Genomic DNA, 982726 nt, shown 5'->3' with positions numbered 1-982726 from the left:
GCTTTGGTAAGTCCATGCATCCCTATGGTTTAGTGTTCTGAAATATTTAAGTGGAGATAGTTGAGCTGTGCAGTCCAGTGTTTTTGCATCTATTAAATAATACTGGGGGGTTTTTTTAATCCCTTAATTTGTTATGCTTATGGGCCTATTAGTCATGCCAGTCTAACATTATTTTCCTGTTATATTTCTTTTTCTAATAAATTGATTTTCATTTAGAAACATGAATGGTGCCTGCTAAAGTCAATGTGATACTTTTTCTGTTACTTAATATGGCCTAATGGAGAGAGCTCTGACTACAAATAAAGATTGTGTGAACCCCTGCTCCTAATTCTGCTAGGTGTATGTGATAACTTGGTGTGTAATCCTGGGGTAGGTATTTCTTCTGTGCTACTGCATTTGATTTTAGCCTTTTTTTTTTTCAGACTGTGATAGCTTCAGGCTCAAGACTCTTGATCTTTAAGACGCAAGTGTGAAAAACATCTAGATTTATGGTCTGTTCTAACCCGTGGTCATGCACACACACAAAATCTAATGTAAAATTTTATAGACAAACCTACTGTAAACTATCCCTTCTTGAAGCCTTTCTGCTTTCTTGCTGCAGAGGTACAATTCTTCCTGTGTCTATTTGATTCTAAGTTAAGGTTTTTAAGCAGACCAAACTAGGCAAGAAGATGGGAAGAAAAATACTGTGATAGGATCTTGGAGTAGGAGGGAAGGGAGTGAAAAGTAGCTCTTAGGAGCGAACAGGAAAGCATTGACTCCAACAGGGGAACCTAACTCTGGAATTTTCTATGCACTCCATCAACAGTAAGAGGAGCTAAGGCACCTCAGTGTCTTAGCTGCACCAAGACTTAAAAAAGCATGAACTAGAGAAGCATCAGACAGTGTGTATATGAAGTCAGCAATTTTATTCGTTTCTGTGGTAACACGCCACTACATAAAGCTAAAGAAGTACTCCACAAAATGCAGCATTAATTCAACCATGTGAACAGTGTCACTGTTTGTCTGATGTCTAAAGGCATAAGAAAACTGTAATATGTAGTGGGAACATTCTAACTCTTAAATTAAGAGTCTGAGTCTTGGAACCATAGCACTGCAATATATTGCTGTGATAAAGCAATTTGTACGGACTGGGAGATGGCACTTCTAAATATTGACCCACATTGTTTCTCAAAAGGCTTATACCCTGTAACAGGATTAATGAAAGCAAAATGGAAATCTTCTTTTGCTGTGAAAGGAAGGTCTTTAACTCATAACCAGTGGAAAAGCTGCTAGAATGGAAAAGGCAGTGCATCTGCAGAGTAACTGGGGTCCTTTGTAAAGGTTTTCACACATCCAAATTAAGTTCAGTGGGACTTTGGCAGCTCTAATATTGCTCTCAGGTTCCAGAACTGAAAGGCAGACTCCAAGGAAAAAAATTCAGAGCTAAAATCTGGTGTATCTGTTTCAACTATCAGAAAAACACTAAAACCCTCCCAGGTTATGCCTTGATAAAGAATTTCATCTGGAAGCTCCAGAAGGCCTCAGTGACCAGGTGACTTCTGACACCGACACTGAGGCTGAATTGTCTGCTCAGGGATTGCTTGCCCTTCTGCTTTCTGCCAGTGGTACAGGCATTTTTATATATTAACTTCATCCCTTTAAATTGCTAATATCCTGCCTCTATTTTTAGCTGTTTTATAATAGTCATCTCAAAAGCCTGGTATCTTATTTCAGTTTTGTTGAATTGCCCCGCTGTTTCATGGAATCCCAACTCTTTTCCTGCCCCACTCCCCACCTGGGCTGTTTGCTTGTACCAAGTGTCTGGCTGGCCCAAACAGCTCTGGCCCTGGATCTACACAAGATAAGGAGGTGAAAAAATAAAACTAAAAATCAACGCTTGAGCTCCTTCAGAGCAACAACTGGACATGGTATACTAGGACATCTAAATTAACAGTGGGCAGCTTTGAGTAAATGACTGTTATACTCTATTTCAAAAGTGATTATAAGTTAATTAGAAATTCATTTATGAATTCAACGTTCTTGTCCTACCCTTTCAAATATAATTAACCTTCTAATTGTACTAGAACATGGAGATTTAAGGCTGATATTAATAAACATTTGTATATACTTAGTAAAGGAAATCTCATACCCAGTAACCTGCTGACATTTTTTTTCCCCCTTTGGAAGTCCCTGGGGGTATATTCTAGTGACTGTTATTTCTTTTTTGATTGGAAGAACAGAAAAATCTCAGAGAATGGGCATGTGTATTGGTATACCATTTTCTTAGGTCTCTTCTGTGAGATCCTCCCTTGTGAAGATCTGCTGACACCTGACAGGATGCACTTTTCCCAGAAGGGAAAAAAGAATTTATTCAAGGAGCTAGCAGGGCTCTTTCAACCAGTTTGAAAGGGGGAGATGGACACAACCAGGTTTGTCAGTGATAAGTAAAGGGATGGCATATCAAAACTCTGAGAACTGAGTGCTAGTGAGATCCCTAAATCTTGCTTACATGAGGTCTTGGTGTAGTTATCTGATTAATAATTGGGGAATAACCTCTCCTGTCAGCAACCTTTGCTATGAGCGGTACATGAAAAAATTTTTTGTGACTCATGCATGTGACAGGCACTAAAGATTTGAGAAAATGCAGATGTTTGCAGTGTATGGCTCAGAAGTGGGTAAAAAAATAGTGACTTCAGGATGCTGATGGGTGAAAGAAAAAAGCACCTTAACAAGGATCGTTTTCCCCCCTGAATCCTGTATTCTCAGATTTAGGTGTGATTGTATAAATTGGTATTGGTAGAGCTGATAAATGTTGAAAGGAAGCTGTAGGCTAGGGCAGTTCCTAGGGAGGTGCAGAAGTGCTTGGCTTGTCTGTGTTACCTTGGGAGCAGTGGCACACTCTGCTCTGCTCAGTTCCCCAATTTTTTACATGCTGGTGTTTGCTGGCAACAGCTAACACATTTTTGTTGCCTTTTTAAGGGATTAATCTATTCCAAACATCAAGTTATAATCTACTGGAAAATGTGTGCCACAGCAGTGGCTGATGTCATGGTTCAGCTAATCCAGTGGTCAATAGGAAACCAAAAACTGAAGAACTTCTGATTCTACCCCCATCAGCTTTTGGATGGTTTGTACTAAAATGGCCTTCCTCTGCTGGCCTGGGGACAGATAGGTTCAATCAACCAGTAAATGTCTTTCACTTCAGGAGGAGCTCTATATCTTGGTAGTTTTCAGAGAAAATTCTCTCCCTGTGTTAACTGTTTTGTGCTCTGCATATGAAATCCCTTGAGGGACTGTTTCTGTAGCTGTTCTCTAGAAGTTACATTGCTGAGGATCCTTGTCATGTAATCTTTCCTGCATCTCAGAAAACCTTGCCAGGGCTGGACATGGGTTGCCTTCTGCAGTAGCTAGCTTATAAAATCAGCAAAGAACTTGGACAGTGGAGGCTGACCATCAGGAGACCCAAGAAGTGCTTTTTTTCTTAGAAATGGAAGCTGAATCTTATTTTCTTTATGTGTAATTTGGAGCTAAATTGTATATGGGGACACAATCAGCTGGCCCTTAATGCTAATTGCCCCAGTGAGGAATACTTTTCGATTTCTAAGAAATCAAAATTGCAGTGTTTTAGTCAGGCTGCTTCAGGACAAATCTATTATTTCCTTCACTCGTATTTCAACTATGCATGGGTGTGGTTCTAAAGCCTTTCCAAGAGGTCACCTCCATGCAAACTGGAGGACTGTTCTTTAAACTAGACACAAAACATCCCAGGTTAAAAAATTGCCCTCCCCCCTTTCTTTAAGGGTCTCTCTTACATACATGTCGCTCCATTAGTTAGTTACAGTCTAACTTAAATAGCTGCTGTAGAAGTGTTGCTGAGCAAATAGGCAGTAAACCCACAGGAGCACGTAGGGAACATATGTCCTGACCCATATGGAATGCATGATCTGACCTTGGTGCTGTGGTATCAGGTCATGTCAAATCTGCCTTCTGAAATAGCTGCAGCTCATTCCACAGCAGCACGGGCATGTGGCCGCTGGGTCACATCTTATTATTTGGACCTGCCATATGGGAATCTAATTTATCCAGGTGGTTTTAGCCTTCTGTCTTCTGACATAATGAAAGATCATTGCAGACTCTGTGCAGCTCCCAAACCACACTTATACCTATGTCACAACCTCCCAGACACCGAGCCTTTAGCCCATAAAAGATCAAACTCACTTCATGCTGTATCACAGAAATTGAGATGTGCTCCCCAGTGCAAAACTTCTGGTGGTAAATACATCATGGCATGAGTTTACAAATGTGTCATTAAAATCTGGCTTATAGGAAAAAAAGAGCCACAGCATCTTCCTGTTCGGAAGGAATATCATGATGTGTACTAAGTCCTCATTTTGTTTTCTGTTGTCATTGTGGGCAACTAAGAAAGTGAATTATTTAAGGCGTTTTTAAAGCAGAAAAATATTCGTAGAAATTGCTTAAGGTCCTTTAAATATTGATACAAATAATGACAATTTCCATCTGTCACCCTAAAAATGGTGCTGATGGTTGCTCAAGATCTGTGATACTTGAAAAACTGTCTGGCACCCTGAGAAGGGCAGGGAAAGAAGACATTTGTTTCTCTCCTATGTAGGTAAAGAAAATTGTGCATACAATTGTACATATATATATAGCAAACTGGGAAGTAGTGTCTTTGGCTTAGGAAAGCAAGCTTTTCTTTTTTTTTTTTTTAACAAAAAAAACAAATCCTACCTTAAGCTCAGTAAGTCTTTCAAACATGCCTCTTGCATTTTCATAATGTAGAGTCAAAATAATCACTATGCAAGACAATGTGGGTGAGCCTGTTAATGCCTAATCTTCTGGGGAAGGGATGTGATATGTGTAGAGAAATGGCTGCAAGAGTATTTTTTTCAATTTGGAAACAGCGCCCTGTGGTGCAAAGCTGCTGTCACAGAAATGCTTTATCACAACCCCTTCTTGTCACACATTGAGTCATCTCCCCCATTATCAGTGGTATGGGATGGGGCATCCTGAGTCTCTCTGAGCAGTTTCTGATGTATCAGACAAGCAGTGGACCTCAGCAATCCCTGGACAAGATGCCCTGAGGGTTCCAATTACAGCCGTTCTGTCAGGGGCTGTGTTGCTCCGCTGGAAATGCATCCTGATGGACTGGCAGATACATCTGTGCTTGGATTTACTTTAGCTGTGGACTTGTGCTGCTTTTGGTGCTAATAGCAAAAAAATGGTCTCATCCTTCAGAGCAAGTACCTGGCATTCACTTCTGTAACCTCTGCAGATGCCTGGGGCTCTCCACATTTCTGTGGGGCCCCACATTTCTCTTCTAAGAAAAAGTGTAGTTTCCTTGATAAATTAGTATCATTGAAGTGGATTCTATAGTCTTAAGGCTGTGAGCACTGCTCTTCTAGTATGCTGTTCTGGCACTTTTAGGAAAGATGGTTGCTTTTTCTGGGCAGTCTAGAGACCTTTCTTCAGCAGATTTAAGAATTTGGCACTGTATTATTGCCTGTATATTGATGGACCAACATGATGAAGGTCCTATTGTTATTAATTAAACTATGAGGGATACTTTTTTAAGCAACTGAGAATTTGACTTTGAAAAATCCTGTGTAGCATCCAACAACAGTACCCTTTTTACAGTACAATAAATTTTTTGAGGCACCGTAGCTCAGTCAAACTGCTAATACTCAAGGCTAAGAATGAAGTTTCTGTTTAACATCATGACCATGCTTTCCTAAAGCAGGGAGAAAAAAGAAAGCTTGATTTCAGTAAGTAAGCAGGCATCTTAAACAAAACAAGGACTCATAATACTTTTAGTCACAATTACTATGTGTTTGTGCTTATTTTTGACTAAATACAAACTCTAGCACAAAAATGTCGCTGTGGTACTTTTCTATTCTCTCTCATCAGCCTCCTTCCCAGGTTTTGGATAGATTTTTAGGCTTATCCAGAAAACAGGCTGGGTAAGCTGAGGGAAGTAAGTTTCAACATGGGAAAAGGTAAAGTGTATTTTAAGGACACCAGGCTTGGAGCCAGGTATTGATCTGTATGATTTTTCCTCTTTCTGCTCCCGTAATTCGCATCAATTGGCAGGATAGAGGAAAACACAGCTTGTGCTCCAGATGCCTCAACCAGTCATCCCAAGGTCTTGAGGTTGCTCCTGATGGTCCTTGTTCTTGTTGGGAGAAGCACATTTCACTATGGGTTGTCTGGTGGTTCTGTTGTGCCCTCTGTCCCTCTCAGAAGGGAGTCACCAATGACAACTGCTCGTGTCCTTCTCTTAACGAGGGGGTCATGATGTAGGAGGTAGAACTGACTCATCCTAGGCAATTCCTCCAGCCTTCATGGTGGATCTTCCTGCCCATTGTTGTTTGCCTGGTCCCCAAGTGCCAGGAGTGTCAGAGCACCTGGGTGGGTGGGGTAAGCTGGAGGTATTTGCCAACCCCCCCTCCCCAGCTGAAACCTCTTTGCATTCCCCTTGGTCCTGCCTGGTGGTGAGAGGGCATCCCTGGCTATTGGTGCATTTGTCCCAGGGATAGTGGACTGGGGGAGGCATATTATACCTCCTCAGAGTCCTTGAGGCTCCTCAGCCTTTCCATCCTCCCTCAGCTCTGCCACCAGGCTGGGCAGATTGTCCCCCTGGTCACACCTGGGCAGCTGCTGTCTCTGCTGACCTCTGACACCAGTGATGGGCTCTGGCCCTGGCTGCAGCCTGAGGCCAGGGCAGCCCCATGTTCCCATGGGACCTTTGCCTGGGGCACCATGTCCCTTCCAGTGAGAGCAGAGGATGGATCTCCTGCTTGCCCCACTCTGAAGGGGCTGCTTTTCTATCTCTGTGTGGCCACCATCACTCCCTTTATCAGTGTAATTGTAAACTATGATCAATATCTAATGACAGAATTTGGCTTGTGATTTCCAAATATTAGGCTGGAGCAATTCCTGATCCTGCACTGTCAGTTTTAATCTTTGATGGTGAAGAACTTTTCAAAGTATGTCCCTAATGGAAGTAATGGTCACTGTGTAAAAATAAAAGCAGGTTGCTATATTGAGAGGTGAAAGAGACAGAGTTGTACTTGCCCTTGTCTCTTACACTTTGCTGTTTAGAATTACAAGGATGTTGCTTGCCAATAATCTGGCTGACAGTCACCTTTTGAAGGTTATTGCTTCCCAAAAGCCAGCAGAAAGCCCAATCAGGAAGGAGAAATATATAAGCTTCCTTCTTAATTTGGAAGGACATCTGCCGAATTTCCAGCTTTGGAGAAGAAAACTGAGAAAAGGGGTGCATGGGAACAAGGGCTGAGTACTAGGCGTTAAAATATCAGCCAAGGTTTTGGGGGTGGGGGGGGATGGGATGAGATGCTGAGAAGATAAGGTGTCTTTGACCCTTCATTAGCCTATCAGTGGTGTTGACAAGTGCTTTCTGTCTGTGTCAGGAGCATTATTACGCTTTTCCCTTCATCTTTCTAGGTATCGATAAATACCATTAAAATACTCTCTGCTCTGTGCCACTATATATGTGATTATGGTGTCAGCATGTCGGCCTGCAGGACAGGCCAAGGAGTAATAGATTGCTGAAAATTATATGTATTACTGGGAAAAAAAGTAACCTTTTCTGCATGATGTGGCAGCACAGGACCCTGTTACCTCTGCCTGTATTGAGTTAGGGTGGTGTGTGTTCTAAGTGACCAAACTTTCTTGGTTACCTACTCCATGCAAGGTTGTTGTGAAATAAAAGCTAAATGACTACGTTAAACCACTACAAAGGGCCATCTGGAATCGAGTTGTTCCTGCTCCAAGCATGGGAATAAAGCACTGTAATAGCACATCCTTCTGTCTCAGGGAACAAAACTACATTATGCAGGAAAAAGAAAAGTCTTTGAAATTTTAAATGTATCCTAAGTGATGCACCACAGCGCATCACATTTTGGATATTGAGCTGTGCAAGCAATGTTGCAAGATCAGTTTGGGCTAACCTCTCACATACTTGGAGATTTCTTTTTTTCCCTAATTTGATATTTGAACCAGTTCATAGCAAGTTTTTGCAATTTTCCCAGTCCATATAATGTCTGAAACTTTTAAATGTCTGTATTGGTATTGTAGGCAAGGGTGTTGACTTGATCCTTTTAAAATTATTTTTGCCATGAGTAAAAAGTGCAATCTAATTCTACTCAGGTTAATGACAGCTTGTTTCTGACTTGAGTGACCAAAACCACGAAAGACAATTTTAGTACTCAGGCTTGCATTTCTTGTATTTAAGAAAATCTTCACCTGTTATTTAATACGTTTTTGATTTCTGACCCAGTTTTGTCCTGCTTTTCTTGGCTGTTAGAAATTTAAAAAGGAAAAGCTCCATGTTTTCAGGAAAAATTATCAAAGATCAAAGGTTTTTTTTGTCAGTAAGACAACCCTGGAAAACAGACATTTCCATGATAGAATTTCAAATTGGAAATTTTTGGTGGCACTTTAGATCACAAAAAGGGTTGTAAGGCACATGACCATTCAGTTAACTAAGGGCTAACTTTTCTCATGAGGAAATAAAGTTATTTGATCCAGGGCTTCAATAATGATCCCAATTATAAATGGTATGGCCTTTACTCATTGATAAGCATGCCATGGTCAAAATGCTCTGGTAAGAAGGATCCTACTTTTATAAAAAATTATTTATTTTTATTTTGCAAGGTTGCTTATGGTACTGATTGTATTTAGGAGTTTGTTTATTTTCTTTACTTGGCTCTTCCAAGTACAACTGCTTGATTCTGATATGCATTCTGATTAATTAGATAAGGTCTATTGTTTCTGTGTCTGGCTACCTCTTGCTTCAGAGAGGCAAGAACATCTTACCTTTATCTTCTGTACACATGATAATTTTGCAAACCAAGAAAAAAGTGAAGAAAACCATCTTATAAATCCTGACTGACTTGTTTTAGGATGAAAGAAAAATTTGCTTTTTAGTTAATTTATTTTCCAAGACCATTCTAGGGATTAAGTTTTTCTCACAGCCGATTGCTCTTAAGCAGTTCTAGGATATGTTCAACTTCTATTTTAGAACTTTTTCATTTTCAGCTATTTGTTCACAGATGAAATAAACAGCCCTAAATCAGCAGATCTTGCTTACAGATTTCCCAGCAAGCTCAATGCATGCAGAGGGCAGGACTGATTTGCAGAAACAGATGCATGCTGGACACTTAATTGTTTATATGTGTTTATATATGTTTATAAGTTGTCTTATTTCACTGGAAACGTCACATGAGTTTCACCTCTTGTTCAGACCTGTTGAAAATTAATTTATTTTGATGAAACTTTCATTTGTAACCTCAGGTGAGAAAGAGAGTAGCTAAGGCAAAATGGAGGAAAACAAATAGTGAAATTGGAAAGGCACATTTTGATGTCTTTGACAGTTTTTAGTAAAAGCAATTGCCAAAGTTGTACTGTGAGATTGTGATATGTGGGGGAGGGTTGTGCCAGTTAAAAGATACACAAAGCCAGATTACAAAGAAGCCTGAATTGTAAAACATGTAGTTCAGAGATGATGATAATCTAAAAAACTACTAATTCGTCAAGGTTACAACAACGAGTGAGTAGGGCAGCCACACATATAATAATATATTAAAATAACTTAGTTATTTAGGTCAAACCTATCAAGAGAATAAATGCAGTACTATGCCAAGCAGTTTAACTAGATCCCCATATCTCATGTCCAGGAGGGACAGTTGACTGACTTAGAGTAATTCAGCTCCAATACAATCCTAGCACCTCTTGGCAACCAATTTGTGTATCCCATAGAGCCATTATTTGCAACCCACCCGTATAAGGTGGGTTTTTTTACTGGTGCATAATGACAGCAGGTCTTCAACAACTGAGTGATACTTTTAAGCCTTATCTAAGAATTTAGTCCTGTCTAAAAAGTAAAATACAAATTGTAATATAGGTATGAAGTACTAAATGTTGATTCTCCTGCGATGAAGGCAAGCTGTTAATGGAGGCAAAGGAAGCTCAAAATACACAAGGAAACTCCTGGAGGTCTAAATAGTACAGATGTAAATAATGCATTTCCTGAAATGTACTCAGATCAGCACAGAAAAAGGTACTCAACTGTCACTCAAATCTCAGTTGTGTTTATTTTTTTTAACTTAAATTAATGGGTTTAATTTCAAAGACAGTTTAATATCAGGAAGGAGTCTGAATGTGAGAGGGGTAACATTATCTTCAGTAGGACAGTTGAAATGAGTACATGATTGTTGAAGGAACTTAAGGTCATTGTTCCTTTTTTTTTACGGTGAAAAAACCCCACCCCAAAGACCCAAATTCCAACATGCAATTTAAACATAAATCTTGCCATCTGGGAAATCGGAAGTTCTCCAGCAGCGCCATGGCACCACTGAGGGATCTGGAGAGCAAACTGCTTTCTGATTAACTTCCATGCCTCCAGGGCTTAACTTATTTTGTCTCTGTCGAGGACAGGACTCGGAGACAGCTCCTGGGAGAGGCTGTGCCCTGACTTCAACAGAGACTGCACTTCATACAGTGCTTCAACTGATCATCTTTAGCAGGCTTCTTCAGTAAGAATGTTTTAGGAACAGCCAGGAGGTATTCTACAGGCAGTGTTAGCCTCTAAGCAAGGTGGTAATTGAAGTGCACCTTCTCATGGGTTTTTATATGAGTAAAGATAGAGGCTTTTGCATTGTTTTTAATGAGATGTTAAATGTAAACCAATTTTCATTGCCAGAAGCTACTGTTCACTTGGAGAAGAGTGCTGAGTGCAGAAGCCAAGGGTAAAACTCTAATTACGTGTGACATGGCTTCAGTTGCCCACAATGTGCTTTGAAGATTAGAATGCCAAGGTTGGGGCTACAAATATATGACCCCAAATGTTTAAGTGTTTTTATCGACTTTAACCTGCCAAACAATGACAGGAAATCTCAGCAGCAGCAGCAGCAGGGGTCCAGCAGTGTTTTTCTGCTACGGTGCTAACAAAAATGATACTATTTAGTTTGTCATTGTAAAGTTTGTTTTGCCACCAATGTGAGTCTCAGGGGAAAGAGAGAGGAAAAATCATCTTCACTGCATTAAAAAGGCCTGTAAATTACTTTAATCAACAAAAACTGTAAATTACCCACAAATGTTCTACAAACAGCTTTTTTTCAGTGGGTCTATAAACATTAAACCTGTTAATGTCTAACTTGTCTTTTCAACCAAAAGAAAAATAGCTGAAGTATCTTATTTTTTTTTTTATATTTCAGTAAAGGAATTTGCTACTGGTTGCAGGGGATGAATACTTCACTCATCTACCTAGTGCCATTTCATATTTTGTAAGAACATCATTAGTGCCACTTCCATGGCTTTTTCGTATACTCTGGTGATAGGACACGGAAAAAGTAGCAGCAGCAGTATGTGATATTGTCATCACACCTGAATTCACATTGATGAGCCCATAACTCCCCAGACATTCAAGCAGAACTAATTTAGGAAGCAGGATGTTCCAATCTGAGCTTGGACAATTTCTTGGTTTACATCAATTTAAGTTCATGGAAATATATCTGAAGAAGTTCTACTTCTTAAGCAATGCTGCATCAAGTTTATTCCAAACTTGTGCTCCTGAAGGCCTGTTTTCCATGGATGTGCTTTTGTGTGTACATTCCAAGCAGAGGCCAAAGCAGGGAAGTTTTTGGTGAACCTTGGGTTCATTGAAAGAACTGACACACATACCTACCATGTGTGTATTATTACTATGGTACTAATTATGGTACAAATGCTGTTTGAGAAAGACTGGTTTTAACAAGCTGACATTTTGTAATGTTAATTCATACAGTTTTCATATTCTCCTAACATTAAATTGAGCTTATACTTTTCCTCTGACAAAAAAAACCCTTTTGTCTATAAACAGAATGCTAACAGCTCTATGGGAAAAGAGAACTGGACAATTTTGTGTTGCCTCAAGGAGATGAGGATTTTATTCTACTTCCTTTCCTCTAAAACACCACGTTCACCCATACAATTCTTCAAGTAACCACAGGGGAAGCTCTCACCACAAAGTCTCTGTGGATGCTCTAAGAAAACTAATAAGAATTTGGGTTCTGCCTTGTCATGCAAGAATGAGCCTACATTCAGCAGTGATTGTTGGTGACAGTATACTGATTTGCCAGACACTTGAGCTCCTTTTGCTGGTCACAGTAATTGGGAGGTGCTTACCCTGGTGGGAATGGCTAAATAAGGCTGTCAGAGCTGTGAGGCTTTACCAGCATGTTTCTGCTCCATTGACCATATAACCCTTACTGGTGTTCCCAGTGTGTCTTTGAGCAAATGACAAAAGGCAGCATGCAGATATTCCATCAAAATCTCTTGAGTCACTTTCTCCTCATAGAAAGAAGCTTCAATACAGAGGCAAGAAATCTTATTGGAAAAGTAACCCACAACTGACTTTTTATGAAATGTCTCTGGTATTTTCAGTCTGTATCATAGTGTGAGTTGCTAATCTCCTGTCTTTCCATCACTCACTTAGCATAATTTATTGCTTTAATGAAGTTTACATAATGAACAGCATAATCCCTCTTGGATATTTGTATCAAGTATGTTTGTTAATGTTCAGATTTACTGAAAGTTCAGTAGATGGAATTGCTTCACTCTTCATTGGACTGTTATCTCAGGGTGACTTAGCAGTTGGGAGGTAGAAGGGTAAAATTGCTGATTAGATCAAGTATGTGAGATTGTCTAACAAAAACAGACTTTTCTACCTTGGAAGTGTAAAACCATCAGTTTAAAAACCTGACAATTTGAAGGATTCTTGTAAGGTAAAGGCAAATAATTTTCCAATGAAGAGGAATGATGACATTTGATAAGTCAATTTTTAGCCCCTGGAGGCACTCAGAAGTGCAGAAAAGCAATGAAATAGGTTGTGATAGGTGGTGATTTTTCTGATGGATGCAGCCAAACAGCAGGTTCCCATTATAGGAGAGACAGAAGTTCTGAGGTACTTTCCTGATGTTACCAAAAGCTGCCAGCTGGCTTAAGGTAGAGAACAGATCTTCAGATTTATCCTGAGATATGTTTGAGATCACTGAGCCAAACTCAGCACTGTACAAAGGGATGATCTAGGTTCTGGCATATATAAAAATATAATAGAGAGAATGGTAGATAATCCTGTTGGAAAAAAAATAACATGTGAAGGTACCAGAGGGTCAATAAGGCTTCCAAGAGATGGTCTGAAGTAATTATAAAAAGTGGTAGAATCATATTGATAAAGGTTAAGATTAATGAAATATGACAATTTAAATCAACAACTTTGGATTCAAATTTTAGTCCAGAAACTTTGTTTTATGCTTCCTTCTCCCTTCAACCCCACTTTGGATCTCCTCAGTATTTACCAGAAATATAAGCTCCAATTCCCATGTCAGAGAGAGAAACATAATTTGGTTTTTCACTATTTTTCTTTTTTATATATATTTATATAGATTATGCTTGAAGGAGAACCAACATTAATCAGTCTAATCATCTTACAATTATTCATCCTTATTTTCACTGCATTTTCTTCCCTTAGTTGTGGTTTATCCTTGGCAGACATCAGCCATTGATGCAAAAGGGGGCAATCATTTCACTCCATCCTGCTTTTGTTAGTTTGTTTGTTGGTGTATTATAGGACAAGACTCATGAAAACATAAGGAGAGAATTTGATCCTGTTCTTTGCATGTGGACTCTAGGTGCACTTGTATCTCACTATTTGAGATGACTTTCTATTCATTGTCGTGTTTTAATTTGCCAGAAAAGAAAAAATTCTCTTGTTAAGGAATAATATCAGAGTATTGTTTTCTTATTTCACTCTTCCATTTTCTTGCCCTGCAGGAACACAAGGATTGGCCATTGGTTATGTGTCCAGTTAGTTTTCCTGGTTTTCTGAACAGACAGTGGTGGACGTTGTAAATTTTTTTACTGTTTCTTCCCAGACTTAGGAGTTTGCATTACAGCATGTTGCTCTGCAAGTCTTAACAACAAAATATAAAAACATGGAACTCTGACACTAACTCTGTAGTCTTCTTGTGAACTGATTATCTGTTAATAATGGCCTCTTCCCTTCTGGAGTTGTCTCCCTAAGGATTGTTGCTCCTTTTTCCCTCGGGTTACAATCACTTGGTGAATGAGCTTCAACGCCAAGGTCCCCATTGCCCAGCCCTCCCACAAATTATAATTACAGTGGGACACTGCAGTCCCTGCTCCTACACAAAGCTGTTCAACAAAGCTGGCTTAGCTGATCCTTCACCACTTACTCTGTTTGCTAAATCAACACTCCCCCAGTCATTCACCACACAAAATACAAAATGTGCCCCTCTTTCTGAGAGGCACCTTCTGACCACCTTCTCCTCTAAGTGGTTTTTATCACTCTCCTGTCACTCACCTTCTGCCTGCCCTTGCTCTCCTTCCCACTCTGAACAAACTCTGTCAGAATTTATATTACCTCTCTATTTGCTGCCCCGTTGTTCCTTTGAATGCTTAAGTCTCTGAAGATAAACCTGAAAAGACAATAGAGAAAATGAGAGGGGTGTGTAGAAGCAAATAAAAAACCCTCTAAAAGCAGTAACCAGGTGAGGCGAAGTCCCTTAGAATATGTAATGTCAGAAAAACATAATGTAGGGCTTTTATACTTTTTCAGAGTTTTAAATTGTATAAATGGAATATTATACAATATTATACAATTATATGATAATTTATATGTAAAATAATATTATACAATATTATACAATGATACAATATTAGTAGAAAACACATTTCTTAGAGCTGAAATCTATCTGTGGACCTCTATTAATTTTGTGCTAAAAATATGGATTTTTTTTATATGACATCTAAGCCTCTTCCAATTCATTATATTTCACTTAAAAATCTTCAACCCTACATTAACTTTTAATTATCATCCCTTTCTGTGGAATGTTATTCAATGCAACAGCTCATCAGACTTTCCAGATTAGTTTTAAGCTAACAATTAGTTTTAAAGCTAAAATTAATTTCAAGCTAACAAATAACAAGTGAAAAGTATTTTCTTTATGCTTATGAAATGTAATCTCCATTTGGTACCTTGAGACAGAAAAGGGCATTTCTTTTCCACCCATTAATATCCTTCTGGATGATTTCCCCATTATTTAGATTCCCAGATTATTTCTTCAGCATCATCTGCTTTCTAACACCATTCTGAATGAGTATGTGAAGAATGTTTTCTTTAAACTGATCATTAATTTCTCTGTAAATTATTTCAAATGTAGTCAAATGCTTTCTACTAATACAAAGATGACCACTAGCTAAAGGAAGGAGTGTTAATTTTACTGCAATACCTCTGGAATAGAAAAATGAGATTAATATGCTTGAAGAAGTGTATACTTGCAGAATTGTTGAAGAAAAACTTCAAGGAAAAGGATACATCATTGGGAAAAAACACTACTCTTTGTCAATATGGGTTAGAAATAATTGGCTCATCAAATTAATAAAATCCACTTGAAGAAATGGTGAAGTTTTAGAGGAATTTCACATGGGAAAGGACATTTGAAAAACTTGGAGAGCTAGCTTGGGGACCAGTGAAGCAAAATAACACATTAGAATTGAAGCAAAATAAGTAGAAGAAAAGTTATTTATGCAGAGACTGTAGGTGGTCAAAATAATCCTGTGTTAAATTTGCAGGGAACTACTTCTATCTTTTTTTTTTTTCCCCGAACTGAAATGACATTCCTGACTGTATATACACATTTACTATTTTGAATTCTAAAATTCCTGAAGTGGATTAATCTTGAGAAGGACTGTAAGGGTCAGTAAGTGAACTATTCCATTTTATCAGTGTTCTTTTAGCTCTTGTAAATTTGTTATCAGAAAATTATTTGCCAAAAGAAAAACTTTTCAAAATTTCTAATTGGGAAAACATTTGAAAAACATGACAGTGGTTAAGAGAAAGTTTCAGAACAGGGTGGCATCATATGCTACTCTGCTTGGCTTTGTGAAGCTTAATTTTTAAGATTTTGGGGAAAACTAGAGAAATTGACTCTAAAAGTACAGATCAGTGAGCAGGCTGACATTTATTAGCATAGCCCCTGTGTGACAGGAAAGCCTTTTATTTCAAAGAAAGCGAAGGGTTACAAATTTCACTTGAACAGGGGCTTTGTCATTTGAAGACATTGATACATTAGTTATGCCACAGTAGATGTGAGTGGCAGTGGTTACAGTGATGCTTTTAGCTCACTCACACTCCAGTTGCTGCGTGGCTCATCAGCTGCAGTCTCCAGAGCTCTCTGAGGATCTGATTCCTACAGAGCAGCAGAATGCAAGTGTGACATCACACCATGCACTCGCTCAGTGGCTGAAAGGTAGCATAATTTTCCAACATGAAACACACCATTAACAAACCCTTTAATGCATCTCATGTGTTGTTCTAGAAAAGGCTATTTCGAGTCATTTGCATTTTTGGAAACAATACAAGAAAGCTGATTTGCTGTGGTACGCTTTGTTCGTAAAGCATTGAGAATATTTGTTAATGGGTGTGTCAGCCATGTGAGCATCCTAACATGGAAAGATCAGTTTCACTGTTTACATCTGCAGCATTGGATGTGGACACATCTTAAATTAGTTCATGTTCAATCCTACACTGGCACTTAATGTGTTAGCACCCAGCTGAGATTTCAGGGAATATTTGCTTCTTACCTGTGCTGTTCTTGGCTAACAGGACTCTGTTTAGAATGAAGTCATCTGCTCTGCATCTCTTTATTAAGCAACCTGAAGCATTCCTCATTTTGTGAAGATAATGGCACTGAATCACTCTACCACTCTACTGGATCATTCTAATTTCTTGTATCTTGCTTAAGTCCATGTATTCTCTGTATTTAAGTAGTCTTTACAGCAATCCTGTAGAATGCTGTAGAATTCCTGTTCTTGCAGTAGATTAGTTGTGAATTTTTAACACATTGCAAAAACATTGCTGGTGGATTTATTTTTTGGTAAGGAACTGTATTTAATAACCTTAAATTTTGCATTATGCTGATTTTTTTAAATTTTTTTATATATGTTTTTTGGGGTGATGATCTTAATATTTGTTTCATGCGTTTACCAACAAGACAGAATTCATTACACAAAGGTGTGAATTTTTAAGGCATAAAAAGGATGGACATTGATGTCCAAACTCATTGTGTCTGCTGACGTTTGTTAGGTATAGCTTTACATTTATTTGTACCACTACATAGACAAAGACATGCTGAATAAATTATAACATGCAAATAAATGAACTTCAGGGAAAAATATCCTGAGTCAAGACCAAAAGAAAATACATCTCAGTAGATCCTTGATAATCAAGATCAATCACACAATGTTTTAAATGTAAATATTTGAAAATGAATATTTATTACTGTGTATTTTGCCAACTAGTATGGAATGGTTCAAATTAACAGAACAGTTTGCTTAACTAGGAGTAATTTGAACTAATTATAAATGTGCTCAATTATTTCTAGAAATATCAATTATTTAGTAGGAGGCGTAAGAGAATACGTTCAAATTAACAACTAAATATTCACAAATAGCAGACATGGAAAAACAGAGAAACTCAGTCATTGTTTACTTGAGAAGGAAGGATGAGAACAGAGAAACACTAGGACATGTGGTTTTAGATACTTCTGTAATAATGAATTTTTTATGTGACTAATGCACAATAACCTCATCTCAAATGTGTACATAATTGAAAATGGCTAAGTGCTATTTAAAGAATGATGTCTCCATATTACGCATCTAAATCGCACTCAAATCCTTCAAAATCCTGTGGATGTTTTAGAAAGGATGTTGACCTGCTTCAAAAGCAAGGTGACTAAATTTAATTGGGCATTTCATTACTTTTTGACACTCACTCATGAGATTATGGGCCCTTCACCAAAAAGTGGTATCACATGAACTGAAATGTTCAAGTTTCATGTAAAAGGATTAAGTGAATGTGAGGTGTGGGGGAAGAGAGGAAACTACATGTTGTTGAAGGTTACATGGAAGAGACTGCATTAAAATAAAATGGTTTTCCCCCATAGTTTGGAAATGAAAAGTTGTATAAGCAAAGAATTTGATCTTTTAGGAACAGAACTATTTCTGACCCCTTAAACTAATAATTTATTTTCATCTATTACCCACTTGCACTTTTTAACATGGAAGTTTAAGGCAACTACTGTAACTAGGGTAGCCAATATTTTTTTATTTTTCTTTGACATCTCTTCTATAAGTCTTGGAAGGTTTTATTCCTCTTTAGCCACTGCAGATGTAATGGCTTTTCAGTTTCTGCTCCTTGTTCTGGAAAAGGCCTTAATAGCTAAAAGGATGGCAGAACTGTGTCCTTGAGGGTCACCCAGGGGCCTACTGGTTCTTTATTGCTCTTTATTGCTGGTGGAATGCACAAGAAGAAAAATATGCAGATTTCAGGGCATTAATGGTATCCTTCCAAGTAATAAATAATGATGGAAACAAAATTTAACACCCACCACAATATTTCAGAAGTTGTATCCTAGGAGTGGCACCAAGATGCAGTAAAAGTAAAAATTGCTCTTTCTATAACACAAGTCCACTTTATTTAATGCTTCTGTGGATAAAACTATCTTGAGCCTTACACCTCTTCCATAAAAAAAATTAAAAGGCTTATAAACAGTGTTTTTCCATGATGAATCTGATGCTTGCAGCCTCATATTGAATTTTAATTGATTCGGCTTTAACATCCTGTTGATTTGAGACAGTTTCATTACAATTATTTGGACTGTAACACTCAAGTATGTGTTGAGATGGATTTACTCTGTCAATTATTTTTCTGTGCAGAATGCAGCACATAAGGTATCTCACAGTGTTACAAGTGTTTTATTGTATCATGTGATTTGTATAAGAAACAGAAAGTCAATTTAAATGAACTGTAACAAAGGTTATTCCAATAAATTCAGTACATAATTCAATGAATAATGCATTGCTGAAGGTGTTTATAGATATAGAACATCAGCTAATTTTACTCACTGACACTTACTTATAAAGCAGTGTTTCTTTTTCACAAAAGAAACCCACCAGTTGTCTCCTGTGAATGTGTTCAGGCAGAGTAAGATCCAGCTGCCAGACTCACTCTGAATCAAACAAGTTATAAATTCTTGCAGCCATCATGCATCAGATAGTCCACATTTTAGATCAGTATGTGCATATTTAATACTCACAGTCCCTTTTAAATAGTCAATATCATGCCTTTTCTGAGGTGATTCAATTGGATTACATATCCCTTCACTGAAATAGATGCACACAAAATAACATTAATCTGCTGTTTTCTACTGTTCTAGCAAGCCTTTTAAAAAATCTAAAATCAATTTCATATTGTAAGCTTTGAGCTCTTGTCCATCTTAACAAAATCATGTGAACTGGCCAGGTAGACTTTAACTACAGTGAAACCTAATACTGAAAAATCCACTGTGCCTTGGGAGGAAGGGGTTGAGTCTTACTGTGCAACTGGTCCATTGTATATTTTACCACTTAGGAGGACGAGAGACAGGAGCTTAGTACAGCATGGAGAGTGTTTGAATGAAATAGTCCTGCCTGACAAATCAGGGCCTAATCATCTGAAGTGTTCCTTGAAATAAAATACACTTCACAGGACATACCTCAAGGTTCCAGCATGAAGCTGTGGGGGGCTGTGTCCAAAGTGGCAAACAGATTTTGGCTGCATATGAATAGAGAGCTTCTAGCTTCCATGGCCGGCTTCAGCAGGGACAAGCTGTCTGGTCTGTTAGAAGTAGGATGAGAACAAAAGGAATTTTCTGATTTTTTTAAATGCTAAAAACCAAAACCAGACTGCAAATCTTGTCTGGATCTATTGCAGTGTACCCTCACTACTGCTAGAGACATTAACAGCAGCACCTGTATCTCTCCTTCCTAAGGTCACTTCTGAAAAAATGCTGACTGAATTTATCTAATGCTGCAGTCTGCATTCTTCTGGCCTTGAGTACTTGTAGTCCCAATATGCATTTGCATTTACTGCTCCTAGACAGCGTTTCCCTCCCACTATTCCCAGTACAGAATGCACTTAGGTAGCTCTTTCTTTGTCCCTTCTGCAAGGAAAGATGAAAGCACCATTGAGGAAATGTTTTCTTCTCTGAATGTTTTTGCTCTGTTGTGCTACCTCTGAAAAAAGGATGCCATTTTTGAACACTGAGCATAAAATCAGCATTATTTTTTTCCTCAGGTTTCACAAACAAGCAAAAATAATCCCCAAAGACCTAACGATTGCTTCCTTTTCTTAACTCCTGTGGCAGATTTCCATATCAAGTTTTTATTAGTAGACATTAGTAGAATGTCAAATACGTATCTTAGCACAGCAGATGCATGTTGCTTGTTGGAATGTAACTCTGCCAATAATAGCATTTTGATTTACCAAATATTCAAATAAATTATTTCTTTTTCTGTTTGTTCACTTAACGACGCAGCAAGTAGAGTAGCTGATTGAAATTTTACTTGAAAGATGCTTTAGTGGTGAGTTCTGGGTGAGGCACTTGTTTGAAATATAAAACATCAAATGCTATTAAGACTATTTAACGGCTAGCACCTTTAATAAGGCAACTCTTCAGTACTTTTATTCAATTGAGTTTTTCCATCTAATACCTAGAGAATGAGATCTGAATTCCACGTGTGATGAGCACATGGACTAATGAGAATAAATATGTAAAACAGAGTTATTTAGTGTAAGTGCAGTTTTGAACTCATCAGGAAACATCAGCTGCATATTCAAGATAATATTTAACACTATTGAATTAAAAATCATATTTCATACACCTTTCCATTGAGTACAACTTCATATTCCTGAGGCTCAACAGTAAAAAATTGCAAAACTTCGAGTATAGGGAATTATGTTGTTGGTATACTGTAAGATGAAAACTGCAAGGTCATGACTTATCTAAAACCATATAAATGACTTGCAAAATTATTAAAATATTCAAACTTAGACAAGAAAAGATAGGTTCATATCTTTGATGGTTTATCTGATTTCATTTCTGTAATTTCCGTTTTTGGTTCTAATAATACCCCATTCTGTTCTGAAATTTTTAATTTTTTGAGTATATTTTCTATATATTTTTTTGTAATGAGCATATGTATTTATTTTTTTTTATTGACTTTCATTTACCTATTGTTTGCACTATTTTCTTCCACCTAGAATGGAAATATTTCTTATATATGGCATTCACAATCACCATCTTCATTACTAATCCTGGGAATAGCATTACTAATGGGCTCATTATCATTTTTGTCACTTGAAAACAAGTTCATTATCTGATGAGATACAATTCCCTTCATATGCATTTTAAGATCCTTGATCTTCTTTCTTTACAATCTTTTATAGACAATACTTCCTCATGATCAGTAAAGAAGAAAATTCATGAATAGATTAAGATTCTCATTATTCCTTGGATACTTCTTCTCTGTTACTTGTCTGTCTATATATGCTTGTGAAAAAAACTTTCTCTAGCACTTTTCAATTAATTTTTTTTAGGATTCGAATTGTTAATGGTTTAGGCTCTCTGTGTTGAGCTGGCAATCTCACTTTAAAGGTCTTGGAGGTCAACAAGAGAGGTTCTACCAAAAATAAATATTTATTTTACACTGAGCACTCCCTCTTATCTGAAACACACACTCATATGTAGTTCACCCATTTTAAGGTATCTTTAGAAGTGCCTTCTGTAAAATCTAAATATTTACCTCTTTTCTATTGGTGCAGTTCTATTGACTTGGAGTAACTTGTATCAGATAATCTGACCAGATGCTTTTTGAGTCCATGTGCACTTTGTTTAGTACTTACAGATAGATCAATTACAGGTGTTTCAAAAGAAGAATAATTTCAGCTTTATGATCTGGTCCTCACTCGGTGTGACAGTACAACTATGGATGGAGATGCATACATACGCACTTACAAATTAAAGAAAACCACACAAATACTTGTCTGTAGTCTTCTGAAGGAAACATTCCAGTTTCTTCTGGGCCAAGTCAGACAACTGACATTTTAAAAAATTTGGATTTTAAGTATGCATCATAAAATCAAAGATTTTGCTCGGTGTGATTTGGCTGCTAAGTTAAATGAGAGGGAATTAAAGACATAAACCCAGACAATTTCACTAATAAGGTGTTAGCTAAGCTCCTCCCAAACTCTTGAGAATTTTTTACATACAGGCTTGTAAACTTTTAAATTTTGACACTGTAATGCTGGATAGAAATGTATGTATGACTTAAGGTATTTCAAATTTATTAGTATAATTTAATCACTAAGGAAATACTCTCGAGTCCAAAAAGTATTGAATGTAGTCAAATAAAATAGCTTTTTATTGCAAAGCATTATTGGGAATGTGAGCCTCTGTTCTAGTAGAACTTGAGATATATAAAGACATTCTGTCAGCCTAGCACAAATATAATTTCATTAATTGACTAGCATCACATATTTGTAGAATATCTGTCTGGAAAATAGTTCTAGATGATTTGTATAAAATGAGATTTATCTTAAACCCTCATTAATCAATCATTCTCATAAAAGTATATGCTTGGCTCTGAATATTTGCAAGGAGCAGAGTCAAATGGTGTTCTGTGAAGTGCTCTAATTTTACTTAAGATTAAACATTTTACTTCTAACTTACTTAATTTAAAAAGACATTTTGCAGAAACCTATGATGATTTGTCAATCAATCCAAACCCTGAAAACTGACAGAACAGATACTTTTCTGCTCTGCTAGCCTGTAATAATCATGAAGAGTTCAGAAGACTGACTTGTTAGTTTGTCTTAATGTGTTAGCATGGCAGTTAAAAGAAGAAATTTGAGAAAGAAATGCCCTAAAAGGAGAAAATAAAACCTTTTTGTTGGATATGAAGTAGCATCTAAAATAAATTCATCTATTCAACAAGTTTTCAAAGACATCAGATGCTTTTTTTTTTTTTAACAATTGTCTCATCCTTTTTTTCCCCCTTCCACTGAAGAGTAAGACTATGCTAAAAGCCTTCAATGGGTGACTGTCAGCAATTGGCTCTAAAACACCCCTAATTTTCAGTGGGGCTGTTGCAAAGAGACCTGTTAGGAAGCTGCAGTTTTAAGACTGTGAATTGTTTTTCCCCAACCCCACCCTCAGTTTAACAAAAACAACCACAAATGCTTGGGTTTGGAGAAAAGAAGTAAACACAGGATGAGTTACTCCAGTTCTGTCTTCCTATTTGTTTGCTTGTTGGCAACTTCTTCCTCTGTTAGCAGCTAACAGAGTAACAGGGGACATCAGATCTGGGTTTTTTCCCATTTTCTGGACAGGATTTTTGCTTCCTGCTGAAGAGATGATTTATTTTTTTTTCCGCTCTGTTGGAAAGGAGTTTGTGGTCCTTGGTAGAATTTTTTTTGCCTGTTTTGGTTTGGTGTTTTGAGGTGGGTTTGTTTGTTTGGATTGGTTCTGGGTTTTTTGGCTTTGCTTCTTTGCTCAGTGAATGTTGAGGAGGCTGGGTAATCCTCATGGGTTGTTTGTCAACCTGTGGTCTTCAAGCAAATGCCAGGCAATGTTAAATGTGTAAAGACCAAACACTTCAACCTGTGCAAGGACTTTTATGGTAGGAACTGTGAGAAGACACCAGCAATGCATGAGATAAGCAACAAGAATGAGTAATGAGGCTCTTGCCTCTTTTTCTTCTAGATTTAGATCTTGTTAAGTCACAGCCTCTCAGCTGTAGTCACTGATCACAAAAAGTCAGCTTTTTTGCCCTCCCATGTGTAATATTTTGTAGCTTTCTATGTTAGGTTTAATTTGTGATGTTTCATTTACTTTCTGTGTAAGGTTTTGATTCAAGTTAGAATTTATCCAGTTATATGGGTTAAATTCATATCAAGATGATGTGACATATTGTAGGAAGATGATTGATCGCTTCCCTTTCACTTCCTGCTGTCTGTGCTATGAACAAATTTTGCTTACAGAACAAGTTCCCAAACTGAACTCATTCTGACACCAAGAGTAGACCTACAATAAATTCAATAAATCTGAATTGACCTTTTCTACATTTGGTAAAAATCCCAGGTCAAACACCTTTATGTGCTACTTCTCCCCTCTCTCTTCCCCCATACACACACACACACACACACACACACACATATATATATATACATAAATTTTTGTATGCAGATTTCACCATCAATAACATTGCTGATTCTACAATATAGCTTCTGATTTATTCTTAATGCCACATTTATCTTAGATTCCAACCAGACTGTATTTCTCCTTACTACTTTCTTATATTAAATCCTGAGTTATTCAGGAAATAGTCAAGTATTATCCCTAATCCAGTTTTTTTATTGTTTTTATTAGCTCATACTTATTTCTTTCATCTGAGGTTATATGATTCAAAGCTTGCCTTCTCATAAAGTGGAAATGTGTGCTTACACATGTGCTTGGTCACTCTTAAAACTTGGAGGGGATGACAAATCTTTTATTACTGTGTCCATTCATGCAGAAAAAATACTGTGGACCATTGAAGTCAGTGCCACTTCATAGCTGACTTCACACTGTTTGTAGCTGTTAGAGTTGTCCTTTGAACAGGTTTTTGGTGGGTTTTTTCCCCTCCAAAACTAGGAAGTAGATATACATATATAAATCTCATATCCTCTAGAGGTGTAAACTATCCACTGACTTCAGTAATACCATGAAAGTTAGTATTCATAAACCATGAAACATTAAAAAAGTAGGGAAGGGCATAAAGGAAGTCAAGACTTTGTGCTAAATGGTCAGCACCTTTTCCAGAATGATTTTAAAAAGAGGCACAAAGAGTGAGAAGAAAATATACTCAAAATAAGATTATATCAGTAAAACTATACAAAAATAGCCTATGCAAAGCACTTCACTCAGCTGGTAATACACACTTTATGGTCAGGAATTCCATAACTTTGCATAGCAGATAGCTTCATACAGCAAGATATTTCTATTGTCAAAAAAAAAAAGAAAAAAGTGTTTTCAGTCCACAAATGTATCCTCTTAACAAGAGAAATTAATTAGAATACAGATAAAAAATATAAATAAATTAACTATCATGGGATCTAGAATTCCAAAGCAAATTGCAATGATTACTTGGAGATATATTGGAGATTGTGATGGAACAAATAAGGGTCATGGTCTTAACTATTCCAAGTAAAAATTAATTCTGAACCATGACACAGCTCTAGTTAATATGAGCAGTTAAAAACAATACTCTCAAATTAAAGATAAAAATGGAGGAAAAAAGTATTCTAAGAGAAAAAGTGGATTTGTAAAATATTAATCTTAACAACCCTCTTGAAATCAGATTTCTTCAATTCACGGAGAAGTTCCCATAACTTAGCCATGTGGTTTTCTACTCGCCTCAGATCCCAAATGACCAATTTTGTGCCATAGTCTTGTTTGAAACTGCACTTTCTATTTTACCCTCTTAACTGGCAAAGTAGGACTTTCCAAAAATCACAATAGAAAAGGAAACATACTGCTTATCCTTGTGTGAGTCAAACAGCTGGATGGCACTTGTGCATTTCAAACCATCCTGTATTCAAATGGTTTAACAAGAGGCTGAGGGATTGATTATATACCTGTATTTTGCCAAAAGATATGTGTAGAAAATAACCTTTTCTCCCAGTCTACAAAAGATGTCTCAGAAACACTTAGTAGAAGCCTGCTAAATGATATTTTCTTTTTGAAAGCCTTTCATATTCTAGCTGAATCCCAATATTACTATTGATAGGCTATTGTACTGTGCAAAATGAAATATAAGTAATTTTAGACTATTTACGTCAGTATATAATACCCTAGTCAGCTCATGTTGCAGTGTAATAAAAAAACCACCTAGATATTTACATGAAACTTATTTTAATAAATATATTATTGAGTAAAATATATTTTACCTTATTAGTTTCACAGTGAGCTGGAAGTCTATTGGCAGCACAATTAAGCATTTATAAGGTGCAGCTTTCTGGAATTAATCACTTTTATCTGTATGTTCTTAAACAGCTTTGGCCAGGAGGGTGGATACCATTCATCACTCTGAAATACTGTATTGCTGTCGTTCTCCTGGGCACTATTCAAACGTGGTGTACATGGCATGCCTTTTAAACAATTATCTCCTGATCTTAGAAGGAGACATTATCATCCAAATAAAATCAAATCATCCTTTATGGCTCTAACTCCGGGGCACAGAGCTGGAGTTTTGACAGGGTGCAGATACCTGATGCTGAAACCTTGCGGTTTAGCGAGCCATTTGCTGTGCTGTCACTGCCCGGGTCAGCCCAGCTTCCAAAGCTTTTCTCACAGCAATGGAGGTGCTGGCAAGGGTGTCCTTGCCATCTAGAGTGGTGTGAAGTTATTGACCTCAGGTGTCTACACACAGGGCTTCCTCTGGGGTGCTGACGAGGTGTCCACTGGTGCTCGGGAGAAAAGTAGTAGTCGTGTCATCCCCAGAAGGTGTGGCAAAGAAAATGACTGTGTTAATTTTACAACACTCATAAAATTCACAACAAATATTTGGGTTTGGTGCACAACAAATAGACAAAGGTCAGGAGAATTGTTTTTGCATGATTGGTGCAGTTTTTCCCTAATTTCCTTTCCTCTTACGCAGCACCAGAGAATGGTAAGGGTTATATAATGACAGGAAGCGGGCTGGTATCTCCTTAGTAGCTTTTGTCTTGTTTCAGAAGCCTACCACAGTAGTGACAGGCAGGTTGGCTTTGTTTGCTTTCTGTCTACCAGAAATCACTTGCTTCAGCATGTCCAAATGGTCTCTTCATAAAATCTGTGCCCAAGAGCAAAAAAAGACCAAGTTATTTGTGATTCTACAGAAGCTGCTAAGCATGGTGATACAGCTCTAGAAGAACTCCTGGCTTCACAAAACAAAACCATTGCCAGAAACATTCAAAAGTAAGCACCAATTTACTGCTAGCAGGAAATAAGTAACTGTTGGAGTCTAACAGTGGTTTTGGATTTAGAAATCTTGGTTAAAATTTCCAGACCTAGCACCAGAGAGAGAGGTCTGTGCCCATTAAATACCAACTTTGGACCAACACTTTGGTCCTATGTGCTCTGAATAAAAATAATGTATGTGGTAGCAACAGTGCTCTGTAGGTGAGTGGGGGTGGGGGAAACAATAATATTCTGTTGAAAAAATTAGAAGTGAACTGAAATGACGAGTGTCCAGTGTGGGGGACTTGACTTTTTTGAACTAGCAGCTAGACATCCAGAAGAGAGAGTCTGCCTCTCCTGAAGTCACACTAGTACCAGTGAATTTACTGGCATGAAAACCAAGAAAGAAAAGCCAAAGCAAAGTACAGTTAGCCTAGTGCAAATTTGAATTTATAATGAGGTGGATGACAGATCTTTGCCACAGTGTTGATCAAATTGTTTACTTTGTAATTAATCTAAACATCAGAATTTAATTTTGTCCCCATAAATTTATTGTGAAGCTTTAACCCACAAAAAGCAAAATTTCTCCAAGTGAAGTGCATTACTGATAGATATTGTGTAACATGTCTGCATGCACTCCTCCCTGCTATTCAGACCTTCATATAAAATCAGCTATTTTCAATTATATGGTAAGATTTTGGCATGAAATAGAGGGGATCTTTAAAAAGCCCCCTATATTTTCCCTTGAGACTTAAAAGGAACAGAGTCTTTCAACATAAAAGGAAAACAAAGAAGAAAAAAATTCCTGGATTTAGATATCTAGGCATTCCAAATCTACAATTAAGATTTGATCACTGGGCTAGAGGCTGAAGCAGTTGTGAGAAGCCTTAGCTCTTTTGAAGTGTCACAGACCTAACAGTTGGCATGGTAGACAGCCTATATTCAAAATCTGGAAGGCATCTGACAGCACATCATGTAAACTATAGCTGCAAAACTGTGAATAAATAATATTCATATAGTTTACAATGCGTTCATGGTTCATGTAAAGCAAGTTGATACTGTTCTGAGACTGTGAATAAGAGATATTTGTAAATAATCAGTACAATAAAACTATTTAAACACATTGTTGCTACTTCCATCTAGAAAGACAGGTCAAAAAGTGCTGATAATGGCCACAGTAAAGATTGCATCTGTGAACTTGTATCAAACTTTCAAGTAGCTATTTTTACCTATATTTTGCTTTGATCTGGCAAGCACTAGACAAAGACCTGTGACTTCAATTCTGATTTTTTTCCTCTCTGAGCTTTTTCCTTTCCTAGAAGACTTGATAGTTAGTGCCATCTTTCTTGACCCATTTTATTACTTCTGGTATTGAAACAGTTATTCACAATTATCTGTATTGCAGATCTCTAAATATGCTCCCTATAATTTGCCTATCACTTACCTTGGAAGTACAAAAAACAGAAGCTGAAGAAAATTTGCCTTAAAGAGAATCTCTTCAAGGTTGCTTACTGCTCAGTCAGTGAAAACAGAAAAATATACATCATATAGATTGTGAGAATTAAACAAATCTCTGGCAGAAGCAGCAAGAAATGAGGAGGCAGAAGCAACAGTGTGAGGTCCAGGATGGGAATGGCTTTTAAAATGAGAGTGAAGCTTTGTCACCAGCACCTGCTCTTGTGCTCCTGGGTTATGCAAAGCATAATCATAAATCATAATTTACACATGATCAAAAAAGAAGAGCCAGTGGAGTGGCAACACAGAAATGAAGACCTCAGCAGAGAGTTCCAATCCCCTGCCTACGCCTAGATCCAGCTGCAGCAGGAGCCCCAGCCTGTATTAAATCTGCAGCAGCAGTGGCCACCACACTAAGAAGGAGCCACCCTCTAATTCTGGGACACCCTGGAACAGTTTATGTCCCACGTGAGGTGGACGTGCTGCTGGAACAGTGAGCAGCACAAACATGAAACAGCCTTTGGGGGTCAGTCTGAGGGAAGAGTCCAGAAGCGTGATGTTATTTGTGCCAAAATCAACATTTGCACTACCAGGATCACCCCTCAGTAGGGGTGACAAAAGCTAAGAGGTGACAAAAGTTACTGTGTTCCCTTTGACATTGATAAAAAGCTCCATAAAGAATTACATATGGAGAATTGCAATACAGCTGCATTATTGATGATTCTTTGATCTATGATCAATTTTTATAGCGTACTGTTGACCTGCACCACACTTTTTCTTGTTGCAGCCAATATTTGATAGCTACACTATCTGAAAAGGCCTCACCCTCAATTATTCCTGTTTTTCTTTTTTTTTTTTTTTTTTTTCCTTGTGTTCTCTGTTAGGTTTTTCTTAAAATCTTGCTATCTCCATGGGAGCTCTGTATTGGTCAGTTCTAGTGTTTTAAGTCAGACAACAAATGAATGATTAACACAAGGATGCAAGTTTGAATTACAGTAAAACCAGGCAGCAGGATTACTATTTTTCAGTAGATTATGGAGGGAATTAAATTCTTAAAAAGTTGTATGTAATTCTTTTTCCTGCTATTTCTATCGTGTTGCAATATTGTTTTGTTTTTTTCCCTCCAGCCTCCCAGTTAGTGAAACATCCTAGCTTGTGCCTCAATGGAAAAGAAAAGGAGGACAATTTAAATTTCTTTGTCACCTCCTTAGCATTTCTGACAGCAGAGGAAAAACAATATAACCTGCCTGTAACCTGTGGCCTAAGGTCAAGTTTAGGCCCTTTTCCCCTTTTAAAAGCAAGGTCTGTATTACCTTCCTTTACACCTATCTCCAAATATGCATAAAGGCTGAAAATAGAGGACAAATTATGTATTTCCTACGAAGCAAAGCAATAGGAATGTGTTTGATTCCACAGCTCCAATAACTAAAGGAAAACAGTTGCCTGAATATGAAATGCAAAAATTGTAGAATTTGAGGAGGTTTGAACAATCTTTAGTAAGACTTTTGGATGGATGAAACAAATTCTAAGCAGAAAATTGATTCTGTTTCTACTGTTAAAATGCTTATTACAGCATTTATTACAGCATTACATTTATTACAGCAAACTTATAATTAATGATATTTATAATTCATGAAATTTATTCACAGTGTGATATCCAGAAGTAGTCCTGGTTTGCGTGTGTGAATCTAGAGAGAAATACACACATGACTTGAGTTAATTTGAATTATTAGGCTGTATTTTAGGCTGAGAAGTGTAGCAGATGCTTACTCTTAATGGCACGAACACAGAACTGAGTGGCTTGTGCATGGATAAGTGGAGTACACTTAGATAAACTAGCAGCAGAACATTAAGGCTCTCTATTTCCCTCTTTAGTGGAAGGAAAGTGCTGCTGTATTTTGTAATGTAAAAAAGCTTGAAATAATATCCTTGTCTTGTTTTCATGAGTGCCAATAATCTCAAATATTCTTTTGCAATATTCAGTACTACCAAGAACACGTAAATTTTTTAATCACAATAATTACAATACTCTTTTTGAGTACTTTTTGCATTTATTTTTTACTTTCTGAAATAGAACTAACTCCTTTTTTTATTCTAAGAAGGCTTTTTAGCATGGATCTCAAAATGTGTAGTTTATTTTCTCCATGTGCTGTTACCACATTTGTCATTGGTGTTAAGTGGATTTAAAATTACCTGCAAACACAAATTTCTATTTTTCTATCTTGACCTGCATTTGAAATGTAGATAAAATAATTCCAGGAAGTGCAAGCATAATGACATTAGTGGCAAACTGTGGTTTGGTCTTCCCTCTCAGGTTGTATTGCTCTTAAATGCTTCCTTTCAGGTCAGTGTGCTCCTTTTTAGAGGAATGCATTCTACCATTCTCATTATTCATTTGGCCACTGAAGGACAAACCATGATTTTGTATCACTCTAAGACAAACATTATACAAAACTTGTCTTTTTTTTTTTTTTAATCTACCTTTTTAAAAAGCAGTACCTCTATCAGTTGAGATGGCTGAAGGAAACAATGCACATGCCAGTAGGGAGAGCTCTTTAAAGACCATTATTTCTAGAGATAACTAATTTGAGAACCACAGGGACACTAAAAGGACAAAATGTGTGGTCCTTGACTGTAATTGTCTTCAGACAGTGATGATAGATGAAAGTGTTGAGGATGTGCAGAACACTTCAGAACCCAAAGTCCTTGAGTATCCTCAAAAATCCTAATACAAAATCAGATTGTTGATACAATATCCTTATTGACTTGCCTCAGACCATGTTTTAAAATGTGCATTGAGAACTGTAGAAGGCATATTTTCCACGAGTTTTCCAGAGCAAACCTTAAAGATGAAAATTTGTTCATGTTTACATACAGGCATGGTGAAAAGGGAAGCAACAAGCTCACTCCTCTTGTGAAAGCGGCTTTGTTACTTTATTTGCATTTTACCCTTGTAAATGCATATTTCTTGTAATAAAGATATCTCCCTGCACCTTGAAAATAGTGATCATTCATCTAAAGTTGGCTCAGTGCTATTCTACCACTTTCTAGACTTGACTATCTGCCAGAATATTTTCCTGTTTTTCTCCATTCCCCCAGCTGGGATCTGTTATATGCTGGTTATAAAGGAAAACAGAAAAGTTGCTAATATGTTCTCCATCTGGATATTTAAATTAACCAACATGTGCTGGGAAAAATGATATGATATTTTTGCTTTTGAGGGTTAGGAAGAAATGAAATTCAAACTTTGCATGGGGTAACAGAAGTCTGGGACCCTATTCATCATATTTGTCCTCAGGAAGAGAGCAGTCCAACACAGACAGTTTGCAAGGAGACAAATTGCATGGAAAGGCAGCCCCAGGCAGAAATGGATGGCTAGAAGCTCATCTCCCATACCTGCCCCTTGCTGCTCTCATTAGTAAGCAGCTTTGTTTTCCATGGCTCTACTGGGAAGAGCGCAGAATTATCAATAATATTTCAGCATAATTCCCCAAGGAATTGAGGACTGGAGGGACAGAAATGCTCATCCATTGATTTGTCACTATGCCTTGTGTTCAACGAGAGTACAAATATTTAGGGTCTGTAAGTTTTGAAAATTTAATTCCTATCTGCATTTGAACCACAATCTTTTGCATTCATCAATTGCTTCATAAAGTGCTTTAAGTTGTGGATCTCTTGATCTGTTTATTCTAAAATTTCTAACAGTTACTTGTCTTTAAAAGGAAATGTGCTGTTGCCTGAGGTTTTTAAAAAATAAGTGCTTTCCTGAAAGCTGTACCCCAAACACATTTTCCCTATTTCCTATAGAAATGAGGATATAATAGATTAAAACCTGTTCTTCATCAAGGTTGCCTCAGACTATGATGTTAGAAGTGAAAGCCACAATTTTTTCCCAGTGCTTAATGCACTATATACACACACACATTTGGGTTCTTGTGTATATAAATACTTATCTTCATGCACACCTCTCTGTGTACTGTATCTTCATGGCCTTTCAGCTGGAAAGGTCTGATTCCTGACAAAAATATGTGAAAAGATTCATTATTTGCTTTCCAAAGATTACTGTGGTTTGACCTTGCCCTATCAGTTCTCAGACAGATTTGACTTCAATGCTCAGAAAATACATGTCTCTGCCAAAACCATATTCTAAAACATAACTGACAGCTGCTTTCTTTCCAAATCTTGCCTATGAAAGAACCCTTGAGAAAAAAAAAAAACACATTTAAACCTAAAATGTAAGAGAAATTTACTTATCTTGGCAGAAACTGGGAGATTATTAATAAGCTGTAAAGTGAAGAGATTGTCTGTACTCGACAGGGACAGCAGGAATAGTGATTTCTCTTGAAGAGTATTACTAACAAAATGGAATGTTAGTTTGAAAAGTTTCTTTTAATTTTTTACATACAAGGTGTTAATGACTAACTTTATTATCTCAGCTGACATTGGAACTCTGGTGCCTCTGCAATGAGTCTTTCTTCTGGGAGAGCCAAGCTGTTTTGTTTGTTTAGTTTGTCTAGTTGGCTTTGAAAGTCAGTATTTTGAAGGGTTTTTGTGGTCATATGGTATAGCTAAAAGCTACATAATTTTTTTTTGTCTGTGGTTTTGGCTTTTTTGATTTAATTTAATTAAGGGAAGGTTTTTTGTGGTTCATTGGTTCAAAGCCCCTATACCATCCTGAAGAAGTCTAAGGGCAAGTCTCAGGAGTGTCTACCAAACCTCACAAAGTTTGCCTTGCAAAAAGAATAAATGGCCTGAAATTGCCTTTCTCACTTCCAACATCCTCACACTTACATAAGAGGAATTAAGTTTTATTACTTACATGGGCACTTTCAATTTCCTCCAGTGTCCTTCCCCATCCAGAAACAGGAAAATTACTATGTAGATTAGGGTGAGAAAAATCCTCAGAGGAATCGGGGAATATACCTTTGTGGCATCACTGGGTATAACTGCAGAAACATGACCTTGTTTATTCCCACCCTTCTTTCTTTCCCCTAATTTTGTGAGGAAAATGTATTTTTACCCAATAATTAAATTATTTCTGTTTATCTGATACCTCATAATTAAACTGATTTTAAAAATTATATCAAAGACATGTTTGTTCTGCTTGGATGCAGTTTAGCACCATCCATGCTGCTTCTAGGTCTGAGAAGCAGTGTGGGTGCCGGGGGAGTGATTCCAGGTCATGAGTTGATATTTTCTCCAGATGCATATGATGGAAATATATCCAGAGTATGATGTGGATATAACAGCTGAATAAGTGGAATTTTAAAATTAGTCCCTTTTGCAGCACATATGGTGGTGTAAGACCAATTTTGAAAGCAGGAGTACAGTAACTAAATGCCTGTCTCTCCCAGTGCTCTCCCAGTGACTAAAGAGTGCATTTGTCAGTAGGATTAAGCTATATGGTGCTTGAAAGTAGGATTGAAGTTCTTACTTTTATACTTGCTTTATGAGAATATTATCTAGGGCTCAAGTAACAAACTTCAGAATCAAAGAAGCTTGATAGAAACACTAATCTCTAAAAGTTTGGATGACCTCTCTACCAGCACTTGGAAGCAAGAGTCAGTATATTTTAAAACACATCACATATTTCAAGCCCATTAAAACTTCAGATAAAAACATTAATAAATCCCAAATTTCAACCCTAAACGTTTTCAAACAGCTTCAGCCTAACTCTTTTAATGCTGTCATACTTTTTTTATCTCGTTTTTCCACAAGCACATGGAAGACTGCTTCTCTTCGTGCCTAAAAGAGCTTCAGCTTTGATAGGATTGGGTAGCATAGTTGATGCTTAAAAAGAGTTGCTATCCAGAAAAGGGTAATTTTCTCCTCTTGCCACTTTCTGCCTCATGGATCTTGACACAGTAGTCATTACTAGAGGATACAGGTCATTTAAGAGGGAAATAGGGATATCTGCTTTCTCTGCTCACACAGTTGCCATGCCTAATGTCTTTGTACATTACTATGAGAGATTGAGTTTATCTTTATTCTCTACCTGAGGTCATTCTCATGGCCCTGTTGGGTTGATTGTAGTGATTTTTATGTAAGACATTTTACATAATTTCTTTAATATTAAGAGAAAAGGGGAAAACTATGAGTAGATAATAGGGAGATTAAGATATCATAATCTTGTGCACATCACTGGGCAGGAGAATCCTATCTTTCATTTACTACTCCAAAGTTAATTCAGAAATTTTGCTCAAGTCACTTAACTTTAAACTCCTCTTGCACAAATTTGAGTTCATTTTTCTATTTTCCTCTACAAATAAAGCTTTTAATCACAAAACACATTGTGTGAGCTCTTCTTTCACGCAGACAAGATTAAAAGAGATTCATTATCAACACCACTTCCACCTTTTTCTCCCCCTAAACCTGCACTTTTTAATGAGCCTTTAGACCCACTATGAAACTTATGGTCTTGCTCTGTTTTATAATTATGACTTATGGATTTTCTCTTGATGCTTTTGTCAGTGTTGCTGGCAAATTTCTGACTTGCGTCTTTTAGTCCAACTTGAAATTAATGAGTATTTCCAGAGGGAAAAAATCCATTTACATTTGCCTGAAGCACCTTACCCATCTCAGGAAGAAATCCTTGGAGAAACCGGAGCTCTTTTCCTCTTCTTTGTCGGAAAAGGAACACCACACATATTCAAGTAGAGGGTAGTTCTTTCATTTCTTTGCAAGCACCAAATACCACCACCGTGAGACTGGTGTGTTTAGGATTGTAGGGCTTGGGTTTAGGGTTTGGGTTTTTTGTTTTGTAGGCTTTATTGTTGGTTGGTTTGTTTTGTAAGACCTTCAGCAGGACTTGGATGGCTGTTCTAGTGGCTTTTGCAGTCCTACATCTCGCAAGAAGTGCTAGCTGAGTGAGGATGAACAGCAAAGCCCAGGAGATGAGGAAATGCCGTGGGTCTGGCAGCAGGTGAAGCTGGGGCTGAGCAGTCTCGGCTGCACATCAAATGCCATCCCCAGCCTGAAGGGAAAGTCAGACTATGTCCCAGTGGGCATAGTCTGACTTCTCCCCAGACTATGCCCACTGGGAAAGGAAGCTGCTTAAACTCTTACTTTATGTTTAAGGGAAAGGGCAGTTTGCATGTTCTGTGTGAACAGCAGCTTTTCTCCAAATACAGGAATTTTACCAGTGCTGCGTTCTGTGAATACTAAGAACCAACCCAGAGAAGGGTCAGCAATATAATTGTAGGCTGTGACAAGGTAATTAGCTATCTAAAAAAATAAAAATAAATAAAAGGAAAGGTGATCCATTTGGCAGAAAATGTAAGATAGTAGCATGATTTTTAAAGGTAAGCGATTCAGGTTTAATGGAAGATCTGAGCTGAGGCGTTTTGATAGTGACTTACACAGTTTCACAGCTTGTGCAGTTTGAGTAGATGTCTGTGGAAATTTGGAAATCTGTGGAATTGGTTGTAACTAAGCTTCTTTCTTTCTTAGCCGTTCCTAACACCAAATTTGATTCTACACATCATTTAAAGGCTCTCACCAGGCAGGAGATTTGCTTGCAGCCCATGATTTTCTTCTCACCAAGGCTGCAACCCTGCAACCCACTCTCCCCATCCCAAGAAAAAACATTGCAACATAGAGACAATTCAGTGATTTTTGGTTTTCCTTGGTGCTTGATTACCTGATAATGGCCTTTTCCTGCAGTAACCATCACGGGTGTGAAGGAGAGGGGCAGATCAGAGGCAGTGCTTAGCTAGCAGATACTGCCTGAAATTCAGGGGTGTCTTGTCTGCTTTAGTCCTTGCTTCTTTACTGAGTCTCAGGGAAAGCAGGATCTTAGTAATTTTAATGATCTGAGGATGTGGGGCAGGAAAAAGGACATCTTTGTCCAGTAACTTTAAGGCATCACCCTACCCCTGAAAGGGTGTGAATACAAGATCTCTTTCCCTATGAATATTGAGGCCTGTTCATGTCATTACTTGTTTCTTTCAGTGTTTACAATAGTATTTAACAGTTGCTGTATCTGTTTAATGTTTTTATTCATGTTTGGATGGTAAACAGATTCACAAGCCAATCTCGTGGATAAGTTAATTTCTAAACACCCTTGATGAACTCTCTTTAGAATTCCATTTAACAGTACCATAATTACTCCTGTGAGCATATACAGCACCTGACAGGCTGCTGAGGCTCTGATGTAAGCCAAGGACACAGGAAGAGCTGAGGGGTTTTATTCCTTGTGAAGTATTACTGTGCAGTTTTCCAATAAATTTCTGAGAAGAAAAAAAATGAATTATAGTGGTAGCCATGGTTTACTGCTGTAAGGAGGGAATATGGCACATAGCTTAAAGGAGTGCAAGGACCCTGGGACTTGAATAAAAAAGGAAATATAACAGTTGCCTTGCTTTCTTACTGTTCTTTGACAAAACTCTCCAGTTTTCTTATCTGGAAGATGTGAATAGCAACACTTTTGTTCTTTAGTGGTATTTTGAGAGCTGCAGATCAACAACCTGGATACAGACTCTTAGGTTGGTAGTATTTTCCCGTTCTTGTTTTGCTCGAGCTCTTGGTCACAACACATGAGGAATAAGTTTCTGATCCATCACCACCAAGCCCTCTGAAAGGACAATTCATAATCAGCAGGGACATGTCTGTGCCAGCTGCTCTCCTTCAGGAGTTTGAGCACTGTTCATAGAGTGTCCTCATCCAGAGTAGAAGTCACCGTTTTTGCTGATGCTGGCACCAGAACTTGTGACTGCCATTCCATGTGATCCTAATGATCTTGAGTCAAGCGCTGACTTACAAAAACATACTCAAGCATCTAATTATATTTTAGACAACTGGATACTTTCAAAAGTCATGTTAACCAATTCTACTTGAACCTGTACAGTTTAGATCACCTCAGTATCATATAAGGGAGACTGCTTTAAACTTTCATTTTCAATTTTATTCAGACAAACGCAAAGAAACCACAAAAATAGCCCTGTAAGGACTGGATAACAAGTTTTATTTCTTGTAATCAATAGCTATTCACACATCCAAAGGAGCAACTGTAGAAAATTTCCAAGGAGCCAATTATACACCGCCCCCACCCCAGCTCCCTCCACCCCCCAGGTTTAACTCCATCAGCTGCTAGGTTGACTTAAGGGATCTAATTTAGTGCTTTTGCACTAATGCTAATTCAGGAAGCAGCGGTTCTGTGAAGAGGTCTTAGTGTAAATGGCAGTCAGATTTGACAAGAGCCAGCACCTGGAAGTTTAGTCTTGTTTTTGGTAGTAGAAATAGAAAGCACCTCTATGAAATCGAATGTGCCACATTCTCTGTTACATTAAGGCCACGCCAAGGACGTTTCATCACTACCTAAAGTAGCAAAATGGGGATTGGTTGCTGTCAGTATGGTCAGATTTTTAAGAAAAGAGACTACAAATTTAGGAAAACACAGAATTATTTTGTCTACTACATGCTTTAAAAGTATTTATTAGAACCAACTACATTGTTACAAAATAGATTAAACCAAGACATTCAGCTACACCGTGAGAGCATATTTGCAAATCAAATAATAAATGACTAATGTGAAACATCTGCAGTCAATTTAAAAATGACCAGAAAATTATTAGTACTCTCTGAAATAGTTACAAAAACTTTTCACTTACAAATTTCTTGTTTTGAATATAATTTTTAATGGAATGAATTTGAATATAATATATAATGCATTATGTTTATAATTCTTTTGGATTTGAATTTACCTTCTTTGTTTATAAAAGTGTCTGGAAAGAGAAAATAAGGATGCGAGGGAATTATTGTCTGGAGAGGAAAGTGAATCACAAAGCAAAACATCACTTGTAATCTTCACTGTGAGAAGAAAGGTAGGAGGGAGTTATTTCAGTAATTCTGGCTAGCTCATGCTCTTACAAAGCAACCCATAAACCGTGCTTTTGTGCACATGCTTTGCCATTAAATATTTTTTTATGAAGATGTCAATATTCCTTTCCCCAATCTGAAAAATAGAAAGCTAAAGTGGGAAGTGCACTTGTAGCTTGAATTATAACATTTTATCTGGATTCACTTCTACCTTTGCAGTGGGACTGCAACCCTATGAAGAATCTTCATTTATACAGAAATTCTTATTGTGCTTGTATTAATGAATAAATTTCTTGAAAACTATGCAAAGCTGGGTCTTCATCTTGAAAAAAACCACACACATATGAGTTTTAAATGTTATTCTGACATGCAGGTGCTATTCTGTAAAAAGTTCTTAATTGGCAGTATCTCAGTGGACAGTTTTGGTCCAGTTCAACAGCTTTCCCAAAATGGAGCCAATTTTTCTTCTAAGTATGAAAATACTAAATTACATAAAATGCTCCACTATATAAAGATGCAGAAAAAAAAAAAAATTAGACTTAACCTGTTTTATCTTTATTTGATCTTGGCTTCTTTAAATTTTTAGTTTGCAGCTTCATTATTAATAGACTAACTCAAAGTTTCACACCTAATTAGTGCTTGGTTAAACACCATTTAAAATATTTTTTTTCTTTTTCTTCCTTAGAAATCGGTTCTAATCCTCTAATTCCATCTTCACTTAAACTGGCATGAAATGCTTGTCTGCCTAGGAAGAGGAGTTCTTTGGAGGTTAGGTCTGCACAAATAAATCTGGCTGGTTCAGCTTTGAGCACAGATCATTTCCTGATCCATTTCATTGGGCAGGCACAGCAGAATTAATGTCAGTATTAATGCTCAGAGGCAGAGCAGGGCTGCCTCTTTAGGAGACATTTTCATGGGCAACGCATCTCAGGGAAGTGTGGGAATTTTACTTGAACCATCGCCAATCGACGCAAATTTCTCATTGCTGATTTTAATATTGCTGAACAGGACAGAAACTCTTAGACAAAGCACTTGAGTGAAAACCAATTCTCCCCCCTCCCATGCTCATATTTGTGTGACATAGAGATCAGAACTGGGATATTTTTTGACTCCCACATGCGTGTGTCGTTCTGCTCCGAGTTCCACAGTAAGCAGCGCAATCAGCTGAGCGGAAGAATGGAAGGGTATTATTGAACTGCCACCCTTTTTTAAATATTTTTTTTTTCCCCTTGGATTCTTCATAGGGATTGCAAAAGACATATTCTTGACACCCAGACATTTCACATTCTGATTTCAAGCCTGCACTTCAAAGCACAGAAGCTTTCCAGCATAGTGTAAAGCACTGTATTTTTGTCCCCTAAAAGTAGGCTGAACTATTTTAAATGAAACTTAAAGGAAAAAGAAATCAGCCTGAGGTAGACATGCAACATAGAAAATTTCAGTCTGAGCAGCTTAAAATTTGTCTGCTGTTGTTTCTAGGCTAATTTAGGCCACAAAGGATGCAATCTGTGTATCGAAAATAAATTTAGGGGGAAACACAGACTTTTTATAAACTTTCTATGTTCTTACACATAATGAATTTGGTGTACTGAAATGCAGTTCTTACTGTGGGAAGTTTCCAGCAACATTAGTTAGGGCTAACCTTGTTCTAAGTGGATCTGATACTGATCAGACCAAGTGTAGTCCCAGTTCACATTTGAATATAATTTAAGACTTCTGTTTTTTTCATTATTGCCTCTGCTTATGTAAGGGCATAATTTTCTTTTTTTTTTTTTTTAAAGTATGAAAAGGTTTTATTCACTATCAATGGTACAGCATTTACAACAACAGCTTAATTATGTGCAATTAGAAAGATATAATAATTTTTTATGGGTATACTAAAAAGTGCAAAACTATTATCAGAACTTCAGCCTGTTTCTTTATATCACAAAATTTACAAAATCTAATTGAAAAAAAAACCAAGGAAATGCTTTAGCCAAAGTAACAGAAGGAGATTAAATGTTAAGTATTCTGCATCAGACACCTAAAGGGAGTACTTAACATTATCATACTGTACTTGTTTGAACAAGGTTATAGCTCCCACAGCAATTTTAATTAATTTTTTGGTGTATACAGGTAACATTTCTAAACTACTGTACTTGTCATTGTTTGTGTCTTTGAATGATCAAGCAAGGCAATATTGAAGTTTACTGGCAATCAATGTGAAATGGAGGACTAAACCAAGGAACCAGAATAAATGTTGTCTATGCAATTAATACACATAGAATCATAAAATCATTAAGGTTGCAAAAGACCTCCAAGATCATCAAGTCCAATCTTTGACTGAACATCAACATGTCAACTAAGCCATAGCACTTTCAAGGAAACTGTAGCACCAGGTGCTGTGTTTAGTTGTTTCTTGAATACTCCTGGGGAAGGTAACTCCACCGCTTCCCTGGGCAGTCCATTCCATTTCTGAAACACCTCTTCAGTAATGAAATCCTTCCTCCTGTCCATCCTGAGTCTCCTCTGATATAGCTTGAGGCCATTTCCTCTTGTCCTGTCAATGGTTGCCTGGGAAAAGCAACTGACCCTTGCCTTGCTGCAATCTCCTTTCAGGCAGTCATAAAGAGTCATAAGGTCTCCCCTGAGCCTCCTTTTCTCCAGGCTAAATAACTGCAGTTCCCTCAGCTGCTCCTCATAAGACTTGTGCTCCAGACCCTTCATCAGCTTTGTTGTCTTTGTCTGGTCTTGCTCCAGTACCTTAATATCTCTTTTTGTCATGAGGGGCCTAAAACTAAACAGAGGACTCAAGGTGCAGCCTCACCAGTGTCAGAGGGATAATCACTTCCTAGTTCTGCTGGCCACACTGTTTTTTTCTGATATGAGTCAGAGTGCCATGGTCCCTCTTGGCCACACTGACAGCTCATGTTCAGCTGGCTGTCAGCCAACATTGGTATCTCCTGAAGTCACATGAACCGATGATAATCTCCCTTTTTCCCTCCCATTACTTCTACTTACATGTTATTAGATTCAATCAAAGTATTGTATAGTATGACCTACACAGCTTTTAGAATTCTTTGGGATCTGTGAAAATATTGACTAAAATTATCTCAAGAAAACATTAAGCAAAGAAGCAGTTAGAATCCTTATCCTAATGTACTTGTTTTCCCTAGAGCTGGTTCCAGTTTCATAAAAGACACTTTGATTTTTCTTGTTACTTAACAATTTCAACTTGATACCTAGTTAAAAGTAAAGAAGCTCATTAAATAAATCTCCAGACCTCAGTTTTCTAAAGAAGGCTGAAAACTTTGAACCTTGAAAACTCTTTTAAGCATAGCTATGTGGATACAGTAGTACCTGTATGTTGATATAGAAATATATTGAGATATGTAATGAAAGTTGTGTGTAAATATATTTTCTAATATTTGAATGTTTATGGTACCTCAGAGTGATTAACAACCACTGGATTTTGCATATGTAGCAGGTGTAGAAAAGGAAAAGTTAAAAGGGGGACTAATAGTCTCTTCTTCGGGTCCTACTTCTCTGCTAATAGGCAATTCCATTTTCACTGGCTTGCTTATCATTTGCTTCCTAACACCTTAATTGTTTAACTTGAAATTAATGGGCTTTTAAAGACTCTCTTAAATATCATTCTGTGCACCAAGTTTCTGAAAACATGTTACAAGAAAAGTAATCTTCAGTATGCAAGGCTCTGACTGACCTTTTCACTTTTGTGGCTTTCCGTAAGCCTTGCTGTTGGCACTTCTTAGTAATTGCAACTTTTCAAACTTTATTTTAAAACACCTAGAAGGGTAGGTATTGAAAACATGCTAATTCCTGACTAGTCTTAAGGAAGCTGAACTTCACTGCAATATGTAATATTCCTAATAGGCCTTACTTGCAGTGGTTTGTTGGGACTCTGAGAAAAAGAATTCTCAAGATCTCTACCCATCCTCATGAAGTATTTGTTTTACAGCAATTCTCTGAATTTCCAGTGTCCAGCTGATGGAATATGAGTATTAGGAGAGTTGGTCAATACTCAACATGTGACTTGTAGTTTATTACTGTCCCTGAGATCACAAAGGGATAAGCTGCCCTGCTGAAATGCTCTTTCTAATGAAAAAAGGAGCAGGAACATATTCAGGCTGGAAAAAGGTACTTGAACCTTTTTTCCCGTTTGTTGTCAAAACAACAGGAAACTCTTCCAGTAGATGGGTTTCTCTTGTTGGTACTTCTGAGCAAGCAGTACCTTTATCTGATCAAAGCAAGCTGCAGTTATTGCAGTGTAGATTGCTTTGGAAAGCTGCTAACTTTAACAGCTTATTTTTAGAGATAACACAAGATGTTTCCGTTCATTAAACCGTGGAAGACTCACTAAAGTTAATAGTTGTAGTTACCTCTGCTGAAGTCATTATGTAAATTCAGTGACAGGGATGCAATTTACCGATTATGACAGACTGATATTGTCCTAGGATACGTTAAAAACTGTTCTTACTGTAAAAGCTGCACTAAATCTGTAAGAAGCAATTTTGCATTGCCTACTGCAATAACAATACTTGCAAATTGGTTTTATTGTAATGTAACTGTGTGTGTTATTTAAAGAGGTAAATAGCTACTAGTAAGGTAAGGAAAATCTAAGATGCAGAGCTAAGTAAAGTGCAATTGGCATGAGGTGAAGAGATTAAGGGTTTCTGTTATAAATAATAACAGTGCTAATACAACAATATTAAGTTTTGTTCTCTCTTGCTATTAGTCTGAAGATAGATAAAGATCAGGGGATTAGTATATTCTTACAGTATCAGTCTTTGAGCCTTAAAAGATTAATCTTCAGATGACATTAACTGGAGCAAAAGCTGAGCCCTTATCAGCAGGGGCTGTGCAGGAGCAAAGTAAATCAGGAGTTGGTTCATTGCTGTTATGAATTTCCTGAATGAGGAGAGGAATTCAGTCCTTAAAGAACTCGTGCTTTGCTAACACATAAACAGTGCTTTAATTCTATTTGTATCCTTTTCTGTCCCTGTCCACAGACATTTCAAACCTACCTGGTGACCAGCTGTCCATCTTTATAATCTATTCAACATCAGTCCATGCACACACTTAACCTCTTGGCTTGGAAAGTACGAGCGACTTCGTAACCCCACAATAGTGGGACATGACTGTGGAAAACTGGAGAGAGGGGCTGCCTGGTGGAATGTTTAGTTGTTAGCAGCTGAGATTTCAGTATGCATTTAAGATCAGAGCATTTGCCCTGTAGTCAACCTGTACCTCGACAGTGTGTGCAGCAGGCTTGTTGCTGGCTTTACTGCCACTAACAGTTCTTGGCTTTACTGTGGTGACGGAGAGGTGAACCAGATTTATGTCTCAATGTCTTTTTTTTTAGGTGACATGCTTATGTCTGAATTTTAGAAGTAGGAAATTATGTTCCCTCCCTCCCTTTGAATTTCCTTATTTTCCAGCTAACTCTGAATGTCTGATACTGTTGCATGCACCTACTTTTCCTCTTGTCTTTGATCCTTTTATATTTGCTCCATTAAAGTTATCTTTAGATTTGTTTGTTTGTCTCTGACTCAGACATCAGGCAGCAGCACTGCCTTTGATGGCTGCTGGATCAGTCTGACATTTGTGAAGATACAGTAATTTTTCCACAGGGAGGCACCAGTCTTCTGGTTTGCTTTTCTAAATTATATGGCCTCTCTGCTGGGCAATGTTACAGAGGACATGCAGCAATCTCTGGCTGCAGCTCTGGTTTCTGGGCTTACAGAAAAACAGAACTCGCATTTCAGAAGCTCTGCACTTGTTGGAAAGAGGCATGAAAATTTAATAAGTGATTTTTTTCTTCCTCCTCTGATATTCTTGAATGTTGAAGTATAACTATGTTAGCAGCTAAGATGTAGGGACTTTGGATAAATATTTCTTGCAGATAGCTGTTCCAAGTGAATGTTATCCACCGAGTTCCAGACAATGAGTTACTAAAAACTAAACAAATAATTTGAATATTTTTATTCAAAATGGAAAGGAACCTTGACTGCTTTCTCTTGTGCATTTATGCCAACTTGTGTAGATGTAACCCATAGATATATCAAAAAGATATATTAGGGTTGGAAACAAAACGAGCAAAAAGCATTTCCTAGTTGGTTTTAAAAAATTTAGTTGTATCTCAGCAACAGTCTTTGTGTTCATGCTTCACTAAAACAGTAAGTGCTGTATGTAATAAACTTACCTACTTAAAATCATAACGAGAGCATAAAAAGGATTGTTCTATCATGGTGTAACAATATCTCATTGCACTGCTCGCTTTTAAAATATCATCTGCATTTTCGTGGTATGCAGATGAGTATTTTAAACAGTCAAAAAAGTCTTCAACATATTCTGCTATTTTAGCTTGTTCTTTATAGTCCAGGAAAAAAAAAAAAAAAGAGTGGGGGTGAGTAGATGGAGTGACACAATCAGTTTTGGAGAATAAAATAATATCTTCTTGCTAAGTTTCAGGAACAGATAATTTCTCATTTAAAAATCTACGCTTCAGGCATAATTCAATAAAATATATAAAGCTTTTGTGGCCTTGTGAGATTTAGTAGTGAAGAAACTGGATATATTTTTATTGAATCTATCTTTCAGAAAATTACTGAGTAACAGCCATGAGCTTTTCTTTTCTCTTCAGAGCAGTGTTGCAGTTTTATTATAGTAACATCCAATTGCAATGCTGTTTAAGGCTGTCGAGCCTAATTTTGCTCTATTCCCCCTATTCAGATGCTTTGTTACTAAGTCAAGCTGTTGTCTGAAATTTGTGATAAAAAGGGATTTTAAAAAGATCTCTGAGCATGAGCAAATGTTGATGTATTATGAAAAGGACAGATTATCCATCTTTCTTCCCTCTTTTATAATTTTAACATTGTAATTCATCCATCAATTTATATACACCTAGGGTGTGTATCTTTGCACATTTCTCTATGTCATTTACTCTTTGTTCCCAACCATTAAAGCATCATCTCAAATTTTCTTGATTTTCTTGAATAAATCGGATGTTTAGGACTGTGGGGTTTGGTTTTGTTGTTTTGTTGTTTGTTTTTGTTTTGTCCTGTGGTTTGTTTTTTTTTTTTGGGTTGCCATTCTTGGTTTGGGTGGGTATGTTTGTTGGCTTTGTTTTGTTTGGCTTTTTAACTATCCTTGCTCAATTACCAGTGAATAGGCGGTAAGATGCATTGAGGGACAGGAGATGAATAAGACCAGAAATTTCTAAGTTTCTGGAGACCGTTCCTTAGGGATCTGATGCTGGAATTGCAGGCAACAGGAATGGAGTTGCTTCTGCTGTCATTTCTTTTTAGAGATGGGTAAAGTTTGGTCTTGGAAATTCTTGCCACTGATACTAAAATCATTAAAATGATTTTTTTTTAAAATCACATATATTCTGAACAACATATCAAAAGATTGTTGATGTTTGGCAGTTCTGTTTTTTTGGGGTGTTTTGAGGGGTTTTTTGTTGTTGTTGTTGTTTGTGTTTTTTGGTTTTTTTCCTCCTCCGTAAAATCCTTTTTTTTTTTTTTTTCATTATGATACACAAAAAGTTTGTCACACGTTATAAAAAAGCTTCAAAACACTTTTTGAAAAGACCAGTACTCCTTTGGGTATATTTCTGTCTTGGGGAAAAAAAGGCATAGTAAGAACATGCATAACAAGACCACTTATAAGAAAATTATACTCATGGAATGCATTTGCAAAGAAAAAAATATCCAGAGATATTTTTTCTAAGTTGAGCATTAGTGCACAGGAATTTATGACCAGGAGTTGAGAAAGAAACACAAGATAAGAATGTGCCATATTATTGTAATTTTAACACTGAATAATTTTTTGATCATTTCTAATTTAGAAGTATTCTGATTTTGATTCATGGCAAATTCTTTTGCTTAAGACACACCCTGAACCAATATTAGTCCAAGAATTTTATTTTAAAATTACACCCTTTTCAGGTATTATTTTGTTAATTTTTTACACATTTAGTAGACAAGAGTAAGTCATTTAAAGGCAAGATTTTAAACTGTTGGTACTTAACTCATAGTTTATTAAAAGGCAACATTGCCATTGCCATTTCTTGAAAGCTCCATGCACTGGGTAGTGCCTTTGATACCTCAGTGCAAACTGACATTTTGATGCTATGTGTTAAGTCCTCCTCTCCTTCTGGGATGAGCACTAAGACACAAGAGATAGACTGACACTGAGAATGAATGGCTATCTCATAAAGCTGTGAAGAAGACCTGTCAATACTTGGCTAGTCTAATGGCAGAGCTATTAGAAAATAACTGGTCTAAATCATGTGCATTGGCCAGTTAGGCTGTCCAGAGGCATCCTTATATACAAAGGAATTCCAAACAAATATGGCCATGATCTCTCTGCTGGAAACAAAATCCTTGAACCAGTTCTCTTGTCCAGCTGGAAAGGAATTTGTAATTTGCCCACATAAGTAGGCACACATGTTGATTTTGGAAATCTGCCTCTAATTAGCAGGTGTTTAATATTCCAAGTGTATTTGCTCAGGTATCCACAGGCAGGCAACTTTCCACTGTTACTCTCCGTAAAAGGGAATTCTCCTCCATAGGTTAGTAATGGAAAATGAACTGAATTACAAACAGATGCTGAAGTCTTGAAGCTACCTGTGGCTTGTGAAGAGTCTAAAAAACATGACTCATGTAGTGTGGCTGAGGGAGCTGAGTTTATTTAGTCTTGAGGAGGCTCAGGGGGGATTCATCATTCTCTACATCTCCCTGAATGGAGGCTGTAGTGATGTGGGGACTGGTCTTTGCTGGGCCTGCACTGACAGGAGCAAAGGAATTCTCTTTGAGACAGTGGAGATTCAGATTAGACATTAGAAAAGCTTTTCACTGTTAGGGTGGTCAGGCATTGGAATAGGTTGCCCAGGGAGATGGTGGAGTCACCATCCCTGGAGGTGTTTGAGAGTTGTCTGGATCTGGCACTGGGTGATGTGGTTTAGGGGTTACACTGGTAACCTGTGTGGATGGTTGAACTGGATAGCCTTGCGGTTCTCTTCCAGCCTTGATGATCCTATGACTTTGATTCTATTCCCCAGTCTTTTTAATTTAAAAATAAATGGTTTGTGCCCATAGGATAAAGGAAATCACAGCTAACTATAGAGCTGGTCCCTGGTGATGTAATGTCAGAGCTGCTACTCTGATCTAGGCAGACCACTGGTGGAACAAAAGGAGAGAACAGGGAGGCTGTGGCTTAGCATTACACAGACTGAGCTTTTGCTACCCTGCCTCTCTCCTTAAGGCAGTGTAGTGTGTTATATCAAAGGTATTTTAAATTTACAGTGTTAGATACTAGATTTGCAGTGCCAGGTAATCTAGTGGGGCATAGATATGTGTGCTCTTCATCCAAATTCCAGCAGAGGAATAATGCAAAGTGTATTAAGGAATATAATCTATGTTCTATGAATCATGCTTCAGTAGCTACAACAGGCTATACAGTTGCTGAAAACTGGGGAAAAAAAGGAGAAACCCAACCAGCAGAAATGCAACTTAATATTTACTGTGGCATAGCATATTGCTTCACTGTTACACCATAAATCTGCAGTTTAGAAGCAATCTTCACCACTGTGCAAAATACTTCTGAGAAGAGGAAAGGGGAGAACATAACTTTAAAGTTACATAATTTTAAAGACCAAATCAGCAACTTCTAATCACTGCATTTGCATTAATACTTAGGTGGAAAATAGTTACAATCCATCCTTTACATATACTAATTATTTTAAATAACATTACTCATGAGAAAAATCTCAGGATTTTCAAATAAATTAGCTACAGGTAAAATCTTTTGGTGTCTGTGACTTGTTTCATGGTGTCTTATTTGAGTCTTCAGTGTCTCATTTAGCTATTTTTTATAGGTTTTACCTGATAATACAGGTCAAACACCAAGATTAGTTTTAATTTTGAGTGTTCCATAACATTTCATATACTTACTAGGCACAAGGTAATTTCAGGCACAAAAAATGAAGAGAGGAGATTATTGTAAGAGAGGAAAATTAGCAGTAAGCTAGATAAACTTGGAGAAAGGTATTTGTTCTTATTTCTATATTATATATAAAAGATGTCTTCTGCACCCACAGTTGATCCAGTCTCCTTTTGCTGAGATAAGGTCCTCCACATCATACCTGAAATTTTTTCTATGTTATTCGTGTCAGTTGAGATTTGTTAAAAATTTGATTTTTGGTGAAAAGTGGATAAAACCTTATAGGTGACTTGCTACCATCAGGCAGAGGTTTCAACAGAAAAAGCTCCATTCATCTGTTCTCATTCCCAAATCTCCTCAAGTAACTCTGTTTGTAAGCTTTTCTTTAAGTGAAAGTCAACTGTGTGTGAAATGCTCTATAATATTGACAGCTATGACTTAGAGCTAAATAAGTAAGTATAGTATTGTGTGTCTTCTCCATTTGCTAAACGTGGCAGAGATCTTCTGCAACATCCAAAGAGGTTATTATCATGCAAACAATCTTCTGCTCATCTTGAAGCAGATGGATCCTGTCTTATTTAAATCGCCTCACTTTCTGCAAATGACAGAGCCCTCATGTTTCCACATGTTGGATTGCTCCCGAAGGAGGAAGGCAAACAGATTCTGTGGCTGCCGATGCTGGCACTGCTTCTGTTCCCTTTTGCATGGAACATAATAGCAGGTATGCTGTGCTTGGAAGTACCAGGACCCGTCCCCCACACCCCCCCTTTAACAAGGAAGTGGTGGTTGGAAGAAAGTAACAAGATTCAAATAATAGCAATTAACTTCGATTTAGAAAGTTGAAAGTGCTGGATTTGCTTTATTAATGCAGGAGGTGGTGTTAGGGAAACAGAAAATATTCTAGCACATCAATACTATTATCAGGAATTTGTCTCATTTCTGCACATGGGATAAGGCATAATCTGTAGACAGAGGATTTATGTAAGGAGGTAAGCCAGGAGTTTTTAAGAACAGGTCACGCAAACATCTGCTTGGAGTGTCCTCGGTATGCACTTCATCTTGCCTCAAAGAAAGAAGATGAACTAGGTAATCCCACTGGATGCCTTTGAACTCAGCACATCTTTGATTTTCACATCGATAGGTACTTCCCAGGAAACAGTTTCTTGTTTGAAAGAATAGCTTAATAAAACACAAAGGAAGGTGTTACCACCTCAATCATAGATACATTTGAAGGACGGACTGCTACACTGGAAAAGATTTTTGGAAGGTCTCCAGTTCTTTACTTTTGCCCATCGCAGTACTACTCTGCTAATTTGTACAAGTTGTTTTTGATGCTATTTTTTCTTGAGTACGATGCGAACATAAATCCAGTTATAATCTCAGCCATGTGGGTGGTTGCTATGTCAAAAAGAACAGTCTATTTCTTTATAGGTAGCAGGTGACAATGTCTTTTGGGACAGTCATAAAAGTTACCTTCTAAAAATCAGTGACAGTCTTCCTTGGTATACAAGCATTCTGTTTCGTTTAGGAAAGTTGCATTTTCATAAAAGCCAGTTGGAAATTGATTTCAATAGTGCTGGGAACTTTTTTGGTTTGCTTTCAATCTTCTGAAATTAATGGAACACTAACTCAGAGTTTTCCTGTCCCTCATGTTGTATGTCTGTGATTTACAAATATAAGTTTGAAACAGAACATAGTTTTGAATCCGATACCATTTTCTACTAGGCAAGGACTAAAAGAAGTCTCTAGTCTATGAATCTTTAGGAAGATTATTATTATTATTATTATGAATCTTTAGGAAGGTTCTTTATTATGTTTGATTTTGGTCATCATTTTATCATCTTTTCAGTAACCCCACAGGTTTGAGGAAAGTCAGGAGTTCTGATATTTATTCCGCTATAACCTAATAAAGTCAGTATTTTCAGACAGTTAGCTTCAGCCTTTGTTTCAGAAGAGCAGTGCAACTGTCCTGGGAAATTTCCAGGCCCTCTATCATCCCTGAGTTTTACTTGACTCATTTGGTATGAACCTTGCAGATTTTGGGAGATTTTCTTTTAATTACCCTATTGAAGAACTGAGCTCTTCACCCAAACATCTTTTTTTTTTTTTTAATGTGTGTATGCACACATTTTGGTTTGGTTTTGTTTAAGGGGTCTGTTTTAATTACTTTCCATTCCTGATGAAGATTGGTGGATGCTAGGTCCATTACACAGCAACTAGCCTTGAAAAGTATTGCTACACTTCTAATTAGAACAGCTGATGTAGCCTAATATGAAGAAAGGGTCCCAGGAGATTTTGCCTCTGTCCGAGCTTGGCTCAAAAGAACAGGGTTGAAGTTAAGTATTATTTAAGCCACCTGCATCTTTTCTACATTTCAGGCCATTTGTAAGCAGCCTGTAAGGAATGACTTCAGCAAACAGGGATAGACTCTCCCAGCTGTCTTGCATCCGTGTGTAAGAGGAATGATAATGCAAGAGGGGATGCAAAGGCCCCTGTAATTAGAATATTCAGGTGTAATCTTTGTCAGTCTCCTTAGCCAGGTTTATTGATGTTTATAGAGAGGAAATTAAGGCTGTGTGAAGAATGACAGAGTCAGCAAGGGAAGAGTTCATGTGAGGTGCTGAAAATAAGTTGTGGTACCTGGATTTCTCAAAACTTACCGGTGGTCAAGCTTAGCAATGAAACCTGAATTTCTTTATCTCCTTCGTGCTTACTGTTCTCAGCATCCTTTATGGCCAATCCTTTGGAAACAATGAAGTGTACGAGAACAGTCTCTTGCTACAGAGGTAGTGTATATTAATAGTTAAAAGCCGTTCTAGGAAATAGAAAAAAATAGGTTCCATTTCCACATGTCCTGTGAAGGCAATACATGTCCTGGTAGTTCACATCATTCTATTCTCAAACTAAAACCTTCCATGTTGTGTTATCTTGTCTGAAATAATTAATAATATCTTAGAATTATGATTTCTATTGTGATATTCCATTATTTCTCCTAATTTTTGTAATTATTAAATTCTTAAGGAATAGTTTTATCTCTTAGCTGAGACTCCCAAGGGCATAGTTTTGTCAGTGCTGTGACAAGAGATAATAAAGCCAAAGGCTCAAGCCTATATTTATTTTTATTTTCTCAGAAATGGTGCTACTCCCGAATATGCAAGATTTAAGCTGGTATTACTGAGGTGAGAGGTTGAATGTTTCTCCTTATGCATCTCACCATCTGCTTGCAGTTGCTTTATTTCCCCCTCTCGTACTTCTGCCTCTGAGAAGCATTTAACAACATGTCTTCCTTCATTAACATGTCAGGGGGTGCAACTGCCAGGATTAGGCAGGCATGGTGTGTGGTTCACTGGGAACTGTAATTAGGGAGAGGGCAGGCACCCCAGAGTCCTGATGATGTGCCTTTGCACACTGTCACTGCGGGTGCCATCTCGTGGCTGCACAAGCTGGTGATGACGGCGGGTTTGTCTCTACCTGGGCATGGTGGGTGCCCTTGGCAGGAATATTTGTCTGACTTGGTTGTTGCCATGAAACTGATTTTGGAGGCCCTTTTTACACCTTTTGTTTCCATATGTATTTCATATAATGTTTGTACCCAAATGTTACTAGAGCAAGAATGATAATGCTTTCTCTTTTCGGATGTGGATGTCTCGTCAATGCTTTATCTGAAGCAGAGGATATCCTCACACTATACCTTTTTTCTAATGAATGACAGACTGTAAAATCAAAAGCTTTCTTCCCTCTCCTTGTCCATTTTATATATTCCTAGACTTTGCCAGATGTAGCTTTTCAGAAAGTTTGAACTGGTTTGGTTTGAGCTTCTTTTTAAACTGTTTTCCTTATGCTTTAGATTTGCCAAAAGCAAGTTATCAACTCGGAAACTTTATGGTAAAATGGTCAGAATCCTATAGCTCTTTGCATTATATGTGCTTTGTGACCCACTAAGGATTTTATGCTTTTTTTTTATACTTCATGACTGTTGTCAGTTTCTATCTCTGCAAGGCTCCACTGACACTTTAAGCCTGAGTCATAGCTGGAATCCCTGACTTCTTTGTGTTCTCTGGGGCTCTGTTTGAGTCATGCAGTAAAGACTTTGTTCCACTAGTAACACAGCTTTAGCAACAGAGAGCATTGCTGGCCTGGAAATGGCAGGAGCCTTTTCTCCTCAAAGGAATTGGTTTTGCCCTTGGTTGCCTCATAGTAAAAGCAAAGTTTGTATAAAAATATTTGGTTTGGCAGGGTTTTTTTTAAGTTAACAATTCTTTTGTCGGTTTATGAGATTCATTTGCTGGCAGAAAAAAAATTCAAGCTAACACAGAAGTGTCATCCTTTTCTTCTGAATAAGGGTAAAAATAGATCTATACTAATAGATACAGTTTAAAAGTCTATTTGGTTTTATAGCATGTAAGTAAACTAACAGGCAGATGAACTTAGTTTTCTCAAATAAATTGTCATCAGTTTTTCAGAGGGATACATGAATAAATTATGCCTAATTAACATCACATTTATTAAGCATGTTACTTAATATTAAACACCAGAACTAAGTAATTTTAAATAACCATCTGTTTTCATACATTAAATCACAGTATTACTTCTGTAACTAATGCTACTCTGTTAATCTCCCAGGCAAGATAATAAAGCACAAAAATGAATATGTCTACATATGAATCCATCGCCAAAGAAAAACAAAATGCTCATGAGTATCGGGGAAATAGGTTATTAATGAGTCTTGTAAGTGATAGGATATTCAGCCTTTCAAAGGCTGAACAAACAAAAATTTAAGGATATACAAATACTGAGGTAAGCTTGCCCCTGTTGGTAGATAACCTCCCATGTCTGTTATGCCAAATATTTCCTACGTGGCTTTTTAGTGATATATAAATAACATTCATTTACCTGACAGGTTGTAAATTATCCTGAATAGAGAATCACAGAATCATTGAGGTTGGAAAAGACTTCTTTTTGAGGTTGGAAAAGATCACTGAGTCCAACCATTAACCCAGCTCTGCCAAGGCCACCACTAAACCATGTCCTGAAGTGCCACATCCACATGTCTTTTAAATATCTTCAAGGATTGTGGTCACTCCTAAGCTTGACTGTTTTAATCATATTTATCTTGTATGCTTTCTTTCCTGTTGTTAAGTAGTTTAATTTGATTAATTTGTAAAGGTTTTGAATGGGCAAGGTTATAGTCAAGATCCTCTTTACTCAAAATACTTATGGACAATCTCTGGGAGCAGAAAATGCATTGGCACTGAGAAGATCTAATTCCCTGCATGCCCTTTCCTCATTTCACTTCCCAATTTCACTTCTCAATACAACCTGTGTTAAGCAGCATGTCAAGGAAACCTTTAATGTATATAAGTAATCACTGTTGTTTTGTTTTTTAAACACCTTTACATCTTAGGTTTAATCTAATTGACGTTCATGTGTACAAGGCAGTTCAGTACCATTGCTAGAGCTGTATTGAAGGCATCTCACTTATAAAAATATACAGTAAAAAAAGTTCCAAAACCCTTAATATTTTTGAAAAGAAACGTAAAACCTTTGACATCATTGCTGTGAACTCATTCTCTGCAAAGAGAGTAATTTCTCACTGGACTCCAGCAAAGAGAATTTTACCCCACACCTTTTCTTTCCTGCACAAAAGAAGAAGGAGGTGCTTTAGTCAGAAAAGAATAAGTTTAGAATTAGGAATTGGTATATTAATTAGCTCAATGGATTGCAACACTGAAATTCTAGCTTGTAACAACTTAAGGACTTGTAACTTTTTAAAGAAGCCTGTTATTCAACTACAACCTCAGGCTGGGAAAGTCATTGGATTTCTCTCCATCCCCTATTGATAAACCCATAAGATAACAAGGTAAAGCTGAAAAGACCTGTCAGCACATATTGTTCATCTCCCTGCACATTCAATGCTCCCCCTTACTGTCTGCATTTTTAACACTTTCCAAAGGCAAGTATCCACTGTCTCACTGAGCTCTATTGAAAAAATATTGTGGAATCTAAAACATATAATTGGTTGTGTGGCTGCAGTTCAGTGTCAAGGGCTTGATTCTGACCTGTCTCTAGTTTAACAATGAACCCCTTTTTTGAGGTGTTTATTTTAATCAATCTTCATGCAAGGAGAGCCAGAGCAATGAAATGCGTCACTTATTTTAAAATAAGATCGTACTTATTTTCGAATTGTTATATTCATTCCAAAACATGATTTGATCATGACATCAGTAGACAAGTACTTCACAGTATGCTTAGCTCTTCTCTTTACCTCTTGTCTCTTGTTTTTTGGTTGTTTCGGTTTTTATTCCTTTTATTTTTGTGGGGGGAAGATGGGTTTAAAGAAAAAAAATTACTTGAAATTTTATTGATTATATACTAGAGAGATCCTTTGAGAATTAACAGCTCATTTTTGCTTTTTAGCCAGGTTTCAGGGCACATTTTTCCTCATTATTCTGAGTAGCCAAAATCAGCCAGCGTTGTCATTGTTGCCATCATTATCATTATTATTTCACAGTAAAGATCACATTGAATAGCATAATAAAAGGTCAACTACTTCATTTCCTCTACAGTTATGCTCCAAGTGCTTCCATAATTTTCCTTCAAAACAAAGTGGGTGTTAGTTTGAAACCTCCACGCTCTGCAGGTCATTCTGTATAAACATGAATCTTTGTTTCAGAAGAATGCTATATATGTCTTGATGTTTTTACAGTAAGTGTAAATAAATAAACATTGTAAAATGCTTTTGCTTTGCCTGTATCTGCAATGAAAAGTCAGATCTGGTAGGAGATGGCCCACATGAATACATAGATGGTTAGAGAAATTGGCTTCATGGAAACAAAGTAATGGAGTCTCTCCTTCTTTGATATTGAGGAGATAAGTTGAAGATGTAGGGTTTGTTTTAAATGTAAATGTACTTTCTGAGTAATCTGAGACTTAAACATGAAGTAAAATGAAATTATTTTAGCAGAGCTCTTAGGAAAAATTAGATGCTCTGAGAGCAAAAAGGGTCCTGCAACACGAGGAGGAGAAAAAATATCGAATACTACCAGTCTGTCAGTCTTGAAAGCAGCTTGAGAGGGTTTGAGAGACCCAAGCAGCCTTTCTGCATTTAGATTTGATTTAGCAGGGCAGCCAGCAAGGCAGGGAGCTCTCATTGCTTTGGCCACTCAGGGCCACTCCAGGATCTTGCTGACAACAAACACACCTGTGAGACATTTATTGCACGCCAAGTCTTGCCTGGGATGTGGCACTGGAAGTTTGATTGGTTACAGTTGATTGATTGTGCTGCTCTGCACACATTGCTGTTGTTTCTTCAGTCTGCTGCAACCTCACAATTCCTCCTTGCTTTTTAATGTTGACAACAAAACCACTGAGTAAAACTTAATTATATCTGTTTTGATCAAAATCAAAGGAGTTCCTCACACAATCTGAAATGCTGCGAATAGTACAGCCAGTTTGGGGATATTGCTATCCTTAACACCTAAATCGTGTTCTTTTTTTGAAGATGGAGTATCTGAAAGATCAATACAAGAACTAAAATGCAGAAAAACTTTTAATTTCTATTTACCTTTTTCACCCCCCTATGCTGTCTCTGTAGGTTTGTAAAGGTCATGCAGCTCATTTTGCAGCAGGGTGAAGGAAAGGGAGTCATTGTGTTGAAGGCATTTGGACTAGTACAGCACACAAATGGAAATGAAGATGAATAGGGTATTTGTGGTGGGTGGTGGATGTCATAGATTGCTCTGGTTACACCTTAGTGTTACTTTACTGAATGCTTCAGTTAAATTTAGAAAACATCAGGCCAAGCTATAAGGAAATATTAACCCAAGAGGTCTAGAATATGGTAGCCATGTGCTTATGTAAAGAGGATGGGGTTCAATTACAGAGCTGGTGCTGTAGCAGACATTATCTTTTTATTTAATACTTTATAAATATCTTCATAAACCCCTCAAAGTTTCCAAAAGGCAGAAGCACCATTTAAGTTTGTGATAAATGCAGAAAGTGTCAGAGTTTCAATACAAGCCAAGGTCAGGACATTTCTATTTCTCTTTTAGAGAATACCCAGCATAACCACCTTGCTGTGATGAGCCTTGGTGAGAGAACTGAGGCTTTCCCACATAACATTTGCCCATCTTTTGGAAGCAAAATCTTCCAGAAGACTAGCACTGTACAGTGGCTAGTCAACAAGTCCTAATTTCAAGCTATTTTGTTTCCAAATTCAGGGGTTTGGTGTAGTAGGGTTACTAAAACCCATAATATAAGGTGTTATATAATGGGATTTCTCTCTTCATTTTTCCTCCACCAGTCCAGTTATTTGTTAGAAAAGTGATTTGTGGTACATAACCTGATATCCCTGAAAAAATATTTGAAATCTTCAGCTAGAGAAACCGAGAAGATTTTTAACCTTGGAGTGTTTTTACAAGTCCCAGACTGTAAAAAGGTAAAAAAAAAAAAAAACAAACTCCAAAACACCAAAAAACCTGTAAACACTAACAAAAAAACCCCAAAACCAACCAGAACAGAACAACCAAAAAAAAAAAAAAACAAGGCCAGAACTTTATAGGATCTTTTGCTGGTTTAGATTAAAACAAAAAAGAATTTTTCCCCTTTTCTTTAATCCTTAAATTACACAGATATGCACACGGGTTTAATGCTTAAACTGCAGTTTCCAAATGGTACCATTTCTTACACAGGGCAAGACCCTCAGAGGTATTAAAAAATAGTTGGAGTTACACATAAATGCATCTAAGGATCTGTGTCAAGGTGCTTTGAAATACTGAGACCAAAACACCATCTGGTTCTATCAAAAACTAATGTGTTAGACAAGTCAAGCAGCTCTGAAAAATCAGGCCACTTAGTGCTCTATATGTAACATGCTGAGCAACTCCTGCCCGTCAGGATCAAGCTGCTTCTAAAAAACTTAAGTTTCAAATGTTGGACATAATTAATTTTCTGCTACAATTAGTTTGAGGCCAAACAATAGAATGCAGCCTCATATCCAGGCTTAACTGGATGCTGAGGACATCCTTGCTTTGAAATGTAATATGCCTGAAGAAAGAGTCCCACACTCTTTGTTCCTTATGAGAATTTAAATATTTAATGTGTGAGAATGTAGAATTACATTTTAAATCTATGTACTGAGTATGGCTATCTAAGCTGCTCTTACTACATATTTCTTTGCTAAATTTGTTCTTTATAAATCCTTTTGATGATTTATTTCCCATGTCAACAGCCATTACAGGGAACATTACTGAAACATTTAATGTTATTGTTAATTTTTCATTAGGCTTTATTATTTTAAATTGGTACACTGTTGCTAAACCTCTCCCCCCCACTTTGTTAATCGAAGTTCCTAATGTAGTAAAACCACATGGTATAATTTCTTCTGAGCTGTTTGTTTGTCAGTGTTTTGTTTACATTTATCCAAGGTCATAAATAATGAATGTTTCTCTCAGTAGGCCTTTGCAGCCTAGTCCTGAAATCCCTGAGGTCTGTTGGGATCCTAAACCTGATACCACCCAGCCCACTGCTTCTGTTGAAAGATTTTATTTATACCATGAGCATCTTCAGCATCACTCTTTGTGCCTTTCAAAGGGCCACAGGACTCATGTTTGCATACACCCTCTAAAACACAGCCAGAGGGAAATGGAAACAGTGCTCTGCTGGCAGTCACCTGTCCTTTCATCACACACATCACATTTCTGAGTTATGCTCGTTTTTGTTCCTCCTTGTCTTTCCTACAAAAAAAAAAGGCATTCCATGATATAAATCCAAATGCAAGGATGATGATTTCCAGCTGTGATTAATGCTTGTTTGCAGAGCTTGCAAAACAGCCGCTGTGGCCACTCATAGCTTTGGTACATTTACCTATTTGCCAGAAATAGCTGTTTCCCACCTCTTTGCTGGGGGCCCAGAAACTTTTCAAACCATAATTCATTGAAACACTTCTAACAGTTTGAAAAAGGAGGAGAAAGAAAAGAATGAACCCCCCATCCTGCACACACAGCACCACCGCTGGGATCTGTCAGATATACACAAGACCACAGATATTTATTATTAGGAGCATTTCCTTGTTAAGGGTTCCTAATGCATACAGCTTAAAAAGCAGGTTCCTTTTTCTGGACACAAAAGTTTTGTGCGAGCTGCTCAGCACCTGCTACAGCTGCACTCATCTCTATCATGCTCAGCCAGGCTTGAATAGCTGCACAGATCAATTATTGTAATTTCCTACTGTTCAGGAAGAGTGTTAACTCCAGCCCAGGTTCAGATACAGGAGTGCAATAAGAGCTGGCAATGAGGGACATCCATAGTGGCCATTAATAGTGTTGCTACTAATGTGTGTACTAAACAGTAAAGATTTTCAAGTTCTTTTGGCATCTGAAACTGATGTCGTCATCTTATTTACTGATGGCATAAAATAATCTAACTACCAACCTCTTTCATGGCAGATTGTTCGTCACCTGTTGAAATACCTTATGTATTAATGTCATTCACTCAAAATACCCACAAAAAATATAGAAAAAATACAGAAGAAAAAACTCTCAAAGTAAAAGTCAGTTTCTAAAATGTCTCCCTTGGAGAAACTTAGTTTTCCCTGGAAATTTTACAGTAGCTTAACAAGTTAAAGCTTGTGGTTTGGCTTTTCTTCTTAGCCTTAAGAATTTTTCCCATGCTTTCACTAATTCAGCTGCAGTATCATACCATTGGGGAACAAATGCTACAAAGGTGTGAGGACTGTGCCAGGGTCCAGCATTCATTATGCCTGCTACAAATGGAACTCATCATCATTAATTAAAACTACTAGAGCAATAAGCTGGTCCAATCTTCACAGGTCAAACAAGCAGCGTTCATCCTAGCAAGAGCAGGTCAGCTCTGGATCAGGTGGTGGTGGTGGTCACTTCCTCTTAGGACCAGGATGCATACTAGACCTGGGGAGGAAAAAAAAAAGAACAAAATATGTTATAGGTGATAACAGAAGCACCGCTTTTGCTTCAGCACTGGCTATAAAAATAACTCCTTTGCAAACACTGAGATGCTTGAAAAATGCACTGATTATTAGAGCGTAATTTCTAATTACCACTTAGCTGAGTGAAACATGTTTCAGATTCCAGTAATAGAGAGAAAATCTCCTAACACTGAAGAAAAAAAAGAAAAAATGAAGTAAGGAATGCCTTGGAATTGCTGCTTAGGCAGATGGGTGAATAAACTCATCGCTACCTCTGGCACGGTGCAGCTACGCAGGAGCACCGCGGCTGCTGCTGTGCGCTGATCCCAAGTGGTGTGTTGAAAGTGAAACAGATGAAAAGGAGCTTGGGGTGGATGGAGAAGAAAAGGAGAGGCAAATACCAAAGAACTTAGCTTGGAGGGACAGGAAGGCTTGACTAGAATTTTTCTCTAGCTGTCTTGTTTACTGAATGTAAATGCCTAAAGTTGTTCAAAGGAACTTCCCTCCTTTTCAAAGGATTTTAATGTATCTCACACGGTGCTTTAAAAAACACCTTTGAACACAGTTTGTTTTCTCTGTGTGTTTTAGGAAGTGATTGATGCTGCTTACAGGACTTCATTAACCTCCTCCCTGTTTCTGCTTGTGTTTTGTTCAGTTTTATTATAAATGTTTGGACTTTAAGTAACTTGCTCCAGGTTATTGAAATGTTGCTCCCTGCCAACAGCACCTTCATTCTGTTGCCTCCAAGCAGGTTCATTAAAATCTCTGTGGAGTAGCACGCATTTTATTTGGCATTAACTCCAGCACAGCTCCTGAAACAGCAGTTTCTGATTGATCTTGAAAAGTACTTTGGTTTTGGCTTTCTTGCAAACCCCTCTGGTGCACCTTGTACCTTCTAACAGTGCTCACCACAGACAGCTTTTCAAACAGTTTAAACCCTTGGAAAGTTATTGCTACTTTAAGCTTTAGTGAGGGTTTTTTTTTTCCTTTTTTTTTCTTTAAAATCTGAGGATAGAATGGTATAAAATTCTAGCAAGCAGTCATTTTTCCCTCTGTTAGTCACCTCATTTCACCATAACATCTTTCCTGTTCTTATAGCTCTAATACTTCTTTTTCCTGCAAATTAATATGATTTGGCACTTATTTTCCTTTAAGCCATACCAGTTTTCAGAACTTTTTAAAATTCTGTGTTAATGTCCGACACCTGATTAGTTATGAATCAGGGAAAAAAATTTCAGTTTACTCTTTTTAGACAAAAATAAAAGTACAAGTGCAATTACTTTCTCACTCACTCCTCCCCCGACACTGGAAACTTATTAAAACAACTGCAAGTAAAATCTCTAAATCATTAGTATCTTGTATTTACAGGGAAATGAGTGATCGTATTTCTGTCTGGCCATAAGTAAGTCTTAAATTACAGCTATTTTCCAGCAATAAGATGCTTCATCTCTTTTATGGCTTTCTCTCAAGTATGTGAAGTACTGCCTGGTTCTGTATTCTTTCCACTGATGAAGTTAAAGGTATTCAGAAAACCCAACAACTGCTTTGGTAATGTCTTCTCCAAGTGCCATGGCATTATTGAAGAACCGTTCCTTTATTCCAGACACTCTCATTTTTATTATTAATTACAGCCATATCTAAAATCCTTAACCTAGGCTAGGACTAAAACTAGAACTAAAAAAAAAACTACTAGGTTTGTAGAAGTATTTACAAAACAAGGTATTCCTGCCCGAATGGCTCCTGATCTAAAATTAAGCAGAGGGCAGCAAAGAAATATTTGTGGAGTCAGGCAAACAAAGACAGTACTGACTGGTTTAGAAGAAAGATGTCTCACTACCACGAAGCTTACAGTGCTTCAACATTTTAAGGATCTTAAAGTTATAAAAGCAGCCTTAAAGTGTTTTTGAAGGAGTATAAGAGGATGAAAAAGTTTTTGAGAAGGATCTGTGGTTTAGTCTGACCCTCTTCCTCCTCCAGAAGGATAAGGCGGTGACTGAGACTTTCAGACAGATAAAAATGTTTGTTTAAGCACACAGGTAAACTTTACCAGATTGTCAGCCTGAAACTACAAAGACTTTCCACCTGAATGTGTGTTTGTCTCTACACAGAAGGGCACAAATAGTTAGACTGCTTACTGCGTATGTTTTATATACTATGTTTTTATCTGTTAGGGAATCCACTCTGTCTGCCTATGTTTTCCACCTAGTAGATGTCCATTTTAAAGAACTCAGATGAAAATATGTTCATTTGGCCTTCTCTCAGGGATTTACACAGAAAAATAGAAGTTATTGGGAAATACTTTCTGCTGCCCAGGGTTTTTCTATGTTCAGTTATACTGCATGACTTTTAATATAAGATAGCCTCGAACCAACCTTTATAATAACATTACCCTCCCCTTTTTCCTTTGATGTCACACTAAGACATTCACCATGTTTTTGAGTAGGGATATGGTATAATATCAGTTTTAAAAAATGTTTGATGTTGCATTTGCAGGGCCTCCTTTTCTGCCACTTTGGAATGGCACTCAGCTTTCAGCAACAAGGGAATTAATTCCCATCTCTCAGTTCCAATACACTGTTTAAATTTTTCAGACTGCCATGTGTTAGTGCTCTATTTTACTTCAGAGTTCTGCATTCTGTGAGTTTTTAAGCTGTGAAACTCAATACTAATGTTCTCAAAGACCATCTTACTGCCGGTCTCTTTCCCCTTTTCTGTTTCCTTTGCACCTTTCCACTTCACTTGGCTATTTTTTGAGCGTCTTTCTCTGTGTATGGGTCTGGAATCATACAGAGAAGCATTACGAGCCCCAAACACCCCCAATGAGGTCACTAAGGATCCTGCAGATTGCCAGGCAGAGTGTTCCAAGGCTGGCTGAGCTCAGCCCCTCTTCCCCATGCCTATAAAGTAGTTATGAATTTCAATTTCACCAGGACTCTGATAGGATTAAGGATTATTGATATTCTCTGAAACTATGTCCTCACTTAAGACCCTTTTCAGCCTCCTCTCCTTCTCCCTCTTGCCTTAAAGCCCTTCCCTTTTCCATTTCCCTGCAAGCTCCGCTTCCCTATCCGCTGCACACTGGCCTCTGTTCCCTGGGACTGCTCAGCCCCACAGTGAAGCCATCCCTGTCCCTACAGAGCACATTTGTGAGCCCATGGTCATAGCTCAGGTGTGCTCACACACACGGAAGCAGGGCTGCTTTATCTCCCTTTTCTGATGATGCTTGTTTCAACACTGAATACAGTATTGAAACTCTTGCTCTCTCTTGCTCTGCTTCCATGTTTCTTTACTTTTCTGTGATGTTGCTTTTGACTAAAATAAAGCTTTTGTAAGTTCTGACAGGGCAGAAATATTACAACATATAGGAAGCTAAGATAACATAATTGATCCTTTCAAAAATCTTATTTGTGTGGTTAAACAATGGATGTTCAAAGGCTGTCCATATCAGTGCTACATAATGCCATTTGGGTTTGTTATTTTTCACCCTTTTAGAACAGAAACTTAGGGCTTTACCTACTGTATATCTGCACATTAATGCCCATACCATGCATAATAATGTAAGCACATGTTGTGGTATTTCAAAAAAATCATACATCTATCACATGCTGAGAACCCAACCAAGATATGCTTGCACCTCACAAAAAAAAAGGCACTCATATTCCAGCTCTCTTTACAGGCTCTTCAGAGTGTAATAGAATTATAAATGAAGGAACATATTTTTTAATCAATAACTTGATGTAGACTAGCAATTGCAACAGAAAAGACAGAATAAGTTCTTATTCCTCCAATTGCTTGAATCGCTTCTAATGATAAAAAGACAAACAACGCACATTCACAGAATTACCTTATTTAAGGAGAAGAGTTTCACACATTCAGGCACAACATGCAGAATTAGTAAAGTGCAATAAAGCTAAAAGGAAGTTAAGAAACATTCTCTTTTTTTTGGCTTTGTGGTGCAGCATACCCTCCTGTCTGGAAAAGAGCCTTTTCAGTTGCCTTTAATGTGATGAAGTAAAGAGCTGCTCTCCGTCCCAAAGCAAGTGCTACAAGTGGTGACAATTCATTTTCTAGATAGCAGAGTGATGGAAGGAAACTGGAAGGAAGGTGAAGCCCCTTCTGGTTTGATCTTGGCATAACATCATCTCCTGGCAAAATCTCTGATAAATATTTTTTTTTAATTCTATAATTAAATATATTTTTAATTCTATAATTAAATATATAAATATATATATATACATATAATATTATAATTAAATATATATTACATTTATACATAATATAATATTATTTTTTATATTTTGCCATTAACCTGGAAAAATATCTGATAAACACAAAAGAAAGCAAAATAACACACAATCCTTTCAAAGGTGTTTCATTGGCTGTGATCTGCACCTAGCTCTGTGATATCCATTTTTGAGCAGATGTTTCAAAAACCCATTGCTACTTCTGAATGTCAGCATGTTTATCCATTATAGCATATATGTGAAATATGAAAACAGAGATGAAGATATTTATGGATTTTTATAGCACACTATGACTTTTTGGCAGCAGCAAGATCATTTGCACGTACTATTGAAATTAGAAAATCAGATTTTAACATCTAATGTCTATTTAAATATAGTTAGCACATAAGTAAACAGCTGTGCTTATTATAAGATCCAGGATTTAATAATAATAATAATAAAATAATCTAATTTGAAGTTCACCCTTCCCAAGTGTTCCTCCGAGATGGATTCTCATGGCTCCCAGCAAAGGAAGTGGGACTCATCTCCATGAACCAGGGCCTATGAGAACAACATGTTTGTTCTTTAACATTTTTCAGTAATATTTAATACCCAGAAAATGCAGATTCCCAGCTGTTGCACATCATCTCACAGCAATAACACACTGTGGTAGTTAGATCTTACAGTTATTTTTGTATAAGTGATATTCAATATAGTTGAAAGTTGTCAGTAAATAAATATTTGAGTGTTTGGCTTAACTTGTCTATTCGTACATCTACTTGGGAACTTGGTAATAGTGATCAATACCTCAGAAAATTAAGCTAGCAAAAGTGATTGGAAAAGAGTTTTCTACATGTTTGTGCAAGTAAATATGCAAGGTCTGTTCTGCTCTGATGGAGCTGCAATAGGAAATTAGGAGGCAGCCCCAACTTGGGTACAAGCTGAGGGAGCTGCCTGAACCTGGCGATGGTACAATCCCCTGTGGTCTTGCCTGGGCTGAGCAAGGCTGAACTGTGATGGATCCTTGCTTTGCCACTCCTGATTTTCTCCTTTTTTTCTTTTATTTCCTGTTTGTGTAATCTGCTCTGTGTGCATTTAGGATTTGGTTTTGAGGGGTTTTTTTATAGTTTCATCCTGAGTGGACATAAAATGGCAAGAAAGCCTATTCCAGCTGGCAGTGCATAGGCACGAAACAGCAGAGTTTCCATTTTTTTTTTTCCCTCCCCACCTGCCAAAGAGACAAAAACCCCAGAGCAGTTACAAATGCAGTTGTCTGTCCCCATAAATGCAATGAGCTCCTAGAGGGACAACTGCTGGATGCAGAGGCACTGGAAGTGCCTGACAGCCGGGCTTTCCTCAGGCAGCACTCATGGCTTCAGCCAGGCTGAACCAAGCACCCGCCTCTGCAGACTCAGAGGATGCCATTTGGAGAGTGTGCTTTCAAATGATGTTGTTGTACAGTATTTAAAGGGAAAGAGTAAGAATCCCATGAAGGTTGGCACTCCATCTGGACCAGGAAAAGTGGATTGCTTAGCAACTAGAACTTACTGTTCTTCTCAATTATTTCTTTCTGTTGCAAGTATATCTCTAGACAAGTCTGTCTGGATTTTTTTAACCCATTTAAAATGCAAACAAACAAATGAGAAAGACTCCAAAACTTGGAGATGTCTTGTAACAGAATGCATTTTAATCCCTATGGGCCGATGGCCAAAATCAAGATTATGATCGTGCATTACCTTCATGCACTACCATACAAAAAGACAGAAATTTCTGTAAGGTCCTGCTATCCTTGTATATCTGAATACTGCTTCTCCTTGTTCACTGGATGTGATTTTACATCTCCTAAAATGAGTGATGTATTTGAGTTAGGCACTTCCTTTGCTTCCTCCACTAATTAAGTATTTTTCTTCTATTTGGATTTCTAACGTCTGCAGTACTTGAACTTAGAAAACATAAAGGATGAATGCACACAAATGTAAATAAACATATATCCATGTATATTTCTGCAAAACTCTTGATGTGTCCCCATTTATGTGAGAACAGCATATCACTTTGAAAGTATTTATTCAGTTCTCTTGTTGGATGATCAAGAATCAGTATACATAGGTGGTGAGGTGAAGATCCAACAACTTCTTAAAACTATATAGTAGTACAGGAAAACATTATGACTCCTGAGTTTGATACAGATATTTTGCCCCTAGACAACAGTTATTTTACACAGCTGGCTTGTAGGAATCAGTTGGCTCTTATACTGTGAATAGGACATTTTTTGCTAGGAAAGCTATTACGGGGAAATAAATTGGTGTAAAATCATAATAGCATAAAAATAATTCTAGAAGCTGTAGGTTATTTTCTACATTTTCAAGGAGTTTATAAATCCTGTTTATTATATAGTGGAAATGTTCACAGATTATTGGAAGCATTTTTCACTTACCCTGATAGGGTACAGGGTTAGGATATGCTATGCATGAAGTACTTGCCTCACACTCTGCATTCTTCTGGAAAAACCCTCATACTTGAGCCTTTTTGAGAATATTTATCTTTAACACACATTTTAAAATGTCTGATTAATATTTGAACTACACTCATTAGAAGGGAACCTGTTTTCTCCCTCAGAGTTTGCAAAGAACCAGCAGGAATAAGGGTCTGACTAGATGATCACTTCTGGTATTCATTATAAAGATGATGAAACCATTACAATGTGAGCCCTTCCCCTTCGCCTCTCAGAATTGCCACCTTTTTTTTTAACATGTGAGACAGCTACTCCAGCACAGACATAAAATTAGTTTTGCTCAATGGATTTCTTGTCATGCATGTGCAAAAAGCTTCATTTACCTCCAATTTAAATTTTTGTTTTCCTCTGGTGACTCATTTGCTGCATCTGTGTTTATTCTATAACCTGTGGATAAGGCATGTTTTCCTAGCTGGGAGCTGGCTTGGCTTTTGCTGATGTCTGCCATGTGTTGATTTACTCTTGCATGCAATTCTCTCTTGATTTCTCTAAAGCTCTCACAGTCAGCATTTTCCCAAGGTGCTCCACAAATGTCTTCTGGGAAAGCCTTCAGGTAAAGTTCTTCTTCAGGCTTATGTAAGATATCACAGATTCTTTGTCCTCTGTAACAAAGTTTATTTCCCTCCTATAAATATGTATACTTCACTAGTCTGTGATAGATGATTTATTATTGTAGTTCACCTCTTGCTTTATAGGTTCTGTTTTGATCACAGCAACCTGATCTGTTTGAGTTTTCTTGCATTTTACACTTATTTCTTGGTATCATTTAATTCTGTATCTTTTCAGTGAGCTGCAGCTTGAGTCACCCTGCTTTGTGGATGACAGGAAGAAACTTACACACCAGAAAGGTTAATGACAAGAAAGAGGTCAGGTAACTGTTTTCCAAGATAATCTTCTAGTCAATAGTGAGGGTTCGGGAGTTGCTGTTTATCTATGAGAGACTAAACTTTGTTCAAGTGCTCCTGTCGGAATGTTTGCCTTCCATTTACAGTATAAACCCTGTCTATATATTTTATCTGTTCTTATTATTACTGTAGAAATGGTCACGTAGGTTCTCGAATATATTTAGGCTTTCTGAGGTATTGTCTCAGCCCCTCCCTAAGTACCCCGTTGTCTAAGTGCCTGATCTTTTCTGAGAAGGTGCAGCCCTTCTAGAAGCTAAAGAGAGCTTTACCCAAGTGAAGACTGTGAAACTGACCCATTGTCTCGCAAAGATTTACATCAAGTTATAAATAACTATGTCGGGCTTCATCTTGTTGATGTCCAGATCTGTTATTTTCGCTGTTAATTTGCTTTTGGGTGGTGATTAGCAGAGTATTAACCTCTGTTATGTTAGGAAGTGTTGTATTTGTGGTGTTTAAGATAAAACAGCTCTTGTATCAAGTACCAAATGACTTGTGGGACGTGAGGTTCTTTAACTTTTAAGAGTTGCTTAGGAATAGCTAGTATGTTTCTGTCCTCTAGGAATACTGCAATGGCAGGATTATCCTGAAAATTATTTTTATATAGTTCATAAAAATGAATAGTATTTTTTAAAAAATAAAATTCTATCTTCCTTTTATATGGCTATTTGTGTCATTCAGATTTTTTTTCTACTCAGCAGGACATCACACAATGTTACAGACTTAATGTCACGGTAGACTGCTTTACTTACCTCTTACCTAGCACTTGCTACTTTATTAGAGGCTGCTCGTGGCTCTGTCTCTTCCTTTGTTACTGGAGTGTTTGTGCGCGTAAATAACAGCTCACTCCACGCTGTTATAACTCAATGGGATGATAGGGATGATGGATTGCTTGCTGAAATGAAATACCAGCTTTATTTATGACCTCCACTCCAGAGGTTCTGATTAAGATACTTCAGTACAAATCCATTTCTTCAGAGCCCTTACGTTCCTCCATTTAAAACTGCTTTGATAATGCTGTGTGCAATAAGAACTTGTGTCAGTGCTGATGCAAATCTTTGGCTTAAAGGACTGCACGTATGCATGGACTCCTTAAGCAGGCATGGATCACATAAGGTTTTGGAACAAGAGGAATGCTGTCTTCTTCACTGCAGTGTGCATATGAAATATTATTTGGGGATCCAAAGCGCCTCTGGCTCTCCGTGGCTGCAGTAGAGTGACTGTGGCTGCAATGCAGCCAGACAGTTCTCTGTGGGTTTATGAATGTATCATCCCTCTCCCATGACAATGTGCACAGATCCCATTTCTGCTGTACATTCGGTACTTCTAACAACTGAATGAGTTCTTAAATGATAGTAACTACTTTAAAATGCCTGCTGTTTAAAATGCCTCCCACCAAATTGCTTGTCTGTCACTGTGAAAAAAGCAGTTACTTCAGCTACTACCAAACCCTTTCCATGTACAAAGACTGCCTCTCTCCCAGTCTGCACATTCCTTTACAGTGCACAGACCCAATCAGGCAGGCTAATTTGAAAAATTAGAGGAAAAAGGCAATTCTGGTTACTTTTCCTTTCACATTTTCAATTCAGACTTTCTCATAGGCTTTTGGGCTGGAAACAAATTGGATTAAGTGGATTCTACTGCATACAGTACCAAGTCTGAGTACTGCTGATAGGGATATATTCTAAAAAGTGAATCAGCTACCACTGGGTAAAAGACTGAACATTGTGCTGGAGTTTATTCCTGCCAACCGATTCTACTGAAGAGAAACTTGCTTTGAAAGCAGGCATAAGATCTAAAAGAGATTTACAATTAGACTATTTTCATTTGGTAATAAATCTTGAGGACACTGTTAAACTTTGCTATGTGGTAGGACATCATCTGTTGGGCACAGTCTAAGCAACTGATATCAAACCTAATTAAATTTTTGGAGTCTTTCATAGCTCATTTTACTGTCAATGCTGTCAATGATCACTTTTTCTGAAAGACCTTGCCATGTAACTGATCAGAAAAGATCACGTGTGAACCCTGAGTCTGCTCCTGAAGGTGGTAGAGAGATGGATTAAAATGCAAAGTATTCATGTGCTTGGCATCTAAATCCAGTTTGTGTTTCCTGCCAAAGGTATATGTACAGCTGTTGGCTTGGCTTGGCAAGCATAAAGACAAGGCAAGTCAAGAACAATGGAAAGTGTCAGGGCCAAATAGTTCTCACAAAATAATTTTCTATACAATAGTCTCAATTTTGGAGCATTTTTATGGCAAGGGTACAAGACCTATTCTGATTAATTACGTTTTATAATATATTCCTTTGAAGGCACTTTCCAGTAGATGATAAAGGATTGGGTCAGATTTGGGTTATACACTGTATTTTCCCTGTTGAAGTAGGGAGACTTGAAAACCCCAAACCTCTAAACCTGAGCCCTAGTGAATTCTCATATTTCTGTCTACAGGTCATATCCTGGGGTTGTCATAATCTGTAATACAAAGCCTTTCTGATGTGTACAGCTTGGCCACAGCAGGCAGTTCATAACCTGAAAGGCAAGAATATTCCCAGTGAGAGCTGTGTAGCTGTGCAGCGAAATTCTCTAGAGTTTATAGAGAAGCACTTACGTGTTGCCACATTTAAGCTCTTATATTTTGCTACTGTTCCCAGGATAAATAGAATGATTTTGCAGAGACTGTGCATTAGGAGATTATACTTTACTTGAAGGGAAAGCAAGCTAGGTTTCTATATAACAGAGTCCCCAAAGAATGCCCCAAGAAAGGCAATGACAAATGCTGCTGGCATGAAAACTGAGGACACACACCATTTAGGAAGGGTAAACCTGCAGGCTTTTTTTCCTCTCAGCCTTGCCTGAAGTATGAAGAAGGTCTGTTAAGTGGCTCTTGCCTATACAGAGATGTGAAGACCCTAAAAATGTTTGGAAACTGAGAAAATCTGACACCTGCAATGTGAGACAGCACCTAGCAAAAGAAACTTTTAAATTTGAAGGCGGTGGACAATTCTTGCTTATATGAAAAAGCGCCTTTTCCTTCAACAAGAGAAATATTATGTACAGTTTTGAAAACATCATGAGTTTGGAAAGCAGTTAATTATCAGTAACTACTTTGGGCACAGGTTTGTTCAACATAGTGAAAAATGTCAGGTGTACTTTTCTACAGTTTTAAACAGCCTGAGCAACCTGTATAACCTATAAAGCCATAGAGAAAAATTTCTAGTCTTTAACTTCCCTAGATATCATGAACTGTTGCAACAGGTGGCTCTAAGTAGCCTTTTCAGCAGCAGGAATTCATTAAAACCTTGATTTCAGGATCAACACACACACCCCAATTCCACCCATCGCTCCCCTTGCTCTATGGCTGTAGAAGCCCTGGTATTGAAGATATAATGCAGAACATTGGTAAGGTAAAGCCTCTATAATTTCTAGGCAGGGAAAATAGCAAGTTTTGATACATAAGCATTGACTGAGGTTGTCATTGTCAAGGTTGTGAGCTAAATTGTGGAATTGTAGATTTGAATGTCCTGTGCAGGTTAGTACCTACACCCCTTTTCAGAATAGGGAAAACTCAGGTGATGTCGTGCATTTCTTTGAAGCCCTCAGTAAATGAAATCATTTGGTGGGAGCTGCTCCAGAAACTAGAGAACTTTCACAGAGATTTGCTATAAAAGAATTACAGTCAGATTTGGGTAAAGTTAAGCTAAATGCTGATTAGACTGCTGATAACTGCTCAAAGGGAGCATAAGCAGCAGTGGGAAGGGGATGGAGAATGAGAGGGAATACCTGAGCTCCTTTCACCCTTATTTTCTGTGCCTTTTGACTGTAAGCAGCCTTCATATTATTGGATGAATTTCATTAATTTTAAATCTCTTCTTAAGAGGTCAAAATTTTTTTTCTATTCTCGATGAAAAGCATTTCAAGGATCTCATAACTAGATGCTGAGTAATCAGGTCATAGGCATTTGTGTGTATGCCTAGAGAACAAATCAGATGTTGAGGTGACTACTGGAAACATTTATGTTTGGCAGGATTGGGGTAGTTTTGAGCTGTTTGTCTCTGCCTGCTTAACTTCAAAAGGTTAGCCTGAGTTAATTTTGGCTTTTTGCAGTCCTGCTGAGGATACAGCTGTGGTCCCCACCGAGGTATTAGACTGGTATAAAGATTAGATTTCATAGTCTGTCTGTACTTGACAGCAACTGATATCTTTAAAGAATTTGTTTGGAAGATGCTGTTTGTGTTGTTTTGACACAATGTCAATTTTATATATATATATTTATATATTTTTTACTATGCATCAAATGCACCCAAAACCAGTAACACAAAAAACCTCAAGGAAGTAGGAGGAAAGCTTTTGATGTTCTTTTATAACTCTGAGATAAATTGGGGTATCAGAAGTGTATGATAGTTGTAGATGAGACTTTGTTTGTTTTTGATGGTCCCCCTGCACCAAGTTAAGATAACTTACATAGAATTATCTCTGTCTACTATCAGTAGCACTTGAAATTTAGAGAAATGAGACAAAATGTAAGATACAATATAATTTTTCTATCTTAACATCAGGAATAACAGTAGAGAAAAAAGAAAATGTTGTAAAACTTGCAGTTGCATTTAGGATTTATAGCAAGCATGTGATGATGTAACTATTTAAGTGCAACAGTATGGATTATGTGATAACCTATGGTCCTGGCTGAAACCTACTGGGTACTCCTCTGTCATCAGGAATTGTTAGTATAGATTTTCTGGTTTAACTATGATTGTTTTATTAGTAAACAGTAAAAAATACCCTTTAACAGGACATGGTATCTGCTTTCAGACACAATGTCTTTTCCTTAGTTTTGTTCATTTGATTTATGAGAAGTTTGCAGAAAGACATTAGTATGCTGGTCCCAGCACAAGAATTTGGTACCAAATATTTGCTCAGACACTTTTCAGTAAATCTGTAGTCATTTGGGAGTTAGAGACAGGATAAAGGTTTGCAAAGAAACTGAGGACCCAATAGTAACACAAGAAGCTGCTGACAGTAGCTTTATTTCCCAATGAGGTACATCTGTCTTCCTTCTCTATCTTTCTACCCTTCCTTGGCCTCTCTACATTTTGTGAATAAAATGAAGGCTAATGGTCTGCTGATAAACGAAGCTGAAGTCTTATCAGAAGTGGCTGCATGCATTTAAGATAGTCTCCTTACTGTACAGTAACTCTAAGAAACCTTTAGCTGTTGCAGCTTTCTCCAGAGGTGCAGATTTGTTTGTGGTGACTCTGACCATTCTGGTTGCTCATGCTTTTACTTTTGAAAGAGGGAATTAGCTGAAAATGTGTTATAATTTACTTTTGCTGTAGCAATATCCTGTTCTTCTCAAAATTTTCAAACAGCATTTCAGCGAGAAAAGGGTATTTACTAGCAATGGGGTTAATGCAGTATTTGGAGTGAGTGGTCTTCTCACCCTTTAACCATCTTTACATTTAAAAAAAGCAGGTAACTTTTATTTATTAATTTATTAAAATAGAGTATGATGAGGAAGCTCAAAGAAAAATGGCTTCCAGGTTGTTATGTCTTGTCATGCAGTAGAGACAGGTGTTGCAGATTAGCAAAACAAATGCCCTAATTTTTAATTTGCCCCCTTTTTTTAATTGAAGTGACTAAGTGCATATAGCTAATAACATGAAATAATGTATCAGTATTTCCTGGTATGATGAACTGATCTATTTTAATTAGCAGTTGCTAATCCAGCTGGGATGAGACTTCAGCTCAAGCAAATCTAAATCAAGCAGTGCCTGTGATGATGATGGCCCCTGGCCCATCGTCAAAACTAGTTCTCTCTCTGTTGCTGCGTGTAGACATACTGTGACAATATCAAATTGAGGAAATTGCTTGCAATAGATTGCTGAGGAGCTGTGAATTGTTTTATATCTAGAGCTTTGTATCTTTTAAAATCAGATTGCTTAGTACATGGTGAAAGAAATACTTGAGCCTGTCTATTTCCAGAATTATTATGAAGCGAAATTTAAAATCAAGGAGGTGTGAGGGACTAATACCTTCCAGAAGCCTGAAGGCATAAGACAAAATAAAAAAAATATGAGCTTTTCTACTCGGTTCATTATAACACCGTGGGAGATCAGTATCAGGGAAGTTTAAATGCGGAGGATAATAGGAGCATTACACGAAGTTTCAGAGAAGAGAATAATTTCCAGTGCCCTCTGCTGACTGCAGGCTGTGCAGTGATGCGGCTCTGCTCAGCCGTGTGGAGCTGTGAGAGCTTTCCTCAGAGCCCTGCCCTGAGCAGTAGCTGCGAGCCACTTCATGAATGGAACTGGGAGTGAGTCATACTTGGAGGATAATGTTTTGCTGCAGGTGCTGCTCTAATATCTAAGAGCTTTTCTTTATGCTTACCTGCAATGAGCCATGATATATTGGCAGATGTGAAAAGCTTTTTCAAGTCCATTTTGACTGCCAGGTTACACACACTACTTAACTTTGGTGTGCTGTCTTTGCCCCTCCTCTGCTTGAAACTCTGAATTTTGGGCTCCTAGAGAGGCCTGAAATGCTGCTCTGGACTATTTTGTGTTGCACAATGTCAATGTCATCCCGGTCATCGAAGAAAAAATGAAAACAAAATAAAAATAAACAAAAACCCCATAACAAAGAAAAAATACATAGGGGAAAGGTTGGCCCTGTCTTTCCCAGAAGAGCATGAAAAAACTTTAGAGGGAAAATTAAGCTTTAGTGTTACAGCACCTTCAAGCATTCTCTTAACCCCTGATGATTTTGAGGTCAAAACAGTCTTTGGGGGCTACCTTAGAATGAAGAGGCTGCAATTTTCCTTTAGGGTCAGGGTTATCATTAAACAGGCTTAAGACAAGGTTGTGAGAGCAGCACGGCTCCAGCTTGCTTACTGTGCTGTGGGTTACTTGGGAGCCTGGATTTACCCATCCAAAGGTTAAATCATTTCCCTGAAACTGTTTGTAGAGTGGATCTAGTAGCAGGTTAGGACAGGCTCAAATGCTAAAAACCAGAGCAAGAAAATAGGGTAATTTTGAGTATTATAAGAATTATGTCCCTATATAATATTTCTAAGAATTGATTAAAACCCTTCTAATGCTATTCTGGTATCTTTTTTCCCTTCAATTTCTGTAACATCTCTGTGCTTTAGTATTCCAATATTCCTCCTCAGCTTCTGTAGTGCCTTGATGCTCTGACTTAAACTGGAAATGTCAATGAACTAGTTTCCTGTACTGGTTTCTCTGAAGCAATTTCTTTGGATGTTATGTGCAGGTATTGATGTGGTCAAGCATCAGACACCTTCTACATTTTCTAAACATAAGGAAAGGCAGCTCTTCAAGGCTAGGCTACTATTACAGGGCAAGTAATTACTCTGGGTCAGTAGATGTATTTCAGTAAATACCACTTGATTAGATCAGGTCCCAGGAAGAGACTAAAAAGATCAAGACTCTTCCCAGGTAAGTCTTTTATCTCTCCCCGGGCTCTGTGCAGAGTGGCTGAATGTTACTTTGTAGGCTTAGAGTAGGTCAAGTGAAACTACATGGATAAATTATGTGTGGGTAGGGTCAGGTCTGAAGATCTTGAGGGTGTGTTAGATATGCTTATATATCATGAGTAAAGCAAAATGTAAGGTAGAGCCTCAATTTTGTAAAATTTTGTAAATTTTTTCATCAAGATACTGTAATGTGTGGTTGTGCTTCCACTCAGAGTTCTTCCAGGCTGCAGTTTCCTCTTTCACGTTCGGTATCACAAGTGGTCTTCAGGGTTTCTTGGATGCTGCTGCAGTGCAACCTGTCCTGTTGGCAGCCAGAGCTGCCTCTGAATCCTGTTTCTTCCTCTCCTGTAGATTTGAAGTACTCTTGGCACTTTAACATGAACACGTGGGACCTGCTGCAAGAAAGTATGTGCCCCTGATCTGCTGCTTTCAGATGCCTGTGCATCCAAGGAAGGGTTTGGAAGGTTATGTGCCTGCCCAGTGTGAATGCACCCGAGGGTCAGGACGTGGATGGATAATGTAGGTACTTAGCTTATCACACCTGCAGTGTCCAGTATGTTCATATCACTGGCTGAAGGCGTAGTTCTGCATGAAATGGCTGTCTAGCCTCTGCATCCTTAAATCAGGTCAGTGATCACAGTTAAATGTAGCTTGGAGGAAGGCAGCATATGAAAGTCTGTCTTTCTCTTTAGCAAGAAACTTGGTAGCAAGAGCTGTGCCAACATTAAAACCTGTACAATTCTGAATGCTTCCGTAGATGGAGCACTTGCAAAATTCCAATTATAATTAGTTATAAAAGATGACCTTGTGAAGGAAGGTAAACTCTAAGAATGCACTTGTAAAATAATGTTTGGTTGACCTATCCCAGGAGGTGAAAAAAGTCTCACTGTGGTTTCCTTGTTGTTGGAAACGCCTTTCAATTGGATCCTGCATGTTGTATAATGAGATACATCAATTGTTGCTTTTTCTTGAAAGAGAAGCCCTTTAGAGGAAGGTGCATGAGATTTTACCAAATTTAACTTTGGCTACTGCTTGTCTATTGTACTTATCTGATGCACAATTTTTTCAGAAATCTTATGTTTGCTGAATGAACCCCAAACCATGAGCTATGACTGCCTGTCTATTACTGGCTGTCCTTTGTTTTACTTTGACACTTTTAATTCCTGGAATTTGGACTTTTCAGGATCAATGGGTACAGTACTGCATTTTAAGGCTGTTGTTTCATTTGGCAATTCAATATTTATAGAATGGTAGTAAGGGGGAGTTTAATTCTACAAGCAGCCTTGGTGATTGCCATTGGCTTCTTTGATAAAAAGATACTCCAGATATATCTGTCTATTGGCTGAGTTAATTAGCTATAAACTGACTTAGAAATAGACAGTTGATAGTTATTTATTAAATGAGCACAGTTAATTTAGAAGTTATTCATCTTGCAAACAAACTGCCAGCTCTGTAAACAGCTACGGGTACAATTATGATTACATCTCTCTAACACTCATTTGATCACTGGAAGTAGAGCTAATTTAAACCTTCTTCACAACACATCTGCAAGGAGTAATTGATCAGTACTTGGTGACAGTTCTGTCAGGCAGGTATAGAAATAGCATGCAAATGATTCAATCTGTCTGTAGGACAAGGAGGAGTAAAATATATCATCTTTTATTTGACCTGAAGTCAGATCATGTGAGACTGTCTTCTTGTGAAGAGAGTAGAAAGTTATAATTTTCACATTGTCATTTTTCTGAAGAGGACTGCAAATTAACAGTTCAAAGGAGAAATCCTTTCCTAGTAGATTGCTGTAGAGTTTATAGAGCTGTATTCTTAATCAAATTTGAACTATTAGTTTGGCTTTGGACTAAGTACATGTTCTTCAGTGAGAATTAAAATATCTTCCTTCTAGTTCTGATATCTGTAGCATAGCCATCAAGAGGAGAAGCTTCTCAGCCAGGTATGAGAAGTAGGACATAATGATGACATGGATGATTATGATTTGATTTATTGCTAATTCAGTATTTAAATACTGCAATTCAGTATCTAAATAACAATACTGCCATTTATTTCTATTGATTATGCTATAATTAGGTTGTGGTGCCTCCTGTTGAGGAGGTGCTTCCTGTTGGAGCATGAGCTTCAGCGAGACCTCCTTGTTGTCTAAATTTCTCAGAGAAGTCTAGGTTCGATTAGGAACCCTTAGTCTCAGATTTGATCAATGTCTAAAGAGTCAAGTATAAGAAGGCTTGGCTAGACATGTGCAAATTGAGTCTTTGGCCTTGCAGAATGCACAAAAATTACAAAGCAACAAAGCACCTAAGTACCCTCTTATTTGATAAGAATAAGTACCTCTCCTAATCTGATAGGACCTGAGTGATTTTACTTGGCCTTCCAAAAGTGAGTGTTTCCCCCACTTTCAGCCAGGTGTACCCTGAAGGCTCCTTGCTGGGGCAGGAAGCTGGCCAGAAGCTGCTTGCAACATTTGAAGGCTGTTTTCTTTGTTCAAGTTTCACTTTTATTCTGACTTGTATCTGTAGGCTGTAGGTGCATGCCCTGAGTCCCTAGATACTGCTAGAGGCTCATGTGCTTACTCAGGACAAGAGAAGCTGCAGCTGATAGAAGAAAGAACCAGTTACTTATTTTCATAATTTGACAGCTCTTTTGGGAGCTTGCTGTCCTTTTTTACTTTTATTTACATTGCTATTTGCTGTCAAAGCTGTTTGTTTTCTTGCTTGTCTTTATTATCCATGTCTTTACTATACTTGCAGATATTTGATATGCAGAAAGGCAGGGGCATGTATTGAAACAAAAACCTATGGGAAAATTGTTGGTTTAGAGCCCTTTCTCAGCAGTCAGAGAAGATACTGAAGGATAGTCGAATCACAGATTTGGAAATAAAGTCTCAACAGTTATTAAGAAATATATAACATCATCATGCTTTCTGGCTCTAGAGGAGAAACTGGGCTTATTTTCCAATTTCCTGAATTGAGGGTACTAGAAAACTCATCTTCAACATAAGGAAACCACTCTTGGCAGTAGTATAACCAGCACCTGTTCGAGAGGAAAAAACTGATCAGCTCCTTGTGAGCAGTTGTGTGCTTGACTCCTGGGAGGATTTGGGGCTGGCACAGGTCAAATTTAGGTGCAGTGTTAGACCAGCTCAGGATTCAGTGGCCTGGAGGAAAGAAAGCAGTGCACAGATATTGTTAGCATAATGTTTTACATGGACTGGTTTGAAGTCCTTGCCCTGTTTTGTAGAGACTTTTCATGTTCCCCATACACAGTGTGGGAAACCTTGGGGTTTGATTCCACTTGAGAAGTCTAACTGCTAAAGGCTTGGACATCCTGTATCTAATCTGTCCTAATGCAAGGCTCTTTACCTAACAGTTTAAACAAACCAGAGCAGCTACTCAGCAGGCAAACAGTTAACTCAGCAGGTAAACCAGTTAACAACCCTCAAAACCATATCAGGAAAATTAAAGCCAGATCTGTTGCACCAAACCCTGTTCTACCAGATCATATCACCTGGCTTTCCCTCCCTTGTGGGTAAATAATGATAATCTAGTGCTGTCCCTAGTGCAGGACTATAATGAAGGTCTTCTGTAGGCAGGTTATCTACTGTTTAGAGCCATACCAATACACTGGGGTGAATCTGGAGTCCCAATGAGAGGGGTGTGACATTTATCAGACTGTTAATTAGTGAGTGCTGTTTGTGTGGGAAGAATGTAGTATTACAAAGTGCAGATATTCTTATTTTTATCCTAGCACCGTGTTAAAACTATGAGTGCTAAATCTGAAGTGTGGTGTCTAATACATGTGTACTTCCACACAAGGCTTTTGTTTTGATCGACTCCTACTGTTATAAAATTCAGAAGTGTTTGAACAGAATGATTCCTCCATGGAAATCAGCTCTACTTTGTCATCACATGAGGAGATTAAAGCTTTTTTTTTCTCTTCAGTAGAAAAGCTATAGAGCTGCACAATTATTTCCTCAAGACCTTCAGGAAGTCAGGGATGTCCATGGAGAAAAAATAACTGCTCCAAGTCAAGTCTCAGTCCTTCTTTTGGCTAGAATTTTTGGAGAGAATTTTTGGGCAGTGCTAGCATTGCCTTCACCATATGCAAGAGCCTTGGGAACAGAAGGCAAGGAGCTTTGTGTAGGATAGTGCCCTCCATAATTCCCTTAAACAAACAAACAATCAAATGTATATTTTGGTTGGTTTGCTTGTTTTTAGTGGAGCCTGCAGGTAAATGTGGATTCCTGGCATTATCCACAGCTTATTCATGTCAGACTGCTGTGTACCAGCTTGTAAGGTAGACTGTGTCACTCATTTTGGTGTACTGAAAAATGACAGATCTGAATTATTTGTATGAATTATTTATATATTATATTATTTAGAATTAAAATGAACCCCTTTTATTGTATTTAGAAGAGGCACATTAGGATAAGCCATTTTCCTTGTAAACTCACACTTGGAATTGATTCTGATGCATTAAAAAAGATCCACAGATTAAACGCTGATTGTCTTCTTCAGACTTTTGAGGCCTGTTTGCATTTTTACCTGCCATAATGAAGACAGACTTCTACAGGTACAGTGCTGTCAGGAAGTATATTCTGTGGCTAGGTAAGTAACTTTTTCAGGCATTGCCTTTAGGGGAAGAAAAAAAATCAAAATTTCTTAAAGGTCACTTTGTAAACCCATAGTTTGTGTCAAACGCTTCTGCAGTTCTGGACACTCTCTAGTGGTCACCTATAATTGAACATGGTAAGAAAATGTCATATCTTGTCTTTTTGTCACTTGTTCTTTATCTTTCTGAGATGCTAACTTCACTCCTCTCCCAACCCCCCCACTGGCTTTTGCATTTTAGTAGTTCTGTTTCAGTGTTAAAAAATGTTGCAAATGACATATAGGTATGCTTTTCTCCAGCAGAGAAATTTATCAAAATTTGTATTTTGCCTCAATTAGAAAATTTTAGAATAGTGTTATATTTCTATCTTACAACTTTTTTTTTTTTAAAAAAAAGGAATGAAATGTGACACTTCATTCTAACAAACGTTCTTCTCTCTGCTGTTGATCTGTGGCCTAAGTGCAGTGCCAAATTACCTGTGTGCTTGTACTCATTTCCCTCATTTGTATTGTGGTTATAATTATGAAGTAAATGTTTGGTTTATTTCATGAAGAGTTTGGGATGCACGATTTTGTCTTGATCCCAGCAAAGCCTAGTTGGACTGCAGGGACATCTTTGCTTGTAGCTGCTCTTGGGATGTCAAATTTTGTTTGAGTGTTCATCTTAAATGATGTTTACCACGAGTCTGTATTTTTACTGCTAGTGATCATCTAGTCTGTTTGGACTTCCTTTTCCATGGTGCTTTAATATATTAAGTGCTTAGCTTTGCTTTTATTAACTGTCTGTCTTTAGCATATATATGAGTAAATTCATAAGATGTGGTTGAGCCAAAAGCTTTTAGCAAAGTTTTGGGGTAATATTATATTACCTGTGGAAATTAATTTTATGAGAATTCTGATGAAACACTTGCCAAACAGCACATCTATTCTTGCCTGAAACCTATTAAGCTTTACAGGCACGTGCTTTGCAATTACTACACTTCACAGCACCCCAGGAATTTAAAATATATATGGATTGTTACTCTTGTATCACTCAGATATAGTATATCCCATGCCAAAGCCCAAGACAAGATGTACACACAACATCTAAGTCCTGTTTTTGGATATGTGCACACATGGTGTCCAGCACTGACCACCTCTCTTGCTTCAGCTGGGCTGAAATTGCTGGTTGAATTGATTCCCAGTTGGGCACATCAGTAAAGAAAATCAGTGTGCAGGGTACATGCTTTACGAAAAGATTCACTTTTGGCTAGGCTGATAATAGGTAGCCACTGAGACTTATTTATAACATTTTCAGCCTTTACCTCCAAACCAGGAGCTAGTGCCATCTTGCCTTCAGCCTCTCAAGTGCTCATTCAATCACCCTCATCTGACTGCTTAGCATATAACTGTATTTTGTACTCGGCCAGGCTGCGGTACAAGTGCAGCTTCATCATCTACAGCAGCAGCAAGTAAGTGGGATCCTTGAAAGAATGATAGGCAAATGAATCTCTCTGACAGTACATCAATTAACTCAGTAATGTATTACAATTGCCATCGGTGAGGAATACAAGCCGGAGCAACCTTGAGCATATCAGAGCTCTGCAGGATCCTGGCCTTGCATGCCTTGCCAGTGCAGCACTGCTAAAGGGTGAAAACAGCCAAACAATGCTTGCAGAATTAAGAAGTAACATTTTCAAGTTATACTGGTGGGTTCAAGTTATACTGGTGGGCACAACTGCTCCTTCTTCTCCTTTTGCATGCAGAGTTCGAGGCCACCCTCCATCACAGCGTGCTCTCCATACTGGCAATTAATGGGAACAGAGTTTGCAGAATACCACTGCAATTGCGTGGCACAGGCGAGCTGGCGCTGGAGTTGCTGGATCCATGCTGCTTAATTGGGGCTCTACAGACTTCCAAAGCAGCCTGGTAGAACAGCACAGCTTCAGTTTGCTGCTTCTATCCTTTAGTTCTCTGCTGCTTGCTTTAGCTGCAGAAAATAGGGGCAAGTAGGACCAGGTGGGGGCCAGTCTTTTCTCCCAGGTAACAACTGACCAGACAGAGAAGAGATGGACTCAAGTTGCACCAGAAGAAGTTTAGACTGGATATTTAGGAAAAAGTTCTTTACAGAATTGATTGTCAAACACTGGAACAGGCTGCCCAAGGAACAGACAGTGGAATCACTGTCCCTGGAAACCTTCTAAATATATGTTAAAGTGGTGTGTAGAGACATGGATTAGTGATGGGCTTGGCAATGCTGTATTTACGGTTGGGCTTGTTCTTGAAGGTCTTTTCCAAACTAAATGATTCCATGAAGTGTATTAAACAAGCCCTCAGGCATTACTACAGAGGCATGACTGGTCGGTCAAGGTCTGTAAAGAGATATTGCAAGCAGGAATATGTGTTTGTTTTTCTCTGTGAACCACAGAATATGCAGACAGTGAGGTAGTAGCCACAGTACCTCAAATTTTGCTACTGTGCATGTAGTACCTGGCATGATACTTTCATTTGGAGGTCTTAGTTGCAACTTCACAGTGAGAACACCCACGAAGACCTAGTTTAGTTTTCACCTACCCCAGGATGTTCTGGTAAAGTCTTCTCTGAGAAAGGCCCTCATACCAGGGATATTTCTTTGGATTGCTGGCTACAGGATTTCTGGAAGGAAGGTGATCCTTTAAAGTTGATGTAATCAATTCTCAGCTCTTAAAGGAAGTCCTTGATGGATTTCCTGATTAAAAAGCTTACTGTCCTGTGTCATCTTCAAAAAAACATATCAAAAGTCAAGTATTTTAATATATGAAGATGCAAGAGTCCTAAATGCAAGAATATTAATTCTATGTGTTAACTTTCTCCACATTCCCGTGTGCATCCCAAAGGTAGGACAGCTTTTGCAAGAAGGAGAAAAACAGGATGCAACTGACTAATGACTGCCTGGATCATAATACAAACTCTAAGGGGGCAGGATTAAGATGGAATTTATTGTAATGCTCAATTTTATAATTTAATGTCCTTTTGTTGCAGCTTCCATGGCTTCAATTCCTTTTGAAAAGATGATAGTAAAGACTTTCACTTTCTTCAACTCCTAAAATAGAAATGCATATATTTTGCATGGTGGAATTTTCAGTTTTTCCCTTTGCCTTCATTTTCTGAATGCAATGTGAGAGAATTATTTAATGTTTTTCTTTTTACTTTTTTAAATAATTTTGGAAAAGACCAGGTTTCCTAGATTTAATAATGTTATAATATTCACTGGTAAAGGGAGAATACACTTTTTTAAGCTTCATTTCTTCAGAGTGGCAAGGTACATCTCTTTTATAAAAGTTTTTTCTGTTTATTGTTTAGTTACCTGCATAAAACTGGAGGATTTAAATTTTTTTCAGCATAATTAGAATCTTAGGCTTGCTGATAGTTTCAAATATAACAAACTTGACATATGGCTATCCTATTTTTAAAACAGTAGTCTGCAGGAAAGAATATAACTTCCTAAATAATTATAAAACCTTGATTGTTTTCTTTTTTGGCATAGCTAACTACTCTTTTTGATAGACTGTTTTTGATGAAAATGACCCACTTAGGTTCACAAATCTCACTTCCTGTGAAAATTGTCAATACTGTTCAACAGGGTCTATGGATCGCTGCAGAAACTCAGACAATGATGGGATATTTCATTATGCCCTTATCAAAGAGTGTGCTATGCAATGTGATTGCGAGTGATTTTTTTTCAATTAAGGTGTACCAGTTTCCAGTTATAACTCTCCTCCTAGCTAATAATATTTCTTCAGTCTCATTAAGGTGTATTATGCAAGTATCAATTGAAAGCTATCATTTAGTTCTTCTGCAAGCAATAAAAGCAAAGAACTGAGGAAGGCGACCAAGATTGTTTGACAGTTCAAACTTTCATAAACACTTCTAAAGAGCTTGAAAAATAAAGGATACAGTTTGAACTTCTTTCAGCCTCCTACACTGACCCTACTCCCGCTGTCCTCATTGCAGGGACAATCCTGTTTCCCCTCCGGTGGTAACTTTACATCCAGGTTTACATGACACCATTTTTCTTTGCTTTTTAAGGACTCGGTCTTCTTGTAGGAAGCAAACATCTGTAATTGCTCAGCAATAAAGGTTCAAAACGGGTTGTTAGAGCTTGGTGAAAATGCAACCATCTTGTGCATGTTGAATTGCTGCTATCTATCTAACAGACCTATAAGGAACACTTATTACCATTTTATTATATTAATATTCCTAATGATAGTTACAATATATAACATTCTTCCCTCTTTTTCACTCTCTTTTATTTTTTTTAATTTAGAGTTTATTAAAAATCATAATCTGATGTTCTTTTTGCTGTTGGGTAGTAATTTTCTCAGCAAATACCAACTCAGGCTACTGGCAAAGCACAATGTTGTTCAACATGATTAAGGATATTGGAATTATCCTAAATTGTTAACCTTGCACAAATACTATCATATTTGAAGTTCTTGTTTTCAGGAAAGCGGGGTGAGGGGGGGAATTGATCTCTTAAATTGAGTTAGAAATATAGTATTAATAAAATGAGATTTATACACTGAACCACCTCCAATGTAATTTGTTTTGTAGAGATTATAAGGCATAAGGGACATTTTCTCCCTGTATTTCAACAGAAATTCGGTAATCTAATGGATGTGCAAGGGATTTAAATTAGTTTGAACTTACACTTGTGTGATTTAAAGTGTTCACATATAGCAATCAAGGTGTAGCCTTTTTCCCTGAGTTACTGCACCAAAATATTTGCAATAATACCATAGCTTCATGACTTTATGGTTGAATTGTCAAGTAGAATATGTTTTTGTCTAGTCCTTATTGGGATGTTTAGCTGGAACATCCACAATGGCAATGACGGTTTGGGGTCCACCCCCTCCACCCCCAATCCTTTATAGTTCAGGCTGTGCCTAATTGAATTCACATTTATATTTAGGTGGAGTAGAAATGAGGGGTTGTATCTGTATGCAAAATATGGGCTGACAGCAATTTCTGCCCTGGGTGCCTCTAGATGTCAGTGGTTTGGTGGTGAAGGTGATTACCTGCTATTAGTCACAACAATGGGCTTCTGGGCATAACAGCATCAAACTAGACAAAAAGCCTATAATGCCATAGAATCAGCAATGTCAGGAGCCAGGCGGGTGAAGGAAAGGAAGAGATCTGCTGTTGAACTTGAAAGGCAGCTCTTATACCTCTCCTCCTTTAAACTGAAGGGAAAGAAAAAGAAAGCAATGGTGGGTGGAACAGTGAACCACAGCCAGTTTCAGACAGTCTGTTCCAGACTATGAGGAAAAATATCTTGAGGCAAAATATAAGGTTTTGAGGCACAGGTTAGGCAAATATATATGGAGATGGTTTAACTGTGCAGAGCAGTGTACTGCTTTCACCACCACAACTACAGCAGCTGATAAAGCTGCCTTCTTCAGAAGTGCCTTCACTTCTGAGAAAATGTTCCCTGAAATGCCTCTTTACTCAGGAAAAGCTGTCTGATACTAAATGGACTTTTGCTCTCTGCCACATTCATTAAGCCATTGAACGTTCATTGTGATTGCAGAGCAGGGGCATCCCTTATGTCACATAAACAAGCTGTAACTATTGTAATGTGAAAAGGATGATGTGGCTGTAGCTAATATTAGGCACAGCATTGCAATCCTACACTAACAGAATGTCTAATGATAATGATAATAATATCTTATGTCTCATTCCATGTATTGTGTTTAGATTCTACTGGAGGCAGTGACATGTTGGAGCTAAGGAAAACACTGGAAAAAAAGTGGAGTATAATCTTAAAACCTGCAAATACTTTCTGAACAAAAGATTAAGGAGGCAAAATTCTAAAGGAGAATGGCAATCCATAGGTCATGCTCTGAAGGATGAGGCAAGGGAAGCTGTCCAGTCTATCTCGTAAAGGTGAAGTGGCTGGCTGACCAAGAACATTCCTTTTGCTCTTATGCACATAATTGAGTGCTGGTACCTAAAAAGAAGAGTTTTTGTTCAGCACATTTGTATGAAAAGATCTCAGACAAAACTGGGGGTTTATGGTTGGTCTTTTGGGTGGTTTTACAGTATCTGAATCAATTTACTTCATAAATGTTACTGAACCTCAGTTGCACACACACCTATAGGACACACAGTTGTTTACAGAAAAACCATTTCAGCTCATACGGTGTGATAGAAGATGAATAGAGGCTTCCTGACACTCAAATTAAAGGAACAAAATGGAAATTGAGCATGAAAAGTGCTTAACAGTGCAGGAAAAGATAGGATTGCTAAAGAAAATAAATCTATTTTGTTACAAAATTGTAGCTTAGAATTGTAAGGTTTAAAAGTGGTCACAGCTCTCTAATTATATCCTATTGTCCCTAATGCATGAATGAAAATGGAAAGAATGAGCATAATGTTTTGATCTGAAACAGTTGGTTTAAAGTAGTGTTCAGATGAATGAAAGCAACCACAATACGTAGTTACTCTTTGTCATCATTTTAATTCATTATTTATATAGTCTATTATAAATTTATATAATCTACAGGAGATATTAGGGTGATTTCTTTATCAGCTGGTAATAAAAATAGAGTGCATAAACAGCATGCAAGTTTTTGGAGGGGCAATTTTGTTAGTGGGGTTTTTTTGGTGTGTGGCTATTGAAGTTTGATTGTTTCAAGCCACAAAAGGGATTTAAAATTTTTTTTTGTCTCTGAATTTTTGACTCCAAAATTTTGTCCCCAAATTTAAAAAAAATGCATACATTAATATTTAACCTAGATACATAGTAGTAAATCTTAAAGGAGTCTTCACATCCTAATTGAAAACAAATTAAAAGCTAAACAGCTCAGAGTAAAATGACATGAAAAGAAGATTAGGTATGTAGCACTTAATCTACAATGATTTGTGTTATCTGTACTTATTTTTTTGTTCTATCCTGTGCTCTTTTTCTGGTCACACTGATATAAAGCTTTGTGGCTATTTCATCAAAATGACAAACCCTTCCGTGTTCATGTCAAAAAATTTGTTTTCTTTTCATGTGTGTATAATTGTTGTTATCCAACAGTAGGTTTAAAAATGTTTTCCAAAAAGATATTTTATTACTGAGGGCTGCACATTACCTGCACACAGAGAAATCATTTTTTTACTCTTCCAAAATAGAAGATGCAGACTGAACTCCAGGAGAGAAAAAGCTCAAAACCTCAAGAGATAAAGGGAAAAATATCTTCTTATCCCTATGTGAACAGATGGGGGGGGGGGAAAGAGAGAAAACAGAATCATAAAGGAGAAGCTCTCTAACATCAATGAGTCCAATCATTAACTGAGCTCTGCCAAGTCCACCACAAAGCCATGTCTGTACATGCCACATCTACACAGCTTATTGATATCTCCAGGGATGGTGACTCCATTTCTTTGGGCAGCCTGTTGCTATGCTTGAAAACCCTTTTGGTAAAGAAATTCTTCCTAATGCCTAATCTAAACCTTATCTGGCATAACTTGAGGCCATTTCCTTTTGTCCTATCATCTGATACTTGGGAGAAGTGACCAACCCAAGTGACCCCACCTGGCTACAGCCTCCTTTCAGGCAGATGTAGAGAGTGATAAGGGCACTCCTGTGCATCCTCTTCTCCAGACTAAACAAGCCCAGTTCCCTCAGCTGCTCCTGATATGATAGTGCTCAGCCCTCTCACCAGCTCCCCTGTCCTTTTCTGGGCACACAAAGACATGGCATCAACCAAAAGGAAGAGCAAATTCCCCTCAGACCTCCACTGTTAGAAAACAAATAGAAAGAAGTGCTGAGGTGAGTCCTGCAATGCAAGGAGACTTAAGGATAAGGAGGAGGATAATGATTACAATTAGAGTTAAGATCCTAGAGCAGAATGCAAAGGTTTGGTGTCACATACACTGTCTGCTAGTAAATTATTATTCTGTTTCTTTGCTGTGATGTAAAGGAAACATCATAAAGATTGATCGAAGTCCAGATCAGTGTTATCAGTTCTGGGAACACAAGAAAAGAGATTTCTTTTTGAACAGTCACTGTTGACTTGCTTGACTTGGACCAATTATGTCAAGTAAAACTGTGTTATACCACGTGTGTTTCATCCCAGTTTTTTCTGTGACCTAGAAATACTTTGCTCACAAGGAACTTTGACTTTGAAGAATAGAACTTATAATATAAGAAGAGGAAGTGCAATATAGAGCAAGTCACAGATCCATTGAGACTGAAACCTTGATAACTGAGAGAAGAGAAAAAGTACTTTGATACTCGTATGAAGCCTTGTAATTGAAACATTGGCTCACTTGAGTTACTGCTTCTATAATTTGAAGTGCACAATATGAAGTGACAATTTCCTCATGGGAAATAGGCAAGACCTTGGCCCTTTAACAAGAAGTATTCAAAATAATGCTGTTCTATGTGTTACCTTCAAAAAATATTTGCAGTTTAAGATGTACCAATTAATAAATCAAAAATATCTTAATTTGGTGTTCTAAGTATGAGAAACCAACTTAAGTCAGTCTGATGACTTAATTAAAAAATAATTCTGCATAGCATGTTTATTTTTTATAACTGAGCAAAAGAGATAATTATCAAGGCTGTAAAAATAATAGCTTGAACAGATTAGTTATTTAGTTTTTTTCAGAAGAGTCGCACAAGATTTTAAAACCTTGATGTGCAAATGCTTTGGCAGGATTTTGCCCATCTCTGAAAATGAGCTTGAATCGTGCACTGTAAATGTTCCTCAGCTATCCTTGCAGACACATCATCCTTCTCCTTGAGCAACCCTAATTGCAACTTGTTATGGTGTACCATGCCATACTATAGGGAATTACCAAGTGAAGCCTTCACTAACTGGGACTTGCTACTCCACTTTGTAGTGCTCTCTCTTCAGCAAATGGAGTCCTCTCTCCCCCTCCACCCTGTTCACAAAGGACATTTGCAAACATTACACAATAGAAAACAATTAGAAACTATAGAAAAATGTATGTGTCAATAGCTGTTCAAGTAATTAAATCATTGGAAGAAATATACTCTGCTGTTTGATCTAATAGAGGTTTTATCTTAGTGATTCTCATGCAATAGGAACCTTGCAGCCCAGAAAAATTACAAGATTATTAAGCTCATGCATGTGCTGTGAAAGTAAGGCTGAGGTCTATGGTCACTATCTGCTGTAACAGAAATAGGAGGGTGTTTCCAATGAAGCAGGCAATTATTTGTATGTCAGAGCCCACCATCAGAAATATCTGTTATTTTAATTACTAATTTAAGTAACTTAATTTCAATTAATTAATTTCAATTAATTTTTAATTTCAGAACTGGCAGGTTTTTGTTTAGGGTGGTTTTTTTCATCAGTATAATCTCCAGCTACTGAATGCAAGAGAACTTCAAGTCATTGTAACTTCAGGCAGTGGGGGTTATAAGAACACTCCTTTTGGCTTTCAGTGCTGAGCAGTGAGCCATGTCATGCAGGAAGACACTCAAATACCCCTATTTGTACTGCAGTAGCACATGAACATCTCATTGATGAGCTGGAGACTGCCCCTCTAAGATAATAGTTTTTACAGTCCACAGTGGAGGAGGAGGAAGCAGCATTGCCCTGCCTGCCCTCAGGCTGCCCTCAGTTATTTAGGTGCTCTTAGACAAAGCTGCAGCTTGAGCCCTGTTGGGTGGAGGCAGCCACCCCAGTGTCCCTCCCAGCAGCTGGAGCCACAGCAGCCAGCCTCAGAGGAGCTTGTAAAGTCTGGCCAATGTCATTCAAAACCATAGGAGTAAAACTAAGTGTGAGTCTAGATAGTTAATTTCTGACTTTAGAGGCATGCCCTGGGATCCTGAAACTGATCTTCTCCACCTGACTGCTCTGAAGCATTTAATAATGCTGCAAAGGTAAATGGGATTTTCAATGGTCTGCTTTTTTATCTTCAGGCAACAGACAGAATGTGATAGTTTAAGGATCAGCTGGAATGCCATTGTATCTTCACTGCTCAGTTGCTGAAACTCAGGTTTTTCTTCTTCTATCTCCTAAATTAAAAAATATTAAAATGACTGGAACTTGTACTTTATTCACAATATTCTAAGGCCTCATCTGTTTTCTTACTCTCTTCTTACTTTGTGTTTTTCTTTCTTAATGGTTATGCAAGAGCTGTAGTAAAGATAGTTAGCCTCATTGATAGAACAGTTAACAACAAAAAAAGTTTTCCATCCCTCATAAATCAGTTCTGTTTTTTTATCTGATCTTTATATCTATTATGAGCTGCTTTCACAAGATGTACTTTTGTTCAAATCTCAAAACCATGGATTTCCAAATGACTGCATTAGCAATCTCATCTAAATTGAATCCATGTGTGTTGTTAAAGCCCCATGATACAAAAGAACTGCCAAGAACCTGTAAACAGTTTAATTTTATTAATGTAATATTGCAAAAGTAGTCCAATGACTGCAATGGGAAAAATAAGTTCAAACCAGAAAATATTAGATTCAAAAAACTTTTATAGTTTTTCTGCAGTGTTCACTTGGAACTTGCTCTTTCTGCCAAATGTGATTTTTGGTAATGTGCTATGTTAAAATGTTGCTTCTACCAGACTCCAAAATGTGAGAAGGGTACAATTACAAAAATTTCTTACATTTAAAGCACCAGTTCCTCACATAGAAGGTTTGGCTGCTTTCCTGATGTTGCAAATAAAGAAAGAAAATCATGGCTGTCTAGTACCTATGGTTTTATAAAAATGGAACTGAATTATTTATTTAGCATTAATTTATCTATGATTTTCACTGACCACTTGACTACCATGCAAAGGGCTACAGAAAAACTGGTCATCACTTATATTACTTGGATTTGCTGCAATGTGACATTGAGAGACAGCTGCTCTTGCTAGTAGAAATTCCTGTTTCTAACGCTCTGCCCCCAAATCAGGAGCACTTCCTTTTGTTTTGTAAGAAGTATTTGTCTGAATGGAAAAGTATTTATTTTATGCAAAATTGATTATAAAGCATCTTCACGGAAAAGGAGGAGGAAAATTGAACTACTTTTGTCTTCTGAGGTAGAAAATAGAATATAAATATGTTAGTTCACATACTTTTTCTATCTATTTGCTTTTTCTCCCATAATAGATATTTCATTCTATTTGAAGTGCCTTTGTTGTACCTTTCCTTCATGATAGCAGGAATGTAAGTCAATAAACAGAGACTAATAAAGACATAGTATTCATTAGAGAGATTACAACATCAGAGCACATTTCTCTAAGCTGAAATCAAGTATGCCAGTAGTATAAATGCCTTTCTACCAGGATAAACTGCTATCCAAGGTCACAGATTCAAAAAAAAACATTGATTTATAATTAGACAGTTGATATTTGGAGGTTTTATTTGTTCAATGGTTAAACCTTTGTTTCCTGTATGTTAAAATGCCCATGTGCATGTGGTGGTGTGTGCCAGGGTGTGTTTGTCAACAAGAGATTGATTTCTAGAAAGATTGTTTTACTTTAAGTGGTGAATTTCCAAGTGTTCAGAAGAAGAGCTTGTTTTAAATATCTGGACTTCTGCACCCTAGAATTTGCTGAAAGAGTGAGCCCCATGATAACCACTGACCTGCTAGCAGCTGTATGTGAGGCCTTGACCTAAATGGCTGTGCTCTGAGCATATAATGTGATCTTTCCACAATGGAGCACATGGAATTTCTAAGTGGATGATATTGTCTCTTTGCTTGCAGCACTATACAATTTTTTATTTTGTTTTCTGTGTTTAGCATCATGGGAACTTTAGATAGTTACAGGGGCTTCTTAAGCTTATCAACAAGAGATGCCTGAAAGGTGGTGGAATTAGGTGATCCAAGAAGGCAGTTAGACCTTTCTGCAGGAAATAACTGTAATTTATGGTGCAAAGTAAAGAGAAATTACTTTGTTTTCTTCACTTTAAGTTTACAGAGCGTGCTTTTATTCATCCTTCTTCAAAGGTACTTAAAGGCATGTGTCTTTGAGAAAAAAAAAAAAAAAAGGGCTAGCTGCACTCTACAAGAATGGATTCAAAGAGAAAACAAGTCTTAATTGGACTTTGGAACTATTAGTATAGGGCTGTGTCTTTTCCTGTTTGGTGGAGGTGGTTTTTTATATATGTAGATTTTTGTTTGTTTCTTTATTTTTTGACCCTTCATTTCCTAGGAAACAAGCCCAGAACTCAGGCAGACTTAAAAACTTAAAAGCAAAACATAACGTGCATGAAATGGTATAGAATGTGACATTTTAGTTAATGCAAACTAAATAAAACCTATTTTCACCGCTCAGATGTGTTGATTGAATTTGAAGGAGAGATCAAACCTAAAGACATCTTAGACTTTGATTTGAATAGTATCTTAGTGACTGTTTGCACACTTGTACTCTCAATTTTAATCACATAAGGACAGGACTAATGGATTCATGTCAAGACCAATTATTAAGTGCTTGGATTGTATAACCAGATATTCCTAGAAGGTGAAACTTGCTTGTGTGCATTAATACTGAAGGCAAAGCAAAACTGTATCCTGGTACCATGCAACAGTATTCTTTTGTTCCTGGACAGAACTGAAGGTGAAACTTGCATTTTTTTGGGCATTAATCTAAGTGGCATTTCACTTCGAGGGCCTGATCCAGCTTCTGTAATCGACTGACTGTAGCAGAGTGAAGACTCTTGGTCAGGCACCAGAGGCATGACACTGATTATGTAGATGATTATGATTAGATTTATTGCTAATACAGCACCTAAACATTGCCAGTGCAGTATATAACATTATCAGGTCTAAAGAGCTATAATGTAGGGCAGGTTTGGCCAGAAATATACAGGTTTACAGCCTCTGGCCTTGCAGAATGCGCAATTACAAAGCAACAGAGCACCTATGGAGCTAGGTTAGGATTTTATTTCTGTATGTGACCAGATCTTTGTGCTTCTCCTCACTTATCTAGAAGGAAGTGCTCCCTGTCTTCAGGGTGGACACAGCCTAAAGGCAGCCTTGCCAGAGGGAGGGATCCACAGGGATGCTGCCTGCAGCCTCGGGAGAACAGTTTGCCCCATTGGCCCAGTCTGCAGCAGCATTTTACAGCATTTTGTAGGCTGAAGTACACCAAAGTCAGCTCAAATCCCCCCAGTTCCCCACCTCTGGAATGCATGAATTATGTGAGCATCCAGACATTTCCTCCTGCAAATCCCACCTATCTTTTGTAATAGTTGCAGTCACATTGACATGAACTCCACTGAGAACAGGAGTGAGCTGTGCCAGAGTGGTGTTTCTTGACAACTGTGGGAGTTGGATAGATGTACTCTTTCAGTAGCATGCTGTGAAAACCTGTCAGACCATCATATTCCCAGATAAGTGGCTTCTAAGAAATTTCAGGAATGTAATTAAAATTTACTAAGCATTTGTAAAACTTGGTTCAAGAAAGTACATTTCATTTGCAGATCAAAGTTGAAACAAGATTTAGTGTGGAGTTGTTTTAACTCAAAGTGGGCAGATGAAAAGGTAGGCCAAAAGACTTATGACCAAAATTCAGATTAAAACATTGGAAGTCAATGGTTTAGCTTAAGGACAGTGGAAGGTAATGTAATGAAAAGGTTGCACTGGGACAGGGAGGACATTTATCTCTCCTGCTGTCTCGTCTCTGATAGTGTCTGGGGGGAAAATGCAAATACTTGAGGGAGAGTATAAGGCTGTTGAGGCAATTGCATAGTAATACTTCATTACTTTCCCAGCCTCAAACCATTTATAATTTGTAAAGTTACTAGGCTAGAAGAGCCTTCTGTGAAGGTTTTTTAACCCTCAATGTGTTTCTTTCATGAAGGTACCCAGGCTATTCTTGAACTTATACTAATTTGCAGCATTCTGTGGCCAGGAATTCTACAGCTTTGTTATGAGCTTTGAGATGAACCAGCTACTTTCAGGTTTTTCAGAAGTTTTCACATAGTAATTCTAATTTGGAACAATTTAGCTCTTGTACCAGAAGAGGTGGTGACCACTGTAGACCTTTTCCCTCCATGTCATCCACGTTTTATTAGTTAGCTGCTGCACATCCTTCTGTTTATCCAGACTACTAAGTCTGTATCTATTCATTCATAGAATTCAGGTTGGAAGAATTTCAGGAGGTCTCCAAGTCTAACCCCACTCCTTTCTATAGAATCCATCCAGTTTTGCCAGGGCCTGTGTAGACAGAGGATCATACTGCCCAGTCCTTGAGATGAAAATTTGCTATAAGTTTATAATGTATTATAATGAAATTTTCTTCTTTTTTTTTTTTTTTTTCCTTAGACTTGTTTATCTCTATGCATTAAAACAAAAAAAAATAGCCTTTTTAAATTGCAGGACATGTAAGAAGATATTTTATATATGATAAAATTTAGTAGAGTTTGTGAAAAGAAGTCATGTATGTAAACTTTTTTCAGTTAAAGTACCGCTACTTTTTGAAAATTTGAATGTGGAAAATTTGATATTTCAGTTGAGAGCTCATTATATAGATGGAGTTTCATAAGAAAAGTTCTATCTTTCCGCTATTAATATTCATTGTAATGACACAAGATTAAGAGACAAGACCTTATTCTTAACATGATATTAAAGATAGAAGTTGACAGAGGAAACATATCACAGAAAAACTCTTTCTCAATTACTTGTACAACTGGGCCAATGGGTAAAACTGCAGCATTTTGTAGTGAACAGCACAGCACCTGTCTGAACTGTGGAATTCATTATTCACCCAAGATTCTTGTATGCATTGTGAACAGCAAACCTTATGGCCAGAGTTGATAAAATCTGAGGCTGTATCCTGGGAAGCTGTGATGTATCTCTCTAATGCAGACCTGTTATGGTGCAATGTTAAGGTGCAACACTGCATTTCATTTGTGCATCTGATGATGCAGCTCATATGCTTTCACAGGTATGCAACTTCTGATTGAAGTAGTGATACAAAGATGGCCCAGGCACAGAGAAGGACCTGAAGCTTAATGTTATCAAAGGGAATAAAATAAACAAAGACACGTTCTTCATCAAAGAATATGTAGAGCTGAGGCAGTGCATCACACAGACTGTCATATCAGACTAAACATTCCCCTCGATAAGGCCAAGCAAAGCTTTCATGTCAGGTGAGGTGTAACAACAGAGAGCATAAAGCCCATTACACATTCATCCTTTCACACCCCTGCTTCAAAGAGCATAAAATACCTTTTCAGTCTGTAGAACTGTGTCTCAGTAGTCCTCATGTTGGTCATTGCTGGGTATTGTCGAAGGCTGTCTAACTTTGTGCATCACATTTGGGCTTATCTTTAATGTCATACACGTATCCCTCTGAATTCTAACATGGTATCACTGGTGCCAGTGCTTAGATATAATTACTCAGGTAAGCAAAATAAGGAAAGGAGACCTACCTACTGCATTAGCAGTAGTGGTAAAACCTTAGCTTAATTATTATTTCTAACTTTCCATCAAACCTCATGGAATTCGTGGCCAAGGGAATGAAGTTTAGAAAATTTCACTGACAAAATGTTAGGAAGCTTAGGACGTTATAAGGTGTGGAGAATTCTTGAAGACAATGGATGCTAGGATGCACAGAAAGCAGAGGAGGTGAGGTAATAATTTTCAAGCAGATTTGAATTAGCTTCAGTGACAGAATGAATTAAGTATTTTCTATATTCTCCTATGCATCAAGCTGATTGGCATTTAACAAAGATGGGCTGTCATATGCTGGGAGAAGTCTTGAAGCATCTGTAAGGAAGGCTAGAGGAATCTATATCACTAGAGGTTTTAGAAAGAGATTCCAGAAACAATATAGAAGTATTTCAGTAACAGTAGAGCTGCTGCTGCCTTGCTTTCAGTTACGATGAGACTGAATCTGCTGCACTGCACAAGCCAATGTTGGTATTTAATGGAAAAACAACCTGAAGATAATGTGCAAATGAGCTATAGAAGAAGATTGACAGTCTTGAGAAAACATACTAATGGGCTACTTTAATCCAACAGAAGCATCATAACAAGAACTAATGACTGGAAGCAGAAGATGCATAAACTCAAATTAAAAATAAGACACAGATTTTTATGCTGAGAGTGATTAACCTTTGGAAAAAACTGCCAAGGGGAACTGTGAGTTGTGTATTTCCTGAAGATTTGAAATTAATACCAAATGTTCTTTCTGACAGTTAGGCTCCAGTTAGGCTTAGTAACAGTCCACAAATAGCCTTTTTTTTTTTTTTTTTGGAAGTGGAATTGAAGAGTTTTTTGGTTTGGGGTGTTGGTTTGTTTTCGTTTATTTTCAGCATAGTCAATTTTTACTTCTTCCAACTTGCTACAACCAGTGTATCACCTGCTGACCTTCCTTTTGGATTCCAAGCATCAGCACCTCTTTTAAATAGACAGTGTAACCAATGTGTCATAGAAAACAGTGGTTCAGAGTTGGGATGTGGGAGGCTGAAAATGAGATCATGAATTCTTTGTTATCATGTTTATTATAGTAAAATCTTGGTTATTTGTATGCTACAGAAAAAATGGGCAAAAATTTTATTGGTGAAGCACCAGAAATTGGGTTAGATGTGGCCTTAAAGACTATGAATATACTAATTCATATACAACTACTACTACTAGCAGATGGTAATGGTGGGCTTACTTCTGTTTAGGAATTTTTGCCTTGCCTGACTTGAAGCTACTATTAATCAATTTCTTAAATAACATATAAGTAATAAAATGTGTCTTTCTCTTCTTTTATGATATTTTGATTTTTGTATCCCCGTGTAAATTGCACAATAAATTTTATATGCAATGTCATTGTTCAGTATTAAATACAACATTTTGTGCAACACTAAATTCAGTCCTCTAACCCCAACTATAGCATACAGAGCACTGCAATCAGCCTGATGGGATCATACATTCACATTACTAGGCTCCTGTAAATCATTTGACTGTCATTAAGTCAGTAACAAAGGTCTTTTTTCAGTTGTCCCATATCCTTTTGTATGCACAAGAATATGGCAGCATTTTTCAAGTATAAAAGTTCAGCAGAAGAAAGAAGCCAAAAAGATTAGGGGGAGGAAAAAAATTCCCTCTTTCCTTAATTGACATTTTGTTATTAGGGGAACTCAGCAACAAATAATTAGCATAGGATTCTTTGCTTGATTAGACCGCTTATTTACTCCCTACTTAATATTTGCGTACTCAGTACCAAAGCTTGTTCTGCATACAATAATAACTACTCCCTGGCTCTGAAGTTAGATAGTTTGAGTGTCAGCTTGTAATACACTTGCTCATTTTGCAAAGATATATACTTCGCAAATAGTCATTTTGAATAAAGCAATGTACTACTCAGAAGGAAGAAAGGATGCAAAATGTGGCCCTAAGGATAAGATTCATCTCCCTTAAATTAGCTATTCAAAGTGAAGTTAAACATTTCCTACTTGATCCCTTTTAATATTGATTCAGCTGTCTGGCCCAGGCAGACACTTCCCTTGTATATATAATGTACTGTACTTTAAGCAGTCAGGAGCTTGACTTGGCAGTGAACTTTCAGGCTCTTAGATTCCTGATATGATTCTTAGAGCTCACATCCTTTCCCTGCATTGATTTCTACAGCTGTCCACTTTTTGCTGTCCCATCTTCCTTTTGTAGAGTCATAGAATCATTGAAGTTGGAAAAGGCATTTAAGTCCAACACTTAACTGAGCACTGTCAAGCCCACTAAACCATGTCCCTAAGTGTCACATCCATGTGTCTTTTAAATGCCTCCAGGGAAGGTGACTGTACTATTCTCCTGGGCAGCCTGTTCCTTTCTGGCTCTTTCAGACAGGCATTTGTAGTATTCTCTTCACAATAATATCAGAAGAAATGAGGGCTGGGGAGAATGAGAGTTGCAGGGAAGACAGACTGACCAAGCTGAACTCCACATGCTTCCATCTCCTGGTGTGGTGTTTCAGGATCATATGGATGCAACACCTGATTTTTGTCCTTCCCACCTCATCACTACAGACTTGGTACCTGAAGTAGAGGTAGCTTGCGCCTTGGTGCAGAATAGAAGTCTAAGGGAGCAGGACAGCTATTTTGGAAAATTGTAGAGCTTGAAACTGGGATGCCATCACAACCGTGCGAGCGTAAGTAGAAGCTCTTTATTCTGGAATGGTGCATGGAAAAGAAGGAAAGAGAAATGTGCCAGAGAAAACTGTTCCACAAAGACTCCTGCTTCTCTGTCCTTTATGAGAGAACTTCAAAGGAAGAAGACGATCTCCAGAAAACCATGTCAGAAACCTTCAGCAACACTTCAAAACAAAAACCGTGTTTGGTTGTCCCTCCCAAAACTCGAAGAAATCCCACATTTATGTAGTTGTACAAGCTTATAATAGCTCAAGAGATGCTTACATACCTTTGATCTGATAGGCTAAGCATGACCATAACCATTGCTTTTGCTTCCACCTCTGTGTGAGCCAATTGTTTAATCTTGAATAAGTGTCTTTGCTTGCTCTCACTGCTGGTTTCCCTGTGCATAACACAAATACCACAATATTGAGCCAATTAGCTTCTGGATTTTGGTGCATGGATGTAACTAAGTTGCAGGCTGTACTCAGGAACTAAAATAATTTAGAGGATGAGTTAATCAGCACTTCTTACTAACACCCATCTACTTGTGAAGTGCTCAGGCATTACGTCAACTACCGTATGTTTGGTTTCATTATGCTGGAGTGGGCCCACATCTATCTCAAAGATAGATTATGCAATGCTTAGGCTATTCTCTGTCCCAGACCTTGGCTAGCAATCTGGAGCTGTTATAAATCTGGGATTGTTATAAATATCTGCTGTAATTTCTATTATACTGGACTGGGAATTGAGTTTTTCTCCTGCATGCTTATGGTAATGGATTGCAGGTTACCAAAATTACCACTTATTGTATCCACTGAATGCAAGCCACTAACTGACAAAATTACCAATTACTCTAATGCAGGTAATTGTTTTCCTTCAGGTTTTAAGTCTTTTTTTATGGGATTCTTAATTCCTCTAGATGTTGTTTATATCCATCTAGCCAGGAAAACAAATAGATCTGTTAGTGCTTCCTCACTTTTAATGACTTTTTAAATAGGTGTTTCTTATTCATCTTGAGTTCTCATGTGTTTTCTGAGAAAGTTTAAATGGAGTTTTCTGCCTTGGAATAAATGTACCTGTAGAACGTTTTCTGTTTTCTGAAGGGTTTTCTTTGAACAGAGTATTTATGAAGAGGAACTTATGAGAATAACAAAAACCATGGAGGGGAGAGGAATGGAAAAAAAAATGTCATGTCTAGATATAACTTAACATTAAGAAATATGTGTAGATATCACTTAATGCTTTATTTTTCCTGTTTCTGTAACTGCATTCCTACAGAAATGTTATCGTATAACTCACAGATAACTTTTAGTAAGCTATTTATGTGTTTAAAAAGGTTTGGTTTGTTGTGGGGTTGTGGGGGTTTTTTTGTTTTTGTTTTTTCGGAGGGGGGTGTGGTTTTTTTGTTTGTTTTGTTGGGGTTTTTTTGTTTTGTTTTGTTTTGTTTTTTGCGGGTGAATGATGTTTTCTCTCCCTCACAGCTATGTGCTTGTGGATAATTAGTTGAAGAGCCTAATCCTTAATTTCTTATCCATGGCATAGAATGTTGGGATGCATGTGTGCCTTTCCAATGATACTGGTGCTTCTATTTGACCCATTTATTTAGAGGAGAACCAGCTCTGTTTATCAGTGAAGGAGGAGAGAAGGAACTCCTTCTATTCTTTAATTTGTCTCACTTGGTTTCCATGTACTTTGAGACATCCCCAAAGGATAGAAGTTCAGGAAACTGGTAGAAAGACCAAGCTTTACTTTTGCAAACACTGATAGGAAACTCTCTCACAGCAGCTTAAAATTTGCAAAAGGTTTATTCTAGAACATTTAATTTGGACAACAATATCATACGCTGGGGGTTAGGTGTGTCCTTCCTTTTGTTCTGGCTCACCTATGGAATTTTTACCCATTAGTGGCAGGGAAATCTGACTGCTGGTACTGAGTGGGTGCTTGAGAAACACAAAGAGTTCGGCTGGGCCCAGGGGGGAAGGGGAGCAGGAGAAAGGGAGGATGGGGGCAGCTGGGGGCTGGCTGGTTTCTTCAGCTGCAGAGCAGAACTCTTGCTGGGAGCTGTTGCTGTGGGGAGAAGGGAATTTCACCATCACCCAGATGGAGCTGCTGCTTCTCCTTCTCCCCTCTTTGTTGGTGGCCTTGCACCCCCTGTCCTGCCGGGACGTGTGGCAGTGCCAGGCACCGCCGCGGAGCTGCTGATACACCTCATCCACCAGCCCAGGATCTCAGCTCATTCCTCTGCTGATACACCTCATCCACCAGCCCAGGATCTCAGCTCATTCCTCTGCTGATACACCTCATCCACCAGCCCAGGATCTCAGCTCATCCCTGCTGATACACCTCATCCACCAGCCCAGGATCTCAGCTCATCCCTGCTGATACACCTCATCCACCAGCCCAGGATCTCAGCTCATCCCTGCTGATACACCTCATCCACCAGCCCAGGATCTCAGCTCATCCCTGCTGATACACCTCATCCACCAGCCCAGGATCTCAGCTCGTCCCTGCTGTTTCCAGCTGACTGTTCCTCGGAGCCCTGCAGGAGCACCGGGACTGACTGCCCGAGGGGTTTGTGAAAACAAAACCTCTCCTCCATCCCATCTCAGCTGAGAGAGCTGTCCCGGGGTCCCTGGTTCTGTGTTCTTGTTATTGCTGTAGTTATTGTTGTTTGTTAGACTTGTTATACATACTAGTAAAGAACTGTTATTAATATCCCCAGATCTCTGCCTGAAAGTCCCTTGACTTCAAAGTTATAACAATTCGGAGGGAGGGGGTCTACATTCTTTCATCCCAAGGGAGGCTCCTGCCCTCCCTAGCAGACACTTGTCTTCCAAAACCAAGAATCATAGAATCACAGATTGTTTAGGCTGGAAAAGACCTTTAAGGTATCAGGTCCAACCATCAACCCAGCGCTGCCAACCCACCACTAAGCCACATCTACACATCTTCTTAAATTCCTCCAGGAATGATGACTCAACCACTTCTCTGGTCAGCCTGTTCCAATGCCTAACCACCCTCCTAGTGAAGAATTTTTTCCTAATATTCAATCTAAACTATATAGGGTGCAACATGAAGCCATTTCCTGTTGACCTATTGCATCCTCTTGTCTTATCCCACTTCTCTGTTTAAATTGGTATTTTATCGTACAGGCTTGACATCTGCCCTGTGTGTGACTTGCAAGATGAAGTTCCCCAGAGAAACCACAACCACTATTGCTATAAGGCTGCTGGGGAGAAGCAGTGCTTTCTGGAGATCCACAAGGCAAACTCTTAACTACGTTTGTTAGGACGGTAATGAAGGCCCATCATATTGCTTCTTGAGAGCTAAAAGCAAACCTTTTCTATATCAAAGCAAATATTGTTTTCCCCTCTGAGTGAAATGCTCTGCCTTATCTGTATATGCCAGGTGACAGATTTTATCTGCTTGTACTATCCTTAAGGAATGTATAGACAAGTTGGTTTTTCTTGCAAAATCTGATAAAAAGCTTGTCTCTTCCTTTTCCATAGAATTTTAATTAAATATACTGTTCCCTGCTTGTGATAGGGTTTACCAGGGGATAGTTGCTTTTGTTCCCTTGTGCAATATGGACAAATAAGCTCTTGAGAGAAGAGACACTTGAAGGATTGTAGGACACTAAAGTGGTCTGCAGGATCTCCTCCCTGTTCCCTTACATGAAATTTACATCACATGAAATTTATTAATTTCATGTGACCTTTCTATTTAGGTGTGTAGGTAAAAAATATTTTTAAATGTGAAATGCTGTTGGGGTAGTGCACTAGGTATTTTTTCTTTTAAGTCCTACTTAATAAAAAGATCACTAACATTTAGACATAATATCTGTGTTCTGAACGTAGCAAGAGATAAAAACAAATCTCTCCCAGTTTCCAGTACCTAATGGAAATAAATTATCTTTATTTTAAGGTTCCATTCTGTTTCAAATATTTCTTTTAAAAAGAATACTATTTCATATTATACTACATGTTACCTTTTGTTCCCATCTTTTTCCAGCATATACTAAATCCACAATTACAGGAATCCATGATTGCCCATTACATTTCAGTTCAGGGTTACAAACCTTGTCTAGATACAGTGCTTTACTAAGACAAAGTAGCTGAATCTCTAGTCAAATGTCAATAAATTTGTACTGATTTGAATTTCTGTTGCCTGCCTTCTTCCTCCACTACACTATTTTATGTAACTCCATAAAATGTTTAGCAGTTGCTAGAAAAGTTGTTTCAGTAAAAAAGAAAGGTCACTCAAACAAAGACACCAAATTACCAAATGCAGCTAGAAAAGGCTCAACCATTTAAAAGGTCAGATTAAATAAGTCACACTGTGGGGTAATTTACCCCCCAGCTGCTTAGCTTTTATGAAAGTTGATGAAAGTGCAGAGGTGAAGGAACTGTGTTTGTAGAAACAGTTTCTGAAGCAAAAATTGATGAAGATTGATGTGTCTTGTGTAAAGTGCCCTTCAAAGATACCTATCCACTTAGAAAGTGAATATCTTTGTGCGATGATCACGAAGTATTTTTTTCAGCTCTCATGTCTCATAAAGCAAACACCCTCAAGACAGAATTATAAAGGGACAAAGATGGAAGGAACTCTAAGAACTGGCTCAGACTTTGGTGCATCTGCCCTTGAATTTTGTGTGATGCCTCTGAGTGTTGACAGATTGAATACTGTACTACGTGCTGCACATTGGCAACTGATAATGTGTTTTTAATAAATGCTGCATTTTTTTTTTTCAGATTCTCTTTTGAGAAAAATAACATAATACTGTCCTTTGTACTGTATGTCAGTGAATGCTTTAGGAGGGTCATGTTGTCAAAGAACTGCCCTGTGTGCCTGTGGCAAATTATCTGTTTTATGTCCATCTTTTCACTTTTGAGTGAAAGGTTCACTGCTACATGTTCACAGCAGTTCAGTTTGAGATATAATAGTTATCAGTTTTACAACTACTGTTTGGGGCTGCTTTAAAAACTGGTAGGTAATATTCTACATGCCAAGAAAAGAGATTATATTTATGGGAAAAGACGTGTAGGGTACGATCTTAGATGTGTTGATCAAAGAGAGTTAAAGGAAGAAAGAGGAGACAACAATGGCCGTCAAAGGTGTTTGTGTCTCAGAATCTGGAAATTGGGAAAAAACTTTGTGAAAGTTACTGGATTTTTTTTAAAGGAATTTTTTGTTTTCTCCAGTTTTCTGGAATGTTATTGTAGAATGACTGGAAGTGTTCATGAGGCATTGCAGGTCACAGTAGCGTAGTCATGTGCCCTATCTCAGTTATCATTTAGTTACATTAAGGAGTGTCTTCTGTTGCTGTTGATGCTTTTGTTATTCACACAAGAACATTCACACTGTTATTCATCCAACTTCCACCTGGAGAGTTCTGTTTCAGACCATGTGTAAATCACACTGGTAATCCTAAAACTGCACTGTGAAGGAATTGTTCTACAAGCAAAAATTTTTTTTTGATTTACAGACCCGTAAATGGTATTGAATTTCCCTCTTTCAGAGGCTGTTTTTCTTGCAAAGCTGTTGGATCAATAGCTTTAGAGTTAACAAGGAACTGAGACTGCTGCCCCCTCAGTTTGAAGAGCAGGCAGCCTGGCCATGTGCTCTCTGGTAGATATCTCACAGTTCTCTCCTTGGTACAAGAAATTAACCTGCAGGATACAAGAAAAAACTCTTTTCTCTGATTTTGAGAATTATTTGAAACAGATAAATAGAAAATATTTTTCTACAGTGTGAAGCTTGTGTCTCACAAACATCTAAATGTTGAGGGGTCATTTTATTTGTCATATTTTAGGTTGAGAGCATCCAGTGGTCTTTTATTTTGCATTAGTCTTATTGTATAGTAAGTACAACAAAAACATTGAGAGCTTAGCTCCACACCTTTTCATGTGTTATGTTAACATTAAATAAGTTGCTTGAATAGCACTTTTATCTTGAGTACTTTCAGCAATTTTTACCACCTGTGTTTTTAAAACAGACAGTTATCTTGAAATAATCTGGCAAAAGTAAATGTTTATTCCACTGTTCCGTCCCATATTCTTGGGGGTTCAATTTGCTCTATCAGCTTTGACATTTAATCTTTGTCAAACTTGTTTTCTGGACAGAACAGATGGGTGTTTAGTTAGGTGCAACTACCAACACAGGGTTAAATCAGGAACTAATGGCTGCTTGTCATAGCAGGAAGAAATGTTTCAGCTGAATCACAATATATATTTTATTACTCTATATATTTTCTCTGACATGATCAAGCATTCAAATTCTGAGAAAAAAAATGGTGCAGAACTCCATATATAAAATTCACCAGTGCTGGGGCCTTATTTTTAAAGGTTAAAGTATATGTTAATTAATAAGCCATTAGTGTATATTTTAGTGGGATTGATACTTCTCATCTGGGTTCTTCCATCCATGATACTCAGAGTGCTCCTTTTAAAACAGAAGAGGTGAGAGGCATACCTATATATTCATATATTTACTGTATATGGAATGCCTTTCCATACGCCGTGGGGGAAAAATCCCTGATATGTTTCAGTGATGAAAATCTCCTGGATTTTCATCACACTAATGTGGTACACATATTCATTTCTTTTTCATGAATTTGGACTAAATTCCAAAGATAAATAGAATTCTCAGGCTTGATTACTCTTGGATCAACATTTTTGCTTTAAAATTTATGTTTTTCGCTACAGAGTGTACTTTGTTAAAGTATAAGTAGATTGGTAGAATCTACTTGGTGGCAATCCTGGAAAAGATTTTTCAATGCTTTTCATCATTCTTCATAAAGCACAAACAATACCCAATGCACTGTTGGTGACCATGTAGAAGAGACGTAGATGTAGGAGACCATGAAGTACAATCAGTAAGTATTTGAAGCGATAGCTACAATAGTTTCTTAGGATAGAGGATTTCTTTGTAATTCCCCAAATAGATGGTTTTGTTCCTGTAGTGCTACACTAACACTTCACTACAGTAGTACTCCAGTGGTACTTCCTTTATTAAGTGTATTTCTTGTTTCAGTCTAGTTGGGTATAGATTAGTGAATCATTACAGCAGTTTTAGAAGGTGAGAGACTGCACTCTTGTACAAATCTAAGCTCCTATACTTTGTTTGACAAAACTAAGCAAAGCAGAATAGTTCTTTTTAATCCTTGTACATAAAAAGTAAAAATCACTAAGACAAATCTGCTGCTAAAGATGTGCTTTCCTGACCTTGTGCCGGGGGATAAAAATTTCTAAATAAAGTGCAACTTACTGGTAGTGACTGTCTATTGAGAGGTATTGAGGTATTCACCACTTCTAAAAATAGAAGGAAATAAGCCCCTTTCATTTAAATTCTCTAGTCATGGGAGATTTTCAGGGCTGCCTTTGGAGTCTAATTGCTTACAACTTCTTTTTGCAATTTTAGTTGGATTCATTATTCCCTATCACTGCATCTCAATGTAAATGAGCTGTGTGCAATTATACCTTCCTGGTGACAAAAGCCATTTCTGTACCTGGCAGCATGTAAAAATTCAGAATGAAAAATTATCTAAATGGTAAACAGCATGAGTTTCTGACATTTCTACTGAGCCATGCTAAATGAACTTCTGTGTTTTACATTCAGTAATTAGTTGATTGTGCAGGTAAGAGAAGGTAAAAGATGCAGTAAGTATGGCTTTTGTTAGGATATTTTTAGTCTTTGCTAAGTAATACTTTGGTTTGCTGTTTTTCTGTTTTTTCTTTTAAGGGTGTTTTTCTCCCTGGAACACATGCGGTGCTACATAATGGTTAGAGCATGTTATGCTGTATTATACTTGGTCCAATCCAAATCCAGCTTCCAGGACCTATGGCTTCTATTTTAAAGTAAAATCAGAAACAAACCTGCACAAGCCAGCTATTAGATTCTCTTGACATGACCTACTGCATTTTCAACAAACCCACACTGTTTATTGCTTTTAGCGTGTTTACTCCCACATGTTCACATATTGCTTTCTTCACTCTATGCTTGTGACTCTCGCTAAAGCATAGTCGTGTGCCCTGCTTGCATGTTTCAATCAGTACGTCTTCCTTTTGCCAGTCCTCCATTATTCCTCCTCTTGCTTGATTTCCTGAAGAACACTTTTATGCCAGTGTGACCTCTTTGGCTTACTTGTTTAAGTGGCAGCAGGCTCCCACCTGAAGACAAGAGCTCGTCTCTCAGACTTGAGCTGTGCAGATTCCTGAACCAGCACAGAACACAAAAGTGTGATGTCCAACTCTTAAGGGGAAGGGAGCACCTAAGATTTGTAGGTGCTTGTGGTTGAAAGGAATGACAAAATTCAGAGAGTCCACAAAAGTTTTATCAGTAAATTACACAGTTGGCATGGAAGCTGGTATGTTGGTCCCTAACCTACTAAATGAGCACACTCCAGTGGGCTTTGGATAAAGGGATAAGATGAAAGAAGGAAGAAAGAAAGGTCACCAGTCCTGGTTCCAGTGTTGGTCCAGCCAATGGGGATGTCCAGAGTTGCAGAGCATGCATCCAGCCTTGATTGGGGGTACCTTTTTATAGACAAGTTTCTCACTTCTTAGTTCTGTGCAGAATGTTCTTTCAGACCTTTCTGGAAGTGGGTCAGAGGGCTTTGGGGGTTTTGGGTGGTCTTGATCTTCCCCTATGCTCCATGTGCTCTTGTAAGCCTCATCCCTATTCCATCCCTGCTTATCTCCAGGAACTAGAACAAGGATGCTTGGCCTGGAAAAGTGTGTCCTGCTCCCACATGGCTCCCTGGTCCAGCCACACCTTGTTCTTTCCTTTGGTGTGTTACTATCAACAATTCTTGTCTGTTTATTGCCAATAATCCTTGGTTGGCTGCACAGCCATCTGACTATGGTGTTTGAGACACGAACACCAGCCCCTTATCCTCTGGGATTCCACAAGGAGGCAGTGCTCAGAGGAGAAAAGTGGAATAGACTTACTGGAATCCTGAGCAGGGTAAGAAAAATGAGCTGAAAATATTGACAACACAATAGCAATGAAGTGCATTTTAAGTCACAAGATGCAATCAGGCTTTTTGTTCTTATATTGCAATCCACTTGCTCATTTTGCCCTCTTGCAATTGCTTAACACTTGTTTGTTTGTTTGTTTGTTTGTTTATAATTTGAAACGTGACAACTTATATAGGCATCCCAGTTTCTTTCTGAAAACTCAAACACTCTGCTTTCCTTTGGTGCTGTACAGGAATTGTGAATTCCTTCCAAACTCAAACCCCCTGTATCTGATCCACAGCTTCACCCTGCTCGAGTCTGAAAACCACCAGGCATAGTAATTCTGGTTCAGCACATTAACTTACTTGGGTCCAATTCAACCTCTAGTACAGCTGAAATAGTCTATCTATCTGAGTTTAAATTTGGAACAGGTATTGAGCTATGAGCAGCACTAAATTTTTAGCTAGAATGTGAGAAATGGCAAAGGCAGAAAAATTATTTTTAGACGCTTGAATCACTTCCAGCAATTTTGTTTCCTGTCCATGCATTATGGCCTCTTGCTCTTCACTAATTTTAGTGAGGATAATGTTTTACCTGTGAGACTGCTTCTAAAAGTTGAAAATTGCATCTGTGGGTAGAGTAACACCAATGGTTAAGAACAGACTATCTCTGCTCCTGTTCAGAGGTAAAGAAGTGTAAGGAGTAGGCACTTAGCTTATTCCAGACACCTCTGCGACTCCAGTCAAATTGTAGAAAGCCTCTTCTAATTTTCCAGCTTCCTGACTGAGAGTAAATAGGTTGAAGGGAGAATGGAAAGCAGAAGAAAATCTCACTGCAGTCCCTACTCACAGCAGGAGGTAGACAGGTCTTTCCACAGATGAGAAGAAATTATTTCAGTTCTGTCCCTCTTGGGCACACATGGAGTTAGAGAAACCGAGGAGTTCTGATTTTTCTCTGTTTATGGGACAGTTGGCATTAAAGCAGTAGTCCCAGCCTCTTATGTGAAGTTGAGTAATCTCACAATACAGAACTAGTGTGTGATTGAAGTGACCAACCATAGGTTAGGAACTATTGTTGAAGAGCAAAGGAATAAGTGAATGAATTCCCAGTTCTTGCTGATTATTTTCATAGAATTATTGCTGAATTATTTTGTTTGTGCATTTTGAAATAATAAATGACTGTGTATTATGCTCTTTTTATAGCCCATTTAGATACATAATATCTAATAATAATATTAATTTCCCCAAATAGAAGAAAAAAATCAAAGCAACAATTAGCTCCAGTGCTTGCAAAAGCATATGTTACTTTCTGAAACTTAAAGACACTTGTTCTCATCAAAATACATTATAAGAGAGAAAACACCAAATATAAATTAGATATACTTTGTAGAAAAATATCTGTAGAGATGAGTGAACAATAGATATATATGAAAAAAACATTGTCCATTTGGAAACAATAATAGGAATAAAGAGGTTGCTAGATAAGAATAGCATGTGGTACTGTTCTAGCTAGAGTAAAAAATAATATTTTTTTGTGGCTTTCAGTGCAGTGTATAATAAATACATATATTCGTATAAATGCATGTTGTTCTCCTGTATCAGAAAGTAAAATAGATGATATTTATATGCCAAGTCCTAATGTTAAAAAGTTTTAGGATCCATCTCTGCTGACACATGTAATTTTTATTTTTTGAGACTCTTCTCTTTTTATTATACCTGTCAAGCTGATAGTCCTGTTCCTTGTTTATTCCCTCAGTTTCTTTGTAGTAATCATTGAAACAAGAACCTACTTGTGATAATGGGCTTGTATGTGGATTGGTGGTGTCACCATGAAAGGGTGACATTGAAGTTAAAAGAAGCTACTAACGAGTGTCTCAGGGGAAGTGGAGCTAATTAGTCAAGTTAAAAAGGGATAATTCATTGCAGCCTTTGTCTTAGAAACACATTTCAAAGTTTCATTTCCATTTCAAAGTTGCAGACTGTAACTTGCAGAGTTATCATGATTTAGCTGGAGAAATAAGAATCTGGTTCTTTCTGACTGGCAGCTGAACAAGACTCCTAATGGCATGTGAGTCCCAGGTCATCACCCATTTAAAAAACCTAGAAGACCACATTTCAGGCTGATCCCTCCCAGATATTTTGAACGTTTTCCTGTCGCTGTTGGACATGATGTAGAAGTGTGGATTCATTCACAGCACACACACCAGAACAAGTTGCTAGGAAAGGCCTTTATTCCCTGAACTTTTCAGCTTTTATAGGGTCTTAGGCTACAGGTTTAACATGATTGGTAAAGGGAACACCACCTCCTATCCCATTGGTGGGATAAGAGAAAAATACACTATCCACAGCTGTACAGAACTGTTTTGAGAAAGTGAAATTGTTTATAGAGATAGACCTTGAGCGAGAGAGACTCTCAAGAGACTTTCCCTTGGGAACAGATCAGCCACTGACGGGTTCTAATTCTCTCAGGCTCAGAAAAATCACATTTTCTCTTTCTTCTTTTGTTTTTCTTTTTTAGTTATCTTACAAACCATTAAAGCAATATGCATATACATGTAAAACCAAAAATTTCTACCTTTGAAAAATGCACCATTTAAAGTTCTGCACAGGACTGTGCACAGTAGCTCAGCTGTGATCATGTTCTAAAGAATATAGAAGGTATGTGATCAATCCAAAGTTACATAGAAACTCAAAAGCTTCTACCTACCTTTACTGAGATGGTGAGGGTTGTGCAACTGGCATAATTGAGGTTTTATGTCCCTCTGATCTGAAGTTTTTTAATAGTTTCATTTTAGAATAGTTATCTCTGTATCAACTCTTTTGAGAGAAGTCATTTTAGGATTTAAGGAAAATAATGAAGTATTACTTCCCTATTTCTAAACAAAAGCAAGTATTTTAAACTTTTCCAGCAATTATATCTGTGAAACAATGCAACTTTTAATGAGCAGTAGTTTATAATCTGTCAAGTGAATGCTTCAGCGATCATACATTTAATTGGAATGTGCCAAAAAATCTTGTTTCCAGAAGAAAATCATGCTAATCTGATACTGTTGTCTTGAACTAAAAATGATATGGTTAGGGAAAGTGTCTAGCTGGCAGGAAATGATCAAGTTAACATTCCATACATCATGTCAACTTTGCCTCTTGCACGTGTATGTCAGGATGCAAACGTTTTCTCAAATCATGTCTGTAGAACCATAGAGCTGTTTCTGATACAGAAACTCATCTTCAAGTGTGATCAACTGCAGTTCACGGCAACAGAGGGTCTGCATATTGTTTGTGGTATAAAAGCTCAGTGAGGCATTTCTAGTCAACAAGCCAAAAGTTAATGATAGCAATGTAAAATAAGACAGAGAAACTTCTGACACATGATACCTGAATCTGCAGTGGAGCTGGCTTTGTAATTTGAAAGGCATTTGGGAATACATGTGTTTTGAAAGCTGAAGAGAACAGTTACACTAATGATTACTGACTAAATTGGAATATATATCCTAGCCAGTAGTTTGCTTACCATATTTTACTGTCCATAAGAGTTTAGTGGAGAATTATAAGGAAACACCTAAAGCAGAAAAGAATGAAAATAAAAGCTGAAATATTATGGAGGAAACTTAATCACATACCTTAAGTAACATTGTTACTGACAGAGAAGAAAAGTAAAAATAAGATTCCTCCACTTGCAAATGCACAGAATAAAATAATTTCTCAAGAAAGGAAGAATTGGAAAATACAGCAAATGAAATAACTTAATAAGGAATATAATTTAATACCTATAACCTGCACAAAACTAATTTACTAGTGTTTTGCATTAAATGATAATATTAATAAATAATATCATTAAAATATTATTGTAAGAGTAGACACGACCCTTGTGTTTACAGACTTGATTCTAGGAATATAAGAGAAAATCTAGAAACCACAAATCTCACTGTACTGCACACATTGCAGCCTTATAAAGTAGTGATTTGAGTGTATCTGATGCAATTCTAATTCTGTGTAAGGTGGTCTGGAAAAAGTCCTCCAAGGGAAGCACATCCTGTAGAAGGAAAGATGTAGTGCACTTTCTCTGACAGACAGGCACTCAGTAACTTGAAAAGGGTATAGATGGAAAAGCAGATTCTGATTGGGTGGGTAGAATTATTTCCTAAGCGAAGCTGCAACTTCAGTAACAGTGCAGGGCTTTCATATACAGAATTTTCTAGAAAACATGAATAATCTTTTAGTTTGATGTTCAGAGCTTTGTAATGTCCTTCTAGCCACTCTGTGACGTATAGAAATAAACACAGAGCTATTGTTTATTCAGATAGTAGGCCAGTATACTCAGCTAACCACCTCTATTTCATAATATTGTTTCTAAAAAAATACTAAGTGAAAGAAATAATTTGGAATAATTTTGTTTGTGAAACACTTAAATTGATAACATCTGACAACAACCTGGCTACAAAATTCAACATTGACAAATTTCCCTGTATAACATGAGGGTTTCTGTCCTCCCCCTTTGCACTTTAGGGAAGCACTAACTCCATTTTCGTTGTGTAGAGAGGCATATTATGAAGACACAATGTTAGCTTATGCTTTCTTCAGTTTAAGCTTTTAAGCATTTACATTGATGGGAGACAGGGTGATTCTTGACCTTTCAAAGTCATTTTGCTTTGGCCATTACTCATTTGCAAGATCATTTGAAAAGCACCTCGGAATCATCCTTAAGGCAAGAACTTCACTTAAGCAATTATTTTACTATACAAAGGGGGAAAAAAAATCTCTAGTTGGTAGTAGATTCTGATGTGTATTTTCCCCTCATTCCACTGGAATCTTAATTATGCAATTATGTCAGTCAGTCTTTTATGTCAGCAGACAGTCTTTTTCTCAAAAGACTATTTATTCTATTATGTAAGTCTGTGAAGTAATCTTTGCTCCATTATGACCAGCAAAACCCTGTGGCATTGTGACTTCATTTTGTTTAATTCCCTTGTGAGAAAAATTCCCTCTACAGAAGTCCTGCAGAGAGCTTTTCTCACTATCTATGTAGAATACTGGAGTCACCAGTGCAGGAACAAATTTGTGTGGTGTATTTTGTCCTCATTTCTCCTTTTTGTGTGGATGTTTGTGTGTCTGGTGTGTATTTCTTGAGTATTTTGTTTTTGTTTTTAAAAACAGTGAAAGGCAGCATGTAACATGGTGTATCATTGAGTGGGTAGCTAGTAATCTCTTTTAAATTATGTCAGTTCTGTGTCTAAAATGCTTTTCAAATAAGGTGTTTGAATAGAAGCTTTCTGTAAGGTTGTGGTTTAACCCCAGCTGGCAACCAAGTGAGTGTGCAAACTGCTCACTCACTCCCACCCTCCTGATGGGGAGGAAAATCAGGAGGCAATAAAAAGTAAAACTCACAGGTTGAGATAAAAAAAAAGTTAATTAATTGAAAAAAAATAAAATATGGCAATAATACTAATGATAATTTTGGTGAGAAGGAAAGAGAGTAATAAAACCCTAGAGAAATAAGCAATGCCCAACGCAATTCCTGTTCCCTGCTCACCCATGCCTAGTCCATCCAGCAGTGATCAGCAGTTCCATCCAACTCACCCTGGTTTATACACTGAGTATGGAGTTCTGTGGAATGGAATATCCATTTGGCCAGTTTGGATCAGCTGTCCTGGCCATGCTCCCTCACAGCTTCTTTGTGTACCTACTCACTGCCAGAGCATGGGAAACTAAAATAATCCTTATTTTAGGGTAAATAGTACTGAGCAATAACTAAAATATCAGCATGTTATCAATTATTCTTTTCATGCTAAATCCAAAACCCAGTGCTGTATGAGGAATTAGGAAGAAAATTAATTATATTCCAGTCAAAAATGCCTGGGAGGGGTGCAGGAGTGTGTTTGCAACAGGTCTTTAAGATCCCTTTCAACCCAAGTCATTCCATAAAAACTAGGACATGCAGTTAAAAGGAAGATTCTCGTGTCCTTGCTTGTCTAAGTCAGAGGCCTCAGATTTTCCGAAGGATATGCAGTATTCTATTTGCCAGAATCAACAGTGTCATTAGTCCAATTAACAGGGCAGAAAACAAGAAATGTAGTTGTTGGTAAATGTTGTTTTCTAGAAAAATGACAGTTAGAAAAATCTCTTAAAGCTGAAAATATTAAAATTATTTGCACTTAAGATATTAATAAGTTTCTCTCCACCACTTAAAAAAAGAATGAGCCACATGGAGACTTGCTAAGGAAATTTATCAAACTGCGGAGATATGCCTACATTTTCTTTCTTCTCCCCTTTAAGTTCTGGGTCATTCAGCCCTGTCAGATGAAGCCAAAATGTTTAATTAACTAGGCCATCATCACAGTTTGAGTGGACTTGAGTAGAGATGTTTTAAGACGATCTTGTATGTCAGACATAAGACCCCATTTTCCTACACAGTGAAGGTAAATCCAGGTATTCCACTGTTTCAAGAAGCATAGCAGATGTTGGTTTCTTCTCTTTATTAATGGGCTGCAAACTAAAAATGGAATCCCTGTTGCTCATGGGGATGGTTACAAGTAGAGGCCACACTTATGTTTAGAGATCACCTTACTTTCACATTGACCTGTATCTGTTCTCATATGTAGAGCGGGGTGTAAGAATTGCTTTTAACTTCAATGCAAGTAAAGAGAAATGTGCATTTCTTTGAACTAGAAATGCTACATCTCTATGGTCTGTTGTTCCAGCTCAGTAGAATATTTAATCTATTAATACTGATAAAATGAGGGATGTGTTTCTTCAGAAAATACAGTTTTGAGGCTGCCTTCTCCTGCTCACTCATCTAAAGCCTAAGTATCACTTAAAATCTAGAGAAATAGCAAGCCCTTAGACTAGTTTCAAGAGATAGATTGGAGCAAATGATCTCTGGAGGTCCTTTCCAGCCTAAACTATTCTAGACTATTTTAGTCACCAAACAGACAAAGCAAGCAACAGTGTAAGTACACGGTATTTTATACTGAAGTCCAACAGTGCATTATCAGAAACACCTTTTTTTGGCTTTTTTTCCCTATCTATTCTAAGTTGAACTCTAGTAAATCTTTGTTGAATTCTAATCTTGAAGTTCATCAGGATTAAACCTATTTAGGCTTCTAGCAGATCCCAGAAATAATCAGAGTCTCAAAAATAGTTTCTACAGACCAGCTGGAAATTACCTGTTCCAGAAGCATAAAAAATTTTCCTGCAATTTTTGCACAAGTTGCACAAGTCTGGGTGTTGTATCTGAGGACAGAAGCCCTTCCCCTATTTTGATTGCTGGATGGGAATATCAGTTGCATTTTTGGTTCTCCTGTTGGAAGTAATTGTCTTATCCTTTCTTTCCACTTTACTCAGAATTTCACACTTCTGAGTACTTCGTTTGGGCTCTTTGTGTTGTTAGCTCACTGAGTGAGACACAAGATACAATTCAGACCATCCTACACAGGATTTAGTTGAGGCATGTTCAGTAGTAGGAATGGCTGGTCCAGTGTTTTGGGGCTACCAGAATACAAATGTGTTAATTGAATTTGAGTATTGCTATTTGAAGTTTATGAAACTTTTGTTCAGGGCATAAAGCAAATTTTTTGATCACTTACGCCACCTGTTTGAGCTCAGTGGTTACATTTAAGTCCATCTGGAAACTCAGCTTGTGTGATTATATTCTTCTATGAATTGAAACCTTATGATCATGGTGGAAGTTTTAGATTGGGTCACTACTCTCTAGCAAAGTATTAGAGAGCTGCATTTTGTCTCAACTTTCTTCCTGGCTATCAAAAGCTGTTTGTGGCAGGGTATGCAGAATGCTGAAGTTCATCCCCCATGTCGTGGTTTTAAAGCAGTAACTAAAAAAATTACTTATTTCTTGCTGTGAGATATGGATTAGAACCAGAGCAAAACAGGCTTAAAACTTAAAAGGAATAAATAAAGTTTATTAACAAAACTACAAGAATAAAAATACCAGAATAACCTTCCAGAATACTCTTTTATCCCCCACTACCTGACCATTCTTTTGTACACGTGACAACATAGAGACAGAAAAACTTCAGAACTTTAGTGGTTGAAACAGTCCCAATTCCTGCTACAGTCTTTTCATCAGTCTTTGTAGAGAAACAGGAGTCTCCTTCTGCTAATCTATAGAGTTTTTCACAAGAAAACTATTTCTGCTATAGTTTCCTATTTCCCTGATGCCAGATGCCCGGAAATCTTGTTATCAGAGTTCACTCCTCCCATTTCACATCACTCTGAGGTGTGTGTGGGCCATGAGTCTAGGGATGTCATTCTAAGGATGAGTTATTCAAAGGCAAAAGTCTTCTTCATCTGTCTCTGTGAGCTTCTCTGGAAACAGTTTTCTCATTGCCTCAAGCGGCTTCAAATCTTTGCTCAACTCTATTCCAGCACCTCACTGTATCACAATTACTCTATCTTTTGCTCAAAATCCACACTTTGAACACTCCATTCCTCCCAATATACTCTGTCATGAATTCAAGGAGTTTTTTTCAAGCTACTGTTGTCCATCTCCATAGCTTTAACAGAAAGGTATTTCATCTTATAAAGCATCTCCTTATTCTCTCTTCCCCATTTAAAACTTAACTCTTTTCCTCACTGTTTTTGGTAGTTTTATGATGTCTTCTTTATGTTGATTGTCTCTGTCTCTCTGGGAAAAAACGAGTAATCTGTACGTTTTATCCAGGTAGTAAAAGAATTAAAGCCTTAGAAAAGCTGCAAGAGTTCATGGTGTCAGGTTTCAGTCCAGCAGCAGAAACTGAAAACTAAGCCGAGCTGGCCGGCTCCGTTTCTTCCCCTCCTGCCCTCTGCGGCCTTGTCCGGCCTGGAAGGGGCGGGGGGAGCCAAGACAGAACCCTGTTACCTTCTCAGAGGCCGGAAACCAAAGAGGACAAGAGTGCTCTGACTTTACATCTTAAGGGGGTGTTCACAGGTTGAATTCACTTTTTAATGGTCAAAACTGCTGTCAATTCTTAGAAATGACTGATAATTGGTCAGGAGGAAAGACTGCCATCAGCCACCAGCAGCTTCAACTTCCTTAGCTCCCAAAACCACCTTAAAGGTAAAGCCACCCCATGACACCCCATCACAAAATTACAGATAAAATTTAATCGATCAAAACAACAGCAAGAATCTGTCTTGCTGGAATCTCACAGTGCCTGCAGCATTGAGGGAACTCACACGTGCAGTGCAGAAGAGCTGTGTGAGGAACAGGTTTGCTGTGTTCACAGGAATGTCATGCTGAGTGACATTCCTTTGTATGAAGATCTGCTACATCTTTATATTTTAAGGAGAAAAGGGTTGGAAGATTTTAAAATCTAATAACAATCTTGAATACTAGAATATTTGTTTACTGCTGTTACCTGATTAACATTGTTATGGTTTTAAGGATGTGAGGAAGGTGTTTGCCAGCTCTGCTTTTCTCATGGCTGTTCAGTGATTCAGGGGACAAGGACATGGTGCCCCAGTTTAAGTCTGCTGGGCAGGTCTGGAGAGTGCTTACAGAGACACAAGACCCTACCTGTTAAAATAGAAACCAGGATGCATATCCTAGACTATATTTTTGCCATTGAGTTATTGCTGGATGCTCCTTAGGATGGAGAAGAAACAGGAGGGAAAGCTGGATGAGAATGGGAGCTCAAAGGGGACCCAACAGGTGGTGTGGACTTTATTCAGATTTTAATAAACATTTAATTTATAAATATCACAGCGTTTTGGGGATACACTTTTCTGCAAATAATGACTGCTTTCATAGAGCCACAAAATACTTTGGGCCAGAAGGGACCTTCAAAGGTCATGTAGTCCAAACCCCCTGTAATGAGCTGGGACATCAACTATATCAGGTTGTTCAGAGCCCCCATGCTTTGTTGTTAATCAGCTTCCAAAGGAAAAATTTGGTGTGCAGACAATCACTCAACTTGGCAAATTCCTGTTCACCTGAGCATGTTTCACAGACTCCGCAAAAATTCACCTTAGCAACTACACAGCCTCTCTTGTGCTTTGGGAATTGAGAGCTACAAAGGCCATTCCCCAAATTTTTTTTGGTGGCATGGTGATAACCCAGTGCACATCCTGTGAGAAAGAGAGCAGTGGAAAGATGCAAACTCACTGCTGTATGGATTTCTTTCAGGATACTTCACTGGTTTTTACTTGCATGTCTGTGTACATTTCATGTTCCTCAAACTGAATATGTGCATTCCTTTCTCTCCAGAGGAGAGGAAGAAAGGTGATATTCAGTCCCCTCCATTCAGTGGTTTATATACATGTCTGAAAAGTAAAATATTCAAATCTTTCATGAGTTACAAGGTAATGAATATCTAGTAGGATCCTACTCCTTGGATGGCTATGCAGTCATTCATTGGGTGAAACAGCTTTTGAATTTAATGGTTGCTTTTTGCATGGTGCTATCAAATGTTAATATGAAAATGACTAGAATTCCCTGGCAGATCCCTTCTTTGGATTTCACAACTCTATAAAAGCTCCTCAGAGATGTGCTTTTCAGCTGCAGGACAAATGCCATTGCTCTAGTTGCAGGGATTCTATTTTGTGTAAACACATTTATCAAGGCAGTGGTTTTTGTCTCTGGCCTTGCATGTCAGTTGAATGCCTCAAATGCAAATAATAGTAATAATACCGAGAGCAGTATCTGCTTAAAATTTTTCAGGGTCACAATTTTTTTGTGAGATATATGTACAAGAATAAAAAAGGTCTTGATTTGAGAACACCAAGGCATCCTTTTAACAAGGTCTACCCTAAGTGTCAGGCAATCTCTCTCTTAGTGCAGCTCAGTCCATGGGGGTTTTGGTACAGCTGAAGAAAAAGAGAATAATGTCAAGAAGGGATTTTCTGTATAGGATTAGTAGCAGATCTTGTACGACTGACATAAAATCAATCATGAGAGCCACCAAGAAATTGAAGCCATGTGCCTTCCTGAGGTTTTAGAATTCAGTGTCAATGAATGGTGCATACCTTGTGGTAAGAGACTCCTTCAGCTTTGGAGTAAAGCACTGGTCTCACAGTCTGTTGCCAGACCACACTTTGAAGCAAGAATACAAGGTAGTTTACAGGAGGGTTTTGTTAATGGTACAGTGATTTAGGAGCACAAATCCAGTGAAAATCCTTCTCTCTGTTACAAATACAAAATTATATATATGAAAATACCAGTATCTTGCATAAAGAGTAGAACCCAGATTTTTTTTTCTCATAGTTTCCCACTATGCTGGTATTAAGCAGAATCTGATACTGAAATGCACAGAGCAAAGTAATCTTCAAATATCTCTTCACAAACTGTGAAAATAAATAAAAGCCTTTGAACCTGGTGACCTATCATTTCATTGTTGAAAGATATAACTGCTGGATGAACTTTTGTCATCTTCTGAATACTGTAAATAAAATCCTACAGGCATTTTAATGTTAAATTTATACAGTGAGGTCTTCTCAGGACATGGGAAAGAGATCCGAAGTCTGTCTTTTTAAATTGTCACTCCAGGTAATATGGGCTATTCGTAGATTTCTTTTGTAGGATTCTGTGTTCATTATATTCCACTTGTTTTGTTTTTGGTTTTTTTATTCTTCCTGTTTAATGTATACTTGTTTGTAACATAAAATCTGTCTTGCAGCCCTGCAAGCAGATCTAAGATTTAACAGTCAGACTGACTTCTTTCCTTTTCATGTATTGTCTGTAGTCAGAGAAAGCCTGCAGGCCTGTCGCTTCCCCTAACTCTTCATGAGCAACTCAGATCTTTTTGGATTATTCCCCTGAGCTGTGGATCCAAAGCCATTTAAGACTAATAAGTGTGTACATGTGTAACTGAGTGAATGACCTGAAGCCAGAGAGGGTTTTGCAGATGTACCTGTGGGTCTGCAGTCCCTCTTTTAGCTGTGTTAGTATGTTTTATAGAAGAAGTTGATAAAAAAGGTGCATCTGATCCCAGGAATTTCACAGTGCCAAAATTTTTACAGAGAATAAATATTTTATAGAGAAGTCACTGGAAAAACCCCTGCCTATGGAATTCCCAGTGTTGTTTCCACCAAGCTATTTTCACAAGAACCACACATAAGATCGGACTCTGTTGCCATTCCTGGAAGTTCTGTGACAAAGAGATTGGCAAGATCTGAAATTTTCTAATTTCCATATAAACAGAAATTTTCCATAAATTGAAATTTCACTGCCAGATGAAATGAAAACAAAAATAATGAAAGAATTTCTTTTCTACACCTTTTGTGTCCTATCATTTGCAGCAAAGCCTTACTGGATAGTCTGCTGATTAAGGCATTAACCAGATAGTTTAACACAGCATCTGTAGACCTAACTGTTTATGCCTCACATGAGCAGGGATGTTCCTGTCTTCTGTTTGCATAGAGTTAAGTAGTAGGCTGAAATACCGCTTTGTAGCACAAAGTAAATATACCAGAAATCTGAGATTCAAGGTACTGAGGCCCATCTGTTTGAAAATTCAAACCTTACCCCTTTAATGTGAGTTGCAGAACTGATTCTGCCTGTACTGCTTACCTTTGGTTGTGCAGTTAATCCTTGTGGCAGGGGCTGTCTTTCAATGGGCTCTTCCTATATATCCTGCTCCGAAGTGGAAAAAATTGTGGCAAAGTTTTGGAGTATGCATTTTTACCATTTTAATGAATTTGGTCAGGTTGGTTCACATGCCTGTTTCTTTCCTTTTCCCTGAAAAGTTTTATCATTTCTTAGGAATACTGGTTTTGCTGGGGGACTTGTTGTTGTTGTTCATTCTGATGTGAAATGCAGAGTGCTGAAGACACCTTGAAAATATTTAGTCATATTCTAACTTAGTTTGAATTTGTATTACTAAGTGAATGTTGTGTTATTTCCAAAACCAGTAAGCATGGGTGACCATCTCTTAAAAAGTGATATATACCTTGAATGGTCACTGTCCACATTGAACAGTCAACATTATATACACATATATAGTGTGAGGAAGGAGAAAAACTATTCATATTTCAGAGAAAAATAATTTGGGGGTGCTGATGGATAAGAGGCTGGACATGACCCAGCAGGGGGGGGAGGGGATTCTTCCCCTCTGCTCTGCTCTGGTGGGACCCCACCTGCAGGGCTGCATCAGCTCTGGGGTCCCAGCACAGGACAGACATGGGCCTGATGGACCCAGATCAGAGGAGGGCTGCCAAGCTGATCAGAGGGGTGGAGCACCTGTATTTCAGGAAAAACTGTAAGAATTCAGATTGGCCTGGAGAAGAAAAGGCTGTCAGGGTAACCTATTTGTTGCCTTCCACTACCTGAAGGGACTCTACAAGAAAGATGGAGACACACATTTTACAAGACCATGTAGTGACAGGGCAAGGGGGAATGGCTTCAAACTGAAAGATAGTTTTAAAATGCATAATAGAAAAAAGTTCTTTACAGTGATGCTGGTGAGCACTGAAGCAGGTTGCCCAGAGGAATCATGAATTCCCCATCTCTGGAAGTGTTTAAGGCCAGGTTGGATGGGTTTTGAGCGGATGGGTCTAGCAGAATGTGTCCCTGCCCATGGCAGGGGGGTTGGAACTAGGAATCTTTAAGGACCCTTCCAACCCAAACCATTCTATGATTCTATGATTCCATGATCAGTGGAAGTGAAATACAGATTCCCTTGATGTGAGCTCACTGCTGCAATATTACCACGTTTTTTATATGCTTGTGTTCATTGAGGCTAGCTTATGTTAACTGAGTTCAGAATCAGTAGATTTTTCAGCAGATCTTTCCCAGAAATCTTCAGTGAATTTTAGAATGGCCAAAACAAAACATATTTTTGTAGTGCATCTTCAAATAGGCTTTTTAAAACCTTTGATGTAACATAAGAATTTGGATGCTGAAATTCAGTTTTGCACATTTAGTCCATGAGTACATTTTAGCCTTGGTAATCTTCAAATATGCCAATGCTAGCATTGTTCTGCAATTCTCAAAAAAGAAAAGAAGCATCTTTCTTTTTATCTTGAAGAATACTGGGGAACAATTTAAAATTTAACATAGCTACACAGAAGAAGAGCCAATAGGGGACATCTGAGGTATAGAAAAAGGAAACTTGAACTGAGAGGAATGAAGAAGCTGGTGAAGCTATCTGAGCTCTTGTGAATGCTGCTTAGCTTTCTGAACCATCTGTGGAACATTTGGGAGATGCTACAAAGAAACATATCAGATAAAACCCTAAGATGGTTTTTGGGCCTTGAGCCCTATGTACAGGAAGGAAAACTGCTTGGACAGGCTTGGGATATGTTAAAGAATATTATCTTCTAAAAGCAAAAGTCTGTTTTGCTTCCCCAGCAAGAGACCCACAACCCAGAGGACATCATGAACCTACAATAAACGACTCTGTGTTAACACTTTTGGTTATTCTGCTCTGTCAAAAAAACCCAGGTATTCTCTAAACCCTGTAGGGGCAGTTAAGGAAGAAATTCCTTTGCTGATGAATCTGTTTGAAATGTTGACTGACTGGCAACTTGAAATCCTTTAATAAGGCATGGAAATAATATTTGGAAAGAGCACAAAGTTTAGACATACACCTTTCTGAGACTAAGTGAACGCCAGATGAGGAGGAGTAAGCTTTCAAGATATGTATTAGAAAATGGAAGGCAAAAACACATGATTCAATTACTAAAGAAATTTTATGCACTCAAGGAACATCACCAATTGACAGCTTTGAGTGAAATGAATACATTAGCTGAAAGAAATTCATATGTCTGAAAGAGAACAAATGATGTGGAAACAGTCTGGTGTATCTAGATGAGTTGTTAAAATATCAGGAGAGTATTACATTAGCAAAATATTCCTTATAATTGTCAGGGTTCCAAACCTACTTTTTAGTATTCTTGTTAATCAAAGTAGTATTGCTAGTCTAAAAGATGAACCTAAATAATATCTAAAAATTAATCTATTATACCCTATTGAGCAGATCTAAATTTTGATAAAGGATAATCAATGCATACCTATCATCATTAAGTTTGTAAGGAAATAATAAATTAATACATAATTATCTCTTTGATTGTTTTCATCAAATAGTTTGTTCTTTTCCCCAGCTGTCTCTTTTAAGTGATTTTAAAGATTTGCAGACCCATGATTCATCCATATTCTTGATGATAATTTGCTGTTGACCAAAGTATTTTTGTGTTTTAGCCAAAATTATAAGCACTGAGGTAAGTATAAGGTTAACTCATAAAATTTTAGTCTAATGAGAGGAAAAACCTTTAGGATATTTTTGGGCAGAGAGAGACTAGGAGCAGAAGTTATACTTTTTCTAAATGTTGTTTGATTGATATTAAACATTTATTTCAGCATGATCATTAACTTCCATGATGTGAAAGAGCAGCTGAGAGAAGACATTTCTTTTAGAGAAATTAAATACTTCAGGGGGTATCCCATCACCTTTCAGTATAGACAATGCTCCTTTTGAGGATAGGGAGATGAAGTTCTCTCTTTTAACTACCATAATTCTATTTTTGGATAGTGAAAATAGTTAATAGATGTTCTAAGGAATAATTTAAGTCTAAGTTTTCTAGGAATTAATGAAAGTTTAAAGTAGAATTTTTAGTCTTGTCTTGCATGGCAGACCACATTAATACGTTTCATACAGTGAAAACAAAGCAGACTTCAAAGCAAATGTGACTGCTGAAATATGAGTGCACATATATATTTATATAGAGAGATGTATTATGTATATCTTTGTGTTGAAATTTAAAATGTTTAAAGTGTTTAAAAGTTAAAATTTTAAATTTGCTTATTGACTCATGACAAATTCAAGCTCCCACTCTACCTGAGATTTTTCTGTACTTTTTCTTTACTTTTCTTAACTTTCTTTCTATTTTAGGGGGTATATAAGATATGCAATAAAACTAATATTTACATGCCTTATTGCAAGTAAAGAGAAGTTATTGAAATGTTGAGAGGAAGGACTTCACTGTTGGTATAATGGGCTATAGCTTTGCCCTCCTGTCCTTTTGGTAGCTTCTTTAGGTCAAACTGATTTGACTTTTTCTGAGCTTTGTTTGAGAGGTCCCAATGAAGTCTCAAAATTATTGCATCTTTGATGAAACTTGCAGGTTTTCTTTCCCCTGTAAATAAAAAGGGCTTTGCTTGGCTCCCTAGTCAGTGTAACATTTTGTCATATGAATACTAAAGGCATCAAACATAGAAAGAAAGTGAGTATTGGTACAATTTTAAGAAGAACTGGAAGCTACATCAGTGTAGACAGAACTGACCCAGGTAAATTCAAAATCAGTAATAAATTACATATCCATATTATATATATATATAATATATACTGTATATGAAAGCAGTGCAGGTAAAGTTATCTTAATGTCAGAAGTGTTGTAAGTTCAGTTCTATTGCTCTAAACTGAAGTAGTTTTGTACTTTGAGAGTAGATTTTATCTCTAGGGAAATCTCAAATCTACTCTCAAATATGCATCATCAGTATACATATAAATTTGAACTCAGAGTCCATATAAATAATGACTTCAAGGTAAATATTTGTGGATGTTTGCTTATCAACTGTAGGCACTTTTTTGCCTCCTTTATAACTCTGCTCCACAACTGAATTATGAAACATGACATACTTGGAAAGGAAATCATCTGTGCATATGTGAATATATTTTAACTTTTCTAATTACACAGGGAACACCCAACCAAGTAACTTACCTTGTCTTTTACGCCCCTGTACTGTCTGTTGTGTACTGTTGTGATAAAAAGATGGCAGGGTTATAAATTGCAAGGAAACTTATTTTGCAAAGTTGGTTTTCACATACAGTATGTGAAACTCTGAGACAGTGTGGACTAGAGACGTGCATAAGAAATCCTCAAGTAGTGTGTTTACCAGAAAACTGGAGAGTTGGAGGCCTCCTGTCTGATTGTTTGGTATCAAAACTGTTGCTAACCAGATGAGATGTTTTGGAAGCATGCTTCCCTCCCTTTTTTGAGGCCAATTTGAGTATTTTGGAAATGTGTGGAGGTTCTGTTGCATGAGGATGCTTATGCAGAATATTAGTTTGGTTAAAAATCAAGCATCCAAAAATTTTCCGAGAGCTATTATGCATCATTAACACCTAGTTATTATTAAGAGTTTTCAACTTTTTTTTTTTTTTTTTCATAGCACATTATTAACTCTGCCAATGGCACCATTCTCAGGTTTTTCTCTCTAAAGATTTTTCAGACTGACTTCTACCAAGGAGTGGAAATTGTACAAATAGCCAAGAGCAGTGGGGAGTGTTACTTGTTGCTAAATACTGACCCTGTTTCTCTGTCTCCCTGGCAATTTCCCACACATAAAGCGTTCTTGTCCCTCTAGATGTATTAAAAGGAGCTGAAACAAAGGTTAGTCACTTTGATATTAGGCTGGATTTCAGGAAGAAGTCTGTGTTATAGACTGGCTTTCCTTTTAATGGTTACAACCTGCTGGGAATGTGGCAAGCTGGGGATAGGCTCTTCTACCTGTACTGACTTTTACTGCCAACTCTTATAAAGACCAGCTGAAAATACCATTGATGCTTTCATCCATACTCTTTCACTTTTACTTTTTTTTTTTTTTTTCTTGTCTTGTTTGGGTTTTTTTGAAACAAAGAACGGTGCACATCTTTGTCTTTTACCTTATATCTGTAAGCACTTTTAAAACGAGTTTAAAACAGAACTGTTTCAGTGCCACTGGGGTACTCTGCTGTGGCAACTTCAGTCTAACACCTTTAAAAAAAATCATGGGGCTGTTTGTGATATACATGGATTTAGTATGTAATACAAGCAATCTATTTCTCAGATGTTTTTAAATTTTTTGTATTATCACTTCCTGTAGTTAATCTTAAATCTTACAAAGTGTATTCTCAACCACAAAAAAAAAAAAGAAAAAAAAAAAAGAAAAGGAACAAAAAAGGAAATCTTACTATAGCTGGTGCTTTTATGGACAGGACCATTCACAACAAAAGTAGAAAATTCAAATTAAATCATATGTGAGAATGGCCTAAGCACAGTCTCCCTCAGCTAGAGCATTATTTATAGAAAGTGGGACAGCTCTGTCAGGAGAAGCTCAGGTGCATTGTTTAAATTGCTGTACCAAGGAGTACTGAGCTCCTAGTGCTGCATTTTCACTCTCACTGTGTCAGGCTCGAGTCCCGAGTGTGTAAGAGCCTCTGTCCTGCCAGTGATTGGGTTATACGGGGAAAGCAAATGTCTCTGCTCTGGCTACATCCTCACACAGAGAACCGTGACCTGAGAGCTCTGAGCAGCATTCAGCCACACCTTATTTATAGCATAATAATTCAGGGGCTCATCTGGAATACAGAGATTCAGGTTCCAGCCACTGTGCTGCCTTACATCTTATATGTGATGATATTGGGATTTTTGAAATTTTTTTTTTTTTAAACAGCAGCATATCATGGAATGTTTTGTTTTTAACTTGAGGTTTTACTTTTGTCTGGGTTTTTCTTTCAAGAGAAACAAAATTGATGACAAACCTCCAACCAGCTATTCAAGTTTGCACCAATCTTGGATGACCCCCCCTTTCCATTTCTTTGTACACCACAGAAAACCAACCAGGGATTCAAAATTCTCATTCATCTGTTAGCTCAGTGTTACTTCTTGTAGGGTTTATGGAAGTTCCCTCCTGCTTTGGTCCTTATGTTGTTTTATACGTAGGTTTGGATAACAAAACAGACGAATGACATGTTGTGATCTGTCCCCCACATCCCCCTTAATAAAAAATGTTAGATGGGTATCATATTGCTGCATAGGAAACTGGTTTTGCTTTCTCTGGATGCTTTTGTGACTAAGTCCTTAAAGACTTCTTTTTCTTTCTTTTTTTTAAAGGTGACTTTCCAACAAATAGGAGAGATCATTCCCTTATTTCTGCTCCCCTGAGTAGACCCAAAAATTCAGTTCTCACTTCATTCTACTGGAAGTCTGATTTTTTTAATATAGAAATAATTCTCATTTTATACCTGCCTTGACAGAAGACAGAGCTAATTAGTTTGAAGTGCTTAATTCATTACTTGGTTTGTTTTAACTCAGTTTAGCCTGTCAAAGTTCACCTTTTGTGACACTGGTAACACATTTAATGACTATATTTAAGCTCAAGTCCAAACTTGATATATTCTTGCAAAATGACTTTCATTTACAAAGGAGCTGCTTGATTTCTCTTTGTAATGAGACTACTTCTGCTTCATATTGTGCCTGGTAGTTTCACCCAAAACTGGGGGTACAAGAATCTCTCTGACAAGGTGTTTATTAAAGTTGCTTATGCTCTGTCATCTACTTAAGTACTTTTTTTCTTTTTCTCCACTTGGGCATTAAAAGAGGAGACATGGCAGTTCCTATGGATTATTGATTTTTTTGCTTCATTTTTTTAAGAACACAAGTAAAAAAATGCCATGGGGCACTGATAGACAAATCATATGCCCTTAAATTCCAGTGCTTTAAACTTGTATTTGTGTGTTCAGCTTTCTGTATAGGAGAAAAGTCTCTGATTTGATTGAAACTCTCTGAAGGAGAGAGTTGAGCAGATGTGTTTAGCCTCAATTTAGTTGAGACTTCAACTGATTTGAAAAGGAGTTGGGTAACCAAGCTGTGATGCTAACACAAGTTTCTGGATACATTCAGAGTTTTAAACCCCTGAGGTGATTTACTGCTTTCCGCTTTGTGCCAAGATTCACCTGTCAAAAATGTTTTAAATGAGATTTAATGCAATTATTGTTTCCCCCTCACTGGGTTCTTCGTTTCTCAGTGTGGAATTTGCTCTGCAAGAGTGACAGTTTAGAGTCTGGGACTGCAGCTCATCAATTAGCTTGGACAGATCAAGGGCCACAATCTTGTTTTCAGGCTGCTGTCACCCATCTTTCACTCTTTTCACAATCCCATTGCAGTTCCCTGCAATTACATGAGGAGCAATTTATAGTAAAGGGCCAGAACTCCAGAACTCCATGGATTTGCATAAATGCCTCACCACGTCCATATATATATGAAAGGGAATGAAAGTAGGGAAAAGCACAGAATTTATAGCAGATCTTTAGTGAGGTGGAGCTTACTGAAGCTGAATAACTTTTTGATACCCAAGAGAAATAAGCAATCAGGCCAGATACTCAGGCCAAATGCTTTGCAGCTTTTCAAGTAAGTAGCTCATGTATCAGTCGAAGTCCATTCAGTCTTGTGCATGTAAGGAGGGTCATAAAACATGTAGTTGCTTATCTACAAGAATAATTTATATGCATTTGCATGGTTACTCTGCTTGGAGGATTGTCTAACCAGGTAATTAGAAGGCAGGTGCTTTTTATAAAGTGCACAAAGTGCTTGGCATTTTCTTTGAGACCTGGCTTGGCGTTGGAATTATTTTGTTATGGTGTAACACAAGGACCCATTTACTAACACCTCCCCTTCTTCCATAGCCAAATGGCAAATGGAACCTCCCCTTCTTCCATAGCCAAATGGCAAATGGAAGTAATGAATGCTATGGAGCCATTCACCACTGGCAATATCTTATTTTCTGAATAATAAAATGAGGCTTTGTAGAGGAACTTCCAGGGCAGGAGTGTGGTTATACTCTTAATTGCTGGAAGGAAGAAAGTATTAATTACAAATAACACTTAAAAGACCTAAATTATTGTTACTGCTTGACACTTCAAAATAGATGTTGGACTTTAAAGGTAAAGGGCAGCGGGATGGGGCACCTTGTTATCATCCTCAGTGGTGAATTTGTTCCCAGTGTTTCACCAAACTGGCAGGTGCTCAGAAATGTCTTGTCAGTAGTTCCCAAATGTATATTGGTCAGCTGCTTATTTTTTTTGATTTAAGCTGATGAAAAAGAGGCAGAAGAGTAAACATTAATGAGGGAAAAAGCAAAGACATTAGAGAACATGGAGAACAGTAATAGTTGGCAAGCTTGTAATGTAAATAGACATTGTAGAATTTTTGTCTGTGTAATGGGGATGATGCATGAACATTCACTATCTAGAATCATCTAAAACACATTTTTCAGTCATGCTAATAGGAATTGTTTCAATTTATCAGCATGACTTCACTAATGTGAGCAAAATGTTTAACCTAGTCAAAACAGAATATGCAGTTTTTGCTTTTCAAAATTCACTTGTTAGTAATTCTAAGCAAATGAAGTAGGCATCAATGAAAAGTAGGTCATAATTGGAAGGTAATTTTACTTTATGTTCCCTTTTTTCCTCATATATTGTAGGGTTTTATTAGAATCGTATGTTTTCAAAAGCCTCTTTGAAATGAAGTCTTTCTGACTGGCTTTCATTGAAATAGTAGCACTTCAGAGCTCTATAGCCTTTCCAGTCCTGTTGGGATGGTTATACAGGGTAAATATTATGTGAACAGTACTTGCAGAATCCAGTCCAACTGAGAAAAATAGGTTGTTTATTTTAATTTTAGGTACTGTACAGACAAAGTTGAATTATCCTAAAAATCACCACAAATAATTCATCATGTTATTTAGGTACTTTTCCCCTTGCCATGTCATCAGATCTAATGGTTCTTTCTTAATTTATGACAGAAATTCTGTGGAATAAGGTAAATGTCAACTATAATGATGCTGTTTGTTATGATGAAAACACAGAAAGAAGGAAATTATGTTTAATGCATCAAAGAAAGAAATTTCAAATAGGTTATTTCAGTTACCTTGATTTAATATGTCTTTTGGGGAGAAGGGAAGGAAGCAAGGTGAGGGATTAGTACAGTGTGAAAACATACATCATAAAGAATGGTTAGAGACTCTTAGATATGGAAACATATGTCTCTCATCTATGAAGGGAGAATTCTTTCAGAGATTAGTAAACATAATAATATCCAAAATGTGATGACCAGTTGCTGCTTTCTGGCCTGGAGAATTTTTTGACTCTTCACATAAGAGTACTGACTTACACAGTTCTGAAATTTATCAGTAATCTTTCTCTACCTGGGTCTTCGTTTGGTTCAGTCAATGCTTTGTTTGTTGGAAAAACCCAGCACCAATAATTGTAGTGGAGGGTAAATCTTAGGCAATCAAGACATGAGATTTATTTTGTATTGAGAATTTTCTTTTTTTAAAAGTCAGCAGACAGGAAGGAGTGCACACTGTAGTTCAGATCTTGTGTTACAAGAACTTACCAAATGTTTCTGGGATCCTGGTACTAAAAACATATGTAAGTTTACAGGTAAAAGTAAGTTTTTGTCATGTTGTTGCTGCTTCTTGAAAGAGACCAGAGGATGTTCTAATGCACTGGGAGAGAGTGGATAGTTTTGGGAGAGGACTTTCCTGTACTGCAACTTGGGAAATTCAAATTCTGCTTCAGATTTTATAACTCGGGATCTTGGGAATATGTTTGCCTCTTTTGTCTCTCTTCCCAGCTCTAGTTTTATACTGTAATCAGAATGTACTGTATTGTGGTGAGAACTATGTTGCTACGCTGTTTCTGCTGTATCTGCCACAATGAAATCTCAGTCTTGCTAGTATTCTCAATATAACAGTAACATAACACTTATTACTAAAAAAGATGCAATTGAAAAACTTGTAGAGCTTTGCAGGTGTCAGCTGAACTACAGTGTTAAATATCCAGGAATGTCTGCACTGTTTCTGTTTCACAAATAATTGAGCCCTATTCTTGTTAAACAACCAGATTTAACATGTTTCCTGCTACCTTTTCCAAATAGGGAAAATAATTTAGTGTGCCAGGTTTTCCCCTGCTGCATTGAGGGGCTCTCAAAGCAACAGTAATTCTGTTTTCCAGAATTAAGCTTTTCCGACTATCTCTTCCACCACTTGCAGTAGGAAAGACTGAGCTGATTCTGGTCTTGCATTATAGAAAGCAAACAGCATGTGGCATTTCTGGTTCAGTGATGACTTCCAGCTGGCCTTTCTTTTGCTGTCACAGTTGAAACTGCCTCCTCTCTTCTCAGCAGCAGTGAAGGCATGGAAAGAGACCAGTTAAAATGGTTCGCTCTTGGTTGGCTCTTTCACTCCATGTAGTACCCAGAATAGTCAGAGTCCTTCAGCTGTGTGACACTAAAAGGCTAAATGAAGAGCTACTTGGATCTGAACTGTGACTTCACGGTGCTCTGCCACCGCTCTACAGTCTGTCATCAAAGCTTTCCTACAGATTTCTCTCTACAGTAATGTGTTGTGTTCTCAAAAGACAGTTTCCCAACTTTCCTGACTTCTCCTCTGTCTCCACCTTCTCCAGGGACTGGTGTATTTGGCTTGGTGCTTCTCCACCGTGGTGGCTTCTAGCCTGTGCCTAGAAGCCTGAACTCATCCATGGGTGTTGGGAGAGGAGCTAGGAGTAAGATGCATGGACATGAACAGAAAACACACCCATATCATTGGCCAATTGCTAGGAGGGCAGTCTCTGCACACTTACTGCTGGTCACACTCTACCCAGGTTCTCAGACCTGTCCAAGCACTTGCTGGGTCACTCCACTCCTGCTGCCAATAGTGGATCTGCAGGTACAAGCTGTACCTGTGTCTGCAGCTGTCAGCATATTCCTTGCTTCTCTTGCTTCCCCTATGGATTTTCTCCTCTATTTGTGACTTGCTTTCCACCCACCATAAACGTGAGGTGGCTTTGGCAGAGCATGCTTTGCACGTCTTTCACCCTTCTATAGCTCTTGATGGGAAAGAAAAAAGGGGGCAATGGGATGATAGCAACAAAGGCCATGACTGTGAAATGTAGGAGGAGGAATGAGGAGGAATATTAGAAGGACAGGAATGCCAACAAGAAAGAAAAGTGAAACTGTATATTTACCATGAAAAGGAACAGTAAAGAATCTTTGGGAAGAACCAGGAAAGACCTGGAGGACAACTGTGCAAAGTGCTGAATAACTGAGATTTTGAATGAAAGCCTGAGAGACTGAGGACAGCTAGCTGGGCAATTACAGAGACAGGAAGGATTTTGCATTAGAAGAATTTGACTAATTACTCACTGGGCAGAAGCAGCAAGAGAAAGGAGAATTTATTCTCAGGTTTCCTTTTAACATAGATAAAATTGGAAAGATGTTACATATGCATGTATCTGAGAGCAATACATTTGCTCTGGTACCAATGAAGTTAATAACTTGTCACCACTTCTGTTTCATTTTCTCAAGTTGGGTTTTGTGGTTTTTTGTTTTTGTTTTTGTTTTGTTTGTTTGTTTATTTTTTTTTTCTCTTTTCAGACCATGCCAAATAAACCTTAAGGCTCTTAGGCCCTGTGTCCTCTCTCCAGCAGCCTAATCGCTTCTAAGCAAGGTATGCCACAGGATGGCTCAGGCAACACAGGAGATCTATAACATGAGTTTAAATGGAGACAAAATAAATCTACCTCAGCAGCAGTCCCTGTTAAATCACTTGATAACACTGGTTGCTCTAAGGGTTGACTTTACTTCATAACCACTTTCTGAGTTTTATGTAGTGAGGCTAAAGGATAAAACACAAGCTCTCAACCAAACCCAATCACACTGTAGTTTTTGAAAAAGCAGAAAGCTTTGAAATCCTTGCTGTGTAGTGCATCAATACTCTTTTTTTTTTTTTTTTTCTCAATTCTCCAGCCCAGCAGAATAACTCTTGATTCTAGTTTTGTGATACATTCCTTTGTGGTAAAATATTCAAGGCCACATCATGCCCTGTCTGTTGAAAAGCAGTAAATATTTAATGTTCTATTTATTTCTATATTGGCCAAATGAAATTACTTTCTATCTATCTACCTATCTGCATGTGCACATACACACACACACACACACACACACACACACACACACACACTCTTACAGATATACACACATTCACATATTTAAACTATGCAGAAAGTGTGTGAAGAAAATTGGAAAAAGGGTATAATGCTCGCTACTTTTAGAAATTAATGTATTTAGTCCTCAAACTATTCCATTAAGTAAAGGCAATATTATCCCCTTTATTCAGGAGGGATGACAGAGCCCCAAGAGTGTGTGCTTCACTCCAAGTGTGACAGGACAGATGGAGTCAATGTCTGGGTCACTACTTAGAATTGGAATGGTCCTATTAACCTGGACCTCTCATATAATACAGAGAACAGCCTAAAAGTTGGCAGTAGGGGAAAGCTTTAATTTAAAGGTTATTTGGTGGTCACTGAGGCAAGTCTATTTCCTAACGGACAGATGTCCACTTAACTAAAGCCCTCCCAGATGACTTTTTGTTTGAAGCTATGCCAGGTAAAGCAAAGACTGAGTGGATGTGTCAGCTCAAGTAACCTCTTGGAGTGAGCAGCGCTCCCTGACAGTCTGGGCACCAGCTCTGTGGCACAGCAACATTTGCTTGTGGCACATGGTCTCTTGGTAGGTCTGTCAGTCAGCTGCTTTATATCAGCATTTTTAGAATGCAAGTATTTTTTAAAAATACAGCACTGCAAAGTGAGGGATGTTTGTCAGTTTGCGTTTTAAAAAACTGGGGGGGGAAACGGTGTTATTTAGGTTGAAATGCTATTGTCAAATGGAACGTTGCCCCACATAAATTAGTTGGGGTTGGAGCGCCATGGTTGGTTGTTTTACAGTCATGAATTATTTATCTGTCCAGCCTTGAGTATACCAAGTTTTAAATTTAGGTAGATCTTCTCAGAGCCTACATCATAATAACTATAAAGAGAGAACTAATAAGAATGACTTTTTTTATTGCCTCAATTAAGTTAGCGTATGATCTGGGCATGGTGTCCTAATGGGGAGATCCTGTGCCCGTTGAAATGGCTCTCTACAGGGAGCTGCCTGTGCTGATCTGGTTGCTCACTCTGCTTGTTATCTTCCTAGAGTTGTAGCATTGAAGATGTTACAGGGTTCTGAATTTCATCTATGATGTTACTATTTGGTGACAAATCTGAACCTCCAGTATCATCTGAAGAGAGACAAAAAGCCATCAAAGAAATGTGGAGATTGGCAGAATTACTGTTAATTTTCTCATCAGGAGTGTTCATTTAAAAAATGACCCACAAAGACTTCAAAGAAGAAGCAGCAAATACAGTGAAAATGACAAAAAATTATATTAAAATTCCATAAGTAGAAACCAGTCTTAACAATAGTTGGTGGACCTTTTTCAGGCCTTTTTCTCATACTTAGATGGCAGCAATAACAGTTTGGATGTGACTGCTGTGAATTTGTGTTTAATGGTCATCTGCTGCCACAGATGATCTGTTCTTTTCAGTCCCACCTCTTATTGCAATAATAGTGGACTATTTTATGAAAGACAGTGGAATCAATAAGCAGCAAGCAAAAGAGATGTTATTTCTCATGACCAGTTGACACTGCTGGAATTCACAGAAGGTCACCAAGTTTAATGCTGCTGGGTTGTTGTTTTGTTTTTTAATCCTGTTTTATTTAGTTTTTAGCTTAACTCTGTGTCTCTTAAGACTCATTCTATGCAAGCTAAGGTGAAAATGTTAACTGATAGGGGGTGATGGCTTAGCAGGGACAGGAAAGAATTTCTCCTATTCTCTTTCCCACTCTGAACAGTGCAGAACAGTCAGATGGGTGTATACTGCTTGTTTGCTTTTTTTTTTTTTTCTCTGAATTAATAACTTATGGGCCTTAATGGAAAAAGGTGTTGGAGCAAACAGGCTGGTGCACTAACCCACTGTGTAACTTGATTTCATCTCATTAAACATTTTTTTTAAGTTTAGACAATACACTTGAACAGAAAATAACAAATTTTAATGTGCAAAAGATGTGTTCAATGTTCATGTGTGAGAAAAGTGATACTTCCTATGGAACTTAGGACAGTAATTATAAGGCTTAGATGATCTGTTTATCTCCCAGAACTGAAGGTTGTAAGTGTGCCTGTCTTATCACTATCTGTATTTCTTCAAATACCTGAAGAACTCAGAATTAAACAAATTAAAAGTTAACCTCTGCATGGTCAGAGCTGCTTGTATGGCCAAAGAGATAGGAAAGGGGCATTCTATTACTAAAATTAAGGCTTTAGATGGCAGAAAAGCAGGTGAAATTTTGGTTTTAGCTCTCCTCTGTAGAGAGAAGCTCAGGTCCTAGGCTGATGTGGTTGAGGTAACATTGTGTTATGTGTGGGTGTGAGGCAATAAACTTTAGACAGGTGTATTTTCCCCCCACTGCCTCTGTTTTACACATCCTCTCTTTGCTGCTCCTCCAGGGACTGCATTAATGTGCAGCTCTGTAATAGCTGATCAGTGGAAACAAGGTACATCAACCATTAACCTCACTGGAGTCAGGCTGCTGGGGAGAAGACAGCTGCTCCCTGGGGTTAGAAACCAGGGCTGGCTGCTGGTGCTGCTTCCCCCACCGAGGCCAGCTGTGGAGCTGGAGTGAGGTTGATGGAACTGACGGTGTTTGGGAGGGAAGCTGTAGTGGAGGAAGAGTGGCATGGCTGAAACCTGAGGGACTTCAGCTTCCACAGTGCCCAAGGCAGCTGTCGCTGAAACCCTGAGAATGGCACTTGTGGCTTTTTAAGGGCCTGGATATGCCCACTAATTTTTAGGATATTTTCAGAGTGTTGGTAATTCCTTGGTTCTGAAATTATTTCTTTCTTTCCCCTAGCTTTAACTTTTGGCAAATATTTTGTATCTGAATAGTAAAGACAACTATTCTTTTTCAATGTTTTTATGATACCTTGAGCTAACCACATAGCATAAGATTTTTTTCACTGTGTTTAAATGGGTGACATTGGTTTTTGATTTTAATGAGTATTAAAGAGAATGGAAGTGAAAATTACTTTATCTCTGTGGTGGATGTATATTAAGTCAACATTATTTAAAATAATTTCATTTGAATTTATTTTTTAAATTTACCTCAGTCTCTTTCAAATTTTCACATGGTGTTCTTTACCACTGGAATTATTATTCCAAATTCCACTCAAAATTCTTCTTTTATTAGTTAGAGGGTATTTGTGAGCTACAAACTCTTGTCTGTCTCTTGAATAAAACTCTTGTGTTCTTTTATATGTGTCTACAGACTTTTGCAAAAAAATCCCATTTCATGTGGCCAGTTCAAGGCACTAGATGCTTTAAAGGGTCAGTAAGGATATCTGGCTCCTAGATAAGGCCTCAAAATTCTTAGTAATATCTAAACTGAGGATTAAAAAGTTATAATTTTCCAAAGGTTTCCATTACATTTCGTATTCTGCCTGCTGTGCATTGTACATTATTAAAGAGTCCTGCTCTGACATGCCCCCCAAAGAAGTGAATTAACATTTCTTGTGAACTCTGTTCTTTTGTGAAAAAGTAATAATGACTCAAGCAGCTCCAAAAGTTTCTCAGATGAATTAAAATTTATTACTTGTAAAATTAATGCCCATTACATTCACTGATGCTGTGCATAAATTGTCATTTGTAGGGAAAAAACCCACTTCTTTTTACTCTTTGCCCTTGTTGATAACGGATCTGTGACGTGTATAGAGGATAGGGACAAATGCAGCATGTGAGTGACATAATTTCTGAAACTTTAGCTTCACACTGCCCATCCATTGTTCTCTTTACATATTTTTTTTTTTTTTGTCTCTAAAGCAATTCTAGCTGACATTTATTTCAGCTCTTATTAGAGAGTGAGTCCATTCTAGCCTGTGAAAAGATGACCCCTGACTTGTGCTTTGGATTAGGCTTGAAGCATTTTGAGTGCTAGCATTTATAGAGAAGTTCTCACCTGCCAAGGTGGACAAAAGTCGAAATTGCTGCTGGTTCTATTTCTTGGTGGTGTTGGCTACTTTTCTTCAGCTTGTTTTTGTTTTTCTTTTAGTATAGTCAATTAGTTTTAGTATTTCTTTTAGTATAGTCAATTATCTTGCCATTGGTTTACTTGAGCTTTTCTTGAAAAGGCTATTTCTCCCTCTTAAACTAAAAAATTGAAAATCCTGAAATTTTATAGGCATACCATTGTTTTTGCCAACCAGTCCCACAGCTGAAAGAAGACATATGCAAGTGAGGAGAAAAAGGAGAAATATAGAAGTTGGGTATGATGAACTTAGAAGTTTTATAACTGAGAAGATGCCTTCAAAAGAGGTTCCTTCTGAAGAAAATGGGTTGATGCACCTCTCGTTTGTTGACTGCTGGCTCGTGTGAATTTAGGATATAACTACTGTGATATGAGCAATTATTTGATTTCTACTTCCTGTCTCTAGTGGGACTAGAAAAATCAAAGTCAGAAGAAAGTGTATTAAGACATAAAGTGGGGATTTAGACTGTTTTATAGGAAAATACTTAACCTCTCTGTACAATTCTCTGTCTGTGTAATGGGGATAATGTATTTAACTACAGCACGAGAAGTCTGAGGATTAATTGGTTAATGAATTCATAGAACCCTGAGCATGAAAAGTGTGCTCTAAAAGTTTCCCATAGAAATTTCTCCACCACCTAAAGAAGGAGGAAGAAAAAAGCTAATTCATTGCTTTAAAGAGCTGTGCAAATTCCATCAAGAACACAGATAATTAAAGTAATATTAATAGATTTTTAGGTCTTCATTTTTCCCTAGAGGCCAGGTGTCCCTGATTTTTTTTTTCCTTTTTCCCCTTCAAGTTCCGTCCCTGACTCAGTTGTCAAAGACTGAGAAACCCGTCTAGCTTTGAGCTTGATCCCCACAGTGGAGTTGCAAGGTTAAATAAATGGGGTGGGTTGGTTTTTTTAAAAATTATTTTAAACTGAGCATAACACTCCAAAAAGCATTTTTCTCCCCCCTCCCCCAATGTATTTTTAGGCTGTATGCATTCTTGCCTATGTCGGTTCCTTAGTCCCAGTTGAAGATTTCAAGGGAGACAGGGCTCTATATTGTTTCTCCCTTGTATTGCAGATAGGGGGAGGAGGTGGTTATTAGAGAGAAGCGCTCTCACTCGCTCGCTCTCTCTGTTTCTCCCTCTCTGGCTGATAGCACTTATCTCTCGCTCTCTTTCCTTCTCCTAGGTGATCCATTTCTAGGCAACGTGCTGGCTGGTGCTGGAGCTGCCAGCTCTCTCTGCATCCCACCAGCAAAGCAAGCTCCAAAAGCAACCTGCAGACCATCATCTGCCTTCCTCTGCCTCGCTCCGGGTACTCCTCCTCTCGCTTCTGCCCTGTCCAACCACCACCTTGCGCGACAGAGACAGCACGCTGGGCTCCATTGGCAGATTTTTTTTTTTTTTCCTCCAGTTGTGGGAAGCGATTTTTCTAAGCGAAGGGTGGGGGGAAATCTCTGCATTACTATCTGCATTACCTTGAAGTTCACTTTGTTTTTTGGCCTCCGGGGGGGCTTTTCCTGCAGGAATCTGGCTGCTGGGAGCGGGATCGCCTGCTCCCTCGGTCGCCCGCTCCTCCCACCTCGCTGAAGGCGAGCTATTTGCTGCGGGCTCCCGAGGCTTCTCTGGCCAAGAGGGTTTGTGCGTGTCTGCTCGTGTGTGCGTGTCTGCTCGTGTGTGTGCGTGTGTGTCTGTGTGTGTGAGCGTGTGCGTGGTGTGGCTTGGAAGTTGCTGTGCGGCAGCGGGACCGAGCGGATCCCTGGACCCGGCGGAAGGATGGGGATTGTCTGACCAGCAGAGGCGTCTGCTGCCCGCGGCGGCGCCCGGGCTGGATGGATTTGCTGCCGGCGCTCCCAGCAATTCTGGTGCTGCCCAGGAGCCCCGCGAAGTGAAGCGGGGTTTCGCCGAGGAGAGAAGCGCTCGGAGCCCCGGGCTCGCTCCCTGAACCAGCCGCGGCTCTGCGCCAGCCATCGGGATTTACACGCTGCTCCGGCTGCACCTCAAACTCTTGGGCTTCCTGCGCTGCACTGTCCTCCGCGGCCGCACCGTTTGGCGAAGAGATCTGTTGTTATAAAGCCTGGACCTCCGGAGGAGATGGAAGTTTTCTCCCTCATCCTGGTCGTGTCCGTCTGTTGGACTCGAACCTGGAAAGCGGCGATTGCAGATTCAATCATTCATATCGGTAAGGGGGTGCTGCGCCTGCTGGTGCTGCTGGACACTTTTCCAGCTCTCCTTTGCAACCTTCCCTCTCTTGGAAGGCTTTCCCCCCTCCCCCCCGCAGCCCCCACTCGCTTTTATCGCTTGCTCGCTTGTGGGTTTTTTTGTTGTTGTTTAGTCCCCTCTTATAATTGCTTTCCACCAGGACCTCAGTCGTCCTCTTTTTCCCCTGCCGCGCTGTGTAAAGGTTTCTTGGCGGCGGGGTATGTGCGTGCTTTAGACCTTGAGGTTTTGCTGGGGCTGCTGATGGGGGGGCCCAAGGCTCGGGCACTTCCCCGGTTCGTGCCCGCCGCCCCTCAGCTCCAGCCTGCCTTCCGCCTGCCCCGGCTCGCCCTCGGCCGGGGGGACACCCCACGCCTCCCCGTGTTCCTCACACCACGGTGACAGCCACGCAAAGCCCCCACCCCTCAGACTTTTCCTCCCTTCACACCCCATATCCCGCCTTCCTCTCCCGCGGCGGAACAGGTGGTTTGGCAACGTGAGCGCTTCCCCTGCCGCGGGCGGCCAGGGCGGGGGCGGGGGGCTCCGGCCGGCCGGCACCCCCTTCCCGGCCGCCACCCTGCGGCCCCGTGTGCGCCTCCCGGAGCCGCGGCTCCCGGGAAGGGCAGCGGCCTCCCCTCCGCCCCGGGGGCAGGGGGCAGCTCGGGTGATGCCGGTGCACGGCGCTGCCTGCGCTCCCCGCCGCCCCTCGCTCCCCGTTATCCCGAGCCATCGGCAGCCCTCCCTCCTCCCTCTCGGCGGGCGCATCCCCGTGAAGCGCCGAGCCCCGCTGCGAGCGGCGCTCGGTTCCCGCGGCTGGCGAGAGCGGGTGGCCCCCCCTGCGCCGGCCGGGGATGCGCGGGGAGGGAGAGGAGCGGAGATGGGGAGATGAGGAGAGGAGGGCGCTTCCCCCGCGGCCGTTCGCCCATCTGCAGGCACCGCACGCAGGCGGAGCGGGGGCGGGCGGGCGGCGCCGCGCTGCCCCGGGGAAGGTGCATTTCGGGGCAGGCTCCCGCCGGGGTTTTGGGGAGGTTCCTGGGGCGGTGCCGGCCCCGGCTGTGGGGCTGCTGCCGCTGTCCCCGGGGTTGCCTGTATAAATATGTCTGCCGGTGCTTGCGGTGGGGATCCGTAGCGGGTTTCTGTGAAAGGGGAAGCGGGGAGAGCGTTTGGAAAGCCCGGCCGTCAGGAGCTTTCCTGCAGGACCCGTACTGGGGCAGCGGTGCGCCAGCCCTTCGTGTAGCTGTCCCCGAGGCCAGAGCAGCGCTCCCCTTAGGTACCGCAACTTTACAGGGGTCAGTCCTTTTGGCTGTGCGCGACTGGAGCAGCAAATATTGCACAGGGGAGGTAGCGCTCTATGCCCTCCTTTTAAAGGGAGAAGGACTTTTTAAATTCTTCCCAGTTGCAGACTGTTAAAGGGACACTAGGAGACAGTTACGTCTCAGAGTTTCTTTCTTAAGAGCTTGTAACAAACGATCACATCCTAGGATTTGGGGGGAAATTTTGACTGTGTAGCATTTGAAGAGTTTCTTTGCCATCCACTGTCGCCCAGCCTCCTGGCTAAAGCAGCGCTGCTGGGCAAGCTGTGTGCCTTTGCTCTACCATCAGGGGAGACGATAGCTTTTCTCCCCTCGTGTTAATGAAAATTTGTTTGGTTTACTTGTTTTATATGATAAATGCAACACATTTTAACTCTTTTTTTTTTCTTTTTTTAATTTTTTTTTAATAATACTGTTAGTGATTAGAAATCCTTATTGAAAGAAGAAAACCAAAACAAAAAACAGCCCAAACTAGCAGAACCAAAGCAGTTGCTTCTCAGACAATTTGTCATGAGAGACAATTAACACAGTGGACAAGGAGATTAGGTCTTTTTTTAGACGGGTTTATGCTGCCATGAAAATGGCAAACTATATAACTGTTACACAGAGCTTTAAATCTACTAAAATGAATACTCTGAAAATAAATTACCTGAAATCAGAACTGTTTTAACTGTAAACAAGTACACAACTAAATATTCCAACTTGCACAGCTCACAGATGAAAATTTGGCCCCAAGTAACACCACTGTGTTTTGTGACCCGCTCCTCTGACCCCCTTTTGCTTTCTTCCACTCGTATTAAATACATTAATGCATTAAATATTTAGACATAAGTAATAAACTGTATTTATTTAAATGAGTGAGCAAAAGCAGTAGCAGAGTACTCTATGAAGAAATTAACTACAGAAGAACTCACAAAGCCAAAGAAAAAACCAAAATGCTCAGTTCAGGAGAAAAGAAATACTACCAGAGGTAGTACTGATGCCTTAGGCAACAGATAGAATAAATGCATTATCTTTTTTTTTGTTCTGCAGTGCTAACATATTCAAGTGGAAAATATTTTCCCGTGTTTGAGAGGGGCAGATGGTCATAATAACATGTTACCTGTACATACCCTTTTCCTAACAATACATACTTTTTTAATATAATGCACAAACTCTCTTGCTTGCCTGCATTTTATTTTATGTGTTTCCTGTAAAAGGATGCTTTCTGTCTCAAAGTATTTTATCATTAATCTCTTAGACAATGCCAAAAAATGTTACAATTAAGTGAGTAGATATTAACGACTTGGTGATGTCAGTGGGAGGGATACAGTGACTGGTATCTATTTATGATAATGCCTTTTCATATTCCTGTCTTCTGTGTACCGATTCTGCTTTTGGTCTCTAGAGAAGGTCTGTGTATGTGTAAAAGTGCACATTTACAAAGAAAGGTTTTCCTGTATCATATTTTAAACATCGGTAGAGCTGCTTATAGTCTGCATGTTTCTGCTGCCCTGCTATTATAAATAGGAACTGGCAGTTCAGAAAGACTACATTAAGCACTCTTGTGAAAATGGTGAAATGAATCGACTCCACTATAATTTTCCTTACCCTTATATAAAAAAGAAAGGGGCAGGGTTACCATGTCAAAACTGTGCAATCCTGTATTATGCTGCTTCTCTCAGCCCATGCATTGATTGAGTAATTTCATCAGTCCCACATTACTTGATTGCTTAGAAGTTTCCTAATGATCTGTATGCTGTAGGAAGAATCTGAAAGTCGTGAGTGGAATGGTAATGATTCTGTGTTTTATGAGGCTATTCAAAAAGTCGCTCTGATTTATGTAGCTCGAAAGCTCCCAAGTCTTTGAGATTAGCCACGCTGCCTGATATTTCCTTCATACATCAGTCGTCCCACACTCCTCACTCCCTAAACAGGAGTTTAGAACAGCGTTTTAATTAAGCAGGGATTAGGTGGCACTCCTTGTCAACCGCACAATTTGCGTATGCTTTGTATCTTCCACCGCTGATAGTCTCATGCCTTTATATTTTGTACTTTGTGCTCATTATTTTCCCTTGATACATCTGTACATGCTTATCGATTTCCTATTGTGCCTATAGAAACATATAGGCAGATATATGTGCATTAGGTACTGCAAAATCCCCTAGGGCAGCAGGCAGAGGGTGTGGTACAAAAGTTTTGCTGAAAAAATACTCTACAGTATTTTTTGAAGGCTAATTAATGTAGTCCAGCCTCCCTGATTACATCAAGTTGGTTTTTATGTTTATCAGTAACTTCAGTCATATACAGTCAGCTGTGTATTGCCCTTGGCATTTTTATTTTTAATGGAAATTTCATAAATATATACAAGATACAGTTATGTATTACATATGCTTCTACATATAATTATACATCTGTTTTTAATATATTTATATATTTAATATATTTATAGATACCATTTTTTCTTTCTGAGAGAGAAAATCAGTTCTGCCCTTACCTTATTCCTCACATCTTTTAGGCTTTGTAGGCCAGGACTTGTGCATTCCTGTTGTTGGACAAGTTCCCAGCATTTTGGCTCACACCTTTAAGCTCTTCTGTACCATCCATGGCTAATAATATCAAGGCAATTCCAGCATGGGGTCTATTGCTTGTTTCTTCCCTTGGTATTGGTGGTGACTAAAATGTAATTTTTTTTCTGTAAAGGAAAGGGGTTCTTGTTGCTTGGTGGTATGCCTGTCCACGTTTCTCCTTGTAAGCTGATGTGCTACAGTGCAGCTTGAGTTGTGTTGTGACTTGGTAATAGGAATTTAATTTGCTGTGCTATTGGTGAAGCCTCATTAGGAGGTATGTAGTGTCTGCCACTAACCGTTCATTACAGTACTCTCACATACATTTGTAAAGCACAGGACAAGCAAGCAAAACAGATTAAAACCAAATAAATCTGTGTGTGCCTGTAGTGTCTGCAGGGGAGCATACAGGTCCCTGTTGTCCCTGCTCTAGGATGTGAGAAGGTTACTTGCTGAGTTTAAAGACACCTGTGAGTGAGGACCTGGACCCCAGTGTGCTGGGGCTGTGCAGCCAGGAGGTTCTCTTAGTTACTATGTTCTACTTAAAGGGCTTGGCCTGCCTGACAAACTCTCTGCTTCTGTGTGCCTTATTTCTGAAACACTTTCCCAGGTGCTTAGATTTGTGGGAGTGCTTCAGTCCCTGTGATGTATGTTAGTTACTCTGTAGATAAAGAGGGATGACTTTGCATGCTATAAATTAGGGTTTGCCATCATCCAAAGGCATGTTTGCCATTAGGTGTCACTGCTTTCTGGAGTGTTTCTTAGTTGTCATCAGGGCCTGATCCAGAGTCTTTCATAATCCAGGTGAGTTGCTTAGTTGACTTCAGAAGATTTTAAGCCGAGCCTGTGGATTGCTGACCGCAGCAGGCAGCTCCTTTTCATGTTCTTAAATAACTCTTGGTGTTATATCAAGTTCTTTGTCCTTGATAAAGGCAGAGTAAAAAAAAAATCAACCATGCGTTTTCAAGTGGTGCCCTAACAAATGTCTGACATGGCAATCACTGCTGCTGCTCTGTGCTTTTACATGACTACTTATGGATGCACTGAGCCTTTATTCTCACAATGCCATCTTTGAAAAAGCACACTGGAGAAAAATCTTTCAAGACTGTGACTACATAAACCTACCAACTAAGGTTCATTTAACTTAATGAACAAAGGCATTAAGTATGGTTCTCTTCCACTCCCTGGCCCTGTAAAGCAAGTGGTATTGGCAAGAGATGACTTCTGTAATCCATTAGGTTACTCCCTAGATATAGACTTGAACTTACATCATTTTCTTCCATTTGATATATAGCTATCTATAATCTGCCATGACAGCCTGGTTTTGGCTGAAATTTATTGGAGGCTTTTACCTTTTGAGTTGAGGTTCGTATTTTCACTATTTGTTACTGCTACTCCACTGCTTGATTTTTTTTCATCACGGTAAAAGATGGTTTTAAAAAAAGTTTATGTGAAAGAGTAGTTTATTTGACTATCAGTTCCTAATTAATTTTCTTAATTACCTGGGTTATAGATGACAACATGGTAACACTCTTTAAATCTACACACTCTCCAAACATTTTTTTTTTTATATCTTCTGTGTTTAAAATCTTAATAGGCATAGATAATTACCACTGATGTTTGGGCTTACAAGTGACCAATAAGAAAAAGAAATAGTATTCTAATATTTTGAGCAATTATGACAAAATGATCAAACTTTGAAAACATGTTTTGCACATGTATTATGATACATGATGGTATGTGCCAAAGATTGATTTCAGGTGATACATTAGTACCGAGGCAAATCCAGATACCTTTCTGCATCTGCAAATCCAGTTGCCACTTTTTTTTTGGATTTTTTTGTTTTTTTTAGTTAGATTTGAATTCCAGAAGAAGTGAGCTATTACCTAAGCTGGTGAAATTTTGAAGAAAACCTTGATTTCAGGTTCAGGCTTGGAAAACTTGGACAGCTCCACACCTGTGCATCCTATAGACTTTACAGTCCAGTTCATGGCTCTGCTTGTGCTCACACCCATCTCTGAGAGCCCCAGATGTACTCTGTGCTACCTAAAGTGCCAAGAGACAAGTATGACTGTCACAGCCCAAGAGTAAAGCACAGCAGGCAGGTTGCTGGCACCCTGCCAGAGTGGCTGGGAGCTGCTCATGACAGCTCATATTTGAGATGTTTTGCACCCCAGGATTGTGGTGTAGCAACTGCCTTCCTACAGGGCTTCCTGCACACAGATGCATTTCCTCTCCCTCTGTGGTGTTATATTATCTTCCTGCACCATGTACTGTGTCCATGAGGAGGTAGTTGCTGTCCTGTTGCTTGCAGTAGTTACCAAAATGAGCTGTTTGGCCTTTTTCACAGTAGTGTTGGCTGTGGCTTCCTCACTCATCTGGGCTAGCAGCCTGAACTGGAAAAGGTGCAATTCTGAGGGGGTGCAGTGTGATGTGTGGCATGGAATGTGTGCTCAATGCATGTTGGGTAAGTTTGGTGGAGTGCTAATTAATCCATCCTCAACACCACGCAAGGAAGGCCTGGGAAGAGCCTTCTGGGCACAGCTTTTAGCTGGCTTGTGCATTTCAATCAGCACGTGGAGAGAAGGAAGTGCTGTTGTCATCCACTACAGAGGCAGAATATAATTGTGTGTTCTTGTCACAGTAATTTACACATCTAGACTGAAATGGAAGCATTTAGAGGAGCAGTGAGTGAGGAAAAGGTGTCTTTCTTGCTGTATCTTTCTGGATTTCCCAGGAGTACCATCAGGGCAGTTTCCTCTGCTATACTTCTATACAAGTGTCAGGCTTTGGTTTCTGGTTATTGTTGGCCAAGTGGTTGTGAGAGCTGATGGAGTAAGGGAAAGATTCTTGGGTGTCTGCAACCACTATAATTAATAAAGGCTCATGTGACTTGGAGAGTCATAAGTGACCTCTCTAACAGTGAGGACACAGGCTGAAATTGAAGGCTAGCAAATGAAACGGTGTTTGGATGACAGTTCTGAAATCTGGCGAGGGAGCGCGTTTGATGTTGTGCACTGCTGTAATTTTGTAAGGTTCAGAATTTATGCCCTAGTTTCAGTGGTAACATACTTAATTCAGAGAAGGAGGTATTTTGTGTTCTGTATTGTACCACAGAGTGCACTTCAGCTGGAGAGACCTCTTCCTGCTTTGGTCAGGGACTCACCACAAAAGCTCCAGGAAGGGATATTGCAAGAGCTGCAGAAAAGAAAAGAAAAGAGAAAAAAAGAAAAAAAAAAAGAAAAGAAAATAAAAGAAAAGAAAAGAGAAAAGAAAAGAAAAGAAAAGAAAAGAAAAGAAAAGAAAAGAAAAGAAAAGAAAAGAAAAGAAAAGAAAAGAAAAGAAAAGAAAAGAAAAGGGAAAAAGCCCTCATAAAAAGTGACATTTACTTAATGAGAAAGGATAATAGAGTAACTGCAGCATTTCTGGGTAGCATTAAAGTTATGCTGGAAGAGGTGGTACAGAGACAATTACTCTCGTTTTAGTCAACTGTAAACTGATGGATTTGTAAGAGCAGAGTTAGATTTAAAGTAGATTTCCATTATACACATTAGTTGTGGAATGATGGGGGAGTAGGCTAGAAAAGAAAAGATGAAAGGGAAAAAGTTTCTTGAAAGTTGTGCTGGGTTATATGACAAACTCTATACTCAGAAGGAAATTGAAAAAGAAAATGAGTAAAAATGCAAGGAGGGGAAGAAAATAAGATATCAAAGGCAAAAGCCACTAGTTCTGTCTGTTTCTGTTTCTTTGGGAGCTGTATAATGTTCTGTAAATGCTATGCTCAGTGGAAAAGTCCTGAACCAGAAAGGGGAAAAATGTGAAGATACAGAATTTAAATGAGGAGTTATATGTGTATTTTAATGTATTAGATAACACTCTGTGCTGAAATGCTAATTATTCCTAATTGTTATATTTGCTTTATCCATGAATAAAATATCACATATCTAATAAAATATGCAGTGAAAATAACTGTAAAATTCCTCTTGGAACCTTTCATGCAGATTTAAAGGATTTAATACTTTATTTTTTCATTGCTTTTTAAAACATTAACTTTCTGTAATCAGTTGGATGGCTAAGGCCAATATCCAGTGAACCTAACAATAATTGCTTGTTTTGCAGAGCAATTTTTTGTTAGTCCAACCATATCTTTCTGAGAGGCTTAAATCGAGTTGGGTGATTTCATTATAATAATTCACTTGTGATAAATCAAAATCAAATAGCACCACTCCAGTGCTGTGGAAAGGAGCTCCAAATGAGAGCTCTGGAGAGAGTAGAGGGTGGTAGAACAGCAGACCTGAATGCCAGGCATGGATTTGCTGTGCCTAATTTTAATGTACACAGATATATATATCAATTTTGCAAACCCATTTTTAAACAGGGAAATGAAACTTTACACAGGGCAGGCTTCCCTGCCTTGGGATGCCAACTCCAGACCTGTTCTTGGGACCCAAACCTGTTGCCAGACTTGCTTTGGTTTTAAAGCATGCAGGAACTCATCTCAGTCAAGCTCGGGCTCCTGAGCCTTTGGGATGTTTTGGAGATGTCAGTTGTATTTTGCAGATGCCGAGGCACTGCTGCAGTTATCTCACTCATTACAATCTGTAGTAAAACTTGTCTGGCTGGGCTGAAAGCACACAATGCAGGTACCTCCAGACCAGACATTATTAAGCAAGGATGTTTCTTTCTGTTTATCCTTTGCCTTCTTGCAATCGTTATGGTGTTCAGCTTAAACATTTGAGAAATATTTTAAAACCATTTCATGTACAAGAGGGTTCTCAAAGGGAAGAGGACAGTAGAAAAGACACAGTTCTTGCTCAGTGAAGCCACTGTAGAGTAGTGGCAGTGTGTGTTCAGTGTGGACTGTGCATTAAAGGCAAGTGAAAGTGGTGGCTATTTTAGGTCATGTTAAATACATTTGCATGTTAAAATACGTTAATTTCTCCCTTTCAGTGTTTCTTTTTCTCTCATATTGCAGTCTCATGGCAAGAAGTTGTGATGATCACTGTGTTCTATGCTCTTAAATATCTGCTTTTAATGTTCAGGAAGTAAAAAGTTAAACACACCATAAAACAAATATCTATTATTTGGATAAAACTGTTTTTTCTCTGGCAATTTCTCTGGAATTCCACTTACTTGACAAATACACCTTGAAAAGTTGGTTGAAATTCTTAAACTAAAGTCTTCAATCAGCTTTCTTCTTTGTGAATAAATAGGCTGAAGCAATATTGAAGTATATACTAATAATACTAATGTATTTGCTATAAAGTCTTTAAAAATTTACTATTCTGGAGCTATTCTAGCTCCATGCTACAGGTTGATAGCAAGCACTGGGGTATGTATTAGTGTGTGTATATATAGATATATATATGTATGTATATGTATGTATGTATTTTTATATATTTACATATTTATATTTTTATATTTATCTATATAGAATATGTATATTATATAATATATACAAATGTATATATATATATATATATATATATATATAAAAATACACACTTTTTCAGTAATCAGAAAGACTATTCTTATTGAAAATATTTGACTGTTTTTTTCTGTAATTTGGGATGGCATTAGTTTCCACCCTAAGTAACAACATGAAGTTTTGGGAGGCTTTTTGCTTGCAGGCAGGAAGCCATAACGTTAATACAAGTCGTGAAATGGCACCCCACTGTGCTGGAAACTGTACAAACATGAAACAAAAACTTTGCTGTCAGGAGATTTGAAGTGAAAGAAAGGGTTTGGATCTCTCTGCAACTCATTTGGTACACCTGGAATCTTGTGCATCTTTTGAGAGGCAGATTCACTCATTCTTGTTTGTGAATAATCACTTTGAGTACAAAGGGATGAAAGCAGGTAGAAATGTCTGCAGGGATGACCTGTCAAGGCAGATGCTGCATGGCTGATAGCAAAAAATCCTGATCTGGGACTGTGAGGTGAAAGAGCTGACAAGAGATGAAGGGCAGCAATGTGTTTATAATTGTTACCTGCTTATAAATATTACCAGTAACATTGATTAAATTGGCCAAATAGAAGCAGTCGTTACCTCATCTGCTGCCACCATGTTACTCTCTGGGTTTGCCTGTTACAGGAAGTAATGCATGATTATGCACATTCCCACTCCCACTGTCTGTCTCACTTAGACAAACATTTCATAGTACAGTTTTGGAAAACTAAGAAGGAAGAAAACATCCCTTTTTTGGAAAGTGGAACAATATATGTTGCAAAATTCCCTACTTTGTTTAAAAGAGATATTTAAATATACTCAGTGATTCTGAAAGTTCCTTCAGCCTCCTTTGGTAGTCTCGTGAAGTTTTTGTATTACTGTGGAGATATTACTGAAACTATCTAGAGAAATTCTTTTCCAACTCCTCAAAGTAGCTTTCGTGTTCTGGAATTGGATTGCGTCCTGGAGATACATGAGAAATGCTCATTGACTTGAAAAAGTTCTCCCATTTTCAAGAGTGTTGCAGAGAGTATAGGGCTTATGTTAAATAAAACGTCTGAAGGCAGTGGGAAGAAAAAAAAAGCATGTTCTCTGCCACGGAACTGCTCCCAGAGCAGGACCGCTGGTGGGAGCTTTGGAAAGGAATTGGAGGGTTGGGTTTAGCAGTGGTGGGAGTTGGCTGGGTGGTGAAGGGGTGCAGGAAACATTTGGAGGGGTTAGCATGAGTGATGGGCCGTGCAGGATGCCTTCAGGGAATGCTATATGGCTTGGAGACTGGGCTTTATATTAGGGACAGTCCTTGTAGGGGAGGTATATGTCTAAGCATATGAGAAAGGCTGGGAAATCCAGAGGAGGAAGGGACTGGAATGGCACAAATATTACTGAAAAGCTTAATAATATAATGCAAATTGTGCTTTGAGAACAATATAGCTGGAAGATAATATTAAGTTTTAAAAAACCTAAATTACAGATTAGAACATGGGATAGTTTCTCCCTGTCTAGCCTCTATAGTTTTACCATAAAGCATTTGATTTGTGTGGTAGATCTTAGTTTTTTGGGGGTTTTTTCAGCCAATAATTGTACCTGGTTACTTGGCAGAGAAGTGAGATCCATTTTACATTTGTATTGTTTAATACCGTTGTACGCAGATGCAAACAATGAGTACTGAAGTGTCATCTTCCACTCCTCTCCTCCCAGGATAACTCAGAGTGTATTGTACCTTCCTGTGCCTTGGCACTACCTTAGCATTTTATTTCATAGGCTGGTCTGTTCCATGCCTCCTTATAAACTCAGTTTCTGTGGCAGGTGAGCAGGAGGAAGGGATGCACACAGCCACAGCTTCTGCTCCATTGACTTTTGACCTATTTTAGGAAGGAAGGAAAGGGTAAGTAATGCAGCCTGCTTCTGGATGTAAAGCCTGCCATGACTTTCATGGAATGAGGGGGCGAGTGCTAACATTCTCCTCACCTCAAATAGCTGCATAGCTTGCTTTAAAAGTTACACCTTTCTTCAGTGAAGCTCCAGAGTGGTGAGTGGATCTCCTTTCACACTTGTCTCGTGGCATATGTCCTCATTTGGTCTGGTTTTCTGTCAACATCAACCTTGTCCAAGCCCCATTCAAGGCAGCAAAGGCACAGACAGTGGCTTGTGTTTCCATAAATGAGATAAATCCAGAATTGGGATAATAGTTTTTTAGAATATTTTTCTGTTTGGTATCAATGATCTCTGATAACAGGGAATGATGTATGGAAGGACGAGGTAAATACTTCCTCAGGGGGAGGTAGATAATGATAGCATTTGGAAACTGCTGTTGCTTGAAATCATCTTCTCAGGATTTAGCCATTTAAAAAAAAAAAAAAAAAGTATGTTCATTACAGTATGTGGGGTTGGAGGTTTTTTAGCATCTTTTTAAAGGGATGCATTTTCTCCCCAATTTTTTGTGAGACTGCCAAATGTCCCTGAAGCTAGAATTAATTGGCTCTTTGTGTTGTGTCAAGTAAGGAGTACAAGTGTTTTCAGAAAATATTAGGTTTACAGACTTCCATAGAGAACATGAAAGGGTGAGAGGGGATAACTTTCTATAAACAAGGTTCCTTGCATCATTTTGTATCACAAACTTGGAGTAACAAATAGAATATTGAAATTGCTGGTGTTGGAGCTTTGGAAGCTGTTGGAAATATCTCCGGTGCCGTCATCCCTTCATTCTGGCTAATTCTCCCTTCAGAACAAGCGTGTGCCGACTTCTCTTGCTCTCACCTACAGGCATCTGCAATGAGTAAACAAATGTCTTCTCTGCAGAAATAATAGCATTTGGGTTTTTTGGAAAGAAGTTCAGGAGTAGGGGCCATGGAGATGTGCTTTGTTGTTTGCATTGCTTTAGTAATACAACAGAGGTTTCTTGTTGCAGTTCATTTCACAAATTCCCCCTGACCATTTTAGATTTGAAAGAATTTTACCATTTTTTAATACTGCTATTTCAAAGTATTCACTTCTTAAAATGGATGGAAGCCAGTGGATGGCAGCAGTCATAGATGAAAGGTTTGAAACAGCGCTTTTATGGAGGGGTTTGAGAACTAACTCTTGGAGCCATTGCATTACAATTCCAAAGTGTTAACTTAAGTGTAATAATGCTCTGACAAAGTGCTACTACCATCTGCTAGTGAGAATTAGTAATAATTTAACATCTCCATAATTCCCAGAAAGAGCAGAGGAGTCATGGCGTGAAGAAAAGTCTAACTCTAAATTAGTATTTTAGTTCAGGAAGTCGCAAACTCTTTGTGGGGACCATGAACTAGTAGAGATTTTGTGTCACACTCTCAGCTTGCATAAGAGAGTAAATATTTGTGGTGTATAACTAGAATGGTGCCTGTTTCTAATTGTTTCCAGCTTGGTCCCCAGTTTTGAAGCAGAATCCTTTTTATTTGCAACCACTTCTCATTCACATCACAGCAAAAATTCAGTGGTAACTACAAAAACATTTTACATAGTAAAGAGGGAGTATGCTCCCCATGGATATGTAAAAAGCTTCATTCCTTATAATGCAACTTTTGTGGACTGGGAGGCAGTTCTTTGTTCGGTGCTCCTATGGGTTTTGAACGCCACCTGAACACTCAGCCCATTCTGCAATGTGAAAGTTGGTCTGCACTGAAGAGTATGATCTGTGGCTGGAAATGCTTTCAGAACCAGAACATCTCCATCCCTAGACTTCTCTCAGCTGAATATGCAGAAGTAATTCAGCTTCTAGTAAAGAGAGGGTCTTACCAGTTTTGAACCTACTCCAAAAGCCAGTGTGACTTACTGGTACCTCTTAGGAATGCTTTTTGTATCAGTAATGAAGCTGCTTTACTCAGGTTAGCAAACAGCCAAATCTTGCACGATATTTAAAGAAGGGAGTATGAAGAGCAATCTAGTAATGACAGACTACACATAGCTGTTGGATTGTCTAGTTTAGGAAGGATTTTGGAGGTCCATATTAAAAGATGCATTTTATAAACATTCCATTTGAGAAGAAAAGGGAAAATATGGCCAAGTAGAAGCTTTTTTGTGTCTTTCTCTTCCCCCTCCTAAAAAAAGATTCACTGAGTTTTGTTTATTCAGAGTCTTGCATGTTCTGTTACATAGTTATTATTCTTAGCTTGCTCTGCACATAGGTTGATCATATCTCAAATGCTTTTAGCTGAAATAATCTTCATCAGCATTTCTTGCTGAGGTATGGGTGCTGTGTGCATGTCCATAGGCCTACTGGTACAATGGCCACGTGGTCATGTAGCTAAGACAGGCTAAGTCAAATTCTCCTAAATTATAAACCAGTTCTACCCTGCATTATCATTTTGCATTATTTTTTTTTTTTTTTCCATGCTAGAAGTACAACTGATACTGATTTTGTGTTTGAGGAGTCAAATCTTTCACTTGTTATTTTGGGTGTAAAGATCTTCACCTCTTCCAAAATGCCTGACACTGCTTTCCTTGTTTTTCATGTAGACAGGCTGATTACCCATAAAGTTACTTGTTTGAGACAAGTAACTGTAAATCCAGGATGAATGAAAGATTTCTTGGCTGTCTGTTACTCAGTTCAAGCAACTGTGTTGTACTATCACTGACTGATATTTTGGTTTGTCTGATATGAGAGAGGGAGCACAGAGGGGCACCCTCTATTGTGTTAGCAAACATCTGTGTGAGACAGAGGGAACAGAGACTGTTTGAACTGTGAGAATGAGGTCTTACCATAACGGTGTTCTTGTCATGCTCTTGCTTTTTGCTTAGACAGGTTTTTGTTTCCTTTCATATCTCATGCATACAGAGAAATAAAACCAGATGGATTTTTCACACATTTACAGTGAATTATGGGCTGATGAAATAGAACTGGCCAGTCCACAGTTGTCAGTCGATAAAGCTGCCCCTTGAAGGGATCTCTGTTTTTTGTGACTGGGTGCTGAGTAATTTCTGCCGGGTCTGTCACAGGGTGACCTGCCTGAGAATGAAGCTAGATGCATTCCCACATCGTTTTCACTGCTTGTCTCCTTGTATGTAAATGTTTATCTTGCCTCTTAAAACCATTTAAATACTGACAGATTCAAAGCAAAAATGAGCAGGAACTGAACTTTATTAAGAAGCAACTTGTGATAGGGCTAAGGAGGCCAATCTCTCATAAATCCATTATTTTTGAAAGAACTCAAAGCAAATTCTAGCAGCTATCTTTTTACTGATCCCTCTCATTCCCAGCATCTTGACAAAGAATGAGATTGATTTTACCAGGAGTGAGGGAAGGAAACACTTGTTCTAGCACCAAAGTAAGGGGCAAGGTAGGAGGTGGTTGGTGTTCAGTTGCAGGTCTTCTGCTGGTTTTTCAAGCAAGGCAAACACAAGGCAAAGGCCTCTCTCCCGGGCCACCCTGGCCAATCTACCCACAAGACATCAATATGATGGATGGCGAAGCAATGGCGTTTATTGCAGGGGAATTTGACCATTTATAACTTAGGGTCATTGTGTTACTCCCATCTGCTCACGTCACACCTAAGTGCTATTGGCTAATTACAGGAGGTTTTACTATCCTAAAGAGAGGGGTTTTTGCTAACTTTCCGTTACATTCCGAAATCTTCCGCATCGCCGGGCCTTAAACTACAAGAGTCTTCATGAATTCTTGCCTTCGTGATTGAGTATAAAAATGGCAGAGTGCTGTGCAAGGCACATATTTGTTCCTTAAAACCATCCAAATTTTCTTAAAACTGCAGAGAGGTGTTTTGTGAGATTTAAAATAAAAATTCAGAAGTGCTCAGAAATGTCCTTACTACAAATCCTTCTCAGTAATCTACCTCTATAAATAAACAAGTGTCTTTTAAAAAGTGTGATTGGCAAAAGCCTGGCTAAATGTGTTTTGGGTCTAAATGGAACAAAAGTGAGAGTGGGTTGACAAAGGAATATCCTGATACAGTTTGCTGAGGAGTCACTCATGGCAGCTAAACCAGCTCATAGCTGGGCAGGTGTAAGGTTCTCCTCCTTTCCTTACCTTCTTACCAAAACAGCTTGGATGTGCTCCTGGCCACCCCTGACTATCCTGTTTTGTCTATGCAGCTGCCTGCCTATCTCATTCCCAAAGGGATTATCTCATCCCATCTCATGCTTCCACTTTGCTGCCACAAAAACCACTTCCAGAGGACGGTTAAGGCTTTAACTGCATGCCAGCAGTTTCGTGTGCTCGTGAAATGCCAAGGGTTGAAGCCCAGAAAGGAAAGTTCTCTGCCACTTGGCAGGTACTTCTGTCAAGCAGTTCTCTCTTCACCGTGTCTTGGGCCATTTCCTCCAGACTGAATTTGACACCAGCAATGACATTTATCTTCCCAGTACCTGTGCTGCAAAAACCTAGATTTATGGAGATCCATACCTTGGAGATGAAATGACTATGCATTTGTGTACAAAACATATTTATGTTGAGATTTGGCATAATGGTAGGGAGGAACTGGAGGAGTTCCTGAGGCAGAAGCTTTAAGGTAAGAGCTGTCTCTGAAATTTGTGGCTAAGTGGCAGGGTGTGTTGCTGGTGCTGTTCATCCTATAGCATCTCTAAGTACCCGTCTTGTGGTGAGAGTACCTGAGATAATGGACTAGTTTGATGTGCTGTCTGTAAAAAGTGCATAGTAAAAAGCAGACCATGGTGAAGTTTTATACTTGCTGTCTTGTTTCCCATCAGCTTAATTTACTTGGTCTCATGCCCCAGGACAATGCTCTTGTATCTATGTTACCAGAAAGGCAAAGGAAAGCTTCAATAATAGTTTTAGCCTGAAACTATTTGGGAAATATTTCTGCTTCTGTTAGTTCTTATTTTCCCCCATCTGTGCTGACAGATTATATTTATTAGCACAACACAATATTTGGAGCCAAAATACGTACTAAAATCCTAGTTAAATTGCTTATTTATCAGTCTGCTCCTTATAAAATAGGATTTCTAGGTTCTTGCTGGTTACATGGTATAAATGTTACTGGTTTGGGGGTCCTGGAGCTAACTTGGCTGGACACAGTACCTAACTTACTTACACTTGGTCATGTTAAATATATAGTCTGTATTGAACTGCATTTATATACAATCAAAAGTGAAGAGCAGATAGAGAAGCTGAGGGTTTTTTTCTAACTGATAATCATAAATTGTGCAGCCAAGAAGTTTTTGCAGTGACACCAAAGGATTTTTGATACACTTACTTTTATATCATGCAAAACAATATTTTTGCAGACTGCTGGTGCTGCTGAATGACTACAGCCTTGAAATATTCTCAGACTTTAGGTTTTTCATATTCTGTAAAGATCTGAAATAAAGTGTCATTGTCCCATCTCACCATCTGAACACAGTATGCATTTGAACATGTTGCTGGGTTCAAATGGAGTTTTAATCCTGTATTAATTATTTTCTTGGTAATAACTCCTACTGGAATAGTCATCAGGATGAAGACTGCTGGTCATGTTCCTTTTCTCATCTCTAACTGGAACGTGGTGAAGGGCTAAGTAGATTTTCAAAGTAGTCACTTATGCCCCTTTTTCCAAGCAGGGCACGTAATTCACATCTGACGTGGTTTTCATCATCCCCGAGGGCTGTTATAGTGCAGCCTCTAATGCAGTCTGAGAGACCTGAGTGTGTGTGGATAGAAACTTTTTTAGGAGATAAGGTGGAGGAAAGAAAAGAGAATATTTCCCATATCACCTTTTAGGGAAAGCTGCCAGAGCCATTTAGAGGGAAACAAAACGAGCTATAACTATCTTGTCATAGATGATTCTTTTAGATAAAAACATCATGCCCTCTGTTGTAGAACTTTTGGAGGAAAAACATGTCTACCATTGGGGCTGAAGTCTGTTTTCTGCCTTTTCAGACTCCATCTCTCATGACTTCTGAAATCAGTATGAATCATTCCATTGACTTTATTGGACTTTGGATCACATCTTCTATATTTATGTAATTCCTCCTTGTCCTTTTATCCTTTCCTTCTCTCTCCCATCAACTACTTCCTTGCCTTTTTTTATGCCAAGGTATAGTAGCTGCCAATACTCATAAGCAGCCTTTCAGTAATGCATGTGGGGTGTTTGTGCATGTGTGAATTGAGGGAGGCTGACTAGGGAAATCTTCACATTCCGATTTAAACATGGGTGGGAATCCCACTGACACATGATTCCTATTAGTATTATCATCTTTTGTATTGCTTTAAGTATTTTTGTCTGAAGTGGCAAAACCTTATTTAGAAGGAAGTTAATTTTTGCTGTTTCTGGAACATTGATTACTGTCAGCTATGAAAGACAGAACAAGAGGGACTACACTGATGTCTGTTCAGGGCAACCCCTGTGTATCCTCTATCCCATGCTTTATTCTTATTATGGCTAAAAGGAAAGGAGACAAAAAGTAGCTTTGTACCCAAGGAAAAAGAGTAGGATTTGGATTCAGTTTTGGACTCTTTCCTGATCTGGAGGGACACATACAGTGGTTGACACATATGAACTGTCAACATGGGATCATCAGGGCTCCTCATGAGCTAGTGTTGCACCCTGTGCAGTTATTGCCTTGACTTGTTGAACCTCTCTTTTCCACGGGGAGAATGATATCCCCTTGCTGAACTCCTTTTGCCATGTCTGCTGTGTTTGCCCTCTTCAGGTAGAGCTCTGCCTCGTGCTGCCTTGTGTCTGCATGGCCAGTGACAGTGATACCATTTCAGCTGAGACCTTTGAAGTTTCCTGTACAATTGTTGGTTGTAAAAACGTATTTTTTGCATCAATGACTAGAACAAGCTATTCTATTTTAGGAAGGCGAAATTTGGATGCAAGCAATGAGCTTGTTCTGTGATATGCTTCCAAGATGATTGTGAGTGATGGAGCTGGAGTGTTTGCTCCGTTTTACTGGAGGCTGGAAAGTGCTGATGTGGATTGCTGCTGTTATGGGCAGAAATTGGGGCTTTGGGTGTAAGTTAAAAATGTATACTTGTATTTGTGAAAGCAGTCAAGCTCTAGCTTGTGTAAAGATACTTATGACAGTGTTTCAAATGGCACTGTAAATGCATCTCCCCATGAATAGGAAACAAACTGTTTCTTTTTTCACATATTCTTGTCAGCCATTGCAGGTAAACATGTTATCTCGAAGAATTGCTCTATTTTGCATTTTCTGCACTACTTTCAATTAGAATCTGAAATATCCAGTTTGAAAACCTAAACCTGAAAATTGTAGATGATTTCCTGAATTACCAGAGGATTATGTGTTTGTTTGTTTTTCCTCTGACATACAATACTGCAACATTGTAAATCCACCAAAGAGCAGGCCAACTAAAACAATGTCATTTATTCTACAAGGCAAAGCGAGTGTTAGAGCAGAGAAGTACACATCTGTTTTTGAACTAATGTCTATGCTTCAGGTGGGCTTTAAAAGCTTAATTTCACACCTTTTATTCTTCTGACTAAGGCTTTAAAACAAAAGCATTTTTGAGAACAACTTTCCTATTGGAACTATTAATTAAAGATGCTGCAATAGTTAACAGAATAGCTTGCTACAAGAATTGTGGGGTTTTGAAAGGGGTACTTTCAAATTTAGTACCTTTTGTGCAACCTGCAGAATGTGTACAGCAGGTGAAACAATCCTAGTGATCTGTTGGTTTTCTTACCCACTGCTTAAAGTTGACATAAAAAAAAGAGATGAGCTGTGTTTCCTGAGCAGAGATGAAAATATTATGCATTGTTCCATTGAGGAATCTGCATCCAAGATGAGTGTTTTCTCTGCATATTCTTACTTGTGTGCCACCACTTGGTCAGCTTCACTTTTTCTGTGATTCAGAAAAAAATCCACTGCTATTTTCTGAAGGGTGTCCTATTGCCCTGCTTTTTGGTGTGGAGTTCCTATAATTTGGGATTCATCCTTCTCATCTGGCTGTCCTATTGTGCATGTGTCAGTATTTCCAGCTGTATCTCTCTACGGGCAGCAAACTTCCCTTAACTTTCTTTTCCTGTTGGATCTGTATTTGCCTTTTACAGGTGGCTGAGGGGTACAAGTATAAAGCATATTCTATATGTACTCCTTTATTTTTACACTGAAGCTGGCAGGTTGTATACTTCAAATATTTACAGGGATTAAGTTTGAATAAGCTCTGAAAAGTTCATGCATTTCACATCTTATTTTAAAGTAATTCAGAGTCTTCATCTGCAAGGCTTTTTAAAATAATGAATATTTTTATGGTATTTCATTTCAGGCCAAGCTGAGTAAAAGCAGGATTTTTTTAAAGTTACCCAGCAATTGCAAGTCTTAAGTGTTATGAACTCACATTTTAGGAAGGTTTGTATTGTTTATTATGCTGGCTGGATTAGTCAAATCCTGTTTAAAATATTAATAGGAAGAAATGTTAACACTCACAGCTTTACTGTGAACTGCAGCTTTAGGAATATTATCTGAGCAAGCAAGGTCAGATTAGTCGTGCACTTTAGATGTAAGAATAATGCTGTGGTTAAAGCACTTGACTTGCACTTGGGAGACTCCTGTGGTTTCTTGCCATTTCCACTAATTCTGGCATGACATTGGGCAAGTCATTCATCTTGTTTTGCTGTGTGAACAACAGTGAGCATTTCTGGCTCTGTCACTATCTTCAGAATATTATTTTGCAATTATTAGGATTTATAAGGGAACACTGAAAAGCTGGGGCATCCTGAGCAGATAAGCGGAATCTGGAGCTTCAAAACAAACAAAAGCCTTGAGCTTTTCCATGTCACTCTGAGGCACACTCAGAATGTTCTGTTCCCTCTGAATGGTAAGATCTGTAATATGTAACTAAGGTGGTATTGCCAGATCTTGACAAGGCGATGACAGCATATGTATAAAATGTTTTAGTGTGGCAGTGGGAATTCTTCCTAGACTGTTCATACACATATTTACTTACACAGCCACATGCAACTACATACTTTTACTATTTTGTTCCCCAGCAATATTCAGAGAGACAAGTTACTTGCACCATTACTGAGGATAGACTATGGCTTCTACTTCAACAAATGACTGAAAATAATTATTTGAAGAATTTCATGGTTACAGAACCATCACTGATCAATATATTAATGTAAAAAATGAGGGGAGCTAAATGTTAAATGTAAAAAATCAAAATCTCAAAACGTACTATTTTCTTTTTATTCAAGGCAAGGAAATTACATTGGTGGACATTGGTTATTTTTATAGCTAAATAAAAACTTTGTAAGATTTCTTAAAATTTCATTTTATGCTATAGTGTTTACGAAGGATGCCTCAAACCAGCCTAACAGTTGAGTTAGGTAGTTAATACCTTGATTATATGGGTATCTGCTATCTAAATTGGTAATGTTAAGGCTGCTTGTTATTGTAGAAGATAAACAATTCCTTTTGGTTACTAACATTTATTTTTCCCGCATACCAATTATTTTTCCTTCTGTTCTAGTATGTATATATAGCTCTTCTATGAGTAATTCTGTCTATGTTTGTATAATCCTACAGTGTTTTCTGAATAGATTAAGGAATTAATTTGCCTTCTAATTTTCTTCTTCCTTATTCATCATTTGTAACTATGCAGAACAATAATTAAGACAAGAGGGAAGAAGTACAGTGCATTGATTATTGTTTAAATCCATAACTGCATATTAAAAGGGACATTCAGTTATAAACTCTGTTAATCAGTTAAATGGAGTTTATTTTTAGAAGGGATGTGTGGGTACACATATGTGATATTAACAGGTAGGTAGTAATGTCAGTAGGTAATTTTGCCTCCTGTATGTGAATATGGTTGATTTTGGGTACCCTACTGACTTTAGAATGTTTTGCTGATATTCTGGAACTAGACCTAAGTAATGTCTGTAGGGAGCAAATAATTTGGTTTCTGAACCACACCAGTTCTCAAAGCTTCCCACAAGCCACTGTGTCAACTTTGCCCATTCACCTTGCTCTATCTGGGGAAAAGGTGTGGTTTTTGCAATGTAAAAGGTAAAAGTACATTCCCTGAATTATGAAGAGGAAGCAAATGAGTTGTCCTAGCCTATATATTTTTATCATTTCAAGCCACTCCGGGGTTACATTGTGAGTTGTTAGGTTAGCTGGTCAGAATTGTGCTGGAGGAAGATAAATTTTAGCCATTAGCACATTAGCAATGTGAAAAAGAGAAAGAAACACAATTCTATTAACAGGGCTGATGGGCCAGTCAAAGTAGGTGGAAAGTCATTAGGTGTTGTATTTCCATCAATGTGTACATCTGTAGCAATTGAAAAACACTTAAGGAGTTGGAGGCTTCAGATTATGATGCAGACACTTGTCTTCAGTAGGACATTTGTTTTTGTGCTAGCTGTTGTGCTCAGAAGCATCTCTTAAAATGCTGCTGAGAACTACTCTGCAGTTTTCCTAATCCCCCACACCACTGTGCAGCTATCTGATGTCTGTGAAAGGCAAAAGAATTTAAGGATACGAAAAACAGAAAAGAGAAATGCAGTTTGCAGAATTGTTTTCTTGATTTCTATGTTTTACCATATATGAGGTTGGTGTGGAAAATGAATGATGATTACAAGTAATACATTTATTCATTGTGTATTGTCAAAATATGAATAGGATTGCATTCTAGTACTTATTTGCAGCAGTATTTGCTGCTTGTGATAGCTTCTGGTCTTCTTGGAGTCAAATGTGAGCAAAATAGGCTTTCACAGCATCTAATTCGGACTCCATGATCCCTCCAATTCCAACTGATGTTTTGAAAAACTTCTGCCCTAATAATTTGTGCCTTTTCGTTTGCTATCAAGAAAACTTTTTTTTTTTGGTCTGGCAAGTGATGGCCTTCAAAAGATTTTTCTGCAGCAGGAACAAAGAAAAGCCGTAAGGGCTCTGGTTATTCTCTCCCTCCTATGTAAAATACCTCCCTCTGCAAAATACCACATTCTTTTTAATCACAGGTGCCAGGGCACTGCTGCCTGTTCACTCTCTTGTGATGTTTTCCAAGGAGAATTCTTGCTGTTGCAGTAAATTGTAGCTACGGACAGAAGGAGCAAGTTATCTCAGTGTGTTCTTAAGCTAAAGAAAGTCTGTGGTTTCTTCAGAATAATTTCTTGGCTCAGTTAGTTCCTTTGAGGACAACAGCTTTGAGGTAACTTGCTAGAAAATCAGTGAAATTTGAACTTTTTGAAAATCAAGTTAAACTCCTCATGCATATTTCATGAATGCTTCTGTAAAGAAATGGCTTCAGTGTACACAGCAGGTGCCAAATTACAAACTCTCTTTCTCTTTCTATGTACACGTACAAAGACAGTGAATCATTACCAGATTAGTCACCAAATGGTTGCAGTGCTTTAAGATGAAGACACCTGTCTTGGCTGCTTGTCAGAGCTCATTGTCCCTTTAGCCTCCAAGTATCTGACAAACTGGTGTTCCCTATTGTCTTGTTTCCAGCTGAAACCCTTAACTACTGACCTTTATGCCAGAAGTTGTGGTGGTACCACTGGCAGGTAAGGGAGGAATAGGTGTTCATTCAACTTGGATGACCAGCTAGACGAGTCCCTCAGTCTAGCAGAGGCAAGACAGCTCTGGTGAGTTTAAGTGACAAGAAATCAGTTGAAATATAAATAATAATATCAGCTTTCTTGTTAAAAAAACAACAGTAACAGTAGTAATCTGCTTTCTAACCCAAGAAATTCAGGGGAACCACTAGGAAAGGTCTTAGCTGAATTTTCTTGGTGGTGATGAACATTCTTGGTTAGGTTAGTCCTTTTCCACTGGTGTCTTATTGACTGAGCTGGTGTTGATCTAATGGCCTAGGAGCTGAATGAGAAGTTTGGGGCTGATTCACTGTGATAAAAGAAAAAGATTTATTTCATTATTCACATAGTGTGGGTTAATTAAAAGAAAATGAATGTATTTTTTCAGTTGTCAAAAGTTTCACGGTTTTTGTTTCTGTTGAGCTGCAATTTTAAGTGAAAACATGTATTGTACCTATATCACTCTTTGAGCAAAAAGTAATGCACCTCCATCCTGGGGAAGACAAAAAAAATCCAGATTCCACTTCCTCAAGCCTCTCATAGCAGTATCTTTGTATCATTTCTGATGTTCTTTAGGAAGATCTACCTACGCAGATGGACAAACAAAAGTCACTACAGCACAGGAAGTATGCAGATCATTCTGCATTTGTTTTTAGACACTAAGTTTTATCAGAGGGTCTCAGAAAGGCTGTGGATTGTCTCTTATTAAACAGCCCCTTTCTGTGTAATTTTTATCAGTTTAAGAAATGTGATCTCTCTTGTCTCTTAACTTAATGTTCAGCCGTATTGATTTTGGAAGAGACTGGGGCATGCATACCTATGCAGAACACTTTCCAGAGAACTTCAAAGATTTTCAATTTGCTGACATGCAAATTGAATTTAATGTGATTACAAATTTAAACACAAAACCAAATTAAATACCTTTTCTATAATTATGTATAAGTTTAGATTTTAAAAAGTGCTTTATATGCATCATGTTGATTTTGTTTTTAAACTGCAGACTCCAGTTTGAGGTGCATTGCAAATGTCATGGATTTATGAACTGGTTGAGGAGAAAGCAAACAGATTCTGCTGAATTAAGCAGAAAATTAAATTTGCTATGCATAAAAACCTAAAGTATATGAAGGCTATTGATTTTTTCAGTCAGCAAGGCTGTGATTTGCTTTGTTTCTGTACAGTGCTGTTTGTTTCCTGGTGGGAAATACACCCCATCTGAGAGAAGGAAAAGTAGAATGCAGCTGTTCATCATTTTGTGCCACTTTGCTGATGTAAAGTGAAAACTAAATAATCCCAGCAAGCTAAAATTCTTGGCAAAGGAAAGCGTTAGGTGTGGGGAAATGGTATGGAACAAGACAGACAACTTTAAATTGCTTTTTGAGAATTTGGCTGGTCAAGGTTTATGTAAGAACTTGCATGTCTGAAGTGATAAACCGCAGTCTGTGAATTTCAGTAAGTGGCTGGTGTAAATGAAGCTTCAGTGGTCACATTTGCTATTGTCACAGTGGTTGCTTAGCCCACAAACATGACCACTTCCCAAAGTGTGATCCCACTCTGTGGGTGAAACTGTATCTCAGAGCCTTGAAAGTGCCTGACCTGTACCCTGCCACTTAAAAAGCATGCTGGACCTCAGCAGTGCTGCTTAGTGAAGGACAAGGCTCCCAGTGCTCCCAGTTGCTGTCACGCCACTTTTAAGAATTTGTGACTTGGGTTCATGAGTTCTTCAGTGAAAGGACCTCATCTTGCACACACACCCACTTGGGATTAACAATGACCTGTAATCAGCAAGGAAGAACTGTATAATAGTGAGGAATAACAAATGCTTGACTCTCTGGTCTTGACTGCTGCCCATTCAATGCTGCAGGAAGAGGCAGGTGTTCCCAGCACCAGGAGGTGACACTGCCTGTTTGGGTAATGGGAACCCGTCTGGCACAGCCACCGGCAGCCTCTGCCCAGCCTGAAGGGTTGGCAAACACGCTCGTATTTATAGCTGGATGCTCAGCAGGCAGTGCAGGTCATAGCATGAGCTGGTGTTCTTTGTCTCATGAGTGGCAGCTTCTTACAGGATTCTGTGTTTCAGCTGGTCCTGTCAAGGAGAGGATCTTTCAGGGTTGCTGAGTTTGGGCAGTATTCAAAGCCAGAGGTGCATGCTCAGAACCAAGGAAGAATTCAATGTTGCACTTGTACAATTTTGCATTGTTTTTTGTTGTATTGCTTGTATTTCTCTGTGTAACTACTTGAAACAAGTGTGATTAAAGATTAAATATTTTGCTGAGCACCCTTTCTCTTTATAAAGGGCTTTTTTGTTCCCACTGGGACACGATAGTAAACTGCTACTTAGAATTCTCTGTGTTAACGAAGAGCTGGTGGAGGGCTAATTACATATAATCAATTGATAGCTAAGGAAATCAAACACTATTATAAAATTTATTTGATGTTGCTTAAAACAAGGCTTTCTATAGATTACGAAGTATAAACCATATAACTTTCCTGCATGACATATTGTTTTATATCAAACCAGACTGATGCATATTGATTCATATATTCAAATCTGTGTGTGACAGTCCCTTCACTAGCATCTACTGGTTTGGTAGGATTTTCTTGTCATACTAAATGGCCCACAGTAAATCCACTTTAGCTGGTCTCCAAAGCCTAGCAGCAGTGCCCCAGGACTTTGCTATGGGGCAATTTGCAAAACACAAGGTAATGATGTTTTACTGGGTCATGTTTTGTCCTCTGAGTTGGCGAGGGAGTCTTGGGACAAGCACACAGTCGCTGATGTTTCTAGTATTAGTACCAATAGCTTTAGGAATATTGAGAGGCTGTCATGTAACTGGGTAGTTTTATTTCTTCTGTTGAAGAAGAATAATACAGTCTATATTTGAACTTCAAAACTGGCAGCCGTATGGGCTTGTGCAGAAATTATATCAGTTACACATTATGGGAGTCAGAATCTTATGCTTTCTAGTGAGAACTCCTGTAGCATCTGCTTAGAAACATATTCAGCTTTATTTTAGAGCTGTAAATTTTGCCTTAATTAGAAGTGACTTGCTTATCAGTAGACAATAAAATGAGTCAAGTTGTCTTTAGTAGAAATGTTTGTAAGAACTAGACACAGTCTATAGCTTCATCTTCACAAGAATTTTCTCTTATAAACCTTATAGGTGCACAGGTTTGTTATATTCCATCTAATTTGTTTAGGTGCCTGTCATCCATATGACAGAATTCTCTCCTTTTGAATGCTGCACCTTTGGACCTTTAAGTTTGAGTTTAAAGGATGCACAAATTAACAGTAACCTTAACTTCCAGTCCCCTTTTGTTTCTTGCTTGATGATTCATTCTATAATGAAAACAAACTTCTTTCTACTTCCTTTTCTACAATCACTGAGTTAAGTGAACACTGCATAGATGAGATCAGTTTGCCCTGCTTGGATTTGACCCCCTTCTGGACTAACTCTGCCTGCTTGGCTTTTGTAACACGTATCAGAGGACTGGTATGTCTCTTTTGTTTCATTAATACTTTTACAGAGTAATTTCTTAATGAGATCAGGGACTGGGTAATTCATAATCCTGCTGCTGAGGAGGTTACAGTTTATTGCATTAAAAGAGTAAGTATCTGCTGCTAAACCACTAAAATCTGTTTAATAGATGATCTCATGAGGGAAGAAAGTTTTCCAAGCCTATGGAAGAATATATTCAAAACATATTGGTTCAAAGTATAGTGATTGAGGGCAGGATAGGATGCAATCTAAACACCCTTTTGTGGGCTTAAAGGAGGAGATCTAGTTGAGTTTATTGGTCTGAACTGAGACCAGAGAGGTTTCTACCTTCAGAACTGTGTTGTCTAATGCCTCCAAAGCTTTATAACTTTTTTAATTTTTCTAAGCCTTATTTCCCTTCTTTTTTAACTGTGAATGGCACACACGGTAGCACTAAATCTGGCACCTTGAGCCACCAGCAGCTGTCAGGGAGGCTTTCCCTGGCTGTTTGCACAACTTCAGAGACTGGCATGCACAACTCAACCTGAACAGAAATCGTGATACCTGGGGTATGTTACAAGGCCTCTTTCTTCAGGCTGAACAGCTCCAACTCTCTCAGCCTGCCCTTATAGGAGAGGTCATAAGGAAGTACTCCAGGAAATGAGAGGGCTCACCCTTGTCTTGGATTTTGCAATGGATTTACAGTAGCATTTATGGGTGCTGTCAAATATGAAGTTTGGTTTATTCTGGTTTGTAACCCAGACAGATCAACTCTCCTCATGTTTTCCCAGGATGTTTCAAGGGTTTAATTTGGCTCTGACTGAAATTAGTCATTGAACTTTCCTGTGGTTTTAACATAGAATAGTAAGAGAACTGGATGATATACATCTGGTATATCATATTTGATTCTAAATTCTGTTTAGCTATTTCTGTTACCAGTAGCATTACCGTTCTTAATTGCATATTACACATAAGAGTAACATATTCACATTCTATAAAATAGAACTCACAAATACTGGTTTCTTTCTAGCCTCCGGTTGTCTTTGTTGAAGTATCTGTGAGTTGCTGATATTGTTTAGTGGAAATGGGAGAATCACATCTCTTCTTGAAAAGTTAATTTTTGCTTGCTTGTTTGAGGTAAATCTAGCTAGAAGTTAATCTATGAATGAAATGTTTTTTCCGAATCACAGAGCCATTTTATAGTACACTGAGAGTAAACCAGACAACAGGTTTTAGGTATTGTTTTTATATAGAATGTATCTGATAATTTGCTCTTGTAGTGTTACAAATCTGGATTAAGCCTACATTCTGCTATTAAACCAGCAAACCAGCAAAAAGTTGTAGGTACTGGGATTAGCAATACTGTAGCACTTGGACACCTCTTGTCTTTACCAGGGACACACTGTTGCTACTACACTGATAAAGATAGCTTCATTAAGAAGAAAGATAACTTGAAATTCTAAAGCACTTACAGTCTGAGAACAGGATGAGACGGCAGCTGGATGTAGGCAGTTGCATCTGAACAGATACTGCGATACTGTGGGACTGGATTAGTCAGCTTTGTAGGCAGTCAACAGAAACATTACTCTAAGAAGGGAGAGAAGAAGCAGGTCCTTGCTTCTCTCTGCACAAAAAAACCCCAAAAAACAACAAACCCAAAACTCAAACTAAAATTAGTTGCTCATATCACCTGAATTATTGGTAACAAAAAATGAGTAAGTAGGAAAGATGATACCAAAACACTGTCTTGTAATCTTACAGAAAAAATTGAAGCAATGGAGGTGTTTACCCCCAAAACACCTTGTCACCCTTAATAATCAGTGGTTGTAAATATTACTTAAGCACCACTGATGTGGGCATTGCTTCTTCCCTCTGTTGGCTGGATTGTCAAAGGTAAAAGAGAGGCAGTGCTGCCGTGATGCTCTGAGCAGCCATCCACGTGAACAGAGCTGTTTGCACATGGAGGGCTGGACACTTGCACTTTGAAAGATGTTGTTTTTCCAACAATTTATCCATTAAAACTCTCAAAAGTAATTTTAAACCCTACGTTAATGCTGCTCCTCAAATGAAACTGAAGCAGTTTTATAGTGGTGCTGTGCCCCTGACTTAATTGCTACAGGAGGTTATTGTGCTCTCTGGATACCCTCAGATGTGCCCACCCTCCCAAACCCATCTCCCAAACGTGTGTACGCGTGTGTGTGTGTTTGCTTTTTTTTTTTTCTCAAGGTAAGTTTTCCTGAATGTCAGCATCAAATAATAAAGAAAGAGATTATTTTGACAGGAGCTCAGGGAGGCTGTGACTGGAAGGGGCATGTCCTTCACAGTCAAATCATGGAAACTGTATCTCCAAACTGTTGTTCTCCTGCAGGCAGGTCAAGAAGAGTGCAATGCTTTACAAGCGAGTGTGACAAATGAATAAAACAGTGGCGAAGAATGAATTTAGGAAATAGAGGTTGTGTGACTATCCAGATGTGATTTTGTTCTTAGATTTGAATTTACTATTATAGTTTCTAAACCATTTGCCAGTAAAAATCTGGGAAGTAAATGCTATTAAGAGTGTTGGGGTTTTTTATTTTAATTTGATAAACCTGTGTTGGATGGAATATCTGATTTTAAGCAATTCTTTAAGCTTCAATGAGTCTGTTAGCTTAATGCATCTCTTTCTGGGAAAAAAAAAAAAAAGAGGATGCTAATACTGCTGTCTGTGTCAATAACCTTCCTTTCAGTACAGCTGCTTGAGTTCAAATCAAACACCAGCAAGGTGGATGGAGGGCGAATTTAACCTTCCATTCATGATGACTTTGTGTAGAAAGATTGAAGAGACAAGAAGTAGTGGGGTAGTATATTTTTTTCATGCTTTTTGGTTTGACAGTCCCTGCAGAGTCTGTCAATAAGTAGTACTGAAGCATTCATTTGGATATTTTGTCCTACTTGACCACATTTGACTGCAAGCCCAAGCAAATCAAAAAACCAGTACAGCAGGATCTTGGACCACAATTGCTTCTGTCCAACAAGCTGAAACACCTTTTCCTGATTTAATGCCAGTGACATTTCCACAGACATCTGGTTTTCTGCACTGCCAGAATTTTTGGTATTTGTCAAGGCCAAATCTCCCTAGCCTTGGATAGTTCCCTGAGGCTGATGAGCCTTTCAGACCTTGCCACATGGAGACCCTGGAGTCTGAAAAGTTTGCTCCTCAAACTGAATTCTTCTTCCCAGTGGCATTTGGTACATATTGACTTATCTTTATTATCAGCTAGTAACCTAACACCAATCTACAAGGTAGGACGAGAATGTTACTGGCTTTGAAAAAGTTCAGAAGTTTAAACATGAGCAAAGCTGTGCTCATATCCATTTAAAAAGTCTCAGTGGATTTCTTAGGTGGGAATTCAGGTTAGTTCAGGTAACTCCTGCTGATTTATATTACGCATGTTCTGGTGCTTTAGAACTAACTTTTCCTTGTCACCAGTAAACTTCTGCACTGTTTAGATTTGTGATATGCAAGAAAGGTCTGAATTCCTTTTAAATTTTTTTCTTTTTTTCTTTTTTTTTTTTTTTAATTAAAAATTCAGACTTGATGTATTGTGGAGCTGATTGACTGTGCAACTTTGAGATACCAGTTTTGTTTTTTGTACTTTAATTACATCCAGCTGTTATCTATAGCTTTATCCTTCATAAGCTTTTTTGACTAAAGGTCATTGTTGCATATTTGCATTGAAAGTAGTACAATTGGCTAACAAATCATTGGCATAAAGATGTTATTCAAGTAACACTTGAATAACGATGAAAAGAATAAAATTTTAATCTTTTGAAAATTTGTATATTGTTTAATTAGAGCACTAGGGTTGAAAAAAAAAAACAATGAAGAAGCTATCTCTGTTATGAATTCACTGCTTTGTCTCCACTTGGAGGAATAAAGAAGCATTTTGGTCACATCTCGGAAACATCCAGCAAATTAAATAAAATCAAATCATAAAGATTTGTGTAATCAGTATTTAAATCGAAGTATCTAATTAAACAAAGACACCTTCTGTTTTAGAATAAATTAGCATCTCAGGCTGCCTTTGTGGGCAGTGAAACAAAAATGTAAGTCATCAATCTGTTTCTTCCTCTTAGCTATTAGCTATAATTTTCTTCCTTACATTCTGGTTGTCTTCCTCCCCATGAGCTGCTGCAGGTGCAGCTGGGAGATGATTTTTGTTGGAAATGTTATTTAGCACTGCTCTGCTTCTTTTTGGAAAAAAAAAAAACCAAAAAAGGGCTCTGCTTGGATTCAAATGCTTTAACGCTGTGATCCTGTCATAGCAGCATCCTCAACTGCTGCAGTGAGTTTGACATCTAAAAGAAAATATTACCAACTTCAAAGAATCTATACCAAAGTACTTTCAGTCAGGGCTGATATAAGATGTAGACTCTGACACCAGAGGGTTCTGGCTTGAACACTGAAGGAACAGGAATTACACGTAGTTCCCTAATTGAAAGAATTGTATGAGGAAGAGAGAAGGTTCTCTAACCTTCTTGCTAATTTATTTTATCCAACTAAAACTTTCTAGTAGGTGTCTGAGTAAACTGCCATCTGAACAGGATGACTAGACCTGTGCTTGGGTTGTTTTCTTGCCTTTGTCCTCCCACTAACTCTAAAGGAAAATACTAACGGTTAGTTTTTGGGGTCTATGGCTATGAGACATATGGGATTCTTGGAAGAGACAGGAACTAGCTTAAAAAACATCTTTGCTAGAAGAGATGACCTGCCTGGTAAAGAGGGCTTAATTTAGGGCCATGGTCTGGAGCAGCCAGTTCTAAGTGGTCCTGCTTGAGCAGAGGGTTGTCTCCCAACCTCACAACTCCATGACCTTAATTAGCCTGTATATCAAGTTGCTTCCATTAAAACTTTTTAAAAAATGTGACTAAGATGTTTAGTTCTTGTAGATCAATGGAAAACAACTGATAATTGTGGGGTATTTTAGGACTGACTGATGCATAAGCATAAAAAATACTTCTATTCCACAGAAAATATGGAACAGTCTGAGCACCAGGGTTGGAAACTGGTGTGACTGTTGTTTCTCTGGACTGCTACAGGCTTTCTAAACTATTTTTTGGGGGGTTTTGAGAGGTATTGGGTTTTGGGGTTGATTTTTTTGCATGTATATTGCTTTTATCTCTTTTTTCTCTTTTGCATATACTTCATAATGCTTCATATACTTCAGTACTAGAAAGAAGCTGCAAGGAGATTAGGTAGACAACCTCAGGAAACTACTGTTTTAACAAAGAGCTGTCCATATATATGATAACCAAATTTTCTCAGAAGATATTCAAAGAAGTGTGGTAAACCTCTGTATTTTGATGAAGTCAAAATTTGAGAGAAATGCAAACATGAAAAGATGGTACAGAGACTGAACAGACTGTTTTAGTGTGGGGAAAAAAGCAAATAGGAAAACAGAATACTGCAGGCAGGCAGGAAAGTGTAATGAGGAAATTTAATCTCTATTGTACAATGGAGGGGTCAGATAAGAACCACATCATCAGAATGAGGAAGGTGGTATCTGTCAGTGTAAGAGTTAGTGTGGAGGCAAATGGCTGCACACAAAAGAATTGTGTTTTCTTCTTGACAAACAAAGTTTACAGAAACTTTTAAAGGCATCATATAGGAAGTGGCTGGCTTTTAAAATTTCTTTTAAACCCTGTCTGCATTACATGTGCCATGAACGTCTGTTTCTCCAAGCAGTAGATCTGCCTTTCCTGAAGGAGCAGCAGGATTTGAACCTCAATCTGTCAAATGCAGATAGACCCATTAGTCATTTATTTTGTGTGGTGACTCACTAGGTGACCGAGTCTTACCTTTTCATGCTCATCTTGCACAACAAATTAAAACTGAGTCTGTTACCCAGAAGCAAAATGAGACTGAAAGCTACTGACAGGCTTTCTTTTCAATTAAGCCTTAAGATCTGTCAGCTGATTTCAGTCCTGGCTTTCTGAAGGCAGATTTGAAGATGCAAATCTGGAATGTTTCTTCTTCAATAGCTGTACACCAGAGCTGTAGTAAGCTTTCATGTTGAAAAGATGATATTTTTTGGTGTACTTGTTGAAATGCTCTGTAGCTCTGCCATAGAAATGTTTGAATTACTGTGCACCACACTTGACTCACTGATAACACTCTCAATTAGAATAGCCACAGTGCTGGGATCTCTCTCAAACTAATGATATGGAGATGCAGTGGCTGCTGCTTGGTCAGGGTAGAATTAAGCTATGTTCTGCTCAGTGGCACAGCAGCTCCCTGGTGCTCTGTTACTTGTTTAACCGGGTGATAAATAAGTGTGAAATTCCAAATCCTGATCCCTTTTAATGCAGCAGATTAAAATGGAAAGCAAACACATTGTGGTAAATCTTCTTGGTTTTGAAATTCTAATTTGCTTTAAGTTTTATCTTGCTTTTCTATCAGGGCCTCCTTCCTCTACTGGGAGTGAAAAAATATTAATTTATTTGTTTTCTGTTCAGTCATTCTCCTTCTATGATTTGAGGGACAGCAATGGAATTTTTCTTTGCATGGATTCCTTTGCTGTTTGCTTGAACTTTGAATTTCTTGTGGCAAGTTAAGAAAGTCTTTGGGGACGTGGTTAACCATAGCATAAGAGAATGTATTTTGTGTTTCAGCTGTTCTTTCTGGCTCTCAACAGATGGGTTAAAGCTGCAGGTCAGATGCAGATAACTTGATATTGCTGTTTAAATCTACCAAATATCTGTAAAGCAGAAAATCCCAAACATCTTAGAGAATGGGACTTAAGTCTCAAAAATGAGAACATTCATGGTGTATGTGCATCATAGTGGACAGGGAAAGGGTGTGCAGGGGTATTGAGGGTTACTGATCTCCCTGCTTAGCTGTATGTACATTTAAGACATGCATTGCTGGATGATGTCTGTGATACAGACCAAGATTAGTGTATATTTTATTAAATGAAATTTGAAAGTTCTGAAGTGATATTGATATTAATTTGGGTCCTGGTCCTGATCAGGAGCCGCTGGGCACTGCTGCAATGCAAGTAGGAATGTAGTTGGGGAGAGCCAGGAAGCACTGAAAAATGGAATTTTAAAAAGCTTTCAGCAGGAGTTTCTTTCATATGTTATTTGAACTTTCTCACACATCCAGAGTGAAAATTGCTTCATAGAACATTTCTGTGAGAGCCTTAGCTTTTTTGTACATTAAGGAAAAACCCCAAATCATTAAGTGTGGATGTAATGACTGCTTTATTAGGGAATGCCACACTTTAAAGTGTTAAAACCTTTTATCTAATAGAAGGGAATTTTACTTCTTAGAAGTAGCAGGAAGACAGTCTTATAGGCCTGGTTTTGCCCCTAAGCAGATGCTGCATAAGCTTTAAGGAATATTGCTTTTATTCAGATGATCACAGGAGTTGAAATTGTTTTCTAAGGTGACTTCAACGTGTAAGTAAAAAATTCCAATGCTGTAAAAGCAGCACATGACTTACTGCTTTTACAGGAATATTTGACATAAGCAGTCCTGTCAAACAGATAAAAAATTATCCAATAATGTGAAAAACTAATAGGCCTTGACTGTAACTTGAAAAAATGCTGATCCTGATAAGGATCTAAATTGTTCATGATTCAGTTGAATCAGCAGTGAATGATTTTGTGCATCTTTGTCTCCATGCCAAATCAAAGGGTTGAATTTTTGAAAGTGGAGGAATTGGATTTACATCTGACTTACATTCCAACTTGTTTTGTATTTGAACAGTCAGATGGAGATTTCTCCTAAGCTGATACATGCTTGGGTTGCTCAACTCAGGACATTCTGCTTTTTGGGAACACTAAACCTCTACCTTCTTGATTTGAGCAGAGTTAGCTCCTTCCATCTGACTTTAAGTTGAATTCAATATTTGACTTAGTTCTTAAGCCAGGTAAGTTTTTATTTACTGGCAAACTGTCATGAAATAGTAATTGTACCAATATTTGAGAACTAATATGGTGAACTGACTGTAATACAAAAGGAAAATAAATTTAGCAGTGAAGAAAGTCAAATTTTAATCTGCCTTAATTCCAGAAACTGCATTGAGTATTCTCAGGAAGAGTGAATATGATGCTGACCTTGATAGTTAGCCAAACTGACAACAGTAGAAAGAGGAATCAGGTAATATTAAGCAGAATAAACCCCCTCCAACACTGCTAAAACTATCACTTCATTATTTTACAGAGCCATGATATTTGTTTACTTCATTCCTTTTAATGTGTATTAGGTTGTAAATGAATACAAACCTTTTTCAGGATATTTGCAAATCTGAGGGATGCATTTTGTATTGCTATTTTAAATAGAACTAATAGTGTAATTGGGGCCATGCTGGTGGAAGTCGTCCTCAAACCTCCTATTGACTTTAAATGTGTGTGACTCACACCAGTAAGTCTGCAAGACAGGAACCACACTTTGGGCATAGCTTCTATGTAAAGGTCATACCACTTACTTATCTGTGTGAGTGGAATATGTAGATAACATCCACATGCATAACACAAATCATATAGTACAGCTTCGAAAGTCAGGCATTCCCTGTGCTAAACAAATTTTCTCCTAGTGTACCTATATTAATAGACTATATTATTTGTATTTGTTTGTTTTATACGTCCTCTACCTCACAGTGCATTGGATAGACCAGATGGTTTCCCTCTGTGAGCAGCTTTGATATTTTGCTTTTACCTTGATGTTGCATGTGTGTCTTTATTTCATATTTACTGCACTCCATTTAAAACCTTTTGAAGTCATAGTTACTCACGAGCTTCACCATGGCACTCACTGCTGTAGTATCTGAGCACATCCCAAATGGTAATGAATTTATTCTCACAACAATGACTTCTGTTGCCTTCACTCACTGCTGCAAGTGCTTAGCACTTTTGCAAGTCAGACCCCAGGGTCTCCAGGCAGGCGACCAGAAAATGAGAGCAGGCAAATGTTGACTATCTGTGAAAGCTCACTGTGTTTTTTTCTCAGATGGGATTCATAGGTGATTGCTGACAGCAGAGTGTTGGCAAGACTGGGGATTCTTTGGTTGTATTCCAGGCTCTGGTGTAGAATATACTTCATTTACTCCAAATTATCCTGTGTTTGATTCCACTGCTTTCCTTTCCTTGTTCCAGTCTCTTTCTCTTTACTAAGACTTTTTTTTTACTTCTTGAACTTCTTGCCAGCAAGCTTCTCCCTCCCTCCTGCCACGGTATGATTCAGTGTTTTTCTTCTTTTTTTCCCCCTCCTTTTCTTATTCACTTCTCCCTGTTCTCTGTATCCAAAACTAGATATTGTCTCCCTCCTATTCCTTTGCCCCATTACACCACCACCCCAGCTTCTCCACAGTCCTAGGTTTAGTTCAGAACTTCATTGTTTTCCTTGATATAAATTTTATTTCTTCCTCGTTGTTCTCCCTTCTCAGATTTCATGCAAAGAAAATACTGTCCAGATTTTCTACATTGTCTTATAACCTAACTTTCATATTCCTGTTTGTCCCACTCCCCATACAAACTGTTACATCATTCCTGCTAACTCTGCTTCTATTGAAGGCCAAGTTTACTTGCAGAGTCATTCTGGATGCTTTTTACAAGCATCTTTACCGTTTCCCTTCAACTTCCTGCTGCCAGTTTTCCTTGTTTAGTCCCTTTTACCCACCTATGAATGCCGCTCATTTCACACTCCCCCATTTCCCCTGATTCTCTCACACCCCTCCTAATGTGCTTCTTGCCTCCCTTTTGTCGTGCCATGAAGGCTCCTTTGCTGTGCTTGTCCTCATCCAATAAATCTGGGAAAGATACTGGAGAAATGAGCTGTCGGCCCTCTGCTCCAGCTCCTGAGCCAGATCTGCCTGAAGCCGACTAGAGCTGCATCTTCAGGAATAGTCCTGGTCGGTCTGAGCTTGGGCTTGAGCTCAACAGTACGGTCCAGACAGTGAATTCAGATCAGAAGAGACTTTGTGAATCAGAGGTGAGGGTACATTAGAACCTTCTTGTGTCAGAGATCTGTGGAGGTGACTGTGGCATATCATTGAAGTAAACCCTGAGGGGACTGGGATGCTGGAATGGCAACATGAGGCACACAGTCTCTTGCTCAACACTGGTTTAATTGCCTTTCTTCAAAAAAGGTAAGTTAGACCTAGACAGATACTCACTAGAGGAAAAAAAGTGTTCAGGTGGTTTTAACAGTGACAAGAATTTATAATTGTCATATTGGAATACCTTTATTTGCTTGAAAAATTGAGAGTATTACCTAGAGATTCCACTCTGCCCCCTCCCCTTTTCTTTTTTTTTTTTTCCCCAGCAGCTAAAGGCAAATTAGACATATTTGAATTAGGTAATCAACTTTTAGATGACTGCTCATGTGTCACTGCACTTCAACTTGGCAAGTCATTATTTTGTATATAGGCAGCCACCCATCTTCTGTGTGCTCAGGGAGTTTTTCATTTGTGCTTACCCATAAAAGTAGGTTCTCTATATTTCAGTTGATATAAACTAGTATAAAGAAACATGAAATATTCCTTATTCCTTTTCTGTTGAATAGTCACAGCAATTTTATGCTGGCTACTGGGAGAGGCAGAATTATTTTAAATATACATTCCATACAGAAAGAATTTTAGGGAAATAGTTTTAATTTTTTAATGATGTTAGAGAGTATAAATAAAAGTGGAAAACTAGGACTGGAACTGGCCTCAAGAGGTAATATTCGTGCCCCAAGTAATTTTATATGTATCGTTCCAAGCAGATATCTGTCTTGCCTGTTCTAATTACCGGCTTTCCACATCCTCACCAGGCAATTTGTCACAGTCTGTTACTCTTTTCCCTGTTTGAAAGTTTCCATTAAGTTTAATATGCATTGTTCTTGCTGCGAGAGGAATCCATTAATGAACATGGAAAACAGACTATTCCCGTCTTCTTTGTTAGCAGCCTTTTATGTACCTGTGGATTACCCTCGTGTATCTCCTCTAGCTTATTTTAGCCTCTCTTCAATGCTGCCGCAGATTATTTTGCTAATCGTTGAGATCTCAAATGAGAGAATTTTATTCTTAAGTAGTCTCTGTTGGGGCGCATCCGAAGTTCTGAAAAGGCAGATACTCTATCCAGGCAGACAGATGGGTAGATTTAAAGGGCTGAAAAATCTCCTCCTCCTTGTTTACCTGGAAGAAAATTTCTCTACTGTATTTCTTTGAGATCCCTGTGAACTATTTTCACACCCAACTTGTTGTCCCTAATAGACTTTTCTACTGTGTGGAAACATCTCATGAGTGTAGACATCTCACGCTCTTCTAGAGCACCCACACTGAGAATCACAGTGTGCTTGTCAACATTTATTCCATTAATTTATTACATTAATCTGATTATATGATCAGGTGTCTCTTGACTTATTTTGTTGAGTTTCTGTTTTTTTGGTTTGGTTTTTTTCTTTTGAGACTCTATACATGACCACTTGTGCTGTGGGAACGAACCAAATTTGCATAGATCTTTTTTTGATGCAAGGCATGTGGAAAAAGTGGCAATTGAATAGAAATTGAAGTAGACTAGAAATGTTCTCTGTAGAGAACCAGTATTTGCTGAATATGCACAGGGTCACAAAAATTGAATCTCTTCTTGTTCTTTTCTGGCATCCCCACTTGATATACATGGTATCTTACTTGAGGAGTGGTTGTAGCATTAATCATATCACTGGAAATTTCATAGAGATATAGAGTGGGTTCTAAGATATTGTTTTCTTATCAGTCAGGTAAATTAATTGACTCCTGGACAGTTTTACCTTTCTTTGTGTATAATATGGAACCACCTTGTTTTACAGGAGAGTTATGAAGCTAGATTAATTACGTTTGTTTAAAAGAGGAGCACAGTATGATAACAGAATAAGAGAACTATTGAAGGCCCATGAGGAAAGTGATAATTCTGTGTTCAGCACAGAGTTTGGATTGTGTCCAGTAAATACACTGTGGGATTACAGTCTGGGTGGTGAATGTAGAAACAAGAGAGGAATAATGATCAATTGAGTGCTCTCAATGCTCTGCTTTGAACAGAAGAGTTGTCCTGCAGAAATGCAGCATTTGAATGTAAATAGAGAATATGCCATATGCATACAAGAATGTCAGGGAGAGTTTGTTTGGACAAGCTTATTTCTGGAATTTTCCAACATCTGAGGTATTGAATTTGCAAATACTGTATTCTTTAAGAGTTTTAGGGGAGTGGCTGTAAACTTCATGATACCTGGATTTTATAGGAAGCCTAGCTTTTATTTAATCTATCGCTATAAAAAGCATATTCGGAATTTTTGATAAGGAAAAGAAGTACTGGGATAATAACAAGGTAATAAAGAAAGGGTGATCATGCACGTGGAGGAATAGTCCTCTGTAATAAATGAAATGCATGTCTGTAGCAGATAAACAACTTAACTATGTCAGGCAGTAATTAAGAATCCCTAGTGAATTTCTAGGCCTAAATTTAGTATAAGTAATAAGACTATAAGTGCTTGATCGATGAATGTGGCATACCACAATAGGTCAGAGACACTTGTCAAGATACACAAGAGAAATTTGTTATTTCAGCTCACCATGATTGTGCCTCCCATGTCAATGGGGTAATAGCTGTCAAGTCAGACTAAACTTTTAGACACCATAAATGACTTTCCACTGAAGAAGCTAATTGGTGAATCAGTGGAGGGGCAGTTTATTGACACAGTGTTATTACCAAAGTACATTCTGTAACCACGTGCTTAGATTCAGCTTGCTGTCAGGAGCAACAGAAGTCAGAAGAACCACTAGAGAAATACTTAATTCCACAAGTGGGGAGTTTCAGAAAAGTAAGGATGCTTGTTAAAAAGAAACTGATAGAGGTGGCTAAAAAATCAGCTTAATAGATGACATGGATATTTTTTCAAGCCACTGTATTGGAAGCCAAAAAATAATATTGCATTAAAGCATTGTAGGAAGGTCAAGTTTGAAAACCATCATTGTTAAGTACTGAGATTAGGGAAATTATCAAATATGTAAATGTTCTTCACAAAATTGATTCCCTGTTCAAATCTCAAAAATGAAAAAATAATGTGGAATCTGCTAGGCTAAATGTGAAAAAAACCTGTAAGGCAGAACAAACACAATAGAGGAAGAACTTCTAAAGACTTTTCTCAGGCTCTTGAAGTGTGGGGTGTCTGTCAGGTAGTCCACAAGGCCTGTGGAAGATCACAGTATAAGAAGATGAAGCACAGCATTCATGTACAACAAATAAGATTTGTTGCAGTAACAATGCAAATGTGAAATAAACTGGGCAGATTCCCACATGGTGATTTTTTTTCCCCAGAAGCTGATTAGAGAATGTAACTCAATAGAAGAGATAGCAGAGCAAACAGGAAAAATAAACAGTAAATATTGGTTAAAAATTCTGAACCCAGTGGCATTTGCCCAAGAGATCTAGAGGGCCATCAAAGGTGAGCTAGTTAAATTGATTTGTATTTATTGTGTTGCCTAACACTTCCTTGGTACCAGAGAGTTGGAGAAAGATTAATGTAATGATTTCTTGAGAGTATCCAGGGAACTACTAACTGCTGGGCCTGCATTCACCAAATTGATGGAAACTATGACAAAGAATAGTCACTGGACAGATAAATACATATGATATCTTCGGGAAGACTCGACATGGCTTATTTAGTTGTTCCTCACAGTTAGAATTCACTTGGGGAGGGAGAGTAGTCCTGTCAATAGAGTCCTCTTAGGTTTCCAAAAAGTGTTTGAAAAGAATTCTCACCAAAAAAACATAAGAAAAACTGTCTAGCCATGAGATTTTCAGAGGTACTCAACGTGCATAAGTATCAGTAAAATTTAAGGGGAAAAAATATTCCACACAAACAAAACACAAAACAATAGGGTCAGAGTTATGGTTGAGTCATGGGATTTTGTACTGGGGTCAGAATTTTCTGGAAAAGGGTATTTATAGCGGCCAATAATGAAATTCTTGTGAGATTGCCAAGCTAGGCAAGATAAAGAAGGAACAAATTCTAAGTGCAGCAAAAAGGCAGATGATGAAACTCAGTCTAAGTAAGTGTTAAGAAGTACAAATGAAGGTAGGAAAAAAATCCCAACTGCAATCATACACAGTGATGGTGAATCAATTAATTACTACTTTTTAAGAATGAGATGCAAGGGCTGCAATGATTATTTCTAGGCCATTAGAAATTACTGGAAAAAGAATGGAAAAACCGTAGAAACATTTTTTTATGGCTTTATATATATTCACAGTATTTCCATGTATTGAAGTCTCTTGGATGGATATATTAGTATTTGCAAAGTTAAGAACAAGAAGAATAATAAAGTTTATTAGAAAATTACTTTATCCTAGGTAGCAATTGAATAATCAAGGATTCCTCAGAGTAGAAAAAGTAGATGTGACTAAAGGGTATACGACAGAATCGAAAAATCATTGTTAGGTTGAGTTAGGATGAACAGAGAATTATTATTTATAGTTTCTTTCTGTACAAGAACAATGGCATGTCACGGGAAGTTAGCAGAAAACAGTCTCAAAATGAGCAAATGATGCTCCTCAGAAGACACAGTTACGCTAAGCAAAACTGTGCCATTGGGTATTAGGAATGCTGAGTGTTTTTTCTGGATCTAAAAAAACAAGTGCACAGAAGCAGAGAAAGAGATTTCAGAAGGCTGCTAAACATAAATATATTACCACTGATTGAGAAGGCTCCTGAGCAGCAAATCTCTGGGTGTAAGGAGCTTTAGAATCATGGCAAAAGTATGGAAAACGAGAGACAAAGCATAGCTTCAGGTATTGAAGAACAGGAAAGTGTGAACACACTATATGAGAAAGGGTGAAGATAGAAAGGAAGAGGAGTGAGCAGAGCTGGTGTAAACTGCAGGTGGCTGAAAGATCAAAAAGGGGAATTTGACACCAATGCTGAATGGCACTCATGTCATTTAGGAAATGAGTGTCAAAAAACCCACAATCAAATGACAAAGGAAGACAGCTGAAAAGTGAGATATTTTGTGTACATAGCTGTCTTTCTTTTTTGGGTTGAGTGTTAGACTATTGATTGGAAATGTTAGATTGAATATTTTTGAGTGCAGGACTTATATTTGGTGTATGCTTGTATGCTGTTGTGCTCATAGAAATTAATGTAAGAAAGTTTGAGAATCAGAGCTGTGTTGAGATGTAAATTCAAGTAAAACAAAAGTCTTTTTAGTCCATAAATGTTTTCTCACGTGTATGATGATAAAATAGGAATTATCAACTAGGATAGTAGATTTTCAGGGCCTATACTTTAATTTCATTCCTGGTATGGTCACAGACCTCTCTAAAGTCAGCAGTGTGTATATTATTTTGGTTTTATGTTGTTTTGTTCTCTTATTCATTAGTTCTTTCTGTTGTCAGACCAAGTCAGTTTAGCTTGTTATCATAGTGAGAGTCAACTGAAACATCAAAATCTTCCAGATATCCAGGCAAAAGGAAATAGAAATGCATGTCTATGCTGTTCACTGTTGCATGCTCTGTTAAAAAAAAAAATCCTCAGTGGATGAAATGATATTTTAATCTTTCCAAAGAGTTCATTACAGAGAGGCTCAGGAAGGGCCACCAAGATACATGACTATGTTTTACAGTTGGGTGAGATGTAAAATTAAGGCAGATCAACACAGTGCTTTCAAAGGAGCTCTAACATTAAGCTCAAAGACATGGCTAATAAAAGAAACAGGGAAAAGAACATTTTGCTTACTAAATAACTTTTCACCCACATCACTGGTTAATCCTTAATACAGTTATTTCCAATGTTTAGTCAATTCACACATGCAAAATACTTCACAATTATGTATTGCATAGTAATCAGCAATTACCCAGTAAAATATCAGTCCCATGAATGGTGCTAATTCACGTTGATTGCTTTCCAACATATGCTAGTGAAAGACAAAGATCTTGTTGGGTAGTTTTGCTAGATTTATTTGTCTCTTTTAGATTTAAAAGAGAATTACCTTCCCTTTCAAAGCTGATTCCTTTGATTACTAGTATGCATCATTTCATTTCCAACCTAATACTCTATGCAGAATGCATTGCATATGACTCCTGAGTAGTTTTGTTATTTATTTATCCCGCTGCAGTGGGAGCTGGTTCAGAATGAAAATCCTTTGTTATCTGTTGGACAGGTATTAAAGACAAAGTGTGAAACCACAAAGCCACAAGGTTTACATGATGATTGGTGCTTTTTTTTCCTACTGCTATTAGCTTAGTCTCAATCTTACGAATTGGATTACATGTGAAAATGCAAGTCACCTTGGGGTCTCAAGGTCTGAATGAGGAATAACCATTTTGTAATAGTTTTTCACTCTAAACGGGGTTCTGTCAGAGGCTTAGGTCTTACATGTCATTCAAATGGACTGTGATAGTGATTTTGGGTCAAGTTGACAATGTTGCCTAGTAGTTGGTAGTTATGGCCAAGTAAATGACTGCAGCTTTTCCTGGACCTGGGAAAGCTCATAATTTTTTTTTCTTTGAGACACGCAAAACCACCTCTGTCTTCTTTTTTCACTGGTTGCTCCTTGTTTCACAGCTGGCATGTGATAAGGATATAATGTGCTCCTTTTTTTAGGAATAAGATCAGGAGAATTCTCATATTCACTTTAAGGTGTCTTGGAAGTTGTCAATGGAAGTTGTCAATGCGTCACTTGGTTTGCAGGGAAGTAGTTTCTGTGTCATACAGAACCTTCCACAAGATCATGGTGGGACAGTTACTTTCTCAGAAAGACCCTCATAATAGTCCCAGTTTTTAGGTCTGTTTTTTTGGCCAAACAGGATGAGTTATTTGATTTGACTTGGGTGTACTTACAGAGAGCTTAAGTCTCGCCTGACTGGATTTTCTTACATTACATTTTTAATGCATTCTGATTCAAAGCAGAATGCTGTTTTTCTACAGATGGAGCCTTTTCTGTCTGTCATATTCATTTGTAGTTTTCCCATTTTCTGTATAACTCTACCTCTCATTGTGTTCAGAGGTTTTTCACCAGGCTTGCAGTGTTACTTTTGTTATCATTCATTTCTAGAAACCTTTTTATTTATAGTTCTGTGAAATGCTCAAAGTATTTATCTGCATCAGTTATCTGTCTGGCATAGTCTGTCTAGGAGACTTATCAGCGGTGAAAGAACATTGCCTGTCTTAGAGCAGTTATCAGTGATAATGGGACTTTTGCAGAAAAGAAAGGAAAAGTATATTTTATAATATGCTGTAGAGATATTCAGGAGTATGTTTGTATTTGTGATTCTGCGGTCTGATGCAATTTTTATTGAAATAGTGACTCCAGATGAATAGTATTTGGTTTTAGTAATAAAGGATTTGTCAGGAAATAGCAAACTCAGTTGCATTTTAGTTGGAATTGTAAGACTTCTCAGAGGCTGATCTGCCATTTCTAGTACGTGCTGAAATGCCATTTAAATCACTCTGAGTCTTGCATGCATGAAGAATAATCCGATAGCTTTCTCCAAGTTAGACTTTATCTCTTTTATTTTAAGCAATTTGTTTGAGTTAACTGTCAGTGGGTAAAGGTAGAGGCACGTTTTACATCCCCACACCTGTTTGAAGAATGAACACCATCTGCCCAGGATTGCTGAGAATTGACTAATCCCGTGTTTTACTGCTCTGAATCATTGAGAGGAAATTCTACCAGACGTGCTCACAGGCTGCCATCTTCAATCCATGAATACTAACAAAACATTAAAAAGTGCTGATACAGGAAAATGGAGTAATTTATAGGCCTGTGGATTAATAGCTTCACTTAAGGAGTAATGAGAAAAAATAGTGTTGACCATATTTCTTAATACCTTCTGTACCTGACTATTCAGGGTCCCTTCCCCTCACCGCTGGCCCCACTGATCTGAAATGCATTTGGTTTGTCAGCAGAAAGCTCAATGAGCTTAACAAATCACAGGTTCTGGGAGGCAAATATTATTCTACAGAATAGTTTGAAGTGATGTTACTGTTGAACAGATCTTACTGTTACCAGGTAAGTTGAATATTTAATTTGAGCCCTTTAAGGGTGTGTTGAGGGACCTCATGGCAGTCGTCATTACTGGTGCAACAAGAAAAATGCCCTTCAAGAGCCATCAAGACAAGTGATAACCATATGAATAGTATTGTATGAAAGAAGAAAAGCACTGGAAGCATTCTTTTATACTGTTCCAAATTCTACTACTAGATCAGGAACTTTCAAAGAGGAGGGACATTATGAGAGACTGGAGTGATATTTATGTAGATCTGTATTTTACAAAGGAATTTGTTGATGGGCCTTTTCCTTTATTTCAGATCGTATGATTCTTTTTCTTTCAGTTAGAAGTGACACAGAAACAGTGTCTTCTACATCAATCTTTCTTCGAGCACATCTGATATGTAGAAGGTTCCACTTTCATTTCAGTCCATTTGATTTTTTTACATTTCATAAACAAAAACATGCATACAAACATACACAGTGTATAAGTTAAAGTGAGGTTTGTGCATGCACATTCCGGTGCCGAGTGACAGCTTTGTGAAGACTTCTGTGAAAATGCTCTTAGACTAAATATAAGTTCCTAAGTGTACCTGCCTTTTATACACACGTCAAATGTTAGAATAATAGATTTAGGTATCTTTATATACATAAGGACACACAGTAATGCCAACAGGGTATTTTTATATGAGAACGTTAAAGTATGACAAGTAACAAGAAGCACTTCCAGTGGATATCTCAAGTTATTTGGAGATTGATAGAAACCAGGCTAAAAATAGACTTTAAAAACCTAATTGCAGTTGCTTCATAGTTAAACTTTCAGCTGTGCATTGAATAATAAAAGCATTTTTACTGTAGTTTATTCATCACCCCTTCTTAAGGAAGACCAAAATTGAAAAATTCATTGATGTTTTCTATGATGAGACGTGGTTTCAATAAAAATTTGTTTTTACTTGATATAATTACCATTTGCATGTAGTAATTGAAATAAATTTGCTTATGTAAATCAGAATACTTCTTAGCATATAAGCTACTTTTAATAACCATGTAATTTTATGAAGTTCTTTATTCCTTTAAACCAGATCTTATTTTCCAATTTGCATATGCCTAACATGCAAATTACTTGTGTTCTCCATATTTTACTAATGTTTTACTTAGTTTTAATTGCTAAACTTCTTTTCAAATACTTTGAATAGGAGAGTTACACTGCCTTTCATACTTCTGGAAAACATGATTCTATTTTATGAGCCTCTACATGAGAAAAGCTCCATTGAGCCATGATTTGAAAAGCAGATTAAATAGCAAACCCCAGCCTACTCCTCTTCTTTACTTCTAGTGGAGTCCATGCTGTAGTCCATGCATCTTCTCACTCTAGCGGCCCTTCAGATTGCACAAAGGAAGATCTTTCAAATAAATATGTTGCTTCTTTGTTTTCAGTGTCTTCCATATCCACGTGGCTGTGTGCATGGTCAGGCACTAAAACTGATGTAGTCAACTTCTTGTTGCTTTGTTTTCCTTTTGCTCATAGGTATCTAATGTTACCAGTTTAGCCACCTAGCACAGCTGTTTGTCAATGGAGTTTGCTGCTTGCTGGTGTAGAAACTGGGAGAAGACCTCTGCTGAAGAGGAACTTTGAATATTTCATCATTACCAGTCCCTTGTTATTGCTTTCTTTCTCAATTCAGTTTTTTATGGTCTTGTTTGACGTTTCTGGCAGCTCTGTTAATTAAGCAGAAGTTATCCCTGATTAATGTACTGTAAGCTGCTTCTGAAGTGCTATAAATAATGTGGTGATTAATTGCTGTATCCCAACACAGTCATCCCTTTGCATACTTCACAGATGGATTGTTTTGGTGAAATGATGTCCCATTCTCATACATATTAGAGGCATTGATTGCAGCAAAACTTATCACTCAGTTTTTCTGTTTTCTTCCAAGTAATTTATGTCTTTTGATCACTAAGACAATCAGTATGGAGAAGCTATTTTGAAATTACAGATGCTATATACTTGTGGATTCCATACAAGATCATGCAATCCAATTGAAAGATAATAACAGAATATCTGATTTCTGGAATGTTCAACTTTTTTCAGCTATGAAAAGAAAATTTAGTAACTATACAGAAAGAAAATACACTCCTTGGAGGAAAAGAAAAGATTTTTAACCTCATTTGGTTAAAAATTGGTTTTACTTGCAAGTAAAACAGAAAATATGCAGACAAAAATATGATTTTTAAAAAAGAGTTGGTAATATCCAATTTGTGTCAGAGCAAAGGCTGAGTGTAGTGAACCAAAAATCTTATATTAACATTTTTGAATAAATCATCTTTATTTGAGATTCTGATTTTAAACTTACTAACTGAATGAAAACTAGTAGTGCTAAAATCAGCAAAGCTTTTTAGAATATGTCCCTTTCAGAAAATTCCCTGTACTGTAGAAGCAGAACTGCTCTTCCTGCTTTTCAGATATGCTTAACTATCTGGCTTCTATTAACCTTGATGGAAAGCAAATTGCCTCTTCTCACATCTGTGAATAGAGTATTTTAAATTGTGTGTGTATATACGCATGCATGCAAAAGAAATCTGTGGGAAAGGGGTGACACTTGGCACTATAGGCAAAGGCCTGGCTTGAAATCAAAGCTCTAATGGGACAGTTGGATGTTTTAATTCAGAAACCAAATCAGGGTAACAGGGGGTTAGTTTGATGGTCACAGCCGTGTATTGGCCATGGAGGACTGGCTGTCTCCTCCACAGGCCACTGGACCACACTCTGGCTATGCTTCGAGGACTACAGCAGTGAAAATATGTGGTTCAGGAATTTTTGACTTATTCTGTGTGAGAAAAGGGGTTCGACCAGACAGGATCTCACCAAAGGGCAAGTCTGTGGGTTACTATAGAGGAGGATGTAGGGATGACTGCTGTTCATAGAAAAGTTCTTGTCTCAAATGCTTTGAATATCACCTTGCAATTGATCTTATTCCAAACTTCTCAGCTAGGTTTGGGTCATGAGCAGCTTGTAGTAATATATTAAAACCAAACTTGCATTATGACTTTACTCAATAAATCTTTGTTTAGGAATAATTTAGGATTATTGTATTAGCTTACTGTATAAACGTTAGGATTATCCCATCATTTTAGAGAAGACATTTGTGGACATACTTAATCTCCTAACCTCAATTTCCTCCTCAGTTTTTCTAGAAACCCAGATGATAAATCTAAGCACCATTGCTGTTAAGAGCTTTGCTTATTAAGTAAGAAATAATATCATCCCTCGTCCAGACTGGGCTGCTTTTTTTCTGTATGGTCCTAATGATGACAGTGGGTTTCTTTGCAGATTTGAAAAAACAGCTGACAGTCTTGGCCCACTGCCTTTAAGCATCATGTTTAAGAAGTATAGTTTGTTTTAGACCATTAATAAAGATGTCTTGATTCTAACATAAAAACAGTATTGACCTTTTTCTCATGCTCTCATAAAAAAACCCAAACAAAAAACAAACCAAAAAACAACCCCCACCCCCTTTCCTTTTTATGAAATAGAAACAGTCTGAAAGATGATTGTCTTTCGGTTTGGAGACCGTCTTCACAGTCCAAATTTCTACCATAATCTTCCCTTTCTGTAAGGGAAGAAACAAATATTTCTGTAATGTACTAAGTCCTCAAAGAGTAGAGGAAAATGGACTGCTGGAATCTCCTTTTTTATAGGTGGTGATGATTATTTCTTTACCATATTGGTATTGTGTTTGCATTGATGTGCGAAATGCACTGCTTGGAGATGGAGACGTTACATCTTCCTGCATTTGCAAGCACAAAACCCAGGGAAACTAGGGAATTCTCAGTTTACTGACTTGCAGATAAATTTAGGTGCTGTGGCATTTGAAATATCCACAATTATTATTATTGATACTTCAAACTGATCTTTATCAGTTATTCTCAATTCTCATCTTAGTCTAATTATGTTAACATGCTTTTTGTTAGACTGAAGGACAGATAAACAGATTCCCATTGAAGTCAGCATGAGCTGGAAAAGATCCCAGTCCTGCTTAAGTTATGCTTATGTTGAAATATGTAAGGAGCTCAGGTGTTTACAGAGAAATCTGCACATGTGTAGAAAACAATGCTCACACATAAGTGTTTACAGAGTGGGAAATTTGAACAAAGATGGTTTGGATGGTGTTTGTGTGCTGAACTCAACTTTTCACTTCTTTTTGTAGATTTGAGAAAGTGTTAGTAGTACTTTTCCAAATGTTTTTCCCCCCATTTGAACACACTTTAGAACAACTACCATAAATGCATGATTATCTCGAGGAAGAATGTAAGAATAAAACATTCCATCGAGTAATTTCTGAATTGATACCACCAATGCACAGCTTTTTGTGCATTTTAGAATTTGCCCTGCATTTGAAAGTACTCTCATACAATATTTATTGTACATGTTTATAGTGTACTAAAGTATTTCTGTTTGTAACGTGCAAACAGATAACCCTGAGAGCGCTGTGAGGAAAATACTTAAGGAAAAAACATGTATATTATAGTATATTTATTTATATGCTTTTGTAAGCCTCAGGAATATCTTCCCATGCTTTTTACATGCACTGTTTAGATCAATAATTTATGAAAACATCTAATAGAGCATGCACTCAAACTGCAGACACAGCTGCTAACAAGAAGGGCAGTATATTTGCAAATGGGCATTGTGCTCAACCAACAAATCTTGCCATCTTCACAGGTGTCCTGCTGTTTCTTATAGGATTTAAAAATCAGCTTAATAGGAGTTAAATTGATTGGTATTTTTCCCCAGTCATCTGTTGCTGTTGAATGTTTTTCCAATTAGTGCTTTCCTTGAGACCATGGGGCAAAATGCCATGGTTTTGACAGCCTATATGTGAGAAAGCAGAGAGAAATCCCGAAGTCTTAAGGAGAGTGCTTCCCTTCCTCCCCCTGAGAGAGATCATTGTCAGATATATCCTAAAAGTGAGCCTTAGAAATTTCAGTCTAAAGCGACTTCAGTCATTTTTCAAGCTGTCTGCCTCACAAATAATGTCATCTGCTACCAACAGTTTGAGAGGACTGAAATGTGAAAAAACTTACTAAGAAAATGTCTTTTGGCTGAGGACAAAAACCATGAGAGCCATTACTACTAAAGTAAGGGTATGAGGTGTCACAGTTAGTGGTTAGGGAGATAACTGATTAACTATGAAGAATGTCTCAGTGATTTGTAAGACTGTATCAAGGAGAACAGGGCATGTGGGGACTTGCAGTGCATTATATATAATTTCCTTACTGAAATGTACAAAAAGAAGTTATGTGAATGCAGCTGATAGCTGCTAACTGTGAAATAACATAGGCAAGGCTAAATGTCTGAGAAAAATAATTCAGAGTGCAATTCTGGTAATCCTTGAAGAAAAGATGTTGGCCCATAATGTGAGTGCCATTGTGAAAAGCACAAAATTGCACTACTCAGGAGGCAGTCTGTGCATAGAAACAAATTGTCTTGTGGAGAGTTACACCTTAGGAAGAAGTAGTGTTACACTGCACCTATACTGGATGTTAAGGGTACATAAAAAATGTGATCTTTTGAGGATGTCCTCTTGGGGTTGCCAGTTAAACTCTGTCTAAAGAGATGTCTATCTACAAGAAATAGAAGAAGCTGATTTTTTTCAGTTTTTTTAATTTGTTTTTGTTATATTTTTGCTTTTGTTGTGTGATGTTTTTGTCTGTTTGATTGTGGGTTTGGGTTTTCTGTTGTTTTTTCTTTTCTTTTTGTTTTTAGGTTTGGGATTTTTTCTGGTAATTCAGCTAATATTTGAGGGTCTTGGCTTTGCTATTCTATGTTGTGTACCTTATACTTTTCCTTGCAAGATCAGGGTTAAGCTACTCCTATTGAAAGGACTCAGATCCTTCCCCTTACTGGCATAATTATATGGAATTATTTGTCTTTTGTTGTCTTGGGAAGCCAGAATGCAAGTCCACTAAACTTTTTGATTAACTGTTAGAAAAACCTAAGTGTTTAAAGGGAACTGGGGTAGTATATTTCAAACCATAACATACACTTTCCTGAAAGCTAGGGTGCATCAAATCTTTCTTCCCCAAGTGTCCTAATTTGTGGTCTCAAATGCAGTGGATATGCTGTCAAATTTTCATATATTTTTTTTTTAAAAATTAGTTTTGTAGGAAGAAGTGTAGTAAACTCACCTTTTTGAAATTTAGAATTCAAGGTCAAATTAATTTTAAAGTATAGTGTGGAAGTAAAGTTTTATTGAAGCGGTTTTTATAAAGGTGACACCTTTTGCGGTGTCCTTTTTAAATTGAAAGAATGTAAATTACATATTTCTGAGGGAATAAAAGTTATGGCCAAACTGCATTTCCTGGAACAGGGACAAATGGATTCTCTGTCAGATGGGAATTTATATTTTGCAGGACACTGTCAGAGAGTTTTGAAACTTGATACTCAGTTTCAAGTAAAATTTTTCACTTTTGTGCAGTTTTTCTTACCTACCAGGCAGTTAGGTAGAGCCTATAGGAAAACCAAAATCCAGTGACAATTGCTGAGATATGTAGAATGGTTCTGTAGTGGTGCAAGAAACTTATTTTTCACAGTCAGCAAAGAAAATAGACATAAACTGCAATTAAATGAGTTCTTTTAAATGTCTGGTTAAAAGTTTAATTCTGTATATTATTTTTACTTTATATTTCTACTCCCCAAACATTCCCCTGTTATCTCTAAGAAGTGAAGAATCAAATCATTGTCATCTAACTTTAAGTTTGGAGTACCTAACTTCAATCATTGATCTGTTCTTCTGAAGTAAGTGGGATCATGTGTTTAAAATTCGTCATGCCTTTACGCACCTTGTAATGGAGTGATCTTCATTTGCAAGAACACTAAATTCTTCTGACTTTTAAAAGCCAAAGTTCATATCATTGTGCGTGTGTTTGACATAATCAGAGCAAAATTTACCACAGCTGCAAATGTGGGGTAACATTTTCCAATTTACATAGGAAATCTGTCATCTGACATTCATTTTGTATGTGTACGGTCATTACATGGGGCAGCATATGAGGAGGAAAAGGTATCAGCAGTTCTCCTGACTCGAGTGCTGCAGTCAGTGAGAATTTGCCATTCTGTGCCTGCAGCACACAGCCTTCATGTCCCTGTTCTCTCTGGGGTGGCTTGGGTGTTGCCAGATGCCCACCCAGGCGCTCCCTTTTCTCACCAGAGTGCAGGAAGAGAACAAGATGAGAAAGCTCCTGGGTCAAGAGTCAGGGAGACTGCTTACCTATTGTGTCATGAGCAGAGCAGACATGACCTGGAGAAAAATTATTGCAATGTTCTACCAATTAAAAACAGAGTAGGGCAATAAGAAGCAAAACCAAACCCACCTTCTCCTTTCCCCTATCTCTCCCTGCTTCTTCCTTGGCTCAGCTTTACTCCATCCCCAGCTTCTCTTATCAACTCCCTCAGGTGGGGCTAGGGAATGGGGGTTGCAGCCAGTGCAAAACTGCTTCTCTCATCTGCTCCTTCCCTCTCCCACATTTTCCTTGCTCCAGGGTGGGTTCTCTGTGGGCTGCAGTCCTTTAGGATAAACCTGCCTTTGCATGGGTTATCTGCCCAGATGCCTGGAGCATTTCCACCCTCTCCTCCTCCACTGACTGTGCTCCTCACAGAGCTGTTTCTCACACATTTCACTTTTAACTATTCTCTAGCAGCTGCTCCATGGGTTTTTTTCAAGCTTTATTAAACATGCTTTCCCCGAGGCACCACTGAGACACTGCCCAGGTGGGTTGGTGCCAGCTGGGAGTGGCTGTGTCCAGCCTGGGAGTGCCCCCACGGAGCCCACCCAGGGCCCGAGCCATGCACAGCGCCCAGCTCCTTCTGACGGGTGTTTATCGTCCTTTGAGGGCTCTCTTAGGGACTTCTTCCTGAAATGTCCTGTTTTTCTAAGGATTCATGCACAGTGGAAAACAAAATCAAATCTTTTAGAGCATGATTTGGCAACAGTGAAAGTGCTTTCCTGATTTTTGGAAGGGAAAGAATAGAATTAAATTGTGCCTCTTGGGTGTCACTGGTTTATCAGAATAATGGAAGCTACAGCAGTACAATACACCAGTGAATTGACCAAAGCAGTGAAAACCATGCATGAATGTTTGAGGTAACTATTAAGATTTCTCTGTTCAATAAATTAGACAGCTGGTGAAGCTCTAGTTTTATTCTAGGGCGATGAAAAAATGGTGGTTTTCCTCCAACCCTTCTTGCCTGCTCAGTGTTTTGCCTAGGAAAGACTGAAGTCAGATATTATTTTAATGTTTATTGACAGAAAAAAAAACCCAACAGGGCCATCATGACAACAACTGCTTTATGGCCAGCAGATTAATAGCTGTAGGGAGATGTTGTCAATAGAACACAAATTCTGAAACTAAATGCCAAAGACTGTGCTGGTTCTGGGAAAAAAACCCAAAACAACCAGCTTTACATTTTTCTAACTTTACCTAAATTATTAATGCAACAAAATTATTATTACTTTAAGCAACCTAACTCCTAAGTAATCAGCAGCAAGTGAATTTTTAATTGTTTTAGAAATTGACCTTTTCCCTTCCACTGAAAGCACTGGTAGTGCTGACTAAAAACCATTAAGATTCAATATTTTACTTCTAATAACTGCAGTTACCAAACTAATATTATTTCTAGTATCCCAGAGTTATGGCCTGCCATTTTCTCTTTGGGTAGTCCTTAAGATGGATTTATTATGAGAAATAACAAGACTCTCCCCAGCTTTGTACAGTTTGACCTACAATGGACAGAAGTTTCTGTAGGCAGAGTATGGCAAGGTACAGGGCAGGATATTGCTTGAAATCCCAGTATTAGGTGGGAGGGGGCTGCAGGGTAGCAGAAACCAAGATGATACTTTTGACCAGATGCACAGGGGACAATGGAAAAGCATGTGCAAAAATGTATTGGAAATCCAAAATGCATGTAAAGATGTTAACACTCTTACATCACCATCAGAAACCTCAAGCATGTTTACTCCTAGACAGGAGACAAAATTCTTCTGTTTCAGTCCTGAAATTCCTGGTTCTTTAATTTTGTGTCTGATGGCAAAAAATAAGAACTGAGCCCCAAGCATATTAATTTGTTTGTGTGCAGTAGATTAATGCCTCCCATTTTTTATTCTGTGATATTAGAAAAAATAATCAGTATTACTGTGGAAAATAGCCCTATATAACAAACCCGTCTATTGGTGATCATTATTCTCTTTGTTGTGAAGCAGAAAATAAATAACGTAAATTTTATGTACATACTTTCATGCACATATTCTGTATTAATCTTTATGCTTATCAGAACTCATCTGCATTGAATATTTAAACTTAATACATACACTAAATACACTTCAGTCATGTATTTCTACCTGTATGTGCAAACATTAGTAGAGGAGGTGACACTTTTGAGGGAATAATATCTGGAGAATATCTGGTGGATGTTATTGGGGTACCTAACTAACACACAGCATTGGCATTTTTTTTCCCTTTATTAACAGAAAAAAATAGGTTAGTAGGAAAAAAAATTCAAAATAATTAAAATAGTAAAAGTTAAAGGATAAATCACTAAAAGCATTTTCTGAAATTTCCATAATGTCAGGCTTTTTCATAGTTAAGACTTTATTCAAAATGTTGGAGGCTATGTTACAATATTTTATTACCTATTCTAGTGAACATATAAAGTATGTGACCAAAACTTTGAATTCTTTCCATGGCTTTTAGTTATGGCTTTCTACTCTTTTTTTTTCTTTTTTTTCTTTTTTTTTTTTTTTTTTTAAACTGGATGCTCTTCCCCTCAATGTGAAGAGAAAAATAGGTGAAACATAACATAGCAATTTTTGAAAGGTTTTTTTTGTCTGTTGAGGCAAATTTTCAGCCAGGCTTTCCAGCGCTTGTGACACCAGTGCCAGGTAGTGTAAACTGATAAGAACAGGGTTTACTTAAGCAATTAAGTCTGTGGGATGTCTTTGGCTACAGTATCTCTAGTATCAGAAAAAAACATAAAGAAAAAAGTGAATATTTCCCAAGGACACTATTTCTTTATCAGGGTTTAGCTGCAGTTTATCATTTCCATCACTTAGACACATCCACTCAATATATTTAATATCCAGGATTCTATGTAGGGTTGACCATCTTTAATGCAGTGTTATGTGGTATTAAAAGAGAAATGCTTCTCTGTGCCTTCTTCTCATTCACTGGAGCTATTTATATATTTTTTGTTTATGAACTTTTTTACAAGGCTTTGTTGGAAAAATGAGGTAAATGCCATGCATTAGTGGTAGAACATTATTTGAAAGTAATTTTTTTTCACCTTGTAGAGGTGAAAAAAGGTTTGGTTTTTCGCCTGGACCAAGACAACATTGCACTAAAAGTTGAATCATATTTTACAATGTCTAAACACCAATTTCAGAGGCAAAATTACCTCAGATATTATTACAATACCATTCAATTAAGGAAGCTCATCATCTGGTTAGAAAAAAGTGTTAAAACTTAGGAAGGACAGAATGTACTTAAGATGTTGAAATCCTCATAAATAAGCTGTTTCTTGCCACGATGCTAGTTTTATACAGAAACTAACAGAATGAGATCTGTGATGATCATGTATTAATACTGAAGATAAAACAGATGTTCTGCAAAATGGATTTCATGTGAAATGTTAAATTTGTTTAAGGAAAGAAAACAGAGTTAGATCCTCATTATAGCTCCATGGAGAACAGCAGTATAGATGATGAAAAATAATTCTGTATCCATGAAAGTAGTTTGTGCGTACAGCATTAGGTGATCAAAATATAACATTATTTAATACAACTGTAATATTTTTTTCATTATGAAATTGTGAAGTATTTAGTTATATGCATTTTTATTCTTTTATGTGCAGTTGTCTTTCCTTTTGTTTTGCCTTGGGTGAAAAGAAGAACCAGGCAAGGTACTTTGGCAGTCAAGGCTATTTGTAATTTCAGAGTAATTGTTCAACATTTGAAACCAGCCTGTTTTCTCTTAGTTCTTCCCTTTTAGAATTTACCAGACTCTGCAGTTCAGATATCTTCAGTTCACATGGTGTGACCCTTACATATTGTGGTGACAAATCCTTTTCTTTCTGGTACTAAAGACAGCTTGGAAATCATTTGTTTGGCCCTAGTTAATGAAAGGTTGAATTTGTTAACAGTGCATTTAGACTGAAAATGTGCATTTTCACCTCTCTTAAGTGCCTTTTGTACTTAGATCTGGAAATGGTTTTAATCTGCATAGCTTAACATCATTGCCACTGTATTGTCCTGTAGCTGTATCGACTCCCATTTATCAGTTGTTGGAAACAAATGCAGTTCCTGTAATAACTGAATAAAGAAAGTCCTACAGCTCCTTCCAGCCTATCTCAGTATAATAATTTTGGCTGAAATACAGGATAAATTAGTGCTGATTGAATTTAATTATGACTGTAGAAGACCCAGTCTGCAAGGGCAGAATGACTGTGCAGGAGAGCCATAGTATCACTACTGTGCCTGGCTTTATGGTGATATTTTATGAGTGGTGTATAAAGCTGCAAGCATACTTAGATTAACGGAGCTGTTAATAAAATAAACTTTGATTAATTGTATTAGGTGGGAAAGTGCAAATTTTGGTAAAAGTACCCCAGTGAGACAAAGCTCTGCTTAACTGTTTGCCTGGTGGAATTCTACAGATGCAGAAAGTGATATTTTTGCTGTGTTCCCACTCTGCTGCTGTATAGGCTATGCATGAAATGTATAACATTTACCTGCTTAGAGTATTAGGAAGATAGCTTCCATTGTATAACAAATGAAAAATACTGCTTTTCATGGCAGAATGTGATAGGTTTTGTGCTTGTGAGGAGAAGTGATATCATTTCTATACAGATTATTTCAGCAGAGTTTATAAACTTGCAGACTTTAAACATAATCATTTAATCATGCTGGAATTACAGAGGAGGATTTTTGAATGTAGCCTTCTTAAACTTGAGGGCTGGGGAGCACATAATGCATGCATTGGAGTGCATTCCTCTCTGCTCTTTTCACACAGCTTTGAATTTAGGAGTGGGATGACATTATGGCATCATGCTCTGGTTAACTGTAAACATCCCAGGAGCAGAAGCAAAACAGCAGGTTGCTGTGGTTTTACTATGAAGTACAGTATAATTTAAAACATTATTTAAATAAAGATACTTCAGATTCCGTGTGCTGTCACTGGAGTCCAGATAGCCAGAGAGGCTTCCCCCAGTACAGGCACAGACTTGGAAGTGGGGGAGAGTTGAAGTAACGGGTAGAGTGTGTCTGACAGAAGGAAAAGAGAGAGAAGTCAATAGATGTAACAATGAAAAAAAACAAAGAACAAACCTCATATATCAATGGTTAACAGTTTTAAAAGTAGGTTTTAACTAGATGCACTTGAGACCTTCTGTATGGCTTTGGGAAAAATTCTCAGGCTAAACCAGTGGAATCACACACCCACACTGCCACCCACCAGGTTTATTTTTAGCTTGCTTCTCTGTCACCTTCTCTTTATCTTGGCTAGTATGCATTAAACTTTCCCTATTATACTGTAGATTTCTTTGAACCTTGTGACTCTGTATCATGTTTTAGTGTTGTGTGTTTTATACTTACGTTTTTGGTAAATAGAATTTAACAAATATTTCAGTTCCTGTCTGTACAAACCCTTCAGTTGTTATGAAACATTCATGGTAAGTAACTGTACTCCCCCTAGGTGTATTCCCTTTAGACTGAGATCCATATATTCATGATTGCTTTTTGTGATCTCGTCACAATTGTTTGGTTCTCCAGTGGTTGCAGGATTAGAGAGTAAATTTAAATGCCACTTCAAATAAGCAGTTGTTTATCATCCCATTGGTTTATATGTGTTGCTTTTTCTTCTCTTTTGGAGAACAGAAGCAATTCTGTTTAAATAGAACATTAGAATCTTGGTGGAAGAATGACTTCTGGTGGGCTGAATCGTTTGAAGTGCATAGATCAGCAATATGGTAGTAGTAGTTTATGCCAGGAGAGTCCTGTCAGAGGAATCTGTCCAGGCAAAGATGTACATTAATTTGTAGGTAGCTGCAAACATTTTTACAGGAGCAATCTTTTCATAACTTTTATCTGCAAATAGTATTGTCTCCTTGAAGTACCAGAATAGTACTGATCTTATGGGCTATATGGCACAGTGAGGTAAAAAAGATTGTGTGGATCAAATTATGTACTCAGTCAGACAAGATGATCATTTCAGTTTTCTTCCTATTGTGGTTCTTCTTCCCCAAAATAAACATACACATTAGCTCAAATGAAAGAGATCATCATTCATAGCCATTCCTAAAGTGCACAAAGGAAATATATTCTAAGTGATGACCCATGTTTCAGGGCAAGGCTGCTCTCTACCAGCTCTGCATTAGAAGGCAGTTGTGGTCAGATGTGCTGCTCATGACCCACGTGCCCCAGTGTTACAAATCATGAGCTGCCTCTTGAATTGCGCCCTCACTCTTGGATCTGCAGTAACATTCCCCCTTCCTGAGCCCCGGCTGCCCATCCGTAGAGGAGCTGTTGTAAGCATTCTGTCCCATTCTGTACAGTTATCAGGCAGTGTTAAACCCTTTGGCTCTGTAACAGAGAATGGCCTACACTCCCTTAGCAAAGGCACTGCTAAATCAACCACACTGTCTTGATCTTCAAAATGTTATGAATTGCCCCGTATCACAAGTAACTGCATTGTGCATCCGAACACGCCTTGAGTTCTTTGAGAGTGCTGTAATTGGATTAGCAAAATTCAGGCTTGATTAATTAATCATTGTAATCAGGTTACTAAACAATTCACGATGATTTTGATAACTCATCTGTGAGGGAATGATTAATGGCTTCTTAGGAAGGATTAAAGAACAGTTGACCCTGCTTTGGGCAGGAGATTGGATCAGGTGACCTGCTGAGATCCCTTTGAACTTGAATTATTCTATGATTTTATGAAAAATTATTAGCAGAGCAGACATACATATGGCATGGTTGAGGAGACTTCCATGAGAAACAATAAGCCCAGGTTATTTCACACTTACCCTGAATTTTTTATGCAGCTAATGACTTTTTTTAAAAAAACTAGCAAATTTTGTCATGCTGCTAAAAATGCCTTTCATTTGCGGTCTTAAATTATGCTATAAATATTTGTTGTTTCTCAGGATTCTTTGTAATATTGTAAACTATCATAGACTCCAGTTACAGAATTATCAGTTGCACAACTTGGAAGATAATTCAGGAGTTCTAAACTTAAGCTCCAGCTATAATCAGTTAGCTACACTCTCTCAACACCACCCATCAAACTGATTTTCTGTGCATCAGGATATGCATGCTGCTCACCACATTTTGTGTAAATAAACATCTTTATTCAAAATTAGATATATATTCATTAAAAAAGAAAAGGACTTTATGCCCCAGACAGAGCAACTGTTTCAAATGTGAAAATTACATAACTCTGTCACACACTGTGACATTCAGTGTAGTACTTCCTGACATGCAACACTGGCATGCATGAAAGCTCTGGGAAAAAAAAAATGCACGAGAAGGGCAACGACATGCTCCTTATATTCTGCTTGTTCTAGTTCTGTATTTTCTGTCTCAAAATTGTCATTGTAGACCTAAAAAATATTTTGATGTTTAAAACACACAATGTGTCACAAGAACAGCCTAAGGAAGAAGATTCAAAGGCAAAGGAAGAAGGATCGTTCTTTGTTTGCCCTTTGTATTTATCAGCATCTTTGTCTAGTTCTGTCTGCCAGCAAGTTATGGGTAAAATAGAGTCAAGGTGAAATGAAGTTCTTGTGAGGCCAGCTGTCATCCAAAACCAGGATCATCTTCTGTAAATTACTCTGAAATTTAGATAACCGATTGTAATGCCTTGTTAGGAGCAGCTGAGTGATCCAAATGGCTTTTATTACCTTCTAACAGCTCACAGTTCAACCTTAATTCTTGACCCTTTAAGTCTGAAAAAGCCGAAGTTTACTCACTATAGGAAATGCAGCAGGGATTTCCTAGTCTGATAGTAATTTGTTGCCTTGATTCTCAATCAAATGCACTTTCAGCTGTTACCTTCATCTTTGTCTGAGTCCACAGGACGACTGACTCCCAGACCATAGGCAGAGTTGCCTTTGTCCTCATCTGTTCTACGGCATGGTGAAAACTGCAGATTTCTCCTCATGTACTCTGAGCATCCCTTTATCATAATGTTTATTCCCAGACATCTTTGAGTGGGTTTTTTTGTTTGGTTTTGTAACTGACATGAAGCAAAATCTATGTTGCAGTCCAATAAATTATTGGTGTTGAATCAAGAGAGCAAGGGCAGGTGTTATGTGCTGTTAAGGTCTGGTTATTAAAATTATTAGAGAGATGTCTCTGTCCAAATTAAGGTGCAAACACGACCATATGCTGAAGTCAATAATATGGATTTTTATTTAACAGTCAACATGAGGAAGAGATAGAAAGAAATAGGAAAAGAGAGGAGGAGAGAGAAAGGGAGTGACGGAGAGATTAAGTAGAAAAGAAATATCACCACTCTGTGGATTCTGATGGCATTCTGTTGCTCCTCTTCTTCTGGGCTTCTCAGTGTTGAGAGCCCCATTTTTATCCAAGTGCTGGTTGCAGCCTGGACCCAGTGGAGGAAGTTGGGAAAACACAGAGCCCAGTGGATTCCATATTCACTCAGGTTCAGGTGGGAATGCCCAGGTACCTCCCTGGGGCAGGGAGTTTTACACTGGATGATGTAACACTTGTCATCTCCTGCTGTGGAAGGGCCTCAGTCCCAGCAGCTAAAGTCTCTGGTGCTGGGAGTGTGGCTGCCAGACTGGCTCCTGGGTGGTCAGACAGGAAAGTTTCCTTCACACCAGGTGTGAGTGGAGGGGGTCAGATGAGGTTGAATCTTTCTCATCCTGCATGTGGGAAATAGTGCCTAGAGCAAAACTGCCTGAGAGAAAGGGCATTGACTTATTTGTAAAAATAGTTTTTGAGTGTGAGTAATCAGACAACCAGGACTCAGGAGAACTCAGATTTTCAGTCATGGTTTAAAATCTGGGCTTCATAATAGACTGAAACCTCAATGAAATTCCCAAGCTCAGCTAAATGTGTCTTGAAAATTTAAATGGGTAAATGTGAAGTAGAGAAATAGATGGTCTTTTCTACCTACTGTAAAAAAAATCAGGCTCTTTTCTGAGGCTGTTAGAGAAGAGAAAGTAATAGGACATTTTCTTATTTCCATTTGCCAATACAGCATGTTATAGAGTAGGAGAAAAAAATAGGGAATAGGAAGAAAAACTGACAGTACATTTTTCTTCCCATACAAAGCCTGAAGAATATTTTTCTGTCATACCTTATTATATAAAAAGTAAAGCATGACCCTTTTTTCTTGATTTGTCCTTAAAAAAACATGCACTGCAAACAATGAGATTAGCTTCTATTAAGAAAAACTTAGATTTTAAAACTAGAATCTAGATTTTAATAGCTTACTTTAAACATTGTATTACATTTTAAATATCCTTTTTCTATTTAAAAGAAAATACAGTCTCACTAGAAGCATTGCCTTGTATTTTTCTCACAGCATCTCTAAAAATACTGTTGCTTTACTCAATCCCGTTTCATTAACTTCTTTATAGTACATTGTAGAGTCGTGCTGCTTAGAAACATTAGTGGAGAAAAAACATATAAAAATATTAAAATTAATGCATTTGAATGTTTTCCTCACCTCTTGCTTACTAAAGTTAAAAGCTGTGTGAGAATATGTGGCATACTTGAAAGTTGCTTTTTTAAATTTTCCTTTTCTGTTTTGCCTGGTTTTTATTTGTTAGTAAAGACTGTTTAGTAGTAATAGATTATGGTCTCACTTTAATGAAATATACTCTATTTCAACAATAGTTACACATCCTTTCCTCTAATAACATTTTTCTTTGTTCTAAATATTGTTTCATATATCATATTTGTCGTTATTTAAGTCTTGGAAAGTTAACTTCTACATTTATTTTTATGGTGAAAGTACTGATATAAATCTCCTAGATGTTTTCTGGTCTGTGAAGGGATGGGAAAGAAGAAGTAGAAATGTGGAAAACATAATTTACATTGTGCATAGAAGTATGCATTTTTTAAAGTGTTTATTTTCCCTTCCTAGGGAATTAATTATGTCTGTTCCATTGAGAACACTCGTCAACTTAAAGCTCTTTAAGTTTTACAGTCAAGTAATTAACAAGAGACTTGGATACTGTCATCTATGTTAATAGTTTTCTGATGGATGTTACTTAGTGTAAAATTACCTTTTGCCATTCCTACCTGCTTTGCTGCTGCAGGAATTTACCCACCTTGCAATCAAAGCCCAGGAGCAGGGCTTGCTCCTTGAGCAGCAGGACACTCTTTGTGATAATGTGGACATTTTCCACAACTGGTAAAATCACAGCAGCTGAACTTCATCTTCCCTGAAGGATAGCAGGTGGAAGAAAGGCCTGTCTGAGAATACCTGTCTGCTGTAACTTACTTCAGATGCCTCTTCAGACAGCAAGAGCTCCTTTACAAAGTGGATACAGCTGCGTGAAGGGGAGGTGATGGAAACACCTGGGCTAATGGCTCACACCAGCTTTTCATTAAGGAAGAGGAGGCTTTGGGATAAAGTTTAGGGGGCTTTTGGGGTGATTCTTCTGTGAGGACACAGTTTCTGCTGGTGTAGAAAGGAGGAGGGTGTAATGTGGCTACTTCCCTGAGTCAGCTCACTTCTGGGAGCATTGTCCCACTGTATTCATGGTGAGTTTTACTTCCAGGTGTTATTTATCTCATTGTCTGAGAGAGAAGTTTTTGGGTGAAGACTGCAGATGGAGGCAAGGCTTGGGGACAAAAAGAAAATAGATATCTTAGCATTGGTTCAGTATGTAACCCCCTTTTTTCCCTAGTAAAAGACTTTATACTACCTGCATTGTGTATAAGTAAAAATAGAAGCTTCCACTACCAAAATGTTATGTTAATCATATGTTATGTTACCTCTACCAATGGCTGTTAGGTTCACATGCATCAAACAGATGCTTGGCACTGTTGTACATGTTTAGAGGAGTTACTTGGGTTGGAAACCAAAGTGTTTCTTGAAATGAATTATTGACATACAGCTTATTGACCTCTTTGCAGTAAGATGTAACCTTAGTTCTTAGACTGATTTAATGTAGCTTCGTCCCTAGTTGTATTATTATTTATGGAGGCAAAATTAGTTCTAGTGGGATAGGGGTTGCTGGTTTATGCTAAGGCCATGTTAGGCATTCCAGTCATTGCTCCATAGACTAAATAGACTAAAATACAGTGTCAGTGAAATCTGAATGCCTTGGTAAATGGCACAAGTGGTGTTTAAGGAGTATGGAGGTGCTTTCATGAAAGATAAATTTGCCCTTGGCAATTTGAAATGGTATTTAAGCCAAGCTTTTTTTCACTTTTCCTGCTGTTATTTCCCTTGCCTTTTCTGCCTGTGCCAGAAACATTGTTTAGATGCCAAATTTTCCATTTCTGCCCATCCTCTGACTGTATAATTTACCTTAGTAGTATAATTAAAATCACTACCTAGATTACAGCTGAATTAAGTTCTTACCTAAGGCTCTTAATGATAGTCTGGCTTTTTGTCTTTTTTTTTTTTAAGTGACCTCAAAAGGAACCTCTTCTGTTTTGGTCTAGGCATTCAAACTGAGTCCATAAACTTTGACTGCATTTTTGTTTTTCCAAGACTTTTTTTAAGACAAGAATGACTTTTTCTATTACTCTTTATATGAGCTGTAGTTACCTAAATGAGCCAGTTTGGTACTGTTTTGAATCCAAAGTTAGTTGTCTTATCCAGATTTGGTCTTATAACTTGCATAGGCAAGTGCTAGGAACACGCTTTGGAGTTCAAACCAGTGCCCTTTTAGTCTAGCTTTTCTGATTTGTGATGTGGTGATGAACACCTAGGTGCTACTTTCAAATAATGTGTGAAAATGTTACCTTTTTTTTCTACAGGGTATTTCAAAAGCCAAGTATCAAATACCTGTTCCCAGAGCTGCTCAGAGTAATGTCTCAGCTTAATGAGACATTTTGTTTACAAGAGTAAACCTAAAATTCTATTCTGTTTTGCTGTAACCTGTCCTCAGAAAACTCTTTACTCAAAATTCTTCCTTCATCTGCATATTTGTATGTGAAATTTGCAAAATAAAGAATTTTGCCAGCAGAGTTGTAGTTAGATTAAGAACAGAGTTAAACTAAATTAATGTGCACTCAGGTTCATTTTACTTGGTGATACCTTGGATGTAATATCTGCTATCTATTGAGAACAAAATAACTTGTTCTAACTGGGACTTTCAAATACCACTTTCAGAACTAAATTGTAGTTTTGCCTATATTTGCTTCAGTCTCTTGGGTATTTTTTTTGTTAACATACCTTTGTCTTTTTTTCTCTTCACTGCTCTGTACAGAGTAAAGTCACAATTACATGTCTATCAGGTTTTTATTAGAGTGATTTTTCTGTTTAATCAATGCAATTTTGCTTTTTGGTAACAATGCTGAGCTTTTGATTGCCTTTTGATAAAGCTTACTGGAAATCAGTTTGCTTCATTACTCACCCAGCAGAAGACAAGGAAATAAATACTGTTGTTAAAAAACCAAAAAAACCAAGAAAAGAAAGGTGGCTCTCACAGTCACTGCAAGAGATCTTTGGGGAGAATTTACTCTGAGTAGAGCCCCAGCTTAGAAAATAAGTGGTCCTAACTAATATATAACTGAGCTCATTGTTCTAGAGTGGAAGTGAGACTTTTGTTCTCATTTTTACCTCTTTTTTGCATCTAATTCAGCAGTGTTTTAGCATCTAGCTAATTGTAAGTGCATGAAAAGCCCAATTGATTTTTAATCAAAGCCTTAAAGCGTAGGGCAATGAGCTTGGCCTTTTATTTCCTTTGAGGAAAGGAACATCGGTGTTTGGGGTAGCAAAAGAATTATGTTTCTCTTCTAAGGAATTCAGGGCATTTCTATTTATTCCAGGAGAATATTGATAAGAGTTACATTTGTCACTTTGAAGTGGGAGTTGTTACCAGAGAGTCATTTTTGGTGTTAGAAAGGGTGACATATTCTGGAAGTGATTCAAAAAACAATGATTGTTACTATATGTTTAGTTAATTCCTTTTCACCAAGTAAGCTCAATACTATTGTGGCATCTTTTAACTACTGCACTTCAGTCTCCTTTTAATGCAAGGTTTATGCCAGGTAAATGCCATTTTTTGATTTCTGATGGGAATAGTGTCCAACAAGTATCTGAAAGGATGTGTTTGAGTTTTAGGCTTCTTGGAGATTTGTTTTGTTGGATGTTTTTAATTGTAAATTTGTTTTGGTGGGGTTTCTTTCCCCTTTGGGATGCGATGATCCCTTGGATGATTCCTTGAAAAATAAGATTTGCAGGAGAGCAGGAATAAGGAGTGTATTTGAAGTCAATAAGATCATCACATCATGTAAATCAGTACATTTTTGAATTGGTGAAGGGGTATGTTCTGTGTTTTGCTGCAGGCAAGCCAGTGTCAGGACAAGGCATTCAATTATTCTTCTGTTAACTATACTGTTTTGCTGATAAATTACTGTCTGAATATAGAATATTTTTTCTTTGTTTGTCATTGTGGGAATTAATGTATATCATATATAACTAACCTTAAAGCACTGGAAAAAAGTCCATGCCAAATTATTTGTTGTATTTCAGGCATAACTCATGTTAGTAGTAAGTAAAGTTTGAGAACAACCCTAGTACATTTGCACTTAAATAATGAGGGTTGTGTTATCTTCCTGCAGCATATCCACATATGTGCTCTGGGCAATCCTTGAATATTGTGTTGACTTTGGTAGTCAAGCAGCTCTAGAAAAATCACTGCTGTAGCAGTTGGAGCTAAATGGTATGGTTTAGGGTGAAATAACTCTATGTAAATGATTTTTTTTTTAAATTTTTTTTTAGGTTATGTATTTTTGTTGGCATTTCAAGTAGGGGATGCATCGGTGTGTTATACTGTTTATTTCCTGAGACTGGCCAAGCTATGGAGCTAGCAGGACTCAGCAGGTTATTTAACCTACTGCTTGTGTTCACTGGTGATTCAGATGTTTCTGTTCTTCATTCAACATTAATGATGCTTTTTGCTAAATTGCCTCTCCAAACTAAATAATGCTGGAGAAATGAGCAACTTTCTTCTCCTAATTTGATGATACCATAGTCAAATACATTAGTCTTCAAATCAGTTGTTCAGACATTTGAAAAGACAGCTTCATATGGGTTATATAAATAATCACACAGAAAGGATTTTCTTGCTGTTCTGAGGAGTTTCTTTGGATCTCTTTGGGTTTATGACTTAGAACTGCAGAATCACTCAGGTTGGAAGGGCTCTCAGGAGGTATTTAGTCCAGGGTCCTGCTCAAAGCAGAGCCAGCATTAAGTTAAGACCATTGCTGTCTGGAGCTGTAAAATCTCTGAAGATGGAGATTCCGCAACCTGTCTGGATCCTGAAGCTTTGTTATCTTCGTGATGAAATCTTACCTGCCCACTTCCCTTAATCCAGTTGCAACCATCTATTTATGGCAGGGTGGGGGTCTCTCAACCTTCCACTATGCCCCACCGTGAATAACCTGGTTCTGTTTTTACAACAGCCTCCCTGTAGTATTGGGGCTCTGCTGCTAAGCCCCCTGGAGCCTTCTTCTCTTCAAGGCTGACAAATCCCATTTTCTCAAATCCTGTTTTCTCCAGTCCCTGACCATCCTGGCTGCCTTCCAGTGTATTCACTTGAGTTTCCCACAGTTTTTCTTGTTATAGCCCACTAGGCTATCAGCCTTCATTTATTCCAGAGTCCCATGCTGGCTCATCTTTAGCCAAACATCCACAAGGGCCCTTCTATCCTTGCCTACAGAGCTCCTAACCAGGCACTCTAGACCTAATGGTGCAGGGCTTGATTTGTCCTTGTTGAATTTTGTAAGGTTCTTCATGCTGTATTTATATAACAATAGTGCACTGTTTAATTAATTTTTACTTTGTGGTACAGTGTTTCTTGCAATCCATTTTCACAAAAGAGAAACACCACAGTGAGGTGGACTGGGAGAAATCTTAAATTGTTATGCAATTCTTTCTGTCTGCTTGGGGCAGGATTACAATGCTATTATATGACAGTGCTGAGACATACCACACATATATTTTCTTTAAATTCCATCCAGTATTACGCATTAACTGTGAAAGTATTGATATTTTTTTTACAATATTATGTGTATTAAGCATTATCACTACAAGGAGAGAGAGAAATGTCTTAGTTGATAAGATACTCACTTGTGAATATCTTGATAAGATACTCACTGCAGATGAAGAGATTTGTACCTTGGCAGAGATTGCTTTATCTACCTTTAACAAAGATTCTCCATTCCGTATTCCTTCGTTTTATGTTTTCTTTCTTCCCATCAAGCTGTCAGGGCATGATATCTCTCCTGCCACCTCTAGTGAACAAGTAGCAGAGCTACATCTTCTTGCTTTAAAACTTACCAGAGTATAGAGCCTTGATTCCAGATGTAGTGTTTATTAAATTAGCTTGCAAGTTGAGGTATAAGGTAAAACAGAAAAACAAATAATGGCATTGACTGAGATGGAAGAACACACCTTTATGCAAGTCAAGGCTATAATGAGATATAGAAAAACAACAGAAAAATGAGAAATTTCTTTTTCTAGTTGGCACTGTGGGACACTATTAAGCAACATTTGGAAAATGTAACAGTCACTGGCAATAGAATGTTCACTTTTTGTAGAACCTTGTGCTCTTAGGTCATTCATGGTGAGTGCCGTTTTAAATCAGGTTCTACAAAATACACTTCTACCCAGATTTCCACTTGACCTCAGTAATCATTAACATAACAAATTTTTTTTTGTTCCATTTCAAAGAATGCCAGAGGTGCTTTTTAATAGCAATTTTGATGACTATCTCTTGAAGTGCTAGATTTTTTCACAAGAACATGTGACCAGGTTTCCTTGCATGCTTGGAAATCTTAGTGCTACTGTGTTTAACCACTCTTTGCCTTCTGTTCCTTCTGTCTTTATTAGAGCAAGTTCAAACATGGAACAATGTACTTGTGATGGATTCTGTCCTACTGTTAGGCTTCAGGTTGCTGATCTACCTTGCAAATCATGGCCAGTGAGACTTGTGTAGTCACCTTTTAGTGGTGGCAAAGGTTATAACAATATCTGTTCAGGGATAGATCAGTTCATGCAGAACTTGATCTAAGTGTTAGCCTCCCTTCAACTCCAGGGTTGACCTTTTAAAGCATCCTCCTCCTGTTCCTCTGTGGGACAGGAGAATGTTTTGAAAGGAAGATCCATCTGCCTGTTTGCAGCCATTCAAAAGGACTAGAGAGGAAAAAAGATGGGGGAATAAGTGAGGAAAACTGAACTGAGTGGATGTTTTTTAGAGAGGAGGATCTAAGTGTTCCACATAAATGGCCATATCATCTTGTAGGTATCAGTGTTGGCAGAACCACTCACTGCTAACATGTAGGACTCTCTGAAGATGGAAGAGAGTCACTCAGAAAATGAGTGCAACTCTTTTTAAAAGAGAAAATCCTACCTGTAATGGCTGTAGTGCTTGGTTTTTCTTACTGCGCCCTGATTCTGATTATTTGTTCCTGTATGATCTAAAATGATTGTGGTTTTTAATCATTTTATAGGGTATTTTTAAACCCACTCAGGAGGACAAGAGAGGCTTTCAAAGGGACTCATAAAGCACAATGGTTTGAAAAAATTTGGAGGTCAGGAGTTAATTGAGAAGCCTTAAAAATCTCACAGTTTCCATCACCTACCTGTAAGCCAGTTTCTCTAAATTCACTTTGGTTTACTGGGCAGTCTTTTTCCGAGAGCTTTAAAGTGTTGAGTAAGAGAGGAGGCTGTGTTGCTCACTCTCCCAACACTGTATTGATTCAGCAGTATTTCCCTTTTACACAGTGGGCAATTTCAGTTCATTATCCATAACAAGCTTGTGTTTATGCTCTTCCTAGTTAGATATTTTTGTACATATTGGCATCTATAAATTAAAAGCTCTATTTTTGACAGATTGGAAAATGTGTGTAATTTCTCAGCACTTTTGTCGCCTGCTCCTCCTCCTCTGACTCTGCAGAATTTTATTTTTATTTTTTTTAAAGCAAGTAGTCCTTTTTCTGTTGAAAAGAGAAACAAGTAGCAATATGCATTACAATTATCGATTTCATTATGTGGGGACTTGGAAAGGGAGAAATGCTATATCTCTGTTCCATTCCAGGTGGGAATTCTGGTTCAGGGAGGATAAAGTTAAAAATACCAGTGATCAAAACACGCTTTTCTATGTTGCATGGTTTCCCACCACCTGTATTCCAGGGGTTGTCCCTCTTACAGGACTTTTAAATGATTGTGTATACCCTTGTATACATGTTGTAGTTAATTAACCTTATGCTTTGAAGCAATTTCTGGCTTGTAGAAGAATCAGCTGTTTTCTGAGACAAAATGGCCGAACAGTGTCCCTGTTGACAGTAAAAAAGCCCAAGAGCAGCCAAATGACTCAAAGCCAAATTTGCCTTTTAAAGTCCAACAAAGTACTTGGTGTCAAAGGTAAAACCAGCTGATGCAGTCTTCTGTTAGCACTCACTGTTTCTGTTTAGATGGAGATAGGAGTGATTGATGAGCATAATGTTGTCGCTCTATTAGGAGCGGCTGGGAATGAACGACACAGACTCTCATGGAGTCGATCAGGAGAATATCTCGTAGTTTATTACTTTAGCTTTGTTTTATAGACTGATACGTGGAAAGTACAGAAAGGAAACTCTTATTGGTTAGTTAACTGCTACATTACCATCATTGGTCAGTGGTGCACACTACCTCCTGACTTTCTCCTGCAAAGAAAACAAGGGACAGACAAACAGCACCTGGCAAGGCTGTTGAGGATTGTTTGGAATCCTCCCATGAATTTCTCAGGCTAGCTTCTCAGGCAGGACTGAGAGCTATGTGGCCTGTAATTTCTACAGGCTCTATGTTTCAGAGTTAGACACAGAGTCTGCATAATGTATTTCCCTGCTGAGGTGAGAAAGGGGTAGCATCTTAATTCTGGTAACATCGGGACCTTAAAATGGTGTTTAGTACTTTTGGTACATGTGGAAATATAGGGGGAATTTTACAAGGTATCCTAGGAAATTGAGAACATGTAAAAATCAACAAGCAAAAAAAAAATAAATTAAGGTTTGTAGACTCTTAATCCTGTAGGCTTTGATTTTGTTAAATTACTTTTCTAAGGTTTAGTCCAAATAGATGGAAATACAAGGCTATAAAGAACAGCATCTTAAGTCCCTATGTCTTTTTTCATTCATTTCAAAATATCACTCACGAAGTCGTGGTTGGGTTTCAAACGTGCCTCTGGAGGTCACCTGGTCCAACCTTCTGCTCAGAGCAGGACCAGCTGGAGCTGATTGCTCAGGTTCATGTCCTGCTGGGTCACCAAAGAGATTTCACTACTTCTTTGGGCAACCTGTCCCCAGAGATTTCAACTACCCTTACTGAGAATAAATGTTTTCTTATGTTTAAATGAGGGGGTTTATATTTCAATTTATGCACAGTTGCTTGTGGTCTTTTTTCTGAGCAGAGGGGAAGGCTCCTAACTCCCTTGACCTTTTAGCAATGTTATGCGTGATGCAGCCTAGAACCCTGTACTTCAAGGGCACAATGCTGGCTGGTGTTCATCCTCTTGTCCACCAGGACTCCCCAGTCTTTCTCCTTGAATCCTTTTATGCATTTCATATGCTCTCCTTGTACATTAGTCTTGCACAGCCACATATTTGGGCATCAGACAGAGAGCAGCATTGCAGTTTAGAGGCCCAGATCCAGACAGGAACTGGGGGTACTCAGCCCTGCAGGATGTACTTGACAATTAGCATGATTGGATCCTTAGGAAAGGTCTGGCTTACCGAACAAAAGTGCCTCAATGGGCTGCTGGTAGCAGTTGCTGCCTGATTTTCTTTATTATGTTCTCTTCTGAATTATTTTTTTAAAATGTTATTTTATTGCATAATCCCTCTTTCAGTGCTGCATGTAACTTCCATAAGTTTTTCTAAATTCTAGGCAGAATATCAAAATATCTATAAGTTTCACACTAACAAGAGGCTGTGTATATACTCTAAGCTGAATATTTTACAGGAAATGCAGTAGAATATTAAAGCTTTCAAGCATCAGTTAGAATTTAGGGCAGTTACTGCTTTGCAGAATGCAGGTATTCTCAGGATTAGATATTGGAAAGAGTAATTAACCTAAACAATTTCTTCTGTACTTTTCTTCTTTTCTCAAATGATTTATGCAGATCCTGGTTAACTTTAAGTTTAATGCGAAGTTAGAGTATTTTTTACTCAACCATAGTCAGCTCTTTTTTAAGTCTATTTCAATTTTACTCTGGATTACTCGAGCACTTCATGTCACAAGGCATCAGGGAGTGACTGTGCAATGTCTGTGACTGTTCCTGCTCTTACCCCTGCAGAGGCAGTGTTAGGCTCTATGAGGAGTAAGAAGACACCATTTGCTCAAAGGCTGCTGCTTTCTGTCTTTAAATTATACTTTCTTTAAAATTTTGCATGTATTTTAGTTCTTGAATCCCAGGAATAACACATTCAGTGTCTGAATCCATTAAAAAGAAGTCAAGGAATCTCCTTTCCTGCAATGCTATAACTAAGCTTTCCTTCATCTTTGATTGGATTAGTGTTATTTCTGAGACCAGTTTTGGCATTTGGCCAGATTTTGATATGGAGATGAGTCATCTGACCTTCATCCTTTTAGGACAGCATCTTAATACATATGTGATTGTGACAGTGATGGTAACTGCTGACATGGAAAATTTTTGGGAATTGGACGATCAGATTAAGTGTTCTAAGCTAAAATTTTGATAAAGTTTCACATACTATGCTGCCTTCCGTTTTTTAATGTTCTCTCATTGTAGCTGGCAAGAGGGAAGAAAGGAAAACAAATATGTTCTTATTCACATGGTATTAATTGAAATTCAAGCATATGGTGTCAGAAAGGTGGCATCTTGCTGAAAGTTCAGGTTTACTTATTTCTGTAAATGAAAATACTGGTATGAAAACTAACCGTAAAACTAAAACTTCATAGGTAGTTCTGGACAAAAAAAAGGGCACAGATAAAAGGTTGCTTCTGACATTGTTTTACAAGATTGTATTCTGAGTGTGGGCGGTATATTTAGTGTTTTGGTAAATTACATTGCCATTAGGATAGTACAGAAAACACTGAAAGAAAATAACCCTCTCTTGACCATAAATCAAGAAAAGAGTATGATTAAATGCAAGTGTTTAAAAATTGCCATGCAACTATTTACTTTTTGACTACTTTGTGGTTTTATATTTGACTGACTACTAGATTATATTACTGTAATGGTAAATATTAAGTGGTTGGAAGATATTGTCTGTTTACATAAATCTGCAGCTTCATTACAGGCAGAAAATGAGTGTGTTTTTAATACAGGGCTACAGCTTTCTAGGATTAGCTTTTTTTTTTCCCTAAAACACCTGCCTTCTTTGTATATTTCTGTTTAATTTTTATTAGTTGAATGGCTGTATCTGGATATCTCACACACTGAGATTGTGCAGCTTGATGAATTTTTCCATTTCCCATTTTACTGCACATTTATGGTGCTATTGTCAACCCCCATTATGCTAGTCTAACAAACCACTCTTCCTCCTAAAGAGCCAGTCTATAGCTTTAACTTGGGCCATAAATATATACATAGCTGTGCGGATTTTAGTTTAAGCCCTCATAAAGCACAATCACAGCTGCAGGAGGAGGTAAGAGTTGAAATATATATATGGGGGTAAGGGGATGAAAAAGACATTGGTGAGATTGAAAGGAAGAACTGATAGGCTGAAAGTAGGGTATTCAGTGTTTTAGCTGTTTGTCTCTTTTATTCTTTTAATTGATGTCTTGGAGGCATGATGACAATGTAGTAAATCAATGCTTTTGTGTAGGAAGCAGTTTTCCTTCTTACATGTAATTTTATGATTTTGTGGATCTAACAGACTGTTAAGTGGATTTAACAGACTGTTAAGTCTGAGGATAAGAAGATACGTAGGTAAATTAGACACAAGTACAAAATGAAGGTTGTTGCAAATGTGCTGATGATCGTAATTTTGAAAATAAAGGGAAGTGACCATGACTTGGACAGTTAGATGACAAACATAATGCAACACACCATTTTCAGTATCACCTGTTTGTATTTTTCTTAGGTACATTATTATGCATTTTGGTTTGCTGTATTAGCTACAGAAAAGTCTTCAAAGAACTCCTAGTACTGGTCATGACAGACTGAAAGTGATGAATGAGGTAGATGGAGAATGAGAGGTTGAGGTGACAATAAAGCGAGGAATGTCCATATTGGATCAGCATCATGCAGTTGTTTATTTAGAAGGTGAATAAGTCCTAAAAACAATTGCAGGTGAATAAGTTTTGTAATATATGTTACTTATCCAATGGTCTTTAAATTATTCCAATAGCTGTCAGGGGTATTTTTTGAGTAATTCAGTAAACCATTAAGAGATGATTTTAAACCTGGTGGCCAAAATAAAAAAGAAAAATGTAATAATTTTAGGAGAATCTTTTCCATATTTGTTTGAATTTACCTCATCTAATAATGTGAACAATAAAACATGTGAAACATCAGTCATGCCTGTATTATTACAGCACATAGAGATGTGAAGCTCTACATGTTCAGTTTTAGCAGATTGTTGGAATGTATCATTAGGCAGTAATAGATAGTCAGCTTTCAAAGTGCTGCTGGTATGTTCTTGCTGACTAACAGGCTAACAGAGTGTGTAATGATTCATGTGGGAAAGGATAAACCTACATTTTAATATGCAAGAAATTCTAATTTAAAAGAGCTTGCACAAGTTGTCAAAACCCCCACAATGAAGAGTTAACAGTTCCTACTCATCTGCAATGAAGTCTATTCTAAAGACTTCATTAAAGAAGGAAGCTACAGATGGCAAATTATGGTAACTGTGAAATAAGTTTACTCAAGGGCACTTGAAAACCTTGTAGTTTTCATTTTTTATCTGTGAAAGTGATGGTCAGTGTCAACAAAATGCAGTTTGGTATTTTTTTTTTCTTCTCTACGATTTCCAAGGCTTGCTTATGGATTTTTCTTTTTTGGGGGGGGAGGTATGGGCTGTTGTTGTTTGGTGGGGTTTTTTTTCCAAATGCTATGTCCAATAAAATTGGATCTGTTCCTTGATAAAATTGTTATCATTGTACAGCTGTTAATGTTTCAATGGGAAAAGATTTTCCCAATGGTTTACTGAAGCTTCTCAGACCTAGAGCAAAAGAAAAAGTGTTGTATATTCTTATTAGATCAGAAGGATTTTGCCATTTATCCTTTCTAGATTTGGAGCACTTATTTCCCAGCAGTTTCTTGTTTGAGTCTGGAATTTTACCTGTACAGGAACTGTGGTATTGTGAATTAGTACTGCTTCCTAGTGTAGTAAGTTGCCCAGTAAATCAACAGGACTGTGTGTAGGAATAGGGTGTTCAGTTTAATCTCTGAGGACTTTACCGAGACCTCAATCTATGAATCACGCTGTCTCTGTATCTAGTGCCAAAAAGCTTTTAAGATCAATTGCTACTGGTTTAACGTGGAAGGGATCACTGGCTTGCAGATCTGCTGCTCTGGAACAGGTTTTGCTGCTATGGGGTGACTATCAGGGTGTACAACAGGCAGCTCTAAGAACTCTTGGGATTTATGTAGGGCTCCTGCTTGGGGATGCCTCTGGGTCTTAAGTGCAGCACTCCATATTCATAGTTTAGAATATTTGACTGATCTGTTATTCATACTGCTTCTCTAATTTACTGGGTTCTCTCCCCTCTGAGCCTTTTTGAGGGCATTATGCTGCACACAGAATTTGAGAAGGGTGGACAAGAGATCTGACTGGTTCTCCTGTGCTTGATTAAGCATGGTACCTTTTCTATTGCAGGGCCTGAAGGCAACAGGACCATCTTTTTGTGGTCATGCTAAATATTTCTCTTGGAGGAAAAGTAATTTTCAAATGAGATATTAAGATATTTTGGTTGCTACTGGTTTTTTTTTTCCTTTGTAGTTATCATTTGATGCTGAAGGATTTCCTATTGCAGATTAGAAAAGGGCAACATGAGGATTGTGTTTGGAACTTCGGTGTATCGGGAGTCTGAACATAAGTGGGTAAATAAAGACTGAGAGTATCAATGCATAGAACTTAGATCTTGCAGGACATGATGATTCAGTGACAAATATGGATAACCCAAGGTCAACATGGCTGCATTTAAAACTTAAATGAAGCCTTGTAACTCAGAGAAGGCTAAACTCAACGTTGCATCAGTGATGAAGAGATGTTTTAAATCTCTTCATCTCATGTTGAAGCTGTGAGATATTTATTTGGATATTAATACAGGCAGGCAACTGGTAAGTATGTGGAGTATAATAACAACTTGAAAAAAATTACATTCAGATTGTATTTATACAGACAATTTTGTAACAGAGAAGAAATGAAAAATCTGAAAGGAGTGAAATAACATAATACAAATCCACATAAGTGAAACTGACAATTTAAGAATTGTCTTCAATACACATTTGCCCTTAATTTAATACTTATTTAGAAGTATATTGCCATGATTATTTTTTGTTACAGTTTCCAACAGAAACAAGCAAAAGTTTGGAAGAGACTAGAAGTTATTACACGCTTTGAAATATTATATAAAGTACAGTAATATTAGTTGTAATGGAAAGAATAATCGAGAGATTGCTGTAGGTTGCTTGGATCTGCAATCCCTTATTGTCTTCAAAGTCTTAGATTTTGGAAAATATCTATATATTTCGGTTATAATTCATGAATTAGTAGACATTTCATTTAAGCTTTTCCCTGTGAATACATTAACTTTCCATAGCTTTTTTTTAAAATCACTTCAAATTTCTCACTGCCTGAAAACTCTGGATTTTAAAGCCAGCTGGCAAATTACTGAGAGAAGGATTCTTGTAGCTTTTTTAGATGGCCTGTCAGAAGAAAGGGCCAAACATGATGTTTGTGTGATTCCTGGTGCAGTCATGATGTCTTAAGTTTAACATCTGACAACCTTGTTTACCTGAGCTCTATGAGGCATTTCCCACAGGTGAAACTAAGATTTCAGTTTAGTTCACTAACACTAGTTAATGTTTGCAAAATTGGGATTGTCATATAATCTTGCCAAAGAAGAAGTCTGAAGCCTGAATGAGACTGAGGTCTGAGATGTGGTAATGCTTCATGAAGAGTTGCTTTTGGTATATCTCATATGTGCCAGTATTTCAGAGAAGTTCTACAAACAGTGCCAACAGGGAAAAAATCCAAAATATTATTTGCATGTAGAGGAAAAAAGAGACATTATTTTGACACCTTAGAAGCCCTCTACTTTTCAAACAAAGCACACAACACTGCTTATTCATGTAGAAAGCTTTCCATGTTTGCTTTATATATCGACACAATGTTTGTATTTTGAAGAAGTGACTTGATTAGATGTGTGTGTAAAATCCACAAGTGCATGCAGTGCACATGCATTTGTTAAAAGAAAATGCCATTCAAGGGGCTGCAGTGAATGGTGTATGGTGCAAAGTGCCATTACTATAACTCATATTTATTCATTCTCAGTCTCATTCCACAGATTTCTGTTTAATAAGTAAGCCAGCGTGGTAGTTCTGTCATGAAAGTAACATAGGATCATTTGGAGTTTAGTGACTCGGAGGACTCACCCTTGCTGCTTTCCATTGTTGTGTTTTTAATATAAACCTTATTGATACAATAGCATCAGTGATGGATATGCTTTCCTAGAATGTATTCCTTGCTGAAGTAGAGAGTAACCCTGAAGTTATTCTTACAGTCTCTTCAAGCATCTGTCCCCTGGAGTTTAAGAAACAGCTTGAGATGCTGTTATTAACCCCATGGTGGGAATTTATCAGTGTTCATTATTTGGATTTTTTTTGGAGTGAGGGAAGGTTTTTTGACCTTTTCCTTTGTAATAATATTTATTCATTGAAAAAAAAAAAGCACTCTCATCAGGAATAGACAATGTTCTGTGATTTTGTTGTTGGTGTCTGCTTTTCTCTGTTCTGCCTATAGAAAATCCAAGAAGAGTTCACTGTTTAGTATGTCAGCTCATCAGTTATTTCATAGAGCACACCTCAGTATTATTGATGTTTATATGAAACTACCCTTTTATTTTTAATAAAATGACTATTTTTAAATGAGTCTAGGAAGAGTAACTTGTAATAATTTTCAGGTTATTCTTTAAGAAGTGGGGTGGAATACAGCAAGTGAAAATTATTTGAAGTTTTTTGTGGATGGTTTCATAAAGGTGGGTTGACTTTCAAATTACAATTGATTGAGTCTTAATATTTCTGCTTTTACATTGAGTATTTTTAATAATTTAATAAAATATTTTCAGTTATATCTAGCTATCCTAGTCAAAATCTTTTCCTTCTCTTCAAGCTAAATGGCATTTAATAGAGACCTTGTGAATGTTTTGAATATATCAGAAAAATATGCTGCTGTTTAGCCAACAGCTCTAATCCATCTTCTTGTTTTTGTGAATCACCTTTGGAGTGGGACATCAGACATTTTTCTGGTGATGATTCATCCCAAAACTCCACTTGAAAACCTCCAAGGAATCTCACATTCTTTTGCTCTTGGGATGTTTGAACTCTTACAACTGTGCAAAATAATAAAACAAACCTATAAAGGAAGCTGATGAAATGAAGCAGAAGGGAGCAATAGAGGGCTCTTTCCACCTATTTTTCTATGTGTAGGCTGAGACTGGGGTTCAGCATGTGGTTCAATTTACTTGTCTTTCCTGCTACTTCTGCTCTGCCACGTCATTATTATTGTGGTTAGGAGTTACAAATCAGTATATCCTATATGGAGTCGAGGATGTTCTTTCCCATCTTCTAGTGCAAGAAGAAATTGTGTTGTTGGGACATAAAGTTATGATTATAGCTTAAATACATGTTCTTTTTTCACTTTGAAAATCCAGTTTGCAAATCCATTAGAATGTTTCCTTCCCTCTGTCCCAAACCAGAAGTTGTGTAGAGATGGGTACTCTGTATTAAAAATGCTTTAAATGCTCACTTAATAAACTTAAATGTGTCATACTTTAAATAAACAGAGTAAATTTCTGCTGTTCCTATCTGAAGAAGTCAGGTAATTTAAGGAAGTTGGAGATAGCTATGACTTAGGGTTTTCAGGAATGTGTTTATTATCCTTTTTAAAAAATATTCCTTCCTTTTCCCTCCAGTTAGTCTTGATCTGAACCTGTGCTCTCCTCACCTACTAGGCCGCTTTTTCTCTCCAGCAGAGGCCCTTGTTATGCTTGGAAGTCTACAGGGTGACACTGCTATTCCAGTCTTTGGCACTGTGTGGGTGTGGCAATGACAGGGAGACAATTCCCATGTTGTTTTCACAGCATTAATTTATGATAATTCCGATGACTTCTCTTGATGCGTACCTGACTGCGAAACCAGCACGCGCTCTCTCCAGATGTGTGGTCTGAATAGCTCCTTTTTAATTTTGATGTTCTTTTAAAACCCATCTGATCTCTCAGTTGATGTTTCTCTTAAATGTAAGTTGATGTGTGAATGAAAACCTTGGCTTTCATTAATCTCCATATTTTAAAAAAATTAAAATCACATAGCACTCAGCTCTGTAGCTTAAAAAAAATGAAGTGCCATCAAAAGGAAGTAGAATTATCTGTTACTGGAGAACTGAAAATATGGCAGCAGCATCCAACTTCTAGTAGGCAGACACCTGTTCATTCACACATATACTATCACAACTCTTGAAGCATTCTGCTTCTCTTAGAAAATCTATATATATACAGAGTGTTATTTTTAACAGCCTTAAAATGTGTGGTTATATACAATTCAAGACACTTTTTGGTGAGTTTTTAATAGCATGACCTGTTTACTTGCTCCTACTTCCATCCAGTGAAAATAAGATGAATCACTCCTTTTAAAAATAAAAACAAAATGAAAAATGCATTTATTTCCATTCTGTGGAGAGCAACAGTGCTATAAAGCTATGTCCATTTCATGTAAAGTGAAAGTACCAAGGAAATTTCTACTCCAGTATATGGAACTTATTCTGCATTAGCAGAGTACTTTTTGGTCTGATGCCAAATCAGATTTTAAGTAACATCTCAAGGGTAAAAATTCATTAAAATAGGATTAAACCATCAAAAGTTCTTCCAAATTCTGTAAACCTCTATAACACTTTGGTTAACGGGATCAAATCAGTGTTGCAGGCTGTCTTTGTCGTTCATCCTGTAGGTATATTAAAATCATTGTCATATTATGGAACCAGTAGGACTGTGCCTTGTTCCTTTATCTCAGAAAGGATGAACACAACATAAAAATTACTATTCTTGGCTTTAGCCTTCATTTATTCAAGGCTTTGAAGTTGTGTTTGGACAGTGGGTTTGAGCAGGGGGGCAGAAGACAGTCAAGATTACTGTCAATATACTTGTAGAAAGAGAGGAAAAATCCAGGCCTTCAAGTTTTGATGCTAGGGTTTGTTTGGGTTTTTTTTTAATTAAAAAAATTAACAAGGTTTGATTGTTACTTACTTAATGCTTGCTATTCTGGGCTATGATGACACATCAGAATTTTGGTATGATAAATTTATTCTAAAAAAGTTAAATTACCTGGTATACCACTGCTGTGGTTATTTACAAAATCATGATAGAGGATCTCTTATTTTACCAATGGGCTTGTCAGTCTCACTAGGGGAAGTATAGGTTCGTATTTTGTTTCTTGTGAAAATCATGTCAATGCTATGTGTACATGACAAAGTGTTATTGGTGTTTTGAAATACAGTTCTGAATGTGAGACTAAAAAGGTGTAGAAGTGTGTTTCTTCCTTCTTGGTAATAAATCCATTGATTTACTTTTTTACAAAGATGATTTTCATCTAGTTATAACTTTTATAAATATAACAAAACAACTTTTAACTTTATTTATATATATAAATATAACAAAATATAACTTTTTTAATTTTTTGTTTGTGAAAATTCATATTATGCAAATGTGGAGAAAAACTGATGACTGCCAAGCTATTGTCTGTACGAGTGCTTTTGAAGGTACTGCTGAAAAATTCACCAAAAAATATTGAAAAAACAGCTGGTGAAAGCCTGTGTGAAAATTTGGAGTAATAGTCTGCTTTGGACAGTGATGTGTGCTTCATCACAGAATAAGGTAACAATAAGGGTGATGTTGTGAACAGAGGGCATATCCTTGTGCTCTGCCTGTTGATTTTGGCAAAAATGCCAAGAAAAGTGAAATACTGTGTTTTCTTGCATTGAGAGGGTGCTTCTTACCCTGTTTCACCAGTGATGTAGTCACTGGAATCTGCAGAAGAGACTTCTCCAAACTTACGTTCCTAGTACCTGAGATAGCCAGGAATGCACGTGATGGTACACACATTATTAGGGTATTTTAGCAGTTTTGTACATGGGTTTTCCCAGCTGTCAATCCAGGGATACTGGCTTGTGTGTGTGCGCAGTCTTTCATCTGTGGTTATCTCAGTGGTGTTATACTTGCAGCACGAGTACAGGACTGTCAAGGGTTACACATTATCTGCATTTGAAAAAGAGCCAAAGTACCTAGAAGTGATATAATTATCAGTGCCAAAGAAATATTCCAGGAGATAGAGAGAATAAGGCTCAGTGGCATTATCTAATATCTGTCAGACCTTTTGGGGTTTTTGACATCTCAACAGAACTGAAAGTATGTGGGCAAAGAGAGAAAGCATGATTTTCTGGGTTGATGTCTATCTATACTATAAAAGAACTGGTATTTATGAACCATCTCTATTCATAAGTGGACTATAATAAAATGCTGTTTTAAAAAGGCTGATCTTTAAGCCTTAAAGCTCTCTCTTTAAGCTGCTGACTGCTTCATTTATATGTGGGCAGAGATAATTCCTCTTTCATTAGCTGAAAGTAATGCAGGACCCTTGTGGTGGAGGTGGGGTTTGGTTGGTTTGGGAGTTTTTTTGGTTTGAAGTTTTTGCTTAGGTCAGAAAAACCTGCATAAATACAGTACTTGGAATGGCTTCTAAAATTCTCTTTGCTTTACCTTGCAGGAGAGCAGTTTGCCTTTGCATGCAAACTGTGTTCTTTTTCTCTTGTCTGCAGCTCTTCCCTCTTTCGTGACCCAAAATGAATACCAATGAAACTGTGATAACTGACAACCATTCCTCAGTGGAGGATGGAATAGTGTTTTGGTTTTAAATAGGAATTTAAATAAAAACTTTTCAAGACTCTGCTATTTCTATATATTATTTGTTATTTTAAAAAGTATCTGAAATTATAAATGTAACTAGAGAAATAATGAACTACAATCTGTGTGAAATTAGGATTAAATAAACCCAACTGCACAGCAAAAGAAAAAGTAGGGTGAGAAAGTGGTGTGGCAAGGGATTTTTTCCTGCTGAAAAGATGAACAATGTAATAAAGAGCCACGTAGAACATAAAAAGATAGTCTGCCAAGATCTGAAATAAAAAGGTGATAATTTTAATGGAGTTTGGACAGAACTTCAAGTTTGAAAAATGTGCTAATAGTTTGCAGATGTGCAGAGATTATGGGACTTAAAAAGCAAGATGAGCTGGTATAAAATCAAAGGAAAAGATCCTTGCAAAATACAAAGTGAGCTGCTATGTTTAAAGAATAAGAAATTACCATTGTTGTCTTTGTAGATAAGAAGATGCAGCCCAATAGCAAGTTTCGTTTGGGACAGAAATATCTGTATGTATTAGAGGTCAATTGGGAAGACAGGACTTTACTGTGTTAAGGGATAAGCAGATGCAGGGATATTTCTGCTACTTAAAGTGACCAGGTCTTGGTTAATTGTAGTGTCTCTTTTCCTCAAGGAAATAGTACCAGGCCTACTTAGAGAAAAATAAGTGTGTGAAACAATTAAGGGAAAAAGATGAGCCAGATACATGTAGAAGGTCAAGATATTGATAACGAGTTTTAGAGATGGAAAATAAGAAATGTTGCTCTTGACTAAAGGTGAAACCAGGAGATAGGGAAATATTTTGGGGCAATAGTACATCTTATATTTTCTTCTGGAATTTTGGTTAAATCTTATGAGATTCTGAAATTCTATGGAGTGTTTGTATGCCACCTAACAAGGTGACTCTGTGATTGTTTTTGATGTACATTTAAAAGTAAAACCAAACAACAAAAAGCTTGGTTACATTTTCTGAGAATTGTTTTGGTGAGCAGAAATTGTTTATGTAAGCAGATACCTGTGATTATATCCCAGTTAAGAATAACAGATACGTTAAATCCCATTTCTCCATGCATTAGTGAAGTCACCTCTGAACATTAAAGAAATCATTGGTTAAATCCTCTCCTATGAGAAAAGGCTGAGAGAATTGGGTGAGTTCAGAGTGAAGAAGAGAAGGCTCTGGCAAGACCTCCCAGCAGTCTTCCAGTACTTAAAGGAGGTCTGTAAGAAAGATGGGGACAAACTTTTTAGCAGAGCCTGTTGTGATGGAAGAAGTGGTAATGGTTTTGAGTACAGAGTTCATTTAGGTTGGATATAAGAAAAGGTTTTTGCAATGAGGGTGATAAAACACTGGAGCAGGTTGCGCAGAGAGGAGGTAGATGGCCCATGCCTGGATAGAGTCAAGGTCAGGTTGGACAGGACTCTGAGCAGCCTGATTTGGTTGAAATTTGGCTCTTTGCAGGGTGATTGGACTAGCTGGCCTTCAGAGGTCCCTTCTCACCCAAACTATCCTATGATTCTATGAAATCAAATAAAGGGGAGATTCTTTGCTAATATCAGCCAGCATTTTACAGGAAGTCTTTAACTTCACATACACCAGCAATCCCTTACAGACTTTTTCCTGATTTTTTTTGTTTTTTTTTTTTTCCCCCCTGTTGCTTCTTCATTTTATTTTCCTTTCCTTAAGAGACCCTTTTCTTTCTCATGTGCCTTCACATCAACTTCTTAGCTCTCTGGGCAGTTTCACATTTGTCTTAAGTTTGTGGTGCCAGTTGTCTGGCTCTACAGAACTGGTAGATTTGTCAGAGTGAGTAGTTGTTAGAGCTGCACACAGTCTCCTTCATTGCCTCCCATAGAGGGTATTACTTCTATTTTAAGTCAGGTGAAAATTACACTTCTGCTATGATACACAATATTAGGCTTTTGGTTCTCTGAACCCTTTCAGTCCTTATTTGTGCTGGCTCTCTTTCCTTGTACACTACTTGAGTCATGCCACAGTGCCAGTGCAACTTTATAATGAGTTAAGGAATAGGAAATAGTTACAGTAATAGGGAGCAATATCTCCCCTGCATGTTCATTGTCTTGAATTCTACTCCAGTTGAAAAGAGTGCGTGATATTAACACACAAAACTTGAATATCAATGGGTTGTTCCATCTGATGGATTAAGTGTGATGAGAAATGAGTCACTCTCATATGTAATTGTCCCACATAGGTGGCAGTGCACAGTTATGCTTGCCTGCTTCCCTCCTCTTAAATGGTGAATTTCCTGGGGAAAAAAAATCTCATTTTGTTAATTTGATGGCTATACTTACAAACCAATTGTTGTCAGTTTTTATAGAGCTGTTTGCAGTGAAGGATTAGGGTATTGTGCTTATGGTTTGTCAGGTACTTAAATGAATGATGGCCACATGCAGTGAGGTGTGTAAAGGATTCATATTAGCAACAAAAGCAGCAAAATGGAGAATGAGGAGTTTTATGTTTGTTCTTTTTACATAACATTAATTTTGGCAGTGAACATCTACTCAGGATTCCCCACACCTGCGGTGCTCTCTGAGGAATAAAAAAAAGCAGCATGACAAAAATTTTGTCGTCTTCCTCTCCACCTGGCTAGTTGTATTCTGTGTGTTTTTGTGCAGAAACAGTGTTTTTTCTCAGAAGAGCCTGGCTGAGACTGAAATGGATTGGGATTTTAAACTTCTCAGCTCTCTCTGTTATATTCTTTTTTGGTTATCCTGTGTTATGACCTCAGTCTGTGGCAGGAACTGTTACAGCCTATGTTAGTAGAGTTCACCCTTGATACTGACTTGGTCTAAAGGACACTGAAAAATAAATGCTGAGTCAGAATTTTCATTCCTCTACCAGCCACTTCTCTGGCAAAGGCCACACAACCAGTGAATTTTTTTTATTTTGTTTTATTTTTTATTCTACCTTCTAGAATATCGTTGGTTTTTCCTTTTAAGAATCCGGTCTTACCAATGCTATTTTATAAGGAAAACCATACAGCAGGAGATCCTGATTTACTGAACTTTATAAAATACACTATGGGATGTCTACAGAGAAGAGTCTGGGAATGTATAATGATATATGTTTTAAGAAATAATTGTAAAAATAGAAAAGGAGTAAGGATGTCAAAGCCTTTCATTTATATTCATTCAGTAATAACAGTTATTATTGCCATGGTCTATGCCATGGAAATAATGAATAGCAATAGGGTTAGAGTGAGTTGCAACTTGTTGGGAGAAGACCTCAAAACAGATATATCTGTTATTAGAGGGGCCTCACTCCTTGCATTCCTCTTGTGGTTTTTTGTTATTCACTTCTTTTTGATGTGGACCCTATGCATTGAATTCTCTACTGGGGGCTCCCTTCAAAAACAAGAAAAAAATATTCCAAGCACTCTTCACATGATGCTGTGTTAGTCAAGTGCTGTAATATGGCAGTAAAGTTTGTAAAAATGACAAATAATAATAAAACAAATTTTTCATTTGGGAAAAAAGATAACCAAGGGTAAATGAGTATTTTTGTTCCTTTTTTTTCTATTCTAAATTGGTTAAAATTATTTCTTTGTTATAGAAAGAGTTATAGACTATCATTTCTGAGGCCTGCAGACTATAATTTCTAGCAACCTGTTGCATGAGGTTTCTGGTATTTTTTTTAAAATTACTTTATATGTGCACCTGATGCTTTGTATGAACACCTAAAATCACTTTATATAAAAAGAGATGAACTCCAATACTGTCTTTCTGCTCCTGGATGTGATCTTATTCTACTATTTCATAGAACTTCCAGGAGGAGTTAAATAGTTTTTAAAGCTCTTTCCCATTGTGGGTGGATCTGGATACATTGCCAAAGTGAATATACTAAAAGTAGCCATTTAATCTGTGGCTTTGTAACTACTGTCTCCTCTTGGATATCTTTCAGCAAAGCACAAAGATCTCAAAGGAATCTTCAAGCCAGTGCAATTCCTTCAGCTTTATCACCATTATCAACGGGCAGGGCCCAAACTGGTTCAAGAGCTTGCTAGAACCCCATCCCCTGGTATTAATAATAATAATGCAGACAGAAAAGCATGCTTACTACACTTATTTTTGTGCTGCTGGACTCTAGCAGTATTAGCCATGGAGCATAAATGGCACGTGGAGGTTCTGGCAGGAAGCCTAGGTTTTTTACTTGGCTTTTTACTTCAGACAAAAGGTCAGGAACTGAAAGGGCACGCCCTTACCATTTTACTTCAATGTTTCTTTCCTTTGATGAAATGCTGGTGGTGGCATAATTCCTGTATCATTCATTGATATTGGTATGTTTAGCTACTTCTGAATGCTGGACAGGACTAATAGAAATGTGTTACAGAGAAAGCTGAGGGAAGGAACATGGAACCCTTTTGTAGGGAAGAACCTTGAAGCAGTTTGGTCTTTGAGATATGGCTAGGAAAACAGTAGTGGTTCAGGAAGGGTTGGGGGCTGATTTTCTACTGTAGTAGAAAATCACATTCCACGTGAGAACTGGGGATTTTTCAAGCAGGGAAAAGATAGATTCTGTATATTCAGAGTTATTTAGAATCTCAGAGAAGTATCAGTATACCTTTGGTATAAAATTGACAGTGTAATGACTGTATCTTTTAATGGTAATTCCAAGCAGGAAGCTTGGAGTTTCCTTTGCATATTGCCCATGTGGGAGAAGACTGCAGAAAATTTAACTCTACCTCAGCCCAAAACAGCACAGTTATAAATGTGGCTCAGCCAGGAAAGTTCTGACAGCCAGCTGAAAGAGCAACTTGTGTATTGAAGCCTAAGGGAACTTAAATCTCAGTCTTTCTGTGGATGATCTGGAAGAGCAACAGCAGCAAAACAGCTTGCCATCTTGGCAATGAGAGAACTTGACACGAGTTGAAAAGCTCCTACTGTAGGAAGAACAGTTAAAGGTTCTTAGACATCAATATTGTACTTGACTCAGTGCTTTAAGGTTTTTTTAGCAGTAATTGATTGTGTCATTTGCATGTAAAGGATTCCTAGAGTGGGAGTCAATAATTCTCTTACAACCAGAGGGAGTAGAAAGCTGGTTTTCCTCAAATTGCAAGATATTTACCACAAGTGTATTCAAAAGAATGGTTTAGTCGCATTATTGAAGCCGTTTCATAGGAGATTATTTTAAGCCAGCTGTAAATACTCTATTGTGCGAGACCTACTAAAAGTGAGTGAAAGTCACTCAGCTTTCAGTCCTCAGGCCAGTCCTACCACCCAGCTGTGGTGGGAAATAAAATAATTGACTAAGTCTGCAGTTTGCTGCTGTTGCTTCTTATGCCTTGATTTCTCCACTGAAGTTTCTGTGTTGGAATTGAAATATTTATTTTTGATAGTTGTCTTCTAAAGCTGGTATGTTTTTCATCAGAGTTGCCTCTCTCAAGTGATTTGAAGACTATGTGCCCAGGTGCTTTTTAGTAAGAAGAAATTGTAGCTTTGTGCCACAGCTGAACAAGCACCAATACTGGAGAAGTGCTGAATCTTATCAAACATTTTAATGGTTTCCAGACCAAAAGCTGTGAAAGCAATCTTGTAAAGTAATGAAGAATGCTTTCTACTAGATACTTGTCATAATTTTCTTCTTATCAGCCTTCCATTGTGGGAAGTGTCAGACTTTCTCAGTATTATATTTAGCCTTTTCAAGCCCACAGTCATAAAACTGTAAAAATTAGGGTGATCAATATTTTTATTAATCTTTTTCAGCTATAGAATCTCAAGATTGAGTTAAGTTTAGGTATCCAGCACAATAATAGCTCCCAAAATTTTCTCTAAAGCCTAATCTCAGAAGAGAAAAATCCAATCAGCCCTGTCATCCTGTGTAGTTTATTTTCAGTAATGAAAGTCCTGCCAGTTTGGGACAATCCAAAGTAGATGAGCTAAAGGCACTTCTTGCCTATAGAAATTAAGAAGTGACCAAGTAGTTGCTGCACATTAAGTGAATATCTGCTAATTCTACCCAGGGGATGTTGAGATGGCTCTGCCTCATTTCACACTCCTAGTTTTCCTTTACTGGCTGGCTTTTAGTGTACTTGCTAACCTAATTCTCTAGCTCTCAAGAAAAAAATAAAAAAGGAAGAAAAGGAGCCCTCACCAATTTGGAAGTAGATGTTTTGGTGCAGGGCTTGTAGCTGTCACCGAAGCTTTTACCCAGTTAGACTCATTTGGTTTTCTGTTATTGCTGTGGGTTTTTCTGTACATTCTTTCATTACATGAAGCATAATAAGAGTTTCACACTGCATAGATGTCATTAGTTTGCATTGGCAATGTTCAAGTAGGTAGTTTATATTCTCCTTATTTTGTAGAAAAGAAAAGTTACATGGTAAATTGGTGGCAAATATTTCCTTGAATACACACTGGAGATCTGTCAGCATATCAAATAAAACTGAGTCTGTAATTACAGCTACAAACAACATAGGTACAGTTCACAGCCCGTTTGTTGTTGTGTGGTGAGAACTAAAAGGACAGGAAGTACCTTGGAATATATTTATTGCACTTGTTACAGTGTAGATCTGCAGTTCTTTGATGCAAGCTGTGGACTCTGAACTTTAGTGATCTCAGGACTCATTTTAGACATCCGCCTGAATCTCATTTCTGGGGGAAAGTATTTGGTTTGCTTGGTGATTCTGCTCTTGTGGCGATTTTCTTTACTGTATAAAAACATTCTATATTCTGTGACAAAAACACAATAGGTTAATTGTTTTAAAATGAACTCATAGGAAAATAAGAATAAAGCAAAGAGGACTTAATAAACTTGCATATTTAATTTTAATTTTTGTTTTGTTTCTAAGCACATTTTCTACTTTGTGGCTGAAAGAGAATGAGTGTGTTATGAACATGTGCACCTTTGTGTATGTGTCTATATAAATCAGATAAATGCAGATATAAATTGAAATCTTTTTATTGCTTGACATATGCCTTTAGGTAATTCCTTCTACCTAAGGGATAGGTAAAAATGTAATCTTAATAGGTGATTTGTGGTACCCACAGGAGCTCAGAAATGCGAATTATAGGTGCTGTGTAGGATATCAGTTTAGAAAATAATTAGTCCCTTTAGCAGACAATAGATTTGATTCCTATCTTTCACTTAAGTGAGATAAAATCGTGCTTTATTTGTATTAATGCATACTGGCATCCAGGCTGTAGATGTGTAAAGTGCAGGGGAAAACAGTGAGGCTAGTAGAATCTATCTCAAATACAGCTATAGATAATTAGCTAATTCAGTTGATTCAAAGAGGGTTAAAAGGCATTATTTCCCACTAATATTATAGAAAGTAGCAGGCAGTATAGCCTCATCAAAGATTTAGGCACATTTGATATACGTACGTGGGAGGCTGTTCTGAACAGTCTCATAAAACACAATGTCATTGCTATTCCTCTTGCAATATTTGGATTCTCCTTTCAATGTGCAGATCATTAGTAAACTGTGAAGCAATCAAGTAATCAGAGCCCAATTAAATGGCTCATTCCATTCCTGGGCTCTGAGAGGATAGTGGATGTGTGAAAGTCTGGCTGTTAAATAGAGCCTGAAGTGCATAGTGAGTGAGAGCTCTGTGAAGAATACAAGGTAGTGAAAAAGAGAGATGAGTCAGCTGACCATGAAAAAAACAAGTGCAAACTCATTTATGTTTGCATTTTTTTCATGCAAGTGTAATCACAAAACAAAGTCTGTAGTTTTAGTAGTAGATTTAGGACTTTCTATTGTGAGTTCTATTACAAAAGAGTAATGAAATTAAAAAATATAGTCTTGCATAGTTGATAAGGCGGACTTCTGCCTTGTACTTTTTATATTAGAGCTATGTCTTACATTTCCTCCTCTTTGTACACCTTTCCAGTCTACATCTGAATGTATATTTGAGCATTAATCTCTGTGCTGATTAAAAATCAGCTTGAGAATGCTATGCCTCGTGCTAAGAAGGAGAAAGAGATGCTGAAAGAAGTAACCATTAACTCGGGTCTTCTGGTCAAGACTGATTTTTGTACTGTGATTAGGAAGCAGTTTTTCCAAGAATGACAGGCCTGAGATGGTTTGCTTTAGCTTAGTAGAGCAGAAGTGTAGTGCAGTTAGGGCTCCCGAGACCAAAAGCTAATTCAAGCACAAAAGATGGAAATACATCTACCTGATACCTTTGTAGGTAAAAAACATGACAGCAAAGCTAAAAATGAAGCAATCACCACAAAGACTTGACTCAAAATATGAATTCTAGAGGTTCATTGTCCAAGAGAAGGCAAGAGAGCTTCTATTTTATCCATGATCCATACTCTATGCAAGGGTTAGGTTGATATAGATCATCTTTGAAAAGAGGTTTTCCCAGAACAGCTTTTCTGGCGTGATGGACAATTTTAAGAAACTATTTTTTTTATTCCATTATACCACTAACAGTGGTAGTAATCAGCTTATTTTCTTTGATTGTATTGAATTTTATATTTTTCTCTGAAGGATTTAAAAAATCTGTCAAACATTATTTTCCAAGCAACCAGCCGAACCTCCCCTACAATTTGTTATTAAACTCCACCAAATTATGTGAAGATCTAGAAATTTAGAATCCAAAAGATGACTTCAGCATGTATTTGGTTTAGCAGAAGGATGTTAAGATGGTCAGAGGCGAGAAACATCCAAACAGTTTTAGCCACTTCTCAGTAGTTTCTTCTAATACTGGACATCCTTTCAGCACCAATCTGCTTTTTACCAAGGTAATTTTGAACGTTTGCCTGAGTACTGAACAGCTTTAGAATATGATTCATGTCTTGTGTCAGTGCCTCTTTTTTTTCCCTTTGTTTTTCAGTTCTGTTGTTTTTTCTTGTTTAAGGCACATTCTTTTTATTCTTTTGAGGATAGTACTGTACATCAGAAATCGTACATAGCTTTTTAATCCCAGCTCTTGCCTTTAAACAGGGTTGAATTTCCTTGACATCCTAAGTAGCCATTAAGTGTAATTACTTATCCTGAGGGTTCTGTGCCCTTCCTGATGTGACTTCTTGTGTTTCTAACTAGTGACCTTGGTGTTGCGACCATTCCTGAAGCTGTATCTTTGACATAATAGTGGATTTCTAATCAGATAATTTTTATTCATGCACAAGTGCTGTCTCACAGTATGCATAAAACTCAGTAACAGCAGCAGGGGAGAATTCTTTTTATGCTTAGAAAGAAAATCATTGATGTGAAATTGGCTCCTAGGTGTTCAGTGGTGCTTGGATGGACATCCTTCTCATTTTACAGAGGTAGTAAGAGGCATTAAGATTCTGAATGGAGGTTGCTAATAAAAGAAAGTGTCTTGGTAGAACAAGCAATGAGACTATGCAACTATGTCTTAGTGTTTCTTGTAGTATGGACCTATGGTCAGATTTTTCCTAAAATGTTGGTGTGTAAGATAGAAACGACATGACACTGAGCCAAAAGTGGTAATGACTTCTTAAAGAGTCAAACAACTCCTGCTACAGGCTCCTATGTGGAATCACTGCTCAGCATTTTAAAATAATTGTCACTAGATTGAGATCCAGATGATACAGGAGTGTCCATCTATTTGAGAACCTCAGAAGTAAAACTAGTGGATAAATCTTTTTTCATAGATTCTATTTTCATAGAATTGGTGGATCAGTCTATATTCATCAATCATTAACTTTAAAAAAAACAAAGTAAAATGTGGAAAATCTGATTGGTCTGATGTTCTGTTTTCTAAGAATTTAATAAAGTCTTATAAATCTACCTATTGGGTAATTTCTAACCAAATGGGAGAGTGTTGGGACAGTGTTTTCCACAATCATGTGGAAATAAATGGGCTGGGGTCAAATATGGTTTTGTAACACACTGCAATATTTTATGCCCGAGTTGGTCAATCTCTGTACCCCCTTCCTACAAATTTCTTCAGTTGCAGCATATATTTAAAAAAAAACCAGCTTCTCCCTTTTTCACTCCAGCCTCACCTGTGGGAAAGCTAATCTGGAACTGGGCAATGGACTTGCAACTCAACAGTTGAAGAAAAGCTCAGTGGGTGGGTAAAATGAGATGTGTAGGTATCAGTGGAACATGGAAGGGAGGATTAAGCCACACATTTCCTGAAAGGGTTGTCAGGGTGACCCAGGCTTTTCTCTAGCTTTGAAGACAGAGGAGGAAATTATGGAAGAATTTGGCCTGTAGAAGAGGTTGTAGCGATTGTTTTGATGAAAAGAGAAGCTGAAGAATACTCTCACTACAACTGCTTCATATAGTTAAACAGGATTTATATTATTCATCAATGATGGTGTTACAGTTAAACCACAAGGGTGTTTTCTATACTTCTTTTCTCATCATTAGTAATTAGAATGATATTTGCCTGTCAATATAAATCATCTCCTCACTAATTAGCACTCTGGTGCAATTTGTTAACTGGAGCTAAAGAAATGGAACTGTGTGTGACTCATCCCAAAACAACTCTGCTCAGAAAGCAGGCCTGCATCAGAGCTTAATCTGGTGGCAGAAGAAACAGGTTAGTTCAGAGAGAAAATGGTTTTAGTGGCTAAGACTCCAAATGTTCAGTCTAATCTAGTGGAAATCAGAGGCAAAGTTCTACTGATTTTGATAGTGTAATATTTGACAATCAGCACAGTGCTTAAAAATCTTTACTTAGATATTAGTTATTGGTAAAAGAAAAAAATTTCTGACTGTAGCAGGGAGGCTCCAGTAGGAGTGTCTGCTTTTTGTGCACTGTTAATATGCTCATTCATGGGGTTCCAGAGTCATCAGAATAAGATTGGTCTGTTTGTCTTTGGGTTTGAACCTTCTTGGAGATACAGAAATTTCAGAGTCATATGTTTTCAATTCAGTTTACGACAAGCCTGTACTGCTGCCTTTGTTGAAAACTATTTGTAACCCAGTTCTTCCCCTGCTTAGAGTTTCAGAATAAACAGTCTTCTTCAGGGATGCACGTTTTTGTTATTTTGTTGCATATGCTATGTTATACCTTGCCCTGTTCTCTAGTGCGAGGGCTGAGAGCGCAGACTTGGTAATGAACCCTTGAAGACAGCAAGGGGAATAACAGTGGAGATAAACAAATGCCAGACATTGTACTTAAACTATAAATTTTTCAGCTTCTTAATTGTTGAGATCTTAGTCTCTTGCCCTTTGGGAACAAGTGCTTTCACTTGTTATCCAATTGTCACAAAATGTTCTGGCTACTGATGTGTGTGAGCGTGCGGCAAAGCCTGTGAGGCCCAGGTGCCAGACTAAAAGAGAGAGCAAGGGAGGGAGTCAACTCCTTTTGGTTGTCTGGTTGTGGGATCTTGTTTTTATATTTCACATCATGTGCTCTTGATACTAAATCAATCTGTGCCCATGTTACTAAATGCCTGCTTCTGCAGAAGACAAATGTGCAAAAAAATTTGCAAGGAATAGATACTTCAAAAGTAAAAACCTTCTTAGCAGCAACAATTAGCCTTTTTTTCTGCATAACTAGAGAAGTTCCACCTTGCCCATGGTGTCATAAGGCTACTGACCAGAAAATAAATTAGTAATTCATGTTAACTGTGTTATTAAGGAGGGCTCTCAAAATGAGAGGTCTAATGGAATGTTGACTTGAACATAGCAGAGTGATGAATTTCACTTATCCTGTAGAAGTGTCGAACCTTTTTTTCTGTTCTTTCACTTAAAGCAAGATGGGAAGAATTTCTGCCATGCAAATAGAAAAGGTAGTGCAGCATTTTGGACAAAAAGGAGTTTGCTTGAACAGCTTGGCCAAATTCCTCAGGGTATACTAATGGAACTGGGTAATAAGTGAATATGAAATTATTTGTGGTGCAAAAAATGCCTTTTTTATCAAAGTAGGAAATAAATTCCTCTGAAATGAATTCAGTAAATTGTTCATCCCAAATGCTTTTTTCCATTTCCATATTGTTTATGACATAGAGCTATGTGATTTCCAAATTCCAGTATTTTATTTAACAAATGTTTTTTGCATTTTCTGAAAACAAAAGAGATTAATATAAAATAGTTGGTTTTGAGTTGTCAAATTGGTCGTCTTTAGCTGAATGCTAAGTGATTTTTATTTAGCTAACTTTTCAAACTGGCTAATGAACACTTAAACCTGTTTTTCTTAACAGACCAATTTGGTTTGAAACCTGGAATTTCAAGATAAGGAAAGTAAAAGCCTTTTGAAGTTGTTTAGTGGCCAGAGTGTTAATGGTGTTGGTAGGAATTAATGGTCATTTACTTGTCTTAAGGATTCTTGTGTTGAACACTACCTTCTCATCAAAATATTTGGGGAAGAAGGAAGAACTGTGTTCTGAGGATGGAACAGGAAATTGAAGGATTAACACAAGCTCCCAGTGTGTTTCTTCACTTTTGTAATTTTGCTCTTGACAGTAGAAGGATAGTAAAGGCTATTATACAAAAGTTAATATTCATGGAAAGATACTTAAAGGTAAAACAGAGCATTTTTATTCAGCCTGTGAAACAATACATCAGTTGCTAGTAGCAACTGTGTTAAAATACTTTCCCTTTGTAAGTCCCACTTTTCACACATGTGCACTTTTCCTTAACATTCCCTTTCTAATATAAAATTTTCTGAAGATTTCCTTTCAGTCATTACCTAAACAAAAGAAAATGTAGGAAATATTTTCTATCCTTTTCCTTTTTTTGACCAAGGGTTTTTTGGTGTTTTTTTTTTGTTTGGTTTTGTTTCTTTTTTTTTTAATAGAAACATGAGAAAATGATCAGTTGATGGGGATTATTGCTAATTGAAAATAATTTATTTTTCCAATATAAATCTTAGATATGATAATTGGAAACTTTGAATGGCCATATGAAAATTAAATTAGCTCTTTTCTTTGAAATAGCTTCATGGTACTGAGAACATTATTGTATGACTTTTGTAGGAGCTTTTTTGGCTTTCATCAGATCAAATGATGAAATGTTAGTCTTGGATGTTTTAAGGGCTCACTCTAAAGCTTTTGTAAATATGCTCTAAGTATTTGGATTGTGTGAATAAATTTATTTCTGATGGTTCTTCCCTGGGAGTGATTTCATGGTAAGGGAGGCAGGGTATAAATCACTTTTGTTCTTGAGTGCATTGTGGTTAATGTCAGACTTGTGCTCCTGGGCCATTCTGTCAGTGGCCAGCAAATGAATGTTTCAGGATCACTCTGTATCCCCAAACATAAAGACTTTATATTGTAAAATTATAATTAGTAGGATTGGAAAGGACCTGAGGAGGTCAGGAACTTATCTGCCCTGAATTCTAACACAAAATGTGTTAACATTTTTGTGTTAGGTTGATAAAGCAAGATGCCAATAAATAAATAAATAAAAATAAAAAGAGGGCATGAGGGGAGTTAAATTTGAATAGTCTTAAAAGCCAATGAAAACCCCTTAATGTTTTCTTAAGAAATCAGGGAAACCGTAAGTGTTTTCCTTCTCCAAGATTAATCTTCTTTTTAAAGAATCTGTGTGCTTCAAGTGCAGATACAAATTAGAACAGGTCTTACAGAAGCTTTACTCACTCTAGTCATGATGAGAGAAGAGTGGGACAGCATCTCCTCCCCTGTGTCCCTTGTCCTCTTCCAAGTGGTCACAAAGATCCAGCCTATAGACTGCTTCAGAAAAAAGAGAGAGAGGTGGGGGGAAAACACTCATTTCAGTTTTCAAGCCAGGTGGGGAGGATGGACTCGAGCAGTGTGCTGACAGCCATGGGTCAAGGGAAGAATCAGACAGTAAATAATGTGAGAGTGTGGAGGCCATAAGAGTGGCCCACCTTGTGTTGCTGTAGCTCCTGAGTGGGGAGCTGGAGACCAACTCAGTCTGTTAGCTGTTAGTTAAAAAGAATGTTATTGTAGTAAAATACTTTCTTAGCCAGACCTCTCAATTATCAAACATTAATTTTACCGCCACAATGTCTTTCCTTTCAATCTTTCCTCGCAGATCAGGTTTTCTAGGTCTTCTCCTCACTGGTGTGCTGATTTGCTGTGTGTTTGGTTGGTTAGTTTTCTTTTTTCTCATTTCTCATTTTTTTCCTTTTTTCAGCACACTCCTGCAGCTTCCTCGAGAGCATCTCACAGATTAAAAGAATTAACTGATGTCTGTTATGGGCTAAACACTACTCTGCATGTCCCAGTGTGATGTTTATCTTTCCCTGTTAAAACATAAGTGTTTACTTACGTTGAGTTTGTGACCATTATAATATGTAAATTGTGTTCTGCGAGAAAATATTACCTAACTTGTCATTTTTCATCTTCTGTTATAGAAAATACGTTGCACCAATGGGACAGTAGTGTTTTAAGGATTCATAAGTTTATAATTTTGGTACACAATTAAGAGCTCATATGGCACTTCTGCTTTCAAGATTAGAGGCTTGCTCTCCTGTGTGTTTTCCTCTCCTTTTATCATAGGAAATTATACTGTTTCTGTAGTGGTTCGCATCCCAGACCTCAACATATTTTACAAACATTAATGAGGAAACCTCAGCACTGATTTTTTACACAGAGATTCTAGGCCCTTAGGGGAAATGGTTTCTTTATTATGAGTACAAACAGGTCAAACAATTTCCTGTATATTGTCTGGCATTAGTCAGTGATCTATAAAGTTTAGCATCATTTTTATTCCCAGTGAAGCTAATGAGATTAGTCATAGAAAACAGTCTTTCTTAGCTGAAATTATCATACCTCAGTGAGGGCTTGTCTAGCACGTGAAATCCAGCTATAGAGGCTTGTGTGATTATTATCGTGGTACTGCTAATTACATCAGTCATTAGTAATGTCTGGTTTTCAGAGGCTATCTTCTGATTTTGTTAGATTAGTAAAGAAAACAAAGTATTAAATAATAAAAACCCAATTTTCTCAAAAATGGTCCTGTAATGTAATGGGTTTTTTTTGGGTTTTTTTGAGAACTGTGGAAAGAGTTTTGTTTCCATTATACTTATTTTGGGTTTGATTTGTTGGGGGTATTTTATTTGCTTTTTTTGAGGGGTTTGGTTTTGTATTCTTGTAGTTGCTTTAGTTTTGAAATATGAAATGCCACTGTAACACAGCTAATGTACCAAATAACTTCCACAGGCGTGGCTTCATCTGGGAAAACAAAATCATTTTTCTGTCAGAGATAGAAAATTTCTTCTAATCCTTTTCCACTCTTTTGTACTGCAATCTCTTTTAACCCCAAAAATGTTGTGGAATTGATAGCAAGTCTTTTGTGTCCTTATCTGTTATTTCTATCATTGAATTTCATTCACCCAGAACTGAAGGTTCTACTGTTTGAGAAGTGCAAAAAAGCAGTAGATACTGAAACTCTGTTAACTTTTACTTTTTTTTTTTTTTATTGCTTTGTGCATTACTTCTAGCCAAAAAAGATGCAAAAGTCTTCTTTTGTGTCAGAGGTCTGTTGGCTCTCAGTTGAGAATGGTCTGTTTGACAGAGTGAAATCTTTTAGATGTTATCTTGGGGTGTCGCTAGCATATTTCTTCCAATGCGTTTTCTTATCAACATAACAGCGATTTGTGCAGTGAAAGGGAACAGTGAATTGAAACAATAGATTACATTTTAATAATGCTTGACCCAAAATGCACCAGAGAGATGTTTCTTGTTCAGTGAAGTATGACACTCTCACCACAGTCTTGTCTTCAGCTGAGAGGGCTGTGGCACTGACATAGCAGGACTGTGAGTACTTGGAGTGAAAATTCTGGTGATGTAAATCCAGAAAAATATAAGTGGCAGCAAAAGCCTGCCTTTTTAAACAGCTTGCACTTACCTCTAATCAAGTTTTCCCATGAGGTGGATTTTAACTTTCTCTGCTTTCTTTATGCAGTGTTTAATTCAGGCTTTAATGCTTGTTCATGTTGAAAACTTTTATTTTACTTTGTTATTTAATGGCATAAATCCTTCATGTAGCCTGTGTTTTTCTTACATTAGATTTGGTTCAAGTAGCTCGGGAGGGTGATGCCCTGTGCTATTCACAGTCTAGGCAAGTTTAGGAAAAAAACCATTCAAGACGTGACTGGAAAGAAGATATTGTTCCCTAGTGCCTCAGTCCATGAGTGCAGTCATATAATTCTCAAAGTTGCTCATTATTATCCAGTTGCAAGGGGTTGCTGAAACAATTGAGCAGTGAAGTGCAAAGCTTAGAAATATTTGAAAAAGTATCATACATTTGAATTTTCACAATGCACTTTTACTTGCAGCTAATAATGCACAGATTAATTCTGAAGGACACAACTCTGTGTTGTAACAGAATTACAGTGTAATAGAAAAATGTTTGCTTCTAGATAATTACCTTTTTCATATACTACATGCTATGACAAAATTACTTAAATGAGGGCTTAATGTTAAATCTAGAATACCAAATATGACAGATTTCCTAGTCTTTGGGATCATTTGAAAATTTGCCAAAATTTTCTAAATTGCGAAAGGTGCTTCATGTTATTTGGTCTTCAATGTAGGACACTGTTGAAGTGAGGTGCAGCAAGGCTGGGTTACTTTTGTGCATTTGCACTTGGGGCCCTAAACCATATTTTTCAGCTAACATCAAAAAACTGGAAGAGTTGCAATATCGTTTTTGTGTGTTAGCTGGAGAGTTCCCATTTCCTCTGCAGGGATTTTGGTAATTGTAATGATAAATTATCCTTTCTGCCTTGAACACAATTTGTTTTCCAGTATTCTGAAGATTAGCTGTAGAAAATAGTCTTTCTTAGCTGAAAAAATTTGTCTGAAGAATGGGTTGAGGTGATGTATTCATACAAATTTCCAATATGTTGTGTGCTGGGAGGTTTCCCACATTTTATAGTCAGAAGTTCTACAGCTTGTCCCCCTACAGTTTTTCCACTCTTTCCTTACATTTGTGGAATTTAGGCTGTCTGTTAGGAAGTAACCTGAAAGCTGACTGAACTATAAAGCTGGCTCCATAGCAAAAACTTTTGTGGAATTATTTTTAAAAATAAAGACATTTCAAGAACAAATAGAAACTTACCATGATAGGGTTGTACAAGGGAGATTAGCTGATGTGTACAGCCAGTTAAAAAAAAAAAGTACCTGATTTGCTGAAACAATCACTGCTGGAACACCTTGAAAGATATTTCTTTGTCTCTATATTTCCAGCAAACAAAGGTGATCTGCGGTGGAAAAAAACAAGGGAACAATAATTTTCCATAATCTAACATATAGTGAGAATAGAGCTCTGTCTGAAAGGAGAGGCCATGAGAATTAAAGTGTTCTGAAAGCACCTTAAAAACATCATATTTGAAAGGATTATGTGGTCCAGTGACTATAATCTTTCTGACTATAAGTAAGAGAAGGAATGATGGCAGAAGATGGGAGGCAATGAGGATTGAAAAGTAGGTTTCTGCCAAATAATATAATAATTAGATAGAAGTTATTTAACAGATAAAGGTCTTGAAAAAGGTTTTTCAAAGAGACAATATTTAAGTCACAACACAGTTATTTTGATATAAAATAAGGAAAAATGTAGTTTTGTCAGAGATTGCTAAAATCAGAAAAGAACTGTACTGTAAGTGGTAATTGCACTGTCTTGGCAATGGCATGTATAAAAGGGTGACACAAACATACAGAGATAAAATTAAAAAGATGGATTAAGTTCCAGTGAATAAAAAGCATTAAAAGGCCATAAAAATATCCTGTTCATCATATTAGGTGTGAAAAGTAAACAAAGAAAAATGGTAATTTCATTTATTGAGGAAGAGAAAATAATTAATAGTTCATATTAAGCTAAAGGTCTATTTTCTTCTGTTTTTCAGGGCTTTTTTAAAAAAGAAAAGAAGCCACTTATAAAAATCTGACATAAAGTCAAGAGTAGAATGAGTACATAGACCAGAAGAGGAAAAGCATGCATCAGAGAATATTTACCCCATCTTGGTATATTTAAGTCATTTGTGTCTGATGAGGTTTACCTACAATCCCTCAGGAACCAACCGGATCAATGGCTCAGAAACTGGCAGTGTTTATCTTTGAGAGCTCATAGAGAATGGGTTGGCCCCAGAGGGCTGAAGAAGGGCAAACATAGTAATTAATCTTTCAAAGGAGGAAAAGCAAGCATGAGTGATAGTACAGTTTTTCTCTCTCCTTGCTCCAAGAGTTGAAAAGAGAGTAAAGTTGCAAACAACCAGTTCTGAAGAACCTAAAGAACAAGAATAAGCCATTATGAGTTGCCAAATTAAAAATAGTCAAACCAAACTGACTTTCTTGTGTTCAGGGAAATTTTCCTAGTGCATGTTGTATAGTGAGTTCTTTGGTAGCCTTGCAAATGATTGTCAAAAAAGGAAATTGTAAATAATGGAAATAATAGATTATATGATACTTCTTCCCTATTGGTAACTCTGTTTAGAGTATTCATAGATAGTTCTCTGTGATTCTATTAAGAAACAGGAATCACAGTCCCAAAGATTGTAAAATTATATTTTGAAAAATATTCTGAGAATACCCAAGATCCACTCCTCATGGATTTTTTAGAAAATGTCAGTTCTGTGATTTTTTTAAAGGATGCGACTCTAAAATGAGACAAGCTATTAGGGAGGCTTTTTGGAAAAGTTTGAAGAACAAGGAGGTTATGTTGCTTTTGGTAGTATTTAAGCATGATCCCAGTTCCACTACAGAAATAACATATCCTTTGGTAAATTAATTTGTTTTAGTTTGGCACCTGTCCCAGTAATCAGTTCTTGAAAGGGTTGTGTGAAACATGATAAGCTTTGTTTTACAACAACATTCATTCACATAGGTGGCCATTCAATCAGGCCATTTCTCCTGTTCTCTCTCAAGGTCTTATATTCTGTCCTGCAGTTAACTACTTCACATTCTGGATACTTCAGTTCTTGTTATAAGTTTTGGCTGTGTTCAGGGCTGTGATAAACTTTTGCAGTAGTTAGTCACAGACCAGTGCTGGCTGTCATTGCTATTGTGGATATCTCTTTCTTTGCTAAGTTAGTTATATTCAGATTGTTGCTCTAAGGGTAGCTGATTTTTTTTATTTTTTTGCTAATGTTTATCAGTGTTGGAAGAGAAATATTATCCACTTGGAAGAACATTTTTCAAGCAGTCTCATAGTTTTGAGAGTTCCAAAGAAGATTGGTACTGAGATTGGCAGTCACTGTGCAAGGAAGACTGACCTCAGGGGACTAAAAACCCTATAGCGATTTTTTAAGTTTTCAGAAGCATCTTTTGCACTAGAGAAAGTCTGCCTGGACTTTTTTTTTAAATGAAATTTGCAGTAGGAATGAAGTTCTAAAGTTTTCAAATGACGGTGGGGGCTTTCCCTTTTGGAAGGCAGAGTCCAAGACAGCTTTTTTTGGAAAGCCCATTTTGAAGATCACGAGCATTCATTTTGTAAGTCAAAATAAGGCTCTTGCAATTTAGGAGATCATAGGGAATGTCTTTTTCTGTACTTTTGTTCTCAGCCAGGAGAGCACCCATAAGAACTGTTGTCTAAATTAGTAGGGCATCTGGATGACTACTCAGTATTTCACATATGTGACTAGTTGGATTTTGAAATTTTATTTTCATTTTTACTTTGACATCTATTGCTATTAGCTCAACCAAAATGATTTAAAAAAATTAAGACATCAGCTGTCTTATGGCTTCTCTCCCATAGATGGTAACTGCAGCACCAATAACTGGAGGATGAACAGCAAAGGTGTGATTTCAGATCCTGATTCCATTGACATTAATGGAAGTCTTGCAATGGATGATTTATGAAGGGAAGAAAAAAAGATGATTGTTTGCCTTCAGAAAATAGTAATGCTGGTCTTCTGAAAGTATGAACAATAGCTGTCTGTGAGCAAGATCAGGGAAAATAAAAAGCAGAGTGGAATCTTCTCTGGGCTCTGAATGACTCTTAGGTGTTGGAAACACTTGAAGTTTTTTCTGACCAGGTCATGCGTGATTTCTCTTGGCTCTGTATTTATATACAAAAGTGTCTCTCGTTTGCTCAGGGAAAATTGTGGTCATAATTGTTACATGAGGTCTGCATATATTCCAACAGTCATCTTAGGCTTTAGTTACTTCCATAAACAGCTTGGTATATTTACCGCTTAAAGAAAATTCAGACTTTTGAATGGCTGAGGAATCACACTTCAGGTTGACCCTGTCTTGTATTACCATCATGGAATTGGCAAGAATGCTTTGTTTGCCCTCTTGTTTTCTTTCCTGCTTGTTTTATAACCTGAACATTGTATTATTCTATTACTGAATAATCTGTATTGCTTCCTTAGGGACTATGTTACAATTCCTAGTGCCGCAGTTGGAACTTTTTCATTGTTCACTGTATTTTTGGTTTGTACGTTCAGCCTTAAAAACCCCACAATTAATGACTCTTCATCAATCTTTCAATTTCAAAATGAGGACATAATCATATAGACAGGTAACTTCTGCTTCATTTTTGAGGGGTTGGGACAGCCATTAAATAACATCTGGGACTGACACTTTTACATGTTTTTTTTTTATTTTTAATTGCAGATGAAGATCTGGGGTAGCCTCTGATACTGTCCAGTCAATCAGTGTGAAGTAAATGAAATCTGTTTATAATTAGCCCAAATTTCCTGTAGAAAGTACCACAATACACTGCATTTTTCAGAGAATAAGCTGAATTTTTCCAGCTCTTCTTTGAGAATTGTGATTCTCTTCCGTTATATTCATTACAAAATGTTTTTTTAAACCACCTCAACATTTTAAAACAAAAAGGATGATGAAAAAGTAGAGAAGAGAAATAAAAGGGTGCATAATTTATTTACCAAGCCTGAGACTTCTGAGTTACCTGAAAGGATTTAAAGGTGGGCTCTTATAAACTGACAGGCCAGGAAGGTATTGAGAACAATAAAATATTTAAATAGTTAACACTGAAGTAAAGTAACTGACAACCTGAATTGGAGCTATTACTTCCTTCTTTGCAGCCTTTGGTTACCCTGGCCCTTGAATTTGAAGTGACACTGATGACGGCCTACTTGATGCTGCTTGAGTTCTGCCTTGCTCTGTGGAAGAGGTGTCTCCTCCTACCATATTAATTTAGCATGCTTCACTAAGAGACAAGCTGCCAGGCTTTACTTAATTTACTTTGGTTCTCCTTCAGAGGGTTTGTATTCTTTGCATTTTAAGTTCCCTTGATAATAGGATGTTTCCGGCTTAAAGTCGCGTGGCACCTTTCCCATGCCGTTTTGTGCCAGCAAAATTCTGTGTTCTGAGCTCCTCAGTCAAGCTTGTAGCATCCTGATATTATTGCTACAAAAAAGCAGAGATAGAATTAGAAAATTTGGTTAGAAGGTAATGGAAGTGCTTTAACGGATTGACCTTACCCACAGCTATTGATCACAGGGAGAGGTTGGAACTCTAGATGATCAAGATGATCATTAGATCTAGATGATCTTTAAGTTTCCTTCCAACCTAAACCATTCCACGATTCTATGATTGTCTGGCGTTGGGGATCATAGTTTTGGGCACTACCATATAAAAAACACATTAAGCTGTTAGAGTCCAAAGGATGACCATAAGGACTCTGAAGGGATGTCCAGGCAAGTTTAACTTATTTCAGCCTCAGGATAGGGACATTTGTTTTTTTTTTTTCCTAAAGTCAATATTGCAGTTAATCTATTTCTTTTTGCTTTCTCGTGATTCTTTAAGTCCTCACTACATAGAATGTGCATAAAATGAACTGATTTGTAATTTTAATGTGTCATGTACAGTGTGCCCAACTCTATGCTGTTATGCTTAGAGCTAAGTGCATTTTCAAGATACAAAACTAAAATATCTGAGATATGGCCAACATAAAGAAGGGGGAAAATCTCAAATAATGACCACTGGTCCGTAGTCTGTCACCCAAACGGAATGGATATTTTCAGTCTCATGAATATATTCTTTGTAACTCTTAAATAGTACTAAATCAGTCATGAAGATTATAAATTGAGAAAGTGAAATGCACTAATGCAGTGTTTTAAATTTTCATACCCTTTTGAGTACTTATGTGACCTTTACAAGATAAAATAAGCTTATTGGATTTAGTATCAGCAATTCAACACTTTGATCAGCCTCCGGTACTAATGAGAGAAATTATTGATGTGTTGGATGCAGTTAACTGTTAGCTTGGCATTTGTGTGCTCCTTTATGTATTCAGATATTGCCTATTGACTTCTGTTGAAGCAGAGTCATGTCTACTGAGTTTCTAGTCGAGCACCTTGTGGCTTTTTTCTGCAGATGAAATAGTTATGGATTGCAGGAGACTTTATCATCAGAGGCTAACCTGATATTGCCCTGAACTCTCCTGTTCTCGTTTAGTACAAAGGAGGAAAAAAACCCCCTGTGTTTTTAAATCAAGGGAACTGACCTATAGTTCACTTGTGCAGTGCTACTGAAGAAAAAGAGGTTATGATTTTAATGTCAATCAGCATCTAGGTAATAAACCAATATCTGTGAATCATGCACGTTCTTCATGTCCATGATTGAATTTATGATACTGCTGGGATTGTGGAAGCTTCTAGAAACAGTGAAGTGACAGGTTAACCATCACTTACTTCCTCAAGAGCAGTTGATCAATCTAATACCACAGTGTCTGTAAAATGAATCATAACACTTTGCCTTACAAAGGCAAAGGTTGTGAGATGCTATTGGTTACCATTAGGTCTTTACATATTCTCAATTTTACTTGTTTCCATGATACTCACTGTCTGGTAATTCAAATTCTGTCAAGCCTTTGTGAAGGGTTTACTGAAGTGTCACGCGTATGATTCATTAATCATTTCTGTTCCTCTTCATAGTCAAGATCATAACTAAAAAGTAAAATACATAGAGTAGGTATGTCCAGGTTTTCTAGATGTGTACAGAGGCAACAGCTATGACCATCTCAGCTTATCTGGAATGGGTGCATTTATACAGCTGTTAGTTGGTGTTCTCTTCACACTCTGTCCATTTAAATATTAGAACTTGTATGTGATTAAAAAAATCTAAATAGTGGGCCTTCTTAGTGTTGTGAACAAAACAAGTGTGGAGTTTGTCTGTATTTTGTACCATCCAAAGCTACAGATGTGGATATGGACCAGCACAAATAGCAGTGTATTTCAGGAAGTTAAAAGCTGGTGATGGTGAATGTGACCTGCTGTGTGGTATTACTGAATTCTTGAGAGAATAAAATGCTGCTTTAAGTAGCTCTGATTGCCAGGCCTTCTGTTTTGTTGAGAAGTACAGTGTGCTCTGAGGAATGGATAGCCTAATATTTACCATCCTGGAGGATGTTTAGTGGAGAGGGCTCTAGCAATGCTAAATATGAACATCTGTATCATTGGTAGACCCCCATACACTCAGCTGTGTGTTTATCCTCATTTTTCAACTTCAAGTTTTCAATGCTAGAAGAATTGAGGATTTTCAAACTTCATTTTCTTAGAGTAATAATCAGATATAAAGATCTCTAGTACACTGTGCACAGAGTATTATTCTTTTTGCAGTGCAGAGCATTCTAGAAAGGGGAAGCAAGTCAAAATTTTGGACTAAAATCTGGTTTAGTTGAGTACTGCAAGGTATTGTGAACGAACTGAGTAATTAAATTTACTTGCAAGTTCAGGGCAGCACACGAAATATATCTAGAGATTATAAATAAGTTACAAATAGTTCACAGTTCACCATTGTGTGTTCTCCATTCTTCTACATACTTCAATCCTTTCAGAATAAAGATACTTTAGCATGTGGATGACTTCACATTAGTATTTATTCTCAGAAGATGGTTGGCTTGCTGATACTGTCTTCTGCTGATACTTTCTTCACTAACAATAATGAGAAGCTTCTGGTTGCTAGGTACTTGCCAGAAAAACCTGCATGTGTAATAATGCTGAGTTTTTCTGGTCATTTGTTGGTGGGTTTGGGGTAGGTTTTTTTTTTTGGGTGATGGATTTTAGTAGCTAGTGATGTAGCTGGCCTGCAGAACTCATAGGTTTCAACTGAGAGTTATAGGTTTCAATTAGATTTTTTTTTGGTATGTTATGTTCTGGCCCTGTTCAGCCAGTTGCAAAGGGAAGGGAGCCTTGTGTAGAGAAAGGAGACAAAGACTTTTTCAGACTTTTTCTTTGAATAGGCATCATAAAATTTTTAGGTGAACCATCAAATTGGGAAATCTGTCAGAATTAAGATACAGCTTTATAGGAGAAGAATCTTGGCTTAAACTTGAGAGCTATTTTCAATCCCTAGGGAGATCAGTTTATTTTATTTTATATTTCAGTGGTACCCCTTGGGTTGCATTTCTTAAAAGCACAATCTCTGAAGAAGTTGTTTCTTAATGAAAATGCAATGATGATAAAATAGGATGAGTCTCTTTAAAGCAATAATAATATGTAAGATATATATAGGCATTCTGATTGTTTCTTCTCATTGTCTATGTAAGTTTTCCTTGGATATTATTTCTGATTGCTTTCCAGGTGTTCTGAAAAGCCCAGAGGCCTGAAAAATACAGTTTTTTTACTATGGTTGAAAACTAGTCCTAACTGTTACCCAATTATCTGCTCATTTCCTAAGAAATGCAGAAACCAGCAGAAACTGCAATTAAAAGTATAAAGTGAAATAAATTTCTAAATCTGGGGTTTTATAAGAGCATGTTGGGAGAGAAACAAGAAGTTAAAGGCCCTTTCATGCAGTCTTACACTGAATCTCAGGAGCTACTTCTGTTTGAGCAAACCACGCTGAAGCAAATGTGCATTATTTGTGCAATTTATATCTAGTACAGCTCACAGTAAATGATTTAGGATGCTTTTGAAATATGGAATAAAATGTACCTATTTAAAATCTAAAGGAAATCATTATAGCTAAACTAATAATCAATGTTTATTGTTATACTGTTTATTAATGTTGGATTTATTCAGATTAAATTATGTTGATGGTCTCAGATAATTTACATGAAGTTCCATATGAAAGTGTTCATAAAATTTTAATCCACATTTAAGGGAATAAGTGCATATAAATATTAGTGTAGATTTGAGGAACTGTTCAGAAATGTGTCTGAAGGAGAGAGATGCTGGGTCACAGATATTTCTTATTTTTCAGACACAGTTACATCCATTTCTTCCCTTAGAAAATTTATTCTTTTCTACTCTATCAAAATCTCACATCCTTTCCTTTTGCTCCTTGTTCCCCAAGCATTAGGAATGGTTGGGTTCTCATTTTCAGCATGGGAGATTTGTTAGTACTTGAAAAATTTGTGTTGCCTGTTTTGTTTCCCTGCCTTCAGCCTCATTCTCTGGAATTGCTTCAGTCCTTTCAGTGGTATATCAGTTTTTCATAAGGTGACCACCAAGATTCTCCAGCCTCTCAGATTCTGTGCCATTACATAATTTGGTGCAAATTAGCTGACAGTGTCTTGGTTTAATGTAATTTTCATTCAGAGCTGCTTTGGGTTGAGTGTTGAAACAACAGAGATGTTTGAGCTTGTTTAAGTGTATGGGAAAATCTCTTTCAGGCTTCAGGGTCTGGATAAGACCTCAAAACTCAAAGCAATTGCTGTGTCTTTTTGATCCTGGGATTGTCTATTGCATTGTGGGCAAAACCTCTCAGTCAAGCCTGTTCCGTGGGTGAAAGTCTGTTGGATTAGTTGACTGATAGGTAACCTGGCTCTTAATTTTGCTTCTCACATATCCAGCCTCTGTCTGTGTACTCAGATGAAGATTTTGGTTATCATTATCTCAACGTGTATGTGTGTATGATATATATATTTATTCATATATATTATATTAATTACAGTTTTCAGGAAGGTCTGTAAAATTCAAAAATGAACAGAGGGGTCATATAAAACATAGGATATTAGTAATTCAAACAAACAAAACAAACCAGACAAATAATTAAAACAGTTCCTTTCTACCTCTTGTATAGTTGTGTCATTATACTTTGAGAACAGAAAAACAGACCAAGTCAAACATGAACTTTCCAACATGATAAATATAGGCAACATGACATTTGGGATAGATTTCCAAAGCTGCTTATGAAATATGGACTGATCAGCTTCTGCTACCTGCAAGTAGTTACTGCTCTGAGACCTTTCCCTCTAATTCAAATAGAAGAAGGAAGGAAATATAGAAAGCAAATACAGTGAGAAGTATGGGATGGGGGAAGAAAAACTTGAGAAAGTCCTTCCTGAAGATGTGTTCTATTTTTCTGTCTCAAGTCTGAGGGGATTTGAGTTTCTCAGAGTTATCTTCATTTCTCTTAAGCAACCAGATTTTACTTTCATTGTTGCCTATAGCCATCTTGTTTTAATGAGCAGTTTGAAATCTTTGGGATCAGTTGAACTGTTAGCTCATAGCAGCTTATCAAGTCTAGAACTGAGCTGTCAAAGTGTTTTAAAGACAGCTCTGGAAGATGAAATACAACTGTGGGAGTGAGCAGTTAAAAGCAGTTCCCTGCTGCTTTCTTGCAGCTATTTGGTTTTTCTTTTTGTTATTTTTTGTATTATTAATAGAAGTAACTAAGAATTAAATGGAATAAGAGATAATCATGAGGGTTTGCTAAGTGTAATTCAACTAAGTTGCTGCAGTATCTTTTTTGAGGTCTGAAGTATGTCTGGGTTGAAGAGTTCAGGTTCACATTTACATACAGTGTGTTTGACTGTTGACTCTGAATTTAATTTCTGACAGCACTAAATGCCTTAATGGAATACAGACGTAAGAGCAGAGACTACTTGCTTTTAACAGCTCATCCTAGGAGGCACACAACCCCAGAGTGATGCATGTAGTAAAACACTAAAAGGCTGAGCCAGTTTTGTTTCCTACCATTCTTTCGAAGGGAAAAGTGTGTTACCGTGTACTGCTGTGTCCTTAGGGCTGCACTGTCCTGTGGTGGTATTAAGTCTGATCTCAATCCAAAGCCCGGTGATAAAAATGGTTTGAAAAAAAAAAAAAATCAGAAGGTGAGAGTAAAAGATCTAAAAGTAACTTGAAACAAAAGGAAGGGAATGTAGAATTACTATGCCATATTCTTTTTTGGTTTTGCTTCTTATTGTGAGCCTAGATGGTGCAGATGATTTTTTATTTTTTTTTTCTTACCATTTTTCAGTTCTTTTGCTGGAGATCTTCCCAGTTCTCCTATCTCCTTTGGCCCTTACTCACAAGGATTTCCTTCCAACTGCTCTGCCAGATGTCTGAGTTAAATGTGTTCACCAAAACAAAATATTTTTAAAGAAAGCTGTACAAAAGTAACTTTCTTGCTTATTAAATCATATATTACTTCTTCATAGTTCTAAAGACTTAATCTTTACAAGATTTTCAAAACTTGCAATGATGTTAAATTTTCAGTTGGGGGGGAAAAAAACAATAGTGTGGTTTTTTTTTTTTTGAAGTCTATGTCTTTCCAGAGACACTAATTATTGACTTGCTTTAAAATATAGAAATGTATTACTTCCTACTTCTGTCTAGCACCCAGACATCTATGTAAAAAAAAGTGGGCAGATCTTTTCCTAGGAATTTTTTTCAGTTTGCAAGTACCACTGAGGTTAGGGATGCACTAAGCAGACTTGGGCCTGAGTTCTTAAAGATAAGGTAGACAAGAATCTGATTTTTATTGTTATTATTCATTAAAAACCTCCTTATTTTAGTGTTTATTGTTAGTCCAAATTGGAAGAAAATAGTAAATGACAGGGAAAAGCACTTTGAGGTAACTAGTGGAGAATACTGTGTTCTCTTGAGATGTGGAGGATCCAGCTCCATAATCAGGTCTTTAGCTCTGTCTTAACCAGAATTTTCATCCTGGGCTTCAGAAGTTTTCTTGACTGATTCTTGTCCAAACAAAGGCATTAAATCTGAAGAATTGGCACTGTTTGGGGAAAACATGTTCCTTGAAATACTTTGAGAGACAGCAGGAGAGTGCTATTGATACAACTAAGCTAATCAGAGCAGATGATAATATTTTTGTGTCACTGCTTCTCATGTCAAGAATTAAATCCAGGGTACTGTTGCTGTCAGGTGTTCTTAACAGATTCCCCTCTGTAGTGTCTGTGGGACTGCTAGAGGAGGTATTAATGCTGCTCAGATTTGGATCCAGATAAACTGAAGCATGTGTCCTGGGTGTGGGAGCTGCAGATGTCCTTGTCTGTCCCTCTTCTGCGGTGCTCTGCGTGTTGAGGAATCCATTCAGTGCAGGCAGCTCGGGTTCAGCTCTGGGGGCAGCAGCCTGAGCCCCAGGCAAGAGGCCATGAAGTGCTGACCCTGTGCAGAACAGAGGGACCTGTGGCCCAGCCAGGGGACCAGACACTCGGGCACAGCAGGAGCTGATGATTCCCTACTTCCCCACCCTTAGACTGTGAGGCTACAAAATCCCAGGGACTCCTTTGTTCTGAGACCCTCCTCAGAGGCACCAGCTTGAGCTGTAATTTTCTTGTTTAGTAATGGTGCAATAACTGAATCATTTTAAGGCTCTGTGAAACCTGGGATCAAGTCAGTAAGGAAACCTTCTGTGACTGTGTGGTATGCAATTGTGAAGGGGTCTCGGTTTCAGCTCAAGTGGTGAGAGAGTGGTTGCAAGGCTGGCTCCAGGATGGTCAGACAGCCAAGTTTCCTTAAGGCAACCAGCTGCAGGAGCTTCACATCAGCCCTGGAATGGTTACAGGCTTTCTAGCTTTTTAACATAATTGTGATGGTCTTCCAGAAAATTTTGTGGGTTTCTGTCTGTTTTTACAAGAGAATACCAGATCATCTACCAACTGTGTTGGCATAAGAAACAAATGAGCTTCAAGACACAGCTCTATGAAGATATTATTTTATCTCTTCTGTTAGTATTTTTTCAAAAGTATAAGAAATATTTTCACAGTTTTTTTTCAACATAAAATTTAGCCTGTTAGTTTGGCTATACTGAAAATTAATAGGAAAGAAGAAAATATCCACTGCACAAAAACACTCAATACATAAGAGAAAAAAAATCCAAACCCTGTACAATAGAAAAGCAAGGTGTATCAGCTAGAAAACACAGGAGTCTTGTTTCACACTGATTCTTTGAACTACTCCTTGAAGAAAGGTTTAACAACTGTCACTGTCATTTCAGTCAGTTTGCTGACATTTTGCTGAAGGAGCCAACAAAATAGATCTCAGTAATAACTCTGCTTTTATTTCCTTCTGTGATAGTACAAGGGGTATCATCACCAGGTGTTTAAGGTTTTTGGCCCTCACCAACAGCACCTTTTTTCCTACTTGAAAGGTGTTAATTTTTGAAAAGTATATGAAATAATATACTGGTGCCCAACCATGCTAATGATTCTACAGAAATAAGCAAGTGGCCTCACCAGCAAAGTTCAGTGCACTGTATTACAGGATGTTTTATTTTTCCTACAGTGGTCTTCTTTATATCCATGAAAATCATTGACATCAAGGAGCCAGCTAAATTAGGAAATGTACTTTGAGTTTTACCATTTGAATTATGACAGGGGCAAGCATAATAATTTGGATTGGGAAGCAAGTACAAGGGCCATGACTTATCTCTGAACTGTAGGAGAAAGCATTTCTCTATTCCTAGTCCCCATAGACATCTCTGGTCTTTTAGCACTCCAATGCTACAGGGAGTTCCAGCAATTCTTTTATTACCCTGTTGTTTTTTTGCACAATCTCACAGAAAACAGCCACAGGGTGACATTTTTATCATACTCATGCAGAATTAATGTAGATCTATAGAAGAATTTTTTATGCAAAGAGGAGCCAAGTTCTGGGTTTTTATTTTTCATTTTGGATCATTTATTTCTGGTTAGGAGGTAATGTTCAGACATCAATACCAAACTTTTCTTATTTTTCAGGAAGCAGATATTTGTCTTGTTGCCTAAGACACGAAGCTATAGTTTTGAGCTTTGCAAGTGAGAATTCACTGTAATAATATGAACTACAAAACCACATAAGTTTAGATAGGATAGAGGCCTCTTTGCTTTATGATGCATAGCCTCACAATTGATGTTTTTGGTTTATGTTAATACAGTTATTAGGCCTTAAATGCAGGCAGTTTATTTGTTGTAATCCCACTTATGACACCAAATAATGCTAGGGTCTGATTATTAAAAGATGCCTCTGTCCCAATTAAGGTACAAATGAGATCACGTGCTGAAGTCAATAGTATGGATTTTATTTGACACTAAATATAAAGGTCAGGGAAGGGGAGGGTTGGGGGATGAGAGAAAGAGCTAGGTTAATTAGAAAGACAGTCACCACCACATGGGTGCCTGCAGTGTCCTGATGGCCCTTCTGGTCTCAGTGTGTTCCTCTGGGGGTGCCACTTTGAGACAGTCCAAACCCAGGTGTCCACGAGGTGGATGTGCCCTTCCCATAACTTGGGATTGCACGTGTGGAAGGACTTGCTTCCTTTGCCAGTTGCAGTTTTCCATGGTGAGAATTGTTGTCCAGAGAGGTTATCCAAATCTGCCTTACCAGGCCTGGCATCTTCCTGTTGTTGATGTCTGTGTTTTTTCCACAGTGGATTTCTGTCTGGTGTGCCAATTCCAAGCCTTTTATCTCTGTGTAGGCCTGTTGGTTTGTTTTTCTTTCTCAGTGTGACAAGATACCAAGATTCCGCCATTGGCTTTTCAGAGAAGCATATGCAGGAGTATTTCTAGGGGAGACATCACCATGATCTGGATAACCCAATCATAGCCATTCATAAGTTGTTTTTATATATTATGGTGAGAATTTACACATTTATCTGAGCTGTAGGGTGAACAAAACCACATCCTTGTTACATTACATTTGCAACTGAATTCTCTAAACCCCCTTTACTCTAAGGTTTTCTATAAACTTCCTGTTTATTGATATAGAGACACTTTTGAAGTGCTAATATTTTTTTAGTCCTGCAGTTTTCCCTTTTAGGAGTTTGCATGCATTCTGCAATGAAGAAAAGGCCATAAGCTGACTTTTGGGCTGGTATTTTGTGTGTGGTAGTAACAGGTGTTTGCTTTACTGCTTCCTGAATTATATTTTAATGGGGAAAATCCACGATGCAACAGCACAGTTCACTTGAAAATAAAGGCGTTTTTACTTTGCTAATAAAGCTTATGAGAGAAAATGGAAATGCTGTGATTTTTCCATGCTCTGATCTGTAGGAAAACCTCTTACTCAGTGGGTGAACTGCCCTGAAATGTTGTGGTATGGTCAATGTCCAGATGTGGAATGCAGATTTTCTGGCTGTACTTGTAGTTTGTTTGGTTTTTGTTTTGTTTTAATTTTTGGGGGGTATTTTTTTATTTTTGTTTTTTGGGGTTTTTTTTGTTTGTTTAAGTTTGTTTTATTCTTTCAAGTGGAAGCTGAAACGCTGTATAGAGATCATAAATGAGGTGCTCAGTGTATTGTAAGTGGATGACATAACTTGATATTTTAGTTTTTCTGTAGGAAAAGATAGCCACAGTAAGTTTTATGTGGTTGAAGAACGGCAGAATCTGATTGTGCGTGATTTTCACTTTATTATGAAGATCCAGTTTAAGCAATGGAATTCAAACTACAAATCCTTTGCACCTTAATAGTTGACATCAATGTGTGGTTTTCATTTTTATTTGGATTAAAGTAAATAATATACTCTAGCTGATTATACAAGTTGTAGCTTAAGATCCTGGAATACTCAGCATAGTAGACTAATTTGGACTATATTTTCATTTTTTCTACTTCTAAAACCGGAATGGAGGATTATACAGTCTGAGAAAATTGCCTTCTCTGAAGCTTGTGGAAAAAAATGGCATTCTTCAATGTAGCAAAGCTTGTCCTGTCTTGGGCATAAATGATGCAGTCTACCAGACTAGTTAAAGTAGCAATATCTAAGCATTCACCATTTTTCATTCTTGGGGTTGAATTACTGATTACTTATGCTCAGTTGCTTTTTGTTGTTTTGCTTTTTTTTCCTTTTACTTTTAAATCTGATTTGCCTTTTAAGTTTACTATGACATTAATTTACGATACATAATTCTTTCTTTGTGCCTTTAAAAAAGGTGTTCATAAGCACTGGTGGAAAGTAGTACTTTAAAGGGATGTTGATGAAATCTTGTCATTTTCAAAAAGATCAGTTTCACAGTGGTATCAGAAACTGCCTCTGATTATGGGTCACCATGCCAATTTTGTTGTCTTCTTACAAATGCAATTTCATGTGTTTTATCTCCTGCTGTGTTGTTTAAAATAGTAATATACCAAAGAAAATGAAAGCTGGTTCCCTAACTCAAAAGAGAGGTGTAGCCATTTCTACATAAGGACACATATACACGACACAGAAAGTTAATGGAAGGTATAAAAGCATAACTGTATCTAAAAATAATGATAGAAAAAAAAGCTAAGGTGATGCAGTGTGTTGAACATCATCCTATTTTAACTGAAGGAAATCTGTTCAGCACAATGTGTTTTAAGTTAGTGACTGACTAAATTTTAATGCATCTTCAAACTGTCAAAATGTTCCTTGAATTGGACATGTGAGAAGAGGGTCCCTTAATGTCGTGCCCTTAGTCTGGAAACATGAACCTTTATTTCTTGAGCTAGAAGACAAGCCCAGTAATTCGGACTCTTCAGTCTCAGAATCCCAAAACATCTTTAGTATTTACTGAATAGACAATGGTGTGAAGTGTCATTTGAAGTTTTACTTGTGTGCCTTAATGCACCTTGCAAGTCTCAGTCTCATTCTTTTCCATGCAAAGGGAAATAGTTTTACAGCAAGAGCAGCAATATATTTTTAACCCTAAGCAGCTCACCATCTGAGTCATTTGAGGCTTGGTAAACTACAGTCAGCATTGGGTTGGATTTCATTTAAATAAATAAAAAAATCCCTAAAATATCGGAGTTAGTGTTTTCTACAGAATCCAGCCAACTCTAAGATCTTTCAATTTTGATAAGAAATTGATGGTGATGAAAACCACATAGAAGTCAGGAAGTGTTCCAGCAGAAACCTTCCCTCACTTGAGAGGAGGTACCATCAGAAACTTCCCAGTTTATTGCTAATATTTGTTCTGTACACTTGACAACTGGTTTGAATGTTTGTAGAGGTTATTATCTGTAAACTTCCAAATTGATCTTCTGGCCAATTTCTTTCACCTATGTATTTCTCTAATCTGGGAGGTCTTTTCTGGAACTGGTGGGTGTCTGCATCTGTGTTTTTCTGAGAAGAGAAACCTTGCTCTTAGTTCCTTGAAACCATTCTGTGAGCCACTGATGCAGAGAACAGAGCATGCAGTCATGAGACTCTGTGTTTCTCAGGAGAGAAACAACTTTCCCAAAGATACCCAAGTGCTCTATTCTTGATGTTCACAAACATTTGTAACCATTTAGCTCTGAAGAGCTGCCACTTTGTTTCAGATACTCCTTCTTTCCTCTTTCTATACCACAAGCTAAGGTTTTAAGTAAGAGATGCATGAGGTGGTCTTAATTTTGCCACAGCTACCCTGGACAATGATGCAAAAGGGATAAAAGCAAAAGCCTAAAAGAATCTAACACTGTGGAGGTATTCCCCAGAATCTGTCTTGGAGGACCTGACTTCAGGGAATCAAAGCAGCAGTGAGCCTGCACTTCTGTGGAACAGAAATACATCTCTTGGAGCTACTCAGACTTGTCTGGAAACATAGATAAGGTAAATCAAAGCAAGAGGAGAGCGAAAAATGAGCCTAAATCAAATGAAAGAGATTAAATTTTGTAATTTAGTCCTTACTGGAAGATAGCTGTGTAGAAAAACTAAGTTTGAGAGGTATACTCTGCAAGAAATCTTGCGCACTAGAATTGCTTATGTTAATCCCGACTCTCTTGGGTGTGCCAGCTCAGAGGAGCCTTTGGCAAAGACACTGTTTAGCAGGCAGTATTGACCTGATGGTTAGAGGTGCTGAGCACCCAGGATCTCACACAGCAAAGGTGAATGGAGCACATCTCAAATGGCTTCTAAAAACTGCTTGTGTTCAAGTGTATGCTCTGCTTGAGAACTTGGAGCAATACTGATTTTAGTAAGACTGTGTACATGCTCTCCTTTCCTGTTAGGAAATAAAAAATCTTTTCACACCTATCACACATGGGGCAGAGCAAAGGAAGACTTTCAGGTTCCAAGTCTGAGGGATTTTGGAAAACAACTGTAAACATATTTGCAGATGAAGGTGTTTTGTAAGAAAAAATGCAAGAAGTTTCTAGATGCTGTGGTGCAATGCTTCAGAGGTTATTTGGTATCAAATGAGATAATTTGAGTACTCCAAGCTTTGTGCCTTATGCCTGATTTCATTTGGGTTAATCTGGCTGGGAAGGTATATATTCTGATGTGGTACCCTGTACTGAGGCTATAGGCTGGCTGACTGCTATTTATTCACACCTGTGTTAGCACATTATCAGAAAACCTTAAGACCTTAGGTTCTTGATTACGAAGGTTAATATTGCTCTGGCTGTTGAGTTAGAGAGGAATCTAAAAGCTTGTCTTCAAAAACAAGTTGACTTGAGCTTAGTGATACATCCAGGATTTTTCAGCATAATCATTTGTCCACAAATGAGTGGAGATGGAATTTACACAACCCAGGTTATCCAAGCCAATGGCAAAAATTCTATTAGAGCAGCATGCTCCCAAGAGGATAGAAAGACATCAATTTTTAATCTCTTCTATGTGCTGGAGGAGTAAGGACGTGGTAAAGATCTATCCTGTTGTGACTTGGATTCTGTAGAAAGCAGAGAATGAATCTTCATAAAGCTGGACTGAAAAAAATCCCACTTAGAATCAATGTTTGTGATTGCAGTGCTGGGATGCTGTGTCTTGGTAGGCAGAAATAACTACGAGCACTAACCTTAATGGATTGAGGAAAGTCAACGAGTACGTTTCTAATGACAGCAAGAGAATGTTGTCTGGAGTCTGAAAGCCTTTCAGAAGGTTATGAAATGGTGCCTGACGGGCAGGCTTCAGTGGTACATGAGCACTTTGGGCAATTTTGTCATCAGCTGTTTGCTGTATGCTGTTCTTTGCCATGTTAGCATCATTAATGTCTGACACATCATGGGGAATTACATTGACTGATCTCCAGGAACAGCCGGATTCAATGCCCAGTGAAGCTAATGGTGGTCTTTACACAGGCATAAGTGGATTTTTAGTTTCCAGATGCTATTCACTGCATATTGTAATTGCATATTTTATTGTCCTCAGAAAAGTGGCATCTCTGACATAATGGTGTATCTGTGAAATGATGGAAATTCTTGCTGTTGCAATTGGGACAGATTGATTTCTGTCTTACTGCAGTACTTCTATTTAAATTAAAGCAGACTGAGTTTAATGATGCAAAATGCTACACTTAAATCCTTCTAGAATAAGTTAAAGCTTCTACTGCACATTACTAAATCTTTATATAAAAAACTTCACAGCTAATTTAATAATTAATACCTAATACTGAAATAACTGAACTTACCCATAACATCAGATTAGCAGTGCTGTTGAATGTCATAACAATAATTATTACAGGGGAGAATCTTCTCCTGTTAAAATGGCAAATCTGCAGTCCTGGAGGTTCATACATGGAGCAAGTCTAGCCTGGTGTATTAATAAGGAAGGAAACTGGTAACTGCTGCTAAAGCTTTTCTGATTTTAGGTATTGAATGATGAGAAAAAGCAAATGCACTAGAAATGAATCCAAGGTGAGGTTTCCTGACTTTCTGAATTCACACTTTGATAGATTCATTTGCATTCCTTTGGAATATGGACATTTACATTTTTAATGGTTTTCTTTGAGTCGCTAGAGAAGTCTGAGGTCAAAGCAGATTCTGCTTTAGTGTTCCAGTGGTGATGGATGGCCCCTGCTGCTATAGTATCAAAAGATCACACAGTTCTTCATCTACCTATCTTCAAACCATTTATGTAAGACTTGAAACTGATTGTTTTCAGAAGCCTTTGAAAAAATACTTTTTTCTTTCAAAAAAAGGGCCAAAATATAAATTATGATCTATTTTATTTCAGTCTTCAAGCAGCCAGTCCCAATTTAAATATATTGATATATTGATTTAAAATATATATTTATTTATATATTTAAATATAATTGATACATTGAGTACCCAGTAAATACCCATTTACTTATCCACTTTCTTAGGCTGCAACAAATTGAATGTAGGAGGAGCCTAGTAATTAGGGTTTGGCATGGAAAATAAAGAGAGAGGCAATTATATAGATAATTTTACAGCTGGAAATCAGGGAAACTGAAGTTCCAATTTCTTTTAAATGTCTTTGTTTTAAAGAAGTAAATCTAAAGGTGTAACTGAGAGAACATGTGAACATTTTTGGGATGGAAAGTGGAAAACATAAGTGATTACACTTATTTTGTTACTTTCTTCTATTTTGGTTTTAAGCATTGTGTTTAAATCCAAAATGCCTTAAAGGTATGATTGAAAAACATGTTTCTGAGAGAGACTGCAAGGGAGTGCAAAATCTTAGCAAATTAAGTTAGGAATATATGAGATAGTATGGTAAATGGAGCAGAGAAAAAAAATTGGTGCTAAGGCTGAAAGGGAAAGCTAGGATGAGAGTAGAGAAAATGCAAGAAAAGGATGCAGGCATTAGTGAACAGAACACTGACAAAAAGATGAAAGAAGAAATTAAGGAGACCTTTTAAGAGGATCCACACTTGAATGTGTTGTAGTCTGATATCACATAACAAATTTCTTTCAAAGACATTTCCCACAGGATAAAAATGGTGGTATTTTGTAATCAGTCTTGTTAGCAAGTTAATGTTGAAGCATGTGGGTGTGAAAACTTGCCAAGGGGAAGTTGTTCTTTTGTTTCCTAACTCTGGAGATGGTGGAACCCAGAAATTTGAGGGTCTGTTGATCAATAAATATGTAAAAAGTGTATGTGGAGGTTATTTGTTTTGTTTTGGGTTTTTTGTTTTTGAAATTATTTTCCCTGGGCAATGATCAGAATGTACAGAATACACTGCCCAGTCTTTTAATGCTACTCAAGGTACTTGTAAAACAACTCAGCCTTGGCAAGCCATTTCATTGTTTCCTTATTCATAAATTTCTGGAGCTTGAAGTAAAATGGGATTAAATAATCTAGTAAACCTATCATACTCCAGTGGTGTCGTCAGAAGAAGCATAAGATTGACAAACAGGAATAAAGTTTAAAAATATCTTAATTCATAATATCCCTGCTGATCAGGGATAGCCTAAGTGCTGTAACCTGAAGAAATTATCCCTCCCGCCTCCTCGGAGAAGCAATGTTTATTCAATTTCTGTCTGTCCCTTTTAAGAGGTCTTGCAAGTAAGAAAATGTTTTCTGTTTTTGCAGCTGCCCAAGCTTCCCTAAGCAGATTGATAGGCCTTTATTTTCATCTAGTTTTTTCCTTTTTTGATCCCACTCTTCCTAATATCACTTATTACCTGTTTGATTCCCTGTCACTGCAGTAACCTAGGGGTCCTTAGAGGCCTTTCCTGAAGCTTCAGGGTTAAAAAGAGTGATATGATGCAGCTTGTATGATTGATAAAAAAATAGATATCACAGTGTTTCTTATTTTGTCTAGCAGGGTGACTTTCTGCCATCCTTTGCTTTGACAGTCTCGCCCTGTAGATTGTAGTTTCAGTCTTTCCTCCAAATGTATGTAGGCCAGAACCTTGGCAACTTATCTTTTTATCATCATTTGATTTCATTCATAGTGCCTGTGTATAAACATCTCTTCAGGCAGGTTCTGTTCTTGGCCACAGGGAAGGCAAGAGATGACATTCCCGATCCTGACAAATGTCTTGCTTTCCCTAAGGGGAAACCTGAGAGGAGCATGCCTACGTTTTATTATTGTTCTTTTAACTCAAGGCTGGTTGCCAGGTTCATGTCTTTTGAAAATTAAACAAAACCATGGCTTCCTTCTGGCTTGTCATTGACTTTTAAGGCCTCGCAAGTCACTGTCCTTGCTCCCTAAATTCTAAGATAGGATCTAAATTATGCTTCATGACTTTTTGAAGGATGTTTCAACTATTTTTTTTTTTCCCCTCCTGATAAACCTTTTCCCCCTCTGGAAAAGTTCCAGACCACAGTAAAGTCCTGGACAGTGGGGTTTTTTTTAAGAAATGTATCTGTTTGTGTTACAGCAGGTAAAATGTGACTAGAGGATAGCACCTATTTTAAAAAAAAATATTTTTTGTAATTTGTAAATCTCTTTGCAAAGAGAGAGAAAACAATTTTCATTAGCATTTACTAAATTTAATTTCATTTTAAATAATTTTATTTTGGATTGAATAGATGTGTTCATTGGGACAGTAGACAAACTACTGGTTTTCATTAGATAGTATAGAAATTGCCTCAAATAACTGCAGAGCATTCAGACTTTGCCCATTTGAGTCCCAACTTGTGTGTCCCTTGTTGAGGTTTCTAATTCACCTGAGCTCTTTCTGCTCACACAGGGCTGACTCAGGCTGAGTTATGGATCAAATGCCTGGTCAAGCTGCCAGTCTTTGAGAAAACTGTTTCTCCTTCCCAAGGGGTTATTTTTGGAGGCCTTTTGGAGAAAAAAATAAAAATTAAGTAAATGTGCACGTGTGTCTTTTAAAGAGCGGTTCTGGCAGATGCAGCATGGTTCACAGCATATTCTTCTTGAATCAAATAGGATGAGTATAAGTTGCCAACAACAGCAACAAAAGATGGTGGTGGGGGGGAGGCAGAGGGAGAAACAGAAAATGTGTTGACAGTGGATCTGACCGACACAGCCCAAAACAATAGGATTCATGTTTAGCATGACTGGCTCTATTCATTCTCCTGTCAGTGCTTGACGTGCCAGCCTCTCAAAGGCAGCAAAGCTGCAGGAAGTGTCACTTCCTCACACAATATATAGAGAAATTTCCTTGACACTATATTCTTCAGCTGCAAATGCATGGTGCTTGACGGGTTTTTGATTAGGGAGTAGCTCTAAAAATCTGGTAACTTAATAGTTGTGATGCTGAGCAATAATATGCATGCTTGGAAAGGCCAATTATATAAATCCTTGTGTCTGTTGACTGGGCAAGCTTTTCTCTTGTGCTCCCCAGCACAGTATTTGAGCCTGCTGAAAGGCATAGGAAAAACACTGTCTGCATTCTATAAATGCTGTTGTTCTGGTTCACATGACCTCAAGTACATTGAGCCCTAAGGTGGTGTGTGATCAGCTGCCCTTCAAGAACATGTTCAGCTTGCCGCTGACATGCGGACTTGTGCCACATTTTCCTTTAAGTACGATCTCAGGCCACCATTTGATGACCTTCCAAGCCCTTTAATATGGCAAGAAGGATGGTTTGAAAATTCCATATAAGAAGTGAACCCCAAATTACTCTAAATTTGCAGTACTTCAGCACTTCACTTGCACAATAGCATTCTGTTGCAGAATGACTGTGGCCGCTTCAGGTTGTCTGGACAATGCCTCCAACCCCACTGCAAATCCATGCCTGTTTTCCTGAAACCTCATCATTTTCTAGAGCTGCTCTTTTCACACTGATTTCTTGTTGGTCAAATTTGTGAGAAAATAGATACACTATGAATGACCTGAATATATTGTTATGTATATATTTGAATATATAGTGAAATCTGAAGGACATCTGAGGATACCTGAAGGGTTTCTGTCTGTATATTCTGATGAGTAGTTGCTCCCTGGAATAAGAGTGCTCTGAGCATTGACTCACCATGACTGAGTAAAACCTTTGTCTGTCTAATTTCCATGCCCTACCAGCACTGAGTTTGCAGTGCTTGGTGAGAATCTGGTTTTGAATGGTTGTTTTTTTTTTTTTTTTTTTTGGAAGATATGTGCTTGAACTGTGCAGAAATATTGAGCAGTCCTGCATGCATTGAAAATCTATTCAAGAATGTGGGGCAAGTGTCAGGCTCTTCCTGAAACCCACAGGGTTTTTCAGTTTTCTCAGGAAATGTGTCACAAATAATCTTTCTGGAAATTAGTTCTACTTTCTCAAAGAAGCAGTTGATTATATCCCTGCCCAGACTGTTTCAGTACATAAACAGTGTAAGTAGGTGAAAGGCAGGTTAGCCTCTCTGTAGTGATCATCTTGACTGCTTTTCAGTTTGCTGCTTAAAAAGAAACCCCAAAATGCTTTACAGGCATTTCTTATTTTACTGAAATAGTAATTTTCTTTTCTTAAACACAGATACTATTTTCAGTACTGTAAGATAATCCAGTACTTATATGTTTTGCAGTAGAGCTGACACCAAGGCACTCAGACTTGGTCCTTCTCCCCTTTTACTTTGAGAAGTTGATATCAAGATTTTGAATTGGTTGATAAAACCTTACCATGGCATTTGGTGGTGAAAAGGCTTTGAAAGCAGCCAAATAGCTACTTCAAAAGCATATTTATTTATTTATTACTTAAATTAGAGTACGGTTGCAAATTGCGATTGATTCTTCAAATATTTTGGAAACACAACTGCAGAATGCTGGTGCTCTTGATGAAAGATGCATGGATAGCAATTTATTGTGACTTTCTTAGGAAAAAATAATCTCCTGATGGGTGTTAATTAGAAAATAGTTTCCTTTTTGCATTTAAGCAGTGATTTATGGCTGCTTAATCATTATTTGATGATCTTACTGTATATAATTTTCCCCAATTCCTATCATAGTTCAAGGACTTATTTTCTGGAATTCTCTCTAAATCTGCTGCTTATTGCTGAGAAAGAAAGTAACCTAATATAAAATGAACATGTGAAGAAAAAAAAAAAAGGAAGTAATATACAAATCTGTATTTGTAATATGGTAAACCCTTCTGCAGTCATATGGAAGTTGAAAGATTTTATTTGTGGAAACTTAGGTGTCAATCTTAAGGTTTTATAAAGACTCACTAACATAAGTGTTTACTTTAAAAAGCAGAACTGACTATACAAGGCTTTTTGAGATGTGCTGCTTTTTTATTTTTGAGTCTTTGTCCTTTGGGTCTATAACCATCTCTGAAAAATGAAGCTTGAGACATAGATTCATACATAATGGACTATTTATGCTACCACTGAAGAACTGTAATAGAATAGTTAGTCTTTGTTAGCCTTGTCATCCGTATACGTTCTAGGGTAGAGCATAGAAAACCCAAATGGCTTCTACCTGACCAATTTTTATTACACTTTTAGAAGGCTCTGCCGTGGCTTAAAATATGTGATGTGCCATTTCTCTTTGCAGAAACCATGTTCTTTTGCTTCTTCACTTTCTTTTAGAGAATGTATATGCATGAGATGATAATTCTATACAGTGCTCCCCTTCTGTGAGCTTGTTATATGCATTTTCATTTTTTAATCAGAGGTTCCACGAATTTCATGTTATGCAGGATGGATTATTGCAGACTGCAAATATAACAATGTGACCTTTTGGAATGATGTTTTTATTTATATTCCTTGCATAGCTAGGAAAGAGGACTTCCCTTCCACCTTATATTTCACCTTATATGAAATAGTATTGAGGGATTTTTTTTTTTTAATAGCTAGAGAAGTGAAATATGATAAGTCCTGCATCTTCAAGCTTGAGTAACAGTTGTCTTCCCCATTTTCTGTAATTCAGAACGAGAGAGATAAGATAAGCAGAATCAGGAACTGCCATCTTCTAAGGACAGGTAATTATTCCAAAGCCAGTTTGTGTTAGGTGGAATAGATTTATGTAGCAAACAGGTCAAGAAGTTACCCAGGCACCAGACTTGTGTCTGCTCCTGGGCCTCAGATCTGAAACACAGTGATTGCATATGTGGGTTTTATTTGTTTGTTCTGAGCTAAACAAAGAGGAAAGCTGAAACTTTAGCCAGAATATATCAGCCTTCTGTAAGCATAGCTGATGACAAAGATGTGCTTTCAAGCCTGGCTCTTGCCTGAGTTGAGGGAAGCAGAGAAGTATGGAAGTCCTATGGGATATACAGCCCTGAATCTTCCACAGGAGGTAGAGGTGTGAACTCGCTTACTTATGAAACACAGTGGAATGTGTTTCATAATGGCATGAGGAATAATAAAAATTCAATAAGGAATGCTCCTGGTATTTCTCGTGCTCTAGAACATTGTCAAAGGACTTGTAAAAAGTGCTCAAGATATCTTCTCAGTTTTATTCCTTCTCAGGAGTTTAAACCATTTCCCTTGGAAATGTCCCAGCCACCACTGCAGCATCCTGGTACTTTGAGTTACTTTCTGGACAGTAAAAACAGCTTTACCAGTGCTATAAATGCATCTGCTGCAAAGTTTATTGATACAAAGCCCATGGAAGTGAAGGGGGGATGGGAAGAGAAACGTGAGTAGGGTAATGTTGGATCTAAATTCTACCTTATGCTTCAAGAAATCTTTTTTTGGCATTCTACTTCTAAGACCAAAGAGGAAAGTTGTTATCTGTATGTAAGGGAAAAAAAATAGAAAAGTGGAAATGCTTATGTGTGAGTGGTAAGATGCTTTGCAAAGCTTATTTTTTGCAACCTGTAAAAGGAACCATAAGGAGATGTTTCACTGGGATGACTAGAGGCTGAAAGAGTAATACTGAAAGAAAATCCTCTAAGATCCTAGAATCAGGGAAATACCTCTTGGTTGCATGACATACCTGTCATGTTGATGAATAATACTTTTTCTTTGTAGACTAGTAACTGGTTTCGAGGTTTGAATTTTTTTCTCTGAAGTGTAAAGGAACTAAATTTTGTTCATGAAAATGTGGATTGCTACCTACAATTTGATTTTAGATCTGAATATGTGAATGCAGATTTGCATTACATTTTGTCTGGAACAGAGGATAAGGAAGAGGAGATCTGGATGTGAATACTTGCTGTGCTCCCCTTTCTTCAACTACTCTTACCCTTTATTACAGGCCAGTTATGTGTACATGCTCTGTTGTTATGCAACATGTGCAGATTCTTATATCCTGGGCAGTGCAGTTTTCCTCTTTCTCAGAAGTTTTATCTCACATTAGCTCTATTTTGTTTATAAAGAGTAGATTATTGTACAGTGATGATCTAGCATGAAAAATCATGACCTCAGTAAAGTTGTACTCACTTTTAAAAATGAAGGATTAGGAGTCATGCCTGCAGCTGAGATCCAACTCCTAGAAATGTCTTTTCTATTACTATTAAATACAGAATATTTAGATACCCTTTTCTTGCTTGGAAAGAGGCCAACAAGAGAGAGGTTTAAAAAAAAAATCTTCTAAAAAACAAGTTGTGCTTGGCACAGTCTCCTGGGGAATCCCTGGATAAGAGCTTAATTTTACAGGGTTTTTACTAACCTCTGATTAGGAATTTGAGTACCAGGAGTTACGGGTGCAAAAGCATTTATATTAGGTAGAGTTCTGGTGTAGTCTTTTGGAGTAATTTGACAAATTAATTACACATTCTCCCAGATAAAATGTGCCACAATATACTCAAAGTATTCTGTACTAATTGGTAATAATACAGTAGTAACTAATTAAAATGGTCCTGTGTTAATTAAGCAATATGATAATAATGAGATTCAAAACCCACAGACAAATTTTAAAGCTTTATGTCTAGTCCTGTGACAGACCTGTAGGCAAAGTCAGTGTGAGCTTAGTTTCTTCATCGTTTCCCAAACCATAAAAGGACTTAAGACAGAAGCGACTGGAAAATCAAACTAAATATATCTACTGAAGTATTTAAATGCCGGGGAGAGCAGAATTTAGATTCTAGGCTTGAATGTAATATGTCCTTCTGCTTCATGAAATAGTTTCCTAATTTGCTTTCATGTTCATATTACAGTGACTACTGGGGTTGTTTTCTCAAAGTTGCAGAAGTAGATCATAAGAAATATTTTTTCTTAAACTAGTGAGCTGGGAGAATTGCTGATACTAGAAGTGATAACAGGAACAGGAAGGCGGTTATTCTTCTTTCCTGGGTTTCTCTGTCTATTTATTACTTAGGTGCTTGACAGAAAATAAGATGCACATTGTTTACAGGTACTGTTCTGCTGACTGGAGGAAAACAAACTTGATCTTGGTTCCCACAAAGTTAGTAGCTGGAATTATTTCAAATTATATGAATGTTTTGTTGAAGAGAGAACTTTATTTTTTATTATTAGGGTGGAAGTTTTCTTATTCTCTTTTTACTACTTTTGTAAGTAAGAAAACTTTCTCAATGTGATCTGTTGCCTACAATTGGCTGCTGTCAGAACTCTGCTTTTTCACTTTGGCTGGCTCCTCGCAAACTTAAATTGATCAGTAGAGATCATGCAGCAACAACCTCTGAAAGTATCACTTCTGGAGTTTATTAATGTTCCAGTCTCTAAATTTCATATTCAAATCTGAATATGGTTAATGACACAATTTTTTTTCCTGTGGAATTTAATCTTTTTTTTCTTACTTTCTAGTTTGCATTTTTCCTGATTTAAAGTAGGTCTCAAAATTTAAAAGAGAGCCTTTTCCTAAGTTACTAGACTTCAAGTCTGTTCAAGTTAGAATGATTTTGAAGGCGTTAAACACATTTGTCACCTTTAGTTTAGAGCCACTTCAGTTAAAAACAATAAAAATCCAAACGAACAACACAAACCAAAACTTACAATCTCTCCTCCTAAAAATCTCCAACCAAAAAAAAAGCAAAACTAAATCCCTTTTCCAATGAAATTTTCAGATAAAGTGGGAGCTATAATAATAGCATACTTACTGTTATTTTAATATCAGTGTTCCAAGATTATATGTGTTAAGTGATAGAAATAAAGATAGGTACTTTGAATAATCAGGTTTTTATTAGATTCTTCTAATTTTGACAGGGAACTAATTATGGAGTGTCTGAACAAGTCACTCCACATCTGCTTAGTATTGCTTAATCTCTAAAATAGTGAAGTAATTATTCACTTATATATGGCTTTTTATAAGCTGTTCTTGACAGATGACAACTTAAACCAAGCACATAGTTCTAGGTTTCATTAAAAAACTAATGCCAGGGCTAGTTTCACAAAAGTATTTGTGATCTTGGGGAAATTAAAGTTTACTCCAGCTGTGGACCTGGAAGTTGATATTACAGAAGCCAATAGAAGAAACATCTGTTTTTCATTTTTCAGAGTTTGTCTAAAATCATAAATTGCATCTTGATTTTAAAAAAAGAAGGTACATTTATAGTACCCTGGAAACTACTCTTTAGCAGAGCTTGGGCTTTTAATTGACTTGCAGTGAGGCTTTGGGAAATGCAAATTCACAGGCATTTCATATGACAGGGAATTTCAAAGTGCTTTGTATTTCTGAAGAACTGTAGGGTTATTAAAACAAAGGGTAAAGTTAAATTGCAGTAGAGAGTGGAAAAAAATTAAAGGAGGACTTTTTTGGTCATATTCTAATGTGTCTTATGTAGGATGACATTAAACTTCTCTTACTCTCCAATTCTTATTTTGCATGGAAATGGAACATAAAATAGAGACATCATTACAATAATTTATTGCATGAAATTTTTGAAATAAAAATTTTGTCAGCTTGTCTGAGAGATTTTTTAGAGAATCTATTTTTTATACACACATGTAAATGATGAGAAGGTAGGAAATACTCTATCAAACTAGAATAAGAAGTACAAAGATGATAGGGCACCATCTATAGAAAGTGACAAAGAATTTAAGTATTCAATGTCCTTGATTGTGAAGGTACTTTGAGCCCATAGTCATTAATATACAAAGAAAATTTCAGAGCCACATGGGTTGTCCTTTTGCCAAAATGATAAAAAAAAAAGTATATAATTAAGGGGAGTAACACTACTTCAGCAAAATCTGTAAGATTAGTGAGAAGTAAATAAGAACCATGTTTGTAGAAATAGGGTATTTGTATCCTTCTTTGGAAAATGATTATTTCTTGGGGCAATTTTGGATGTGGTTTTTGTGTTGAAATTGGAAACAGATTGTTTCCAGATTTGTTACTGTTTGTGACTCGAGTGAAAGAAGTTAGGTATGTTAATTTCAACTGGAATGTAAATTGCCCTCTACAAGACAGTCCTGTCCTGTCTTGCAAGAAAGTGGACTAATTTGTTTGGTTGCTCCCATTTCCATTCTAATACCATGTTTGTGTGTAAATTTGATGAATGTCTCTCCTCTAGCAGAACACAAAAGCTGTTTAAGGAAAGGATTATTTTCAGAGTCTGCCTTTGCATATTCAATAGGGCTCATAAAATGGTTTCTCATTACTGCTTTCTTCCCTGTGTTATTTAATTCTTAACCATGGCATTCAGATCACTGCTTATTGTATCAGATTTTTAAAAGCAATATATTTAATGGTTATCTGTCTGTACTTCTCTGTAATACCCAGACAAGTTGTACACGCTCCATCATTGGGTATATGCAAGGTTGGGTTGGATAGGGGTTTTAACAATATGATTGGGTGAAAAGTGTGCTTGCCCATGGTCTTTAAAGGTCCCTTCCAACCCAAACCATTCTGTGAGTCTGTGGCATGATGACTCAGCACCTCTGTCTTATTTTTTTAGAGGGAATAGGAGGCTGAATATATAAATTGTGTGGTACTCAAGAAATAGTCTCTTATTCCTGTAATACCCTCCCAATGGCCATCTTTAATGTCAACACCTGTATTTCAGTGTTGTAAGCCAGGCTTCTATACTCCATGAAAGGATTAACATGTTTGCAGCAAAAAGCTTGTGAAATTTCAAAGTGAAATAGGAAGGGAAGAACAGGAAAATGCCCTCCAGAAAAACCTCACGCTCCAGTCTTTGCACATTCACGTCTGTGTGCGTGTACACAGGCATATGTTTGTGTTTTAACAACATCTCCAGCATATTGGCAATCTCATTCTCCACCAAGTTCAGCTGCTACAGGAGTGAGGTGCTGCAGCTGCCTCATGTCATAAAGAAATGGTTTGGCAGCAGTCTTCTCTCCATCCCGACCTAGCAGTCTGCATCATTTGGTTAATTAAAGCATTCATTTGTCTTTCAAAAGTCACAAAGCAGAACTGCACACATAAGCAGAGCAACAAGTATGAGAGTGGAAGACAGTAGGCAGTGACAAATGCTTAAGAACTGTTTAGGAGCTTTTATTTTTTTTAGGATGCAGTCATCCTTGTTGATGCTTTGTGAGGTGCTCTTCCATTAACAGGTAGGGGCTAATAAAAATGATGAAATAGTGCATCGAATCAGTGTTTGTGCTGGGTCTGAACCAGCATTTAAATAATGTTTAAAAACGTCTGAAAATGTTATAAGGTTGTTTTCTAATATTCTTTTTTTAATAATGTGGATACTATTTAGTAAATTTATGATCATCACATTAGCTTTCTATATGGGGTATTAATAATATGGAAAGTCTATCTACGAAACCAGATGCTTTTCACAGCTAGACCCTAACTTGATAGTTATGGATATGATAGGAAACATGAAAAGCTTCTCATTATTATCAGCTCATTTGTTGCATAATGAATGTGAAGATGTTATCACTGTAGTTAATCACCACATCAAGTCTGGAGTGGAACAGTGCACAGAAGATATCTTAATTCTTATGCTGTGAAAGGTACATTGTGTATAAAATGTATTGTCTATATGATGACAACATTGTGGCCTGCTGCATTTACAAAAGTAGTTAGCCGTCCCCAATGCTCCAAGTACTTGTGCAGCACTTTTCAATCTGCAGGGACAAATTCTTTGTGGCTCTGCAATTGTGCAATCAGTTAGCTCTTAAAAAGAAAAACAAGGTGTGTGTTGTTATTTCTTTGATATAGTTGTTTTTACACTCCTTTTCTACTTGAGGATCCTTAAGTTAATGAGAACATCAAGCAGTTGAGAAGGGACTTTATTATTTACCTGGAGATATTCTAGAACTGCCTTTCAAGATGCCATTGGTTGTATGTTGCACAAGAAAAATGCATCAAAATAGATGTCTCATGGTGTGATTTTTAGGGCTGGTCTGTTGCCAGGCCAGGAACTGAACTTTGATCCTTGTGGGTCCCTTCTAATTCATGATGTCCTATGAAGTGCATTTCTTGGTAGGACTACAATGTTTTTCCTTCCTCTCCCTCTGTATTTCTCTTTCTTATACTTGGTAGCCAACAAGAACACATCAGAAAAAGGGACTGGCAAATGACAGCTGATTTTTAAATGACATTAACAAGATTCAGCAGATGACTTTGACAAATTGTACCATTTGCTGAATTAAATATAAGTGTAAAATGATAGTTTAGGACTTGAGGTCAGTTAGAAATATCTTGTCAGGATGTGCTTAAAAAAATTCAGTGGTGATTGGAAGGAGTTTGTGCTTGTGCATATGTGCCTGACAGACAGTGTAAATAAGGAGGATGAGATTGTTAATTCTGTTCTTTCCAAATGTGAACATAATTCCCAATGATGCTGATGTGTATCCACAGTGTTGTTGTAGAGTTAAACAGCAAAGATATCCAGTGTATATTCTGGTATTGTAAACTGTCAGCAGTAATTTTCAAAATTTCCTGAGCTCCACAGAACTCTAGCACATTGTGTGCAGATAAACTGACCCCAAACTGCCTCCAATCATACTAAAATTAGATTAAGGCAGGGCAAAGACAGTTAATTCTGTACCTTCAGGCTTATGTCCCACCTTGCCTAGAAATTCACTATCACCTTATAATTTGTAGGTTTGACATAAAACACCTGAAGCATTGGCTCTTGCTGCATGTAAATCTGTTCAGAAATGCTTAAAAAGTAGAGTCTTCATTTCTTAGTTTAATTTTCAACCTGCCAAACCACCATTCTTCCAAAGCTTGGTTGCTGTGTTCCAGGTACAGCAAAAAGGAGAAGCTGCAATACAGTGGATAACTTCCTGAAGTCAAATAATTTAAAACAAATAACAGCTTTCAAAGCCAATCAGAATTGTATTGGTTGTTTTACTTGAGATTGGGACAGTATAAAACAACCATGTTTTGGCAGAAGAATGGAGAGACTTTTCTGTATTTAGATGATAACTGCACTCTTCTGACTTTCTTTGTATTTCAAACAGACTTTGCCTCTAGCAATTTGCCAGATTGAGACACCTGTAAAATTCCTCCTTCGCCTCTGTTTCAAATATTTCAAGTTAGAAAATGAAAACAATAAAGAGAATGAGTTGCTTTATCACTTTTGTGGTATTCCAGTCATATCGCTGATCTGAGAATGACTTAAACACTTATAAAAGGAACAGAAATGGACTGTGTGTTTTTATGGTATAGCTTCCAGAAGGAGCAGAGGTATCTTTTGCAGTGGTTTGGGTAAGTGGTGCCACACAAATTTGGAAGCACTGTATGAAGTTCAGCAGAATCTTGTTTCCAGATGGAACTTGAGAGAGACTATTCATAAACCTAAATTTAGGTTTGTACATTCAAAAAGTGTTTGCTGAACTTTGGTGTGAGCAGGGAAAACTTTCAATCTCCAGTCCGGCTCTTTAATCCTTGATTTAACTGTTGTGTCCAACTAAAAAGGTAGTTTTCCTTAAGTAACACCACTAATATACTGTTTATATAGTTACCAGACTGCAGAACTAGATGGCAGGATTCAGAGGGAGGGTGGCTTCCCTAGAAAATAATATGGGGAGTTTTGTTTAGGGGTGTTTTTTTTTTTATCCCACATATAAAGGTCCACACCTAATCAGAATATTTAATAATTTTGCTGCTGCCTTTTATTTTTTCCCCATTACAATAAAAATGGATACTGTTGTTTAATCAATGCATTCTGGAGGTAGAAGTGATTTGTATGCAGGCATATGTAATGAATGGTCACCCAGTGCCACTGATCTCAGGGAAACAGGCATTGCTCTGCTCATGGCCTGGGAAAATAGTCACTCTTCTCTACCCAAAGCAGATCTTTACAAAACTCCATTGGAAAAATGACAATAGGCCTGATGCTTCTCTAAGCTGATCAGTCTTGTGTCAGTGGTAATCAAGAAAATGTAGGGAAGTTTTTCTGGTCTCATCTGTGCTGCTAAAAGTAACAAGTAGAACTTCCATACATAAATGTAGATTTAGGGTTGGCAAATACATTCTCTTAAGCTGATTGTTTTAATTTTCTTTTATATGTCCAAGATAAATAGTGGAAGGTATGTGGTAACATTTTGCTCAATGTCTTTTTTGGGCTTGTTAAAATAAGAGATATGTAAAGCAGAAAGACAAATCATACCTTTACAGTTTGGTGGCCATGGAGACATTACTTTCTCTGCAGAAGGAGATGGGGCAGGTGCTCCTCAGCCTACCCTGCTGTCTCTTTTAACGTCATCATGGGAGCTGTGAAAGTCTTGAAAAATTAAAATGAACAAACAACTAGTGTTTTCAAAAATTTCAGCTTGACCTAGATGCACTCTGGTGCTAAGATCCCTGTGGTGCAGGGTAGGGAGGCTCTGGGGGGCAAACACACGAGGCTGATGATTCCAGATGCCCAGGATTGGCTGTGCCCTGAGCTCAAGCCCCACATGGCCCCGGGTGAGGCAGCCGTGGTCCCCAGGGACTGCGGGGCTCAGCGACCGAGCTCTGTGCTGCACTCAGCATCCGCAGCCTGACGTGCGAGGTGGCTCAGGACACGTCTGCTGGGAGCTCCTTCCTGGTACGGGAGGTGGAGGAGTTCAACTCCCTTTATGCTGCAATGACAAAATTAAGCATGCCACGCTGTTTCTAAAACTTAGTTAACTTAAAAGACAAAGGCAAAGCATGTTGTTTTCCCTTCATTGACGAAGTCAAGATGTGATTGCATGTACTCAGCTGCCCTTTGGTCAATAGAGAAGCTTAAGAGAAGCTCTAAATGTGTCACAATGAAATTTAGGGTCTAATTCTATGAGTGCATGTTGAATTCCGTGATAATGGGAGCTGCATGCACGAAGCAAGGAGTCTGTATATGACTTCCTAAATTCCTACATTACTTCAGCCCCTCTCTAAAACTCCTGCAGTCCCTCTTGTTGTTGTTGACAATAATACCATTATAACTGGCCTACTAAGGCTGCTTGCATATATTCAGTAAATCAGAAATGACAGCATGCAATATACCCAGGCATTTGCCACTACAGTTAAAAATGAATGGATTTGATACAAATTTTCCCAACCAGACGATTCACATGGACTAGAAATATGAGATTTGGTTCTAAAAAGTGTCTGAGGATCTCAGATACCGGTCTTAGGCCTTTAGAAATTAATTTTTCCTAACCTTTTTTGATACTGAGGAGCTGGACCTGCAGCAATGAGCTCATAGATCTGAAGGACATTTCGGATGTGATCTGCTGTGAAAAGTCAAAACTCTCAGCTTCCAGTTCTGAGTATTAACAGCACAGCCATCCTTCTCCCAGCAGTACTGTTGAGTTTCTCATTCAAAATAATAATTCAATAGCAGCAGTTGAGAAAACACAGTGGAATTGGATTCAGACACTGGAAAAAGTTGGCGCGAAGAATAGTCATAGAATCGGGAGCTGCTGAGAACATGAGGTAGTCACTCAAAAAGTTTCTATGTAGGCTTTCCCATTTTCTTTTCTCTCCAAACATTCCTGGAACAAGCTAGTCAATTACTGAGCAAAGCGTTTATGGCTTTTATTGGTGAGAGGGGTGTGTGCAATGTTAGAAGGTGAAAATCAAACACGTGCTGAAATTGAACTGTGACCTCAATTCACAATGGCATTTAATCCATGCGCTCTTTGAAATAGGGTACTTAATTTTCTGGGACTAATATGGGGCACTGAGGTCCAGAAATGTCATAATTTCATATGTAATAAAATTATAGCACTTAACACTTGCAGCAGTGGGCTTTGTCCTTTCTTTGTTGATAGAAAGTTGAACAGTGGTTTAAATCTCTTCTGTCTTCATCCTTGCAATCATGATACATTTCCCTCACATTTTTGTTTTCTGGACTGGTTCCACAAGACTGCTCAAATCACTCTAGAAATAGCTGATAATATCTAATTTGACTTATATTTTTTTGGTGTGGTCAGTAGGACAAGGGATCTTTGAGAAGTTGATCTAATTATGTTATTGGTGTCTGAACTTATTGAGCATTTCTCTGATTTGGTCTCTGTTAACTTAAAATGACAGATTTTTGGTGCCATGGCAGAGTGCAAATGAGATAGTTAAATGCAAAGAATTCTCTGCTAAACCACATGACATTATTGATGTGCTGAGGGTTTTTAAAAAGCCAGGAGAGAATTATGTTTGTGCTGTCCTCATCCCAATTCTGAAATAAAGCTAGAAGTAATGACATGCTAATAAAACACGAGGGGGAAACTGTGCAGAGTAGTTGCTGTATCAGCTTGTCGGCTCCTGATGCAATCATGGGAATGCTCCTTGAGCGTAGTTAGAAATGACAGGTTTGGTGTGAGGCCGCTTCCAGCTGAGACGAGCAGTGGGACTGCAAGAGAAATGAACAGCATTACTTTTGTATAATTTTGAAGATTTTCTCCCTTTGTAAATAGTGTTATTGCATCATTTTTCTAGAAAGTAAGTGCCTTACAGTATCTATAGAAATAATTTTCTTCTTCTCCTCAGCTGTTATGACTTTCTGTAACAATTTTTCTTATGGCCACAAGGATTCATTCTAGACATGTACTCCAAGTAAGTTTGTGGTCATCCCAGTTCTCTCATTTCCAGCTCTACATGAAGAAATGAGAGAGCATATAGGTCTCACTAGGGAAGCAGTTTGAAAATCTGATACCCTTTATTTATTCATTTGTGTTGTTTAACTTGGCTGAATGACAAGATTTTGAAGAATACACATAAAATCTTCAGACTTCAGGCCTTGGCAACAAAATATCATACCTCATATATAAGGTTTAAGTTAACCTTAATTAAAGGCTGCATATTGAGCTACAGGTAAAAAAAAAATCTTTATATACCTCTTTCACATTAGAAAGATCCATCCTGTAACCTAGAGGATAATTCCTGAAATGACAAAAAATAGAAAATATTCCAGCAATGTTAGCACTGTCCAAACACTTCCGTCTTTTCATTGACGTGGCTTTTCTTTTAGGGAGTAAGCAAATATATCTTCCATCCCACTGTCATATAGAGAGATATATAGACATATGAAAAACAGCTGAAACAAGGAAATAAAATTATATCTATACATGGGAATAGCAACAATTTAAAAATTACTCATGGATTTTGTGGCGTGGCTTTCTTTTGTTTTTAGGTTTTCAATTTTACATAACAACTGAAATTAAATTTTGAAAATCAATTGCATAATAAAATTTCTCTTATCACTGTTTGAAAGGGTAATGTATGTGCTGCTGTGCACTGCCATCTCCTGCAAGGAACAGTAGTCTTTATTATATCTTAAAAGGCTTTTTGTGTAGAGTAGTTAGATACTCCAATGAATACAGCCTGAATTTCTAAAGGAAACAATCTAATTCCTGCTTGGATGCTCAGACATGAACTACATTTAGAACTTTTTTGCAATTCACCTATAGATCCATGTGTTTTACTTAGGGAGATACTATGTGTTTTATGTATCTATGTGTTTTATTTATGGAGATATTCCTACACTAGAACGTGTGTGATGACATTGGACGTTTCATTAAAATGTCCAATACAGTATTGGTTATTGGAGCAGTTTTGAAATTTGTCTGAAATATGGAGCCATAAAAACATAAGCAGTGGTCAGAGCAAAAGTGGAGGAATTGTACTCGAGTGAGGAACAGCAGCACTTGTGAAAACAGCATGGAGTTTGATCTAACCCATTCCTTTATATATTCACATGCTGTCGGAGGTAGGGCTTGTTTCAGGCTGAGAAATTGGAGAAAAAGCATAGGAGTTTATCAGGAATATCTGTGTGTGAAAGAAAGACAAGCCTGTGAAGAAAGCTCATCTGTTGGGAATCTGGATGGATTCACCAGGCCAGGATTATCTTGGCAGCAGTTCTGTTGCCCAGTGGAAGGGCAAAGATGCTGAAAGGGATTTTTATGATGACACATATAAAAGAAACCTGGTTAGCTGGGACTTTGCTGTATCCTCTAATCAAAAAGTGACCTGGATTATTTTGGGGGACCAAGCCATGCTTAAGATGGTATTTCCCATCTGTTGAATAAGAAGCTGTACTCTGCAGTGTTGGCTGGAAGATCTCTGTTTTGCCATGCTGTTCTGCAACACAGTCGACAGCTGCCCTGTGTGTGTGCATGAAATCTGTGTATGTTCACTTCTTTACAGTATAGCATTTGTGGCAGAATTACTCTACAGGAATAGAATTTTACTAATTACTATAATTATTTTCCAATTCTTTTTCCCCCCCTTATTTACCCTTGTTACTAAGTAGCTGTGTAGAATCGTTCTGTCAAATGTTTGCAGGGCTATGTCATTATTATCAATATAGGTGTAACCCCCAAGTGAAGCCTGTGTGGGTTTTGTTTGAGTTCCATGGGGTAAGAAGCATGTTTTAAGATATGTCTTGGACAGTTTCTTGTCCCCTTAAATGCTACATGTATCCTCAAATAGCTGCTTTGTGGAGAAGACAGGGTTTGTAATATCTTGCATACCAAGCATGTTCTCAGCCATGTGCAGCTTTGCTTTGTGGAGCTAAATAAAACAAAGGAAAATGGAGCGGGGGCAAGGGGAAAAATGAATGTTTTCAACTGAGATTTGCACAGAGATGACAGGTGAATGAGGTGGAGAGGTAAAGAACAGCTGTTCCAGATGGTAGGAGCTTCAGGAGTGAAAATGCTGGAGTCAACGCGGTCAGATTGTAGGAAGAGATGATGCTCATGAAGGATGAGTGGTGCTGGCAGGGAGATGAGTGTCAGAGGTCAGTGGGAAACACACAGCAAAAACTGTATATGAAATTTATTTATCTTAAAGTACCATTTTCTCTAAATGAATCATTTTCAGTTCTTTCCAGCACTGATTGTGGGTGTTTACCTGCAGTCATCTGTGATAGTATTTTCTGCTGTCTTTGTTTGCCTTGACACATTCACTGCCTTAGCTGGGTTCTGTACTGACAGCAGACACTCAAGAATGGATAAATAAACACAGTTTCCAAAAGTCTGGTTTTGAAGCAGTCCTTCTGTGTCTCTAATCTCCTGCCTGGAACTGAAAGTTTTAAAAGTGCTTGAAAATCTAATAGCCTTGATTTTAAGGTTTCAAAAAATCTTGCACTTGTTATAGGACTATAACACCATAGTTCAAGCCATCTCTGGATAAATAGTTCATAGAAAAAGCAAGTGTAAAACGATAGGAAATCAGTGATGTTAAAAGTGATGCTTTAGTTTAAAGAAAAAAAAGCTTAAAAGCCTTGGATTAGCCTTGGAATTCCTTTTCAATACACCTGAAGAACTGGCTAAGTGAGAGTTGGGCACTCTCACTCTGCCAGCTCCTCTTGAGTTTATTGGTTCCCTGTTTACAATGTTCTGCTTAAATATTTTGAATAAAGAGGCAGAACATTCACTTTCTGTGAGATTTATAAAGGCAGAACTTATTTTAAGTAACCATTTAAATTTAACTTATTGACTTCAAGAGTCAGACAATTAGCTGGAGTTGTTGTTTTGCAAATCCTAGAGGTATTACACCTGAAATAATTTATATTGGCTGCTGACCTGTCTATTGATCGTGGGTGTCAATTCTACCTCGTTTTCCCAGTGCTGCTACCTTTTTAGGCTTATTCTCACATTATTTGAGCTTTATATTTTTTAATTGTCAGTGGACATGATGTAGATCCTAGCCCACTGTAGTATTCAGTATATTAAATACCACCTTTGGAAGAAACTCAATTCTCATTTCACGGCCATGTACTTATGCAGATCATTTGCTTTGTACCTACCTGGTTTCTCCCAATATTTCTAGCTGGAATCAATGCTTCCTTTCCATTTTTGCCTTAGATTGAGTAAAAATGTAAGAATTCTGTATATTGTGAAGTAACTTTGAGGCTCTGTACAGAAAGAACTGCTCTTAAGGAGTGAGGAAGGGATGATGTTCTAGCAAGAAATGTCCTAAGTGTTTATGATTAATGCTTTGGGATACTGCAGGTGAAAGGTGCAATTTGATTTTTCGTTCTTTTTCTTTTTTTCCTCCACAGGGGCAATTTTTGATGAATCTGCCAAAAAAGATGAGGAAGTTTTTCGAATGGCAGTTGCTGATCTCAACCAGAATGATGAAATCTTACAAACAGAGAAAATCACATGTTCAGTGACATTTGTGGATGGCAACAATCCTTTCCAGGCGGTTCAAGAAGGTAGGACAACTAAAGAGATTTCCTGCTGTTGTTTCTGCACTGACATGAAAAATATTACCCTGGTAGTTTCCTAGCTTTATGGGAATTTGTCATTTTTGTTGGCTTCTTTTAATATGAAATACTGCAAAAATAATTTAATTTTGGATTTAACTGCTTTGGTTTTTGTTGGTTCTAGTGACTTATGGCTACAAAGTCAGCTTTTATCCATTTTCTATTTGTAGGCAGAAATTGAAATGTGATAAGTCTGACAACACTTTGCCTACATCTTTCCTCTTTTCCAGGTTGTTTTGAAGCTACTTGTCAAAATGATGACTACTTCCTACTACTTTTTGGTTTAATTTTGTGCAACTAATGGCAATTTGTTGGGAAACATAGGTTGTTGTGTGGATAACCTTTTCAGCCCACACTCCTGGAAAAGTGGCATATTTTAAAGGAGGGATTAGAGAAAACCTGATGACTCAAAGTTGCCCGTGTCCAACGTGATTTTGTTCTTAGCCTGTCCTTTGTGTCATTCCACAATTACTGGACAAGGGATGACGACGTTGCTTTGGGCTCTTTCGATAGCAGAAGGATGATAATGGAAAATAATATTTAGAAATCCTCTGAGCTGAATTAGTAAATCTGAGCTGTTCCCTGGAAAGACAGGGAGAAGTCTTTAGCAAACATGGATTCTAATTTGGGGTTTAAGCATTTGTTATTTATTTGTTCTTCTGGCACACTAACTTCTGCCTGAGATGCCAAAGTTATTTACTGCAGGTATATTAGTAAATTTTTCTTAACAACAAAACTAAATTTTGATGATTTCCTATATTATTATTGGGCTCTGCATTGACACTTGAGATTTAAGGGAATATGCAATTAGTTGCTCTGATATTTGTGAAGTCAAAAGTTTGCCTACAATGGATTATTGACAAAGCAATGCTAATGAAAAGGCCTTCAATGCTTATTTTGTTGTTTTTTGTCAATGACATTCTTGGTTTTTGAGAATTTATTAATTTAGAAAATTTATTTTCTGATAAATTTTACAAGTTGATAGATCTGAGTAATGAGAAATATTGCAGTCTGTGCTTGATAGGGGTGAAGCAGAAAAAGACATGATTTTGAAAGTATTCCAATTAGAATCAATTCAATCTCTTTCAATCTTAGGCTAGTATAGAAACTGGAACTAGCCAATACTTTTGGAATTCAGAGGGGAAAATGACTAAGTGAGCTCAACCTTTTTAAGATGCTTTCTGCACTGTTGGTATTTAAGCTTTTTCTTTTTTTTTTTTTTAATCCAGGATGGATAATGCTAGCTGAGGCTCTGTGCTTAGCATTAATTGACTTTGAAACTTAGCAATTAATTTCCTGTATCATTGTGGTGTAGTAATTGCAACCTATTTTACGAAGTTACGTTTTAACTTGGAGAAGCTAGGAGTGCCCAGTAAAGTAGGACATTCCAAAGGAGCTGAAGACCCAATATTTCAATATTTAGTTATTATTTTATGCAGAAGTTGCATTTGTCATTTTTGAAAGTATAGTCAACATTTGAAATGTGGATGGAGCAGATTTGACATAAATTTCATTACCATCTGTTGGGGGGAAGAAAGGTCTGTTACGATATTGATGAGTTCAGTATTTTCCAGTAAAAACTGTTTCTTGTAAATACATGGTCAAATACAGCTACATACCTAGAAAATATCAGATTCCCGATCTTTCAAGGACCCTGTCTTTTGTTTGGAATAATTCAAGTGAAGAACAAAGGTTTTAATCTTTTGCATGAATGTAGTGGTGACATTTTGTTTGTTAAAATATTTTACCACAGTTAATGTGTTTTAACTGAACACAGGCAGAGGCTCCAATGTAATAATTCGACTACTTGGCACCAGTTTCTTGCCTTTCTCCTTTTCTCTGTATCTCTAGATCACTCATCCCCTGCTCTTAATTGCATTTCTTATAAATTCTAGTAGCAGGGAAGGGAACCACTCTAACTTCTGCCACTATTGCCAAAAGTGGCATACTGGCATGGTTTGTAACTTGGACAAACACTTAGCAAAAGTGTATGTATTGAACACCAGTAAAAAAAGGTTCACTTAAACATTAAGGCCATTCTGGTCCTTTATTTGTAAAAGAAATAGTAGAACAAGACAAAATCTCATATTTTTCCATGTGTGACATTCAGTATTCTCTAACTTGCCTTTTTCATGCAAGCATGACCCTTTCCTTGGAATCATAACACCACTAGTCTGAGGTCCATGGCTTGTCCTACCAAGCAGAGCCTAAATGTTCAAAAAATATACTATTCATTTAATTTAGTATTTTCTTGTTTTAATTTTTTTTCAGAAACGGCTTTTTTAGGCCACAATATCTGGAGTTTTTTATGGTCTAGACTTTTTCTTATTGTATAAACTACAGAAGAGCCTTTAAAACCCTCAGCTTTTAATGGCAGGTAAAATGCTTATTTAAAGCATTAGATCCGTAATAATAGCTTAAAATTGGTTTGAATTTGTCTTTAAACTGACCTTTTCAATCAATAGAGAAAGATAAAAAATTTGCCTAGGACTGTGAATTTCAATAAACCAAGAAGTCATGAGTAAAGTCCTCATGAAACAAGACATTAGGTACAGAGTTATTTTTCATAATGATGCAGCAATGGGCCATCTGCATAATTTCTCTTATTTCACTTTATTAGTGAAATTGGCAACTAACTCCCAAACAATGTAAACAGAAATACTCCGACACTTCACAGTGATTTTGGGACATAAAGATTAAATAATTTGAGAGGCTTGCCAGCTGTGCAGTACTGTGTTCTTCCCGCTGAATCTATTGTTGAGTTATGGTGCCCTTAAATGTCTTGGACTTGTACCTTAGGGCATCTCTTTAAGCTCTGACTGGGGGGATGATACTACAGCAAAGCTGAGTGGTTTTATCCTAGAAGACCTGTAAATGGCATGCCCCATAATATCACTGGAAGTGCCCTTGGGGACCCTTTCTGGGCATGTTCTAGTGCACAGAAACAGGAGGGAAAATTCTTGAAGTTAAGAAAATTAGTTTTCCCTTCTGCTGGCCCCAGAAAGGGCCAAAAGCAAGTGTGGTTGATCCCCTGCCCTTGTGGAAGATGCAGCTCAGTCGCTGAGATTTGTCACAGAGATGCCTGTGGAAGTGTCCAACATGGCAGTTTCCTTCCTCTCTCTCTCTTTCTTTCTTCAATATAAATGCTTCACAATATCTATAGTACTCTTCTGTGCAGTGTCTCAAAATATCTGTGTGATTGAGGAAAAATATTGTGATTGGCCTTTTTATGCTGTGCCCATGTCAGTTATCATAAGGGAAAAGCAGAAACTTTGCTTTGTATATAGACATTGAAAGAAGTAGGATAGTCAGGTATTGCCTGGCAGCTAGGCAGTGTTTTAGCACTATGAAACAAGGAATTATGATCTACATCCATACTGGTGCTAATAATATATATTAGTATAATCTTTACTTCCATTCCCATGAGACTCCAATTTACAGCAGTATTTAAATTGGGCTGGGACAGGCATTCAAAAGGGTTTGAGTTATACATACATTTAAACTGTAATTATTTTTTTTTTATAAAAGACATGCTTCTCTATTTCTTCTCCATGCACTTTTTTTTTATCTCACAGGGAAATTTCATTGAAATAAATACAACATTTATTTTCTTGTTTGTCAGAAAATCACTCTGTGCTCTTATCTTTCTCTTAGTTTTATTATGCTGGTGCTTAGTTCAATACACTAATAATTAAAGCTTTAATTTTATGGTTCAGAGCCTGCTGTTTCCCCCAGTCCTTAATTTATCATTAATAGTACGGCCATGCAGTAGCTGAATGGCTGATATGAAAAGTGTGATGGCTTTTGTATTTTTGTGGCAAGTGGAGGGAAGGGGTGGCTTTGGTAGCTTGGATGACGAGAGGTAATACTTCAACTCATGCTGATACCCGTCCTTGAGCAGCACAGTTTCCTCAGCCCTCGTGCTGCCATTTCCACTTGCACACTGAGGTTATGGAGCAAGCTCTGCAGGAGTTTGCAGTGCTGGAGGCATCCACAGCATCTGGAAAGTAGTCAGAGCTCGGCCAAAGATGTGTGTCGTCCTTGGAGATCCATTGGCAATGTCTTAACCTCATGGCAAACATTTTATTTTCATTTAGTGCTGGTGGGGTTTTTTTAATCTTGCTCCTTTCTCGTAACTCTTTTTTTTGGTCTTGTTTTGACAATATCACATTTTACTTATCTCGAATAATAATTCTATAATAATCCAATGTTTTCTTTTACAGGTTACCTACAACATGTGACAAATAGGTTTGACTGATGCTGTTTGAAATTAACTTTGTCGGGCACTTTTTCCTATTGCAATCACATATATGTGAGGCTTATTTTTCTTTTTTTTTCTAACCCAACCTTTTTGTCATTCAGGGTAGTCACCAGAGTATGCTTACAGACACCAACTCAAGCCTTCGTAATGGCTTTTGAAAGCTTACTGTGATCAGTGAAGTAAATAAGGCAGTGAGTCATAACTAAATGGGATTCAGCTGTAGAGCAACAGAGGTTTGTAGGGCAGCAATATGTATGAAGGTCACATGCAGGATTTCATTCAAGCAAAGTTTTATGGTCAGAAATTACAACCTGATGGTTACATCTGCTTTGGCCTTTGGGACTAGATGCGTGTAATAAGGTTGTCCTTTCCCATTTCTCTGATCACTGTAGAAATCTGTTTAAATCCACAGATTTCATGGACTACTAAACTTTCTTTTACTTCGTGTCAGCTTCCTCTTGATACGTCTCAGCCTTCCTTGTGCTCTTTATTAACCAGTACATGTTCAGTTTGAGATTAAACCTTTACAGGGCTGAATTTCTTCACTGCCCCTCCATTTCATTTCCCATTTGCTTTTTTATTTCCTGTAAATGGTAAAATGGATTTTGATGTGAAAAGATAGTGAGGAGGGAAAAAAATCAAGGAGTACCTGAGCTGCAAAAAATCAAGGAAGAGGAGGAGAAGCATTTCAATAATGATATAAAAACCTCCTTTGTAAAACTAGAAACAGTTAGAAGTGTTTGCAATTGCTAATTTCTTCTATCCTGAGCACTTCAGATAATACGATAGGAGATTTTCTGAATTGCCTGTCCTCTGTGCTTTCTCATAATGCACCAGCAGTTGCAGCACTTGGCTCTGTTCTCAAGGTGCTGGGTGAGGAGCCTACTCCCTTACACAGGCTTTCTTCTCATTTAAGTCTTGCTAACGCCACAAAATCTATCAGACCCCCAATCTGCATAAGTGTACCATGGGAGTCCAGGTGTTGAAAGCTTAAGAAAAAACGATCTTGCTACGCTGGTGATAACATCCTAACAGTTGGAAAGGCAGTGGTTGCATGGGAGAGAAGATCAGGAAGAAGGGAGGAGTGAGCACTGATTGAACTAGAACAGGGACAGTTAGTAGAGGCTTACTTTAGGATGAGCAGGATGCACGTTTAACGCATTTTCAACAAATTTCAAAGCTCTTATGACCTTTTTTTGCCCAGAAGTAATCTACTCAGAATGTACTGGAGGCCGTAAAATGAGGTCAGATTTATTCTCAGAAAGGCCTCAGAGTGGTACAGCTGATGCAGTAATTGCAAGACCTCCATCACTCTCCAGTCTTTAGATTTTGAGCCCCAGTGTTTTCTAGTTCCTAATTCTTTCTGTAGTAATGTTTTCTTCACTTGTAAGACAGCTTCCATTATCTTTGTTTCCAGTTTGAAAGCAAACTCTAGCAGCTGTAAGCAGCACTAGACTTTCAGATACTTGAAGATTAAAATCATTTATATTCAGCTCTGAAAAATTCCCCCAAATCCACATAAAAAATCAGCGTATCAAGAACGGCTTTTTTCAGGATAGTTTAAACAATGTGAGAAATTATTATGATGGTTGGAGAGCCTTCTCTGCTAGGTAGGCTTTCCAAATTGCTGAGGCAAAGAGGGGAGCAAAGAGCCATACTGCAGCACAGGCTAGGGCAAGATCCTGGCTTCCTTTAGGTGCTGTTATCCACGGTCTCCCAGAGCGCCTAAACCCCATTGAATGTACACTTTATGAATGCTGCATGTGTTTGTTGTGGTTTAAGGAAAGAATTCTGGTGTTTCTATGGAAACCACTTTTCTTCAGGTGGCCAGGAGACCTGGTAACGTCCCCCGTTACACTTGGCTGCATTGCAGCATTCAAATGCAACGCTGTGACTGAAGGAGTTTAAGGCCACACATCAAACCAAGGACTTGGGTGCTTCAGAGTTTGCATTGCCTACCACACTACATCTCTGGGGTCTTTCCCCCCTAGCCCCCCACTTTCTCATGACTTGAAAACAACAGGAGTGATTTCCCTAACGCTGATGCCATTTGCCATTTTTGGTTGACAAAGTTTGGCTCGACTTAATTTTTATGGCAGATTTTGACATTTTTTATCAGAGCTTCCACTTTCAAGTGACAGGCAGGAATTTTAATAGGCTTGAAAGAATTTCTTTCCCAGACTGTTGCTTGAAAAGCATGTGACTGTGAGACTATTAACCCCTAACCCCTTTTAAAAATGTGGATCAAATAAATGAATAAATACACGCTGGACAAGTGTGATGCCTTTTGATGGTGAGGTGCAGAGTGAATTTTATCACATTATAAATAGGCAAAGCTGGACAGGCTTCTATTCTGCAATACTTACATTTGAAACCTCGATTGGATCATTTTGGATTTTGCAATAGACATGTTTCTACTTGCAGTTCACAAGTGCCCAGTATGTGTTTTCATACATTAAGCACAGAGCTTCAGTCTGCTGTGTTAATGTACTCTGACACACTGCTAGTGGTTTACTTTTAAAGAGCTATGCAGATTGTGATGTGATTAAATAATATCAGTAGTACGTTTAAATGTTTAAGGCCACTGTGCCTGGAGGTTTCTGGAGTATTTTAACAAACAGAAGCATAGAGACAAAGTAAATGAGAGATGCTTCATCTTCCTAGATGCCAATTATTTAACTAGCACCCTGAGCTATCAGTCCCCTAAAGTAATCTCCTTAAATAAGTAATGGACGCCCTATCTGGATTTCCTTCTCATCTTTTTGAGAAGCTATGTCCACTAAAATCACTAGAGCAGTCAATCATCACTGTCCAACCAGACATGTATATTGCCAGACAGGCCCCACAGCCTGCAAACTTGCAGCAGGTTGTGGCTACCACCAAGCAATGAACTGCTGCATTCAGCTGTTTTCTGCTGTACAGAGTGTTCTCATAATCTTAATTGGAGATGTTGCTTTTGTTTCTCCTGGCTAAATTCTATGAATTAAGTGGAAGTCACAGGTCCTTGTTTCACCATACAGCTTAGTTACAAACATGGATCCAATTCCCTTACAGATCCATATTTGCTGCATCTATTTCAGTGCCTGTCTAAAAGTCAATAGAGTTAATTAATTTTAATTAATTAATTTCTTCATTTAATTCTCCCCTTTGAGTCTTCCTGGCACTTCTTCATTTGATTCTTAGAAATATTTTGTTTCATTTGCAAGCTGGTTTTGTTATAACCTGTTAGCTCTCTGGTCACTGTATTCTTAGTAAGTAGACCAGTCTGTATTTGAGGAAATTGGGTATTTGTGTGCTTCAAATAATTTTAAAGGTACTTGTGTCTCTCTTTTTCTCTCTCCCACTCTGTATAACCAGAGACAAAGTGTACTTTATGGAGGACAGTAGCGCTTTAAAATCTAATTTTGGTAATGAGGAAATGAGCCATGACAACTCTGGAGGTGAAGCCTGAAGTGTATTATGAAGGTCATTCTCTTAGATGGGGAAATTAATTATATTTTAGCTTGGTTCCCTCTTACTTAGACCCTTTGTATTGTATGCTACCGAGTAATTTTGACTAAATATCAATTTATGAAAAATTATCTGGGAAAAAGAGTGCAGTTACAAGGAGAGATTTTGAAATTAGGAAGAGTTTTATTAAAACACTAATCATATAGGAAAACCATAACCTTTTGTGTTATCTTTTTTGAAAGGATGCCTGCTGTGGGATTTTAATGCTCATTCATTTTGACTTTCGGTATGCCTTTAGCTGCTGTGATTACAAGCTCTTCTGGAACTTGTTTTTCTCCTTAAAATCCAATCCTTTGAAATTCTTCATTGTGTAGTCTGAAAGAATATTGAAGTGAGCCAAGGCGCTCTGAAGGATGCAGCCACTAAGTGCAGCACTTGCAGAGGTCAGATGAAACAGGTAGTGTTGATGGTAGTTAAAAAACATTTACTCTGAGCCTGGAATAGACACTGGAGTCTTGCAGAGCCTTTCATGTTCTGTTGATACACAAGTGGGAGTTTGGGCTTGGGATCTTTATGTAATGGTATAAAGAATTAACACATGGGGCTTAACTTGATGTGGAAATTAAGCACCTGCTTAAAGGCTTTCCTGAGCAGGGATATACTTAAGCAATCTCAAATCAGTGACTTTATTTTCTTTGGCAGCTGGTATTCATTATTTTGTTTACTTTAAGGGCATATTTTCTCCGGAAACTTATAGATCTTTGTGGCATTTTCACATCCTGCACCTCTGGTTGTCCAAATATGCCAGGTGGCTGTAGCTCCTCTGGTATTGCTGAAAGCAGAAAATATGGCTGCAGGTCATGGCTGTGCCTTGTGACATCTGGAAAAAAGTTTGAAATGACAGTGAATCTTCCAGAGTGCCAGGCCACAAAACACAGCTAAATAAGTTAAAGCCTACAGAGGTTTGTCCTCTGACACTGTTTAGCAGCAAGAGGGTTATGATGTACAGGGCTTGGTCATCCGAATGCCAGAGAGCTTTACTCAGAAATTGCAGTTTCATGTTACAGGTAAACAATTTATGTTCCTCCCATCCCTTCCTGACCTCGTGCAGGAGGGGAAGCCAGCAGGAAGCTACTTTGTTTTTTGGAAAGATTATGTCTTTAGTAGCAAGCTGTGGCTCAGTGGCAAACCCTGTTATGGCTGGCCCTTGCTAAGGGCATGGGAAAGGGAGCATGAGCTCCCCATTCCAGGTGCAGCCAGATGTTGGAGCAGCTTGCTCTAATGTTGTGTGCCAGGAGCTGAAAGTAAGTGATGATTAGCTGTCAAATGCAGAAAAAACCAGCTGCCCTAAGAGGAGAGACTTTTGCACTTCTGCAATGCCATTTCAGTGGAAAAAGGTATGAAAACTTGGTTTCCTGAACAGAGTAGATGAATATTTTGAGAAAATGAAATCCATTCAGACTTACCAGGAGTTTGTTGTTTTTTTTTTTTAAATTGCCTGTGTTGTAACAGTTAACATTCTCTCTAATGGCTGTGTTCTGAAGAGTGTGGTGATGTAAACTAACATCATTGTAAAGACATTTGTAAAAAGTCTCATCAGTTCTACTTCAAACATGAAATCTGAGTTTCTTCCTGAGGTTCTTAGCTAATCCTAATTCTCTGATAGAAAGGAAAAGGCAGTAAATTGGTAGAGAGGAAGGAATAATGTAATTTTCATTTGGCTAGCTTACCTTTAAGTGTATATTTCATTCTTAATTTGGCACTGGTAGATCACATGCTGAGCCAAAATCTTATTCTTCTGTGTGCTTAACTGGTTGAGTTCCACACATCAAGGAGCAGAAACTGGTTACTGTGGTGAGAGCAGGAGGGAGTCTAGAGATACCTGTACAACATAGGAGCAAGCAGCACCTAGCTTGGTTGGATTAGCAAAACACAGTGACCTTGATTTAGAATAGCAATAACTGAGTGTAAAACAAACCTCTGAAAACACTAACTTGAGAAAATAGTTCTTAAGTAATGCTCTTTGCTGTCTTAGTTTATATGGCCTTAGAAGATGCATTGTTTTACTTTATATAAAAAAAACATGAACAACCACAAATCAAGGAAAAAATAGGGAAAAATATTTTCCTGTATTTGAGGAAGCAAGACTTTTCTTTGTACTCTTTGCTAGTTGCAACTACTTCTTTCTTAATACAAAAAATGTATTTTTCAATAGCAGATGAAATATAACTCATTATATTGAGAGTTTCTAGGAATTCTTTAGTTGGGATGTTGCTTTCATTGAATTTTGTTATTTGGAGGATTAACGTTTTAAAAGGTCAGCATCCACACCATGTACTGTTTTTGAGTGGCTCTGAGTCCCACTCAAGTCAATATTTTTTTAGCATAAAACATACTTATTCTTCAATATTTCTCTACCTTGAAGAATTTGTCTAACATTATTTTGTTTCTTTTCTGAATAGTACTCATGCCTGAAACTATTATTAAAATTTATCGTGAAGATTTGTTGTTTCTTTGGTCAGAAGGAAGAATAAGTGGTCGTAATTCATGCAAAGTACTACTTAAACCTTCTGTCAGCTGAGCCTTTAGATCAGCAAGGCTTGTTTGAATTTGGCTCTGAATCTTCACAAAGTTCCATAAAAACCATTTTAACAGGTTATGATGTGTTCCATAGCATCAGTATTCTCAAAAATTGGTTTCTGCATATGAAAAGCTGTTGTGGATGTAACAAATGGAGCTGGCTATGGCTTGTCTCAGTTACTCCTTCTTTCAATAAACTTAGACAGAAAGGCAATGTGTTTTAACATACTTGTTTTTAGCAAGTTCTGTAATCCTAAGATTCCTTGGAATCTGAGTACAACTACTTTAAAACTCCAAAATGTACTTAGTAAATGTAATTGATCATGCCAAGATCAAGTCTCGAGATTTTCTAAGTTCAACTTTTGTGTCAAGTCTTTAAACTAGGTTGATGTGTGTAACATATTTGCCAGTTCGCATACCTTTCTCTTCCCTGTGGTGTTTTTTCCTGGGGTGGGGGGTGTTTAGTTTGTTTTTTTTTTTCTGTTCAAACTTTCATTTCATGTGCAGTCTAGCTTGACAAGAAAGTTAAAAATTTCTGTGTATCAGCAGATGTTCCTTGTGGAAGCTCCAGGGGGTATGGGTAGTGAATATACTGCATCACCTTCTATTCCTCGCCAGAGCAGACTCTGGAGGAGCAGAGATGGTATCTGGAGCCTCCTTTGGCAACTGCTGATGCTCAAGCTCTGACAGGAACTATGCCTCAAAGAAGAGTTTTGCACTTTGCTCTTTATGTGGTACAGTGCCAGTTGCTGCTACGATTGGGATGACTTTGAAATACGTTCCTTGGTCAAACCTATCAACAAGTTCATGTTCTGTGACATTTCTGAGGAGCACTCCTTGAAAAACAGCCCTTTCAAAATGGAAATGGGCAGCTGAAATCAGCAGCTTCCAAAAGCATGAGAAAGGTGTAGTCCTTTTTGCACTCTTGATATTAAGGGCATTCTTAAAACTTACGCATTATTTAAAAGTTACACATGAATATATTAGTTTTTAAGCTTCAAGTTATTTTCCAGAGCTTCTACCTAAATAATAAGAATAAAGTTTTGTTATTTTACCGTAGTTGTTTCTTACTTTAAACATTGTCACCTTGTAAGAGTTGGTTCCCTCTCTCTTTTGTTAGGGAGTTTTAAATTCCAGCTTTTTCTTTTATTTGTTTTTTCACTATTTGTCATTTTGAAATTGTTTTCCCGTGTGTTTGTGCTCCGTGCCTTCAGCTTGTGCACTTTGTGCCTTTGTGTAGATCATATTTTGGTATTGCAAAAGGTGTTCTTGAGGAAAAACTTGTGAACAAATGGAGCAAAGTTGTACTCACCTCTTGCATTAATGGGAAGGGAATTTAAAGAGAAGGGCTCAACTTTTCCTATTACCAGTAGTAATAGTGGTTTGGAAGTTTGTCCCTGTTTATTTTTCATGTCTATTAATGTTTAATGCAGGGACTAACTCATGTAGAACCCTCCTCATTGTCTATTCATTGGCTTCAGGAGTTGGACTTGAAAATCCTTATGGATGCCTTCCAACTTGGAATATTCTGTGATTCTTCATCTGAACTGGGGAAGTAATTTATTTTTCAACATGAAAAAAAAAAAAGTTATTCCAAAAGTATCTGTGGATGAGTGATTTCCTTTGATAATGAAAACCAGAATTTTGAGTAGTTTTGTTTCATGGGAATTCTTGTATTGCAGAACTATAGTACGTTCCTCCACAAACTGCTTCTAGAGAACTGCTTGAGCTTTTCTTTAAGGGATGGCCTTTTACATTCTTCTCCCCTTGCTTATTCTTGTTGATTATTTCTGAATGTTCTTTGCTTATATCTGGAAGTGCTTGTTGTATCTGGCCATTTTGGTTGACATGATTATATAAGAATCAAGAACAAAAGTACTTGTCTTTACCCAGCTTTATGAATATGAAAAATTCTTCACCCTAAATTATCCCTGAAAATCAGTATGGCTACTAATGCTTGGAGGATCAGGCTCAGCAAATCTTTCTGAGAACTTGAGTGTGATCAGTGGTGTGCAATAGCAAGCTGGAAAATATTACATGTAAAGAAAATCCGTGGGCTCAACAGTGTTTCTGCTACAGTGACTTTATTCAAAGTCAAGGCTTTGAAGATAGAAACAAAATAGCATCAATAATGCTAGGTTACTGTAGTATTTTCTGTGTTGCAAAATCTCCCTGCTGCTGAGATCTTGGTGGCTGTCACTTCTCAGCAGAATTAAATTCAATGCTGAAACTCAGATTCTTCACAATGCAAAAGGGAGTGCAATGTTAGAAAAGATAGTTGAAATACACAAAATGTAAAAAAGGTCTGTCAAAAACCAACAGAAACAAAGTAGGAAATGAGACAAACTGTTATTGTATATTTTCAGATAATATTTCTTTCTCACAAATTGACAAGCTGAAGTATGCCACTGATGTGTAGGAAAGTAATGAAGGATGTAAAAAGTGAAGAATATGGAAGCAACATTTAAAGATTTGTTCATGCCTTTCCAAGCATGATTAATATGTGTGCTAGAATGCAGTGGTATTAAGACTAGAGATTTTGGTAAGCTGTCCAAAGGACAAATGCAAAAGCTCATGGCTTTTTAAATGCTTTTTCTGGAAGATGCAGAAGCCAAGCAAACAAAAATGTAGGTATTTATTGTCTGTATCACAGTAAAAATGGCTTGAAGTTCACCTTCTCTGCACACTCCTCACATTTTGAATGATACTGGTGATACAGAGCCACTTGGGAAGGAGCACGTTTCATTGCAAGACTCGCATTACTTATATCAGAGGACTTCAACATTTTTGAAGAACAAACATTCCAGCTTGAAGCAAAAAGATCTTTTAATGCAATTTTTGGTGAGATGTCTGCATCTCAGGAGATCTCTACTTTTTACTCAGCTGCAGGATTACAAGGCGAATGCAAGTTCTCTTATCTAGGAAATTATTACTTTCTTCAACTTTTTAAATTACTCTGTTTATTGAGGTGAATTGGGATGGCTATTTTGGTTTCCAAAGATAAGTGTAAGTCTTTACAATCACACTACTTTTCAGACTTCACAGACTTGGATAGCTTTAGAAGTTTTTGGGGTGACTGTGTGTGGTTACTGGAGGGGTTAACAGACTTTTTGATTTAGTCAAAAAAGTTCAGTTCTAAGTAGTTATCTCCTGGAGAGAGCTGTCTTCTATAAAGGATACAGTAAAGCTGGAGAAAGAAACAGCACAGATTGTTTTGGTTTTTTTTTGTATGCAAGAACCTTTCTTTTTGGAGTCTGGAGAAGAAAGGATCACAGCCTCTGAGGGCTCACTTGTGATGCACAGAAGAACTTATGCAAAATTAACCACACTTATTTTAACTGTAAATATTTATCAAGCAAGAGTAAATTATATCATCCCAAAGTCGAAAAATGTGTTTGTTTATCTGGCTCTTTTGTAAAAGGAAATGAAAAAAAGCTTTTAGAGGAACATGAAATGCACCTGCTTGTCATGAGTTGAAAAATTTTTTGTCTAATATACCTGACTAATTCAGGATGCCTTTTTTTTTTCCTCTCAATTTTTTATTGAGGACTCTCAAATTCTGCTGAAAGAGTTGAAAAGCTAACTCCCATGGGGCTGGGTTATACCCCTTTAATTGATGTATAGATCACAGAAAGAGATATGAAGGATTTAAGCTTAATTCTCTTGGTCCCACTTTCAAAATAGAAATTGAGAAGAAAGCTGTGCCTTTAACCTCTGTTGGACTTTGCAGAAAGTCTGAACAATGATATTGCAAGAAAGGGATAGGTTTGAATTTTTCAGATAATACAAAGAATCTGAAGATATGTCTTCAAATCAGCCATGTCTATAAATTCTTGATATTTATAACCATTAATGGAAAAGAATGTACCATAGGTAGGAAAAAAAAATTGTTTTGGGTAGAGATGTGTGTGGATGCACGTGGAATGTTAACTGCTGCTATTGTTAGCAAGGCTACAAGTGTATACATGATGTTGTCCACAAATGCGTCAGTAATTTTTTCTGTTAAACCTATCATTGTAGCAGCAATTTGAGCATTTGAAATAGACGTTTCCCAAAGCTTTACCTGGCATAAAAATCACTTGGCAGATGTATCTGCCATGCAGAGTCATTACATCTGGCAGCTGGAATATATATCTGGATAGAATAGATTAGTTTTGGAAATATTAAACTTTTGGAAAAGTAAAATATGATTCTGTGGTTTTATGCTATACTTGGATGACAGTGAACTCTGAAATGTTTACTTGCTTCTGGTTGTGTGTCTGTAAACTCTTTTAGAGCCCACAGGCTGATTTTTCTGGAAATTATTTCTTGATCTATGGGTTCATATAATTTAATTTTAATAATATAATCTTGTATTTCAGCTTTCACTATGTGAGTACGTGGAGCATAAATATTTAAATAGTCTGCTTTCTGAGGTTTACCTTTGCTGTTTCCAGGCTGCCTCTTGAAACAGTTGAATCAGGTTTTGTCTTTCTGATGACTGCGTTTTGGACATCACTAAATTTGGAAGGAGCACATGATCCTTGGCTGGGTTCCCTATGGCAGATATCCTGATTACAGATCTGCAGGGCTGTGGTCGTATGGACTAGTAACAAGACATTTACAATGGGCCAGAAGGGGTTGAAGGTTGCTTTGTACCTAGAGAAATTTGTGTTAAGCTAGTATATTAGCTGAAAGGGAAATAACTACGTCTGATCTAATCTCAAGAATTGCTATTTTGGAACAAATTTCTAAGCAGGTAGAGCCTAGGCTGTTCATATTTCAGGCTACCTGAGATGAAGTTTCACCATAAGGTTAGGAGAAAATAGAAAAGAATCCCCTAAAATTTAGGACATGATATTTTCATTTTCTTGTTGCTTAATATTTTTGTGCGTGAACTCATGTAGTTTGAGAGAAGATTAGGAGGGAACAGATGAAAATTTCATAGTGCTTCTTGACATGGAATTTTCCTTTCTTTTGGTTTAATGTTTTACTTGGTTCTCTACCTGTACAACATGAGGTTTTGATCAGCATTTAGTTTTCTGCAGATTAAGTAACTTAGATTTCCTTCCAGACAAACTGTCTTCCAAGCTTATCCAGCAGCTGCTCTATGAATAGCTGTCCTTTCATGCAGTCTTGCTTCTCTGGGTAAATAGCAGTTTGTACAAAGACTTACTTTGAAATTTTCCGAAATATATCATAAAATATGTCTTTTCCCCTTAAGTGTACCTGCACTTTAGCTCGGCCTTTTGCACTTTTCAGAATCACTGGTAGCAATTATAACCTGTTCTCTGAGTCCATAGTTTTTCATTTTTCTCTTTGTGTTGTTGAAACTGCTGTGCGAGTCCTGTAGTTATCAGGTCACCCTCCTTCAGTATTGCAGAAGTAACCTTTCTAGTGTTGCAGAAAAATCTCAACTGTTTCAATCTTTCTTTTAAAAATTAGTACCAGCATATTAGCAATTATTTCCTTGGCTAACTTTTAGGATTCTTGAGTTATGGACACTTAGCTTTACTGATTGGGAAGCATTTGTCCTTGGGGAATGAGATTGTTTCCAGAAAATGATAGAAACGTGTTCTGAAGATACATCCTTTTAGGAATGGCAGTGCTCTTTTTTTCCCCACTGTCTCTCTCTGTGCCAGCCAGAGTCCAGCCTTCTTTGACTTACATCAGTGGTGGGGCTGTTCTGAATGGCTGTCCCCCTGGTGTGATGAGGATCCCTCAGAAAAGGCAAGGCTATGATAACAAAACACAAAGTAGAAGAGAGAAATTTTTCCCAGGCTGAATGAATACCACTTGCTATTGGCAAGTTTTGGAAGCTCCTGTGAGTGCCATTTAGATTGTGTGATCTTGAAGGATTGGAGGATCCAGGGGTGTAGAGTAGAGGAGGGATTTCAGAGGATGATAATTGCTGTCACTAGAAGGGGATTTTACTAAAGCGGCAAGAATTAAACATCCCTGAGCATCATGCAACTGTTTCATTGCATTCACCCACTTCCTCTGGCATCACGTTCCGGTTGTTTTCAATAGCTGGATAAACAAATTAGATCTGTTTATTCCAGCTAAAACTCTGAATACAGGGTAGCCAAGCCTAAGTTTATTGCCTGATTCACCTTTTGTTCCTCAGTCTGCATTATTGCAAGAGGGCAAGAGAGCTTCATGTTTTATTCAGTTAATACAATGTATCTTTAATTTGCATTTTTAGTGTTTTCAAAGGTGAAAGATAACAACTTCAGCACTGCTGAATGTGATAATTTAATTGGCTGTAGGGTAATAATAGGATTCTCGGAAATGGCTTCATCGGGAGATGTTGCAAGGCCTTAAACAAGAGTCAGCAGCTCACCTGTGCTGAACACACCCATGAAGTAGCAGGGAGTTACAGCTGTGTTGCCTCTTCATTTAATTCCAAAGGTTTGCAGGAGGAGAAACCAAACCTAAAGGGATGAAGGCATACTAAACACAGCTGAATGTTCTTCTAAATTTCTCTGCCACTGGGACTTGTTTGGGTTGTAATTTTCCTTGTGTACCTTATAAATGGAGGAATAAAAAAGAGCCTATATTAAAAGGCAGTGTATGAAGTTTGTGACAGTGAAATTTGTGTCCTAATTCAATGTCTGCCTGAAGGATCTGGGCTTCTAAGACAGCAGTTTTTACATGTGTGGGTTGTGTGCTACGAAAGATGCCACAAAAGATGAGATGGGAATACTCCAGGATTTTTGATGGCTGGTTGTATGCATTTTGCAACATCATTTCCAACTTAGGGGACAACTCTATCAAGCAAAAGGATCTGCATGCTCCAAATTAGCTGCTGAGGTGATATTTTCAACCAGCTAATATATATGCAAAATTTTCCATCTGAGTGCAAACTCAGAAATATCTCTTTAATCAAATTAAAGTTGGCCCAGAGTGGTTATTTATCTGTAGTGTGTAATTGTACATGTTTTGAGCTATTATTACCAAAATAGAGTTCACTTAAAAAACAATGCTAGGTACTGTTTTTACAGCATTTCTTCAATATGTCTGAGTGTTGGCTCTTTTTATGCTATTTATAATGTTGGTAGTAGATGTAAGATACTTTTAAAAAGATGTGTGTCAGCAAAGCTGGTGTCCTAGTACTGAACTGCACACACACAGAAGACCTTTATAGGCTTTCCTCTTCCAAGCCTGTTTCTACATCTTCATTCCAATTTTCAGTTTGAATTGGAATTCATAGCACCTAATATGCATATGTTACTGTTTTCTTCTTATCTCTAGAGCTTTTTTTTTTTTAATTCTTTTGAGGTATTCCTGAAATGTAAGATTTTCTTGGTGTGAAGTTATGACATAGATATGAAAATAGCCAGTATCTAAACCATGATTTTTGGCCTGAAGTGGTTTAAGTTTCCTAAGATTCCTCTCCTGCCTGTTCTTAGAGTGATATATTCTTTTTCAGTTTTGTCCTTCTGGTGTACTTTTTGCCTTTTGGATGCCAGAATTGTGAATATATTCGTTGTTACTTATCTGGAGCTGATGATGTCCTGTAAAATATGCAGGAGCTTGACATTTTGTTCATTAACCTTCTTTTTAGACAGACTTTAGTGTCCTTAACTGTAATTTTCTTGGCATAAGGATCACAAAAAAAGAGGTGGTTTTGTTGTGACTCACCAGATCAAACATCCTTTCGTGTCCTACCTCCCTCTTGTAAGCCAAAATAGACATGTAGAATTGGCCAGGGGCTGATTTCATTGAAAACACCAATTTAAAACTACACCATAATGGTTTCAACAGCATCAAACTATAGCATTTGTGACCAGTTTAATCCTGTATGAATTATTATTTAGATTACAGTTATTAATTACCAGCTGCTATTCAGTTAATGGCAACATGCCAAGAAAGCACTCTGAGGCCTCCCTGCTCACCTATCTTTTGTAGGGAGTTGAGTATTTGGCTTTAGAGCAGAAAACTTCCAAGAAATTTTTCTGCCTGGCTATTAAATTCTTTCTATTATTCTTTCTATTAATAAAATGCAGATTTTCGGCATAATTTTTCAAGTCCAGATTAAGGTAGAGAGGGAAGGAGATGAAATTTGGAATTATATTAGGGCTGCTGTGTCAACCCACTTCCTAGCAATTGTTAACAATTATATTTTATACATATATAATAATTATATATTACTCTAGGTACATCAGTAGTAAACTCCAGTAAGGGCTGTCTCTAGTTGGGACTGTTTTCCTAAGTCACTGGTCTCTTTTGAATGTTACTTCATCTTTTATTGCCTGTTCAGTTATAATTTCTGCCCATGATCTTTTTTCTTTCTAATAAGAGTATGTCTTTGCAAGGTGTTACCACACAGTGTAATATGTTTTTTTCCTACTAAAAAGTTACCAAGGCCTGCTGCAAATTGTGTTATTACAGCCTATGCAGTGCAGTAACGTATTCAAAAATAAGAAGAGAAAAATCAAAGGAGAGGAAATTTATTTTCATTACTGTTATAGGATTTGACACTTTTAATTTTTTAAGTGATGAACTAGTGCTTTCAGATGAGGAGCAGAGTCTCATTCTTTTGTGTAAATTGCAATGCAAGATTCTGAATGAATAGCAGGATGCTTCACAAAGTAGTTTCAAAACACAAGTGGTAACATCCTCCAGCAACTCTTGTATAGCAGTGGCAGCTCTGGGAAGAGCATCCATGGGCTAAATCAGAAAAAGAAGCAATTGTGGCAATTTTACTCCAGGGTTGACAGGCACAGCGCTGCTTTAAATGTGCTTTTATTTTTAATTTTACTGTTCAGGAGGCCTGAAGGATACCATGTAGATGTAGTTAAACCCTCAAGCAGAGGGCTTTTTTCTATTTATAATTAAAGAATAACTCTAGGTCTGAAGCTTTGGCTTATAAAATGGCATTAGTGGATGTCACGATCATGTTTAAAATAAGGATCAGTCCTACATGTTTGTTTTTTTTTTGGCTAAGACAGCCACTCTTAGGCTCTTTCCTCTGTGGTACATTTTTTTTTCTTGTGGGATTACACTGCTCAGTTATAACCAAAGAGCTCTATGATAAATTGTCTAGGTGAAAATACGGTTTTACAGGAGATTATATCATTTGGAAACATTTTTATAAGTAAATGCTGTAAGGTCTCAAGCAAGAACACTTAAAACAAGAAGCTTTATTTCAAAAATCTATAATGTCTAGAGAGAGCATATCTTTGAAGCTGTCCAGATAATCTTGGCACAGAATAATTTCTTGTCTTTTTGTTGCATATTTATGGTTTTTTGCTCAAGATACGAGCATGTGTTTACACTCCATGATGTATATAAATAACATGTGAGATAACAGCCAACACTTTGGAGGCTTAGCAAACACTTTGGAATGTTTATGTGTGTAAGGACATTATACAGCTATGTATTGTACATCTGTAGCACTTTAAACCATTTTCCAGCTTTTTATTTTGCCTGTGTTGATAGGCCAAATTGGAAAATGAATGTTGGGGTAGAGAGGAGAGGAACTGGCATTCAGCTTATCGGTTTTGGTGCACAGCAAGTGACAACAGTTTGGCTCCAGGAGGAGAGAGTTCATGGCTTCTTCCTGCAGTGGTAGGTTTTGCCCCATTGATGTTTGCAGTTCATGGCAGTGTGATTTGTATCTGGAAAATTACAGAAATGTCCAAAACTGTTGTTCACCTAGGTGTCTTAAAAACTATTTGGGACTAGTTTAACAAGGAGTAGGAGGAATTTGTTTATTTCCCTAAGGAATTGTAGGGGATGAGATGAGATCTTACAGTCTGAGGAGTAGTTCTGCTGTGCTTTAGCTGTAGACCCATATAACAGATAAGCTCCACAGCGCTGGGAAGGAACTGAACCCAAAGCTTGAGATGTATAACAACCTTCTGTGAGTGACTGGCATTCAGGATATCATTAAATGTAACTGCAGGCAACTTTGTGTTACCTTGCTCTCCCAGTCCAACAGTTTTAGACTAGAGGGACATATTTTATGACACCTTCTCACCTCATGCTACTCCTACATGGAAGGAGCTGTTTCCTTTCATCTCATCACTTCATTCATTGCTCTACCTGGTTGTAGGAGGACTTTACATTCAACTTCATACACGCATACTTGGCAGCACAGGGAAAGCACCTGCAGCTAAAAAGAGTTGCTGGAAACTGAAAAGATTCCTGATATTTTCCCCACGGGGACAGAGAAGGGGAGAAAAGATCTATGATGTTGGTATTTTTGTGGATGAATGAAAAGAATGGAGGAAGACGTACTGGCATCTGAATGATTTGATTCTAGCAATGAAGTAAAAGGAGCTATAAAATTGCGACCCGTAAGAAGTTCTTAAGAATACTTGTATTTCTACTTTCAAAATCTACAAGCAGCGTCTCTTTCCCCCTGCAAGGTATGAACAGCCCATGTTCTGACATTGGCTCATGTCATGCTGCTGAAACTGGCATTATTGGGAAGGAGGTAAACTTTTTACACCGTCAAACCCATGTGTTGCTAAATCAAGAACTACTAAAGCATTGTAGAGATAATGTCTCGGCTCTACAGGCATTCGGAAGCAGAAGTGCATACAGGAGAATTGCCAGGAAACACCTGCACGTGGCTTCCTGTACTTGCTTTCCAAGCTTCTTTGGGGCTCTTGAGCAAAGCATCCAGTGCCAAGTCCCCACGAGCTGATGTGTGGCTCCAAAGATTTTTTTGCCTGCTCTGGGCTTTTATTCTTTGTTGACTCAGTGAATTCTATTTGAGTACTCTCTACACTCTCCATTTCTCTCTTCCTATCTCTCGCTCTGGAATTAAAGAACAAAAGCCAATTTAGTTGAAGGGATAACCTGGTATCACCTTGTCCAGCATCCATATGTGATTAGATAGAATAAGAATTGTGCCTCCTGAAGACTCTGAAGAATTACTATATATTACCAAATAGTATCTTTGATTTAATCCACAGGTGGATGGATATTGACTTAAAAAAACTGATCCCAGAACAGTTTAGAGGGGAGGTCTTGTTAGGTTTTTTGTTGTTGTTGTTTGACTTATTTGTTTGTTTTATTATAGGAGGTTTAGATTGCTTTTGAGCTCCTGTTTATTTAGAGAAGCTATTTAGAGAGAAGTAGATCATATGGGCTTTATGGATGTATAAAAATAGATTTCTTTTGGTTTTGCTTTCAGTATAATAATCTGAGGGGAATTTATTAATGGTTCTAGGAGAATGATACTTTTGGTTTTGTAACAGGGATATGAAGCTTTGCCTGTGTTATGGTCATTTCTCATGTTTCGTCCACTAATGTCCTGCTCCACTAATACATATTAGAAAATGCCAGAAATATTATGTTAGAACAATCATACAGTTCTACTCATCCTACCTTGTTTGTCAGTGTTGATGTGCATGTGCTTATTCTCATTGTCTTTTCTTTTGTTAAGACAATCATCCTTTTCTCTCATAATTATAAATGGAAACAATGAGTCTTTGCATCTGCACTGATAAGTTTTTGTGGTGTTTTTGCAAGTCTGCAACCATCCATTTTGGACTGCAGGGATTTCTTAATTAAACACAGGCTCAGGCTTATGTTTAATGTTTCTTGTCAGAAACAGCATCAGGCACTGTTGCAGGCATGTAGAACAATTGAGGCTTAATTGTGGAATGAGATAAACATGTATAAAATCCAATTTCTATTGTTATTGATCTTCTATGTATTCCAGTGAGATAATTTATGTTTACATACAGATGAGTAGGTCAGTTGGAGAGCAATTTAAACCTTCTGTGGCATCAGATCTTGCTGGAGGAGCTGACAGACTACAGACATAAACCATTCCACAATTTAGGATGGTAATAAGAAAACCTTTGTTAATGGACCTACTGGATTTTTCCTTTATTGGCTATTGTCATCAGTCTGGAAGCATGAATACAGATAAATGCATGATGCCAGACTTCATTTAACCAAGTTTATAGCAGTACTTAAAGTAGAGTGGGAAGACTTATTCACTCCCACTTTGGTGAGTGACTTAAAATCCTTTTGTGAAATGTCTATTTTGTATATTGGGGGTTTTTTTGTTAGTTTTTCTATTGAAGAGTGGCTGTGTTTCTAAAATGTAATGAGCACTCACAGCACTGCTTAAATAACATTCTGGCAGTGTTATATTTGGAACGAAATAATGTAGGGCACAGTGCTCTGATGGATATGGATTTCACAGTTACAGGGATTCTGAAGGCAAAAGCTTTTATTTTTATTCTGCTCTTATACTTGGCAGCTTTTAGCTTTATGCCTATTAACTTTTATAGATGTCATACATTTTTATGTTAATGGTGCAGCTTTGACTATAGCAAGAAGCTCAACTTCTGCTCATCAAACTAGTGTACAAGCAAAATTATGACACTTCAAAATGGTTAAAAAGCTGCTTTTATTGTTTTATGTCAATTTATTGCTTGCATGTTTTTATGGTAAAAAGAGATTTTTTTTTTTCCTGTGTATCAGGACTCGCAGAGCTTCACACCTGTTTAGTACAAGGATTTAGGCTTAATTTCATTTTTGTGGGTGTTGGCACTGGCAATTTCAATATTGTTGAGGCTCGTGCCAGATTCTGCAGTGAGGTAGCAGAAAAGCACCTGTGTTTATAATGGAGCTTCTTTTCATCACTGGGTAATGGGTACTCTAGCAGTTGAGTGCCTTCACAGAGTCACACACCCAAGGGGTATAAAGCCTGGCTCTCTGTCACTCTACAGCTAGAGGAAAGTTTCTGATCTCATACAAAATCTTTTGTGATTCTTGCCAGGGAAACACCATTTGTAATATAGAGTGATGTATCCCAGAAATAATTGAGAGGCAAATCTGTATTAGAAATCTTCCAACACCATGGAGTAGCCAGAGAAGCATGCAGAGAAAGAATTGTTCTTGTATTGCTCTTCTGATACGGAGAGGCTAGACACTCTGCTTTGGTTTGGGCAAGTGTAGAGGTCTTTGGATTTTACTTGATTTTCTTTTTCTCCCCAGAATGATAGGCAATAAATTTTGTTTGATTTCTTGACCTATCTGAGAAGATGTTACTAGTATTTCCTTCCTTTTCTTCTTTTATTTGTTAAGTTCCATATCCAGCCTCATTGTTACGAAAACATCCTTAGTAAGAAACATATTTTCCTCAGATTCAGAAAACTACAGAGTGGCATGCACTGTGTTGCAAAATTTGGCTGTAAAATTATTGTTGTAGTATTTTCTTTCAGTTTAATGGTTTGTGAGTACAAAATGAGGCACTCAGAGAGGCAGTGCTTGCTGTGCACTAGTTCTTGCTTTACTTTCCCATTTAACTTCGGATGGAGTAGTCCACTTCTGTTCCTTGTGTGACCTTGGCCCAGTCACTAAAGTGTAATTTCCTTGAGATAAAGTAAAATAGTGTCAGCAGAAATAGTTTCTTGGGTTTTACAAACTGTTGGTAATTGCTGAATATGGTGAGGTTAATACTTAGAAGCTTATTTTCCTCTTGAGTTATGAAGTGAACTAATCTGTCAATAGACTATAGACAAATTACCATTTTTCTTAGCATGTGTGTTTGAATCTGGACTAACTACAAGTTAAACTTAGAGAAAATTCACTTTTGTTTTAAGTGTTGGCTTCTCATTTGATCACATAGTGTTCCTTTCTTGGAAGAATGGTATAAATTTGCTTTGTTGGGGTTTATTCAGTGTTTTTTTCCCACAAACCAGTGAAAACAGTTGATGTTGCTACATGGTCCTTAAATAATTTTATCAAAATATTATTGGATATAAAAATAATAATTTACCATAATTTCATACCCTTTTAGGAATATTTCATTTTACAAATTCTAACCAAGTATACAATAAATAGCAGCATTGTCTGTGTCCCAGCTAGAGATGGCCCTATTCCAAGGAAAGAGATTGTGCTCATTTGAGCAGTATGCAAGTTTGGAAATTCAGATTTGTATGGCTGTGCTCTATAACCCAAATTCCAACCGAAAATCTTTTGAATGTCATATGTATGTCTGTAATTATGTACTGACCTGCATTACTTACATCTGTCTTCACATAATAAAACCAAGGAACATTAGAATTGTTTATATGAGATTGTCGGGGCAGGCCAGATTGAAAAGAAATCGGTAATTCTTTGAAACCTTTCCAAGTTCAATTATTTGCAAAAGCAGGATGGAGAACATTATTAGGTTAAAGGAATGGTATTTTTTGATCCAGTTGGCACAATTTGTGACAGTACACAGGTGATTAGTGGGAGAAAATCATACCCTGTTCAGCCAAGGTGGAAATATCGAAGATGAGAAGCACATCCAGTGGAAAAATATCTAGTATATCTCCTGAGTAGCATTTAATTTTTATTTGAAGTCATTTCTGTTTGTGACTTCCAAAAGGATAACAATGATATTGTTATGAACACTGATGGGTCATGAGAGGATGAGCACTCAGAGCCCAAAGGCTAAGTCAAAAAAGTTCATTAAAAATCAGTTTACCTTTGGTAATACAGTCATTAAAATTTCTGAGTGCAGATAGGCAAAAGCAATATAGAATTGATATATAAAAAGACAATAGGAATGAACACTGTTTGGCAGAGGTAGACATAACCCTGTAGGATAGGTATGAGAGGCCTGAGATAGAGTCTATTTTCAGTGTGTATCTGTACTTTATGGGGTATATTAGTTGGTGAGTTTCTCTTAGTTTTGAACCAAGGCCATGTAATTTATTCCTGGAATTACTGCAGTAATACTAATCTCAATTAAAACTAATCTCTCCCCTTTGGGATGTAATGCAAAAAATGACATTTTCAAGAAGGTGCTTTAAAATGTTAAGAATTTTTATATTATCTTTGCTTGTAATTATTATTTGTTTCTTGCCTATTTTTTTAAGAAATAATAATGGTAAAGAAAAAAATAACTCAGGAAAATCCTTAACAGATTTCAGCCACACTAAGAAAAGTTAAGCCTGCATCATGATTCAGATACCTGTTGTAATGTTGAATATATCTGTTGTACTATAAAAAATATATATTTCCTGAACTTAAAGACAAAATCTCAGTCCAGTAAGACATTTAGGTTCCTAATTTCTGTTAATATTCTATGACCATATTGGAGTGAGAGTTAGGCCTTTGAAAATCAATGGCATAGCTTCTTATGAGAAAGGTTTCCATAGATTATACATACTATATATTGAAAAGAATATTTTTATGTGCCATACTGACAGATCAAGAAGCTATAGTATATGTACCATGTAAAACAGTGGAGAATTTCACTTTATTTATTTTTTCTATGGCATCCATATCACTTTTGTATATTTTCTATTAACTATTTATATTGTATATTATGTATATTATATTATATGTATATTTCTATTAACTATTATTATTAATTATTGTTTAGTCTGGGAGAATAAGAAAGGTATAGTATTAAAAAAATAATTTAGGAAAGCACAAATATTGTGTTGACTGTCAGAGGTATTGCTAAGTTATCACAATGAAGGAAATTACTGAATGGGAAAAGCAAAGGCTCATTAAATCCAGTTAAATGGTAATTTTGCTTCCTTCTTTCTCACTCCAAAAAAAACCATTTCTTTAAAAGGAAAAAACCCAATCTAGTGTGAAAGCCAGAAAGGTAAAAGCACTGTCCTAGTCTGCTCTGTGTCTTGTAGATTCTCATTACCTGTCCTGTTTGCCAGTTTGCACATAGAGTTTAGATTAGTTTGCCCTGCAACCAGCAAAGCAACAAAGACCTTTGCTATCCAATAAGTTAATAATAAATTAATAAAGTGACTTATCTATCCTATGTAGTAGGATTGTTTGCCACTAAAAAGATGTTAGAAGCAATTAGAAGCTGCTGTAATAGCAGTGGGATGATGACCAAAGAGACAGGCAAGGTCTAAGGCTTCCTATCAGTGATCTCCCCTGTGTACCCTCTGCGTTACCTTTGCAGATGGAGATCTTCACAGCTGATGTTAAGAAAAAGTGAGCTGGCTGAAGGATGAGGTCCTGTGGAGATGGGATGATCTTGCTTTGGCTTTGATGAACAGCATAGAACAGAACAAAGTTCTGTGACTGGAACTTTGAAGGCAATCATGGCCAAGAAAGTAACTTCTGTCTGCTTCAGCGTAATTTATATTAGAAGTACACCCTGTATGTGCTAATAAGCTTAATGGAGTACATGGTACCATGTATATAACTGCATTACTCAACTCTCAGCTTAGATCTTGCTATTTGATCTTATATTCCACAGGAGGAGAAGGATAAGGTCGGGATGTGTATAAGAAGGGTAGAAATTTTAGCTCATTAAGAGGAAGACCTGAGAAACCTCAGACCGTTGTCAGGCTACTCTTCTCTTCCTCCTCCCAAACAGGGATGCCTTCTCTGTAAGCTTCTTCATAGATTACTCTAATTATCTGAGTTAACATAATATTATTGTTATTGTTAGAGCTCTGTCACAGCTAGCATATTTATCAATGGCAGTTCCAAAACTTTTTTTCTGTTGCTTCGATAAATTGCACTATTAGTCAATCTGTGATCTCAAAGTTCTTACTAAACATGACTGGACCTATAAGGTAGGATTGGTTAATCTCAGTCTTTGTGGATCTGTGATCGCAAAAGTTCTTACTGAATGTGACTAGACCTACAGTGTTGAAATGAAAATCTGCCCTATTTTTATGAATCTGTGCCCACGGAAGCTCTTATTGAACATGACCATCTAACAGAGCTGAAAAGCCCTCTGAATTCTGGGGACCACTTGAAATGCAAGGGATTTATTTTTCCTGTGGAATTTCTTAGTCCTGACACATAACAGATGTATATCCTGTACCTATATATGTGAATAAAACATATTTATAATCCTGACAAGTATACAATGGATGGAAAACTTAGCATCAGGTTTTCAGATCAGAAAACAATGGGTACTGACAATTTATTTTCTGTTTTTAGTTCCCAGCTCCTGCAGCTCTATTTAAAAAGAATCTCTTACAGAAGGGAAAATTTCTAGCTGCCTTTTCCTCCCAGCACCATGCAGTCAAATACCTCTGTTTGCAATGGATGTGTTCTTTGTCTAATGACCCTTCTGGTTCAAACATGCAGGATACTCTGCACATACATGTAATTGTGAAGGATGAAAGGTACAGCTTCAAGGTAGGGAGGAATTAAGACATTTTGAATTTGAGTGCTCACAGAAACAATGTTAGTTCAGGGTTCTTTAGACATTCTCATGCTGGGCACTTGAAGATCCTACAGTACTTTTGATTTCCTGCAAAAGCAAACTTGGCCATGGCAATCATCTGTGTTGAAAGCACTTCAAGCCTTCATTTCCAGTTGGTAAGATTGGTAATGGGGTAGGTGACTGTATTTTTTGCTTGTTGGTTTTATTTCCTTTATAAAATTTATTCCAGATTCCACTGATTGAAACATTTTCTAAATCACTGGAAATATTTGTGTTTTTATGCAGTGTTTAATGCAGTGTTTAATATTTTGTTTATCTCCACATACACAGATTTTCTGGATTCTTTGACACTGCCCAGCCCAAGTGTTCCTCACAATATGAGTTGAAGCCCTATTAAGTCTAGCACAAAAACTTACATGTTTGCAGGAGATTTGTAAATAATGTTTGTATTTGCTGCCTCTGGCATGAGGAGACGGCAGTCAACTGTTAAGCTGGTATTTTTGCATTTGTAGGTATTGAGAAGTTTACCCAGGTTTCTGGAGAGAACTTGATGAACTCTGGTCTCACTCAGAGTTTCTCTTAGTGCTTTGTCCAGATGCATTTTTGTGCATTTGTGCATGCCCTTCCCAGAGTGCAGGGTTTTGTCCTTGCTGCTCTGGCACCACAACATGCTTTATTGTCCCATCGCTCTGTATCTTACGTCCTTCAGGCAACAGGAGGAGTTGTATTTGTTTTCCCCCTTCTTTCCGCCAAGTGGAAGTCTGTTACTCACTATGCAAAGAGCATATGAAAGCAATGAAAATTTTGAGGATGAAGAAGAAGAAAACTTCTGAGAGCTGCCTGGTACTGGTTAATATTGCTCACTGGGTTCTTTCCCATCACTGTTATTTGAATCTGTTATTTTAAAGTTAAGTGTTCCATTGTAGGCAGATCTCAGAGGTTCAGCTTTCTAGTTCCTACGTGCCAGCATTTAAGACCTTTGACTAGAATCTGATTTAAGAGACTTAAAATGGATTCTTTGATCATATACATTCAGAATGAAGGGAGAAAAATGTAACCTTTGGAAAAACCTAATGACCTGCACTTCAAGAAGAGGGTAGTGCTAGAACACTTGCAGATAAGCCCTGCAATTGTGGTTCAAGATATGGTGCTAAGTAAATTAAGCAAGCTACAAGGAGGAAGAAAAAATACTCCCAGACGCCTTTCTGTAAGTTATGCTAACATGAAGGAGATGGCAGTCACCAGATTTAGAAATTGACAGAAATATCCTGATGTCTGTTAAGCAGGATATTTCAGAAATCATGTTTTGATAGAATCATCTCTCCCCTCCTCTGTTGAAATTTGTAGTTAGCCAGCTCTGTAACAGGGAAGTAAACTGAGGGAAAAGTAGTATTTCTACAAAATAAAGTGGATTATGCCCCCATTCTTTCCAATTTTACACAACTTCTGTGTGGACTATGGTGTCCATGGTGCTGAAAAATGATCTGCTGTTTGGGCAAATGCTGATTGCATCTGTCAGCAATATGGAAGTGGTGACACAAGGAGAAATGATACAGAGACCAAATGCTTGTCCAGATGCCCATCTCAGCATCCAGGCAAGTGGATGTAAAGGATCTCTCAGCATACTTTTGTGTGTCAGGTTAGTTTTTGCTACTAGATAAGTTAACCTCTTTCACTGTTTTGCGTTTTTCCCACACGTGCCTTAACAGGTTGCTTAGGAAAGTGTTTTATCACGAGACCCATGTTGAGTTGAGAACAAGAACCATGGGACAGAGCCGGTAGGCCCATATTTATAAAATAATTTGACTACATCTGAGTTGCTGCTGTGTTATCACTGCCAGGAAAGGGATAGGCTGTTGTTCATCCAATTTTCAAGCAGCAATGAAAGCAGCTAATGCTGGATAATAAATCTGAATGTCCTTTGATGTTCCAGCTCCCTTAAATATGCCATTCCTGGGACTGTTGTCCCAACACAACTAGTATTATTATTTTGTAGGTGTGAGGAATTAAAATTCTCTTTCTTTTTGTTTAGAAAAGAAGATAGATTTTTATTCACTTTTTAGGTTATGTCATAGAGAGAGTTCTCAGCCCAGTAGATGAAATGGGGGGATATAATACTAATATGTTGCCATTAATTTTGTGAATAATTCTGCTTTCAGAACTGGTTCTGTGGTGACAGGATTCTGTCAGGAAGACAGGCAAGTCACTTCTTGGAATATAGTCTGAAAATTATAAAAATTTCAGAGCAATTGCATTCTGAATGTGATGCTGCCTGAAAATGAGGATGAACTGCCTTTAGGAAAGCTTGATGCAAGGATCTCCTTTTTATTCCAGTGTTTTTTCTATGGTCAACTTGTGGCCAATAGCTAGCAGTCTGAAAACAGGATTGTTATCTTAGAAACTTAATTTTACTGTACTTTGTAATAAGCTTATGGCTTATTTCTGTGAACCACAATTCTTGGAACATTTTGGGCAACAGAATCAACAGGAGCATTTCATTTCAGCGTCAATTATTTCTGGTGACAGATTTGAAGTGGTCCAAAAGACAATGGAAGTAGGAATTGAGATTACAGTGAAATAGGGAAGTAAATCTGTGCTCTGTCCCCTTCCCAGATCAAGGCCAGTCGATTAACACAGCAGTGCTGAAACCTTTTTGGACAAATGTCAGCAAATCAGGCTACAGGGCTTGTTCTGCCTGTAGTCTAAATGGGTAATAACTCCCAAGTGCCTTGAAGCCAGACAGCTTTTCAATCCCCAATCTGAATTACTGCTGCAGTTTTAACCTGCTTATGTGAATAAATCATTCTAAAAAAATACAAGTAAGAGCATATTGAACAGCCTAAGTATTTATGGCCTGTGGTTACACCGGTCCCGGACACAGGGCAAGAAAACCAATTTCCAGGGGTGGCCTACTTCATACATCACTAGTCAAGTATGCTAAAATGCTGATGGCTAGGAACACCTAACTATGCATGATTAGACTGGGGTGGCAGGATACATTATTTCCTGTTATGTTCCTTGGCTCAAAATTTAGAGGACACATCAGTCTTCAGCTTAAAGGATCAGAGGTCAGGAAGTTTCAATCTCGTCCTTCTCACATCACAACCTTAATTTCATTTTTCTGCCCCAACCACTATTTAGATCTATGATTAGATGCTGTGGTGAAAGGCACTAAAGTGTCTATCTCTTTGGCTTGCCATCTGTCTGTCTCAACAAACTAGACAGAAACTATGAACTAAAAGTGAGAGAGAACTAAATAAGGCCAGGACATTGCACATATGTCATCTTTTTCTCTGATGGATGTCAAGCAGACCAGGACTAAGTGGAGTGATTCACTAGACTATCCAGGTGTGTGCATTATCTTGCAGAGGTGTGATGGTGGCACACACCAGGAAGTCTTTAAAACATGAAAAATGCTAAAAAGTTGCAAAGATAACATTTCAATCCTATGCCTTCGGCCAGCAGCTGTGAAATTGAATCTGTGTTGCAATTTGATGCTCTAATGGCATCTTCCCAGGCCTTTTGCTGATGGAAAAGTTGCATCATTGACCTTAAGCAGATGAGGAAACTCCTCACAGAAAAAGTTTCGCCGAGGCTCAACATGGGTTCTTTAATCATGGTGCTTGGTTATTGACCTGTAGGTAAGAATTTTAAACTGTTTTGACCTGAGAGCAATGCTGGTAGACACTGTTGGGTTTTTTCTCCTCTTGCGGTATCTAAGGAGTAAATGATAGCTTGATTTATCAGCAAAGTCATCTAGGTCAGAATTTCTGAGTTCCACATTTCTAATATTCAAGCTTTGCAGCTTTGTCATAAAATCTATTGGTTGATTTGTTAAAAAGTTATATTTAATATTCTCTTCCAGAATGGACCAGAACAGTGTGTTCAATACTTGCACAGTCATTAAAATTGTGAAGAAGAGATGTAAAATGCCCTTAAACATGGTGGCAGTTGCTTTGTGCAAGTCTAGATACATGCAGAAAATGCCAGGTAATCAATAAGTAAGTCTTGCAGTCTTCATTCCTCAGGTTTATTTAAGGAGGTGGTTATTAACTGAGGGGGTGATTTTCAGTCATCTCAGTAAGGCCTGGAGGTACTGGGACTGAAATGATGCTGAATGTGCAAGAAAGGTTTCATCTTCTTCCTTCCCTTTGTCCTAACCTGGCCTGCTTTGTCCCCCCGTGAATGATCTCCATTGATCACTTACTCACTTGGCAAGCCAACCGAGTTCACTAATTTAGGAGAAAGCAGACCCAGCCAAATAGAAGCAAGTTTCCTGCTCAGTGAAAACACAACTGGGACTAGGAAGCCAGGAGACTGGGCTTTGATAGCTCTCTGTTTTCATAAACAGCAGCTTGTTGTGTCAGCTCTCTTGTGAAAAATTATGCTCAGAGCAGTTTTAGGTATCACATCTTCAGCACTCCCTGGCTAGGGTGCTCAGCAGAGGCCTTCCTGCTGGCAGGTCTAAGTTTATAGAAAAGCCATTTTTATTAGCTCTTTCTTAGCTTTTAAAAAAATAATTTCAGAAAATCTCCGTATTATGCTGAGAGCTCTGCATGTGACTACAGTCGTATGAAGTATTTTTGACACAGGGAATCATATATTTAGCCAGTATTGGTTTCCTGCTTCTTGGGATAGAAAGTTAAATGTTTTTTCTTGCATGTGCATAGGGAGTATCTACGGCACAGATTATTCTTAAAACTGCCTTTGACTTGCAGTGCTTATATTTGAAAAAATTAATAGCCACAACATGTAAAGGCTTTTTCTACAAGGGTATGGTGGTGTGCAATGGGATGTGTTACAGAGCTTGTGCTTTATTTTCAATTATCTATTAAAGGTTTGGTCAAGACAGAAATTGTCATCATCCATTTAGTAGAATCTTGTTCTCCTGTGCTTTGCCAGTAATGGACATAGGAAAAATGGAATAAACAAAACTGCCTGTAATACAAGGGCTTTTTTTTATATTCAGTAACAGTTGCAGTTCCACAAACAAACAAAAAATAAAACCTATCTGTCTTTCAGGGTGGAAAATGGTGACTAGAAGAAAAAAATTCTCCAAAACAACTGGGGAGATGTTACCTGGTAGAGCTCCCTAAAGCCTTAGTCACTGTCTTGCAGGTTTGAGCCATTAGCCTCGTCCAGTCTGGCAAAAGACTCTTGTTTAAGACTTTAAAAATGTGGTTTCTGTATGATTTTTAAGACTCAGTTAAGTAACACCTAATTTGAATGCATTTTTGTGTATTTGTAAATTATTCATTTCAGCAAATTTGTGATCATCTTTTCTCTGCATGACAGTCACCTTTGTTTTCCCTTTTTGCACACAGCTGATTTCTCCTTTTCTTCTCCCTTATTTCTCTCGAGTTATTACTTAAAATGTAGGAGGCATAATAGTGCTTTTCCACTGCCCTCTGAGACCTAGAGCTGTATAATGGAAAACAAGGTCATGCCACAAATACATGAATTCAATTTCAATTAGTTAATGTATGTACAAATAATAGGAATTATTTGAAATTAGATCAAGTTCTGTGAAAGACGTGCAGAATGCAATTTTTCTCAAGCAGAAGATGACTCAAAATCCTAAAGTTCTTTTTGCACTGTATTCAGTAATTCCAGACTAAATAGTGATGGGGAAATACAGAGAGGTGACCACTGGTACAAGTGGATAAACATTTTTGTTTTCAGTATTCCTACATATGAAGCTAAGCAAGATATTCAGATAGTTGTGGGCATAAATGAACTTTGGTGAACTTCCTCAAACTCTGTATCCTCTTTTCCTTATTCACCAGTTGTGTTGCGTGACTTTGCTAGCATATTAGTAGGTTTCTAATGGCAGTAATGGTGTGTGGAGAGTGCAACTTTAAATTGCTATGGTTAATTATAGCTATTTTTTCCTCTCTGCTCTCCTGCAAAATTATTTCCTTTTTTACTTAATAGCCAGTGATCAAATGTTTTAATGAAATGATCTGTGGAGAGTTTCTACTGAAAGCAGATTTGACACCTCTGTTAATTCAAGAGGTTTTGGCTCATTTCTTAGGAGAAATGGCTTTAAATTGTCTCTAGGGCTTTAATATTAAGTTCTGCCTATAATTTACCTGTTGGATACTGTTTTTAAGAATGCAGTATTTTCAAAATTGCATTAGTTGCTATTTAAAGCCTAATATTCGAGTGATCAAATTAAATTACCTCTGAAGGTCCACAGTGGTCTAAAGCAATGTCTTATGTTAGATTTCAGCTACTCTTAGATTGAGCTATAAAATGTGGCATTGGTTACTAGGCTCAGGAAATGCTGTCTTCATCCATGAGATCTTGTTAAAATCTATGGACCCTTTTAGTGTCTGGATTATCTGCCACTGCTCTGGGTAAATATATTTGAAAGAATAAGGGGGGAAATGTTCTCTAAATACCTCTTGGCTGTCTTCTCAGTAAATTGGATATAGAAATTTGAGGTAGAAATTTGCTTTTTCTCCAGCAAACAAACATTTCATTTGCCTGAAGGGCACAACATGAAGGCTACTGTCTCCTGCTCTGGAAATGTGTTGCGTGATGACAGGAGGAGAGTGTATTTGTATTCTTTTAAGTGCAATCTTAATTTTTTAAAATGTTAAATGCAGACAAGGGTGAGAAGAGGTTTGGGTTGGGAAGGAGAATAACATGGGATAGAAGGCGAATAGGAATTGCCTTGTGTGGGTTAGAATAGAGCAGCTAAAATGCAAAGACAAAAAGTTATCTGCTGTTTTGTTTGTCCTGTTGCCATATCATGATAGAAATGAGTTATGCAGAAAATAGAAGTTTATGCAGAAGTTATTGTAGCAGACAACGGCATCTTTTTAGTGCACATACAAGTTTGTGAACCAGCAGAACCTCTCTGATGGCAGAGATACTGGTAAAAGATGTGCAAGATGCTCTTTTTATCCTTTCCACTCCATTAGTGTAACAATATAATGAAGTTTGAGGTAGTTTGTTATGATGGAAGCCCAGCCCTGCTGCTAACCCATAGCACAGAGGAGGTCATGCTCCTCAGTGTCAAAGGAAATCAGTGTTAATGGAATAACTTAATTAAAATTAATTGGCTATGGTTCTGTCTCTTAAATGTAAGATTGATGTAGGTTATTTTCAGCTGCTTCTTTGCTTAAGGTTAAACTCAGTTTACTTAGGATATCCCATGTTATTTTCTTCTCTTGTTCAGATAAAAGTTGGAGTCCAGTGAAACGATTCAGAAATTTGGAGAACTCAAGGTTAGGAAAGACACAGCAGACCATTCTAGTCTATTCTTCTACTAGACCTTTTTAGATACTATAAATACCCTCATTCCTCAGCATTTATGTTAATTGATGTCACAATAAGATTTGTGTCTATGAGAGCAAGAAAGAATTACATGTGACAGGACATGCTGCATGTTGCATATCATCTGAATGGAAAATCTGGCCTTTTCTCATTCAATGACATTTTCAGCACGGCCTCAACTTTGATGTGGTGGCTGCAGACCATGCCCTATAAAACTGTAGTTTCTATCTCATTCCATGCAGCTGGCAGACGTGTGTCCATGGAAGATAAAAACAGGTATCCTCTCATGTCTCCTGTGCATCAGCAATTTAGGTGCTTGCCTAGGTTTTGAACTGTGCATGAGTAAAACCTACAGAATGTGCATTTTCTCGTCTGATGCACTATTTACTATTTTTTCCATGTACCAATAGGCAGCATTTAAAAGTGTAGACATTTGTGGATGGAGAAGAAAACAGGAAAGGTAACAAATAAAATTTTCTATATTCTTGTTGTTGAAAATGGAATATAATGTTGATTCATGTTATGATCCTATCTTTGCTGTAATGCATTTCAGGGAAGATCAAATTACTTTTATTCATGTCACTGTCACCTACTACTCTGGAGCAGTACCTGTACATACCACAGCCTATATAATCAGTCACAAAATATCTAGTTTTATTGCATAGCTGACACTTTCTGAAGCAGGAAAGTAAAAAACAATGATAAAATAATGACATTCTGCAGGGCATCTCTTGCCTATTCTTGTGCAAAGAGCTTGTGCCTTGAAGGATTGTAAATTAGATGGCAGAAAATTGTGTGGGTTGCAACTCAGGTTAAATTCCTCCAACTATTAAAAGCATGCCACTGCAATCAAATGTGCATTGCCTCAGAATAAAAGAATTTAATATCTCCCTGCCATATGCAAAACATCTGTTTAGTGTTTCTTCCCTCCGCTATTTAACTAAACACTGGGAAAAATGAGCTTGCACATATCTGTTTTCCTACTGCCCCCTTTATTTCTCCTGATTTCTGGTATGATTATGGTTTTTGTGAAATTACTGGGGGTATTGAACCAGTTCTTAATTTTTGAGAGAGGTCAGTGATTAAAGTACCTGCTCTTCTGTGTGCATGTGGCCACTCTGATAGGAGCTATAAACATTCCTATTTTTCAATATGGTATCTCCCTTGTAAGATAGAATACTTTTTGTCAGCATTCTGCAGAATGAGCAAGAACTAATAAATTTTTTTCTTAGACAACCCCTGTAAACTGCTAGAGATATCCCTTGGTTTTCTACTGAAAGACCAATGAATCATTAGCACCACAGGAGAGAATTGTAATGAGTTCTGATTAATCTGTAATACACCACCACTCTAACATCCTTTGTTAATGGAATTTTTGATTAGATTAATATTTGAATTATCCGAGGTTTCATCGGTTCCTTCTGTAAAAGCTGTGCATGCAAGCAGTGTTACCCATTGGGGAGTATTTTATTGGCAGAAACTGTAGGGGAGCAGTCCCATCTCGACATCTCAGTCCAGATCTGTCAGGAATCAATCCCTTCTTGTAGTGGTTTTCCTCACATTCTCTTACAGGTATTACAGGTCAATGTAGTGACCATTTGTTACTACTGAGAGGTCTTCCCTACTTAGTCTTTTCACAGACTGGTGCCTGCATTTTTTCCCTTTTCTGGCAGGTATTTTCAGCTGCTTAGCAGGTTGACTGAAAGGGGATTAGATGGGCAGTGGGTATTGGGACTGGGAACTCTGCAGTATCATTTCAATTTCCCTTCTGGAAGACAGGCAGAGGTAAAAACCAAAGCTTCATTCAGAAACTGCCATGGGTCTGACTGGGAAATGGACGGATGGATGTAGCCAGCATCTAGATGATGCACTTATTAATCTTTCAGAGAAATTATAAAACAGATCATGTCTAAAGTAGTTCTGCATTTGTGTATACATATCCTCTCCTTTTATTGAAAAACCCTTCCATTATTTAGCAGAGAAAAACAAACTTGTACTTAACAAAGAACTATTTGATATATTTTGTGTACTGGTATATTTACCAAATAGTGAAGAATATTTACCAAATATTTCAGACCAAATTTCTTGAAGCACAAATAAAGTTTTAGAGAACACCTCTCTATAAACACAGATTTCATCCAAGTGCTTGATAAAGCAGAACAGTTTTTTAATTATGCAAAATAAGCTGTTACTACTGTGGAAATTATGAGAGAGATCAAGCACTGCCTGCAGGAAAGATCCAGGGAGTTCCACATAATAACAACAAGTCATCAAGGAGACTAGAACTGAGCAGAATAGGGGAAGTGTCCTAGAAATTAAAACTTATTGTACACAAACCCCTTTTTAGAGAACTAGCTCTGCAGTGAGCATACATAATAAATTTTCACAAGCGTGACTGCAATTTCTACATGCAGGAGTTGTGATTTTAGGAGTTTTCCTGGCAGAGTAGTGGTATCCATGGAAGACAGGGTCCAAGCAGCAATGCAAGTTTTTATGTGGGTAACAAAGCTTCTCAGTCTTCAGTTGGTGGTAGCTCATGGGTTCATCTTTTATGATAGAAAAGTCTTAAAAATATTTGCCATTCGGTAGGTGTGATGAGACTGAGTCATGTCTATCTTCTATGTAGATTTGCCTAAACTCTCCTCTGTAGCAAATGCTCCCTAAAGACAAAAATAGCTTTAAATCCAAAAGCCAGACTCATCTTGAGTATGAATTATAGTAATTAATATTTTGAAGCAGAAAAAAAACCCTTAAAACAGGGCTCATGAAAACAGAAACTGATATCAAATGTTTGCAAATTTTGCTCTGCCTGACTTCTCTCCACTCATAGTCTTTCCATTTCTTCTCTGGTACAACCACACCCTTTCCTTCATGCTTAGTTTTCTCCCCAGTGAATTATGTGGCTAGAGAAAAATGTTTGTGTTTCCCTCCAGAGAAAGGTTTTCATCTATCACCTCCAGGGCCTGACTGCCTCTCACTTCTCTCAGCCATTTGTGCTGTCTGGATTTACATTTTTTCTGTAAGCTTCTTTTCCCAGTCTTCCTCCTTCCTTCCCTCTCTTCACCCTTCTTGCATCTCAGCCCCAAGGAAATCCTTGCTCTCCCCAGAAGCCTCACCATGGTCCAGTGTGCAGGAGCAGGACAAAGCAATAGTAAATTTCTCACTAATGTGTTCTTTTACAATATAACAATACACATGTGCATTACAAAGTAAAAGACAAAAGTGAAGCAGATGGTGGTCTTTGCAGCAAGAGTTTGCAGGTTTGCAGAAAAATGTAAATGCTTCGGGAAATCTAGAAGTGTTGGACATGCTATGAAGACTGAATAATACACAGAGGATAAACAGGTACACAGCATTTATTCAGTAAACACCATTTCATGATTATGTTAAGCTCTGTTTTCTTGATGAAAAGTGTAAAGAAAAGTATTCTCACTTCCTTCTGCTCTGTTTTACTTACCTTCATATCTGAGCTATTGTTTTGTATGGCTCTAGTTATTCTTGGCAGTTTTATGTGTACTGTGAGGTTTCTGAGCTGACATTTGAGGGCTCAAACATGTTCAAATGTAATTTAGTAATGCTAAAAGAAGCGAAGACAATTTAGAGAATTTATTAAACACAATAACATGATTGTCCCAGGGGATTATTCCCTGGCAGTTGTAGTAGTGGCAGGTTGTTAGGAAGAGAATAGATGAGTGCTTTGGTTTGTCCCTCTCACCTTCCTGCTACAGCTATTTCCGTATGCTTTGAAGGCCTGGGTGGGCTTTATGTAGTAGACTGATCTGTTTTTGACTGCACTTAGGCTTGCATATGTAATATAAAAAAAAAAAAGTAATTTTTTAACTCATCATTTAATTTCTAATATTTTTTGTCACCTCATTTTCTCTGCAATGAATTTCCAAGACAGCAAAGCTCACTATTAGATGGAAATACAAACAACTGCTTTCTACTTATCATCTTTTGTGCAAAAAAATATGTAAAGGAAGAAGGATCAGAAGTTCAGCTGTAAGTTATCAAAAAGTTGAAAAAATTAGGTATCAATTTTAGGAAATTTTTAGGAAATCCACATGGATGTACTTTGGAGCTGAAAGCAAGGTCTTAGGTGTACTAATTATGGGCTGAGTGGACCAATGTTATTCCAAAGATGTGGATATACAAAACAGGTCTTTGGTCTTGACATTTCTGTTTTAATTTTTTTCTTATTCTGTCTCAGATAAAACACAGTTGTGCAAGTGGAATGTTGGTGATACTGTAGATAGCTGTGCTCAGTTAATTAGTGCTATTCTCCTATGGTGCCTGGCTTTAAAAAACAGAGTGGTTTGTGTAAATAATTTTCTTTCATGTATCATGATGTTACTCTTTTACAAGTGTACATGCTTTTAACTTTTAACTTCAAGTTTATTTTGATCTTTTAATGTTCTTCACTAGCATGGGAAGGGCAGTAAATCTTCACACCACTTTATTAAAACAACAGAGTAATGAAGCTCCTTTCACAGATAGCACTGGCAATCGGATCCAGTAAGAAAAGCACAGAGAAGAACTAATGGCCGGGCTAGAAACATAATTGATTCATTCCTCTGGACTTCTAATTAGAAATATATCAATTTTAGATGTTCAGTTTACCTCATAGAAATGAGTCATCTCTCTCAAGTTGACTTTCAAATGCTTTTTCTCCTCTAATGGTTGATATCTTAGTTATGTTCTGTAATGCAGTCTAGTTTTCCATACATCTTTTTCACACCGTTCTCTATATGCAAGGCTGTTGTCCACATTTTATGTATTTTTGTTTGTTTGTTCCCAAACCTGTATATGGAACTTTTTCAGTTAGAAATAGACTTAAGCCTTTGACTGCATGGACATAACTTTCCACTCACTGTACCAGTGCTGGTTACCACTGTTCCCAAATGCTCAACCATTATGATGGAATGTTTCCTATTTTTGCCATGTCAGGAGACTCCTGTTTCCAGGGCTTCGTCTCCGCACCAGTTTGCTCAGGAGAGAAATTGTATTTTGCTGATTATTATTTGCAATGCAGAGCCATGCAACCATTTTACAGAAGCTGAAGACCAAAACTGTTGTGATTATGCAAATAGCTTCTGGATTTTGTCATTTAGCTGAGATGGGACACTTGGTGCTTGTCCAAGTGTCACATCCGAACAATCACAGACCTATGGCTTTGTCTGACATGCAGACAGACTCTGCTTTCTTTGGTGTTTGCCTTTAGGTTGTGTATTGGGTGTAGGTGCCTTGTAGGTTTTTGTCTTTCCCCTCTCACCATTCTAGTCTAGATTTAATTAGCAATAAATTGAATTAATCCTCCCCAAGTCATGCCTTTTCTACCTGTGATGGTAATTGGTAAATCATCTCACTGTCTGTCTCAACCCCCAGAGTTTTCCATCACATTTTTTCCTCCTGTCCTGTAGAGTAGGGGGTGTGGGAGACTGCCTGGGTGGGCACTGCTGGCCAGACAAGGTGAAATCCACCACAGGGTTGTAAAGTTATTTTTCTAATTGGGAGGTTTACTTTGTGAGTTAGAAGGAAAAGGTGTGGGGAAAATATGTAGTGATCCTGAAGGAATGCTTCTTCTCCAACTGATCTCTAGGAACAGATGCCTTGCAGACTTCCTTGACATTTGGTAGGGTCTGAATTTGCTTTGTGATAGAAGGGGAGTCAGTGAACCTTCATTTTCTAATGAAGTAATATGGAAACTCCAAGTAGTTGCACTGAATATCAGCTGTGAAGGCTGTAATTACAGCCATAAAGTACCAAAAACTTCAGTAGAAAAGCTCTAGGATACTACTTTTTCTGTAGTCTCTCAAGAAACAGCTGTAGTTTGTGGGAGTTTAAGAACATCAGGATACAGATGACTGTTTAGTAATATAGGGAATTCTTCTATTCACCTGTTCTTGAATTCCCCCAAGACTTTTCTTATGTTCCAAACCAACTGGAATAGTGTAGTGCTAGAGAGAGATTAATATCAAGTGTTTTGTCAGTCTTTCTCCTCTTCTAAAGTAAAGACAAAGTGGGAGAGAGGGAAAACAGCTCTCTGACAACTACATAGCTGCAGGTTTGTGCTTATTCTAGTTAGATGTTTTAGCAGTGACCAATTAGTAAATGCAGAAACATTTGCTGTCCAGAATTACTGTTATGTCTCACAGCAAGAAAAAAGAGTTAGTAAATGCTCAAGGATTCTGATGCAAACACTGTGCCCTAAACACTAATTTTGTCCTTTTATTTCCTCTCCCTGCTCACCCCAACTCTCTGTTGCGATGGTCTGGGTTAAATCTTTTCTTCCAGACTTGGGAAGTGCATTTGAAATGTCTGTAGTTATGTATGTTATATGTCTTTGAATTTATTTCTGGCTTACTTTGAGTGCTTGAACAACTTAGAATAATATCCCTCCTCCTTTTTCTGTATCGTGTAAAGTTTTTTCTTTAAGATGAGTTGCTCATGAAGGTAGGTTTTTCAAATACCTCTGCATTTAACTTTCTAATTACATGACAATGATGGAGTTATTAAAGCTGTAATAAACTATCTGACTGAGTTTGCTGGAGAGCACTCCATTTTTGCTTAACTTCCAACATCTATCAAACCCTAAACTGCTAAAAATTAAATTGGGCCCTTAGAGATAAAACTTCCTTACCAGTGTTGTGTAGCATCTGACACCAACATCCAGGGATTATACTGAGTATTACTTGATTGGCATAAGTAAAAATCACACTGAAATTACATCAAATTTCTTAAACATGAGATTTTGTCTTTGCTTATAGGCATTGCTTTTGCTTCTCATTCTAGATTAAAATTGCAGCAAGATGCATCAGTATTCTGTACAAATGACACCTAATATTATCAACTGTCAGGTCTAATAGATATTAAAGACAATTCTTGTCCCAAGTTGCCTTGACAACACATGTTGGTTTTGGCCTTCTTTGTCAATTCAAATTTTTTTATTTCATAGAATTTCATTAAGCTACCTTTTCCTTTTCTTATTTTTTTTTTTTCCCTGAAAATAAACCATTTAGGGGATGCCACTGAAATTAGAAATATAATCAAATAAAAATATTAGGAAGTGGATGTTATAACAGTTTTTTTTTATATTACTTGCTGAAAAGTGAATTTGTCTTACCTTCTTGTCATCTGTTCTGCTTTGACGTTTCAGTGTGCAGGACTATCATCAAGGCCTATTCTTTCCAGATGTTTTTCCCTCTGTACCCACCAATTATTTCTCTAGATTCAGTCCTGGAGTTTGTAAGAAGTCATTATTTTCATCTGATCAGGGACCTTTCTTCAAGAAGTTATTTCTTAACTAAAGATCTGGGCTTTTTGGAAAGCACCAAGCTTAATGGTAATGTTTCTAGTGCTGCAGAGCTGATGCCAACCCATGATAAGGTGCTTCAATGGTTCATTGCCTCCAGTGTTAAAAATAACCTCCTTATGTCCAGACTGTATTAATCTTACTTCAGGTTTCGGCCATTCATTCGTTCTTCCATTATCAAATTTTTCTGCTTCATGTATTTCTTAAAGACTGTAATCAAGTCACTCCTTCATGTTCCTTTAGATCAGCAAAACAGATTGGTGCTCCTTTTTATGTCATGTTTTCCTGGCTTTTTAGGCTTCTATTTGACGTTGCCTCTTAAATCTTCTTCAGTCTTCAGCAATTTTTCTGAAGTATGAAGAGCCAGGCAAGCCCCACTGGTCCAAAGGCACTTTGTTTCAGTGGCAGATGAAAGGCACTTGGACCCTCCTAAACCTACTCAGTATCTGCTTATCTATACACATCCAAGTGCTTTTTTTAATTTTTCTACACCACTGCAGAGCGTTGGCCAGGTTCCTCGAAGTAGGGGCTATCCCCTGCACATCGCCCTCTTCAGACACTGCTCCTTTGGGGAGAGTCACCACTCAGTAAATATAATCCTTGCTTCACTCCAAGGAACATGGGTGTCACAGCCTACATGGAAATGTAAGAAAAATGAGAGGGGGAAAAAAGGCAGATGGTTGAGTTCAGAGCTGTCATTACAAAATTTAATTACATCCCAGTTTTGCAGTAGAAGAGGAGAAGAAAAATCAAACCTTGGTGTTTGTTTTGACTCTTATCTATACAGATTATTTTCCTCTAATTTACTTTAAATTCTGGGTTTACTGTCGCTCAAAGTCACTCTTGATTTGTTGGTCTGCTGCTCAGTAAAAGGGCAGTAGAAGTGACAAATCATCAATCAAGCTGGAATATAAGTGGTCTTTTAATAGGGTTTTGTTTTCAAAATACCTAGCTATTGAATGACAAAGCAAATGACTTTTCTATGCAGCAACTTTGTTGCTGTTTATTTCTAGCAATTTCCAGGCCGAGGGAAGTTCAGACTTTTCCCTCTGATGCAACTCGGCCCACTTGCTAATATTGTAGTACAGAAACATATTTGTGACTGCATTTGTGCCACTAAATAACTTATTTTGATAAATACCTGATAGACCATGTCCCAGTTTCTGGAGAACCTTTTAATATTTAATTTTGCCATTTTCATGGATATACATTTGAGGTGAAGATTTTTGTGAAGAAGGCATTTCTTCAGTTCTGTTCAAAGAGCAAAGGGGAAAGTATCATTGTGGTAGCATATTCAATTATTGCCACTTAGAATGGGAATACTTGCTTGTTTTTGGCTTCAAGAACCTGATATAAAATAGTGAAAAAAATTGTTTCTTTGCCAGTGTTCATCTGTGTTTTAAGAAATAAGTCAGCTGTGTTCTTCACATAACTTCAGCAGATTGTAGGGTTTCTGTAACCATTTTGATCTGGAAGGAGGAAGGGTTTAGGATTTTCTTATTTTTTGCTAGTTTATTTTGTTTCGGTGTTTTTTGCTAGGTTGTGTTGAGGAGGATTGTTTTTTTCTTAATTTTTGGGAAAGGGAGGAAGGGAGATTTGTGTTTTATTTTTTTTCTTTTATGTTGGTAGCCAGTATAGGTGTTTATGTTAGTACCAAACGTCCCCAGTCAGAAATGAGCTGTCATGATCTCTGCTGTTTAACTGCCTTTTCCTATGACTGGGCCATCTGCCTTTTTTTAAAGTACTTTTCAAGGAAAAATGCAGCAGTTGGGACTAAGAACAAGGAGGAGAAGAGGGAAATTATGAAGTTGAGCATAACAAAATAAGACCACAATTTAAAACCATTTGACAGTTTCAAAATATTACTTATTTGTGTCAATAAATAAATTATATCAGTTTTCTGCAAGTGCCACTCAGTTTGGCCATAATTTCTTAGCTAATAGATGTTATGAATCATAGACAAGATTTAATCCTGAAGGGAGATTTATTGGAGAAAAGCGGAGTGCACAGACGAGCAAGGAACACAAATAACAAACCAACCAAACAAGCCAGCAATAACCTGTGTATTAAAAAACTGCCTTAGAAAGTTGGTTTAGTTTTTTTACCCTCTCAGACTACATCCTTTACTCACTATGCCAGATTCATTTGGACAACAAGGATGAGACATCTGCCACAGCAAACTCTGTCTCAGCATAGTGAAAGCTGCCCTTGGCACAGCAGACCACAGAAATTCTGCAGGACAGGGGACAGCTTGTTGCATTCATGTGCAAAGAACTATTTATGTTCAAGCCTTCTTGTTTTAGTCCTAAACTTCTCCCTTGAAATTTAAAAAAGCAAATAGCAATTAAAAAGTGCACAAATCCTAGAAAAGCCTTATGCTTATACTTTACAAATGTAAGCTTGATAATTCATCTTCTTCCTGACATACGTATGAATTATATGCATAGCTTGGAAAGTATTGTGACAGTTTTGAAGCCATGTTTAAGATATATTCATGAAGCACAGATCGTGTCTGAACTCTGAAAGATTTGGAGCAATTTTTGGTTTGCAAGGAATATAATCATATAAAAGCTCTGCCAGTGAAATTGGAAACCAGTTCAAGTTAGCCCAGTGTAGATTTAAGAGTGAGTTTGAGCTTTGAAACTTATAGGTAGCACACTCTTCTGAACTGTGATTCTCGGAAAGTCTTAAAATTATTACAGATTTTACTTGGTTTTTTACCACAAAAACATCTGGGCCTCAAATTAGCTCAGAAGGCTTGGGATAGATCTGGGAAAAGATGCCTGTCAGATTCAGACAGCCTATTTTGAATACCATGATATCTCAAGAGGTTTTAGGCTAAAATGATTGATAATAAAGTTTTTCTCACTTTCTGCTCTTGTCCCCTTTTTCCAAAGGTACTATTTGATTTTGCAGCAAAGGACTCTTAAAGTCCTGGAGCTCAGCCTGTGTGTGACAACTCTTTGTTGCTGGTGACAGAGTGATGACACCCAGGTGGCAGAGGGCTACAAAAACCATTCCAGGGTCAGTTCTTTGTCCCGGTCCTCCTCTGCCTTCCAGCAGGTGTTGCACTTTCTTCGAGAGTGCATTAGCCATTGATTTTAAAATAATGGGGAAAAACAGAAAGGGAAAAAGCAGTGCAGCCACTCTTTTCCCTTTAAGTTAGGCTGAACATATTGTACTGTTGGATTATTTATTGGTTTTAATGTCTGTTTTTATACCTTGGTACTCAGGTACTGAGAAAGCATTCAGTATTGTCAAAAAGGGTAGCCTTCAGTTTGTATAAAGGGGCGCAGATCTGCACCTTTCTGCATAATTGTGATTGTGCCAAAAGTAGGCTGAAATATCCTCATGGGAGATGGCAAAACACTGATATCACCATCAAGGAAAAATCCTAGGAGCAGTCAGAGTTACAACCTTTTCATCAGCAGTGAGTATTTCTGAACGTGGTTCTGCATATGCCTTTTTGCTGTGTGTAGCTCAAGTAATGAATATTTACAGTATGCCACTTCTCAAAACATCACAGGAGAACTTTCAGCCAAGAAAATTCATAAACAGAAGCAAAGAGGGAATCTCAAACTGCAGGAATATGAAAGAGGGGCAGAATGCATTTCATAGTACGTTTGTAAAGAAATGCAGCGAGTGTTATGTGAGAAAGTAAAACACCATGACACTGCACTCCATATTCACACATGCTGAAGGCAAACTGTGCCTGGTCACACAGTTCTTCACCTCAGGGCTCCCAGCTTTGCCATCAAGCTCCTCAGCTATTCCAGGGTCAAGTTACAGGCTTGTAACAGCTCAGGATATCCTCAGGGCCTCAGTACAGACTGATGGAAAACAATACTGCACAGTGGCAGTGCTTCCCCTGCCTCTTCATAATGCTTTTTTCTCTTTATGTATAAGGCACCGACTTCCTTTTAGGGCTGTCTTAAAAATCCACGTTTGTTTCACCATTTTTTATGAGATTATTAGCTATATTATGAAAATAAACTAAGCCAATGGAAACATGAATACTCAAGTTACCTACAAGTTTGGTAAACATAACAGGCATTGTTCTTGCAATGAAACAGGGCTTTAGTTTTGATATCCCCACTAAATCCTGGCAAAAAAAAAAAATAAAAAATTACAAGCTGTTCTTTTGTGGTGTTTTAATATGAGACCTATTTCAGTAATTATTTTGTGGTTATTTTTGTGCTGTAGAACAAAACTTTGTAACAGCAAAAACATTCATTTTTTTTTCTGAGAACTCAATCTCTGTCCTAATATTAAGAAAATAACCTTGCTCAGCAGCTTTCTGGCATATCAATAGCTTGTACTTCGTTCTGGTTGGGAAATGCATCAGATTGCCGTGCAAAATCTATTTAATAGTTTCCCCTATACATAGATTGTGCAGGCTGTATATCCTGAAGGTATTTGATTTTGCCACTTGTTTTTTTAGCAGGGGAGCAATACCTTGCCAAAACCTTGAATTTATACAAAGTGGAATTTTGAATAATAAGTTACATAAACAGAGATAGAATAGATCTTTGGTATCTTTCATGGGTCCTCTAGGTAACAATAGTAACTGTCCTGTCAGGATGCTTGATTATTTCTTTAAATTGTTCTGTATATGCTGTGCTTCCAGTGTGGCATAATTTAGAAACTTGCCATTTAAATCCACATATCTTACTGTGATTTTAAGTGTATTTAAACCCCATAAAATGCCTTCTAATTTATTTTTCATTTAGTCTATTTAATAAAGTAGCAATAATGTTCTTTCAAGTGAAGGTTATGGAAGGAAAATTGCTCCTACTTTTAAAATATACTCCTCAATTTGCTGTACCGTTTATTGCACTGCAGAAGTCATTTACCCTCTGGAACATTCACTTAGAATAAAATTATTGCCTAATTTCTTTAAAAAAACACTGGAGATTGGTCATGTTCTTCATAACTTTAAATGCAATTTTGTACATTGTTAATGCTTCATGGTTATGCCTAGCAGTAAATCCAAAATTTAATTTATCCTTGGTATTGTTTTCGATTTGCTTTCTGAAAGCTTTGCCTTCTTCTGAAGTCTTTGGAGAGGTAATAAAGAATGACAAAAACTGTTATGAAGATGATCCTTAACTTATCTTACAGTGTCTCATGTTCCACTGCTGTTGCTCTCGGGTTTCTTCGTATTACAGGAAAAAACAGTTCTAATATAGCCTATGTTGTTTTTGAAGATGTATAGGCAAGGCAGACTTGGTTCACCAGTGCTGCTGGGAGGTCTTTAATTTCTGATGTTCCCACATGAAGACATCCAGCAAGAAACATTACAATAGCTTTAAACCTCTTGAATCTGGTCAAAGTCCAAGTATAATTTCTGTGTTGGAAACCTTTTGTCTCTTCTTCTATCTCTGTGCATAAGCCATTCCTTCAGTCAGTACTGTATTCAGAAAGTCCAAGGCTGAGCATTGGGCTTGTACCTGTGACATCTCGGTATTTAATTTCCATATTTCATGGATTTTCATATAAGATATTATCAATTGGCAGGTAACAATATGTGCTTCCTCAAACACCAGCCCTAAATATATCTATGGGAACTCTAAATCCAGCAGTGCTGCAACTTTGATGATGTGGCTGTGGTTAAATGATATTTTTTTCATTTTATATTTTCTCTCTACTTACACCTGTGCAATCCTGCTATTTTTAGTCAATGCAAGTATCCGCAACTGCTTGGAACTGCTGATTTGGTACACAAGAGCAGACCTAAAATCAGTTTGCCTTTGTTGTCCTGCAAATTATGGCCTTGGTTTTATGCATCCTTGTGGACCAGTTTTGTTGCTGTCTGGTTGAGTGTTACACTTTCCACAGTATTTTATACATAAAACCCCCCAAACAATACACCCCTTCCCCACGCTCTGAAAAGAGACTCTCCAAAAGCAGATCAGTTTAGGGATGCAAGGGAATATGAAAATATTTTTTGACTTTTGGCCTGGGCTTAAGTTTTTAGTCTCAGGCTTCTTGCTGTTGCCTTTGGTCAGTTCTTTTCCTGAATTACTGAGATTTTTTGCCTTAGGCTCTTAGTTTTTTCAGATGTATCAGCTTAATCCCAAAAACTTGCATCTTGGTGCAGTAAGGGTCAGTGGTATGGAGCTTGAGTGAGTTCTGCACTCTCAGCTACTTTGGGACTCTTAAAGATTCCATTGCAAACAATAAGTGCCTACCTTCTTTTTCAAAATAGAGAATCAATCCATTTGCAACACTTTCCAAACTGAAGTAAGGTCTGTTCTTTCACAGGTATTAAATGCCAGGGATAATAGTAACTTCTCTTATTTATGTGAATTGAAAGTAGTGAGTGAGTTTCAGTTGGGAAAGTTATTGATCTTCCTTAAAGTTGTCCTATTATTTGTTTATCTTGCATCTAAATTCTCTGCCATTCATTGAGTGGTTCCTAAATATCTTTTTTCAACATAATATCCTGCCAGACATTAGAGCAAATAAAACTTGGAAGATAAAGATAACTGGTCTAATACTGGAAATCACAGAGACCTTAAATTGAGTTGAAAAAAAACAAACTGTAAATATTCACACATGCTGTTTGGCTTTAAGATGATGTGAATATTCTTACTCTGTACATAGCCAGGTGTGTTGGTAGAGGTGTGGTTTGCATGTGAGGGAGGATGGTCCCATGGTCAAATGTAACTGCAAAGATTTTTGGTCAGCCTGGATAAACAAAGAAATTGCATTATTTTTGTTATGAAAGGTCTTTGTTAAGAAGAAGAAAATATCTCATAAGAAATTAAGAAATACCAGGCCATTCATGAAGTGAAAAGGAAGAAACAATAAGTGGTAGCAAAAATATAAACATGGATGAAATAAAAGTCTAGACTCCCATGTGCTGTTTGTGGTTGACCATAAACCTCTCTCTGTGCTAGGAATATTTGAAATGCAGAGCCTTTCTTCCTATTCATATTCTGATTAAATATTTTATTAAAGTTTTTTTTTTTAGAACCCACTTGTGATTTTCATATTGTTTCCAAAGAATTGAGCACATTGTGAAAGTCACTGCTTTAGTGACTCTTTTTCTCTCTGTGAAAGTTACCTTTGAAAAGGTCTTTCAGTAATGATAAAAAAAGAAGGATCCTTTCTCATTGTGTGGGAAGATAACAGAAGTGTTGTAGCAAATGTATGTCTCATTACCTCTGATGGTAAGACTAATGCCTATATTCAAGTCTTTAGAATGTGTTCTTGGACTTAGGTACAGGCAGAAACACCTGCAAATCTGTTTTCAGGACAACAGTGTGGCTTCTGCTGTAGTTAGTGAAGAACACACTGACTTAAATATTTCTTCCAGTTTCAAAAATAACATTATTGCACTTCGGCAACACTACTTATTCTCTTGTTCCTAAATTATTTATGAACTTTCAAAAATACCTTTCACTTTGTTTGTGGTGCCAGTACAAGCTTCACAAATGGGCTCAGATTTAATTTAATGAGAGCTTCCTGTATGTACAGAACAGTGTGGGTGTGTGTTTAGAGATGCACAAAATTGTGTGGGTTTTAAAGCGTGATGATTTGTTCTTTTTTGTTTTTGGAAATTAATGTTTAATTCCCAAGCTCCTAACTGTTCTTACTAGGCATCAGGAGCACTTTTGGTATATATTGCATGAACATTTGATTTTATATGGCATGTGAAAAAAGTGTTTCTTTTAAACGCACATAAATGAGAATCGGGCATTATCTGGAGTCAGAACTGTAGATAGGTAAGAGTAGAATGGCACTTGCTCACTTCCCCTTGTGAATGTATTAATCCCACCTGTCTATCATTTTTCTATCTTATCCCTCTCCCTTTCCAGTCCAGTGTTACATACAGTATAATCTTCACATATTTCCTGAAAGGAGAGCTGGATTAAGCTAACCTTTGCTTTTTAAAGGCATCACAGGAAACCTACCCTCTTCTCCTCCTCTCTTTTCCCTTTTTTTTGTTTTGCTTCATGTTTTGTGTAGATGAGGCCCAAAGTGTAAGAAAAACTGTCTGTGGGGATGCCATTTGTTTAATTTATTCAGCTGCTAAAAGCTGTTATCTAGCTGCCTCAGGTCTCCTGGATTTTAGGAGGTATTTATGACTGCTTGTTTGACAAATTGCATTTATGGTGTTCTCCTCTCAAGTTTGCTTAGATTCACAGAATTAATGCCATTTTTTCCTGAGGATCAGAGTGGGGCAGTGCTTTTTGAGGCAATGATACCAATCCCTGAGTGTAACTTATATCACACAGAAGTAGTCAGTGCTCTTGAGTCTCTTATCATGAAAGCACGATAAGGATGCTGCACCCTGTTTTCTTCAGCTTGACAAAGAGCTTGGAGATACTGTGGTGTTTGGAAAACATGAAGGAAGTGTATCTAAGTTAAAGATGATGTGGGTAGGAACTGCTTTGCACACCTCTGGTCCCTGTAAAATGGGTTGCACAAGGAAGCTTGCCCTCCTTTGTCAGCAACAGTCCAGCTTGTGGCTGAGGTACGAGTAGGCTCTGTAACAGCTTCCTTCTTTGAAAGGTGTTTTTGCAAGAAACAATTAACACCTTGATAGCAGTGTTGGTTGTTTCTTCGTATCCTTTTTAACAATGGTGTTATTCTGCAGCAAAAGTTTAATTTTCACCTGCCATTGGTCTTTACTGTTTTTTTGGCCTATAACCTTGATCTCATCTCTGTTTTGATTACCTTTTATATCCCAGCGTCTGCTTCCTTCTTACATGATTTTGATTTTACATAAGAGCTCTAACATGCAGCTTTTGTTAGCTGTGTGCAAATCTGAAAGTTGCCACACTTCACATCCCGATATTCTCTTTTCTATTCTTGGCAGATGACATATTTTCTCATCTCCATCTACTCACATCTGATGCCCAAATATTTTTCGTAACCTGTGGCTTGGAACATTTTGTCTGCTCTCAGCTAACCTCACTTTCTCTATCACATCAGAATCAAGTGCTCATTTTTTCTGTCAGTGATGCTGGAGGCCTTTCCCAGCCTGTGCCTTGTTTGTGCGCTATCACGACGTTGTGTCCTGTTTGAGACAGGCAGTGACACAAGGATTTTGTCACTCACACGTTGGCATGCTACTTTTTTATTCTATTCTTCCTTGTATTAACTTGGGGAGCACTTGCATTGACACACAAACCCATTCACCACCTTGCTTTTTGTATGGATTCTTAATATTCTTGTTTCTCTAGGAGAAGCCTGACAGCAGTGGGGTGCCTGGGTGCCTGTCATCCTGACTACCTGGCTTCTCACCTTGTGCCTTGCACTTGGGCTGAAAGGTCTTTAGGGCACACACTGTCCTTTCTATTCCGTGTTTGCGGTCTGACAGGGACTCAGAAAAGGCTCTCAACTTCTGCAAGAGGATAAAAAAAATAGCTAAAAATGCAGGAATTATGTATATTGGAAATGCCTGGTTTACTAGTTCGTAGTTATATAATGGCTACTTTAATAGAAGAGTTGGTTGCTTATAAGGAAGGGATAATTTTCCTCTTTGTCTTTTCCCTTCTCACACACTACCATTGCTTTGATTTTTTTTTATCTATAGCAAGTAAGTTAGTGTTTTATTTACCTTATTGAAATATGCATCTACAGGCTGAACCTTTTTGTACAAAAGGAAAGAGAAGAAGAAGAAAAACAACCAACATGTTGCATACATTTTTATAATTTAAGGTTAACCCAAGGAAGTAAATTCTGAAAGTAAAGGGAAAAAAGATTTCAGAGGTTAGAAATTGCTAGAAAGGAATCTTCACATAATTGTATTGAACTACAGAAGTCAGTATCAAACTTAGATATCTACCAAATACAACTCAAGAAAGCCATGTATGTGTCGAAAATTTGTTTATATAAAAAAATATTTTGTGTAAAGCTCACTGTTCAGACTAAATTGATAAAATATTTTACTTGTACTAATATCCACTCAGAATAGAAGAAAATAGGCTGCAGTTCAGACAAATTAAATTTGTCTTCCAAATGTAAATATCAACCTAATGGAGCTAGTACAGCTTTTTACTTTCCAACCTTTCTAAGTGAGCCCTCTCCTTGGCAGCCTGGAGCCTCAGGAGCCATGCAGTGATGATACACTTCTCTACCTTAGAGGGCTTCATCTGTGAGCTACTTTTTTCACCTTCCTGAATCTTTGTCTTTTACAGTGCTAGTTTTTTCTTATCCTGCCAGTTTTTCAAGTTCCAATAATTTGCTGCAGGACTGCTGCTTTCCACTCTCTTTGGGAACAGAACTACAGTGATATTTAGAGCCTGTGAAATATAATGTCACTTTTCAGGTCTCTGCAGCTGGTTCTTGATTCATGCTTAGGAGCTGGTTTTGGTTTCTTTGTTCTAGTTGTTTTGGGTGGTGTGTTTTTGTTTGGTTTTTTTTTTTGCTTGTTTTTTTGTTTTGTTTGTGTTTTGGTTATTTAGCTTTTATTGTTTTTAAATGCTGTTTTTGCTCTTCTGCACTGGAGATGTGATTTGCTCTATAACATAAAGCAACTGGCCTGTTGTAGACGTGATCCTGCTTGCAACAATGGCTAATACTTGATGTGTCAGAGGAAAACAGAGCAGGGAAGAATACAACTTGTCTCGCTGAAGGTCTGAAGCTATTTCTAGAGGTAGAATTCCTTTGTGACCTCTGTGGTGACATCCTATCACCCAAGAGTGTGACATTGCCTTTTCACTCCAGCTTTCTTGCTTTAAATGGAAAGAAAAGGTTTTCATTTTTAAACATGCTGCCAATTGCAAACTGATAATATAATATTTCCTGCAGAAAACTAATTGAAAGGGAAGTAAATCTTACCTTGGTTGGCTCGTAAAGCAAATTTAGTATTGTATCTTAGTGATTCATCTTTATATTTCCGATACCAGTGACATGGATATCTTCAACTTACTGACATGATAGTGCTACTGTGTTTGCAGCATTATTTTTGGTAGTATGAAGTAGTTGCATTTCTATTTCAGGCCTAGTAGCAACAGTAGATAATATGAAAATCTAGCTGTTGTTATCTTTGTAATAAACAAGTGTCGCTCTGCAATTATACCCTCATATAGTAGTTAAACGTCTCTTACACACACAGAGGAGCATTCCAGTATATAATATTTCCATTTAAACTATGGTTGGCAAAACATGTGGGAGAACTACTTACTCCAATGTGTTTTCTAAATCATTGCACATTTTCCCCCCCATTCACTCATTCATTCCTTCCATTACAGAAATAATGATAGTAGTATAAAAAAATTAATTAAACAGGACTTGTTTGTGCTATTTGCTGGCATCTGTTCTTTAAAGCAACCTGTCCATAGCCGTGCTTCAGGTGATGGATGAGGAACTGCTGTGTATTGAGAGCCAAACTTGGCTCACCCTGTGCAATGCAGAGGACCTGCTCTTTTCTTTTTCCCTCTTAACACCAGGGCTGAGCAGCAGAATGGACTCTACATGAGAGCTTTGTTTGTGACCTACTGCTGCCACATCACCCACATCACCTTTTTGCATCTTCCTTCCGTCTTCCTGAAATACTTCAAGTTCACATTTTGCTATTGCAGCAGTAAAACAAGAACTTCAGTAGTGCAGAAGATACGGCTTCTGAAATACTCTGAGCTCTTCATTGGTTAGTGAAGGCTCAAGTGTATGTGTTTGAAGCTCACACTCATTGAAATTTACTTCTCTGTATGTTACAGTGTTTAGAAGTTAAGTTGGAAGCAGAGACTGTGGTTCAGACTGTTTTAGAGTCCCTTGGGATGCATTTAAGAAATAGGAGACAAGAAGTAACCAGGTTTTCCAGATGTCTTCAGATTGCAGAAATGAGGATTTGGTCAAAAGTAGTACTAAGAATCAGAGGTTCTGAGCTAGAAGCAAAGATGCACTTGTGTATTTACTGATTTGTTGCATCAGTAAAATTTTAGCACTTTTTGACAGTCAAAATACTATTCCAGGTGTTTCTGGGAAAGTCAGGCACCCTGGCCAAGGAGGGTTGGCAGAGACTAGGCCATATTTCATTGAAGTGAATGATGTTTGACAAGGCTGAGATCAATTTTTAGGGCATCTCTTTCATCTTTTATGAAAAAAATTGCGAGAACTGTGTTGTTGGTCTTTCCAATTAAGTGCTTCTGTCACATGCAGCTTCGCCTGTGAGGTGTAATTCTCAGATTCTCAGTTCTGGGGGTGGCCCTAGAATAATTCACCCTTCCCCTTCTCCTTAGTCAGTGCTATTCCTAGATATCATGTCCTGTATTTATAGCAGAAAAACTTTCCTATACATTTGGCTGGAACAGAACGGAGGATCAAGCATGGGAGGCTGGGTTTTTGCAAGCGTACAAGTAATCTGGAAGCAATTTCTTGGAAAATCAATGGGAGCTGTGCTCCCAGGTCATGTAGGTATTTTTTTTTGTAAATCCCAGTAAACCATTGAAAGCTTTGTAAAAAGGAAACAGTCTTAGAGTCACTTAATGAATCTTAAGGAAGGAGGAAACAGAGACGCTCTCTTGGAGTATGCAGTCTGCTTTTTCTTGTATGCAAACAATTATCTTCTATGTGTGACAGAATTTATCCATTACTGAGCTCATGCACTGTTTGATCCTGTGATGCAGGCTGAAGTAGTTAGTTTTAGCAGAACAAAGGAATGATAAAAACTGAATATTCAGGAGTCGTTAAGACTTACCACATGCTTTGGTCGTCTATGTTGATAAAATAAAGCAATCTGTTTGTTATGATAATCATTTTACCCTAACTGTGGAAAGATAATCGCACAAATCTTAATTCTTCCCCACATGGAACTTTCTGGGGATGAAATAGCTGTAAGGAGGACAAAATAAACCAAACCCGAACAAACCACTAAACCAGGAAAAAAAATTTAAAACTTATATAAAATGATGCTGTTAATGCCTTAATATTAATTATATTTGTATCTGAAAAAAAGGCTTGTTGCTTCTGCAAAATAATATACAGTTCCATAATGCTTTTTCCTGTGCTTTTTGAGAGTTGGCAAGGGATGGAGAAAGCTGCATGATTTTTAGAAAGTGCTATGCAATGCAAAGCTTGACCCAAATTTTCCAGACAGTGGAAGGTTTGAGCAAAATCATGTTGAAGGAGAGACAGTGTGGATTTGAAAGAACAGTATTGGTGGAAAGAGCAAGCAGTTCTTGCTCTTGGTAGAGAAAAGGCTGTGGACTTCATAACTTAAAAGAAAAGCACTACACTGACAACTCCTCAATTTCCAACACATCCCCTGCTATCACTGCTTTCCCTGCTCCGTTCTTATCCTCACACAACCTAAAACTCAGTTTGAAAGAGAACCCCAAATAAGTTCTCCTCCATTTATTTCCCTTCACCCCACTCCTGTGTTTTTCCTATGCCATTAGATTATGCCAAACAAAGAGAGAAACAAAACAAAGCAGAGAGGGATTAGAGAAATGAGTCATGAAATTGGAAACTTATAAATTAAATGAAGCCCTGGTAATGAATAGTAAAAGTGCATTTGTGTAAGAGTAAGGAAAAAAATTCCTTTTAAATGACAGTCAAAATTTTAATTTTATTTTAAATTTTTTACTTTTCCTCCTGGATTTTGCACTGAATAAGGGTTTGCTTGTAGGACCGGTTCTGCGCCTATTCACCCCAGTCATTCTTCCTTTGAGAGGCTCTTCCCATCAGTATTTGCTGTAGCTAGCAGAAACCAAAATGAGGTAGCACGTGTAGCAATCTTTCTGCAGTGCACTAGCATCTAATTTGGAGATTTTCTGAATAAATATTAAAAAAAATGAGTAAGATATACTAGTCCTACTGTAGAAACCTTGATGGCAATTACGGGAAGCCAAATACCACAGAGTTTACAGGGAGAAGCGGAATTAGATCCCTTACGGAAGGGATTCATTAATTTATTTTCAAGACTAAGCGATGTCAGTTTCCATTTGATTGGAAATAATGCTTGCAGTTCAAAGATCACCTCTGAGCTCTGGTTATAGTATGTTAATGACATAAAATCATCCAGATCTAAATCATTTTAGAGATTGCGTTTTCTGATCTGTGGTACACTCTGCTAGTGTCAAGTAATAAAAACATAAATCAGCTGCAGCTTTTCATCATCCTGCATGCATTTGTGCACAGCACATCCTCTGTTTTGATAGACAGCAGCTAATGGATCAGAGAAGACCTCAGAAGACTTTTAAATATCAACATAAATCTGATCTGCTTTGCTTTCATAGTTTGCCATTATTTTAAATGAAATAAAATTAGGTTGTGTCATGAACATCATATTCACAGCAAAGATCAATATGTACGCTTGGTTTGTGACATTTTGATTTGGAGAAAAGGTTTTCTTTAGCTACTGCATATCAAATCCTAAGGACACGTATGTGGGTTTGGTGCATCATGCCAAGCAGCTGCTTATGCTCTCCAGGAAGAGGTGTAAAAGAGAAGCATTGGAGGATTGTAAAGTGTACCTATCAATGAAGTCGTACTATGTGAGTGTTTTATAGGCTGAAATCTGGATATAGCTGTCAGCTGTATGTTTGGCACCTTTTCCAAACACAAAGTGGGAAGATGTTTATTCTCTTTATCGGGGGTTCTGAGACACAGTACCTGCATTTTCAGTTAGTTATGTGTCCAGGCTGGTCTTACACACATCTCACCTTCATCAGTTGCAGCCTATTCTGAACAACCAGGCCAGATACAACAGCTTCAGGAAGAATGTGATTATTCATTGCTTTATCAAGTTAGGATCTGAGTGTATTTCAAGGCTGGATCTGACGGCACACCCCCTGTCTGTGTTCATATAAACAGCAGACATGCTAGGAGGATTATGAGATTAATGTTTCTACCATGTGCTCTCTAATTCTTTAGTATTTATTTAAAACGTGCTAAGCGGTGTTTATTTTATGGTTGAACAGTTCCAGCAGTGCACTGGAAGTTGTGTCTGCTGCTGGCTATTTAACCTCTGTTGTTGGCTGTTTAACCCCAACCATCATGGGAAGCGGAGAGTGTCATACCTGTCAGAAAAGCACAACAGCAAACATGGTACTGAGCACCAAACCTTTTTTTATTACTGTTGTTATCAGTAAGCTCTGCAAAGTCAGCATAGGAGGCCTTGATTAATGCAGGGAAAGAGATAAGCTCTTGTGAACTGATGCTGGGAAATTCAGAATAGTGCCTTCTCTGGCTGTTGCTTATTCCACTACAGCACGCTGCTTGCCTGCCATGTTTTCACATTACCCATTTTCCACTGATTGATTTTTAACGTGACAGAACATATTCCTTTCATGAAATAAAGAGCTTGAATGTGTGCAGAGAGATTATGCACAGAAAAGAAAGCTTTCCTACGAAAACAGTTGAATGCTATACATGTGTGGATGTACACATCTTTGATTAGAAGTCAGCTCTTGAGCAGTTGGTTATATGCACTGTATTAGTCCAAGATAGATATTTTCTTTGAACAGGGATGCTAACCTGTATCAGACAGGAGGACAAATAGTGTTTCCTAAGATAAGGTGAGCATTTATCAGCAAAAACGATAGTTGTGAATTCTTTTCCCTCTCAGATATTGAAAGTCTTTGTGGTATAAATTTTAATGAAGAATGGATTGCAAAATGGGCAGGAAATAAACAAGGCTGTACTTATTATATGGGAATGTGCAATTTCCGCATGATCAATTACAAAATAGTGAAAAAAAAGTCTAAAATCTAAAGAAATTTCAAGTCTCATGCCATTTGCACAAGAGCCATACTACTGGCCATCTTTGTACTACACTTGATGTGGTTTTCAAAATCTTGAATACAAAACCTTATGTTGTCATACATGTTCTTTTGTCTCTATGTTTTACTTTTCATGTCGATACCAGTGAGACCCTTGTCAACTGCTGACCAAGCTGTGGCTCCTGCTGGTCAGGAGCACACCCTCTGCTTGCTTATGTACTTCTTAAACCTTTTCCATTTTCCAGGAAGATGTCATTTCTCTGGTCTCCAGACTAGACCCACTTTATTGTTTTTGTGATTTGTGAGGTGGGCTTGCTTTGTGTTCATTTGAGATTAGAAATTCGTCCTAGATCAATTAGTTTTTTGTTTAGATTAAGTGAGTTGATAGTTGTTTAGTGAGTTGATAGTTTTAGTGAGTTGATAGGTGGCAATCTGAAGTGGAATCTCCTTTTTGTCAGACAATTAGCCCAGAAAGCATTAATTGTGCAGTTCAAATTCCCAATGACATTTAAAATAAGTTAAGAGAAAAATAAATGTTACTTCTAAGAACAGGAAGGTTTGCTTCTGAAATAATAATTTTTAGAGCTAATAAAGCTCTCTGTAGTAATACTCATGCAAGTTTTAGTAGTGTTAAGATTTTGCATCAAAAGTAAAGGCCCAGAAATATGGATACAGAAAGACAGGATGTGTATTTCCACTATGCCTGATTCGAACCCTCGTTCTGAATGTGCACATTCATGATTTGTCTTCTTTGAAATTCTCTCATTTGTAAGTGTATTAGTAATTAACTACTCATTAGGTCTGGTGTTTGAGCCTTGCTGTCCTGTGCTATAGGTGAGTGACATTGTTTAATGTTTCATTATTTGGGATAATGCCAGGCAGAGGGGAAAAATCCATCCCTGCAGCAACACAGAACCTAGGCTGCTGTCCTCTGCTGAAGGTGTAATTTCAAGTGAAGCCTAAATTGGCTGTTCAGGACCTTGACTTGGGATTTCCCAGGTGAGCGTGGATGATTGGCAGTTCTGTTTGGTGGTATGGCTCCTCCCTTTTCACTTTATTCAAGAAAAGATCTTCATGCATGCATGGGAACTTCTACAGCCTTCCATGCTGAGCGGTGGAGATTCTCACAGCACAGGTGTAGTGGGACTTGGTTTGTCTTTCCAAGCTGTTGGGCCTAATTCATCAGCAGAGAGGATTTATACTGGAAATCTGTTTGTGTCTCCATACAAATAGTAATAGCTGCAAAGACCAAGGTTTTCCCATCAAACAATTCTAAGGAACAAAAAGACTATGTGATATGTTAGATATGTAACTTCTTTTATAGATCTGTATAACAGAGGTCTAAAGAAACAATTCATAACACCTCTGGAGTGAAATAGGGGATAAAACCCTTTGTGGCTTTCTTGAACCTCTCAGTGCTAAGTAGAAGGGACATAATTTCCTTTCTGACTTTGTCAGAAAATTCAGCTGCATAACAAAGTGAGGGATTATTTATAAAAATCTTTAATTATGTGAACAGTTCTTTGTAGCTCTCCTTTATCTCTCTAGTCCTATTATTAGTAGAAACTGCAAAATGTAATTTTCTACTTTTAAAAGAAGTAGTCTTGAAATATTATGTACCATTTCTTGGAAGAAAGCTAGAAGCCCTTCCTTTTGTCAAGATCAAATGTGCTCAAGGATGGGTGCTCCACTTCAGCCCAAATCACACAGACACACTTGCACTGTGTATATGCCTTGTTATTAATACTACCTAAAAACACCCGGACAACAGCCATCACTTGGATCTAGCTAGATATTACCACTAACTCTGGGTACTGGTGGCTGTAGGCAGAGGTCCCGAATGATGCATCATGTACCTTGAGCCAAACTGCTACTAAAAATATGGGCAGTAGTACTTAGCACTCATTGAAATAATCTCAGCAATTTATTTTTCGTTATGTAGGCTGGGCTTTCTCCCTCACATGAATTGCACAGGAGGACTTGTCACGCATGAAAGTGCTGCTGAAGTGCAATGTAAAGGCAACTGCTGATTTATATTCTATGGGATGTCAGAAAAGCTGCCTGTCGCTCATTAAGCAATTTTGCAACTTACCTTTGTATATGAAACAAAAGAACTCTGAAAGTTTCTAAAATGAGAAATGTTCTTTCCTTCTTCCGTGCCTCACTGAACAAGTGTGCAGTCAAAACTGATTAGGGGAACTGAAGAGAATTAAGTAAATATGTCTCAGTATACATTTGCAGAGAAAACAAACCAAAGGGGCAAACAGGAAATGAAAAATAAGTGTATGATTTTTTTAATGTCATTGGAATATTCCTACATGCCAGATTTTCTCCAATATTTTACGTTTTGTAATTCTAATTGCTATATGGTGCTCATTTTATTTTTATGTTCCACATTAAAAATCTTGAACATTCAGAAAAGGTCACATTCTCTTCCCATACTGAGAATGGAGATTGTTGAAGTGACCCAGTATCAAATGCTCCTGCTGCTGTGAAAGCCTGAAATTGAGCAAAGTGTGGCTTGATTTGGTTTTCCCATGGTCACACTGGATCAAAGGTCAAGTTTTTATTGTTTCATTCTTGCAAGAAAAAGTAAGTCACAGCCTGAATCCTCCCATTCATAAAGCTAATAGGACTCAAAGTTTGAATATCAGTTAATTAAAATATAAAAAGGAAAGGAATTACGAAATGTAAATAGCCAAGTGACGTGAAAATTGGAGCATATGTCCTTGGAATTAATAAAACCAAAAATTTTGAGAATTAGTTTTCATGTACCAAGTTAAGCCTTTAAATCATATGCATTTGAGTTTCTTAGCTTTGCTCAAAGATGTACTAATCCCAGTAAAAAAAATCTTCCTGTCATTATTATATTTTTATACATTTCTGCATCATTAGAAGCCCTTTACACCCCAGAAGGAAAAGAAATGTGTTTAGTATTTGAATCACCAATTAAATGAAATAGGATAAGCAGAATTTCTCTAAGCAACATGGATTGAAAGAATCCTTTATATTTACAGCATAACTTTGATTTTGTGGTGGTGGAATTTTTGTACCTAAAGTATTATGTAACATTTTATAAAATTTATTATACTATTTAATGTTTAATGGGAAAATTCTGACATTAGTTGCTCTTGCTCTTTTTTTAAAGTTGAGGTAATTCTGTATATCATGGCACGCTTAAAAATTAAGCAGGTCTTAAGGTCATAATCTGTGGGGTAGAGAAATTTTAGAAGATCATGGTAGAAAAACAAAGGATGTACACGGTGGTTTGCTGAGGAATCCTGGTGATCTTTTTCTCTTGGCCTCCCTCCTTTCCCACTCTGACCTGTGCGCTGCTCTCGTTTTGCTCAGTTCTTGCTGCGACACCTCTTTCTCTGTAGCCAGCTCTGCTCCCCCTGCCTGCCCTCCGAGCTGCCCCAGCCTGTGTGAAAGTGTGAAAGCACATCCCTCAACCTGGGCTGGAATACCTGCTCTCTTGGAGCAGAGAATTTCCTCAGGCTCAGGCCCTGCTGGCAGCACTCTGGCTGCTGTGGGAGTGCTCGCAGGGCAAGCGTGTGCCTGCCTGAAAAACGCTGGTTTGCTGTGTGACTCTGTCACATTGCCAGGTCACTCTAAATTTGCTCCCTTGTCTTTGGCTTGATACTGAGTGATTGTGGGCTCACTGGCACAGTCTGCCTGCACGTCATGAACTCTTGCTCGAATTGTTTACAACTTGCATTAAGTGTGTGTGCAATATATCTTTGTATTGGAAGACCTTTGCAATTCCTAACTCTTGTAATTTGTTGGGTTTTTTAAACTTGCTCAACTGTACTGTTGAAAAATTATCATATATATTGGGAAATATTTTTAAGTGTTGCTAGAAGGTATATTTTCATAGTATCAGAACAGTTTCACAGAATTGTGAAATATTTTAGGCCTAGCCTGAAAAATATTGCTAAAAATTTCCAGTTCTAACTGGGGTCAGTGGGTAAGCTAATTTCTTCTGCAATATGTGTCTGTTCTTTGAGTTGTGCCTAACTTCAGGCACCTAACAAATTGACATTTACACATACATTCCCTTGATTATGATCCACTTGCAGATAAGACCTATAGTCTTTTTTAGCATGATTTTTTTTAAACCATCATAATAAACATTTATCTTTCAATCAGCCCTAAGAGCTATTGTGTGCATGTTCATCCACATCTTTATGCTGGAAAGATTACTTCGGCTTTCAAATGCCAAGTGAGTGAATCATTGTGGTGATTTGCAATTGTGTCATGGTGTAAATGCTAAAGTATTAACATATTATATTTATATTAACACAGTATTAAACTCTTTGTATATAGCATTAGATAATTTGCATAAGTGTTCTACAATGGGTATTTCAGCAATAAAGTTTTGAAATAAAATAGCAACTAGGTGCAACACTGTGTGTTCAGTAGTAATAAGGTAATATCTTGCAAATATATAATCATATACTGAAGAGGTTGTGAGAGCTGCAGGTTTCGAGGAATTCCGCAGAGTGATAGTGGTGAACTTTAAATAGTCAGTATTCATCCTGCTGTGGAGTTATCCTGGTAGGGAACCAAACTGTTACAGTGAGCCAGTGAAGATTTACTGCCTGATAACCTGATGACATTAAGGCACCACTGAATTTGTGAAGTCCCAGATCACTTCTTGTGGCTGCGTGCACTTTTCCTGTGGGTTTTATGAGAAGACAGAGGGGTATCTTTTATTCCAAATATTCTATTTTACCTTTTCTTTCTGAGAGATGGTTTAGGGTTGGATTTAAATAAAAGAAAAAACAAAACACGTGGTCTTCTAATTTCATAGTAGAGGTCAAAACCAATGGCCTGGGTTTCTAGTAGTGGGGGAAAAGAGGGGCTGTCAAGGTATCTGTAACAGGTGATAAATCCTTTTGAACATCTGGACATTTATCATTTATTCAGATGATTGTTTTGAAATATTTACATGTTAGATCATTAACACTGAGATTAGTAATATGATCTCTGCCACTCTAACTTGAGATGTATCCCAAATGTTAATGAATGCATCCATGCAGCGTGGTAGTAAAAAACAAAAAATCTCCATTTTGCAGACACAGAATAAATATTGAATATAACTACAATCCCAAATCTACCAAAGCTATTAAAGAAATCCTGTGATTTGCCTAAAATTAAAGAAATAGGGAATACTTGACAAGCCTGGGAATTGTACCCACAGCATGTGGGTTTTGAGGAAGACCTTACCTCTGTCATCTTCAATTAATCTCGATAATTATGAAAGTATCGTGTCATCCCACAGAAGACTCAATGCTTTTCATCTAGATGTATCAGAGGGTATTTAACATTGCTAATGTGAATTCTAATTCATGTAAATTACTTCAGGAGTGTGGCACATTTCTACCCAAACATTTTTTATTTCACCAAGTACGTGGCATTTAGTTAGTCTTTGGAGGATGATGCATACAAAAACATGCCTGACATAATATGAAAACAGCAGTATTTTGTGGAAGTGATACAGGAATAATACATAGATAATATTACTTTGCTGACAGTGATACACAAGAGCCACTTGCTTTTCTTCTGGTGAAGTCAATACATGCTACATTTCATACTGCAAACACCTTCATTTCATACTGCCAAAAACTCAAAAGACCCCATGATTATTTTAGTCCCTTTTTTCTTGTTTCTCATATACTTCAAGCTGGTAAATGGTATGTTAACCTCATTCAGAGGATTCCCCAGTCCCTATCCAAAAGAGGAAGCAAGGATGTAATCAGCCCTGGCTTCATTAAAATCTTTCTAATGTAATCTGTTGTTCTCAAAAAGCTTAGCCTCAGATCTACCAAATGTATTTTAATTATGTTTTAGATGGATTGTGTCTGGAGCTATGCAGTTGCTGAAGCAAATTAATCCATTACATCAGCCAGTTAGAATTCTTTGTATGAGAATATTTACAGAAGACTTGCAGAGTAGCTAAAGAGACTCAATACAGCTTTCACAACAGCGGTTTCTTGTATTTCGTTGTTTTGTCCCCAGCCTATGCATGGATTCTATAAAAAAAAAAAAAAAAAGGAAAAAAGACAGTGTGCTTCAGTGTGATGCATATTTTTTACCCACAAAAAAGAGATTAGGAATGATACTAGCACAGGTGCACTCAGCAGTGAAGCTATAATAATTCATCTAATTCTATCTAAAATCTTTAGCACCCATACTGGAGCTGCTACAATTAGGAATTTATTATTGAAAGCATGCAATAAAAAGTAGATGCAGTTGATGGATGTTAAATAGAAAAATAAATTTTCAGTTAAAATGTGCTATCCTGAAAAATTTAATTTTCCACAGTAAATTATCCCATTCTGTTTAATAAACAAACACTAAGCAACCTGAAAAAGTCAGTGTGTTGACCAATTCATTAATCATTTTTTAAATCTTGCTAAATACAGTTTATTGCCTTCAAAGTACCACTAATTACTTCAATTAATTTTAAAGTGTATCTTTTATTTCTGACTGTGCCTGTAATTTTGAACCCAAGAGGGCTTTCTAGTCTTTAGATGTGTTTATTTCATTTCAAGATAAAATTCAACTCCAAAACTCTTTAACTGCCTGTATCCTTAAAGCAAATGTGGGGCCTGGTCACAACTTTTCCTTCTCCCTCCATGTGGTCTCTTTGGCTTGATGGGAATATGGAAACCGTGTGGACCTGTTGAAATTCAGTCAATAAGCAAGTATGGCTGGGGGTTTCATCCTGGGAGTATTTGTGAAGAATGGTGGTAAGCACGTAGACAGATTCTAAAAGCAATATTATTTACGTAAATAGGCTGGCATTGAAGAGAGTTTAACATTCACTCTATACTTGAAAATCAACCCTATTATTCTGGCAGCTAGGTATTTGTTTAGGAGCTCATCTACAGGCTATCTTTTTTTTTTTCAGCAAGTGAGAATATATGGTCCCCAAGAAGGATGAAATTCTGATCTTCAACTCATTATCTCCTTTCAATCATCATCCTCAAATGTTGTTAAAGAAATGTCATCCAAGAAAACGCAGGGAAAGTTGTCTTGGAAAAGGGAGGGGGAAGAAGATAAGAGGAACACTTACAGAAATGATGAATGGAGGAAGCATTTGACATTTTTATCATCTTTGTTAATAACTTCTCTAAGTCTCTGTCTTTTTGTTTCTTTTCAGTTTTGGGAGGGGGATGTTTTCTGACAGAGGGGATGCTGTAGGAATCCCAGAAGGAAGTGCCAGGACTGCTCAAGGTGCTGTTAAGATGCATCTCAGAGGAGCAGCCACCTCACTCTGTGTGTGCTCAAAGATTTCCTTATTAGCTAGTCAGGGAGGTCTGAAGGAAGAGTGTTTTCCCCAAGGGGAGCTCAGTAAGGAGCCCTGGTTTCCTGGGGCACTGAAAATGGGGTTGAAGGCTCAGGAGTTTGGCATTTAAATCACTTTGGCCTGTGCTCAGTGCAGCTTAGCACAGTGGCACTGCAGAGGCGGAAAGCTCAGCTGTAGAAACAGCCTCATGCTGCTTTGCTTTTGTTTTTTCCTGTGTAAAAGTGCCCTCCAGGAGATCCTCTGTGTGGGCTAAACATTTGTTTTCCATGGCTTTCATATTCCTGGGGCTTGCATAGTTAGACCTTTATGCGCTAGCTCAGACCCTGCTCTTGTAGCCTGTGTTTGGGAGAGCTCCCAGAAAGGTTTCTTGAAAACTGGCATCCTCAGCTTGTGGTTTTTTTATACTCAAGGAAACATAGGTCTCAAAAAATTCAACATTGTTTGCTCCTTCCTTCCTTGTTCATTCACTTCATGGTGAAAAATAACCCAAAACCCTCTTATTTACAGGATAAATAGCTCCTGGTCATCTTTCACTGATACTGGTCTTTTTCTTATCTGTAAAAGGAGTCAAGAAAGCTGATGGTTTACCTGGTAACATCTAGGTGAGGTTTTTAAAGCAGGCTTAAGTTTACTAGAGAGACAGAAATAGAAGAATCTCATAACCCCATCCCCAAACATCTGCCTATGCCTGAAGCTATCTAAAGTGTGGGCATTTCAGTTCTAGTTACAACAATTTTTGTTATGTTTAAAGCTTTGCTGTGCTGTCATACTTAATGACAAAAATTACAGCTATGGCTTGAAAAAGGAAGTTTATGAGCTATATCAGCTGCATTGCAAAATAACTTTTCTGCTCCCAAATACTTGTATGGTCATACTGCTCTTACCCTTACTATTGCTTTGCTATGAAGTGATAAAAAGAGCAAATACATAAATTATAACAGTTAATAAAATTGTATTCAGTCTGACAAATGTTGTTCATATTTCATCCTTAAGGTTAATGCTTAAGTTGTATTCATTTACTGAATTGATTCTTTCCAACCCGCTCAGCTTTGCTTTGACATTCACATTTGAAAACTAAACCCCATTTTAAACAACCAAGTCTTACAAGGTTTGGCATTAAAGGCAAATGTTGTTTTGTATCAGTTATGTTATATACAACCTTTATATTGTTAAATTAGGGAGAAGTTGAAAGTCTGTGATGAGAACATGAAATTGATGGTGTGTAAATTGCTGGTTCTTTCTCATGTGCACCTTTTTGGATATATGAACTTAGAAGCTTTTTCTATGTCACATCTAACTTTGCTGGGCTTTTATATGTCTTTGGTTTGATTTAAAGGGAACACATTTTTCTGATGAGCATTAGCATTGTCCTCAGTGCAATTCTACTGCATTGCAAGACAGCAGTTTATTGCAATAAACTCAAATTTATTGGAAGTTAGTGAAGTCGTTTGAGCATAAATTTCCGTTAGCATTCCTGACATTCTTTCAGCCATTTCTTTCACTGAAAAATGCTGGAGAAGCCTCACAGGGAAGCAGTGCTTGTCTGCATATCATCAAGTTATTTTTTTGTTGAAAATGTTTTGCCTTTGGGCTGCTGAATATTTTTGTTGACTAGTTTTGTCAGCTGATGGTTGCACCCTCAGTCATGGGAAGATTGATCTAATATAATCTCAAAACTGAGAATATAAAACTCAACAGTTAAGTGTTTTAAAATGGAGGGGAAGAAAAAAAACATTCAATACAGGGACCAAATAAAGGTTTACCTACCTGCTGTGGAAACGTTTTTTCAGTGAGGTCTTCAAACTGAATTGACATCTGCAAATTCAATAGGTAATTTTAACTGTAATCAAGTCTTGAAAAACAGCATTTTTTTTTTCTAAACAGAAATATGTTCTATTTTCATTAATATGTTTGAGAAAGTGAACACTTCTACTCCCACCTCCAGGAAAATAAAGTTACTGGTAACAGCTTCTTAGAATTAGGCCTGAATAGCAAGCTCCTTTCTATTGCTGCTGGTATTGAAAATAGTCACTGATTTAATTCTTGGATTGTTATTCCAATTTGCTTGTCCTTGTTGTGATTGTGCAGGGAAAATATTAAATATTTTGCCTTTAAGCCTAAGCCAACATACAGAACACCACCTTCCTCTTGACTTCAGGCACAAGTGCACTGTGTGTGGTATCTGTTAACATCAATCAATACGGCTTCTGATGCCCTCTGGTTTAAGTCTCTGACTTAGAGGGAAATTTGTTCTGTCAATGCATTCAGAAACTACAGAAAACTTAAATGATACTGAATTACAAACACTAACACAACTCTTTATTGGCATGGTGAAAGGGGGAACAGTGGTATGATGCTTTATTTTTTTTGTTTTAATAAATGGATGGTGCTCTGGAACCGATAGCTTCCAAAACAAAGTATATTATATTTTTTTTTCTTACATTTTTACAAAGTTTCTGCCTGCTTTTCTAAAGGAAAATTGAGAATGGTTTGTCAAAGTCAAGAATTCAAAAGTAAAAAGAAGAGGGTGGTAGGCAGATAGGTTTTCAGGCCCATAGGACTTGTTGAAAAAAGAGCAGTGTACAGAATTGCTGTTTTAAAAGTAATGACACAGAAGAGTGATACATGTTAAAAAATAAATTAGATTTGCAGAGAAGCTAGTATATAGTCTAAATTTGTTTCCAAGGTGGTGAAATAATTCTACGACTAAATCTTTTGACATAATTACTGTGTATAATTTATGCAACTTTCCCTTAAAATAATGCATTCAGTCTATTTTTTTTTTAATCTCCACCGTTTTGGAATAGTCACAGAAGTAGTTATTTTTTTTCTTAACTGAGATCATGAAGTTCACTACCCAAAGTAAAGCTATTCTCAGCAACTTTTCCAGCAAGCAGTTCCAACTTTCTCAGCTCTGAATGATCCTCACCCTACTAAGTTTATGTTCATTGAAAAGATTAGTTTGTGTGACCTTGTTCAGAACACCAGTAACTGAGGACAAACTGATTTCAAATATGGAAAAGTATTCTGTGGAAATCCTCTAGGCTGAACAATGTTCTTGGGTTCTTCAAAATCTCTTATACCAACAAAATTAATATAATGTATAAATTGCATTCCAATTGCCATGATGTGTGAACAGATTGTCATTTGTGGAGATACATTTTCTTGTGTCAAAGTTAAATGTAATTTTAATCTAAGATAATGTATTGAAATTACGGTGAGTGACAAATTTTTTTTTTTTTTTGGTAACTGTTAGCATGAAAAACTCTGTTGGCTGATATATGTATGCATGTGTGCTCTCCCTTTTGATCTATCTTGACGTTGAATAGCTATCATTGGTATTTGCAGTATTTCCATTTAATTTTTTTAATTAAGTTTACAAAGCTAGATGTAAGCATTGAAGAGTCTCTATGGAATTAAATATTAAAGCACCCTGAAGCTACTTTTAGTGCTGCAAAATGAGAAAATGGAGATAAGAAAGAAAAAACATGCTCAGCCTGTGAATTTACATTTCCAAGTAATAGGATTTGGACAGGAACAACTGCATTGTATTTTTTTTCTCTTTTTGCCTTGTCTGTAGTATTTAAAGCAGAAGGAATGTGCCAAGGACTATTAGATTTTTTACAGTGGTGCTATGCCATAGGAAACAGGAAAATGTCTAAGTCAGCAGACTTCCATTGCTGATTATGTGCTAAATTTCTGGAGACTTCTGGAGCGGGGTTCATGATGTTGGCAACAGTTGAACAAACTGCATTTGCCATTTACTTGGAGCTGACTACATCTGCTATATTGTCACTGCTGTCCTCCATGCATGTGGCCAGATTCAGTGGGAATTCTTGCTTTTCCTATACAATCTTGAGGCATGCATGATCTTCTTGTCCCTGGTCTGCTACTGAGTTTGTGGTTTTATTGTTGAACTTGAAAGGCATTTGATCACAAGCCTGGTTACCACCAATAAAAAATCTGAATAACCACTAGGAAGCTCATGCTCCTGACTTCCCCCATGCTTCATGAAAGAATTATATTCCTTCTGGTTCTATGGTAATATCAGAAAGCTTCATTACTGTCCTTTCTGCATCTCTGCTTTCCATCAAAGTTTCAACATCCCGGAATCATGAGGAAGCTCTGGAGTTTTGTCCAACCTCTGCAATACTTTTTGTATTAAGAACCATTATAATCTACTTCCTTGTAACTGTTTCTTCTGCTTGTGGTTCACATTCTTGCTGGCATTTGAAAAAAAAAAGAAAAATTCAAATAAAAATTGAGTTTTATTTTTAGGCACTGTTACTCACCATGAAGAGTGCTGTGATAACAAAAGCAGACAGTGAGTGTAATATTGAGAATTTTATGTCAATATTCAGTACCAGAACTGCAAGTTGAATTTTCTGTTGCTTATACAAAATTGTGAAATGAATTTTAAGAGAATAAGTAACAGAAGGGATGGAAATTGAGTATTGTGTGGATCTGCTAATTCAGTTTATATCTGTGAATTAATTTTCAAAGCAAGTGGATAAATTCTTGTCTCAATTATTCTGTAGTCATTTCAGACAGTAATTTCTGAGAATCATGTCTGAGGTAGTAACTTCCAGTATAGTTTTGTCTGTACATTTCTAGATCTTACTTGTAGCTCTTTTTTGCTTGTGCATTAGTCATTGCCCTTTTTAATATTCTTAGACATTGAAATAAGTAAAATCAAAGACAAATATCTTGGATACAGCAACAAAGAGCACTGGTTATAAATCTTAATTACTTTTCTTTTACATTTGTCTTCAACAAATCATTCAGACAGAAATAGGACCAAACGGTATTGATGCTGGTTTCTGTTGAGACTGAGTTAATTTTAGCAGTAAAATTAATTTTTCTGTCCTTGAGAAGACAGCTTTGTGTTTCTTCTTGATATGCATCATTTCCACTGAACAGAATCAGAGCCAAAATCCTCAATTTTTCTGTCTTGTTTCCAGTGAGAGTAAGAATTGGATGCTTAACTTTTGAGGTGATGAATATGAGACTCATTCTAAAAGCAGACGTCTGGAGTTCTCTCATAAACTACCCAAAGAAAACTGCTTCCATTCTATACTCTCTTCCTTTTTATTGTTTTTTCTATTAGAAATCTGCAAATATTTGGGTGGAGTCTTATCTAGGGTGTAGTGAGGAGCAGAAAATCAAGAGGCAATTCTGATTTCAGGCATTTTCAGTGCATGCGAGCTTCTCTCTGCACGAGTTTCAAACTTCACTGGCTGAGTGTTAATTCAATTCAGTCTCCTGTAAGGGCTTTCAGGAAAGTAATTTTGTCTTTAACTTCTAGCAGTAGCAAAAGGCATACTCTTAAGACAGCAGCTTTTATGGCAATGCAGTGTAATGATACACTCATGAAAGAGCTGATTTGACTTTATGCTTGGCATTGCAAAGTGCAATGCATGTTATGCATTCATTTTAACATTGATAAATGAAAAAGGAACTGAACAAAAACCTGACCTTCCTAATTAATCTTCCCACATGATCATAAATCTGTTTTGATGTTACTACCTTTTTAGTAAGATGCCCTTAAAAAGAGTACAACTCAAATTCATTTCTGAATATAACTTGAGATGTTTAAATAATGACCCAACTTAAAATATGTATTGATTTTTGTTTTATGCTTTCCTAGTTCTAGTCTGTGGCAGTAGACACTGTAGCACCATAAGGAAATCAATGTCTTTCTAAGCAGCCAAGAAATTTTGGAGATTTGGAGATTTTGCTTAGAAACTCTCAGAAAAAGGTGCTCTCACATAGGTAACATGTAGACCTGCAAACCCAAACTGACATCTCCTTACCCACAGAGCTATTAATCTTAAGCAGAAATTAACGTGGGCCGGTCCTTCAACGCTAACCATGTGTTGTGATCTGATGCCTTCTGACATCCAGAGTTACTTTAGAGTCTAGGTAACCTGGATAAAGGAAGGCATTAAAAATGTACTCTCCTCTCGTCATCACTTTCCTGGCGTGTTTAGCTTCAGGTTCCTCAATATTTTGTTGCCGACTGCATTTTTTTTATCCCTGCTATTAAACCCTCCGAAGCTGGCGGGTTGACCAGATGCCCACCCAGCCACTCACTCCCATTTCTTGATGGAACTGTAACAGAAAATAAGATAGAAAAATTGATAGGTTGAGATAAAAGCAAGAAGTCTATTTACCTGTTACTGTGAAAGAAAAACAGACTCACCTTTAGGAAAAAAGAAACATTAAAAAAAACAAAAGAGAGGCTACCTATTTTTTTTCTCATTTGCTATTTCAGTTGGAATACTTGAAATGTTCCGCTAGCCTAAAACAATTTCTGAAATAACTTGGAATATCACTTTCTACTGAAAATCTCTGCTCTTTTCTTGCCCTTTTTTTTAAGCTCATCTTTTGCTAGTATTATATTTTGTGAGTATTTCAGGAAGTAATAATTTGAAAGTTAGAGATATCCAGAGCTCTGGATATAAATTCAGATTATCATGATAGTTCAATTTCAAAGAGATAATTAGGTAATCCTTATCTCATATATCTTTAGTCTAACAATATTTTCTGGAATTCAGTGTGTAAAGAAAGTAAATGGTCATTTTGGCTTCAGTAGAAAGATACTAATTTTTCATTATCATAGGATTAGGATACCAGGATCTCATGGTGAGAAGATATTGCGTTCTTCCTCTGGATTTCTCCCACAGGCTTTGGTTCAGGATTTTCACCTTTACCCTCTCTATGTTAAGTGGTCAAGCTTATCTTCTTCCTATGCATCAAATATGCTTTATAGTGTCAACTGCAGACACTGTGTCGATGGCTTTGCTTTCTACCCAGTTTACCCATTGATTCACTTTTCACATTGAAATTAATTTTATCATCTCATGGGCTGTGTAAGCTTGCTTGAGTTGAAATCCATCTTGTTATTTTTGACTGGTCTTGTAGCTTGGTGTTTCTACCCACCAAGTACACTTTGGCTTCTTAAACCATTGACGTTTCAGCATTAATGTTTAATAGCTGTGACCTCAGGAGTGATTAAATCCAGCTGACTTAACCTTTCTGAATATGGGAGCAGATTTTCAGCTTGTATAAAAAAAGTATTCTAACCAGGACCTGATTTTGTTTTGCTCTAATTCTATTGCCAAATATGAGAATCATTTCAATTAAAAAGAAAACCTATCTGTCTTAAGAGACACATACTGATATTTTTCATGGTATGGCATTATGGATAAAAATTCATTTTGAAAATAAAGCATGGAGAGGAAACCCATTGTCTTTATTTTGCTGTAGAAGTAGTAGAGCCTGGAAGTTTTTATGCAATACTTTTGTTGTCCTGCCTACGCAGCCAGTGCAACTTCTCGTTCTCCCCAGAAATGAACAGGCAAACAAAAGAAAAACCCAACCCTGATCAAACAGATTACTGAATGTGCAAAGTCAGTGTTGAATTATTCTGTATTCCAAGTAATTACTTCCAGGTGTCATCTCAGTTCTATGAGTTGGCAGTTGTTTGATAGTATTTTGAGAATTTGGATCTGTCACGCCTATTGATTTTCTTTCTTTCAAGCTGTGCTGCTTGAAAGATCAGAAAACTGCTAATATAATAAAAAAAATATTTTTTACTTATTTTTTTCTTATTTAGCCGTGTGCCCATGCAGTATTAGACTTGTGCAGCCTTAGCACTGTCAGTATATAAAATAAAAAAACTATACTGAAGTAACATACATACTTGCCATGCGTTGACATGATTTGAACCTGTAATACTTTCCAGTGAAAAAAAAATGTGAAGTTTGTTTTATTTTCTGAACTCTCAGAAGGATAAGAAATTATTTCCAGAGATGTTTAGAAATAAATGGGATTAAAAGGGGTTACTAACTTATTTTATCATTGCTCAGGAGAGATCTCCTAAAAGGAAAGACAAAGCTTTCTGTTGAAATATTTTCAAATAGCAACATTCACCTGGTTTTAAAATACATACTAACATTTTCTAAGCACTTATCGTATGTGTTGTATATAGAAACCTGTTTCTGATACTATCTACGCTTGTTTTTTTCCTAAAAAAAAAAATGGAAAACTTTTGATGGAAATCTCCATTTAATGTTAAATCCCCACTTGTCTCACAGTGAATACTATGAATTAAATACAGTGGTAATCAGCCTCAGCATTTAGCATGTGGTATGGAAATCTGTGATTTCCATTGATTGCAGGGAAATTATACATATACCATTTATTCAATATGCGAATAGAGCAAAAGTACTTTTTACCACTGGCATTGGTATATTTTGCAATTAGGGTGTGTCTTTAATCCCAGGTATGCATAGGGCAGTTCACAACTCATGAGTCTGGTAGAGCAGCAGTAACTAAATGCATGCTTAATTTGAAACACAGAAATAGTTTCAGTAATTACGACTGAACGATTGCCCTGGATTTAGTTGTGTTGTAGCAGCTGTCAGCAGCCAGCGCTGGATATTTTGTGTGTACCACTCATCTCACAGACAGCCAGCTGCTGTCAGTACTTCTGTTTCCTTGTAAACTGATCCCAGTTAAACACTCTCCTTAAAAACTTCTGGCTCAGAATGAGGAAGTTTCAGCAATAGCTCTTTGATTTTTCATCAGTTGTGTTTCTCCTTGTTAAGCTGAAGAATTGGCTTCATGGCTATCTTCACCAAGACCTTACTCAACAGTTAATAAAAGAAACAAAGTATGCCTTTTGTTAAATTAATATGAAAGAGTGAGGGGAAAATGTGTTTTCTGAGATGTAAAATAATGAAGTATGTGGACTTTGGGTTACTAAAGTATTGTAAATTCCTAGAGGAATTATGTTCCTTTACAGCAAGTTAAGTAATTGCGCTGCACTGATGCTCTCAGAAGTATAATTTTTAAGAAACATTTTAGTTTTGTTGCAAATCTGTCACTTTAATTCAGGTGTTACTTAATTGCTGATATAAAAGCTTCCCCACTAACCCATGTTTTCCATTTCTTTCAAAATACATTTTCCTCTTACAGGTAATAATAACTGTTTACTCAGCAGGTAGACCACTCTAAGGTCTAAAACAAGTGCATCTTTAAATAAGGCTAACAAAATGTGAATCTTTAAATAAGGCAACAAAGTGAATGGAGCTGAGCATTAGCTGTAGGAAAATGTAAAGGAATGTCACAATAATCAATGGCTGCAACCACTTAAAAGCCCTCTAGACAGCTGGAGGGCTAGGGAAGCAAGTACAAATTAGGGAAAAGTAAAAATAAAAGATACTAAAACCACAAAAGAGCTCTTGTCGAGAATAAACTTTACAAAATGCGGTAACTTAAATATGCCTAGTGCCTTACAAACCCCCAAATCCGAACTGCCTTGCAAACTAACAATGACTCTGATAAAAAGACATCTCTAGGTGAAAAGTGGCAACTAGGATACAGTCAGGTAGAAGAAACAAAATTTTTTGTGCAAATCTGAAAACTGAGCAAAATACGATATTTGCCACTTCCCATACGTGAGCTCCACACAGTCCAAACAGTCTGAGTTTGGAGTTAAATATACAGCTGAAGGATTTTTCTACTCAAATATTAGTTCATCATAAAAGCATAAAGTGATTAAATATATCCTGTCTGTTTTGTACTATGGAGTGTAAGCTTGAAATCTAACTGTAAAAATGAAGTATTGAAATTTAATTGAAAAATTCTCTTCCTTGAATTAGTGTTAATTCATTTGACTTTGATAGAAACTTAATTTCCAGTTTTAAATGTTAATGACATGTAATAAAAAGTTAAATATGGGCATGTACCTTGTAGGAAGAAAAATCGGGAAGGAAAAAAAGTCATTTAGCTAATTAAAATACTGTGGAAATTTTGAGCAGGTTTAATCTTCATTTTATGCATTTCTTACAATACTCTTCTTAATGACATTATGTTATGAAAGGACTCTTAGAAATCTGTTGAAAGGAGAAGGATGGAGTCAATTCCTGGCTTTTTACTCTTTGCACCTGTCTGATATATTAAAAAAAAAGATCAACAGCACAGAGATTATGCTCTTCTGCAAGGGACTGCTGATTTTTTTTTAACACTTGTATTGGTGGATCATTATGCTTAAAATCATGATTAGAAACTGAATTTGGGAATTCAGATACTGGACAGATCTGTTGAAGAGAATTGCAAACCAACTAGGATTAAGATGGTGGTTAGCATCTTTAGGATGCTTTGGTTCTCATAGTCACCTTCATTGTTAATCTTCAATTGAAACAAGGATTAGGGCAGGTTTGAGAACTGCTGCTGAGGACCTCTGGTTATTTACTTTCTTTAGGCTTACACCGCTAAAATATTTTTTGATCCCAGGTGAAACACTACTGATGAAGTACTTTCAGTGTGTGCTTTTGTAAAATAAAGATGCCTTTAGCTATGATGAAAACTAGGACTGGGCTGCAGTAAGGAGTTAGATTCCATAGATCAGGGTATAAGAACTCAATTTCTTTTTGTGCTGTGCCAGTGCCCCGGTTTTGGAACTGTGTTGGTGTGAGGAAGAACAAGAGCTGACTTCTCCTCCTACTATGCAAATCAGGAGGCATTTCTCTGTTTCAAGTTTCCAGTTAATGAAAGAGTTTTGGAAAATATATAATGAAGCAAGACCCACAGGACTACATGCTGCTGCTTGTATTGACTGGTTAAATCTAGAAGTCAGGTTAGATTTTGGGAAAAGAGGACTGAGAAACTCAGTTTATTGAGGTTAAATAAAGGTTTTTGAAGTGTCTCAGGGAATGACCAAAAACACAGCTCTTAATTTTGGTGGGTTTTGTTTCATGTCATTTTGTTAAGCTGGAATCGGGGTTTGACATTTCCTTTATGCCTATATTAGCAAAGGTGATGGAAATAAAGGCAAAAGTCTAAGCTGAGAATTTTTTTCTTTTAGGCCAAATAGTTGGGGGAAAACTCCAATGTATGAATATGTTCTTTGCAGAGCCTTAGTAGCACATGTGAAATGTGGTGGGACATTTTTTTTTTCCACTGAATAATGAAATATGTCAGTATAGTTGCCAAACCTTTGATCACTCATCACTGTGATAATTTCTGGGCTCATGGAGCTCCTACACAGATGGTAAAATAGGCTGATGTAGTATGTCTGAAATGACAACATTCCTCATGCTAGACAGAAAGAAGCACGGCGTGCCTCTGTGAGGCATATCTGCCTTGCTATCACTAGCTTTGGTTGGCAGGGATTGCTTTGGATCTCTTTTCTTTTTCTTCTTTGGGAGCCGGTGTGCACCTAGGAAGGCAAAACATAGCCCAGCATTAGATGAAGAAGGATGATTTAAACAGAGACATTGTGAGTTACAAACATGGCATCTGCCTTTCTTGGCAAGAGAACTGAGAACCTGGAATGAGACTGTTTGGGAATGATGGGGATTCATTTCAGAACAAGGTCAGAAACATAAAAGCAAATTACATGGGCCGGTCTGAACATTATTTTTCATTAAAAATCAGTGCTCAGGCTTACTGTTAGATGCATTATTATGACCATATGTTAGGACTAAAGCAAAACAAAATGCATTTGGAAGATGCCGTTGATCTTTAACGAGTGTGCTGTCTGTGATTTAATGAAGCATAGCGCTTGTCCAGTTCATGAAGTGGAAGGGATTTTCATTAGGGACATGTTGGCATGGCAAATGCTTGGTACGTTTCAGCCTTCACATTGTCATTTTTACAGTATGGTTTGCTGCAGCATTGAAGATTTGACCTTCATAATGCAGCAAAAAGACAACTGGAAGTCGAAACGAATTTCCAGTGAATTGATTCACTATGGCAGCATTATTGGTTTTGATAAAAATTTTAAACTTTTTTTTAAATTTTTTAAAATTTTTTTTTGTGAGAATGAGGTGTCACTGCTCATCTTGTGTAGAAAAAATAGTATAACCTCTCCTTGGTATAATTTTTTAAGAAATATTTTCTTCGAGAATGAGGAGTGCCAAAATGCATATGCAGTCTGGAAGTCAGTAGTTCAGGTTTATCAAGTTTTTGGAAGTTTATCAGGTTTTTTTCGATAATGTAATGCCATTGATTTCAGGAAATTCAGTTTCCAGGGGCATCACAAAACTCATTGAGATAAAGAAATATTCATAAATAGATGTTGCAGGATCTGATGCTTTTTCTTTGTCTATAATGGGAAAATTTTAAGTCTCCAAGTTTAGAAGACTACTTGTGCACGATGTTTGCCCTTGATATACCTCTGAATCTTTGACTTCCAGAAGTGATGGGCAGTGCTGGAGGGAGGTATCAGTTTTCTGATATCTTACATCTTTTCACATCACAGTCAGTGCACTGAGTAAATAGACCTTATGTGTCTTTCTAAATGTTTGCTTTGTCTTATGTGTTTCATCGATGAACAGGGAATCCACACCAAAACTGACATAGACAGCTGAGATTGCATTCAAGTGCAGAAGTGTTATTAAGCCTTCTTCATCTCACTGGGCCCAGAAATGCTTGAGACATCCTAGAACTTTGCCAGTAGGATGTTTTTAAGAGCTTAACTATATAGCCACATGCATGTACGCACGCATTTCTGGTTTTCCCTGCATAAATTTAATTACTTCTTGAATATTACATTTTGGGACTTGTGCAGTGTGTTTAATTAAATTGTCTTATTAATTGTGAACCTCAGTACACCGCCTTATTTGTCAGACAACCGCCAAGGTTTTCTTAAGAGAATGCCCAAAGTCTGAAACTTATGAACAGAGATGACAAAAAAAACCAAACTCATTTTAAACATACAACTGCCATTGATTTTTCTGGTGTTATGTATTGCAGCAGAATTCATTCCTTTACATTGGTAGATATGAAAAATGAACTGAAGGTACTGTACAATATATTTTTAGCTCACATAAAGAATAAGCAGTGAAATGACAACCAAGCCTAAGTTTTGTTTTTCAAAACCATGAAGTCTTTTCATAAGTGTGTAAGACAAACTTAAAAAACGGAATTTAAAACCATAAATCATTGGAAGTTTTTCTTAGCCCTTCAATACATTCAAGCAAAGGGACTATTCACGTGTGTCAAGTTAGGCATATATGTAATTCTTTTGCAGAATCTGGGCCTAAATTTTTCACTTTAAATAGCACTGGTCTATTTTTCATGCACAGATTAAAATGACTCTCCATTTGAACCTCCTTACAGCAGGAGCTCCTAGCAGTTCCTTGTGGTCCAGGTGTATAAGTGGCCTGAAAGTAATCTCCTCTGAAAAGTAGGAAAACTGAAGAAAATGGAACTGATGAGAGCAAAAGAAGAGAACAAGAAAAGGGAGTTAAAAATTTAAATATCATGACTGTGTTAATAAACTCATCTAGATTTTAAAACATTATTTTTCCAAAAAAAGTGCCAGTAATTTAAAAATTAAAGGTTTGACTTTGTTGCAGGCGATCTCCATCTCCTCTTGATATTTTCATCTCCTCTCACTCTATTAAAAAGAAATCCACAGTCAAATCATAATGTACTCTTGTAAACTGTACACACAGATATTAACGCGAGTCCCTTAAATGTTTTTATTTTTGAAAGAAAGGTAACATTTTTTGTGCCCTATTTGTCTTGTTGTGTTAAACACTTGAACACATTAATCTTCTGTTTGCTCAGCTGTCACGTAAATACCCAAGTTGTGTCACCTGACTTAAGAAATAACATCACATCCAACAACTGAGGGACCTAATGGCCAATGTGTGGGTGTTCCCTATACTGCTATAACTGTTAATCACTGAAAAACAGTCATAAAAATTACTTGTAGCCCAAGTAACCATTAATAATATACAAGTATAATGTTTCTGAAGGACATCAAGACTGTAACACCATTCTGTTGAGGATGAAAATGGTATTGGGTTGTAGTGGTGGACTGTGGCAAAATGCCTGTAAGGAGGCCAAGTGCTCTCCACTGCCTTCTTGTACTTACATCAGAACTTGGGAGGGTAATGAGTAACTCATCCATCTCAGATCTGTGCCAACCTAATTTAGTCCATGTTTCTGTGATTTGCATCAACTGCTCATGTCTTACACTGCCCTCATGTTACTGTGCATTCCCTAAGCTGATGAAAGCTGGAGAGAGGAACGCCAGGATTTCCTTGGGACCCCATCCTGCACCTGTGTGTGTACGTGCAATCTCTTGGTGAATTTTTTTTGTGGTGAATATTTTATTTTCAGCCATAATTCAGATATAGCTATTGTCTTTATATAAAACAATGCTGACTCTTAATTTTTGCCTGGATGTTGCCCTGCTGCTGAGAACTACTAAAAACAATAATGATGACATTTCAAATCTTACATTTACTTTTCACACATTTTGAGACTGAGAAAGGAAAGAGCTTGAGAGCCACCTACTAATGTTACAGGTGTAAGATTTTCATATCCTTAAAGTTATCTCACTGTTTAGAATTAAAAATACCTGAATTCACACAACAATTTGTAGATGTATTGAAATAACTGTCAAGCAGAATGTAGATAGATTTAAAATGCTCCGTGGTTCTGTATAATTTGGGTGATGATCCTGGTTATTAGTAAACACTAAAAGTACATTAAAGTTGCAGCTACAATTCTGTACAGCTGTTCATCATTGCTGTGTTCCACCCCCAAGCCTCAGACTAGTTCTCTGACCAGGAATTTTCACTGTCCATTTTTTATTGCATGATGAATAACTGACCCTCATTTCATCTACTATCAAGCACCTATAGTTCTATTTTTAATACATATTTAACCTTTGAAACACTTGAAGCTTAGAAAATAAAACTCTGAACAAGACCATAGCTCTGACTGGCTCATCTGAACAGACCATGATGAATAGATAAATATTGTGTTTTCTCATTGTAGTGCTATTACTGTGCTTAGGTTTTACACAAATAATAAGTCCTGCTCCAAGGAATTTGTGATCTTATTTATTAGCTGTACTAAATTTTAGTAATAGAGCAGCAGGTGGTGCATTTGGAAATTAAGAACTAACTTGAGATTACAGCTGTCACTGCCCTTAGCCAAACTCTATAGAGCCCATCATGCAAAGAAAGTGGACTTATAAATAATATAATTAATTACTCCACACAACATTTACCTTGAAGGTCTTTTTTATTTTAACTGCTTTTTTTTAAGTTGTCCCATGGCTTAAAGCACCATGATGTCAACTAGTATACCTTTCCGTAGAATAATATAAGAAATTTAAATTTTTATAATGCCATTGTGAATTATGGGGTATTTAAAAACTTCCTGCCCTTGCATTGCACCTGGATAATGCAAATGTAAAATAATGTCTTGACTTTATCAGTTTTGTTGCCACAATGAAAACTATTTTCATTTTCTTGCAGCAGTGAGAGAAAAGCTTGATAGTGTATTCTGTTCCTCAGAGAAAAACTCACACAAACTAAATATAATAACTTATTGGGAAATGGTTGTCTGTCTTTGGATCATGCACAAAATACCACTATCTCCAGAAAAGAACAAACTGACAATTTTACAGTAAACACAGCAGAAGCTTTGCCAATAAAGCTTATAACTACTCTACAAAATGATGGAGACATTAGATTCCTATCTCATCACTACAATACCAGAAAATAACTATTTTAGTCTGACATGTCATTCTGAGAATGAATCAGAATGATTTTTTTTTAGATTGCATTGTGATTGTTTTGCGAAGAGGCAAGACTAATACTCTGTTTGATTTTGGATACAAGATATTTGTTTACTGTAAGTTCTGAGTTAATATCACAAATCAGCAGCATCAACCTGGATGTTGCTTACAGAATCACAGGAGTCCAAACCCCATACATTCCTTTTGAAGAGACACCTGCAAAATTTCTCTTTTTGGACTGGCTTTGTGCCTTCATATTTAGGAAACAAAGCATGAATGATACACTTTTTGTGGTACTGTTGTTTTTTCCTTAGATTTTCTCCTTCTGTGGTACCCCCCCTGCCCCCAAATACCTGCTCATCTTATGCTTTTTTGTGTCAACACTATTCTTTGGGATGGCCATTTTAAAATAGTTTTATGCTCAGGAAATGTGTAAACATGCTTAAAGTTCTGTAAAAAATGTAATTATAGAAAATATAGAATTAATATTTTAAGCAAAAGTTAAATTTAGTAATAAAAACCTCTGCTGTTGGCTGGGTCAGTGGAGCATGTCTATGTCCAAGAAATCATGTGCTCCATCCCCTCAGGGCAGCATTGGAAAAGGCAGCTGTTTCATGCACACTCAAGATTATTGTCCCTTCTTTCCCATGAACTGCTGCCAGCCAAATTGCTCTTTGAAGCTAAGGGCTGGCAGCAACTGAAGTTGTTGCATGCTTCTCACCCATGAAATAACAGCAAATTTGTTACATTTTGCATTAGAATTGCATTAAAGAATATACTTGATAGCAGCTCACAGCAGTACAACAAAGCCTCCTAATCAACCAAAATGTCAATATAGGATGCAGAAGTAATTTTGTCCTTGGAACCAAAAGGCCATCCCCTATAAATCTTCTTAATCTTTGTGGCACTTGAAGTGGGTAATGAGAATTATTGGCCCTGTGTGGGTGTGAAGTGTGAGGCAGGGAGGAGCCTGAGTGACTTTACCTGGTATTCTTCACCTGGACATCTCACAGCAGGCCACACAAATTCTGGGAAGCTGTGCTTGATGCTTTCCCGTGGAGTAAACAGCCCCTCTGGCTTTCGAGGAAGCCTGGTATTGGCAAAAATTCTGATACTGAGGAGAATGGGAAAATGGGAGCAACGTGTACTACAGCACATGGCTTATAGAAGTTTAAAAGAAACATGATAGAAATCAAGTAAGAAAAACTAGTCAAGCATATGCTCCTTCCCAGCATACATTGTTAGTAAAGTGGTTTTGCAAGGTCAGTGCTAAAATAATATCACAGAATAAACAGGAAGTGACCTCTGTCAGCTTTTATCAGAAGTTCACCTTAAGAAACTTATGCACTTTGATGTCCTTAAGAAATTATAATCTAGTCAGTCGTAAATGGTCTCTTTTCTGATTTTCCAGAAGCCAGAGGGCCACGTGTGGTTGTTCAATGAGAATGTGGCAAGTTCACCTGAGACCTAAGACAAGTAAAACAAAACTTGTCTTGTTGGCAGCATCCCATGAAAGGGGTAACCATGAAACTTTAGTTATGGGTTTTTCATATAGAAGTCATGCATTATGTACAGTAGCTCTAAAGCCAGTGAAAACATGAAGAGATGTTGGTGGAAAAGATTGAATTATATGCTGCCAGGAATGGAACTTCACAATAAGAAGCAAAATCTAGAGTAGATAATGATAATCTACTTCCCTGCGTTCAAGGATGCATTTTAATCTTCAAAGATTAGTTTATAACCTGCAGTCTGGCTCTCAATGACCCTTTCAGCCTAATTTTCCTACGTCCCCTGTGCATTTTGAGCTGCTTTTTCATTTGTTTCTTGGTATTGCTGAATTGGTAGAGAACACTGTTGTTTAGTATTTTCATTTTAAACAGGGTATTTTTAAATGACGAAGAGGGCTGAAACATCTCATACCCTGGAAGTAAAAATATATTAAGGATGGCATGCTCCTCATTTTGCTCATTCTCTATCCTTTTATATGGGAAATTACACAGCCCCTTCAAAAGCAGCCTATTCTCAGCACCAGATCAAATTAACACTGTTTGGATGCTTTCAGTTTCTATTTTTTCCCAGCCTCACATTGTAGGTTCATGGCTACAGGCTGGCAGATTTGTGGTTCCAAATTCCAGCATTTCTGGAAGCGTTTTTTTTCCCCCCACTATTCTTTTCTGTAGAGTGAAATTCTTCTCCATAATGTAGGCCAGTAAAAGAGGTTTCCTATCATTTAGCCACATAAAGAGAACTTCAGTGACCCAGTGAGGTTTTCTGCTTAGCAGAGTTGAAGACTATGTGCTGCAAACCAAATGTTGATACTTTGTTTGCTCAGATTCTTCTTTACCTTAGAATAACATCTTTGACTTTCTATGACAACATCTAGGAGGGGATTTTATCCCTTCCCCAATTCTAATGAAGGTTTTTATGTTTAATTTAGCATGCAATGTAGTTGTCTAAGCCCTTCAAACATAAATGGAAAGGTAGATACGTTCCAACAGTAATTTGTTCTGTTTTGAATAATGTGAACTCGAGACCTTCACAGTCCCCTTTTTCTTTCCATTGACCCAAAAAAGGCATCTCTGTGAGCGGCTTAGATTTAAACAACTAACTCTAATTAATCTAACTAAATTGTTTAAATCTCTTGAAAACATATTTACCAAACTGTTCACTTGGTTCCTCTTCCTCCTCCTTTATGGCTGCCTTTGTGACGTGATGCCCCTCTCCAGAATGCCAGGGGCTGGCTGGAGCAAAGACTGCTTGTATTGCACCTGCCTCCTCAGACCTTTTGAGGAGACAAATTTTATACAAGGACAGTTTTTCTGTGGTTTAATTCTTACCTGACTCTGGACTCTATACCCTTCTTTCTTTATCCCTCTCCTCTAAAAAAGTAGGCAACTTCCACGTTGCATTTGTATTTGGACTGTATTACTGTACAGAAAAGCATTACTGTTCAGGCCACAGAGTTTAGCTAAGAGAGAGGTTATCATTTATCCAAAGAAAGAACACATTTCCATTCATACACCTGTCTGTAGTACTCATGAAATGTATCTATAATGGATAGCAAAGTTATTTCACTTTTCTACCTGATCTTCCAAGTTAATCTCACATATCTGCATTGGCTTCAAAGGTATAAATTGGTCTGGAATGTAATATAGCTATCAGATTTTTTTTTAAATTGAGTATGTTTATGAGAAATTTGCTTGAAAGAAAGATAAGTTGGCAGACGTTTGTACTGTATATTTCAGAGCATTTTACAAATGATTTTGCACAGATCTGAGTCCAGCTGTGCATCCAGCACTGTCCTGATTCCGCTACAAGCCCTCCATTCCTGCACCATTGCTGTTGCACACAGGCTGATTTTCACAGAAAACCTGAGGGGGTGGCCTAAGTGTCACTTTGCATGGATGCCAACCCAGGGGACCAGAAATCTGTGGCATATTGTATAAGAGCATAAAAGCAGCCCAAGAGATGATGTAGGTATTATCATCATGGTGAGTGGACAGCATTCTCCTGTTGTTTCTGAATTAGGTGGTAATGGTAATGCTAGAACATGCTTTCAGTATTGACTAGTCCAGGGATTTTCAGTGTAACCATATATCTGATAAGAAAGTGTCATAGATGTTTTTCAGACTGACTGCTCACTGGTTATCAGTTCGTGGCTTGTGCTATTTTAGAAAGTTTATAAACAATAAGCTTATTAACTTAAGGAATTGAATAAAGCTTTATCAATGTATGTATTTATGCTTCAAGTTTAGCAGACATTTTCCTAGAAAGTGTGATAAGGCTGGGAAGGATGAGACTGCCATTCTTGCTTTGCTCCATGTAGTGGAATGGGGCATAGCATGTACTGGAATAAGCACAACAAGAGGTTTTTTTTTTTTTGAGTTTTGATCTTCTAAGAGGAAAGATTTGACATATAGCAATGCTTAACAAAAATGGGTATTTGGTTCACTAATTTAACTTATACTAATTAAGCCTTGGTTCTGCCCATACAAAATAATATTTCACTGCTGTTTTTTCACCGGTATTATTTTATTATAGTAAAATTATAAATAAAATAATATATAAATAAATAATATATACAAATAAATTTATAAATAAAAATATTTTATTATAGTAAAATATTTTATTGTAGTAAAATAATTCCTTGTGCTGAAAGTGCTACTGATGGTGTCTTAGAGCTGATGCTTCTTACCGTCTTGTATGTTTATGATGTTACTTTTTCATGACACCAATCATCTAATGCTGTGTGGATTTCCCTGTGGGACAGGATTTATAGACATATAAATAAAATTTCGCACTAGAAAAACTGTATTCCGTTTGGCAGGCAGATTTGTCTTTCCCATAACTTCAGTCCTTCCTTGATGAAGAATTTGTTAGGGAGATTTATTTTTCTCTTGGAACAGATCAGATTTATGCTCACAAATGTATGGCCATACAGCCTACTGACTAACGTGTACCATTAGGCGTGGTGCAGAGTGCTGACAGGGAGGTTTTGCCATCAGGTTATCTCACTTTCCCAAATTCAGCATTTTTGTGAACATGTCCAGTGATAAAACACTCCTAGGCTGCAGTGGAGTTCACTGATGTCTCTAGTAAATAGTTCAAATCAGACTTATTCATAGAGTTTCTCCAAGAGTAATTCTTTGCCTTGATTCTTAAAGAGCTTTAGGGCCCAGCAAGAAATATGGGATCCTATTCAGCAGAGCATTCAGCCATCAGCAATCTAAATATAAAGGCATGGGGAAAAAGCTTAGGTACATACTACCAGGAAGTCTCAGACTGAATGTTTTTTTGCATTAACTGATTATCACAAGGTTTTATGCATTCAGCTCACCTTCATTTTAATAGTGTCATGAAGTTTTTACTGTTTCTATATCACTGCTTGAAGGTCAATAAAAAGATCTGATAAAAGATGACTTTTACTTACCTTTATCTTCAGACAGATTATGTAAATCTGACATTAAGATATCTTATCATATAATATCCAAATATTCAACTCTGTTACTTAATATTCTTTGTGTTGGAAGCTTTCTAGTTTCTTTATTTTGAAATTTCTATGGTGGTCAGTCCAACAGCAGACTGAAAAAAATATTTTTGAGGCAAAAAATTCTTTCTTTAGCTGCAGCAATGAAAAAGCTCTGTTGAAAAGACTGTTAGCAAATCATATTATAGAAAAATATTTAGCTGCAAGCTACATAGCATATATCAGATTTTACAAAAAGAAACGTTTCAGAAAACAAAGAGCCAAATATAAATGAAAACCACTGAAATGAAAAATATGCATGTGTATATGGAAGACTGAGGAGCAAGGAAAGGCAAAATTTGTAGCTCTTTCACTCTTTCCAACTTACTGGAGTGAAATAAATCGATCCTATTAGAGACAGAAAAGCATTAAATTAACACCACTGAGACCAGAATTTTCCTTGTGTGTTGTTTCCCTGGACCTGTACTTTCCTCTCTGCCCTTTCATCCTGCCAAGGTTTCACTCTGTCCCCTGATAGGTACATTAAGGGATGTGACACATGTAGGAGAAAAACAGTATGTTCATAGATTATCTGTGTGCTTTGCAGTTGTTTCTTAGCAGGCACTTTCAGTGGCGAAGCGCAGGAACCCCACTTTGGCTATTACTGACACGAGGTTAAAGTGTTGTGTGCTCCTTACTTGGCTATTACCCAATTAATGTATCTCAGGCAGATGGATTTTGACATGAATTGTACAGTTCTGAAAGACTTCGCTGCCTTTCTTTATAGCAAGCTGAAATTAAAACCTACTTAGATTTGTACGTCAGTTTATTTTTAAAATCCTCTAATATACCTAATAGTCTTTGACTTCCACTTTTCCAGATGCCCCTGCTTCCCTGGATGCAGTCCAAGGATGCCTGCTACTTATTCAGGCAGTTTGCACTGCATTAAAATATTTTCTTTTGTAAGAGGGACTTCTAAACTAGGCAACTGAAGAAAAATTCTTATCTTAGTAAAACCAGTATAAATATTGAGAGAGAGATTCTGTACAGGTATTTTTCTGGCTTTCATAATTTATTCTATATCATAAAAAAGCTGTTAGCCAGTGGCTGTAGTGTTACTCAGTTGTTTTTCTAATTTAGAGCAGATGTAGCACCTAAAGCTATACTTTTAACTCCTTTTAAGAATCACATAGATTACCAGTTTTATTTTCTTAGACTTGTAAGAGCCTCTTTACCAAACTTGGTGTGCATCCCATGTACAAACTTATAAAATGAAATGCCACAGGCTCTGCACAAATGTCCTGCAGCTACCAGGAGGATACTTAGCCTGTCTGTTATCCTGTGATACTATCAGTCTTTTTTAATAACACTGCACACGTGAAACTTACATGATATTGTCTTAGAATGTCAATTTCAGTTGGGCAGAATGCACTGCAGTTGTCGTAAGTTAGTTAATCTACGTTCATTCTTACTTTCAGATCCCTGAAGGGGACTGAAGGTTGAGTAGGACCATAATTCTGTCTGTTCCCTCGTGGTTACACTGATTGAAATTTTGTTGGAACACACGAGGAAGCAGACAGAAACATCTGCTCTGTAGTGTATTACCTGTGTAGCGTGTGTGTAGTTCATGCTTGGCACGAATGTAGCGTGTCCCCGATGACAATACAAAAATATGCTCAGAAATCTAGGTGCAAACTGGCAAGGCTGTGGCATTAAATATTTCTAGTCTCTAGATGAGCAAGCAGCTTGTATCGATGGGGAGAAGGCAGAGCACTGGAAAACATACCTGAACTTGGGTATGTAATTGCAGTGCATACCATTTCACTAGAAATGAGCTGTAAGGGGCTGTAATACAGTGAGAAGTCAAAGTGAGACTTGCTAGACACTACACTTGAACCCTACAGGTAAAGATGTTGGAATGATGCTTAGCTGGAACGTTTTTGTCCCTTCATAACTCAAGGATTGTGTAGTTATTCAACTTCTGAGAGCTGAAAATCATAATTATCACCATATTTTTCAGAGCTGCCTATAGTTTCCATGTGGAAAAAATTCCTTGAAACAATCTTTTTCATTCAGGCTGTACCTTTAATACTGGTAAGTGAACAGAAATGTGGGGAAACAGCTATAATATCTGAAAATTAAGTTGTTTTTACTGTTTGAATTTGAATAGCTCAAAAATAATAGTCAAAAAACTAATGCATTTAGAAGGTACAGTCAAAGGTAGCGAGTCAAGGGCCTTCAACGTTCTCCATCATTTTCAGAAATTCATAAATATCTGCTTAGTGTTCATTAAAAAAAAGTAGGCTGTGTTAAGAAAGGAATACAGAAAAATGCTGAAAAAAATTTAAAGCTGTCCCATTCATTACTGGGGCAACATTTTTTGCAAGAGGATGTTCACTTTTTCCATCCTATATTGTACAAACCTATGTCATGTAGGGTAGGCATGTAAGGGACACAGATTATAGGTGGTAGAAATCTCTTTTATTTTTCTCTTAACAAACATCACAGCTTATTAAAATACATTATTAGGGCTTTCTGCCTTTGACTGCAAGCTTTGGGAGAGTGAATGCATTAAAATTTAGCATCAAAATCCTAATTTTTAAGAAACAAGCCTTACAATGAAATATCAATTAGTTATTTATGGAGCTACAATTGGAAATACCAGTTGGATATTATGGCGCTACCTAAACTCTTACTTTAACTTGGTCTTTTACTTCAGGCACCATCTCACTTTCAAGTTAAATGAACACTTAAGATGTCAATTTAGACCGTTTCTTTTCTTACCGTTTCCCATAATTTTAATAGTACTAATGCTAATTCTTTCTGTGCTCCTGCCTACTCTTACGTCTGTTAAGGGATTTTAAACATCACGATAAAACAACTTCATATTGTGCATTGTTATAGTTAAATATATTAAATAGTCTTGTTAGAGGCCATAGCAGTGACATTTTTATTGGAGTAAGAAGTACTGTTTTCTTCTTCCAGAGCAACAAATACCCCTTTCAAAAGTTTCAGAACTTTAAACCTGCAGTACGTCAGCCTCTGGTTTGCCATTCAGGAAATCATAAACACTATGCCAGTGCTATATCTTCTGTAAGTCTACCCTTGGGGCAAATTACTGTGACTTCCACACAGCCACCTTAGGAATTAATTAGATCCATAATATTCAGAGCATCAAAACGATTTAACATCTCTTTGCTCTCTACTAGCTTTGGGAAATGTCCTGTGTTGTGAGATCCCACGTTTCATTTAGTTTTACCAGTTCCTGAGGGAACTGGCTTTTTAATTACATTTCTGGTTAAGAGGACACGGACAGGATGGAATGAGATGAATGGTATTTCCTGGAAAATCAATGGGCTAATTAGACAGAAAAATCAAAGCTCCATTTTACTTTTGCTTGAAAGTCAAACCTAACTGCCCTTACAAGATGTGGCTCTTGCTTATAGATGTGACTTCTTCCTTCAGTTATGAATGACATTAATCAAGATGCTATGAGACTTGGCTGGAGAACACAAAGGTCAGTGAAGGAAGACATACTAGTTCTGATTTTTGACATCACTCATGGGTTCAGTTATGGTTCTGTTGTGAATTCTTTGTGTTTCCTGGATGAGTCAAAATAGTTTTCTAATTTTGCAGAGTAATATTAGAATATTCAAACAGATAAATAATTGGTTTTTGCCAGAGTGTAGGAAGCTTTAGGTTTAGGGGTTTTTCCCGCCCTTTAAATTTGTTTTCAGAAAATTTGGATTCTTTCTTTTTTGTTAGCTAATGTCATTTTAGAAGAAATGGAATCTGATTGTAGTCCTTCTTTCGATAATGTCTCTCATTCATCTGAGTTTCTTCTGAGCAAGTGTCAGTACTGATTATGTATAAAGATCCCTTTCAATAAGATCTAGTTCATGTGATTTGTGAGGTGAGCATCACTGAATATTAAATGTATTTTTATTTTTTAAAATTAAAATACATTTAATGAAATGTATTTGTATTTTATTGGAAGTTTCACAATAAAGCTTATAATGATTTCCTTAACTCTTCACCAGTTTGTATAGATATATTATCTCTTCACTTTCCTGTTTGAATTAACTAAGTGGTAAATTTTCAAAGGTGCATTCTAAATTGCTGAAGCTGGAGTTTTTGACTCTTTTTTTTTTTTTTTTTATCTAAATTAATAGAAAATAAACTAAAATGGAATATGGAGAAATTCCCAGGTCAAATGCCTGGGTCAAATGTGTTTGAAGCTGTTGGACATCTTATTTTCACTTCTAATTTTTTCAGTAATAGGTTCTCAGCTTTTTTGACTTTTACATGCCAGCTGAGCTGTTGTTGGAGTCATTGTGACTATGCAGGTAGTGAAATTGAGAGCAGATATTTCCTTACTGAGTTCTTTCTCCTGCATGCCACCCCTGCAAGGCCCTCTGGCAGCTCTCCTTCCTTGAGAGCAGTATCTTTAATAAATATTGTGCATCCTCGATGATTGTCAGTCTGTTACTGAGTTGGGACCCTCTATTAGCTGTGGCAGCGTATTGGCTCTTGGGTTTGCAGTCTAGAATTCCATAGCCACCCTCTCCATGCCCATAACACATTGCAAGAATTGTGGTGCTCAACAGAGTGTGTAGGAGGGAAGGAAGCAATGAATTTGCAGAAAAGAGAAAAAAAAGGAAAAAAGGAAAGTCTGAGGCATCAGCAGCCCAAATCAACTCATCAACTGTGGTTTTTTTGGGTTTTTTTCCTGTTTTGGGAGCCGTGAAGAGATTCTCTCTTGTCTAGGTTTCAGTTTTTCCTTATTTAAGCTTGTTACTGTAATCTTTTGCAGCAGGCAGAGGAATGTTGTTAAGTTTAATTGAATTTAGAGAACAGCTTTGTAATCCTCCTATGACATTTACTAAAGGAACATCTTGTATTGTTTATTTTCCAAGAGTTTTTACCTGGTTAATGGGGGAGAAGGTAAAAAAAATAACATGTGCAGAAAGGGGAAAATGGGGAAAATCACACAGAGAATGGTGAGAAAGAAATTAATGAAATTTAAAAAGAAAAGATTGGGAAATGGCTTACAAAAAAAAAGTTAATGAGTATAAAAATCTGCATCTGAGTATTGTTTTATGTTTCTTTTATGCAGTATTTTAGTCATACCTGTTACTATATTCCTAGTATACATAATCTACTAGAAATACAGCTAAATTTTGAGCACAACTGCATTATATGCATGTTATCTTTTATGTGCCTCATCTGAAGCTCTTTAACAGTAAATGGCAAAATTTATCTTTGCTTTTCTCAAAGTTTGATTTCTGAATTCTGTTACTTTTCCTTGTCTGGAATAATTTTTCTTTGTTATTCTTTCAGTATTTTGTGTTGAAAACTTGCACTTTTTACTTAATGAATGCAAATTCATTACTTTCTTTGAGCAAAGATTGCTTCCATGTACTTTTATTACTTCTTTTTTTGTTTGGGTGAGTTTTGTATAATATCTTTTGGTTTATAAATTGCCATTTTCAACTTCTTAAGGGCACAGATGTTAGGAGAGATGATTTGCACTGTTTTTTATATAATTCTGTCAGAAATCTCTCCTCAAAGATTTCTTCCATCTCTGTTGACTTGAGGCTATTATTTTTAACAATAAGCAGTTTGAAAAGTCGGACATTGGCCACATACTTGTTTCTAATCCCATTGAAGTTTAGTCATAGTTCTGTATCTGAATGTTTTTTGACACTGCATTAATGAGCGTGCAGAGGTGTGAAGATCCACAGCATGTGGTTATTTCAAATGTTAGTGCTTTTTGTTTTCAGGCCAGTGGATGGAATAAGTTCTGAGGTTTTGCCCATGGGAATCAACTTGCTTGACTTTATACTTATGGAGGAAAATGTTCTGTTGGTTTCGTAGACATTTATTTTCTGATGCTCTCACATTTTCTATTCTTGACAGGTCTAAAGTACTTCTAAATTCTAGTTTGGGCTTGTTGGCAGGACAGTTTGTCATAAATGGGATGAAAGTGTGTGGTTTTGAGTGAACATCTGGACTGAAATGGTGCAATGCTTGGGTTTTGTTGGCCACCCAGGATGTACTAGGACTGGATCTGTAAGGGTACTGCAGACCTCAGCACATGTTCAAAGAGTTCTTTCTAGCCATTAAACTGTTCTACATGTTGCTCAACAGGACACATGCACACAGCAGACTGGAAAGGGCATTGGGAAGGGGTGACATCTGTAGGGGAAGTAAAAACTTAGCAGTGAAATGAGGATAGAATGTCAAAACTGAAGATCTCTTTTCCCACTAGTGGGCTCTGAGTGAATAAACTTGACAGGCTTAAGTTTTTTATTAAATACTAATTGAAATGCTGTGTTGTCAAAGGGAAAAAAAAGTTGAGAAGAGAAAGCAGGGGGGAGTCTTAGGAAGCAAAAATTACATAAGTGAAGTTGCATTTGCAAAGAGGATGGCATGTAGTAATAGCAGCTACTCTGAAATCTTGACTCTGACCCTTTTAACAAGCATCAGGGGATGTTTAAAGAGTTTTGGAGGTTTGAAGGTGACACAGTCATGACAGGAGTGTCAAAATAGTTGAGAAATGGTGTATAACGTGATAAACGCTTTTCCGTAGTGGCCTTTTTCACTGGTCATGGGGGAGAGAACAACTATGGCATGAAATACAGTTAGCAAGCTCCACACTAGCGTGCCAGAGGATGTGTTTATAAATGCACACCATACCAGTGATTGGCATGTTATCTGTGCTTTTGGCACTCATGTGAAGAAAGGCCCCGCTCTATTAGATGTGCAGTGAGACGTATGGTTACCATGGGAACTGCTACTCTACGTGTTGTATGTGCTTATTATTAATGTTACACTTGTATTGAGATTTTAACTCTGGCTTTTCATTCTAATTGGACTGGTTGTATGTACTCCTTCCCTGTTAAAAAACAGCTCAGAACAAATGAGTGTTTTCATTATTAGATGTTTATCAGGCTCAGAAAACATGAAGAAAATTGCTTTCTATCAAGGTAAGGCGAGAGAGGAGAGCCACTGAACCTTTGTCTCGTGTTAATTTTGCAAGAAAGGAAACGTAGTTTGCAATTAACACATCAAGATATTTACTTTGGTAAACCTTACTGGATACTCAGTAGGTTAAATTTAAATACAATGCATCCATAGGCTATAATGAGAAAACGTGGAAGTAGGATTTTATTAGAGAGCTTACATAGCATCTATTTTTTGAGCTTATTTTGAGAAGCTTTTGGACAGACCTTAAACAGAAAAATCTATTTCAAGTAAATGGATTACAATGTTGAATTTTCAGGGAAACCTTAGGGACTTAAGAAGAGAATGGTCAAGAGACTGGCAGTTTTGTATTGGTGGGATGATAATGACAATTACGAATTAGTTGTTCTAAAGGAACAGCTATCTTTTGTAGAAAGATTCTGGTAAGTGTCCAAAATGTAATTTATTAGGCTTACTGGGAGCAATCTGAAGATTAATCATTGTTGTGGGAATGTATTCCTTAAATTGATACAGTCAAGTTTTTGACTAAACTTTTATTATTTATAAATAATTAAAAACTTCCCTCTGCTTTTTCAAAGGAGCGTCTTCCTAACTGTTCTCTGTGTTTGTGTATTTTAAACTAAGTTCTTCAATCCTGTTAACTGGCATGGAAGTTCTAGACATTTATTCAAATCAATTTATTAAAATCAATTCAAAAATTCTGAAAAAAACTTTGAAATTCATTGTGGATTTTTTTATCGGTGCTTCTCAATAATTAAGGACAGACCTTAATTTGGGGGCCTTCTGTAGTAGGTTTTCATGAGACTTTGTTTGTGGTACTTTCTTTTGGATTTCTTTTTTATTGGAGGTTTGCATTCAAAGAAATAAATTCCTGTTAGCAGAAATGGATGCAGTTAATCACTCGAAACATAATATTTTCCAGTAGGGGGTAGTTTAGCTATAGATCCAAACTTTCCACAGTAACTTGTTTTAGTAGCACAGACTCTCTTAACTAATAACAAAATGATAAAAGTAATGAGCTCTTAACAAATCCGCTAAAAGAGCTGAGATGAAGGACAGTCACTCAAACTTCTTAGAAAGCTGACTTTTGAAAGTTTCTTTGACAGTACAGGGCAGTAACAAGTTCCCGTTGTGCTTGGAAGCAGCCTGTTAGTTAGCAGTGGCTGAATGCCTTTTAAAGATTTCAAAATTGGGAGATAAGGTGTCATTTCTTTCCTGATAACTGGAGAACAAGAGAACTGGCTCTCTTGAAGTTGATTAGGGTATGTTTTGATCCTATTTAGCTTGAGTTTTCCTCTGCTCAGTGGCTTCCAAGTCAAGATTTCCTTCAGGAGATCTGGTAGGCGTTAGTATGAGAAATACTACTGAATTGTAGTGCCTGAAGAGGGGAAAAGTAAAGCTGTAAGAGGGTGTGGTGATTCACTTTTCAAAAGAACGCTGACATTTTTTTTTTTTGCCCCCCATACCTGTTTAAGCTGCTAGCTCAGGCTTAAAAAACCTAGGAAACCTATTGCCCCTGGAACAGGGCTGGGCAGTGTTTAATGTATTAAGTGTACACGGGTCACTAACTGAAATGACACGTGTAAGATGTGAGACTCGCTAAACGAGATCATAATTGTTTTCTGTGAGAGGTTATCTTATTTAGAAAAATAAGTTTCTCTAATCTGAACCTCAAACACACGAGATGTCAATAGAATTGCACACCTGGCTGAGCTCAGTGCACTCTGCCCTTCCAAGGCTTAGTAAATTTTCTTTTAGAAATATTGGTGTGATATTATGAAGTGATAAAAAAATCAATGAGGCAATGATTTCGCAGTCAGATGGAGCGCTTTGTTGTTAAATTATTTCTTTCACCTGGAGCTGCAAGGGCTAAAAAAAGATGGAAGGGATTGCTGGGTGTCTTGATGGAGATTACTCACTGTGTTGTTCCAATGAAAGCTAAAATTAATCTGCAAATGGTGTTTTTGACTATAGGAGGGTACCTGCAATTATTCACTCTGCCACTCATGGAAGACATCATTGATTAAATTCCAAAGTCTATTGACTGTATTGGTGGGGCTGTGCTTCCTCTCATCTTGATATTCTGCATTTACATGGTGCACTTAAAGTAGTTTGGTTTTTTTTTTTTCAAACAATCAGTAAAAATAAGGCAATGTGTTCACTATTGGGAGCTTTTGCCTGAATTGTTGGCATTTTGTTCCTGGCAAGATAAAATACGAGATGCAGGTTTAAGAACTAAAGTAAGACCTGGGTCTGTTCCCAGAGCTTCTAGTGAGATGGTTAAAACTGAGCTGAAAAATAGGCAAGAATTCCTGGTTTTCCATGTCATTTGTGTGGATTGCTGCCAACTGTGATGCTCATAAAATTATGAACATGTCATTAAAATGCCTGTACTAAAAATTTCAGAAATGGAACATTGTCAGCGCAATTGGCTTTTACAAAATGAGAGAAAATTAACACTATTAAGGGCTTTGTCATATAAGTAATTGTAAGCATGTAAAACTGAAACATGTTGATGTCATCACAGAAACAAAGGGAAAGCTGTTTAAGTCTGAGTGACTGTAAAATTAAAATGGAAAGTTATTTTGTTTTCAGTAGAAAATAGGAAAACAGCAATCTTTAAAATGCTGCTCCTCAGTAAGTAGCTGCTGTTTCAGTTTTTAGTAGAAAAATATTTTTGAGAAGGAAGCAGTGATTTTGGGCTGCCATAGGCAGTAGCTGGTTGCATATTGCTGACCCTGTTCCAGAGTCCCATAAATCTTCCCCAGAGACAAGGCAGGAGATGAGCATGAGTGATACATTCACAAATTTGAGTTCTCTTAATTTCTGTCTCTGAGTGTTCTCATTGTTTATTGGTGTTTCCAGCTGGTGAGCCTCAGGAATCTGCAGAAGTGGCGTGATCACTATTGAGATCAGCCTGTTAATAGGAAAAAAAAACCATTCCTGTCTTCTGCTGCCTTCTCCAAATAGGAAATTGTGTCTTTAGGAAAAGTTAGAGGTTAATGGGGGGAAAAATTCCAACAGAACTTTAGAAAGGTGTTGCTTGAAAAACAGCCAACCCCCAAAGTGTACAATTATAGCTTTTCCTATCCTTGCCAGTGCTCGTGAATTACTGTACTGGGTAAAAGACAGGAACATATTTTCATTGCAAATTGACCTGGGTTTTGTCCTGTAAAAGTGATGAGGTATAATATGCAAACTTATTGTTTTAACCCAGTGTGGGCCTAAATATGTAATGAGATACCAGAGTTTGCAGACACACAGGTTAATTATTTTCTTTCACTTGGATCATGTGCTAGTGACATGTTGGCTTAAGAATTACAACAGTTTGTTTAAAAGAAAAAAAAAGTTGTTTTTACTTCTTTCTTAGGGAAATTTTAGCTCCTTTGTTTTGTTACATGTGGTATCTATGCAGTATTACAGTCCTAAACTTGAAAGTTATCAACTGCATCTGTGAAACACATAATTGTGAAGACTTGTCTAGCAGTTGTTTTCATCTGCTTGCAATTCAGAAATCGTTATTATCCTTTTCAGCAATTGAAGTCATGCTATTAAAGAGCTGTTTTTGATTAAAAAACAGCTAAACAAGTATTACTTGTCAATAGTATTTTAGTGCTGCTCACCATCATGCAAATGAAATTACCAAAATAAACCAAGTTTTAAATCTCTTTATTTTCTGTCTTACTCTAAGACGCAAAGCCTGACTTTCTATTCCCAAAATGTATGGGGTAATAGCAAGGGGAGGTTGACTGGTTGGTTTGCCACTTGGGAGGTTTTAGGCGATAACTTTCCAATGTTAATTTAAACTTCAGTGTTTCTGAATTTCCAGAGCAACAAAAAATGAGACCATATTTCCTCCTTTGTTTTCATAAAGCACATGGGAGTAAGATGCAAATAGCCCCTCCCCTTTGAGAAGCTATCACCCCACAATTAATTGGAAATGTACTTCGGTGTGTGATTTGGAGATCTTTGCTATAGAATGATGGCCAGCAAGGCTTCACATTTCCATCTTTCTGTAGCAAGGGTAATAAATTTGAGTTATGAAAAACCTCTCTAGACTATTTTAAAAATTGAAATACTAATTGTAGGTTTGCAAGTAGAGCTGTGATATATAATTTTAATTCACTCATGCAGTGGTCACAGAGAGAATCAGAGCAAAATTACAGGCATTTTGGGAAATAATTACATATATTTTTAAAATGTTTGTTCTGAAAGGGCTGCTAATACGATAAAAAAAATGAAATATCTCATGTTATTGAACAAGTAATGTGACAGAGGCTAAAATAAATAAATTGCTGCTGCGATTTAGGAAAACTCATGAGCATGTGTTGAACATAACAGCAATCTCGTCAGTTATGTATTAAAGAGCACAGACAGGGTAGCTTTCCAAAAGGTATGTTGTTATTCTGAATCTCTCAAGTGTTTCTGTTGTTTTTCTGTTGTTTTTGTCACTGTAACTTTTTCAGAGGCCAATTAGTCTTATAGAAGAAAAATATTTCTCCTAGAGTTTAAGCTCTGAGTTTCAAGTCGAAAATAAAAGGAAAATAATTTCTGTCTCGAAAGCCAAATTTCTGATTCTTGTTACATTTATATCCTTTCTCAACTGATTATAGATTCTGAAAGAATCCTGAGATGTATCTTGATGTCTTAAGCTTTGTAATTTCTTAGGACTGCCAAAAGTAGGTTTGTACTTGGATTTCAGATTGGCTGCCACTGAAGTAATTACACATCTCAAGCTGTGTATCTTACAGTGGGTAAACTCATTTAACGTTGCATCAGAGAACCTGTGTGTGCAGTTAAGAAACATGATGAAAAAGGTTATTCCTGCTTTCTGAAAACATTCCAAGAAGCTGATGAAGAGGTAAGATAAGCTAGTTCAAGAACACATAATTTATTTTTTCAAATGGCATGTATTTGTTTTATAGCTTTGGATTTGTTTTCTGCATTTCAGTCTTCAGATCATTCGGATTTTAATTGTAGAAAATAATGACCTTTATTTTCTGGTGGTACTGCATGGAAATACTTCACAGAACCACAGGATATTCTGAGTAGGAAGGGACCCACAAGGATCCTTGAGTCCAGCTCTGAAGTGGGTGGCCCATACTGAAATCAGACTCAAAACCATGGCATTATGCATGTTCCAACTGAACAAAAACTCCCCAAATATAAGAATGTATTAAAGCACAGAATTAGATTTGTTTTATCTAAGTGGAACCAAAGAATCCTCTCTGCATATTAAGAGTTGGGATTTATCACAGAGCATGTGGGGTACCCCAAGAGCTTTGGTATGCAATGGTAAGTGGGTTTACAGGGCAAAAGGGCAGTGGAATGCTAAAGATTGAAGTAAAGATTAAATCACAAGAGAAGAGAAATATGATTTCTAACAAATCCAAACAGATGCTCCGCAGATTTAACCGATTTTTGACCAAGGATGGGGTCATAAGGGAGGGCAAAAAACGCTCATCTAAAATCCTTATATTTAACTCTTTTGCTGACATCTGGGTTTAGTAAGTACTAGGAAATGTGTCTGAGATGACTTTTTCAGTTACAAGCAATCAGAGTAAGGTGGCAAAAAACATTGTAAGCTCTAATATTGTACTGAAATTGCTGAAGGTCAAAAAGTCTTTCCATACTGGTGAGGAGAGTATCAGTCCTTTGTGGCACATTGTTTTAGCAAGGAAGTTTCATAACTTAATAAATGCTGAAATTTGAAGCTCAAGTACAAATGCAATACGTATGAGCCTAGGCAGTGTTTAGATACTTTAATTTCTGGGTGGGTTTTTCAATTGCTTTGTAGTGTGTTGCACTGTTTGATTTGTTTTTAGTTGGTTCATCTTTGGGATTTTTTTTTCTCCAGTGCAACACTTGACATGTTTCTATTTCTGGCTTGGGCTGGATGCAGACACTTGTTCCAAAATGACCATTTTACTCCTGTGGCATTGATTTCTCTATACACTGTAACCCTCTCTGCCTGTGTCTGCCCTGGAACTTCTTTCTGAACTACCCCATTCAGCTGGGAGTCTTGAAGGGATCCAAGGTCTTGCTCAAACACAGCCCACCTCCATAACTTCAGGTCAGATGTCTGAGAAAATTGTTAACTTACAAGAAAAATCTGTGAGAGAACCTGTGAGAAAAATAAGAAGAAAAAGGGGTAAAATTACAGGCAGAGACACAATTGTAGAGATTGTTAATACTTCATAGAATGGAGAGAAGAGTCAGTGTTGGAAAGTATTAAGAAAACAAACTAAAGAAACAGGAGAGGCTGGTTGGAGGTCAGCAGATGAAGCTGTGAGCCACTTGGGTCACTGGAAGTCCAGCAGAGGTGGTAGAGGAGTGATAGCTTGGTCAGGGAGCTCCATCTCCCTTTGGGTCTGCCTGGCAAAAATGGTTTGATTCTCTGATCAGGGTAGTGAATAGCCCAGCAAGTCTTAAACTTGCTGTTTTGTGTGTGTTCCCAAAAATAAATAACAGCTTTGAAGCTTTAAGCTGTGCATGCACTGCTGGTGCAGTCTCTTTGCATGTGCCCAAATAAACTGAGAGAAAATAGGGTTGGCAACAGCCATCCATCCAGCTGCCCAAAATGACCATTCCAACAAGGACTCCTTGAAAGAGGGGGAAAAAAAAATGAGGTGAAAACAGAGGCAGAAAAAAACCCAATTAAAAAAAAAGCATTAACTCCAACCCCCCCGCCCAAAAAAAAAAAAAAATTAACAAAACCAAAGATCCAAACCACTTTTTCAGCACAGCATATCATGTGCTTTGTTTTCTTTTCTTTCTCAGCGATGTACAGGTCAGACAACCTAAAAGGGAAAAGAATAATTCAGGACTATTGAAATCTAGTTGCATTCTTACTTCTTATTCACCTGCTTGTCAAGTGATGTTAAGGATACAGTTCCAAAGACATAGCATACTCTTACTTATTATTCTTAAATAGTTTTGTTTTCTATTTTATTATTTCTTTTATATATATAAATAAATAAATATATATATATATATTATTATTTCTTTTGCTGTTTTTTCATGAGCAGCTGTAGATGGGATTTAGTATTGCCCCAACAATTCAACGTTGCATAAGGTTTCTGGGAGAAGTGTTTTGTTATTTCGAATTGTATTTCTTGTATAATTTGTCATCTTAAAATTATTTAAGTTTAAACATCTGTTAGTCCAACCTCATTTTTTATTCTGACTTTCAATATGAAAGCTTAGATTCAGGGTTTCAGCAGATGCTCAGAAAAAGCATTGTTTTTCTCTTTGGTTTATTTCCTTGTCTCTCATCAAATTTTGTTTTGCATTTGAATTTCATTTTCTTTTGTACTGAAAATTAACCTTAGCTAAAAAGATACTTTAAAAATATGTATCATTGGAAATCACATTTTCTACTTTGAAATGCATAGCCTAGTCTGTATGTTCAATCCTCCCTTATTTTTTTGGATAACAGATTCTTTCATGTCCTTTTTCACCCAGCACCTTTTTCTTTCTTTCTCTCTGTCTCTAGTGCAATGGCCTCATTGAAATTAAACCTCATGCAGTAATAAACCTTTTTGAGACATCACTGCTGAAATGTGTATGACATTTTAAAAAATTGAATTTATTGAGAAGAATAATCCAGTCAACAGAGGGAGATAATGATATTGTTTAAAAGACCAATGTCAATTTATATGGAAAGCAGTATTTTATTTACAGCATGGTATATTAAAATGCGCTGTGAGCAACACGAAGTGAATGCTCTGGGACTGATTGTTATTTTAAAAGGCTGAAATTAGTTTACACAATTAATTTTATTAGTATGAAGAATGATATTGTATGAAATGAGCAGATGGTTGGGCTTCTTCTAAAGCACTAACAGAAATATTTTGTTTGGTCTATAAATTCAACATTTTCTAATAAGTATCACTTATTGGTGCAGCTCAAAAAGAGAAAAATTCAGGTAGAAACTAGGCAATTACACATGAACTTTGTAGAACTGGAAACAAAAGCAGAGAAGAATGAATAAAGTAGGGAAATATCACTGGGCATTCATGGAAAATACAGAGGTTCAAGAGCAGAAGTTCTGTGTTTTGGTTTTGAAAAAGATTTAACAACATTTTTAAATTCGTCTAACCACTTTGAAACTGAATCACGGTGAAACAGTAACATTGTTTGACAAAAAAATGACATGAAAGCTTTCTCAGAGTAGGATTGAAAAGGCCAGGGTGAGGGAAAGAAAAACACGAGATAAAGATTTGAAATAGATGTGGTTATAAAGCTAGTGGGTGATTGTGAGAGCTGCAGATGGAGAGAAGGGTACTGAAGAAATGCAATAAATGCTGTAGGGCAGTGGTGCTCCTTCTTTTGAGTCCTATGTCAAAACCTCTTGGATTTTTGTAATTTCAGTCTGGTGCTGTGTTCATTGCATGTGTAGGACATCTTTAAAGCAGAATTTATGCTTCTGTTAGCAGAATTGACTCAGTGGCTGAATGCAGAACTATTGTACTCAGGGCTTGAAAAATGCAGCTTTTTGAAGGGGTTGCGAATTAATATAAAAACCTAGAAAGAGCAACGAACCAGAGGAATCTGTCACATACAAAAATGAAAGGCTTTTCCTTGATTTGAGTTAGAAGAGGTGGTTGTGGTGGGAATCCAGTGAAGGGGACATGTATTTAGAATGAAGACAAGAAGTAAACAAACTGAGAGACCTAAGAATAAACAACAAAAAAACCCCAACAAAAAATCCTGCTGGAATGTTGGACTGTCAAGTTAACCCTGCGTGTTTTACACTTATGACAGAAGCCAGGCTTCATTTATGTGCAGTACAGAAATTTTAAAGGTGAGGTTTTCAGCAAAGGACCTGAAGAATTAATGTTTAAGACCTTTTTTTCAGTAAGAAATCATTGATCCCGTTTCAGTTTTGTGGGTTATTTTTAATGAAGCACTTCTGCCAGAAGCAATATATATGTCTCTAAGCTTTCTGCTATTTTTTTTCAGAACATGAGCATTTAGAATTGGTTGGGCAGACTCTGGGCCATATATTTTCTTCTTGCTTGCTTGCATCTTCCACATAACATTCATCTGGGAACCTTCAATGAGAGTCCTGAGCACAGTGTGCCTATAGGAATAGGAAAATGCTTAGATAATTGAGTCCCCATGCTAGAACTGATAAGCAACTTAAAATGAAATGACTCTAATAATATAAAGATTTGTGGCTGTTTGTTTGCAGCTTCATCCGTCTGTGAAGTATAACAGTGCACAGCTTAAAATGGTCTCAGATGGATCTGATAGTTTGAGAGACAAATTGGAGCAACAGAAACCTTTGTGCTGCTATGATTTAGGAGAACTAAGAAAAGGACCTATAACAATTACATTCTTTATTATTCTACTTTTGATTTCTATTGGACTCTATATTTTTATTCAATTGAGTGTCAGCTAAGGATTCTGTCAATGGGTTTACAGTAGTGATTCACACAGTCTCCTTCTCTAAAAGAACTTCATTCATTTTCAAAGATGAAGTGGTTAAGATGGTTTTTGCAGCAGTTGATATATACATATAAACATACACATATGAACATATATATGTGTGTGTGTGTTGGTATGTTTATGTGTATGTATGGCTGGTTACAGACTTAGTAGAGTGATAGAAACCTCTTAGGTAATTAAGTTGCTGCAAAGTTCTAAGTATGTGAGCAGGTAAAGTGAGATTGCCTCTAACATTTCTAAGGTTTTTACAAGGCAAAGTTAAATGCATGAGAGAGGTTGAGATTCTCAATGCTAATTTAGGGAAAACATGGAGACTTGCTGATTGAAATAACTGTGGATTAGTTTAGACACACAGAGAGGGATGACACAGATTTTAAGGCTGTAGCTTTATTTTTACAATGTGATTGAGATGACTTTACTTGATGACAATAGGTTGCATTTAGTACCTGTATATAAAGTGACCACCCAAGATGATGATGATATTAAAAAAAAATCCATTGTGGCAGGGAGCTGTGGGTGTGTGATGTGGGGGGGAAACATCATGGGGGAACAAGGAGATGCATACAGCTGAGTTTGAAGTGGCATTCTCCACCTTTCTGAGGTAATGATCTGCCAGTTTGGGTTCTTTAATGTATTTTCTTAGTCATGGATCTAGAGCCATCTGTTTGTTTCTGGGCCTGCTAATTGCAGGAGCTAATAGGGAAAGCTCACCTGCGAGGCCTTTAGATAGTTTGCTAACATTGTAATGTAGCAGGGGAACATCTGCTCTGGGCAGCTTCTTTTTCTTTCCTGGTACTGTGGAGGAGTATGTCCTTAGCTCTTGTCCATCAGGAAAGATCAGTCTTGCTGGTCTCACTGTATTATAGGACCATGTGCTTGGACACAGATGTCTCTGCTTCTGTTAAAACTGAACAAAGGTGTTGCTGTTTACTTTTTGGGAACTTGCTAGCTCAGGTGAGTTCAGGTTTATGTATTCTTGTGCACCTAGCATGCAATCAGCTTTCTGATTTGGGCTTTTCTGATTTCTGATTCAGGCTCTGGTGAGGGTGGCATTAGTAAGTCATCTTCCTGCTTGGCCACATCTTTCACTAATGGGGAATCTTTTAACAGCAAAAGTTTCCAGGCAGAATGTGGGCAAAGCCCTGAGACTGTTATTTTTATATGTTGCTACTTGAGACCAGACGCATAATTGCCGAGAGCATCATGGTAAGTACCATGGCCTCTGAGTGATCATTAACAGCAGAGTTTGGACTGAATTCAGCACTTCCCAGCTGGCCATAGTCAAGAAATGGAATTACTAGAGTAACTTACGCAAAAATACCATTTTTGTCCTTGCTTTTTGTGTATATGTAAAATAGTTGCATGAACACAGTTGGAGCCAGAAATGCAAGTTTTAACTACACTGTAGCTGATCCTGTGCTTCATGTTAAAAGATTAATAAGAGCTTCAGTAAGAAGTCCTGTACTCATGATCAGCAGCAGATATTTACTGGGAGGGTTAACTGCATTGCCCATGCCAATATTTGAATTATTTGAGTTTCTAGTATAGCATAATATAATTTGACACTGGTAGGTCTGGAGACATTTTAAATACATAAATACATATGCATGAAAACCTGCTCAAGTGATTGTTCTGTTCACTGAAATGTGCTTTGGGTGATCAATCATTAATAACACTAACAGTAACAAGAGAAGAGGTTATGCCCTTCTTGAATTTCTTGGATTGCAATAGCACCTATGGGATTTTACCATGGACCTCTGAAATGGGTATCAAAATTAGTGTTGACTTTGGAGCCTGTGCTGTTAATATTTACACCATGCTTGCTGCTTCTGGGCCTCAGATAGTATCTGTGTTGGGCCTGGAAGGATCCTCTTTTACATTCTTTGGGTTTGGAAATGTCTCATCTTCAAAACTATTGGTTAATCCCAATGGCTGGAGGTGGCAAAAACAGGAAAGGTTTATTCAGGCAAGTTTGGATTTGGCTTTTAGGCTCATGCCCCTGAAGTTGCTTTTGAACAGAACCTGAGTGTTTGGTGAGCTTGACAGCTGGGCCAGATGTGGAAGACCACCAGGCCTCCATCTCTAAAGCTATCATTTAATTATATTACATGTGCCTTTTAGTAGGTCAGTAAATCTTTGGCAGGCACCATCTCTACTTGTTTAAACATGGTTAAGATTTTGTATTCTCTGGTATATGCTCCTTTAACTCTATCTTTTAAATACAAAGACTTTGTGTTGCAGAGCCCAGACTGCATTTCAATATATATTATAGTCCCTACTATAGAGATTGGTAGAAGTGTTGGATGAAAAATCAGGCAAAATGAAGTGGAAGGGAAAGGAATCAGTGATAATGGATATGGGAGGAAGAAAATTATGTAAACTATATGTTGTATAAAACTAATTGAGATTAAGTACTTGCAGCTGTATTCATGCATGCGCCTTCTTTCTTGTATGAGAAGACACTCAATTTTCAATATATTGGATGTGAAAATTCATGGCAGGTACATTTTCTGTACAACAAAATAGTATGATATATTGAGCTATTTGCAAAAGATGGGATGAAACAATAGGTGATTAATTGTCAACTCAAATTCAGCCTCAGATTTTGATGTAATGTCCTGATTTGCATACATGGAAATTTTGAAGCTTGTCCACTTTCCTCGGTAACAGAAGCAGCCTTGAAACTGAGCCTTTTGTATTTTTTTTCCTTCTACTTTGTTGTAAGATGAAATTTGACCACTTTCACCTTTATAAGTTGGAACAGCTTGTTGTGTAGGTATTTTCCTTCCCATCAGAATTTGATCAAAGTCCTTGAAACTGATGCTCTCACTGAAGCTAAACTGTCTGCTCACTGTTGTGCTTGCACACAGCTGCTTGCAATGTGGATGTGTGACACGGGTTCTTCAGCAGAAGTTAGGATGTCACAGAAATAACTGAAGCACTGATGTGGCTGGAGGACCGCAACAGATGGCTATAAGCTGTATGCAAAGACAGGCAGGGAAAAAGAGTAGGAATTTTTGTTGTGCTCTTTGTTAAAGGAGAATCTTGAATATATGGAAGTGAGCTATGATAATTCCAGCCCTATGGAATGCCTCTGGGTCAAGATCAGAGGGATTGTATCCAAGGGGAATCTTACAGTATGCTTCTGTCTCTGACTTCCAAACCAAGACAAAAAAATCAACAAAGCAATAGTTGGGTCACTTAGGCAAGTTTTGTGTCAACACAACTAGGTTCTTAGGGGTGACTTAACCCACCGAGACATTTGTTGGAAGAACAGTGCATCAGCTCACACACATAATCCATCAAGTTTCTGGAATGCATAGAAAGCTGTGTTTCTCACACAAATGTTAAATGTGCCAACCAGAAATGAGGCACTGCTGGAGCTGTTACTCCCAAAACAAGAAAAACTGCTTTGTAATATCTCAGTTAGTGATAGCCCTGGCTGCAGTGATCACAATATTTTTGTTTGGGATCCTGCTGAGCATACTGAAGGCTAGTGCTAAAGAAAAGGTTTTAGATTTTCAGAAGCTCAGCCAAGAGGGATTCCATGGGAAGCTTCCATGGAGGATAAAGGAGCTGGTGAGTGCTGGGAGTTTTTTCAATGATACTCCCCTGGAAGCACAAAAACATTTCATGCCCTTTAAAGGCAGGGAATTAGGTGGAGCAAGAGATCCCCTCGGCTTCACTGTGACCTTCCAAGTGTGCTCAAAACCCGGGGAAGTGTACCAGAGATGGAAAAATAGACAATACCCCTTGAGAACTACAAGGGCACTCCCAGGGCATGCAGAGACGCAGTTAGAAAACCAAAAGCTCAGCTCATATTGAAATTGGCCGGAGATGTCAAAAACCACAGTGAAGGGTACTTCAGGTATGTAAACATCAAGCAGAAAGAGGAGGTAAATACTGGCCTGGTGTTAAACAGTAGAGGGGAATTAGTCACCAATGTGACTGGAGAGGCAAAGATTCTCAACACTTTCTCCAGCTCTGTCTTTACCAGCACTGTTGGGCCCTAAGCCTTGTGAACAAAACTCCAGGCTGATGCACTGACGGTCCCACTGTCAGGAAAGGGAGAGTTTCTATGTGATCTGTGACAGTGGCTTGGCCTCCAATGATCAGTGAGCCCTGACTTTGTCCTCCTGAGGGTGTTCAGAGAGCTGCCTGAAAGCATTGGGAGGCTGCTCTCTATAATCTCTGAGTGGTTGTGGATATTGGGAGATGTCCCAGAAAATGGGAAGAAGGCTAATATCACCCTCATCTGCAGGAAGGGATTAAAGAAGGATTCAGGAAATTTTAGGCACATCAGTCTCACTTCAGTCCCCAGGAAAACTGTGGAACACATCCTCCTGGAGGCCATCACAAGTCAGATGAAGCAATGTGATTGGGAAGAGCCAGCACGGATTCACCACGGGCAAATTGTACTTGACAGATACAGTCGACCTTTATGACCGAGTAACTTGCTTGGTCAATATGGGGTGAGTGGTGGACATTGTTTACCTGGATTTCTCCAACACTTTTGATATGGCTCTCCAAAGCCCTGTCCTGGAGAAGCTGATGTGTTCAGGAACTGGACAAGTGGTCCCTGTGGTGAGGGGGGAACTGACTGACAGGCAGCACCCAGAGGATGGTGGTCAATAGCTCTTCAAATGGGCAACCTGTCACAGATGGGGTCCCACAGGGATTGGTATTGGGTCTAGCACTGTTTAATATCTTCCTCAGTGAGCCATAAGATGGAATCAGGTGTACCATGGCAGAGTTTGGTGATGGTGGAAAGCTGAGGGGGAAAGTGGACACTTAAGAAGGGAGAGCCACCCTGCAGGAAGACCTGGATAGGCTGAAAGAGTGGGATAACAAGAAGTTTGACTAATGATGTGAGATTGTAATGATGTGAGACCGCTAATGTGGTCTTGTACCTGGGAAAACATTATCCAGGAAAACAGGAATCTGTCCTGCTGAGGGGCAGCTCTATGGAAAGGGATCTGGTGATCCTGTAAATGATGAGCTCAGTATGAGTGGACAGTGTTATGCTGCAGCAAAGAAAGCCAACAGGGTGGCATCAACAGGGGCATCACCAATTGATAAAGAAATCGTTATTGTTCCACTCAGCTTGTCCTGCCTTGAATACTGTGTTCAGTTTTGGTCTCTGCTATGCAAAAATGGTTGCGCACAGGTTTGAGAGGGTCCAGAGGAGGGACACAGAAATGATCAAAGGACTGGGAAGCTTGCTATATGAAGAAAGACTGAAGGAGCTTGATTAGCTCATCTTTGAGAAAAGAAGATTTAGGGGAGATGCAAGGGGACCGCTGTGTTCAGGTCTTTCAGGGATGGCTACTAAGGAGATGGAGACCCCCTTCTTACAAGGAGTTAGATGGAAAATAGGTGTAATATATACAATTTACTCCTAGGGAGATTACAGTTGAGCACAAGAGGAAAATTTTTCACAGTTAGAGCAAGCAGCCATTGGAATAATCTCCCCAGAGAAGTGGGGGATTCTCCAACATTGTACACATTTGGTATTCAGCTGGACAAGGTCCTGGCCCATTCTGTGATTCTGTGTAGCAGGTCTTTACTGCAGCTATGAAGAGACATGCAATGTTTCTGCCTTTTTTTTTATTTTTTTTTTATTTTTGTAAGTGGGTGGTTATCATTAAGTTGTTCTAACACGGCTTGAAGCCTCTATTAGGAAATACAGTTTCACTTCAGGATTTGCTTTATGAGGAACACTAGAAGGAGTAATGGTTTGGAAACCTAAGCCTGGAAAGAGCCAGAGGCTGTGAATGGCTCCTACTGCAGTGCACAAGCTGCTGCTGCAAAGGGGGAATGTCACTGAGGCTGTATTAGTTTAATTTGAAAATGGGCTGAGGAGGAATCGAAATATTGAGTATGATTGAGAAAATCAGTGTACAAAAGCAAAAAAAAAAAAATCCTATAAGTAAAAACAACAACAGCAAAAACCCTCTCAAACCCTAATGCCTTAGACTGTCTATTTAGGAATAGTTTCAGTAGTAATGAAGATGCAATTCCATATCAGGACTTTACAGATTGGTACAACTGAACTTGATAGGAAAATAGCAAATCTATCACAGGAGGCCTCTCAATTTTACATCAGTATATTCTAATGAAAACCAAACATTTGAACCTAGGATGCCCAGGTTTTAGGAGGTGATGTTAGCCTTTATCTCACCTTTATCTGGGAGAGCAGTTCTCTTTTCCCTGGGTGTTTGTCCTTATTCTGAAAATTTTGCACAGCTCAGGCTTACTCCCTATCACTTCTTAGAAAAACCTCCTCTCTGATATTTCTTGTGTGTCTTGTCTTTCCTTGACATTGCTTAGATCTTGAAGTATTTCTGAAGATCCAGTTTCTGTTCAGTTGAGAACTTTTGAAGTAAGCACATGTATATTTAGAATTTAGTGATGCTGCTTTGAAGAACTGTTCTCACGCTCTTTGAAAAGCTCTAATGAGTTTCCTTAGTTTGATTTAGAAACATAAAACATCTCAGTGTTATTGTAAAGACTCCAGGTATGTTTCATAATATATTTTATGGAAATGTCTGATGCTGCAAAAGAAGAAAAAAAAAAATAGGAAGTCTGGGTTTTCTTTGTTAGTGAACTGGCAGACAAAGAACAAACTAAGAACAAAAACTGGAGTTACATGCCATCATTTTGTTTGATGAAATATAAAGATCTGCACTAATCAGATGCATGCTGATATTAGTCTTTGTATAAGAAATCATTCTTGATTTAATGTGACTCAGCACTTTATTAAAAATGGGATCTATCACTCAATTAATGCAATGAATTAAATGAAACTACTTCTAGAAATTACCTTGGGGAGGGGGAATCTTATGTCTGTTGTTTTTTTCTCAGACAGAAGTGAGAGGCTTGGAACTGATCACAAAGGTATGGACACAATAAAGAAATCGTAGCTCTCTTTTATCAAAAGTTCCTAGGTAATTGTTCTAGGAAGCCTTTGCTGTGTTGTCCTTACTTTCCCACTCCACTGTGCATTAGGTCTCCAGAGAGAGTAAAAGCACTTCACACATGCCAGTGGCAGCAGGGGCAACATGCCAGAATTGGGTACTGTAGTGCAAATCAAAAAGCATTCTATTAATATCAACGTTTTTTTCTTGAAAACTGACTGAAGTGATGCACTTTTCAGATAGTGCCTTCAGGAACATGGAATCAATTAGTGAAGTGCCTGGCTTGGTGTTTGCACATGACTGGATGTACTTCAGAAGTGAACTAAGAATCTGGATGAGAAAATAAAACTGATTGAGCTGTTTAGCTCCTCTCTAGGCAATTCAGTTGCAAAATGCTGTACCAAACACATTTTAAGTAAGAGTATTTGTGCTTTAGCATGGCCTTGGTTCTTCTGTTTTCAACAACCTCTCCTCTATCTTGATCTGATAAACATATTAGCAGAAAATATTGTCCCCAACTACAAAAATACTTCTGACTGACATTGATCATGAAAATATTAATCAGTTTATTTCAAAATCACATGCAATTCTTGCTAAATGTCAACTGGATTTTATAAATATCTTATCTGAAACTCTCCATAGTCTTAGAATTTGTTGAAAACTATTTATTTTCCCTATATTCATCCCTGTCACATTTTTTTCTTTTGGAAATAGAAGTGTGGTAGCTTTTCCTGCTTTGTGGTCCATTTGGACAAGTTAGAGTCCTTTTTTTTTAGCTCCTCCCTCTAGCTGGGGAAGGGTAACTACAGCCAGGTAAATATGGGGCACTAGTTAGCCTGTGGTTAAGTGTAGATGCCCTGAGTTTACCTCACTGCAGAGATATTTTCCAGTTCCAGTAAGAATCCTTAGAAGAAAAAAGGAGCTATGAGGAGATAATGTGATACACACTAATGTCCCTTCTGTATACACTAATTTATATATAAAGTCATTCTATATGGAGCAGCCCTAGAAGTATTACATACATTATATATTCATGTGTTTTTCAACCTGAGAAGTAATACATGAGAACATTTGTGTCATCAGCGAATTGTCGATATGTTTTAGTGTTTTCTACCTTTCTTTTGTTAGAAGAACAAACTAGTTAAACTAGTTTTGTTGCTCTGGAGGAACTATTCAGGGAGAGCATAAGGTATGTGGATGTCATCTCTTCAAAACTGAACTTCTGTCTTCAGAGGTAACATATTGAGAAAACTAAAAGCTATTTCACAATTTAAGAAAATATGTATTTCTAAATATCTCTTCCTCCAGTGGATTTGGAGGCATTTGCTTTCATTACTTTCAATACTAAGCTTTCAGGAGATTTCCTCCCCTCACTTTTCTCCCAGGAGTGCTCAGCATCTCCAGCTCAGAGGTGATGGGTGACTAGTACATTTATATATTGAAGGTGAGTTTTCTGATTATACAAAGGTCTGACCCTTTGTAATTTTTCTCCACTGAAAAAGCATCCACCAGGATTCTGAGACCAGTCTCAGTGCCTAAATAAGATCTGTAACTCTGCATCATTACATTAGTGCTTGTATGCATTCTCAGACCTATTTGTGAGCAACAGTGATTGCTTTGGGGCAAGGAAAATGTTCTGTACTCTATGTGGGAAAGACATGAAGTGTGTGTGTTCCCAGTTAAACATGCATTTGCCAGTTCTAGCTGGTAACTCAGGTGCATGACATCTGCAAAATTGCTGTTAGCTCAATAGCTCTGTCCAATAGTTATGTGCCTGCAAAAATATCTGGCTCCTAGCATTGTGGAGTAAGCTTCCCATGATAAGTTTTTTTTATTGTTTGGGGTTTTTTTTCTGGTTTTTTTTTTTTTTTTATTTTTTTAACTTTATCACATTTTTAAGATGATTTTCTAGTAAAAAAACCCCAAACATTGTCTGGTGCTTTTGAGCCAGAAGTGTGTTCATGACAGTCAGAGTATGTCTCTCTCTCTCATTTGATAAAAAGGACATTTAGGATTGTCAGTTTTGCTTTCTGTCTTAAAATTCTTGAGTTGAACAATGGTGGAGGAAAAGACACCAAAAAAATACATTAAGTGGCAAACAAGGCAGGGTTGCAATAAAACAAATAAACCCATTTAAATAAATAACCAAATGCTATAGGGAGTGGCTGCTAATGAACCTAACTATTTATTTGGTTATGAATACTCTGAAGGGGTTTGTCTTGAGTGTTTTGTTCATCTAGTGAGATATTTTGCAGGGAGAAAACAAATGTCAAAATTCAGGAACCTGAATTGCTGTCTGAGTTCACATTTGCATGTAGCTAATTTGAAAGCAAGAACAAAGATGCATGCAAGTAAGTTGTGTACTTTGTAATGAGGGAGTTACTGAGGGAAAAGATTTGAATAGTTAGGCATCAGCTAACACCTGATGCCTAGATACCTAACACCTAAACCTAGATACACCATGGATTCAAAAAATATTATTAATTTGCATACATTTTATAAATGTAATTGTTACCAAATGCTTTGATATGGAGGATGCTGAGGCAGTTCTGAAGAGCAAGGAGAAAGCAAGAGTGACGGAAAGTGGAGAAGATGGAGAAGAGAGATGGAAGTCTGAGGGGAGAGGAGCATCCAGCCAAAGCAGGAGCAAAAGTGTGGGACCCTGATAGAAAGGGAAAACTGTTCCTGTAGGGTTCATTATGGAACAGAGGTTGTGGTGTGGAGAAACACAGGAGGATCTTGACAGAGAGTAGGGAAACTGGAGGCCACAGAGCAGAATTTGGGATGTTAGCTTTATATTAATTTATGTTGGAAAAGACCCTTTAGATCCCTGAGCCCAAATATTAACCCAGCTCTGCCAAGCCCACCACTAAACCGTGTCCCCAAGTGCCACATCTACATGTTTTCTAAATGCCTCCAGGGATGGTAACTCCACCACTTCCCTGGGCAGCCTATTCCACTGCTTGATAACCCTTTCAAGTGAAGAAGTTTTTCCTAATACCCAAACTGAGCCTCCTCTGGGGAAACTTGGGGCCATTTCTTGTCATCCTCTCACTTGTTACGTGGTAGAAGGGATCAGCCTCACCTCACTCCAGTCTTTGTTCAGGCAGTTGCAGAAAGCAAAAAGGGCTTACCTCAGCCTCCCTAGACATAAGTATTTTGAATGTGTTTCAACTGTCTCCTGAAAGATATGTTGCTCTCTATTTTAGTGTCGTTATTATTATTGAAACTTCTGAAGCATGATGGTGTGAGGGGAGAGAGGTGGCAGGAAAAATCAGGACATTGAGATCCCGAGCATGCTGGCATGCTGACCTCAGGGTACCACGCAGCAGGATGCTGTGTAAAGGGGAAAACTGTCTTTTTGCTTCCACAAAGAGAACATTCAGGGGAAGGAGGAGGGAGGTATTATCTTCACAGCGAGGTCAAAACCTGCTCTGTTGGTATGGTGTTGGATAAGGCTCTGAGCAGGCTTGATCACAGCAGGGGGAGGCACTTCAGCATTTTCTTCATATTATGGTCAGAGCAGACTGCCCTGAATTATTCCACCCTGATGATGTACATCTCCAGGCTTGCAGCATTCCTGCTGCCATCCCCTTTGTATGCAAATCTAGGATAGCAGCTTTCCAATGCAGGTAAGACTTCATCTGTTCAAATGTGATCATACTCCAGTGGCTCAGGCTTTCTGTTACATGCTAGCACCTGAAATATAGGAATTCTCTATTTGTGGTGTCTGATGGTCTGCTTGGAAAAATTCAGGTGTGTGTGGAACCATTTTGGAGTGATCCCAGGGTGATAGGCTCAGTGTAATTTCAGGTATATGGAGCTCCTTTCCTGACTGTTTCCAGTGAATTCCAATACAGGATTTTGGATGCAATTCCTGGATGTTAGAAGCTGTGGTGAACTTTTTTCCCTGGCATTGACACTACTGAAATTTGTAGCATGGCCATAGATGACAGACTTTGTGAAACTGCACATTATCCCTCTCCGTATGGAGTCACCATGTTACAGACTTCCAGCAAGGTGGGGTTACTCCACGGATGCTTTGATTGAGTCTGCTACCCTTGGACAAAGAAGTAATAAAATGTGGTTAAGGAATAATCATTAACCATAGAATGATAGTTTGAGAAATGTGCCACCTCTGGGACTGGCCATCTCTTTTCAACCATGTGCCTTTAAATTGTAAACCAGTTTATAAGTTGGTATTTTGGATCCTGAAGCTTTCACAGACCTTTTGAGAGAGCTTCTCTGAAAAGGGTAAGACATCTCTACCCTGTCTTAGATGAGCAAACTTTCATCACATTGAAGACCGAGCTCTGTCCATCACAGGTGCTGTATTAGTTGGCCCTCTAAACAGAAAGTGGTGTGATCAGATCTCTTGATTAGTGTTCAGGTACAAAAATTAACAAAATATTATATAGGAAATCACTTATGACTGATTTTCTCAGTTAAACTGCCAGTGGATTCATTTCCCTGCCTTGCCCTCCTGGAATAGATGAGAACAGTCCTAATCAAAGCTTTTGTGAGGTTAGCATCAATAGATTGGATTTCCTTCTTCCCTATCAAGAACAGCAGCATTGTTCTCCTTTTTACAGAGCCATTAAACAGAAAGGAATTTTCATCTTTCTCTTGACTATGAAAAAGAGAGGTAGGGGAAACCCAGATGCTCTGCAGTAGTAGCAGAAGCTGGACACAAATTATATATTTCTCTAAGTAATCAGCAGAGAACTAATTTATCCTTCTTAAATGGAGGCCCATATGCTCATTGATTTTAGCCATACTGTAAAATCTGTTTTTCATGCTCTGTGTTGGGAAGTAAAAAAGTCTGGAGTGAATAAATGTGTTTGCCAATGTTAAACCTTTTATTGTATGAGCAGGAAAGCATTTGTGATTGCTGAAGCTGTCAGTGTTTACTGCAACAAACTGAAACATTGAGGCAGAATGATCTGTGACCTGAGGATTGTATAGATCTCTTATCAACTAATACAGATGGTCTTCACAGGTTTAGGGTCAGCATATTTAGATATTGCTGTATTAGGATGCTGCTGAGTCACACCAAGGCATTGTCCTTCCTTGTTGTTAAATCTTCTGTCAGTCAGCGATGGCTTGAAATTATATATGAAAGTTGAAGGACAAGGCTTAGATAATTACATATCCTCTATGCCTTAGTTTTTTTTCACTAATGTGAAAAAATTATTTAGTGCATGGATTGGTGTACTAGTAAGAAAATGTACTCTAATTTCACTTTGTAAAATTTAACTTTGCATGTTATTCAGAGATACTGGGTGTAGTTTGAGAAAGTAAGTGTTCTAGAAAAGCAAAAATATATGGATTTTGAATAAAAGAGACTTTCAGGAAATACTTCAAGATGAAGGGAAACTTGTAGTGGACTTGTGGTTCTAAGTGCTATGGAGAATTTCATCTTCTCAAAGGTAGTTGCATTTCAGGACTACAGAACGCTGAATAATAGGAAAATTTTATTAATGCTTTTGCAAGACTGAAGATTTTTGGGAGGGCAAAATATCTTGGTGTTTACTTTCTCATTATAGTATCTGTCATAACAAATTTAACTATTACTTGCCTATGTTTGTGGAAGCGTGAAGAGAATTTTTCAGTGTGTTTCAATCAATTTTTTTTCTGTTCCACCTGTCAATAATGTCTGCAAAATCATATTTTATGCTAATTCAGGTATCTGAGGACAAAGCTGGTCTTTGTAGCTATAAACATCTTGGAATTTATGAACTGACATGACTGTCATAAAGCACTATTTGACTGGAATTAAACCATTAACAAATGTTTAATATCTCAGAGGGGACTGTCAAAGGTGAACGCTATTATCTAACCATGTCTAGACTACTTGTCAGGCTAGCAGAGGAATTGGCAAGTCCGCTATTTTTATTTAGGATTAAAATAAATGTCTTGAACTAGAAACTGAAGTTTGTGTTATCTAAAAATACCAAGTAATAAGCATATGTTTTATCTTTGAATATGATCTCTTTTTGTCATACTTGGGATTTATTGGAGTTGTGAGCTTTTAGTACTCACTCTAATGAGAGATGCTATGAGAGTAACAGTGCATTACCACTGTGAAGTACTGAATGTTTCAACTATTTGGATTTATTTATTGGTAGTTCATGGAATGTGTTTTTGGTGTCCTTTTCTAAATGACTGTGGTCAAATCACAAAGTTTGCTGAACTCATAATTAGTGTCTCCTTTGATCCTGGTGACCTTTGGATCATGTTGTAAGCATTTCATATTTCCCTGTAATTTTATTCTTCTTTTTTGAAGTGCTCTGGGATCTTAAATGTGTCTTTCCCTGAGATGTCCTTGGACTCTCATTCTTTACTTTGAAGAAGTGTTTATGCATCAGGGCATTATGTAAATCCAATAGATAATTACTAAGTTAGTTACTAAGGTAGTTGATCTCAATGAGGGTTTGGTGTAAACATCTGTTTCTTATATGAAAATGATTTTTTTCCCCCCATTATATTGACAAAGCAAATATTAAAAATGGCTGATGATTTATTACACTGAAGTAAATCAGAGTCTTCAAAATTCAACTATGAAATGAAAGAGAATTTGAGCAAACAGCAGTATTACTCCTAATTATTGTTCATGTCAGGTCTATTATTTTAAATATGAGGAAAAGTTGAATACCTGTCTGTACCTAGCAGGACATCACTTTCACTGAAATTCTGTGCTAATTAGCATACAATCTACAATAGAGAGATTATGGGTTCACTGCATATTTTTCCACCAGAAAGCATGTTTCTGTCACAGTTCAATCCAACTGAATTCCATTCTTCTGCAGGACTTCAGGGAACTCAGGATGGGGTTGTTAGATTTGTGTTAGGTTTAGAATTTTATTTTGTTTGTGGGTCTGTACACTGGGTTTCCAGTGATGTTTTTGTGTCCACTGATAATAACAGAAATCTCGACATCATACTACAGCTTCAGGTGGATTAGGATGTGCTACCTAAGTGGTATGGGTTTTGCACAGCCATTTTTCCACAGCTGTTAACAGCAAACTCGACTAAGATTGCATATGGGAAATCGGAGTCAGGAGTGCATCAGCTCCCTGAGGCTTCTACCTCCCCACTTGGTTTGCAATACCAGCATTTTCCAGCACCTGCCTTCTAAATAATACCTTTGTTTATAACTCATATTTCTTGTGGTGTTCAGATTTGTGTTGGGCATCTGGAGTGATTGATCTAGTCTCTAATTGAAACAGGATCTCTGGAAACTGCTAAGACAATCCTGCAGCCCATTTCTGCCTTCAGCTTTCAAGAATGCAGTGCATGTTTTATATTGATGTTTCTAAGAGTGTGTCTGTCCCTGTTCTGAGCATCCAAGGAGTAAGGTCCAAAACTCTGGAGGAAAAGAGTTATTAAAGTGTCAATAAGAAGCAAATCTCTACCAAGCTTTGGCAGCACTTACCAAGTTCTGCTTAGCATTCTTTAATACTTTGAGGCGCACGTAAATGCTGTATTATTCATTGTCACTGTGTACCTTCCCACTAGAGTAGCAATGAATTTGTTCCCATGCGTTTGCCTGCTCTGTTGAACTCTACTGAATTCAGACACTCAGATAAGAGGTGTGCTTAGGAGCTGCAAAACAGACTTTGCTTGTTTCCAAGCCTGGCATCTGTGTGATTGACTCTGTCGTCCTCTCTGACCCCTGGTCCAGCCCCGCTGCTCAGAGCTGCGGCAGCTGTGGAACTGTCCAAAGGGGCTAGCAAAGGGTTAGATGGCTGCTGGGTCATTATGCAGATACAACTGTCAGGAGTTTAGCTCCCTGTTTGATGTCTGGGAACATACAGAAAAACAGCAGTCAGATTGTTTTTTTACAATCTCTCCGCAGACCACACTCTTGTAATGGTTTTAAAACACTGCCCATAGGTATTTTCTTGCTACATAAAAACAAACTCTCATACCCAGGAACCTAGCAAGTATGTCCTGGTGGTGCTGTTACTTAGACTTCATAGCTGTGGGTCAGTGACATATGAGTCCATCAGAAGTCCACAACACATAATATGATCATATGTCATAAAACATAATATATGGTCATAAGACATGATATATTCATATGTCCATAAGGCATATAAGTCCATACTTCAGAACTATTGGGTGTTAGTTAAAGAGAGAAAAAAGGCTTTTTTTCCTCCAGATAAAAGGATTACATTTATTTCCTTATTCTTGGGACAAATTAATCCAAGCCAGTAAGATGGTATTTCATCTTATTAACAGAACTGGGTCTGCAGCAAACCTCAGAGCATAGCAGTCCATAGCCATATGGACTTTGCTTTCTCTTTCCTTGTCACTTTTATAGGAGTGTTTGCAACCCCTAACCAGCTGTCACCAGGGTTTGCACATCAGGAGTGGATTCCTTTCTGCTCTGGTACCAGTGGGTGACAAATGCTTGCTCTCTGCTGGGCCCTGTAACTCATGCACTTCTTCCATTAAGATCTGGAGTCTTCTGTGGTGTGGGAAGAGATTTTTGAGAGAGAACTCCTGCAAAATAGCAGTGTAGTGCAGTTCAGGATGAAGTGCCTCAGTGGTATAGTCCCTGCCATCTGGGCTTTTAAATCAAGAAACATTAAGGGATGAATTGAGCAGTTCCCTAAAGAAATATCTGAGAAGCCTCAGGCAAAATTACAGTCACATTTATGGACCTGAGATCAGGGTAGCTTTGATGGTGTGCTGCTTTGTAATGATTGCTCCATCTTTTGCTGGCAACCAGCTCTAGTTGCTACCCCTCATGCCTCAGTTCCAGTTTACTTGGGTGGCATGTGATGGTAAATAATGAGTATTACCCAATGTCAGGTGCTTCTTTGTGTTGAGATTTTTACAAATAACTTAAGCCTGATATTGATACCCCTTCATTGAGTCACACCTCACTTGGAGTTAGGCTCACTGCTGTGTATTTACACTGCAAATTACAGGGTGATGGATGAACTATTCAGTCTGACACAACACCAGTTAGCTTTCTTCCCAGTAGCAGTGTATCTGTATTGGCTCCAGACCCTGCTGCGGCCTGAAATGTTGCTGAGCGAAGGAGTAGAGGGATCAAAACTCCTGCTGTGCATGGCAGAGCCACTGCAGGAGGGAGCCTGCAGGAGAAGTTGCTCTGTGTTTACTGAGATGTATGAATGTTCACAGACGTGGTGAATGTGTTGCTCCTCATCAAAAAGTTTCTGTTTCAAAGTAAAACAATAAAATTTGGCTCACTGTCAGAACCTGATTTCATGATGGCAATATTATAATAATGTTGACTTTTAATTAAATGAAGTTGACATATTTTAAGTCTGCAGATTAACCATCTGTTGCAGCATTAATGAATATCCTTCATGGCATCAGATCAGGACCCATGTTTTGTTATGTTTTGCCTTTTTTTTTCCTTTTTTTTAATTTCCCCAGATAGCTCTCTGCAACATATATTTGTTGATTAAAGCATGAAATATTGGCCAGAATCAATTTGGATTAGGCATTTACCCACTGCTGGGAAATGAACTTTGTGCTGGGTATTTCTGCACTTCTTCTAGGTTAAAACGTTTCCGAACAAGAATTTTTGTTAATTGTCTTTTGTTCTTCTCTGTGCCAAATGCATTCCTTCAAACTGCACCTTCTTGTGCCCTGTTAACATACTCATCTTTTGCACAGATAATCATACTTGGAAGCTTTTCTGGGTTTCTTTATGAAGGTGCAATGTTTCAAATGGCTGTGTGAACTTAAGGAAAACAACTCCATGTGTATATTTTGTATATTGCATTTCTATCTTCGGTGCCAGATGTATTATGCATAAAATAAAAATTTCTTTGTAAAAGTGACTTCTGCAAGAAGGAGCTAAACAATATGCTTAGTTCCATTATGACAAGGTAATTGTAAAGATGACATTATGCCATAATTTTCAGATGCATCTTCTTTTGCTTTAGGTGTTTATACTGCTTATTACTGATAAGAATTTTGTTTACAAAATGAATTAATTTTACTGTAACTTAATCATGATGAGCATTATTTGTCCTCTATTGCCCTTCTGTAGGGAAATGTTTGGATATTGCATGTGCTTCCTGGCTTAATTACAGAATGTCATTTCTTCTGTAGATTTTTACTGTTTTCATTATCACCGAGATCCTTTTGTGAACACCAGTTAAGATGCCTTTCTTTCTTTGAATGTTGGAGATGTAACATTAAATTTTGTTTCCATGAGAGTGAGCTTAAAATAATGGCAACGGTCAAACTGTTTTGTTGAGCATTTCACTCTTTCTTGTGACTGCAGTGATGGAGGCAGGTGAAGCACAAGTGACTTCTTAGGTCAGATTCCTAATGTTGGTCCCATGAGGAAAGCAGGCCACATTGAGCACAAGAGAAACAAACAAGTCTGTTACTTGATTTTGCAGTGTATTTTTTCCAGTCCTGTGTTACCTTGTGTTATCCTCAGAACAAATGTTTTGGCCAATTAGAGTTGCGTTGTTCGGGTTTGGGTTTTAATTTCCTCCTAACTTGAGGCAGTGTGGTAGCTGACAGAAGCATGTGGCTAGCCTGATAACACATCCTGAATTCTTTTGTTCACAAGGTCTACAAGTTCTTTTGGGGTCTTGGTAAGTAAGACAATGAGATTTGAGACTTTTTGAGTTTATTGCAAAAAGAATGGAATTATAAAAGGTGATGGCAATCTTATCTCTCTTGTGATATCAGAGATGTAGTAAGTAAATGTAATTTTAAATCCCTTCCAATCCTGGGAAGTTTGACTGTGTCCATCAAAAGAATCCCTTTACGTTTATCATACTATGCAGATCCTGTCCATGATGAGGTTTGTCAGCATTGTGGTCTTTGGACGTTTTGTTTGAATTTCTGGAAAGTAAACAAACACATTCATCTTTTCTGCTGTCAGGTAGTGGAATGTTGTTTTAGGTGTACTGCTTAATCTAGAGCAAAGACAGGGTGGGTAGATTGTGTCACACACCACTTTAGATCACATGTGGACTAGATGGGAACTACATACAGCTTCCTCTGACAAATTCATCGGCTAAGTCAGCTCAGCAGCCACTGAGATGAGCTGAGAGCTTCCCATTCCTTCCACAGGAACACGCTAGAGGCAAACAAGGCATATGCTCAGGTTATGTAGCTGCTACTTCGGCTCACGTATGGGTCTCTCTGAGCAAGGCTTGTGGTTATTACCTTCCCTGGGCTTTGCCTGAAATTGCTGTCCCCTCATTACAACATTTTCTGCAGCAGCTCACCACAAACTCCTGGCTGGTTTGTGGAATGGTCAGATATAGCTGAGATGCCCTGGTGCAGCCATTGGCGTGGCATTGCCTTTGCCAGTGATAACCTCATGGTGTACCCCAGGCATCCCCTCACTGCGTGAAGCAGCTGAGGGGTGAGCAGCTTTGACAGATGTCCTCTTTCAGCAAAGCCACCTTCTCTGCAGCAGGGGTCATGGTATGACTCCTAGGATGAGGGACAGAGAGGCAGAGCTCTGTGCTTGAACTCCCTTGGGACTAGCCCTGATGTTCTGATCATTTTAAATCCTGAAAAGTCAGATGCTGTCTGACTCAAGATAGATATCTGGCAAAATAATGAGGAATAAAAGACAACCATGTCTAGGGCTTGTAAAGTCAGTAGTGTCATATAATGTTAATTTTCCATTTTAAAAAGCAGCCTTTGAAAATATCTTCTGTATATCTGCAGGGATACGGCTTGATATCTTCCATTAATTAGATTAATTAGAACATTTAATAATGTTCTACTGCAAACAGGACTCACTAGTTAGCTGCTGGTTTTACTCTAACATTTGAAGGTAAAAAGCCCTCTTGAGTGTAGAAAAAAAAACTATTAGAGGCTTGGGTTTTTTTAAGAAGGAGAAAAAATCTGTGCACTTTTGTTAGGATAAACATTGTTAGGGTTTGACATACACATTTTTTATGCCTAATAACTGATTGATATCATTCATCAGTATAATTTGAATCACTGTTATCCTGAAGGGAATTGCCTGATTAAAAATATTTATCTCTCAAGAAGATGAAAGAATGCCAACGTATAAAAGATTAGCAAGTCAAATTTTCTAAATTCAGTGCAAAACCAGAAAGTAAAAGGTTTTCTTTTCCTCTTTCAGCAGCGGAGTGTAAGGAGCTAGCCTCCCCCTCACTGTATTTTCCCTATGTTGGAAGGAAGGAGTTTAAGCTACTTGGTGAGCACTTCTAGTTCTTAAGATCTTCCCAGTAAACAAGCTGTCAATACTGATCAATCCAAATGCCAGTTCAGCTGTGAAAGGGCCTGTGCCTCAGCTACTATTAACAACTTGAGATAGAAATTAAATTCATATTCTTCTTATAGGCTTTTCTTCTCATTGTTGCCACCTGCTCAGACACATAATGGCAATTCCTCTGGAAGCAGAGACTTCACCCTGTGTCTGTCTGTCACTCTCTCAAATTCCCTCCCTTTAGCTCTTGAAGATCAGTTCATTTGAATAGACTGCCAGCTGTATGGGAGAGCTGGTCTGCAGCTGCTGTCTCTTTGGATGCAGTTTAACCTAGGCTGGTACCGAGTGGTGTGACAACCTGAAGCTGTGGGAAAGATCTGTGAGAATTAATTGGGCTTCCACCAAGGAGGCAAGGCCAGGCTTCAGAGCCCTGGTCCAGCCTGCTGAAGGTCAGGGCTGTGGCAGTAGCAGCACAAGGAAGCGCTGCCGTGTCCCAGCCGTACTGGCTGTGCTGTATCACAGGTGCCAAGGTAAGGGTGGACTACAGCAACCCGTGGAGGCAAAACAATGGAGGTTGCCAGGGAAACCTGGGTTCTTGACTCTGAGTGAACACAGAATATGAAATATCGACATAAATATTGTGCTTCATTTCCTAAGGATGCAAACTCAAATAAAAAAAGTTGTCAAGCTTTATTGCTTTTGTCTGCTCTGGAAATTCTGCTAATTCTGGTGTGATGAAATCTTGTCAACAGAGTATATTGAAGTGTTGTATACTTTTTGTGTTGCAAACATGGGAGCCTAGAGAGGAGATGATGAGGTTTATGGTTAAAATCATAGAATTGTATAGGTTGAAAAAAACCTTCAAGATGATAGAGTCCAGCCCAGCATTGCCAGTTCCAGCATTGAACCACGTCCATAAGCACCAGGTTTACACGCTTTTAGAATATCTCCAGGATTAGTGGAGATATTTAAGATCTCTCCACTATTTCCCTGGGTAGCCTGTTCCAATGCTTGATAACCCTTTTGGTGAAGGAAGTTTTTCTCAGCGTCCAATCTAAATTCACCTTGGGGCAACTTGAAGCCATTTCCTCTTGTCTTTTTCCTTGTTACATGGAAGAAGAGACTGACAGTCACATCATTACTACCTCCTCTCAGGCAGTTGAAGAGTGATGAGGTTCCCCCTGAGCTTCCTTATCTTCACACCAAGCTCCCTCAGCTGCTCCTCTTCAGACTTGTGCTTCAGACCCTTCACCATCTCTGTTGCCCTTCCCTGTACAGACTCCAGGAACCAGTGTCAACTTGTCATGAGGGGCCCCAAAAATGAACACAGCACTTGAGGTGTGGTCTCATCTATGCTGAGGTCAGAGGTCCAACCACTGCCCAGGTCCTGCTGGCCACACTATTCCTGATCCAAGTCAGGATGCCGTTGTCCTCCTTGGCCGCCTGGGCACATGCTGGCTCATGTTCAGCCACTGTAAAGCACCCAGGTCCTTTTCCACTGGGCCACTTTCCAGCCACTCTGCCCCATCCTATGGGTGCTTCTGGGGTTGTTGTGACCCAAGTGCAGGACCCAAAATTTTGCATTATTGAAGCTCATATGATTGGCCTTGGTTTATCAATCCAGCCTGTCCAGATCCCTCTGCTGAGCACTCCTACCTTCCAGCAGATCAACACTACTGCTCAGAAGTGTCTCAGGACTCCAAAATGGCAATGTTAAGACCCCATATACAGCACATTTTTCGTTACCTTCTTTCTGGCTTGTACTGATTAGTGCTGAGTTTGTAATTTGTGATTTGGTAGAAAGAGCGTATTGGAAGGTAATATTTTACAGTGAAAATTCACTGTCTGGAAGAAATACTTTGGTGAATAAACATAATGAAAGATGATCCAAAAAGGTTATATTAAAATATGTCTAGGTAGTATCTAGCACTATGAAGGCGTGCTGGTTTGGCATCATCTTGCATTGAAAGTATACAACATTGCAGCATCCTTGTGAACCGAAAATAATTTGTTCTTGTGTTAGGTTTTGTTTTCCTTTAACAAAAAAACTTCAAGGTTGAACTGCAGACTTCTAATCTTCTGATCAGAAAGCCAAACATGTTAGGGGGATATAATATGAAGTGCTGCAGAATCCAGTGTATGTAGCTGGACACAAACTCTGCTTGTACACTTGTATTCTCTGCTTGTCTGGGCTTGTTTTGCCTAGAAGCTCCTTTTCCTAGTGACTGGAGCAAGAGAAAAAGAGTGGTAGGAGTGTGTTAGCATGGAGTGAAACCCTAAGAAACAACCCCTGTCCTGAGAAAGTTTGTTTCATCTGGAAAAGAACTGTGACTTAAGTAAGGACTATAGTACACGCAAAGACAAATTACAATTTGGTCGCGTGCATGTCCGGCCTCAATTTCTTGTACGCTTCATTTATCATTTAGGATGGAAGCTTCCATCAATTTAGGATGGAAGGATATAAGGAAAAAAATATCATGGGAAGTTGTTGCTGTAAGATTTTGACAGCCAGAAGGGGTTTAGATAAATCCTTCATGTAGCCAGGCAGAAACACTTAAAAGTAATACAGAACTACATTTCTAAGTGTGGATACCTATGAGGAAAGTTCAGGGTCTTCTTCTAAGATGTGGGATTGGAATAAAATTGGAATAAAAGGTAAACGAAGACAAGCTAGCAGTAGAGGAGGTACAGCTGTAGCAGCACTCTGCTGGAGCAAAGCTAACGTACGTGGGTGTACTGAGGGAGTTCTGCCCTGTTCCCATTGGTGAACCTTAGACAGGCATGAAGTGGATCAAAGTCCGATGTCACAAACGTGAGCATTGAGCTAAAACTAAATATATTAATAGTTTAAAAAAAACCTCTCCAGTACTAAACTGTGGTAAATAAAGGAGACCAAGCACTATGTCATGGAAATGTGTGGCACAGGCTACTAGGGTTGGTAGATGAGCACAGCACTTGAATTTCTCTCTCTCTAAGGAATACATATAATTTGAAATGCTACAGATGGAATTGTGAAGCTAGGGATCTGTTGCCACTTTCACTGCAAGAATATGTAAATCTGGCGAAGTCTTGTTGCCAGTGTATCTATGATTCTCTTTTCCTCCAGAGATAATAATCTTAACATAACTGATACTACACTACAGTACTTGATCTTTATTTTTTGAATTTTTATTTTTCACTCTGGATAGGAAAAGAAGCAAATTTCAGGTCTTGACCATTAATTTATAAAAGGCTCTAAAACAGCTTTTTTTTACATGTCTTTTGGTCTCTATGTTTGTGGCTCATTAGACAGGTATCAAATGCAAACACCTAATCCTGTGTATTGTTTGCCTCTTACTGAAGTTCTTTAGAATGAAATACATCTGTCTGCTTGATGAGGGTTTTTCAGCATTGCCTCTGACAAATATGGACCTCCACGGTCAGAATAGCAGTCTATCACATTCCCTGTCAGTATATGATTTCAGCTGAGCACAAGCTGTTCAAAAGGCAGAGGGCATAATGAGAAGTACTTTAAGCCACAGAAATGGAAATTATTTTAATTTAAATTTAAATATGCATATACTGTATTTTAATAGCATTACACTGTGTTTCTTAGCCACATGGGCTTCCCTTTCACAGTGTGTCCAAGCCAAAGGATTTCCTTTTCCACATGACATACCATATGCCTAAACTTCCTTTGAATTCTTACTCAGAACTCTAAAAGCTATCACTGTTCCTAACAATGGCAGCTCTTTGATTAGTAGCTGATCTTAATTGGAGGTGAGTTTGATTGATTTTCTTGTATTAAGTATGTCAGAATCATGCTTTGGTTAATATAACTAAGATTTATGAAATTTTGTTTTAGCTTGCTATAATTTACAGTTTACCATTCCAAATGCATCCTTCTAATGCAAAACATAAATGAAAACTGACAGTTCTTCACACAGAACATCTTCTGAAACTGTCACTTGGTGAAAACCATTATCAGTGGAAATTTAGGTTGTTGAGTTTTTCATATAAGTTTCTTGATACTATTTAAAATAGCCTGAAAATGTAATTATTTCAACATAAACAGCATAAAAATAACCATGGTTCTCTTTCTGGAGGAAGTTTTTTACAGAAGCATTCAAAAAATACCTCAGATGAGGGAAGTGTTTATGATATTTCTTGCTGCTGATGGCTCATTGACAAATGCTGAACCAACTCTTGTAAATCTGTGTTCATTATTCATTGGTATTTGCCCACTCTCTTATGGACTCTAAGCCCCTCAGCTTTAGCCTATTCCAGGTAATGCCAAGGGAACACAAAACTCTATTTCCTTTAACCAGAGAACTGTGGTTTTAAAAAAGAACAATTATCTGAAATATCCTGAGTGTGAAACTCAGAATGGGAATTGGTGGTTTCTTCAAAAAATTATCATGGCCCAAATCTTCTGTCTTCTTCCAGGCTGCTTTGCAGTGTTCCTGCAGATTGGAGCAGCAGGGCAGCTGGCACAGCTTTCTGCCCAGGGAGTGTGCTGAAGGGAAGAAAATCCCTTGGTGGCATCGTGCCAGGAGAGCTGTCTTATTTCACTCCTCTTTGCAGCCTGCAATATGAAATATGTGTCAGATGACATCTTGGGAGCAGGGAGAGGGGAAAAAAATGTCTAGAGTAAATCCTTGAGTCCAGCAAGGCTTTGTTTACTTTGCTGCATTTGAGCACAATTTAGAACAGCCTTGAGGTGGCTCGTATTTGTGATTTGATTATGAAAGGAAAAGGGGAAGGTCAAGGTATAGGCACTACTGCATCAAGAGGATAAGGATAGGCCCTACTGTGAAACATTCATCTTGAATTTATTGATCCTTACTGTAGAAAAACAGCACAAACTGTATGGATTAAAAAAACCCTTAGAGTTCAGTCATAAAGTTTAAAAAATAAGATTCCATATCTGTTGCTCAGCCCAAATTGTGGCTGTGGGTAATTTCAGAAATAATTCTTAAAGAGGACCAGGTGAGAACAGGAAACCAGTGTGGCTCTTACTATCAGAAGGACTGATTTATGAAGTGTAAAACAACAATGGACAGAAATTGCCCATAATCTCATAGGAGCCCTGTTGCTGCACTCTTTGGTATACTTTCATTTTCAGAGCAGAAAGATATTGAGGAGAATTGAAAAGCTAGATTTCAAAACAGCATCAGAAAGAAAGGGTCAACAGAGGAGCCAGCAAATCTGTTTAAATTTAGTTGCTGAGGCAACTGTTACAAACTTATGAAATTTGACAGAAATCTTTCTATAATGTATTTGGATTCATGTAAGCACAAATTGCATCAGAAAATATGAATGTTAGGATTTCAAAATCCCAAATATTACAAAAATAGCTGATAGCAAAATTAAAATTGACTTCTACTTGTAATCCATTGTGTTTTTCTACATAGTTGTATGGTAAATTAGTTTTTCCTGTGAAGTCACACATTATTTTCTCAGAGGTCTTACAAAGAGAGGAAATTGTTTGTTGTTCAGTGCATGTATTTGTCGTTTTAATCCTCCCCAACGTATAGCTGCATTGTTATATTTAGTGTATTTCATTGCAGCTTCGCAGTAAATACTCTGCATCATCATCATCATCAGTGTTGTAGTGGGAATTTTGCATTGGAGGGCTATGGTCTTGAAGTGCTGCATAAACTTTAATGAATTTATCATAACTATGCCCAAAGGAAAGTTGCTGCTTGATCTCTTTTTCACAAATACACAATTGACTCTTCAGGAGGTTATGACCAAAACTGTCAAGCAAACATTTGTTTGAAGAGGCATGATCTGAATTTTTAGAGGCACCAAGTTTGTACGGTAGCCTAGAAAACCTTTTCAGTCCCATGCTGTTTGACTGCTTACTTCTTCTCTGAATCTGGCCTCAGGTGTTGCCCACTGAGCATGCAGGAAATGAGAAAGACACAATTAGTAGCCATCTGTGAAATGTTTGCCCTGAATCACTGTGGATCCTGATGGTGGAGACGGTGTTGGAATCCAATTCTCCGGAGTAGCATTCAATTGTCTTGTTGTTCAAACCCTCATTTCTCTTCTGTATCCAGCTCCATTTATGAACTCCTTACAGCATGGACACAAACGAGACATGGACAGCAACCTTCACTGCTCTGCCCTGATTCACTTGTGGCAAATGTCCCCACACTAGCCACCGAATGAAGCACTCATCCCACAGGAAGGGAATAAAAAATGCATTTATGAAATAAAAAAAACTGATAGTGTAGAGAGAACCGGATACAGGCTTTTTGCCTAGATTTGAGTACTTGCCATTACATTCTTAATTGTCTTTCAGTTCAGGTCTTTTGATTGTGAAATATTTTGTTTTATATATGGCAGGTTGTTAATACTTATGGTGACTTCAAGTACAATATCAGATTTGTTGCCCAGGCTGGGGTTTGTCTAGATGAGTTGTTTTATTAGATAGCAGATGGTTTGGAAATTGTTTGCTGTGACAGGCCTGAGTAGAATTGGAATTCTCTGTTCCCAGATCAAAAGCAGCAAGCTCAGGAAAGAGGAGAGCAAAACTCCCACGTTTCCCATTTGAACTGAAAAAAGCATATATGTGTCTATTATTGAGGGAAATGAGGTTTACTACACTGATCATGAATCCTTAAGCAACTCTGATCAATCACAGGATGAATTTTAGTACACCCTTAGTGGCAATATTGGAAGTGATCTTCTCTGACTTTCTTTGAAATTTTTTTAACTTTTCTGACCTTCTCCACCCTTCTGTTTTTTCCTCTGTTTTTTTACTTGTGCCCATCTCTTCTCTTTAATTTCTGTCTTTTCTTTTTTCACCCTCCTTTGCCCATTTTTACTCTTTGCTGTTCTCTGTTGCTCTCTCCCCTGCTCTGCTCTGCTGTTTTTTGGGGTTTTTTGGGGTTTTTTTTTTTACATTCTCTGACCTTTCCTGCCCTTCACTGTCCCCTTTCCACTCCTTTTGGTCCCTTGGTTGCTGCCTGCCCATCTCCACATGCAGATCTCAGCCTTTTTTTGCCCTTCTGTTCTTCTCCACCTCCTTCAACCCCTCTATCCTGCTCTCTCCTGTGTGACAAAACTATAACTATAGGCCAGACACCCAACTCCTTTTCTGTTCTCTTCTGCTCTTCTCTGCCTTTCTCTACCTGTCTCCATACCTTTCTTCCCCTTTTTACCTGACGCCTATGGCATCAGGATATCTGGAGTTATCACTGCTTAATTTTAGTGCTATTCTCCAGAATGAGTAAATGCATTTTTTTTCCTTATGCTTGAAGCTAACTCTTGATGATAGCTGCACATCACATTAAGCAATATCTTCTTAACACACTTGATGGGATCTTTCTGCATTTAAATGAGGGGTTAAAGGTGAAAATGATACCATCAGCCTCCATCTGCAACAGATATCAAAAGAAGGAGCAGAAAATTCTGCTTAAAGACATAATTGTGATTAATAATATTAAATACCTTACAGGGAAGTTCTCCATACGATAAGCTTTATACTTGGATTGTAGATATTTGATCCTAAAAGCATAGTTTTATCTCACATTTTTCATAGTCTATATCCTGTGTTTAACTGGAAAAAAATGGGGGAGGAAAACCCTAGAGGTAAGAGATTTCATGTGCACTGAAGGACAAATTGCTGTTGCATGTAATACGAATTGTCTATTGAACTGGAGTGATTTACCTTTTTGTCTCATAATTCCTGAGGGCAATCGCCATCTCAAGTAGTAGACAAGTAGAGTACTAGCATAAAGCTCTCTTGGGAAAAAAAGTAGTATTGATTCACTCTTGTTTGCAATTAATATAATTATGGGGGGTTTATCTTGTGTTAAAAATATCTGTAGTTAATTAATTAATTAATTGAATCCTGTGTACAAATGTGGACATTGAGTCACTGGTGTTCTAGAGAGACCCAGGAGCTGGTCTGGAGAGTAAAAACAGCAGTAGAACTGCAGCTTGTTTGCTAAATCTTTAATACTGCTTCAGACCTTAGAAACCATGTCACACCAGCAAAATTATTTGAAGTTTTGATGTTATCGAACCTGAATTAATCTAAGTCAATCAAAGCACTTCTGGGTAGTGTAGTGTGGTATACAGAATATAACAGTATTTACTGTTACTAATCTATGTAATGCTTCTATGGGATTTCATGAACTCAACAAGGTGTAGCTGTGACTTTTGATATCAACATAGGCACTGCCTGAAATAATGGGAGGTGTTCTTTTCTTATTTATTTTATACTGTAATAAGGCTTTTAGGTACTGTGCTTTTTGTGCTGTTGTGTTTATGGTGAAAGGTCAAGCTAAAGAACTGAGCAGACCATTTAAACCCTGTGGCATTTTTCCAAGGAAGGGTAAATTAAATTTCATGTCTTTGACAAATTCCAGTATGAGAATTTCCTGAAAATTTTATATGACTTGGGCAGCACACCTGTGTTTAGATATTTCTTTTAAACTTAATTTGGAATGAAGCAATGGTTCTTTATTAATCTTTTTTTGACAAATCTCAAGAAAAACTGACCTCAGTTAATGTTTTACTTTGGAACCAAATAAAAGTAATTTATTATATGTTTTGAGAGCTGAGGATATTTTTTAGCTTAGGTTAATTAAAACAAATCAGTCTCAATAAATACATGCAGTGCTTGGGTAGATCAGTTTCTTCTGTAGTCTCCATGACATACCATATTGTGTGAACACTACTATTTCATTACAAAGAGTACTTTCATCATTAATCACAGAAGTGCCTAATTCATTGTGTTACACAGCAAGTCACTAGAAAATGGTTTGAAGTTCCATGCTTATGGTACAAAAAAAGTTATACATTTGCCAGCTGTAGAGGAGCAGCTTATTGTAAGCTTTCTGTATTTTCTGTGAAAGATCTATAGGATAACTGAAATTTTTAGGGGCACACACGAGCATGAAAAATGTCCATTTTCCATCTTGACTACGTTGTCATCTTACAACATTTATTGACAAAATCTTTGGATGCTGAAGAACCATTTAAAAAATATGTGCAGCTGAAGAACTCTGTCATTATTGGTCATTAGAGCTCATAATCACCCTCTTGGGAAAGTGGCCAAGGAAAATCCCTTTGACTCTTCCTGCTGTACAGTTACTGTATTATGAAACGCTACAGAAGCAGCTATGGAGTCATGGAGCCTTGAAAGCTTGTCTGCTTTAGGTGTCCTTGGGCATGGCTGTACTGCACTGATGGGCTTCCCTAGGGATTCTGTTTCCATGATTAGTGCCTAGCTGTGCCAGTGGGGTGCCCCATCTGGCACGTGTGGGTGAGACTCCAGGAGCACCCACCCTCCAAAGTGTGTGCAGGCAGTTTGGATGGCTCGCACCTCCCAGGGACGCACTTAGAACGACCCAATTCTGCCAACACATCTCTCTAAAGGACATATGGCATGGCCCACACCATCCATCTCCCACTGCTGGGACGATTCCATGCGTGGCATACCGCTTTGAAGGGTACTCTGCTCAAAGCCCAGGGGGATCCGTGCCTTCTTTTCAATACGGAATGTACACGTGCAAAGCAGTTTTGACAGAGCTATCCACAAAGCCACATGGCAGGTCAATGAAGTCTATTCTGAAGTAATAACAACAGTTCATGGAAGTAATCCTCTTGCAGAAGGTATCCAGAAGGGCTTTGACAAAGAGGCTGCAGTCTGAAATGTGGAATAAGCACATATTTGGGAGGAGAAGAGAGAAGGAAAGGAAGCATGCCAGACTTAAGGTGGGGAGATATGTGTTGTAACACAGTGGTCAAGCACCTTGCGTATCTGCAGAATTCCAAACTTCCCTTAACCAGGTCCTTAAATAGCCTTAGAAAAGTCATGTGTCATGGCAGTTGCTGGTCCACAAAGTATCTTTACCAGCTCTTCCACAGAGGTGTAAGGGAGCTAGATGGAATTCTCAGTGAGCTATGAGAGTTCAACTTTTTTTCCATCTTGAATGTTGAGGGAAGTTCTGTGTCAATAGTCTCTGTTAGGGAACCCACTCCTTTAAGGAGTAGGAGCAGCACATCAGGGAATTAATTTCTGGAACACCTTATGTTATGAATGAGTTGGATCTAGGTGAGGCATCCTGAAAGAGGACTGCAGGATGGAATTAAGAGGCAGTGACCCTGCAAAGGTCCCGCCTCAAATCTCACATAAGTGATTGTGTGTTCGGACTGGAATATGGTTTAAAAAATATATTAAAAAAACCCATATTGGTGACTTGCTTAAAGAGTTACAGCCTTTTAAAATCTTCTTTTCTTTAAGGAAAAAAATATGCATATTGATAACAAGGGTTTATAGTGACCTTGTTATCTTTTTTCACTGTAGTGCAGGATGAGACTGCAGAAAAAACAGTGTCTCCTTATTATGTGCTCCTTGCCTGTTGTGACTCAGAGTGGACTTCAATTTGAAAACAGGAGGTGGAGAGCTACGTTCCAGACTGGAAATGCTTCAGAGAATCTCTCAGACTGTCTAGGGTACAAAAGGAGGCAGTAACATAGATGTATAACAAGATTGTCGTGCCCTTCTGGAGTAGTAGCTGGAGGTTGAGATCTCTCCGCATCCGAGACACAAGACCATGAGTATCTAGCTACCAGTAGTCAGGACTGGGAGATCAGCCATTGTCTCCTCTTCCACCACAACTTACTGTTCCAGGCTGTCCTGCACACTCTGAATTACTGAATGTGAGTCTAGCTGTGTGATCACGGCTTGTTGTGATGCCATGCGTATCTGAGCAGAGATGAATAATCATACAAAAGACGTGTTCCAAATGCAAGGCTCATATTTTGGAATGGAATGTGTAGTGACTCATAATTTGGATGTCAGGACAAGGAGGGGAGCCGAGTAACTTAATTTTTGTTTGGCTTCATTAGATGGTCTTTCAGACTATAAGGAAGTTACTGAGGAATACTTAAATTTTTTTCTTCCTTTGAGGGTCAAGACAGACATGGTTTGTACTTATGTTACTTTTCTGAGTTATCTGTCCTTCCCTGGAAATAATCTTTAGTACATCTGAAAAGATCTTGAGCTATCTCTTTCTGTGACAAAGTCCTCTCTTTTAGAATAGTACCAATTTGTACTGTCCCCAATAAGAAGAAAAAATAATTTTGTTTGCCTAATTTGACCGTGCTCTGAGTAAAATATCCCAGTGTCACTGCAAATGGATTAACCTTTTTATAAAGGTTTTCTTTTGTGTTTGTTTTTTTTGTTTGTTCTCTCAATGGATGGGTAAATCCCCAAGTGCTTCTGACTGTAAAACTTCTAAGGTCAAGTAGTGCCTTTGCAAGACCAGTGCTGCTTGCTTGCACTTAAAAAAGACTTTTTTTGGTCCTATATGTCCTATGTGTTCATAGCATGTTTTCTGGCTTTACTGCTCTGTGTGAAACTGTGGTTGGCCCCCAGTGGGCTTTGCAGCAGCAGGAGCTTCCAGCATAGACTTGGCGTGGCAGCTGGGACTATAAAAGGCCTAAGTTTGGGAGCTGCCAGCAGGATTTGTCTTACCACATGCTGAAGCAGAATCTGCAAAACACCACAGGCTTCAAATACCCCCAACTTTCCAAGTTCTTTTGGCCCAGCAGCTGAACAGCTGGTATTTTATGCTCACATGTTTTAGCCCAGAATTTTGCACATCTCCGCCTTGGGCAGCACAGAGGTAGCGCTGTACACAGGCACTGTGGTGAGTACAGCTCCAGCTGCACTCCTGCTCTCCTATTCCTCCTCCAGTGCCTTCGTCCTGGCTCTGGGCTAACAGTGTGATGGCTGGGAGAAGTCTGGGGAAGGTGCTTGCACCTCCTAGGAAGTCCAGCAAAGGCAGTCTTGTGTTAGAAAAGCATATTCGCTCTCACACAGGCGCTCCTGGGCCAAGGCACTGCAAAGTGTTATGTCTTTTATTTTTGTGTGTTTAGAAGGATACAATGGGGAAGGATACAAGCAGCCTTCTTTCCTTTTGTAGGCTGGTTATAACATAACTCAGAAGAGAAGTGCTCTTCATGTGTTATATTTGTCATGTGTGAGAAGGAAGGGCCTTTTAAGTGCTCAGACAGGGAAGTCCAGCAAGGCCTGAAGGGGTTTCTCAGTATCCCTTAAGTACCTGGCAGTAAAGAGGTCACTTGGGTGAGGTTTCCTTGGTTATTCTGGCCATCAGCAGAGGCTTGACAGTAATAGGAATGCATGTCTTTGTGTATATCCTGGCCTGTCTGGGGAGGAACACATGAAGTTCTGAGGAATGGCCATGTTATGTAAATAACTTGCCTGCCTGATACTGTGGTGCATGGATCCTCCTAGTGCTGAGGAGGGTCTGAGGATCAAAATGGAGTAAATGTATCTTCTCTTGATGGCCCTAGTCCACAGGCCATATTATCTTTGCATATATAATAGGAATCTATTCCCAGCTGTTCTTTACTACACACCAAAAAGGTCTTTTGGTGAAGCTACTATGTTTTTGTAGTCTTGTGTTCCATACCTACAGAAGCTACTTTTTGAATCTACATCTTTACCAGAAAAGAAAAATGCAAGTGAATATAACATGTTTAATATTTACCTAGAACAATGATGAGATACTAGATGAGATACTTAGAGATACTAAGTTCCAACAGCTGGCAAGCGTGAATCATTGAAAACTTGCATAGGTGAGGTACAGAATATTTCTAGGATGTTCCAGTTGGGAGAATCTGTGCAATCTAACCCACTGTCAGTATAATACCTTCACTACACAGCCGAAGTTGATTAAGTTTGTCAAGATTTATTTACCTTCCTGTGTCAATAGACTTCTTGAAAATTTAATTTTAAATGGGGAAATAATACAGATTTATTTGGAAAGGATACCTTTACACAGCATTTGCTAGCCTTGATTTTTAGTTGCAGAATCATTAGGCATATAGTCATCTCATTGCTTGCATTTTAGCCTGGATAAGGAACAAAAAAAATAAAAAAAACCAAAAAACTTTCAAGCACATGTGTTGCAGATGCCTCTGTCTTCTTATATAGGGTGCTTTGGGATTGCAGAAGGGTTAGGAAAAGATTTCTGAACAGTCGACTTCTTCTGTTGAGGACAGAAAGTCATCACAAACTCAGAATCTCTGCTGGCTTTACAGCTCATTGATCCTAAGAGAAGTGATGTTTTATACATGTATGAATGGAGATGTTATATGTGGGCCTGCTTTGTAGCAATGGTCTGAAAGAAAATATAAGCCCTCCCTTAACTGAATGATAGAAGGGTAAAAGCTATTTAGTAAAGATTGATGTGTTGGAGACAAAATTTTATAAATTCTCTTTTCTATGTCAGATCTATGCCTGATGGCCAAATGTGGCAATCTCCACATGGTACCTCTTCTGTGGTATGCTAGTTATGTTTCTTTTTAAAGTCTAATCCAGAAAAGGTCTTTGTTCATCCTGAGTAACTTGTAGTTATAGTTAATTAACAATTCACTAGATTATTTATAGTTTAAATTTACATGCTTATATTTTGTATAAGTTCATTTATTATATTTTTTAAATGTGCTGCACTTTCCACCAGCTATGTTAGCTAAGGAAATATAAAATGAAGCAAAGGCCTCTGGGATGTTTTAAGAGATTGAAGTACTTGTTCATCAGGCTTTTAAAAAAATATAACTGCACTTTTTATTATATTATTATACAAGCAGTGTGAGCTATAGCATATAAAAAAAGGCATGTAGAAGCTCTCAGGAAGATTTACTTGAACATTATTAGTGAACCAGTGAGTGATCTGGCATTTTGTCATCTTAAGGGTTTTTCCTATTACTGTAAAACTGGTTTATGTGGGGTGTCAGAAAAGAGTGGACTACCAAGTGCTAGTGTTTTTTTAATAGCATGTGATGTACAAGGGGAAATTGATGGACTACCCTCAGACTTGTAATGATTTGATAATGTTTTATTTACAATTTTTTAATCTTAGCCAATTTCTTCCATGGAATAGGTAGTTAGGACTCCTGGTTTTTTCTGACATTTAGTAGCATATAATGTTATCTTAGAACTGGCTAATAGAACTTAAGCTGTCAAATGTTAAGTTTATTACCTCTATACTATTAATTCTGAAGTCTTTACCAAATTATTTATTTTCCATATGGGAAATATAATGTAGACTCTATGAGTAGAGTTGTTTTCCATTTAAAGAGTTGTAGGACATAGATGTTGTGTATTGGAACACAGGTTTGTGTTTCCAGCTTGAGCAGAGACCTCAGTAAGTCTGTACCAGAAAAGTGCTGAAGTGAATACTCCAGCACAGATCAAAAGCAACTAAAGCCACATTAAGTAAGTAAAATGGCAGCTAGGAAATGTTAGTTGTGCCCCATCGCAGTAAGAATGCAGTAAGAATGTACCTCAGCAACTTGTCAGTCTTTGTGGGCTCAAAGACTTGCCATTCAATTGTGTTCCTTCATGCTGCTGGTCTGTAAATGCTCTGGCTTTTAAAGATCATTGTTTGTTTTCTACTCTTGTCTATGAGAGTGCTTTTGTCAGTTCTTTAAATGCTAAGCAAAGGTGTCTTCGTGTTAGCTTCATAAGATGGACTGAAACTTTTCTACATAATTTCCGTAGCATGCTCTTTTCTTTCTCTGTTTTGTACATTTGAGGTTGATGTTCCTTAGGTTAGTTCCTTATACTTTGATTTCTTTATACCCTTGATATATCTTTCTACTTTTATCTGATGTTGTGGTTCAGATTTCTGGTTTTTACATCAGCCTCACACTATTATTTTATGTTTTAGTACTTTTAGTCTGGGTTCTGGTTTTTGATCTGCTTCGTTCTCATGGTTAATGTTAGTAGAAAACTCAATGATATGACAACATAGCTAAGGTGGCATCCATTGCTCTACCCCTAGCTGATTTCTCCTTTGTCCCTGAGACTCTTGAGAAGATCAGTGTTTTGATCCCATGTTTAGTTAAAAGCTGTCCCTGCAAGCTGAATCTCTTACCCACACGGTGCAGTGTAAACCTGGCACTGTGATCTGGCTCTCTTACAGCTGTGACCAGTTTCTCTGCATCTGGCTCTGCAGCATCCCCAGCACCAGCTGGCAGCAGTGACATTGCTCTGGGGGCAGTGGGGTGGCAGGGGGGCTCTGGCCGTCCCTACTGGGATGGGATGTGGACACACACAGCGCCGCAGTGGGGAGGGACAAAGGTGGAGCCCATAGGAGATGAGCCCACAGCTGCTGTCCTGGGCAGAGTGCATCTTGTTTCCTTCTTCTTGGAGCTGAACACCACCAATTTGAGTAAAAACAGAATTAGTACTTATTCAGAAATGTGAAATTAATGATAAATTATCTATTGGTGCCTCTTTTCTTTTTTGCACTGGGATGGATATTCAGAAAATAATGCTTTTTTGAGAGATGATTGTGCTGTCCAGAATGCAAATTTTAATGCATCCTTGTTTGTTTTTTTTTTTAACTGAGCTCAGCTCACTGTGTCTTGATGTAGTACAACAGCTTCCTGTACACAAGGTGGTGTAAGCCCTTAGCAAGTTCATTACTTGCTATGCTAAACTGAATGAATAAACAAAAATCGTAACTATTGGGCTAGTTCCTTTCTTATACAGAACTTGAAAAACAATCACTTTCTTATACAATTTGTGGTCTATTCTACATTTGCTGTTGGTTCTCTCTCTAGTAATTCACCATTTCTTGTTCCATAGACTGTATGTAATATTTGGATTAAAAAAGTATGAGGGAAAAGTTTTAAATAATGAACAGGCATTCTCTTTGTTATTCCACAGTGAATTCTAGTAGTAATCACAATTTCTGGTATTTATTTTTAAATGAATTTAGAAGAATTGATAGAAACTTCATGCTGTTTATTCAATGTAGTGGGTCAGATGCTTTGGTCTATCTAATAGGCAAAAAAACCCACGAAACAAGTGTCAGTATCATTGTTTGAGTAATGCAATAATGGAAGTCACAAGCCCTGAGCTGGTTTGGGTTTTTTTTTTGTTTGTTTTCTATGTGGCCATTGCTATGATATCAAAATAAAATATTAGTTAATACACATATTTTAGTAAAGGGCGAAAATTACTTTTTAATTTTATTAAAATGTTACAGCACTGTGCTTTAAATTTTAGAATCTGAAAGATTAACACCATTAGATTAATACCTGGTTACAGTAATTGGATATTGGTAACAGCGTTGTTAGCAGAGAGATCCTATTAACTTGTTTACAGAGCTGCCTTACATGGCTAATCCAATTTGGAGCTTAGCAATAATTATAGCAACGCAGAGATGAATGGATATTGGGTGCAGCACCTTCCTGCAGGAAAGGCAGTTCTGGTGGCATAATTCTGGCCAAGTTGCATGGATAGCTGAGAAACATCTGAGTTTGGTAAGAGCATCCCCAGAGAAAGCTGATCTTGGGTGATCATCATTCCTGGAGATTGGGACTGTCACTACCTCTGGAAAGGAGCAGGCTCCATGAGGGTGCCCTTTTTCCTTGCCACAGGGTGAAAGAAGGGGTGGTTATGATTTAAACCTGTGAGAATGCAATGCAGTGGTTTGCTTGCACAATTTCATTCTGTTTTTGTACACAGTGTGCTCTGGGTGTTTAGTTATCTATATGGGCAGAAACGCATGCTGGCTCACAACAATGGCTTTCCATTGGCATGTGTGAATATAATAGTTCAGCTGAATTTGAGGGCATGAGGAAGGAAAGAAGCACCTGTCTGTCAGTCTGTCATACATGATACTTGCATATAGAATTTGGTTGACCTTCTAATATTGCTAAGCTAGCTAACATAAGTGAAATCAGTGCTTGTATTTTTTTGGGATAAAAATATGGTTCTTATTCTTGCTTAGTCATTTTTAGACAGAGCCATTTTCTAGATGAAAATTTGCAGCAAACTGATTATGCTTTGAAATACTTTGCTCACATATTATGTGAGATAAAATTTCAAAATATTGCAATATTGATTTTCCTGTAATTTTAGATGATCAGAAATGTGGTAGTAATTAAAACTGTTTTTCTGTGTTCTTTGTGGTTTCCAGTGAGGAAAAGAATCTTAGCTAAGTGCTAAATTTAGGGATTTCTGTAGCAGAATTTACCAGCTTATGGAATGGTAGAGCTCTTCATATGCAGTGCTGTTACATCATATACATGAAGTTGATAGTCAAGTGAAGTGCTGGTGTTACAACCTTTCTATTTTCTCCCTTTTTTTTTGGTCTACTCCCCAAATTTGGCCTTTCACTCGAGTCTTCCATGAAAATATGATTCTGTCAAAACCAAGTGCTCCCTTTCTTCTTCTGTACTTTTCCTGCAGCATTCCCTTATATTTAGTATTTCAGAGCTGACAGAATTGGGTATTCATGGAAAACATACACAGGATTCACCAGGCAAGTAATTTAAATTTCACAAGGTGAAATTATAACACTTTTGAAGTCAGTGGCAAAACTCACTTCAACTATAGCAGGACCTAGATTTTATCCTCAATTTTTTAGGCCCAAATAAGCGCTTCAGTCATGAGATTGCCCACTTTGGATTTCACAGTGAAGAAAAACCTGACAAACAGAGAAATAATGGCTGTTCCAGAAAAAGGAGTGTGCAGTTAGATAACACTGAATTAAAAACAGTGTTGTATATTCCTACCTGCTTGTCAAGGTCATAGTATGCTTTCAGGTTCTGGACTGGTACTGATATATTACAGACCTATGCAGAGCTATGCCACCTACTCTACATTACAAAACGTTAAAGACAAGGCAAAAATGGTGCCATCATGTCCTCTATATGTAGTGCTAATGTGGAGTGACCAAATTATTGGAATTAAAATCAGTCTCTGTCCTTCTATAATCAGACAAGCGAGTTTAATGATTTTATGTAAATGTTGAGTAAAGCAGAAATGCAGTTTTAGTCAAAGTGACTCAGAGGATGTGCTTTCCTCCTTTTTTTTTCCCCTTCTTCCTCCAAGACTGTTAAGCAAATGGAACAGGCAAATGGAATCAAGTATTCATGCGCATTTCAACCCACCCATGCCAAGCTCTCAAAGCGTGGAAACATAGGCACAGTTTAATTAAATTTATTCAAGAAATCCTCAGACTAAAAAATATATAGATAAATATGCAATGCCAATTAAGCTGTTCTTCTCTACATTAATATCAGTGGAAGTGTGTGTTTATAGACATGGGAAGACACCCCCTGCCGCTGTAATAATGATCCCTTTGTATTCAGGACTCACAATGATGTTTTGGCTGATTAATCTCTTCAAGTGTCCTTTTTGTAGGGCTGAAATATTTTTCAGAAGTCTTCAAAGTCTGAGTGACTCTGATTTGCAATCCTCATAGAACTTTAGTTCATTAAATTGAACCTGTCACAATTACTTAGTCCATGCTCTCCTTTTCTCTGTTTTAGACTTGTCTGTGAACTGGAGAAATAATGTGGTTTAAAATGAGATTGTGATATATGATACAGTGGTATGGGCAAGTTGATCTCTACCCAGGATAGAGGCAGCAAATAGCGGTGTTTCCCTGCAGGCTCCCTCTCAGGTAACTGGGGAAGCTTGTTTGATGCCAGACTTCCTGTGAAATCCTAACCACAACTCAGAGAAAAAGACTCTCAAGTGTTTTATTGGTATACATCATACCCTCCTAGGTCTAAAGGTCAGTATTTCTCCTTCCTTTCCATTATATCCTGATTGCAATTTTCATGAAGGTTCTGGAATCAATCCTTCTTCGTTTTAAATGTCATGAGAAATGCATCCATCTAAACAGAACAGTCATTAGAACACTTCATTCTAAGGTGTGCTGAAGATATATCGTCATCCTTTCAGAGGCAGTGTTTGGTCCTATGACCAATGGTAGTAAGCCAAATTTTCACAGGAAAACTTGACAAAACTGAGTAGCCAGTTCAAATATTTTGGCATGCTCCTTGTTGTGCTTGTTAAGATGCTTCTCCTGTGCGTAGGTGAAATGAAGCACAGGGAGGAAGTTATTTTTCAGGAGGTCAGTGTTGCAGAAATTTCCTAATAATGATGGGAATTTGTACTAGTATTTGAATTCCCGAGTTTCCTTGTAATTCAGTTGAATTCCAGTTGGACTTAACAACTATGTTGTAGCTGTATTCCTGTGCTGGACCTACTATGAGGAAAATTAGGATTTGACCATAAACTTGTCAATTGGGATTGTTCAGTGCTGTGAGCAAAGTTAGTGGTTTTCCAAAGGAAGGCTTATAGCCTTCTAAAACACAAAATATGATCTCATTGTCCTTTAGCTTGGAAAGGCAGAAGAACAAATCTTTTTTAAGGCTCCAAAAAGTCTTTAAAAAACCCATACACCCCTACCCCCAAACACTCAAAATAAATCAAGACACAGTTTTCAAAAGAGGAAGAGCCATGTAATGTGCCTTGTATCTGTAAAAACGCATCTCCACTGTTTTAACGGGACAGTTATTTTAAAACAGGACTTATTGCAAATATCCTGGATGCTTTTGAGAAATTAATTCTCCCTGATATTAGGGAGGGAAAATAGCTTTCCATTTGGCTAATCTGGAGAGTGGCAGACTTTTCGCCTCCCTGCTCCTTAGTCAGTCTCAAATTATGCTAAAGGAGTTATGTGGTCTTTGGCTGCAGTTTCTCTTTAGTTTTGGTGATCATCACATAAATAAAATACAACAGCAAATTTTGCTGTCACATTGGATTCAACTTTATACCTAATGGACATAATGTGCTAAGGTCACAAGATGCATTGCAAATGTGTTCAGTAATTATGGTCAGCAGAACTATGGCAAAAGGGCTGTTCAGTTTTCAATTTGAAAAATTTAGCCAAGGTTTGCTTAATGAATATTAAGAGATCCTGAGGAAGATGTCTGGCATTGGGTGTCTGCTTCAGGTTTATATCTTGGTTTCAGCTCCTAGGAGAGGGAATGGGTACATTCCCTTGGTCAGCCACATTTATTCTTTCAGGATTCAGGTGTTTCTCTGGAGGTTTTGCCCTACAGATGTGGTTAATAGGCTATTTCTGTGTGGTAGAAGTTATAATAAAACCTGTGCTGTTTCAGAAGGCTTCCTATAAAGGCCCTACTCAACTAGAAATTCTTTTCTGTGTGTTAGGAATAAACATTAAAATGGAAATAAATAGTTGTTTGAAAAGAACCAGTAAAGGAGAGAAGCGATACCATTCTTGTATTTTGCCATTGTTTTTTTAACTCTTTGTTTTTTTTATATTTTCTGTCCTTTTGTTCAAACATCTGTAGTTTTTTTGGGAAAGAGATAGCCCTTTTATTTTGCCAACACATGCTGGTTTAGCATTGCTATGGTCTTACTCCAGAACTGTGGATTCTGGGATAATAGTGACAACAAATAATAACAATGCTGAGAGTTGGTCCAGATGTTTATCCTGAGGTTAAAATCATATCAACAATGCAACCAGACGTGATTTGTTTTGTCTTCTTCCTCCTAAAGCAATGACATATTATGACAAGTCAGGATAGTGAGCAAAGGATGTTCTTAGCTACTCTCTTAACCCATTCGGCAGCCTTCTTATCCCTGTAGCTTCATCTTACAAAGTGAGATCATGCTTTGTTTCATAAAGTGTCTCATGAATCTGAAGTGAAAGCCTTTTCTAGGGAGTCTTCATATCTGAATTCATGAGATGTAACAGATTTGGGTTTGTTTTTTTTTTTTCCCTTGAGGTATTGGAAGCATTCATTAGAAATCTTGTTGCAGAGTTCTGTAGCTCATTTCATATACAAATTTTGGGAGTTTAGACAAAGAAAAAAACATCCCCCCAAACTATCATTGCTCATTTACAAAACACAACTGATTTGAAATGTCTGTCCAGAGACAAACATGGCTGGAAGCTAGATGAGGCTTAATTACTTTTCCTGCAATTCACTGGCTGTTTATATTTTGCAAGGAAAATGCCATTCCTCCTTGCATAAACCATCAGGAGATCAGAATGCACTTGCAATGTTGCTTTGCTTCTCCACCCCTACCACTGCCCTGGGAAGTGGGTGCTACAGAGAAAATCATCTTCCTACTTGCATGGAGATCCCACTCCTCAAAGGCGCTGATGCCCTCCTGGATGGGGGTGAGTGGTAACAACATCCACGTGACAGCAGTTTGCTGAGGCTTGCTGGCACGATGCAGTTCTTGAGGCACTTGATATCATCTCCTGCAGGAGAGGTCTGAGATTCATGAGGGATGAAATCCTTTCTCACTAATTTTAGCAGTGGCATGTTTTTCTCTCATGTTTCTGTTTTGTAGGCTGTAGGTTATGAGAGTGAAAACAAGTGGAGTGTTTAAAGGAGCACCTAGCTGTCAGAACAGTATCTTGCCTACAAAAATATCCTTGGTTTACTCTCATATGTAAATGACAGGTTTAGCAGGCCTCCCACCTGCTAAAAAAAGCAGTTTTAAAACTGAAGTGAATAAAAATGGTACTCTATTGAAATATTTATACAGCTTTTTCTCCTTTTGCCCATTATATCTTGTTGTTAAATACTTAGAATGATCTGAAATGTATTTAAGCAGACAAGAAACAACCACCCCTGCAGTGTTCTGAGAAATACAGGTACTGTAAATTGGTACACAGGAAGTGTATTACACACTATGCATCTTGAAGTAGGGACTAGTTAAAAATTGCAAACCCACATGTATCATGCTTTTGTTTTTTTCCTGAGATACACTTTGTCTTGCATTAATAAAGTAGGTCCTGTAGCAGGAAAAGCTTAAATGCATCTTTTTTCTTTTCATTAGAGGGATTAAATAAAGAAAGGAAAAAGATTGGTAAAGCATTAATACTGTATGATAATGGCTACAGAATTTCCCAGAATTATTTCTGTGTAGAGTGAAATAATGTGGGTCTTGCAAAATCATAGTTTCTAATCCAGGTTTAAAGAAAAGCACAAATCCCTAGCATTTAGGAAGTTATTGCTATTATTATATAGTTCCAGTGAAACTCTAGAGCTTTAGCACTGCTGTAGACTGGTCAGTAAATAATTCTTTTCAATTGCTTTGGACCTCAAAGGGCAGTCTGGTTAACAAGTGACAAGAGAGAGACATGTTTGATGGGTCATAGCTGAATTCACCTGTTGTTAAAACAATGAAAATAAGAAATTATTTCAAGTCTTGTGAAGCAGGTGGATTCTTTGGGACTGGGGTCTTTGTATATGTACGCTACTTCCTTTTCACTTGTTGAATTTTTGTTGCTGTTTGGTATTCACTGTGTTAGCTTGAAGATAAACATCTTTTAGGTCTGAAATAAATTATCTGCCAGTGTGAAAAAAGCAGTTTCTCAAAGAGCTAAGTCTAGTTCCCACATGTTTTTATTTCAACTACTATCAGCAATTGCTTGAAGTGTTGTATCCAGCGGCTGTTTGGTGATCATCAGTTAGTGGTTTAAGGTCCTGTGCCTTCACCTTCCAGACAAATTCAAAGGCCGTTGACTTTCCTTAAGAAATCTTGCCCCAGATTCTCTTTTTGGGCTAACATGTCTCCTGTAGCAGGGGAAAAGATATCAGAATAGAGAACAGACCAGGCAAGGGGTGTCAGGTAGTGTTCCACACCTTGCTTGTATGGGTTGTTTGTGGAGCCTTTGCACTGGTGTGTAGAGAGCTGGGATCAGCTGTGCTCCCCTGGGGATTGCTGCAGCAGCAATGGGTCTTGGCTGGAGGCTGACCTGTATCCCTCAAACAGCCACGTGCCTCTCTCCCTTACAACACCCTGAATCCCACTGGTGCCATGAAGCTTGTGTAGTGCAGGAATGCTTTCCCCACTACTAAGTTTTATCGGCATTTTATTCCCAGACAGATTTTATTCAGGAGCAGATACAGGGATAGTGGTATATGCAGAGCAATATATTAGAATGTATTAGAAACTGCAGTGCTCCAAATGAGTGGAAAATAAGCTCTGGTCCTAGAGCTGAGGTTTTTTTGCTTCATCTGCCTAGGCTCATAGAGTAAACAAGGATCATTACAGCCTGAGTGAATATCCAGCACAATTGTCATTTAGTGATAAACAGTGAAGTTATTTTGGATGCATGGAAATTCTTTTCTTAAATATATTCTCTGTAAGGTTTTGGTGTTTTAAAATTTTGTGATCAGTCATAATCATCTCATTTGATCCAGTCCTGGAAATTTATACTTCTTGCAATTTCTCCTAAAAGAAAATGGATGTGGTAAAGAGGTGATCCCTTTGACTTATTTTCAGTTCCTTTTGATTATCTATGTATTTTCTATTGTCAGATGAAATGGAAAGTATCCAGCAGTGTGTGTGTCTGATTTCCAGATTAGCTTTTGCTCTCTCCCTAACATCTGTAACCCTGCAGCTGCAGGCTGTATGTCACCAATTCCCCTCTTTTCACAGCTGGCCATATGCAACAGGCTCGTTTGTAAGCAGGCTTTTCTCTCAGCTGGCTGGGTTCCCTGATGCAGAAAGCTGGACAGGAAAACATCAAGAGGTCACCAAAGCACAAAACAGGGTCACTTGAGTTGGTCACCCGTGGTCAGCCCTAAGAAGGGAATTGTGGGGTAGGCACAGGTGGGTTTGGTTGTTTGATAGGAAGCTCGTTAGTCAGTGGCTCTCTTACATCTTTGGTCAGCATAAGCAGGGTCTGAAAGCTGGATGCTTTGGGTTATTTCAGACAGATTTCAGTTCAGAAGGTGGCAGAAATGTTTTAATATACAGTGTTTATTTACAAAGCTATTTTCAATTTTAAAAAACCCAGTAAGATAAAATCTCTTATTAATTATTTTTTTTATGTTGGAAAAAGTCACATTTATTAGCAGTTCTAGTAACTGAAATGTGGTATTCAGTTTTGAGCGAAGAGGAATTTTATTTTTTCCTTTTCCTTGTCTTTTTTCCTCACAACAGCAATAGATGAAAAAAATAACTCCAGATTGGCCTACAGTCACACACATAAAGTGGTTTAAAGTATTTTTCAGTTACACCATCAAAACAAATAAATATATTTGTTCATCTCTAGCTAGTTCCATGTTTCACAATGAGTCCTTGGGTACCTTTGTATAAGCTTTGACTTTTGTGCTTCAGTGTTCTCACTGAGAGGAAGTAGAACAGTTTGTTGTTTATCACATGGGATGGTTTGGAGTCAGTTATGCTGGAGGAATATTTTAAAGACAAATGAACTGTTCAGCTGGGAAAAGACTGCTTAAAGGAAAACCTTGAGAACATGCTGACTTATCTTCTCCCTTTTGCTCCTTGTGCACTTCTCTTTATGTCATGGGGTTGTTTCTTTCAATGTCAAGAGTAACTATAAATTTTAATGTAATATATTTTATATAGAGATATATTTTAAAATTGCTCTGCAATGCACAGTGTTGAATGTTGAAAAGCAGGGAGAAGAGGAGCTGAGAGGCTTGCGACTTTTGTCTCTACTCAGTCTTTCTTTGTAATCGGTGGTAAATGGCTTAATCTTAATACTTTAAGCTTCTGAATGTTAAAATGGGGACACCTCCTCACACTTCATGGGAGGTAACAAATAGAATTTATTTATATATCCAGAGTGTTTTGAAATTCCTATAAATTATGTGTTATAAAATGCAAAGTATTCTTCCATGACAGAAATTTAAATATGAAAGTAGCATTAAAGTTTAGCTCTCTAACTTTTTCTTTTATAAAGAGGAGCGTTCCCTGCAGAGATCTTATTCATCCTTCCTATTCATGCTTTGCACTGGAGCCCTTCCAGTTGTGTAAAACATTTCTCATGAGAATGATATTGGTGAAGCTGTTACCTGGCTTGAGCTGGTTGGCATATGGCTAGGAATTTAGGTGCTGCTTCACTTAGAAATAACAAATGCAGTGAGACCACCTGTAGTATTTCTTGTATTTTCCCCTTTCTGTTTTGTATCTTGAAAGTTAGGGCATCACTTTGGCAGAGAGTATTTAATTGATGTCCAAACAGATTAAGACTTCTTGTGTTTAATTTTGCTTTTATTCTTTCAGCTTAAAGAAGTAGTTTGTAGGGAAATAGATGACCTTATAAAATTTTGTTGAGTAAATTCATTATTCTATATTCATTTGTAAAGTGATCTTGGGACATGCAAGGGTTATTCTGATATAATGCAGAATTTGAAATCAAGTTTCACTCATTTGTCTGTGATCCTATGGAATGATACAGCCTTGCTTCAGAGTAGTTTTTTCACTTCATTTTATCACTTTTTCAGGAGCCATAAACAGCATACCTTCCAGTTAGGACAGTCATGCTGTGAAAGTGCATGACTAGCCCAGTAGATAAAGCCCTGTCTCCAGAAAGAGGCCAGCTGGTCTCTCGTTGCTCCTGCCCTCCACAGAGATGGGCGAATGGCATGGACCCTGGGTTCGTCCCATTCTTCATGGATCAAGTCCCCTTTTTCCTTCTTTCTGTCCCCTTGAACTTTTCAGTGTTTCCAAGGCACTTGTTCCACATCAAGAGAAAATGCACTGTGGGACCAGTTTAGATTTTTTATTGACCAACATTGAATAAACAGATGGTTTGAACCTCTTCTGTTAGGGTAAAGTTTTAGCCTGCAATCCTTCACCTGCTACTAGTAGGTTGTTACTGCAAAGTTGCATCCTTGTTTTTGTCCTACTGTGTTTGTGCTGCTCGACTTTGCACTTAATTAGCTTTTGTCAGGTGTGTGCTGAGCTACTCATGGGAAGTGCAGTGGCATATAGTTTATGAATCCTAAGTGGCCTTATCCAGTAGCAACACCATCCAGTTCAGGGTTGCCTGTTGTGGAAGTGCTTACAGTCCTGTGCAATACCAAAACATCTTGTAATCTGGTATGATTTTCATAATAACTTAGGGCACTTTTAGATGCTTCTGGGCAGAAGTTTTCTTATAATCCTGTGTGTAAGACTTGGCATGATAATTAAAATCTGAGTGGATCATCTGTACATGGATCTTTAGTCATTCTAAATGAGGAAATAATATGTCTGTATACTCATACAAACTGTGGGTGCAGTCTGAGAAAGCAGCATCACAGGCACTCATCCAAGTATTTGGTTTGTGGCTCCTAAAATCAGCTGCTGAATCTCAAACATGCACATGCTAACATAGCTAGCATGAAGAACTTGTCCATCATAGGGTCTACCACCCTCACACAGAGTGGCACATGTGAAAAAGTTAAAGCAACAAAGTGAATTTTGATTTAAGGTTGTGGATTGATGGAGGCTCATTTACAGCTCATTGAGAGTTTTGTGTGATCTGTACTAGTCTTTGATTAAGAGTTAAGCACTTAATATGATAGAGACAAAAGTGCCTTTATCCTAACTTAGCCAGGTGTGCCTCATGCAAAACCGCTGCATTTTAAACCATATGGTAATTCACATTAATCTTAAAACACATAATTATAAAAATGCTGGAAATGAAACATTTAAAAAAATAATTGGAAAATATCACAGTAAAACAGGTTTTAAAACTAAAGATGAGCTTCCTATCACGTACAGGCTATGATGAAAAGTAAAATGTACAGTTTGAGGTCAACTGTTCCATTAAAAATGCTAAAACCTGCTTCATACCATGTGGTAAAACATCTCAAACTTGTTGGTGGTATACCTGCTTCAAGCAAAAACAGTTTTATCTGCTGAAAAAATGTGGCAGATATTGTGAAGTGGGGATAGATTTCTGTGCCTTCTTACTTTGGGCAACTTGTCAGTCTGGGAGTTCTGTTTTCCAAGTAAAAAAATCCTTTCCTAACCAGTATTTTTGATAGTCTTTTAGCACCTTAGGGCCTTTAAATCTTGCTAGCTCACCTCAACTGAAGCAAGCATGAAAGTTTCACAGCTGGATGTGTAAGCATCCGGTCCATCCTCAAGTACTTGGAAAAAAAGATGTTGTGGGACGTTGCTTTTTGAGCAGAACACCTGCCTTCACTTGAGTTTGTGCATTTGAAGAGTCAGCAATGGCAAGCTTTCTTTTTTCAGAATCTCAGTGTATCAAAGGGAATAGAAGTAGAAGAGTTTCGCTGTAGGAAGGAGATTTCCTGCTGCTATCCCCTAAAAATGCACTTTCTGACTTCTGCAGCTTCAATAAGAAACAGCTATAAGAATGCTGGCAACTGAGTTAGTGGTAATTATACTTGCTTCTGAATGTGAACTGGAGTCTGAAGAAAGTTTCAGTAATAGCTTAAATATGCTGTATCTCACTGTTTGCCCTTCTTGTATTTTTCATAGGCATTCTCAACATCCTGTTTTTGTTAAATGTCTTTATCACACCTAGTGGAAATTTTGGCCCTAAATCACTTGCCTGTAGGAAATCTTCATCTCCAAAATCATCAGCAAAGGCTCTATAGTAAAAGTAGAGAACCCAACATGCAGGTTTCCTTTTTATTTTGTAGAAACATGTATGTTGTGGGCATACAACACCAGGTGAGAATTTTAACTCAATTCTATGCAAATTTAGTTATCAGTTCTTTCTGATGTGATAGATTAATTTTGGTGTATTTCAAGTTGTTTGTATAGCCTTCATTGCCAATACATAGTATTCTTGTCTACATGGGCAGGCAGTATAGGCCATAATGGGAATTAAAATGGACTCTCCATTGTAAAATAATTGTTAATTCTCTGTATGGGTGCACAAAGAAACTGAGCTAAGCCAACATACTCGTGTATCAAACCCTGTGGTCTTCACCTGCCTGACTCTTTCTAGCGTTCATTTACATAATTAAGTCAGAGCAAAATCTGACTTTCACTCACAATCAATTTGAACATTAATTGTACATGAATGCAATCTTCTAATTATTTCTTTTGTGGCTGGAGAGATTAGCTTGTAAGGCGTAAATGAAGAGTGATTAGAAAATTAAACAAAATGGGGCATATGCTGGTGGAGGGAAATTGTAAAATAGGTATTTCTTTTGCCAAGCTTCACTCTTCTTTGGTTCATGAGGTTAATGACTATCTGCTGGAGATTTGCTTCGGGTTACCAAATTACAGGCAAAAGTCTTGAGTGAAAGAAGGGTCAGAAAAGGAATTCTCTTCAAGCAAAAATGCTCTTTTATTTCAATCAATGCCAGAGGAGACATCTTTGCTAGGTGGTTGGAATATATTATCCTTTTCAAAAGGCCAGCTGTAAGAGATTCAATAGGTAAGCTAATTTTAAATCAAAAGCTGTGTGATAATACATTAATCTCTCCTTGTCTGACACTATCCACCCAAGAGACAATAAAATACACAGGCTTGGATTGACCCAATATAAGGAATGTGATCTAACTGCAGGAGTTGAAGGGAGGGAGAACACCAGTATGTGCCTGAGGGCAGGATCACCAGGGAGAGCTGTGAAGAAATCGAAGTTTTGAGCCTGTATTAAGTCCCATAAAGCAATAACAGATGTGTTTCAAACAAAGATGCACTTAAAAAGAGCACCATGAGTATGCATATTTCTAAATATGCATAAATACCTTCATATTTCTAAAATAAGCCTTCCTCAGACAGTGCTTTCCTTACTGATTGAAATAAATTTTTTTGTGTCTACTTTTTTCCCTCTGGCCCTTGGTAAGGGAAAGGATGTGTACCATATGAGATGTTCATGGTCATCCCCACTGTAGCATTGGGAATTAGTCTTGAAGGCAAATAGTTTGTTTCTCACTTTTCAGGCAGATCTTACTCACAAGGTTTCGGTGTTTATGAACCTCAGTATGCCCTGTTTGCCTTCTCTGGACACAACCTGCACTGTGTGTGTCTCAGATACAACCAGTATACAACAGTGCCTGCCAGTTAAATAAAACACACTGTGTAAAAGCATCTTGTCTCCCAAAACGGATCAATCCACTTGGCTTAAAAGTAAAGAAGCCAAATAAAAACCATGCAGGTCTGCTGAAGTTTCACCTCTGGTGTGGTGATGGTTCTCACTTGAATCCACAACTCACAGAAGCATCTTAGTGTAAAAAGGGATGTAGGAGGCAAAATTCATGTGAAATATGTCATTTAAAAACATATGATATTCCCTTCTAGTTTCATGATGATAAACTAGATTTTTCTCCTAAATTTTAGCTGAATTTTAGACTACCCATATGGGGAAAGTACTTTAATTTTTTTTTTTTTTTGATCTTGCCTTTCTAGCATCCAGATGGAGAGGTGGGAAGGGCAGCTGTGAAGTGGAGGTTAATGCACTGCTGTTGCTCTGAAGGGAGGATCAAGGACATGTTTAGGAAGTGGAAGGCAGATGAATTATGGAATTCTACACCTGCTTCATTTTGTTAAGCTACAATTTGTATCTGGGTTTGGACACATTGTTTCTCATTCCTTGTCAGTTTTTCCTAAGGTGCGAATGAATAGGGACCTCTTCCCTGGAGGTGTGTCAGGTAAATAGGAAATCTCTTTTCAGACATTTCTTTCTATACTATTTTTAAAATGGCAGTGGTCTTGTTTTCTACGTGGTTTGATGATTATCTCTGCAGCTCAGGCTCAGCCACATTTGAAAAGCAGAATAGTAATCCCAAATTTAATGCTGCCATTGCACAACACACAGTGTGTTTGTGACTCAGTAGTGTTACACCTCTAATCTCTGACACAGCTTTTCTTCCAAGGACCTGACTTGTCTTTCTATGAAAGATGAAGCAATGAAGCTATTACAGAAATGAATCACCTATAAAACAGTTTCCAGAAAACAACATCTGAGAAAAATTGCTAGCATAAGAAGTGCTTAATGCAATCAACTGGATTGTTTTAACTTTTGAAAACATATTATCACTTATTAATGCCTTTAGCACCCTAGATGTTGTTTCTGCATCTATTTACATAGTATAAAAACAAGAAACCCTTTATTCCAAAAAGCAGTCATTAGACTTGCTGTCGTTGTCTTAGTTTGAGCAATAACTAATAGTCACAATCAAATGTTTAATTAAGGCATATACCCAGCTTCTTAATGTCATCTGGCAAGAACTACGATGAAATCCTGTCCAATGTGCAATACTTTTCTAAAGATATACAGCATGTAAAATGCAATGCTATTATATAGCATTAATCAAAATGTCACCAGTTCCTGAAATGGGCTTCTGTCAGGGAGCATATATTGGTGTTCTGGCTGATAATGGCCTCGCTAATTTACGACAGACTACCATGTCTGTAATAATAAAAAATCTTCTCCTTCTGCTCTTTTGATATTTTCCCATTGATGCATGTCATTTTTTGAACGGGATAAAACAGTTCTGTCATAACATATAATATCTCTGGCCTGTAAATGCAGAGCATGTTATTATATAGAAGGAAAATGTTATATTGTGCTGTATAGGCAAGATAATATAAATAGCTTGGTATGGTGTTTATTCTTGGGTGACAGGATCATTTATCCAGTCAACTCTTCCCCTTCTTTGTTTTAAAAGAAGCTTTTTGGAGAAACATACATAAGCTGTAGTTCATTTAAAACTGTGTTTCTGTCTTCAGGAATGCACAAGGTTTAGTTTCAGGTCAACAAACTGACCTAGTGCTAAATTCTCAATTTTGCAAATCACAAATAACAGGTTACAGTAATGGCTCCTTGGCAATGAATCCCTCTTTGAAAGAATTATTAATTTGAATCCTTAAGCTGCCTTGTTCTCAGTTTAGAATTACCCACTTTGTGAGTGGACTATTTTTTTATTGGTGAAACAATTGCAAGAAACACTTTGAATTGTTTCTGAAACTGTAATTCATTATGTGTAAGCACAGGGTATTTAATAGATTTTTTTCCTAGTAGGCTCTATTGCTTGTAATATGAGTGCTAGATTTCTTTGTAGATTTTAAAAAGTGTACTAATTTTGCAAAATCAATAATATAATGCATAATATATGGAAATTCACATTTATATACTCACATTTTGTATGTTTGCAGCATGCAAGCAGAAAATTTTCCATCCCTGTTGAACACTGCAAGATGGTTAGAAGAGGTTAAGATATAAACTATTAATGTATTTCATCCATTTTAAAGAGAAGGCAAAGGGTAATCCCTGAGAATTCTTGCCCAAAGAACTTGTGTTGCTTTTGAAGGCTGTATCAGCACTGGGTAGAACGCAGTGGAATACTCTCTTGTTGCTTACTGTGAAAATGTAGACCAGCTCAGAAATTTCATTCTGCTCTTTGCTCTCTGTTCTTGGGCTGAAAAAGTCCCTGAAGTACACCAGCCAGTTCTTGCCAACTTCTGGTCTCATTTTAGGAGATCAAAAATACTCCTTTTAATACTGAAAAATGGTAGCAAGAAGTATTTTGATGTTGAATGCTCTTGAGCACAGATGTGTTGTGCCTCACTACATATGTATTATGTTACAACATGTGAAGGTAAGGCACAGTGAACTGAAAAGTTTCACAGTAGGTGAAAAATTCAAGGACTGATAACTGTTCTGAATAAATAAATCTGAAATACAAGGCAATTTTACTGTGCCTACCTCTGTTATGTTTCCTACTAATGTGGTGTTACAAAGCTGTTTGAAAGTCATCAGAAATTTTAGGATGTCATCTAACATACCAATCTAAAGAGGTAAAATTTTTGCAAGTTTTCTTTCTGTTCAGAGCTCTTTAAAGTAATCCTAAATGCTTTGGGAAAATTTCCCTTTGAAATAGCAAATACCAATGTTTGTGTACTATGTTGGACATTAGAACCATATTTAGAATCACTACACTGAAGTAATGCAGTGCCAGTATCTTTTTTTTAATCTAATGGTGCCTTCATTTCTAACTCCAAAATTGGAAAGGGCCTTGTCATAGTGGTGCAGTAAATCTCATGCCCTGCAGGAAGCTTAGGCTATCAATGGCAGGTGGAAGTCAGTAGAGTATCATGGTCACCTAGCCTGTAATGTTCATTAGTTTATTGGTATTAATAATGCATATTTGAATTCAAGAGGAATTTATAAACTCTTCAAATTCTAGTAGTACTGAAGTGCTCGTTCTTGTGTGATGGAAATCCTCCTCTGAGCCTGAAAAAAAAAATCTTCTTCGCAAAAATGTCCAATGAAAATTATATATTCCTAATGGAGGTGTTGTTTTATTGAGTCTTTTCTGGTGTAAAAGGACATATACAAATATTAGACTTCTCTTGTTGCAATTAGAGGTTCTGGTAGATTACCTATGCTAGAGTAAAGGTGGTATTCCTACAGTGCTTCTTGCACCGTTTTTATTCCAAAAGTAGTGTGTACTCCAGTCTTAGGTGTTTTAGTGATGGCTTTGGTGTGTGTGTGTATGTATACACATATAGACAGATAAAAAAAAAAAATAAATCTTTTTTTAAATCTTTAGATATATTATCCTTTTTTCATCCTGGTACATAGGGGATTGCCATCCACAATTATGCATTGTCTTTATGGTATGTTACCTATGGTCAGCATAAAATACTGTTTTTCTGAGTGCTTGATTTTTAGTGCCTAGGAGGCTTGACTGCTGTTCTGGCTTTGCTTTAGACTTGCCAGGTAATCAGTTGTTGGATGGTGAAGCATATGGCAGTTCAGAGAAGAAGGGTCAGGATGATGTTTCCATGTGAGTATTCAATCATGAAATTGCGTTCTTTCCTGTACTTTGTAAGTCCTGATTTATTTTCACCATGCTGCACCTTCTAGCTCTTTATTCAGTCTGCTGCATGGATCACCTTTTTCCTTGGTAGATGGACAGTTAACCTCACTTCCAGCAAAACAGCAAGACTGAACCAAGAGCTTTCCTTTCCTCACTGATCTCCCAACACTTGGCTATTGCTCATGCAAGAGAAGTAAGGAGAGCAGTGATGCTCTTGTATTTCATTATGAAACCATTAGAATGAACATTGCATGGTCTTGGGCAGACAGGGAATAGGTGGGTGTCTTTCCAGGAGGCTGCTGTGCCTGGTAGACTGTGTCATTTGAGAGTGCCTCACATAGTGGAACCTGCAGCAGGACAAGGGTTGACACCATTTTTGCTGTCTTTCTGACACCAAAATTCAGTGATATCAGATATATCAGTGATATTTTGGCAGTTCTATGACCAACCTGAAGACTTCAGATTTCTTGCTCAGCTTGTAGTGCCAGCCATGAAATCTGCCCATTTCCAGGGTAGGATACCTTAAATGTTGTTTGTGCTCTGTGATACAGTTTTTTGGAAATTTATATAAAAGATTTGCACATCTTTTATTGGATTTATTCCCTCATTCCCAAAGGAAGCAATGCATAGCCCTCCAGTTTCTGCTTTCTCTTTGCTGCATCCCGCAGCTACTGATGAATGTTCAGCTCATTGCTGGTTGAAAGAATGTGGAAGAAATTGCCTTAACACAAAATGCATTGATTCACAGTGCAAGAAGAAAATGCACAATAAGAAAGCACTGAAAACTTGTTTCTCACTTCAAGTAAGGATTATGTACAGAGGGAAGGACTCAGATGACTGATTAGAAAAAGGAATTAATGGTAAACACAAAAAAGTTACGCAAAATTCTTTCAGAAAGGAATATGCAAATGTTTCACACCAGGAGTGAGTTGTGGTGTTTCATCTCTGGGTGAACAGGTGCCCAAAGACAAATGAAGAGATGAAATCCATGGTCATTTTAAAAAAAATTGAAGATGAATGGCTAGCTTGCATCCATTTACTTTAAAATATTCAAATCCATTTTTTTTAAAGAACAGTGACAGTGAGAGAAACCAGGAGTACCTTAGCTAAGCCTGTGAAGTAGCCAGATGATTACAGTGTGAGCTACAGCTTCAACTCCACCCAACTTCCCTCAAAAGGGAAGAACCTGACTTTCTTATTGTGTGCAAGCCCACAAACTGTTGGCAGTGGGAAATAGCACTGACCAATTTCATCTGTGATAGATTTGATACTAAACCTCAAACATTAAAATGTGAATATGCTTTCAGCTGGCAGGTAATTTGAGAAGTGAAGGTTTTTTTTGAAAAATAACTTAAGTGACAAAAAGCACTCATTTGCACCGAGTTCCAGAGTCTTCAGTGAAGGAGAGTAGACCCTCTTAGTTAATGCATACACTCTTGTCCAGGATATGCAGCTAGGTGCTGATCAAACCAATCCTCTGTGGTGTTATCCCTTGCTAAGGAAGCCTGCAAGAGATCTGCATACTTCACCATTTAAATCTGATTTTGAGGACTTCACTGGGACTTAGACACAGAGAGATGCAGCTCAGCCATCTGTTTTTTAAAGACCCAGATCCCCTCTGTCCATCCAATTTGAACTGCTCTGACATGATTTACATGCAGTGGATACGTTACTTGGCTCTTGAGACCGCAGAAGCTTATGTGATACAACAAAGTTATAAAATAGTCTCTTTTTTTAACTGACGTTTTGAGGGTAATATTTTTTCCTTTTTCTAGGTCTTAGCTAAGCAGTAGTGATGCAATTCTAGTTATTCTATATAAGTTTTTTTTTTTTCTCTAAGTGAAAAGAAGTATTGTTAAACCTTGGGAGAGTAGAAGATTAGTCACTTCTTCCTCAGCTGTGTGTACCTTGTGCTGGATAGTTTTGAACCTTGTTTTGTTCTTAGTAGATCTAGACATGGGAGTACCTTCACGACAATAAAGATCAGCTGGTGTTGTCTTTTCTGCTTAAGGCATATGAAGTTTGACAGGACTTCTGTATGTGGATCAATAGTGGACTATTAGGAAGATTAAAATATGGTTTAGAAGTGACAACAACAGGTTGTGAATTGAAAAACTCTTTTCTTCTCCTGGCTCTGCCTGTGGCTGGACAATTTACTTACTGTCTCATTGCCTTATTTCCATTAGATGTAAAATTACTTTTATAGTGCTGTTGCAACAAGACTCACTATTAAGGTTACTCCTGTGCAGTGCATAGAGAAATAGTTTGCTCTTTAATTCCCAGCATTAGAGTAACCCAGTCAGTGCAGCTTTTTGCCTGCAGTAAAACAAGGTACCACATCCAAAACCAGGGGGTGGCATTCTCTGTGTAGAAATTGATGGCCTGCTCAGGGTAGGGTAGTATATTTCCGTATGGCACTGTATTGAAAGGAAAATGTTGGATGGGATGTACAGGATGTTAATAAGTATATAAACACCTTCCTCTCTCTTCCAGATCAGTGTATATGGTGTTTCATTTCCAGAGAAAAGTACTCTTACTTTCAGTGGGTGCCAGTAGGTGTAAAGCTTAGCGGAGCTAAGGAGATTTTCAAACACTGAATATTTATTTTGCCACATATTTTCTTCTACCTAATCCTAATTAAATGTAAGGCAGTGGTTTGATTCTTTTTCCTCACTAAATGTTGACTGATGCTGCAGAACCTATCTCAGATTATATTGCTACTGGCCTTTTCTGCCAGCAACTCTTTTCCAGATAAATGCAGAGAATTTTTATTGACAGCTTATTTTAACAGATCTTATGATGAAGGTTGTTTCTGTTGCAGAGGTAGAGAGCAGCTGTGAGATGGGTTTTACTGGCTATGATCCAATTTATCTAAGTTGTCTGTCTTGCTGTGATTCAAGTACTATAAAAAGTAGTTGTGAAATGGGCAGGGGAAAAAACTCCAACAAACTTATTTCTGAGGTAAAAGGCACTTTATGTCATGGTGTCATGTATTAAAGCAGGCCAAAAAGATCAGACTCACCCTGGCAGTATTGGTTCTCTTCTAGGTCAGGTTGTATGTGGTGAAGTTCCTCTCAAAAACAGCAGATGGATTGCTGCATTGAGCTCAGGTGTGGATTTTGGAAAAGGATTGCAATCTTTAAACCAAGGAAATCTTTCAAAGCACTTGTCATATCGAGTTAATGGTGGGTTCACACGTGTACTGCATCTTCCTGTCCAGAAAATGTCCCAGCACAAGTTTGGGCCAGCTGCTCCATTTTACACAGAGCCTGAGCATTGCCAAAGGGACTCAGACTCACCAGGTGTGTCTGACAGTAGGAGCTGTTCTCTGCTTTCCTGCCTTTTACCTTCCCCTCAGCTGTGTGGCAGGAAAGGGAGATGTTATTTAAAGCCACCTACACAAGAGTCATGGATTTTCACAATTGCCCATAGAGAGGGGCAGAAACACTATTTTGGAAGCTCCAGCCTTTGTGAGTATGTATGTTTTGAAGGTGTTGTGGTGTTACAGACAAGAATAAACAGAAGAGAAAAAGTGGGAAATAACAACAGTTTGACAAACAGGTGTGTATGTAAAATTTTGTGTAAATTTTATCTAAGGGTATGATTGTTACATCATGCCGATTTAATTTCTCAGTGATGGTTGAATTCTACAGGGTGGATGCTGCCAATGTTTATGAACTGTGCATATTGCCTAATGACTCATTTTTCAGTGTGTTGAAAACCTGTAATTTAATATTTCTAAAGGATGCAACCCAAGGCCTATTGGCATCATGAAAGAATATGAACTTATGTGGGCTGTACTGCAATATCTGAAGAGTTAAATCTGGTCTTTGCTTTCTAGGTGGGGAATGTTGCTCTACTGAGGGGAAAATCCCAGATTAATGTTTAAATTAAAGGTGTTTGCAGTAGCAGTAGGATGGACTACTTGAAATAACTTATTTCTAATATCTGCAGATTTTTTAATACTTTAAAGTCAGAGCTTCTCTTCTTGTTATTTGACTTAATATTGGTTTCTTCATCTCCAAGTTTCAGTCCTTCCTCATTTTTTTCTGTAATGCATCTTTTATTACCGGAGTCATTGTGAGTGCTTTCTTGTCATCCATAATTAGGTATGATTTTGGTTTTTGTTCATCTGGAGATGGTACACTGTTTAAAGGTGCTTTTCTACATATGATTTTTTCAGTTTGTTGTGGGCAAGCTAAAGCAGATAACATTGAATGTACTCAAATGATAAAATCATAGGTAAGGGATTCTGATTAGTAACATGTAAGAAATAATATACTGAGGACAGAGAGTGGTAGTTAGAGCCACTTTTATTTGTTGTTTGAAAGTTATGAAGCTATTTCCTCTTTGGAGACATAAATTCTTCATAAGTTGGTAGGTGGGACCAGACTTAGTGTCCTTGAAAGATTTGTAAACTGGGGAAAGAAGTAATTGTCCTTTTTAAATATTTGGAGAGATGACCCTGGAATTTGCAAGGTTTGTGAAGAAGTCACTTAAGCATTGCTGTATGACTGATTAATCCTCCAATTAATAACATTCATACTGAAATGGCTTCTTATATTAGTAATGGCACCAAATGACCTTGACATATTTATGCATAAAACAACTTACTATATATAGCAGTGATATTAAGCAGTTTTTTGCAATTTGCAATTAAATAGCTTAAAGAGGCTTTAACCCTTACTGGCTGTTTAAACATCAAAGATATTCTAAAGCATATTTTTCCACTTTCAACAGTTAGCCTTGAATTTACATGTAAAGACAGCTTGTAACACAGAGTAGGCTTTAATTAAAATATTCCTAGTGTTCTCTGAGCTAGACTTAAAGGTTTACCAAGTGGGGGGGAAAAAGATGTTTCTAGTTTGCATTGGGTCTTGAAAAGGCACGTGTGATATATTGATTTCTGTAATTGTCACTGAGAAAAAGGTGTCATCTGAAAGTTTTCTGTATGTACAGAAAATTCATAGAAAGGTCTTTCTTAGTGTATGGAAACAAAATTTTTTTAGGCACCCATACTTCATGGGAGAAAACTGCAATAAAATAGATGTTCTTTAAAGCATATTTTGAAATTTGGTAAGAGTATAGACAAGTTTTAAAACCTAATACTAGAAAGCATTTGTTATAAGAACAGTTTTGTTGGCCTGTTTCTGTCGGTGCTGATGTTTGTACCTTATGTGACAAAATGCATAATGTAGGTATTAGCAGCAGAATCTGGAACTAAGCAAGTGGAAAACATTGAGAGAAGAAAAAACCTTACAAAGTAGCACTTAGTGGAGGCATAAATTGACAGTACTTTTATTCTTTAGTACTTGAATTTTGTTAGAAAGAAAAGTGCAGTTAAGTATATCATAAATGGTAACATGTCAATGTGAAAGCTTTTCTTTTTCCCCTGGAATGGGGATTTAAGTCACTCACAATATTCCTTCCACTTGCTTGACGATGAAATACTGCAATTCTTCAAAATCAGATCCACATTTCATCCTGGCTCCTGGAAAGAGGACTACATAACTTATTAAATTAGTCTTCAATTCAGGGATGTTATCCACATGGTTACAGGTTCTGTTTAGTTGCCCTCAGAAGATGCAATTCATGAGCTCAGCTTGCTTGGTTGGGATGCAGAGCTAGGCTATTCTGACTGATAAAAACATAGCATTTTCTGATCAGTGTCAAACTTCCTATTACAGCATCCATCCCTGAAGTATCTGAAATGAGTTACTCAATCATCTTCCACTCAGAATATATATTGGACTCTGTGTTCTATCAAACATGTTCAGAGTTACTCTCATAAGTCCAAGATTTTTCCTTAAATACTACAAAGTACACAGTCTTCTATTAAGTGAACTTCCAGAGCATGAACAGATTTTTTTCAGATTAGGGGATTACGAATTTACCAGTAGTAGTTTGTTTATTTGTCTGGTTGTTTAGTTATAGGAACTTCAGATTGTTCAGATAAGCTGCAGTTCCAGCTTTCACATGTAAACTTTTTAATTATTCTTCTCTTAAGTAATTTTTTCCTTAATCCCCTTTTTCTGTTCCATATTCTTCATGTATGCTTTCATGGTGATAGAAAAACACTATGATTTTTTCCTCACTATAATCTGGGTTTTTTTAAACTTAAAATTTCATTTTATCTTAATGCATGGTTTTGACTGGTTTCAGAAAAGTGAAAAATAATGCCTGGATTATTAATAGAGTCTTTCCCTCTCTCACCATTTTGGGAATGGGTTTTGGGGTTTTTTTGTCTGTCTTTTTTTAAATTAAATGATATGCCCATTCATTCATGGTAAGCTTAGAACAGTACATGGACACAATGGAAGAGTTGAATAGCACTGCTGATAACACATGCAAGAATAAATGCAAATGTCAGGTAATTCTTTAAAAAAGACTGACTGGTAAAAGCAAGCAAATCTTTCCTTCTCTGTGATGTCTCAAAATACAAGAGAGTATATAATGGTATGGTATTGGTAAATACACACCCAACTGGGAGATGTAAAAAGACATGAGTTGGTGCCTTGGGTGTCTTTCAAAAGCATGATTCTCTTCCTCCATTTCCCATCAGAAATTGTAAAGGAAGTATGTGATTGCTTATCAAAATTCTCATAGAATTAAGTAGAATTTATGTATTATTTTCACTGTAAAAAAAAAATATTTTAGGCTCAAATATTATTGCTACTTTATATTACCTTGTTATTCTGTTTCCCATACTTTGGTACCTTTGAGAATATAAAAATACAACTCCTGTCACACACTGGAATTTCAGTCTGTGTATCTGTTCTCAGCATTGCAAGAGGTGAGAATACATTATTTTTAGTGCAGGTTGGCATTGTCACAGGAAGAATCATCATTAATATTCACTCAGATAAATAGCTGTGATCTTAAGTTATTTTTCTAGGATTCAAATGCCTGTTTATTATATCAATGTAATGCTTGACCATGGTAAATACAGTGCTGTGCCAAGAGGTTTCCTGTGTTACCAGAGGAGGAGGCATAAACATCACACATCTGCTCTGTAGCTGCCAGTCTCGGGAGGGTTTGCAGTCACACATTCACACAGAGCTTTTACAACCCATGCATAAGCAGAGGATGAAGGCAGAGGGACTACAACAAAAAAAATGTGGTTATCACTTTGGTAGCTTTTCTTATTCTTCTTTTCTGAGCTCTTCAGAAAGTCAGTCTTCTGGGATTAAGCCTTAGGTTTCGTTTAAATCTAAAGTGCATGTGGTGAGAAGATGGGAACAATTCAGATGATTGATGATGGGTGAATAGCCAAATATGAATGTGCCAATTCCCTATCTTCTGTGAATGTCTGTTTTGAATTGTATTCTGGCTTCTTTCACACAGATTATCAGGAGCTGTAGGTCAATGTAGCAAGGAACTGTTACTTCTTCTCTCCTAGAAACTGCTTTGTCAAACCAGGAAAACATGTTGCCTGTTTTGTCTCAGATTGCAACTGCTTGCCCACATAATGTTTGTTTTCACTTCTGTTTGGTCACTGACGTGATCTTTGCTCACAGAATGTCTAATCTGTAAATAAGCAGTTCACATCCTCCCTCCTCACACCAGGAGGAAAATTCTGGTACCTTGATAATGGATAGGCTTCCTCTTAAATACCCACCCTTGTCCCTTGTCGGTTCATGGCGATGGACATGACTGTGTGCTGAGTTTTCATCCCCTTCAGTTCCCTAGGAACTAGTTCATAAAAGACTTTGAATACCAGCAGAGTGACTCTGGGTCTGGGGAGCTGACTCTCTAGAACACGATTGTGGTGATCAGGTTCAAGCAGAGGAGAGATCAATGCTGTGACTTTTCTCCGTTTGATTTTCTCCTCTTGAGTGAACGTAGATGTTGCTTTGTTTTGTTTCTTTTTACCCTCAAAATTGATGTTTTCAATACATAATCATGCATCATCTCCCTCTAAAGCTTTGGAGGACAATTTAGGTCCCTGTAGCCCCTGTGATTTCAGCAGTTACTGAGAGTGTATTGGTTAACAGGAAATTATTGGAGTGGATTTCCCTCAGTGACAGGCTGCTTTGCCTTGCACTTGAAGGAAAGGCAAAGTTTGATAGGAAGTGCAACAAAATAGAGATAAAAAGGTGTGGTGCAAACAGGTTAACTACAATATAATTTTTACCAAGTATTGCCCACTAGTTATAAGGACATTTGTTTTGCCACTGAGATGTGTAAAAATGCAGTTTATATGCAGATGGGTGGGTGGGACAATTGGGACTGCAGGGAACAGAGCTTCTCTTCTGTAAAACATCTTGTTTATTATTATGCAGATATTCTAATCTGAGGGCATCTAGAGGTTGCTTTAGCCATGATGAAATGAGGGAAAAAGAAAAGCTTTCTCTCTGTTGAGAGTTTGGTTCTTCTATTGCCTTTGGCCCTTGTTCTGAAAAATACAAAATGCTTGGCATATTTTTATTTGCCATTGAAACAGCATGTACCTAAGGTTAAGTATGCAATTAAGTCTCCTCTAATAAATGTGCCCTTTGTCAACACATCCTTTTACTCCCTGGAATCTAATATAAGCATGTGTTTTCCAAAAAATTGTAATAAATGGCCTTTAACAGTTCAATAGATGAAATGCTGCTGCCTCCTCTGCTGTATTCAAAGCCATTGAAAACAGTGTATTCGGAGAATTGCCAGCTTTGTGGCTGTTCAGACCCTCAAAAGCACAACCTGTTAGGAGAGATTCTGTGTTGTTCATGCACTTTCTGCAAGACAAATGTACAAAGGAGATAATGGGCTGGATCTGCTTTCAGGAAGGCCAGGAATCAGATTCCCTGCTGGGGTGAAAGACTGAAGTATATACTTATTTGCACAAGCAGCAGTGGCAGCTCAGGCTCTCTCCATTACAGTTTCTCTCCATCTCTAACCTGTTTGTAATGCAGCTTTTACTGTAGTTCCCAGGTCTTGCAATGAAAATCCACCTGAATTTTACATCATTCCGTCTCCAATATTGTTAAACTGTCATCTGTGATTTTGACCTCTTGGATATTTCCTGTTTAATTTGCTACTAGGGCTGTATTTTGTGACTCAGAATCTGCTGTTTTGCTCCAATTTGCAGCTGAATGAGATGCCATATAATGACACCCAGATCTGCATTCAATATGTGCTCTGTGAAGTCCCTGATACATGTTGTGGGCAAGACTTGGTGTTCCTGTGGTTTGCTGATGCTAAAGACCAAGTACCATTTTTTTACCTCTGGTTTAATATTTTATCTAATGCCTGTATGCTTTAACTGCAGCATTTGCAGCTTGTTATTTATTAGGAGTGTTGCATGTCATTTGATAGTGACATGCTCCGAGGTATTGTATGTCAAATTGCCTCTTTGATTATACATTCCAAAGTTAATTTTCTTGTATCTTTTCAGCTGTTTCCTTGGAACACCTCTGGGAGAGTCTTACTAAAAATTAGTTAGAATTTCTTTTTGAAGTTTTGGCTTTTACCTTGTTTTAGTTTGGTACCAGAGAAAGCAAAATGTAAAAGGGTATTTCAGGAATCACTGGCAATGATGTGCATTGGTCATAAACAGAAGATGCACATACATATAAGTTCAACTGCTTTTAATGCTGATATTAAGGGTCAGTATCTAGGTTAGGCATTAGGTAGAACACTGCCATGAAATAAATTGCAGAAGAGACAAGGGCACTTTAGCTGTTTCATGAAGAGAAGAAAGTCTTTGAACAAAAGCATGTAAGATTAGTGTAGTTGGTACCATTCCTTGAACACTAATTATAGATAATTAGTCCCTTGAATATTTAGCTTTGAGGTAGTTAATGAAAAGGTCCTGTTGTTTTGCAAGGCAGGTAAAGAGTCTGAAGCAAATTGGGCATGTCCTTATAGACTCTCTCTCTGAGAACAGTGGAAAGGTCATATTCTGATTATTAATCCAAACAGCAATCCTTGCAGGCAAAGGGTCTAGACTCTGACTTGGTTCTTTTGAAAAAATTCATCTTCTGAGCTGATGCCACATGACTGGAGATAGCAAAGCACTAGATCTTAAAGATAGATAAGACCGTGCTGTGCTCTTGCATGAGGTTATGATTCCCTAGCTGCACTCAATTCATTATAGCCCGGAGAAAGGGGAAAGCAGTGTGACAGAGCATGGCATCTTTCTAAACAACGACATCAGTTGAAACCCCCTGCAGAATTTTAAGTCATTCATCATCTTCCCACCCTCATCCCTCCTTGCTGTGCTGATAAAATACTTTGCATCCATTATTAAAACACATCTTTCTGTATTAGAATGGCCCTGCAGCCAAAGCTGTTCTCTGCTTTGTTATGTGAGGCCAGAAACTATACAAACTTCTAATTTAATGTGTTTTCTGACAGTCTAGTGTTGTTAGACTGCTCTTGGCAACTAACTTTCTTGTTTCCATTGTTCTCATGAATCAAAAATGTGCAAGTTAAAATGAGGTGACATATTTGTGTTTGGTTTGCAGAAAATTGAATGGAAAGACTTAGCACAAACTTCGTTGAAAGGAAACACAAGCTTGTAGTAATGGATGCCCAAACCAAGCCACCCAGCGTTACTTCTAACCCAATGTGAGTTCCAGACTTGGTAAAATGCCCGGCCATGTTGATTCTGGTATAGAACAGCACCCTAAAGATATCTTACCTTAGTTCAGTCTCTCATAAGACTGTGTGCTATGTAAAGTGAGCACAATGCACAAGATTTATTTTGGTTTTGTGTGAATCTAAATAGAGTGGGCTGTAACGTGTGACCATCTGGCTAAAGGAGAAATAAAACATTAGAGGTGCCGTATGATTTTTAAGTCTGATTGGAGGCTTCTGAAATGAACCAATGTAGTAGATTAGTACCTAAAGGAATAAATTGAAAGGGAAGGAGTATGAACAAGGTCGTCAAGAACTAGCTCAGGATTTTCTCATGTAAAAAACTTCTTTACATAGAGGGTTTTCTTGTTTCTGAAACAGCAAAGACAGGACCAGGAGGTAAATCTTTTAATACTGCTGAATTCTTCCCAGGAATGATATTTGCCTGTGAAAACAGGTATTTTCATATCCTTTGAAGTGGTATTCTTAGAGGATTCATAGGCATTGTGGGAATGACTTTGGGTTCTCTGTTTTGGCATTTCTAATAGCTCTCAATGGCTTTCTTCTGTGGGACCAGTTAAAGGCTCATAAAAACCTACCAGTACAACCTGTACTTTCTACAAACCTCATGCTGGCAGAGCTGCTTATCCTGCTATGATGGATGTGCTTTTTCGGTGTAAGGCCACTACAGCTGGCCTGGTTTTTGTTAAGTGTCAGGAAATCCTCTCACTGCTGGAAGACCTGAGAATTAACATGGTACAATTAAGTTTGTATACACCCATTTAGAAATGTTTTCTTTTATACTTAGAATGAAGGAGCATGAGAGGTTTAGGAGTATGCATGCTTTTCAAAGGAGGTATTAGGGGGCAAGGAGAGAGAAATTACTTGGTTGAAGTGTTGCAAGCTAAATACCAGTGCCCTTTGGGTGTGAGTATGAAAGGATTTAAAACAGCTTGCTATTTCAGTCAAAGAAAAGAACCAATGAAAGACAACAAGCCTACCTACCAGTAAATGATCAATGCTCATTCAATAACAAATCTCCAAAGCTTTTGTTGCCACACTTTCACAAGTGCCTATCCCACTGCCATAAGTGTGTGGGGGATTCATAGAGCTAATTCCCATAACACCAAGAGGAATTTTGCATGTAAATCTTTCACAAGGAAATTTTATATATATTTGAATGATTTGTTTCATTTTATCTTAGCAGCAATCTACGGACTTGAATTTTCCTTACTATTATCTGACAGACCATGACAAAACACTTAATAGTGACACAATGGCTCCTTCACAGCTGTTATAGTCTGTTGTGGTGTGTGGCATAATTGAGGAATGTTTTAATCTGTTGATGCTCCACTCAGAGTAACGTGGATTATTGACAGGCTGCACTTGCTGCAAGCTAAACGTTGAGCATCTCCAAATGTTCTGCAAGCTGCAGCTCTATATTGCACATATGGTATAGAAAATTTAGTATGGCAGCTACTGATAGACAGGAGATAAAAAGCTTGATGAGACTTGTCCAGTGGGTGCTCTTACACACTAATAATCTGAAAGTGTGATCCTGTAAAGCTGTGTTTTGTCATGGAGGTCTGCCAAAGACATGCTCTCCTGAATCTGAGCACTTGGCTAAAACAAATGTCTGTTTTTCTTAGATGCTGAAGATCCTTGAATGTGTTATGCTGTGGAAATATGCCTTTCCCCTTGGTGATAATTTTTATCCCTTTTCCAAACTAATGTCAGGCATCTGTGCTTTTGTGTACTGGAAGTTATCTTCAATGAATTATAGTTATCTTTATATGTGAAGATAAGTAAAAATTCACTTAGCCTAAAATGAACTTGGGGTCATCCTTGAGATCTGCCATTCATTCATGGAAATAGCAAGTTCCACCATCTATACAATTTGTTCTGGACACAGAACAAAATTTAACTAGTGGAAAGCACTGATACTTCTAGTTGTCATTACTAGCTTTCTACTTTGCATATTTAAATATATATTTAAATTACATATCTTTATATAGAGAGAAAATAATTAAGAATGCTATGATGAAAGAATGATTTTGAGTGTCCCAGAGTGCCAAGTAGGAATAGCAAAGGGAGACACATACTTCAGGAAGTTTGAGAATATGGCAGAAGAAGCCCTGGGACACTGTTTTTCTCTTGGTCTATGTTTCACAAAATTGTTAATAAGTTGTTGGAGAAATCTTAAAGAATTACTAGGATCTCTTACCCCATGTTGGCTATTTCAGTGTGTCACAACACTGGGAGAGGTTTTCAAAAGTATCCAGGAAGGATCCAGGTTGTTGAGCTCTTAGAGAATTCCAAAATGGTGGAATTAAGACCTAAAAGTACAAGTTGTGTGGCCATCTAGTTGTGGTGTAATTAACTTCCAGCATCAAATGTCTTTGGTAAATGATTAAACAGCACTGTGAAGAGGCAAGTGTACCTTTCTGGTGTGTATTTTCAGATTTGAATATTTCAATAATGTTTGACATGAAAAATAAGAAAACAGAAAAGACAGTTTGTATGTCTCACACAGGTTTGGAAACTGATGTGCAGCAGCTTTCTGAAGGAGCATGTTATAAATTGAGAAGTTTGTTTCAAGGCTTAGGCTGCCAGCTGAATCTGCAGTAGGCAGAAATTTCACAGGGAAAGCTTGTTTTGCAAAGTATCCTGCTGCTGGCTTTTTTTTTTTCCAGTGATGGAAATAAGCAAGACTAGATTTCCCTCTGTGCTGTACCCCACCGCAGTCTACCCCTGCCCCCATATTTGAGCTTCAGATGGAAACAGAATATGCAAAGGAGGACAGAATGATGTATTCTCTTAGGGTAATAGGACTTACATGCCTAGTAAGAAAGAATATGCACATGGTACATGTAAACAAATACTGCTGTATGTGAGCCTGCAGCATCAGGGCTTTTTCCTAGCACTCAGAAATTAATTGTCACAAGCAATCAAAAGTGGTTTGTGTTCAGAGGCAACTGCATATTGTGAGATATACATATTTTATGCTGAACAGTATGTATGGAATTGCAAAATCAGTTAGGTAGGGAAAAAAACCTTTAATATCATCTAGTCCAAACATAGATACATACTCAATACATAAAATAGAGAAATAGAGATAGTGTCCAACTCCATGGAGCTCAGTCTGGCCTTTTCCACCTCTGAGATCCTTGCTCTATCACTCTTATCCCATTCTCAGCACATGTCTTCGCTAAGAGTTTCCCTTCTCCCTGCCAGGGCTGTGCCCTTCTGAAAGCACGATCTTTCCCTGTTGACTAAGCACGTGAGCCTGGAGGTTGGTAGTATTCATCAGCCTTTTCTCCCCTCCAGGATTGCAGCTAGCCTGAGTCAGCACAAATATTTGCTAAGTTAATTAGACTTTTTCTTCAGTCTCAGAGTAATTTAAAGTAAGGTTTGGCTTTATTCTTCTAATATTTAAGCATATGCATGGGTTCTTGCTTCTTTCTTCCATTTCCTAGTTTTGCCATTGTGAAGTCATCTGGTAAAAACATAATCCTTCATTCAATTATTTGCTTATGTTATTTGATCCTCTTACAGATTTATGTATGGACTGTGCTATATTTTTGGAACGACAAAGTAGCTTTGTCTGCCTGAGCCAGCATAGGTCGAATCCTATGGAGCTACTCTGTAGCAGACAAATAGTTATTGAAAATTGTGCATAAATCTTTCACAGTTCCTGTTTCATTTTGGTGGCATCTTCACTGAGCTGATCAATAACAGAGTCTGTAATTTCTCTAGTGCTTCTTTACGAAGTTACAATGTTGTCAAAATCACAAAGGAACATAATTTGTCAATTTATGTCACTCCCAGAGTAGCAGATTAGAAAACTGAGATTTCTGTCAAAATGATTTCCAGATCATCTCCCAAAGATTACCTCCTCAAATTTTTGTTGAAGTTTACATTTTCCAACATTTTATCTGTGTGATTGAAAGAGGAACATGTTTTTTTCCTTGTCTCCTTGGAGACCTTGAAATTGAGATGCTGTATATTTTAACCCACAACATAAACAAAGTTAAAGAAAAAATAAAAAGTATGTCCCTACTCTGCTCATGGCTCATAAACACTCAATTCTCTGATAGTCTCATAAATGCAAGGTTTAGGGTATTTTTTTCTACCTTGTAGGTTTGTTTTTCTTTATTATTATTATAGTATTATTATCGAGTTTATTTACTGGGGGTAGGTTGATTCAGAGATAAGCAGAAATTTAAGATTAGGTAAATTTGTGACAGAATGCTAATGTTACCAGAAAAAGTCAGCTTTATCTGTCCTAGATTTCCATCTCCATCACACATTTCCCAACCTCACCCAACTTTTTTCTGGGGGGAAAAGAATCCTTTGGATCCAAAGTTCTATCTTGCTCCCAGCTGCTTTAGTTCTCAGCCCAGTTAAAGTCTTAGCTGAACGGCTGGCTTATATTTTCCATACACAAGGCTTAACATTGCACAATTTTTCTTCTGTTTAATCAATGTTCTAAATTGGTCCAATGTAAAAGTCAAAGGTAATCATCCTGCAAGTCTTCTGAGAAGATCAGGTTTAAAAAATTCTTTATTATGTCATTAAATTTTTGCATCACGTCTTCAGTGTTTTTGTTTGAATCAAGGCTTTTGTCAAGGCATAGTTATGTTTCAAATAAAGTATTTCATTCTCCTGCCATTGTGTGTACTGTCTTCCCTTCTCCCACCCCTTCATTCTTTCCTTTGAGGTGAGGGAGGGTTAATTAATTTGCTGACACTGTGCAAGAGAGGAGACTCTCCATCAGACAAACAGCAGTCTTTCTGGAGTTATGACAGTACTCCAATTTGTTATCATATGCATGCAAAATTACATGATTGCTTCAATGTAAATGTAAAAAAAACCCCATTAATTTTGCTTGAATAGCTATTTACAAAGGAGTTTATTAAATGGATGATAAGAACTTACATTTTTTTTTCCTAGTTGGGATTTATCTTTAAAATACCCTGTCTACTTAGCATCTCTATGTTATAATTATTGTTAAGATTTCATTGCTTCCTTTCTCTTGAGAAGATGTGCCAGTATTTTTGTAGTGAAACTGGATACAAAGCTGACTCATAGCAAACAGGAGTTACTCTCTCCTAAACAATTCTCATACTTTGGCAACTTTAGCCATTTCTTTCCTCTGCCACTTTGAACTTTAATGAGGAAAAAAGATACAGACTCTTGAGCAAGAGTTTCTTCTCTCTTGTGATGTCTAATTTCTAAAATATTGCCAAAATTGTAAAGCACTCTTAAGAGATAATCTGTGTCAATATTAGCATAATAGCCATCTGTAAAGTTGTCAAGAAAGGTTTGGAATTTATGACTCAGTATTGAATATGTTTGAATATTTCTTAACAAGAACAGCAATAATATGAAAAATATGGTACTTAGTCCAATACTTATATATATGTGTGTGTATATGTGTATATATATTTTTTTCTAATATTTTGTATATATAAAAATATTTTTCTTGGCAAATGGTAGGTACTCTGTTTCCCTTTAGCATTATATTCAGACCAATGAACATTTGTTTTCTCACTTATGAAAATGTATCAAAAAATTCTAGACATATATAGTCATAACCAAAGCAGAAAGATTGATGGCCATACTGGAAACACTGTAATTTTAACTTCTGATTTTAGAAGTAGAAACACTTGATGTGAGCAATTTTCAAAGTGCTGAGAGAAATGTCAAGTCTGAACATTTAGAAGAATTTGTTGATGATCTGTAACTCCCAGTTCTCTTTTGAAAATCCATCTCCTCATGCTGTACAAGTAGAAATACTCACATGGCATGTATAAGTGAAAGTGTGATTGATTCCAGTCTGTACTTAGTACATTAGCTTTATGAAGGTAACCAGAATATGCTCTTCTGCAATATTCTCATCTTGCAACATAAATTAATGTTTTATTTGAATAATCAAAGAGTTGGGAATCAACTTCCATTGCAACCCTTGGCAGATCAGCTCACCCGGAGCTCCGGCAATGTGTGTGTGACACTGCATGAAACTATTTGAGGAACTTGCCTTTTAAAAATCTATTATGTTTGCAAGATTCTTGCAAAATGGTTATTGGAAACTAAAGCTTCACTTTTGGGTTAAGCACAAGTACTCTTAGTTTTTTTTTTAATATTATTGCATTAGCCAAGATATCTTCATGTTAGAAATAGAGTAAAAGTCATTTTGTTTCATAAAAATTAATAATTAGTTGTGCTTTTTAGTCTTTCAAAACCTATTATGCAGGTTGAAAAAACAGGTTTGAATCAATGCCTAGATATGTCTGCTGTAAAATATGTGAAAATCTGCTGAAATTAGTAGATTTACACCAATTAAGTATAATTATATAAATATTCATGCTGCTTCTAGCAGTCACTTGTTACTTACAAAGGAAAGTAATATTGTTATGGGAAATATTTTATCTAATGTTTATCTTCATTGTACATTTTTGTTATTAACAGGATTATTAACAGGATGTGGTAATATGGAAGCCGGAGCTCTTAATTTTCCTTTCCTCTAAATTTTTCTAAGGTCTGAGTTGACAGAGGGTCTTGATTTGGATAGGAAAATGATTAAAAATAATCTACAGACTTTGGTAACTTATTACTGCCTTCAGTGCCAAGTCAGTCTTCAAGCTGAAGCTTGTGATTTAGTGGTATCTTCTAATATGAGTATGGAAATCACCAAGGATAAAGTAGCATTAATATATCAGTGTTTTTCTACAAAATACAATGTCGTTGTTTACCTCAACGTGTCTAGGGTCTGCTTGAAATAGCTGAGATTGTGATGAAAAACTGGGGATGTTGGAGTGAAGTTGAGCAAGGGAAAAACATGAGAGCAGGGGAAGGTGATGTAGCTTTGTTTTGGTTTTTTTTCTCATCATTCTAATCTATTTTAACTGGCAATGCATTAAATTACTTCATGTTCCTTGTGGTTTGGCTGCAATCATAATTGGTAAGTGATCTTCGTGGCCTTTTATCAGCTCATGAGCTTGTTTTTGTCTGTTTTTCTTGCTCTGCTTTTTTGAGGAGGAGGAGTGAGACAGTGGCTGGGTGGGCAGCTGGCAGCTGTCTCAAGTCAACCCACATGCAAAGAAAATGACAATCTAACATCAAATTAGACATAGATATAATAACAAACAGGTCTTTCTACAGAGGCCAATGACATTTGATCTCCAGCAGCACAGCGGTCATTGTTAAGACTACCCACGTTTGTCTTTTTTGGTTCTTCATGTTCTGTCATGAAATTGATAAGAATAAATTGTCTTTCAAACTTCAAAGTCTGTTTAAACCACAGTATATGTTAAAATATTTTTGGTAATTAATTCAGCAGCTTAGCTTTAGCTGTTGTTGCATTTTTCTACCTATTTTATCGTTTTGAACTGATACTGGAAATACTGAGTTTTATCTCTAAGCAGTTTCAAACTTTGAGATGTTATTTACCTGTAAATGCATATGGCATGGGAATTCTGACCCTAATTCTTTTTGTCTGTTCCTTTTCTGGTTTTGTATGATTGAACGAATTAAAGTGAACCATCTTCAGTACTTGGTCAAGCAATTAGTCTTTAGCAGTGAGAAATACTACCTCAGTACAGTCGTTAAATTGAAATTTTATGTCTCAATTGATACAGTTTAAGGACTTAAGCTGTTCTTGAAAAAGCTTGCTTGATATTAGCTTTCACATTTATGAAATGCTAAGACACAAATGTGCTTCTTTTTTCTCATATTAAGGAGAATAAGTGCCTTGCCTGTAATCTTCCATTTAATTGCCAAATTCTGTATAAGATCTGTTGTTTGGTTTTGGGTTGGCTTTTTTTAATTTTGTTTGGTCAGATTCTTTAATTTTTCTTGTTAATTACCTTGTTTAATCCTAGATGTGCGTGAAACGTATTTTTTTTTTAAGTTTGGATGGGTTTACAGGCTTGACTTTCCCCTCAACTCCTTGTGGCCCTGGCATGCCAGTGGACCAGGTTCCTAAAGTGCAAATGAATTCAATTTTTCATGCTTTATAAAAGCAGCTGAGTTGTGCACAGTCCACTTAGTGTGTTTTGGTAGCCAGAGGAAATTTCTTGCTGCAAACAGTGTAGCTATCCACATTTGTCTTCCCCTGAACTTGATGTTGCTTATTATGTTTTAGGCTCCAGCTGGAGTGTTTTAGACAGGGTAAAGGTACTATTGGTTATTATCCATCTGCATGGATAGGTCTCTGTAAGCAAGCAGAAACAATGCTAACAGTGTGGGATCCCTAAAGAAGTTCATGATCTTTCTGGATCAGCTAGCAAACAATGCTTGCTTAAAACTGCCATGAGCAGGTAGTAAGTACATAAAAAAGCAAACTATCTTGGGTGCCTGAGGCCTCTTTCTCCTCTCTGAAGCTGATTAAATAATGTAAATGCCTGCATACATACATAATAAGCATCTGCGTGGTTGGACTGCCAGAAACAAACACATTTATCATCATTGCTGGGGACTTGTTGTGTCTTCCAAATGTGTCGTCTAAGTCTGATACAGCAGTAGCCCTGTGACAGATTTAACAAGATTAGATGACCTCCAAAAAAAGCTTTGCAAAACATTACAGATAATGCTATGCAAATTGACAAGTAGCATAGACAAAAAGCTTAATAATTACTCCTTCTCCTTTTAAAACGTTTTTCTCTTTTGGAGGTCAAGCCAGGTTAATTCATAGAGTCTGAAAGTGTCTGTTACACATGCTGTGGTCATTTTTCATAAAATGTGTGGGGGGGGAAAACCCATATAGGCTAAATTAGGAAAAGTGATCAGTGTAGATTATGTTATCAGGTCTTCACTGAGCCTCAAAGGTCAGGGAATTTCAGTTCACAGTTGGAAAAGCTCCAGCAGAACCAACACTCAGAGTTAATGTGACCCTGCTGGGTTAGAAAATGATTTAAAAGAACCAAAAATCCCCAACAAACCACTGAAAAGTAATTGCTCCATCAATGATACACTTGTACATTGAAGGGTTTCTACTGGATAATGTCAGTGGCATCCAATTTATGGGTCAGAGTTCCCATGGCACTATCTCATGATTGCTTTCCGACAGTACAACTTTTGTCACCAGAGAACTTCATCCTGTTGAGGTGTTTGTGGATTCATGGCCATTAGGTTAAACTTGGATCAAATATTAAATCTTTTTGGTGAAGTCCAACCCTTTCCCTTAGTCCTGCAGACAAGGAAGTGGTTAATTTTGCATGTTTTTAGTAGTCTTGCCAGCTTTATATAATTAGTTGTATATGAATTTAAGTATCTTAAAGTGGACTACTTCTAATGATCCACCCTGATTTTGAGAGGGTTTTTACTACATTAACTATATATAGCTTGTGTAGATGGACTGGGCTTGTTTAGTACTTGGTTGTCTTTTGATATCACTGTGAATAGTAAATCTACTGCAGAATATGGAAAACTGAAGTTTGGAGGTTTTTTTACAAAAAAGGGCATTGGCATTATTGCATGGAACAGTGGAGAAGAGTTGGAGCTGGATGCTCTTGAGTGTTCCATTTGGATAAGGGTTTAGCTTTTGAATCCCATCTTTTCATCAACACTATCCACTTCTTCGAGAGAAGTAAATTTGAAGGAACTTGACTAGATTTCTTTCAAGTGACTTTCAGCTGGCAGACCCAACCTGTTGACTACAAGACATGAAGTCCACAGGCCCAGCACAGCTCTAAGATAAGCCCTGCCTGAAAGATGGGAAGATTGGAGACTGTCAGCCATTCCTCAGGTTGGCACTACCTGGGCTTTGCTGCTGGCTGTTCTCTGAGGTATCTCAGGAGCTGGAAACTGCTGTGGGAAAGGTGGCTAAGCTGCTCTTCTTAGCAAGGGCTTAATAGCCTTATTGAACTGACCAGCTGTAAGGCTTTCAGGGTCAGCCACTGCAGTACTGACGGCTCTGTAAGCATCTCAGGTCATGGCTTTCTAGTCCATGACTAAGCATGTAGGGCAGATGGACATGTACATTTCTAAATGTCCAAGACAAAGGATTTTACACCAGCCTGAGGGATGGTCAGTAGCCAGCTCAGATGTAAATTTAATAATGGTTTGGGACAAAATTCTGTTCTGATGTTTTGAGAATTTCTTTTGAAATCTCCTTGGGAGATGAGACACTGATGGCTCAGTCATTTGGTCAGTTTTGGGAGGTGCTTGCATGAAGCTAGAGCGAGCAGTAGCGATATTGTTAAGTTTTACATCTACCAGTGCATTGTGTGCAGGGCACTCAGTGCAGATTTGTGAAAGGCAAATGTAATATCATGCAGGTGAATTACTGGTTTAAATTATTAAACCCTGCTAACCTTTGTGTTATATTTGACAGAACTCTGAAATCTATTTTTTCAGGGTTTTCATTAAAGTTTAGCAGCCTAAAGTCAGAACTACTCTCTCAACTTGTCTGTAGTAATAAAAAGAGCTGGGGGGGAAACCACACAAACAAAAATTATGGTCCTTCTGGGAAAATGCAGAATTTCATCAGAGGTCTTCTAAAGAAGTAGCATGAGTTGACATCAGTATGTATCTGACTCTGGGTTCTGGCTGCAGAGCAAAATGAGGACCTTGTATTACACAAAAATGAGCAAGCTGAGACACTCTCTTATATTAGTGAAGCTTGGTAAATAACTTTTTGAATTCAAATTGAAGCTCGCTTCCCAGTTTGGATATTTTGGTAGCCCAAGCAGATGATGGAAGAAGGCAAAGGGAAGAGTGGGATTTCATGCCATCCCAAAAGACAGTGTTGAAGTAAAATAGACACTCCTCGTTCTGTTGCTCAAAGGCTACAAACACTAAGCCACTTGGCTGTTTTGATTAGTTGCTGCTGTGTTTTATTTGTGTGTTCTTGTTGTTTTTTACTGCAAGATCTGAATGGTAAAGGGTGTTAAAGTGTTTCAGTGTTAAACTGAACACACTGTTCGGTGTGCTCCAAAATCATCCAATACATCATTTGGAAATCTAGGGATAAGAACAGCCTGCAAGTCACTGCAGAAGTTTCAACATTGATAATAACAGTTGTAAATCTAATAATTTAGTTAGGAGAGTCTCTTCTGTATAATACCTTGAACTTCTGCCAGCTAAACATGTGCAATTCTTTGATGAAGTGTCCTCAGCCCTGTCTTCAGTTTAACCTTTTTCTTTCCTGTTGGCTCACTACAACTGTTCAGAGAATTTTGGCTTTAGTCAGATTGATTATCTCTGTAGAGTAAAACGCTAGTCTTAGGCAACAAAGACAAGCATTCCTGCTTGTTAGGAGCATTATAAATTCTGAGAAATTGTTTTTCAAGGCAAGTTATGAACTATGGACTAATAGAAGAAAATAGAAGATAAATTTGGAAGATGAGAACCATTTCAAGACAACCAGACTAAGAAAACAAGAAAGTCTTTAAAAGCATTACTCTTTTATCTGTTCAAGGTAGAATATTGCTGCATTGTTTTTTTGCCTTTTTAGTAGACTATAATTTTAATTTTTCTATGTTGGGTTGTTCTTGTGTTAGAGAGGAATGCATCTTGTAAGTGGGTTCCAGGCCAGCAAATCCAAGATATTTGTATTGTTGCTTATGTGAAAGTAGGAAAAACACAAATCACATTAGAGACTATAAGCCAGTTGGTGCAAGAATAAGTTTAAGAAAAAAGGAGCAACCAACTCTTCTCTCAGTACAACACTGTGTAGAGGGTTACATGCAATGTGATTTTATATATTTTGTTATAAAACATCACCTGTTGTACTACTTCATCCAATAGATGATCTTTTGTCCCAAATCTGTTTCTCTGAGATCAATGGAAGGCCAGGGCTGCCTTCTCTTTCTGAGTTTTTCATGTTCTCTAACAGAGGACTCATTCAAAAATGTGCATTTTATTCCTGTTAAGGGACTGAAAATTTAAGAATTGGTCTTTTTCTCTCCTGTGCAAATGTAAGATGAAAACACCATCTGATAAAATTCATTTAGAACTAAAATTCAAATAATCTTCTGATAGCTGAAATTTCAGTGCTGTCAGAAACTATTCTGTGCATGAACCCTAGCAAGTTTTACAACTGCGTACTTCTTCCCACCCCCTTTTATTACATTGATTAGCTATCAATTTATAGGATTTTCAATGAAAAGACTACCCAAGGGAAATCAGTCTGTAAGGTCCATTTGAATACTTCAGACTTCAATGCTCTCTCTACTGAGCAAACACAAAGAGGGGTAATGAATATTGAAGTCTGTCCTCATTACAGCATAGCACTTGAGCTACAAGACATTGGCTTTGTAGATCTGTGGCTTTTTCTAACATGTAAGTGTCAGGTCTCCCAGCATGTCAATTATCATTGCTATATACTGTTTCTTCTAGATTTTGATGTAGGATAAGTATTATGATTTTTCTTTCAAGTATACTAGCGATAATTTCAAAAAAAGGATCCTACTAAGTCTTAGTTTTATAAAGAAAATTTACTGTTAAAACACAATTCAGTTCCAGGTGTTAACTACAGTCTTTCAGCAGTTCAGCATCAATAGTTTATAGTAATATTTTCTTCAGAATAAAATTAACCCAAACTATCTCAACTATCTGTTGTTTGGCCCAGTTGCATGTCCAGAATGCTGTGAATAAGAGCCAAGAACTTAATTCATGTGCACACAAGTATATTTTGCACACAAAGTCTGTTACTTCTTTGTGCAAAATACTTACATTCTGAATTGTCTTGTCAAATTATGTATATACCTAAAGTTTATATACATTTAGAAAGAAATTCTAAATCATTAGGCAAATTCAAGGACAAAACAATTCCTGAAGGGCCGTTAACTAGGGGATGCAAATTCTGGTTTTAATGAACATCAGTTGAAGGCTGGATAGATATTCTAGCAGCTTGTTTATATTCTAATTATCCTGTGTCCTGGGCTTTGTCTGGATCTCATTCCTGGGTGGTGATTAGAGTATGCTTGAAGTCAGGAAAGGACCCTTCCATTTTGTACCAAAAAAAATCAATTTAAATGAGCTGTTTCAGAATGATATAATGTGTTATCTAAAATACCAGACATTTGGACATGGTTCCTGGTCATCCTTGTATTCTCATGAACTAGTAAGATTCCATTTGTACTTTGAAGGAAAAAAACGTATTTCAGATTCAGTTGATAACTTTAATGTAAATATTGATAAGTACCTCCTGTGATACAGTCATTGTTTCTAAAATATAAAACCCACAAGACTTCTGTAGCTCGTTCTCTGACTTCACAGGTAGCACTGGGATTTAAAATCTTTAAGTGTGTTGCATGTATTGTATCAGACATCAAACTGTTGCTTCTTACTGTTTTTAGGAATGTAGCGTTCGGTAGTAAAAGGTGAACAAAGCTCTTGAGCTTAGTGCCAGCATTTCTAAAGAATAGTGCTGATAAATTAATTAGGAGCAGCTTGGAGACATGAAACATCAACATAAATATTTGATAGCACACCACAAATTTTCATAGTTACATTTCATTCATTGTAACCAGGAAGCAGATCCTTACAGGATATAGGTTTCCTGGCACTGGTTGTTTCTGGGGTTTTTCCCCTTGTGAATCATGAGTAGTGTCACATAAAATTACACAATGAACACTTTCTACATTTTTATGGACTTTAAGGCTCACTGTGACTGACACAAATTTAAGTCCATGCTGCCAATTATTATCAAAGTTCCTGTAAAAATCAAGCCCTGGCGAGCAGTATTCTCCACATGCTGAAGATGTGAAAGAAAATAATTATCTCAGCCCCAAAATTTGTTATGTTTTGTAAGTCAGTGGTGTGTACAAATGCAGGGGGAAAAATGAAACCAGGACAAAAAAGCCAAACTTCCCCAGGCTTTTGTAGTTTGATGCACAAACTGATCTATAGTGAAGTTTGAGGACAGGTGTACTGTTCAGTTGTTAGCATATGGCCAACTAGACCCTTTGACTTTATTGTGCACATTAAATAATCATATTCATGACTTAATTTCAAACAGATGTGTTTGTAGCATAAAGTGTACAGGACTTGGAAAGTATGGCCATAAAACTGCCTGTGTCCAACACTGCAGTGAAAGGGATTGTACTAGTAAGTGTTGAAAGCAGGCTGTTTTTGACATAAATTCATTGAAATGTCTTGCAAAGTTTGAGTAAGAAAACAATTTTGCATTTTCTGGCTTCATGAAACATTGTCTCTGACAATGGAATCATAAATATTTTCCTACTCTCTTTTCAGTGCAGACTCTCTGGTGTTAAGTCCTTACAATTTTAATTGGATATATTGGAATAATGAACTTGCCTTAATGCTGATGAATATTTTTTAGGAAATATTTCTAATTTGGAATCTGATTAGGCTGGCTAATGGAGTTATTAGAATTTTGACAAATTAAACTATGATAGCTACCTGGAATGTGATGTTTAGATTGTGATCTGGTTTGCTTTTCCTGTGACTGTTTAAGTGTTAATCTATGTTTCTTTACATCTTCAGCAGTTGGTTGCCTGTGCAAAACCCAGGCAGTCATCTGCTCCACGTCTCCATGCACAGAAGGGAAAAAAGTGGCACGAGTCACATGTTTCCAGCCTGGAAAAGATCTTTTTTAGATCTAAAGCCGTGTGTAGATTTTAAACATGCAGGTCATACTGCAGTCCTAGCTGTTGAAAAGATTTCCTTTGCAGTGAACTTAGTCCCTCTTTCTATTTTTTTTGCTCAGTCTTTCTTCGATTACTCTTTATTCCCTTTCCTTTCTTGCTTCCATGTCATTCTTATATAGCTGCATTTTCTAGCTGGAGTTGTACAGATAAGTCAGTATTTGGCATCTGTGTTTCATCTTTTGACAAGTCCATCACTTTCCCGTGACTAGAAGTTCCATTTGGTGTCAGCTCTCCACTTTGCCCAAATTTTGCATGCTGCCAGAGAATCAAAGCAAATATGCTGGCAGCTGATGATTGCATCAGGTGCTGCATCTTGTCCTCAATTTCCTCACAGCAGAGAATGCCTTTTGCTACACCAGAACTTCAGCTGGCAGTACCCCAATAAAATCCCCAGCAAGCCTTTTGACTATATGGTAATCTTCACCAGCTGGGACTGGAGAGCCGGAGGAACTGAGTTATTCACAGGATGATATTTCTAAGAATATGCTTTATACTGACTTATTATGATACAATTTCTAGCAGTGGTACATTTTAAAATACCTATGTAATAGCTCTGGGTTCTGGCTGTGTGTCTCACTGTGTGAGTAAAACTTCAATTCTACCTCTCAGAGTTAGGTGAATAAAAATCTTTCTGTTTGCTGAGAAAAATTCGCATCTCTGTTTTAGTGGAAAACCAAGTACATTGAGTTTAATTCATGGCTTTCTCCCTGAGTACTCCATGAGCTTATTTTAAATAAAACACCCATAACTGTTAATAATAAGAGCTGGAAAAAATAACATTGCACATAAGCTGGAAATTGATTTATTCAAGCAGTCACATGCTGAATTCAAGTGAATAATGCAGAAAAGATGGAGCTATACCACTATTCCCTGATCTGGTCTACTCACTTCATATTGTCAGTCCATATATCCTTCTGTAGGTCAGAACAGATTATTATGGTAGTAATAGAGCATATAAATGTAATATTAAAAATGTAATATAAACTAGAGAAGCCAAGAAGTTTACTTTGTATGACCACTGGAGCTGAGTCCCAGGTGTAACATGAGCATTGTATTAAAATCTTTTCACAGCTTAGATGAGCAGAGATGATATGCAGCATGGTTGTTTTCTAAGGAGATGGAGGTCAAACACTTTGTCTTATTTTCAGTGTTCTTCTAAAATGAAATCTTAGCTACCCTTAACATCTGTGTCTAAAAAAAGCATTTGTGGTTTATTGTGGACATTGAAAACAATAGATGCTATATAGGCAACCGTGTGTTGTGGCAAAATCTGAAATTGGTTTTGAGAAAAAATTCAGTGTTTTTTATTTTTTCCCTGCTACCACTGAAAGTCAAATGGCAACTGAAAATATTCTTGTCTTGTTTTTGATGTCTTAGTAATAACATGAGGTCTTTAATGCCTCAATAACACACTATAGCCATGGTATATCAGTATTCCACCTTGTTTAGCCAGTGGGAGTGAAGAAAATAGTGCTGCAGCAATTTATAGGGCAAATACTGCTCTTCCTGTAACTGCAGTAAATCTAGTCCACATAATGTCTAACTTATTTATCCCCAGGGGATCTCATAATTCAGCACAAAAAAACCAGTGCTTCCTTTGGGAGAATTGACAGTGCCCATGACTGATTTGACTGCTTAAATGCTCATTCAAATGAGTGAATTTGATACTTCTAAAGCCAATATTATTACTATTCAATTGAAATTTTTATTGGAAGAAGAATGAAAGCAAAGATTTTTCTGTTAGTAAAAGCTGGGATTATTTTTGTTGTTTGGTTTTTTTCCCCTTTCAACTACTGACAATCTCCTATACATCAGAACTGACACTGTAATGCTGTATTTCTCAGGAATTTTTTATATCATAGGCAGAACTGTTGGGAGAGATATGTGTATCTCAGTGGAGATTTTGACTGATTATGACTAGCCCAATAGTCTCATTTCTAGGACTGGGTTATTTTTGAGTTGGTAGCAGCTAATTACCCATAATTCAATATATATACAAATATGTGTAAAAATGAATGCATCTGAGAGGCTTGCAAAAAAAATAAACCCCAAACTCTCAAACTTCACCTTTCCTAGTATAAAAAGCCAAGTTTGCATGACTGCCCATGCTAATTAATTTCTTCATTTTCAGAAGTCTCTGTGCTTATATATAGATAATTTTACAAGACGGAATAATGACTGGATAGCTATAGCTCACTTGATGAAGTTTTGGTTTTGTTAGTATTTCATTTGCTCCATTTAATTACTTACCTACAGGGTGAAAATCCCTTTATATCATACAGGGTATGATAACAGTGGGGGCCGATTGATCCAATACTTAGTCTAATCCTTAAATGAGAATTCTGAAGGCTGGATGCATCCAATATTAACCAGGAGGGTTCAGACTTACAAGGACCTTACAAGTCAGATTTTTGTGCAACCTGTGATACTACTGAGAATCAGATGCTTCTAAATCTAATTTAGGTTTCACTTAAAGTTACAGCTTTGGCTTGATGCACCTTTACCTATCTGTTCAGAGTTGTTTTAGAGGGGTATAGTTTTGGAGGGATCTCTCTGATACGTTTCCATTCCTGTAGCTTTCTCTCGTTTCTTCTGCATCTTTCTGTTGTGCTTTTATTCATCTCAAGGAAAAGTCCAAGCTCAAAACCTGATTGAAACATTTCAGCAGGGCTATGAAGATGGCTTCAACAAATCCTGCCCATCCCAAGACAAATTTTTGTATTTCTGTGCATAGTCTTAATATTCAAAATGGCTTTGTGGAGGGGGAAGGATCATTCCTTTGCCAAGAGCTCTTGCCAGGAATTCATGTTTTCTCAGTAGATTTGTACACTATATATCTAGTGGGGACCAGGAATCATGGTAGTATAATGAAGCTGCAAAAATTAAAATCAACAAGATTTAAAATCTGGGTCCAAAGAGGCCTGAAAGTTAGAGGGGAAATTAACCAGGCCATACTTTCAGGTTCAAAAAGGATAAAGTTTGTAGTACTTTACAAGTGAGGCTGCTTTGTGTTTGTGCATCTGAATGTAGCTTCTATTCATACTGATTAGACTGCTGTGGGCTGGATTCATTAAAGGGATTAGCTTGTCTTTGGGCATATGTGTTTATGTAGCTCTGAGCATGGTATGTGTGTATAAATCTATTCCCACACAGAAGACTTTGTTAGCTTTAACTTGAGATTGCTTGACAACATAGCCCACCAACACAACCTGTAAGGAGGGGGGAGAAGAAAAGCTGTTCTTTCCTGTATTCCTTACTCTATGTTGTATTCATTAATTGGTCTACTTACTCTTTCTGTGCCTTATGCAGAAATTCCACTGAAATGAAAATACCTTTTCATTCCAGATGACAGGAAAGCAGTTCAGATATTGACCCAGTTTCCCGAATATGGTCATGATTTTTTTTTTCTGGTGATGGCTGAAGGTGTTATCAATGACATGATATGTTCTCCCACACCTTATTTTTCATAGTTTGCAAACTTACAGGCTTTGTAACTTTGCCTACTTTTATGTGAGATAGGACTGCAGATGGAATTTGTCAAAGGAAATCATCTTGAGTTGCGGTGTTTTGAAAATGTCAGTGTATCAAGTTGTTCTTAATTTTCCTGTGTTTACACCCAATTCTACTCTGCTTTTAATATGTTCTGAGAGTATATAATAATTATTTGTGATAATGGTGACATACGGATGGTGGGACAGCTGAGGTTAGTGGTAGTGCCAATTCTTTACCAGGATAAGTGCTGTGAGCAGTTCTGAATGTGACAACAACTAAGGAATCATGCAGTCCAAATGTAATTCCCCTTTAAGGGTTTTTCCTTCCTATTATTTAATTTCTACTTGCTTTGCAGAATGTATCCTAACCCATGACTGGCATTCTCAGAGGCTTATCTTTGCCAGAAGAACATGGCTGTACCATCAGTCGAAGGATTGTTCCCTAGTGGCTTATCTAAGCTAATAGGATTTTTTTTTTTTTCATGGAAATGTCACATATATATAAGGGCCAAAGATCATTTGGCATCTCTGCCAGACCCCTTCCATCATGCCACATTTACTGTCACAAGACATTTCGCTTCATAAGAGAGCAGCTGTGCCAAGTATTCCTAACAAAAATTGAGTAGCAGTCAAAACTGCTTTGACTGAAAAACATGCTACAGGATCATAAAAAGCTTGCAAATATGCCTCAGAAGTCAGCAAATACTACTGTTCCCATTCTGTCTGGAGAATGGGTGTGCTTTTCCTCAGGTTGCCAGGGCTCCACTTCATGTTATTTTTGTGGATTTGCTAGGAGTTGTGTATATAGTTGTTTCCTCTCCTATTGGAAATCAGCAAAAGGACTATGCTATGGCCAAAAACTGCTTTTGTAAAACACAGGAAGGTGGTGAGGCTGCTACATCTATAACACATGGTTTTCACTAATGAATGGAACAATTAATTATTTGAGGATATTCAATTTTTATAGTATTATGGAATATGGCAATGTTGGTATCTTGATTTATCATTTTATTTAAACCACACTATAGGAATTCATTATACTAATCTAGTTTAGTCAGTGTGTTTATATATTCTGTGACACACTGAAGTACAAGTTACCTGGGCTGGGATAGGTAGGTGTGTCACTTCTGGGTCCTTTTTCTTACCTTCCTGCTATATGCATACTACATGTCAAGATGGAAGATGAATAATGTGTTCCTTAGTCTGTCCATACGTTAGCTCTACCTAATTTCTCTTGCTCTTTCCAGGTCTCAAATTCCTTTCACCCCTTGATTAGTAACCATGGTGCTTGTAATGTGCTGCAATTATAGACTGGAATGTACCAGCACAGAGTAATTTATGCAAAAGTAATTACTTAAATGACTCTTCATTATATTGCAATCAAATCCTAGATGCTCTGGTATAGATGTTATATATCCAATCTCAGCATGCTACTTAAAGTCTTTTGAGTCAAATTCTGAAGCGATGTAAATCAGTACAGTTCATCTATACAGCTCTAGTGCTTTGAAAAGGGCTGCACAGACCAGTACAGCTATAAAAGAAAAGAATTTGAACTTATAAACCAACACAGAAAGGTAGATTTGAGTGAGTCTAAAGCACTCTGAGAACAATAGTCTCGACAGTCTAACAATGACAGCGATCAAATTCTTTCTTCTCTCAAATTCCTTTGAAATAATTTTCTGCATTTTTACTTTAGCCACTGAGTTAGCCAGAAAGTGGTGAGTGAAGCCTATTTCAATTTAAGTTGTGCTGGGGTTTTTCTTGCTTGTGGGGAGAAGGGGAGTTGCTGGCTGAGTGAAGGCCTTAGCAGTGTGGTAGTCCCAGCTTATCTTGCGATCCCGTTTAAATTTTATAATAGTTAAGTTGCATTTGACTGTTCTCTTGGCAATTTTAGGCAAATCTGGCAGCAGCTCCTTTAGAGAGCTGCATTGCAAGATGTGTAACTAAGGCCTCAGAACATACTAATGAAATTAGCATGTCTGCACCATGTTGCAGGGTAGTTAGGAGCATTTCTAGAGATACAGTGGCTTTAGTTCAGAGTTTTATATTAGATTGAACTCTGATGAATATGGAAACTCACCCTCATCTCCTCTGTAGTTCAAGATGAAATCTAAAGCCACCCAAAACTTGTGGCAAAGCACAGAGGTTATTATCCACCATGAAGACTTTGTGCAAGCACTGTTTCTGTATTTGAGACAATGCAGCAATGTTTGTTATGGTTTGAGTGAGTGCAAGGAAAATCTCCTTTGCTAATTCCTGTTTTCACTATATTTAGAGATTTGAATAGAGTACATGAGTTCAGTCAATTCTTATGTAAAATAATTAGAGGAAAGTCTAAAAAATCTCTCAGCTATGGTACTTAATGTGGTCAGCAGGAACTGCCAGTGAGAATCCATCCATCTTTCTGGTTCAGCTACTTTGTCATTAGGTAAACAGCATGGCATCTGTGTTTCACAAAAGTATTTCTTCCAGCAAGACACTGTTTCCTGCTTTGTTTGAAACAATTCAGTACTAAATGTCTTTATTTCTCTATTATTTCACCTCCTGCCCTCCTCTCTATCTATTGGGAGACAATGGCAATCTGATCTCAATTTCTGCATGATGAGATGATGCCACGTGTGAAATATTTATACACAGGCCCTTGGGTAAGTTTGTTTGTATTAAAACTTGAGCAAAACTTGGGTAGCAAATTTAATGCTGGCCAAAGAGACAGTACAGCTGCACTATTGCTACAGCTGGGATACTAATCCCAGACTTTGATATATCCTTGCAGAAGTAAAGGTTTATATGAAGAACAGATATTTACTCTTATTCTGCTATTTTAGGTAGCTTAAGACTATCTAGTCTGCAGAGCTAGTTATTGAAGCTTTGCTTCAGTTTGGATGCAGAGGTCTGAAAGGTAGGTTATCCAGAGCTGGTGATTGTCATAATAAGAGATTTTAAGTCCTCAAGAAGAAAGGAATGGATCTCCATTATGTATATGATATTTGAGAAGGTTTTCCCCTTTTTACAATACATGGTGTTACAAAATTTGAGGCTCTACAGGTTTTTTTAGATAATGTCCTTCCACTTTTCAGTAGTTCTGAGCACACCTAGCTAATTTTACATTTGGAAGCACAATGCATGTTTGAGGTGAAGATGTCCATTTCTCCTGCAGATGTTTTTTTCCTGTTAGAGAATGTGTCTAGCTGGTAAGTGATTACCCCATAGTACCTCTACATGGTCATTTTCAGCCTGCCAAGGGAGCAGGACCAGTGAATGAGCACAGATTTTGGTAGTCTCTAGCCAGGAGTACCTGACAGATTGGTGGATGCAGTTAAGGCCACATTTCTGCCTTTGCTGTTGTCTTTGTGCTGGGTAAATGAAAGCTAATGTGGGGTTGTCCTCCTGGTGAAATCCTACCTGCCATTGTAGTACATTGATCACCTAGGTTATGACACACTGAAAGGCATTAAAAGCCCCACCCTACAACAGATGTGTCCCCACACAATTGTATTTAGTGAGAAGTGATGACTCAAGAAAGGAGACTACAGTGATACAATTGTTGCTCTCAGCCTTTTCTTCCCTAAATAGACATCATCAAGGCCAGTGTCCCTTTAATTTTTCTCTTCTTTTAATTTATTACCTATTTTTCTAAAAGAAACAAGTTCATTTTGAAAAAAACAAAAAACTATGTGGAAAGATGATATATTATTTATTTTGAAACCTGAAACTGAGTTAGGAAATGTAAGTATACAGTAGTACCTTGTACTGAGGTCTTCAGGAGTTTCTTTAATTTACTTATGGAAAGTGTTTGCTATTAATTTACTTGAGAGAACACTTGACTAAAAAAGAGGGACACAGCAGACATTTCATTTAGTAAAGGCCAAGAATCTATGTGCAGGATGGATTGATTTGGACAAAAAAACAACAGCATGAGCTCTTCTGTATTGTGTCAGCGGCTGCTTTCAGAGGTCACCATATTGAATTTGAAAGAGCAATGAATATCAAGTCTTTTTGAGAGGTGAAAAGGAGGGGGAAAGAAAATCTTTCATGTTATTATGAGCTGTCATTAGTTACAAAAACTTTTGTGCTAAGAAATGCATATGCGAGTAATATGATTTGGGTATTTTTCAACATTGGTGAGAAAGATCATCTGTTGTTAAAACTGCATCATTTAATGACTGGATTTAATTAAGGAAAATTTTATCCTGTCTTGACAACCTGAAAAATTAAGTTCTCCCAGATTACCATTTTTTGTGTTTCTTTATTTTAGTTCATAAACTGGCAAATTTACTACAGGAAATGTTTGCATTCATGTAAGGAACCAATTAAATACTACCAGAATTTCCACTTTAAATAAAATACATTTGATGAACTTTCAGATTGTAACACTTAGGCAAAGATTTACTTAGATCCATTGATTTTGACAGAGAAAGCACCTAAATTACTTTTTTGGATCTGTTCCCAAAGTCCTTTGCTTTGAAAACTCCTCAGAATTAGCTTTTATTTTTATTTCTTACTAATTAAATACCTTGTGTGGAAGTGCTGAGGTCTTGAAAAGGTCTCCTGAGATCAAGTTCTGTAAATACTAAATTAATCTTGAGGTGTTCAGGTTTCAGGTATTCTCACAGTAATATATATTTGTCCCAGAAGACCCCCAGTTGTTAAATTCTAATGATTAACTTTAGGTGTCTTTTGTAATCTTTGTTTTCTACAGATGCAGTGTTTGATTAGCCTTCTACTATAGCAATGTAAAATCTACAGAGAAAGCAAAAATGGGAAAATATTTGAATGCATTTATCAGAACTGACACGAATAATGCAAATCGCCAAGTTGTTCTCCATAGTCCTCAGCTTCACCAGGATTACTGAGATCCACCTTTTTTCCTGCTTTGGAATGCACGGAAAATGCACAAAGCTCCTCTGGATTTGAAGTTACTCTAGGGATAACAATTATTTCTTGAAACTCTGTTTCTACTTATTTTAGTTTTAGATGTTTCATTTCATGACTGCAGAAAGCATTACTCTAATTTGCTCCATGAAGCTGTGCATCCTGTCTTCCAAAGTATCAGGAGAAGATCTGATATTTCAGACCAGTTCTGTTCTTAAATAATACCATGTTGAAAAAAACCCTCATTTTCTGGCAGTACTCTCAGAGCGTAATATTTTCTCTTTTGCTGATAGACACAGTTTCTGGGGCTAGCACCAAGACAGGCAGAATGTGTCAAGGCTGTTGGTAGCTTTAGAAGAGCCAAGGAACAGTTGTCTTGACATAAGAAAGAAGCTATTGAAGGGAGGGTAAAAAGGCTGGGACTCTTTGGTTTGGAGAAGAAAGCGCTATGACTGAGACAAACAAAATCATAAAAGGCTGGGCTGCACATGCCATAACTATGGGAAACACATTTATAATGTAGATGAGAAGTTATTATTCTTTTTTTTGTCCTTCAGCAGTGATATTGAACTGTTGGAATTTGTTGCCACAGAAGAGAATGCAGAGAGACAAAAGCAGGAGTTTCGGGGGTATTAGAGAAACAAATGGGCAACAGGTTCATAGTAGACATCATGGGGAAGGGGTAGGGAAGCCTTTTCTGTCCCATTTTTCTGGGAAAGGGACTGGAGTTGCCTGGGAAGGGGAAGTAGGAATGAATGGGCTGCAGATATCAGCTGCTACACAGCTTTTCCTAGTGCCAAAGAGACAGGGTGGACTGGCACACACACAATTACCTGTAGGGCAGAGTGATCACTGAGCAAAGGCTCAGCACCAGTAGGGTATTTCTTACACTTCTCAGTAAAGCTGCATTTTAAAAAGTGTCCACAAAGTGTAGAAGAAGCTGCTGAATTTGAAACACACTGTGTTGGGGTTGGTTGCCTGTCTCATGGTTTTCTTTTGTCCTTACCACTTTTAGCACGTGTCTTTTTCTTGTACTTACAGTAAGAGCAGAATCTCCAGAGGGCTTAATTCCTTCTCTCACTTCACCCCTGTGGTTCCCTTGTGTGTGTTTACCCAGTGTTAGTCCTGTGACACATACACTATATATATATATATATATATATGCTTTTGAATCCTGGAAAATTCTGAATCACTTCATAATTTTGTACTAAAAATCTGTGTGGTGTTATTCCAGACAACTGGAAAAACTCAGGTGCTGGCTGCTGCTGACCCTGCTGCAGAGCACTGTACGGAACAGATACAGGCTGTACCTTGTCCGTTTTGCTATGAAATGTGTCTAGCTTTTGAGGAAAACTGAACCACATCCATTTAGTGATGCTTTTCCTTGTTATTGCTGTTACTGGCTTCCAATACAAAATGTAGTCTGCAGTTATAAATTCAAGTGAATATTTGCTATGGTTCTCTGGTGGTGTGATTTTGGAAATAAAACTAAAAAAAGCTACTCTACTCCTACGCTCCAGTTCAGTAATTGTGTCCTGGGAGCAGAGTGCAATTAATGGCACCTAGGTAGCTAAAAGTCTCTGTGCAGTTTCTCTTCAAATCTGCAGAAAAGTTCAGATGAATCAACCTTTGTAGATAAGTAGTAAGATAAAGAATTTGGATTCTTTGTAGGTTCTTTGAGATTTGGGCAACTGTGACTCAAGAAGCATTGTGCAGTTTAGTTTGCATTGATCAGTGCTTGTAGAGTATTGATTATCTGTCATATGTATATCCAAATTCATTGTTGGTAAGGGGAGAAGAACTTCAGGATGAAAGGATTAAAAAATATCCTGCTGCAAAATGAATTGTAACACATGCATAAAGAAGTTAAAATCAATATCAACACTTGCTGGTCTGAAATCTAGAGACAGATTCCATGTATAGCAGAATGACAAAGAATAAGCAAATTGCTAAAAAGCTAAATTAAAAGCAGGTTGCTTGAACTTTAGAGAAACACAATGTACATAGTAAAATCCATGATCTTACAAATTATTCAGTAGATTACCCTGGTAGATCACCAGCTTGCAACTTTGCATTGCATAGTCAAGACTGCTTTTGTTTACATGAATTGTTCTTACTCCTGTCTCTGTGCATTTGTCAGGAGAGAATAGAAATAATTGTTTCACTGTTGAGCACTTGCTCACTGAAGTTTTATAATTCAGAAATGATGTGAGAAGGAGGTTTTTGTAGGATATTATGTAGGATATATGTAGGTGAATACTTGTGTACTCCCGTTTCTAGGATGTCATGATAGGCAACTGTTCTCAAAGGATGCTAAATATCTTCCTTGAAAGAGTGTTCAGGGATAGGACTCTGCTATGCATACTGCAGGCACGCACAAAGATTTTACCAGGAACCTGAAAACATTCCCAAGTTCATAAATGAACACTGTAGTAGTATTCCTCTGTTCACTCTAACTAGAATGCTTGATGCATATTGATAATCTGTGTAAAAACCAGTTATGCTTGTGATAAAGAGAAAGACAAAGATCAGTGAGCAGCTGATATTTGTTCCACATGGGATATTAATTAATGAGCAAAGTATTGTTTAAAGACCAATTTTCTGTGAGCTCTAATGCGATCACCCCTAAAATGAAAGTCTCCCCATTGTTTCTGTATTTTTGTCTCTTTGTTCCCCAAATCTCTCTTTATTGAATATAGATATAGTGTGCTGTTAGTGTAACATAGTGATGTAACTATAACTTGCAGAGCTTCTCTGGAGATAAGCAAAGTTGACCTGGTGTAGGAATTCTGTGAAGCACTCTAATCCAGTTCATCCCTGAGCCTCTCCAGAGAGATTAAAATATCCCATTACCTTTACATGCTCCCTTTCATTAGGATTAGAATCATGTTCTTGCAATGGAAAAGAATGGTGTCTTGTCATTTGTGTTGATATGAGCAACAGCGTGATACCCAAATAAACCAAGCGCCAAATACTCAGTCATCTGTAAATGAGCTCCATATAGAACTTTGTTTCTAAGGGAGTGAAATCCTACTTAAAATGCATTTAGAGGAAATTAAAATAAGATCTAATCCAGAGCCCACAAAAATTACTGAAGAGTTTGTGTTTGCTGCAGTTCTCTATGATAATGAATACATTCGGAAGACTGTGCTTTGTTTATACACATTTTTATGAGAGATGAATAGCACTTCCTCTGAATTATTCACTCTTACCCCAGACTGGGAGGTTCCTATGAAACTGTGCATAAAACATAGTGGTAGATCCTAAAGGCAGATTTTAGTGCTGTCTTTATAGAGAGTCTTTTTATTTCATAAACTTTCCTGTAGAGATCATTTCTTGCATCTTGTTGTACTTGGATCTTCTTCACTGACAACCTAGAAAGCCTTGACAATAGTCAGAACTCATTAAGGGTGTAATTGCTGAAAAATGGCAAGAAATTTCAGCTACAAGTCAAAGTATGCTTCGTACATCAGACAAATATTTTAACTGTTAAGTAGAATTTAATACAGAGTTAAATGCCTCCTGTCGGAATCTAGAGAATCATAAAAAAAAATCTGTAGAAAGTTTATCAAATTTAACTATTATGTTCTGGTATGTGCAAAACTTCTTTTGCCTCTCACAGGGCCCTGCTCTTATAATATAGGGCTTTTTCATATGGTGTTTATGTTATTCATCAGCTAAATTTCATGTTAATATAATACAAAATGGACTTCTGTCAGTGAAATCAAGCTATACTAAAAGGAACATTTCAAGTGCTTTAAAATGCAAGGTTTCAGTTGTTGTTTCTTTTAATAAGCAAATGTCAGCAAATTTTGTCTGCATTTCTAGGCAACATCACTCATTTCAAAAAAGGATTGTGTTTGCCTCACATGTAATTGACTTTGGAGAAGACTATTACAAAAAGATTGTGCCACTGGCAAAACCAAACTGTCGCTGATGATGGTAACTCAAAATTTATGTTGTAACCCTAAATACAGTGTATCTCTAATCCAAAAATTATATATAGATATATATATATATAAAATATATTAATATAAATATATTAATATTATATATAGTATTATAAAATAGTCCAGTACTCCTTTCTACTGGTGTACAAAACAGTATTAGATTGTTTTAATGCATTAGAAACATTAAACTTCATGGGTCAAGGAACCTGAGACTCAAAAGTAATAATATATGCCCTGTGATAGGAAAAGAAAGAGAAATGTAGACTTTAATTCAAGGCTATTATTTGTTGGTAATGCAGTCTGAGCTGGGTACTACATGGAAGCAGAAAAATGAGACAAGTCTTGATACAGAGTCTTAGACAGTTTAGGCTTACTTTTAATTTTATTATTTTAGCAAAAATTGAAGAAAGAATAAAATTACATTTGGAGTAATTTGTGTCCTTCCACTGATGTTATAATGGGAAGGACACTGCTGAGATTAGGTTGCAACAGAGACCTCTAATTTTCTGTCTGCAAGATGTGAAAGATTAGCCAGATTTGATCTGTGAAGCTCAAGGGTGTCTACAATGAGGAGGTTATCATCAAGGTGTATAAAACCCTGTGAGAGAGGGAACAGGATTGATGGTAATATACTGTTATTAGAGATAAGTAATTAAATCACCAAGATATCTAAGAATTTGGGGAGGAAGAATAAATTATTTCCTAAGAAACTGAATAATTTTCCTTATGCAGAGAGAAGGTGAAAACCAGACCCAGTGTTCTGAGTCAGCATTGACCAAATTGTTCCAGAAGAGAGCTGAACTTCATTTTGAAAATATTAGTTTATGAACAAATTTGGGCTTGTACAGTTGTGTTTGTTACTTAAAACTAGAGCTGTCCTCTTTGCACAACTGACAGGTGCATCAAGTTTACTCTTACTTGGGGATGAAGGGCTTGTACTCACTTTTAAATACTTTTTCTTTCCCAGCTGAGAAAGATTCAGATTCCACTGATTCTTGCCCTTTCACAAATGGTGAATTGTGGAATGGAGTGGGAGTGCCTGCATCCTTGAGTGAGTTGCAGCAGTCATTGGTCCACTTGCTGTTGGTACCCAGCTATGTCTATGGAAGATCTATTCCTGTCAGTGGAAAAAGAGTAGATCAAAACACAAAAAAATATTTTATTGGTAAATATGTGAAGGAAGGACTGATTCTGCCTTGTCACAGTGCCACAAACAGCACCAACTCAGAGTATTCAACATTACCTTGTGCCATTCCCAGCTGATAAAAACCATAAATGTATAAAGGCTATGAATTCCCTGGGTGCTGTTAGCAGGTAATAAAACAGGCAGTAATGATGTTACTGGAGGTGTTGCTTTGTCAGAAGGAGCTGTTCTCTCAAAAGAAGTTACACTAGACTGCTCTGCTGATCCTGTGCATGATTCATCTCTAAGTTTGTTGGCAAAGTAGTGATTGACGTGGTAGAGAAGGGCTCACCTGCTCCCCTAGACAGCTACCAAGAGATAATAATGAAATGTCATTGGCTTAGGCATTATTATGCTTATCTGTGTGATCCCTTTCAGCTTTTATCAATTTTATGGCAGCTGCAGGCTTTTTTCTGGTTTTTGTCAGGCCTCATTCATTTGTGTTATTTTTTCCATTGGAGAACTGTGTAATTTTTCCCAAAGCAAAGCTATGTGTCTTCTAGCACTAATAAAATTCTTGTCTCTTTTCATTGCAACTTGCCTCCGGAGCAGGGCCTTCTGGCATACTCTGCAGCAGAGGAGATAAAATAATCAATAAGCCTGGATCTGAAAATGAAATGCAACATTTGTTTTGTTACTGAGCTCTACGTGGCCTAAAACAGATGGCTTTGTGATGCAGTTTTTAATATGCTCATGAGGATTTTTGAGATGTGTGTGATTTTTATTTTGAAAATATAAATTGAATGAATGGCTACTAGCACAATGACCTGAGATCTATTATACCCCTTCACAGATCAAGAACTGTAAGTGATGTATAATTAGAGCAATGCTTAACAGAACTCTTGAAATTAAATGAAACTGTAGTAAAGGAGTGCATAAAGTGCTCTCATTTTTTTCTGTTGAAAAATATTTTAGTTTATCTTTGTCATTGCTTGTTTGGCTGCTTGCATGTGTTGGTCTGTGCTTCTCAGCTAATGTGGTGGCAGATAGTAAATGTATATGCATCAATATGGCTGGTAAACATTATTTATCTGAGGGTGGCAAGTGTGAGGCAAAATGTGAATTTTATGTATATTTATTCTTTCTGTGTTCTTCTAATTAATATTTTATTGCCAGAATATATCGGAATTCAGTTTCTGTCAGATATGGTTTGGTAGTTTCAGAATAGGAAGAAAGAGCAGCTTCATACTGCTACATAACCAGAGATGGTGTTTGGCTACATGAAGAGATGTCCCTTATCTGCGATGAGATTTGCTCTATTATTCCTCTGCATTTAGGGAGAGCAGCACTGTTGGGGCAGTATTCCAGATAATGTCTGTTTTAATGTGGATAAAAGGGATAGCAGAACACTTTAGTGTGTGCTGTTTGTTATTCTCAATTGGCAAGAAATGGTGCCCAGGAAGAGCATCCCTTCCCTAGATCCATGTACAGCTGCTTCTTGGTCGGTTGTAGGGCAGTGCTTTGCTTTGATGCTGCTACACCAACAAGTGGCCACTCCCCCTTATTAGGACTCTGACAGACACAGTGACAGAAATGTAGTAGCCAACAGATGTTGACCAAGCATCTGAAATTCTTTTGATTGAGAGTTGTCTTAAAAAATCTTGCAATATCTCCAGTACACCTCAGGAAACAGTAATAGTTTCATTGCAAGTGAAGAATCCACACCTTTGAAATCAGTGTGCTCTTCTAACAGACAGTTATTACAGCATCTGAAAAAAAAATAGTTTCAGCATTCTTTAAAATTTTCACTAAATACTATATGCAAAGTATTTCAGCTCATGAAGATGTTGCATTTTTCAAAAAAATTCAAACAAACCCTACTCTTCAAGATTTTTGCAAAATGCCGGAAGCAGAGAAACTTTTCAGTTTGATATCTACTTATGGCTACTTCTATAGCTTCATTTTTGTTGAATATAAGTGAAAAAGTTGGTGAAGAAAACTTCATAAAAGTATAGTCTTCTGAAGATTACAGATAAAAAGCTCTGGGTTAACTGGTCAGCCAGTTACCTTCAGGAAGCCATGGATATGCTCCAGTTCCGTCTATTGCCAAGGGTTAAACTAAGAGGAAAGCTCTAATTGCAAGCCTGTATGAGATATGGAATATGCTAATATTCAGCCAGAAACCAAAAGTGCTACTGATTTGAGATGGATTTTTGGATGCCTTCCAGAGGCACCCAAAAGAGGCAAAAAATGCACTCTGAAATGGTTGAATACTCACTTTCTACAGATGCAGTACCCTCAAGACAGTCAGTCAGATTATGTCAGGACTTGGAAGAAGAAGAGAGGAATTTGCATCTGGCTAATCATGTTTCAGTATTTAGAATATCTTTTTGATTTATTTTTTAACTTCACCTCAACCCAAACATCAAATCTTGTGTAGGCTGGCAGTGCAGATGCTATGCCTTAAAGGCTTAAATGAAATAAACACAAATGAGACTGAGAGAATTTGTAGTGAAAGATGCAAGTGTGTTATTCCCAGTTTATAAAAATGGTCACTTTTTTTTGTGTCCTGAAAGAAAAGGCAGTTCTTAATATTGCCTATTGTGTCACTTAACTGAGTAAACTCAGAGATTTACAGTGAAACTGATTAATTTGTCAAGTATGGAAATTAAACAGCAAGAATACAAAAGCATCTCCTCAAAACATTTTATATTTGCTTTAAGATTTCATACAAACATAAAGAAGCTTTTATTGCAACATTTCATTGTGAAATTTAATTTGCATTCTCAGTGCAGTAAAATTTCTTTGCTAGTGAGGGATTTTATTTTAACTTTTGCTTCTAAAACGTTTTGAAAGTATTAATTTTTGTCATGTTATGCCTTCATCTCACTTATGTAGAGATGTGTTCTGTTGATAACAGATCATCTTTTATGCACTCCATAGGTTACCATCATTAATTTTTTTACTAGTAAAAATTGCACATAGTCCTGGAAGTAGGATGTGAATCTATAGGAAAAGCATTTTCTGTACAGAACTGTGAGTCCTGACTTTACGAATCAATGGGCTGTGATCAGTTCTCAAACATAATATTCCAACCACCATAAACCATTATCAGGTTTGCACTTGTAAACACTCAAACAGTTCTGTTATTTCTGTAACCTCACAAGACCATGGCTTGGGTTTCATAGAAGAACTGGGAGTTAGGCTGATTGATAGACGCAAAATGAAAAAGCAAATTGTAGGTTCCACTGACATCCACTGGAGCAATGATGGAAATGCATATCCTTCCTGGAGGCAGTTGAGCTTTGGGAATTCACCTGTGCAAGATGATGATTTATATTTGTAGCTGTGTTCACTTTAAAGGTTTTATCAGAAAAAAAAAAAATAAAAAAAAAGTAGAATTTATGAACAACAAATTTCAGCAGTGCTCAGAATGGGCTAAACTCACCATGTTCGTTTCTCTGTCCAGTAGAGGCTCTGGAGATTTGCACTGGCTGAATGAATACAAGATAGACAGCACTACTTTCTTTGCAGCATTCCTTGGCCAGCATGTTTCCTGACTGTTTTTTTCCTTTAGATTTAATCATATGTAGTAAGCCTATTCAAGTATCAGTGGAAGTGATTTATAGTTTTTACTGTGCAGGCCATTGTTAATCTGATGTTACAACAGAGGATCGAGCCTTCACAGTACTATCCAATCTCTCTGCTGGTCTTTAAGCATCTTAGCTAGTCTTTATAAGGTCAGACACAATTATTTAACTAGGCTCACGACTTCAAGGAATATTTGGTGTGTCTCCAGAAAGGCAAATTGTAATCTTTAGGTATGGTAATGGCCATTCTTCTCTGGCATTTCCATCTCATGGAAATCTTGAGGAATTATTGGCAAAGATTAAAAAATTATTTAGAAGAGTCTACAGGTTCTTTGTGTGCCTTGACTGTTGGATTACTAAAGGTCACCTCTAAGAGAATGCCTTTGGTGTTGGTAATCTCTACTGCCACTAAAGAAAAGAAGTGTTTTCAATTATGTAATGATGGGCAGCCACAGGCTCACCAATGTGGATCCATGCTGTGTACTTGCTGTTAATTCCAGCCCTGGGGATTACCCTATTGATGTCATGATATTGTGGAGCTCTTTTATCAATAACACACCTTCCAAGGGCTATTAAGTCATTATGATAGATCTGAAAAATTTCCTGAAATGACTAAAAGAAAAAAAAAATCAATGTCTGACAGAAGTCAGTTTAGTGTCAGGTTTTTTGTTTTTCCCATATGATTACCTAAAATCTTGATTATTGATTTTCCTGCATAATCTGTTCTTTGCACCTCCCCTTCTCTCTCCTCCTCCTCCCTTAAATCCATTACTGGTTTCATACTTCAACATATGAGATATTTTTTCTAGGATCCGTAACTGTGGGTTTAGCTTCTAGTCTAATCATCTAATCAGAGAGGATAATAACCCCCTTTTGCATATTATTTATAACAGAATTGTGGTAGATGATCTGGGAAACTATCTGCAGCCACAGGAGAACACATTTGTTCCTGTCTTTAGCTCATCAAGGCTGATGTTATAAAAAATGTCTGCCATGAGTCTATCTTATGGAATGTCAAAAAGATCTCTGGATAAATGAAGATGAACCTACCATATGTTATCTAACTTTTACTTCAGGCAGAACAAAAGCAGTGAAGAATGTACAACTGAGCACCAATGCAAGTTATCTTTTTTATTTACGCTGCCAATGTGGCAAAATGTGGCTAACGCCTTGATACTTCATCTTTTATTGTAGAGGCTATACAGTTAAAAGGAAAAAAACCAAACCAAAACCAGACCACTGAAAAAAAAAACAAAACTAGCTACAGAATCATTCTTTGAACAGTTTAGTTCAAACTGCCACTTTGATTCTAGTACCAGAATCTGAATTCTCCCACATAATGACAGACAATTTTTCTGAACCAAACCTGCTCAGAGCTTCATTCTAAACAGTTACACTGTAAGAGATGCTAATTCATAATTACATAATCTTTTAATTAATTAGCTCTGAAAAGTTGAAAATCATTGTTTCATAAGCACTCACTTTCAAACTATGGGCAGAAGAAACTGTATTATAACTGTAAAGAAACAGTATATGTTGGTGTAGAATATAATAAATTAATATGAAAGTGCAAAGCCTTTATCAAGAGAAATGGAAAGGTTCTGCCTTGAAGAGACAGCCTTACTGCCACTGTTTTCAGTCCATCCATATAGGTGATGATTTTCTCTGGTTCTACATCAGGACTTGAGCTTGTGTTGTATGTTACGCAGAGAGGAACACTTCTTTGGTGTTTTTCCAAACTTTCTTAATATTTAGTTTTGGATGAAATTCTGATGGAATACTATTTTGATTATTCATTCTACTTGCCATAAACTAATGACATGGCTAAACAATAAAACCATACAATAACCAGGGACACAAAGAGTTGTAACTACCACAAAATTGTCTGAAAAGCAACAAAAAACACTTATTTTTTTCCAAGGTAACTTAAAACCTTAAAAAAAATGGTGGGTGGGTTTATGTAAGATAAGATTTGTGGCAATGTATTGCTGATTTCATAGTTGCTTCCAAATTTTAGCCAGAATACTGGTTTTGGGGAAGAGTGAGGAATGGATGAATAAACAATAAACTCTGAATATGTGGGGATTTCCTTGCAGTATGTCTCTGCTTCTTGGCTGAAGCACTGAAACTGTGTGTTAATAGAGTATAACAACAATGTAAGATTGGAAATAAAGAATAATACTATGCCTAATGAAAACTGCCAATGCAATTTGTGCAGGTAGAATGCAATTACCTAGGCTGGAATATAGCCAGACATGAAAGCACCATACTTTGTTTCAGACAATGCAGTGGCTACTTAGGATATAACAAGCATGAACTTTTTCAAGGTGCTTGAATGTCCAAATTCTACTACTTTTCAGGCAAATGTAAGATATTTTTATGCTATTGCCATGACTGTTGGTGTATTTTTGTGCCTTTAGTGTGCTTAAGCAGAAGACATAGGCAGCTATTCCCCATAAACTTTACCAAAAAAGTAAAAAAATCTAGTCTAAATTTTTTTGATTTAATGTTCTAGATGTTTTATTGCTTAAAGTCTTAGAGGGTTTTAATTGCTTGGGTGTATTTTAAATACATGGGTTAACAGGTCTGCTTTAAAAAAAAATATTGCTGTGGGAGTATGTTCAGATTAAAAAAAGACTGCTTCATACAAACAAACAAAGTTTTGTTGCAATTTTTTTTTCTATAAAACCCAAACAGTATATAAACAGTGAGTAAATTATTAAAAGATGGTGTTTTTCCAAAAGTTGCTGTGTTTTACATAGAAGATTCTGATAATACAGTAGTCATTTGAGGCTGTACTTAGATCTCAGATAGAAAGTGATGCTGTTCAAGCCTTGGACTAAATATTACAGTGAGTTCCACTTATTTAAAATACCATTTATATGCCCTTGATCCATAAAAAAAGAAAATCTAAAATTATGATGAAAGGCAATTCTCAACACATATTTGCTCTATCTGTGTGTTTTAGCAATTTCTGCTGGCTGGATTTACTTTGAGTTGGTTTGACTGTAATTGAGAGGTTGATGGTAAAATGACACTTCAGAGAAATACCGTCTAAGAATAAATCATTATGAAATAAGCTTAAATTTCCTCCTTAACTGAGGCTCTTTAATCCCATTACAGAAGACTAATTGGTGCTAATGTGTATTTTGGAACTTTTCAAATAGTGGTTTTCCCCTGCTCATCATATGGTGAAAGGTTCCCAATCAAATGGCATCATTTTTATGTAACTGAAAGACAATATGTACATTCTGATTCTTTTTGTACACCATTCATTATATCATTGGGATGTTGACTCTGAGACTAATCAAAGTGACGTTATTAGAAATACCCGTTTCTGGAAAGAATTTAAAAAAAGAAAAAAATTTTCAAAGTTGATATTTGAGTCTTCCTGCATTCCTCTGATTTTTGTTGACATTCTTGCCATTATTTCTGAAGGGCTGATTCCGAAGAGTAGACAAAATAGCCAAGAGAACTGAAGCCAGCAGCAGGCTGTGTTGCTGAAGCCAAAGGAGACAGATTTTGGATGTTTCAATTGACCAAACCTGTGTGCTCTCTTCGGCTAACCCTTTGCACTTGCTGATGTGCTGTGAAGCAACCAATAGCAGCTTTTCCAAGGAAATCTAAGTCATGTCTTTGCCAATGCCAGCAGGAAGAGACAGATCTTTTCATCCCACCTCTTGTGCTTTTCAGTCCTCCTCTTTTTTCCCAATTTATCTGTGCTGTCTTAGAACAGCCCAAGTGCAGACCTTCACCTCTTCCTTTCTCTTTCCCATGCTAGAAGGACGTGGCTGTGTGAAAGCTGATTTAACTGGAGAAATAAGAAGCAGGGCAGGCAGAAATAGTGTCAATGCAGATAAAGATGTAAAGGACTCTGGCACTGTGTCCTTAGGCGCTGAGTTGACTGACGTGACTAGCCGTCATGTAACCCAGTGAGTTTATTTTGTCTCCAAAAATCAGGGCACTGAATAAAAACACCTATTGGGAATGGCCCCTGGGAACTTTTTAATCCCTGCACATTCTCCTAATTGGTGTGGTGACTTTTGCATCGTAGCGTGGACATAACCTAGGGGAGGAGGAGTAACACAAAGGTGACTGGGGAGAGAGGAAAAGGAGAAGATATCTCATGTAAAGGCATGTGAGAAGGGAAGAAGACTTTGGCAGTGTGAGAACTGAAATACCTACAGGTAACTAAGACAGCCAGAATCCAAAGCTGAAGTGTAAAGAGTAGATTTTCTCTGTCTCCACTCCAGCAAAACAGAGAGACATCCATTGCTAAGCTTATTCCATCCTAGCCGGGGCAAAAAGCATAAGCGCCATTCCTACCTGCCATCAAAAGCCTGGCACAGGCTCAATCCTTCACAAGGCTGTGTTTTCCAATCTCCAAACTTCCTATTGCTCCTCTTGCTCATCAGCAGGCCTAGGCCTAGTAAGGATATTTTTTAGGTCTTTTACAGCATTGTGTTATCTTCTAGAGGAAACCTACTTCTTAAAACAGGCAGAAAACAACATGAAATTTCCCCCACTGAACATTCTTAGCATCTTCAGCTGCCTGGTCATCTTGAGAGAAAAAAACTGTTTTTCCCTCAGTCGTGGTTTTAAAATAGTAACTAAAATATTACTTATTTCTTGCTGTGAGATATGGATTAGAGCAAGAGCAAAACAGGCTTAAAACTTAAAAAGGAATAAAGAAAGTTTATTAACAAACTACAAGAATAAGAACACCAGAATAAACTTCCAGAAAACCCTTTTTATCCCCTGCTACCCACCATTCCCTTGTTCACATGACAACAGAGACAAAAACTTTGGAACTTTGGTGTTTAAAACAGTCTCAATTCTTGCTAGAGTCCTTTCATCAGTTTTTGTAGAGAAACGGAAGTCTCTTTCTGTTAATCTATTGAGTTTCTCACAAGAAAACTATTTCTATTATAGCTTTCTATTTTTCTGATGCCAGTTACCCAGAACTCTTGTCATCAGTTCACTCCTCCTATTTCACATCACTCTGAGGTGTGTATGGGCCATGAGTCTAGGGATGTCATTTTAAGGATGAGTTATTTAAAGGCAAAAGTCTTCTTCATCTGTCTTTGTGAGCTCCACTGGAAAACAGTTTTCTCATTGCCCCCCAAGGCTTCAAATTTTCGCTTCACTGTTTCCAGCACTTCACTGTATCATGATTACTCTACTTTTTACTCAAAATCTACACTTTGAACACTCCATTCCTCCCAATATACTCTGTCATGAATTAAAGGAGTTTTTTTAAAGACCTTATTGTCCATCTCTATAGCTTTAACAGAAAAATATTTCCGCTTATAAAGCATCTCCTTATTCTCTACCTTTTCTGAAGCTTAATTCTTTTCTTTACTGTCTCTGATAGTTTATAAAGTCTCTTTACATGTTGATTACTCTCTTTTTCTCTCTCTGGATAAAAGGATTAATCTGCAAGTCTCACCTGGGTAATGAAAAGGTTAAAATCTTGCCCAGGCTTTGTAGATGGTTCTGTGATCTCTGCCGGAGCAGCGGCTGGAGCTGTCTGCGATGGAAGATTCTTCATGACTGCTTTGGAGAGTGTGGTCACTGTCTCAGCCCGCCACAGGTCAAGAGCTTTTTTTTCTTTCTTTACTTGGCAGTTTCTGGTGAATTCAGTCACAATAAAAAACCTGCAGCCGAGCCAGGGACCGGCCTGGCCCGGCCGGCATGGCCTGGGCAGGGAACGGGAGGCCAGCTGGAGCTCTGTTACCTTTCACAGCCAGAAACAAAGAGAACAAGAGTGCTCTGACTTTACATCTTAAAGAGGTGTTCACAGGTTGACTTAACTTTTTAATGGTCAAAACTGCTGTCAATTCTTAGAAATGACTGATAATTAGTCAAGAAGAAAGACTCCCATCAGCCACCAGCAGCTTCAACTTTCCTCAGCTCCCAAAGCTATCTTAAAGGTAAAGCCACCCCATGACACCCTCCTCGACAAACATTCCAGCTTTAACTGTCTTGTTCCAACAGGCAGGTAATGAAGTAGTGCCATTTTTGCTTTATCCAAACCTTCCCTGAACCAGTCTCAGATGTTTTAACCCCTGGTGTTGATGACCAATTGAATGATCCACTCAATTCAGTAAAGAAAGTATCTTGACCAGCTGAAAATTTCCTCCTGCATAGTTGTGATAATTTGTTTGCTTGATTGCAGTTAAATAAGGTGTATTTTAAACTTTCAAGTATTTTCCAGAAAAAGATGTAATTTTTTTCTTCACATTCAAGCACATTTTATTGCATAACTGCCTAGTTTTCAACCAAATCAAAGGGAATTAGGTAGCTAAATACCTTTGAAGATCTGCAGTTAGTTCTAGAAAGACGATTTTAAATGTGGGGGTCTGGGATACCTCAGTATAGGGTATGACAGAAATCATATTTCTGAAGAAAAAAGAAGGGATGCTATGTTGGTATATGCTTATGTAGCTATAAATAGGGTGGTGAGATTTTGCTCCTTCTTCAAAATGTATTTTTGCTTCATTGCAAATAAATTTTGAAACTATTTAAAATGTATAGGCTGGGTAATTTGTTTGCATTAGATGGGCATTTTAAGAAATTAGTGTTTGGCCAACAAATGACTACTTTCAAATATATATTTAAAATTAATTTTCTTTTGCTGAACATGCCACTGAATTTTCTTAGATTAGGTAATTATTTTTCATTGTCCTTACATTAAACTCAGCTCATCTTCATTCAGCTTTTTGACTTCTAAGCTAACTTTTGTATCAAATTTTAATAGAAGGCAGAAAACCTGAGAGTTTCTTAGCTCCAGAACTTGGAGAGTGACAAACTGAAAGAGCTGAAGGAGTCAAAAACTCTTCCCACATCTTTAGTTTTATTGATGGAAGTATCATGGGGGAATTGAGGTCATGACACTGCTAGACCTCCACATGTATAGCAAGACTGACGAGAAATCTTCATCCTCTCTGTATGATGGCTTTGTGTTCTTCCAAGTAAAATAAGAGTATAATACAATGACATTTCACCCTCAAAAAATTAGTATCTAGGATAAATTTCTAATTATTTTTTGTTCTTTTTGATGATTTTTTTTGTGTTTACCATGTTTTCAAAATGATTATGTAAGGAATGGAGGGAGTTTGTTGAGGAAAAATATTTTTTACAAAAGTAAGGTCAATAATAACAATTCTTAAAGGAAATTTTATAGAAGAATAGTAGTGAAGAGCTACGGGGATTGTGAAAAACCCTTGTGAAATAATATTCTAGTTCTCTGGAGAAAGCAATCTAAATAAAAAGTAGAGCTGGATAGAAATAAAAAGAACAGAAATAATTTGCCCAGGGGTTCAGGCAAAGCTGTTATTGTCAAACTTAACTTCTTTTTCTTCCAGACAGTTTTATTATTCATGGACCTTTTTATGTATTCTGATTATTTTACTTCTAAAAGGATTCATGATTAGTGTGTAAAAAACCCAGAGTCTTTAATTTATGACTTAAAACTTGTAGGTAGGCAATTATATAGCAGATCTATATGAGCCTGGGTCAGTATGCTGAGGAGGAATCTGCTTTGCTTCTCATTGTCTAAAAACTTCTGGCCTTTTTTATTCTCTCATTTGTATGTTTGAAAACCATAACTATGAAATCATCTTCAAACTTTTCCAGTGACAGATATTCCCTCCAACAAATGGTGCTGTATTACTGGGTAACGGTCAATCTTCAGTTTTCAGAAACCTAAACAAGAGGGATACACCGCTAGAAGGGATTTGAATCCAGATTATGCACTTGCCTACCTGTTGAGACAAATCAGATTCTTTAGGGAAACAATAATACCGCTTATACATTGTGATTTGGGTTCATAGTACGGCATGGCACAAGTCTAAATCCTAAAAAGAGGAAATCATCTCTATTATTCTCTAATCCTTCTGTGCAAAGAATTCTTCTGGCAGGGATTGTTCATCCATTAAGGTAAATCTTTATAACTGCTTCAAAATATTGTCAATGGGCACTTAGGATGCCACTGTACTTTATATTAATGCTTGTGCTATAGGTGTACCAGACATTTACTTCAGACATTTATTTATAAATACTTTAAAAGTTCTCTGGAGTAGAAACAAAACAGGATTCATAAGGGTTTCTTAATCCTGGATTTTCTTCCTCTTACTTTCTCTTGTAAAGCAGTAATCAGACATTGAAAGATCTGGGAAGCGTTCCTACCAAGGCTGATAAACTCACAGTTTCTGGGTTTGTATTGGGACTGATAAGAATTTCTGCTCTCGGGTCTAAACAGTTTCTCTAAGAAATCATTAAGATTAATTTTTTTGTTAATCTTGATAAAGTATAGAAAGTGTTACAGTCTCACATAGTTTCTAAGGAGTAATTTCTGAATTTATTCACAAAATCATTTGCATACCTTCTTTAAATTACTGACACACTGGATTTCCAAGTGTCTTCCTCACTCTTCATGGCTTTCTCTCTAGCTAATGCATGATACATGCCAGACTGCCATTGGTAGTGGCAAAACTGGCAAGTCCTCATACTTCCATGGTGTGTGAATGAGGGGCAGAAATGGATGATCACTTTGTGTGCAGCCAACGTTGTACAGCAGAAACTGTGCATTTCCAATGGGCCTGTACCTCAGGCGCCTGTGCCAGACCTCCTAGTATAAACCATACCTATACTGTAGTATAAAAGGTTTATGTGTCCTCACTGAGGATGTTTGGGCAAGCCTGCAGACAACCAAAAATACTAATCTTGAGGAAATTCTCCTAGACACAGCTGACTCCAGAAGTCAGTGTTAGCACCAGAGCACATTGAGAAAAAAGTGCAAAGAATGAGAACAGGAAACATACAGAATACAGCCAAGGCTTGGCTATAGTTGGAGGAGATTAGAGGACAGTTAAGACTAGTAACGTCCTGACATGAACATTTCATTTCTCCTTCTCGTCTTCATGGCATTTTCCATATTTGAAAATGAAAAGAACTCTTGCTTCACATGTAATAAATCCTTTTCATGTAGCTGCACTTTACAGAGCAGCAGTGACTGCTTTTTAATTTTATACTTTTTTTTATGGTAACCGTCTTCAGTGTTAACTTTTTCTTTCCTCTTGTCCTTCAGACACCTCTTGCTAGGAAAAGTAATCCTGTACATAACCTTCACATTCTCCTTCATTTCTTACACAGATGTTGAGGATTATCTGGCTCGCCTGATCTCTCGCATCTCATCACTAATCTCTTTTGTCAGCTTGTCCATTCTTTAGATATTATCTATTCTTTTGAAGTTCCTCACTTCTGTCCCTTATATTCATTGAAGGATCAATGACAAAAGATCCAGTGAAAATGGCAGCATAATTTACATATTTCATCTTTACCTTTAGATTGATGCTAAACATATATGGTTATGGCCTTTCTTGTCCATTTTACCCACTGTTTCATACCTAGGATCCATTAAGGCTGTGTTGATCAATAAGAGATAAAAAATATAGCTTGTTGGAATTGTCTGTCGTTGAAAATATTAATATTTGACTCTCAATCATGATGGAGGGCTCAGATCCTTTTATATTTTCTCCTTGTTATTAACTCTCCTACACCAGCTGTCTTCAATACAAAGGCAGCCAGATGTCTGATGACAGCTGTATTTAGAAATTAGAGTGCTTTCCAGATTTAAATTCAAGATCTAAAATTTTAAGATCAATGCACAGACACTGTGGAGGTGAGAACTGTTGTTTTCATCTGAGTTTCATCTTCTGCATTGATCTATTGTTCCAATCAGTGTTTCATCATCTTCCTATCCTAGGAAAATAGCAGCAGGCAAAATTGAACTGGTTCACAGAAGCTCAGCTAGCTGATATTTATTTTTGAGATGATGCCATATTTTCAAGAAATGCAATACAAATATATCAGACCAAAGATGTAGTAATCCTTAGCTCTGAGGAAATCCACCCAGGAGAAATGTTAAACGGCCTTCATGTGTTTTCAGCATTAATTAGCATTCCAGATATATTATGTGAGTCTGAGCCCTTAGGTTGCACCAACACAGTATCATATTTCAGAGCTGTGTAAACCCAGTAAAAATTCTAATCACATGTTTTACTCCTCTATCTCTGGCTCTTGTAGTCAAATATCTGTCAAACAGATCAGTCAGAAAAGTTATACATTATTATAAAGACCGAAAGTTATTTTTTCTAAGTGGAATCATGCACCCTGAGGTGTGTAATTTCAGAATGGGGAAGAGCTTTTCTATTATCATTATCAACCTGTTGCAATATTTGTGATGCAGCAGCTGGATGTAACAGAAGCTCTGTCCTCTTTCTCAGTGTGATTTTGGGGGATGGATACATTTTTCCTGGTTGGAATTTCAAACTGTATTGTGAGAAAAAGCCCCTTGTTCCTCAGGTGGGTTAGACACAGCCAGCTGCCTATTTGCTCCCTTTTCCCACAAGATAGGGAGTAAATGGAAAGATAACTGAAGGATGGAGAGAAAGATGGTTTAGTAAGTGAAACAAAAGTTGTGTGTGTAAGCCAAACAAAATAAGAAATGCATTATTCTCTTCCCATTTGCAGACAGTTGTCCAGCTGCTTCCTGGAAAAGAGATCCTGGGAATGAGTTGCTTGTGATGTCATTTGTGCAAACATCAGGAATTCCTCCACATATTCTTGAGATCTTAATGGTGACTACATTGTACAGCATGGAACATCCCTTTGCTCAATTTTTGTCACCAAAAGTCCCTCCCAGTTTCATGCCTATCCCCAGCCTGGAACCAGGGAGACGAAGTGGGAAAAAGAGGAAGTCTCAAAGCACTGCTCAGCAATAAGCAAAACACTGGGGTTTTAACAGTGCTGTTTTAGCCAATAATCCAAAGCACCATTCAGGCTGCTACAAAAAATGTTAATTTTGTCCCAACCAGATGCTGTCCACTTCCTTACCCCATCAGGAAGAGCTGTTAACTCTTTTTTTTTGGAGTCCAGCATCAGTAGACAATGTTCTTCGCCTAAACCATACCGAAAGTGTGCATCATCCTGGCAGCAAAAGGTCAAATTTAATGAGCATCACTTCATTTTGACCACTGCCAGTCACCTGTGTCTGACCTCCAAACAGTGCACCCGTGTCCACTCAGAGCTCTCCTTGATGTGGTGATAAGGCTCTTAGCTGCCCTCAAATCTGGCCTTTGCCTTAAAACTCACTGCTCTACCCTGAGTGTGTTATTACTGCACCTTTTTCAAAGCTCATTGAGCCACATAATCATTCTGCATGCATCACCACTTCCACCACTAGTAAAAATGCTTGGCAGCCAGAGATGGCATCCTGGTAAAGGTGCAGTGAGTGCTTCAGGAGCAAAGTTCTCTAATGGCTATGAAATAGATTAGGAAAAGCTACAAAAGCAACTGACACATTATATATCCTTAACAATCCTTCTGTGAGGTATTTGAGGTTCTTGTGGGAAAATTAAACACTAAACTCATCATATGTCCATTTTAAAAACAGTTTTGGTTTTGATAGCTAATATATTTCAAATTTCATTTAAGCAGTTTATGAGATGTCTGTAAGATAAAACAGCTTTATTCATTGGAGAGTTTTCTTCTCTCAAATCTATTAAAATTTCAAGTATCAAGCATTTCAGGTCCCTGGGCCAAAATTCATAATGCTTTTGATTCATTATTTTACAGAAACAAAAATATTACAGCCATTGTACCTGATGAATTGATGTTGAATGTGTTATATTAAATTCCTAGATTCCCCAGTTGTTCTATAGGATCCTTCACTTTACAGAATTGTCTGATTTTACTTCTTGTATGGTGCAGTAAATGATTAATATACTAATTGTTGCTAGAATATTGAATCATCTGTTCTTTAGATTAAAAACTGCTACTGCTCTGAAGAGCTGCTCCTCCACTTCCCCTCCACTTACTGCAAGTAATAAACCCGTGCTTTTCCTTTTCAAAAGTAATTGAACCAATTTAAATGTGAAAGTCTAGATTGTCTCTGCACTGTCTCTTCATTTCTCCCACGCTACTTCTTCCCCTCTCCTTGTAGTTGCCAGTAGCTTCTTTGTCTTTTGTTTTCAGTATAACAGCTTCTATTTTTCTTAATTTTATCTTGTTTGAATTCCAGCCCTTTTTCTGATTCTTTCCTCTTGATGTTGCTTTGTCTGCTAGGTTTTCCAATGCCACAGTTTCACGTGATCAACTCTTCTTCAACCTATACCCTGTATATGTTTTCCTTCATTGTTCTGTAATGCAAACCTGTTCTCCAAAGAATGTAGGTATCTCTGTGTCCCAGTTCTTTCCTAAATTCACCTTAAGATCTCTTTCAACCCCACTTTTCATGTATGCTTTTTTCTTATTTTCCCATTGCTCGTCCTCTGCACCATGTCTTTTTTTTTCTCCAGCATTTCTTCCTCCCTCGTAGCTTTAGCGCATTTTGGTTGGACCTAACAGAGGACGCTTGCCAAGAGGTAGATTTGCTACTCTGGCTTCCAATCCCTATTTCAAATGAAGGACCTTGATTATTTTTATTTTTTTTTCCTCCCAGCCTTGTTCCATATGAGAGTCTGGTTATCAACCAAAGAGTTTTGAATACATTTCTCAATTTTTCAGAGGCTGATGTGCTTATGTGCTTACCCCCCCTTTTTTTTCTTTTTTTTTTCTTGGTTCTAATTTATCACTTTCTTGCAAATTGTGTGGGGATTACTTAAAGGCAAAATACAAACCCATCAGATAAGAATGTTCTTGAATCTGATAACAGCAAGCAAGGAATTTTCCTCCAGAGATAGTAATGACATCAGTAACATGAATATTTAACTGCTACCACAATATTACTACAATGATATTCCAATGCAGTCCCAGGCTCCATATGCAATGGGTGTGGTATTACGATGTTTGTTCTGAAAACCACATAGATGATGTGAAGATACATGCTTGTCATGCTCTGAAATTCTGCCTAAAAATGGTTCTTAAATTCCAGCCACAGCCTGTGACATTTCTACATAAGCAAAACACTGCTTGCATGAAAAAGGGAAAAACAAGGGTAACAAATTCATAATTCATATTAATTCCACAAAATTTTTTATTGCACTCAACAAATAACACTGGTGACCTCTTCCAGTGGCTGAACTTTGTTGTTACTATGATTTTTTAAAAGAATCTACATAGAAAACCAATTTCATCAGCACTTCCCAAAGAGATACAAGTTTTCCTTGTGGCTGCAAAAATCCTTTCAATCTAAGGACAGAAAGGTTTAGTTAAATTGTGTGCACTGCTGTTGTGCAGATTTCAGTTTCCTCTTGGCTTGTTTGAAGAAAACAGAAGGCATCATTTACCTTCTCTGTCTGCCATCACTCAGCCAAGCAGTTGTTTAAGCAGCTGGACAAAAACAGAAGATGCTGGTTTGGCTGGAACAGGGGAAGCAGTAGCCCAAATAGTAAAGGAGTCCAGGGACACAGAAATGAGGCAGCATTTTTAGGCAAGATTAGGCAATTTCTGATATTAGGAATTAATATCTGTAGCAGGCTTTGCAAGCGATGGCCGGATGGATTAAAGGAAAATAGATGAAGATAGCTGCCCAAATTTGGACTTGTTGAAATTCACCACTAAATTTCATTTGAACTGGCATAGTAATGTAGGTGAGAGAGAAGGCCCTGGAAGAAGGAGTTACAAGGTGTAAACAGAAATTTTAGCTGTACGGAAAGCAGAGGAAAAGTGGGTTCATGGAGGATACTCAGTAGAAGTCTGCAATACTGGCTGTTTCTTCTACTAAATACCTTCCCTTTGTTCCTGCTTTCTATATAGCTAAAGTACCAATCCCATCAATCCGCAGTGAAATGGCATCTAAAAGAAGTGACTTTGGGAATAAAAAAAAATCTTTCACAAAAAAGACAGCAAATCTTTTGCTGTATAATTTATTCTGATGGTGACTCTTCCAGAAAGAAGCACCAGAGAGATGGACTCAGTATTGTCAATCCTGTACATTAAAACATTGTTATAGGATGGGCACAAGGAGTGTTTTGTGTCTCTTCTGTTGACATTTAGACTTTTGGTTTACTCCCAGCATATGTTCTCAAGATCCTATCTGCATTTATTATTTTGAAAACTCTCATCTTTCACTGTGAGAAATGTTATGCTGAGATCTGTATATGACCCCAGCCTTAAAGAACTAGACAGTGTTGAAAAGTCTGTGGTAAACATATCTGGGTGCAAATTTCCTTACATCTTTGATGGCAATAACAAAGTTGAAGTGTAATTATGTAGCGAACTGAGGGGATATTTAGAACACCCACATATCTGTTGAATTGTCCAAACAGTTATGAGATGTATTTAAATAAATCTTGGACTGTGTTATGCTTTTTAATAAAACTGAATAGCTTTAAATGCAGACAAGTCTACTGAGGCTGATGGTTAATGTGCCTCTATCATGTTCAACATTTCAAGGATCATATTTCAAAGAGTTTATTTTTAAATTGTGTTTCAGTCTGCAGTTTAGAAAAATAAAAATCAGCAAATGGGGCTAAGTAAATGTGATCACTTTTATCCTGTCAGTATTAATTTTCCAAACAATATTTGGAATAATTTCATATTCTGTTTAAATTAAATGCTTTCAGTCCTCTCAGTAAAAAGATAGCACAGCTTCTGAATATACACATTGCCTCCTTTTCCTCTCTGTTCTGCTGGTGTCTGCTTGCTTCACAAAGTCATGTCTAAGCATAACACTAACTGTGCTTGTGAGCAGATTTTTGCTTTTAGCTCCTCCACAGTGAGGGCTGGAGAGGCAATAATAGCTATGACTACTGCAACTCATTCCTCAGGAACTTTAATTTTGAAAACGGAAATGGAAGTCAAAGATGTCTCTTTGTTACATGCAAGACAGATGAATATAGGAGCTTGTTCAATAAAATAATTAAATCAATTACATAAATTTCAGTGCCTTGAATTCCTTTGAAAAATAAAAGTAATTAGATTATGCATGCTGTAACTTCCATAGGTAAAGCTGACATAATTTTGTCTCAGTTCAGGAAACCAGCTTCCTTTTATGATATTTATACAGTTCAGTTAGTCTGTGCCATGGTGGTGACTGTCATGCTTGGACATTGTTTTATGTTGAAAAAAGAAACCAGTGGAGCTTTTTTTGTTTTCTGCTTTTTTTGGTGCTACGTAAAGTGAGACTGTTGAAAGAGAAGTAAAACCAGACAAATTTTGTTTCTGTGTTTAATCAATCAGTAAATCTAAGGAAGCTGTTTTAAGAGAAAAATCACACTTGACTTGTAGGGTAGTGCTTCTCATGTAGTCAGCACTTTATCGAGTAATGCTATGGCACAACTCCCAAAGGTGCAGTCGTGGGGAAACTCCTCCAGCGTTTCTTAGATCTAGCAGCAAGAGCAGCTCTTTCACCCAATATCTCAGGCTTGTCCAAATCCCATTTAGCGTTAAATGGAGTTCATGTCTAACAGGGAAGGAGATCTTGTTTCAGAGTATGATAAATGTCTCTAAGACTCGTTTGCCATATCTGTAGAAAAGAAACAATTCAAACGTGGTGTTAGGGCACTATAAAATGAATGGCATTGCCATCCTCTGCAGGCTGGCTACAGGGAAAGATGTTGTTTACATGGGAATATTTATGTGTTGTATTTCCTTTGCTGCTGGTAGCATTTTCTGATGACAAATTCTTTCTCCTTCTCATTTTGCTTTTCTATAACTTAGATAGTTTTAAGAGTTGGGTTTCTGTTTTTTCCATACACTCTATAACCCGTACAATATTGAGAAATAGGGTGGTTTATCTGAATTTTACTAACATGAACATAAGCTGAATCATCTGGTTTGTACTTAAATGAACCAAAATTTATTTGTCACTAAGATTCACTGAATTAGTTAGTTTAGATTAATTTAGTTTTGTTTTTTTTTAAAGCTCAAAGTATTAAAAAAGGAGGCAATCAGTAAATACAGTAGTGTTTAAAGTACAACTATACCCCAAAATATTCTGAGTTGTGTCATCGTGTACCAGAAAAATCTTGTGTCTGTCACTGTAAATTTTAGATTGAAAGTTCTTCATGACAGGTTGATGGTGACCTGGGATTATAAAAATATTTTTTGGTTGGTTGGTTTGTTGGCTAGATTTTGAGGTTTTTTAGTACATTGGGAAAAACCTGCAAAGGTGTCACTGAGAATTAATGCCAATCATACCAATATTTGGGTATTCACTGCAACTTTTAAAATCTTATTATCAACCAATAAAATATTTACTCAAAGCACACCCAGACCTTGTATTGTTGCAGAGAGCATTTCCAAAGTCTGGAATAAATTATCCCATGAGTTTGAAATTTTTCATATCCAAACCATGGCTGAGTTAGGCATGACTCTGAATGAAACTGAAGCACAAACTAGACTGCTTGTCATGTAAAGTATTTTGACTGTTTTTTTGCAAGCAGAATTTAACCAAGTAAGAGGGTGTCTTGCTTAAGGAAACTGTTACGATATTCCTGGGTTCATTTTAACTCTTTTTCAAAATGTTTTATATGTTAGCTGTGGAAGAAACTTGTTTAGAGTATATGCCTACAACATGTAGTCTGTATTTCATGTATTATGGACTCATGTAATATTTTATGACATTTCTAGACCAGAAAAGCATCACCATGTAGACAGCATTAAGTGTCTTTTCTAATATATCAAAACTTACTTGGGTTGCTGGTGTAATTTATACTGATAAGATACATGATCTTACTTTACATATTCATTAAATGTATGTCTTGATAAAGGGAGATTTTTTCCCAATGGACATCGAGAGTTAATGAGTCAGAAAGCATTCTTCTCCTCTCTAGGTAAATAAATATATAATACTTGCAGAACCCATGAGATACCTTCCATTTGTTCTCTTCCTTGTCATTCAGGAAAATAACAGAAAGCTGTAGTAAGGGCCATAAAATTATGGAAGTTTTAGGCTGTGCTGAATAAACCCTCCTTTCTTAGTCAATTTCACAGAAAAATATTTGCCCGACCTTAATTATATTACTCCAATCATTACTGCCACGACAATAAAGAGAGGGCAAGCACATCAATTATAAACCAGAAGAAACTGTACTGACACAGAATTTCTACATGGAAAGCTGCCTGTATCAGCCCTTGCTCTGTGGGAGCCACTTCCCTAAGGCAAAGGATGGCCCCCATGTTCATCAAAGTGCATGATCATGCACTTAATTACTCCTGAAGCTGGACACATCAACAGCTTTGTACGTTATATATTCTTCCCACAATACTTGCCAAAACCATGTGAAGTGGTGTTTAGTGGGAACTTCAAGTGCTTCATTATCATACAAATACTGTTGTTGAGTAGCTGCTAACTACAATTTTTACACATTTGTTTGTTTTTTTTTATTAATGGGAAGTTGTGTATAGAATACTACATTCAGTACAAAATATGATGTGGATTATACACAGTCAGAAGTTATTGCTACGTGCAGTGGACTTACTGCATTCACAGAAACCAAAAATTTAATAATTGATCTGTTTAAAAGCCAAACAGACAAACCAAACCCAACAAAACTAGTGTGAAATTGCTGTGATATTTATTCAGGAGGTATAGTCCTCACAAAGACATTGCATAAATTTTCCTGGGCTTTGAAAAGCAGCAGGACTGATTGCAGGTTAGTTAAACATGGTTTTTTTTCCTGCTTTATCATCTATGATGAGATGAAGGTTTTGATGACTGAAATGGTGCCTAAGCTAGTTTTCTTAATCCTGATACCTCTGTGTTCTTTTTGACTTTTAATCTTTTTCTGTCTGTACTAGAGAAGGGATTGCAGGAATAGGATCTCTGGCAAAAAGCTTTGTCATAGCCAGACTTTGAGACTGTTTACAGAGAGAATCTGTTTACTAGTCCTTTAAGGCTCTTAGTAAAAGGAACATTGTGCTTAGCTGCATCATTATAAGCTAAAAGAGTTCTGTGATCCAAAATAGATTGAAAATTGTTTCTTTTCTGGTGCTGCAGCTTTGGATATTAAGATATCAGCATAATGTGATTTAAAGTTTGCTGCAGTCCTGTGAGAGAGAAAGTAGTGGGTTTTTGAGAGGTGTTGATGTGCAGCTCTAGAAAGCAAGTCTGCATTCAGGTGTTTATTGTTAAGCAACACTGAAGTGCACATTTTTACTATAAATCATAGTTATGCCTTTATTCTTTTAAATAGGTAGTTCATTCCTATTTTTCAATGATGCTATATAGAGAAATCTTAATTTCAATTTGGATATTGTTAATACACGAAAGGATATCCAACGTGCATTTCTGTAAGGAGAGACAGAATACATGAAAAGTTAAATTTAAGTGATAGTATATATCTGCTAAATATATGTCACCTTGCTGAAAGAATTTAAAAGAAACACACAACTGAAGCTTATGCCTGACTTGTTGGTGCTTGAGAGCTGTGCATTACCACACTAACTAATTGGAAATACTGGTTGTACATCTCAGGGTAGCCATTGTAGCACTATATATGAAGGATACTCAGAAGCTGGCGTCTTCCACTGTGTGATATTCCCCAACTTGCAGTTCTGACATCTCCTAGCCTAGGCAAGAGGAACAGACTAGGCAGCATGCTGATGACCTCCTTGAGTTATAATTAGGCTGTCTTAATATTTCATTGATGTAGCCAACATGCTGTTTCATTTTGATGCAGCTCTGATGTGCTTATGTTTGTGATATCCAAGGAGGCAACAAATACATGCCAAAACCCAAGACTGAATGTGGTAATAATTTAAGTAATGCAAGACTTGCACCACTGGAACCATAGAGTAGCTTTTCATGTTTGTCATTACCAAGCCCCACTATTTACATATTTTGATGCCTTTCTGTGATGCTTGTATTTTTCCCCCTGAAATAAATCAAAAAGGATGAATTCTCCAATCCCATTCCCACCAGTACAAAGTAGCATAACTGCTTGCTGGGTTTTATTCTTCCCTTAGCACCTACTAATGGCCAATTTGAGACAAGGTAGTGGGCTGTAAGGTCTTTTTGGTCTGAACCACAGTAACTGTTGTGATCCTGACAGGTGTTACTTTTCCACCCTGATAAAACTTGCCTTATTGTCAAGGTTTTCCTCAGAAAAGTTGCAAGATCATTTGGGGACATGACTGTATTGACCCTGTTCATCCATGTATTTGGTACAGTCCTTACTTCCTCAGAGGAAGATAAGATTGAAAGATTTTTGTATGGAATAATTTCCACGTTCCCATTTTTCATGTGTCTAGAAAGTTTACATTTGTGTATCAGGATTCCAGAGGCAGACTGAATTGAGAGGTACTTTCCTGGGCTGGGATAAAGCTCCACATGGGAATGCCATTTTAGTTCAGATGATGACAAATGGGACACATCCATCACAGGTATGAATAAATTTAGAGCTGATTTCTGGGGAAATGATTTATTGTGCATCATTTCCTGAACAGTCAGTATAATTGTCCAAGGTAAAATTGTGTCCTATTTGTCTAGTTCAGTGGTGGTTTTTATTGTTTACTCTAAGTTAATGAGAAGAGAGCCATCTTAGAAACAGGTTTATTTTGGCTGAGGAGTTAGTGAAATGTTTTTCCTTTCACTGTTGTCAGGCTGTTCCTCTGCGCAGGAAAAAAAAAAAGTTCAATGGAAAGAATCTATAGGTCAGATAGATCAGGAACTGTTTTCATGTAGTGATAGTACAGAAATATCTTGGTGGATAATTCTGACCTCCTAGAAAGGTGATGATGTGGGGTTTTTTTCAGTGTGTGTCTTGATGGTGAAGCAGTCACTGATTTTATTCTTTGTTACATTAATATCTATCAGTAGCAAACTCCAGACAGCTGCAAAAATAAGTTGAATGTGTTTCTGATTTTGTTCTAATTTGCTGAAACATGTGAGTTTATTGTTTAAAAAAAAATAAAAATGAGGGGTTCAGGGGATGGAGGTGTTTTACTGGAGTTCTTCTGTATATTCAGAATTACTTAGATGGTCAGAGATTTGCCAAGAGTAACCATTTCATGATGAGATATTTTTCTTTAGGAAGTAGATGGCACTGCTTGGTCCAAATTCCCTCTTGAACTTATGTTAATCACATTATATAGAGACCTATCATTCTCACTATGTACTTTAAATTAGATTTGTTACTAGTCTTTGTTAGGCTTGAATTAAGAGTTTTTACCTTTTTTGTGTCTACTCAGAAATGCTGCTTCACCTTATTTATAAGCCTTGCCTCACTGAATAATTTTTTGCCTGTATCTGCTGGCTGTTAGGGAGCAAACCAGCTCTGATTTTTGTTATTCTCAATAGCTCAAGTAAATTAGGGAACGGAGCTTCTTTCATTATCTTACTGAGAAACAGCTTCCCAAGTTTTCTTATTGTTTGTCATCAGTTTATATTTTGAATCTTTCCAGATTATCAACATCTATAAAATGTGGGAAATAATGGCTTTGTTAATATTGTGTGCAATACAAACCCACTTTCCTCCTTCTCAAGAGAGTACTCCTTAATGTTGTCTGGCCTTGCTGTTCTTTGTTTTCTGATTGTTTCCCTCCCGTACACAGGGTTTTTGTTTTAAAGTAAAAACAAAGCAAATGAAAGAAAAAAACATCTGACAATAATTGATGGAGAAGCTCTGTTCTAATTGCATGGGAACACTCTCTACCCACATAGCCAACACTTTTTAATATTGATTATTAAGGGTGAGGTAAGCTAACCTGGTTTTCCTTCATTTAAATGGAGTAAGAACATTCTCATTGCCTGTAGCTAGGAAAGCAGTAGTAAGTAAGAACAAGAGAACAGTCCTTAAATTTTATGCGACTGTTGCTTTTTAATTCAAGTATAAAAGTATTAACTTGGGAAGTGTTGGCTAGACAAGGCCTGTAATCAAAAATTAAGCAAAAAGAATATAATACCACATTTTAAATAACTATATGTCTCATTATTACTTGTTCTGTCCAATAAGTGAGACTTGCATCTTTTGTGAAAAGACAGCATGTAATCCTGCAGGTTGATTATCTGTTAGACTACATGTGCCCAAGGCAAGGATGAGTAGCATATTTACTCATGGATATTCTATATGCTTCAGATGGTGATATTTTTTAAAGTATTTTTTAGGAAGAAGACATGTATGACCTTTCTTGCACATAAATGGACACTGCTACCTCTGTTTAGCTGCCACAGACTTTTGTTAAAGGACGACTTAAACCACAAATATTACTCAAGTACTTTAAAAATATTATGGATAGACAATTTTTTGGTTCAAAATATTTACTCAGGTTTCAAATAATTAAAAAAACCAAACCAACACACAAACTCACAAAGCTTTGAGATGAACTTTCTTCAATGCTATTCAAAGGTATTGGATCAAAAATTGTTCTATAGATTGAGCTGCTAAAAACTGGGAAGTAAACTATAGGCATGCCTAGAAAATTTTCACTTGAGAGGTATTCTGAGAGGGATTTGTATTTTCATAAGTTTTCAGGGAAAATGGATACATGCTGGGATGAGCTAGCAGTGTGGCCAGGAAGGCCAACCATGTCCTGGCTTCTGTCAGTAACAGCGCAGCCAGCAGGATCAGGGACATCATCACAGCCACCCTGGGCTCTGGTGAGTGCACCTCGAGTGCTGTGTCCAGCTCTGGGCCCCTCACCACAGGAAAAACATTGAGGTGCTGGAGCGTGTCCAGAGAAGGGCAGTGGAGCTGGTGTAGGGTCTGGAACACAAGTCCTATGAGGAACAGCTGAGGAAGCTGGGGGTGTTTAGCTTGGGGAAAATGAGTGTGGGTAAATTAATCTCCTTTTACATATTTGACAAAAAAACACCTATTGGTTTTGGAGTCTGCAGTGCAGAGTAAGGAAATAGTTATAATCTGTTAGAGTAATCAAAAGCAGCCCATGGAGTTCATTGCAAATAATATTTTAAAATAGATTGGAAGTGCTAATGTATTATGCTTGCTGCAATTACTGAAGAGAGAACTTTATTCTTTTGGGAAAAGAAAGGGAAAATGAAATAGCTTTGAAAGGGTTGTTGGTTTAGATGAGAAATAACAGGAGACACATTAGATAAAAACTGCTTAAATTTTTGTTTCTGATATGAGAAAATAGTTCTCAATAAATGTTGAGAATATTCATAAAGTACGGTCCATGTCTCACCATGACCAGATTTGACCAATTCATTTGGGCTGCATAAAACCATAGTGTAATCTAGAAAGAAGTACTGTCTTAGCAAAATAGAGTGTTGGAGTGGCAAACAAGGTGGTAGTCTAGGCAGTTACCACCTTTGTGACGTGTAGAGTTGGACAATTTGACATTTTCTATATTTTCTGAAGTCTTCTAAAATGCAGTCTAAAAGCTGCAGATCCCTAGACCTGGGTAAGAGCAGAGAGAGAGTTTGTCAGGGGAGGGCCCTCCTGTGGCTATTCCCGTCTTCCAGGCCAGGAAACTGAGGAGGTTGGCAACAAGAGTGAAGGTACCAAAGTACTGGTACTATATCTTGAAATGTTTAAATGACTGGACTTATGTGTGGTTACATAATGTGCAGTTGTATTGTATTAATATGGTACATTTGTATTTCAATTATGGCAATGCCTGTACAGTGGCAGCGCTTGTCTCTGCCACATGAGGAACACAAGAAACAGGGATTTTCTTGTTCTTTTTTTGTTGTTTGGTGCTGGTTTCTGAAAGTACGTTGTAAAGTACTTTCTGCACTCTCTCTCAGCTGGACTTCCCTCTTTCAGCTGCTGAACTGTTGCACTGAGTCTCGTGTAGGTACAACAACAATTCCCTCATGCTTTCTAACCAACTGGTGCAGGGGGGGCTGAGCATTAATTAATGTTGTTATAACTAATAGGGAGGCAAAAAAGATCACAGGGGGACAACAGACTAAAAAAATGGACTGTTTATCAGTAATTGTGTACTTTGCCTTTTATAAGCTGTGCTATTTTTAAACTAAGTGTAATTATAAGAATAATTCAGAGGGAAATGAGGAAATGTTTTGCTTGCTTTTGCTGATAAAGGTTTGCTCTATTCAATATTTCTTAGAATCCTAGTTTAAGGGGGAAAAGAAAACTCTTTTCATTTTTACTGGTTTTATAATGAAATACCTGTGGCAGTCCCAGATAATAACAAGCCCATGCTTTAGTACCAGCAGAAGTGTGAGACTCTCTGAATGACGAAGAGGTAAAAGTTAAATACTGTTTTTCATTGCTTCACTCACAGTAAGGACTGCCAGAAACTCCAGAGAGCTGTGCTTTCAGAAATGGAGCACAAGGTACTTTCTGGAAGAAAAACTTCCTTATGAAATCCCACCTTGGGCAAATAAAACATTAGGTCTGTTTGATAAAGATATTCAAAAGTCAACAATAGGCAAAGAGAAGCTTCACTGTTGGGGAAATATATATATATAAAATGCCTCAGGTGGTGAAAATAGCTTCTTTTTTTTGTTTACAAGCATAAATATAAATTTAAGTGTGTACATATTTTTTTCTATTAGTTTAAGGACCAGGAAAATTCACACATATAGTCTGACAGTATTTTGAGACTCTTTCTTCCCTAAATGAGGATTTGACCCTCTAAGCTGCAAGTTTGTCTTGCATAAATAACTTTGAATGCAGATTTTATTTTAAGGAAGACTGACTCTTCTCAAATGTTCATAATAGCTTATTTTAGATATTTGACATTGGTAAAAAACTCATTGAATCAAAACCTTTAGAATGTCTGGAGAAAAAAATCCTATTACATCATCAAATATGTTTTTCTGCTTTTTCTCAGAGAGAGTATATTGAGATTAAGCTGTTGCTCGTCTTGATCTTATCCAAAGGGTTGGGGTGATCTAAACATAATAGCTTAGATTTTGAAGGTTTCAGTGGGATATGAACACATCAGTCTGACCATCTGTAATAATTTAATTACAGGGAGCTTTCTGAATCACGGGTAAATGTCTTCCAAGAAAATTATGGGTGAATATTATTGTATTGGATGTGAAAATGAAAAGGCCATTTGAGAAGATAAATACCTTTTTTTTCAAGGCTTGATTCTTTTACCTACATTTACAAACCATAAAAGTAAAGCTTATTCAAATGAATATTGTGACAAAAGCACGATGACATTGCAGTATTAGCATAAAAAAGGGAAAAGTTCATTTTATGGAATGATGTGAAATAAGGTCCCACATATGCGAACGGTGGAAATGCACAGATTTTAATCAGTTCCAAATGCTACCTCTTATTCCACTTTGCTAAATTATGCAGTAGACGTATTAGTTAATTGCAATATCAAGGCCCACTGGTTGATACCTTTTGCTTGTCTTTCTATCCTTTCTGGGGAAGGAGGCTGTGCTGTAGCTGCAAAAGCCACCCATGCTGTATTAAATTGTAAAATGTACTGATGCATATGTAACCTTACATTCCATGGTGAAAAACATGTGCTCATGTCGCCTTCCTGTTGCTATGTACTGCACTCTTTGGGACATAATTTCAAATTGGCTAAGATCCAGGCTTACTACAGTCAGTCACAACTGTGAAGCTGATGTTAAACCATTAGGATCAGCCACAGGAGGGACTCTGAGGATTTCTTTACTCTTGGAGAAAGAATAGGAAGGCGGTACCCGGGTATATTGTCAGTGTTGTAATACGGGCACTTAGATAAAATGTAACATCTGGCTGATTACCAAGCAGTTCGTTGTGCAGGTGCAGAGTTATTTTAGCACTGCAATTATGCCAGGTTTTATTATTATCTTTATACTCCATTTAATTCTAAAACAAGAACGTTTGTGAGAACCTTACTAAATTAACTTTGTGGGAGAACATGGATTTGTAGGATAGCTTGCAGGTTCTGTTAATTTTACTCTGTGTTATGTATAGTGTTGCAGCATTACCACTGGGTAGTGTTTTAATTTAAAAGAAAAACAAAAAAACACAAAAAACCACTCATTTGTCAGTATGGTTTTAAGAAATCCTTTAAAATAGTGTAAATGGGTACTCTGAGCCTCTGTATCTGTGTGTACAGTAATACATATCTCACTGACCTTCCTTAAAAGCAGAGTACTGCCACAAGCTTTGCCTGAGCTTATGTATGGCCTTATGGTCTTCTGCGGTAAAGGACACAATTATTTCTGATGCAGAGTGGCAGAATCTTGCCATTGGAAATGAAACCGGTATCATCTCTTCTTTGCTTGCTGAGATGTTCCCTTTGACATTGATCTTTAAACTTCAGCTGCAGCAGAAAAATGGCAAAGGCTACAGCAGGAGGAAATGTCCCTCGACGGCTTTTCTGCAAGCCTGGGCATATGACACGGGTTTAAGAGTTGGGTTCAGAAGTGAAGGGCTCTGTTTCTCACATACACACACACACTCCCTCAAGGCTGTGGTGACTGGGTGCTTAGCTGAGCTACAAATGTTTTCCTAAAACCTGAAGGGGAGGGAGAAGCAGCAGCTCTATCATTACTAAGTCAAATCAAGTGGCCTGGTTTTCTGTGCTCGCTGTCATGTAGAAGATAGGGCCAGTTCTGTCTCCGGTCAAAATTGTTTGTGGGATTCTCTTGATGTATTCCAATACATATTGATATAATGATATATTTCCTTTTTTATTTTTTTTTTTGATAATTCTAATTAGGATGATAACTAATTCTGCAGGACTTGTACTTTCCTTCTGTCAAAACCAGTCACTTCGCCACCAGTCTCACAGACACAATAGCCAGATATCTTACCAAACCAAGCTGGCAGAATAGCTTTTTTGGTTTTAAATTTCAATAAAGTTTATAAGATGGAAGAACTTTAGATTATTTCTGAATGCAGAAAGCAGCAAGTATTTGCTTTAGCACTAGGTATTCCTTGTACTTCTCTTACCCTTGTGCCATCCTTTCCAAACTTTGCATCATGCACTTGGCACTTGGAAAGTCTGGGGAAAATGATGGATGAGATGTCTGTGGTGCAGTATAAAAGATACAGGGGTTTCAAGGGGGGGCCCATTTTAAGGTCTGAAGAGGTTAGGGGAAAAAACTGCAACTCCAATGCTGTACTAAAGGTCAGGTGAGGCTGGGTTGTTTCAGAACATTTTGGAAAATGGCTGATGTTGAGAGCTGGAGATTGTTTGGCTTGTTCTGTTTTTTTGTTTTGTTTGTGTGTGTTTGTTCTGTTTGGGGGATTTTTAAAGATAATTTAAACATATTTTTAATGAAATACATTATTAAATGGGCAAATCTGCCCTTCAAAGTTTAAGGAATCACATTGGTGTTTAGCAAGAAGCTCACTTCAAAACATAACTGGCTGCTGAACAATAATAGAAGACTGAAAAAAACTAAGAGCAGATGAGAAATGAATGGTTGTATTTAAACTTTTTTGAAAATTTGTGTCAGTGGTCTAAACTAAACTGGAGAGCACAAAAAGCTCTTGAGACTTTCCTGGTGGCTCGCAGCTCAAATGTCAGTCAGTCTACGCAGTGAACTGGTTCCACAAGATCTTTGTTACTTTGAATTCTATCTGATTTCAAGTTTTCTTATTCACATCTCATAAATCTTCATAACATCCAAGACAGAAGATGTATTTGGAGCCAGGAATTAAAATCAATGCATTTTCTTTGAAAAATGTAGTAGAAATGAGTGTGGTAACTCTTTTAACCTGATTCTTGAGGATGTTTTGTTTCCTGACCACTTTGATAAAGGGGTTTTTTTTAAATTAATTTTCAGTTATTTTTAGCAGCCATGTCTTTAATAACAATAAGAAATTACTTGGATAACTGTGGAAAATGAAAACAGGACTTTTGGTCATTGAGACTGCTTCAGTGAGTGATAGATTTCTTTCTATAGCTCTTGCTGGCTGAATGCTGCAGGTAGAGAAATGTGGCAACAAGAATCAGCAGTGAGAGTGAGAGAGGAGTTTGGTAAAAACATTTGACTTATCTTTATCCTGAGTAACATAAACCTTGGCTTACTTGTATTAGTTTTTCTTGTCTACCTTCCAGTGTTTTTACTCAGTATGTGAGCTCATATTTTACCTCCTGTTACTTATTGACCACTTCCAATTGCCTTAATTCATGCCTATCCTTCTCTGTTTAACTAAGATTACCAACATGTTTTGTTCCCATCGCTCTTAGCAGTTTTAATTGGCTATTCTATCAATTTCAACATTGTACCTGGTATTATTTTAGAGTGTACTTTGTGAAGCATTGTAGGGACAAGGAGCTGAATATACCGACTTTTTGTGGTAGTCTGTGATTAAATGCAAAAAAGCCTTGAAATATCTATTTCAATGGAATGTAAAATCCATAGTGGCAGTATGCATTTGGATTCATATGAGGCTTTGTGACTTATTTTCCAATATTAACACTATTAAAAGATGGTCAGCTGAAATTTAGATTGGCTGAACTCAACAGTTGTTGGGCACAGAGAGTTTAAAAAGAACGTTCCTTGAGAGGAACACAATTGTTTAATTGAAAACAAGGTGAACTATTAAAATCTTCATTCACTTTTTCTCACAGTACTTCAGTGGAGGTTATATATAGATAAGTCCATTAAATCACCTCAGGGAATGTCTAAAGAAACAAAAGAATGATCAGTAGGCAGTGGCACTCTTTGCTTCATGAACTTTTCCAGGCAACAAGTTAAAATTAGTTCAAAACGTGGAGTTTTTTAAAATTATCTTGGCATACTCTCTTCTGTCTGTGAGGGGAAAAGCACATGGAAATAGAAGATAAATCTGCTCATTATACCTGTGAAGTGCGGAGAAAGTTAATGGTCTTATCCAATTTGTATTCCATAATGTGGTCCAAACTGTCCAGTGTCTTTTTTCAGAGTAGTGTGCTAACGTCTCTTTAGAATCCATTTGAGAATCTAGTTGGAGACAAATGAGGCTCAAGTGAAGACAGGAGGTTCTGCACCCAGCCATGGTGCTGAATATGTATTTCATGGTTTCTATGCAAGTGAAGGAAGTATAAGAATGGGAATTGGCTAATTGGAAGCTCCATGTGTGCTGTGGTACATAGAATTACAGAACTGTTCAGGCTGGAAAAGACCTCTGGGATCATGGAGCGCTACTGTTAACCCAGCACTGCCAAGTCCTCTGCTAAACCATGTCCCCAAGTGCCACGTCAACACATTTTTTAAAATACCTTCAGGAATCGTGACTCAACCACTTCCCTGGGCAGTCTGATCCAATGCTTGACAACACACTCAGTGAAGAATTTTTTCCTAATATCAAAGGTAACATCCTCTGGTGCAACTTGAGGATGTTCCCTTTTGTCCTATCATTTGTTGTTTGGAAGAAGAGACTGACACCCACAATAGAGATACATGATATATGATAAAAATATGTTGTATATATACATACGATAAATGAAGACATAGGCACGACAGTGTTTGTTTTATGGCTGGACTCAGTGATCTTAAAGGTCTTTTCCAACCTAAATTATTCTATTTTATGTGGAATCAGGTCCTTAACCCTTTTTCGGTGTAGACGGTGTCTTGCTTTGTGAATAGCCTAGTTATGTCCCTTGAGGAAGAGAAATGGTGTTTGTCAGAGTGGCAAAATCTAGTTCCTGGAATCCAAACCGGTGACATATCTTGTTTACTTTATCACTGCTTGCTTTTGTAATTGATCTGAAAGTTCAGCTGTTGCAGAAAAATGACAAATGGTTGGTGCCCTGTATCTGTGGAAACTATCTGGGAGCTATTGTAAAGGCTGGCAAGGATTTAGCTGGTAAAGATGTAATCTCATGAATGGCAGAGCAATTGCAATCTGAGAGGTAGGATGGAGGTCTTAAAAAAAGAAAAGAAACATTACAGACTGCCTGATGAAATCAGATAGAGCTGTGATTTATTTCATATGGAAAAGAGTAAGATGCTGATGTTTGTGCTTGGCTGCAGGTTTGCTGAAACATTTTCAAACGCCGATTTTTTTCCTTGGAGTCTGGTGATTCTTGAGAGCTGGGTCTGAAATTAAACATATTGGATGGTTCCTCCCTCCTGCCCTCTTACAACATTTAGAGGAAAGGTAAATGAGGGTGCAGTAAAGATCACATTTTAATTTTGCCCTCAAGTGTCAGGCTCTCCTGAGAAATACCATTTATACAAGTAGGAAGTGTTCTATATGTTAAAAATTGTTTCATGAAAAATTTCATCTTGAATTTTAAGAAAAATTTAATGAACTCAGATGATCTGAATTCAGCTACTCTCTTCATGGAGCAGCTGCAAGTGGAAGTATGATCTCAAGTTTTATTTAACCAAACTCATTTAAGCACTAGAAGGATGTAAAAGCAACCCCAAATGAAAGTTAAAAACCAAAACCAACAACAACAACAAAGCCCTGCAACATCTCAGCACAAAAAAAGCTATATGTTGTCGACAAAAAACATTTCTTTGGCTGAGCAAGGAGCTATGAACTAGTGTATTTAAATGATTTTACCTAAACAATAAAAAGACAGATTTAAGAAAGAAACCTAAGACAGAAAGGAGAAAGAAATTAAGGCACCAGTAGGATGGGTGTTCTCTACAAAACAGAGCTTTTTTGAAAGCATTCATACAAAGCACAGGAAATGGCCCACAGCCTTTTGGAACTGCTATTTGGAGTGTTTCTCAGGTTCCTGACTGGACCTTGGTTTCCAGCTGAGTTTGATGGGAGAGACTGAAAATCCAGGGAAGTTACAGCATTGATCGGTGACTTTGTACACAAGGTCCTCTCTATGAACAGACATCAGTGAGTGTGGAAGGTGAGGGTCAGTCCCACTGGAATGTGATAGACATAAATCCAGTTTAAATGTGCTTTAAACACTTAAGAGCTTGTCTCACAGGTTTCCTATGGACTCCTTATTTCAGCTGAAATTGGATGCTGGTTTGCATCTGAGGCACTGGGATAAGGGATTGTCATTAATATCTCCCTAGACATTTAGAATTAGCCACTAAAAGCTTGAAAATTTCTAAAGCATTATGCAGTTACCATTGCTGTTGGAGAGTCCACGTTTCTGTATTTAATTCTGAAAGTTACTGAGCATTTAATCATTGTGGTGCATGGCATGGAAGTGGGCATTTCAAACAAAGTATTGACTGAACATATTTTGAAATCTGTTTGCAAAGCTATCTCTGTTCAGAGCAAAAGGAGATCCCACCCATTCCAAAAAGACTACATAGGCATTTTAGAATCTTAAAACACATAATTGAAAATAACATTTCATTTAACAAAGAATAATCTCCTTAAAAATAAAGCTCTTTGATGTAAAACTAAATTAAATAGATAAATCTTTCTACCAGAACAGGGCAAAGAGAAAGCATGTTTTATTCATGTAACAAGCTGCTATTTTACATTGATGCAAATAAAACTACATGTGAACTAACAGCTGCTCTCCAACAGATTGCTGCATTTCACATTCTGCAAAGGGAGCACAGCTGGAGAAATCTGCAGAACATTTTAATCTGTAAATCAAACATAAACTAGGAAAGCATATAGTGTACTTGTAATAGCATCAATGTTTGCAATGGATTTCCCCATGCTATATGTAAGGAAAATAGTTTCTCTTTTTAGGCTGTCTTCTGCAAAGTATCCAGCCAACCACTAATTTCCAAGGTATTCATTCTTACCTCAAGCACTTCACTGTCTGTCAATGCCTTGCAGATGTTTTACTAGGATTAAGCAGGTTTACATTTTCTCTGACAGAATATGAGCAGGAATACCATTTTTACTTGAGTGTTGTGTTCTTCGTTTGAGTAAGATGCTGATCTAGGGTGGACAACAGGTACCCAAAGAAATCCTTACGTCATCTCTAAGAGAAGAAATTTCAAGTCTGTCAAGTAAGTTTGCAGCTACTTTTGTTATTTGAGAAGACAAAGTTCTTTCTTCTAGTACATAGTTCAGACATTTGAGGAAAACCATGAAGCCTGAATGTGTTTCTAAAGAGGTGAGGAAGAATTAACTAAGCCTAATCATTTACTTAAAATAGGCAGTAACATCTTTTCCCTTGCGTAAATAAAACCTGAAAATCATTGAGTAATAAAGTGGGAAATAGAATCCTGTAGCTTATTGTTTTTTCATCCTACCCCCAATAATCACTTGTCACAAGAGAGGGGTCCAACTGTCACTCATCCACCCTGACCGTGGTGCTCTGTGTCAGTGTGACCATTTTCACTGGCAGCTGCTACTTGGTAAGCTGAGCCAGGAGCCAGCATGGGAAATTATGAGAAGGGAGCTGTTTTAAGTGGTTGAACACATAAACTTCAGAGGTTGATAGACTTGTAGGTAAAGAGTAAGTGTAAGTGTATTAAACTTTTATACACTGGATAAATATTTGTGGAGTTGTTGAGGGCAGAATAGACTGAAGTGTAAAAACATATCAATTCTTTATGGAAAAAGAAACTACAAACCCAAACCATTTGGCTGTTTTTCTGAGCTGGACTCTTCATCATGTTATGCTCTAACAGAAAACACAGGTAAAATTTGCATATAAGGTACACTATAAATGAAATGTGAAGTGTTCTGTTTGAAGGGTTGGAAATCACTGCATTGTTTACAGCAATGAACTCCCTGGCTGGATGTTGATTATGCTTAAATATTTACATGACTCCCAGCAGCATTTAACAGCTTTGACTGAAAGAAAATCATCTTTCTAGTGATTTGAAGGATTTACCTTTCATTGTTTGTTTTCAGTTTTATGGGGTTTGCAGCTGGGTTTTGTTTTGTTTTGTTGGGGTTTGGTTAGTTGGTTGGTCGTGGTTGTGGGGGGTTGGTTGGTTGGGGTTTTTTGCTTGTTTTTCTTTTGGTTTTAGTTTTCTTAATATACCAGGAACATCTAGCTTTTTGTAGCTTGAAATGCTTGTTTTCATTTTATAGATCAGTGCTCTAAGTGCTTGTAAGCGCTGAGGGGGCCTGATTCATCAGAGCATCCTAACAGGTACATGTAAGCTTTGCTGCCTCAGGAATATTGCATAGAAAACTACAAACCTATTTAGTTTGAACAGTTCAAAAAGTGTTCCTGAAGTCAGTGTCTGATGACCAGGTCTAGTTCTTTCCCATGAACCAGAAATTATTTCTCTCATCATCAGGGAGTGAAACAATTACTTTTGTCCTTTGCAGTTTGGTTAGTGGCTCTGACACCGTGTCAGTTCATTCCTTTGATTGCTTTGGTGTGCATTAATTTCTTAAAAATAATATTTATTTTATGTATATGCCTGGTAACTTCTATGCTTCCATGTCAAGTAGAGAGATGTAAAATTCCTCTTTGGAAACAACCATTAACATGATTATAAAGTTACATATTCTGGAATGTAGCTTTTTGGGAAATGGAGATACATCAAGAAATTTTTCCAGCAAAATAAAAATTACTAAGGGGATGAAAATTAAAATTTCTCCAATAGTGGAAGAGAGTGTGTATTCGCTGGATGTGTTTCATTTGTCATCAGGGGTTTGTCCTTTTCTAATTTTTTTAACTTGTAATGAAACTTTTATTGCTTAAATACTGCTTTAATTTCCGGTTAAAACAAAGCAAGTACAGCTGTAATGAAGCTTTATCTGCAAAGAGTGGTTCTGAGTCATAAATTTCTTTTATTGGAGGTAGTACAACTTATTTTTTATTTTACTGTGCCACACTTTTATCTACATTAAAAACAATCTGATCTGTAATATTTCATGTTCAGGCATTGCTTCCTGAATAACAGACTAACTCTGTTATTAAAGAGAACAGCTGAAGCATATAAAAAAGAAGCCTAGAAAGGCAACCACTATGGAAAAATATTAGCAGTTTTTATAGGCACATTAAACTAGATACAGATAAATTGCTTTGGTTTTCCCCTACATAGATTAGAGCTTTCAATTCTAAGGGTATCAAAACCCAAGATGAAACATGCTAGCAATAATAGTGGAGTATATAAAAGCTATTTAAATGCTCAAAACTTATGATACTTATGATGTGTTCCCTGACTCTACTTTTATATAAAATAATTCCAACTTTGACTTTAAAAAGTGACTAGGAAAATCTTAATTTAAATGATCTAGACTTGTTAAATTGGAATTACTTAGGCTGATTACATTGCAGCTGGCTGTACTTGTAGCTCTGAACTCCCAGAAATTGGAATGGAAAAACCCTATACTGCTTTACTAGGCATTCTAACATTGTTATGGCTTGTGTTTATTATGAGCTCTCTTAGTCACAGAGAGTGCAATATATTTTCATACCATTTAATTCTGGGGAAAGAGAAAAGGGAAATGATGTCTGATGCTGAAGCAGCTTTCATCCATAAGAGAGAAATGAAAGGTGCAATTTTTGTGAATCAGTCAGTTAAGTAGTTGCCAAATGCAGATAGGAAGTTGAGTGTTTGGAGTGTGAGTTTTTGTTTCTGGTTTGCATATATGTTTGTTTGTTTGTTTGGGGTTTTTCAATTTGACCTTGCAACCAAGTTTATGGTGCCTGAAGCAATATCCCAATTATTTATTAAGTAAATATTGCAGTACCATGCAACACTATTATTTTGCAGTCAAAATTGAGTACTGTACCATCCTCCTTTTCACAGTCAGAACAATAGATACATTATTTTTAAAACAATTCATTCAATGCAGATTCCTTCTGGAGGATGAAGATAATTTCATGCTGACATTGAAGAGACATGCTTGATCAGAAATGAAAAATAGAACAAAATAATTTTTCATCAAGCTGGTCTTTGTTTTTAAGGTGACATTTTATTTCAAGAGAAAAATTGAAGGCTATTAGAGTAAAAGAATAACTGGCTTATTTTGGTACTGCCAGGGAAAGCAAAATTGTTTCAGAAGTTAAAGCTGAAGAGGTATAACAGCGAAGAGGTAACTTGATATCTTACTCAGGCAAATGTGTAATTATTACATTCTGACTTCATTTTGAACAGTTTATTTATCACAGTCTGCCTCACATTCTGATGCAAGATGGAGGATTTTTCTGCTCAGATTTTATGGGACAAAGCAGAAGGATCTCTTAAAAACAAAATGGAAATAAACATTTGTGATATTTAACTGAGTTGAAGCTAACTTCAAAGGGCGCAGTGCAGCTATCTTAAAATTAATTAAAAAAAAAATAAAATGCAGGATAACTTTTCTTGATCCACCTCATAGCCATCCCAATGCACAGAAAGCAAATCATTAATTTTGTATTTGTAGCTTACTTTGAGACACATTAAATGGTTTTGAGATATTTCTAGGGGTAATGTGCCATAGCATAGCTATAGTAGAAATTAAAAACAGAGATTTATTCTGAAAGCAGCCCCATACATTTATTTTAAGTTTTCATGGTTTTTTCATGTTTTAAGAACGTATGAAAATATTAAAGGGAACTGAACGATGCATCTTGCACATCTGTAGTGCAAGTAGACAGTAAAAAGAGGTTTATTATTCTACACAAGCAACTTTTTAAAGTTTAGCTCCATCCAGTAGATAACAGACATGTGAGATAATCTTCTGGAGGAAGATCAAATCAATGCTTCAAACAAAAAAAAAAGATGTTTCTACTTCCTTTTCTTAACAACCCAACCCCAAGACAGTCCCAACCAACAACTCCAAGAACCCCAAGAGCTTGTCTGTGACTCAGACCAATGAGATTGGGATTCAACCCACTGCAAAAGGTTTAGTTTCTAGGTACTGTATACAAAGAGAATGAGTAAATCACTGGTTTATGTCATGCAAACAGAGCTGCAGGTGCTTTCCAGAAGGCATTGTGTGATGTGCTTCTCATGAGTTTCCTTGGAAAGTAGGAAACTTCAGGGTGCTCCCACAAGACTGGTTTTGGGGAATGTACAGCATTGACATTACAGGATGATAAAAGACATGGCAAGAGCTGGGTGTGCACTACATGTGCTCACAAAAGCATGGAACATACGGTGCTAACAGAGGCTTGCATCTGACTGCAAGCAAACCTTATTTAAAATTTGATACCTAGGAGAGAGAGGAGCATCTGGGTTTGCACTTGTAATAATGTATTAAGCGGGAGTAAGAGTAAAAAAAAGAGCAACAATAACAACCTTCAGTTAAAATATATTAGTGTAATTAAAGGACATGAATTATAAATATACAACATGGTAAAGTGTAAGAGGACAAAAAACCTCATAGGCCCTCCAGAGGCAGTGTTGGCATAATTGTAAGTACAGACATCATGTTTTATCATGGTTAATGTTCTAGATATAAAAGAATCATAGGCTATAAGAGAAGGGCAGAGTGACCTCATTTATTTTGTGATTACCAGTTGTCCTGAGATAGGTGGATTTATTGGTTTTTTTGAAAATGTTAATAGAGTTTGGACTTTCCAGCTTCACCCTGTCTGAATGTAACAGATATGTATAGAGAGGTTGATGCATTATTGTTTTTAAATAAAAACTGAAAGATGAAATGTGTTTTCAACCTATTTCAACTTTTTTCCCTTCACCACCACTCTGCCAGAAAACAGGAAAACTGACCATGTCAAGCTGTCCTTTATATCTAATGATATTCTGTGCTTCCTTCATTGGAGGATCATAACTAATCAGAGAATTAAAGAATGAAGTTACACACTGTATATAATTCCCGTTTATTCCTTTTTTTCCCCAAGTTGTCTTTTACTGTCATTACCCTAAATTAACTTTCTTTAATTTTTTATTACTATATATCTTGCTTAATCAAGACAATGGCTACCCACAAGAGATTGCAATGTTAGATGAATCTACTAGATTATATGAGTGTGATGCTCATATTTACAAGAAGTCTTATACCAATACATGATATTTTTATTTGGAGTAAGCATCTGGCATAAAGCCAGGAAAACACTGCCAAAACAAGTGTCATTCTAATAGGATGTCAGAGCAATTTCTTCACAGATTGATTTCCTTTTTTCTAGCTTTTTATCTTTCATTTATCTCCTATTTTGATTAGGTTCTTCTAGTTACTATTTCCCTGTTGTCTTCTTTGCAGAATATAAGATAAACATTCAAAATAAACTTCTGAAGTCTTGCTGTGCTGGAGGTTGCAAAAGATAAACTGAATTTACGATGGCCAGAAGAAATACTGCCTATAACCACAACATAGATCTGTGTTTTGCTTCATTGGCTTTATATAACCAATGTTTTACTAACACCTTTGTGTGTGTCAAGATTTGCTTTTATAGAAGGGCTTTTCTTAATGTGACACAGTTAATTATAGGAAGTGATAGAAAGCACGTGGTCCTGTTCAAGGACTTGCCTTTTTGTCTTCCTTGCAGAAGTTGCCTCACTTTCGTTCTCAGCTTTCAAATGATTGAAAGAGGAATAATGATATTACAGGACAGGACTCATGTACAAGTAATTATCAGATCTCAGTTTAAGAAGGAGCAAGTTGGTTCTTTCTGTGGTTCTCTCTGTTCCCAGGGATATAATTGTGAATGTCTCAGAATGAAATTCACTCAGCAAGGGAATGTGGTGTATTTCAGATTTGCCTTCTCCTAAAGGGATGCCTAAGCATCCTGTGTGATTTACTTTTGTTTCATTAGAACAGACTGACTCAAGTTGGGACATCTCTGATGAGACTGATTTGGCATAATGAGAGTGAATGGAGGTGACTGTGGCATAAATGGGTATTTTATTATTTTATTATTGCATTTAATGAAGGTACATTGCGCCTTGACACAAGTGCCAAGGGATAAAAGTGCAACTAACCAAGTCTTAAGTAAGGAAGAAATTTTAGAGTTTGGCCACTTAATGTAGTTTCTAGATAAAGGTTAACAAAAGGAAATTACTAGTTTTCTGTTTATTATTTTGTTTCCATTTACTTTCTTGAGTGTATGTATATATCTATATATGTGTGTCTGAGTTGAAATATGTGCTATAAATATCCAGTTGCCTCAGTCAGGACAACAGCTGTACCCTGAGGATTCTCTGAGTTTGTAAGATTAAAGGTTTTCCCATTTATTTACTGAAAAGTTTAATTAGTGCTGGATGTCTCAAGCATATTTACAATTTGTTGAGTTCCAGTGCACTTGCCAAAAAATAATAGAAGAGTCAGACATTTATCAAATGCTGGGCAAAAGCTCCAGCTGTGATGAAGAATGTAGAAATAAGACAAAAGTGGGCATCATTATCAGATCTTTCCTCTTCAGATATTTGCAGCTTGTCTAAAGTGGATCTTAACCAGTGCTGTCTGGAGATTTTCAGTAACAACCCAGTGACATTTTTATCCCTCTGTTGGAAACACTGGATTGAGCTATTTACACTGATAAAGTGTCAAAGTATGGCAAGAACCTCAGCAAAGCAGTGAGCAGCAGGAAGTGCAGAATGTTAGAAGAGTTGTCCCCAAAATCATATGAATAGTAAATATAGTTTATGGGTGGTTGGATATATTACTTTTTTTCTAGTGATCCAGCACCACTGAGAGCTCTTTAGTAGGGAAGAGTAGAACAGAATAGAAGGTCTGGGTGCTGAGATGTCTTGTATTTGGAAGCATCTCTTGCAAATTGAAACCATTTGCCTTATAATGTTGCAGGATTGTCAGTCTAGTTTCATCTCCTGTTAATAACTAGACTAAAATCAAGTGCTCTGTTACTTTGGCGGCAGCACTAGTTGCTTGCTGCACCTAAAATGTGATGGGAGCTGTTGATGTAATTTCTGATGTACCTTGGCAAATCAGCTCAGGGTAGGAAAGGAGTCATCAGCCCTAGGATGATGCTCAGTGTGGGGGACCAGTGCACAAACCAGTGTTGCTGGTTGGTTTTGCATGTAAAAGAACTTTGTGTTGGTGATCATTTGTCATTAGATCAAAGGAAAATATTTGTTGTCAGATACTGCATGTTCCAGGGAAGCAAGTGTGGTTGGAAACCAAAAAGGGTGAGGGATGGCGCAAGGAATAAGGTGGAAAGGTAGGTGTGATTCCTCCGCTGGTCAAGGACTGACTTGACTGTTCCCATGGCAACACAGCTCAGTTCTCTCCTTAGGCAGCTGCTGATTACTCTTTGAATTTTATTTGCATTCATGATTAAGGAGGAGTATAAAAGGACTGAGGTAAAGAATTAAAAAAGCAATAAGAGGATAAAAGACCTTTCAATAAGTGTTCCTTAGAAGCTTTAATTAAAAAAGTAGAAGGAGGAGGAGGGAAAGAAACAGAGATGGAAATGACAGCAAAATTTTAGAAATTTTTATTAAATTGGTGAATTACTGTTTCAAGAAGTATTGGAAGGATTACTAACATCCCTGTGAACCTCATATATTTCATAGCTTTATACCATGTAAAAAGTAGACTTTTTTTCATCACAGGGAAGGATACTGTTCTTCAGTATAAAGAATTTGATCTAAAACTGTATTTAAATGGAAGCTTTACATTACATTAAGATATCAGGAGTCACCACTCCTGGCAGTCTTCAAGAAACAACTGGACATAGCACTCAGTGCCATGGTCTAATTGACAAGGTGATGATTAGTCAAAGGCTGAGCTTGATGATCTCGGAGGTCTTTCCCAGACTAATTATTTGATTCTGTGATCTTGGGCTTTTTAGACCTGACTTGACATTTCGTAAGACTACTCTGATCATGGCTGTCATCCTGTGTTTTATTGTGTATCATATTGTTTTTATCAATAATCACAAGCTTATATATAACACATGCCAAGTGTACACTGCATTTATTACACCCTTGTGAAGAGGAAAATGCCACCACTGCAATTCAGAAGCAATGGTAGTTCATGAAGGTCTCCTCTTCCACCCTTAATAATTGATGGTCATCTTAGTCAATTTCTGATGCCACTGAAACAGAATACAGAATTTGGCATTTCATATACTTTGGAATAAGCAACCATGAATTTTTTTACATTCCTTCTATTAAAATAAGGCTTTACAAATAGAGTCTGATAGTAATCAAACAAAAAAAAAAAAAAGGAGGAGGTTATTGTTAGGAATAGGATTTATCAAAGAAGAAGAGAGCCCTTGCCTTCAGTAGAACTATGTTTTCTCTATGGATCTTCATCTTCTTGTAAGTGCTACATTTTTCAAGACAATTGATATGTTTATATATCATTAATGACACCAAGTTAAACAATTGCAAAACATTGCAACATTCAATAACACAGCTAGATAATATATTTGTTATTGCTGAAATGCTACAGGATTTGTCATACCCAAAAGTCAAAACGTGCCACTAAACAGCTGCTCTGTTCAATTTCTATCTGCTTTTGTCTATCTAGTCTCTCTCTAGCCAAATACTTTCCAGATTGTAGCCATGATTTCATCATGATTTCAGAGCTACATGTGCCTACATGGATCAAACTGAAGTGACACCAGAAAAATGAGACAGTTCTCCTTCTGAATCAAATACTTATGGAGATATATTAGGTTATGCAGAGAGGCAGCCTGTGAATATCCACAGAGAAGAAGGGAAACACGGGACTTTTTACCCATAATTCGCCCCAAGTTGAGAGACGCTTGACTCTGGATACTGCTTACAGTCTTTTCTGTATTTCTAGCCTGTTCTGTATTTGGTAAGCACTATCTGTTCAGAGAAAGAGCTGGTTATATGGGTAAGTTCATGGGGGTGAAGGGCTTGTGGCTGTTAGATGGTGTGATCATGGTTAACAGGTATTTTTAAGTTCTGGTACATGGAGCCCCTTGAGTGGGTCCAACAGAGGGCAACAAAGGTGATGAGGGGACTGGAGCATTTATCTTACAAGGAAAGGCTGAGGTGTAAAAGAGGATGGTTCAGTTCCAGAGACACTTCCTATGTTTATGGATTGAATCAGCCTCTGTCTTTAACTGTCCAAGCCTTTAAGCTAACTTGATTTGTTGTAGATGTACCAACTATTTAATGTCTCTTTCCCCTCTCCAGTAGTATTTGGGGATTTGGTCCTAGATTTCATTTTGGGTTTTTTTTTTATTGAAACACTTGGCTGTCTATTATGTCAAAAGATGATTTAAACTTTAAAAGGATACTCAGCAGGAAATACTGAAGAAAATAGGTATTGAGAAGATGAGTAAGAAAAAACTGTAGAGAATATCATTTTTCACTGCTGAAACTCATTACTAGTGTGGAATAGATCTGTGGTGAGCTGAGCATTTCTAGTAGAAAATGTCAGAATTCTGCTTAAGTGAGATTTGTTACAATACACATGATGAACATGAATGTTTACTGCCACTGAGCTGTGGTAAATAGTGACTGAGCAGCGGAACAGATTGCCCAGAGAGGTTATGGATTCTCCCTCCCTGGCCATATTGAAGAACCGTCTGGATGCAAGCCTGTGCCATGTGCTCTGTGCAGGATGACCCTGCTTGAGCAGGGAGTTTGGACCAGATGACACACTGAGATCCCTTCCAACCTGACCCATTCTGTGATTCTGTGTCTGCCAGTTAAACTAAAGGAAAAACACAGATTGCCTTAAAAACAAGGCATTTCAATAAATGTTTCCCATTGCTGGATAAGGAATCTCTTAGTGTACTAATTTCTGGAGCGAACAAAGAGGTTTTCTATGCTTTAAATGAATTGAAATTGATGTGGTCTGAATTATTTGAGATGTACACTTGCCTGCATGAATGTGATAAAAATAACCAAATAGAGCACATAAATGCTTGAGTAATGCATGTTGTAATTGTAATGCCTGGCTCTAGCACTTACAAAATGATTGCAATATACATGAACGGAAGGACATATTTTTAAATTTGTGGCCAAAATGGACTGCAGTCAAAATTGAGCTAGCTAAAGCATTTGGAAAAAGTTCAGGTAGTTGGCAAGCCATAAGCTGGCTGTTAATGAATGCAGGATATACTGCCATCATCTTCTGGTCATGGGGATGATTCCTTCTGCACTTTGATTTTCATGAAGTTTTTTGATAATATATATGTTTACTTGGTTATATTCCTCTCAACTCCCCTCCCCCACCCCCAAAATAGGTTTTTAAAATAAAAATATTTGTCTTTCACTCTGGAAAGGAATATATTACATTTTGTCACATCTTGGTGGGTGTGGTGTGCTGTTTGAGAATTGCATTTTCATGAGAGTTAGTATGTCTTGGCTTGATAACATTTTTTTTAATTTTGTTTCTTATAGCCTAGATGTTATGAGAATATATCATCTTGATACCCCTACTCCTAGGAAATCACATGTTCTGAGGTGTGAACATTTCTCGTGTGCTATAAAAGTGGGACATTTTGACAAATCATTGCATATGATGAACAAGGTTCTCTCTGATAACTGCAAGTCATTGGCAAGCCCCAGTCCTAGAGGTCTCTGGTTCCAACAGTACCCCCTGCCCCAAGCTGGAAAATGTGATGTAGTAGGAAACGAATGCCTCTGTGAGAGCAGCTTGCGCTTAAATTAGAATGGATTGATTTGCCTGCACTCAGGCCAACTACCATCCTCACGAGTTGCTATTTTGTGGGTTTTGCCCAGATGATCTAATAGAGCATTTTTAACTAATAAGCATTTACATGAATTTTGTTGTCAGTTTGGTTTTTTCTCCCGTCTTTCTTTTAAGCTAAAAATCAATGCAGCTTTCTGATTCTTTTATTTTTTAAGAGATGCAATATTTCTGCTCTTTTCTTTCTCTGTGATAAAGCTACTCTGGTGCTTGTGGTCAAACATCAGTCACTGTTTCCTACAGAGAAGATTTTACTCCTGAAGTCAGATTTGGCACATCATGGCCAGTCACCTCATAGCCAGTGAGTGAGCAAGAGCCGTCACTGCCTGAGTGAGCAAGAGCCGTCACTGCCTCTGTTTGCTCTGCAGGGGACGTTATCTAGAGAGATCACTGCAGCACAGCACTTCTCTGTGGTACCAAAAATAATTTATAACTAGAAGACCTATTTCTCTATTCACTCCTGGCTAAAACAACACAGTGTCTTGTGTATGTGTTTTGGGTTCAGGGTTGTTTTTTTGACAGCTTCTTAGCACTTTCCAGCTGATGATTCGCACAGTTCTCCTATTCCGGGCTATTTAGTCAACGTGATGGCTCTCGGGTAGCTGCTGATGCGGGCTGTCATCATGATCTGACATTTCCTTAGCAGAGCTAACAGGAAGTCTGCTTCTGTAAAGGCCATGAAATTTGGGGCCCCCTGCTTGCTCTTCTTATAAACCTGAGAATATTGATTCCCCTAAAGCCTCACAACAAATGCCAAAGTGAGTGGGGGAAAAGAAATAAGCATTTTCTTCCCTGCTCCACTTTTTTCTTATCTCTGTTTCTCTCAGCCTGCTGAAGCTGTTTAGATGTGTGGGTTTTTAATAACATTCTCATTATAAGTTCTTGATAGAGATGTTATGAAGCAGTAAGTATGGCAGTACCTTGCAATCATTTAAGGAATCATTATTAAAAAAAAAAAAAAAAGAAAAAAAAAAGATGGATTTCTGATTCTTTTTGTAAGGATTTTTTAGCAAATGCACTTAGTCTAGAAACATGGCCCAAACCACTTAGAAGCATAAATATTCCTTGTGCCAGGATTTATTTTGGAAGCAGGAAAAAAGGTGCTGTTCTGAGGTTCGATGTCTAAGCTTGCTTTTGATGAAAGAAGGATGACAAAGAAGTACGGTGACAAGTTTTAATTAAATGTGACATTTTAAGGATGATATGAAGGGTTAGATCTTATTCAATGACTCAGCAACCCGAAACGGCCTGAGTGTAGTAAGTAAGGAGGAAAGCAACCTTGATGTTATTATCCCCTGCTTCCTGAGGGATAACCAGGAGTGATGAAGCCTCTCTGTTAGGATTAGAAGCAGTTTTACCTCCAGCAATCTAATATGATTCTCCTGATGTTACACAGTGCTTTACTTAACCTCAAAGTACTGAGCAGTATATCCCAGTTGATACAGAACAGTACTATCAGGTAGGTTTACTAGTTCTCTTATCTTTCTAGTTAGTGTAATTGGATAAGGCAGCTTTCCCCCAGGAAAAATGGTACCAAGGAAAAAGAGGGCAAATGCAAGCATAGTGTATTTTTTTGAACAGTTCCATAGCAGTGTGCAGTTCCATTTGCTCATGGTAGCTTTGAAATTGCCCCAGTTTATCCACTTAAATTAATTATTGCCAATGGAAATTGCACTGGTTTTACATTATATGTAAAAATGGAGCTACTGTGTATGTTCCAGCACAGCTCATTTAAAAATACTTATGAAGGCCCACAATGGATTCTTTTTGCCCCAAAGTAGTCTGGCAGGCTAAAATGTTGAAATTATGTAAAATATTTAGTTTTCTGTTTATATTTTCTGGGATTTTTTTTCATTTCCCCTCATCTTAGATGAGTGCCATGAATATTATTTCTAGCTTATTGCAGGATGACCCTAGTTCAGTCTTTTATTATTGCAGCATTTTCAGTCTAGAGAAATAAATACTTACTGATAATTTTAGGTTTTTTTTCTTTTGCCCCTGAACTCTTTCAGTAAATATAGAGAAGATTTGAAGTTTTTAATGTTTTTGACAGCAGATCTTTTAGCTGTATTGGTGTAGTTCAGATGCAAAGCAATAGGAATTACTGAAATCTCAAAAATGTAGGTGAGGTAAATTGTCTCCCATGCAACCTTTAAGTTCAATATCTGTTATCACTGTCCCATTAATAAAGCTGTGTGTGCTCATTTGTGGTCCCTGCTTAAAAGCATGTTCGTCTCATAAAATGCAGAAGCCAAGAAATTTCAGTTCAGCAAAGGATAAACACATAGCAGATTTAGAGGATGTATGGAATGGATTCCTGTAACTACCTAAAATGAGGCTTTTAATATATAGCTTTTATTTATTTTATTTTTTCCCCTAATTAGTGTGGCATGAAGAGTCCCTAGTTTCTGTAAGATGTTTTTTGGATGCGGGAAGAAAAGCCTTCAAGTGTTTTATTTTGATATATAGTCCTTAAAGTATTGGTGGGGTGGGTGGTGCTTGTTTTGGTTGTTGTGATGGGGCTTTTTGGGGTGGGGCATTTTTTATTTGGGTTTGGGTTTTGTTTTTTACTTATGTTTAGGCATTTTATTATCTTGTCTGAATTTCCTGCATGCTTGGCAGGTTTTTATTTGGGTGGAATTTTGAGGGGTCTTTTTTGGGTTGATTTTAATTGTATAACACCAAGTGAGCACTCTTAGACAACTCCTCATCAGTGTACTCTCTCTGGCAATCTAGAAAATATTGTTTAAACATTAAATCCTGTTGTGTGCTCATTTTGATTTTATATTGTTACCTACTCTAAACTAAATAAATTAAATAATACACATCTGTCTTTTAAAATCTATGTAAAGTATCACCATATCTCTATATTACTGGACTTGAAGATTCTCTACCTGTTGAGTTTTGAGAATGGATTTCAGAGAGACACAATTGTGCTTTCTTCCCTTTAAGATGCTTGCTGGTTATGTGTTCCATAGATCTTTTCAGCAGTCTACTAAAGACTGCCTGGATAATATGGAATTTCATGCCTGTGTGCAATTAGACTTCATGGTTTGCTTTAAAGAAGATATTAAAAGAATATAAAAAAAAAAATTCCACTAGACAAGAGCTATCTGCTGTATCCAAAGCATAATGGTTTGTCTGAAGTTTTTGTAAGAAGCAGCAAGAAAGGTGAGAGTCTAGATATGCAGAATTTCTAGAGAATATTTTCTTCTTTTACATGATAGCTGAGTGATTTGTGCACATGGTCAGGATATATAGGAGGCACAAATTCTCTTCTGCCTCACAGGATTTCAACTTCTATCTCTCATAATCATAAGGACAAAGTGTCTGATGGGAGAAGAGCATGCTGCTGGACCCCTGGGTACAGCCCATGTTCCATTATATGTTTGAACAGCTTATGCAAAGTGAAGTGGTCAGAGGGGCAGACTGGAGCTTCACTACCTAGAATAATCCTCTCTGAGTAGTAATAGAGTCCCTGAGCCTGGGTCACATGAGATGGTGCTGTTAAATAAAAACAAAAACCAGGTTTAATTTCTCCACCTCCTGAACAATGGCTTTAATTGCTATGTGTCAATTATGTGTATAGGGATTTCAAGTGGTAAGTCTCTCCAAGTAAATAGTTCCACAAAAACTGTTCTAATAATTAGGGAAAAAAATTTCCCAGTACTGCAAGCCCTCATCAAGTATCTGCTTTTGTTGCAAGGGCTTATCACATAAAGGCACAACACTCTACCCATATGCTCTACCACTGCAGTAAAGAGAAATGTTTATGGGTCCAGATAGAGGTGAAGCAATTTAATTCAGGAATTTGAAGGTATCAGCAGCCCTCTGGATGAAAAGCTGGTGACCTTTGCTTGCAGAGACAACTACTGGTAAGAGTTATGTAGAAGTCCTGCCTTAAGTCTTTTAAAATACTGTCTAAGACGATAGTTAAAACCCTACAACAGTCTGTCTGTTCTTAGGGTTTTACCCATCCAGCCTGGAACAACTCTAGTGAAATAGAGAGACTTCCCAAAAAATATAATCAAGCCTTTCCTTTCAATTCTATATTCTGTTATACAGCCTTAAACATATCTGTACTGATTGACCAGAATTGGTAAAATTAATAATAGTTATGAGCCCTAAGTCCTTCTTTTATTACAGGGAAAATCATGGAATACTAAGTAAACATCTAACCACAGTGTGCCTGCATTGGACTGGTTGGATTTTTGTTCCCTGTAAGAACTCCCTGCTACACTAGCTTAGTTTAATTTGTAGGAGGTATTCTTTAGTGTGTTTAAATTGACATAATTTATAGTATATCTCACAGGGACCCATTTCTGTCATACCACCTTGGAAAAACAAGTAAAGAAACACAGCCTTCTGTTACAAATGGCAAAATCAAACAAAAAGTGATTTTTGCCAGGCAGCAGTTCCTCCTTCTCCTTCACAGCTGTCTGCTTCCTCAGGGCCATGCTGTCTGTCTTGATGTGAAATTTTCCCTGGTCTAGTTTGTCCAGGCTTATTGAACATCATAGGGACATGCTGTTTGAAAATCTCCTCATTTGAAGTAGTCAGGTTTCTGATTTGAAGAATTGCTAATCCTCTTTACTTCAGCTGAGGAAGAGTGATCGCAGCCTGTGTTTTAAAACAGTTGCCCTACTAATTTTATCATTCTTCATGTGACTAGCATTCTATAAAATGTATTGTTTTTTCAATCTATTTTTCATAACAAGAGTACTGGTAACAATTCCCTTTGCAGGGGTATCTTTTAAAAATGAAACAATGGTATCAAAATGGTACCAAACATCAGTGGTACCAAAACAGCATTATGTGCTATAGTCTTCCTTTGTGAAAGGACAGTAGTTCCTAACTCTGCAGAAGGATATGCAAGTGTGAATCCACGAGCCTGTGCCAGCTCCTATTAGCAGCAAAAAGACAGTAACCCAAGGCAGTGGGCACTTTGCATATTCTGCAGCCAGAGGAGTTTCTATTTCTGTCATACTCCCAGGTAGAGAGGAAAAATTATCATGTGCATAAAGCTGTCCTTTAGCTGATAGAAACATGTGAATCAGCAACATCTCGGTGTGTGATTAAAAAGCAGTGGCATATGTTAGATTGGGAATTGTACCTCAGCACTCACTGCGGTCTGCATAGCACACTTGTTTGTTGTTTCTGACAAACAACTGGATTGGGTTCTAAAACAGGTGACAGAAGAGGATGGCTTGAGGTCTGCAGCCCCCTGAAACTTCCTGCCACCTTAAAGAGCTTTAGTGGTACATTTCATTGTCATTCTCCAATGAAATCTTCAAATCTGTCTTTTGGTGGTGTAGTGGTTTTAGCACTAGCTAAAAATCACCAGAATACTTACTCATCTCTTGTTGTGAGATATGGATTAAGAGAAGGGAAAAACAGACTTAAAACTTAAAAGGAGTAAAGGAAGTTTATTAACAGAACTACAAGAATAAGAAATCAGAATAAAACCTCCAGAAACCTTTTCTCCCCACCTTTTTCTTCCCACAACTGACAATGTAGAGACAAAACCTGGGATGTTAAAGCAGTATCAACTATGCAATAGTCTTTTCATCAGTCTCTGTGGGAGAGTAGTTTTCCCTTGTCGTTCCAGAGAGAGTTCTCCACAATAAAACAGTTTCCTCATGGCTTTTCATTCCAATGATTGGCAGCCGCTTGGAAAAAAAAACTCTGCCATCATGCCCTCCTCCCATTTTCACACCACTCTGAAGTATATTCATGGGCCATGAACTCAAGGGGTATTATTTTAAGGATGAGTTATTTGAAGGCAAAGGTTCTCTTCATCTGTCTCTGTGATCATCTCTGGGAACAGAAGTTTTCTCCTTTTCTCCCTGGGAGCCAAGGGTCTTCATCAACTCTCATTTCTCTCTTTCTGTTCCAGCATCTCATGGGATCACAGCTACTCCACCATTTGCTTAGCTCATCAATAGGTATGATACCTTTGCTCAGATTCACAGTTTGAATAGTTCATTGCCCCCTAATACTCTTTTCATGAATTAAAGGAGTTATTCAGCACATTATTGTCCATCTCCATGGCCTTACCAAAATAATATTTCAGCTTACTAAACCATCTTCTCATTCTCCTTCCGAGGCTTGACTTCTTTCCTCTTACTGACTTTGATGGTTTGTCTCTTTGCATGTTGATCACTCTCACTTTTCTCTTTCTGGAAAGAGATTAAATCTGCAGGTCTCATCTGGGGAGTGAAAGGGTTAAAATCTGGCCCAAGCCACAGCAGGTATTTATGGTGTTTGATTTCAGCTCAGCAGCTCTGGAAAGCATGGGACAGCTTTCGGCTGCTTTTTGGCCTGGAGCCATCTGTGCAGGCCATGGAGGGGGGGAGGGGGCAGCAGGATGTCAGCAGCCTGGCCCAGCCTAGGGCCAGGGGCTCCACTGGAAAAGGCTTCAGCCACCACTGGAATAGGACCTGGAAGGCTTCCCGGGAGGGGCTGCAGCCAGCCTGGGGCCAGGGGCAGCCCTGCAGTCTCCATCCCCCGCCACAAGAGCCCGAGCCCAGCCCCACTCCCAGGCCACACAGGCCGCAAGGATGGGGGGGCCGGCCGCACCAGAGCTCTGTTACCTTTCAAGGCTGGAAATAAAGGGAGCCAGAAGCTCCCAGGCTTAGGTTTAAAAGGTGATCTTATTTTAAATTGGTCCAAAATGCTGTCAGTTGTGAGAGCTGGCTAGCTATTGGCCTGATCTCAAACAAAGAGGAAACTCCCAGCAGCCTCTCTCAAAGGAGTCACTTCCATGGGTGTTTACCACTTTTTTTTCCTAAATGCCAAACCATCACAGGTGGTAGACTTGGAGACCTTCCCAGAAATGTGTACATGGAAATAAAAAGGAAGTGATCTGCCAGGCTCTTCCATGGAAGTTGATCTAGAGGACTTTACTCCAAATCACAATGTAAGCAAGGAAATACAGGTATAGGTAATTGTCTTTATGGGGGAACATCAAGAGTGAGGTAAACATGAGTTCCATGGTGAAACTCTTTTCCGCTGGGCAGGGTGGGTGCCCATGGATAGGAGGCTGAAGCACATCATATAGGTCTGTTCAAAGCTCTACACCTGCTTCTCCTTCGAACAAGAAGTGTTTCTTGGGGAAATGAGACCTTTCAAGGAGTTGGGATAAGGCATATTGATGATGCCAATTCTGGGAGGCATTCCCAAGGCACTTAAAAGAATTGTAATAAAAAATTTAGCCTCCCACAAAACCTCGGATCCTTGGATGCTTTAAGTGTCAACTGGTGAAAAGCAGTGGAAGAAAAAATTGTGCCAATAGAAAAAAAGTGTTTCTCACTGGAAGAAGAAGCTTTTGAGAAAATCAATTTAAACATGACTTTTACTGCATTTCCAGGACTGTCCTTATTTTTCAAATAGATAAAGTTTGAGATTGTGTTATGGTTGTGTCTTTGTTTTCATTTTGTTTATTAGTTGTAGGTTTGTTGGGTTTTTTCATGTTTTAAATACTCTGCTAGTTCCTGGTATTTGCAAACCTAAGAGATGCATGAAGATACAAAGCTTACTCTGCCATTCTTTACTTGACATCTCTGGATCTTAACAATTATTAGTTTTGGCTCTAGAAATGACCTTGATACTAAGAGGATTTCTTTTTTCCCCTTCCTACTCTGTCTCACTTTTTGTTGCTTACTTTGGGAAGTGTGGTATTTTGACAATCCTCATATGTGTGCAAATCACTTTATTCCATAGTATTTGACATCCCTCATCTGCCTTCATACAAAATAACAAGGAATGAAAGCTGCATTAATTCAAATGTCAACTTAAGGCTACAAAAGGCTTTAATTTTCTGTTATGGGGATAAAGTCAGTGGATTTTTGGTCATCCCTTGCACTAATGCTAAATATTTGCCTATGTTTCTTGAAGCTTTACAAAGCACTGACCTTAGACTTTTTCTGTGGTTGGATGTCTTAAAGTCTTATAAGTGAAGGCAACTTACATAAATTATAAAGACTAGGTCCTTCAAGTTGAAGGATGTGTTTTTCTCTTGGTTTTGCATTTGGCCCATGCATCTTGTCACAGAGTATTTTTTGTGCACGAGAAGTTGGAGCCAATCGTGATGTTTTCTGTGTATACATATATATTTGCATGCATGGGTGCTGCTGACAGACCAAATAAGAAAATGCATGCATCCAACTGTTAGAAAAAAAATAATTATCTCCAGTGTATTCTCTACATTGCAATTAAAAAATAAGCTGTTATCAAAAGCAGCAAGGGGGAGAGAATGAAAGAAAAATACTGGCTAACTAACAATACCTTAGTGTGTAACAGTCTGAAATTCCCCTGCTCACAAAGGAAGATAATTGACTGTATAAAACTTGAGAAATTGAAGAATGTGCTTGGCTCTCTCCTCACTAATTCATAAGTGAAAATCAGGCATAACTCTTGGAAAAGTCAGAAAACTTCACACCTTTCAAAACAGGTGAAATGAGATCAGAGCTATTTGCTAAGCTTAAGCCTCCTATTTTATTCAAGTTCTCCAGAAATGGACTTACAGACAAAGGAATAATGTATTAGAATTACGCAAATTTGTGTTAAAATTAATTTTGAAATTATTTAGTCTTGACAGCTAGTCATCTGTAATTAAATTTCTGAAAACTGACCTTCTTCATTTTTTCATGTGGAACAGCTTTTGGAACACACTAATGGGAGGCAGCGGGAAAGGTAGGCAGTGTCTGTGCTTTGACCAGGCCAGGCCAATGGCACATAGACCATGTAGGCATTGCTACAACATCCTTGGCAATGTTTATGTGATTTAAGTAAATCCTGCTCCACTCAGTCCTAAAGAAAGCCTTTCTGAAACTTCAGCTTTTTTTTCTGTTGCACACACAGGATTCCAACAGCAGTGGCATTTGCTGTGCCACTTCCTTGTGTAGGGACCAGTATTTTACTAGGCAGAATAAGTTTTTTGTATCTCCAGTTCTTCAGATGTGCTGGGTTGTGAGGTTTGTTTGTTTTTGTTTGCTTTTTTTTTTTCATGTTATATCCTTCAGATCTTGTGGTAAAATGAAAATAGCCACACTTCTTTTTTTTTTGTGCAGTATTGGATATGCCTGAATGAAAGGATTACATTTTTATGTCAGGTTTTTTTTTTTCTTCTATGCTTTCCTATAAACAATATCTGTAATACTGCAGATAGAAGGTGGTATGTGGTACTCTGTTTTATTGCCAGTTTCTGGGCATCCCTGCAAGCTAAATGCATGGAAAAAGTAAGTCAAAGGGAATGACACTATCTGTAATCCACAACTAGAAGCTCTTGATATACACAGTAAGGCTGGTTCCCCTCTCTTTCACATCCAGTAGTGACAGACCAATTCTGTTGCTACTTGAGAGGTGATACCAATGCAAAACAAGTAAAGAAGACAGAATCCTGTGGTGGAGTCAATACTCTTGTTTTGAGGAGTTATTGTGGCAGCATGAAAGAGCTGGATAAAAAAAACATGTCAGTAAATATATGAAGGGCTACACCACAGGAGCAAAGCCTTCAGTGAAAGAATAGACTTTCTGCTATCTGAAGCGTCACAGCGAGCACTGCTGCTTAGATCCAACAGCAATTAAAAGATTTTAAGAGATCTAGGAAGAAAATGGTAATTTCCATTTCAGGGAAAAGCAAGTGAGCAGGCTCAGCAGTTCTGCTGCTTCACTCCACATGGTGCTCCTGCATGTGGCACTGCTGTCTTTTGCTGTACAGCCAGGCAAAACTTCCAAAACAATTTCTGCTCCAGCTTTGGAAGCTGAGACCACTTTTTTTTTTTCACTTTCTACATGGTTTTGTGTTTGTCAAGGACAGATTAAATTTTACAATGCTATTGAAAGGCAAAGGAAAGATTTGCCTCTGATTCCAAATAGGATTTGTGTCAATTGATTTCTAATAGTTCATTTGGCATGTTTTTGTTGGACATGTCTCTCCAGTGTCAGAGGTGAGTTTAAATTTTCTTTCAATCCTGTTTTACCATGGTGTGCATGGTTTAGAACAACTGCTGCTTTCAATTAAGGTTAAGTGTTCAGTGTTACTCAAATGGTCCTTGTTGAAAATGTATATTTTCCATTTTGGAGTTATGCAAATTTCTTTCTCTGTGACATTGGAAAAAGTCAAGGGAAAAGAAAAGCTGCATTACCTTCTTTTCCTGGCATCTCTTGCAGCCATTACAGTCAAAGCAATCTCAGTAAAAGGTTGCAACTGGCACTAAAGGAACACTGCACCATTATTATTCCTGGAGTAAGAGAGCAAAAATAGACTCTCAGACTTAGGCACATTTTGTCTTTTCTCTCCTTCTCTTCACATGCTGAAGCTGCTGCCAAGCCCAGCTGCTGCTTTGTCTGTAACATGCACCAAGTTGATTTTTCCTCGGTGCCCTTTCAGCTGACACTTTTGTCAATGCATTGGCTATTTGCACTTCAGCAGATATAGTACAATATCACTGTCACTGTCCTCCTTCCTGTATCTTCTGCTCTCTTCCATTGCTCCAACATTGCAGCAACCTGCATCCTCCTCCTCCCTGATACCTACATGGATTTATTGCTCCTTGACTGCAAAATTTGCTGACTCATAACTTACTAATATTTAACATCCTTCTCTATTACCTCAAAGCTGATGTCATCCCTCGTTATATTCCTTTATTCTTGCTACTTGCAAAGTCCTGTGGTCCCTTTTTTGCTCTCCCCATACCTTTCACTAGTACTGAATTCTTAGCTTCACTATGTCAGCATTGCACCCTCAGCTCTTTGTCAATGTGTTGTTCTGGATTTCAAGGTCTTATGTAGTTGTTAGTGAATCTTTGGCTTATCTGGCATTGTTAGAACAAATCACACTGAACATCAGGTATGAAAGAAACCATATTGAGAATGTTTTTAAGTAATAAGAGAAGAGATGGTGGAGTTCTGTGATATGAGTATTTATATCTTTCCAAATCTCATGATCATGAGCCCAGGAGTTGAATTTTCCATGCATAGTTCCACCCTCCTTACCTCAACACCTTGCAATTTTCCTTATGTTGAATACTTACCTGTAATTTTCCTTGCAAAATATTTACTCCTTTATCGAATACTTCTACTTATAATGCATTCTCCATGTCTGCTGGCATTTTCTGTTATCCATCAATAGTTTGCATCTCACCTACAGCTCTGCTTTCCTTTTCTACATTGACTGTCCATTACCTACATGCTTGTGTCGCAATATTTTCTCATAATCGACAGTAGTCTTGCTTTGGGGTCACTGTGGATCAGAAAGACTTTATCACTTAATCCTGTTTTGTAGGCTGCCTTGCTTTCCTTCAAAATCTTTTGTTTTCATAAGGCATTGTTACATTGGGCTCAGAACGTAGAACACTTTCAATGGCACACTAATGCACAAAACAAACAATGAAAAGCTGCAACAAAGAACTTTATTTTCAGCCTTTCTGTTTGTTTGAGCTTGGCATGGAAAACAATTTTTTTGCCTTGCTCTTTGACCTGGGGCAAGAAACTCTTCTTGGCACATCTGGAGTTTTTATTCTGTGAAATAAAGATGAAGATGCTGAACATCTTTGCAAAGCACTTTCAGAGCTGCAAATCAAAAAAAAACAAAAACAAAAAAAAGTTAAAGGTAGTTTATTTTTTTATTCTTATAATGCTTGTTATTCTGTGTGTCAGTCAGTGAAACAAGCGCGATATCTATTCTTAGCAAATAATAATGGTGATAGTTGTTTTGACTCATCTGAGGTTTTCTTGAGTGGCTAAGTTGCTAATGGAACTGATGTTCTGAAATCCTACAGACTTCGCAGTTTTTTCACAGCCATGTAGTTTTTTGCAACTGATGTGCCACCTCCCCTGTTTTCTGCTTGTTCTCATAGAAAGTTCTTTATCTTGATGTAGAGTCTGTTTCCCTTTTTTGTGTCAAATGCAAGATCTGGCCTTCATATTGTTTGCTCTTAAGTTGCTCTGTTTAATTCACTCATCTGGTAGAATTGGCTCTTTTGGTTTTGGGTTTTTTTTTCTTTTTGCTTTTAAGAAGTAAATGTATACCCTTTTTGTCTTAGGAAATACTCTATCTACAATGCTGCATTAAAAAAATGAAAAAATTGCTTAGCTGTCCCCATAGCAGAATATTCCCTGAATATTTGCTGTTTGCACTGTAGAAAGGAAAGCCATCCCAGATTACTGTTCACAGATTTCATTTGGGGGATGGTCTTATTTTGAACAGTGTTGTTCAGTAATATCTTTGCTTGGAAGGATGCCAAGCTCATCCAGGGCAGCATAGGCAGCTCTTCCCATTGTAAGGCTTCCAATTAAACTAATGCTACCAGCTGTGTGTTCTTTTGTCTGCCCTGGACTAGGCTGTGGTATTGTGCTTCCCACTGTATCTCTCCAGCAGAGCCTGTTGTCTCCATATTAATAGTTTGGGCAAGAGAAGGTGGGGCTGTGAAACAATTCAGTAAAGAGAGGAGATGTAAAGGAACTTCTGGCGATGTGAGTTATGCTCAGAAACAAGCTGTCTAACCTTGAAAAAATGGGTGTGGGGAACACAAGTGTAATCTCTTTTATTTAGATTGTGCAAAAGTGTTTTACAAAGGTGTCAAAGTATCATAATCACCGAAGCATAAGGGAAATCAGATTACTAATTCCAAATTAGTCATGCAACAAAGTGATGGCAGAGTTGGCCCCAGGATATGAGTCTTCAGATTATCAGTCCAATGTCAAGTCCCCTAGATCTTGTTTCTGGGTATTGGAAGCAATGGGGGAAAAATACAGACTAAAAAAGAAGAGATAGACAAGGTGACATGAAGAGAGAAAAACAAGTTGTTTTGCCTGGCTGGAGCAGATTCTAAGGAGAGGAGAATTGGCAATGGGAATATGAAAGCCAATGCTCTCAGATGATCAAGGCAGGAAAACTCAGATAGGAAGGAAAGTTAGAACTGAGACAGAAAGGATGGAAGAGAAAAGTAAAACACAGTCTGATTTATATGGGACAAGGAAAATGTAATTTTTGTCAAATGTCATCAAGTTCAGTGTTTTATCCTCTTAACAAGTAAATTATCCTGGTTGATTTTGAGCAGGTTCAAAAACGAGAAATGCTGATGCTCAAGGTTTTAACAGGTCTTATTGTTGATGTTGTTTTCCCCCCAGCACTTCTACAAAGACTTCCAGAGAATACAGAATTAGAGTAAATCCCTGTGATTTTATCAGGATTTTATCTTTTCATAAATTTATATTTAATTTTATATTAAGCTGCTTTAAGACTCAGCCTTTTTGTTTCCATATAATTGCTGCTATGCAGCAATTGTCTGCTCTGCAGCAGGCAAGCTTGATATTAAAAGGGTATCAGAGAGTATGTGCTGCTTAGAAACTCCTCAAACAGTGCTGGTTAAGGAAATAAAAGATCCAGAAGCAATGCAAGGGTGAAGAAACAAAGTAAGGGATAGTGGGAAGTTGTCACGGTATACTGAGGAAATAATGTCCTTCATCATAAATTAGGTAATCAAGTGGAATCTACCAGTGAATGCACTTGAAATGGAAAGTTTTCATTTTACTGAATGGATGAATGGAAATTGCTCATGCAACACTTTGAGCAAGGATGTTGGCAGTAGATGAGATTTGGCTTATGTCAGCAGGAGCTCAGCACAAATAAAAGAGAATATTTTGGAGACATTATTGGAATCTATGCCTGGGTTTCCTTGCATTTCTTATTTTCCAATAGGCTACATTGCTTTTGCAGACAGACATCCCTGTTGGCATGCCAGGACTCTAGAGGTCAATTTTGTGATGTGTATCTAGTCTTTTCTCTAGTGAATGTTACTCCCTAGCCTTAATTGATTTTAACTTCCTCCTTTCCCTGCCCCTTTTCACCTCTTAGTACACATTTCAAAGCTTTCTACAACAGTGTTGCCTGGCACAACCTTCTTTTTCCAGATCTATCAGTGCTACAGCTTCTTTTGACATCTGAACTGTAGATACCCTGAAAACACCCTGTGCATTTTAGGGAGTATATTCAGATTTACATCCTAACAGACATGGCATCTAAAGCCACTCTTCAGCTGAAGATTTGTGGCTGTGTAACTTCTTGAAAATTGTGGGGGTGGTTCTCAATGATGTTTTAAAAAGTTCAGGCTTCTTGAAAAGCTGGGGACCATCATTTGTCTGACACAAAGCCTGGGTGCAATTGTTGAGTGCCAGGTGAAACCAGATTTTAAAAATACAGGATGTTGTAATGCTGTTTCTCTGCCTGATGTGCTAACATGGCAAGACATATATCCTCCTTGTGCCTCTGTAGAATTGAATGGAAGAGCTGCAGGTTGGCATGCATGAGAAAGTAAATAAATCAGGACACTTGTCCTAAAAGAGCACTTGTGGAACCTTCTTTCTGTTTGGTGGCCCCTGTAAGCTGTGGTTCTTTCAAGCCCTCTAACTGAATCCTGCAAGCCACAGCATCAAAATATCTTTCATGTATAAATCTTGCTTCCCTCCGAACTTGGGAGACTTTTAGTTCATTTTTTTCAAGGCTCAGATTAATTATTGCATTTTAATGTGATGGATTTAATGCTACCATAAGTGGTAAAGCTTGTATACAGGAAGATATCTGACCCAGAAAAGGCTCTCAAATGCTTTTCAATTTTAAAAATTCCAAAACTAGTTGTTGTATTTTGTGCAACAGAGATGCAAATGTGCTTTCTGGTAGTAGTTTTTAGATATCTGAAGTTTGGATTATTTTTCCCAAACAAAGAAATCCCAAGGCTTAGAAAGCTCAGCTGCTAAGGCTCAAACACAAGTTTGTTTTACAGTCAGGACAAACTAAAATCCCTTAAAGGTTAATTACAAGTGAATTTTAAATACTGTTAGTCCGAGTTGTGTATAATGTAGTGGCGGGAGAGAAATTTTTACTGATGCTTACAGAGAAGATGTAAATGAAGTGGAATTCTATAAGCTTATCTAAAAAAGGAACAGGATAGACTCTGTTATCTGCATTGCAGAGGAGAATATTCTTTAAAATCCAGTTAGTAATTTCCCCTCCCCCTACTTTATCCTTATTTCCTTCTGAAGAGTTTTCAGGATATATTAAAAATGTGCTGTCACTCTTCTAGAAATAATTCAGCTCTAAGTCTGGGATGAACCATTGTGTTATGAAGGAAAAATAATTTGCAAGAACAGAATTGCCATCCAAAAGTGACTAAAAAGATTTATTGGAAATTTGAGGCCAATCTCACTTGATCATGGAGCTCATAATCACATTTCATTCTACTTCTTGAATCCGAGATTATGAACACCAAACAGAAAGACCTGTAGTTAATCTGTTTAAACTTCTTGTCACTTTTTGTGGCTGTTTTCTTGTGAATACATTATCTTTCTGCAATGTATCCATGAGTGGTTTGAGGAGCATTTAAAGGTGACAAAGACAAAAAAAAAAAAACATTCTGGGAGGGAGCAGAACATCATAGTGAAAGAAATGCAGATTTTAACCTTATTCCTTACCCTTTGCAACAGAGAATTTGCATGCTGTGGTCCCTCAATCTTCATCAGCACCCTGAAGCTCAGAAAGGATTTGAGGAGCAGCCAATACCATATTCTCAAAATAAGCAGGAAATAATAGCTTATGTTTTCAAAGCTACATAGAAGCTGCCTAATATGCATTTATAGGGACTCAGGTGTTTTGACCCTTGAATCAGCTGTGTATCCTGGCTTGGTTGTGGGTTAGTACAAATAGGAATGATGACTTTCTGGAATGCATTAATAAATCCATTATTACTCTCTTCATTGCTACTGTATGGGGAAAACCTTAGGCTCCTATGGATTAGATTTTTCTCCCTGACCTCTGACCAGATTGTATGTTCCTGGCCGTTCAGATGGAATGGGGAATAAATCTGAGTATTCTTCCAGGGAACCTGTGATTCATCTGGTGGTGAATTGTGTAGTCTCTAAAAGAGAGTAAGAAGACAAAAAATGTTTCTGTGGAAAGACTGTATTCACCTTCAACAGAAATCAAAGGAAGCAAATTTGGCCCAGCTGTATGGAGCCCTCCTGGTGACAAAGTCCTTGGAGCACTTTCAAAACATAGAGCGGATGCACAGGGTAACGAACTGATTATAGTCTCCATCCCAAACCAGAGATATCAGTCAAGAGAAGTTTTCTTCCCCAGATTCACATGCAGATAAATAGCTTGGAGGCATTACACTAATAATATGTGGAAAACATCCAGGATCAGTGAGATTGAAATGATGTCAGCTTTGAGGAGGACATCCAGGGAATGATGTTGGGGTGTGCGACTCAGGCCTGTGGGACCATGGTTCTGGGAACAGTGTTTAGATCTAATTTTTGTTCACTCAACATCATCTCAGTCAAATGCTGCTACAGTTCTGGAAGGAACATAGTAATTTATAAAATTATAGAAAATGAAAAGGTTTGTAGAATAAATGTCTGACTATTTAAAGGGATTCTACCCACTATGTTTAACCAGTGATTTAAGTGGGAGCAAAATTGGACTGCTATCCAATTCTCTAGAGATGCTGCACTACTTTTTGTTCAGTTTGGCTCATCAGTTCACAGTAGGTGAGGGTGATGTGTTGTGATTTACTATCAGAAGAACATGGGAGAAAAAAGAAAATTCTCACTTTCATAGCAATAGTTAGATCTCAGTTGTCCCTTTTGTTTGGTGCTTCTTATTTATTTCTACGTATGTTTTTAACTTGCTCTTACTTATAGATTTTTTTTGGTTTTCTTTCTAAATTACAGCAACTAGTAGTTATTTAAGAACTTACAATTGTTTCCATTTTGGAGAGAACTCATTTTAGGGTCACATTAGTTACCAAAGCCATTTAAATTCTGCTTTGCTGGAAACACTTGTACAAACTGATAGTCTAGATGTAAATTATTTATTTCAAATTGAATTGGTTGTGCTTTTTACTTAGAAAAAAAAGCATACTAACCACAAGATTACATTTTTTATTTTCTTTAGATGCTTGCCAATCTAGCAAGAGATTTTACTCTAAAAGATTGCTTTTTTGTTACTGGCGATTGGCCCACCAGCTTTGAAAATTCAGAAGCTTTGCATTTTGAAAAAAGACCAAGATAAGCTGGAGAGTTAAACATAATGCTGAGTGCATGCCAGCGTGTGCTATACATGCTATATATATATATATATATATACACACACACACACACATATATAATGGTGAAGCATTTTAAGTCATCTTACTGATATTCTTCATATTCTCTCTATGCAATATTTAATATAATGTGATCAGTTTTATTCCTTTTAGCTGGTGAATATGCAGTTTTTAATAACATCTGCTACATGGTGGTTATAAGGGTGAACTAATATTTGGACAACTTCTGTTTAAATGTAGCTTATAGTATGAATCAATATTTTAGAAATACTATCCCTGAACTTCTGCTCTTCCTTTGCTAAATTTGCAGTGGAGCTGTGTACAGATCGATCTGAGTTTGGCATTTCTACAGGCATGACTGAGGACTTTACAGATATGGCAATATTTTCATTTCTCTAGTTTGATGGCAAACTAATATTCCTTGATCATATTGGCAGTAGACTAAATACCAGTTTGGAAATGCAACTGGCCAAGGAGGTTGTAGTAAATTAAATTTCAACAGAGTTTTGTATGCCAAGATAGCATTCAAGTGTATATAGACATATGTGAGGATGTGGGTTTCTTGACACAGATGGGGCAAAACAAACCTTGGATATTTCAGGCTCAGGAAAGGAATGCAATCAGGATCTCAAATATGTTTGAACTATAGCTTTTAGTCCATTGATAAGATACAGTTGAAAGATTTGGAATGCTAAGAAAAGGATTTAATAGAGCTTATGTTACTGATGGGGGAAAAAGGCTAAAACAAACACATCAGTCTCATGCTTTTTACCAATGAGCTCTTCTGCTGGAGATAACAAAAGTTCTTCTTGGCTGAGAAATATTTGAATATTGTAGATTATATTTTTACATGTTGCATAGGCTTTACTTTGTATATGTATATATATACTGCAGAAATTATATTTCTGTTCAAAGAATACTCCAGTCAGTCTGACTCAGAGGTGAACTCTTAACTCAAGGTGCTGATTTTCCAGAAAAAGCTACCGCTGAGATCTTGCCCCTTCTCCAGCAGCTAACTCTCTGTGTATTAACTAGACTCTAAGTGTGCAGGAGTAAGGTCTATTTGAGCATAATTAAGTGCATGTTGTCCCAATCCAGCATGCACAATTCTCATAAGCATTTCATGTAAGAAAGAGACATCCCGGAAACTTTGGTCCTGAGGCTGTTGTAACAAATGTGATGCAGTGTCAAGGGAGAAGATTTTAATCCTTTATTCAGTTTGTTTGCCAGTATTAACATTTGGTCCTGTGGAGCTGAATGTTCCATGCTGTTTTCTTCCTCTTCATGTTTCAATAACAATTTTCATAAAAAGCGTGTCTCCCACTTCATGGCATTACAAGGAGTGGTTATTCAGAGTCTGAAAGTGTGCCTGGAAATTTAGACATTTTCAAGCAATTTCTAAAATGCATTTCGACTTGGCTATATTTTTAAAAGTGAGCTTTCAGAGACTGGTGCATCACACCACGTGTTTTATTTGAACAAGTGACATCAGAGGCAAATAACTTAAATTTTTGTTGAATTAAAAGCAGGCTTTTCTGAGATCTAACATTAGTTTTATTGGTATCAATTCTATCAATATCTAGCAAACAAACAAAAAAAACCCAAAAAATAGTTTTTGTCTCAAGCAGTAGCATTCTCACTGCATAGGATATGCAACCTAGATATTGCAGTCCTTGGTACAGGAAAACCGTGTCAAGACAGAGATTCAGCATCTCACTAAAAATTTAACTTGACAAGCCTTTTATCTCTGTTGAAAGTGATGATAAAGGACTGTAACAATCGGCATAAAAGTGGAATAGCTATTAAGATTGTTTTTAAATGTTCCAAATTTTAGAAACTTGTGAGATACCAAGAATTTTGTTGTCCCATTGCCAATCATATTTGATAGTTTCCCAAAGAAGGATACTTGAAATTATTATAATATATAACCTTTAACCTAAAGTCCAGAAGCTGAGCTGTGTTCAGAACGTGTAATAGAGGGAACACACTTTATCCTAAGCCAAAACACTTAGAAAGCTCTGTGTGGGAACACTCTCTCTCCCATTTTTATCTGCATGAAGGAATTCAGAAGGGCTCACAAGAGACAAAGCCTCAGCAGCAGCATCAGTATGCCCTGGGAAAACACCCTCATGTGTTCCAGATCTAACATTCTGGCTTTAGGAGCAGGCAGTTCTCTGCATTCATAACCTCTGGTGCTGTCCTTTGGCTACACAGTCAATCTCCATATGGGCCTGAATGTGGAACTCCATTCCTCACACTGTAAATGTTCCCACTGAATTCAACAGGTGTGTTTGCAGAGTAAGATATTACTCACTGTGAGTAAGAGCCATATGATATGAGACAACAGGTCTGGCACTAAAATATGTTTTTATATTTCCAGGTGAATATATTCTCACATGTGGGTTTCTTGTTTTGGCCTACACCTGTAATATGTGCAGAATAGTCCTGCAGAAGAAATAATTGTACAGTTTAGTGTTAGATATTAATATGTAAATACATATTGTTTTTTACCATCCCATTACTCATTTGCATGTGTAAATGCAGATTAACTGCTTGTGTAACTTTGCCAGTGAAAAATTGACTATTTCAAAATTTTACCTTGCATGTGTTCTGGGGAATTATGCTACAAGTCCATGTTATTTCTTCATTCAAGCTCTCCATTCTGTTAGAAACACAGTATAACCACTTGGGTCTGATTCACGGGGTAACCCTTCAAAATTACATACCTAATGATTATTAATTTCTTTGATATGTATTGATTGCTTCAACATTATTCATGATGAACACCATTTATTAATGTGGATGTCACTGCCATTGTGCTTAAGGCTGTCTACTTTAACTAATAGGATCATTAGTTAGTTTTAAGGTGTTATATTTTGCACAGTCAACTTCATGTCTTTCTCAAGGAGGTGAAGAATGTAAATGTATAGAAACTGTTTACTGAATTTTGAAAGCATTTTGCTGTTTATAAGAGTAGCTTGGGGCGGTTGGGGCTAAAGGTTGTTTGTCTTCTGAAGAAAAGAAAAAATTTATGTGATATATATTGATATATATATATATATACACACACCATATATACATATACCCCTTAAATCCCAGAAGACACTTCATTTTTCCTTGGACAAGTTAACGTACATAATGCTATTCAGTTGTCTTCAAAAGTTGACAGGAAGCCTGAGCTGTTATTTCAAGGTTTCCCTGCATAATGCACAGATGCTATTATTCATGGAGCTGTTGTGCTAGACTTTGAAGAGTGCTTATCTCCATAGGTGGTCATGTTAATTCCAAAATCAGTTCTTAGTGTTTCTGAGAGGATCCAGTGGTGGGTCTTGTTTCTAAGGGCAAATTCAATTCTGGATAGGGTAGACAGGACAGTATTCCAGCTTAGACCACAAGACACCTCAAAGTGAATAGACTAGCTTTGTGATTTTGATTAATTTTTAGCTCTGGATTACTCAATGCCCATATTTTCCTTGATTGGACCTGCTCTGGTTCAGGTCAGTGGGAGTTTTGACAGTAAAACAGGCCACATGCACTGAACCGCTCTCACTCCCAATATCACTGTGTTTTCTTACAGCCTGTGACCTGATGAACCAAGGCATCCTGGCCCTTGTCAGCTCCATCGGCTGCACATCAGCAGGATCCCTGCAGTCTCTGGCCGATGCCATGCACATCCCTCACCTCTTCATCCAGCGCTCCACGGCAGGAACGCCGAGGAGCGGCTGTGGGCTCACCAGGAGCAACCGCAACGATGACTACACACTCTCCGTGCGGCCCCCTGTCTACTTAAATGATGTCATCTTGAGAGTGGTCACAGAATATGCCTGGCAGAAATTCATTATTTTTTACGATAATGACTATGGTAAGTATTTATTTATCAGGGTGATTTTCTGTCAAATCCATAATCCTGTTGAAAAGTGTCACATTGCAGCTTAATAGTCTTCCAATAGATTATGTTTTGCTTGTGAACATTTATGGTTTTGGCAGCATTTCCCAGAACCTCAGATAAATCTATTTCTAAAATCCATCAACATTTACAGGTTTATTTGATAAAGTCTTTGTTAGAGATAGCTGATAAATGAAGAACTTACGTGTTTTTCTATTGTACCTGTGTTTATGAAGCATAAAACTTTTTAGCAAGCTCTCTTGTTATTTTGGACAGTAGAAACATAAAATGACAATTCAAGATAGAGCATGTAAGATTTGCTTTGTGTAGATTTTTTTATTGTGTGCTGAATCTCTTCTATTTCTTGGCATATACTTTCTGGCCAGAATCTGAAGCAGTGGTGAATGTAGGTCAGAGGTTTGGCAAGAACGAGGTGCTAGTCATAAATATAAAACATGTAGAAAGAAGTTCTGGAGAGTGAAGAAGGTGAGGAGGAGGGCTTGGACAAGACAAGATTCCCTCTGTTTTGAGTTCATTCAGTGTTCCTGAAAGGTGCTGAATTGGTGGTTTTTGTGTGATGGAGTAAGTGTGACACAGATGGTGGTGTCACAAGACTGCGCCATCCAGCTCAGTGAATCAGCCAGTTTTGGTCCAGATATTTTCTACAGCTGACAGGAGAACTGGAAAGATTTCTCCAGTATGGCAGCATTATTTAACAAATTTAACAATCTTTATTTCTCTGAAAAATTGCTTTGCAGCCACGCCTGCTTCTTCAGATGCATCCAGTATACATAAGTAATCATGACTGGCTTGGATGAGCATTTTAAAACTTATGTTCAAAGTTAAATCCTTAAGTTATAGAAAAATGCTCACTTCAGCGATTTACTGTGCATAATATCTGGTTCATTCAGGTCAGGTGTTATTGATTTTTGTTCCCAGCCTACATAATAAATTCTTAAATTAGACAAATAGAAAGTGATGAATAGGGGAATTCTTCTTTATAACAAAGCAGCATCTAAAAGCACCAGCCATGGGATAAGGAACACAAAAACCCCTACCACAAAAAAAAAAAAATAAATCTAAAAATCTCACAGCAGAATATTTTTGTTCAGAAATTATGAGTTTGTGTATTTAACTGCCAGGTGCCTATAAAGACAACTATAAAATTTTTATTTAAGGGGTATCTTTTTGCATGTATTTTTGGGTTTAAGAGCCTCAAGCAAATTTTATAATTAATATATTTGAATAATTCTATTCAAGAATACTGTGTTTCATTATTTAATTTAAAAACACAGTTCAGAGAATATGTTATTTTGTCCTTGATAGCTAGGTAAGAACTTCATAATGGTGTGACATACGTAACACAGATGCCTGCGTGCCTGCAAGGAATTAGTAGTAGTGCAGTAGCTTATTCAGTGACACATCATCCTCAGATGTGACCTGTGGCAAATATTTAGTCTCTGTACCAGCCTCTCTGGCATTCTGAACTCAGCAGTCAATGAGTAATGCCATACTAACCAAGACAGATTGGTAATCTGACTCTGATTAGTGATCACCACCACAAACATCAGGAAAAGGTGCAAAAAAACCCCAACATTCTGCATTTAGTGTATATTGAGCAGTCTGTCCCCTTTCTAACCATTTGTGTGTCTTGGTCATTTTGGTGGGGGGGTAGGTTGTTTGTTTGGGGTGACGGGTGTGTGTACACAGTTTAGAATTAATACCATGGATTTAATGCAACTTGATTTTTAAAATTAACACATGACTCTGACTAGAGCTATTACCTGTGCAAATGTGTTTCTTTAGACTGTATCAAGCTAAATCCTTGATTTCAACAGCCATCCTAGGGCAATTTCTGTATTCTTCTTTAGTTAGTTTTCTACAGTTTCTTTATAAAACTTCATTGTTGATTTCAATTATGGTTTCACCTCTCCATTTTTAATAACAAACAGAGCAGAACTTTCAGATCACCATCTCTATCTAACCTGAGGCCTCATTCTTTCCTTTGCTCACTGGCTCTCCATTCCTTCTTTGTCATACTAGAATGCCCTTCTAATTCTTTGCTACCCTGTTTCAGGTGAAATCATTAGGTTTGACACTGTGTTTTGCCTGTACCCAGTTTTTAATCTATGACAACAATTTTTCACAGACACATGATGACATTTTTGATTAGCAGCTCCTAGAGAGCAATCTTGCCAGATTGTTATAAATATTAACAAATTATATCACTTTCTTCCCTTTTCCTGCTATTTTATTGATAAACTGAAAGCATTTCTCATATGTTACCAGTTCACATTTTCTTTTCCTGCACTCTATTGATGGAAGAGGGACTAGCACAGAGAGAGTGACAAAAAAATTGTCATGGCATGAAAAGAGGAATTAGAATCACTTTTTTTTAATGGATTACAAATTGGATAAGTCTGAATTCAGTATTCACGGTGCTTTAAGCATCAGGTTGGACAGTATGATATCCTGAAATACTGTCCAAATCTAATTATTCCATGACATGATGTTTGAGAAAGGCATTCTTTTGATGGTTCTCTAGATGTGAAATATTTTTACAGAAGAAAACTATTCCAGCATCAGATGGAATTTTTAAAAAGAGAGTTGGCACAAGAGCTCCAGAAGACCCTGAGAACATTGCCATTAGCTTCTGTGCCTGTTTTAGAAAGAAGACTGGGAATGTAGATATGGGGTGGAGGTCTAGGAACAATCCATCCCTTTGGTCAGCATCAGTGCAGCTAAGGGTGGTTTCAATTTCCTCTGGAAGATGCCAGTCCCCCACCTCAGCTTGCCTGAGAGATTCTCCTGCAGTGAGACTTATTTGTTTTCTCAGCTCATGCAGACCTAAAATAAAACTCTTGCTAAAAGCTTTGATCCATGTAACTGCTTTCAGCAGTTAATATTAGACATTTTAATAGAACATTTAGTATTAAACATTAAAGCAGGTGGCAGTTAGATACCTGAATTAGAATTAATTTTATATTAGGAAGAGATTATTGACATGTTGTGCACAGCTGTCTGCAAAACTGACACCTGTGCAAGCAGCAATTTCTTGCCCTAGTGGTATTTTTTCATGTGCAGCAATCGTTCCTTCTCACAGTGTGTATCATCACACAAAGTGGTGTCTCCATAGCAGTAAATGACACTTGACAATGGGAATATAGATTCTGATATATGTTCATCTTGTTTTTTTTTTCCTCATTGTTACTATATTTTTGTAAGTTAGAAAATGTGAAAGCACTAATAGACTGATTCCAGCAACCAACAGAAATTCAGTACTTTTCTTTCCTATGAATTATTTTGTATAGTCATTTAATTTAATTATTTTAAACAAAATCCTTTAGTTGTATTACTGAAATTATTTCCAGTAATAATTTTGCACTGTGGAAGAAAATGGGCCTTTCATATTTAAAATAAATTTTCCTACAGTAAAATTGGGATCTTATCCAAAGTACACCCTGCTCTAAGCCAGTTGCCTTGCACCTTTAATATAAGCTGAAAACCTTTACGTGCCAATTTATCAAAATCAAAGTTTTTAAATCCTATCAGCAGAACTGCTTTTGAATTTTATCTTGCAGTCTATCATAGATTCCTTTTCATTATCAGAGAATTTTTTATAATAGAAATGTTTTCTGCAGGCCTGAGAATAATTTCCCCTACGTTATCCTCCTTAAAAATCTCAATTCAAAATTCTTATTTTGAATGTAAGTACATGAATATATTAAGTTTTACTGTCTTAACACTACTGTACTTTTTAACACTACTGTACTAACATCTAAATCTTAGAAACTTCAAGTCTACTTAAAGGTTCTTTACTGACTAGGAAAGTTAAGTCTTTGAAGGAAGCAATTCTTTCATTAAGTCATAACCAACTGGATGTTGAAAAAGCGAGGTAGAAATGCACTTCTGAAATGATATCTAAGTTTTCAAATGATGTTTCTTTTCCAAGAAATTTGAAAGTAGGCTATTTTAAGACAAAACAAAGAGCACCTTGATAATTGTAATAAACATATTTTCCTACTGTTGACTTAGTTATGCTAAGACTCTTGAAAAGCCATAATTTTTCCTAAGTTGTAGAGCCTCTCCAGTAACAGATGTAAGGCCAACATACAGTAGGAATTAATGAATGGGGATATGAGAAAAAAGAACATTTTAAACTTATCAGGTTTAGATGCTATTTGCTGTATTTCATTTAGTACAATTGTATATTTAGTGCATAAATTTAGATGAACTTTTGAAAATCAGAACAAGTTGTCATTTCCCCAATCCTTGCACTCTGTGAGCTTGATCTAGACCAAACTCCCAGTGCAGTCCTCTTCAGTATTCAGTGTGTTCTGTTCCTTTTGGTAAAACAAGTTAAGGCCTGTCCAGGACATGAAATCTGATTTTTTTAAAGAAAATTTAATAGTTATTAAAAGCATTCAAGAACAATTCTGCACTTCTTCAAAGGCCATTAAAGAGAGTGTTGTGGTGATAGAGAGTAGGTGGCATGAAATGCAGTGAAATTATGCAGTAGACTGATGCCTTTCTCAAACTGGTATTAAAATTGCTATCCACACAGTATGTAGAAGCCAAATTTACTTAATTTAAGCAGCCAAATCAGCACCTACTTGCTTCATTCTTAACTGCTCAGCCCAACATGTAGGATCACTGTGCAGAGGATGTTGGTGCATCTCCTTCTCACAGTCAGATGTTGAGACTAGGAAGCTTCTCCTCTAGTATGAATTCCTCCTTAGGAGCATCAGCACTCATTCAATGAAGGCATTTTCAGATTGGACACTGTAAATGTATAACTTACACCTTTGGAAATTGCAAAGTTTGGATTTTTAAAAAAGAAATCTGAAATCAGAAATCGCTGCCGTCTGTAAATATTTTTGAGCAAGTTTGCCAAGTTATTAATCTTATGGTTTCAAGTTCAAAGTGAGCAAAATGCAGTTTGACACAGCAAATCCTACCTTATCCACAGACTGGCACCTGACGGTGGCCAGTCCCCAAAAACCAACATGAAAAAGACGGACACATTTCATGGAACGAAATAGTAATTTTAGACCAAAATGTGTGAGCCCAGGCCATGTAAGCAGAGTGATTGAGCTGCAATCCCAACATATTGTTGGGTTTTATCTCTGTGGTGTATCAACAAGGGACAAGCTTTTGCAATTCGTGTTTTACTCTAGGGCAGTTTACAGCTCACTGTATTTTCCAGGAAAAAATGTAGATACTTTTCTGAAGTAGTAAATTCTTTATGAAAAAAACAGTCAATCACTGCAAGAACATAGTTGTGAATTTTGTGCAATTTACAGTGTCGGTATCTCTGCATTTCTAAGATGAAAGACAGAAAGTCTAGATGTTTGAAAACATTTATTTTTAATGTTTTGTTGCCGCTAAAGTAGGTAGAAAGATTCTGCAATTTTCCTCATGAAAGGCTGAAGGAATAAGACTTTTTTTCTGGAGAATTAATATTATCTTAATCCCAATACTTTTATTGTGATGATAGTAGCATTTTAAAACCCTTCTGTATTTTACATTAAAAGAAAAAAGTTCTTAACCCCACTTCTCTTTCCCAGTTTTTGGCTTAACGTTGTGTATTTCATCCCAGCATGCTTTTGATATGTAGCCATCACTGGAGATCTTTGAAATATTTACTGATTCTAGAACTAAGGTATCTTTCCTTAAAGTTTTTTGACCTTCCTACTAATGTTGAAAATACTTGGCCATGGATATTTGCCATTCCCTTAGGTGACAATTTAATTTTAACTTCTGTAAAGAAGAGGAAAAAAAAGCAAGCATTAAGACTATGAAGAGGATTTGCTGTGAGGCTGAAGGAGGCATTCCCATAGGAAACAGAGGCTGAAGAAGCAATTATCAAGACTTGGCTGGAGCAGAAGGGAAGAGGTTAGCAGTAAGAAAGACTTTAGTGGGCATGTGTCTTGAAAAATTTCCTCATGGATCTCCCTTCTTGCTCCTTTATCATATACAGGCGTTCAGATTATTTCTGCACAAGGAAAGGATGAAGGCAGTGGTGTGAGGTACCTGGCCAGTAGAAGGTGTATCATGCTCAGTCTGAGAGAGGATTTTGGAGAAAGAGACGAAATAAAATTGAATCTTAAGGAGAGAGCAGCGACATCTGTGTTACTGAGAAGTTCAGCCTAAGTAAACAGGTCTGTGCAATATGAAGACAAAAGAGCACTATCTCCATCCCTACCCCAGAAAGGCAGTAGTTTTCAAATAAATTGAGTGTAATTCTGTAGAACTGGAGTGCTATTCTTTGAAAATCCCAGCAAAACAGGGATTGTACCTGGAACCTGAAAGGCTGAGCTGCTTGCAGAAAGGCTACCTGCTGTGTTTTAAGAGGGGTGATATTCTGAGATTATGCCCATCTGTATGTATGGGCCTCAAATTCCCAGCATTTCCTTTAAAACCTACACAGAGTAAGTGATCCTGTGGACACTTTCCTGCACACACGTTTTCCAGAAATAAATATGATGACCACTGACATAGAAGGGCTGGAAACCATAACATTTTCTAATAGTTTAAAGTTTTAATGCAAGTTTAATAATGACTCATAAAAGAATCATGCTCTCTTTAATCGATTGCAAATGCTTATAATTACCCTGAGGCTGTTTTCAGCTGCTTGATGACTATAATATTCTCAAGTCTGTCTCCAGACAGTCTTAAAACTGTTTATTACTCATCTGGCTCTTTGCCAGCTTCCCATACTCATTTGCTTCACTCTGCCTCAATAAACATATAATTAATTCAAGCTTATTACTGAACTTTTTTTTTTTTTCATTAGTATTTATTACGTCATTCAGATAAGGAAAGGAGCATTAATTTTCATCTGTCTAACTTTAGTGTATCAGGTGAGAACTTCTGTCTCACAACTTGCATTTGCTGATTGATGTTACCATTGCAAATTGAGTGTATCATTTGGGCAACGCTAAAATGATTCACCTTCTGAATTATTCTGTAAAATTTCTCTAGTGGAAAAGTGGACATGCTTCTGCTTTTCAGCCACAGAACAGGAATACAGGAATATGCAGGAATACAAGTGAATATGTAGCAATATAAGAGAGTGTTTGTCATCCCCTCATGTTACAGCCCTTAGGGAGGGGATGGGTGAAGTGTTCAAAGGTTTCTCCTGACAGACCTGTGTTGTGTTAGTAAGCTGGGGCCAAAATAAAACTATTTTCTCCCAATATCTGTGCAGTGGGAAGACTCTGTAAATGAGGTGTTATTTTGAGGTTTTGCAGAGGTTCAACATGTCATTTGTATATGCAGCCTGCATCAGAAGACCAGTAATTTATTTTAAGAATATTTGAATACCAGAAGCTTGTACTGATATCTGCCACTGTTTGCTAAGTATTTTTCAACTCTCAGCACATTGTTCTATCTTCTCCGAAGTATTAAAATTAAGTTTGTAAATTTATATTTTGGCAACTAAATAAATGAACAGTAATCGAATCATTTTTTGCAGGTTGAATTGAAGAAATTATTTCACCATTGGAAAAAAAAAGCATGAATTTGGCATAATAACATCGTTAATGTCAATTAATGTCATAAATTGAAAAGAAAACTTGTCTCTGAGAGTTTTAACCAGTCAAAAAAGAGGAAGCAGAGAGGCAGGAAAGAGATAGAAAATATTTGTAACAGTATTCCTAAATCTTAGTTTATCAGCTTCACTTTTGTAGGTTATTTTCTTCACAGCATCAGTTCACTCATAAAATATTCCTGTTTCTATAATGTAAACTTTTAATCAACTGGCGGTGTTTTTTACGAGGAGATTGATGCAGAGTCAGAGAACAGTTTGTCATAAGGAAATTTGTAACACACATGAATCATGGAACAGCTTGGGATGGAAGGGGCCTTAAGAACCATTTAGTTCCAATGCCCTGCCATGGGCAGGGACACCTCCACTAAACCAGGTTTCTCAGAGCCCCATCCAACCTGGCCTTGAACACCTCCAGGGATGGGACATCCACAGCTCCTCTGGGGAACCTGTGGCAGTGCCTTATCACCTTCATAGTCAAGAATTCCTTCCTAATCTCTAACCTAAATCATCCCTCGTTTCTTTTGAGCTCATTACTCCCTCTCCTGTCACTATAGTTCCTGGGGCAGAGGCCCGCTCTGGCTCCCCAGAGCCCCCTTCAGGTACTGGAAGGTTGTTCTGAGATCTCCACATAAACTTCTCTTTGGCAGGTTGAGCCCCAACTTTCTCAGCCTGTCAAATATTCACAAAGTGTTCACTGCAAGGACACTCTCTTTGCTGTTCTTTACTCCCTCTCCCTCGAAGGGGATGCATAGCTCCTCACATTTATGAGAACCAACTGGGAGTAGCAGTGATTTGCAGGGAGAGCTAGTGAATGGTACACACAGGCTTATTAAAAAAAATGAACATATATATATATATATATAGTTTCTATTTAATAAAGACTTTTTTCTACACAGAAATATGTTGTATTGTACAGGATTTGCACATAATTTTTTAACTTTGGTGTGATTGAAAGCACTAGGCAGGGAAAAGTCATTTTTTTGCAAGATTGTTTCACTCAAAGACAACCCATAGAAGCCTTTTGGAAATCTCTGATGCAAACTGTAGTCATAAGGGAATTGAATGAAGAGATAGAAAGCAGGTTACACAGTCAAAAGTACATGGATAGAATATATTGCCATGTCAGCTTTCACAAGTGAAGCTGGTGATCACAATCTGACTTCCTATTTTTTGAGAAGCTACAGTAGCAACAGATGCTCTGAAGGATTCTAGCTTCATTCTTATTTATCTTTTTTTATTCTTTGCTTTTTTCCTCTTTCTTTGCAGTCAAAAAAGAAAGGAAAAAAGAAACTCAAAGGAAGCAGCTTGTGTCAACCCTCAGGTTCAAATCTTGCAGGATTTGAAAACTGCAAATGTTGACATCTTTCCCCCAACACTGATTCAGATGCTCGATACTGTCTGTATTGATTTTTCTTATTATATATGATAATGTGACACAAAAGTAGCTAATGGAAATGAAATTTCAACAAAGTTTTAAAATAGGGATTACAGAGACATTTGTGCCAAAATAGTTCATGTCAAACAACAAAAATTGAAATCACTTGCTTATATTTCAATTTGAAATGGAAATATCTCCAAAAAAGAGAAAGGTATACAGTGTAATTTTTTTTTGATTTTTCTCAGTGATACTTCTTCATTTTTCAGGGATACTAAAAATTTGAGATGCTTTGTTGTCTTCTGTTTTTATGTGTAAAATTTCAGAAAATTGCAAACAAAGGGGGAAAAGACCCCATTTGTACCATTTAAAACAGTTCAGTTTCTCCTAAGATGTATCCCCATTTCTTAGGCTGCAGAAATTCTGATAATATAAATGAGATTTTGGATGTAATAAAACATTTGGACTTGAATTTGCTTCTCATGAGTTTGAACTAATGCTATATTCTCTGAAGTTAGATTATCCAGCTGAAATGGCTCAGGTAACTGGTGCGTTTCAGCTCTGAAATGATAATATGAAAGAGCTGCGATATTTTTTTTTAATCTGTTTTAATTTGGAGGTTCAACAAATTACATATAAGATGATTAATGAGAGGGACTCCCACTGCTGTGAAAGTAAAATGAAGGACTGTTGCTGAATCATCCTGCTAAATTGTTGTTTTCCTCAGTCTGGATCTTAACCATGTTAATAGAGATCAACACATGCACAGGAATGCAAACACTGCACAAGTCTTTTCACGGAGCAGGGGCACCATCAGAGTCCAGCTGAAGCTGCACACCTCCCTTGTGTACGGTGCATTACTGCAGTAAATAGTTGCTGTCATGTTAGCCAGCGTCATGGAAAGAAGAATCACTGTGGTAGGCTTGTAAAGCTATTCTTGATAAGCTTTTGAACAGTGTTATTTGTTATACAATGGCTTTTCACATCATCTGTGCAAATAAAGTGGTCTTCTGTGCAAATCAGCTAGTGAATATTTATGACAGGCACGTTCACCTTTACCACCTCAGCTGAATCAGTTGGTATTTATCAGCCAGATACTCTGAGGAGAATGTTCTCAGATCTGAAGTGCCATCAGAGGGAGGATGAGCTAATGACTGTAAGCCAGGCTTGAGACAGCCAAAGTGCACAGTGAGTGCCTTGTAATTTAGGTGGAACACAATGATACAGGTAGATGGATTAATTTATTATGGTTAGTGAATAGTGACATCTTTCTCATCTCCTGATAATAGTGTAATCTGAAAATTTTTTTATGAACTTTGCATCTACTTGTTGACGTTTCTTTTTAATAAGGGTGTAAGAGGTACTTAGCTTAAGAGTTATTTAATATTTGCTGTTCATTTTATTCAGCTTATAAAATCTTCACTGCATATGCATCCTGGTATTCCTGTATGAGATACCTGAAAACCAGCATATTTTCTTCTAGGATGCCCTGATTATTGGGCTTTCTCCAAGATGGATTGGGGGACTTGCTTCCTCTGTATAAAACAAAGATGGCAAAGGAAAGGTATGGGGGGCCAGAGAGCAAAAAAGTGAGATGAAGATGAGATCTGGTCCCATGATTAAAAAAAACTTTGTGCAAGAACCACAGAATGTTCTGAGTTAAAAGGGACCTACACACTCATTAAAGTCTCACTGCCAGCCTTGCTCTGAGCAGCCCCAGAAGTCACACCATGTGCCTGATTTTTTCCATTTAATGGTTCTTATGGTTTATGATAGGTGAGGTCTGAGTGTTCCTGCCAGGCTGGTCATTTAAGAAGACTTAGGCCCATAGTCTGTGAAGGGCACTTTTCTCTGAACATTCTCTGTATTTAAGATACTCAACTGTTTCTTGTGCTTTCTTCGGTATCAAAAAGATTACTGAGTGAGAAGACGGTTGTGCGAGTTTATCCTTCATTTCCTAAATTCATTTTTAGGTCAGAATCCAGGGTAGCTGACACACTAATGACAAGTTTGGTGAAGCTGTCACCTGAATTCAGATGTCAGCTGGAGCAGTGCTATACTGAGTACATGCACTTGAATATATCAGCCAGGTCTGCAGAGCTTCAGAGGCTCTGGGCCCTGAGCTCTGCTCTGCAGGATGCTGTGCATGGCTGCAGCTGTGGCTGCTGGTGTGCCCAGTGTTGGACCTGCTGTGCACCACCAGTGCAGACCATAAGACCTCCCTGGAGATCTCTGCCTTGTGCCATGGTTACCTGTGCCAGGGAAGGACATGTCCAACAGAGGCCTTAATAAATTTTGCTTGCTTTGCTTATTAGCATTTCCAAGCCAACTTCACAGTCTCTGAAACTGAGCACAGTTTTGGCAATAAGGAGAATGTTTGGTAATGCTTCTTCTAAATCTCCAGCCCGCTTTAAACTTACAGGTGATGCTGGCTACAGAGGGGTATTGTGCCTTACATGTGTAGACTGGAAGTAATGGCTGTCCAGTAAAAAACCAGGAAATGTAATGCTAAATAATAGTGGCATTCAGCTGGGAAGGAGATGGCAGCTTTGGCTTTAGCATTGATCTGTCTCTACATGCTAACTTTGGCTTTGATCACTAAAGATGATAATTAATACTGGTGATAATAGGAAAACTCTTCTGAATTTATGACAGTGACTGTGGCTCATCAGATTTAAATAGAAAGTAGAAATGTCTGTGCAACAGGTTGTTTGGCTAGCAAATTCAGGGCAAGAAACACCTGTGTTCCAGACATGAACAGTCTTGTGTCTCCTCAGAAAAGCCATCTGTGCCACAGGTTGCTTGCCAGATTTTTCTGCAGAAGGAGTTTATCTATTAGAAAGATGATTCCACAGTTCAGTGTGGATATGTGCCACTTTCAGACAATCCACGCAGGAAAGATAATGCTGCCCATTCAGTGGCAGCATCTGTTCTTTAGCATACGCTTTGAATATGATCATTGCTAGTGACTCGCTGCTGAAATATGGGAAGTTCCATCATGATTTAAATAACATTTAAATTTCAGGGTGTTTTCATGTGCTTTCTGCTGTTTCACAGGAGCAGGTGAGCACCACCAGTACCTCCATTCTGCTACTGGGTAAGCTGAGGTATAACCAGAGTTTGTATTTATTTCCTGGCCATGTCTCTGTGTTGTACCAATGCCAAAGACAGAAGTAACAAAGAAGAAATAGGAATCCTGGTTTGGTACATTTTCCATTAGAATGGTGGTGTTTTCTTAGTAGAATATCACATAGATGCAATACAGTTGGCACGGTCACCTAATAAATGCAGAGAACAATACTGGAACTCTTTTGTCCCATCATTTAGTGAAAATTATATGTTTATTATATGTTTATATGCAGATCTTCATGGCAAAGAAAACCATTTGATCCTATAATCTGGCTTCTGGGTCAACACAGATTGTGCAGAATATCAGTCAATAACTCCAGTGTGTTTATAACTTCAGGTCAAGTGAAATGATTTTCTTGTTTTAAAAAGGGACCAATGAAACTTCGGTTGTTCCTGCTCAGCCTGTTCTGGTGCCAGAAAATATATCAATTAATGAGACAGAATTTAAGTCTTTAAAAAGGCTTTCATAGCCTAAGAAAATTTTCTTCCTGATATTTTGATAGTATATTTAAATCCCATCTACGTGTGTTCTTTGTGATTCAGTGATTTTGACTTCAACCAGTCAGTTTTACCCATTATATGATTTAATTAGTCTGGATTCTGAGTAATCATCAATGTGTGAGCCTCAGAAACTTTAGAATGAAGGGGTTAAAGCAGAAAGAAGTTATTTTATCTATCATTTGCATAAAACTAGACATATTTGTAGCACTTCAAATAATCTTGTTGGTATTTAAAGTGCCAAAAATTTCTAACATCTCTGATTAGATTGAATCTAATTTTCCTGATTTAGATATTAAATAGAAGCTGTAATTAGTATCTGATTCTCTTATGGAACTTTATTTTTAGGGCATGCGTGTATTTTATTCATGGTTAAACTATCCTACAAGTGTTTAGTAATACTGATATTTTGGCAGTGTCTGGAGAGTGAGGTTTTGGTGATGAATGTCTGAAATAGCCTAGATGCCTAAAATACCATTTCTTTCCAGTTCATGGTATTTTGGAGCTCTAGACAGAAGACTCAGCTTGCTGATTGTGATGGACTTCCAGGAACTAACCCTGTTGAATTATTCTTGTGTACTGTTTGATTCTAAGCTATTGCATGGCTACTTCTTCATAATTTGAAGCATCTCAGTGAACTGGTGCTGGAGGAGGATGGCTGTCTGTGACATTCTCTAGTTAGTTGATCTCTGCTGGTGATGCAGGCAGAGCGTTTTTTCTCATGTAAGGGCTGAACTTCGTTTTCCTAATATTGTGCCTTAGGAAAAATACTGTTTGTGGCACCCCCCTACCCCTAAAAAGGCCAGGAAGCAGGGGAAGTTGATAGGTCAAGACAAAAGATATGAGCAGCCAAGCTGTTGTGAAAGTGTAATTGGAAGCTTTCTCAACTAGAAGAGGCATCTTGCAGACACATAAGAAGCCTGTCACTTCAGGTCTGACCAGTCCCCTGGAAAATGAGTGAGACAAGAAAAGAGGGAACTGCAGTCCCTCAGAGACTGGATCTGAGACTATGCATCTAGGAGAGACCAGACTGAGTATTGCAATGGGAGAAATATTTTTCTGGTGATTTTAACCACAAATGCCCTCCTAAACCTGAGGAAACCTTATTTTTTGAAGAAATGTTTCTTCAGAAATTCCTGCTTATGTGGGGTTACTGATTTCCTTTCTTTTTCTCCTTTGCTTTTCCTATAGTGTGTGCTTCAGCTAGTGTCTGTTGTGTTGACTCTAAGGCTGTTTCTTTTTCCCTTAACTGAGAGCAGTTGGGTGTGTGGGAGGCTTGCATGCTGGTAGGGAAGGAAGGATGACCTGCTGATTGTCCTCTGGGACAGCAGGTCAGAGTGACTGCTGGAGGGACAAGTTATGTTAGGGAACTGGTGGCTTAGATCCTGATAACAGATTGAGACTGCAGTGGTGGCTAGGGGTCAGATAGTGAGGACTCAGTGAGGCTGAAGGGATTTTCCTCAGGTCCAGAAAGCCCTGATCTGACTTGTGGAGTCACTGAATGATTTTAATTTTTAAGCATAAAGTTTGGAGTTAAAATCATTCAAAAGAGCAAAGGGAAAGAAAAAGTCAAGTCTTCTTGTGAAATTCAGTACTGAAAAAAGCCCTTCCAAAGGCTTGCGTCAGCTAGAGGCAGCATAATAATTTGAAGAGTACCCAGACATTTCAGTTTGGTAGGCTATAAATATATTACAAGCCTGGTAATAAACTCAGTCAACATTTTGCTGATCAAGTCTTCCTTTCTAAGTCATTCTTAAAGAGGGGTTTATCCCGAGTGAACCAGTTTGCTTCCAGCAAAAGTTTGCTCCCAGAGGAGCAGTTTTCTGGGGAAAATTTACTAAACTCAGCCAGTGGCATCAAATGAGAGCAGGAAGTATCATTGCAACAACTGTACATCTGGCTTTTGTTTTGTTTCTGAAGGAAATAATAGTTGTGAGGTTTAGAACAACATTAAGACTTTTTGATGTGTGAACAGCCCAAGCTTCACTTAGGTACATCAAGCTATGTAGCATGAATAATATAGTTTTGACAAAAACATTCTGTTTCAGAAAAGAAAACAATATGCTTCCTGCCTTTCTCCTCCTCAGTTGCCCTCCGACAACCCTTGCTTGGAGGAAGAATTGTGTGATGGTCACCATGGTCCCATTTCCCTATATGGATTTTAGTGTGAAAGTCCTTTAAGAAAGATTAGGACGAAGTGTGATGCTTGAATGGCCAAATTAGGAAAATTGCTAGATGTGTTTGTAGGTTTGTTTTCTAATGGCTGCTTTGGACAGTAGCTATTGTGTGGCCATTCTTCTGTTTTAGTACTTTAAGAAGTGCAGTGAGCATAGCTCAGGAAGAGGTTTAATGAATATTAAGGGAAAACCTGTGGGAATCTACCTGACAAAATGTTTCTGTGAGATAAATTGAACAGTTACTTTTGTCTTTTTTTTCCACTTACCAACTAACATCTTGTTTGCCTTCTGATTTTTCTAGATATCCGTGGAATCCAAGAATTTTTAGACAAAGTGTCTCAACAGGGAATGGATGTAGCATTACAGAAAGTAGAAAATAACATCAATAAAATGATCACAGGGCTCTTTGCCACTATGAGAATAGAAGAACTGAACCGCTACCGGGACACCCTGAGACGTGCCATTCTCATAATGAACCCTTCCACAGCCAAATCATTCCTGACAGAGGTATGTATTTTAATAGAGGTTATCTTCCTCTTTTGCTGACCAAGACCACAGCGGTCTGCCAAAATATTTATTTTTTTATTTGACTTCATAATGGTAATCAAAAAAACGCAGGTAAGCCCCCCAAATAAAAGTTTAAATATTCTCTATTCAAAGATCAGCATGCAAGGGTGTTTATTCTTGTTCTTAAATGTGCATGTACATTTAAAGAGAGAACAAGTAAAACCACATGAGCAAAAGCATTTAGGAAATATGCAGAAGAATTACCCCTCAGGCTTCTCTTTGAAGCTCAAAGGTACTGTATTGCCATTGTGACTCCCACTAGTGACATATTTACAAATGAAACTTTTATTATTATTATTATTTAGAGAAATATATATAATACGTATTTGTGGATAAAATGTGTTTACCTAATTGCAATTCTGTTTTTTTTTTTTACATAAAATGATGTTAGTAATGTTCTCTTATTTGCCACTGAGTAGAAGGTAATGGAATATATGAAAGATTTGATTTGCATGAAGAATTTGAGATGATAGATTAAAGTCATGTTTTCAAGCAATATGGACCAGATTTTCAAAAGGTTCTTAGGGATTTAGAGACAGAAGATATTGCATTTGACTATGAGTTATACAGTCTTTTTAAATGAGTGGCATGGTTCTTTATACATGGCACTGTGCTGTTTCAAATGTATGTATGTATATACATACATGCCGTTTGCATGTATGTTTATTCTTCATCATCAACCAAGACTTAAAAATCTCTGTTTTGTTTCATAGAAATACACTTTCTATCTTAATAGATAATTAAAATAATTGCTCTTTGGATCTGTTTCTAACTTGCATTACTTTTCTTCTATACTTTGCTATTACCTTGGTCTTCAGAAATTCAAGCTTAAAACCTAGTTTGCATAAAAATTACCACATATCCAGTCTCAAGTGAATGCCTTTTAGGAACATTAGCTAGTAGTTGGCTTTCTTGGCTTTTTTTTTTTTTTCAAAATTTTGTTTGCCCTTGGTTTGTTTTGGCTGGGTGTTTCAATGTCCTTGTTACACAGTTGAAGCTTGCTAATTGTGAGTAATGAGGGTCTGCTGCTCTATCTAAATGTGTGTAGTGTTTCATAAGGTTTAAAGAATTTGTGGACATGTTTAGATTGTTCTGCAGTGTTTTCATCACCCAAGTCACAAGCATTTAATTTTTTGGAAGTAGGCATTATGAGATATTTTGCATTGCGGCTTGAAAGAAGCATGGCTGGGGGCTCTAACTACTCTAACTCAGCAAAACAAAACTCCTGCATTGCTCTTACAGAGAAACACGCTTTTTTAAAAAAGATATATTTTATCATTTATTTTTACACACTTAGGCATAGTAACAAAGCTGTTGTCATCTTTTGAAGTTATCATGTGTGTGTTGCCAAGAAAGTAAATAATTTACTTCAGCGCTCTTATTTGGCACTGGCCACTCAATGAGTTCATGAGCTAATTCCAAAAATCAAAAGACCAGTAAAAAAACAACTAAACCAAATCCTCTGTCCCTCTCCCTCCAAAAAACTTAGTTTCCTAAACACCAAAAAATTCCTGAAAAACAAGAGACTCCCAATGTTCCTCTTTTTCTGCAGTCTGTAAATCTACCAGGGAAGGTCATTATCTTCTTCTGCAACTGTGGTTCAAAGAGAGACTCTCACATCAGCTCCCTATTGCAGGTTTTTGCTAGGATAGCAGCATTTAATTGGAGCATGATATGTGACTGGTAAACTGACAGCAGGAGCCTCTTAATAGGAAATGTTACTCAAACAGAAGTGTGATTATTGCCATAGCTTATTTTGTGTTGGTGACAGGAAATGAAGTAAACAGGGGAGATCCAACACAGTCTTTCACAAGAAGTTTGCAGGGGTTGCTTTTCCAGTGGATATTAAAAACTGTTTTTTGGAGTCAAACCAGCAGCTGTACTGTAGGGGCAAAGAAATTATAAAACCCTATGGACTGCCAGTGGGCAAAGATATTCCTGAACAGTTTAATGGTCATGCTGATTCCAAAGCCTGTGCCTAGTGCTTGATCAGTTCAGGTGCGAAATTCAGTGTTACCTAGTGGATTTAGTGTGTAAACCTTCTGAAGATAGTATGAAAAAACTGCATACGCAGAAAGCCCTTGGGTTCTTTCTGCCCAGTAGAAGCTTTTGGCTGCCTAGCTAGATTCAGCTGTCTGCTTCTCTCCCCAGACCTCACATAATCTCTGCTGCTTGGTCCCTTCTTAGATGACTGCTCTGGCTGAACCCTGTCATTGTTTAGCTGAGAAGAGGGTTCATTCACTCTGCAACAGCTGTAGTAAGCGTGGTCTTGATTACTATGCAAGTAACAACTATTCCAGGGTAAACAGTCAGACACTGGCCTGTGTAAATAAGCAGTCTGTAAACTGGAGTTTGCTTGTGTAGAATTTATCTTTGTTCATACTCTTTGAAATTCTGTTTCAAATCTTTCTCTTCTTATTTTTTTTTTAATCAGTATTGCTTTTTTATGTTAGGCACTTCTTTCTCTCCAGCTCTTCTATCTCTAGAGCTTGCAGAGATGAGATCTGTACTTATACACTTAATAAAATGGAGATTAAGAAGTAAATACACTTCTCTGGCTGTGGAAATAAAAGCCTACCTTCTCTTTAAACATTATGTATTAATTTGCCCTCCATACAGCACGGAAAGACAGGAAGCTTTGGGAGCAAGTATGACAGCATTTCTCCTTACTGGGTGAAGTATTAATGTAAAGTGAGAGGGAGGGACCAGCCAGATTCACAAATGTCCTTTGTTGCTTTGATCTTGGAGGAGCAGAAAGGAAAAAAAAAATCTTCTGAGTGAAATTCGCTGGGGCTAAGGAGTGCAGAGTTATGGAGCCAGCAGAGACTGGCACCTCTCCACAGATGAGTCTGTGGCAGCATCTAGGAAAATACTTTGCCAGAGATATACTGGTGACTTCTTCAAGATTTTTTTTCTGCTGCAATTCTCCTCTACTCTCAAAGAGTTTCCCAGGTCCCACAGGTGAAGCAAAATATACCCATGGAAACTTTTGCGATTACTAAATATGCTCCTGTCTTGCACAAAATTTGCTATGCTATCTGATAGCACTGGTGATGGATGTGAACTGTGTGTCACTTTTTTGCTTTATACTTTGGGGTGGGGATTTTATTTTTTTTTGTATGTATTCTGATTCAGAATGACTATGATGGATAGGAGAAGCCATATAAGGGAATAATAAGACGTCCTTAAATGAGATGTCCTTGCCAGCTCAGCATGACAACAAAAATCAAGGGCTTCAAAAGTCAAGTGTGACAAGTCTGGGTAGGAGCAGGATCAGGCCAGGGAAGTCAGGTGGCAACAGAGGCTCTGGGGATAACAGATCAAGTTTGAGAAGTAAGACTTTGGGAATCAATACTTTAGGACACAAGCCAGATGTCCTCCACTGGGCCAAAATGCTGTCAGTACATCTCTGCTTTCAGGTTTTTTTCTGTTTAGCTAAGGAAGCTACCTTATAACTTGAGTGCAGAAATGTGAACGTGTTCTTCTGTATGATGACTCCAGGAGCTGGTTACAGGGCTACAAAGGAGGGACAATGCAGTTGATTAATTCATTTACTTATAGAGTTATGTATTAACACATTGAAAATTCAGTAATCCATGTGTGAAAGAGCCCTAGCATCAGCCAGGGATTTTGCTGGAGTTTTGACAGGCAAAGTTCTGGAAGGCCTTGGTGTAGGTGCTGAAGACACTGCTGCCTCCAGCCTCTCCTCAAAGGAGGAATTACCAGCCCAGCAACCTCAGCAGATGTGACTGTGTATCTTCCTGCCCCTTGCAAGGTCCCTTCTCATGCCTCTGTTGCAGGGGTTACAAAGGGAGGTGAGAACACTTTTTAGCTGTGCCAGCAAGATTCAGCAGTTTATCCAGGAAAATTTTCAGAGCATTGACAATGTGTATCAGCCAGTGAAGCTCTTTGAGGCTTGACAACCTCAAGCCATCAATGCAGTGAGCACTGACACTTCCCAGGTTGGAAAGTACTACTCTTCAACTCACTCTACACTACATGGTTTGTCTAAATTAAAATATTTACTCTTTATTATTGCAAAGGTTCCACTTTGCAACAAACTTGAAGTCACTGAACCCCATCATGTCCAGACTTCAAGCATGCTGGAGATATTGGAAATGTCTACTGTTAAACATCTATTAAAAGTTAAATTCATCTGCATGACAGAACTGGGTTATAATTATTGAAAAGGTATTCAACAGAATTAGCTGCTGCCAAATCTGAAAGTTACAGCAAATAGGTCCTGTATGTTGGCCTGTGTGTATGTATTATGTTTATTGCCCTAACTTCTTTAGGTGCTGTTTTATTTTTCTATATTATTTTCAAAGAAAATTAAAATCCTGTAGCTTTCAGCATTAGTATAATCTACTACTCATGATTTTGAAAATAAATTTCCTTTTTTCTATCCCAGGCTAATGTGGGACAGTACTAAAATAAGATTATCTTGGATGAAAAGACACTACACTGCTACTTTCATGAATAAAAGAACTCCTTATAAATGAAATGGTAAAATATACAGGGGAAAATAGAATGAAGCCTATAAATCAAGTACTGAAGAGATCTTGCCATGTGTGAGCAAGAAAAAAAAAAAAAAAGGAAAGAGTGTTTAAGGAGCAAACGTAATTTAAATTGCCTCATGTAATTGAGCTTTCAACATGCTTTTACTCATCGTTATTGTGGATAGAATGAGAAGTAACATTTATTCTGTGAAACAAGATTATTTCTGATAGCAAATGTCCTGGTTTTTATTATATTTTATTTTTGTCTCTCTGTTGACAAAAATAGTTAATTTTAAATGTAATTATTTGAGAAATACATGTTTTTTTCATGTAGTGACATAGTTATTGTTTAACTAGGTATTAGATCTGATCATGAAGGAATCATGAATCATTTAGATCTAAAGGCAGGGATCTGCTTTAGTGTTACATAGTGCTCTAACCAGGCTTATTTCTTTAAGTAACATATTTACTGAGAATTAGGAAAATTCATTCAACTTTTCCAAAAGGTTAATTCAGCCTTTGTGTGTCCAAAGTTCATGGCAACTTAGTCTTTTCTTTTTTTTTTTTTCTTTTGGTTTTTTTTGGTGTTTTTTTTGTTTTTCTTTTTTATTCCCCCTTTTTTAAAACATCTTATTTTGTGATGCTTTGCTCTTTTTATTTTACATATATGCTAAAGATGACTAGGACAAAAATTAGCTGTTTTGTTTTTCTATTCCTTTTTATTAATAAGGAAAGTGATTCTGTCTTTAGTCAAAAGCATGACATACAGATATGAGGTGAAGTGAATGAAGTTGAAAATAGAATTTAAGAATCTGATGCACCCACGTGCCAGTTCCACTGAAACCTGTAGTAAAATTTCAGATGGTTCCAGTGGGAGCAGATGGCAGTGATTTTTGTTCAGGTGTGGACAGAAAAGACATATAGCAGGGAGAAGTAGAAGACTCCAGACAAGTCAAGTCCACGTAATTCATATAATCTGCTGTGTTTGAAGGTACCCACAAGGATCGTTAAGTCCAGCTCCTGGTCCTGCATGGGACACCTGAGTCACACCATGTGCCCAAGCATGTTGTCTAAATGCATTTTGATCTCTGTCAGGCTGGTGCTGTGATCACTTCCCTGGGGATCCTATTTCAGTGCCCAAACACCTTCTCAGTGAAGAACTTTTTCCTGATACCCAACCTGATAACCAAACATCCCCTGACACAGCTTCAGGCCGTTCCTTCAGGTCCTGTCATTGGTGACCACAGAGAAGATATCAGTGCCTGCCCCTCCTGTTCCCCTCATGAGGAAGCTGTAGACTGCAATGAGATCTCCCCTCAGTCTTCTCTCCAGGCTGAACAGACCAAGTGACCTCAGTCTCTCCTCATATGGCTGGTAACAACCTTTCATGATGTTCATAGCCCTCCTTTGGATGCTCTCTAATAGCTTAACACGTTCTTCTATTTCTCCCTTGCATAGCTGATGCTGTGCCTGATGTCCCCCAGGACAAGGTTGGTGCTCCTGGCTGCCAGGGCACTCCTGACCCATGTTCAACTTGCCATCAGCCAGGACCCCCAGGCCCCTTTCCACAGTGCTGCCTTCCATCATCTCATTCCCCACTCTGTCTGTACATCCAGAACTGCCTTCCATCATCTCATTCCCCACTCTGTCCATACATCCAGAACTGCCTTCCATCATCTCATTCCCCACTCTGTCCATACATCCAGAACTGCCCCACCCCAGGTGTGGAATGTGGCACTTTCCCTGATTGAACTTCACATGGTTGGTGGTTGCCCAGCCTTCTAATTCATCAAGGTCTCTCTGCAGGGCCTCCCTAGCTTTGAGGGAGCCAACAGCTCCTGCCAGGTTTGTATTGTCTATGAACTTACCTAGCATCCCTTCCAGTGCTGTGTCCAAGTCATTCATGAAGATATTGAAGAGTCCAGGGCCTGAGCTGGAGCACTGTGGAACTCCACTGGTTACAGGTCACCAGTCTGATGTCACCCTGTAGTCTCTGTAACCCTTTGTGCCCAACTGATGAGCCAGTTGCTCACCCATTCCATGATGTGTTTATCCAGCTGAGTGCTGGACATTTTGTCCAGGATACTGTGAGAGACAGTATTGAAAGCTTTACTGAAATCCAAAAAGGTTGGTTTGCCTTGATGTGTGTGCCATAGGCTACCAGTCCCAAGTATGTTCAGGAACAGGCATCAGATTTGGGTTAGGAAAGCTGGATTTTCTTCTTATCCTATGTGTGTGTCTGCATAACTGTGTACAGTGTATATGAGCTAAAAAGTCACATTCCTTTGTGTACATAGTCGTTTTCTGCAACAATAAAAGAATATTTGTCTGCACCTAAAACCCATAGTTTTATGTTTTCAAATTAACTCTACTACACAAACAGTTTCTTCTTGTCAAAGTAAAATGGAGAGTGGATGAGCAAAGATTTGCTGAGTTTAATCTGGCAATTGAACTGACACAGTGATGGACTGGAAAAATACGCAGGTCTCGTTGGAAGCCTGTTGGATTTCCAGTTAAGCTGAGGAGTGATTTGATGATTTGTCACATGTATAAGTACATTACAATTTTCTATGCCACACTGAATGTGGTAGCTGGTTGGTATTTTCCCATAAAGTAATGAAAGAGCAATTCTTTATCACATTTATTTACACATGATGCATATGATGCATCAGATATGCAGTATAATTTGCTTCAGAGATTTTCAGTATTGTCTTTGTCAAAGTTTATTCATGATCGCTCGGAATTTTTAAACAATCCTATTTACATAAAACAAGACTGAAGTCTCTAAAGGCAAGAATTGTTTAGGCAGTTCTGTTTCAGAGGGCAGTGATGAAAGGGAAGAATTGGCAGCAGACATATGAACCTACTGCTATTTTTATCTTCTTTTCCTAAAATTTTATCACAAGTGTGTATGTTGATTGGATTTTATCTAGGAGTGATGGTCTTCAGAGGCCAAAATCAGATTTTTCAGTCAGTGACTGTTTGCTCCTTTATTTTTCTTATAAGTAAGCTGAGTGCTCTCATCTTTGAGGTCATCTTTTTCTCCTTAGTGTATGAGCTTTTAGACCTGCACTTTCCTGGAGAGCATATTTGCCTTTTTTGAGTCCATTCTCTACACCATTGTTTGCAGTGGAATAAATCCTAATCAGTGTACTCCACTGTAATTTGTTATTGTTGTTAATTACAGTGTTGAAAAATGTATCCTTTTTTTCCCCTTCTTTCTCCAGCATTAAGCACAGAATTCATAGCTGCAAACTGAAATACAGACTTAAAGGATTTTTTTATTTTGTAGGCTCTTCTGAATCTCTAGTAAAAGGATGTTCAGAATGTTGGATCACTTGAACCATCCTTTAAGTGGTCTCCCTGACTTTTTTTTTTTTAACCTGCAAGAAGGAGTCTTGGAGGATTTTAGAATTTACCTTTCAGTGAAAATCTGAAAAAATTCTTAGTTTGCTTTGTAGTCCAATTCTTTTCCTTTTTATGCTCTTGCATCCTGGAATACAGGCCATCCAGCTGATGGCTGAATGACTGGATGAGAAAATGATTGGGTTTTTTACTATGAATAGAGTGATGTTGACTTTGATTTTATATGCACTTGCTTACCATAAGATGAAAGTTCGAGGATAAAGCATTTTAGTCACAAAACAATGAAAAAGAAAAGTCTCAGTGGTAAAATAAATCAGCTTCAAAGGGATTTGTATCATTTGCATCATTACTGAAACTGCAACCTGAAGCAATCCTTCCTGTTTGTGTGTTTTCAGGCACAGTAAAATTGAGTTTTGCAGCGTAGCGTTTGCCTTCTTGGGACAGAATGCAGTACTTGCTGTAGCCAAGGTCATTTATTTTGGTGTCTAAAATGAAGCAAAAACATTCTGGGAAATCTATCCCAACACAGAGGGTCTACACTTAGAAGAACAGGAGCTGGGGGCTATCTGCAGGTCCTTTACACTGATATGAAGAATAGAACTAAGGTTGTGCCTTTGTGTTACTGAAAGGTAAGGCTCAGTATCAGTAGCCTGGAGCTCAGCTGGCACATTTATGTTAGCTGTGAAGGTTTGGGGTTTTTTTTATTAAGGTTGCTGATAACAGCAGCTGAGGAGAAGCAGCATATATTTATCCTTCAATCAGCCATGCCTCACATGTGAAAAGTCAGGCAAAAGCCTGACTGATGTTACAAATCTGGTAATACCAATATACCTTGTGAAGTGTACCACGGTTCTCTAGGCTTTTACAGCCTCAGTGTGGTGTTGGTGGCATAAGGAGACACTCAGTGAAGTGTGAGTGCAAAGCCAATGTATACCAGAGCACTTTTGGGATTTACAGCATAAGAAAGCCACAGCTTGTCTTTGCATTTTAATTATTTCAGTATTTTCTTCATTCTGGCTGTATGGTATTTAGTGATGTGGCCTGTATTACAGATAAATATTCACAGGGTGCTGGTTTCTATCCTGTGTCACACTGTAGCACAATTGTGAGATATGTACCAGATCTACCTCTCTAACGACAACAACAAAGTTGTAGTGTATTATTTTTTTATAAAAACAAAACTTATTTTGTTGATAAAACATACTCACATTCATTACAGAGGTGTACACAGGACAACATGACTATAATCAATTTGTGTCTTGTCAATATTGTGTGTCTTGTTACAGATATTTACACTATCAGAATTTGGGTGGATATATATTTTTTTATCTTGGAATATAATAAAATAAGAAAGAAACCCCACCACTGTATGTAAACTCTGACCAGTATTTTGTATTGGAAACAACAGTTAAACTACTAGAGTGTTTGAGAGAAAAGGGGAGCTTTAGTGATTAAGTACTGAGTAGAAGATGTATTATGTACTTTATGAGAATCTCATAATATTTGCTGTTGTGCAAACAAATGTTTGGTTATGCTTTCCTGTAATTGCCTTCTGTTTCTCTACATGGCTTTCAAAGACTCAGTAATTGACATCCTCTTCTTTGGGATCTTGCTGGGTATGCTGTTTCTGGACTAAAACAAATAACTGAGGGGCTGACCTCCCATGATCTTCAAACATGTAATAATTATTTTCTTCTTCAATTTGTGTTGGCTATTCTTTGTTCTGCTTTCTTAAATTGCTATCATACTTAATTATATTCTCCTGTTGTCACACCAGCAATTTTAATTGGATGTGATAGTCTTAGTTACTGCTTATCCTTCCTCTCTGCTTTTATAGCCTCACTATAAACATCTCTGTTGTGTTCCTCTTGAGAGACAAATGTCTTCCTAAGGAGAGTAAATTGTTTCAACCAGCCAAACAGAGTAAATAAATTTTAAAAAAAAGCAAAAAAAAAGCAAGAAAGCACATTAATGCAGAAAAGCTATTACGTACACATTGGTAGAGACAGTCAGTATATTAAAGTGTGTATTTTTGACATAACTGAAGGTGGCTGATTCTTGTAAGTGTTATAAAAAGCCCACTCTGAACATCTGCAAAACTAATATGCAGTTGGCTGCCATAAGATGAGTGTCTCTTTGAAATAAAATGACAGCTAGAGACGATTAGCTTATAGTGGAGATATGATCTGACAAAACTATTTCTAATCCAATTCTTTCCCCAAAGTGATGTTGCCTGATTGGCAGAACTGCTCTGCCTCTTTCCTTCTCACCAGAAAATAGAGGCATAATCAGTGTATTAGCTTGCCTTGGTTTCCAGAAAATAGAACTGATTTCCTAGCTACTGCGAAAATTCAGTGTTGAAAGTTTCTAACCCCAACACACAATAAATTTACTCACAATCAGTTATTATATAATTTGTTTTATCTTTCAATTAAACTGAAATGAAAACTAATAGCCATTATTTCTTCTATTCTAATAATGTTCCCTATGACACTGAAGAAGCTCTCAGTGTCTGAAGCACTCATTAGTTTGTCTGAAGTAAAGGTTGAAATTTATACCCTATCAGTCCTTTCACAGAATTTGCTGGGAGTTTTCTTGTGGAATTTTGCTAAGCAAGGTCTCCCATGTTTTTCTCCTTTTTTTTTCAGTTTGTGTGTGGTAGTTTTATTATGGCTGTAATGCTTTTGCCAAGCATATTTGTAATACATGTGTCAGAATAAATTTTTCCTTTAACGTTTGGTCAACCAGATTGGGTAAGTATCTATAAATAGATTAACAGCACATTAATAAAAATGCTCAGTCTGCCATTAGAAACAATGGCTACAATGACAGGTACCTGATTCAGGTTACTCTTGCAGACACTTCAAAATCAACAGTAATATTTTTGAAGCCTGCTTTAAGATAATTTATTCTATTTTGGAAGCACTTAGCCAACTGTAGCTGATTTTATGGTTTCTGCAGAGTTTCAGCAGGATTTGGGAACTGCTGATGTCAAGAGCTAATTTTAGATTTGCACATTATAAGTTTCTCACCTCCCCACATAATTTTTCCCTAGTTAGGACTTCTGTTATTTAGCTTATTTATAAATAATTTTTAAAGATTTGGGGTTTTTTTGTACCGGATGTTCTTATTTCAAATAGAATGTTAAATAGCGCTGCAATTCATCTCGGAATTTCCATAAACTAAGGTAGCAGCTGCTTCTGCTCATTGAGAATAGGTGTAAAAGGTATCACTTTGAGTTTGTAAAAACGTGTTTTCTACTGGTTTCCAGTGTCATCCATAGCAAGAGCCCTCTCTTTAATAAGAGCCCTGTGCTTCCTTGGGGGCTTTGCTTATTTTGTCTCTTCTTACAAGTGACTAGGCAGTCGTGCTGAGAAGGTCTTGGGGGTGCTGAAGAAGGAGAGGTTGGACATGACCCAGCCATGTGCATTCACAACCCTGGATGGGCCACACACCCAGCTGTGGATGCTCCCTCTTTGGAAGCATTCAGAGCCAGGCTGGATGGGGCTCTGAGAAGCTTGGTCTAGTGAAAGGTGTCCCTGTTCATGGCAGGGGAGTTGGAACTAGATGGTCTTTAGGGACCCTTCCAACCCTAACCATTCTGTGAATTGCTGAGGAAGGGAATCAAAATTAGTTTTTAGATGGAGAAATATTTTGATCTTAAAGAAGTTCCTGTATTTCAGAGCAAATAAAGAATCACAGATGGGATCAGGTTGGAAGGAACCACTAGAGGTTATCTAGTCCAACCTCCCTGGTCTATCAGAGTCCATTAGACACGTTATTCAGGATTGCGGCCAGATAGCTTTTGACTATCTGCAGAGAGGGAGACTCCACAACCTCTCCAGGCAACCTATTCCAGGGTTCATCCACCCTCACAGTAAAAAAATTCTTTGTCATGTTCAACAAGGAGCAGTAGGAGTTTATGCTGTCAACACAAATTAATTTAAGAAATAGTTGCTACACATGAACACTAGAAGAGGAAAAGAAAATTAGCAAGATCATAGTATTGACCTGCTGTGTTAAAAGATGAAAGTAATCTGTTTTGTTTGGTCTCTTGTTCTTTATCTGGCTTGAGCCAGTATTACTTAGGAGTTAGATGGACACAAATTCAAAGGAGATTAAATGAAGAGATAGATTTTTGTCAAGCTGCTTTAGGAATTCAGTAAACGAAGTTGCCTTTATTAAAGAGTGCTTTGCAGAAGACATTAATTTAGTTAAAAAGGCACCAAGAGCAAAGTCTCCTTTTAACCCATCCTCAGGTAGTTAAGACAGGCCAAAAGTCCCTCAGTCAGGGCCTTAGCTTTGGGAAGTAGACTGATTCTCATCAAGGGACTGAACATTTCTTAGTGGGACTTATAGTGGAAAAATTTCCATAGGTTATTGCATATGTTGTTCACCTTTTTTGCATTGAACAAGAAATGAGGTGTGCTTGAGGGGGGAAAGCAGAGGAAGGAAAAAGGGAAGGGGATGATTCAAGTTTTCTCTAGATTCAATTAAGCAATGATGAAAGCACCTTCCTACAAACTCTAATTTATACAGAGACCAGCAAAAATAACATGCTTGGCATTTTTAAATGCTCTGAGAAATGAAAGCTTTTCATGTGCAATATCCTTAAAACATTTTAATTTCCTGGAGATGTATGTTGTATTTTCCTCTCTCAAGAAAATTTTCAAGGAAAATTTTCCTCTCTCAAGAGAGAGTGGCTGTTGGGTCTACAGAATACCTGTTTCATATCCCCTGTTAAGTCTTTGGTTCACCCTCACAGTAGTAATGTAAATGTAGATCTGATCTATGCTGCTTTGATTTTTATGGTTTTTTTAACAGTTTGTCTTAAGTCAAGGGGTGGGGGGTGGGGAAGTTAATAGTTATATAATAAAACAATGTTTTATTAGTATACTATTTCACTTATATTTATCTAACACATGTCTAAGCCAAAAATCATGCTTGTAGAACAGAAATCAGACCATTAGTATGCTACTGCTGGAATCAGTATTTAAAGCCTGTGGTTTCTATTCTGTAAATTACTTAAATGTTAGTAAAACTTCATTGGCTTTAAGATATCAGATCCTGACTGAAGCCAACTAAGAGATTTTTTTTCCATCAAAACTTTTCCATTTTCTTACGGTCTGTGCTTCTGAGATAGGCAGGCAGATTACCTGAGGGCCTAGACTCCGAAACATATTTCATACAATTTCAAAGCTCTCATTCTTCATTCCAAGTTGGAATAAAACCAGATTTTCAAACATCTACATGCTCTGCAGTTATGTGACCTTTCTTTTCATTCTGCTTTTCTCCTGACTAGCTTTCAAATTTACTTCCAAGCCAAGCTCTTTACATTTCAGGCTGTTGTATTGCGGTCATGGGTCTTCCAGCACAGAGAGAACATCACTGTCTTTGCTGGGAAGGCATTTAGGTATCCATACTGCAAAGTGCTGAGTTTGAACTGAAAGTTCTTTTTCATTGTCCATTTAATCAATCTTCATTTTAATCTTGTTTAGAAAGTGGCTTCCAGCCTGCCATTACAGAGGATCCTAATGAGGCTTGCAACAGTGAATCCAAGCAGACTGTCAAACCAGTGTTCAAAGAGGACACTGAGAGTTGAGTGCTGTCCTCAAGCTGGCTGACAGACTCATGCAGGCTGAAGTGCACACTGAACAAGGCAGGAGGCAGATCAGGGTGAGAGAACTCATAATGTACTGCCACTTCCCCATCGCAGCTGTCAGATCACACCTGAAGTGTGTGAAAAGACAAAACCCCTCAGACTGTAATCCCTAGCTTTGCCATTGCTGATGGAGAGGAGGATTTGAGGCAGAATTGGTATTTGTTTTCAGAAAACAGAACTGAGAAAATATGAAATTAAGTGATTTCATTTATTTTAAAATTAGAATTTAATCTCATATTTGCCATGTCTGTTCACTATCCTGGTTATATAAAGAAACTAAATCAGAGGCTTTACAGTATATTGTCTGTCAGTGCAGTGACTTTCCCTGAGGTATAACTGTTACTGTTTGCTAAAGGAATGTTTTGTTGTATTCGTACAATACTAAAAAGGTGCAAATTCTCAAGGTTTTTGATATTTCTAATGTATGTTACAAAAAGTAGGGAAAAGGGTTATGTCTCAAGGGCATAATGCATTCGCTTGGGATAAGAGGAATAAGACCTAGAATTCCCCTGGGAGAAAGCACCGGAGCTGCTTTCAGTTCTGACAAATACTTTGTTTGGATTGTGAAATAAATTCGACAGGATTAAATTTGTTGAGTTGAAAAATACCAATATGTAGTGTAGGGTGAGAAATACAATTCTTAGCGTGGTACAAATGTGCGTCCCCTCACAGGAATTGCAAGTAATATAACTTGATGAGAAATGCTGGTTTTCTGATTGAGCTACTCTGATGCAGAAAGAATTGAGAAAGTGGAAAGAGTCAATGAATAGCAAGGAAAATTAATGATTGTTGAGGATCAAATAAAGTGAAAAGATTCAAAATAAATGTATTTCCACAGTTTGCTTGAATTCAGAACACTTGATGGAGTTCATACTTCAATACAACTCAGAGTTTCCACTTAAGAGCATTTTATTCTTTTGTCTGTTCTTCTGTATATATTTACCTTTTTTTTTTTATTCTTTTTAAAGGTAAGTGTAGTATACTGATTTTTTCTTTTACCACAATATTTTATTAAATTCCTTTCATTTTTAGCCTGGTTAATCTTCCATTAAGCAAGATTCTCAAGATGCCCTGCATATGAATTTTTACTTAAAATTAGGTGTATCATTTCACCCTTCTTGCCTTGTTGTCTGTAAGATTGCTATGAGAACATATATATGCTATGGCTATGGTCTTGTTCCTTTTAAAAAAGTTTTTTGTTACCCTCTTAGGACTACAGAGTTTGTAAATGTCTAGGCAGTTGATTTGCCTTCATCTCTTAACAGCGGCATCATTGGCAGACAGTCTTAAGTGATTACTGCAGGATTCCCTGATGTTTTGGATAGATCCCTTTCTGCACGTTGCTGCCTTCTCTCCACATGTTGCCATGCTCAGATGGACCCCAGCCAGCAGCTCTGTCTCTCTGTGGGGGCCATCACATTCTGTCAGAGGGAAAATCTGCCTGCAACTCACACTTACTTTCTATCTGACAGTAACATTTTTCATGAGGACATAGCTGTTTTCATGGGGCGGCTGAGTCAGATTCTCATCATTTATATGATGATCTGGTGTTCACACAAAGTCCCATTTGTAGCTTGGGGTTTTTTTAACCTTGCCAGGAGTTAATGCTTTGATGACTTAAGATGCCCTTCCTCCTTTACTTTAGTTTAGGTTTGTTTTTGTTTTTTTTTTTTTATTTTGTATCCAGTTCAGTCAATCTGACTGCAAGTCAAAGGGCTTAGGATCTGAAGATGATGAGCTCCTTGGCTTCTGTGAACATTTATTGCTTGCTTGAGGCAGTCACACCTACTGAACCCAGTAATACTAAACTGGAACTTTTAGCTTCTGGTTGCTTAAAGTTTTTTTTTGTTTTGTTTGTTTCACTTCTAAAAATTGATGTTTGTTTTCATATTCCCCAAATCAAGACATAGAACCCTATAACCTCCTCTGAACTTGTAGTTGTATTTCCAGTGCAGTCTGCTTCTCCTTTTCCATGCTGACTTAAGCTCGCTCTGCAGTTTGCTTTGTCTGGCACCTCTTTTTGCTCAAGAGTTTCACTTCTTGTCCGGATGGATTTTGCAATTTTGATTTAATATTATGTGTTATACAAAATACTAGATTTTCAGAAAATACAGCACTTGGTGCTAGTGGTGATAGTTTAATGCAGAAGACATATGATGAATTTAAGACAAATAGAGCATGAGATGTTTTTCACAAGAGCATTTTTCACACCAAAGAATACTTGTGCAAATCAACAGAATTTTTCTACTTTTACCCAATTAGTGGGTTGGTTTTTCCCACAAAAACACTGTTTCTTTTTGTATGACTTTTTACTGATTTTCCTAGTGGTATTTATTTTTTCAAGGAGCTTTTATCCATGATAGCTGTAGGGTGGATTTGTTTGACACAACCCATTGCTGTTAATCTTTTGTTCAATGTGTAGCAATTTTCACATTTGTGCACATTCTGCACAAAGATGTTTCATTTTTTCTATATTGGTGATATGTATAATGTTTTGTCATACTGGCAATTCCCATGGATTGAAGTTCTCTGTTTATTAATGGTAACAAAGGTATAAATATGCAGTGACATCATCTCTTCCCTACAGGATAATTTAGGATGGAAAGGGAAGTTCTTTTCTTATTAATATTTTGATGGCAATAGTTATCAAGCAACAAAATTTATCAACATCAGTAAATTCTTGTCTCTGAGAGGTTGCTACAGCAAGTTTATCAATTGAATAGTTCTTACCCAAGCTTTCATCCTATGGATGACTCTCACAGTAGGGATACTGGTGATTTGCAGTTGGGCATAATTATTTCCTGCTGTCTTCTCTAATATTTGGGAACATAAATTCAGAATCTACTCTGTACTAATGACTGCTGATTGTTCTTTCTGGATTTTTGTGCAGCTTAAACGTGTTCCCTGTCTTTTAGACATCTGTTTGATGTCTAATCACCTAAACTTAAGCAATTTTTAAGCTTTATTTGTTTAATTATTCTGGTGAAACTGCTATATTCTCATCTATCCCTTATTGCTCAATTTTCCCTTTTCTCAGGATCTTCACATCTGCCCAGCATTTCAAAATAGCTGATTCTGTTTAGGAAGTAACTTTCAGGTGAAGACTTTCTCAATAAAAGGTGCACAGCTACGATATGTTGGAATTGCAAAATCTCTTTCTCTTTTCTTGATCAATACAATCTCACCCAGCTTGAAGCTGTTCAAAATACTGATGAAAGGTCATTTTCTAGCTTGTTGTTCTCCCTGTTCTTGAGTCTGCTTTCTTAGTGGTGTAGAACACAAAGCTTTTTCTTTTTTCCAGAGCCTTTTTTGTATTAGTGAATATTGGTTTTTTTGAATTTTAATGGTGTTCAGATGTGAGCTCTCGTTTGCTTTGGCCATCTATTATTGTTCACTGATTTCTTCTGAGCAATCTGTCTTCTTCCATGATTTTCCCTCGCATGTGGAAAGAACACATTACTAATTCACACTAAGCCAATTCGTTATCCTACTTGTGACCTTTCCTCCAAACTCTTTTGTCGCCTCTCTTATGATTAACTTGACAATGTGCAGGCAGCTGTTATGCTGAGACAACTGCCTGCTGTGGTGACTAATATTCCCTTTCATCTTTGTTCCTCTTTCACTTGTCTACCTATCACTCCATCTACCTACTTAACTGATCTGTCTTGTTTTTACACATCAGGTACCAACTTTCTGCAGGCAGGTTCTCTCTCATCTTTATCCATGTGCCCAGAGGGTGTTGACCTTTAGGACTTCCTTGTGGATTGTGCAGTGCTGTTAAGGATTTATTTGTGCTGATGTCCCACACTCATTTTCCTGCCCGCTGTGGTTTCCCCATTCTTCTGTGGCCCTACTTGCATGTTGTAGCACCTCTGTGCCAATTCTTTCACTTGTTCAACTGTTTGCTTAGTTGCGAAATGTTTGGTTTACTGATATGATTCTATGGTTCTAATCCTACTTTTCATGTAAGATAGCTTTCCATTAAAAGTCTTCCAATAAATGAAATGCCTTTTTTTACTGCATCTGTATAGCAAATTAAAACTTGAAAAGTGAAGTGTGTTTCTTGAAGTCATAAAGCCATGAAATATTATTTAATTTGGCTTTATTAATTGGTCAGTACAACAAGTTGTTAAAATGGGTGCAGAAGTCACAAACTAACTTATTCCTGAAACTCTTATAAATAAACTTGATAATCAAAAAATGTATTGGGTGACATAAAATATGACAAATACCATTACAGTTAAAATGAAAGGGACCTCCAATGTAACTAGCAGATGAAATCGTTGTGAAGGAAGAATGAGGTTTCAGTTTCCATAGTTAATTCATTCAGAGATTTTTCAACATAAAGTACGATGTCTAGAGGAGCCGAGTAGCTCTGAATGCGTAAGTGCAGTTGTACTGACTGCATCCACAATTTGCATGTTTTGTAATGTACTAAGGTTTAATTTCATTGACTCATTTCACTGATACCTGACCTGCTCATATCTTCTTGTCTTCCAAAAGCATGCACTATCAACTTTGTTCCCTCTGGAAGTTCAAATGTAGTGTTTGTGGACTAGTCCTTCTGCGTGCCCACTTGTATTAGATACTGTAAAAGCATAGGAGGGATAAAACACATCTGCACTAAGACATAGTTCAATACTCAGTCTAAATCAGGGTTTACCTTACTCATCAGAACACCATATCTGGATTTAAACTGTTATTCAATGTGTGTGTGTCCTAATTTAATTTCTTGTGCTGTTTTACAGCCATAGTCACTCAGGTGAAAAATTATTGTCTAGCTCTTCTTTCTATACATTGTGATTACTGAAATGAAAAAAATAAAAAACCATAACCACTTGTTGGGATTAAAGCCTAGGTGTTCTTCATAAACACAGTTATCCTAGAGAGTTTCTTAAGTCATTGGTAAAAGTAACAACATCCAATTTTCTGCAGTTTGAGCACATTGGCTTTTTTCCTGTTGTTAGTCTCCTGTAGATACTTGCATTCATTTTGATTTATCTAGTGCAGCATTACCTCCACAGTTGGTCTTTTGTGTAATACATTCTCTGGAAAGAGAAATTAGCCTTTTGAGCTCTCCCTTTTAACATTCTCCAAAAACAAGTGTGTCCTTCAATATTTGTATATTCCTCTAAAGAAACAGCAGTGTTTCTCTGGGTCTAAGGTTGCAGTTTCTTTCCTGTTTCATCCCAGAGGAATTCTATTTGACATTTCCAGTTTTAGTAATGATGGAGCCACAAATCTTTCATTTTTAAAGATCAAATTATCCATAACAATTAGTTCCTCATTGAATGTCAGGAACACTGTTTTGTGTGACAGATGGATAAATATTTTCCCTTGGTTAACCAGGAACAAATGTTTCTGATAGTGTGGAATGCTAGGGTATCATTTAATTACAGTCTTTAAACAATTCTGAGACATATATTTATTTAATCTTTGTTAAACCTGCTATACTGTTTCCATCTAATGACCAGGGTGAAACTGTCATAGCAAGACGGTAGGAAAAAATTTCAGAACTAGTAAATTGTCAAAGGACCTTAGGTGTCACTTGAAATGTGACAGGCATTTATCCTTGTAAACTTCAGTAATGCTGAAGTAGATTGACCATCTCAAATACCAAAGTCACTCTGGGGGAGATCAGAGATGGGTTTCAGTAGCACAAACCACTGGACACGATGAGCCAAAGCAGAGGAACATTTTGTCTCACACAGTGGTTTCCACTAGTGCAACAGAATATTTTCCATTTTCATAAACAAATTATTTTCTTATATGTACACATAATCCCCAAACAATTTAACAGTAATTATGGAATTATTTTCAAGGAATGTGCCTTTATTTTCAGTACCAATTAAGTGCTTTCAATTTATATCAGTCCTTGATGATGTTAAAGCAGTTTCTTAAGTAGGACAGTACATAGTGAAATTAACATATCAATTAAAAACATTAGTGATGCCAATCCATACATAACAAAAAAGAGAAAGAACAATGTAAGCCTGTGAAGTTCAGGTAGCGTGTGTGGCTTCAAAACAGACTGGCTCTTTACCAAAAAAAATACTTCTCTCAAGGACATGGCAGTGAACTGACTTTGCTAAAGGTGCTCCCACACTGTTCATTGACAAGAGATCACACAGTTCTTTTGCTGCTGCGAACTTGAAGCTGTGTTAACATATGCCCACTCACACTGAAGGGGTGACTGCTATTTCTATTCTGGCACTAGTTTGTGCCAGTTAGTGTCTGACACAGGGAGCCCTTAAGCTGAGGAGTTTATTCAGACAGTGGCCATCTCTCAGAGAGACTTTGGGTTATTGTGTCCTGTGACACTTGAACTGTTTTTGTTACCTGTGCAGGTCTGTGCACAAGCTTGACAAAGGTTTTCATTTTGCATAGTGATTTCACAGTGTCTGTCTCTTTTGAAACAACTGGTTGGACAATAAGAAAATATCTTCTGTACTTAGTGGCAATATTCCTTGCCCTTTCATTATTTTTAGTAAAATCACTTTATATATCCTTGGCTTGCTACATTTTCAAAGAACTTCACAACCATTGGTATTTTAACTAAGAAATCCAGTGTTTTGCATTGATGTTATAGCAGCTTTCTTGCTGTATAATGGAAAGTGATTTTAGAGGCGATGGGGAAAAGAGTAAAAAGAGAGCAAGAACAAGTGACAAAGCTACTTAGAAAATGAGAAATTAATTTTAAAAGCAGCAAACATGACATTCCCATTGTTTCAAATATGTTAGTTCAGGCATGTATCAAATTACCTTGTCTTGCTAATTGAACGAGTAAAAAAGACCCCAAGATTTCAACAGTAAATTGTGCCCATTATCTTGGGCACATATAATCTCGAGGCTGGAGCTGAGACTTTCTAATTTTGTTTTTTAGTTGCCACAAAGTGGATTCGGGGAACAATTAAAAAAAAACATCTTTTCAGTTTTTCAGAGGTTTTGTTTGTTTGTTTGTTTTGGTTTTTTTATGAGTCTCGGATAATATCAAAGAGAGCTTTGCATTTAAGTCTGCTTGAAATACTTATGGAGGACTTTCATGGAGGTTACTCTGCCAAGTCTCAGGCTGTATGTGGTATTTCTTGAAGACATTCCTGCAGTTTTCTTTGCTGAAGCACAATGCTCATTGCTTGTCACTAAGTTCCTGCATCTCTTGTTTCTTTTTTATGCTTAGATACCACATACAAACATATACAATCTAAATAGTAAGCAAATGCAAAATGGTGTCTGTTTTGATTAATATAGATTAGAACTAGTTCATCAATGAGTTTATTTGCATTCTAATAATTGTACTTTGCCCTTCATAAAACTGTATTCCAACATAATTAAAATTTGCTAAGTGTCAAACATGACACTTAAAGAAGTACTGAAGTGTGGGTCCCTGAGATCAGGTCCTCTGCTCTGAGAGGTGTCATGTGGGAGAAATATTATGATTGGTTCAAGTTGTACTGCAAAAGTATGGAGACTCAAACATCAAAGTTAACGAACCTACAAGAATGAAGGATCAAATTACCACTGGAATTGGGAATTTACTAGTGAGTGCTTGGGGTTCTTAGGAGAATCTGTTCTTCACATTTGGAAATTATGAAGACCTCTGTCACACGTCTTATTCATATGATTTTATGTACGTTATTTGTAATTAGTTTAGAAAAGATTTAGAGCTCTAAGAAAAGATTGATTATAAAATGTCAGATAATTAATTCAACAAGCTTTTACTTGGCAGTAGGAAAAATCAAGACAGGTCATGGTTTTAATTTCAGAATCAAAAAAAGGACAAACTGTATTCCTGCATATATTTGACTCAGAGAGCAATGGATTTTCCAGTATCAGTGATATCAGTCCTTAAGATAACTGCTAGTCTACAATGCAGACAAGGAGTTAAGCTTTGACTCTAAATTTAGATACTCATGGTTGGCTCCTGACATTATGAAATGGAAATACTCCATTAAGCTATTCATATAGATTGGACTAAATCATCTACTTTCAGAATCTGAAAGCAAAATGACTTGAGACGCATGCCAACATTCATTTTAAATGCTTAAGCATCTTGAACATTTAAAGTGTTATTAAATCTATATTGACGCCTGAAAATCTATAACTGAAATGTAGGGAGGTTAAACATATAAAATTCCCTTTGATTTTTAATCCACATTTTTTCCTCAGGAGAAACTGATATGATGTAGACCTTTTGGAATCCCAGCAGGTGGGTTAATGTTTGAGTGTGTATTTAGGTATTGCTGTAACTGCACTCTTAAAAATGTTGGCTTTATGGTACAGTATTCTGATGCCCATAAAATATCACACATGCCTTAGGTATCTCTTAAATATAGTCATGTGTTTTATTTGGTCTTTGTAATTCTTTTAAATGTATCATTCATATATGTTATGAATGATATAAATTCCTGTAATGTAGATGTAAAGTCCAAGGGGTAATAACTCTCAAGTCAGAAAGATAGAATTTCAAACTTCTAGTGTTTGCATAGTAGAAGAGATGTCAGAGATCAGAGAGACAAAAGATGTTCCTCAAATAATAGGCAAATTCACCCATCTGCATTATAAATTACTCATTCAGAATATCTGACAGTTCCATTGCATGTTTAAGTATGTGAAGAAGCCAAAATTTTCAACTTTTGCAGGGAAAGTACTTGATCAAAAGGGAAAATTCTTCAGACCTCTGAATTTTAATGAGCTGCAGTGAAAAGCGAGAATTTGAAAGTTTCTTTTGCAAGGTAAAGTTCAGAAAAAAATATGGTTTTGAAGCATTTTCTTCTCAAGATGCTAAAACATAATTATAAATACAATATAATAATAACTATAATAATAACAATGCAGGCATAAAATCATAAATCCAAAAATCATAAAATCTACATATTAGGCAGATACAAGCTTTCTTTGTCCACAGTTGTAGTGGGTAGGAAACTAGCCAAGTTCACATGTTACAATGCTGAACATCACTTAATTATCTCTGCTGACAGGAAGCTTTATATTGATACGGAGTTGTGCTTCTCCTGACTTTCATTCAGGTCAGTGTGTGGGTGGAGCCAGCTCATATTTGTTCATAATATGTTGTGCAGATGAAAAATCTGAAATGAGTGAAAGTATCATTTGGAATTACTGCTAGAGTGCACATGGCTTTGGGTTACTGGTGTTATGATCAGATCAAATGGATTGTTGAGTAGTTATGTTATTTTTCAAGAGAAGTAAAATTTTATCACAATTCCTCCAGGATTTTAAACCTCTCTTCTGGGTATGAGAAGTATATTTATAAGGGAAATTTCAGTGACATTTTTCAGGAGTAGAACATTTTATAAGTCTTGATTTTTTTTAATACATATTAACCCATATTTACAGAAAGGATTATAGTCTTGGGAGGTAATTTGTTATAAGAGAAAGTACATTTCCTCATTTGTTTCTTTATCTTTTATTATTATTTTTAAATACATTCTAAAACTGTCCCCAGGAGATTTTTTTTATCATCTTAAGAGCCATGATCTACTGTCCTCATCTCTTTGTTTGACATACATGCTTTTCCTCTTTTTTTTTTCCTTGACTTCCATGTATTAATATTTTGAAGAGAGACATATAGAGGAGAGGAGGAAGGTCACAAACTATTCAACAAAGCTTAGGAAAACACCAAATCAGTTTCAAGGCTTCAGAGAACACAAACCATGCACTATAGTTTAAGCCTTTCAAATTATAAAGTAGGTAAATTGGATTTTCATGGAAATTTCACAGAAAGGCTCGTATTTCCAAACATCAATATAATGTCTGAATTGAGGAGAAATCCACATGAGATTTGCAAACTTTAAAATTCAGCACTTTCATTTTATGCCATTGAGGAAATTTATTTTTTTTTTTTATTCAGATTTCATAAATATCAGAATGAAATTTTACCCTCTGCTGACTGGCAATACGTTGCTTTCACCAGGATGAAGTCATTAGAGATACATTATAGCTTTGTTGCATTTCAGGGTCCGCTGATGTTTCCATTTACAAGACCTGTCTTTCAGACTTACATAAAACCAGAAGTCAAAATTTATTTCCAAGGAAAATTGAAAACTTCTGTTACCATGAAAACAGGGGGTTTTAATAGTGAAACAGAAAAAAGAAACCTTGAAGTTATTTGATAACTTCTTGCATTTATTGCAGCTACTTATTATAACTTCATGTAGTTATTGCAGTACATTTATTTAATATATTGCATTAAGCTCCTATGTCTGCTAATTACTTGATCTCTAAAGGTGACCAGGTCTCTTCACTCCTTGCCACAGCTTCACCTCTTTGAAATTCAAATATTTGGGAAAGGATCCTTCTGCTATGGATTTTAGACACTTAGCTTAGTTCAGCTGACTAAGATGACCTAATAACAAAGCTGTTAAGTGTTGTGAAATAGAGGAGCAGGCATCTGTTTTCAAGGGTAATTGAAGGTGTGGAAGGTAGATTGATCTTAAATGACATTTGCTTGAGTCATTTCAAATTGGGCAGTATCCAAACCCATTAAAGACAAGACCCTCAGCTGCCTCTCCTGCTGAATAAGCTGTGTTGACATAGGTGACTTACTGAATTTTTTGTCATGCAGGAGAAATCAGACCAAGATTAATGCCAAACCTGTTTTACATTCTGGCAGTGTCCTTGTCTAATATTTCACTTCCAGGTGTTTGAATAATACAAACAGGAAATATAATTTATAACTTACCTGACACCTTTTTCTCATGCAGTTTTGAAGATTTTTGTTTCAAATGATGCAATTTACTGATATACAGCCTTTATCACTTCGGACACCTAAACAGTATTTGGAACAGTCAGGAAAAAAACTGTTTCAACTCCACAGACAGAACTTTGTGGTCCAAATGCACCAGTAATTGTTTCTTCTAGCCAGAAGACAGTACATAGTTTGTTGTTTTGAAAGTTACTGAATAGCTGCTTTAACAGGTTTAAGTCAACACTGCAATTTAGAAACTTTTCTAGCATCTTAACAAACTCCCAGAGGAATGTCTCATTAGCCTGGTGTCTGAAATTGATTTTCTAAAGTGTAAAGAGCATTTGAAATATTTACTTGGTGATTCAGGCTGGAATGCTGCAGAAATGAAGGTGTTTTGCTCACTCTCTAATGTGTTTCTAGTGGCTACAGAGTGAGGAAAGAAGCCCAGCACTTCCACAGAAAGGTCCCTTGCAATTCTTTCTCTTCCTTTCCTCTTGATTAGCATGGCTTCTCCACTATAGAACTAGTAGAAAATTGGGAGAAATTGGTCCTTAAGCTCTGTTCCAGCAGTTCTGTTGTGTTCCCATTTTTGGTTTTGTACAGGGCTTATGCTCCTATAAGCAATGGAAACGTCCTCTCAGAAACAGTAGTAAGGAGAAGATGGAGAGCTGCTTGTTTGGTAGAGGTTTAGTGTTTTAAAGGAAATGCAGGAGTTCAAACCTGAGTGCCTGGCAGCGGCGGTGCCGGCAGCTTAACTGTTTTTCTATATAATGCTGTTTCCATCTTACGGAAATGCTGATGTGCAGTAATGGAAAGTCCAGGTGAAGGACAGCCCTGCTGTGCCTTTATCTGATAGGTGGCTGCTTACAGTGAAGAGCTAAGCAAGAGGGGGAAGATCTTCTGGGTCTCCCCTCTCTTTTATCTGATTGTACCAAGCGCAGCTGGCTACAAGAAATGGTCATGACATGCTCAGACACTGGAGATGAGACACAAGTGTAAGCCTGGGATGGGTAGAGGAGTCCCTGCTGTCCTTGCCTAAATAATAGGTGAAGACACTCCCAGTAAGTTATTATCACTTTTGAAGGGTGACACACTTTTTTTGTTTGTTCTGTTGTGTGTTGTGTTAGATTAGGAATTAAAACAGCCCGTGTTTCTTACTGATAGCAAGTACTGTGAATAAGCTATTAGAATTTCCTACTGTCTTCTATACTATCAAAGGAAAGGTCATGCTTTTGCCACTGTGCACAATAAAGGGAGAGAAGAAAGAAGTGCAGAGGTCCTTCTTTCTTCTTTTATCCAGGCTGTGTTCAAGGAACAGAGGTCTCTGAGCTGAAACAGTCCCTTTAGGACAAGTCCTACGTTCATCTTCTTTCTTCTGCATGTTTTCCATTTTCCATTGTCTGCATTAGCAGATTGTCTAATCTGGCTGTTCATGGTGTGTAATATCATTAACTATTGTTTTTCTGCTGCTTCTAGCAGGTGTAGTTAAGCAATAGTAAAAAGCTGAGTGGTTATGCACTTTATTTCTGAGTATAATCAAAATTTCTACCATTATTGATATTGTTTGCATACTAAATATCCTGAACAAATCCTATAAACTGGCAATGAATGTCATGCAAAGAAGTTTTCATTGATTGTACCTTGGAAAAAACAGAACAGAAATCCAGAGCAAGGAATGAATCCCCTTGCCAATAGTCACATAAGAAACTTCTGCACATTGAAAGCTACTAAGATACTATAAATACGCATTTTTAAAAGTAATATTCCTATATTCCTAGAGTACACGTTATACTTTACCCCAGAAATCATCCTATAGTAAGTATTCAAAAGAAAGAGATTATACTGTATATAATCTATACTGTTGAAATGTCAATATAGTGCCTGCTGAAGGAATAGCTTTGCGTAGAGTACTGATGTATACACTGACACTTTTTCTCACAAACACGGCAGGTGGATTTAGGAGAAGTCAGAGACAGATTGCCTTCCTCTCTGACAAATACAAGTCAACCATATATTGTAATTACAGAAAACAAGGTATTTCTCTTGAAAACAAATTCCAAACAAACAAACAAAAACACAAATAAACAAAAATACAGAAGCAACATATTCTGCCCCAGGAAAGGTTTTCAGCTTGCCTTTGTTATGATTTACACTTCAAGATCAGTTATTGGCAAATTGGGCAGTGGAGAGGGAAGAATTGAACCAGCAACCAGACACCCTGAGGAGATTGCCACTACCTCTTACTTTTTCATATTTCATTAAAATAATTTTGGGGACTAAAACATAAAGAGAAGGATGTAGATGCAAGTGGCCATTCAAGAAATTGGGATTTCTATATTCTTTGAATTAAACCTGTCCTTAGACATTTAAAAAAGATTTATCAACAGAATTGTTCCACATGTCATGCAGAAAAATAATCTTTTGCACAGATCTGGAAATAAAGGATTTTTACTGGTATCAGAATGGCAGGTTTATTTCATTGTCTTTTTTAACTGTTGGTAAACTGGGAATGATTGTATTACGGTAGACATAAGTTAACAGGTTCTTTCAAGGTTTCCTTATTTCAGAAAGGGGAAATTCAGGTGGTACAAACAGCTTTCTGCATTCACCAAACAGATAAAATAGTTCATCCTCTCTAGTAAGCCAAGTGTTTCTGAATATCATTTGAAAAATATTTGGTTGTCAGATTCGTCAGAGAGAAGTGCCAAAATTAATGCATCTTCCTCCAAGATCTCTCAAGACTACACTTGAGACACCCAAGCTAAGCAATGGCTAAAATTATTACCTAGAAGATGGAAATGCTTGACATGAAAATATTAGTAGAAATTAAAATTTATATAATAAACACCTCATGAGAGAGTAGACGTGAATCACTTTGAAACACTTGACCAGAGGAATTCGAGTAATGAAAAGTACCAAGACGGGAGAATGAGTTGCTGGGTGAAACCATTTGAAATAACTTGTGCAAAACATTCAGTGCTTAATTAGCAAACGTGGCCACCCCCTTAAATAGTGATGCAAATGAGTATTACCCTTAAGAAATGAGCACTCTTGATTTTACCATCATTCTCAGGCTACCATCCTTGTTATACATGATTGATTTCTCACTGTCCCTTTCTAAATTCTATATTGTGATTAGAGTGGGGAGAACAGAGCAGGGTTTGTCTGTGATCTGTAAGATGATTTTGTGCCTGATAGAGCTAAGATACTGTCCTGGGTGTTTTGTTCAGCACGCCAGCCCCTGTGCTCCCCACTTCTCACTCTCACTGGGCATCAGAGCAGTAAATGCAAGAGCACCTGAAGAATCCTTTTCACCATTCTGAGTTTGTGTCTGATTGACAAATGAATGCTCCGGGACTATTCAAAACCCTACAGAAGTTACAGGTCTTTCTTGTCTTCTTTTTTTTTTCCTCAGCTTTCTTATCTATTTCTATAGGTATAGTTAAAGCTAGGAAATACTTCTGACAGGCACGTTCTGTATTTTTACCTCCTGTCATTGATGTCTGGTGCCACTCTGCTTAGTTTTACTTTCACATTCCATATTTTTACTCAGTTGAGAGTGAAAATGTAAGAAGGGAAGATAGTGTAATAGTTCATATGAAAAAAAAATTAGGATTTTTCAATCTATACTGTTGTTCCAGAAAAGCTATTCCAGAATGATTGCTCTAAAATCTACATTTCCACTTTGGAGCAGAATATTTTATTCTATTAAAATTAATTCTCTTGGAAAGCAAAGGTTCCTGATAAATCAAAGATGAAGACATATCACAGGCTTAACTTGTAGAGCTGCGCTGAGATATAGTATCTTTTGTGATTTTTATAAAAATATAGAACTCATTATCAGCAGAATTTGAGATATAATGGCATCAATTTTTATTTTCCTGAAAGTCACTTTTGTTCATGGTTGGTTATTTCATTACATTGATCTTAAACTGGAAGGAACTTTAATTTTAGGTCACTTTAGAGCTTTGGCTGTGGAAACAAATTTGAGTCTTAGAACATATGAGAAACTAATGCCTGTACATAAACCAACTTTATCAGTGTAAGTGCACATGAAATTATCTCATCCTGTATGAATGTTTAATGTAATTTCCGGACTTTTCTTAACATTCTCTTAATACTGCTTTTTAAATTACTGTCTTCTTCTTATCATTTGTGGCTAGTACTTGTGCTGCTAAACTGCTTCTTTCCTTCTGACACTGGTCTCCTTTTCAAAATCCTGGAGTTTTTTTCCACTCAGCTTTCTAAGCATTTTATAAAAGTTCTTCCTAGCTTGCTTTCACTGCAAAAGCTAGGACTTAATGAAATTAACTTCTTGGGAATATGGGAACAGACTTTGACAACTGTTTTAAATTGGCCAGGAAACAGCTTCTGAAGTGCCCTGTCCTTAAGATAGAGTTTAAACAAGCATCACACGATGAAACAGAATAAACCCTTTGAAAGTTTTTGTTTGTTATTATTTTCTTCAAAATTCTAATAGCTTATGGCTTCTGATAATAGAAGGTCCTAGAAATCACTGTAAATCACTCTAAGTTCCAAAAGCAGACTGTGGGAATTGGTCACATATAGGCTTCAAGGCACCTCGTCAGCTGGTGTTACAACTCTGCCATTGTTTATGTTAAACTCTCTCCTTTTAGATGCTCTTCTGGACAGAGTCTATGGGTATTCAGAAAAAAAATTAAATAAATTAATGAGTCAAAGAAATCATTGTTGGTACAGAGGATTCCTCATTTCTTGGAATAATAATTTTTCTTCTTGCTGGCATTTATGATTCAAACAGAATCTAAGAAAGAACCTAAGAAAGAGGTAGGAGAGAATGGGAATTAAGGTGAATTTTCATAAACATACATTAGAAGCAGAAATTTTGCTGGTCCCTTGAAGTTGCATGACCTAGTTTCATCCCCAATTTCAATTCTGTTTGTTTGTCCTGGTGTCTTAAGACAATTTAGCTTTAATACGGATTTTATCAGCAGCCTCATTAGGAAAGTGTCAGCTTTCAGAGAACAAGGCTACAAGATGTGTATGATCTCTAAAGGTCGTAAGGGAAAATGAAGTGTTTTAAAATGAATGTTGCAGGTGTGGGATTAGTTTGGTTTTTGTTGGTTTGTATGTTTGGTCTTTTTTAACAGAAGAGGTTATTCTTACAGTGAGGCTTTTGACAACAGGTAGTTTTCAACATTCTCTCCCTGTCCTTGTATTTAATTTACTGCCAACTTCAGGTTTTTTTAAAATGCAAAGAATAGCATAGTCTCTGCACTGTGACAGCCTCTTAACCTTAAAAATACAAGTAATGTCTAAAGCAAGAGACTGAAATCAGTCACCAAGCAGGCTGTGCTCTGCAGTGCCTCGTGTGTCTGATGCTGTTAACTCAGTGAAGAGAAAGGAGATGCTCAGCTGTCATTTTGCGTAAAAATTTTGATGCAACATTTGATTCTTGGAAAATACAAACAGTCCTGAGAGCAGGCAGTCAAGTCATCAGGTCTTGGTCACTTCATTCCCTCTTGCCCTCTCAAGGGAGGGCCACATTTCCAAGAGAGTGTCACAGCCTGCAGAGGAACAGAGCCACACATCAGGGATTTTGCATTGGAGGACCAGGAACAGTTCCTTTCTTGCAGGTGAAGAAGAAGAAACCATGGGTCTGAAAGGAGAGATGGATTATCAGGGAGTTTTGTTATTTTTTCACATTATGCTGCTGCTGGCTAGACCTTCAAGAGCAGCATTTTTGACAGTGATATTTGGAGTTGGGGGTGGTGGTGCCAACTGAGACTGCTTAGAGGAATTTCAGGTAGGTAACCTGGCACAGAACAGTGTTCCATTCTCAATATGGCAAGCTTGTCTTAAAATAAAAATTTTAATGTCTTTAGACTTAATCCTGACTTATTTACTTAGCTGGGATTTTTCAATAAGGAATGACAGATTTGGCACTCTGGCTCTTTTCCCTACTCTGAGAGGTAGCGCTTATTCTGTCATTTTTAAAGTGTGAAGGGGCTTGCCCTCTTGTCTACAATATGTGAAGCAGGCCAGAAAAACAGAATTGCTGCTCCTCATTAACAGTTTGTCCCTGGTTTGGGGATTTTATCTGTCTTCACCAGGCAGCAGAGATGCTTCACTGACAAAGGTGTATCTGTGTATTTCAAAGCAGAATAGTAAACAAGTTCCATGTACTTAATGAGGCAATCTTGTTTTGAAGGGAATTTAGGGACGTGTCCATTACTTGAAAAAAATGAAAGGGAGAAAATCTGTCTGAAAAGGTTCCTTCCTGTGTTACTAATTATCACAAAAATTGGTTATATTCTGTTTCTTGTTTCAGCTCTAAAGCTGTGGTATAGAGAAATACATGAAGAACCTCTCACTTATTCCAGATGGACAGACATATTTATTGCTGGTTTTGATTGACTCCACTTCTCTTAGTGCTATATGTTTATGGAACAGTAGAAGTTGGCAGGACTTTGTATATGGTGTAGAGATATATATAAAGAAATTTGTATATACTGGGCTTGTCTGATCTTCCATTTACTCCTGACCTCTGCAGTCTCTGCATGAACCTGTAGTGTGGGGAAATGGTGTAAAAATCCACTGCAACAACAAGGAATGATTGCTTAGAAATTGCACACGAAGAGTCCTGTGATCATTTCAAACCTGAATGAGTTTTTGTGCCTGTTCACCAAAGTAGGATGAGGGAGACACTGTGTGAGGGTTTTTCTCACAGGTGAACAGGGTCAGTTCATGGGTGGGTGGTGTTATTGTAACACAGAAGGAAAGTGAGATCCTCCACATTCCATAATTGTCAGTTAGCAGCAGGATATGTGTGTGTGTGTGTGAGGAATGAAGAAATTTCCACTGAACACCAGAAATGTCCGTTCTTAAGAGAGATAAAAACAACAAAGACTTGTTACAGGCAAGTTGCGTTGAGTGTCTAAAGCAAAGCACAAGGAATGATTTTTCATAATTGTCTAGTCCAGTAAACAAATATACATTTAAGTGTTTGAATTGTGCCTGCTATTTAGAAAAGGTTTAGGTTTTTTTAGTAACCTCCTAGTAGCTGTCCTATTCTTTCCATGTTTCTCCACTGAATACCAACTATGTTTGATATAGAACTAGTGATGCCGATTTTATGTTAATATGAACTGTGAGCTCTCCAGAATGCATTACAGAATGTGGACATAATTGATTCCTACCCTGAACTGGAGCTATTAATTACCTAAAACAATAAAGCCATAATAACATTTTATATGTGTATATATTTTGGAGGAAAAATAAAAATGAAGAGAGATAAAGATACAGTTATTGCCCTGACATTTTGGTAATGAGATTTTATGCTGAGCTGGAGTTCAGGAAAAGCACAGCAAGGGAAACTAATAGAAAATAGTAAGGAAAAGAGAAGAAGTTGGAAGGTATAAGGGGCATCTTTGAGGTGCCACACAATTATGCTCATCTCCTCTGTTGAGCTTTCTCTGTTTGCCTGTTTCTATCATCAGCTCTGAGGTGGAGGGAGAGCATCGCTGCAGTGATGAAAGGCATCTAGCAGTTAGAAGACATCTCCATAAACAGAAAAGTATTCACTACCTAACAATATTGTTGTTTGTTAGCAAACATTGCATGGGAGGAGATAATAAAAGTGGAAGCTCATTCTCCTCCTTTTAGTTGGTCAGTGTCACAGGTGTCTCATATCTTGCTTTCTTATCAGTTGTTGCTTTGTTTGCTCTTTTCTGTGCCTTTTTGTTTAGGCTAGCTGAAGGGGCATGTGCTGCTTTTTTTCCCTGTAGCTGAAGAGTTTTCTTCACAAGCATATGGCTATAAAATTAAGATTAAATGGTTATGATTTATCCTTGGAAAATGTCGGTTTTCCTATATTAGCTGGAAATTTAATATTTTGGCTTGTAAAACAAAACACTTCTTCAAACATAGTTTTGCAGGACTGTTGTACGTACTGCCTATGAGCACATTCTGAAAACATATTCATGCCCTTGTGTCAGCAAACATAATTATTGTTAATGTGTTCAGTAATATTTAGTTGGGCTATCTTAGGTACTTCTCTGTAGCCTGATATTTTTACTGTAAATTATTTTTTTCCATGAATAATGAACACTACAGATTTTAAAGGGAATGAATTGTTGAAAAGAATCATAAAGAAACATTTTTATTGGATTAATTAGTTTTGTATGAAAGCAGTAACTGAGAAACAAGTAAATTAAAAAAAACCCTATTATCCAAAAAGTTAATGATTTCCTCACCAGGACTATGTACAGTGGCTTAGTCTTGGTTAAATTTATGTCTATAGCTCATTTTGTACTTGAAAGGTAAAATTTCCTAGTAAGTTATTCATAGCTGAGTTTTAGATTTGGTTGTAGAATTTCATGCTTTTTATAAATTAAAAGGAAAAACTGCCTTAATAATGGGAGTGAAAGAGGCTAGCCACTGTGGTTGATGTGCTAATATGCTGGGGGGAAAAAAAAGGGGGGATAAAATTAATTTGTCACTATGATAAATTGTTAATTTGAAAGCAAGACATATTATACCAGTTCCATAATTAACTGTAAGTACTTCACCCCAAGGACTTTGTTTAGCACAGGAACTGATTGAGCAGGAAAAATGGAATAACTTCAAGTAAATCAGGTCTTAAAGCATCTTCTCCCAAACCTCACCTCCTCCTGTGTCTCCCAAGCCAGGTTCCATCAGTAATTACTATCCTCAGAAGGAGAAGGTGTAATCTTGATTTATTTTGTAAGATTGGAACTGGTGTATTGATACTGTTCTGGGCTCTGATGTGGGACTTCCCTCAATCCATGAGTCAGAGTTCGCTTACTGAATGAAAAGTTCACATCCAGCTTCAGCCCTTATTGAGAAATGGTTCACAGGGAATATTGTATTCGATCTGGGGTCTTAACTTCAGGCTAATTGTGGTCACTGACAAGGTCACTGCCTTTTTCACTGTAGCTCTTACAGGTGATCTGATTTATATATATTAATAAGTTTTTGTGTTTTTCATGATTTTCTATGGGAAGATGGGAAGCGGTGAAGTTATGCCACCATTTGTCTCAGTGCATTGGACCACAGGAATTTGGTGCCTTCTACATGAAACAGGATAAATGTGAAAAAGCAAAAAAAAAACTAATAAAATGAGATAGGATCACATGGAGATGTGTATGCTGGGATTTATTTTATTTATTTATTTATTTAAAATAAGCTCAGTAGCTTCTCACTTTTCTTTGTCAGTATTTGTTATGTGCTCTGGAACAAGCTACATCCAGTCTTTTTACTTTTCTCCATCTGTCTTAATTACAGAGCTAGAGACACTTTAAGAAATTAATTCCTTGTAGTCCCCTCTGTCCTTAGTCATCTGCATTAATATTCATCTAGGAAGAAAAGACACTATCACAAGGAAGGTGTGTTTCTCAGAAAGGGAAAATAGCAGTGTCACTGAAGCAAGGGTAGAAAAGAGGCCTTCACAGTGAAACTACTTTTTATAAGATTACTTGAAAAGTCTTTTTAAGTATCTCTGTATCTTTATTTCAGAGACACTGTTGCTTCATTCCCATGAGTAAGTCCTGTGTCTGCCCTGATAAATCTCTCAAATCATCCTATTATTCTGGAAATTAAGTGAAAGCACTGGCAAATAACAGCACTTGGCTGAAAACAGCTTTTGCTCCAGGAAGCAGGGCCAGAGGTCCTGAGGCTCTAGATAAAAGTTTGTTTCTACCTTTAAGACCCAGGAAACAAATAGTCTTAATGGAAGTATTTTCTTGCATGTACTTTAGAAAATATTAAGAAAAAAATAAATAAAATAAAATCTTAACTCATTTTAACAACACATATAAAAAGCTAGGTGTCAAAGACCAATAAATATAAATTGGCAAAGGGCTCTTTGGGGGAGCAGAAACTCAGATAGGAAAACATTAGTTTATTGGACCTATTTTACAGCACAGAAACCGTGGTAATGATAAAATGAATGTTACACAGCAGTTCTCCAAATTATTTAAGAACAAAAGCAAATCAGTTTATATTGGCTCCATTATCTCACTAGCCGATATAGATCCTTCACTTTTAAGTTTTGGACACTGTCATAAATAATGCACATAAAATCCTTTCACTAGGTGTTTTTTTGCTGTCATGGAAACAACATAATTTTGCTTTAGTGTAAATAAAAGCTTTGTAAAATCATATTTATAAGGGATGTAATTTGGGACCAAATTTACTGTGGTCATATATCCTTTTTCTATTGTATTTATATCATCATTTTGAGCAAAGAGGAAGGAAGAGGTTTGAAAAACAAGGTGCAGACTTAAAAGATTTGTGTTTCCTTAGTGAGATTGAAACAACACAAAATAAGCCAAGTAGGTGTAAATTGCAAATTCTTCTTCTCTGAGGCTTTTTTTTGTCTGAGTCTCAGTGCTCTGCAATTCAATATCCACAGAATTTTCCTGTCACTTCCTTCCGTTCAGGAGGATGTCCTTGTTGCTTCATTTTATAAGTCACAATTCTAAAAGCAGGTAAATTTTTTGATGTATTATTTCATGTCATGCGTAGTTAGTGGCATCTGCTACTGAATAATGGTATTATAATAATTTATATATCTATATAATATTATATAATCACTAATTATTATTAACTTATTATAATATATATTAATTATATTATTATAATGTAATAATAATATGCTGAATAATGGTATTTCGATAGTGCATATACAGAGCAGCTCTTGGCTTCCTCAGTGTGTCCATTTAACCCAGAGGCAGATAGGTGACTGTGGTCATTATCCTCCTTGGCCTTTTTCTTATGCCTTTCTTCAGCTTTCCTGCATGCTTATACAGCAGAGGTGGCAAAATTAGAGCTAATTAACATGCTTGAGATTATAAAGGAAGCTTTTCAGATTAAAGGAAGAAAAATGTCAAATCGATCACTTTATTATCTGATTTGGTGCTTTTGTAGGTGCATCCTAAGAACAAAACTTGCTCTGATGTGAACAGGCCTCAGACAGTGTTCAGTCACCATTAATGTTTGAATGCTGCTTAAGTGTTTACATGCACCCAATCAGCTCAGTTGCACGAGTGTTGGACTGCATCTAGGACCAGAAGCCCATTGAGGAAAAAACTGCATTCAAAATTATTTAGAAAATTTCCTATTATATTCCATGTAACTGTTGTAGTAACAATAATTTCATAATTGTCCCTTTCAATATTACCTGCTCCTGGCAAGGAAAGTAGAACCATACAACCTCCTTCCTCTTACCCATTTATGGTGTTGACATCTGCCTGTAATTTCCACTTCTCCCTAGGACAAGAAGAGCATTAAAAAATGTAATCACAATATTTGTACTTGTAGATACTTCAGCTCATAGGTCTGATTTGCCTTTTCAGTGCCTCCATCTGCCTGAATAGGTATGCAGTTGCCAGAAAACAAGAAGCACACACCCACAGGTTGAACAAAGCTGAGACCTCTAAAGGAGGGGTTTTTTTTCAACAAGGTGACACCAAAAGTATTTATACTTTAAATGCTCTTTGAACAAGTGAAACACAGCTACAGGGAGCCTCGGTTTGTGTCTGAGGGAATACTACAAATGGAACATAATGAAAAGCCTCCTTCCTCCAAAAAGGTTTTGTGATTAGAATATGAAATATTCCAAGATGACAACACCTATTTTAATTTAATTAGGTGAAGGACTATTAGTTTTCTTTCTTTTCCACGTATCTCTTCTCACACTGAATCAAAGCAGTAGTTCTTGTCATGACCCCTCTAATCCTAGCTACTCTCAGATCAGGCTTGGTTTTGGGGTCAGGAAATATTGTACCATGTATTTAATTCCAAGGTTTTTTTGTTGCATTTGTTCTCAGTGAAGACAGAATTATAGTAATTTCTTTAAAATGTCTAAGTACAATCATAAAAACAGTGACAACTTCTTGCTAGAGAAGGTGCCCCTTTTGGTTCAGCTATTGCTCAGTCATGTGCCAGGATGCCATTGTTACACATACAAGTGCAGAACTACAGTGATAAAAATGCATTTTATTGCCATAAATGTTTAAAAAAATTTCCCATCTATTAGATATTGTAACATACATCCAGGAAGATTCACATTTTGACAGCACCATGGTATTGCTCTGCTTTATCTTCTTTTGCCCAGGGGAGAGTGAAATAGATACACATTAAGCAATTTCGATGGCATCTCTTCCATTTTGGAGACAGGATATCGTGTGCAGAGGGTCATGGATCAAAGTTAGAATCTTCTTCAGTAGAACGAATTTTCTATGATGTTTATGAAGAAAATTTTCTCTTTTGCAGGATCCAGTAAAATGCCTGGTTTGGGAAATAAATTTAAGGGCTGGGTTACAACTCACACGGAGGACATTTTCACACGTACAGAGATAAATTCCTGATCTCTCAGGGTGTCAGTGTATAGGATAAGATATGGCAGATGAAACAAATAGGAATAAATTTGTTGTGTAGGTATATATGTATACATAAAGTATGTGTTGTGGGACAAAAGGAAAACAAGCTGATTTTGTTTCGTTTTCAGATAGCTGTGTTTGTAGCCTATGTTGCAGTCATCAGACACCAAAGTAATGAAGGTTTTGAACATGCCTGCAGGATGCCAGTGCAGGAAGTGATCTGAACATGAATTTCTCATGATTCCTTACAGCTCTTGATTCTCACTCTGAGCTTTAATTCATATCTGTCTCTCACAAACATTAATATAAAACCACAGAAGTCCCTTCCTTTCCCTTCTCTGAATTTCTGGTTGATTGCAGATGAGGTTTTACTTTGGATTTTTTAATCTTTTTTACATTTTTTAAATAATTCGCTTGACTCCTCTAGACAAAATTATTAGTGTGCACATGAGAAGTGACATGAAAAGATGTGATACTAAGGCACTGCCTACCTAAGTGGCAAGAAGTGGGATTAAATGCCTCACAACATCCCTAACTGTGACAGTCACATGGTCTCTTACTTGGGAAGGGGCCAGGAAGATTGAAAAAAAAAAACACAGGAGAGGAATACTCGGGAAAAGCCTTTAAATATCCACCAAGGGCTCTGCTGGTGCATTTCTGCTATGCTCCTGAAATGTTTTTTCCTCATCCTGATGGTGCTTTGAGGATGGAGATCAAAGGAGGAATTGGCAGATGAGAAAGCATGGTGACTCCAGGCAGGGACCTGGGACTGAGGTGGATGTAAGTGCTCAGGAGGCAGTGCCATATAAGAAGCACAGAGGGAAGGCAGCGTGGCCCTAAAAGCAGCTGTAAAAATGCAGTCAGGTGCAGGTATTTAGCAGCGTCTAAGCAGCTGTGTTTAATTGCATGACACTGTGCAGCAATGAGGTTCCCTTCTTGCTCACAGGTGTGAAGTTCGTGGCTGGGGTATGTGGGAAAAGCTTTACTCATTCCTGTTCCTGACTTAGCTTTAGAAATTACTCAGGAAGTCACCTGACATTTGACACAGCTCTACTGAGCTGTGCTAGCCTGTCTCAGGTAAACTGGGATTTGATTGTACTTCAGATGGGCCATAATTATGTTCACACTTTCAGAATTTTACTTAGATCCTCATGACAGATGTATATCTCTCCTACTTGCTGCATAATAGAGCAAAAAATTACCTTCCTATATTGTTATAACCCTTTTTCTATTTGCCTTTCTTCCTTTCCATTTATTTTTATTCTTCTGTCTGGATAAGCTTTGTACTTTGTATACATGGGGGCCCACAGAGGACTTCTGATGTACTTGCTTCCAGCTGAAAATACAACCTTTTAGCCAACTTGTTTTTCCTATCAGTCTGGAGAGAATAGTGCTCTATCTTGTTGATCATCCTTGTGTAAAGCTCATGTATCACTTCAAGGATTGTCTGGATATTGGTTCTGTCAGTTTGCTTCTATCACCGTCAAAAAGCAAAGACCATGTGCCCATAATATTAATAGTCGGAATAGAAGAGATATATCACTGTTCTGGTTCAGGTTAGTCAAAAAGATGATTGAAAGAATACTACAAAAATGCAGTGCTTAAAGTTGAAAAGCTGCTTGACAGTACCTGTGGGAAAAAGGAATGTGTTGCTAGAAAATTTATGACACTCTGTAATGTGTCTTTCATAATTTACATTGAGGTATCTGTGCCAGCAATCTCTTACACATACGACTTATTTTCCTCATATGAGTAATTTCATCAGCTGAGTAATCATACAGACTTTAGAGGAATTGTTATAAAGAGTCAAGTTTATCTATCCGCTGTTTATCTATCTAAAAAAAAAAAAAAAGGCAATTAGAATTATGGGTTTGGCTTGTTTCCCATTTTAAAAAAACACAAAACCATGTTGTAATATGGGCTTAAATAGAATGGTCTTCAATACTTCTTTCTAAAAAAGTTCAAAAGGCCTTATTTTTCTATATAGCTCATTTTGCTAAGGCTATAGTTGTTTCCACAAACTTAAAATGCAGAACTAATTGCACTTTTAACAAAGTGCATTCTATTTTTCCTTTTCTGGAATGTGCAAATCCTCTTAAAGTTTTTCCAGTCTTTTTACTTTTCTTCATCAAAGCTTTCCAATTTATTTTTAAAAGATGATAGCAAGGATCTAATTTAAGCCTTTTTGTTCAGAAAGCCAAAAGAAATGGGCAACTGTTCCACAATGAGTATTTGAGAAACAATTCTTAGCAACTTAATCCCTACAAATTATTAAACTGTAAAGAATGGCTCCAATTACTTTGTGCATGTAAACACTTCTAGTTTTCTGGGTTTTTATGACTGCAACTTTTTCCTCTCCTGTAATTCCTCTGTTTTGTTTCTGATGACAAATGAAGTGGTTTAGAATAACCATACTTGATGGCTAGAAAGTTTTATCTTTTTCTGTAACAGAATACATATTGGCTTCTTCTGCTATCCTTTCACTGATAAAGGTATTTTCAATCTGTTAGAATCTGTCCCATTTTAGAACTGATACAATGTCCCAGCTGCAGTTGTGTTTCAGGTGTGCTTGAGCCTGTAATTTTGGCATGTTTGTATCTCCAGTGTCTCTGGGATGTTGCTTAGATTCTTTGGATCTGGCTGCAATTACTGTGTGGAACCAGCTTTTAAACCAGCATCAAACAATGATGAAGAACATATAGATTTTTTCTCTTTATAGAGCTGGAATATATTTTAACCTGTATCAGTTTCTGCTGAGTTGTCATATTTCTGTTAGCTTAACCATTAGCTATAAGAGAATTGTGGTAATACAGAGAGTACTTTGTATTCACCCTGAACATTAGTTTTTAATAACCTTCACTCAGTGACATATATGAAGGATTTCAGACTGAAGGTCTGCAAACAGATATCTGGCCAAAAGGTTTTTTCAAGCATATGAACCTGAACTGTGTTACATGGTTGATGTTAGGACACACATTGCTTATCAAAATATTTAAATGATGGTCTAGGTTCACGTAGCTGACTGGCTGAACTACTTTCAGAAGCAAGCATTTCTCAAAATTTAGAGGTACCTTATGAAGAAAATGTAGAGCCATTACAAGAAAAGGCTGCTGTTTTGATCCATGCCCTATGTAAGACTCAGTGAGTCCTTGTGCAGACCTTCTGGGCGTGCAATGTCTTTGCACCTTCGGTAAGAGTGATCCATTTCCTTCATCTCTTGTGAAGCGCAGAAGCAAAAATGGCCACTGGGCTTCACAATTTGGTGACCAGAATGTTTTCAATATGTTTAGAACAGATTTTGGTTTTGTACAGGTGTTTTTGAGAGGATGTTTTTCATAGGAAGCTTCAAGCCTGCAGCCAGTTAGAACTCTATTAAACTGCTCCTGATTCTTGAACTCCTATTCCCAGAAAAAAATGCTTTCAGCCTCTGTGCTTGGAGAGAAGCTGAGTGATAAGTTTATGTGCAAGTCAGAAATGGGAGCTATCTCACTTGAACCTCTGCCACTGTTGTTCTCTACAGATATGTGAAATGACAGGAGAGGCACCACCATGAAGCTGAAAAGCAAAAAGAGCTGATGGCTTTAGCGATATTTTGTCACTTGAACAGTGACCTTTGTTAATAATGCCTGTGATAGGAAAATGAAATACTTTCTGTTTCAGTGATGCCAGTCTGATGCTTTTAAGGCAGACAGCAAAGAAGAAAAAAAGAGCAGCACTGTTATATTCTGTAGTGTATAAAGTTTAACATTTTCCCTGATATGCAGTCAGACTAAATCTTGAGTTTACCAACAGATGCAAAAGGAGTTGAAACCACATTTCCGTATCACTAATAACATAAACAACACCCTGCCAGCATAATCAGGGCTAGATTTTCAAGGCACTCAACATGTATTTAAAAACCTGAATGGAATGGGAAAGTTTTCAAAGGCACTCAGCATCCTGCAGCCCCTCTTGAGGAAAATCTGAGTAACTTACAGATGCTGAGCAATTCAGAGGGTCTGGCCCTAAAATATTCATGTGCTATTCTGGGAAATAAAAAGACTAAAGGGTGAACTAAGCCTTGTGTTTTCAGTTTGAAGACATCAATTCAATCTATATGTTTAATAGTTCTTGAAACTCTTTCAAAACTTTAAAAACAATGGCACCCACACTTAATATCAAACCATCAACAGGAATGGGCCAAATTGAATAGTTTAATCATTATTGTATTAATTTGGATTGCTGGTACCTTGGTTGGACAGGAAGCTTTTCTATGGGAAATGGCTGCTATTAAGAAAATTGATGTCATGTCTGGTTTTTCTGTTTGCTTGCTTTTAAGCAATAGTGTGTAAAAATATTTGTTCACACTACCGAGTAGCCCCCTGAATCAGGCACCCTGTTCTGCTGTTGCTGTTCTCTACTTCAAAACTTCAAGCTCTTCCTCAAAGCCCATATTCTTCACCCTCTTTCTGACAGTGATTTCCATCCTAATTGCATATTCTTTTTATTTAAACTGATGTAAAGAGTGACTGTACTACAATCTAGAGAAGTACTGAGGTATAAAATTGAGTATTGATGAGAAGGGAAAGGTTATTTAAAATACAACCTTTATATGATTCCTATACAAGTTTTATTTGAATCAATTTTCCTTTTGCTGAGTGCAGTCAACCCACAGTAATGCACACTGGGAAGGAATCTTGTGGCTCACAAGTGTGTTTTTCTTCAGTCTTAATTGTTCAATGCCTTACTAAAGTAGTAACTTTAGTTAATCAGAATTCTCAATTAGAAACAATAGGTATACGTTTAAAGAGGAAGCAAATAGAACTTTGCATATTTTTATATGAGCTAACAAAGGAGCATATATTGAAATTATGACAGATACCATTTTATCATCTGTTTTTTGTAGCCTCCAAAGCTACAAATTTGGATATCACAAACACTTTTCAGAAGGATAATAGGAATATTAATCAAAGTATAAATTTGGAAGTAAGGAAACCAACTGTGAGAATAAAGTAATCCTTAAAATGAAAGATACATAAATTGCTTATAGTTATTTCATTTTAAACCTACAGTTTACACACTGACCTCAGAATGATGCATGGGTTTAGACACCTATAAAATATACAGTAGCTTTTCTCAATGATTAAGGAAATTAATAGTTTTTAAAGGCCATTTGTACCAGACAGAATATGGTTTCATTTTGTGTTCTCACTACAAGCCTGTGGTCAAACTCACTGAAGTATTAATGCCGTATTTATTTACTTTTATTGAATATTTAACAGTTTTCTTTTCTTTAGCATGAGGTTGGTTTCTGTACTTTAACAGCCTCCATCTCTAAATATTTTAGGACAGAAGATAAAAAGTGTTCCCTGAAGCTTGACTCATTTCAGTTGTAGTTATGATGGCAAGCCAAGTTAATATAAAACTAATTATTCAGTGGAGTAACCCAATACTTTTAGTTTAAAAGTATAATTATTTTTAAATAAATCTGGAAAAGTGGAAAACTGATCAAGTGCTTCAAACATTTATTTTTAAAAAATACATTTTCATGAGAAAGGCAAATGAAGTCATGTCAGCCATATCACCCACCCTTAGGAGGACACTTGAAGCAAATTTCCACTTGCCTCCCCAAATACTATAGAAACTTGCTTTCTAATCCTTGGTAAATGTCTCTGTCAGATTTCACCCAGTGGTTGGTTTTTGATTATGTTGGTGTTGGTTGGTTAGGTTTTTTTTTGTTTGGTTGGTTTGTTTGTTGTTGTTTTGTTTTGTTTTGGGAGGTTTTTTGTGGGGGTGTTTTTTTTGTTTGATTGTTTGTTTGTCCTAGAAGGAATGTCAGGGAAAGGAATCCCAGAAAGAGGTGATTGGATGATTGTCCAGAAGAACAAAAATAAGTATTGCCATGTGTGGTTTGGTTTTTTTCTTCTCTCAAGAGTAGAAATGGGTAGAGATTAAAATTTACAAAAATATTGCCTTTGGTGAAGAGAGATTCTTATGAGCTTTAGTTTCTGGTGTATAAGAATGAACTTTATAAATCAACTGATTTCCCTACTGAGAAGCTCAAAGGCTAAGAGTGGAAGCACAGAAAGAACTTGCTGTGGCACCATCAGGAAGAAATGGTGCAAACAGCCTGATAAAATGGTGGTGGTTTGATGAACTAGGAGCTAGAAGGAAGAAAAGATAAACAAACCTACCTGAGGGTCTCCATGAACAACTCCTGTTGTGTTTGATGTAGTACAACATACAAAATAGTACAGCTCCACACTTTTACCTTTCTACACTTTGGATCAGTTAAGGTAGTGTTCAGTTTATCACTTAACTTTCTTTTCTGTTTAATTCTCTTTAATTTCCATATTTTGCCTTACATACCAGTCCTTTGGGAGACATCTGCAGTATTGGAGACTGGTTTGAACGCTCACACTAGTCCAATGGCATCTCTTTAGTTAAATGTCATGTTAAGAAATGGCCCCTGATTTCTTTTTGATTGGTTGTTGGTTCTTGTTGGGTTGTCCTTTTCTTGGAGAAGAGGTGGGAGCAGAGTTGAATTGGAGGGCTTCCTATCTCACATGTGTTTGAGTTTTTAATCATATCTTAGTGATCTGCAAATTGCTATGCCCCTGAGGGAGAAAATTAGGTTAAGACATGTTCACCTGTAAAACAGCAGTGGTGGCTCCAAGAGGCTGGTCTTTGAAAAGACATGGACGGCAAATCCAGAGGTATTGTATGAAAGCATTTTATAAGTCTTCCAGTTGGAAGAATGCAGTTCAGATTGCAAAACCTCATAAATTGGACACATTGTAGGCAGAGAGTGTTTGGGAAGGGTTTACAGGAAGTTGGTATAACAGATCAACTCTTGGGAAACTTTCTAAACCACTTTTTAAATTATTCCAATATCAGCCATTCCCAGAGCTGTGGACTATGCAATGCCATCTGTTGGCTTTTGTGAAAAAAATCCAATGGAAAATGTCATTCACTCTATGGTGGTCCAGCAGAAAGATTCACAGTCAGTACTGCGGCTCCTGGTGGAGCAGGGAACAGTTTGAGACAGTTCCCTGCAACATTTTGGAGCCATGGCCTCTGGGTGCCTTGTCACAGAGCAGTCCCAGTGGTAGCACAGGTAAAACAGGAGCCAGAGAGCTCTCCTCTGGGTTTCAAACAGGAGATACTTGAAATAGCCTGATCCTGTAAGGATCTGTTCTTACATGCCGCATTACTGCTCGCCTGGGTGTTTGCAAGGCTTGTCTGACTAGTTGCAAGTGTGTGGAGCTGAATTTTGAACATCCAGAATGGTTTTCCTGTATTTCCTTTGTGAAGATTATGATCTGCATCTTGCAGTTTTTGCCCACACTTTTGGGCCCATATCTACAAGAAGTAATCGATGCAGATAATTTTTATGTCATTTTCCATTAACTGACTTGTCCTTTTTTGTCAAAAAGCCTTTTTTCTTTCTTGCTTACTACTGCAAATGGAAAAAGCTTGCGTGCTGGCACAACAACTGCATTATTTGCTTTAGATTGTCTTGCATTTAGGCCATTTGAAGGTTTGAGCATGAACAATAGAAATAGTTATGATAAATTGTCAAGCTCTTCCAAAGATTCAGAAGTTCTGGAGTTACTGCCAATGACAGATGATTTGTCCTTGCTCATCACTTGTCATCTTTGGCAGCATTTTTGTGCTCTCTGCTAAATCTCCCTCAGTGTGTTGAATTCTTTAGAAAAAGAAAATTAGTTTCTGTTTCATCCATGTTTGTGCTCATCAGTTCAATAGCATCCATGTTTCACTAAGTGGAACACCTTCCTCATGAAGCATGAGTTTGATTTTCTTTAATAGAGTGATAGGAGAACTTCTGGAGCTTGACATGAACATATTTCTAAAGCTACAAAGATGTTACAAATGATCTTTTGTATCTATTGCTGCGGATTTCTATGACTGTGTATGAATGACACTGCATACTTGATAGGCTGTATCCTTTGCTGCAGGATTTGTGCAACTAATGACAATGTTTTCAAGTGCTTGAGTGTGAACTCTGTCTGAGAAAAGGCTGAGTGAGTAGATAGTGATTTTATTTTTCAGTTTTTCCACGATTTTATTAGGTCTATTTCCTAACTGGCCTGCTAACTTGCTGCTTTGAATCTTAGTAATGGAGAAATACGTGATATGGCATTATAAAAAATTAAATACCAACAATCTATAGTTGAAAAATGCTGAATTCAGAAAAGTAGTTTTCTGAAGGAGTTGGTTAATAGGCTGTCCTCTTCTTGTTCTCTGACACTGATTTAGTTGTGTGAGACAGGAAGAGGTCAGTGGCAATGGGCATTAAACTGAAACACAGCTCCAGAGTTCACTCTGGAGTTCTGCCTACAAATGGATGTACTCAATGTCATGACAGACATGGCACCTCAAAAGCACCCCAAAATCTTTTTTTTTTTTTTTTTTTTGGGTGGGAGATTCTTTCAAATATTTTCTCTTTTGGTAAATAAATACAATCTTAAATGCAGAACAGTCAATACAGAATTAATATATTCTGCTTCCTTTAGCTGATAACTGGTAGTCCTATTCATCACAGTTAAGAGAGCAACTTACATTTAGAAGTTCAAAGGCATCTGTCTGGGATTAGACCAAAGACTATTTCAGTGTCTTACCTCCAAAGGTGACTTGAATTCCTAAAGGAGCAGTAAGAGCAGGGTAGGGATATATGATACTTTCTCCTAATGCTCTCCTGGCTAGCAGCTCTGCTTAGCTTCAGAGAGCTTTTTTCATTGACCTATAGTTTGTATGTTTGTTAACCCACAGCTTGTCTGATTTCCCCTAGAGGATGTGTGAAATGAGAATTTGTCAAATAGCTACATGGTTTTCTTTGTTTTGGGAAGTCTCAACTTTCCTCCACTTAATATCTGTGTGGAATTTTGGTACTTAGCCCTCATTATGAATGCACGCTCTAGTTTTCTCAGTTTTAGCTCAAGAGGTAAGCTGCATAAACAATAGGTTCACCTGGCTTCTGTCTAGCATGGAAATTTCCAATCTGTCCCTTACCTTTTGGGAGGGAACAGCACTGCTTCCTGTCACAGAGCCAGCAGAACCAGTGAGGAATCTGAAACTTGCATTATATTCAAATGCTTGTGGTCTTGAAGCCCCAGCCTCCTACACGCCCCAATCAAGTTGTTTTATTGCTTCTAAAATAGAGGATTTCAGATTTCTTTTTCATTACTGCCCTTATGCACCTGCAAATGTTATTCTCTGCATTCATTTTTCCCTGGCACAGAGCACAAGTTCATGCCAGCTCACTTGATATGCATGCAGATATGAATTTCAACCAGAAGAGGATCATCACTCAGAAAAAAAATATTTGTTTTACAATTCTGAGCATGTTAGGCGTAGAAACCTGCTGCACAACTGCCTTTAACACTCTGCTGTTTGTGCTTTTTAGGTTACGGTCAGTTTTAAGCAGACCCAACAGTGCTCTTTTTGGGTTTTTTTTCACTTCACTCTTATTTGTTACCATCCCTTCTAAGTGAAAATGCAATGGCTTTTTAAAGTAAAGAGAATGGCAAATGCAGTAGATAGACAAGGGCATTCTGGAGCATTGTGTCGTGGCTGAAAAGGCCTGCTGTGTGCAAGTAATGACTGCTGTAATGATGAATCATTGGATCTAGGTTGTGTTACTGCTGACTTTAGACAGTTTGAGGGGTTTTTTAACACATTTATTATAGTCTTCTATTTGTAAACTAGTTCCTAATAGCTGCTGTTGGAGATAATCTTCTGATGGTAAGGTTATGCATATGATTACTCTTAGCATTTGAAGAAAACTTTAGGATTGTGCAACTTTTCCCCCAAGCATCAAAACTGAAGGTGTACATAACATTATATTTATTTTTTGTAAAACAGTGGATGTGCCAGTGCATTCATCTACACTGAAAAACATAAGGAGCACAATAGCTGGAAAATATGGAAAGGCTATTAATGATGATGATAACGTTATAGTGACCTGCAATTCCTACAGACATAGAGTCAGAATGTGCACTGCCAACTTTAAGGTCAATTAAATGGACAATAAAGGCCATACTGGCAGAAGAGATGTCAGGAAGGGAGAGACTGAGATGCAGAACTTTGATGCTGCTGAAATGAACAGCTCTTTTGTGAGTGATAAGGCTGAATGACCCAAGGATGAAAATATGGCCTTGAAATCCCAGTCTAATGCTGACTCCCAGTTCAGATGTAAATCTGTCTTAAAAATCTAGCAGCTTTCTTAGGGCATTATCAGTCATCTTTTTAAGAAACTGTCAATACCAGAACAAGCTTTGGGTAGATGGGCCAAGGAAAATGCCAAAAAGCAGCTTCAAGCAGACTGAAAGGTAAAGTGAATTTTTAAATCAGGGGCTATTTGCAGCCCATCTAAACTTAGAATGTGTTAGTTTGAGTGTCTCTGAGTGTACTACAAGTTCATCTCAACTTGACATATGCTTTTTGAAAATGTTTTCAGTATTAAGTAGATTCATGAATACATAAACTTTAATGGATAAAATATGATCTTTCTGTTGAGGAGTTTCAGCTGTAACTAAAAAGTGAGTTAATTTCATCTTGCTATTTGCAAATTGTGAATAAATCTGTCACAGGTACCCTGAGCTGTTTGAATTAATGTGAGTGACTTGTGAGACCAGTCAGCCTCTTCCAGTGACTGGCTAAAGTGGTCTGTGAGCTTTACATAATAAAACCAGTGACACTTAGGACCATATTCAATTGAAAAAGATGTTCTCTGATTGAAATCTGAGAATCTGGGCAAAGCAGGTACTCCAAACCAAATATTTATTAAGAAACTAAATGAACTGAAACAAAAATGGGAAATGCAATACATTAAAATCTGATCAGCTGAAGCTTCAGGCACAAAGATGTTATCCGGGCCACTTGTAATGCGTTAATAAAAAGTGAACAGAAAATATGAATTTTCATTTTGTGGATTCCTTAAATCTGATTTTTTGGTTGACTGCCATTTGGAAGCAGAGAAAGAGCTTAGGAGCCTTTTGTGAAACACATTTATTGTAATTTTCCAACCACCACGGGAGACTTGACTCAAGGGTGTCACTGGCAGATTGCCTTGGAGCCCCAGGAACCTTGTGAGACCTCATCATGAGCAGAGCAGTTATAGTGGGGCAGACGTTCCCGGAAGGACATCCCAGAGCCAAAAGTTAGGAAGGACAAGGTTGCTAGGAACCTGACAAGAAATCAGAAAACATGCCATGTGCTGTCTTTTTTCCTTTTCTTTCTTTCTTTTTTTAATTTTATTTTATTTAATTCTGCTTACTTTCAGCAGAACTTTATGTAGATTGACTAGCAGAATTGTTCCTCCTTTAGTAAGGCTTTGATTCGTTTTGTTTTACGGAAAACTTAAATGACAGCTTATGTTGTAAATGGGATAAACTTTCTATGCTTTGGAAGTTTATATGAGGAGCAAATGTTCCATTGAGAACTTTGTTACTACTCTGTCCTCTTTTGACTGATTTTGGTTCCTGGGTGTGTTTGTATTCCAACTGGTTTGTTATGAGCAATCTGATCAGAACAGCCATGTTTCCAGTTCAAGCATCCTGGCTTAGTCTGATGTGCTGCCCCCTGTCACAGTTACTCAGTTTCACTCTTATTCTTTTACACCTGCTGTGGGAACGCCTACTGTGGAGAATGCAAGAAAATATCAAAGCAACACAACAAAATATCATGTTGTTTTTAAATATTGAACTCCACATAAATTAAGGACCCTGATTCCTGCTAACGCTCTTGAAGTTTTCCAGAACCACAATCACAGCTATGGCTTTCAATCCCCTTCATTTGTGATTAGTGCTGTGAGAGTTTCAAATAAGGAATCGGTCATATACTGCTGCTCTTGCTTTCCCCTCACCTGAGTCTCTCCAGATCAAAATTTCCAGTCTTGCCTTATCATTCTGCTAAGCAAGAAGTGACTCCAATTCTAATAGCCTTTGAATTAATAATGAGGGTTATCAGTGTGTGTTTTTTTTGATGCTCTTAATATTTGTGGCCAGTTAAATTGTTCTCCTTTGGACATGGTACGGTATAAATTGCCGCTGACATTGGCAAGTGCTGTTTGTGTTGGTTGTCATTAAAAGCCAATGGTCCAAGTAATAAGAGCTCAGCACTAGGCATCTAATTGAACATTTAAACACTGTCAGTTCCAAAGTTCGTTTCTCTTTTTCTTTGCGTTTTTTTCCTTTGTGTTTTTTAAGGAGATATTCAGTTATATTTTGTTTTTAAGGGGATAATACAGTTTAAAGTATCTAATAGTTATGAGCTGTGAATCAAGATGGGCATGGTAACTATACAAATAAAATGGAATTAAATTGTGTTTAAAACTATTTGTGTGTTAATCCTAATTCAATTTCATGTAGAAAAAAAAATTGAAGGTGTCCAGCTTTTCCCAGAGTTTGTTTCTGGCCTCACTTTGTCAATGATTTCTTTCCTACCTAATGAAAGCAGAACAAGTGTATTTTTTTCCTCTTCATTTGCACTGTGAAGTTGATTCAAAAGTGACTTGCCACGAAAATGTAGTGGATTCAAGGAGTGAAAGGACTGAGTGAAAGATGAGTTAGGAAGCACATGTTCAGTCCAGCAAGAAGGCAGGTTATGGAAAAATTTTCAGCAAAGGAAAGGAGAAGATGTATGAGAGGAGGATGAGAGGCCTTCTGTGCATGGAACCTGAGACAGGGTATAATTCATCATCCCTGTGACAGCCCTCTTTCTCAGGAGAACCCTTTCCTTTCTGTTCTTTGCACTTCTGTGAACTCTAGCATTTGTGATGTGAGTTTTTTGGTTTGAGTTTGTTTGTTTTTCTTTAATTCAGAGGCTTTCAGGGTAGATATACACTGGAAAGGCCTTAGAAGCAAGAAATACAGAAATCTGACAAAAGTTACTTGATACTAATTTTCTGCCTTCCTCTCTGTTGCTTCCTCTCAACACACAGTGCTAAGGCAAAAATGCTTTCCTTTTTCTCCTCAGTCAGCTGAAACATACTCTTTCCTGTGATGTGGCCAATGAAATGTATTTTCCAAGTTTAATTGGCAAGTCAAGCAATAACACAAATGCTTCTGCAGCATGGTGCTAAAGGTTCTCTATCCTCACTTCAATAGCAAAAGTTCTAGAGATCATGTGCTTTGGTTTTTGTCATCTGCAGAGAGCATCTATTATTTTTTTTTTTCTGGCTTTCACAAGCAAGCTGACTGATAGCTGGTTTGTTCTCTGTTGCAGGTCGTGGAGACTAATTTGGTTGCTTTTGACTGTCACTGGATCATTATAAATGAGGTAACTGTCAAGTGAACGTTGTTGTGAACCATGAATCCTGTTTTCAGGCTTGCTGACAATATTCATGCTGATTCTCACTTTGCCAACAGGAAGCAGTAGCTATGACAAAGTTCAAGCACACTGAGGGAGTAGATGTTGCTTAATAAAAGTAGAATGACAAGTTCTTGGACTTTGCTGTTTTTTCTTGCCTGTTTTAAATGGAAGTCCCTCTATGAATAAATGGAAAATAAAGTGAAAAAAACCCTTCATTTCTAAATATCTCAGGAGTTTACAATTGACTGAACTGTTTTCACGGGATTTTTAAGGCCTTTTTTAATATGTAATCTTTTGTAGTTAAGTTCTTTAATTTTGTTTATATTGTAAAGATTTTTTTCTTAATAATCAAAATAATAATAATAATAAACCATATTTCCCTTTCTTAATTCTCCAAATGATCCATCATGGTTGATAGCCAAACCTATTGATATTAGTGGGAGGCTCTTTGGAAGACTTTTGGATTAGGTAATACATAAGTGTTCAAAAGGGAAAGAAGAAAGTTAAATTGAGATTCTGCTTTTACACTGTGAAATAAGTTCTTCCATGGAAGCTTGTCAGATAAAATATGACAAGTCAATATGTGATGTAGTTTTGTATATGAAGTATTGAGCACTGCAGTCCAGGTTTGATACCATTCAGGTTATTGGAAAATAATTTAGGTTTGAAATAGCTGGATTCCCTGAGTAGATTACTATCTCCTAACATGTTAATCATGCAACTCCTGTATATTCTCAGGATAAAAGACTGCATGTAAATTCCATGTCTTACTATCTGGATTTACTGTACACTTCTGTTCTGATACTAATTATTGGATTTTCATTGGTATGCTGTGCTAAACCAGTGGATTTTTAGGCAGTTTTCTTTGGGAAAGAATATGTCTCTGGAAATGCTGTGTAAAGAAAGCAGGTCCAGCATAATCATTAGTTTGGGCCCTGCTTTGCTTCTCATCAGTGCTATGTGTATTTTCCAGCACTGAATGGGGCTTTGCTGGGAGAGAGCCCAACTTTAATCTACAGGTAGTCATGTGAACAACATACATGGGTTTTTTTTCATGTCTGATTAAACTAGAATTCACTTCAGAGTTAACACTGAGTATTTTAAGAGGAGTGTTAACTGAATCCAAAGCTGTCCTCTGCAATCAGATCAGACAGCAGTTCCTTGACAAAGCTCACATTTTAGCTTGCTATTCAAATTAAAGACACTGCCATTAATTTTTTTGTTTTAAATGTTACATACTTCTCAAAAGATCTAAAAAAGGTGCTTGCTTTTAGCTGTTTCAGCTCCTTCACCCTCAAAAAAACCAAGACTGAGGATCCATTCCTAGACTATATGCTTTCTCTTTGCTTTTTATTCAGAAATTAGTGTCCCCATGGAAATAAAAAAATCTGCTTTTTAAGCATTGTTATTTGCACATTGCAGCAGATGAAATAGCAGAGTAATCAAAGTGGTTACCACTCAGCTGCCTTCTCTGCTCCAAAACTCTTTCTCTGGGCTGTAGTCCCAGGAGCAGGAAAAGCTGAATGATCTGCACAGATAAATGTTCATCATCCCCTCTTAGGTTGATAGTTTTGTATGTGAAAAGAGTGAAAGCTGTCATTAAGTTCATTCCAGAAAACTGCACTAAACCATCACCATTAAAGTCTCTGCATCTCATTCAATAATTCCTCTTTTCTCTTTCAGAGGAGGTGAATATGTTTAATGCTATCTCAGCTTAATCTGTTTCTGGACCTAAATCCATACTCCCACTTAGGTAGATTTCTAGCTCTGTTTGTTTGAAAATGCAAATAATTTCAATATTATGTTGATGGAGAAATCATATTAGCAGTACATAAGCAAGAGTTCTGCTTTGCCCAATTTTTCCTTGTCACTATGTTCAAACTACAGCAGAAATCTACATGTTTCCTGAGTGTTTGATGTTGGGTAATTGCTTATTGCAACGTTTTGCCAGTTCAGTAATGAGATTGCAATGCCTCTGTTTGGCAGTGCAGGACTTGGAAATGGTGAGATTTGTGGGCCCCTTTCTGTGTGATAAATAAAACAGCTATCTTTATGTCCCAGTCTGTTTGAGGTGGTCATCCATTACCTGTTGATGGCCACAGTACCTCCATATGACTGGGAGATGATCTCAGAGCTCTGCCCATTTTGTTTCTTCTCTCAATCTTTTGTGACAGCTTAGACACCTGTGCTTGAGTGCTTATATTGGTTAAATGATGCTGTCAATTAAGTAACCGACACTGCTTCTCTGGCCTCCTAATTTGAAATTCTAAAATGATCTATGACAATGAAAATGCATTGCTTTGTAAATTCTTCATCTGATTGAAATAATTCCTTGCCTTGAGGTATCTAAATAAGTTGGAATTGTCTTTCCTTTTCCATCCCTGTGCCAAGGGAATACAACCTTCTTACTGACTGAAGCAAATACTACCTTCAGTTTTGTGATCAGAAATCTGTTTAGGCTTTGTGAGGTAACATCTGCTATTTTAATTGCTCACTCTAAGTGCTATAATGCCTGAAAAGAGTTCCTTAATTTTTATTGTCCCATTGCTTGCTACTTTATGCAATACAGCAAATTTTCTTGAAGACTGTGTATCATAATGTGTGTGTGGGAGGAGTGCAATTGTTCCCATAAAATGAAAGAATTCTTAATTTGCTAAAACATAATGCATCATATTAGACCATAAAAAATAATGCAAATCTCTTCTGATCAGTAGAGCTAAGGAAATGCTCTCTAAATAAATGTTCCTGTTTCTTCAGGGCCTTAAAGCAGATGTTACAGTTCTTTATTTAAAATTTGAGGAGTCATAGATTTGAATGTAGTCATGATCAAATATGCCTTAACAAAATGTGAGAATGGATTTCTCACACTCATTCTCCCTCTGTCTATCTGTCTTTACTTGCTTCATTTCGTCTGAACAATAGTAAATATAGCTTCAAAATTCCAGGGTAGAAAATTGTATTTCTTCCATGACTCTTAATTCACAACTGTACAGTAAACCTAGATTTTATTTAGTGGAACCGAAGAAGGGACATTTTTATGATTTTTATCACTTTCCCTTGCTCTTTTTAAAATCAAGAAATTGCATTTTTCTTCCATTTTAAATAATGTCTCAAGCATTTTCCTTTGATAAAACATTCAGGTTATCTTACTATTATCTTGCTTATACCCAAGGCTGCCAGCAGTTCTTTAATGCTATTGTTTACTCAAGGACAGCCCCAAACACTTGCCGCTGCCTAGAGTTGCAATGCAGGAGGTGAAAACATTAATGCTTCTTTACAAAGGATTGTTTGGATTTCATCTGCTATAATGTGGCAAATTATGATCAGATCTATTAGGATGGAATGAGTGCACAGAAAAGCTGATTTGTCTGAGAAGAGACTGGAAAGGTTGGCTTGGTTGGCCTATGAAAGCAAAGACTGAAAGAGGATGTGCTCTCAGTGTTTATAAACACTGTGTTTATAAACACTTCCAGAGTGTGAATAAATGCATCATTGTCAGGAGCTTTTTTTTTTCATTATCAAGGACAAGGTTGGCACAAGGATAAATGAGTTCAATTTGTGCATGAGTAAACTGAGGTCAAAAGTTGGGCAAAGGTTTCTAATTACCAGAGGCACCAGAGTCTGGAAAAAACTCCTTCTTGATGAAAGAATGAAAAAAATCTCCAGACTCTTTTAAAGACCAATTTATGGGAAAACTTCCAACAAATTTGCTCAGCATAGCACAAGAGAGGATTGGGAGACCTACAACGTTGTATTCAAAGGTTGTATGTATTCTTTTTGATGAAGGTATTTTTCTTAGGAGATGGCTGGTGCTAGGCCCATCTTGTTCATCATGTTTCAAGCCCAATGCACTCCACCATGAATAAGAGTGTAGAGCATAACCATGTTTCAATCTCGAGCAATTAGATCAGGTCCTATAATCACAGCTCAGTTCCAGGAGCTCACTCAACATTTTCATATGGATAATGACTGATAATAATAGCATTAGAGCTTCACTTGAATCCTTACATTTTCCACTGGGTTGGTGGGTCTGTGGGAAATGACACCCTCTTTGGAACAGGTGGGAAACCAAGTTGCCAGCTCGTGGCATTAATGAAAGCTAATGCACAGATGGAGTGAACCCTGCTTTCTCCAAGATCTTGGATTTTTTTTTTTCTCTGCAAAAGCTAAAAATTAATTTCTCCTTGTCCTGTCAGGTTTTATTCATCCTTTCTGCAATGCCTAAAAAACCTAAGGGAGGTACAAAGGAGCAAGTGATGATGCAGTTCAAAATCTCCTTTTCCTTCTCTTGGAGCTTCATCCAGCCATGAGTTTCCCTCAACTTCATTCTGGAAGGTGCTGAGAAATTCAGGAAGGGCACAGCACAAATGTGCTCTGGCATGGACAGTGGCAGGCCTTTCCTCCTCTGTTGCCTTTGGGAGGAGAAACACTCTCCTCTCTGAGTATCAGGATTTTCTGTGAAGTCCTGTCATGCACTGGAAAATAGTGCATACTGGAGCCATCTTCTTGGCCCAAAATTAAGATGTTTCCATAAGAAAAGGTATTTCTGCCTTTTTTTGGTGCTGAATACAGGAGCATGTAAATAAGTTCTTTCCCTCCATGTCTCTCACTCCTGGTTCAATTGCTTTGTGGTGAATAGTCAGTCTCTGCCTGGGCTGCTTATATTAAAATAATGGGACAAATGTTAGATGTCCAGTATGTAGTCTTGATTCCCACTGAAATGTTGCCTTATATGTCAAGATGATGCTCTTCAGTTCTTGTTTCCTAATTCATCTGTAAGCAGTTCTTAATTTAAAACCACATTTTTTTGCTTATTTATTTGCCTGCTTAGATGAAATGTACATCCAGCTTTATCCTTGTTCCATTTATGAAAGGATATTCTCCCCTTAATTTCAAGTTCAGACCAGCAAAAGAAAGGCTTGGAACGATACATTGAATTTCTAATGAAAAAGAAAACAAAACAAAAAAACAAAACAAAAAAAACCCAAAAACAAACAAAAAATCCCAACCCAACCTCATATAACCTAGCCTAAATTTATTCAGGTGCTAACTCAGTTCAACTTGGCCAACTTTCTAATTTTTTTTGACATTCGACGCTTGTATAACAGATCATCTGCCACCCTTGTATCATTACACTGTATCCTCCTTTGAAGTGCAAATGAAAATTGTTTCCTCTCATACAATAGTTGCTTTATATAGTTTTCTTAAGTCAGATCCAAAATTGAAGAATGAGAGATGAAATTGGAGAGTCATTATATAAAAGGCTTGTCACTCAGTTAATGCCAAGTATTTAAAAAATGACAAAGAAATACATAACAAATGACTAATGTTGAATTTGGGCTTGCATGGCATTGCTTTGTTGTCAATCTAAAATCTGGATTTATGGAATAATCAGTATTTAAAATAATAGCTGTCATTAAGCTATAGATGTATATACTTCCTTGGCCACCACACAAAAATGGTTTTGGTGTTTGAATTCTGTTATTATTTCCCAGGTGAGGTATAAAGGCATGAGGGAGTAACCTAGAGGTTAAAATGAAAACATTCTATTTAAAATGCACCAAAAAGTGCTGAATACAGAAAACATAAATACACTTTTATGGCAGGAAAAATAAATGCTTGAGGATTTGAAAGTCAAAATCTTTTTTAAAGTAGTATTTGATAATATAATGTGATCATGCCAGTATCTGTTTTTACATTATGACAGTGAGTCTAAAAATCTTGGTGTTACAGTTTGGGCATGCTGTGTAATGAAACCAGGCAAACTTTTAAATCCTCTGAGAAAATATATAATTTAAAATTAAAATAAGAAGTTTCTTGAGCTCTCCTTTATGATTATATTGAAAGTATTAGAAATATATATTTATATATATTGCTAAAACAGCATTATATATGGGTTTTTTTTTAACCTCACAGCTACTGAAACAATACAGGCTAAATGAAAAGGCAGCATCTTAAGCTGAGATAAGCCATTATCTGTGGTACATTAAGAATTAATCGACCAGAAATGCAAGATATTACACTGAACACAGCTGATGCTATGTGTTATTTCTCTTTCCAGAAAAAAAAAAATCTATATTTCATAAAGAACATTAATAACAGATGAATTCAGAAGCTATGATAACCTGTGAAGGCAAATAAAATACTTTTACTGTAGTCAAGAGAGTAGAAGTTATAATTTACATCTCACATACATTTCTTTCAAAATTTAAGGGAAGAAAAAAATACCAGTATGTCCAAAGTAACTCCTTCAAAATAATGAAAGGATATTATATTGAAACAGGAAAAAAGACAAAATAACTGGGATTGTTATTGTCATTGTAACATTTAAAGATCTGCTTTTTCAAAAAAGCTTGGTGTCATTTCTGCAAGAAAGATTCCATAATTTGAGATCAAGTTTATCCTGGTGTCTCCTAAATTCTATATGGTTATAGATCAGGAAGCTAAGGCAGAAGAAGATGATGGTATTTCATTACAGGTATTAACAATGCAGATGTGCCGTATCCTTTGGAAAACAACAGAGCTATAAATACACAAATGAGAATCAAAAATATTCAATAAACTCTGGCTGTATGCAAGGGAATATTAAATGAAGACTGCCAATAGGACACTCTTGATCCACCTCACTTCCTGGGGGCATATCTGCAATTTTAAATGTCTGGAAAGTTCCGGGCATCAGCCTCTTTAATTAAGACAGATCATGGACAGTTCAACATGACGAGAAAGAGATCCTGGTTAAAAAGACTGTACAAATTTTAGATTATTTTTACTATTTTACAGGAAAATACAGACACAGAATTATCTTGAAAGCTACCACCTATTTGAATCACCAGGAAAAAGACCCATGTTTAACTAAAGTTCAAGTTCTTATATGAAGATCGGAGTCAGTTGCTGTTACTTGGGAGCCCATGTTCCTCTTACTCAACTTCCCTGAGGGACTCATAATTCAACAGTGTAAAACACCATGTTCCCAACCTGCAGGAATTTATGCTGTGTAAAAAACTGTTTTTCTGGTTTCCTTAACCTGTCTTAAAGTTACTATTTCAAGCTTAATATTGGTGTTTTTACTTAGTTATTTTTTCTTTAAAGTATTTGTCTGTAGAGCTGAGTGTTCAGCTGTAAGCCTTAATAGGTACCCTATGGAATATAAATTCGGTTTTAAATTAGGTCTTGCTATAAACAAGCACATTTACACCTAGAATGCTCTTATGTGTTTTCTTTGCCCTTTTGGTAAATGATTGCTAATTTGCACATTGTTTATAGGTTCTTGGTATTCTGCTTCTAGGAAATGAACACTTAAGGCCTGGAACATTGTCTCTACCTTCACAGCTCCTAAGCAATGGCACACTCAAAAGTACATCATGCTATGGCTTCCTACTGATTTACACATTATCTGTCAAGGATGCTGTGAAATACTTTTAAATAAAAGATCAGAAGAGGTAAAAGGAGAGGCAGAGAAAACCCCAAATGAAGCAGCTATGAAAATGCAAATATTTGGTGAGGTTTGAGCACAGTACACTTTGAATTTTGCAGTTAAGGGTGGTATTTTAATACCATCAGTTATTTTAATGAGCATGCACACATTGGTTTTGAGGCTATGGTGGAGTTTGACAATAGCTGTGTGTCAATCAGAGGCCTCTTGGTCCACTCTGTTTATGTTTGGTTTATAATTTGGTGGTCATGTTTCTGAATTTTGACTCTCATCCATATCTTCTTCCTTGCCTTATCTTTCAGGAAATAAATGACGTGGATGTGCAGGAGCTGGTGAGAAGGTCAATTGGAAGGTTAACAATTATCCGGCAGACATTTCCAGTCCCCCAAAACATAAGCCAGCGCTGTTTCCGTGGCAACCACAGAATATCTTCATCACTGTGTGATCCAAAGGACCCTTTCTCCCAAAGCATGGAGGTAGTTCATATACCAGTCTATCCCCACCTGGAAACTGTCTTTCTAGATAACTTCTAAGTTTTCCCCCAGGGGCTTACTGTAATTAAAGTTATTTTTCATGTCCTCTGTGACAAGTGGTTTAATGGTTCACGGCATGACAAGGAAATACTTGGAGTTGGGGCAGGGGTGGATGTGTCTGATGGAGAGCAAGAACTTGCCTGCTCCACAGCAATAGAGATAAATGTCCAAAAAAGCAACCTGGTCTCCAGGTAGTAAGCTAGTCATTTTGTTGCCCTCCTAAATTTTAATTTTTTTCATCTCACCTGAAAGTATATCCTCCCTGTAGTCAGTGTCTCCTGAGTTGCTGTGCTTCTCTGAGACTCAAATATGTTTTTAATAAGAAAGTCTTCCTGGGAGCACCCACATAATCTCTTTCAAGTGCCTTGGTGTATATACATCTAAACCTATCTGTGAATTCCAAGGAGGCCTTATTTTCAGGGTTGTTAATCACAAGCTACAATTAAACTATATTAGGTTCCTACCACATGAATTCAGCAACAGGATCCCTGTCCTCCTGACTTCACATAGTTTTTCCAAGAACAGGTCCTCTGTTTTCTCTCATTAGGTTTCATCATGACAAACTTAGGCAAATCATGAGTGTGAAATTGGCATAATATGTTGATTTTACTTCTGATTTTTTTGATTTTTTTTATTTTTCTGTGAACATTTCTGCAATTGTAGAAAGATGGCTTCATATTATTATTTTTAGCAGTGGAGCGAGGAGCTTATCTGACCCAGCAGCTAAAAGCAGCCACCTCATGATTCTGAAAGAGAAGAATGAGAGAAAACATTGGGTGGAAAATATAGAGGTCTTGAAGAGTGTCTGTTTAAAATGAAAATATGTAAGGGACAAAGTGTGAATAGTCTTGTCCTGTTTCAGATTAGTTGTAAGAGCCTTTGTGCCACTAATTTTAGTTCACAAAGCAGCCAGCCAGCAATTATTGATGACATGAAAAACTGGCTGTATCAGAGTGCACAGTGATCCTATTAGAGTTCTCAAAGCAAGCAGGGCTGTGTGACGCCCATTGATGCATAGGATATATCTACAGACTGTTTAAGTGCAAAAATCCTTTAGGTTGTGCCATTCATTGTGTGTCATGGCAGCATGGTCCTAGGCAGAACTTTGGTCATCTAGGGACAGTGTGTTCAAGCTGAGAGTGTGATCACATGCAGGAGTGCAAAGAGCAGTTCTCGTGAGCAAAGTTACTGACTGCTGCAGCAAGGCAGAAAATAAAAGTCATGTGTCAATGGGATGCCGTACATTTTGATTTGTCTTTCTCTTCAAATTCACTTTCATTCTCACTTCAGCAGTTGGCTGAATCCAGGAAAGATGAGTTCTAGAATTCAAAGTTTACTCTCGACAAATTGGCAAATTCCATTTAATTTGTTAGATTGGACCTTCTACCTTAACCTGTGTGTCATGATCTACTTATAGCTTGGAGAGTTACAATGTTCCTACTGGAAGCTTTCACAGTATTTTGGTTCAAAGGAATGATGGAAGCTGGGTGGTGTAATTGTTCTGTGCAACTGAGTTGATTTTTTCATGCTTTCCCTGAGATGGCTGTACCTCATTATTTTAGCTGAGTGAGACAACATTATAAACTGCAAGGAAGGAAAACTGTGACACAGTTTCCCCTGTGCCTCTGTATGATGCACAATCCTTTGAGTAGCTGTGGGGTTTGTTTGCTGCTTCTTTGTTCTACCCAACAATATTATAAATTAGTTTCTAATCCAGTGGGGAGTTGGAATAGTTTATAAATTGAAATTACTTTTTTTTTTTTTAATGACATCGAAGTGTGACTAATCAGGAACATTCTCTGGAAATTATAAGGGTGAATTTCTTTATTTTTTTCTGAATTACTCCCCCAAAAGTCTGTGTGAATAATTAATTTTTTTCAGCATCTTTATTAAAACACTGAAAAATATTCTCATGAATATTTGAAGATGTCTCACTGCATCTTTGGAATTGGCCTAACTGAAACAAATTCTATACATTAGTATCATTTTGAAGGCAGAAAGTTAAAAACTGGATTGACAGAAGAATTTAGTACTGTAACCCTTTTGTCATAATGCTACATGCAATATTGTAGGTACACATAAAATAAACACTGATAATCCAGATTAATCATTCGTCCTTAATTCAATGCTATCTTTCTTCTGCACTCTGGATAAAATATTCACATCTGAGTTTTATACTGCATTAACAGAAGGTTATGCAGATAAATACTACTTGGTAATGCAAGTGTCCAGGCCTTAGTCTAACAGATTTGGAATAAAGAAGGGATTGGCAATGGACACCAGGCAATGCATTAAATGCCCAAATAAATTTACATGGGAAATTAATAAAGGTGTGAAGTGACTTTAAATTACAACCCTCCTTCTGTTCATCAGGACAGATACAAACGAAGCATACTTCTGGTAGTGACAGGGAAGGGTGATTTTGAGAAACAGGAATTAATTGTGGGGTCTTTATCATTGAATTATCAGTGACTGGTTGCAGTAAATGTTAAACTCAACTATTAGTGAAGGACTAACAATGCTTAATAACTGCTGAACTCTGTCCTCCTGAGCCCTGTTAATACTTGATGAAGGCCCAGCTATATTACTCTTAGATTAGTGAGTGCATCCTTCCTCATGAACTGTGACAATTGTCTTCTATTCCCATGGTAGTAGGTTACAGAAGTTACCTTGAAAGCAATGTCATTTTCTTAGGAAATGATGGCTGGGCAACCACAGCCCTTCATGTACCAATTTAGTCTCATTAGTGACCTTATTCCCTCTGCTCTCCAGAGGTGGTATGGGTTTGAGGTTCTTTTTCTCTTTGGCAAAGACTTGTACAAAAAAAAAGCTTGCCTTAGAGCACAGTGATAATTCCTCCCTTCTCTGCTCCAACAAATGTCCCTCTAGTGCCAACTTCATTGGGCAAACAGTTTTAGCTGAAATTCTTTGAATTCTTTGTAGGTTTACAATATGCGGCCAAATCATCTCAGTTGTTTTAAAAATACTTGATTAACCTGGGCCCACATCCTCCATCCATGCTTTTAATCCTGTCATGCACAATGATGACTGGCCTGTGCATCTGAAGAAAGTAGATTTTGTTCCTGGGTGAATACAAAAATAGAAGTGTTCACAGCCACTGGAGGAGCTCAAGTAAGAATAAAGAAGCACCTTATTTAGAAGGCAGACACAGAGAATGATCATTTAAAGAAAAAGGGTGCTAAGGATCAGAGGTTCTGTGCATCTGTGCTACTAACAGAGCAGTTTGTGGATGACACAAGCAAAGCCAGCAGAAAGATGGGATTTACTAAAGGAAATAAAAATATTAAAAGATGTTATATGGAAAGGACTAATTAGACAGGAAGAGAGGTGTTTAGGTTTATTTTAACTTTTTTTTTCCATTTTTTTAAAGTGATGCGTGAATTTGCCAATCAGTATCTCAGATCTTCAGCATTATTGTGCTTTCTTGCTGTATACCCCCTCCCAATAGCTGCAGGGCTTTCCAAGTCTTTGGATTTATTTAAAAAGCAGAATAGGCCCACTAAATTCCCATACTTTCCTTGTGTAAGCTTCTTTCTTCTTTTAAAACTTGATACACACCACCTGTATCTGTGCAAAAAAACCCTTACAGAGAGTAGCCAACATATTCCACAAATCTGAGGAAATGTCTTTTGGCTTGTCTGTGACTGATGCAGAAAAAATCCCATCAACCTTGCCTCAAATTGCCACTGGTTAATTTGTTGTCAGGCACTAGGAATGCTCTACAGAGCACTTTATCATGCATCTGAGGAAACTCTGTTTCCCTCAATAACTTCAGATGACCAATAGGTTATCTAAAAATAATATTCCCAAAAGCCCTTTTCATTTCTGAACATAATTTTTCTTCATGAGAACCTCTCATGTTCAGGACAGCTGAGGTTTCTTTTTATGATACTGTCAGTAACTGAAATGTTCCTGCCATTTGAGGACAGAAAAGACTGATGTAAAACTATACTGTAAATTACTTGTTTCAGAAGTGTTCTTGAGTTCTGAGCTTCTGTTCTTTTACATTTAATTGTATCTTTCACATCTGACTTTGAACTGGGTGCATTTAAAAGCAGCTGTGTAGAAACTAGAACATGGTTAAGTGGAAGTGGCACAAAATTCTACTGTTCTGCCTTTGATCCCAAACTAGAACTTCCTCACACTGTATGCAGCTGTGCTCACAGTGAAACTCACACATTTACTCTGTAAGAGTTTTGTCCTGCAAGGAGTTAGCAGCCAATGTCAAACAGTCTGACAAACACTGTAAGTCGCAGAATCAACATGCAATTGCACACTGACAAAAATTTCATTGAGTCTTATTTCATGCTTAGAAAGTGCCAATCAGAATTGACTGCACAAATCAGGAGCAAAAAACCACAATGAAATCTATTCTAAATTTTCAGAGTTTCTGCTTTTTAAAAAAAAATACAGGCTTGAAGTTAATTTGATGGTGTCCAAATATCTGGTGACTGAAAAATTGAGTCTCACAAGCAATTGTTTAAAAATAAAAGTCTGTTTATGGTCATAAGCAGAGCTGTAAATCTGGCAAGTGGAGCAGTGCCAGTGGTTGGGCTGCCTGTACTTCTCATGCGTGTGTAATTTGTTGTTGCAAATCACTTTTAGTGTTACAGCCCCCAGCTGCAGATTTTACCAAAGCCCAAAGGTGTGACATTTCACCTCTCACAGGTTCTTCTTTATACCAAATAAAGTTATTTAATTACCAGATTATGGATGAGGCAAAACAAATGATAAATTCTGGCTGCTGGCAGGAGACTACAAATAGTAATGGTAATGATTCCCTTTTGGTCTCTTTACAGATTTCAAACCTGTATATATACGACACTGTTCTCCTGCTGGCAAATGCCTTTCATAAGAAGCTGGAGGACAGGAAGTGGCACAGCATGGCCAGCCTCACCTGCATCAGGAAGAACTCTAAACCCTGGCAAGGAGGGCGATCAATGTTGGAAACCATCAAGAAGGTAGTTCTTCCCTGTATTTCCTCATCTTTGATTTCTAAAATACTCACATTAGGCAGTATTTCCTCCTGAGGTGCACATTACTCTTATCAGTATGGTTTTTCTATACTCACAGTTCCTGAATGGAAGTGGTCTTTATTTGGTTTGGGTTGTTTGTTGGTTGGCTGGTTTTTTCCATGTCATAATAATCATATTGAAAAAAACCAAATATATTTCTTTACCAAAACAACCAAACAGTTGGATGTTCAAGGAAGAAAAAGTGTCAAAGGTGAGCAAGTGTCACGGTTGAAGAAGTTTCACTGTGGTTAGGAAGGAAATATATTTACTCTTTTGTTTGTAAAGAAAGGAGCAAAAGTTGCAGAATTGCACTTGGGTAATGTTCTGCAGAATTCACCATTGCACTGCCTTTGACGTTAATAAAGTGAAATCATAGAGATGGGAGTAAGGAAACCCCTAAATTATCTAGGCTATATTCTGCCACCACAAAATATCCCTGTAACAGTCTTGATAGAGCTTAATGCAGTGCTGCTGCTTCCCTGTGATTTTTATTTCCTGTTCTGCAGTCTTTAAAGATTATTTCTCATAGTTATTTCCTTTCTTCACAATGTGTACAGCCTCCACATACTTAGAGAAAAATATCACAGCCTTTCTGGTCAATATTTAGTCAGTATGAACAGGTTGAGAGTTTGCCCTTCCCTGTAAGTTGTTTGCCTCATTTTCTTTATGTTATTGATGTCTTTCGCAAAGCTGCCTCCTCATTTGTCTGCATACACTTCCTGGTAATGTATGCTTACATTTAAAGTGCTGGCATTGTAAACACAGAAAAGAAAATGGACAGTAAAAAAAATAAATTAAAATGGTGTTTTATTTATGGCTTTCACTACAGGACATAAAAATAATTTAAAATATAATGTCTTGAGAAGTTGCCATTCTGCATTAGGTATTTAGCTCTTCCAGAAATTATGATGATGCAGGCAAAATGTAAGACTCCTTTGAGCACTGCTTATATTTTACCCAGTTCCAGGTTAATCTGTGTTACCTCCAAAATGATAGTTCAAGGATTTCTTTGGTATCTGTTTCCACTTTCCATTCTAATGGTTTGAAGTCATGAGACTGCAAGAATAATCCAGGACACATTTCTTATTTCAGGGGCAGGATAAGTCTTTAAGGGACTCCAAACTGTATTGCTCTTAATGAATTTGAAGTTCACATTTGGCAGTCCCATATATTTTGACCTGAAACATGTATATGTTTCAGGCAAGGTTGGTTCTCTTCTCACCTTGGATTTCATAAATACTGTTGCACACTTTTCCATTTAAATGGCCAGAAGAATTATGAAGGCATTCAGTAAGGCAGGAGCAAGCGGAAATTCCTGAGTTGTTGTTAGCTTGCTAAAAAAATGAATCAAATGCCAAAGAAATTCCTGATCTGTACAACTGACCAGGCTTTCATCCTGTCACTTTTGGGTTTCTCTGCCACTTCAATTAGGTGACTTTGATAAGAAACTATTTTATTAGTATATATTGAATAATCCAAATACTCCTGGAAGTATCTCCCAATACTGGAAGTAACATGCTAAAATTGAAAGGCAAAATTTAATCCAAATGAAATATAGAAATTTTACTGTTTATGGATGTCAGTAGCATTTCAATCTGTAGGCAGAGGAAAGCTAACTGTGCAGCCAAGAGCTGGAATTGCACAAGAACAGGAATTCTGCTTTAGTTTTGTGGCCTACTTACCCTTTTCTTTCACTAAAGCATTTATGTAGAAGAACCTTGGGATCACAGGTGTTTATTTTTGAAATTACAAATTTGGCATTGATGAATGCCTGATGAGGTATCAGGAAAACAATAAAATACAAAAGCAATGAAGGGAAAACAGCCCCCACTTAATCTCTCTTCCTGAGAATGCTTTTCTTTCTCATCTTGCCTTATTCTTTAAATATCTTTTCTCTCCTATTGTCCTGGAGAATCCTCTAAAAGCAACTGAAATACGATTTTTTTTCCTCAAAAGCATACTACTTTCCCTTAATTTTGAAAGAAAACAGGAGGAAGTGACCACGTGGTATTTAAATAGTTTCTGAATTAAAAGTTCTGCATTTTCATTTTGAAATCACCACTGTTTTCAATAGTGGTGTATAATGGAATATTAGTATGATATTGATATAATTCACAGTGAAAATAAATTCTGAGATTTCTTAAATACTCCCGGAAAAAGAACTTCCATCCTCTGCAACACCTTCATTCTCCCTTCATGATGACCTGTGTTGCAGAGTTGAAATCATCACCTGCTCTCAGGTTGTCCCTTCTTTTCAGTGTAGCTTCAGTAGGAGTAAAATTATACTCAAGTATGGTTTTGAAGGGAAAAAGAGTTGAGAATTTTTGCTGAAAAGATCCAGAAACAGGAACATCTGGCAGTGTTTTAGCTGCAGGGGGAAAGCTTTCTTTGATTTCTGGAGGGGGAAATAAGAAAAGAGGTGGGAAATCTTTATTAAGCTACTCACTGAAGAAGATAAGAGAAAGGGATGCTGATGTTTTATCTGCAGCAGCAATTGTTAAATTTGTTACCCTGGTGGTAAGTAAACTGCTTTCTTTATAGTTAATGAGTTAGTAAAGGAGAGTAGGCAATGAGAGGAAATTAGTTTCCAACATTTCTTAAAGTGGTGGGAAAAAAGCTATCTAAATCATTCCTTACTGTCATTTATTACTTTTCACTGTTGAGTATTTGACTCAATGCATCACTATTTCTACAAAAAGCTACAAAAGTGGTTTTTCTTTGTGAATTCAGCTGATTGGACAAAGCCTGAAGAAAACATTTTAAGCCCACCACAATTATTTAAATCTAATATCTGTTTCTGCCCATTCTAGAACTGAATAAACAGTTAAATTCATCAGGAAATGCAATCCTTCTAATGAATTTGGCCAGCTCCAGCAATTAGTTTAAATTCACTTTTGTAATAGGAACTATCCCTAAACACATGCTCACTTGTTTATTTCTCAGTAAAGCTATTTCACAGTTGGAGAAATAAGTATCACTGGAAAATAATTCTACTTTGGGGAAAAATTAATCTTCCTGAGTAGCCTGGGAATAAATGTAAGTAGGATTATAGGGAGGATCAACTCAGCAAGATGGCATCAAGTTTCTGCATATACCTTCTCTCACATGTCTCAAGGGCTCTTCCCAGTCACATTTGTTTAGCTCACTAACAGCAAATTTTTAGTGCTAGCAGCAACACAGAGCCTGTTCTTTTCTGGAAGATGAGCTGTGCCTCTTGCTGCTTCATGAATCATAGGTGGAATTATCAACTAGTTCTGGTCTCAGAAATGTCAGTGATACTCAGTGGTAATGTGCGAAAAAGTAGATTGGATTGTCTCTGCTAGTTGAGAACTCAACAATGTTCTCAAGATCAGACTTTTTCAAGAATAAAATGTGAAATGCGTATTTACTGTTTATAGCATTTTTTCCTGCCTATAGCCACATTGTTTTATCCTTAATTGCAAAATAGCCAGTACCTGAAGAAAATAGAAGAGGAAGTTTGGACAGAAGCTGAGAGCAAGTACAATGTTTTATAGCTGATGGTTGGCATGCTGGCATTCCCAAGTGGGGTCCTGACTGCTAGGTGAATAATGTTTTCTTCAGGGACTTACAGTACAGTGATGCCTAAGCACATCTAAACTGTAGTTTATCTTGCCAGTCTAGGTGGGATTCAAGTAGGATTTAATTATATTGCCAAGCTTTATAGCAGCTCTGTAAAGCCCAGAGCAGTGATCAGGATCATAAGTAAAACATTTTTGGCCTAGCAGCTGACATTTCACTCTTCACTTTTATATGTGTCAGGAAGTTGCATGGTTGCAGATGAACCTTGGAAGGATTTGAGAAGGTAGATAACAAACATGTCTTCATTTTTCCCCAAATAGCATTGTTGCTGTAAGTTAAATGGAGTGCAAAATTTCTTTTACTCTTTCCCGTTATCATGATTAACACTAAAATCACTTGGAAAAATCTCATCAGGAAGTTACTGCATCAGTAGCTGTCATACAGATGGTCCTTTCCTCTGTGATCTCCTTCCACTATGCATTAGCAGAGGGATAAAACACATGCTGTAAATCAAGCGTTTCAGAGAGATCCATACTGTGAAAGGCTACTCACAAAAATTGGAGCAGCGTCCTGAAAATCTTCCTAGGGAATATCCTGCTCTACTCTATCAGCCCTAAGCAGCAACCAGGGTTGTGTAAGCCTTGTGAAGAGGCTGTGTGGGACAGGGAGGAGTATTAGAGAGCAATAACAGGATTGTGTGGCCTTCAGGTCCAACAAGATCAGTCCCAGACAGGGAGGAGAAACCAAGGCCTCTAAGAAATTTCCTATAAATTTAGTATTGTTGGTATTATATGGGCGGTTCTTTGCTATTTTGTCTTTCTGCCTCTGCCCTTCCCAAACTGGCAGCGTTCCCATTCTAATCAGAGCTCTTATTACACTATTTTCATATGTACACAGTCTAGGAGAGGAAGCTCTGATTAGGACACCCCTTAATGAGAAATTTTGAAAGAATGATAGATTGCCAAAATAGATAAATGAGAAATAATGTTGTTGTGGTTAAGATGGGATCCCAAACAAATAAAGCTGACAGACTTAGAATTTGCACCTTGCCCTGACAATTTCAACCATTTAAAAATCAAGTTAAGCAAACTTCTACAAAGTTTCTGGATGGAGATCAAATTCCAAAGCATCTTAGATACTTCTGTTAACCTGTACTACATGTAAGGGGACATATACTTCAAAAGAATCCTGTGTTTTCATAAGAAATTGATTGATTAATTATTTCAAATATAATTGAGGTTAAATAGCTCTTTGAATTATTTTTTAATTGTATTAGCTCAAATAAGGACAAAGGTCATAAAAAATAATTTTAAAAGCTTGTTAATATTTCAAATTGCTATCTCAAATCTTAAAAAATCATTTGCATTTTACACATGATTCTATCTCATGTTCCTTAAGTTTTGGGACCACTCTCAATCTGGAAAATAGTCACTTTCATTTTCTAGATTGAAAATCTCATATTCTCCATTTCTGTTTTCTGCTGTACAAAACATTTGTGTGAAGACAGCATAATATTTTTTCATTGTGGTTAAACATTTCCTTTCTTTCACCATTTTGTTCCAGAGTTTTCCCTTCCTTTTTCTAGGTCCTGCTTGAAGCTCACTTAAAATCATGGTGCTGCTTGTCTATAACAGTTTAATTAATTTTCAGGCTTTGCCTGCATCAGACCCACAGATTTAATACCCAGTGTGAAGGAAAGTTTTAGGAAACAATATAGGAAATATAAAGTCTAATATAAGCAAATCAGTATCTGGTGATGTCCAGATGGAAACTCTGAGTAATTAGCTGGGCATCCCAACTCTTGCAGGTCTGTGCCACTTCACAAGTGTTTCTCCGTCCCATGTTCTGTGACACTGTGCTTTAGGTATTCAAAAAACCAGATAAGAACCTATGAGAGAAAAGGTATGTGGAGCAGGTTCCTGCTTCTGGTCCATGAGTAGGATGAAATCAAATTTAATTTAGAGGAAAAGGTTTATATCTGTGAAACTCAGTTATTTACCAAAGAATATGTTCAAGTGATTTTGTGGGTAAACACAAGTTCACTCTGTCTTTACTCTGATGCAGCCAGAGGTGTGCTAACCCTAGTATAAAAGCCACAAAGGTCTGGTTATTGCAGGATGTTGGTCAAGATAAAAAGTAATTGGAGTATCTTGATAACCACATTTGTTGAAATTGTCTGGTTTGCAATTGCCAGAGTCTTCCTGAAAAAGTCTGTTTAGAGGTACCCTTAATCAGGCTATTGGCTTTTTTCCTTTCTTTTTTTTTAATTTATTTTTGTTCTAGTGCAGGATAAAAAAGTAAATACTATAGAAAGAAAATATCATGGAAAATATTTTTGTTAGATCATTAAATATGTATATACACAAAGGATTTTATTTGTTTTAGCTGTAAATGGCACTCATAAAATAGTTGTATTATTATAAAATTTGTATTATAAGTATCTAATTTTTTATGTCTTATTCCAGTACTAGTTTCTAGTAATCTAGTAAATTCTAAAGGTATCATCTCAATGATCAATTTCATTATATTTGTTATAATCGCAGTAATGTTTTATAAAAGTAGAAGAACATTCTGTTATTTCACAGCAAATTTTGTGTTCCTTCCTGGATTTTGTCCAAACTGAAGATATAATAATAGAGCTTTTAATATCATGATTCAGCAAGGCTCCTGTGCTTAGCTAGGTAGTTTATATTGCAGGTTTTTCCAGTTGAAATAAAAAAGCTCCTAAGTGAAACAGCAATCACAACTGCAAAGTTCTTGCCTTATGTTTTGGGGAAAAACTGCATTTCATGGGATTTTACACCAGAGGCAGATTTTTCATATTTTGTACATAAAATATTTTTTACTTTTTTTTTCTTGAGGGAGAGGGCTAAACATCAAATTTTCCTTTAATCTGTAAACTGAAGAAATTTTTGAAGGGTACAGGTTTTCATTATCAACATTTCACATGGCTCCTGTTGATTTTATAGTTCAGGTCATCACAGTTCTTACACAAAGATGAAATGTGTGTCATGTTGAATTAACTCTGGAATATATTTTGAGTATGGCTGTGGCGTGTATAGCCCTTTCAATTCTAATTCTTTGTGGGGATTATTCACTCTAGTGTTTCATCTCTAGTATTTTAACCCCTTCCAGCAAAAATGTAAAAACTTTAAAGCTAGCTTGAAGAACTTAGTAAAGGATAGTTGGGAGGAAAAAGAAAAAACACTACATTCAGCTAGACTTTGAATGAATCCCTTCTTGATTTGTGCAAATCAGATACGTTGAGCTAAAAAAGCATGTAACTTTGTCTAAAACTCAGCCTGCCCTCATGTTGAAATGTTTCATGGGGGAGAGACATTTGTGGGGAAAAAAAATTATCAACAAACATAACTAGTTTTTGTACTTTTCTCTTAAGGTATTTTTGTTTAGTTTTGCTTCACTAAAGTGCTTTGCAAAACTTTTTTTTTTTTTTACTTTGTTGGAGTTAAAATTTTAATACATATATTCTGATGGGTCAAAGAGCAAAAATTGGAGTGAAAATATGCTAAGAGTAAGACTGTTGCTTGTATTGCATCTGATTATCATTTCTGAGTTTAATTCTTCTGTGAAGAACTTCATTATGATGCAGGAATAATTTAAGCTTCAGAATTTTTAGGAAAACATGGTCTTTGAAAAACTATCCTAGCTCTGGTAGTTACCTGCATAGTTAGTGCATGAAGGCCTTCGAGAAACAAAAGGTTTTTACAATTACCCACTTAGAAGTTTTCAGTCCGTTTTCCTTTTTTTCCCCAATAGGGTGGAGTGAATGGCTTGACTGGAGAACTGGAATTTGCAGAAAATGGGGGAAATCCCAATGTGCATTTTGAAATTTTGGGAACAAACTATGGAGAAGATCTTGGCAGAGGCATCCGCAAGGTGAGGCTACATATATTCAAACAAGAGATTACTTTTACTCATTTCTTCAAAGCTTTTCTTGTGCTCCTTGTTAATAGATAAGTATTCAATGGCTTATATTCAGTGGCAGGTAACATGGTGTTCTGTATTGTTAGAGGAGTAAGAGATGGGAGAAAAGCTTTGAACTTTGAGATGCTCATCTATTTTATTATTTCAGATAGGTCTTGGAGGAGGTTGTGTTGATCAAGATATCATTTGTAACACAGAATGTGTTAAGCTGATGGACAGTCCCAAAAGACCAGTAAAAGTTGTTTTGTAACAAATACCTTACAACTCCTGTCCAAAATAGAAAATTTACATTGAATTATGTTTAGAGCACCCCGATTGGTCCCTGATACTTGGTCAAAATGGGATGCTCCACCTGCTAGATGATTAAAATTCATGGCTATGGAAAGAGAAATTCTGTTATATAATAGATAAAAATTTCTGTAGCCTCTTCATGAAATAAATACATGGTATTTTAATAGGAGTTAACTTTTACAGAATTAGTTAATATTATGTATTCAGCTGCAAAACACAGTCCAAAGTCTTGGACTTGGATTGTTACAGAGAATGGCATCAACGTCCAGCAGAATTACTCTTTCTTGGTATTTGAGTTTTGCCAGTCTAAATCTAAATTTAAGCCCTGTGTGCCAAACGGTGGAAACGTGTCTCTATGTGCAATGAATATCCTTTACTTTGAACAACTGCTCATCTGGTATTGCAAAAATCATGTGGAGCTTCACAGGTAAACAAAATGTTAGTAGGCTTTTCCAGGAGCAACTCTCCTTCAAATACAGATTTCCTGAAAAACACCAAGATCTCGTCATTTAGTGTATCACATCATACTGGGTTTTGTATAGGAGGAGCATGAAGTGATTGAAATGAAATGAGTTTTCTTAGTACATGTAAACTGGTTCCATGTGTCAGTGTCACTGTATGATGAAGTACATCATTTGTCTGCATAGCTTCTGGAGCAACAGATAAGTACTCTGAAGGAATGAAGAGACAAATAAATCTAAAGTGTCTAAAAACTGAACTTTCTCCTCCACTGTTCATCAGAATTGTTATTCTGTTTGTGCTATTTCATCTCTTGTCAATACCCTAATGTACACATGAGCCTATGGCTGTGTCACTTCAAGCAGAGGTCCTGACAGATGCTTCAGAAACTGGACAGAACTGGATCTGGTTGATATTTGGTGGAGGTACCTCATAGAATCTTTGGAGACCACAATGTTGGATAAGTCCTTATTCCTTTACATTTAAGTTCTGTCTCTTTCAACATATTTTGGTTTATTTTTCATGCTATGCACTGAGGATCTATTTATTCTTTAGAGCTACCTTCCTAGGACAAATCTGTACCTCTTCATTTATTTATTTGGTTGACTTTGACTGGGGTTTTTTTGACTTCAGGCCTGTCTGGGTGAATGCCTGAGTGAAGTATTAAATTGTGTTCTTTCATTGCCAAAAAGATAGAAAAGAAAGATAGACTCACAGAAATATCTTCGAAATATAGAAATACAAAAATACTTCCTGGCTATTCTGACTCTTTGTTGATGGTGTAATTTAGAATTGTACTGTTAATTTAAGCTATGGAAGAGTTTGATTTTAAAACAGATATTAATGTCTGTGGACACACCTAACTTATGTAAAACAGTGGGGTAATGCAAACAGGCCTTTTTGAACCTTCCTTGTTTACTCTTTATGATAGTTCAAGAGCAAAGAGACACACGTAGGGAAATAGATTTGAAGTTGGTCAAAAAGAATAGAATTTTGCTCAGAATATAATTAGATGATGAAACTCAGCATCATATAATCCTGTTAAGGAGAAAAGCAAAGTTTAAGGTATTAAAAGTCTGTGAGTTTTTTAACATTTGCCAAGGTGAGCATTTTAAATTAAATATAGATATTATAAGAAAATTTTCCTCTTGAAAAAGCTAGTCAGTAAATGCCTCTCGACAGAGTTGTGCTGCAGCTGGTAAAAAAAAAAAGGGTCCAGAGCAGAACAGACTAAAACTGTTTCAATTTTTCTATCCTAAACAGCACTTAATAATCCAGAGAAACCTTTAGAAAGACCTTTTCTCTAGAAAGTTCTGTATATATTGTGAGAATGTGTTAATTCTTCTCAGAAGTTTCTTTTAAAAAATTCCAATTAATTATTTCAAATTTTTGCAATAAATTGAATAAGAAAATAATTTTAAATTAATATGGTATTTCTAGTCAATGTCACAGAGTTAAAAAAACAAGGTAGGTTTCTTAAAACAATTGCTTCAGAGACAGAGAAGAAAATTTTTAGGGTGTTTTACTATTTGCCAAAAGTTCACATCTTTTATCTTGGATTAGGATTTACTTTACACCATATGAGTTACTGGTGTTGGAAGTAAATCATGATAATTGCAGGAATCTGATATATTTTTGTTAACTACACTAATTAAAGTACACTTCAAATTTTCAGGTATTTAGTGATCTGACTGCTGAACTACCTAAGCATTTTTATTTCTCAACTCTAGTGGAAGCAGCTGCAATTAGCAGACTGACTGAAATTTCTAAGCTAATGCATCTTCCCTAATCAACATATTTTCGAGTACTTTTATTGGAGATAATGAAGGGTAAAATCATTACAAAAGGCCCATTGAAGTCATTGGGACCAGAGATTCCCATCAAGTGAATTGTGTAAAGAATTGCTATTTTGTTTTCCTGAGGGACAGTCAATTGATTTTAATAAAGCAAGTAAGATTTTAAAACACACTTGAATTTCTCAAGAGTCCAAATTCTGCTTGAAATCTCTTCTGCTTGGGTTCTGGAGTAATTTATACTTTGCAACATTCACTTATATTCATAGGTGATCATTCCCAGGACTCAAAAAAAGCAAATAGTTTAGGATACACCAAGAATTCATGCTTATGTTTGTTTCATTTGAATAAATTAGGCCATGTATCTAGGAAAAACTGTCTTCATGTCCCCTCCTTCAGCTTTCATGGGCTCCTGTCATACCTGGAATGCAGTGGGAGAATCTACATGAAAGGTCATTGTGTTGGTCTCCGTCACCTAGTGACAAGTTAGCAAATCCTGGAGTGGGATTTGCCTGAAACAGCAATTTTGTACCCTTATGACTCTAATAAATGTTATCCATCACCTTGCAGACCAAGGATCACTTAGCCTGCACTTTTTGCCAGAGCCAGGTACTCAGAGTAATACTCTCAGCTGCCAGGTACTCATTTTATTGGCACCAGTGGTATTAGAACCCCAAGGGAACTGAAGAAAAACTCTTGCTTTTACACGTCATACTGTGGCTTGCATTTGTGCAGATGTAGCTCTATTCCGTGGGAGACATGGGTGTATTTCTGACATTTCTCTGTTGGCATTTGTCTGTTGGTATTTGACATTTGAGTATGTATTCTTTGACATTTAAATTTCGGTGCAATACTTTTATCTGTACTGCTGAAATAAAAGCTGCCATTCCCGTGAATAACCATCCAACAAACAAATGAACAAAAGGGAGCTGATAGCTCTGAGTACTGTCTTACATCTTAGTGGTGTAGAAAACAGCAACACAGAAATAAAATGGTTTTCATGTTTCTTACAGTGCTCCTTGTAATTCATAATGGGCTCATCTTCAAAGGCTCTGTTCTACATCCTTTGAAGTTTAGAGGACTTTCTTTCTGTTCCCAAGCAGGTTTTCTTATCGCGTGTGGGCATTTGAAGATTGTGGTGTGTTTTGCTCTACCTCCCTATTCATATTAGCATACACCCACCTCCTGTATGTTTCTCTTCATTTCTGAGGATGTTTTACGTTATTTCCTCCCAGGGAGAGGGCAAGATGTTGTACCAGGCTCTTGCATCAATTCCTGTCTGCACAAAGATGTCCATGTCAAGGTTTCCTTTGCATTCAGGACAGCTAGAGATGCCTTGGAGGAAGGATAGAGCTGTGAGCATGCAGGAAAACAGGTAGCCTTGGTGGGGTACCAGGGTAACCCAGGATGCTTTGAGCCATCTGTATTTGTCATCTAGGATTGTAGGGTTCAGTCCTAAATAATTTTGATTTGATTTTCTTAAGGAGGAAATGTTATCTATTTTGATCCAAGAGAGATCTGTGGTGCCAAGCGTCTCATGGGAAAGGGATTGGAACTTCTCTAACACCTCCATTGTTCCTCCCGCTTCTGCCAGTGCAAGTGGCAGCACCTGCCCTGCAGAGTCAATGCAGGCAGGTTTTTATTTCACAGACTGTTAAGGGTTAACACTCCATAACCGTGCTATTTGTCCAGAGATGGTTTGCATTTTTCTTTATTCTATTAAAATAATTACTATTTCCACTTCATCTGAAAACACTTGTTGATCAAGTAGTGCCATTTCTTTCTAAGACTGTATTTTTTCTTACACTTGCATCACAGAGTAATGTTCCAAGCATATATTTTGATCTTTAGGAAGTTGATGTCTATTCTTATAAGGTTAAAACTTATTTTCTGCATCCCTTATATTCCCTTTTGTGCCATTAAGTAAAAAGAGAAGTTATACAGCTCTGCCAACACTTATTAACTAACCCCATTTAATAACCAAGAGCATATGAAGTATTTCCTTCTTGGTTAGCTTCTTGGTAAGCTAGTTGAAGTAAATGATGGGTTCACCTTTTCTCTTTGTGAGCATGATCAAGGTAGAGCTGTGTGATGTGATTTTAAAAGTATATTTGTATCAGTACCTGGTACTTTAAGCTGTGACCTGTTCAGATGTTTCTAAAGGTTGACATGCAATTTATGATGGGACTGAAAGATATCCCTGCAATTCAGAGAGGCATTATTGATGGTGTATTTTCTAGTGAGTAGAAATAAAAGTTGCTGTGTCTGACTGCTTTGCCTCTAGTATCGATGGAGAACTCAGTGGGCCTGGCACAGTACTACCATAATAGTCTTTCTAAAGCGACTTTAAATACTGACTCACCCTTCTAGAAATCAAATAAACTACTTAAAACTAAAGATAAAGAGGTAATTAAATACCTTGGTGAACCAAGACCTGATGTTCCGGTTCAGCACGGTACTGAAATTTTGCTGTAAGCCTGCTGAAGAGTAGCATTTCCTCCTTTCATTTAGTGCTATGCAATAAAGAGATTGAGAGACAGTCACTGATTCTTTATTTTCTGGTAGCTTCTGCAAATCATTGGTCAAATCTCAGAGAAATTTAATTTGGCTGCAAAGTGTTGGGGATTTGATTGCCATCACAATGAAACTAGAGTTAATACAGAACTGTGTTTTACTTGGAGGCATACTTCTGCTTAGCTTAAAAGCCAAACCAAATGTGTATTTGAGTATAATAGAAAAAGAAATTAAAGTATCCATCCATAATTGAATTTTTGAGTTAAAAAAAAAATAAAGGTCTTAAAAATAAATTTTCTTTTCAGCTTTTGAATGGAGCATTTTCTTTTAAAATCTGAAGATGCAGAAAGAGAGGCAGACTGACTCAAAGTGATCAGTAGTGTACCATTTGGAGAATTTATCAGCTTTGGGACTCTCTGATTCAGATGGGGGGAGTGAAATCTAATTTTTGGTACTGGATTGTCCAGCTGTCTGCCCTGACCCTGGCCTCTTTGTATGAGTATTTCATTGCTTGTAATACGTGCAAAGTAAAGAATCCTGAGATGGATTTGGTGGCTTGGTGGATGCTGCCCCAGGAACACAGAACTCGAAGGTTCAAGACATCCTTCTGATAAATGACGAGCAGAGTTGCTACAACTCAACCCATTCCACATGAATTATTCACCAGTGGAGCAAAACATCCATCAGTAATCCATAAGAGCCAGGATCAGGTGTACAAGCAAAATGACCCAGAAGTCAGACTCCAACCTAATACCCACAAACCCAAGTACAGCACAGTGCACTGTAGAGGTGTTATCCCACCTATTTCTTCTGAGCAGAACAGTCAGCCGTGTCTGCTGAGCTCCAGTGTGTTTAGTGTGTTGTAAAAACGAAAAATTATTTTAGGCTGTAGTACTAGTAGGTGTCCAGGTTTCCAGGTCTAGAACCATAAGGATACGTGCTCTGTGAAAATTCAACTTAATTAAGATCCAGGTTTATCCAGTTTTTAGCTCACAGGGTGTATGGCCCTTAACAATGATTTACAGGGCTAGTGATGATTTTGAAAAGAAAAGTCTTTCAAGCCCCTGAATAACTGCAGCACTCTGGAGTGAAGACGGGCATGCTCCTGCACTGGGAACTGTGTGGGGAGAAAGGGAGAATGCAGGATGGAGGAAGGGGAGAATGCAAGGGAACCCTGGGGAGAAGCATTGATGTCAAACAGAAATTCCCCTTGGGACCTTGGTGCTCTGTAGTATTTCTCTTCACAGTTTTGGCAGGGATGAGCTCGTCTCTCTTTTGCTCAGAATATCCAGTCCTGTCAAAACTGATAAGAATGTTCTTACTGAAAAATATTTTCAGTGCGTTGGGAACTGCCTATTTTGACTGATTGCTTTCATCAGAGAGAGACAAATCTTTTTTATGCACTTTAAATTATATAGTTTCATGCATTTTATTCACTTCTGTTCATCTGGAAAAGAGGTTATATTTTACCCATCTCCTGAAGAAAATATAGTTGTCTTGACAGCAAAGAACAGGAGAAATATTTTCCACTTTCAAACTGTGTTTTTAATTTCCTTTCATATCTTGTTATGACAATGGAAACTAGAGAAAGATCAGTCAAAAATTAATAATAATTTTTAAAAAAGCCAGGAACAGCAACTCCTGTTTTCTGTTGATGCTGCTAGGCAATTGCCTAACCACAGAGGCTCCTGTGCGATTATTCTGTGCTTCAAAATGGGCATGAGAGCAAAGAATGACAAAGAACTTCAGTCATTTTTGCAGCAGAGATTCTTTTTTTGTTCTGGACAGTTTCAAATAGCAGAAATAGTGTGGAAGGTTTTTAATACCTACATTGAAAAAAAAAAGGATTTGCGTATTGGCCAGTTTTATGTAGCACGTAAAATTTGATTTGTGTACATTAAATGTTTTTCCTTCATTTATGATTCCTCTCTTCCTCTTGAACTGCTCGCAGTTGGCTCGGGTCAACCAGGCCAAGGGGTTAGATCACTTTTATTTTCCGAACTTGATATTGGCAGAACCCTTTACAGTTATCAGTACAACTGGTTGGGCCGCTTTTGAAATACCTTTACTGTGGTTATATGGCTTTTTCTTCTGCTTGAGTAGCTGTGAAAGCCTCCCGGTGAACATGGATCTGTAGAACTGGCTGGTAAGTTGTGAATTTTTATCCTCAAATGCTTCAGCTGAGCAAATTAGCTTTGTAACTCACTTCAGAGATCTGAAGTGCTTGGAAACTTTGAAGTGCCTCAAAAATGACATTTTTAATAATGTCAGAAGGAACTGTGTATTATTTAAGAATGGACTTAATGCTTCATTGACCTCTTAGGCAGTAATGCTTCTATGTGATTTTGGAAATCCCATTAGGGACTTCTCTTCACCTTTAAGGGAGTACTCAGTGGGTGCTGCTTCAAGAATATGGTTCATCATCCTTGAAATTAATAGGATAAAACACTTAACTCGACTTGGAATTACTTGTTTTAAGGTGGACACTCTCAATGAATTATAGGTTCTTTTCAGAATTAAAGTTTTTAATGCCTGCCTTTTGTTCTTTAGAGCTGCTTTGTTTTCAATCAAGGCTATCATCTGATGAAAATTACTTCATTTCACAAATGCTTCTAACTGGAACAAACATATATTTTCCAGGAGTAGGAAAAAGTAATGTGTATTTAACCCTCCATTAATCCAAAAGAATGAGCTAATGTGTCATAGCTAATTTGTCATGTGAAGAGGGAGATAATAAGTGTATCTCTAGTACAATATATATTTCCACCCAAACTTGTATGCAATTTGGGTATCCTAGTCAAAAATTCCTAATAGGAAAACCATGCAGACAGGAGAGAGGAATGTTAAAAAACTGAACTGCTTATTTTAGCAGGAGGCATGAAGTGATGATAGTATGAAATGAGTCATTAAATTCCGGCTTTTGAGGGTGCTGAAGGTTCAGTTCTCAGAATTAAGGGCTCAGTGCATGGCCTTGGGAGGACTGATACATATCTGTGGGTTCTAATCCAGATCTTAATCCATAGTGTGTGAAAGTAGATCTAAAAAGATTTAAAATCATAGAATTGCTGAAGTTAGAAAAGACCTTTAAGATCATTGAGTCCGATGCCACACCCACCACTAATCCCTGCCTCCAAGCAGCACATATATATGCTTTTTGAACACTTCCAGAAATGATGACTCCACCTGGGCATCCTGTTCCAGTGCTTTACCATCCTTTCAGAGGAGAGCCCTCCATTTTGCTACAGCCTCCTTTCAGGCAGTCGTAGAGATTGATAAAGTCTCCCCTGAGCCTCCTTTTCTCTAAGCTAAACACTCCCTAAGTCATAACACTTGTGCTCCAGACCCATCACCCACCAGCTTTGCTGCCCTCTCTGGACATGCTCCATCATCTCAATATCTTTCTTGTAGGGAGAGGCCAAAACTGAACCTGGTGCATGAGGTGTGACCTCACCAGCACTGAGTAGGGAGGGGAAGATCACTGCCCTGGTCCTGCTGGCCACACTGTTGCTGAAAAGAGGCCAAAATGCCATTGGCCTTATTGGCCACTTGGGCCATTTCCCAGGATTTGAATTTGATAAATTGTCTTTTTCTTCAAGAACCGCAAGCTCAGACTGACACAGTTGTATGGTCTGCTGGGTTCTGACAACCACATCCCACAATATTATATCATAGAATTATACAGCAGTTTAGGCTGGACTTCAAAGATCATCTTTGAATGATCCAACCTTTCAATAAATTGTTTCTAACTTGCATGTTTTTTGAAGGGCTTCTCCTTGGAGGCTGTGTGGTCTTGTAGGCTGGTAAGTATGATGAGCCCCTGTAGTACATCTGAAAGGCCTGGAATGCTCATATGAATCATAATTTTGCTGGTACAAGTTTAAAACTGTGTACACACACACACACATATATATATTGCAGCAAGATCTCTTTGTTCCAAATTAGTCTATTAGCAGGAAAACCTAAAAATGTGTCTTTTTAGACACTGACTATTCATGTGTAACAGAGTTTAGTGTCTTTAGTTTATGTGTGTCAGAGTTTAGTGTGTTTTAGTGTAAAAGTCAGTTTAGTGTCTGTTTGCTTGTTTTGGGGTTTTTGTGGTGGAGATCTTTGTGTGTGTGGTTATTTTTGGGGGATTTTTTTTTGGTTTTTTGGGGTTTTTTTTGTTGGTTGGTTGGGTTCTTTTTCTGTGTCTGTTTGTTTTGTGGAAAGACTGTAATTTGTTTATAGCAGTAGGCACTATTTTCCTGCAGTGGGGTAAGCAACCCTGGTAAGCCCAAAGACCTTTACTTCTGTGGCCATTAAATATTCAGCAAGATTTTCAACTGAAGGAGAGAGAATCCAAACACAGACATTTAATCCCTTTAGTCCTCCCCATGCTCACTGTGGGATCTAGAGGAGCTAAGTCATAAGCTGATTGGGAAATGATGATTGTGGATTTCCACTGAAAACACCCTCTATATATCTATTTATATATATGTGTGTGTGTGTAATATCTACCACCCTCAGCCTTCAGAGCTGTGGGAGTAGATTTACAGCAGGCACAAATGTTAAAACATCCATGAAGCTGCTAAAGGCTCCCAAATTCATCAAAAGGATGTAGACATCTATAGGCAAGAGTCAGAAAGTGTTATGTTAGCAAAGAGTCAAGGGCCAGCTGTTGCCTGATGAGAGCAGGTACTGCCCATCAGGAGGAGCAGCTTGAGTTGATGGAGAGTCTCATGTTTGGGCTGGACCAGAAAATTCACCTGGGTGCAATGGTTTCTAAAGAGAAAGAGGAGAAAGGACACATCAGAAAGTGGAAATTGCATTCCAGTGTTGTTAGCAAAACACAGTTGAAAGTACAGTAAATCTTTGTGCGCTGTGGTGTTTTTAAGACCAGTGAGAAACAAATGGTGATATTTGAGAAGACAAGGAGATCCATCCCTGTGGTTTCAATTTGGATTCTGTATCATGTTTACAACATATTGTAGTTTCCTACTACATAGCTCATATATTTCAAAATGCAGCAGAGTTTACTATGCATAAATCCATTTGTAAAGTAGAAGTTTTCAGTTGTCTTCTTATCTGCTAAAAGAACTTCAGGAGCAGAACTGATATGTCATTTTGTCTCAATATTGAATTTATGGCAATGTTGAGACCTGTTTTCCCCTAAAGTGGTTATAGCTGTATCCTGCAATTAAAAGAATCTTAAAAGTGATTTCTAGAGCTAAAAAGTTACCTCTGTGCAATTGTTTAGGGACACCTCTTTGTACTTTTTGAGATCTTTGCAAATAATAAAAATGAGGATGGTGAAGCTTTCAATGACTTCATAATATTTATAGTTCCTTCACAGTGTTGGAAGGTTTTTATGATTCAGCCTTAAAATTACAGTGCTCAGATTTTTGCCTGTTCTGAAGTTATGATATAATGCCTTAATCAAAGGGTAAGTTACAATAGAATTTAATAATAAATATTCTTGTCACGGTGCGCTCCTGCTTTAAAATGCACAGCAGGAGTAATAGAAAAAGTGAAATGGATGAAGTCTCAAGTACTTTACATTTTCATTTTGATAAACAGAATTAATTTTGATAGAACCACTTTAAAAAAAATAAGGTTTTTTTGAGGAAATTGTATGCACTAACAAGGCTTTGAAACTCTTTAGTTTTTGCTAGAAGCAAATGGGGATAAACATGTTTTAAGGAACTAAGAAAAATATGTCTGCCACCTGTGGCAGATGTCAGTTAGAAAATAGTCTCATCATTATTCCAACACTACTTCTCTCCATTTCTCGCAACCTATGAAAAATATTACAGACATTTCTTCCTGAAGTGTAGCTGTGGAAAATATATCTTTCTTGTGTAAACACAAAAGGATAGAATGGGATAAATTGCAGAAGCTGTCTTGTTAAAATTTGAGCTCATATTAATTTAGGTCATATATATATAATTTTTTTTAAACTGGTTTAGAAAATACAACATAATATATAAAAAATTATACATTGGAATAAAAAAAATTACATTTAAGTCAATAACATTGCAACTTAAGCTAGAAGCTTTAACATATTTTCCTGATCAATGTTTCTGAACCTCATCACAAAGCTCTTAGTCTGAAATGCTGGATTTGTTTTTAGGGTTTTATTTGTTTGTTTAAAACACACTTTATAATAAGTAATGTACTTGGAGCTCATAAAAATCTGATTTAAAATATGCATTCTAATGGAGTGCCTTAATAATGAGCCATAAGTGTTTTATATGAATATTTTAATGCAACATTCAGTTTCTCTACACTTCTATTGATTTTGTATTATAACATGATTGCATTTGAAAATAATAAATTTTATTTTAAAGCTTTGATGCTTGTTTTGCATCAGTTTGGCTCTAAAAGGTTTCACTGTTGTAAGCATTAGTATTCTGAATTATAACTCAGGTACTCTTAGCTTCCAAATTTATTAACTACTGATAAAACATGTGATTTCCCCGTTGAATGTGCATGTCTGAGATTCCATTAATCAGTTTATTTTAAGCTGTGTATTATATTACTTGGGACAAATATTTGTCTTAAATATAAAGTAAGAAGCAAGTCTTTTAATTAAGATCTAGTTAGATTGCATAAATCCATTATTAAACCACTCCTACCACTCAGTGGAGCAGTGCCAATTAATGCAGTTTTTTCCAAAATATCTATTAGCTACTTAAAGGGAGTGTCAGTTCCATTCATGCTGCAGTGGTTAACAACACTATAAACTGTTTTCCTATCTTGCCTTGCAATCCCTGGACCAGCCATCCAGGCCTGCTGCTCTGAGTGTGTTTCTTGCTGCTTTGTTTTGTTTATTTTCCACAAATTACAAGTTCTGCTTCTGACGTTGGAGTCTGCTTTTCTTGCAAAGTGATGTTTCTTGCGAGTGATGTTTCATTAGCAAAGAATAATGTCTGAGAATTGAATGCTTTGCTGCACGGATGCAGGCAATGCCTTAAAAAGGATGAAAAGTTCATTTGCACTCCAGAAAACCTGCTCAGAGAAAGTTATAGGATAGATTGTCTGAGCTTTGAATTGGAGAGAGGTTCCAGCCTAATATCAGAGCAGTTCTGTTCACAGAGAGATGGTAGCTAGTGTTGGGAGTCAGTGGGTAAAATTCCACAAAATTTACTCCAGAATGAGGCAACAATTTGGAAAACCGAGATGGATGGATTGTTATGTTATCTCTATGAGAGTCTTTTACCAAGGGGCAGATAAGGTGAATTCTTTTTTCTATAATGATAACGATATATAGAAATATTTTACCCAAATCTCAGTCTACAGGACTTACCAGCATGTTAGGTTGCTAGTAGAAAGACTTTGAAGCAGCCTTTTGGTCAGTATAGACTGAGGTAAATTGTATCTATATGGTCAGAAATTACCTTTGCAAATATGTTTGAAGGACTGGAATAATTCACTGCTCATTTGGTCTCCAGTGAAGTCACAGTGAGTCTCTTGATACGCTTGATTCTGGATAGTTGAATTGATGTCTCTGTTTGGCCTTGGGGCTTGCTGTACACAGAACAGTGCATGAAAGTTATTGTCCTCCCTACCTACTAACCTTACTGCTGAAGACCTTACACTCTGCTTGCTTTTAGCTTTGCTACTTATTGTGTCTGCAGGAAAGCAAGAATGACAAGACCAACTAAGTGATGGATATCTTCCCACATGAGAATATAATCTTTATGTGCTCTGTGACTGCAGGCCACCAACAGATTGCCTTAAACAAGGACTGGTGCACTGAATACAAATGCTTTTGGCATCTGTACATACTGAAGCCTTTCTGTTCAGTCTGAAGGGGAGTGAATTTAGCATCAAGCTGATTATGTGGTGAATATTTTTGTGCTACTTTTACAATAGGGGTGTGAGGGTGTGGGTGTATGTATGTGGTGTGATGACAGACACGATAGGAAGTGTAAATAAGAAATTCTGATGAACTGTTTGTGACAGTGTGCCTCATTCCCCTTTCTGTAATGTGCTTGGTATGTAACGTGATACTCCATATTTATTACAGAACAATTCCTCCAAATTTTTTCATTTGGATCCCGTTATATATTCCTTCCAAGCTCTTTTCTAACAGCTTTTTAACATCTAAATTGTCAGTCATTCCATTAGTCATTAGAAGGTGCTTTCTAGTTCATTGTGACACTCTGGCATATTGAGACAAATCATTTCTACAAGAGGAAACTAAAACATCAATAAAGAAAATATCAATAACAGAATATTGTGATACCTTGTTAAAGAAATGTTTGTCCTCATCATTATTTTATTTTGTGTCTTCTTATTCATTCCATTTGCCTTAGAAATTGAGAAAAAGTCCATGTAACAGCATCTGGTCTAATTAGGTTCACTTTCAGAAAGAGGTTCCAACAGCTCTAAACCTCAATGAGTATAGATAAAAGGAAGTGTATGTCTCTCTCCCTCTTTTTCCATCTCTCTCCTCTCCATACTTTTTGAAAGATACCTTGAAAATTGCAAAGAAAATTATACTTAACCATGTGCCAGATTGGACATGATCTCTCTTAAATTCTGTTGAACATAAACCCCAAAGTCTTTCTTTAGAAGACAAAACATTTTCCTCTAGACTACATCTATCCACTGAAAGGCTGTGAAAAAGAGAAAGGTGCTGGCTTTTTTTCCAGCTGTATTTTTTGAACTTTGAGCAGTAGTTATGCAAGAAGCTGTGAACTTGAAGATGTTCCAGTCCTTTGGAGAACAAAAATAACAGGACATATTTTAATTACAGGGTTTGGAGTAGGGCAATTTAGGCCTCACAAGCCAAGAGTCTTGAGATAACCTCAGCAAAAAAATGGGTATACTAACTTCCTTTAACAACAACAACAAAAAAATTTGATCATCCTGAACAGCTTAGTACAGCTACTTACCTGTAACAAGCTCTTTAAGACTTGGGAAAAAAAAAAACCCAAACAAAACAGCCTTTAACTTACTATTTTGGGGTTTGAGAGACTAGAAAGTATGGGATAGAGCTAAGTGGTAAAGTCCTCACATTCTGAAGAAGTCAATTAAAACTGAAAATAAAGCTTGAACACTTCTATGAACTTGCTTCATAGAAGAAGATAGGTATTTCTTAATATTCTGCTTTGAAAAATCTGTTTGAAAAAGAAAAAAAAAAAACTTATTTCTTAAGTACCCACAGTTTTATCCACAATCTCTTTCTATTTTCTCCAAACGCTATAGTACACTTACTCAGGGGTGGGAGGATGTTAATTAAAAATAATACAGCATCAGCTGAATGCTCCACACAATTTAAAATTAAATGTCTGCAGAGATTATTTGCTATCATGCTTGCTATAAAGGTATATGGCTCTTGTATGGGACCTTCTAATAATTTGAGATATGTCACTGCCCTCTCTTGGTGAGAGTTAAAACTGTCCTCTTTTTCACAAACCTTCACTAAAGATCAGAAAGGATTTTTCCTTTGGTGTGTTTTTTGCCAGGAAATCATAACAAGTTAGGTATTGTGGATTAATAATTATCCGTTAAGTTGTGATGGCTGTACTGTTTATTTCAGCTTGTTTGTGAGTGAGATTACTGGTTTGTTCTATGATGTGTGCTCACATGTGTTTAGTTTTTAGTTTTCATTTGTTTAAATATTCAGCCTTATAAAAACTTCATGACAATATATCCTTTCCTATAATTGTATACAAATATTTTAACATGTATGTTAAAAAATATTTATACAAAGTCTGTGTCTTGTGAGCAGTGACAAAGCTAATGACATTTTAATTACTTGCTGGAATAATTACCTAGTCGCTATTTTATTAAAAGCTGTCAGTTTTAGGCAGCTAATTCTGGGGCATGTGTTAACAAGTAATCTTCATCTAACACATGCAGAGAGGAGGTACTGCCCTCGACGGCAGTTCCAAACTGCAGAAGGTATCTGGGGATATTTGTTATCTAATTTCAACTGGTTTCTTTCAAAGCTTATGAAAACTTTCCTCCCCCAAAACTCTGTGAAAAGAAGATCTAGATTTGCAAGCTCCCTGAGTTACCCCTGAGTTGATCCCTGGTATTTGGGAGAACTGAGAAGTCATACATTGAGCCATAAACCATGACTGATTTTTTAACCATGTGCTATTATGAACAGTTTTGCGAAACACGGCACAAAAATATAATATTTGATTTCCATGCTATGATTAAATCTGATTAAGTTAAATCAGGGAGTGTAGTTAAACTTCAGTCAATCCTGTGTTTTACTTCAAAGTAATCAAACAAACTCTTCAATGATAGCATTATTGGTTCAGGAAGGCTGGGAGTTTATACTGCAGGAGGGACTATAATTTAGAAATGACACATATTTTGTATGTATTACTTGCAACTCCCAAAGGAATCTTTTTCATGAGTTATGTTTTGCTGTGTATTTCAGGATGTCTATGTTATGGCAATATTTACAAAGGAGTGAATGGAAAAAAATAAACCAATAAGTCTTTTCTTTTGACAACATGTTTCTTCAAGCCAAAGAAATGAAAGAAAACAGAAATGTGGTACACGTCCAGAGCCACACAAGCAGTTCAGCATCTGTTGTGTTTTCAAAGCACAGAGATGATTCTTTGTACTGAGAAATACTTAAAACACAAATGGCTGTTATTGGTAGAATTACAAAATTAATAAGCCATGTTAGATGTTTTTATACACAGCAATGACTTTTTCTGTACTTGCAAATTTGGCAAGTGCTCCTGGTTTGAAAGGATGGAGGATTAGATGTGTCAGTGGTTAAAAGTTTGAGCTATGCCAAGAGCACAGCAACTTTCAAGAAAAAGTCTGAAAGGGAGGCAAATTGTGATGGATAGGAAAGGAGAGCCTCCTAATGCTCACAAAGGGATGGGATCTGCACGTTTACTGCCTGAAGTCACTCCCACCCTTCCAATTAGCTCTTTGTTACCATGCAGGATGTCTTCCAAGAAAAGATTGCTTTTTTCCTTTCCTGTCTAGTGCTCAGTAGGCAGCACCATGACCTGAGTTTTCTCACAAGGGTTTTCAGGAACTCTGCAGATCATCCAGCCTCTTGTTTGCTGTCCTGCTTTTGATCTGCATCCATCAGCGGCCCTCTCTGAGAAACGTGTGGGGAATGGTTGGACTTTTCTGTCATGCGGCAACATCAGCAGGTCTGACTTTATAATAAACGAAGGTCGTTCTCGATATGAATTCTCTCGGCTTCCCAGCAGTTTAACCAATCAATCTGTAAGGAGCCTCTGCAAATGTCACCTTGCAAACTGACTACATACTTAGGCAGGAAATTATAAGGAGCAAAAACAGTTCAAGAACCAGGTTGAGACATAGTTATTAAATTTTTTGCCTGTGTCTTGACTGAAAGGGGAAACAATCATATCTCTTTCAACATAGCAAAAAAGAGGAATCATGACACGTTTTAAAAATGCAATGTATTTGATGCAGCAATCTTGGTACACAGTTGTTGTGAAGTGCCTCGGGGCTGCCACACAGTTCCCTGCCTTCTTCCTTGTGTAGCTCTTATTTCAAGTCAGTCTTGTGGGATACGTCCTATTCCTACTGCATTTTTGAAGGAGACAGGCTCACAACTAGCTGCAATTCTCTCCTGACAATTTCTGTATTAGTAGAAAGGCCAGGTTTTAACTTAAAAGTACAAACCTGGCTGGCATTTCTCCATGTCTCCATTTCTCTGTGTGTGAGATTTGACTGGTCTGGGCAGTCACCTCTTGGAGGTGAGTTTTAGACTGACAGCTGGTGCAAGCTAGAGACATGAGTTTGGGGCAAGTACACAGGAGCTCAAGGTGATTGGAAGGAAGAAGCTCTTCAAGAATGCTGTGGAACAACAGTACGTCTTTTCCTCTTCCTTTTTAGTTTCTGGTATCACTGGTGATACAACAGTAAGGATGTTCATTTTCATGTATTGTAGTCAATGTGGGAACCAAAGAGTTTAGAGTAAAAAACAGTTTTGGGAGAAGTGTGGGCGGGGAATGAATATGGCTACTTCCTGTGATGTCTTTCTGTGTTGTCTCCTCTTTGTTTCTGCTGTCCAAGTTCACATGGTCAGTGTGAAATATCAAAGTTGGATACAGATATCTGATCTGCTCCTCTTTACAGTTAGAACCTCACTGTGCAGTTTTTCCTACTGACTTCTTAGGAAGTTGGAAAACTAATTGGAAAGAACAATTTATTTGTAGCTTTTTGCCACTGCCCTCAAATTTCTCCTTGTAATTCAACAAATGAAAATAATTCCCAATGCAGTGCCTGCTTGTAATTTTTAACTATGTGTATATCTTATTTATGTAGCTATAGTGCCTTTAAATTGCACCCCTCTTTTAAAGCACAGAGCACTAGGAAGACCTGGGGTAGCTGAGAAAAGTTTTTGGCTGAGCTCAGTTTTGAGTTCAGAGAGAAGTTCATGAATATATATGTGCATAAACATAGATATGTATAGGTGCATGCATACATGGCTGCTGGCCTACAGTTTTCCTATAAAGCCCTGGACCATGGAGCTCTCTGTGGGAAAATAGATTGACTGGCCTCAAATACAGGATGTTCAGATATCCTGAATTCCCCAAAGGTGAGAGGGACTTCTGACTCCAGTTATTTCTATCTATTTCTAAAGCCCTAGAGCTTTTTCCTCCCCAAGATCATACATCTTTTGGAAATCTCTATTTCATAGGGTGCCTAAGATCCTAGAAGGGATTGCTTGCTTCAGGCCAGCAAAAGACTCATGGGTTGCTTGTGGACAGTAGCACATATTATTGGCCTTTCTTTGTTTTTATTGCTATCCTTGTCATTGAGCCCTCTTTGAACGGAAAGTCACCCCAGCTCCTCTCTTCCCAAGTGCCCATGGTAAATGCAGAGCATCGCCATCAACAGTATTTATAGCAATAATGAATCCATTATGCTGAGATGGTCGTAGGAAATTGTGTCTGTGGTTTAACTTCTGAGATTAATGGCTTCACAGGGAGCCATTTTACCTCTATGTTCCTCTTTTCTTCTTAACCTCCAGCACATTTGTCCTTACATTCTTAACTCTTAATATTCTTGTCATCAGTTTTTTTCTTCTTTTCATCCCTCCCTAACATGATGATAGATAGACTCGGGGAAGCTATCAAATTGTATTTTCTTCTTCATCTGATAAATGAATGAATCACTCACCAGGCTTTTATCACTCTAATGTAAGTGTTTAATGAACCAAGTGACTTGGATGGGAAATGAGAAGAGGGTCACTTGCCTTTTATTTTTTGTTTTAGGCTTTGATGGAGCAGTTAATTAGAAATACCATGAATCCATACAATAGATTTATGAGGAGGAGACGATTCTTTTTTTTTTGCTCTTAAGTCATGGTCTGGTCCCTGGTCATGATTGGGTATCACTTATTATGCTCATTTCAATCTTGCTTTGTGTCTGGGTTTTTTTCGGCCATGTAGTACTTGTTAATCTTTACACTTCAAAGTTTATTCCTGATGTTTAAGCACTAGTGGATTTTTTGGACTGCATGTTTTACCTGTAGCATATTGGATTGATTTTTTCTGTTGGCTGGAGTTATTATTTGTGATAGATTCTCTTCACGTAAACTGTATCTTTGTGTAGGCTAGGAAGAGTTCTTCATACACACACACATGCATACATGCATACAGATACCTATATTTATATACTTTTTGCTGAAATGCTCAATTTCATTTTTTATAAATTCCAGCAAGACTAAATTATCTGCAGAAAATTTAAAAAAGCTGCTTGAAGTTCTTATATATGTTAGAACCCTTTTAGGTATGAATGGCTCTTTATGGTACTTTAGAAATGGTCTTATGGATATGATACTAAATAATAAAGCCCACGCAGACAGAGTTCCCATTCTTTGTTGTGGTAACATAGTTTTCTAATTAACACATCATTAATTAAAAAAAATAATTTAAAAAAAAGTATGTTAATCATTAAAATGTAAGATTATAAGATAAAGGTAAAATGTACTCCAAAAGTAATTTTTAAGTGTGTAATGTGAATAAATGCATGCATGTTAATTTCATTTATGTAATTGTTCCTCAGAGAGGGAAATATCATTCCAAACTAAAAGTATTCTTGATGAAAACCCTAGAAGCGTAAAAAGGTTTTTTTTCCTTAGTAGGGGTTAGATATCTAAATTCACAAAGTTACTGGGATCTAAGAGTCTTAAGCATATCAGAAGATGGAAGTGCTTAGATTTATATGGACAATTAAAGACTCAGGTTTGTAAATTCAGGTGCAGAAGTAATAACATCTAAGACATTTTTACAACTTTGCAGGTATTTATTCCATTTTAAAAATGTTCAGAAATGTATGCTCAGTTCAGCTCCAAGGATGATTTATCCATGTGAATTTTACGCACTGTATATTAATTTCTGATTTTTTGGTTATTTGTCTGGTTTTGTTTGGATTTGAAAAAAAAATACCTGCTTTAAAAGAAATGTGCTTTTTGGTAGCAACACAATTTCTTGTGAAACTGAGTGTCTAACTTACTACCATCTGACATCTTCAGATGCCTCACCAGATGAAAGCTGGTGTAATAAGTTGGAAAAACCAACAGAAAAGTGCAGCCCTGAGTCTCAAAGGTCACAGAGAGTGAGTTTTAGTCCTTGAGGTAATAATTAACTTTGCTCTCTCCCTGCACATTTCCTTCAGTGAAGATCCATGGTGTGCAGAGAGCAGGCTCAGTGCTGTCCTAGAAAGCTTTCAGCTCATTCCAGCTGCTTCGGGCATCGTGCCACTCTCTGCACAACTCTTCACAATATAAGGGTTTGGGCTCAACAAATTGATTTGAACCATTCACACTGCACCTGTCTGAAGTGGTCTCAGAGCTGCCCCTCCTGACTCCTGTCCCTACCCACACTTGCTCAGGCAAGGGGACAAGAGACAGGGTCAGTCAATGGCCATGAGTGTCCCTCACAAGGGCTGGTGTGAGCCCTCTTGTCTCCTCCCCATCTGTTCCTTGGTCTGCAGGAGCAGAGCTTCCTGCCAACTGTGTGCCTAAATTAGAAGTCTCAGTGAAATAGCTGTAAGAAATCATTGTTTTCTGACATGAAGTGTGGTTGTTAAGGGTGCAGTATGCTTCTTTTTTTCCTTTCAATTACGATTCCAGTAACTCTAGACGCCGTGTTGAAGTAAATGAGTGAATGCTGTAAAAATTGCTAGCCGCCTACTGTTCCTTGGAGAACAGGGCCTACATGATTGCAGATGAGCATCTAAGATTGGGGGCTTGGAGGTAAATATGTGCCTTCCTTTTGTTACTTCTCCTTCTAAAAAAGCTGCTGCAAAACTTCCCGGCTCTGAAAGTGGGTTTTCGAAGCTCCCAAGACAATCTGGGGGAAACTTTACAACTTCTGTTCAAATTATGCATCATCTGCAGCTCATGAGGCTGATGTTTGCTAGTGGCTCACCACAATGGCGCCACTGTGCTCTGTCAATGAGTAATTGTGCCATTATAAAGCAAAACCCAGAATACCCTCCTGAATTTCACAGCCTACTTAACAGCAAAAATCATTTGAACTGCTCTAATTATCAGATGAATTCCTCACTCCCGTAGATGCTGTGAAGAGAGAACCCATGAGCTCACTGCTGGACCAGCTCTGTCTTTTGGAGCAGCAGCTTGATTGCACTTCCTTTCTCAAGGGCCATAGTCAGACTGTCATTATTGATTTGCATTAAAGATGCATTTTGCTTACCAGAGATTCCCAGCATGATCTGTGAACATATCATAGCTTCTAATCAATCCCATTCTTGTCCTTCTACTGTGCTTCAATTTCTGTGCAACTTAACACCTCAATAGAAATTGTCTTTTTTTTCTTACTCTCTTTAAGGAACTGAGCTGATTGCCTGAAATTATCTTGCCTGATAATTAGCTGTTACCTGTTAAGTCTGTTGTACCTATAGTAAAACTTTGGATGACTGGCAATGGCCATCTACACAGCTAAGGCATTTATGAGTTGTAAAGACAGGCCAAGACAACTGCTGTATATGGAGAGAAAACTGGAAAAAATATGAGTCCTGGAGTAGTTAGTGTGTCTGTATCTGCACAGCAGTATTAGAGGTCAGGAGGCATCAGATGGTGTAAACAACATCCTCTGCATCAAGTTCAGGTAGTACAGCAGCCTGGAAAGGAGACATTTCCTTTTTGTACTTTGATTCAAAAAAAATGGAGCTTGGAAATTGCTTAGGTAGCATAGATTTCAAGCTTCCCCTAATACACAAAATGAACTTTTTTGTGCCAGATCTGGGCACATATCATCTTCATCGATATCTGCAACCAATTTTATATATATGTACACAAAAATAGACAATCCTATCTCTTCATATTTATTGCCCTTAGTGTTTATACCTGTTGATGTTTATTTACCATAAAATACACTTTTATTTATTTTTATTAGCAGAAAAAGAAATTGCCTCTATTTTAGTGTAATGCATCATTCCTAAATCCTAACATTGCACCTCTCTTTTTAACATCTCTTACTCTAACTTCATTTCTCAGACTGCTAGTTTGTCACTAAACACAGAACTACTTTTAAGTGCAAAATTGGTATCTCATTACCACTGGGGCCCTGGATGTATAATTACAAAGACAGCAGGAAATGGGCTCCCAAATAGTTAATTTTAAACAGATGGACATAACAAGGTAAAGGGAGGAGCTTGACCTGGACCATGACACTAAATGTTCCCTGTGAGGTGTGTAGCTTCCTCAGAAAAGTGGCCTCAAGCTCCTTTTGATTTTGTATCCACGTAATGTGAATAGTTTCATTAAACTAACTTTAAGGCGCTTCACTGTCTTTTCCCTACTTGAAATACATCCCCTCCACCCCCAACATCAGCATTTGGGAATACCATGGTGTAGAGGAACGTCTGGTTTGAAGGTTGCACAAGCAATCTCAGATGAAAAAAATCTGCACATTTTATACAGTCAAACATGCTTTATAAAGCACTTTCAGTTTAATTTTCAACACACATAGTACTTGGATATATTCCTACACTAAAATTTAAAGTTTCTGCCTGAGAATCTACTATCTTGGATATTTACATTAGAAGACAGAGAAGTATAGTCTAGAAATTACAAAGTGCATTTAATGCAATTCAAGTATTATAGAGTGTGATGCTGCTTTTGGGTAGGAAAGTTTAATTTATATTTTGTAAAATGAAACAAATTATATAAATCTAAACCATTTTATTAGGTTCTAAATTTTCTATTAGTCTTGTTCACACTAACATTGTATCTCATTTTAGAGCTAATGAAATGAGATGGAAGAAGAAGAACCACTATTTACTTAGTTTCTTTTTTACTTTTTGGGATGGGGATGTTATCATCATGTTTACAATGTAGTCTTGCAGACAAACACAAACTCCTTCTGAACTGAAAAATATCCAAGTGCACTGAAACCCAAACTGCATAAACTCCATTCTTAGTGAAAGTCCTGGAGAAGCCATGAGCTAAGCAGGAGTTATACTTTACGTATTTAGAGAACTGGCAAAACCAAATGAAACTACTGACAGTTAAGTGTTCTGTATCCCCATAGGATGACACTTAAATGTTAGAAAATCCTTTAATTTTATTGAGTGTAATACATACAATGAAAATGTTCCAGTGGGTTTCTAGCAGAGGCAAATAATGGGATGCACTGTTTATAAAATTCACATAACGATAAATGGTAAGCCTGCAACCATACAAGTGAACGAGGAATATAAATTTAATACACTTACTTGCATAATTTGGGTCATCCAGTACAGTCACATTGACAGGACCTCACAGATTAGTCTAGATTTCATATCTGGCTGTTCATTTTTATGTTGCTGCTTGCAAATCAAAACCTCATAGCCAGAAGATATTAGTACGTCCTGTTGAGGGGAAAAAATTATGCAACTTCATGAAAGTCTTGCTGCTTTCTACTTATCTTGTAGAAATTGTCTGCTGTGCAGTCTTTTTTCTCCAGTTAAAAGCCTGATCTCAGGTCTTCTTCTTCCTTTGATTCTGAAAAGCCTTTTAGTGAAATTTTAACTATCCGTTTGAATCCAAAAGTGAAATTTTGACCTCAATGAAGTTATTCCCACAGGATGCCATTTTTCCAGGTGGTATTTTTCCAAAAGTAATTTCTGACTTTTTGACTTTTTCTTTATATGTAGAGTTGGACTAATCTAGTAGAACCAATTTTTTCCGAAGAAAAGAAACCTTTCCGATTTGTGAAGCTTCTCTCTGGGTATGCAAGAGTTGTAGGCAAGGGAAGGGAAGCAGTATTTACGAGAAATAAATGAAGTTGTATTAATGGGATGAGGGGAAAGCATGAGCATTTGTACATACTGTTTTAGTATTTTGCAGTGTAATACTATTTTCATCACAGAAACGTAGTGACAGTATTTAATGACAAATAAGAAAAGTCTAATTTTGACAGCAATGAATCTATTTCAGATAATATCAGAAGGGGTTGAGAGGGTCCTCTAGTTCAATATACCTTGGTGAAGACTGATAGGGAATGCCCAAGTAAGAGCAGGAAAATGTTTTAGTCCCTCTATAAACCATCACACCTTCTGGCAGTGGAGGTTTTAAAGGTTTCTTAGAATAAGATAGTGCCTTTGTGTTTAACAAACTTGGAGTAATGGATTTTTCTTTATGTTTTTTGAAGCCTTTTAAAGTTTTGATGTTAATGCAAATCTGGGACACCACCCTTCCCTCCTTTTTTCTGTCCTGTTAATAGTTTTTTCACAATGTACATTACTTCACATTTATCAACATTGAATATCACCTGCTATTGTACCACAGTTGTTCAGTACTGGGTGATGTCTGGATTCTTTGTTGTCCATTTTCATGTTTACTCAATTGAATTATTTAGCACAATACACAAACTTTGCCACTCTGCTCTTCATCAACTTACCTTGACACTGTATGAATATGTCAAAAAGCAGAGCCCAGGAGATTAGTGCAGATACCAGGATATTATTAATATCCTGCTAATATGAAACTGTTTCTTTCTTATCATTTTTGTCCTTTAACATTGGTTACCTAGAAAAGAATATTCCCTTAGATGCCATGACACCTTCTTGTATTTGTGACTTTAATCTAGAAGAGGCATGTTGTTTCCCCCTGTAATTATGTATTTAGCAGCACAGCTGATAATTCTGTTTAACCTCACCAGTTTCCTGAAGGTTATGGATTTTCTATCTGTGAACAGCGCATGTTTTTTACCACAACTCTTGAAAGGAAGAAAGGCAACCTTAAACATAAATCCTGAGCACTCAATAATGAGTCACTTGCAGAGCTAGAGTTGTCATATCAAATGAAGATTTTTGGAAATGCCGCTTGAGATTGCTACAGAATTTCAATTTTCCACTTTTTAAAGACAGAAGTTTGCCTGGAATATGAGTTCTGCAATATAGCACTTTCTATGTGTGCATACATATCTTCAGACTCCTAATATTTTTGTTAAATGGAGTACCTTACAATAAAAATATTTTAAATAAGAAGTTATGTGCATTCCAGTTGTACAAAGGCTCTGAATTCATACAATATTAATGAAGGTTTTGATTAATATTTCCACATAAAACTAAAGGAGACAAAGTAAAGCCTTTTATAGTAGCTCCCCCATCCCTTTTTCTGCATTTTAATGAAATGTTTTTTAATATTTAAAATACATTTAAAGCCTCAAGTGTATAGAAAAGCTATGTAGTTTAAAAAAAATATAGGGAATTTTATTAGGCAGAGCTATTTGAAAAAAGGATGAATGTCAGCTTAATAGTGCCAATGACAAACTCTGCAACTTGCAACATAATTGAAGATTTAAAAATGTATTTTGCAACTGTATCCTGCACTGTAAGGAACAAAGTCAGCAGCAAAATTATTTTCTCATACTTAGACATTGCAGACAAATCACTGCTGATTTATTCACAAATACTTTATTTAATAGTATATCTTTTGTTAAATATTGTAACATGACATTTGTGGGCTAGTGATGTGCCGTGGGACTATAATAAATCAAGTAACGTGTTCCTGTTAACTGAATGAAGTGTTTTAATACCGAAGCCTAATTCACGTAGACATTTGAGTTCATCTGATTTGAGTATTGTGCTGTATAAGAAGGAGCCTAATATGGTTTTGATTGGGAACTTTTTAATGGATTAAATCATAGGAGGAAAAGCACACAGCCAGTACAAATTTGACACTTAGTGAGAAAAGTCCCTGGAAATAAATAGGTAGAAAAACCCAGAGAATACTTTTTCTTCCTGCGCAGTGTGTCCAAGCACAGAATGCTCCTAACTCCTTAGATTTGTATTTAAATTAACTGTGTCTAATTTTGACAGCCAGAAGCCAACCCCTTCATTCAGTAAGGTCACAGAGAGCTTTAAAATAAAATGCATCATGCTGTAATCTGGTGGTGAATTGTAGCTTTCTTATCAGGGGAAAATGATGATTTGATATGTTCATACAAGACCAAAATCCATCTTTAAAGTTGGAATAACTACAATTACCTTTACCTTATAACACTGATCAACTTAGGTGGCCTTTGACTTTCTTCTTCAGTTGTTTCATCTTTACCTCCGCTAATACTTAGGCAGGGAATAATCTTTCTATCTCTTTCTTTTTCTCCTGGTTACTGACAACTTGGCCTCTTTTCCCTAATTCCTGGATGTGAGTTCCGCCTAATTGACATGGGTGGAAGAAAGGTAGGAGAAATTTGTCTCTGTGGATACCATATTCCCAAGTTCACTTGGCCCCTGCACTGTGTCTTGCTTGTTCCGTGCTTATTCTAGATAAAATTAGAACTACAAATCTGTGGACACAGAGTTTTTCAGGGTTTTTTAACAGTTCAAAAAGCTCTATGTTTTGTCCTCTGGATGTAAAGTGACTGACTTGTTTTACCCAGCAAAAACTGATCTAATGAGGCATTGATTTCAGTTGATTTTGTCTCTTCATGGAACTTCTATAAAAATCAGACCTTGATTGTAGAAATTTGAGTAAGTGGAAATGCACATACTCAAAATCTGTGGCCTCGTTTGTAAGCACAGGTCTTTGACTTCCTTGTGTTCATCAAATGTGTATTAATATATCTATTTGTGTATGTGCATAGACATGTGCATTTGTGTAAGATTCTATTTAAATTATTTTGAGATATTGAGGGGAGGAGGTTTTCCCCTAGTTCTTAATTTTGATACTCCATTGTAATGTACCATATCAGAAGTGTTCAAGTATGATGAGAGAAGTGGATATGTGAGTGTAATTCCTTTTACATATCCTCATACATTTGTTTACCTTCATTTATTCCAGTGGCTGAAAATAGTGAAACTACTCGCATAAATAATAAGTGTAATATTTGGCTGCAGGATTTAGCAACATATTTATGAATGACTGAGGTCAAACGCTTTAAGCCACAGCCTTCAAAACCTGACATTGCTGCAAGATGGAATATAGTTATCAACTGTATCACTTCTCTTTCTCATAGAACTTCATGCCTCTGTAATTATATCTGATAGGTTGCAAAATTTGATATTCCCCAAGCCTAATTCCTTTCTATAAGGTCTTCACTTGCTTTTCATCATTGCCACACCCACATTTGTGGTCAGCAATGATTTTCCTACCAGCAATAATAACAGAATTTAATTCTGAGCACTGATAATCACTGTGAACTGTGTGGAAGGAACAATTACTGCACAGCACTGTTTCTACTAATAAGTTATTCAGAAGATCATCTCTGTACTTTGCTGATTTCTCCAGTTTGTGTACAGCAAAGCTGTAGTAAAGGCAGGGTGAAAGAGAGCACCAGCTAGATGGTAAATACTCACGAGCTCTACCATATGCATACTTCACTGCTACCACCCCCAGAAAAGGATTGCTGGCAGCAGTGTAGCAGTGACTAGTTAAGAATCTGAGGAATGCAGTAGGTGCAACTATAGCTCTGTTCATAAGTCTTGGACTGGCATCTAAACCCAGATAATATAAACTGAAAAAACCCAGGTGCCTGGCAGCCGCGCTAGAATACGATTAAGCAAGATCCTCCTTGGCAAGAGAGGGATGTCACACCTCAACACCAGAGAAGTGTGGCAATCCAAGCTTAATAATGCTGCAGCCAAGGCTGCCTGCTAGCTATTCAGGTTGTTGGGGGGTGAAAAGCAGTGGGGTGGTCCCATTCTTTTGCAGTGGTTTTGATGGCTCCCATCAGTTTCTGGCACAGTGGAGTGGAGCAGCCTTCCCTGCCTCTCAAAGCTTTTGCTGTAATTTCTTCCTTGTCTTAAGGCATCGTGGTGTTTTGCAGGCTAATTCATTGATTTGTCTTGAGATCAAACTGCTATCTACATTTCCTTTTCTTTTTTTCTTCTAACTGCATATCTGATTCTTTACTTTTACAATATTCTTTCCTGTCCTTACTGTGGTCTGAATTATTTTGTATCTCATTTTGACTCATCTTTTTTTTTTTTTTGTGGTAAAGAAAACTCTCTGTGCTGCATGGTATTTATGGCAAATCATGAAATTGCAGTATTTCTGTCTCCATTAAAGTTAAAAGTGTTGGGTTTATAGCCTCTTTTTGGATTGTTAAATATCTTATGTTGCCTGTTTACTGTAAATGCACTTTTATTTGTCTGACTCTAGATGAAGAATTGTATATATTTTCCTTAAATAGTTTTGGATGAAAATGCTTCACTGTGAGACAGAACTGCAATTGTGTAAACTTGTCTTAGTTTTATTGGTACTATAAATTTAAATTCTGTCCTTTCATAGTGTTTAGAGAATTTCCTCCTACAGACTTCACAAGCTTTTACAGTGACTAAATAGGAGTCAACCTGAGTCCAAGAAATACACTTGAACAATTTTCTTGTGCATGGGGTTTTTTTATCAGAGACAGAATTTCAACAATCAGCTTTTTTTCAGTCTACAGTTAAATCCCAGCTCAGGCCCTACTGCAGAAATTGCAACCATCTGATGGGTTCTAGGAGCTTGTGCAAAAGAGGTTAATGTTCTCCACCCACCTAAAACAGGAAAAATAAGTCTTTTTTCTTCAAATATCACTGACTTATCTTTTTGGGGACAACTGATTCCAGAAAGGGTGTTAGACACAGAAGCTGTCTCCTCATTTGAGTGAGCCTAATGCACAGATGTACTGTGAGACGAGCTTGTACCCACTCTAGCAAAAAACTGGAGATGAGATTTTTCACTCCTACCTGTAACTCCTTTGCTGTGTTTAGGTCATTCTTCTACATATTGTTCACAAAATTGTCTACTCCTACTTGCAAAAAAAAGGAAAAAAAAAATCTTGCTCATATGCTGAAGCAATCTGTGCTCAAAAGTAAAGTGCAAAAATCAGTCAAATAGTAGCTCAACAAAGTAAAAGCCAGTGTAATGCAGTTAGTGGACAGTGCTGTTTAAAGTATGATAACACAAATTTAGATCTGGAAGTTATACTTTTAACTCTCTCCAGACAGTAGCATTTGAGGGCTGACCCTCTCATTTCCTGGTGGAGTTTGTGGTTTGTTTGTGTATCCCCCACACGAGCTCAGAACTGCCTGGCATTATTCAGATCAGGAGAGCTCCTGGCCTCTTAAGCTGATTTGAAATGCCTGCCAGAACACAAGCAAACAACTAAACAAATGACCAAGTTACCTGTCATCACAGTTTTAGTGTTACAAGCCTGTTTGATTAGGTCATTTATTGGGAAATGCCAGGTTGTCTCTGCTTCTGGCTAAAATTACAGGTCTACTTTTCTGAAGACAGGGCTATGTCACCTGAAGAGAAAGGTTGGGAGAGGAAAGGTCAGTGTTTACTTAAGGAAAAAGATCAGCCAATGGGGTGAACTGAAAAATCATGCACCTAAAGAAATTTAAGCAAACTAACTTTGAGAGGAGGGAGAAAAGGAGATTTCAGAGCTGAAGTTGAGATATACATATACATATACATATGGCATCAGATATCTACTTCAATCTCTTCTCAGAAATCAAATTAAATATGTAAAAAACTACATTTCACTATCTGCAGTGAAACTGGGTAATATTTGACTTTATGCTATTGTTTTGGTAAGGAAAGAGATGCCCATATAAAAGTAATAATGCCTAGTGTCTCTATTAGCCACTTCCATACCCATCTACAAAAATGGACATTAGTTGCTTCCTTGTAAAAGTAACAGAAGTATAAACCTCAGCACTGTCAATTAAAATGTATCTGTATTTCTTCTCATGGCTTTTTGTGTCATGATTTTGTTCTCCACTTCCTTACATGATGATCAAATAGTGTTATGTTGGTGAAATGTATGCTATAAACCAAGGAATTTTTTCCCTTTATTATTTTTCTTCCTTGTGAGTTATATTTATCAGAGAATTAAATAACTGAATTTTCTGATAACTTGGCAGAGCAGGCAAGGTATATAAATTTTTTCATTCACTGGAAAATTTAGTAAGATAAGAATTTTTCTAAAGTGTATCTTAGACCAACAAATATTTTTTTTTTAAGTCTTTTTAGAAGCATCAGATTTTTCATTTTTATTTCCAAGTTAGTTGATGCTGAAATATTAGTGTCAAGGGAATGTGCATTTTGGAAACATCAAGGGCATCTTTATCTGTGTTCTGTGAAACTTTTGTCATTGAAAATGTGAACGTTGCTTTTGGTATATTTTCTGGCCCTATTCCTTGTGATTAAAAAGAAAAAAAATAAAGGTGTCTTGGCTCATAAAAATATTCTGAGATGATAACAGGAATAATAAATGGCACAGCAATCTGAAAGCTTGCAAATTTTGACTATAAAATATATGCTGTGTGTGCCCACGGTCTACTTTACACAGAAGACCACAAATTTTGTATGTACTGCTTGCTAAGACACCATTATAAAAAGTGCTTTCAGAAATAAAAGTTCATTTAATGAACAATAAATTTAGAAGGAAAAAAAATAGCTTTAGTCAAAGACGTACAAAGTTCAGTTTTACATCCTTTTGGTTTTGCATAGTCATGGCTTGTGGAAGTTCCAGCTACATCATCCTTCATAAGATACCCATCTTCCTGTACTTATTAAAAGTTATTTATTTAATGTTACTATTAACATTTTCCCTGTCAAAGAGAGCGTGGCTCATAAACCCCTATTCCAAGTTCTGCAATCCCATGGCTGCATGTGTAAAAGCAGTCTACTGGAGAGATCTGCAGCAAACTGGAGGAAATAAGTGCTGCTTATTTATTTTTGGGATGAAGGGGTTTTTCCCCTCTGCTTTTTCAGTGCAAGGAAGGTGAGGCAACTCACCTTTATCATTGAAATGAAATAACAGTTTGGGGTGGGTTTTTTTTGAAATTTATTTAAAACTGTATTTGGGCTTCCGAGGTTCATTTAGCAGTCAGTGAGGTAGACAGTATATGTTTCATGTTGCATATTTTTAAGGCACAAGGCTCTTTCTGGGGGATTTAAGTTTCAAGTATGGATGTTGGAAATAATTGTGTACAGGCCCCAATTCAGACAAACAGTTAAGGCCAAGTTTAAATTCATTGTTACTAAAAGTAATAGTAGAACAATGGAACATGTTTAGTTGTTTAAAATGTGTTGAAGTTGAAATAGATTAATCAGGCTTGTGTGGTATCTGCTATCCTGCATAAAAATAGTTTCTTAAATAAGGCTGGTAGGTGAGACTTGAACCACTGATGTTCTGGCAGTGCTCTGTGATGTGGCATCTGGGTCTTTTGGTTATGTAGGATAAGAACTGCTGTATGAAGTCAGACTAAAAACCATCCCAGCTCTATAGCCTATGTCTGACCACTACATTACATGGTATTTGGTGGCAAGGAAAAAGTAGAAATGTCTGCCTGCACTCCAGTCTTGTACTCTGTAGATGTTTCAAGCAACAGTATGGGACTGGCATATGCTCATTTACTCTGCCTAAGTGTTGGTAAATGACCTTGTAAATACTAAAGTGACGCTAAGAATATGAAAAAGAAATTTTTCTGGGAGGTACTGGTTGTCCACTTTTAATATTGTTGATATGGTACAAGTTGACCCCTTTCTGTCCAAAGCCAACTAATATACCCTTGTGCTTTTAATTACGGCAATTGACTTTTGAGTTCAGATAAATGTTGTTACTGCCGTGATTCCTAGGTTACCATCTTCTAATTATCCCAGGCTGAAAAGCACCTGAGTCTTTTGACACTGCTTTATTTTTAAGTGGAGGCTAAAATTCCAGCAAACATCCATGGCATTTGGTAGACAGGAGCCAAGCCCAGCTGTGTCCTTTTATTATGTTCCTGAATAATATCCATTGCTTTCTGCAGGGGTGGAAAGATTATGTCTAGCAGACAGCAGGAAATAAGACAGGCAAGACATAGGGATATAAAAAATTAATAGAGTTGTAGCCCCAAAGAGGACATAAATAATATTGTCAGGGTAGAAAATAATTTGGGATAAACAAAACAAAGCTAAGCCAAACAAGACTGTGTTAAGTAAATTAAATAATTCAACAATTAAATTCATGCCTCAAACACAGAGGTTTAGAATAATTGTTAGAACAGATGTTTCTAAGCTTTATATCGAGATCAGTTCTAGGTAATTTAAACTTAATCATAGGATGCATATATAACAGAAAAGATGCATTGTTTTTATTATAGACTTTATTACAAAATTATTTGAAAATTAGAAAATATTGTCAAAAGAGTCTCACAACATGTATGTTATACTCCGGATAAATCTGTTTGTTAGTCAACTGAAAAACTGTAAATCAGTGTTAATGAGGTCAGATGAAAACGAAAACAAAATAAAAGTTTCAAGGAGAAGGTGAAGTGAAAATGAATTATGCTTTTATTCATTTTCTGAATCTTATTCTCTTGCTACCTCGGTCTTAGGTGAAGTGATTTAATTCAGTGTTGTGTCTGAGAAAACACTTTAAATGTGTCCTTTTTGAAAAATATGTCTATAGCCTGCATTATGGTCTTATAACACTTTGAAATAGATTGAGCACTCTCACTTTTAAAGATGCTTTAAGGCTCTTTTCAAATCCTTAAAACTCAATTCTCCAGATGGAGGCCACTGCTATCAAGAGTGGGAATAAATCAGAGAATCTGGATTTATGTCTCAAATTCTCCAGAGGGGAAATTCTCCCAAGAAGCTCTTCATGTGACAGGTTTGAGCTCCATAATGTTTTCTGCGTCCTGGAATAAATCCCTTTGTAAAGAAGAGAAGGCAGCAGTAGTCTTAACATCAGATTTTCACTATAAAGGAGTATTTTTAATCTACACCCATATCCAGTTGCAAAAAATACTACTCCATGAAAATCCATGGAAAATCTGGCTTTTGATAGATGTCCTAGAATTTCATTTAGCTCTTAGCATCACTCATTATGCTGAAAGAGACCAGGAAACATATCAAAGAAATTGCATGAAGAAAACCATCATCTGATACGTATCCAGCTGTTCCTCTAGTCCCACCACCATAATGAGATTACTGGTGCAAGTAAGAGTTGGTGGGATGAAGTCCTATTAATATTCTAGAATAGAGATTGCTCAGTCTTTGTGAAATTAGCATCCATATTGACAAATTATACAGAACTGGCAAGCTGCATCTCATTTACATATAAACTGTCTTTACTTTTTCAAGCAAAATAAATACTTCTAGGGTCAGAAACTTGTCCTAGAAATTGTCATAGCTCCAATTCCATTTTACATCACTGAGGACTTGCTCCTCTGCCAACAATAGAGTTAAGTAAATGAATGAATTTAGCTCTTATCTAAGTTCATTTAATAATAGCATGTCGACATTCTATGAAACTAATCCTTCACCTCCAGGGTAGCCATGGGCACTGTTGCAGACAATATTTTCAGCCTCACCACTGCAAGACTTGCTTTAAATTTCTGCAGTTGAAAATACTTTCACTTCTTTTGACAAACTGCCTATTCATTTTATTATTGTCATTGCTTTCCCTCAGGCTCTGCCAAGAAGCTTGCATTTGCAGTTTGATCAAATTACATGCTTTTCCTTGATGTGAACATGTAAAACATCACTGCACTTTGCTCAGGAAATGATAACAGATTACAGAATGTCCTATGTTTACGTCACTGATTTGAATCCAGTCCAAGCCACTAGTGACTGACTGTCATCCTTAAATAACCCTTATGAAACTGGAGAGAGTCTTAATCATTTTAATTTTATAAATGAAATATTTCCTGAATGTGAATGAGGTAAATCTAAAAATTCACATCGTTGAATATAGTGTAGTTGAGCTGCAGCTGAGCTTGAGTGGAAAGGAAAATATTTCCAGCAGATGAACTGTAAGGCAGCACTTGATTGACAGTGACATCTCAAAATGATTGAGGAACAGACATTTCTCCTTCTTGTATTTTAATTCACTAAATGAAAGCCTTAGTTCTTCTCCCAGTCACCATTATGATGATAATATTAGCACTCATTAGGTATCTGAACACAACATTGATAATCATAATCATGCTACCACATAATAAATAGCAGAGGTAGTAATTTACATTAAAAGTGCTAATATCAATTGCCTCGAATAATGAAAGAGTCTCAATAAACATGCCAATAATACTTTTCTCCACCCTCTTTTAGAAGCTCCAAAGAGAAATAAACTCAGTATATCCTAGCTGTTTTTACACCAAGCTTTGAAGTAAGACCATCAACTCCAAGCCCACAAAGCAGTATGTGACAAAAATGCAGTCAGGAAATCATTTGAGGTCTTGTTTTAATGATTTAGTGTGTCCATATTTAAAAAAACAAACAAACAACAGCAACAACAACAACAAAAATAAAACAAAACCAAAAAATAAACAAAGCAACAAAACAAACCTTTTTTAAATCAAATCAACCTTTTCTAAACTTGTGTTTCATTCCTAAGATTCTACATTTCCTGGTATCTGGTCTCAACATTTTTGCACAACTACTCATTTGATGCTGAGTCTTGATTTCTTCAGTTTTATGAATATTGATCCCTGGTTTTTTTCACCATCAATATTATTTTTTTTAGGGTGTGGAGGACAGAGTTTAGTCAATATGACAGTGTTAAAATAGAAGCACTGTCGAAAATCCTTCAGATTTATTTGGTTTCACATTCAAATTAACCAACTTGATATGATTAATAATCTTTGATTATCACATAGAATTCTCCCAGGTAATTCAGTATGCAAATTATATTTTTCATATTGGATCATTATTTCTGAGAGTGCATATTATTTGGTATTTCATATATGATGATGGATCATGATTCTAAGAAAGGTATCTGACTTCTTGCCAAAATTACCATTTTCCCTGGAAATTGTGAGAAATTTTCATGGTCTCCAGAGTAATTGATGACATTTAATTTGAAGTATAGATGTAATAGATATCATCTTGTGCACGTCAGGAATTTATAAGCTAAGCACATCTACATCACATTTTGGTTTGAGTCACTGAACTGAAATTTCTATCACAATATTGATTTACCCTTTTAAAATATTATTGTGTCATTTGATATAGCACTTAGTCTCTTATTACAGATATCATAGAATCATAGATTATCCTGGCATGGAGGGTGCCCACAAGGATCATTGAGTCCAACTCCTGGCCTGGCACAGGACAGTCCCAGGAATCATACCTATGCGTGAGAGCATTGTCCAAACACTTCTAGAGCTCTGTCAGGCTGGTGGTGTGACCACATCCCTGGGGAGCCTGTGCCAGTGCCCAGCCACTCTCTGGGTGACGAACCTTTTCCTAATATCCAGCCTAAACTTCCCCTGTCACAGCTTCAGGCCATTCCCTCAGGTCCTGCCACTGGTCACCACAGAGAAAAGACCTGTGCCTGCCCCTGCTCTTCCCCTCGTGAGGATGACATAGACTGTGATAAGGTCTCCCTTCAGTCTTTTGTAGTAAACCATGTAATTTAAAGAACCAAAAGGTTGAAAACAACCTAAGAAAAGATGATTGGTGTTGTCATGAGTGCTGCATACAGTTGATGTGAACAGTTTTTATGAATGTTTGCTTGAGTCAGGTTAACCGGAGATAGCTCTTTGTGGGAGGTAGTGAGGCAAGTATTACATTTGTTAATATATATGGGAAGAAAAAGCATGCTCAGACTCCCTAAGAATCATCTCAGGGCAGATTTTGTGGCAAAGGGAGTGCTGGAATGTCACAAATTTCTAAAAAAGTGTAAAATTTTGGCACAAAGGGGAGTTCTTGAGGGTCATTCTGAACTGTTCCACTTTTAACTTAGACTTGCAGCTATGTCTCAAATACTTGTGTCTTTTTGCCATTTATAAAAATATATTTCTTTTAAATGGTAAGTAGGTATTTATGAAACTATACTCCTAGTATCCTAATGAGGTAAGGTAGCTAATGTATCCCAATTTAGAGAATGAGAATTCAGGCACTAAGTTCAGTGCTCACTCAGATTGTGGAATCCCTTGATAAGACAGACCAAGATGTTGTAATAGTTGGGAATGGTGACATGCAGTAGAGATCACTCAGTTCATCTTCAGAAATGAGGTCTTTGTGTGTTGGGCAGCATTAGGAGACGAATTTTTTTAAGAATTCTTTTCTTATAATTTTTCTTTCCTTTTGAACCTTTCCACTACTGACGTGTTCCTACTGAATTTTGTTTGAAGATCACTTGGGGTTGTAAGAAGCCCTATGGAAGAACTGTTGGAACTTTGTCTGTATTGTACTACAGTTCTCACCATCATCGACCATGTCTACTTGAACTGATGTTTTTATATGAACACTGCATCAAGAAAGAATGTCTTAGATATAGACATGGATATATATATAGCTTGAAAAGCACAAATTTTAGATAAAGGGAAATTCGTCCTTCTCATCACAGCTATCAGCATTTTACCTTTGACTATATGTATAAGGGGTAAGGAGTTCGTTATATTCCTATGGTTTCAAAAGTAAGAATGTAAGGTGGAGAGGGAACAGTGATTCTTTAATGTGATGCTGGTGGTAACCTACCCTTTATGGTTTACAATGGGTCATGAAATGGCAGGTGGTGATCAAAGGAGATAATGAATGACTTCTGTCAGGATGTGGAATTTTCAAATGGATCCAGAACTGGTTGGCCAGGATCTTCATCTAGTTTTATTGGTTTTTTCTTAGGGTTTTTTTTTTTTCATTTTCAGGTATTTTCAGTTTTTGCAAGAATATGTCCTTATGTCTGATTCTGATCATTTGGGCAAGATGTTGAGTTCTGCATCACCTTAAGTTTCTCCCACATGGGACTACAGGCATTGCAACTGCAGAATCTTATGTTCTGTGAAAGAGGTTTGATGTTCATCTCATTTGTTTTTTGGAGAAAGATGACAGTAGCTTCAATACAGGAAACATCCTAACTCCACTGCTAACTTACGCTTTATGAGCCCAGTTCACTTGTGCTTATAGGTTTTGCAGTATTCATGTAATCGAAACAAGGCAAGAAAAAATTGTAAATTGCATTAACTTAATCCCTTATCTATAAATATGAAGTAGGTAACTGATATGGCAGCAGCAAGTTTTATGAGAGGTCTGTGAGAACTAGCAAATTTACATGCTGTGCATCCTGGCTCTGAGACAGAATTGTTGGTTTGGGGATTTTTTAAATTTTTTTTTCCTCTGCAAATTCTCTACACTTGCAGATGAACTCAGATTGTAGTGATTTCTGCAGCTGAAATGAATTTTATTACTTTATGGCACACAGTACCTTTTCTATCATGTCCTGGGTTTGTTGGGATTTGGGTTTTTGTGTTGTCGTTGTTGTCATTGTGCTGTTTCACTGTTGCAGAGGAAGTGATAGCAAATCCATGCCAAATGGGTCTGCTTGGCTTAAGAGCAAAAGCAAATCCAAGAGGACTGATATTTAATAAACTCTACATTTTAGAGCTGCAGATCTTGAGCTTTAATAATTGGAGGGTTTACAGAATTGTTCACAAAAAAATAATGAGAAAGCATTTCCGTATTACAGCTAATCCCATCCCTTTTGGTCCCACTGCACACCTGTTGTTTCCTAGGGATTCCTCTCTCCTTGCTATTAACTCATTTTCCGAATTCTAACAACATGTTGAATTTCTTATGTATTTTGTCTAGGAATGCTAGGGCTGCTAGGTATGGATTAAAACCAAAAGATGACTACAAAGATAATATTTTCAGATATTAGTTAGAACTCAAGTAGTGCTGTAGCCTACACAGGCTGCTAGAAATGCAGGAAATGTTGTTGCCAAGCTCATGGCACAGCCCAGAGCTGGGGGGTGGCTTGAAGTCATCCATCAGAGCTCACCTTTGCTCTTTGGCCAGGAATTCTGTGGTAGATACTTGAGCCAAGGATGTGCCACGGAGTGTTTTCAGAGCATCCAATAAAGAGTTTCTGACATTCAGTCAAAGCAGAGAAATGCTGAAGTGATGGTCTGATGTTCTGCCATATTCTGTATTTCATTAATTCTGTCAATAGCTATGAACAAATCACAAGGAACTGGGGCACCTCATTCCATAAGGTAGTTCATTTACAAAGAATTTTTCAGCCACGTTCCTTTAAAATTTGAGAAGAGTATAATAAAAATGGGGCTGAGTATCTAAGCCAGAGAACTCTGATCCAAAGATGCCTGAAGTCAGTAGACTTTCATCAGTTCTTTGTCCTTGATTTGGGACCTGAGTGCAAGACAGTTGTTTGCAAAATTCCTTTTTCAAATTATTTCTGTACTAGCTAACAAAGAGAAAATATATTATTTCTACAGTGTCAAAATTTGCTAAATCTTTTGTTCCTCTACATTTAAGGAAGAGACTGTTGTTGTTTTTTAAGATATTAATTCAAATTATGAAGTGTAGCCATGATTGATTTCAAAGAGGAAGTTTGAGTTAGAATAAAATAACCTGCCTAAAGCCTCAAGAAATTACAAATCACTGAGCCAAGCCTACCTCAGGAAAGGCAATTTTATCCTATTCAAAGAGACATTTTTCCTTAGGTATTTTACATGAGAACCCTGTGCTCTACCAAAAAAAAAGAAAAGTTCTTTGCTTTAAAGAACAAACAGCCATTCTTAAAGCTAAAAAAAAATTGTTTTATCAAAGAAGAAACAGCAAAAACCAAAGCCATAAAACAATGTTGTGAGTTGGGTTTTTTATGACTGATTACTAGCAAGCCATTATTGGAGCTGACAGGAATAGCTTCATGTAGTCCACAGGAAATTTCAGGTTTTTAGTGCTAGTGCTAATTCTCTTTAAAGTGCCTTTTGTGGTACAATTGAAAACAATCTCTAAAAAGCCTACTAAATTTTAAAGCTCTAATTCTAATATGCTGAGCTGTGAATTAGGACATCTATCCTCTTCTGTCAAGAAAAGGCACATCAGTAAGATTTTTAAAAATGTCAAAACCAGATACTACCAAGATCATCTTCCACTGGAGCTGTAGGACAATGAAAAGTGAAAATGGTGAGTGGAGCTGTTTGCTCATTCAGAAGTGGTTAAGATGCCACATGAAAACTTTTCACAGTCTGTTTCCTTGCTGAATTGAACTTCCTGTCGTAAACAGCATTAAAAGTGGGTCATGACACCTTTAGATCCTTTTTTTAATTTTGAGAGTAATTTTTTTCCTGCAGTCTTTCTTTTGCAGAGTTGGAAAAATTTTGTCCTAGTTTAAAAAATAAATTAAATGCCAGTAAAAGACAAAAACTGGAACTTTTCCAGCTACGAAGTGTGAAACAAGTAAAAAATAGAAGGGGAACTTGGTAAAAGTTATGCTAAGACACTTCCTACTGTATTATTACCACTTAAAAATTAAAAAGGATTTAAAAACATTTCCAAGGTTGAATGTGACCCAGAAATTATAAAATTACCAATTTATTTAAACACCATCTTTTGTAATTTAAATTATATGTTTGTATGATTTATGATAGTTTATTTTATCCTGAACTGACATCTGGTATGGGAAATTTCAGCCTATATAGTTCAAATGGCCAAATCTAGCAAACAAAAAAATGATGCTTCACAGCACAAATGATAGGGTGACCTTAATAATGACTGATTAAGACTTAATCTATTATGTCTATCTAAGAATTCATCAATTTATGCTACGATTGTGTATTACAGCTGCTGCTAATTCTGAGTTGCATTTATATTCAAGGAAATTGGCTTATTTTCTTTTTAAATGTTTGTATCAATCTTCAAGAAATTGGACAACCATCATTGATAAAGCTTGCAGATAACTACAAGAGGAGTTGTCTACTATAAAAAACAATCTGGATTAATTGATAAAATGGGATTTATAGGAAAAGAGGATGGATAATAGATAATACAGACAGAAAATGCTTTGATGAAGGAGAGGCTTTAAACTTTCCACCATTTTTCCTCACTCTGTTTATAGAAGTTTGCTTTCCCCTTTTAAAGTCATCAACTGCCTGTGCAGCACATGGACAGGTTGTCCTGCCTTGATCCCCAGAGAGCACCACCTTCAGATGGAAACGACATCATCCCTCAAAAAACTGAGGTTGCACTGACCAGTCTTTGCTTCACTGGATCCTCTTGCTTTTTGAAGATGGATGTGATGTCTGACCTTTTTCAGCCACTAAGACTTCTCAAACATCAGAGATCTGTAGCTCCCTCAGCCATATCAGCTATATCCTGGGCAGTTACATAGACCCATTTTCTTATTTAAGCACATCCTCATTGATTTCCTCGTGTCATGTGTAGTACTTCATTCCCCCAGACTCTGACACGAGGTGCAGGAGCTGGAAAGCCTGAGAACAGACCCTGACAGTAAAGACCCAGTCAAAGAAAGCGTGTTCCTCATCTGTTTCTGTGCTTGTTGTCTCAGGGTCCTCCACCCATTGAGCAGCAATCCTGTACTTTCCATAGCCTTGCATGGATATGCATAGACAGTCCCTCTTTCACTGCCGTCATCTCCTTACTCCTCCCAGGTGCACAGAACATCACTTGTATGTTGTGTCACTTGTATGACTTACAATATCCAGTTTGCTGCCTGATTCCTGCAGACAGCTGACACCCATTAGCAACTCACCTGTTCACCCTCTCCAAAAGACAGCTCCCTGTGTTTTGGTCTAGAGGTCAGTAGTCTTGGTGAGAAATCCCATCATGGTGTTGAGGTTGAAAAGACCATCCTCAGGATTGTCAGACAGACTGTTTTATGTAAAGAGTTGCAATTTGACTGTGCCATGGTTTTGGCTTCCCTGCATTTTTTCCTTTCTGGTCTGTTGTTCTACAACTCCTTTTTGACCTATCTCCATCCTTTCTGGTCTGTTGTTCTACAACTCCTTTTTGACCTATCTCCATCCTAAATAATCTATTATAACCAAGGACAGTCAGGCCTACAGGGAAAGGGTTATAGCTTTTATAAGACCAAATAATACAGCTGGAAGAAAAACAAGAAAGATTTTTGTCTCAGAGGACTTTCATTAGATTTCTGAGCTTAAAGCTCATTCTCTCCCCTGACTATATTTCTTGGTCTAATAAAAGATATTACTTCTCTTTACAAGCCTAGCAGGTTCATAGAATCACACCAGCAGAGCTACAATGACACTTTGGTATGAGCAAGGAGACAGAAGCCTATACAACTCAAAATAATACATGTTATATATGCTAAGGTTATCTATTCAATACAGTCATTCTGAGCAGTGTGATAATTAGCTCAGAAATAGGCTGGGCTGATTAGAGAATGTTTTTCAAAAGAAATACGAGCCTGATATAGGTTTCTGGAGATGACAATAGAAAATGCCAGCATACTAAAGGTAGGGATAGACTTGTTGGAGTGACACCTTGTTTTCAACAGTGAAATAGCATATAAGTAACAGAAAGAAATACTGAGAAAATTCTCTTAGCTATGAAGTGAGATAATTATGAATCCCACTAGCAGAGGGGGAGGGAAATTAGTGACTATTTTCCAGTTTAGTACATTTAGTATTCTAAGTTTTCAAATCCATCTTGAAATCACAAAACCACAAGAGAGACAGGTTTGGGCGTCAAGGATTTGGACTTAGAACAGATTGTTTGTGCAAGGACTTAATTCTGCTTGTTCAAGGAATTTAAATTTGCTAAAAAACTATGGTTCCTGAGAGCAGGACTGCCATGTGCTGTGGAATGTTTGCACTAAGTTACTGTCAATGCTTTCTTAGAAAGGATGTGACCTGTATTTCCATGGGTTGTAAAGCTGATAAGGATTGAACTGATAAATGCAGATGCTCATGCCAGAAACCAGACAGTCCAATCAGGAGAAAAAGATGTTCTGTAAGGACAATGTGCCCAGGCAAACAAACCAGCATAGCTTTCTGATTATTGAGTTCTTTGGAGAAACTGCCTATAATCTCCATAAAGGAGCTATTACATGATATTATTCCATGAATAAATTTGTATATGAAAAATAGATAAATTATTCACTTAGTTTTCGTGCATCTTGCATAGAGGCAATTTATGTTTCCTATAGCAGTACAAATTCTCATTTTAATGAGTGTTTTAATGCAATGAAAAGTGAGCTGAGCATAGCTCCCAGGTGTTGCACTAAAAATGGAGACATATTCAGGATCTATTCTAAGAAGAAATATAGTTGCATTTGCAGGTGTAGGGATAGGATTTTATTCTCATATAGGCTAGTGAGGCTTATTTTCACTAAAATTCTCTGGCTTACACCAACTCAGACTTCAACATCAACTGCCTTATATTCAGATTCATGTTTGCAAAACCTGATTGCGTATTAGGACTGCAATGAAGTGCAGGTTAAATGAGTAATATACAGCTATGCCAACACAGTTAATGAAAGTGGCTAGAGTAAAGTGTTTAAATCAGAATAAATGCTGACAGACTAATAGCATTCAGCTCAGCTTTAGACAATGGATAGATGCCACACTGAGTAATAGGCTCTTTTGGCTTGGTTTGTTTTGGATTTTTTTGTCTCTTTAGCCTGAAGTGGGAGACTTACAGCATATTACCTGGGATTGCATAAATAGTTTTGTAGGGAAATTTTAAAAGACCATGATATTAAAAATAAATAAATTTTAAAAAAAGCTAAAAATATTATTATGAGGAGCTTGTGTTAAAGTCTGAAACTATAGCAATAATATCTTCTTTCTAAGTTTATGAAAACCATTAACAGTCTCCATCAAAACTATAATGGAGATGAACTCTTGGACAAGAAGTCCCACTAAGGGTCAGCTTTCAATCAAGCACTGTCAGTCCTACAGACATTTACATCTTCTCCAGCAGCTGTTAACTTAAGGGTCTACTCCTTGAAAGATGATCAGTGTCCCCAGGCAAAATCTGAGTGTGCATTGGAAGATAATGCAGTTGAACACAGAGGTGTGTGGAGAAAAAGACTCGATGATTCTGGTTTTGGGCTCTGCCTAGCACTTAGAAAGATGATATTTTTAAACCACCCTTCTCAGTTGAAAGAAATTTCTTATATGGGAAGAGGCTGGTAAGGTAATTTGAGCCTAACCACTGATTTCTTAATTTCTTAACTCTTAAGGCAAATATTTCTTTCTTCTTAAAAGCAGTAGATCTTTTCAAATGAAAAGATGATTTTAGAATAGGTATCATCCCTTAAAATTAAATTCCAGAAATACTGTAGTGAAGAGCACAGTATTACTACTTAGTGGATTAAATTATCACTGCCATATATGCCAGTATGTTCTTAGAAGGCTCTTTGCGATATCAAACTAATTAAGGAAAATTCTCCAGTTTTCTCTTGGTTTCTTTACCCAATTTCAGCAGTATGTATTAATCAATTGGAATATAGTGTTCTAGCAAATATAATTCTCATTGTTTGCAAGACAGATTTATCATGTATTTCTGTAACTTTAATTACTAAGACATATTTCTAATTTATTTTTGTGGTAGATTCCAGTGTCATTAGAACAGTGATTTTCATTTGTAACAAAATTTTATTTCAGTGATTCAGCTATCCTAGACAGGGCTTATTAGATGTGTCATTTAATCTTTTAAACAAATTCTTTGTTATTTTCCACAAGGATCTTTTATTTAAGTCTTCAGCTTCAGATACAGCATATCATTTGCCATTTAGTGTTTATGAAAGCATATGAAATTTACTCACACTACTGTCTGTTTCTTTAGTGCAGAAGTATCCACTCCTGCAAGTGACTCCACTGAACTAGTTACTAACAGATTCTGATAGGATTTAGATATTCTTCAGTGGAGCACTGACTAGTAACAAACCTAGTGGACTGCAAATTTGCTCTCAACCATGTATGTTGTGCAGTATGCACAAGTGTAACATAGATATTTTAAAGAGGTTATGTACAGCTGTGGTAGCTCTACAGCACTGCCCCCAGGAAAAGCCACCAGGCAATCAGAATTACACTCCTCCTGCTAGTAAGGTGATGATGCCTCTGAAATGTCGTTGCAGTCATCGTCAAAAGGCCATAGGAGTACAGGTCTGGTCTAGGGACAGCCTTTCTGCTACCTAATGATGAAGCAAATGCCCTCTGGCATATAGAAAGGAAGTTGAATGTATTGACTGAGCTGAAGGTGAGTTTATAGTGTTGGTAGTTAGAGAATTGCTTTTGACCATTATCAGTGTAACATCTGGTTATCAGCATAGTAGTTCCTAGCCTTTAAACCAAAGACGATTTCAGTAACAGTCTACTGATGCTAAAGAGGCTTTTGCTTTGCAATTAAGGCTAGATCATCTGCAGACAGAAATTTTAGAAAGTATTATCTGGATCCCATAGAGGAAGGGACCCCAGGTATGAACAAGACCACATTACTCAAAGACTTTCCAGTGCTTAATGCTCCTAGTACTTGTGCTGATCTTTAGGACTCTAGGTGCATATACCTGCTCTCATTGCAGTTGAATCTAGTGAGAAGAAGCTACTTCTTGTAATCTGGGTTGTTGGCCACAACCATCTGCTCAAATTGACTCTTGACTTTTTTGTTCTCCACTGCCCCAAGTGTCAGGGTCAAAAGAGAGCCTTCAGAAGAAGGTGCTGTTTCTTCTCAGCTGGGGCCTGGTGCTGATAACTAACTCTGCTTGGTCACTGCTGTGGTAAATTTTTTGATTTCTTTACTAATAGTTCTGATTCCTAAGAAAGCTTCTCTGTGCTGAAGAAGTGGAAAAAAACCACCCTACAATCTTATTTTCTTCACTACCAAACTCTCAAAAATATATGATCCAGTAAATCACTTGCAACATCTGATCCATAATGCACTAAGAGCTGGTGACACTTGTAGCCTTATGCTCTGTGAGCGTGGGTTATACTGGAGTAATATTTTCTCACTGGCAAAATGCAGCTTTGATTTACTAGCCAGTATCACACTGGTAAGGCTGTGACAACCAGCTTAGCAGACCTCTTTATTTCTGCCAACGCTAAGAATAAATCCTGAATTTTGGAAACAGAGTATTGATCTATGTGTAAGCAAAGACTGTTTCCATTTCTGTGTTCCTCATTTAAGCATCCCAGGAATCTGAAGAATCAATGGAAAGCAGTTTGTCATCTAGTGCTACTCTTGCTGCATTGCCATGCTAGCTTCTCTGTAGTGAGAAACTTGAAGGCAATATTTGAGTAAAAGCTTGTTTTGGTTCATCACTTTTTACCTAAGCTCTCCATTCTTCAGGCACTCTCTAGAGTGCCTTCACATATACACATTTAAAATTAAAATAAGCTAAATTATCCTTTCATGCAAATTTCTCATGGTCCATCAGTTTTTTTCTTTCTCTCTCTCTTTTTTTTTATTTTGGCTTTTTAATATTTATTTTATTTTATTTTGGCTTTTTAATATTTACTTTTTGGTGTTGATGCTTTGTGAGCAGTTTTCTAGCCCCTGTGCTTGGGAAGCATGTTGCACTAGCATGTATGAAAAGGAGATGCTCTTATCAGGTCTTTCTTTGTACTACATTTATGAAAGAGCTGACAAACTCTGCTGTGCTGAGCAGCAGAAAGTGTAAGATACTTTGATGTTGTGTAAGTTTAGACAGCTCCTGGACAGGTACAAATATGCTTAAAGATATAGAAATTGTCTGTGCTGAGCACTGGTGTGTGTTCTCACAATACCTACATGCTAATTCCTTTGCTTTTCCTGCTGGTGACGAGAGGCTGAAAGTGTCTGAGGAGACTGGGACCCACAGTCTTTGAGATAAAAATAGTAATCTTATCACAACTGCCTCTCTTTGACTTTGTATCTGGTATTTGGAGGAAGTGTTTTCATGTCAGTACATCAGTGCCTCGACTAAGAAAGGAGGTGTTTTTCTGTGTCCTTTTCTTACTTGGTGTTTCATGATGAAGTTGAGAATTGTGTAGCAATGACAAAGATGCTAAGTATAAGTATGATATGAAATGAGGTTGTTCTATTTCCAAGCTTTTCAGGACATGTATTTCCATGGCATGTGCATCCTAGGAACATCCTCCACCCTTCACCCAAGTCCAGTGAACTCGTTTTTCATGCATGAGGAAAACAACCACAGCAGTATTGCCCAGTGAGCATTCAGTAGCTGAATAAATAAATAAACATACTTTTGAGTAAATAGTGCTGAGGTATTGCTTCCTTTAAAATCCTTTAGCCTGCCAAAGAAAAATGGACATTCCCATATGCTAACCCTGAAAAAAGTATACTTCATAACATTATGTTCATCTGAAAAGATAACCAGATGTAGAATTCCTTGATGCATTACTGTGAAGGGAGAGTGTGATAATTCTGCTTAAAAGTTGAAGAGGTGCCACTGAGGTTAGTCCAGATGTTCTGTAGCCTCATTGGGCCCCATGTATACTTAAACATGTATTCTTTGTCAGCTGTCTTTAAAATGGGCACCAATTTCTTTAATGCAAGCACAGGTCTGTACTACTGCTCTGCCACTGCAGTTCCTGGGCTGGAACTACAAAAGAGCCTTTCTTTTTCTTCCCAGATTGGAGAGTGATGGATCTAACACACAATTCTCCACGTGGATTTACTTCCAGAGCTGACTCCCAGACAAATTCAGTGATTATATTGAAGGGCAGATCTTTATTTCAGAAAAAAAACAAAGCCAAGGTGCTTCTCAGCGTGCATGCTCACCGAGCTGACTGCAATGCAGCGTGGAGGTGCCCAAGTAGCTCAGCCCTAGCAGCACTCTGCTGCAGAAGCAAGGCATTCTTATATATTTCTATATATTCATACTCTATTCATATAGGCCCCTGTACTGTACTCTGAAGGATTCGCTTATATGCTTTGCTGGACTGGGTTTATTCAGAATGCTGCTCTGTAAACCCACTTCTCTCCAAATGAAACAGTGGTGGGTCTGCTCTGCACCATTACAACTTGGATTTCATACTGGAATGCTGCCCCCAGAATACTTAAGCCCTGCAACAGCAAACAGGTTCTGTTGATATTCCAGTTTGACAAGCCATTTCTGAAAGTTTGGATCTCAAAAAGGCACCTTAGTAAGCTGAGGGGAAAGCTGGGAGTCTGCTGAAGAATGCTTGAATACTGCCAGGGAATGGATGAGAACCTAAAATGTGCTCTGTGTGTTTTCTTGCTACTTGTAGAGAGCGAGCTTCACACAACCAAGTGGAAAACAATGTTTTTCATTGTTTTTCACTGAACAGGTTTGATCAAAGGTTTTATAATGGTATCAAAAGCTTACATATTGTGATTTAATACAACCTGGACTAGTAACCTTGAATATTTTTCTCTGATTTCATAAAAATGCAGTGGTGGACAAAACAGACCAAGCTGAGTTATAAAACCTTACTTTAAGATTTTTGCTTTTCTTCCAGGCCTTACACAACTTAGATAAAAGACATCCTTTTTAACTCTTAATACCCTTAATGAGAAAGCAGACAAGAATTTGCAGTTAAAAATCAAAGTGACTATATTTAAACTGTACACAAACCTGAATTTCATTGGTATTATCAATTACCCTGGAATAATTTAGACATCAGTGAGAAAGCTTCCAGTGCAAAATGAAAGTGATATTCATGGGTTCTACTCTGGCAGTATGAAGAAATTTGTTAGCAAAGGTGTGAAGCCAGTATTGGGTGAAAGAACAGGCTTTTCTGAGAATTTCACTTTAATTGAAATATGGAGGCAGTGGGAAAAGAGATCAACATCTGACTCATTATTGTCCTAGTCTGACTCTTTTCTTCAGAGTTGTGTAAGGTTGTCAGGGGATGGCAGTAAAAAAAAAGCAGAAGGAAAGATGAAAGCAAAGGAAATAGGGCTGTACAGTAATTTATTTTGTTAAGGTCCATCCCCTCATAACAAAAAAGGAGAAGGAGGAGTTGGGGAGAAGTTTCCTCAGGGGACTGCCTGAGAGAAAAGGAGATCCAAGGGCAAAGAGAAAGGGACCCAAAGTGATTTGAAAAATGAGTCAAAGCTGGATGTGGTGAAATGTGATGTCTCTTGACCAACCCAAACCCTAAAAAAAAAAATAAAAACCAGAAAGAAAAAAACAAACAGAAAAAAAAAAATAAAAGGAAAAAAGAAAGAGAAAAACAAGACAGGAAAAAGCCACAGGAAGTGGAAAGGAAGATCAAGGGAAAGAAAAGCAGAGAGAACAGAAAGTACACTGAAAGTACACAGACAAATGGATCACAAGAGGTATTGCAGTGTAGGAAAAAGGTTAGGGAGCTGCTGGGACTACTGAATTCACAGTAAAAAAAGGACTAAAGATGGGAAAACAGGGTATTTTCCAAAGATAAGAGATGACAGAAGGGAAAAATGATAAAGATCACCAAATTTCAAATGAAAGGGAAAGAAGAAATAGAGAAAGTAAGCCAGAGATAAAGAGATATGGGGGGGAGAAGTCAGGGATCATTAGAATGACACCACTAGCTTGGAGAGATGGTTCATTTTCTTTGAGATGTGATTTACTATACACTAGAAGCTTGGCCTAAGCACTAAGCATCAGCTTTGTGAGTAGAGCATGAAGTGGGAGAATTCCTATGAAGTCTATGTTGTTTCCCCTGTAAATTCAACATTTGTCAGTGGTCTGAAATACCCAATTATAACTTCTGTCATCAATCTGGGTCCTTGAGAAAACACTGAGTCAGGACCTAGTAGGCAAGTGAACAGCAGTTTACCAGCAGGTAACTTTCCATTAGCTTCTTTATTTCAGTTCACTAAGAAAAGGAAAATTGAGTAGTCCCCCAAAGCAAAATATTTTATTAATGCTATGTTATTTTGCCTTGTGCATTGGTTTAAGGAAAGAAATTCCTACTGTGGTCACTTGCACTTGTGTCTATGATCAGTTAACAAAACAAATAGCCCACCTCAACTGCTGCAATTACAATCCTTAGTACACTGGATATAAAACAAAACTTGAGTATTCACATCCTCCTAAAAGCATGAAAATAACAGAGCAAGTCTAGGGACAGGCCATTCCTTCTAGGCCAGAGACAAATTAAAGCAATAAAACACTGTACAAAATAATTAACTGAATGCACAGGACTATATAGATTTCACCACACAGAATGTAGGAGAAACAAGTGCTGCTGTACATTATCCAATTGTTGAGCACAGTATTTTCTATTGATTTTAACAACTTACTATTTGCTGACTATTACCTAAGCTTTGGTGAAGGCAGCAGTTAAACACAGAAAGTTTTCCTGCTAACCAATCCTATTAGGAAATTGCTGTGAAGAATAAAACTGATCCTTACTTCTTTATCAAGCCCAGGGGTACAAAAACCTTCAGTTAACCCCTGGCCACCAGATTTTTGCAGATTTAGTTGATCAACTGTTGGTTGCTGGCTAAAGAGCTGAACTGAAAGGACTCTTTAATCAGGTAACAGAGCATCTGACTACATTTTACATAATTGACAGTATCATATTGACAGCCAAAATGTATCTTTGATGATGTTTCTTCTGTGAGACATGGTCTTTAAGCAATAGGATTTAGTGTCTGACTTCCCAGTTGCTGTTGGACATATTAAACAACAGCTGACAAGAGGCATCAGGAATACTCTGTGCAAAACAGTTTCTGTGTCTTCCTGCTTGAATTTTGCCTAAACTGGTGTCCTAGAAAATTTTGTGAATGCTGAATCCACACATCACCAATAAAAACTCCACCTTTATCTTCATTATTTTTTCTTGTGTGCCCCATTTCAAGTCTGCCTGGCACTCCTGGGAGTTTGAATCTTCCAGCTGAGTGTCATTTTGTGACAGCTTCATGGAGTCTTCCATTTCTGTGAATTTAGTATGCTTTGGAACAGGAAAGGGGATTATTAACGCTCTTTTCTTCAGCTGAAGTCAGATCTTGTAAGAATTTGGTTCCTAAAGCAGGTTGGACCCAGGTGAAAATTGAGGAGGCAGTTTCTGAAGCACATGTGGGTACTTCAGGCAGGGAGGCTGCTCTTTCTGTGGCTCACCAGCCCTCTATGAACTGCTCTGGCATAGGCATTTCCACTGGGAATGTTTTGTCAGGCTGTCCATACTAAAACCAAAATATTGTTGGGATTTTTTTTCTTTAAATAACAAGAAATAAATGAAAGAGGAGTCAGTGATCTGAAAGTCCTTATAGATTTGGGCTGCAGATGTAGTGCAGTTTTATCTTTCAGATTTCCATTGCACCTCCTCTGGAGTGTTTTCTGCTCTTGACCCTTAATAGTGTTGTGGTAAAGCAGTCTGAGTTCCAAGGTGCTTGCATTGGATAAACCAGTTCCTGTATATTTTCTATGTCAACTGAAGTAACAGAACACTCTAAAACTTTGATGTAGTGACAAGCACTTAAGTAATTCATCTGTATTAGTATTCTGGTTTTATTCATTTTCTCTGATGGTCCTCAACTGTGACCATACCAAAGTATTTTTCTTTAATAATTAACCCAATCTGCATTTTACTCTGCCAGAAAAAGAAGTGCAGGCTCTCAAGATATTCAGCAGAGTTCACTGGTTGCATAGGAAGTAGGGGAGGAAAACTGGCTGTAAGCTCTGTCATAAAGGCATTATAGACTTTAGTGTTCCAAGTTCCTTATAAATAATGAAATTGTAAGTAGTCATGAAATAGATTTTGCCTATTTTACTATTGATATACAAATTAAAGACCTTCCATAATGCATTGTTCATATAGTCAAAATTTTCTAATGAAGAAGGGAAGTAAATTTTTGTCTTTGCCAGCAAAACAGGAGAACAAAGCCCATTTTGACAATGATGATAGTGAGGATAACAAGCTGGTATGTGGGATGAACAGAAAGAGATTGCAAATTGGATATCAAAGGATAGAAGTAGAAGACTGACAACTTTTCCATCTTCATGATATTACATCAAACCTAGCAGAGTGAAAGCTGTCATTAGAATAAATAAAAGAAACTGAAACAGAAGTTCAAAGCACTAAAAATTATAGATTTTGTGTGGTATGAAGATGATAAGCACTGTGCTCAGTTAGAGAGTTCCCATCACCCATCTGCCTAAATCCAGCAGAATTAATGTGAGATTCTGCTATTGTCTGATCTATTTCTCATTCCAACCATCAGAGAACAAAAGAAAAAAGGAAGTAACTGCAGAAGCAGCAAATGTGTTGCAGAAGCTGTTAAACGAGACAGAGCTGAAGAAGGAGCTTCATACCACCCCCCTCTCGATGTTTCAGCAGTAGTTACATTTGCTCCTTGCTGCAATGACAAGCTCAAATTGTCATCAATAAATGTTGATTTGTTTTCTCCTAATAACAGTAAGCAGCTCCCACTCAAAATCAATTTCAACTTTGTTGGAAAGACACTGCACATTTGTCTTCACCATGACTGAGCTGCATAAAGGAACAATTGAAATGAAAATTAAATGAACAGTAATTGAAAATAAAAAGTGCCTTTTTAAAGGAAAATTAGTGCTATGCTGAATTTACAGAAATGTTATGGGGGGGGTTGCCTTAAAAAAGGTAGGGTTGGGCTAAAAACTTAATTATATAAACATGTGCACATTAATGTACATAATTAAAAATGGACTTTAACCTCAAAAGGATAAAAAGGCTCTTCAGCAACTTCCTAGGCTTTTAGTTCTGGCAAAAGCAGCAGAGTTTCTGCAGTAATTATACATCCAACACATTTGGATATGCTAATTGGATCTAAGTTCTAATTAGTTTCTTTGTGTGACTAAGAATGACAATCACTGAATTAATTTAATGCAGTTTTGTTCTGAACTTAGTACTGTTTTCACTGTGTTTCACACAGAAAACGCAGCCTGTGAAACGCTTTGCTTCACAGGATGTACAGAGTACAGCACAAGTACATTTGCTGTGTTTCACTGTACTTTTATAGGCAATACACTTCAGCATTTAGGCTATCCAACTCTAAGTGTTGCAGGGCTTTGCCAGGGAGTGGTGAGGATCTGGAATGTGTCAGTAGTTCATTCACGACAAGAGAGCAGCTACTCTCACAGTAGTGCTCACAGATACCCTGTGGGGCACCAGAAGAGGCAGAGGGGGCTGCTGTGATCACTTGGTGGTCTTTGTGATCGGATGGGAAACCATCTGATGAAGTGCGGAAACCAAATGGGGATGATTTGTGCTTTTATTTAGAAACAGCCATAGGAAAGATGAGCAATTTCAAGAGATTAATAGGACATCTCCCAGTTTTGTTTCTCCTTGTATCCTGTTGTTGCTCTAAGTTTCTCTGGGGTTCTGGATCTAGTAGAGCCTTGATTCAGTCATTACTTTGTGATTACAAGTATGCTCAGCATTACCCTCGCTCATTCCCTGACTGTAGGATAAACTTGACTTCAGAAGGGCAAGAATTAGCTGTGAATACTTCTGAAAGCTGCAGAGAGAAGTGACTACATTGTTTTAAAGCCATTAGAATCATGGGATCATTTATATTGGAAAAGACTTGTGAGACCATTGAGACAAACATAACTTCTATATCTTTGCAGAAAGTTTTTATTTTTTTTTCTATCTGAGACATTCATTTCTTAAGGAGGCATCTTCAAAGAATAGATATGAGTATATTGAAATAAAAAAATTTAGAAGTTGCTCTAGTCTAATAGCTATAATAAAGAAAACAAATATTTCAGATTATCCACTTCTAAAATTGTTAAATATCTTAAAGTTTGTTCTTTGTTTTCTGTTTCACTTAGAAAGATCTACTAAATACATATACAAAGTCTTTTCACATGAAGAATATGAAATGAAAATAATGATTTCTGTAAATTTCTATTCAAGTACAGTCAGCAAAGCCCTCTTCTTTACAAACACTTTCAGATGGTTTGAGGCAACCTGCCATTTCTGTGAGGCTGTGTGAAATTACAGTAATATTTCCATGTTTTCCATGTCTTCCAGTTTATGTTTCTCTCAGATTATGCTGTTGAATTCTCCAAGAGAATAGTCTTAGTAAAGGCCACTGGGCCAAACAATACACTACTGATGTTAATCTTGGTTTGTCAGAGGGAGCAAGAACTTTTGTTCCTTTAAATAGGAGTCAGAAGATGAGCATCCCTGGAAAGGTTTCATTCACAGGCCATGGAGAAGGTGATTCAGAGCAAGAACTGGTAGCTGCAGGTGCCTGTCTCTTTGGCTGTGTAATGACTTCACCTAGGCAATTGGTTTGCCTGCTTTAATTGAGACTCTGCTCCAAAGTCCTCTGAAGTCAGTCAGAAGTGCTTCTGTTGTGTTTTGGATTTAACACTGGCAATTGTGCATGCCAGCTGAGTGTGGTAATGAATTTCAAAAATTATACTGGTTATCTTGGTGTGTGGTGTTAAGGGCTGTGTGGTTGATTGATTTGTTTCTCTGTGCTCAAAAAAAGCATCTACCAAAAAACCAGGCAAGTTACCTTTTCAGAGAAGCTGAATTACAAGACAGTATCTACTGAACCCAGACTGAAAGGTGTATAATCCTAGAGATATTCCTGAGCAATTGCTTCTTCCACAGAGACTCCAGAAATGCAATGGCACCAATGCAAATAATGGCATAGATGAACTTCTTTTTTTAAGTTATCTATTGCAGTACTCTCTCAATGCTGTGGTGTGCAATGGTCTTTTCCTCAATCATCTTTAAAATGTGATTTTTAACCTGGCTTAAAATCACTGCTGTTTCATTACCAATTATTAGTATAAGCTTTAGCTGGTGTAATTCCTTTGTCAAAGTTCCACTATGAAGGAAAGGCTGGAGCAGAGAGAGTGCTAAAATGTTGGTGGCTATTATTTCTTCAATTAGTGTATTACTGAAAGTAAGGTAGAAATATTGCTACAGCTACAGTACTTTTAAATTATTTTCAGTAATATTGAAATCCTCTCTGACCTCTTTTAAAGCCATGCCTATAACTCCAAATCCTGGATGCTGGCATCCATTGCCCACTGGTATTTAAAATCAAAAACTGGTATCCTTACTCGCTTCATTTTCAATTTCAAGATGAATCTGTGCACAAGCCATTCCCTGAGTTTCCATCTCATTGATTCCAGAAGGTATTCTATCGATTTCATACATTCCTGCTTAAAGCCACCTAGTAGGAATGACTAACAAAGTATTACGGGCAATGAGAAAATGATTTTTGTTTTCTCTTTTAGCTTGGCTGCTGGAATCCCGTAACTGGTCTGAATGGGTCACTGACAGACAGAAAGCTGGAGAACAACATGCGAGGAGTGGTTCTGCGTGTGGTGACTGTGCTGGTAAGCAGATGCTTATCCTTCTCCACTTCTGCCTCATCTTTTTATTAAGTGCACCGTTTTACCAAGAAAGTAGTTGGTGTTAGAGGGTCTCATTTAAGCAGGTCAAAAAAACCCAGAAAGATGGATAATTTTCCACAAAATAAAATTATTTATCAGTACAGCACATTTCAGACTGTTTCTTGCCCAGGCACATTCTGAATTATGTAACATAAGCGTGTGAGATGATAAGGGGCAGCTTCAAGTGCCCTGTTAGCCGAAGTTACCTAGCTGAAGCTAATGATTCAATTCCAATCACCTTGGCAAGTTGCATGCAGTCTAACAGAAATTGTCACACTCAGAAAACATTCAAGGTCAGCTTAGGTCAAGTAATGTTACTTAGGTAAAGCATCTACTGTCCCATCCTAGCTTTTAGTCAGCCAGGTTCTTCCCCTTTGTGGACAGCTTATGTTAAGAATGCTCCTTGGTTTAAAGCTGAACAGACAATCTTACGAGGCCAGTGTATTCCCTGCCATAAACTCAGCTTGTGGAGAAGTTTCTAAGTGGGAAAAAAAAAAAAAGAAAATAATGTGAGACATATAGTCCTCTTTGGACCAATGCCCAAATATAAAGTTCATCCAGGGCTGCTGAACTGTCAAGGTTAGATTAAACTATTTCCCTCTTGCTACTCTCTACTTGTGTTTAAGTTCAGTGTCTGAGGGCCCAGCACTTTTTTAAAAAGAATAAGACAATTTTTCAGGGTTTGCAATGCTGACAGTGCACAATGAAGGAAGAGGCTCCGTTAGGTGTGGAAAGTGAAATCACCAGAGCATGTCAGTGTGAAAGACAGAGAAGTTTCATACTCCCCCCACCAGTCATTTTATGGGTATTTAAACACCTGTATCTGTCAGGGTGAACATTCTGTTCCAGCTCTTAGGACATTAGAAAACTTGCTGTGGTACTATGTACAAGACAAAACAAACCAAATAACAACAAAACAAACAACAACCAAAAAAACCACACAAATCTAAAAAATAACCCCAAACCAAACTAAACAACAGCAAAAGACAGCCAAGGAAGGATGAGTGCACAGAAAAAAAAAAAAAAAAAAAAAGAGTAGTAACAGAGAGGAGGAAGATTATACTTTTATTGCATGTTCATCAAAATAGCATCATGTTGGCAGTGGCTGGTCTCTGTTTTGCCTGATACTCCTATTAATTGGTTCCGTATAATTATTAGTTGACAAAAATTATCTGTGGATTTTGCCAAGAAAAAGAAATTTGAATTAGAATATTAGCATTGTTTTTAGTAGTAGCTCTTCCTCTCTCCCCATTGTTCCTGCTTTATCCCCAGTTATCTTTGTTACTTTGAGAGAGCTGCTTCTTCTTCACGCTATTATAGCATGAATATTTATAACCTTGCAAACATATACAAAAATAATTACCTATGCTGGTAGGATTCTACAGTAATTATAAAAGCAAAGACAGACGTTTAAAGTTCAACGCAGAGCAAAGGGCATTTCAATCTCCTCACAAGCTTTATATCTTCCATGTACGACAAAACTGGAGATTTGTATTTAACAAATGTGATGAAAATGTGTGATTCTTACCTTGGATGTGAGAGCAGGAGAGATTTCACCAATTAACTTTATTTTAGTGATGATCTTCATTATATTTTCTCTTCCATCTTTCTCCTCATTCTTCAATTGAGTCAATACATTTCTGTTAAAAGTAAAGAATCTATACCGACTGTGAATGATTAATTATTGTTATTAATTCTGCCATTTTCTAACACAATGATCTTGATCCAGGGAAATATGTTAAAATTCAATAGGAATACTTATTTTCTTTTTCATTGAGCGTTGTGAAGTTTACATTCACTTGTAAATTTGCTTTGTTATAAGTTCAAATCTCTCATGCCTTTTTAGATAGCACTCTTTTTCCTCTTCCAAATTCATTTTGTTACACCCTCAGGTTGAAAAGGACATTTTTTTAGGATTCCAGTAGAATTTGAGAGGATAGCAAATTGCAACATCTGGCTTTATACTGCATTATACTAATGAAAGCCTTCTGAAAATCCTAAATGATTGTGACTTATTTCCTCAGTCTTTCAATAAACAATTGCTGAACAATTCCTATCATCCACATCCATCTTCTAATTCCTTTCCCAAAGTAAATTTAATAATTATGAGCTATGTATCTGCAGACTTTAACCAAAATGTCTTTATGAGTACGGCAGAATACAGTATAGCCCCAAACTGGAAATCATCTGGTTTCACTTGGCAGAGAATCCTGGCTCTTCTGCAGTTCATGTGAATGCTCTCCTTTGCATAAATAGCAATAAGAAATATTTCTTTGTGTTTTATTCTGAGGAGAACTATGGTCATGTTTGTGTACATGTAAACCAGTGTTTTAATCTGAGTTGGATTAGTAACACACTTTCTACACTTTTAGAAAAGGTTTATTTTATCTAACTTAAATATCACATGCCTCTGTCTTGGACTACTTCCACACATGAGGCTGAAGTCTGGACTTTGTGTTTGACAAGTTGCTCCCAAGTTCAAATCACTTACTGGTGAATTTCTGAAATGTATTCTGAGTTTCTGAAATGTAGCTCACTCAAAGGTCAGTATAGCTGTTTCGAACAAATTCAGAGTGTCTTGAATGAACAGTTGCCCAAGAAAATATTTAGCTATATACCCATTTTGACTGTCTCAGTTTATTCTCTTTTTCGGTTGTTCAGTTTTATTGAAAAAGACCTAAAATACAGCAGATATTCTCATAAAACCATTTTATTAGCCACAACAATTACTGAATTATTCATATGAACATTGGAAATGGAATGAGATTTGGCCCATTGACAATGAAGAGGCCAACACATATCTGTAAAATCATATTTTCTTATAAAGCCCCTGTTGTTCAAAAAAGGAAAAAGTTTGAATTTCCCTGTTTAAGGCATTAAAACCTTGACTGAAAAGTACAGAGCCTTTCCTGAAAGTGCATAAGGTATAATATCCTAATGGTATAAAAATATCTGTGACTCTGCATGAAAATTCAAAACAGCTCCCAAACAGGAATGTATTTTCATATCTGGAGGGTCCTGAGAAGGCAGGCAGGATAAAGGAAAGACAGATAACAGCAAGCCATGCAGAATTATGCTTTGCCATACATTCCTATACACAGTATCTTGAGAGTTATTGCCCGGGTTACTTGCACAGAGCTGCAGATCGGTCACCCTTGGCTGCAGGTGGGCACTGTGGGGTGTGATGTAGTGAAAGGACTGGCAGAAGGGTAGACAAGCATAGAAAGAAAAAAGAATCAAGAAACATCATTTGCACCATGGAAAGTGTTATCATATGTGGACTAGTTTAATTCTCAGTGATTGGTATTAAATTCGTGAACATTTATTGCCCAGATTAGAAAAGAAAGAAATCTGAAAGCAGACGATGTCTTTAGGGACATTGAGCTGGCAGGAGGTCTGCATCTTCAGTCCCTTTTTCTATTGAATCTACCACTTTGAGAAGATTAAAAGATATGAAGCTAAGGCCTGGTTTTAAAAGCTGAAACGGTCTTTGGAATTTGAATTCCAATACTGACTTAAAGAAAATTAAAAAATAAAAAAAAAGTTTCTTTCCAAAGCTGGAGTAACTCAGAGTGACTGGGGAAAGGACAGGCATGAGAAAGATGAAATAAGACAGTGTTTAAGAATATGCAGAGGAACACACTGTCAGAAGTGATAAAGGATTAAAAATGTCAGGACAAAAAACATCAGTGAATGACTGTACAACAAAGATCAACCTCAGGAAAGATTATGTGCAGGATACCTCATTAAATATTGAATAACTATTTTATAATAGTGTGCAGTAGTCCCATAGATAATGCTTCTTATTACTTTCTCCCAATATTTTTGGTGATCATTTTTCTCATGCAGTCCTGATCCCATTCCCCACTTTCATAACTGAATGCTGTGGACTTTTGTAAAGTCTCTTCATTCCATCAGGCAGCTCTTTCTCTGCCCTAGTGCCCATCTTTTAAGATAAATAATTTTAATTGAGGCATGTATTATACTCTGTGTGTGTGTATATATATATATATGTGTGTGTGTGTGTGTGTGTATGTATATATATATATATGTATTGGTATATTGGACTACAGTAGTACTCAAAATAGTAACAATTAAAATCATTATAACAAAAGTAGAAAGCAATATTCCTCAGTAGAGGCAGAACCTGTCTTTGTATTCCTCTTCCAACCACCACACTTGTACAAGGGCCAGGTTTAAATTGCTACTGACTGGGCACAGGCTTTTTTTAATAGCTGTTTTATGTCCCTTTGAGCTACCTAGCTTGTATTAAAACAGGTCATAAACCTTACAGGTATTCACTACTGTGATCATTCATTTGACAAGCTTTAATCTCACAGCCTGCTGGGAAACACAGCACCTTTTTTTTTCTTTTTTTTTCCCAATTATTGTTATTTTCAACCCATTTTTCTAAAGTAGCAGGTACTATATACTAGATAAGGTGGATATCAAGTAATTCAAATGTTTTGGGACCTGGCTGGGGCCACAGCTTTGACAGCAAGGTAGGTGCAGTGCAAAGCCTGGTAGGACCAACCTCATCTCCATGTCAAGGGCTACTTCTCGGGGCTCCCTGGCTCTTATCTTCTCACTGACCCTTACCCATCTGCTCTGTGGGCATATTTGCATTCCAGAGAAATTCACAGTTCATAGTTGTGAAACAGAAAGAGGCTCTTGCTCTGACTGTAATTATCCTTCCATACCATGCAAGGTAGAAAAGGAGATGAACTGCATGACACAGCTGCCTATGAACTCCTTGCAAGGCTGCTGGAAGGAGTCCAGTGTAGTTCCCAGCAGGTTAATGTACCCATTCCACACTTCTGCTAATTCAGGTATATGAACTATCTGCATTAAAGCCACCATTGTACTCTTTAGACATACTGTACAACACTCCAATCAATTCCAATCTCAATCCATATTCCTGCCATGTGGTTCAGAAAGAGCTGTTACCTGCATTAAGTTATTGTGAATTAAAATCAATACCAAAGCTTGGCAGCATCCTAATAGACCACTGCCATAGATTGCTTTGAAAGAAGTTTTAGTCCCATTGTTGAGAAATGGGAGGAAGAGGGGCTGAGAAGAGGAGCTAACATTCTTTGTTTGTTTCTTGTAAATAGGACTAAACTAAAGACCCTAATAAATCCAGATCACTACCATTCCACAGGGAAAAATACTCTTTGAAGTACTGTAACTGAAAGAACAAACTTCATGTCTAATTGAAGTCGAAAAAGTGAGAGACTACACACATGGATAAGACTAGGCCATATGTAAAATCCCCTTAAAATTGTATTCAGTTTCTGGGATGTGAACAAGCTTCTTGCTGTAGAAAAGGCAGCAAGGATCAGAGTGTGGTGGGTTTCGGTGCCAATATAGTTACACAGCCCATTTGCACAATATTTAGTTATCCAAGATCCTGTAGATTTGAATCCTTCATCTATGTTTTAGTTTTATTAGGGGGTGGGGGCTGTGTAATGTTTTGCAGCAATTTTATAACTGTTGATAGTGGGAGAATTTTTGTAATGAAAGAATGAAATGTTTCAATTAAATTTTGGTCATTGATTCTAACATGAATTAATGTACATTGTTGTTCAATTAAAAGTAACAAGCTGCCGTACTGTTCCTGGCCAAATAAAATCCCCAAAACAGCGGTCAATAAAACACTTGAGGAAATTAAGTATTTGGGGCTGTGTATTTCACCAAGATCTTTTCGGGAAGGAAATGATTAACATATAAAAGGGGCCATTAATTATTTTTTGAGTCAAGGAGAAATAGATTTTGCCTAGCAACAAGACAATGGCATCTTGTGCTTGAAAATATTTTGGTCATAGTTTATCAGACTTAGTGTTTCTTGTTGGTTATAATGGCTGTGTTTGATCATCCAGCAGCCATCAGAAGGGAGTTGAGAAACCTAGTAATAAGTGTGAATTTCAGTTTGGGGAACAGTTTCTTAACATTTGCAGGGAACAGGAGTTTTTAAAGTGTCACAGTGAATATTTACTTCATGAGATTGCCAAGGCTCAGCCTGGGCTATGGGAATCATCTAAAGAGCCTGTCCACTGTTTCTGGAGTCAGTGTCAAGCACAGATTGACAGTCTTGCCCACAACTGAGCTTCATTTCTCACTTTCTTTTTTTTCTTTTATTTCTTCTTCTCTCGCTACTTTCAGTAAAGAAAGAGGGAAAATTTAATGAATGTGGAGTCTTATTGAATGGAGTGTCACTATGGAAGTACTATATTCTAGTGTGTTCAGAGGTCATTTCCATATGCTTTATGAATTCTAACCACCCATATAATTACCTAATTTCAAAACTTTCTTCATAGAATAATTCAGATTGGAAAAGACCTTTAAGATCATCAAGTCCAACCATTAACCCAGCTCTGCCAAGCCCACCACTATACTATGTCCCAAAGTGCCACATCTACACCTATAAATATCTACAGGGATGGTGACTTCACCACTCCCCTGGGCAGCCAGCTCCAAAGCTTGACAACCCTTCCAGTGAAGAGATTTTTCCTAATATCCAAAGTAATTTGCCCCTGGCACAACTTGAGGCCATTTCCTCTTGTCCTATAGTTTGTTTCATGGGAGAAGAAGCTAATTACCACTTTGCCATAACCTCCTTCACATACTTGTAGAGAGCAATTATGTCCCCCTGAGCCTCCTTTTCTCCAGGCTAAATGCCCCCAGCTCCCACAGAGCTCTAATTTGTATTGTAAATCCCAGTAGTGATTAGTTTCTCTAACCTCAAAAGCCATTTTTTTACCCAATGTTTTCTGTATAGTGCCCTGGCTAGGAAGTTTCTGTCCATGCTAAGGGGTAAAGAGGATTTAGTTGACCAGGAAAATAATTAAAAGAATTCTGTTCTGCTTTTGCTTTTTAGTTTGTAAAGTACATCCTAGCTTTTTAGCATTTTTATATTTAGAATAAGCAAAAGACCTTCGCAAATAAGTGCAGCAGAGTAGTGTCTCATAGCTTCATGTCATTTTTTATCCTGAAATTAGTCTCAAAGCCACAGAATCCACACTTCTAATTGGAGAGAAAATCTACTTTATTGCCCAGTGATCTCCTAATGAGGTGGTGGGCACGGGTAAAATCATGAACAGCTGAGCTAAGACCACTGCTTACTTGTAAACAGCCCACTAAACACAACTTTTTTCTTACTCTCATGTATTTAGAGTGCTGTGTTTAAGACCTGAATGAAACTTTTCTGTTCTTTCAATAAAGTTTTCTGTAATTTGTCCAAAAAGAGAGCTTCTGCACAAAAATACTGGATCTTTAAAACTCGATTTTCATTGAGGAACTAAAAGATTACTATCAAAGCTTGGAATTTAAAGTTACTGTTCTACTGGTTAAAAATCATCCCAAACAGAGACTCTGGGATTAGGGAATTGAACTTCTGAAAAGCAATCATTCTCTTGTTCTCCCTCCCTGCCTCCTCTAAGGCTCAAATTTATTGCTTGACTTTATCATCCACATCTGTAGCACAGCTACAAACAGATGTTTCTCTTTGATTGTCTAATTAATTAACACAACCAAGTTAAACTCAGCCTAATTGTTCTTTTCTGCTGTTTAGCTTGAGTATTGTTCCTTCTGTTTTCAAGCGTGAAGGTCTTCTGTGCCCAACAGCTTTTCTCTCCTTTCCTATTTTTAACTTGATTAGGGGGTTTAGTAAAGAATATAAAATGATTACTTCAAGCCTTATATTTTATCCAAATTATTGGTATGTTTGGGAATTTCATCAGAGTAAATAAGAAGTGCATTTTATACTTTTAAGTCTTAGACTCTTGAAGCATTTAGCAAATTGTCCTGGTTCTGGGTAGGACATGGTTAATTTTTGCAGTAGCCAGGAGGAGACATGGCTAGGATCCACAGACTATGCTATGCCATCTCTTACCGGTTTCCAGGGATGCTGGGAATGTTAAATTATATCAGTCTTAATATGTAGCATATTGTTAACATCTATCAGTCTTAATTTGTGGCTTCTTTAAAACACGTGATAATAGGGAAATGAATGGAGACAAACATTTTCTTGATCTACTTTCCCAAAGTACTTGTACTATCATGTCATCTTCACAATGCTTTCCCTTTTTTATGCCGTGTTGCCTTAATCTTGGGTTCACCTTTATCCTTCCTAAGCTGTGCCAGTCTAGCATTTTGTGGTTTCTCTTGCTTGGGGGACATAATCACTTCTGAAGCCAGACTTTGTCTTCTACAGCCGTAAAAAACAATATGCACAGCTTCACCCAATATAACCCTTACCTGTTTGCTGCTGATTTTCATTTTGCTGCAGGTGGTTTTAGCTGTGTGGTGCTTAGCTGTCCACCACAGTTAATCCACAGTCCTGTGTAAAATCCATCAAGTCTTAAACCCATCCTCATTTGGGTCAGGACAGCACAGCTTTGATCCCAAGAAGAAACCAGGCAGTGATAACTGTGGAGCTATTTTGAGAAGGAGCCCTTGTCACAGGCTTAGTAGTACTGCATTCAGTTGACAAGGGAGCATGTTGAAGGTGAAGTTGAATGAAAATAGCCCCTCTCTTAAAGGATCTCCATTTTGGTTGGATGAAAAGCCATTCCCTAAATATACTGGATGCCTATGCGGTTCAGTGTCTTGGTTCGAAAGACAGGTGTCTGCTAAGGAATTCAGGAGCCCCCCTTGGAATGGAAAATGTAAACCCTCTCCCTCTGAATTATTACAAGCTTGAAATTAAGGGGCTCTCAGGCAAAGATTTGGGAGTAGGAATAACAGTTCTTTACTAGTATGTATAAAAAAACCCCCAGACTACATCTTAATAGGAAAATTAAAATAAAACACAGAAATACAAAAACCACTGACAGAGTCAGAATACAACCTGACACCCTTTTGGGCAGGGTGTTGGTAGCAGTCCAATTAAGTGGTGTCTGCAGTCGTCCTGGAGTGACAGATGTGGTTCTGTTGAAGCAGTGATCCTGTAGAAGGGTGTTGTTTTCCTCTGAAGGTCCAGTGGTGGCAGAGAAGGGTCTGGTCTTCCTCTGGGAATCCAGTGGAGAAAGGCTGCCTGTGCTGTTCTAAATCTCAGAGTGTATCCAGGTAGGAATGCTTGGCTCCTCCCCCTGGGTGGAGCATCTCACAATGGCATGATGTAATTTTATCAGTCGTGCAGTGAGACTCAATGGCCCATTGACAGAAGATCTCTGCCTGGAGTTATGAGGGATGGGTCATGGAAGAGATAAAGGACACTGCCACACCTGGTTTTAACAGATGGTAATACAATATATCCTTTTGGTTACATCTTGCATTGCAACCTAAGACATTCAGTGAGGCAGATTATCAACCCTAGAAAAAAAAAGACGTTAAGGGTGTGTGACCTATTCATTTTCTTTTATTTTTCCCCTCAGTCATGAATGTTGTGACTTGTTTGCTTTTCCAGACCTCCCTGGCTTTACAGGCTGTGAAGTCTGCTCTTGCCCCTTAGAAGCTCATAAATCCCCTTGGGAGGTGTCTCCAAGATGAAGAAAAGGAGAAGCAGGAGCAGCAGCCTTCCTTGGATCACTTCACTGTATTCTGGGACAATTTAGGTTAGAAGGGTGGCAGCTGTGTGCACCATGTAAATGTTAGAGCAGGTTGTTGGAATGGTGTCCGTGGGAGTTTTGAGCCTCTCCAAGGCTGACAATTGTATGTATTCTCTGATAAAGACCTTCTTGCATAGTCCGAATTAACACTTGCTTTGAAGAAAAAGGGTACCAGGATTTTCCTAAATGTATTGGTGTTGAATGGAATCTTCATCATCCAGGTGAATTTTTTCTACCTCCAGAATCATCAATTACCTCATCAGATTTTCACACCTACTTTCTACGAGCTCATCATTGTCCTCATTGTTTTTCCGTGCTTTATTTTCTTCCTTCAATTTCAACTTTGTCAAGGATGGAGACAGTCATTTTAACATCCATATTGTAGGAATTTATGCACCTTTCCATAGCTCCCATAGCACCCTCCCAGTGGAAAAAAACCCAAAAACTGGCATAGTTTCAGAGTTTCAGGCTGCAGCATTTATGAGGGGAAAATATCAAGACAAATATTTTTGTCCTCTTTCCATGCATTCTCAGAAATGTAAACAATTGCACAAAATGCATCATGGCAGTAGATTGGTTTTGTTTTCTTCAGAATATAATTTAATGGTTTGCTGCTCCGGACTTCAACAACAATTGCAAAATGTTAGTTGCTTTGCATAAATCTGATTGACTATTTGTCTTTCATTACATATATATAGGACACTGAACATTGGGGGTTTTTGTAAATCTCTCAACAGCAAACAATATTACATTGCTTAATAAAGGACTATTAAGTCCTAATATGGATATTAGTTGTGACAAACTGTGTTTTAAATGGCATATTAAATCACTACAATGAGCAATAGATAGAAAATCAGTTTATGAGCAACTATTTTCTAAATAATTTAGTGATAAAAATTAATCCTTTCTAATATGAAAATTATCAACTTCTAAAACATCCTTTGTACACATAGTTCTTTAGAATTTTGTGCATAGTGTGTTTAGATTGATAAACTACCATTTTTATTTGTTGCAGAAACATTTCTTTCTGGTAATTTTGAGTCTATATTCTGTGGAATCTATCATTCAGGTGATCAGCAAAGCTGAATGCACTTTGTGCTCTCATTTAAGAGAGATTTTCATCAAATTTGTCTCATTTTCTTCAATGTTCATGGACACTGGGTACTGGAAAGCTACTTTTAAAGTTCATTTTACTTTCTCTCCTCCACTTTTAGTCAATTTCACTGATCTTGGATAATATGGAAGAAAGAAATTCTGTCTGACAACTAGAAGTAATAACTTTAGACAGTTCACCCTTAACTTTTTTTTTTTGGTCAGGGGTGGGGTTGTTTGGTTTGTTTTCTATTTGGTTTGAGTTTGGAGTTTGGGTGTTTTCCTGGAGTCAAAAAAAAAACATCCTGTCAGTGCAGTCTGGTTCATTCTTTCTTCTTTGGCAGCATCATCAGCATGTGGCTGTCCTTGAGAATACTTACTCAAGCATTTACAAATGATGCTTTCTTATTTCAAGAACATCCTGCCTGCAATTCACTGACATCTGTTCATACAGAAGGACATTCCAGCAAGCTAAAAATATTAGTGAGGTATAGGATTAGTGAAAAAACGGTAAAAATACTCTGGCTTCAAAGTAATTTACAGATATAAGTAGTAGAATAATAAAGGAATATTTTATATACCAACAAAAATGCCACTGTAGATACAATTCAAGTTTAGGCCACAAACACTGCAAAAAATCAATTTTCTTTTCCTCCATCTGCTTGTCAGTTTTGCAGACCAGAACAAAGTTGTCTCATGGACTTGTGCTGGCTAAGCCATGACAAGTCAAAACTTTTCCCCTCAGAACAGATGTTTCTGTTAACAGAATTTGTTATACAAAATTACAGCACTATGCAATGAATTAAAAGAAAGACATGTAGCATATTTAAAAAACTACCTATGTGTTACAGCACCTTAGTGCTTTTGGGGATGATTTAATACTGTGCTGTACTTAGATCAGACAGGTATTTTCAGAGAGAGTAAAGAACAAACCTAAGTGAAATCTGTCTATGGCAAATATATATATATGTATTTTCCTTAGAAGTATGATCTGTTTTATGTATCTTTTTTTTGAAAAAAAGTGAAGGGATATCTAGAAATTCTTTGCACAACAGGAACAGTAACATAGCAGAGGCAATTTAATAACAAAATAGAGAAAACTATTTCAGGTCTTTAGAAAAGTAAGAAAAGCATGATGCTTGAAAATCTGACCTTTCAGTATCAGCTTTTGGTATCTATTTGTATCCTTCATGGCAGTCATCTTTTAGATGAATATTCACCAGTCACCTTTTAGATGAATATTCACCAATCATTCTTATAGACAGCCTTAAGTCCTAAAATTGATTGTCCCTAAATTAATCAAATGTCTTTTCTTTGGATAGACCTATTTAAATTTAACTGGCCTATATTCAGTTACAGTAGAAGGACAACAGCAATACATGTTTCAGTTTTGCCATGTTTTTCTTTCCTTGCAACATGAATTAATGGCTGTATTACACACAGTGTGTGCCCAGGAAAATGGCAGTGCTGAAGAATCTTCCATATTTATGGCCAGACATTGAGTGTATATCTAAGTCTTGCTGACCATGAGTGTGGTCAGCAGGCATTATTAAAAAGCATTTCAGTTGAAATGTTACAGTAGAAGATCTACTTCTGAAATATATACTAGAAAATATAATTTCTCTGTTGAAGGAAATCCAAAACAAAAAAAAATACAAAAAAAATAATACCATTTTACAGAATGTAAGGGGAGCTGCTAATAATGTGTTTTAGGAAAGTTTTGTATAAATAATATTTTAATAGTTCCTCCTTTAATTAAAAAAAACCTCTAGCACCCAAACATGGCATATAATTGCTTTATTAACAGATTCCTCTTCTGTTTTTTTTGTTTAGGAAGAGCCCTTTGTCATGGTGTCTGAAAATGTTCTGGGAAAACCAAAGAAGTATCAGGGCTTCTCAATAGATGTGTTGGAAGCCTTGGCCACTTACCTCGGCTTTAAATACGAAATTTATGTAGCACCAGATCACAAGTACGGGAGTCCTCAGGATGATGGGTCATGGAATGGCCTGATAGGAGAACTGGTGTTTAAGGTAAGCTCATTAATAATTACCAAGTAATAATGTGTGATAAATGTGTGATAAAGTTAAGAAATATGTGTTATGTTCTGTTTGCATCAGCCAGTAACCCTTTTTACAGGTAATTATTAACACTTTGTTTATTGCACTTTGCCAGCACTTGAATAGTGTGCATTAGACAGCACTGAAAAAGCTGGAAATTACACTTGTTAGTAACTGTTTAAGAAGCAGGGCAATCTCTTTTTTTTCATGCAAAGTAAAATCTAAATGTAGTCAAATAATGGGATTCACAGCATCCTAATTAGTTTGGCAAGATCTGACACAAATGAGTTGAAGAGGCTGCTGAAAAGAGGAAAAATTGGTGTTGCAGTAATTAGTGATACATTACATAAATAATGTACAACACTTAGAAAAATGTTGGTATGATGAATACATGAAGTATATAATCAACAGAAAATGTTTTATTGATATATAATAACACATTATGTAGATGAATGAATCAAGAGTAATAAATTATCTATTTGGTAATTAATAAACCATTTAGTCTACTTAATTTGACATTAATTGTTCAGTATTATATCATATTGAACCAAATGCATATGCAATGTTTTCTTTTTTTTCTTTTTGCCCACTCTTTGTATCTCATCTGTTTGTAGTTTCTCCCATTAAGAGAGAAAATACTAGGCAGACTCTATTCTGCTGGTGCCTTATTTGTATTGTGAATATCTGTGTTTTATTTGCTCTTAATTAACATATGGGGATAGCTTTTACCGCCATAGAGTCCTACATTTGTTGTGCGCCCTTAAAGAACTGCAGTAGATATACATGTAAATAACTTAGACATTGGCCATAAAAGTGTTTTCCAAGTGTGCAGGTGGAATTTAATTCAAAAGCACAGCTAACAGTAAGGGTCACCCATGATCAGGGGTACCGTACATACAGGACCTAAGTCTTTCAATAAAGGAAAATATTTTTTTTTTGAAGAAAATATTATCCTCCATGGCTTCAAAATTACTGATAGGTTTAACCTATTCTGCCTTCCTGAGCAGCAAGGAAGCCTGTTGGAATGGAAAAATCCAGCTATTCATTCTCTACCCATATCACCTTTCATACACCTACTCTGTAATAATAAACCTCCTTTGCCATCTCCCTATGTCCTTATGAAGCTGGAAGGTGGAATTGTGTATTCACAACTGGTAAGCTGGACACAGCTGAAAAAGTAGATTTTCCATCACCTTCTAAACCTTGAAAACTAAAACTTCCTCATCTAATTCTGACATGTAACACCACAATGGCGCATTGATTTATTTTTAACCATTCTTTCTGCCTCAACATCTGATGTTAATGCTACGCCCTACTCTCTTCAGTACTTATCAGACCACTGCATAACACAGACTGGAGGGGTCTTAATTCTTGATGGTCTGGAAATGGAAGTGGGCCTGGAATGTTTTTTATTTATTTGCAATGGATGATTGGCAAGGTAGAAAGTATAACAACTCAAATGGCTCCAAGGAAAAACACGTAGTTTCCTTAGCAGACAGGGATTCAAATGAATAGCTCACTGAAGGTGGTAACCACCCAGATCTGTAAATCCATGTCTCAAGTGCAACAGATTTACCACCCTGTTATGATTTTGCTGTAAATGAGTCTTCATGGATATGAAATCTTTCTGCACATCTACAGTGTATGAAGAATTATTGGAACTGCATTTGGAATTCAAAACCCATGTTTTCCCTATCCTATGGTAGTGTATAACTTTTCATCTTCCTCACCCTTATGTAATTAATTAGCAGTAAAGGTTCACTGTGGCCTTCTCTCCCATTCTCTGTCCCTCTTAAGGCAAAAGGACCTCTGGGCAAGCAGCCAGTGTCTATCTACCCCTTACCAAGTGCAAGCTGTTCTTGAAAGGCTGCTTTCTTATTTACTGTGAACTGAATTCTGCTCTCAGAACTCAAATTTCCATTCGCTTGGCAATGTTATAAGGGGAAGTAAAGGAGCAGAGAATAGTTTTAAATTAAAGGCCTAACCTGTTTGAAACACAGCATTTCCTTGTTTTCCCAACCAAGTTTTATGTGATAGTCTGGCCAACAAGTAGAGGAATTCCAGAAACAGTGGGAGTACTCTTTGCCTGTTAGTTTGTCAGCCAGGAATGAGTTTTGCAAGAGACAAGTCTCACTCAAGGGTAATGGAAAACAGCTGCCTTCTTTTTTTGAGTGCACAGAATCATACAACCATTTAGCTTGGAAAAGACCTTTAAGATCATCAAGTCCAACTGCTATCCAGCACTGCCAAGTCAATCACAAACCAAAATGCTGCGTCTGCTTGTCCTTTCAATACCTCCAGGCAAGGTGACTCAACCACTTCTCTGGGCTGCCTATTCCAATGCTTGGCCACCTTTTCAGTGAATGAAACTTTTCTAACATCTCCTGGCAAAACTTGAGGCCATCTCCTCTTGTCCTATTTCTTGTTACTGGGGAGGTCAATCCCCACCTTATGACAGCCTCCTTCCAGGTAGTTGTAGAGATCATCTCCTTGAGAAGGGTGTCTTTGACCTCTCCAGAAGATGTGCCATATGAAATAGCAGTTGCTGTAGCAACCACATGATTTCTGTGCTCAAGATCAATATTCACTGCTTGCATTAACCATCTTCAGCATGCAGCAGTCTCTGGTGCAGGTCCTGGTATCAGGGAGAGTGGTCCCAGGCTGATCTTGTTGCAGCAGCCCTGCTGGAGTGGGATGGCAGAGCAGGAGCCCAGCTGTGCCAAGTACATGCCCTGGGCCCCCAGCTGGCTTCACAGACATGACGCTGCGCCAAGTTCACTCTGTTCCAGCTTTGATGACAAGGTTTCTGTTGGCTGTTAAAATAGGAGCTGGAATCAGCAGAACATAGTAAGTGGTCTTCAATTTGAACTTGGAAACTGATTCAAGCCTCCCCTCCTTTGATTGTCAATACCTGTATTAGGTACACACTTTGTCCATGCACCTTTTCCAGTCAAAATAACCTTAATGTAACCATGCTGTACAAAAGTTTCTGTTTGCTGAACACCTGAACCAGGTGGACTTCAGAGAATAAATGCTCTTTGAGAGAAGCACGTGGTGCTCTTGTCCGTCTCCTGTCAAGTGACCAGGGCTCTCACTGCATCTTGTAGAGCTTCGTCTCACAAACAGGATTAGTTCAAAGAGCAGCAGCCCTCTGCAGAGAGGCTAAAACCATCTCAAGGGAGCAGTGCTTTCCCACAAATCTTGCTCTTACTGTTAATTATCTGTGTCTTATCACAGTAATTCCTTTAGTTGCTCTCTACCCAGATGGCCTGAGGGATAAGCCTGTGTGACAGGCAAGAGAAGTGGCTAATGTCACTTCTGGGAGAGCACACTAGGCTTTCCAGCACAACTCTGGGCTTTCTGGCGATATTCACATCCATCAACAATTGCTTTTCACATCTCACCATACCACCTTGATTGTGACAATTTTTTTCCAGTGAGGAGCCATGAGGAAGCAAATGGCATAGGGAAGACAGCCTGATTCCACTTAGGTCCATCAGAAAATGAAAAGTATATGCTTAATCATTTCTAAGAGAAACTGCAAATCAAGCAAAAGCCTCTTATGAGGCTCTTTTTCTATTGCACCTTCTTAAGGGGGGTAGTATAAGAAGTGAGAAGAAAAAATAATAGCTGAGTAAAAGGAGAATTATTTGGATCTATGTGTGTTGAGTGAAAATGTCTCTCTGATTGGTTTTTGTATGTCCATGTTAATAACTGCATAACATGGGACTGCGTTTTATCACTTCTAGCATTTGTTGAGACTTGATTTAGCATTGAAAATGGATTCAATGAAGGCTCTCACAGGACCAGTTTAAAACAGATTCATTTATTTTCCCTGTTCTTGATCATGAACCACAGGAATTGTCAGAAGATTGCTTTCCATGTGTATGAGATGTGCTTGCTACAGCAGTGGCTTAGAGACATTTCAGGGATTTCTAGCTTTGCTGATAAGCTGGTTCTGTGACACCAGTAGGAGTGCTATCAGGCCCCTTTGGTCATTTCTTTTGGATTTTCTCATTCTGGTTGTGTTGCTCTACAGTGGCCTCAGGCGAACTGCTGCTAAGGAAGATAAATATAAATTCCTATGCAGGTCACACAGAGCAAAATAATGCCCTCTGCTGTTTTTTCAATCTGTTTCAGGAGTCACAGTTTCATTCATGAGAAACGTGTAAGACATATGATGGTTGCTTGATTTTGGCACTCCAAAAACTTAGTGGAGCTCTATACATGTTTATAATTCAGATTGGCAGCTTTATATCTAAATATTGACATAATTGCGTGCATTTGCCTTTCTATCTCAAAAGCACTAAGTGAACCTTTACTTCTTCAAACTGATGTCTTCTCTGATCCAATCTGACATGTTAATGACAGGCATTTAAATTTTTTCATCTTCCAGCTTTGAAACAAGATGACAGAATCTATATGTAATCAAGGATGCTCACTATCAGTAAATCAAGTATCAAGTGAAGCTTAAACTTGGTTTGGTGCTAAAAGTGTAGTTTTCTGGGAAACTGGTGTTTATGATCCAATTTAGTAAGTTAAGAATATGAGTTGCCATATTTCAGTGTAGCTTTTTTTTTTTAAAACAGCTTAACACTAGGGTGCTAAAGAAGTCCGGATATACTGCTCTCCTTTCTGTTTTTCACTTTACTACCTCTCAAGAAATAAAGACACATAGAATATTTAATGGCTTAAAGATCATCTAGTTCCAACCCCATGGCCATGGGCAGGACATCTTTCACTAGATCTGGTTGCTCAGAGCCCTTCCTTGAACACTTCCAGGAATGGGGCATCCACAGCTTCTCTGGGCAACCTGTTCCAGTGTCTCACCACCTTGATAATAAAGAATTTCTTTCTAATAGCTAAGCTAAGCCTACTCCCTTTCAGTCTGAAGACATTTCCCCCCATCCTGTGACTCCAGGCCATTGTGAAAAAGTCTCTCTCCATCTTTCCTGCAGGCTCCCTTCAGGTACTGGAAGGCTGCAGTTAGGTCACCTCGAAGCCTTAATTATATATGTAGTATATAAAGTAGCAAGACATAATTTTATCACAATTGTTGCTGCAGTACAACAAAGGAAATGCAACATTTCCATTTGCATAATGTCGCTCCACTGTCATAGTTGGTTGATAACTGGAGTGGAACCAGAATTCTGGGGAATATGGAGAGACTGCTTCCCAGAGATGCAAATTAGAAGTAGTATTTTCACATATACCATAGTGTCTCATTTTTTTTCTTTAATTCTCTTCTACGTATGTAATGGAAAAAACCTGTTTTGCTGTAAAAAGGGGAGGAAAAGCAGGCAAAGATTCTATTAGTCATGCAGTTGACTATTATTTGGTGAAACTATCTTTACTGGTGTATGTTGCTTTTTAGTAGAGAACCTTTAAACATCTTACAGCAATGCAATTTGAATGAGAAACTCAATGATCTAGCATGGTAGGGAAGTATTTTAGTAGTATGCTATTAATTAATAACCCAGCTAAATTAATAAACAGAGGCTTGAGTCTAGGACTCTTTTTTCCCACATGTCCTGCTTTACCCATAAATTCCTATTTTGCTTTTTGATATACATTCAGGGGAAAAGCCTCAAATCTATGCTATTCATTAAATACAGTCATAATTTCCTGTGTGACAAATGTTGGGCTTTCATATTTGTAAATTGTTTTAGAAACATATTTATGTTCACAGTTGTGGAAAACAGTTCAAATGCTGGCTGGTTTGCATCTTGCTTATTGAAGTTAGGGCTTGACTGTCAGCAGATGCTGTGAATCACTTGAGTCTCTCGTTGAGGAGAAGGTTTGTAATGAGAGGATAGAGAGACTCAGATAACCTGAACATTTCCATGGATATTTCTAATTACTGACTGAGTTTGCTGCTGCCCATGGGCAAAGGGCAGTTGAATCAACACTCACAAAAATTTGTTAGGAAGGGACCTGAAGTGAATTCATGAAGCCATGCTTTTAGCTGTGCTCATCAACACAACTTCACTTATGACACCGGAGATTTTAACACACAAGTTAAAGCTGAAGCTCTATTTCATAGCTTTTAAGAAAATCAATATTTTCAAACCCTTTTTTGTCCAAATCATCAGGCTTCCAGCTAGGTTTTGCCACTTTCTCAAGCCAGTGAATAATCAACATAAAGTGGCATCATTTAAACTGAGTGTGCTTGTGCCATGAGCTGCAGAGTGCTTTGCGCATCATATTAAAAGAGCCCAGTTGAGTTACAAAATTTTCTAGTCAGTTTCAGCTGCCGTACCTTCCCACTCAATATTTCAAATCAAATATCCAAGGAACTAGGAATCTCTGCCTTCTTTGGGCAAGAAGAAAGAAATTCAACAGAGTTAACAAAATTTTACTGAGTACTCTCAATTTCTTGTGCTCTCCTCACCCCCTTCCAAAGGATCACACACTGCTTTAGGCAGAACAAAAATGGATTAAGTCAAGGTAGTAGAAGTTTAAATATTTTCAGTACTCTTTTGTCATATTAAAACATCTAGAATTCACAGTCTTATTTCTCAGTATTTGGCCTTTTAAAAATGGTATTCATATGTCTGCTTTAAATAACCTTCCTTGTTTTCAGTGAAGCTCTAGTTGTACCTGCAAAAAGTAAAGTAGCACCTGCTGTACTTGTGCCTGTTATCCCTGGAGACCTAATACATACTGTGAAGTACAAGGATTAGATCAAGAAATGTTACTCATCCTCTTTTCATCCAAAATGTGTTCTTTAAATTACGAAAAAGGAAAAATGGAAATGGCACAAAGCAAGTCCAGGCTAGCTGCTGGACAGGTTGGCATTGCTGGAGGAATTCCTTATCAGGAGGACAGAGGAATTAATTGTAAAGGAGCTGCGTGCAGAATCCGCCCTTCTGCACTTTAGACTCTGCAGATAAAATTGATGTTTTATGGAATTTCAGGTGCTCCTAGGGTAGTAGCCCTTTGTCATGATCATCAAATCATGAAAATAGTTTATAAATTTGGGTCTGTCAGGCAACTAATTTCCTATGATTGGATATGCTATGCACAAAATTTGACTTTTGCCGCAATGGCAGCAATGGCTTTAGTAAGCCAGGGTGACAAAAATGACCAGAAGTAGATTTCCTGCTGATATTACCTGTATTTGTAGTATTTTGGTTTCTTGGAAAACAACAACAAGGAGAGCTGATGTGCCAAAGTCCACCAAGTGAGGTTTGCTTGCAGAAACTAAAACACATGGTTGATCTACCCTGCTCAAGCCTTAGTCACCTTTCTGTGCTCACATGTGTGATGCTGAAGACTTTGGTCTAGACATCTGATTCTCCTTAAACTTAGCTGCTATAAATCACAGAGGAACTTTTTTGACTTTTTACGACCTTTTTCGTAGCTCCTACTTACAGGGTTTTTTTCCTTCCTCTCCTCAGAGAGCTGACATCGGGATCTCTGCCCTAACCATCACCCCGGACAGGGAGAACGTGGTGGACTTCACAACACGTTACATGGACTACTCGGTGGGCGTGCTGCTGCGGAAGGCAGAGAAGACAGTGGACATGTTTGCCTGCCTGGCCCCGTTTGACCTCTCCCTGTGGGCCTGCATTGCTGGCACAGTGCTCTTAGTGGGGCTCCTGGTCTACCTCTTGAACTGGCTCAACCCCCCGCGCCTTCAGATGGGATCCATGACGTCTACAACTCTCTACAACTCCATGTGGTTTGTCTATGGATCCTTTGTGCAACAAGGTAAGAGACAGAGGGAGTTATATTATTATAGAGGGAGGTTATATTTATTATAAAATATATAACCTATTTTATATATTGGTTATATAAAATCTCTATATCCTCCCCATTGCTGTAGAGACCTTCCTCTCCCCTGCCTCCCTCACACAGCCCACAAGGAACTGGGAGCACTGGAAAGCCTTGTGCTAAAAGATTTCCAGGATATTTGGCTGCCCTGTATGGGAATCCTGAGAAGTTCAGAGCACCATGCGCTAGCTTGTGATTTGTTTTGTTATTACAGAAAGGTGATTTTCCTCTGAGGGGAAAAAAGCATTGCTCATCAGTTGCTGGAGAATTATTCTATATTATCAACTATTATGAAGTTCTTACGTGGTCAGACAGAGAATGCTGGGATTTGGATTTTGAACTAAGTTTAGACTAGTCTGCAGTGCTGAACGATCTTACTATGTCTGATATTCTTTCCTCTCTCCTCTGATTTATTTCAATTTTCCTATATAATGTTTAGATTCAAGCTTCTCCGGCCTTCCTGACTGCTTTCTCAATCCCATCTACCATCTGGTGTAGCCCAGGCTGGTCCTCAATTCTGCTTATATTCCCAAGTCCTTCACTCTTCTAGCTCTTCTGGCAGAGTTTTAGCCATGCATCCTAAAGATGTCAGGGAATGCAGATCCTGGCTGGGTACATGCTGCTTAGAATTCTGGTCTACAAGTTGAGGTTGTAATGCAAAGTGGAGTAAGAAAACACAGCTTAACATAAGAGCAAGGGGGGTTTAGATAATAACACTCGACAACAAAACAGAATGAACGCCTTCTTGCTTATCCATGTAATTGCTCCTCAGTCACTGCTGGCACTGCAGGTACACCTGTTTTAATTTCACAGAGCATCTGCTCTACAAAGAGCCATGGCCACTAGGCCCCAAACCCACAGACTGTTCTTTGTATTTTAACCTGAATTTGGAGGGAACACTGTAGGTAAAGGTGTCATATTTATGCAACACTGGCAACATGTGATTTAGCATTACATTATTCTTTTTTCAAAACAATCAGATGACTTCCATAAAAGCTAATGGAATCCATGAAAGACAATTATGAAACTCCTAGAATGGGGAAAAAAAAAGCTAAAATGTCACTATACAAAAAAAAAAAAAAAGGAAAAGCTTAAGCTTAAGCTGAGACATTCCATGTGATTTTAAAAACGTGGAGACATTTCTTTTAAAATTATCACTTGTGTTGAATGTGAATCATTCCACACAAGTTTATTAGCCTGAGCATCCTTGCTGTACTCCCAAAAGGAGTCCCTAAAAGCTCTGTAGGAGACTTCCCAGCTAAGGTTCAGAGGAGGCACAACTGGTTTAACACACCTGAGTCTGAACAATTGTTACATGAATTGTTTGCCTCATGTTTATTCAAGGAAGCTTGTGTTGCCTGATTTCCTGAAATTTCCTAACTTATAGGTCCAGAGGAGTAGCCCACAAGGGAGCCCTTGGATAGATGCTCTGTTAGCTTAAACTTAGCTAACAGATTTTTTGACCAATCAATGAAAATGGGTGTTTAAGGAGGGCTCAGAGAGAAACCTTGTATTCAGCATGAAATTGACAAAGAACTTAGATGTAAAGAAAGAGGACCAGGTGGCAAAAATAGCAGAATTCAGTAGGGGGGGAAGGGAGGGGGGAGGGGGAAGGAAGGAAAGAAAGAAAAGGAATTTATTTGAGCAATCTGCATCCACTCCCTGTGGAAACAAATGTCACACATGAGGTGCAACTCAGTAAAACCAAATGCTGGTGGTACTAAGCATCTGGGGGCACCAAAACTGTTGTGCAACTTCAGAAGAAGAAATTCACAGAACTGGGAAGGTGGGAGGGATTATTTACAGAGAGACACCTTATCACTCTACCATATAGATTTTCAACACAACTTTACAGAATTCACCAGAATAATGTAAAATATTCACTTGGTTCCTACTGAGTGAGAGAAAGCTATAGACATGTATCTATAGCTTTGTTCTCCTTCAGACAACAAGCAGAACTGTCCTGAATAAGCTAGAAGGAAAAATGAAGCACATTGAAAAGAATTTATACCAAAATACATGACACTTACTGTCTGATATAGACATAAAGACTCAAATGAACTCAGAAATGCAGTGTATAAGAGTAAGGGATCCATTTATAATGTCAGCCTGTATTTCACATTCAATTTGAATATAACAAAAACTCTATTAGCTGAAGTGTTATTGTTTACTAATCCTTGTGAATACAGACAAATTAAAATTATTTTCATTGACAGGGTAACTGGCTATTATGGTGATTTTGCCTCTGTTTTCATTCACCAGCTCTTCATTCAGCTGAAAAACTGCAGCTTTTCATTTGTTTTGGAACAGTAAATCTGTTGCTATTAATTCTGATTGGCAAATCTTAAGTGTAGCAGCATGGGGCATTTCAAATACTGTCACGTTCACTCAAGAAATCTTTCAGCAGTGATTTAAAGCATGACAAGGTACTCATTTCTGTTATCAAAACATAGAACCAAAGATGCTTTTATGCCCTGTGCTGACAGAAAGCGGTGTGAACCGAGGATTGCTTGCGCTTTGATAGTTCTGGATTCTTTGTTTGGGGCTAGCAAGTGATTTGTGGCATCATCTTCTCTTTCTTTCCTCTAGAGAGAGGAAAAATTTGCAAGGATGCAGACTGGCTTCAGACTTGCCAAGGCTCTGAAGACAAAAGAGCCCTCTGCTGCAAAAATACATGTAATTCTTTAAGGAAACTCATAACCTATTATGATTTAAACAAAGAGCTCATTTCTTCTAAAATATTTAAAAACTTGGCAGATTTTAGCAAGTAACTTTAGTTCACTGGATCCCTTTTAATTTTTGTTCAGCCTTGACTCTAAAGTCTTGTTCAAATGCTATGAACAAGTTTTAACCCTTTTCAATTTTTGAAACACCAATGAAAAATACTATGTCATTGTCTACAGACAAAAGCCAACACAGATCAATCCAATGGTTTTTAAGGCAGGTCTATAATTACTGTCATACTCAGTTATAAAATGTAAGTATTTTTAGTTGCTTCCTTAAAGGTAGACCAAAACTTAATGTGACTGCTACATGTATCAGTTAAACTTAGGTCTTGAATGTGCCTTTCACTTTCTTCCCTCCATATTTCAGTGACCACTCTAGGCACCATTTTGAGACTGGTAATGTGGAGATACATTTTGAGTTTCTCTTTTCATTTGACGTTCATTCATTACTGAGATAGGTCAAAATAATTTACATTCTTTATTTAAGATACATGAGGATAAAACTGCAAGGTAACTCAATATAAAAGTGTATAAAATGCAAAGGGAGTTTTTTTATTCTGTGTTCAAGCCCTTCATTATAAAAATTTAAAAAAAAAATGGGCTATCAGTGCAACTGGAATGCTTTGGCTTCCTACCCTATATACCCACTGAATCTGCACTGTACTGTGACCACTAAGAAGGCAGAGACTTTTAGGTGATCTTAGCCATGCTGCTGTAAATTATATTAAAAGCAAATGCTTCTGACTCTGAAGTCAAAATCCAGGCATGAGTAGTTCAGATAATATCTATCGTCTCTGAGTTGTCTATTCATCTAAAGATGAAGCAAAGTCATAAATCCAGACTGTGGAGGATTGCAGTCGTGTTGAAATTTAATGTCACAGCTTCTGAATTTGTTCTTTTCCTTTTGCTCATCCTAGAAAACCGAGTGGCTAAAGCCCTGCATTTTGCTTCTTTTGAATATTATCTTTGACAATTGGACAGAAATAGTGCTCTAGGCAGCCCTGATTGGGCACAGTGTGTTTGGACAAGGTCCCTTTCTACTTCAGAGAGTCTGAGTGATATAAGAATAATAATATATTATGTAGTCTTTGCTCAGATTTTGTGCTACTCTATACAACCACAGTTTTTCTTCTCTTGATCTATGGTATTGCTGCTACTCCCTCAAATTTTGCCATTATTAGAATCTGCCAGTATAGGCAAAATGAACTCTCTCCAAGAAGAAATTTGGGGTTTCTAAAAACTTTACTAAATTCTTCATTGAGATCAACTGAATCAAGTTGATGCTGTAGTCTGATGACTTTTACACTTGCTGAGAACCTAGTTTAATCTCCTGAATGTTTTCTATTAGCTTCCTGTTAGGGGCTCTTGTTACAAAACACTCTAGGGAGCACTCTGCTCTCTTCAGTACTGGAGAAAATCAATGATTTAAGAAACAGAAGTTCAAGATCTAGAGTTACTGCCAACTTTTTTTGTATAATAGATCTGTTTTTGAGACAGGTGAAATGCTGCATAATTTTTTACCAAGGACTTGCAGAAGGATATTTTTGGGGATTTTGTTTTGAAGGCAGCCTCTCAAATTTTGCTTCAGAATTCAGTGATGAGCTAACTTAGTATAATAGATTTCAACTGAATGTTGACAAAAGAATGAAGTTAGTAAAAATTAAAATGTTTTGTATTTGATATGAAAGACACCATAAAAGACTTTGTCTCTATCTTATCACACTCTTCTCATTTTGCTTTGAATTTTTCTGTAGGAGAAGATATTTCTGAATTGCTCTGGCAGGATTTTAGATTATGCAGGTAAAGATGCAAGGCTCTGTTTTGTTTGGGTTTGAGTCTTTTTGACACAATACGAAATATCTTTTAAATGGCTGAATCATTCAAGATTTAATCACTTCTTAGTGATTGCAACAAAATAAACATTCATAATAGTTTTATAAATAGAATTTGACCATACGAAAATGAACACTTGAAGTATTAGCTGCAAAAATATAATTTTCTTTAGACATCTTAATACACTTGCTTAACCTAGAAAAGTTGTGAAATGGATGATATTAAAGCACCGCTGGTGGGACATTTTTTTATCCTCTTATATTTGTTTAAAATGCTGGTCACAACTGGAGGTTTTGATTGGTCATCAGTGGTGTCAGTAATGGCCAATTATGCTGCTAATACCTGGCAAATGAGCAAATCTTACTATTTGCCTTGTGTAAATTACATTTCATAGGAGCAATAAAACAGCCTCCAAGCTTCAGCACTTCAAAGTCATTATAATACTTCTCAGATGGTTAAAGCTGCTCAGAATTCTCAGTCTTCTTCCTTGTATTACCACCCAAGGTGTGATATAATCCTTCTGACATGCACTGCCTGGAGTCTGCTGTTGCTTAATAAATTACTCCATCTTGCTTATCTCACTCTTGGCATATCCCTATCAGCAGGAAACCATTATGCTGTAGCAACATCCTTTCCTAGTGACATTTTCTCTTAATTAACTGTACAACAATCAAATATTTAATATTCAGAGGAAGACTCTAGAATCATTCTGGAAGAATTCTGTTAGAAATTACTTATATCTTCACATATGATATTTAGTAGTGAAACGTGATTTATTTTTAGGGGGCATTTATGTTTAGAAATACAAAAAAGATCCAGTATAAAGTCTTTAGGACTGGGACCTAGTTCCTGTTGAATGGTTTCTACACTTCTCTGCTAACTGACCACAGAAACATTATTTAATATCTTAGATATCGGCCCTTAGTTTTAAAATTGAGATATTACCCATCTTCCTTTATAAAAACACGTTTTATGTCTTCTGATAAGAGGCAAAACTTAAATGCCAGTCTCATTAATTAAGAATTTTAATTGCTCTTCAAACTAATGCCAGTCTTGACATACTCATGTAGCAAGGGAAACAGACTTGCTGAGCCTAAAATGCACAGCACTGAGATGGGAAAATGAAAAGTCAGAAACCAAACAAGTTAGGAAACAAACTACATATACCAGGAGATTTATTTGTGGCATGATAGTTCCACCTTAAAATATGACACCACCCCCTCCCCACCCCCAAATTGTCATGTTATTTTGAATAAAGCTAGGCTAGCATATCAGTAAGTATATTTGCCTTCATAAAGTCATCTCTCTGAAATGGGCACAGCAGCCCTGTGGTACCCAAGCTCCTTTTGCATGTCTCAGTGGTTTGGCCAGCCATCTTGACAGCATCCAAAAATGAATACACTTTGGCAATTGTGTCCTGCGTCTCAAATGTCTTTGGAAACCACAAACGATCTCTGGAACTGACAGCGTGTACTGGGAGCTGCTGTCGTGTATGCAGCACACGTTTGTAAGCCTTGGATGTAGCTTTACGTCCTTTCAGGGGTTTGTTTGATTGTCTGTTTTTGAAACTGTAACTCCATGGAATAACCATGCTCCAAGTAAAATGTTCAGTAGTGAGAGCATTTGTTTGCAGCAATGTGATATCACTGGTGTGAAACTACCAGGGGATATGCTTGGATTTTCCTCTAATTTGAAGTTAAGATTCAGGCAGTTCTCAGAGGCAGCTTAAATAATGCATTTCTACATCTTCTCTGCACGTGGTTGCTTGAGTAATAGCACTGGGTACCTGAGGCATTATATTTAGAGATTTTGTATCTAATATACAGTCTGTGAGGAGGTGAAGAATGAGTGGCAGTGTGAAAGCCCAAAAGCTACCTTAATTGCCTACGACTAACTCTGATTGACTGTGAGAAGGTAATGCCTAGCTGGCTGTAGTGTAAACCCTGATCCTGACCAAGTGAGGCAAAAGGAAAGTAGACTTGGATGTCATGGCAACTGTCCATCACTCTGTGTTCTTTCAAAAACATCCAAAGGTGAATATTTTACTCAGAACAGTTTCTTTAATTGTTATAATTTCTAATATGACTGTATGCTGTAATTGGGCAAAGAATGAATAAGTTAGATTCAGATTAGGTAACCTATTTTGACTTTTCAGGGTTCACCTGTGTATAATATACATTTAATTGAGGAAATAAGGAAGAACCATTTAGTCAGGAACTGGCTAATGACTCTTGCATGGAGGAACAACATAACTCCCATTAACCCCCATTTTTATCTTCAAAGAAGCCAAAAAGGCAAGTGTTACATGTCCTGCCATTTGATATGCCTGCACAGGAGTTTACACTTCAATTGACAACTTCAGCTGTTTAAGGTAGGGAGGAAGTGAGAAGTGAGTTTTAGCTTTATTAAAAATACTCCCCCTCTGCTTGGGATGCCAGCAGTTTCATCCACAAACTGATTAGCCTTTTTCAGCTGAAGGTGCCCAAGGCACCAGATAAACACGGGTTTTAGAGGGAACCCACGGCAGTCTTCTGTTGCTTTTCTGCCCTGGGAGGAGTCCCTCCTCTGCAACATCTGTGCCATAGCTGCATCCACCCAGGCAGATCCACTCCACAACATCAACTGGTGGGTAGGTGCCAGGAAAATTGCCTGAAAGCTGTAAAGACAGGAGTAGCAGAGGTTTTCAAGCTGCTGGCAGGAAAGTCTCTCTTCTTCAGCAGCTGAGGGTTTTCTCCTCAGACCTCTTGTAGTATTTAAGTGTTTATAAAAGGAGTAGACCAAAATTAATGTAGAAAGGAAACAGAAAATGCTATCAAATTTTTTTTTTTTTTTAACTAACCTGTTCCTTTCCCTGATTGTTGAGATGAAGGACCAGTCTCAGCATATATGGTAAAATGAGAGCAAAATGAGGGCTGTTGGGGGTGTTTGTATTTTTTTTAATTTAGTCAGCTTCCAAGCATACAGATTAAGGGTATTACCTTCATTATAGCAGCATCCTGTTGTAGGAATCTCCTGCTGTTTAATTTTTATCTAGGCTGGGTTAAAAATGTGAAATACCTCACCTACCAGGCAAAAGGGAGATGAAGGAACACGGGTGGTTTTAACTGAAGTCTTGTCTTCCCCGACACTAGGACAGAGTAAAGGTAGGGATGAAGGGGAAAGAAAGTCTTCTTTCTGCAAACAGGCTGTTAAGGAAGAGTGATAATAAATCTGTTGAGTGGGGTGTTCGCTGTTCGTGCCCAGATATACTTGCTAATAGAACATTTTTAGCCATAAGCATGTACTTCATTCTTACAATGGCTTCTTTTATTTCTATATCCCCAAAGAGGAAAATCCTCACTATCCTGTAAAGTCACCTTTGAAGCCACTTTTCACTTCTGAAAAACCTGAGTTGTGATCTTAAGCAGGGTGATAGCTGATTGGCAGTGAAAGCCAGGTTATTCGACTTTCAAATATAAGCATTCATATTAGTGATTTTCATCAATAAATGACATTATAGCATTTTTCTCTGTGAAACTTAAAAGGATGAAGGTTTCATTCTGTCCTCTGTTCACTGTCATAATACTACATTAGGTCATCTGAGTTTTAAAGATCACTTTGATAACAACATTGCAGGATGTACCTGAAGCGGAATTTTAGTCTAAAATTTAAGACATGTTATTTAGGAACATAATTAGAGCTCCTGCACTGGTGATGATTGAATTCTATAAGGTTAGGAGTTCATTGCAGAGAAGCATTCTGAAAATTAAAGGATAACTAGTATTAGTGACACGAAAACTGAACTAAGGTATCTGAGATGCCTGTGATTCACTTGTCTCTGAAGTAGTCAGGGGTCACTCTCTACTGATGGATGCTTGGAAAACTTGGATGAACAGATTTATAAAAGAGTTCATAATTCTTTTAAGATTCAAGCAAAACCATATTTTTTGGTGTGTAATCCTTTTTTAAATTCCCTTCACCCCCTAAAATCTTGAGTCAGAGAACTATGTAGAGGTAAAAAGATTGTGGGGAAAACTACTTGTCAAAAGATGTGGGGGCTTTCCTGTAATAAGTGTTTGTCTTTCTGGTCACAATGCATTGTTTTGTGTTTTGCTCGATTCACTGTTGCTCAATTTCAGCCAAAAGGGACTCTCTCCCTCGTATTAATAATGTCTTCTCTGACAGGCTCTTAGCTGAAGCCACACTTCAATACCTCATTAATGACACTGTTTAGCTTAATGTTAATTTGACGTACAGATGGTCTGTTTTCAGTCCATTGTGCACAGCTCTTTCTGCTCTCCCTGAAGGTGCTACACACAACCCTGTCTGTAGTGTACAGAAAGACCAGACTGAGAAAACTATATGTGGCAGTAACACACACTTTATCTCCTTAGCCTCTTATGAATATGTACCAGAGATGATAATTGTGGCTGATTGCTTGCGGCTTCACAGCGTTTGAATCCAGCCATCAGTAACTGAGAGATTTGGTCTCAGCATCTCTTGAAATCTGATCTAAATGTTGCCAGTGTGCAAAGGTTATTTGTTACAATCCACTGCCAATATCCTCTAAAATAATAGCAAGCATATATCACTTTGATGCATTCCCATTGGCTGCAAATAGTGCTTTCACACAGGCATGCAGTCAAGTGCCACCTTAAAAGCACACATCACATCACAGTGCTCCTGAAGAGCAACCCCAGAGGCTCCCTGTGTTTCTTGAAAATGCACATTGAGCTCTAATCTGTTTGTGTGTGTGTATATTAATAATTATAATCTGTAAAATTGTTGTCCTATGTTTTGAAAGTGGCAACAAAGAATTATCTGATCAGAGGTTTTTTCTTTTTTTCCTGCAAAGAGCTGTTGGTGAGATTGCTAGGCTTACTGCACGGTTATTTTATGATTATGTAATTGAATGATCCTATATTTGGTAACCCCAAAATTAAATTTGAAACCATGCTGTCTTCTAATAAACCAATGCATTTCAGCAGCATTAATACAATAATTAATATTTTGGCCAATGGATTCATGAGAGGTGGACAGCAAGCCTCAGTTCCAATGTGGTCAAAGTTACAGATATCAAAAGATGCACTTTCAAATATCAAGACATGTAGTATAACACTAGTAATTATTCATCTAAGGGCTCCCAGTAACTTCAGCAAATACTAGAAAAAAATCCATTTTCATTGTAGATGCAGTCATTCCTCTCTTTTGTAATGGCAGCAGGAGAGAAAAACAAAATATACTTTGTGATACATTTTCCAGAACTTTTAGAAGCACTGTAAAGGCAACTCATCCCCTCTCTCTCTGATTATGTTGCACAAGTTACTGTAATGTATTGGCACTATATTAATGCACACTAATGTTTGTAACATTTTCTTTTATCTCTTGTGAACTTTGATTTTTCAATTGAAAATATACTTTGTAATTCCACAGAAAGACAGAATGTGACCAGTGCAAAATTTTTAATATCTGAAATGAGTCATTAGGCATATGGGTCTAGGCCTAAAAGCCAGGAATTGATTCCTATAGGTCTTGAAGTTTCATCCTGTAAAGACTACATAATAGGAATGAAAATCTGATTAATGTGTGTAATTAAAGCATCACAGATACCAGGAGAAGCTAGACCACAGCCATTTGCTAAATGGTGATACAACACGCTTCCCTTCCCAACTCTTGCATTATTGCCACCATTTCAGCAAGACAGGTGGAAAGAAACGATTTATTGTTGTGAAGGGAATTATAAATATATTATAACTAATATGTTATGCTAACATCACTTTAATCAGGTAATTATTAAAGGACTGTTTGGCCTTTAAGGACATTGATTTAATGGGAATTAATTTAATGATTGAACACTGTTTGTGTAACATTATCATTGCTAGTGATGCAGAAAATTGGAATCTCAGCTCAGCTGAAAAGAGTTTAGACTTTTTATTATCACATTAGATACTATTCTACTGGAATGTAGTTATTAGACTCTTTTTTATACTTTCACTATATATATAAATGTTTGTGGTTTATCTAAAAATTTCTGAATAGGAAAAGTAAGTTAAAATTTTTGTCATTGTGCTGCTCCCCTTTTTGATAGAGGCTTGAATTTCTGTTTAAAATAGCCTTTTAGAAAGTCCATTAGATTTTGGATTTGACTTGCTATTGCTTCTCCCATAAAACAAATTTTCTCTGTTTTCATTCTCTGCTTTCTTCTCTGCAAGCCTGATACATTTTTTTAGGAGAAATAGAGTTTGGATTATGGAATAGTTTTGCAACTTTGAAGACACAGCAACTTTTAAAAGTAGCAGCAGAGCACAGTTCTATCTAGATTATTCTGAGGCTGAATCCTGCACTATCTAGCCACAGCTTAGTGGAAATAGTGAACATTATAAAGAGTGTGCTCAGTACCTGAGGGTTAAGACAGAGTTAAAGCTGACCTTTACAGTTACAACACCTACTTACCTAAAGGTATGTTGTTTCTGGATGCCCTCTTTGGTTTGCCCTTAGGAGTGCTATTGTCACAAATTATTTTTCATCTTTGTAGTGCCTCTAACTACAGTTTTATATAAATTAGACCCAGGGAGAAAAGGGGACCGTGTAGTGAAGTGGTGCATCTGACAGACTGCTACAAATAGATTAATTTTCAAACAAAATTTTACTCAAGGATGTCTGACAGTTCCTGCTGTATCTTGGCAGAATTTTCCAAGGGAGCCTGGTGGCCAAATGATTAGCCCTCTGTCACTAGAATGAAGCTGTTACAGTAGACACAGCAAGTTAGGCAGGCTGGTATTTGAAGACTGGTAGAAAAATAATTTGGTAAGAGACATAGCAGAGACTTAAACTTACAAACACAGTAGGTTAGTAATCCAGCAGTGAGCAATGCTGCAGCAGGCTGGAATGCTTTGCACTGGGTAGCACTGACCCTTTCCTTGATGCAAGAGGATTTTCTAGCTTTGGAGAGGATATTTGCAAGGAACATGACTGAAGAACCTGTATTTTAAGCAAAATAGTTTGTGAGCAGGCATTTCACCAATCTTTGGGATATTTCTATTTGTCCATCAGGTCGTATGTCAAGGCCCCCTGACCAGATTTATGAGATGGGTTCTCTGGGCTGTAACTTGATGAGGGTTTTTATGGAACTGCCACTGGTCCTTGATTAGTCCAGCATTTGAAATCTCAGCATGGATAATCTTTTTCTATTAATGAGAAAACAGAGCTGAGCAATGAGCCTTAGTATGTGAGTCAAGTGCCAAAGGCACATCCAAACAGATACACAGCAGTAGCAAATGGAGGATTTTCAGAGGGAGTTTTAAAGATATGAAATGTAGCTTGGAGGTGACTGCTGGCCAGCAGTAACAGAGGGTGACAAGGTAGCATGGTAATCTGTTTTACAGATTGGAACTGGCTTGTGCCTGGCCTCCTTGATTGGAGGCTGGGGGAAACCTACATCTGCCCCACAAGGTTGTGCATATACCCTCAGGTTAGCTGGCTTCCAGAGCTGCTGATAAGGATCTTTAGCATGTATAAGATGCAGCTTCTCAGATTCACAGATTTCAGATAACTAGGAGTGATTTGAAATAAGCCTGAAGGAGAGGAATGATAGTTTTGGATTTTCTCCCTGTCACATAAAGGGGAGAAATAAATGAGGAGAGCTTTCTTTTGTGCATCACTGCTTCCCTTCTGGGAGTGCAATGAGGGCAGTGCTTCCCACCCAGCTGAAAGAAAACAATCTTCCAGGGAGAAAATGTAATGAGATTAGTCAGGGGATCATTACACTAACAACAACAAATGGCAAGAGTAAGTGATTGTTTAGTTCAGAAATAAGACATTAAGGGGAGAAAAAATTAATCAGAGCACCAAAAGACAAAGTGAACACATTCTTTAATTGCCTATAGACCAGCAGGAGAAATCTGAATAATAAGCAAGAACAGTTAGAAATACAGAATTGATCTTCAAGGTGTTTCTGAAATCTAGTAGGAATACTAGGAAATACTGAAAGTCAGATGGACAAGGTGGGCAAAAGGGGAAGGAGATGTCACTATGTCAAAATGGTATTAGGTATTTCAGAGGTTGAAAACTTGGAAAGAACTGATCTTGGGGTTTTTTTCTGTGACTGTGTGCTGATAGCTGGAGCACAAAATGAGATGGGAGATAGTGTCTGCTGCAGGCCACAAAATCACACTGGAGCTGCTCCTGTAGAGCATCTCTGTAATGCATAAGGGAAAATGTGAGGTGTAAGAGGGGCAGGCAGGCTGAATGGTGTGTGTTTCCAGCCTCCAGTTGCCCATGCCAAAGTACCTGGAACACACATGTTGAGCATATTGAAAGGAAGAGGAGCACTGATTGCACCAAAGTGTTGAATGCTATAAACTCCAGAGAAAAAATGACATGGGGAGAAAGTGTACACAGAGCTGAGAACAACAGGAAGGAGGGCACTAAAAACTTTATTAGGAGATATACAAACCATAATGATATTGGTGAAGGTGATACCATTCAAAATCATAATGCCAGAAAGGTAATAAATATTTCTGTGCTTGTGAAAAAGCAAATTAAATACTTTCTGTGTAGTGGAGGTTAAATGGTAGCTATTAGCATAACACAGTGTCAAATCAGCAAATTCAAACAAATTTCACCCAAGCATTTATGAGAGTTTGCTGTGCAGCTTCCCAGATTTCTGTTTGCTGACTTGAGTCCTAGATCACTCAGCAGGTTTTAGGAAGATAACGAAAAAAAATTTCTTGTAAACCTAAAGACCAAACTGAACCTTCAATTCAAGTTTTTCTTCCATCTTAATATTTGGATGTAACAAGATGAAAGACTTAACAAAAATAAACAGACACTTAACAATTTCAAAAGATACAACCAGTAAAAAATCTACACATGGCTTTTACTATTTTAATTGAAAAAAAGAAAACTTTGTTTTTGGGATTTGATGGAAACTTTTATAATCACTTTGGTAAATAAAAAAAAAAAAATTGGGTCCCCTCCAGTCCTACTTCCAGTGAACTCAAAGAACAGTTCCTAATATATTTGCAGTATTTTCACAATATAGTAATAATACATAGATGCAGTGCTCTCTCTTTAAGAAGTAAAGACCTGAAGAAATGTTTCATGTGTGAAGCAAAATATCTGAATGTCTCTTTCCATATACTTTTTTTTTTTTTAATCACTACATTTTAATACAAACCAAATGCTACAGGAGGAGCAGGAGCTGTGGTGAGTAAAAAACTACAGCTGGCTCTTGAATTTCTCCATACCTTGTAAGATCTGGCTGCCAGCCCTGCCTCCTAATCAGTTCCTTCTCCACTCCCAAGACCCTGCAATCTGCCAATATGTGCAAGGATAGGGAATTCAGCCACTGATTTACAAGCTTATTTGGAAGGCATTACCAATTCAAGGAGTTGTATTCTCCTGTAGAATAATCTGTCATGCCTGCTGTGGTCAATGGGTGTTAACTTCAGCACAAAATGGAACATTACAAGCTCAGGGTATAGCATGCCAGCTTAAATGTTATGGACAAATACATGTAAAGTTCAAGGAAGAATGGAGAAGGTTAGATGAAAAAAATGAAAATAAGGGAAGAAAAATTCATGATGAGAGATTTCCTGAAAACTTCCAAGCTGCATTTACTTCACAGCTGGTAGAAATAGGCATAGGCTTCATTGACTGTAAAATATTTTTTTTGTCCTATACTGAATTGAACATTTCCAATTGAAAGTGGGAGAGATTTTATATTATCAAGAAAGTTTTTAACGGAACAATAGCAATAGCTAATGCTCTGAAAGGTTCTGACTTTGAAGAGCTCTGCTTTGCAGAGTTTTGCAAAGATCAAAGAGCTCAGTCAAACTTTAGGTTTTGTTTCTTGTGGCAAAAAAAGTGGAAATATAAAATGCCTTTTCCTCTTTGTTAATACAAACTACTTCCCTTACACACAGTCTCTATTAATGTCCCTTTCACAAAGAAAACAGAAGACGTACATTGATCTAAACTGTTTGCAACAGGCATCTTTATTTACGGAAATTGCAGATGCACAGCTTAATTGATGTGGCTATTCTTACAGGCTAAAGGCTAAATTGCAGCCAATTCCCAAGTTCTTTGTGCTTTTTTACCAAAGGCCAATAATGTGGACAGAATTTTTGTAAGAAAAAGCAGAATCAAAATCTGTCCCCAGATAACCCCCCCCTATTATTTCTTCACCTTCCTTTTCCAAGCACAGTTGAGATTCTTGCTTTTAATTTTGATAACATTACAGTTCCTCAACAAAACAGTCACTATTAACATATTTTTCATGGTTCTTTAAATTATCTGGAAAACTCCTTACACAGAAACTCAGCTCACTGCAGTTTTTCTTCAGGCAAACAATTGACAAATCCCTGAGAACAAGATGTTTAGAAAAAGAGCCTGTGCATTTTGAAGTCTTCAAGTTTATTCCAGAATTATAAAATACCAAGATCTTACCAGGCTGTGATCCTGAATTTCCCTATTTTGCCCATTTGTCCTGTGTTTTCATTCCTCCTTCTTGCCTGTACTCCTCTCTTGTGTTTTTTGACATGAAGAAACATTTAAACGGAATACTAATGAGGGAAAATATTGTCTTTAAATAAAAATGTGTATGGTAATTGTATAGTTTCATATTTATCTTCTAAGTTAGGTTTTATCCTGATATTTAAGTTTGTCATAATTATGCATTATGTTGTTTGCATTATCAAGACAATGCATTATTTTTTCTGCCTTCTATCTAGCTCGAGGCACTTGGAAAAAAATGTGAATAAACAGAAATTTATAAGTTGCAGTCTAAGCCTGTCATCTGAAGTAGGCCAGCATTAAAATGGTCTAGGATTGATGAAGGAGAGCTGCATTAGATGAGAGTGGGAGGACTAGAAGTAATTTCTTTCACTGTGACTTCTACAGTAATTCAACTTTTTCAGAAAACTCCCAATAAGATTGATTTTTCTAGTTCAGTTTACTCTGGAAAATATCTTTCCCTTCTTGCACATGCAATCTGAAAATCTTAAAGGTAGATTAGATATTTTCTAAGTGATTTTAGCACCCATCACATGTCAGATGACTTATACTGGAAGATGTAGCCACAACATAGTTGATATACAGGTAGTGGAATTCTGTGCTGCACTATACCTACTGCGGCCGTATCGGAAAGGCCACAAAAAATGATAATATAGCCTCTTATTCCTTTGAGATCCGTCTCTTGAGATGACAAAGCAACTCCAGGACTGCTCTCCTCTGTATTTTCCATTTGTTCCATGAGTGGGGCTCATGGTACTCATGAAAGTACATGAAAGTACAAAAGTACTCAGTACTTCTAAGCGCTGCCCATCATGCCCCAACAGCAGTGTTTTTACTGTAGCCCTACCAGTGTGCTGACCTCCACTGATGAATTTTGCTGTAGGGATGAGGTGTCACAGAATAGGTTCTTCTCTGGTCATCAATGTGTGGCTATATTGCACAGGTGGCCCCTTTGCCATTAGGGGCTACTAAGCTTTACTGGTATGATCCAAAGGACAACAGCAGGCAAAGATTTGTTCTGTGTTCTTGGCTCCCTCCTGCTTTGCACTGCGTGCCCTGTGTGTAACCTCTTGTAACTAGAACATGGCATGATCCATGAAGATGTCAATGGACCTGAAACTCATCCTAGATCTTGGAAAGCAGAGCTCAGGGAGGTTTGTGTGTCTGTCCCTCCTGCACACCAATTTAAAGTTGAGAATAATATCTTTGAGGTGTGTAGCTCTCTGTTGTGGTAATGTTAATGGAAAAGCAGTGGTTGTTGCTCTCCTGAGTGACTTGGCACTCTTCTACACTGAGAAAATGTGGATTGGGACAGAAAGAAAACTTCAGAAAGTTGTATCCCCAGAAACAAAACTGGGGCGAATGAAGAGGTTTCTTAAGGTGAACTGTCATGGTGCAGGAAATGTTTTAGCAAAGAGTACAATGGAACAAGACTGTATCACATTAAGTCTCCTAATAGATGCCAAAGAAATGATACCATGGCAGTAAAAGATCTCCTTTGATTTTTGTTTCTTTACTGGGAAAAGTGGAGTGCCCTGCCTGTACTGCTTAAAAACATCATGCACCTGTGCAGTTGTGGTGTCAGCCCTGCTTTAGAAATGATGGTTTAAGAAGCCTCAGTGCAAGAATTGTTAGAGGAGTGAGGTATTATTTTGCTATGTGTTTATTGTATATGTACTTCAATACAAGCTTTGTCCTCAAACTTCATTTATTGACTGCTGGTATACAAGGAACAACTGTGAATTAGGAGCAAGGCTTCACAAACCATAAAACACTTGCATTTATGGTTTATTTTTAACCAGCATTCATGGTCTTCAAAGTCTACTTTTAACATGGGAGGGAAAAGGAAAAAGTAATAGTGAAAAGTGGGGACAACCTTACGGAAGCATGGGAAAGCTGTATGGATAGTAGGGAATGCTGTGGCTGAGGGATCTATAGTGGCTTTCATGTTCACTTGATGCACAGCATCCTTGCTGCAACCAGAAGGCAGGTGTGTGAGTTTCAATGGTCCTCTCTCTTCTGACATTTAATTTCAATTCAGAAATGTGAGAATTTAAGAGTTGTACTCATTAAGCTGAAAAATGAAAATGCAAGGATATCCAAAATATCATTGGCTTCTTCTTAATTACACTAGCCGTTTCAATTAAGTGTGAAGATTATCTGTAGGTATTGGCACCTGAAACTTAAAAGGACAAACATCCTTTTCTGATAAATTAATATAATTGCTCTTTTCATTTTATTAAAAAAAACTTTTTTATATTAAGTATTTCAAAGACATTGAAAAAACTGTTGTAAAATAGAAATACTCTATTAAAAGTAATTCAAAATTTATTCAGCAGAGAAACTCAAATCTTCAGATGTTGAAGTTAGTGTTCATCTTCAATAATCCTTACACTGAAATAATATCTCCCAATCTGATCAGTAAATTCTTATTTCACACTATTACATGGCATCTTGGAAATAAAAGAAAACTTGTTTCCAGCTTTGTAGAGCTAACAGATTTTGTCTGTCAGTTCTGGAAATCTCAAAAGGCAAAGGATTTCAGTGTTTGTACACCACGGGTATAACTGAATGGAGTCAATTATTATTTCACATATGGTACAATTCCACATCACTGATGCAGGAAAAAAAATTCAAATTTGTATAGCAATGCAGAGTTCCTGGTGTTTTGTATAGGTAAGAAAAAATTCTGAATAAGGCAGTAAGAGGATCCTTAGTAGACAAACTGATTAAACCTCCAGTTTCTGTACATAAGTGAAAATTGTTTGTTCTTGGAATGGGAATAATTGTTATTTGTATTCCCTTAAACCTACTTGCTGTGGAAACATTAAGGTGTTTTTACATAAGTACAAAACAAACTACCTACAGATAATTGAATTGGTAACAAATTACTTTTACAAATCCCAGGTATTACCATCATAGGATTTTGCATAGGAGAAAACTACCTCAAAATAATATCAGCTTCTCAAATTGCTGAGTCTAGCGGGAGAGGAAAAGGGTGAACATCTTGAGCAGTTGACTGTGGGTGTTTGCTGTGTTCACCTATCCCCCCCTAGTTACTGGTAGCTGTGACAGAACACACTGCAGATAAAAGGGGAATTTAAAAAAAAATAACGTTTTTCCTTCATCTAAAAATGTGAGATTCATATATATTTTTAAACAGAAAGAGCTCTTGCAAATAAATACTCCAAACCAGTGTGTTTTGGGGCAGCTATTTGAATAAAAACTGCTGCTTTTCATGGTTTGCATTACTAGGCTCTTGTCACACAGTCGATAGTTTGCAGCTCATCCTGGGAGGCTTAATTGCTGCTCATGTTCTGTTTACATGGCAGTTGGATTTTAAAGGAAAGCAACTATAGGAATACAAAACAATGTTTGCTTTCTTCTTCAATACGTGTGATTTTTTTTCCTACGTGTCCAAGTTTCACTTGCAGCAAGTTGTACACATACATATGGTTCTCACTAGCATCTGCCTGCCTACAGAACTGTGAAAAGTAATTGTGTTTTGATGGGATTTTTTGACTTTATGTTCCCCAGAATGAAAGAAAAACTTAATTAAGGTTTGTAGATAAGATCTCTAAGGAAAGAACATTGTAAGAATTTACTTTGGCTCCTTTTGTTCTGAGATCTAGAAGTCTATTTCCATTTCTGGACAGGACTGGCAGATGAACTGCAATTAAAGGCACAATAGCAAAAGAGATTAAACACAGGAATGACAACTGACAGTGTGGGCTTCTTTAAGTGCTTTTTGTTGCATAGAAAGTGCAGCTCCAAATCCTGCTCAGTTCACTGAAGCACCAGGTTTTAATGAACTGCTTTACTCTGTTAACCTTGGGGTCTAGTTATCCTGAGCGATGCACAAGCATTCCTCTGCCAAATGAAAACTCTTGCTTTTCCTTCTTCCCCGCAGGAGGAGAGGTTCCATACACAACCCTGGCAACCCGACTGATGATGGGAGCCTGGTGGCTTTTTGCTTTGATTGTCATCTCCTCCTACACGGCCAACCTAGCAGCTTTCCTCACCATCACACGCATTGAGAACTCCATCCAGTAAGTTGATAAAGAATGATTCAAGGGAAAGGAGGGCGAACATAAATATACATGTAGAGGGGTATAAATGTTCTACTTAAATGTGAGAACAGGAATAAATTTTTATCCTCCTGAGAAGTAGTTGGAAAGTTAGAAAAATAACAATATGCCATGGACTGTTGGTCTCCCTGGAGACACTTTGTTTTTAGGATTGGAATGGTTGGCCTCTAGCAGATGCTTTTCCCTGTGGCAGACATACATATGTATGTTTGCACACATACATATTTTGAAAGAAGCAATTGAGTTTGAGCTGACCACACAGTATCAGTGTTTGAAATAGGAAAGTATAAATTGCCACTCTGTTCTCCAGCTCTGCTTTCCATTCAGATGTATTCCACAATATTCGTGTTCTAACACTTTGGTCAGGAAGGAACCCAATGCTTCCTCAATGTATAGGGAGCTCAAAGCTGACTTCACCTATTCTTGCCAAGGCAGAGATGTGTTAACAGCAACAAACAGTAACAAACTCACTCCTTGTCATCTTTGCTCCTTCTGCTTCCGGGAACTCTCTTGCTACATAAGCAATCATGTCGTTCTCTTTACTCCATCTATTCGTTCCCTTGCTTTATGCCTCCCAAAAATGAATGTCCTGTCCCTTTTATGGTGAACTCTTTCTGTCACACCTTCCAGTCTTTTTCTGAAGATCATGTCATCTTTCCATACCTTTATAGGAACCTTTCTAGGTCTCCTACCCTCTCTCTCTGCCCTTTTGTACTCCAGGATCCTCTCCTTCAGCAAGTTTCATGCTGAGTTATCCTTGCTCCCATTGCTGCAGCAACGTCCTTCACCTTCAAATGTTCACTCCTGGGTCAAAGCAGAGACTAGAAAATACAGTGGAGCATTAGCTAACCAAGCACTGTGAGGGGCAGCTGACCATTTTTTCATAGCAGGTTAATCTTGAGCCTACAAGTCTGTGAAAGTATGTTAGAGTGACAAAATTACCCATCCTTATATATCCTTCTTTGCAAAAATCACAGTGACTTTAAAGAAGAGAGACACATTTCACTGTATTTCTTCCTTCAGAAAGGTAAGAACTTGACCTTCAAGTCAGGCTCAACACTGACCTTAGGGAAAATTCTGTTTTCCCAGTACAGTCATTGATTCAAGTCCCTGACTTATGTGTATCATGACCTGAGGTCTTTCTGCCTCTGGTCCAGCTGCTTTCAAAATCTCTCTGAAATTCCCCTTGAGACAGAGAGACACTATCACAGACTGAGCAGGGGGAGCCTTGGCCTCCTGTGAATTCACAGGTCAGGATCAAGCATCACTGCATGCCAGCAGTCACTGTGCTCATACAAATGTACTTCTCCTCCAGGTGACGATTTTCTGTGAGTGAAAACCAGTCCAGGCTTTCACATGGGCTGCTAAACATCTGCAATAGCAGACAATTTTCATTTACAATTGAAGTCCAAGTTGGACCAAAGAGCAGAAGCAGTACTTAGATTTGAGTGCACAGTTATGTCCTGACTCTTGGGTGGTGAAGGTGGAGAGAGAAATTGGTGTTCCGTGGACCAAATTGCCCAGGCTTTACCAGTCCTTACATTCCAAACTGGAAATTTTCTGTGGTTGTTATCCTTCCTTTCTGAGGTAAACCTTACCACCTTCATCTATTAGAAAGCTCCATACTCTAAGACAGGGATATATAAAACAGACTAAAGTCAGGAGAAAATGAGAAGATTACTCCCCTGATACAGTTGTGTTACCATTTAAATCAAGTTACCATTTTCTTTTGTGTTCTGAATAACAGATTTTCAGATGATGAAATGCTGCCGGGGTATTTTAACACAATCCAATCATTTGACTTTGGAGTCTCAATTATAATGCCTTCAAAATTTGTATGGGAATAAAATAATATTCTGTGTCAATGTTTGTCAACATTGACCTTGATATTTTGAGGGAAGTTGATTTATTTATTAAGTATTAAAAGATTTAAATTTGACTAAGGACTGCAAAGAAACAACATGGGAATTTATATATGCAAAATAAATTATAATGATATATTCACTCATTCAGTTTGTCATTACAAGAATGGAATATGCTTCTGCATTCTGCTTTGAAATCATGTCCCTTCTAATTTTAAAGTATTCCAGAAAAATATTCAAATTACTGTGACAAATGCCTGTGTTTTCTTATGATGTGTAAAAAAGAATAACATATACCCAAACTATAATTTAATACATCTTCAGCTTTTTCTTGCAGTTTATTATGATGTCACTAGAAAAGCCTCAGTGGAATTTTGAGGTTATTATGTACAGTTGGGACTACATTGGTCTTTGTGCTGTATTATTTATGGGAAGAGTCACTGAAAATGTTTTATTCAGTAGAAAATGTTGCAGCTGGAAAGCTCCTGGAATGAAAGAACAGACATTTTTCAACAGTACATCCAGCTCAAAAATAGAGTAATTAGATGTGTTTAGTATTCATTAGGGAATGAAGTTATCCTAACTATGGTGTGAGTATAAAACTTTAGTTTACAAAACTGCCAAAATTGGAACTTCAACCAGCACATATGAGAGAGGCTGTTTGTTTATCATGCTGAATTACTGCAAAGTGGAAAACATGAATAAGCAATAAAGAAAAAAGCTGATGCTCCTTTTTTCCTTTTTTCCTTTTTTCTTTTTTATTTTTTTTAACAGTTCAAATTGTACTTTGGGGAGCCTTCAAGGCCAGAATGGAAATGAGTATAAGCATTTAAAAAAATAATCCAGATTCTGGTGGTAGTGCTTGTCAGCTTTAGACAAGCCAGGAAAAAAAGGAAAGAAATTAAAGCCAGTGGGTTTGCACATATATAAAAAGTAGTTAATAGTTTTTCATTTCACATTTCCAGCTAGAATCAGATATTACAGTGTGTTGTTGTAGGTATGGTCCTTGTGATATCTTTTACAAAAGGTAGTAGGATTCAAGCAGCCCACAGCACATTTATTTCATTTCCATGAAACGTTTGGTAGTTACTGCATTTCACCTTTTGGATACGTTTGAATATTTCAGCTTTTTCTGTTCAGAACTCTTGCAGCTTCCCCTGTTCAGTTGGTGGGAAGGCTGGGCCATTCTTCCTAATCGGTGCCTCATGGTATCCAGAGCTCTATTTTGAGTGGCAAAGCAAGCAGGATTTTATTAGCCCATCCAGTAAGGAGGACCCTTAAAGAAATAAGTGTTCCCTTTCTCCATAGAGTTTCAAAGTAGATCTTTGCTGTATGACCTCACCTGATGGCATTTGTGCTCTGCCTCAGTGTTCAATTTGAATCAAATTTTTGCAATCTTAAAATTAATTTAGAGAAACCAGAGTAAAATGAATGGGTGTTAAATCTGCCTTTCCAGAGAAACGGCTACTCTTAATACCTCTGGGAGCTCAACTTTTCACCTTCTACCAACACACAATATCATGAGCAGAGGACCTCAAGTTCTAAAGTAGTTCCTGGATGCATCTTTTGTTCACACTTGACCCACATTGCAGATGACATTTAAATCAAGAGAGTCAGCATTTCAAATGCCAAAATACTGTGGCAGCAAAGCATGATTTCTATGCGTTTTAAATCTTTAGGTTGCTTTCTCAAATGCAACATAAATTATTAGCAATTAGGAGTGGCTTTTCTTGGTAAATGCCATATAAATTTGGAGGTCCGGAGCTATTTCTGGGAGGTGCTCACGTTCCGAATTTCATCACTGAGCCAGTGTTGACATTATTATGTTTTATGATTCCTTTAGGACTAAATTAGAGTCAACTGGCAGAGATTGATTTTATTCAAATTACTGCATTCTTTTTCTGGATTAGGAGAGGGTGTCACCACCTTCTCATGGGCACTGACATTTTGCAGGGAGTTGGGTGAACAGAGAAGTCAAATGATTTGCCATTTGAAAGGTTGGTGTTAGGTGGTTTGAAGTTTAATCCACTTCTAAAATGTGGAAGCATAAGAGTTTAGCTTGTACATGTTGTGGGGGGTAAGCGTGCCTCTTTTGTCTTCTGTAAAATCAGAAGTTCACATTATGTTCTCCATCTCATAACAAGTGTGTCTTGTTTGATAGGTGAGACCTCGGCCTCCAAAAATGGAGGCATAGTGGGAAATCAGGTCTGTCTTTCTTAGCCATTCTTCTCACAACATTTTGCTAAACCATGATTCACTTGAAGCTGAGAAGTCCTTAAGGCTTTGTACAGCTCAGTGCAACTGACTGCAGGATTTCTGCAAGGGGGTTGCACAGAACATGGTAATTAGATATTGCCCAATGCATTTTCATTAATCTTCCCTTTAACATGGTTCACCCTGCAAGCAATATTACAGGTTTCTGCTACAGCTCACCCTGACAACAGCTAAACTCCTTGGCTTAATGTGCCCTGTTCCCTAACCCTAAATCTGCTTGTAAATTAATCCTTACTGTCCTAGGAAAAAACCCCAACCAACCAGACAAATGAATAAAATAGCACAAAAGCGCTGGAAAGCGTTATCTGAATTAGTCATAAATAAGAACTTCAGTGTAGGCCATAACATTGGTTGTTTATTGCTGAAAATTTAGTAACTGATTCTTACAGACAGCTCTATGCAGCACCCAAGTCTAGCACAGCTAGCCTGAATTGGTCAGTAACCCAGGTTTACAAAAATAAGTTGATGCCCAACTCTCTGATGGCAGTGGTGTTTTATCACATAAAGAAATTCCTTCTTTATGAAGCTGACTTCTTGCTTTTTAACATTTTTCTGTGAAATTTTTTAACACTTTTGTCTGACCTGTGTGAACTTGTTATAATTCTAAGTGTAGGATTTGAATTTATAGAAAAGGGTATGCTTTGGAGAAAGAAACATCCTAATCCTACTATGTTTTTCTTCTACCTGGAGGCAGAGACAATTTTTTAAATTGCAAAGTAACTGATTTGTACAAAGCCATAAAATGAAAGTGACCTGACAACTACTGGCTGATTAAGGTGTAGAATACTAAACAAAATCAACAAATGCTGGGAAATACATCTGTTAATAATTCTTCCTCAAATGACTACATTCCTCCTCAGAATAGCCCTATTAGCCTAGTTAATTTAGGATAATATTGATGCTGGGATAATATTGGTATTATCCCAGTAATTGCAATGAGAAAAACACTTACCATAAAGGCCACACATAATATTTTTCCCCACAATGCTGCATGAGTGATAGACAAAAATAAGCAGAATGACCAGACTGCGTGGTCACTTCCCTAGAAGTAGAATTTGTCTATATACAAGCTCAGTTAAAGTATCTTTCTTTTCTTAACAATTTTTTCCACTATATGTGCTTTTTTCATATTTTTAAACAGATTTTATCGTTCATTACCTTATTGCTTCAAAACTAGAAATTAAAAGAGAAAAAGGTTTTAAAATGTGAAATTATCATTTGCTTACTCATGCTAATGAGTGCTTTGCTTTGTAGATAGTTCATCTGAGAACTATCGAAAAATGACATTTCAATGTGGGTAATGGAATCAGGATTTGGGCATCAAAGGATCCCCTTGTAGTAATTAATTAGCTTGACAAATGCTTTTTCCTTATTTTGAGATCTGGTGTGGCAGCTGTGTGATGAAATTGGGGGAGAGATTGAGGCTGAGGATTTACATGTGCATTAAAGACATTTGTCTGAGAAGAGAATGAATTGTTTAATCCAGGGGTAGAGGTACACCAAGAAACGTGTAACCTACAAACCAGGCTGGAGACAAAGCAGTTTTAGGAGTTCTTTCTTCTGTAAAGGAACCTCAGTGGTTTAATAATGCTAGTACTTCTCTCAAATTTTGTAATTTCTCTTTGTTTTGCGGTATTTTGTTTTGTTGTAGCTTCTAGGTTGAGTGTCTCAGCAATAGACTGCAGAGTTGTGAGTTATCAAACAACTTCCAAAGGAGGTCATATGTAGGGATATTATGATCCCATTTTACATGTTTGTGTGAGGGGAGGGAGTCACTGACACGTGATAGCTCTTTGCTGTATTTGCAGCTTGTCTATGCAGCAGAATATAGACATGTACACCTTCAATGCTCCTAAACTTCTTTCTTGCTCCTCAGCATATGGTCAGGTGAACCAGAACTTTGGGTTTACTGCCAACAGCATTCAGCACATCCATAGAGTTTACACTTACATTTGTCTTGCTTTTGTTCTCTTGTCATCATTTTCTCAGCATTGAACCTTGCCTGCAACTGTGAAAAGATGCAAGTAGGGCAGCTGGGAGGCATCCCACGTTTTAGGATAGCACACCTAACAGTGAGGCACTGCAGACTCTAGTTAATGCCAGACATGGCAACTACAACATGCCTTCCTGAAGGCATTGACATAATTCTTCTCCTTGTTATTTCCCTGCTGCTGTGGCTGGGGTGTGAGAGCACACTTGCTTCTCATCCTCTTTGCTTCCCATACCTGACTGTAGTACTGCAGTGCACTTTAATAGTTCATGCCTTGTGCTGGTTTGCCCTTCTGAAAATATCAAAGTTATACACAGGAGCTCTTTTTCTTTTGTGCTGTTTTTAACTGATTTGTGGCAGCAACTACAACTGTCAATTATATCTTGCTTAGCAATCATAAATTAAAAAAAATGCTTTGTTGCTTGTTTTATTAGAAATTATATGGCTATACAGAGTCTTGTAAAGTAATGATTGCAATTTTACTAAGTGTTGTCACTAGAAATTGGAGACTGGAAAAATACTTTTTGTACACTTTTCTAGTATGACAAATGACAATTACAGGACATTGCAGCATGCATCTTGTGACAGCTCATTGCACTGCTGAGCGCTGCCAGTTGATTACAGGAATGTACTGGCGGCAGCAGCAGTAACAGAGTGGATGAATACAGTATGCTGTATTTATCTAGTGCCTTTCATCAGTGATGCTTTTGACAGATAGACCGTCAGCACTTTGCACAACACTTTGCTTAATGGTAAAATATGGAGAAGCTCTCAACAAGGCCCGCTGCTGCCTAGCAGGGTGCCTTTCTGCAGAGCTGTGCTCAGCCTGGTTGTTGCAGGGTTTTATTCATCCCCAGCTACAGAGCTTTTTATTTGTCCTTCATGAATTTCACAGCACATTCCTCCAGCCTTTCTAGGCCCATCTGAACTTCAGCGTGTCCTTGAGCAGGTGGCTGGTCCCTCTATGTCATGTCATCTGCAAACTTGACAGGAGGGTGCTTGCTTACCTCCTCCAAGTCATTAGTAAAGACATGTCCCGGGTTAGACCTCTGGGGTACCTGTTAGCAGTCTGCAGGTGGGATATGCTGTGAGTCAATCGGGAATTTATCAAACCTGCTTTCCCACACAGCTGTCTAATGACCTTCCTTGGATACAAGAATATTGTGGGAGGCAGATAGGCAGGCTTCCTTGCTAAAGTTAAGGTTTACCATTCCAGTATTTCTAGTCTTGTCCACAAATGAAGCAATTGTAGTGTAGGAGGCAACCAAATTGGTCAGGCATGACTTAATTTTGGTGAGTCAATGCTGAGTGCTGCCCGTCGGCTGCTTCTCCTTCATGTGCTGAGAGGACTCACTCCATGAGGTTCTACTGCTGGTACTACAACCAGCAGTAATTCCATGAACATTTTTTTTCACTTTCTTAATACAATCTAGCTATTTTCTTTCTCCTGTAGCAAGGGATCTCCCTTAGCCTCCTTCACCTTGCAAAAAGTAAAGCAGGTGGCCTTGCAAGGACATGGGCCAGCTTTCTCAGCACAGTCTGACTTCTATAGATCTAATGATCCAAATCAATTCCTGCTTTGTCTGGTTGGGATTTACCTGACCACCTCCTGCTCATTGTTCATTGTCTTCTTGAACCCTGTCTGTAGTCACAAAGGGCTGGAAGACCTCGGTGAGGAAGAGTGAGGCAATGCAAGCATTGAGCACCTCAGCTTCAGCTCTGACTGCTGTCCCCATCCACAGGGTCACACTCTTCTTGTTCAGCCTTTCAGTTCTGCAAAAGCTGTTCTTATTACCCTTGAAATCCCTCGAGAGCATCCACTCTGACTGAATATTTCTAATGCCACCCAGAGTTGCTAGGAAATGTTTCTAAACTTCTCCTTTGAAGATTATCCATGCTTCCACCATCTGTGTATTGTTTGGTGAGAGGAAGTTCTTGAAATTCTTAGTGTTTTTTTAGTAATTTCAAAGTCTAATAGATGATTGACTTGCTTTCCCTGGAGAAATCTACCTGGTGGCTATGTCTGGACTTCAGGACTGGCCTTTAAAATTGTATTAATCCTTATTTCAGTATGTTTATTAAACTTAAGCGCATGACCTAAGTAGCTTACTTTTGTAATTCCCCTGACTGCCACTTTTTAAAATATTTACTGCTTTCCTTTTGTTCACTGGCTGTAAGGAGGTTTCACATTTTTTCTTACAGCTCAGCCATTTTATATTTAATATTTCAGCACTCATACATGTTTATCTGGACTTGATAATTTATTTATTTTTTTACTATTCAGTTGCAAACTGACCACAGTACTTATTGTCCTAATGCCTTCGTCTACCAGGGTCTCATATTTTTCCTCATAGAACAGGGTACTTCTTATTGGTATTGTTGTATTGGTAGAAGACCAATACACTTGGTTTCAGGAAATGTTATGTGTAGCATCTCACCTCTGATGATTCCATATATGTACAGGCTCTTTGCAGGTTCCCTGTTTAAAAGGAATGCAGTCTTGTTGGAGAAAGTGAGATGATTTGAGGGTTTTTAATACCATTAGTTATTTACTCCTTACAATTACATATATGCCTTCCTTATAATTACTATATGTTATCTGACTAGAATTTAGCTCTTGGTCAATGTTTTTCTGAGCCCATTATGTCTAAATTTCAAAGGATTTATTTTTTACTTAGCCCTTGCCATTGATCTCTCTTGATTTCTTCTTTTCCTACCTTCTGTTTTGTTTGTGGCATCCATATGCTGAGATGTCATTACTGTTTTCTTCAGTGCCATCCTCACAACACCTAAGAATTTAATTTTTTCCAAGCCCTGCGCCACAGGGTCATTTGCACTAGCCTTCATATTTACATTTTTTTGGAAACACAGCTTAGAATTTGATGAGTTTCCTACGTTGCTGTTTGCATTTTCTGTGTCTGCAATAAACTTTTACAATTTTCTATTGCTTTCTTTAAGACAGCATTGAGCTCCTTGACTGTCCTTACGTGTCATCCACTAGATTTGTGCAGTTTACACACAGTTAATTTGTGCTGGGAAAGCTATAACAGGTTTTAAGCAGTAGACATATTGCAGTAGTTACTTTGAAATTTTAATGAGTGCCATCAAAGAATCAAAGGTACAGGAGAACAATCCTACAGGAAAGGAAAATAAAGGCCAAGAGGTAAGGAAACTTTAAATGTTTCTAATATACAGTTTTTAAGTTCAAAGCAAGTTTGGTTGACCAGACCCCATCTGGGATGCTTTAGAAACTTCTAAAATTGTTTATTTCTTTTGGTTTATAGAAAAGGGTAAGAGTAGATAACATGTAAAGCAGAACAGATTTATTAGACTAAATAACATGAACTGTGATAACATGAAAATATGATGAAAAAGCAATTCATGAAAGTACAACAAAAATGTTCTTATTGCTGAAAATAATACAGGATGTGACCTATGAGATGGATGCACAGCTCAGTGCAGGAAAATGTGGATTAAAGTCTCCTGCATCTCTTTTCTCTTCCCTGACAACTCAGGTCTCTGCAGGATCTCTCGAGGCAGACGGATATTCCTTACGGCACTGTCCTGGACTCGGCCGTGTACGAGCACGTGCGGGTGAAAGGGATGAACCCCTTCGAGAGGGACAGCATGTATTCCCAGATGTGGCGGATGATCAACAGGAGCAACGGCTCCGAGAACAACGTCCTGGAGTCCACTGCAGGCATTCAGAAGGTACTGGCATCCTTCCTTTATGCTTCCCACTGGAGATGCTCTGTAAACGGTAAATGGTATTTACCGGTGTTTTTATAGGAGATGGCTGTGTTTGTAAGGGTGCAGAATGGGAACAGGAGCACTGGACTCAGAACCCCAGAACACAAAGCACTGAATATCTTTTGTTGTAGTCTCCTGACATTGAAAATCCTGGCTTTCTCTTGTAGCTCTGGGTCATGTTTGTTTTGAGAGAGGAGGCAGGAATGACTGATTTGGCTTTAAAAAGAGTCTCACAAACACATTCTGTAGTAGGTTTAGCAGTGGAAAAACACTTTGAAAGCTCTTTGTAGGCACATTTGTGAATGCAGTAGTTCCCTCCCAAATTCTGGCTGATAGCTGCAGCTTTTATAGAAACACCAGTCCATGAAAGGATTCATTATAAGAGTCAATATAGGTTAATGAGTGACTGTGAACAAGCTTCCCCCTTACCATTGTATCTTTATATTCAGACTTCTAAATCAAATCAAAGAAAATCGTATTTTGATGACTTTATTTTAAACTTCAATATGTGATGATTTCTTACAGAAAATATCCATGAATTGTGTGTTTACATTGTTACAATCTCAATTTAGAGACTTCTAAAAATCCAGATGAACTCTGCTTTATTGTCTCCACCAAAATCTATTGGCCAGGAAAACATGACATTTCTGTTGCTCTCACTCTAGTAACAAGAGAAAAGAGTATATTAAGAAGAATGATGAAATCACTGGTGAGCTCTTGATAATCAAAAGACTGAAAAATAACAATTATTTGGAGTTTTAAAAATCCCCAGTCCAACCTCTGTATAACCAATTTCTCACCATATTTTCTCCTCTGAAGGACTAAACAGCATGAAAAAGAGGCAGGAGAGGTCCTAGGGAACTGCACTTTTGAAACCCTTTTAGATAAACTCATAAGCTGAAAGAGCAAGAAAAAAAGGTCTGAAGATTTATTGGCTAGAGGAAATTGCTTTTTTTGAGAGAACATATTTTACCTCAGCTTGTAAGTGGCTGATAAAGCTGGGATTTGCCTTTTGTATATATTAAAAAAAAAAACAAAACCAAGAACCTTCCCTCTTTCTGGTTTCCCTTCCCAAGTTATAAAATGAGTTTCAGAAGGATCAAAAACCAGAGTACATCAAACATAACTGTGCTTACATAACAGTTTTTAGCTTGAAAAACCAAACAAAAGGTATATCCTGCTGGCAGGTAATTCCAGATTACAGTCACTGAGTTTTCATTCCTGGAAACTTGGCAGTTGCTGTCCTAAAACCCATAAAACCAGAAACATCCAAGTTCTTAATTACCCATGCTTTTGCTTCCCAGGAATAGGCAAATGATGATGTTAAAAAACTAAGTTATGTCAAGCGTGTGCCTACCTTTTTCTTCCTTGTAAATTTCTTCAATTTACAGGAAGAAATGAAACAGAAAAAGATTATTTGCCAGCTGCTGTTCACCAGAAGCTTTTGGGAAGTTGTAGCTGGCCTGCTCAGGAAGAAAGCTGTATGAAGAAAGTGATGTTAAAAGCTAATCTTAGGCAAGGAAAACAAATATTTTAAAAGGTATCTGATAAAAGGCAGAGATTATAATCTCTGTAACACATTTCAAAAAAAGAAAACATTTCAGAAAGAATTCATGGGTCCCCTTAGACTACTTATATGCTTCACAATGCTTTTCAGGGTCTTTAATGAATTTAACTGGCCACATCAGAGCTATTAACCTCATTATTACCCTGGGCAAGATACACCAACAGGTCTTCCTCTGTGCCTCATTTGGTTTCTCCCATTCATCAGCACTAAAGCGTGCTTGAAGAGCAGTTTGTCCAGGCTGTGCGAGAGCATCACCTCAGCAAACCTTCCTGGAATGCCAAGTGAGACAGCAGAGACTTAATGGGTGCTCCAAACAGCTACAGGGACTTCCACTCAGCTGAGAAATGATCGTGAAGGGATTGGGATAGGAGGGAGAGGTATGCAGGGTAGGCAGGGATGCAGTGGATATTTCCATCTTTAACAGCACCCCTTGCTGCACCACCTCAGAGGTTAAATGAGGTTTGCAAGGAGCCTTCAGAGAAGATGCTTCCCAAAATATTTTTGTAAAATCCTAAAAGTTCTTCAGTTTTGTCTTGCTTTTATTCTGACAACTCCAGTGGAGCTGGCACTATTTTATTGTGTGGAAAGTAGCAGTCTAATGCTAATGTATATATAAACAGGGGGAAGAGGAGAGGGGCCAACCACTGATTCACTCAGCACCTCACCCCTCTCACTCAGCAGGACTGCCTGCTTGCTGTACCAGTGTCTTTGTGTGCAGTGGCATCCGTGTGAGTGCAAATACAATACAGCCAAATGACAGTGATTGCACAGTCCCACTTTAAATCAGGCATTCTGCTGCTTTGACCTGCTCTTCCTGGCAGGAGGGCAGGGCAGGCAAGAGAAATAAGATGGGAAGATCATGCCATTGTAAGTTTTCAGGTTCTGATATTTATTGGTCCTGTTCCTCTCATAAATCAGGTGCATACATATCACCTGTGTGCTCCTGTTCCATCCATAGCAAACAGCTATAAATACCACAGGTCCAGCTAGAGAGCAGCTAGATAGATTTACCCTGAAGAGAGAGCATTTTTAAACAGGTCTCAAACAGTCAAAAGCCTGAAAAGTACAGGCACTTTAGATATTTTCTTCCACTTATTGTCTCTTCCTTTCTCAAAAGGCAGCAAAAAGCTGTTGATGGTCTGAATTTAAGGTAGGGAAGCACTCAGTTGTTTGTCTTCCTGCACCTTCAAATCAAAATGGATGGGGAGGTAGCTGTATTTTTATATAAGCTGGGATTATTCTGGAGAATATTCACTTTTATCTTCTCTTTTTCTATATTATTCCGGAGTGTTTCATGTGTCTCAAATTGATTTTCCTTTTTTTTGCATAGGTTATGAAATATGCATCTCATTCTGTCCTAGGAATCTCTATTTTTGCGGAAGTTATTTATTCGGAGAGGATTTACGGAGGCCCAAGTCATGCCTGCTTAAACATTCATTGAGGACTCCAAGAAAAATCATTTAAGCTTAAAGATATCACATTACATACCTCTTTATGTCTTCTTAAAAAGCACATTACCCTGCTTAATCCTTTACAAGCACCACAGGCTTTCCTATCCTTGGAACTATTCCCATTTAAAATATAATGAAACGCTTCTATTGTGCCCCTGTCTGCTCTTTCTTCCCTGGAGTATAATAGTGCCTAATGCCCTATCCTACCCACCTTGTTCCTCTGAACATGATACCATAGCCTACAGCATCTTCATTTTTCTCAGTAGCACAGAGTGGAAAATTCCTTTCCCAGGCAGAATCTGAGTGCTTTTGAAACCTCTTCTGTCTATTTAACTCTATCTGCAACATATTTAGCTGCTAGGAAACTTGTGAATTATTGTCAGGTGAAATAATGCTTCTGGATGGTGCATTAAGAGAAATTCCTTGCAGGCTCGTAGTACTTCCTTTTCAGCTTGCTCACAGTATCAAAAGGAATTTGGTCTTGAGATTTGGATTTCCTTGTGATCCTAATTGCAATGCCAGTGGAAGCATGCAAGCTCGATTTTTTTTCCATGGACACTGTGGATGGCACTTTTACCCTCCTGAAAATACTGTAATAGTAAAAATATTAATTAATAGACCATAACAAAACTCTGCTGAGATTATCTGTATTGGGAAGAAGGGGTAATAACAGTTTGCAATTCTGTGCTAGAACAAATTGTTAATAAATGACCATGGATATGCTTAATTCGTTTACAGAAGTAGCAACATCATGAAGACTTAACTTGATGGGACAAAACCCCTCCTGAATTAATAAATTATCCTGATATACTCACAAATTTGCCATTGGAATTGCCATTCTTGTAGCAGATATACTGACTGCTTCACAAAAAATCTAGTTAATGTATAGTCCACACATCTTTGTTGTGAACATGTCTGGCCATGGAGCAGGCCAATAAAAGCACACTGAAAGCAAAAGAGAACCAAGACAGACTTTTGGGATACTGGATGTGCACCAAGATTCAGCAGTTTGGCAGTGGCTAAGAAAGGGACAGGAAGCAGAAGGGGTGAGAGCATATGAAAATGCAGTGACAGTTCTCCAGTGTATCTCAGTTCATGACCAGGGGATCGGCTACACTATGCAGCTGTGGGTTAGAAGGCTGATTATCAACCCAGACACCAGTTCCCTGATTCCCCTCTGCCTCTGGAACCGATGCTTCTTGGTCAGATGAGAGGTTCTGTGTCTGCTCTATGAGTAATAAGGTTGACAAGTACCCTTAAGACCTTGATGTGTTCAGTCCTGCAGCTGAAGGTGCAGTTTGACTATTTTGTGATTACTGCCTCCTGCACAGTCCATGATTTGGAGCTGGCAGGTGCCTTGCAGTACCAAAGGCACTGACTGCCCTTACTTTGCATTATCGTGGATGGTCTGGCTTTTTTTCGCTTTTTTTTATTTTTTTCCCTATAATTCTGTGTATCTTTACTGCCATATCTGGGGCTTTCAAAAGCTTACAGAAGTGATAAAAATTAGAATCCTGACCAGAAAGCACTACAAACACAGTATAGCGTTACTTTCAGGCATTATCAAAAGGCCAGTAGCTATCTGGGTTAGCTCAGGAGCTCAGTGTGTTTGGGAAGTACAATAACTGGTCTGTGACAGTTAACAGAGCATGAAGCAGATTCTGTGCATAGCTTTAAAAACTAAATGCAAAACTTTTCCTAACACCACATTTTCTCAGAATTCAGGGTATGTTTATCAAAAGGTTTGCTCTCCCTTACCAACCCTTCTGAGTCTATAATAAAGTCTGATATAACTTTGACTTTCTAGAGAGTTTTCACAGGTTTTATCTAGAGTAGAACACCTGTAAAAGTTATTTTCTGCAGAGTTGGGCTTTATTCAAAGGAATGGGTAAGTCAAAGTTTGAGTTAGCCTACACAGCAAGAAATGGATTTACATGGACATATGCTCATTAAGCAACTAAGCGAGCCAACTATTGCTGTGTTCTTTTGTCTCCAAAGTTTTCTGGAAGGTTTATCTGAGTTCATCTTCTCCTGTTTCATCTTACATGCTACTGAATGTACCTCATCCTTTTTGCTCTCCCTGAAATGCCACCCCAGTTACTCCTGACTTCTCTTCAAAGGTCAGTCTGTGTATGTCCCAGTCACTTCAACAACCTCAGATGTCACTGGCTGCTGTCCTGCTGCGCTGCTGTGCCATTCTACCTTCCATGTAGAAGGAAGGTAGAATGTCTTTGCTTGCTCTGTCTCTCATCTCTCAGTTTTATTGGAAAACTTTCCAGAGCTGTTCTGCAATTTTTGTGGGCCATCCTACATCCAGGACCATAGTCTTTTCTATCTATAACTTATCACTGTCCCTTAAGTCCAAACAAATTGAGTCCACAGAGGCAGCTTGAAGTTTCACTTCTCTTGAACTGAGTTGAGCTTCTTTCATCTGAAATATTTTTTTTGTGTTTTCCTCTGCAGTTTGTGCCTGACCTGTAAGTTAGGTCAACATAAAGTCTACAGAAGCTGACTTCATCATCTTAATTTTCTTTCTATTACTGGTGTATCTTAAGTATCTATAGTTAAGTCTTGCCAATTTACTTTCCATACCATGTCTGTGATTTACCCATATGACCTCCAGCCTCTCATTTCAGTAGTTCCCTTCTTATTTTCAGGGGCCTCTATAAAGAATTCCTTTTGCATTTAGTTCCATTGAAAATGCTCTTGGATTTAAAAGAAAAAACAACAAAAAAAAAGAAGTTGCCTTGACTTTCAAGGCCTTTCATGGTGAATTCTGACTCTCCCTGCAGCTTTCTCATTTCTGAATTGGAAATCATTTGTGTGAGCTTTCAGTGCAACTCCTTTTTCAAGCAAAGTATCTTTATGCTTTCTCTAAGGACCCTTCTGTAAGGTATGTTTTCCCTCCAGACGGTAGTCGTGTCTTTCCTTCAAACTCCTTAACGCTCCCCTTTGTTATTACACTAACAAAAACCTTGACAACCCGGTCTCTGGTGTGCTATGATTGCTACCCATCAACTGAGCAGCTCTGTTTTGTTGCTTCTTTATGCTCTTTCCTTCCCTTTGGTTTATTTTACAGCTGCCAAATCAGAGGGGAGAGAGGAACACACACGATAACCATCTAAATACTGGCAAAGATGGGGTGTGGGGGAAACCAAAGAACTGCTGTACCCCAGAACGAACTGAATTAATGAACACCACCATTATCAGATGAATAGTATTTGTAAAAAAAACAGCCTCTCTGTGCCTGATCTTTCAGCCTTCATCCTCAAAGGAGAGCTAAAGGCTAACTTCAGAAGATGAGCATGGGAACTAAAAGTTCTTAAGAGTCGGATACAATAAGAAAATAGGGAAAGAATAAGATTTTATTGGGCAATTTCTCCTTGTTATTTCTCAGCTTCTCCAGATTCAATGTTGCCAGCTACGTATTTCTTTTGAATGCTCTCATTGATTAGCAACAACATCATTGCATTAATCTCAGAGGCAGTTTTCTAATCTTGAAGTTTTCTGCTTGTTTTCAGATGCTTGTTTGCCTGAAAACTTGGTTATTTAGGGCTCTCCCCACAGATATATCCTGTCTTCTGTTCAAAGATAATTATCTCTTGAAACCTTGCTTCACTTTGACTCGGTCCAAATTAAGAAAAAATATACTCTCATCATGTGTAACTTGAGGTGTCTAATTTAGGTGTCCAAGTTTCTTTCCTTGCTATTGTAGACAGGCAATTTTATTGTCTGGAAAATGGTCAGGAGTGTCTAAGATGGCAACCTATTTTTCTTGGTGGCTTATTTTGTACAAATAGTTTGTTACCAAACTAAGATCATGTTCTATGACTAGAAATGGCAATAAAAATAAGAAGCAGCAAAATATACTCTGAGGAACTAATTTTGCTTCAGTCCTGTAGAACTGCATTTTGCAGAGAGCTGAGTCCAGACTTTTAGCTGGAGAAAGGATAGATGACAGTCCTTTGAGGAGTGAACATGGGATGGGGAAGTGATGCTTCATCTTGATGGCCAAATGTAAATTCAGTACTTCACACCTTAGCCTGTCTCTAACCCTATAGTCATCTTCTTATGGGGCAAAACAGTCCATCCAGAGAGGAAAATTGATTCCTTTGTGAGTGGACATTTCACCTGATGTTTTTCTTATGTAGAACTGGACTAATTAAGATAGGCTCATGAGCAAAACGTCTGGAGTGCATCCCTGTCCTGATGGCAGGAGCACAGCTCTGTAGGAGTGTAGGGGCAGCTGCCACTATCAGGCCCAGGGTGCACTGCCAGCCATTTGCTCTTAAATAATCCTCAGGCATGTGCCAAAAAGTAGAACTTTTTGTGTGTTAGTAGAAGTAATTGTGTGTGAAATAGCCCCCAGTCTCCAGCTGTTGAGATAACCCAGTTGAGATAACAAATAGGAGTTTGGTGTTTTGTTTTGGTGTTGGTTGGTTGGGTTTTTTGTTATTTCTGGATATGTCTGATAGGTAGGGAAGGTGAGAACACATGACTCTGATGGTGAGGTTACCTCGACCACCACATGTGGAGTAACTGCTTGTGGCTTCCTGTGTGAGGACTTTTATCTTTTGGTGCCTTTTTTGGTGCTGAGAACTTTGGGAATTGCTGCCAGACTGGTATGTATCCCCATTTGTTTCCATGGTCCTATCACATCTGAATGCCATAGTCCCAAGCATTATATATGGCAGACTTTAAATTTCTGAATAACTAAGCAGCATATATGCTGCTTTCCTTTGCACTGACAGGTGATTAATTGTAGAAATACTGAGTTCTGTCCTGAAGCTGGGATTTTTACGGGATCAAAAATTTTAGAAGGTATCAGGGAGTAAGAAAACTGACAATTAGGAAATAGTTTAAGAAAAAGGGTGCATTTTCAGTCAGTGGTCGTAAAAGCTGAACATGCGTATGTCAGGATAATGCTCACAGGAATTTTTTTTGCTAGTATTATTTGTTGCCTAATTTCTCTGAGCTGGTCACACTCTGTTAGGGAGCCACCTGTTAGAAAGGACGATATAAACAGAAAAGGATGCTGAATCCACCCCTACAAATGAGCAGCTTAGTTTGTGCATATTCACATCTAACAGAGCAATGCTGTTGCCATATTCTATAAAAGAAAAGGTTTGTGAGTATTTAGTAGGTGATGAGTGCATTTATTATGCATTAGCATGGGAGAGATCTGAAAGAGGAACAGCTCTCCTGGGTGCTGTTACAAACCATCTCCTGAGTAACACACAGGATTTATTAAAGAGTAACAGACTTGAAATGTCTTCACAGATATATTTGGAGCAAAATGGAAGGTCTGCTGCATGTCGCTCTCTCAATTAAAACCAAAGTTTATCTGTTGGAGGGGCCAGGAAGGGTTTGGGAGATAGAGATTCTTTGGGGCAGAAAGATACTGAGGGGTCAGTTTTGTAAGGTCTCAGTTGTTTTTTGGGCCCTGCTGCTAGAGTGATATTGGTTCTGGTGTGGCATCTTACAATGAAAACATGCTGGATATATATAATGAAAAAGCAATGCAAGGAAACTTTTGCTAGATAATAAATGTTTGTAACTTTTTCCAACACATAAATCTACCCCTAATACTGTTGCTAAAATTTTATATGTTACCTTCCCAAGATCTTCAATCTATGGCACTGCCTTGGCAAAAAAGGTTATCACCAACAGCTTTAAATGACCAAAAACTGTATGATGAGCAAGCTGTGCTGAGGTGCCTCAGTGCGCTGAACCTCCTTCTGTGTCAGCAGCTTGTGGAGGGATATTCCCTTCTTTGGATTTTTGAGTAGCATGTACATTGCTTTTTATTAAACCAGAGGGACTTTTGATGGAAGTTACAAACTCCCAGGCATGTTTTCCTAGTCTGGTCACATCACATATGGGTCATGTCTGTGCAACCTTTAGGGAAGCAAAGCTTGGGATGAGCAAAATGTCCTACTTGAAGTTATTCTTTTACTTTTTAGGTCACTTCTTGCTGATATTTTCCTATGGGAGGGTGGGTGACAAAAGATCCGTGCAGTTTAGCAAATACACATTCTCTTTTCTAAATCTAGTTCCAGATCCCTTTTTAAAAAGCATCAGTGGAAAATTTCTGTCAAAAATTGCTATGTCATTTTGTATTATTGTTATCCTAAGAAAGAAAAACTCTACAAAATGCCTGACAAAAAAAGAGTAGTTTGGCATTTGGAGCACTCTTGTTTGGCTACAGGGGACATGCAAGTTATCAGGCATCTGTTATTCTGGTCCTGTGAGCTCTTATTCTCTGTTTTATCTCCATTAACTTAGTGCTTTTCCTGCAGAGGTTCTGTAACATTTCTAGGTTCATGAAGATTAATAACACCACCTTCCCGAGAGTGTCTGGGGACTACAGAGACTCCTACGCAGACCCAAGCAACCTCTGCTTGTTCTTTTCCTTCTGAATTCTCACTTCACTTTGTTTCCTCCCTCTTACTTTTTCATTTGTCTGCTTTTTGACCCTCTGTCCCTTCTGTTTGGATAACAGCTACTCCAACTTTTCCCCAGCTCTCTAATTCCTTTCTTCTTTCCACCCTTCACCTCTCCATGTGTTACACATCCCCTTTGTTATCTCCATCGGCTTACAATGTTTCACTGTTGATCTGTGCAGCAATTTCCATTTGCAATCAGATGAAGCATTCCCAAGCTCTGACTGTCACTTTGAAGCCCAGTTGCAGGCTCCCAGCGTGGTGGGCTGCTCTGGGGACGTATCACACACAGACAAGGGAAATGCAGACTCTGTCTCACGATCAATAGATGGAGGCAGGAGAGCGCACTTGCTGCAGGCACAGAACTCGGTAATGTGTTCCCTTTCTTGCTTAAATGTTTCCAGCTATCATTTCTGTGTATCAACATATTTTAATAATACCCAAGTACTTTGTGATGCATTAAAAAATGCAAATGATGGGATTGAATGGCAGGCTGTTTAAAGGATATATACAACAGAAAACAGAGAGGAATAGAAATAATGAGAGAGTGCATTTTATACATCCCATGTGTTCCAGCCTTAAAGCATGACTTTGCAAGGCTGCAAGTCTAAAATCATGAGAGAAGCATAAGAGGGATCTTGTCTGATGTTTTTGGAGCTGCTCTACCAATCATTCATAAAACAGTTTTGACAGATTTAGGTAATTTCTGTTCAACAACTTGATACTAAACAAACAAAATATCTGTTCCAGAGACCAGCAAATGCAATTGCAGTGAGTAGATCTGTAGGAAGTCTCTCCACTGTAGGACACTTAATAGTGCCTCATGAAATGATTCTGAATTTTTTCCTTCTAATACTCTTACATCTGGAATTCATAGAAAGGAAAAAGTGGAGAGATAAAGGCAGCCTGCATCTTTCAATATCATTCATGAATAGTCAGTGCATTAATAAACATACTGGTAGGCAATGAAATGCTAGTGAAGTAATATGAATGGCACAGGAAAATTAAATTGCAAACTAAAATACACTAGTAGAATACTTGGGAAAATCAACTTTTCTAGTCTTTAACGTATATAAGCATTGAGCCTCTAAGTATCAGAAGATATCATTAAAACAGATGATTGCTTTTAAAGTCATCCTAGTCTCAAAACAGGAGAGTTTAAGATACCACGGAGAGAAATAAAATGCAAAAAAAGAGCAATTTTTCAGATACAAAAGGGGAGCCCTGTGCATCTCCAAGGTGGTGGTTGTTTTACAAGCTCTGGGTCCATACTTCTAAACACCTATGCATTTGATTGCACAAAGAAGTTTTACAGCCAGAGAGATCTCTAATATCTAATCTGAAAACAGGTCTGGTCTGGGAGATAGACACTGAGCAGACTTTTGCTGCTCGCTGCTTTTTGACAGTCATTTCAATATATATAGTGGGAAATATTCTAGTAAAACTGCATTTTGTTGTAATATATAATTTTATTGACTTATATCAATCAATCCAACTTATCCATTTATTCACAGTGTTAGGAGTAAAAAAAAATATGTTGTTTAAGGAGGGAGAGGGAAGAAAGAGGACCAGTTTGAAGCAGATCAGGTGGTCAAACTGGACAGTTGTTATACAAAAGTGATTGCCAGAACCTATGATTAACTTCTGTGGGATTAAACCTTGCTCATGCCAACAAAATCCTGACTTTGGGGTGTAGGGGGTTGTCTCTTTAAAGGATAATTACAGTAAGCAGAAAGTCTCCTCTGCACAAGCTGTCAGGCTGCACCATGATCTGGTGTCACGATGTGAGCAGAGGCTCTTGTGGGTGCTTTGCTTTTCTGTCCTTATTGCTAGGTACGCTAGTGGGCTTTCCTGAAGTGTGTCAACTAAAAACAAAGCTAAACTCCTTCTGTTAAATAAGCAGAATGTTTCCTTAGGCTGAGGAGTTGTTATAATTGGGGGTTTCCCACCATTTATTCTCTTTAGTTAAATTGCTATCAAGCAGTTTATGTCTCCTTGCATTTGAATTAGGTGGCAGGGTTGTCCAGTTTGAAAATGTGACTACAATAAATGAGTTTCTTTTCAAGAGCCAAGCTATGGGAGGAGAGGATTAAAGTGCCATGTGGAGTATTTTAAGAAGCATTTTAACCAGGCTGTAATCACATATCATTCTTCTATTCTTTTGCATAAAATAACTGCTCTAGATAGGCTGCACAACTCCCTTCCTGAATTACAATGGCAGAAGAGAGTTGTTTACTATTCACAGCTCTAAAGCTTTCCTGCTGCATGGGGGCTGATTGGTGTTTATGGCTGTTTGCAGGAGGGCTATTTAATCACATAAAACAGACCCCATTCCCCGCTGAACGTAAGAGAGGGAGAGATATCAATCCCAGGGGCTGTATCAAGATGGGTAGAAAACACAATGCATCTGTAATGAAAAACCCAGTAGATAAGCAGCTGTATTATAAAAGTCTGTAAGAGTTCTGGTCATAGCATCAATCAAAGGGTAGAAGATTGTGTTGTTTTATCTCTCTGACCTCGGAGCAGGATTTCCTTGTAACGCAGCCATGGTTTAACCCCAGCCAGCATCGCAGTCCCACAGAGCCACTCGGTCACTTCCCTTCATTTCAGGATGGGGGAAAGAACCAGCAGAGCAAAAGTGAGAAAACTCATGGCTTGAGACATAGACAGTGTAATAAGTAAAGAGAAAGCCATACAAGCAATGAAAGCAAAACATGGAATCCATTCTCCACTTCCCACGGGCAGGCAGGTGTTCAGCCATGCCCAGGAAAGCAGGGCTCACGTGTAATAGGTACGTGGGAAGGCAAACACCACCACTCTGAATGTCCCCCTCTTCCTCCAGCTCTGTGTGCCCAGCATGATGTCACATGATGTGGGGTATCCTTGGCTCAGCTGTACCAATTGTGCCCCCTCCCAACCCCTCCTACATCCCCAGCCTCCTTGCTGGTGGGGTGGTGGGAGGAGCAGAAAAGGCCTTGACGCTGTGCAAGCTCTGTTCAGCAGTAATGAAAATATCCCTGTGCTACTGACACCGTTTGCAGCACAAATCCAAAACACAGCCCATACTAGCTACTGTGAAGAAAATTAAATATCCCAGTCAAAACAAAGACAAATACTTTTCTAGCAAGAATTCTCACCCTGTAAGTAAACAAATCTAGGACATGGCACCTTCCCATTAGTGAGTCTTGTCCCTGACTCTCTCTAATACAAATTCCCAGAGAACTTCTAATTTTCTCTTCAATCTTCCATTCAGTCCTGGATGCAGTTCTTTAATACTCTGTTTTATGAGATACTGATGGCCAGGACAAGTCTTATTAAGGTGCTGCAACATAACTTGGCCCAAAATGGTCTGAATTTGTTACCTCTGGAAGACCCTGAAAACAATACTTTGTGTCCTGCAGCATGGAGAAATGGCATGGCCTTGCTTTCTAAACTGCATGTGGTCATAAGGATGTGACAAACTCAAGTCTGAAAATCTTTACATTTTGTTTCATACCTGGCAGGAGTTCTGAGCATGGTGTTTTATGGGGCATTCAAGTACGCACTTGAAAGCTGCTGGACTGGGCCTCTCAGTGGGTACAAGTATCCTGTCAGCTTATTAGTGGGTTTTTACTGAGAACGGGTACAAGAGAGGACACCAGTCTGCTCATCCCTCATACAGGGGAGGCCCACAGCTACTGCATGCTCAAAAGCAGAAATTGGCATAAAAAATATTAGGTGGTTATCAGCAGCAGTACCTTCAGGATTAAAATTTTTCCCAAGCCATATCTTTACATCTAAGCTGTTGCATGAATCTCTTGGAGTCCAAACGTTGTGTTTCACACCATAGTCAGGAGGCAACACACAACAGTGTAGGTGCACATCGGGCAGGTGTAAACAGCAAAAGCAGGAAAGTTTCCTCACAAAAGGAAAATGTGAGCATCAATTAATGAATATTTGCTAAGTGCTTCCAGTCCTCCAGATTATGCTATTATTAAACTGAACATCTTTGATTATGCTATGGCTGTGCTGAAAGCTAAATGAAGGAGCTGTTTTTCTTTAAACAGTATCTTACTCTTGATTAGAGTGATCATTAAATCATTTCAGACCTAACAAAGTGAGCAGCAGATGGAACACAGCAAAGACAGAAAAATATGAGATTTCAGAAGAGAATCAAACCAGGCAAACCCAGAATTAATTCAAAAGAGCTTATACTAAAATTCTGGCTAATATAATGACATTTGGCGTATGTTCGTGAATTACAACAGTTGTGGAAAATACTGAGGGTATTATTTTGCCTTTTGATAGATACCAATAACAATCTTGAGTTAGAGAATTGTACTTCTGAATACATCCTCTCATGTGCAGTGTTGAGAATCTCCCCACCTTTTTAGACACTATAGTGATTTTGAAAAATTTAAATAAAATTTAGTGGAGCGGAAATATCAGCCAAGCATGGAGCTAAAGATTACATAAATTTGTTGCATCTGATGGATTTTGCTATGCTTCTTGCCATACCTCTCTTTTCCCAAACTAGTGTCCTGCTTTTCAAGATCTTGAATTGCCCAATTCAGCCTCTAATCAGCTGGCTTTTCCACCTTCCTCAAACATCCCATCAAAGATTTTCTCTTTCTACCACACCCTTTCTCGTATCTTCAAAGTCAATTTCTCCCTACATCCAACATGAAAAATATTTAGCTCAAATTTGGCATCCATTGAAAACAGTCAGTGGTAGACTCCAGCTCAATTTGTATTTCTATCCACCAACTGGAAGTTGACTGGGCTGCTGCAAACACTGAACAGAATCACAAAGGGAAAATCTCATGACAGCAAGAATTATTTAACATAACAGTATATCATATCCATTCCTGGCTGAAGGAAGAAAAATCACAACCAAATAACAGAGACGCTTACACAAGGTTTTTTTTTTTTAATTTCTTTCTAATAGTAGTCCAAGGCCTGGTGTTTTCTTCAGTCCCCATAGAGTTTCACATGGTACACTTTAGGACTGATACTGCATAAAGGGTACTGTATCCTTTCAGGACTTATATTGCACACCTTCTGTACAGCTTTCAGTTTATTTTAGTTGTTACTACACCATAAAATTTTTAAGCTATGAGGAATTTCTAACACCCCATGACAAGCCTTGTGTAAATTTTTTAACTGCAGTTTTGATCTCACCTTTATCGTGTTATTTTCAATTGACAGATTTGTTTATTTTTTTATTACGCTGTTGTCACATTTTTACAGTCTGTGATTTAGCTCATTCATTCAGCTCATACATTGCTAGACCTAAGTTCTGGAGTGTGCACTATGTAGGTACAGAGTAAGCCCATGGAACTGACTATTAGTTATTCACTGGCTGCCAAATGTAAATGCCTGTATTTGGCCTCAGATTCCCATTGTACTTGCATTATTCAGCTCTAAATAGTTTGAAATGTGACAAAAAGGAATAAACACAACTCAAGAGAAATTTTAAAAGAGACGAGAGAAAATATTATTGTGTCTTTATCTTCTTCAGCTACAATATAATATGCTCTTCATAGACATGCCATCCATGAGACAAGAGGGAATGTGTTTTTTGGCACTGTATTTACTCTGCTTTCTTATATACATCTTGTGAATTGAAGTTTTTTGTTAAATTTAACATGAACGATGTAGCAGCAATGATACTACATTGGACTTGACATAGGTGTCGATTTGTGGGAATTGTGCTTTCCCTTTGTGCCTGAAGGGATGATATTTTCAGAAGAGCCCACATGTGTGCAGTACAATGTTATAATCGAGCTGCATGCAGAAAGGAGCTGTATCTGCGCCCACAGCTCTGCACAGCTGCAAGGCTGTTTGTGCAGATGCAGGCATGCAGCTGCTTTTCCTGAAAACCTGGTCAGGCACCTATCATCAGTGTGTCAGAAGCTGTATAGCATCCTTTAGTATCCCTTAACAAGTGAAGAAAAAATTTGTGTTCATAGTTTTCCATTTAAAAATCTATGCTGAAGGAACAAGGAGCCAATACTATAGAACTGGGCAAGTAAATTACTATTTTTCTGCTTTGGCAATCAGTTAAGGCCCTTCTCCACCCTTGCCACTGTGCTGGCAGCTCATGTGTTCCTGTGCAATGCTGTACCTAATTTTTTGAGAGCCAGAGAAAAACTGCATTATTATTAGTTCTTCCCTGCATTTAGCATATATGTGTCCAACCCACTGTCCTTTTCATAGGAGAGTCCTGTAAGAGAAGTTATTTTTAAGTTAGGTTGTGGTATAAATGTAACTAGCAAGCAACAGCAGTTTAGATATTCGTTCTTTACATAGACATGGCCCATCTTGTTTGTCAGTGAAATAAATAAAACCATGATGAGAATACATTTTCTAGCAAGGTGGTGGCCTTTTTCAAGCCATCCCTGCACAGATGCTGGGTGATACCAGCTACACACTGGAGGAAGTGCTAAAATATCGAGTTCATGATTTTACAATGCTGTTGCATGTGCTTTTCAACTTCCTTTCTCATAGTTTGGTGCTAACTAATGAAATTATGTCATTCACTTAAGTAAGATGTTTACTGGTGCCCATGATTAGCTGGGCACTTAGCTGTCCACACTGCATGTACAAATACCTGATTTGAAAGTGCATTGTTCAACTAAGAAAATCTCAGTTGATGTCCCTAATTCTAGCTGAAATGCATTTTAAAATGGCAAATAAGCTCTGATTACATTATATCTTCATACTGAAAATATTTTTCTCCTTCGTAAGTTCCTTAACTCCACTTTTCTCATCTCCCATCTCAAAAATACCTTGGCTGGCATTTTTATTAATGGTGAAGGACTACAACAAGTAGCTGATTTTAACTTGATTGAATTCTATTTGTAAACCTAGCGACATGGGGTATACACATCAAATTCAAATTAAAAAAATAAGTAAGACTGGGTGACTAATTGTAATGTCTGTTTACCAAAGAACTATCCTTGTTTATGATATAATGAGATTTCTCAGCATATTTTGTTCAAATTGAATCTGACAGGCTTAGGCAACATAAAGAGACATAAGTTTCCATGATTTATTATACTTTCAGGAAATCAGTAATGGAGCAGGAAGCACAATTGCTTATTGTTTCTATTTATACATATTTAGATTTTTATAACACGTCTAGAAACATGGCTCAAGTAAACCAGAGTAAATTATCATTAAGGATTTATTCACTAGAATATAATCATAATTGAAACTGAAACTGTAAGGAAGGAGGTATTTTTATAAAATACTGTATAGCTTCAAAAGGACTGAAATTGTCAACATATCTTCATAGGATATTTTCATATGCAACTATGACCTCTTTTTTATCAAAATAGATTTTTTCACTTTGAAATGTAAATCCGTTGCAGGGAAAGTAATTCAGAGTGAAGTCAACTTCTTGGAATAAAATAGTCTCCAGTTAGGATTATATACATGGTTTTTTGGGGGATTTTTTACTGCTTTTGGTCCCAAAATTTATTATATTTTTCCTTTGCTCAAAATCCTGAAATTCCTTGTGCAGGAAGATAACTAATTTCTATCCAGCTCAATCTATCACTTTCACCAAGCAAACGTTCTGTGTTTAACATTGCATCTCTGAATTTGTTTCAAGTGCCCTATGCAGGAATTTCTGTTGATTCCTGTTTCAGGAGAAAAAAGGATTAAAAATATTTCATGAAATTATTGGTCCTGAATGTGTCCTCAAGCATAAGTGATTGTTTTTCAGTAATTTATTTCTTTTCAGTTGATATTTGGCAGCTGTTTCCCAGTTCTGGGACCTGAGCTATGGTATGGGCAGGTCAGGATGAATAAGAAGCACATATGAGGGAAGTGTGTGACTTGCACTTAATTTGTTATTTACAAAGGTGTGGCAAATGAATGTTACAGCACTGGATAAGTGGAAATGCCTGTGGCCAGAGATGAGCTACTCTGTGTACGTTTGAAGGCAAAGGCTGTGAATATTTCACTCTGTAAAAGTGCAAAAAGATGCAAAAGCCCAGCTATCACCTGAAATTGGAGTAGCAGTAAACATTAAATCCCTGGATGGCTCTGGAGAGTGCTCAGGAGCTGTTGCACTGTTTCGGGTGCTGCCTGAACTTGAAACTCCTTCTGGACACTGTTTATATCTTTATTTACCTTTGTACATACAGAACTTGGGTGCCTGCTCCTTTATATGCCTTTGCTCTGCCTGGCACTGTGAGTGAATCTAGCAGCATTCTTTGTATTCACTGTTTTGTGTGAAGGGTTTGACTTCCTAGTTTGTGCCTGCAGGCATGGGCTGTAGGCTGGCTGCAGGCAGGGCAGCAGAGATAGGAGCTAGCTTCAAGACTTACTGAGATTTTATGAGACAAGTTGTTCTGTTGTGTCATCTTCTCTGTTGTCTGCATGGTGAAAGCAAGAAGGCAGCCTGAACTGAGTAAAAAATGTGACTGCGCTGGTCTTTCCCCTGTCACAGCTCCTGATGTCTTCTGTGGATCCTAAACTGCAAAAGAAAGAGAAAACCTTCGTAGCTCAAATCTATAATGCTTTCCTTTCCTGTGGGTTCAAAATACCTTCTTGCAAGAACCAAAATGCATTGAGCAGTGGGGTCTCCAAAGACCTGACAAGGCAGTGACAAGGGATGGTGTGGTGGCATCAAGAACCAGTCTGTGCTGCAGCCTGAACTTACAGCCTTCCAAACTAAATGCTCAGAGACACCCTATGGCAGCCTTTATTGAGCTCTCAGAGAAAGGGGGTGCCAGGTGTTGCTGAAAGGTGGAAACCTGAAGGGGTGGGGACAAATCTCAGTTTCCTTCTCTTCATGGCCACATGACCTGCTGCACTCAAGGGCAAGATTCACTGCCAGAGAAGAGTAGTGGTTTCATGCAGGTTTTCCAGAGGAAGAGGAGGCTTTTGAGGCAACCAAAGTCTGCATGCAAACAAACTGATGTGAACCGAGCTTCATGATGCAAACCTGTTCCTGCACGCTCCAGCCCAAGCTTGTGCAGGTTGCCAGCAGTTAGCGCTTCCTGGCCTCCTGCAGGTTAGCAGAATGAGGGGAAACATGCAAAATTGCTGTGCAGTGTAATTTCAGAGAGGGGAAAAAGAGGGGCTGGGAAGCTTTTCTTTTGAAGCTTCAAGATACTGTGTCTCGACCAAGCTGGCTCCTTCCATTTCTGGGCAGGAGATGATTATGAAAAAGAGAAGAATACAATGGTTCTAAAGAAGAAAGTTAAATTCTTTTGTGTGAGTAGTGGAACATCTTGAATCCTATTACCACTAGGAAAGTGGTCAGGGCTCATGTACAAGGAATATAAAAAACTGAAAGAAAAGTCAGTTTCTTTAAAATAAGTTTCTAAAATGAAAGTATTATTTCAAATGAGCTTTTACTGAATAATTTTTCAGTATTGCTGGTAGTTTGCAAAGATTTCTCTTGTGGTTAAAGTTCTTTTTCAACTGATTAATGGTTTGGAGGAGTAGTTTTTTGACTTTTAATGTTATTTCTCTCCTTGCAGTTGGTATTCAGTAAAGATGTCTTTGAAAAAGGAAACTGCCTAAGAATTGCAGTTAGGCTGCTATTCTAAAGAAGGGGGACAAGAACCCTTCAGTGAGCATCATACTGCATTGATTTAATATAAAGAGGGATGTTGCTTTTCTATATTCACTTCTGTTTAACTTCTTCATGGTACTTTAATCCACAAATTATTTTTTAACCCAAATGAAGAGTATTGACCCATGTATATTTCCTCATTTAAATGTTCTGGAATTAACTGCGACAAAAATATTAATTTATCAGAAAAGGGGAATGACTTTAGCAACATTTGGTTTAAATTTTCCTCATTATTGAGGCTGCCACTTGGTTACCACAGATCTAATTTTCTCAAGGGCTTTCATATAATTTCGGTATATGACCTTCACTGGTGATACTCTTAAAATAGTATGCATTGCTATCTGCAGCACTTTGTTGTCAAAAAATAAGTGAGAAGCTAGCATAATAAAAAAAGGTATTACTTCCTTATCTTTCAAAGGCCTGCTTTGCTGAGATTTATATTTTTCTCGCATGTCTCTTCCATCTGAAATTAGTGTTTGCTGTAGCAAACCTGTGGCTCAGCTGCATGTCAGTGATCAGCATGATCTGCTGGTTTTCTAGTGCTTTGCTGTGGTCACCTGGAGAAGCAGCTGGCTCTGTTCTCCCACCACCCTCAGAAGCTGGCCTCCACTGTTTTGCTCCGCTTGTTATTTTCTTTCTTGTTAACTTACAAGATACCTTTAATTACAATGGCAAAATGTGAAGGCACTGAGCACTGGGAGAGTTCTGACACTGTGGTGCCCCCTCATTACAGAGCTCTCATACCAGAGTAATTCTTATTCTGGAAAAATTATAAGGTCTGCCCAGTGGAGCATGTGATCATGAGGCTTTTCTCAAGAAATTGAATGCAGGTTGCATATGAGGAATTCATGTTTTTCCTGATTATGTTTTATGTGGAACAAATAGACATGCCATTCAAGTTGATATGGGACTGTAATGAAAGATAAACTTCAAACTGAAGAGGAGGTGAGGCTGGGATCTCTAACCTCTTCTTTCTTCCCCTAAGCTCCCAGGTGTTCCACTTTCCTGCTGCTGTTTGCTCCTGGGCTCAATGATGCTTTTAGAAACTATTCCACACTTTTCTGTTTGAATAAGTGCAAATAATACATTTCAGTGTTTTTCAAATAGTGGCCCTTGAATTTAAATAACTTTCTATAGACCTTGCAAAATTACATATTAAAGGTGGTGGTAGTAATTATTAGTAGCAGTAGCTAGTTGCCTTGATGGCTGAATAGAGTTTTATATGTATACATACACACACACACACATTTATGTATTTATTTATTTTATATATTTTTATATATATATATATATATAATTTTTTATTCTGTGTTCTAATACCACCATGGGAATCCAGCTCCTGTCTTGCACTGCAGAGAGCTGTCAGTAAGATGCAGATTCCCTGATTGCATGACTGCATTTCACTCATAAGCTATGCAGATCAGCCACAGGTGTTGTCCTGCAAGAGTGTGGGGCAAGAAGAGCCAAAATTGTACTTTGGATGTATGGAAAGATTTACTTTTGTAAATCAGTGGAGTCTATTCAACAAAGCTGAAATGTAAGGTTTTAATTCACTGGTATCCAAATGGAAGTCAGCTAGATTTGTGCCCTTTGTGAACAAAACTAAGACTTAAAACTTTGGTCCCCTGAAGAAAACAAATTAGCAAATAAGAATTTCTCTGAAGGCAGACCTGACTTCTGCTGCACTCCAATAAACAGCAACTTCATGGGCCTCTTACAAGGGGATTATGGAAAGTGTTTCCATTCCCTTCTGCTGAAATAAAACCTTCTCTTGTGAATGCCATCAAGCTGTTTGCCAACATCTGACAATCTGAAAATCTAGATTTAGGCTTCCACCTCAGATTTCATCTTTTCCTTTCCCCATTTTGGAATACAGTATCCACATTACTTATGCTCTCGGTCATCTACTTGCAAATGTTCATTCAGTTTTCTCCCCTCTCCTTCATTCCTTGAGTAACAGCAGCCTTGGCAAGGCTGTTTTGTAGAGAGGAGCACAGCCCTCTGCAGGCTGTAGCTGCTGTGCACTTCCTGAACATGTCAAGAGTGTATAAAAATTTTGATTAATGTATTTATATATGTCAAAGTCTCAGCTCCACACTGATGGGCATAGATCTAGCTACCAGCACTGGATAGTGTTTTTGCCTCTCTGTAGTCCCTGCAGTAGAATGGCCCGTTTTGGAGAACAGGACCCTCAAAGTGCTGTGGGGAGAAGGTAATTTTTCAGTGTCTCTGATTGGGTTTAGGTCAGAGCTGGAGTTGCTGCTGCTATGCTGCAGAGGAGTCTTCTCCTGTTTTTGGCTAAAATACAGCAAATACTACAGCTGACAACTTCATAGGCAGGGAAAGGTGTTCAGCAGTCAGCACCTGACCGATAATGGAAAGGAGTAGAAAAAGCCACCACCACCACTGTGTCTCAGGGGTGTAGGCACAGGGTATGCAGAAAATGGGCTTCATCAGCATTATCTAATAATTTTCAGATTTTCTTCTAGAAAATTAATATAATTCTAATCAGTTTAAACTTAAGATTTTCTGGCCTTATGAGTTCCATTGTTTTTCTAACAGTTAACACATTTCATGTACGATGAAATATTTTAAAGAGGTCTACCAGTTCTTTTTAACCTGCAATCTATTGTGGTTTTTTTTATTTCACTTTGATCCTTTCATTTGGATTCCTTGTGTTTCTTTTATAGACAAATTCAAAACACAGAAAAGATATTATCCAAGAATACAGGTATGAAAAATTTCAGCAATTGGTTGTTGTTTACTTACAATTACTTTTTCCTAAAGTTAACATTTGCTAGACCTAAAAATGTGCTTTTAGAATGCCAGAGTTGTACACTAAATACATTATTCAACTTACTCTGCATGAGCAGGTTAGCTGTAACAAGAAATACTATCCACATCCCTCTTGGCATAAACTATGTGCATATGCAACAGTGTAATGCCTTTAAATGTTTTCCTCTTATAACTCAACAGGTTTTTGGTGGAATCATCCAGGATAAATTTTAGCTAATATCTATAGACAGGGCTTCAGCAAAGAAAAATTCTGTAACTGTTCAGAGATAGAAAATAGAAATATAACAGCCCTATAGAAATAGTTTTAACATCTATGTGCAGATGACTCCTGTTCTGTGTAACAACCCTTTTTACAGTAACTGCTTTGGAATTGCTCACAGGACCATGAAGTCATTGTGTGGTACATTTCTGTGTGGTACCACACCTCCCAGTTTCACTTAATGATCACTGTAGCGCATGGGTTCAAAATACCCAGATGAACAATTAACAGTTTCAATTTTGCCTGGTTTTGTTGCTGGGGTTTTTTCCCCCTCTGACAACAGATACAGTCTTTTTAGTCTCTGCCATGCTGACAGGCGGGAAGCCACAGGGAAGGAGAGTGAAGTGTCAGTTCTCCATGCCCTGGTGGACTGGAGAGCTGGGGTTGCTGCAGAATGACAATGTGCTGCCCTCCTACAAACGCCTCCCTGGTGAGCCAGGGCTGCGTGGCCGTGTGTGAGCAGCATCCAGATCTGCCACCGTCCTGAAATGTTGTTCTCTCTACACAAAAAGCCAACATAATGATGAGGAAATGGAGAATCAGGGATGCAGTTCTTCTGTGAGTAGTGAGTTACATGCTTTGCAAGGATACATTTTTTTTTTTTCCCCCAAGGAGATTCTGCTTTCATTTAGCTCTCATAATTGGCCAAATGTAAGTTCCTTAATTTTTTCTCAAAAAAGAGCTTTTTCTCATTCCAGACCTGGAATTTTTGCTGTTGATTTTGAGGCCTACAGTAGAAATCTTCTGCATAGCTATTGAAGAGCTGCAAAATATGTGCTTTCCATGGTAAGAGGGAGAGAGAGAAGGCTAAAAGTTTTTATTTGACACTGTGTTCTGAAATTCCCTTGTCCCTTTACAGAGAGCATCATCTCCTCTTTCCATGGTGTAGGTGCAAATCTGTGAAATATCATCAGTGTTCCAGGTATGCTATACTCTAGCAAAATTTTATTCTTAGTCCTTTAAGATAAAGCCAGTCTTGAGCTGTGTGAAAGATCCCTGGGCAAGGAGTTTAGACCAATCCTCAGAAGAAGAGTATGCTAAAAAGGAAATCCTATAGCTGCAGAGCTGGCATATAGTTCTCTCTTAGTGAAACAGGTGTTTCTCCCATACATAAAAATTAAGCATTGGAGACAGTTCAAATGTAGTGTCACTGCTAATGGGAGGGCCAAGCTGATAGATTTGCAAGGAGAGATTAAAGAAAGCTATATCCAGCTCAGTTAAGTAACAGAAAGATCCATCAATAATTGAAAGGTGTCAACCCCAAAGTGTGAGTATTAGAACTGCAGAGCAGAAATACCTAGGAATGACACAAGAAAGTTATATATAAAAGAAAAAGGTAGTAAGAATAAATGCACTGGATGACAATGAAAAATGTTAGACCAAGAAGTAGTTCTCTAAGGAGAGGGATTGCAAGCATGACAATTACAACTTAGGTTTGCTCCATGGTTTTGAATTCCTCAGATTTGTAAGTGAATAGGGCAAAAATGCTAAAAAGGATGTATTTTAATGCATGGAGCAATCATGTGTTGAAGACAGATGATGGGAATGATCCCTTCTGGCTCTTCAATCTCTTTTGTGCCCCATGCACTTTAACTGAGGCTCACTGTGATCTTATCTGTGAAAAGTAATATCTTCATGGGAACCTGAACTGTGATATTATCAGCTCTGCTCTGAGGATCTTATATATACCACTTCATCACAGATATTATTGACAGTAAGTGCTTTTACCACTTTTATATATTCTCTTTGTGAGTTGTTTTACAGCAAGGCAGCTAAATCAAGAGAATTTTTCCTGACCAGCTGAGCAGCTGTTAAGTCTCCTTGCAAGCACTTCGGTGAATTCAGCGCACTAGGATGATAAAAAGGCGGGTTAGGACAAAAGCTGGTGTCAAAACATAACCCTCTGCTCTTTCCATCACCTCAAAGGTTATGTCCCACATGTAAAATTACTTAGGTTTAGAACCCCACTTTTCCTTAATTCTTTTGTTCAGAAAGTCCATCTGATCCTTTTCAGGATTCATTTGCCCACTTCTGATCCTATGCTTTTGTCTCCTATTTCCCTCCCTTGTTCTCTGCACACCATGATCCTTTTTCAGGCTGAGTCATTATCCTGTTAAGTTCTCATAGGAAGGGCTTTTTTCTCAGTCATGCTTATTTCTTACAGTGGTGACTGTAAGAAGACCAGAACAACCCATGCTAGGAAGAGCTCTGTGAGTGGCAGTACCTATAGGACAAGCATACAAGTTTTATTGTGTGTTAACTGCAAATTTAACTTTATCCCTTATTCTCTGCCTGTATAGATAGACCTAAACCTCCACTGGGAAGAGAGAAAAAACATTCTTGACAATTTCCAGAACCTGAAGATTAAAACTGGCCCAATCCTGCATTTGTGTGTGTGTGTGTGTGCACTTAGAAAATATTTTTCTTTATCCTGCAAGTCCTGTGGAGTCCACAGATAATATGGCTCCCTTTCTGCTCCAAAATCTGCACAAATCCTCCCACTGCCTTGCCTACAGATGGAAACAGGAAATATTCCCTTGCCAGGCCTGCAGTAAAACGGATTGTGTCCCAAATGCAATCATTCCTTGTGCACTACATCTTGTGAGCAAGCAGACGGTGTGGCTTGCTTCAGTAACTTTTATATGTAAACAGTCTTTAAAAACATAATCGACATTGTCAAAGCCTAATCTAAATGATGTACTGACATTGCTTACTTTGATATGCTGACTTGGTTTTGAATTCTCTCTGGATTGCCTGGCCCCACATGGCCTTTTTCTGTTTTGTTTACTTTTCACTTAGCTGTCACGTATTTATTCCCATTAGATCTACAAAGTCAATGGATTCAGCCTAGTTTTACAGCTTAGTTGCCTAATACAGCACAGGGAAAAAGCTAAATGAAGCCAAGCAGAGGGGCAGGAAAGAAAGCAGAGGGATCCTTCAGTTCTGACACAGAGACCAAAGAAACAGAAAACCAGCAAAAGATCTGGGTCTGGTAGAGCACCTATAGATTACTGTTTTTTCAGAAAAACACGATCTGTCTGGAAGGCAGAAATTAATTGATTTGTATAGACTGAGTTTTTGTTTTTAAAGGCTTGCTTCTGAATTAATGCTTAAATTTTGGATACATCATATATATTTAATTTTTTTTAAATCTGGATTTGTTTCAAATGTGAATGGATGAGGAAATGTTACTTCAAAAGCTTGTTCAGTGTAATGAGCTGAGGATTGGTTGAGGTTGGATTTATCTTAGTCAAACAGTTAAAATGGCTTACATGATCTTGTTCTGTGGGAGTCTTTGAAGGTATGTGAAAATGCCTCATTCTGAGGAAAGTTATCCCGAAAAATCTACTTGGTGTGATCTTTCCCACAGAACCCATAAGACAAATGGACATTTGTGAGGTCTGTCACAGCTTGAAGCATGACTGAAATGTGGACCATCCCAAACAGTGGTCTTCCCTCTGGATAGCCACACCTACCCTGCCACGCTTCTCCCAATGGGAATACCTACCCGTCCTCCAAACAGTGGTTTTTACAGCTCAAAGTGGGAAATTTCATGTGGAATTTAGTGTTGGGGGAAGGACCGTGGTGTTTCCTTTGTTCTCTGAAAAGGGACAGTCCATATTTCCTCCATGGCACTGTGTCACTGATGGTACATTGTTTTCAGGTCATGTTTCTTCAGTTTCAGCCAAGGTTCTCAGCCCAAGCCCTTCATGGCACCAGTCTCTGGGCACCTTTGGCACTGGCAGCAGCTGGGCACCCAAACTTCACATCCTTTAAAGAGCAGACTGTGCTGAAACTGCCCCATTTCCAGGCGCACTGACCTCCTTCCAGACTTGGCAGTCCTCAGTCTGAGCTTTTCCTTTGTTTGTCCAGGTGAAATACGGGAACTATGCCTTTGTGTGGGACGCAGCGGTGCTGGAGTACGTGGCCATCAACGATGCGGAGTGCTCCTTCTACACGGTTGGGAACACTGTCGCAGACAGAGGATACGGGATCGCCCTGCAGCACGGCAGCCCCTACAGAGACGTCTTCTCACAAAGGTAAGCCTTTGGGGTAGGAGGAGCAGGTACTAAGGGAAGATTTTTCAGCTCTGGACCCTTCTTTTACTTTAATTTTTGGCAAAGGAAAAACATCTTGTAGTTGCAATCCATTTCTTGCGTACGCATTCATTTTCTCCGAGACATTGAATTATTCACTTTTCTAGAAACTGCATTAAAGACACTTTGTGTTGCTCTTATTTGAATTTTTCTTGTTTCTTTTGAAAAACATTAATGAGATAAACTCAACTTCATTAGCAGGAAAATGAGCAAAGAGTTGCTTCATTTGTTATAGAGAGTCAGCATAACTCAACTCTTCCTATTACAGAAGCTGTTTCTTAAAGAAAAAGAAAGTTAATTTGGACACTGATGAGAAAACTAAAGGGGTTGAACAAGAACATCTGATGTTTTGGTGCAAAGAACCCTATTAGTACCCAAAAGCATAGGTGCTTATCCCTGTACTAATCAATCTCTTGGGCTACAAAAGTGACATCTCTAAAGATGCTGCTGGTATGTTTCTATTAGGATTGGAAATACTAAATTAATTGTGTGTATTGTGCCTTTGCAGTATTTGTGCTTCGCTCCAATATTGATTCCTAAATCAGGATGTGTGTGAAATGTTAAAAAATCTACCATACTCTTAAAAAGTGTAATATCTGCAGTTTGTAACTTAGGAGAAGATGTGAGCTAGTCTCCTGATCTGTTTTTTCATTCTGAATCTGGTTTCTCAACCTGATTTCTGTTGGTTTGTGTTATGTGTATGAAGCTACATCTTACAGTTCCTGCAATGGGATTTCTGTTGTGTGGCTGCCAAGTAAACATACAAATTATGCTTAATTTGGGCTTTTGCCTTTAACAAAGACTCTGGTGGGGGGGAAAGTAGCCAGTAAGTAACACTGTGCAGATCCAGAGGAATCACTCTCTGCTCACACCTCCTGCGTGAACAGAGAAGACTTGGATTTTTTGAATCTGTTCCACTTTGAGAGTGATATTCCTGAATTTTGTCCTAACAGAGCAGCAACATAATAAAAAATTTCATAGGATCAACAAAAAAATTAATTTTATTGAAACATTCATATGCTTTGTATATTACAAAGAGTGTTAGGGGCAAATATTTACCAAATACTGTAATTCTCTCATATGCCAGCTGTGACCAGGCTGGCTCTGTTTAAAATCTCTGTCACTTTACTGTTTGGGATTACTATGCAAAAAAAAGGAGTAGAATTCCTTCCTGTAGTCTTTCTAAGAAATTCTTCCACCTGTTAGAGTTCTCAGGTGCTTGTCAAGGTGTTAAGTCATCCTCTCCACAGCCTTATTGTCCATTCAAGCTCATGTACAAAAATTGGAGTACATTAGGGAACTTCACGGTCTGTGTCTTTATTACTAAACACAGTGAAACTGCCAAGTGACGTGGCATAGCTCCTGCACAGGTTCTTCATGCCCACCACTGCTGCTCTGCAAGTCAAGGTGGATGCATCCAAAGTGCCCTTAGACTGCTTGTGACAGGGTTTATGTACTGGGCATAGCTCTTGGCATAGGGGAAAGGGTTATGGCTAATTCTGGTAAGAGTTTCTTCTTGGTCACAGTATTCTGCACATGGAGAGGCTGGGTTACAGCTTCTTCTGATACACTGCCTTCAGCAACTCCTGGATCATTGGTCTGTGCAGGCCTGACATTTCCAAGTACAATTTTATTTCACAAGAAAATTTTGCTTTTCAGTGTATTATTATATCTTGGAGCTATAGGAAAGCAGAAGGAAGCATAAAAATTTGCACATATATAGGTATTTTTATCTGAGGATCTTTGAAGCAATACTTAAATATTAGCATCCCTCAGGAAAGCAAATGCTATTTCCACTTAATGCTTAGGGAATCCATAGCATCAGGAGACTTAAATGAAATCCCAAGGTCATATGTTGTCCCCTGGTGGAATCAGGGATCACAGGCACTCATTTTTGATTTCCTGCTAAAGTTGTCAGAGTTCAGGTAGATGAAGAAGGAGATTATTTGTCAGATATTGCGCCACAGATGGATCTGGATGGATAAGCAGAACTTGGCTCTGGTGAGAAAATAACTCATTGCATTAGCAGGAATAATGGCTGAACAGAAATTGGAATTGCTTGGTGATACTACCTCCTGCAGAATTTAGAGAGCCTGAGATATATATTCTGAAAATGTGTGCTGCTGTGCTTATATTCTTATTTCTGTATTATGAGAGTGTATTATATAGCATTTCTAATTATGTCCATAAATATAAATTTACAGTTTAAAGCAGTGAAAGACCATATAAGAACAAACATATGAAAGAGAAATCATGCTTACAAGGTAGGTTACAAGGTTTTGTTCTTAACACCCTTCTATACTGTTCCTTAAGATTACATCCATGCGGTTTTCACACATCATCCTTACATTTCTTCCTAATGAAAAGGCTCAACAACCTTCAGCAGCTGCAGCCTGCATGCTAAATAGAGAGAGGAATAGATTCATTGTATAGGATTAGCAAATGTTCACATGAATATTTCACATTTTTATTGCAGCAGGGAACTGGTTTAAAATACACTGGAACTTCTTGATCCTTCCCAAAATAAATATATTTATGTGAAAATACAGGCCTTCTCTTTTAAGAAATTTCATATAAAGCCATAAGCTGTGCAGTGTTAAATCCCTGGGGTGCAGCTATGAAAGGTCTGGCAAGCTTACAGGAGATTTTGCTCTCTGTGCAGGAAGCACAGGCACGCGTTTAAAGCTTTTCAGTACCTTTTCCGAACACTCAGGTGATTCCCAGAGAAACAGGAAAAGAGAAAGAGAGGTGTAAACGCTCACCCCTTCTCTCTAAAGCTACGCAGTGTGAGCTGCAGTCAAGGTAATGCTGTGGTAAAGTTTACCAACAGGAAGCAGTGTAAAAAAAGGGTCTTTCAGACCCTTCTTTTTCACGCACAGAAAAAAATCCCTTCTGTGCCAAAACAAAGACATGAGTAGCAGTGAATGGCCTGACTGCGGTATGAGATTGGCTTTTTGCTGCAAAGGGATGGCAAAGCAGCCAGCTGTGGTCCCACACAGCATCTGTGACCAGGCCCTGCCTAAAGCTTTATCTGAAAACAGATGCTTTGGGTCCATCCTGGAAAGAGGTATGTGGCTGTAACACAAATAATATGGAAAATAAGCTGTGAAATATTTGAAAGATGGACCTGTCATAGCCATGCTGATGACTTCATTCATGTTGCAAATGTTAACAAACACAACTGGCCGTGCCCCTAGGCAGCCAGGTGATGTGCTCAGGTAGATTGCTGTCCTCTCCTTTGCCACTAACATTTAACCTTCTGAGCACCAGCAGCCTCCAGGCAGCATGTCAGTTTTCCATCTCTATATATTTTTCTTTCAAGGTAATGACAGGGGCTGGTAATGATAGGAACTGCCAAATTTCCTAGGAGAGCTTGAAAAGGATGTGTCTTTTGGTTCATGAAGAGCTGTGTGGTGACACTGAATTTGACACTTGTTAAGAATTCTTTTCAGCTTTAAACTTGAAAACTTCCATTTTACCCCCAGGAGGTATAAATATAATTGCAGGTGCTTTTCAGAGTATTTCATAGGATGTCTGTGCTTCCTGCAGCGCTGCAGCAATGGCTCAGGCGCTGTGCTGGTGGCTGGCTTTTGGTGGGGGTCAAGGAGGGGTGGCAGCAAAGTGCTGGAATCCTGTTCATGTCCCCACTTTTTCTGCTGTTTCACCCTCTTTCTCCTGCACTACAGTCCTGGCCGCACAGCACGCTAGAGGCAAAGGGAGAGGAAGCACTAATTCCGCGCCCAGCAGAGGCCAGCAGCCAGCTTTGCGCTTAACTGGAGCATGTCAACGCCCAAAGCCACAGAAAAATCAAGCCATAGTTGTTCTGCACCCCTCATGTTGCAAAGAGTATCCATGTGAGTTCTGCCCCTCTAGGTAAAAGGAAGCGGTGACAATAGGAAGAATAAAAAAGAAGAGACAAGGTTGCCTTTAGAGCCCACAGTGTAGGACTCTTTCATGTTCATCAGCTGTGTTTCCACAATTGCCCCAGCCAAGCACAAGCTCATGGACACCTAAAGCTGTCTGTGTGCCAAAAGCAGCAACAACACTTCCATAATTCCTGGTGGTTGTCTGTGGGAAGGGGGTATGTGAGAGCAAAATGTATGGAAGCTACAACTACCATATAACTTTTGCAGAAACACCAGTCTGAATTTGATATTATTCACAAAAAGTCACAGCAAATTTGTGCTTTTTCTAGAGAAGTCAATGACATCTTTTTGTCCTAAGTGGAGAAAAGAAATGGACACTTAGGTGATTTCCTCATGGCAAGCCCAAAGACACCTCCCTAGCAGCAAATGGTGTGCTTTCAGACATCCAAAACTTTGGAGGGAAAGAACTGAGTATGGCATTTCAGACTGCCCCTTAGCAAATCATCAGCCAGCTGCTTTAAAAAAATGGTATGGATATTCTCCTGTCCTTTTTACCTCTCATCAGCAAAATCCTGAGTCTTAGAAAGTTCCTGCCCTGAGCCATAAATATGTGTTCTTCCTGTCTCCTCACCATTAATTCTCCATCCTTAAATTTTCATTCTGTGTCTTGGAGGTCACTTATGTCCAAAGACTCCAGTGCAAGGAAAATTACTTTATTCCTAACTACCTTGATTTCTTTTTCTCTGCCCTTGGACTATGTACCCCTTTCTTTGAGAAGATTCCCCTATTTTTTATTAATATTCTTTTAATGAAAGCCCAAGTGTCACTTATTCTCTGAGTTATCTTTTATCAGCTATATGGAAAATAAGAGTTTGGGATTATACCCTAACCCTGCAGAGGACTAACAATAATGACATAATTGGATTTTTCATTATTAGATACGGTGATCATCTGCAGAATAGTAGATGTCTTAGTAAGACATCAACTTTGCTTTGTCTTGGTAGTTTGCTAAGAATTGAAATCCTATTCTGAGCTGTATATATAATATTTTGAAACATATAGTGGACAAACTAGTAAAATCTACCTAAATCCACTCAAAGCACTTTTTTCCTAATAATTCCAGAAAATTAAGAAACTCTGCAAGTTGGGAGAATTACTTGACTTCAAGCAAACTCCTGAATTTAAATAGAAGAGTTTAATTTTGAGAGTCTGCTCTTAGATTACGTCACAAGTTCATATAACTGAAATTACATTAGTGAGAGGAAAAAAAAAAAAAAACAAAATTAATTCCAGGTTTATGAGCAATCTGACATGAGAATCCAGTCTTAATTTATTCAGATATAGTCAGTGTTAATGAAAGCCTTAACTTCAGAGTAGCTTGTAGTAACAAGGTAGTTTCTCAGATAACCAGGATACTAAATAAAAAATTTAACCATATCCAAGATAATATTTCTTGACCATCCAAAATAACCAGTCTATCCTATTTTTTGCTATCTACATGAGACTTGTAGGGGAAAAACTGGGAATTGCACCAGGCCCCAGGTCTCATAACATGTCCATCTTCCTTTTGGCTGACCCAGGTCTGTCCTCCAAGATAAACTGCAGTTGCCCTTCATGCAAGGAAGCTCACCTTGAAGAAGTGCTGCTCAGCCAGCTGCCTGCCCCTCCAGGCCACTGGATCCGGGCTGAAGACCTGTAACCTCAAATGGATTATAAGAAAATATGTAGCTTCTGTAGATTCTGGTTTTTAAAAATGGCATCCATTACTTCATGAGAAGGCCCTAACAGAAAGCTTTTGTCCCTCTGCTATTCTCTCCTCTTTTTTCTACTGAGCCCACGATCCAGGCTTACAGTGCTCTGCTATCCTGTCTGAGCACATTGCTCATAGCTTTACCCAAGGGCCAGACGATCTGATGCTGTCCCTTTGCATCCTCTTCCACTGCCTCCTGCAGAGCTCCAGGTTCTGAGGATTCCTGCACTGTCATCAGAAGTGTTTCCTGGCTTTATTACACGTCCCCACCTCGCCTGCTCGTGGAGGCTGCTGGCTGTAGGACTGCAGAGAAACTGTGGCTCCCGCACATCACGTGTGAGAACAGGAGAAATGGCTTTATTGATTCCTGACAGTGTGCACCTGGTGCTTACAGGTCTCACTGTGAATTCACGACTAGGAGCTGAAAAGGATGGGAACACATACAGAAACACAGACTTCAGCAACTTCTTAGTCCTCTGTGATATTAACTGGTGATACAGGTTAAAGGATTCTGCAGCAGATCTGGAGTTTATTACATACACATAGTGAAAAATTACTCAATCAAAACATATAAAAGCAGTGAGAAGATCAGGGCTTTTTAAATATACCATAACATTAATTGATGGGTTAAGTTAAAGAATCATGACGTAGCAGCACTGAGATGCACGAGAAAGAAAATCGTAAGGAAAGGCATTAGATCTTCTTGCAACCTCACACAGCATAGAGCCATGAGCAACAGAGAGCTACCTGCTTGCTTCACCGTGGAAAGACACTTCTGCATCCAAGCAGTGCTGCACTGAAGGAAAACTTTCCAACATTGCTGCATGTTGGAAAATAAAGGTACCATGAAAAAAGGTACCATGAATGAAGCTTCATTCTTTTATTTTCCTAATCAATGCTCACTTTCAGAAAGGGCTCCGCTTTCAAAGTTTCACTAAGGCAAGCCAGGTAAGGGTATGATTTTGCATATTAATTCCCCATCATTACCCATGAACCACCCCAAAGAAAACAGTCTAATTGAGATGTGTTAAATTACCAGTAGAGAGCACTTTGCAAGCTATTTCTTACTACTTTCTATCCACTTCTCTAGCCTTAGGCACCTCAGACTTGGCGTGTAAAATGGCCAGATACTACCCAGCGAGGTGTGCAGTACAGCCAGTGGAAACAGTGTTGCTCATCCAACTATATGGAAGCGACATTTATTGTAAGCTGAGTTGTTCATGTGTTTTAAAGTTTTATGGAGTGAGTAAGTGCATGGCTGCAGAATTCAAAACTGCTGGGTTATAAATCTGATGACAGTAAAGCTAAAAGAAGTCTCAGTGAGTGGCTTTCCTCGAGGAGCTTGCCTTATATGAATTCCTGAAGCAGAGGTTAGGTTTACCATCAGCACACACTGACCTGTAGTACAGGACAGCTTTTTCTGGCTGCTTTCTCTAACGTGTGTGTCAGTCTTGAGAGGAACAGGTGTAACTACTCACTCTGGCTTAGCTGAGCAGCAGCATTGCCTTTAAAGAGTGGTGGAAAACAAGTACAAAGCTTTGCCTGGAAATAGGAAGGATCCAGGCATGCAGCTGCCTTGATGATAGAACCGTAATAACCACAAGTAAAGGTTTAGCCCACCTACCCCACACCAGCACTACCTGCCAGAGGTTCCTGGCTCTTGGCCTCAGTTCTCAAAACACTGGTCAGCCTATTTCAGTTAAAATGATCAAGAGTAGCAAAAGAGCAAAGAGTAATAGATCTCTGCTAACCCATTTTGTTGACTTAAAAAGTAATTAACCTTTAGCTGGACCATAAAGCTCATTTTCAGTCCTGTTTTCCAGATAAAAATAGAAGGCCTGAAAATAAAGTTTGTTTTCAAAGCTGAAATAACTGGATGGAATGACAGCTAGAAGGATTTATCCATATCTGAGCTAAGAGTTTTGTTTCCACCAGTAGAACTGCTGTAACAGTGGCTACCTCAGCCTGCAGAGATTTGCCCTGCTGTTAAACACCAATTTGTCACCCATTCTTGAGTCATCAGTAAGCAAAGAAGATGCTAGCCTTGGCTTATGACTTCAGCCAAATTCAGGGGTAGGGAAAGGGAAAAAGAGCATGTGGAAAGTCTCTAGAACTTAGAGCCAAGGAAGAGTGGTAGCAGGTTTCCTAGCAGAGTTGTCTTCCCTTGCTTCAAATAGAGTATGAGGAAGAAGAAAGCTTGTTGCAGGAACAGAGGGAGTGTCAGGAGAGGCAGTGAGATGGTGAGGAGCTGAGTGCTCCTCAGTGACTCTTGGAGGGTGAATAAATGAAGCCTTATTGCTCAGCTCCATGCAGGAGGAGATTAGCCAATCTAAAAAAAACTATCCAGAGAAGTTTTCTGCTGTGTCTCAGAGCAATCCCATGGGGCAGGATGCTCTAGGCTGCTCCCCAAGGAAACAATGAGGAAACTAGAAGCCAGACAGTTTGGCCAGGAGGGTCACCAGTATGTCAGAGTGCAGTGGATAGAGAGGTTTGGATGAGTTTAAAGATGAAGATGGGGTGGGGGAAGCCTTTGCTCTGAATCCTCTGTAGTCCTGAGGAAAAAAATGTTCTGGTGACAAAATTGGAAGGACCTCTGCCCAGATCCCAAAGAAGGCTTGGTGGTGGCAGAGAGGCTTTGCAGGGTAAAACAGATGGAAGCATTTGCTGACATGAACCAGCTGGATAATGTTGGAGACTCTTGTTTACACAATGTACAACAATGTGGTTTATATTCTGCTTAGTGTGCCTGTTGTGCTAGGTTAGCCCAAAGTAAAGCAGAGCCCTGATCCCAGCCATCATAGCTTTGATGACTGTCCTAAAAGCCAAATGCCTTTCCAGATCCAAGTTTTCCACTTAAACATGGTGTGCAAGCAGACAGAAATGATGATATGGCCAAGGAAAAACTGTGTTTGCCATTTTATTCATAAAACACTTTTGCAAAGTGCATTTAGTAATTTGCCATTGTAACCACCTGCCCGGAGAGCTTTCAGGACAGAGCTCTGACACTGTATTTTGTTCATACTTTGACTGCTCAGCTAAAACTTCCATTTCTCTGCATTTATTCTGCTTCACACATTATGTTATCAGTCACTTTCAATATTTCAAAGTCACAGCAGTCCTTTTCTGACATGCATTTGCCAGAATGAACTGCCTTGAATGCTGTTATTACAGACTGCAGTTCCTGACTAAGGAAAAAGTCTTATATAGAACCAGAATATTGAAATTTCTCAGAAAAAAACAATAGATAGAACAGAATAAAATCAGAGTCAATGAACAGAAATAGATGCTTTAAATTATCTACTTTTTTTTTTTTTTTTTTAAGAGGAGAAAATGGGAAGGCAGGATTTATAACCCAATATAAAAGAATTAATCAGGAAAAGTTTGTTCTTTCAAGGTGGCCCTAATGACACTCTTCAGCAGTCTGGTAGTAAATCAGAAAAGTACGTCATACTTGGATTTTCTCTCAATCAAATACTTTATCATATTCTTCTAGTGTCCACCCTCAGTTTTAGTTTTGAGGGATTTTAATAATAAGCCCATTATAGTTACAAAAAAACCATCACAAGGGGTTTTGGCCTATCTGGAGCATGTGCTTACACTCCTTACTAAGTCCTAGTAGCAATAATTTGTCACGGCACTTGAGCACATCTCCCTCTTGCATGTGCTTAATAGCATGCACAGGCTTTGCCAGTTCACTCTGAAAGCCCTCACAGTTAAGGGGTGTGGGCCAGGGGAAGTACATGTTTTTGGAAAGGTTGTGATCCTTTCTTTCTTATTGCAATTGAAAAAAAAATAATTTTCCTTCTATTTGCTACTTTTGTCTTCAGCTGAAAGAATGAGCTTGATTTCCAAAGGAGTAAAGAAGAGCTGCCACCTAATTACCTGGCTTTGTAGATAAGTACAAGCTCCAGCTGCTCCCACCAAAGCAGAAAGGTTTCAGCTGGTAACAAGCAGTAAAAGGAAAAATAACTGTAGTGGCTGCAGTTTCATAGGTGGGATGCCTCTACAGGACCAAAGAGACCATCACTATCCCAAAGACATCAGATTCCTACAGAAAGCTGATAAGACAGATAAATTCATGCTTGGATTTGTTTGTTTATTTAATAAAAAATTCAATTATTTTTTAATTAAAAAAGAACAAATGAACTCCATTACAATAATATTTGGAGAGAAAAGCAGCAGTCATTACCACTGTTTTGCAGCCTTGAGAGCAGGGATTAGAAGTTCCTGACCTAGGACTGATTTTTTTTTTTGCTATGTCTGGAATATTCCTACAGCAACACGAGGGAAACCATGAAGAAGTGAGGTAACTGAGAAATAGATACTTTATTTTAATACTATTTTTTTGTAGTATTTCTTTGGGTTTGGGGGGATTTAGTTAATTAGCAGTGGATTTTCAGATCATGGAATTACTCCAGATTTATACTGGTTTAGCTGACGGGAGAATTTAATCCTATAATATGCCTTTAGCATAATTTAGATGTAAGGCTGAAGATTAAGGTCCCCACAAAACAGGGAATTTATGTTCTTTTATTTTTCTTACACTGTGAAGAGCTATGCAAAGCTACAGAGTGCCAGCTCTGACACTCACACTTAGGCAGCAATCAGGGCTTTCAAAAAGCCATTGGGCTTCACTCGCAGCATCAAATTCCCCTGTGTTCTTCCATTTTATATCAATCTGGAGGAAACTGTAAAATCCATAGAAGAAAAGCAATTGAAAAAGAAGCATGGTTAAAGCCCTGAGGAAGTGAAAAGTTTCTTGATCTTATTCATGTCCCTCTTAAGTTAAAAACACCTACAACGCTCATTTTTAATTTTTTAGGCGTAGCAGTCTTGCACCAGATTAAATATTACAGGCCTCTTTAAAATACTGTCTCAGAAAGATCCACTGGCAGGTGTTTAACACAAGAAGAAATATATCCATGGTTTTATATGTAAGCTGTGCTGGCTGCAGTGGCTATGTTTTATTCCCAGCCCCAAAATGAAATATTTGTGTGTGTGTGTGGCTGGGCTGGTAGCAGAGAGCAGAGCAGCGTGTAGCAATACCCTTTCCTTCTGCTTGGCTTTGCAAGTGAAGGGTCTGTCACTCCAGCCTGCTGCAGGACACTCAGCTCAGGGGAGATGAAGAACACGTCCAAGCTGACCCCACAAACCACTTGGATGCCAAGCAAAGTCCTTGTTTCTCCCACTAGCTGTTTTCTTCCCATTTTCTCAGCTTTTAACAGTTGTTTACTGCTTACTTGCTCTGAGGCCTACTTTGATAGAAGAAATCCAGGGTGGCTTTGGTTTTGGAGTATTTTTAAGGGCTGAGTTTAGGAGAAGTAGACTCTCTGCTTTCATGGAGAGCTGCAGTAGCTGAGATGAAGGGAGGCAGCAGGGCTGCAGAGCTGGCACAGCTGTGAGCTGTGCACAGACACAGCTTCCTTCCTCTCGCTCCTGCCAGCTTTATTTCAAATTACCTGGTGCCTTGGCACCACTGCCTGTTTCCTTTCTTCTGCCCAAAGTGTTTTCCTACTGCTGCTTCACTTAACACAGATCCTTTTGGCTGCTTCAGTGTTGTGTAGCAGCCTGTTGTTCCTTGTCCTGCCAAACTGAGGTCATGGGCTGTGGGCTGAAGCCCTGTTGTGTGCAGGGGAGTGACCCACAGGGTGGCTGGACACACTCTGGGGCCAGGAGATGCCCCAAGGGCTCTAAATCCCTATCCTCCTGAGGTAGTGGTCTCCAAACCTCCTGAAAAACAAAACTGGTGTTTGGGGTCAGTACTGTTGCTCATTGTGAAAAAGTGAGGATTTTTATTTCCTTTTTTCCCCCTCGTTTCTCAGAGGTGTAAGGGGCTTGTCCATCCATGGGGCTGAACTGTCATCATCTTTTTGCTTGTTGTTGAAAATAGAGCCTGGGTAAAGACTCTCACCAGGAGACTTCTGTCCTAGGCTGGCAGGACTGGGAGCAGACCATGCTGTGTGCCTTTCAGGCTGTTGCAATTTAAGATGATTCCCACAGTGCTGCATTTCAGGTTCAGTTCTGAAGATTTGCTTGCTCACAGAGAAGCTTTCTCATCCCCCACAGGCATTGCATACCCACTAATATCTTTCTGAATTGAGGAAAAGTAGAGATGCCAATCCTTCATCTTGCTTAGGCAATGATAAGCTCCTTGCTAAAATTTTCAAATGTTACATCCCTTTAGGTCACTAGTATAGCCTATCCCATACAGCTGGAATTATCACAGGGCTGAATCTTAATAGTAATGGTGCAGGTTATCTCTGTGTAAATAGCGCCAGATCTTTATTCAGCAGGAGAAATGCTGCAGGCCTGCACTGATATATTGATCTGGATAAACAAGATCATTTCTTCCTATTTGGAGGTGCCTTCTTAAAGTTCAGTTTGTGGTGTTTGCAGGTAAAACTGATGATTTACTGTTCCTGGATATGGCAAAATACATGTGCTGCCTACAAAACCAAAGGATTCTTCTCTGAAGATCTGATGCTGGACTTCCTGAGCCTCTGGCTGTACTGCCAGCACTAACACAAACATTGCATCTGGGCAGAAAGGGTCCTTGTTTCTCTTTGCTATTCTCTCTGGCAGTCTGCATCACTTCCATTTGGGCTTAGTTAGTGGTGCTTGCCTTGAGTCACTGTGCTCTGACAGCAGGGCTGCAGGAAGCTTTCTTGGCAACATTTGTTTTTCCAGAGAATTGTTTCCTAGCTGGGGGTTTATTGCCTGCTCGGAACTTGAGTTTTCTCAAAAAATGCATCTGTTTCCAGGCTTGTTTTTAACCAAATGGAGTTATTAACGGTTGAAAGGGGGAATTGTATGATATTCAGGGATTATTTTTTGACTCAAAATAGGGAACAAATTAAAAAATACGACAGACAGCTTAAAGGCCTTGTCAATCAGATCTGCTCCTCTTAGCACACCACTTCTCCGGAGCTAGCCTGTCTGCTCCATGCTAACACAGTGGTTAGCTAAATTAGCTGGAGTCAGCAGGATACTTGAATGTCATTAGAAACTGAAATCTTTGTTGGAGTTGAAAATGAAAACTTATTATTTGATAGAAAGAAATAAGAAAAAATGCTTATAATAACGCCAGAATCAGTCATCATAAAATGATGAAAGTCTGAATTAAAGTTCCACATCAAAGAAACCTGAGGGTAAGGGACGCAGTTAATTCAGTCATGCAACTCCAAATCAGCCTTATAATGATGCCGTGCAGTTAACCTATGCTTATAATTAAGGCATTTCCTTAGTTACTAGAACTTCAGTATATGAAAACAAGTGAGTTTTTTTCTTTTCAGTTTTGTTAGAACTTGTTAGGTTTTTGTCTTCAGATGATGGGAAGTCCAGTAAGCTGAAAACTTAGGAAGTTAAAAATGCATAGGAGTGAAATGTTTCTCCATGTCTAGATTCCTACATAGGAGGAAGGTGTGTAGTCCTGATTTGTGTTCTGAAAATTTTCCTCTGGCTTTTCCTACATCAGTGTGACATTCTTTGTGGGCCAGGTTGTTATAATGGCCTTTCCAGCCCCACTGTCAACAGATCTCCCCACGTCATTTTAAACCACCCTTCTCTGACATCACCCTGCTGCCTTTCTCCTCCGAGCTTATACTTTGCTCCTTTGCAGCATCTCTCCATCCCATCCAGGGCACTAAGGTCACCCTCAGTAGAGTATGTGAATACTCCAGGCCAGGGCATGGATAGCTCTGGGATACTCAAGGGATCTTCCAGATTGCTCACTCTCCATGCCATGAAACCACAACTAACTTCCCATGATGTGTTCGACTTCATTACGTTGCTTATTGAATTTTGCTGGCGGTATTGTCTTTTGTCCTCTTGGGACCAGCATCAGTTGTCATGGCAATTACTGTCAGATGGTTGCAGCTTGTGTGCTTGGAGGAGCATAGGAAAGCTGATGGTCAAAAGAAGTCTCAGTTCAAAGAAGCATAAAATGTTGGTTACTAATACTGCTTAGTGACCAAAAATTTGGGTAACCAAAATAGATAGTCTGATTTCAGTCAACATCCTGTGTGTCTTTCAGTTTAGCTCCTAGGTGAATGTTATTGATTTGGTTTTTAATAATCACGATGACATTTGAAATGACTGATGAAAGAAATGGGTCATTCTCTGTGGAGTTATTCTTCAGGTTGCTGTGATATTCATACATCTGCCCATCTTGCATGAAGTGTGCTCATTTCATACAAGGAAATCATTTACAAAGGAGCCCCAAGACATGTTTGGAAAAACAGGGAATCTTTTTAATGTCCCTTAGCCTGGGTTCCTAAGCCTGTGCTTAGCCCCACATCCCTGGTGCTGTGGGAAAGAAAGATGGCAGAAGTGGAGGCTGACTGGACGTCTCCTGTCATCTGTGTTACACTGTGGGAAGTGCACACAGGCAGGAATTTCCACCTCAGTGCTTTTGGACTTTGGGCTGCCTATTGGCACTTCTAACATGGATTAGTTGAGTTGGTTTGTTAACTTAGTCTGAAAACTTCTTTGCATAAGCTTGAAGAAGATCTATGTGTGATAAGTATGGAAATTTTGTCAGAATTGACTGAGGAAGTTGAAGTCCTTGTAAACAGACATAAATTGATAGACAAAATGCAAGATAAAGAAAATTATGTAAACATGTCAGATGCTCATAAGAGTAATCTATCAATGCTCTTTCCTGTAACAGAGAAAATAAGTAGAGTGGGGCCTTGGAGCAGTATTACATTATATACCAATCCAAATATGCTCTCTTGGGACCATTTCTTAAAATGACTAAAATCCCCTTCCATGCAAAACAAGTCAGGAAAGAAGAAGTGTGTGTTAAATTTGCTCAGTTTATAGCTTGATGAATGGGATAAAATTAATTTCTTACAAAATTTGGAGAAAATATTTTGCAGGCCTTTCAAGATAGATATTTCCTAATGGGAAAAACTGTGCCTCTGGCACATCACGCTATGAATTTATCATCTTGCTGAGCAACTTGACACAAGTAGAGATATTTGAAATATCCCAGACTCCTTGATGGTCAGTTTGTGTTTAGACAAAGAGGAATAGAAGGATCTTTAGGTGGTTGATTGGCAAAAGACCAGACATGCATCATCTACTTCTGTATTGGGAGGGAAAAGCAGAGACTTTGCACACATGGTTATCACATATGGATCAGTTTTGCAGCAAGGAGGCTTTTTCACATCCTGCTGAAGCCACTTTCCCAGCCCCTTTTTCAACCACAGACTTTGGAAAGCCACAAAGGTTTTTGCCATATGTTGGGGAGCCTTTTAAAGCCTCTCAACAGGGGATGTATCAATATTGATCTTGTGCTATAGGCTGCATTTCTTGATGATTCACTCTTTTGTACCAGACCCCTTTAGAGGAGAAAATGGGCTAATAATACTCATTTCACCAGGGCCTCAGGGGAATGGAAGCAGGTTTTTTTGTCACACTTGAGCTGACAGTTTTCTGATTGATGGCATTTATGGGAAGTTGAAAGAGGATTAAAGTCTCATGATGGTGGTTTATTTCAAGAACATGACAAGTTCAATATGATAATAAAGTGGGAATTTTTCTTCTGTGGCTTTTATGGGCTTGGGGTTGTTTACTATGAAATTATGGATAAAGCCATAGCTGAAGTCAGCAATATGTGTTTCTGAGGCCATTGGGTGAAAGGTGACAGGAGCCATTATAAAACCCTCGGCAGTTTTTTGCTACAGAGAACTTGACAGCAAAGCCAAAAGAAAACTTAATACTGCAATGATTCATTCCACGTGGGAGGCCAAAACTCTTAACAGCGTTGGAAGGCATTTTGCCATAACATGCTTTAATTTCATAGCTGTGCTGACATGGTATATCAAGGATTATTATCACTGAAAGGCACTAGAGACTGGTTTGAAATTACAAGTATTTAGAGGGCTGGTGAAGTGAGAGTTAATATTCTATTCCTTTGTGGATATGTAATGAGTGAAAGGAAAGAAATTACTTCCCAGTATCACAAATTAGCAGAGTAAAGAGTGTAAAATCTTTACAGAAAGGAGGGGTGAACCATTCATCCATAAAACACTTGAACTCTACCTTCAAGCTCATTAGTATATGTGTTTTACCCACTAATTATATAGCCAGAGTAATGGTGTTATAAGTCCTCTGCACTAAAAGTAGATTTCTGTAAATAAATCTCTGTTGGATCACTGTATTTTTACTAAGGAAACCTTAAGTTTTGAGCAGAGTCTTCAGGGTCTCACTGGAGTGAAGTTATCATTATTAATATTCCCTGTGGAGGTCTTAAGCATCTTTGCATTTACTTATTTATATGCTCATTTATGATAATATTTAAGCAAGCTTGGTTGGCATTAATAAAGTTATGGTTCATTAATATTACATGGACATTTTTATTTAGAAAGACCACTTACTCTAGGCCATTGAAAGTGAAACTGCCTTCAAGAGCCAGCAGCTTTCAAAAGGCAGCCGTGCACTGCATGGGGATCTGCAGTGGTTACCTTGCCTTAGGTGCTCCAGACTGCCTCAGATGTGGTCTTTGGGCAGAGATCCCTTTGGCATCTTGGCTATACAGGGAACAAGGCTTGGGGTTTGCAACTGGACAAGCCAGGTGCCCCACACCAGGTTTTCCAGGCAGGTCCAAGGAGGGGGAGCACCAAGGGGCACTGGCAGGAGGAGGACAGAGCAGAGACGGGGGCAGGCAAGGAGATGAGAGGTCTGGTGTCCTTCATCCACCACACATATCCCATAGCACTGGGCTCATTCCAAAACCTATGGCTGTTGCACTGGGCTTCATGTTTCAGAGCTGCAGTCCAAGAGCCTCGTTTGTCTGATAGATAACCCAAGTGACAAGCTATAGGCAATTTGCTTTATTGCTCATTTATGACCATAAGAATCAGAGGGGTCTGCTGGGTCACTGAATCCATTGTCATGCTATGATAGGCAAGCACACCACGTGGGTCCTTTCATAACTTCATCAAGAGCTATCTCAATACCAGGATGAGGGATTTTTGTTCACTTGAGTGTTTTTCTCCTGGGAGGTCTGTTGTTTTTCTGATGCTATTCCTGCTGGGAAGCATTTCCTTCTCCCTATTACTCCCAGGGACATCCTTTATAGTACAGATTTCTTCATAGCCAGTGTGTAACTGTTAGCTTTTGTTAATATTGGCATTTCCCTCACATTGCTCTTCTCTCATTCTGCCTTCTGTCACTCTCCATTCTCCTTTTCCATTTGTCTCAGCAATGCTTTTTTCCTCCTGAGGTAAGAGCTCAGTTCTCCTGTTCATCACTGTGTCTCTTATCTGCACTGGTTCTGGTTTCATGAAGGTGGGTAAGGCCAGTTGTGCAGAGTGTGTTGGATGAGATTCCACGTGTACTTGCCAGAATATGAATCAGAAATGCCTTGGCTGGTGTGCTCTGGCACACCATTTGCCCATTTGGCAACTTTATTGTGCTGGTGACTGCTAGTCACTGTCACACCTCTGCTGCCCTCACTCACATGCAAGCAATGAATGCCTGGATGGCATGGTGTGCTGTTCATCATCAGCTGTGCTCTCCAGCCCTCAAAAAAGGGTAAATCATTTTTGCTTGAACCTCAGTAAAAATGATAAACACAGAAGGCATAAATATGGTGGTATTATAATTTTTTGTTATTTTACTTTTTTCTGAGACTGAAGATGGCCTTACATAGAAAAATACCCACCATTTACATAAGCAGTAATTACAGTTTGTTCATTTATGTAAGAAAAGATCTGATGTAAATGCAGTAATGCAGTTCAGGAGAAAAAAACATTCATTTGATTATTTGGTGGGGGGAACTTTTGAGAGAGTTCTATTCCATTGACTTTTCTCACGCCCACACACCTTCAGCATAAAGGGAATGATGGCACAGAAGAAAACTCCACTGTTGTAAACTAAAGCTTGTATTTCTTCCAAGCAAGTCTCTATTCTTTACAAACCTGGAGAATAATAAATGCAGATTACATCAGAGATGTAAATGATAATAAGGCAATGTTTGGTCTCTGATAATTCGTTGTAGTAGACCAGAAGAATCTTGACTTTTTCCATAGTATCACTGAGATTTATAACACTTCATTGCAAAAAAAAAAAAAAGAAAAAAGCAATAGAGCTTTGGTGAATTTTGAAAAAAGTCTATTTTTCTCTTTTTCTTATAGTCAGAGGTAGTATTTTTGATTGCCACCGAGAGACTGGTTTCATATAAGAGCTGTGAGATGAAAACCAAATTGTCTCAGTGCTCTTCACCTGGGTCCCGAAACTTATAACAAAACCAGGCATGCTTTTGAGTCTCCAACAAAAGCTGAACTCCAGTGTGTTTCCCATGGATTGAAATTTTATTGCAAGTATTTTGCACTAGTGCTACTGTTATTTCTGCATCAGAGATAAATTCAGAGAGCTTTCTGATGGTTTTTTACATCTTAAATAGCAGAAAATACAGTTGTTATTCAACAGGGATAGGCTATTGGAAAGTAATAAATGGAGTCAAACAGGGACACTTTCTTCCCTAAACACTTTCTTTGGATCAACAACTGTGTGTTTTCATTCCAATTATTGGAAGTTTCCAATGCAGATATACTGCTATATCTGTAGGAGAGATTTGATCTGTGCACATTGAGACATAGTTCATTTTTGGCTAGTACTAGTAAAAATAATTGCAATGTCAGTTCTGTACCTGAATTACTTGTGATAGATAGACTTCTGGATTAGGTAGTCTGCACTCAGAAATAATGAGAAATGTCAGGTTTTGGTTAAAAAATGAGCAGTGAAATATCTCTGCAGGTTATTATCACTTTGAGGGATTGTGGTTCCTCTCCATTATTCCCTCCACTATTGTTGAATTGTCCAATTTAAGTGAATAACAGCACATTCTTTCTAGAAACTGTTGGTGGGAGCCAAGGAAATAAAATGTGTTAGAGGGATCTATTACATAAAGGATACCTGTATATAATAGCCATTGGCAAAGTTGAGAGACAATAGCCAGGAATCAAATTCACCAAGTGAAGAATGTTTTCTGCTTTGTTTTTCAAAAGTCTGAGCCACATACGCTGAGCAACCCAGTCCTACTAGAAAATTCCTGCTTTTGTACCATCCCTGCCAATATTCTTAACAAAGCACTCTTGCAGGTTGGACATCTTCTGCTTTCATTAAAACTCATAAAGCTGCTATTTGAATCTTTTGTAATCATGCATGAGCAGCTACAGAAAGTGTTTAACATCATGCACTGTCACATTTGCAAAAAGGACAGTTGTGTTAGAACTTTCCAGAATTCACAATTATCCATATGTCCTGCAAAATCAGCTTCAATTTCTGTTCCTTCTGTAAGAGTGTTTTAAAGTGTGTCCTTCCAGTCTGACTGGATAAAAGGCAGGGATAAATCAAAATTTTGCAAGTCTTTTCTCATCTGCTCTCATTGACTGGCTCCCTGAGAGATCTCAGTGCAGCGCACCTTTATTTTTTTTAATGTACTTTTTAACTGAAGAAACTAAGTACTTGCTGAAACTGATACTTGTCTTTGACTGCCTCGTCTTTAGTGAGTATAAATATGCTCAAATTTCATTTTTAGTTAGCAGTATGCAGGCTCTAGCCGTATTAGACCTAGAGCTTTTGTATTGGTCAGCCTGCTCAAGGGATGTTTGTAAAATATTAAATTAATATTAATATTAAAAATATTAAAAGTAGCCTGTTCCTTCAAGATTTCTTGCCTTTTGGCATGTTCCAGCATGCTGAGCATCTTTTCTGGGGGAAGAAAAAAGATCATGCAAAAAGATTCTCTTGGGGAAGTAGACCAAACAAGGACTGTCCTACCTTGAGGGATCTGTGGAGTTCTTCTCTCTCAGAAACATCTCAGAGATTCCTCCCCTCACCCCTGTGCAAGGTCTGTTTGGGTTGAATTACCCACATGGCCCAGTGGAAATACAAAACTCATAGTTTTACAGGCTTCAACAGCTTTAGGCTAGTTCTGATTACATATTTGGATGAAGGGTAGTAGGGAGATTTAAGACAGCATACTCTCCTTTTAATGATGTCTATTCTGTATGCTGTGGAACTCATTTAAATACCTGGAGCAATTAATCACTTGCCAGGTTTCATTGCTCAGGTTCCAGCTGCCATTGTGACACATGAAGGCAGAATATTTCTAAATGAGGAACAACCTGCTTTCCTCTCTTTTATGTGTAAGACAGGCCAGTCTGTCATGCTTAATTCATCTTTAATGAAAATATATTTATTTGTTTGCATTTTGTAAGGGAATTTAGGTCTTGGTCTGTATAGGGTGAAGAAAGGAAAACAACAATTTTTTGGGCTAAGACCTTCTTGTGCTGTCTGCCAAGTCATGTTATGAAGCTTTTTTTTTTTTTTTTTTTTTTTTTTCTTGTGGCCACATTTCAAAGTGTTGTGTAGCAGGGATTGCAATAAAAAACATTCCAAGGGATCTACATACACAACAGTGCTCGGTGTCACTATTGTATGGAATTTAATTTTCTCTCATCCAGTTGCATATTGCTGCAGTCTGTTCTGTATGTCTTCCTGATTCACATGAACAAATTTCAGAATAGCTGAACAATGCAGCCATGCTGAGATGAACAGGAAATATCATCCCCCACCTTACGTACTCTGCACAGTCTTCTTGTTGTTCTGTCCTACAGGTGTGGCTGCTGCTCTGTTAGATAGGCTTTCAGTCATTCCTAGTGCTTTTTCATTCTACTTTACTTAATGATCCATGTCAACGAGTAGATCCCTGTTTAGAACAAAGCAAAATAAAATTGATTTTCCCTGTTGTTTTAAATTTCTTTTACAACATTAAAGTTACCAATTTGGTCCTTAGCTGGAGCAGAAAAGGCTGTGCTGGTGCTTGGGTAGAAATGTTGCAGCTGAGAGCCTCCAAGATGAAGCAAGGGTGCAGGTTAGCAGATTCCTGTGCCTTTAGCCCTGCAAAAAAGAGACCAAGAAATTTCCCCTAGTGTGCTTTCTCCCATGTTGCCCTGGCTGGGGCAGAGGCAGCTCTTGGAACTGAAGAAAATTCTGCTCTTAACACAGAAACAGGAATTGGATATGGGAAAGGCTTGTTAGATTACCCTGTTTATTTCCCTGACAAAGCAGATCTATTCTCTGTCTTTCCCAGTGCTTCATTCATCCTCTGAATTTCCCTGTGCTTCTGCTGTTTCGGTTTTGTTTTTTTTCCAAAGTGGAACAAACCAAGTATTTTATCTAGTCATTAATAAGAGAAACTTCACTCTCCTGTGGCACTCCTGTCTTTCTTGCTGCAGAAAATATTATATTATTGGTTTATCCAAGTTTCAGTGCATTGTACTCCCTAAAGGTAGTTTTTTGGGCAACAACTACCTAATTTATATTAGATGAGCACTACCCATTTGTACGGTGCTCATCACTATGTTGTCATGCACCAAAGTGACAGCTTTCTTTTCCCTTTCTGTGTGCACAGTGAGCTGGCATGATTTATGACTGTCAGCTGTATTCTTAATACTTACACTCATGTGTGGGGATGTGTTCAGTTAAACAAGTTGCAGCATTTTACAGAACTTCCTGATTTTAGCCTGAACCGGCATTTTTGGGTGTGAGATAAGACAGGCTTTTCTATGCCTAGATTCCCAGGAATTATTTTTTAAAAAGCAAACAAGGTACAACTAACCAACCCACGTAAATGCAACTGGGCACTGTGGTTACAGAGAAACCCAGCCTTTGGCTGGTGCCAGCAGTTTTGCACCCGTGACTGCTCCTGGCTCTGATCTGCATGAGATCCCAGCAAGAGCAAAGCACCTGTGAGCTGTAAAGTTCCTGTCCTGAGAGCCCCAGAATCTAGGGTTTGTGGTGGGCTAGCGTGGCTTTGCCAGCCTTCCTGCTTGCCTCATCCCAGATGGAGGCTCCTGAGCCAGGGCAGAGCTGATCGCTGCGGCGTTTGTTCCTCTCTCCATTCTGCTTGTGGTTAATAGGAGCATCTCAGATTGCTAATGCTCTGCTTACTGCTGTCTAAATGTGTTTTCTTACTTCAGTTTTAATATCCTCACTGTTGAAAACCATCTCAAATTAGCACAGGAGATTCTTCCAACCTACAGAGGTTTGTTGGCATAATGTTTACTGTCAATATGCAGACTCCTTTGGCTCACTAAGTATGTCACACATAAAAATGTCGTCTCTGATTCCCTGCGAAATATCTGTTTTGTGTGAAAAGTTAATTACTAATCTCAAACCAGCTGGAATGAGGCCTAATCATGGCCTTCTCTTAATTTTTGACAAGCGATGGCTTGATTTGGACTAAGTTTACATAGATACAGAAATCACAAGGCCAGAGAAATGCAAAAGGAGGAATTTTGAAAACTCTCTGTCTACATCTGAAGCAGCAGGATTGTGTAGCAATAACCCACAGACCTACCAGCCAGGCTAAAACAGGGCAAGACAAGTGGGCTGGCTTGGGGCAGGGCTGAAGCAGGCAGCAGTGACACTGATGGGAAGCTGAGATTCTATATGTTGGCTAAGCCAAGCTTTCAAGGTGTTTTTTTCCTGTTGTGGTTGCTGTTAAGATGATGGAGCAAGGGAAAAAGGTCGCTTTCCTTGCCCCAGTGCCTGAATGATAGACGCATGGCTCCATGAATCTGGGACTGTTTCATCCCAGTGGACACACTTACACCTCCCCACGCTCCCCAGGTCAGCAAAGACCAAGCAGGGATTGACTCTGCCTCGTTCAGCACATCCCTGTGGTGCCCTCTCCTCATCTCTGGCTGCGCTTGGCGGGAGCTGCTGATGGGCTGCGGGCTCCATCCTTCCTTGAGTGCAGGTGTGTGGTGCTGAGCCTGCATTCCTCCTCCCCTCTCTGCTTTTGGGGACATTAGTGCTGCAGCCTTGTTCTTGCAGTTGCACCACAGCTCAGTTCAGCACCACTGCAGTACAGTGAAGCACTTTACAGACTTGTCCGCTTTCAGCAGCAGGAGCTGTTTTCTGGCTTAAAGAGTGATTTTAGATGTTTCAGTTATTTTCTGGGCATAGCAGATATTTCTAGCCATTCAGCCATGAAGCCATCAGTTAGACTATTATTTCTTTGTCTTGCCTTCAGCTTCTTGATGGAAGGGTTGCATTTTATTTCATCTTTATTTTCCTTACTTTTTGTTTTGCACATGACCTTAATACTTGATTAAATTAAACATCCTTTGTCTTATAGAGTTTTTTCAAACTCAACAGGATTAGGCCTTTAGTGAGTTATTACAGAAGCAAAGCCTTTACCTTGGAGTAAGTGATTTCCTGCCGTTCTATGTTTTCCTGCCAGAAGCAATGAAAAAAGCCACAAGAGACAGGAATAATGCAGTCATATTTAGTGAGCGTCAAACGTAGAGCCTGTGTTATTTACACTCTATCTTATTAAACTGAACTGAATGTTTGCTTGACATCTACCTTTGTGTACCAGGCTTTATTCTGATGGCAGAAAGCAAATAGAAAAGCCCTGGAAACTCAGAGAACAGAGACTTACAAACTGGTTGGACCTATGCACCAGTTCTAGTCCAGGTCCTGCTTTTCTTCTCTAAAGCTTTGGTGGTGACTTTGCATTGAGCTCTCCACAACACATGCTTTGGTTTGAGTGAGAAAGACTTAAATGAGTGCAAACTTCTGCCCTTCACCATCCCAAAAGTGTAGTTCCCCTTGGATTCACGACATGTGCTCTTTCTCCTCACCTGATCTCTGTAGCTGGGTTTTCTATCATCTACCTGATGTCTACCAGTGGCCCAAAGGGTCATTTCTTCCTGAAGTTTCCCAGCAGGTCATTTTTCTCTTCTACCTTCAGGAATGTCCCTGCCTCCACCACTTCCCCCAGCAAGATTGCTTACCTGTAAATTAGAGGTGATGAAGTACATCTTGCCAAGCTAAGATTGGTCCTTCCTCCTCTGCTTCACTATCCCATCCTGCTACCCAGCTGCCGTTCCTCAAGCACATTTCAGCTCTCCCAGGCTGCAGGAGAAGCAGCCAGAGCTCAAAGGATCAGGGAAGCAGAGCACATTTCCCACCTCCTACCATTGCAGGGGCACATTCACGGTCATTTCAAGTAATTTGAAAATGAACCAGGGAATAGGAGCAGCAAAGAAAGCCCAGAGATTTCAAAGAAAGCTGTATGTTTACCCTTCTAGCTCAAACCAAAAGGTGAGGTGTTTGATCATACCAGGTTATAATTAAATCAGAAGGTTATTGTAAAATCTTTTAGTGACTGATGCCACTAGGGAAACACGTGCTTAATGTGGAATTCAGATTCTTAAGAGATTTTTCCAATTTCACTGATTTTCCCTTCATTTCAAGGGCTCTCTATCATTTCACTGAGTGTTTACGTAATGCTTGAAATTCTGACATACTCTTAGGCATTTGACCTATGAAGTCATATTCTCTTCCCCATCCACAAACACAACAAATCCACAACAAATAGTTGGATGCCAACTAGGAAGGCTCTGTCATAGATAAATTGGCAGATTTCCCTCCCATTTTGTCCTGTATGAAGGCTTCCACTGAGAAAATCACCTCTAAATCAAACCTGACCGCTCTCCCTGTTGACTGCAGATGGAGGCCATATCAGCTTTGCATCTCCCTAGTCAGAAATCTCAGAGGGAGATTTCCTAAAACCTCTGCATGTCCCTGCACTCTGCATCTGCATTGCAGTCCCTTCATTCCTGGGACACTGCAGATCCCTGCAACCCCTGCTGGATGGGCAGCAGTGAGTCACCATCCCACAGGATGGGAGCAGCAGGTCCAAGCAGGCTTTGCCACCTGTGAAGGAGCCACCAGAGGGAGCTTTTTGGACCTTATTGGTGCCTCTTCTGCACTGCCAAGGTGTTCCCACATGGTAAAACACCACGAGTTCCTTCCTGGTTCACCTGCTATTTAACTGCTCTTTTCTTCTTCCCTTTCCTGCAAGTGGTAGATGTGCCAAGTCCCTGTCACCTTTGAGACACTTTTAAGATTTTGGAGAGGTGGGACAGGGAGAAAGAAGCAGCAATTGAACTCCAGACAGATCCTGCATTTTTTGGCCTGTTTCTCCTGGTTTCATCAGCCCTGTGGCTGCTCACGTGTCTCTACCCTGCTGCTTCCCCACTCACAGCAGTTTGATATTTCCTCCTCTGGCCCAAGGGTTTTCTCTTCGTAATTCACTCTTCACTTCAAACCTCGTGAAGGATAGACAGCATGCCTCTGAGCTGGGTCTGAATGGTGCACAAGCCTTTGAATCTCTAACAAGCAGCTGGCTGCAGCTCTGAATGTGATCTAATAGGGAGCAACATGCCCAGCAAACTCCTGCCACATTCACTTGGAGCAGGAGAGATTTGTACGTACATGCTTTTGCTGAAAGACTGTATTATGCAGAGCATGCAAAGTATCGACTGCTATCCATTTTTAGAGCCATTGTTAAACAGAAAATTAGCATTGCCGAAGAGACAGTGGGAGATTTTTCCTTCTCTCCTCCCCTCCCTCCCCTGGTACAGTGTCTTTATTCTGTTTTCTCTAGTTCCCTTTGTCTTACTGGCATACTGGTCTGCTAACCACCCTTTGTTTCATTTATATTGAAATCAGCTGGCAGAAGACAAAGTTCACAGTGTATATTTAGAGCCCGTGTTTTTGAGACCCTTAATTATTATTTTCCTCCATCTTTCCTGGGAAGCCGCTAGTGATTTGTTTTCAGGTTCATTTCATGAGTGTTTACTGTCATTTACTCTGAACTCTGGTCTTTTCCTTTCACCGCCTGTCGCTCAAAATGTTGACCACATGCTGGCTCTGCTTTGCATTTCTGTATCTGAGTTTGTATTTTAATATTCATTAGGTATTTGTACTGACAGCCCATCAATACATTAAATTAGTATATATGCAACTAACAAGTATGGTACATGCCTAACTGACTTATAACAACATTAAAACAGACAGACACAACAGATTGCCTCAGCAGGGTTTAATAAACTGTACTTATCCACAGTCCCTCTGAAAAACAGGCACACAACTGCAATATACAGTGCTCCCTGGAATAATGAGATAAACAGCAAACACGCTAAGCTAAACATGTTTTGTTCCTCTGATGAGAAAATTAAACTTTCTTCCCTCATAGAAAGCTACTTCTGTGGCTTCTATTCTTTTTAAACAACTGGGCTTTCAGCTATCAAGTGCCATGCATTTTAATTCCAGAAAATACTTAATGAGCATCAAATAATACTGGAGCTGATAAAAGGCATGCACAGTTATGCATTACTCTATTCATTCTCATGCAATGCTTTGAAGGTATTGAGAGCTCTGCAAGCAATTAGTATCATCATTAGAATATCAAATTTTTCTGCTAATTAATTCTAATGTGATTAAAATGGAAGCTTTTTTGGATAAGAGGTATTTTCTCTATACATGCAAGAAAGCTACTCTTCTAAAACAGAAGAAAGCAAGCAGAAAATTATGTCAGCTGATAGGAAAAGAGTTTCTCAGTTTGTTCCTTTGCAAATGTAGCTGTGTCCCATCCAGAAATTTCCAGAAGAAATCTCCTGCCATGACTTAGAAAGAGAACAGACTCCATATTTCATTATGTGCATCAGAGTTGTCTTTTTAATCTTTTTAACGATTTAAAAATTGAATCTTTGTGCAATAGATTTTAGTTATACATCCTATCTCTGCTCAAAAACTGTGATTAAAACCACACAAAAGTACTATAATAGAAAACAGGCACTTTAAAAGAGCATGAGTGGAAGGCCTTTCCAAATGCAGCATTTATCTAATAATGTTGAGCTTTGTCCTGAAGCATGTGCTTGTGTCATTAACTTTTCTGATGTGAATAATTTTTTCACACCAGCAGAGTTATTAAAGAAGCCTCTTCTCCTGCATGAGGGCATTAGAAGTGCTCACACTCCCATCCATTACCCCATGATGGTCTCTCTCCAAGCGCTTCATTTCCATCAGGCTCAGGACCTGAGCGTGGCCACAATCCCTGCCCTGGCCACAATCCCTGCCCTGGCCACAATCCCTGCCCTGGCCACAATCCCTGCCCTGGCCGGACGAGCTTGGGAAGGGTTTTGCAAAAGCACAGAGCTTTAGGCAATCCTGAAGCAGCACTGCCCTTCACGTTGCCTCTGATGGTCCATCAGTCATGTGCAGCCCCCGAGGAGCACAGAGCAAACAGGCAGGACAGTGCAGTGCCTGGAGGAAAGGCAGGTTAGTGTACTTACACAGGCAAGAATAAACACACAGAGCTCTCAATTGTGGTCCAAGGAACACCAGTCTCTAGGCAGGGAGGCACCCAGGCACTAGAGCTGCCAGCATCCTCCATGAGAACTTGGGGAGTTTCCCTTGGAGTTGGGAGAACCCCTAGCAACAGATGTAAGCATGCTTTTTAAAATAATAATTTCTTTTAATTGTTGTTGTTGTTGCTGTTTTCACTTGATCTCACTGTATCTATTTGTGGTAGAGAGTTGTTGGCTTGTTCATTGTTTAAAATATTCAAGCAATTTTAACTTTTTCTCTCTGTTAATAAATAATATAAAGCATATGGGAAATTGGCACTGGATGCAGCAGCAGTACCTCGACAATGTCAGGTGACTCTAACATCAGATTCTGCTCATTTTCATAAGGAGGGAAAAATCAGCAGAGCTTGAGCTGTTCTTGCATAGGTAATGCCATTGTGATCCATTTTGAGGCATCTTCTCTGATAGAGAGAGTGAAAAGCTGCCTCTTAGAAATCACAGGTAATTTCTCATGGCATGACTAGACTTTCTAATCCTTGCATTTACATTTATTTACAGTTTTTTGAAAGAAGATGACATGAGACCCTGACTGTTAACTTTCTCCTTAGATTTGTTTCTTGGGGGCTTCCTCCCAGCCCTGCACTATCTCTCCTTTCCAAGCCACATCCAGTCGTGCTGAGACCCAAACCCAGAACTATGGAGGTGAGACACTTCCAATGAGATAGGGGCTCCCAAGAGAAAATTACTGTCTTATTAGAGGTACCTCTGTTTTTTTTACTGATAATGGTATTCCCAGCTATGAACATAAAGGTAGCTTGGGTGGTCTACAATTACTGTTGCTTTTATGAACCTTTAAGAGCATTCTAGTTTTTTCTCCCTGTGGTTTTTATGTCCTGTGGATAGTCTGCAAATTTATAGGCAGGTGGCATCTCAGAGTCCAAGCTGTGGGCCAAGCAGTAATTTTTTTCCTCATAAAGTGTCTCTTACAGACCAACCTCCATAAAAGATGTACAGGTCTGGGAGTGCTGAGGATTTTAGTTCATTAGAAGATGGGTTTCATTTCTGATGTGGCATTGAAAATTACCCCACAAGATAAGTGTTCAAGAGATGGCTGTTTATTAATCTTATTATCATTTATCAGTGCTAGGATGTAAAGCTCAAGTGAAAACTTGGAAGTAGAATATGTAAGTGAGGAAACTTACCCAGAAATGGAGAAGTCTGAGACCTGAACAAATCCAAGGTATATTGCAGGTATCTCTGGTTCAGGCTTTCCCCACAAGTTTGTACTGAAATACAAAAAAAGCGGCCTCAAACTTTTATCATTAAGAGGTGATAGCTCCAGGAATAGTGTTATGTCACAGAGCTGCCAAAACATGCCTTACTCTCTTTTATTAAGTATTTTGCCAAAACCCATGCAGGTAGTTTGGTACCTGCCCCATCTCAGCTATTGTGGGAGCAAATGAATAGAAAAATTCCTTCTGGACCACCCATTTGTTGCCACGCATTGCTGGGATCCCTCTGAGCCAGCAGGAGGAACTCACAGTGGTTTTTCACACTTCCCCTTCGTTTTCCCCATTTTCCTCTGCAGCAGTTCAGAGGCAGCAAACGAGCTGAGCGGGGTTCTCTTGAGCTGCGCCTGGCCCCACTGCAATTTTTCTGGTCTGGAAAGGTCTAAAACCATCTCTAAAGGTGGGAAATTCCCATTCCTCATTTCCCAGCCAGAAGATGATGACAAACAGTAATGAAGTTTGTGTGTTGGAGGAAGCAGTGGGCAGACATTTCCCTTTCCAGGGTGTGGAAGCTTTCCCCATGGGTGTTGTGTCCAGGTTAGCACACTGCTACAGGGATATCCTGCCCCAGGGAAGTTTTCACTTGCAGTTTTTTAGCCAGCCCCTAGAACTGATTTTTTTTAAATTTATTATTAACCCCAAATCTATGTTCTTGCTCTCTTTCAATCTGCAGAATCAGAACTGCTTTTTTCTATTAGCTTTAAGCACAACCCTGCATTGCTTCTAGTATTGGTTTTAAAAACTAATAGTATCAGAAACCTGGGTTTACTATACCATGAATTTCCTTTCAGTAGCTTTGGTGCTGCTCTTTGTCATATGCATACAGTGCATTTCACTCATGCTGTTTTTCTGCAGAGCTTTAATACATGATTTGGGAGGAAGAACCATATCATGCTCTTTAAGCAAATGTGGCTTTGGGGCTGCCGTGCGTTCCTCCAGTGAGCTATAATCACCCTGACTGTGTCACAAAGCCTGTCTGATTGGGACTGGGGGGCTCAGTAATGAATCTTGAATTATCTTTATCTTTGAATGAGTCCAGATGCTTTGTTAGATACCAATTCTGTTCTCCCTCCTTTCCCTTTTTTTTTTTTTAATCTTCTTTTTTTTTTAATGTCAGAATGAATTGATCCCAGGCTGCTCCTCTGTACTCTGACACTCCTGAATATGGAAGTGTCACTGTAAAATGAACCATAGCAAATTGTTAATAAGCTACCTTCAGAGAGAGTTATAGTTTTTGACATTTAGTTATAGATTTATCCCTTGTGCAGGAAGCCTCATTCATTTCATGCATGCTAACTATGGTGGGGAAAAGGCATTATTAAGTATTTTTCATACTTTGGTCTATTGAACAGCCACATCACATGCAGTGCCAGGCTTGAGCAGGAAATGGAAGGAAGGACAGAAGAAATGTCAACACTGTGTGAAAACCTATGGGCCAAAATCCTTTCAAAGGATAGTTTTAGGGTTCCTGTCCCACCCACTTGGTATCAGTGCTGCATATTCAGATGGAGTCTGTCAGTTACATTGGCTTATTGATTCTGGTTAGAACATGGCTCTGCACTGAATTCCATGAGCCCTGCTCTGATAGCAGCTATCTCTGCTGATAACAATTAATAACCCTTATGTATTTTTTTAAATGTTTTCACGTTAGGTATTCTAACATAATGCTGAGGTACTAAAATTCTGCTTATAAACGCCCAATATTTTGGTAACTGAGATAAAGGCCTGGAAATAATACCACTATATTCACCCATTCTGTTTTTAAAGTGATACTGGGCACAGCAATTTTAAATTGGTGCAAGAAAATCTACTTCTTTTGTTCCCTTTGATACCTCTAACACTAAACATGTCATTGTAAGTAAAACCCATCTGGAAGAGGAAGGAGCTGCTCCTTGTCCAGGAGCATGACTAGAAGAACATGTGACTATTTTCTCCCAGTGAGAAGTTTTACAAATATGTTCAGAAGGAGCACTGCCCAGTCTAATGTTGGAACACTTTTTGTTCTTAGCAGTGAGCAAATCGCACTTAGAAAATTGCGAAATCTCTCTTCCAACTTATGATTAAAGGAATGGCAGTGACTTCAGATAATGATATTTTCTTGACATCGACTCTCTCTCTCCTCCAAAGATATTATACTTTACTCTGGATTTTCTAAATCAGGTGTAGCAGGGTATTTGCAGAAGTGGCACCAAGGCTTATATAAATGTCACTAAAGCAATGCATGGGTAAGATAAAATAATAACCCTGCAAAATGAGGGAGAGATCCAAAACTTTGACACCAAAGTCAATTATTCCTTCCCAAGAATTCAGCAGACATTGGCTTAGTCCCCCATCACCTATAGCTTCTTTGCTGGTACTTTTTTCCCCTTTAGGAGAAAAACAAAGGTGTTCTTGAAAATAAAGGGAGAGCAGCACTCTTGTCTACTGGGGGCTGACCTCCCCTTTCAGCTCTGGTTTCCCAAAGGAAGACTACCATCAGTGCAATTCTAGGTGACCCCCATACAGGCACAGTGGACAACATCATGACATACAAAAGGAACTGATTTTGGGATGCAGTCAGGTCTCTGGGTGTCCATCCAATACCTCCTGTGCTTACACGAAGGTACCTGCCCTACAGGAGCAAGCCTGCTGCCAAGCACCTGCCAGGAATGGCCTCAGCAGCATCAGACTTTGAAAATCTAACCATAAAAGTTAAGTAGAGCTGTTATTCATCTCCCCAGATAAAGATAATGTGCCGAAATACAAGGCTGAGTTGAATTTTAAAGAAATAAAAAACCTCCTAATTGCATGATTAGACTTGCAGGAGATGAAAGGGCAATGCCAAGTCAAGCATAGCTAAGTTAAAAAAAAATAAAAAATTATGAAGTGCTTATCTACCTGAGAAATAAGGTTGAAGGATCAGTGTGTTGCAGGGAAATACAAGTTTATTAGTATTAATAAAGACATAAACATGAATGTCACTGGGTTAGGAAAAAAATTAAGTATTGCCACCATCAGACCATATTTTTTAATGCTGCTTTCTAGGTTTCTGTTGGTGCCCTGGCATTAATTCCTCATTTTATTCTGTGAGTTAATTTTAGAAACTCTATGTGACAATTTGGAGTGGTTACACTAATTTTCAGGTAGATACAAATTTTACTGACCTTTTGAGAAATTCAATCCAATTTCTACTAAAATCAGTTGCCAGGTATTTATTTATCAACTTCAGCCACAGCAGCTTCTTACGAGACATGATCCTGATCACTGCTTGTGCGTATTTATTGTACCCCAAATGAGGTTATTAAATAAACAGAGATGCACTTAAGATAATGTTTGTCCTACATCTCATAGGAGTGTAGGTTAGAGCAAAACTGATTAGTTTAAGGGAAAGAGTTCTGCCAAGCTCCAGTGTGCATTGGAGATGGATCCTGACACTGTCTGGGGCCTGGACACATTAGGAAAAGTCTCAGCAAAGACAGAGATTTAGGGCTGGATTGTTTGAAGAGGTAAAAAAATCCACTAAAAATTCAATTCATCTGAGTCTCTAGACATTAATGCTACAGAAGTAGTGTTATAATGGGGTTACACTTCATCTAGAAATGAAGATATAAAAGTGTACATATGCACTTTGGCCCAAGAAAAACATTTTTGTTTTGCACAAAATGTTTTTTTTATTTAAGGATTTTATTTAAGGCTGCGTGTTTGTTGTAACTAGAATTCCTAAGGGTGCATTTGATCCTGATACAAGGGTGTGTCTGTCAAACCGTGCAGATCTTTCACCCCTCTTTTACAAGGTCAGCTTTTTATCCTACCCTGCCTTTGTTGTACAAGCTTCTGGTAACCATATCTTCTGAGTGACCCCAATGGTGTCCTGAGCAGCCTGAATGACTTCTGAAAAGGTGCTGGTTCTCCACAGGTTTCTCCCAGGGTGATGGGTGGCAGTGCAAGGTGCGTGTCTGTGTGTTCAGGCTACTTGCTGTGTATTAGAAAAGTGAGAGTGCTCAGATCCAGGGCACTCAGTCAAAATACAAAGTGGTGATTTTGGGCTCTGAAGGCAGAGGAGGGGAAGGAGGAAGAGAGGTTCAGGCAGTCTTTCCTTCTGGGGACTTCCATTCTTGCTGTCCCATTCTTATTCACCTCTTGTTTTAAAAAAACATTCAGTTGTTAAAGTTACCTTTTACATATTCAGGGACAGACCCCCCTAAGTCTGGGGACCCCAGTCATGCCAAGAAAACCCAAGCTTTTCAAACCAAGAAAACACAGCTTTTCAACTGACGGGTAACAGTTGTGTTTTGTTTTAAAATTATAACAAAAAACCCTAAATGCTTTATCCGAGGCATTCATTAAAGAAGCTGTGTGTTTCCAGCTATGGAAATTGGATGCTCACTGAAGTTGCTTTCCCTACCAGCCTGTGCAGACTGATGTCTTTCTCTCCCTCCTTAAAAGGCCTAATTATGCCATAGGCAGCCACCTTGTTCTGTTCAGCCTTGTATTCTGCCACATTACCATTAGAAGCAGAAAGAACTAATTAAATAAGTATACTAAATGACTATTTTCTCATTCATTTATTCTCTGTCCAACCTCATTGTGTATTCTCTTTTAGTTAGGGGATAGACAGAGGAAGGCAGGCCCTTTTTTTTGCATTGGTTCTCAGGGGTTTAGGCTGCCATTAGGACAACTGCAGTTATAGATAGGTTATTTTTCAATTCCTTCTACGTTCTTAGATTGAAATTCACTCCCTTGGTATATACTGTCTTCTACATAAAGGCATCAGGGGAAGCCAAAATGTAATGCTGCTTAACTCCTCCTTTGTTTCAACACATCAAAATTTCAGGTGTGTAGGAACACTGAGATACTTCAATAAAGGCATATTGGGTCAACCCAGCCTCAGCCTGTCCCTGGTGCCGGCCATGCTTGCAGTTTACCAAGCATATTAAAACCCAGTTGCTGATGCTTTGTGGATTTGTACTGCTTTCCTGTGGGAAGAAAAGGAGTTGTAGACAACAGCAGACATCCATTTTCCCCCTGCCTTCTGTTTCTCTCCTAAGCCCAAGGAGGGAGAATGAGCATCAGCCTGTGAAAGGAAAAGACCCTTTGGCAAGGAGGAGGCTTCCATGAGCTCTCCCGTGGGCATTCCCGTTCTGCCTCATGTCTGAGCAAAGGGCAGCTCTTATTATTTTAAACCTCCCTTGGGATGTCAGGAGCAGAAGGTAGATGATACCCATCAAGATATCAGGACCCAGGGCTCCATGCTCTGTGTAAAACACAGTTCTGAAAACTATATAATTTATCAGGCAGATGTAATTCCATCAAGGGGTTCTGGCGATGGTGCAAACCACATCATCCAATTATAGCCTGGAAATTCAGTTACTGTGCTGCAGGAGCAAATACTGCCCTTATGTCCTATAGTGTGATTCTGCAAATCTTGTCTGGGGGGAAGTACTGCTGCCCTCCTCCCCCTTAGTGCTGTTCCAGAAGTATTTGTGGGATGCATTTTGGTGGAATACAGGTTGTATTAAAAATGCAACTGGTTTGTGCCACAAAAGGCGAAGGTGAATGGAGTGCAATTTTTCCCTCGTGAGCTCTTCACTAAAATTTCATTGTCATGGGTTTAGTGCTCAGTTCAGAGCAACCCAAGTAACACAGCCAAAAAAGCAGAAGGGTTAATTAGGTACAATATGCTGGCTTTAGTACAAAATACACAGAGCTTGACTAGTTTAAGTAAGCATTTGTGTTTGATTAGAGTCTGCATGTCCTAACAGAGAGAGACTGTTGTAACAGAAAAGATGATAAAGATTGAATTTATGTCTTTTTTAATAGGAATGAGAAGTGTGGAATTATCCTAAGATTATCCTACCCTCTCTGGGTGAGAGTAGAGTTTGTTTAGATTTGCTTTATAGTGTAGTGTGAAGGGTTTTCCTGGATTTGCTGTTAATGTGCTATTCCAAAGGAAATATTTATGCTCTAAGGAACAAGTTCTAAACCTCTAATATGCAAAAACAACTCCCAAAGTATTTATTTGGCATTACACAAGAGTCATACTTAATCTCTAGAGTGTATGGTATTTTGTTAAGATCGCACATCTTGACAAATTATATCAAACCTGTAAAATATGAATTTATTTTGTAAGCAATATATTTACTTTTATATCATTTATATAATCAACATCTGTCCATATAGTCTGAGAAAATGCTGTGTTTGGCTTTTTAATAGTAAAATTCCTTTGCTTTAGTCATAAACCTGTCAGTCCTGACAGCTGAACCGAAGGCAGTTTAACTCAGTTTAACAATATCTGCATCTTTCTGTGAGCTGTCTCCACTCTTCTCAGGGCATTGAAAGTCCTTTAGTATTTGCCTTAAGTCCAGGAAACAGTTTAGAGGTCAAAACCAAATTTTCCCCTTATCCTGGAAGATGGATGCTCTTCAGAAACCCCTACCATCCTGATTTTTATGGGTACCCCAGAGTGCTTCCAGATGCATGCCCTTGCAGGAGAAGAACAATAACAGCCTGGTTGCCATCTGTGGTACTAAACCACAGCACAACACTCGGCCCATCAGGCCCCACACAACTTTCTTACCCTGTCCCTACTTTTAGCTACATGAGATAAATAAAATGGATGGGGTTTAGTTATAATTGGCTTGTGTGTAGCTTTTTAGATGTCAGATTTTTTCACTCCCCTACTGAGTTTTTACAGCTGTGTGTTTTTAGGAGAATTTTTTTTCTGAGCTTCTGCATGTTTCAGTTGAAAATATTTGAGCAAGGCAATGAAGGTTTAGTCTAAGCTGAGAACATAGAAAATGTAGAAATGTTCTTGGCTGAAATAATTTTAGAACTTTACAGGACTCCAAGTCCAGTTTAAGGGCAGAGAGACTGATGCTTCTGGAAAGCTATCCTGAGTGCTAAATGCCTTGTTAAAATACAAAGCTCCTCCCAAACAAAAGATTTAATAAAAGATTATTTTTCTTTTATGGCATTTTTTACAACCACTGCAGTGTATGGCACCCTCAGCGGTTTTACAGCCCCCTTGTCATTGCCTTGAGTTTACTGGCCATGGTGATATTTATGGACAGTGCAGACATTGTGCTCTGAACAGAGTCTGCTCACCAGCATCAAGGATGATTCACAGGAACAACTTTTTTATGTGATGAGATTTTATAGTAAAGCAGAACTCATATTGTTTATTAGTCACAATTTTTCACACTCTGAACCATTCCCATCAGCCTTCTTTATGTCACTAAAACTTTATTCAGAATGATTTTTGCTTGTTGGTATTTCAGCTGTCCTGGTATTTTGAAATAGAGATTTTGGTTCACTTTTGCTTTTTCCAAGGGTGTTTATCTCTCTGTAGCAGATGTAGTTCTCCCACCCCATCCTCCATGGAAAAGTCTGCTCTGAAGATCTAAAGTTAGGATGTGAGGAGAGGGAAGAAAACAAATGAGTTTTATATGGTAAGGCAAATAATTTAATAAGCATCAGCGTGGAGCACAGCTGCCCTTCCTGTGCTATTTCAGACGATCTGCCCACTCAGCTGGAGTTGGCAGGATGCACAGAAAGAAGTGTGCAGGAAGAGAGGGGAGCTGTCATACAGGGGGTGCATCCCAAAGGACAGAAAGGAAGAGGGCTCCTCAGCAGTCTGTAAGTACTGCAGTCCCATGCTCAGCATTTTACTCCATTGAATTCTGCCCTGGTTAGCTTGGCCACCTCCCTCTTCCCTGGCTTCTCTCTGCCTTTCCCCTCCTTAGCAGCCTGTGTTAGTGACAAGGTGCAATTTCAGGAACAAAAGTGGAAGCAACTTGCAAGAAAAGATTAAATCCTATTTCCCTTTAGTGCCTCTGGTGCAGGGACACAAAATTTCACTTAGGCCCTGCCACATCCAGGCCTTTGTTCACCTATTAGGTTTATTTTTAGCCTCATTGCCCTGGGGAGAGTGTAATGACTTCTTGCATGAGATTGCAGGAGACTCCACAGGTCAAGACCAGCTGTACTTCTGCTTGTTTTATTTCTGTGTTTGGTTATTGCTTCTGGCCTGTGTGGAAAAACCCATTGTGTGTCAGAAACCAGGTTTGGGCTTTCTCCAAAAACACTTCAGATGTTCTTTAACTTCACTTTCACACTGATAAATGGCAGAAACTGTTTCCATCCTTCCTTCCCACATCAAGCATCCCTCTGTGTTTGTCAAAACTTAATCACAAGTGAAGGTGCCCCCCACAGGGACCTCTTTATAATGATAGCAATTCCATCAGAAGCTCATGGTCACATCACAGAGCTGCTTGTTGGAAAGGATGGGTTTTCTTGCTCAGAGGGGGTACCTGCAAGTGTATTTTCGTTCTCTGTAATGAAAGCAGGACAAAAGCACATTGAAGGCTCATGATTGCTGTTTCTTGAACATGTGATGACTTTAAAAAATAGACTGGAAGAATGGTCAGAATAATGTGAATGAGTGGGGAAACGCAATTTCCAAACACAGCAGTTACATTGCAAAAGCAGCTGATGATTCATGAGCATTAGCAAAGAGTTTTGACCATCTTTTCAAATTACATTAATATTGTTATTGCTCTTGCAGTAGCTGAGAACCTTTTATTGCATTCATTACCCTTTTAAATAGTAATACTAAGGCTGTTTTGTGGAACAGTAACTGTGTGTATCATAGCTGTGGTTCTAACAATAAATAGTTCAGTGAGATGTGTTGGTTTATTCCAGCATTGACTGCTATGTATTAGCTCTCTGAAAATTAACCATAAAATTACACCCCTGGATCCAGAGCTTATCATTTTTTAAATTTTCAAATCAGTGGCGCTCATGTCTCAAATAGATCTGTTTCTTTGCTTCCCTAAGTGCCAGCTGCTGCATCTCACATTATCACATTATCACAATTAATAAACTTTCCAAACTGCGCCTTGCCTTGATTGACCCAGTGCACTCTTCTTTTCTTTTGGCAATACCTGGGGCCCTGAACCCTGCTTTCAGGTTGCTACAATCCACCTTCTTCTAAACAGCTCTGTGTAAAAATTATTTCTCAAAATGTTTTGTGTTCTTACTCGGCTTGGTTCACTCTGAACATAGAAAAAATGAGACCTTTGTAGTTATCGTGACTCGGTTTTGCAGTTTGCCTTAACCCAGATTTGCCCTCATAGAAATTGTTGAGATGATTGCAGGAAGGAAAAGAAGACAAAAAAAGCTGGGATGGTGACATAAACTTCTTTTTCACTCAGAAACTGGGCCAAGAAAGGAAGAATAAATATTTATATAAAAATTTGAATAATCATTTTTTCTATTCAAAGTTAATTTTTAACATAGTTGTTTTTTATTTCGCCTTAAAAACCAAAAGTCCTTTGGTGCTTAAATCTATTAGAAAGCATTTTGCTCTAGGGCAGATCAAATATTTTGTTAGAAATTAAATTATCTTTTTCTATTACAAACAGACCCTAAAATTAATTATTTGTAGAGTCCTGAGGAGAAATAATGGAAATTGAATGCACAAGTTTGATGCTACTGTGCATGAAAAAAGGACTTTTTATTTGTGCATGCAACACTGGTGGTATTTTTATTGCTCATTAAGACTAAGTTCATATCTACTACAGATACATCATAAAAATTCAGAGCTACATAAGCAGTCTGGAATCTGAGAAACATGATTATCATGAGTGATGCTAGAAGCTCAAGCTATTCAGCTTATCAAAATGAGAGAGAAATGTGTGGGTTTAAGTTATTCTAGAACAGAAAGAAAGCAAGTACTTTATGTCAACTTTATACAGACCTAATTTTAGTTTCCATGGCTTGAAACCAGATTTCTAGAATAGAGTGTCAGGCTTTGCAGTATCCCTCAGACAAAGGTTTCTTGCAGAAACATTTCCGTAATGCTATCTATGGATCAAGACAGGAGAGTAGCTATAGCCCATGTTGTTGTTCATTGTATCTGAATAAGGACATAGGAACTCTGAAAGGAATTTGGTTTTTTGTAGTGGAAATGCATTTTTCCCTGGCAGCACAGAATAAAAGATCGATTTGTTGCTTTGCGTTATTTTGTCTCCACTTCAACAAGGTTGCAAACCAGGCTCTCTGTATGAGGTTGGCTGTTCCCTGTTCAGAGAACTGAATCTGCATTGGTTGATTATTACCTCTGAATCTTTAACGAGGAGATAGCTCTTCTACAGACGGTAATGCTCAAAAATATCACAGCTATCCCCAGAAAAAAATGTTGCAAGAAAGCCATGACTGGAAGTGCATGAAGAAAAATGGGAATTGCAAGTACGAACAGCCCTATTTGAACTAAAAAAAAGGAATTGCAAGTCTGAGCATTCTCGTTTAAGTGATGTTCTACAAGCCACCCTGAAGAATAAGGTATTGCATTAAAATTATCAAAAATTCAGCCAAACTCCTGTCTTGGAAATGGGCAATTATATAAGCTGGGTGCTGAAAATACAGTTGGTATATTTGTACTTTTTTTTTTTTTTACCATTGCAAGACTTAACTTTTAAAAAATACTTGAAAGTTCAGCTTGCATATCTCAAATTTGAATTCACATTTGAGTGTAATTTTTCTATACAGAGTAGATGAGCTACTGGCAGTACTTAAATTAATGGTGGTTTGTGTATTTGGTCCATGAGCACTAAATCCTGCCTTCATTGTCACAGTTGACAATCTACATTTTGTAGGATCACAATATTTAGAGTATCTTGATATCTGCATGGAATTTTTATATTTCCTATTTATTTTGCACTACATATGGCTTTCATCAAAAAGAATCTTGAACAGACATTGAGCAGGTTATTTAATAGGGGTTTTTTGCACAGATAAATTAAAGAGCATGGCAACTAGTTTCCCAAGTGGTGCTTAAGATCAAAAATAAATCCTATTATGCTTTGTCTATATCAATAATGGGCCCATGGTGGGTGATGCATTCTTGACAGAAAAGGAAGTGTCTTAGTCATAAGTTGGTTTGTGATCTCAAAGTAGATCACTGAGAGAAAAAAACCTAATTAATGAAAATTGACTGGAAAAGAGCCTTTGGGCCTAACTTTTCTTGTTGGGTTCAGGAAGTGCTCTTTTTCCACACTTCCTCAAATTGTGTCTACACCTGGTGAAGATGGAAATCCCATTTCTGTTACCTCTGAAGGTGTGCCAGAGATGAGTGACCTGAGACTCTGGTACGGGGTCACTGCCCGTGACAGCACCATGCTCATGCCTTTCATGTGTTCTTGTTGAGAAGTGCTTTTCCAAGCTAGTGACCCTGCCTCGGACCTTCCACAAGTCTGAAAGCTTCCAAGGTGTTCCCAAGAGTCCTGGTGCTCTTTCTTGGCAGCAGCTTCCAGTACCAATGTTGGGATGATCTGTCTGCATCCTCCCACCAGCATAGTCTCAGAACATCAGATCTGCGCTTCAGTCCTTGCTTCATTTTGACAGACAGTTTTCGGAAGCTCTTGGGGAAAATAAAGAAATACTTCCCAGGTGCAAGGAGGAGTGGCAGCCTCCAGCTTCCTGGGATAATCCTGGGAAGTTGTGGGTCTGTACTTTAGTGCTGGTGTTCCTTTCTGTCCCATCTACATCCAAGCAAATAGATGGAACGTGTTCAGCTAGTCTGCTGAAAGCTGAGAGCTTTTTAGTGATGTTGATTACCAGACTAAACTGGTGGCAACAGAAAAACTTTTCCAACCTGTGAAGTGCTAGGAATCAAGTATCTTCCTATTTTTAAGTAATTTCAGTTTTCTTCAGGAATTTTCATAGCTGTCACATCTTGTTCTAATCACAAATGTGAGTTTTCTCACCCCTGACTGGCAAGGGTTCCTCAAAGCTGTGGTTGTGCACTCCAGTCTTCATAAAACAAACTGCCCTTGTACCTTCCAAGAGCAACTGCTGATCAGGAGCACCTCCTGTGTAAAGACTTCAGTTTAAGGCTTGCATGAATCTTCCATCCTCCTTCTCCTCTGTAAGCTTTATGAGATGGCCTGAAGTCTCAGAATGAATCTGATGCCCTCCAAGTCTTGACTCCCACCCAGGAGAAGCCAGTTTCATGTAAAATCTGAAAAGGACAGCTTCTTCTTCTTCTAAAAGGACGACCCTGATAGAGAATTTGAGTATTTGCAACCCTTCAGGAAAAAAATGTAGCAGACAAATGTTTTTAATGCTGTTTCTGTTGAGATATGTGCTATGTAAAATAGGACTGTATGTTCAGAATCTGCTACAGATCTTCTTAGCCAGAGACACTTCAGCATCCAGCATGTTAGGATGCCCTTAATGGATTTGTGAACATGCAGAGCAACAGCTTTGTTCTGTGTTCTGTGACTTCAGCTGATGTGATTTTTCAGAATTAACATCTTCTTTGGTTGCCAACAGGAGAGTGCAGTGCAGTACCCAGTATTAGCAAAGGGAGGGTTACCTACAATAAGGGGACTCTTTTTTCCTGTTTTGCTGGAAGCAAGAAGACAAAAGAGCCATCACAGAAAAAAAAAAAAGGTTATTTGCCAACAACTCCTTTCCAGCAGTCTCCTGTGAAGCAGGCACCCACAGTAATTCAGTGCATTCAGCTTTACCCTGGAGATGGACAGAATAATAGGGGATGGGACAGAGAAATAAGAGAGCAATGCCAGCCATAGCAAAAAACAAACAACTAACCAAACTACAACCCCACAAACCAGCTGTGTAAAATAACACTTCTATTGATTTATTTTGCAGAATACTACGGGATGTTTAGTTCTATAATAAAGGAGAATGGCAAAATGGATCTGCATTTTCAGGGGGTGAAAAAAGCGGGGGGAGGAGGTTTATCCACTACTACAATTCTGAAGTGCAGTAAATACAAGTTGTGAGAGGTTAGAAGTTCACTGCAGTGTGCAAACCATAGTCCTATTTAAAGTGCATCCTCCATTAGAGCAATGCTGTCTTGTGGAAAAACTACCTTCCCTTTGGAGGACAAAGCTGTGCTATAATTAAGATAATTATTTTTTTCAATGGTTGTCTTTTATCTTATTTTTCTAGCTAGTTGTGGGCTTTTTAGTTTGGGAAATCTTTTAGAAGTTGCTAATAAGAAAAAACTGAGCAGGTATTGGCTGCTGAAATGAGTCAGCTGAGGGGTGTTTTTGCTTAACTTTGGCCCAGCAGGAACAGATAATAATCTGGCATATAAGAAAGACTCCATTCTTTAAAGGCCGTGGTCTCCATTCTTAACGACATGTCTGTGCTGGAGACCTTTTCTGAGCCAGGCTTTTATCAGATGCAAACCATAAAGGCATCAGCTAGACAAGGTGGCTGTGGCTGCACTACTTTTTATCTCTGCTCAGTGAATCCTGTGTACTGGAGGAAAATGTGATGCTCTCAGTACAGCCTCACATGGCTGCTCTTCCCAGCTGCCCCTCCTAACCAGGAGGGAGCTGGGGAGTCATTCTGTATTTTCTGTCAGGATCAGTAATGTCCTGGAGCTCATGTTGTATGAGCACCACGAGACAGGAACCTCTCTCAGAGCCTCTCAAAAGCTTCATCCTTCCTCTAAACCACGGCAGCCTAATTAAGAGCTTTTTGTATCTTATATTTGATGGCTCCTGGGTGAGGGCTTCACACCTTGTAGCATTTCAGTGGGGTGGGGTTTGGAGCGGGGCAGCGCTGTGCAGGTTAAGAAGTGATGTTGTAAGTAATTACAAGGAGGAAAATAGCTTTGCTGCTTGACTGCCACTTGTGTCCTTGCATGCTCCATAAAGATGATGGGATTTGCCTGCTGCTCTGTCCTGACAGAGCTCTGTACCTGTGTCTGGTGCTCTCAGTGCTGAGATCTCGTATTTTACCACAGCAAAAAGCTCTTGTGCAGGAAACATTCACCTCTCTTTAAACAAAAGCTCCACATGAGGAAATGTAACCCATGCTCCTTGTGTTGCACTCCCTTGAGGTGCTTGTGTTCCTTGACTTGCACTCCTTTTGAGGTGCTTATGATCCCCAAACCTGCTGCCACTCCTCTGGGATATTGCTGAAAAAAAAAAAAAAATAAATAAAATAAATGTACAAAGTAGTCAGGGATTCAGTGTCAGGCAGCATTTGTTCTATAGTGGTTAGGGGTGGATTGGGTGCACCTTATAATGTGTCAAGAAAGGTAAAATTGCCAAACCTATAGTGGTGTATTTTTGCAAAATCCTGAGATGCTCATGTTATTTAGCTGCTTTGGAAAACACTGCCTGAAATTCTCATCTTGGGAGATAATGTACTGTGTGTCAGTATGAAAAGAAATTAAACTAATTACATTTTAAGTCCCAGTGACTAGCAAGTTTCGTGCCATTTTCATGTGTCTCTACAGAGCACATGAGCACCTGTCTCTCCAGTGCCACTTACCACGTAACTCTGACTTTTTATCAGACTGTCAGAAAAGCCCTCATCTGGGATTTACTGCAATAGAAGGCAGGGAGACTAAAATTAGTCCATTTACTTCCCTCAGCCATTGCTCCCTCTCCAGTCAAATGAGGTCAATCAGCTTGACAGCCCCATCCCCTCCACTAAGCCTTTAGTTGAGGAGAGCAGCTCCAGCAAGGCACAGAAGGTCAAAATCTTGACAGAGAATTAGGCACTAAATATCCGTGGGGCTGTGTGTCCTAGTTAGGGGAAGATTTGCTGTTGACTCTGCCAGCACCGTGTCTTAGTGCACCCACCAACCCAGGGACATCTCCCTCAGCTAAGGGAGACTTTTCCTCCTGTGTTCTGGGTAAAACATCTCAGCTCAGCCACCCTACTATCTCTTCCAGCCTGATGGCATCACGATGGCTGCACTGCTTCCTGTCAGGCATTTCCCATCTCCACTCACATCCCATCTCTGCCTCTCTTTTCTTACAACTGTTCATCTTGGCCTCAGCTCATAACCCTTTATCTCCTAATATTTCTTGCCTCTGTGTGTGATCTATTTTGCCTCCTCTTAAACTTGTGATCTATAAAGCAGAAGTCAACTGGTATTATGAGGTAAACAGGAATGTATTACATCCCCATGTTTGCAAGCTGAAAAGAAACAGCAATGTTTCTTAGGTCTGAAGCACTGCACAACCTAAAGCTGTGAATCACAGCCCCCAAAACAAGAAATCAGCTTTTCAAAAGGGATACATTTAAAAAACCAGGAAACACATCTTTCATTTTCCTCTCTGGTTTTCAAGAATCTCACAGTTACATTCTGGGGTTCTACCTCTAAGCAAATGCACACTGTTAGCAATGACAACAGCAGCTGAAGATATGCCAACCTGAAATTTTCATTTGCCTTCCTCAGCACATACTTTAGGGAAAAGTCTTCATTAGGAGTGGTGGAAATGTTGCCGATGCAAAAGATCAGCGTGTCCAAGGAGTTCTCTCCATGTGTTTTCTGGACATCAGAACTGTGTGACCTTAATCTGAAAGCAGAGCCCTCCTCCTTTCTTAAAAACCTAAGCAGGTAAACAAAGCTTTGGTATCCCAGGAGCCACTGTAATATGTAATGTGAAAACTTTACTTTTCCAGTAAAGTCTCTTCCTAGACCCAGGAGTATGTACAGGACTGGGAAGACAGGTAACAGAGGTAAATATAAAACAGGTTCATGTCCTCTGAGAGAAAATTACAAAAGAGGAATCTTAAAAGCATCCTAAAAATTATTTTAAAAGTAAATGTGAATTTCTATTTCTACTGAGCCCCCTCCATCAACTCATGAGTCTTCCATGGCATTTATTCTTCTCATTGTTTATTTAAGAAAAAGATTTTAAAAGAAAGCAGTAATTTTGAACTTCATTCTTAACTCTAAAGGGTTTCACTTAAAACTTGGTTAGATTCAATGCTTGCACTAAAAATGAGCTTGGAAAAATCAAGTTTACAATGTTAAATATTAATTCAATTTGCAAATATGTGCACAGTCTTAAGGAGCTTATCTATAATGGACAAGACATAAAACCTGACTTCTCTTGTGGATGTGAAAAGAACCAACAATTTTTTCAGCATTACTGCCCTAAAGCAAAACAAGTATAAGAAGAAAATCAGCCAGTATGAGTTATCTTTTTGCCTGCAAAACTTCCTGTGCTGGGCTGCCTGGCCTGCCTTCCCTCTCTGCCGGCAGTGGCGTAAAACAAAACACACCTCCCATCCCCGTTACAGGAGAGGCTGCCTTGGGTTTCCAGCAAGGGGGAGAACTCTGCTGCCCTGTTCTGCAGCTGGCTCCATTTCCTTTGGCCATTCACCTGTAATTGGAAGCCCCCAGTCACATGTGCCAGGCTCCTTGGGCAGCAGGTGTGGGGTCACTCCCACAGTGTGAGCATGGCCCTGTGCTCAATGCTGGTGTGAAGGGATGGGAATGGAGAGGAGGTGAGTGTCAGAGGGTTTGCTCTGACTTCTGCAAAGCAGCCAGTGCTGCTGCTGGCCCTCCACAATCTTTTAACTGGTACAAAGAGCTTTTCTTCAGCAGGCACTGTGGGTGAGCTTTGACTTTTCACATCCACCTTTGCCAGAGAGGGTGATGAGTGGCTGGTGCAGGCTCTGGTCCAACAGCACTACAGCTGAAGGTGCCCCTCTCCAACAGAGAAATGCTGTGCTGGGGATTTAATTCCAGCTTTTCAAAGAGCTGGCTGGAAAACAAACATTCTGTTTCAAAGGGGAAAATAAGAAGAAGCCTAAGCTTCAGTATCTGATTTTTTCCAGAAGTTTATGGCTTTTCTTAATGCAGGCAGATTCCTATATCTGATTTTCCTGCCCCCTGCAGTAGCTTCCTAAAGTAAAGATTTACTTGCCGGAGCAAGAGATTCTTATCTCTGTCTCTGGCATTACTTCTGTACCTGATAACCTCTGTTATAAAGGAGATCTCACTTTCAGTCCTTACTTTGAACCAGGCAAGAGGGATAGGAGCTCAATCTGTCTACATCCTGTATGTGCATCTTGCTCTCTGAAAAATTTGTTCAGAATAGCCAGTTTGATCTGAAACCCAACCAAAAAGAGAAGATTGGAAGAGAAAAAAAATCTTCTCAGGTTATCATTAAATCAGAATTAGAAACTAGTCTTCATAAATAAATAAATAAATAAACCAAACAAATCTCACTGGGATCTGCCCAATCTTAAATATCCACAGAACAATCTCCGTGTAAAGCTCCTTCTGTCATCACAATCTCCACAATCAATCACAGCCCTCTTTATATCTGAATGTTCCTAGTGCCTTTTTTGTTGAGTACATCTTTATCAAAAAACTGTATTCTGTATTTACAGAACTGGAAAAAGCTCCTGCTCCAGCTTTTTTGCCAAGCAGAAGAATGAATCTGACATTACCTCAGGATTTTATCTATTTAGCCCCATCTGCAGGCTGTGTTCATGAGGTGTGCAATACATATCCTTGATGTCTCTCTCCAAGCGCTCCCAGTGAGAGAGGTATCCCCCGGAGCTTGTCTGACCCAAATTAGGTGGAGAAATTGCAGTTAAGGACAGCTGTGTGATCCAAGGTGTGAACGGTGCAGAGCTCAAGGTGCCAAGTGGTGCTGTAAAGGGCTGGGAAATGCTGCCGCTTTGCTGGAAATGTAGGGAAGAATCTCGGTTCTTTCTTCCACCACCTCAAGTTCCTGGCTGCTGGTGCTGCTCTAATCCCTTCGGAGCTGGAGAGGGGCTGTGGTACTGCCCAGCTGCCATGAGGGCCATGTCCATTCAGTCCCCTTCAGATCATGGCTTTGGAGTTCCCCTCTGGGCCATTCCTGCCCAGAGCTTGGTCTGGCTGGTAACCCCAAGTTTGTGCCTGTGTTTGGGAAATGCCTGTGGCCAGCAAGGGAGAGGCTGTGCTGCAGCACAAGTCAGTGATGTAGAGACTGAGCAATAGAGTCAGCCAGCTGCTTGCTTGGGAAGTCATGGCTAATACACTTCCACGTCTTCAGCCTTTTCCACCTGTCACGTAGTCTGACAAACTGCTCTTTTCCCTTGCCTTCTCTTTCCTCCACACTTCTCATAGGAAAACAAACAAATATATCAACTGCAAAAAGGAACAGAGAGACCAGGATCTGGGTTCAGCCACTGCTTTCACCACTTACCTGAGGTTTGATCTTTCCATTCTTGCTTCATGGCCTCTGGCTCAGCTTTCTGCTCTGTACAAGCAGAATGTTAATGCTTGCTGTTAATGAAAATATTTTAAGACTAGATACTTTTAGAGCATTAACATAGGGCATTCCTGAAATGTGCCAAAAGTTATGACAACTTCATATAGAAATTCTCTTGTGGAAGAAAAGAGACAAATATTTTGAGAGGCTTACAAGTTAGTGTGATGATAAATGCCAAGATCTTATTTTCCAGACTGTTCCGGTTTTCCCTCTCTCTGTTCCCTGCCTGGGGGCTGCGTTACAGCTTTGCTCCCAGCAGTTGCAGGCAGCTGCTGTTTGCAGGGGGGGAACTCCTGTGGCATTATTTATGGCAGCTCTCAGTGAGAGGACAGTGATTTACTGTGTGCCATCTTCTGCAGCTGTGAATTTGCACCACGACGACAGGGACATTCAGTGGAATCCTGATTTTCAGTCTGACACAGAGGTAGAGAAAGGTGAACTGGCTGGGAAAAAAATGAAAGCCCATTAGTATCCTCCTTTGCCCTCCCACAAATAAGCTTTTACTTTCTGGAATTTGGGAAATAAGGTTTGCAAATACCCTGGCATTCATGCTTCCATCTCTTCTGCCAGATAACTTTTTCAAGAGAAGTCAGGATAGTCTTCATTCTTCTTCTAAAATTGGGTGACTTTTTTTTTATATAGGTCCCCCTCTTTTGCCTCTCCACCAACGCTACATCTGGCTCCCTTTACTAGGGAGACTGATGAATTTGTCACCAAACTTGCCCTGTGCTCTGAGCTGCACAACATGCAGGGTGGCAGCAAAAGGAGCCCTCACCCAGGAGCTCTCAGGTCTGCCTCTGCCTGAAAAAAGGAGCTCACTTCTCCATGCTACCAAAATGAGCTGTAGAATTTGACTTCATGCTCTTGATCTTGAAAAAAGATGCACAGATCAACTGAGGAGGCTCATGGGCTTATCCAAATTGAATCTCAGCGCCAAGTCTCTTGGTTTTGACCTATGCTATAAAAGTGTTAAATTTCCTACAAAGCTATTTGCATTCTGCACAGGGAAAATGATAGAATAACACCTGGGAATGCCTTGAATTTTATTTCTGGGGTTATTTCTTTCAACCACAGTTTATCTGGCACAATGCACAGGAAAATGATGGGATGTGTTTTGTAACATTACGCAGGAAATCCTGGCATTGCCTCCTCTCAGTAGCAGTGAACCATGCCAGTCAGCTGTGGCATGGTGTCACGGGACAATGAGCAAGCCCAGCTTAGTGGCCCCTGTGGGAAGCTGCAAGGGAGGCTGCTTCATGAGCTGTGTCTGCTGGAGAGGGAGTAAAGGGAGAAGGAGGGAAAGGTTCATTTATTTGCTCCTGAGATTTCTCCTCTGAGGTTCACATGGTAGAAATTGCAAAACTGCAAGTGGGATTAATAATTCTGTACAAGACATGACTGTAGATACAATAATGGAGGGCAAGCGAGCCCATTATCTGGTCTGGCTGACTATGAAAGATTTTTGCTCCAAGGCATCTGCTGTAATTGAAGATTTGGTTGGTCAAGCTGTAGAATACTTTTAGCATACAAGTGATGTGTGCTGTCATTGCTATGCAAGCTTATGTTTCCTTTCTCCTATTCACCTGAGCTGAATAGAATATAACCTTTAGGTCAGTAATCAATGTGTGAATGATATGGATCTGCATTTCAGGGGAAAAAAGGTATGAGGTGAAATGCAAAACTTCAGATCTTCCTGCTAGTTCCTTTCTGCTCTGCTTCCTCCAGCAACAAAAGTAATGGTAGGTCTTGATTGTTCCAAAGCTCTAAAATCCAGAAGCAAAAAAAAAAATTAACATTACACACATGAACAGGTACAGCCCTTGCTTATTGAAATGCAAAGGGGACCAGGGGACCTGATTAGGCAAATTTTGTGGGATGAGAACACAGCTCCTGAAGAACTGCACCATTACCAGGGAGATGCCTTTATTAACAGAATAAACACTCAGTCCTCCTGCAGATTTTTACCCAGATTGAATGGCACTTGGCTCTTATCAAGACACTTCTTCATTTTTCATCTGAGAAAGTCTCTAAAGAAGGGATGTATTTCAGGATATCTCTAGAAATGGATCCTCTATGAAATGCCTTTGCTTGGGAGAACAAATCAAAGTAATGAATTAAATTTTGGAGTAATAATATATCCGATACAGTAATCTTAAACATTTTTACCTTCATTGTCCAAAGAATTGTCTGGAGAGGGCTCTCCTCAGTATATGTCCAAATGTATAAAGTTGGTTATTGCAGTGTTCATGTACAGAAGTAGTGGTTTCAAACCTCAGTGTGTTTAAAACCCTTCATGGGAATGAACCTGGGAAGCTTTCTCTGCTGTAACCAAGTACCAAGAAGATAAAAGCATCTGAGGTATTTTTAAATGTCAGATTTCAGACACAAAGCGTATTACTGTGATTTGATCTTCAGACTCTGTATTTATCTGTCTAGCCTCTCCTATTCTACCAACAACTTTGTTCACCTTGGAGATAGTGGTAAGCTATTGATTCGGGGTCTCTAAAGTCCAAATTCTGATATTTAACTCAAAATATGTAAATCTATCATTTAAACACTATCAAAAAGGAAATTTTGAAGATTTTGTTTTTAATTTTTGAGGGCTTAAAAAAAGCAGCATTGTACAAGCAGTGTACAAGCAGTAAAACATGAGAGAATCATCAGGCAAATATTTTTGTCATATTTGCTTAGGTAAACAGCAGATAAATATCAAATATGCAAGGGCCACCTAGATCTCTTACTTTTAAAAAGAGCTTTTCTAGACTGTCATTTCAAGGGACTTAGTGTAGCTGATGTATCTTCTGTTTCTCAAAATATAGATTCAGGTAGTTTGGATTAGAATGAGGCTTTGCACTGCCTGAAGCGTGACTCCAAGGAAGCATGATCATTTCCAGGTTCTTACACTGAAATGAAAGATCTTTTCCTGCACCCAATAACCCAAATATCACAGCATGCTCAAGGATGCTGCTGACATTTTCAAAGACCACCCAAGGTGTTGCCTTTCTGACTGCAGATATGCGCTGGGTCTCTGTGGGACTCCCTGTCTTTTTCTTTCCAGCTCTCTTTCGTCTCTTCCACTTGCTTTCATTCTGCCTCTCATCAAGTTGTTGGAGTCCAGTTTTGATATTAGCAAATACCATATTGTCATAGCTGGAATAAGTGCTTGACTTTTAAAAGTAACCTAAATGTATACAATATATAAAAATTGAAGTTCACTAGTGACCAAAATCCTTAAGATCTTAAGATGTTAATAATTTGATTTTTAATGTAATTGCCTCTTAGTTGAAGACAAGGCCTGTGTGTTCATCCAGTGCTAGGTCCAGTGAGCTAGTTTATTTATCCTTCTCACAACACATCAGCAGAGGGTCTAAACAGATTAGCTAAAGCTATTCCTTATTAATCTAATTTAAAAAATAATTTCTTAAAAGAAAAATATTTCAGTATTTCATTTTTATGTTTTCTTAATGCAAACTTTTGGTGTTTGGCATATTGCTTTGTGTCCAAAAAGTCTGAGAATGCACTCTGAAATAGTAATTCAGCCTAATAACTGTTTGCATCTCAGTCTTGGAATAAAAACAATAACAAAGTCAAACTAAGGTGTTTGCTTCAAATGTTTTCTTTCTCCTGCTAAGCAGGTGAACAGTTATTTACATGGCTTGTTAACCACGGGGCTTCTCAGGCAGGGGTCAGCTGACAAGAGACACTGGAGGAAATGTTCAGCGAGGTGAGAGTTGAGGGGGAAACACCTAAGAAGCATGCAGTGGCTGAAAGGGCATGTTCCAAGCTTTCCATTCTTGGTTAATCAAGGTATCCTGTACTGATTCAGAAAAATGCCACATTTGTCACAGCCTGTCACACCCCAGAGGGGTTGGGGCTCCCAGGTGTGCTCTGTGCTGGGCTCTGCTGTATGAAAGCTACTGGTGAAACTCCTGCTGACCTCAGACATTGGGGTTTCCCGATTTGGTGTGAAATTATTGGTTAATTTCAGATAAGAGAGGAAGGAGCTCCTGGCTTACTTACATATTGCTTGGGACCTGCAACTCAAGTCCTCGAGTGGTATGCATGTAATCATAAATTCTGCCCATAAAGCCTCAGTATCACTTCTGAGTGCCTCCAGTGTTGTAGGGGATAGTGTGAAGAGTGTAAATTTAGAAAGGAGTACTGTCTCTCTGTCCTGTGGCAGTCCCGTGCATCACAGCTGATCTGTGGATCTTGGAGGCAACTTTGGAAGCATGAGCAGTTAGAAGGACACAGTTCCCTGGTCAAACCAAGGATGGGGAGTGCAGAGCTGTCCCAATGGAGGGGAACACATCAAAGCCTGCTCAGTTCTTCTGCAGACTCCACAAGCTGCCCCTGCTCTTGCTTTTGACTTATGGTAATGAAGGCAAGAGGAAAATTAAGTCCAGGGTGTTCATGTGGCCATGAAATACTGAATTTTTTATAAAGCTTAGTAACTGTCATTTTTCAAGTAATTTTCTAGAAGAGGGCTGGAATGTGGGTAGTGCACAGGAACCAATGTACCTTGAAAGTACATTTCTTTGTTTTAATAAGGCTTGCGGTGTACTGTGACTCACCATAATGAATTAATTTGGTGTTTACCATAACAGCACTGAGCTTAATGAACCCATCATATTTATGCAACTGTCTGTAGATGTCTGTAGAATTTGGAATTTATAAATAGGTACTAATACTTTTATCGCTGCTTTCTCCTGAGCAGGACAGTTCTTCACAGTGGAAGGCCATTAAAGCTCTTCTATTTTTCTGTATAAAAACTAAGCAGAAGATCTTTAATAACTTATCTTTATGTACATTTCTGAATTGTTAGTATGTACTCAGCAAAGCTGTTCAGCTTGAGCAAAACTATTGTAGAGCCTTCCTTATCAAATTCCACCAGTCATATAATAAATAGAGTTAATATCTCATTTTACTGCAGATGCCATTTCATTTAAGGTTAGCCTTCTGCATTTGAAAGAAAGTATCCATGTAAATTCAACAGATTTAAGTAAAAAGAAGTTCTCTAAGTGGAACAAAGTGGTACTAATTTATGGGCTCCAAGTGTTGAGTGCTACGTCTTTAGAAGGTAATGGTTTGTTGCTGAACAAAACAGAAGGTCAGCTGCTTTCTCTCTTTTAATATCGTTTGATATGCAAATCCTTAATGCTGAGCAGCAGCTCTGCTTTTTCTGTCATCTCTAGAAGGCGAGATGCTTATCCTTGCTCCTGTGCACTGCCTTCCTACTGACAGCAGTGTGGTGCCGAGCGCTGCTGAAGGGCACATCAGAAGGCGGCCACCTGCCTGCCCTTGTGGGCCTCCAGTTAGCTGGGTTTAAATCTGCTTGGAGTCCCTGCCATAAAACAGGCTTTGCAGCTGGACCCACAGGCACTCTTTTGCTGGGTTAAGTGCTGGGAATGGGTGCAAAGGGAGCACTGCTTCGTCTAATCTGGCAGCATTTGGCTGGCACACAAAATATCCTCTCATGGAGTCCATGATTGGCAGCTCATTAAAAAGCTAGCTTAAAAAGATATCCACACAGAAAAACAGAAAACAGTGTCTTCAGAACCAAAAATTCTTACAGATATCAAGATCTGTAGTTGAAGGAAGGGCTGGTATATCTATATAGATATATAGATAGATAGACACAGTGATTCCAGGTGCTTTGCTCATTTTGCAATCTCTCCCAGCATCAGTTCATCCACTCAGAAGAGGACACTGGCAGTGCTCCCCTCTTTCTTTCACCTCAGGACAATGACTTCTGCCCTATACCTTCCCACATCTCCGTTTTATCGCTGAAATATGATGCTATAAATCTTACAAATATGATTTATGGCATCAAAGTCAAGGCTTTGAGCATCAATGTGTGTCTCTTGCCAGGCCTCAAGGATAAGGGCAAAATATGAAAACTCACCAGGTCTCAGTGAGACAGTGAGGTACCACTGGTCAGAGAGGAGATGAAAAGGACTCCAAGAGTCTCCTACTTGCCTCTCTCCATTCTTATTTCCTGCTTCCTTCCTCATGAGGAAGCAAGCCAGGCTAGGCAGCAGCCATTCCTCTCTGGCACCACAGCCCCCAGCCAGCCTTCCAGGTGGCACCAGTGAAAGCTGCTCTGCTGCCAAGAGAGGAGCCTGCTTTGCCAAAACCTAAAGCTTGATCAGGGAGATGCAACAGGACCTGGCATCATTTCAGTTTTTGCAGTGAACAGGAAAGATTCAGGCAGTTGCTTCACTGAAATAAAAAACCCACAAATGCTCCTTGTGGGTCCCTACCTGTCTACTTTGATAATTGAAGGATGTTTACAAATCAGCTTAGTTTTATATCTTGCTTGAAGAGGAGAATGAAATTCTGCAGACTTTGTACCAGATTTTTGATAGAAAAGCTCCAGTGAGAAGGTTTTGCCTGAGGAATGATTTTTGGCTAGCCACTGCAGAAGTTACCAAAGGTTTTGTCACTGTCTGATCCCATCTGCAAGCACCAAGTGCTCCCAAAGGTAACCTATGTGATTCCCCTAGGAGCCAGCACAAGGGCTGGGACCTTGGCTCAGGCTCCCGAGGCAGAGCCCACCAAGATACACAACTATAGCATTTTTACTGTTAGCATTTTTCCCCCCTTCAACAGTGGACATTCATTACATTGGCTCTGCAAATCTGCTCTCTGCAGCATTCTGATTTGCTGACTAGAGCCAAGCACCTCATCACATCCTCTTCCTTATCAGAAGTTATCCCTCTGGACAACATGTTCCTGGTGCAGGAAGCTGATATTCAGTCACCTTTGACATCCCAGAACATGCATTGGCATTTCCAATATCATTGTAAATGTCTTCTCATATCTTGTGCTCACCACTGATAGCTGAGAATGAAATTAGATCAAAAAAGGTGTTGTCACAGAGGTCTCAGTTTTGGAGCATTTGTGACACCTTGGTGTCATGTTAAGTTGGGGTTTTTTATCTGTGGGTATTTTGGAGGAGTAATTCCATTTCACTGCCAGCAGCAAAGTACGTAGTTACTAAGTGGAATCCAACCCTATTCCCATTGATTCATTAGGATTTGTTTGCATCCTTGTTAGATTTGGAAACCACAGGCAGTTTAGTTTTGTGTTTATATCCATGAGACATCACTTGGCACTGTGAATTCAGAGCCAAATCAGTTAAAGTGCACAGACATTTTCTTTAGTGCAGCTCAATAAATTTACGTCATCGCCTTGAAAAATGTAACTATAACACTTTGCTTGCTAAAGAAAAATATATTTAAGACCTGCACTCTATCCATAAGCAAGTTTTAAAGGTCATGGATTTTTGGACAAATCAGATTATTTAAATATATAGGCTTCTTTTGTAATCTTTTTAAGACTTTGGTATTTCAAAACATCAGAAACTCATGTACCCTGCTTATTAATTTCCACTGGCTTATGTCTCGCAGTACTACTCTGTACTAATAAGCAGGTTCAAAAGTGCCAGTGCCATTGAGGAAAAAGTTCAGTTGTAAAAATCTGGGACTAGGAAGGAGAGGCACTTGCTGGAATTAGAACATCATTATCATTCAGAGCATTTAGTTAATGCGTTATTACTTTAGTCATTTATTAAATTCGAAAATCAAATAACAAAGTGATTGTAGTGTCTGCCACCCAACAGGTACATCTGATTAGTGTGTCGCGGAACCCGCCAGCAGCTGCGGCAAATCCACGTATTTTTATGGAAAGAGTGCCATCGTGTGGGAGCCTCCTTGCAGCACGCAGGGATAGCAGTGCCCGTGTGCCTGCTTGCAAGGAGCCTGCCTCCCTTGTTCTTTTGCTTTTCCTGGAATTTCCATCAAAGCGCAATTTTCATTTCTGGAAATGAGCTATAAAATAGGAACTTCCATAACTAGGAACATGTTAGAAGTGTTAAATCTCCTTAATGTGTTAACCATTATTTTGATTCCACAAACAGGTGAATTCTGAAATGAAGTGTTTCTGAAGCCTAGCAGAAGCAAGATCTCCCTCTTTCTCTGCATGCCATTAATATAGTTAGATATTAGTGCTCTTATCATTTCTCGCGATATGTATTTTACCCCTCAACATCTGTTTGCAGCTGCTGTTTTTATAAGCTTTCCACTTCCTGAGGTTTCCCATGTAATGATACCATTACCATCCCAAATTTCTACTTCAGTTTTTAATGTTTTCCTTTAAAGATTTGAACTTATATGTTACATCCATAAAGAAAATTGCCAATAATTACCAGGGGCACAATTAGGAATAAATCTCCGTTAAGGAACAAGTCAAAGCTCAGTGTCTTTATGCAAATGCCTTTTGTTAAAAAGATGTCTTGTGTAATCAGGAATTATACTGACAAGTGAAGAATCATTTAATTAATGAGAATAGAGCAATCATTTGGATGGTTCATTCTATTCCTGACTGAATAAAAGAGAGAAAATAGTCCTGTTCAGGGATTAGAGCTGCTGCTGGAAGAAATAACTCCCATTAATGTTGTTCTGATACTGCCTTGGGTAGATAGTACAGTAATTCCTAAATATAAAAACACATATGTTTGGATTAGGCACTGAAAAGGAATTGACTGTTACTCCACAAGAACTTATATAAAGGGGTTCTGTTTATGCTGGCTGTCTGCTCCTGCTAACCTTTCATAATGGAATATTTGGACCAAAATACTCGGCTAAACCCTAGTATGGGATTCCAGGGCAGTGAAAACCAGAATGATGGTGAGTTTTCTCCATAAGGACTGTATGCCATGATCGAGGGTAGTGTACAGACCTTGTTTGCAGTTGCAGAGGAGCAATCTGGTCTCCAGTTCAGCCCTTTGTTTAGAGCAGGTCAATTTGCTCTGGGTCTTTCCCACTGGGTCTTTGAATTTCACCAGGGGTGGTGAGGCCATAAATTCTCTGTTCCATTGTTTGACCTCTCCAGTTCTCCTCTTATCTGGTTGGAATTTCTTATCTTCCAGTTTATCCCAGTTGCATCTCCTCCTGTCACTGGGTCTAACACAAGCTTCTCTACACACTCCCGACAGGCAGCAGTGGCAGCAGTCCTGCCCATGGTGCCATCCCTCCAAAGCTCATCTGAACGTGGGTGGCTCATAACAGCTATTCAGTCTCTTGCAACAAGAGATTCCTGCCATCCTTGAGATATCCCTGCTTCATCAGAAAGCTTTAGGATGAGGCTTCCCTAAGCTCTCTCGAGGTTTGGGAGAAGTCAAAATGTAGTCCAGGCAACTCTGACTTTGAATACTGTTCTCCAGGGTGGTACCTTGAGCAATGTACTGTCAGCAGGCACTGCTCAGAATTTGTCCCACTTCTTACAAACTCAAAGCTACATGAAGAAAGTGATTCTGGCATCTCTAAGGACACGTGCATCACCTGTGATCTGTTCCTTTAGGGCACAGTTCCCCCTGGGACAGCACAGGGGTGAACAAGCTGCTCCCCTCTGAGCAGGTCATGATGCCAGCCACCAGACATACTGCTAAGTGGGAAATGGGAGCTCCCTCCAGACCTGTGCTGGGATTCCAGGCACTGGTGGCTGTGTCAAGCCTTCCATTCCTGGCAAGACCACAGTGCAAATACATGGTCATGTGGATGTGCCACAGAAAATTAAGTGTCTTCATGGACACAACTACCTGCTGAAGCAACATCAGAGACTGAGTCACCTCTGTGCAGAGCAGCTGCCCTGTGGTCCCCTGCATTCAAGCTCCCTTTCGAGGCTGATGCAGACCACTGCACTGAGCTGTTGTGGTAGCCTTGAGACAGTGGGACAGCTTTCCTTCCTTCTGCAGTGCACTACAGTCTCTCTGTAGCAACATCCTCTGCTGGTTTGTGTGCACTTGGACTTTTTTGCATGCTGTGTCAAATGATTTCAGTAGTAATTGTTTGCCTTCCAACACTGAAATGAAAAAGTAATTTATTACATGAAGGAAAACCTTTCTGTTGTTTTATTGGTTTGAGGTGTAATCACTGAATTTTTTTATCATGGGTAACCAGAGGCACCCAGCAGTGACTCTAGTCATTTCTCTAAAAAAAAAAAAGAACAAACCACTCTCCTCAGATATAAATGGAGTAAATATGAAAATATTCTTCCAAACAAAACTCTCCTTTCTCAAACATTTAATCCCACAGGAAGTCTAGTTAAATATATTGTCCTTGCAGGCTGCCCAGTAAATATTTGGCCGCGGGCTGGGTATGTAGGTCCAAGGACAAGTGAATCCCACAGCAAAGAACCTTCCTGTGGAATCACTTATCATCAGGTTGCATTCTGACATTAAGCAAGACTAGTTTAGGTCATCACTGACTACAAGAGGATGGTTTTGCTCTCTCTCCAAAGCAGCAAATGTAGGTAACCCACTAAAGATCAGTTTACAGCAACGTCGTGTGTAAGGTGGTAAATCTGAAATGTATATTCCTTCTGATTTTTTTAATTGAAATGTCTCTTCTCCAGTGATTAGAATGCAAAATATTGTCAGATATCTAATGGACTATGAAAGTCAGTTGACCTAGACTAGTAAAAGCTGATTGAGAAAACATAGTATATAAAGTAAAGCATTCTCATTGAGGTTGTTAAAAAGAGGGAAAGAGATTTGTTGTGCTTTGCTGTATCTGTAGTGGAACATTGATATCCACATGCTCAGTCTTAACAGGCAAGCCCATACCCAAGCTTTCTTTTCTGGCTAAATCAGTCTGTGCAGGTTCATCTGCTGCTTGGCTTTCAAAGCCATGTGGGAAGGTTGCAGGCAGTCAGATTTACACCCTCAGGCTCTCAGGTGCCACTTCCCCACTGTAACTCCTGACTCTGTGCTTTCTCCCCAAGGATTTTGGAGCTGCAGCAGAATGGTGACATGGACGTGCTGAAACATAAGTGGTGGCCGAAGAATGGTCAGTGTGATCTTTACTCATCCGTGGATACCAAACAGAAAGGAGGTGCCCTGGACATAAAAAGTTTTGCAGGTGTTTTCTGCATCCTCGCTGCAGGGATTGTCCTATCCTGTTTCATTGCAATGTTGGAAACGTGGTGGAATAAAAGGAAAGGCTCCCGGGTTCCATCAAAAGAGGTATTAGACCCTCCATTTCTCCTGGGGAATTTTCATGCACCTTAAAGATTGCTGCCTTGATTTTATAGCACTAGAGAGGGTGGGGAATCAAATTCAGAGATACTTCATTAGCTTCCTGATTTTTTAAGGTAAATGATGTTCCTCAAAATCTTTTTAGCTATTCTTTCTAGAAAAGCTTGAATAAAAATAAATGTATATTGATGATGTATAAATATGCAACTATTCTGAGTAAAACACAATTGTTACTTGTAGAATAGTACATTATTAATACATCAATATTTAGTTCATTGTTCCCATTGGTAACAGCTAATTCTCACTAGATGTCTTGGCTTCTTCTTGAAAAATACATCCCCTAAGCTCAGTGGCTGAGTCTTTTAAAATACATTCGCAAAATGTACCCCTTTATTCAGCTGTTAGCTTCTTGAATGAGCTTGTCCCCGTTTTCAGAAACATTAAGCTCTTGAGACTTCCGTGAACTTCAGTTCTTGTTATTTCAGCTGAAGTCCAGGGAAGCAAGACTACATTAGATTTTTCAGGTTCAGGCCAGACTTATTTCTGAAACCTACTACAAGCTTGTTTCAGAAAATCTTATACAGATGCCACAGAGGAATATTCTATTTTACACCTGAGATGAGTTTGCTTCTACACCTGCATGTGTAATGCTTTCCTTCCTGTCGTAATCTACCTGTCCCTCTACCAGCCATCTGAGCCTTGTGCAACTTTGCACCAAGTTTCTTATATTCATAATTAAGTTTTTACCTCTACAAAATGATAAAAAGAAATTAGGGACAAAATGATTCATTAAAATATCCTTGGAAGCAACACCCAAAGCTGAAACTAAATGTGAGCTTTAATGTAGCACTATCAAATATAGCTCTTCTGCCTGTGTAGCTTAGGCACATCTGTGTAGCTTGTGGGGTATTGCTGTTAATTTGTGTGCAGTGGTCTTGCCTTCTCTGCAGTTTCTCCATTGTGTTTATTCCTGCTAATCTAATGCTGTCTAATCAGGCAGGATTAATTACACCACCTAATTAGACAACATTGGCACTGATGTTAAAATACATTTAATCTTTACTTGCCTGTTTTAATTCCCAAGCTTTTTTTTTTTTCTTTTCTTTTTTTTTCTTTTTTGTTCAAGATCTGGACCGGACCATTATTAAAAGGAAAAAAAAAAAGGAATCTCTAGACTTTAAATTGGGTTTCTCAGGAATGGAAACCATGTAGTTTCACCTGGTAAATTATTTTAAAACCCTAAAATTGACTTGATCGTTGTCTACCCAAAGTTTCATAACTTCATACTTTATATTTATCTGGTGCAAAACATGAAAATCAATAACAAAGGAAAAGGAAAAAAACACCAACACATATATTTTACACAAGTATAAAATTTTCTATTTCAATTTTCAAATGCTGAGAAGTTCAAGTGTGTACTTTCCACAAATGGTATAATTTGGCCTCCTTGATCTTTGTTATATGGTCGTTATCTTAGCATTTAAACGCTCATCTCAACCTTTAATTGAAAAGCTTGGCTCAAAACTGAGTTTAACGTGGACGTATGTGCTGAATGTCCCCATTTATCCTGGATGTGGGGTCATTCAGCAAAGAAATACATCTTAACTAACTTTCTTAAAATTCATTTTAGCTTCCATGAAATCCATTGGCTCTTCCAGGCCACTAGTCCAGAATCGGGGGTCAGATTGGGCCAGTTTGTGGTCAGCAAGCCAACCCTTTTTCCTGGTGGCTGCCATCTTGTGCTCCAGAATGCAAGCATTTATACTGAAAAAAATTGTCTAATGGTTGCGAAGATAACATTTCGGTCGCGTGCCAGAAGTAACCCATTCACTGATGTCTGCCTGAGTCTGCAGACAGCCTTAAACAGTAGCTCTGAGAGAAGTATGAACCGCCCCAGTAATCTCAATGGGATGTTGACTCTGAAGCCTGATGATAATTTAAATGTGAAAACTGCTGAATATTTCACTACTGATCACACAAGAGAGAAGAGGAAAGATCATATTATGGAGATATGCACAATCTTACTGTGAGTGGGTCTCATTTTGGTGTATCAGTTGGGTGGAGATTGGGTTGTGGGCTAAGCATGGGAGATTATCACCGCTTATATATTTGCACCGGTCTGACCCTAGCCCCAAATGCATCTCTGTAAAAGAAAGAGGACTACTTTGAGTTATTCTTAGAGGCTCAGAAACTATGAAATTGCAATCTTTTCCTGATTGGCATTTTAAATTACAAAGTATTTGTATGTTTGGTTTTTTTCAAAATTAAAAACAAACAAACAAAAACAAAGCAGAAAAGAAAAAAAAAAGGAAAAAATTTAGGACTGTCCCTCAGAGACATAGTCATGACTTGCACACACTAATTGAGCCTCTGTATATTTCTGATGTGGCCCCAGTTCTCCTGCATCCATATGCAGCTCCAAATTTTTTTTAGGAGATAGCGTTTGGTGAATGCGTTTGGATTTGATGTCACCTGTGTGGTTGTTATGTGCATCCATGTCTATGTCCACCTGTGAATAAACAATAGACAGAAAGCTAAGTCCGAGAAATGAGCACTGCATTTTTTCCTTCCCGTGATGAGCTCAAACCAAAGCCCTTGTGGTCAGTGATCATCCAGTCCCTGGGAGATCCCTGATGCCCTGTTCCCTTCCTGTTTTTCCCTGGTTTGCCTCCCTGTCCCTGCCCTTGGAGGGTGCAGTCCTGGAGAGGGGAGCTGGCCTCTCAGTCTCCTTCCAGTCGGGCTCTGTGTTCAGCGTGGCGCCAGCGCAAATGTTCAGTGATCCGTTCTGCTAAGTAGATGAATTCCTGCAGTTTGTTCTAGGTGTGGACTTTTTCAGAGTGCTTGACTTCATTCCTAGAGAAAGGAAGGATCTCAAGCCCATTCGGTATACTAGGAGTTTTGCCATTGATTCAGGGAGCTCTGGATCAAACCAGTCAATGAATTTCAGTAACCAAGGCTGGAAGTCATCAGTGCACGTCTATCGGCTGCCTAATTATCCTCTGTGAGGTCCTAGAGTGTGAGATATTTCTAGTGGCCTGGAAGAGCCAGTAAATTTCACAGAGATTAAGGTAAATTTTAAGGTTAGTTGAAATTGATTTTTGTTCTGAATGAGCTGCACTACTTAGACTGAGGGAATATCCCTGTATGAGTGTACTTAATGCTGCTTTGAATTAAGCTTTGCAGTTCAGCAGAAATATGTATGTACAACATAGGTGATTTATTTGGTCACCTAGGACTTTCTCCTCTTTTTTAACTTCCATGCACTTAATTTCTCAATTATAACAAACAAACCTATTTAATTGTGTTCTCTGGGAAGAGAGATTTAAGAAGGAAAGAAGCGATGATATATTATAATAAATACATCAGGCTGCCTTCTCTTCTCACCCACAAAAGTATAATTCCATCAGGATAGATGGAATTGCTTCTTTGTAGGTAAGGAGATAACTAATCCCTCTGTTGGCATTGTAATTTAAAATTGCCTGGTGTACTCCTTTCTGTGAGATGTCAGTGAGTCACCACTGCTTGGGGTTTTTTTTTTCTGTATATTCAGCTTTTCTATACCACAATTTACATTATAAAGCCAAAAAGGAACCTGAGAAGTTTCTAGACCTTCCTTAAACACTGAGAGGATGGCAAAGATGGCAACCTGATCCCTCAGAGCCTCCTGTGTTGACATCCAAATTTAGCTCTCATTGTGGAGTTGAAGAACTGGCATCATTCCAGGCATTTGAGATTGTGCAGTTTACTTTTATTCAGCTGTTGCTAGTGTATCCCACCTAGCTCCAAGCTTGCCTTTTCCTGAAAATCTACCGGTGGCGCTTTGAGTTTTGTTGTTTGGATCCAGGGTTTGAAGGTAGCTGTGGTGTGAGGGTCTGCCTCAGTTTGGCTTTGCCCACCTGGCTTCAGGCAGTGGGGAAGTTCGCTGGTGACATTCAGGACACCGTCAGCCAAGAGCCAGCTCTAGTTAACTGTGCCTTGTGCTCCCTGAGCAGTGCTGATCACCCTGTGAAACTTCAGCCCAGCACAGATGGCGATGGTGAGTGGTGCCTCTTGTTTTTCTCATTCCCCAGGATGACAAGGAGATCGACCTGGAGCACCTCCACAGGCGCGTGAACAGCCTCTGCACAGACGACGACAGTCCCCATAAACAGTTCTCCACCTCATCGATTGACTTGACCCCGCTGGACATTGACACTTTACCCACACGCCAGGCACTGGAGCAAATCAGTGACTTCAGGAACACTCACATCACCACAACCACCTTCATACCAGAGCAGATCCAGACTCTGAGCCGCACGCTGTCTGCTAAAGCCGCCTCGGGATTCTCCTTCGGCAGCGTGCCCGAGCACCGAACTGGCCCTTTCAGGCACAGGGCACCCAACGGGGGCTTTTTCAGAAGCCCCATCAAAACAATGTCATCTATCCCTTACCAACCAACTCCTACCCTGGGCCTGAATATTGGTAGTGACCCAGACCGAGGCACCTCCATCTGAGCATCAGAACAAGTTTCTTCACTCTTTCTAATTTAGGACTCCCTTTGCAAGGAGCAGCTGTGTAATATTGTGGGACTAACATGGATGTAACCTTTCTTCTTTTCCTTATTGCTTTGGTTTTGAGGGTTGTGGTTTGGGTTTGGGTTGTTTTTTTGGTTTTTTTTTATTTTGTTTGGGGGTTATTTTCTGTTCAGGGGTTGTTTTGGGGTTTTTTTTCTTTATTTTATTTAAGAATCAGAATTATTAGTAGCAACTCCTCCTCCTCTTCTCTGCTTTCTCAGTCTGGTCTCTTCTGCCTCCCCTTATTCTCTGTACTACTTGAATCACTTATTCTTCAGTTTATCACCATATTAGGTTTTGGTTACTTCAGGCTTTTCATATACTTTAAATATAGGAAACAAGCAGCGATTCACGCATAGGAAAACCCTGAGGATTACTTTACAGAAGGGCATTCGCTCCTCCTCCCCCACCGCCTTTTTTTACTATAATTGCAATAACTGAAGTATTTTTCATGTACTCTGCTGCATCTAGTCAGCGCTCCACTGCTGTGTGTCCTTTTAACTGTGGACCAAAGGCAAACCCTGCAGTTTAAAAAATGGAAAATTAAAAAAAAAAAGGCAAAAAGACAAAAAAACAGAAAAAAAAAAAAAAGAAGAAAGGAAAACAAATGAAGTTCAAAGATCATTCAGGCCCCATAATATAAGAATGCAATTTTGTAGGATTACAAAAAGCCATTACTATGCCAGTAAAGACTACAGTTAAATCTACTTTTGCACTGCAACAGTGCATATGACCTTTATGTGATTGTACAGTGTTAAAAGTTTTTCTTATGTACAGTAAACTGTATCATATGGCAGAAGCCTCCATTGTGTTAAATAAATTAGTATCTCATACATATATATATATACACATATGGACACACAGGTATGTGTATATATATATACATGTATATATAGCTATAAAATGGCAGCCGTTGCTATTGCAATTCATTTAATAAAGCTTTAGTAAAAATGTGTTGTATACAGGAGAGATGTACAGTGCAGGGTGTCTTTTCATTTAGAAAAGACAGGTTGCTTTAACGTTATTCTGACTTGCATTGTTTGCCAACAGAGCATATTTTATACTTTTCTATTAGAGCATCCAGGACAATTTAACATTTGTACCTAGATGTAACTCCTTTGGTTAGGTTTTGCATTGGCTTTTGAGCATTCTATAAGGCTAATCTTGATTATTTTCCTTTTAATTAATTAAACAAATGGAACTCTCTCTTAGGTATACCATGAACAACTGATATTGCTCTAGAGCAATTAAACATGGATCAAAGGTCAATAAATCCCTTTCCAAGTCAGCACAGTTCATCAATACAATAATGGCGTTAATTGGAGAGAAAAAAAAAAAAAAAAGCCCTCAAGAGACACAGATGTGGCCTTAATTATAATCACGTATTGTTCTAAGGGAAAAAAAATATGAACAGGCACTCAGTTTAACCCTTTCTATGTTAAGTTAGATTTAGAGGAGCTATTTACTTTTTACATTAGTGCCAACTGTATAAAGCAAGAAAAAGAACAGCAGTGAGAGCAAAACCGGTGCCCACTTTGGCACCAGCTTTTTCAAGTAACAATGTTACCTGTTAGAAACGTAGGAAGAGCTTTCAATTTGTAATCCTTAAACTAAAAATGCGGTTAAGTAGAAAGCAAGCAGTTTATCCTGTGAGTTTTTTGGTTTGGTTTTCTTTTTGATGCAACCATACACTTATTTTAATCTAACTCATTCTTTGGCTAAGATTAATAGGAATCAGCCTATGTGATTTGCTTTAGGATAAATTAAAAGGTATATTCTTCAGATCTATTCTATTTTGATGCTAATTCTGTTCTGGGGGAGCATCTTGTACTGTCACTGTTTTTTGTACTAAATCTTCAAATATTGTCTACTGTGTAAGGCAGAACAAATTCTTATCGTGCAAAAGGCCATTTTGTTTCCAGGGTAGCAAGTGTCTAAAAGCATGCACAACTTGCTTCCCCCTTGTAACATTCATGAACTCATCCACACTTCTGAGTAAAAGAAAAAAAAAAAGAAAAAAAAAAGAAAAAAGAAAAAAAAAAATTCTTTCCAACGAGCTACGTAGGGACATACCAGATGTTGCAGTGATTTTAGCTATTAAAAAACCTGTTAACCATGTATGATATTTAAAATAGGCCTATTTTGATGTGTTGCCTATTATACAGATACACAAAACACTTTTTGGAGGCCTCAGTTACAAGTGGCAGAGCTTTCTGTGTATAATTTGTCTAAATAATTTGTCTAATAAAATTGTTTTCTAAACTTGCGTTTCCTCCTGTTCAATTGCTGAGGGATTTTCAGCCTATGGCAAGGTAAGGTACTTATGGATTTGCTGCACTACTACTGGAGGGTTTTAGCCCTCGGAGATGGAATGAGGTCCTCAGGCTGCTGTGAGTCAGCTCGGTGAGGAGCATCTATGGAAAACACCAAGGTTTACCATGTTTATCAATGTCAGGCTTAGATTTCAGAGAACATTTACGAACAGCACTTTTGAGAATAAGTTTAGAGTTCCTTAGCACTGACATGTATGGGACATCATTTTTAGAAATACTGCATCCCACCTTTATCTGTTTTAGTATAATGTAGCAATTTTCTCAGAGCACGGCATTTATTTTTATAGAATCACTTTTTGCCATCTTTATTTGCACAGAGGTTAATTTTCTCTGATACTGGACATACATTGCCAAAAACAAAAGTTTCAGTGTGAGAGAAGGTAGCCCATATTTCATTCATGATGCCTTTCTCCATCTGTAAGTTTTATTAACATTTTAAACTAATGACCTAGTCATTAGCAAGCTGTGCTGCAGTAACATCAGCCATGACAATTTAACTTGCAGCATCCAAAGTTTGTCTCCTGGCTTTTTACAGTCAGTATATTTTATTCACTTAAATAATATTCCTGACCTGTTAGGATTTTCTGTTAAGCTTAGCAGGCTTTCAGGGGATCATTCACCTAAATAGGGGCATTGTGTCCCTGTCACACTCACAGACACACCTCTCTAGAGCCAGGTAGTTTTACAGATGTGCCAGATGTACTCTCTATAATGGGCTACATCATGGTGAACCCTACATCACACTTCCCTTTCTTTACAACAAATTCCAGGGAAGTAAGACAGTTGAGTGTTTCTGCTGCAGTAGCTCCACTGGAGATACAAGCCAGCTGTTTATAAAGATGAGTTGTTTGCCTGGTATCTGCAGTTATACGACCTTTTTGAGATACCAACTACAAACAAAAAGTGAGCAGTGGAAGAAAACACGTTTATCTGATTTCAAAGACTCACCTAGAAAGATGTTTCTGTTCACCAGCAGTGAATACCTGGAGATAAACAGTTCTGCTGAACCAAGTGAATGATTGCAGCCCTGAGGGACACAGCTGCAGCACGACCAGTGCCAAGTCCCCTGTGTCCCTCTTGACTTCACCAAAAAAAGTGCTAGGATTGTTTCCCTGCACAAACCAGATTTTTCAGAGTATCTTTTTCTCTCTCTTTCCTACGTATGTAGGATGCTGTGAAGTGATGAGAACATCCTTTCTGTGAACACTTGCTGGGTCATTGCGGCTTACTGGAGGTTAAAGCCTCCGAAAAGTTTAATTTCTTCACTCTGCTCAAAGCTGATAACATGAAAAGTAAACCAGCTTCCTTTGTGCATGCTCATGGATGCAGCTAACAAAAAAAATAGTCTCCAAAACAACAAAGGCACCACACCAACAGAGCCCTGCTGTAACCATTTTTCTCTCAGCACTAATTAATGTTTCCTCTTCACTCTGCAGAGCTGTTTTGAAATAAATGTCAAAACCAAGTCTCTCCCCCTTAATCTGAGTTACAGACAAAATTTTTGATAAACACTGGGACATGAACACATGCGTCCACTTGTCACATCAACAGCAGTGGGCAACTGTGAAGACATCAGCACAATCTATATCTCACCCAAGGCATCATTCATGAGGTCAGAAGTAGGAGCCTCCAAAAGAAAGTCAGAGCAGGGGAAGTGATTCATAGTTTTTAAAAGTCCTAAACATAAAAATTTTACCAATGCTTCAAAATTGCAGGAACCGATAGTTTAATTTAGAAAGAAAATACTTTTCAAGAGGTGTAGTTATAAAAATAAATATACTACCTGTCAAGACTTACAAAATTTGTGCCCCCCTGTCCCATTCATCACAGTGGTGTAATACTTTGTGTGTACTACAGAATCTATTTCTGCAACATTTGTCAAAAGCAAAAAAATTCCAACTGGAGAACTACACTGTCAAGTCATTAACTACTGTACTCTGGGTGATGCAGGAAATTTGGAGCAGAAAGAAGAATTCAACATCTCAGAACCAGTTCACTGCTGTAAGGGGGAAAGCAAATCTTTCTGGGATCAATACTGGCATAGCAGTTGGAAAAGACAGCTACCTGCAGCCCAGCAAGCACAGGACACTCTTCCACCATGGCATCGCAGCTCAGTGCTTCTGTAGCTAATTATTCCTACCAGCACTAGTAAGGCCAACAGTTCTTTCAGTGCATGATCATTTTTCCCCTTTCTTAAAAAGTAAACACTTGTGTCCCGTTCTTTGTTCTAAGGGGGTGATGCACCAACACAAGATGGGATAAGGGAGTGCTGCACTGTGCCAAAACAGAAGTTAACAGCAGCTTTATTTGCAAATCCAGCTATCGTCCATTAAAAAACTGACTCTCCAAATCAAAATAAAGAATTAAAAGGCAAGCCCATTAATTAATGAAAGGTTTTGAGGGTGCATGAGACAGTCCTCAAGCTCCTGAAGTCACCACCCATCTGCAGGTGCTTCCCTAGGTTGCTCTCCTGGCCCTTGAAGCATCTGATGTGGGAGTAAATGAGAGCTGTTTGGTGGGGTTTGTGTGGCCAGATTTTGGCGGGAGGTGGGGGATGGGCTATAAGGATGGCTTCTGTGAGAAGCAGCCCAAAGCTTCCTGCATGTCTGAGAAGGCTCCATGACAGCCAGCTCCACCAGGGACCTGCCGCTGCACAAGACAACTAATGGTGTTATACCTCAGGGATGACAGAGTTAATAAGGGAGAAATGTTACTGCCCAGGAGCAATTTCCACTGGGGGAGAGGGTGAGAATAGGTGAGACAAACAGCCCTGCAGACCCCCAGCCAGGCAGAAAAAGCAGGAGGAGCTACTCCAGCCTCTGGAGCAGATTCCCCTGCAGACCATGGTGAAGCCCATGGTGAGGCAGCTGTGCCCCTGCAGCCCATGGAGGTCCGAGGTGGAGCAGAAATCCACCTGCAGCCCCTGGAGACCAGCACGGGAGAGTAGATCAATGCCCAAAGGAATGCTATGGGAAGTACATGCTGGAGCAGACTCCTGGCAGGTTCTGTCAGGAGAAAGGAGCCATGGAGAGAGGAGCCCACACTGGAGCAGGTTTGCTGGCAGGGCTTGTGACACTGTGGGGGACCCACGCTGGAGTCTGTTCCTGGGGCACTGCACACCATGGAACATACACGTGCTGGAAGAGTTCATGAAGAGCTGTCCCTTGTGGGAGGGAACCTACTGAAATACGAGAAGAGCTGAGGAGTCCCCCCTGAGGAGGAAGGAGCAGCAGGGATGATGTGTCATGAACTGACCCCAGCCCCTGGTCCCTTTGGGCTACTGAGGGGCAGGAAGGTAGAGAAAACCAGGAGTAAAATTAAGCCCAAGAATAAAGGAGGGGTGGAGGGAAGATATTTTAAGACCTGGGTTTACTTCTCATAACCCTACTTTGATCCGATTAGAAATAAATTATATTTATCTTCGCCCGAGTCAAGTCTGTTTTGCCAACAGTGGTAACGGGTGAGTGATTATCTGTCCTTATCCCAACCCTGGAGCCTTCATTATATTTTCTCTCCCTGTCCAGCTGAGGAAGAGGAGGGATGGAGCAGCTTTGGTGGGCACCTGGCACCTAGCCTCTGTGAGCTGTAGCAGGCAGGTTTGCTTTCACAGCTCCACTAGTGCCTCATGTTGCAGCCCCCCAGGTGAGCACTCAGTGCCGGGTTCTCTTCTTCAGCTGTTTGTGTGCACCCCTCTCCACCTCCATTGGGACCCCAGCACCAGAGAACAGGAGGAGAAAGGAAGCAAGGCTTTATTTCAGGGCAAAAAACACTCAAGACACACACACACCCCTAATTTGAGTGTTCACACCTGTTACCCAGTAGGTCAGCTGAGCTTTGCCTGACTTTTCCCTCCTCATGGGGCTGCAGCAGCAACTTTAATGCACAGGGTGCAGTATCCCAGTTCACCACAGTGATACTACTGTGTGATACTAATACCATACCCTCCTAGGTATAGGAAAATGCTCCACATTAATCTAATTTTTGTTGTCACTCAAAGAAAGATTCAGAGGTGTCACTCCCCTAGATTGCAGAGGGACCCTCTTTTCCCTCTCAGTACAGCCAGAAGATCCTGACACATTTTTACTGGGAGTGAGAAGGTGGTAAATATTATACAACTGCTAGAAATTGAAAAGCATAGCTGTGAGGAGGAAAAAAAAAAAAAAAAAAAAAAAGCCCCAAAAACCACAACACTTTTTTTTGTGGGTTGTGTGTTACATTTGTTGCACTCTGCCAGTCTCTCTCTTGTCCCTGTCAAATGCCAGGGTGAAAAAAAGGAGGAGCGGGCAGCTCTGTGAGTGCATTGTAGCCCTGCCACCATTGGTAAGCTTGCCTTTCTCCCCCACTGGCCAGGGATATGCTTCTTCACACACACAGTGGGGAGGTCTTGTTTGGTGTTGAATATTCTCTGGATATGAATATTCACTGTGGACCACAGTAAGAGTAATCACAGCTGACCCATGTTGTTACTAATTAATTCTTTGCTTACACACAGGGGAACAGCAGAAAGAAAGCAAATACTGTGAACAAAGCTAATAATGTAGTTACTTGCTACTCCTTCTATCTGACACATTTTTAAGGAATGGTCTCTGCGGCATGACAGCAAACACAGGAAGAAATTGATGCAGTGTAGCAGGAAAGCATGTTACTTTATGAAATAGTGCTCAGGCAACACTGGAATGGTTTGTCTTGCTGTTTTACAGACCTTTCTGAATCATATCTGCTGATGCTTGGATTGTTTTTTTGTCTCCCCAGGTTTAGGAGACTGCAGATTAAGTTTTCTTACCTCCTCCCTGCCAACAAAACAGAATTCCATAAACCCCTTGATATGATTTAAAAATTATCCTGTCAGCCCATCTATACAATACAGAAAGTAAAGCTGATATGGGACACAGGGAGCTTTGTTTTTCTTCCATCAAGATAAAAGATAGGTAGAAATAGAGGGGATACACCTGGAAATCTGACTTTTGAAAGACACATTTATTGTCTTCAATAAATATCACTGTGGTCTTCACTTTTTAAGACTTTCTATATTGTCTGACAAATGTGCATCTATCCGTATATATTAAGTCTGCTGTGTTTTACATAAGTTGTTTGAAAAGAGAAAACATATCCATAAATATTCCTGAATATTTATTCCATAAGCATTGACAAACAGAAACAGCTTTTTTTTCCCAAAACTTACAGCCAGTGAATTATTACTCACTCATACAGACAGCGGGTTTATTATCCATGGCGTAAGTAATTCGCTGGAGTGTATAAATAGAAGTTAACCCGGAGCAGAGACACGAATTTCTATTTCTATGTTTCTGTTTCACGGGGTGAAGCCACGGGGTGAGGAAGTGGCAGGTGTGGTGCATTTGCGTGCAGGTCTCCATCCACTACCACGCGCTTCATCGTCCTGAGTGGGCACCTGCAAAAACAAAAACAAAAACAAAAGCAAAACAAAATAATAAAAACGAAGAAGAAAAGAGGGAAAACACGCTGTTGTCGCTGGTTGGCAGAGCAGAGGAGCGGCGCTGAAGCAGCGGCGGTGCCGGGCGGGAGGAGCGGCGGGCCCGGCCCTGCCCTGCCCGGTGCCGCCCGGGCGGTGGCGCTGCGGCCCCGCCCCCGGCTCCCTCACGGCGGCGGCGGCGGCGGCCGGGCCGCGCTCGGTGCCGCCGGTGCCTCGACGGGACGGGCGGCTCCTGTCCCCGAAAAGTGTCCCGGGGGCGCCGGCGGTGGCCTTGCGGCTCCCCCTCGCCAGGCGCTCGCCGTCCCCCCTCACGGGCCCGCCGTCGCGGGGCGGGGGGAGCGCGGAGCCGTGCGCGGCCGAGGCGGCCGGGCAGCGCCATTTCCCGGGAAACGCGGCGGGCCGCGCCGCTATGCCGCCGGGATAATGGCGGGGGCCAGCGCCCTGTCACCTCTTGTGTGCGCTTTCCAAAGAGGAGCCCGGGCGTGGCGAATGGGACACAGACCGCCATTGTGCCGGCGACACTTTAATCGCCCACACCTACAATATTCAACCTGCTGCCGGCAGCGGGGCAGCCCCGGGGCGCACACCCCACCCGAGGGGACCGGGTGGTGGCCTCGCCGCCGTCCCAGCCGGGCGAGGCGTTCGGGGGCACCGTCGGTGCTGTGGTGTGGGCTCGGCCAGCAGCACCGAGCCTGGGAGACCCGACCTGCCGGGAGAGGTGGGAGAGAAATGCCTGCATATCCGTCCCATGCGGCCGTGGCAGGACTCGTGGAGGCACCAGGGTTTTGTTCAGCCAAGCAGCTTTGGCTGGATATTGCTTGTGTGCTGCTTTCCCATGGACATCACCTCGTGCTCTCTCTGGGGTGTGAAGGCACAGAGGCCTACGGCACATACAATTCCTCCTAGAATGGGTGCGACACCTGTGCTGAAGCAAGAGTGGGGATTTTTAATACATGAAGCAGGTAGGGTGGGATGCCAGTTATTCCTGCCATCCCTCCCTCCGAAACTGAGACACTCAGATTCTCAGCAAGCTCATCTGTGACATGAGAGCTATGCACCCAGGCTACTGCAAACTGCAGCTTCCTGATGGGAGCTGTCAAGCACTTGGCCTCAGCAGCCATCAGCCGTGTCTAGCTTCACCTTCTGCCTCAACAGAGCTCTTGCTCACTGCAGATGAACACTAGGCTTCACCCTTTGGGACTTTCTAAAACTTTTATGGAGGTCAAATCATCCTGCAAGCCTGAGAAATAGAAATGCTTGTAAGTCTCCCTCTCTCTCCAGACCATTCAGCTCTGCAGCTCAGGGCTGTGCCAGAGGAACAGGTCTCGCTGCAGTCAGGGTTTTGCAAGACTACTGCCACAGAACTGCTTCCCAAGAGCTACAGGACTGCAGCTGAGCATTGCTGCTTGAGCAAAACCCATGAGGACACTGTCATGGGCACTACAAGCAATGCTCTGCTGAAGCTATCTGATGTCTAATAGACTGGGAAGAGTCTTCTGCATGGCTTGGAATTTTGAGGTGCCTCTAAAACTTAATTCTCTTTAATGCTTCGTTTTTGTGTATATCTTTCTGTCTTAACCCCATGAAAGGGGGGGGGGGAAGGAATGGTTCTGCTTTTTTAACAAGTAGAAATTCTTGAGACATCATAATTTACAAGGTAGTGGACCAGCTGAAGATGTCTTCAGAAAGGTTTCTTTTCACAGTATTTTACAGGGGTAGTTCCTGAAAGCTCTGTTGGTGTTGTGTTGGAAATGGATTGTTCCTAGAAGCCCTGTGCTCTTTGCTCTCAGGGATTAAATGAGAGGATTTCCCGTGAATGGCAAGGTAGTACTTTTTCTTGGCTGACGAGGTCTTCTTGGGGAAATACTCAGCTCTTAGGGATCAGTGTGAGATGCTGATCAGCACCAGATTGTGTCCATTCACTTGATTTTCTCCCCTTAGAAGAATCACTGTTCTCCACATTGTTTTGGCTTCTGTGAGTGTAAATATTTACTCTTCACATTTTAGAGACCTTCCCTCCTCAGGAGACCTGCAAAGGTTCAGATTCCAGGCTGGCATTTCCACAGCTAAGAAACCTCCTTCAGGGACTGGGCTGCCTGATTGCCAAGACCTTTGTGGGTGATGGATGTGAGAACAGCAGATCGAAGGCCCAGTGCAATTGAAGCAGCCCCCTACGCTCCCAGGTTACTGCTCAAGTAATGTTGCTGTTGAGAGGCAAAGCAGACTGTTTCAAATGTTGATTTTTTTTTTCTTTTTTTCTCTTGCTTACATGTCAACTGTTATTTTTTCTCTCTCTTGTTCACTTAAATGTTACTATTATGCCACAAAGAAAGAGCCTGCAAGCTAATTTTTTCATTTATACCTCAAGATATGACTAGAATCTTTTCCCAGAACAAATCACAAAAGGGACAGTGAAAAAGGGGATGCTGAGATGATCAGTTAAAAAAAAAATAAATCTAGTGACAGCAAATCTGGAGTACTTTTGCTCTTTGGGCTCTTGTGCAAGAGACCTTGAGAGCAAGAGGAAGTGACCAGATGTGATTTGAAGGAAATACATTGTTTCTGTGGGCGGATTGATGTTAATTCTCTGATCTTAAACTAAATGAAGTGTTGATCATATACTGTAAAACAGTTGATCACAGTGGTAATTTTGTTGCTTAAGTGATTTTTACTAGTAAAATATATCAACTAGCAGCCTAATGAAAGTGTGTTAGAAAGCACTCGTTCATAAAGTAGGGATGGTCATTAGTGTTCTCTTTTTGCTCATTTAAAGAGTAACTAAAACGATGGACCTGTGGGTGGTGCCTGTGAGCATGCACAGGCCCTGCAGAATTGTTCCTGCTGCCAAGGGTGAACAAGCTACACGTGGAATAACATCGCTGTTCAAAGTGTTCCAGAGCTGACAAGTGCCTCAGCTGTCCAAGACTTTGGTGGGACTGAAGGCATTTAGCAATTTTAGTGGAACCTCCATGCCAAGCTGAGTGCAAAACAAAAAAGGGTTTTAAGTAAAATGAGAAAAGAAAATTATTATGAGTGATGCCTCCTTGAATATGAAGCTTTTTATTTTTAAAATATGAGCATAAATTAACATCCCAGTAACAGCTGTAGCAAATTAAATGGGAAAAATATTTGTAGGTATAATATATAAAATTTCCAACTGTATCCAGGCTGAATCCATTATGCCTGACAATGGCCCCAGGAGGCAGGCAAGTATTGTTATACCAATGCTTTGCATTTCTCTTGGAGGCAGTGGAAGTACTTGCACTAGAATTAACTGTACACAACTGCAAGTGTCCACAGGGCTAGACCCAGATATTTATGGAGGTAAATGTCACCAAGAAATGGGAATGAGTTTTACCAACCCTCTAAGAACTGAAGCAAATGGCATTGGGTAAGTGTAACAATCTGCCCAGGAAGATTGCTCTGCAGAAATGAGGGCACATCTGCTGCAGCAGCAGCATGGTCCTGGTTGTCCTGAATGGAAAGGAGCAGGGATCAGAAACGTGATTTCCCGGGTACCTGGGCTTTTGTATTCCTTGCAGTCATCACTTCTAATGTGTATTTAAAACACATTTTACAGTGAAGCATAAGACACTGGTCATGGAAGGAGCCTAAGAAACATTTGCTGCTGGACCCTTTTCTGCTTAAAGCCAATCTTGCTCTGAATAATATAAGTATGAATGCTCTATTTTGGTGAATATTCTGATGATGCAGTCCAAGAGAGTAGCTAATAGCTCCTAGGTGGGCTTTGCCATCCCAGGAAGCAGGCCAGCCACTGGGAGAAATCCCCCTTCCCTCCTCCTGCAGGAGGCCTGGACAGGTTGCAGTTGGGATTCAGCAAGAATTACCTAGTCTCAGTGAGCAAGACTCGCACTTTGGTCTCTATCTACTTTTGGGTTTCACTGCCTGAAGAGGGGAGGTACAAAGAGTACAAAGGTACTGTGTCCCCCCACATACTTTTCAAAAGGAAAGGAGGAAACAGGAGAACACATGGGGAAAGTGGGGAAAGAAAGTGGAGAGAAGGAATAAAATACTTTCTGACCAGTGATGATGCCTGCAGAGAAGCTGGCTGATCTTGAAATGGGATTGAATGAGCAATTAGACTGTTGAGTACAAGCTGAGGACTGACCCATATGCTTTATGTGCTTTCTAAATGTCTCTGGCTGTAATGATAGAGGAGGCTTTTTGCAAGTCTGCTCCCCCCCTTTTGTAACCCATTTTTCTGTAACACTAGTACGTTCCTGACCCCGAGTTGCTGCCTGGGCCCTTAACCAGGCTGGAGGGGAGGAAGGGGGGCGGAGTTGGAGGGAAAGGAGGATTGGGGGGAAAATATGCATAAAGATACGGGGATAAGTTCAGTTTGTTTTCCTCTGAAAGCTTTGACACTTGCTTAGAGGAGATTCATTTTCAAAGCTTCCTACATTCCTGCTATTGTACAGTAAGTGTTTCAGACCGGTGTTCCTGTGTTTCCGACTCCCGTGAAGTCCCCTTTGCAGCAGGGCGTGCCTCGAACCGCTTCAAAAGAACCAACTTCTACAAAAGAAAAAAAGAAACTCAAGTAGGCTTGAACATACAAAGAGAGGGAGAAAGGAAAGTGAAAAGGGCCAGGCAGTGTTGAATACAAAATGAGTTCAGCCAGCCCCAGGAGTTCTTCATCACTTACATTTATCTTATTCTGGGAGAGCAGAGCTAAACCCAGTGCTGACACAAACCACCCTTTGCCTTTGACTTTGACTCTGAGTGTGTGCACACACAGCAGATACAGACATACAGAGACCACTGGATTTCAATGAAACATTTTTCCCCCTCTGAGCAGTGGTGTTGGTGGGGAAAATGGCTTTTTGTGTGTGTCCTTTCAAAGGCAAACTGTGGAGTGAGTCTCAGATGCCTCCAGTTTCAAAGCGTGCATGTGCTCACAAAACACGCACTTGAAAAATAAGCAGCTGTTAGTGTTTCCCAGCTGGGAAGCATTCCCATCCCAGGAGCGTGCTGAGGTGTTCGGCTGATCGCCCCAGTGCTCCATACAGCCACTTAGGTACTGCTAAGGAACTCCCCTACACCTGACAGCAGCCCTGGGGTATCCAGAGATGTCCTTCCAGGGCATCAGCCACCTTGCTGATTAGCCACATGAAAGGCTAATGGGATGCTGCTTCCCTCTGTGCCCAGAATCCAGGGGATAGTTTGTGGGACGGAGGATTGGGCTTCCTATCAAGGAGGCCCAACAGCCACGCAGCCCACCAGCCTGGAGGGAGATGTTTAAAACTTCCACACTGCACCAGCCTGGCTCTGCCCGTGCTGGGAGCTTGCTAGGCTTCTGGAAACAGGTGTCAGTGGCTACTGCTAAGCAAAGCTCCCACTCATTTCCAAGGTTTGGCCCGCAGTCCTTGCACGGAACAGCTCACAGCCACAGCATCCGGTGCTCAAAAGGGGAACACGCAGGCTTAATCCTGCGTGGGATGCGTTAATGGGAGGAGAGCACAGCAGGGCTGCTGGCAAAGCACACCTGTGCCACGGGCACCCAGGAGGGCAGCACGTGCTGCCTGTGGACTGAAAGAGAAGCCGGGGGGCCGGGAATTTAGCCAGCAAACAGCACCATGCAGCACAGCGCTGACCACTATTTCTCCTGTTAATGATAGAAGAATTTATTGAAGGGGGTGGGGGTTAGACAATAGGAGAGTATAGAGGTTTTTACTAGATACAAATAGATGGTCTGGAAACTTTATGGATACTATACAGAAACAAGGTATTGACTTCTGCTCCTTACGGTCATTCTTACCGAGTAAACATCTCCGTTTTGGTCAGAAACTAACAACTTGTTTTGGGGGGATGCAGCAGCTTTTGCCTTTGAAGTATAATTGCCAGAGGGAAAAAAAAAAAAAAAAAATTAGTGAAGGTTTGCTTCAGTTTGTTTTGAAAGAAAGGAAGCCATCAGCATCGCACTATCTCAATACCATCCAGCTGTTTGTAGAAAATGGGCCCCAAGCGCCTGCCATGCGCCAAGAGTGCCCAGCCAGCTTCCTAAACTAGTGAGGCTGCTCATTCCATGTCACTGCCGCTCGGCTTTGAGCTGCTGGGCTCCCTCGCTCCCTCCTTGGCTTGCGAGTTATTCACTTTTGAAAAAACATATCTACCTCATACTGTGCCCATCACTTTGTTCTCCACACGCCTATTCACACGGGCAAACCTCCACTTCTCCTCTCCAGGCAGGCGGCGGTGGCGGGAGGGGAGGCAGCGCGGAAAAGAAGTTAAGATGCGTGCACGGAGCTATTTCCCTCTCGACCACCTTTGGCCAGCTATTGTTGGCCCAACAAAAGGACTCGCTCGCGGGGAATCGGGACCCTGCCGAAAACGTGGTAGCTCCGGGGGCGATGTGCTGTCCCGGCTGCAAACGCCATCGCTTCTCACCTACCGGGTCCCGCGTGGGCTTCCCGCGTGTCCCCGGGATTACCGCTGTAAAACCGAGGGCATTCCCTAGGCGGCTTCGCGGCCGAACCTCCGCACAGCAGCGCCGCGCACCCTGCGCCGCCGCCCGCACCGTCCCGGGCGGGCAGCGCTCCGCACCGACACCTCGGGCAGGGCCGCTGCGGCCGTAGCGGGAGCCGGGCGGACCGACGGCTATTCCCGCCAGGCGTGGGAAGGCCAAGGCGGGCATTTACCGGAGCCTCCGAGGTTTGGCCAGCGGCGGCTACAAGGAAAAAAAAAGGACGTTTTCCCAGGCGGGCGCGAGGGAGCGTCCTCAGAGAATGCAGCGGCTGGGAGGGCCCGGTGCCCCCGGGGTCTGCTCTGTCGGCAGAGCCACCCGCCGCTGCCCCGCGCAGCGCTGTCCCGGCACCCCCGGTTGCGCGGGGCCGCCGCCCGGCACAGGGCGGACGCGCCGTCGGGGCGCTCCCCGGCACCCCCGCCCCGTTCCGCCCCGCCGCGCGCGGGGAGGCCGCCCGGCGCGCGCCTGCCCGGGGCGGGGCGGGGCGGGGCAGCGCGTGCCGCCGGCCCGGGCTCTCCCCCCCACTCCCCCCCCCCCCCCCCACCCCGGCTCCCCCCGCTCCCCGCCGCCGCCTCCGCTCCCCCCGCGCGCCATTGGCTCCCCGCACGCGCCGGCCCTGCGCGCGCGCGCGCCATTGGCCGCGCCGACACGCGACCGGCGCGAGTGGAGGGCGTGCGGCGGGAGGGGTGGGGCGCGAGGGAGAGGAGGGGCGGGGGGGACCCCGGCGCGTGCCGCTCCTTAAAGGGGGGCGCGGGCCCGGCCGACACCGGAGCCGTCGGGGCGCCACGCGCGAGGCGGGGGCTGCGCGCGGCCCCATGGGCGCGAGGCGGTAGGGCCATGAGCCTCCCCTGGGCAGAGCGCGCCCGGGAGCCGCCCGCGCCGCCGGAGCCGCCGCCGCCGGGCTCGGAGCAGAGGGGGTGCGGCGGCTTCGCGCCCGGCGCGTGGCTCGGCGTGTGCTGCGCCGCCCGCCTGCCCGCCGCCGCCTCGCCGCGCTACCTGCTGCCCGGCGAGGACGAGGAGGCGGCGGCGGCCGAGGGCGGCGCGGCGCGGGGCGGCGGGGGCAGCCCCGGCGGGGCGCGGGGCGGCGGGCGGCCGCGGGGCGGCGGCGGTGGCCCCGGGCTGCGGGCGCAGGTGAGCGGCGTGCAGAAGCAGCGGCGGCTGGCGGCCAACGCGCGGGAGCGGCGGCGGATGCACGGGCTGAACCACGCCTTCGACCAGCTGCGCAATGTCATCCCCTCCTTCAACAACGACAAGAAGCTCTCCAAGTACGAGACGCTGCAAATGGCGCAGATCTACATCAGCGCCCTGGCCGAGCTGCTGCACGGCCCCGCCGCCCCTCCCGACGCCCCCGGCAAGGCCGAGCACCGCGGGGCCCCCTTCGAGCCGCCCTGCGCCGCCGCCGGGGCCGGGGCTCCGCCGGGGCAGCCGGCGCCGCCGCCGGGGCCGGCCAGAGCGTCGCCCCCCGGGCACGGCAGGACTCGCTTCCCCCCGCCGCCGGCCGCGGGGGGCTACTCGGTGCAGCTCGACCCGCTGCACTTCTCCTCCTTTGCGGAGAGCGCCCTGATGGGACAGAGAGCCCCTTCCCCCGCCCTCCTCATGCCGCAGCCCGGGCAGCCGCCGCAGGAGAGGAGCAAGACGTCGCCCCGGTCCCACAGGAGCGACGGGGAGTTCTCGCCCCGCTCCCACTACAGCGATTCCGATGAGGCCAGCTAAGGCAGGGGCGTCGTCCCCGGCAGCCCAGCAAGGCCGCCCCTCGAAGCACGGACTCCGCCGTGGGGTGAGCAGCCGGACGCGGCGCCGCCACGGACGGCATCGGCTCCCCTCGGTCGCTTTGAAATCCGCCCCCTCGTCTCCCACCCCCGGCAGCCCCTGGTTTGTCTAGGGGGGATGGCTGTTAGCGAATGACTGTACCTGCCCTGTCTGTCAGGCTCGGTTGGTTTGTTTCCATTTGTAGTTTACACTTCGAAAGTCTCTTTCGCCTAGAAGTCGTTGCCGTTCCCTCCTGCCAACACGCCATCTCGCAGCGCGGAGCCTGGCTCGCCCCGTCGGCGAGCAGGTGATGCGCAGGGAGAAAGCCTGGCCCCGCTGCCGGGGGTGCCGCCGGCGCCATGCATCCCCACCCGGCCGTGAACCTGCCCTGACACCCCCGTCTTCCAGGACACCGATCCCGCCGTGGGTCGCATTGCTGTGGAAACACATACACACGCGTACACACACACACACACACACACACACACACACACACAAGTTAATAACGCACCGTCTTAACATGTAAATAGCGGAAAAAATTTGGATTTTCCTTAGAGCACCATGTCGGCGTCTTTTGGGGGGAAACTTGGCGCAAGCACTTTATCAGCGGCTGGAGATGCAGTTTCAAGAGGAAAGCTACTCACTGCCAATTGGAGACAAATATTTAATTAAGCCACTTAATCCTAACTGCCCTCTTAAAAACGAAAACGGTTTTGTCGTGTCAAACTTTTATGTCAGATTTATTTTCCTTTTGTGGTAATAGGAAACGTATTTATTATGCAGTGTTTGCAATTATTTCTGCTTCTCTCTTTTTAAAAAAAAAAAATCTTTTCTACGACGAAAATCGTTTATTTTGATTTTAGCAACGCCAGCTGCCATTGTTTTATGTATTTTAATTTTAAAATTTTTGAGATCAAATAAACATTAAAAAAAAGCAAAACAAAACAAAAAAAACCCAAACCAAAACAAAATCAGCCTCAAAGCGTGATGGTGTTGAACTTCTCCCCTCGCCCTCCCCCAGCCGAGGTGATGTCTCTTACCCCGAGGCGGGGGTAAGAGGTGCAGGGCCGGTGGCGACGCTCCGGGAAGCCGATGGGGCGTCCCGCCTGTCTGCAGAGGGACGGGCGGACCCCGGGGCCGGGGCGGGCTCTCCCCCGCCTGGAGCAGCGCTACCTCCACTCCCTGCGCCGCCGGGACCGTGTCCCGTTTCCGTCCCGCAGTTCCCAGCGGAACCGGGGTAATTGCAACAAGTGCAGGGTAAGGAGCTTGTCGCTGCTCTGTAGCGCCTGTCCCCGCACCTCTGCTCGAGTCACATCATTCCCTTCTTCCCCACTCCTCCCCTTTGCGAGCGGATCTCCCCACGGAGCCTCCTCGGTATAAGTCGAGCAGAAAGGGCTGGGAGCGAGCGGGGAAGCCGGCGGGGTTTTAGGAACACGCGAGCAGCGCGGCGGGTCGCCGGGGGATGAGGATGTGGCCCCTGGGCTCGGGTTAAACCCGGACAGGAGTGGGGGATTGGCTGATGCTTAGCCCAGCCTGGCCGTGACACCAGACCCGGGGCTAAACCGGAGCCGTGTCGGTGCCGGGGTCCCGCTGGGTTCAGCAGGTGACGCTGGGAGGGCGGTGTCGGGGAGGTGATCAGTTAACCAGGAGCGGCCGGGGGAGCGGCCACTGTGGGAGCGAAGCCCGTGAGGGTGTCGCTTTCCCCTGCAGAGACGGGGCACCTGCCCCCCCGGTAACCCCGCGCTGTCACCCTGCCCTGCCCGCCGCCAGCATCCGCGGCCGCCGCCCGTACCTGCCGAAGCGGGGTACGGTCCCGCAGGGTGGAAAATATATCGGGAGGCTCATTTCCCTTCCTAATAAAACGCCTTCTTTGTCGGGGTAGGTCAGCTTTGGTTACCGGCACTGATTTCTGTGCTGTGGAAGCCTGTCTCGCATCTTGGGGGACACGCGAGGGGTCCCATCACGGCAATGATGCGGCGGAGCAAAAAACCACCGACTTTGGGGGTGTTGTTTTGTTTATTTGGTTTAGTCTGGGGATGTACCCGGCGCGGGAGAAGCGGCAGCCGCCGCCGTGGTGAGGGGCAGCGCAGCGGAGGGGCCCCGGCCGTGCCGGCCGTGGGTTGAAGGGGTGCGTGCAGCCTCTCTCCGCCCCGCCGTGCCGGGCTCTGCCCCTGCGGCTGCGAACAAGCGAGCTGGTGGGAAAGAGCGCATCAAAATCCTCCCCGCTCACTCGTTCGGGTCCCTTCCCCCGACAGACGGGCGCACCGCATGGCGCGGCTGGTGCTCGCAGCCGCAGAGCAGCACTCGCCGTCTGAGGGGCTTTTTTTTTTTATTTTTTATTTTGTTTTATTTAACGCTTCTTTGAAAGAGATACCCAGCCGCATTCCCATTTTAAGGTTCAGCTATAGAGTTTGCATAACAACCGCTTGGCAGCCCCCCTCTCTTGCGCTCCGTTAACAAGCTGTAACGTATAGCTGCAGGTTGCTATAATCTCATTAATATTTTGGAAACTTGAATATTGAGTATTTCAGACCGCTCATTCCCCATATGCCAGGCCACTCCCGCTATGCTGGCTGGTTCTTTTCTCTCCATTATTAGCAATTAGCTCCTACCTTCCAAAGTCAGATCCAAGTATCCAAGATACTAGCAAAGGAATCAACTATGTGTTGCAAGCTAAGCATGCTTAATATCTCCCAAACAAACAAAGAGACAACATTTCTTTAAGTAATGAAGATGGATAAATCGCTTTATTGAGCCTGCGACAGTGTTTGTTTTGTACAGACTACCGCAAAGTTTTTTTAACAAGAGCGGGGACGCGCACCAACCCCTGGAAGCAGTCTCGCCCGGTGTGCTTCGTGGGCTTTTATCATCCTAAACGGGCTTTTATTTGAAAAGGCCGAGTCAGAAGCGCACTATCCGAGCGTTAAATTTTGGCTGAACGCTGACTGTCCTCCGGACTGTGCGAAGCGACCGCGGCGGCCGGGGGGGCTTGGGGAGGCGGTCGCCTTTGTGCGAGGCGCACGGCGGCTCCGCTGACTTCTGAGCCCGGCTCTCCGGGTGAAGCGTGCCCACGGACTCCGGCGCGGGGCTCTGCCCGGCCGTCCCGGCGGCCGCGATTTCGGAGGGACGGAGCGGGGCGAGGCGCGGCGGCCGGGGCGCATCTCTGCCCTGCAGCTCTCCGGCTGCTGTTTGCTCAACCTCTGGCCTCGGGAAGGGAGGAGGAAGGGAAGGGGGAGAAAGGGTTAAACCTAGTGAGGGGAGACCAGAAAAGCGCAGGAACCACGGGGGAGGGGGGGGGCTAGAAGGGGAGTTGGCCGTGGGGCCAGTGTTTCTTAATTAGAGCGGGGCGGACAATGCTTTGGGGCGGACAATGGGGGGGACAGGGGGGCTGGAGGGCGGAGGGGGGGTCTGGCCTCGCTCCCGGCCGCGGTGCGCCGTGTCTGGAGCGGAGCACGCGTTGTCAGCTGGTGAGCGCAGCGGCCTTTCAGGCGTCTCCCCAGGGAGCTGCGCGCCCGCGGTGAGCTCCATCGTCACCTCCTCCCCTCCATCATCATCATCATCGGCCTCCTCCTCCTCGGCGGCCCCCCACCCCAGCCGAGCACAACAGCCAGCATTCAAGCCCCCTTCCCTCCCTCCCCTCGCACAACAGCAGCGCAGTGGCAGCCACGCCACCTCCCAGCAACCAGCAGCACGCGAGGGCACCGCCGGGGCACCTGAAAGAGTCAAAGCCAAAGAAAGGGAGACAAAGGGGGAGAAAAAGATACGCAGGAACGGCCCAGCGTGTCTGCTCCGACAGTGCGGAGAGGCAGGCGCCCACAGAGGGATGGGCGAGCCCACGCGGAGGCCGGCGGGCAGAGGCGCGCACACGCGTGGCCACACGCACACACGTGCACTCGCTCGCAGGGGTCCGAGCCGCTGCAACACCGATGGAGACTCGCAGAAATCCCCCGCTCCGTGCAGGAGCAGAGGGAAGCGACCCGGCAACTTTGCTCCCCACAGCCCCGTCCCCGCGAGGGGCATCTCCCGGCTGGTGTTCCTCTGTGTGTCCGACTCCCGCCGCCCCATCTCTGGCGCTGCCACCCACGGGCATCGATGCCGGGACGCGGCATCGTGTCTGGTCACCCGCAGTCGCATGTGCCCGTGCCGTGCCTGTCCGGGACAGAAAAATGAGGGGGAAAGTGGCGAGGGATCGGCTTGTGCGTGGGTGAGGCGGGGGCCCCGCCGGCCCCGCGTGGGGAGAGTTCTCTCCGGGGGCAAGCCAGGCTGGAGCGAGGAGCTGCCGGCGCAGCCTGGGGGACAAGGGGACAAGTTTTGACCGCCCCTGGACAAGTCACTGCAACGCGGAAGGGGCTTTGCTCGGGGCTGTGTGTCCGCCGGGCTCCGGGCTCGGGCGCACGACCGGCTGCCCTCCCGGAACTGGGCTGGGGCCTCAGAAAGCCACATGCTGCCCTGTCGCCCTGCCGCCACCCCGTGTTAGCTTCAGGCGAACTCTCTAAGGACGTTTTCCAGAGCTGCTGCACCTCCGGGAGTGGATGGGAGCGCGGCTCTGCGGGCTGCGCTGCACCTGTGCGATGGGTGCGCTGCTCATGTGCGGTGCGTGCCCTGCCGCTGCCGCCGCTGGCCATTTCCAGGCTGCCCAGAGCGGGGCAGACAGAAAGGCCTCTTCTGGAGTGCTATCGAATGGCTCGGGATGCCTTCGGGAGCCCAGCCAAGGCGTGTCAAAGGCGGTTTGAGCGGTGAAGCATTTAAACGCTACAATGGGTGACTTTCTGGCGTGTGCTTTTCTCCCTCCCTGCTCGGGCCCAGGAGGAGGGAGCAAGCCTTTTTACTGAGTTCCTCCTGGGGTGGATGCGACACCCCCAGCCCCCAGCCCCGTGTCGCAGCCGGGCTCTTCCCCGCGGGACGCCAGCGGTGGAGCGGCCGCCCCTGCCCTGCCGAGCAGCGGGAAGAGCTCAGGGCTTCTGCCGCTCCCCGCAAGGTTTCGCTCCCAGCTCGGTTTAACCCGGGCTGCCCGGGGTGGGGAGGTGCCGGCCCGACGCGCTCGCTGCAGCACGGAGTGCAGCTGGGGCTTGGGAGGTTGTACAGCGCGGGGATGGGCTCTCAGTAGTGCTGACAGGGAAGGCGAGATCTGGGGGTGGGAAAGCAAATCCCCTCAGTTTCTGGAGAGATTCCTTTTTGTATTTCATCCCGGGTTTTCCTCCGGGTTTATTTTTTTGGGGTTTTTTGGTTTTTTTTTTTTTCCTGTTGTTGGTTTTGTTAGTTGGTTGGGTTTTTTTCCTTCCCCTTCTTCCCCTGCTCTCCCATCTCTGGTCTCATCTATCTTTCCCGGTGTCTTGCGGCGGCCACCCCTTCTGCCCCGCTCTGAACGGAGGCGCGCTGCCGCCGCTGGGGTGCCTCGGAGAGAGGCGGGCGGCGGCGCGCACCCGCCGCGGGCGAGCGGGGCCGCAGCACTTTTGTGGGGCGGTTAATCAATGGCACATCAGCGAGACAGCGCATCAGCCCATCTGCTTGATATATATTCAGAAGGGCTCCAGCCCTTTTGAAGTCTAATTTCTTCCCCGGGAGAACGCGCCGGATAATTTACCATCATTTCCCAGGCAGGGCGGCCAGTGGGTTAACCCTTTCCCCAAGCGCTGCCGCCGCAGGTTTTCCTCCCGAGCGAGCAGCTTTGAATGCCTCAGCGCCTCGCCACAAACTTGTAAAAGTGCCTCTTTAATGGTACGTGACTCGCTGAAACAGGACACCCGGCCCACCGGCACGGTAAACCCCTCTCCGGTTTGTCAGATTGGTGTTTAAAAGACCCGTTCGGAACAAGCAAACCCCTCGACCCTACCGGGTCAGCTCCAACAACCCACCGATATTTTTGTATTTTTGTGTTTAGACATCTTTGGCCTTGGGGTGTTTTTTTTTTTTTTTTCTCCCACCCGATGCTCAGAAACGCAGTTTTATCCAGAGGCGGGAGCCGGGATGGGGAGCGAGAAGCGCATCGCTTACGGGCTGTGGTGCAACACCGCGCTGCAAAATCCTCTGGCTCAGAGGCTGGCGGAGCCCGGCAGGTGTGGGGGGACGGGGGACGGGACCCCGGAACGCTGCTAGGGCGGAACACGCCGGGAGGTGGCCCATCCTTTTACCACATTCTGGGCCGGTGAGCCCGGGGAGGATGCCGAGCCCGCACCCAGCACCCCGGCACATCTGGGATGCGCCCCGCAACGAGCCAGCGGAGCTTTCGGAGTTCCGTCCCGGGGAAGGGGAAAGCATTTGACTCAGCAAGTTTCTGAGCTTTTATTTGTTTTCTCTTCTCCCTTCCTCCCGCAAGGACTCTGCCGGCGTGCACCGACTGAACTCTGGTTCAGGGGACAGGTTGAATAAGCCCGAGACCGTTGAGCGGCATCACCTGCTTCCCATAAATCCCAAAGGCAAACCCTGGGGACCGGCCGGAGCCGCCGCAGTGCCCTCAGTCCCCACCTGCACCTCGCTTATCTACAGTCAACATTTTTATCCTGCCCCAGAAAGGTTCCTGCTCGCTCCCGGCTCCGGGGCGGCATCCGCGACGAGCAGCTACACCCCGGGCCCCGCCGCTCCCCGGCCGCCCCTTTCCTCCCAACTGGGGCCACCCCCACTTCTCCTGGGAGCAGTGCGAGGAGATCAGCTTTTTTATTTATTTATTCGTTTATTAAATACACCAGCCCAGCTTCTCATGTGTGCATGACAGTGTCTCCTGCAACATCTCTTCTCTGGAGTCTACTTCACAAAAGGAGGAGCATGGTGCATTTATTTATTGGTTGTTTTTTTTTAACATGGAAAAATAGTTCTTCTGCCTAAACATTTTGTGGCTGGAGAGGCTGGGAGAAGCCTTGCTGTTAGTCTCCACTGGAGTGGGAATGGGCTGTGCACAGAGCCAGAGCAAAGCTGGGAGGCAGGGGAAGCAGGGATCCCTCTCAGAGCAAGCAGTGGGCTCCTCTGTACTCCATTTTGGAAAGCAATGGAAAGGGGGCTAGGTACTTCCATACAGCATGTCTGCTTTGAATTTCAGTTGCTGTGGGCAAAAGTATCACTTTAGTATTTGCTTTGTGTTATATTATTTTATTTTTCTCATTCCAGTAATAATGCTGAACTTAGGGCCAGTGTTACACAAAGGTCCCCCAAAATGCTGACTGTCAACAAGCTATGACAATTTGTGGTGGGACTGTACAACCTTCCTACAGAAATGGTATAGCTGAGAGCTTGGCTAAGGCTCATATAGGGTCTACTCATAGTTCTCAGTCCCTGATCCTCTCCTCTGGTTTTGGTGGAGCTATCCTGTCTGTGTAGAAGGATGTGAGGCCCAGAAATGTTAACTGGCTTGCTATGGGCAGCAGGAGCCCAGGGCCAAAGGTAGGGCATGAGTGCAGGATGTGCACTACTGCTTTCTCACACAACACACTTCATTCCAGTTGCTTCAAAAGTATTTCCAGCTGCAAGACTTCAATCAAAGCAAAGGATGTTCAGCCAGGGGCTGGCTTTACACCTCTAGACATGTTTCACCATGGTTTTTGGGAGGATCATCCTTTTCCTATGCCCCAGGAAGCAGGATGCAGAGAAGTTTGTGTTGCCCCAGCTGTAGCCTATTACTTAGGGTGGGTCAAGAGGAAAGGAGAGGTGAAATTTTCTGATACAGCATAAATCTGAGAAATATATTGGGAGGGATGGTGATTGGATGCAAATTTCTGCAAGCAAAATGGTTCTCCTAATTCATGTATTGTTCCCTCATTAAGTTTGAATCTGAATAATTTGCTCCTGCTGGAGCTTCCCCACTGGGATGGGTGAGAACATGGCTCTGAGGTAGTGTTCCAGGGTATGTGAGACTCTAAGGCACAGTCTGATGTGCAGAACATGCAGTACCTACCAGCCACAGTCACCTCTCAGGTAGGAAGAATATCTCTTATTTTTTTTTTAAATTAGCAGTGCTGCAATGTTTGTAGTGAAGCTATTCTGAATTGCATTGTTGTTTCATCGCTTACCAGGCTGTTTTGCAAAAATATTCTCACAGCAAATTTTTGTGTGGTTCAACTCTGATTGTGGAAAGATTTCTGGATTAAATCAGTTATGCTCCTATTACTTGGCTGTCAAGACATTCAATTAACCCTCTTCCCTGCTCTACAGTTTGGTGGCTTCCTCTTTGCATTGAAGAATATCCTGAAAGCTTTCTCTTTAAAAAGGCTTGAAAAACAGAAGGCTGGTTCTGTGAGAATGGCAGCTGGGAAAAAAAGGGTTCTGAATTGCTGTTGGATTCCCAGGGTTTTCCTATTGGGAAAGAGAGTGAAAGCTTGGGAGCATTGCTGGCCATAATTTTGGGGTTAGAAAGTAAAGGGGTTACTTCACTTGCACACTGCTGTTGCCTGTGATTGCTGACCCCATCCCTGACACCCTCAAGGGAACTGCCATGAGCAGTTTTCAAAGCTGAGGGTGAAGGAGTGAGGCATTTTGAGAAAATGCAATTTTGATATCATTATCTAATTCTGCAAAGGCTACAAGGTATCTTTGCAAAGAAACCCCTTTTCAGCTGGGCTCTTTGAAGGCTGTGCTGTGATTTTACTGGAAGTTTCTCAACCTTGGGCAGTCCCACCAGGGGCTGGGGCATGGTCCAGTGTAGCTGAAGAAGCTGTGAGGTTCTGGCAGTGTGCTGGAAGTTCCTTGTAGTGCCATGCACCAGCTTGGGGCTGCTATGGTGCTTGGTGACACCTCCATGGCAGGTGTTCCCTGTGATTCCAGCTCCTCTGGAACCTGAGCTGTGGTGGCAGCTCCAAGCACATCCTGCCTCAGGCACTCCAGTGGTGAGGGGTCCCTGTCTGTGTGTGGCTATTCAGCTATAGAGGTGTGTGCAAGGGACATAAACCTTTGCATATCTCAGGCTAAACAAGAATTTACGAAGTAATTCATAGCTTTTCCACTGGTATTCCCACCCCCCAAGGAAGTGACACCTGGAAAGGTATTTCTATATTTGGTTTCCCTTTTGTTTTTTTCTAAATAACTGAGAGGTGTAAGTAAAGAGCATCTTCCAACAGGAGACAGTGGGTCTACGCTAAATTTACATAAGATGTGGCCATAATTTCAAGTATTCTTAAACCAGGAACAAGAAAAAAAAATATTCCCCAAAATAGAAATAGGAGAAATGAAAGATGAGCATTCAAAGCCAAGTTTTTGGTCCTCAAAAGCTGCTGAATATTCAGAGGTTTTCAGCTGTTTCTGTGGCAGTTGGGTGCTTAGCAGAGAAAGAAACTTAAGTAGTAGTAGCAGAGAAGTTACTTTTAGTAACACTAAAGTGATACCTGTGGGTGCATTTGGCAGTTGTATTTGTTATCCTTGCCCACCCTGACAATATTTGTGGAACTGATTTGGGAACTGACCTGTGGATCCCTGAAATAGATGGTGGTTCAGGACCAGGATCTCCACAGAGAAGGCCAAGCTGAATAAGGCTCTCCAAAGTCTGCAGGAAACATTGGGAACAAATATCTTGGTGTCTTCTTTTGGCAGACCTTTAATAAAAACCCAACAGATTATCAAAGATGAGAACTTTTTTTTTTTTTTCCCTTCATGAATTGATCTATTTTGGTGGATCTTTTTGATTTTCAATACCTCAAATCTGACAAATGTAAAAACATAAAGATGTTAACTCTACCTTTGCAGCTTTTTGAAAAATTATTGGAAGTGCATTGTCAGAAGATTTCAGCTTTTCTATTGCCTGAAAAAAAAAAAAGAATATATTCTGATTTATTTTTTTCCTTTAATTTCTATCAAACAAAATCAAACCACTGCTTGCCAGCCTCTCTGTTTGTCCTGATATCCAGTCTGAAGATACTACACCTACTGTGTTTACTGCTATCACATGAGATTTATACTCTGTGAATGGCTCTAGATCAGTGACTGGTGTGTGGTGGAGCCCAGGGCATTTTCATTAGGAAACTCTGCAACTGTTGGAAGACTGGGCCATCAGCCTTTGGAAAGTATGGGTTTCAGGAGGGAGAAAGTTCCCTGCTGGCTTTATTTTTCTTTTTTTTCTCACGTAAAGTTCATATTTTATAATTATGCCTAGAGAAAGAAACAGGAAGCCAGTAAAATCAGTGCATTCAAACAGTTTCTATGGTTCTACTACAATACCAACATCAATATAATTAATCAGCTAAAACTCAATTAACATAATAGAAAATATAATATTACAAGTCTTCCTTATTTCTGCTATTTTCATCTAACTACTCCCTTTGACCATTCTTTCATTACACTCCTTGTTTTCCCCTTCATGCATCTTGAGGTTTAAAAACAAATAGCTGAATTATTCTATGAGTTCTAACGCCCTCACTGGAAGAGAATATCCTAAAGTTTTCATCAAATGTTACTGGAAATTACTGCAGGCCTCTGATTTTTAAAATGGATATTTTTTTTTTTATTTTTACTACAATACGTAAGGGGTTTTGAGTGGCAGTTCAGTGTTAACTTTTTAGAACATACTACTAGATAGGAGTGTGACAGATTTCCATCAGCATAAACCTTCTCTGCAGTCAGGAAAGTCTCACCTCTTTAGAGAAAAGAATTACCACCTTCAGCACTGTGGTATGAAGGGAAATGTGATCTAAGCTGGATGATGGAAGCAGTTTAACTGAAAGAATAGAGCATAGGAAAGCTGACCAGAGGTTTCCCAAATGGAAAAGATGAGAGAAACAACAAAGCCAGGAGATAGTTAATTACCATATTGTGTATGGTTTTTGGGGCTACATTCATGCCCAGAACTGGACAGGTTGCTTGGGAGAAACAGTTTCTCTTTTTGTCTTTTGGAAAGACCAGGAAATCTGATGAGCCATCAAAAGAAACGTGAGAGCATTGTTTAAATCTGGCTGTGCTGGCCATTACCCACATTTCATGGGTATGGAGTAAATGATGAAGAGGAGATGTGCTAACAGCAAATGTCATGACCTGCTTTGCAGGGGCTGCCCCTCTGAGTGCATCCAGGCAATTCTTCCTGTCTGATCTGGTAACAGCCAGCAAAGCATGGAACCACAGGATGGTTTGGGTGGGAAGGCACCCTAAAGGTCATCTATTTCCAACCACCCTCACACAGGCAGGGACACCAGTACTCGTTTTGTGGGCAGATCAAAATGCTTCTTTTCACGTTGTCCCTCTGTGCTCAGCACTACTGAGGCTGCACCTGAAATCCTGTGGTCAGTTCTGGGCCCCTCACTGCGGGGAGGACATTGAGGTGGTGGAACATGTCCAGAGAAGGGCAAAGGAGCTGGGGAAGGGTCTGGAGAGTAAATCTGTGGTTATTGCCAGCAGCTGCTGTTCTAACTTGCATAATAATATTTTAGGGTTTTGGAACTGAGAACACAGCTCTTGTGGGATACTTTTGTGAAGCCACAGATTTTACTGGTAAACTCTGTCTTTTAATATATGTGCAATGGAGTTCTGTCAACTTGCACTTACGTGGACAAATATTTGTGCATGTGAAAACAGGCAAACAATTATTAAAAAGGTATATTCCAAGCTGAAATTTACCTTCCTGACCCCCTAATTCCCATTACTTTAGGTAGCTTTTCAGCAGCCATGACCATGAATAGTTTCCTGGTTCTTACCCCAGAGGCAATGACACATCTCTGTCATCCCAGCCTAATGTGTATTTTTGTACAGCCATACCACCATACGTACTTTTGTCTTAAGAAACACTGAACCCTGAGTAATATGTTACATTCCAGAGCATGGATACCCTTTATAAAAGAGCACAGCGATTTTGAAGCCCTCTCAGTACTCAGCCAGCCCTTGGAGCACAACTTGGAGGACCACAGAATTGTGAGTGTAGATATTTAATATTCAATTCAATACTGTCACCAAGATCACCTGATTTAGAAGACTATTTTTTTATTTTCCATGGAAAGTTCAGTGTTTCATAAAACTCTCCTTTATCCAGAATATACTATACTATACTATACTAAAATATACTATACTATAATATAATATACTATAATATACTATTCAACCAGTTGTATTTTCAGGGCATTTTATAAGCATTACAAACTCCACACTATGCTGAAGAAAGGGAATAACGTTATCAAAAGTTCTGACAGTATTATAACAATGTATTCTTGATTTTCAAACACCAGCAGATGAATTCACATCATTACTTAGGGAGACTCTCAGGAAACAAAAAGTCTATTGAAATTCTACCTAAGATAAATAGACATGATAATATCTCATTATCCAGTGAAATATATTCAGAATTTTTTACTCTGTGAAGGATGTCAATAGTGTCATGCAGTAACATGCTCAGAAATGCACTTGGTGTCAAGTGTGTACACTAAGCACAGGCTTATGATAATTGAATGTAACAGTTTTTCTTTTAAAATTCGATTATTATTTTACTGAGGTTGGGCTTTTAGATCAAATTTGGGAATTTGGGATATTTTCTCTTAGCTCTCTAAACTTTTTCTAAATTTCTTCTCTCTTCTCAAGCATTTAACCCCTCTCAGACCCTTAACATGGACTTGTGTCCTTCTCCCTGTATGTCAGTGTGTCCAAATGCAGATTTCCGTTTAGCATCACATTATCTAGGAAAAATAGGTGTTTCTGATAACTGTCCTTCAGGAATAATGGGCTACAAAATCCATAAGAGGCAATTCCTCTGCTGAATATACTGTATACCCAAAAGGAAAATCTATCAGGGTTCATATTTCCCCATAGGCAGAAAGAGCCATTTGCCTAAAACAAAACGTATTTTGCCACAAAGCTTTTGTGTTATACATAGGACACTGCTATGTTTTTTAAAAAAGAGCCTTTGAAGTCGCCTATGAGCTGCTGTCTTGATTAATTTAAAATTTTAGGTTTGCGCACCCTGCCATAAACTCCTTTATTAACTTTTTATTGCAACTGAACCTCACGGCTTGGCGCTCGCAGGCAGGTGTTCCGAAGGATGCCCTGAATCAACACAGGGAAGCCCAACCTGAGCCAGACAGGGCCATAAAGCGGCGTGAGGCGGAGCCCACGGGGCGGTGTGAGAGCATCTGTGTCCGGCTCCGGGGGCCTGCCCGGGGCTCCCGCTCGGGGGATGCTGCCAGCGGGGCCGGGAGCGCCGGGCGGCTCCTCCGCTGCGGCCGGACCGGCCTCTGTCCATGGTAGCTGCGGCCTCCAGGGCGGTCCCGGCTCTGACAGAGACCTCGAGGGCTTGTGGTCGCTTTCTCCTCTTTTTTTTTTTTTTCCAGTTTTCTCTTTCCCTTTTTTTTCTCTCTCTCTTTTTCTTTTCTTTTTTTTTTTTTTCCCTTTATTTCCCGTGGTTTTTTTTTTTCCTTTTTCTGCTCTCCTCTTCTTCCCCTCTCCCATCAAACACCTCAGTGCAAACCTTTTCATCCCGCCCTCTTTAATGCAGTGTGTGTTTTTAATGTATCATCCTTAGCTAAAGGCCTTCAGTGGTATATGAAGCATAGAAGTATGGCTTGTTACACATGTTTATTCTGGGGTCTACAGATTTTTGTTATGACATAGGTGAAAACAGACAGTATTGTTCCTGTCTGTATTTCAATTTATGAAGTATAATATAAAAGAGAAATTTAAAAAAAAGTCTCAGAATTAAATATAAGTAGTTCTTGCAAAAGCTGTGATGAGAATCAATCTAAAGTCATACAGCCATAGAATCATTAAATTTGGAAAATACCTCTAAGGTCCCCAAGTCCAGCTGGCAACCCAGCACCGCTACCATGTTCACCACTAAACCATACTCTCAACTGTTATATCCACAAATTTTTTTAACACTTCCAGGGGTGGCAACTCCACTGCTTTCCTGTGCAGAATATACGTGACAACTCTTTCTGTAATTTTTTTTCTAAGTATCTAATCTAAACCTCCCCTGATGAAAGTTGAGGTCATTTCCCCTCATCACTTGTTACTGACCCCCAGTCTAGGTGAAACCTCCTTTCTGCAGAGAGCAATAGGGTCTCCCCTCTCTCCTTTTCTCCAGGCTAAACTGCCCCAGCTCCCTCTTACGACTTAGCTTAGACCCTTCCCCAGCTCTGTTGCCCTTCTCTGGCTGCCCTCCAGCACGTCAAAGTCCTTCTTGTGGTGAAAGGCCCAGAGCTGTCTGACGTGGAGCAGCATCTCTCTGCTGTAAGCCAGCATCAGCCAGGGGACATTTGCAGGTGGCACATGTTGGGGCACAGACATCTCCAGTGTTTCTCTCTCTGGCACGACACTGTAGCCTGTTGCATTGGCAGGGGTAAGCTGTGGCATTACAGGCAAGGCCTTTGCTCTCTTCCTTATTTCTTTAAAAGGATTTTATTCCTGTCAGTATAAATTATCCATTTGGCTGATGGAAAGTAACTTTTTTTTTTTTTCATAATGTCACCCATAATTTTTGCATAATCTGTTCCTTATTTAGAGCCCTCAGTATTAGAGACCTTGGTCTTTTAAAAACTTAGTTATTAGCTTAGTTTATCACGAGGAAGCAATCTCTCTCTGGAGCTCCTAGTCTCTGGTCCTTGTCTGTGTTTACACAGCCCAGTTGGATTTGTACTGGCAGGAACCTCTCCCTGAATTGCCCCCATGTAGGGAGAATCCCAGTAGTATGTGACTGGAGGGAAAGATCCATTTCCTTCTGAGCTGGCTCTATCCCCAGGATGTTTGTCTGTCCTCTGCTGCAGCAGGGCCGCCATCCCAGAGAGACAAGAAGCAAACAGGATGAAAATCTTCACAGGCCAGGTGTACTTTCTGTTGGGAAAAAAAAGACAGTGGGACAGAAACATGGAGGCTTATCACTGGTAGAAATAGACAAACCCAGTTCCTGCATCCCTAATCCTGTATCCCTAATCTACTTGAATTTGCAATTGTATTCCAAAACAGCATGTTGATAAAGTTATTAAGTCCCTTTGCATAAGAGTTTAGTTTTGATATAACAATAGAAAGAAATACTCATAGCATGAGAAAAATCCCAACCAACAACAACCAAAACAAACAAAAAACCCACCCAAAAAACCCAGAAAAAACCCCAAACAAAACCCAGAAGTATGGCATTTGAAAGCAAGTGTTTAAGTCCTATGAAAGAAAAAATGGCAGAAGTATGAGTCTTGAATCCACAGTGAAACACGAACATTTCATCCTTTTAAGAACTGAAGTTCAAATTTTCTTCTCTCACCTCAAACCACTACAGGAATTGGAAGCTGTGGGAGGATCCTTGTTTATCCTTCTCTGCTTTGCTCAGGCATGGCTCAAAACGGAATCTGAGTATATTTTTTTTCATTGTTTGTATTATGATAAGGTCCTTAGTGAGCAGGTGAGTGCTGGAACGACAAGGGTGTAGCTCTTTATGACTGTAAGTCATCTTTATGCTCTTAAATAAGCCTTTAGAATTGGATGGGATTGCTCAACTGTGCAAGAGTGCACAGGATGTGCCCATAAACCAAGCTAAAACAGGCTATCCAATGTAATTTGAAGTAGGATCCCATGCATGAAGCAAAAGCCCTCATTGTTGATGTTATAAAGGAGTATTAAAACACTCTTAGAGTTCAGTTCTATGTTGATGCTTGATGTTTTGCTGTATAATTCCAGCTTTGGTCATTCCAAATGGGTTTCCTTAGGGTCTGGAAAGCCTTTCTCACACAAACACAGCTGGAGGCCTATGGGTGTCTCATTTAGGAGTCTGTGATCACTCAGATGAGGGTGGTAAGCTTCGAATGTCTGGTAATCATCTGTGCACTCCATGTATTAATGTGTCCTGAGGCAGTTAGAGCAGGTGGAACCGACGGGATCAGCGCCCCAAAGTTCTCTTTCACACGGCACAAAAAGCCAACTTGTGGTGTGTTTTGATAGAACCTTGTAAAAGTTAATCTTTGCCACTTAGGTTTTGAAAACTGGGTGATCTTCTAAGTCATAAAACACAAAATGACGAAATAGATCCCTTGCCAGATACTTGCACAGGTATCTGAGTACTTATTTCCAGGAGCATTTCTGTTGTTTGGGTCATGTGGAACAGATCCCTGCTTAAAAAAGCCAAAGAGAACCAAATAGGAAAAATCACCTCCTTCCCTTAGAAATGTATTTAATTCCCATTTCTGTAGCAGACCCAACTGCTAAATGGCCAGCACAGCAATTTCTTCTGTCACGGGAGCTGCCCACTGAGAGGGCTGCTACTGCAGCTCTGTGTGAAACTCCTACCAGAGGGCCCCAAAACAATGGTGTTTGTAGTGGGTGTCTGCCCTCTCCTACACAGCCAGAAGGGCTGCTTCAAAAGCCTCCTACGCAGATGAATACCTATTCACTTAGCAGATGGGGATGCAGGAGGGGAGGCAGAGCCTGGCATGTGGTACTGAGCCCAGCCCATTCCTGGGCCCGTTTTGAAAATTCAGGTAGCTCCACATGAGTGTGTGTGTGTGCGCTCTTTTCCAGACTGAAAAGAGGCAGTGAGTAGTTCCTAAGAAAAGGCTTTAAATTGGATAACTGGAGAGCAGCTACATGTGGTATTGAGAGGTTTGAAAGGCTTAGTCCTGTTTGTAACAGGGGAGTAGATGAAAACAGCTAAATATTTTTCCACCATGGTAGGCTGGCATTCAAATTCTTTTGCATTTTGTTTCTAATTTTAACCAGGTTGGGGTTTTCTTGGAGTGAGTTCCGTTCCCTTTCAAAATGATGAAGACAAAGTTTTCTGAGTGGGCAATAAAAGCTGAGTACGCACGACAGGGTGTGTGCTCGACTGCATTACCAATGTCTCTTGGCCAGGTGGCATAAAGCCATGTGAGCACAGCATAAATGTGTCTTGTTGCATTTCAGTGCTATTTTATGGCTGGAATAAAACACACAGGAAGAATTTCCTTTTGAACCTTTGTGCGTAATTTTTGTCACAGAAATAGAAGATAAAAGTTATTTAATTACTTGATAGGTTCCTTTAATTTCTCAGGTATTTTGGCAATAGTGTGAGTACAAAGAAAAGCCCCAAAGCGTGCATGCAACACACAGGTGGATATAATTTTTCAAACTGTCTTTGTATGTTTATGGTCTTGTTAGTGGAAATTATATAACTGCTGAGTCTAAGCATCCTTTTGTAAAGGCCTCTCTTGAGGATTACAATATTAGATCTCTTAGAAGATGTTTTGTAAGTATTTAGTTTTTTTAATGTTAAGAATATAAATGTTTAGCTCTTGGATTTAATTGGAGGTTAGGGAGACATGTATTTTCTTAGTACAAATTCTTCCTACAGAAATACTTTGATTTTCTGATAATGGTTAGGAAATGTATTACTCTTTGATTTAGGATATAGCCATGATGGTACCATAACTCCTTTCTTTTTTCCAAGTGCTTATTCTCTCTGCTGGCTCTCCACATTTTTCTTGAGCATCTGGACTAGATCAGAGAAGTTGTGCTTGGACTAGACTGTAATAATGTTGCTTATTCTGAAATCCTTCTAAAAACTTCCTTCCCTGCCCTTCATTTCATGTAGCCGTTTTGTAGTTACCTCATTCCAGCTATCTTTTATGTCCTCACATCTCATCCTAAGTTTTCACATGTTTCTTGATACCTTCCATACAAAAATGTCCAGACTCTCTTCATCTGCTGTATTCCTATGCCAACTTTTATTGACCCCTTTCGTTCACCTGTGACTGAAGGAAGCTTTCTACCTTCTTCCTGCTCTTTCTCTTTCACCAGTCCCACCAAATTCCTTTAAACTTTGCTATTTCATAGCACCTGTCTTCCTAAAACTACAACTCCTACTATGTGCTTGCGTGGAGACTGCCTAAGTATCCTTCTGAGCTGTTTGGAATTAACATCTGTGCTTTAGATGTGGAAGATCTGATTCAGAGCTGCTTTTCTAAGCTCTGTGATCCTGTCAGGAATAAGCCAACATCTCCTGGCTCATAGCTGAACATCCTGCTTCTGCGTACTGGTTTCTGAAAGCAGAAATTATCAGAAGTTGATCATAGTTGATATTCCCTCCTAATGAGACACCAACAATGGTATTTTGGCTGGTGATACCCTGAACATAGCCAGTTGTTCATGTCCCACTGACTACTCTCTTGTCTTCTACCATCCTGCCCTGATAACCTCTTCAAATGCCCCTCAGTCTAATACCTAATTTTAAACATGTAAACTTTTCAGAATTTTCTAATTAAATAACTTGCTGGGGAAAAAAATGTTGCTTTGTAGTGTGTTTTGTAAACTGTTCTGCAGAAAACCTCTCAGGTTCAAGTAACATTTCTTGAGATGTAGGTAGGTTGTCTCTCTGCCAAAGGTTCTGAGGCTTGAAGGTCTTCTGCCCTTCAGAACTCAGCTGTGAGAAGCAGAGACTCAGACCTTCCAGTGTGAATGGCTCTGGGGCATGCCACTAATGCCAGGATCATCATTAACCTGGGGGAGTGAAAGCCCCTGAAATCCCAGGGATGGTCTGGGGTTCTTGGATTATCTTCAGGGAGCCTGAAAGAAAAGTGGTTTGAAGCACTGGCAGTGTCTGGACCCAGCACGATGTGACCAGAGCCTGGGACTTTGCAGGCAGCTGCTGTCAGAAACTCATTTCTCTCATTGCACAGACATCCTGCAAAGCAGTTTTAATTTCAGAAGTCTGGAGGTGGCATGTTGAAAACCATGTCCCCCTCTGAATTTCCAGTGAATGGATACTGGAACAAAATCAAGTCTCAAAGCAATGATCTTCCAGCCAGTTTGACTATTTTCCATCTCTCAAAGGCAGAGGATTTACCACCAACTCGTTGAGTTGATAAAACTGCTACTAATGTCCAGAAATCTGATTCTGCCCTCTGCTAAGGCCATCACAGATAATCAAGCCCCAAATTAATTGGAATCAAGAAAGTCTTCCTTTTTTATTTGTTAGCAGGCATTAATTTGGCTTTCCCATGAGAAACCATAAACTCCAAACTACCACATTTACAATTTATGTGCATTTTAATAAATCTTAGCTTTGCTTTTACATATAATTCATTTTATCATCATGTAAACTTTTTTTCAGCAAGTTTACAGTATTTGATGAATTTTATTATATATGTTAAGAATTTTAACAGGCTTTGTGGTTGTTTGCAGGAAATGTATCGTTGGGAGAACTGTTAAGGTGTGTTGTCTTAACTTTCTGACCCACCAACAAAACCATTGGCACTTGATTTTCTCTTCTGGTTCAGAAACTCCTAGCTGAATGGGTGTGAAAAATATGAAGCTCATCAGCACTGCTCTGTAACAAAACCAGCAGGTTTAAACTAGACTGGTGTGCATGCATTGCTGGCGCAGGTGTCTGAATGCTCCTGGTTACAAAGTTTGGCTGCCTCTGATGGCAAAAGAAATGCAAGCAACTTCAGCTTGAAAAGGAAAAACAGATGCCAAATATTTGAGTTTCATGGCATGCCTAGTCCAGATCACGTGAACTTCTTTATTATTATTTATTTTAGTTTATTGTTCACCTGCAACTGGTACAGCTTCAGCTTCCTTGTGCAGGTGTTGAGGGACACATCTGGGCTAGCCAAGCACACGCACTGTGGTGCCCACATGTGACTCTAGCAAAATGCTGCTAGAGCAAAAGTAATGGAAGCAGGAAGACAGGTCTCAGTTTAGATGCTGAGCTGGAAAATCAAATTAAAAATGAGTCTTCAGAAGTCAGGGCCATCAGAGAAAAGTCAAATGGAGCATCCCCTGACCCAGCTTTTGTCGCTGTGCAGGGAAGCGGAAGCTCATCCCCGCATGGAGGGCTGTGCATGCCCATGAGATGGCTCTGCTTCATAGACTTTGTGAGTTGTCACTCGCTGCTTGGGGCAAAGATCACGTTTTGACGTTTGTGCATTGACAAAATATGATAATATGAGTGATAAGAGGATGTGAGCGTTTTGTTGAGCCGCGAGAGCTGGAGAATTCAGGCGGCGTTGGTGGGTGCTGGGAAGATGCACTGAGGGACAGGGGGGATGTAGGCTGGTGCTGGAAAATGGGAGAAGTGCTTCAGAAAGTGGGCAAAGCACTTGCAGTGATTTTCTTGCTGCTCTAGAAGGGCTGTGTATTTTTGATTTACTTCACAAAATAAGTCTAGATATATTTCATTTTGCTGTATAACAAATGCTACAAAAATGACCTACAAGTGGGTAAGTATTGTAAGTATTGTATCTCAGGTTAACATGAACTTTCACCTTGTTGCACTTTTATTTGTGCCCACTTCCCTTCTTCAAACATGTAAGTGATATCAAGTTCTGTAAACCAAGCTGCTGGAATAAACTAGAAAATGGCATAGACCAAGCAGGAGAAATAGGGTGGGAGGGATTTGGCTGCAGGTTATCGACCATTAATTATTCATTTTGTAAACAATAAGGGTGTGTAAAAACAGCCAGGGCAGGCAGGGAGACGATTATATTGTAAGATAGCAGAGATCAAGGAAAATAAGGAAAAAATCCCAAGCAAACAAAACTGAATGTTATTCATAACTGTCACAAGCCTTCCTACACCATAAAAGAAAACACCAGTGAATTATTAATTGTTTCCATTAACGTAATTGTGCCAGTGTTTGAGAACAGAGTAGGATCTGATGGATATGACTTCAAAAGACAGAATTTTACAAAATATCAGTAGAAAATACGTAGCTTAGTAAAATAGTTGCAAGCATTTTTTTAAACCTAAAGTTTGAGTAAAAACATGCCACAAATCTCAGAGGAGGTTAAGACAAAAAATACTTTTTCTTCTTTTTAATATCTGAGTTTGGCAAAAGAAGGAAGTAGTGAGTTGAAAAACAGATGTGGTCATATGAGTTTCTATTCCTTGTGTTTTCCCTCCAGTGTGTCTGAGACTACTTACATGTCGTCAGTAGCTTCTGTACACAGTAGTCTTTTCTGGCATCCTATCAATGAGTACTCAGACAGAAATTATGATGCTGGAGTTTTCTCGAAAAGAAGGAATTGGAAAAGCAACAAACACTAGAAATAACATTACATCTGCACAATCGACTCTTAGACTAAAACCTCTTATCTAAACTCTCCAAGCAAGCATGCAATTATACCTTAATCCAAGTGCTCTTTAATCAAAGCAAAGGTCTGTTTTTGCAGAAGAAATTAATTGCTAGAAATGCCATGGAGCAACACTTGTTGCCTGTATGCACTACAAGTGAGGTGCTTTCCAGGAATCTGCTTTCTTGTGCACAATTTAACCAGTAGGGTCATTACATTTGGGGTGCCTTTTAGGGCTGCTCTTGCACATGGTGTCCAGGCTTGGCTGAGGCATTTCCAAGGGCTGTCCAGCCTGGCAGTGGTGCTGCCTGGAGGGCACAGGAGTTCTCAGGCTCCAGCCCCAGCTGGGCACCCACATTTGCTTCCCAGGAAAAAGGTTTAGGGCAAGGGAGGCAATACTGCTTATCCTGCTGTGAAGTTGGGGTATGCTGCCTGCAGCATGCTCAGGTCTTGTATTTTATATAGTTACTCAAGTCCACTGATTGCTGTCTGCCCTTTCTTTCCTCTGAATTCTGCTCTTTCCTCTGAGTTCTGCTTCCCCCAGGCATCATGCAGCTGCAAATGCTTTTTCCCAGGTCTCTCCTGTCTGCTGTGTCAGCCCTGCAAGGAACTAGTGTGGAAAGAATGGTGGAAGTGTCCCTTCCACCCACAGAGAAGGCTCTGCTCAGCATCTGTACTGATGGCAAATGTGAGGTTTTTGTCACAGAAGGAACCAGCACATAAAATGCCTTTAAGACTTACCTTGTTCTCCCAGGAGGGCTTGGATTTCTGGGCTCCAAGCACACACTGCTGGGTCATGTCCAGCCTCACATCCAGCAGCACCCCCAAGCCCTTCTGGGCAGGGCTGCTCTTGAGCTGTTCATCCCTCAGCCTGTGCTGATATTTGGGGTTGCCCTGACCCACTTGCAGCACCTTGATCTTGGTCTTGTTTAACCTCATGATACTCCCAGGGACCCACTTCTTGAGCTAGACCAGGTGCCTCTGGATGGCATCCCATCCTCCAAGCGTGGCAAATTAGCTGAGGGTGCAGTGGAGCTCTATGTCACTAATGAAGATATTTAAATAACACTGGTCCCAGTATGGAGCCCTAAGAGACACCACTTGTCCCTGATGTCCATCAGGATCCTGAGCCACTGACCACTGCCCCCTGGATGAAACTGTTCAACCAATTTCTTATCCATCTAACAGTCTACTCATTAACTTCATCACTCTCTGATTTAGAGAGAAGGATGTTGTGGGGGGGACCCTGTCAAGGGCTTTATAGAAGCCCAGAAAAATCACATCTGCAGCCCTTCTTTTGTCTGCTGATGCAGTCACTCAATTGAAGAAGGCCACAGGGTTGGCCAGGCAAGACTTTCCCTTGCTGAAGCTGTGCTGGCTGTCCCAAATCCCCTCCCTGTTCTCCGTGTGCCTCAGTGTACTCCTAGGAGGATCTCTTCCATGACATCCCCAGGCACAGAGGTGAGGCTGACAGGATGGTAGTTCACAGGCTCTCTTTCTCTCCCGTTTTAAGATGGGTACAACTTTTCCCTTTTCCCAGTTACCAGTGACTTCACCTGACTGTCAGGACTTTCCAAATGTCATGAGGAGAGTGGCTTAGCAAGTGCATCAGCCAAATCCCTCAGGGCTCTGGGATGCCTCCCATCGAGTCCCACAGATGAATGTACATTCAGGTTCCTCAAGTGGTCATGAACCTGGTCTTTGCATACACAAGGAGAGACTTTGCTCCCCACATCCCCATCCTGCTGTCCATCCACTCAAGAGCTGTGGGAAGAGAAATTGTCATTGAAGACAGGCAAAAAAGATTGTTGAGTATCTTGGCCTCCCCCTCATCCATTGTTACCAGTTTTCCAGCATGGTGTATTGGGGGGAGTTACGCCTTCTTTGACCTCACTTGTCTGGTTAAATCTGGTTATAACCCTACACAGCCTCTCTCTGGTTGATCCACATCACTCTTAGGCTATTCCACACAAATCCTCAAGTACAGAGTAGGGAGGCAAGAAGCAAAGGTCTTGGGGGGTGGCATGGCAGGCAGTGGGCTGAGAGGGGAAGGCTGCTCCCCACCTCCCTGAGCCCACAGTCTCTTAATGAACTGAGACATGTGCTGTGTTTTTATTGCTTCCATGGCCCATTTCCAGTGTTTTGGGTGTTTCAAAGCAGAGACAAGCTTGCACACTGACACTCAGTAACTGCTGAGAGTGTGTGTCCCCTCACGCCTGAGGGGCAAAAGGATATAGAGGAAGGCTGGACCAAATTGCAAAGCTGATTTCTACCAGGCCATCCTGCTTTTCACTGTTTTGCTTGATCTCTTAGAGAAAATAACACCTTTAATAGGCACCAAATTTACCTCTGAAATAGTTCTACAAATTAAGTGGCATGCTACCACTCATAAATGACATCTAATGTGAGACAACAGGGATTTAACTACTGGGAAAGGCAAAAATTACTTCCACACCCCAATCTTTTTAGCAGCATAGCAGTTTTCAGACTCCACTTCTCCCATGCATGTCTATAAATCAATTTTCTGTTTTCTTTTATTGCTCCTTAATTTTCACACCATATTAAATTTTACTGCTAAAATTTAAGATGGAAAGAGGACCGAGTTTAATGTTTATTTTTGCATCCGTATCCCTGTACAAGTTTGTTACAGGCACGTTTTCTACCTCTCAGCGGTGGTAGCTCAGTGCTAGCAAAAAGGGAGGGTGGATAATGTGACACGCATTTTACTTTCAGCAAGCTTGTTATACCAGCTCTGAATTTTTCATGAAGGCTTCAGTAACCTGTAGCCGAAGCTCGGGGGGTTTCCACCACAAAGAGGTGGATCGGCTTAGCTCTCACTTCCCATCTGGCACAGGGTGACAGGGACAGTCGGGGGCTGAAGGAAACCTGAAGAAGAAAAAAGTTCATGTGGGACATCCATTGTGATGCATGAAAAGCTAAACATGTGCCTCTTGTAGGGACGCAGCTTTGAAACACTTACTTATCTCTGGCTTCAGATTATATTTAGTCAGGGTGTTTTACTTCAGTCACCAGCACAGCTGTCCTGTCTGTAAATAATACTACAGATAGATTCCCTCAAACCTTTATTTTGCGAAGGCTGCACTTCCAGCATCTCTCGACAGCTTGTGCCACAATTTCTGTGCCTGCTGCCTAGCTAAAGTGAGGTTTGAGTCAGTGACACGAAAGAATTGTTTGTCCATTTATTGGCTTGGGTTTCTTTTAAATAATAAAAAATAAAACCTATCCCACTGGAAGTGATTTTTAATTTAATTTTGCTTTTTGCTTAAAAGTAACCCCAAAGGGGTCTCTTTAGATATAAGCTGCTATCTATAAACACTCAGAAAAAAAACCAACTCTGTAGTTCTGCAGTCTTGTAGCAGCTGGCTCCCAGAAGCAGAATAACTCCCATGTGCATGGGAGCTGAGTTGGTGCACTCCTCTGAAGGATATTCTGTACTCAGTTATGAGTTACTTATGCTTAGTTAAAACTAAACATCTGTGAAATATTTTATAAACAATGTAAAAGGTAAAAAGACAAAGATTTCAGAAGTTACAGGGCATAAGATTAACTTTTGTCATGAAAACACACTTCCTAAGATTTTCCTGTTTTTAAATGCTTGAGGTCTTTTTTTTTTCTTTTATTACATGACCACAGAGTGCAATTCTTCTGCACAAGATGCTATTACTATTAATTATTATTAATTAGTTCAATTTCTAGGTAACTGTTGTTGTACTGACCTACTGAATGCATGGTTCAGTTGGCCCCTTAATGTATGCAGTTTATATTTTACTCTGTACACAAAGCAATTATTTCATTTGTGGTTTTTTTTTTTCCTACAACTTTTTTTTTTATTATTTTCTTTTTTTTTTCCACTATCTCAAGTGCTTCCCAGATACCAGTTTAGCTCCAAGACTACTCTTTGGGATAAGGCAGTGGGGTGTGTGTGGAGTTGTGTTTTTTTGAGAGGTGGAGGCAGGAAGAGAAATAATGAGATATTCCTAAAGTCTGGACCAATTTGGGGTGTTCACTCCAAGATGTTTATGCTCCTGTAGCAGGCACATACAGGCATCTACCACTACTTCAGCTCCAGCTGTTGCCACTGAGCTTTTTAGATGCAGGATTTTCCAGGAGGGAGAGAAATGGCATCTCAACTTGTGAAAGAATTTGGCCATATTCCTTGTCCATGAGTGTTGGGCCCAGATTTAACAGCAAATGCATTGTTTACAGTCTAAGAACAAAATTATGTGATGCATCATACTAAAACAGATACTAGGTAAAATCCCTGTATTTTTTTCATTTATAACACAAGGAGAAAGTTTTCCCCAAGGACATTAAATAGGTTGGTTTCTATTAGTTTCAGACATGCAATTTATTTAACAGTTGCCCGTCATTGCAGATACTTCGCTTTTTTAGTGAAATTAGTTTGCTTAATGTTGTGTTTAATTTCTGTTTGTGTTTTTGAGAGAGGAATAGCAAGTATAGTAAGTATATTGACCAGCCGTTCTGTCTGTCAGTTTCACGCAGTGATGTGCAGAAACCTCTGGCAGAAATGTGGGTAAGACCTTTTACTGTCTGACATGGAACAGCCTCAGCTGTGGGAGATGGTGGGGAGCCCACTTCCCAGGAAGCATCCATCCATCCATCCATCCATCCATCCATCCATCCATCCATCCATCCATCCTTCCATCCTTCCATCCTTCCAGCGTTTGGGTTTGGTTAAACAGAGCTGCTCTCCTGCAGTTCTGACTCTCACAGCATGGTGGGAGAGCAGCTTCCTGGGGAGCCTCTCTGAGCTGGGAGAGGAGGGGCAGTTTCAGGCACACTGGGGATGGATGGCATGGCAGGAGTGTGAGCACAGGGCTGATATTCCTGCAAGGAGAAGGCTCCTGCTGCCAGAAAACAGCCATGCTTCCGACACACGGTGTGACTGTGTACGTACACACCAGCAAGGCGTTACCGAATATCAGGGGCAAACAACTCCCTGCCAGATAACAGACCTTATTAAAATTATCAGTCAATCTTCAGATGTCAAGGCACGGGCTTCCCAAGAAGCCTTACCTGGCAGATAAGTGTGTTTGTACTCAGATTGCAAGCTGCTTGTGCCTGTTTAGGTGGCAGGTTTAAGATAGGTGCTTAACATGGAAACCCAAAGCTGCTAAAGGGAAAGGGTCTTTTTCCCCCAAATAGGTTTTCTACCTGCCTCACACTGTCTCCTCTTTCTCTTCCACTTGCCAAACTGTACTGTCAAAGCCACCACAAGCATTTCCCTCATTTCATGTGACTGGAGGCTTCTTTGATAAGGAAATGCCTTTTTATTTTTTCTGTAGTATGATGCTTCTGTCTGCATTTGATAATGGGAAATAACACAGCAGGCACCACAAAAAAACCAAAACAACCACAGCTTTAAAGTCTGACCCAGGCCTGAAGACCCAGACTTAAAAATGCCCAGAGTTAAATAATTTTATCTTTTTTTTTTTTTTTTTTTGTTCTGAGCTGCATTTGTCAGTAAGATATTAAATAATCAGTGTCAGGTTCAGCTTTTGTCTCTAGGGGTCAGTGGATGTAACCTGTTCCCCGTAAATTCACAGTTTATGAGGCAGCAGCGATCTCTGCACAAGTGGGAGATGACTTTTGAACTCACGAAGCCTCAGACAGGAGGAACATTACACTTTATGAGCATGTTTAGGGGCTGTTAAGGCTCTTTAGGGGCTGAAAAGTCTTCCCTCATAAATAATGGAGCTGGCTTAAGGGAGACGACCCTGTTTATCTTTAGACAAACAAACCCGCCTTGCAAACACACCCCCTGTATCTATTCCTTCTGGAGAAAAATAACAAGGGCCATCGTAAATGACCTTTTTTCCTTTGCCCTTTTCCTTAGGGAATTCATGCAGCATGGGTAAGGAGAATGATAGCAATCTAAACTAATGTTTTTCCTTTCCATGTTGCTCTGTAGCCCTAAATGAGAAATAAGCCATAAAGGGGAAAGGAAATGTGAAGTACTTGAGATCAGAGAGTGCAGCTCAGCAGTGCTGACTGTGCATTTCCTCCTGTAAGACTTGGGAGATTTCCCTTCCCCAAGGGCTGCCAGGAGCTGGTATGCACAGAGGATGTCCTGTGCTAAACTGCTTCTCTTGACCCTTTCCCAATCCTACACAGGCCCAGCCAGCCCAAGATATTCCTTACAAAAAAGCAAAGGATGGGGTTCTTGTTGTCTGGAGGAGAAGACAGCCTGGGTCAGTAAAATCAGTGCTGGTTTTCCCTTGCTGTTCTACCAAAGCAGCTCACCTGTCTTATGTGCTCTGGTTTCTACCTGCATTTAGTCTCCTGTTCAAGACTCTCAGAGCATGGGGAAGGGTATATCAGGTTAGAGGGAAGCAGGAAAAGAAGACTCACAGCTTCTTCATCTCCCTCCAAATGCAAAGAGGAGCAAGAGACTGAAAATTTTGCATCTATTTTGCATTATTGGGGGGGGTGAGAGAGAAGGTTGCAGTGTGTTCATTGGCATTTTCTGTGTAAAGGTGACTGCTGCAGAAAAAGTCCAACTCTGAATGACTACTGCATCTCCCTTCCCAGTTTCTGGAGTCTGTGCCTGAGCCTGGCTGTCAGGTGCAGGCTCTGAGTGAGAAAGAGTGTCATTTAAACCCACACATGTGCTATGTGTTAGCTTTCTGGACAGCTGCTTTTTTCACTTTGAACTTTCTTCCCTAATTATTTACAGGCAGCCATGTTCACACTTAGGGATATCCTGGACTGTTTCTGTTAAGGCAAGAGGAGCTTTTTGAATCCTGTTGTGTGCATTTGCTAATTGGAAAATGAAATAACAAAAATTAACAGTTCTCCCCTCAGCTCAAAACCAGCAGCTAAGTGCAGGGTGAAAGAGTTCAGATGGAATTACTATAACTCCCACCACCACTGAAGCCAGCTGAACAGGCAGCCTTACATAACCATAGTAAAGTTACTCTTTCTCTACACAGTTGTTAGCAGTCATATACATATTTAATGGGTTTTCATTATATCCTATAAATGCTGGCACTAGAATACTTTCCCCAGGGCATTCTCTGAATAAAAGAAAAGAGAAAATGACGAATGCATTTAGCACATGCACCCACAACTTCATGATAAAAGCCAGCATTTCCCCATACAACACCTGTTGTTGTAGCTGGGTTAATTACTTTTCATTGTAATCAACTGCCTGAAATATTTATCACAGTGCCTGTAATTTCCCAAATCTGAAAGTGACACCCATAAAAACAACACAACTTTGACTCTAATATTTCAGGTATGACATTCAGTGAGTTCAGCTTATTTTTTTTTTCTTTAGATTTCTTGCAGGATATAGTTCTTAATTCTCATCTTCCATGAATTCAAAACTTTTTGTTTAGTAAAAGTGAATCTTCTCTGACATTACATCAAAATACTACTCCTTACACTAGTGTGTCTAAAGCATTATGGCTACTGAATGTAGATTAGCGTAATGCTCCCTTCTTTCTCAATTCCATCTTCAGTCCCCTCCCTGTTCACTGCCTTCTCCTAAATTACAGGATCCATAAACCATACGGACCTGTGGTGTGGTCCTGATGAATAATGTAGACTCTATTTTGTCTGGGATGTGAGACTTTTTTTTTTTTTTGGAAGAGGTTTGCAGAGAGGGAAGAGGATTGACTGGAGGAGCCCTGTGGCTAAGCTCTTGGGGGAAGTATATGAAAACCTGTCCTGCAAACCACCTGGCTGCATCTGATTCTGCTCCTGTTATGTAGGTTATGGAACATGGGTTTTTGTTGCCTTGCACAGAAGAAGGAATGGGTCTGGTAATGTCAAAGAGCAGACAGTACTTTCCAACTTTTAGTACTTTATTCAGCAAAAGCTAAACTAACATAACAATTATTGTCCCCAAATCCAGTTTCTTAGCACTTTCAAAAAGTCATCTCAAAGCGTGTATTGAGTCAAAACTTGAGAGAATACCCAGTCATTGTACTCCAGATTTTGACCAAGGGCAGCAATGTCCTTATCCTCAGCAAGTTGTGCAGTGCAGGGAGGCATATGGTTCAACTTCAGCTTTCCCCTAAACCCAAATCTTTTATTCTTCAGAGAGCCCCAGGACATTAACTCTTCCTATATGAAGCTGAGGAGTATTGTTTTTGCCCTATACCTAGAGAAGTCACATCAACACAGAAATAACCTGTTACCTTAGCAAAGCTGGCAGAAGTGGGAGGAAGGCAGGTCAGCAAGCTGTGTTCTGCTACCCAAAGCTCTCGCTTTGAAGCACAGGCTGCAGTTAGATCTAAGGGAGTGCATGAGACAGACAATGCAAGAACAGAAGGGAAAGCTACACTGTGGCCTCTTGGGGCATAATCCACTTCCTAATCCCAGTGCACCTGAAGGAAATCCTCAGTGCTTCAAAGGAAGCTGTGAGGTTAAATGGTCTTGGCACACGTGAATAATATTGATGTGAGCGTCTGATAGGGCGCTTTAATAAGTGCTACTGAATCACTCAGCAATCTGACACATTGGATCTTTCCCTCCATGGTGTGTCTTTTGAGAATTATTCTCCTTGGAATCCTGCTGGCCAAGGCATGAGTTAAACTGAGTGGTGCTCAGCACCTCCCATAGGTGCCAGCATCAAGGTGTTCTGCTCACCTCTGATGTTTAGAGCTCTTCTACAAAGCCCTTTAATGCACTAAATGGCAGCAATAGCCTTCTCTCTTCTGCTGCATTTGCTTGTGTCTGGTGCATGGGAGAGGGCAGGCTGTCTCGGCTGGGCAGGAACAGCCAGGAGGTGGTTGAGTTTTGGGGAGCTATGAAGAGGTTCTGCTGCACAGACCCCTGTCATTCTGCACTGCTACAAGGCTTTGCTTTTCTGGAGTTCTAAAGGAAGATGATAAGCCTGAATGATTTCTGGCTAGTTATCTCAGGCTTTTTAGCTAGAATGAGCATCTGAATGGTATAGACAGAAACAGATAAGATTTTTTTATGCCCTTTTGGCAGCAGAATGAACAAAATGACACAAAATGTATTCTATTTGGAAGCTAGAATGATCAGCTCGAACAAGCATACTGTCTCTAATTTATCCTGATGAATGAATCTTCCCCCCCGCCCCGCCCCATAACAGTAATTTCTGGTGTTCCTATTTGATAAAAGGTAGGAGTGGCACACTTCTTTGGAAGTCATACTCCATGGAGAAGTACTCTAGTAATTGAGATAATGTTCAATCAAAATGAGTAGGTTTTATACCTGATGGGATAAATAACCTGGTCTGATTTCCTAGCCGACCTTGATCTGAGTAGGAGGTTGGATTAGACAGGATTTTGCCCTCCCTTTCAACCTAAATTACCCTGTGACCTGAAGTCAAGGCATTTGTCTGTAACCACACATTCAGCTGTTGGGTGGTAAAAACGCAATGTGAAACAATGGTGTTAGCTCCTTACTACCAATTTTCTGATAAAGAAGGTCTGAGGTCTCCTACAGAGTCACTGCACCAAGCTGGTGGGAGTTGCGGTAGCTCCCAGATGACTATGATTTTTGTCATGACTCGATTGGTTTAGAAAGCAGCTATTTTTAATCTATGCTTTACTGTTTGTTTCACTTTCCCCACCACCACCCCTCCCCTAACTATTAGCTGCTAAAAATCAGCATGCTGAAAATCTTTTAAATGCTGAAATTTAAATATCAGCCCCCTTAGGGAGGAGCAGGGGGGAAGCTCTACCAAATCATCTGCTGATTTCTAGCTCATCTTCTGTTTTCCCTACTTTTCAGGTGTAGCCTCAGACACTTACAACTCTCCAACTTGCTTGTTTGCTTTGGGAAAACCAGAGTCTGTGTGGCTATTAATTTTATTTTTTCAAGTATAGCTTTCAGATTAGAGGGAAGTGTGGTTGGTTTGGTGTTCAAGGCTTTAAACTCTGGGCAATTTAAAGAGAGAGTCGAGGCAGACGAGCTGTCCGTCAATGAGATTGTTATTCGCAGGTCTAATGTCATATCCATGTATAACAAGATAGTGATTGACAGGAAAGTTTGTTTTGGAAGGAGCAAAGGTCAAGGTTTTGCTGACAGCTTAACAATGGGAATATTGCATCACCAGGATATTTTATGGAGTGATACATACATCTACATAAATGTAACATATGATGGTGGAACAGTGGTGCAAGATGTAGCTCTGAGCTAGGATGAAGTTTTAGAACACTTACAAAAGTAAGTTATCTGTGCTTTATCCATCTTTTTGAGGAATAAACTCAAAGTATCTGTGGGCATGTCTCCTACAATGAATTTGACCCACATCACATGGAAGAGCCTTCGCTTCAGAGCACTCTGGTTGAGTGGGCAAGATGTTAATTGACTTTGTCAGTGACTTCCTTGGGGGACCTTGAACAAACGATTGCACCTGTGCATCACTTTCCCCTCCATTTAAAGGGGAGAAAGCATTTTGTCTGTCTTAAGTTTTAGGTATGAAAACTCCCTAAGCCCTCTTGGCAATAAAATAATCAGTTTAAAAAACCTGAAAGATACATAAAAGAGAACAACTGAAAAGACAGATGTTCCGAATATTGGTCCTTCTGGAAGACCTTTCCCAATTTGTCTTCTCTGGCTTTTTTCCCCTTTCATTTCTTTTTTGAATTTCTCTTCTGTATTTCATTGGGTGAGCTCACTTCCTCTTGTTCCAGCCTGAATCTCAAATAATCATCCTTTTAACTATGAAAACTAGTTTTGCATTTAATATACATTAAACTGAAGACTAAGAGAGGTTTTTATTGTTGTCATGGTTGAGATTTAAGCTATTTTTTTCTGATTTCTCCTGTTCCATAGTATCCAAGACTCCCTTTCCCCAGTCTCTGCTCCAAAATAGGGTTTTTTTTTTTACTTTCTCTTTCTGCACTGCATCCTGTCAGTAGTGATCTTCAGTAGTGCCCATGCTATGAACCCAAAGAGGCTAAACCAAATAAACCAGCAAAACAAAAATTCAAAGCAGCTCCCCAAACACCTTCCTCAAACACACAGCCCAGGTGTTTAGTTAACATTTGAATTAGGTACTGAAGGTCAACAAATTCAGGCCCTGCTGGAACAAGTGGGTGACTGGGAGCTGTGGCTGAGAGCTGTCCCTGCTGCCCCATCCCTTTGTTCAGACGTGAGGATCTCACAAAAGGCGTCGTCTCCACCGCATCAGGTTTCCTTTCCCGGCTTCTCCACCACGGACACCCATGCTCTTCAACCACTCATATCCATACTCTTCCCTAGTGATAAGGGTCCTTTTCCATGATGGGTGGTAATCCTTGTCTTCTCCCATACCTGGAAAACTCCAGATTCTGGGCTAACCAAAGGTGCCTCATTTCCTTATGCCATAAAACAGCAGGAGAAGACACGATTATAAGAAGGAAACAATGATAATGCAATGAAGTAGCTTCCAGGCAGTATTACTCATCAAAGTAATTAATTACTTGAATAATGTATGAATTTTAATTTTTAAAACCTTAAACTCAGTACCAATAATTTTTTTTAACCTAAAAAAAATAATAATCTAGCTTAACTAAAATCAAAAAAATATTACATTGCTGGCCCGAATGAAAATTTTGCATGGAGTAATTCAGTATTGTAGGATATTAATCTTTTACTAGCATCTCTTTTTTTCTCACTGCACTTGCAAGTATTAGCACTTCTGTTCTGTGTAAGCAGAAAAAGAAATAAGCAGACAAGTTGTACCATTCATGCCTGATAGGCAGTGATGCAAGCAAAGCTGGGCAGAACTGTTATTCCCCTCCTCTTGGCAAGAAATGCTAATTAATGATTTTGGTTTTTTAAAGTCTTATGTCTTCATTAATACTTCCCATAATATTTTTTTATGGCATCCTGTGAAATTAAAAATCTAAACCCACAATGTCTTCCTCCAAACCAGAAGATCCTGCTCCACTCCATAGTGGCTGGGATACTTCAGTACTTTGGGTTCCTGTTGGAAATTTCCCTAGTGGTGGAGCTGCCCCATCCCAAGCATGCTGACCTGCAAGTGCTGCCCTGTGAGGGCAGAAGGCTGCTCTGGGCTTTTATGAGAGCAGCTCTCTCTCTGCAGAAATGCACTTAATGAAGGAGAAGCAACACAAAACCTACCTCCCTGCTAGGAATGAGGGTTCATATTGGAATTCTTAGCAAGTGTGCCTCCCAGGAGGCTCTGCTTGACTCAGTAAGGCTTCCTTTAGCACCCTGAGCTACCAACAGCATCTACCATAAACAATTCTTCCATCTCTAAACAACAAGGTATTTTGTTTGGATTTTGTAAGCCACATATATAAGTAGTGTTTGGAATCCCATCTAATTTAAACATTTTATGGGTGAACAGGGGCAAACAATGCCAGTAAGGTTCCTTTCCACCCGATTCACTCAAACTGACCTTCGAGATGATTGCATTTACCCACTATAATTTCATGCTCTCCTCTGCCTGGCTGCATAAGGCAGCAGCACTGCCTGTCTGAGGGGGAATATGATCTTTGTATGCTGCTGCTCAGGGCACACTTGAGGACACAGAGAGACTCTAGTGACCAGCTCGTTCCCAAACCCCCTGTGGTGCAGAGCTGCCACAGGTGCGCTGTGTGCCCATTGGGCAGTGATGTCACATTCCAGCAGACTGCCAGGCTCCTGCACAACCCTCAGTGTGGCCCACAGGATTTGGGTTGACTTTTGGGTTGGCAGGCCAGCAACAGGTTGTCTTTCCAGCAGTGGAGTATGTTTTAGGCAGTTTATTGATTGTTGTGTCCAGCCCTGGCCCTTAATCCCAGAGGGTACATGCCGTGGGAGTCTATTTTGAAAGCAGAGATCCAGCAACTCTCAGGTGTGACAGTGGCCAGCAGAGGGATTGTCTTGCAGCTTCCTTCAGGTGTCTCAGAGCATGCTGGAGCACAAATGCTTCCCTTTGCTTGCTTTTTCCAAGTCCTGGCTCTGTTTTTATGACCAGCATTCATCTGAAGCCCGAGCTGCAGAGGTGGGCTGGGGAGCAGGCAGGTGTGTGATGTTGGTGCAGTTGCTGTTAACCAGGTTTTGAGCAACACAACTCTGTTGCTTTTAAAGATGTTTTTCCTAAACCCTGTAGAATTTGCTTTGTTCTGTTCTGTTATTTGGGTTTGAGGTTTTTTTTGGTTTTTTTTTTCAGTTTTGCCGTACAGTCCTTTGTACAGGTGCTGTTATATCCCTACAAATATTCTTTATTCCCCTTCCACTGTAAGAGCAGAAGAAGCTGGGCAAGCACAGGGCCGTTGTTAGGCTGCCCAGCTGCACGGGGGTGAGGGCAGCCCCACATCTGTCGTGTGCCAGGGGGATGCGCTGCCAGGAACCGGAGCTCAGCTCTCTGCCAAGAGGAGCAGGGCCAGCGCGCCGTCAGCCCAGGCTATTCTGTGAGCTCACACAGGCAGAGAAAGCTGACAGGCAGTTCTAATCCACTCTGCTGGTACCCGTAGATGACACAGCAACGGTGCAGGAAGGGAAAAAACCCAATAATTGAAGTCACACACCGCGCAGCCAGGTTGGTTCCTGAGAAAACGACAAGGAAGGGCTCAGTCAGGACTGCCCGAGCATGTGCCTGTCAGCTCAGTGGTAGCAAATGTTGCCTGTATTTATATTTGTGTTATTTCCCCTCTGCAAAGGGAGGTAATATGCCCTGAAATGGTATATTACAGAGACACTGTAGGAAGACACAGATTCCATACCAGGGGTGTAATGTAAACATGTTTGGTGTGGGCTCTCTTTAATTTTGTCATATAGGAGCAGGCGTGAGCCTCACATCTGTGTTTCTTAAGTGTTTATATGGGATTCACTTTCAGGAACTTTCATAGATTAAATTTATAAGGCAATACTACATCAGCATTACACTGGTGTCACTGCAGACATTTCTTGGTGACAAGCGAGGGGACGCAGTGGAAGAAATACAGAGGTCAAATGTAAGTGCTCTGGCTAAGTGACTGCCACTTACTATGTGTCTGCATTATCCCAGGCACTGTGGGCCCTGACCCAGCTGCCTTCAACTATTAAACCATAATATTTAATAAAAATCGCTGCAATCTGAGGTTTGCCGTTGCAGTGCCCAGTGTCTGCTGGCACAAGCTTTGGCGGAGCGCAAGGGAAGGGTTTCTATCCAACACACTCGCACCCAAGTTCAAATTTACCATTTTTATCTTCAAAGCCCAACCCAAAGTAGGGAAGGGACTGCCTCACGCCTGGGAGATCATGACCTCCCATGACAGCTACATGCTTCCAAAACAATGGATCTGTCAGCCACAACAGAGAGACTTGGAAGTGTGGGAGACAAAGATCTCTAGGCAACTTGGCCCACGATTATGGAATGCCTGGAGGAGATCAAAACCACCACAAAACTTGCCACCTTCAAATCAAATTTAAAGACCATGGCTTTTTATTTGTGCTTCCCCCCAGTACACCATCCCCTCAGAGAAAAGAAGAAAGTCGGTGTAAAAACACGTGCTTGTAGGGGTGGGGAGGCAGGAGGTAAGATGGAAATGTGGATCTCTTTAGCTGTTTACTTGCACAGGAGGTGCTTGGGGTCAGTGAGGAAGACTCTGATATAAATATTCAGACACCTGAGCATAGCTGGAAACATTGTTGGGACTTATTACAGTGATACTTACAGAGATGTCTGCTTTACAATGTTCTTTACAGAGCCCTGTATCCAGAGCCTTATGAAACTGCCTTAGGGGACAGACATTAAGTGTAAGTTGAGACTGAAAATGGAGCCAGCTCTGAAATACATGCCTGGAAAAAGCTGACGATCAAGAGAACACCCCTAACTCAGTTTCAAGTCTCTGTTTCTAAGGGTGTATGTGGTTAAATAGGAACAGGCATGGGCCTTGCATCTACATTTCTGAATGCTTCCCAGGAGGCCCACTCTCATGGACACTTGACATTTCTCCTACATAAATTAAATTGAAGTGATGTCTATGCAATTTAGGATTAGAGGCACCTCCCAGTGCCTCTCAATAAAAGTGCTGGTGTTTTGTTGATATTAGTAAGTATTTTTAATATGACATAGTGGGAAGAGGAACATTGTGTATACAAGAAATAACATTATATGTATAGATGTTCCAGGAAATTAATTGATTTTTGTTTTTTTTTCACTTTGTAGTAGAAGAATAAGTAGAGAACTGTTATATACTTCAGCAAGTGAATATTTTACTAGTCCATCCAGTCCTCAATTTCCTATACAATCTTTTAATATTTAAAATGTATATCCTTCCTCAATATGTTTTGAGTGACTTATCTATGCTTCATAGACATTATTTATTTGTTTTTCTTTGGCATTACCCAGAGAATTTATTTTGCTTGCCTATTTAATGTATTCTGAAAATAGGTCCTGAGAGCCATCAGAACTATTTCACCTTACTATTTCTGTTTGCACTTCTTAATTAAACATTGTATTCACAGAATCATAAAAAGGAATCACAGGATTATTTAGTCTGGAAAAGATCTTTGAGATCATGGAGTCCAAATGTAAGCACATCAAACAGCAACAGGCATTCAGAGACAGCCTATTGTTTCATTATGAACCACCTGTTTACACTCTTAGCAAGAATTACTTATGTATGTAACATCTGAGAGTAACACCAGTAGTTCATATTTTATCCCAAAAATCAACAGCTACCGTGTCCATTTTCCTGTGGCTGCAGCAGTAGAAGTTCTTTGGCTGACACAGTGTATCTGTTACTTTGCTCTGAGCCCCAACCCCTTTAGTAACCCTTTTCCCAAAAACTTGGCAGATGCATTAAAGTGGCTGGGGGATGTGCTGAAGCCTGAGAAGGAAGAGAACATTTTCTAGGGGTGTAAATGAAAATATGGGCTTCTCTTTGAATAAAAGACATTGACTGAAGATGGGTGTTGTGTACGTGAGATTAGGAGGAGGGTGTTGCAGGAACAATGCAGATTAGTAGTGACAAAGGGGGAGAGAAAGGAAAATAAATCACCTTGTCTAGAGGAAACCCCTGGAATCCCTCCCCTGGCCTGTCAGCATCCACCTCCTGACTGCTCCAGGAGACTTGCTCTGGCCTGTTCTTCAGATCTGCTGAGATGTCCTGGGTCACCCAGCTTGACCTGTACCATCAGCTGCTCACTTCTCCAAGTAAAAACATTCTCTCATAGCAGCACAGCTGTTTGTTGGCTCAAAGGAAATAAAGGCTGCTCAAGACAGAGTGCTAACTAAAGAACTAAGCTAGTACAGATCCACAGATGTATCAAGGGAACAGCTTCATTTACCTACAGATTTTTCGTGAAGTTCCTATCACACACTACCAGCTAGCAGTAATTTCATCCAATTAAACTCTTCTTCAGGACTATGCCCTCTGCTGACACCCAAAACAATCTCTCCTACTGCAAACTGTAGTAACACCATTGTATACAATTCAGTTTCAGAGGACTTGGCAGTAAATGCAGGAGATGCACTGCAGAATAGGAGTAGCATTTCCCACAGTTGTGGGGCTTGAATTTCTAGCAAGACAATCATGCTTGAAGACATGGGAGGAAGAGGTGACTTGCTACATATCACTTCTGCACTGATCCATGGAGATATTCCTTTCTAACTTTCTGATAATTTTTTTTTTTTTTTTTGTCTTAGACTGCAGGTGACTTGCTATTTTCCTCAAAAAGAATTCTTAGGTATTGATAAAACTGATTTATTTTTTTTTTAATAGCTGTGAATAAAAAATAATAGTGCATGTCTCTCACACAGGTAAACTGTTCACAGTTTTCACCAGCCACCACACTGTTTACCCCTGTCTCACCAGCAGTTTGCAGGTTGCTTTGCTGAACTACAGACAAATCTCAGGGTTTTCAGCCATGTAGGAAGAGCTAAACCACAAAAATCTGTTTTTAGTCAGTGCTTTACCTGACAGACCTCTTTAATTAAAGTTTTAACTGTGTGCAGACATCAGGCCTGTGAAACCTTTGCCTATAGAAAGACACCAGATTTTCCAAACTGTTCCTGATCTTTGTATTCACGTGGGTGATTCTGGATTGAGTTCACCAGCTGGGCTTGAATTGTTGTGTGTCTGAATTATGGCATTTCTCTGTATGGGGGTGGCAGAAGCAGATCTCTCTCTGCATTTGAGCAGCAACCCTTCCCTGTTAATCCTCTCCATGTGGCTAATCCCACTCCAGGTGTAGGTGGTGACCAGGAACCTGAGCTGGTGGACCACTGGCAGATTCCTTTTGCTCATTTGCCTGTTTTTGCTGCATGCTGTTTTCTTCTTCCAGATGAAAATACATTCCTGTCAGGTCTGGAATGTCTACTTTTTACGATGACAGCCTTCTTTCCTTTTTATCTCTGAAGAGTCCCAGAGTGAGGGGAATTGTTTGGATGCACAAAGCATTTCTTTTACAGAAGAGAAATGCTTTTGCTTGTAGGCTGTGATGCAATTCAGCTTTCTGCAGTATTAGTTTCCACTCCTTTTGTTTTTCACTGTCAGCAAGTGTTACTGTGTATACTACACCACATTTTCCTGTCTGTGACTAAGGATTTCTGTATCGGCCAGGGATGGAAATAATAGTAAAAAAGGTCTTGGTGGCCGTGGGTCTTGTTCTTTTCAAAAAGCCCACTCCCATGGCAACAAGGCCTATTAGAAGGTAGCAGTCTTGTCACCACAACTTTAAGTCCTAATAATTCAACCAAAAAGATAAAACGAAATGTGGCAACTTTATCTTGCTCAATCTCTTACATAAAGTCATTTCTCAGAAACTTGATCAGTGGTAGAGACAACAAGCATTTAAAGGGGAGAGGCTTTGAGAGGGGAAAAAATCCATTCACATCCGAGTTTTGAAAGATGAGTGAAAGATGGAAGAAAACATGATATTACAGCAATCTTTTTGCTTCTCTTGCACAGTGAACAATTGATCCAAAGTTTAGGATTTTGAGATTTTTATGATTACTAGACCGACTGGAGATTTGAAATTTACCTCATAAGTGAAATAATATTTGCTTTATGAAATAATTATTGATTGCAAACACTTCTTCCAACGAAGAAAGAAAACAGAAAAACAAAAGTAGAAATACTTTTGATTAAAGCAGCTATATCTTGTTCACAGATAATTTTTCAAAGTGGCCTGTACTTAAAATGTACATTGGTTCCTATGGACAAGCAACAGAATTTCCTGTGCCTGTTACCTGCCCTGGTTTCAGAATAATTGCGTGAATGTAATTGACAGTGTGGGCTGGCTTTAGGAGTTGAGGAAATATTTATCTATTAATAATAAGTGGCCATTGCCTAAATATTTGTATGTAGTAAAGAAATGCCAGTTTCTGCCCCTGCCACAATGACAAGTCTGGGTGTTACCATGGTTCAAGGTGGTTTGAGCTGAATGAAAGTTGGGATGGGGTGTTGCTCCCATAGCAGATACACTGGAATTTAATTTTTGATGTGAAACCCATCACAGGCTGCCTGTAAATTAGTTGGGAGTCGAGTGTGTGGGGCTGAATTCAGGGTATTTTGGGAATGAAGAATGCTTGTCCCAGAAAAGGTGAGGAAGAAACTCCCACACTGCCAGCAGGGGCTCATCTGTGAGGGGCTGGCAGAGCCACTGCTTCACCAGAGCTGCCCACAGGCTCTCTCTTTTGGAGTTTGGTTAATAAACCAAGGGACAAACCTGAGTGCTGTGGCTTATCTTTCAAAATGACCAAGAGGCTCACACAAGATGAGCTGAGGCATATTTTTCACTGTCTTAAAAAGGGAAAGAAGTTGTGACCGCTTAGGTCAATGAATTCTGACGTGTGTGCCGGATATGGAAAAGAGTGTAGCAGGTAATAGAAATAATCACAAAGCCAAAATGTCTTCCTTTTTACTCTGAAGCTCTCCTTTTTGATATTGGGCACATCCTTGCATGAGGCCAAGTTATTCTGGGACTGGATCTCCTTTCAGAGATAAGGGCAGAGTAATTTGTTTCGCTTTGACGGGAACATGGGTTAAAACATTCTTTGCCAGTACTTAGATCTTTCTTTGTTCTTTTGTTGGTATAATCAGAAAAAGGACTAAAAGACCTTTTAGTCAATAATAAGAAACTGCCAGCTTCTGAAGTTCAGTTTCTTTTCCCCTGTGAGGGTAATATCATGACAGTATTTTGTGTTTTAATGGGCACAAATGTCAGTGCCCTCATGCAATGTGAGCCTAGGTTAAGTCCTTTCCTAAATGAGCAGGTAGCTTAAAACTTGGCTGCTCTAGTGACATGGATAAACTTCTGTTTTCACCAGTTATTTCTGATCATTTATTCTGGATATTAATTACTGCATACCAAATGCCCACAAACTTGTTAATATCTGATTTTCAGTAAATTTGTGTCAAGTACCAGATTTGGCATCTGCAACTGTTTATTCTAGTGACTCAAGTGAAAACCTCATAGTAGCCTTTGTGAGAAAAATCAGATTAAGTTTTGCACTGGGGAATGGATTGCTTTAACCCTAAGAAATGTGGATGCAGCATGACTTTAGAGGTTGTCAGGCTGACATGTGTGCCTGCAGAGAAACTTCTAACACTTTTTGATATGTGGCATAGGGTTGTTTTTTTAATTTCTCATACTTTGATTGGCTGCTTTTGGTGGGTAGTGAACTGCTTTGGATTGAATGTCTTGTCTGGAATGGTTAAAAATGTGTTTGCTAGTGCAAAAAAAGTGGAAGGTAAATAAAGGGCACATAACAGCTGTTTCCACTGGATTCTGTTTGAGCTGGATTGGTAAAAGTTGAACAACAATATTGGGGCATGAGCTCAAAAGAATATCTAGTTTGAGTAGCTGTATTTCAATAAATAAAAAAAAATAAACTAGTTTAGAAAAAAATTTGTAGTAGTTTAGGAAATTATTTGAAATAATGAAATAATTGTAGACTTGTTCTAAGAGACAGCTTAATTTGTAGGGTTGTTTTAAGAGACAGGTAAGGGAATAATAGAAAGACACAGAATCCTTGTTTTCTAGTCATTTCTGGCATCAAAAGTTCTTCATGCCTGGACTATATCTTTCCAGTTATGAGGTTTTCCCTAGAGAGTTTACAATATTTTTGTAATGTCATTTATTGGAGAGAGCAGTGGAAGAGTTACAGCATGTGGAAAGAAAAGCAAGTTTAGCAGATGCAAGGCTTTTGTTGTTTTCTTGCCCTGTGTAGGAATGCAGAAGACAAAAGGACAATTACTGAGAACTGCTGTGCTTATTTCAGTGAGGTAGGGCAGGTACCTGGTGAAATGATGCTGGTTTGGAAGTGCATTTTGGCCACCTCCTGAGCTTCTGCATGCTCCCAGCCCCAGGGATAGTGCTGCTGTCTGTAGTGTCATAGTGTGCGCTGACCTCCTTTGTACAGCACCCCACGGTACAATCCCTGCGGCACCCTGCGGATGTCACACCAGATATACACTCACATGTGCCCGCTTGGGAAAGCTCAGAGATCAACAGCTCTCAGGACAGGAAAGAAAACCAAGCTGTTGTGTGGAGCAGCGAGATCTGCTCCTGGCTGGGACACTTTTTGCAAAATGGCACAAAAACCTGCATGTGAACTTTTGTGTAGTGCTTTTGTAGTGGTGGGGAACATGCTGACTTGCTGAAGGCTGTGCTATTTATAAAGAGTTTAGGAATCACAGATTTAGAAGGCTATCAAAGTAGTTTTCTGCCATGCATAGATGTACAAATTGAAGTAAAGGATTTTAGCAGAGATCATTAAGTCGGTTGAGCAGCAGACATGAACAAGACTCCTTCATCACAGTGCTGCATGTCACCTTCCACCAAGTTCTCTGGTATTTCCTTATACATTATTCTTTTGTAGGCTTTGTTGTTGTTTTTCTAAACTCAACAGGAGATCACACAAATACAAACGCCCATGCACAAGGTATGACTTGAGTTACCGTCGCACCCTGGAGAGTAATACTCCTTGCTGGTTTTACATGTCCCTTCTCTCCTGTGAGGATTTCCACGTGATGCCGCCCAAACAGAGCAACCAGGAGGCAGGAACAATGTCCCTCTATACGCTGCTGGGCCCGCATTGTTCCGCGCAGAGCCCGCCGATGAACGTGAGATGGCAAAGTCATCGTCATTAGGCGGAATTTAATAGCGAATCAAAGTTCGAGGGGAGAATAGGCCGATCTCAGCTTTAGCCTCCCTTGGGTCCTGCTGAAAGATTAGAGGGAAAGAGTAGGGCCTTGCTAAGTTGAATGTATCAGATTGTTTTTCAGCAATAGTTACGCCTGTTGTAAACCCCTGAGAAACACCCAGCTTAACTCTTCGGAAAAAAGCAGCCCACAAAGTCAGGGGAGAGGGCATGTAGCAGAGGGAAAGGTGATGTTTGATTTTATTTCTCTGCTACTCATTGCAGAAAGAATAATTTCGTGGTTCATAAATTCTAGTTTGCATGAATTAAGCCACGATCTTCCTTAAGAGACGACATTCTCTAAACTTTAGTGCACATATGCAACCCAAAGGAGCCAGGCTCTGGGAAGACTGAGAGTACAATTTTCCTTCTTTTCAGTGTGCTTTTTCCATTCCAAATGCTTCACCACTGGAAGATTTTGTTTAAATTCTTTGTCAATTTTCCACATAACTTCTCAAGGCGCTGTAGGTGGGGTGTCTGAGAGCTGTCACCACAGGGCAGCGAAGGAGTTAACGAGGAGTGTGAAGAGGGGGAGTGACCCCTGGAAAACTCCCCTCCCAGCACCTGTACCTCGGGATCAGACAAAGCTAACAATAAGAAAGCAAAATGCGTTAGGTGATCTTCCTCCTGTGGTGCCTGAAATGTCACTGGGCACTGGCTCCTCGCCTCCTATTTCCAGCTTCCTTTCAGCCAAAGCTCTCAGTTAAAAGAGAGATGATGGCACCTCTTCGTATCAAAGCCTGGTGATCAGCTGGGCTGTCCCAGAAGTTTTATTCTTTTGTTAATGCCTTGGGATGTGTTATGTAGCAGAGATAAAATCGCTACAAAAAAAGCTAAACATCAGCCAGGGAGATCTGCACATAGATATAGATGTTAACAAAAAAACCCAACAAAACAAGACAGAAAAACCAACAAAATAGGTAAAACTGGACTTGAGGCCCCTTTTTCTCCTGGCCTGCCCAGGAGCCCGACTTCTCTGGGCTGTGCTGGAGGTTGTCTCCAATAGCCCCCTGCAGTTTTACCCTGTTCCTTGAAGTAATTCGGGCAGCTTCTCATAATCCAATAAGCATCCCCCTGAAGGCTCTCCGGAGCTGTTTCTGTGGTTTCTTTGGCCATGTCAGCAGGAACACTGGAACATGCCCTTTCATCCTTTGCTTTCTTACAAGAAGCAGAAGCTCTTGAGGATGGAAGGACATTTTGGTTTTGGGGTTTTTTTTGGTGAGTGGGTTGCTTTTTGTTTGGGAAATAGGATTGGAACACAGTTGGGGTTTTGTGCATGGTTATCTTAGTTGGGTCTGTTTTGGCTGTAGGTGCCAGTGCTTTGCAGTGCTGCCCTGTGTGTCAAAATGTTGATTGATTGATTGATTGATTTATATATCATACCAGGCATTTCTCTCAGTTCACATTATTGCAGAACCTAGAATTTTTGAGAATAGCATTGAAACTTCCACTTTTAAACCTCTTCTCCAAATGTCTATCAATCTCTCTCTTAACCCTCCTTCCCAAGACACCTTTGTGACCAGAGGAAAGTCACCAAACGAGAAACAATATCCTCAAGATACTTTTGTTTTTAAATCCCTCGTTCTTGCTGGAATAGAGTCACAGTATCTGAAATGGACTAGTTACTGGTCTGAGTGAGGACAATATCCCCTTCTGTAACATCAGTGGCCCACAGTGCCAAACCAGACACCCTCACTGCATTCAGCCTGGGACTTCCCTGCTCACTGGCTTCTCCATTTGCTGATGCCTGTCATCCTTCACTCTCCTACAAGTGTTCCCAGCAAGTCCAAAATCTCATTTTTTCAGCTCAGCAAGTTAAAAAAAAAAAAAAAAGAAACAAAAAACCTCAACAGAAACAACCAACAACCTTTTATTGTGTTCTAAATGTTTTGAGGGTCTCAATGAAATTCAGCTTAGCTCACCCCAAGGTCTTTGGTACACTGCAAGTACATCTGTCGGCCCAGCAAGCACTGCCTGTACTGCTTGAATGTTGGAGTGGATTTTAGCCCAAAATGTCTTACAAAATGGTTGCAGATCGTGTTCTCTGAGTCAAAGCCACGTCTCACAAAGGTCCTTTAACTCAGAGAAAGTCAAAGCACACTCACCTGGGAAAAGGGTTTGAGCCAAACATTTTAGAATAAGAGACTCAGGATACAAAGGGCACCACAAATAATTGCAACATTAGTAGGCAGAAAACTGTAGCTAACCATCCTGTCCAGAGAGGCATGACTTTGAATACTGATCAAGGCTATTTTGTCTTGCTGACCGCTTATAGTTTGGAGAGGTAGACTCATGGGAGTCTTACTAGACCACTAACTCACCATGACTGACCCCAGTGTATCGGCCTTTCACACTACATGACTCTGAGCCAGCAAGCTGGAGTTTACTGATGTGTTTCAGACTAATTAAGATTGGTTTTCTTTAGCATTTCTAATGAAATTCTACCTGTGCACACACAAAAAAAGAGACCCCAAATGAAAACCGAAATGAAACAAGATGAGATACACAATAGTGACAAACTATTTTCTTTCTTTGCTTTATTAACCAGCATAAATGTCTAGTCTCGCTCTTAAATAGCCCTAGGCAGTACAGATTTTTTTTTTTTTTGCTAATACAATGATGAGAAAAAAGAATGCTCCTTTTTTTCCTCAGAAGAAACACTGTCTCTGCAGTCTGAGTGGCTTTCTAAATTAAACCAGAACATTAAAAAACAGTCAAAGCATTTAGGGAAACATAAAGGTTTGGGGACAGTTTATGTTTGAATAAATCCTTCTGTAAGCTGAGAATTGTCTTTAGTTTATTTTTCTGTCTAGGAGAAACACTGACAGAATGGAAAATGAAAATATTCTCATTCAAAAATATACTGATTCTCTGACAAAATTTTAAATTCCCATCCTACATGCACTGTCATTACCAAATATTCAAAAATTAAGTGAGAGGAAATTTGAAGTTGATTGCCTCATTTAAGAAATGTGATCTGCCTCCAACATTTTGCTTGGTTTTATTTAAACCTCCTCTGTGAGGAAATTGGGCAGCAGGTGAGCCTTCGTCTCCCAAGGACCAAGAAGCAAGCAGAGGGATGGTGCCCTTGAAGTGGGATTATCACACACACCTGCTGTAACGCAGTTGCAAAGACTGCTACAAAAGTGGTCTTAGGGCTACTCTGCTTGCCCCAGACGGTTCCTGGCAGGCTGAGATGGGAGCTGGGGAGTTGTTTTTGCTGGCTGCACATGTGCAGCCTGGGAAGGTGCTCAAGACCTGTGCCAGAGACTTGTGCTCTCAGAGATATTTTGTGCCCGTAGCATCAAACAGGAAAGGCTTCCTGACCTGTATTGTGTGACCTGACATCAAGACGGCAAAAGCTGACTCGCCCATCTAGGAAGGCTTCTCAAAAAAACCACTTGGGCAGACATAAACATCAGCAATTTTTCCACTGTGTCTGTGTGTTTGTGTGTGCATTTGCATGTATAGATGCAGTATAGAATGCCTTCTCTGTCCCTAAGTATATTGTAAATTGAGATGGGGGAATAACTGTGGTCCCACCACGGCATTTGAGTTCTCAGTTCATGAAAAGTGCACTAGACATTGCCTGTAAATATTGTCCCTTAGAGTTTCAGAACAGAGAATAGAAATCTAAAAGAGTAAAAATGAAAATTTGTCCGGCTTGTTGCAGTGAAACCAGAGAGTTATAAAGGACCTCTGAACAATATTGAGTTTGGGGTAGCACAATCACATCACAAAAGATTTACCTTCACTCTGCAAACTCAATATAGGGCAATAACAATCTATTACAAGCAGAGCACTACAACGTCAAAGGAATATTTAAAAGAACTAGACAGAACCTTTAAATCACAAAAATTGAGTTACGTTGTCCCACAGGAAACACCCTGGGGACAATTCCTAGCAGGATTTCAAGAGGTGTTGTTCAATTACCAAAAGTTGTATCCAATGTGTATCTTAAACATAACCAGTAATCTGTCTGCTTCTAAAAACCTAGGGGACAGCAAGAAAAAGGCACCAGTCCTAAAGGAATGATTAGAGTGGCAAAATGGTAACGATTGCTGTGTACTTGTGTGTCCATCTGTCCCCTAGGTCAAAATAAGGGATTCTGTTGTAAAGCTTCTGTCTGCACCAGTTGTGGAAGTAAGACATGAGACACCTATCACAGACATCATTCCCTCAGTGGGCAAGTCAGCCTGCACAAGAACGAGGTGGCACACATGCCACATGTCCCTGAAAGTGAAATTACAGCAGTGACAAAACCAGCAGGTACAGCGAAGTGCGGAGACAAGAAACACACCAGCTTTCCAGGCACAGCTCCAGTTTGATGCTCCTTTTTCAGTTGCTATTTACTCTCACCATAACTGAGGATTTATGAAACAGTTATAACTTGGTAAACTGTTGAAAGTAACTATCACTGGTGTTGCAGCGAATATCCCTTTTTTTTTTTCTGAAACATCACTTCTTAGATCCTCCTCCATCTGCCTGTTCTGCACAGTGCAACAGGTCATGGCTACAGCTAAGGAGGCATTGCTGCAGGGGGATGGAGTCATCTGAGTTTCAAGGGAAGCTGATCCTGGCTGTAGTGGCAGGGGTGGCCTCACGGATGCTGTAGGACATGGCAGGAGTCATGTCAGTGCAGCCACAGCTGCCTGTGCCTCTGTGGACCAGCACAGGGACAGCATGGAATTGACACAGGGTGGGAGGATGAGCCTGGCTCACAATGTCCCCAGGGAGGTAATCCTTTCAGAAAAATCCCTCAGATCCTCTCTTCCAGAGTATAAACCTCAGCTAAGAACTTAGACACTGATTATGCCATTTAGTAAAATTTGCTGCTAAGGTAGTGTTCCTCTATTACCTGCAAAGTTCCTTTGGGGCATCAATGCAAGATCCTGCTACAGCCCTTGACTGAGAGCATATATTAGATTTTATTTAGCCTGCAAGGCAGTCATGCCACCACTCTTTACACTAGTTACATGCACCTTTTCAGTCAGTAATGATGAGAAATCAATGAGACAAATTATTATTTATTACCCTCCTTTTCCAGATGCTGCAAGATGAGCAAAAATTAGTGTGATCATAATACTGCTAAATAGAAACCAGTGATAAACTGTTTGTTTGTTGAGGAGAAAGCACTGTTATCAAGGAGGCACTAACCTCCATAACTTCCATATAGACAACTTCCAGATTAACTAGATGTTAACATTCTGCAAATATTCAGCTAAGAAAATCAGCTTCAAGGTGAGCACAGCAAAACAACCTTCTACACCTGTGTCTCACCGATATCTCTGCTCTAAGGTATAACAGAGTATGTACAAAGCCATTAAGGAGGTAAAATAGGAATTGTGCACCCACATTTCAGGAGAATTTGATTCCAATTAATGGAAGGGGCAGTTGGGTACTTAACGAAACTGCCTTCAAATCAAAGGTAATTCAGAGCAGGTCACGGGATTGGGTTAACTGCAAAAGCCTCTTGCTTAAATCCCCAGGTGATACCTGACACACCCAAGCATTAACTTTTTAGATGGGAGTACAGAAGATAAGCTCAGAGTCACACAGTAGTCTCTTTGCATTTGGCCCAAGAACCAAGCTTAAAAATACAAACAGGCTGTCCTGCACAGAGCGTGAAATACTTAAATGTCAGAATAGCATTGTTAGGGCTCTATCTGTATGCATAGCAACTATCGTGTGTACAGCAGAGAATAGAGCTGCCTTCGTGAAGGCAGGCAGGAATAAAAGCCCTGTATCCTGTTTTAACCATTCCCAGGTGGCTTTGAAAAAAAAAAAAAATTCTTTAGAATTAAAATGTTATTGACCTCAGTGACACGTGTATTATGTCTCTCAAGGCCAACAGTAAATATACAAAATGTTTACGTAAATATATATCAGTTTAGTGAAAGTACAAGCCAACAGAAGAAGCATTTCCTTCTTAGGAAATAGTTGCTGAAAAACTTTGCCTTTTCAGGAGGGCATTGAGAGAGTTTTATTAACTTCTACTTTTTTCCACATTCTTCAAAGGGACTATTGTAGGACATTGGGCCACATAATCCCATGTCTTTACACTGTAATGCATAGGAGAGGGGTGGGCAGTGCAAGAAGTCAGGTTGTTCCCAGATGTCTGTGACAGAGCCAGGTACTGCTGTAATACATATGTTTAGGTACTACAACAAGTGTTTTTTCTGTCCTGAAAATGGCCTGGGTGCACCAGGAAAGCCACCTGTGATGCATATTCATCTCTTCTGACCTGGGTACTTTGAGTAAACAGATGCCTCTCCCTTTCCAAGGGTCTCTGCCTGTGCCCTGTCTCATGAGGCTGCAGGGTTTTGTTGTACACAGTAACATAGGGAGTTATGGAGGTGCAAAATGAACTTGTAATTACCTCCCTGAGCTGGGCAGTCTTGTGCACACTGACAGCGCTCGTACACGCATTCAGCCGGAAGCAGAAGTGGCATGGGTTTGTAGGTCGGTGCTCGAATTCACTATTGCAGCAAAACAGCGTCTTTCCCTCTGTGAACTGGCTTCTGGAGCATGCTGCTCCCTAGATGGTCACTTCCTTTTGTGGGACCACGTGAAGGCAAGAGGGATTGCAGGAGCAGGGCCTGGAGAAAGCTCGGCATATCTAAGGGAAGGTATTTAAAGGAACCTCAAGTGGAAAGGGCCACAGCATTGATGGTCGCATTCATTTTGCTGTTATGCATGGAAATTTCCAGAAAAGGATCTGGGAGAAATAAAAAAAACCCTATTATTCATTCAGAAGTGTATCCAAAAAAAAGGAATGTGTTTGGTGCTTATCTATTGATGGGAATGCATCTGCTTTGAGATGAGGAGGAACAAAGAGAACTGCTTCAGCAGCAAGAGGGGAACATAGGAAGAGTCACAAGGAAGTGATGCTATAGAAATCTGGAACAGGTCTGGCAGTACTCCCTCCCTTAGAGGTCTGGAACCTTCTGGAAAGTAACTCAGGAAAGAGATGTATCAGGAGGTGTGATGGGAAAGGTGATCACCTCAGTCAGAAAGAGCTGTGGTCAGAACTAGGAACAAAATGTCTGAGAGAAATTACTTTAGGTGAACAAGGTCTGCTCCAGTATCTCTGTTCCTTCTTACCTTCACCCTTGATCTCTGCGGTGTTTGAAACCAAGGATGTCTCTCCAGGAGACATCCTGAGGATAGCCATAACTCTCAGGGAAGAAGTTTAAAATAAAGTGCTTGATAGCTGATTTTGTAAATAGATGATTGGTTTGTGTGAAATATCTGGTGGACTTATTCTGATTCTATGGTTTTGTTCTGCCTTTTTGCACCTTTTCAATAAGTTATCAGGTAGTTGCAAGACAATGAATCTGGATCTGTGTAAAACTGAAAACAGAAGAACTCAGTCTCTTTGTCTTCCAAGAATGAAGTTTGTAAATTATGCTGCAAAAAGATTATGTAATCCATCTGTCTTCTGTTCTTGAAGTACTGTTTCTGTGGACTCAGCTGCAGTTGGTCGGGCCAGTATAACCAAGACTGAGAGAGAGAAAAACTAATGAGCTTTGTACTTTGTCCTGAATCAAGGGTAACAATGGATACAGGGAAATGGTGAGGATTTACCAGTCCCCCAAAAGGAGCTGGCACCAAGTGAATTGACATAGGACAATCATAGGCTGCTGAGAAAGAAAGAAAACAGGGGTATGACTTCATTGGCCAGACATGATGTATTGGTCAGAAGAAAAACATCTTCCCTTCCACATGCTAAATCTGCCTGTAGGTTCTGTCAGTAATTTTGAAGCACAACCTTTTTGTCCTCTAGACCTAGGCTCCTTTTGAAACTACATAAAGTCAGAGACCCAACTGCAAGTAGACTATTGAAGGACAAAGTGTTTCTCCACCAATATTAAAAGATTCCCTTCTTATCATGGCTGTTGGCAGGAACTGTCTTCCCCTGGAAAATAACGGGTATGTTAACAAGCCCCTCCAGACCTTAGGGAGCAGTAGGTGGGGTAGGTCTTCCCCATGTATAAATTCTCATAGTGCTTTCGTTTTCACTTCTGTGATGCTAATAATTTTCCCTCTCTAATTTCTCAGCTAATTAGCTTATCTCTTCCCTGCAGGTTGGGGGAATAAAAACATAGCTCCTGCTGGAGTTCTCTGATGTTCAGGCAGACATCTTGAGAACACAGATCGAACTGATAGTAGGCTATTTTATAGGGCCTTAAAAGCCACTAGGAAACTAGTAAGGCCCATTAGACTTTCTGTCATGCATATGATGAGAAAAATATACCAGCTTAAAATCTACTTTATTGTCCTGCCACGACAGCAGCAGCTATTGTGCTGTGAAGCTTTTTGGACGGTAGCTCTACCTTAGTGTTTCTGCTCTGCTGGCTGGTGAGGTTTCGGGGATGGCATCCAAACAGAGAGGCTTTGTGATAGGCTATCAGTAACCTGTGAGGACTACAACACACAGCCCACTGGGCTGACATGAAGGAGAAGCTCAATAAAAGCAGAGTGACCTCTTTCAGTTTCCCATTTCAAGCCCTAAGATTGACTTCCTTGCGCTAAGATTGGCTCGAAGAGCTGGTACCACGTTATAGTCCAGGCTCCTTTCAATGCGAGCAGAGTTTATCTGGCCTTCCTTAGGGGCATTGCTCCTTTGCACTTTCCTCTCTGATATATTTAAACAGACAGGGATCCATATTCACTTCGTACTGCCAATATTTCACATAGAGTGAGCTAGAAACTAATGGCAAATCACACTTTTTGCCTAAAGTGCTATTTCATAGTCTATAAGGAAAACAAAAAATTACTTGTTCTTTGTCCTCAACAAATTGCTAAGTAATTATTTACCTTTTAAGAATAACTGCTCTGCAGTTGCAATTTGTGTTCTAGAGACCCTGGGACACCTTATGGAGTGTCACAATCTGTGCCTGAAAGACAAATTCTGATAGATGTCTCCCAAGTTTCCCTATAAAAGGAGCTGTTGTTACTGAGGTCCAGCTGACACTATGGTGAGAAATTCATGAGAAGTCAGCATGGAGTTTCCTGCACCATGTTTTGCCAGAGCAAAAAAACCTCCAGAGTTTTCCAAGCCCTCCTCTTGCTCCCATAAAAGGAGCGTGTGTCCAGAGAGCACAAATGATCAGAATTACTAGTCCTGTAATTCTTCCTGGTAGCATTTTTTAAAATTCTCTTTCATTTTGGTTTGCAACAGTAAACATCTGGAAAGTGCCCGGGTTTGTGGATCTCGATTGATTGAAGGTTTTTATATTACTCAGGATGGACCATGGTTTTTATTTTCGTAGTTGAATTTCCTTAGAGTCCTTAAAACTCTCTAGCCAAGCAAAACACTTGGGGATGCCAGATATGATGCACTCATATCTAAGGCATGCTCTGAAAAGACCTGATGTCACAGCCACTGACTGACAGCTGCTTCTTGGCCTTAACTGCTTATTTTCCCCAACAGATTTCCAGATTGTTGTGCAATTTCTCCTGCCCCTTCTGCATTTACACCATTGTAGCAAAGGAGGCTTATATGACACTCCTTACAGAGCTACTTTGGTTTATTCCAGATGCTGTCTAAAGACAATAGCAGATAGGTGATGTGCTTTTTTTTCCCTTACAACCCTGAGATATTATCTTAGCTCTGTTCAGATCTTACCAGCTGGTAACCTGGGACTCAGTTTGGCTTTCTGCATGTGAGCCACACTCAAATTTACACTTCCATTGCAGAGTGTTGTCTGCACTTAATTAAGAATTCACCACTTGATTGTGTATATGAACAAAGTGTGATATGTGTTTTGGAAGTTTTACAATTAATTTTCTGTAAGTTTGTGTTTAAAAATATTGGCTCCTTTTCTTCATGACAAACTGTTGACAACTTTTTAATAGGACAGGTCCATATTTCTAGTATTCCCTGACCTTAAAACTTACTGAAATTTGTGCCACTACTCTTTAAAGACAAGCAAGTCCTGTATGTACTTCACTAGTCATCAGAGGCCAATTCATAACAGTACTCTTCAAGAGCATCTCTGAAAGATATTACTGTGTCAAATGACTGCCAAATCCCCCTACTCTCAGACCAAAACACAGAAAACCACCAGCCCTTACTTTTTTATTACTATAGATTTTACTTACAAATGCTAGACCTGCACTGGTATTTTCCCCTAAAATCCAAAAACAAACTGTCCCTAAACCAGGACACAAACCCAGGAAAAAAAAGGACAAAGGAACAGCACTCAGACTTCTCCATTCAAGGCTGGATTAATAAAGCAAGCTCTTCAGCCAGCAAGTGTCTGTGGAACAAATGTAGGAGTGTGTAACCTTTCCCCAGCCCACTCTGTCTGTGACATCAGTCAGAGCAATGCAAAATCCTGGGAATCCAGGTCCTTCTGTGTGAATGCTGCCACTGCCTTCACATTCACAGCCTGTTTTCTTTCCAGAATGTGTATGGCTTGGATAAACTGTTACCTGTGCACTGGCATTTTTCTCTCTTCAGCAGAGATGAACTCTGTAAGCGATGAAGCCGGCTCATAACAGAAGCAAAACTGCTCTGACTTGGGTGATCAATCACACAAGTTAATCCACGCGTAAAAGCTGAGCTTCAGCTCTGAATTACACACTGGCCACAATCTCTGACTTTAATTTGCATTTCCTAGCTATAGAAATAGGAAACTTTGAAAATGTTCACGTTATTTCTTATACTGCTCCTGAAGTTTTAAGAGGCGCCCTTGGTAATTTAACACACATGGTGTTTCTGATCTCTACAACATTGTTTAACTGTAAATTCTGAACACTCCCCAACTAGAGTTTCAAACAAATCAATAAAACACATAAACAGTCAAGGCACAAGGTGAACCTGGTATCAAAAAATCCTGGTTTGTGTGTAAGCAGTTTGAGGTAAATAGTTTTTGTTTCGATCAGAATTGTGTATTACTCTTAGTCCATTTCAGATGTTGCTTTACTGTAATTTTCATTATTTATGGTGGAGATTTTTTTTTTTAACACTCTGCAACTTTCCTTATGATTTAATAGTAAACTTTTCTTTTTAATTTGAGCTGCTGGTAGAAGGCTCTGTCTAAGGGTGAGAATTAATGCTGACATCCCCTGCCAGGCTGCACTGACTCCCTCCGCCGTCCCTGCAACCTCTCCCATGCTGCTAAGGTCCATGTCAGACAGGGCCCCCTGACATGCTCCCCTTTCAGTCACTGCTTTCTTCTGAGAGCTGTCACCACCCCCTGGAAGCACATCCTCAGTGTAGACACAAGGCCCCTACCAGCCCCGGCGGCAGGCTGGAGATGTGAAAGTAAAATTTATGTCTGGTGGGACTTGGGTTGTGTTGGGTGTGTTCGGGTTTGGGGTTACTGCAGAGCAGGCTGTGCTTGCACTGAGTATGGGAATGGATCATGCCTGAGGCAAGCACAGAAACTGCCAGCAGCAAGTCCTTCCTCCCCCCACTGAGGTTGGGGCTCACAGGGAGATGTTTAAAAAGCCTTTGGAAGAGGTTTCCCTGAATGCCGAGGCAGGACTGTACACCTGCAGTCACCATTTTTAATTGCTTTGCCTCAGTCTGCTACCAATGCTATCAAATGTGTTAAGATATTCCTTTTAAAGTTATTAGGAGGAATATTGAGTGTAAGCAGTCATGCATGGGAAAAGCAGGAGGTGCTGGAAGGAGATCACATATATATATGTATTTCTGTCCTTTGGCATATGCTATTCTTTCACTGTTGTTTGTTACATATCACATATTCATATAGGTTTCTGTCCCTTGGCATATGCTCTCTCTGTTGCTGTTGGTTTGTTTTCCTGTTTTGGGGTTTTTTAATGTTCTAATTATGTCCTTATCAGTGAAATTCCATGAGTACTGAGCACAGGTGCCCAGGCACTGACAGAGGTGGGCTGCAGGGGCTCCACTCTGTGGGGTAAGGCCAGAGGCTGACCCGTACTGGACATGGGTATTGCCAGCCAGCTCCAATGGACCTACTGCAGGGCACAGCTGTGCTTCTGGAAAAATGAATTTAAGAAAGGGAAAAATGAGAAAAAAAAAGTGTAAGAAGCAGCTGTGGTAGCTCTGGTACCTGCTCACTAGGTACTAGCCATGACAATAGTGTTTGCAAGTTATAGCAGTGCTGCAAAAAAAATCAAAGTCCAACAAAATCTCTACAGAAGTAGAGTGAAAACAATTCCTCAGGTTGAGAAACTGTGTCCTGTGATTTTATTTCTTCCTCACCTTGGCTGGCTGCACAGCTTTCTCATCCCTTTCTTCCCCCCTCCCAACCTTTCCTCCAGACAGAGTGTAATGGCTTTATTTTTAAGATTGAACAACCTTTTCCAACTGCTGTCATTGGAGTCTATTTAATTTCAAGCCTCACCACATGCTGTAAATGCAGGACTGCTGCAAATCAACATGGAAGAACCTTGAATGAACTGACTGTTTCTTAACTTTATTAGAGTAATTCATAATTGGACCCTTTCCCTGCCCACACACCTCTCTACCCACATTTCCATTTCTTTGCCAAGTCATGTGAAGCTCTGATCTTTTTTCCCAACTACAATTTTGGACTCCAAATTGAAAGCAGTACAGAAGTTGTACTATTAGTCTGCATCATGCCTTCTCACCCCTTGATGCTACAACTGAGTTTAGCCAAGCTAGACTCAGTGAAGAAGCTTTAATTTCCAGAACAAGGAACCTTGCTTGTTTCCCTGAAATACTCCTTGTCAGCATCCACTTTTCCCACTGTGCCTTCCAGTGTCAACTCCCTGGCCACGATCCAAATAAATTCTTGCAAACATTTGTATGTGAGGTGAGCTTTGGGATTCCTATTGCTGGGTGGACCAGAGGCAACTTCATTATTTTGTTGGTGCATTTCTATTATTGAACAAGAGGTGCAGCTGTTATAGTTTCCCAATGTGCCAATAAGATAGGATGCACATGTGATGGATTTATATTTGTCCACTAGAATTTAGGGAAAATTTTCTTGTATGGCATGTTAATTCCAATTATAATCAACTATGTCAAATCATCCTACTGTGATATAAATGGATCAATTCTATGCACATCTTATTTATCTTTTTTTTTTTTCCTTTTTTTCTTAATTTCAGTTTGGTCCCTATGAGCCTACAGATTTAGGGGTGCTGACAAAATGCATTTTCCTAAGTTATTTTACTAGTAGTAGGATCTGTTCCAAGAAGCAAAATAATTTACAAGTTTTAGTGAGCTGAGCTAAACACTGGTGAAAAATGTGGGTGGAGTTTGCCTTTTCTTTCTGACCTATGTGAAAAACACTAACTGTGATTTTGTAGCTGTGCATAGTAAATCCTATTGCATTTTCTTTCCTTTTTCTTGAGAAAACAAAGCTTCAGTTTACACTTGGTTCTAGGCTCCCTCTAAACTCTACTCCTTAATTAACACCTCTAGAAAACTGTCCTGTAGAGTTTTTCCTGCTGCCATTTCATACTCATTAATCTCAATACAGAAGTATGGAGTATTGAAGTATAGCCACATCCATGTGCTACCTCAGTGCCTCACATTTATTGGCATTTGGTCCAAAATACCTTTTTGAATCTGATTTGAATCTTGATCTCTGCACTGGATTATGTGCATACTAAACTCTCTCCTGAGCACATCTCCTGTGCTGGTGATGGATGGAGTGTTACTGTTAGCCAAGGCAGGTCAGTGAGTGTACACTCCTCCAACCTGTGCAGCTTGGCCTTAACAGCCAAGTGTTTTCTATTTGTTATTCTATTTCTATTTATATTCACCTTCTTGTACTAAGGTGTAAAAATGCAAAAAAAATGAATGGTGAAGATGAAATGAAAAATTTATGTGAAGACCATTTCCTCTGCCACTATACAGTGATGGCTGTGGTCACACAGGTATCTCAAAGAACTTGAGCAATGCAACTCACACAAATCAGGCAATGCCCATGAATAACAGGGAGTGTTAATTTTATTAGCGTCTTGCTAAAAGGGTAAGTGGGATAAAAATGTTGTATTCAGGTCCATGTTCCTTCTGTCTCAAGTACCAGATTTTGTCTAGTCAAAATCTAGAATTAAATTTTACAAAACTTAAAAATGAAAAATAAAAAAGCCCCACAGGTGGTAAATGTTCTCTGTGAAAGCAATGACATGTCCTCCAACTGGATGGCAAATATCTTCTGCTTAAAGGACTGTTAAGGTGAAAGTCATAAACTATGGTAGTATTTAATGGTTACTGCACCAAGCTGATTTTGAAGCATACTCCTTATGTTGTAATTCTGATGGATCAATTTCCTACATTAAATGCATAATTTTAATACAGTATAGAACAAATTTGCTCATGTTTGAGGATACCAGTTGTAAAGACGTTTAAAGATTTCTGTTGTCTTTATCACCTGGCTGCTAAATATGACTAAGTGAAATACTGAAAATAAGACTGACGTAAAATTAAGAATGCAGCATAAGAAATAGCTTTTGAAGACTGTTCAGTGTTAAAGAATAATTTCTTTTGCAGTCCAGAATGAGAGACTGTCTTACACTGCCAGCTCATAGTGATTCTTTCTCTTGTTTTTTAGTATTTTTTTTGTTTGGTTTTGTTTTTTGTTTTGCTTTGCTTTGTTTTGTTTTTTTGTCACTACAAGTAGGATATGGATATATGCATTTTAAAAACCAGGCATCTTTAGGTAGGAAACAATCTGCTGGCAGGTAGAAATCCATACCCAGTATGGGGGAGGATTTCTTTAACTGAGAAAACAACTTAGTACAATAAAATCATCACAAGCAATGTATTTATTGGAAGAACAAAGACCATTTTTTGACACAAAGGAAAGGGTCAAAAGGTAGAAGAGTGTGTGAAGTGTTGCCACTAGAGCAGTGAATTTCTCTGTGAAGCACTGTCCCACTACATACCAGCTTTGTGCTTAACATCTCAGTCTTATTTAGCACTACGATTTCTGTTGAAATTACAACAACAGAGCTGAATTGAGGCAAAGGGCATCACATATCATGGCACCGCCAGCCTATGATCTGCTTCAGGTTTCCACAACTATTTCTCTAATTTGTGCTGCCTAATGCAGCTGTAGAAGGTACATCTCACTGTGGTTCCAGAACCAGGACAGAAATGTGGCCCAAGAGTTTAAATCTACTGACATGTTCTTGGTTTAATATGTAAAAGTTCTTTCTTCTGAGATCAGAAACTTTTAGACACAAAATAGTCTGGCCACACCAGGAAGTGACACCAGTTGGGAGCTCATTCTCTGCCAAACATGATGTTATTGCAAGGCAGCTAGGAGTCCTTAAGTGCATCCTGGTGCAGTTAAGTGGCTGCTGTGGAGAGAGGCAAATTTTATGATATGGAGCAGATTCTTATTTCTGCCAAGAAATAAGAATCTGCCAAGAAAGTCCCACTGTTGATACTTTTAGTAGTGCTGTCCAAACACGCTCTGAAGCACAAATTGGTGTAGAAACAATTGAGTCCTGCCTTGGATTTGCACAGTCCACACTGAGGCCTTTCATAAAGATTTATAAAAAGCAGCTCTCATCAGACTATTCTAAACAGCTTGAGGGGAAAAGAATTTTTCCCCCACAATGACAAAAGCCTATCAGCTCTTTTGATGAACAGGAGCTTTTTCGACCTCCTACCTCCCATACACACAGCCCAGTAAGCACCAGCATGGACACCAGCTACTGCTCTCTCAGCCTCGTTTCTGCTGTTACTAATTACCCAGACTTGAGATGTTAAACTCTTAATGCAGTTTTAAATCTATCATTTTCTTCCCCAAGGATTTTAGCACAGGCATTCTTGGGAAATACCTGACAGTCGTTATTTTTCAGGCTGTTTGGAAAACAATACAATTTTTTTTCCTGGTTCCCCAAAGAAACCATTTTTTTTCATGTTCATTCCTTGAATTGTAGTTAATTATACCAAATCAGGCACTTCTAACAGGTTCACTTTTTTGGGGGGGATAATAGACTTTTTCTAGCTTGGAACAGGAAACAGTGTTGACAGACAAAATTTGGTGTGTTTTGAGATAAAACTGAATCTTCTTTCACAATAGAGTTTCTGCCTAGAGTATTTTTATCACTTTCTTACCCTTCCCTCATTCCTTCTTTCATATCACAAAATATTCATATATATATATATATATTCCTATGGATAGTCCTCCTTATCACAAAATTTCAACATTTTTCCCTCAGCCTTTTTGTTTATGTTTAAAAGTAATCTTTAGCACCAACAACTTCTCACAACTTATAGATCCCCATGACATGCTAGTTTTGACATTTGTGGCCTGAGAGAAATTTACATTTGGCTGCTTCATTTAGACTACCCTGTTCTGTATTGGAAGTCTCCTATTCAATAGGACTCCAGCATCATTTCTTTGTGCTTCAAACTTTTGAACTGGGATTTGGAACCACATTTTGGTGCTGTTCCCTGATAGTGAGCTGTTTCCAGGGTAAAGAACTACTAAGAGCATTGCAGATTTTTTTGCACTCGACTTACAAGGAGAGATGGATTAGAGGATGGTCCCAACATAACAAAGCTTATAATTTGATAACTGGAAATAAAAAAAAAAAAAAAAAAAAAAAAAGAACAAAGATACAAGAGGCTGACGAAATCCTCTTCTTAAAATGTAGGTGTTCAAGGAGAAGTTTCTGTATGAGGGTTGACCAAGCAGCAACAGAGGGGATGTAGCGGGAGGACAGTAGAGATCCACAGAGTAAGGAGCAGTGTGGAGAGAATGGACAGGGACGTGCTTGTTTGTTGTTTCATCTAACATAAAATCTAGGGTGCTCAGATCATGGAAGAACTGGGGTAAAAATGAGAGCAATGAGGTTATTTCTTCATCTTTCCAGACTGAAGTAGGTGTGTGGATCTCCTTGGTAAAGGATGTTGTGCATTTTAAACAGTTTGCTTGAGTTCAAGAGGAGAATTAAGGAATATTCAAAAGACAGTTCCATGGTGGATTAGCAAATAAGACAAACCACATCGCTCTCAAGAAATCTGAGCTGAAAGCAGCCTGAGACAGTAGCTGGGAGGGTCCTTAAATTTGCCTTTTTCTCAGTCCAGCACCTGCTTCTGGCCACTATCAGAGACATGGCCTGGAGGAGCTCTTGGACTGAATCAGCATAGCCTCTTCTGTGCTCCCCAATCCAGCCTGATCCTGCTCATTGTGGGGCTCCACTGATTGTTCATATTTTGCTTTGAACCATGACAGAGGACTTCACTTCAGACCGTAGCTGAAGCAAGATTCCTATTCCACCCACTGAGTCCCAGTGAAAGCCAGAGGACACTCTGATCCCCTTCAGGGACACAAGCTCTTAGGGAAAAGTTTGCATCATCTATACTTAGCCAATATAGCACATGTATTAGCAAATGCTTCAGTACAGATTACTGCAACATAACCTATCAACAAATACTTTACTCATGTGAAATGCCCTAAAAGAGGGAATGATTTTGTTTGCCACCCAGATGAATTTCCAAGAGACATGTAATGTTGAGTCTCAGAAAATTGCCTTCTTCATAAAAGGCAAAGCTGACAGGTGCAGGTTCTGTGGCTTTAAATTACAAAACCTTGTAAAGATATATATATATATAAGAGAATGCAGTGCTCTAAAACAAAAGCAAATAAAAATTCAATGGGCCTTCATATACTGGTTTTTGTACTCAGAAAGCAAGGTTTAATAAAATTCTTTAATTTTATGGCAGAAGACATGTCAAGTGCAGTTTACATTTCTCAGCCAATAATCATATTTTCTTGCAAGGGGTTGATACATTTATTTTTTAGAGACAGACACAACAAATAATAAGGGTTTTTATTTGAGAGGAGAAACAAGCATTTTTATCAAGATGAAAGGGGTATAATAAATTTATGAGACCTCACATACAGCTATAATATAATAAATTAGGAGGATTAATGGAATTGTGGGCTACAGTAACCCTCACTAGTAGAATGCCTATTTTATGGAGCTTGATAATATAGTTTATCATTGACTCCATGGGAATTCCCACAATATATTAGCTGTGGTGTAACAATAAAGCACACACAGTAAGAGGCATGTCTCTTTTGACACACATTCTCTTCCCACACTTATTTTACCAGGGAAACAACTCCGGTGCAGTTTAATTAAACTGCACCGCAATGAATTAGTCCAGGTCTTAGCCCCCTGACAGTGAGGAGCCTGGCATTACCACAGGGGGCTGTCCCCCCGTGACACCAGAGACTGCAGAAAACCTGGGAAAAAAGGGGTAGGGTCTCTCAAGTGACACTGTCACTGTGCAAGGCCTTAGCTGTCAATCACAGGATCGGCAAAAAACCTCAGACCCCTTCACATTCAACTTTATCTGCCTACATTTGTTCACATTTATCTGACCTTTAGGAGGAGATCAGAAAGTGACGTGGAGAGGCACTTAAAGACCTCCCAATTTATGAAAAAGGTGGACTTTGGTGGTAGAAAAAAGCTGCCTGTCGGTGGATATCCAGCTGACAAGGCTTTTAGTTATCTCCACGACTTTTACAGTCTTCAGGAACAGGAACGAAACAAAATCACAATTCTAGAGAAAAGCATTTTTTTATAATGGGAGGTGGCACAGACCATTATCAAAATCTGAATCCAAGTGAGAATGTTTAAGCTCCACGCGCAGACAGGAATCACACTGCTTGCAGCCCACAGGATTCCTTGGTATTACACAGGCCATTGAACTGCCTGACTTCGGATGTAATTCTTTGAAAGAGAATACAGCTTCCCGGAAAATAAAAATTCACTCCGTGTTTAGACATCAGCAGGAACACAGAGGTGATGACAGTCTTTGGGAACCGTGTGACTGGTTAGTTTCTGTCCCATTTTAAAAAGCGACATCTGATTTTTGTGAATGAGTTTACCAAATTGCCCTCATTATATGACACCACAGGATGGTGTAATGGCCTGAGTTAAATCAACTGAAGAGCAATCTGTCACCAAATTTCTGTTCCCGCAGAGGTGCTCAAGAGTGCAACCAAATCACCTTAACTTGAGGATGGGGAGGTCTTCAGTCTCCCAATAAATCATATTTTCTATTCCTTTAGTAGATATTTTACATCTTGTATCTCTCACAAGTACATTGAAACAATCATAAGGCAACATACTCTTGAAAGAAAAGAAGTTGATAACGATTTTTAAACCAAAAAAATTGAATTGTATGACTCTCATGATCTTGGAGGGGCATTTAATACAGACAGTGGTATTTCCCTAGAGCCAAATGCTGGAATGTATAGAAAGGTAATTCCCAATAAAACAGCAAAATGGTCGTCCATTATTTATAGATATGCCTGTATGGAACCTTTTATTAATTCATGAGATAATTTAGGAGTAGAAAGCCAGAATTTAATCTTTTAAAAATGCATTTTTGGTTGAGAGTACCTTGCTGGACTTAGCTTAACACTTTCTTTGAACAGGCACATCACACCACAGAGGAATTCATTAGACAATTGCAATTAGATCTCTAATCATTTGGCACTGCTGGAATTGCTGCACCCTATTTAAATGCCAGACATGGTACCTTAGTGATTGGTTCATCCTGTCGCCACATTTCCATCGGCTACCGAGCCTGAGAAATGACAGTCACATTAGATGTCATGTAAAGCATCTGACCCTGCTCTCCCAGCACTTGATCTTTGCACTTCAGGCGGACATTTATCATTGTCCTGCAGAGACAGGACTCAGGTGGTTCAGATTCACCACTGGTTTTCATGTTGTAAAGGCATTATAACATTCTCTCAACTTTATCCTTCTGTCACAGGAGGAATGGAAATACAATTTTGTTGCCACCTGGCCAGGTAAATTTACGTAGTGGAGGGAGAGAGAAGCAGGTTCCTGTGGGTCAAAAGAGTGAAACTAAAGGTGTTGAGTCCTGGAGGACATACTCTTCAACTCAAACAAATTCCCAGTGCTTGTAGCTGCTTTGCTGGTAGAATCAAAGACTTTTATTAATCAATATTCAATGCTTTGTTCTTTTTATGACACAGGGAATGCAGAGGTCAGAGATTTTCAAGTGGCATAAACATAGCAGATAACAGCAGACATAGCTGCCACACAATGGTCCCTCAGCTTCAAAAGAAACAGAAAATCTCATCTGGAACTGGTAAACTTTGCATTGCAGCTCTTTGCATATTGAACTTAACTGCTGTGATTGCACTTATCCTCTCAGATATGCACATGGGGATTCAGGAGGACTTCAGGCCCCATGAAGAGTTTGATTATTCCCCAAAAGGATCCAACAGAAAGCTCCTTTTTTGTAATCATGAGGAAGCTGGTTAGGACTCTCTCAGACACTGCTGTTTCAATTTGTAGGTTTCTCTGTGTAGCAGAGATGGATTAAGGGTCTGAAAGTTGTAGTCAATGCCTATCTCTGTGGATAAGCTGATTGTCTGCCTAGAATGCTAGGGTAAGTTTGCAGCTAATTTCAGACTGCAAGTTTGAGGCTTATCTCTTAACTCTTGAAGGGATAAATCCACAACTGAAATAGCTTTTAAAAATAAGACCTGCAGGATTATGTTGATTTCTGTTAGGCATGGTACTTTTTAGAGGGACTCTCACTGTGCTTGTCCTTTAATCCTTGTTACTCACAAGTGGTTACTTTCACAGGTGGACAAGGAAAATGGCATTTACAGATATTATCTTGTCTGATTACCCACTCTTATTTTAATGTTTTCCTGATCCAAATTTTTATCCCATCCATTACCTCATTTTGCCTCAGTAGTTAAGCAGATTTTGCTGTGATTACAGAAAAATGCAGATAGAGATAAAAGAATGCAAAGTTTCTGGGAACATGCTGCATAAATCACACTATACATAGTTTGTTTCTAACACCTATTTGCACCCATCTTTCATTTCTTAAAAATACTTATGTGCTGATTGATAAAGTTACTGTTCAGGAACACAGTGGAGTTTACCAGGAAAATTCTAAGTCATTATTGTTAGGTTTTACTTAACTATGAGACATATGAGATATAACTATGAGAGACATGAGTTTTTTCCACTGAATTCAGTCTCTTCACCTCCCACACTGGTGACACTTCACCACCACAGTTTTGGTTAAAACCAAGATGCAGCTTCTTTATTGCTGCTACCAAGTTAAAAGACGTACGAGCCTTTTTTCTTATACTGAGCTGAATAAATGAAGGGTAAAAAAACAACCCAAAACCAAGCTACAAAGGGCACAGATTTGAGCTAGGAGTAGTTAGGAAAGCCTATTTGATGCTAGATTTTTCTAACCACAACATTTCTTGTCTCTGTGGACATGCTAATGGGAATGAGTGGTTCTAGTATGAGCAATGCACCCAGTGCCAAAGGTGCGGGTGAGAGTCAAGGTCAGTGATGTGACTGTGGTGTCCAAGGCAAAGGGAACTTTTGTGGCTCTCTCTTCTTGTTGATGGAAGGAGCACCATGTTCTGTTGAAAACCCTCCTTCCTGTATCAATTCTGACTAGATCTAGTTTCTCCCTTAAAAACTTCACTGATACATTGCTGTAATTTGAAATTGTTTAAATTTAAATACGCTTTCATTTATACAATATTATTTTAGCAACACAATGGTAGAGTAAACCTAGATTTCTACAGGAAAGGGTCAAACCATCTGTCATTTATGCTGCAGCTTTCCTAATGATACAACTTAAACCAGAAAAACAATCCATAAATTGCAGTGCAATGAATGAAGGAACATTTGTCTCTCACTGCATTTTGTGTAGGTGAAGTCTCACCGTGTCTGAATACCCAAAGGAATGGCTGAAATTCAGAGCTTTGTGGTCACTTTTCCTAATTGCTGCTTTCCTGGATAGCAGGTGTTATAAGAGGACACCGAAATAAATCTATTTGCAGCAAGTTTATTAGCTGTGCTAATATAATTCTTAATGCCTGAGGACTTTGCATAGCTGCAGTGGAAATAGAAGCCTGTGTCGATTCCCTGTACCTGCGTCTGAGACTAAACGCAGTTGCTGCTCAGAAGCCTGGGCCTCCTGCGGAGGACCTTGACATCAAAGAGACAAACTAGCTAAGTCATAATTAGCCCCAAGCTTGTTTGGTGTAAATTGTAAACAATATATCAAGTTGACTAATTGTAATGAGTCTAAGTAGCAGACACTGAGCCTTGGGGATTGGCGCGCCGTGTCGCCACATTAGCTGGCGGTTTCGGCATGGGCGAGGGGAGCGGAGCGCGGTGGGTGCTCCGGGGATCCCGGCACTTGAACCCGGCACTGCGCGGGGACATCCATCCATCACTGTCGGCCGCGGGCAGGATCAGGTGCCCCGGCTTCTCCGGGTGTGCGCACACAGAGCCGACCGGCCGCGGGATTTCTCACATTAATCTCCGCCCTTTGGGGCGCTCCTTCAGAGGTAAAAAGGTTGAGAGCCACCAGAAGGATCGTCAGGAAAGTCACAGGCTCTGTGTTTTCACCGTTTCTGGTGCTCCAAGCTGTCTTTTGGAATACATAACTTTATTAAGGAAAAAACTGAGCCCCTTCTTTCCTATTCCGTTTCAAAATGTTCAAACACCTAAATACCAAAGCAGCAAATCTGTGTGAGGCTCACTAAATATTTATTATTTACTGGGAAGAATTTCCCAGTCATCGTACAAAAGCACTAAGCTGGGTTGGAGAGAGTCAGTGCATTTTAACAAGAAACAAAACTCCTTGGACTAGTAATTTTGCCTCACTGACACAGATTCTCTGCAATCCTCATCACCTCTGTTTTTCAAAGCTGCAACTTCAAAGGCTGTGATAGGCAGAATATGAGAAATGCCACACTGTTTACTTGTGTCTGGTCTATCACACTATCCACACAATACAGGAATAGATCAAAGATTCCTAATGGGTCAATTTTTTTATCAGCTCATAGGAATACAGGAAAAAAAACACACATGTTTTTGGTAATGTGTGGTGACATAAAGGAAGAAAAATGAATGTACTTGCAAACCAGCAAGCTATTAGAGGATAAGAAAAAAAGGTCCCTATGGTTTTTGGTGAGTCTTCGTCAAATTTTTAACAGCCCACCTTTTTTAGAAAGATATTTATCCTCACTAAGAAAAACTTTCCCTGCTCCTCAATGAAATTTACACTAGTAATGAAAAAAGGAAAATACTTTTGGGAACAAGGAATGTATGAACATTTGATACTGAACCATGGTGTGTGGAAGCTGTTTAAGAAAACCACAAAAAATGTTTCAGAATTCAACTGACATACACACTGGGGCATAAAATGTCTGTTAGAAAGAATTAAGGAAGGGTTCTGTCATTATTCAGTCACATCTCTGCCCTCTTACTTCATTGGAAAGTGCAAACATTATTTCTGGCCTCCAGGAGCAGTTGGGAATAGCTTTCTCTGCCATCCATGCAGGCACCAATCCTGAACAGGTTATCTTAAGATGCAATTCTGAGTAGATTTTGTCCCAAGGCCAGAAAGAAGCACCCATGGAATACTTTCTTAGTCTCAAATCAAAAAATAGAGATGCTGTGTTCAGTCTCAAAAGGACCCCTCATGAAAAGGAAAGACTTTTTTTCCCTTCCCTTTAAAGCACATTTCGTGCAAGGTCAAGGAGGTTGGTGGTTGCAGCCAGCTGCCTGGGGAAAAGTACATGTAAGAGTCTTAATTTGCCAGTGGTTACTCTCCTGAAGGACAGTGGTGTTTGTATTTGGCAAGATGGGTTTTGTAAATTATTTTTTGTGCTCGTGGCAGAATTTCAACTGTATTAAATTATCCTTAGCCTGCAATACCCCTTCTAATCACTCTATATGGTAAAAACCTCTTCCCTTTGACCCTTCATTAATCTGATGGTGTTAGCTGTTCATAACTCATCCAGGTGTTCTTGGATTTCTCACAGATTCTTTTAACTCAAATACTGCAGCTAAAAATTCCTCATATCACAGTGGCATGCTTGGGGCTCTGGGGCTCAATGAGACGGAGGAAGCTGCACCTCCCATAAATTCTGGAATGAGTGGCTTGTGAAGTGAGCAGTTTGCAGGCCAGCTCACAAACACCAGGAAAACAAAACAGAATCAATGTGTCTCCAACTGATACTGTGTGTGTCCCTCAGTCTGTGAAATAAAACACAGTTTCTCCCAAGTGAGACTCACTGTCCCCTGGAATCTGAAACCCAACTGTGCCAACTTGGCTGGTTTGTTTTAGCGCAATGGGAAGAACAGTGAGTCTTTGTCATAACGACAAAGGTAGAATATTTGCTTGTCACCAAATCCTGCCCAAGAAGAGAGTTCCACAGACGTCACGCTGTACATTTCAGTTTGTGACAACAATAATATCCCAGCGCCCCAGGGAAGCTATTCCCCACTTTAAAGGGGTATATGATATTAAACAGGGACACACCTAGCACCAGGTCAGATGTGTTGTTAGCTCAGAAGGACATCCCTGGCATCAGATATGTATCTCCTGCCCCAGGTGTAATTTGGTTCCAACACTCAATAATATATATATATATATATATATATATATATTTATTATACTGATTTGCAGGAACATGTTTCAGAATTATCTACAACTAACTTTGCTGTGCCACAGGATGATAAATAACTTTATCACCCCTGTGCTGAGCTGATGAATGATCAGCTGCTCTGCTGGGCACACACAAGTTGGTGCACTTTGGAATCAGCATTTAATACCTGTGATACAGAAGCTGCTGTTTGACAACAGGGCGTGCTCCCCTGAGGCGAGCCCATGCAAGAGATGCGTAAAGCAATTAAGAAGATTGTTATTCCAAAGGGCCGTATCAGCTTACCCTTTTTATTATATTGCTTCCCCCTGGAGAGCTATCACAGGGATCCAGAACATAGAGCAATAAAAAGCCACACCTGCACTAAGCCCACATAGCCTCACTTTGTAACAGCATCTTTTTTAGTTAGTACCTAACTACCAGTACCTTTACTTACCTCAGGAAGGGAGTCAGGTGGTTTCCCTATGGTCAATGCAGAAAGTTGAAGGAAAAACTTTTCATTTTGACCAACTGCTACTTTAATTATACCCAGGCAAAATTTCATGGTAGAGTTTGCATCTGAAATACAGTGAGATAGCCAGGACATGGGTATGTGCATGTTTTCTACAAAAGGTTTGGAGGAACTAGCATTTGAAGGAAAAAAGTGTTAATTTGTGGCCCATTAACCACATAATCCAAAATCTGTATTATACATAACATGATTTTATCCTGTGGCACAGCTACAATCCCTTCACTCTTGTTATCTGTCTTGATTCAAAAGGCTCTTCCTGTTTCTTTGGGGTTTTTTATTACCCATTGGTAATTCTATTTAGTGACACAGCTCTTCTACCAAATATTTGAGATGAGCAGTCTTCCCTCTGGTTTAAATGGCTTTACTGATGATATGACTGTTTTATATTCCGTTACAGCCCTTTGGAAGTTGTCACTCTGCGTACATCTCATTTGCTTTTACCTCTTGGGGGCTCACATTTGCCAGTTTCAGTACTTATGGTACTTTATCTAGAAATTGTGCCTCTCTTGTAAAAATGCAGGGAGTGAAGCTGATACACTGGGACTGAATACTTATGCAGACTTGCACAGATTCTAGAGCTTAAATATATGTGCAGTGGTGTTCATTTCAGTCTAGGACCTGTTCAAAACTTTGAAGTTAAAAGCTATGATAATAAAACAATCAGTGTAGCAATTCTGAGAGTCAACTGAAGATAAGTGAGCCATGTGCACTGTTTCTTGTAATCACAGGAAATAGAATGTGCATCAAATGTAAGTTTAGGTATCATGACATAGCAGAATCAATCCCACTTTCCATGCTTATGAAGTAGTTTAAACGTTTTCACAGCTGTACTTTTTAAACATCCCTTAAAGTTTGTATTTCCTTGGGAAATACATATCCACAGCCCTGCAGTAGTATCTAACTGTGGAACCAGAAAGAAGACACAGAATGGCAGCATCATTGTTTCCCTACATACACAAAGGAAGTTTAACTCTGTGGTAGTTTTTGCATTAATGCTAAGATCCTAACTTGGCTTTCAAGAGGAGAAGGAAGAACAAAAAGTTCCTGATATTTCTCTTTTGGTCCACTACTGATTTTTAGAAAAAAACCAATTGTGGTATCTTTCTTACTTCCTATTAGTAATTGCTGTAGGATTCTCAGAAAAAAATTCAAACTGAAATGCCAACATTTGAATTTTTGTCTCTGTGTTAAGCACAAGATTTTGTCACAACCTGCTTTTCTACTCTTCTTACAGTAATTTTCTTCTTTTTGTGGTTGGCTGTTTACCTGGTCTTGGTGGTATATCCCTCAATTTAAAATGACAGCTAAGCCTATCAATGTGTATTAACTTCAGTAGACACTGCAGGGGAAAAAAGCTTTTATGACAAACTTATTCTCAGATGAATAGCTGTGATCACTGGGTATCAATCAGTGATCATCAGGCAGGTAACAGCGGTGCTTTGGCCATGAGTGACACAATCTGTCCAGGCAAGAGAGAACAGTGTTTTTCTGATGAAATAGTCTCATGATTATGCTATTTCCTCTTAGCACCTCTGTGGTGTGAGAGGCAGTGCTCACACCTTGCTGGCTGCTGGTGAACCCTCCTGCTGTCATCACTTCCTTGGAAGACTCTTGTTCCTCTCAGCATCTGTGATATCTGCTCCCAAACCAGTTCCTGCAGTTTCTGTGGGGAAACAGCTTTTTATCGTTTGAGTTACTCTACGAACATACAGACTAGGAGGAGTTATCTAGGTGTCCCAGTTTGTATATTTGCTATGTGGTTGGGTATGAAATGTTTTGTTAATAGCAATTTACTTTGAACCCACCCTTACTCCAGGGGAAAATGCTAATAAAAATATTTCTTTAAGGACTAGTGACTAGCTGCTATTTTTCCAAGTGTTCATAAAATACACAGATAAAGGAAAATACAATATCTGCTTGGATTGAAATGAAATGTGAGATGAATCTGTTTTTCCCAGGCCTCAGATCAAAAAACTGAGCTGATTCCCCTTACACCCTCAAGCTCTCAGTGAAACCCTGGCGCAGAACAGAGCTTGGAAGCTTGTGGCCAGTTTTGGGGGCATAATAACTTAAAACCAACTAACTCAGCCTTTTATTTACTGACCTGTTTAATGTGCTACCTACTAGTCAGGGATTTGCTGCTGCTGTGCTAAAGAGAACTGGCATTTCCTTAAGTAGATTAAATTTGGTTGCCACTGTTTTGGAGATGCAAAAGTTGTTTTGTCAAAGCAGGTGTCATCTCTTCCACTTGACTGTACAGTTAACAACTCTGATACAGCATGGGGGAGAACTTACTTTAGGTAAGTTTTTTAATTTAAAAATTACTTGCTTAGTATTTTTTCATGTCTTAATATGTAGCTCATTATTAGGGCTTAATTAGACCAGATGTCACTTTCTGGTGTCAGCAGGCTTGGGTTGATTATTCTCCTAAGCATTTTTTTCTGACATTATCAGTGACATTTGCAACCTGTAAAGCAAAGCTTTTCAAGTAGAAGTAAGATGGTTTTGTTGAGGGGAGGTTGAAAGAACATTATAAGTAAAACAGAAAAATAAAACTGGATTGCTAGTCCTGTAGATGTTTTAAAACATACATCAAAGTCTGAAGCTGTATTCATACACAGGACCACACATAGGACTAAAATATAGATGAATCTCAACCCAAAATCTGTACACAGGGCTGGGGAGTCATCACCAAGAGCATCTGGGTTATGAGCAAAGAGGAACAGAGACTTCATGCAAGCTGAATTCATTCTTCTCTTCATCCTTGAAGGTACCCAGAAGTCTTGGGCAGGTTTCCCATTTTTATGTGGCATCTCCTGGATGGACGTATGTGCTCTGCTGCAGCACACGCCCATGGGGAGCCCGAGATGCCCGACCTTCATGTGTGTGTTAAATTGGGGAAGAACTGGAACTGCTGCACACACGCTGTGTCATCAGCCCGTGCATGTGTAAAAGCCACTGGTGTGAAATTTGCATTCAGAGCAAGAGGCTCGCGCTAAGTGGGGCAGCCTGTAAAGACCTAGACAAAAAGCTGGAGTCTCTGCTTCCCACCTGGAGAAAATCTCCAAGTGGAGAAAGCAAGTGTGTCTGGGAAACACGGACAGTCCTGCTCTTGCTACTGTTTGGGCAAGAATTTCTGTGATCCCATGGTGACAGACTGCAGCTAAAAAGATGCTGTTTTTTCAACTAAAATTAAATGTCCAGTTCTACTGTTAGATTGTAGCTGGTGTGCTGCAGCTTCAGGGAGTGAGGCTGATGATACTGATGGCCTGGATCAAACTATGGAGCTTGATCCTTCAGCTGGGATGCAAACTGCACTGGCTCAAACAAGATTTTTGGATATTTTCCCCCTATACAGAATGGATTTTATGATGTAAAAACAAAAGTATGTAGTCTTTGCTGCATGCTTAATAGACATCTAACGCTTTAAATTACCTAAACCAAATGAAATAAAGGTGGGCGCTTGCTCTGTCCTGAACAAAGCAAAGAAAGGGCAAGAGAGATTATTTCATTTTTCTTTCACATGAACAAATCACAATTATGAGAAACATTCAGGCAGAGAGATTACGAGCAGCATATATGACTCTACAATAACCTAGAAAAATAAATAAGGGTGGCTGACATCCTGTTTCCTTTAGGATGTACTGTATAATAGAAGAGAGTGGCATTTTTTTTAGTTTTCATTCCAATCATTTAATGAGATATAGTTTGTAAGAATCTCGTGTGCAGAGGAAGGCACCTGTTATCCAGGGGTTTTTTTTCTGGTTTACATGTGGAAATTGTGCAATGTGTTCACTCACCAGTATTCCTTTATGAGTACATTTGGGAGAGAAGGAACACCTTACTAGGGATGCTTTCAAATTCGTGGCTCTGCTGCACTAAGTACTAAGAGTTGGCTTTGGTTTACTATGCCAGACAAACAGAGATAACAACCATTAAGCTACCAAAAAAAAAAAATAGTAAGAGAAAATATTACATCATCACAACTTGGTAATCTTCTGATTACAGGGACTCTCCAAAGAAATATAAACTGAGGAAAAGATTTTCTGTCAAATATGCTTAACTGTACAGGCACTAACTTTTCCTGTGGCACATTTACCTGCTGTGAAACTTATATCTTCAAATTAACAGAAAAAAATATATTTCTTTACTTTTTCCTTCCTGATTAAAAATAATAAAAAAGTAAATGTTTTTCAAGGACTGTGTTTTAAAATATCTGCTTCAAATCATTACTCATAAGTATTCAGTCAGTTTCAACTTTTTCACTACTGGCTTTTACTGCAGATTAAGGAAAGTTCCTGCACTAGTAAATATTAATTAATAAAAGTCACATTTTCACAGCTTTGTCAACAAAACACAAAAATAATTAATGAATTTTACCAAATGAGAATTCAAAGAATTCGTACATTTAACTACTCTAGCTTTACTCTAAGCTCTCTTTCCCAAATATATGTTAGGTCATGTTTCCCAAATGTATTCAGCCATGTGATATGTAGTACCAGCTCATTCATATCAGATGAAGTGTGACTGGAAATAAAGCTGGATCTTTTTAAGAAGACACAGTCTCTTTGCTCCATATTTCCAAACCAAAATAGCCAAGTTCATTGTATTTTTGCTACATTTCATTACTGCTCCTCTTCCTTCTAAGTGAAGACTAATGTAAAGACAATCACTAAAGAAGCAGCAATCATAATACCCTATACTAACTAAATTCAGACTTACGGCTACCCACAGGAGAAATACATGACAGATCCATTGTTCTGTATTAGCAGGATATTGTCCCAGTATATGAACACATGCAAACTTTGAAGGCTTTGAATATTTAAGGCAAGACACTAGTGGCTCATCCCAGTGGGAACCACAGAAAAGGGGAACCTGATTAAATTTAATGTCATTGTCACTTTTTTTCCATTGCTAAGAATTATATAGGTAGCCATAGCTACCACACTGTTCAGACACCATGACCACAATATTCTCCCTCAGAGGTTGGCGTCAAGGGCTGAATTATTCACTCCAAGAATGCGATTCATTACTAGATGTGATTCTCTCCGATTAAAAGATTTGTCAGTACATAAAATACACGTACATATTCTAGCAGCTTATTTTAAAATCGCTGTTGTGCCCTTGCTAACCTCAAAAGACACCAGTTTTTACGGATGTAACTTAAGTTTGGAGCACATCTGCCCCATTGAGAAAGCTCTGAAGTAACTGAGTAGCTTTTTACTGTTTACTGTACAACAAATTATGAAGCTGAAAACTGAGGCAGGAATATGTAGGAGGCTGCTTACAGACAATGCAATTAAAATAAGGATGTTTTTAAGCCAGTTTCTTAGAAATGCTTGCCTGCTTGATCTGTCCGCTTATCTATTGTTTATTCTGTCAGATGAAACCTCAAATAAATATTCTGCTTAACTGTGGAAAGCACATAACTCTGTTTCTCCACTGCTGTTTCTGTTGCTAACTCCCAACTTCCCCAGACTTGCTTCACAGTGCTATTCCTAAGATGGAGAGACTAATTAGACTCATTTCCATCCCAAATAACTTCTGTGAGCATGCCTCATTTACCACTCACTGAGTTACATGAATAAAGAAATGTCTCTATCTGTGAGGATCTGCCCAGTGTAAAATGGCTGGTTCCTCTACCGTGGGTAGGGAATAACATTTTCTCCTGTATGTGGTACTAGCAGCCCATTTCATCATTTTTCCTTTATGCTCACAAGGAAAATCAAGTTCTAAAATAAATCCCTGGCTCATGGTGCTGACAAAGTTTAACACCACAGCAATTCTTCCACATACGTTGATTGCTCAGACTCAAACCCAAAGTTTTGTGGCTTTTAGGGATGCGACACTGCTGAGATGGAGACGGGCAGGACCATTAACATTTATGCAACTTGATCTCAACAGGGAAGCTGATGACAGGCAAAGTGGCAGAGCGCCCTATTCTACTCCTCTAATTGTTTCCAGAAAGCAGAGTAGGGCAGGATTATCGGGAGGAGCTGGCAGGTGAGCAGAGAACTGCTTCACTTCGTGGTTTTCTCAAACCCCTTGGTCTCTGCTGTGAGTCTGTAGGAGCTGCACAGGATGCTTATTGTAGATCCTGCCACATAGTTACACAGGGCCCACAGACACAAAATCTGAGAGCAGAGAGAATAAACATGGACACTAAACCGGTCCATTTGTCAAAGTTGAATGAATGAATCAAAAAACTTTCTTCTTTTTTTCTTTTTTCTTTTTTTTTTTAATGAAACTGAGTCAGTTGCAGAGAGGCGAGTATGTTATGCATTTACTATCATTTCCCAGGAGTGATTTTTTTTTTTTAATTAATTGGGCTGTTATGCTTTACAGAAAGATTTCATATCCATTATCCTATATTGAATTCAAGAGTGGGATTTCTGGATAATATAGCTAGTAATTTTTTATGTTAGTTAATATTCTAAGTTAACAATAGGTAATTCAACTAATGTAGCTTCTAATTTGCCACAAGTCTTTACTTAAATCAGGTATTCTCTCCTGCAATTTACTTTTTAAAACTGAGTGCCTACTCCCAGCAGACAACTACTGATCTGAAGTAAGGTATCAGCAATTGTGTGGCCAGCAGGACTAGAGAAGGAATCATCCCCCTGTACTCAGCACTGGTGAGTGAGGCTGCACCTCAAATCCTGAGTTCAGTTCTGGGCCACTCACTCTACAAGAAAGACACTGAGGTGCTGGAACGTGTCCAGAGAAAGACAATGGAGCTGGGGAAGGGTCTGGAGCACAAGTCCTGTGAGGAGTGGCTGAGGGAGCTGGGGGTGTTCAGCCTGGAGAAAAAGAGGCTCAGGGGAGACCTCATCACTCCCTACAACTGCCTGAGAGGAGACTGGAGCCAGGTGGGAGTTGGTCTCTTGTGCCAAGTAACAAGCAATAGGACAAGAGGAAATGGCCTCAAGTTGTACCAGGGGAGGTTTAGATTGGATATTAGAAAAAAAAACAAACCAACTTAACAGAAAGGGCTGTGAAGAATAGGAATAGGCTGCCTATATAATAGAAAGTGTTGGAGTCACCATCCCTGGAGCTACTCAAAAGTCATGTAGATGTGGCACCCATGGGCATGGTTTAGTGGTGGATATGGCACTGTGGGGTTAATGGTTGGACTCAACAGTCTTAGAAGTCTTTTCCAACCTAAATGACTCCGTGATTCTAAAGATGAATTAGAATTTGCTATGACTATTCCATTTAGTAAGACCACAAGCACCTCACAACTTTGGTGTATTCAGAAACTGGAACCACTGGGGTTTCCAATAGCCCTCCCATTTTCTTAGAGGTAACCCAAATCCCAGGAAAAAAGCCTGAATTTGTGCCAGCGCATGGGGGCAGCACTGCCAACAGCTGTTGTCCTCCTGGAGGAGTGTGCAGTCCTGCTGCTGCTGTGGCTGGTCCACCATGAGTGATGGAGCGTGCCCTGCCCCAGGTACTGACACAGAGCTACTGACCCACTGTGCCCCTCTCCCCCCATACAGAGGGATGCTTGCACTCTGGAAGCCTCCCTCAACTACAGAAGCAAGATAATCAGAAAGCAAATATTGCCCCAATGTAGTTTTAAGTCAATATTTTGAGCTGCTGCCTGGTCTATTTGATGACAACCAGAGATTGGAGGTCACCTACCTGTTGATGATGGCAGCAGGAACACAGGAGGCAAGCAGCATTCTTCCTTGCCACTGTTCAGCTAGGTTTGTTTGCAGATTGAGTATGTCAATCACAGAACTCATCCCATTCTCTTCACTGGGAGCTTTCTGCTTGTGCAAAAAGGAGGAACTCAGCAAATACCCAATTCTTCTTAGTGGCAACTCCAGTCCTTCCCGAAAGCCTTTTGCCTCTCTTGAAAACTTGTGAGGGATAACAGTGATAAACCCGGAGGCAGCCTGAACGGGATCAGGATTTGGTGCTAAACATTAAAGCTTCTGCCCACAGCACTGGAGAGAAGGGGACCTCGGAGGCCATCGGGATAAAGCATGCGGAAAGCTGGAGCCAGAGCTCTGCTCCGCAAAGGAAGCCTGGCATCTAGTGGACAATAGCTGTTGCATCACTTCTGCCTTTTTGGTTAGTAGGGCTGAAGGCTAACCTATACACCACCCAGAACTCATCCTGACCCTAAGTTTGTGTGCCTTTACTGCAAGCTGTAGTCAGCTTTTGTCCTAATTTTGGCTAAAAATATCCACAGCTACTCTTAAATCAGGTCAGCTGCCACTTTTAAAGTCAAGCTCTATTATAAACAGCTCCTTCATGGAACTCACTTTTGTGACATAAATCCTTTTTTCTGTGGGTTTTTCTGCCACAATGAAAGTAAATGGCTGAACAAAACAATATTAGAAGGTATGTGAGGGAATCATGCTGAATACCTCAGAAGGAGAGATGCAAGATACAATATCCATAAAAGTAACTACATGAAGGACTCGCATTATCATTTAAGCTCAAATATGTTTTTATTAGTTGTTCCAAGAAGATGCAACCCCACACACATTTCTTTCTTTACATTCTGGAGGCAGTTTGAACGCACGTTACTCTCCTTGAGTACCAAGTCAACATTTAAATGCATTATTTTTCTTTTTCTTTACTTTTCTGTTCTTATTCAGAGTTTATACTAGGCCAAGGGGTGAGTATGTGTCACCCCATGTCACCCTGTTTTGAACAGATTTGCTCCTTTCACCTAGTGCAGTATTTTTCTGTACTTACACTAAGTTGTATCTTACTATGTAACCAGTCCTATCAGAAATAATAGGATTAGCTTTAAAATAAGGTAGGATGCAACATTATCAGGAGAGAACAAGAGCTGTATAATAACTATTTTACATTTGTTAATTAAGTAAAATTGTATTACATTACGGTGCTCACAGTAATTTAGGGGAAAAAAAACCTTAAAATTAATCATTTTCTCATAAATAATTCATCAAGACAAAAGATGGACCTAAATTTCTGAAAAAGCCTTAGTAAGCAAAAAAAGTTGCATCTTTAAGTTGATTTTAAGCACTTTACGAATGCTTATCTATGGTGGCAGCCTTCTCCCCCTGGTGGCCAGGAGAATGAGCTTGCTTTGGTTCCTAAACCAGCAACACCCCTGCTACTGCTCTTTTCCTAGACGAGGAGATTTCTGCCCAAAATGAAAATCGGTAGCAGGCCATTATTTAGCACACAAGTCATTCTTTGCTATTGACAGAAGCGGCGAGACAATTCTTCAGAGTGGTACTCAGGACGTCAAGGGAGCAGTAACTGAACTCGTGACATGCAGATGATGGAGCTGCCTTGCCCTGGTAAAAAATTCTGTCAAAAATTATTGTTTAACCAAATTGTCACAGAAAAAGAGAGAGGCATAAGAATATGTAGTATTATTATTATTACTGTTGTTGTTGTATTTATTGTATTTATTATATTATTATATGTATTTTTAAAGTAGAGAATGTACTTTAAAAACATTTGTTTGTAAAGCTCAGACAGAAGAGGCAAAAATGTTAATGACTTCATGAGTATTTGAAAACTGAGCTGTCAGCATACCAGAAGGTTAGAAAATAAGGCACCACAGTCCTTGCTAGGGAATACTTAGTAAATAGCTTATGCTACTCAGGCAATATATATTATGGTTATTTGTGCTTAATGTGCCATGCCAATTAAGAGGCACATTTGTTTTAATCCCAAAAGGTTTATTCTATTTTAACTGAAAATGTCAGCAAAGCCTTAAAATGTGAAGCAAGTCTTCAGAAACCCTTATAACCATTCCCCTTGCACTGCCCTTCAAAAAGAAGCAAATATAATCAGTTAGAAATTGAAAAAAACTCAAGAGATTAATTTTGTGTGATGCCAAGCTCCTCTCAAGCTAGCTCTCACAGTGAAATAAGGGACCTTTTAAAAACATGTTGTATGGGAAAAAAACAGGAACAACATGGTATTTATATGGGGCCATTTCCATTGTTTGATGACTGCTTATCAGCTTGATTTCCCCACCTCTGAGACCAAAGATGCATTGGCCAGGTGATCTCTGTGTTCTGCTCTTGGCTTTGCTGGGATTGCAGGAGGGGAAAGTTGCCCATTTCCATGCTGGCCATGCTTGTCTGTCTGTCTTTCTGAAGCTCATCACAAAGTGTGGTTGGCAGCAGGGACAAGAGAACCTCTGCCAGCCCCAGCCCTTGGCAGGCCAGTGGATCCCTGAGCTCAGCAACAGCTGCAGTTACTGCCAGAGGCTGGGAAGTCTGCCCGTGCAGCCATGGCCTGGCTTGCCTTTTGCCCCTGAGCTAGAGAGGGGCAGAGACCATGGAAGTAAAGGCAGCATCCATCCAAAAGTAGCACCCATCTCTAGAACCTGTAGGTTGGTTCATCATAGCTTGAGATCCCATCCTTCATTCAGCATTTGCCTCTTCCCTCTTTTTGTTCTTATCTTAAAAGAAGGAGCTGGAAATTTGGGGGGTTATTACATCCCCGACAGTCTCATTACAACACATATTGTAAATAGACTCAAACACTGTTTTTTCTCACTTGCCATATGTACATATTGACCAAAGAAAACTGAAATTTGTTAAAATCAACTGCATGGGCTTGTTCATGTGATATTTCTGTCTCATACAGTAAAAATTAATTTAAAGGGTTAACTAAGAAAAGCTTCCATGAGGTATGCATGACTTTCTGAGTTGTCCCACATAGTTCTTGTTAAAACTGGGTGCAAGAAGACAGATTAGGGAGCTGGGAAAAGCAGACCAAACAGAGAAAGAGAGAGAGAGATAATAATTTTTAAAATGTAGTTGGAAGAGACAGCAGGAGATCATCCAGTTCTTTCTCTGCCTGAAGGCAGGATCAACTATAACTATGTCAGCTTTGACAGATGTTTGCCTAACTGGTTCTTGAAAGTTTCTAATGATGACGAATTCACAATCTCACCAGATGTTATACTCCAGTGTTTAATTATCTCTATGGTTTGAAAGAATTTCTTAAGCCTAATGCAATTTCTACTTGTTCTGTTTCTCATGAAAATAGGGGACAGATGTTTGTCTACCTCTTGCAGTGTTTTTATGTGCACTTGCAGACATGTTCTACTTCATATTCTCTACTTAATATTAAGCACATCCCATTTATTAAACTTTTCCTTAAAGGCCATGATCTAAAGAGCTAAGAATAAATAAAGGTTGTTTCTGAGCTATCTCAAATTCAGCAACAATAAAACAAGCTGGATGCCCCAAACTGTGTCCCAAATTGGACACAATGCTCTTGCCTTACTGGGCACTGGGCATAACAGTCCTGCTCAAGGAAAACAGCAGTCTTGGGGATGTACAGTTTTAGTATGACCAAATATGGCATTTCCATTTTTCATAGTGATGTGACCTGTTATCACTCCCAGTTCTGCTTCGTCCGAATAACGGTTATGTAGGATATTTTTTCCTCATCTGTTTTACCTGTATTTATTCCACTTTTCATTTTTTTCCTTTTCGATCCTGTATGGAACAGTGATTTTTGAGTAACACATAATTATTTTCTTACAATTTCTTTAATTTTCAAGATCATTCTGAACTTTAATCTTCATTTCAGTGCAGGACTTCCAGATGCTTACAGTCCTTTCTTAGTTTGATGTCATCTGCACTTTGCATTGATTGATGTCATCTGCACTTTGCATCCTGTGATCTGGATTGTAAATACAAGGATTGGACAAAAGCCACAGGAACATCCCCCCCATATGATAAATTCTTTTATACTGACCACTCAGTCAGTATAGGGCCATTAATCAGTTCTGGAGTTTGATCTGGATTGCGTTCCTCTGGCTAATGGGAATGCCATAGGATACCCCAAGTCATGGATCTGTCATAACGACACACTGCCAAAAGCCTTACTGAAGCCAACAGAGATAACATTTGCCATTTCCTCCATATTCATGAACCTTCCTGCTCTGCTTCAAAACAAGCTGAATCAGTTCATTGCACATTTTCACAAATCCATGCTGGCTGTTGCTTCCTAGGTGTGTGTGTGTGTGGGGTGAGGGTGTGGGTGTACATTAAGGGATTATAGCTTCTTGGCATTTTATTGGCATAATAGTTCTCTCCCATTAAAAGTGTTTCAAGCTTGGTTGTGTCCCAGACCTGAAAATTATCTTTCACTTTACAGTAAATACAAAATCTCACAACAGAGAGAGGACAGGAAATTGTCATCCTTTCCCCAAATGTGTGAAGCTTTTACTGTGTGCAAATAGTTAAATGCAGCCTAGTAACAGTAATCCTTTCTTGCAAAGTTTATAATAATATGACAGTGTTGAATTAAATAGCAGTTAAAAAATGTCATGTAAATCCTAATTTACCTGTGTGACCTTTCTAAGTCCCAAAGCTTTGAAGGTAGCTTCTTAGGGAGATTATCGAGTTTGGAAATAAGAAGTAAAAAATATTTCTCTAATATTAAGATATATTTTTAAGAATGAGGCTTATTTTCCTTGAATGTAAAATAAAATGAAGCAAAGTGTTCTGATTACAGAAAGAGAAATGAAGGAATTAACTCTGATCCTAGGAGTGGAAGTGTACTGTACCTAATCTTTTTCTGTGTGCATTTACAAAAACCACTACTCCACCTTTCAAATACCAAGATTTGAAGAAACAAATTATAGTAGATTATAAAGAAACGCAAAGAAAGTATAAAAACAGCTCAAAGGATGATTTGAGTTTTTCCTCTTAGAAAAATAACTGGTCTATGTATTTTTAACAAGTGCAGGCACGGATTCTTTTAGCACTCTGTTTGCAGTAAAATGAGGGTTTATAATTTAAAAGCATTAATTAAACAGAAAGGGGTATAAAATAACACATAAATGTATATAATGAAAGATTGTATATGCCTTGCTCCAGTCCCTTTGAGATTCAGAACACTACATGACAGAACTCTGCTACTGCTTATGCACTAGTAACATGCTAGTGAACAAATTTTATTTGCTTAAGGCCAAATTCTGTTCTTGAAAGATACTCTTTCAGAAGTCCAGTTCAGCCCTTTTCTCTCTCAAAATACCTGGAGAAAAATAGCTGGATCATGTTTTATAAATACATTTGAAAAAAAAAACCCACCAAACAAAACCCTGTAAAAATGTTTGGTGCAAATCTGTATTTGCTCATGTGTATTTATTCATGCAAGCACCATGTTCTGATGAATTATAGGGACAGTTATATGAATGCTGGGCCAAAGAACTTGAACTTTCTGTTCATTTTTACTCAGTCAGTTTCTGTACTACAAAACGTCAAAAATACAACAATATAGAAGAATTACAGCAGTGTAGCCTGATAGAAGTAAGCCAAAAAATAAGTATGGAAGCACACACTGGAAATGTATTTGTTTCAGTTGATTCAGGAGAACTGAAATACCTTTTGGCCTGCACTTTTGAGGTTATGCCCCTCTCAAAATGGTTCCTTGAAGCAAAAGCGCTTTGACTGTGATTTGCAAACAATATGGGAGGTTTCAGCTGCAGGTGACAAACCAAACTCCTCAGTAATGATGCATGTTCATACAGTTCTGACACTTCTTTCTGTTTCAAAGGTCATATATTCAGCATTTCAGGAAAAATTGATTCTGATGAAGATGTATTTTTTAAAGTGTTTTTAACTCCTTATATATTAAATAAACAGCAGCTACTGCTTTCCTTTCTAGAATAATTTTCTGACTCAATACAGATTCTAAGTGCTCAGGATATGTAGGATGCCACTAAATCAGGAGTGTTGAGGGATGACAAATTGGGCAGTAAATGATGATCCACATGCTATCATGAATGGATTAAAGGATCTAAAGATAGCCTGAAGTCCTATGGTGAACTCTGCATGGGTGATGTGCTGTGGGAGCAGAATGAAATGGGAAACTCCATGATTGTCCCAATGAAACTGGTGTTCCAGCCTTAAGCAGATTTATCCACAATTCAGCAGGTGCTTGTAAGTAATATTAACCTGGAAGTCAAAACAAAAAACCCCAGCCGAAGTATCCTGGATGCATGGTTTCTGACAAGTCACAGCCTTTTGAGAGCTAGCCAGGCCTTTGATAATGGTTAGCTTGACTTCTGAGAGAGCATTTGCCCAAATTAATGAAATGGGTAGCAAGCACAATGTCTGAAATTCTACACTCAAGTTTTTCTCTCTCTTGTTTCTTAATCAAATATATATAAACTCAAAAAAGAACAACTAACTATCTCAGAGAAATAGAGAAAAATAAACTGCATTTACTTTTTAACAAGTAAAACTATATACACACACACACATATATATATACACCATAAGCTCAATATTGAAATAACAGTACTGCAAAAAAATTACCTTAAATAACCTCAGGTGAGAAAAAAAATAAAGTAGTAGCAATGTTCAAGAATGATAGTAGAGTAGTTGAATGGTTCATGTTCCTAGAAAATATGAACCACAACAGACAGTTTAAAAGTATCTTCATACACACACAAAAAAAAATGATACTTACATAAAGTAATACCAATACAAAATCTATCATACTACAAAACCAGTCTTATTCTTTTATTCTTTCCCAAATTGTGGTCTTTTTTATTGTTTGCTGAGTAGAAAAAAACACTGTCTATGCAAAGGACAGTAAAAAGGAAAAAACTCCTGGATAAGAGAGAAGAGACAGTTCCAACCAGAGGCCTTACTCTGCAATCACTGTGCAGCTCACACAACATTGTTTGGATATTCATATATTTAGGTATGGTGAGGTTGCTGCAGCAACATCATGTGCTACATACAACTCTTGATGCTTTTTCAGTGTCAGCTGAATTAGTTTTAACATTTTAATAGATTTTACAATTTTTGTTAGGTTTTTTTTTTTGTTACTACTATTATTATTATTACTATTATTTATAATCAGGTATTTATTTGACAACTGGTCTTGCTGCTCACAATTTATGACAAAGCAGAAACACTTTCCACCAATCCTATAGAATATTTGGGGGGAAGCCCCAACAGCAGTGCTGTAAGGCTTCACCTGTCACAGCCCCTGCTGTTTGTACACTACAGTACAACTTCAGTTCAGGGTTCTCATGCGGTAGCTGAGGTAGACCTTCCCTTAATACAAAGTTGCTTGAAGTGACAGGACACAAAAAGAGCATGCAGCTAAAGAACAATAGTCGAAACAACTGGCACTTATCAGGAATGGCTGTAGGCACATTTTGTCTTTTGGCTGATTATTTACTAGTGCACAACAATTTTACTGCCTTGCCAATTTGTAAAATGTAACAAAGAATGTGACTCTTTGTACCTCACCAAGTTTTACTCCTGTTACCAAACTCCTAAAACTGAATTTCCTTCTGCTAAGGACAGTGCAAATTCAATTTGCATCAATTTCAAAATGAGTAATTTTAAACTGGTATCTTTGTTTTCTTTTGCTTATTTCAGTGTTCAGGCCATTATTATATACCATTGAGCTATCAACCTTCATAAAGTTCTCTGAAGGCCTACATACCATCTGGTATGCTCCTCTATCACTGGCATAGCAACAAAACTGTGTCTTAAGTGAAAACAAGCCAAATGTAACAGTTCTAATGTTGCATGTAAAGCAATTTGGTATAAAAATAGATTCTTTTCAAATTTCTGCTACCATTCTTTAACAAAAACCAACAAAAACTCACAAATCAGCCTTCAAAACAATAGCAGACAGCAATCTGTCAGCTTTCCAGTAAGCACAAGCTGTCCAACCAATGCCATTAGCACCTCAAAAAAGACATTTTTCCTGCCTTGCTTGCCAGGAATTCACAATAGCTTGTTAACAATACTAATACCTACCAATTACCCAGTCTTTCCAAGTTCAAAGCACTGTAAAAACTGAAGTAATCTGCTGCAGCATTTTCTAGGTTCATGCTAATTCCTGTAAACGAAATGTTTTTAAAATCTGGCATGTTCTGGAGTGTTCTATTTAATCCCCTTCGTTTTCACTGTTTTCTTATCTTGAACTTGCTTTTTCTCCCCAAGTTCTGGAATTTATGGGGTTTTTTTTCTTATAACTTTTCCCCCAAGACTTGCTGAGTCACAAACACAGACTGAGCAGAGTGTCTGCTCCCCCTTTACACTTGCTCTCCCGATTTCATCTTTCTATTCTCAACTTTTCAAACATACTCGTTCACCTTTGCAACCTCAAAGCCCATTTGTCTCTGCACATTTGACAACATTGTTTGACTTCATCCTCCAAGTCAGTAAGACAACATGACTTGACATCTATCACATGTCATCCTTGCCTCATGGATAAAGTGGTCAATGTCTTGTCAGAGTCCTTAACCTTTAGATGTGTTGCAATAAATCAGTGTAAGGCAAGCACATCAGAGGTGCTAACAGCAGTACGAATGTTTTGCAGAGAAGCTCAGAGCTTCGCCATGGTTGTCAGGTTCCAAGGAGCCAAATTCTCTGAGCTAAAGTAAGTATCCTCATGGACCATTCTTTTTTCCTCCTCTAGCCCACACCCAGCTTTACCTCTGATGTACCTACAAGATTCTTTATTCCCATTTTTGGGGTAACTCACCTTTTAAGTGAGTGGAATTTCAAGTTGGTAGGAGTCTGAGCTTGTGCTGACAGGCAAAACTCTTCCATTTTCACACTGGCCTGCTCTTTGCATGAAAGCCCTTGATCTCATCTTGCCTTTTTAAATGACAAGAGTGAGTCTAGCCCAGACACTCCTTCTCCAGCACAATTTAGTCCTCTTCAGAGGATAACCTCAGGGGATAACCTCAGATGATCTCTGAACTACACTGTTCAAGCACCAGCCAGTCTGCAAATCCACCTGTGCCTTGGCATCTGCCTGTGGGGGCAAAATGACTCTTCTGTTCCATTTACACTGTCACTTATTTGTATTTGGGATTAGCAGAATGCAGTTTCTAACAAATTTAAACTCATCTGTTTTCCAAATTGTATAATAATATTTGATGTGAAGGCAAGACATCACTGAAGCTTGATTCCCTCCAAATCTTTTTGCTTCTAAGGTGTTTGGTACTGCAATTTAGAAGTCAAATAACTTTAAGGGCGAAGGAACATCCTGTGAGCCCAGAACTACAGAGCTGGCACAATAGATGGGTAAGTGGCTTCTTTTTCTGGTTTTCTGTTAGCTAGCATAATCTGTCCAGAATGTCCTTATTAGCTGCTGAACCTGGCTCACCAGTATAATGCTTATTCATTTCTGCCAGGCCTTGAAGCACTTTATTTCATGGCTGGCTGGTATGTGAAAGGGCAGATGCGTAAAGGTAGTTTCAGTACCTCTTTGCCACTTCATCATATTGAAGGCCACCATTTCAGTCCTGGAAAAGTTCTCTGCAATTCCAGGTAACCTCAGGTGCCTGTGCTCTGCAACCACACATCCAGAGAAACACAGCATAGCAGCAGGCCCTGACCTGAGACAGCAAAAGGAGGTGTCTTCCTACTTATTCTGCCAATAGAACATAATGCTGGAAACATGTTGAGGAACCTAAGCTGAAAACTGCCCTAAATTCACACCTGAAGGATGGGCTACCACCCAGAGGGACCTGGATAAGCTTGAGAAGCAGGCCCATTGAAATCTCACTCTAACAAGACCAAGTATCAGGTCCTGCACTTGGGTGAAATCAATCCCCAGTATCATCCTGGAGGATGAACAGATCCAGAGCAGCCCTGCCCAGAAGGACTTGTGGGTGCTGAGGGGTGAGAGGCTGGACATGAGTTGGCAGTGGTCACTCCCAGCCCAGAAAACCGAACATGTCCTGGGCTGCATCCAAAGCAGCGTGGCCAGCAGGGGAGGGAGGGGATTCTGCCCTCTGCTCTGCTCTGCTCTGCTCTGGTGGGACCCCACCTGCAGGGCTGCACCAGCTCTGGGGTCCCAGCACAGGACAGACATGGGCCTGATGGATCAGCTCCTGAGGAGGGTCACCAAGATGATGAGAGGTGTGGAGCACCTTTCCTGTGAGGGAAGGCTGAGAGAATTGGGCTTGTTTGGCATGGAAGAGAAGGCTTAGGGGACACCAGATTGCGGCCTTCCAGTACCTGAAGGGAGCCTACAAGAAAGATGGAGACTTTTTACAAGAGAATGTAAGTGAAGCATGCAAGGGGCCATGACTCCCAAACTTAAAGAGAGTAGCTTTAAATTAGACATTCGGAATTCTTTACTGTGAGAGTAGTGAGTCACTGTAGTGGGTTGCCCAGAGGACTCATGAATGCCCCATCTCTGGAAGTGTTCAAGGCCAGGTTGGATGGGTTTTGAGCAGCCTGGTCTAGTAGAATGTGTCCCTGCCCATGGCAAGGGCGTTGGAACTAGGAATCTTTAAGGACCCTTCCAATACAAACTACTCTTAGGTTGTATGACCTTGTATTTTAGGGTTCCAAATCTCCTATTATGGTCTCCTAGCGGCTCTCCACCCAAACTTTTCGACTTGGACGTGGGGGACGAAGTGTGAACACGCTATCATTTGGAATCAAAGCCGTCACTTGTGCGGCGTCTGGAGACGAAACCCGCAAATCTGCTCGGTGACGCCAGCAGCCGAGCGAGACCCCAAGCCTGCAGAAGCACACGGAACCGGCTGCGAGGCCGGCACCTCCCCAGCCCGGTGTTCCTCCCGCCCCTCATGGCAGCGCCTCCCTCCGCTCCCGCGGGAAAAGGCGCGAAGGCGCACGCGCTCGCGCGCTCCGGCCGGGCGCGGCGATTGGCGGGCGGGATCATGACGTCATCGCCGCGCGCCGGCAGCCCCGCGCACCGCTCCTGAGGGGAGCGCGTCCTGCTCCCGCTGCCCGGGCCTCATCCCGCTCTCCCGCCGGCCCACACTCCTGCCCCGGGGGCCGGGCCGGCCCCTGCCGGCCGCCGCTGCTCCCTCCCACCGCCCCGCTGCGACCGTCCCGCTGTTCGACAGGTGCGTGTGGGGCCCGCCGCACGTGCCCGGGGGGTGCCGGCCGCCGTGAGATGAGGAGGGAGGCCGGGGAAGCGCGGGGAAGAGGGAAAGTGGGTGGGTGGATGGATGGATGGGCAGGCAGGAGCATTCCAGCTGCCCGTCAGTGTCCCTGGCCTCGGGTTTCTGTGGGAGCGCCGGCCGGTCCTTTGCCAGCATTTTCCTAGCTGTATTTGACGGGCCCTGCCGGCTCTCTCCCCTTCCTGGCTTTTCCCACAGCAAGGTTAAGAATATGAGCCTCTACAATTTGGACCGGTTCCGCTTCGAGAGGAAGGGGAAGGGCGCGGAGCAGGAGTCGCCGTCCCCGCCGGCGGCCTGGGCAGAGGCACCTGACGGTGCTGCCGCGGTCGGTGCCGCTGGAGGGGATGAGGAGGAAGGTGCGGGTGACAGTAAGAGGCCAGACACTCCGGATTCGGACGTGACAGAGAGAACTGGTGAGTCAGGCCTTTTGCATGCAGTGCTTAATTTCTAGAAATAAAGTAATTGGCTTGTGTTTTGGTGTTTGTCTTTTTGGGTTTTGCCCCCTTTGTTTGTTTTACAAATGTGTTTTTCTGTGTACACGTTTCACAACAATTTCCACAAAAGTATTCTCATTTGTAGCCGTGTATACTGTAATTGAACCTGTGCATTTGCAGGCAAGTCGGTAACTTTCTAAAATAACTTGTTTTTTAAAATTGATTAAATAAGCTTCAGATTAAATCTTGAAAGTGTGTTATGTTTTCCTATTTATAAACTTCATTTAGTGATACTTTACGCTAACATTTCAGGATTTTCAAGGAAGAAGTGGCTTTTATTTGTCTAATAGATGCAACACTGTAGACTTAACTTTTTGAGTAGAGTCCTTGGCTAATGCATTGTGGAGCATCACAGACAGAACTAAAAATAACAGGTTTTTTTCATTTGGGCCTGATTTTGAGGAGCTGAGAGACCTGGTAATGATTCTCAGAAGCTAACTGTGTTAATGGTTTTGTTGTAGTGTTTGTCCTCTTTTGGGGCAGAAGCTTGGGGTTTTCATGGAAACGTCAAAACCTGATTCTGTCATAGTATGTTGGTTTCCTTTGGCTGAGACAGTAGGGATGTGCTGTTCCTGTTTGGATTTGTTGGTTAATACTAGTGACTGAAATTGCTGTCAGCTGTGTAATCACATTCACTGGTAGGTTTTTCCCTGTTACTGCGTAAGATTTGAAGAACAGACAGTATCTCCTGCTGATTATTTGGTACTTCCCAGACATGCCATATTACTTGTGATACAGTTGTCAAGTTACAGGTGTTACTGGAGAGATCAGACAGACTTTGACTATGCATTTATTCAGAAGTGAAACAACAATGTCTGTGGATGTTGTTTAGCCACATTTTTTGCATGTGACTTTCCCTTGGTGCAAAGCAGTTTTTCACAATACCTTATCTACGTGACAGAAGAGAACCTTTCATGCACGAGGAGGCGTTCCTTTTTTAAAGCTGAGCCAAGTCAGAATTACAGGAGGTGGATGTTTACTCTTCCCTAAATTTGGGTTTAGTGCAGGTTGACTATTTTCTGTTGATCTGAGTGCTCTTGTATTTACATTAGTAAATATTAAGTAGTGTTCTGTGTTAAAAATAAATAAAACATGCAAGTTGCTAGTCTGGAATTGAGTGACCTGTCCACTTGCGAATAATCTTTTGGTGACAGGGAGAACTTCACAGGAAGAAGCCAGCAGCTGTTAATTCTGGCTTCTGCTCACGTGTCTTTGTAATGCTTGTATGGAAAATTGGGCATACTGAAGAAGTGCACTTTGGAACAGGTGTTCTCTTCCTGTTTGTGGTCAATCATTGTCTTGTGGTATGGAGGAGTTACTGAGTGCAGAGGACTTTCTTGACCTGTGAATGTAGTTGTGCAGTAAAGATGGTGCTGCTTGTTCTGTGATTCATTGTTTTGGGGATTTACTCTATTTTAATACTATATTTCTTCCTTTTAATCTTTTAATCTGCCTGTGGGCTTTGTCAGTGTAAGCACCTGTAACAACCATAGCTGTCAAATTTTAGTGCTTGTTTTTCAAAATGCTGGTTTCCCTTGACTTAAATTCTGCAGGGGTAGAACTGTGAAGAAGGGATGCAATACCTAATTTAGAGGCATGAGTTTAGATACAAGGTAATAAAAAGGAAGGTGAAGGCCAGCCTAAAAGAAATTAAATGCAAGGCCAAGTAGTTGTGAGGAAAACTAGTGGGAGATGGTGGTAGCTAACAGTGAGACAGGGTAGAGTGCAAGAGCAGGCAAAACTACAGCAGGTGTCCAATGGAAATAACCATCCATGGGCACAGATGGTGGTGTAGGACTGGGGCACTAATTAACATTTAAAATTGAGATGTAATTAATAGTGCTCTGCATATACGTACATATACATCTCACCTTTCACAGACATTGAGTGTTTAAAGATCAAGTAGTTTAGTGGCTTTTTCTCCCACTTATTTGCACATCAATGTTATGTAACCTATTTCAAGAATTAATATCCTTTTAAGAGATGAAATCACATTTTCTGTATCTACAGAAGTTAACAAAAAATAAAACACTTAGATTTTGTCTGCATGATATGAGGAACTTAAATGTAATAGAGAAAACTAGATTTAATTAGCAGATGCCTGTCCCCCTTGTTTCCTAATTGGTATCAGGAAGACAGAATTTTTCTTGGTTTGGGTCAAATGAAACAGCTGTTGTTGTTGTTGTTATTGCTGAATGGTCATGGACAAGGCCCAATGATGAGTTTATGGCATTGTGTGCACTCTGCTGCCAACAGCACCAAGTCAAACTACGGAGTTGTTTTGTACAAGAAGCAGTTTACACCAAGTTCACCAAAAATAACTTGCCCTAATGCTCAGTGGATCATGTGAGGACTACAATTACTCAGATGTCTTCTGAAGACAAACCAAGTGATTAACAAAATAGTGGTACAATAAACTGGGAAAAGAAGAGGAATGTGATCTTTTTTTCACTTATACAAACAGAAATGCTATTAAAGAGCTAACAACTTGGGGTTTTGTTCTATTTCCTTTGGTTTCATGCAACCACAGTGTGTATATAAAAAGAATTTTGAAATCTGACCTTTTCCTTCAGGAACACAACTAGTTCAGTATAATTTCTGAGAGATTTCTTCAGATTTCTCTTGTATCAAGTGGCCTGAAATACACATCTGACAAAGTATAGGATTCTCTAAATGTCATCCATCTTCAAAAGATATAGTCAGATGTTGTTAATATTGTGTCATGAACCACCATTATCTTTTTAGCTATTTTCTTTATTTTTTTTTTCCCCAGAACAAACTAACACTGGTAGATTGTTCTGTACCCCATTTATGTCTGTGGGTCATGCTTCTTGTTCCTTTGTGTTGAAAACGAGTCCCTTATGGCTTAATAAGCAATTTGTGGTGTGATGGCCATGAGAATTGATCATCTTTGTACATTTGTCTGTATTCAAAATTACACAGACCTGCAGTTACTTTGCAGACAGGTTGTGGGGAATAATTCTGAACTGCAGTTACTGAGGGATAGAAACCAAGTCTGGGGACAGATACCAAACTGTGTGTGATAGCTGTATCTAAAAAGAGTTGGAAAAATACACTGGAGTGGCTTACTACAGTTTTTCATGCAAATTAGTATTTACTAATGGTTTACGAATGGTTCTGAATCTCTTAATCGGTTAAGGAAACAGTGAAGCATCTTAATTTTTGTGTAGATGTTTTTAATTATGTAAATAGCTGGGTATACTAAGATAATGAGATTATTCTACACAGTTGTAGAAATGGAGCAGAACTGTACCAGAACTGCACAAATTAGAATAATTACCAACATTAATTTCAAAATCAAGCTTGTATTCAGGTCTTGTATTGCATGCTTACAAAGCTTCCAAAAAGAATTTAAATAAAAGTTGTAAAAGAAATTGAAGTACAATATATAACCCTGTTATTGATGGCTGATTTTGTTGATATTCTCTCTGTACTGTTTGAATATGTGTCCTAAACAACTGCACTTTGAGATTATAGTGCTCACAGCTCATTTGTGCTGGGAGTGCTCTTTTTTTGTTCTGTTGTCATTTTCTTTAGGATCTGAGGAAATCCTGTCTTTTGCTTATGTCTCAGTTCATAGAGTATAATTCTACTTAGAGTATTTCTGGAAAAAAAGTCATGACTGCAGCATCTAGTGATGTTTTCTAAGGGTTCATGGGAACATATATTGAAGAAATCATAATTTTAAAAGGGATGCTTTAAGAAGCACCTTAGAGTAATACTGACATTTAGGATTATTTTAGCCATTGGAAATACTTCCCTTTAAAAAGGAAATACTACCTTGTAGACTTGAGCAGCATGTGCTTGATACTGTTTTCCAAAACTAGGAGGAAGTAACTTCCTATTTGACAATGCTTGTTGGACAATGTTAGTAAATGTGGTAAGCCTCTTAAGTATTGCCTCTGACATTGCTTTGATTTTATTTTCATTTTCACTTGGGAGAGAAGATGCTGGCTTTTGCAGAGTGTGGTGTCTGATTTGTTTAAGAGGCTGTGTTTAGAATTACAGGGGAGTGTATTCTCTGTCTATGATAGCGAATACTGGTTGTTGTTGGGTTGGGTTCTGGTTTTGATGTTAATATGTGCATGTAGGGCTACTTAGGAGTGTTCCTGTTTCTGGCATCAGTCAAATACTGGTCTTAGGCTTGCAGACATTCCTTAATAGTTCTTTTGAATTGCCTGTAGTCAGAAAATTCTGCCTCCAACAATCAGGTGTTGTGGCAATAACTTTAATCTGTTACTACTCTACAAGGTTGCAGTATGCTCTAAGTAAACATTACGTGTGTGATTTCTACTTCCCCTCACTTAGTAGGGGACTCTGTTCAGTGGAATAGGTGAAGAAAGGGGAGAAGACTGGGCTTTTTTTTTGAGAGGGAGAATGTTTGGGTTTTTTTCCCATGCAACTTGGCGTTTTATAAGTATGGGTGTTAGGAGCTGTCACGAACACTGGACAGTAATTGGTAAATAAAATAAAAATAAAATGAGAAATCACTAAGTGAAGCAGTAAATACTCTTTATTTAAATATAAACCTTATCTAAGGTTACGAATAAAATTACTTTTAAGACCATTGTATTTTTGTAAAGTTTCCTTGTGTTGTTTTAAAATTCAGTAAGGATTCCTCTTAGCAAAGGTGTCATTTCCATGTCATGCTGCTTGCAAGGGGAATATGTTTGGAATTTAGTCTAACCTACAAGGCAAAGATCCATGAAAACTGCCTTGATCTGTTCTGTTAATTCAGTATAGATGCAAAATTCTCATGTTTCTTGCAGACCTATTTTGATACTGAATCACCTTTTTTTTAATGCATTTTGTATTTCTGTCCTGTTGTGATAGCCCTTGCCCTGATAACCCACCTTCATAATGTTCCCAAAGGTCTCTTTGCTCCTCCCCTGTATTTATCTAAAAACTTAAACAGTTTTTAGATGAAGCAACTGCATCAATGACAACACATCTCCTTCCTAAAACAGACAGATAGAAGGTACTGTCAGGAAGCTTCCACTGCCAACGTGTTGGTTGTGGATGCAGGGAGGTCTGTTGTGGAACAGTGTACTACTGCTTCAGAACTAATAATTCTTAGGCATTCCTAAATTTGCATGTGTACGGGCTTTTCAAAATAAGATTCATTTGCAAGGTGAGACTTTTACCTCTTCTAAAAATCATTACCATAATTCTTTGTTGTGTTTTGAAAGTGATAGAAAAGATTCAGATTTTGATAACTCAACTAAAATTAGGTCTTTTACCACAGATGAAGAAATTACATGCCTCGTAGCTTCTTTCTGCATTTGACTATCAGATGAATTTATTCTAGCTTCATCTGCATCTACTGTCTGCTGGCAAATCAGCTTTGCAAACTGATGTTACACTCTAATTATTTGATTCAGCAAGTTTCTGTGTTAGTGAATGGAGGCAGAAGAAACTACTTCCAGCCAAAATTGTGGTTCCAGAGTTAGCAGCACCAGTGGTGCTTGGTTCACAGGCACATGAGTTTTAAAAAAGAATGGGTGTGTTAGAGGGGAGAGGATACCTGTGATGCTTTCTTTGTGTTATGAGAGTTTAGGATCTTTTTATATGAGAACTTCAGGTGACAGTAGTATCACTAAAACACAACTTTCCCAGAGGTTTGTGGCTCTGCCCCTTATCCTGGATTTTTCCTGTGTGTGGCTAAGGTCACCATGTTGAGGGATCCATTCAGTGCCGGTAGCTCAGTGTGTGGCTGCAGGTTGAGCTGTGGGTGGGGAGAGCCCCAGGCAAGAGGCAAGGAACTGCTGACCCCTCACACAAAGGTCCCTGTGGCCCAGCCAGGGGACCCGACACTCAGGAGCTGATGTCTCCAGACTTGACTGCACTTAGACTGTGAGGGGGTAAAAGCCCAGAATTTTTTTGTTTGGGGTTGTTCTGTGGAAGCACCAGCTCGAGCTGTGATTTTGTAATTGCACCATGATTAAATGATATTTCATCTGGGGATGTGGACATCTGAGACTGCTCTGGGAAACCTGGTGTGATTCTGTAGCTGCAAAGGGGTCTTGGTCCCAGCTCAGGTGCTGCCAGAGTGGCTTCTGGATGGTTGAACAGGGAAGTTTCTTTAACAACCTGAAGCCTTGAGGCTTAAATGGTTGCTCTTTTGAACTGTTATTGAACCCTTGTTGATATTTCTTCATAGACACTGAGTTACATTCACCTCTATCCCTTTAACCACTATTAAGCTCCATTTTAAAGTTGTTTCCTTCTTTTTCTGTAGTATGCTCTGTAACATTTGGTACCATATTTTTTTTAGTTTACTGTGTGCCTTTCCCTTTCAGAGTGTGTACATTTTCCTGTGTCAGCAAATAGCTTGTACTTCTAGGATTTATCTTTTTTTCTATTCATTCTGTGCTGCTACAGGGAGTTATTTTAAACTTATTTTCCTCAAGATTTCTTTCATACAGAAAATACTCTCCGCAGCTGTCATGTTCTATGCTCTGTGCATCAATTTTTCTCTCATAGAGAAAAGAGAGAAATATGCCTGTGTGTCTGTGTTCTGATCAGCCTGGAAGTAGTTCAGAGGACTTTGCTCATTATTGATTTATCTAAAAATAAGTATTTTTAAAATTATTTATAAGTAGTTATTAATCTAAAACACATGTTTTCTTAAACTTTGTAGTATAAGAATTGTTTGTTTTTGATGTAGGAGGGCTGAAGATCCTTTGCCAGGTAAGTTCCCCCTTGAAAGAATGCAGCTTACAGGTATTTTCTGTGCATGAGAATGTGAGTTCTGTTTAACTGGGTATTGTGTCTGAAAGAAACTACAGCTACCTGATGTTCTAAGTACAAATAAATATTTGAAGTCATAAGTCATTGTCATCTCTTTTTTCCTCCTGTTGAAATGGCTTGCACAGAGTATTCCACCATCCCAGAAACTCCTGAATCTCAGAGGACAATGAAAGAGTCTTACTTCAGGCGCCAGCGAGGGGTGCAGTTCCTTGATGTGTCTGACAGTGAGGAGGAGCCAAGAAACTTCGGTGCTGCCAAAGAAACCCAGGCTTCGAGGGGAGAGGTGGCCGTAATGTACGCTTTGAGCCAGCTATGTTGTGTCTCTGCGCCTTCGTGGGGTGTTCTAAGTTGAAACACTGAATTGAAAATCAGAGCCTAGGTTGGATTCTGGTTTACTCCTTTGTGATTCATCTGCCCCTAACTAAACTTCACTGGTTTTCTGGGGAAGAAGTATCCAGCTAAAACATTTTCTCAGAGGGAGGAGTTCTGTTATGTTGAAATGTCTGATGTTTGTTCATTTATACATTTGTGCTTTTGCCCTTCTGAAATCCTTATAGTGCAGCTTGGAAACTTAACCATAAAACACTTGCTTTGCTAATTTTAAACTGTTGGAGTTAATTATTTTTTTTGTATATGCAACTATATTTGACAGGGAAGCAAATAGAGCTTCAGTGTGTAGTACGAGTCCCGAGGTAAACTTAAGATAAACTTAAGTATTAGTTGCCTGGCGTGTTTCCTATGCATAGTGAAAACTGTTTCTTTCCCAAGTGATTTGGAAATTCATATTTTTGAATGTGCTAGGAGGGAAGAGTCACTGTGCAGGGGTCACTTGTGGTGTATGGCTAAAAAGGCAGCATTGAGAGAGCAGGTGAGACAAGATGTAGATGGACATGTGCAACCATTTGCAACAGGTTAAAGGAATGCCTGCTGATTATGTGTCTGTGTGGTAATTGTGCTCTCTAGATGTTCTAGTGCTAAGCAAAACAAGATGGCTTAACCTGCTTTTTTGATAGTCTAGTTAAATTAATGGGCAGAAAACTTTTTGTGGGAATTGTAGCATTAACAGGTATAGTCTTTTGTCAGGCTTTCTGCCCTACATGGAGCAGGGAGTTACTGGGCATTTACAGCAGAAGTGAAATAATGCATTTTCCTGCTGCAGTTACCTGAAATTCTGATCTTGTGTTGTTTGGTTTTTTTTTAGTGTTTCATCCCTAAAGTTTCAAATTAAGGCAGCTACTTGTAAAGGAGAAAAAAAATTAGCAGTTACAAGTGAACTCCTGCTTCTGGCTGTGATTTAAGTTGTAAATTGTGCAAGGAGACAGAGGTGGCCATCTGGTTGCATGCATCAAATTGGCTTGTGTGCAGTGCTGTGTAAATGTAGTTACTCTGCTTCTGGGATCAATCCCATATGGAAGCAGTTCAAGTTGTTTTGTACCACATAGAGCTGATGCTGATAAGCCACGCAGGATGGAACTTGCAGAGCCACTGCTTGCTGTTCTTATACTGTGTTGTGATTGCTGGGAGTGAGAGATGGACAGTGACTCCTAGTGGGATTGATAAACATGAAGCCAACATCCTCTTCTACTCCTCAGAATTCCCGTGTAGCCACCGGGCACCTCAGTGCCCGTCACTTTGTCCTAGTGTGCTGGCTCGGCTGCTGATTGATGCATACAGAACACACAGAGCTGTCTCACAAGTGGCTGTTCTGGTCGAGCTAACAAACAAATGGAAACTGTGGCAAGATTTGCTGGCTTAGGAGCTCTGGCTCCAGCTTGTGCTGAATTCTGGCTTTGCATAGAATCAGTCAATTCAGTGTCTGCATTGTACATTTAGTGCATGTGCTACCTAGTTTGGGGAGTTTGTGGGGTTTTTTTTACTTCCTTTTTGCAGAGTATCCTAGCTTCCCTCGTTCTGAAAAAGGTACAGAACAGAAAGCAGAAAGTTTAGAGTAGAAAACACATCTTTCCTGAAAGAATGTGTGCCATAAGTTTTGCTACCAGCGATTGACTGTCTGGACTCTGTTGGAAAAAGAGCAGAATCTACCACAAGATTTTTTGGGTCAGAGTTACTTAGCAGTTAAATGAGTGTTTCTTTATGCTTGATAAGAATATGATTATACACAGAGGGTAAAATTTATGATGTATGCAACTCTGACTTTGTTGACAAGGGTCCAGATGTTATTCTCTATTAGGAAAAGATAGAATAATTGGAGTGTTACCATTTTCATTTGGATTGATTTTCTTTTTAATATGCACTTTTTAAAAGAAACCTGGTTCCTTATGAAGGAAGGCAAAAAGATCAGAAATATGCCAATATATTTTAATATGATATTTCGTTAAGATTTTTTTTTAAGTGGAAGGGATTCATACTTTGAGGCTTACAACTCAATGCCTTGGTGGACTGAAGAATAACTTGGGTTCTCTCTTGTTGCTTCCTTACTCTTAAGAGGCACAATCAGTGTCCTGGTAGCTGTGTGTGCTTTTTGAAAAAGGAGAAAATGATTCTTTGATGAGCACTTACCTGTGTGTAACTTTTATGTAAGTGACACGGAACAATTTTTTTTCCGTAATTCTATTGCCGTATTCCTGTTGCAAGTGCTAAAGAAAGATATAGTGAGGAAAAACAGGGGTTTTTTTAGTATTTAACCTATATTTACGTAGAGAGATCTGCAAACAAGCCTTTCTGATGGTGAAATCCCTAATAAATGGCAAACTTCATACAGGTCAGTTAATTTTGCATTCCCTAAAGGAGATTTTGTGTCTGTGGAAGGGAGAAGGATGGTTCAGTCTTATCTGTGCAACTCAATATGCCGAAAGATACATAGCGGCTGCTTTTCCTGCAAATTAGCTCTAATAATCAATCTTCCAGTAAATTCAGCATACTGAATTTCAGAAGTTTCAGAACAACTTTTTTAGAAAGGCTCTTCCCATATATATACATTTAAGATGCTGCGCAAGGAGCTTTTCTTTCTCAGTGAGCTGAGAACTAGGACAGAGTTGATACTGTACCTGGAAAGTGTTTACAAAGAACCTAATCCACATCTGCTTATTTTTTGGGTAAATAAACACTAGCAAGGCTGTTTGAGATAAACTAGGGGTAGTTATCTGATGTAATTCAGGTAGCTGGAATGATGAACTCTATTAAGGTGGTTGTTATTAAATTATCAATAACCTCTTATAAAAATATGAGGAGAAAGTCATAGGATTTCCCTGGTCCATTCTTCCTTTTTTCTTTTCTTTGACAAGTTGAAATTGAGTGCAAGGGGAAGACTGTACTTGATACATGCCTTTGTCCTGAATAGAGGTGTCCCTTTGCATATAAGTTGATCAGTGTTACTGAAAGCATCTAAATGCATTCTGTGCAATCCTGGTGGGTTTAGTTTACAGTAATGTTCTGGTAAAAACATTCATAAACAAAAATAAATTCTAATTATTTTTTCTTCCCTCATACATTGTAGCTCTGAAACACCTGATAATGATAAACAGCCTGAAGAGGAAATGCCTCAGCTGGCACTTGTAAATGGTGGGGAGCAGCGGCCAGCTGTGAAGGAGGATGTAGAGGAAGATACCAGAGACTCAAAGCTGCAAACTATGAAGGGACGTTTTCCCCAAAGAAGCAACCAAGAATTATTAAAAGTAATAATTCTCAGTTCTTTATTTTGATGATTATTTTATAGGCAGGTTTTCTAAGCTTCTGATGTCATTATAGGGTACAGTCTTGTGGTGAGTAATGCTGTCTGGATGCCAGGTGCCCACTAAAGCTGCTCTGTCACTCTGCTTCTCAGCTGGAGAGGGAAGAGAATAGAGTGAAAGACTTTTGGATCATGATAAAGACATGAAGAGAAAGCTCAGCACTTACTGTCATGGGCAAAACAGACTCAACTTGTGGAAAAGATTTAATTTATTACCAATAAGATCAGAATATGGTAATGAGAAATAAACCCAAATCTTAAAACACCTTCTCCCCACCTGTCCCTTATTTTGGGGCTTAACTCTATTTGTGATTTTCTCTACCTCCTTCCTCCCCACACCAGTGCTGCCTGGGAATAGGATATGGGGACTGCAGTCATTTCATCAGCCCTCCTCAGTAGGACTCCTGAGACCCTTCCCTTGCTCCAGAGTTGGATCCCTTTCTGTGGCGTGCAGTCCTTTAGGGCAAGCTGCTCCATTCTGGGTCCCTTAGACTGGGGCACCAGTCCTACCAGCAAACCTGCTCCAGTGCGGGCCCTTCTCTCCGTGGGTCCTACCAGGAGCCTGTTTTCAGGGGGGCTTCCCATGCAGTCACAGCCTCCTTCAGGCATGCACCTGCTCTGCTGTGCTGGTCTCCAGGGGCTGCAGGTGGATCTTTGCTCCACCTCGGACCTCCATGGGCTGCAGGGGCACAGATGCCTCACCATGGGCTTCACCATGCTCTGCAGGGGAATCTGCTCCAGAGGCTGGAGCACCTCCAGCCCCTTCTTCATTGACCTTGGTGTCTGCAGGGCTGTTTTTCTCTCATTAATTCTTCTTCTCTCCTGCTGTAGGTGTATTGTTCATCCCCATTTCCTTACGCCCCTTCCTTAACCGTTATTTACTGGTGCTGCCACTGTCCTTGGTGGACTTGGCCTTGGCCAGCAGCAGGACTGTCCTGGAGCCCTGGCTCTCTTGGATGTGAGGGAAGCTCCTGGTGGCTTCTCACAGAAACCACCTGTGTAGCCCGTATCACTGTCAAACCTGAATATGCAAACATAATGCAGCTCTTAATTGTTGTTTTGTTAATAGCAAAAGGGTAAAAGCACCATTTTAGGGGAAGTACAGCTGTGTAACATTTCCACATACATGGAAATTTGGATATCTATAAAAATTAATATATAGACACACTTCAAATAAACACCTTTAGGTAGATTCAACAACAGTGAACTCCAGTGTATGGAAAATTTTTCAAGTATTTCTTTGTTGTGACAGTTAAGCTTAATTATTGCTGTCTCAGTTGATAACTCGGTAACTGCTGTTGTTGGAATGAGCTAACTGATGAAATGCAAAATGAGTGAAATCACTGTCATCTTCCAGTAGATGAAACTCTGTGCAAGCTTGCATTTATGCCATCTAATATACTGAGACTTTAGTACTTCCAGTGAGGCAAAGGGTAGGTTTGAACTTAATGTAATGTATTCTTATTGTGCTGACATGTGAATGTGAGAACTCTTGGCTATTGTCCAGCATTCAATACAAATCTACAGGTAACTCCTTGAAAGGGAGATATGGCAATTCAGTACAGTAAAATACCTTTAGTACAGTGCAAGGTGTTTTTGGAAAGTATTTTTCAATGCTAATAGATAACTAGGTTTTCACTAGCTTTAATTTATAAAGCTAAATATGTTTAAATTAATTTGTAAAGTTTCCTGGTTTCCTGAAATGGCATTGAAATACAGACATTTTACTGGTGCTCCTTGCTGGGTGTTTTGTTTCCCAGCTTTATGTTTAGGCTCTCCCTTTATTTTGGGAAGAACAAAAAGGTTGCAAGTAGCAATTTTTGAATTTTTCTCCTGAACATTGTAATTAAAATTTGTTGTGTGTGTCTGGAATGTATCTCTCAGTTTTTGGCTGCATAGAATTTATTTGATTCAAAGACTGATGAAAGTTCATTGTAGCTTAGTAACTTGCTAGAAGTGCTATGTGATGTGTCTAAACTGCTGTTTTGTGACTTAGCTACTGAGCAGCATGTGAGGCTGATAGTGTTTGTTTTCAGGAGAATGCAAGATAGCTCCTGTATCAGCAGAACTTTGTAGAAAATAGAGGCTGTGCAGATATTTTTTTTTTTGCAATTGCATAGCTGCAACGTTTTTGAAGGAGGGTGGAGGAATATCAGGCAAATCTGTTCCTTCATGAAGGATCTGGAGCAGGCTGTCCTGACAAACTTGACACAACTGATGAAGGCTATTTAAGGAAAAAAATCATGAGCCATTTGAAAAGGAAATTGTGTCATTGTAGCAAAATTGTAAGACACTGTTTCCAAACATGAACAGATACTTGGGATTCAGGATTCCTCGTAACTTCATTTTCTGTTGTATTGGGTTTTTTTCCCATATTTGTAACATTTAGGCCATTTGCTTTTGTTGCTGTTACCTCACTTTCAGAAAGCCTTCAAGTCTCAATATGCAGTTTGTAAAACAGATCTATGTTGAGATTATATATGGATGGAGAAAAAATCTAGGACTGCAAGGATGTATTGATAAACCTTGAGGCACATTATACATTTCATACTTGTAATTACAGGAAATGAACCAGTGTGTCACAATAGTATTCAGACACTTCCTGAGTTAATGAATTACAGGGTTGTATTATCTTGTTTTGTGATAGTAACATTGAATAGTCTTTGAAAAAAAGCTTCGAAGTAAAAATGCAGGATATGTTTGTGAAGTAGGGAAGAAAGCGATAATACATGACAATCTATTCAAAATCTTTCCAGTATGCATTTTTAAGTGTTTACAAATACAGGGTATGTGATCAGTACAGCTAATTTGATTCCTCTTGGTTTAGCTCTTGGGTTTAATAATACATGTATATTTGGGGGTTTTAAGTATTTTTTAGTCACAGCTGATCCAGCATTGTCTTCCTCTGTTCAACTGCATTAAATTTCTCTACTTAGCAGTTGCTTATTTTTTTGTTTTGCAGCTGATAGAATCAGCATGCACAATGGATGAAGCAGTAGCTGCTGGTTTGAAGCTCAGTAACAAAGGTATGTTTAACAAAAAAACCCCACAAAACAAAAACAACACCGAAACTTTAGAAGCTGTAGCTAATTCAGTGAACTTGTTTGGGAGATATTTAAAAAGTGGTTAAGCTTCTGCTAAAAGTTAGAGTGTTGTTTTTTTATTGTAATAACATAAAATTGAATTAACAGGCTTTGCAGGGAGAAAGATAAATAGAGGATGTGGACCAAAATCTGTAAAGAAAACCATGAAGAGGAATTTGTTCTGTGAGGCTCAGGATTGCTTTGCTTGTAGGTTCTTAAGTGATTCTGTTCTTGCTGGCTCCTTCTTTGTCCAGAACTTGAGGCAAATAGTAAGGGATTAACAGAAGTAATTCTAAATGTTCTAGGTAAGCAGTCTGGTAGTATGGAAAGAATGTATGGGCTATGTAGTCGTTAATAAGTAGATATTGTTTGTATCAAGGCCTGTCAGTTTTTTGTTCAGGTTATTTTCAAGACCTGCCTGTAATTCTGAATAAGAACTGTTAGTCGTAAACATTATACAGACCTCCCTGGTTCTCTAGCAAAACATCATGCAAACCGTGCTTTTGAATTCTCAGAACTTATTTAGGGGTGTCTGTTCTGCACCTCAATTTACACAGTCTCATACTGTTACCAAAACAAACAAAGCAAAACAAAGAAACACATTTTGTGGGAATGTGTTCTAAGTGTTAGATGTGTAAAATGGTCATAATTCTTGGGCTTTGGGTTTGTTTCTTGACATCACTCAAGTCCAGGGCTAAGTCCTGTCTTATATTTTTGATTTGTTGGAGTTGGTCAGGGAAGAGTGGAATGCTGATATTATAAAAGCAGATCAGCCATCTGTTTACAGTTCAGTTGTCCAAGGTTTTCCTGAAGGATCTTTGGAAAAAGCTGTTTATGACCACTCTTGATTATTTAGTTGTTCTGAGTAGTTCATACATCTTTCCATGCAAGATCCTATGGATTTGGAGCAATATGTCTAGGAGTAAGTATATGCTGAGGGAGAACTGTTTTACTTCTGTTTTTAAAGTACACATTTTTTTTGCTTATCTGATTCCCTCTCCTGTACTTACTATATTATCATTTTCTTATTTTCATATAAAAGTGCAAAGATTTTTAACAATTTCCAGGAAGCTTTAAGATCACTCAGACTAATTTAAATGAAGGGATGCTTTTGTGTTTTGTGTTGTTTGATGGGGTTTTTTTTTAACCAACCAAATAATTTTGAGTTTATCACTGAGTGCATGGTCAGATTCTATAGATGGAAATTCTTGGATACTGGCAGTAGGAAACAAGGCTGGCATGTTTTGAGAAATACACTGAGTGCTGCTGTTCCTGGAAGACTGATTACTTTTCAAAGGTTTTGATAAATATTAATCCAATTTAAGCTAATATATATCCTTAAACTTTGTTGCACTTCACAGTATTTGAACTAAATCACTTTGATTTCTGGTATGTAGGCCCTGCCTTTTGGCCATTTTTGTGTTGATTTAAGAATGTTGTTTCACATCCTTTTAATATGAGCCATAGAGAAGTCTTCTTGGCAGCAAAATTCCCACTAATCACAGCTGTTGTATAAAATATTTAGTTAGGAATAAGCATGCCTGACAGTGATGGTATAAATCACCTAATTTTAGACACATTTTTTAAAAATGGAGGCATTAATGAACATCTGCTTTAACTGTGTCAATTTCAGATATGCTTTACTTGTGAAATGTTGACTGTGTGAGAGGTCAAGGCAAGATACAGTTTTGCGAAGCACAGCTTTGTGAAAAGTGTGACCTTGAATTTTTCTATCCTTTCAAAATTACAAAACTTGTATTTATAGCTTGAATTCAGTAGTTGTATAGAGCTAAAACAAGAAACATTGCAGATTTTTTGAAGATGTGACAAATTGAAAATACATGTCTAAGATGTGAAGTTGTAGTAATACCTGTTGTTTGTGATTTGTTTCTGGTGTTGATTTCTGTACATCTTGCAAACCATGGAAGTGGTGGGTGTGCTTCTGAGCTGAAACCTCATGTGAATCTGTCTGGTATTCACTGCTTTTTGAGCAGTCAGAAATTACTGTTTTCTTTTACCATGATGAGGGAAGTCACAGTAAGAAAAGGCTTTTTTTTTGTTAGAGGTAGCAGCAAGTAACAGGGGAAATAATTACAGATGCTCCTCTAAATTCTGACCCCTTGGAGCAGCTTTACTCATTTCTCATTAGTTACAAAATTTATGGGGAGAAAAAGGATTCCTCTGGAAGGCCTGGTGTACCCTGCCTGCACTCTAAGGATGATTCCTACCTAACAGTAAGAGTTTCTTTATCCCTTCAGCTGTATACTGCCGTAGCACAGAAAGCAAAAATTAAGTGTACTTTCCAAAGTGGATATCTTCAGAAAGTTGGGATTTTTTTGTCATTTGCAAATGTGGTGGGTTTCCGAAGACCACAGGTTGATTTTTGAATAATTCTGTGTTGATGGGTTCCTGAGACCATGGTTTTCCAGATCCTTTGTTTCAGTTCAATTGCCTCTAAAATTGCTCATGATGGGGCTTCCTTCAAATGCTATTGGGTGCTCAGCTGTGACCTAAAAGCAGGAAAATCTTTTAAATACTCTTATATCCAGCCCGTCTATTTTTTTAGGGCAAAGAGGTTTTCAGGGTCACTGTTCACATTCAGAATTATCCATCCTGAATACAGTGTTAATTTAGCTTAAGAAATAATAGCACGAGGTCTCGAATGACTTACAGTACTTGACCCAGCAGCAGCCTGACAGCTCCTAGTTTGGATGTCAAAACAACCACACATTTCTCAGGGTTAAGCTAGTAGCAGGCATTTTCCTGGCAATATTGTTTAAATTAGGTCTTGGGCAGAAAGATCAATGTCTGAATGGTGAAGGAGAGCCTCCGCTGGCATATTCTCTGGATGCTTTGAACTGTGCCTATTGTATTTATTGTGGCCTTCCAGTACAAGTAAGATGGAGAGGGACTATTTACAATGGCATGTAGTGACAGAAAAAGGGGAAATGGTTTCAATTTGAGAAGGTAAGTTTAGATTAGAAATCAGGAAGGAATTCTTTACTGTGAGGGTAGGGAGGCACTGGACCAGGTTGTCCAGAGAAGTTGTGGATGCCCCATCTTTGGAAGTGTTCAAGGCTGGGTTGGATGGGGCTCTTAGCAACCTGATCAAGTGGAAGGTGTCCCTGGCTACAGCAGGGGTTTGGAGCTAAGTGGTCTTTAATGTCCCTTCCAGCCCAAAAAATTCTATGATTCGATGATATTTTTGCCTAAATATATATAAATACATAGACTTAAAAAAAAATCTTAACAAAGTTTTCTGGTATCTCTTGCTAGATCTATAATCTCAGGAAGAGTTGCTAGTACTCTACTTTTCTTTGGGATGTTTTAATAAATTATTTCTTTCAATTTTTACATGCTGCTTCTCTGATGTCAGAGTGAATGACTATAGTAGAAAATTTATTTGAAAGTATTTCCACACAGTGTCTTGTACAAAGATTTGGCTACTTAATGTTCCGAAGTTAAAATTTTTTGATTATCCAGACAGTCTTCTGGATTGGAAAGCAAATGTGCTTTTTGTGTGTGTGTGTGGGTATGCTCATTCACTGGTCTCCCAGGGCAAGCTGGGAGGGGAGGTTGGCCAGAGATGCTGGTATCAGACACCAAAGCTCTGCAGGCACTTACTATTCCAGAGAAGATCTAACTTCCAGTACTATTTCAGATCACAAACTAGGAATTTTCACAGTAATTTGTTCTGGTAGTGCTGCTTCAAGCCAAGCTGGTGTGCAGAAATACTGGTAACGTGTTCTTGCCTTCATGAACCATGCACAGCAGCAGTCTGGAAGTGCACCTGGCTGGGCAGGCCTTAATGCTGAGATGATAATCTCCTGATAATCACCAGGGCCCAAAGATAGTCAGAAAGTTATGGCTCATGTGGACTATTTGTAAGTGATAAGGTTATCACAGACTTAATATGCATAGTTTTCTTTGAGACGTCTGGATTTAATGTTGAAAAGCATTTGGTAACTGCTCTGGTGTGTACCTGAGCCAGAAATCAGTCATCAGCGCTTCCAGATTGGCAGAGATGTACATATTCCAACAGACAGATGGGCTTCAGCCTGGAAGAAATACCAGCTTGAGTAAAACCAGACACAGATACACCTTTATGCAACCTCTGTGTAATAACATGTGGCAACTATAAAAAAAATAATAATTAAATGCTATTTTGGTTGTTATATATGAGAGGTAATTACTTGATTAATTACCAGACTGCTGAAGATAACTTAGAGGTAAATAAGCATGTATCTTCAAGCAGCTGCTTTGCTTCAAGTTTCAATGTATCTGTGTTCTGTAGTAGGAAACTGTTACGGAGACTGGTAAACATTGTGAGGGTAACAAGTAGCTACTGCATTGTTGTAGTAATTAAAATCTCCTACTGTTTTGAGGTGAACTTAATGAAAGGAACTAATTCTTCTTTTCCATCTCAATTCTTTTTAAAGCTGCCTCTGGTAAAAGGAAACTAAGTGATTCTCCCACAAATTGCAAAACCAAAAATGAGCGAGTTGCAAAAAAGTCAAAAGCTAGTTATGTAAGTACTGTGCTTTTCATTTTGTGCATTGTAAAATAAATTTAATTACCTGACTTGGTCAGTGACAGTGGTGTGTTTTATCAGAAAATTAAGTCAAATCAGATCTTGACATCTGGATGAGTTTTTTTGTACTTTTTTTATTGTTAACACTCTGAATGGAACTACCTGATTTGTTCTTTAGTGCTTGTGGATTTGTGTCACACCAGCCAGTTCACTGCTTTGGTGGAAGTAGTTGATGGCAGGTAGCAGTGTGTGAGGCTCTGAGTACCATTCAGTTTTTGTGAACATCAGTGGGAACTACAGGTTCTGGATCGCTTTTCCTCCTCAGGTCATTCCTTATATTTCCTCAAGCACACAAAGTTAACATCTTTGTTGCTGTATCTGCTGCTATTCTTTGTTATAGATGTTGCTTATATATTTGAAAGTATGACTTAAGGAAATCTTTAAAAATGATGAATTGGTTACATTTAAAGGAATGACTACTTTGACCTCTGCTAATTAATGGGAACTATGTCATGATCCTGGTTTGGCACATCAGCTTGATTTCTGTTCTTAACAGTGTCATTACAATTAAAGGGGGAAGGATTGGAAAAAAACAAATGTGAAATATGGGTTTTTAGAGCTTATTATAGAGAACTATAGTGAGAACTTGCAGGTTTTTTCTTAGTCTTGCTTTTCCTTGTGATTCTTAAGACCAGAGCATACTTGGGCAGCTCTTCTGTGGATTCTAGCTGCTCCCTTAGTGACACTGTAGGCTCATTGAGGAAAGGAATAATGTCCTCTGTTACTCAGAGTGCCTCTGGAAGATGTGGTTTGTCCTCCCTCAGAAAAGTAAATGTTGATAACTCTGCTGTAGACAAGTAGCTCTGTAACCACTTTGTATTCAAAGTTCTAGGAAGAAACTCATGTAGTTCTTTGTGGTGAATACAAAGCAGAGCAGCTTGTGGCCCGTGGAAGTTGTGGCACTTATTGACTTCCATTTAGCAGGCTGGTAGTAGCTGTTAGTGAAGCTATTGTTGATGAAAAGTTTTACCAGTTTTTGATGGGACTCCATGATGCTGTGACATAAAATTTATGGATTTTTTTTACTCATAAATCTTTAATATAAACACACCATTTGACACGTTTGTAGGCTGTGGTGGGTTAAACACTGCATGCTTAGTAAGCTAATCTGATTACCAACCCTGATGTCTTCTGCCTTAAATATCATCCAGAATTGCTAATAACTTTTGATTTTAAAGCAAAATTAACTAGACAGTTCTAAATTATTTATATTTTGGTATATAACTTTGCACTGTGTCTGCTTATCAAGTAAAGAGTCCCAGTTTTCCATGACTGAAGACATTTTCTGTTTGTGAAAGTTTTGGTCTTTCTTTGATCATTGACTATGTATGAGGAATCACTTCAGTTTGAATTTATCTTAAGTACTTTTGTCATTTAGAGTAGCTGCTTAAGGTTAAGCAATACTGAGGTTTTCTTCTGTTTCTGTAGTTGTAATTAATATTAAACCTAATAGGTACCTTTTTTTAACATAGCTGGATGACTCAGAACCCAAAAGACAATGGGAGAGGCAAGAGATGCTTGTGAAGAAGTTGCAAGGTACATTCCCTGGATTGGATAAGGAGGTGAGCTGATGTCTCCCTATGGCACATCAGGTTTTGAGTTCTTAAGAAAACTGCAGCTGTTGATAGTCCATATGAAACAGTTCTGATACCAACAGCACTTTTGGAAAGAGCCCAGGGTAGGAAGGCTTTTGCTGTTCCTGATGTTAGAATGTAGCTTGTCCTGAATTGAGAGCTGTGGGATGTGGTTGGGACTACATCTAACTTCTCTTCTTACATTTCTAGCCCTACGACAAGCCTAGTATAGTCAAATTTGATTACTTACTGAAAAGTGCTAGGGGAAATGATCCCTCCCTCTCTCACTCTTCTCCCCGAGACTGCTAAAATATATTTTGCAATTTGTATTACTTTAGTACTTGATGGTCCTCAGTGACTGCTTGAGACCTTTCAGTAGGGTGCTTGAAATAGTTGGAAGCAAAGCTTGTTCGTGTGTTCTTACACTTTTGAAAATTGGAGTGCAGTTCTGCCTAAACTGAGTGTACAGAGCTTGAAGAGTTTTCTCATTTTGATTTCCTTTTGTTTTGAATCATCTGATTTACAGGGGTTTTATTTGCTGATGTTATTTGGCACAGACATTTAGTTTGTGCTTATCTCACCACAATGCAAAATGTCTTATTTTTACTAGGAGCTGAGAGAAGTACTTGAGGAACATAACTGGGTGTTTCATGATGCACTGGAAGCCCTGAAAATATTTGCAGACGATGAGGAAGGTAAAGACAGATTTATAATTAATTTTATCCAGACAAAACAGAGTTGTGATGCAAATAGTTTTGAATGTTCAGCAATGACAGTCCTGACAGCATCATGCTTAGAAACTTGCTCTTATACTTGTAATTAACATTATAGGGAGGATGAAAGAAGGAAGCTCACTTTTTCTGTATTTTTATTTTTGCGCTCTAACTAGGGATAAATGTCTTTGCCCTGCTAATACAGATAGGCATAAAAAGTTGTAATTACCTAAGGGTGTTAGAACTCTAAGCACGGAGAATTTCCTGCTCCCTTCTTGCTTGTTTAATAAATGGGTGGTTTCTAACTGCAGTATTTGTAAATTACTGGTTTCTAAACTAGTAATTGCAAATAACTGCATAGGAAACAAGTAATATATGCTATTTTGTCCTTTTAAAATGTATTCTAGGAGAGGAACATACTAGAAATTGGCCTTGAGTTATTCAACCTGTTTGTAAATACCAGTACTTTAAACATGGCGTGGAGAAAACCCAATGATTGCAAGTAAATCTGCAAGTTATAACTTAAGTCCTATTTAAAGAGTTGATTACTTTTCAGTGTGTTACACAGCTGTCAGATATGTACAAGTTTTGCTGTATCAGCTATGTAAGTATTCTTGGGATAGGGTAGTGTTCTTAATTGGATTCTTTACAAGTGGGGAGAGCTATCACTGCTCAGGAAGTTGTGTCCTTATTGATGCTTTTAAGAAGGCAGATGACAGGGTTGGACTCAATCAACAGCAAGCTAGGATTGGGCAGAAGAGAAACTTCTGCACTGCAAGTGCTCTCTTGAAATTAAGGAGTCAAAACCCTTACAAGGCACTTCTGAAAATTACTTGCTTGTGGTGTGTTAAATAACTTCTGTCTTATTTCAAGGCAGCTGAATTATTTTGGTTGGAGATGCCTCATTCTTTGAGTTTTTTTAACAAGTGCATGTTTTCATTGTTCCACCCCAAATACTGTACTACAGTGCATTAAAATGGAAAAAAATATATCATTTTCTTGGGAAAAGAAGGCTTTTTTTCTCAAGTCAGCAGAATTAATACCTCTGCAGTCAGGTACAGTGGGACCAGTATCTCATCTTAAGAATACATCAGAGTTCTTAACTGTTTGCTCTTACCTCAGAGCTTCTGCAGCTCACAAATATTACATTACGTTGATCATCTCTATTTCAAGACACTTAAAACCTTCTTCTATTTGAGCATTATATAAATGAGCTTTGCTTATCTTGTACTCATAGTTGGAGCTATTTACATACGTTATACAGATTTTCTTTTCTGTTTTCTTAGTAACACCTGCTGTGTTTTCTTAGTAACACCTGTTCTTGTGTATTAAATACTAGAACTGTTCTTTACAGATCTGTAGGTTTTATTTTGGAAGAACAACTTGTGTTTTCATCAGCCCCATTCCAATATGTGTTGACTCGTTGCCTTCTGTATTGCATGCATAGGTGTGGAATTTCCTCCCAAAAGGAAAGTTGCTGACTTGACCGAAGCTTCCACTGAGAGCCATAGTGAGGAGAGTAAAGATAAGACAAAGCAGAAAGCTTCTGAGAAAGAGCAGAATGGCTTTCAGAAAAAGGACAAAGGCAAAAGCAGCATTTGGAGGGCTGAAAGAGAAACAGAACACACGGAGGATGAGTCTGCTTCCGAAGATGGCGGAAGCTCCCTGGATGAGGACTACAGCAGTGCTGATGAAGTCATGGAGGATGGCTACAAAGCGAAAATCCTCAGCTTCCTGCAGGATGCTTCCCTGAGTGAACTGACTCTGATTCCCCAGTGTTCTCAGAAAAAGGCTCAGAAGATAATAGCGCTCCGGCCCTTTAACAGCTGGGACGCTCTGGTAGGTCTGCATTCTTCCTTTCCTATCCCCAGCCTGCCTAGAGTCAAGGTGGCTTCAGCCGAGGGAGGCTTAGATGGGTGGCCTTACCCTCATTAGGCTGAAATGCTATGTTACTCCTAAGCCAATAGCGTTTCAAATAGTGTCATATGACCTGATTTTGAATGAATTAAGGGGTGATTTTTATGGAAAACTCAAGCTGATTGGCTGACAGTACTGTCACTCACTGTGTAGCAGAGAAAGTTGGTTGATTTCACTGCAGAAGGAGAAATTAGAGCTTTCACTGTGAGAAGGAGGTGTTTGCTAGCCTATTCTGAGCTCTTGTAGCTGACAACCCATGCAGAAGGGAAGAACGTGGCAGGACCTTTACTGCAGACACTTGTATAGCAGCAGCAGCAGCTTCCAGGGTAGCTCCATGATTGAAGAATCCAGCATGGATGTTTTTATTTTCAGGCAAGAAATGGCTGTTCTCTTTTTTTTTTTTTTTTTCTTTTCTTCTTTTGTGCCTTTACCTTACTGCAGTGCAGCTTAGTGTCTAACATGGTTTTGCTAGCTAAGCAATGCAGCCATTTTTAGTGGAGTGAGCTGCTGTGTTTTTATTAATGAAAGGTAAAGCATGAGAATGCTCAGCCACAATCCATCACAGAAAGGAAAGCAATATCTGTTGGTAAGTACACTATCTACTGTCGCTTTGTTGTTACTTTCGGATGTTTACCATGGCTTTTTTGTAGACTTCACATTTCATACAGTTTCAGTTAACTGCAAGACCTCAGACCTGCTAAGAGCAATGTTCTGGTAAGAAATTTGAAGTGTGTTACAGCAGATAGTCTTGATTTAATTTATTATTGCTTTGAATTTTAAAAGTAACTGTGCACAGGCCTTTTTACAGAGTAATTTGTGTTTATTCATCAGTGTGCATTCTGAACCCCCCACTGATGTATGCAAGAACTTCTTCAATATGTGTAAAACAATAACATTTATTATTCAGTGTGTGAAATATATTACTACAAAACAGTAAGAGATGCTAAACAGAATTTTAAGGAAAACAAAATGATCTTTGTATGTTGTATTGTAAGGGGAGGGGGGGAGACAAGAGGACGATACTTGAAAAAAATACAGGGTACTGGTATGCTGCAAAAGAAATCCGTTTTGCCCCAAGCCTTTGGCTTCTCACAGAACATCTGTCATACAGCTATTACTTTCTAAACTTGTTGGATTTTGTCTGAGCTTAATTCTTTGCAGAAGTATTTGCTACAGGGCTCTTCTCCTTTTCTGTGTAAAATATTTTACGGGGAAAAAAAAAGCTGCATGGGCCTGTTTGCGTTCAAAATTTGTCTTTCATGAAGATTGCTGGTGTCAGCAGCCACATGTTTATGTAGTATTGCAAATACTTGCCCAGAGTAAAAGTGGTTTGCAGCAGATTTTAGCAGATGTTTTGTATCAATGTGGATTTAGTTGTTTATAAATATCCAGTAGCTCAGTAACACAGCATTTTTCCTACCAATTAATAAGGGTAGTTAGAATAATGGAGAGAGATGATTCAGTTAGAGCATTAAATAAATTGGCTTAGTTTTAAGGTCTCTTTTTACTCTAATGGTATCTTGTGTAACACAATGTGAAGTACTACAAGTTGTTACCATGTGTTCATTATTAGAATTGAGGAAGATATTAAGGATCTCAGTCTGAGATTAAAACTAAAGCCTACTTATTTGTAAATTGAATGTTTTATTCCAGGAAAACATAAATGAGAATGTATTTTTTTTTATTCTAGACTTTTTATTTTTTTTAATTTGGACTAAGCTATTTTGTTTCCAAGAGGATTTAAATTAATTTCATAGGCTTATAAGGTTAATAAGAGCACTTGGAAATACTTACTCTTTGGAGTAGATATTTCAAGTGTTTAACTTGATCTAGTAATGTTTAAAACATATAGAAAGAAATTTAGTAGACACAGTTCTCAAAATAAATGGAGAGAGCTGAAACTGTCCTTGCTCACGAAGATGAATTAATTTGGCAGTTTAGAAATGCCTTCATTGTATGTCAAGTACATTTTCCAGGAGGATAGTTTTATCCAGTCTTTAGCGCTGGACATGACTGTCTGGGAGAGCCTCCTCTCAAATGCCAGCTTGAATAAAGAGTACTCGGGTATGTCCTTGAGGCTTTGGGTGTATGTCTCCTTGGAGAAGTAAGCAAGGTGTGCAAGAACTGGTGGCCTCTGTCCAGAATACATTGTGTGCACACGGAAAGTAGTAGGTAACAAAAGAAATTGGAATGTGTTCTCTGAGAGTGCCTCTCTCATCCTATTCACTTCCTACTCATAGCCAAAAATGGCACACTGCTTTCTGAAGCAAAGGCTTTGGAAAGATGGGCCCAGGGGCTTCTGCAAAGCCCAAGCATGGAGCTGGGACATAAGAGGAAGTGTGGTGGGCGAATGGGAGATAATGAGGAGCAGCTCTGCACAGCTGGGAGTTAGGGATTAGAATACAAAGGGAGCAGATGAGTGGTAGACGAACTAGAGGATGGTCAGCAGAAAGCATGGCTGTGAGTGCTACGAGGAGAGGCAGGGATGAGCTCCAAGACTGTCATCATCTGTGGAGGGGAAGGTGAAGCAAAGGATGAGCCCAAGCTGAAGGACAGGGTGGAGAAGAAAATTCACCTCCCTGTGCCTAGGTCTGATGTCATATGTTAGGTAGATCTTGTGCAAGGGGCTGATGTTCGGTAATGTTTCTCAGTGCAGGCCTGCTTTGTGCTGGCTTCATGCTCTATACCTCCTTCAGACAGACATGAGGTGATAAACCAACCAAGTTAAGACAGACCTCTTCTCCTGGTGGGTCTTGTCACAGGGTCATAGAAATCCCAAGCTGGAAAGGATGAAATCAAAACCCAACACAGGACAGCCCCAGGAATCACACCCATGCCTGAGAGCATTGTCCAAACAGTTCTAGAACTCTGTCAGGCTTGGTACTGTGACCACATCCCTGGGGAGCCTGTGCCAGTGCCCAGCCACTCTCTGGGTGACGAACCTTTTCCTAATATCCAGCCTAAACTTCCCCTGTCACAGCTTCAGGCCATTCCCTCAGGTCCTGCCACTGGTCACCACAGAGAAAAGACCTGTGCCTGTATCTCTGGTTCCCCTTGAGGAAGTTGTAATTTGCAGTGAGGTCTCCCCTCAGTCTTCTGTTTAGCTTCTCATTTCTCTTTCCTGTTTGCTTTGAGGTCCTGATGATACCCCACTGGCACACATTGTGGGCCAGCAGACAGCATGGTTGCTTTCCTTGATGGAAGTACTTCTGGGCACCAGTTGCCCTTCTTCCCAATCCTAACTCCCCTAAAAAACTCGTTGGGGCTTATTTATATTTTAACAGCGCTCTCATTTCCAAACTGTGGCATTGCCCCGTGGTGGAAACTGCAGCACTCAGCAGTCACGTAAGGGCAGTACCTGCCCGGGATTGCTGTGTGCCAAGAAACAAAAGCAGAGCCAGACTGGCTCCCAGAGGAGCTCTGCTGGGGTTTTGGGGTCTGGGTTGGTGGTCTTGCAATTTTCTGCTTCCTCTGGTAAATGTGGGAGAGAAACTAGAGAGGGTTTAATGCTATTCAGTTTCATATTTTTAAGGTGTGTAACTGTTACCTGTTTGGATTTCATTTTAGTGTAAAAACATGTATCTATGTGAGACTTGCTGTATCCTCTCATTCTTGGCATTCACAGTATTATTCTGTCACAAAATAAGCTGTCTTATATAGCATTTAAAGTCTTTGTGGTCTACAGAAATTCTTACAGAATACACACAAGCTTAACGCTGAATGGAAAGTGTTACATTGAATTGCTGACACAGCACATCACTTTTAGAGAAATGGGGGAACTGAGTTGTCAGAGGTGGATCTTGCCCATCATATTTTGTGCACTGCAGCAGTATATGAGCTAGGGGATACAGACTCAAGGGAGTGTAGCTCCACCTTTTTTGTCATGTCATTTTCTTTGGCTGCACATATACAAACTGTCATAAAAACCAAACTCCAGAACCACCTTGCACCAAAGCCAGCTGAAGGGAAGGAGTAAATGCATCAGGTAACAATGGGAAGCTGCTTACAGTGGAAATGGTGTTTGTTGATCGAGGCTGAGGCTGACTTTCACGCTTTGGCATTAAAGAGAAAGCCTTCATCATCTTGAAAGTGGTGTAAAGTAAGTCCAGAGTGTGTTGGTGCAGCAATTCCTAGTGTGCTGGGAAAGCTCATGGGTTCAGTTTCCATGATGGTCTCACATTTTTGGGCCTTAGTTGAAAAAAGCTGAACTTGGGTGGGTGTCAGGACCTCTAGAAAGCAAAGGCCACCTGTGAATCTGCTTTGTGTTCTGAGCAGGGTAACACCCTGTGATTCACATACAAACCAGTGGCTAAAGTATTTCTTTATACGTGGATGTTAATGTGCTGACATGAAACAATACAATTTCTGTTAATAACATATGGCTTAATTCTCCACACCTTTATTTATGGATTACAGGATTTCTATTCATGCCAACCAAAGCTTTAGTCATCAAAACAAATGTCGAAATTTTGTAGGCACCTATTAAAAACTGTATTCTTTTTTATTTCTAAATGGAGGTGTCTATTTAGAGAACACCTTTACAGGTGTTGACATGTGCACCTTAGCCTGGTCTAACCTGTGAGTGTTGGTAAACTTTCTGAGGTTTGTTTAAAATGGAAAAAAACACAAACAAAAATATACCCGCAAACTGTAATTGCATCACTCCATTTATTTTTAAAATATTTTCCTTATAAAAGCTGGTTTTTAAATTCTACTTTAATCTGGTTATACTTTTCACCTTAACAAAACTTGCTTTTACTCTGCAATGTGGCCATATTGTGAGTTACTTGAGCTGGATCATACAACTCCTTTTTTATGGAAGGAATTCCTGGAGGATATATACATATGAAGTCTTCTGCTAAATTTTAGCAGATCCCTGGTCTAAAATTAAAAAAACATCTGTGTGGAAACTACTTCTGTTTTAATACAAGGATGATAAATCCAAAGCATCTTTTATTCTTCAATTCTTCAAATCCATTAATAAACAAAACCCAAAAAAAGCCTGTTCTTTACAGTGAAATACATATAAATTTTGTCATCTCTTTTTCTTTGGCTGCACATATACAAACTGCCACAAAAACCAAACTCCAGAACCACCTTGTACCAAAGCCAGCTGAAGGGAAGGACTAAATGCATCAGGTAACAATGGGAAGCTGCTTACAGTGGAAATACTCGAGAAAATACTATAATTACAAATATGACCCCAGTTACTGCAGAAACGTATTTAGTGGTAGGTTTTATACTTTCTGCAGATGACTACATGGAATTTAGGAGAAATTGATGGGCCTGCTGAGGGGCCTGCTTTGATACAACCTCAGGCTGCTTGTCTCTGACATGTAAAATATTCATCCTGTGATGAAGATCTGAAATTTAGAGGAAGGAAATACACAGTAGCTAGTGTGGACTTGAGGAAGCAAGTGGTGGAAGCAAGGCTTCTTTGTACTGACAGTACTTGGTGACCACAGAAAACCCAACATAATGCCCAAGTCCAGTTTGACTACCTTTGTGGTAGAGTTAGAACTGGAATCAGATAATGCTGAGCCCCAGAGAGACCCATAACAAAATATAGTAACCTTCATTATAGATTCTTTTGTTCGCCTTGATGCCTACATTATGCTTACATCTTATACCTTTAGTATCCAGTAGGGTTTGTTTAAAAGGGCATCTTAATGAGAATCAGTGCTTTTTTTTCCTTCCTTTTGGGGTTTTGATTTGTTACTGTGCCTAGCCTTCGAAGATGGCTTTGCACTGTTTGTTACCTCCTGTTGAGGATTTTGAGTTTAAAGCACTTGTATTTTACTTCAGAAACTGAAGAGAATTTGTATCTCTTAAGATTTCAAGTTTCACGATGTGCGGAGCTCCAATGATGACCTTCATTGTGGATTTACACGGTTTGCAGTGGGCCAAGTGTAAGGAGTACATGGAGTTTTGAGAGAAGATCAGGATGCTGTTGTCTCCTACTTGAATTACTGCATGCAGCAGCTGTGGATTTTCACTGCAGCTGCTTTACCAGTATTCATAGATTTTTTTATTATGGTTTTTTTTCAGTTTGCAAAAATGACAAAGACTTCTGGTTTGTCAGAAGATATAGTGTGGAACTGCAAGATACTGCTGAAGGAGAGGGATGTGGTTCTAAAGCTTATGAATAAATGTGAAGACATTTCCAATAAACTGACAAAACAGGTAACCAGGATTACTAGAGACGGAGAATATGGATGGAACATAGAGCAACCCTCCATTCTGAATCGCAGGTATCTCTCATTTTTATGCTTTAGAAGGATGATGGACAATAAGGTGTACTTTCGAAGACTGATTTTCAGCACTGCAGTCTCTGAGAGTAGAGGTGCAGATTTTTGATACTTAGTAGCTCTCAGTGAGCTAGATGGTGATGTGCAACACTTGAGAGACTCTAACAGATTTTTCAAGTGTATCAGGAAAGGTGGGTGGGCAAGATAAGAGCATAAAAATTCTAACAGGTTTTATTTTGTCCCATTTCTGGTGAATGTAACAGCCAACCTTAAGCAATGGAATCATGAGTTGTCAACTTATTTCAAATAAAAGCCCAAGCAAACCTGCTTCTGTAATGGGGGATAGATTTCAAATAGGATTCCATTTCAAAAATGCTACATTGGAACAAACCTGAGCAAACTGGATGGGTTTGTCAGCTGGATGAAAGACGTCAGAAGTTCAGTTGTACAAAGTAATCTGAAACTCGGCATCAGTTGGAGTGGCAGCAGGGATGTGTTGTAGGGAAGGATTTCTTTCAGGGATGTAAATTGGTAAGGATATCCAAATGGATATTATGAGGTATGGATATGGTGGAGGGTATTATCCTAAGGGTTAGGAAATGTTGGGGTGTAGTGGGAATGGCCAAAGTAGCAGCTTGAATTCTAGTTGGATGCTATTACAAGTAAATAGCAAAAGGATTCTCAGCTGTGTGAAGGAAGTGGGGAGGAAGCAGGAAGTCTTTGAAGAAATATGTCAGTGACATTTCTTCTTTGGAGAAAGTGCTGAACTGGGTGACTTGCTGTTGAGTGTGTTTCGTGGGTTGTGTGTTTGGGTTTTTCTTTGGTGCTGACACAAACAGTAATTTACAACAGAGCAAAATTAGGGATGCAGCTGCAAAATGCCACTTAATTAATTGTGTGTTTTAAAAATGAGTTATTATGTAACTGCTTTTATCTGGTTGTGTATCACTGATTGTAGAAGAGAAGTACTTCTTGTGTTACTCACCTTAATCATTTTAGATCTATGAAAATGCAATAAGCAACTCAATTTGTGTACAGGTGACTGATTAAGAAAGTTTTTTACTTTGTGTAAAGTAACTTTACACAAGTAAAGTAACAAAAAACTTTGCATTTCTCACTACACAAAGAGGTCTGGAGTGCATTAAAATTAAAGCAGTGTTAAACCTGCCAGTCTCTGATTACCATAAATGGAAAGTTGTGTTTTGTGAAGAAACAAATAAAATGTAGTAATAAGCTTGATTGTTTTCAACAGTTTGAAACTGAAGCCATATCAGAAGATTGGTTTGAACTGGTTAGCACTGCTGTATAAACATGGATTGAACGGCATCTTGGCTGATGAAATGGTAAGTGTGAAAGTGCTTGTCTAAGAACCATTAAAATTTTGCAAAAAAGACGTTGTTAAATCCTTGATTAGAAACCTCAAGCAAATTATAAGTAATTTTAGATTGCAGATGGTTCTCCAAGATCTTAAAAGCTGCTGAACTCTTTTCCGTTTGAAAATCAGAGGTAGCCTAAGATTCATGGACAACCAGAATTGCAAGTCGCATAGTGTCTTCTGATGAAATGGAACCGGTTTCTACCACAACAGGTTGTTTTCAAACCACTGAGTTTAACAGCTCATTTCCTAAAAATATGGTTCATTCTATTTGTCAAGCATTTATTGCACTGAGCCCCTATTTTCTCCATTTCTTCATCAGTTTCAAAACAGACAGATAAGACAGCAAAAAAACAAGGCAGAAACCTCTGCTTCTGCAGAAGTAGCATTTCCACCATCTCTTGTCATGACATTCCCCATCAACTTTGAACTAAGAGAGACAAGCTTATGGGCTTGAGGTTTTGTTAAATGCTGACACCATCTGTAGTTGTACAACAGAAAACACCTTACTGATGCAGCTGCTGAATTTGTGGTCTGTTGTTTTTAATCCTGGCTGCTGTTCATCTTCTGATGAACCATGAATGAAAGTACTGCTTTGCCTTGCTATGACTTAGGCAGTGCTTCTCAATTTCTGTATGTTTCATGTTAGTAAGAATGTGTGTATTTTGTGGTAGATACACAAAATTTTTAAGTTCATGATGCAGAAAACAGGAAAAGTGAGTGTTGATGGAAATGTAGGTTTATCTTAAATCTGGTTCCAGTATTAAATTCCACTTCAGAAACAGCTGGGATACTCTTTGTACAACTGGAATCAAATGGAAATAAACATTTAGTTTCCAAGTAATCATTTTTATGCACCATTGGTTCAGGAGGTAAATTTTTGAAGATTATCTGAGGGATGAACTTGAACTAAAATGAAAAACTTCATAAATTGAGAAGATGAATCTTTGTTCAAATATTGAGCTGAAATGATAATGAAGTTTGACTGAGATTGTACTTAAGAAGGAATTGTTTTCTGTAAAATTGGTAAAACAACAAATTTTCTAATCAGATTTCTAATCTTTACTGGGCCATCACTACACCATAATTGTCTTATGAGCTGAAAACACTTTTACATCCCACAGATTGTAAGTTTTGTTTAAATGGATTTATTTTCTCTTAGGGCTTAGGAAAAACAATTCAAGCTATTGCATTTCTGGCTTATCTCTACCAAGAGGGCAATAGAGGTCCCCATTTGATAGTTGTGCCAGCTTCAACATTAGGTAAGTTAGAAGCTTCAAAAATATTTTTGTTAGGAAAAAACCAAAACAACACACCAGTCGTGGACATACTGTAAAGCAAAGATAATTTAATGAAAGAAAATTTGGTTTACTTATGGTGGTACTCAACTTCTAAAGTAATTTGAATTGGAATGCAGACCATACTGCAGACATTCTTGTTCTGAATTAATTAGACTTATCATGGACCTTTTTTAGATTATCTGTCTCCTTCGAAAAAAATGAAGCTGCTTGTTACAATCTGAACTTGTGTAGCATAGTCTTTTTACTTATTGACTATTGGCTGAACCTCCTAGTCTTCAGGCTGTGCTTAGGGTTAGGTTTCATGACATTTTAAATACTGTCTTTTTTCCTCTTTACTGCACAGCATCTGTCAAAGCAGATGAAAGTCCCAAAATGAGGAGCCTAACTGTCTTTTACTTGTGTGTTCTGATTGTTCTATGGCCTCAGTTGAAATTGGAAAGAGTATGGTGAACTGTCAGCAAAGCTGATGAGGTTGAGCAGAAGATGGTTCTTGATGAACTTAAATTTGGATTTGTTGAATGACAAGGGAAAGTAACAAGTTGAATTTAAAAAGTAAATACTGCTTTTAATATGAAATACTTCATTTGGCTTCAGAAACTTCTCTTGATGTGTCAGAAAAGTTTCCAGTTGTTCAACTTAGGTTTAAAATCTTCCTTTTTAGTGTGCTTTCAAACTCCATTAAAACCTGAGGTGTTTGTAAGAATGTGAACAAAGGTGCTTTTATGAAGTCAGTCTTGGATCCAAATTGTAGAGACAGATTGGCATTGCCTGGGCAGTGCAGTCTGCTGGCGGCTTTCTTGACACTTTGCCAGAGGTGTTTCCTCATCACTGATCTGGGTCCAGCCCCTTCCGAAGTGGCATTCAGCAGAGTCCCCCTTGTGCTGTGGTTTGGGGTCAGCACTTGTGTTGGCTCTCTGGCAGCAGCTTCCCCTTGGGCACAGCAGTGTTGCCTGTGGCCATGGTGCTGCTGCACACCTGGAGCTGCACAGCCGGGATGTCAGGCCTCTGCCTGCCCCCAGAGGCACTGACTCTCCTGGTGACATACTTCTGCAGACAAGTTCTGACAGATGAAGTGATTTGCTTTCTGGGGATTTAACTGTCTAGGGAAGAAACCAAACTGCAAAGTTACACATTGTATTTATTTCACACAGTGGCTACAGACCGTGCAGGGCCTGTTCCTGCAGGACTTTAAAGTGCGAACTGGTTTTTACTAGAAGCCATTTGGGGTTGGTTCAGTTTCTTACATATCAGTTTTCCAGTTTTAAGACAGATGTTTCCTAACCTTCAGGAGAATTTAAAGGGATTAGCATTAAAATCAGAAGTTCTGTTTGATGCTGAGGTGTGAAACAGGAAGACATAATGAAGTATAAATGACTTTGGTTTTCTTTTAATCTTGTCTCACAGATAACTGGATAAGAGAAGTTCATCTGTGGTGTCCTGAACTGAACGTCCTCTTTTACTATGGTGAGGAATCTAGTTGAAAAAGGAATCCATTAATATGGTTGCTTGCATGGCCAGTGTAAGAAAAGATGATTTGCTCATGGCAGTGTTGTTTTAAGACAGTTGTTTAAGGCACAGATTTATTGATGAGTGATTTCTCTGTGGTGTCTTTAATTGTTACATGTATATAAATATATGTGATTGTACTCATTTTATGTTTTGTCCTTCTTTAGGATCCCAAGAAGATAGGAAACATCTCAGGGTGGACATTCATAATAAAGTCGTTGATTTCAATGTGATTGTGACTACGTAAGTACAGTTAGGACCGCAAACAGTGAGCTTTAGTGAGATCCTGCTGACCTCTAGTGGTACAAGAAACCAGAAAATTTTAGGAGTTGGGTTTCAGACAGTGGTTAACTAGGGTTTTATGATTGTGTAAGAGATACTGTGTCATAGGTGTTTTAGATATATGTCTGTCAGCATGTATATTATGGATATTACATTGTAACAGATATCAGCAGATTTTAAGGAAGTGTTACTGAGAGCATTGGCTCATCAAGTAAACTGAAATAATTTGCCAGTAATAAACTGTGTTGTGGTTGGTTACTTCCAAACAGTTTTACTGCCCCTCATGTACCTTCTCCATAACTTAACAATGGTAACAAATTTAATTTGATTGTGATAACACTACATTCATTTTCAGAGAGAGACTAAGTGCAAGTGATATTTGTCTCTGACAGATACAACTCTGCAATCAGCAGCTCAGATGATCGAGGACTGTTCCGCAGGCTGAAGCTTAACTATGCAATTTTTGATGAAGGTCATATGCTCAAGAACATGAGCTCTGTCCGCTACCAGCACCTCATGACAATTAATGTAAGAGGTTTAGTTATTGCTGGGTTAGAGGGGACAGCTCCTGGCTTTTCTGTTTTGTAGTTACAAGCAGGGGGAAAATGGAATATTAACTGCAAAGGTCACATACACATTACTTTAGAGAAACTACAGTATGCAAGTGGACTTGAGTGTTGGTGTGGTGTAAGGAGTGGATCCTGCACAGTGGTCTCTTTCAGGGACGTAGCCTCCCAAAGCAACATAATAAATTTCCTGTACCATCATTACAATGATGCTAGTGCTTGAGTTTCAGTATTAAGCAAGTTCCCAGTTATATCCCGTAGTAGCAAAGATTTTAAAGATGCTATTCTGATTACTTGTGCTGAAACCTTGTAGTATTTAAGGACCTGCTCTGATAGGGCTGCGTAAAAAGAGCCAGCTTGAAATTATTTTTTCTTGTGGTTTGCAGCCTGAGTAAGCAGCGTTCTGAAAAAGATTTGAATACAGTTCTTTCTCTGAATATTATGATCTAGCGCTGTAGTATTTGTACAATAATAATAAACTTAAGAGCACTTACTGCAACTTGTTTTTCAAGATTGTGTTTTCATCCATAGCCTTTTAAAAAAGCTGATCTTTAAGCAATAAAACTTGATTGTGCTTGCAATTCAAAACTTGTGCTTAAGTACTGTATTACATTAGAGAAATTCATGTGGGAGCAGCAATGAACACAGTCATCAGGAGGAAAAAAATACCTCAAACAACAACAAAAAAAACCAAACCAAACAAAAAAACCCAAACAAATACACCAAAAAAAAACCCCCACAAAACCCACCACCACCAACCAAAACAAAGCCCAAATAGAACAAGCAAGAAGCCTAATAGATCCAGGAATGCTTTTTTAATTGTCTTAAATTGGTGCACAGTTCCCCACAGATCTGTAAACAATTTTGTTGAGTTAACAAGGAAATGATTCCATTAGTTCCAAATATATATTGTTTAAATAGTTATAATTTAAACCAAGCTCATTTTCTCACTTCTCCATAGCTGTGGGTTTTTTGCCAATAATATTTTTTAGTCTGTTAGAGCAATGTTTCTCATTGCTCTTTCCACTTTGGACAAACAGGCCAAGAATCGCTTGCTGCTAACAGGGACTCCAGTTCAAAATAATCTGTTGGAATTGATGTCCCTCTTGAATTTTGTCATGCCCCATATGTTCAGCAGTAGCACAAGTGAAATTCGAAGGATGTTCTCTTCAAAAACAGTGAGTACCGTGAATTCTCTTCTTGAAAGTAACTTCTTTCTTTTTGCTAGAAGACTGCTTTTGCTGCATAACTTCTGTTTTATTGGTATCTTATGGAAACAGGTAGTATGATTATGAAAATCTATAAAATGAAACAACTGAGTAAACATTTTAAGTTAAAAGATGCTGTAACAGGATATCTTAGAATACTAATGGTTAGGTCAAGTATGTCTGTTTTGGCTGGGGTTTTCATCAATTTAGAGAAGTTAAGGTGGTGGTGTTAACAGTTGAAAGCTTCACAGTGTAATTGAATTCTTTCAATGTTTTCCTTAGAAGAGTGCTGAAGAACAAAGTATATATGAGAAGGAGAGAATTGCACATGCAAAACAGATAATAAAACCATTCATCTTGAGAAGAGTAAAAGATGAGGTAACATTTTATCATTAAAATGATGGGTTTGTGTTACCAAAAAGCCTCATAATCTCTGAGACTAACACTATAATATGAGGCAGAATTACTTGCTGATCTTAAGAAACGTTAATGGGCACTTGCAGACTTCAATGGTCAGTGTTCTGAAGGGGGTAACACTGATTAGCAGGGGAGTGGATCCCACGTATTGCATATAATATATCATGCAGTTCTGGAGTGTGCAGTAACAGTAACATGTTACTTGATGGGGAGGTTGATTTATAATCCAGGTCAAGACCTGAGTTGAATTGCTGTCTGAGTTAGTGAAGTTATAAGCAGTGAAATGAGCCAGGATGAGGAGAATGAACAGAGTATCATAACATCTATAAGACAGTGCAGAATTACTGGTGGTCCACAACAGTACAGGTCTTATCTGGTATCATTTTATTTTGTCAGGTCCTTAAACAACTACCTCCCAAAAAAGATCTCATTGAACTGTGTGCCATGTCAGAGAAACAGGAACAACTCTACTTGGCTCTCTTAAACAAACTCAAGAAAACTATTAACAGTAATGGTATGTAAGGGCCTTGTTTCCTTTTGGTGGGTTTTTTTTCATGCTTAGACATATGAATGTGACTACAGTCTTTGCTTTGTAGAAATGGCTAATGCTCATAAACTGTCTATATACCTTCTATGAATTTTTTGATGTTCAGGTAATAGGTGAGTTTTCAAACTGAGTTCTTGCAATCAAAGGTCTGCTGAGAGATAAAGGTGTTTCAGATGGTTCTTTTCAGTAGTTGTACAAAGATGTTTTCTTTGTTTACAGAGAAAAACTCCGATATGGGAAATGCAATGATGCAACTTAGAAAAATGGCCAATCACCCTCTTTTGCATCGTCAATATTACACGAATGAAAAGCTCAGGACGATGTCCACCCTCATGCTCAAGGTAAGGGGATGAGATTCAGAAGCAGTCCTTCATTTCTCAGAATTTCTAACACAGACTTGTTTGTTTTGTTGTCAGACTCCTGGTCAAAAATGTGTCTTTGCCAAACTTAATTCATTGTTGCTGCTTTTTATTCCTCTGCATCTATCCAGTGCTCTGATCAAGTAGCTCCGTAGGTATTTAACACTGATTTCTGTATCATTAGAATGGAGGGAACAGTTGTGGGTCTGCAGTCATCCTCTTTTCATAGGCTCCCCCTTAGCACCTCTTCCCTCCTCCCCAGGATTTAAAGCCAAAATGTTTGTGGGAAAAAATCTTAGATGGGCACTTGACTTCAGTAGCTTTCTGAGTAGCAAGAACTGAGTAGTGCAGAACTAAAATAGGGAAGACGTAAGTGTTGATATGTTAAGGGTTTTTATTTTTTTTTAATTTGTATGACGTTAATGCCTGAGGAGCTTGGAGAAAATTGTTGATTATTTCTAAAACAGAAAAAAATAAAAATCTTCATGTGCAGCAGGTGCTCTAAAAAAAGTTGGAGCTGGCTTTAAATATTCTTCAGGTTTTTTTTTTTGAAGTGAAGCCAGACAAAGCTGGGGGGAAGCAAGAAGTGACTCATTGGTTTATGAAGGATTTTTGTCCCTTATTATTCCCATACCATTGTACTCTCCAGATGTCACTTTCTTTTCCTCTTTCATCCAGGCATGACACCCCTCTACCCACCCTACATCTTGGGCTGGGCTTTCTATGTCTTCTACCATCTATCCAAGGATTTGACCTCACTTTTAAGGGAGTGTGTCTTCAGGGGAAGAGGTCTGATAAAGGTGTAAAAGGTCGTAGGGTTTGATGGGAAGTAGGTAATTGCTATGAAGGTTGAGCATCTCCTTAAGTTTTTGCCAGTACAAGTGCTTATTAGAGCTAAACTGTGAAGTAATTATCCTCTCCTATAAACCTCTATTATCCTCTCCTATAAAAGAGAGTTCATCTTTTGTTGCTTGCATGAGCCATGCTCTAGCATTTGTTCATGTCTAGGTGTGTTAGTTCTTTCTTTCAGAGATTATGGATGTCACTGTGTGGTGGCTTTGCTTTTAATTCTCTGGTGAGATTGTGTGTTGCATTATTTCCCTTTATTTTTGCTAACAGGAACCCACACATCGTGATGCTAACCCTGACCTTATCTTTGAAGATATGACAGTAATGACAGATTTTGAGCTGCATGTGCTTTGTAGACAATATTCTCACATCAATGACTTCATGTTGGACATGGATCAGATCCTGGATTCTGGAAAGTTTAGAGCACTGGAACACATTCTCTCCGACCTTAAAGAGAAGGTATTACAGATGTCTGAAGATTTTTCCTGTCTGAAGAGTGGCTCTAAATAACTGGTTAAATTATTATCTGCCAGCTCTGTGTGCAACCCTGTTGCTTTGAGGTGGAGTTTTACAATGTAATTTAGTACATGTGCAGAATTGCAGAGCAACTCTTGCAGCTTTTAATGTGTAGCCCTGAGTATGCACATCACTCTAGAGACAGCTGAAATAAATTTTCCCAGTTATCCAAGTTTCAGAGTATTCATCCCAAGTTAAGTACTCTAAGAATATATGGGGTCTTGCATAATTTTGATGCCTCCTGGACTTGGACATTCTCTTAGCAATAGAATAAGACTGTATTACATTAGAATAATCATGTGTGTGTTAAGCCAGTGGAAAGGTAAGAAGAGGTCCTGCTTGAAGTCCTGCCCTGAGCTTCAAACAGGTTTATTTTGCAAATAAGCATGTGTCATAATGCTTCAGAGTATCCTGAATTTGCGTAGGTGGGTGCTGTGGATCTATTTCAAACAAAATAGGGCTACTCTCTTTATTACATCAAATATTTAAATTTAAGTTTTGAATGGAAGTGTTTTGATGTTTATGGAGGAAGTAATCTGTCATTTATGCATTTGATATGTGATTTGTTTGAGCCACCTAAGTACAAAGTAATTAAAATATTACTGCAATGACAGACAGTGAGTTAATGCAGCGAAACTACTGGATATGGAATCTTCTCTGAAAGTCAATCCTGACTGGACGATTTTCAGCTTAAGTCTTTTATTTCGGAAAACAAGGATTCTGTGAAAGTAAAATCATATATTGACATCAATAAAGAATTTTTGTAGTTCATAGTTGACATGTTTCAGAATTTTTGTTTTGCTTTGTCTTTCCTAGGGTGACAGAGTTGTGTTGTTTAGCCAGTTCACTATGATGCTGGACATCTTGGAAGTTTTCCTAAAACACTGGCAACATAGATACATTAGGCTGGATGGAAAAACGCAGATTTCTGAGCGGTATGTGACTCTTGCCAAAAATGAGAGAGAGAAGGTGAATGTGCTGGAGAGGGGGAGATGACTTTAGACCCTTACCTTTGTTTTTTCCAATATATAGAAGTCTGTGCTCACTGGACATTGACCATAGAAGGTGTTTAATGCTGAGTTTCAGATCACCTTAGTAAGGGTGAGGCTGAAAGATGTTTATTTAAATGGTGGGGTTACAGTCTTAGCCATGGAAATTAAAAATGTATGTCTTCAGCAGTTCCTGGTGTGTTTGATTTGTGTGTCAGCATGTCGTAACACCTGTAACTACTCCTTGGAAGTAGCATGTATCTCTTTTACAGTAGGCAGATACACCCCTTTGTTTCTCTAGGACAAACCATTCTGTCTGTCCCTGCGGCTGAATATGTTGCAGTGCATTTCTTGTGTTTGAGCAGAGCTGGTTTTCTGTCTCAAGAACTTCTGAGGAATTTTTTGGAATGCTTTTTCCTTCATTTCAAAATGCTGTCATTCTTGCTGTGGTGTTACTTCCCACATAGAGCTGCTGTCTGTTTCTGCCCTTGCATGTGCAGTTAGTACAGAAGATTGTCATGAAGTGTAATTCATCCCCTGCCTTCCCATTTGTTTCATGTGTTCCAGTCTTCCATTGTCCTCCAACTGACTCTTTGTGTTCTGTGATCATCAAAAATCTTTTTCTAAGCCTGTTTTCACTTTTTGCTATCCATCTGTCACTCAGTATGTGTCTCTGGTCCCTGCAGAGGACTGTTGGTAACCTTTTTCCTGCCACATAACATCTGTACTTTGGACATCAGTGCCGCTGTCCTCTCTTCCAGAAGATCATCCCTACTTCTATGTTCAACTCTGGAGCCAGTGTGGAGTGTTTTCTAAGGCCTGATGCATGGTGTCTTGTCTTCTGCAGGATACATCTGATAGATGAGTTCAATACTGATATGGGTATATTTGTATTCCTTCTGTCCACCAAAGCTGGTGGCTTGGGCATTAATCTGACCTCGGCCAATGTTGTTATCCTTCATGACATTGACTGCAACCCTTACAACGATAAGCAGGCAGAAGACCGGTGCCACAGAGTAGGTCAGACACGGTAAGACTTTTTTTATTTATACTGCTTGGGTTTTCTTGGAGGTGAGCTCTCAAAGGATGCTAAAAGGACAACAGGATCTATGATTAAAAGTTTTAGGCAGAGACTTGAGTAGAGCAGCTGTGGGTTGTGTGGGAACTAGGAACTGTAATTGTCTTAGTCCTTGTTGCTGGCAGAACAAACCTTTATTTACACTTTCCTCCTTTTCCTAGTTCATTATAACTCTCAAATTTCTGGTGCTAGGAACTATCCCAAGGCAGATCTGAAGTCTTTGGGACTGTCTGGCCAAGCTGTTTGTTCTCTTCAGGAGACTTCTAAGCTTTTAAGTGCTGCCCTATCAGAAAGAGTGAAACTACAGAATGTGTGCAATTTCAGCTGTATTCAACAGTAAAATGAAATTTGGGGGAACTTTTTTATATTAATGGAGATCTTTGTGACTGTCCAGACATCTGGAGTGGCTGGGAGCGCAGGAGAAAACATGTTTTCTGCCAATGCAGAGCACAGTTGTTCCAGAAAAAAAGTCTAGAAGCTCTTTGTATTGCCCTCTCATTTATTTCCTCATCCTTGTTTTAAACCCCAGCCAGCTGAGCCAAGGCATAGCATCCTTCCCTTTTGCACTAATCCAAACTACGAAAATGGATTTTTTTTCTTGTCTTTTTCAGAGAAGTACAAGTTATAAAACTTATCAGTAAGGGGACTATTGAAGAAACCATGCTCAAAATCAGCCAACAGAAATTGAAGTTAGAACAAGATATGACTGCAGCAGAATCAGGTAGATGTCTTGCACATAATGATGTCCATTTAAGTAAACTGAAGCTGCAGTATGTTACTCTGAAAAAAAGAAGGTTCTTGATGCAGACAAGTCTTTTGTTGTTTGGGAGTTTTTATGCTAAACTAGAAAGATGTATTTTTGCTGGCTGTTCTTTGATTTCACAGGAAATGCCCTCTGTATCTGAGCCAAAAATCAGTGACCAAGTCCTACAAGCAGAGGATTTTTTTACTGTTTAGGGGTTGCAGGCTTTTATCTGTTTATGTGAAATATTTTAAGCTGTACTAATGCTTGTCTTTATTCCTCAGGAGAAGAAGGAACCATTCCAGCAGATATAGCCACGCTATTAAAAGCTTCATTGGGTCTCTAAAATGTAAATATGTTGTGAAATTCAAGGAAGAAAGGTGATGATGTACCCCAAGGACTCTTACATTACTGTTGACCAGGAGTTTTATGAATGTTTATAACTTTTTGTAGTTTCTTTATTGTATTGCTCATGGTATTAAAAATTTTTAACACCAGTATCATTTTTTGATGCTTTAAAAGCATAAATGGCCCAAATGTGCCAACCTCAGATGCTGAATAAAGGTTTTACAGATTACTTTTGAAAATGGGGACCTGAGTAGTAATTGTTTTAACAAATCTGCTACTGCTTAAGATTTGTCAGTATTTTTGTAATTATTTCTACCTCCAAATATATATATATATAAACTGTCTGTTTCACTGGATTCCGCGTGTAGATTTTTTTATATGTGCCTTATTTGACAATGCTCGAGTCTGTTTCTGGTTGTTTTGTTTCATTTGATGTTCCATACTGGTTTTGTATCAACTTGTTCCAATAAAATTCCATAGACTGACAAAATGTTTTCGTGCTTGCAGTGATTTGGGGCAGGTGAGAGGATGATAATGTGCATGTTACAAATCAATTAGGCAGCTCTCAAACCAGCTGGAATGTTCCAATCGAACTGACTTGGCTTTGTCCAGCAGCAATTAATTACCAGTGAGTCATTATACTCTAATTGCAATGGTGTGAGGATATTGATTGTAAAAGCAGAACTCCTGACAAATGGTTTGGTCAAGTCTGTTGGTATTCCAGTCAACTGTACATGATTTCTGCAAATTCAAAATGGGTGGCAAGTTAAAGCTTATCCAAAACTTGTTTTCCAGGTGTGGACTAAACTGCTTAGCTTTTCCTAGAAATGTTCTGTGGCTGTGCTGTCTGTTCCAAAGTGCACAACTGAAATAAGGTGAAGATGCACTGTATTGTTTGAGAAGGGATAGGACAAGAATCAGTTTTCTATGCTTCTTTAATTTCACTGGTTCTGCTGATTCATAAATAGATGGATTGAACAGAGAGCCACAGGTGTTTAACACTACAGCTAATTAGGTTGTGTGTTTCTGCTGAGCATGCTAGCCCAACTCTTACTGCATTGTACCTGCATGTGCTCACCTGCTTGGTTCAAATGTGGATTGAAACAAGATCCCTGCCCTTCAGGGTGGGTTGTGTGATGCTCTGGATGTGTATGGGATCAGTTAATGAAGTCTGGAGGAGCAGTGGTTACCCCTGGGGTCAGTGTCTGTCTTTTAGGTGCTGTGAAGCTCACTGTTTCTACTCTTTTCAGCTGGGGGTCTCAAGAGAATGCAGGGCTGCCATCCTTGGAGGTAACCAGAAGCTAGCTGGAAGCAGTCCTGGGCTGCTGGCTCTAGGTGGCCCTGTGTGAGCAGGGGCTTCGACCAAATGACCTCCAGCGGTGCCTTCAGCTATTCTGTGGTTCTGTTTTTCTGATTGGGAAAGAAGTACAAGGGAAAAAAAAGCCACTCTCTCTCTCTGAAGTCAGTTGAAGAGGAGTTTTGGGATCTAAAGAAAGGAAAATTGAAGAGCCACAGCAAAGCATGCAAGGAGTTGCAAAGCAGGTGAAGATGGGAATTAGTAAAGCTTGTTTCTTTCTGTTCTGATAGTATTTGACTTGGTTCTCTTAGGGGTGGTTTGGTGTCACGCATGATTCAGTGAAATAATACTTGAGGTGGGAGGGGAAAGTAAGTGTGAAGGGAAATGCTGTCCCAACAGTGGCGATTGTTTGTTTGTGGCCCAAGTTTGTTGTGGTTTATCTGCTTACACCACGCAATGGAGACCTCTCACAAGCACTTGTCTTCCCTTGAGTTTGTGTAAACCACTTTCATCCACAGCTGTCCACATTGCCAGGATTTCCACCTGCCTTTTCTCCAGTATTGGAAAAGCAGACCCTTCATTTGTTCTAAACCTGGTTGCCATCACCAACCCGCAGCTTGTGTCTCCTTCTTACTGGCATAGATACTGAGCTGTTGAATGTTTTTGCAGCTGGTGCATTTATGGAGAACTGGTGGAGGTGTGGGCACCAGCTCAGCTGGGCAACTCATTTTTGGCTTGTTTTGGAAGTTTTTGTTTTTGTTTTCTTCAGGAGCACAGCACAAACCTCAAGCTTCTCGGGCACTTTTTTCAGGCCCTTAAATTTTATTGACTAAGTGGGTCTTCTTTTTTTTGGGTTTTTTGTTGGTTGGTTGGTTGGTTTTTTTTGCTTAGTGTCCCAAACATTTGCTCTCTCCATTTAACTTGCTTTCCTCTGGGTTGAAACACAGCAGTAGGCAAAATGTTACTGAGATTGCACCTCTCTGGAAAGGCATATTCACCTTTTCTCCCTTTGAGAGTGCTCAGAACATTAATTGGTTTGATCAAGCACTGTGTTAGTAGAGGGGGGAATGTGATTGAAACCACACTTCAGTGAATCAGTGTTTATTACTCTACTAAATCAGTGTTTTAGATTTTCTTGCAAGTGGATACAAGTAGTAGATTTTGATTTGATACAGCATAGCCATCTGAAGTTAATTTAATTGATTCAGGAGTTAATAACTTGGGATGCTTGTCATATTGAAAACTAAACAAGCGCATTTGTTTTTCTGAGCAGCTGATCTACATTACACTCTTTGGCCTTTTCTGGATCCAGGCTGCAATAGCTGGAAGTGCTTGCACTCTCTCCCTGAGAGCCAAAAGCCTGGGGTATTTGTCTGCCAGGTCAGATTTACAGGACAGAAGTGTCGTACTGCACACATCCCAGTAGAAATCAGCCCACGTTACCTAGTGGAAATGGGACAGAAAGCAGTAGATTTTAGTTAGTAATCTCAAAAGCTAGGACTACTAATATTCTCAAAAAACTGTAAATTTATGTATTATAAATTTTCATTCTGGGGTTGGGGTTTTTTTAAGCCCGTTTTGACTGGACTAGTAGTTAGGTTGCAATGCAAGGCTTGACTTCAGTAAATATTGGTTAAAATAAAGTCTTGGCTACAAATATTAGTTGTGTTACAATCTTAGTCTTTCCTGCTGAAACTGTGATTCAGAAAACATCTTGGGGTGAAAAGGGTACTATGTTTTTATAAAAGGTTTTTTTTTTTTGCATTGCCTTATAAACAAGTCAGTGATGATAAACAGGGTCCTGTGTAGTCATGAATTTGTGTTCACAGGTGCAAAGTCATTTAAAATGTTTTGTGTCAACATACTTATGAACTGCTTTAGAAAACACAGATCCTAGTCCTGGTTTGCCTCACTTTTCTAATATTGTGGAAAACAATTTTCACTTTGCAGTTGAGTGACCAGTTGTGTGTTGGTAAGACCAAAGGGTTAAAAGTTTGGGGAGAGTTGCTTCATGGCCTGACATGAAACCCAGAAATTCAGCAATAGTCCATTACTTAATTTTTCTGACAACCTGGTGGGAATGGGAGAAACAAAAATTATACTTACAGAATTCCCTACTAGCCACTTCTTATCCCCTAAGAAAGTATCCAAATCTTTCAGTAGCTCAGGTGCTTTGTTGGTGAGGATATCATCAAATGCTTTTTTCTGGTGGAAGAAACACACAGAGATGCACAGCAGTCAGCAAAACTGAATTTTTGAGGTTTTTATTATTTATGAAAAAGATGACATATGAAAAATATTAGGGTCAGGTACCAAGACATGGCATTTGTGGCTTCCTGAGCCATGACTTAAAGCCAATTACTCCCTAATGAGCACCTGAGTGCTCCTTGATGGTGACATGATGTCTGTGGTGATGCTACTCATTTTTCTGTGTTAACAGAAAAAACACCCAGCCATGGCAAGACATCGATTTGGGAAGAATCCAGCTACAAAATATATTCCTAATGGCTTATAGTAAATTATGGGGGACTCCTTTGAATGTTATCTTTTCTAGTGTGCAGAGCCTCAGATTTCCAGAATCCCTTGTGCTCAGTCTTTCCATGCTGTCAGTCAAATGCTGCTTAATTGAATGTGTTTTTAGATGATCAAAAGGCTCAGGCCATACTGTTTGTATGTTAGTGGCTGCAGCATGAGGTGGTGGTGGTGGTGGTTCTCCGCTAGCTGTTCCCCATAGAGCAAAAAGTCTTTAGGCTGCTTTTAAAAGGGCTAAGCTGTTTCCTTTGGTGTGGAAAACTGCTTCTGGTTTTCTCACCTGCATGGAAACAGTTAAGACTGCAAACTCTTGTGTCAACCTACATGGCACAGTTTGTGCAGTTACTGTGCATGGCCTAATTTCGGAGGAACACACTCAGGCTTAGGTAAATAAGCACTGGTGTACAGGAATGGAATTATTTCTACAGCTTTAACTGATGTTAATGTGAAAAAAAAAAAAAAGAAATATAAGAGGCAGAAACCTAAATGCAGGCTGAAATCAAACCAGTGTATCTACAGACAGGATCAAAGATTTGACATAATTTTCTGCTTTGTTAAGAACTTAGTAATTGGATGAGATGACTGCAAGTATCAGCCAGGAGTTTGCAGTACAGAAATCTGCTATCTGTGCCCCAGGTTGCAGTATTTCCGTTCTTTTATGTAAGCCATCCCTTCCCCACCGTTTTACCCTGCAAAGAAAACCCCAGACTATTGTGTGATCATGATGGTAACAAAATTCCCCAAGTATAGGACTCTGCAGCCAAGTTGTGAAGCTGGTGGGCACAAGCAGGATCCCTCTTCTGGAGTGGCACAACCTGCTCGTCTGAGCCCTGGAGCTCTGCAGCAGAGGGTGCCAAGCTGTTGCAATGCCAGCTGTGTTCTGGGGAACATGGGGTGAAGAAGTCTGTGCCTGGCACAGAGGGAGCTTCCAGGGGCAGCTTCCAGCTCTGCTCTCCTACTTTGCTTTTATTTCTCTTTGCTACTGGCTAGACGGCACAACATCCTCTCACCATTCCCGGGGTGAGCACTGGTCAGGCCTGGGGAGGTGTTTTGGCTTTCAGTGTGTGTCACTGACTTAAATCCCGCCTGGTGAGACCGTGAGACGCCACTTGGACCACAAGGTGGTGGCAGCGGACCCAGGAGGAGAGAGGAAGGAGCTGGGAGAGTGCCACGGTGAGATTCCCGACCATCCTTGGCCCCAGCACATAACTTAGCGTGCATACGTGCGGATGGGCACACGGGGGTTGGCTGCCAGCTCTTCCTGTTTAAATTAATCACTGGTGACACGAATCTGGTTTCGGAGAAGTGCTTGGGTACGAGCTGGGGCACACGCAGGAGTTACAACAGGAGCTTCCCCGTGGAGGGGCAGCAGTGTTGCCTCTGCACCAGCACATCAGCAGCAGTGTGGCTCTTCTGAAATGATTAAAACTCACGAGTCCACTTACCCTCCCCAAACGAGGAAACTTCAGGAAATCACTAGGAAATATAAGAAATTCACACTTTTAAGTACTAAACCTTCAAATTTCAGATTTTCCCATGCAAGATTTCAGAGCACTTTCATTTTGTTTCTTTATTCTTTATGAGTTTAGGGCACCATTTTTTACTCTGTGGTCTCTGCAGTAAGATACCCTAAATTATCTGAGATGCTGCCTTTGAATAAGTGGAAGGTGGCTGCACTGGCAGTTTATGGTGAGAGCTGTTGTTACACCTCTGTTTCCCTAAGAGGGTGGTCAGGCTTATCTGCTTGAGTCAGAGCTGTGCAGAGCCTTTGTAATGCTGGAGTGAACTCATCCATCACTTCCTTCCCCCAGCAACTGATCTGTGTGCTTGCTTTTGGGATTCTGGTGAGAGGCACTGGCCTGATGCCAAAAAGAACCCCAAATGGTGTAAGACAAGGCTGTGACTGTGTGTTAAAATAGCCATGGCACCATAGCCTGTTGTCAGAAGCACTGCAGAGGACCAAGGTGTGGGCTGTGGCATCTGAAAAGCACAGTGAGGGCTGTGCTACCTGCCCTGATCAGCGGTGCCCACTGTCCTACACTGCTCTGGTGACTGACAAGCAGCTGTCCCTGGCAACTGATGTAATTGAACACTGACACTTACTGAACACCTAGAAGAAGTCAAAATGCAGAAACACTAAAGGATGGGATGGGGCTATTTATCTTACTGAGTTGGCAGAAAGATTTGAGCACAGGCTCCTTAAGAGAAGAGAGAGGAATTCTGCAGTGCCAGCTGGGGTGGAAGTGTCCTGCCTTTGCCCTTTTGAAGAGCAGTTTGGTGTAAGCACATCCTCGGTTCAAGCTGAGCTAGTGAGGGGCAGCTCACAATGGCCTCAGAGTTTCACCAAGGGTGAAAACAACCTGGTGAAGAAGGAGGTGGGATCAGCCTCAAAGAGGAACCACAGGGCTCCAGCAGTTCAGCTTTGCTAAGCTGAGGTGATGAACCCAGTGGCTGACACCCATCAGTGTCTCCAGAGCCGATGCTTAGATAGGAGCATGGCTTACGTGCTATCTTTGTTTAATTTCGTGATTGGCTTACTCTCACGTCCTGGTTTTTCTCTGCCCAAGGGAACAGTGTCATGAAATCATCGATGGTGTCCACAATGGCATCAGCTAAGGCCTGTTCCACAGGTGTCTGGCCTGCCAGACCTGTGGGAAGCAAGCATACGAAAGGATGTTAGAGACAGCACCAGCAGGAATTTTTGATACCCCCAAAGGTAAAGTCTTTGAATATTTTCATAAAAATACACATTCTTCAGATCTTTTTGATGCTCACAGTGTGGATTTGACTCCTTGCATCCAGGTGCAATCTCATCTACCTTTGCTTTTTTCTTCTTCTGGCCTTCCAAGGTTGTTCTATCCCTTACCTGAGCCCCCAACCTGAACATTGTTTCTTTATCCTCTCTGCTTTCCACCACACATTCAGCAAGGGTCTGCACAGATTCCTTTCCTTTAATCTTCACCCATCCCAGTTTCAATATCCTTCTCCATCTCATGGTCAACACGTTCTCCAAAAGTGCATCTGTGTAAGTCTGTTTCTCTTTCCCTATATCCTGCCCACTCAACCTCATTCAGAAGTTTTTCATGACATTCCACTTACTTTTTAATCTTTCATTGTAATCAGGGACCTCGGCCAAACTTTGTCTTGTTTACAAATCTGCTTTTCTCCCCTGTAGTTCTTTGGCTTTTCTGCAGTTCTCTTAAGCCTCTACTTTTTCTCCCCGGCTGTCACTTCACAGGCCTGCGTTTATGCTTTCATCTCCATGCAGGTTCAGATCACAAACTGTGTGTCCTACCTCTGTCAGGTCCATCTCCTTTGCTGAAACTTTGTGCTTTTGGAGGTGAAGGCTGTGCCTCTCCTCTTGGGCCTCACCTTCTGTGATCCTTCAGCTATGCATTAGTGGTGTTGGGCACCTAAAAATGCCATTTCTTAACTTAAAAGGATTAGTGATGTGTATGCAGGCTTAATGACAGAACTAGCAAGTTTTCACTGTGAAGTTGAAAAGATATCTTTCCTCTTCCTGCTGTAGCTGACAGCATGACTAGTTCTGGGAAGAGCACAGCATGGTCTGAGTGTGGTCTAGATCCCAAGCCTTTGTCACTGGTGGATGTCAACCAAAAAAGTCCAAACTTCAGGCTGCAAAAACAGCATGGCTCCAGATCAGCCTCCCGACAGGAGCCAGGGAGAGAGGAATCTTGGGTGGGAGGTGGGCTTTCCTCATTCTCCTCTCTTGCAAGGAGTAGATTATATCAAAGCTGGAGAAAATGGGCAGGAACAGAGTATTGCAAGACACACTTGAAAATGTGTTGTGTTAGTGCCTTGAAAAATAATGCTATGAACTTCTGCTTCCTTCCTCAGTTAGAAAATGGAAGTTATTTTGAAAGGCAGGCCACAGCCACTTGCTCACAGTGTAAAAAAAAGTAGTACAGTACTTGCTTCCCAGCCCCCATCTTCAATTTGCTGATGTCCAGCATGCTGTGGGCACATCTGCCTTCAGCCAGACCAATTTTGCAGATGGTGTTGAAAGACAGCTCATTGACCTAAAGCAAAGCCTGGCCACTCTCTTTGATTACTTGCATTACTAAGTCTCATATAATTTTATCTAACTGGTTGTGTACTTCCACGGAATGTAAGTATTTAAAGATGCAAGTGATGTCAACATCTCCTCTAATCTCTCTGCTAGCCCAGAATTGTTGCCTAAATCTGCTTCAGAGTTCTCTGCCTGCTGTGATAATCTCTAATGCTTCCAAAACCTCTTCTTCCTGGTCATCTCTCTGGTTAGCCTGGCAGGTCAAAGTTGAGCTTTAGGGCAGCCTTAGGGAAACCACAGGTATGTGCTTTCTGTCATGCAGGGACAGGTGGATAGAGTGTGCTGGCTGGAGAAGTCAGCCCAAACCCCAGGCTTTAATTTTTGCCATGCTGGTGTTGGCTTCTGCATGGTTAGGTTTGCCAAGCTGTTAGCTTTTTTCTGTTTTTATGTGTATGTGTTTTTACCTGGACATTAAATGTGAGCACAGAAGAGAGAAAGAAAATAATCAAAGATACATTACCTGCTTCTCTGGCAAGATATCTTGCTATTGCCAGGCTCTGATGAATGATAACTCCATCTACTTCCAGAATGGGGAGTTTGCCAAATGGGATAGCTTGGAGCAGAAAGTAAAAAAGAAAAAACAACCAAAAGTTCCATCATCACCATTAACAGTAAGAGTCTGTGACAGCTGTAGTTTTACCACTCAGAGGATATGCATTGTTATAGCACTCAACACTTTCACTGTTTCTGTGGAGAAATGCATGGACTACAAATAAAAAAGGGTAAGGATGTCATCAGATTGCACTGCATGAAGGCAACTATAGCACAGAAACCAGGCATTGCATTTCCTATTTCCTGCCATTTTGTTGTAGAGGCCAAATGTGCTCCTATAGTTACAGAATTCTTTATATAGGGAAAATTTCCAGGAGAAATATTAGTTTTTCCTTCTCTCCCCAGAAAGTGGCTGCCAAGGTTAAGTACAGTACTACTGAAAATTTCATAGTGCAGGATCCAGCTAGGGCATGAAGCAAGGGATTGGACAAAGATGGCATGATAATCTTCACTTATTGTTGTCTGAAATTCAGAAGCAGTGATTAAGAGAGGCATCTACATTTCAGAACTTAGGTTATGACAAGGCATTTCACTTGGCAGTCCTCATGGAGACAAATATATCTTTCACACTGAACTACAAATCCTAAGAAGATATTCAAATTCACTTGATGTGGGTTGCATTAAAAAAATAATTCAGCCAGTTATGGGGAAGAGGCCTCCAGATTTTAAGTACAGGGAAAGACAGACTAAGCAGGTGTCATGGATATCTGTAAGGGAGTTTGAGGTTAGAAATCAGTCTTACTTTTCTGTTATTAATGTCATAGTTACATGGAAACTTGGACTGCTGTTTTGCTGTGTTTTGGAGAATTTCCTGGCATGATATGAAATAGAACTGGAACATTGGAGCAAAGCTTAATCTGGGGGGAAAGAGTCATGTTTAGGGCAGTGAGAATCTGCTCATGGGAACCTGGTGCTCTTCACTGAGGGATCTGTATTTCCAAGGATGCTCTTTCCAAGTACGTGACTGCAAGTCCTGATCATAACTAAATGCTTTGTACTCAATTTTCATCCATATTATACTTTATATAATTAAGATTTATATCCATTTTAAGACTGTATTGTGCTGTAAAAAGGTGGTAGTGGAAGAGTGAGAACATTGGTCATTGGAAGCATGCAAAGTGCTTTCAAAACTGGAGAACTGTAAAGATTTACAGGGCACCTGGCATGACACCTCTATTCCATGAGGATTTTTAGTTCTTAATGAAAAGGGGATAGTAATGAAACCTTATGCATTTGTAACTGTTTAGCAAGGTAACTGCATAAATGATGAGCACTGCCCTGTGGTTTAGCATGTGGTTTGTAAATCACATTAGGTATCGGGTCCTAGATGTTAAATCTTGATCTGCAACACAGATTTTGCAGTTGCACAAGACATCCAGGACTCCTCTGTGCATTTGGTTTTTTTCCTTGCATCTGAACACAATACTCATGATACCTTTTTTTTTCCCTTAATTTCAGCACAGTGGGAATTCAGCATGAATTTGGAAGCTGATGAATAGCCAAAGCAAGAGAGTTCAATGAGCATTAGCTGCAGTACCCCAGGGAGAAAGCAGGCTCTGCTGGTTGTTATTGAAGCAATAATAGACTTGTTGCACAGAAGACTTTGTATGTTTATTATCCAGAGAGCAGCAAGGCCCTGGCAGGTCCATGTTTTGTTTCCTTGAGAATCACTGAGAGATGACAAATTGTATCCTCTGAATGTTTACCAGGAAAGCTCTCTGGCTATGAAAATGAGAAGAGCCTCGGTTCTTCACTCTGGGTTAGTGGTGCAGAGGGCCCTGAGCTCCAAAACAGCAGAGATATTTGCTTAAAGCACATATTTCAGGCCGGCACAAGTAGAGAGGATGAGAGCAGGTGTGACTGCTGGATGTGCCAGTGTGGTCAGCCTGCAGCCTGCTCCATATCCCCCAAGACTTCACAGAGATATGCAACAATGCCTGCTGACAGGAAACAGCAGAAGTGCAGCCAGAGCAGGGGTAACAGCTCCCCCCAGGAAGGAGTTAAGCATTCTCTTTTGGAAGCCCCAGTAGGAATGCCTTGGGGTGGATGCAGTTCTGGCAGGGTCAGTATGACTAAGCCAGTCCGTAGCAATAGCTGTCAAAACACGCTGTCACTCACTGCTCAGGTTGGGAAACCATGAGACTGAGATTGCTTCATCTAGAAACCCACAGATATTTTTGCTGCTGTGTTTATGTACAGGGGAGAAGTCTATAAACCCCAGATTTGACTGATGTTTCACTTTGTGGGTCACCACAAGAAAAATTAAAGCTAATAACCCAGTTTGTTATTATGGGTTTGTTTTTTTTTTTTAAAGAAACCCTTGCTTACAACTAAAGGAGGGAAGCATCTCTCTGAACACTTAAGGAACATGGATTATGGTGTCAAAGTCAGCTCAGTGGCAGAGTGGTAGTCATCTCTCATGTTCTATTTCTCAGGAATCTGGTCATTTGTGAATTCAAGGGAATTGCAATTCATTCCTTGAAAACATGAGTAATATCTTTTAAGGTCATTCTCCCCAATGCTGAGCTACTTCCTTGAAGACCTGGTTACTCTTTTCTGAAAGAGAAACTGAGTTTGTGACTGAAAATACACAAAGACAGCTTTGTTTTTGTACATACAATTGCATGATTCTTAATACAATTATAAAATTAAAAAATGAGAGCAGACTTTATTTTGTTATCCCATAATGTCTAAAAGGATTTGTGCTTTGATTTATAGTGAGACTTGGGGTTTGTTTGTTAGGAGGCAGCAAATCTATTGCTATCATTACTGAACCATGGATTCTTTAAAGGATAACAGATGATAAATGGTAGGTGTCCCTTTCTTGTGTATTCAAAATGTTATTTATTTTTTTTCTTATCAAAAACAGGGAAAAAAACTGGGATTTAATGTAAACATAGGTTTTTTTCCAGCTGATAGAGTGCATGTATTTAATTATACACTGATTTTTTTGATTATTGAGTTAATAAGCTATAAATAAATGCAATTTTAAGAGGTTTGAAGAAAGTACACATATACTGTGCAGGTAATTTTAAAAATCTGTTGGTTCTTCTTGGGTGCAGGGCAGGCTACTCCTGAGCACCAGAATGTACAGCAGATATTCAGGCTGCTTTGCAGCCGAGGAAAATAACGAAGAGTAGTCAAGGGGCAGAAGATACTTACACTACATCTCCTCCATATCTGAGAAGGTATAATGGCTTACAAAGTTGTGTTTTCAGGCTGGAAAATTTTAGAAAAAATAATCTTTGCCTTTGAAATGTTAGTGTCTAACATTCATGTAACGACAAAAATTTTTTGTAACCTGCTGTAAAGTGTCTCTTTGCTTTTGTAATTTAGAATAACAATTTTCCCAGAAGATTTTCCTGTGTATCTGAGTTTGCCTGTTATGGGGAAGAATGCATTTTCTGTGAAACTTGGGAGTCTTCCTTCTCCAGCTGGAGAAGAGGGGTGTGGATTTTTGTCACACAGCTCATCCTTAGGGAGGATGTGAGGAGCCTTCACACTGGATGGACATTTGATTGTTGGAAGTAAGGTTGGGGTTTGACAAATAACCTCAATGTGGCCTCTAGAAACTTTGCCAGTTGCAGAAACCACACCTAGGCCATATTCTCAGGGGCTCCAAACTACAAGAGAAACCTGTCTGCACATGCATTTAAGCAGTCTTACCCTTAGACTCATTAATGTGGGCTTCTGTGGATTGCTTTGACCCCCTGTGGTGCTTTTGGTCCAATTCTGCTCATTGACATGTTCGAGAAGATGCCCAAATGCCCCATGTGTATAAGCATGGCACTAAACCTGCTGAAATTTTCTCAGCTTTGGTGAAAGGCATGGTTTGTCTGACTGAAGATGAGCAGAGCAGGTAGGATGGCTCCTGCCAGGCTCCTATTTTAGATGAGCAAGTGAAAAGCTGCTGTGTGAGAGAGATGTTTGGGTAGAATCAAGGTCATGGGGGCAAGGCATGAAACACCACCCATAGGGGAGCAATTACAACTGAGCAGCTAAGCCAAAGTAGTGCAGGCTGGAAGGATGTGAGTGTCACATTGCTGGCTTTTCTCTCACCCTTGTTGTTTTGGGGGCTGCTTTGTACTTATGTCAGTTTAAACCCTTGTGTATCCGTATGGATGAGCTTTCCATGTTTTTCAAAACAATGTTGTCTTACAATGTCTCCAACTCCCACTTGAGCAAATACATTTTGAGGAGGAAAAGCAGAAAAAATCTATTGCTGCTGTCATACAAACAGTGTCATTTCTCAGGCATGCACAAAATATGACCTTTCCTGTTTAGTTCCTGCTTGCTTTGCTGCTCATCTGAAGTACAAAGCTGTGAATGCTTGTGTTCCAAATTTAGACTGAAAGAGGAAAAGGGTTTTTAAAAGGCCTCCTTTTTGAATAACTAAATCCGTAGTCTTCTTTAAATGGAACTTTTATCAGCAGGTTCTGCTTTTCATATTATGTTGGTTATTTACTGGCTTTTTGCATCGTATGCTGGAATGAAATCTGCAGTCTACACTCCCCACGAAGAACACCTTGACAGAGGACAAGTCCTCAGACTGATCTGCAGTCTCCTCATTTTAGGAAGATCTCACTAAAGTATCTGTGCAGTGTTTAGGAATTGGATTAATTAATTTTCATACTACTTTAATTTTGGTTGGCTTTTGTGACAAGAACTGTGATGTTTATAAAGCTGAGCAGGGGAGATGATGTGTCTTAAAAGCAAGACCATCCCTTTAATTAATTTCCACCCCACCAAGCCTCTAAGGGCTGTGATGACTGCTGGCATCCTGCCTTGCTTGTAGGCTCTCACTGGTGTTCAGGCCTTCCTTTTGAACACAAGCTCCTCATTCATTCTCCTGGCCATGACCCAGTGGCTCGTGCTCCTGTGCTACTGTTCCTCTCTCTGGGACACGGAGGGGAAACACAACAGAGCTGAGCACAGTTTTGTCCAAGCCTGGCACCTAGGCTGGTCAGCTGCTAGTGCTGGGCTTCTTCTCCAGATACAGTTTTTAACTTTCTCCTTCCCTTACCTCTTTCTTCCATTTTCACTAATCTTCATCATTCTTCTCCAGATTCAGTTTTTAACTTTCTCCTTCCCTTACCTCTTTCTTCCATTTTCACTAATCTTCATCATTCTTCTCATTTCTGTTCTGTCCTTCCAATATGTTCCCCCATTTTCCCTGAGCTGACCTGCCAGTGCTGTAATTGTCTATGGCTCTGATGCAATGTTGCCTGTGTTCAAGTGCTTGATTATTGCTCAAAAGCTGCATAATTAATCGTTTGGTGATTAAGCTTACATTGGCTCCATACTAAGGCAGCACGATTAGTCAAATGTGGGGGAAAATAAATGTCACAGACCTGTTTCTTACTACAATATCTGTGTCAAAATAAGTTCTCCTTTGCCTTGAAAACTGACCATAACAGCTTTTCCTATCCATTCATATTTAAATTGGATCATGAGAAACAAATAGATACTTTGCATCTTCAAATAAGAAATATATGAAATATGTATTTTTTAATGGTGGCAGAGGAGCAAGGCACTTGGGAAATGGTAGGCCCAGAGCTGGAGGTACCTAGAATCTGAATCTTCTAGAAAGGGATGATGAGGAGGATGCTGTGATTTAATCTCATCCCAGCTTCAATTTTATTACAACTCATATTCTCTTTGGAAGTTCTTGCCAAGCACTACTTTTTACCCTATGAGATAGCTTTTTACCCTATGAGATAGCTATGTACACGTTTTAGTAGAGCTTCACAGCAGAAAGTCACTCAGGAAGAAGGGCAACTGCACCCCTGAGGAATTTTTGTCTGCTGTCAGGTGCTTCTCAATATTTATCTGTTATCTTCAGAGTATTTCCAGGGCCATTAGTCTGTCAGGTTTCCTAAGGACCTTTCAAGCACCGTTCTACACATCCTAAACTGTTTTATGGGATGTTTATGGCCATCAGTGCAGGAGAAGAGCATCCTTTGCTATGATGATAAAATCTGTTTTTGCCATTGCTTGAAATTGCTTGAAGGAGCCACGATCAAAAACTGTTGCTGCCTGCCAGCCTAATATCTCAGGTGGTGGTAACTTAGTTCACCATTACAGTGGATTTTCTGCTGTATCATGACTTATGGCAGTGCAGTGATGCTTTTTGTGAGGAGCCCACTGTGTGGGAGTACAGATCCCACATAATGGGCTCCTTTGTATGAGCCTACTGTGGATCTTGAATTGATTGCCCTTTAAATGGGGGCATGGTCAAATCAGAGTGTGTTCAAGAAGAAGTGTAAAGAATGAGTTTGTCTACTTGTTAAAATAATTACTGAATTACATATAGTGAAGCACTATGGAAAGCTGCTGCTTGATATTTGTTTGATTTTTAAAATTCTGTGCTAAAGCAGGACACTGCTAATAGTTATACACTGGCTTCTTTCAATATGTTTATATTCTAAACTGCAGTCCTTGCCCAAAATTGGAAAATTTGCCAAAGATGATCTGATTAGTGTCAGAAGTGGGAAAAAAAAAATATTGAGTTACAGAAATTTTGATTTCAGAGTGTATAAGCCAAATAACAGAAGTTCTTATGCTCAAATAGGCCATCCTTTCATACACAACAAAAGCACCAGTAGGTATAAACAAAACCAAGTGGGACAGTATTTCCAGGAGGGAGGACTTATTTCTTTTCTTGAAGGTGCATTAGGATTGCAGCTTATTGGTGGCAGCCACATGAAAAATGCCAAAACAAACAACAAACCCCACCACACTCTTCAGGTCAAAAATTAAACTTGCCACAGCTACAAGTCTGCTTTCTAAATGGGCTTTCTGCACACTGATCTTTATGCACAGATTTTCTGTTTTCCCATCTGTTTTACAGAACTAAGCCTTTTCTTCAGAATAATGTATTTCCTGGTTTATATTGTGTGATGATTTGGTTGGCTTGGTATTTGTTACAAAACCTTACTTTAATTTGGAGAAAACTGCAGAAGCAATGCTGTCCTCTCAGATCTCATTCAGATACCTGACTCCCTGTGCTCTTAGACAAACTTGAATTGTTCAATTTGTTCCTTATTAGCTCAAGAAACATGAAGTGTTCTCTTGTCCAAGCTTCTTCCCTAAGTAGTTTTTTTGTTTATCTCGCTTCCTCATACTTGAAGTTTTTAAAAATAGGGCATCACATTGTATTTGCAGACTGTGGTCAAAAATGGTTCCAGGTCTTACATGATATATGTAAGTGTGCATAGCAATTTGTCTGGTATTTCTTAATCTCCAGCAATATATAATTTTGTAATTAGTTCAATTAATTGGACCAGTTTTACTGATTTTTGAAGGCTACAAAATAAGCTGCATACTAAATTGCATTACTTTAGCTGCTGTTACATCAAATGTAGCTGTAATTCCCTTTATCACTGCTAAATACTGACTACCCTTTGGTTTTCACCAGGATGAGTCTGACTGGAATCTGCTACTTATTTTTCTTCTTTATAAGGTAGACCCAGTTCAGGAAAAATAGGAGAAGAAAAAAAATCTTTTACATAAAGGATCTGAATACAGATACAAATGAAAGTTGTACAGAAGAATTCTCAACAGAGTGAAATGCCTTTGGATCTCCTCATTTCACATTTACTTTTGAACACAGCAGTGGTTTAACTTTTTGGGCAAGCATCCTGTTACGTGGTGCTTTTTCCTCTTCGAACTGTGTCTCTGTGGAGGGAGCTGAGGCACATTTTGAAAACTCAGAATAGCAGAGAATGCAAGGCTTATTTTCCATAGGGCAAATGCTGTATGCAACACTTAGAGTGTGAAGGCACACAAAGTCTGTACAAACCTACTCCCTCTCCAGGAAACAACCATTTCTTGTGTTGAGTCACAGCCTGCAAAGTCAGGGTTTAGGTGTCCTAGGGCAGATTGGTGTGCTGGCTATTGGTCTTGTTGAACAGTTAAGGCTGTTTATTCCAAAGCCTTTTTGCTGCCTTTGATTCAATGTTTTTCTGAATGATTTGCCTGTGGGAGAACATTGTGTCTGGAAATAGTGTGAGTAACCATGAGAAAACCTCACAAAGGAGGTGGAGGTAGTCATCAGGTCCATACAATTTCCTTAAGCAGCGTTACATTTTTATACACACAAGAAACCTTTACTCTTGTTTTAATTAGCAAACCTCTTAATTGCTTGTTGTCTGTAATGTGCATGTCAGTGGTGGCAGATGGCACCATTACTTTGGTGCTAGAGCTCAGGGGGGTTTGAAGAGCAAAGGTTTAGCCTGCTGCCATAAGATGCACCACTTTCAGATATGCACCCAACAATTTCTGTGTAGGTATATGTTTTCCTGGTCAATTAGCGGGATACATTCCTGTTCCCATCCACTGAGCAACTGACTGGGTGTCTACAAATGCCTGAAATTCAAAGAACTCTTAGACCAGAATAAATTTTGCACAGATGACTTCACAAATCTTAGAGCAGCAGCTCCCACATTTTACTAAACTTCTTATCTGTCATGGAATTTCATCTAGGGTTCAGTTGTAGAGGCTGCTAGGAAAGGCCATTATGCAGAGAAAATGAAAAACATTAATTAACCTTGGTAAGCCTGCCAGCAAACTTTTCGGGGCACAGAAAGAGAAATAAAAGTGTCCAAAGGTTAATGACTCAGCCAGCATTTGTAAATGCAGCAGATAGAGTTACAAAGTGTGTACCTTAGGATTTATAGGTGTCTCTGTCCCATTGGTAAGGGCACTGCAGCTGCACATTCACTGCAGTGAACAAGTCCTGTACAAATAATGAGAGGTTTGTGGAGAGAGCACTGAAGAACACCGAAGAAATTTCCTGCATTGTTTCTTGCGCTGCTCAGACATTGGGATCATCAGCAATATTCACAGAGTGATGCAATGCTTTTACCTTGTCTGATAGATCTGCTGTTAGAACATCTTGCCCTAGAATGTGAATGCCACTGCACCCTTTAAGTGACTAATTATGCTTTGTCTTTTTAGTTTGTCTTACTTAATCAGTATAGAAAACTCCACATATACTTTGCTGTGTGTAATTAAGAATGAAAAGCCTGTGCAGAGCTTATCTCAGGTCATCTGAATTCTTAATCTCACCTTTAGTTTCTACTTTCCTGAGAACTGCAGTGAAAGAGAAATAAGCTATACCACGTGGTCAACTGGCTTAAGGTTTTATAAGGAAAAGGTTTCCAAAGTCAGTCCTCCCTAGCTGAAATCCCTGTTTCACTGCTTCTTATTCTTTTATGTGGATTTTTGCCAGTGTTTTCTAGGCTTGAGCACCACTGAAGGCTTCAGTTGCCACTTGGATTACAGCTGTGTTTGAGTGTTTATCATTCTAGTCACTGCAAACAGGAAAGAACAAACCTACAAAATCTGCACCCTAGAAAAATTTGGAAGCTTACTGGCTGGAGTTATTAAATGGTGTGAAAGTTTATCAAGAAACATTGCTTCATTAATAGAAGTCACCTTGTGAATCAGTGTGTCTTTTTCCCAAACCAAAGCATTATTGTCCATTCTGGATGTGAAAAGTCATAGCCCATGTAGCCAAACACAAGCCGAATCCATGAAATTAAGACACTGATTTCATACCCTGAGGCTTCAAACTCAAGATCTGTTTCACTTGAATTAAGGTTAATTTAGTGAACAGAAATAATGAATACCTTTAAAAGCTGGAAAAAAGGTTATTTAAACTAAAAGACATGAAATGAATGGGGTACAATAGCAGGGTACTTTTGGAAGGGGTGGTAAGGCTTGTTCTTAGGAACAGTTATTCTCTAGTACCTCTTTTGATCCTTTTGGATTTATTCTTTCCTATATCAATTGACTTTTTCTCATCACTTTTCCACTCTGAAGACCTTTCACATTGCAAAGGAGTGTCCTTCCTGACCCTTCTCTCCAATTTGGCTTTCTAAACCCAGGGTAATGGCTGAGGTGTGGTTTTTTGAGATCAAATTATCCAGAGAAGCTGAGATTAGCACTAATTTGGTTATCTTTAGTTACACAAAAGCTGTACTGAACTGATAAGGCGTAAAAGCCCAGCTGGATGACAGCAGGCAAGGCATTTCATGTTGTCTGAACATTTGGATCCCATCTCCTGTGAGAGCATAAGCAGTGACAGTTTGGCTGTCTCACCTTAAAACTCACACAAGCTTAACTAAAGCCAGAAATTAAGCGTATTTCTGCTCACAAAACATACAGGTACCTCTTCAATTGCTTTTATTTTTGCTGATGTTTCTAGTGGAGCTTTGGCTATATGAACTTGTGCTACTCACTTGGCTTGATTTTGGGCCAGTCTGCTGCTTCTATCCTGTGGTCTTCGTATTTCTTGCCCGAATAGGCGAAGAGGTAGCGGCTGATCTCTGCTCGTCCCCGCAGGTTGAAGTAGGTGAGCTTGTACTGTGGCATGCTGGGCTCTGCTGGGAGGGGAGACAGACCTGCTTCAGAGAAAGTTAACTCCTTTTTTACAAAACCACTCTGTGTGCTTGTTTTTGACAGTCGTGCTTGTACAATGCAGAGGAAATATTACACCAAGCCCTGGTGCGTTGCACTTTGCAATCGTTGTGTTGCTCACACCTTTTTGTTCTGCATTTGTCAGCCTCAGCACACGCAGATGTGGGCAAAGACAGATGAACCTGCAGTTCCTCCTTGTGTGTCTCTAGAAAGCTGGCTTGATTTTTTTTCAGCTGTAATAGGAACTTTTAGATTTAACTTCTTTCTCTTGTGATTCCTCACAAGAGAAAGAACTCAGGCCATTTTTTATAAAGTGATTTTTGGTTTGTTTTCCTTCCAGAGTGCAAATCTAAAATCATATTCTATACCAGAATATAGTTCCTATCTGGAGCAGCAATTTTGTTCAGACCTGTCCTGCTCAGGCCCTACTTCTTATGGAGAACTTCATCCAAGACCAAATCATGAGAATTGCCAAACTCTTGAGATTTTTTGCATCAATTATTACCCAAGTTATGTAAGCAATTGCCCAGAATTATTTCAGAAGACAAATTTTCTATGGAAACCAGACTACGGTGTTGTTTTGAGAAAATCATAATTGAATTTTCAGGTTTTTATAGAAGCCAAAAGAAAACTTGAAATTACTTTTTTAAGTTTTCATGTGATTTATTTTTTTCCCTTCAATTCTGTTAGGAGTCACGTTACAGGAAGGCTCTATTTGTTTCCCAGGGTAACAGGCAACAAAAGAAAGTATTTGAGTTTGATTGTATAGCAAGGATGGTACAGGAAAGGTGAACAGATAAGGTTGCTTTAAACCAAAGGTAAGCATTTACACACGGCACTTTCATAAGAGAGCTCAGCTGAGATTTGAATGTGTCGGCGAAAGGGTAGCAAAACAACCGTCTGCCTCCTCACCCAAAGCAAAACCCTTTCTCATTTTTGCCTTGAAGTAGACATTGCATTTACCACTCTTTTATACTCACCACATTCAGAGTGTTTGTAAGAAAGTCAGGAACACAGATCAACTGCACTAGGACAGAAAGAGAACTCTTTTTTCCTTTTTTTAATGAGTATGTGCTGCCATATAATCTCACAATAGAACAACCCCCTGTTTAGTCATCTTGCCTTGAAAACATGTGCTGGAGGAGATACACCATCAGCTTTCACTTTAGATGGAGAAGCTCTTCCTTCAGAAACAGAAAACCTTACCCTTAACTGAAAAGAGCAAACTGCTTTTGCCACTTGATCCACTAAAGTCAAAACATATGCCTTCTGTCTTCAGAGTAGCAAAAGCAAAAAGACAACCCAAAGAAAAAAAAAAACATAGCAAATGAGCACATTAGAGGCTGCTTAATTCATTGGGAAAGTCATCTGCTGCCCTACAGCACACAGCAGGCTCAGAAGTGAATTATTGTGAATGGAGACTTCTCATTTCAGATGGCCTAGCAGAGAAGCAGGAACACAGCTGGAAAGTTACCAAAGGAGATATCTAAAAGTGCTTCCAAACAGAGGCTCCATTACAATTATTAAGTGTGTTCCTTTGCACAGTATAAAAGAGAGAGGATCCAGGTGAAATGAGTTGCACCAGGATGTGATTTGTTTTTTTAGATGTGTTAATTACAGGGAAACACATTTGTCTGCTGCTTGGCAAATGCAGCTCACAGATTACAGGTGCAACCACTTCTTCCTATAAAAAGAATGAAAGCTTTTTCAAGTATGTTTTAGGCAAGTGGCAGAGCTTGGCTACTCCATTTTCAAATTTTTTACCCACATTTATTACTTAGTATGCTCTACTGCATATATGATAAAACTATATATTATTATACACTATGAACTTGGATTATATGTCTACAAAGTTAATGTAAAAAGAGAGAATTAGATTAGATTAATTAATTAGGATTTTCTTCCCTTTTGTCCCTGTTTCTGATTTGGTGTGGTCATTTGAGAGTGAAGAATGGCATTTTTAAAAGAGCATGTGTTATCTGAGATTCATGACAGTGATTCAGGAGCCAAGGGGCAAAATAGCACAAACCTTGAGTCTTCTCAGTTTTTTAGAGACAAGCAAATGCTATTGATTTAGTCTGATTTACTGATATAGTGTCTGTTTCCCTCCTTTAGGAATGCCCATAGAGTTTTTTCCATGAACATTTACAGCAGTCTGAACTTGCTACACTCACATGGCTCCTGTTTCCCAGCTGCCTCTGGCCCACTTAGCCCTGTGTTAGCAAAGAGTTGCTGGCAGCTAATGAAGGCATTTAAAAGCATAAGAATAGTAGATTTTTAAGGTGCAGTCGTGAGGGAGTAGACAGCTACATTGAGAGACAGCTGGAGATGGTTAAGGCCTAAACATATTCCAATATGTGTGTTGGAAGAGCATAATTCTTGGAGTGGGAGCACTCTGTACACAGCCAAGAGTAGTGAAGTAATGTAAAGAATTGGGAGTTCTGGCTGATGATCAGCAAGTCTCTCTGCCTGTAGTGGTAGATAGTGGAATATTTTGGTCTGTCAAGGAAGCAGCGGAAACTACTGTTTGAATTGTCTAAAGCAAAGATAAACAAATTTTTAATGAACACACCATAAGGAGTAATCAAGTATTTGTAGTGGTGATGCACTTTTAAGCTTATGATTTTTTTTCCGTCCAAAACAACAAGAAAAACCAAAACCAACTCCACAAGGAGTTTACCAAAAGTACTTGATGTTTTAAAAGCCTTTATAGGTTTACTGTAAGCATGCTTTTTGTAAATGTTTGTAGGTTTTATTTTTTATTTATACTTACTGTGAAATGTCAGCAGTAATGCTTCCTGAACAATTACAGCTAAGTTTCTAAATTAAAGAAATGCTTGTGTTCAGAATAGCTTTTTGCCAAACATACAAAATAAGCCGTTAGGGTCTTTTTTCCCTTGTCTTTTTTTTCCCCTCATTTCCCCAGTGTGAAGTGTGTATAAAGGCAGATCATGAGGAAAGAAATTAAAACTATTTAAACTATTTAAATTAAAACTATTTAAATTCAGAATTACTGAATTATTGAAAAATGCCATTACTAGGGGAAAAAGACCTATTGGGTGTCTTTGAGCTGGTTTTTGGGATGAAGATGTTGGGGACTTTTTTGGAGGTGGAGAGCAGGAAAATATTTTAAATATATAAATATTTTAAAATAGTTTAAATATTTTAAACTATTTAAATTTGTTTCTCTTTTTTTAGGTTAGGCATGGCTGAAAAATACTGAAAGATGGTGGAGGTAGGTGGACCTCAGTGTTCAGACTTGCAGGTATTTAGCCACCTTAGTGCTAAAATCTTTAATTTAAATCTTAATTTAAATCTGTTCAGGTGAGTTCATTGCAAAGCCAGATGTGTATAAAGGTAAGAGGGGGCTGATTTACCTTCCACCAATACACCTGCCATCTAAGCAGTGTTTTTCCAATTTCTGTTCTGATGGATACATGTCTGGGACAGCCCTGTACACCTGCCCTGTCCTACACCGACAGCACTTCTGAAAGCTCATGTCTCTATAAACAATTTGATGGGTGAAGGTGTGGGTGTTAATGTTATTGAAATGAGTGTTAATGTCTCCACCAACTCTGGGCAGCAGGTTTGTTGCAGAGCCCAGAGAGCTTGGCTCCTGAAACAGAAGAGGGGCTGCACAAGCCTGAACTACTGAACTTTGGGGTGAAATAGTAGGTTCAAGGGGGGAATATGCGGTATGTGGTTTGGGAAGGCTGTACCTTCCCAGTGCCTCAGCCAGTGGGGAAGGAAAGGGGGCAAGGTGTGGCTGGGAGTTTAGGATAAAAGGAGGCTGTGCCCTCTGAAACCTCGAGAGGGAAAATCTCGTGGGCCTGTGCCCCACTGGAAACTCTCCCTTTATTCAAATAAAGTTGTAGGACTCTGCTGTCTCCTTTTTGGACATAAACATTGTGGATTTGTAAACATTTGTAAGCATTTGTGGATTTTCCTGATGCTTCAGTCCCAGTTTCATGGCATCCAGCTTTCAAAGCCATGAATTCGACAGCTTTAAATTTACTATTAAATTAGCTTTAATACTTTAAAGTTGTTGACCTGCTTAACTGATTTTCCAGCTATCCTCTGTGACTTTCTGAAAGCCAGCTTAACTGGCTTTAACATACCTTTAAACAGAAGATTAATGGATCTCATGATTAAATTCAACTTGGAACCACTCAGTGACAAAATCAAACAGGAAATCTGAGAGAATTTTAAGTATGTGTAAAGTTGGCATCCACCATTATACTCATGAGTCAAAAAACCAGGGTGGAGTTACAAGTGTCTGAAAATTTTATGACAGACTTCAAATTATTGGAAACTGTTTGTGGCTTTACAGAGATGTTATATTTCCTGATGAACTTGGGGTGCTTTTATTCCAGTTGAAGCAGGATTGAGCAATCAATTTGAAAACTTCAAGCAAGATTAGAGTTAAAAAAACAGAGCCCAGGAAGGAACCAGCATTTTCTGGGAACTGAAATACTGAGTTTTAGATAGCAGTAGTACAGAAGAGAAAAACCACCGGCAGACTGGATGCTGCTCAGGCTGCTTTTCATGTGTGTACCCAGAGCACGCAGCCTCTGCTAGCCAGTGTTTGGTCCTGCGTGCCCAGCCTCAGCAAAATTAAGCACCAAAACTCTGCTGGGCTCTCTAGTGGAACAGTGCTCCATCTGTCTTTTGGAAAATCCAGCCCTCAAGATAATACAAGAAAATATTCTTCAAGGTGGTAACAAGCACCAAAACCTGGATGCATGTGAGGAGCTAATTCTCTTTTATTTATGCCTCAACAGAGACTGCCGCCATTTTAGGGCCTTGAAGCAGACAGCGCCCTCAGAAAATGGCAGGAAGCTCTGGCCCCGGGGGATTTCACCTGGCAGTACATCTCAACATGGTCCAGGTTTTACGCTACAAATCTATTTTCTGACACGGGGTGGAAAATTACTCTAGAGCTTTAATGCATGCTATACGTGGGAGACAATTGGGACACACAGGGTGGGGGGGGGGGGGGCAGAGGTTGCTGCCTTTTAAGGGTCTCTGAGCGGACAATGCCTTTAGAAAACAGTGGGAAGCTCTGGATGTGGGGAGACTTTGCCTGGCAGTCAGTCAGGGGAGAGAAAACTTCCACCACTGGGCTGCAGGCAGTGGAATTCCTGCTGCCTGGGAAAAATTCTCCCCAACTAGCCAGTGCTCAGTGGGAGGAGTCTTGGCACATAAACACGGTTAGCTGTGCCATAACCAGGGCCTGCTGTCTCAATTTCTAGGGGGCGGGAGGCTCGTCTAGAGGTTCGGCTCCTTCTGCCCCTGCTCAGCCCTGCAGTCTGCCCTTGCCTCTCTGTTCCCTTTTCTGTCCACCTTCGGTAGGACCACATCTTTCTTTATTGATGAACGGTCCTCAGATGTGAATATTTCCTGTGTTTGTGTTTTATTTATGCCAAGAAATCTGTTAAAAAGAATCCCTTTGCTGTTCCTTTGCAGTGGAACATGACAATGGCAGATACTCAGTATATGAATTCTGAGAAAAAAGTTTTAAAAGGCAGCATACAATTACGTTTTCCTGTATAAGGTTATCAGTATTTGAGATGACAGTCAGCAGAGAGCTTTCCCTGGGCTGGTGGTGAAGAGGGAGAAAAAACAGCTAAGCTGAGCTACATGTTCACATGCATTCAAAGTCTGACGAAGGGCTTCTGTTGCAAAGTCCCCTTCAACTGTACTTTGTGCTGCAAGAAATTAAGACTTTCCAAGTATTAAGGTGTTATCATTGTTAGGAGATATAAAAAAGCCCAGCTGTTCCCCCCAGGAAGCAAGACCAGTAGGTTTGAGGTAAAGTTCATCTGAGTGTTTCTAAAAATTTGGACTTGAACAGTGTGCTTTGAAAAGATGATGCATTGCACTGTATTTATATTTATTCAGCATGAGGGTCCTTCATTAAATTAGGAGTCACTTACTGAAAGCACCACAATGAGTGCCTGACACAATGCTGCCCTGGTCATGGGCCTGCCAGAAAGGGGAAGCTGGAGGTCTTTGTCTGCCAGGTGTCATTGTCCTCTCTGAAACTGCAACCAGAGCATAACAATGATTCAGGAGTGATGATTCAGTCAATGGATACCTCTTTATTTTATTGTAAGATTAAGCTTTTATAACAATTCAGAGTGCTTGAGTTGCTGGAGCTGACTATATATTCCATTTTCATTATTTTACAGGATAAAAGTGTAACAACAAATCAGCTTCCACTCATGTAAGCCTACAGGTTTCTTCTCTGCCAAGAAGAATCTTGCTTTATGACTTGTGAATTGAAATTTGTATCCTCTCTAAGCACTATTCTATCCAAAGGTGAGAAGCTTTGTGGACATTTTTCTTTCTTTCTTTCTTTTTTTCCCAAGCATTTGCTGCCCTTTATGAAATTTTTCTGCAAAGTTAACCTGAAAATCAAAATAATTCTGAAGCAGATGCAAACCAAACAACCTGAATTTTTTGACAGGGGTGGATAGGGCACTGCAATTTCACCCAATTCTTATAATTACATATTTCTGCCACTTATCGTTTGAAGCCTTAAATTAGTGTCAGCTGAATGTTTTCCATTAATGGTTACACTGGGATTTCAGAGTTACTCCCAGTGACAGGGCCAAATCGTGCAAATGTCAGCTAGGATGCTCAATTTAGAAAAGGAAAGGAGATAAGCTGGCTGGGTCTCTGTCTATACAGACAAAAGAATCTTTGCATGTTAAAGGAGAAATCTTTCTTAGGCTGTAATCTCAGGAGTGACCTGACTCCTCCGAGTATGAAGCATGGATTTTTGGTTCTGTTCCTTAGGGGTTGGGGAGAGTTATGTTATTTATGGACTACAAAGAAAAATCCTTAACCAGGAAAGAATCTTAGTTTTATTTCACCTGAGAAACATTAGGAATAGTAAGTTCAGTTTTGCCCTTCTCATATATGTGATTTCCTTATCCCTGTGACTGGAGAGCTGAGCATTAAAGCATCTTTCTCCCTCCTCAGTTTTAAAATTACGTTTTAACTGTCCAAGTGAACTTTTCTGCCTTTATTTGTTTAAATTTTCACATTTCAGAGGAAGGAAACAGAGAGGCAAGACTCAAATAATTACTGTAGAAGGCAAGTAAAGAAAAATTTCCACAGCTATTAACTTTATAAACTGTACACTGTAGGAAAGATAAAAAATGTCCATGAGCAGTATTTCTTCCTTTTTTATTTGACCAGCATATCAGTCTGTTTTGGATAAAGGTGTAATGTTTACATTTTCCTGTTTGAGCAGTGCTGAAAAGACAGAAACCATCTGAGAAGAAGCCTTTCCCTGTCTGCAGGTGTGGTGCTGCTCTCCTCCTGCTTACTGATCAAACTGATTGCTACAGGAATGTCTTAATTTCTTTTATCTTGGGTGAAAAAATATTAGTGATTTAAGAGATATTTTTAGCCTTTGAAAACTAAGAATAGTGGTTATTGGATGGTTTGTTGTTTTTTTTTTCTTCCAAAAGATGTTTTCATTAATTCTTTTTTTAGCAAAGAGAGTAAAAAATTTTCTGCCCATCTTTTGGGGAGAAGGATTAGAGAATTTTGGCAGACTGATGGAAGACTGCAAGTCTTCCAATGGAAGAATTCCATATCAGTCTGTGTTTTGACAGAAAATAAAATTAAAAACACTAAGTAATTCTATTTCCTATCAGCTCTCAATCTGACATAAGCTCTCTTTCTGAAAATTTATGGTCTCTTTTCCCACTCTGGTCCAGTTATAGAAAATAAAAATTTGAATTTGACCTCTTGCTAAGATAGCAATCTGGACCTTGGAGAGAAAAGAGAAAAAATCTGTGCACCCTTTTCTGTTTAATACACAAATCATCTGAAGTAAATGTTTATGGAATTTTTTCTGTAGGATCAACTTTTGAAATAACAAATTCCTTATATAATGGGTACTTCTTAGCATGATTTCTAAGGTTAGACATGTGGATCACTTAGAGCATAATACAGATTTAAAATATTTTTTAGAAGGATTTTGCATGTGCATGCACCTGGTGTGCTGCTTGTTCGTGACCTATGGGGGAAATCAGCATCCTAAAATGAGAAGATGTTTTAAGGCCTTACTGTGAGAGTATTGAGTAGTACTAATGGTTATTTTAAGTGACCTGATGAGTAAAGCTCTACTGTCTGAGCAAAACCTGATCTGTCAATACATGGGCTTAAAAAAACCAGGAACTGTAGGAGACCTTAAAGCAATTATCTCTCTGAGGAAGCTTCAGGCTAGTTTTGCTGATGTAGAAAATCAGAACTCAAAAAAATCCTTGAAGAACACAGGAAAAGAAACCCATGTGGGGTTTTTTTTGCTAATTTTTTTTAGAAAAGTAACCACAATGTATTAGTGAAAGAGGAAGATAAGAAACATATGAAAGGGTTGGTTTTTTTTAAGTGGGAGTCCAGTGTGAGTGGGCAGTGAATGAGTGTCCACTGTCAAGACTTGTTGAAGGAAAATGCCAAGAGTCCAGTGGGTTTCCCTAAGCTGAGTTTGTGATTGCCCCTCCAGCAATGGCAATCAAACTGATCATAATCTGGGCAGCTATCTGAAGTTCACCCCTTTTGTTTGAACTGAAGTGAATGACAGAACTCTCACATGTCAGCAGGATTAAGGAGGCAGGGAAATGGTGATGGACACCATCGATGAGCTTTACTCAGCCACCTCAGCAGCTTAGCCTGCATGGCTTGCCACACCCTTCCCTTTAGGACCTGAGCATCTGGGGTGACTGCTTCCTGCCTGATCCTCAAGCTTTGGATTTGCATCTACTTGGTCCCAGTTTTATGCAGATAACTTTTGAAACTGTTTTGTGCAACTTCTTTTAGATTAATAAATTGCACACCCAAGACAATGAAATACTGGTAAATAAAATTGCAGGAGATCTTAGGAAAGATGCAGGCCAAAGAAGTGGTTTTTCCTGAGAAATTATCCTAACCACTAAGTCTTTTATTTCCACATCAGATGTTTTAAGAATTCCCAGAAGCATTTTGTGGTAGAACAAAAGCCTAAATAATCTTAATGCTTGCCAGCCCCATGTCATTCCTGTAAAATTCATGCCTTGCATCTCTCTCTGCACTCTTCAGATGAATCAGCATGACCTCATAATATTCCTACAAAGCTCAGGGCTCAGTTGTGAGCGGCATTGCTCTGTATTGTTTAGTTGGCTCTCCAAAGCCAGCTGCTTTTGCCAGGATGAATCACATCCATTTTCTGACCTCTTAAGCTTGTCCAGCACAATAATTTGTATAACAACTGTCTTGGCTGCCTAACATCTTTCCTTGGATGTGAAAAAGTGGTATTTTTTTTTTTATCCCAGCCTTGTGTGGGTTTGAGTGTGTGTATATGTGCAAGGGGGAGTACAAGAACCAAATCCTTCCCCCTGCTTGTCTAAACTACTTTGCTCTTTACCTGTTGCATACCATGGATCTACTGTATAGTTGGCTAAAAACACCCCAAAATTATAGGCATGAAAGAATTAGATATCTTTTAAGCACTGTGTATGATCCCTGTAGCAGGCACAGGTTTAACTGAGGGAAGTTTTTGTTCACTTTGCAGAGTTCTCCAGTACCACCCACTACGTGTCCTGGTCACAAATTCCTAGTGTCCTGCTGTGCCCTGCAGTACCTGGCACAGACCACCATGCCCTGGAGGCAGCAGTACAATGGGCTGGGGCACAGATCTCAAATATTTTCAGATATTCTGAAATTATTTTCTTAGCCATAGTGAGCCTGAGCAGATCCAGAACCTTGCTAAAGTGCTCTTCAGGCATTGCCAGTCTCCTTGAGAGGACCAGTGGTGCCAAAGGTGGACCTACTGTTCTGAGCAACACCTAGCCAGAAGCCTGGGGACCACCTAGATTTGGCCATAAGTGAGGAACATGCAGGACTCTTGAGTTACAGTCACAAACTGCTCGGTATGTGAAACCCTAACCTGTGTGTTCCTATATTTAAGTAGAAAGTACTTTCTGAGAGACGCTTTGCAGCCAGTTTCTCATGGAACCCCCAGCTAATCTGGCTCCAGGGCAGTCCCAATTGCTGTGTGCCAGGCACAGAAAAATTGTCCTTTGGCTGAGACATACACATCATGCATTCTTTTTTGTCACACATCAACTAAACTAAGCTGTGAGACAGCTTCAACCTTTGTTTGCCTTTCCCCTTTGCATCTCCTACAAATAAACATCATAGTACACTTTGCCCAGTATCACTGTTCAGTATCACTGAACGTCCTTGTTTTCTCTCTTTTCAGGCTCATTCTTTACTAAGTCCCAACTATTTTTAGTTACTTCTAAAGAGATTCAAAAGTAAGCTTTTGGTGTTTCTCAGTTCATTGTTGTAGCTTGTTTTGTGCAATTTTTAGCAGATTGCCTGGAGATTAGACAAGGTTCTTCAAAGTGGTGTCACTTTGAAATGTGTATGTGGGATTTGGCTGATTCTTTTCCCTTTTCTTTCTTTCCTCACACTTCTTGGACTAACTGTCAAAAGGGTAAAAAAAATCACCTGTTTGAGATTTGCAGCATATATGATAAGTCTCCAGGAGGTGTGAATAAGCCTTTTCTGTTGCCCCCTGCTTGCAACAACACCACCCATGTCAGTGGCTACTGGGCAGTGTAATTACTTTCTGGTGAGATTTCGATCCAAGCTGTGTTGAAAATGAGCACAAACTTCAACTGCTTCTGCCTTCCAGCTGCTCAGGAGAAGCAGTGTGGGACAGACAGTAATGAGAAATGCTATGAACAAACCCTTAAAGCAGCAGAGCACTTTGGGCAGTGGCACAGGAGCGTGCTGCACTGGCTAACATGCTTGCTTGTGCACAGACACAGAACTTTTAAGAATTACTTTGTGTATATTTTCAGCTTAAAATTTGGAGAGTTTCTGTCTTATTTCTATACAAATAGATTTGACTGTGTGCCTGGGTGTGTGTGTCTGCAGCAGGGAGTAATTTACACAATGTGCGCATTTTTAGGGAGAGGTGGATTCTATTTTGGATTAAATAAAACAAAAGACTGAACAAAAGTAAACTTGAAAAAGACCTCTGTGTCTTTTTTTTCTTTACAGACATTGCAAGTTTTGAGTATAAAAGTACCAGTGTTTACAAACAGTTGTAAGGAGTACAGAAGCCCAGGAAAGTTATTTTATAGCTACGGTTTGTTTGCTTGCATAGTCTGAAATGAACAGGGAACAAGCAATGGCTTTTAACAGAGGAAATGTGTGTGGGAGGATTATGTATATAGGAAAATGACAGCAGTTAGAATGAAAGAAAAAAGTCCTCAGTGGCTATTTAGAGTATCATTTTGAAGTAAAAGACAAATTACAAAAAAACTTCGACTTTTGATAAGGACAAAAATTGAGTGAGTGGAAGCAGATGCAGGAGGTTTTTTCTCTATAGAATGATGGTAGGAATTAGAACCCCAGAGTATGTTAATTCCATTGGTTTAGAACAAAGGGATTTGAAAAGTTTACAGAAGAGCACACAAAAATTGCCTCGAATAATTGCTTGGTGCTGCTTAAAATGAGTCAAATTTCTCTGACATTAGCCTAGATTTAGCTTGGTTCTGTAAGTGAAGGCATTTTAGTCAGCCTTCATATGTAATGGAATATTGGCTTGAAATGGGTTTTCACTTACTGAAAACTCCTCGCAGAATGCCCAGAGCCTCCTCACTCCTATTTCTTCACTTCCGAGGTTGTCTTTTCTTTGGCAACTACCCTGACGCGTAGCCTGATTATCCAAGTAGCTCAGCACTAACTGTGCAAGGCACTGACGAGGAGCAGGGGCTTGCTTCGACAGCAGGCCAGTGATCAGCCTTTTTGCCTCTGGTAAAGCAGTTCACAATTTTGAGTAAAGTCTGGTTTTAGCCGTGCATGTGATTGTACAGATGTCCTAAGCGCAGCGGGCACAGTTTAAGGATGTCTGTAAGTAGCAAAGAAGGTGCACAGATGGGGTACTTGAGTTACACTTGCAGCCACCGTATGGAGCTCCTCTGCCCGTAACACCACTCAGAGAGTCAGGCTGAATAAACCTAACAAATCTCTAAAAATTAAACTCTCTCAGGACTTGCTCTAGACGCAGCACCATTTAACAGACTCACCTCCCACACGGGCACTGTAGCGGTAGCCTAGGGAGGGCAGAGTAGGATCAGAAGCAGCGAGGGGAGAGAGGAGCCGGGCTGCAGCGCTAGCAGAGCTGAAAGAGAACTCACTGCGGTGCGGCGCTCCGCGGTCCCCTCCTCTCTGCACGGCAGTCCCTGCGAGTGCCGACCCCCAAAATGCAGCCGCGCTCCAGCACGGGCTCTTAATATACACACCGCTCCCTCCCCGTGAGCGGCTCTCCTCCTCCTCCCCCGTCTCACACACACACGGTGCATGCATCATTCCTGATAACAAGCAAGTTGGCTGACTTGGGGCTTGCAGAGCAATGCCGAGTGCTGGAATTTCTTGGCTTGCGTTCAAAGCAAATTTAAAGTGATAAAGTGCCATTTGGATCTATATAATAATAAAGACGGGCGCTGAGGAGTTGAGTCAGATGATGGGTGGTTTTTTCCTAAATGTAAAATGTGTTGAACAAGCCGAGTAATGTGTTTTGTAGATTATTTCTAACTAATGTGAAGCTCACACTATCTGGATCCAGTTATAGAGCAATGCCTTAAATAGCTGCAAATGGAGAGTCAGATATAAAACCAACAAAAACACTCCAAAACCCACCAGCACAAAAAAAAAACCCAACTTCAAAGCTGTTTATATAAAGAACCAAGTGTGATTTAAGTTGGTGGGTTTGGGGTTTCGGTGGGTGGCTTTTTTTGCTATCAGTGAAGAAGGATTTGTGCAAACTGTCCATGAATAATGCACGTTAGTAGTTACAGCTGTCATGTTGCTGCTTCTTATCTGTAGTGGATATTGTGCTTTTCTGTTTGTTTGTTCTTTTTCCTTTCCATTGTACTTTGGCCTTAGTAAAGTCCATTCGGTGCTGCTCTGCTTTGCTCTTCTCTGAGCATGGGACCAAAATGCAGCAGAATTGGAGCAAAGTTTTTTAATGCTGTAGTCCGATGTGTACCACACAAATGTGCTCTGAGGCTTTCTTCACTTTTTATCAATAAACAATTATGTGTGTGTCTCCTGCAGGTGCAGGGAGTGGTGCTAACCAAAGCAGTCTCTCCTGGCATGAG

General features: G+C 38.6%; 4 protein-coding genes across 11 annotated transcripts; 3 read left to right on the top strand and 1 right to left on the bottom strand.

Annotated features, from left to right (window-relative positions):
• Positions 1 to 136266: 136266 nt before the first annotated feature.
• GRID2 (glutamate ionotropic receptor delta type subunit 2) lies at positions 136267 to 807656 on the top strand. 2 transcript variants are annotated; one of them, XM_005517465.2, is made up of 16 exons: positions 136267 to 136610; positions 272977 to 273132; positions 530726 to 531010; positions 546067 to 546272; positions 596175 to 596228; positions 603996 to 604169; positions 609047 to 609208; positions 616580 to 616699; positions 670107 to 670208; positions 682739 to 682936; positions 690364 to 690676; positions 709703 to 709841; positions 719522 to 719717; positions 745720 to 745886; positions 802845 to 803085; positions 807168 to 807656. In XM_005517465.2, exons 1-16 carry the CDS (start codon positions 136523 to 136525, stop codon positions 807588 to 807590), a joined length of 3024 nt encoding a protein of 1007 aa, XP_005517522.1. In that variant the 5' UTR covers positions 136267 to 136522; the 3' UTR covers positions 807591 to 807656. The 2 variants fall into 2 exon arrangements, with proteins under 2 accessions (XP_005517522.1, XP_087912595.1); XM_088056469.1 differs by lacking the exon at positions 136267 to 136610 and adding an exon at positions 198579 to 198674.
• A 15097-nt stretch (positions 807657 to 822753) lies between these two features.
• Positions 822754 to 824636, top strand: ATOH1 (atonal bHLH transcription factor 1). Its single transcript, XM_088056726.1, has one exon. It carries the CDS (start codon positions 822754 to 822756, stop codon positions 823627 to 823629), a length of 876 nt encoding a protein of 291 aa, XP_087912852.1. The 3' UTR covers positions 823630 to 824636.
• Positions 824637 to 909251: 84615 nt separating this feature from the next.
• On the top strand, positions 909252 to 952896 carry SMARCAD1 (SNF2 related chromatin remodeling ATPase with DExD box 1). Of its 4 annotated transcripts, XM_005517466.3 has the most exons (24): positions 909254 to 909442; positions 909698 to 909912; positions 916890 to 917058; positions 920222 to 920399; positions 923418 to 923481; positions 927978 to 928066; positions 929602 to 929691; positions 930314 to 930398; positions 931864 to 932255; positions 938382 to 938584; positions 939834 to 939924; positions 941119 to 941218; positions 942662 to 942721; positions 942931 to 943006; positions 943438 to 943573; positions 944652 to 944789; positions 945102 to 945197; positions 945633 to 945750; positions 946003 to 946124; positions 947262 to 947450; positions 948324 to 948442; positions 949344 to 949526; positions 950186 to 950295; positions 950601 to 952896. In XM_005517466.3, the coding sequence occupies exons 2-24, from the start codon at positions 909711 to 909713 to the stop codon at positions 950660 to 950662; spliced, it is 3072 nt and encodes a 1023-aa protein (XP_005517523.2). In that variant the 5' UTR covers positions 909254 to 909442; positions 909698 to 909710; the 3' UTR covers positions 950663 to 952896. The 4 variants fall into 4 exon arrangements, with proteins under 4 accessions (XP_087912219.1, XP_087912218.1, XP_014117569.2 ...); XM_088056093.1 differs by having other exon boundaries at positions 909252 to 909442; positions 945105 to 945197; positions 950186 to 952896; XM_088056092.1 differs by having other exon boundaries at positions 909253 to 909442; positions 909702 to 909912; positions 950186 to 952896.
• A 150-nt stretch (positions 952897 to 953046) lies between these two features.
• HPGDS (hematopoietic prostaglandin D synthase) lies at positions 953047 to 981918 on the bottom strand. 4 transcript variants are annotated; one of them, XM_088056095.1, is made up of 6 exons: positions 981764 to 981918; positions 969380 to 969523; positions 959044 to 959136; positions 957032 to 957141; positions 954068 to 954166; positions 953047 to 953404 (listed from the first exon to the last, which is right to left on the bottom strand). In XM_088056095.1, exons 2-6 carry the CDS (start codon positions 969510 to 969512, stop codon positions 953240 to 953242), a joined length of 600 nt encoding a protein of 199 aa, XP_087912221.1. In that variant the 5' UTR covers positions 969513 to 969523; positions 981764 to 981918; the 3' UTR covers positions 953047 to 953239. The 4 variants fall into 4 exon arrangements, with proteins under 4 accessions (XP_087912221.1, XP_014117585.1, XP_087912220.1 ...); XM_014262110.2 differs by having other exon boundaries at positions 969380 to 969520; positions 981764 to 981915; XM_088056094.1 differs by having other exon boundaries at positions 981653 to 981906.
• Between the last annotated feature and the right edge of the window lie 808 nt (positions 981919 to 982726).

This window comes from Pseudopodoces humilis, chromosome 6, assembly GCF_049639895.1.
Source record: "Pseudopodoces humilis isolate 2021_Gansu_Grassland_sample_001 chromosome 6, ASM4963989v1, whole genome shotgun sequence".
In the NCBI taxonomy this organism is placed as follows: domain Eukaryota; kingdom Metazoa; phylum Chordata; class Aves; order Passeriformes; family Paridae; genus Pseudopodoces; species Pseudopodoces humilis.
Note: the sequence above shows the minus strand (reverse complement) of the source record. Positions and strands in the feature narration are given on the sequence as shown.

Coding starts and splice junctions, on each gene's coding strand:
- GRID2 (XM_005517465.2), top strand. CDS start 136,523: ATGGAAGTTTTCTCCCTCATCCTGGTCGTGTCCGTCTGTTGGACTCGA. Junction 609,209..616,579: donor TGTTGGAAACCATCAAGAAG/GTAGTTCTTCCC, acceptor TTTCCCCAATAG/GGTGGAGTGAATGGCTTGAC. Junction 616,700..670,106: donor TTGGCAGAGGCATCCGCAAG/GTGAGGCTACAT, acceptor TTTCTCTTTTAG/CTTGGCTGCTGGAATCCCGT.
- ATOH1 (XM_088056726.1), top strand. CDS start 822,754: ATGAGCCTCCCCTGGGCAGAGCGCGCCCGGGAGCCGCCCGCGCCGCCG.
- SMARCAD1 (XM_088056092.1), top strand. CDS start 909,711: ATGAGCCTCTACAATTTGGACCGGTTCCGCTTCGAGAGGAAGGGGAAG. Junction 923,482..927,977: donor TTTGAAGCTCAGTAACAAAG/GTATGTTTAACA, acceptor TTCTTTTTAAAG/CTGCCTCTGGTAAAAGGAAA. Junction 949,527..950,185: donor CACAGAGTAGGTCAGACACG/GTAAGACTTTTT, acceptor TGTCTTTTTCAG/AGAAGTACAAGTTATAAAAC.
- HPGDS (XM_088056095.1), bottom strand. CDS start 969,512: ATGCCACAGTACAAGCTCACCTACTTCAACCTGCGGGGACGAGCAGAG. Junction 957,142..959,043: donor ATATCTTGCCAGAGAAGCAG/GTAATGTATCTT, acceptor TGCTTCCCACAG/GTCTGGCAGGCCAGACACCT. Junction 953,405..954,067: donor AGTGGCTAGTAGGGAATTCT/GTAAGTATAATT, acceptor CATTTCCACTAG/GTAACGTGGGCTGATTTCTA.